We start from the raw sequence: 876,884 nt of genomic DNA, 5'->3' as shown, positions 1-876,884 counted from the left end.
TACAAAGATAATAACAAAAAAAAACATTGTTGTCTCTAACAAAAGGAGAGAAGGATTTTACATCAGTAGATTTTTCTGATGCTGAAGTGATGGCTGTGATGTGGGGTGTGAAACTCTAGGACTGTGTTTTATCTAGGTCATTTTTTGATGTAAATGTGGTGAAATTTTCTTCTTGGTGTGTAGGTCTCTCCCTCCCTCTGGGGCAGAGGAAAGTGGAAGGATTATGGGAACATTTTAACATGGGGAAGCAGTTTTATTGTTTAGACTTGTTTTATACTCATTAAAATTCTCCAGGTTCATCAAAAGTACAGTTCTAGTTGCAAACTGGCAAAAAAGAGAACAAGACATGACTGTGGCTGGGGTCACAGAGAATATAATTTCCGATCGGATGCAGCTTGGTTATTTGGCTGTTTTCCAGATTCATGACTACTTCTGAGAAACAGCAAGATAGATGGGTAGTATGGGAAGCCAAAGGAGCTTTTGAGGGGAGGGGAAGATTTCCCGTCAAGCCTACAGCCATATCCGGGGCTTCCCTTTTAATGAGTTAATATAAACATCAAACCAAGAGCTGAATCAATGAATTCACCTACTTAATTTCGTAGTTAATTACTAGAAGCAAGTCTGAAATTAAGTGCTTACCCTGTGGAATACTCACATGTGTGTGTGTCTCACACACACACACACACACACACACACACACACACACACACACACACACAAAAGGCAGCTGCCACATGGGGAAGGATTAGGTAGTGATAGACATAGAAGGGAAGAAATACATCTGATGCGCATGATGAAGAGGAGGCAGAATAAGGGCTAGAAGACAGAGGAAAGGAAAGTAACTATTCAGGATATATAAGGAGAGGAACAAGGAACAAAATGCATTTCCATTCTCGGTGACAAAGATAGTCCTATTATCTGCAAATAGTTCTATGAAATGCGGCAGACTCTTCTTTCACAGCTAAAAGGACTCTTGGAGGGCAATACTCTGAATCTGCTCTTCATTGTGCAGAAAAAGAAGTCTCAGGAAAGTGAGGCAACTTGCTTAGAGCCTTAGGGCCAGAGGCTAGAAAGATCACAACTGGAATCTGAATTTGACAATGGCATTCAGTATAGGAAATATGCCATAGAAATACTGGGGGAATCAATTGTGGAAAAAAAGTCCACATTTCCTATTTTATACTTGACCATCTGTCCAAAGTATTTTCTAGCAGGGTTCCTATGTCTAGGCTTATGGCATTGTCCTAAATGACTGAAGAGAATGTTCAACATGAAGGCACTTACAATGACTCCTAAAGATAGATTTGGCCAAATAATAACATTAGGAGGAAAAAAATTTGCCAGTCCTGAGGCTTGAACTCATGGCCTGAGAACTGTCCTTGGGCATTCCCAAGGCTAGTATTCTACCACTTGACTCACAGCACCACTTTCAGGTTTTGTCTATGGATGAACCCAGGGCTTTGGGCACGCTATGGAAGCAATTTTACCCCTAGTCCACACTCCTGGCCCCAGGAGGAACTCTTACTGCTACCTACTATTATAACCATTTGCCACTAAGAAAAGGAATATTGAACACAATAAAATTACAGTGGGAAAATGAATGACTCTTTTCAACTGTCTTTTCATTTTATGAGAAATTCAGTATGCTCTGCTTCTTTCCCCACTCACTGATCTACACACAGAAGGGCACTGCTTTCAAAAGAGAGCACAGAATACCTAGAGCTCTGAATTTCTGTGATCTAGAAAGCAACTTTCTAAAAGGGACCTTGGTAGGAAACTTAGCAAAACAGCTCATTTTATTTCACAGAAGACACACTGCCAAGTGTGTTCGTTCTCCTAATGAAGAAGGTTGCCTGATGCCAAGTAGAGTGTATTAGAAAAACTAATGAAAATCTAATTATAGTCAAAGCAATGCTTCCATTTGAAATTAAACTTTCTTTATTTTGTTGGTTTGATTAAGATCTGCAGTTGGGCCGAGCATGCCTGTAATCCTAGCTGAGCTGGGAGAATCATTTTTAAAGCCAGCATAGGCAGAAGAATCTGTGAGACTCTTATCTTCTATTAGCAAATAAAAAGAAAATACAAAAACAAATAACAAGGAGAGCTGGGATAAAAATGGCAGCCATGAGCAGAAAAGCCAAGCTAAGGTATAAGGCCCTGAGTTCAAGTTTCAGTACTGTCAAAAACAAATAAACAATAAGTTTTAACTGTTGGAAGCATTATTTTCAATGATAAAGTCTATGTATAAAACACGTGCATATACTCTACACACACATACACACACAGACACACACAGACACACACAGACACACACACACACACACACACACACACACACACACACACACGACATGCATGGCTTGGTGGTAGGAACCCAGAAGACTAAAAGTGTAGGTCAAGGGGCTGACTTCAGAAAAACGTTCGTACCAGGTGAAGAAATAAATAGTAAGTACAGAGACAAACTGGTCACAAAAACTAGGATAGGTAAAATGGGGGGAAAAAACCCAAATGATATGGCCAAGAAATTTGTAGAGGAACTGAAGGAAGAGCTTAGTAATGGAGGGCCTTGGAGGAGAACCTTGATGCAAGGATTGGAACCTACTTCACAGGTAGAGTTTTACTAAGTAGCACTAAAGTATTGCCTTTCAAAGATAAAAGTAACTGGTGATAAGGAAAGGCAGAAGGAGAAGGATAAATCAGGGTATGATTTTAGTTACTTGAGATTGGTAAGTGATGAAATTCTGGATTATTGTAGGAAAGGAGAATGTACTAGAAACCACACTAAGCAAGAAATTCCTTTGCCTTGTCAGCCAGAAGGAACGTGATGTGGGCCAGCTATTATAAAATATGAGCATTAGCAAGTCCCGCCTCCTCTTTATTTTTTATAAAAGCTTCAGATTTGGAGAGCTAAAGCCAAAACTGACATTCATGTCATTTTATATTCTTAGCATAGAAGATAATGGGTCAAATTCAAAGTAGGGAATTAGAAGAATAATTCTCTGATGTCATTCCATGCCTTGAATCTAAAGCTCCAATGTGCAAGTCTTTCTCTTGGACTTTGAAAGTGGAGCAAGATAGGTGGCACACATCTTTAGAAGACACTTGAAGGGAAGAAGTGAGGGAATTAAGACACGGAGATAAAAGTGTGGGGATTGTGTGTGTATATGTGCGCATGTACAGTGAGCAAGTATTTGTCCTTTGCTCTTGGGCTCCCTCCATTTGTGACGGTGTTCCATGATTTTGTGGTGTCTGAATCATAAGGCCATATGCTTAGAGAGTCAGCACAATGGACCAGGCAAGCAGTGGCTCCAATCTGATCCAATGCCCAGATGAGTGGAGAGTGGTTAATTTTGTTTTACATCTTCTTTGGTAAGACAGTAAATGCTGTGATCTAGAAACACACATCCTTCAGTCCCTGTGTATTGCCTCCATGTAAAAAGGGCAAAGAATTATGGAAAACCCAGGTGCTGGTGGTTCAAGCCCCTAAATTCTAGCTACTTTGGAGGCTGGGATTTGAGTATCACAATTAGAAGGCCAGCCTACAAAGGAAAGTCTCTGGGACTCTTATCTCCATAACATCCCTAAAAACCCCAGATAGTTGAACTATGGCCCCAGTGGTAGAACAGTAGCCTTGAATGAAAAAGCTTGGAAAGAGAAAGAAGAAAAAAGTCCTGAATTTAAACCCCAGTAGGAGCATGCATGTGCAAACCCCCTCACACACACACGGAAGAAAGAGCCCTATGTACATTTTCAATTATGTTTTATAATGAAAAATGATGGTAAATATGAATCAGACTTAGATGTCCCTTCCTAAGGAGAAATGGCTGCCAACTTCTAAGGGCTACACAGATATTGAAAGATCAAGATTCCAGGAACCATTGGGATATGGAGTGCCTTTTTGCTCCTTCCTAACATACAGGTGCTGTAAAGATCTCTGTGGCTTATTCAGGTGATCACAAAATAGGTTTAAATTAAGTGGCACAGGGAAAGTTTTACTTTAAAATCATCAAGAGTTGTGATTGGGTCGCTGCCCTGGCTAAAATCAGTTTGCAAAGTACTGTCACAGAACACCAGGGAAAGAAGGGGGAAAGGAGAGGGAGCAGGAAAGTCCGGTCAAAGGAAATAGTTTCGAGTCTTCAGTGTTTCACATTCTTTAAACTTAAGAAGACTCAGTTACATTATTTTACTAAGTAGTCTTCCAAGGAAGCATGGCACAGCTTATAAAATATTCATAGAAATGATAAATTCAAAGCTGATCTCTGTAGTTTATTAAACACGGTAACTACTTTTTTGCCTGTGTATTCAATGCTTATAAAATTTAGAGCCTGTTGAATGATGTCAGCACATAATAATCATTAGCAAATGCTGTCTATTACTGATGTCCTCCATAATGCTGATCCTATTACAGGACTTAGAAAGGCACAGTGAGATCATCATTAAAATACACCCCTCCAATTCCAATCACACAAGTGGCCCAAATTGTTATTACTGTTGTAACCTTCTAGGAGACATCTACCCCAGCAATAGCTTTGTCTGAAAAGCCTTGAACGTGGTATAATTGTGAATTTTAAGGATTTCAATGACATAAAAAACCTATTAAGGATCCATAGTGTTTTATTATGATACTCATCACCACCAGACATACAAAAGAGAACATTCCTAGTCTTGAAACTGGGTGAGAAGTTGTTGTGTGACTTCAGTATATTTTCTCAGCAGATATTTCATCCAAAGTGTAGGTAATGATTTCCTCTATTTCCCTGTCTGGGAAGAAGCAAAAGACTTTATGAACAAGCAATGTAGAGAGATCAGGGACACTTCATGCCACACTGGAAAAGCCACTCAACTGACAAATAAGAGGGAATCAAAGCTGGATAGAAGCATATTCATGTTCCATGCAAGTGACCAGGTGTATGGGTGTTCAAAATAGTTTAAATGTATTTTCCCAGTGAACTAAAGAATTGAATTTACTAAAGAAGTTTTTTTTGTTCTTGCTTTTTATTTCTTCATTTCCAGGCAAGCCTGAAAGATTGTATTAAAAACTGATTTTCCCATAAGAGATGAGTGGAACAAGAATAATATAAATGTAGTCAGAGCTACTTCCCTTACATGTAGATAGAGTGAGATATTTTGCAAGGTGAACAAAACTCCTTATAAGGTTACTAAAACTTCCATAGTCACATACAATATATTATTGCAGAGAAATACAATCCAAAATTAAACCTTATGACATTATGGTGAAACAGTAATTCACCTTTCTCACTCTGTACCAGAAGACACAGAAGATACTTGTGGGTATTTTTTCCCTTTCTCTCTCTCTCCATTACTTAACTCCTCATGTGGCTCAATAGCTCCTCAATTCCTTTTAGGGATACAATTAATCTTCAGGTTCATTCCTTTGAAGCCAATTATAACTGTATAGAGATACAGTATATGACTTATCCTGGCCGTCTGTTTAGATTGCAGGGTTTGTCATTCTTGGGTGGTTGATTGAAGAAAATGAAAGACTGACAATGAAAAGTATCTATTAAAGAAGACCAAGACAATAAAATTGCAGTGGAAATTAGGCATGCTTTTCTGTGACATTGTGAACACCTAGATCAAACTAGACCTGAACTTTATACATTACAAGACTTTCCAGTTACTGTGTCAGTCATTTTTGCTCACTGTAACTAGATATTCTTTCTTTTTATTTCTAGCCTAACTCCTCACTACTACAACTTATCAAAGTTATTTGGCCCTCCCCCACACAAAAAACCTCTAATATTGATGAATGAGATCCCAAATCCCAAATAAAAAGCCAAAAATGCTATTTTATTGATCTGATCAATTCCGCCTTCAAAACTATAAAGACACAGAAAAGGCATCATGAACTTAACAGTTTAAAATAACATTTTAAAATTAGAAACTTATATGCTATTGTTCCTTTTTCCCCCCTTTTTCAATTAAAACAAAGAGATGTTCATTTAATTACATCCCTCTCTTTCCTTCCTAAGATTCTTGCCCAGTGGACAATTTACAGTCCACATAATTTTTATATTTAGCAACATGAAAAGTGCCCTGCTCATGGCAACAATATCATCTTATGGCTAGTCTCATGGTAATGATAAGCAGGCTGAGGTTCCAGAGGCTGAGTAAATTGCTCAGAAACACAGCTGTAAAATGTGACAACACTCCTTGCCCTTCAAGCACCCATGTCTGTGCTTTCATTCCACCAACCTAAGAATCACAGGCTGCTCTGAAGAAGACATGGGCACAGCATCTGACCTATGGTGCTAAGAGGAAGCCGAGAGGAGGGGAGATGGGAGTTAGGCTTCCAGAGATACCATGCCATTGATAATCTTCAGTATGGGAATCTGAGAGAAAGGAGATCACCCATTATAATCACTCCCACAAAAGGCACTGGTGACTTAACTTGGCTCTGGACTACTCATCCTCCCTTTGAGGTGCTGATCTTGGGATATTTGTTGAGAAACCTAGGAGGGGTTCCAGTGATGTAAAAATACCACGTGGATGTCCATGCTCACAGGATACCCACCAAGGATGCTGAAAAATCCTTACATTTGTACTCTCCGCCAAGCCAGGGGGATGTGCTGTGCCTCCACCCTGGCTGGACTGAAAAGCCCGGAGGAGCCTTACAATGAACAGTAGACAGAGAGCAATGGTTCCTCAGCCTTCAGCACAGACAGAATCTCTGTCCCTTCTTGGCTGCAGCAAACAGCAGCAGGGTTGGACCTGAAGTGATGGCGCGGTGCCGACAAAGCACTTTGGCACATGCCGGGATATGAAAGGCTCTAATGAGGCCCATTTCACAATTCAGTGGCCACATGCATGCAGCAGGCAAAGATTTCTTCCTAACACCCCTGTGAGGTTTCCTATGACCCAGGTCTGTGTGACATGGTCTCTTAACCTACCCACTTGGCCACATCTGCACTCTTCTTGCCTTGGCAGTAAAATAAGCTGGAGAGAGAGAGAGAAGAGAGAGAGAGAGAGAGAGAGAGAGAGAGAGAGAGAGAGAGAGAGAGAGAGAGAGAGAGAGAGAGAGAGAGAGAGAGAGAGAGAGAGAGAGAGAGAGAAAGTGAGAGAAAGTGAGAGAAAGTGAGAGAAAAAGAGAGAGACAGAGAGAGACAGAGAGAGACAGAGAGACAGAGACAGAGAGACAGAGAGACAGAGAAAGAGACAGAGACAGAGACAGGAGGTGTTTCCAACTGCAGATCTCATCAGGATCTGCAGGAACCTTCCAGAGACTTGTGATGCATGCTAATCCTTCTATTGGTTGAGAAAGGGGATCCTTCATAGTCAAACCACTGTTCATTCTAATTGTCAGAGACCACTGCCTGGCGCGATCCAATTAACAAATCACCACAACACCAACCCTTATAATATGTTCTGTGTCCTACCAACAAGGGAAAAGTCCCAACCCTGCTTCCATCCACAGCCTTCCATCTAATTAGGTCTTTAATATATAAACAAACTGGGCAAAACAGAAACCAGAAAAGAAGGCTTTATGTTGGAGTCACTTTCACCTACAAGAGACCTCATGGAGTTGGAATCTTTTTGCTGTGAATGGAGGATGGCATGGAGAGGAAATGAGAACAAAAGAAATGGGGCCAGGAAAGAGGGTAGAGAGAAGGTAAAGACTAGGAATGAAAACAGACAAGCAGGAATGGAGGGAGGAGAGGGAGAGGGAAAGGCTGCTTGCTGCTTTGGGGAATTGAAAAACATGTAACTTCTGCTGCAAACTATTGCCATGGCAACATTCAAACAATACAGAGAAAGCCTTCATAGTTCCATTCCTGCCTTCCCTTGAAGCACTGTGGAGATGTTAACTCTTTTATGAGAGGCTACTGACTTTCTGCCTTTTCTGCGAGTAGAAATCAGAGGCATCTCCTTATGATTCATTTGAACTGACTCTCACCCACACAGACATCAGCTCTGGTCCCTCTTAAAGAGATCTCCTAGAGGCCAGTTAACAAACCTATCAATAACCTTCTACCTAGATTAGAAATGCTAGGTTGAGATTATGCTTATCTATTTTCCTTCCAGGTTCTATGGCCCCATTGCTCACAACAACTAGTATTTATTTATTTATTTATTATCAGCACATTTTTGTGGTATCACTGGGATTCAACTGGAAACTTTTCAGGAGAAATATACCTTTACTCTTTCAACTATGTGACTTTTGGTTAAAAAAATCTATACGTGTATGGCTAGGGATATGTGTCTCAAATCATAGAACTCCTGCCAAGCAAGTGTAAGGTTTTGAGGAAAGGAAGGAAGAAACAGAGATGGGAGAGGAAGAGAAAAGAGAAGGGCAGAGAGAGGAGAGAGGGGAGGAGCTTCTTTATTGAAACACCTACCATCAATATCAAACATTAAATACAAGAACATGTGCCTCTTACCCTGAAAATAGATGCCTTAGTTCTATATTGTTAAGGAAATGATATTTATCATTGACAATAGGATATCTATTAACATATTACAAATAAATCTACTTGTCCTAGGCAACCCCATATTTACAGCTGATGACTGAAATGACTATTATAAATCAGAAGAGAAACTTTTTGTTCGCTTTTAATGGATGAACTTCCATATTGTCTTTCATGTATACTTTAACAACAAATAAAATAAACAGAAAATGAAGCAGCTTAATTCTCTCACATTCCTCACTATTACTTAGTAAAAATAGATGGAATAAAATAAGTAATCTGTTCCCAAGAAAAGTGTGCAGTCTCAGCAGCTTGTAGCTTAGCAAGAACCAAGAACCAAAGTCATCACTGGCTGCGCCAAATATATCTTCCTTGCCTAACTTGCAGATCATCAAGTTCTATCACAAGGCTTAAAGCAGTAAAGACATAATTGCTCTAGAGGTACTAGAACTAAAACTTGTTTAGACAATTAAAAGAAATAGAACATAAAAGTTCTGTGACTATTATTATTAAGAGCTCTTAACTACTTCCATTATTACTATACATTAATAACAGTAATCTCTAGGTAGAAAGAAATCATGAAGAACATCTCTTTAAAAACAGAAAGGAAATATTCCAACAGGCACATTTATCATCATAGATGTCAGAATAAAATTAAACCACATTGAAACAGCATTGTATCATTTAGCCATTTTTTGAAAATTCAGGATATTCTATTGCTCCTCAGGAAAAAAATGAGAAAGAATAATTTTGAAACACAAAGTCAATCCAACACATTTGAAAATATATGTCTGGGTCACATGATACCAGAAGTTCATAGATTGGGACAAATGACTGATATACACCATTTTCAAGATAAAAGTATTTTTACGAAGACCTTTAAAGAAATAAATCATTTTTCACAGGTGTTTTTGAAGGTATTTCTCAGTCCTCAAGACTGAAAATTAATCTGAGAGTCATTGAGGAATAGGAAGACTTACTTCATATAACTGTGACAATGATGCAATACAAGCTTAAAGGCCTTCTTGATTTTTGTGAGCAATGGCCAATATGAATTTAATTGTACATTAAAAAAAAACCTTTAGTGAGCCCATTCAAAAATTTAAATTAAAACACAAATTTAGCATTAAAATATTGTATACAATTATTCTATAAAATGGGATCCTCAAAGATAGGAATTATTAGTATGTCAAAAGCTAAGCAGAAGTCATACTTGTACTCTGAAAATTCCATAAGAATATTAAAGCACTTTTTCTTGTGTTCTCCAGTTTATATCAGCTCATAATAATATTGTTCCTTGGTATATTTTAAGACATGATGATCAATAAGTCTATGTTCCCAAATAGTAAAAATAGTGAAACAAATTACAATGTGTGTGTGTGTTTTAATGCAAAGTAGACTTGAAATGTGAGTCCCTAGTGAGAAAATAATACAAATTAATCCTAGTAATAAAACTATAGGGCAAATAATAATTTTTGTGATGGATAAAACTGAATAAATGTTTTCAGTCTAAAAATATTTTAGATTAGTTCATCCATTTACATTTCCTACTGAAATATACTGGTAATTAGATGCAAGAAATGACAAGGGAGGCTCAATGAGATGCAAACCCAGCAGAAGGCACAACCTAACAGTCTTTAACAAAGTAAGTTGATATACTACACTGTGATAAGAGCAATCAGAGGTATAGGAAACTGATCTTCAAGTACAGAAAACGGGGAGCCCCACGGGTCTATAAAAACTGGGAAGATTTTCCCAGAAGAGGGCTGTTGCCCTGAGACTTAACATATGAACATATCTTGGGCTACTTTCAAAAAAGTTTGAGTCAAAGCTAGCCTGGCACAGCTCCAGAGGAATGAAACATTTAATATACCAGGGAGAAAAGAGAGGGCATAAATAGACTAGTCACACTCTATTCTCAAGAGAAGACTATATATTTTATTCTATAAATATATTTACAGCATATAGAAGAAAGGATGTTCAGCTATTTCTTAGAATGGTACTTTTGGTGAAAGAATGAATAATAGATAATGCTAAAGAGTTGTTGGTATTATGAGAAAGACTAGTTAAAGACATGTAGGGAAACTTGAGGGGAAATGGACAGAGAAGACAGACAAAAGCTGAACTTCCACTATGAGTTTGTAACAGACTGGGTAGGAAGTAGGTTAAGTAGTTAGAAGGACTATAGGGAACATCAAAGAAACTGATTCTAGTTCTTCAAGCTTTGTAAGGCTTCTCAGGCCTGGTAAGGACACGGGGGTCTTGATGTGGATGGAGCTTTAGGAGTCATAAATCTATACCAGAGGGTTAAGAGTTGAATTTCATCACTCAAAACAAATATGCCAAGCTGGGTGTGGTGGCTCATGCCTGTAATCCTAGCTACTCCGGAAGGCTGAGATCTGAGAATCTTGGTTCAAAGCCAGCCTGGCACTAAAAAGTCTGTGAGACTCTTTTCTCCAATTAACCACCAGAAAACCAGAAGTAGCACTGTTGCTCAAGAGGTAGGGCTGTAGCCTTGAGCTGAAGAGCTTAGGGACAGTGTCCAGGCCCAGAGTTCAAGTCCCATGACTGACAAAAACAAAACAAAAAAATACAACCCCTCCCCAATATGCCTTACATCTCCTAGCCATACAGAATCAGAGGGAAAGTCCTCACCATTTAAGGTACAAAGAAAACAGGAGGAAGTCCAAATAAAACTAAGAAAGGAAGTAATTAATAGGAATTAATAAAGAACATGATCAATGAGTGATGCTTAAACTCTCTGGAAAACTTCAGGAATCTAGACATAGGGGAAAAGTATCAGATGCTAGAAGTGATCCACCATAAAGAAGACAGTGGACTATTGGATGGTCAAAGCTAGGAGCTCAGGTGCTGTGTAAGATGTTATAGGTTATGCACATCTGGTGAGTCCAAACTCAATAGCATGAACTTTATTTCTAATGAAGTTCTGAATTGCTACATAATTCAATGATAGTTTGCAAAAATTGTTCTTTCCCATCACATATGTTAGATTACCTAGGACCATTTCTTTGAGATCTTTCTTTGAAGAGGCCCCTTTCATACTTAGAGGCACTTTTGGAGATGACTGAGGACTGGAAGACAGACACAAGATCTGTGGCCTAAACCAGCTAGAGAACTCTTGTTTCAGGAAAGAGGATGGAGAGAAAATGGGAAATATTTTAACTTCAGTTGAAGACAGTATGACACTGTACTGCCATGTAAGTAAGCCAGCAAGCATGAGTTTATTAAGTTTGATCTTGAATCTTTTGTCAAGAGATAAGTAACTATTATTCCCAGCACTTCATTTACTTAGTGGATAATCATATATGATTAACTAACCTCTTCATGTTTCCTTCCACTGAGGATTAAAGAAAAAAATATAGGTTATATCCTGGACATATAGCTTGGTGCCTAGCAAACAGCCAATAATGAGAGTTACTGTTATTAGCATATATGTTAAAAGTGCCTAGAAGTCTTGAGAGATAACATAACCTAGTACCAAAGTTTAAATAAAAATATTAACCTTAAATATATTTTAATTATTTTAGATGACATATTTCATGATCATAAGATAAATATTCAAAGTCATATTACCTACATTGATAGCAAATTTCACAAAAAAGAAAATAAAAATCCTTCATTGCCTACTCAATAAGTACAATGCAAGATAATGATCAGTTAAAAGTTCCATTTCTCTCTCGAAAGCAAAAAACAACACCCCTATTTCCAAGAAAATAAACTATTATTTGTATTGTACACTATTCAGATCCCAAGTATTAGTGCATATCAACTCTTAAAAAAAATCACACACTATGCACCTTCTATCTGGTGAATATAATGTAACTCTTCTATTAATCACAATAAAAATTATTTTAAAAAATCACACACATACATAACAAGATATCAAATCTCAAAGTGTAAAGTTATTAACTGGCCATTTAGAACTCACTAGCTAGCAAGTGATAAAGTTGGATTCATTGTTTGCCTATCACAAAATGCAAACTAGAACAATAACATTCCTCTGGTATGTACATATCCATGGTGGGAACCGCAGGCTCATGTGTCTCTCCTGATATTGAGATGTCCCACACACATTTTAGTAACTACTTTCCTGAGATTAGGTCTTCCATATTTACAATTCCTATGCATTAGAACCCTAATGAGTCAACTGTGAATGCAGAATTTTAAAACTTAGTATCTGAAACAAACTTCATTTAAATAATAAAAAAAGTGTGTGAGACCCAGGATGGTGAGGTAAATTGCACAAAATGTCATAGTCCATTAATGACAACCCTAAAAACATATCATGTGACACTCAGATCTCAGCATTTCCATCATAAAGAAGCTAGGCTATGGTTGTGTGTGTGTGTGTGTGTGTGTGTGTGTGTGCGTGTGTGTGTACACAGGATACAGGTGTGTAGTCAACATTCATTCACTGGTAATTCTCACCAAGCTTGTACAGATTCTCAGTAGGTAGCCTTCTTGTGTACATGTGTGTGCCCACAGGTGTGTGCTTACATAAAACATGTGCAGACATCTAAGTGTTTTAGACAGAACAGTTCCTAAACAAAGTTCAGCTAATCAAGAAGGAATAATTCTTGTTTGCATCCTGTGTATCCATTCCTGAGGATATAGCAGAGAACAAAATAAAGTCCTTTGCCTGAGAAAATGTGTTCTAAGCACCTTGCCACAGTCATAGGATCTGCCTAACTGAATTTCAACTGTCACATTTACATTTCTCGAGAGAAATCATTTTGAAGAAAACAGAATCACAGCAGATACTTGATCCCCTCCAGAGCCACTTACAAACCATTAAATTTTGTACCTATATTTTAAGTATTTGACTAGCTAACCAAAGTATATATGGTCATGGAAGGTATTTTATACAGAGTATATATTCCTGCTATAGCAAATTATATTCAAGTATGTAACTTGCAAGTATGTATCTGTGTATTACTCAAAACTTAATCCTGTGTATATATGTTCCTTTTGAATAAACTCTGCCAGAGTAAAGGATTAGCAGCTTTTCTTCAAAAGACAGCCTACCTGTGTTTGTTTTTTCATTTTTTGACAAACTGTGCATTACCCGAATTTAAATCAGAGATGGTTGATTCAAATGTGCAGTTATCGAACGCTTGCAGGGTATGAAAACACATGAAATCTGATTTTATCCTCACAGTAAGCAATTCCAAGCCATTATAATTACCTCTGTCTTTCAGAATCGGAGAGGTTAAATGGTGCATAGAACAAAGCAGTTTAGGAAAAAGCTGTTTTCATATCCATTGGGATGTTAAAGTTCAATTTCTATCTAATTTTTGGGGGAGTGGGGGTCATTTTTACAATGCAAAATATTATCACATAGTGAGAATTTCCAGCTTCTTTCTTTAAATCTCTTCTTAAACATATGGAAGAATGGTCAGTCGTTAGGATGCTTTTCCCAAATTGCAGAGATTTCAAACACTTTTTGTTTTATAAAGAGGACTAAAAAAAAATCAAATGACTAGCCCACCCTTTGTGACTATAATATTGCCCACAGATATGACATCACGAATAAAAGTAAATGTAAAAATGAGACCCCTTTCATATCTTTTTCCTGTCATTTATTCTTAAGGGAGGAGAATTCCCTGAAACTATATTGTGCAAATGGACAGAGCCAAGGGATACTGCTGCGGAGTCTGAAATTATTCACCTGCATCATGATTGGCTGCTTCAAGCACATTGGTGCTAGGAGATTGGCCTATGACCATAATAACATTGTACGGCAGCGTTAAATCTTCCCATACATTCTATGGAGCAGTTAGCAAGTAAAGTATTTGTGATTCATTATGACTAAGAGCATTATTATTCCAAATGGTATAAATTGGGACCCTAATATTACTAATGAAATTTAATGTTATTTAATTTTAACTTACACACTTAATTTGGCTTTGTGTCTGACAGCTCTAGACTGTATTATACGTTGCCAGAAGCATATATTAAAAATGTAAGCGCTCTCTCATGTAACTTTTAGACTAAAAGTACACATTACACTGGTGATAGGTTATTTTTCCCCTAAATATTCATATTCTCTCTCTTTGTCTTTTTTTTCTCTCCCTCTCCCCCTTTTACTCTCTTGCTAAAATTGATTGTTGTATATTTTTTAAATAACAGTTCATGATGTACAATTTTGGGTCTCAAACAGATTTTATGTCTAAAATGACATATTACAGTTTATCTGTCTTGATGAGACCTGGAAAAAGTAACCCAACTCCTCATGTAAAGCCAGTTGTACCACAAAAAAAGGTTATAAAGTGCTTGGTAAGACCTCCTTCATTCTCAGGAAACTAATCCAAGCTAATTAATCCAAGAATAACCATAACAAACAGCCAACCTATTATGCTCAGTCTTTGCATCCCATTACTTTTGATTCAGAAAACAATTCAACAAATTAGATCTGATCATTCCTTCCCCACAAATAAATAAATAAATAAATAATAACTTGGAAGCCAGCCAGGGAAATTCAAACTGCTTTACAAAGGGCACAACTGATGAAGCAAGACTCAGAAGAAGTTTGCAATGGTGAATTCCTAACTTAGCAAACAAAGCTGCCTCAGGGCTAAAGGTCCTTAGTTGACTCTGCATATGAGGATCAACTCCCAAATGTCACTCTCTCGACACTTCTTCTTTCTGCAATAAATTGATCAGGAACATTAACAGACTTATCCTAGCCCTGATTCTTCTTGATAGTTTATGGATAACACCTTATATCAAATGGGGATCCAACTTCAACTGTCAAGCAAAAGGGACGGCAGTCATAAACTCATCCAGCCAGAGTGGTGAAGTGTAAGGCTGGTGGAGTGATTCATCACATGAAAATCATCCTTCCACGCCCTATCAGATGAGCTGAGTAGGAGGACAGTTTTCAGCCTACAATCCTATATAGGTTCTTTCTTTTCCCATCCTCCTTCTCTCTCAGCAACCTTTGTGTGTATGCAAATGAGGAAGGAATAGGGAGGAAGTGGCATTGACAAGAAAATATACTTTAAGGTCTAACTGGAGGAACACTGGAGGCAGACATTTTGATGTTAACAAAAACATAAAAAAAAAAAAAAACAAAGTTAAACTAAAGCAAATTTCACCTGAAATACTAGCCCAGACCAATGGCAAGCCTGGGTTTCCCAAGGCAAGCCTGGAGTTGAAGTACTAAGTAAGGAGCATACAAGTACTTTTGTTTGATCAGTTGTGCTAAATTGCAGGTGATCAGAAACTGAATACAACTTGAGTCATTCCCTGTCCACAAATCGTCAATACACAGTGGTCACAGAAAACAAACAAGCCAACTGGTAAGAAATGCAGAGATGATATGTACATGTATGTACACTGAAAAAACTTGATGATATGGCAGGAGCCTTTAGGGAGTTCAAGAAGGACCAATTCTGCATGTTTGTTTTCATAGGTGGATGAACCCATTGCCTGACCTATAGCCCAACAGGAAACATTTGTTAGGAAAAAATAAATTAGGAAAATGTTGAACTGTGGGCCAGTCTAGTTAAGGAGTACTGGAAAGGATAAGGAAAGATGATGGAAGTGAAAGAACATACTCAGATGCTTTTAACAGGATGCTTCTGGTTTCTATTATCACCTCTCTAATATAAATCTAACACAGTTCTTTAATGACTCCCTGGAGTCCACCACTCACAGGATTAAATGGGCTCGGCACTAAGAAGAGACTCAGGAGACAGCTAGCTAGCTAGTTGTCTTCCATCTCCTTTGGGATATGCTAGAGTTGTGTTGTTGTCATTTTCTAATAATATTAAAGACAGTTACTTGACAGTGGTGGGGATGAGGAGAAAAGAAGGTAAAAAGGAAGAGAGAAAAAAGAAGAGAGAAGAGAGGGGGAGAGAGGACAGAGTTCACAGCACTTGAGGTATTCATTCAGAAGTTGATTTCTCTCTCTGATGCTAGGGTGCCTTCGTTTGCTCCCTTTTAATAAATAAAAATGACAGGTGTGGGAACAGAAGCATCTGTGCTATACTTGTCTGATTCCTACTCAGTTTGGATTCAAAACTTGTCTGCTTGTTTTGAGGCTTGAGTGAGTCACCTGTCTCAAATGGTTTGGCCATGAACCAAAGAATTATGGTTTCGCTAGGCCTCAGTTTCCTCTTTTTATTGGCATGCAATCTCCGAGGAGTCTTCTGGCTCTAAAGTTATATGAGTCTATGATTCTGAAAGAAGGCCCCAGAGAGGAATAGAGCAAGGGAAAGAGGAAGAGTTCTATAAAACAGGCCAGCTCCATGGCTTAGGGAGCTATGGGGGAAGGAGGGGGTGAGACTGCTCAGCCCTTATCCTTTCCAAGCATTTCCAACCTTCTCTTTGATTTATTGATGAGCCATCCCTTCCCCACATCCCCTAAGATAAAACTGGCACATGACCAGCATCAGTGTTCAACACATACACATCTTCCTTTTAACATGTTTTTGGAAGTTACTGGATTTCTGTCTTTTTTAATTTTTCTCCAAAGTGGTGTCTAAATGCTGTAGGAAAGGTTTCTGGTAAACACAGGCCACTCATTCAAGTCTCCCATAACCTATGTGGAGGTCCTGCACTGTCCAAATAAGTTTGAAATCAGAGGGGAGGGAGGTGGGCTAAGGAGAGTAAAGGTCTTCTTTATCTAGATCCCTAATCTTGTGATGACTACATTTGTATAAGTGCAGGAAAAGCAGAGTCTCCCTCTCCAGTAGTTTCCTTCCCTACACTTTACTGTCCTACCCACCTACCACTTAGAAGCCTGCCTTTACCTCTTTAGCTTTTTAAAAAAAATTGTGTGTGTGTGTGTGTGTGTGTGTGTGTGTGTGTGTGTGTGTGTGTGATCTGCCACTGTCAGTTTGGTCAATGAAATTTCAATTGGGTCTCTTCAATGTCCAACAACTTACACATTTATGCCTTCAACTTCAGGGGCTTTCCATGTAACTTAAATTCGCTGCTGAGTGTCAATCACACAGCACCTGGTACTACACACTGCAGCAGGAAGCTTCCTCTGGGGGAGATGTCTTTTTTCCTACTGAACCTTTGCAAAGGTATTTCCCCAGCAGATGCAGATACCCTGCTTCAGCAAGCAACCCTGGCTGATCAGGGAACACGGAGGAGTTTATGCGTGGGCCACCCCTGTCCTTAATTTTCCGGTACCCAGAAGTCAGATCTCTGAAAGCACGCTCTAGGGAGGGAAAATGCAGATAAAGGGAACCAGGACACACAACACTTTCTTCATCAATAAATAAGAAAAGAAGATCACTCACTGTATTTCAGATTCATCTCAGCAACATCCAGATAGGAAACCCAGGTGGTTAAAAAGAAAAACGCATCATCTTGACACACCAAAAAGAAGACGAAGAAAAAACAAAAACAACAAAACAAAACAAAAACAAAAACAAAAAAACAATACCAAAACCACAGGAGGTTGATGATGAAGGAAAAAAATCCAACTGCAATTATCCGTCAGTTTCAGTCAACCTAGGCACAAATCCAACCGTGCTCTGCTGATTTCTTTTTCCCTTAAATCAATGCCCCATTCTGCCGCGGTCAACTTTTCTTCATTGAAATTTCTTTGCCTTGTTAATTTTTGTTCCCCTCCTCTTGTGGGAAATTCAAAAAAGAAGAGCCAGACCCCCCCCCAAAAAAAAACAAAAAGGAAAGAAAATTAGGTCTTTACTTTGCTACAAAAGCCCCAAACTTTTCGCTCCAAAAAATGTATATATATATAAATAATATATATATATAAAATCTCCTTGGCATACTCTTTCCTTTATAGAGAAAAATAAACATACACGGTGGATCTGCAATTCTCCATGTCTAATCATCCTTTGAGGGGGTGGGGGAGAGGTTGGTCGTGGAGGGAGGGTTGTCAGCTGTTTTATTATTTATTTATGTCAGCACATACCAATCCCCAGCGGGTCTGGCACCGGGTTATTTCCTTTCTCAAGGCTCCCCATACACACGTAGACACGTTTGCGTTAAAATCCAGGTCTCCAAAGACAAGGCTCCAGGCTTTCTTTCTTCTTGTACCCTCAGTTTTGCTGCTGCTGCTGCCTCCGCTGCTGCGTTAAGCTCCCAGAAAGAGCTGCGTCCCGCCGCCGCATCCTTCATTTTTGCAAGACACCCAAAACAGCCACCGCCACCAGAGTGTGTGTGTGTGTGTGGGGGGGAATTAAAAAAATAAAAATAAAAAATATATATATCAAGTCTCCGTTTACATCGTCGATTCCTTTCCACAGCGCTCCCCCTTCTTTCTTCCAAGAATTTGGGGAGGAGGGAGGGTTGTGGATCAACTCTCCACACTGGATACCCTTCCAGTCGGTCCTTTCGCCAGAGGGCTGATTAGATTTCTCATCACAATCCAGTGCGCAAGCTGGGGGCTTTTGATTTCATCCACCCCGGTGGGTGATGGTGGTTGATGGTGGTGGTGGTGATGGTGGGGTTGGGGTGGGGGGGGGGAGGAAGTGGAGAGAGGCAAACCAACCTTCTCCGATCTCCTGCAAACTCTGGTTTATATTCTGTCTCCTTCCCTCCACCGCCTCTGCAATTTCATAATCTCACGTTAAATGGGGTGCGGGTGTGTGTGTGCGGGGGGCAGGGAACGGGGGCGGCGGGAGCGGAGGAAATTTTCAAGGCTCTGGCAGCTGTCAAGTCCATCCATTCCCCATCCTCTTCCTCCTCTTCCTCCTCCTCCTCCCCTCCTTCCTCCCCTCCACCTCACTCTATACTTTTCTTGTTCTTCTGTTAAGGCCTGGGGTAGCTTTCTCTCCGTCCTCCCCCCCTCACCCCCCTGCAGCACCACTCTCTCCCCACCCCACCCCTAGGTCTCCAGGCTCTCTCTCCAGGTGGGGCACAACTCCACGGATGCACGCGCGCGCGCGGGCGCACGAGAGAGAAAGGGATCACCGGAGAGAAGCGTCATGCAGTCCTTCCACGGAGGAAGAGGAGGAGGAGGACACCAGGACCGGCCCGGGTGTGCGCTTCTGCTCCAACAGCCAGCAGCAGTAGCAGCAGCAGCAGCGCATCGGAGGGAAGGAGGGGGGGGAGGGGGGTAGAGGGGAGGACGAAGGGAAGTTCAGATTGAGTTAAAAAAATATATCCATATTCTTTTTTGAAACGGGGAAAGCGAAACGATGGGACCGAGGAGGTGTTAGGCAAATGTTTCAAAAAAATAATAATAAAATGAAAAACAAAACAAAACAAGAAACCCAGGGAGGTTAAAATATAATAAAATGGAAACCTCCCCTGGCCGGCTCTTCTCAGGCCCGAAGGCGGTCGCCGCTGGCAGCTGGGTACGTGTTGGAGCCACAAGTTGATTCCCCCTTCCGCTCTCCAGACCTCTTTCCCCACCCCGGGTCGGGGGGTGGGGGCGCCCCGGCGGCTCCTCCTCCTCTTCCTCCGGCGGGAGAGTCGCGTCCCGGGGCGCGCAGCCTAGCGCCCGGGTCCAGCGCGGGGGAAACCGCGCCTCTCCCCGTCCATCCGCTGCCGCTCGGGGCTTCCACTCTCTTCCTCCACCCCGCGTCCCTCGCCCCTCTCCGGCTCCTCTGCGCGCTCGTGGCGTCGGCGGCAGCTTCGGCCCCCGTCTCCGCTTCTTCTTTTCCTCTCTCTCCACCCACGGTCCCCTCCCCACTCACCCGGCTCTCCCCACCTCCCCTCCTTCCCTCCCCCCCAAAAAAACTCCTCTCCGAAGGCAGTCCTCGTCCTCTCCTCGGGCCCCCTCTTTCGTCCGTCTTCACCCCCCCCACACACACCCCTTTTCCCTTTCCCTGCTAGTGATCAGTAAAATACAATTATCCAATTACCTCCCATCATCTGAGCGGTGATTGGTCAATCGTGTTAACACTTGAAGTCAGAGAGGGGGGGGGGAGAGAAAGAGAGAGAGGGGAGAGAGAGAGGGGGGGGGTGGAGAGAGAGAGAGAGAGAGTGGAGAGAGAGAGAGAGAGAGAGAGGAGAGAGAGAGAGAGAGAGAGAGAGAGAGAGAGAGAGGAGAGAGAGAGAGAGAGAGAGAGAGAGAGAGAGAGAGAGAGAGAGAGAGAGAGAGAGAGAGAGAGAGAGAGAGAGGATGGGGACCTCGGACGTGTGGCATTGCTGCCACCTGGAGGGCAGTGGCAGAACAGCGGAGTCTCTCCAAATAAGTCTTCCCACCCATCCTTCCCTTCTTGCTAGGCGAGCAGGCAAAGACATTCAGGGCTCGCGTGTGGGAGAAGCTGCCCAAGTTTTCCTGAAAGCCTGCCTGTTTTCTCCTGCGGAAATCCAGAAGGTTTTCCGCGACAAAGGAGGAGACGTTGGAATCCTACCATCACCACCGGGATTCGAAAGGATCAAGCTCACAAGGCTGTTGCTCTTGGATGCCCAAGTTCTGGATTAACGCGCAGTCCTGTTACTTAGAAGTGGTTCATCAGAAGGAAGGAGTCCTGGAAACAGCTCAAAAGCTACGGGGAGGGGGGGCAGGAGGGAGGGAATCCCCTTGGTGGAGCTGGATAATCTCACCAGGAGGGAGCAACTGTAAAGGCAAGATAGGAGCCTTTCAGCCCATGCAGTGTTGCAGTAAATTGGCCTGTTCAGTCTATATGAGACATTCTGGACAGCTTGACAACTCAATTCCAACAGCCCCCTCTCCTGGGATGGAGCCTTTTCCCACCACACCCGTGTTAAAGGAGCAGGTGGCATATTTCAACATCACTGGCTTTCCTGAGGGAGGGAGAGACGGGGTCCACAGAATGATATTCATGCTATCTTGGCGACAGAATGATCCAAAGGTCTTTCCCGTGAAACCTGGTTATTCATGTTATGCCATTTGGCCGGGTGACTTTGACAGATACAATAAGATAAGAAGATTAGAAATGGTACTTCACACAAGAAAAAAAAAATCAAGTCTGTGGAGATAGGGTATAGGAAGATGTGTTCTGTCTTTCTTACGTAATGTTATTTTTGCCTTTAAAAAAAATCCCTGATAGATCAAAACACACTTGATTAAATAATTAGTGCAAATGAAAGGTATGTCATCATACAAAAAAAGAAATATGTTTATTACAGGATCGTAGAAGCATATTCAACTTCCTCACACCTTCCCAAATGTTCTTCCCTTTCTTTTCTAAAAATTTGTATTGCATTTATCATAGGATATATATATATGTATACATCTATGCCTAGTTTGTCTGTACATCTCTGAGGTTAAAGTATGCAGTTATATCAGTAATGCACAAGGAGACACCGAGGCAAGGCCTTGGGATTGAAATTATGGTTAATCTTTGTGGAGTGGTTTGGTGTAGTTTAAAACCCCTCGGTGTGTTTGTTGGGGGGTAATTGTGTTGCTTTTAATATAAATCACTGATGGTCAGTTGACTGCAACTTTAATTTGTGTTTTATTTCAGTTATAGTTTACCATTTAATAAGGCATCAAAAAGTCCATACATGAGCAGCTCAGATTCAGGGGAGTCTGTCCTTTGGTGCTGAAACCATTTGAAGTAGAAATTTTAAGGAATTTGACAGCAAGAAGGAGGCCAGTGATTTGTTTATCCAAAGCCCATTATTAGCTATCTAATAGATATCCTTAAGACTCTTCTGAATGAATGCAGCTATTGAATAAAACAGCAGGGTGAGATTAGCACTTGTTATCCAGGAAGGAAAAGAAAAGGCTTCCTCTTCTGTTAGTATTGATACCCATTAGCTACAATATCATTTTCTATGTATTCAATTCATTCCTGCTTTCAGACTTAGTCAAACTGGTTATCTGACTTGCACTTTCATATTTTCTTGAGGGGTAATGGTGGTGCTTTTATATTTAAATGAACATCAACAAAATGAATTTAATGAGTAACTATTGCACATCTGCATACATGTCCTTTTGCTAGACTTCACATACACATATTCACATATATATGTACATCTATGTATATATATGATGTATGTACGAACACAAGGGGACTCCAGGCTAGTTTAAAACTACTGACCTTTCTATCCTAGTCTCTTGGGTGCTGAGATTATAAAAATTTTAGACCAACTGTAATTGTCCTCATTACTTTATTTAATACTCAAAACAATCACTACAGGCAGGATTTGATGGTGGAAAAATGATGCTTAAATTCACGTTGAAAATGAAATTTAATGGGAAGGAAGGACTGGAGGGAGGGAAAAGAAAGTGAGAGAAAAACAAGGAAGAGGGTAACAATGTTCAACAAGAAATGTTGATAGGGAAGGGGGGAAAACAAGATGAGGGGTGGGGGTGGGGGGAGGGAAATGGGGACCAAGACATGTGAAAGGGTATCAATGTATGGGAATTAATGCACCATCTATTGGGCAAATATCATGTAACCCTTCTATTAATTACAATAATAAATATATGAAAAAAAGAAATGTGCTCGTTGCCTTACATATGCAACTCTAACTCCTCTGTACATCACTTTGACAAGAAGATTAAATTTAAATTAAAAAAATAAACTTACATTCTTGGTAAAGGAGAGCCGTATTTTGAATAGAGTCCTTTCAGTTTTGTTTTCACTTCCCATTTGGTAACCTGGAAGGGGGCAAACCTCCAAACCCTCCTGCAGACTCTCCTTATCAGTGCAGATTCCCAGAGTTGAATTCTAACCCTATGAGCAAATTGTTAATGCCTTCTTATTACTGAATAGACCCTTCGGAGAGAATTGAAACAAACAAGGGGACTGCCAGAAAAAAAATACACTCTCAAATTTAATTGTTGTTAATAACAATATAGATAAAGATGAGTGTGCATTACTGGTTGCCAGGTACAGTCATTAAAAAAGAGAGAGAGAGAGCATGTGTTTAAGTTCTTTGTAAAAAGCTCTTTTAGCTAGGCCTGGTGACTTACACTATAATTCTATTCATTCAGAAGGCTAGGTCTAGAAGGAATTTGTTTCCAAACTAGAAACAACGCAGAATGGGGTGGGGTGGTGCAGGTCAGTCATCCCAGCAGTGGCGGTAAGTACAAAATAGACTTGAAGTCTAGGTCACACTACAACAGGACATGACTCTATCTACAACAAGAAACAAACAAACAAAAAGAAAACTAGGACAAAAAAATGACTAAAGGCCTAGCAAGCATCAGGTTCTGACTTGAAACTCCAATCCTGGGGGGTTGGGGAAGCTCTTGTTCAAAATGTCATTGGTTATATCTTTATGCCCCTGATGCATCAATCTATCTAGTTACTCAAAACACTGACAGAACCAAATGACATTGTAGGTAGATGATGTAGGTCATGAATTCTCCTCCCCACCATTGACATACAGAATTCTGTGTTCCATCAGTTCTGGTATTGGGTAGTGCACCAATATCCCAATCACATTCTTTAATGAAATAGAAGAAATAATCTAAAAATTCATATGAAATAATAGAAGGGCCTGAAGAGCAAAAACAATCCTTAGCTGAAAGAACAATGCTCAGGGAATATTGCAAACTCTATTATAAAACTGTAGATATAAAAATAGCTTGAAACTGGCACATGAACAGACCTGAAAACCTATGGAATATAATTGAAGACCCAGACAGGATCCCACAGACCTATGGTCACCTAATTTTTGATAAGGGATCCAAAAAGGATGGAAGAAAGACCGCCGCTTCAGCAAATGATGTTTGCAGAATTGGCTACATACATGTAGAAAACTGAAGTTACATTCACATATATCACCCTGCACCAGAATCAACTCCAAATGGATCAAAGACCTTGAGGTAAGAGCAGATACCCTGAAAATATTACAGGAAGGAATAGGGGACATGCTTGGGCCCCTTGGCACAGAATGAAATTCTCTAAATAAAATGCATCAAATCAAAGAAAGGCTTAATAAATAGTATCACATTAAACTGCAGAGCTTCTTCATGGCAAAGGACATAGCCAACAAGATGAATAGAAAGACCACAGACTGGAAGAAGATTTTCATCAGCTATACAACAGACAAGGTCCTTAAGATGTCAAAAATTTAGAGAGAGCTCAAAAAATTAAAAACCCCCAAGAAAAAATTCTCAAAGAAACAACCACACCATTAGTAAAATGGACTAAAGAATTAAAAAGAGACTTCTCTGGAGAGGAAATAAGAATGGCCAATAGACACATGAAGAAATGTTCAACATTTCTGGCCATAAAAGCCATGTTGAGATTTACATTAGGATGGCCATTATCAAGAAAGCAAATAATAGTAGATGCTGGTAGGGATGTGTCCAAAAGGCAATGCTCCTACACTGTTGGTGGGAATTCGAACTGATTCGATCACTCTGCAAAGCAGTATAGAGGTTCCTCAAAAGACTAAACATAGAGATCTCCTAGAATCTAGAAATCCCACTTGTAGGCATTTACCCAAACAAATACAAACAAGGCCACACTAAACTTACCAGCACAACAATGTTCATTGCAGCATTATTTACCATAACTAAGATGTATAAAACCAACCCAGATGCTCCTCAGTAGATGAATGGATCAAGAAAATGTGATAAATATAAACAATGGAATTCGATGCTGCCATCAGAAAGAATGACAAGGAAATGGAAAGACTTGGAAAAAGTCAAATTAAGTGAAGTAAACCAGACCTAAAGAAACATAGGCTCCACAGTTTCCCTCATTTGTAATAATTAGTATATGTGTAGGACAGTCCTAGTAGAGAATCACAGTAGCTCAATAGCGATGTACATATGTTATCATTGCTGTTAATGTTGATGTTGTTGTATTTAATGTACTGTATGAAGTTCTTACCTTTTTCCCCTTGATTTTATTCCTGGTAGTCATGTTTTTTTTTTTTCCTGGTACCCCATGTCTTATATCTGATTTGGGGAAGGGAAGTGTGATAACAAAATGGTGAAATGAAGCATAAACAGTGATAGTCACAGACATCATGTTAGAAAATAATGTTGCAGCTTGGTGCGGTGGGAGTTGGGAGGAGGGATATTGGGAAAAAGAACAAGGGATGGGTAACAATATTCAACAAGAAATGTATTCATTATCTTATTTATGTAACTGTAATTCCACTGTACATCACCTTTACAACAAAATAAAATTAAATTAAAGAAAAGAAATTTGGATAGTGAAATATTATCTTCATAAATATTTCACTTTGTGTTGGAATCATCTTTAGCAAACAGCAGGGGACAGTATGTTGTAATCAGAATCACAAAGCATCAGCTAGCCCTGAGCATGGCAACAATGCTTACAAATAAGGAAAATGCACATGTATATCGTATTGATTAATTACATTTAATAGGCTGTAATCTAATCTATGGAAACACAACTAATACTTTGAGTCATTCATTATTCTAAGTTACAAATCCAAACAGAAGACTTTCCCTTTTTACTTTCAGTACTATTTCACAAGGACTGAAATGTCCTGTGGAATAATTGCATTAACTTTGCTTTTATAGTTATGTATTATAATGTAAGTTGGCCTCATTCAAGTAACTGCTTTTGTAAAGTACTTTGTTGTTAAGATATCAAATAAGTGTGAATTTGTAATATATGTAGAGCTAAATTATATTCTGAAGATGTTTTTCACAATTAAATAGATATCCACACACCATCTTTTCTTTTATTACATGAAAACAGAGATACAGATCATAGGTCTAAATATATTTGAAAGTTGTAGTATTTTTCAACTAGTTCCCTTTATGATGGCTACCTCTGCTTTTCAGACCTCACTCCAGACAGCATCACTTTTCTATGTTCTCACACAATTGAAAAAAATATAAGTAACACTTAAAAGTACCAGACATAACTCTGTATGCTACAAATTTAAACTCATTCTATGCTCCCCTAAATCTGATAAAGAACAATTATAATCCCATCACACACACACACACACACACACACACACACACACACACACACACACACAATTATCCAGGTTACATAAGGGCATCATAGGAGAGATGATTTCAGCTTACTGTATTTTGCCGCAGAGATTGTAATTCGTAATAAATGTTTTCACTGCCTCAAAATAATTTGAGATATTTACCCCCAATAATGACTGACTTCACAAGAACACTTTGTGTGTGTGTGTGTGTGTGTGTGTGTGTGTGTGTGTGTGTGTGTGTATGGTTCTGATGCTTTGCAGGTAGTTAACTAAATAAACGTTTAATATAATAACATAAGGGAAAGAAAGGGCCATTTTGGCTGGCCCAATGATGGGGAATACAAAATATTAAGACAAAATGCTATCAATGAAAATGATTTCAGTGGCCTGCTCATGGCTCATGCCTACAATCCTAACTATACGAAGGACTGAGTCTGAGGATTAACCTTTGAAGCTAGCTCTGCCAGATAAATTTGTTAGACTTTTATCACTAATGAACAAGCAAAAATCCAGAGACAGAGATGTGGCTCAAGTGGTAGAGTGCCAGTCTTGAGGGAAACATTGAATAAAACCTTGGTAGCAATACAAGCCTGTAATACTAACACACACATTGCAAACGCAAACACACACAAAAGATGATTCCATCAGAGAGGGGTTCAACTTCTAAATTCACAGTTGGTGCGTAATAAGCCTTCTATACTTTGGTAACTACAACTTCTCATGCTCTTTTGAGCAGATAGAGATTGATTCAGTGTGATTTGTCAATTTCTGTTAACATTCACTGTCTGATGGTCTAGAAAGGCCTTTAGTAGGACCATTGCCCCCCACCCCCTCTGCTCTCTGTCTCTGTCTTCTTTCTCCCCTCTCTTCTCTCCTCTCCCTCCTCTTTTTCTTTCTTCCTCTCTGTCTTTCACTCTCCCTCACTCCCCTCTCTCTCCCTTCATCAGTGTGTCCCAACCATATGTCTTCTTAATGGCAGAAGTCCAAGAGAGGAAGTAATAACGGGTGAATGCATTTTTCTTTTCTAAGTCTTCTAACTAATCTAAATGTCTGTAAAATGAGACAAATCTCTTGGTTGGTCCCACTGTAAAGGGATGGACTAGGCCATTCCACCTGCAGTGGGGGTATTTCTGCCAAGTTACAGAATGAAATAAGAGTGTTAAACCAGGGAGAACATTGCCATTTGTGCAACATTCATTTTTTACAAGCGGCACACTTCTTCCATGATTACTGAGATTTACAACAAAAAAATTCTCTCTGTTAAGTGATCACCAGTCTTGTATTCCAATAGATGTATCATTACCCTCATTATGGAGGCAGCTCCCACTGCCATGAGTGACATGGATAGATGCAACAGAAATGGGCCACATCTCTAACTTGTCTTCTTGTCATCTCTACAAGGACCACCTCAGATGGGTATGGGCACTCATTACCCATGAATCCACATTCCCGATGCTGTGTTGTTCCTTACTTGTTCTGCTTTCTGTCTAGTATATACCACTTAGCTTAGGAAAAAGAAAAGAGGGTGAGAAAGTCTGAAGGAAGACAAGGTAAAGAAGAAAAAAATATCTGTGCCATAAAATTATTACTACAATCTATAACACTAGGAAATCTTTTTGTGATATAAAGAGAAAAAATCATATTCTAAATACACAAATAGTTCTCAAATATAGATAAACTAAATAGGGATTTTAAACCAATGGTCTATTTTAACACTTGTTTTTAATATACACAGAGTATGTTGCTGGGCCTCACTTTGTTGGGAGAGAAAATGTAGACAGATAATAATTATGCTAGTTCATGTGATAACAATATAGTGAGGTTTTTGTCAGATGTATGTGTAAAGAGCTGGGGTACTGGTAGCAGTGGAGGCTGTCACCTACCTCCATGAGGGCATATCCAAAGAGAACTCCACATGTAGAAAATGTAGTGTGTTGCAAGCTTTACAAGGACGCAGGTATAGGTGACACTTGTACCTAATAAAGGGATAGAGAAGTGGATGAAGTCTAAAAATAAATAAATATATAAAAGTAAATTAAAAAATAAAATGTCACCTTTGAATTTTCACATTTAAACCCAAATACTTTACAAACTGTGATAACAGACAGGGAATCAATTGTTCATGCCATGTATACATCAGAGAGCCCTGGTTTGGGAAACAGTTTCCATGGCAAAATAGGCTTTGCTCAAAAAGGGCATCCATTTTCAGGTTGCGCTAGATGACACAAGAAATTCTAGGAGCGACTTAGATTAATAAGAAGAAAGGTTTAAGGAACAACTACGGAAATTGGGTAATCCATCTGAAACTAATTTAGACACAATTGTATTTTAGGAAATCTTTTTAAATGGTGACCACAGCACTTGTGCAATACAAAGTGCTTTATCAAATGCCCAGGGAGATGTTGTGAGGAGGCCTATACTGGATGGTAGTATTTTGGAGTGACATTTACATTAGAAGACATTGCATCAGGAAGGAAACTGTCCATTAAAGGTATCTTTAAAACTCTACCAAGAATTAGTGCATAGTGTGCATCTGGTAGTGTAATCTGAAAAGACAGTTACATTTTGATGCCTTGAGAACTTCCATTTCTTTCAGCTTTAGCCACTCATTGCAGATTCAAGAGAGGATAGCCTTACTTTATTTTATTTTATATTTCCCTCTTGCCCCATTGCTATTGTGCTCTGTGGAAACAAAGAGCATACATTTCAATATTCAGTTCCCTTCCCATTGGAGATTCATTAACACATCTGTGATTCAAGCATTCCAAATGATTTAGTAGTATATGACTCAAAGAATGTTAAATACTATTCATTAACCAATGTCCAAGTTTCTCACTTGAAATACTTTTTATTTTTTATTTAAGGTGGAAAAAATGTCCAGAAAATGCTGCCCATTTGTGAAGCAAACTTGATGGCATGTATACAGAGCATGAAAGCACTGTTATCACCTTAATGAAATAATGCTAGAAATGAGAAAAAATTACTGAGACAGAATGATCTCAAGTGAATCGAGGCGACATAGTGAGTTTGAAGCTAGCTTGTTGTATATGAAAAGATTTAATCTGAAACAAAAATCTTATCAAGATGTGGGTGGTGGTTAGGTCAAATCTCATGATTCACTATAGCAGGTTTTTCGTCCATCCATCACTAAGTTAGTTTTTGTCAGTGAGAGTTAATAAATCTGCTTGTAGCAGGTATGGGACCAAGAGGTATGTCCTAGAGTTGAGGTTTCATTGCACACATTGCTTATCTGTAATGTAATGGCACTTAGTGTTTTACACATTATTATAGCCTTCTGTTGACAATCTTACTAAAATAGTTTTAAAAATGTTTTGTAGAAGTGTGCCATTTCATTGTCATTTAAAAAAATGTGCTATGTTGAAACTCTATTCCATAATTCACATACTTTTGGTTAACAGTTTAGTTCTGTGCAATCCAGCATATGTATTTATTGAACAAGTGTTCATTGAGTATCAGTTTCAGTAGATGCTGTAGTTATTGTGTTAAGGATAAGGACTAGTTCCTCATTTACCATTTCCTGACATGAAAATCTACTGTTTTGGAAAGATTAGTCAATAGCAATGAAATATATGAAATAAATGGCATTGAGCCACCAAGTGAGACAAGTTTGGAATTTCATAGAGTTTGAGTTTGACAAGCTTTCACTGCATATGAGAACAGTAAACATTTTAGTGCTAGAGCTTTAAGAAAATCGGTGGCAAAGGAGGGATATGAAATGTCAACAAATGAACCTGTACACCACAGTCAGAGGGAGGATTCTTCCCTTTTGAATTTTTTCAGAGATTGATAGAAAGGTGAGGGTACAACCCTGATCAACATTAAGTGGAGCAGTAACACTGTCAAGTTTGTTATTTACAAAGGACATTCCAGTGGGCAGTATATTCAATAGTTAGGAAAAGATAAATAAATATTTATCTTCAGAAACACTGCCACACTGTGACGATGAGAGCAAGGCAAAGGCAACAGCTGGGGTGCTACAGAGAGTTGAGTTTGAGGAACACACAGTATTAAAATATCTATAAAACAACGCTCAAGCCCAGAGTTCACTCCCACAACTAACAACAAAAATCTACCAAGTATTATATTGATTTGAGTATGCATTGCCTACGTAATAGATGCACTTTGTGCAGATACACATATTTGCCTGTGTGTGTGTGTGTGTGTGTGTGTGTGTGTGTGTGTGTGTGTGTGTGTATGATATTGCATTTGAAGGGAGGCTATGAATAACTCCCATCCAGGAAAATGAAGTGTATCTAAAAACCGAATGAAAATGAAACAACTTCCTTGTGGGACTGTGATTTTTCTGCCATCTAAGTTGTTCAAATGTAAGTACCAGCTTGTAGTTGGGTCTCTCATAGCAATATAGATTAAATCTGCAGTTCCTACAAATGATCTCTGACTTAATATCCACCCTTCTATTATACTAAAATAGGAGAAGTAATGCCAGAATGGTCAGATTAATCTACTAAATAGCTGGATTAAAAATCTTCAATCAGTGATGACCTTTTCCCTATTATTTTTTTAAAAAATAAGATCTCTATTTTTACTTTAATGTAGTTTTATTATTTTGTAGTGGTACTGGAGTTTGAAGTCAGGTACCACCCCCTCACTTTTTCAATCAAGAATGATGTTCTTTTACTTGGCCACAGCTCTGCTTCCAAATTGGTGGTGATAAAAGTCTTACAGCCTTTCCTATCTGGACTGCCTTTGAATCACGATCCTCAGAATACAAACTACTGGATACCAAGGATTACAACTACTAGACACTGGTACGGCTAAATTTTCTTTTCAAATATAATTATCTGACAAAATACAAAGCCAAAACCACAACATTGAGCCCCTGTGTATTCATGCAGTGTGCTAGTCTGAGAGCCGCTAGGCTGATGGACTTTGACGCACCTTTGAACCCAGATTTTAGGCTTTCATCAGAATATTCTGCCTGGAGAAGTGCTTCCATGAAGATCGGCAGAGCAGTATGATTGACGTTTTCCAAAGTTTCAGAAAACAAACCAGTCATCTTCAACTCTAATGACAGAAAAGGCTCCCAAAACTTCTAAAGTGAAATGGATGACATCTTCCGAACACTTGTTCAAATGTGCCTTTTGCAGCAAGCTACAACACTGGGAAAATGTTAGGAGCCAACTGTCATCCTCATTTACCGAGCTCATCTGTCTCACAAGCCCCATTATATGGACCTGCAAACCTGTGTCAAGACACTTTTCTTCTGTAAGTTCAAGAATCCAGGGTTCCATGTGCCCCCATCCCAGCAGGCCCAGTTCTTTTCTTCATGTGTTTCTGACAAGCAACACTATTAAACTAAGCTTCCAGCCATAGAGGGTGCCTCTAAGTGCCGGTACAGTCAAATGCCACAGAATTTCAAATGGAAATGACATGAATTAATTTCCCGAGAAGAACAAAAAGAAAAGGAGAAGTCGAGAAGAAAGGCAGTTTCTTGTAACACAATATGCAGATTAGCAGCTCCCATTGATTGATGGAAGTGTCATAAATGTACCTTTCGGATATAAATGAAACCATTGAAAGGATTGGGGGAGCTCTATCCAGCTCTTTTTTTTTTTCATCTAAAATATTCACCGATAAAGTCAAGGTAAATTTTGTTTTACCCCCTTGGTATCTTTTACTTCTCTATACCAAGATCTACCTTTGGTGACGACCATCCCTTGTGAAAAAGGGGTTAGATCCATTCAAAGACATCTCATCATGCAGGAAGATAATTCAAAGTCCTCACATGGACTTTTAAACTCTTTTACTAGCTTCTCTCTCCTGTCAGCCATTCCTTCCCCATCACCTGCTCCCCCATGATGGATGGCCTTTTTGAGGTTCAAATAGTCTGCTGGCAGTAGCTCCTTTGTATGCCTACTTCATATTCCCTCTGCTCTTTGCAAGCAGTGGTACTGATTATCTTAATTCTTGATAATCTTTTAAGCAAGCCATTATTCACCTCATGTGAATTTGCATGACCATATTTGTCGGGCATCTTCTTATATTTGGAACTGTGTTTGCCTGTCTATCCTACATGCATTTCCTGTGGCAGTATGGACTTTGACTGGTTTAGGAGGAGTTTCCCCATTTACAGAATAGTACCTGGCAAAGAATAAGGTCTGTAGTCCAATCTTAGAAAGAATACCTATGATGTTGAAAGACAGACTTGAAAGTCAATTCTATAATATTGATAATGATGAACCCAGCACGAAGAGCTCTACTGTACTTAATCACTTATTATCTGGTCACCCTTAGGGCTTAATTAGATGGTAACCATGTGTTCAGCAATATACAGGTTCTGTCAAATACAAAAATTAAACAAATTAGCTGCCAGGACCTGTAATCCTGACTGCTGAGGAGTCTGAGATCTGAGAAATCATGGTTCAAAGCCAGCCCAAGAGTGTCCATGACACTCTTATTTCTAATTAGCCAGCAAAATGCCAGCAGTGAAGATGCTGTTTAGGTGGTAGAGATACAGCTTTGAACAACAACAAAAATAGCTAAAAAATATTGCTAAGGCCCTGATTTCAAGCCCCACTATAACACCAAATAATATTCATAATAATATTAATAATAAACAACAAAATAATAACATAAATAGAAATAAAAAAGCTGCTTATATATAATTTTCTAGCTATGCATACATTTTGGGGTCTTAGTCCAACACAAAGTTTGCCCATTCGTTGTCATAGGTAATGAAAGTTAGTGAACTTCTGTAGGATTCTAACAACTCACCAAGAACTGGAAACATCTGTCTCACAAAGTTGCTAGCTTTAAAGTAAAATTGTATATGTACCACAGTTAGTGTAGTTGTTAATATCTAACATGAACCTGGTTATCAGTAAATACTCAACCTGATCTTGAAATATACCAAATTATACCATGTTGTCCCTTACCCAGAGTTCTCTCTTCTACATGCTGTTTCCTGACATGACAGGTTATTAATTTTTTTGGGGGGTTGTCCCACTTAAAAATATTTCTATAAATGTGACCAGAAGAAAAGTAAAGAAAAACACACAGAACTCTGCCATGTGTTCGTTCTTTATACAACTTTTCCTCATTGTCTCTACCTATCTCATTCAACCAGGCTGTCTGACTAGAGGTTATGGTTTATTTCATCTATATAAATAAGTAGCAAAATGAATGTTAAAGCTGTTTGGGGAAGTATATTAAGGAAAATGTCATTTGCCCTTATCTTTCCCTACAAAGATTTAGTTATTGTATCTTTAAAAAGGTCAGCCATTTCCTTTCCCCTCGTGTCAAAAGAAATCTCAGAAATGTGGTGACCTTGAAGGAATTGCTTTTTCTTTCTGGGGCTCCATTTGTCTGTTTTAGGTAAGCATTTTAATTCCTAGAGTGTGACTGCTGCTCCTTTTATGATACCAAGGTGAAAAATCAGTTTCTCTTGTTCAACACCAGGTTTAGCTTTGACAAGCATCTTCCCTCCAGCCAACCAATCCACAGACACACATTCACATTCACTCAATTTTGCGTCTCTGTCAGTACTTTCTGGTCAACATGTTTTATTTTTGCAAGTGCCTCTCCCTTTTGCAAGTGCTCTGCCCCTTGGTCTAGATGGACTTTAAACCTCTAGTTCCCAGTGATTGCTGTGACCACTTTCAGAGACTGCTCAGCTCCTCAATTGCATTCACATTCATCATCCTTCCCAACAAAACTCTAACTTCATACTGCCATCAACTACTTCCTGTTTTTCTAGAAAACTATCAAACCTTAGGAGACTTCAAATGTAAAGAGACTTCCTAGGTACAATAAAGAAGAAGGAAAATTATAGTAACAACTTATACAGAGTTTCATTTTTGGACATGGGCTTTTAGGACATTGAAATGAGTCCTCAAACATTCTTACCTATCGCTGTGTTATATCCCAGCCCCACAGGCTTTCTTGTCTGTGGTCCAACTGGTATTTTAGTTGAGGCTGGTGTTTTGATGGGGGAGGATATTGAGCACATGCCTGACCTGTATACACTAGGTGGCAGTAGCATCCTCTCTCTTTCCCACCCCCAAACTACACCCTGAATTTAATAAACAAAACATCCACAGATATTACTAATTTCCTCCCACCTGCCCCATTGAAAACTACTACAAATTGATATTAATTCAGGGGATGTTTTTTATTTATTTACTTGTTTTCCTCCTTTCCTGTCCCCATAATGGGACTTTAACTCAGGGCCTGGGTATTGTCCCTTAGCTTTTTCATTGGGCTGGCACTTGAACATTTACACCCCTGCTTCCAACTTTTTAGTAATTAGTGGGAGATAAGAGTCTCTCAGACTTTCCAGGTCATGATCTTTAGCCTTCAGCCTCCTGAGTAGCCAGGATTACAAGCGTGAGCCATGCCCCTACCCACCTTAAAATAGGCCATTGATGCATCCCACTTGCCATCTTTTCAGATTTTTCTATTTTGTCTAGCTGCTTGGGTTACTGTATTCCGCCCCCCTTGTTAGATTGAAAATTCCATGAGATCCTTTGCTTTATTTGAACCACCACAGAAGCAAATACAGTTTCTGGCATGTATTAGTTGCTTATTAAATCTTTATTAAATTGCATTTAAGCCACAAAGGGAATAAATGGCTGCTTTTTAATACAATGACTACAAATGTTAAAGCGAACTAAAGCAGTTTGAGAATTAAAAAAAAATAATAAAATTGTATCGAGATGCTTATTGAAATAGTCAGCTAATTGAGTTAGTTGATGTTTATTATTTAAACTATTCATGTCACTGCTTGGCTTTCTCTTTTATTTTGCACATGCAGAAACAGCTGAGAGAGAATAATAGTTGTCTTTTGGAAACTCTTATCTCATTTGCCATCTGATGGCTTCACGTTCTTGTGTTTGAAAAAGAATTTATTAAGTAAAGGAGGTATAAATGAATCTACATGATTATTTTATTAATCAGTATTGAAGGCAAAGGAGGCACTGCTAACATGTTTTGATGCTGATAAAACTGTCATTTCCATCTACACTGACTCAGGTGCTTGCTACAGTAGGGGAAATCCTTGTTCCTCGAGTTTGAAAACTAGACGAGTTCACACACAGCCCCTATTATATGATGCAGTTGTGACGAATTGTATGTGATAATCCCTAAAAGATTAATAGTAAATAGCATTGCAACAATGGCTGATTTTATAATGGTGCCTCAAGGATATCCATATTTGAATTCAGTGCTCATGAATTCAAGCTACCTTATCTTAAGGTAAAAGGAACCTTGTAGATAATGGTTTCAAGCCAATGCTGGGCAGGAAACTCTGTGAGACTCTTATGTCTAGTTAATCACTAAAAGAGAGAAGTGGAGATTGTGGCTCAAGAGGTAGAGTCCCAGTCTTCAGTGGAAATGTGAAGGGATTGCATCCAGGCTCGGATTTCAAGCCCTACTAAGTACACACCAACATATTGACCAAAATATATATGCAGGAGAGAATTCAAATAATGTAATTCCTTAGATAAACTCTTGGTCTAACAAAATGAATACCAGTGAAGCTGATTCTTGAGCTGTGTGTGGAGCTGTGGTCAAGTTGTGGGGCACAGACAAAGGGAGGGGAGAATGCCATAATAGCATTCATTGCATTCCTTCTGAAACTAGGAAACTTCAGGAAATAGGAGAATGGTGAAAAGAGTGGCATCCTTCAAAATACATTTTACTTATAACCCAATATGTTGAATGGCAACCCCTTTGTACAACTACTTAAAGATAATATAAAATATAACTCGAAAGAGAGTTAGTAAACTTGGTCTGCAGACAGCATAACTCATTGTAATAATGGGAAAATGATTCTGGGGAGGCCGATTTGAAACTTTCCAGAATGTCATCAAAATGGATGCACATCAATCTATGGAAATTGTCACAGTGATGGAAGCTACATTTGCAAGTGTCTGGATTGACTTGCCACCAGATAAGAATGCTTGGCTGAGAGAAATCTCATAGTAAGGACAGTAGATTTATAAGATTACAAATGAAAGATTCCTGTTTAATTTATCATCTCCAAGTGTAACTCTTTGTCTTTTACAATCCACTGTGTTTACCTGTAGATGCATAGGCACATTCTAATTACTATACATGAGGGAAATCATGCAACCTGTATTTCTCTGGGTCTGGATTACTATACTTAATACATTTTTTTTCCAAATCTTTCCATTTACATCCATATCATGAAACCAAAGGAAGATATTCTCATGAGAGAATCACAAAGGTTCAATAACTATGTGCATATGATCATATAAAATGATGTTTCTCAAAATGGACTCCAGGAAATGAAAACAAGAGATTTTTTTGTAAATTTGTGGAGGAGGGGGAAACTGAAGGAAATGAGGGAAGACACTGTGCAAAAAGAAATTACTCATTACCTGATTCATGTAACTATAACCATTATCTTTATAATAACAATAAATAAATCTAGAAGAGTAGATTCCATTGCTAGCGGAATAGCTTAATCAGCTTCCAGATGTCATCATTCTGGAAGCTTTCTGTTTTTGTGTTTATTTGGTTATATAAACCAACAGAATATTTGTAAGTATATATTTATATGTATTCACATTACATGTAATTATTTGTTTCCTACATAGATACGCTATCCATTCAAAACAGAGTAGTTCCTAATATCTGAGAATATCTGTGGCATAGGGCATCTAATGTGTATATAACAAATTTATATATCTCTTTATGAAGTAAAAATTACCATGGAATAACATTCTGATGAGTACATTAGCCAAATTAGAACAACATCCACATTACCCAGTTGGACACAATTACTTTTTACATATGAGTGTAGCTTTAATTGTCCATGAATACAAGATGTGCTAAGGAGAAAAATTTGAGCTAGCTGTTTGAGAAAGAAATGATCCTGAAGGGTAAGCAAGAGTTTAATGGGCCAAAATGAAGTTCTATAATCTGTATCTATGCAAAAAATTCTTTACTTTGTTTTTTCAGTTGTAGGGATTGAATCCAGGGATTTAAGGGTGTGAAGAAAATATTTGATTACTAAAGTATATGTATAGTTCTGGATAGGTGCTTCTGACAGAAGCACAAAGTTTAATTCAGCGAGGAAAAGGAGAGGCTTAAAATACCCATGTGCAACATTATGGATTTTAGTTTATAACAGATGCCATATATGAATGACAATTAAAATATGCCTTAGGCCTAACTTTACAATAGAACACTTAAAACATACTAGAAGAAAACTAGGAGGGAAGTATTTGACATACTGAGCTTTTTGTTTGTTTGTTTTGTCATGAATGGATGGACCCTCAAGGCTCTGATCAACCTTGTATCTCTCATCTTTGCTGGGTGCAGTTTCTGCCACAGGCTTATGCATGGAGTTCTTCTGGTTTAGAATCCCATGCTAGTTGTCTTGTTGATCTGACATTGTGCTCCTGTCCTTAGGGATTCAGTTAGCATTATCCTAATTGGTGTTTCTTGTTGGCCTTGCATGTTGTGTAGGTTGATCTGGGCCTAAGTGAATACAGTGGCAACCTTCCAAATCTAGATTATAGGAGTCAAACTCCATCACTTTCTGGGTTTAGAACATGGCACAATCCAAATAGCACAGGCTCTGCCTGAGGTAGCAAACAATGCAGTTACAGCACAAAGGGAAGTCCTCACTATGCAAAGACACCAGGCTGAGGGAGACCTCTCTCTGAACTCATTCTGACACATCTACCCCATTATTTTGGCCCTCAGATGGAAGAAGCCCCCTCAATCACCCCTGGCAGGCCTCTGAAGCCATTTTTCTACTTTCAGTCAGAGGACGTGATTTCTTAAATGATTGTGTAGTCTCTTATCCACATCGTTGGGGTTCTATCTTGAACACATGAGTTCATCCTTTACATTACTAGTACGTAGAACATTTTTACAAATCTTGTTATGCTTCCCTTCAAGTGATTTCTCTTTCTCTTTTTATATTTTAGTGTAAGCAGATAAGAGGAGCCAGGATCATTCAATACTTTATTTAGGCATTTCCTTACACTTCTAATTTATCATTCTCCAGTACTACCTTCCAAAAGATGCTCAGTTATCAATACTATTCAATCAGATTCCTGACTACAGACAAGTTCCTGACTTACCTGCCATTCCTGATCAGAGTGATCTTTACCTGTATTATCTCTTCACAACGATGCATTCCGACTCTCAGAAAATTTGGGCTTATTTTACTAGCCATCTACTGCTTGCCTGTCTGCCTGACTGTCTGTCTGTCTGTCTGTCTATCTGTCTGTCTATTTCTTTCTGGTCTCCCTAGAATTACCCATAAGAGTCTCTTCACAACAATATATACTTTTGCTAGCATGTAACTCAGAACTTTCACAGACATGACGAAGTCCACATTTTAGCTCTTTGCTCCTACAATTCATCTAGTTCTCCAAAAACCCTTTGCATAGATACACTGAATTTAGCAAATTTCCTATCTGGTTAGATTGTGAGGATTAACAAACCAACACCACAAGTCTGCATGAGTCAGGCTATTCTGATTGCTGGGTTGACTCTGCTGTGTCTATCAGGGCAACTATACCCACTACATGTTTCTGGTTCACTACACCACTTGAGCCCTGTCACCCCCAGATCCAATTATTTCCTAAAACATTTAAGTTTTCCAACTGGGTAGTTGCTGTTCCAACTCTCTCAATTGAAGCCTACAGGAACCAGAGATCACAGAGCTCCTCAGAAGTGCTAGGGTCCTACACAATTTTTTTTTTCTCTCAATGTATTGGTGAAAGGCTAATAACCAAACTCATCTCAGTGCCGATGAGTATGTCCTAAAGGACCAATTTATTCTACCATTCTAATTTTACCAATTCTTTGAATACTTCCTTTTATGTTAAGCAAAGGGAAGCTGGGCATTTCTAAGTTGCTGTTCGTGGTTATCTCTTGATCCAGGGTATAGCCAGTCAGCTGATTAAACATACTGTTTGCCTCATTTAAGTCCCTGAGATTCAACATTAGAATCTTTGCCTAGTGAGTCGAAATCAGTATATCCTGCTTAATTTTACTTTGTGTTCCCTCCATGGCCACCCCCTGTTTCTAATATCTACTCTGAGCTATCTGCTCTGGGTTTCTACTTGGTATTTCAGAAAACTAACTCAAGTAGTATATTGGGAGCACAGCACAGTCTTCTCAGGAAGACTTGGTACCTAACATTGATAACCTGTGGGCATTTCATTCTAGTCATAAGTTTGGAAGAAAAAGAGACCCCGGGGACAGACTCTGGGGAATATCCGGACTGTCTGGCATGGAATGGCCTGTCATTACTATTTTCTCAGGCAGAGTTAATCTCAGAGAAAATGAGAACAGAAAAAACCTCTGAGTTGGGAAGGATGCTGCCACATGGATGAGGAAGTCACTTTTGCTGTGGTCACAGAAGCCAATTTGGTTTGACAAAGAGAGGTCAGTTCCACTGGGTGGAGGGTTTTAGCTAGCTTGAATCACAAAATTCTTCAAGCCTTACCCGTTACCGAGTTTTAAACTGCTTTGAACGTTTATGTATCTCTTACTCTAAAACCCAATGTGTTCTACCATTTTCCTATATTTTATCCCTTTGGATTCATAGTGAAAAAAAAAGAAAAGGTATGATAGGCTGAGTAGTTTATAAAGACCAGAATAGCGTTTCTCACCAGCTAGGAAATTTGGTCAAGAAATTGGCAGATTAAAGACCCAGAAACACAACAAATGAAAGAATGTTTGGACAAATGGGACTGCATTAAACTGCAGAGCTTCTGTATGGCAAAGGACATAGCTAGCAAGTTAAATAGAAAGCCTACAGAGTGAGAGAAGACCTTCACTAGCCATACAACAACCAAGGCCTCATACCTAAAATATATCTATCTATAGCTAAAACAAATGAATCTCTCCAAATCAAATCTTCAAAGATGAGCTAAAGACTTAAAGAGAGACTTCTTTGAAGAGGAAGTAAAAATGGCTAGGATGAAAGCAAAAATGGCAGGGATGTGGCCAGGAGGGATCACTACTACACCATTGGTGGGAGTGCAAACTCCTTAATCACTATGGAAAGCAGTATGGCAGTTCCTCAAAAAACTAAACATAGAACTCCCCTATGACCCAGCAATTCCACTACTTGGTATGTACCCAATCGTCCAGAAATAAGGACATACTAAAGCCACAGAACAACAATGTTCTTTGCAGAACTATTTACCATAGTGAAGATATGGAACCAACCCAGATGCCCCTTAGAAGATGATTGCATCAAGAAGATGTGGTATTTATACACAATGGAATTCTATGCTGCCATCAGAAAGAATGACATTATCTCATCTGTAAGGAAATGGAAAGACTTAGAAAAAATCATATTTAGTGAAGTAAGTCAGACTCAAAGGAACATAGGCTCAGTGGTTTTCCTCATTTGTAATAATTGGTACACATCCCCGACTGTCCTAGCAGAGGATTGTAACAGCACAAAACCTAGATACATAAGGTCATATAGGATGAGACTAAAAGAAAGGATCTTTAGGATATGGAAACAAGAGCTTTATCTTGTGTGACTGATGTTCTTAGTGTATTATTTTATTTCTCTTCTCTTTTTTTGTCCTTTGATTGATCTCATATTGTTGCTCTATCTGACTTTGTTACTCGGTATATTGTATATATGCATATTTATTTGAAATTGGAAAGGAGAGGGGAAAAACAAGATGATTGGAGGGGGTGGAGGAGGAAAATGGGGACAAAAACATGATAAGGGGTATCAATGTGTAAGAAGTAATGTGCCTTCCATCAGGTAAATGAAACTGTATCTCCCTCTATGCATTACCTGGACAATTTAGAAAAAAAAGAAACAGAAAAATACATTGGCATATTTGGAGTCTTGGGTGGCTATGTATTTTAGAGATGATGCTTTTTTGTACTCTTTTTATACAGTAGAAGCGAATGAGTTTTCTTGGATATCCTTATATTCTAATTCATGACAGAGCTCATATCCTAATCACCTCCCAAATTACATAGCTGACCATGCCAAAATTTTGGAGGTGAGAATCTCAACACATAGATTTGAGAGTGCATATCACCATGTCGATTAGCAACATACTAATAAACTTTCCTGGTCATGACCAAGAGCATCGAGACTACAGAGCTGTGACAGACTGTGAATAGCATGCAAGTTGCAAAGTAATAAGGAGAATAATCCTAAAGCCAGGCTTTCAGAATTCTAATCCTGACTCCACCATTACTAGTTATATGATCTCAAAACATTTGTTCTGGGCTTGAACTCAGGGACTGAGCATTGTCCTTGGGCTTTCTCATGGCTAGAGCTATACCATTGGAGCCACAGCACTACTTCTGGCTTTTTCTGTGTATGTGGTACGAAGAAATTGATCTGGGGTCTTTGTGCATGGTAGGCATTCTACACTAGGCCAGAGTCCTGGCGTACACTTTCTATTTTTATAGGTTTGATTATAGTATAATTAAATTTACATAGATCTTTATTCATACCATATTCATATTCAACATTCTATATAAATGGAATCATGGTGTATACAGGTATTCTGTGTCTGAATTCTTTCATTCAACATCATGTTTTGGAAGGCTCATCTATGTCAAAACATATATTGGCACTTCATTTATTTTTGTTGCAAAGTAAGATTGCATTTGATAACCATACCACAGTTTATTCCAGTATTATAAATGGAGGTAGAAGTGCTTTCAGTGACTTCCAGAAAGAAGGAAGAGAGATGTGATATTAATGGTGCCCAGGTAGCTAGAAACATCAAGAAAGTATGTTAGTTTCCAGAAGAGGAAGGCTGTTTAAGAAAAGGAGATGATACTTCTTCAGAATTATGGAAAGACTCAACTGCTTCTCAAAGTCTGGCCCTGCCTGGGGCCTGAAGTGTAACCTAGAGGCACAAGTTGACCCAAAATGACATAAAATATCCAGAAAAAATATATGTTCTTCCTTCTTATGACCCTAGAAGACTGAGGATGTTATTGGATTCCTGGAAGTGTCAGTTTCCTTCATTCTTCCCATCCAGTGTCATTCTTACTTCTTAGAGCCTATTTTGAGATGCATATCTTAATAGTGATAAAAATATTTTATAAGCAGGTGTATTTTTTTAAGTACAACAGTGCTTCTCTAATACCTTGGGCTAGAGGCATTTGGAAACATGTTCATGACAGAAATACACTTGTGAGATCTCTAAATTCTTAGGAATTAATAGGTAAATAAGGAAGAAAGAAGGATTTTCCCAGCTAGCTATTGCGGTTATCTGAAAGAGAACCTGAAATGACTCTGAAGTGTTTGTAGATGGAAGTTTATTTTACCCATTTATGTACCAGTCTGCCTGCCAAAATTTACAGAATGTATGAACACTTGTGCTCTTCTACCTTGCTGAAGCAAATCTGAGCTATCGCAGCATAGCACCTACTAAAGAATGGAAAAGAATTATCGATAGTAATCTAACTTGCATCGAATTAATGTGTACTACAGGTATCCAGCTATGTGCAAGTCCTTGCATTAACTAACCACAATCCTCTTTTCGGAAAGAATCCAAGAGCAAGAGAAAAAAAACTCCATCTTGAATTTACAAAGAAACTAACAAAGGTAGGACTTACAAGTCTGTTTTTCTAAAGCCAAAACCTTTTAATAATAATTCTTATTTTAGTTTGTTTTTCTTAGAATTAAGCATAGTGATTATGTATTAATTCAAGTCCAAACACTTTCAGTCTCAAAAAAGGATCTAAGAGAGAGAATCTTTTCCTTTGTTTCCATTCCACTGAGACATATTCACAAATGTATGGACAATAATTCTGGATTTGGCCTTGCACAGCATGGCTCAAGTGAGCTGGATTTTATTTAAAGTAATAGTCATTAAATACACTGAAGCCTTCTTTGATTCTTTCTGTTCACTATCTTTGTAAAACCCTATCTCCACATTCTGTGCTATCATATTTTATCCTGTCATTTTTTTTCCCCCAAAACTTTTCAAAATTTAACTCATCCATAAAATCTTATGCCGTCAAGGCGGAAGCCACCCAGACATTCTGTTAATATCTTCAGTGTGATTGATATTTCTCTTCTGCAGTGTGGCAAGATAGCATATGCATATAAGTGGGCAAGCATATATAACTTTATGTTAATGTGCATCTGCTCTTCTCATCTCTATCATATACTATTAAGATATTAAGTTCCAGAGTCTGTCCCTCTTTTCCTCCATGGAAGAAAGCATTCATTTAATCACCCCAGAACCTCAGTGCCCAGCTCTATGACATGAACATCATGTTTAATAAACATTTATCGAGTGAGAGTTCAATGAGGACAGAGACAATTCTGAAGGGAAATCTCCTTTCAGAGGCAGACAAAATAAGAACACATACAAGAGAAATTGCAAATTGCTCGGCTTTTTCAGTGTGTGTGTGTGTGTGTGTGTGTGTGTGTGTGTGTGTGTGTGTGTGTGTTTTCCCTAAGCATTCTCAATTGAAATGTGTTGTGGAATTGCTGAGACTTAACAGGTAATTTTCATTTCATCTCTGTTTTCCAAATGATGATCATGTGCCAAATATACATTATGGGCAATGTAATTCTTTTCGTTCATGTGTGATAGGATGCTATATTTTTTGTATGTCTTTTTCTCTTAAAAATGGGGAATTTATTTGTGTCCTGTTATCAATCATGGATGTCCTTCTTGAGTTAAAGTAAATGGAAATGTGAGGATGGAGAATCGAAACCTAACTTATCAACCTTCTCGCTTTTAAGAAAAGAAAGATATTAAATTATTCCAATTCATGTGATTGAGAATTTACAAGGTTATACCTGCTTTGCAATCTTTTGAAATTACTCTTACATTAAACAACAACAGTAAATATGAATATATACAATAAAATATGCAATAAAAGCATTATAATAAAGTGTACAACATATTTGATTTTATAGTCAGTCTGAGGAGCCACCAATACTTAAGGTTTGCATTACATTAAATAAGATTGTGTCTCATGTTTACATACTTTAATAGTTGAATGGTCTTAAATGAGTTATTTCACTGGTTTTTTTTCAGTGCTTTTATCCTTGAAATTCAGGCAGAAAGGACAGTGTGATTTAGTGAAGGAATCCACGCAAAAAAGGCTTCATCCCAATTGTACATTGAGAATGTTGTATCTTCTTGAATATACAGTTTATGGTATAATTTTTCTATTAGTATAATGACAAGTAAACTGGGATGAGTAGATTCCTCCATGAACAGGTACCTTCCAAATTTCTTCAAAGAGGGTTTCCTAACTTTATCCATCCTAAAATGCCAAATGATAGTCAATTTCCAAGGAATCCAGACCTGTTCTGGCCTTCACTTTAAATATGGAGGTCCATTTCTTTATCTCAAGCATAGTAGTAGCTTTATGGATATAGGATAATGTGCTTACAATACTCTAGGGGAAGATGAAGTGTCATTTGTGTGGATGGAAGGGTATTCTAATGGCATTGATATGAGCATTTGATTGCTTTCAGATATTTAATAACTTCTCCTTGAGGGTTTGAGATCTCTCAAACAATATTGTGGCAACTTTACTGATTGTATGATTTTTTAAAATGTTTACTTGCATTTTATAGGTTGTCAGAATTATTAATGCATCAATTCAATTATTCTGCTACTTATCCAGATGAAGAGTGTATACTTTATTTCTTTCCCTTTCACCATTGTCAGTCTTTTGTTAATCTTTTGTCCTGGACATTAGTTTTATATTCTTTCTATTTTGTAAATTCTTTTTTTTCATAATTGAACTAATGGGTTTAATTATATTAATTTTTACCCCCAACTCCATTAATTTTGCCAAGTTATGATAGTTCCAGTTCCTCAATTTTCAGGCTTACAAAAACAAATAAGAGTGATTACCATTGTTCTTTATAGACTAGGCCATACAAATCATGCTCATATCACCATCATTAAAATACAACAGATTTATTATTTTTACAAGGCTTCCTTTGGGGGTAGAATAAATATGGATCAGAAGTAATGTGTGCATTTTTGTGTTTTCATGTTTCTTTTAGTGAAAGAAAATTATATCTAACTCTTGGAAAGTTTATTTTTTAGCTTGCAATTTAGTTTTTTCATGATATGCACTAGCACATCAATTTATTTCTTGTTTAAAAATCAGAAAAAGTTAAAAATAATCCTTATGAGAGAACTGTACACTTTCAAAACATATAAATATTATACATGTGTGTATAAATACATGTAAATTATACATTCTAAAGTAGGTAGTGCAGTAGCTATCACATTTTCATAATTTCTTACTACCAGAATTTTCCAATGAGCAAATTATCTCAGTTCGCTTTTATGTCTATGCATTCAGAACAGCTTCACAACTATGAATGATTATTTAACGAATTAATGTATCAGTCAAAGGCATTATAAAATGTCATTTAATATATTTAACTTTTACTAATATATTGAAACTGTTTATGATGTTCCAATGTTTTTTCATCTCTCTTTCTTTCCCTCTCTCTCTCTCTATTTTTTTCCATTCATTTTTCCACTAATAACTTTATTTTTCTTGATGCTATTAGTTTATCCTAAGAGTTCAGGCAGGCTATTCATTCACTCTTAACACAGAGCTACAGTTCATACCTTTTGATTAGTATCTGTAAGACAAATCTTTGTGAAGGAAGTAGTAGGTCAAGGCCACACACATTGGGTACATGTGTCCTACTGGACTTCAGCAGGGTTACAAACAAGCTGCACTCTCAATAACAGCTGGAAAATGTCTTTTTTCATGACACTCTTGCCACTTCTGAGCATTTTAATTTCATGTTTAACTTGAAGAGCAAAGAGGAGGACAGGTCGCTTGGCTCTCTCAGAGTAGGGCTATATTAGATTTATTGTGAAGGATGTGTTAAGCAGGGGACAGAGGGATGGCAAAAAACTGAATGAATTGGTTCTGATAACTCTTCCAGTCACTATCAATACAACCATATTTCAGAGACAACCTAAATTGCAACACCAACATACTCTATATATTCTATCTCTATATATAAAATATTAATGTATATTAATATAATATTAGTATATATAATATACTATATTATTAACATATATTATCACAGGTGTGATAATGGCAAATATCCTTTTAGTTCTTTTGAGGTTTGGCCCAGATATTGTTTCACTTGAAGTTCTATATCTCATTGTTAGACACTGAGTGATCTAATTTATAAGCATGCTTCAAAATAAAAAAAAATCATTCAGAAATTGCCATGGCAAGTCACCCATGCACTGGACGGCAATTTGCAAATGAACCAGGAAGTCAGCTATCTGAACATTTACATGTACCATTACATTGTTCTGTCCTTCACCACCGATCTGGGAATAATAATCCCCAGTTCTTCTATTAGCAAGCACTTCAATTACTTCATTACAGATGAGGCCAAACATGTGTAAGCCAATGTTTGCACACACCAGAAAAAGAACATATTTTTTTTTAACAAACTATATAAGTTGATGTATTTTTCTGATCTCTGGAGTTTAATACATTCTTGCAAAAGTTTCTTTGAAAATTATTATAGAAACAATCCTGTAGAACTGCAACACATTTATTTTCACTAAATAATCCTAAATGGCATCAAAAATTCCATTAATCCAAAAGCAAAGTAAAAGAATGTTTCACCATGTGAATTTGATCATGGTGGCATTTGTTGGTACTAAAAAAATAAATAGCTTTTACTTTCTGTAGCTATTTAGGCTAGCTCTTCTGTGGTTAAAAACCACATTCTCTTAAGTTACTATGTTTTTAAACATTATTATACAGATATCCTACATAATAAAAGAATGATGCTGTAAAAGTTTTCAGAGTAAAGATAAAGGGAAAGGTGGATTCTGTTTCATTTTCAAGTTAGGTGAGAAAATATGTGTTTTGGACATAGTTTTATATTCTTGTAATTTATTCACTCAAATACTCATTTAAAATTTACTACATTTTAACAATTATGTACTTAAAATCTGGAGAAATCTGGGATTTTAAAATTAGGTCCTGAACGTGGAAATATATTTACTTGTGGGACAGAAAGCCCAATGGACCTAGCAAAACTTTATGCCTCTTTATGTCTTTGTCCTTTGATGATTTTTCTCTTGGGTTCCTCAGGGAAGTCCCAATCTTTCTATTCACTCACTGTTCTTCATCTTTCTTTTAGTACTCTATTTCACATTTTATGGGACTAGAATATTTCCCCAGGATCAAATTATAGCTTGGAAACCAAGTGGAATAAGCGTTTACTCTAAAATATTGAGCTGACAATAGATTCATTCCATCCCTTCTCCCCAGTTCATACCTCAGAAAGTAGTAGATATGTTGGCACCGTCTGAAGTTGATGCTCACTCATATTGCTGGGCTTCCAAACATTTCTGTGTCTTTTTCAAAGGCTCTGAAATGTCTGTTCCACTCTACATATCTCATCTTAGATCACTTTCTCTTCACCTGTATGAATCTTTCATGTTTGTGGTTGCTTAGTTCAACTACAAGTTCACAATTACTTTGAAAGCACTCATTCATAATGCTTTTCTGTTGTTAACTGTAGCTAGACGCATGACTGAAATCTAAGTCAGTACCATTTTTATACTTGAAAAGGATAGAGAGAAGAAATCCAGTACTTCTTCTAAGTATCAGAAGTCAATTACTTCTGGCAGGAGTTGTTTCCTCTTTTAGAGTGAACATAAGAAGGATCAAGACCTTCACAGGATCATTTTCACTATAAGCTCACATATTAGCATGTATATGAAGAAGTCTATGTATCGATAGCCAAATTTGAATAGGTTGATCACCCTAATCTTGAAAGACAAACTTAGGAGACTTTGGCAATTTATCAACTTTATAAATGCCAGTATACCTACAATTCTTAAGTAGAACTTAAACATTTACATACTTTTTTACTATCAGCACAAGATGTTCACTACAGCATAATATCAAAGGCAGAGCAAAATTCCTGGTAGCAAACCCACATTCTTCACGATAGGTTTCTATTCAGGTACATGTGCATCTAGTACAGACACCTATGTGGACCAATCAGTCAGTCAGATTTTGTTCTTCTGTATTGTAGTCTAACCAAAGGGAAAATCATCAGAATTTGATCCAATCAAATAACCAAAACAAACTAAGATTTTTTTCCTTACTGATCTTGAATCTCAGATGATAAAAAGCAAATATGAAATGAATACCATTTACTCACTCTAGAGGTAACATGAAATTCCAAATAGTGAGGGGTCTTGGTGGCACCTACATATAATTACTCTCACTTGTAATCTTGCTCCAAGTGTGTTTTTGGCTGCCATTATAACTGAGTTTCCATTTTTTCAATAAATTACATTTCCTTGGCATTGTCTTAACAATTTAAATCCATTTAAATAAGTGATTTATTAATATAAGTTATCCGATTCCCAGTGAGACCAGTACAGAGAGGAGTTAGCTGATTCACACCTTTCACACATTCTTTAAATGACTTGATAGTATACCTCAAAAATTAAAACCTCCTACCTACAGTGGACTGTAGGCTTCTATGAAAACAGCTTAACATGAATCATGATATTTGGAAACCATCATCCTGTCATCAACTGTGTTCTAACACTAGCAACGTAAGCTTTGTGGTTCTGAAAATACATCCATTCTAACAAGAAGTTTGGTGACCAGTTTGGATGAAGTGGCTTGCTTTGTATAGAAGGAAAGTATCAGTGCCCTGGCTGCCTCTCTTACCCAATAGAATTTCTTATAATATGTACTAATTTATGAAGTAGCTGTTGTCATGACTCTGCTGTTCTTCAGTGGTGGCAGGGCATAATATTCTGTCTAGTTTTAAATTTTATTCCAGTGAGGGACACTCCATTACATTATCTCCTTTGGTTTCTTAGGATAGGCTCTATCATGTTAGGGGAATAGAAAGCTTCCCTGCATTTCATGAACCTGCACAAGCTTATTTTGTTCTTCATTTGAGCAGTTGGAATGGAAGAGCTAAGTAAAGATATCAGTAGTAGTTTCAACTTACCTTCTTAAATGTATTCAGCAGGTCTTTTTCGTCCTGAGAAGATCCAAAGAAATGAAATACATGCTCTGGGTTTCTACAGATGTTTTTTTTTTCATACCTGAAGGAAGACAACAAAAACCCCATATTTGAGAATTGTATTATACAAATGAGAACAAAATTAGGGTACATTATTCCTACCAGCAACACAGATTTTGTAAGTTATCAGCAATCTATCATGTGTATGTGTGTGTGTGTGTGTGTGTGTGTGTATGTGTGTGTGTGTGTGTGTGTGTGTTATAATTAACAGGAAAACAACTATACACATATATTTCTACAAAAATATTTCATATTGGGGCCAGGAGTTTGGCCTAGTGGTAGAGGGCTTGCCTACCATGCACGAAGACCCAGGTTTAATTCCTCAGTACCACATACATAGAAAAAAGCCAGAAGTAGTGCTGAGGTTCAAATGGTAGAACTCAAGCCTTAAGAAAGTCCAAGGACAGTGCTCAGTCCCTGAGCTTAAGCCCAGGACTGGCAAAAAATAAATATTTCATATAACATAATATATATTTTGTTTTCGTGTATCCAGACAGATACATTTGTGATTCTTTCATTACTTTGTCAACATTTATTGTATTTTATTAATTAAATGGCATAGGCTTTTTATAAATCTAGTACCTATAGATTTGTTTCTGTACATAATTTCCATACAGAAGTGAGAGACCTCTTGCATTTATTCTGCTGCAATTCTTAGTGTATTTCAACTCTATACAGAGAGATTTGAAAAACTAGAAAAAATGTACACTAATTACAGACTCTCAGTTTGATATAGCAACAAAGGAAATAAGCAAATGCAGATACTGGATTGAGAATTATGATAGGATTCAATTTACAGCCACATATCACTAGCTGTATAATATCAGAGTAATAAACTAAACTTTCCAACCCTTAATCCCATATACATATAAAATGAAGAAAAAACTGCACTAAGGTCTATTTATCTCTCAAATACTGAGTTAATTTTCCTTTTAAGACCATGGTTTCACGCAGTTAAGATGACCAGAAACAATCTGTAGAAGCAGCCCCTTCACACTTATGGACTTATTACTGACTTCTAGGCAAAATAATATTTCTCAGTGAACTATTCATAATGAATTGGCATCGCAAATGTTACTTTTTTGTAAAAACAATAACAAATTTTAAAATTGAGATTCAATGATGGCATCAGTCATATTCCAAAGCACAATTTGAAATCTGACATATCAGATTTGCTGAATTTATTTGAATAAAGGATAATTCAGTCCCACTTTATACGTATTCTTAAGTTGTCTTCACTATTGAAAGTAATAAAAATAAGGCTTGCCAGATGCTGTTGGCTCATGTCTGTAATCATAGCTACTCAAGAAGCTGAAATATAAGAATGTGGTTTGAAGCCAGCAGGAAAACTCATGTTAGACTCTTATCTCCAATTAATCTATAAAAAGGTGAGAGCAGAGCTGTGGCTCAACTGGTAGAGTGCTAGCCTTGAGAAAAATGTTCAGGGTCAGCCCCAGGACTAGCAGAGAAACAAGGTATGCCTCATAACTTCTCTTCTAGTTTTCAGTGCTGTTTCTTACTTTATTGATGAAGAAACAGAGGCTTAGATATTTCAGTCACTTATCCAAGAAACCACAAGGCAGAGCTGGCAGATAGATTTGACTGCAAATCCTCTCTGTCTTACTTCTCACTATGGTGTGTACATCTATATAATGAACACAAAACGTATTGGCCATGCTCAGCTAATACATATATTCAGTTTCAGCAGGTTTCTTTTGGGCCTGTATTACTTCCATGTCACACCATCTTCTCAGATACTTAAATACTTACCTGTTCCTCTCAACATTCTGATGTTTATATTTCATTTCTATGTTTAGTATTCTACCACGATGTCTTCTCCATGTATTGGTGGGAGTTTTCTACCTAATATTTAGCTGGATTTCAAGGATGTAGGTTTGATAGCTAGATGTCTATTGTAACTAAATGCTAGTTCAGATATATGAGATAGGTGGGTGAAGCTGCTTGCAAGGACAGAAGCATTAAGAAGAACCACTATGGTAGGGATTTTTTTTTTTTACTAAGAAGAACTAGGCAGAGAGTTTGATGATCAGAGCAAAACAAACTTCATTAGCCAGCCTCATAAAATGTGGAGTGGGAAGAAGCCTCACTAATCAAATTCTATAGAGACAGAAGGTAATAAGAATGTGAAGCAATGTGTGAACTAGAAACTCAGTTTCAAGAATTCTTCTTCTACCTCCAGCTTCTCCACAGTAGCTTCGATTTTCTCCTATGCATCTCTTGAGATGAGACTCATAACTGTAGGCTTTTGTGTGTCTGGTCCAAGCAGGGCAGTTGTTACAGAAATGATTTTGAAATTAGACTAACCCAGTTTTAGCAACAATAGTTCCTGGTTGTAATACTTTTGGAAAATGGCTTGTAATCTCTAATTTATAAAACAGGAGGAGAAAAGCTCCTCTCCCAAGTGTTGCCTTAAGGATTCAACAATGAAGTTTTTATGAAGTACGTTGCATTAGTATGACCTGAGTGAATATATAATGACATCATATCACATCATCATCATGCCCCCACCAATTGCTTCATCACAACTTCCAACCTCGACATTTCTACAAACACCAAAAGTATCACCACCACTATTATCACCACCACAATTATGGTCAACACCATCATCATCACCATTGTGGTAGTTTCTTTTATGTGGTACTACTGCAATGAAATTATCCTATTGTTAGGATAATTTTTTAATTTTCCCATCCTAGGGCTTGAACTCAGGGCCTGGACACTGTCTCTGAGTTTCTTTTGCTCAAGCCTAGGGCTCTACCATTTGAGGTACAGCACTACTTCTGGCTTTTTCTGCATATGTGATACTGAAGAATCAAACCCAGGGCTTCACTCATGCTAGGCAAGCACTCCACTGCTAAGTCAAATTCCCAGCACAGGAATATGATTTGTATTCAGTTGCAAAGGAAAAAGAGCAAAGATAAATTACCTTTTTCTTTAAATAAAAGTAGTTAATGAAATTATAGTTGAATTACTAACACAAAAATTCTTAAGTTACCAACCACACTGACTATATTTTTACAAGTGAAAAAGGAAAGGCAGTTGGAATACTTTTCAATATCTGTTAATATTTCTCTAAATATTTGAAATCAAATGTTCTATAAAAATAGATTAAGAAATCAGTGTTTGAACTGTGAACAGTCCATAGTAATTTCACTCAAAGGGAGAATGCTTCATGGCTTCTTTCAGCTATTCTTTTCACAGAAATGAATGATTTTGCATGACAAGAGAAAAGAAAAAAAGAAAGCTTCCTGTTTTTCTTAACCTTAATAGCTAGTTTGAAGAGATGTCCATATGAACTGAGCTTTTGCAGAAAGATCAGTTATACAAAAGAGCTCTAAGTCAATATGACATGTTTTGAACTTACATTAACATTTAAATTAATGAGATGATCAGAGCAAATGAAAGAATTTTAGATGTTTAGGATGCATTGCTTTTTGCCAACTTTGAGCAGTCTGTTAACTCACCTTCTTAGTCTCAAAAACAGCTTGCAGAGCTTATGTATTTCCAGTGCAGGAGGATCTGCAGGCTGATGAAAGGTGCCATATTGACAAATTTCGGGAATGAATTTGGTCCTGTCTATTAAAGATACATAATACTTCCTCAAGATCCCACTGCTGTGAATTATTAACAGATATGAGAATACTTTAGCATTAGCACTAACTCCTTTTCCAAGCCTTTAATTTTATTTATTAACTATTTCTGGAATACTTTCTCTGGGCAGAGAAACTTTCTGAAACTACACAGATGTGATCCCAACTTGAAAAAGAAGTATGTTTCATTTTATGATGCATATAAACAAGTATAGAATAATATGACACAGTCTATAATAAAAGTATCCAGTGGTCTGTGCTTAAATAAGCTTGGAGAGAAACCGAGAAGATTTTCTAAAGAAATGAATCTTAAAATGAAGATTACAAGACTGTGTGAGTAATCTAATAGGCTTATCAAGGAGTTAGGACACCATCCTTAAAAGTATGCACCTGTTGAGGTTCTGAAAAATTTTAGAAAATATCAGTCTTATAATAAAGAAGAGTGTGGGAGGGAGAAATGAGTCATTCTCTATATCATTACTGCTTGATTTAGTCAGTAAATTTTTTTGTCAATCTTTCAGTCTGCCTTGAGTAAACATTGGCTATGAACAAGGCATGCACTAGGATTTATATTGGAGTTGAATTCAGTGCAAGCTTTCAGCCTGCACGTTTCCTAGATATTGAACATATTCAATAACAAGACAAGAATTTTCAGTATAATTTCCAAAATAGGATTTTCTATACTTACACCAGCTTTGGGATTAATGTGTAATGTGAACATTAAGAAAACGCCAGTTACTTTTATGTTTGAGTTATAAAGCTTTGCATTGCTTAGAAAAAGAAAAATAAACCTACTTATCAGATGTTTCTAAGTTATAATTGTGAGTATACTTGAGGATATTTTTGAAGAATGTTATGGGGTCAAGAGGAGGGGATTCCACATCCATCCAGGTGGGGATTCCACATCCCACCAGAGTCCATCACACAGAGACAGTCTCATATAAAAAGGTGAATTTATTGGGGAAGTAGATGGTGACTGACAGGCCAGGGGAAATAGATGATGAACTGACCGGCCAGGGACACAGTGCAAACTCAGGAGCTGACACTGTGACCCGGAGCGGCTCTGGCTCTCATGCTGGGTTTTTAAAGGAAAAACCCATGCAGTTGAACCTGGCCACACAGGTGGCCAATGGGATAGTTACATACACAGAGGGACCATTGCCAGCTCCGGCCACACGCAGGTAGCCAATAGGGTTACAGCCCAGTGTTTGAATTTATCTATCACCTTAGTTGGTGTTGGCGAGCAAATTGGGAAGGTCTCCAAACAAAGCAGGCCCACCCCCACCCAAGCAGATATCCCTCATCATGGGGGGTGGGGAGAAGGTCAAGGTTGCCCCTCCCTAGAAGGGCAAAGGTGGCTGGGCTGTACCAGATATCCCTCCTCATGGGGGGGTGGGGAGGTCAAGGTGGCTGGGCTGTACTATTGTCGACCTTCCACAATGCAGTCGGGGTGGGGGAAATAGGCATTCCAGATGGCGCCAGTCCCTCCTCCCCTTAACAAAGAAATGTCCTTATAAAATGACATAATCAGGGGCCGGGAGTTTGGCCTAGTGGTTAAAGTGCTTGCCTACCATGCATGAAGACCCGGGTTCAATTCCTCGGTACCACATACATAGAAAAAAAAGCCGGAAGTAGTGCTGAGGCTCAAGTGGTAGAGTTCTAGCCTTGAGAAAGTGCAAGGACAGTGCTCAGGCCCTGAGTTCAACCCCAGGACTAGCAAAAAAAAAAATATGGAAAAAAAATAAAATGCCATAATCTCTGCACTTGTTAATGGGTATATAACAGATCCAGTCCAGTTGTGAAGATAAACAGGCATTGTTCCATACATTTTCTGAAAGAATTTGGTTTGTTGAAAAGAAATAGCATATACAGGTATGCCATTTTTCTTCCTTTATGCAGATTGTGTAGCTTCAAAAGACACAGGCTAGTATTCTTGTGGCATAGTGGTTTTTATCTCAAGTGGAATTCTCTCCATGTTGTTATTTGTAACTTTTCCAAAGGGGAATGGAAGATTTCTTGTCAGTAAATGTTCTGGGCTCTGGTTTTCATCTTAGAATAAACATAGTGAACCATTACTGTTTATCTGAAATAAAGAAAAACTAAAGAATTGCCCAGAAGAATATGTTTGCTTCATTTTCAGACAATGATGTATGGTAATAAATCCATACATTGCAAATTTCTGTTCTATTTTCATTTAGCTACTAGACAGCTGAAGTTGTTGACAAGCTGCAAGGGTGTATCAGCCCAGGATTCCACAGATTGTGTTGTGTTTCTGTATGGTAGGCAAAACTACTCAATCGTTGAAATAAATCTTACTGGATCAACATTTAATAAATTTAGGTATACTACATTTCCTTAGGATTTATCATCAGATTGGGGACTAAAATAAACAATAATCCACCACGTACCTAGGTGGAATTACTTTGTAATTTTTTTATTTTGATTTTTTTTTTACACCCGAGACTAGAAACTTAATGGTTATTTCTGTCAACGTTAAGGGAAAAAGACAAATGATATCAATTTAAATAAGAATATTTTATGGATTATTTGTTTTAGAGTGTTCAGAAGACTAGTGATTTCAATTTAGACAATTCATGAACATGGAAAAAAATAAACAAACGGCTAATAGTAGTATGCAGTAATAACTCTCTAAACATCCTACACTGTATCTTGCTTCTCATCAGCTATGTTCAGATATTTAGTATTTTTGTGATATACTTACGTGACTCAAAGAACCCCTACAAAGTGGTACAGACAGAATTCTATTTTTTAGGGGTAAGAGGAAGGAAAAAAATCTACCTAGAGCCCCAAAAGTAAGCTCAGTAAGAGTAGAAATGTGAATGCGTGACGAAGTGCTACTCTTTGTAGGCTGGGTAGGTTCTGTACTCCATACACTCTCATTATGTACTTTGCTAATAGCACAAGGAAGTGAAAATAACAGTTAGCTCTGCAAAGAGCGGGCACAACATTGAGATTTAATTAAACCTTGTTTTACTTGGGCAATCTAGTCGTGCAGTGATGTCATGGGAGAGCAGAGCCCAACACATGGAGGCGTAGAAACTGAAGAGGAGCAGCTGAAATGCCAGTGCACAGTAAAAACAAACAAGACAGAGAGAGAGAGAGAGGGGGGGGGCAGGATTATGTGTGGAGCCCCTGTTACAGGAGCATTGCTGTGAGGAGATGAGGGCACTGAATTTGTCAAAAGCAAACAATGGACTTTAAAACATAGGGTTGCTATGTTGTCCTGGTAAAATGTAATCAAAATCTTTTTGTACCTTTAAGGTATAGGACAAAATTCAAATATACTAATATAGGAAATGTAGTTAGTGTACAACAGAAAAGTTTGGTTTAATATGTTAGCATCCAAGGAGAAAACAGCCTGCCTTTGAACATGGTGTGTGTTTCTCCCCATTAGCAGATATAAGGATAGACTTCTTAGCCACTTGATTGAAATCTCTCTCTCTGTCTCTCTGTCTCTGTCTCTCTCTCTCTCCTATCTACCTTCTAATACTGCATAGGGTCTTTCTAAGAATTAAATGAACTGTGTGATTAAACTTTAAAAGTCAAATGCAAACATGAGCATATGCTTGCGGGGTGAGGTTGAAGTTCTGTGACAGAAAGATGAACAGGCAATTATCCCTGAATTGCTTGCGAAGATGTTTTAAGAAGAATTTGGTCAGTAGTTCGAGAGAGACTCAGCAACCATCACTGTTGCCTGACATCATCTGACTCTTCAGAGGCCTAAATGAAGAGAGACGCAGAGGAGAGGCTAATTGTCTGTCTCTCTCGTTCCCGATCTGTTTCCTCTTTCTTTGAACTCCAGGTGTACCTTTCGCTCATCTTCCCCAGCCCTCAGATATAGGAGATCTCGTCTCTTAGGCATAGTGATTCTGGGACCTTATCACTCTCCACCTGCCCATATTCCAGTTATTCTTCAGACGTAGCCTGAGTTACCTTACCATCTTTCTGATTCTGCATTTTATAGATAATGCATTACAACTTCCTGGCTTCTATAATAATGTGGTTAAATTCTTCTAATAATACAAATGTCTCTCTCCTCTTCCTCCTCCTCCTCCTCCTCTCTCCCTCCTTCCCTCCCTCCCCCCTCTCTCTCATGCAAGCATGCATGTGCATGCATGCGCTTGCGTGCACACCCCCCCACACACACATTCTGGGGAACCCTGAAGCAATAATAGATGTGATGGCTGGCATTGTCTTAAATTCATACTATGTAAATTACCAAGTAAGATGCCGTTTCTCTGAAGAAGTTTTATCCAGGATATACAGCCTTTAGAACAGAGATTTGACTTTAGTAACAGATTAATTCCTAGTGCTGCTATGACCAAAATGTCATAGAATGGCTTCATATCACAGACCTACAGTGACAATTAAATCCCAGGAATCTTATTTAATAAAACAACATTCTACCACTTGAATTAGATTCCAGACTTCATCATTTAAATATTTTTTAAGATTAGGTTCTTCCTAACTTCAGCAGTTGGCCTTAGGCACCCAATCCTCCTACCTCTACCTCCCATGTAGCTAGGATTAGTGATATATTACCACATCTGGCTCAGAAATTTGCTCTCAACAAAGGAAAAGAGATATAACTCAACATACAGAAGCAAACTGTATTGCTTATTTTCATCATCAACACTACAGTGTGTTATTTTTTTCTTTTAAAATTCAGAATTATAACTTCTAAACTATTACTCATTTTATTTTATAATCTATTAAAAAGAGGTACATGGAATCCCAGGAATACATGACCATTCATCCCATTATTGTTCATCGAATATACTATTCAATGTTATTTATATGATCATTTTTAATTATTCTTCAAATTTGTCACCTCTATAATAGCTTTCTTGCTTCTAAAAGGCAAAACTTAATCTCTTTATATTTTTTCTCCTAATCAGTGTGCACATATCTCGTCTAAGATGATTATCAGATAACATCATCAGTATTTTCTCAATCTCTCTCTATAAACCTGAGGTATTTAATACAGAAGCAGTATAATGGTATTTACTGACTGCATGATTTATTATTTATCATTAAACACTGATTGTTAGATTCACAGATGTCTCAAGAAATAGCGTGGTAACTTATGGCCTCAGCATATGTGGGAAATGCGAAGGCCAAAGTGAAAATACAGGTATGCTAGGCCTGGTGGTATATTTTCATAATCACAGCACTAGAGATGCTAAGTCAGGAGGGTAATGAGTTTCAGGCCAGCCTGGAATACATAGTGACATCTTTTCTGAAAATAGCATAAAATAAAGTGGTAAAATAAAAATGAAACAAAGCTCACCAAGAAACATTACCTTACATTTGTCTGGAATGCCTGCTGCTGCTATTTATTATAAAATAACACATAAGAGAAATCTTACTCTGTATACTCCTTTATTTTTAGTAAGTAAACATAACTCTCTTGATGAATCATCATTAAGTACTAATTCATATTTTAACTATAGTTCACATGTAAAGTTCTATGTAAAATAATCAGATGCAATTGCTGTCTCTAGTTATTGGAAAAAAATACACATATGGACATGTATACCTCATATCAATCATACAAAATTATACACACTCATAATCTGATATAATCGGAGTATTTGGTCTCTGGATTAAAAAGCAACGTTATGCTAGCTCTAACTTATGTTTGCTGTATTTATGCTTGCTGTGTTTGAATATGTATAGAGATAAATAAGAAATTTCTTTATATAATTAGGTGCAACTCTTTATCTTTTTAATGTCTTTGGTAAGAGTATTACATGATTTCTCATTATTAAGGTTGTAGCCACTGGGAACATTTGCTAATTGCCAAGGACATGGTTAAAACATTTGAGTAGGACTTTTAATAATGCTTTCAGAATATACCACAATAAAAGCATACTACTGGGTACTATTATGGATGAGAACAATAGGTTAGAGTTCAGGACATAATAAAACATTTTAAGAGAAGGTTTTTTTTTATCACTATTCACGTTAATAAACCAAGTTTGAGTAGGGGAGGATGGCAATTTGTATTTCATTTTACTATGTACATGCTAGCTCATTGGGAATATGGACTCATAATTTTGGTTATTTGTAAGGATCCAATAATTATAATTATGAGCACATTAACGAACAAGTTATTGAAGAGAATACTGAAATCACCAGATATTCATTCAGATACATATATACATGCATATATAGATAAATACCTCTGGTGAATCAACAGAATAAGATATGATAGAGTATCAGTATACTCAGAAAATAGCATCATAATAGTTTATCCCTCTATTTTTCCTTCTTTCTTTCCTTCCTTCCTTCCTTCCTTCCTTCCTTCCTTCCTTCCTCCCTCCCTCCCTCCCTCCCTCCCTTCCTTCCTTCCTTCTTCCCTTCCTCTTTCCATTTCTTTTGAATTATTCATTAGCATAGCATAAGTCAAGAATTATTAGTGTATTTTCTATCTCTCTAGTTTGCGTGAATGAATGCTATTCAAACATATAACCTAATATTGCTTTTCAATATGATGGTATATATTTTAGTAATCCAAAGCCTTTCTACATTACAAATTGCTAATTTATAAAGTCATGTCAGAAACAAAATAATATAAACAAACAGGAAGACAGAGGATATTGCTCAGTGGCAGTCTGTCTGTTAAGCTTATGTTTGACCCTGCATTCAATTCCCAGAAACACACACACACACACACACACACACACACACACACACACACACACACACACACACAGAAACTAATTAAACGTACAGCTGGAATCAATTGAAATAAGTGAAGTCAGTCATCTAGTCCTTCTCAATATGCATGGGGAATTGCTTCCTAGTTATCTAGTGTATGGCTGGTCCATGACATCTCATGTCTTCATAATTTTTTAATAATTAAAACATCTCCAGTGTTTTCTATCATAAAATATGTTAAAGATTATTTTCATTTTTTAATTTTTTGGGGTAGTGCTGAGGATATAATTAAGAGCCGACACTTGCTTGTCTTGCTTGCTTCTCTGGGCTTGTTCTCCCTTACTGAGTCATATTATTAATCCTGATTTTGGCTGCTTTATGTTTCTTTTTTTTTCTGGTTATTTGGAAGATGGGAATCTCATGAATTTTCTGCCCAGGCTACCTTTAAATCAATATCCTTCAGATATTAGCCTCTTGTACAGTTAGGATTACAAATACAAGCCATCAGTGCCTGTCTGAAATTAATTTTTTTAATACACAAACAAGGAAATCCAGGGCATTGAAAAGTTTTATATATCGCAATATCTGATAAATGTTTTTGTTTATGCATTGTTTTTTTAAAGTGGAATAATCATTACGCTGTAAACAGAAGTTAGGATATAGCCTGTGTATATGCTGGTGGTAATGTACATTCATCTGTATTAGGATGAGAAAGAGGTGGGTTTTTGTCCTGACATATGAAGATATACCACAAAATAAATTTTTGAATTGGAGATTACCCTTAACACAACTCCTTCACTCTATAAACCCAACAGATAAGCCCTGCTTTATTGTTATGTAAAAAAGGTGAACTTTTCTTATTAAAGGGATTTTCATATCATTCTAAATGGAATCACCCAAACAATAGAAAATTAAAAATCAGACTTTTAATAAAAATTCAATGGACCTGAAAAGTATTAATTTTGCTATAGACTAGAATATGCATTCCAGGGGAGGAAAAAAAACCTTTGGATTTCAGTCAGGATATTTGTCAAAGAGGAAAAATTATTTTTGCTTTCTTTGCAGTAAGATGCCATCTTACTCTGATCACAGCACTAGAGCAAGAAAACAATTTTTTTCAAAGAGAGTATGCCAAAGAAGGTGTCATTGTTTAAACTTTGAAATTTCTTATTTACATAGTGACTCAATAAACATCAGAGTGGTCCTTTGTAATGCAGTTAGGAAAGTGAATTCTAGGTACTCTTCAGTTAGATTGAAATCTGCACTCTATCTTTTTCTAGCTTTGTGAACTCAGGAAAGTTTTTAATCTCTGTTTTCCACTAATTTATCCATAAAATGTAGACACCAATACTCTCTACCCAGCAGGATACACATGGTAAAACACATGGACTAGTGACTAACACATAGTAACCACAGGTGCATTTTTTTTCATTATATGCATATGCACATGCTAGAATTCTATGTGCCAGGCATTGTTCTAAGTGCTGAGATATAATTGTAATGAAACAAAGTAAAAATTCTACCCTTTTCTTCTATTCAGTAGTTCACTACACCTCTCTCCTCCTTTTCTGCTTCATTTTTCTAAACTCATGCTGAGGATGAAGCTCAGGAGCTGGCACATGCTAGGCAAGCACTCTGTACTGTAACCTTGCCAACCTTTCCTCATGGTTTTTGATAGACAGTTGAACTATACATTCCAGTCTTCCCTGCATTGGAGTGTGTCCATAACACTGAGTTCTGGACAAGAGATTTGAAAGGAAGCCATGTGTGTTATTTTTAGTGCTGGTTTTGGCATCTATTTTTTCCCCTTCTCTTTTACTTGCCCGTTTGCTGTATAAAGCCTCCAGAAATCGCCTCTAAGCTATAAACTAGAGCTGCCAGTCTTGTACCCTAAATGATGGTGTGAGTACATCCCCTCCCCTAAAATTATTGCCACCAGCATTTAATTTATTCAAAAGTGAAAACTATTTTTGACTCTATTATGCTACTGAAACTTCGAGGATTGTTTTAAAATTAATTCTGTAGTATTCATCATTATTCTTGCTAGTATGGAGAAAAAGAGGGAGTAAATACAGGTAAAAGCTACTATGAATTTATTCTTTTTTTCAATTATACTTCATTTATTTTGTGTTTTATTTGAAACAGAAAATATATTGAAAGAGCACATCATATTTATTCTTTTTTAAATATATTTTTATTGTAATTAATAAAATTAATAAAAGGGTTACATGATATTTGCCAGATAGATGGTGCATTAATTCACATATATTGATACCTTTTCACATGTCTTGGTCCCCATTACCCTCCCCTCCACCCCCCCATCTTGGTTTTCCCCCCTTCCCTATCCAATTTCAAATAACCAAATACAAATAAATCCAATATATCAGATAACAAAGTGAGATACTGTAACAATATGAGATAACCAAGGGACAGCAAAAGAGATGAGAGATAACATAGTACATTAAGAACAACAATCATTCATTATATGGCTTTTGTTTCAATATCCTGGAGGGCTTTTCAATTAGCTTCATACTATATGGCCTTATGTATCAAGGTTTTGCTCTATTGCAGATCTCTGCTAGTAGAGCCCAAGGTTTCTACTGATTATAACAAATGAGGGGAACCATTGAGCCTAAGTTCCTTTGAGTCTGGCTTACTTCACTTAGTATGATTTTTTTCTAAGACTTTCCATTTCCTAACAAATGGGTCGATGTCATTTTTTCTGACAGCAACATAGAATTCCATTGCGTACAAATACCACAACTTGTTGATCCACTCATCAACTGAGGGACATCTAGTTTGGTTCCATATTTTTGCTATGGTGAATAGTGCTGCAATGAACATTGTTGTGGTAGTGGATTTAGTATGCCCTAGTTTCTGGATGGTTGGGTAAATGCCAAGTAGTGGAATTGCTGGGTCATAGGGGAGCTCTGTGTTTAGCCTTTTGAGGCAGTGCCATACTGCTTTCCATAGCTGGTGCCAAGCAATAGAATTTAACTCAGAACCCTCCACCACGCCCGAGAAAGACTGGCAGGAGCAGGGGGGCAAGGAATTTAGAATCCTGTCCCTTCCCTCAAGAGCCCCCTCTCTCAGGCCATTGACTATGAATTCATTCTAAGTGGTCTTTTCTTGCTCTGTGTAGAGCTTGGAGGGAAAGCAGGGGGCAGTAGAGAAGAGTCGTGAAGGAAGTTACCAAATATAAGCCAGGCTTGAAGAAAAAGATAGAAAGGCATCAGTACAGCTATCAGGAGCTGTATCGACAGCACTAATTAACAGTCAAATTAGTTCTTTTCTAGATCTTCCACAGGGTAAGAGAAAGTGAAGACAATGCAGGCTCCTTGTTTTCCCTCATTTTTAAACTTATTAAAGTGATTGGAAAAATGACAAAATACCAAATTAAGTCTAATTCTGCCAATGATGTTGCTCCCTGCATTTTCTGGCTGTTTATGATTATGAAAAACGCTTCTGTATCATTCCATCCTGGTTATTCCTCTTTTAGAAGCTTTTGAGTTTGATATTGTTCTATTAAATTAAGCCAGACTTAAACATCACTCTGTAGTTACTGCTTACAAGTATTTTCTCTTCTTGAAGCTAAACACTGAAGCCTGGTATAGATCATCACACTATGGAAGTCTTGTCTTATTGTTCTAACCTTTAACAGTGCCATATTTAATTTTTAAATGCACGCGCGTGTGTGTGTATGTGTGTGTGTGTGTGTGTGTGTGTGTGTTTGTACTGGGGATTGACTCTCAGAGCCTGAGTGGGTCCAATCCCATAACATTTTTCACACAAGCCTGGCACTTGACCGCTTGAGCCACAGCTCTAATTTCATGTCTATTTGGAGTCATGAATCTTTTGGACTTTCTTACATGAATTGGCTTTGAATCTCAATTCCCAGGTCTAATCCTCCTGAGCAGCTAAGGATGATAGGTATGAGCCACTAGAACCTGATTTATATCTACTTCTAATTTCTGCCATTTATGTTTTTTTTTAAATGTCTTTGAAGGTTCTTTGTATATGAAGCCAGTACAATCTAACATCGACTTTGTTTTACATTTGAAGAAAGTATGGCTGCTTGAGAACTTGGCTTACATTCTCTCATTCTTATTGGGTTCTGACCTCCAGAGAAGGTGTTGTAAGTGAATAAAAACATTTGATGGAAAAAATGTTCTATATTCAAACATGTTTTAGAGTCCTTAAACTAATAATCAGATCCCATGTTTGCAGGGCAGTTGGGGGTGGGGGTTAGCACATTTTATGCATTGTGAATCTCCAGGAATTGAGATAATACTTGGAATGTTTGTTAAATTTAATTGACTACAGAAGTCTCCTCTCTTCTTTCTTTCATAGAACATCTTATGACACTAAAGTCCCATGAAATACATGCTACTGATTTCTCAAGGATGAAATTTCAGTTTTCAATCTGATGTAAGCTAAAAGCAGTTATCTATAGGAACCCATATGGTAAAACAGCACAGAAGTGGAAACTTAAGTATGAAATTAGAAGTACTATATAAAATCTATTGAGATTATTTGAAGAAGGGAGAATAAAAAATAAAATAGAGCACAAGAGGGATAAATTTGACTGAAGTACATTCTATGTTTGTGTGGAAGTTTCATAAAGGATATTTAAATAGGTTCTATACTCATAGCATATTTTGTGTAAATACTATATATTAAAATGTGTACCAAAAATAGCTATCAAGTTGTATACTCATACTAATCTCACTCCTCAGGGGGGGAAAACTACTAGTATTATTCTTATGAAGGAAGCACTGGGGAAGTAGTTTTTAAAATGGAAATGCCATTAGAGAATTGGTTAATTATATTAGCTGAAATATCTCCCAGTGTCTGAATAGGATGCACATACATCCCATGTACTCTGAATTTCAGGGAGATTAATAGAAAAAGAAATGTTTGTTACTGTTTCTTTCCACTAAATTATCAAGGGGGAAGCAGGCTCCTGTTCTTAAGAGATTCATGATATGGCAGAATTGGCCCCTGTCACTCAGTAGTCTCCTGAAGCCATAGATGAATACTGTCATCTGGGTATGCACATTCCCTCTACACTCCCCTGTTCCTAGATCCAGATGACTAATCAGTTACAGAGAACCATAGGTTGTAGGTTGTAGTCTCCTCTAGGTTATTAAGGCAGACATACAGTCCAGTGTGACATAGTGTTCTGACACATTGAGGTTCTCCTAAGAGTACATTATCTAACTCTGTAGGAGCCGAAGTCTTCAGAGTTGTCCAGGATTGACAGATACCACTTTGCCGTCAGCAATCTTTATGTGATCAAGAAGGTGGTGATCATGTATGCTACATACTCTTAAATGTACATGTTCCCAGAGATACAATGTTTTATCTTTCCACGGTACAAGGCAAGTAGCATGGATTTTTTTTTCAATAAGCCACCCCAAACTTTGCATTTAAAGTTGAAAAAAGTTGAGGTTGGAAAAAGTGATTCATGCACGTAGATCTTTATTTCGTCCCTGGAACGGGCAAGACTACTAACAACTGGCTTCATAAGGCCATGTCGACAAGTAATTGTGATCTAATTTTATATTATTTTAGGCTGTGAAGCCTGAGCAGGTCCTCAGCCATATTATTCTGCATCCTAACTCCAACTCCTTGAATAATACCTTGCATAAACATGCAAATCAATCCATATTAAATGGCAGCTTTTAAAAAAATCACAGGCTCCAGTGAAATCAAAGTCAAAAGAGTAAGTCATGGGTTTAGCAGAAAATTTTTTTCCCTTCATCTTCTTGCTTTTATCTTTATTTTTATTTTTGTTTCTTTTTCCATTGGGCATAGTTATGTGCATTCACTGAATGACTGGAAAGACCTTGGCCTAGGAATAGTTCTAATTTCTTCACATTATTTCATGGAATTTTTTTTTTTTTAGAGAGTGATGTTTCAAAAATCTCTGTTTCTGGAGAGTGAAAAAGAATCATCCTTATGAAATTTAACAATCATTTTAATACATTGAGTATACAGTCATATACTTGAAGTTTGACCTAGTGGTGCCAGGAGGATGAAAATTGAAGAAATGAATGTGAATATGCTTTTTTAAAATATCATAAAAGTCATAAAAGTGAATACATTCTTGAGAAGGACAATGGAAGAGGTGACATTTGTTAAAGTGCTTATGAATTGATTTATTCACTTGAAACTACTTTGGGCAACTAACAATGAGGATAATATAGTCAAATAAATAAATGAATTAAAAATGAATAACTAGAACTTTATTTGAGAAATGCTTTCATCACGATCATATTTTCTATTGCTCAGTATATTTTAATTTTCATGTGTATTTTGCCTTACTCCCCATCTTCTCAAAACACATGCTTATTTGTACTTAATATATTATTTTCCCACATGCAAAATTAAAACTCAAAGACATAAACACAACAAAACAATCAAAATGCATGTGGAACTCTGATTTTACTTTTATGGTTTCTTGTCCAGAAAATTGAGACACTCACAGTTGAAAAAGTATAGAGTTCAAATATTGTTTCTTATTTTTTACATTCTTTTTCTATAGGAAATGGAAAATCTATGTCTCCCCAACTTACTTACTTACTTAATTACTTACATACTTTATTTATTTATTTTGCCAGTTCTGAGCCTTGAACTAAGGGCCCAAGCACTGTCTTTGGGCTTTTTCTATGTATGTGGTACTGAGGAATCAAATCCAGGCCTTCATGCATGTTAGGCATGAACTCTACCACCAGGCCAAACTCCTGCCCTCTGGCCTCCAACTAATTTTCTGAAAGTTGTTTTTCAGTATCTCCACTATGATTGAGGAATATGTGGAATTCAAAGTAAGCAGAATGAGGTTGAGGATATAGAGAATTTGGTTATTTTTTCTAATTACATATTCATGAAACAAAACATAAATTTCATAACTACTGTTAAAGTAGTGCATTCACTACCTTAGTGCATCTGTAAGTGTGTGGCATATGGATTTTTAACTACCTTGTGCACTGTCGTAATATTGCTAATTGATGAACTGCAGGGGGATTACTCTTAAGTTGAGTTGTTCTGTTTTGCCTGTGTTGAGCAGAAGTGAGATTAGTCTTTCATAAAGACAGAAGAACACAGGAAGGAAAAGGGTTGCAGCTTACAAAAGACACAATTAGGCACACGATGGTGATGTACTGATGGTCGGAGAAGATTTGAAGGACAAAATTCTACCAGTAATTCTACCAGTATTTTTGTTGTTTATTGAATTGTGGTGGCCAAAAAAAAAATAGGCAAAAAAACCAAACAAATAAAAACAAACAAACAACTTGCACAAATCTCTCTTGCATGTTTTTGCTGGTCCACAGTGCCAAAGGCTTCTGCAAAAGGTCTTAATTTTAGGTCAAAAACTAAAGCCAGGGGCAGGGAGTGTGATCTAGTGGTAAAGTACTTGCCTAGCACTTTACCTGGGTTTGATTCCTTGGTACCACATACATAGATGACAGCTCAATATTTTATACTGTAGATTTTGGTAGTGATTATGTAATTGACACTTTTAAAAAGCAAGACAATTAAGCCATTCTAAGAAAACTATAGCAAAGCCTGTCTTTATGGAAGCCATATGGTTGTAAAATTAAATAGTCTTATTATGAAAAATAAATCATCTTTAGCCTTCCCCTAACATATTAATCCATAAAGTTGTAGCAAATTTTAATCTTGACAATTAAATTTAAGCAGTTACAAGAGTGAAGGCTCATAGCCCATAAATGCTAGAGGAAAACCTCTAATTCAAAGTATAAAAGAAGCAGATGGGAAGCAAAAATACAGAAAAATAAAGATGGTTCAAATGTACATTGCATATAAAATTATGCAGTATATCAATCTTAAAGAAACAAAAGATAATGATACACTGCTTTAATCTAACAGTTTTTTGAACTTCTCTTTAGATATAATAAGATAAATATTGAGTTACAAACACCATTTCAGGAGACCATTTGTAGTTACAGTGGATCACTTTGTCTAGTTGATGTCTTTCCCATTTCTCCATCTATATATTGTTGACAATTATGGTATTTATTCCTTCCTTCCATCCTTGCTTCCTTCTTTCTGCATTTCTTTCCTCCCTTCTTTTTCCTTCTTTTCCCTCCTTCTTTCCCTCCTCTCCCTCTTTCCCTTCTTTCCTTACTTTTTAAATTTTTCTTTTCTTTTTTTCCACTTTCCCCTTCCTTTTCACACCTTCTCTTTCTTCTGTCTTTGTTCTGTGTATCATTTTTCCATTCATCTTTATATTATTTCACCTATTTTTTTTATCACTTCTCTTTAGACAACTAGAATGTGGGCTTTATATATTGAATAGCAATGCTTCTTCATTTTGATACCATATTCCTTGCCAAGATAATTCCTATAACTTAACAGGTACTGTAGTATTGACTATGGCTTACTACTCTTGGGATTGCATATGAATAGATTATAATACATGTAAAGATGAGTCCAAGAACACTTGCACATACCAAAATGCATGGATGCTAAAGGATCGCATACAAACTGGTGCAACATTCGCAAGCAACAGATAGATTTTCAACGGTGTATTTTCACTCACTTGATTGTCAGTAGTAGCTAATCTATGCAAATGATATGAGAAAAGTTGTAACATTGTATTGCGAAAATAATGGGACAAAAGTGTGTGTATATATTCAGAACAGATGTGACTTAGTTTATTGATTATTTCTGATAGGCTTTGTTATATCTATTGATGTGAAACACTTGTGTACAAATGACTTATTATATGTTAATGTATTTGCATAAGAATGCAAACTTGAGCAAACACTGAAGCAATATATTTGTAATAGCAATTTGTAGAATTTTTCTGCATTTATAAAAATCATTTTTATTGTTTATGTTTTCTTTTCCTTTTGTCTTGTTCATTTGTTCATATTTCAGCGGTAAAGGAGGGCACAGAAAAGGTCGAACAAAGATGAACAGACACAACAGTGGTACTCATTATGTGGAAAATGCACTGCATATCTAATGGAGCTCAGGGTTTTATTTTATTACGTTTTATCTTTTTTCTTTTTTTTCCATGTTGATTTAGGGTCTGGCACTTGTCAGGCAACCACTACTTGAACAATACTTCTATCCCTTTTAAGCTTTAGTTATTTTTCAGGTAAAGTCCCCTATTTTTTCCTGAAATAGACTCAGACTTCTATTTTTAGTATGTGAGACTCCCACATATAGGAGAATGTAAGTGTGCACTGTCACATTCAACTTCATGGTTGAAGTGAAGTCTCACTATTTTCTTTTTGCCTCAAATCACAGTTCTCCTTTTTAGGTTTCCTAAGCAACTGGCATTAAAGATCTGAGCCATTGCACATAGCCTTTTATCTTTTTTTTTTTTTTGAAAAAAAAGTACAACACAATTACTATACAAGAGGTGTATTTGGGCTGGGAGTTTGACCTAGTAGTAGATTGCTTGCCTAGCATGCACAGAGTTGGGTTTGACTTTTCAGTACCACATACACAGAAAAAAGGTATGATGACCAAAGTCAGGGACTTGTACTTGCCAAGCAAGTGCTCTTCCACTGAGCTAAATCTACAATACCTCTAACTACCTATTATAGTAGGTATGTTGATAACCTTCTCTCTAATAGCTCCATTCTTAATGCTTGAGGAAAGAGATACTCTTTCCATTGTCTATAATTCTCCAATACTTGGTAAGGTCAACTATTGGAGAACTTTATTAGCTATTCATTTAGTACTTTAAAGTTAAGGGGTTTGTGAGGTATGTTCTAATTTGGCTATTTTTTAAGGGCCTCATATCTAAAATATACCTATAGTTCGCAAAATTAAATCTCCCAAAAATAAATCCTCAAAGAAACAACCACCCCATTAAAGGTGAGCTAAACATTTAAAGAGAGATTAACTTGAAGAGGAAATAAGAATGGCCTGTAGAAACATGAAGAAATGCTACACAATTCTGGCCATAAAAGAAATGTGAATCAAAACAACTTTGAGATTCTACCTCACCCCAGTTAGAATGGCCATCATCAAGAAATCTAATAACAGTTGCTGACAGCAATGTGGCCAGAAAGGATTGCTACTACTCTGTTGGTGAGAGTGTAAACTTGTTCAACCATTCTGGAAAGCAGCACAGAGCTTTCTCAAAAGTTGCTCTGTCTGAGCCTTCACTTTGGAAGAAAATGAAGGCTTCCCAAGGTAGCAAACAAGGGCGAACTCGACCCAAAGAATTGTTGTTACTTAGATGTTACTATCTACTTAAAATTTGTTTCACTGAATTATTTCCTTCAAATTAGAAAATAAGGATTCTTACATTTTACATTTGAAGAGACAGAAAGTATACTTACCTTTATACATATTTCACAAATGGTAGAACTAGGCTTGGATCTCAGGCCTCTTTAAATCCAAACACACAGTCAAAACTTAGAAGGAAATAATGGTTGAATTCTTCCTCTTCATAGATTTCTTTGCATTTTCAGCACTGATAGATCTGTGTGTGTGTGTGTGTGTGTGTATGTGTGTGTGTGTGTATGTGTGTGTGTGTGTGTATGTGTGCATGCACTTGCCTCATTGTACTTTTTAGCTCATGACTGGAACTCTACCATTTGAGCCACACCTCCACTTCTGCTATATCCTGGTCTGGAGATAGAATCTCTTGGAATTTTCTTCCCAGGCTGGCTTTGAAATCTTCAGATTTCATCTTCCTGATTAGCTAGGATTTGATTCATGAACCACCAATGCTCAGATTGGTGATATTTATTCTTAGAGTATGAAAATGTCACAATGAACCTTCCTCTGCACAATTAATATAAGCTAGTAAAAAGAAGAAAAAATTCACCTGCCCACTCCTTCCCCAGCAACTCACACACAAATACACATCTATTTGGCCTCCTCTGCCCCCAAATATGCTTACTTTGTGGGGATAATGCAAGTCTGCAGCTTCTACTAATTTCAAGCTAGAACAGCATAATATTTATAAAATCCTTACTTCCTTGATATGCAGATCTAGAAGTGAAATTGAGTCAGCGATGAAAGGAAAAAAGGAATAAAGGACGGTGACAAACTGTGAGAGAAGTAACATTTTCAGTGTAAGCAGCAGCTAACATTTCTTGAATACTTACTATGTATGTATTAATCACATAGCATCATTGAAGAAAGGTCTAATGCATAAACTTAAAAATGAGCATTGTAAACTAAATCTCAGCTATAGTACACTTGACAAGTACTCCACAAGAAACAGTTTGAGAGCCAGGAGTTTGGCCTAGTGGTAGAGTGTTGCCTAGCATGCACAAAGACCCTGGTTCAATTCCTTGATACCACATACATAGAAAAAAGCTGGAAATATTGCTGTGGCTCAAATGGTAGAGCTTTAGCCTTGAGAAAGCCCAAGGACAGTGCTCAGGCCCTGAGTTCAAGCCCCAGGAATTGCTAAAAAATAAAAAAGTTTGATACTGATGTTAATAAATGCCCATCTCAAAAAATCTGCTCAGTGTGTGGTATTTGCCATTCTCAGTGGTATAAATATACCTACAAATGCCTATTTCAAGGTATCTCATGGCTGTCAAATGTCTAAAGTACTTAGTAATTTGCTGTCATGATCGAAAATGAGCCATACTCAGTTTTTTCAAGTGGTAATGTTAATTAAGTAAGGTGTATCATAATTGCTTAGAGGAACGCCTCAAAGTAAGCTGCACTAATCATTTAACATATACTAATTACTGCATGCATTATTTAGATAATGTTTATTAGCTCCTGTATTTCGTATAGGGCATTCAGTGAGGTTGGTATACTATAACTTATTTCAAGGGAGATTAGTAATGTAGAAAAAATATTCTGTGACTGATTGTTGAATTTCTGTCTGTGAGACAGAATTTCATGGTATTTCTCCTCTTCCTCATTGAAGAATCACACCCTTTCATTTCCGTGTAAGAATTTTATTCTGTTTAATCACAGGTGGAAGAAAGATTAAACAATTCTGGTAAAACAGCACAGTGAGACTCCATTATCACGGGAGAGAGTTCCATGGCTGCAGGGATTTCTTGGAGATAAATTATTGAATAGGGTATACTATAAAGAAACCATATTATCTGAATGCCCAAGAATGGGCCAGAAATTACTACAACTCACATTTCAAAATGGTTAGTATATGCTTGACATTTTGTTAATTACTTGGAATGAATTATTCTACACAATTATAGAAACTTTCTAAGAACAATAATAATTGCTCCACTGTACAGACAAAATGGAACTTAAGCTCCATAATGTTAGGTCATTAGTTCAAGGGCCCAGATCTGTTATTAAGCTTTCATTCATTTCTGAGTCAGAGTGCCAATTCTACAGGTAGGCTGCAAACCATGGTAGAATTTCATGTTTTCAGGGTGAATGCTAGTCTATTTGAATATGCTCTACTTTAAAAGCCTCTTCACTGTTAAGTATGTTTATAGCTCTGAGCCTGAATAACAGGGCTAGACTTCCTGTACCTTGTTGGGAATTCACTGCTGGAACTAAGCAAAGGCCAATCTCAGGCAACTCTACGGTCTGCTTTATACTTTTGTTGTATTGGAGGAAAAAAAAAAGAATTAATTGATTCATTTAGTCCTTCACTTAATTCAGCCCTTTATTGTGCACTTCAGTGCTAATCCAAATGAAACAGAACACATTTAATGGAGCTCTAAAAATGCTCAGTTGTTGCCATTGCTTCTTTAATAGACACACAAATAATTTATTTCCTTCTGAAAAACTCCATTACCCAACTAAATAAAAAATGGGTTCCCTAGCAACTGTATATGTTCCCCAAAACTCAAGCCCTGACTATGAACCCATCTCTGTCTGTCTTTCTGTATCTCTCTTCCACATTCATATATACAGCACACAAAAACACTCACATGTTTCTCATGCAGAAATCCCGGAATACTTAGTGTATCACACTGCACAAGCTGACTTCTGCTTCCTCTGTGTTAGGATTTCAGATGCATGCCAGCCCATCTGGCTTATATGAATTCTTACAAAAGATGCACAGTTACAATGCATCAATAAACACACAATAAATATGCACGATTCTTATTTGAGAACTAAAATCCACTTAAGAAAATGTAAAAACAGCAACCAAAAAGAGCAATGATGTCAACAATATTAAAAAGGACACAGATGAAGCTGGTGCTCCCCTCATAGGAAATGTGACAGGTAGACTGTTGTTGGGAAATAATACAGAAGAGTAATTAATTACTTGAAACATGAAACAGAGGTGGGGATGCATGTGTTCTCAAAAGTTACAAGCCAATGAAAGGCCTTCATTAGAAACCCCAGCTAAAACCCAAATATTCTACCTTCTGTGCCAGGGACAGAAAAAAAACCTGTGCTCTGGGCTCGGGGAAAGAGATGCAGATGGCAGGCGAGCATGTCATGTCTTAGTTGCCTTTGAGGAAGGGTAACAGACCAATTTTCAACTTCTCCAGTAGAAGGACTTAGCTCTCTCCATGCAACATTGAAAGTTTCTAATGTGAAAGCAGTTTTAATTTCACTGCTAGTCAAATAATCTTCTGTAAACTTCATTTGGATGGGCATATAAAACATCATTCTAATCCTTGCCCTCCTTCAGGGTTAGAATAAACTGTCTACATATCTTTGCCTTCAACCTTGACATCTCAGTCTATTCTGAGGTTTTCTCAGTCATCTTATACATACCGATAAGGGGAACATCTTTCTGCTCTGAGATCTCTTAAGAGTCCCTCTTGCTGCAACATATGATCAAAGTTCTTGAATATGGCAATAGAAGCTGTGAATACTGACTGAATTTGTCAAACTATATTGGCCTCATCTCTTCTGATTCATTTCTAAACATGTATGCCATTTAATACTGTTTTGGTTCAAAAATCAGAATTTAAGTAGTAGCCTTAAAATAATTTCTATGAAGCTGTCGGAAAGAATGACATTGACCCATTGGTAAGGAAATGGAAATACATAGAAAAAAGTATAATAAGTGAAGTAATGCAGACCTAGAGAAACACAGGTTGCATGTTTTCCCACCTTTGTGAGAGCTAGATTGTGCCCATAAATCCAATAGCAAACACATCAGATAGTATAAATGGTTACTAATGTTTTAACTGATGTATAAGAGGCTCTATGGAGAGCTCAAGTAGTATAATCCTTTAGAAAGAGTAAGTCAAAGGCCAACAAAGTAGTATTAGGAATTGGGTACTTTTTTGGGGAGAGGTTCTCAAGGAGAAAAGGGTGGACCATGAACGGTGGGAAGGGAGCAGGATGCAAGCAAGAACCCATTGTATGCACCACAGAATTGGGAAAAGTAAGGGAAGAGGTTGTTTGAAAAAGGGTGCAGATGTTGAAGAAATGACACATACCAAGATCCATTGTATACATAAATTGTTTTGTTAAATAAAAACATGAAGTACACAACCTAAAACTTAAGACAGCTGAGAGAAAGAATGGGGTCGGGTGGGGGCTAGGAGACAATGTTGAAAGGGGTGATATCAAGAGGCACCATATCCCTCAACTGCTTTGTTTAATGGCAATTGAACAAAGAATAACTACTTAAAAATAATAAAAATATCCCCAAAGAGTGACATGTGTATAGCAAATGCATTTACTACAATTCAGCTTAAAATATATATCAAACAACACCTTGAAATTGGTTGAAAATCATATCAGTAGACAAAAACAAAATTTTTCAAAATTTCATGAAACATAAAGACCCTTACTAAGGATATGTGATAAAATCAGAAATATTAAAATTAAAAAATATTACAATTTTAGTCCCCCAAACTAGCATTAAATATCACATATAGAAAAATAAAATGTACATATTTCTTGTGTATTTTTTTTTTTAGAATTTTCCTTGAATTTTTTCTTTTGGTGTGAGACAGACTTTTGAACTTAGCATCTGACACTTCGACTCATTGTCTCATGTTCTACCAACTGAGCCACTTCTCCAACCCAAGAAAAGACTTTTTTTAAGAGAATAAGACTTCATACTGGAGAAGATACAATTCGAAAGGTAATGAAGTATACATGCACTAACACAACAGCCAAATGCTCTTACCCTAAAATCCCGTGTCCAGCAAAAAAAATCATCTCTGTCCAAATAAGCCTAAAATACCTTATTTTCTGAAATAAAAAAACTGAAAGCAATTGTCACTGTGAGGTGGGCCCCAGGAGAAATGGTAAATAGAAGCATTTTGGAACTTCAGGCCAAAGACAAGTGAAACAAACCTGTAAAATATACTGGGAAGAGCAGACAAGGGGTTATTTGCCTGACTCATTTCAATCATTATGTTGTATCAAATACATACTGAATGATTTAAATTATTGAGAAGACGTGGACTATAATGTACTCATGCCACATGTCTTTTCCTGATGTCATCTCTAGATGAGAGTGATGAGAGTGTATTAAAACCACACAATAGAAGAGTGTGTTCTTTATTCAGTTTTCCTTTTCATTGTAAAAGTGATGAATGGGGTGAGTGGGGGGTTACAATTACATAATCCAGATAATGAATGCACTTCTTTTTGAACAGTTCCTCCCCCCAGCTTTTCCCTCAGTTCCCTCTTCCCTATAAGTTGTATAGTTCATTTTGAAAATCGTGTCCAGTGAGTATCACTGCACTATCCACCATTTCTATGCTCCTCCCCTTGACCTCCCCAAACAGATGAACTTATACCAAGACAAAAGGTACAGAAAACAGGGACAAATGTGTGCGTGTGTGTGTGTGTGTGTGTGTGTGTGTGTGTGTGTGTGTGTGTGTGTATACACGTACACTTGAATACTGGACCAGATCTTTGATCTGAATGTCTCTTGAGTGGCTTTCTTGTTCATGCCTGAGACCATACCACTTGAGGCATGCCTCTAGCTTGGCTTTCTGCTGGCTAATTTTGAGATGAAGTTTTGAGGCATGTTTTTCTGCCCTGACTGACTTAAAACCACAAATTCAAGCCTTTTTGTGAGTAAGTAGCTAGGATTACACATGTGAGCCACTAGGGATAGACTCTGTATTTATAATAATAATAAAATATAATTATAGTTATATAACATATAAACTTAAATTTCTTTTAACTCTTTTTTTTTCCAGTCGGTAGTACTGGTGTTTAAACTCAGAGACTCCTGCTTGCTAGGCATGGGCTGTATCACTGAGCACGATTTGTAGGTCCAGCCAATCATATATTCTTTCACACATGGCAAAGCAAGCCTTTGGTTTCTGTTAATTCTCTAATTCTTTCATCCAATGGTACAATATCTTTCATGTCTCATCTTGAAAAATCTTATCATGGGGATGCTAAGGGAAATGAAGGAAAGCTGGAGAGTAGGGCTTTCAGGATGATTTTAGGAAGGGAAATGTGGGGGTATTCATCCAAAAAGAGGTAAAAGATAAACTTTTTTGACAATAATCTGTTCAGAGCAAAAGTAAATGCCACAGATGGTGACTCAAACTGATGATTGTCAGTTATTCATGATGCGGAATGAAAATGCCAATCTTGACATGGTAAGAGCAATTAACTTCATTGTCACTTGTGATTTTTTTTCAATTATTCTATTTAAAGGTTCTGAGTTGGTTTTAAGAAGTATAAACCTTTCTCTTTTACTTATTATAATCTGACTTTGTAAACTAATCACACTATCAATAATATTTGAAATTTGTCTCAATATATGAGGAGAACAAACTGCATTGACTCTCAGGAACACATTACCAAAAATTCAGTTCAATCAATTTGTATGGAATATAAATTGATGGTTCTTCAAGGGTGTTAATGAATGTTATGAAAATTGGGGTTTTAATCTCCACACAACCAACTAGCTCCATTATATAAAAAGACTGATTTTATTTATTTAAGTGTTTTGTCTTCTCTAAGATGAACAGTATAAATTGGAATACTTTTTAAGGTCACTTTTAGTTATAAACTCCTGTAGGAGTCTATGTACTCAAAATTGTTCCAGAAGCTGTCAAGAAAATAAACTAGTTATAGTGTAGCATATGCTTTCTGTTTGTCAGGAAACTGTGATGTATTAGAGTAGTAAGCAATATATATATATATGTATATATATAGAGAGAGAGGCAGATATACATATAGATATGAATGGATATATATATAAACTCAATATCAATTATACTTAATAATAATGCTCAATCAGACAAATACTTAATATCCAGTATCTATAGGGAACTCAAGAAACTAATCACCCCCAAACCCAATAAACCATTCACTAAATGGGCAAGGGAACTAATGAGAGTCTTATCAAAAGAAGAGATTAAAATGGCAGGAAAGCATATGAGAAAATGCTCATTATCCATGGTCATAAAGGAAATGCAAATAAAAAAAAACCCTAAAATAATCCTTACCCCAACAAGAATGGCCAGGATTTTGAACTCACAATAACAGATGCTGGAGGGGTTCTGGAGAAAAAGGAACCCTACTGCACTGCTGGTGGGATTGTAAGCTAGTTCAGCCACTCTGGAAAGCAGTGTGGAGGTTTCTTAAAGAATTGAAAATTGGGGGGCCTGGAGTCTGGCCTAGTGGTAGAGTGCTTGCCTAGCATGCATGAAGACCCGGGTTTGATTCCTCGGTACCACATACATAGAAAAAAGCCGGAAATGGTGCTGAGGCTCAAGTGGTAGGGCTCTAGCCTTGAAAAAGTCCAAGGACAGTGCTCCAGTCCTGAGCTCAAGCCCAGGACTGGCAAAAAAAAAAAAAAAAAAAAGAATTGAAAATTGACCTTACCTACGATCCCTCCATACCACTCCTAGGAATCTATTCTGAATATCAGAACCCAAGATATGATAAGGACACCTGCTAAGCTATGTTCATCTCTGCACTATTCACAATAGCCAGGTGATGGAAACAATCCAGATGCCCTACTGCAGGTGAATGGATACAGAAAATGTGATATATGTATATATATATATATACATATATATATTCCATTGTGTGTACACACAATGGAATTCTACATAGCCAACAGACAAGAAAAAAATAATGGCATTTGCAGGGAAATGGATGAATCTAGAGCTAATCATGTTGAGTGAGACAAGTCAAGACCAATGGAACAAAAGGCACATGGTATCCTTAATTTGTGACTATTACATCCAAGCAGTACAAGAGTGAAGACTCAATATTTGTGTACCCAATGCTATGGACATGGTACTGGAAATATAAACACAACTACATAGACATAAAAATCTATGACCCTATAGACCATAATGTTTTATTACATAGATTAATATGTATCTATGACATATAAACCCTCAGCTTAATTTTACTTATGTTATAAAATCTAAGTGCCAGTGATTGTATATAGAGATTCCCTTCTTGAATACTTGTTTGTTAAACATGTCATTTGAAATCTGATGTAAAAATCAATGTTAATATGAGATTTTAACATTGCAGTACCTCACTTTGTTATCTGATATATTGGATATATTTGTATTTGATTACTTGAAATTGGATAGGGAAGGGGGGAAAACCAAGATGGGGGTGGGGGGAGGGTAATGGGGACCAAGACATGTGAAAGGGTATCAATGTATGTGAATTAATGCACCTTCTATTTGGCAAATATCATGTAATCCTTTTATTAATTACAATAAAAATATTAAAAAATCAATGTTAATAAATTTCTTAATAAAAATAAAATAAAATTTTCATATAAAAATAATAATGTTCAATAATATACAAGGTTCCAGGCATGATATTACTTGTTGAAGCCAGGGTATAATGTGTAGGATGATATTATAACAAATACTGTAAGGACTTTTTTTGAAGACAAGGATTAGATTTCTGAGAAATCTGTGAAATAATAATATTTACCATATTATACATACAAACAAATGAGGACTTTTAATTTGTTATATTTTTATGTTTTTGTATATTTTGTGTCTGTACCACACATGTTTGTATGTGTGTGTATGCACGCATGCTTACCTATAACACATTTAGCTATGCATACATTGGTATCCCTACGTAACAGTAAATTAACTGCTATACACATACTATATGTGTGTGTATGTGTATAACTTTCATAGACTTCCACATATATTTTCACTAAATCATTTTATTGTTTCAAATTTTTATTATCTTTAAGCATTTGTACAAAGGAGTTGTATCTTATCAATACCACCCCTTTCAAATCTTCATCTACCCCTCCCAAGCCCACATTACCCTATTTATCTTAATTTTAAGCTATATATTGATTTTCTTTGTTGCCATTTAACCAAGAGGTTATGTGTACAATGCATCTTGATCTGTGTTATCATTGCAGCATTTTCACCCATCTTTGATCCATCCCTTGTCTTTCAATTGCATTGTATAGAAAATGAATTGTCTGCATTCTTTCTCCATACCTACTTCATCCCACCCCTCTCCCCTTGGCCCCATGCACCCCCCTTTGCAACTACATGTTTCCTGGTACTTATTTTGTTGAGCTCTGACATAGTATATATATATTTTTTTTTGGCCAGTCATGGAGCTTGAACTCAGGGCCTGGGTACTGTCCTTGGACACTTTTTTTTTTTTTTTTGCTCAAGGATAGCGCTCTGTCACTTGAGTCACAGAACCACTTGCAGCTTTTTCTATGTATGCGGTACTGAGGAATTTGTACAGGTGAGGCAAGCACTCTACCACTAATCTACATTCCCAGCCTGACTTAGTGGTCTTTTTTTTTAAATATATACTACTTGTACTCTCTTTTGTATTTATTTTCATAATCTAGCCTAAGGGAAATTATGTTTTGTGAAAAATGGGAGGTTGACATAAGAAAAGTATTTTGCTTAACAAATGTTAAATCTACCTTCAGTAGTGCTACTGTGAATGACAGACCGTGTAGATTCCAAATGTATCAATTAACTGTTGAATCACGTTGGGCAAGTCTCTAAACTTTCTATTCAGAGACAGTGTTATATTCTTGGCCACTTTAATGCATACTGTGAAATTCATTATGGGGAAATTAAATCTCTACACTATCTTAGAAAATGTATGAAGCTCCCCAAATGGTTGATGAGTCAATGATACAGATAATGGCTGTCTTGTTATAATAATATAAAGACAGTATGGCAGTTATTTTCTGTACATACTCCATGGAAACTCAGTGATCACTTATTATGTGCTGAGTGTGTGTCTACACAGAGTGGCACAGACACTAAGAGAATACAGCCTGTCACCAAGGTAAAAGAAACAAATTCCAAAACAGACTGTAATGAAGACAAGTAGACGTCACCTCAGTATCCAGCCATAAAATTGCTAGTACTTCTCTTCTGTTGGCAGGAAGCAACATATTTAAAAGTTCAACCTTAACTTTTCTACCTAGAATGTTTCAAATTCGTTTGATAGTATTTAAAATTAATTAAAAGTTGAATTTGGGATAAGATTGCATAAATTAATCATGTATAGTATGTTTTTGGAGGAAAGTCTACACTGAAGAACAGTTACATTGAGCTAAGGTAATTAATATAGGCATTATATTACATATCATACTTACCGATTTCTGTGTGGGGCGAGCGATTAAAAATCTAATTGATGTTATCAGAATAGTTAAACATAGGTACAAAATGCACATACATAATTTCAAAAATTTTCACTTAAAGCAAGCTGTATGTATCATATTGAAAAAAATGTGGTAGGCTTGTAGAATATTTTCTAGCTATCCCATATTGATCAAGTTACTTCCATTTTATTTATCTACTTTAGTATATAGAAACAGAAAGAATTATACTAAAGAGAAAAAACTATCAATTTGTAGATCTCAGAAATACTTCCATATGCAAGGGGAAGTTATAAAAAAAACATTTCCCTCGGAATCTTTATGTTTGGGTAAAGATTGGGGCATCTTGCTGGTTTGCTGAGCTAAATTGAAGCCCTGGGGATAAATTGAAGCCAGTGCCTATGAAGACAGAACAGAGTGCCATCCTAGAATTCTCAGTATCTCACTAATCCTAGCCAACTGAGAACTCCATACTGTATGCATAATGCTAACCTAAAACCCAGGATAAAGACCGGGACACTCTCTGCAATATCAAAAGCACTTATTGAAATGATCACTACAGATGGAACAGCAGACTCTTTTCATGCCCATGAGGAGAAATGATCAGAAAGGGTACAATTAGGAGCAAGTTCTCTAATGAATTCAATCCTCAGAAATGAGATTAACAAGAAGGGGAAAATAACAGCAACAAAAATGCTTTTAATTCAAACATACTTTAAAAAATCTTAATGACATGCATTAAAGAACAAAGGCCTCAGTAAGCTGTCATGGCTCAGTCATCAAGCTGTGACTCAGTTCCAAGGTGCTTATGTTGAACTATTCTGATATGAAACTATGGGTCTTGATGTATCAAAGTCATATATCTTAGGGGGTTTCTGCTGGGCTATTTCCATGAAATAAAGATGGCAAATGATTAAATAAGTAAAATCATCTGGCATGGGGTTTAAAAGCAAGTAAGAAAGTTTCCACATGCTTCATCGAGAGTTTATGCTCCAAAAGACTGAGAATTGTTTCCAAAATACAATACAATTCTCCAAAAAATAAAAAATATAGTTGTTTTCTGCACATAATTGTCCATGATTTTTATAGTCTCATCTTTTTAAATGAATCACTAGCAAATACTTCACAAAGTCTTCACATGGAATGAATCATATTTAATTGATAGTGTACATTGACTTTTTGAGGAAGCTTTTCTGTATACAACATTCAAAAATAAAGATATTCATTTATATCTCTATATAGGCATACACATATATATATGTATGAAATACTACTTGCTAGATTACAAGCACATTTGCAAAAATATTTGAATACCATTAATAGGCAATTTTGACCACAATTCTGAAACAGTGCATTAGTTTTCATCATGTTCACATTCCAATTTAAAAGTTCTATGGGAAATTTTTTTTCATATATTTTTTATTGTAATCAATAGAAGGGTTACATGATATTTGCCAGATAGATGGTGCATTAATTCCCATATATTGATACCTTTCACATGTCTTGGTCCCCATTTCCCTCCCCCCCACCCCACCCCTCATTTTGTTTTCCCCCAGTCCCTATCATATTTCAAATAACCAAATACAAATATATCCAATATATCAGGTAATGAAGTGAGATACTGTAACAATATGAGATAACCCAGGGACAGCAAAAGAGATGAGAGATAACATAGTACCTTAAGAATAACAATCATTCATTATATGGTTTATGTTTCTATATCCTAGAGATTCTTTCATTTAGTGTTCTACTACATAGCCTTTTGTATCAAGGTTTTGCTCTATTGCAAATCTCTGCTAGGAGAGCCCAAAGTTTCTACTGATTATGACAAATGAGGGAAACCATTGAGCCTAAGTTCCTTTGAGTCTGGCTTACTTCACTTAATATGATCTTTTCTAAGTCTTTCCATTTCCTAACAAATGGGGCAATGTCATTCTTTCTGACATCAGCATAGAATTCCATTGTGTACAAATACCACATCTTCTTGATCCACTCATCAACTGAGGGACATCTAGGTTGGTTCCATATCTTTGCTATGGTAAATAGTGCTGCAATGAACATTGTGATGCTGGTGGATTTATTATGTCTTTGTTTCTGGATGGTTGGGTAAATGCCAAGTAGTGGAATTGCTGGGTCATAGGGGAGTTCTATGTTTAGTCTTTTGAGGAACTGCCATACTGCTTTCCATAGTGGTTGAACGAGTTTGCACTCCCACCAACAGTGTAGTAGTGATCCCTCCTGGCCACATCCCCTCCAGCATCTGTTGCTATTAGTTTTCCTGATCCTGGCTATTCTAACTGGAGTGAGGTGGAATCTTAGAGTTGTTTTGATTTGCATTTCTTTTATGACCAGAGATGTTGAGCATTTCTTCATGTGTCTATAGGCCGTTTTTGTTTCTTCTTCAGAGAAAATTCTCTTTAAGCCTTTGGCCCATCTTTTAATGGGATGGTTGTTACTTTGGAGATTAGTTTTGGATTGATTCAATTTCTTAAGCTGTTGATATATTTTAGATATGAGGCCTTTGTCTGTTGTTTGGTTGGTGAAGATCTTCTCCCACTCTGTATGCTTCCTACTTAGTTTACTAGGTATGTCCTTTACCATACAAAAGCCCTGCAGTTTGATGCAGTCCCACTTATCCACCCTTTCTCTGATTTGTTGTGATTCTTGGTCCTTATTAAGAAAGTTTTGACCTGTGCCAAGGAGGCCTAGTGTATCTCCTATTCCTTCTTGTAAAGTTTTCAGAGTGTCGGCTTTTACCTACAGGTCTTTGATCCATTTGGAGTTAATTCTAGTACAGGGTGACAAAGAAGGATCCAACTTTAGTTTTCTGCAAGTGCTTAACCAGTTCTGCCAGCACCACTTGTTGAAGAGGCTGTCTTTCTTCCATTCTATTTTTTTTTTTTGGCTCCCATGTCAAAGATTAGGTGGCCATAGGTCTGTGGTTTAATATCTGGGTCTTCAGTTCTATTCCATTGGTCTTCAGGCCTGTTCTTGTGCCAGTACCAAGCTGTTTTGATAATTATAGCTCTGTAATAGAGTCTAAAGTTTGATATTGAAATTCCTCCTGCACTGTTCTCTTCAAGCTCTTCAGCGACATTGAAAATGAAGGTTCTTTACCAAACTCATTCTATGAAGGCAGTATAACCCTCATCCCCAAACCAGACAGAGATTCATCAAAGAAAGAGAACTATAGACCTATTTCTTTGATGTACATTGATGCAAAACTTCTCAACAAAATACTGGCCAACCGTCTACAACAACTCATCAAAAAAATTATACACTATGATCAAACAGGTTTCATCACAGGTAGCCAAAGCTGGTTCAACACACACACATCAATTAATATAATTCAACACATCAACAGGAGCATGGACAAAAATAACATGATTGTCTCAATAGATGCAGAAAAGGTATTTGACAAGATCCAGCACCCCTTTATGTTAAAAGCTCTGGAGAAACTAGGAATCCATGGAACATTCCTCAACATAATTAAGGCTGTGTATGACAAACCCACAGCTAGTATTATACTTAACGGCGAAAAGCTAAAGCCATTCCCTCTAAAATCAGAAACGAGACAAGGATGCCCACTCTGTCCACTCCTCTTTAACATAGTATTAGAATTCCTAGCCAGTGCATTATGGCAAGAAGCAAGCATAAAGGGGATCCAAATAGGGAAAGAGGAAGTAAAACTGTCCCTCTTTGCAGATGACATGATCCTGTATTTAAAGAATCCTATAGACTCTACTCCCAAGCTCCTTGAGCTGATTCAAAACTTTGGAAGGGTAGCAGGCTATAAAATTAACCTTCAGAAATCAACTGCCTTCCTCTACACCAACAGCAAGAGGAACGAGGCAACAATCAGGAAAGAAACTCCTTCCACAATAGCCTCAAAGAAAATAAAGTACCTAGAAATTAGCGTAACTAAGAATGTAAGGGACCTTTTTGATGAAAATTTTAAAACCCTGAAAAAGGAAATTAAAGCAGAACTGAGGAAATTGAAAAACCTCCCATGCTCCTGGATTGGAAGAATCAATATCGTGAAAATGACAATCTTGCCAAGGGCTATCTACAAATTCAACGCAAAACCCATCAATAGCCCAATGTCATTCTTTAAAGAAATAGAAGAGACAATCCAAAATTTCATATGGAATAATAAAAGATCCCATATAGCAAAAACTCTTCTATGGGAAAATTTATGTCAACTTGTCAATTTTTAAAATTGTAAGTAATTCACCAATATTATAAATGGTGGCTTATATATTTTCAGCATTTTTCAACTGACATGTCTGCTCTTTAGACTTGAATATTTGGTTCTTTACAAACAGGGAAAGCTTCAGTGTCACACTTGGTAGATTTCCAATAACTTTGTCAAGGCCAAATTTCCTTTACATCCAGAGGTATGGCCTTTGCAGATTTGGCTTAAGTAACCATTCATTAGTTTAATTACACATTAATTTATTCTAAACCTCACTATTGCTTAAATTCCTAATCAGTGTATAAATGATTATAATCTATGTTAGGCTTCTTCTGGTTTTGTTATTGAGGCCCCTCTGAGTTAATTAGGCACTTGGGCACATTAACCCTTTCAGATACCACCACAGATTACTAATTCCTTAGGGAAACCAAACTGTGGGCAGAACATTAAATATCATGTAAGATAAAATCAGGTAAACCTTTTGTTTTGATGGTCTCAGAGGTGTTTTCAGAGAAAATCAGAGCTAGTATGCTATGAGAGTGAAGTCAGAAAGAAGAGCAATGTAATTTGACAATTCCAAATGTACTATATTTCCCAGGAAAAATAGTATTCTTTCAGTTGTGCATATTTGGTTCATGAAATTCAAAAGTAAACAAATGAGAGCTTGTGATATTAGTAAAAAGAAAAAATGTGATAGTATATCTGGAAATCAAGGAAGCATATATTGAAAAGAGCTCTGGTTGTTCTTTTGTTTTGGCGGGGGTGGCAGAGAGTCATAATGTTAAGTAGATTTCTAAAATTGTCTCATTGTCAGGGAAAGTACCAGTCTAGCCCCAAAATATCTCTGACTGAGCCATAAAGCAATCTTCAGATGCTAACCCATAGGAAAACGGCTGCAGAACTTTCAATTCCAAAGAAAGTTTGTCACTGGCTTCTTTCTGATGTTCTATGCAGGAGAATGAATAAACTTAAAAAATATTAGAAAAAAATCTGGGGGGTAATGGATGCTTGAGCTAAGCATACAGACTTTCTCTAGATCAGCATTCTTTTCCTCCTGGCCAGAGACAAAAAGTTGCTTCAAATAAACAAATATGTTGCTAATGACTGTCTGAGATGAAATTTGTCATCTTACATTATCCTGGACCATCTGCTTATGTTAAGGTTCACAATTTTAATGCATTTTTAAAATCTCCTTTGCCATATAGACAATGTATTAAGTAGGTCCAGAGATAAAAGTAGAAAATAGGTGGAAATATCCTGCCTACAACACAAGTAATCCTAGCATTTTTACTTGATGACATCCCTGGAGAGGAATTTTAGATGACTTCCCTTGGGAGAGTATGTTTTGATAGCAGGAGTGACGTCAAATTAAAGATTTGTTATTTAGAAGGTAGCAATGGTTGGCCTGCTTATGAGATGTTTATGACTCTTTGGTTAAATACTGGGCTGTGTCTTGTGAATGGATAGGGTATAGGACTAATTCTTGTAGAGGCTATTGCTTCAAATTCAATGGATTATCATTACATAATAATTTGTGAATTATTTTTAATACAGTAGGTAATAAAATAATGATGATTAGCATCCACAAAAACTCAACCAAAACTTACAAGAATATTAATCCTGAAAAGGTTGCCCACAATTAAAATGTTGAGCAGGAGCATGCATGGAAATGGAAATGGACAGGAATAGTTCTCATTCTTTGATATACTGCAAATTATGCCTGTAATCCTCTCTACTTAATGAGGTCATCTGAGAACTGTAGTTCAAAACAAACCCAGGCAGAAAAGTCCTTGAGAGTCTTAGCTCCATTCCCAAACAACCTGAAAGCAGCAAGTGAAACTGTGACTCAAAGTGGTAGAGTTCTAGCTTTGAGAAAAAAAAAATATCAAGGAGAGTGCCCAGGCCTTGAATTCAAGCCCATGATTCCCCTCTGCCTCAGCCAAAAAAAATCACAAAAGAGAACAAAAGAGAGATACAATTATTTTCTGATAAATATTGATAAATACATGTGAAGTTGTTATGGCCATTGCGGCTGCTTTTTTATTCCATTTGCAACCATTATTAAAATCATTTAGTATGCATGCCTTAATTTCCAACTTCACACCAAGCACTGTATTAGAAGGTGAAAATGTAGAGATAGATGGAAAATAGTTGTCTTCTCTTTGTTGGGTTATTTATTATTTAACAGGATTAACGGTGTGCCATTTTGTTACTTCAATACCATCCATAAGATTCATAGAATAAAATTAGTACTTATAATTTATTGAGTACTTAATGTGAGACAAGAAAACAAGAGACATCAGCAACAATAAAGTTAAAGATGAGGATGAAGAGTGTAAGGTTTCAGAATGCTCATTATATTTTTCTATGTTTTGATCTTTTTGACACAGAGATTTTATCTACACAGCCTTCTTTGGAAGTTCATTTATTACCCAGAAAGCATACCAGAAAATTTGAAAGTTAAAAGAGAAGAATTGATTATTTCTTTTTAAGATTCCTTCCATTCTGTACAAGTCATATTATTATTATTCAGAGTTCTGTGCTTACCTTCCTAAGTACCATTTATCAGGAAATGAATTACCACATTTTTAAATAATGCTAATGGTGGGGGGGAACCATTACTATTTGATAATTACTTATTTAATCCCTTTATTTTATAAATGACAAAATCTGAAATACAAGGAGACAAACCTTAAGGACTGAAGTTTCACAGTTGGTGGACATCTATGTCTAATGTCCTTATGATTTTTTAATGTTAAAATTAGATCCCCTGGATTCCCTTAGGATCTGAAAGTATTTTTTTAGTTGAACAGAATTTTCTGGTAATGAAATCAAGGTAACAGATTGGTCTCCAACCCACAAAGCTAAGTTATTAAATATTAACTTTAAGGCTGTGTAGTCATACATATTACACACTTTCCATTTTATTACCAACATATCATTTTAGAAGGGGAAAAATAACACTGGCAAATATTCCAATGGTCCTTTCTCACCAGTGTTAATTACATACATCAAGTGCGCTCTATAAATGAACCAGAGGTGCCACATTCTAAGGAGGGAATGTACTGGGTATTGTTTGAAATCTAACCAAGTTAGAAAATGAACCTTTAAGAGCTGGAAAGGAATAATGATGTAATGCGAAATGAACTATCCTCCCTTGTTGAAGGAAATGAAATATGGCCACAAAGTTAGCTTAAGATTTTATTCTTTTCCTTATTAGAAGTGCCAGATTTACTACTCCCAAAATGCAATAGTTTTTGTCAGGATATGACATCATGAGTTATGTCATCTAACCAGAGTCAGGTGTCAATGAAGACTCATATCTTGAGATACATCAGGCTATAGGAAGGATAAATATTTCAGACAAAATTAGATAAATAATTTGGAAAGTATTTATCTCTTACATAAGGTAAGACATATCTGCATAGGTATTATAATATGAAAAATGAGTACACCTAGACATAACCTCTGTTCTCATTGAACTAAGCAACTATTGGAGTGAGTAATCAGAAAAGTAGGGGAGTGAAGGGCACAATTCCAAGAAACTCTTGTTTCATACTCCAGCTATAAAAATTTGTCATCACTTAATCTTTACGTATCTCAGTAACATTCAAAATCGGGACAAAATAAACATGTTCATGATTTATTTTTATTTGGGCGTTTGAGGTGAAAAGAACCAAGATGAAAATAATACAATGGTCAGGCTCTGCTGAGTTATACCAATAATCCTAGTTACTCAGGAGACTGAAATCTGAGGATGTCTGTTCAAAGCCAGCCCAGGCAGGCTTTGTGAGACACTTATCCCCAATTAACCAATAGAAATCCTGAAGGGGTTCTGTGGCTCAAGGAGTAGAACAATAGCCTTAAACTAGAGAGCTCAGGGACAACACCCATGTCCAGAATTCAAGCCCTACAACCTACCAAAAAATACAATGTACATACGAGAAGGGGTATCAATGTGTGAGAAGAAATGTGCCTTCTATCTGGCAAATATAACTGTAACCCCTCTATACATTAAAATAAAAATAAATATAAAAGATAAATACTAATAAAGTATAGTTAAACAACAGTGATTTCAGTTCTTGTTAAGGTAGGTGTTACCATCAGGATTATTTTGAAAAATAAAATCAATATTTCAAACCTGAAAAAATACAATGTACAATGCCTGTTGTGGTTGTGTAAACCTATAATCCCAATACCTGACAGTGAGAGAAAGGAAGATTGAGAATCTGAAGCCATCCTGGTTTACATCCCTAGGTCCAAGTTAATGTAGGCTAATGAATTAATATTCTGTCCTATCCTATCCTATCCTATCCTATCCTGAAATTCCCCTCTTATCAGCACTTCTAAGGCTGAAAGGTAGCTGTAGTTAACAGACTCAAGCACAATAACTTTTTAGAAGTTTACAAGTTAAAACCAAAAACACCTGATAAATGGTGCTGGTGCACTATTTACCATAGTAAAGACATGGAACCAACCCAGATGCCCTTCAGTAGATGATTGAATCAAGAAGTTGTGGTATTTATACACAATGGAATTCTATGCTGCCATCAGAAAGAACTATACCCCCCATTTGGAAGGAAATGGAAAGACTTGGAAAAATCAAAGGACCCAAAGGAACATAGGTTCAATGGTTTCCCTCATCTGTAATAATTAGCACACTCCTAGGACACACCGAGCAGAGGATTACAACAGTGCAAAACCTAGGTAAATATGGTCATATAGGATGAGACTAAATGAAAGGATCTCTAGGATATGGAAACAAGACCTTTATTTTGTGTGCTTGTTGTTCTTAATGTATTGTGTTATTTCTCCTCTCATTTTCTCTTTTAATCTCACACTGTTACTGTATCTGACTTTGATACCTGGTATATTTTATGTATGTTTATTTGTTTATTTGAAATAGGAAAGGGAAGGGGGGAAACAAGATGATTGGGAGGGGTATGGGAAGGGGAATTGAGACAAAAACATGAGAAGGTGATCAATGTGTGTGAAGTAATGCACTTTCTATTTGGCGAATATAACTGTAGACCCTCTATACATTACCCCAACAATAAAAAAAGAGAAAAAAAAGAAAAAAATCAAAATCATTTGAGTACATAGATTGCTGATTTGATTCTCTGGTGCCTTTATATGAAAACACACAAAGGGGTAGAGAAGATCAGGGAAGATACCAGTATGAATTTCAGTGGAAGACAACTTGAGAAACTGGGAAGAAATTTTCTGCTGTTCAAAAAAAAATTGCAGGAGTTTAAAGACATCTGGTTTTGTCATATTTTTATATGATTGTTAGTCATGGATTTAAACCAATAAACTCCCAGAGAGATTAAACAGCTTTGCTGCCAGATGCTGTAGCCTGGTGCTGGCATACAGGGATATGATGAAGTTACCAACTTTGAAATGAGCAGAAGAATTTGCAAGTTAAGTGTTCCTTGGCACTCAGAAAGACAGAGACAATGTAAGCATCTTTGAGAACGTGTGTACTTATGTGTTGTGTGTTTTATGAGTTGTTTGTATGTATGTGTGTGCATCAGGGTATCTGGATACAGAATGTTAAAATGTGTTGACTATTGAGTCTTCTTCTTTACAGGAGTTTGTAATATAAACAAAGGAATCCAAGATAAATGGTAGAAGATTCTGAGAGGAACAGAATAAAAGCATGTTGAGAGAGTTATGCTTATTTAAACCCTGGTACCAAAGAAGAAAGATAGATCCATACTTAGGTTTTGAATTTCATATGTGTTCTTGCTTTGCTCATGTTTCTTTTACTTTTGTTATTGTTCTGCAAAAGTGCTCACAACCAATGAAGTCAACTTAAATTTCATGTCATTACATATTGTATTTCCAAATTGTCATTTCCAAAATCTTAGCAGGTGTCTCAGTTTCCATAAATAGATACCATAAGGGAAGCTAATGAAAATGGAAATCAATGAAAGCAAGAATGATTAAAAGCCAGGAATTCTTCTGAATCGCTGACAAGACACAATACTGTTTTTCCAAAGAATTCTATAACTAAAAATGTACATGCTACTATGTTTGAGATATTACTGGTAATGCAAAATTATGAAGACATAATAGAGGAATCATGACATGAAATGATACTCAGAAAACAACAATGGATACAAGTTTTGCATATTTGGACCTAATAAATACTGAGTGTTGCATTATGGCTTCACTTGGTAGTACACCAAAGTAGAAAAATGAGATATGCTATTATGAAATATTTCAATTATGATCACATGTCAAGATACATATTGAGCAAATATAAATGACTAAAAGGACCTTTGGACTTTTCTCTTTCTTATTTCTTAATAGATTGACTTATTTTACTTGTTTGTTCGGTGGAAAAGTCATAGTGAGAAACCTAGAGTAATCACAGAAATTATAAGAATTTACACACTTGATCAAAATTTTTGCCTTAGAAATGTTTTCATATCCTCTGTGTTCATTCAAAAAATGACTTATTAAAACACTTTAAAATATTTTCAGTTGTTGCTAAGACTATTTCTCAAATCAATTGGAGAGGTTAATTTTAAAATACTCAAGTTTATTTCTAGAATTCATCTTTTCTTCACTGGCTTTGGAGTCTTGTGCTGTATATGGATATAGCAACCTTTTTGTTACCTATCACTCTAAGTCGCTGGTTTGCCTTTATGGCCCCAAATTCTTTCTAAGATGGAGGTAATAATTTTGATTACATATCTTCATTATGAAAGGACAAAATGTATACAGGAGACCAAATAATGCACATTTGGCAACTAAGTACATACGTGTAACTTCCTGTCATTGTGTAATTCAGGACAATATAAGGTGTAGTTAAATCTCTTTCTGTATCTTTTTCTCTTTCTCTTTTTCTGTCCCTATACATATTCATATAGAGTTAGAAATTATATTTGAATGTACATGAGTGTTTTTTCCATCTCCTTTGTGAGATCTGACAAATAGAAAAGCCATTGGGCAGGAGAAGAGATTTAAAATAGACAGAGAACTAAAATAATTTAAAAGAATATGGGATAATTTTTGAAATCTTAGGAGATCCTAATACAAAGTTTCAGAGGATGATTGTTAACTGAGTTTGAGTAATATCTACTGAAACCATAATCATCACAACTTAAGTAAAAGAGACCAATTTAATTTGTAATGAAAAAATTCAAATTGTTTCCTTGGAAAATTCACATTAAGTACATTTCAATAGGCCTAGAAAATTATTTTAAACTCATGGGTCCTGTAAAAAGCATAATTATTATTATGTTTTTATTTTTGCCAGCCCTTGGCTTGAGCTCATGGCCTGAGCACTCTCTTCGGACTTTCTCAAGGCTATATCGCTCTACCACTTGAGCCTCAGTACCACTTCTGGCTTTTTTCTATGTATGTGGTACTGAGGAATCAAACCTGGGTCTTTGTGCATGCTAAGCAAGCACTCTACCACTGGGCCAAATTCCTGGCCCCAAAGCATACATTTTTGAGGATCTTAGATATCCACACAGTGAAGCCAAATGATGATACACATATGGATAGATCACAAAGGCTCAATAGCCAGATGCATATGATCATATAAAATAATATCTTATGAAATACACTCCAAGAAAAGGAAATGAGAGATGATGGGTTGCTATTTCACTGTTTCTTTTGTCTTTTCCTTTGGTCTTGTTTGGTAGCTTGATTTTGGGAGGGGAAGGTGGGGTACAGAAAAGATGGTACAAAATGACAACAAATAGAATAGGGGTGCTCACTAGAAGCTATGTGGAAGGTGACATGAATGTGGTTCAACATTGTTCATAAAGAATTATACTAGTATATCACCCGTGTAACTGTTAACACCTCTCTCTATATACCTCTATGATAATACTAAAATATATAAGAATATTGGAAGCCTCATTTTTATGGTTTGATAGAAATTCCTTTCTAAACAATACAAATTAGAGCTAGGCTTTGCATTATCAACATCATCATCATCATCATCATCATCATCATCACCATGACCACTATGGTGATAATGACGATCGTTATCTTTCATCATCTCATTGTCACCATCATCATCATCATCATCATCATCAACATCATCATCATCATCATCACCATCACCACCATCACCATCAACTGTCATCACTGTTATTTTTGATGTGCTGAAGATCAATCTAAGGAAGGTATCATGACATAACAATGAAAAACAGACCAACGTGAAATCTACAGAGTTCTTTGCCCTTGGTCAAGATTTCAGAACTTCTTCTGGAGGACACATCAGGAAATATACAAAGTACTAAAACTAGCAGGGTGTGGTGTCTCACGCATGTCATCCTAGCTACTTGGGAGGATGAAATCTGAGGATCAAGGTTCAAAGTCAGCCAGAGCATAAAAGGACTTGAGACTCTTATTTCCAATAAACCTCTAGAAAATGGGAAGTGGGGCCGTGGCCCAGGGGTAGGGCAGTAGACTTGAGCTGAAGAGCTCAGGGACAGTACCCAGGCCAAGTTCAAGCCCCATGCCCCCCCCCACACACACACAAAAGAAAAGAAAAGAAAAGAAAATGCAAAACACATAAGCAATATAATAGGCAAGCCAGAACTTCCAGAAAGTATGACAGTATGACAAGGAATTTGAAGGTTTGAATTGAAGGGCTGGGCAAAAATGGTATTTCCTATATACTTACATTTTAATTCAAGGGCATAACTAACACTAGTGTGTGTGTAGACATATTTCTTTCTCTCAGTGGCTAGGTTTTCATATAGGGAGTAAAGGTAATAGTATACTCATTACACAGAATCCCTGTCACCTACCTGGCCCTTTTAATCTAGAATGTTCTCTGTGGAGAGGATATATGTTCCCCAGTAGTAGTACCTACTCTACTTGTCTGCAAAATAATCAGAATCAAAAGACATTTTAGTAGACAATAACATTAAAAATAAAATAATGTGAGGAGTAAAAAGCATGCTCTGAATTTAATACAAATGAAATACATGTGCACACATATGTAATTAGTAAACTAATATTGTCCTTCAAAGTGAGAAGGACATGTTTAACAAATTGGCTGACATCTAGTCTGTATGAAAATACAAGTGTGTCTGCGAGTATATGTCTGTGTGTGCATGTTAACTCTTGCATCCAATTAGCTATTCATATATGTAATATGCATTTAACCTCATGGTTAAAATAATGAATACTTGCCAATATGAAACAATAGACTAACTTGATTTGGGGGATTTAGCCTCTGAGAATAAAAATGTGAACCATTTAGTGATGTGCAACAGTAGATGTAGCTGTTTTTAAAATGAAAATAAGAGCAAACCTTGAGAATAAGGGAGTAGAAAGCAACAGCTTGGTCATTCTGAGGTAAATAATTGACTTGACTTGTTGTTAACTAATTGAATATGTCCTTAATTTGATTTTTGCAATCCTATGAACAGATGTAGTCCCAGGCAACTTTTCAAATATGTACATATTTAATACAATTACAGGAAAATATCACACATTGAAGTCTTTTATCACTATGTATCTATATATGTTTATATATGTCTATCTGTCTATTCATGCTTGTATGTATGTATGTATGTATGTATGTATGTATGTATGTATGTATGATCTATCACCTATCTACCTATCATATACATCTGGATCTGGACACCATTCCTGAGCTTCTATGCTCAAGACAAGTAAGGCAAGTTCTCTACCACTTGAGCTATATATAGTTCTACATTTGACTGTTTAGTAGTTACTTAGAGAGAAAAGTCTCACTAGCTAGCCTGCACTAGCTTTTTAACCATAATCCTCAGATTTCAGTTTCTTGAGTGGCAAGAATTATAGGCATGAGCCACTGACTACGAGCCTAACATATCATTGTCAAATCAATCTAGTGTTGGGTGTCAAAAACTAACTGGTTGAACAATTTCATGTCATAACAAATTTTCCACGTAAGCTGATAATAAAGGCAAGCCAATGTCAGTTTTCAGGGACAGGAAACATTCATCTAGGGCTCACAGAAATATGGTTCTATGACTTTCACTATTTTAGAATCTATACTGAAGTAGTATCATATTTACTAGTCGTGATTTTGTGTTTTCTTTATGTCAAGTATATCTTTGCTGTTGCAAAATTTCCTGGTGTGTGTGTGTGTGTGTGTGTGTGTGTATGTGTGTGTGTGTGTGTCTTAGACTATTCAATGACAAACATCTTCTTTCAATAGATCAGCTATTATGATACTCCTGTACCCTGAACAGTTGTTGGAGACTGTGATTAAAATTCCTGTGAGTATGTACCTAGAATTAGGAGGGCTGGGGTATGTGTTACTTATATTTCTACTTCCTCTGAGGAAACTCCATTATGTTTTCATAGTGGCTTCAGCAACATATATTCTGACCAAATATATGTCTTGCTTTTATTTTTCACAGTCTTTACAATTTTTATATATATGTATATGCATATGTGTATACCTGTATATATAAATACATATTTCATTTTACTTGCAATGCTAATTATATAAAATAGCCTTTCATCTACAAACTTCTTTTTTTTTCCTAGTCCTGGGCTTGAGCTCAGGGCCTGAGCGCTGTCCTTGGACTTTCTCAAGGCTAGTGCTCTACCACTTGAGCCTCAGCATCACTTCCAGCTTTTTTCTACATATGTGGTACTGAGGATTTGAACCCAGGTCTTCGTGCATGCTAGGCAAGCACTCTATCACTAGGCCAAACTCCCAGTCCCTTGTCTACAAACTTTTTATACATGTCTATAATGTTCTTTGGTCATATTCACCCCTGTTACTGTGTCTTGCAATCCTGATCCATATGCCTCTAGTCCTTTTATCTTTTGAGATAGAATCTCTTCCATTTCCATGTCTTAAAAATATCTAGATACCATTTATGAAATATCTGATACTTGTTTTCTTGGTTTTGGTTTCATTTGCTTAACAGGATGATCTTTAGTTCTATCTGTTTTCTTGCAAACATCATGATTTATTTCCCATAAATTCAAAATATTTTATTGTGGTTTCTTTGTTCATTTTAAAAATAAGATTATTTATACTATGCTATTGAATCATCTGAGTTCCTTACATATTTTGGATAGTAAGTCATTGTAAAATATGTGTTTTCCATAAGCCATATAATGAATGATTGTTGTTCTTAAGGTACTATGTTATCTCTCATCTCTTTTGCTGTCCCTCGGTTATCTCATATAGTATCTCACTTTGTTACCTGATATATCGGATATATTTGTATTTAGTTATTTGAAAGTGGAGAGGGAACGGGGGAAAACAAGATGAGGGGTGGGGGTGGGGGGAGGGAAATGGCGACCAAGACATGTGAAAGGGTATCAGTGTATGGGAATTAATGCATCATCTATCTGGCAAATATCATGTAACCCTTCTATTAATTACAATAAAATATATATATATAAAAGATATGTGTTTTCCACTTATTTTCCCACACCTGAAAGTTTCCTTTTCATTTTATTATTTTCTTTGCCATGGGAAGTATTTTAGTCATATGCAGTCCCAATTGTCCATTTTGTTTGCATTATTTGTATTGCTGATGTTTCATCATAGAAACTATTGTGCTGTGAGCTACTTATAATTATTTTACATCACAGAAATATTCTTTTTTTTTTTGCCAGACCTGGGCTTGAGCTAAGGGCCTGAGCACTGTCTTTGGACTTTCTCAAGGCTAGAGCTCTATCACTTGAGCCACAGCACCACTTCAGGCTCTTTTTTATGTATGTGGTACCGAGGAATCGAACCCAGGTCTTCATGCATGCTAAGCAAGCACTCTACCACTAGGCCAAACTCCCGGCCCTCACAGGAATATTCTTAGGGATCTTTTCCCTGACAGTGAGGATGAGAAGATGGAGATGTCATTACAGGAAAGTTTAAGATTTACAAAGTGAGGGAAGCAGTGAAAAAAAAATATAAAATACACTTGTTTGTAAAAATAATACTAAGTACAATAAAGTTGCATCAATTTTTGCTTATTTGGTACCATCTGATTTTGTCTGGACTCTTATTAAGTTTATTATCTATATGAATTCATGAATCTATATTGATGGAGTGGTTTTAGCTGCTCATGTACCTGACATATAGAAGAATCAGGATTAAAACTCACAGTTGATAAGCATAGCACTCATATTTTCCCCACTATGTTACTTGATTAAAAGCTATCTGGTAAGGATATTAAGAGTTTCCTAAAATGATAACTCTTATGCCCATTGCAGAAATTGTGTTTCCTAAATTTTTGTAATTAATTATTTTTATTATTTTTAAATACTTGTACAAAGTGTTTGCCATTTAACAAAGCAGTTTATACATTTCAATGTTCACGCTCATCCTTCCCTTCCCCACACTTCCCCTCCTTCTCCTTAGTTTTGAAGGATATACATTGGGCTCTTGTCTGTATTCTCACCACTTCTAACGTTCAATTGTTTTCATTCTCATTACTTTCTACTCTCTCAAGAGGCACTCAATTGGGGTATTCTTAGTCTTTCTTTTTCATCTCAGGAGGTCTTTTGTTTTTTAAAATCAAAATAGCAATCTATCTCTGACAAATTTATGTTGTTTTCCTATACACAATTTGATTCTTGGATAATTTGTTGCCTGTTAGATTTCCTCTGGGCATCTTTTAATAAAAAATTCTCCAAAATCCCAGGCAAGAATAAGCCACATGTGGTAGATACCCAAAAGTAATAGTATCTTTGTGAATTATCTCTTATTGTATTATTTATGTGGACATGTGTATTCCTACATTATTTAATAGATGAATTAGGTTTACATCCTAAAATTGACCACTACATACATACATACATACATAAATAAATAAATAAATAAATAAATAAATAAAAATTCAGTTACAACATTTGTCTGTCCAACAACACTGCTATTAAAACACTGCTTGTATCATCAGTGGCAGAGTGGGATGCCAGGCATAGATTCCTAACATGTGTTCATCTACATGATAGGTATGTGTTTCTGTCATTCGATAGTGATGACTGAAGTCTTCTCTCTGTAATTAAGCAGGAAATCTAAGAGAAGAATGACTCATTCTTTTCAGCAAAGAAAATCTAAGTCATCTGAAGGAGGACTGTATTAATAATCAAACTCCCCTCGAAACAGCAACCCTTTTCTTATCTGTTTCTCAGAGGAAAGCTTCAGAACTCTATATATCTAACACAAGGATCCTGAGCAAATGGATTGGAATTCAGTAATATCTAGAAAGTTGAAAAACGATGGCCTAACACAGCCAGTGAGCCTATAGGAATACTTCTTACAGGTGCTCCAGATTTACAGCTTGCCATGGACAAAATCTTGAAAAATACAGTTGTATTGGGCACAAGGAGAATTTATTAGGAATTGTTAAAGCTTAAAAAATTTTTTTCCTTCCCCCAAATAAGCCTTATTTTTTAATTAAAGAATTTATTTACTCTGTCTTGATCTTTTGTGTGGTATATTCAAGTGTACATCTTGGGAAGGGTGTTAGGGAGGCCACAGAAGTGGAGGGTAAAAGGGTGAAAAGGTGTAATAGTGAAGCTCACTGGACACTGATGAAAGGGACCTAGATAATCATGGGTGGAGATGCAAGGGAAAGATTGGGAGAGAATGAGGGAACAGATGACACTGTATGTAAGGAAATGTATTCATTATCTGACTCAAGTAATTGAGATCCCTCCGTGTATCACTTCTATAATAACAGTAAAGTCAATTAATAATATAAACAATTGCACTGGTTGGGGGACTATTAGGAGGGCAGGGAAATGGCAGGAGAATGAATGAGGAAAATGGAGAAGCGATGTTCACTAGACACTATGGTTGAAAATGAGCTATATAACGTGGAGGAGGGGTGTCAGGAGAGAAAAACTGGGAGAAAGCTAGGGAAGAGGTGACACTGTTCAAACAAAATGTACTCATTACCTGGCTTATGTAAATGTAACCCCTCTGTACACCACCTTTACAATAACAATATAAAAAGAATTAGACTGACCTGAGGTCAAATTTTAAGACTTTTGTTGAACAAGAACTTGATTGAGGCTGACTATAAGAATGCTTCCAAGTCTCCTCTTTATCTGTCACGTGGAAGCAGGAATGTTTATCTAACATTAGCCTGGGGAACGTTAAAATGAGAAAGAAAGGCTATTCCATTGCATCAGGATTTCCTTTTTAACTAGCACTCCTAGTAGCTCCAAGTCAATGTAAATACTCAGAAGTAAACTAGAGTTACCATTTGTTGGATATTCAAATTCTTTCCATCATTTATTACTTGTTTTTTTCTCTTACCTTAATTTACAGCTTTGCTATCTTTCAACTTTTATGGTCTCTGCTTTCCAAAGTCTCAGTATAACACTTTTGGCTCTTTGGAATGAAAATATGACATCAATGTAATAAACAAAATCCATGATAATAATAGTGAAGTGTCTCTTACCAGATGGGGCCTTCAGGTTTTATTTAATTGAAAAGCCTACATATATAATTTTAATGTGGGATGCTTCCATAGGCTAATCATTCTAGAAAGCCCTTAAGTTCCATTGGGGTTAATTAAACAGTTCTGAATTGTTATGTCATATGTATTTGTCACTGTTGACTTACAAATTTGGTTTAATATGCAGTAAATGCAAATATTCTTTGCTAGCACCAAGTAAATCTCAGACATTGTTTTTGGACCTTTTCTATTGTTTCAAAATAGCATTTTTATTTGACTGAAACATGAAATGGGAATTTGGAGGAACAAATTATATAAAAATAAATTACCTCCCATTCTGGTTCTATCTTCTAGTTTTCCTCATTTTTGTATCAGTTCATATATACTGACATGCAGTGTATAACACAGCAAAACCACTCCACATGATGTAAAATAATGAATCTGACGAGTTACCACTCTCAATCAAATATTTCTGTTTTCCGCAATGACTTTTCTGAAAAAGAAAGGAGGGTACCCACAGATTTTGGAATCTTCTTTTCTGGCATGTCCCTGAGAAGAAACAAGTGATTCACTTGAGGATAGGTGCACTCCATCTCTGAAACTCCGAAGGGAAGAAAAGAAATTTTCAAAGGGCTCATTTCTCTTTGCCCTTGTACTGTTGCAATTTTTAGTTCTTATTTACTTTTTTTTTTGCCAGTCCTGGGCTTGGGCTCAGGGCTTGAGCACTGTCCCTGGATTTTCTCAAGGCTAGAGCTCTACCACTTGAGCCACAGCACCACTTCTGTGGTGCTACTTATGTGGTACCAAGGAATTGAGCCCAGGTCTTCCTGCATGCTAAGCAAGCACTCTACCACTAGGCCAAACTCCTGACCCCTCTTATTTACTCTTTAATGGGGTTTTCAATTGTGGTGATGTTGGGGATTTAGAAACCAACCTAGGGTCATTTATTTCCATAAAGGTGGCAGTTCCCCAGGGACCATGAGAATATTCAGACCAAAGACAACACTTGTGTATGTGTCACAAAATGGAGTGAAGAAGCAAATTAATGATTTGATTTCATTTTTTAGTAGCAGTGTACTCATCCAAGTTGAAAAAATACTGGCTCTCTTTACTTCAGTAGATTTGTAAATGGTTGCTGTAAGATTTGCATTTGTTATCCTTTTCTGAATTCTGACCTTCAAATCTGCATTGAACTGGCTTGCTGTTGGCATCATTTTGTTTTTAAAGGCTCTTTTGAGGCCGAGCTAATTTCCACCGAGATTTCCTTTTTGCCTCAAACATTCCATCTCATTTTACCTCCTGTGTTTGGTGCTCATTACAGCATGATTGACTCAAGAATGAAATATGGCAGCTCATAAAGGTATTTTTTTTATCTCCAATAAACCTCCTCAACCCTTCATCTGATTTTATATATGTAGTAAAATATGCATTGGGAAAAGCAGCCTACAAGCTATCTGCTTTTATCCAAGTAGTGCTGACTTCTTTAACCTTCATTTGAAAACTGATTTTTTTCCCTTAACCAATTAGACACTTTCCAGTCCCTCACAAGGGCTTAAAGGAAGAGGTGCTTCAGATAAACTGTATTGTCAGATTCCTTGTCTTTTAAACCATCAGTTATTTCTTGGGATCCTCCCTCCAAAACTTGACACTGTGTGTGTGTGTGTGTGTGTGTGTGTGTGTGTCTGAATGGAGCTCATTAATATATTACAAGCATCTTATAGGGTCATGAGATATTGTACAAAATCTATTATTACCTTAGCAAGCAAAAAATCTAGATGTTTTACTAAAGCTTGATGCCACAAAAACTTTGAAGGCTTTCTTCCTCCCAGATCTTTTCTAACCTAATGTGCTCTAATGAAGAATCAGCATGTGATAGAAGACAGAATTTTTTGGGAGCCTAATGTCATTGCTGACGATGTGAGGGTTAAGTTAAACAGTGTTATTTTGCACATAAAGGCCCAGAGAAGGAACACCTAGGCATCAATTACCTTCTTTTTGTCTATAAAAGTGATTCCATAGATTTCCTTTATTGAAGATGAATGAATTTACAACTCTCTTTAGAGAACTGTATGTTTTGGTGGGGGTTAACAATTACAAAGCATACAACCCAGCAGAAGAGCACATTAATAGCTAGCAATTGCAGGAAGACATGAATGAGAAGTAAGACAAAGTCCAATTACTGCTTCTGGCAAGCATTCTAGTGGGGCTCAAATCCAAGAAAATCCCTTATTTTATAAAACTTCTTGGTGAGTATTGTTTTTCATTTGATTTCCTGCAATGATTAAATCTCTCCCTGGTGGAAAGAGTGAATAGGGACAGAGCTTAAATAATCAGTTCAAAGTCTGTGGCAATAGGCTGGAGATAGAATTCAATGACAAAGCACATACCCATTCAAGAAGCACCAAAGAAGAACAGGAAAATAAAGAAACAGCAAAAAATATCAGTTAGTGGTCAGTGGATGATACAAGGAAGAACATTATGATGGCTGAAGGATGTGGAAGAAACCATTAACATTATGGCAGTCAAAAGACAAACAGAAGTAAACAAAACAGTGTGCATGATAAGGTAGATGTCTATTTCCAGGCTGGCCTTAGGTACAAAATTCGAATGACTCTTGTGTTCAGTTTATGAACATACCAATAGCAGTTTTCTTAATTGACCAATAAGTAGGCAACATGAATGGCTATGAGAGAATTGTGCAAAATTGGCTTGCATCAAATTAGTGTCCATGTTAAATCAGCATCAGACTCTTATTTGGTGGGCTTTGCTTTGTTTTATTTTTAATTTTTCCAAGTCTATTTGTGTTGAAAATGTTCGTGAAGTTCAGAAGAAAAAAAATACTACAAAGTATATAATCTCCCCATTGTTTGCTGGAACAGGTTAACCAGTATACATATTTTATATTTTCAGCTTTATACTTCATATTGTTTTGCATCTGTTCTATTCATTTCTGTCAACTTCTTAGGATACAAAAGAAGGAGAAAAACTCCAAATATTCAGTTTTATTTTCCTCTGGAGGTACATCAAGATATATGTCAGACATACATCCCTCTTTGTAAGCACCATTTTCAAAAACCAAAGGAAAGCAAAACATAAAGGAAAACAAAACAAAACAAAAAAAACCCCTCAAGTGATTAAGACACTTTGGGCTCAGTGAAAAAAAAATACTTGTTCTATGCTATTGAGAACAGAACCCAGCATTAACAACTTCATAATTAATCTCACTCCTGAGTAAATCTGCCCTGCTTAGAGTAGAAGGAAGATGATTCATCTAGAATTCATAAGAAATTAACACAGAAGAATGGGCTTCTTTTTATGTACTGAATTTATAAATTATCTGATGTGTGCCTCTGGAAAGTAAAAAAGAACAATTTGACAGAATAAAAACTTACTTTTATACCATCATCCTAATTTGCTTGTCCAAATTTTCACTCCGTGAGTAACAGAAATAGGATTATAAACCATGTGAAGTAAATTTTCACCATAGGTTCAAGGAGCTGTTAATAAATAACAATGGATTTATCATTTTGCTTTCTTGCTAACCACCTAAGAATGGAGTTCCAAGGAGTAGCAAGAAGAAGTTAGTCAGGGCTGCTAGACTGAGCTATGCTGCTTTATTTTGCTAATATAAGTGACTAGACAAGCACAGTTAGGAGAAGGATGAGTCAACAAATATGTAGCTGATGAGAAAAAGATGTCTGACGATAGAATACAGTGAAAGAAATATGGTCATCCTACCATCAATAACTATAGGCTTAGAGAATGCTGGAGACAGAAATTACCCTTGGGTTTATCTTAAAACTCAGGGTCATATTAGGATCAAAATGCTATAAATGACAATTTATAATTACATCAATGAGCACATATAATTTATGTATCTATTTATAGGTAGTCATCAGATGGCTAAAACATTGACTCTGATCTTATAGCTGAGATTGTTAAAAAAAATCAAAACACTTCAGCTCATTTCATGAATAATCTCTGTTTAAATAGTAAAGCAAATAACCTTTGATTAGTATGGTTGGCATTAATTTAGACATCACAGTTCTGGCAGTGTTTAGCTCTACAAGACAGTTATGGAAGCATTAGAGATGACTCTTTAAATACAACAAGAAATTTAGCCAAATCTCATGTTAAACTGAATTAAATTAATCTAAAGTAGACTTGTGATCTGTGGACTCACTGATCAGAAGTTATACAGCAAGACCTTTACTTACCTCCCTTTAAAGACACAATGCCTGTAACAAAGAAACCTGAGTACCTGTTTCTCACAACCCGAAATCTATGTCAAATACTTGATGAAAACGTAAGAGTTTCTAGCAAGTAGCTGAATTTTATTTAGCATTGACTGAATGCTTGCTATAAATTGTCAACCCTGATTGCCCACTTCCTTAGTAATCTAATCTCATATTATTATACAGTTTACAAACCGAAGCTGAAGTTTCTGAATGGGAAATTGAAGAAGTTGCCAAGCTAGAGAAAAAGCAGGTGTTGGGTATCTGACTGTGAGTTAAATCTATCATGGTAGCATCTTCAATAGTACCCTTGACTTCCTGAGTCAGAGGAGTCTGGGCATTGTCACTTCCTCTCCCCTATGGACAGTCTATTTTCTCTTTTTAAGACATTTTCTCCCTGGTGGCAGTGATTTTATTCGTTTGTTATTAGTCACTTAAAGTACATATTGATGCAGATTAACAATATCAATGGAAAGCAAGGACATGTAGAAAATTGTTGCAAAATCCATCTAAGTCATACTTTTACCACTTTTATTTCACTGACAGTTTTGATTAATGGAGGAAGATTTCCACATTAGTCACAATACCTATAGGAACAGTTCTTGTTTGTTTCTTTAAATTGTTTTTAAAGTACTTGTATAAGCTAATAAACAAGTAAGATTATGAGAACTATGCATCTTGATCCATGTCACACCTTCCAATGTTCTATTCCATTTTCCTAAACTTATCCAAATCCTCAAGTTATGTTGCTCGACTTACTACATAATGTACTTTGAATATAGTGACCTTACTTGCCCTCCCTCCCTCCCTCTCTTTATTTCTCTGAGCCCTTCCCTCTGTCATCCCTTCCCCCGCAACAAAATACGTTCTGGCTTCCTACTATTCATTATATCCACTTTCAAAGCATGTTGAAGGTTTTTTTTCATTTTTTGCTCCTATTAATTTAATATTTACTTTTTATTTTAAGTAGTTATACTAAGTACTATATGAATCTAATAATTCTTGATCAATATCATCGCTTTCACTACTGTGTCTCATTCTCCAAACTTCCTTCTTTCCCTCAACTTTCAATTTCCTTAATTTCATTGGATATGCATTGAATTTATTTTTGTATTCCCTGCCCCCATATCTTCATCTCTTCATTTGTCTACTAATCTATTTCTATCTCTCTACTTAGAGTACCTGATCTCTGATGGTTTTGTTTGATTTTTGTTTTTATGTTTTAGACTGTGAGTTAACTTTTACAAGAAATTACATTGTTTGAGTTTTCCCCTGAAACTAATGTGTTTTACCAAGTACGTTATTTTCGTTTCTCTTAGGTGATAAAATACCACAATCTCTTTTCTAAAATGGGATGAAGGAGATGTGACAATTTCTCAAGAAACAGATTAAGGCCGGGCATGGTGGCTCATGCCTGTAATCCTAGCTATTCAGGAGGCTGAGATCTGAGGATCATGGTTCAAAGCCAGCCTGGGCACTAAAAAGTTAAAAAATATGTGAGATTCTTATCTCCAATCAATCACCAGAAAACTGGAAGTAGCACTGTGGCTCTAAGAGTAGGGTTGTAGTCTTGAGCTGAAGAACTCAGGGAAAATTCCCTGACTCATGGATAAGGTGGTAGCCTTGAGCTGAAGGGCTCAGGGACAATGCCCAGAGTTCAAGTTCCATCACACACACACACACACACACACACACACACACACACACACACACACACACACGAAACACAATGAAGTGTTACAGAATATATCTGAACTCATCACATCTAAACTTTACTCTTTGAGTCTATTTAACCACAGCAAAAGATTTCACCTTTAAAATATTATAGGTACAGTTTATGTATCCTTTCAGTATTGTAATATCCCTGCTTCTATTAGGCAAATAGGGTATTTTATCCAAACTCACAAAATTAATCACCACTTACCATAGGTTAGCAGAACAGAAATGGTAAACAACAACAAAGACACAATTGTCCCCCAAATAATAAAATCCTATGTGACAATTGTGTCCATGAATCTTCATAGTAGCTTAGGAAGTTGTAGCATTTTCATATAATTGGCTATTAAAATCATTTTAGAAAAGACTGAAGTTCTTAATCCACCCTGACTGTGCTTTAAAATATGTAGGGGGAAGATAATGGTTTTTTAAAAGAAGTTGAAGATTTATGAGGAGCCTGAAGTGAACATTGACATATTGAGAATGAATGCTGTTTTGATTTCACTACAAATCTTTCTGCCTTATCCCTCTTTTCATAGACCTAAATCAGGCTAATGGGAAACACCTACTCCTATATAATAATTTTCTCGAGAAAAGGAAAACAGCAGTGGTAAAGAGTAACAGGTTATTTAATTTCAAAATATGTAAATATCAACTCTGAATCTATAGCAATCAGAATCACACCCTAAACATCAATATCTCAGGTGAGAAGAGAAGAAGGAATAACATGACTCAAAGAAATGATCATTTTAGGAATTTTACATTGTACATGCCACCAAGGATTGGGATTGCCATCCAAAGTAGCATTCTCAGAAAAAGCTACTTCAGATTTGACAGAGAATCTCCAGGCAACACACAGAGATATGGAAATGACAATTCCCATATGCACATGCATCGAGAGTACTTAGAATCATGAAAGATTTTACAGAAAGAGAACGGACTGAATTAGAAATGTTTGGATTTGTATTTTAAATTTTTCTGCTAGAAGAAAGATCAGAAAGGGCTGTAGCAAAGAAAATTCGAGTGAGGTGGATGGTCAGAAAGGATAAGAATGGAAGTAAGAAAAGTTATGACCTAGACTGGGAATATTAGGACATGATTACTGCACAATTCTGTATCTTTTGAAGACATGAAGACCATGAGAAAATATGAGAAAGGTATCCTGTCAAATTCCAGTCCACTAGAAAAGAACACAGCTCTTGTTTATATCCACGCAATGAGTCTTCCTAAAGAATCCCCTTTTTTCCTTCTGATTGACTGAGCAAAATCATTGACCTTCAGTGAAGAGTTACCTTCAAGGGGCCTGAACAAATGAGAAACCATGAAATAGCTAAGAGCTGAAGATCTGGTGAATTAAGAGATAAGCTTCCTTTTGAGAATTCCATTTCTGTTTTTCCCCCCTGACATAAATGTGTTTCTAAACAGTCTGTGGGAAGATGCTGTTTCAGCTCTTCAATCAGTCTGCTTTTGAGATATTCCGATAAAATAACTATTTGAACATACCCAAATTTTCCCTTCTTGATCCATCCTCAATCAAGTCCTAGTCATTCCTTCAAACAAACTGAAATATATTGTGTGGCTAATAAGTCACCCCAGGAACTTGTGCCTAGGCAGTGTAGAGCAGATAGAGAATGGAGGAAACAGAAGAGGGGGAAGAGGAGAGACAGAGGAGGTGGAGGGTGTTAATTATTCCTTACACTTTGGACATACATCTTCTCAAATGTACTGAAATCTAGAAGTCATATTATGGTGTCTACTATACAAAAATTGTGATGTAGGGGTAAGAGAGTGTCTTACTAAATTTATTTCTCTTTTCAATCTTTACCAATTATTCAATTCTTGGCCTAGGTAGATTGATTTCTTTATTATTTTTATTTCATTATTATTATTATTATTATTATTATTATTTGTTTTTTTGTTTATCTGTTTTGGTTTGCATGCTTTTTTTATTATACCTCTACAGTGGAGGTTTATAATGCCATGAGACAACTATAGATAGGTAATATTAAAGAACAAATTATTACACGTTTCATAACTGATATGTGCTAAGTTCTAAAGTTCATGTAGTTAGGATCTTTTTCTAAATTTGTCAAACAACATAAGTTTTAAACCTTATTCCTGCATATAGATCCTTACCGATAAAACACTGACATTGTATTTGTTTAAAATGTTCAGCTACACTGTAGTACTAAACTTTGGATTACTATTATGCTGTAGGGGTCTGCTTAGCCACTAACATTTTTATTATTGCTATTATTTATTTATTTATTTATTTATTTATTTAGTGAGTATTTGAGTTTAGAGCCTTGTTCTAACTAGACAGAGATTCTACATCATGAGCCATGTCATCAACCATTGTTGCTTTTGTTACTTTTGTGGTAGGGCCTCATTTTTTTCTTGTTTGAGTTTGTCTTCTTAATGCTTCCTACCATAGCTACAATGACAGCAAGGTCCCACCACATACAAATTTTTGTTGAAATAGCCCTATTAGTTATTTCCCAGACAAGCCTGGAAGAGCAATCTTCCAGATCTCTGCCTCCTGAGTTGCTAGGTTATAGGCATGAGCCAGGGCATCTGGCGAAGCCATTTAGTTTCACCTAAGTTTCAGAGTGCTTTTCAGATACTAGGACTTATACCAGCTATTTTCTTTCACAATTTTCACATTCTCTACCTAGGTACCATAAATTAAATGAGTATTCATTACCAGAGGTCCAGAAAACACAAATATATGCAACATAGCACTGTAGAAAGATCAGTGATTTGGGATTGAAAGACCCTTTGTACTATTTCTTTTTTTAATGTTTTTTTTATTGTAATTAATAAAAGGATTACATGATATTTACCAGATAGATGGTGCATTAATTCACATACATTGATACCCTTTCACATGTCTTGGTCCCCATTACCCTCCCCCAACCCCCCATCTTGGTTTTCCCCCCTTCCCTATCCAATTTCAAATAACCAAATACAAATACATCCAATATATCAGATAACAAAGTGAGATACTGTAACAATATGATATAACTAAGGGACAGCAAAAGAGATGAGAGATAACATAGTACATTAAGGACAACAATCATTCATTATATGACTTTTGTTTCTACAAATCATGTAAGTGCATTGATTTTTAAGAAACTAATTTTATCAGGGTGCCTTTTTAAAAAAAATTGTTGGCCAACATATTGTTTGTACTTCTCAATGGCTGAATAATTTTTGAGTTACTTATTTAAGTACAGATTTCTTTTTTTCATATATTTTTATTGTAATTAATAGAAGGGTTACATTATATTCACCAGATAGAAGGTGCATTACTTCACAAACATTGATAATCTTTCACATGTCTTGGTCCCCATTTCCCTCCCCTTACCCCTGCCCCTAATCTTGTTTCCCCCCCTTCTCTATCCAACCTCAAATAACCAAGTGCACATAAATACAATATATCAGATAACCAGGTGAAATACTGTAACAATATGAGATAACCAAGGGAAAGAAAAAGAGTTGACAGATAATATAGTATATTAAGAACAACAATCACTCATTATATCCTGGAGGTCCTTTCATTTAGTGTCATACTATATGGCCTTATGTATCTAGGTTTTGTTTAAGTACAGATTTGTGAGACTTATGCTCTAACATTTTGTTCAGTTGTTCTTAGCATAGACATATGGATCCCATGTTGTACTTTCGGTCACACATATATGGAGAGTTGTACTAAAGCATTCTAATGGGATACATATAGGAATTGTTCAACAATTTAAGACTTGCACCTGTGTTTACTTCTATTTTCCCCCATTGATTACACTGATTTAAAGTTCCGCTTTAATTTAGTGAAGCCCACATTATGTTTTATCCACTCATAATTCTTTGCCAACTTTATAATATCCTTCTCCATGCTTTCATTATTAGAGAAGCTAAGAAGTTGTGATATCACAAATTCTTTATACTTCTTTATCACACAACTTTACATTTGTTAGTCTGACGTATAATGTCCTCTTCTCTTTTCTCTTCAAAATATTTATTTGTAGCGCTGCAACTAGATTTGTACCTTCAAAAGTTTACCTAGAGTTACTGAACTGAAAAAGCTTTTAGTGGATAAAAGAGAGTGAGGGGAAATAATGAGAGAAATATTGTACAGATAAAGGTGGGGTCCATGGAAAAATGCTACAGAAGGTAGAGAATCACCAATGGAGATGTCTACTAGATTTAATAATTACTAGGCATCTTTTGTGCTTAATGTATTTAATTAATTTGTGCTTAGTGCCAAACGTGGACTTTAACACAGGTATTCCTGTTCTTGTTCTTTGTTCAAAGACTGCACTGTACACTTGAGCCACAGCTCCATTTCTAGCTGTTTTTTCTTTCCTGGTTAATTAGAGACAAGTGTCTCACTGACATTTCTGCTCAAGCAGCTCTGAACCATTATCCACAGATCTCAACCTCCTGAGTAACTATTATTATAAGTTGAGCCACTACATCTGTTTATCTTTTGTTTTGAAAATATTTCTTAAATGATACACATTAAAAAAGAAAAAAATGACATAATTTTGTTAGTAAACCTGCAGTTTCTTCTCCAAGCATAATTCTAAAATCTGTATGCAAATACATTTCAATGACCCCAAGATCATTTGCAATTTGTCAAAGATGTGAAAATAAAAGAAGAAATACAAGGTTCCCTAGAAGACATTCCACTTGAGTTATAATGCATCTTAATGTTCTGCATAATACAAGTATTAATAAGATTCAGAAAGTTCTCTTATATTGATGCACGAACCATGTACAGAATCAACAACAGTAGATTAAAAAATAATTGGAGCTTTTAGCATACTGTGAATTGAAAATACACTGAAAATGGAAAAGGTATCTAATCCTTGATGAACTCGGTCTCATGTACCATGACATTCTGATATCCTGTGATTTATAACATAGATTTAAATGATCCAACGTTAATCACTCTCCACCCAGGCTCTGGAAAGTTTTCAAGAAGATATCATTTTAAAAAGAGGTTTTATCTTCTAATCGCAGAGTGACAAAAAGTGTTCATAATGTTTTGATGACGAGGTGGAAAAAAATTTTAACTTTAAAAAATGAGTTCAGGAAATAGTGTAATTAAGCAAAACATATGGGATGATATAACACCATTGGCAGTCATCCTGGATATCAATTTTGAAGTTAAGTAAAAGCAAAGAAAGGAAAAGAGCTGTGCCATCGCAAAAAGTTTTAGAGGCTTAGAAATTGGGAAGTTTGTAGATCCAGATAATGGAGTTTTTGTACATGATCAGGGCAAATGTCGGCAAGCATCTATTTCAACCTCAATAACCAGGTGTGGTATTTCACACTTGTAATCCCAGCCACATAGGAAACAGGAAGACAGATTGTGGTCTAAGTTTGGTCAAGGGGAAGAGGATTGAAACCTTATCTTTAAAAAGAGTGAGGGCCAGGAGCATGGCCTACTGATAGAGTGTTCACCTAGCATGCATGAAACCCTGGGTTCGATTCTTGGGTGCCACATACACAGAAAAAGCTGGAAGTGGTGCTATGGCTCAAGTGATAGAGCGCTAGTCTTGAGAAAGCCCCAAGGAGAGTACTCAGGCCCTTAAGATCAAGCCCCAGGACTGGCAAAAATAAGTAGTCAAAACAAAAAAAAGGCTGGTGGCATATCTTAACTTGAAGAGTCCACCTGCAAACACAGTTCCCTGTTTTAACCTCAGCACTGTCCTAAAAACTAAAAAAGATAGCTAAATGACCTGACAAGTCTGGTTGAAATAAATGAACAAATATGAGTATTCTACATGGAAAATTGTTCAGGGAAGCATAGCCAGCCAGCAGATCAGTATTTTATTACATTCATGGTACATACAATCAGATGATAAAATGGTACTAGTTGAGTTATGCATCTAGCCATTAGAGTCTATGCCCTTTAAATTAATACCTATGCTTAACTGGGTTACCATTATCTCCAGTGACTAGGATGGTTCAGAATAGGCTGGTGGCTGTGTTTTGATGTAAATGCTCAATTTATCTACATCTATGTAAAGCCCAGTGAATAAGGTCAGGGTGACACAGCTAAAGATGGAAACAGGGCTGGGATATAGCTCAGCAGCAAAGTGCTTGTAGAGCAATTACAACATCCTGGGTTTGATCTACAGTACCCAAATAAATAAATAAATAAATAATGGAAACATTGGCTGAAACTCTGATAATTTCTCTCTTCTTATTTCAAATGATTTCTATTTCCACTGCCTTTAATAAACGACACTGGATGATATTGAACGGATATCATAGATAACTGGGGAAAACTGATCACAGTAAAGTGAAGTTCTTGACGCAGATATAGTAATCAAGCTTAAGTTTGCACAAGAGGATTCAGATAAAGAGTTGACATGAATCTATGTACTTAGTATTAACTTCAAACCAGTGTTACTGAATGGGCAAAGAGTAGCATGAAATGCTGAAAGTCACTGTACTAATGAACACTGTCAAGATTCTTATCATTGGGAGTTGTGAATATGTCATGAACACCAAAATTACCTAAATCAATTCTCTTCTGTAGCCCAAAGCTACTTCTCATTTTTATATTTTTGCTTATCAGGAAGCTAAAAAAGAGATATTGTCTTTCTTGAAATTATATCCCCAGAGAGTATTTTTTGAAATAAGATTTTTGAATTAGAACCATGTGCTAAAACGAATCAGATTGTGTTCAGAGTAACAACCAGGCTGCAAGGAAGAATACCGTGAACAACGAACAATCTCAATGGGGAGTTAAGATACCAATTATGGGCCAATAGTGTCTCTGTTAAGTTTTCATAAGTAACACAAGCAAAATGAAACCATCACAAACTTCTGGGCATTATGGGAAATAGCATATGGAACTCAAACAAGTTACTATACTAGTAGGAGAAATACAGAGAAAGTATACTTCATTGTGTCACTTTAAATGCATACCCAATGGACAAAAGGAAATTATCTTAAACTTTTAGGTAAATATCATTGATAAAATTAACACCAGTAGTAATGGGGATTTTGAGGCAACAGGGAATATTTCTAAGGGCTTTAGTATACTAGACCCAACTTTTTAAAATTGCCTCAGAGAAAATAATAGGGATTTGTCTTTCTGAGTAGGTCAAAAGGAAGCATTTAGATGGGTGTTGTGTTTATTTGTTTGCACAAGATCATCTTTTTTAGAATTGTATTTTATTGTCAGGATAATGTATAGAGAGGTTGCAGTTACATCCATCAGGTATTGAGTACATTACTTCTAGAAACTTGATACCTCTTCTCATGTTTTTGTCTCCCTTTCTCTCCCCCATACTCTCCCAATAATCTTGTTTTCCATCTTCCCTTCTCTATTTCAAATAAAAAATAAATGTATATACAATATATCAGGTAACAAATTCAGTTACAGTAACCACATGAGGTTAACCATAAGTGGAAAAAAAGAGAAAAGAAACAATTCACATAGTACATTAAGAACAGCAATCACAAATATAAACCTCTTATTCCAATATCCTAAAGTTCATTTCATTTACTCTCATCCTGTATGAACATATGTACATAAAGAATGACATCGCCCCATTCATAAAGAAATGGAAAGACTTGGAAAAAATCTTATTAAGTGAAGTGAGCCAGACCCAAAGGAGGATAGGCTCCATGGCTTCCCTCATTTGTAATAATTAGTACACATCCAGGATTCTCCTAGCAGATCACAATAGTTCAAAAATCTCTGAACACATGGTCATGCAGAGATCATCTAAAGTGTAGCAGACTATCCACCATTGTAAATTCCCACAAATTGTCAGCTACATGATTGAATATTACTCAGTTGCTAGGATCCCCCCGTAGCTTATGCTACAAAACTATTGCATGACCAAGATGGAGGGAGGTCTTTCTCCTTACAAGACTCCATTTAAAATTAAAATTCCATTTTCTATGAATATTCCATCCTTAGCTCTAAATGACTGTTTTTGTTTTGTGGTCCACTTAATTACTTTAAGATCTATCTGTCTGTCTATCAATTCATCTATCATACATTTACTTGTTACCTGTATCCATTTCTATCTACAGTTATACGATCTATGATTACATCTAGCTCTAATATATTAGACTAAGCCACGGCACTGGTCACAGTCCTTCATTATTCCCTTAGAACTACCTGGATAAAAGCTTTTTGCATTAATCTTTGAGATTTGTTCTGGATCTTCAGCTCCAATTCTTGTCATCCTTTTCTTCACTTACCTCATAAGGCCAATGGGACCCCAAGACATTGCTGAAACCATTTCATGCCTTCTTATTATCATGACCTTAACGACTTGTTTTGTCTGGCTTTAACTGCAAGGAGCCAGCATCACATTTTCAGTTTGTCTGGTTAGTTCCTACTCATAGTTTAGGTCGTGGTTTTGACATCACTCTTTCTACAGTTTTCACTGATATCCTAAAATCTACATGAACAGCCTCACGGGTACCTCCACAAATCACTCTACCCCATACTGCAGTAATAGTCCAGGCTTCTAAATTTTCTTTATTTTATCAAACTTTAGCTTCCATGAGGATAAATATCACTTCCATGCTGTTTAATTTTATACGCTCATTAATCAGAACACCTGCACATACAAAGTGTTCAATAAATACTTGTTAAACAAATGGCTGATTAGTTACTGTTTTGCAAGGCATGATTCAATAGGTTCTCTGGGGCCTAAGTGGGTGTTGTCTTTTTATACATCAGTCTGAAACTCAGGAAACAGTGTGCGTGGGGAGGAAGATTCAATTTTTTTGATTCCTGGTATATGCTTTTGTATTTAGTTTTATGATTTGGCATGAGTATATCATCCATCAATCTCTTTCTCTTCCTAACTCAGTGTCAGTTGTTCTACTACAATATCTTTCATTCTTTGTCTCAGTCTCTCTCACACACTTACAGCACATACACACATCAACATAACCCCATACTTGCAATAATCTCTTATCCCATTACAAACTTCATCTGCATCTGCTCTGAGCATGCAGAACAGAAGGGGTGTCCACCAGAAATTTGAAATTCACAAAACAGCCTGTCATCCTGCATCAACTTTGCCCTCAGTAATAGGTGTGTGCTGGGTGAGATCCAGGAGAGTACAGTATGCCAGACTCTGGCTCTCATTTACTCTTCCAGCACCTTTGGTAATTGAATGTGTTGACAGAAGCAGCCAACGTTTCACATGAGAGGGTCCAGTGGGTGTGTCGTGTGTTGATTGCTTTTTCTGTGAGTTCATTCTAGTCACCCCATAATGAAATCGAAATGAAACTATCACGAATCCCTAGCAATATCCCATCTAAAGCCAGACAGACTGTTCATTTCTTCTAACTGGAGGATATTGCACAAACATGTGTTTTGTCCTCCAGAGTCTCCTACATGAACATATTTTCTCAAAGGAAGGAATAAAAAAAAATGAAGTGAAAAAGATGTGAAATAAACATCCTTTAGTATATAAGAATGCTGTGTGTAGAATCTCAATGTGATGATCATTTATGAGCAACTATAGCCACACAGGTTTGTTTTAGTCATGTGTACCTGTGTGTATTATTTTCTGCTAACTTTGCTATCTGTAAAAGTCTCTATGTCATATAAGCACTATATTGCCTTTGAAATAAATGCTGTATCTCTGTGATCATCAGATTCCATACAGTGGTCTGAAGAAAATGTGGAAATAGAAGAGGGGTGTGGCTCAAGTGGTAGAGTGTTAGCCTTTAGCAAAACATGAAGTGAGAGTGAAAGGCTCTGATTTCAAGTCCCAGTGCCAGACAAGGAAGGAAGGGAAGGAGGGAAGGGAGGAGAAAGGGAGGAAGGAAGGAAGAAAGAGAGCTGGAGTTTCAGTTCCACAGAACTTACAATCATTGGGAAAAAAACAAAAAAAATCATTTAAAGGATATCTCAAATTAAAAAAAGATTATGTTTATGATATTAATGGCAAATAAGATTTTACTTTGTCAACAGTTGCTAATTAATGTAAGTAAAATAGGTACTGCATAATTCTTTTTGTTTGCTAAGTGTTTGGTATGGATTCTTTAATAATGAATTCATTATACGAGTACCTGGTTTTTGTTACTTTTAATTTATTTAACCATTACAAAATTCTTATGAAGCTGCTAGGCAGGGATATTTTACTACCATCTATGAAACAGAATCTTGTGGCTACAGGGTTTATTTTTCATGTTCTTTTTTTATAAAAAGTCCTTTGAATTGTTATATTGTTGAAGAATCAGAGCCAAAATGTAGAATCACACAACAATATAACTGAAAAACAAAAAATGAAAATGTAATAGCTCCACTTTTTTGGCTTCTTTTTGAAGAAAACTATATTTGATGGTCTGTGCTCCTTGGCCAGGAAACAAATTACGAATCAATTTGTATCATACATGTTTTTTTTCATTTGTTTGGTTTTGTTTTGCTGTTGCTTTTTTTGTTTTTCTTTTGTTTTTGTTTCTGCCAGTGCTGGAGCTTAAACTCGGGGTCTGGGCACTGCCCTTGAGCTGTCTAAAGGGTAGAGCTCTATCACTTGAACTACACCATCACTTCAGTTTTTTTCTGTGTATGTTATACCAATGAATTGGTATAACATTGGCTTCATGTTTCCTAGGCAAGCACTGTATCACTAGGCCACACTCCCAGGCCACATATTTTAGAGACAAAAAGGATATCATATATATGTTTATAGACAAAAAGGGTATCATACATTTTAGGGGCAGTAAAGATATCACACTCATCGGGTTCAAACTCCACAGATGCAGAACATGAAATCCAGCAATGTGAAGTGATGCTCAAAGCTATACAGTCTGGTTATCTGAAAGACACTCCACATCTTCTCGTCAGAATTCAAGTCCAGTGTGACTTTTCTACTTCATTATGTTTATAGTTTTCCATGTAACGTGAAGGGCTCTCCCAGTTGTTCTTGGCCACATCCTACACTGACCGTGGTTAGCCATATGCCTTCCCTAATGAGATCAACGCCTGAAGATCAAAGCCTATAGTTCTTTCAATGTGAGTGTATGTTAGTCTTTCTGCTCTTGGAATCTACTGGCACTGTATTAAAAAAGCCCAAGCTAGCCTATCGCCTGATGGAGAATTTCAGCCAAGGTGCTTTTGTCACACCATGATCAAAAGCAGTCAGTGTCTGAATCCTAGGTAAATCACAGATGGTCTAGGATGCACGGATCCAGCTGAGACCAGCAAGACACAACTTAGTCCTAACAAACCCATACAGTTACGAGCAAAATAAAGCATTGCTATTTTAAGCCACCAGATTTTGTAGGCCTCTCTAAAACAGCGCAAAATTCATGCATAAAGTCAGTGATAACCAGTAGCTGAAGTGGATAATTTGATTGTTTGGTCTTTGTCTTGATTGCTTTACCTTTCACCTAAGTTTTCAGAAAACTTAAAGCATCACATAGCTGTTTTGCAATGTCACCTTCTAGAAAAATTACGGGAAACATTTGTGCCTGAAAGAAAAAGGAAATGAAGCTCAGACATGCTAATTTCTCTGTCAGAAGCTGGGAGACACTCTCTATTTGCCTTCCTTTTGTCTTTGGAGTAGTTAAGTTGATTTGATTGACTTAGGTAGATGTGCATTGAGTTATGGATTTCTCATTGCTAAACTCATTCTGTATGAAGGTAATGCGTCAATGCCTGGAAATCAAAGGAAGTCTCACAAAGTCATCAGTGTAATGAGCACTGGCTATCCATGCTGATGAGCTTTCCTCATCTTCTCCTGGAATGAGGACAAATGTTATAGATACGTTATACACCGACCAAGGCTGGGCTAAGGATATGGGAGAAATTAATTTAATCTCCAGCTCCAGTTTCAACTACCTACATCATTCAGACCACAACAGCAACACAAAATTAATAACTTGGCATCCTTTTGTATTTAACCATGAAATATGGTTGGGTAATTTAAACCAATTCAACATACAAATTCAATCAGTATAAAGAATCCATTAGTGATTGAGACCAATTTATTAAAAAAGGAAATGTAAACTCAGTTTAATTGAAGTCCACATTCTGTAGTAATATTTTAGCCAGTGAACACGAAAATAATTGGTAGAGAGGATGAAAACTTTGTGGGAGTGTTTACTAAAATTACAATTTGAAATATTAATTACCAACTTATTTCCAATCATTGGCTATACCTTCCCTAAAAGATTGCTGATAATTCATTATTAAAACATTGATGGCTAAAAGAAAGAATTATACCAATTTATTTTATAATCTAATTTCCTTATATTAAAGTTCTACACCATACTACCACCAACACATAAGCCAAAATTGAATTAACATATGCGAAAATAAAAACATGTGCTTAGTGTTTGGAAGGAACTTACTTTACATTTAATTAAACTCCACATCTAGTCTTTAATTTTCCTCAACACAATCCTCCTCAAGAACACCCCTTGCATTTAAGCAGTTTCAAAAACAGGATGCCTACTATTTTTAGTAGCAGTTTAACTTATCCTTGGATACTTTATTTTTTTTAAATCAAGTTGTAAAGTTTTTTTTTACATAGTCTCTCACAAAACTCTAACTTGTGAAATGCCTCTAAATTGCAACCGTATATATCATATCTTAAAGTTAGACACAGTCATTTTAATAAAAACCCAAATTCATAAATGCAGACAAAGATATAAAACAGAAGATAGAGATATGCTTCTAAAAACCATATTTTTAGTTTTTTAAATCTGTCATGGGGCTTGACCTCTGGGCCTGGACGCTGTCCCTGAGCTCTTCAGCTCAAGGCTACTGCCCTACCCCTTAAGCCACAGCCCCACTTCCAAATGCCATCTGTTGTTTCATATCCCAAGAATGCCCTTGAAGCTTTAACAAAGAAAAATATGTTCAAATATTTTGAAACACTTGAACATTCATAACACATCAATTTTTGTCTTTGAAATTAATAAACATTAATCAAAGCATCTGAAGGAACCCCAAATAAATGGAAAGGTACCTGTCGATTAGAAGAATCAACAGTGTTAAAACATCTATACTCTTAAAAGCCTTTTAAGATTCAGTGCAATCATCATCAAATTTCCAAAGATATTTTCCATAGTGATATAAAAACAATTTTAAACTCCAATGAAGCAAAAAAAGAAATGTAATAGTCAAGGGTCCTTGGGCAAAATAAAGAAATCTGGGCATCATACTACTGGAATTTAAAACACATTGTCAGGGGCCCAGAGCATGGCGTAGAGGTAGAGTGCTTGCCTCGCACGCATGAAGTCCTGGGTTCAATTCCTGGGCACAACATACACAGAAAAAGTCAGAAGTGGTCCTGTGGCTCAAGTGATAGAGTAGTAGTCATGAGAAAGCCCAAGGATAGTTCCCTGCCCTGAGTTCAAGCCCCAGGACTGGCAAAAAACATACACTACCAAATTATAACAAGCATATGTACACTGTTGGCATAAAACTGGCATGCTTATCAATAAAATCAAATAGAGTGCATAGTAATAAAACACTTTATTTGTGACATGAACACAAATAGGGGAAAAGACAATTCTTCAACAAATTTTGGAACAATTAGATACATTCATAATAAAATTTAAATCATCTTACATTATATAAAATATGAACTCAAAGGCAGATACCAGTGGCTCACATCTATAATCCTAGCTACTCAGAGGGCTGAGATCTGAGAATCATGGTTCAAAGCCAGCCCATATGAGGCTCTTATCTCCAAATAGTCACCAGAAAACTGGAAGTAGAACTGTGGCTCAAGGAGTAGAGTGATAGCCTGAAGTTGAAGAGTTCAGAAACAACACCCAGTTCCATAATTCAAGTCCCATGAACTACAACAACAACAACAAAAAAGAAAGATAAAGAAAAATCCTCAAAATTGAAGAAGACCTAAACCTTTAAAACAACAAGAAGAAAACAGGGATAAAATTCCGTGATGTTGGTCTAGGCAATAACTTTTGTATCTGCCTCCTCCCCTCATCACCTCCAAAAAGCTAAACAGGCAATTAGGTTACATTAAAATTTTGTTATACAGTCAAAATCACAAAAACCAAGAGACATTTGCAATCTGGATGAAAATAGCTGCAAACCATGTATCGGTTTTGAAGTTCATTCCAAAATACACAAAGCATACCAACAACTTAATAACGAAAAATGAATAACACAACTTAGAAAGTTCCTAAAGGAGGTGGGTACTAGTAGTAGCTCTTGTCTGTAATAGTGCCTACTCAGAAAGCTGATATATCTGAGGATCAGAATTAAAAGCCAGACCAGAAAGGAAAGTTCTTGAGACTCCTATGTCCCATAGGCTATTCACAACAAGCTGGAAGGGATGCTTTAGCTCAAGTGGTACAGCTGAAGCCTTGAGAAAAAGAAAATCTCAGTGATAGAGTCCAGGCCCAGAGTTCAAGTTCAAGGAACAATATATATACAAAAAAATTGCTAAAGAATATGAATAGGTCCTTTGAAAGGAGAAATAAAAATGACTAATAGGTACATGAAACCAATATCTGAAAGAAATACTAGATTTTTTTCTAAATCACACACAAACAAGGCTTCAAAAATAAGTCATTAATAGATCTAAAAATACTTGCAAAATCAGAATATAAATGACAGCAATGGTACAGATAGTCAAATTTATTGGAAACAACTATTTAATCTAATGAATATAAATCATGAAAGGATAACTAATTCACAATGGACTCACTATTTTGCCTCTTAGTTGTTTCTTCCATGTACATGTAATGAGGTATTATTACCTCCATTAATTCTGAAGAAAGAAATGCATCCTTCTTTACTTTGTGAACTTCACCCACTCTATTATTTATTTATTTTCAATTAATTCAATTGTAATCACTTGCATACCACCTAATCTGTTTACTTGAATATTAGATAAGCACTTATCTAATAGAGCAAAAGCAAGGCTATACTGATGCTACCAGCACAACCATGTACACTGTAGCATTATTTACCAAAGCCAAGATATGGGAACAGCACAGATGCCCTTCCATTGATGAAAGGATCAAGACAATTCTGTATATATGTACCAAAGATATCTAGCTGTCTGTCTGTCTGTTTGTCTGTCTGTCTGTCTGTCTGTCTGTCTAGCAAACAAAAGAAAAGTGAGGGAAGGGTGAGATATGTTGAGAGGAGCATTATTGACCAAAAGGCCCTGTGCAGTTTTCATAAGCTTCCTGGATGAATGAAATTCCTTGGTAAAATTCGTTGCTTAAAGACTTGAATGCATTCACACACAGAAAGGAATTCTGCTTCTCCATTAGAAAGAATAATATTGTACCCTTCATAAAAAAATCGAAAGACTTGGAAGGAATTATATTAAGTGAAGTAAGCCAAACCAGAAACACAGGTTTCATGGTATCCCTCCACCACTGAATCGCACATGAAAATTGCACTTATACATGCTTGTAAGGTGGTGCCATTGAAGTTAATGAAACATACCGGCATTATGTGGGGCTTTCCCTTGCTTTCTTACTGTGGATTGGGATTCATTTGCTGTGTGCACAGAGAGCATTGAAGGATGCTGAACAGGACTGTTTTTTCCAGCCATTAAAAAAAAAAAGTTAAAAAAAACCACTAAGTCAGTATTCACATTTCATAGAAGAAGAAAAAGAAGTGGACAATATTTGCTTATATTTATATAATTTTACTGCATTATTTTTTTTAATTTTATAGCTGTTGAACATCTTGGGCATTAAAATAATAAAATGTGCAGCAAAAAACAAACAACAACAACAAACTGAGTTTGGAAGAACTCAGAAAAAAAGTCACTTATGTTTGCTTTGCTTCAGCTTTTTTTTTTCATTTTTTATTGTGGACTTGTGTTCACAGAGCAGTGATTTTAGAGCTTTTTCAATTTGCACAGCAATGTTTTAATGTAGTAAAATTGTTCCCAGACTTTGAGATGGAATTAAACACATCAAAAATGTTATGCCATTAAAAAAATTCTAGTTGACTGTTTAAGACAATAATGTCACATTTCCATGTGCTCCATTTTCTGAATATATTGAGAACTACAGCTTTAAATAGTATTTCTTTCTTCATTTAATATCCTCTATACCTTGTCTCTTATTTCCCAGAGCACTAAATGGATAGTGTAAAATATATAAGACCCAACACTAAAGCACACAAAATTAGTTCCCATTTTTCTCTAACTACAGCCATAAGGAAAAACAACAACAACAAAAACAACAACAAAATTTTACTACTGTAGATTTTAAGGAGTCACAATTTAAGTTTCCTGGAATTATGACTATAAAACATAGTTTGTATATTTTTATAATTAAATTTGTCTACTTGTGGTTATTTTTCCAGTGAGACAGAGCTTATGAGAAAGTCAATAAAAAAGAAAACTGGAAAAATATTATTGAAAATGTTAGCTAGACATTCTATGGTCTACACATTGTATTAAGTATTTTATATAAATCCTTTCATTATTCCAACTGTATATAATGAGCCTAAAAGCAGTTCCTATTTTTCAGGTGTGAAAAAAATTAGTGAGTTTGAATGATGTTCTCAAGACATGCACATTATTTACACATACATGCATACCTATATAAATCTGTGCTGATTTCTAAAAGACCATTATTGCTAATTGAGAAAAGATTAATAAACATATTTTTGACCTATAATGTTTATTCACTTATTGATTGATTTAGTTCTTTATTTAATACTTAATTAGTTGGACAAAAAATTTTCTATTCAGTAAAATGGCTTACAAATGCAATGCTTTTCTTCAATGTTACCCCTTTGAATATTCTCACTCATGTTTTCCCTACCTACCCTTCTTTAACTCTTCTTAATTTTGTAAGATTTCCATGAACTTTTTAACTGAACCCCCATCCTTTTCTTCTTTATGCTTCCATTCCTTTATTCCACCCCCACCCTTTCATATACCCATTTTGGACTTTAACTTTGTCTTTCTAAGAAATTACACTGATTTTTGTTTGAATCTAACTTATTTACATTTAATATATATCTTTGTATACATTTGTGTACATTTGGCAATACATATGTTTATACTTGCATGCCATCCAACATCTTTACTTATAAATTCATAAACTGAATCTAGCTTCCACATTTAAGGGAAAACAAGCATTCTTGGTTTCTTTGGGCCTGACTTGCTTCACTTGACATACTTTTTACCAAGACTTCCAATTTCTTTATTAATAATAAAATATCATACTTTCCAATGAATAACTAAATCCATCCCATTGCATACATATGTGTATATATATATAGTTATATAGTTATATAGTTTTCTTGACCTATCAATCCAATGGGGGGCATCTGTTCTGATTCCATACCTTGGCTCTTGTAAACAGGGCTTCAATGAGCATGGATGTGGTGTTAACTTTATTACATCCTGGATTGCAGGATGTAATATGTTTCGTTATTTGAAGAAAATTCAAATTGCTTTCCTCCCTTTCCACAATATTTGTAGGAAATAATAGATTTATTTCTAAAACATATACAAATAAGTCATTTGTCTATTTAAAAAATAACTGCAAAATCAGAATATAAATGACAGCAATAGTACAGATAGTTAAATGTACTGTAAACAGCTATTTAATCTAAGAATACAAATCACAAAATGATGACATATTCACAATGGACTGAACATTTTGTCATTCTTCTTTTTCTTAAATTTGTATCTTAAGTTTGATATTTACATAGAACTTCACCTACTCTACTATTTTTATTTATTTGTATTTATTTGTATATATTATTTATATATTATACATATTTATCCTCTTACATTATTTATTTTAAAGGGAGAAAAACTCATGAGGGGAAAATGACTTATCCTATTCAATATATTTATTTGCATATTGCATAAAAATAGGAATGATATTAGTACATTTGTTTGACAAATTTCCCCATAAAGTTGTATTGGTGACAGAAATACTGCCCAAAACACAATTTTCACAATTTAAGGTCATTTTTTCTTGTAATTGTTGAATTTTAGCATTATTTGGTATCAAAGAATTTTTCCCACTCTCATTTTGTACCATTTTACTATTTATTCTGAGAAAGAAATTTATTTACTTAATTCACTATATATATATATATATATATATATATATAAGAACACACCAATATTACTCCATAACAAATGTTGGTTCTTTCACAACTACAAAATAAGTATATATTTGTGTGCAAATGTATTCTAGTCCACTTAAATTTCATGAAAATTCCAGTGTGGCATAATTGGGTGGTTTTCTTTTAAACAGCAAATAATTTTAAAAAAATATTGTGATGAATAAAGAAAACTATTATATATGAAATGAGACACAGAACTGGGGTCAGAAAATTGGTGTTTAGAAGAATAATTTCTGCAAAGAAAATAAAAATGTGACACTACAGGTTTCCTTGCACATTGAGTTTGGATAAATAAATCCACCCGTTTTCTATTTTCGTGTATTTCCAAATCTGCTTTCATTAGTTTGAGTGGCACAGGACTCAGTAGTGCAGAAAAAGAATCCATTTCTAGTGGCCTATAGAGATAATGATAAGCCATCTTAAACTCTGGGCTGTTCGAAATGAATGAAATGCTTTATAGGGCATCAGTAACTGTTGGGCAGGATTACTAATCATTTAGACAGAATTAAAATGCACTAAAATTTATACAAAAGTAAGATTATAGCAATGAATTCTTATTAGTTTGGGCATTGTTAAACAAATTGGTGTGTGTGATAGAATTAGACCTATAAACATAAAGAAAAAAACATTCTGTTTCAGAACTTTTGTCACATGAAAATACATTATTGTTGAACAGGAGCAGAGAGCTTGTTTGGGCAATGACTCTTGTTTTCATCAAAACACACATAAGGAAGAAGGGGTACTCTCTTGTTGATTGTGTGTGTGTGTGTGTGTGTGTGTGTGTGTGTGTGTGTGTGTGTGTGTATGAGTTACTTGGACTTGAATTTAGAGCCTGAGTATTACCTTTAGCTCTTTGACTCAAGGTTGGTGCTCTATAACTTAATTGCAGCTCCAGTTCCAGGGTTTTGATGGTTAATTGGGAATAAGAGTTTCACGGACTTTCTTGTTTTGTCTACCCTTGAACAACACCCTCAGATCTTAGCCTCCTAAATAGTTCACATTTTAGACATGAGTCATTTGTGCCTGATCATTTGTTCTTTGATGAGTCAATTTTAATCAAGCAGAGAACACAGAATAAAAGCTATAATACCAAGATACAGACAGTTATGGATTTACTTCAAATTTCCAATTGTATATGTAAATGTTAATTTGACATCGAAATAAATATATGTAAAAGATACACGGTACCAGAATCAAAAACAATGACAAAAGGGGATAAACCAAAGGGGAAAAAAAGGAACTTCACACAATATATTAAAAACAACAACATTATCAACAATAACACAATCTCATGTTTCCATATATGGGGAAGAAAAGAGGAATAACAACATGGTGAAAGAAAGGCAAAGGGTGAACCAATGCAGTAACCATACTCACAAGACAGGAGGTTGGAAATAGACTTTAAACTTAGGGTGTGCAGAGAAGTCTGGGGGAAATGCCATTGGGGGGAAAAAAACGAGGGAGGGGATGACTGTTCAACTACAAATGTATACATTATCTTACTTAGGTAATTATAACCTCTCTGTGTACCACCTTTACAACTAAATTTAAAAAGAAACTACTTTGAGATTATACCTCACTTCAGTTAGAATGGCAATTATCAAAAAAACAAATAACAGATGCTGGCTGGCAGGGATGGGGCCAAAAGGGAATGTTACTACACTCTTGGAGGGAAGGTAAACTGGTTCAACCACTCTGGAAAGCAGTGTGGAGGTTCCTTAAAGAACTAAGTACAGAACTCCCCTATGAACACAAACTTCTGCAAGACCATTCATATTCTAACTATAGCACTTAACAAATTGAAAATAACAAGAATGAGTGAATGATACTGAATACAAATATCTGTTTCTGATGAGCCTTTCAACAATGTTACACTGTTGATTATTTTCTATTAATTTAATAACTTGTATTATATACTGAGAAATTTTATTGCAATTATTTACAGGGTACAAAGAGGTGTTACCATTTTAAATATTTACTGTGAAAAATTATTAAGACAATTAGCATGTAATATGCATACACATAAATATTTAATGTTTCTGTGCTGAAAACATTAGAAATATATTCTCAGCAGTACTAAATGCATAGGAGACAGTTATTAGCTATATTCACCATCCTTGGGAATTTATGTAAAAAAAAGAAATGAGATTTATCCCTCTTAGGAAAGTGAGACACTATGTCCACTGACTATGATCTTTCCCTTTTTCTTACATTGCCTATGGTAAACACTACTGTACTCTCTGCTTCTATGACTTAAATTGTTTTATACTCACATTGAGATGTGCTTATAGTGCTTGCATATCTATCTTTTGCTTTATTTCTCTTAGCACCTTGTCTATCAGTTCCACCCATTAGTAATAGTCTGACAACCAGTACTGAGTTCCTTTCAAAGGAAAGGCCCATCTGTTGCTTTTTTAAAAGTATAAATAACATTCCATTGTGGGAAAAAATGATACTTCCTTTGTAGTATTCTATTTGTATAGAAAATATGACTTCATTTTATTTAATTGGTTTAACATTTAATGTTCATGCTTTCAACTATACCATTAAATAATAATGTTCTTGCTATCATTGCCTATAGCAAGGAAACATTTATAACATATTTGTGGAACAAAACATTTAATTTTCTGCCTTTAACATTCATCCCAATTATCATTATTGCATTCATCTTCAATATCAACTTCTTCAAACATTTCAATGTATGTTTTCTCTCTCATGACACGCAGGAAATTAGGCAAATATGACATGAAACTCAAGAATTATCTTCTTAACACATCATCTAAATTTTTTCCCTAAATTTTCTTTTACTTTATCACACCATTTCTTTCTTCATTCTAAATCTTTCTCTAAGATAAATTATCTATATTGGACACTTGATACTTTTTAATTTATAAATAAAACACCTTGTTATCCTTGTTGAAGAGCAAGATTCCAATGGACAATTCTGATGTTCTTATTCTGGAAATGGTTTTCTCTATAAGATCAGGAGGATTGGGAAATTTGGGTGGTATTATAGGAAACATTCTGCCTCTAGGTCAAAGTCACTGGGCTCCAGACCAAGTCAGTAATAATCAAATGCCAGTCTGTCTGACAGCTGTCGGGTGGCCTTTGTGATAAGGCCTGTCGCCAGTCACTTGTCGGCAAATTTCCATGCTGCATTCTGTGCTGGCTTCCATTTGTAATCACAAGCTCAGCAGAGGGGTGGCAGTTCAATAGGCATGAAGACCCTTGGCATCCATCATTCAGGGTGAGCACTTAAGCCCTAATTTAATAATAGTCCTACAACCAGTGATAATTTCCTACCAAATAAAGGTCCTTGCTCTCATCCATCTGCCTCACTTATCAACCTGCAACTTCTTAATTTTTTTCCAATAGTGAGATTAAAATTTAGTTTTGAATTAAGCACAAGGTCAGATGAAATAAGTCACTGTGAGAAGTCATTATATTTTCTGTCATTGGACCAATTAAGATTTCCAGATGTCAGTTTCTGATGTTGTAGCTCCATAAAAAACGACACTGTGATGCATTGATCTGTGTCAAAGCTGCTTCAGAGGGAAAATTGGACCCAAAATAATGATAATTGTCATAGGATGTCACACCATTAAATGAAAACATAAAAAGCAAAATGCTGTGGAGAAATAGCAAAGTCATCCTCCTTGTTGAGGTGAAACTGATCTACCGAGCAAATGCTCTATTTCATTGATGGTCTGAGCTGGGGTGGTTATCCATTTCTTAACTTCTAGCAAGGCATATTCTGTACAATGTATCGAACTTGATAATACTTCCAAATAAATACAGCTCACTTTACAAACTTCTACATTGAGAAAAAAAATGACATTCCCTGGAAATTAACTGATGGAAGTTTTAGGTTCATCATGATAAATATCATAAAGAGAAGAAAGCTGTTTTCAAGGCCAAAAAAGTTAAGGGCTGTTTTTTGTGTACATTGAACTGACAGACAAGAGATGGAGGAAAATGAGTAAAGGTAGATTCATGAGAAGTGACTGAAATTCTAAGATAACAAAAAAATTGGCTAATGAACTCATTGTTACTTGATCATTTGAATGTTTCTTTCTTGAAAGGTAGAATTTAACCTTTTGCATATCTCTGTCTGGAAATTGTTTTGAACTAATGTTAAATAAACACAAAAGTATTCTTTTTTTCATATATTTTATTGTAATTAATAGAAGAGTTACATGATATTTGCCAGATAGATGGTGCATTAATTCCCATACACTGATACCCTTTCACATGTCTTGGTCCCCATTTCCCTCCCCTCACCCCCACCCCTCATCTTGTTTTCCCCCCTTCCCTATCCAATTTCAAATAACCAAATAGAAATATATCCGATATATCAGGTAACAAAGTGAGATACTGTAACAATATGAGATAACCAAGGAACAGCAAAAGAGATGAGAGATAACATAGTACCTTAAGAACAGCAATCATTTATTATATGGCTTATGTTTCTATATCCTAGAGATCCTTTCATTTAGCATCATACTATATGGCCTTTTGTTTCAAGGTTTTGCTCTACCAATGCCTGCCAAGCAACGGTTATCTATCTCATAGAAAGACACTTTATAGTTAGAAGGTCTACTCTAACTTCTCCTATGGCATTCTACTCTGGGTTTCATCATTTCAATGTGACTTTTGTCTAAATAAGAAGTTGAATAACAGAATTTTGCTATCATCATAAGATCTCCATAAAAGTAGATCATCCTTTTCTATCTTCTTGAAAAAAACTTTATCATATGAAATCCATTTTACCAAAAATGAAGTTTCAACTAATATAGCATGAAATGAACCAAAAGAAGTTTTTGTAGCAAATCAACCCTAACGGGCATTAGAGAATATTCTGAATGGAATAGTTAATGTATAAGTCAACAGTGAATGAGGAGGGGCTGCTTGTATAGCTCCTAAGAACTCTGTAAATCAGTTTTGAATATAACATTATGAAAATTAATTTGTATAGACTTCAGTAAGTTATATTAGAAACAAAAATAATACATGTTATATGATTATTGCTGCCTGAGAATTATAATGCACTTTACCCCTTTTACTCTGTTACTCTATTTGGTTGAAATAACATATAATGAGTTGTTACTATATATCTCTTATACTTTCTTCAGTGAAGTCACCTTGGTAACTTGAAATGTACCAGGATATTACTGAATGTTAACCAAGAGGCTTAATTTGTTCCTGTATAGCTTTTGAAAGGTGATGAAGAAAATAATCTGGATACAACCAGAAAGCATGTCCTGTCTGTGGAATTGCAAGGTGCATAACACATAAATTGGGGAAACAGTTGCAAAATATTTGAATTTAATAAAGAAGTCAACTATTCCTGTCATAGATGATGATGATGATGATGATGATGATGATGATGATGATGATGACATAGATTTTAGCTTGGCCTAAATGATTCTGGTTTTTGTATAGTTAAAAAGTAACATAGGTATATATACCGGTATCTACTTTATAACAATAAAATTCACAATACATTGATATGTATGTATATGTGTATATTCATACTACGTTATATATTTCCTTTTGAGTGATGGACACAGTTGGTAAGGATTTACTCACAAACCATGTGATAAACTGACTACTTAGGATAACATCACATTTTGAAGAATATTATAAACCAGAAAGGTAAAGGTATCACAGAGAGTGGGAAAAAGTCAACTTAATTAATCTTTACCATATCCCTGAAATCTAAATGACTTTCTGACAATCTGGAACACCTGCTCTGAGAAATCTGGAAATGTATTACACCATCACTTTCCATATTAATGCTTGAGGGAAGCATGAGATAGCAATGCTGCGGTAAAAGCAGCAATATAAAATTTGAGGAGTTATACTGATACCTTTTGTTTCCTGCATGTTGAATTGCCTTCGTGCTTTTATTACACTGATTCATCCTTGTCCTCTGTCTCACCTCTCATATTTTAGTGTCAAGGTAATGTATAGAAGACTACAGTTACTTTCTTCAGATAGTGGGTACATCATTTCTCGAACATTGATACCCATTCTCATGTTTTTACCCACTTCCCTTCCCCAATTCAGATAAATCTGTATACAAGACACAGGGTACCAAAATCAGTAACAGTGACAATAGGGGTTAAACCAAAGGGATAAAACAGAAAAAAGGAATAACTACACACCGTACACTAAAAATAACAAGAAAAATCTCTTTTGTTTCCACATCTTAGAGTTCATTTCGATTAGCCACATTTTGTATGGTCATCTGTACATACCTATTGAGCTACTGTGATCCTCTGTTAGAACTATCCTAGATATAAACTAATTTTTACAAATAAGGGAGATCATGGAGCCCATGATTCTTTGGGTCTGGATTACTTTACTTAATATGATTTTTTACCCTGTCTTTCCATTTTCTTACAAATGGGGCAATGCCATTCTTTTTTTTATTTTCTTTCTCAGTTGTCAGCTTCCCTTCCTACACAGTTTTTTCAAAGAAAAAGGATGAAATGTTATTGAAATATACTTCAGTGCACAAATATCTTGTAACAGGAATTTCTTACATCATTTTCATGGGTGATAAATTGCAAAGAATATTTAAAAAGTCCCCGAGAATGACATTTGAGCAGAGTGTTGGTAGGGTGAAATGTAAGAAAATGAATAACACTGAAATATGTCCTATTTATGAATGAGGTTAGCAAAATGAAACTCATTGACAGCCGACAGCGGTTGAATAATTGGAGGTGTGGAAGAAGCAAAAACAAATAAGACAGCCAACCTTGTTAAAATACAGTGCAAGCATGTGTGAAATAACAGCAAACACCCTTTGAACAATTAGTATACACACAAACCAAAAAAAAATATGAAGGAGAGAGGTGTAAAACAAAGCCTGACTGGAATTGGGAATACTAGTAGAAAGAAGGAAAGCAAATAGAGAAGGTAAAGGAAGGAGAATTTGGTCTAAATGCTTCATTTACAGGTATGGAAATGAAACAAGGAAGCTTGCTGAGATTGGTTTGATAAGGGAAGAGGTTGATGATGGAGATAGAGATATAGTGAGTTTGATTTAGCTGCATTTATAAATATGTGGACATGAAGAATATTGGATTGGTGCTAATACAAAGGTCAGAGAGGAAATGCAAAAGAAAATAAGAGAAGAAAATTAAAATTTTACTAGAACCAACATTACAAAGGATCTGAAAATACTGTGTAGAAGATTCACCCATACAATATTTTATTGGACAGAACGAATTTCAACCATGTGCAAAGAGGTTGATGATAATAGACAAGTGTGCGTTGGTTTTAAAGTTTGTAAATACATATAATATTAAGATTTATTGTATTCTAATAATAGTATAAAATAACCATGGGGGAAATATGACTGGAGATCATTTTAAACTTTTAAATCATGTTTGCTTCCCCCTCGCGAATAGGAAGGTCTAATATAATAAAAGCAAATGCCAGAAGTTAATCTTCACAAATTAATGTCCCAATTACATTTTGGTCTGTCTCTTCAAGATGGCAGACAGAGAGAGAGTATAATATTTTCTTTCTAAATACTGTCACGGTAAGTAGTAAGTTGTGCAAAACCTGCTGTTCCTTTCAATATTCTTAAAAAAGCTCAAAAGAAAAGTAAACAGATTTCACCTCTGTAGAAAAGATAAACCATATCGTAGGCTATTCAGTCATAGCAAGATTTAAATCTCAAGTGATTTTCCTTTTCCATTATGTTCAAAAATTTGCATTAGAGGTTGTTTCCTGAAGTGAGTAAATAGTAGATAAGCCAAGAGCAATGAATTAAATCGGTTCGTCTATGTGTTTAGCTAGCATTATGGAATTTGTACAATAACAAAGACATACTGAGATAAATTGAAAAGGAATGGGCTATTTTTTAGGACTAGCAGAAATTTCATCGTGTCTTGGCTATTACCTTTCTGTGAATTCAATGAGATAAAGTGTAGGTCTTTCTACCTACCCATCATGATTTCCAATACTTCTGGGGATTCTGCTGCAGATAATCTGAGGCTCTTTAAACCCAAGTTCATTCCATAAGCTCAGGCAACTGCTGGGTAAGGAGTTGAAATGGAAGCAAAATGGGAGTTGAAGTGAAGAAAACAGTAATTGGAAGAGGAGTGAGAACAGTAAAGAAGAAAATTTAACAAGTGTGAAGTAGTTCAACCAGATCGAACACTGTGGCACTAATTATCTTGTGTCATGATATACAACATTGGAGCTCAGTTATTTTCTGATCTCTCTTTCAGTTCAAAAATTGTAGAACAAACCTAATTCACTGTCATGTTAGCACAGATACTTAGCTATACACAGATACTAGATTCTTAGGTAGTAGATATAACTATCGCACCCTGTCTCACCCTCAAATAAGAAACTATACTGTTAAATTCTGCTAATGTATATATTTATTTTCCACCATTATATATATATATATATATTTATTTTTAGCAGACACTGGACAGTATCTCCACAGTGAAGCTGGGAAAATTTGCATGATTCTATTTGTCTTTTTTCACAACCAGTTATTTTATACTGGTTAATTTCTACATAGTGGGTACACTCTTCATGGATATCAAGTAGATATTTGTCTTATCTCCACAAATTCTTTACTCAAATATAATCTTAATGATGATAGTTTTGTGAGACTTTTGTAGCTACTAGTATTCTTAGCATTTTCCAAATTCTAAGAGAGTCTATTCATATTTATTAAGTCTGCAATTGCTTGTCTCTCTCCCTACTCTAGCATGAAAAAAAACCTTAGAAGCATGGATTTTGATTATTTGTTTTTTTAAATATACCCAAAATATATCAAATTGTGCCTGAATAATACAAACTCTCTAATAAGTATTATATATGACTTAAGATATAGTATCCCTGCAAAGGGATGTTTTGAATTTTGGACTCAAGGTTTTGTGAGAATATAGTTATTGAATCTGACTCATATCTCCCTTTGGGTCTACCATGAGATTGTTTTTATTCTAGTGAAATCTCTTGGCTTTTGAGATCTACACCTAGTGATCATGTCGATTGAGTAAATTTTTCTTTCTGCTAGAAGTTTCCAACTATCTAGTAAGATTTTACTTAATCTTACATTTTACTTTGTGCTATCCATAAATAAAAATGCAATGGTAGATTACCCAAAGCTTACACATATAAAAGCTGGGGAAAACATCAATAAGAAATACACATATATATATAATATAATGTAACATGTATTATACACTATATATTAGACAAAAGGAGAATGATTTGGAAAAGACCAAAAGTATGATGTGGAAAAACACAAAGAGAAAGAAAATACTATTTTTAAAATGGAACATGAACCACAAATTCTTCGTGATAATGGCTTGTCTTAAAGCTATTTATAGGACTAGGAATTTGGTCTAGTGGTAGTGCTTGCCTAGCATACATGAAGACCCGTGTTCAATTCCTCAATATCACACACATAAAAAAGGCCAGAGATGGTGCTGTGGCTTCAGTGGTAGAGTTCCAACCTTGAGAAAGCCCAAGAACGGTGCTCAGACCCTGGGCCCAAGCCCCAACAAACACCCAAAAAACAAAACAAAAATAATAAAAAAAACAAACCCAAAACAAACAAAAAAGAAAAACTATAATCTCAAAGATTATCTGATTAAAAAAACTTTGCTAAATATAAGGAGAAAAAAACTTTATAATATACTAAAAGACCTTCTATGTCAGAAAGCTTTCCTAGTAACTATTTCTTACTAGAAATAAGATTCAAATCAATAAAGACTTGGACAGATGAATACCAGTTCTATTTTCCAATAGAATTCATGATGTAAATCCTCTTGAAATCAGATATTTCTTAAACAGTAACATTCTTAGGCTAGCACTCTACCACTTGACCCTTAGCACCACTTCCGGCTTTTTGCTATGTATGTGGTACTGGGGAAACGAACCCGGGTTTTTGTGCATGCTAGGCAAGCACTCTACCACTAGACAAAACTCCCGGCCCCCATTTTTGTATGTTTTTAAACAATATTTCTCCTTCCTTCCTTCCCTTTCTTCCTTCCTTCTTCCCTTCTTTCTTTCCTTCTTTATTTTCAGTAGTAAGACTTGAACTCAGGATCTCGGAACTATCCCTGAGTTCTTTTACTCAAAGCTATTGCTCTACCACAGTGCTTCTTCTGACAATCTTGATTTCTTTTTTTTTCTTTTTTTTTTGCCAATCCTGGGCTTGGGCTCAGGGCCTGTATTTTCTCAATGCTAGGGCTCTACCACTTGAGCCACAGCACAGCACCACTTCTGGCTTTTTGCTACGTATGTGGTACCAAGGAATCGAACTGGGTCTTCGTGCATGCTAGGCAAGCACTCTACCACTAGGCCAAACTCCCGGCCTCCAATCTTGATTTCTTGAACTGATAGACTAACTGGTATACAGGAATTTTCTGGCTGTAAAAGTTAAGTAGTATGGTTGATTTGTTTAGGAATGCTCAAAATTTTATTATTTTTCAGAGGCTTGTTACATGGCCTCAGTGAGTGAACTATCTTCAATAAATCTCAGTTTACCTCCCTGGAAAGTAATTAATTTGGAATGGTATATCTAAAATCTCTCCATTGTCTCCATACTGTTTTTGGAAATTAACTTATGAGTAATGATAAAAAAAAATCCATCTTACTGAAGATATGTAAAAAAGCTGCTGCTTGTATAAATGTTTCCTGGGAGAACTTGTTCCTATAATTGATATTACCTATTAAAGAATTGAAAAGCAGAACTCTTACTTTTGTAGTTGTGGTGACATGGGCAGAACCCCCTCCTTCCTTTCTAAAAAAATTACATGGAATAAAGTCATTTAGTGCCATAAATGAATGACTTATCCCAATTACTTATTATTTGTGGATATACATTGCCAGTGCTTTTATCAGAAAAGTGTTTTGTTTTTTGTTTTCCAGTCCCGGAGCTTGAACTATCAGGGCCTCAGCACTGTCTTTGGGCTTTCTCAAGGCTAGAGCTCTACCAGTGGGGCAACAGTACCACTTCTAGATTTTATTTCCATGTATGTGGTACCCAAAAATCGAACCTAGGCATGCCAGGCAAGCACTCTACCATTAGGTCAAACACCCTGCCCAAGCTTTTTTGTGTGTTGTTTTTAAGAACGTAAATAGGAAAAAAAAACTCCACCAGAGAATGGAAATAAAGATAGCGAAATTTAAATCAAAGCTAACAGCTTTTCTACTTATATATTTAAAGGGGCTTGAAGCTAGGAATACAAGTCCTGTGGCTAAGCTGCTTTCCTTCAGTTAATAAATCTCTAATGAATGGAGAAGACTGTCTCAACTGCAAAGGTTCTGGCATTCTTCTAAGACAAGCTTTACTGCAGGCCAAATCAGGGCAATTATGAAGGCAGTCACACACCACTCACAGGTGGTTTTTCGCTTGGAAAAGAAGTTAAAAGCTCTCAGTACGAAGCTGAAGATCTCTCCTCTGGATTCCTAGTTGCTGAGACCAAAGACTTCTAAAGTTTAGAACTAAAGTTAGTTCTATTTCATGTGTAACCTTTTTGTCTCAAAGCATGAGACTTTGAGAGAGAAGTCTGTTACATGACAGCCAAGTTGACCTTGGACAAGCAAATTCCCTTAGGTGAGACACCAAGAGATAAAAAATGGTTAGAATCAAGCTGGAATGAAATCAGTTTTAAAAGTCCTTTGCTACCATCTAACTTTCTGATTCTTGGTAACTTCATTGCTGTTAATATCACACTTTTTGGTAAGGAGAGATTTTGTTGTTGTTGTAGTTCATTTGGGTAAAGATTCTGAGAAGACACAATACAGCCATCAATGACCTATCACTGACTCAGGTGCAGTCTCCTCTCTGGGTTGTTTGCTCTCTGTTACAATCCCCTCCCTTCCTTATTGATTCTGTCAAGATATAGGGGAAAAAAAACATCTTTTTCTATTGAAGCATATTCCTGAAAAACTCAAGGTTCGGCTGGAGAGCGAACGCGGAATTGTTTCCAGAAGTGTTTTCAAAATATAAAGTGTTTGTCTTAACTAGTTTTTCCATGATGGAATGAAGACACACCTCAAGATACAGATGGAATAAAGACACACCTCAAGATACAGTGGAATTCAGGCTCGGTGGCCTGCCTAGCCACTCAGGAGTCTGAGAACTGAGGTTCACAGTTCAAAGCCAGCCCAGGAACTAATGATCTAAAGCCAGGAGATTCTTATCTCTACTTAAGCAGTAGACAATGGGAAGTGGGGCTGTGGCTCAAGGGGTAGGGCGGTAGCCTTGAGCTGAAGAGCTCAGGGACAGTGCCCAGGCCCAGAGTCCAAGCCCCCAACAAGTTATGGGTGTGCTTTGAGATTACTTATGTACTGTTAATCTTTTTTTTCTTTCTCTTTTTTTCTCTTTTTTATTGTAAGTAATAGAAGGGTTACATTATATTCACCAGATAGAAGGTGTATTATTTCACAAACATTGATACCCTTTCTCATGACATGGTCCCCATTTCCCTTCCCCCTTTCCCCCCTCTTTTTGATTCCCCCCCTTCCCTATCCAGTTTCAAATAACCAATTAAGCACATATAAAATATATCAGATAACAAGGTGAAATATTGTAACAATATGATATAACCAAGGGATAGCAAAAGAGATAAGAGATAACATAGTACATTAAGGATAACAATCATTCATTATATGGCTTTTGTTTCTTTATCCCGGAGGTCCTTACATTTAGTGTCATACTATTTGGCCTTTTGTCTCTAGATTTTGTTCTATTGTGAGTCTCTGCTAGGAGAGCCCAAGGTTTCTATTTCAAAATCTTTCAGTGGTCATCTTACATGAATGCATCTTGCCTGATTTAAAGTAGCCATCTTACTTAACCTTATTCCAACTAACCAATCACAAGCAGATGGTGAACCTGAGCTCAACCAATCTGAACAGAGGGGCTTGCTGTTCTAGGAATAAATGGGGAAGTGTCCTGCCTCCTGGTGTGTTTGACTGCCAGATATTTGATAGATGGTGTAACCTTCTAGAAAAGTAAGTTTTGCCTTGCTGAGAAAATTATTTTTGCGTGTATCTTTATGACTCTTGTGGTTTCTACTACCATGAGCCATAAATAGCCCAGAGAGCAGTGACCCGAGAAGCTCATATGGAAAATACCATTCTAGGAAGAAAACATCATTACAAAGTGAGAAGTTGGTAGACAAAAAAATCCTATTTAACAAGCCCAAGAAATTTATTCATTAAGAATGACATGAAAGCTCCAAAAATTCTTCCGTGTTATGAAATACAAAAATGTGAAATGTGAGGTTGTTTGGGGGGTGGGGAAATCGGAACATAGGTAGGCCCTATTGGGTTACAATTTGATGCCAGAATAAGGATAGAGATTCTGAATATTTGACACTTCATCTGTGTGCTTGAGCTAATGAGGACACCTGACAGCAGAATTATGGAAAATCAGCAGTGAAGAGAAGGAGGAAATAACATAAGCAACGGCACAAAGCCAGGAGTTCTGGGACTAGACTTTTTTCCTCACAGCTTTTAGGTCCTCAGGCATGAATAACTGTTTCCAAGGCTAATAATTGATTATATATGGGTGAAATGAACTATGTTTGCATACAATGAGTCTAAGAAACTGGAGTCATGCTAAGAAAATCTAGAATATGAGTGCCAACATAAGCTATCAGATGAGAAGAGTAGCTGGATAACCACCACACTCTCCCACCCATACAGAGTTCCTGCCTTGTATGATGTTACAGAATGGAAATAAGGAATGTCTACCAGCTGAAGATGTTACCACTCCTGAGATACCATAATGTGGCCTTATCAACTAAGTAATACAGAGGTTAGCCATATATCATATATATATATATATATATATATACACACATATAGGATAATGGAAATTTTTGATGTAGAATTCCACCTTGGAATTTAGCTTTCCATTTGCTGGCGGGCTATAAGCAGATATATTAAATCTTCCTTACTTATACAATTACTATCATGGGTTATCTGACTTTTAAAACATGTCTAAGAACTATGTATCTTAAGTTATGACAAGTATGCTATCCAAAGGCCAGATGTTTTCATTAGTGCCTCTATAAAGCTGAAAAGTTGTGAAGGCAATCATAAGTGATTATCAAACTAAGGTATTATTTAGGAACTTACTTAGATTGAAATTTTACAAATTGATTTGTAAATTTGAAAGACAGGAAAATAAAGCAATTAATATTGATCTTAAATAAATGTTGGAAAACGGAGTCATTTATTTCTTGAGATTTAAAGTCCTCATTCCTTCTAATGTCAGTTTCCTAGGGTCAATAATGGTCATGAGATTGTAAGAATGGAACAAAACCATAAACACACAGAGTGAATCCCAGTGAATTCTTTTTTTTTTTTTTTTTTTTTTGCCAGTCCTGGGCTTGAGCTCAGGGCCTGAGCACTGTCCTTGGACTTTCTCAAGGCTAGAGCTCTACCATTTGAGCCTCAGCACCACTTCCAGCTTTTTTCTATATATGTGGTACCGAGGAATCGAACCCAGGTCTTGCTTGTAGGAGTTTTTATTATTATTGAAATTACTCGCGGGTCTAGGCGATCAGTATTGTCTTCGTGCATGCTAGGCAAGCACTCTACCACTAGGCCAAACTCCTGACCAATCCCAGTGAATTCTTATGCCACTTCTACTTATTTATAGGTTGCTTCCATTACTAGAGGTTGGCAGAGTATTTTCATTCTTATTTAGGTTTTCAATAATGTCTTGCTTAAGAATTGGGACTCTTAGATGAGTATTCATTAAGCTAATAGTAGGAAAGAGGAATGGAAGAGGTGACACTGACCAAGATGCATTGTATACATAAATTCATATATTGAACTAAGCACTACTTTGCTAAAGAGTACACAGATGAAAATAAAAGGCTAATGATTTATGATGGATATTTTAGCCCTTATGAATCAGCCAGTGTTCCTGAAATATGTACAGTCATGAAAACTCCCAAAGGTGACAGAGATACACTCATTCAGATTCTCAAAATGTTCCTTGGCTCTTTCCCTTTAAAATGTTTAAGGAATTTCTTTGAAAGGGAAAAAAAATTGGGGGGAAAAAAGTAGTAGTTTGGCTCAAATTTTGCAAGATGATAGCAAAAAGTTACCAGAAGAAATAGGCTACACTGTTGGAAATCTTAGCAAGTAGTTATTACTTTTTGTACCAACATTAAAATGCACCCTTTGATTAGTAACACATATGCATTTTTGAAGGGTATGCCAACTTTCTCCTTTTACTTTTTCTCCAGGGTTAAATATAATACATGTAATATGACCTAAGCTATTAATCTAAACATTATGCTCATTAGTTTCAAAGCTCTGTTATTGCTCAAAAGTATTTTAACAAATGGGCACCCCTCTTCTTCTTAGCTCTGCTTTTACATTCAACAGCAAACAAAGCCTGCTGCCTCCCCCCTGCCCTTCCTCCATTGCTGAGCCAAAAAGCAAAGCTTCATATCTCCAATTCCAGCAGAGCTTTTATTGGGCTTTACATCAATCAAAGCTTCAAAAAGATGCTGCAAAGATATTTCTGTTTCCACATCAGAGGGGTTAGCATAAAATTACTGTACAGCAGGGGAGCAATGATAAGGAATCTCAGAAGGCAGAAAAGTGTTTGGAAAGTGAGGCTCTGGGGAAAGGTTGAGGAAAGATTATCAAGGTCCTGCAAAAAATCTGTTTTAGAAGTACAGTACAGTTTGAAATGAAATTATTTGCAAAAATCTATAATATTTGGGCCAACAGCAGTGGGTCAAGCCTGTAATCTTGACCTACATGGGAGGCTTCAAGGATTGAGGCCAGACTGACCAAATTATATTTAGACCCTCAGCTCAACAATGTCAGATGTAGTAGTTTGCACTTATATTCTCAGCAAGTGTATTTATAAGTGGGGACTGATGCCTGAAGCAAGAATGTAGACGTTAATTTAATATTATACCCTATTTAAAAAGAGAAGGGGGAGAGGGAGAAAGAGGGAGAGAGAGAAACTAAAGCAGAAAGACCTAGAGATGTGACTCAACTAGTAGAGCACTTATACAGCAAAGGTGAGGGCCTGAACTCAAACCAAAGTTCTAGTGCGCATACACACACACACACACACACACACACACACACACACACACACACACACACACACACTCATACCTACAGTCTCTTGAGAAGTTCTCAAATATTCTATGGGTGCAGTGGTCAATAGAAACACCAAAAATATATGTGAGTGGATGAACTCATGTGAACTTCCCTTACACAAGATTGGTTTTGACTTCTTAAAGAGCTAAAATGTTTTTAGTCCTCTGGAAAATGTGAGCCTCTCCCTATCATGGACTCCCACCTGTAAATTGATAATCATGATTTCTTCCTTTATGATCCTGCACTTACACAAATTCTTTCTTTTTCCCTTCCTCTCCCTTTCTCTCACCCTGTCCCTCTCCCTCACACACAAAATCATATACATTAATGTATAATTTGTAGTGTTACTATCAACAAACAGCAATCAGATGTTAGAATAAAAGGTTTTGGAGGATCTCCATTCTGTCATGTTAGTCAAACAATTACTAATGATGCTATAGGATAGTATATTTTATTAGTATAAATTTATTATACAAAGCACATCGTTTTGATATGTTCCTATATGCTTACATTGTATCTTGGTCAAAGTCAGGGTCTTGGTCTTCCTCCTTTCTCCTCACTACTGCCTTTGCATTTGCCAAGATAATTTCAGTGAGCTTTATTACCATTTCCTTTCCCCACATGTTTTATTAAAATACATGTGCTGTGTCCCCAGCCACGCTTTTTTACTTATTACTTGGAAGGTGAGGTCTCATAGACATTCTGCCTCAACTGACTTCAAATCATGAGCCTCCAGATCTGTCTCCTGAGCTAGAAAAAACAATCCTATAATTCGTACTGATATCCAAAGGTCCCAAATAGCCAAAAGAATCTTGAGCTATATAGCACAATGGTGATGATATGAAAATACCAGAATTCAAATTACACTACAGGACCACAGTAACACACAGTGTGGTACCGGCACAAAATACAAACTCAGACAAAGACTTAGAATAGACTAGCAGACTCACAAATTAATTCAAACACGTGCATGTACCTGAGTTTTGACAAAAGAGCCCAAAATATATGGTGGAGGAAAATATTGTCATCAAAGACTGATGCAGAGAAAATAATATCGACATACAGTAGACTGAAACAAGACCCATGTCTCTTGGTATGTACTCATATCAGTTCAAAGTGGATCAAGGAGATGAACCAGAGTAGCTCAGGTCTGTACACAGCCTTCTCACCACACCCAAATAAACAGTATAACACCAGCTGGAGTTATGTCTCCTGTGGAGGGTATCAAGTGATGAATAAAGCTGAGTAAAAATGAGGTTAAACCCTGGTGCCAACAACAACAAAAAGTACGAGTGCTAGCAAAAGGATTAAGGATATTAATGTAAATTCTGAAAATTTGAAACTACTGCAGCAACAGGATGGGATTGACACCAGGGCTTATTGGCATAACCAGGAATTCCCTGAATCATATAATATTCTTTCTAGTAGTTTTATGAATAATGTGTGAATGTCTTCATGACTTCTTAGAATGTAGCCCTTTCTTTCCATGTGAATCATCTATTCTCATTTTTATTACATGAGATAAGATACCCTGGTAAACTTAGCTATTACAAAACACATGTGCTTTCTGTTACTTTGGCAAAAATTATTTTAGTTGATGTCCTAAAGTAATGGCAACTAGAGAGAAGAACCATCATAATATTCAATGTACACATGTGGAAATGGAGCATAGAAACTTGAGGGGATGCCTAGAGTTTGGGGATACATGTGATGATGGAATAATACAATGATATTGATCAAAGTGCACAGTGTACTGTATTCATAAATGAACATGTTGAGCTGAAAACACTTTGCACAACTATCTCAAGAAAGCAACAATAATATTTAATTTTAGTAGTTTACTAATGACCAAAAAAGGAAAACTAGAATATTTTTTAAGTGAACTATTACTTTCCTAGGAACCAAATTGATTCGTAAATTGGTAGGCATGTGTTAGCATAGAAGATTAGAACCAAGACTAAACATAGAGCTCCCCTATGACCCAGCAATTCTACTACTTGGCATTTACCCAATCGTCCAGAAATAAGGACATACTAAATCCACTAGCACAACGATGTTCATTGCAGCACTATTTACCATAGCAAAGATATGGAATCAACCCAGATGCTCCTCAGTTGATGAGTTGGATCAACAGATTTGGTATTTATACACAATGAAATTCTATGCTGCTGTCAGAAAGAATAACATTGCCCCATTTGTTAGGAAATGGAAAGATGTAGAAAAAAATCCTATTAAGTGAAGTAAACCAGACTCAAAGAAATATAGGCTCAATGATTTCCCTCATTTGTAATAATCATTAGAAACTTTGGGCTCTCCTAGCAGACGTTTACAATAGAGCAAAACCTAGATACATAAGGCCATATAGGATGATGCTAAATTAAGGGACCTCCAGGATATAGAAACAAAAGCCATATAATGAGTGATTGTTGTCCTTAATGTACTATGTTATCTCTCATCTCTTTTGCTGTCCCTTGGTTATCTCATATTGTTACAGTATTTCACCTTGTTATCTGATATATTGTATATACGTGTATTTGGTTATTTGAAGTTGGATAGGGAAGGGAGGAAAACAAGATGGGGGGGTGGGGGGAGGGAAATGGGGACCAAGACATGAGAAAGCGTATCAATGTATGTGAAGTAATGCACCTTCTATCTGGTGAAGATAATGTAACTCTTCTTCTATTACAACAAAAAATATATGAAAAAAGAAGATAAAACCAAAAACAGCATACATTTTTATAAACTAGATGAATATAAATAGTGTTTGTGTTATGGAATAAACCTTAAAAGTCTTAGTGAAAATATCAGCATACTACTATGAATAAAGTAAAAATAAAAACTCAGATGAAATTACATTATTCAGTATTCTCCATACATATCCAAACACACACATATATATGCATTTTCCAGACACCAATATTCTATTATACTTTTTTTCATTTACTATGTAAGTAGCACGATGGCAACAAACTTAGCTATAATACCATATATGATAAAGCAGTTTTGAATGATAAATATGTTTTGGTGCAGTTCACTTTATTATAAAATGTTTTCTATATCATAATATTCCATTATAATATCACATATTACAATGAATGCAACAGATAACTTTGCTTAGCTATCCCTCATCTGAAATTGAGAAAGAAAGAATCTATGAATTGGTGATTTGATATATGGAGTTTGGGTGGAGAGTTTGTTTGGAAGGGAAATAGAAGTGCTAAGATGACAATTCCTGAAGCCACTAGCAACATCCAGGTAAAAGAACATAGAGTTCATCAATCTTAACTTTCTGTCTTCTAACACAAGTGAGCTGAATGTTGTTGGAAGATGGAAAAAATCAGATAGTTACTAGCTTTTGAACTAAATGAATAGTGACAAGCTCACTGCCCAAGATTTTCTTCTCAGCAGTAGATAACCTATAGACAAGGAAATGCACATTGAGATCTATATGTATTATATATTATTGTATAATATGTGAATCCATATCATTTATGCAATTGTCAATTTAACATTGTATACATTGTATACATTGTATAAACTAGGGGCTCATGTGTAATCCTAGCTACTCAGAAGGCTGAGATCTGAGGACCAAGTTTCAAAGCCAGCCCAGGCACAAGAGGATCTGAGACTCTTATCTCCAATTAAAGGATGGTAGTCCAAAGCTGAAGAGCTCAGGCCGAGTTCAAGCCCTATGACTATCGCTCTCCACACACATACACAAAGTAGGAGTTCAAAAATATAAAGATTAACAGAAGAGAAGACTGATATGGAGAGACTAGTACAATTAGAAAAAACAATAGTAGTGATGTATTCTGCAAGCAGAAGTTATTTCAAAAATAATTGGTCAAGATGCATTTTACTTAGACTGATTTGTCAAATGGCAACTCATTTGTCCAACTACTTACAAATGCAATTTTAAAAAAATGTCTGGCCTTAACATATAATTTTAAAATGACTGGCTTTGTAGATTTTAGTTGAATCAGAAAATCTAAAACTGAAAAATTCTGAACATCTTAGCAAATATCTTTAGCAAATAACTCTATAAGTTCAAATGATCAGACAATTAGTGCCTAGAGTCAATAAGAGCAGAGATTTAATTAATTCATTTCTTATTTCCTCATCCAGCTGTTTTTGTTGGGAATACAGCAAGTCTATCAAATGTGATTTTATTTATTTGGACTCTGTCTCGGTATACTTAGGCTTCTTCACTTACACAATGTTGTCATCAATGCTTGACGATTAGGATTAGTGCAGAGAATGTTGGCAAAGCATCTGTGAATCTTAGGACAAAAATGCCTCGTGCTGAGACAATATGTTATTATTATACTCTGCACTGTGCACTTTCCTATTAGAAAATTGCTTAGTTATTAGCAACCCCAGAGCTTGGACAGGGACTTCTGGGAAGGCAAGCTCTTTTCTTCTTCTAGCTGGTAAACTGTGATAACTGCTCACTTTGTCATGGAGGCAAAAATAGGCAGAGCCTAGATATCTTTTCATCTCGTTGAATGGCTACAGTTGTAACAAGGCTCACAACTGTTCAGTACTGAGCAACTGGAAAGGTCTGAATAGTGTTACTTGAAAACGAAGAATCACAAACAAAAGCTCCCAGGGGAATCTTCGAAGCAATGTTAGTCCATGATTTTTAATACCAGTCTAAGAACCCGCTCAGCTGGGCAAGAACACCAGGCCTGCATTTATCTTTCCCCTGCTCCCACAGGCTGCAGGCATACATTCTTCAGAATTACCATTGGTGGAACACAAAGGAGCTCTCTATTGTAACCCTGTACAACTAAAGATAAAAATAAGCAACTCATTTGGATAGTGCTGGCTAAGATATTATATTCACTTTGACTATGCCTTTTCAGATAGAAGAAGTATGTTTTATTTTGATGAATGCAAGAGAAGAATGTGGAAGAAAAACACAATGAATTACTAGAGAACTTATTTTTGTTCATTTGAAACATGACAATAATTTCTAAAGGCTTTAGAAGGCTTATTGAGTACTATCCTATTTTTGCCAGATACTAGGAAAAAAATTAACATATTTCTCTCCAAATCACAAGGGTATTTTTCTACCACCTTGCCTGCTAGATAAAATTGAGTGTCAGGAGATTTAAACATCTGGGTGGGGGAATAGGATAAAAATATCTTGGATGCCACTACCATATGTTACAACAAAATGGTCAGCCTCATGCATCCAGGATCTGTTTGTGCTTCATCTTAATGGATCCAGTCAGGGAATCAGACAGCCAACTAACAGCATATGCTGCTCAGACTGTGGGGGCCTTAATTCAATTTTCAGAGGAAATACACAGCAATACATGCCCAGACATCTAAGCTGTTAGAGCGCTAGACACTTGATCAGATCTTTCAGCCTTGAGACATTCACTTTACCTGCTTCATAAATAGGTAGAAAGGGGCAAAGAAGTGCCGATATTGACACCATTTAAGAGGCTCCAGAAGAAATGACAGGGAGAAGTGACAGGAGGATCAGGCATATTGTCTCATCCACACTGATGTATTAGTCATTCTTCAGTTGCAACTTTCCCATTGGCTCACCAAAATGTTCAGGACATAGACCGTACTTTCACTGACAGGGTGCTATTTTAGGGAACTTAGCTTCTAGTTCAGATGTAACCATGTAATTAGAGAGCTTTGAGGAAAGAAGACACAGTCTGCAGGTTATTTTTTTTTTAAGAAATACAAGCTATTTGCCAAGTAGATTACATAGGTGTATACTTGTGCACAGAGGATATAGATAAAGGTATCAATAATAATATTACATACATGTGAAAGTGTTTGCAATGGTTGACTACACTGTTTTCATCTTGGCTCATACAAGTTTTTGTAGCTATGTTATTGGGAAATCAAGAAACATGATTAGAAAACACCTAGAGATCTTTATATATTTTATTTTCCTCATGCTTGTTTAATCCTTGCTTCTTTGTATTTCTCATGTCAGTGTCGAATACTACATTCTTTACCTTGTTTCTCTTATTCTTCCCACTTGAAAATCTTTTCATCTGCTTAATTAAACTTGATCTATTCTTAATTTCTTAGCTTAAGCCTTATTGCCTAACTGAAATATCACCTTTTCACTGCAGTGTTGAAATGGATACAAATGATCATATCGACAGCTTGCTGCTCATAAATAAGTGGTTAGTGTAGTTCTTCCTGTTTTACCAATGGCTTTAGCTTCTTATTTGTGATAATAATGAAGTATATGTAAAAGGTTCTGTGTAGTCTCTAAAAGGGCTTTCCAGAGTGATGGAGGTGTTCATTCATTAATTCATTTGGCATCTAATGACAATGTGTTCAGATAAGAAGTTCTTTTGCACATGAGACAATGCTCCTGTCAAAAGTGTCAGTGTAAGAAAAAAAAGTATGATCACATGACCAGAGGGGTAAAGATTTTTTTTTCTTTTTTTGACTGTAGGAGATAAAACACTTCTTTAAAAATCCTTTAATCCAAGATACAAAGATGGCAGGTTTTTTGAGGCAGAACTTGTCAAACTGGCATCTATGATCTACTTTAAGGGTCTAGTATGTAGGTCCAAGAACAGTCTCTGTAACCCAGAAGTTACATGGCTGTACAGAACCGTTTCTGACTGAATCTAAGTCTGAAATGAGCCTTCAAAGTCTCAGTGGAAAGAGGTTAGATACCATCAGTCAGAAAAAGCCCAAATGGGAACACAGCAGGCTAAGCTAGAGAAAGCAGTAGCAGGGATTTTAGAGTGTTACACCACAGTACAAGGAAGAACTACATGGTCAGCGGATGCTCTGGTGAGGACATCAACTATAGCTTCAGTTCCCAACTGAGATTGGAGAGTTAGGACTGCTGGCTCCAAACAGTGCTAGCTGAACTGAAAGCCTCAATGGAGAGGCTGTTAGGAACAGAATGCAAAGTGGTGGTGGTGGGGGGGGAGTTGCAGACTTCTGAGGTTAAGAGGGAATGCAGTGTCACGGATTAGGGATGGTCTGTGTGCATTCACCTCAGAGAGCTAGAAGGAACAGGCAGCTATGGATGGCAGGCAGTGGCACTTCTTAAATTTTAATTCTTACTGATCATTATTTTTTTGCCCCGTATTTCTGGAAATCAAATAAGATAATAATCTTCTAGGTAGTTATGGAAATAACAACTCTTAGTGGCTGCTCAAGATCCCGTATCATTTTCCTTTTTTTCTTTTTTTCTTTCTTTTTTTTTCTAAAAATCTTTTCTTTCTCCACTAAATAAAATGGAGATTGAAAGGTTACGATAATGTATATAATTATCTCATATGCAGCCATTGTAATTATAGATCTTACCATTCTGCCTTATCTTCTATAGGTCAATGTTTCCTATGACCTGTGGCAATTCTAAGTTCCTGTCTCTCATGTACACAAAATATTGTAGAAACCCACACTTTTATTTAGAAGAAAGCAATACCCTCAGAGTGCTTACCCAGGAAAGATACTCATCTGACTTCACTGCATATTGACTTTAGCCCTGATGGATTTAGCTCATCCTTTAGCTCAACCTCAACCTGAGGCAATGACTTACTGTTTCTCAAAACCAGACTAAGTCCCACTTCAGTCCTTAACATCTCATGTTTGTTCCCCTTAATTTGCTTTCCCTCAAGCTGTTCCTGTGGCCCACTCGTTTTCTACAAACATTTTTGTCAGACTTCTCAAAAAATAATTCTCCCTTTAAAAGGATTAAAATTGTGAATGACCAATCTACAACCATTCCCCAATTATTTTACTTATTATAATTACCCCAATTATTTTACTCTGTTCAATTTTTTGAATAAAGGAGTAAATTCTTTCATTTCTACACTTATTTATTTTTATTTTAATTAATAGAAGTGTTACATTATATTCACCAGATAGAAGGTGCATTACTTCACTAACATTGATAACCCTTCTCATGTTTTTGTCCCCATTTCCCTTCTACCACCCTCTTGTTTTCCACCTTTCCCTATCCTATTTCAAATAAACAAATAAACATATATACAATATACCAGGTAACAAGGTAAGATACTGTGACAATATGAGATAACCAAGGGACAAGAAAAGAGATGAGAAATAACTTAGTACATTAAGAACAACAATCACACATTATATGGCTATTGTTTCTATATCCTGGAATTCTTTCATTTAACCTCATCCTATATGGCCTATGTACCTAGGTTTTACCCTATTGTAAAACTCTGCTAGAAGAGTCCTTGGGCCCTCCTATACATAATTAGTATAAAGATTGTTATAGTAATTATGACAAATGAGGGAAAGCATCAAGCCTATATTCTACTTATTTACTTTTTACTGTGTTCTAAGCACCTAGAAAACTTTCTAGAAGGCAGATGATGAGTCATTTATTCTAAATGAAAGAATCAGCATATGGAATATAATGCGGGTTCCACATGTTGCCTATTGCTTTTATCTACAAGAATATTTTCTTTCAAATTTGAAATTTGCATTTATAATGAGCTCTTCAAGCAAAAACTCCATCATATTAATAAAGCATTTAAACAGTTACAATCTGAGGATACAGAGCACATTCAACCTTTAACATGAATCCCAAAAATAATTTAAAAGAGATGAAGATGCTATCCTGAATTTGGTTATTCTCCTTCATACTTTTCAGGTACTTTGTTCTCATGAGAAGTAAAATGGAAGACAGGAGGGTATTTCTTTATGTATTCTCCATGGATGATATCCACATTCACCCACTTCTCTTTTCCAGAGATAGAAGAATTTTCCTATTGAAGAGTATTATTTATCCATACAGAGTAATCTAGATATTCATAAATGTGTAATATGAAAAGACAGCTGTGTCTTTTCTGCTTGTCTTTATTCCTGAAAATAATAAATGCTCTAGAGCTCAGCAAAAAAATTCTGCTGATAATACCCAGGACTGATGGGAATGTTTAATTGTGAATACCAATCACTACGTTGGGTTCTAAAACAACTCTTGGGGTTTTAGGAGCAAAAATTATTCCAGATGCATTTAACAGACGAATCTATCAATCAATTGTGTGTGTGTGTGTGTGTGTGTGTGTGTGTGTGTGTGTGTGTGTGTGTGTAGGTAAAGGCTGATATATTTAAGAGTCAAATTATAAAAGCGCAAAGATGGATTCCACTCTCAGCTGTTGAAAGTACTGTAGGAAGCTTTAGTGAGCTTTAAATTTAGATCATTGCATAAAATGCGTTTTTCCAGGGGGTGGGGGGGAATGGTGTATTGTGTAAGTTTTAGACCTGAAGGTAACTGAAGAGATCAAACAAGTTTTGAACAACAGGTAGATAAGGCTTTGTGAAGGTCCTTTCCTTTCTCTGGTTTTGTGTTTCAATTTAGGAAGGAAAAGGATGGGATGGGCAGTAGTATATATTCCAGGGAAAATATTCTATGCTCTTTGTCTCAAATTCAATTTGACAGATAAAAAATTTTAAAAGCTTGAAAAAGAAAATAAATGAACGTAGAAGACAAAGATGACTTCAGATAAATGCTGCAATAGCCAAGTGCAAATTCCTCCAAACTTACTTTCTGATAACTTCTCAATCTACTTCCCAGTACACTACACAATGGGTTACTATTAGCAAGTAATTGCTTGTGGAATGTTCAATTCTACACAGAAATTTTCATAGCTGGCAAACTGAGAATCTCAAGAAAGGTTTGTTTAGTATGCTGATTATGTGATCTGTATTTGCATTTTTGTAAACAGGGGCAAGAACTGAGAGGAACTGGCAAGTAGAATACCTCAGATATTTCACTAGGCTAATGCAAAACTATCATTTTATATATATATATATATGTATATTCCTAAAGTTTTTATTCAATGTTTATTTTTTAGTTCTCAAGTCACATATATATATACATATGTGTATACACGAATGCATATATATGCACATATACATATATAAATATATACAATACATATATATACACATATATATGTGACCTGAGACCTAAAAATTAAGCATTGAGTAAAAATTTTAGAAATTTGTTCATTGGAAACTAAGCAATAAGTGCTGGATCATTGCCGGAACACTGGATAAGTTTTTCATGTAAACAAACTCCTCTGCTTTCAAGGGAAGACTTCTCTGTATTTTAGCCCTATTTCACATGGCTAAACTGGAATCACCTCACTAGTTTTACTGACTGAGCTTAACTGTCAAAGATCTACACCAGCAGCAAATGTATTCTAGAGGTTTCTGCCAAGCCACTACTAATAGCAGTCCCCAAGGCCTTGATTAACAGTTTGGAATGTTTTGAAATTTCACAAGAGATATTTTATACAAAAGTACAAAACTTATAGGTCTTAGCTTCCTCCTCACCTCTCTAAGAATTCTGCTGCTCTATCTGTGCCAAATACTGACTTTTCATTTGCTTTTGTTTTGCTATTTAAAGCAAAAGAATATCTAGTCCCTATGGATTGCAAGATGATGTCTTTTCAGTTATTTGCTTTCTTGAACAGGATAACAGCTATATTGTTTCATTATTTGCTTTCATTTTTTACATACATTTATTTTTTCAGTTGTCTTTATAATTAAAGTTGAATTAATTTGCCATTCAACATGTCAATTTTTGGATACAATACATCTTGATCTCTGCCACCCCTTCTATTACTATTATTCCCTTAAGGGAAAGTTAGCATTTGTTTTAGTGGGTTAAAATTTTCTTTCTTCCTCCCTCCCTTTCTTCCTTCCTTCCTTCCTTCCTTCCTTCCTTCCTTCCTTCCTTCCTTCCTTACTTCCTTCGTTCCTTCTTTCGTTCGTTCCTTCCTTCCTTCCTTCGTTCCTTTGTGGCCAGTCCTGTGGCTTGATCTCAGGGTCTTGGCGCTGTCCCTGAGCTTCTCTTATTTAAGGCTAGCAATCTACCATTTGAGCCACAGTGCCACTTCTCTCTTTTTCTGTTTATGTGGTACTGAGGAATTGAACCCAGGTCCTCTGCATGCTAGGCAAGCACTCTACACTAAGCCACACCCCCAGTCACAGGATAAAATACTATCAAACAAGATCGAACGATTGTTTATTTTTCTAAGCCCCTTCCCAAATGATAAGGAAATTGTCTAACTTCACTTTCTCAATTAAAAACATAATCAAATTTTGATTACCTTCCCAGATAATCTCTGTACTTTGCAATTGTTTCCTGAACACATGTCCTACTTTAGGCATGCATACTGACTGAAACTTTTGAATAGTAAGATTCTGATAATTTTTGGTTTTTGGTTTTTGTGTTTTTGTATTTTTTAAACATTTTTTGTCATGATAACTTTGAAGACAAGATAGCAGTGATGTCTTAAAAATTACATATTAAGCCCCTCCCAAAATGAAGTAGTCACTCTTAAAAGGAGAAAGAAGACCAGAAATAAAACTCAGTGAAAAACAGGTAATATAAAGAAATACATTTAAAGAGATACCTCTCATAATTCCTTCCCAGGAAAATAAGAAGGACAAAATCCTGGTTTAATCTTCACTTTAGAAATTACCTAGGGTGTTCAATAAAGTGTGGTTAATTAGCCTTAAGAGCATACTAGTTTTAGATAGGGCAATATTGCTAAGTGCTTCACTAATTGCATTTATCATCAGGAATAATATAATACCAACAATTATTGTCATTATTGAAATCACTCATTGTTATGAGTGCAGTTATAAGGAAAAGGTCAGGCAGACTCATTACAAACATGTCCTTCAATTTCATATCTCTTCTTGTCCATATCTGTGCTTAGTTAATTGATATGTATGTTCTTCCTGCTGAATTGTCAGAACAGACAAGCTATAGATACATATAAACTTCCAAGCCATAGTTTCTATGCTTTAAATAGTTTCACACGTGCGCACACACACACAAACACGCACACACACATAAACACACACAAATCATAGTACTTCAATATATCAGTATGATTAAAGATTTATAATTATAAAAACTATTTCTTCTAAGGGAAATAAAATTGAACAACAAACATGGGGAATCTACGGGTAAGTTACACAATGTATTTCTTGATGAGGGTTGGGCCAAAGAGAAACAATAGGCTAATTGGAAGATATATTGAGATAAAGAAAATAAAACATAATAATTGCTATGGCATCCAAAGTGCAAGCACCCTAACTTTAACTTCCATGGGTTGGAGAAAACAATTCACATCTCATTTATTGCTACAAGTAGAACCTTCATATCCAAATCAAAAAGCAAATAGTGTCTAGGGAAAAACAACAAACTATATTTTTTATGAATCAAGTTACAAAATTATTTAACAAAAGGCTATAAATCTAATTTTGGTAATATATTAAAAAGTTACACCTATATGTGACCTGAAACTCACCTCTTAGTCTTCATCACTCTATCCTGACAACTGATGCTTAACATAATTAAGTAAAAATATTTCTTTTTCCTCCAGGTCTATCACAAAACATCCATGCTATTCTGTGGGGGAGCTGTCCTGTAGATCAGCCTTGAGATAATTTACAATAGAAATCCAGCCATGATGCTCTAATTTCAGTTGATGAGTAATAGAGCCAATGTTTGACTGCAGTTTGAATTTTAAGTTTGTTCCACAAGGAGAATGATATAGTGAGCATTATTTAGAACCCTCTTAGAAGGCAGCGGAGTGACAGAAGGAGCCTAGAGCTTTAAGGGTATCGCAACAAATAAAACTGTACAAATGGCTATCATTTTGTCAACCCTTGAAAAAAATGACCATATTTGATAGCCTGGGATAAGGGACCTGTTATATTATCCAAGCCCATATCCAACAGTCATAAAGAACATCACAGAAAGGTTTGACTGCCAGCTTTGTACAAATGAGGTATTCATTACTTTCAGATAGGACAGGGCTGATACACTACTTCTGTGTCCACTCTGATCTCTATCTGTGTTCTCCAGGGATCGGCATCCATCTGTCCAGAATCGTTTAACTAAAGTTCTGCCAGCAGGTAGGAAGCTGGACAAAATGATCAGCTTTATGTAATATTCCCAAAGGGTACTTCTACCCTACTGATTTCAATGTTAGGTTTGAGATCCCCCCATGGAGGAAAGGAAGTGAAGTTGTAAATGACCCACTTCCTGTCTCCAACACTCAATATTTTTGCTGGAATTCTCCATCTGTCCTTATTCTTCTTTTTACTGGAGTCCTAATTTCATTTCCAATTCCCATAGAATACAGACCATGGTCCATTCTATCAACTTTCGACAGGCATGTTCTCTTTATTTTTATATTTTGCGTTTTGCACTTTGTCCCTAGAATTCATCAAATGCATGTACAATTACTTGTATGAGTCTCTCCTTTTCTAAATGTTTGTAGTGGTGGCATTGGTACTTGTATTCCAGACTGGAAATTGAAATGATAGTGTAGAACTCTACTCTAGGCATAGACACATAGAGATATAGACAGGAAGGTATATTTTCTTTGCTAGTCAATTTACTTGATCTGCAAAGCTCAGTCTCACTTGAGAGGAATGCTAATGAACATAATAATGTGTAAAGGTGGCGCCGATACTGATGTATGGTAAATGTTCCTGTACAGCCATTGTGGAATTATTCCCTGGTAATTCTGTATTCTAAGTACCTAATTTGACACTCTTGAGCCACCTTTTTCTTATAAGCTACTGGCATATGACTTCCTCATACTGAGAGTTTACTAGGAGATGAAAATAAAAATTCTACCCAGTATCAGAAGAAACTAATGTACATCATTACATTAAACAATCTATGCCTTCACTTTAAGTCAGCATAATTTTTAATTTGGGATAACTAGAAAAGTGAGGGACACCATTTTAACTAAGGAGAATTATCCATATGAACACAGAATTCTAAAGGAAAAATTTAATCATTATTTATAATATGTGTAGACATTTTATACCAGCTTACTTAAAATAGTGATCTTTTATAAAATGTTGGAAATTTTTTAATCCAAATTATGAGTTATATGTGAGTACAATATTAAATCTAGTAGTAAAATTAGAAATCTGAAAGAGAAACATAAAGAAAACTCATAAACTATAGAGTAAAAATAATTAACTTAACAAAGGTATTGATCAAGGATCTTCAAAAGCTAGCTAAACATAATTTTGCAATATAAGCACACAGGTGACAAAGGGAAAATAATGATAATCATTTCCTATGATAAATAAATTTATCTATCTTCATACTGTTATACTTTCTCCAGTATCTAACAATGGTAACAAAATGAGATCTGTACTTAAACTTTTTATACAAAGAAGAGCCTATTTTGGTAGAGATAACATTTATAAGATTTTAGAGAATATACTTAGAAGGTAACGATGAATAAATTGCTGTAAATTTATAGGAAATAATGGAAGGAAGGAAAGAAGGAAAGAATGAAGGAAGGAAAGTAGGTAGGAAAGGAGGGATGATGGAGAGAGGCAGGGAAGGAGAGATAAAAGGGAGGAAGGGAAGACAGGGGAAGATAGGGAAGGTGAGAGAAGACAAGGGAAGATAAGGCAAGGACAGTGTAAGGTAGGGTATGTTGAAAGAAAGGGAAGAAAAAATATAAAGGAAGGAGAGAAGAAAGAAGAAAGGCAATTAGATTAGTTTCTAAGCTTTTCTTAAAAATTTGAGTACTCATGTCTCATGTCTTCTGCCTGCAATGGTACCTACTCCATACCTGAAACCAGGAAGACTGAGGATCAAAGGAAACTCGTCAGAAGTTTGCAAGAATCTATCTCCAGTTGAACTGAAAGCATGACGTAAATGCAAGCATGTCCTTCAGTCATGACAAGGACATGAGAGTTCAAGCCTGGCTAGTGGCACAAAAAATTGTAACAATAACAACAGCAACACATTAAAAAAAACTATGGTAGAGAGTACTACATTGTCTAGAATGTCCATTGCCAACTCTATAAAATGTAATGGCTCAGAGAAATTAATTTTCTTGTGTCTTTTTAAAAAATCTTTTATTTAAGGCTACATTACTCAAAACATAACACAATACAACACATACATGTTTATAAAAAGAATTAGAAAACTTATTTTTGAAAGAATTACAAAGTGCATTAAGTGTTGATAGTATAAATATGTTACTACAGAACTTAGAAGTACATATTTATAAAGAAATTCTACCCGTTTCATCAATATAAAATTAGAAGCTGAAAAGTTAACTGTATAATGCACGCCTATGTTTCTACTAAAGAAAATACAACTAAACATTGCCTGCTACAAGATGCAGGATCTCTCTTAAATCAAGATACTTGAGGAGTTTATCTTTGCATCCCAAGTGTCTAAAGATTTAATTTACATGATTTCCCCCAAAGGCATTCTTCCTTTCAACTTACCATATTGAATTTTTACCTCCATATCATCCCCTTAAGTATATCATTACATCCTGGTAACTAGAATGAAAGTTAAGTTCATTTCTTTCATCTCTGTCATCTAGAGAATCACCCCTAACTCTTCAATGAACATTTTTCCCTGGAGCTCTGGGGCAAACGTTAATCGTGGTTAGAACACTGTCATAGAAAATGTAGTTAACACATGTTAAGAAGTGTATTTTTTCCATTATGTGAGCGAAGGTGTTGGGGACTTAGGACTGATTTAACTATTGATGGATAATTTCTCAGGGTCCTGTCTACTCTGACCAAACAACTGCTAACCAGGCAGCCAGACTGCCTCTTAACAACATAGGCCCACTTTCAGCCCAAAGCTTTTGAGGTATTGTGATCCTCTGCTTGGAGAATCCTAGATTCATACTAAGTATGACCAATGTTACCTGGTATATTGCTTATACATTTATTTGTTTATTTGAAATGGGGAAAGGGAAGGGGAAAAAGAAGATGATTGGGAGAGGGTGGGGGGAAGGAAAGTAAGAGGGAACCATGAGAAGGGGTATCAAAGTTCAAGACAGTTACTTGACAAATGTAAATGTAACCTCTCCTCACCTTACCTGGACAATAAAATACAACAAAAAGGGAAAGAAAAGTGGCAGCAGCGGCAAAAAAAATACAAAAAAATAAACACAAAGAAAAACAAAAGGCAATAGTAGGACAGCTCAAGTTGCTGAGGAACAGGAAGCAGGTGGTCATAACAGGCAGAGGCCACATTGAAAATGAAGCTGACATAGGATGAAAAGAAGAGAGACTGTGGACAGACACCTCTATCCGTGTGTCCAGCTCAGAGTACAGAATTGCTTATAATAGTTTGGGCCTTAAGCCTGAACCTCCAAGCATTGTAAATCTGGACTTCCTGTCACTCAAGGAAATATTCAAGATATCAACTATGTGTTAAATAATATTCAGACTACTCAAAGATCAGCAGGTTATTCATTATCTACTCTGAAGCCTGATTCCGAACACTGCTTACATGACATCCTGTCTCATGAAGAAAATATTCTTGCTACTGCATGCACTCACATTCTCTTCTCCTTTACTAACATCTATAAAATATCATCATTTTTCAAGATTTCTTCCTTACTAATTCCTTTCTCAATTTCTGTGTTTCTCATAGTTCTCAAGGTAAGTAGTGAATAAGGAAAGCTGAGAGGGCCTTGCTCATCAAAACTGTTGGCTTTTTCAGGAACTTGGTCAGCAATCTGTGAAAAGAATAAGAGAATCTAGACTTCCAAATCCCTTCCTACTCAAGTTCTACTGGAAGTCAGCTCTAGTGAACAAATTCTGTGTGCTAATGCGTTCAATTTTATTTGACTAAAAGAATCAAAATTAGAGATGGAAAAAAAGAAAAAGCCAGCTTGGAGTAAATCATACCTTATGACAAAAAGCAAAGAAAAAAATGTTTTTTTCTGAAATAATTTTTTTGGAAATTGAAAGATAAGGAGCTGAAAAAAGCCTAGCTAAGCAGGTCTGTACATGGATTAGTCCAGGCCCCCACCCTCTGCCACATACATACCATACTGAGATAGTTAGGTAAGCAAATATAAAAGCATTGTAACCCTTTGATGTTACTTGTCTCTACAGTTAAGGACACTCGCCTTTGAATTCTTTCACTGATCTTTCCACTTTCATATTGATGTACACAATCAATGACTTCTGTGTCGTAAGTGTCCTCTCAGCAAGTGTGTCCGTGCTAACTTCCCATCACTATTGAATCCAAATTCAAAATTTGATGAATACATTCCAATGACATCCAATTTGGAAGGCTTGTGCAACTTATTATATGATTTTTTTAAATCTATCACTTTCACTGGCAATCATTTATGGCTTCATTGTACTCACAGGCTGCAACATTGATTGTCAGCTCTCAGAAATCTGTCATTCTGCTTAAGGTTGCCCATCTCAATCAGAGGGGAAAAATAATAGAAGGAAGCATTATGCCTCATTAAATGATATTACATACACTGCCGTGCTCTAATGCATAATTGAAAATAATTTCAGCATCACACAAAGAATGACCTCCTGTGAATTTTCAACCACTTTCAAATTTAGACTTAGTTTTAAGGCATTTAATGATTACATTGTATACCACCAATCCATCCTGCCAAGAAAGCAGCCTTTCTCTATAGTTATAGCTGGAGCACAGAGAAACAAAGAAAGAAAAAAATGGTGACTCATAAAGTTTTATTGGTGAGTCTGTATTTGGGCAGAATCTTGCCACGACAGAATGATGTGCACCACAAAAAGCACATGTGCAACACACAATCGGGGTGCCTGTTGTTGGTTCTACAGAGTGAGAAGAATCACCTCTATGTTCTGACTTCCCTTTCAACCCTTGAGTTGTTTGTGCCAAGCAGAAGTTGAATCATATCCACAACACAGCATGGAGTTCAGGTTCTGCCTGCAAAAATGGTTGAGGATTGGAGAGAGACAAAACGTTTTCACTATCTCTGGATGACAATCAAGTTCCTTTTAGCTAAGACGTACTTTCCTGAAAAGAAAGCTAAAAAAAAGGAAAACAGCAAGACAATGGTAACATTCATTTATTTCTGTAGTTTTAATATCTGTGAGTGGGTTTACTCTTCCTCAAAATACTTAATCCTATTTTCTTTATGGGATGTGTTTCTGTTATCAGTTGACATGAGTTTCTGTCCATGTTTTATTATTTGAGCAAATACTATACATTAAATGCAATGTTAACAATAACAATGTATCAATGCATAGTTTCTTTCCTCAGGGCCAGGCTTTTGTCCCTATTCTTTTTTTTGCCAGTCCTGGGTCTTGAACTCAGGACCTGTGCACTGTCTTTGAGCTTTCTCAAGGCTAGCACTTTACCACTTGAGCCACAGCACCACTTTATGGATTTTTCTGTATATATGGTACCAAGGAATTGAACCCAGGATTTCATGCATGCTAGGCAAGCACACTACCACTAGGGCCAAACTCCCCACCCTCCCTAGTTTGTTCGGTTGTTCGTTCATTCTTTTGTTCCTTCCTTCCTTCCTTCCTTCCTCCTTTCCTTCCTTCCTTCCTTCCTTCCTTCCTTCCTTCCTTCCTTCCTTCCTTCCTTCCTTCCTCCTTTCCTTCCTTCCTCCTTTCCTTCCTTCCTTCCTTCCTTCCTTCCTTCCTTCGTCCCTTCCTCCCTTCCCTCCTTGTTTCCTTTCTCAAGGCTACTTCCTTACCACTTGAGACACAGTTATACTTTCCCCCTTTTTGGTGGTTAATTGGAGATCGTCATAGGGACTTTCCTCACTGAGCTGGCTTTGTACCATAACCTTCAGAGTACCTAGGAATACAGGCATGAGCCACTGGCATCCACTTCATCATGTATGATTTTCAATAGGCATTGATATCTAAAAGGGAGAGATATTAGAGAAGACTAAGGCCAAGAAATACCTACATGTTAGCTAGACACCAGTGGTTCACACCTCTAATACTGCTATTAAGGAGGCTAAGATCTGAGGATCATAGTCCAAAGCCATTCCAGGCAGAAAAGTTTATGAGATTCTTATTTCATATTAATCAAACTGTCTGGTTTATAATACTTGTGTGTGTGTGTGTGTGTGTGTGTGTGTGTGTTGTGTAGTGTGTAACAGAATGGACAAATTTGACAAGATGTTTATCCCAGCATGTGCATGTTAGGAAGTCAACTGACAAATGCACAATGTCATTTAAACTGAGAGCATGAAGAGAAACTGGCTTCCTCAAAACTAGAAAGGAAAAGAAGAGTTATAAGTGGATTATTGGGTAATGTTTTAAGGCTGTGAAAGATGTTATGCTTTCATTACCAGGAGAGTTGGAAATAAAATGGGTATGCCAAGGAAAGTAGACTTTCAAAATGCCCCAGGAACTGAAGGCTACTTGATCAAATGCATTAGAACCATTGAATTATAAATCTCTTTGGAAATTCATATGTAAAATTAAGGTTTAAGCACTTTAAAATGCTTATAATAAAGAATTGGGTTTAATCTACCATTTCTAAATACATTTGAACACATAATCTTTTAAAGGACTTTCTGTAACACTGTATAGGATTGTTCTGGGCCCTCCACTGAGCTTTATAATCATGTCTTAAAATACTAACAAGAAAAAGGTTCTAAATACATTTTACTGCTAACTCAATTCAGAGATCTAGTAATTATTGAGTGACTACTGTGTTATACACAGTATGCAGAGTATATTAAGTTAATTTTCACTTACAGTAATTTTATGTACTTGCATTATTACTACTATCACTCCACAGAACTAGATGAATACCACACAAGAATGTGATTAGATTTGAATCATTCTATTAACAATGAGGTAGCATTTGTTTTTCTACTATAGTCTATTAATGTATTATTTAAATAACATAGATAGCCAAAGGAAGATTCTTTTTAATGATACCTGCCACAGAAGAGACTAAATACTTAACATAATAGATATTTTAGTTCCTTTCTCTTTACCCTAGACTAGTCTGGTTTTGCATTAAATGAGAATGCCTTCAAGTCTCAAGCCTTGGCATGTCATGTTGTATTTTCTGAATGAATATATAATCATTTACATTTTCATACATAGTGGTTTTGTTTGATGAAGTAAGAGCGAGTTGATTCATATAAGTTTTAATTTGCCTTTTTGAAATTTAATTTTATGGTTAAAGCGAGGTACAAAGGTCTTACAGTTATATACATAAGGTAGTGAGTATATTTCATGTTGAACCTTGCTACCCCTTCCTTTTCTCCTACTTTTCCTCCTCCTACCCTTCCCCCACACTGTACAGGTAGTTTCCAACCTATTTTCTTATGCATATCATTTCTGCATTGGCTCACCCTTTTTCATTTGTCTCACCATTTTCTTGTTCCCCTTTTCTTCCCCAATTCTGATAAACATATTATAAACATATAGTTATAATATATGTTCTCTCTACCCCTCTCTCTCTCTCTCTCTCTCTCTCTCTCTCTCTCTCTCTCTCTCTCTCTCTCTCTCTCTCTCTCACACACACACACACACACACACACACACACACACACACACACACAACAGGGATCAACCAAAGGAAGAAAAACAAAGGGAAACAAATAACTTCGCATAGTACATTGAAAACAGCAAAAGCTAAGAAAACCCTCTTGTTTCCATATCTTGGAGTTCATTTCACTTAGTATCATCTCATATGATATATTCACACAGCTGTTGGGCTATTGTGATCCTCTTCTAGGACTATAAATGGAAAGACACCACTTCAATGCCACCAATGGGGGATAAAATTCATCTCTCTAGCAGAGGTACTGGCAAGTTCCTTTGAAACAGTAAAGTACATAGTCACTCTTCTTGAATGAAGCTAGGATGGATGGAGAAGAAATATATATATATATATATATATATATGCTGATACAAGAAATGAAAATTTGCAGGGTGCAGGGTTTGGTGTCTCACACCTGTAATCCTAGCTACTCAGGAGGATGAGATCTGAGGATTATGATTCAAAGCCAGCCCAGGCACTAAAGACTGTGAGACTCTTATCTCCAATTAACCACTAGAAAACTGAAAGTGGTGCTGTGGTTCAAGGGGCAGGGCAGTAGCCTTGAGCTGAAGAGCCCTGGGACAGCACCCAGACCCAGATTTCAAGACCCATAACTAATCAAAAAATAATAATAATGAAAAGTCCCATAAAACTTTGAGAGAAATTCTTGTCCTCTTATTTTCCCTTCCTCGAAAAGTTTCATATTCCCTTTCCCTTTAGCACGCTGATTTCTTACTTTTCATGCATTATTACTTTCCCTCTGTGTATTTTCTTTTAAAATCTGAAGGTGATGAGATAGGGCAAGCTGGCATGTGGATCATAATCAGTTTTATTCATGTCTATGTGTTTATATATTGACCTCATCTGAAAAATGCCTTCACAGCAACATGTAGGTTGATGTTTCACAAAATGACCGGGAATCCTCACCTAGGTAGATTAAAATAAAATCAACCACCTCAGGTAGCAACCGATAGCTGAGGGTGTGTGTATGTGTGTGTGTGTGTGTGTGTGTGTGTGTGTGCGTGTGTGTGTGTTTGTATGTGTGTTGTACATGTGTGTGAGTGCATTCATATGCATCTGTGTCTGTAAATGAAAAATAATTTGATTATCACATATTATATACTCATCTAAATATCTAGCTGAATATATTTCCCTAGTCATCTATATATCTATAACCTATAATCTATTCACTATGTTCATTAACTCTTGCAAGAAATAGATGGGGCATTATTACTCAATTCCAAATTCATCAAATGAAGGACTAGAAAAGAGAACACAGAGCCCTGTGCCAGAGCAGACAAAGGATAGAACCTCTTCCTGCTTCTGTGCTGAAAACTTACACAGCCAAGAAACCGAAAGATGGCTCTGATATTTCAGAGTAGTCTATTGACAACAGAGTCAGAGAGAATGAAGGAAGCTACTAGGTGAATATTTACAAGTATTTTCTCAAATCATTTTGTTAGTTTAGTCTTCATGAAAAACCAGGGTTCCAGTCAATTTGGACTGAAGAATATAGATTTTAACAAAGGTAAACAGCTTAGAATACATACAAAATAAGAAACATAATGTCATCCTAAGCTGTCAACCCCAAGAAGCAGCAAAACCTGAAAATATAGGCACTTGCAAGACGTGTGAGGAAAGAAAATCCGTAAATTCTTCCTTGAACTTCTTATTTCAGACAAACATCCTACACAATGTTTTCTAATTTAGTCTGTCTTGAGTTCAACTTAATTAACATGTATCATAGAATATTAATAAACTTTTCTACCATGGAACAGGTAGTACAATAAAGAGATGGATGGTTTTCATGTCTACCCTTTCAAATGCCAGCAATAATTATGCTTGGTTCAGGTTCTAGGGCCACTGCTTTACCGTGTTAAAAACCCACAGTCCTTTCTGCCTACGTATCACTTTCACTTTTCTCTTGCTTCTTCCATTAATTTTTTGAGATTCATCTGTGAAACGAAGAATTTGAGTGGGCCATCGAAGGTCCATTTCAATTTTGATTGCAGATTTTGGAAGTTACCCTACATGACAGAGTTTTAACTTGGAAGGAAGAATGTCATCTACTTTCTGTTCAAAACTGGCATTATGGAGTTTGGGAGATGGCATTAAAGGGAAGAAGATGAGTCTACTCAAAATATAATTGCTTGCCCTTCTGTTCTATAGTTATTTGTTTTATGCAAGAAATGAACCAAGAGACAGTGATCGGCCTTGGGGTTCTTGGCAGTACTTTTTCCTTAGCAAGGGTACATCAGAGCACTTGTTATTTGTCTGCTTTTGTTTTCAGGATAATGCAAAGGTTTTCAATGTGTTTGCTGCAAGAAGAGTCCTCAAATAATTTATATTTATGCTTTTCTTCGCAACACACTCTTCTTTCTTCCCCTACCTTGTTTTTTTTTTCCTTTTAGTATAAACTGGCCTTTGAAGGTTCACAAATGAAATCTGACCTTGTGAAGCACCTAGCAAGCAGTCATACAATGAAAGTATTTAGGGAATAAGAGTGATTGGGAAAGCAATCTGGACATGTGGCTTGCAAACTCACTGCAACCCTGAGAATGCATTCTTTCATTTGCTGCTTCTCCTACTAGCCACTGAATTTTTGTCTTTATTTATCAACTTAAGTCAACATGGAAATTAATAACATTATCATCTATACTGAAGGACTTAACTAACTTCTCTGAAAATATACTTTTAAACTCTTCTTCATGGGCAAGAAAACTGTTCCTATTTATTTTAGCAAGAAATTTTTCTAACACAAAAGGTGTAGGTGCTCAATATGAGGGTTTCAAGATTGGGATTTCAACTTTTCAGTATGGAGGTTTCTTACCTCATTCCAGGCAATTAAACTTACATGTTACAGATTTTATCTATCTATCCATCTATGTTTCTGTGTATCTAATATACCTATTTGTCTATCATCTATCTCTATATGTTCTGTGAATGTGTTGTTACCTTGAGACATGCTCTTGCTATGCATTCCAGACTGGCCTTGAAATTGGAGTCCTCAATTTTATTGAATCCTGATATTATTATAGGTCATGCACTAATTTGCCCAAGCATAGTCAGTTTATTTATTCATTTATTTTCTCATTAAGGATGAACCCAAGAATCAGATTAGAGAGCTACAAAGTAAATGATGTCAATTTGGTTACTTTCATTTGTACTTTGAAACACGAAAGGTTTTGAGGCATAATTATTGAAAATATTAAAGAAATAGGACTATTGTGAAAAAAAATTCCTGCACAATAGATGAATTGAATGAGATAACCATTCTATCATCTTTCTCATTGTCACAAAGATGTGAGTCATCTCTCAAGGTAACATGGGAGAATTAGAGGGCATTGGCATAATGAGCCTTTTAAAATATTAACAAAGCTTGGAGAAGGTACACTTCATTCTGCTAATGTTGGTGACTTGCAGAGAAGGGGAATTGCTTTGCTTTGTAGAAGGAAAGAGAATTGTTAACTATGCAAATAGTGAAAAACTTTATTACAAAGAGCTAATATTGTTTTCAAGTCTACATTTTCCTTAAAATTGTCTTCCTTTTCTATGGTTATATATTTTGACATAATTGGGCTTGAAATGGGATATTCAAAATTCATAATTATGAGCCTCTATTAAGGCGGTGAACACAAAAATGTAAAAAAAAATCTCCAGGATATAGAAACAAGAGCTTTATCTTGCGTGAATTTTGTTCTTAATGTACTATGCTATTTCTCTTCTCTTGTGTTGCCCTTTGGTTAATCTCATATTGTTACTGTACCTGAATTTATTACCTGGTATATTGTATATATGTATATCTGTTTATTTAAAATAGGAAAATGAAGGGGGGAAGAAGATGATTGGGAAGGGTTGGGGGGAGGGAAATTGGGACAAAAACATGAGAAGGGGTATCAATGTGTGAGAAGTAATGCACCTACCATGTGGCAAATATAATTGTAACCCCTTTATACATTACAGCAAAAAATGTAATAAAAAATGCCCTAGAAGTGGTCACTTGAAAGCATTGTCTTGGAATCTTATTCATTTAGTGATACTATTGAACACAATTCCAGATGATGAACACAGATGTTTTAACTGTTCATTCCCTTTTCCATTAAAACTCATATTTTTGGAAGGACAAGGCTGCTCAAGCCATCAAGAACCATCATAATTGAGTACCAAAAACCATTCTAAATGTAATCTGACTAGCAAACCTTAACAAAGCAATCAACCTTGGTTTCACTAATGGCAATGCTTGCATCTTGACAGGAAGTAACACATACACATAACACTGATTTCACGTCTAATTTTTAGGCAAAGAATGAAAATCTAAGCAAGTTACAGTAGTAAATGCTAGTTATAATAGGAATGTCCCTCAAAAACCTACCAGAAACTTGATCAGTGATGCTTTCTCTAGCAGAACAAAATTTTACATATGTGATTCAATCAAGGACTTTGAAATGAAAAGTATTCATGCTCTATTGAAGTAGATATTCACCACAATCCTAAGGAGGAGACAGAAGACACTAAAGAAGAAAAGAAGGCAATACATCCATGAAGATGGTGATTAGACTAATATGGTGATCCAGAAAGGAATGCTAGCAGCTCTATCAGAGTTTAGAAGGGATACAGACTGGTTGAAGGACTCTGAACAAGCTAACTCATCCCTACCAGCACTTTCATTCCTTCCTAGTAAAACTGAAAGTAGATTTCTGGCATCTGTGATGGCAAGAGGGAATATATTTTGATGTCTTAAAACTGTAACAGATAGTTTTTCTTTCTTTAAAAAGAATTGAATCCATTTCTACATGTAAACAGCCATCAAGAGTTTGGCTTTGTATGTGATTCATGTCATAGCGTATCAACAAAATTGTGGGACTTAACAATGGTCTTAGCTATCCAAAATAAGAATCAAAGGCAAGTTCTCAAAGAAAGTTAAAGGCCTTGCTACCTTGTGTACTTTCAATGACAGTAATAGGGGTTTAACATTCCCAGTTTACTTTGTGCAGGCTCTTGCTTATGAACCTTCAGTAATCTGACTATCAATGAGGTGGAGAGATTCTAGTGAATGATGCCATTCAAAATTACTTAATGTGGTCAAATCAGTTATTCATACAGGTTGCTTTTACTATAAAATTTGTAGCACATTTCAACTACAGTGTGTCAAATAGACATCAATTGTCCTCTAGTTTATTATGTGGCATGTTTCTCTCTCCCCACCCATAAAATTTATCACATTCTACACAACGATTAAATGATAGCATTGTAAAGACCTTATGAAACATTTATTGACTTTTTTTTAGGAGCAAACAACTTTGTGAATGGACAAGAGCAAGGTCAGCTACAATATGACTCCTGAAAAGTCAGAGAACAAAATAGTTGCAAGATGCAGAAATGAGATGCAGTATGTTATCTTGTAAGAAATTTTGTAGCATTTACCAATAGCCAAACAGATTACAAAGATTACCTCCTCAATTGATGAGAATGATTGATTTTCATCAGGAAGGAAACTACAAGAAAGACATGTTTTTAAAAAATCTTAACAATGAATCTAGATGGCCAATTTATCTTCAGCTAGATTTATAATACCAAACTGTATATGTTTGGCTTTTGTTGGATCTGTTTACTTTGAAAGTTGAATGTGTCTCCCAATTGCAAACATTTCTACTCTAAAGGAAAAAAATATGCTTGAATTTGGGAGGTAATTGCAGCTTCTAATACTAATAATTGTATAGTATCTAACATTTTCCTTAATTATTTATATTTGCTAACACTCCCATATAATTTGGTAATCTAATTCACAGCGTAACCTTGTAAAGTACATGTATCATTAACACCCACATTATAGACAAGAGAAGTAAATTTAAGATTTTAAATAAAGATTCATAATCACACAGAAACTTAAAACATACTGACCCTGTAACTGAAGTGTTCTAGATTTCAAAGACATTCTGAAAACTGAGAAATTTCCACTGCTTGAAAGTAAAAAGAATATCTCAGAGGGTAACCATATTACATCAAAAAGGGCAAGACATGAGAAAGGGTATCAATGTTTGTGAATTAATTCACCTTCTACCTGGTGAATGTAATGTAACCCTTCTATTAATTACAATAAAAGTATATGAAAAAACAAAAAGGGCAAACAGAAATCACACATATATAAACACATGGACAGTGTACTTCTGATACAGCCTTATCTCACATTCTTTGGACTCACAGGCATGTACACAATTTGATGAAATGAAAAAAAGGAAAGGAAAATATTTTGTGATGTCTTTCCTGGCTTCTTGCCTCACAACTCCTGAAATTTGTGGAGCAGATCTCAGTAATTCTCTTTATGCATTTGACCCTTGCTAAGATCCTGAGATGATGGGAATACTTGGTCAAAACTTAGATTTATTCCTAAAGTAACAGTGAATCAACCTTGGATTCAACATTACTTCTATGGTAGTTTAAGTCCTTCAAGTATTTTTCTCTCTCCTTGCTCTTAAGTTTTCTTGTCCCAAATATTTTATGTGTCTAGAGGCTTCATTTGTCACTGGTTTTCTTACTCCTTCTTCCTGACTCTTTTCTTTTTAGGGCTGGATCATTCTGGCAAATGATCTGAGGTATTGCTCCCACTTCTGTTCATCATGGACTCAGTGCATCCTCTGTTTCCTTCTCTCTGTGTCTCAAACCTTTCCTTCTTGCTGCCCACCTGCCTCTGTCTTCCGGCCCTGTGTTCACTTATGTCACACCACCTTTCCATATTTTCCTCCATCTCTATTTGTAGTCCTCTTTGCTGCCCACAGGGGTGTTGCAAAGTATCAACTTTATGTTTTTAAACTGTCTGCCACAAAGAGATGTTTCAAATTTGTGGATCTATCGGGGACTTAGGTTGAATTTTGATCACATTTTGTTCCTGTATAACCAAAAAGGGCCCTTGAAATGATCCATTTTATAATGACCAGCTTCTGGATATTTTCTGCTTAATTATTGCCAAATTCAAATTCATTTTATCTTCCCAGGCTCTTTTACTTTCCATTGGAAAGTTGTACATTTCTAAGGACTTCACTGCTTCCGCAGTTTTGCATTTCCTGTGTTTTTAAATTCATTTTTTTGTGGTTATTGATGTTGTTATTTCATGATGGGATCTCCCTGGGTTTCTCACAGTACCCAAACTATAGAAACCAAGAGACCCTCTTCCTCAACCTCCCAAGTGCTATGAATACAAGCATGTATCACCATGCCAAGCTTGTGACCTTGTTTCTATTTCTGTAATTCTACTTGGAATGCACTTTTTATTCCCTAAAAGCTTGCTTATAGCATGTAAACTCATGTGTGCACACACACACATACAGATGCAGTTTATTAAACTCAATTTATATTATGTTCCTGGGAATCTATAGTGGATTCCTTGCATAATCCCCTTTTCTTACCCCCACACACTGAAACAAACCTCTGTTACATAGACCTCTTACATAATCCCACAGAATGCTGAATGTTAGCACATCCCAGTCTGAGTTCTGCCTTTCTGCTATATATATCTATATCTATATCTATCTATCTATCTATCTATCTATCTATCTATCTATCTATCTATCTATATATACACACACATACATATACATACATATGGCCTGCGATGTATATGATATGTATATATTTATACATATGTACATATGATATATAAAATATATGCATAACATACATATGTGCATGATATATAAAACATATACCATATTATATAAATGTTTATATATAAATGTAATATATATGGTAATGGACATTGAACATGATATGATGTCAAATTTGACTTCTCCATTGAAATTCTGGATGTCTCTGTGATAACCTCCAATATGACTGTAGTAGATGTATGTATATTGAGTACATCCTCTAAACTTCCCGTCTGTCTGTTTGTCTGTCTGTCTGTCTCTCTGTGTTTATATCTATGAGTATGTCCTTGATGGCAGGTTCATATTTACTCTTGTCTCTGTATTTCTTAACAAATTACATAGAACATATTAACACCTTCTAAAATACAAGCGTTAAAGCCACTATTGCTACTTCCCAAAACATGAAGGAGTCATGATAAATGAATTCCCTCATGTCCTTCAGCACATCTTTAAAAAAAATCACTCTTGTTTTACTTCTAGCTAGGAGAGTGTAAAACGTCATCTTCTACTTGCTATTTCATTATGCTTGAACATGCATTTTAAAGAAGGGGATTTTTTAAATTTTATTGTCGGGGTGATGTATAGAGAGGTTAAAATTACATTCATCAGGTGGTGCATACATTACTTCTTGAACATTGGTATCCATACCCATGTTTTTCTTCCACTTCCCCTACCCAAGAAGGGAAATTTTGTTAGATTTTTGTAAGTTTGTCACTCAATAGATAAAAAGTGATTTGATTGTTTATCTATTCATATATCCATTGAATGTCTACCCTGCTTGTCTGGAGCTCTGTTAAGGAATCATGGGAAAAAATAAAAACTGAAAAAAATATAACAGCTTAAAATTCAAATAGAAACATATTAGTAATATTTTCCTTCCCCAACTGATTTATGGCAGAAATCCCTTGTCAGGATTAGTTCACTCTTGTTTTCAACACTGCCTATCATAAACTGCTTATTTAACAAATGAGAATTGCATATATATATATATATATCACATATGAAAGAGATCAAGTAAATAAAACATACAAGTAAAATAAAATACGTTGGTTTCTATACCAAATAGTTGCTAGCAGAAATTAGATCTCATTTACAACACTATGGATCATTTTTTTCTTCTGCCTCTCAGCAGTAATTGGCCAAATTCACATTGATCCTAGAAGCATTATTAGATAAAGTACACACCTGCCTTTTCACCTCTTGTACCTAAAGAAATCATCTCCTATAATGGACATTGAACATGACACAATGTCAAACTGGACTCTTATAATGAAATTCTGGATGTCTCTGTAATAACCTCTAATATAACTCTGTAATGGATATGTGTGTATTGAATATGTTTTCTAAAACTTTCCATCCATAATTACTTTGCTGGTCAGATTACTAATGGCAGAGACTTAAATGAGAAACAATGATCAAAGGCCCTTTATTTTCTCACTTCCCTCATGCCCTCCACTCTCTGATAACCTGAACTTTAAATAATAATTGTTTAATCTTCCTTATTAACTAAGGCACTTTTGAAGTGATTGTCTATCATCTAGTAAAGGAGCCTTAATTCTTACTTAGCTTTTAAGTAGGTGGGTTTTGAAAGAATTAATCCAGACCAAGTTTTCTGTGCTCCCAAAGATATTTCTAGGCAAGAGTCCCCAGAATTCCATGGAATATTTAAAAGGATACCCAAACACAGTAGACTTGCCTAGAAAAGTAACATATTCAATTACTTATTCTCTATTCATGAAATTAGTTGGATATTACATTGTCCAGCAATGTACTGTAACAAGTTTCAGGCTATAAATAACATAGGTGATATGCATACACAATGCATTTAATCCCAATTATCTAGTTTAACATTACTTATCTATATTGGTTAATTCCCAATGTTCTTTTTGTATGCTATAGAACATGACAGCATACCTTCATAGGATATCGAGAATGAATAATTATGTGTGCAGAAAATTTAGCACTGTATGTGAAGAGAGAAATTTAATATCATTCACATAATAAAAGGCTTTGGTGTAGCATTATTAATAATTATGCTGGTAGCAGCCCTAGAATTTCTTTTTATTGAACCCATGGACTCTGATCATTCAAGTGAACTTTCAGATTCAAAGATTAATGGAGATATCAAAGTGAAAGTTAAATGCAGTTGTATGTGCATTTATAAATTTAATAATACATTTTGTGTGTTTGTGAATGGAAGAATGAAGACATTGTATACTGAATTCCTTCCCCACGAGGATGCTCACAGCTGACCAAGATGACATTGGAGCACACGTGGAACAGAAAAGTCAACATAAAAATGGACAGGTCACCAGCACCAATTACACACAGGAATCTTATTTAGCAAAGAATTTCTCTTTGTCCTTTTCCCATTGTTTCTAGTCAGTGAATAATTTCATATGCTAGGCACTATCTTCCTTCAGGTTTCATGTTAGAATGGAATTCACCCTCCACTAATGGAAAATGTATTATTCAATGAAAACCATAGACCTTGGGAAATTATTTGTATAAAGCTCTCAGTAGGTCCATTTGTAGTAACTATATGTATGATGTGAATAAAAAAGAGGAAGGAAAATAATAACTTTAATTGTACTTAGATGACTTACATGGGTTATTTGAGGTTTAATCACGCAGTTCTATGATATAAACAATAGCTCAACCAATTCATTGTTTATTGTCGGACCTCAATACCTCCCTCCAAGTTTTGTTCAAGAAAAATTGACAAAAGTAATATTTGAAGTACATATGCTACTCTTTACATATATAAATATGTTATATATTTATATGGTATATAACACATTCAATATATCATACAAATATATATATATAACCACCAAATACTAATTCACATGATTTACTTTTATAAATTATCAGAAGAAATTATATTGTCTCTATGGAAATATTGTCCACCTTCTAAATATATAAAAAAACTGTGCTGACATTTAATTATGGTTTTTATGGTAACCTTTACTGATGGAACATCTTGAGTTACATTTTTTAAATGTATTGTGTGCAATTTAAACGTAAATTTTCCTGACTATTCACTCTGAGTTCTATTTGAATAATCTACCATTTTGGATAGATTTCAGTGTTTAAGGATCTCAGCTTCTTCTCAATGTAACATTAACAAGCCAATAAATAAAAATACAAAGAAGATATTTTGTTTTGAACACTTTATGTTGACTATAAACATAACTTCATATTTTTATTTCCCACAGGAGGCTAGCATTCACATGGATAATTCTTCTTAGTACTCAGAAAACTGGTATTAGCAAAAAGCTAAGGAGTCCCATGATTGTCAATCACTTTCCTGCTCTAATAGCACCTTTGAGATGTATGCACAGACATTAAGAGCTGGAAGAGTAGCTAGAGTGATTCCTCCACTAGAATTGGAAGTGTAACCAGACTCTAGGAGAGATGGTGTGCTTATGTGCGCAGTTATTTGGTTTATAGTCACCAAAAACAACAATTGTGACTGAGAGTAAGATCATAATCCCCACTCATTTACTGTGTGTTCAGAAATTCCATAAGATATTCAAAGTCCAATCTTTGGACTGATTTGAAATAAGTTTTTTATAAATGGCACATGGGCTATTTGAGAGCAGAGTTGAAAAATAGAGAGGAAAAAGAAAGAAGGAGCTAGTGGCACTGTTCTAGAAAACATCAAATTGTTATATTTGTTCCCTTGAAGGAGATGATCAGCTCAAAGTTTCCCTGATAATCTTCACTAGAATCTTGGTATCTCAAAGGAATTCACTTCTTAAAGGTGAATCTGAAAAGAAACATCTGAAAAACTTAGAAGGGGTGGGAAAGAAGGGACTGAGAAAGAAATGGCAACACTGATACTTGGTGCTGATAGTAGAAGTTCTATGCCATATTTTCGGACCCTGGATTGTTTTTGTCTTCTTAACACCTGAGTTTATCAACATGGTCTTCATTGAAACTCACAATTAGACAGCCATAGCACAACCCTTTTAATCAACAGTTGAAGCACACATGAAAATTATTATAAAGACTGAATCATGCCACATAAAATTCCCATGTTCTTTCATCTAAAACCGTTGCTTTTGAGCTTTCATATCATGTAAGAACATACATATAATAAAACTGTACTGACATTTAATTATTCCACCTTTCATTTCAAACTCAGGAAGCAAGTTGTAAGCTTTATTTGTTTGTTAAACCTGTTATTTAGTAAGTCTTGTGATACTCCACAACTGGCATCTTCCCTGTCTTTACCATAATTTAGTGTCTAATCTTGAAAGTAGTTATGAAGTTTAAAAGTAGAGTGTTTAAAAGCAAGTAATGTTACTCTTCCCTTAATATAACAAGAATGACTGAGTCATATTTCTATATAATATAAAGAATTAAGCAGCACATTAGGTTAACCTAATCCACAGACCTAGTATTCATACTTCAGAGAATTAGAATGGATGAACATTAGGAAACTTCAAACAATAGCACCCAAGCTAAAAATACCATTCCTTTCCTCTTAATGCCATACTATTCCCACTGCCCCTGAAAGCTACAAAGAATTAGAAAGGGGGCATAGTGGTTAGAGTTCCCAAGGATATTTTGTATGTCATAAATTTGTTAAACCTGGAAATATCTTTGTGGGCTTTGTTTGTTTTAATAAGAAAAAGAAATATGACGAGAAGGAAGTATTTAGTGTTTCACAGTCTGTGGCTTGAAAAGTAAAATTAGTCTGTGTGGTTTTCTCATAAGCAAGATAGTGAGAATTAACCACTTAGAAATGTCCTGGTGAAAAGCTGATTATATTTCAGATATATGGAGGTATCTAATATGATGTCATTTGTAAACATGAAAAGACAGGCTTAGTTATTAGTGAATTCAAAAAATCCTAGTGAATAATTCAAATACTGGCTATGATGGAATGTTTGCATTCTTCCATTCCTTTACTCATGTTGTTGGTAGACTATCCTTGCCTCAAAGGAGTTAACTAGTACCAGCCATAATTGAAGGAGTTATTTTAAGTGGGCTTAGCAGGGGAGGCTTCCTTCTGAAGTAATGAGAGAGAAGGCAATGTCACCCTCTGCAGAAATAGTATACATGGGTGCCAAAAGCAACACTGCTTCGGTGAATAGTGCACTCTGGTGCTGCTGTGCAGAGATGCACATTCTCAAACCCTTAGACTGAACTTGAACAATCTTCACATCGCTGCCAGAAAAGCAAGAATACTCCTATGCCGACAGTCAGAAAAATGCACTGAGATGTTCAGGCACCTCTTTCAGTGGGTTCTATGTAAAGAGCATGGCATGTGTTTTCTACTGAAGCTCTTCTATAATTGACAACTTGATCAAGCAAATCTCATGCAGTCCACATGGTGGGTAAGAAATCATTAACTTGTTTTTAAAGTGATTAATTTCTCATCTGATTGCTCATTATTGACATCAGCAAAATGGTCACAAAATATGCAATCCATATTTACCCATTAAAATCATAAAGACAAAGACAATGACAACTGATGATGATGATGATGATGATGATGATGATGATGGATTATGATGATAGTAGTAGTATCCAGGATGATGATCTCTAATTTGTGTCCCCGTTGCAATTCTAGATTTACTCTAGAATTTTAAGAAGGCATCAAATGATGTGCTTAATGATCCTTGAATGAATGTACAGGAAACAAGTGAAAAAGGAACTGAATAGATACAGCGAGAGGACAGGCAATTAACAACAATATCAGCCTCTGAATTTGTAGGTGTGTGTCAGAAGAAGAATAAAATAATCTCATTTGCATGGAGGGGAAAAAACTGAAATGGCCTGGTGAGCCCAGGTCAGGAATAATATTAGGGAATCTGAGAGAAGAAATCATTGACTGTTTCCTTGTGAGCCTATGATTGTCCTCCTGTCTTTGATCCACTTTCCCAAAGATTACTACCATAATCCAGGGATTTTGGTGAAAAGAGGGTATCACATAAAGAGCAACATGTGATCAGTAACATAATGGGTTCTGTCTTTAGAAGAATACTGGGGCGGCATCTATTGAGTGTGTGCTAACAAGGTACATTTTCCATCCTTAACACAACTGGGCACATGAATTGAAATTTGTTGTATAGTAAGGTGGTTTAATGAAAGTAAGATATATAGACTATATATCCCATTTTCCTGGTGTATCTTATCTGTTATTCAGTAAAAAATATTTGTGACATTTACTTGTATGTGTACATATACACACACACACATACACACTCATCCTATAAATGTGTAGCTCTTCTAATGTATGATTTCCTTGACAACTTCCATTCTTTCTTTCTTTATTTTTTTGGCTAAGACAGAGTTTTGCTTCTTCCTTTATCAAAATAAGTAAACAGTTCCCCTTAAAAAATAATGTGAAATCTTGATGGAAGATAATCAACTATGAATGTCAAAGGTTAATGGAAGCACTCTCCCCCATTTTAGCAATGTGAATATTCAAAGACATGCACTCACACTATTCACAATTTCAGTTCCCTCTGACACATCACAGCCTGTCATGCAGTGACTTCAGAACTGAGAAGGAAGGGACCCGAACACCAAGTGCAATGGAACCTGCCTTCTGATACAATTGTCTGATGTTACTCTGTTATGGTATCAGTTATCACTAAATTTAGAATTGTTTGAGTCAATACCTATGCTGTTTTCTGAAACCATGCTGACTTGGAACACAAAACTACTGTTTCAATTTTTCTGTTCTCATTTCTATTATTTTCATTTCTCCTCTGCACACAGCTTCTGCTTTTCTGTCTATATATATGTACTCATACACATACATACATGCATAAGTACATATATATGGACGTATACATACATCCATATATATGTATGTGCATATATATACATATATAGAAAACCTTACAAAGTCTCCCCAGAAATCATAGGACAGAATTAATTGCTTCTTTAAGTTCCAAGTACCTGTTTTTAGACCTATAGTAAGGAATCTAGCACAGTGTTCATAGCTCTATTCCCAGTACCTAGAATAATGCCCGGCATACAGCTCCATGGTTAATAAATATTGATTTAATAAACCAATAGTATTTTAATGATTCATACACAGCCTGTCTTTCTAGGAATGCCTAGAAATAGAATATGTCTCCTTAGACATATTCTATAACTAACTTTTCCAAAATGCTGAAAGAGTGACTGTGAAATCCAGGAAGAATTGCATTTTATTGCCTAATCACATTCCCAGGCATTTTGAAGCCCAGTATGATCTAATATCAAAACGTTCATTTTTTTCATTCAATTTGAATGAATCTCCTCCATTCCAGTCTGTGGCGTGACTCTCGCCTCAAAAATGAATAGGATAAAGAAGAGGCATGCTTCGTGCTGTATCAATTCCTTAATTTCACTATTTTTCCATTGCTAAGGTTTAGATATGGGTTAGATGGGTCTCCTGGGGCTTTCTGTGTTGAAATTTTATCCTCACTGTGAGGTGTTGAGAGGTAAAATATAATCTGAATATATGTTCAGAGGCTGTGCCTTGGCGAATTGATAAGGAATAAATATAGTTATCAGAATGAAGGTGCCATGCTTGAATCATTGAGCTCTAAAAGAAGGGAGTGAGAGACAACAAGAGACACGCATGCACCAGTGTTTCTTTCCTCTACAAATGGGGTATTCAATACACAACAGGAATTTAGTAGAAAGATCCTCACCAGATGAGTCCATCCCCTGCAGCTTACAGAACTATGAAACAAAAATATCCATGCTTTTCTTCATAAATTATACAACCTGTGGTATAGTGCTGCAAGTAAAGAAAGCAGATAACTTATATAGCTACATTTTCACATTGTTATGTCTGTCCTCTCAAAATTTGGTTTCAGTGAGAAGTAAGCATAGAGATGAAGTTTTTTAATATCCTATTACAAAGGTGAAGTGTTGATCTCAATTTAATGACTTTGTTGGCTTTTTTGTCTAATGAACTATTTGTGAGACCTATGTGAGATATTCCATTGTTTGATACAAGCTACCTGACCATCTATCAAGTCACAGTTCAGTGATGATAAGACTGTAATTCCAGTATGTAAAAGAAAAGGCATGCATAGCCCTCTATACACAAATGATCTGTTCTTCAGCTACATTGAATGAAGGTATAGGAGGCTCAAGTATCAGTCCAGTGGTTTCAAATCTATGAATAAAATTCTGTTCTTTAAGACTGTTTGAACTACACTAAAAGATGAAATACATTTTCATAATTGTTGACCTTCTAATTCTTTTCATTTCTACTAATATATTTTCTGTTTGTACCTACTAAGCAAGTACATTTAATACTGCCCTATATCCCCATGTTTATAAGATTCTTTGGTAAACAGAAGGGAGCTCAAGGCGAAGGTCTGAGATTAAGCTAGTTCAATGAATATTCAGTTACAGTTTTGTACACTTTAAAACTTATCAGCTTTTTTATTTTTGAGATAATGTATAGAGGGGTTACATTTGTCAGGTAATAGGTGCATTACTTCTCACACATTGATACCCCTTCTTATGTTTTTGTCCCCATTTCCCTCCTCCTTCCCCTCCCAATCATCTTGTTTCCCCCTTCCCTTTTCTATTTTAAATGAACAAATAAGTGTATATACAATATACCAGTTAACAAAGTCAGATACAGTAACAATATGAGAGTAACCACAAGGGCAAAAAAAGAGAAGAGTAAGAACAACAACAAAGCAAGATAAACCCCTTATTTTCATATCCCAGGGTTCCTTTCATTTAGTCTCATCCTATATGCCCTTATTCTCATTATTTTTCAATTGCACATTTGCTAATGCTTATTTACAAGGAATATAGTACCTATTTTCCTGAGGAAAGCAAAACTGTTTTCCCTTGTAAATAGCAACAATTGTCTGATCATTTCTAGTACCATATACAAAGATACATTTCGGGTCCACAATATTAATGAAAACTTCATATTTCACAAGGCAAGAGTGGTGCTATTACTGAGAATCTAGGTACACAGAAGGCCTTTGCTAAGCAGAGAGTGGCGCCAACCTGAGCAAAAACACGAGGCCTTACCTGAAACAGAGTTAAATGCCAAAAGGGCTGAAGATGTCTCTCAGTTGGTAGAGGGACTGTTTAGCAAGTACATGGCTCTAAGTTCAAACGCCAGTTCAGACTCCCTATTTACTAAACCCATCAAAAACAAAATTCTTCACATTTGAAGCACCACATTTTCTGTTTTTCTATTTTAATTATTGCTTGCCTAACTTTCCTTACATGGAACAGGTTGTCTTTTGGTTCAGAGTTCTTCAATTAGTAAAAAAGAAGGCCAAGTTTGAGGCTTTAAATGGTTGGTTGGTGGTATCTGGTTCTTTGTGAAGTAGATAATTTAAAGTGGAGACCCCAAGTGGTGGTGGTGGCTCTTGTTTTTGTCTGATGCATAAAAACAGAATTTGAACACCTGATTGGAAATCTATCCAAAGAAATTTAATCTTGGTCCCCATTACCCTCCCCTCCACCCCGTTTTGGTGTTCCCCCCTTCCCTATCCAATTTCAAATAACCAAATACAAATAAATCCAATATATCAGATAACAAAGTAAGATACTGTAACAATATGAGATAACCAAGGGACAGCAAAAGAGATGAGAAATAACATAGTACATTAAGAACAACAATCATTCGTTATATGGCTTTTGTTTCAATATCCTGGAGGTCCTTTCAATTAGCTTCATACTATATGGCCTTATGTATCAAGGTTTTGCTCTATTGCAGATCTCTGCTAGTAGAGCCCAAGGTTTCTACTGATTATGACAAATGAGGGAAACCATTGAGCCTAAGTTCCTTTGAGTCTGGCTTACTTCACTTAATATGATTTTTTCTAAGACTTTCCATTTCCTATCAAATGGGGCGATGTCGTTTTTTCTGACAGCAGCATAGAATTCCATTGTGTACAAATACCACAACTTGTTGATCCACTCATCAACTGAGAGACATCTAGGTTGGTTCCATATTTTTGCTATGGTGAATAACGCTGCAATGAACATTGTTGTGGTAGTGGATTTAGTATGCCCTAGTTTCTGGATGGTTGGGTAAATGCCAAGTAGTGGAATTTCTGGGTCATAGGGGATCTCTATGCTTAGGCTTTTGAGGCACTGCCATACTGCTTTCCATGGTGGTTGAACGAGTTTGCACTCCCACCAACGTTTTACTTGAATTTAGTGACTCTAATTTTAAGCCAATTCAATGTGTAATGAGAGAAGGTACTGTACATTCTGACTCTCACATACACTTCTCTTTATAGTTTGTTTCTTTGCCTTTCCAGCTTCTTTTCAGAATTCAATAGCTTGCAGAACTCAAGCAGCTGTGTGAGTGTTCAAATGAGCAAATGTCTTTAAACTACTGAATGAAAATTTGCCTTTCTACTTTTTTGGTGCAGTTTTAGTAAACTGAATTAGCCTATTCATTACATGAGAATTCTCTCTGATCAGTGAAATAGCTCCTAACGAATACAACTGTAAACAATTAGGAAAAACAAGTTGCTGAAAATCTAAGCCATTTATCTACTTCAGAAGCCAATGGGAAGATGTGTACAGGAAACATAGCTTGTTGTCTTGCCTACATTCTTGTCCGGGATTTTAACAGTTTTTAACAGTGGCTGGGAGTGTGTGGACTAGAAGTAGAGTGCTTATCTAGCATGTTTGAAGCCTTGGATTCGATTTCTCAGTACCACATACATAGAAAAACCTGGAAGTGACCCTGAGGCTCAAGTGGGTAGAGTGTTAGCCTTGAGAAAAACCACAGACAATACCCAGGTTCTGAGTTCAAGCCCCAGGACTGGTAAAAAAAACCAGAAAGTCTTCTTCAAAGACATATTTTTCATTCTTGTAATCAAATAAAATTAATGATTATATAGAAAAAGAGTATGAGTATAGTTATGAAAATCAGGTTAATTGCATCAATTTAACTTTACTAATCATAAAATATTTCATAATATCCTAATGAATATAGTACTTGTATAAGAATAACTAACATATAAATGAGCATTTAAAAGCCTCTAAATGGATGCATGTTAATAATCAAATAAATAATAAAAGTGTAATTTTAAAACATTGGGAATTTAATAATTCATTTATTATTAGTAGTAAACAGTTCTAATACACTTGCTAGGAATTCAGAAAATTACCACACACATATGTAAACCTATAGGGTAGATCATAATATTATGATTACTAATAAATTCTACTTAGAATCAAGTCTTAATGCAAAATTAATGCTAATAAAAGATATGAGCATCATAGTTAAATAGAAAGTAATAGTATGAAATAAAGATTAACTTATAGCGATTACAGAAATCCAAAGATCTTAAAACGATATTCAGCCTATATGAAATATTAAAATGTTTCAACAGTGAAATTTGTATAGTTTGGCAAGGCATTGGAGGTTCACACCAGTAATTCTAACTATTCAGAAGTTTGAGACTTGAAGATCAGGATTCAAAGTCAGTCTAGTCAAGAAAGTCTGTGAGACAGTTATTTACAGTTAACCATCAAAACACTAGAAGTGGAGCTGCAGCTCAATGTTATTGTTCTATCCTTGGGAAAAAATGCCCAGAGATTTCCCAGAACACATACAGGCAATATACACACATACACACACACACACACACACACACACACACACACACACACAGTTTGGTGTGTGTATATACAGTTTCATGGTAAGAGTCATTGAGAAATACTCATTACATATAATGAAACACAATATTCATATTCAAAGATTGCTTGAAAACTAACAAATTCTTTTTTTCTACTTTTTTCCTTATGTTTTTATTGTAATTAATAGAAGGGTGACATGATATTCACCAGATAGAAGTTGAATTACATCACAAACACTGTCCGTTTTTAAAAAAACAAATATGCATATATCCAATATATCAGATAGCAAGGTAAAATACTGTAACAATATGAGATAACCAAGGGACAGCAAAAGAGATGAGAGATAACAGTACATTAAGGACAATAATCACTCATTATATGGCTTTTACTTCTATATCCTGGATGTCCTTTTATTTAGCATCATACTATATGGCCTTATGTATCTAGGTTTTTCTCTATTGCAATTAGGAGAGCCCAAGGTTTCTAAGGATTATGACAAATGAGGGAAATCATTGAGCCTATGTTCCTTTGAGTCTGTCTTACTTCACTTAATATGATTTTTTTCTAAGTCTTTCCATTTCCTAACAAATGGGGCGATGTTGTTCTTTCTGACAGCAGCATAGAACTCCATTGTGTATAAATAACACATCTTGTTGATCCACTCATCAACTGAGGGACATCTGGGTTGGTTTCATATCTTTGCTGTGGTAAATAGTGCTGCAATGAACCTCGTTGTGCTAGTGGATTCAGTATGTCCTTGTTTCTGGACGATTGGGTAAATGCCAAGTAGTGGAATTGTTGGGTAATAGGGGAGCTCTATGTTTAGTCTTTTGAGGAACTGCTATACTGCTTTTCATAGTGGTTGAAAGAGTTTGCACTCCCACCAGCAATGTAGTAGTGATCCCTCCTAGTGGCATCCCCTCCAGCATCTGTTGTAATTAGATTTCTTGCTCATGGCCATTCTAACTGGAGTGTGGTGGAATCTTAGAGATGTTTTGATTGCAAACAAGAAAATTCTAAACACATTCAACAGAAGATCAGATCATGTCTATAAAAAAGGTCTGTTAGAAATAAAACATAAAATAGATGTATAAATAAAACTGCAAGTGACTTCATGTTAATCAGGAGCTAAATTAAAATGGTGAGACTTCTTAAAGGTCATTGGTATGAACAATTATCAAAGATAATAGCTATATTTAGTACTGGTAAAAGCTAGAGAGTGACATTCTGATACTCTAAGCACAGATAAATTGGAAATACATATTTGAAAAGCAGTAGGGTAATAACCACTAACATTGTGCAAGTAAATCATTTGTAACTCAACTTTTAGCAGGCTAGTGTGTTTTCTGGGGAATTTTAAAAAAATAATTGAAGAGACACCTAAGAAAGTATACTTTCATACTGGTGATAGCCATTCTTTCCTCTCTTGAATGTAATCTCAAGCAACCCATAACACTGGACAACTTAAGTTCATGTTGTACAGTGACAGAAACATGTAACATATTTTATAGGTGAATAACTCTCTCAACTTGGTAAAAATACATGATGAGATAATAGAAATATCATAGCCCTTACAGTAGCTCCCTCTGCAGATGTAGTTGAAGGCAAAAAAGGGACACGGTTTGCTTTTACTGTGTACATTTCTGAAATTTAATTATGCTTTGCAATGAGAATGTGTTACTACCATAATAAAATCACATAAAATATGACAAACAAATGTAAGCATATTTGGTAAAATAATGCCAAGACATAAATAGAACATCATATTTATAATACAGCACTGCATAATACTTTATAAATTGAAATAAGGGAAGTCTGGTAAAATGCTTAGTCTGAGAAAAAAGAAACTAACTGCCCAGCAGTTAACTCATGTCTTTCTCAAGTCACACTGAAGTGATAACTGCTCATCTTAATACAAATAACATTAATCTGGCTGGATGTCGGTGACTCACACTTAAAATCATAGCTACTCAAGTGGGTGATATCTAAGCACTGCCATTCAACAGCAGCCCACGCAGGAAAACCTGTAGGGATCTTTTTTTTATTTTTTTGCATTTTTATTGTAATTAGTAAAAGGGTTACATGATATTTGCCAGATAGAAGGTGCATTAATTCACGTACATTGATACCCTTTCACATGTCTTGGTACCCATTTCCCTCCCCCCCACACTCCCCACCCATCTTGGTTTTCCCCCCTTCCCTGTCAAATTTCATTGTTATAGTATCTCACTTTGTTATCTGATATATTGAATTTATTTGTATTTGGTTATTTATTTATCTGTAGGGATCTTATCTGCAATTAACCACCAAAGAGCTAGAAGTTAAGGGTAGATTCCCAGCGTTGAGAGAGAGAAAAAAAATCTAAGCATCTGGATCTAGTCCCTGAGTTCAAATCCCAGTCCTAAGGGAGGAAAAAGCATTGGTCTATATTTTGCTTTTATATCAAGCTTGCAAGTGATTGGAGGTCCTGCTATCTTGACATTGGGAGATCCACGTGTGAATGGATTTAGGGTTAATCATTATGCTTTGTACATACGTTAGAAATTACTGGTTCCATTATTTATCTTCCAAGGTTGGTGTGATATTGTGGAAATTAATAAATGTGAAACTATTGTCAAAGTACACATTGGAGGTAATTATTATTGTTCCACTGTTGGCTCAAGGCACAAAAACATCATCATCATTAATAACCATGCATTTGTAAAATTGTAGCTATTAAATTGAAATACTGGTTTTGGTTTATCAAACTGACAAAGCTTAAAAATACATCTTGACTAAGTGCAGTGTTGTGGAGGAATAAAATTGGTTGTCGCTATTGGAGGCAGCTTGGAAATATATGTTAATATGTCTTAAAAGAAACAGGCCAATTGAATCAGTAATGTATCTCAAGGAAATAATGTGTAACTATTTTAGTTCAGCATAACTATAAAGTTAAGCATTAGAAATGATATAATTCCAACTCAAGTAGCTGGTTAAGTAATTATGGCATTTCATGTAGCCATTAAAGTAATTCTATAACTAATCATAAATTATACATGAAATATTATTATACAAGATGGTAAAACAAGGTATGGATGGCATAGGTTTTTTTAAATGATACTATTACAGAATTATAAATGATTTAAGAGGAAATGTAATAAGTTGTTAATATTATATAAATGATAGGAATATGAGTTTTATACGTTCCTCATGATTCTCTTTGCTATTCAATATTTAAATTTATTTTCAAGTATAGAAAATGATAGATATCACTAAATATCTTAAGATTTTGATGCACATTATTGTCTTGTTAAATGAGTAAGAGGAAAATGAATATTTTCACTTGCAATAGAACAATGTGACATGTGATATATTTAAGAATCCCTTTTGTGTATATTTACCATGCCAGTAGTGTTGGTTACTGATTAAATATAATGTTCACTTTCAGTGAAACTTTCCTTTGAAAAGGGAAACATTTTTGTTTGAATAAGAATTTTCCATATTTTAATTTGCTCTAAGTGTTTTATCACAAAAAGAGAAGGTATACAAAATGTAAACTATAAAATTAAAAATTATGTATTTCATACATATTTAATATAGTGTGAATTAGCTAAAATTATAGCCATAGAGTAATCATTAGCAGGTCAATATTGGCTGTCTGAAACATTAAATAATTTGTTGTAGTTCAAAGTATAGGGAACCACATAGAGGCAGTAAGAATAAACCTTACTATATATTAATATCTTGCTGATCTGACTGCACTAGATTTATAGACTACTTTTCTGAATTGAAACACATTTGTGCCCTACTTAAAGATAATTTTTAAAGAGCTTATTACAAAAAATAATGTTGTGGTAGGTTATCTGTTTCCTCATTATATTTAGTGTTCAAACTTTACTTACTAATGAAAAATTTCCATTTCAATTCTTTATTGAAAGAAGTCTTATTTGAAAAACAACTTTAAGATTAAGACCCATGTCATACACACATAATATAAAATATCTAGTACAAGAACCTCACAATCAATAATTTAAAAAATTCTCAAATTGACCTAAAATTCATGATGAGTATCTTCATGATAAGAATTTGTAAGGACCAAAGACTTAAAGAGAGTCTTCTCTGAAGAAGAAACAAAAATGGCCTATAGACATATGAAGAAATGCTCAGCATCCCTGGTCATAAAAGAAATGCAAATCAAAACAACTCTAAGATTCCACCTCACTCCAGTTAGAATGGCCAGGATGAGGAAAATGAATAACAACAGATGCTGGAGGAGTTGTGGCCAGGAGGGATCACTACTACACTGTTGGTGGGAGTGCAAACTCGTTCAACCACCATGGAAAGCAGTGTGGCAGTGCCTCAAAAGACTAAACATTGAGCTCCCCTATGACCCAGAAATTCCACTACTTGGCATTTACCCAACCATCCAGAAACTAGGGTATACTAAATCCACTACCACAACAATGTTCATTGCAGCGTTATTCACCATAGCAAAAATATGGAACCAACCTAGATGTCCCTCAGTTGATGAGTGGATCAACAAGTTGTGGTATTTGTACACAATGGAATTCTATGCCACTGTCAGAAAGAATGACATCGCCCCATTTGTTAGGAAATGGAAAGTCTTAGAAAAAATCATATTAAGTGAAGTAAGCCAGACTCAAAGGAACTTAGGCTCAATGGTTTCCCTCATTTGTCATAATCAGTAGAAACCTTGGGCTCTACTAGCAGTGATCTGCAATAGAGCAAAACCTTGATACATAAGACCATATAGTATGAAGCTAATTGAAAAGACCTCCAGAATTATGAAACAAAAGCCATATAATGAATGATTGTTGTTCTTAATGTACTATGTTATTTCTCATCTCTTTTGCTGTCCCTTGGTTATCTCATATTGTTACAGTATCTCACTTTGTTATCTGATATATTGGATTTATTTGTATTTGGTTAATTGAAAATGGATAGGGAAGGGGGGAACACCAAGACGGGGAGGGGTAGGGTGGAGGGGAGGGTAATGGGTACCAAGACATGTGAAAGGGTATCAATGTATGTGAACTAATGCACCTTCTATCTGGCAAATATCATGTAACCCTTTTATTAATTACAATAAAAATATATAAAAAAAGAATTTATAAGGAAATGGAAAGACTTAGAAAAACTCCTATTAAGTGAAGTACGCCAGTCCCAAAGGAACATAGGCTCAATGGTTTTCCTCATTTGTAATAATTAGTACATATTTAGGACTCTCCTAGCTCCTAGCAGAGGATTATAATAGTGCAAAACCTAGATTTATAAGGTGATATACAGTGAGACTACATGAAAGGATCTCTAGGATATGGAAACAAGAGCTTTCTTTATATTGTATGATTGTTGTTCTTAATGTACTATGTTATTTTCTTTTCTTTTGTTGCCCTTTGGTTAATTTCATATTGTTACTATATCTGACTGTATTACCTGGTATACTGTATATACGTTTGATTATTTGAAATAGGAAAAGGAAAAGGGAAAATAAGATGATTGGGAGAAGGAAGTAGGGAAAAATCATGATAAGGGGTATCAGTATGAAAGAATTAATACACCTAGTATCTGGTGAATGTAACTGTAACCCCTGTATACATTGCAATAATATATACATATATATATATTTTTTTTGCCAGTCCTGGGCTTGAGCTCAGGGCCTGAGCACTGTCCTTGGACTTTCTCAAGGCTAGAGCTGTACCACTTGAGCCTCAGCACCACTTCCAGTTTTTTTTTCTATGTATGTGGTACCAAGGAATCGAACCCGGGTCTTCATGCATGCTAGGCAGGCACTTTAACCACTAGGCCAAACTCCTGGCCAATAAAATATTTTTTAAAATGCATCAATATAGCTAGTTGCCCATATTTTTAAATGTTCAGAATTAAAAGAGTAATAAAGCTTTCAAATAAAAAAAGAATGACTATTTCTACACTAAGAGTAAATCACATTGAGATCGGTCAAACAGTTTGTGAAGGTTAAAAAAATCCAGTAAAACTGTGTGTATCTGTTCCAATAAACACATGTACATAACAGCGTTATGATAAGAGCTATGAAAGTCACTATTTACTATGAGACAGAGAATTTACATGCTGCATCTAAATATATATGGAAATACAATTTCATACAGGTCATTTGATTTCAAAGAAAAATAAACTGAAGTAGAATCAAGCTAAATACCTTACCTGTGGCTAAATACAATAACAAAAAAGGCAAAAATGATCTAGTGATTCCTTTCTTCTTTTTTGTGAGCACTGATGTCATGTTTCAAATCTTTCACATGTGACTGGAAGATATACTGTTGCCTAAATAGATGTTAGATGTGTGGAATCTAGTGCCTAGGATATAGTCATCCACCTAGGTTCTTGCATCAAGATATATAAAAAACACTGGAACTATTGAAAAGGACATTTTCACAGAGGACATACAGAAATCTTGGGCAGACAGAAAAGTCAGAACCCAATAAAACACGTCAACCTGAGATGACACCTCAATCACAAAAGGAAAATAAACTAAAGGTTAGAATTCCAGAAATGCTAAGGAAGCTAGATTTTCCTGACAGTAGGAGAATAGATAGGTTTTATTGCTGCCAGAATTTCCTCAGGAAAACATTCTTAGGAAGAGAAATGATTCCAGGGCAAAGCTACAATCCTAGGTGGAGGGGTGAAATCCTCTGTTGAGTCTTATCAATATCTTAGGATGTGCTTTGAGGCAGCAGCTCTTCAATAATAATGATTCAAAGATATTTACGTGCATTTTGCCACAGCAACAAACCACACACAGGTAAAAAAATACAATAAGTCCACTTTTTCTAATACAGAGAAATAGAATTCAATACAGAGAAAGCCTACAGAGGTTTTAGAGGAATTATATCAGTTTATACCAAGTGTGACAGAAATAGTATACAATGAAAAGAGGCATAGGTGCTCGATACCATGGTTGGTGAATAAACTATAAAAATGATCAGGTACAAACCTAGAGTACCTTTTATAGAGAGAGAAGGATAGCCCAGAAAATTAAATCGATAGCACAAAGAGTAGAGCCATAGCCTGTGAAAGATTATTCATAGACAACATGGCTGGACTCTAATCAAGGAACTAAAATAAAAATAAACTAGTGTCCACTCAGTGCACAAAGATTACTCTGTAAAAAGGGGGTCTCTTTACTACATATCTACACAGAATACAATATGAATCCAATCATGAAATCAACACAATCCTTACATAGTATCTCACAAATGTTGTTTTCTAGTGCTGAAATTAAACATAGGTATTGTTCATTCCAGACAAGTTCTCTACCAATAAGCTTCTTTCTCAGAACTGTTTCTCAGACTGGCCTTGAATCTACAATTCTCTTATCTCTGTTGGGATTATTGGTATGCACCACCAATTGGTATGTCATGCCCCATTTACATTTTGTAACTGAGAATACTAACAGAATGAGTATGGACACGATAACTTTGCCACAATAATAGAAAGTCAGATGAAGCCAGGTAGAAAAAGATGTGTTTCCGAGGACTTGTTTGTGAGCACATGCGAAGTTCTCTCAATATCAGAGGAGGGAAATGAAACTGGAAATGAGATCCTGCTCTCAGTAAAGTTTACATTGAAACAGTAAAATTTGTTTGATATAGTGGTGTCTGTCTATAATTCTAGCACTCAGGAAGTTCAAGCAGAAGGACTAGGAGTTCAAGACCAGCCTGGTATACACTGAAAATCCTTAAATAAAAATAAAGAAAAATTTGATATTGGTCAATAAGGAGTACTTGGTATTACATATGCACATTCTCATTTGAATATGTAGAGGCGACTTCAGCATGAATTAATTTGTGTCTTCAAATTTACCACATAGGAAGACTTTCGAGACTGTCCTTTGTTTTGTTTTGTTGTTTTGTTTCACTCTCTTTCTGTTGTTTTCATTCTATGGTATATGTTGGCATAGGATAAGCCCAAAGGTTTGGAAGACTACAATATTCATTTACTTTGGACACCCACATAATTTTCAACATTTTGGGTAGAAAAAAATCCAATCGTGACCAAACTACATTTTTTTATTTTCTTTGAATTCTATAATTTTTCATTATTTTTTGTTCAATTATCTATTGGTGAAAAATTAGCAATGCCACTTAGCAGCAGAAAATAAAATCTATTTCCTCTCTCTGGGGTTTTCTGGGCTGATCTTTTTCTGATTTGTGAGGATCTGAAGTAGAAGTAAAGTGATGACAGGGGAAGACCTAGAGGCTGAGACACTGGGAGACCTGGTTCTTTCTCTTTCTTAGGTAATATCAGAGACTTTTCTCTCTACATAGATCAAGAATTGTGCCCCACCTTCTAACATGATCTTTCTGAATTTCCCAAAAGAACAAAAACTAAGGATTATTCTAGCACTGGCTTCTTAAAATGCATTTTAAAAACAAAGAACGGGGTAGTTTTTCAAAGGGGGCTTGCCAGGTATTGCACACATGCATCTTCTCTAGTTTAATCAGATTGATCCCCTTGCTTACTCTCAATTTTCCAAACCTGTTATTCAAGTTTCCATGAGTTACATTTTGCCATCACAAGTGCAATGTATTCTGATATTATATACCCTCTACTAATCTCTTTTCTTCCACCCCCAATTCTCTCATGTGTTTCCACACATAAACACAATCCTGCATGTGTTTGCATGTATAGTTATCTTTTAGGTTTATCATCCACAAAGGAGCCGGGTTTACTTCACTGAATATAATGTTCTACATTTCTTCAGCCCATCGACTTCTGTACAAATGATAGTTTCATTTTTCTTTATGGCTGAAAAATTACCCTAAATGCTCAACATGTCTGGCCATAAAAGAAATGCAAATCAAAACGGCTTTGAAATTATTTCATCAAGTACACAGAGGATATCAAATGCTGACAAGGATGTGAGGAGAATGGAACCCTCTTAGTGGGAATGGAAACTAGTGACACCACTATGGGAGTTCCTGTGGGTGATACTCAAAATAACAACTAAACATAGAGACATATAAATAGAGCAATACTACTTTAGGGTACATCTGAAGGAAGGTGAGTCACAATAAACTAGACGTAGTTATATAATCCATGTTCATAATCCATATTTATAATAACCAAACTACACAAACAGCCCAGATGTACTAAACTGACAAATGAAAAAAAATGTGGTACACATATATAATGGAGAGATAAACATTTAATTAAGGAATATTTCACTACAAATATAAAGTATCATTTTGAGAATTCAGAAGGTCAACAAAGATTTCCTGCAGAGGTTAAGCAGCCCTGGTCAATGGCATGTGAATCATGGCATTATTCAATTCTCTTATGGGCCTTTGGCTACAAGAAGAGTACTGATAAATAGCACTGGAGCATTAATAAGTCATTAAAGCACTGTTAAATACTAGGAAACATGGTCTTTACTGTCTGCATTCCTTTCTTGCTTATTTTTCCTTTCATTATTTCATTTCATATTGTAATTCCTGGGAATTGGATTCCCTAACTGAGAGTTGGTAGGACCCTTCTACAACCCAGGCTGCCTTCAGCAGAGGACTGTCAGCCGAGTTACTGGCTGGGCTTTCCTGATGCCATGGGGCTGCTTTGAATGCTCCAGTGATGCCTTGAAGAAGCTACACTGCAAACACAGCTGCTGGCTGCCAATCAGCTTCTGCTCCAGAAGGTACTTGATGACTGCTTTAGAAAGATTACACGGGACCTCTCTGTTATCACAAACATTGATAAACTCATGCAAAACTCTTTACTACTTTTTAAAATTCACTTTTGGTGCAAAACCTGCTTACCATGTCTGGGGCTGGGTGTTTGACCTAGTGTAGAGTGCTTGCCTAGCATGCACAAAGACCCGGGTTTGATTCATTGGTAATCACATACATAGAAAAAGCCAGAAATGGTTCTGTGGCTCAAGTGGTAGAGCTCTAGCCTTGAGGAAAGCCCAAAGACAGTGCTCACGCCCTGAGTTCAGGCCTAGACTGGCAACAACAACAACAAAAAACCTGCTTACTAGAACCTCATTCTTGCTAGGTGACTTGGCTAACATAGTAAGCCAGTCAGGGTGATTTCCTACTGTGCTGTCACCAGCCACTGCAACATTAGTTGTAATAAAAGGCTCCTACCATATTTTCTCTTTGTTCACCTTCTTTTGATTTTTTGTAGGTTGTGCAGGCTGAGCAGGTAACAAGATGAGAACTTAGCACGACATACAAAAGCAGCCAGAGTGAGAGTGGTAGAAGCAATAACACCGGCAGCAGAGGCAAAAAGGTGGCTGAAAAAGTACTGAAGACGTTTATGAGGGCAGAGATGGCAGGAAGAGGAGGGGCAGAAATGACAAAAGATGGCAGAAGTATAGAAAAGGCTGCAAAGAGTCAAAGGTAAATGACGATGGAGTCTTTTTGTTGAAAGAATTCCAGGGATTTGTTAAGTTTTAAGGGGTAAGGATTCCTTTCCAAAACTGAAGGTTCAAGACCCATAACACCAGGTCCAAGGGCTCTGATGCTCAAAGCTCAACAGCTATGACATCAGCCACTACAAGTGTCGTGGGTTCCAATACACAAGGTCTGGAAGTTATGACACCAGCTGGCATTGACTGTTGCTATCGCAAGCTACTGCTAAAATACAAGATTGCATTAGCATGAATTCTGGGCCACTGACAAAGGCCAGAGTGAAAACTTGACATCTGAGCACCTAGAATCATGCAATCCTCATGCAATCCTGGGGTCTAAAAGCAGCACATTTTCAAGGCTTAGAGTCTTAATCCATTGAGTTTGTCCACCTAGTCCATAAGCCTTTGGCACTGAAGGGCCCAGGTAATGCCAACACTAGTAGAGCTAGTCCTCACTTCTAATAATTTCTGAATAAAAAGTAACTTGCAAGCTGTGTAGCAACAAGTGATTTTTTTTGCTTGTTTTGGGTTACATGGTAGTTGAATCTTTATTTATTTAGCCAGTCCTGGGTTTGAGCTCAGGGCCTGAGACAAGTAATTTTTTTAAGTGTTAAGTCTCCTTAATATGTAGATATTAAATCCAAACAGTACAAGAACGATGACTCAATATTTGAGTACCCAAGGTTATGGACAGAGTCTTGGAGATACAAAAAAAGTACATAAACAAAAATCTATGATGGGATATATATTCTATAGATATAATGTTACATTAGATAGATTGATATATGTCTATGACATACATACCTTCAGCTTAATTTTAATTATGTTCTAAAATTTATGTGCCAGTGATTGCATATAGATTCTTTTCTTGAATACTTGTCTGTTAAATACAACATTTAAAACATGATGTAAAAATCAGTGTTATAAAATCTTTCAAAAAAATTGTTAAGACTAGAAGAAGCAGTCCATCAAGAAGGTCAAAAAAGCACCAATATTGGGCCAGGAGTTTGGCTTAGTGGTAGAATACTTGCCTAGCATGCACAAAGACCTGCTTCAATCCCTCAGTATCACATACATAGAAAAAAATAAAATAAACACAGGCCTTAAGATATTATTTATTTATCTATTCCTTCAAATCAAAGGATTGTTTGATGTGAAGCATGATGCAGACCTTACTTTAAATCTTTGATCTGCTGGGTGGACTCAAATAAGTTTATACTTGTTCTGAACTTCAATATTTTTATACAATTATAGAATTTAGAGATGAAGAGTACATACCTAAGGTGTCTCAATAAACCAGTGTGATGAGGCGTGCAAAAGGCTGAGCCCAGTGGAGTAGACCCTAGTCACTAAGAAATATAATTTTGGAGCTAAATAAATCTTGGCTCAATTCCCAGATCTGTCATTTATTCAATCTATAGCCTTGAGCAAGTTCTTTTGCTATGACAAAGCATCAATTCTTATCTTATTTGTAAAATGCACATAAGCTTATTGCTTTATATTTTTATGAGCATGACTTGACAATAGCCATACAAAGAACATAACAGGTTATTTGGCATAAATCCAACATTTAATAACTGATAATACTATTAGCAAAATTGTTAATACCCAATAAATTCACAATACTCTTTTTGTTCTTCACCAGGACTTTTCTTTCATGCTTTCTTTTGTTCATAAATGATATGAACTTCTCTTGAGTGCTCTAAAATCTCCTCTCTTTCTCTTTGTTTCTTTCATGGATTTTCTGCCAGTGCTGGCTTCGAACCATAGTCCTCAGATTTCAGGCTCCTGATTAGCTAGGATTACAGCCATGAGCCACTTGTGCTGAAGTCATAAGACTCTTATCTCCTAGTAACCACCAGGAAAGCAGAAGTGGTGGTGTGGCTCAAAGCGCCTTTGAGTGAAAAAGCTCAGGCCCTGAGTTCAAGCCCCATGACCAAGAAAAATTAAAAAAAAAAAATAGAGGGAAGCGAGGGATAGAGAAAGCAAAATAAAGAAAGTTGTTGAGTGGGAATTACTCACCTCTGTAATCATAGGTACTAGAGAGGCTTATATCTGATTATCTCAATTGTTATTTATAATTTGTAAGAGTACAAAGAAAAAACAAAGAACACACAATTTAAAAAAACTGAATTGATTTATTTCTTCCTAGAAGGTTATTGTTTTATAAATCTACCTCCAGTTTTCTTCCTAAACACATACACAAACAATAGTAAGACAACCACACTTGCTAACACAAATAGCCTCCTGAATGCTTAGTAACCATGAAATGGAAATAATTTTATTTTGTATGGAGTTGCTAATACATTTTAATTTCCTCTTGATTTTTTATTTTAAAAAGAACATTCCCATCATATCTATATGCTGTTTCAGTTTAGTGCCTAAGTAGTTGAGTGAAAAAAAAAACTGTTGTGGAAAATTTAAATATAATACAAGCATGAGTTATGCCTTCCTTTCTTCTTATCTCCTAGATCAAGAATAGAAGAGACATTTTTGCAATACTGAGCACATTTTCCTTTAAGCAGGAAAGAACAGCTGTTCTAATACATGGTTGCCAGAAGAAAACTCTCACAGGACTTTGGTTTACTGTTATGATTGCTAAAACTATAGTGGAATTATTAAAATATTTAATGCATAGTCAGGAAATGACTATTTTCCTTTCTACAGGGTGAATAGTAATTACACTCTCAACGTTTACTGTGAGAACTTGAAATTTTGTTGTTCACTTGTTCTTATATTTTTTTTAACTCAAGGAATTTTGATTGTGTGCTTAATTACTTGAATGATATTTAACTTCATGGAATAAGCCATTCTTCCCATTGTAGAACTAGTTCTGTTTTTTTTTTAATTTATATGTTTATACTTATACTCAAGCTTACCAGCCTAAAACTCAAAAGCAATATATCCTGTCTTTCAATAATGAAAAGATACTTTATATATTTTCAAATACAGCAATTTCCATCAGCAATTAGAAAACAGCCATTATCTCCCTTTTAAACTGTGATAGTCATGTTTTGAAGAAGTCCATCCCACCTTATGAGATACTGCAGCCAAGAAAGAACCTTTTTTATAAATGATATTTAAATAATGTGATTGCATGATTAAGTACAATGTTAAATTTAAGTGGTTCTGTTCAGGGTATGAAAATTAACTTTACTAATATCGTGAACATAAAACAGAATCTTCATTAGCTCATGTCCCTGAACTTCAAAAAGAACAATAATTAATGGGGGAGGGAAGTTACCCTGTTACCCTATGAAGAAATATTCTGCTAGTTAGTTATCCTAGTATTATTTCTATACTAAAGTAGCTTGTTGGATTACGGTATTAATGATCCTGGATGCTACTGTGGTGCCAAATGGTCATGTTATTATTTAATGATCATCTTCAATAATCACAATGTAACTACTCCCAAGCTCCTTGAGCTGATTCAAAACTTTGGAAGAGTAGTAGGCTATAAAATCAACCCTCAAAAATCAACTGCCTTCCTTTACGCCAACAGTGAGAGGAACGAGGCAATAATCAGGAAAGAAACTCCTTTCACAATAGCCTCAAAGAAAATAAAGTACCTAGGAATTAGCTTAACTAAGAATGTAAAGGACCTTTTTGACGAAAACTTTAAAACCCTAAAAAAGGAAATTAAAGCCGAACTAAGGAAATGGAAAAACCTCCCATGCTCCTGGATTGGAAGAATCAACATTGTGAAAATGACAATCTTGCCAAGAGCTATCTACAAATTCAACGCAATACCCATCAATATCCCAATGTCATTCTTTAAAGAAATAGAAGAGGCAATCCAAAATTTCATATGGAATAATAAAAGACCCCGTATAGCAAAAACACTTCTTAGCAGAAAGAACAGCACCGGAGGAATTTCAATTCTAAACTTTAGACTCTATTACAGAGCTATAATTATCAAAACAGCTTGGTACTGGCACGGGAACAGGCCTGAAGACCAATGGAATAGAACTGAGGACCCAGATATTAAACCACAGACCTATGGCCACCTAATCTTTGACAAGGGAGCCAAAAAAATAGAATGGAAGAAAGACAGCCTCTTCAACAAGTTGTGCTGGCAGAACTGGTTAAGCACCTGCAGAAAACTAAAGTTGGATCCTTCTTTGTCACCTTGCACTAGAATTACCTCCAAATGGATCAAAGACCTGGAGGTAAAAGCTGACACACTGAAAACTTTACAAGAAGAAATAGGAGATACACTAGGCCTCCTTGGCACAGGTCGAAACTTTCTTAATAAGGACCAAGAATGACCACAAATCAGAGAAAGGCTGGATAAGTGGGACTGCATTAAACTGCAGAGCTTTTGTATGGCAAAGGACATAGCTAGTAAATTAATTAGGAAGCCTACAGAGTGGGAGAAGATCTTCACCAACCAAACAACGGACAAAGGCCTCATATCTAAAATATATCAACAACTCAAAAAATTGAATCACTCCAAAACTAACCTCCAAAGTAACAACCATCCCATTAAAAAATGGGCCAAAGACTTAGAGTCTTCTCTGAAGAAGAAACAAAAATGGCCTATAGACACATGAAGAAATGCTCAACATCTCTGGTCATAAAAGAAATGCAAATCAAAACAACTCTAAGATTCTACCTCACTCCAGCTAGAATGGCCAGGATCAGGAAAATGAATAATAACAGATGCTGGAGGGGATGTGGCCAGGAGGGATCACTACTACACTGTTGGTGGGAGTGCAAACTCGTTCAACCACTATGGAAAACAGTGTGGCAGTGCCTCAAAAGGCTAAATATAGAACTCCCCTATGACCCAGCGATTCCACTACTTGGCATTTACCCAACCATCCAGAAACAAGGGCATACTAAATCCACTAGCACAGTAATGTTCATTGCAGCACTATTCACCATAGCAAAGATAAGGAACCAACCTAGATGTCCCCCAGTTCATGAGTGGATCAACAAGTTGTGGTATTTGTACACAATGGAATTGTATGCTGCTGTCAGAAAGAATGACATCATCCCATTTGTTAGGAAATGGAAAGACTTAGAAAAAATCATATTAAGTGAAGTAAGTCAGACTCAAGGGAACTTAGGCTCAATGGTTTCCCTCATTCGTCATAATCAGTAGAAACCTTGGGCTCTACTAGCAGAGATCTGCAATAGAGCAAAATCTTGATACATAAGTCCATATAATGTGAAGCTAATTGAAAGGACCTCCAGGATATTGAAACAAAAGCCATATAATGAATGATTGGTGTCCTTAATGTACTATGTTGTCTCTCATCTCCTTTACTGTCCCTTGGTTATCTCATATTGGTATAGTATCTCACTTTGTTATCTGATATATTGAATTTATTTGTATTTGGATATTTGAAATGTGATAGGGAAGGGGGGAAAACCAAGATGGGTGGGGGGTGTGGGGGGGGAGGGAAATGGGTACCAAGACATGTGAAAGGGTATCAATGTATGTGAATTAATGCACCTTCTATCTGGCAAATATCATGTAACCCTTTTACTAATTACAATAAAAACAAAACAAAAAATAATCACAATGTAAGAAAAATTAATTTCATTTTGTAGGTTTCCTTCAGTTCTAATGAGTAAGAACGTATCCAAGGTCATCATTCAAAGTCCAGAAAGGAGCTTGAAATTTCAGGTGCATTGGTTCTTAACTATACTATACATTCCCTTCTTTCAGAATGGATTTGCAAACCTAGTTAAATACAGACTTGTAAGCAGGACAACATCTGCCTCTGCTTGGCAATTTTAGCTATTTATAACAATTCATAATATGGTAGTTTAAAATCTACTGGCATGTTTCATGTAATATGATTACTTTTGGGTGTGTATGTCAATCTTAGAGCTTGAACTTAGGGTTTGTGGGCTCTCCCTTTTTTTCCCACTCAAAGCTACCACTTTACCATTTATGGCACAGCTTTACTTCAAACTTTCTGGTGGTTAATTGGAGGTAAGAGTCTCGCAGACTTCTATAACCAGGCTGTCTTCCAATCCTGATCCTGATCCTCAGATCTAAGCCTCCTGACTAGCTAGAATTTCAAGTAAGAGCCACAAGCATCAGGCTCAAATTAATATTTAACCCACACTTTTAAAAAGTCTATAATTCCTCACCCTTGATATGCTTACCTGAAAAATTCTGCATAACTTTCTGTATCAGAGTTAAGGTAAGGATTAAATAATCTTGTTCAAGCATATAAAATATTAACGAAGTGTAGAAATGCCTAAGATAGTGTGTTGGGGATAATGTGTTGGGTTTTACCAACTCTTTGACCTTGAAAAAGTGAAGTATACTTCTGTATTATCTTATTATTTTGCTTTGCAACTCGATTGCAACTTATCTATTTGCAGTGGAAAGAAAATACTACAAACTACCAACTTTGTTTTCCCCCTGAATTATATCTGTTTCCATATTTCTGATAAATTGATCATTATCATATTTTACTGGGTGCTATGTATTTCACCAGACTTTCTCAGCTCTGTGAGTTATTGAAATGTACAGACTTCTCAAGAGAATATTTCATTTGAAATATTTTCACAGAAGAATAAATTCTTTGGATGGCTGTGGGGTACAGTGGAAAAGATGAAGGAACCTGCTGACACATAGCATTTCTCTAGCTGCGTTACCTTCCATGATTGTGTACGATATATCAGCAGGAAAAGTGAATGATAAACAACATGATGGAAGCAAAACCAGAACACAGGTCCTGCTTAGACTTAGAGTTCTTGGCCTGCTCTTGGGAATCCACTAAATTGTAGTTGCATTCTGTTCCTAAGTGGTTAGTGGCTTCTTTTTGTGCAGAATGTTCTAACGGAAAGTATTCCTACTGCCTGTTATTCTGTTCAGCCCCTTCATCTTTTCCAATTGCTGTTCACTGTATCGTACTAGCCACTGAGGTGTCACATGGTTCTTCAGTCTTCTGATCATTCAAAACTGTTACTCAGAGTCTTATATCAGTTATATCTTTTTTATGCACCAAAGTTGTTTCTTTTTCTTTCTCTTCCTCCTCCTCCTCCTCTCTTCTCCTCTCTTCTCCTCTCTTCTCCTCTCTTCTCCTCTCTTCTCCTCTCTTCTCCTTCTCCTCCTCCTCCTCCTCCTCCTCCTCCTCCTCCTCCTCCTCCTCCTCCTCCTCCTCCTCCTCCTCCTCCTCCTTCTTCTTCTTCTTCTTCTTCTTCTTCTTCTTCTTCTTCTTCTTCTTCTTCTTCTTCTTCTTCCTCTTCTTCTCCTCCTCCTCCTCCTTCTTCTCCTTCTCCTCCTCCTTCTTCTCCTTCTCCTTCTCCTTCTTCTCCTTCTCCTTCTTCTTCCTCTCTCTTCTCTTGTCTCTCTTGTTATTTGGATAGCTCATTTTCTCATTAGGGTTTAAGCTTAAAACTACCTCTTACTAGGTATGCTCATGCCTGACATCCCAGCTACTCGGGTACCTGTTATTATGAGGGTCATGAGCTAGAAGTCTGCCCTAGAATACTTTGAGTGATCCTGTGTCAAAAACAAAGTAAAATCTACTTAGGAGGCTGAGATTTGATGTTCAATGCCATCCCTGACACTAAAGAATATGAGACTCTTATCTCCAGTTAATCACTACAAAATGAGAGGTGGGGCTGTAGCTCCAGGGCTAGGGCAGTAGCCTTAAGCTGAAGAGCTCAGGGCGATCTTTAGCTGAAGAGATCATACCCTGGCCCAGATTTCAAGTGCCACAACTGATCAAAAAAATTGTTTTAAGTTTAAAAAAAATAGATTCTGATGTCACGTAACTAGTAGAGATTTTGGCTGGCAAGCACAGGTCCTAAGATTAATCCCTAGTAGTTATAAATAAATAATAAGCAAGCAAAAAACAAATGATTAAAAAGATCTATCTTTCAGAGACCATCTAGTTCCTTAAACAGACTAACTTGTAACATATTTGCCATTAAGTATTTAGCTTAGCTCTGAATATATTACCAACATATCTGTTACCACAATTTCAAAGAACTAATTTATATATCTGTTTTGTTGTGTGTGACTGCTCTTCTCACATTATGGAAACTGCAGACAACCCTATTTTATGCCCACTTTATTCATTACTGTAAAGGTATCTCTGGCACAGTTCCTAACACAAGAAGTTGCTCAAGATATATGTGTTGGTAGAGGAAAAGGAGGTCAAAATTACATCCGTACATAGTAGACTCACACAGTCTCCTTCAATAATATTCACAATTCATCTAATATTGTTTAGATAACTAATATATGCTACATCTTCATAAAACATCTTTTTTGTGAATGTTGCTATTATATATATTCAGAAAGCATTTAATTTGACATCTATAGAAATCTAACTTTATAATTATAAATTATCCTTATAATTAATTTGATATTTTTAAAAATCCTGGATAAGTTGAATTAAGGAGGTGATGGTGAAACCTCTTTTACTTTTATTGTGGGAAAATAAAAGTAACAAAATTTACCTTGTAACTATTTTGAAACCTACAGTTCCTTGGCACTAACTGTAATCATTTTGTTAGCAACTACTTCTACTACCAATAACCTTATGTATTTTTTAATGTGGTCTAAAACTCTGTTCTCATTAAACAGATCTCTTTTTCCCTTTGCCCTACAGTCTAGCAATTGCCACTTTATTTTCTTGCTGTGTGGATTTGGGTCTTGAACCATCTCCTGTTAGGGGAATGACTGGCTTATGACCCCTACCATAACCTCATCACACTTCATCGAGTTCTAGTATGTTTCAAATTCTATTTCTGTTAGAAATTGAGTAAGTCCCAAAGTTTGTGCTAACCACACTTTGCTTGCCTGAGCTTTTTTACCTTTTGTGAATGCTTTAAATTCTAATGTTTATCTTCAAAAACTGCCATTGTCTCCCTCTTTCTTTCTTTTTTGCTTGCTTGCTTTTCTTTCCTTTCTTTTTACTTTCCCTCCCTCCCTCCCTCTGCTGCTCCCTCTCTTCCTCTCTCCCTTCTTTCCTTCTCTCTCCTTTCCTTCCTTCTTCTCTCTCCATCCTTTCCTCCATCTCTCCCTCTCTTGTTTCATTCCCTCCATCCTTCAATATTCTCTTTCCTAATTTTTCTTTTGGTGTTACTTGGATAGAATTAAACACATAGTGCTTGTGAGTTGTACCTCCAGCCCATTGTTTTTTGCTGGAGGTTTGTGTTCCACCCAGCTTCATTTCTACACAGAATATGCCTATATTGGGCTTCCACTGTAGTCTCAAGCATGGGTGCTACTCAGGATGCTGAGATCTGAGGATCAAGTTTCAATGCCAGCCTGGGCACAAAAGGACCTGAGACTATTATCTCCAATTAACCTAGAAAATAGGAAGTGGGGCTTGGCTTAAAGGTAGGGCAGTAGCCTTGAGCTGAAGAGCTCAGGCAGAGTGCCTAGGCCTGGTTCAAGCTCCATGACCCACAAAAAAAAAAACCTCTCATGCTTTTCTACCTGAACAGTATCAAATAGCAGTCTTCCTAACCTCTCATGTATTTATGCTCAGAAACAAAAATGTTGAGTTTTATACTAATTCCACACTTAATTACTGAACACTGTCTATATTTTGTCATAGGGCTAAAACATTCTTTCTTCCTACTCTCAAGTTAGAAGTAAGTTATTTTCTTCACATCTTCACTAGATTCTTTTTCTTGCTTTTCTTCTGTAATAGCCATCTTAATGGATATGAAGTATTTCACTCTAGTTTCTTTTTTTTTTTTTGCCAGTCCTGGGCTTGAGCTCAGTGCCTGAGCACTGTCCTTGGCCTTTCTCAAGGCTAGAGCTCTACCACTTGAGCCTCAGCACCACTTTCAGCTTTTCCTATGTATGTGGTACCGAGGACATGAACCTGTGTCTTCGTGCATGCTAGGCAAACACTCTACCACTTGGCCCCTGGCCCTCACTCTAGTTTTTATTTTGATATTCTTAATGATAAAGGAAGGGTATTGACATTTTGGGAGTTCATATTTGTTCTCTGCATTTCTTCTTTTCAGTTTTGATTCTTTTGCTTTATTTATTTTTTTCATTTTATTTTTTATTATCAAGTCAATGTATAGAAGGGTTACAGTTATATTAGTCAGGTAGTAGATAGATTACTTCTCACACATTTATACCCTTCTCATGTTTTTGTCCCCATTTCACTCCCCCACCTCCCTTCTCTTTACTATTTCAAATAAACATAGATACAGTATACCAGGTAACAAATATTCTTTGAGAAATCATTCTTCATGTTCTTTAACCATTTTTGAATAGAGTTTTTGCGTTTTAGATTGTCTTATGTTAAGGGAACTCCATAAATTATACATATAAATGTCTTATTGTATACACAATTTACACATATTTTTCAATTTGGTGTTTCTTAACAGCTATGCAAAATCTATACCTGAGTTTCAATAAGGAAATATTTATTTTACTCATATATGAAAGTGTTCACATTAAGACATTTGGGTCTCTCTCTCTTTTTTTAACTTCATTTTCCCCTTTGAAAGAGGACTGGTTGATCTGATTGATGGGCTATAAAGACGAAATGTTCATTTCTGTTTGGTTGGACATAATGCCCTAATGGTCTATTCTCATGTCTTCACTGTATTCATGCAACTTATATCTTTCCATTGGAAAAATCATGTTTTTTTCATATTCCTGTTTCCCTTTCAGATGGGCATAGACTTGAAGAAACATAATAAAATGTTTTGGTTTTCATTACAAACAAAATAAGTTTTCTATCCTACCTCTAATCGCAATGGAGTCATAATTTGAACCCTATCTGATTACTATTTGTTTCTTGCTTGATTCAGAATCCAGACAGAAAAGGGGCTATGATTAATTATCACTCTCAAAGCCAAGTATCAATGATGCAAGGGAATTTTCTACTCTTTCTCATTATCTCAGGTTCACTGCTCTTTTCTGTACTTCTTTATTAATTTCATATTCATGCTTTGGATGAGTATGAGAAAATAAGTCCTACTATTTCAACTTTTTAGGTGGGGTCTTTATGATTGTATTCTAAGTAATACGAAGAAAGATTTCCATCACTGATTTAAGGCTAGGATAAACAATGTTGGTTTTACTCTTCTATGAAAAGGTACTCAATGTTCTAAAATACTAATCATATCCAGAGTTGACTATTTATTAATGCATAATCATCTCTACTCTACTTTCACTGTAGAGTGTAATCCCTAACCCAAAGTATTACTGAAATAACCATATATTAGGAGATAACAAGCACGTTTAAAAGATTAGGTATCCTATATTCAGAGAACAAATTATTGAATGTTACTTATCAGGACCTTGATGATATTTGATGTTTCTACAGAAAAGCAAACAAATAAAAAACAAAGATTCTGAGGAATGTTTCTAAAAGGGAAAGATTGAGTACTCTACTGTTGTGCTCATGTCTAAATCCTCATGATCTTGTATAATGCATACATCTAGGGTCAGGCTCACTAAGCTATTTTATTAGGTTCTTCTGTGGGCCAGATGTTTGTTAAATGCTTCAGGTAAAAGTATGAAAAGAAAGTATATTGTGACACTTACAGAACACTTGTATAAGCCTGGAATGATAGGTTACAAAAGCAAACAATACTGTTTAATTGTGGCAAAGGAGAAAGAGTTTGTTGATGCTGTGAAAGGTTAGCCAGTCAGACAATATTTACATAAGTATGTGGAGAATTGTATCTTTAAGATTTGAAATTAAACTGACATATAAAGAATGAATAGGAATTAGTTGTATGAAGCAGGGGATGAAGGAAAACAGAATTATATAAAATGGAAACAATAAGAACGAAAAGACAGGAGAAGAAAAACCAGAGAGATAATAGAAATACACCATTGTACAATGTACATGGAAAAGACGAGATGAAGATTCCACCTCACACCCACATTTTCTAAAAATAGTATTTAAAATGAATACATAGAAATAAATTCAGTGAAATATTGGAGCAATTTCCACAGTAAAACTAAAGCCAAAATAAAGCTCAATTGAGGAAGGAATTGCTTTGTTCTAATATTGGAGAACTTTGTATTCTTTCCAAATGATTTTTTTAGTGTCAACCAAACCAGAAACCATAATTTCAGCAATTTATTTGAGACTGATAAATTGATCTCAGGGAAGTATCAGTACTAAGGCAATCATAAAGAAGACAACAATAGTCAGGATGGAAATCTTACTCAGATGTCAGAAATTATATTAACCCAGGTACTGGTGGTTGACACCTCTAATCCTAGCTACTCAGCAGGCTGACATCTGAGGATCTTGGTTCAAAGCCAGCCCAGGCATGAAAGTCTTTAGACTCTTATCTGGAATTAATCACTGGAAAACGAAGTAGTGCTATTGTTCAAGTGGTAGAGAGGTAGCCATGAGCTGAAGGGCTCAGGGATAGCACCCAGGCCCAAAATTCAATTCCCACAACTGACCAAAAAAGGAAGAAGAATATAGTTATATGGATATAGGTTTAGATTAAGAAATAGGTTGAAATGGAAGAAATGTTAGGCACAGTGTTGCATCAAAATGGCAGCAAATGGGATTTATTTTTATTCCAGCTAGTAGAGTTAATTGTTGAATGGTTTTAATAAAAAGTGTTGATACAATCATATGACAATGACTGAGAGAAATGATTTTAGTAGTCAAAATATAGATATTTAGTGGGTAAATCAATAAGATTTCCTAATATATCAATATGAAAGGAGAAAGGGAAATGGGTCTTATTAGGATTTTACTAATAGATGAATGGTTATCTTTTTATTTATTTTTTAAATTTTTATTTATTTTATTTATTTATTTTTTTATTGTAATTAATAAAAGGGTTGCATGATATTTGCCAGATAGAAGGTGCATTAATTCAAATATATTGATACCCTTTCACATGTCTTGGTCCCCATTACCCTCCCCTCCACCACCACCACCCCAGTCTTGGTTTTCCCCCTTCCCTATCCAATTTCAAATAACCAAATACAAATAAATCCAATATATCAGATAACCAAGTGAGATACTGTAACAATATGAGATAACCAAGGAACAGCAAAAGAGATGAGAGATAACATACTACATTAAGGACAACAATCATTCATTGTATGGCATTTGTTTCAATATCCTGGAGGTCTTTTCAATTAGCTTCATACTATATGGCCTTATGTATCAAGGTTTTAGTTGATGAGTGGATCAACAAGTTGTGGTATTTGTACACAATGGAATTCTATGCTGCTGTCAGAAAAAAACGACATCGCCCCATTTGATAGGAAATTGAAAGTCTTAGAAAAAATCATATTAAGTGAAGTAAGCCAGACTCAAAGGAACTTGGGCTCAATGGTTTCCCTCATTTGTCACAATCATTAGAAACCTTGGGCTCTACTAGCAGAGATCTGCAATAGAGCAAAACTTTGAATGGTTATCTTGAATCTGGTACTATACAGCAATATGTTCAAGCAGGGACCTTGAAGAGATTCTGTACTTATATTTTCATTTCAGCATTGCAACTAGTTAGTTATAGAAATGGCCCAAATACATACTAAAAGAGAAATATTAAAAAAGTGGTTAACATGTATATGATATTATTCAATCTTAAGAAAGAAGATATACCAGCCATTCCCCAAAACTGTAAAAATCAGAGGACAATTTTTTTTTTCAGTGCAAGACACCTGTGAGCTATTTGCAGACATTTTTTTGCTTGTGATCTCCAAGATAAGATGATATTTCCTGCCCTGTGGAGAATAATTAGTCAAAGTAATACTTCAATGATTTGGCTAAGTAAGGCACAATAATGAACTGCTAGATAAAACAGATCTAACTGGTCTATGACTATGTTGTAGGACAGACTTTGAGTCTCATCTTATGAAACTCTCTCCCTTGAGGGAAAAAAGGTCTTGCTTAAATTCCTCTATGCACTACTTGCTTGAATAAAATGGAACATTAGTATTTAACGCCAGTAAAAGAAAGACAAATATTGAATAATTCCTTTTATATGAGATATCTAAAATAGTAAAACTAGTAGAGGCAGAGAATGTAGAAGTGATTCCTGGAGGAAGAGACAAGAGAAAGGAAGGGATTGTTCAATTGATATAAAGTTCCAATTATGTAAAACAAATTAAGTCTAGATATGTCTATATATATTACCTCACATCCAGATTTGTTTACACAGTTATATTTTTTCCAGGGTAGATCAGATACGAGTTTCTTACCTTAAAAGAAGAAAAATGTAAATGGGCACCAGAAACATTCACAGTGAAGGATTGACCTAATACTTGATTTGAGTGATATAACAAGCTTGAAATGAATCCCCAATAAGTCCCCAAAACAAATGGTTAGAGCAAGAAGATCAAGTTCAAAAAAAGGCAGAAATGGAGTGCTAGAGAGGAGAATTAATACTAGGAGACGGGGATATCTAAGAAGAAAGGGAATTGTTTCAGGCAAAAAGAGAAAGGTCAGCAATACTGATGGCTGTCCAAAGGTATCAGAAGAGAGAATTGAAATTAGACATTTCTCAGCAGAATGAGTAATTGTTGAATGAGCAGATAGAAAATGAAAGTCAGAGTGTCTGTGCAATGCACAGTGTGAAAGTAAACCAATGATTTGGAAAATATGAGATTGAGTTTATTGAGAGTAGAACAACACATCGTTCACAGACTAGAGGATGAATCCAAGCATGAATTCCTTCATACTTTTGTCCATGTTGATCATCATCCAAAGCTTCAGTAAAGAAAATGACACCGTCGTTTGTGGGATCTGGTCATTTAGATATCTACATACAGTTTGTTCTTCGTTGCTTAAAATAAGGCTTACAAATCAAATTATATTACAGTTTCAAATTTAAACACCCCATTTATGTCTGTTTAAATATTTTAAAACCATCAATTTCTCAAAGAATTTTTTGTTTTTTTGGGGTTTTTTTTGAAGAGGAGGGATGATAATACTGGGCTTTAAACTCAGAGCTTCCCAGTTGCTACACAAACATTTTAGTACCTGAGCCACAACCTTACCGCTTTTTGCGTTTGTTATTTAATAGTATGAATTTTCTTGGGATGTCCAAGTTGCGCTTATTTTAGGCTTCTGGGAGAGCTGATATATACATACAACCATGCTAAATTTGCTTGTTGACTTACGGTATTAGTAACTTTTGGCCAGGGCTTGGCTTCAAATGATGATCCCCCTGAATTCCACCTCCTGAATAGCTGAGATAATAGTCATGAGACACTGTGTCCAGACCCCAGAGGAATACTTTAAGGATGTAGAATTTCTGTTCTCTTTCCTTATTCTATTAGTATATATTGACTGAACAAGGTAATTATGCTTCATTATGACATTTAACATATATATAGTAATATAATTTGATCATAGACTTACATCTTGTTACTATTTTTTAGTAACCTTCTTCATTTTCCCAGAAAGAATGCAGACATTTTGAAGAATATTTCTGGGTAGGCACACACTTATTATATTAAGAATTAGAATTATTCTCAGAAACATTTTCCAAGATCACTAAAATTCTGGAATTATTATTTTTCTATCTGGTGAATATAATGTAACCCTTCTATTAATTACAATAAAAATATATGAAAAAAAGGGTTAACCTAGCACCCTATGGCTAATGATATTTCCTGGAAATATTTCTTTCTTTGGAATATTTGATTGAAATTTTATTGGGGATAAATTATTAAACTATAATACATACATATAAGAGTAAATATTTCGGGCCGGGAGTTTGGCCTAGTGGTTAAAGTGTTTGCCTAGCATGCATGAAGACCCGGGTTCGATTCCTCGGTATCACATACATAGAAAAAAGCCGGAAGTGGTGCTGAGGCTCAAGTGGTAGAGCTCTAGCCTTGAGAAAGTTCAAGGACAGTGCTCAGGCCCTGAGCTCAAGCCCAGGACTGGCCAAAAAAAAAAAAAAAGAGTAAATATTTCTTGCAAAGCCCAAGTATTCTCATTAGAAATAAGTGACTGTAATAGGAAATAGCCAAATATACTAAAACAAGTGAGATTAGATATTCAAATTACCTATTATTATGATCTGCACACATAAAGACTTCATAGGCATATTATCATTATTGCTATGCAAGTATATTTACTAATCAATGCGCACTAAGGTCTTCTGAATTTGCTGGAAGATTTAGTCCTACTTATGAAGTACATATGAAAAGGCATATGATAAAGATTCAATAATAAATAAGGTTCTATCACAAATAATGATTACCTGAGAAAGTAAGAAGCAGTATGTGAGGAAAGAAAAGAAAGAGACCTGATGAAATTTATTTATGTAGTTACTTATTTTTTGTGGGTCATGAGGCTTGAACTTGGCCTGGATGCTGTCCCTGAGCTCTTCACTCAAGGCTACCACCCTACCCTTGAGCCAAGCCCCACTTCCCATTTTCTAGAGGTTAATTGGAGATAAGAGTATCAGGTTCTTTTGTGCCTGGGTTGTCTTTGAACCTTTATCCTCAGATCTGAGCTTCCTGAATAACCAAGCCCAGCTTGAGGCCTAATTATTTTTTACATTATTATTAAATACATTTTTATTGTAATTAATAGAAGGGTTACATTATATCACCAGATAGAAGGTGCATTACTTCATAATCATTGATACCTCTTCTCATGTTTTTGCCCCCATTTCCTTCCCCCCAACCCTTCCCTTCATCTTGTTTTCTCCCTTTCCCTATCCTATTTCAAATAAACATATACAATATATCAGATAACAAGGCAAGATACTGTAAGAATATGAGATTACCAAGGGACAACAAAAGAAATGAGACATAATATAGTACATTAAGAACAACAATCATACATTTTTTCCATATATTTTCATTGTAATTAATAGAAGGGTTACATTATATTCACCAGATAGAAGGTGCATTACTTCACAAACATTGATACCCTTTCTCATGTCTTGGTCCCCATTCCCCTCCCACCCCCGCCCCTCATCTTGTTTTTCCCCCTTCCCTATCCTATTTCAAATAACCAATTCCATATATATACAATATATCCGATAACAAGGTGAAATACTGTAACAATATGAGATAATAAAGGGACAGCAAAAGAGATGAGAGATAACATAGAATATTAAGGACAACAATCATACATTATATGGCTCTTGTTTCTATATCCTGGAGGTCCTTTCATTTAGCGTTATCCTATATGGCCTTATGTATCTAGGTTTTACCCTATTGTAAACCACTGCTAGGAGAGTACAAAGTTTATGCTAATTATGACAAATAAGGGAAACCATTGAGCCTATGTTTCTTTGAGTCTGAGGCCTGATAAAATTTAAAGAAGAAAGAAGCCTCTCACTTGTGAAAACTGGAAGAAAAATTTATGAAAGACACATACAGTAGGATCACAAATGCAGGTCCTGGTGATTTGGGGGTGGCTCTGTTTGACTTCTGATACCAAAATTTGTGATGAGTACAAAGGATTCGAATTTCCAGTAACTCAGCATTTCTATCCATAAAATGGGTTGGTGTATAAATGAGACTGTCTGCTTAAAACTCTGTATTATGTTCATGCACTCCACCAGCCAGCTACTTTCAGGTGCCATCTGATCTTTCTTTTCTTTTTTTATATAATTTTTATTGTAATTAATAGAAGGGTTACATTGTATTCACCAGATAGATGGCGCATTACTTCACAAACACTGATCTTTCTTTTCAGTTGGGTGCATTTTATTTTCTGTCAATTTTATGGAAGCTTTAACTTCAAAAAACTGAAAGGAAACCAGATGAAAGGGGCTTGTGCCTATAATCCTAGATACTGAAGAAAACTGGGACATGAAGATAAAATATTATTGTCAATTAAACAGATAAAGAGCAGATAAAAGAGAATTAAACAGACACGAAATAAAAACTTTAGTAAGGATAAAAATCTCATCAACCACTTAGATCTTGATTCATATTCTCCCTCAATTGTTCTCTGTGTATGTGTGTGTGCGTGTGTGTGTGTGTGTGCATGTGTGTGTGTGTGTGCGTGCACACACCTATGTGCACCTGCCTGCATGTGTGTGCCAATTCTGGGGCTTAAATCAGAGCCTGAGTGCTACCCCTGTAGCTATTTTGCTCAAGGCTAAAGCCCTATCACTTGCGCTATAGCTCCAATTCCAGCTCTTTGGTGGTTAATTGGAAATAAGTCTTAGGTACTTTCTTGCCCAAACTGGCTTTGAACCAGTTTCCTCAGATCTGCTGAGTAGCTAGAGCCGAAGCCAAGCATATCAAGCTTTTCTCACTCTTTCGTGTTTGAAACTTCTTTCTTTCTCTTCCTTCCATTCTCCTTTCTTCCTTCCCCCTTCCATTGCTTAGTCTGAAGAAATAAGAGTGATTTTTCTTTTATTATCAACTGGTAAGCAAACTAAATGGAAGTTGCATTTTAACCTTCTTCTGAGATCAGGAGAACAGGAAGTATAGAAATGCAATAATGAAGTAAAGCCATTTAGCAGCTAGATCATCTTAATGAGAGATTGATTATGTATAACTTATTTCAATTTGGCATGAGAGTATGATAGAAGGAGAAGATAGTAAATTAAAATATATAAAGTTAAAATGTAGGTCATAAAGGGTCTGAAATTACAGAGTTCCTCTTTGATTTGATAAGAGAGGATATTGAGATAGGAATTACAAGATTGAACTTGACTTTTTGTAGTTACAATAATGAGTTATTCATATTTATATGGCATCTATCATGACCAATACATTTGTCATGTTAACCTACATGTATAAATTATATGTAGAGGTTTTGGAATTTATGTAGTATACTGCAGTAGCTAGCAGTAGGTAGCAAAATCTACTGTGCTTTCCTGATGTTCATTTTAAGCTCTGAACCTGTGTGCTCTAATTTTCATAGTGTGTTAAATGGAATAACACAAAAACATCCTCTACAAAGGTAATACAGGTAACAAATATGAGCGAAACAGGTCAGATATAAAATGAAAGGACATGGTGGCTGTGATGGCGTTTTGTGGCTAAATTCAAAGTACATTCTACTTCTAAGAGAAAATTCTTCCATTCTTTGAACTTGAAATTGGGTCTGTGGATCACAGTTTGCCCTTGCACCAAGACCAATCATGTAAGAGTAGTGCCTCCAGGAAGAAGATGAATTAGCCAATAATTATAGGTAAAGATGAAAAAGAAAGTCAGATCTAAGCGCAAGGTGAGCACAGGGAGGGATTAGGAGTATTCAATTCAAAGACAAGATGTACAAGACATGCATGCGTTGTGTAAGTTCCAAAACAAGCATAGATTCTACTTTTAGACCTCAATTGTGATGTGATTAAGAGTATAGATACACTAGAAAAAAATGAGCTACAGATGCTGAGGAGTTGAGCAAAGATGAACAAAGAATTTAGAAACTGGCCCTGGACTGCTCAATTTAAAGTGATCTCTACTATCACTTCGGAACTACTTTCAAATATTAGAAAACCAGAAACCAAAAGACTAGGTTGCATCTAAATTATGGCTAGTCCTTTGCTTAAGATAAAGATGTTTGGTTTGAAGTACCTTTTCTAATTTTTTTCTAGGACAGAAAAGGGTCCATAGCTTATATATCCAATAAAAGTGATATGTATTTGTTGCATTGAAGGATATATGACCTTCATTTCCTAAGTACCAGAAATGCCTAAATAGTTCATGATGTTCATATGGGAGGAAAATAAATACAAATCAACTGCTTTCCCAAGAGTCTCCCCCACTTCATCTGGTCTCCAAGAGAACAGAACCAAGCAAATAGAACTCACAGTTGAACTTACTATTTCCAGCACTCTCTGTCCTGCTCTACAGCCATAGCTTGGGGATGATGGTAGCTTTCTTAGGTTTTCTAGCTGTGGCTTTCTTTGACACAAAGGGAGAGGGCTCATACTCCTTATATTGAGAAGTCCAATCAGAGAAGCTATTTCAATTTTAATCAGGCATAATCATTTGGAACAGAATACAGGATATTACAGATATGATCATGGTGGCTTTATAGTAGCTTCCGGATGGGAAGAAAAATGGATGGAGGAGCCAACGAGCCCGAATACTCCTTGCTTGCACATCTTTAGCCATGTGTCTATGGATAACTGGCGTCTACCCCCTGAGAGATGATCCTTTCTACTACACAGGAGGGATAATGAAGGCAGATGCTTCCAAAATATTCTATAGCAAGCAAGGGTGTACTTCCACAGAAACCAGCATAGCTCACAGGGGAAATGGGACTTCACAGCATTTACAAAAATGTGCACTGACAACACAGAAATATTCATTATGAACTTGGATGAGGTGCAATTCACAGCTCATTCACTTAGTAGGGCAGTGAATGGAGAGAGTGATTGGGAAAGTCTCAATTGGCTAAATGGGACTATCATGTCTACTGATTAGCATGATTGGAATCTGGGTCACTATACTGTATATGCATGTGAGGTCTAAAATTATTATTATTGCTCAAATAGCTGCCATCTTTGTTATTATGCCTACTAAAATTATTGTGACTATTCCATATGTCCCTAGAGTTTATTACTCTTATGTCTTGAGATTGTTTACATATACACTATATATTATGAAATATATACGTATATACTTAAACTGATAAACGTATTATTTTAAAACATCATTGTTGCCTTTGTTTTGGTTGCTTTTTTGTCATTTTTAAGTTATTTTTTTTAAGGTGGGAGTATAGAAATGAACAGCATGAATTCAGGAGTGACTCTATACAGCCACAATTGTTATTCTTTCTCTTTGGCTCTGTAGTTGGATGACATTTTGTAGACCCTTGCATTGCTAAGTCACTAACTCCCAGGAGTAAAATATAATGATACACAGACAACCTCAACCTTCTACAGAACAAGAAAGCTCTTGACGAAGGCTGTCTACTGTTGACATTTTCTCAGTCTGAGGATAGATGGTCAACAACTTTGATTTTCAGGACACTAAAGAGGGTGTGCTGTTGCGTTTAAAAGGAGAGCAGTGGTTAGCTACCATCAAATACCATCCCATAAGTCTCCTGAGTAGTAAAAACAAGAGAAGTTAACATGCTCTCAAAGCTAACAGTGCTCTGTAATGTCAGCATGACCTGTGCTTTCTGTGTCTGAGCAGATGGCCCATGGAAAACGTTATTTCAGGAAAACAAAACAAAACAAAACAAAAAACAACTGTGGAGTAGTCTTGTTAAGCAAGTAAAAGGCCAAAGGCTGCAAGAAAGAGTCATCCTAGAAAGTTCAGGGAATGAGGTAAGTAGCAGTTATGTTATGGAAGTAAATTCATCGGTATGGATTTACAGTAGTCTTCTCTGAGGAAACAGTTTAACAGGAACTGGTATTTTTGTGCACAGAGACAAAGAAAGAAATAGTCTTGGAAAACAGTGGTAGAATTAGGATCTGAAAGTTGTTCCCCAAAAGCTAGGATGTCAGTGGCTTGTTTTCCACTTGGATATGATTGTTGTGTTGTTACTGTGACCCAACAGGACATTGTGCCATTTTGGATGTGCTCTTGAAATGGTTATTCTGACCCTGTTCCCCTGTGGCTGACTTGTACACCCAGGCTGTAAGAAAGGAAACAGATCTTGTTATCACCTGTTCTTGCCATGGCTCAAAACAGCAGACCCACAGATCACAGAGTGAAATGTGCAGATCTTCCAATAAACTTTCCATTTTTTGCGTTGATTGGTAACAAGTACTTATTACTACAATTGAAAGTTTACTAACACACATAACTTTTGCTTGCATATGCAAAGGAACTTATAATAAAGTTAAATGAAAGCAGCATGGGGCCCTACTGAAACATACTAAAACAAGAGACATATTCAATAGAAGGAAACACATACAAAATAACTGGTTGTTCAATTTGTCAGAGATACACACCAGCCAATGTGACTTGCTTGCTTCCTTCCCCAGGTGATATCATATTGATGAAAGCTCTCCTTGGTCTACAAAATGCCACAAAGCACACTCTCAACAAGGCCATTAATATTAAAGTGTTGCTGAGACACTGTTTCTTCTAGTTATTTTGTCTCTTCCTAACAAGTGCTGGCATTCTGAATGCTGTTACACTGAGAAACATGAGAGCTCAAAAAAAATGATGAGAATTGCAGGATGGATTAGAAGAGATTAATTAACATTAGTGCAACATAAGCTTTGAAACAAAGATAACCTATAAAAGTGTATCACACTTTTTATATGCTTAGTTTTTCTTTAATTTTGTTTTACAAATTACCTGATACTGAATGACTTTATTTAGATTTGTATTGCCTGGATTGAACTAGTTTGCTATCATGTTTCATGTTGCTTATAGCTCATTTGACCATAGAAGATAAAATATCAGTCTGTAGAGTGAAAACTGTAAACAGGAAATGCATCTTACCAAATGACTGAGTTGCTTCAGAATCTTCATTTACACAGAAACAGTTACATATCATAGAGTCCATGAATAGTAATGACATTTAACCCGGCACTTTGTCGAAAATACCATTTTGGAAAATATGCATTTCAGCAAGGTATTAAGTTTATTACACACAGACACACAGACACACACACAGTCACACACACACACACACACACACACACACACACACACACACACTTCTTTTCACTTAGTGTAATTACATGAAGTTCTTATAAAGTCCCATAAGGGCCAGTGGGGCATGTCTACAAGTATCTTTCAGTCTAATCTAATGTGTCTCAATATTTTCTAGAGCATCTTTACTTTTGTTTCACCTGGGAATATTAAAAAATATAGATCTTAGGCTTGGGCCTTGGTTCTAGCATTCTATTTTTATAAATATTACAGTAATGTGGATTCAAATTTATGCCCCACTTGGGAATCTTCCATCCTGTCAGCTATGTCTTTCCTCTCTCCTATTCATTCAAATGCTAACATTGGTTTCTGGTTTACATTATAGCCTTCCATTCACATGATTACTTGGCATTCCTTCCCATAGTAGAATTTGTTTTTACTTTCTAGTGTTGTCCCTGACTCCATTCTTTGATTCCCAAAGTTTTCCTTGCATATTTCTCTTTGATTGTTTCTCCGGTGTTCTTATATGGAGTGATTTTGTTATATGCTAAGACACAGCAGCTACAATAGTGATGGTCATAGGCTTGAAAAATACATATTTTATGCAAATAATCTCTGTCAAAAATAGGACCACAAACATGGACCATGAGGAGAAGGCTAATAAAAGTAAGAAAACCAATGACACAGCTGGGCACAGTGGCTCATGCCTGTAATCCTAGTTAAATAGGAGACTGAGATCTAAGGACTGACGTTCAAAGTCAGCTTGGGCAATAAAGTATGTGAGACTCTTATCTCCAATTAATCATTAGAAAACTGGAAGTGGGGCTGTGACTCAGGGGGTAGGGCAGTAGCCTCGAGCTAAAGGGACAGCAGCCAGGCCCATGATCACATCGTTTTTTGTTTTGTTTTGTTTTTTTCTTTTTCAATGTTTCCAAATGATACCTAGTGTATGAAGAGCTGGGACATATCTTCTTAGTTTCTGTTTCTATAATGAACACAATAAAGCAGTAGTTCCTTCCAGGGTTAGAAATACCCATATTCTACTTTCAATGTTCTGTAAATAGTACTTCATACATACACACCAACCATATCCAGTATGTATTATTTTAATATTTATGATTAAAAAACCGTGAAAGGCTGCGTATTCTTGTCAGAAAAATGTTAAGCTATACTTCCAGCAGACATAATGGTTATCCATATAATATATAGAATAGATAAAATATATTACATTATTATGGAATATACTATTATATAGAATATATTATACATTATGTCTAATATAATATATAATATATTATACATTATATATTATATATCATTTTGAATATATATAATATAAATAAATATATATGATATACATAAATATTACAAATAATATGGTATGTAATATAATATATAACATATTATACATTATATATGATGTATAATATATAGTTATATATGTATATAATATAATACAATCTCTATGATTATATAATATAAAAATTATTTATAAGTATATAAATTATATATTCTCTGTATATTATATCTATTATATATTTTATATACTATAGTATACAAACTATATATTCTATAATATATTATATTCTAATATATATTATAAGGGTATATAATACTGCAATTTATAAGTTGCTTAAAGGTTGTAAGTTTAAGGGAGTTTGGACAAGTTCAGTCACAAATTTACTCACAGAGGCCTGTTCATAGAATTTGTGCAAGCTCATCAAATGTGATAGGCCAACATTTCTATGTGAAGGGAACATGGTCTAATCCTACACAATTTTTACCACCTTCAAAATCTCTCTGACTTCATTAAAATGGACCAGGATAGAACCTTTTCTGCTCCTAATACTAAATCCTGTGTTGCATATATCTGTTATTTTATTTTAAATCATTATTACAACCAAGTTTACTTTGAAGTTGTCAAAGGGAAGCATTTTAGTTTTTGAGTGTGTAAAAGTTTATCTGACTCAATTGCATGAAAATCACTACCTCAAGAGGGGTAGGGAAACTCTCCTCTACCAAGATCCACCTCGATATTTGTAACATCACTTACACATCATGCAAAATTATTAATGAAATCAGATGGGCTATTTACAGCCAGTGAGAAACATACATGTCAGTCTCCTGATACAACAAATATTTCACAGTTTTTATAGTATCTGAGAAGTGTGATAAAGATGAAGCCTGATAGGAAAGTACAATTCTAACCCTAGACATACTGAATAGAATCTGCAAGATTCCTAGGTCATTTGCTTTTTATTAGAGTTCAAGCCATGTTACACCATCTAACTCATTCCCAGACTTGACTACACTCTGAATTCATGGGGGAAAATTCCACAAAACTATCTGAGCCCACTTTTAAGATTGAGTTGGCTTGAGATACAGGTGGGAAAATTCTTAATGCTCTCTAGATTAAATTGCACCATGCAATTTAATTTGGGAAAAACCACTTTCATCATTTTATTGTAAAGCTGCAAACATGCATTATCCTGATCCAATCCTTCATTCCTTCTACAAATACTTAAGTCCTTGGCCTCCAAGCTTTTGCATTCCAAATCAGAATAGAGTTATTCATTTTCAAGGATTATAATAAGGAACATGATGCTGGTAATAGGGAACATAACCAGAGTGCCCAGCCATTAGTCATTCCTTATGATCCACAAACATATCTCTACATTGAGATCTTGTGTAAGTTGACTTTCAGACCAAAGCAATTTATTCCTCTCACATGCTACATCATCTTCTTATCTAGTTTGACAATTGTTTCTTGGACAAGGAAAATAATGTCTTTACCGTTGGTACTGTATACTGATCTCTTGTTATAGGTTAATAGTATTATACATTTGTATTTTTTTTTTCTTTTAGAATCCTGTAGGGCATGGGTTGTCTTATTCACCTAGGTGTTATCAGAGCCCAAGATAGCCTCTGTTTGATAAATGTTGATAAAGTTTGAAACTCCACCCTTTTTTGACTTAAAAATGAAATCTTTATCTAGGACTCTCCTAGCAGATGGTTACAATAATTCAAAACTTAGGTACATATGGTCACATAGGATGAGACTAAATGAAAAGAAGTCTATGATATGGAAGCAAGAGCATTATTTTGAATGATTGTTATTCTTAATGTACTATGTTATTTCTCTTCTGTTTTGTTGCCCTTTGGTTAATCTCATATTGTTACTGTATCTGACTTTGTTACCTGGTATATTGTATACATGTTTATTTGTTTATTTGAAATAGGAAAGGGGAGGGAGAAAACAAGATGATTGGGAATGGGGGGGAAGGGAAATAGGGACAAATCATGAGAAGGAGTATCAGTGGGTGAACCTGGTGAATGTACTGTAACCCCTCTATACATTACATTTTTGTTAAAATAAAATAAAAGGGAAAAAGGGAAAAAGGAAATCTTTAGCAGAGCACTGGTAGTTTACCTATAAGCTTAGTTACTCAGGTCACTGAAATCTGAAGATTGTGTGCAAAGTTAACTAGGGCAAGAAGGTCTATGAGACTTTTCTGCAGTTAACCATCGAAAGGCTGGAAGTGGATCTGTGGCTCAAGTAGTAGAGCTCTAGTATTGAGCACAAAAGCTCAGAAACAGCTTTTGGGCCCCAAGTTCAAGCCCTAAATCAGACAAAAAGAAAAGAAAAACATCTATCAATTCCTCATGCATATACAAACAAGGTGAGAATACTTTAAAAAGTTGAGTTCATTAAATATTTAATGAGTAGATGATTGACTTTCTACTAAGCATTACATTGACCACTCATGCAGAATATCAAGGGAGATAAAATGTTCTCTCATTGGCTTATAGTACAGCAGAAAACCCAGGCACCATTTGAAAATAGATGAGGATGAAGATTAAGGATAAGTGGACAAATCAAACACTAAGTGACCATCATGGAAACATAGATCAGTGCAATATAGAAATGCTTTCCAGTTTTCATTCCCGAAAGCCGAGTTAGGGAGAATGGCATGCATTCTTCAAAAAATGTATAAAGTAGCTGGCTATTGGTCACTCATGCCTGTATTCTGAGATACTTAGCAGGCTAAGATTTGAAGATTGTGGTTCAAAACCAGCCCAGACACAATAGAACAGAGAAACTCTTATCCCCAATTAATCAGTCAAACCCAATATGGTAGAGTGCCATCTCTGAACCAAACAATAAGTGTCCTCACCCAGAGTTCAATCCTTAGTTACCACCACCCCCACAAATATATAAACTACTGAGTCCATTGTAATGTAGCAGTGAAAGTGTGGTTTATTTCCTTTTTCTGGTGCAAGTTTAAGCTCATACTAGATTAGCTCAGATCACTTTCCTGTGAAAATACACCTCTAAACTCTTAAACTTGAGGAAAAAATGTTTTACTGCCTGACTCTGCCTCCTCATTGAGACTCATTGAGACTTTGCAGTACTGTAGATACAATGGAAAAATACTTTCAACACCAACTCCACTATTCATTGCTTTGAACACCAAAATAAATAGAAAGGACAAGAATTGAAAGTCTTTCTTTTCCCTCTCAGCTTTTTCTAAGTGCTGAACTGAATAGGTGTCAACTTTCTGTGGTATCCTTGGCAGTTCTTACTTTCAAAAGAACAATCAGATGGCAACCCTTTCAGAAAATGGATCTGCCAAAGTTTGAAATGCTTAAAAATAAACTGTCAGGTCTGTCTGTTTCCTCCCTGCATAACCTGTCAACCTCACCTCTGGCTTCTTATTTTCCCACACCTAAAAACCATGTATTCTATTTCAAAAGCTTTCTATGAAACACCTCCTTTGTCAAAAGTATTGTAGACCTTGACCAAATATTTCAAAATTGTAGGAGGACCTGAGTAGGAATAAAAGCTGACCAGTGCTTCCTGCTAACCTCACACCTCTACCTACAGAGTTCGGAAAAGTAGGTGAGGAAAGAGTGTTCCTTCTGTATTTTCTTGGACAATTTCAATTCTTCCTTCCTAGGAAAAATGAAATCATTTGCATATAGATTTTGTGTGTGTGTGTGTTTTTTTTTTCTATTTCTTGTTCACTTAGATTTGAGCTTCTCTCCAGGAGAATCCAGCAAAAATTGACTTACGTAGTTTTAATCAGAAGACATTGTTATATTTTATTCTACATTATTTCTAATGACTCTTTTATAATAAAACTCATAATCTTTCCTAAATGAGCACATCTACTCAGGCACCTTGCATAAGAAGCCAGCCATTGGACATACTGACAGCCATGATCAACTAAAGTCCATATTAAGCTGTCCAGTAGGGGGCGATCGTAACTTTGTGGCAGTATCATGGTGTGAATGTCCTCATTGAAGTACCTACAGATAAGGTTGGGCAAGATAAATTTAACAGGACTCTAAGCAATCACACAATGAGACCAAAAGAGGATATCCTTAGGAGAGGCTCACAAGGGCACAATAGCTATGCACACATATCATCATAAAAATGATGCTTATCGAAATTTACTCCAAACAATGGAAACTAGAGGATTTTTATTTTACTTTTTGTGTATTTTTTCTCCATTTGTTGCTGTTTTTGATTTCTGTACCTTTTGTCTTATATGTAAGGTTTTTTATATTTGGGGGAGGGAAAGGAGATGTACAGAAATGTCAGGACAAATTATGAACTAATTCAGCAGTGATACTAGACACTATATTGAAAATGTACTATTCAACTTGGAGCGGGGAGGGGATTTGGGAGGAGATGAACTGGGAAAAATGAGGGAAGATGTGACAATGTTCAAAAAGAAATGTATTCACTACCAGACTTTTGTAATTGCAACCCCTCTGTACATCACATTTACAATTTTTTAAATAAAGGAGTGAAATCAACAACTTCAACTTTATTATAGGTTTTAGCCAAGAAACACCTCTCTCTTAGGAATAAGACACAGAAACTTTTAAAGTGACCATAATTACTAGTTTTACAGAATGCCAGACATTTATAACCTAAGGTTAGCTAATGGGTTTGTTATTTCATGCTTGTTTTGCTTTCAGAGTACTTTTGCTTTAAAAAAAAAAAATAAGGTTGGGCTGAGAGTTTGACCTAGTGGTAGAGTGCTGGCCTTGCATCCATGAAGACCAGGGTTCAATAACTCAGTATCACATACATAGAAAAAGAAGCTGGAACTTGTACTGTGACTCAAGTTGTAGAGCTCTGGCCTTAAGAAAACACAAGAACAATGCTCAGGCCATGAGCCTCAAGCCCAGGACTGTCCCGACCTCCCACCCCTGCCCCCCATAAAAAAAAGGAGAAAGAAAGAATGAGGTCAAAGCTATATTTTCTATAATTTTTCAGACTGGGAAGGATGAGTAACTCTTGTTTAATAAATTCATATTTTAACCATCATCTTTGAACTAAGAAAGAGTGTTCCAATTGGCCTGGCCTAGAAATATCTTCCTTAGCTATATGGTACTGTTAGAATAAAGTTTAGCTGGCTGCAGGCCCGGCTAATATCAGACCTCAAGCATTATCTTCCTTGGTTAACTCTACTGTTTTATTTTTTTTTTGTACACTTATTTACCTCCCTCCCTAAATTGCTTTTGTCTTAAGTGGCAGACCACGGGTATTCCATCTCCACTATACTCTAAGACTGCCTAAGGAAGGTTGATGTATTGACTGAGATAGTTATAAATGAAGGTGAAGAACACTGTGAGTCAAAATAAATGCCTCAAAATTATCTGATATTATTTTTCATTTCTTATCAACAGTGGTCACTGCCATAAACAAAGCCTCTACCCATTGTTGTGTGACTCTTTTTCACTCTTTATTTAATTTTTTAAATATTTTTAATGTGATTAATAGTAGGGTTACATTATATTCACCACATAGAAGGTGCATAACTTCACAAACATTGGCACCCTTTCTCATGACATGGTCCCCATTTCCCTCCCACCGTCCCCCACTTATCTTGACTTTCCCCCTTCCCTATCAAAATTTAAACAACCAATTAAGTACATATAAAATATACCAGATAACAAGGTGAAATATTCTAACAATATGATATAATCAAGGGATGGCAAAAGAGATTAGAGATAACATAATACCTTAAGGACAGCAGTCATTCATGATATGGCTTTTGTTTTCTTATCCTGGAGGTCCTTATATTTAGTGTCATACTGCTTCCTTAATGACTCTAGATTTTGTTCTATTGTAAATCTCTGCTGGGAGAGCTCAAGGTTTCTACTGATTATGACCAATGAGGGAGACTATTGGGCCTATGTTCCTTTGAGTCTGGCTTACTTCACTTAATATGATTTTTTCTAAGTCTATCCATTTCCTTACAAATGGGGTGATGTCGTTCTTTCTGACAGCAGCATAGAATTCCATTGTGTATAAATAAGACACCTTGCTGATCTACTCATCAACTGAGGGGTGTCTGGTTTGGTTACATATCTTTGCTATGGTAAATAGTGCTGCCATGAACATCATTGTGCTAGTGGATTTAGTCTGTTCTGGATTCTGTATGATGGGGTAAATGCCAAGTAGTGGAAATGTTGGGTCATAGGGGAGTTCTATTTTTAGTCTTTTGAGGAACTTCCATACTGCTTTCCACAGTGGTTGAATGAGTTTCACTAAAATTTAGACTCTATTACAGAGGTATAATAATCAAAACAGTGTGGTACTGGTTGATTTTTGAGGATTAATTTTATACCCTGCTACCTTTCCAAAGATTTGAATCAGCTCAAGGAGCTTGGGAGTAGAGTCTATAGGATTCTTTAAATACAGAATCATGTCATCTGCAAAGAGGGAAAGTTTCACTTCCTCTTTCCCTATTTGGATCCACTTTATGCTTGCTTCTTGCCTTAATGCACTGGCTAGGAATTCTAATACTATGTTAAAGAGGAGAGGAGAGAGTGGGCATCCTTGTCTCGTTCCTGACTTTAGAGGGAATGGCTTTAGATTTTTGCCATTAAGTATAATACTAGCTGTGGGTTTGTCATACACAGCCTTTATTATACTAAGGAATGTTCCATGGATTCCTACTTTCTCCAGAGATTTTTGCATAAAAGGGTGTTGGATCTTGTCAAATGCCTTTTCTGCATCTATGGAGACAATCATGTGATTTTTGTCCTTACTCCTGTTGATGTGTTGAACTATATTAATTGATTTGTGTATATTGAACCAGCTTTGCCTCCGTGTGATGAATCATGTTTAATCATAGTGTATAACTTTTTTGATGAGTTGTTGTAGACAGTTGGCCAATATTTTGTTCAGAAGTTTTGCATCAATATGCATTTAAAGAAATGGGTCTACAGTTTTCTTTCTTTGATGAATCTCTGTCTGGTTTGGGGATGAGGGTTATACTGGCTTCATAGAATTAGTTTGGCAAAGAGCCATCGTTTTCAATTTCGTTGAAGAGCTTGAGGAGTATTGGTTTGAGCTCTGCTTTGAAGACCTTTTAGAAGTCAGCTGTGAATCCATCTGGCCATGGGCTATTCTTAGGTGGAAGGTCTCTTACTGCCATTTCTATTTCAGTACTTGAAATAGGCCTGTTTAGTTGGGTTAGTTCTTCTTGGTTCACTGTGGTTATGTTAATATTGGCTAGAAATTCATCCATTTCTTCTAGATTCTCAAATTTGTTGGCATAAAGGTTTGAATAGTATTCCCTCATGTTGCTCTAGATCTTGGTAATTTCTGTCATGATATTACCATTCTCATCTGTGATTTTGTTTATTTCAGTATGCTCCTTTCTTTTTTTGGTAAGATTTGCTAACGGTCTGTCAATTTTGTTAATTTTTTCAAAGAACCAACTCCTTGTTTTGTTGATTCTTTGTATAGTTTGTTTTGGATTCCAATTCATTTACCTGTGCTTTGATTTTAATAATTTGCTTCCTTCTACTGGGATTAGGGTTGGTTTGTTGTCCTTCTTCCGGGAGCTTAAGGTGATACATTAAATTGATTGCTCGCGATTTTTCTAATTTGTTATTGTAGGCACTCAGAACTCTAAATTTTCCTCTGAGAACTGCCTTTGCTATGTCCCAAAGGAGCTGGTATTTTGTATGCTCCTTTTTCTTAAATTTCATAAACTGTTAGATTTCTGTTCTGATCGCCTCGATTACCCATTGGTGATTCAACAATGTGTTGTTCAATCTCCATGAGTTACAGAGTCTTCAGTTCAATTTGATGCCCTTGTGGTCTGAGAGAGTGCAGGGAATAATTTCAGTGTTTCTGAATGTGCGCAGGTTTCTTTTATGCCCTAAAATGTTGTCTATTATGGAAAATGTTCCATGTGCTGCTGAAAAAAAAATGTACATTGTGTTGTTGCTGGGTGAAATAATCTGCAGATTTTGATTAGATCTAGTTGGTCTATACAGTTGTTTAATTCTAAGTTTTCTCTGTTGAGTTTTTGCCTGGTTGATCTGTCCGTAGGTGAGAGTGGTGTGTTAAAGTCACCAACAATAACTGTGTTTTGATCCATGTATGGTTTCAGTGAAAGTAAAGTTTGCTTGATGAAGTTCAGTGCTCCAGAATTAGGTGTGCAGATATTTTGGATGGTCATGTCCTCGGAGAAATCCCTTCATTAGTATGTAGTAAACTTCTTCTTTTTTCACTAATTTTAGTTTGAAGTCCATTTTATCTGACATGAGGATGGCAACTCCAGCCTGTTTATGGGGGCTGTTAACTTGATAAAGTTTATTCCAACCTCTCACTTTCAAAAAATATTTGTTTTGGGGGGCAAGATGTGTCTCCTGAAGACAGCAGAACTAGACAGTCAATGCCATTTAATTGGAGAGTTAAATCCATTGATATTGAGAGTCCAGATTGAGAAATATTTATTAGTTCCTGCCTTTTTTAAAAGCTTTTATTAGGGCCTTTGTCTTGACAGTTCTTGTGGTACTTAGATGGTACGATCTTTAGGTGCCATTTCTTTCTCTGTTTTACATTTGTGTTGGTTTTCAATGTGTAGAACATCTTTGAGAATTTTCTGTAATGTTAGTTTAGTTGCTACATAATGTTGCAGCTTTTCCCCGGAATGGAATGTTTTTATTGTTCCCTCAGTTATGAATGAGAGCTTAGCTGGGTACAGTATTCTTGGCTGGTAGTTATTTGACTTAAGGGCATGACATATATCCTTCCAATCTCTTCTTGCTTGCATAGTCCCTGCTGAGAAATCTGGGGTTATTCTGATTGGTTTGCCTTTGTAGGTAATTGATCTCTCTCTTCTCCCTGGCTGCCTTTAGGATCCTTTCTTTGGTCTCTATTGATCCAGTTCCGATTATAATGTGGTGTGCGATGTTCTTTTCTGGTCAGGTCTGTTTGGGGTTCTAAAAACTTCTTGTATCTGGATGGGCCTGCCCTTCTGGATATTTGGGAAGTCCTCTTAATGATTCCCTGAAGTATATTTCCAATAACATTCACCTCTTTCTCCAGACCCTCAATACCAATTAGCCTTAAATTAGGTTTCCTAATTGTACCTTGGACCTCCTGAAGCATTCTATCATATTTCCTAGATTTTTCTGTTCTTTCTGTATAACAACTAAATTATCTTCAACCCCGAAATTCTCTTTTCTGCATTTTCTAACCTGCTATCAGTTACCTACTTTATTCTTCAACCCCCTTGCTTCTGATTGCTCATTTTTGATGCCTTGCATCTCTTGTTTTAGATCATGTATGGATTGCTTTAACTCTTTGATTTCCATTTGAGTGGTTAGCTCAGCAGCTTTATTCTCTTTGGATATTGGATGGAGTTTGGTCATCTTTTTGTTTTTGGATTCTATGAATTCCTCCATTTTTCTTTGAAAAACCTTTATTATGGCCTCCTTTATGGCTTCCTCTTTTTCACATATCACCTTGTTTATGGTTTCCTCTTGTTTGTCCATGGCTTCCTCCCTTATCTCTTTCTTTATGTTTTCACACTTTTCATTAATGATGTTTATCAATTGCATATGTATAGCACTTGGAAGACTCTCATCTAGATTTGCCACTGACTGCTCCATTGCCTGTTTATATTGGGTGGGAGATGCTATTCCTTGATTTGAAATTTTTCTTGAGTTTCTTATTCTGCCCATTTGAAAATGGGAGCAAGGTTAATACTAAGCAAGTTTATAATTTTTCAGATATAACCAACCTAGACCTCTTTAGCTGGACTACAGTAGATGTTCACAATTTTAGATTGGTATTATCACTCTCTCTTTCTTTTTGTGCACTTACTGGCAAATCTAATACCACCACTGATTACCGATTTATGACCAAGACAATAAGAGCCTCAATCCAATCTCTATTGTATTTAAGTCCCTCTGGACCTAGAGTATAATTCAGCACCTAGATACACAGTAGTGCTCAATGACCATTAAATGTTGATCCATGCATTATAAGAGCTGAAAGATGAACAGAGGATCAGAGACAGAAAAACTGTATGAGAGACAACAGGGGAGGTAAGAAAGGAATAATGCAGGAGTGTAAGATTATTATGGTAATGAAGAAAAGGTAACATAAGGAAAACTGACCTAAGGTGATAGACATAATATTTGAGTACAAAGTTTAGAAAAAATTAGATAAAACTTATGAAAATAAGAAGAGTATTAAGAAGAACATATAGAAGAAAGAGGGAGGCTGATATAGGAGATTTCAATGATAAACATTTTAAAAAGAAAAAAGAAACAAAACAAAAACAACAACAAAAAACAAAACCAAAACAAACAAAAAAAAAAGCTGGGGGGAAATTCCTCACTATTGTGAGTTCTTACCCAAAAGATACTAGGGTTGAGAACTAGGAGTTTAAAACGCAGGTGACTGTATCAATACAGATATCATTTGTATTCAGACTGTACCCAGGGCTGTCACTATGTTTCTAGGAACTACCACAGTGACAGAAGGAATGCAGGAAAAGAAAGAGAAAAAAAAGAAAAAAATCATAACATTAAAAAAAAGCATAGGTAAAAGGGCAAAGAAAAAATAAGAGCACCTAAAAATGCAAATGAAAAGGGGTAGAAGGAAAAAACTACAAAGAAGAAGAACAACAAAAACAAAAAGGGGTATTCTTCAGGGTTTTTTTGGGAGGGCAGGATGGGAAACTTGTGTCTCCACTAAATTCGGGATTCAAACACTTCACAAAGTCTTTTTCTCTTGTGATTTCATTTTGCTGTTTTATTGATCAGATTGCTTGATTGGTAAAACAAAGCTGAAAGATTCGCAGGCGGTTTCATTTTCCAGGCCTGTAGACAGTGTAGGGGATGGACTTCAGCAGCGCTGAAGTCGGATTCCAGGCTGGGGTATCTCTGGGAAATCCTTTGCCCTTTAAAATGAGGGCACTGTGAGCACCACCTCTCAGACTCCAATTGCTTTGGCCCGGTCTTTACCAGCAGTAAAGATGGCACTGTTCTCAGCTGGTGGGGGAGGGGATTCTTTTCCAATGCCATTCTGCCAACAGAAGTAGAAACCTCTCCTCTCCTTGGAGGTACTCACAAATTGCTGGATTCTCCGGTTCCGTAAAGCTGGCAGGTCCGTGCATGGCTGGTGATGGCTCTGGGCACATGCAGGCTCTGTGTGGCTCTCTCTGGAGCCGGCAGGTCTGCGCCACCGCGAAGCGCTGTCAGCTCAGATTCAGAAAAGAAGCTTTGTCTCTGTGGCCACTCCATGGCTGGCACCGCTCCGTGCTGTCTTCTTGTACCATTTTTTTTGCCTTTTTCCTCTCTGACTGAGATCTCTGTGGCACTAAAGCTTACTTAGGATCAATTTTTGGTTAAGAACTTTCCCCTATGCTGCCAGAACTGGTATCTTGGTGGGAGCTCAGAAGGACTTACATTGAACTGCCCTCATCTTCTGCCAATCTCATCTGTTGTGTGATTCTTAATATATGATTCACCCCTTTTCTGCTATACCACAAACCACTATTGAGGTATAATGATACTGAGTTTATCTTTAATTCTTCTATTTTCCTTCTCACAATTTTTTTCTTTTTTGTTTCATTCTTTTTTTCTATTCAGTTATGAAGCTTGAACTCAGAGCTTACCTGAGGTCTTTTTGCTCATAATCAGTTCTCTACCACATTGAGCCACAGCATTACTTCTGCATTTTTTGTTGTTGTTGTTCGTGGTTAATTGGAGATCAAAGTTTCATGATGACATTTCTGCCCAGTCTAACTTTGAAACCCAATCCTCAGACCTCAGCCTCCTGAGTAGCTAGGATCACAGGCGTGAGACAACATGACTTAAGTCATATTTCATTATACATCTATCTAATGTATATCCTGTGAGTTGTTAAAACCAGACTTTACTTATAAGTGTTATTGCATTTTTTTCTTTGCTTTAGTTCAGCTTTGGGGGACTTTTAAAACATTTTTTCAATATATATTTCAATAAAGGGGTTACAGTTATATTCATCAGATATAGGGTGCATTATTCTCACACATTGATATCCCTTCTTATGTTTTTGTCCTCATTTCCCTTTCTCCACCCCCACCCATCATTTTCCCCTCCGATTTTAAATAAACAAGTAAACATCTATATAATATACCAGGTAGCAAAGTTGGATACTGTAACAATACGAGATTAACCAAAGGGCAACACAAGAGAAGAGAGAAAAACATAATACATATAGAATAACAGTCACTTATAATTAAGCTCTTGTTTCCATAACTGAGGGAACAATAAAAACCTTCCACTCCAAAGAAAAGTTTCATTGCATTTTTAAAATGATGTAATTGTGAGCAAAAACCTTTTACCTGCTACACCATCTACAATCACACACACACACACACACACACACACACACACATACACACACAGACAAACACACAAATTCACACACACACAAATGTAATAACTGTAATTTGATCTGTGATTTTTATAGTTATCTTCTAAAATTACATAATTTCCTTAAACATTGGGTTTTGATAGTATAAACTTCAATTATGTGACATTCTCAAATTTCTAGTGTCACTATCTCATGAGGCTGAAGGCAGGCTTTTTACTGTGATCAATATTTTAGATTGTATCTTTAAGTGTAGAGTGTTCTTTTCTGTTCCTCACAGAGGTAATAATAACTGGGATTACTTTTTATAAATACCTAGCCAGGAATTTTTCTAAGAGCAGGCTGTGTGTTTGCAATAGTATCTATTCACAAGAGTACCTCTCTTTCCCTCTCTCTCCTTTAGAAAAGATATTTTTTGCCAGTCATGGCCTTAAGCTCAAGGCCTGAATATTGTCCTTGGATTTTCTCAAGGCTAGAACTCTACCACTTGAGCCTCAGCACCACTTCCAGCTTTTTTCTATGTATGTGGTACTGTGGAATCAAACCTGGGTCTCCATGCATGCTAGGCAATCACTAGCCAAACTCTACCACTAGGCCAAACTCCTGGCCCCTAGAAAAAAATTTTGACTAGATTTGTTTTAATTCATTTCTTGGAGTTGTCCTGTTTATGTGACTATTTCAAATAACATCTAAATGTAAGAGGTAAAGGTTAACCCCTGAACACTACAAAGTTATTCTTTTTCTTTCACTTCCCTAATAAACACTATCTTATGTGTTCTACTCTCATAATTTTTGTCCTTTGCTTGTTGAAACCTTTTTACACACTTAGAAGCATAAATATACATTTAAAATAAGTTTATTTCATATATCTATTATTTTTCTTTTAAATTTAATTTTATTTTCAGCATGAAAGTTTCAATAATGGTGCTTTTCCAGGAACTTTTTATAGTTATTGTAACCAAAAGATTTAGAAGAAACCCAAGTAGTTTTTGAAACAGTTACCACCTATTTTTTTATTACAGGGTGTCTGGCATACTGTGTTAACTATAATAATGTGAAAATATCATCAAAACAATCTCTGTGACTTTCAAGTTAAAACAAAAACTTTGAAGTGTATCTAAACTTAAGAACTGTTGGCCCATTATTCTGAGTCAAATTTATCTTCTTGGTCCTCTGCACAGACCTACCTTCTCTGTGGTAAGTCTTTGTACATAGCCTTAGGTACATCTTAATTCACCTGCTTGTGACCCTTCCAAAGACTTCCTATTCATCTTCTCCCATCCACTCAAGCTTTGTGGGTTGTTGTGGAGCTTTTCTTGCTATTCAGCCAGAATACTCCAGACATATTAATTTAAATACACAGAAAGTTTAAAACTCAAAGCAAAAATTTTATAAAGAGTGATATTGCAAAAACCAAAATTGAAATGTTTGTAGAGTTTTTGTTCAAGTACCTAGTGCTCTTCTTTGTCAGGAAGACCCGTTTGTCAAAACTACACAAATTCTGGAAGCCACTGTCTTAACAGTTCTCAGGTTTGCCTACTGAACTGAGACAGCCAGCCATGCACACATAGCTTCTAAATCCACTCACCACAGTGAATTAAAAAAAAATCACACTATGGAATATTCACTGAGCCCAAGTAAAAAGGGCAGGGCAGAAGTTTCATACAAGAAAATTTGATGCTACACAAATGTAAAGTTGAAATTTTCACTTGTTAGTAAAAACAATGTTGAGTTTGGGGTTAAACTATGCTTGTCTTAGCCTAACTGAAGAAAATTTTAACCATAAGAGAAAAAGTGAAAGAATGAGTCCAAATTCAAGATAACTTTGGAATGTCTTTTTTTGACTAAGATATGACAACTTCATCAGTAATTTAAAAAGGTATCCTTTCATAAATGAGCTTTTTTATGAAGTGTACCCATATTTTCCTAGTAGAAGGGCATGTATGCATTTTAGAAGGTGAAAAGATAAAAGAGAAAGGAGGATTTCTAGCCCTACTTGGCCTTGAAGTTAGGCCTATTCATGAGCAAACTTTGTCATGTTTTTGTTGGTAGAACAGGATGTTTTTGTATTGTCTACAGTTTTATCCAAGGCTATATCAAATGACATAATATTTAGGCTTTTCTAAAATACTTGTCCTGTATTCTGCTATCTAAGATCCCCTCACAGTTATTCAGAATGAAAAAGAATAGAATGTGAGATGTTTGAAATGGAAGCCATCAATGTTTATTTTGCATACACACAAATGAGATTACATCCAGAAGCAGTGAGTTTACGCTGACTGAGATCAATGAATGGATGTTCAGCTTTCAGAAGCAAAATTTCACAGTTGAATTACAAAGTCTTTTTTTTATTACTTTAGTCTAATTTCCTCTCTCTTCATGCTTCAAAATTACTAACCACCCACATGTTTGCTTCATTTATTACAAGATACACATATATTGAAAGCACCATATATATTAATTAACATATGGTATATGAAAGGAAGGAGTTGAATGGTGTAACTCCTTTGAACAACTAATTTACAATTTAACAAAATGACTACAAAATGTTCTTGGAAAGGGGATGAGACCAAGGGTGACGTGGGATAGATAAATGTAGAGAGAAAAGGTAGGCAAGTATAGTCAGTATATTAAATGTATGAATATGAAAATGAAACTGGGAAAATTGAGGGGAAGAATGGAGTTATGAGATGTGGTGGAGAATGATGAAAGGGGTGTCATTGATCAAGATTTCGTGTACTTGCACTATGTTATTTCTCATCTCTTTTGATGTCCCTTGGTTATCTCATATTGTTACAGTATTTCACCTTGCTATCTGATATATTATATATATGTTTATTTGTTTATTTGAAGTAGGATGGGGAGAGGGGAAACAAGATGAGGGGAGAAAGTGGGGAAGGAAATGGGGACAAAAACATGAGAAGGGGTAGCAATGATTGTTAATTAATGCACCTTCTATCTGGCAAATATAATGTAACCCTTCTATTAATTACAACGAAAATATATTAAACAAAGATTTCTTGTTCTTGCAAACTGACATGTTAAACTGAAACCCCCTTTTCAACTTCAACTACTTAAGGATAATAATTTTTTTAGGCAACATATACTCACAAACATCTTTTAGTTAAAATATGGTCTATTCTCCTTCAAAAAAAGCTACCCTAAATACAATTTTCATTGCATGCCTTTGGGAAACTAAATTCTTTCATCATCATATTAAGGTTGTATATTTACTTAATGCTGAATGGTCACCAAATTATACCACTAGGAATGAATCCATCATCAGTTACTTCAATCCAGTTACTTGTTTCCTTGTTGAACGTGGATAAAGTAAAATAGTAATATTTAATCATGAGTCTGCATATGCATGTATCTTAAGTCTATGCTTTAACTCAGGGGGAGGATCACTCTATTTTTCTTTATTCATTCTTCCTTTTCTTTCTATGAAGTGTTACTTCATGGTCAGATCTATGGTCTATCAAGCAAGCATATATCAACTCATTCTCACGGGATGAACCTTACCCAATTCCTCTTCACCTAAACCAACATACCTCCTCTACTCCCTTTCGTGTCATTCCATGGATGCCATTTTTCAATTATATTTCATGCCATTGAGAATGCTTAGGAAACTTTCCACCATCTTTTTAACATTTCCTTGGCTTCTGTTTTCCAAATAATCAGCTCAAATGTCATCTCGTCTTAAAGAAAGGAAATTTCTTCCCTGTATTTTCACAGCCTGCATGCAATAATTATCACAACAAGTTTTAATTATGTATTTCTGCATCTGCTCTCCCTCTATCTAACTACACCACCAGCTAGCTAAATATATATGCATGCATATTTAAAATAGTATGACTTCTATGAGGGGCTGTTAAGAGATGGTTGACATGATTAATTGAATGAATGAAATGTTTGAAAAGCAAAGTGTAACTCCAGTATTTTCAAGTGCTTTTGTTTTATCTGATACAAAGTTATCTTTTTAACTGAATATTCTCTTCAATAAAAAATCTATTACATTTTCTATATTTGAAACCAGAGAGTGATGACATAAAGAATGAAGGACACTAAGAGATTCAAGGGAGCTAAAATTAAGGGAACACAATTTTTGTATTTCAAGCAAACCAAAAATATATTTTTTCTTATTTCAGGATTTCCTCAGCTAAATGACCCCCATTGTCTTTCTGTAACAGTCAGAGATACATATAAAATGTAAACACGACTATACAGGGATTAGAAACAGTGTCATTCATTGTACTTTAATATCCAAAGCCATTTGCATTGCCTCCTAATACAGTAAAGGATGGATTTCCTGGAGACAGCAATTTAAAATTTCTATGTAAAAACCCTTGGTCAACGTAATTATATCAACCTATTTCCGGGATCATCCAGGTGCTTGCTGGCTGCAGCTTTATATTGGGAACTCTGACAGTCATTAAAAAATAGAGCAACTTGTCTTGTTATTACATTCATCTGTACAGACATATTGGAAAATGGCACATCACTAGCATAAGGCAAGAATGTTAATAGGCCTGGCACAATACACATTAATAGCTTTCATGAAATTGTCAACAGGTCAGAAATGTGATGGCAGATATATGAGAGAGCAATATACACATGTTGTATTCATACATAACTAACTGCTTGCCTCCTGCCCTTCCCTCCCTCCTTCCTTCTTTTGTTCCTTCTTCATTTCCTTCCTCTTTCTTCTCTCTCCCCTTTTCCCCATCTTCCACATTCTTTCCCTGCACCTTCTCTTCTTTCCTTCCTTCCTTCCTTCCTTCCTTCCTTCCTTCCTTCCTTCCTTCCTTCCTACCTTGCTTGCTTCCTGTCTCTACATGTGCTAATTGAGCAACTCTAAAGCATTTAGGTTAGTAATAGTAAACCAGATACTGCAACACACTTCCTGTTGTCACATTGGTCAAGAAATTCATGGATGTCAAGAGAACTAAGGTTGTCTTACTCTTAATATGTAAGTTTTACATGTTGTGATGGCACTTAACCTAGTGCTTTATAGGTCGCTCAAGATAGTGCTGCTCACCATCCGTGAGCCATTTTTGGCACTGGGCAGCTGCAGCTGGCGGCTGCTCTCGAAAGGCATTCAACATTTCTGTTTTGGCCACTGGTTTCTGTGGGCTGGCCCTAGTGGGCTGAGGAGGTTGGCGTATCAGGAACTGCTCGAAACCACCAGATCCCAGAATTGTTAAGAAATGGTACATGGCAGAGATTGGGAAAAGATAATTCACGACAGTTATTAGATGCTACCAAGGCTCTCCAGGCATGGCCACTGATAGATAAGAGAACATGGTGGCATGGTCAAGCAGGAGGAGGACTCCACACATACCCAAACGAAGGGGTAATCATGAAACCTTACTGAGGTTTTAGTCTGCAATGGATCATGTACACATCATATAAACATCAGTGGTCTCATAAAATAATAGTGGAGTTAAAAAATTCTTGTGCTTATTGAACACATAGCTAAAAAGTAGGCTAACAAAAAGAAAAATAACACAGAATAAAGTGAACAGTCTCCAAGAAAATGAAGGCAGCTTTGCAGACCTAAATAAGCTTTTTAAAAAGCTTGGAAACAGCTGGAACCCTTAGCCAGAGCAATAAGGCAAGAGAAGGACATCAATGGAATTCATATAGAGAAAGAAGAAACTAAACTATCCCTATTCGCAGATGACATGATCCTATACCTGAACTACCCAATTAACACCACTCCCAAACTCCTAGAATTAATAAACCACTTTAGCAAAGTGGCAGGATACAAATTAACCTGTAAAAGTCAGTAGCCTTTATGTACACCAACAATATACAAACAGAAGTCGAAATCAAGAAAATGATCCCATTTGCAATAGCCCTCAAAAGAATAAAATATTTAGGAATCAACTTAACCCAAGATGTAAAGGAATTATTTAATGAAAACTATAAAAGTCTAATGAAATAAATTAAAGAGGATACAAGGATATGGAAAGACATTCCATGCTTATGGGTAGGGAGAACCAAGATATTGAAAATGGCCATATTGCCAAAATTGATATACAAATTCAACGCAATCCCCATCAAAATCCCAAAGACATTCTTTAGTGAAATGGGAGATGTAATCTAAAGGTTCATATGGAACAAGAAAAGACCTAGAGTAGCCAAAACAATTCTAGACAAAAAGAGCAATGCAGGTGGTATTACAATACCAGACTTCAAACTCTACTATAGAGCCATAATAACAAAAACAGCATGGTATTGGCACAAAAATAGACCAGAAGATCAATGGAACAGAATAAAAGATCCAAAATAAAACTGCATACCTATAGTCAACTTGTATTTGACAAAGGAGCCAAAGATATACAGTGGAACAAACACAGCCTATTCCATTATTGGTACTGGAAAAACTGGGCAGCCACATGCAGAAAACTAAAAAATGACCCTAGCCTGTTGCTATGCATAAGCATCAACTCAAAATGGATCAAAGACCTCAATATCAGACCTAAAACCTTGAAACTGTAACATAATAGTGTAGGAGAGATGCTGGAACTCACAGACACAGGCAAAAACTTCCTGAACAGAGTTCCAGGGTAACAACAGATTGGAGAGAGACACAACAAATGGGACTACCTAAAAATAAAAAGCTCTGCACAGATAAAAGCATAGCTACAAAAGTAGAAAGTCAGTCAACAAACTTGGAAAAGATATTTACCAGTAATACATCAGACAAATGCTTAATATCCAGTATCTACAGGAAACTCAAGAAATTAATCCCCCCAAACCCAAAAAACCAATCACTAAATGGGCAAGGGAACTAAAGTGAGACTTACCAAAAGAAGAAGTTAAAATGGCAGAAAAACATATGACAAAATACTCACCATCCATGGTCATAAAGAAAATGCAAATAAAAACAACTCTAAGATAACATCTTACCCCAATTGGAATGTCCAAGATTCTGAACTCAGACAATGACAAATGCTGGCAGGGTTGTGGAGAAAGAGGAACCTTACTGCACTGCTGATGGAAATGTAAACAAGTTCAGCCACTCTGGAAAGCAGTGTGCAGGTTTCTTAAAGAACTGTACATAGACCTTCCCTACAATACCTCCATACCATATCTGGGCATCTATCCTGAACATCATAACCCAAAATATGATAAGGACACTTGTTCAGCTATGTTAATCTCTGCATTATTCACAATAGCCAAGCAATGGAAATAACCCAGATGCCCTGCTGCAGATGAATGGATACAAAAAATGTAATATATATATATATATATTTATGATGTAATTCTATGTAACCAACAGACAAGATAAAAGTATGGCATTCAATGGGAAGTGGATGAAGCTAGAGCAAATCATGCTAAGTGAGATAAGTCAAGACCAAAAGAACAAAAGACACATGGTATCCTTAATATGTGGTTTTTAGATCCAAACAGTACAAGAACAATGACTCAATATTTGGGTACCCAAGGTTATGGACATAGTCTTGGAGATATCAACATAACTACATAGATATAAAAATCTATGATGGGCTATATACTCTATAGACATAATGTTTTATTACATAGATTAATATGTATCTACAACATACAAACCCTCAGCTTAATTTTAATTATGTTCTAAAATCTAAGTGCCAGTGATTATATAGAGAGATTCTCTTCTTGAGTACTTGTTTGTTAAACATGACATTTGAAATATGCTGTAAAAATCAATGTTAATATTTTTTCCAAAAAATCATAGTGCCTTATACATTTGCTAAACTTTATGATTTTTACTATCATATAATTGAGCTCTAATTTTGAAGGTAAGAAAAAAATTTTTGTGCAGAGGCTACACAATGCTTTCACAGTTACCAAACTTTTAGAAACCAATAGTTATAATGTACATGAGCAAAATGGTGCAAGGAGATTGGGCTAAGAAAATATCAGAATTATAGCTTTCGTGATCAGAAGAATGGATTGTAGCACCAACCATGCATGCTCCCCAAGTAATGCAACTTTAATACGTGTGTACTGGGAGAATATTGTTAGCTTCATTTCAAAAGTGGAAAAGTGATCTGGAAAAATCAATGAATTCACTAATATCAGTGAGTTAGTAAGTAGCTAAAATGTGAGATTTACAAATCTAAGGTCTCTCCAGCACACCATGAACCCAATACCAGAAAATGGCAATAGTATAAATTCACACCTTAGTCTTAGCTGTTCTTCAGTCTGCTACAGATAGAATGGCATTCAACTAATGGGGTTTGGTCAGTCTTCTTTGTAAATTAGCTTTTGCCTTGTGCAGTGTTCCTAAAATGTTTCTCTCTCTCTCTCTCTCTCTCTCTCTCTCTCTCTCTCTCTCTCTCTCTCTCTCTCTCTCTCTCTCTCTCTCTCTCTCTCTCTCTCTTTCTCTCTTTCTAAATGTTGCTTCATTACAGCAAAGCCATGCATGGATTTAGTCCTTTCTGAAATATCTTTTCCCTTGAGATATATCAGCCAATAATAATAGCAGCTCTTTTCAGCTGAGAGTTCCAGATAACTGATTTATTTTGTCACTGACATGTTTATGAGTTTAATTTGCTGAGGGAAACTGGGGAAAAAATGAAAACCCACTTTTCATTTCTTCCTAAAATCATGGCACTGAAATGCTGAAGTACTAAAAGTGATCTTGAAGCCAAATTCTAGGTGGAGAAACATAATTTTAATGAACACTATTGCTAAATGAAACCAGCACACTGTTTAAGGCTTACATATCTGTAAGCTGAGAGCCTCTCTAGTTACTCTGGTGAATGCACTGGAGCTGGGAAATGCTCTGTATCATGCCAGTCTGGCTCCCAAAATCTTACCATTCTTTCTTTAAATTGGTCTTTCCAATACTGAAAGCCCTTTGAGAACTGCGGATTGAACTCAGTGCTAGTCTTTTCCTAGCAGGGACATGGCCCTGGGTTTGGTTAATGGTAGCACATACACAGGAAGTTTCAATGTATATTATGAAAGTTTCATAGTGGTAACTTTTAAGAAAAGATAAAACAGGATGGATGGTGTGAGGAAAAATGGGAGAAAAGGATGGGAATGTATATCAGTGTTCAAGAAAAAATATATCCACTACTTGACTAATGTTACTGTAATCCCTCCACACATCATTCTGACAATAAAATATGTTTGTGTTTTTGTTTTTTTTTTAAAGAAAGGGATAGTCATGAGTTTGGCCTAGTGGTAGAGTGCTTGCCTAACATGCACAAAGGTATGCGTTTAATTCCTTGGTACTGTATGTGGTATGTGGTTCGAGTGATAGTGCTCTAGCGTTAAGAAAACCTAAGGACAGGGTTCAGGCCCTGAGTTCAAGCCCCAGGACAGGCAACAAAAAAATGAAGGGAACAAGGTTCAACAAAAAATATGTTCATTACCTCAGTTGTGTAACTATAAAGACTTTGTGAATCACCTTTACAATAAAATTAAATTTAAAACAATATTACATACACACTGTGTCGGAAATGAACTAAAATATTGGGGGAAGTAAGTTGGGAGGGAAAAACCTGGGAGAGAATGAGGGAGAGGGTGATATTGTTCATTCAAAAGAAAATGTACTAATGATCTGACTTATGTAATTGTAACAATTCTGTACATCACCTTTATACTACTTTTCACCCCATTCCCTCGCAATCACCTTGTACCCCCTTCTCTTTTCTATTTCAAATAATCAAATAAACATATATACAATATACCAGGTAACAAAGTCAGACTCAGTAACTATAAAGTAATTTTTTTAAAATCTCTATTAAAATGATTGGACCAAGAAGATGTGGTATTTATACAACATAGAATTCTTTGCTGCCATCAGAAAGAATGACATCACCCCATTTGTAAGGAAATAGAAAGACTTGGAAAAAATCATATAAAGTGAAGTAAGCCAGACCCAAAGGAACATTGGCTCAATTGTTTCCCTTATTTGTAAAAATTAGTACAAACCTAGGACTCTCCTAGCAGAGGATTGCAATAGTGCAAAACCTAGATACATGAGGCCATATATGATGAGGCTATAAAAAGGATCTCCAGGATATGCAAACAAGAGCTTTATATTATGTGATTGTTGTTCTTAATGTGCTATGTTATTGCTCTTCTCTTTTGTTTTCCTTTGGCTTATCTCATATTGTTACAGTATCTGACTTTGTTACCTGGCATATTATATATACATTTATTTGTTTATTTGAAATAGGAAAGGGAAGGGGGGGAAACAAGACGATTGGGAGGGGTTGGGGGAGGGAAATAGGGACAAAACATGAGAAGGGGTATCAATGTGTGATATCTGGCAAATATAAGTGTAACCCCTCTATACATTACAATAATAATAATAATAATAATAATAATAATAATAGTCGTCTCATGGACTTTCCTGTCCTGACAAGCTTCAAAACATGATCCTCAGATCTCAGTTTCCTGAGTAGCTAGGATTACAGGTATGAGCTATCGCTGCCTGGCTCAGGATATAATTTTAGTGGTGTGTCACTGAAGTAAAAAGTTCTGAGAGGCAGCAGGATGCAGGAGAAAGCAGAGAGCTCCTAGAAAGACACAGAGGGCAGTCAGTGACTAAGGTGAGAGAAATACTGACCTTCTCCCTTACTGCAAAGTCTCCCCACCCCTGCAAAGTCTGCAAGCTGGGGCTGAGCCAGGCAGAACATGGAAGAACATTTGCTCATAGACTGCATAGAAGCAGAAGGCAGGGAAACTGACTCCAGCAGCTTCCCGCCACGGAATTGCACTAGTGTACCAAAGACCAATAGGTTACTTCTTTTTCAACAAATTGTTTCCTTGGGCTTAAATTTATTGTTTAATCTTGATCCTGTCTTTTCCTATCATGCATTTTCCTTGATTATCTTTTAGTCATTGAAATTCTATTCATATTTATGAGTGTAATAAACCATTCTACTATATATTTTATTTAAAAAACTTGGGTTTTTATTCTTTTAACACACACAAAAATACTCTGAGTTGGGTAGCAGTATTTAGAGCATTTTGAGACCTGGTTCAGGTAAAATGTTTTCCCCAAAGGTATACTGTTGCCCTAAGATCCAGTAATAATGAATGTAATCTTATTTGGGGACAGTCTATGCACTCAATCAAGTGAAACAGACCTTTAGGCTGGGGCCCTAATCTATTATAACTGGTGTTCTCTCATTAAGTGAACATTTAGAAACAGAGAGAACGGGAAAAAGCACGGAAAGAATATTGTTGTTGGTAAACTAAAGAGAGAAGCTTGGGACATATGGTTCCCTCAAAACCCTTAAATGGAAACAACTCTGTTGACCTTTTGATCATCTCATACTTCTAGTCTCTTTTAAACATAGATCACATTTCTATCCTTTACCTTAGCTAACACATAGTAATTTCTTATGGTAGTCCTAGCAAATTAATATAAAAACAAAAAGAAGATCAACTGGGAAGTGTGATATACTTGCCATGTTCCATGAAAACCATGAAGGGCAAAGGAGAGCCTGTCAATGTCACATAGTTCATTATGTCTTCATGTTTAGCAAATAACTGCCATGCTAATTTTCATTTGAAGTTCATCACAGTCTCATGTAATAAATGGATTGAGTGAAGGTATGTTCTATAGGAATGCAGAAGTGCATCATTCATTCCTTGGTCCTCAAGACTCTGAATCTCAGTTAACTCCATCCTTCACTTCACAAAACTGGTAATGGACAGAACGGATTCCTAGAGTGAGCAAATTAAGCCATCTTCTTTTATTCTTCAAGTGATTTGATTGAATAACTTTTTTCTTAAATCGTATTTGTCCCAATCAAAGCAACAGTTTCTTTCCCTAGTTATGTATCATTACATAACATATGGTGTTCATGGGAGGCTTTAATTTAATTAGTACACAGTGCTTGAAACAATGTTCTGAGGCTTCCCTGATGGTCTTATGTCAACTTCAAATATCACGTTGAATTTAAGTCACCCAGAAGTTGAAGACTTATCTTCCTCGAAACACACTGAGCGTGTGTTACCAAAAGACAACAATGTTATTTTAGTTGTGAATCTAACTATAGACTTTAAATTGTGACCAGGGGAATCTACAAACTGATTGGTACTCAGATAAATGTGTAAGGAAATGTAACCACATTTAGAAGCAGAGTTAATCTGTGATTAGTGAACCATATTTAGGAAACAAGTGAGCTATTTGCCTAGTTCTAGGGAAAATTGTAAGCTTATCAATTTCTTTACATGAAGCTCAATACTTTATAAACACTAGTATACCGTTTGTATGTAAGTTTATCTGATTTGGGGAAGGGAAAGGAGATCTCAGAAACACTAGTGTTTGTAATTCTGATAATTTCATGAAGAGGACATCAAGTAATCAGTATTAAAATTAAGTGAACTAATATCATAAGAGATAAAAGTATAACTCTCTGAAGGAAGAGGTTTGGAAGAATAATGTGATTCTGTAGAATCTGTGGCACTCCATAATTAGAAGCTCTAGTTTTGTTATGTATGCATGGATACTGAGTCTATTACAGCAAATCTTTTCAGAGAATAAACTATCATTATAACAGAAACAGGTATTATATGAAAACACTAAATAACAAAATTAACCTGACACACTGCTATTTGATAAGGACAATAAACAGTCATGTTTTAAGCCTAATTATCTTCTTCCCTCCATGTCTCCCTATGATACCTAGTACTGTAATTGAATAATAATAATGACATGCCTGCAAGATTAATAAGTTACAAATATCAAGAGACCTGATGTGGAAATTATACTGAAAGAGTTCAATAAGATTATTCACTCTGAATTAGTTAACATGCATTCTTAAACAATATCAATCAGATCATTTAAAAATGACACTGAGACAAATTTTAGTGCTTAGCTTCTTTACCAAAAGCTCCCTTTGCTGTTCTCTCATTTAGATGCTTGACCAGATTTCAACTCAAATGTGTCCTATCAGAGAATATGTCATTAATGATGCAGAGGTCAACTTTTATATAACAGCAAATAATTTATATTTATATATCTTCAAGTAAGTTCTATAAAGATGTTTCCTAAGGAAACAAAAGCAAAATGTCTGTTCATGGCACTATAGCCCAACAAAGAGCTCTTTAAAGGCCTGACAGCCTCCAGACTAACTGAGTCCTATTTGCATAAGTGATAAAACAGGAACTACAGAGAAATAGAGGAGTGAATATCCATTGATGTTCATAAACATAAACAATGTCTTTTGCATTCCTCCATCCAGCTTCACCAACAGTGAGTGTTGTTCATATTACAGCCTGTTGCTGATACGCAGAATGCTATTTGGGCCAAGGCATACTGATTTTGCCTTTAATATATCTGTGTAATAAAGACAACTATGAAGTTATTCATACAATTCAGCTTGGAGAACTCTCTCAATTTGAGGTAGAAACAAAAAGATCTCAGAGAAATTTAATAAGTCCCTAATGGAAGTTGTAAAACCTTTGTGTCAATGAATTTGCATAGCAGTGATCTCTCTTCCTTGGGGATACAATCTGAAAGCCTCAGTATATGTTTGAAACCACAAGCAGTTGTTTTAGTGCCTTTGTGCCTTTAATGCCTTTAGTGCCTTTCCATTTTCACAATGCCCTTTTTACATACTGTGGTTCTAACATTTGGAGATTAATACAAGGAAAAAAGGTTTTTTTTTTCATTCCTTCACAACTTTATGAGCAGGAAATTCATTTTTCCTATATAAATCTGAACAACATTAGAGTGTAATATATTCTCTTTTTTATGAAGTTGAGAATATTTTTACTTTTTCACTGAAAAGAACTACTTTAGAACATGTCTTTGGCATATTCAAATGGCCAATACCAAGAATCTTGTTTTAATTTTTTTTCAGTCTCAGGACTTGAAGTCTGGGCCTGGGCAATGTCCCTGAGCTCTTCCATGTTGGGCCACAGAGCCACTGCTGGTTTTCTAGGGATTAATTGGAGATTAGTCTCATGATATTTAGTGCCCTGGCTGGCTTTGAACCACCATCCTCAGATCTCAGCCACCTGAGTAGCTAGGATTGCAGGTGTGAGCCACAGCATTGCCATTTAACAAAGCAGGTTGTACATACAGTATATCTTGATCAGTTCCATCCCTTTCAATATGCTTATTCAACCCTCCCCTAATCAGCCTTACCCTCACTCTTCTTAATTTTGTAGGATATACACTGAATTTTACCCTCTCTCCTCTTCTTTGTGAGGTAAAACAAGGTATGCTTGAATGTAAGACCTATGTTACTGAGACAGTCGATCTGCTAGCCAGGAGATGACAAGTGATAAGGGGGAGAGTAGAGCATGGATATTTTAAATGAAAGAATGATTCAGGTCCTAGACAAGGTATAGCAGGATCACACAAGATCTTAGTATACCAATAAGAGTAGTATATAATTTTCAAATTATATAATGTTTTTGTTTAGAATATTCCACTTGCTGTTTTCAGAGACAAGTTTGGCCACAGGTAACTGAACATGAGTAAAAGAGAACGACTGTGATTACTAACAGGTATCACACTCATGCTGTAGAAGATGAGTTGATGTTAATTACACTTTAGTCACGAAAACAAATGGTGACCAGGCAAAGTGATCATACCTACAATACTATCTATGCAGAAAGCAGAGCAGGGAGATAATTGATATACTGTGATAAAAAGCCTCAGTACTACTATTTTCAAAAATGGGCAGGAAGATGTGAAGTTAGGACAATGTGAAGTACATCATAAATTCAAAGCCACTATGATCTACATACCAAGTTTCTACCTTAATAAAAGAGTAAAGAATGGAATAAACTACTTCTGTCATAGATTCTTGCATGGTCAGTCAACTGTCACATTCAAGTAAACCAGAGAAATCCCAGTACCTCTTTCTGATCAGGCTTTCCTTTTTTAAACTCTTAATTCAGAATTTTTATTTTTCCATGCTTATCTTCACATAGGTAATGTTAAAGTACCTATATCAAAACACCATTTCAATCCAAAGAATTATCTAGACATTTCACTACATATCTGTGATTATGTAGGTAAAACAAACATTCAGAATTTCAGAAGTCTGACTGTCATAAACATTTGGGAAATGGAGTGAGGAATATTTCTTCCTTATATTTCATTTCCTCATACCTCAATTACAATAGTTGAGTGCGATCATTTCGAAGGCATGTTTCTTGTTTCAAATTTCCTTGGTTGTATGCCACACATTGATTGCAGGAATTGTAAATGAATTATCTCGTTTGGATTAGTCCTTGCCTGGGGCAACCTTTCCTAGGTACCAACAAAACTAACTTCAATTTCACTCTTCTAAGTTTTCTCACATGTCAATCACTCATTCCCCCCCTTATATTTTCTTTTCATTAAGTGCCTCATCCCTATTGATTTTTTTTTTGACAGTCCTGGGCTTGAGCTCAGGGCCTGAGCACTGTCCTTGAACTTTCTCAAGGCTCTACCTCTTGAGCCTCAGTACCACTTCTGGCTTTTCTCTTTGTATGTGGAACCAAGAAATCGAACCCAGGTATTCATGGATGCTAGGCAAGCACTCTACCACTAGGCTAAATGCCCAGCCTCCTATTGATTTTTAATAAGGGTTTCATGCTGTAAGATATCTATTATTTTCATCATTAATTATGGTTCTCCACTTGATAAAAAACACACTTAAAAACTGTGAATTGCATTTTACTAACTGATAAATCCTGACTACTTGACACTACTCAATTTAAAGAAGCAGATTAGTTAGTTTTATATGTCAACTAGATTAGGCAAACATACCAAGATATTTAGCTGAAGATGAGTCTGGAATTTTGGTTTTGTTTTTGCTTTCATGTGTGTGTGTGGGGGGGGTGGTTCTGTCATGGGTTGAACTCGGAGTCTGGGATTTGTCCCTGCACTCTTTTGTGGGAAGACTAGATGTAACTGCTGTATCCTGTGTAGTTCAAAAGGAGAGGGAACTCTCTTTCACCCTCACTTGGCCCTTTTGAAATGGGTAACTAGAGGGAGCCCGACCATTTGTATTAAATGACTGAAATGTGGTGATATTATATGAAACATAAACAGTAGTTTTTTTTTTTTACTGTGATCAACCTCTAGGTCAAATATTTTAATGTGGAGGTTATGAGCTGTAATTGTGTAACTGGACTGTGTGTGCCTGGACTTCTTCATGTAATGCACTCCTCTCTGATGACTGTGAGAATCTCGTGTGTGTGTGTGTGTGTGTGTGTGTGTGTTACAACACAGAATAATGCCAAATTTTCATTTTTTTATTACTTACAATTATTTCCAGCCTTTAGAAGATGATTGAATGCGATTGTGTTATATATCCATGTGAAAATTCATGTTAGATTTAAACTCCTTTGAACTGACCCATAAATGTAAAGGTTTTGCATGTTTATAGAATACCATATGATGTTTTAATACTTGCACGAGTTGGGTAATGTTTAAATCAATTTTAATACAGACAGGAATTTTGCTTTCACAGTAATAATACACAAGCTAACTTTTACCTACTTCTGAGTACATGATTTACCAACACTATTGTTGATATTTTTTTCATTCCCACTACAGAAACCAGAAAGTATTACAATTTATGGTTTAATTTCTTGTTTTGTTGATTCTTGAAAATTTTAGTGAATTATGTCACAACCCTCAGGGTATAACTTTACATAATATTTTTCCTAAATATCTTTCCATATATATATTTGTACCCTGGATCTGTTAGATTATTGTGCTTTTATATCAAATAAAATATTTCACCTCACACTCATGATTAGATTTTGTTATTGTGGGAATATATCACCTTTCTTAAGAATGCATGATTTCCAAAATTATAAAAATATATTGATAGTGATAATAATGTCAGTTAAAATATGTTATCACATAGTTATAGATAGAATATCAAATTTAAAAATGCCCTCAGCATTTGAACACTAGTAAACAATTCATTGCATAGAGTTGTATAAGTTGGACTAATGCTTTTCATGTTTTTACTGTTGGTGATTTTTATATTATGAAAAATAATAATCCATATTTATACTAGGCATCATCTTGTTTATAGATTTCAACCACAAATTGTCATTTTAAACAAGAATGTCCTTGGATAATTGTATGACTATTTGGATTTTGTAGCAAAGCATATTTTGTATGTTATTGTTATTTATAAATTGTGCTACCCATTCTTTATGTCAGTACATATTTATATGTAACTATTCATTTTATGGCCTGAAGGCTAGCTTTTAAACATTTACCAGAGCACTATTCTCAATCATTTGTACTTAACATCAAAACAAGGTAGCTATCTATACCAAATTGAAGAAAATTAATCTAGACCTTCAAGGTTCAGTCAAATTTTCCAAAATGAAATAAAAAGATTAATAGAACAGATAAGATTGTGAGCAGAGTGTAAGCATATCACTATGAAATATATTTTTTATAATAATGTACACTAATAAAGATATAACTAAATATTTACCAATGTAGCAGCCAAGCTTATCCTTAAAAAGGAAAATGAGGACCTATTTTAAAATGTCTAGTTTAGTTTTATTCTTCCAATTTTCTAATATCTTTTTTATTTTATGCAAACACAATCAATTTTCTGATCTTTTCCCCCATGACACACAAATTTCTACTGTCTTATTTCAACACTATAATTATATGTCTAGACAACTCTGTAGAAGTAGAATGCTTTGGTGAGAGAAAGGGAAAGAGTTGAGAGATTAGAGAAATAAAAGAAAGAGAAGCAAGGGATGTAATCCAAATAGTAAGGGAAAGGAATGCATAAATGGCAAGAATTTCTACAATAATTCATTGTGGTTCTTATTTTGGACCCCAAGACAAGCAACAGGTTATACAAATTCCATTCGAGTCATACAAATGCACACTTTATGAAAAATTTTACTACTCCTCAGAGATTAAGATATCCAGAAAAGAATTAGAAAAATTTTAAGAGGATTCTTAGCAACTTTTAAGAAAGAATGGAACTATTATTATCTTCTAATAAAAATTGGAAAAAGCAGCAGATAATATTTCCTGGGGGTCTGCAATTAAATGTAAATCTGCATGCCAAATAATCATCAGCAATCGATTTAAAAAAATTCTTGACCTTGAAATGCCATTTGTTTCAAATCTTATTTCTTTTTTTATTACTGTAGAAGAACCAAAGTGCAAAATCTGCATTTTAACTCAGAATACCTAGATCATAAATTGTTCTTTCTCTTTAGCTTCACCAAACTCCTTAGTACTGAGCCAGAAAGTTCATCTGTGTGCCTCATTTATCATCTACATAATAAGTCTAATAGTTTTAAATCAAATAATAGAAAAAAAACTACTGGTTCCCAGTGTAGTATATTATAGTCCATAGCAAGAAATAATGTTTTTTAGCATAAAAGTAATATACTGTGCCTTTCTGACATATCTCCTACAGGAGTTCTAATTAAAACATTTAATTTATGGAACACATATGTCTCTAGTTTTCTTACCAAGTTCTGCTTGTTATGAAAAATCTGGAGTTGGTGATATTTCCCATAGTGATTCTATAAAACAAGAAAAAATAATGAAGGAAGAAACAGGCTATAGGAATAGATTCCAAGACACTGTCCTTCTCTGGTCTAAAAATCTCTGGTCCATAACCTCAGGAAAATTATCAGTTGTTTGCTCCTAATAACATACAGCATCTGTGAAAGTAGGTTTTGTACATTTCTCAATAGGTTTCATAGTTCAAATGATCCTCCTGTTTTGATGACGGCTTCAGACTGTAAATCACTGGTTCTCCATGTAGTGGGGCTTGGCGGATGAACTAGCAGACAGTTCTTGCTCTCTCCTGGGTTGTAACATATACCCATAAGGAATTAGCCATGAGAACACAGCCAAACAGAAATCAGGATAGGATAATTTGCATCAATGAGGAGATAGTCATTTTATTTGTTTTAAGCAATGTCCAATTACAAAAGGCAAGGTATCAAATGTGGGATTTTTTTTACATCTACAATATTGACATTTGAAGGAGGTATTTTCAGTTTAAGAAATGTTTCAAAGCTAATATCATAGCTAAAAGATTCAAAGTAAGGTCAGTCAGGGTCAAAAAACTACTCCTGTTATATCTTATTGACTATATGTCTAACCTGGGGGATAACACATTACTAAATTCTCCGAGATTCCGTTTTCTCATCTAAAGAAAGAGAAAGCCAGGAAAAGTCAAAATTAGCAGAGCCATACGACATTTCAGAGAGTTGTTATGATTTTTATATTATCATTAGCCCAATATTAAGGTTGAAATAAGGGAGAGATTATTTTTAATACTAACTTCATTACCAAAGAAGCATTATTCTTATATCAATTTCTACCTGAAAATTTATTTCATCCATGAGTCTGATACCAAGAAGAAAGAATCCAGGAAAGTAGAATGGAAATAATAATCATATTAAAGGAAATGTATGCTTTTTCATCTGGCTTCTTCCAAATATTTGATTGGAAGCTAGTCACTTAGTTTCTTCAAGTTCCTCAGGTGATAACTTGCCATAACAACAACCACTTTGGTAGATAGTTTCACTGTAGGCTGTAATATAAAGCTTGTCTAGCACATACAGAGATATAAGCACAGTATTTGACAGATTATTCTATATAAAGGGCATAGTTACTACATAAGAAAAATATATTAGACTTGGAATCATCATTTTTGGAATTAGGAAACAAAGCACTTGTTACTAATAAGAATTACACTAGATTCCAATTTTAAATGTTATCATTTCGAGTACCATCAAACATCTTAATGCAGGTATAGCAGACTGCATGTTTATTCAAAAATTAAGAAAAACGAAAGTTGGACGCTGGTGGCTCACATCTGGAATCATAGATAATTGTGGGAGTCTAATATCTGAGAGCTATGGTTCCACGAAAGTCCATGGAGACAAATCTATGAGAATCTTTTCTCCCCCCTAACAAAAAAAAGCCCAGGGAAGTATGGCTCAATGTAAGAATATCAGCTTTAACTAAAAAAGTCAAGAGAGAACTTGAAGCTCTGTGTGCAAGCCCCATTACACAACAGAATGCACCGCACACACATGTAGAACCATGCACAAAAGAAACAAAGGATGATAAAAGTACATTTTTGTGACAATTTTTGTGCTTTGCACAGATGAGCATGTATACATATATATAAATAAATGTATGTAATAATGACATTACATCATTTGCAATGAAATGGAAAGATCTTAAAATGATGTTAAGTGAAGTCAGGCCTTGAGATAGAATTTGCATGTTTTCTCTAATAAGCAGAATCTTGACTTGGTTTATAAATACATAAGTAAATATCTTGGGTGGTATGCAAAATGTGCATAAATGCACTGCATAAGATCTGGAAGAGAACTCAAACAGTGTAATTACTTCAAAAGCAAAGTCATAATTCAACAAAATAAAGACCACATTTTAAAAGAATGGATTGAAGTCAAAGGATAAAGGATGGTAGGGAAATGGATGAAGAATCAACAAGGGAATAAAACCCTCAGCCTAATTTTTATTATGTTCTAAAATCTAAGTGCCAGTGATTGTATATAGAGATGCCCTTCTTGAGTACTTGTTTGTTAAAGACATCACTTGAAATATGATGTAAAAATCAATGTTAATAAATTATTTAATAAAAAAGCTAATGCAAAAAAATTCAATGTATAGCCTACAAAATTTAAAAACAGTGAGGGAAGGCATGGGATGAGTAAGAATACTGAAAGAGGTGTCATTGATCAAGATACATTGTGTTCATAAACTGCTTTATTGAATGGTAACTCCTTTTCACAACTTCTTGAAGGTAATAAAACTAACAAAGATTGAAATATTTATGACAATAAAATATTTTAAAAAGAAGAAAAGTTCTATTAGTAGATAATTACATTGTAATGTAGAAGGATAATCTCCAACAATGACTAATGTTATTAAAAGTGAAGAATGCTAAGTGACAGGTGTTTTGAGTCCTGAGAGTCTTCAATGTTACTGTTATTCTTCTCCTCCGCATTTATGATTAAATCACTATTGTTTGATGGGCCATATGATACCAAGTGGCACTATTGACGAGATTAATGAGCCAACAGACCTGGTGAGCTAAATTAATGTTTTAAAAGTTAAAATCCAACCAGATTTATAATAATTAAATCCACAGAATAAGCTAGGATAACACCATGAAGATTAATCTTAGCCCCTTGTAAAATAATTCACTTTGTGTACTTGAATTACTCATGAATAGATCTGTCTTGGAACACCAGTTATCATAATTTTTCAGCACTGCAATTATTGCTCAGAAAGACAAGCTTAAAGATTCAAACAGAATTAGTTCTAAATGAAAAGCATACAATTCATTAGTAGGCAAAATTAAAATGAATGCATGTTGGAGAAAATAACAAATTCAAGCCACTTAAAGTAGTACTATTCAGAGCCTATATCATTAGGTAGATCTTATTATTTTCCTGTCTGATGTGTGTAAGTGCGAACATTTGTAATTCTTAAAATTATGTTGTTTCATTTAGTCTTTCTTTTATTAGGTACTCTTAAAATATCAGAATTTCATGGACCAGTATTTTATTGTCCTTTTTTATTTTTTCTTTTTTGTGGTGGGTTGTTGAGCTTGAACTCTGAGGTCTGGGCCTTGTCCCTGACCTCTTCAGCTAAAGGCCTTACACCCCCGAACCAGAAGGCTACTTCCCATTTTCCAGTGGTTAATTAGAGATAAGGGTCACACTGTCTTTAGTGCCCTGGCTGGCTTTGAACTGCGATCCTCAGTTCTCAGCCTCCTAAATAGCTAGGATTACAGGCATGAGCCACTGCACTTGGAAGTCCTTTTTGTTTTAACAGAAGGAATATATTTTTAGTGTGGAGAAAAATCAACCATCTTTTTGCTTGAGTCTCTTATCTCATTTAATTCTGTCATCTAATACTCGTGCAGTGGAACTAACTACTGTGGTGGTTCTACCTTCCCCAGTATATCTGTTCACAAACCCTTTTGTTTCCTTTTGGCTTAAACAGACATAAATTTGAAAATAGATCAAGGGGGTACTTAAATATATCAATGCTATCAAAATATCTTGTGCTTATGACTAGATGTTTTTTTCTTGCAGAATTTATGGCATTTTCAACAGAGAAATTGTTCCTGGGTATCTTGCTTCTGAGAGCAAAAGCAAAAATGGAACCAGATCTCCAATGAAGAGGCAATTTTAGGGGCTTTCTTCCAAATCCTATGGCTTGTTTGGAGAGCTATGTGCTGGGAATCATTTTGGTGTCATGTCCTGAGAATGTTCTCATAATTCAAGTGACTATTTCCATGTACTGATGGGAAACAGTCTTATCTTCAGAACAATTCAACTCTAAATGATAGTGGGGAACAAACAGATACAGAGGAAAACAAAAGACACCACCAACACTTCAGCTCCTACAGCAAGATTTATATGCAAAAGCAGACAGTCTTACCATTGATCCTGCACTCTTAGAAGTACTAGGAATTCACAGATAAACTGTGTTTATAAACTGTATGCTTGTGTATAAACCACTTAATCCTAATCCTTGTCTAAATGAGGGATATTAGAGTCGGTTTAATAAGATTAGATGAACAGATTAATTCTAAGGAATGAACAGACCAAAAATAGGCATGAGGGCCGGGAGTTTGACCTAGTGGTAGAGTGCTTGCCTAGTATGTACCACATACACAGAAAAAGCTGGAACCGGTGCTGTGGCTCAAGTGGTAGAGCTCTAGTCTTGAGAAAGCCCACAGACAGTGCCCAGGCCCTGAATTCAAGCCCCAGGATGGGCTAAAATAAAAAAAAAAATCTAGGCAAGGGACCGCCAGTAATGCTAGCTACTCAATGTCCTGAAAAGGAAGATATGTTTGAAAAACACATAGTTCTTTTTTTTCTATATTTTATTGTAATTAATAGAAGGGTTACATTATATTCATCACATAGAAGGAGCATTACTTCATAAACATTGATACCCTTTCTCATGTCTTGGTCCCCATTTCCCTCCCCCCACCCTACCTCTCATCTTGTTTTTTCCCCTTCCCTATCCTATTTCAAATAACCAAATAAACAAATATAAAATATATCAGATAACAAGGTGAAATACTTTAACAATATGAGATAACCAAGGGACAGCGAAAAGATGAGAGATAACATAGTACATTAAGGACAACAATCACTCATTATATGGCTTTTGTTTCTATAAGGCCTTATGTATCTAGGTTTTGTTCTACTGTAAATCTCTGCTAGGAGAGCCCAAGGTTTCTAATGATTATGCCAAATGAGGGAAACCATTGAGCATATGCTCCTTTGAGTCTGGCTTATGGGGTTTTTCCAGATTGCCTAGGTAATAGTATTCTCTCTCATTTGATTGCAGAATATCAATAATGCATGTAATAACTTTGTGTGTTAAGTGAAGTAACCCCATACTTTATATATGTACCTTTGGTATTAGAGCTGGAACAAAAAGGATTTTAAACCTTTAAATTAAACTTCAACAGGTACCTGGCTTCATGACGAATATTAAAACCACTTGAGGAATGAAGAGGAGAAGGTAGGGGAAGTGGGGAGAACGCAGTTAGGAGTAGCCTATAAAATTTAAGAAAATTGAAGATAGGGGATGTGACAGACTTTTTACAGGGTAAAATTGATCAATGGTGGATTGTATTCAGACACTGCTTTGCTAAAGGACAACTCCTTTGTACAACTATTTACAGATAATAAGATAAAAAATCACAGCCTGGCACTGGTGTTTCACACCTGTAATCCTAGCTACTCAGGAGGCAGAGATCTAAGGATTGCAGTTCAAAGCCATCCTGGGCATGTAAGTCCCTGATATTATAATCTTCAATTATCCACCAGAAAATTGGAAGTGGTGCTGTGGCTCAACATGGTAGAGCTGAAGAGCTCTGGGACAGTGCTCAGGCCCAGAGTTCAAGTGCCATGACCAACCAAAAATAAATACATAAATAAATAAATGAATAATTAAACAAACCACTAGTTGCTAGTTTATCTAATAGTTTATCTATAGTCATGCATATAATAATTTATTTACCCAAACAAATCAATTAAGTGTTCCAAATGTAAAATAAAATGGCTTACACAATTTTTCTTGAATTGAAATTTGGAGGACACCATTATCATCTGTATTGTAGACTGGCAATTCCTGATAAGCCATTTATTTATTTGGTCTTAGTCTTGAACTATTAGAGCTTGAACATAAACATTCCACCCGTCTGGTTCCACAAGGACCTCCCTCACCCACAGCACAGGGCCATGCAGAAGTGTGCCCCACAGCCTTAAAGGTACAGATAGCACTTTCAGTACCTGTTCTTACATTATTTCTCACTTTCTATGCCACATACCATGCTTGTAGATGAGTGGAAATTGTCTGGGGATCTTCTAGGCCAAAATAGCTAAGAGAAGAGATTGCACTCCAACAAAGAATCAATGATTAGCATTTGCCAAGACCCCCCAAAAACCTTTGGGATTGGATTTTAAGGTAGATTCATTGATGCCAAGCAATATGAATGGATTTCTTGACATGAGCATACATCTTTAAAATATATGATTTATTATCTTGACAAAGACTTGAGAGAATGGGCAAATTCACAGGAAGAAAATCTGGGGGAAAAATTGAGTACAAAATTTGTCTTACAAGAAGGAAAAGGAAGGAGAGAATAAAGGGTTCATGAAGGCAGATTGGTGGATTTCTGGAATGGTTATATTAGGAAATTCAGGGGATTCCTCAGAGAATCCTTTTCATCTGTGGAGACTCAGTCACTGGAGCTATAATTCATGCTGGCCATTGTGACTACAATGGTGAGTGCAGCTTTCAAATTCCTAAGATTTTTCATGATGGCTCTCCTCTGCAAGCCAGCACTGAGGCTTCAAGGAGGGCTTGTCTGGTTGGTAGCCAATGATAGAGTGATGGAGTTTGCAGCAACTATCCTGTCTGTGAATCCCAAACACATACCATGTGGTCAGACATGGGAAATAGCCATAAAAGGATTCTGTGGCCCATTTCCATGGAAACTATCGAAAGACTGTAATTTTGTGCTTCCCATTCACTTAATGTTTGATGCATAAGGATTTCAAAATATTATTATTATGGCATATAAAGAGGAATAGGGACCAAAGTAAGATCTTGCTCAATTTCAGTTTCCATCAAGGTACTCAGGTGCTTGTACGGATGAGTTAAATCATACTTTTGGCAGATAATTGTCTTTGGTTTGCAAGATAAATTAGGAATGTGGACAGGGAGGATTATATATATGTATAGATATAAATATATATATTAATAATAGTGACCTACTCAATGGCTTAAGTCATCTTTTCCCCCCCAAAGTTTGTGTTTTCATTTGTTTATATGCTGAAGCTGGAACTCAGGGTCTGGTGTTCATCAAGCTCTTCTATTCATAGCTGGCTCTAACATTTGATCCATCCATCTAGCCCATCTTTTCTTTTGCTTCATTGGAAAGAGAACCACTTAGGTTTTCCTTCATGGGCTGGCTTTGAACTGTGATCCTTTAGATTTCATTATCCTAAGTCGGTAAAGTTACAAACTTCAGCTACCAACATCTGGCTTAATTTTCATTATGATTGGGCACTATTCAATGCATAAAACCTGAGACAAGGATGAATTCCAGAAGTTCAGGTCATCCAAGAATGAAGGCAAGCCACCAAATCTTGTGCTCAGTGAGGGCTTCTGGAAAGTAAAGAACAGAGGTGGTAATAGGGTCTGCTGCCCTGAGGTTGCAACTTTATCAGTGAAAATGATATAGTTACTTTCCTCCTTCTTCAGTTTCTCTTCGAGAGAAGAAGGCCTATAGAAATCATAGACTCTCAACTTCCCAAATTTATCTATAGCAGAAGATCTGTGCAATATAAGAAATAAACAGAATATGGGTGTGGGCCTTATTCTGCAGGTATAAGATACCTACAGTTTAACTAGTAGGAAATTGACATTCTCCAGGGTTACAATTTTAATATTTCATACCCAAGTGACCCTGTCGCAAGGGTGCTCCCATCTATGGCTGGAACTTGAAGAGAGAAGCAGAGCGGGATCTTTCCTGTTTAACAAGGTTTCATTAATGTTCTCTAAAGTGGTCTGCCCCGTGGGACTGTTCCATGGGCTGAGAGTTCTCCCAGAAGCATGGTAGGGTAGTTGAGTCTCTTCCTCCATGAGCTAGAGAGGGGCCTATCTTGTGCTGCTTTCAAAAATGTCAGATCCCCTTTGTCATCTAGTGAATTTCCCTACCTGTGCCTACTTTCCTTCTCCATTTTCCTTTAGAGGCTTTTCCCTTTGGTTAATATTTTTATAAATCAAATTTTCTTTTGATATCTGTATTTTGATATCGCATATTCCCTGAACGGATGCACTATCTCAGGGTAAAACAGCTTTTCGTGTCTCGTATCATTTATATAGTTGGGTGCGGTGGTATATGGCTGTAATTTCAATATGTGAAAAACTTAGACTAGAGGGTTATAAACTTAAAGCCAGGCTAGACTGTAGAGTAAGATCTTATCACAAACAACCCCTCCCCCCCAAAAAATAAACAAGAAACCTCTTAAAGTTTGTTAAGAAATGTCTTCCTTGGTAGTTAAACATTAAGATCATGGGAAAAAAGAAAGACAATCTCCCTAAATCAAGAAACTGAAATGTCTAGTTATTTTAAAAAATACATATTTTAAACATACTCAATGAAATGTCAAATAGGGAAATTATAGAAAGTTATAGAAACATTTGGGGAAAATTCTTGGTTTATCATAGTTCTATTAAAATGATTTTTTTTCATGTAGCACAGTAACCCAAGCTTGTAATCTTGGCTATGTGGAGGTAGAGATTGAGAAAATAGCAATTCAAGACCAACCTAGGCAATACAGTTAATGATAACGCCACCCCAACAACTAAACTTGTCATATTATATGTCTGTACTTCCAGTTACATTGGAGGCCCAGGAAGCAGGACCATGGTACAAGAGTAGTCTAGAGATATAAGCCCTTATCTTAAAAATCAGCTAAGTAAATAAATGAAAGGACAATGAAAATCAAGGCTGTTGACATTTCTCAATGGCTGAGTATCTGCCTTGCAAGTGCAAAGGCATCAGTTCAAATGCTAACAATGGCCTACCCCACAAAAAGTGAACATTTTCCCTATAAATGTTTTCTTAGAAACTAACTCCCTTTTCAGTCTTCAGTAAGGTTTCTTTCTCCTCCCATTAATGTCCCTTTTGTTCCCACCAAATGTATTTTACCACCTCCCATTAACCAATATTAACTAATATTAACTATAGCCATGACATTGAACATGCAACAGGATTGTCTTCTTTTCCCAGAAATTTCCTACTATACACTTGTAAATCCCAACATTCATTTAAGCCTAAAGCAAAATTGAAGTTTTAAAGTTCCTCCCCTAAACTAAAGCCTTAGATACTCACACTTTAAAAACTCAGTTCCTTCCAGGGTGCATTTGCTCAAGCCTAGCTACTCAGGAGGCTGAGATCTGAGAATCATGGTTCAAAGCTAGCCTGGGCATTAAAGTCCTTGAGACTTATCTCCAATTAAGCACCAGAAAACAGGTAGTGGGGCTGTGGCTCAAGGGGTAGGGTGGTAGCCTTGAGCTGAAGAGCTCAGGGACATTGACCAGGCCAAGAGTTCAAGACTCATGACAACTCCACTATCCCCTCTCCCTAAAAAACAACTCAGTGCCTGTTGTACATATCAGACTGAGTTAGGAAGAAAATATAACCTGTAATGACTAAGTAGATGATATTGCTTAATCTCTAATGATAGAGGGAAAAGAAATCTGTACCAAATAAAGAATCATTCTAGAAATGGTTGATCCAAGACTATGAAAGCTTCCCTGATTAACTTGCCAGTAAACAGACATTCACATGTGTAGAGAAAGAAGATGTGCAGACTGCAGTGTAATAGGATGATCCAAGGAAAATGTAAGTCAGCTACACTTCTTAGTATGCCTTGTTTTGTCTTTTCATTGCTAATGAACTGAAGCAGCAATTTCAGGATTTATTTTGCCTGAAGTAGGCACAGAGTAGCGATTTATTACTGAAAGAATCTCTAAATACTATGTTGAAAGCTAGCTGAGCTATATAGTTTGTGTAACTGTCTCAGATGCATAAACTACTTCATGCAAAAGAACCTAATTTCTTTAAATAAAGAAGAAATCAAAATAGAAACACAAATTGCAATGTGTCAGGCAGTGCTGTATCTATAATTAGTCCAGGTATTGACTGTATTTCTTAATATAAAAACACACAGATTCTTAAATCATTTGTACAAACCATCTGTCTGCTTGGTGCTTATTCTGACTCTGGTATTCCTCCCCCTCCTTCACCTTTTAAGAATTAGTGGTGTTGGTTTTGCTTTTTGAAAAATTTATATAACCTTTGAAAAGAGGTGAAAAATCATTCATTTAAGATGCATCCATTTAGTATTATGTGCAATATTTGAGCCAAACCTAATAGAGCTAAAATGGGGTAAATTTCATCCCAACTTTATGTTCCTTCTGCCTAGAGGATGAGCAAAGTTGTCAGAGACTCAGCATGATGTAAAAATGGCCAACTTTCCTTGCAGGCTTAAAATAATACTTGGTAATTACATTTTTGGTAATAATTTAAAAGATAATTTCTAAATGAAGACAAGAATAAAAGAAGTGCAAAGTACAAGAAGTACAGAAAATGTTAAGACTAAGCAGGGTAAGCAGAGTGAAAATGTCTGATATATCCCAGGCATGGAGCCACCCAATTTTCATAAATGTTATCTCCTTTACTCCTTCCAGCAGCAGTTGGATGTAATTATAATTGCTCAGTTTTATAGCTATAGACACTTAGATTTAGCAAGGTTAAGTGACTTAGGCTAAAGACTGATAAGTGACCCAAATGGGATTCAGGTGCTTTAGATATGAAACCCATTCTGTTTCCACGAAGTAAGATAAGCGACATGACTCTTCCTAATGCTCTCTGATCTCATGACTCTCTAATGAAGTTTGACATAGTTGCTGGTCTACAAAAGGATGTAACATCATTTAACAGCAATGAAAACATTGGGTTAATGGTCTTTCTGCTGAGAGGCAGATAAGGCTTAAGACTTCTCCATTATTCTGTCCAGACCAGATTATTACACTGGCATATGGTAGGCTGTATTGAAACTGAAATGCATGGAGGGAGGGCTTTGAATCTTCCATGCCTTCATTTACCCTGGAACATTTTCTTTCTGCATATTTCCCTATGAAACCCTTCTTCTTCAAAACCATATACCTAACAGTCTGGCTCAGAAACTCTCTCTTCAGAGAAGGGACTTGAAAGGTTTTAGTCAGGATAAGAAGAGGATTTCTAGCTGAAGATATAAAACTTGAGGTGTCAACTTTTGAACTTTTATGATACTACTAGGTTGTGGTGACTCATACTGTTTATCTTTCATTTTCTTATACACAAAATTTCTTTATCATCATCATTATTATTTTATTGATTATTTTATCGTTAATATTTTGACTTTCTTGGGACTTGAAATTAGGACTTCCTGCTTGTTGAACAGGAGCTCTACCACCTGAACTTATTCTCCAGTCTCTCTGGATTGATTATTGTTGAGATAGAGGCATGCATGACTCCCATATAGAATGTAGTCTTCGCTTCTTCCTGGGATGGCCAGAATGTGCCATCATACTCAGCCAATGTTTGAAATGACTACTCTTGAGCCACAATTCCTCAGTTCCTGATCTCTGCCTCCTAACTAGGTAGGATTCCAAGTCTGAGCCCTTCTGTCTGACTTACTGAGTTTTTTTTTTGTTGTTCTGTTTTGCTTTAAGAAAGGGACTCAGTGAGTAGTCCAGATTTGCCTTGAACTTCTATCCTTCTGCCTCAAACTCCTAAATTTTGAAATTGTAGCCAAGAAATACCACACCCTGGCTTTAAGGTACTTCTGAAATAGCCCTACAACAATTCCAGCTAATTAATATATTTTGCCCTTGTATATTTCTTTATACTGAATGGAGGCTGAACCTAATATTTTCCATTAATGAATGGACTAGCCAGAAATGTGATCTAAGTTCTTAGATTGCAGTGCAAATACATTCCATCTTGTTAGCCAGTGTTGACAATTCTTTGAGAATCTTTATTTGGGGGAAGAAGATCATAATGCTAGGACATAATTTACATTGTGAATTATCTTATATTTCCAGACCTCAACCAGGGAAGACAATAAAGAACAAAATACAGACAGTGAAGAACAAACATGGGAATGAGTGAATACTTACTCTCTCCTCTCCACCCAGGTAAACCCTGATCTGTCATGGCTACAGTCCTAGCAGATGCTTATGTATTTATGAACCACTAGGCCAGCTTGACAATGGTGGGTCCAACCTGTAATCCTAGCTATACAGAAAAGTAAGATCTGAGGATCAGGAATGGAAGCCAGCCTGGGCAGAAAAACTCATGAGACTCTTATCTTCTATTAACTTAAAAAACTAAAAGTGGAGGAGTGCCTCAAATTTTAGAACACTAGCCTTGAGTGAAAAATTGTGAGGCCAGGAGGCACTGAGTTAGGCTCTAGTACCTGCATATAAGAACCCCTAGGTTAGTGGAACCATCTAAACCCTGCCTAGATTCATGTCACACAGAATTGTGAGGGAACAAATTACACTGTTGTTAGCCATCAGGTTTAAGGGTTATTTTTTTCATGTATTTTTTATTGTAATTAATAGAAGGGTTGCATGATATTTTCCAGATAGATGGTGCATTTTTAAATGCGGAAGTAACTACAAAAGTATTTCTTTCTTTGTTTTTGCCAGTCACGGGGCTTGAACTCAGGGCCTGGGCTCTGTCCTTGGGCTTTCTCAAGGCTAGCACTCTACCACTTGAGCCACAGCAACACTTCCAGGTACCGAGGAATTGAACCCGAGTCTTCATGAATATTAGGCAAGCACTCTACCACTAGGCTTGCCACAATTTGGGGTCATACACAGGATTTAGAGGAATTAAATCATACAGTAGAAAACTGGCTAGATTATTGTTCCTAGAATGAACGATCTGTAGCAGTGTTAGTTGTAGCGATTCAGTAATTTGGGGGTGGGGGTGACCAGCTTATGGGGAATTGCTAGAATGATGAGAGAAAAAGATATTGGAAGGAAGTAATCAGATGATCTTTCTAGAGATTATAAAGTTTGATAAAGATAGTAAATGACAAATATCTCTCTCAGGGATAAAGGATAAGAGAAAAAACAGTCTCATTGTAATTTTATGTGGGAAAATACAAAGTCCTTATTCTATAGTTAACTTACTCTCTCAAATTTAGGGTATGAGTGTGTTAAATTTGAGATCTACTGATCAGGTAAATACTCAAGAATTTGACTCCACTTCTGCCAAGTTTTCTCTATTAATTCTTGAGGAAGAGAATACTCCTTGAATAAATGATTGATGTTATGCCACATACAGCCTGGACTCCCAGATGTAGTATTACATCAATATGATTATCTTAAACCAAAATTGTAGACTGTGACACAAATGATATGTTCAGGGAAATTGAGTTTCTAAATAGGTGAGAAAGGCAGTGATTTTTAAAAGATCTTGTATAGATATAGAGAACTATTACTAGAGCATGGAGCCCTATCCTGAGCTCTTTGTTAAACTTCAAAGATTAAGTGTGACATGTCTGAACTTCTCATTCAGTAAATATATATGATATGTGATATGTGTTTTATGTAAATCTGTGCACAGATAGAGAAATTTTGTCCAAGTTAGGGTGTTACATCTACTATTTTTATTATCTTACATTATTCATACATGGGAGTATTCCCACAAACGTTTATGCAGGATTCCAATCCATCTCACCCCTTATATCATAGTCCCTCCACACAGAATAATATCCTCAATAAGTTTCCTTGTTTCATTTTCATAGCTGCAAATGATCTGTTTCCTTAGCATTGGTAGGTGGGGATTAGTGAGAGGAGATTAGGGAAATATAGGAAATTGAATACACTATTTCCTTTTCTTGACTGAACAATTTACTAACTATAAAATTGGAATCATACTATATGTTCTAGATAGGGCTTGAAGATTAAATTATATAAAGTAAATATTATAGCACAATGGCTGATACAAAGTGGCTCTCCAGAGCTCATTACTGAGGGTACAATGAAAATGGGCTTCTGGATCTTGCTTTTTGGAAACTGGTGTAATGTATCTCATCTATGTGGGACTCCCTAGGAATAAAACATTCATAATATTTCCTAAGTAATAAAAATGGAAAACCTAAGTGATGATGAATGCATCCACCTAGGGAAGTGCTAAATATCACGCAAATCATTTAGAAAAGAAATTCTGCGATGGGAATTGTTTATGGGTAAAAATATATCACATGATCTATACAAGATTTTACATAATGTACTATTAATATAATGTACAATTATATAAAATATAGTCATATAAATAATAGATATATGTGTCCATATTGCATATATTCTAATATATTATTTGTATATATAGTATATGGTCATGTTAATATGTATTTATAACTATAAACATACTAGAAATAATTATATTAACATATACCTATATTTATTATTGTAATACTAGAGAAACATACCCTACATAGTATATAATTTTTAGATTAACTATATAAATTATTGTTTTATGAATTGTTGAAGTTCAAATTTTGTATTGAATATACCCTAGGTTTTGATTTTTAGGCTTTTTTTGTTTTATTAAATTGTGCAAAGTACAATGCTTGCAATTTAAAATTAGATGAAACAAACTTTTCAGTGGAAAAAGAGCTAAGGCTCTTAATGAATGACTTAATAATGCCCACCAGAAATTACGTTCAGTGTAAGAAGCTTGAACTGCTTAGATAAAGTAAGACTACCTGTAGCAAGAATGGGGTGGTTTCATTATTAGACAGTGCAAAACAACTCATTATTTCCCTTCACCTTGAAGGACTTTCTCTTGTGCTTCTATAAATGAAGAAAATACTTACCATGCATATCTGTTATAAGACAAAGTTTTAATTTATCCATGATAAAAAGGTGACCTAATGACTCGGTCTATTACATGCATCTATTTCCATTGCCCACATGATTTCTTTAGGATCAGATCGATTTTATATAGTATTTAGTCTCTTAAAAGACCCAAAGATTTTTCTATGAATTATTTGGGAATAGCAAACTCACCAGAAAACAGTAGTTATGAGTGTCTGATCCCCCAAATAGAAATAGAAAATAAATAAATAGAAGAAAATCCTACTCTAGAAGACAATTTGTCAATTCAAATAAAATAAAATATAATTCTGCATAACGTTTTCTTTAGTTTAGTACATTTTTCACTTGTGTAAAATTATATATCCTAACTGTCATGATAAATTCCTACCCACTATATATGTAAATAATGTTTTTAATATCCTCTTTTGTATATGAAATAAAAATCTCCTGAATATATAACTAGATTAGAATAAAATTACATTAGAAGGAAAAATACAGAATATTTGAATTATATAATTATGGTTCCTACCAGCTGGATAATTTTTGGATCATAAAGGCCAAATTGTCTTTTTTGGTAATATTCATTCATTTGATAATTATTCTGCTAATGGATACTATATGTTCATAAGGAATGTCCATGTAACTGCATAGAAAAAGTATCAAGATAAATATGATGAATAAAATTAAAACACTTAATTTCCTCAATATTTACCTAGATAAGCTAAGATCACACAAGCAAATGACTCAATCACCTCTAGAACTATTCCAAGGAGAGATAAGACTGGAACAGACAGACCTCCTGATTCTGCCTAATGCTCTCTCCCTATGCTAACCTGTCTTATCTATAAGTAGCACTAGCACTTTCTAAATAAAACAATAACGAATCCGAATTTCTGTTACATTCTGTTATATTCTATCTGCTCCTCTTGATAATCATGGATTTTTAAATATTTCCTGTGGCTTAGAACAGCTTCCCCGAATGAGTTCTTAAGGTTTCTTGGCAATTTTTTTCCCATAAAGAATGAGAGCCAAGTAGATTCAGTGGTTCAGTTTTAACAAGAATAGGGTACGTTTAGCAGGCATTCCGGATCATTTGGCAAGTAGAATCTTTTTGTGAAGTATGAAACACTGGACTCTTTGGATTGGAAAATGGTCCCTGAATACAATTGACTACCATAGAAAGAGTGAGATCTGCCTATTGACTCCTGGGTACTCAAGTTCTCTCCTAAATAAATCTTCCTGCACAGGTTCCTTGTTTGTTTTTTGTGTGTTGTATGTATGTTTGCTTTAGACAGGATCTTGCTATGCAGCCCAGGCTGGCCTTGAATTTGTTATGTGGCCCAAACTCCTCATACCTCTTTTCCAGCCTCCTGAGTGATGGAATTTCAGCTGTATGCTAGGTCCCTCATTCATTTGTTCTTAAGGTTCTACCTGTCTACCGTTCCTTTTCTACACAACAGTGTCAGACCTACCTTATGGGAAGTATGCTATCTGTTACTAATCATCTGGAGTAAGTTTGGCATACAAAGTAGCCATCAGGCCCCTGTGGGGAATGATGCTATCTAAAACGATTTTAGAAATAAAATATATGTTACTAATGGAAGTTGAACAAATAAGCTGGAGAATGTTAGTGGTTCATAACTAGCTTGCAGTATATGGATAACTAGTCCAAGCCCCAGGTTAGGTGTGGGAATTAAGCCCTGCTCTATCCAGCGGAATAGGATACAAAGAATAATAATAATAATAATAACAACAACAACAATAACAACAACAACAACAACAACAACAATAGGTGCATTGGCAAGCGCTGGAGAGATCAGATCAAAAATGTAGTTTCCTAACCATGATTAGAAGACCAAATATACCAGAAAAAGCATATGTAGTTCAATTATAGTATATGGTGTAGGGCTAAGGCCATCTAGACAAAAGCCAGTTAGAGACAGCCATCTCTGTTTAATAACATGGAGATCCATGGATCAAATGCAGAATTGATTCTAGAGACCTGATTTTGGAAATGTGATTAGACGCTTAACTATGTAAATTGGGTGGTCATTGTGAAATGCCAGCACTCTAGCCATTCTCAGAAGAGTAGTGATTTCTCTTAGAAGTGAGAACCACTTGTCAAAACAGAGGTGATATCAGAAGGGAAGTCACACATGACTTAACTTTAGCACAGGCATTCAATTGCCTTTCTAAAACACATGTGCTATTATGCTCTGTATGAAAATAGTATGTTCCTTAATTATGACATATGCCATGTAACAATTTAAATGAAAGTGGAATGTTTTATATGTAGATGTCTATGTAGATATAAATACATGGAACAAAAATTGCATAGTTGTCTCCTTGCTCTACTTCTATTTGTTTGTTCTTATATTGTTGTTCTACTATTATAAATACGTACTGAGGATTCTGAAAAAGAGATCTGAAAAGTACTTTCAGTCTCAAACTGTCCTTAAATATCCTCCAGTCTAATTTCCCCCATAATAAAGTGAGTGGCAACATCTCCTATGTCCTCCCTAAAGTAATGTTCTGTGTGCACATGAGCCTATATAAAACTCATGGATATCTTGCATGTAATGGGGATTTTCTGTCCTGTCTCAATTAAGCTTCCAAATACTGTGGCCAAATACTGTCCACTACCCCTCATACCATTCATGGTTCCATGATGGTCCAATCATTCTACCTGCATTGCCCAGTCAATTCTCAATCCATCATTCACAGATGATCAAGCTTCTTTATTGTTCAAACTAAGATCCTTAATAGACATGAAAGTATACCCAGAAAGCTGCTCTTCCGAGGGATATACTCAATGTCACTCTTCTGATTTTCTTTAAAAAATATTAAGCAATCCCCATAAATAACTGTGTTGCTAACCATTAATTCAACAATCTGGGACTGCTAGTATGAAACATACCATGTGACAGTCTTGTACTAATGTCTGTGGAATAACTAACTAAATGTGTTTGACTGGTCAAAATGTCACACATTCGTTATGCTAGTTGGGCAAAATAAGTGTACTAAGGCTTTCAAATATCTATCTATCTATATTTCATTGCTATTTGTCTGAAAGAATTTTCTACAAAATTAATTCAAATATTTCAGCACAAACTTGGCACATTATAAATGCTTAATGAAGAAAGACTGCTGTTATTTGTTAGATCATTTTTAATGTTCTATCTGAATTTATGAGATTCAGCTACTTTGACAAAGCAACTCAGTAATTTACTGACACTACACTGTTTAGTTGAAGACTAAGTATGCATGTGAGGGAACAATGGGTGTGATATAAAATGAGGAATGTCTTGTTGCTTTAATCAGTGCTGAAAGCCATTTCTCCCTTGAGAAAAGTAGTTCAGATGTTTATACTGGATCAGCTTCAAGGCAATGGTAATCTTCTACTTTAGATAGACCAAGAAGAGATGTTTGATTTGTTTCTTGTGAAGGATATTACCAGATAGTAGACTAAATTATTTTCTGAATGTAATAAAATGCAAAAATTGGCCACACAAAACAATATGGTTGGTGCTCAAAAGTAAACAAAGTAGCTGCCAAAACCTCAATATCAAAGCTGACATAAGAGGTGACATTATATACTAAATTTATTTGATCACTGTATTTCTTTTTTCATATATTTTTATTGTAATTAATAGAAGGTGTATATTATATTCACCAGATAGGTTTATTACTTCACAAACATTGATACCCTTTCTCATGTCTTGGTCCCCATTTCCCTACCCCCACCTTTGCCCCTCTTCTTGGATTCCCCCCTTCCTTATCCTATTTCAAATTAGCAAATAAACATATATACAATATATCAGATAACAATGTAAGGCCATATAGTAGGATGCTAAATGAAAGGACCTCCAGGATATAGAAATAAAAGCCATATAACTAGTGATTATTGTCCTTAATGTACAATGTTATCTCTCATTTCTTTTGCTGTCTCTTGGTTATCTCATATTGTTACAGTATTTTACTTTGATCACTGTATTTCTGATTGATCCAAAATCTCAAAATATAACTAAAGATGACATTTGTAGAAAATCTGACCTAAAGTGGTGATTGGATTCATTCTCCTATTAGAATTATAAACACTGGGACACTAGTAAAAATGCAGACTGGAACACCATATGAAATAAAAAGATTTGAAAACTATAATTGGAATTATGAATTAAATTGAGAAATAAATATCCACACTTGTCCTATGTACTTTCCTATTAGTCAGGACTTTCAATTGTCATATAGAATTTGCAAAATTCCTCAGAAAAGGGGTAAAAAATTTGAGCCCAAGAGGTGGATAGAGTTAACTCCATTTTCTGGCTTGTACCTTTCTTGTTTTCACATACCAACTGGAACTTGTCAGTACAGAAATAAAGCTTACACATTACAGATGGCTTACACATTACTGGGGAAGGAAAGAAAGCTTACACATTACAGGGGAAGGAAAGCCCCGGGTTTCTATCCCTCATATACTTGTAGGAGACCGAACAAGAAAAAAAATAAAATAAAAGCAATTATCTGTTCCTGAGAGGAAAACCAACCATATTAACACTGTGGATTCTCATTTTTGGTTAATATTGAGCTTCTAGCTTTAAAGTACTAAAATTGCTGACAAAGGAAATAAGATACTGGGATTTTTTTTCTAGCATTTTTATGTTATAATTTATGATTGTTTTAGATTAAGAGATTTTTCTGCAATATGAAAGTTTAAGTACTAAAGCCAATCCTGAAATTATCTGCGAATACTAACATATATTGATTGTAAAAGATACATGCGTATAGTCATTACTTCACTCTACAATTTTCATATATCTGTCACTTCAGAAGGAGACTTAAGTATAGTCTTGCTATACTACTTAGGTAATGGAAAGATAAGTTATATAGGAATGTTTAATTTCTAGTGTGCAGCTTAATACTAATTATCTAAGTAAATTTAAGCCATTCCAATTGGGTTTCATCTATAAATAATCAAATGTGATTCCTAGCAGATCTAAAATTCATTATTTTTGAAAACATGACCAAACAGTACATAAAGGAATTTTTTATTAGCAACAAAAATGAATAATTTTAAGAATGATATATTTTGCTGGGAATAAGCAAATATGTATAAGCTACATCATGCTCACAAATAATACCCAGAAAATGATTCTTTACACAGTGGTGGATTGGATAATATGTCTACTAAGTAGATTGAAAAAAAATGTGGCTACATTTCCCCCAGTATAATTTGACGGTTATTTTATCTTTGCTGATGAAAGTGTGCCTCAATAAATTACATATGAATTAGCCAACATTGAAGACAAATGTATCTCTATTGCAGTTCCTTTTTTTTTCTTCCAAATTAGTTTCCAGCTTCAGAGCAATAAAGCTAACAAAAATGAAAGTATGATCCTTGAAATGTGTCTGCTCTTTGAATCTTATGAGCATATTATCTAAACTAGACAACCCTGTCTAATAGAGATACAAAAGGAGTAAAATACCTTCATGCACAGGTATCTGCTCACCTTGAATTGTATTATTAACCATACATCTTTAGGATGATAGGCTCCTGAATCATGGAGCAAAGGTAGTGACCTATTTAGTCTTTGAATCAAGATTCACGATTATTACTCATATGATTGAAGTGTGGCGTAGGCCCTTGGCCTATAATTTTGTACTTTCTTACATGTTAAGTCTGTATCTGTTAATTACAGCAAAAATCTTAAAGATTGCTTAGGGCCAGTAATAAATTGATCCCTGAAAGCAACATCATTCATGTCATCTACATCTCCTGAGTCATGTCAGGGAGATAACAAGATATCTCAACCTTCACAAAAGGAAAGAAAAAGCCCAGCGAATATAGATTACATTTTTGTATTAGTCACAACCATATCACTATAGTACAGTTTTGTAACCTGACTATATTCCTTCTCTTCTGTTGGAAGCATTCTTGTATTCTTTACAGTGTTGGCTTTGTTCTTGTCACAGTCTTCTGATGGACATAATTGCATTGGGTTAAAATTGTTGGCTCGTTTGGTAATCACTCTTGCTCTGGAGGGTAACAAATATGTAGCATGGACCTCATATCTTTTTCAACTTTGTGAGCCTAGCAACTAATTCAATGTTCAATATATAGTAGGTGTTCCCAAAAAATTATGGACTTTAATGAGTGAATAAATGTATAACTGTAACTGTGTGGCTGTCATAATGGTAAATGAGCCTCATTTTTTATGTATGTAAGGGTTGAACACTTTATGCTACTCCTTTCCCTAATATATTAATTAATTATAAAATATAGTGTAAATATAAATATATTTAATATAATATAAATATATTAATTATATACAATAATGAGGTTTTTATTATTTTTAATGGGCCATTAAATCCTACTCTGTAATAGTTCACTGAACTACTATTACAAATCAGAATTACATCTCTGGCTTTTAATTCTAGTTGGCCAAGCTCTAGGACTGAGCATTTTCAATCAGATCTTTGCATAAAGAAAGGATAACCATTGGATCCAGCTGCCAGTGGCTCATGCCCATAATCCTAACTACACAGGAGACAGATTTGGGAATGCCAGTTTAAAGCCAGCCAGGGAAGGAAAGGACCTTCAGACTCTTATCTCCAATACATCACTGATAAGGAGGGAGGTAGAGCTGTGACTCATTTTGTTGAGCACCAGGCTTAAGCACAAAAGTTTAGAAACAAGTCCTAATTTCAAGCCCCAGAACTGGCTCCCCACGGGGGGAAAAAAAAGAATAACCCGCTAGTAATGTCTCAATAATCCCATTTGATCAGATGCCCTGTTTAGGGCAAAACACTTGAAATTTACCTCTAATTGACCTAAGTTTAGTAATTCATTTTTGACCTCATGCTCACTCTCTAACAGTGTATCCTTAACTAATCACCATATAGAAACACTTCAAAACATACTCTTTGTATCCCATATTGTTCCACATTTAGTAACTTCCGAACAGAAGTATATCAGCCATCCACTATGGTAGGCGGTTTGCTTTTGTTTGTGTTGTATTTGGTGGCTTGAACTCAGGGCTTGGGTATTGTCTTGAGCCATTTTTCTCAAGGCTAGTATTCTACCACTTAAGCCACAGATCCACTTTTCTGGTATATATGGTTAATTGGAGATAAGCATTTCTAGCATTCATCTGCTTAGTTGATTTTGAACCTTGATTCTCAGATCTTAGCCTGCTGAATTGTTAGAATCACAGGTGTGAGCCAGAGGCATCCAGCTCTAATTTCAGTAATGTTAAAAATCTGATGTTAAATCATGCTTCCTATCTGATTTTTGATCATTTTTACTACTACATATTTTATTTTATTTTATTTTATTTATATTTTGAGACTCAGTCTAATTGCTAATACCTTAAAAAGGTCTTCACTGTTGTCATAAAAGTCTGGCAAAGTATTCTTCCTATAGTTGATTGTATTTATTTTTGTCTATTCAACCTCATTCACCTACTGACACAACTGACCTTCAGCACATGAGTGAGCAAAGCTAAGAGCAATTTGGTTAAATTCAATTTTCATAGCTGCAGAACTGTGATCTAAGTTTGTGTTTATTCTTTACCTTGGTAGGTTTTCAGTGATTTCTTAAGATTTTAAATCGCTGACACAGCTGACACATCAGGTGTTTAGGATTCTATAATGAGATTCCTTAACCTGCTTGCTGTATAAAAACCATGGAAATATCCATGGAAATGCAGTGTCATCTACCAAATAAATAGACTCCTTTGGCTGAAAGGACTTAGACCTAGAGTTTCTTCTAAAATTTCTGTCATGTTTAACGACAACATATTATCATTGCTTGGCAGAAGATGACGTGTAATACTCCATGTTCCAATCGAAGTCTACTTATCATTGTGTAATACTCCATGTTCCAATCGAAGTCTACTTATCATTGTTATCATCCAAGTACAAGATAGTCACAATCTAAATGAAATTCTATTTAATTATGAAGACTACAGAGTTAATCAAAGGAAGCACTAAGGCATAAATCCTATTACACATAAAACTCTTTGTACAATTTGATGTACCTACTCGTGTCACACTTGTTTCCCTGCAGAAATAAAGTCTTTTTGGGAACAGATTTGTTCCAGGTATGGAAAGATTATCCTGCAACCATCAGAAAGGACTTGCTCAATGCCAACTCCATCACATAGAAAAAAAATATCCTACATTTCTGCTCTGGGACTTGCCAGTAAAGAGTAATACAGAAACTCTGGTGTCTAATGTTATCAAAGTCAGCTCTTTTATATTTCATAAAGAGAAAATGGAATAATTATCTAATTGTTCACCCTGTCTTTTGGACTCATGTCCAAAGACAAGAACATCAGGTTACAGAACCAAGATAGAAATTGAGCAACACACCCTAAGTTCTTTGTTCATGTATAAAATTACTTTTAAAAGGCTGTTGTTTTCTTTTAATACAAGAAATTAATTTAATAGTACCACTCTACTTAATGGTGTATGTGCGGGGGTGGGGGTGTGGTATGGGTGTGGGTGTACATGCCTGTATAGTGGTTTGAACTCAAGACCTGTCCTTGGTTTAGCCTATTTGCTTAGTCTGCACCACTTGAGCCACACTTCCACTTCCAGCTTTTTTATAGTTAATTAGAAAGAAGAGTCCTATAGACTTTCCTGTTTTTAGTGGTTGCAAACTGGGAACATCAGATCTCAGCCTCTTATTAGCTAGAATTACCAATGTGAGCCAAAGAATCTAGCTAAAAAACAATTTTCTGCAGAACTGATACTTGAAATAAGAACCTTGCACTCATTTGTTGGCTCTATTAGAAATGGAATCTCCAAGATGTTTCTGCCAGGCCAGGCTAAGCTGGCTTCAAAATATCCACCTCTAGGTACAAGGCTCCTGACTAGCTAGGATGACAAGCCTTAGTCCACAGCACCTGAGTAGGGCACCACTATTTTTTGAAGGTTAAAATGAGATCAAGGAATCCTTAACATTCTTGCAGCCCTCTTTATTTTATCAGCAATCCTCTGACATGCATACTTTTCATAAATTCATGCCTGAAATTTCTCCTTGCTAACATAATTCAGCAATCATCTTTTTTCCTCTTCATTTTGTAAGTGTCCATTACTAAGTAAATAAATATGCCAGCCTTCCTCATAGGATAAGTCGATGGTGTGCTTCATCTTTACAATGGAGTGCAGATGTAGATTCTCCATTAAAGGCAAATCTTCTATTTGCAAATTGTGAATAGCTCGGTACTTCAAAAAGAATTGCTGCTGATGAAATGTATGGTATTGATAAAAGTCTAATTCAGAAATCTTAACTGGGATAAGCAGGATTTTCACTTGATGAAAAATTGGATAAAGGGACATTTAACTTCAAACCTTTGCCTCTCCATATTTTTGTTCTGAAGTAGTTAAACAAGTTTTGACAGCTACGAGGGACTCAATACTACTGTTTTTCCTTGTTAAATGAGCTATTTCAGATGTATTATTGCCACTTAAATCTGACCTTGTCTTGATACTGGCCTGTGAATAACTGCAAGCATGCAATATTGATATTTTTCTAAATTGCTCACCTCCCTCATGCATCAGGCTCAGTCTTTTTCTTTGTTTTCATTCCTTTGAAATCTGTTCCCTTTCTCCTCTCAGTGACCATTATCTTTGGGGCTTGAAAAATGTGCTTTGGTATGTTTAAACTGGCTAATTACACTCTCAGAAAATTGTCCCACTGAATGTCAATGTGTTCAACTATCAAAGCTCCAGTGAAAACTGTAACTCAGTGCAATTCTGTAGCAATTTATGTTCTTTTTTGTGTCATCGATGATTATAACACCATCAACGCATTGGACCATGCTCGTTCATTAGACATTTTTCTAACGATATTGGTGATTTTCAGTAATGCGATTGTGTTCCAAGACTAAACTTCAGCTGAATTGACATTGCATTTTAAACCCAGCATCTTGTTGGTAGCAACCATGAGACTCACTCTTTTGTTTGTATTGTTTGGTTAAGACTCTGTTGTATTAATATTAATTTTTACTACTTCAGGATTGGTTTCACTTTATAAGTCATAATGCCAGCAAAATCACTTGTGGAAGAGAATGTCAATAAAAGATAAAAGTATTTATGTAAAGCTGAATTTAAAAGAATTTTCACATTCCTAGGATACTACGAACACATCTCAATTGTGAATTATCAGGACTAAGGCAATTTTCTGGCCTATTTAACTGAAGGTGTAGGCTAACAGGTAATGCTGAGATTAAAAAAAAGAATACTATATATACTACTATTTGAACAATGTAGAAATATCATGAATAATCCAAAGAAAATAGAACCGTAAAATGTTATTACATGAATGGAGTTGAGAGAGATGAGGGAGAATGGAGGGAGTGACATTAATCAAGAAACTTTATACATATAAACTGGCCTGTTAAATTGAAACTCCTTTAGACAATTACTTAAAGATAACATAAATATTAGATAAAAGGGAATGTGTATATATACGTATATTTAAATAAAGTTTCAGTATGTTCCACAGTTAAACTATGCATTTTAACTGATTTCGTATAATCCAGTACAATAAATTGTTATACAAATGTTAGGATAAATAGACAGTTATAGGTTGGGTTTGTTGATTCACATCCGTAAACCTAGCTACACCAGAGGCACATATCAGGAAGATTTTATTTCTAGCCCAGTCCAGGCAAAATTTTATGAGAGTTCACCTGAACAAGGTAGCAGGGTGTGCTGGTGTGTATTTGTCAACATCATCTATGATGAAAAGCATAAATAGGCAGATCTCAATAACAACCAGTGCAAAAATAAGAACATAAATCATGGATTAAAAGGCAGAGACTATGTCTAGTGAGGGTGAAGCTGTGAGCTTTAACTCTCATACTGAACTGTTTTTCTAGTATTGTCAAATTTAAAATAAAAATTAAAAATAAAAATCAACAGGGCTTTAGCCACAGATAGGCTACATACAATCCATAGCTTTTTTCTGTATATTGAGTTAAATTTTCTCTCATCTTACCTCCCTCTAACCCATTTCACTTTAATGTTTTCTCCTCTATGCACTTTTTCCTGCCTGTGCTTTCACTTTTATCATAAACTTCTTTGGAGATGTTTACCCACGCAGGATTAGGCAATCTGAGCTTTACAATCACTCTGTACTGATCCATGTAGAGCTGTTAACACAAAGACAAAAACATTTACTAGTTTCCTTTGCCTAGTCGTTCAATGAGGTGATTTCCCATTGAGCACCAGAAATTATGTGGATATTTTTTTCTTTTTTTCCATTAGATTATGGTAATGTTTGTCATTCTTTATTATATTTTATATATTTTTTACTGTAAAGGTGATATACAAAGAGATTAGTTACATAAGTCAGGTAATGAGTACATTTCTTTTTGAACATTGTCACCTCTTCCCTCATTTTCTCCCATTATTTTCAGTCCTGACTCTCCTTCCCCCACAAATTTTTCTGCATAGTGTCTAGTAAGTATCACCACTTCATTAGTTCATCTTTTGTTGCACCCCCTCTCTCGCCCCTAAACTGATGAACTTACATACGAGACAAAAGGTATAGAAATCAAAAACAGTGACAAAGGAGAGAGGGGTGGGGAAAGCTCTTCTAATCATATTCTTCATCACTAAGTTTTCTATCACATACTACTCCTTGCTTTCCAGGTCTAAAAGTCTCTATGTGTCCTAACTCAGTTTTGTTGCTTTCAACCTGTCAATATGCTGTCTTTGTTCCACTGGCATTCACACATGGTTCAGGAAGAGCACTAGTTCTCTTCTCTCACCAATCTCTCCTATTATCTTTGTTGGAGAGGGAAGAGAAAGTTTTCCCCAGAAGGTATAAATTTGATATTACTAGAGTGATGGTTGTTAAATAATGCCAATTGGAGTATAGGGCCTCATTCCCAGAGTTACTAATAGGTAGAGTCAGGGTGGAAATTCTAAGAATTTGTTTGAACAATGAATTTCATATTATCTTTTGCTATTGAGAACTACTAGGAAAATGTGGTGGGTAAAGGTAGTGTCAAGGACATTTTGTTTGTCTGTAATTCTGAAGCAGAATGCACAATACATAAGTATGCATATATATATGTATATGTACACATGCACATATATATACACAAATACACATAACAGACACACACACATACACACACACACACACACACACACACACAACCATTATGGAATCTACATGTAAAAGTTCAGTGACTTGCTGAGTTACTAATAAATTGCAAATGGCAGCCCAAGTCCAACATCCTATGTCTCTTGACTTCATGATAAGCAATCCCTTAACTTCAAGACAAGGTAAGTCACTTCAAAGTAACTCTCCCAGAAGATCAGACCACTCTGCCACCTCCCAGTCAGAAATACAGATTTCTTTGTCCTTGGTTGTAATTCAGGGAAAGGCACTCAGAGGAGGAAAAAAAAAGAAGAAAGTCAGCTTTGCCTAGTGTATCTTGAATTTGGTTGAGAGAATACTGTCTATTTTAAGCAGTGCTTGAGGACATTCTTCCTCTTCTTTGAGATGGAGGACTTAATCTTGCTGAAAACACATTCCTTTTCTCAAGAGTGCCCTTGAATGAATACAACAGAAACTCTAATTCTACAGAGGCTTTCTGATACGCTTTTGAAGAGCATGAATTTACTAATCAATACAAATTACAATTTTTCAACAGGCAACTTGGCAAACCAGTGTAATTTCTTCAGGTTTATTTATTATTCAGAGCCTGAACTCTCAGAACTGGCTGAACAAACACTGCAGATAGATATGTTATATAAACACATCAAACGAAAGAGAAAAGGATTTTAGGAGACTTGACCGGGAATATTTGTAGGAGTAGGAATGGTATAAACATTCTTATAAGCCCAACTGCATTGAAACAGGTTTAACAAAGAGCTGTAAAACATTTGGCTTTAGGGTGCTAGCTAATAACCTCTCCTGGTGGGGAATGTATTTATCTCCATGTCCTTACATACTCAATATACATGTGATGGGGTTGTGGAGAAAAAGGAACCCTACTGCACTGCTGGTGGGATTGTAAACAAGTTCAGCCACTCTGGAAAGCAGTGTGGAGGTTTCTTGAAATGAAAATAGACCTTCCTTACGATCCCGCTATACCACTCCTGGGCATCTATCCTAAACATCATAACCCAGGATATGATAAGGACACCTGCTAAGCTATGTTCATCTTTGCACTATTCACAATAGCTAGGTAATGGAAACAACCCAGATGCCCTACTGCAGATGAATGGATACAGAAAATGTGATACATATATAGACAATGGAATTCTACATAGTCAACAGACAGGATAAAAATAATGACATTTGCAGGGAAGTGGATGAATCTAGAACGAATCATGTTGAGTGAGACAAGTCAAGACCAAAGGAACAAAAGGTGCATGGTATTCTTAATATATGGCTATTAGAGCCTCCTAGTACAAGAGCGAGGACTCAATATTTGCATACCCAATGCTATGGACATGGTACATAGACATAAAAATTATGACTCTAGGGGCCGGGAGTTTGGCCTAGTGGTTAAAGTGCTTGCCTAGCATGCATGAAGACCCGGGTTCGATTCCTCGGTACCACATACATAGAAAAAAGCCGGAAGTGGTGCTCAGGCTCAAGTGGTAGAGCTCTAGCCTTGAGAAAGTCCAACTACAGTGCTCAGGCTCTGAGCTCTAGCCCAGGACTGGAAAAAAAAATAATAAAAAAATAAAAATAAAAATCATGACTCTATAGGCATAATGTTTTATTACATAGATTAATATGTATCTATGACATATAAACCCTCAGCCTAATTTTAATTACGTTCTAAAATTTAAGTGCCAGTGATTGTATATAGAGATTCCCTTCATAATACTTGTTTGTTAAATGTCATTTGAAATATGATATAAAAATCAATGTTAATAAATTCTTTAATTAAAAAAAATTAAAAAGGACATGACCAACCAGCAGTGAGAGAAACTCTCAATCCTCTGGAGCTTTTGGTTATCCTGTGGCTTCTTCTACTTTATCAGATACCACCCATTCTGTGTTTATTTGTCTTACTAATTCTAAAACATGAGCAACCATTAGGAGGCTTTGAATTGGGAAACACATTGTACACCTGTACAATTAAAGACCTGTAATACAAATCTTCATATATTCTGGTCTAAATAATTGTTTAACATTTGATTTTAGGACTACCAATCCAGACTATGTATAACAGGTGATTATAATAACTTCTTGTCTCTGTTAATGTAGAGTATTCTCTGTATCATTCTGCAGCCTATAAAAATTTATCCAGAAGTACTAGACAAGCTGGGTGTGGTATCTCATGGCTGTAGTCTTAACTACACAGGAGGTTGAGATTTGAGGATCACAGTTCAAAGCTGACACAGTCACTAGAAAGTTGCTGAGACTCTTATCTCCAGTTAATCACCAGAAAACCAGAAGTGGTGCTATTGCTCAAGCATTAGATGGTAGCCTTGAGCTGAAGAGTTCAAGTCAAATGACTAACTCACCACCCCCTCAGAAAAGATAAAAAATTATGTAAATAAAGAAAGACATTTGCAAAAAAAAAAGAAAAACAACCCAAGGACAATGCTTAGGCCCGAGTCCAAGCCCAGGATTGGCAAACAAAACAAAACAAAACAAAAAAATGTTTATTTCAGAGCTACCCCTCTGTTGTCTGGGAAACACAGAAAGAACTAGCACATATTACTCTTTTTTAGGTGCACAGTGCTGAATTATGCTGAGTTTATTGTGTATGTCATGTAATAATCACAAAACTTATCTATGAATGGAGTAGAATAATTATGCTCGGATTAAGAAACAAGAGCTCAAAACTACAGTGGACATTAAGCTGTGTCTATCTAAATGCAATGCTTTTGTTTGATTCTGGTTTTCACTGCTGGAAAATGAAGTTCAAAAACAGCTTCTTAAATGGTTTGAAAGAAAAAAATCAGAGAGTAAAATAACTATAGTCTCTAGTATTGCAAAAGTGTCACATAGACCATCAACAGAAATATGTCTCTGGTTAAAGTAGGAAGTGGAATTACAGAAGAAATAGGACAAAATTTTGGAAAGGAGGAATATACAGAAGAGGGTAAAGGAGATAAAGAGGAGGAGCAGGAGGAGGAGGAGGCGAAGGAGGAACGAGAGGAGGTGAGGAGGAGAGGAGAAAGAGGAAGAGACGATAATGCGAGGAAGGATAAAGACAATGAGGAGGATGAATATGAGGAAGCAGAAGAAATTGAGAAGATACAAGAGCAAATGAAGGGAGAAAAGGAGGAGGAAATGTATGAGGAAAAGAAGGAAAATGAGAAGAAGGAAATGAAAGGGAAAGAGAAGAATGCATAAATTGTGATGACCAGAGATACTGATTCATTTGAAGAAAACTGATATGATTTTGAATAGCATTTTAGGTCTGATTCAATTATTTATACACATATAAATATATGAACATTTCAGTATGAACTTACATAATATGGGTTATTCAAAGCAATATCAGAAATGTATCAATATTAAATTTACTAAGCGTCTGATTAAAAAAAATGTAGGTTTTCTCTGACCTAGAGAGAACTATTAACTGGATGCTTACTCCAATAACAGTTCTCTAATGCAATACATTGCCCTAAAATCCTTCTTTCATGCTTAACTTCATATAAAATATGAGGCAATATTCAATACCATAATCCCTATGTTCAGTCTAGTCTCAATGTTGCTTCTAATCTAGGTCTTACTTAATATACAAATTTTATCTTTTGCACTTTGCCATGTGTTAATTCTCATTAACTTATTTCCTTTACTGTTTTATGTCCAACTTCATAATTCACTTTTTAACCTTTCTGATCCAAGAATTCTCAAATTACTATTGTACACATTTATGTAGTACTAGTATTATTAGCACTAACACATATTTCCATCTTTATGAACACGTAGACTTGAAGCCATTTTTTCTCTTTTCTAAAATACTAGAGGTCCTATTCCCCTGATCATAATCCTCTTACTGAGTTGATTATAAGACTTGGGCATGACATTTATGAAAGGACAATTCCTGTGTCTTCAACACCACAGATACTAATCTAAATTGTCTATAATAGAGTTCATAAATCTATGTTAGGAGGGAAAAACAATGGTCAGGTGATAACGGATTATTAAATAAGTTTAGAAATTGCTCACCTGGCACATACAATTATTTTTCCTTAATGGCTTCATTTTCATCTTATCATCATTATCATTGCCATCATTTTGTCATTTCATATATCACCAAGATTTTCTTGATGGAAGCATCCACATTTAATCCATCAAGATCTCCATAAACTAAAGGCATTTAAATATTTAAAACATAAGCATGTTGTAACTTACTTGATAGACTTTTACTTCAAAGGCTATGTTGATGTTTTCATCATCAAAGAATATACATCAGAAAACATTGCATTACAATAATAAAAAATCATTTTATTACCCTGTGGTCAATTCTTGATTAAAATACACACGTAAAATGCAGATGGCTCTCTCCTATATCAGGAAGGTAAGCTTAGTTACTAAGTGAATCAACTTCAAGAAACTTTCAACAGAGCTTTATTCTTGCATCCTACTGGACTTATGAAATATTTTAACACGTACAAATATTGTGGGTTCTACCTTGATAAACTCATTTGAAATCCCAGTTGGAGATGTGTATTCTGTATAGCTTTGATACAGGTAAGAGTCCACGTGTGCAAATTGTTTTCATGAGAAAAGATCCAAAGTGAAAATGAGTGTGAGTCTCCTGAAGGTTGGTTATTTTTAGTCAAATAGGAAATGCATTGATTGTAAACATAGGAGTATTTTCTTAAAATAAAAAAAAGCTTTGAATTGAAGTAGGATCAAAAAAAATGGGAATGATGCAAGGGCCTAAAAAAGACTGAGAAAATGAAATTGAAAAAATATGAACTAAAGAATGAGTGTGCTGAGAGTGCAGGGACAAAAACGAAGTTAAGTTAGCTGGGCACTAATGACTAACTGCCTACAGTCCTATCTATTCAGGATGCTAGGATCTGAGGAGCACTGTTTGAAGTCAATCCAGGCAGAAAAATTCTGTGAGATCCTTATCTCTAACTAACAGGCAAAAAACAGAAAGTAAGGGTATGGCACAAGTATTTGGCTATCAATGTGAGCAAACAAGTTAAGGAAGACCACCCTAGCCCTAACTTCAAGCCCCAGTACCAAAACAAAGTAGAAAGGAAGGAAGGAAGGAAGGAAGGAAGGAAGGAAGGAAGGAAGGAAGGAAGGAAAGAAAGAAAGAAAGAAAGAAAGAAAGATTAGAGGGATAAACTATTATGATGCTATGAACTTATTAAATTCATTGCTGAACTCTGATGATTCCCATGTCAAATTCTAGCTACTTTTAATCAGGAGGCTGAAATCTGAGGATCAAATGTCAAAGCTAGGGCAGGAAATTCAAGGAGATTCATCGCCAATAAATCATCACAAAAAATGCTGGAAATACAGCTGTGGCTCAACTGATAAAGCATTAATCTTGACCAAAAGAAGCTTAGAAACAACATCCAAGTACCACAATTGCCAAAAAAAAATTAAAGAAAAAAAACCATTCAATCAGATTAATTAAAATTATATAACTGCAATATAATTCAACACATCAACAGAAGCAAGAACAAGCATCACATGATTGTCTCAATAGATGTAGAAAAGGCATTTGACAAGGTCCAACAACCCTTTATGCTAAAAGCTTGGAGAAACTAGGAACCCATGCAACTTTCCTCAGTATAATAAAGGCTGTATATGACAAACCCACAGGTAGCATTATACTAATGGCAAAAACTAAAGCCATTTCCTTTAAGATCAGGAAAGAGACAAGGATGCTCACTTTCTTCACTCCTCTTTAATACAGTATTAGAATTCCTAGCCAGAGCAATAAGGCAAGAAGCAAGCATAAAGGGGATCCAAATAGGGAAAGAGGAAGAGAAACTTTCCCTCTTTGCAGATGACATGATTCTGTATTTAAAGAATCCTATAGACTCCACTCCCAAGCTGCTTGAGCTGATTCAAAATTTTGGCAAGGTAGCAGGGTATAAAATTAACCCTCAAAAATCAACTGCCAACAATGAGGGGAACAAGACAACCATCAGAAAAGCAACTCTTTTTGCAGTAGCCTCAAAGAAAATAAAGTACCTAGGAAGTAACTTAATAAAGAATGTAAAGGAACTTTTGGATGAAAACTTTAAAACCCAAACCTTGTGCTCTCCTAGAAGAGATTTACAATAGAACAAAATCTAGAGACATTAGGCCAAATCATAGGACACTACATGTAAGGAACTTCGGGATAAGGAAACAAAAGCCAGATAATGAGTGACTGTGGTCCTTAATATACTATGTTATCTCTCATCTCTTTTGCCATCCCTTGGTTATCTCATATTGTTACAATTTTCACCGTATTATCTGATATATTTTATATGTGCTTAGTTGGTTATTTGAAATTGGATAGGGAAGAGGGGAAATCAAGATAAACCGGAGGAGGGTGGGAGGGAAATGGGGACCATGTCATGAGAAAGGCTATCAATGTTTGTGAAGTTATGCACCTTCTATCTGGTGAATATAATGTATCCCTTCTATTAATCACAATAAAAAATATACAAAAGAAATTAAAGCAGAACTGAGGAAATAGAAAAACCTCCTATGCTCCTGGATTAGGAGAATTAACATCATGAAAAAGGCAATCTTGTCAAGGGCTATCTACAAATTCAACCAATACCCATTAATATCCCAATGTCATTCTTTAAAGACATAGAAGAGGCAACCCAAAATTTCGCAGAATAATAAAAGCAAAAACAATTCTTAGCAGAAAGAACAGCGCAGGAGGAATTTCAATACCAAATTTTAGACTGTATTACAGAGCTATAGTGAGCAAAACAGCTTGGTACTGGCACAAGAACAGACCTGAGGAATAAAGGAATAGAACTGAGGACCCAGATATTAACCCATAGACCTATGGCCACCTAATCTTTGATAAGGGAGCCAAAATATAGAATGGAAGAAAGACAGCCTCTTCAACAAGTGGTGCTGGCAGAATTGGTTAAGCACCTGCAGAAAACTAAAGTTGGATTTTCTTTGTCATCCAGTATCAGGATTAACTCCAAATGGATCAAAGACCTCAAGGTAAAAAAAAGATACACTGAAAACTTTACAAGAAGGAATTGGAGATACACTAGGTCTCCTTGGCACAGGTTGAAACTTTCTTAATAAGAACCAAGAAACACAACAAATCAGAGAAAGGCTGGATATGTGGGATTGCATTAAACTGCAGAGCTTCTGTATGGCAAAGGACATAGATAGTAAATTAATTAGGAAGCCAACATAGTGGGAAAAGATCTTCACTAACCATACAACGGACAAAGGCCTCATATCTAAAATATATCTAAAATATATCAACAGCTCAAAAAATTGAATCACTCGAAAATTAATCTCCAAAGAAACAACCATCCCATTAAAAGATGGGTGAAAGTCTTAAAGAGAGTGTTCTCTGAAGAAATAAGAATGGCCTATAGACACATGAAGAGATGTTTGACATATCTGGCCATGAAAGAAATGCAAATCAAAACAACCCTTAGATTTCACCTCACTCCAGTGAGAATGGCCATGATCAAGAAATCTAATAACAACAGATGCTGATGGGGATGTGGCCAAGAGGGATCACTACTACACTGTTGGTGGGAATACAAACTTGTTCAACCACTATGGAAAGTAGTATGGCAGTTCCTCAAAAGACTAAACATAGAGCTCCCCTATGACCCAGCAATTCCACTACTTGGCATTTACCCAACCATCCAGAAACAAGGACATATTAAATCCACTAGCACAGCAATGATCATTGCAGCACTATTTACCATAGCAAAGATATGGAACCAACCCAGACACCCCTCAGTTGATGAATAGATCAACAAGGTGTCTTATTTATACACAATGGAATTCTATGCTGTGGTCAGAAAGAATGGCATCACCCCTTTAATAAGGAAATGGAAAGCCTTAGAAAAAAATCATACTAAGTGAAGTAAGCCAGACTCAAAGGAACATAGGCTCAATGGTTTCCCACATTTGTCAAAATCAATAGAAAACTTGGGCTCTCCTAGCAGAAATTTACATTAGAACAAAACCTAGATACATAAGGCCATATAGTATGACACTAAATGAAATGACCTCCAGGATATAGAAACAAAAGCCATATAATGAGTGATTGTTGTCCTTAATGTACTATGTTATCTCTCAACCCTTTTTTCTTCCCTTGGTTATCTCATATTGTTACAGTATTTCACCTTGTTATCTGATACATTGTATATATGCAGATTTGGTTATTTGAAATTGAATAGGGGAGGAGGGAAAACAATATGAGGGGCAGGGGTGGGGGAAGGGAAACTGGGACCAAGACATGAGAAAGGGTATCAATATATGTGAAGTAATGCATCTTCTTTTTTTTTTCCAGTAATGCATGTTCTAGCTGGTGAATATAATGTAATCCATCTATTAATTACAATAAAAATATATGAAAAAAATATGTAACTGTAGGGTTGATTTTAATAAATGAAAAAAATAAAAGATACAACATTGTGGTTTTAAAGACACCCTGACATACTGAGTCTGAAGCTGAATTTCCTTAGTTATCTTTACCATATGTTTGTGGCACCTGGTGCTGTATAGGACCTTGGCCCCACATTCTTGAATTTGGCTTCATCTTGTCAGCCCTACATATGATGATTTTCCAGAAGAGATAATCATACAAATAATCAAAGACAAAGGACCATGACGAAAGGTAATAAAAATAACTCTTTATTAATTAGAAGCCTTGTCCTGAAGCACACACATTTCTCCGAGTGTAGCAGATGTTCCTTGGGTACAATTCAAGTTAGTAGAAGGCAAACAGAATGAGTCTGAGGACAATTACTAGCAATACAGTTGCAGACAGTTGGACATGAAATGTCCCATTGTAGAAACATCGACACACTGAGGTACAATTCCTCCTCTGCAAATTACTCCAGCAATGACTTCCCATAATTACCAAAGGAATTATCTGTTAAAGATTGATGTGTGAGTAGAAGCAAGTTACTGAGCACCTGCCAAAGCAAGCAAGAAATAACTTCATTCTGGCAAGCTTCGTTTCCTGTGCTTCAGTCGCATTTTATGATGGCTTTGGCTCCTGTCCTAATATTCAAGTGAGTTTTATTCCCAGTAACACTGTATTCAAGGTGTGCAGATACAAACTTGGAATATTAATATAGAAAAATCCAATACAGAGCTAAACAGAGTTTATGGAAGCAGCAAAGCTCATACACAGAGCAGAAGTCTCTAAATTTGTCAACACCTTCTTGTGTGTGGACATGGATTGTGAAAAGGCATTCAGAACATCCCCAGATTCTTTACAATGGGGTACAAGACTTAGAAGAAGGCAAAGAACCTTTGCTAAGTTCACTTTACAATAAAAGAAGGGCCTTGAAGTTCTCTGGGTCAATTTATTCAGTTTTGACATGTATTTCACTGAAATGAATCATTACAGCACTAAGCCACAGTAGCTCAGGGAAAACGAGGCTGATTCACAAAAGGGCTATTATAAGAAAATGCAAAAATAATTGAGAAAGACCACATCACTTGATTACTCCAAAATAATTGAAACATAAGCCTGTATTATTTTTGGAACATGCTATCCATTTTATAAAATTCTTAGCTAAGTGGTAGTCAAGCCATTGATTCATTGACCCAGGATCATCACAAATAAAATCTATGCATCTTTGTCCATGGTGGATTACTCACATCAACACCTACACACACACACACACACACACACTAAAAATAGAAGAACATCAGAGAAACATGCCTATCTAATCTTAAATGTACAAGATGAAATTAAAATGACTATATAAAAACATAGTGAACTTTAATATTTATCAAAAAAGATTATCTTAAAGATAAACACTCCTGAAGCTTTATTCTCCAAGGAAGTTCTCAATATGATGCCTCTTTGAAAGATGTCATAAATTACTCTTGCCACTCTTTCTTCTTAGGATACATACAGTCCACATTCACTATTTTCCTCTTTTATTATTTTAAATCATATTGTCCTTTTTTGGGCATTGTGATACATTTAGTGTAGCACCGTCTTACCTACATTTCTTGTGCCTCATCAAAAGCCTCTAAAGTAGGAATCATAGCTCACCCTTTAAAGATGAAGAACTTTTCTGTGAATCCACTTGATTCACAGGTGATTTAGAATAAAATTTAGCTTGAGTTTATTATGTCCAACTGTACTTAGAAAATCAGAATTAAAAATCCTAATAATCCATAAACTAACTGAAAGAAACTGTAATTTAGATGTTAAAATGAGTAAAAGGAAAGTGACATATTTTCTCAACTAATTACTTTTCATCTTTTGGAAAATGTGAGGTGGGAGAACAGATGAAATATCAGAAAAAAGAAAGATGGATGGAAAGAAACAAAAAAGTAAGAGGGGGGCCGGGAGTTTGGCCTAGTGGTTAAAGTGCTTGCCTAGCATGCATGAAGACCCGGGTTCGATTCCTCGGTACCACATACATAGAAAAAATCCGGAAGTGGTGCTGAGGCTCAAGTGGTAGAACTCTAGCCTTGAGAAAGTCCGAGGACAGTGCTCAGGCCCTGAGCTCAAGCCCAGGACTGGCAAAAAAAAAAAAAAAAAAAAAGAAAGTAAGAGGGACAAAGGTAGAACAGCAGATAGAAGTGAGAAAAAAAAAGACAAAGAACATGAAAGAAAATGTTTCTGCCCTACGTGTATTTTGTCCATAACACATATTCCTTAAACAAGGAAGATATTTATTCTTTTTTCAGTGGAAATTGGGGATGGATTTAGGCACAGACTGGCTCCATAGCTCTTGTTAGAACAGCTTTGCAGAGAGGTGTGAACACAGGTGTTTTCTTGTTTTTTTTTTTTTTTTTAGAAGAAGAGATGGGCTCAAAATCAGATCCTTCTTAATGACCTCTGAAAAAATAAAACAGACAGATATCAACAAAGTCTCTTTCATGAGGGATTATACTTGGCTTGAATGCCACATTCAAAGTGGCATTCATACACAGAAAAGTAACACCGACAAGGTAACAGAATAGAAAGTCTGAAACACCCAGCCCCAATGTTTCCTCCTATAATGCAATTAATTCAACAGCAATAATAGCAATGCACAGACCAAGTCCATCTGCAAGAAATCAAAAAACCAAGAAATATACATGAAACATAAAGGAGCACAGAAGCAGCTACAAAAATGTTGACAGGAAAACCCAGGTCTAGTCTTCACTATGTTCGTACTGCAGCACAACACAGAGAAAACATCCAGCTCCCAGCATAAACATCCAGCTCAAACAACAATAAAAACAAAAATAACAATCATCCAACTCTCAGGGAAAAGAGGACTGACCTAGACAAGTCTGTATCTAGTATGAACTATTTCTTTCTGGATTCTATGGGTTTCTTTTTTTTCCTGTGAGGAGATAATCAAGAATAGTGAGGGCATAATATGTACACCTCTCCTTCAACTGCCGATTTATTATCCATTATAAATCAGAACACCTTTGTCAATCTGCTGATCTTTGTTTATCCAGCAGATTAATCCATTGTATCTAGAGTGAGCCTGTTAGTACATAAATCTGATCTTTTATTCCCTCTTTTTAAATATCTTTTAAGTCTCCCTTTTTTATATATTCTAAAATAACATAGAGGTGCTGGCAGAACTGGTTAAGCACCTGCAGAAAACTAAAGTTGGATCCTTCTTTGTCACCTTGCACTAGAATTAACTCCAAATGGCTCAAAGACCTGGAGGTAAAAGCTGACACACTGAAAACTCTACAGGAAGGAATAGGAGATACACTAGGCCTCCTTGGCACAGGTCGAAACTTTCTTAATAAGGACCAAGAATCACAACAAATCAGAGAAAGGCTAGATAAGTGGGACTGCATTAAACTGCAGAGCTTTTGTATGGCAAAGGACATAGCTAGTAAACTAATCAGGAAGCCTACAGAGTGGGAGAAGATCTTAACCAACCAAACAACGGACAAGGGCCTCATATCTAAAATATATCAACAGCTCAAAAAATTGAATCACTCCAAAACTAACCTCCAAAGTAACAATCATCCCATTAAAAAATGGGCCAAAGACTTAAAGAGGGTCTTCTCTGAAGAAGAAACAAAAATGGCCTATAGACACATGAAGAAATGCTCAACATCTCTGGTCATAAAAGAAATGCAAATCAAAACAACTCTAAGATTCCACCTCACTGCAGTTAGAATGGCCAGGATCAGGAAAACGAATAACAACAGATGCTGGAGGGGATGTGGCCAGGAGGGATCACTACTACACTGTTGGTGGGAGTGCAAACTTGTTCAACCACTATGGAAAGCAGTGTGGCAGTGCCTCAAAAGGCTAAACATAGAACTCCCCTATGACCCAGCAATCCCACTACTTGGCATTTACCCAACCATCCAGAACAAGGACATACTAAACCCACTAGCACAACAATGTTCATTGCAGCACTATTCACCATAGCAAAGATATGGAACCAACCTAGATGTCCCTCAGTTGATGAGTGGATCAACAAGTTGTGGTATTTGTACACAATGGAATTCTATGCTGCTGTCAGAAAGAATGACATCGCCCCATTTGTGAGGAAATGGAAAGACTTAGAAAAGATCATATTAAGTGAAGTAAGCCAGACTCAAAGGAATTTAGGCTCAATGGTTTTCCTCATTCATCATAATCAGTAGAAACCTTGGGCTCTACTAGCAGAGATCTGCAATAGAGCAAAATCTTGATACATACGGCCATATAATGTGAAGCTAATTGAAAGGACCTCCAGGATATTGAAACAAAAGCCATATAATGAATGATTGTTGTCCTTAATGTACTATGTTGTCTCTCATCTCCTTTGCTGTCCCTTGGTTATCTCATATTGGTATAGTATCTCACTTTGTTATCTGATATATTGAATTTATTTGTATTTGGATATTTGAAATTTGATAGGGAAGGGGGAAAACCAAGATGGGTGGGGGGTCTGGGGGGGGAGGGAAATGGGTACCAAGACATGTGAAAGGGTATCAATGTATGTGAATTAATGCACCTTCTATCTGGCAAATATCATGTAACCCTTTTACTAATTACAATAAAAATAAATAAATAAATAAAAAGAAAAAAAACAGAAAGAAAGATGAATTAAAGTCTGTTTCTTGCTCTGGTTAGATATGCTCATATTTATGCTGTAAAATTTACTTGAATTCAAACCTTTCTCTAAAAGCAATAATCTATTGACATGTCAGAGAAGAGATGACATATCAAGGAAGGGAGTCCAGAAAATACAAAGGCACACAAAGTTTACTATTCAATATATAAAGTTCAAAATAGAAATGTAAACATTTCAAAATGTAAACATTTAAGGCATTGATAATTCATTTTATTTTGTTTCCAAAATTCCCCTTCCATTCCCCATGCCTGTACCACAAAGTTTGGAAATTACAATGCAGTCTTACAAAATTGCATACTGTTTTAAACTTTGTGGTGTATGTGTGTATTCAGTATTTTTTTAGTTACTGCTCCTCTAAAGAGGACTCTGCTGGACTCTCATCACAACTGTAAAGTGTTTTTTAACATTCCCAACTGCTTCCCACAATTCCAAGACATTTCACTTTGTAATAACTGATATAGGGATTTTTGTGGTGTGAAAATGTACTTTATACCTTTTGTAGCTCATTCATGAATACATTCATTTTCCCTGGAGACACACTCTCTGTGCATCTTGGAAATAAGGATATGTCAAAGGAATTCCATGTCTGTATTTTTCAGTGTGAAATAATAATGATATAAACAGCTAAAAATAATTCCCTCAAAAAGAGACAAAGAAACTCACTGTGTTTCCCATGGACAATAATAGGAGAATTTTATGATTTCCCTGATTCACCACCTGAATGTCTGATATACAATTCCACTGTGGAGAGAAGGCAGTGTTTGGCTCCCTCTCAGAAATGAGCTGGGATATTTCGCCCCTATCTGATGCTTTTTTCCGGACTCTTATCACAGTGAAAAGTAGAGATGAAGCTGAGAAGGTTTTTGATGTTTGCCAAGTGTTGGGCTGATGCCCATGGAAGTTTAATCTTATTACAGTCTGGTCCAGTGTGGGAAGGGATGGATTTTCTTAAGCTGCCAGGGAGGTGGAGGACAGGAAAGGGCAGGGCCTCAGTAATTGGTGAGTCTGTTTTGAGTAGGAGCTGAGGAAGCCAATCAAGATGTCTCGCCGACCATCTCATAATGTGACAGCTCAGTGTTGTGACAGCTCTTTGGCTGCAAAAGGGAAGAGCAGTGGTTAAAACCGGGAATTCTGATGCTGCAACTGTATCACTGGATATTTCATTGATTTGAATTCACAGAGGAGGCTTTTGGAGATGTGAAAAGCCTCTTCGTTTCCTCTCACTGGGTCTCAACTGTCTATGAGGTGCAGGAATGTTATGTAAAGACTGTACATTGCAGCAAAGTTTGAGTTAGAGATGTGTCACTTGGAATAGCACTTTCTCAGTGTTATCCAGGAGCTGCAGTATTTAATTAGGGAGGTGTCATTTGACCACATCAGTCTTTTATTGTTCTCTACTTAATACCATGTACATAAAGTATATTTGTCTTCAAATGTAATTTCTTTGAGATTTAGGAGTCTTGTAATATTGGTCTTGATAACAAATACAGGGTATTATATTATTATTTTCATTATTATTATTATTCATGGCTAGTATTTAAATATAATGGAGTCTCTTATCATATACAGATTTATATCATGTGCATGACATCCCTTGGAGGCAAACATTAATACCAGTATATCACAGAACCATGGAGGTTCAGGAAAGCTTTTTGCTTTGGACATACAAGCAAGCTGAGCAAACTCAAGACCATGAGTTCAAATTTCACAATTACAAAAGAAACTAACTAAATATAAGTTCCTAGGGAAGAGACAAGAATTAGAAAATTGTTTCAAGAAACCTGATCCAAACTCAAAAGTGTCGTGTCTGTGTGTGTGTGTGTGTGTGTGTGTGTGTGTATGTGTGTGATTTGGTAGGCTAGAGATCTATCACCAAATTAGCATAAAGGAACATCATAGAAGATGTGGAATAATACAAAAATATTTGCAACTTTGGGAAGTCAACTAAAATTTCTGTGAGGTTGACGGATCAGCATGAAAGTAGTTGAATAAGTTTGGTCTTTTAGACTCACCAGGTAATAGTCTCCACATTATTATTATTATTATTATTATTATTATTGTTATTGTTATTATTGTTATTGGGCTGATCCTGGGATTTGAACTCAGGTTGGGTGCTGACACTCAAGGCTATCACTCTACCATAAGTAGAGTCATAGCTGTACTTTCAGCTTTGACTGGTTAATTAGAAATAAGAATTGCACAGACATCTTTTCTAGGCTATCTTTGAATCACCGTTCTCATATTTTAGCTTCCTGAGTCGTTATGAATTCAGGCATGAGCCTCTAGCACCCAGGCTCCATGTTATCTTTGAGAGCTACATTTCATCACCTATCAGCCTAGGCCTGACAGCATGGACTGTTGCACATAATATCTTATATGCTGCATTTTTCCCTATCCATATTGATCCACAGTGCATTTTAGTTAATAATTGATGCATGGTACAATTAAAAACAACAATAAAACAGAACAATTTTAGCAATCTGTCATTACCAAAAATTACTTGAATACTTTCTCCTATGTTTTATTTTCTTCCCTTATAGAAGCATTTTATGGCTTCTGTTTGACATATCTAAATATCTGGTTACAAATGCACCTTGGAGCCATTACTCAATATAGTAAGGGATCCTTGAACACAGCATTGCAATCTTGTGAAAGTTGATCTGATAAAGCTGAGATGGCTACTAAATTTTAGTTGGTAGGGACCTACACAGAATGGTTACACTGGCTGAAAAAGATAATAAATGTTAATACCAGGATAGAGTCCGGTACGTGATTTTAGCATGCTATTCAGAATCATGCAATTTAATTGTTTTTTAATACCTAGAAATTTATATTTTGTTTTTTTCCTGGACCATGTTGGAAATAGGAAATAAAAAATTACAGAAAGTAAAACTGATACAGGGTGTGTATGATGTGGAAGCCTTTGCTCAATCTCTCTAGAATGATGAACAGAATGTACAGAAATAGAGCAAGGAAACAGGTACATATACGGGAAGACTCTGTATTCTCAGTGTAGCTTTAAATATAATAGAGACTGAATAAATGAATTTCAGAGGCTATTGAGAAAGCTTAAAGATAAGTGGCATTTAAGGTTTTAGGACCAGATTTAGGCATCACTGACAAAAATATAGGATATTGTCTTACCTGTCAGTGAACCTAATCCCCAGAATGATATGTGGCACTCACTTGTTTCTGAGCAAACAAAGTACTTTAGAAATGAAAACCTTCAGGAAACCATATCAAATAAACAAGCTCACCAAGGTACCAAGGTCTAGAAGCATTATGCATTTGTTAAGAGCACCCATTTTCTTTTAGTTTTTTTCTGATTGAATCTATAATTTACTTCTTCCTGAATTATGATTCCATCCCTTTAGATTTATCTGGGTCATTCATTTATTTTTCTTTGTTATTATTACTATTACTTATATTTTTTCAGTCATGGGCCTTGAACTCAGGCCTATGTATTGTCCCTGAGCTCTACAGCTCAAGGCTAGTAGTGCTCTACCACTTGAGCCACAGTGTCACTTCCCATTTTCTGGTGGTTAATTAGAAATATGAGTCTCATGGACTTTCTTGCCTGGACTGGCTTTGAACTGTGATCCTCAATCCTCAGATCTCGGCTTTCTGAGTAGCTAGGATTATAGGCGTGATCCACCAGCACCCGATTTTCTCAACTATTTCATTTCCTTTTCCAAGTTTTTTAAATTATTTTTTCTATTTTTATTCATAGGTTTTACATCATAATTAATAGTATGAATATATGAATAAAAATGACCAGAGAGAATTGAAGAAACAGGGCCAAGAGTGTGGCCCAGTGGTAGAGTGCTTGCCTAGCATGCGCAAAGCCTTGGGTTTAATTTCTGGGTACCACATACACAGAAAAAGCTGGAAGTGGTTCTGTGGCTCAAGTGGAATAGCACCAGCCTTGAGAAAGCCCAAGGATAGCATCTAGGTCCTAAGTTCAAGACCTAGTACTGGCAAAAAAAAAAAAGGATTGAGGAAACACTGTAGAAAAAAAGCAGTTAGATGGATACACAGCTAGATTTTAGACAGATGATAGATGCACAGATTGATGATAAGTGGATAGATAAAAAACCTTTACCTTTAAAACTTTTGAATTTGTACATTTTGTTACCACCAACTCAAATGATCTATAAAAGATCATCTAAATCTAGTATTTATTGGGACTGGCTTGAAAACTCAAAATATATTAGAATTTAGGCATAGACTTATTTAGGAATAATGGCTTCATTTTTATGGCTATGGATTAAAAAGTATTGAATTCTATTTCTGTACATTCATAGAATATTGCTACAGCCAACTGTACAAAAATCTAGAAATAATTAGAATACATTTTCTCCAACTGATGTAAAATAATGAGGTTTTATTTACTCTTTGGCTCCTACCCTTTTTTTCCCCTCATAGCCTAAGATAGTCTTACAAAGACATTTCCATATCCTTACCCCTCCCCATATGCATATAGGCACATACACATACATATATACAGATACACTTATACACACACAGAGATACATCAGTTTTAAGCATAGATATACATATACCAATATCTAACTATTTACTGTCTATCAGCTATCTATACCCTTTAATAATAAATCTAGCTGCATTTGCCTTAATAGCTGGGAATATTTGTAAAAATGCCAACTGAACTCTACTCATGTATATTATAATTCAGAGAACTACATTCTATTACCCTAAGTGCATATTTGTTACTGATGAGTTGAAAAGTCAATTATAATTAAAAGTAGGTGTCTATAAAATATTTCTTTCCCTTAAACATTTCCTAATATATCTCAATTTTCTCATCTTTTGTTTTTATGAAATCTTTTGAGTGCTGGTAGGCATTCTTGGGCTTTGAGGAGCTAAATGACAGACCCTTACTGACAAGAAAGAAATGAACATGAGCACAATCACATGCCAGTGCACCTTGGCTTAGATAGATAATAAAATGCTGACACTCCTATCTTCTTGGGCAGCAAATGAGGCCTGCATATGGTGTTCCTGTAAACCACTGGAGCAACCTCGATGCTAACTGCTCAGCTGGGTTGTGTGAGTGAATTCAAGCCTTTCTCTTGATCGGTCATTCGTTTCTCTGGTCAAATGCTCATCACGCAACAACTATCCATTGCAGAAAAGGAGTGCATGGGAGAACTAAAGTAGAATTCATTTTAGGAAATTGAGGTACTCAGCCCAAGTAATGCTATGCTTGAGAAAGAGCACAATCTAAATGAGTTTAATGATCCAGATCCAAACGACAATAAGGACGTTCAGTCATTATTCTTTCAGTAAGATAAAGTAAAATTAGTTAAGAAACCTACACTATATCCTGAATCAATGATAACTAAGAAGATAAATAATGGCATGTCAGTAAAATAAAAGAAACTCATTTAAACCCAAAGGCATGAAAAAGGCACTCAATAGTATACAAGGATCAATGTCAACATAGTAACAGAGCCCTAATATTTACTTTTCAATCTGTCCATAAAGCACTGAATGTTTCCAGATGTTCAACTCATCGCCTGGGACACCAGAATTTCAGGCTAGAAATGGTGGTAGAACACAGGTAACAGAAATACATCTCAATGTATCCAATTACACACTGGATAGTAGAACATGCCAATTACTTCAGGAGCTGTTGATTAATACATCACCTGCATTTATCTAATTATTTCATGGATAGGTTAACTATATCTCTTAATGGGCCATAGTATGAATTATTGTTACATTTTACATTGTGTATCAATGGTTCTCTGAATCATTAGGTCAATCATTTTCCCAAACTTACATGATTTGTTTGGGATTACAGATATTTTGGGAATTTGGGCATGTGACACATGTCCACAAGCTCTGTTTTCTTGACAATGTGCCATGTTACAATTTCCATTGACACTGAGTGCTCTGAGGTCCAGTCTGAAACCCAATCATATTTTGATGGCCCTTAAAGTTCTTCAGCTGACAAAATCACACTTGTATTTCCATTAAGAGGAAGACTCCCTCTTTACCTATGCAATTAATGTTCGCATCAGTGAAGCCAGTGCAGCATGGGTGATATGTCTAGAGTTAATACATTCTCAGTCATTCAGATTTGTTTGTTTCTTTTCGTAACAACACCATAGGTGTTTAAAAGTGACTCTTCAGAAGGAACCTCTCCATACTACCGTATTCATCTGTCTTGACTTTGTGTGTCCTAAGAAGCTCTGTATCCACAAGTGCATATCAATCTCTTCTGATTAGTCAGATAATTTTTAAAAATCCATCCTCTGCATACATAATAACTTCCCCACAAATGTTAAGGTTCACAAACACTATTACAACTTGTCCCTGCATCTCAATTTGAACACAAGTACATCTCCTGCTGGAAAGAAAATGAAGACAGCTAACTGATATTCCAGAGTGATTTTATCTATATGAAATTTATATTTAACTGTAATGTAGACAAGATCATTTTCTCACATCTCCTCCATCTTAAATTTAGCATATATATCAGTTCAATATCTTCTAGCTCAAATTTCTTGGTAGTCTTCATCTCAGTAATTCCAATGCTTGGACTTGGCTTCAATGAATCCATATTTATACATTCTCAAAATTTGTTTAGAATACAATCACTTCTTATCACTTGTACATCCACCGTCTATCAATTTTTTTCCTACAAATTACTGCAATGGTATCCTACTTGTTCTTTTTTTTTCTTTGTATTTTTTTTCATATATTTTTATTGTAATTAATAGAAGGGTTACATGATATTTGCCAGATAGAAGGTGCATTAATTCACATACATTGATACCCTTCCATCTGTCTTGGTCCCCATTTCCCTCCCCCCCAACCCCCACCTCTCCTCTTGTTTTCCCCCCTTCCCTATCCAATTTCAAATAACCAAATACAAATATATCCGATATATCAGATAACAAAGTGAGATACTGTAAATATGAGATAACCAAGGGATAGCAAAAGAAATGAGAGATAACATAGTATCTTAAGGACAACAATCATTCATTATATGGCTTATGTTTCTATATCCTAGAGATCTTTTCATTTAGCGTCATACTATACGGCCTTTTGTATCAAGGTTTTGCTCTATTGCAAATCTCTGCTAGGAGAGCCCAAGGTTTCTAATGATTATAACAAATGTGGGAAACAATTAAGCCTAAGTTCCTTTGAGTCTGGCTTACTTCACTTAATATGATTTTTTCTAAGTCTTTCCATTTCCTAACAAATGGGGCGATGTTGTTTTTTCTGACAGCAGCATAGAATTCCATTGTGTACCTCCTCTTAGTGAATACATCCATTTTAGAAACAAAGTGATCTAGCAATCTATCCCATATTTCCTATCACTGCAACCTAAACCCTCATCTTTAGGATGAGCTATTCCAAAGATTTTTGTGTTTTTATGATGAATAGAACGTATCCCCATCTCTACAGACTCTACTTGTTTCCTTTAACTGAAAATCTTTCTCACCTCCTTTCAAGCTTTTGCAGCTCTACCCTTCAAAGGCCGCGTTACGTATGCCCACATCAGTATTTCTTGTTCCACTGCTACTTCATTTTTTTTCTATAGAACTTACCACTGTGTTGCATACTAGTTTTGTTGATTACTATTTATCCTAATTAGTCATTTATTTGTGGTCTTTGTCTCCTGAAATATGGTTCTGTGAGGGGTGGTATATGTGTTAAATCTTTCCAGGCTTAAAGACAGTAACTTCAGTGAATGCTGAATATATATTTCTAAAATGATTGAATTAACATACATTTTTAAAAATTGACATGTTTTTATTTTTAAATGCATGATGGGTTATGACACAATTCTCACTTATAATTGATTAGCTCTTGATCATCTATATAACATCTGCTCACATACTTTGTGATTTGTGGCACCTATGAAATAGGAGTAATTTGAAGTATATTTACTAAGACAGTAAATTATTCTAAATACAAAGGAAGAATGCTATTGTAATTAGACTATCTTTAATAACGTATGGGATTCCAATATCAACATTCCTTCAGCAAATTAAGTTCCTACATTTATCACAAAAAATGAAAGGAGCATGCATTCATCATAATGTGTAAAATTATAAACTCATATATATGTGTGTACTATATATATATATATATTTAGTTGTTCTGAGCACTAAATTTTAACTTCAAAAGAAGTGTTTCAACAGGACCGGGAGTTTGGCCTGGTGGTAGAGTGTTTGCCTAGCATGCATGAAGACCAGAGTTTGATTCCTTGATATCACATACATAGAAAAAGCCGGAAGTAAGTTTGTGCTTCAAGTGATAGAGCTCAAGCCTTGAGAATGCCCAAGGACAGTGCTCAGGCCCGGAGTTCAATCCTCAGGACTGGCAAAAAAAGAAAAGAAAAGAAGTGCATCATCGGGGGAGGGGCTAGGAGGATCATTATAAATTCTAAGATTTGCTATATACCCTATTGCCAAATAATTCTTTGTCTACAGCTTTCTCATTCAGCAAGCTCTAAGCATGAAATATCTAAGAATAAAGACTCTTTAAATCATGCTTCACAGCTTCCAGGACCTGAAGAAGATGACCCTTGTTAAATAGATCTCATGTAGAGCTCCAGGAAAATCCTGGGGACCTTCACTTTCTTTTATTTCCTGTCAAAAACATGGGGAATCCCAGAGAGGCAGCCTTATAATTTTTCTAATTGCAGATAAGTTACCTGAGAAAAACAACACACTTTAATCTTTGTTATGGGTGGGGATGTGGGAAGGTGGACCTCAACTATAGTTCTTATCAAAATTAATACAGCTAATTAGCTATGAGGAAATCATGTGGCATGGGCTGAGAGTGTGATCTAGTAGTAGAGTCCTTGCCTAGTATGAACAAAGTCCTAGGTTTGATTTCTCAGAATCACTACACAGAAAAAGCCCGAAGTGGTTCTGTGTCTCAATTGGTAGAGCACTAATCTTGAGAATGCTCAAGGACAGTATCCAGGCCTTGAGTTCAAGTTGTAGGACCAGAAAAAAAGAATTTGTGGCAAGAATTTCATTTGTCAAATCATACAAAAGCAAGTCATTTTTTATTGTGATTAACAGAAGGGTTACATTATATTCACCAAATAGAAGGTGCATAACTTCACAAACATTGATACCATTTCTTATGACATGGTATCCATTTCCCTCCCACCCTCCCCCCACTTATCTTGATTTCCCCCTTTCCTATCCAATTTCAAATAACCAATTAATCACATATAAAATATATCAGATAACAAGATGAAATATTGTAACAGCATAAGATAACCAAGGGATGGCAAAAGAGATGAGAGGTAACATAGTACATTAAAACCACAGTTACTCATTATATGGCTTTTGTTTCCTTCTTCTGGAGGTCCTTACATTTAGTGTCATATTATTTGGCCTAATGTCTCTAGATTTTGTTCTATTGTAAGTCCTGGGCTTGAGCTCAGGGCCTGAGCCCTGTCCTTGAACTTTATCAAGGCTAGAGCTCTACCACTTGAACCTCAGCACCACTTCCAGCTTTTTTCTATGCATGAGGTATCGAGGAATCAAACCTGGGTCTTTGTGCATGCTAGGCAAGCACTCTACCACTAGGCCAAACTCCAGGCCCCTCAATTTTTTTTTTATTTTATTTTTTACCTCTAGGGTTAGTGGAGCCAAGTTACACCAGCCTGGAAGATAATATTGTTACACATCAGTTCTCATCTCTGTATCCAGTGATTCCTCATTGGTAACTGAAACTCTCATGAGCAGAATTATGAAAAGAATTTTTGTATCACAGAAACAGAAAAACACTATATGTTAGAGATGGTTTTCTAGGACTCCATTGGTTCTCCCTTGTTATTTCCAAGTGTGTGAAATAAACATCCATTCACATTACATTGCCTTCTCTGGGCAAAGTACTCCATTTGACAGTTGCTTTCTGTAACAGAGGTATACCATTCTGTTGAATGGAATGCTTGTTTTAAATTGTTTTATGTTCTTAAAATTTCTGCTGCAAGGTTTGGTTTCTCCAGCAGTAAATATGTGCTGTGAAACATTTTTGCTTTACTGCAGAGATATTTCTTTATATTTGCAACATGAAAATGGAGTGTAAAGATGTAATATATGAGAACTCAAGCAGATGGAATTACCTTGATGTCAGTATATTGGCCCAAGGAATAAAAAAAACAAAAAGAAAATTAATGTACTGCCAATATTGTTATCGTTATAGGTAGGGAGACAGACTGGATCACAGACATAAGCTAATTTTTCTATAAGGAGGTACTTCAGTTACACCTGGGAACTTCTGAAATAAGATTTGACAAATTAGAATATGCCAAGGTGATGCAATCCTTCTGATTATGTTGCTTACCTATCAACAGTCAGATGTCAGCAAGGTCATGCGAGGGTGGCTTAAGAAAATGGACTAAATATTGTATTATATGACTGAAAAAACCTGTAATACTATACTTGCCATGGTATTATATGTGTTATGTCAGTACCTTAATACATTTATTTATTAGGTTTTTTATTCTGATCTTAGTTTGGAAGGAAAACGAGTATGTGGTCAAGGAATTAATGATGGGCTTACCATCATTACAAATTCATGCAAACATTTTTATTCTTTTCCTATCTTGTTCTACTCTACCATGGGTAAAATATTCCAATATAAAGATAGATTATTTTCCAGAAGCCTGAAGTGCTTTCATTCCCTCTGCTAAATTCCTAAAGGAAGTGATGTGTAAAGAGTAATGTGCTACATTAATCACGAGTAGCTGGCAAAGATGAATAAGACAATCCCTTGCTCCAGGGATACGTAAGATGACTTTGTGCCTCTTTTGTTGTAGTTAAAGTAGTCTTTGTAATTTATCACTCTTAATGGCACTTAATAATTTGACAGTCATCCCTGGATCTTACATGTATACTTACTACCATCTCAGTGTCTGGAATATTGAGCACATAGAAAGAAACTTGTTTATTTACTCATTAGTAGTAATTCCTTCATTTAATTATCAATTTAAATTTCTGATGACTTATTGAACTTGTGTATTTATGATGATTTCACTTATATTTCTACTCAAGTGCCAGAGAATGAGCTTACTAGAGAAATGTTCATTTCTTCTGGGTCTATCCTGTTTTTAAAATCAAATCAAATAAATCCTGTCAAAATATATCTAAAATGTTCCTAAGAGCTATTTTGTTCCCTGGAAGATAAAAAAGGCATTTTTTCTCCACTATTTATTCTACCATGTTGAACAACAATAACAAAAATAATATAGGTTATATTTTTGTAAGTGGTAAGGAAGACCATGAAAGGTAGAAAGATGGCAGAAAAACCATCAAGGAAGCTCTAGACCAAAAATGGATTGTAACAAGTTCTCAAATTTTCTACTGGGCTTATATATCTCCTTATGGTGTAAAACTATTATCTCAGTAAAGTTTATTGAAATACCCAGAATGTCAACAGACAGGTAGAGAGAATGACAGACAGACACAGAGAAAGGGAGAGAAGAGGAAGAAAGAAATACAAGCCCATAGAAAAATAGAATTTCTTCCAAAACTTAATACAATGAAAAAGAATAAAATCTCTGTTGCTCATGAGATGCTTCTAAGATTGCCCCTTTTTCTTGCTTTCTAAGTATGCTTTATTTCTAGTCAATGTATGCTGCCAGAATAATTTCCTCTTCACTTGGACAATTTAAAGAAGTCTAAACACTTTCAAATGAAAACAAAATAATCTAACTCAAACAACTAACTCTTGTCCTATGTAGAGATGGAAGATCTACACTTGAAGGGAAAAATAATTGGACAATGGTGTGCCTTTTATAAAGAAACAAGTTTAATGCTTCTCTGTTTTGTATTTATTCTTTTGAGTGAGTGCCTGATAGGTTATCTTTTCCTTACAATTGCTCTATCTTCTTGAAATAGCACTTCATACTAAAAATCTCTTCATACTTGCATTCCCATGCAACTCTGAAAAACAAAGGGTCTTCCCTGGAAATCAGTTAACATGTCTTTGAATTAACAAATGTGCTGGAATTGACAATTTTCTTCTCGGAAGAGTATAGGAGTTTGAGTACAAGGTTAAAGAGCCCATATATATGCAATCCAGAGAGAGATAGAGACAGAGACAGTGGCAAAGATAGATCAGCAGGAAAATGAATATGATACTCCTCCTATCTTGGCTTCAGATTCATTAAGAACATTTTTCTTTAACCCATTTAAAAGAGCACTAATGACTCAAGAAGTGACAAATACAAGTGTCTTGCCTGCCCTTAACATGCCACTTCAGCAGACACTTCCATTTTACTTTTCAACCCAGTGAAACCTGCAGATAAATGCATATACTCTGCAAGTCACACACCTGGACACCTCCTTCTCCTAGGTATGAACCACCTTGACCCTGGCTAGATAAAAAATTCTGCAGAAGATGATAATATCCATATCCCCACATCACACTCTTTCATGTGCTTTCATTTCATGTTCATTCCTTTGCACGGGTTTATTCTGGCAAGTACAATTTGCCCAAGAGTCAAACAGAATCACCACATCAAGTTTTCCTACCTCACTAAGTCTTCAGTGAGAGACTAAAAAGCCAACTATCTTCCCCAAACACTTTATTTCATTCCAATGACTCAATTGCTACCCTAGTTTTTTGTTTTTTGTTTTTGTTTTTTTTTAAGTCAGAGAATCATTCTTTGCTTGTTTCAGTTTCAGTTGGAATCCTGGCAGGCCAATTTGCACCTCTTTCAACTCCCAGGACAACACACATCAACATCTGTCCAAGGAACAATTTGACTCCCAACATTCCTCATAAATCACTGCTAGTAAAAAAAGTTTTATGAGATGGGTACTTTTCCTGCTGTTTCATCCTTTTGTAACTGACTGAAGTCCAAATAAACAAGGAAAATGGCCAGACATTTGGCCATATGCTGGCATCCACATTTGTGTATACAGTGAGGAAGAGAATCTATTAGCTGTACCAAAGAAACATTATAATTACCTGAAATATAATTAACAACTCTATAATCTATGAATCTTTAAGACTGTTCTGAGGGAGTAAGTCTCTCACTTACCGGTAAAAAACAAAAAGTGTCCATGTACCAGCTTCCTCATTTGGCAAACTTCAACTCAGTTAGTTGTTCTGATTCTCAAGTGGTCTCAGGATGTTTCCATGTTGTTAAACTGCCCAAGTTATCCTTGGATATCCTAGATGAAATAAAATAAGAAGACAAAATTAGGACAACAGAATGCCTAATGAATGTTAGGTGATTTTTTTTCCCCCACTTGTAACTCATACTGAAAAATAATGTGATCATTGTCAATATAACAGAAAGTTATAGGAAGAAATATTTAAAACATGTTATGGTTTAGGTGTGTATATATGTGTGTATGTGTGTATGTATGACTATATGATCCTTAATTATGTCTACTAGATGTCTATGCAAACAGACACAGTTCAATAAAATTTAGTGATTCAGTATGCGAAATTTGAATAAAATTTTCTCATTAATGAACATTAGTACTCTTCTGTAAATGAAGTTACACTGGACCTGCCACTGTTACAGTTGCTTTTCTATGTGGTATTTTATTCAATCAGAACAGCAGTCTTTCAAAGTGTTCATGATTCCACAAACCTGTGTGGAAAATGATATAATTAATCACAACTTTCAAATTGTAAGGGGAAGCTTAAAAGTATGGAATAAGGCCTGGAGTGTAGCATAGTTGTAAAGTGCTCTCCTACCATGCACCAAACCCTGAGTTCAATTCCTGGGTACTACCTACACAGGAAAAGCCAGAAGAGGCACTGTGGCTCAAGTGGCAGAGCTCAAGCCTTGAGCAAAAAATGTCCAAGGACAAGGCCCAGGTCCTGACTTCAAGCACCAGGAGTGGCAAAAAAAAAAAAAGTATGGCCTATCATTTTAACTCTGCTTACTTTTCTCATTCAGGTTGGTATTCTGTTTTGTTTCAATGACTGGTATCAAAGTACTTTTAAACTTAAACCTGGTCAAAATGGAAAAAGTAGTTATTTTTGCTTGCAGTGGACTATGATGAACCTTCTCCAATCCCCCCAAAACTGTGTAGATTTTATGTTTCTATGAGTATCAAAATTATAGTAGCATTTCTTTATTTTTACTAGATAAAAATTAAGTGAACACTTTTGATTTAGGGAGTTACAGACAGACAAGTTCTCTAGTAGACAAAACTAAAGTGAAGTAACATGTAGTGCCAAATAAAATAAAAGATATGAGTCCCTGAAAACATTTAATAAAGGCAGTTGGGGTTGGCTTGCATAAGATTCCTGTCTTTAGGAAAGTAACCTGACATTATTTTTCTTAACCAACCTGATTGTTGGTCCTAGGTAGTTTTGTATTGTTATGCTCAAGGTGATGTAGAGAGGGGTTACAGTTACATAAATCAGATAAAGAGTACATTTCTTTTAGAATGATGTTGTAGCCCTCTTGAATCTCTCTTTACTAAACGAATTATGAAAACTCTCCCACTCTCTACATTGTGTGTCCACATGAGGAGTGAATTTATGTGATCTTTCAACATTTTGAACTCCTCGAGGGTCAGATCATGTTGAATACATTCTTTAAACAAGACTTTGTCAACTCCCACGACTTGACTGAGGTCCAGAGACCCGCACTGGTCATCGCTTAATGATTAGACATTATGCTTAATGCTAGCACTTCAAGGATGAACAAAGTTGTCTTTAACTTCAAGGTCAAGAGAACTAGAATAAATCTTTACAAAGAGTTGTCTATGAGTTAGGAGCTTCAGAATCCTTTGATAAACTTAAATTGGCTCGCGATATGAAATATTCAACTCAAATCAACTCAAACAGAGTTATACTCCTTCCTGACTATCTAAAATTCACTCCATGAACTCCTGTACACTAAATCCATGGAACCAAATAGATTTGTAGAGGAAGAGATACTTGATTACTATCCTCTAATCCCTAAAGTCACCTTGTGAGGTAGGCATTCTTCCCATGTTTATAGATAAGAAAAAACGAGTCTCTGAGAAAGTAATGTTTAAAAAACATATCAAGGCAGTTTAGGATAGGAAGAGATAACAGAATTACATAGCCCTGTGTCATTTTATAGATGGAAGAGGAACTCAAGAACTGACTTAAAAATCTCATATATAGCCAAGAGCTACCTGACTACATTCAATATTCTGCCTGCTATACTTTTCACTAATGCAGGACTAAATAACAAAAGGAAATGTGCCATATGCCAGCCATAACGAAAACTAAGGAGAGTAACAAAGTCCTAAAACCTTTCAAGTTCTCATTAAAATTCATGTAACTGGCTATTTGTCTAGCTGATCTGCAGACTTTATATTTAAATCTATTTTTCTTTGTGCTTTAATACTCATATATTCATCAATCTCATCACTCAACAATATTACCCACTGATTAAAATATTTTAGAGAGCAGTTACTATCATCCTGTGTAATAAGGCAAAGGCTTCCCATAATCAAGTGCCTATGTTGACATAGATTTCAATTGGGCTCAGGGAAGGAGTCCTGTTTTCCTATATCAACTTGGAAAAGAATGGAAGGGTATGGGTAACTGACCCTATGAATATTGAAAACACAAATATTGTTACAACCATTGACTATTCATTGGAAAGATATACAATGGTGGGGGACAACAATGTAAAGGCTGACAATCGTAAGTGCATAAATTCATATGCCAACAACTTAAAGATACAAGTTTTTTAAATTTCAGCAATGTAGTCTCATGACCAAAGGAGATTACTATACTTTCTGTGGTGATAAAAAGGTTTGGGAACCAACCTCTATGTTCTACTCTTGTTCAGTATTTCTACAGCTCTCTACACAAATCTTTGCCTAGGATGGTTTTTCATTAGTCTCAGAAATCCAGCTGCTATCATCCTTGACAAGAGGATAGAGGGGACTTTTATTATCCTTTTTTGCTGACCCAAACTGACAACTTGGGGAGTTATCAGCATCTGTGGCCAAGTAAATTTCTTTTGCATCAGCCTCACAGTCTATACACATTGAAGCCCACCCTTATTTTCATGATTTGATCATGAAAATCAAACCAACTTAATGTTTTCTTTTTTCTTTCTTTTTGTTTTTTTTTTAAATCTACTCCACACCATTGTTTACTGAACTTCCCTCCTCTCTATTCAGTGTTCTCCCATTTCTTCAAAATTTTCCTGCTTTCCTAATTTTTTTCCTATTCCCTCATATCAGCATTTCTCTGCAGAAATTATGTCAGAGGAATCGAATGCATGGGCTTGTTAAATATTACTTCATAATAAACAGGACAGTGACAATGGTGACTTGCCATTTGTGCCCACTAAAAAGGTGCCAGTGGCTTGTGTGACAGAAGCAGCAGTGAGTTAAGGCCACAGATTGACTGCAACAATGAGCCCTGTGTTTATGTCCTCTTCAACCATGCACCACACGCCTGACACGTTGGGCTGATTTTGTGCCAGGCCTTGACACTCTCCAGAGAGTTTCCCTTAGGAAATTTACAACCTTCTGTTCCTTTCTAGGGCATCAAAATTCTAATGAAACTGTGTGCTATGTAAACCTATGCTAATTTCAGTCATTATGCAAATATTCATGTGCATCACGGGTTTGTACTCAAAAGCTTCGTTTTGTTGTTTCGTTAGCATCAAAGGTACTTGATCAGCTGCTGATCTCTCTGCTAAAATACAGTGCATGTGTATATCATGAGATGGTCCAATCTGTCTGGCATCCCCCAAGAAAAAGAAAATTCCCTAAAGAGGTCACTGAATTGAGCAATGTTGAATTGAGCTTGTACTTGAAATTGAGTGAAATTAGAAATGCATTCTAAAGGAACTTCGCTTTTTAATTAATCATAACCTCCCATCTCTTAGTGCATTCTAAATATTACTTTAATATTTAAATGCCTTGTATATGTTTAAATTTTGTTTTCCTCCCATAGGTCCTATTTAGCTACTTCTAAGCTGGTAGGAAAACATTGTATTTAGGTTATGTTGTTTTATATAATCCAAAATGATGTAAAATGATCTACCTTGAGTACAGTACTCTAAAATATGACAAGCCATGCTTTGTGAAGTGACAAGATACGGCCACAGAAACTCACTCCTTTCACAAGTGTTAAAAATCAGTCCATTATAAGTCTTTATGCTCTTTTACACTTAATACCAGAGATCTTGTGACTCAATGAATTTGGAGTGTAATGATTCATATAACCTGCACTTGCCTTGTGTTTAAATGTGAACATGTACTACACAGGAGATGATACTTAAAAGGGAATGATATTTCTTTTATTAGAAATAAGGAGAATCCCTTTTGATGCTGCAACTAATAATATCCATGATATGAGTCTAATTGGATTATAGGCAAAGAACAAAGACAAGAACCAGTGACAAAGCCCATTTCTTTTTAAAACATGGAAATAGACTTCAGCTAGGTAGTTTTTCAAGTGCAATCCATCATTGTGTCCTTTTCACATTCCTGTATAAAGACTAAATATTTCCTGGTAAGCTAAATTAGATCAGTAAAATTAAGGGAGTCATATTATAGTAGACAGTAGGTCAAAGACAAATACTAATTCTTCTTTATAAATGCCAGCCATTTAATGGTAATGATGAAGTTTCAGTGTCTCACACTGACACAATATGGCTTCATAACTTTATATAGAATGCTTAAGCCATGAGCCTGGCCCATTCTCTGGGCTTGGACAAACCACGGGAAAGGAAGCAGCACATATGATTTACAAGCAGAAATCAGACCACTATTGTGCTCCGTGGCAGAGGTCTTTCTTGGGCCCCATGCTACCAAGGTATATGTTCTATGTCTCCAGTCTTGCAGGTTACCAGGTAGTAAAACTGATCCTGATGAAGACCATAGAGCAAGAGTTTAAGTATATAAGCAGATGACAATGATACTTCCACAATACTTGAGCCCTCATATTGATTAATGCTGTCATCTCTCCTGCATTTTGCTCAGGCCCTTCACCAAATGATAGTTACTTTGTGTCAATTGACCATAATCATTTTTCCACCAGTGGATATCTTCACTACTTAAGTGTGAGCATAATTTATGGTTATGAAAAAGAAGGAATATTAATGTGACAAACAGAGTCCTTACAAATTATATCTGAACAGACAACAAATCTAATATCTAATCTAGTAATCAAAAGTGCTAACCATAAAAAAGAGGGCATATGTCATCTGCTAATATTGTTTCACTGTCTGTAAATGAATAAAAGGATTTTGATCATATTTGTGTCATCAGTGTTCCCAGTCTCAATGGGATTTGGGGCATAAAAATACAATCAGGACCCAGATGATTATATTTATTATGACAGTATTCTATCTTCACTTGGAAATATGGTAAACAATTATTGTAAATATAATTCAATAAAATATGTTGATATATTGATTTCATAAAAGGAATGAATGTCAGTTATCTTGTTTTCATTCCTACAATCTAGTTCCTAAGTGTGGTGAGAGTGGCATGGACTTTGAGATCAGTGCTTCACCCTTTCTAGGCAGGTATTCTAATATTACAGCCAGAATCTCCCAACCCTTTTTATGCTTTCATTGTTTTCCAGGTAGGTCTTACTCTTTTCCCGTAGACATCTGTAGTGTGAACTTGTTACATACAGCCTTCCTTATGTTTTGGATCACAGATGAATACCAACACACTTAGTTTGTTTATTAAAATGGCAGCTCCTTAAAATTCTGCCCCAACTGGACTTCAACTATTTTACGCCTGAGTTCTGCCTCCCAGATAGCTGGAGTCATCATACTTGGTGTTTCCACATTGTTTTGAAATAAAATATAAATTTACGCATACTTATGTTCTTGGGATTAGATAATCAAGATTGTATAACTACCTAGACACTGTGGGCCTCATGCACACATAACACACACGTGTATACATATATCTTTTTTAACCACATTGCCTGTTTTTTACTTGTACAATGGATATTAAGATAAACATTGTATTAGAGGACATAACTACTGGGAAAAAATGAATTTGATGATTTAACTACATGTGTGTCACTACCTAGCCCTGTGTTCAGAAAATTAAATCTTTTAGGGTAAGAAGGAGAATTGATTGTTGTTGTTTTTTATTCTAGAAAAAATTTTATTAAATAATATATTAACATTGATTTTTACATCATATTACAAATGATGTGTTTAATGAACAAGTATTCAAGAAGGGAATCTCTATATACAAAAGCTGGTACTTAGATTTTAGAACATAATTAAAATTAGGCTGAGGGTTCGTATGTCATAGATACATATTAATCTATGTAATAAAACATTATGTCTATAGAGTCATAAATTTTATGTCTATGTAATTGGGTTTATATTTCCAATACCATCTCCATAGCATTGGGTAGGCAAATATTGAGTCCTCGCTCTTGTACTGTTTGATCTAAGATCCACATAGCAAGGAGACCATGTGCCTTTTGTTGCTTTGAGCCTGACTTATCTCACTCAACATGATTTGATCTAGTTTCATCCACTTTCCTGCGAATGCCATTATTTTATCTTGTCTGTTGGCTATGTAGAATTCCATTGTGTGTGTGTGTGTGTGTGTGTGTGTGTGTGTGCATATATATATATATATATATATATATCACATTTTTTGTATCCATGCATCTGGATTGTTTCTATTGCTTGGCTATTGTGCAGAGATGAACAAAGCTGAGCAAGTGTCCTTATCATATCCTGGATAGATGTCCAGGAGTGGTATGGCATGATTGTTGTTTTATTGATAGAAGATGAGAATATCCTGTTATATATATGCTCTCTAAAAATCACGGGAGTCACAACAGTAGACAGAGAAATAAGGAATTGCATCAGTGAAGCAAATTTTACTTCTACAGAAGGGTGTACATTCAGCCAAAAATCTGAGAAGCAAGTACACAGGGCAGGTAGGAGGCTCCCTATTCTCTACCTAATGCAGCAGGCTTAGAATCTCTGCTCAAATTGGCTGAACATAATTTTTAATCAAATTATGTGTGCCAGCTTTATGAACAGTTGCTTAGGGCAAGAGGAGAATTGCTAACTAACAATATCAACATTTAAATAGAATAGATTTTACTAGAGAAGAATTGACATTTTCCCCTTATGCAGTCAACATACACGCATGTTTGCTACAGTTGCCTTGATAGAGACTAACCTTAATTTTTTTTTTAAAAAAAGACATTTCCAACTAAAAAATGAGTGGACCTTCGAGATTTGCAAACATATGGTAATCAACTAAATTTCAGAATTGCATATGTTATGTTACCCAGTGATGAGTTAAAACAACTGATTTCTTCCTGAGATGAATCTAAATGTTTGTGAACAATACCTCTAAAAGCTTTAGAGTAGAAAAATTAAAGTAGCTATTAAAATGCTAGAAATGAGAAAATTCCTTCCATTAAAGTTGGCATCTATGATTTTTGCAAAGTTGTATTTAACTTTCTTTTAGGATAAAATATTAACCACATGAATGAATTTGGTCACAAATGTAGACAGATTTAAAGGCCATATAGTATGACGCTAAATGAAAGGACCTCCAGGTTATAGAAACAAAAGCCATATAATCTATGATTATTATCCTTAATGTACTACTATGTTATCTCTCAATTCTTTCACTGTCCCTTGGTTATCTCATATTGTTACAGTATTTCACCTTGTTATCTGATATATTGTATATATGCATATTTGGTTATTTGAAATAGGATAGGGAAGAGGGGAAAACAAGATGAGGAGTGGGGGTCGGAGGAGGGAAATGGGGACCAAGACATGAGAAAGGGTACCAATGTTTGTGACGTAATGCATCTTCTTTCTGGTGAATATAATGTAACCTTTCTATTAATTACAATAAAAATATGTGGAAAAGATGGTTATATTCATCAAAAAAATCTGACTTCAGAAGAAATTAGTATTTTCAAGCCATCTCCCTGGATGACCACATGTTAATGTCAGAAGGTCTTTATAAATTTATTTAGAATTTTAAGTAATTATTTTTACCTGATAAAAGGGAAATTAAAAGATGAGCTGGGAGTGTGAACTAGTAGTAGAGTGCTCACCTGGCATGCACAAAGACCTGAGTTTGATTCCTCAGTTCAATTCCACAGGAAAAGCCAGAAGTGTTTCTGTGGCACAAGTGGAAGAACACTAACCTTGAGCAAGAAGTGTCCAAAGACAGTGCCCGGGCCCTGAGTTCATGCCCCAGACCAGGATCTCATAAAAGGACACAAAAATGGTGTTTTCACAGTCTATGAAGAGCACAATAACAATTGAGTTACATATGGTCATTTTGGCAATATGGGGACCTAATCGTATTTATATACATATATAAATGTCTATATGTTCATATAGCCTGCCTTCCTTCTTCCTTCCTTCCTTCCTTCCTTCCTTCCTTCCTTCCTTCCTTCCTTCCTTCCTTTTCTTTCTTTTTTCTTTTCTTTTTCCAGTCCTAGGGCTTGAATTCAGGGCCTCAGTGCTGGGTTTTCTCAAGGCTAGAGCTCTACCACTTGAGTCACAGCACTACTTCTGGCTTTTTCTATGTATGTGGTCCCTTGAATAGAACCTGGGTCTCTGTGCATGCTAGGCAAGCACTCTACTACTAGGCTATACTCCCAGCCCCATACTGTGTTTTTGTTATTGTAGTTGTTATTGTTGTTGTTTTTGAGTGATTGGGATTGAACCAAGGACCTGTGCATGCTAAGTACATATGCTGCCACTGAGCTACACTGCAGTCTCTGCTTTCTATTTGAAAGATTATTTAGATTAATTAAAACTAAATTCCATTTTTCATCAATTGGCTACAAAAATTCTACTGATGAGTTGACCTGTGGTAAATAAACCCTGATGTTATTCTCATTACCACGAGTCAAGTCATTGAGGCGGGTAAAAGCAGTCGTTTGATTTGAACTAAAAGATTACAGCGAAGGAAATAAGATTGTCCTTCTGTGATTGTGTTACATTATTGATGGCTATCTTTTCCTTCTTTTTATTTTTTGTGGTCACACAAGGATTTGAACTCAGTCTTTCTTGCTTGGCTTGTTGGCTCAGCTGATATTCTACAATTTAAACCTTGTCTTCATCCCTGCTTTTGCCTGATTATTTTGAAAACAGGATCTCACAGACTTTTCTGCCTAGGCTGTCTTTGAACTACAATCTTCTGGATATTGGCCTACTTAGTAGCTAAAATTATACATGTGAACCAACCATGCCTGGATTATATGACTCTAATTATTATTATTATTATTATTATTGTATTGAATCATTTGTACAAATACTTTTAGCTCAACATATCAGTTTGTGAATACAATGCATCTCTTTCATCATTCTTCCCATCTCTGCAGCCATACTATTCAATGTACATATGTGAAAATGGAACCAGGTAAATTGTTAGGCGGTAGGGGGTCTAGACTATAACTCAATATTAACATATTGTTTGGCTTTAAGGGGTTACTGTTCATATTGTAAGACAGTTTGGAAGTGATTCTGTAAGAGATACATGAAAGGTTCGTGGGAAAGCATTTAGGTTGACAATTACATTTCTCTTTCTGCTCACAGTGACCTCTGGCTGGCAGTCAGAGATACAGAACTTCAGTCCTGTACTTTCAAGGAGCTTCAGTCTTCAAAAGACAAGTCAGTCCTGTCAGTATCTGACTGTATATTTGAGAAGAGGATCTCTTAAGTTCTCCTTGGCTTCTCTACCCATGAGACTTTGAGATAATAAACCTTTTATGTATTCACTCCTCATGCCTAAAAAATTTGGGCGATTATGCATGGATATATAAAAATGCTACCCCAAACAGTGAACAGTATGGATTATCAGCAATTTTTTATCCTGCATTACAGTAACTCAAGTCCTTTTGGACATTATTGCTAATATATATGTCTGGTCATGTATATAGTTGTAAATCAGAATTTTGAGGGATGTGCTAAATTTTATAGATTTCCTTAAGTAACTTAGATGACACTGATCATCTGCATAAATTCCTTTGTAGTTATAAGTGTGTGTAAATGACATTTGGTAGCCAAAGTTTGCTGCATTTGTTTCTTCCCATTTCTTTTTGGAGAAATCACACATGATATTTGCTGTGACTTTGGAGACCAATTTTTAAAGCAGTGAATGTTCTGTTTGATAAATGTCTCTGTTTTGGGCAATCTTCCAAACCAATGTATACTCAAGCACTATGTGGTCATTTGGGTTCAGAGAGAGAAAAATACAAACACATGCATTTTAAATGATCTGGCTACAAAGAGAGATAGGGGAGGCATAAATCTGGTCATTATTTTTCCTTGTCTCTAAAGCCACAATTTTTTTTCCATTTATCCCACCTCCTACTGAGTACAACCCTCGTGCCTTTTTACGGACTGTTTTCCGTACCAATCCCTGAGCAAAGCGCTGATTCGCACCTTCATTAATCTATAATAACAGAGAAACATATAGATAAGAAGTAGAGACAGTATACCTCAGAGGACTTTTAACTATAAATCAGAGTTTTGGTCTTATTTATATTTTAAAAATAATAACCCAGTGGAATATCAAGACAGAATTTTTTCTCCCTCTATCCACTTCTAATTTATATTTGTCCCAAAGCCAAAACACTCTGGAGAGAGGCTGTAGAAATGGTACAGCTGGCTGAATTGATTTTTGCTTTTTCTCTTCAAGGTAAAGGAATAACGGAGCAGACAAGGGCAACAATGGTAACGTATGAAGGCATGCTCCTCAGCTTGGATCTTTGTCTTGATTTGTTAAAAATACCATGGTTGGTGTGTTTTTATAGACAAATATAAATCCTAAGTAAGTTTTATTCTACATTGTTTTCTTTTCAAATGAGGCAAACCCACTTCGCTGTCAGATTTCATTAAGCTAGTTGACTATATTGCCATAATTAAATTCATTGAACAAATGAAAGAATACATAATATTTGCCATATATTTCATATATTTCTCTTTCTGCTAAATCACAATCTAAAATCAGAATTCATAAAATCCTTCACCCTGATATTGAGCTTGAATAACCGTGCATTTTTCTTTAAAAATATTATTGTAAGGGTGCTGTATATAGAGAGGTTACTGTTACAGAAGTAAGGTAATGAGTACATTTCTTGTAGAACAATAATACTCCCATGTTATTTTTAATTTTTATATATTTAATTTTATGTCAACAGGTCTGGGTATAATAACCACAGAGATCTCAAATGAAAAGCTTTGTGATCTTATGTTCTCTCTACTTTTCAATTTTTAAGCATTATACTTCCGAATACAACCACATTTTCCAAATTCCATTGTCAATGTGTGCCTTCTAGTTTCCTTTGAAGCACAGATTGACTCTAGGAAGTACTCATGTACGTTCCAGTAGGTGGGACTCTGGAATTGCTTCAATCAACCACAGTTCCTCTCAGAACCACTTCTAAAGACTTGAGATTGGGATCTTACACTTCAAATTATGATTGGCTGTGCCTTTTAGCACTTTGTGAAAGAGATGTAGTCTGTCATTTCATGGAAACAACTTATTGAAGAGGAATCTATACCACCTCTTGAAAAATCTTATGCAATCAGCTGAATGATTTAGGTTATATTTGGGAAAAAATAAAATATATTAGATGCAGGGTACTTCTCATAAGCTTAGTGTTTTGGGCCTAATCCTACTCTAATTAAGGCAAGTACAGAGTCTGGCCATCAAGAATAATAGCCCCTAGTCTTGGTGTTATCAGATTATGAAAAATATACATATATTTACCAGTTTGTCAACATGAGGAGTAGGCATTGTTTTTATTCTTTTGGAAAAGAAGAAAATATTACTGAAATTCTGCCCAGTGCAGTAAGTCATCAAATCATCATTTGATTTACTTGCACTGTGAAGTGAGGAGCAAGGAAGGATAGATTTTAAATAGAATATCATAATTAAAGAGAGATCAATGTGTAATGATAGTAGGAAATATGCCTTATGGTCATCTCAAAAATTGTGTATACCTAACAGAGTATAAAATTGTAAGTGCAAATAAATCAAATTTAGGAAGTAGCATTACTGGTCCACAAGCTACAGATGAACCATCTGTGTTTTACCTGGCACTTGACAAATGTACCATAAGACAAATATTTCTATTAAGAATAGAAAGCCTAGGCACAAGTCCAGTATGAAGGAAGTGAGCGGTTACTAACTATGCTCTTCCAGTCCTTTCAACTCTTCAGCTCAGGTGATTGAGGCAGTTCCAAAGCTTATGTGGTGTTACTAGAACCATAACTTTGTTGGTTAGTTCTTCCCTTTCTCTGTTAGGAGACATCTAGGATACTGTGTGTCTTGGATTCTGAAAATATAGCTATCATAACTTTCTTTGTTTGCATAAAATTCTTTGTGGTGGGATAATCTTACTAAAAAATCATAATGTGCATCTCTGAGCTTGAAGAATAATGTTACCTGACACTCTAAGTCATTCACATGAACAGGAAATGCAGTAGTAATAGAAACAGTCAAATATACTAGTCTGACTATAGATACAGCTAAAATTTCAACAAACCATCATATTACCCACCAACTCATTTCATGAGTCAAAATAAGTTATCTGAGGAGCAAACTGTACCTAATAAAGACCTTTAGTTTAATGACATCTCCCGAAACTATGTCAGGAATTTCAGTAGATCAAAAGGCCAAGTATAAGATTAAGATGGAAGGATCTTAACATTTTGTCTGCTCTTAAGGGAACAGCATAAATCTTTGATGGCAGCTTGCAAGACGGTTTGATATGTTTCTCTTGTTGCTTTATGCCTCTCTGGGTTCCGCTGAATCAATACTTGTCCAATCCTGTCTATGGACTCACAGAATCATAGAAACAGAAAGCAAGGTGAAAAGAGCCCTGGGGATGATCTAATTTAACCTCCCACATGGTAGTAATTCCCTCCCTTCCATAACAGGTTTGAAAACTGGGGAAGAAATATCGCAGGCAGATTTTCAAGGTTTGAAGCAACTAAAATGATTGGAGAAGATTTTTGTTTGGTTGTCTTTCTTTCATATTTCGCCAATATGTGCTTCCCTGTGAATGATGCCTATTAAATACAGTTTTAAATCACAAACAATGCAAGATAAATTTCTCTTTGTAAAACAAAACAAATTATCAGCATTATTAGAATGACTCTTGTGTTGGCCTTTTCAGTTTACTCATCAGGAAATGTTCTTTTGGCTTTGCACTGGTTTCTAGTAGTTTCTACATGGTCTACCCAGACCAGTTTGACTCTGTTTATGACTTACCTAATCCCTTCAATGGTTATCCATTACGGTTTATTATATATAGAATGTGTAACAGACTAATAAGCCATGTAATTGACAGTCAGGGAGAATCATGTTACAAAAATAATACCAGGTCTATTAATTCTAAGAACATATCCTCTTTCTCTGTCTTTTAAAAAAGTACAGTCCTTCTAAACTGGTATATGTTTACACTTCTCCCTTCAAGTGCGGGAGTATTTGGGAACAAAGAAGAACAGAACCAGGATGAGAGGTTTTCTACACATCCTGCCATGTAGATTGATCAATCTCTGAATGTGTTTCATGTTAAATTTTTATTTTCTGAAAAAAATGCTAGTTTTCTGACTTCCAATTTTTTTTGCACCTTGGCTATTCTGGCATCCAGTATCTCATGCCTTGAGAACATATTAAAGTAGATGTGGACCTGTAGGAAATGGCTATGGCTACATGTAACTCAAAGTTATTTGAACTTACGTGCATGAAATGATGCACAAAATTCTTAGAGAGGACAGATGTACGGGGATACTTCTGAAGCAGAGCTATACATCATGAAATGATTACTGGTGGCTTAAGCCCATGTGTATTTGTTTAGGTTTTTTTTTCACATTTTATTTTATATAAATATATGTACATGCATGTGTATATAATATATATTATTGTAATTTTAGGGTGATGTATATAGGGACTACAGCTATATAAGTCAGATAGTGAATACATTTGTTTTTGAACAGTATCACCAACACTATCACACAAAAAGAAAAAAAAAATCTATGTTCAGCAATCTTTTGTAACTTATTATAAACCAATGAAGACAAAAAAAAATTTAACAACCAATTAACAATTGAAGAGCTCAGGTGACTGAATGATGGCTAGTGAGGTATAGATGACTATATCTGAGGATATTGTAAGTGTGTTCTTCATTCTTTCTTGTCCTCACTACACTGCCCGCAACAGAGGCTCAATATCTAGACTTGCCATCTGTCATCTTAGATTATGAAGGTAAGGTTCATAATTCAAGAATGGTAGAACATAAAGTTTGAAGAAGTCTGTGTCCCTTGTGGCTTTATAAAGCTGCTGTAGCCAGTACCTGCCTTCCATTAACAAATAGGATAAAATACTGAGAAGAAAGGCAGTCTAGGAGGAGAGATGGACTCTACTGTCTATTCACATATCACTTTTAAATTGTGTTTCACAATAATTCTTCGTAGATCATTGATCACGTTGCTGAACTTAAAATATTTTATGTGTTCAAGTTTGATATGCTATACATTTTCTCAAGTTGAATAGCCTACTATAAGACATACCCATTTAATATTAATATATAATATATAATTATCTTTCATAAATTACATGTAAGCAATGGGATATCAAATAGCCTACATATAAATTGTTGAATTGATATTTCTCTAAAATGCAGAGCACAATATAGAATATTGTATTAAATATCATTTTCTATACATTTAAACAAATTTATGAATGGAAATTCTTTCTCTATTTCTCTAAAAAATAATATTATGGGGCCAGGAGTTTGGGCTAGTGGTAGAGTGCTTGCTAGATTGCATGAAGACTGGTTTCGATACCTCAGTACCGCATACATAGAAGAAGCCAGTGGTAGAACTCTAGTCTTGAGAAAGCCCAAAAACAAAGCTCAGGCCCTGAGTTCAAGAAAAAACAAAACAAAACATTATAAACCACATTTGAAATTGTATATGTGATTGCCTATAAACTTAAATAATTTAATGGTTTGTTTCTTTCATATTCAACACCTAATATTGAAACCGTTGTAAGTGATCTAAACTTTGCTTTTTCAAGTATGATTGAAAAGGTTCTTTGCTACATAACACTATGTCTGGAACCAGAGGAAATGGTGAGAAAGAAGAAGCATTTATGATATTTGTCTTGCTTTGTATAAATAATTTTATACCCAATATTCCAAACACATGGTTTCATAACTCTGAAATAGGTTATTATATTAATATGCTTACCTTTGAAGAGCATAGAGGCTAATCTTAAAAGCATTGTTTAAAATGGGAGAGAGAAGTTGATTATAAGATCTGATCAAGTTTATTTCAAATGTTACCCAATGATATGCTTTTAGGAAACTTAATTCCGGTTATTGGATCTCAGAAAACTCAAACTTAGAAATTAAAATGCAGTTTTTTAATTAAAATTAAGGCTTTAAACCACATCTGGAAATAGAAATGCAATGTGAGCCACATATAAAATATTATTTTTCTTTAAAAAGGTAAAGAAAAAAATGATGAAATTTGAATGACATTTCTAGAAGAGTGACACTTGAACAGGTAATCAGAATAAAACATTTATTTAATTATTTTGCATCATAATATTTCTAACTTTGGTCTGTATTGCATACAGATCATCTGAACACATCTTAGTATGAAGAAAATCACATTTCAAATATTAATAGCCATATGTGGTTAGTGGCGATAGTATTAGACCACACATTTCCAACATAATTGTCTTATGGACACATGAAAATTTACCTTCAATTGAATGAGGAGAGGTATAATAACTTATTTTCTCAAGCTTTGTTTAACCAAAACCTTGTCTCTTAAAGTGCAGGCCACAGACTATTACATTAATAATCCTTAGTAGCTTATGAAAAAAACAGAACCTCAGATTCCATCCCAAACTTCCTGAATAAGAAAAGTTCACTTTACTGTTAAGGAAATTCATAGCCAAATTAATACTTTTTAAAACTTTTAATTTTAGGTACTCAATGAAATCATCTTTACACCAAGGATCAGCAAAAAAACAAAAAAGCAAAACTAGTTCCTGCACTTTGGAGTTTTCCAAGCTCCTTCATCCGCCACAAATCAGGAGCTACCAGGCTCCTAAGATATGTTATTTGCCTACAGTTACATAGTTAGAAAATGGAATATAGTTTTTAGAGCGATATTTTATTGAGCTCAGGGCCTGAGCACTGTCCTTGGATTTTGTCACAGCTAGAGCTCTACCACTTGAGCCTCAGCACCACTTCTGGCTTTTTTCTAAGTATGTGGTACTGAGGAATTGAACCTGGGTCTTTGTGCATGCTAGGCAAGCACTCTACAACTAGGCCAAACTCCCCGCCCTAGAGCGAAATATTTTTTCTAGCAGAGGATTACAATAGCTCAACAGTTATGTTTATGTGACCATATCAGATAATTCTAAACAAAATGAACTCCAAGATATGAAAACAAGAGGTTTTTTTTTTTCTTGTGGTTGTTATTTTTAATATGTCATGTGAAATTATTTCTTTTTCTCTTCTGTTCTCCCTCCCCTGTCCCAAATTTTGGTATCTGGTATATTTTTTAAACATTAATTTGAATTAGGGAAAGAAAGGGGAACAACAAAATGGTGAGACAAAAGACAAAAAGTGGACCAATGAACGCAACAGCAATACTCACAAGACACTATGTTGGAAATGAACTCTACAACATGGTTGGAGGACTGGGGGTGGGAGGAAGGAAAGTGGCAGGAAAATGTGGGAGAGAGGTAACAATGTTGGACAAGAAATGTGCTCATTATCTTACATATGCAACTGTGACCCCTCGGTACCTCACCCAGAGAATAAAATTAAATTTAAAATCAAAAGAAAATTTCAACTCCAAATAAAAATAAAAGTATCAGTTAAAGCATTTAGATCACTTTTCTTCTTCTAGAACATACATTTTATTGGATTTTTTCCTAATGGGGTCTTTTGGTTTTCTGCTACAGCTTGCTTGTAATCTTGATCCTCTAAATCTCAGCCTCCCGGGTAGCTAAGATTACAGGCTTGAGCTACTAGTGCCCTGCAAGCACTTGTATTTCTTTAGTGAATGCATGCTTGTGTCTCTCCTATCATTGAGCATGTATTTTCTCTGACTTGATCAAACTTTCAAATTTCTCATATTCTCTAGTGCTCCAGTGTTCAAGACAGTCATAAGTAAATGTTATTACTAAAATAAATAGTCTTTGATTAAACCTGCATCACTACTCAAGCAAAAAGATAGATATTAATTGTACCCAAGAATATCGCTTTGCCATTTCAAGTTAAAACTAAAATTGCCTATCAGTATTAATATACGAGAAGTGTTAAAACTGGCCTTCTTCCTGAGATTGATACATCCAAATTATTTCATTTATTGAGACAAATCCTGTCTGTAATTTTATGTTGAATGTGATAAAATAATGAAAGCTAAGACCTAAGTTTCCTAATGTTTAAATGGCTTGAAAATGAGCTTCATATTTATTTATTAGCTTCTTTATCCCAAGATTAATTTTTTGCCACGGAATCAAACTTTATAAACAACTGGAACCTCTGACACAATAGCTAGTTCACAGGGAGATCATTATCTTATTATAATAAACTCCTAGGTAAACAATATTTAAATAAGAATCATTTTCCTGTATATATTGCAGTCATTATTTTCCCTTAATAAGTCCTAGCACGGAATGGAATTGAGGATTATGAATAAAATTTGAATTGTTTTCTCAGTCACATGCCCAAATTGTGCTGTATTACAAATGCATTGGTCCATAATCATGTTTTTTCATCTCAAAGAAGATGGGGAAAATGAACCATGGCTTAGGTTAGATGCTATCTCACAGACTATCCCAAACAGCATTTAGATGACTTTAGAAATGAGTTCCCAAGCAGAACATTCCCAAAGGTAGCTGATTTGAGATATGCTCTTCACAATACTGCTTTCTTAGCTTTACTGTGAGCACAAACAAGAGCATTCTTAGTCCAAATGAATCAAAGTCCTTAAGATTAAAGCAGATACCCCAGAATTTACAAATTGGAGATACACTAAGTCTCCTTGGCCCAGGTCAAAACTTTCCTAATAAAAACCCAGAAACACAACAAATTAAAGAACGCTTGGACAAACGGGATTACATTAAATTGCAAAGTTTCTGTATGGCAAAGGACATAACTAGCAAGTTGAACAGAAAGCCCACAGAGTGGGAAAAGATCTTCACTAGCCATACAACAGACAAATGCCTCATATAAATATAGCTACAGCTAAAATAATTGAATCTCTCCAAAACAAATCTTCAAAGAAAAGGTGGGCTAAAGACTTAAAGACTTCTCTCATTGAGCCTCATCCTATATGGCCTCATGTATCTAGGTTTTGGCCTACTGTAAACCGCTGCTAGAAGAATCCAAGGTTTATACTAATTATGACAAATGAGGGAAACCATTGAGCCTATGTTACTTTGAGTCTGGCTTACTTCACTTGATTTTTTTCTAAGTCTTTCCATTTCCTTACAAATGGGGCAATGTCATTCTTTCTGATTACAGCATAGAATTCCATTGTGTATAAATACCACATCTTGTTGATTCAATCATGAACTGAGGGGGATTTAGGTTGGTGCCATATCTTCACTATGGTAAATAAACAAGATCCATATAAGCTATGACTGCTGTTCTTAATATACTATATTATTTCTCATCTTTTTTGTTGTCCATTGGTTATCTCATATGGTTAGATTATCTTACATTTCTATCTGATATATTGTGTATATGATTATTTATATATTTATTTGAAATAAGAAAGGAAGGGGGAAAACAAGATGAGGGGAGCGGAGGGAAATGGGGACAAAAACATGAGAATGGGTAGCAATGACTGTTAAATAATGCACATATTCTATCTGGCAAATATAATGTAACCCTTCTATTAATTATAATACAAAAGAAAGAAAGAAAAAAAAGAATGACTTCCTTGAAAAGGAAATAAGAATAGCCTATAGACACATGAAAAAATGCTCAACATCTCTGGCTATAAAAGAAATGCAAATCAAAACAGCTTTGAGATTCCACCTCACACCAGTTAGAATGCCCATGATCAAGAAATCTAATATCGGGCTGGGAATTTGGCCTAGTGGTAGAGTGCTTGCCTAGCATGCATGAAGACCCGGGTTCGATTCCTCAGTACCATATACATAGAAAAAAGCCAGAAATGGTGCTGAGGCTCAAGTGGTAAAGCTCTAGCCTTGAGAAAAGTCCAAGGACAGTGCTCAGGCCCTGAGCTCAAGCCCAGGACTGGCAGAAAAAAAAAAAGAAATCTAATATCAACAGATGCTGGTGGGATGTGGCCAGGAGGGATCACTACTAAATTGTTGGTGGGAGTGTAAACTTGTTCAACTTGGCATTTACCCAATCATCCAGAAACAAGATCATACTAAATCCACTAGCACAATGATGTTCATTGCAGCACTGTTTACCATAGCAAAGATATGGAACCAACCCAGATAGATGCCCCTCAGTAGAATGTTGGATCAAGATGTGGTATTTATACACAATGGAATTCTATGCTGCCTTCAGAAAGAATGATATTGCCTCATTTGTAAGTAAATGGAAAGACTTGGAAAAAAATATTAAGTGAAGTAAGCCAGACTCAAAGGAACATAGGCTCAATGGTTTCCCTCATTTGTAATAATTAGTACATACCTAGGACTCTCCTAGAAGAGGATTACAATAGCTCAAAATCTAGATACATAAGACCATATAGAATGACACTAAATAAATGGAAGTCTAGGATATAGAAACTAGAACTTTATCTTGTGTGATTGTTGTTCTTTATGTACTATGGTATTTCTCTTGTCTTTTGTTGCCCTTTGGTTAATCTCATATTGTTCCTGTATCTGATTTTGTTACCTGGTATATGTGTATATATATATAGTTTATTTGAAATAGGAAAGGGAAGGGTAGATAACAAGATGATTGGGAGAGGGTTGGGAGATTGAAAGGAGAACAAAAGCATGAGAAGGTGTATCAATGTGTGAGAAGTAATGCACCTAATACCTGGCAAATTAAATCCTCATTTAAAAAGAGCATTCTTAAGAATATAAACAGACTCCCAAAGAAGGAAGAAAACATTTCTTTCATGTTTATAATTATCTAGCTAATAGACTGATATAGCAGCAGCTTTGTTTATTTGACCATGAATGTTTTCATTTCAAAGATATTTAGGAACTAGGCATCAATTATTGAAAGCTTGTGACCCTACGCCTTAGGGAGTTCATGAAACACAGGAACATGGGGAAATCAGACAAGATAATGACAGACAAGGAGGGGACTACAAGTTGCAATAGAATGATGGTTACATGAACAAAGCATGTCCACTCCATGGAGAGAAGTCAGAGAAACAAAATGTTGTGGAGAAGAGATGCCTGGTTTTGAGAAGGACCAATCTACATTTTCACATGTGATGAACCACATTGACTTTGAAGTGTTTCTGGTAAGGAACTGAGGAAGAAGCAATAGATACTTGCAACCCAGGTGGTAGAAGCACATCATTGTTTGAGTGAAAAGGCTGTCATGTGATGAGTTGCACACCTTCCTCACAGAGAAGGAACAAAGAGTGGGAGAGATTTACTTTCTAATTTTGCTTCAAGATATTCCAGGCTACAAGTAGAAGATTATAGAATGTCTCTCACACAAGTCTTTTTTTAAAAAAAATTCTAATCCAAGATTTCATAAGAGCCTCAGATTTAAAAAATATAAAGAAAAGAAAAGAGAATGGATATATCAATGACCAAATTAAAAAAAAAAACAGGCTAGGAACAGATGATTTGTTTCCTTCCACAATTCATCGCTTTCTTTATCTGATCCATGATGTGATAAATAAGGAATTTGGCATGTACATTGATTCTGAGAGAAGGGGCTTTATCAATCACATAAGTGATACATGACTGGGATAGCTCTTCCTCTCTCTTACATGTAACAAGCTGACCAGCTGCAAATAGAAGAGGATCTTCATGGAAGCTGAAGCAGCTTAATATCAGAATTTCACTCACTGGGTTGATGGATATAAAGACCTAGTCTTTATCAGTTACTCCAGCTATGAGATTCTGTTATAACAATGCTCCAAACTGAATATCACATGTAGAAACTAGGTTTCATGTCAGTTGTATGTTTTAAGTTTAGCTGTCCACATAACCTGCCCAACAAAGCTCCCTGGATTCTGCTTTCCTCAGTGATAAAGGAAAAGGATTTGCCTGAACAAATGACCTGACAATGAACACTGCTTCGCAATGCTCAAAAACATGTTTTCATTGTGACAGGGTTGGTGGGGGTTGCTTCAGGTGTCTAGTTCATTCATGAAAGTAAAATCATGGCTAAATGTCTTTGATGACACAGAGAGGGCATAAAAACAAACTGACTCTCAGATCAATGGTACAAAATTCAAGAAGGCTTTACATGAATTTAACCTTCTCTTATTCCATTAAGTTTTGAGTTTGTTGTGTTTTCTAGAAAGCACAGAGAAAGAAGATATGAGAGAACAAAAGGCTTACCTCCATGCTGGATGCTAAATCTCTTTTTCTTTCTATATTTTTAAAAATAATATAATAGTGTCTCTGAGTTTGCATAAGAAGGAAAAATACTAAAGAACTTTTTCCTACTGTAGAGGCATCATTAACTTTTGCTTTCAGAGCAAACCTACAATTTACTATAATAGAGACTATTCTTTTTGTCCTTCTCCTAGAACATATAAATTAGAAAACTATCCCCAAGTGATGATTTTGTTTCAGAAATGTCTAGCTCATTTCATTTCAATCTTATACTAAACAATGAATGGGATCTATAGTATAAGAGCTTTCATTTCACAGAACAGAACATAGAGAGGCAGAGCTGAAATCTTCTAGGAGACAAGAATGGAATCTTTAGCTCACTTTTTTTTATAACTAGAAAACACTGTAACTGGAATTTAGTTATGATTTTGTTACCACACATAAAATCATATGGAAAAACTGCATTTTTAAAAATTTTAGTATTACAGAGTTTTTTAAGTTTGAAACTGTTGTGAATAGTGCAGAAATAAACATAGTTGAGCAGGTGTCCTTATCATATCTTGGGTTATGATGTTCAGGGTAGATGCCCAGAAGTGGTATGGCAGGATCATAGGGAAGGTAAATTTTTAGTTCTTTAAGAAACCTCCACACTGCTTTCCAGAGTGGCTGAACTAGTTTACAATCCCACCAGCAGTGTAGTAGGGTTCCTTTTTCTCCACAACCCCACCAGCATCTGTAATTGTCTGAGTTCAAAATCTTGGCCATTTTCGTTGGGGTAAGGTGGTATCTTAGGGTTTTTATTTGCATTTTGTTTATGACCATGGATGATGAATATTTTCTTATATGCTTTTCTGTCATTTTAACCTCTTCTTTTGATGTCTCTCTTTAGTTCTCTTGCCCATTTAGTGAATGGTTTGTTGGGTTGGGGGTGGGTGGGAATAGTTTATTGAATTTCCTGTAGATACTGGATATTAAGCATTTGTCAGATGTATTATTGGTAAATATCTTTTCCTAGTTGGTTGGCTGTCTCTCTACTTTTGTGGCTATGCTTTTATCCGTGCAGAAAATTTTATTTTTAGGTAGTCCCATTTATCACGTCTCTCTCCAATCTGTTGGGACCCTGGGATTCTGTTCAGGAATCATTTGCCTGTGCCTGTGAGTTCCAGTGTCTCTCTTACTCTATCATGTAGCAGTTTCATGGTTTCCGGTCTGACATTAAGGCCTGCTCTGCTATGTTTATCTCTGCACTATTCACAATAGCTAGGCAATGGAAACAATCCAGATGCAAATGAAAGGATACAGAAAATGTGATATATATATATATATATATACACACACAATGGTATTTTACATACCTAACAGACAAGATAAAATAATGGCATTTTCAGGGAAGTGGATGAATCATGTTGAGTGAGACAAGTCAAGACCAAAGGAACAAAAGGTGCATGGTATCCTTAATATGTGGCTATTAGATCCAAACAGCACAGGAGTGAGGACTCAAAAGTTGCATACCCAATGCTATGGACATGGTATTGGAAATATAAACACAACTACATAGTCATAAAAATTATGACTCTATAGATATAATGTTTTATTACATAGATTATAATGTATCTATGACATACAAACCCTCAGCCTAATTTTGATTATGTTCTAAAATCTAAGTGCCAATGATTGTATATAAAGATTCACTTCTTGAATACCTGTTTGTTAAACACGTCATTTGAAATATGTTATAAAATCAATGTTAATACATTCTTTAATTTAAAAAATGATCTAGAAGAAACCATAGTAAATGCCAGTAAACATATATTTATATTTTATTTTATTACATTATTTTATTCATTTTATTAAATTTTATTCATTTATTTGAAACAAAATAAAAGTTTGAAACTTCTTCAATATACTTTCTAAATATGAAATTATTTTGCCTATGTACCAGAGTGGACATTGTTCAAGATTCACAATTTTAAGTTGATTAAATAATTTCTCCCCTAATTCACAGTTACATTTTAAACTTATGTAATAATCTGATTTCCTCACTCATTTATTTATTCTTTGTTGCATCCACTTTGAAAAGGTTTTCTGATTTGTCACTTCTCTAGTATATCATCATAGCTAAACATTCACAATGAGTAAAACTGAAGACGGCAACTGGATTACACTATACTAGACAGTTTTTTGTATTTTTTTCCTGTGCTTTCTTAATTAACTCAATACTATGTGACAGGTACTGCAAAAGTCTCCTTTACAATGAGGAAATCAAGGTGCTTCGAGATAAAGGAGTATGTCTACAGTGATCTATAGCTAATGATGAACAGTTACAGGATTTGAACTGCAAACAATAATGAAGACCTTTCAAGTGTGAACAAACAAAGACTGTTCAGATCTATCTATTAGAAGGCAACTAGCCCACCATCACTTGGCCTTGACAGACACTCAGGCAATTAGGGACTTAAAAGGTTGTCACTAAGGATCTGAGCGGAAAACACAGGTATGGGGAAAGCACAGCTAGATGAACTAGAAGTGGTACATAACATAGGATTGTCTAGGGGGTTCATGTTTGGCCTTTTTCAATTGGTCCTAGGCTGGAAATGAAGACAAATTCAAGGAGGTGACCATGATCAAGTCCAAACTTAGAGGTAATTGGTAGGAAGTTGGAGTTTGATGTCCAGGGCTATTTTGCATCCAGTTGTGGGTTAGATTTCTTATTACATTTATTCTCTGACCATTTTATATTATGCTATAGTTTGGATGTTAAATGTCCTAAGAAAGGACTTGTGTTAAAGCTTTGTTAACCAGAGTGGCAGCCTTTGGGATCTAGTTGGAAGTTCTGAAGCCAAACAGGACCCTGGATTCTTCTTTTTCTTCGTCTCCTTTGCTTCCTCAAGGGAAGCAGTTGTGCACTAGCACATGATCCTTCCATGAAGGGCTATGTTGCCACAGGTCCAAAGCAATACAACCAACCAATCATCAATGGGATTCTCCAAAACTACGAGCCTAAATAAAACTGTTCTCTTTATTAGCTGATTATCTCATACATTTTGTTATAGTGACAGAAAATGTCTATATTTAGTGCCTTGAGTTGAATGGACTACTATTACTCTTTTGAAAATAAATGAATCCATATTTATATAATTTATAAAGCATATAATATGACACTATGAAACTGAGGTAATTAATTTCTATATCAAAGGCAGATAGAGAAACAAAACTTAAACTCAATGTACATTTTTTTGTTTGTCAGTGGGGCTTGAACTCTGGGCCTGTGCACTGTCCCTGAGCTCTTCATCTCAAGGCTACTTCCCTACCCCTGCAGCCACACTTCCTGCTTTCTAGTGATTAATTGGAGATAAGAGTCTCATGGTTTTTAGTGCCTGGCTAGCTTTTAACTGCAATCCTCAGATCTCAGCCTCCTGAGTAGTAGGTTTACAGGCATGAGTCACGGTGCCCAGCTAATGCACAAATATTTTCATGGAGAAGAACACACATACATAGTGTTGTAACATTCATGTTAACCAAGTAGAGAAAGAATTGATAACTGAAAGGAGTTTAAATTATGCTGGAATCTCAAAGCACAGAATCTTGGAAGAAGCCAAGACTCTACAAAGGTATCCTAACCAAAATAGCTCCCAAAGCCAAGAAGCATGAGAATACTGAGAGCTGCAGGATGATACTAATTGAAAATTTCTATTCCTTTCCCCATTCAGGTCTGTAACATTTCATATTTAGGGTTTCATATAAAAATTCTTTATTTTGAGGTGCTGGAAGCTAGTTCATTTTATAAACAGAACAAAATAATAACAAAACTAAAATTTATAAAAGAAGTTGAAAGTAACCAAAGTAAACATATTGGTGGGTCTTATATTGCAGACTGGCCACCATTATGACAGTGCTTAGAGGAACAATTCAGAAAGCTCTCAGGATACAGAAGCAGCTGCTGGGTTAAGCTGGTTATCCCAGCTTTTTCCTCCCAGAGGGAACTCATTTTCTCTGTTCCTCCAGAATTTTAACAGGACCTAGAGGTGGAATTCACATATGTTCTTTCACATAAACCTCAGAGCAAACCCAGGGAGTTTAGGTATTATTATGCCTTCAAGCATTTGTGGATCTAGAGACAAAAATGCAAAACAACTGTGCAAGAGAATACAAAAATAACAATGAACTGAAGTGCCCAGGAAATAGGCAGGAAAGAAGCAATCAGTGTATAATGAAGTTAATCACTTCTCCAAGGGGGTGAGCATCAAGAAAAATAAAGTGACAGGAATAGATCAAGTTAGCATTTGCCTCAGGTTACAAGGGTGAAGCAATACAAAACATTGTCAAGAACAAGGATCAATTTGCATATATGTTAATGAAACATTATCAATCTTAGCACAACACTTTAATTGAAGTATATAACACCTCCCAAAATATTTATATATTCACTGTCTCCTTAGTCTAGCAGCTAATAAATGTTCAATTTATAGAACAATGTCTCTGCAATGCATGTATTTGACAGTTTTGTTTCTTCACTGTCTACAGGGACACAAACCATAAATATTCTGAATTAGAAGATTCAAGAGTCCACCTTTTTAACTCTTAGGGAAAAAATATAATGTTCATATTATTGCTCCTTTTTTTCTGAGTTTTTCTGTACTAGGATTAAAACTGAACACTCTTCCCTGTTAATAATAAGATTGTGCATAGTACACATTAAGTATTATTGGTCATGAGAAAATGAATCAGAGAAAGAGATCAAAAGACTATGCTTCAATTCCCAAACACTTAGCAAAAACCGAACAAGCAGTGACCAGTGAGTGGAATAATAGCTTTGTTGACATAGTCATTGGAGGTTTTCAATTTCCAGAAGGAAGGTATGGAGAAAGGAAGGGTAGAGACAAAGAATAGTATCTCTGCTCTCTTTGAGTTGGGCCAGAGTTGGGGGCGGGGAGGTAGTCCTGGGGTTTTAACTCAGGGCCTCAGACTTGATAGGCTAGTGTGATATTGGTAAGCCACCTCTGAGTTACTTTGGGGACAGAGCACTGCTTCTGACCCAGTGGTACACACCTAAACTGAACCATATTGCCCTATTAGGGTTTTCTCTTGTTGCTGGGATCACAGGTGTATACCATGGTATATTTTTTTCCTCTGCAGATAAGATTTCCTCAATCTTTCATCTCCCCGTTCACAGCCACCCACATAGTGGGCCCCAACTATGGCCTGAGAAATAGACTCATGAACTTTTTCCGCCCCAGATGGCCACAAGCTACAATATTCCCAACTCTCAGCTTTCCAAATACCCAGGAGCATGTATAAATATGAGTCATTGCAGTCTGGCTTAGTATTTACCCTTTTCTACATTTTTTCTATCATATATTCCAACACATGGTTGAGCAATTGTTACCACACTATCATATCCTTTTTAGAGATTAAAATTGTTGGTAGTTCTTTTTCAGGAAAGTACAGGGCTTAGTTCAAAGGACTTAGAGGTGAAAATTAGAAAATGGAGAAATGAAAACACAGCTAACGAAGTTAGGAAGACACTGAAAATTACTCTGTAAAGAGACTGGAAGCAAAAGTCCTTTGTTGCAAAAATCCATTCTAGGTAATAAGTCTCAAAGAATACTTTTTTGCATGGTAGTATGGTGACAAGTTTGAGGAAATAAGGGATATTCTTTTTGAATAATCACTCCATGCAAAAATCTGCTCTCCTAAATCATTCATTTTATCTTTCTCTGGTAATTGTTTGACATTTAGAAGGATGAGAGAAAAAGGTCTTCTATTTGGATTGTAACTACAGTGTGAAGTTTTTGCCAACAAAGTGTAATTTTATTCAATCACAAATTCATTTACATTATAGAAAGAAATTTAGTTTGAACCCTCTGCACAAAAAAATTACAAATGAAAACTTTTGGTTACTGTGCAGCTATAGGATTAATTTGGAAACCAAACATGGAAATGATTCATAATATCACATCCAATGAAACAAATATATTTTTTTCTGAGCTACATAATAAAAGAGTTCTATGAAACCTCACACATGCACATACAAAACACATACACACACATACACAAGAAGAAAGCTAATCAGTTATTTGGAAGATATTAAAGAAGTGAGGCATAAGGTAGTATGTCTATGAGGTTTTATTCAACCGGTCAGTCACATTGTTAAGGAGTTTGGAGAGGGGAAAATGCTGAACACGTGCTCTCGATTTTGGAATATCAGCAATGTCGTCATAGACTTATCAGTTTCAATTTCCCTAAATGAAGCAGTCGCTCTGTGTGTGTGTGTGTGTGTGTGTGTGTGTGTGTGTGTGTGTGTGTGTGTACAGTAAAGGTACCTGCAAGTAATGATAGATCATCCACAGACTTTCTGTACATTTCTCCTTGCTTCCGCCTTACGGAGGTTCTAAGTACATTCAGGCAGTTATAAAAGACATATAAGATGAAAGAGGCAGATAACTATGACAAACTTGGCATAGAGATATTGGAGAAATATCTCTTTGAACTACATGGATGGAGGTAGTCACTGAGTCACAATGTGCCCACTGGAAGGGAGGAAGTGTTATATTACCTAAAAAGCAAATAAACACAAATAACAACATCACTAGTTTGAAAAAGATGAAAGAAAAATAAAAGTCAAGTTGAGTGACACAGTGACATCTTTCTGTTCTCCACCACAGAGGGAGCAGGTGACTTTGCCAAAAAGCCTTGTTGCATCCAAACACACACCATTATTACTGTTCTGCTATCAATGCCAGCACAGCAATTCTGAACACTTTGTGCCATATCCTGATTTACCCTGTGGGGTGTAAGATGTTGATATCTAGTCATTTTGAGACTGGGATAAACAAAACAATTGCATTTGCTACCTGGGAGAGAGAAGGCAATGTGCCCTAGTCCTATTACTTCCTGAAACTCTCTTCTGCTGTGTACGGATGGAGGTAAAATTAATTGTAATTGGAGCCGCCATGTAAAATAAACCCCCTGCAAACTTTAATACTAATACGTCTTTATCAAAGGAATAAAAGCAAGGAAAGGGTAAATAGAACAGCTTGGAAATGTGTTTCATCGATTAGGTGCAAATCTGCTGAGAAGAAAGGATGTTCCATCCAGAACTAGAGCAGCCTTGAGGGGTGTGGGGTTGGGGGAGAAAAGAGGTGTTGATTGAGGCTGCTTCCTTTCCCAACACATTCTTACCCTCTGTGGAAATCATCTGGCATATTTCCCTTCATGAGTTTTAGAAAACAAATGATTAGAGGATGGCAATCAATTACAGTCCACCGATGAGTATAATTCAGAGGAAACAGAGTTCCTGTTGGCTCTAGCTCATGGCAGCTAAATGCTGCTCCTGTGATTACACAGTCCTAATGGATTGCCTTGGAAGTGGCAGAGAGTTGTGTTGTTCTTGTTTTTCTTTATTGACTCCCATGGCTATATGGGACCATTATAGAATTTGAGTTCTGACTGCCATGAGGCAACAGCAATGTCTTTGGGCTAATGGGAACATGTATTCTGAGGAGACAGCAGCCAATAAAACACATGTAATGGTGTACCTCTGCATTGCAGCTTGGAAGAATTGCCTTGTGTGCATTGCAGTGCACAAAGTGATGTAGGCTGGCTTCTCTACTGAGTAACTGGGATCAAGTTCACTTATCTAATTCTCTGTTCTTATGCATCAAGCCTTTTCTTTCTTCTGTCATCATCTTAGCATCTTTCTCTTCCTGCTTACTTTTTCCAATCTCCCTATCAATCCCTGACTTTGATTGAAGATATATGTATAGAGGTCATCCTCACTGCTCAGTCCTCATTAGTTTTCTTTCTTAAATATCTGTTGGGTAGGTATTATGTGCTAGTTATAGCATATTCAGCCAAATTCTGCAGGAAATTTTTGCTTTGGAGAAACTGCAGGACTGATTTTTTTTTTTATGCAATACAGAATGATAAGGAAGTGAGTACAAGAGGTTATGTGAGCTTTGTGAAGAAAATAGCCCATTTACCTCATCATCAAGGAGATCCTACGAGGTGCCTTGCAAAGAAGGGGGTTTTCTTTATGGTAAGCCACTAGGAAATGTACTTATCGAATCATAATATTAGGTGCCCCAATGTGATCACTGTCCCTAGCAATCATTTTCCTGATGTAATCATGAAGTCTCTCAGGTTGTCTTCCTCTGCCAGAATATGTTGCAGAAAGAATGATATCTCATAACTTTATTTTTCCAGAGTCACCTATGCTGGTTAGTGAAGCTTGGTAGGGGAGAAAGATGGTGTTGGTGGGGAGCTTGGTTTTCACCACATCACAAGTATACTAGTTTACAGTGCTTTCACATCAGGCACCTGAAATGAGCCTCGTAAGACCGAAGTCAGTGTGTTCAAGAACCACACTCCTATTTGGAGTATCTAGAGGGAAATCCCATCTTTTTTTCCAGTTTCTAGAGGCTTCTCCCATATTTTGGCTCTGGTTTCCTTCTGTCTTCAAAGACAGCAACACTCTCTGAACTGCCACTCTCTGAACCTGCCAAGCAATTCCATTTGTTGACATAGAAAAATACGAATTCATCTGGGAAATCCAGAATAATTTTTCCTTTTATACATCCTTCATTTAATTTAATCTTCAAAGCCCATTTTTTTCTATAGAAGGTAATGAATTCATGATTTTCAAAATCTCTCTATCATTTACTGGATGTACCAGGGGATAACTTCAAATATTTGTATGAATTAACCAAAAACTGTACTTCATTCAGAGGAAGAAACATTTAGAATGAGATTTGATGACTTTATAACATCTCTTTAACCCTTATGACCTTACATTTCTAACTATTAGAATATTTTAAAACACTGTTTTATATGAAAATTTTCTGTTTTAGTTTATTTCTACTATCCTGACCTGCCATGTAAGTTAAAACTACCTGAATCACCTGTTCAGTGCCTCACGCCTGTAATCCTAGCTACTCAGGAGGCTGAGATCTGAGGATATCAGTTCAATGTCAGCCCCAGCAGTGAAGTCTGAGAGACTTTTATCCCCAATTAACCACCAGAATACCGGAAATGGCCCTATGCCTCCAGGGGTAGGGTGGTAGCTTTGAGCTGAAGAGTTCAGGGACACACCCAGACCCAGAGGTAGGGCAGTAGCCTTGAGCTGAAGAGCTCAGGGACAGCACCCAGGCCCAGAGTTCAAGGCCCATGACTAACAACACAAAACAAAACTATCTGACTCACATTTTCTCATTGACAATGCAGGGAAAAAAATGTGTCACCTAGCAAACAAAAAGTTCTGAGTTCAAGCCCCAGTACATTTAAAATAAAGACAAATATTTTGGGCTGGGCTTCCAATTCCACTGGTAGAATAAATAAAAGTGTGAAGTCCTGAGTTCAAAAGTGAGAACCAGAAAAGGGCTATATGAAAATATTAGAAATACAACATCCATCTTATACCCTACCGATTATGTATTTGGTTCATTGTCATCTTTGTTCATTTCTAAGGGGACTGGATGTGGGTAAGCTGCTCTGATACAACAAACATGAATATAAAACCCTCATGAAAGAAGGAAGTGACTGTAAAATTCCCCCAAGGTCTTGTGAAAGAGTGATACTGAACCCAGTTTGCAGGCCCAGGATGAAGCTCAGGATATGCTTAGCATTCATAGGCCCCAGATTCTATCCCAGCATATGCTTTCTGGATTGTTCTTTTTAGTTAGATTTGGGGAGTGGCTCTGGGAGATTACTGAGAAAGAAATGGCCTGAGTCTTAATTACTTGACTTAAGTTTCCTCTGCCAAAAGACATCAAATAACTAAATAAAAATTGACTTAACTCTGCAGAAGTAGTAGTGGCCTTATTAATCAATACCAACAGCCTACTAGTTTATAGTTTACAGGATGTTTGAAACTCAAGTTTAGCATGTCACATACATAAAAGGACAGGTGCTATGATCCACTTGGTCACATAGTAAGTGAAACAGGGCTTTTAGCTTTCAGTCCATTCCCAGTATCTGACCTCTGAGCTTAGATATGCAAGAATTTGATGGAATCTCTACGTGTACCAATATATTCTCTGCAGGAACACCTGAACATATAATTAATTTGCTTATTCAAAAATAGCTAAATATATGGTAAGTGCTCATTACAATGAACACACCCACTCAAGCACAAACACTCATGCACAGTTGTTGTTCCTTATCATTAAAAAAATTATGGTAAAGGTGATGAATGGGGTGTGGAGGGAGAGTTACAGTTACATAAGTAAAGTAATGAGCACATTTCTTTTTAAGCATTCTTATCCCCTCCTTCATTTTCTCCTGCTCACCACTCTCTACTTCTCTCCCTGCATTGTTATAAAATTCAATTCCAATGTACTGTCCAGTGTCATTGCTTCATTAATTCATCCTTTGTCCTGCTGTTTTTGTGGTTCCCAGTCCCTTCCATGGAGCCTATAAGCTTACACACAAGACGAAGGATAGAGAAAACTAAAATAGAAAGAAAAATTTAGTAATTGCATACAAGTTATAATAAGAACCTCCTCTTTCCAATTCTTGGAATTCAGTTTTATAGGATCAGTATATAGGATCTTGTGTGCCTAGTGATTGGTCTATAATGATACCATGCTAAGAATATCATAGACATATTCTAGTTATTACAAATGAAGAAAATTGTACAACTAGTTTTCAATTTGGCCTGGCTTGCTTTACTTCATATAATTTTACCAGTTCTTTCCATTTCCTTACAAATGGGGGCAATATCATTCTTTCTGATGGAAGCATAGAACTCCATTGTGTATATATACATCTTTTTATACAATCAAAACAACATTAACATTATACCTTACCCCAGTTAGAATGGCCATTACCAAGAAATCTGATAACAAATGTTACTGGTGACAATGTGGCTGAAAGGAACCCTTAGTACACTCTATGGAGGGGTGTAAACTTATTCAGCCACTCTAGAAAGCAATATAGAAGTTCTTCAAAAGAATAAACATAGAGTTTCCCAACGACCCAGAAATCCCACTCTTTGACATTTATCCAAATGAACAAAAACAAAGTAATACTGAAGCTACTACCACAACCATGTTTATTGCAGCATTATATACCATGGCTAGGATAAGGAATCAACCCCAATACCCCTCAGTAGATGACTAGATCAAGAAGATGGTAGTAGTATGTACACAATTGCTGTTCAAATAGATTTTCCCCCTGAGAACCTTGAAAGCACATATCTATACAAATAACTGACAGAATAATAAGAATCTAAGTCAGATGATGTTTGCAACATGCAGCATATTGTTACAAAGAAATGGACCTAAGGTGCTTAGACACAATGTTCAAGCCCAAGTCCTGATTTCAAGCTCCAGGACTATGAAAAAAAAAAGAAAAAAGAAAAAAAACTCTGAAAACTATGTGCCCTTCTTTCTGGATGCCTCTATGGGATTCCTTAACAGCCATGATTATATGAAGTGAAGGGGAAGGATGATGTCTCAATAGTTTAATTTCTGGGAAATGATTGAATGTCTTAGATGATTGAATTTGACACAGTTAAGACTAACAACTTGCTTCTAATACCAAATAATTTAATCTTCAAGAAATCACCAATTAACTACTTTCCTGTCATGTGATTTTCTTTAACTAGTGGACCATCTTTGGGAAATTCATGGTTAGAAAATATCATTTATAGAGATCAGCAGAAGATGGCGGCGGTTCAGTGTGAGTCTTTCTGAACTCCCGCCAAGATACCAGTTCAGACAGCGTAGGAGAAAGTTCTTAATCAAAAATTGATCCTAAGTAAGCTTTAGTACCACAGAGATCTCAGTCAGAGAGAAGAAAGGTAGAAAACCAGTGCAAGAAGACAGTGTAGAGCGGCATCAGCTGCGGAGTGGCCACAGAGACAAAGCTGGTCTTCTGAATCTGAGCAGACAGTGCTTCTTGGTGGCACAGACCCGTTGGCTGCACATAGAGCCACACAGAGCCTGTGTGAGCCCAGAGCCGAAACCTGACTGTGCAAGGACCTGCCAGCTTCACAGAACCAGAGAATCCAGCAATTTGTGAGTACCTCCGAGAAGTTTCCACTTCTGCTTGTGGAATGGCATTGGAAAGGAATCCACTCCCCCACCAGCTGAGAGCAGCACCATCTTTACTGCTAGCAAAGACCCGGCCAAAGCAATTGGATCCTGAGAGGTGGTGCTAGCAGCGCCATCATTCTAATTGGCAAAGTATTTCCCAGAGATCCCTTAGCAGGAAATCTGGTCCATGCACTGCTAAAGTCTGTCCCCTGCGCAGGCCACAGGCCTGGTAAACAAAGCCGCCTGCGGATCTTTCAGCTTCATTTTCCCAATCAAGAAATCTGATCTAAAAAACTGCAAAGCCAAATCACAAGAGAAAAAGACTTTCTGAAGTGTTTGGATACCAAATTTAGTGGCAACACAAATTTCCTATTCTGAACCCCCCCCCAAAAAACCTGAAAAATATCCTTTTGTTGTTATTGTTCTTCTTCTTCTTCTTCTTTCTATTTTTTTCTTCTACCCCTTTTCATTTGCATTTTTTAGGTGTTCTTATATCTACCTCCAGCTTTTTCTCTATACATTCTTCTTATTACTCTTCTTATTTTCATAAGTTTCATCTATTTTTTTCTAAACTTTGTACTCAAATATCCTATCTGTCTATCACCTTAGGTCAGTTATCCTTACACTCTACCTCTTCTTCATTACTATAATAAACTTATACGCCTACATTATTCTTTCCTTACCTCCCCTGTTGTCTCTATACTATTTTTCTATCTCTGTTCCTCTGTTCATCCTCCAACTCTTACAATGCATGGATCTACATTTGATTTGCTGAGCAATATTTTATATCTAGGCATTCAAAATACTCTTGGTCCAGGGGGATTTAAATAAAATAGAGATCAGATTGAGGGGCTTATTGTCTTGGTCATAAATTGGTAATCAGTGGTGGTATTAGATTTGTCTGTAAGTGCACAAAAACAAAGAGACAGTGATAATAGCAATCTAAAATTGTGAACATCTACTGTAAGCCAGCTAAAGAGAACTAGGTTGATTATATCTGAAAAAATGTAAACTTGCTTAGTATTAATCTTGCTCCCAATTTCAAATCAGCAGAATAAGAAACTCAAGAAAAATGTCAAATCAAGGAATAGCATTTCCCACCCAATATAAACAGGCAATGGAGCAGTCAGTGGCAAATCTAGATGAGAGTCTTCCAAGTGCTATACAAATGCAATTGATAAACATCATTAATGAAAAGTATGAAAACATAAAGAAAGGGATAAGGGAGGAAGCCATAGATAAACACGAGAAAACCATAAACAAGGTGATATGTGAAAAGGGGGAAGCCATAAAGGAGGCCATAAGAAAGGTTTTTCAAAGAAAAATGGACGAATTCATAGAATCCACAAACAAAAAGGTGACCAAAATCCATCAAATGTCCAAAGAGAATAAAGCTGGTGAGCTAACCACTTAAATGTAAATCAAGGAGTTAAAGCAATCCATACATGATTTAAAAGAAGAGATGTAAGGCATCAAAAATGAGCAATTAGAAGCAAGGGAGATGAAAAATAGAGTAGATAACATTGATAGCAGGTTAGACAATGCAAAAGAGAGAATTTCCGGGGTTGAAGATAATTTAGTTGTTATAGAGAAAAAACAGAAAATGAGTCAAACCAAATCTAGGAAATATAAGAGAACGCCTCAGGAGGTCCAAGATACAATTAGGAAGCCTAATTTAAGGCTAATTGGTATTGAGGAAGGTCTGGAGAAAGAGATCAATGGTATTGGAAATATAAATCTCACAGAACTTCCCAAATATCCAGAAGGGCAGGCCCATCAAGATACAAGAAGCGTTTAGAACCACAAACAGACCTGACCAGAAAAGGACATCCCACCACCACATTATAATCGGAACTGGATCAATAGAGACCAAAGAAAGGATCCTAAAGGCAGCCAGGGAGAAGGGAACAATCACCTACAAAGGCAAACCAATCAGAATAACCCCAGATTTCTCAGCAGAGACCATGCAAACAAGAAGAGATTGGAAGGATATATGTCATGCCCTTAAGTCAAATAACTACCAACCAAGAATACTGTACCCAGCTAAGCTCTCATCATAACTGAGGGAACAATAAAAACATTCTATTCCAGAGAAAAGCTGCAACATTATGTACCAACAAAACCAACATTACAGAAAATTCTCAAAGATGTGCTACACATAGAAAACCAACACAAATGTAATACAGAGAAAGAAATTGATCCTGAAACTCATACGATCTAAGTACTACAAGAACTGTCAAGACACAGGCCCTAATAAAAGTTTTTAAAAATGGCAGGAACTAATGTTTCTCAATCCTAACTCTCAATATCAATGGACTTAACTCTCCAATTAAACAGCATAGACTGTCTAGGTGGATCAAAAAGCAAGATCCATCGTTCTGCTGTCTTCAAGAGACACATCTTGCTAAAAAAAAATATTTTGAAAGTGAGAGGTTGGAATAAAGTTTATCAAACTGACGGCACCCATAAACAGGCTGGAGTTGCCATCCTCATATCAGATAAAATAGACTTCAAACAAAATTAGTGAGAAAAGACAATGAAGGCTGCTACATACTAATAAAGGGGTTTCTCCTCCAGGAGGACATAACCATCCTAAATATCTACACACATAATCCAGGAGCTCCGAACTTCATCAAGCAAAGTTCACATTCACTGAAACCATACATAGATTGAAACACACTCTCACCTATGGACAGATCAACCAGGCAAAAACTCAACAGAGAAACCTTAGAATTGGACAACTGTATAGACCAACTAGATCTAACAGATATCACCCAGCAACAACACAATATACATTTTTTCAGCAGCATAAGGAACATTTTCCAAAATAGACCACATTTTAGGGCATAAAACAAACCTGGGAAGAACCAGAAACACTGACATTATTCCCTGCACTCTCTCAGACCACAAAGGCATCAAATTGGAACTGATCACCAATCTCCACCAACGAAAACCTTGTAACTCAGGGAGATTGATCAACACATTGTTGAATCACCAATGGGTCATCGAAGAGATCAGAATAGAAATCAAACATTTTATGAAATTTAGCCCAAAGGAGCACACAAAATACCAGCTCCTTTCAGGCATGGCAAAAGAAGTTCTCAGAGGAAAATTTATAGCTCTGAGTGCCTGCAATAACAAATTGGAGAAATTGTAAACCAACTATTTAATATGTCACCATAAGCGCCTGGACAAAGAGCAACAAACCAACCCTAATACACTGGAGGGAAGCAAATTATTAAAATCAAAGCAGAATTTATATGAATAGAGTCCAAAAAAGTTATAGAAAGAATGAACAAAACAAGGAGTTGGTTCTTTGAAAAAATTAACAAAATTGACAGACCCTTAGAAAATCTTACCAAAAAAAGAAAGGAGCACACCAAAATAAACAAAATCACAGATGAGAAAGGTAATATCACGACAGAAATTATCAAGATCCAGAGCATTATGAGGGAATACTTCTCAAACCTTTATGCCAACAAATTTGAGAATCTAGAAGAAACAGATGAATTTCTAGCCAATAGTAACATAAACACACTGAACCAAGAAGACCTAACCCAACTAAACTGGCCTATTTCAAACACTGAAGTAGAAATGGCAATAAGAAACCTTGCACCTAAGAAAAGCCCAGGGCCAGATGGATTCACAGCTGAATTCTATAAGTTCTTCAAAGCAGAGCTCACACCAATACTCCTCAAGCTCTTCAACGAAATTTGAAATGAAGGCTCTGTGCCAAACTCATTCTATGAAGCGAGTATAACCCTCATCCCCAAACCAGACAGAGATTCATCAAAGAAAGAGAAGTATAGACCAAGTTCTTTGATGAATATTGATACATATGGGCATATAGTGAGACGCTAAATGAAAGGACCTCTAGGATATAAAAACAAAAGCCATATTAAGAGTGATTGTTATCCATAATATACTATGTTATCTCTCATCTCTTTTGCTGTCCCTTGGTTATCTCATATTGTTACAGTATTTCACTTTGTTATTCTGATATATTGGATAAATGCATATTTGGTTATTTGAAATTGGATAGGGAAGGGGGGAAAACAAGATGAGGGATGGGGGTGGGGGGGGAGGGAAATGGAGACCAAGACATGAGAAAAAGTATCAATGAATGTGAAGTAATGCACCTTCTATCTGGTGAGTATTATGTAACCCTTCTTTTAATTACAATAAAAATAAATGAAAAAATAAGAAAATATCATTCATAGCAACATAGCAACATATTCTTTCATTGTTAACATTCACTTGAATGTACATTCAGAGAGAAGAGTGTTTTTTTTAAAGTAACACCTTACCATCCCATAACATATATACCAGAAATGTCACAATCAAAATATTCCATTACATTGATCCAAAGTTCATAATGTAATTTCACATTTGTAACTCACATAATTACCACATTAACTCTAAAGATAAGGTTTTGGTTTTTCCTTCTAGGGGATAGAATATACTCCAGGGAGATTGTCCAAGATTAAAAAGAAGGTAATTTTTAAAATTAATGCTGGATTGTATTGCAAATCTAATTCAATGGCACTTTCCACCTTAACAAGGATCTTTTCACCAAATGAAATTTAATAAGTAGACTGACACTTTAATAATTCTTCAAACAAAGGGAGATGTGGGTATTTTAGAAAAAGCTACAGAATATAAAATAAAATGAATGGCGCCCAGTATTTATCCAGCCTTTTTGCACTTACCCACACCAATTCAGTTACTAACATTATTCTAACAACTCACTCACCCATAGATCGTTGGGAATGTCCACTGTCCTTTTCCCTGGAAGTAGCCACCATATATTTTTTAGCCTTTTTCATTATAAAATTTTCACTATGGGATCAAGAAAATATAAATCATGTAGCTTCACCTTCCTGCAAAAGTGTCTAATTAAGATTAAACTTGTCCCTGTGGTAAATGTAAAATGATTTAATTATAATCAAAACGATCTCAATTGAATAGCTTCTGTTTCAAAGAGTCACTCTCCTAGTGTTAAGAAGCTCATTAAATTCAATTTGTAGTAATGTACTGCTGTCATGTTTCCTTTCTGAACCACACTATTATATTAAAGTTCTTTGATTATTTCCCTGTAGGGTAGCATTAATGTGACATACCATGTAAAAGAAAAGCTCAAAAGAGACTCAAAGATGCACTTCCTTTTTTATTTTCTCAATAGATGTTAACGCTTAGCAGCATGAAAAATATATACAATAAACAGTTTTTGCCTCCTGACTGAATATATATATATATATATATATATATATATGAGAAGCCTAAATTGTCTATATCTTTGTGATTGCTTCCATGTAAAATAAATGATACTTTTTAAATATGTTTATCACTTATCATAGACAATTGATTTTCATTTTTAATTTAGATTTTTATCGTTCCTCATGATTATTTCATTGTTCTGGAAATGTAAAATTATTTGCAAAATGAAAAACAAAACCTTTCCATCTAAAATCATCCACTATTATAAATTACACATGTAACAAACACGAAGGACAAAGGATGAACCCGTGTAATAGCTATATTAGTAATACAACTTGTTGGAAATAAACTTTGCATCTAGAGAAAGATGGGGAAAGAAAGCGGGAGAAAAATATGGGAAGTGGTAACAATGTTTAAATAATGTACTCAGGACCTTACAAATACAATACAATTTTAAGAAATAACTCTCAAATATAAAAATTGAAACATGCCATCAAAGCATCCAATCTTTATACAAATCAACTCTACATTTAAAAAATCAATTTTATGCAACCCTCTTATTCTGCCTCATTTTTTCCTCAAACAAGCACTAAATGATTTATGTTTCTGAAGTAACAAGTCTACGATGAGAAGTAGGAAGCTCTTTGAGACAATTTGGGCAAGTAAGTAATAGATATTAAGCAACTTATAGAAACAATACATCTAATTCCTTTTTAAAAATATGTATTCTATTAGTCTGAATTTTATTCTGTTAGTCTGCCTCAACTCCTTCACCAAAGTTTGCATGCAAGATACACACGATAGGAAATAGGACTGCAAGAAAATTTCTTGTCTCTCTCTTTCTGCAATGGTAAACATTATGGCTGGGCCATCTAGTATAGTTAAAAAGGCTTGTTTTCATGCATTATGGTAGAATCAAATAAAAAATTGCAGCAGAGGCCTGGGAGAATGGCATAATGGTAATATGTTCATCTATCATGCCTGAAGCCTTGGGTTCAATTCCTTAGTACCACATGCACAGTAAAAGCCAGTGCTGTGGCTAAAGTGGTAAAACACTAGTCCTGAGAAAAACCCAAGGACAGTACCCAGGCCCTGAGTTCAAATCCCAAGATTGGCAAAAAAAAAAAACAAACCCTGCAGTTGATATTGTATATTTGTTGCACAGCACTGGGCTAGCTTGATCCTCCCAGCATCAAAAAAGAAAAGAAAAGGAAAAAGAGAACAATTCCCCCTTACTGAAACAAGAAGAACAAAGAAAGGAAAAAGAACATGCAAAATTTTTATTACAGGAAAAATGCATGTATTATGGGGAAACTTAATCTTTCTCAGTATTGTAGGAGGAACAATTACTAATGTACTAATACAATTTGTAACAAAGTCTTTAAGTCTTACCTCAAGTATTACTGGGAATTTTTGAAATTTGTGAATGATACTTTACTGTACATGTGGAGGTTTGGTACCACAATAGAGATCAAAATATCAAGAAACAGAATAAAATCATTTTGCTATAATTCTATCAGAGTTACCGACAGGAACACTGTAACTAATGAATGGACCAGATTTAAAAACTGAAATTATTTCTACAAACTACATCTATTAATTGATCATTGAAAGAAAATGTACACTCTGCTGCAATGACCATGCCCAAAATTATAAACATATAACTGTGATGCAAATCATATTGATATTATTAAAAAGGAGTTAAAGAAAGATAATATCGCATGCACTTGGGAATTTTGAAAGCTGTCCAGATTCACCTTCATATATATTTATGTCCATATGTACATGTAAAACATGATTTCTTTGGTTTTTATTTGTTTATTTTGACTCTTTTGGTAGTCAGCCAAAGATAAAATAAAATGGAATATAAATTAAAATATGGCTAATTCTATCCAATATATCTGAGTACCAGAAGCTCACACTTAACATTTCAGGAGTCTGAGATGTGATCATTATGATACAAACCTAGCCTAAGAAGACAAATCTGAGAGCCTTATCTCCAATTAATTTCCAGAAAACTGGAAGTAGAGATATAGCTTGACAGGTGTTATCTTTGAATTAAAATGCTAAGAAAGAAGATGAGGCTCTGAGTTCAAGCCTCAGTACCTGTACACACACACACACACACACACACACACACACACACACACACACACACAAACATGCTTTCTCTCTTAGCCCCCTTTGTTCCTCAAGCAAAATATCAAGTAATAGCAAATTTCCCTCTATCAATAAAAATGATGAAATAAATTGAATGTGTAAAGATGTTCTCTTTATGTGAAGTTAATATATGATCAAGAAGTTTTGCTAAAGAGCAATACAACTTATAAATAATATTTACACTGCCTTTTTCATTATTTTTATTTGAAAGGTATTTATTATTTTTATTGGAAAGGTAAGGGGTCCATATTCTTTCTTTGCCACAAATAGATCAGTACTGCATTTACATACACTTACTGTTTTAAATATCCCTTTAATGAAATAAACTATAAAATATTCAGTTTTTCATTAAATATATATATATATATATATATACATTAGGTTTTTCAATAGTCATACCAAAGAAATGAAGCCATGAGGATTGTACAGTACTGTGACTGATACAAGGATGAGCGAGTACTTCAGGATACAGGCATGTATGCCACTTATCCTCAGGATTTGACCTTTTATTTCAGAAACACTCAAATATCTTACACTGCTGATTTTTATACATGGCATATCATTTAAAAGTTGAGTATGAGTAAAAGTGAGATGACAGCAGCAGGTCTGGAAGAAATACGATAAAGCAAAAAAAAAAAAAAAACGGATTAAAAGAGGCATAAGGAGGATGAGACCAAAGAACTATTTCTGTTCTAGTAATCTGATTCTTTACAATTTTACATGCATTGAACATGATTGAATTAATCACCATATTTCACCAATTAGGAGATAAAACATATAATTTAGAGAAACTCCAATTCTACAATTCAGTTTTATAAATTGATCAAGGCCAAGGGAAGTGCTACCTATATGATTTACCAGGACTTAAAAGATATGTTTCATTCATGTCCGAAGACAAGATAAGATGATTGTCAACTAAACAGGGAAGCCATTCTTGTTCTTTTTTCTTCCAGTATGCTAAATGTTTGTTGCTATTGTGCACTTAATTTATACTAATGGCTTCCTAAAGAGATTCTGCCAATAAAAGGACAATTGCATTTGAGAATTTACTACCCTCTCCTCTCCTTTTCTCTCCACTCCCTTTTGCTCTCCTTACTGTGCCCTTCACCTCCTGTCTTGGGGCTCTACCCATTAAGTCTCACTACCCCTCCTCTCCTCCTCTCCACTCTCCTGCTCCCCTCTTCCACTCCTTCCTCCTCCACTTGTGTCTTGAAGCCTCTCCTTTCCTCTTCTGTACCTGATGCTTTCATGCACTGGCACACTACCAAACCAAGCCACACCTTCAGTCCCTAAGGGTTGACTCTTTTATCTCCCTTCTCTTTGTCTAAAATAACTTAATTCTCATAAAAAGCAAATTGCAGTTTCCTCAGGTTACTCATGAAAAGGAGTTTTCTCATTGCTTTGCACAACTAATTTTCAGCGATCTCAAGTGTAAATGTGAGCTGTCTATAACAATCACATTAATGATGTTGCTAATACTTAAAACAAGGAGCATTTCCTCTAAGACAACTACTGTCAAACTTCAGTTTCACTTAATTATTTTTAAAAACATAAGGGGGTTATTAAAAATAGTTATGTGTCCGGTGCAGTGGCTCATGCCTGTAATCCTAAGGCTGAGATCTGAAGGTCAAGGTTCAAAACCAGTGGGGCACAAAAAGACCTGAGATACTTATCTCCAATTAACCTCTAGAAAACAGGAAGTGGGGCTTGGCTCAAGGGTAAGGTCTTGAGCTGAAGTGCTCAGGGACAACGCCCAGGCTAAGTTCAAATGCCATGACCCACAAAATAAATTAATAAATAAAAATTAATTAATTAAAAAATTAAAAAACCAAAATAAAAATAGTAATGTAGGCTAAATTTGAGAGGGATCTCTCACATTCAAGACCCTCTTGCCTAAGCCTACCAAGTAGTTGGAATTAAAGGACTATGCCATCACACGAGATCATCATTCATTTTATATATATATATATATACATATATATATAATGTGTGCACATTAATATAATATGTATATATAAACCATGTATATAAAAGTCTCTATATATGTATATATGCACACATACATTTGCTGGTTTGGGAGAATGAACTCAGGAATTCTTTCTTTTACAAGGCTTTTTTGCTCACAACATTTTACCACTTGAGACACCCCTCAACTTCTGGCTTTTACTAGTTAATTAGACATGAGAGACTCAAGGATTTGTCTACACAGGGTGACTTTGAACTGAAACTGTCAGATCTCAACCTCTTACGTGTCTAGGACTATAAATATGAACCACTGGCACCCAGCTGTGGTCTTCTTTCCAAGAACACAAAATTATATTTACTTATTTCAGTAATATGTAAATATTTACTTCTGGCCTAATGTTATTGATAATATCAACACAGAACCTGAATATAAAACCAGGGATACCTGTGGCGGATATAGAGTAAAATCATGAAAGGAAAAGCAAGGCTTAATATTTTTAGATTTATAACTTTGAAACATAAATGTAAGTCTTAATGAGAAGCCTAGGATGGAATAACAAATTAATCACATTAGTCGAACCTTGCCCTTTGCATTTCCTTGCTCCTGGGAACCCAATGCTGAATTTTAATGTTGCATTAACATTTGCAATAAAAGTTAAAACCCTAAAATTGAAACTGCAAACTTCTTTGTAGATTAATGTGGGAATCATATAAAATAACCACTTTCAATAACTCAGAAGGGTAAAAGGAAAGGATAAATAGTTGTCACTTGGAAATGCTTGGGAGTGTTTATGAAGTTTGATGAAGCTGTTGACTTCATTGAAGTGTGATCACAATATCAGGGTAAAAGTTGAACCTTTGTATGTCTTTATTTGATGGCGTCTTCCAAATATGCACATATCTCAGAGTATTCTGAGTATCTGCTCAGATGTTAGTGTTGCTTCCTTAACTTATTTTATTTTATTTATTTATTTTTATTTAGGTTCAAATATTTTGATTTTTGTTTCATTTGTATTTAATAGGTTTTCCATGTGCCTAATAGCTAACTTATACATGGGATGATTCAAAGACCTTAAAGACAGACCAAAGGGCTACAAATTGCTTTCAAAATATCTAAATTTCCAACTTCTGTAATCAAATTAATTTATGATGAAAAGAATAAAAATTAAAATGAAAGAAAAATAGGCAAACCAAAACATTAGAATAGAAACATATATAAGCACTGATACATGCTTACATATAATTAGTAAAAAGAAAAAAATGATAGAGCATGACCTCAGCGCATGACCTAGTGGTAGAGTGCTTGCCTAGCATGCATAAAGACCTGGTTCGATTCCTCAGTACCACATACACAAAAATGCAGGAAGTGTTGCTGTGGCTCGGTGGTAGGGGGCTAGCCTTAAGAAAGCTCAAGGACAGTGCCCAGTTCAAGCCACAGGACTGGCAAATTTTTTTTAAAAAATGATGGACCAAAGTAACAAACCTACTTTGTTATTTCTCATAAATAGGTAGTATAAACTAGTTTCTTTTGATATTGTTCAGAAAGAAGAAAATTACGAACTGGATAATTAGTGTATCATGCCATTTCCTTGAAATTAGTACAAAATGAATTATAATGCTCCAGATATAACTGATTTCCCTCATTTGTAATAATTAGTATACATCCAGGATAATCCTAACAGAGGATTACAATAGCTCAATTTCTATGTGCACATGATCATATAAAATGATGCTAATCAAAATGAACTCCAAGATAGGGGAACGGGAGATTTTTCTTTGTTGTTTTTAATGCACTGTGTCAAGTTATTTCTTTTTTCTTTCTTTTCCCTTCAGTTTATACTGTTTTCACTGTATTTGAGTTTAGCATCCTGTGTCTTGTATATACATGCATTGATTTGAGAAAGGAAGAGGAACAAGAAAATGGTGACAGAAAGGAAAAAGAATGAACCCATGCAACAGCAATTCTTCCAAAACAGTAGATTGAAAAAGACTTTTACAAATTGGGATGGTGGCTAAGGAGGAAGGAAAGTGGGAGAAACACCAGGGAGGAGGTAACAATAGTACATCAAGAAATCTGCTAATTACCTTACATGAAATTGTAACCCCTCTGTACATCAGCTTTACAATAAAATTAATTATAAGAAAATGAAGAAACAGTGTCCCTGACAAGTTATCCATGTATTCTTTCTTGAGTATACAAATAAACTCCTCTTAAACATTTTGATTGGAAAGTATATGACTTGGAAAGTGTGTAAGGTTTAACAGTATTTACCTGGTTATGATGGTATCCTACCAACTCAGGAGAGACTGGTAGGAAGATTATAATTTCAGATCACTCTGGGGAAAAGCAGAAGATATTATATGAAAAAAATAAAGACAAAAGAGAGATATAAACAAATCACCTGGCAACTCGGTGTGAAAGTTTGGAGTGCTGCAGGATTGTGGGAACAAGTAAGACCAAAGTCACAGATATCATGGAGGCATTGTGGAATTAATGTTTCATTAAGTTACATGCATTTGTCAAAAATCCAGTTATTTGGGTACTTAAGACCTGTCCAAATTACCATATGCAAACTTTATCTCAGAAGAAAACAGCCCTCCAAATCTACTTATAAAAAGATTGGTTTGACAATCAGTAGACAATGGCAGTAGTTCAGTGTGACTCTTTCTGAGCTCCCGCCCAGATACCAGTTCTGGCAGCGCAGGGGAAATTTCATACCTCAAAAAAATTATACACTAGGATCAAACAGGATTCATCACAGCGCGGCAAAGCTGCTTCAATATACACAAATCAATTAATATAGTTCAACACAAGAACAGGAGTAGGGCAAAAATCACATGATTGTTTCCATAGATGCAGAAAAGGCATTTAACAAGATCCAACACCCCTTTATGCTAAAATCTCTGGAGAAAATAGGAATTCATGGAACATTCCTCAGTATAATAAAGGCTGTGTATGACAAACCCACAGCTAGCATTATAATTAATGGTGAAAAGCTAAAGCCATTCCCTCTAAAATCAGGAACAAGACAAGGATGCCCAATCTCTCCACTCCTCTTTAACATAGTAGTAGAGTTCCTAGCCAGAGCAATAAGGCAAGAAACAAGCATAAAGAGGATCCAAATAGGGAAAAAGGAAGTGAAACTTTTCCTCTTTGCAGATGACATGATTCTGTATTGAAAGAACCCTATAGGCTCCACTCCCAAGATCCTTGAGCTGATTCAAAACTTTGGCAAAGTAGCAGGGTATAAAATTAACCCTCAAAAATCAACTGCCTTCCTCTATGCCAACAGTGATAGAAATGAGGCAATAATCAGGAAACCAACTCCTTTTGCAATAGCCTCAGAGAAAATGAAGTGCCTAGGAATTAACTAAGAATGTAAAGGACCTTTTTGAGGAAAACTTGAAAACCCTGAAAAAGGAAATTAAAGCAGAACTGAGGAAATGGAAAAACCTCCCATGCTCCTGGATTAGAAGAATTAACATGGTGAAAATGACAATCTTGCTGAGGGCTATCTACAAATTCAACACAATACCCATCAATATCCCAATGTCATTCTTTAAAGAAATAAAAGAGCAATTCAAAATTTCATATGGAATAATAAAAGACCCCGTATAACAAAAACACTTCTTAGCAGAAAGAACAGCACAGGAGGAATTTCAATACCAAACTTTAGGCTCTATTACAGAGCAATAATTATCAAAACAGCTTGGTACTGACACAAGAACAAGCCTGAAGACCAATGGAATAGAACTGAGGACCCAGATATTAAACCACAGACCTATGGCCACCTAATCTTTGACAAGGGAGCCGAAAAATAGAATGGAAGAAAGACAGCCTCTTCAAAAAGTGGTACTGACAGAACTGGTTAAGCACCTGCAGAAAACTAAAGTTGGATCCTTCTTTGTCACCCTGCACTAGAATTAACTCCAAATGGATCAAAGACCTCGAGGTAAAAGCCGACACTCTGAAAACTTTACAAGAAGGAATAGGAGATAAACTAGGCCTCCTTGGCACAGGTAGAAACTTTCTCAATAAGGACCAAGAAACACAACAAATCAGAGAAAGGCTGGATAAGTGGGACTGCATTAAACTGCAGAGCTTTTGTATGGCAAAGGATATAGCTAGTAAACTAATTAGGAAGCCTACAGAGTGGGAGAAGATCTTTAACAACCATACAACGGACAAAGGCCTCATATCTAAAATATATCAACAGCTCAAAAATTTGAATCACTCAAAAACTAATCTCCAAAGTAACAACCATCCCTTTAAAAGATGGGCCAAAGACTTGAAGAGAGTCTTCTCTGAAGAAGAAACAAAAATGGCCTATAGACACATGAAGAAATGCTTAACATCTCTGGTCATAAAAGAAATGCAAATCAAAACAACTCTAAGATTCCACCTCACTCCAGTTAGAATGGCCAGGATCAAGAAAACTAATAACAACAGATGCTGGAGGGGATGTGGCCAGGAGGGATCACTATTGCACTGTTGGTGGGAGTGTAAACTCATTCAATCACTATGGAAAGCAGAATGGCAATTCCTCAAAAGACTAAACACAGAGCTCCCCTATGACCCAGCAATTCCACTACTTGGAATTTACCCTATAGTCCAGAAACAAGGACATACTAAATCCACTAGCAAAATGATGTTCATTGCAGCACTATTTACCATAGCAAAAATATGGAACCAACCCAGATGCCCCTCAGTTCATGAATAGATAAACAAGGTGTGGATTTGTACACAATGGAATTCTTTGCTGCTGTCAGAAAGAATGACATCGCCCAATTTGTTAGGAAATGGAAAGACTTACAAAAAATCATATTAAGTGAAGTAAGCCAGACTCCAAGGAACATAGGCTCAGTGGTTTCCCTGATTTGTCATAATCAGTAGAAACTTTGGGCTCTCCTAGCAGAGATTTACAATAGGAGAAAACCTAGATACATAAGGCCATATAGTATGATGCTTAATAAAAGCTATAGAATAAGTGATTGTTGTCATTAATGTACTATGCTATTTCTCATCGATTTTGCTGTCCCTTGGGTATCTCATATTGTTAAAGTATTTCACCTGGTTGTCTGTTATAATATATATGTATATATATGCATATTTGTTTTTTTGAAGTTGGATAAGAAAGGGAGGAAAATAAGATGAGGGGTGGGGTTGGGGGGAGGGAAATGGGGACCAAGACATGAGAAAGCATATCAATATATGTGAAATAATGCACCTTGTATCTGCTGTATATAATGTAAAACTTCTATTAATAATTACAGTAAAAATATATGGAAAAAATAAAAGTACAATGGATATGAAGATAAAAAAAGAAATGAAAGAACTTAGGAAAATAAAACATATTTAAGATAAGTATACTAGAATTAGAAGGCCATCAATGTCACTTGGAGGCAGGTGAGAGCCACCGCACAGAGGCTTAAGAAATTTAAAACCTGCTTATGTAATTGTGCAGTGGCTCTCACCTGTAATCCTAACTACTCAGGAGCCTGAGATCAAGGATCAAGGTATGAAGCCAGCCTAGGCACAAAAGGACCTGAGACTCTTATCTCCAACAATCCTCTAGAAAACAGATAGTAGGGCTTGGTTCAAGTGTAGGGAGGTAACCTTGAGCTGAAGAGCTCAGAGACAGCACCCAGGTGTAATTCAAGTCCATGACCCCCCCGCCCTTCAAAAAAAAAAAACTCCTTATGTACTAAGAAATTGAAGAAATTGTTTTTGTTTGGCCAGTCCTGGTCTAGAACTCAGGGCCTGGACACTGCCCTTGGGCTTTTTCAAGGCTAATACTCTACCACTTGAGCCACAGCACCACTTCCAGCTTTTTCCTTTACACATAGGTCTTCATGCATGCTAGGCAAGCACTCTCCCACTAGGCCACACTCCATCCCAGAATGTGTGGTTTTTTTTTTAACTTTAAAGAATATTAATATTTACTGAAAAGAGGGAGTTTGTATGGATTGTTTGCTGTCCTGTCAAGAATTCTTCACAGAAAATTCATTTATAGTAGAGACAATTTTGAAAGAAAAATGTCACTCAGAAGTTTGGAAATACATTTTTTTCCCTAATTTTCTCCCCTCTTCTTCCTGAAATAATTTTCTCTTTAAACATACCATTATCTTTCAATCCAAAATACTTTGTTTGTAATCATCTGCAAAATGACCCTAATTTATGTTTCATTTCAGACAAAAGTATTTCAAGCTTGCTATGGACAGCACTTCCTATTGCCTACAACCTTCTTCAGATCCATTCTCTCACTTGTTTTGGAGCTGGCAAAAGTGTAATTAATTTTCTGGCTCACTGGGAAGGAAGACCCCTTGTTCTCTCCTATGTTACCTACTGTGGAGAATGCCAGAATCTTTATTGTGAGGAGAGTGATGTTATTTTATGGAAAGATCCATGGAAAGTAGAATTGGAGTGGCCAATAGAAAGCTCCCTCTGGATAGCCCTGGGAGATGCATTTTCCAGCAGAGACAACCATTCAAACTCATGAAGACTTGAGCCTGAACTCACTTAAGCTATTCCCAAATTTATGATTATAGCATTCTGTGAGAAATTAAATCCTTCTTGTTATTTCAAGCTTTTCTGGTCTCTGGGCTTTGAACCCTACCATATTTGTCTTTGCATTTCATACGTTTCCATAAAACAAATTTCCAATTAAATATATTACAAGAATTTGTTAACATTTCTCTAGGGATTGAAATTTTTATACAGGGCATGCTTAACTGTTCTGTCCAAAATCTGCATATATTGAAAACTTCATATATTACCTAGAATCATTCTGTGAAGAATTATGCATTAGCTAGTAAAAGCATTTTAGTTTGTTATTATTATGGAATGGTCCTTTATGTGGCAGTTTTTATATAGATTTACTCTGCTTTTTGTAAATATATATGTATGCATATATACAGATATAAACTTATATACCAAAATATTTTTCAAAAAGCCTCAAGATATGAAAAAATAAGAATACTAGAAAAACATATTGCTCCCATGTAAATATGGATAATTTGTCAGTATTTTATGCTTTACCTTATATCAAATCAAAGAGATCAAATCCTGATATTTGAAGGTTTCACAGATGAATATTGATGAAACATGCAGTCACTAAATAGCAAGGAAATTATCATGAAATTTTGTCAAAACATTGCTTTGATAACACCAAGCTTCCAATGTATACAAGATAGTGAGTTATATTCTGTATCTCTTAGAAAACAGGGAAGTGTTAAATCTGTACTATATACCAAAAACATTACTTTGCCATAATTGTTAAAACTCTCCATTAGAATATTGAAATCTAGAGTCATGCGTTGCACATGTGTATGAATAAATTATTTGTATGAGTGATAAACACACATCTCAGCAATGTATGTGTTCAACAGAGAAAATGAGGATCTGTAGACATATCCATATGTTCATGTTTTGATTCATTATGCAGCTCCCGGAAAAGACATGAGAATTCCATGTGTGGTCACATGTGTTGAATTTGGATTGGAATATGTGCGTAGGTTAGAATGGTGATTCTGTCACCATTTTGTTACCCAAGTAGAGTAATTTTCAATGCCTGGAGATGATTTTTAGTTGTCAGGAATGAAGAGGGTACTACAGGAAATCTCATGTGTGTAAACAACAAATGCCCAAAACAAAAAACAAAAACAGAAAGAAAAAAAAATCACATTGCACAGGACATTGTCCCTAGACAAAATTTCCTCCTTCTAAAAGACCATTAGTGCTGAAATGGAAAACCTCCGGACCTCTGGGGAAGTGAAAGATTGTAACAACATGCTAAAAAATGGAATTGCCAAGTTTTAACAGATACTTAAACACAGATGAGCTGAAGCTCTTAAGCAGTTGGCTATGTGCGCAGATGCATCCATGACTGAGATAAAAGTACAATTAAATGCCTTCTGGCTCCATCTTCCAAAGAAATTAAGTCTAAGAAAATGACAAGTGTGGAGGTGGTGTGTTGCTCAGTGGTATGGCATTTGTCTATCATTTGTCTATCAGGCACAAAGCTTAGGGTTTGATTTCCCCAAAGGAAAAACATTTCTGCAAGTAAAATAGCACAAAACAAATAATATGACCATGTTAATAGCTCATTTTATATTATTTAGCACTGTATCTGTTCAGAAAACTCTAGAATGAGCCATCCTCACAAAGTGATACTGTTATTTTTCTAAGGATTTCTCTGCTATTGGTAGGAGGTATTAACTGAACACGGCTATGGACATTCTTTACTATTTTTATCCCTGTGATCATAAAGAAACTAACTGGGCACTGAACAGAGAAAAAAAAATATATATCTGTTTCCTACCCTCTCATTTATTTTCCTTTCCTCACTGTAAGCTTTCCATTAATAAAGCATAGAAGGAAGAAGTAACCAGAACTAAAGATATTTGAATGCATCCTCCTTCCCAAATAAAACCTGTAATTTGTTGAAATGTTCAGAAATACACAACTTCTTTTTTCCCTTTTGACTGCTGGCATTGAAATTCACAGAAACCAACAAAAGACATCATAAGTCTTCAGCATGAATCATTTATTTGGACAAAATAGAGAGGCTATTTTAAAAAGGGCAGTAATTCCTTCGTGCTGTCAAAAGATAAAGGCTTACAATTTCCTGCTGAAATTTGTACAATACCTTGTAAATGCTGAACATGTAATCATCTGAAATAGAGGAGAAAAACACCAATTGGCAAGACTTTGCCATAAGAAGTGAATGCATTACTGCACACCATAAATATTTTTAATTGTGGTTTTCTAAAGGAAGAAGACAAAGGTCAATTGTTCTGTACCAGAAAAGGATTGAAAGTCAACTTAAAAAAATAAAGAAGGTAATTAGAGTTAGAATAGTGACCATATTAATGCTAGTACTTTCCCAGCTAAACTTCACCTCCCATCAGATCCTGGCATCAAAGTTGACTATTGTAATGGGAAGTACATGGGAAGTCCTCAGTGTTGGGAAAAGTTATGGAAGGAAGCATATTCATGTGTCCAGACGATTATGGAGGAAGACAAGATTTCTTCTACTGAGGATTTGCCAAGACTGGCTGCAGTAATTACAATGAGTAAAATTATGTTTGTCTATGTAAAAATGCCACGTTTTTATATTGCTCTCCATCCTCCTGGAGAGAATTAGAAAAGAACATTTGGAGTGAAGGAATTATATTTATACAATGTTCTTGGGAATCATTGCCGAATTTAAACCACCATTATTGGTGTCAGTGGTAGAGCTTGTGGATACTCTGTGACCTTTGAAATCCTTTTCCTGTGGCAGTGAATATTCTATTTAAACTGAATAGTAATATCATACTTAGACTGCAGGAGAACTTGAAATTTCTTTTTGCAAACTACCTGACTTTCTTTAATTAAAATAAAATAAGCAATTTAAATTGATCCATTTTTTGAATGTTTCAATCCAAATTGGAATTAGAAGGCTGGCCTTCAATGGACCTCTCATTTTTGTTCAACCTTTTAAAATATTTTCTCAATTTACAGTCTTCATCTATCATCTTTGATACTTAGATTGGAATTCATTCTCATAAGACCAAATTTTCTTCTACTCAGTTTCCTTTCTTTTGACATGTACTTTAACACTGACCCATAGTATTTGTGCATATTTAAGAGACACTATTAGGGTAACTCTTCATATATAGTGGGTATTAAGTGGAAACAAGGGTATTTATTTTATCTGCTACCTTTGACAAATGCATTTTAATTGTATTTGGAATACTTAGTGTGGTGTCCAGTAGCTATCCTGAAATAGCAATTTTGGTGTCCTTACAGAACCACCAAAATGGTTCTTCCTATCCAAGTGCACCCCTATCCCTAATAGTTCCTTTTCATCTGCTTCTCTCATTAGTTGCCAAGTTATTTTATCTCTTAATCTCATGGAAGATCACATATCTGAACCACAGAGCTCTAAGTCTCTATTCTGTTGTAGTATTATAATGATAATCTCCATTTAGTCTCTTCAAACACAGACATCTTGCCTTTATTTCACTCTTAGGAAACCAAGTTCAAATAATCAGAAAGGATTGTGAATTTCTATGGTTTGCCAAAGTAACTGAGGAGATCAAAGGAACAAAATGAAAACATTTCTGTTCTGATTTCTATTGTATAGTCATTAGTGTGTGCTAAAAATTGTTTAAAAAATTAATGGAGTTGATCTTTGCCTTCAAGTTGTTTAAGAGAAATGAGTCTATGAAAAGGTGGGCATGAAAGACAGTTTGCAGTGGAGTCAGATGCCTTGGGGTGCCAAGTGAAACGTAGCAATTATATAAATCAGGGAGTTCAGACAATAGATAAAAGGTATGGCATTCTGAGATTAGGGACCAAGGCAGTCTCATATTCTTGGTAGCTGAAATTGGCTCAGAGCCTTTACTTAGAGCAAAGGAAATGATGATTTTGTGTCAGTTGATAGAGATCTCAGCATAATATAGAATTAGAATGTTCCCATTTTCCCCCAAAGAATCCCTCAATCATGAAAGATAAGCCTCATGTTTAATTCATAAAATAAAATCTCTGTGATAGATGCTATGATGTATAGACGCTATTCATGGGCAGAAGACCATAATCACATTTTCATGGGTGAGATCTCAAGTGATAGGAAGGAGATTCATTTCTGTTTAAATGAAAGCATTCATATCTGCAGCTCCTGCTGCTTGGAAGTTTCACTTGGAAACTATTAATGAGATGAGATTGTTAATTATAGCAAGAGAAAGATTTCAACCTCCAGAAGTGTTCATATTTGTCTTTCTGGTACAGTTGGCAGGAAAGTCATAGGTTTCTGTGTTCTGTAGAGATCTTACAAGGTATGCTTTAAGAATGTATAATAGCCTCATTTACTTGGTCAGTGTTATAAGGTGAATGTTTGTGTTTCTCCAAAATTCAGATGTTAAAAATCCTAATTCTAAACATGTTGGTATGTGGAAATTAGTCCTTTGGCTGGGATTAATTTGATCATAGAGAATAGTCTCATGACCTACATAGAAGGAACATGAAAGGGTTGGCTTTTCCTGCCATTCATGTCAAAATCTATCTAAGAAAATTCTGGTGATCTGCAGATTAGAAAATGAATGCCCTCGCTGGGCACTTAGTGGATTATATTTTCTAATTCCATAGGAAGGCTGAGATCTGAGGATTCTAAGTCAAAGTCAAATTGAGCAGACAAATCTTATTCTCATATCCAACAAATTAGCAAAAAAACTGGATGTGGAGGTGTGTCTTAAATATCAGGGAACATAGCTAAGTAAAAGCATGATGCCCTGAGTTTTAGTCCTAGGATGAGCACACGTGTACAGGTCCACAAATCACACACACACACACACACACACACACACACACACACACACACACGATCACATAAACACAAAAAGAATCATATAAACATCAGATTCAGGACCTATCAACATCTTGCCTTGGCACTCCTTAACCTCTAGAGCTATTTAGAGATCAGTATTTATTGTTTAAGTTGTCCAGTTGAAGGCTGGGAGTTGGGCCTAGCTTTAGAGTGCTTCCCTAGTATGAACAAAGACCTGGATTCGATTCCTCAGTACCACATACATAAAAAAAAAGCCAGATATGGTTCTGTGGCTCAAGTGATAGAGCTCTAGTCTTGAGAAAGTCCAAGGATGGTGCTGAGGCCCTGAGCTCAAGCCCAGGACTGGCAAAAATAAATGAGCAAATAAATGAATAAATTGCCCAGTTTATTATACTATACACAACTGTCTAAGATGGCCATTTTTAAGGGGAGTAGATTATTTCTTAACTTTGTCAATTTATACTCAAAGCATCCCTTTCTTCCTGTTTCCTCCTTAGGACCACATAGGATCAGAACTGGCCCAGAACAAGCAGCATGAGTGAAGGTCATTTGGCTCACTAATACTATTGGAGTAGATCAGGACATAAGGAAGCTTGGAATCATGATAATAGTCTGGCTCAAAGGATGTGAGAAGCTAGGAAACAGACATGTGGGGATTCTGCATTGGTTAAGGTAAGAAATTGCTAGCTGTATTTTAATACCCACAGAAATTTTATGACTAGACATGCTTAACCATTGCTAACATCCATTGAGAATATTTTTATTTTGTTTTTTTCCCCCTGGTCATTAGTCAGTTACATATATTACTTTTAAAATTAAAAGTAGCTTTGAAAATACATGATTAATTTATTCTAAAATTATTTTGGTAGATTTTGGTTAAAGTCATTATATCTTGATGTCAGCTAGTACATGTTATAACATCACTCTCTCCCTCCATTCCTTTTTCCCTCACTTCTTATGTGACTCTATCCCATTTTCCGCTTCTCTTTATCTCCCTTTTTCTTCGCTTCCTCTCTTATTTTGAATGAGGGAATAAATGAAAGAGTGAAGGAAGCTTGATTATTTTTATGAATGCAATCATCTTCTTATAAATACAATCAATACTAAATATTAGTTGTTTGGAAGACTGTTTATGAGTGGGTTTTTTTTTTTTCAAAAAACCAAACAACCCGTCTTTTACCTTCAGAATCTCTCTTTCCTATGGAAGCAAACTGATAAACAATATAAACAATGAAGTTTCAATGCATCCTCGGAATAGACATTTGGCTAATTGTGCTTCTTCTGTTACATTTGTCAAGATTCTTCCAGTGAAATCCTGAATAAACATTATTAAGGATCAAATACACAAAACAGTTTAGGTAAATGCATTTAGAAGAAATGTATAGCCCTTGCATTACTGGTAGAAATGGAGTTCTTTTTTCAGCTATCTCAAATGGTAGCTTACGCAAGGAGTTACAATAATTGGATGGAATGTCTCCCAGAGTGAATATTGGCCCTTGGAACACAAATGCCTGCCAAATCTCCTAGTGGCTTAAACTCTGGTTTTCTTTCAGTGAATAGTATTCTATTTGGTTCCTTCTCTTGTGTTATTATTCTGAAGCAGTCTCTGCCTCTCATAAGTTTAAGCCACACTAAGTACAAGTTCAGCTATCCATTATTGACCTGCGCTTTTGCATGCAGAGGCTAAAACCTGTGGGAGAATACGCATTCATACAAGTTATCCTAGGTGACAAAAATAATACTCTATCTTTCTGCTGTCATCTTACACTATCACTGCCATCATCAGCAATATCATCACTGCCCTCTTTCACAGTCACCATCACTTTCATCATCATGTGATTTTATGTTTATAATACTAGCCAGTTAATCTACTTGAAGTTCACAACATGACATATAAATTGGGCTTCAGAAATATCCGAATCCCAGGAATGTGTTGATATCAAATGAGGTTATACAATGTAGGAACCACTTTGTCTTGATTCCTTATCATTATATATGGAACACTGTAAACATTTGCTTCTCAATTATTTAGTGAAGGTATTCTGAGCCTATTTAACTCAATTCCCTGAGGGTGAAATACTTTAGCTCCTATTTTTAAGATACATATTATGATAGAATACTATCTTGCCAGAGATTGTTCATCTTAAATGTAATGGCACAAAGGTGCAAACCTATGTTCATGTCCAGAAGAGATATGGGTACCTCTTATTTTATGATGGGATATATGTCACATAAGAATGCATTCTCTGGATGCGGCTCTGTGGCTCAAGAGGTAGAGCTAAAGAGTTTAGGAACAATGCCACGGTCTAGTTCAAGCCCCAGGACTTACTAAAAAAAAGAATGCATTCTCTGCAGAGCAAAAAGAATATACTGAATAAATAATGTTTTTTGAATACCATATTATCTCTTTGCATTTGTGAAGTATATGACTAAAGATAAGACCCCACATTTGAGATGATGAGAATAAAACCTGAATTTCTTAAGCTACATTGGTTAAATATGAACCATAGTTCTAATACTCAGCCTTGATTTCCCCCCCTCTATTCCAATACTTAAAATTTTGAAAGTAGATAATTTAGGAACTTAGCTATGGAGATGTTAAGATCAAGTCTCTTAAAATATTCATTCCTCAGTTATATTATTACACCTAGCTTCTAAAACATAATGAATGGAAACTTCATTGTGCATGTGGTAAACCCTGTCTTTTTAGGGTTTATCATGATTCGCCATCAGAAAGTATACTGGTGTCTGGAATCATGATATAGTTTGGATGTTAAATGTATTCCTAAAACTAATGTATTAGAAGCATGGACTCTGTAGTGAAGATGGAATAATTTTCTTTAAAGCATATTTTTACTATTATGGTAAAGGTGATATACTGAGATGTTATAGCTATGTAATTAGGTTAAAAGGACATTTCTTTTTTTCATATATTTTATTGTAATTGGCAGAAGGGTTACATTATATTCACCAGATAGAAGGTGCATTACTTTACAAACATTGATATACGTTCTCATGTCTTGGTCCCCATTTCCCTCCCCCACCCCACCTCTCATTTTGTTAAAAAGGACATTTTTTTAACAATGTCATCCATTCTCTTGCTCTGTCACAGTTTTTCCCTTCCATCCCCAACCACAAGTTGTATAGTTCATTTTTCAAAATAGTGGCTAGTGTGGATCACTGCTGAATTTGTTCCACTATTTCTGTGCCTGCCCTAACCCTTCCAGAAACAGTATGAACAAACGAATAAGACAAAAGGGAAAGAAAACACAGCAATAAGGGGAAACAAAACCCTTATTTCCATTTCCTAGAATTCATTTTGATAAATATTATTTTATATGATCAGTTACTTATGGTTATTACACCTTTATGATCCTCTCCTATGAATCAGGGAGGATAGACTTCTTAGGAGGAGGTGCCTAGAAAAACTTTCCTAGGTTAATTAGAACTTGCTCTCAAAATTGGATTATGGGACCTTGGTTTCTATCTTTTACTCTTTCACTTCCTGGCCAAGAAGCAAGCCCTATTCTATGATATGCACTTCCTGACATTAATATCTACTTGCCTCTTTATAGTCCTTAAGGTACTAGGCCTAATTGATCAGAGATCAGATCACCCATATTTATGAGCCAAAGTATTCTTTTCTCTTCATAGCTTACTTGGCTTAGATGCTTTGTTTGAGTAACTTTAGGAACCCTTAAGTTCTGAGAAACGTAAGTCAGCACAGGTAGTTTTAAAGTATTGTTGCCTAGGGAATGAGTAACACTGTCACTTCCTCTAGGAAGAAGTCGCCCGAGTGTTTCTGTGACATGATATTTCTGAAATATTACTGGAAATGCAATTCTGGCTTTCAACTGGCAGCTGACATATTGCAATTATAGGAAAACAATCCTTTGTCAGAAGAAGATACCTTATTAGTGAATTAGATAACATGCCCTGAAATGTGATGCTCTGTAAAATATTGGTATAGTATCTCACTTTGTCATCTGATATATTGAATTTATTTGTATTTGGATATTTGAAATTTGATAGGGAAGGGGGGAAAACCAAGACGGGTGGGGGGTGGGGGGGAGGGAAATGGGTACCAAGACATGTGAAAGGGTATCAATGTATGTGAATTAATGCACCTTCTATCTGGCAAATATCATGTAACCCTTTTACTAATTACAATAAAAAAATTTAAAAAATACAGGATAATAATTAAATTTGAAGAAGAATCCAATTCAGTCTTCAACTATGAATGTTTTACAACCCTGAAAGTATATTTGTGGTTATTTGTCAGTGGTTACTTCTCAGGTTACTATAAAAATGCTAAAAGATCTTGAACTAATTCCTAGTCTATATTTCCAAATATTTTTCAGCTTGCTGCCAAAACAAAGATATCAAAGACAATCCCAAGAGAATCGTCAACAACACATAGTTACCTAGCATGAAAGGGCATAGTCTTTATTATTAAGAGCTGGGTAAAGTAACCTAAAAGGAAATTTAACAGAATTATAAGTTAAATATGATACCACCTTTAGTAGAACTTCTCTCTATCATCTGTCTCTGACTTTCTCAATCTCTGTCTCTATCATCTCAGTCATCTATCTTCTCTATCTCCATCATTTGTAGTTCTCAGTCTCTTAGCTGTATGTCTTTCCACCTCTCATTTCTCTCTATCTCTATTTTTCATCAGTTCCAGTGTATGAATTCAGGCCTTTGAAATCACTAGGTCTCCACCAATTGAGCCACACTCCACTTTTATTTGCTTTTAATTATTTTTCATCTAGCACTGCTTCCATGGGGCCATCCTTGTAATCGATCCTTCTGCCTCCACCTCCAGACCAGCTCAGATTACAGGTCATGTTATTCTCTAAGGAAAATGGACTGGGTAGATATGATTAAGCATGTCTTTGCTGAGAAAATCACAGGACAGTGCTAATACTAATAATTAGGAAGCCAAAATATTCTCATAACTAAAAAGAAAAAGATTATTTTCCCCTACAATTTACAAAACATCTAAAAGCCAATTTGATGACCTTCAAAGATAATGCTAGGGAAAAAAAGTAGAGGTAAATCATATGGTAGCCAAAGCTTAGATGGAAAAGAGGAAGGAAAATTATGCAAGAAATACAATCAGTGTGTATAGCAGAACCAAACGATATATGGTTTAAAGACACAAACTATGGGAAACCATGAAGAATCAAAAAGTCTTCTTTCCCAAAAACTTTTAAATTTGAGCATAAGAATATCCTTACAGGTAATAACCTAAAAAAACTGTTAGCTGATATTTAAAATAAAGACATAACTTTTCCAATTTCTGTTCTTAATCTTTGCTTTTCTGCATTTCAATTTCCACCTTTATTCTTGTTAACTGAATAAAATATTATTCCACTTTATCACTCAAAACAGGGATCTATCTTTCCCAGGTTTAATTAAGTATAATTGTGAATTAAAATTGTAGCTATTTAAGTACATAATGTGATGTTTTGATATATGTATACATTGAGAAATGATCACCACAATCACACTAATTAACACATCTGTCATCTCACATAGCTACCATTCTCTGTGTGTGTGAAGAATATTTAAGACATACTTTCTTAACAAATATTAAATACAAATTCAGTACTTAACAGCAATGGATATATCACACATAAAATATTTAGAACTTACCCATTTTGTGTGGTTTATTCTCTGAACCTTTTATAATCATTCATTCATTTCCCTCAGCCATAGCAATTCAATCACCTTTCTCCTCTGTGCAATTTAAGTCTGATTTTATTAGATTGTCTATCTATCCATCTATCTAGCTATATATTTATATAATTTCAAATTTAACCATATTTTACAAAAGACAAAGTTAAATTTTATACTATTCTCTTCTATTCTAATCAACTAATGGATGGTTCACAGAGAATAGATGGTAGATAATGGAAGACAGCCAGATAGATACATAGATAGACATATACATACATACATACATACATACATACATACATACATACATACATACATGCATGCATACATACATACATAGAGCCAAACTGGTGGCTGTCATGCCCGTAATCCTAGCTACTTAGGATGGTGAGATTTGAGGATCACAGTTTGAAGCCAGCCTTAACAGGAAAATATGTGAGACTTTATCTCCAATAAACTATTCGGAAAAGGCCAGGAGTGGCACTGTGGCTCAAGAGGAAGAGCCCTTACTTTGAGCCAAAGAAGCTCAAGGACATTGCGCAGACCTTGAATTGAAGCTCCAGCATAGGCACCAAAAATATCAAAACAAACAAACAAATAAAAAAAATTAGGTAGACAGACAGAAAGACAAACAGGATATTGCCAATTGCTCATTTATGGATAGCTGGGTTCATGCCATACTTTGGTTATTGTGAATAATGCTCCACATATTCCTTCATCGTATTAGTTTTATTTCTTTGAAAATGAACAGTAAGAAAGATGACAAAACCAAATCCATCTTGTGTTTAATTCTTTGATCATCCACCATATAGTTTCCTGCAAGGGGATTTACATGCCTAAGAACACCTCACTAGAGCTCTTCTCCACATCCCTTGTAATACTTCACTTTTGTCTTATTGACAACAGCCATTCTACTAAGTGTAAGGTGATACTGGCATATGGCATTCATTTGTATTTTCCTGATGATTAGTGATGTTGAATGCTTTTTCTTATATCTACTGTCTATTTTATGCTATTATTTTTTGTTTTGTGGGGAGGGGGTCAACAGTGGGGCTTGTATTTAGGGCTTAGGCTCTTTTCCTGATCTCTTTTGTTCAAGGCTAGTGCTCTACAACTTTGAGCCACAGTTCCATTTCTATTTGTTGAGTGGTTAGAGATGAGAGTCTCAAGGGAACTTTTCTGCCTGACTGGTTTCACATTGTGATCCTCAGATCTTAGCTTCTGAGTAGCTAGGGTTACGGGTATGAAGTTTGTATGCCTTCTTTTGAGAAATGTCTTTCAGCACCCTTTACCTATTTTTGAAATTTTATTCTGATTACTGAGTTATTTGTGTTTCTTAAGTGTTTAAAGTAATATCCATTTACCTACTATATTATGGGCAAAGATTTTTCTCTTACTCAACAGGCTATCTTTTTTATTTTATTAACAGTTTTCTTTGGAGTGAACCGGCTGAGGTTTTTTTTTTTTTCATTGACTAAAACACATTTGTCTAGTTTTCTTAGTTTTCTATGAATATCAAGTTTTTCCAATAACATTTATGGTAGACAAATTCCTTCTGGATCCTTTGTCAAAGGTTTACTGACTGTACAAATGTGTTTATTATCTTGTCATATATTTTATATGCCAGGTTTTTTTTGGGTCAGTCATAGGGCTTGAACTTTGGGCATGGGTGCTCAAGGTTGGCACTCTGCCACTTGAACTACCAAGCCACTTATAATCTTTTGGTAAGATTTTTATGCCAGGGCTGGTTTTGAACCTAGATCCTCATATTTCAGCCTCCTGAGTGCTAGAATTATAAGCATGAGCCACCATCACCTGGCTATATTCCAGTTTTTAACCCAAAACTAAGTGTTGATGTCTATAGAAGTAGTAATATACATACAATATTTGTACCTATGTAAGGTATAGGGTAATACACTGAGTGTACCTATATTATATATATATATATATAAACTATGCACACCAGATATATTCTAAGTTGATGTGAGCTGAATTTAAATGGACTTTGCTGTTGACCTTTTTGGCTGACAAAATAAAGTAAGAACCTAGTGCATGTAAGTAGTTCATAAAATCTGATTTCTCTCTCTCTCTCTCTCTCTCTCTCTCTCTCTAATACACACATACACACACACACACACACACACACACACACACACACACACACACACACCACACATAGGGTATTTTTATCCTAAGAATTAGAAGACAGGAAAGGAGTCAAGATTATGTATTAATATATTTAGGTGCAGTGTAGTTATGTATCAAAACATTGTCTTCAATCATTTTCCCATACTTGAATAAAGAGACAGGGAGCATATGTGCACACCCACCACCTTCTCCCTCCACTTAAGTCTTTAACACATCACAACTTGTGAGGCCTTCTGGATTCTACACTGTTGCCTTTGAAAAAATTCAGTAAATGTAAGAATAGTGGAATATTACATGGCTCAGCTCCATTGCAATGTAAGACCTTATCAGAAATTTCACCTGGATGCAAGTCCCATATTTTGGTGTTGTTTCTACATAGTCCATTTAGGGTGGGTGAGGAGTTTTTCTGTTTATAAAAAATCAGCAGCCACACTCCTTTAAGACTACTCATGAACCCATGACTCTCTATTTGACCCAAGCATTCTAAACTTTATCAACATATTATAATACGCACCAAGGAGATATTTTAAGGTATAAGAACATCAAAAAATTCAAATCTTGATAATCAAATAATGAATTTAAAAAATCTAATCACAGCATAGAAATATCTTGTGTCATCCTCTTAAAGCCAAAGGATATCCTTGGTTCCCAAATCAGGAATTTATTAAAACAATTTCCATTCATTACAAATTTTTATCCTGGTAGTTTTTTATGACAGACAAAGTGAGAATTTCAAACAGAATAAAGACAGAATATCATCTGGAAATATGGGATGTTTACGCTGTAGGACTCCATGCCTCCTGCCACTGCTAGTGAGAATCACCACTTTCTATTCTTGTCAATACATTTTAGAAAAGCCAAAAAAAAATGAAGTCATTATAAAGTTATTATTACTTCAGAACGATGGATAAGCAGCAAGTCAAAACTCAGACTAGCCAATATCTTATTTCCATGATAATATAACTGTTTACCTTTTAAATCACATCAAAATTCATTCTGAACCAACTGGTTTTCAGTTATCTATAAGGCATCATTGGTACTACTTTTAAATAGATAGCATCTAGTAAATTCAGACTTTTGCATCAGTGAATGAGATTAGCTCTTTCCAAGTCTTGAAGGACTTAAAACATAGCAGATAGGGTGTTTTAAATTATTTTCTTCTGCTGATTCAAATTCATTACATTCTAATTAAGTCTTGCTTTCTTAAGCAGTTAAGGCAAACTCTTCTGTCCAAAGTTTCTCTGGCTCTTACTTCAGTCATATTTTATACCAGAATCTGTGACATAATATGAGAAGATGTTAAATGGAAAGAATCAGTCCTTGTATGTGAAGTGCAATGTTAAAGGCTTGAGAGAGCAAATTTACCCTCCCATGTTTTACAACCACATGACAAAAAGGCCCATGACAGATGCCAGCACAATGATCTTGAACTTCTTATCCATCAGAACAATGAAATAAATAACTTCTGGTTATTGTCAATCAACTGAGCATGTGTGTTTTGTTAAGGAACAAAAAATTAACCAGAACAATGAAATAAATAACTTCTGGTTATTGTCAATCAACTGAGCATGTGTGTTTTGTTAAGGAACAAAAAATTAACTAAGACTCTGAATAACTTTCAAAGAAAGGACTTAAAGGAAACCATTAAAGATATCAAGGTTGCTTAAAACATGGTAAAATAAATTCTGTGATTTCCATAAAGGCAGAGATAATACAAAATAATGCTCAAGTGGAACATATAATACATGATAGTATGACCTGTTAGAGGGAGAGATTCAGTTTAAAAACACATTTAGAGTATGTGAAGTATTGCACCTTCTATCTGGCAAATATAATGTAACCCTTCTATTAATTACAATAAAGATATATGGGAAAAACATATTTAGAATACATTTTGCAAAGAGTTTTGCATAATTCATTACTACAATGACATATTTACATTAAAACATGACATTAGTTTATTATATATTTTTTACATTTACCCAATTTAAATTGAATCTGGTTTTTATTCCATTGTGTTGATCGAATTATTGTCAGTTGAACTAATTATTTCTAGAAATTTCAATTCAAGATATAATTAAACATGATTACAATAAAATAGAAACTTACTTTGGTACCCTAAAAAGGAGTGCATTCACGTGGTATAAATCACAAACTGTAAGAGTGGTATTGATTGAAGAATTTCCAATATAATGCCTGAAACATGCTGTTTATATTCATTTTTAAGCTAAAATTTCTAGAAAAATTATGTAATGATATTTCTACATATTCCTGATAGCATGTTTTTTTGGATGTTGTGTGTGTGTGTGTGGGTGTGTGTGTGTGTCTGTGTGTCTGTGTGTATGTGTGTATGTACTGTGGTCTATAGCTCCTGACCCATCTGGGGTGCTGTCTCTTGGAGTTTTTTTGCCTGAGTAGGGGCGCTACCATTTGAGCCACATATACCTCCATGTTCAGCTTTTTGGGGTGATTATTTGGAGTTAAGAGTCTTATCTGGACTTTTTTGTCCAGGCTGGTTTTGAACTTTACACCTCAGAACTCCCAGCAATGAATATAGACATGAGCCACCTAGGACCAGCTTGCAGGGTACATTTTTTTCATATAATTTTTATTGTAATTAATAGAAGGGTTACATTACATTCGCCAGATGGAAGGTGCATTACTTCACATACATTGATACCCTTTCTCACGTCTTGGTCCCCATTTCCCTCCCCCCCTCAACTTGTTTTCCCCCATTTCCTATCCAATTTCAAATAACCAAATACGCATATATCCAATATATCAGATAACAAAGTGAAATATTGTAACAATATGAGATAACCAAGGGACAACAAAAGAGATGAGAGATAACATAGTACATTAAGGACAATAATCACTCATTATATGGCTTTTGTTTCTATATCCTAGAGGTCCTTTCATTTAGCCTCATACTATGTGGCCTTATGTATTTAGGTTTTGCTCTATTGCAAATCTCTGGCAAATGAGGGAAACCATTGAGCCTATGTTCCTTTGAGTCTGGCTTACTTCACTTAATATGATTTTTCTGTCTTCCCATTTCCTAACAAATGGGGAGATGTCGTTCTTTCTGACAGCAACATAGAATACATTTTTAAAGTCAGCATGTCATTATGCAATCTGTGTTGTTCTTGAGTTCACTACATATCCAAGGCTGACTTTGAACTCCTGTTTCTCCTACCTAAAACACCTGAGTGATGGGATTACAAATGTATACCACCACACCATCACATCTTGCTTACTAGTTATTTTGTATATTTTTTCTTACTGTTTTTTCATATATACACATATTATATATGCATATGTAACATGTATATAGTAATACATTCACTTTAAATAAAATTACTTAAAAGTATTTTAGATCATTTTCTTGAGGCTTCTACTTGTACTTCTAATGAGAAAAATATTTATTTTATGTTTTTTTGTTCCAGTTTTCATAAATTATTGTCCTCACATTTCATTGGACAGTATTCCAAAGTGTGTCAGATATGTTTGGTCCCTTAGTTGACAAAGGATATATCCTTGAAAGTCAGACTTTATACTGATTCTGATACTTTAGCATGAGTGCTACCATTGCAGCTACCAGCTGCAATATTTTCCTTAACTGGCATACAGTTCTGCTTAAGAAGGGACATACAAATTGCTTCCTCTCAAGAAGATAAAAGAATAATCTAATTCATAGAGGACAGACAGTTTGATGGTTTACATCACTAACTACTGAAAAACTGCAGGCTGGATTATTAGTTGCTCTCAAGAAATGACTGACAGAGTATTTGAGCGTTTATGTGATACTTGAGAAATCCCTTAGCATTAAGGCTGATCTGTCCAGTGACTGAGGAAGTCTATGTGGCAGTTCCAGGATAGAAGGTCATCTGGTTTTTCAAATGACTATACCCTTTGAGTTATGAACCAAGAAAGTAAAGGACTAAAGTTTAAGTATTATTCAGTCTGTGACTACCAAGACTTTTTATCAATCTAAAATAACTATTGATTAGCATAAATGTTACGAGAGCAGCCTCTTGGCAGTTATTTTTAATTTCTTCTATTTCTGTGTTCATTTTCCTCTTTTGTTTATTTTGTGTATTTTGTATGTCAGTGCATTTTTATATGGCTAAGTTGGTTAACCATTTATCAAATTCACATTTTTCTCTAAAGAGCAACTTTTGAATTTTATATTCAGATGTTCCTTTATTTATTAGTATTTGTGAAGCAGCACCCTCTTTTATTTTTGAGGATTATGGCCCCCTAGGTGGATGTGATTAAAAACTATAGTTCTTTGCATATGCTATACGTGCTCACAAAGTTGCACATGGATTTTAGGGAACCTATTTGTCACCCTGGCATTCATTCATTAATCTTTAATTAAGAAGCTCTGTGTTAACCTCTGGGAATGATGAATCACACGCTTGTAAATGAAGGTAAAAAAATTACAATTTGAAGTCAGCCCCACATAAAAAAAGAATATGAGATCATTACTGATAAATACTAAGACAGTAGAGGGCTCAGAGTATGGTTCAAGTGTTCTTGTCACATAATCAGTAGATCCTGTATTCTAACCATATTACTTAAAGAAAGAAAAAAGAAAACGCATTATAATCAGAAACTATCATTTACCTGTTGACTTTTTCAACTCAGCCTTCAATCAAGATCTGTTAGAATTAGAGACATTTCATTAATGGTTTTAGTATTCTACTATTTTTCATGTATTACCAGTACACCATTACCATTATTTTCACAATATATATGATGTTATAAACACTGTACTTAATTTTTATCTAGATAACTTTTAGGCATTACTCATACCATTTGCTGCTATTAAAACTAACTCACAACAAACTAGGATTGTATTTGTGGCTCATAACTTTAATCCTTCCAGGGCCAGGATTTTGGCCTAGTGGTAGAGTGCTTGCCTAGCATCCATGAAGACCTGAGTTTAATTCCTTGGTACCACATACACACAAAAAAAGCTGGAAATAGTGCTGTGACTCAAGTGGTACAGCAACAGCCTGGAGAAAAGTCCAAGGACAGTGCTCAGGTCCTGAGTTCAAGCCCCAAAACTGACAAAAAAAAGAAAGAAATAATAATAATAACTTTAACCTGCCTACCTACCTAGGAGGCTGAGAGCTGAAGATCACAATTTGAAGCCAGCCCAGACAAGAAAGTCATGGAGGATCATAACCCAAAGAACCAGAAATAGATCCATGTGTCAAGTGGTAGAGTGCTAGCCTTGAGCAAAATAAGCTTGAGAACGGTGAATAGGTTCTAAGTTCAAGTTCTAGGACTGGGCTTAAACACACACACACACACACACACACACACACACACACAGCAGAAAAATAAAACAGCATGAAAGCCTCGCATTTAAATGACGCTTGTGCTTCAAATCTGAGTTCTATTTTTAATTTCTAGCCATCAGTTTTCTTTTTCAGCTTTAAGGACTCATCCCATAATACTGTCTCCACCTTGATAATTCAGAATCATCTTCCCATCTCAAGATTATGAACTTTAATCATATTTGAAACAACACATAAGAAAACAGCATATTTACATGTTTTAACAACAATATGCACAGAAGATAGAAAGAAGCTCTAGAAATACCTGAAGGGGGCTGGGAGGTTGACCTAGTGGTAGAGTGCTTGTCTAGCATGCATGAAGACCTGGATTTGATTCCTTGGTACCACATACATAGAAAAAGAGGGAAGTGGTGCTGTGGCTCAAGTAGTAGAGCACTAGCCTTTAGAAAAGCCCAAGGACAGTGCTCAAGCTCTGAGTTCAAGCCCAGGATTGCCAAAACAAATAAATAATAAATAAATGAATAAATACCCGAAGAACTGGAAATCTTGAGAGGGGACTACAAAGATACCAACAAACAACTCAGCAAGCCACAAAAAAAAAAGAAAAGAAAGATGACAGTAGTTGCTTAAATTCATATAACTATTCAGACTCTGAGACAGAATGCAATTTCTAGGCACTGTAGAGTTAGCACTAACTCCTATACATCAAAAGAAAAGTAGTACTAGGATATCTTCTTGAGACTTACATTAACGTTACTTTTGGTTTAGGGAATATTTTGTTTGTTTGCTGTTGGCAGATTTTCATTTATTTCATTAATCCCTTTTATTCAGTAAAGTGTGTCTCAACTGCAAGAGATCTGTACACAATAGGACATTTGGCAGTCCCTGAAGATGTCTTAATTTGCCATAATTGTGGGCATGTGGTTGCTACTGCTTCTTGTGAATGGAATTTAGGAATGCTCCCAAACGTTTTGTAAAGCAAGCACAAGTTACTGGCAACAAACAATTTTAAAATAATATTTTTGTTGTCAGTCATAGGGCTTAAACTCTGGGCCTGGGCTCATTCCTGAGCTCTTCAACTCAAGACTAGCACCTTGCCCCTTGAGCCACAGCACCATTTCTAGTTTTCTGGTGGTTAATTGGAGATAAGAACTTCACAGCCATTAATTCCCATGCTGGCTTTGGATTTCAGCCTTCTGAGTAGCTAGGATTACAGATGTGAGCCACTGCATCTGGTGGCAACAAAAAATTTCTATTCCCAGCACTAACAGTAGCAAGGAACAGTGATAGCAACTCAACCATACCAATTTCTGAAATCCATTTTTTTTTCTGGCTTCCACAGAGGCAAAATAAAAGCAGGATATTGGATCACGTAGATTTAAAATACTTGCTATCTGATAAATTGCGTTTTCAGTTCTAGCCCAAATACCTCATGATATAAGTATGTTCGAAAGGAAATCAAGTTAAAAGCAGGCCATTACAAGTACCATTCCAGTCTCACTGGTGTGAGAAAGACAAGAGGAAAGTTAGGTATACAGTTGACATATAGGGTCCTAGAGGGAAGGTGAGAGGAAAAAGACCCTGAGGAACAGTATCCATAAGTAAAGAGAGGGTACTGAAATAGATCCTTTCTTTAGGTCCCTTGAAGGAAATCAGCTCAACTGGGACCCTGATCCTGCACTTCTAGCCTCCATACTTATGAGGAACACTATGCTCTGTCATTTAAGCCACTTGAAAATATTTTGCTTTAGCAGCTTAGCAAGCTAACACATTATTGAGTGCTATAAACGATTTTCCAGAACCTGTAACACTTCATATACCGTTCTTTTACATAGGTCATTGCTAAGATAATTAAAAATGAGTCACCTTTTTTTGCAAGCCATGTGTTTTACTGCCATTACTGTGCAGCTTTTTGTTAGCTTCATTTTAATAAAATCCAAGTAAATATCTTATGTCTTACTGTGAGGTATTTTACAAGACTTCAAACACTCTGATGGAGGGAAAGCTGAAATAAACCCTCTAGCTTCTCTAGATCTTAATTGTCTTAAAAGTCATTAATTTTGGAGGTCACACAGTTGAGAAACACATTATTAGTTTCTCACTAATTTTCTAGTAAGTAACACGTTGGCTTTGTGCGTCATAACGGTTCCTTGGGTTACTTTTCAGAAAGATGAAGGCTGATTTGTTGAAACCATTGGGGCTCCTCCCCAGGCAAACAAATGTCCAATGGGTAACTGGGATAGAATACAAGATACCAATGGTATCCCCTTCGATTCCTTAAGCTGTGTATCATCTTCTACTCAGCATAATGTGTGTGGATAATTTAAGAAATGCTGTATTTAGAAATACAATACTGAAGTAGCTTGAGCCTGACTAGCCATTTCTCCCTCTCTCTTTATAAGGGTAAAGACATCTACCAGTTGGGATGACCAAGAACACACAAAAAAAGAAAGGAGTCAAAAGAGGTGTCATCTAAGTTCCCTGAAGACCTCTGTCTACTCCCAGGGAAAGAATGGATATCCTTTCCCTTTATTACTATACCTCTCTGCCTCATTCCTAATTCCTATCTGACTACACAATCTTTCTTGAATTGAGAAATTGATGTGCATGCAAAGTTTTATTTTTCTATTCTTTGGGTTATGATGACCACCACAACAACAATAACAACATAATGACCTCTTTGGTTATTCATTAAACATTGTATCTTTTTTATCCCCAACCCTCAAAAGATTTAATTTTGGGCTTTTCTGTAAGATGATCTTCCATATCAGAGTTAGTAAAATGGTTTCAAAGGAACTACTACATGGATTGGTAGAAGCAGGCTGGACAAATTCTTAAACAAATGATTCTTTGGCATTTAGACAATTGTTCAAAGATGCTGTCTTTCAAAGACTGAGAAATCATTTATAAAACATGTTATACCTGTCAAATGAAATCTCTTCAAATCCCGACTATTGGTATACTACAATAAGATACAATGTCGCTTAGGAAGTAAATTCTTTGAAATTTGATAGGGAAGGGGGGAAAACCAAGATGGGTGGGGGGTGTAGGAGGGGGAGGGAAATGGGTACCAAGACATGTGAAATGTATGTGAATTAATGCACCTTCTATCTGGCAAATATCATGTAACCCGTTTACTAATTACAATAAAAAATCAAAAAAAATATTTACCAAATTCATATAAAGACTTTTTAAAAGAAAACCAGTATTTCTAATTGTAACTTTTTGAAAATGAATGAATAGACTATTCTTATAAGTGAACTTTGTCTTCGTGTCCATTTCTTTCTATTTTGCTCTTCTTTATATTTTCCAGTAGGAGTAACCATGGCTAAGAGGCAAAAGACGACTTCTCACAAATGCACTTAGTCACGCCTGGGTTTGTAAATAAAGTGCCACCCTTTGCTAACATAATGGAATGATTGACTTTTATGCACAAGTTATTTGAAGCTCCCTACTTTAAGCCCTTCTTGCTTTGCTCAGTCAAGCAGATGACATCACAGCCATTGTCTCTCACTTTACTTGTTCTACAATTTGCTCAGATGAGTCCTTTAGACACAAATATAATGTCTTGCCACAATCATGAAGTAAAAACAGTCAATATCCCGGTTTTTGTCTTAATTTCTCCCAAATTTTCTATCCAACTAATAAAAGGTATGGTTAGAGAGAGTTTATCTATGTGTGTATTTTTATATATTTATTTTTATTGATGGGATAATATACAGAGGGGTTACAGTTACATTCATCAGGTAGTGTGCATATTAGTTCTCTAACCTTGATATGACTTTCTATGTTTTTAGCCCCCTTTCCCTCCTGCCACTCCTTGCCAATCATCTTGCCTTACCCCCTTACCTTCCCTATTTCAAATAAACAAATATAAAATACACCAGGTAACAAAGTCAGATACAGTAACCACATGAGATTAGCAATAAGGATGGAAAAAGAAAAGAAATAACTGCACATAGTACATGCATTATTGTTCTCAATGTATTCTGTGTATTTATATTTATATGTATGTGTGTGGGGTGGGGAGAAGGAAAGAGAGAAAGAGAAAGGGAGAGAGAGAGGGAGAAAGAGAGAGAAAGGTAGAGAGAGAGAGAAAAAGAGAGAGAGAAAGAGAGAATATCCTTTCCATGGTATCTCACACTGTACTTCCTCTCTTAAACTGGACTGTATAATCATTTATTACTGTACATTGCTGAAAATTCATTCTCAGAAAAAGTAATATATTATTCAGAACATTTACCTTTATTGTTGATATAGCTGATCTAACAAATCTCAGTGTTCTTTCTGCAACACAAGAATAATACTTTATTATTTCATTCATTTATATTAATTAATTTTGACTTGTTATCTTCCCTATTACTATGCCAGCTCTGAACAATACAACTGAGCTAATGCATATTCTTTGAGCTTAATTTCTGTTACTCTTTTCTTAGAATGATGTTGTCTTCTGCTGGCCATGGTTTGCCTGTGGTTTTAGGGACGCTTGATTTTTTGCAGTAGATGCTATGAGTACCAGGAAGCAAAGTAGAGGAGCTTTGATTGTCTCACTCTGAATGTAAATTCCAGGAGAAGAAGTCCATCTCTCCCAGGGTCAAAATAGCATACCACTTAAAAAGAACTGACAGACACTAACAGGTCAACATGCTAGAAATGGAAATAACTGCTTCCTGGAAATAAAACATACATTAGTTTGAAAACTTTGGTGTTTTTACATCTGAGACCTTTGAAAAAATAGACCATGTCATGTACTGATGGTGGCTTTGAGAGATGACATTGAGGGTTGTTTCAGCCTCATGATGTTGTCAAAGTTTTATGGGGAGAATATATCTCCTGCAAAGTGCAAGTCTGTGCTGATAGAGCAAACATCATTCACCGCTTCTTCAATGAACATTTCCTCAGTGTCTTTTCTATTCTGTACTATGCTAAGGTGCACTGGAGCTGAAGATAAATTACACAACATCCTTGCCTCCAAGGAGCCATGTTCTATTGAGTTACTGGCTTTAAAAAAATTATGCCTGCTACGAATGGTTGACCTTATCAATGACACTGAGTCTTTGGGAGGTTTTGGATTTATATATTAGCAAATCAGGGGAAGACTTGAGGTCTTATCTGTCATTTAGGTTGCAATTAGGATCTGGAGAATAAGGCTTCTGTCTTCATGGTCTTGAGAATTTAATGTTTTCATTGACTGGGGAAATAGATTATGTGATAAAAATATACAGGAAAATAATACAGCAAAAAAAAACCTGAAGACGACTTTGGTTTTGCATTTGCTTTTCGATTTTGTTGGTGTTCTCTTTTGCTCATGTTCATATATTAGTGAGCAATGTAGTACAGGTAGTAAATTCAATACCAGATGTCTGTGACACATTGAAGGACAGTTTTAGAGCCATGTTCAGAGACATATGAGGTAAGAGTGGGAATAGGTTGGAGATGGATGGAAAAGCTGAGAACCAAGGAGCTGCCATGTCAGTAGAAGGTAAAATCAAGCTGATCCCCACCCCTCCAAACTTTGAGGTTCCCCTGGGGATTTTGGTTTTGTAGTTTAAATATGTACTGAACTTAAAATTATTAATCAATCTTTTTTTTATTTCTGATACCAATAGTCATCTGTATGATTATCCAACCTCAAACTTATATAAAATGCAGAACCAGAGGAAGGAATTGATGTCCAACCTCTCTCTCATTTTTTTCAGTCTTCCCTCTTTTGTTTCCCATAATTGGGCCTTTATGTTTTCATTATACTTTAATCTTTTATGCCATAAATATTCATATTTGTCTCAGTCCCATGTGATGTTTTGATCCACATGTACACAGAATGTTCAAACTTAGATTAAATGTATCTGTCTCATTCAACATTTATCATTTCCTTGTGGCAAAACCCTTTAAAATACTATAAAATACTATAGACAGCTTACTTTGAAATTGAATGCCAGGACTTCTTTCTCCTATCAAACTATAAATAAATGTCTCTTCACCAGTTTCCATTCCTTCTCAACAGCTCTGGTAACCACTATGCTAAACTTCTCCACATGGGACAGTTATTTAAATACATCTAAGTGAATCCATAAAAAAAACTATCAGAAAGTCCTTCCCAGTGATACACATTTCATTACTGCTTTATTTCTTAGTTCCTTTTTCACTACCAAGCATTTAAAATGTTGTATAGATAATTGTTCATTGTGTTGGTTCTATTTAATGACTATGGGTCCATCATAGACCAAGGAACTCCTCACTAATCCTATAGACTTTAATTTGCTTTTTGCCTGACTTCTTCCCAACACTGAAGTACTGCTCATGTCTCTCCCTTTCAGAAACACCAACATTACTCAATGCTGCATCACTGTTCCACATTCAGGTGCCTTTTCTCTTTTCTATACAAGGATCATACTTTTTGAGGGGGAGTCATAAATAGCATATTTCTTCAGTCTTTACCCTCATACCATTTTTATTTATGTATGTTTATTCTGTTCATGGGAATTATTGCATCCTGACAGTTCTCTTACTACTTGTCAGTGCTTCTCAAAATTTAACCTCTAAATATTGATAGTTTCAAAGCTATAGGAATTACAGTTTTCTGCCTACAAACTAAGAAATGAACAGGTGATAAATTACAAATTTTTGTATCTTAAATTGATGGTGAAAAATCTAAAGAAGACTTGTGTTTATTGATATGTGGATCATGGCGGAAATTAAAAGTTAGTGGTTCACATAGTTTCATTGGGAATATCTATGCTCATTCGTTTATGTATCATTGATGACAGCTTACTTCTATGACTGTCATTTGTTCTGACAAAGGCAGAACCAAACAGTTTTTACAGAAACTGGTACAAATTTGATAGGGAAGGGGGGAAAACCAAGATGGGTGGGGGTTGGGAGGGGAGGGTAATGGGTACCAAGACATGTGAAAGGGTATCAATGTATGTGAATTAATGCACCTTCTATCTGGCAAATATCATGTAACCCTTTTACTAATTACAATAAAAAAAGAAAAAATATTTACTATCTGACCTTAAACCAATACAAACAAACAAACAAACAAACTACTGGACAATGCATAAAACAAGGCACTACTCATTTCTGCCAAAATATATAATTTGCAGTACTGTTTGGTTAGCGAATAACATTCAATGATTTTCAGTGATATATACAACCATGAACTTCAAGGCTAATTATTTGGGGGATGATTCCTAATTTGGAATTATTCACTTAGCTCTAAGGGAGCACCTACAATCTAGAGGAGATAGAATACTGAGAGACATAAAACTCATCCACATTTACAGGCCTTTGGATAGTAAAGTGTTTATGGCGACATTTATTTCTATTCTTGCTGCTAGCAAGAGCTAGAGAAAACAATATGTTAGGTTTGTATCACCTGTTCTGGTTGAGATAAACCTTGCCATAAGAATTGGGTCTTTCCATTTTGTAGGTGTGTGCCCCTTGGGAGTTTACAGTACATTTTGTAGCATGTGTTATCATTTTTATTCATTTTTAAAAGTTTTTTTGCAGTCCTTGGGTTTAAACTTAGAATCTTGTGCCTGTTAAGTAGGCTCTTAGAGCTGAGCCATTACCTATGGCCCTTCAGTAATCTTTAAAAATGAAATATTAACAGAATAGTATCATAGTTTTGGTGGATTGAAAGTATGGGGATCATTTATTACAGTTCCAATGATATAGCACAAACTTGTGATTAGCTGATTCACCTTGGGACAGGCACTTAGTTTCCTTATGTGATAAATGAGGAGATTAGGCTAAATGCAGTCTCACAGATAATGTCAACTATCCTATTGTTGAAAATGCTGAAACTGGCTATGGATGTATTTCTAAAATAAGAGTATGGTCCTCGATTTCTTGCTAACAATGACAGAATGACCAAATTTTACAGTATTTGATATGCTGTGGAATTACTGATTGGCATGCAGAAGAAAATAATTTTTGTATGCAAAGACAAATTAAGTTTTCATGAACAACCCAGGCCAGGGAAATTCTTCGACTTTTCTGTGCAAAATGAAGAATCACTTATAAGTCGGATGCACTGATTTCAGGTAAATTAGCATAGCCCTGTTTTCATTAACGGTAGCATGGTTTCACATTGAAAGAACTATTACTGGGATTATCACAAAGATTTGCATGTAAACCTCTGTCTTTGGTGATGGAAAATGTTCTTAAAGATGAAAGTATATTGTCTCAGCCATTTAGGGAACTTGGCAATTTTATTAAGTTTTTTACATATTGCTAGTGAGGTCCACAAAAATGTTCATTGTATATATTCTTTCTGTACAACACATAAGAACATTTACAAGGGGAGGGAAGTAGGAGAGAGCTACTCATTTTTAGAATGCTGCTAACACTTTGGAGGTGGAGAAAGGTAAATGGGGAAATGTAATACTTGTGAGCAAGCCTTGCAGGAGCCACAGTGATTAGGCAATAACTCTCCATGAGAATCTCACTCTAACTTTAAACACTAGTGTGAGCCAATTACTTTTTCCCATGGTAGTTTTCAGGTAGAATGAATCTCTATACCACAATTATCCTGCAAAAGAGAGCAATTTTACTCACAATATTGTTGCATTCTCACCCATAATACTCAAAATGACACTGAATTTAGAGAATTTGTTTCACAGTTACAATTTATAACACTTTAAAAACTTCATAAGATAGTGATCACCCTGACAAAAAAAATAATTTAAAAAAACCAGAAGCTTATGCCTTGTAATACACGTGTCACTGTGTTCTTTATTGCATTTTTGTGCTGTCTCTTACATGTATGATATAACTAAATAAGATGTGGTTCAGAATATACAAAATACACAACTAGAAAATTACACATACACTCTCTTATTCTAAAAATCACAGTTACAGAATAATATTAACAAAACTGACATGTGTTTGGCATGTGTAAAACCTACTGCAAAGTTTAGAATGAACTATTCACCGCAATTAATATTCACAAATGGAAGACCAAGCCTCAAAGCCGGTGCACAAAGACAAATCCAAGAGACTAGAATTTCCAAATTATCAGCAAAAATCATAAGTGGAAATTTGGTTCACGGGATAGAGTGTGAACTAGAGTATGAGGATCAGGGTTCAAACACCAGTACTGTAAAGAATGACATTTTCTTTTTCTTCTTTATTTTTTTGCCAGTCCTGGGGCTTGAACTCAGGGCCTGGGCGCTGTCTCTTTTGCTCAAGGCTCTACCACCTGAGCCACAGCACCACTTCTGGATTTTTCTGTTTTTATGGTACTGAGGAATTGAACCCAGGGCTTCATGCATACTAGACAAACATTCTAACACTAAGTCATATTCCTTGCCCATCACAGGATTTTGTTGGTCAAGTTTTTTCTAGAATGGTCTTCATCTTACTTTCTGTCATTGTTTGATTCTGATAGGTAGAAAAGATGATAGAGCCAGGCACATTGGCTCATGCCTGTAATCCTAGCTATTCAGGAGACTGAGATCTGAGGATCAAGGTTTAAAGCCACCCACAGCACAAAAGGACCTGTGACTTTTATCTCTAATTAAACTCCAGGAAACAAACAAACAAACAAACAGGAAGTGGTGGATGGCTCAAATGTAGGGCAGTAGCCTTGAGCTGAAGAGCTCAGAGACAATGCCCAGACCCAGGAGTAGGATGCAGCCTTGAGCTAAAGAGCTTAGGGACAGCATCCAGGACAAGTTCAAGCCCCATGATCCACAAAAAAAAAGAAAAGAAAAGAAAAGATGATAGAGATGGTTTCCATGTAAACATAAGAATCAGGTATAATTAAAGTCAAAAGAGGAAAAATAATATCTCACATACATACATATATGCAAAATGTATACACATGTATATTATTTAACAGAGTATGTGTATATATTTTGTTCATTTAAATATTGATTTATATTGGATTTATTCCAAGTTCCTATATGAGAGTGTAAGTCTTGTCTATTGCTGCTTATATTTAAATGCATACCATCTGTTCTGTGACTCCTAGAATGAAATTAAAAAAAGAAAACATAATATAAGTAGTGATTGTTGTCCTTAATGTACTATGTTGTCTCTCATCTCCTTTGCTGTCCCTTGGGTATCTCATATTGTTATAGTATCTTACTTTGTTATCTGATATATTGAATTTATTTGTATTTGGTTATTTGAAATTTGATAGGGAAGGGGGGAAAACCATGACGGGTGGGGGGGTGTGTGGGGGGAGGGTAATGAGTACCAAGACTTGTGAAAGGGTATCAATGTATGTGAATTAATGCACCTTCTATCTGGCAAATATCATGTAACCCTTTTACTAATTACAATAAAAAAAGAAATTAAATAAAGAAAAACATGATATAAGTAGTGGCAAGATGAACAGAATGTAAGTTTACTGTATAAGAATAACCACTTGGGAAATAACAATTAAAAATAAAATTTCAAAGCATCAAAATGATAGTGCCTAATAATATTTATTAATAGAAATACAGGGCTGGGAGTTTGGCCTAGTGGTTAAAGTGCTTGCCTAGCATGCACGAAGACCCAGGTTCGATTCCTTGGTACCACATATACAGAAAAAAGCCGGAAGTGGTGCTGAGGCTCAAGTGGTAGAGCTCTAGCCTTGAGAAAGTCCAAGGACAGTGCTCAGGCTCTGAGCTCAAGCCCAGGACTGGCAAAAAAAAAAAAAAGAAATATAAAAAATTCACACGAAGAGATTAGAAAAGGCAGACATTTTCCCAAATACACACCAATGTTAAAAGAACATGTTTTGTGAATGTACTACAACATGTATTTTGTTAATTAAAGGTGAATTTTAGATAAAGTGAAGTTAGTCATTTTGGACTTTTCAGTGCATTGACAATGTTATGGAACTCCCACCAGTATTTTCCTCCCGATTCACCTCCCTCACAAGTTGTATAGCTAATTTTCAACTTAGTGTCAATTTTCAACTTAATTCACAGTTGAATTAGTTTTCTTTTTTCCCACTGTTTTTGTGCTTCTTCTTTCCTTCCCTCAATCAGATAAGTTTCATACAGAAACAAGTAAATAAAACACCAATAAAAAGGATAAAAACAGAAACAAAAATGCATAAAAAGTAAAATAAGAAAATCTCTTCTTTCCATTTCTGAGTTCATTTCAAGAAACATCATTTTATATGATCATATGCACATAACCTTTGTGATCCTCTCCTAAGAATATCCTCCTTTATTCTCACTGCGTGAATTTTCAGAATCCTGTTTATCACCTCCAAGTGTATTTTTTGTCTTTTGCTATCCATCAAGTTAACTTGCAGATTTATAGGCACATTCTAATTATTGCAATAAAGGAAACCATACAATCTATGTTTCATTGTATCTGTCTTAGTTCCCTAACCATAAGTTTTCCAAGTCTTTCCAGTTTCTTTATGAATGGGGCAATGCCATTCTTTCTAATGAAATCAGAGAATTCCATTGTGTATACATGCCACATTTTCTCGATCTGTTCATCCACAAAAGGGCATCTCGGTTGATGTCAGAATTTGTCTAAGGTAAACAATACTGCAATGAACATGGCTGCCCTGGTGGCTTTAGTGTAGCCTGGTTTGTGGTCATTTGGACAGAAGCTCAGGAATGAAATTACTGGGTCATAGGAAAGCTCTATGTTTAGTCTTTTGAGTAACCTCCATACTGTTTTCCAGAGTGTTTGAACATGTTTGTATTCCCACTCACTGTATAGTAGCATACCCCCCTTTTTTTGCCAGTGCTGTGGCTAGAACTCAGGGCCTGGCACTGTCCTGCTTTCTCAAGGCTAGCATTCTATCACTTAATCTACAGCACCAGGGGTCCACGCATACTAGGCAAGCACTCTACAATGAGGCCACATTCCTGGCCTACCATTTCCTTTTAACCAGATCCTCATCAGCATCTCTTACTGTTAGTTTTCTTGATAATGGTGATTATAACTGGGGTGAGGTAGAATATCAGTATTGCTTTGATTTGCACTTTTTCTATGGCTAGACATAAGGAACATTTCTTCATGTGTCTATTCACTGTGCTTACATCTTCTTCTGGAAAGTCTGTAAGTCTTTAGCCCATTAATTGGGTGATTGTTTCTTTGAAGATTTATTTGTTTTTAGGGAGGTTTATTTTTTTTCAGATCAAAGTACATTTTAAATATGAGGCCCTTGTTTGATATATAGCTAGTAAAGATCTTCTCTCATTCTGTGTGTTTTCTATTTATCTTTCTAGTTAAGTTTTTGACCTTTCAGAAACGCTTCCGTTTTATCCATTGTTCTTGAAATTTTTGTGCTTGTGGATATTTACTTAGGAACTTTTGACCCACAGCAAGGAGACCTACTGTTTCCCCTACCCTTTCCTGTACTATTTTCAGGATATCTGGTCTTACATTGAGTTCTTTGATCCATTTACATTTGATTCTGGTGCAGAGTGATATATAAGGATCTAACTAGAGTTTTCTGCATGTGAATAGGCAGTTCTGCCAGCATCATTTGCTGAAGAGCCTGTCTTCTTCTATCCTGTGTTTGGGCTCCATTATCAAATAATAGGTATCTATGGGTCTGTTGGTTCATTTCTGGTCTTCTCTTCTCTTTGACTGGTCCTCAGGCTTATTCTTATGCCAGCACCAGGCAGTTTTTATTACTGCCTTTGTAATAGAGTTTGAAGTTTGGTATTGATATTCCTTCAGAGCTGTTATTCCTGCTAAGGATTGTTTTTACTACTCAGGATCTTATATTATTCCAAATGAATTTTTGGATTGCTACCTCTGTAACATTGAAGAATGTGGTTGTATATTTTATATAAAATATTATCTTAATTCTATTTCAACTGATTTAATATATTTTATTTATATAGTCAAATGTTCTGGTTAAGGAAATATGCCAATCAGAAAAGACTCAAGGAAATCAGATAGCCAATTTATAATTAGAAAGCAAAATACTACTATACACTCTTTTCATTCATTTCTCCATCTGCCATATTTTGTTTTAGATGACACATTTGAATGAGAATTGTCCATTCTCTATCATACATGGATATACTAGTCTATCAAGACACCAACATAATGCAATGAAAACAATATAGGTCCAGGAGATGGGCCCTCTAATATTTATCTTTATAAATTATCAGTGTTTAATCTCTGTAACAATAATATATTATCCTTTTCCTAAGTCTATATCTGGTTCTAACATGCTAAGTCAAAAAAGGAAAAATTAAAAAAAAAAAAAAACATTTGGCTCACATCTATAATTCTAGCCACTCTGGAGGTTGAGATCTGAAGATCTCAGTTCCAAGCCAGCTCAGGCATGAAAGCCCAGAGATTATCTCCAATTATTCTGCAAGAAAAATAGGAGGGGAGCTGTAGCTCAGGTGACAGAGCACTAAACTTGAGTAAATAACCCAGATCCTCAGTTCAAGCCCTAGAACTGACAAAACATAGAAATTGATAATACAAAGTAGATATTGGTCAAAAAAGTCATTTGATTATTCTTTGGCTAGAGTTTTATTACTTGTTGACACAAAATTTGTTTTCTGACAAAATGTACATTTACAGTACTACGGTTTCTTCCTCTGTTCTGGATACTCACACAAAATCAATTTAGAAATACATGATGGATGGTAAGTGAATGCCTTAATTTTATATGATGCATTCTATTTGACAAAGCAGGAAGGAATCAAGAAGATGAACAGATTTGGGGACAATAAAAGATGTGATATTAATAAAGGATCTGATATCCATTTCCTTGCAGGATACATTTAGAGAACAAGGGCTAGTTAATATAAAAATGAGAAAATACCAAGGAAGAGTATACAGCCAAATTAATGTCAAATGGAATACAGGTGTGTTAGTCATTTGATTTGACTTGTTTTGAGTATATAAAATTGATGGGGTGAGTTAATCTCAAAATCTTGCTCCTGGAGAGCATTATGGCAGTGGCATTTAGAGCCATTTCTTGGAACTGACTCTCATACATAGTGCTTATGACAGGCTATACAGTATAAGAACACTCAAATCAGAGAGCTAGCAAACTAGCTAATAAAAAATTGATAATTGTACTTTATAAGGAAAGCACCTGGGCATAGAGCCTGACTTTCACTTCCAGATCTCATAGAGTGAAAGGAGCCATGCAAAGGAAAAGGGGCAGTGGAAAACAACAAGGAAGAGACCAATGTAACTCTGCAATATGTATGCTTATATAAAATACAGAAATGTATTCACAGTAAGATCAAGCATTGATTTATTTTAATGAATTCATTAGAAAATTTTCCAGAGCTTCACTTTTGTATAGCTCTATACACCATGATCTTAATTGTTTGATAGCATAATTATATGATGAATCTTTCTAAGAAACTTTAGGATTTTTTTTCCAATGTCGAAAACTGTAACTTACAGATACCAAAACTAAATTATATGACATTTAGCCAAGCATTGTAAACACTTTTGTTCTTTGCTCTATCTTCAAGCATTCCTACTTACGAACTATGTCTGTTCACCCTTTCCCCTTTATTGTACCTCATTATCCTTATCTAAGGTGCAACTGGTCCCCTCTGTACCAGTCAAGGAAGAGCGTTCGTTTACTTAGCTTAAACCCAAATGAAGCTAAATTCACAGTAAATGAAGTCAAGGCTTAGCAAAACAGAGATTGCTGTAATCACAAAAGAGAAATGGCAGGCTTTCTGCTCTGTGATTAACAAAACCATCACTTAAGGTTTACAGTGAAATACAAAAGTGCCATTTACAATTTGAAACAAAAGAGCCATTAGTCTTCTACCCTCACTATTGCATTATTGATTTACAAACCTTTGGTTACATTTAATTTCCACCCAAAAGCTTGAATGCCTATACCATTTTTAGTCTCTCCTTAAAATGGACATTGCTGAATTCTTTTCCTAACAGCAGCCTGCAACAGACAGGCTTTTTTGTCAGCTTATCAACTTGCTTCATTAAAGATAGATAACATTCATTTTCCTTAATTATGTTTTTGGCATTTATTCTTTCAGGCACCTTTCACCACACTGCAGTACCATTTTGTCAGGTTCCTGGTTTTAAAATTTAGTTGCCGGGAATTGCAGGGAACATATACTACAGACCTTGATGTAGCTTTTACTATGTCACCACGTTTATTCTAGCTTCCGTTTTGATGTTTTCCCAAGACATTGCAAATATTGTGACATCAAATCATGGTCCACATCTGGGGAGCCATAGCATATTATCACTTGGGCCAGGTCTCCTATAAATTCTTTCGTATATACTTTTGTCCTAATGCCATACATGTATATATTTCGTTTTCTCTCATTTACTATTTTAGGACCAATTTTTAGACAACAACACAGCAATTAGTTAGAAGCAGCATGTAATGTTCAGTCACAAATAGGAACACTGATTAATTACAAACTAATACTATTAATAATGGATTATGTGCCCTGTCATAAAAAGGTAAATATAAGAATGTGTATATATGTAAGTATTTTCAAGGTATTAAAAAAAACCATACAGAAATCTTATCTGTCTAAATATATTCCTTAATTCTTATAAGTTTTAAATTAGTTACCCTTGTAAAGAAATATTAGTCTGAGTTACAACTGGTTTGGAATTTTTGTGAGAATCTTATCTCCAATGAACCATTAGCAAACCAGAATTGGCCCTGTGACTCAAAGTGGTAGAGGACTAGCCTTAATCTGAAAAGCTCAGGGACAGCACACAGTCCCAGAATTCAAGCGCTGTGACAAAAGAAAACAAAGAAAGAAGGAAAGAGAGAAAGAGAGATAGGAAGGAGGGAAGGAAAGAAGGAAGGAAGAGAGGAAGGGAGAGAGGGAGGGAGGGAGGGAGGGAGGGAGGGAGAGAGGGAGGGAGGGAGGGAGGGAAGGAGAGAGGGAAATAGAAAGGAGGAAAGGAAGGGTGGAGGAGAAGGAGGGAGGGAAGGAGGGAGGGAGGGAGGGAGGAAGGAAGGAAGGAAGGAGGGAAGGAAGGAAGGAGGGAGGGAGGGAGGGAGGGAGGGAGGGAGGGAGGGAGGAAGGAAGGAAGGAAGGGAGGGAGGGAGGGAGGGAGGGAGGGAAGGAGGGAGGGAGGGAGGAAAAAAGAAAGAATGAAAGTTAGGGACAGCAAAAGAGATGAGAGATAATATAGTATATAAGGACAACAATCACTCATTATATGGCTTTTGTTTCTATATCCTAGAGGTCCTTTCATTTAGCGTCATACTGTATGACCTCATGTATCTAGGTTTTGCTCTATTGCAAATCTCTGCTAGGAGAGCCCAAGGATTCTACTGATTATGACAGCCTAAGTTCCTTTGAGTCTGGCTTACTTCACGTAATATGATTTTTTCTAAGTCTTTCTATTTCCTAACAAATGGGGTGATGTCATTCTTTCTGACAGCAGCATCTCATATTGTTACAGTATCCCACTTTGTTATCTGATATACTGGATATATTTGTATTTGGTTATTTGAAATTGGATAGGGAAGGGGGGAAAACAAGATGAGGGGTGGAGGAGGGAGGGAGGGAAATGGGGACCAAGACATGAGAAAGGGTATCAATGCATGTGAAGTAATGCACCTTCTATCTGGTAAATATAATGTAACCCTTCTATTAATTACAATAAAATATATGGAAAATTTTCTATTATATACTTGTCTATTAAATCTTCATCAATATTTTATTAAAAAAAGAAATTTAGGAAGGAAGGGAGGAAGAAAGAAAGGAAAGAAGGAGGGAGGAAAGAAGGAAAGAAGAAAAAAACAATATAAACATGATGTGAATATCATATCTGATAAGAAAGAAATTAGGTGAACCACAATAATCTAAACTCATAAATAATGAATGTAAGTGTTCAAATAAGGAAAATAGTCTTTGCCTATCTTCAAATATTCCAGGTTTACATAATATATATTCCTGATTCAGACCTAAAATTCAGCTGAGGGATGAATCTAGAAACACTTTGTAAACAAACAAACACCATATTCTTAAAAAGTGTCTTCTTTAAGCCAGACTCAAAGGTAAATAGGCTCAATGATTTCCCTCATTTGTCTTTATCAGTACAAACCTTGGGATCTCCTAGCAGAGATTTACAATAGAACAAATCCTAGATACATAAGGCCATATAGGATGATGCTAAATGAAAGGACCTCCAGGATATAAAAACAAAAGCCATATAACAAGTGATCATTGTCCTTAATGTACTATATTATCTCTCATCTCTTTTGCTGTCCCTTGGTTATCTCATTTTCTTATAGTATTTCACCTTGTTATCTGATATATTATATAAATGCATATTTGGTTATTTGAATTAGGATAGGGAAGGGGGGAAAATAAGAGGAGGAGTGTGGGATCAGGGGAGGGAAATGAGGACCAAGACATGAGAAAGGGTATCAATGTTTGTGAAGTAATGAACCTTCCATCTGGTGAATATAATGTAACCCTTCTGTTAAGTACAATAAAAAATATATGAAAAAAGTGTCTTTTAAAAAAAATACACTCCTTACCTGACTTGTGTAACTATAACCCTTCTGTATATCACCTTTATAATAAAATCTAAATTAAAATAGTGTCTTACAATCAAGTTTCTGCTTAAAGAACATTTATTTGACAAATTCATTTTTTTAAAAAACTGGTTCATAATTTTATAACAGTGGATTTATTAAAAACAAGAAAAATTGATCAAAAATTTCATCAGTTAAACATAATCCATGTATAATCAAGAAGCATTAATCCTATACACTATAATAATTTGTCATTTCCTATTTTAAGTCCCTACCTAGCTCTAGCTCTAGCTCCTTCTACAATCTTAACCTTTGAGCCTCCTTGGGAACAAAGCAATTGTAAACCCGTTTAAGTCTCATCGAAGGTCTCCAAGCCGCTGCTAAGTGGTCACTAAGCAACTATCCTTAGAGAAGATTGAAGAACTGAACTCTTTCATAAAATGGGTCCAGGGATCCAAACAAACACATGCCTCCTGTAATAAGACCTTGCCCTACTTCCCTTGTCAAATTGCTCTGTTCTCACCTCTAGTAAAGGGTAAGGAAACAACTTGGAAAGGCAAAGGCAAAACTGTCAATACATTGAGGTGATTAAATGACTTAGTTCTCATCAATTGCATTATAATAGTAGTGATACTCATAACAACTTCAACAGCATTTTAAGTGGTTTTCATGTCATAACTGACCAATGGCTAACAACTATGTTAACTAACCACTTTACTGTTCCTTCCTTCTGATTTTCAATTTTGGAGATTATTTTAAATGAATGAATTCATTAAAACATTTCTGTCTATAATGCAGTCTAGTACATGTGACAATAAAAGTGGATACCCCTGGACAGTGTTTAAATAGATTAAAAGGGAATAAAATGGTATATAATTTTTTAGAAATTGATAAATCAGGAGAAATTAAAACATTGTGGAAGGGAGAAAGAGGGCAGGAATCGCAAGGAAAAGGCGCATGGAATTGGAAGCCTGTCTCAAATGGTAGAATGCCAGGCTTAAGCAAAAGAAGCCAATTGAGGGCACAAAGACTTAAGGTGAAGTCCCATTATCTCATCCCATCCCATTCCCCCAAAAGAAAAGCAGTTTCACATTTTAGGGTTTGTTGATTTCTTAAGTTGGATTTTTTTTAAAGCTGGCTGATAAAAAAAAACTTTTGAAAAAAAATCTGGAAATAAAGAGCTGCTCATGAATCCCAGTGATAATGTGCGTATTTATATAATCTATGTTGTGATGCAAATTAGCACATTTCTGTCTGGATAAGATAAGAGATCATACCCTGCAATATATATCTGTGATTGCAGGCTGAGCTCTGCTAGTGACAGTGGAGATTTATGAGTAATAACAAATACTATGTGTGAATATCAAGCCCATTAGTTTCCTGTAGGTAGGGGATGCCCTTCAACTTTTGAACACCTAGATGCACAGTATACAAAAAACTTTGGTTAGATGCCTACTGAAATTAATTAAAGACCGGTAATTACATTGTATTGCTGTTTCTACACTGTCATTCCTTGGTGACAGTTTACTAGAGAAATCCACAAACTTCATTTATTCCCTTTTGAAATAGGCTATTTAAAACATTTTCTTCTTACTGTACAGTTTTACACATGTATTTGCACACTGGGCACAGGTGTCATCAAGCAATTTTCACCAGAAATCGTAAGTTCACTGGAGAGAGAACACTTGTTAGGGATTCCCAGGCAGATCCCCAATTATGTCCAAAATACAGTAGCTAGTGAAGCAGGGAGGAAAATGCTCCATCTTCTCAAAAGGTATAACAGTAAAAAAAATATTTTTGTAATTGTATTTTATTGTCGTGGTGATATATAGAGGGTTTACAATAACATTTGTTAGGTAGTAGGTAAATTGCTTCTTAAACATTGATAGAAACAGCATTTCAAATTCTGCTCGGGTCCCTGTCATTTATTGCCAAACTATTACCATTTATTACACAATCATTTACCAAGTTCTGTCTAACAGAACAGGGCTCAGGTTGTTGAAAATGAAATACTCCTTACCTATCAGCTCTTTATCTACTGTATCTTGTTGCAAGTTTACCCTGATTTCCATAAATTTTGGTGCTATCACTCAAGGAAATGATATCATTTTTACACAGAAATGTGAAGACCTACAAAAGGGAAAAGGTTAGACTGTGCTGAAGAAATTTATTCGTAAGTGGAAAGCTGGTCAATTTACCTTTTGTCTACGAAGCATGCTTCAATTTCCTGAAGTCCATTTGTGAATTCATTGAGCTCCAGATGTGGAGGTTAAAAAGGACATGAAATAGCCTCATGAAAACAGGTGCTTCCTCGTGCCAGCTGCCTCCTCTTCCTTCTAAGATAGAGATTGAACCAGGCTCAGTCAAGTGTCTTTGATATTAACCTGGCAACTTCCTTGTTTCCTATAACCCTGGGGTGGAATGTAGGCCATTACTTTTGTTCTATCTGGTATATAAGCCATAGCTTTCTTCCTTATCTAAATTGCTTTTGAACTTAAACCAAAAACGGTACATTTTTTCTCCAACAAGCAGTTCTAAAGCACTGAACATTTTTAAGATTTATATTTTTGTAAGTACAAAAAAGGAACATTGGGCAACACATGGCAAATTATTACTTTTTTTTTCCCAATGTTTGGTCAAAGGTGTCATGGACCCAATTTCTACTTTAGGATCTATTGACTAAAGTAGAAAATATGACATTTCATCATTTTTCTCATGTTGAGTAATTAAAGATTATAATGAATGATACCTCATCAATGCTCTAAAAGAAAGACATATAAGGCTTTTCCTTATTATTGAGTTTGTTTTTTTAATACTTTTATTGTGATTAATAGTAGGGTTACATTATATTCACCAGATAGAAGGTGCATGACTTCACAAACGTTGATACCCTTTCTCATGACATGGTCCCCATTTCCCTCCCACCGTCCCCCACTTATCTTGATTTCCCCCCTTCCCTATCCAATTTCAAATAACCAATTAAGCACACATAAAATATATCAGATAACAAGGTGAAATATTGTAACAATATGAGATAACCAAGGGATGGCAAAAGAGATGAGAGATAACATTAAGGACAACAGTCACTCATTAGATGGCTTTTGTGAGTTTGTTTTATAATTGCATTAGATTAAAATAAGCAGATAAGTCAGTTGGTGGAAAATGCTAATGACAAAAATAATTAAGATAATTTTCAAAAACACTCATGTTAATGATGCATTTGTTTAAAAATAGGTGTGTCTCCAAAAAACTATGTAGAAGCTTCCTATTCATCATTGAGAAAACTATAAAATCTTTGTTAATATAAAAATGGACCATAAAGTTTAAAATGTAGTGTTTGGGGAAATGGACTAAAGTCTATATAGAATATTCAAATCTAGTAATTATGTAGTAATATCATTTTAATTATAGCCACAAAATGACCCTAATGTAACAAGTTACAATTTGAAAAATTGACCATGCTTCCACAGTTTTAGTGCTCAGAACAAATCAAACAAATTGGCTAACCTTAAGATTACCCTTATTTCAAGGAAATATGTTAACTGAGGAAAGGAGAATTGATCAATGTTTTACTTTGGGAAGTGAGAACAGCTGTTTGAACAAAGTCTTAACCAAAATGGCAGATTCTTAAAAGCCTATTTATTTGCCACCCGTGTCACTCGCGCCTGTAATTCTAGCTATTCAGGAAGCTAAGATCTGAGGATCAGAGTTCAAATTCAGCCTGGGTAGGAAAGCCTATGAGATTCTAAAACTGCCAAAAAGCTATAAGTACATCTATGACCAAGTCACAGAGTGCTAGCCTTGAGCAAAAGAAGTCCAGGGACACCATTAGGCTCTGAGTTCAAACTAGGTCTGGCACAAAACAAAAATAAAAACCAAAAACAACAAACAAATAAATAAGTAAATAAATGCCTATTTACATAATTGGTATTGAAAATATTTTGGGTTCATAATGAAAATTCTTTTCTCAGCATATTTATGAAATTTTTATGGTGTCCATTAGGAATACTTTTTCTTAAATATACATAAAAATAATTTTACTGGCCCATATTTTAAACTGTAAATGGCATATATGGATGGCCAGGCTTTGTTTTCTAAGTGCTAATGAGATTCCTAGCATGAACAACACAAATCAAAACAGCATTAGCAGCAGCAGCAACAACAACAACAACAGTACACTTCAAAAATATATCTTTCTGTTTTAATGGCTAGTATCTTTAAGTCAACAGTGTTCCAGTATCTTTATCAGGGAAATAATTTTACAAATCAGTTCCCTACAGATGTTATAATAATGGCTCAGGAGTCTTTTATTAATAGCATATAGAAATGAACAAACTATAGTCTACAGTTCTCAGAATGAAATAGCCTTAACTGTATGTCTTCAAGTAAATAAAAAGAAATTTATATATATATATGTATATATATATATATGTTAAGCATACATTAACTATGAAGACCAGTTAGAGCAGGGAATTCCATGATCTTCCTAAAATTAAACAAAAAATTGAGTGACTAGGAAGCAAGAATGAAGGAATGGTCATGTATATATTAACTTATCCAGAAAGGTACACTCACCACCAATTCTAGCTCTACACTGGAGGGTACATCATCTTTGCTGATAGGAAATACCCTCTCTTTGATACTATATAGTGCATGTTAAGTAATAAGAACTATTTAAGTGAGTTAAACTAGGAAATTCCAAATAAATAGATTTCTATCCTCCTTGTGTGAGAAATAATACTATCCAGAGTATCTGGGAAAACATTAGATATATTTGTTGGAATTCTAATCAGAAATGATAATTGAACAAACCAATTGATTTATAAACAGGTATGAATGGAACCCATATCCCATAACTTAGGGAAGCTAGCGATATAGGGAAAACAAAGCACAATGCAACATGAGTAACTAAGCTTTATTATCAGCCTCCTCATACATCCCAACATTAGTTAGTGTCATTTGGCAAGGCACAAAACATTGGAAAGTACCATAGAACAACACATTAAGTGCTTCTGATGCATTTTCCTCTAGAAATGGATACCCTGTTCTTCTCCTTAGTGCCTCAGATTTTGCCATATCTTTTACTATGAAGAATTTCTCCACTTCAAACCTTCTCATTTTTTTTTTTGCAGATTGTACATCTTTTCTGCTTTTCACGATAAGCTCCTTCCACTGATAGTGCTCAATGGCTAATGGTCATGAAAAGCAGTAACTCTTTCAAATGTAAAAACATCATACCACATAAGCCAAAACAAATTCAACAGGAAGGTACAGATCTTGCCCTTATTTTTGTTTGCTATCCCTAGACAGTAGAGATGGTAATCTTACAGAAAGCTCGAGCAAGATTGTTTGTATAAGGTACACATTTTGACTTAGGCAGTTTAGAAAAGAAAACCATCTGTCCACTTATAAACATTCTTATTTGGAAAGAGTGTTTATAACATAGCCTTAAGCTTTGAAAGAAAGAAACCGTAACTGCCAATAATTTTGGAAGAGTTAATAACTTCCTTCTAAGGTGAGAAAAGGCCAACATTCCATCTAAAATATGAATTGGAGGAAAATATATATAATCTTCTAGCTAAGCTACAGCAGTTGAATAAAAAGTGGGTTTTCCTTCATTTAATGCAAAGGTAGAAAGGTAAAGTAGATAAAAATCACCAAAGAGAATTGATATTTGACAGAACATGTGCTTTTTTACCTCTGTGTCCAATGAGACAACAGCAAGTCACTATCTCATCTGGAAGGTTTCATATGATCAGAAGACAGGAAGGCATAAGCACCTAGATTTCTTGCGATTTTTCTTAATATTTATGTCTCTAGGACATAAATATGTTTGCTATAATAGGTAAGCTTTGGGTTTCTATTTAAAGAAAATCTATTTATCTGTATATCAAATTCCTTGCAGAATTATATTTGCAACACACTGGGAATGGAGCAATGATAGAAATACAGCCATTGTAACAAAAAGTACTCAAGAAATAAGAGATAGAAATATCTTCGCCCTACAATGTTCAAAATTACAAGGTCATGCATTTTCTTTGTGTGTAGAAATTTACTGTGTACATAGAACCCCTAAATTTAACTTATCAAAATGAGATAATACACTACAATGAGCCAAGGATAAAAGATATAAATGGGTTTAGGATAAAAGAAATGAATAAAAATAGTTCAATGGGGAAGAAGAGCAATTGATTCAGATTCTTGACTTTGCTCACTGTGATCAGTGAATTTAGCTAACCAAAATTGCAACCACTAATGCAAAGACAAAGAATCTTAAAACCGGTAAGAATTTGTCATTGCAAAGGGAGCAAGGAGAAATAAATTTCATGACTGGTTTAAAAAAAGTAAAGTGAAAAAGAAAGAGGCATTTTGATGGACCTCCTTAGAAATCACACAATGTTGTACTTGACAAAGATCTGTGGACAAATAGATCAGGAAGATGAAGAGTAGATGATATTTGGTAGGTTGCTTTTAATAAAATGAGAATTTAAATAATGATAACAACCATAGAAAGGTACAAGTTTAGGAGGGAATATAACTAGAAGCCCCAAAGGCAAAACATTTTTAAATGATAAATGAAATGGTAAAAAAAAACTGACCCCAAAGATCTAAACGAAGAAAAAGATCATTGTCTCTGATCAAGTTGTGCAAGTGAAAATGTAATGTATGGATTGTGTAGGGTACAGCAGGAAGTGAGTTAAAATGTTTTCTTTTTAATATATTTATTTATACACACAAATATACTTTTCATGTTGGAAAAGTGTTGTTGAGTGTGGTTTATGAGCTCCAAATCTTAGAATGCTATGTTGAAATTTTAGTGCCATTTACATTAGGTTGGGAATGTAGTTTCATATGTCACAAGTGCATTTCTCCAAGGACTGTATTTTTATTTTTAGAAACTGAGGTGTTACTATCCTGGGACTCAAAAGCAGGCTTTATACAAGGAAACTGTCCTTTCCTCTTGATCATTTTATTTTTTAGACTCTTGAAGCCACAAAGTGCCCTCATTTGAAACTAAGCAAATGTTGGCATTATGCTTTAATTATCCCTGCTTCCAGAATGGTAAGGTGAAATTTTTTTCTTTATTAATTAAAAAAGTAGAGCAAACTTTTTATATCTTCCTGATACCTTATCCAGTGTGTTAAAACAATGGAGGAGGAATTAAGATACTTGTACTTAAAGCTTGGAAGTTAGATTTCCATTTGACCAACAGATAATTGCCTTCTGATGATACAGTTTCTTGGGAATAGATATTTAATAATTTTTGGATAGAGACAAAATGTTACATAACACTGCAGACAAATAGCAAATTAGGACATTAACACTGTTATTTAGCCAAATTCCCTAACGCATGCATCAGTAAACTCAGATTTAGATACCGTATTAATGGCAATATGTTTCTCCCAAAAGTGCAGCTTGAGGTTGCGCTAGCCAGCTCCTATGGAGTGTCCAATCTGTGCTTTCAGTTCTTTGAGCCTGTATGTGCAGTTTTGAGTTGCTTGAACACATCTCTGTCCTTTATACAAAGGGCTAGAATACAGGTCTTCATGTAATTAGATGCTGACGTGAAGTACACATCTTGGGCATGTCAACCACACAATGTTTAATGAATCATTTTCTTTTCTGCCCTTGACCTTGCCAAGAATGCTTTGTATGCACAAATCCAGAAACCTGTGAGGCCATATGGTGTGGGTCAGCCCTTGACCAGGTTGTTTCTTCCAGCTGTCACTCTCAAACCAACATCCCACACAGATATATTTTATCTGCATAGGCAACTCTTCTGACTTCAGCAAAGAGTAGCCTTGTTCAAACATGATGTGTTCCAGTTGTTGAAGACAAATGACTTCTTATTTCAGACATGAGATTTCTGAGAAACCTTTGATATGAACTCTACAACTTTGGATTTTAGTTTTTAATTATAAACAATATGTAGGAGTCAGACCAATTATAAAACAATAGATAGGATATAAATATAAACATCTCTTTCTGTCACTAGATGTTAATAGATTTAGCATATTTCTTTTGTATCCTTCCAGAAATTTTATAGGCTTATAAACAAAGTATATTGTGTTGGTGAAATAAAATCATATTCTTTACATGGTTCTGATCTGGATACAGTAAGAGATGTATCCTATAATCTTTGTATATCAACAAATATGGCTTTTTTCACGGTTTATAAGGCCCATATAATATTTTTTGCAGGATGACTATATTTTACTTAATTAGTACATTTCTATTATAAATATGTACTTATGCTGTTTTATATATTTTTGACACAACAATTTATTTATTATTTTTTTTTTTTTGCCAGTCCTGGGGGCTTGAACTCAGGGCCCGGGCACTGTCATTGGATACTTTTTGCTCAAGGCTAGCACTCTGCCACTTGAGCCACAGCGCCACTCCTGGCTTTTTCTTTATATGCAGTCCCAGGGAATCAAACCCAGGGCTTCGTGCATGCTAGGCATGCATGCTACCACTAGGCCACGCTCCTGGACCATAAGTAATTTTCTGTTTTATGTTTAATATGTAAATTAAAATAAGAGACATGGGAGTCCTCTGCTGTTAATTTTTATTAAGGGTATACTTCTATTACATAAAAGAAGTAATAGGATGGAATTAACATATCGAAGTTGTAGTCAGACTGATTTATAAAGACTTTTAACCTTATGCCTGAATTAGGGCTTGAACTCAGGGTCTTGCAGTCTCCTTTGACTTTCTTGCTCAAGTTTAGCACTTTATTGTTTGATCCATACCTCAACTTCTAGTTTTTTGATTGCTAATGAAAGGTATTTCAAGAACCTTTTTTTTTCCTAGATAGGATAGAAGGAACTATTTCTCTTGACTATCATTACTTTTATTTCTCTGTGTATTATTGTTCAAACACTTCCTCTGAGTCTCAGATTTACTCTTTACAAACATAATAGCAAGTCCTACAAAACTAAGATTTTTGAACTGAAATTCACTAAGAAATGGTTATATGTCTTACAATACTTCTAAAATCAAAATCATTAGAGGAAGGAAAAGGGGGGGGAGAATATTACCTAAGAGCAGAATATTTAAAGCAGAATTGGAATGATTTTCACATCCTCTACATTTTCTAAGTCACTGTTTTCCAATAAACTTCAAGAATTTCTTTTTTTAACATGCATATTTTTTTTCTTTTTCCTTATCTTTGAATAGTTGATATACAGACCTGTCACATTGACAGGAATCAGGTAAATCAATACATTTCTTTTTTGAACCATGTCTCCCCTCTGTCACTCTCTCTTTCCCATTCCCTTCCTTAAGATATCCAGTGAATTTTGCACAGTATCTAGTGAGTATCATTGTTATATTTGTTCATCCTTGTTCCGCATTTTATGTATCTTCTAAGTAAACCCAATGACTATAATAAACAAATAACACTAGGACATGATAAATTATATAGGACTCTGGTCATTAACCTAGAGTGGTAAAAAAGGGGCTATGCTATGCATAGGAGTGGCAGAAAAAGTCTCAATAACTATGGACAGATGAGCAGATAAAATAATATTCAATAGGGGTCAGGAGTTTTGCCTAGTGGTAGAGTGATTGCCTAGCATGCACAAAGACCCAGATTCGATTCCTTCATACCACATACATAGGAAAAAGCTGGAAGTGGTGCTGTGGCTCAAGTGTTAGCGCTCTAGCCTTGAGAAAAGTCCAAGGACAGTGCTCAGGCCCTGAGTTAAGCACCACAACTGGCAAAAAAAAATTATTCTATAAAACTAGCTCCAAGAAAGGAAACAAGAAATTTAAAGATTGCTGATTACTCCCCCCCTTTTTTTTTTAACATCTCTCTTTATCCACCGAATGGTACCTTCCCTTGTGTACAATCCATGTAACAAGGATTAATAAACAATTGACCAAGTTCTAGGAACACAGAGAATGACTGGCTGAATACAACTGTTTTGTGGCCTTGCTAGTGATCTTTTCCAGCTGAAGGTGTTTTGAAGAAAACACTAAGCTATCACAGCATTTGTAGTTGCTGCTGACACACAGGCCATCCGTACTGAGCTCTCTGCATCTGGTGGTTTCCTGGTTATAAACTAGGAGACATTATCTCCATGACAATTCATCCATGTACCAATTTACTGTAAAATTCTATCCAGATTTTCACATTTTTTCCTAAGGATTATCATCATTCTCTTGAAGAGAGTCTTGACAAGAATGGACTTATGAATGAGACAAGGTCAGGACTCATTCACGCCTTTTCATAAGATTGGAGGAAATGAAACTTCAAAGGCATCCATTAATCTGCCCATATTGCCGAAGTTCACTTCTTTGTCCAGTACATGACCATGAATGCCACTTTATTTTAAATCAAGAAGAGAATGTTCTAGCTAATGGATCTTCCTGTTCCTGGTCTTCTTTCAGAAAGAAGTTACATTTTTTTTTCAAGTATTTCAAGCATAGGATATCAAACATCTGCTGTACTTGACCCAATGGTGTGAATGAGCTCATCTCTGTGATCCATGAGCTGTGAGTCTATTGTGCTATGATCCTGTTTTTTTTTCCTATGTATGTGGTGCCAAGGAATGGAACCCGGGTCTTCGTGCATGCTAGGCAGGCACTCTACCACTAGGCCAAACTCCCGGCCCCAGTGATCCTGTTTCTTAAGTACAGTGTCATGTATGATTTACTGATGTATGATTCTTATTGTCATCTTTTCAACTAGAGATGTTTTCTTCAGTTACCCATTGTTGTATTTTGTTTTTCAATTCAGATAAGAGTTTTGCCTGAAAGGCTCTTCCTGATTTTCAATCACAACGACTTACCCCTATTGTGTAAAATAAAGCAAATATATGTAACAGACATACACAAATATATGTACATATAGTTGTATTTTATTTGTAGTTAACTCAGTCTTCTATAAAAATTAATCATTTGTTGGTTACGTGTGTGTATGTATATGTGTGTGTGCTTGCATGCCTGTCCTGGAGTTTGAAGACAGGGCCTGGGCACTGTCCTTGATGTTTTTTGTTGTTGTTGTTTTGTTTTATTTTTGTTTTTCTCAAGACTACCATGTTACCATTTGACTTAGGTTCACTTACAGTTTTTTGCTGATTAGTTAGAGATAAAGGTCCCATGGACTTTCCATCCTGGACTGACTTTGAACTATAACTGTTTTCAGATCTAAGTCTATTGAATAGCTAGGATTACAGGTATGAGCTTCCAGCAACTTGTTGTATTTTGCAATCTTAAGCATAAATTGAGCTACTGAACAAAAATCAAGTGCTCATAGTACCAATAAGTGGAATGTTTTCTCATTAAATTCTATTCCAACATTCATGACCCAGCCTTCACCAACCTCTTCTACATTCCTCTAGGAAAATTTAAGTTATTTTAACTTCAGTACTACTTAGCACTGAGCTCTTTCATTGATTATAGTAGTTCGATTTATTCTAGTAATTTGAGTCTTCACCTAGGTGCAGACTGTATGTTGTTTATCCTCAGTACCCAATGCATAATCAACAAAAATATGAAATAATTGTTGTGTGGGCCGGGATCCTGTCTCTGAGTTTGTGTTTAAGGCTAATACTCTACCACTTGAACCATGCATAACTCTGCGTCAGCTTTTTTGGTGGTTTATTACAGAGAAGAGCCTCACTACTTTCCAGCCTGGACTGGCTTTGAACCACAATCCTAGGACCTCAACCACTTTAGTAGCTAAGATGACAGTTGTGAGCCACCGGTTCCCAGTTCAACATTTTTAAAATATGAACAGAAAGGCAATCTTTGCTTTATATAATCCATGCCTGTGTCTGACCATTTTAACCTCTCAGTTATTTTTAGACAGTTTTCGTATATATTATTCTGAACCATATAAATAACAAGATAGTAGAGTATTAGGAATTTCTCTAGATTCAGCCTAAAAGGTATGCCAGTGAAGAAGATGATTCTTTATACACATGAATGAGACGTCCCCTAGGATGCAAATAATGGCATATCTGTTCCAATCGCGTAGAAAAATGCCAATTCATTACATAGCAAGTCACTGGAAGGTCAGAAAGGGAAAATTTACATAAAATATATTCATCCCCCACATGGAAGAAAGTGCATTTCAGATAGATCATGTGCTACAGGGAGGATTGAAACCAAATGCACAACCATCATGCTTCATCCTTTTACATCTGATTCACTTCCCTTTGAGCTGGCTGAAAGGAAACCTCCCTGTACCTGACAAAAAAGCTTGAAACTTTCTTTTGCTGTTCTCTCATGAGAACTGCAGCTATGTTCCTTTGACAGAACAGTGTTAGTGCGGCTTTGCTAACCAGTCTGTAGGCAGATGCATATGTGTTCATCGGGTGTGTGTGACTCTACCATTACACAAGCCTCTAAGTTAATATTGTAGGGTAATTCTCATTGTATTCATGTCTTTTTAAAAAGCCAGGATTCTTTGTTATGCAGTGAGTACTTGTAAAAATAGTAGTTGAAATAAGATTTTTCTGTATACTTGTAGATATTGTAATATTTTCCTGCGCTGACAATAGAGGTCTATATGTATGGGACACAGACAAACATGACTGAAAGCAAGCACGTAAAGAGCACCTGGAAACTTAATAAGGTTGTTGACATAGTAATAATACTGAAGGAGGAAAGGCAGAAGAGGAGGGGAATGTCACTATTTATTTAGAACTTCTTAGACTAGGAACTTTCTAAGTAAGTAATATAAGGGAGAATAACATAATAAAGATACTTAGGTTAAATAATGGAAAATAAATTAAACAAATCACTAGGTGTCACAGCAAGACCAATCGAGACTATTCTTAGGAGAGAAACACAAAGGCGCAATGCCTCTGTGTATGTGAAATTAACTGCAGGAAATGGAAACCAGAAGTTTTTACTTTTGCTGATGTTATGGTTTTCTTTGCTTTCTGTCCTGTTTGTTCATGTATCTGTCTTTGGAAGGGTCAGAGGGACAAAGAGTGAACAAATGCAGCGGTACTCACTAGACACAGTGTTGAAAATGAAGTCTGCAACTTACGGATGAAGATGGGAGGTAAAGCCTGGGAAGGATGGAAGAGGTGACATTGTTCAAAAAAATAAATATATTCTTTATCTGACTTATAGAACTATAACGTCTCTGCAACATCACCTTTACAAAAACAAGCAAAATGCATCACAAAATGAACAAAATTTAAAATGCAGAATAAAATGAGAAAACAGATGCATTATTCTTATAAGACAAACATTCAAAACAATAGAAATTACACCAATTGTGAAGAATAAAAACTGAGGGAAGAAAATCCTGTGGTATACTACCAGCCTTTAGCAAAAGAAGCTTAGAACTACACTGCTCCATCCCTTAGTTCACAACTCAAGCAAGGCACCAAAACAAACAAAACAACAGCTTTTCATGGTGATGCAGAATAACATAAGGCAACATCAACCAAGGAAAAAATCTTGTCCTGATGGGGTGTGTTTTCTTTTAATACATATAAATACACTTTGGTATATATTAATATATAGTGTATGTATTATATATTACATATAAATATATAGTCTTCCACATTCCAAATATTACTAATATATCAAAGTTTCATTTTAATTTTTGTATGGAATGGCTTCTATTTCCTTTCCCTTTATTACTTTTTCTAATTTGGTGAAAAATAACATCCTGGGCCAGGAGTTTGGCTTAGTGGTAGAGTGCTTGCCTAGCATGCGTGAAGACCAGGGTTCAATTCCTTGGTACCACGTACACAGAAAAAAGTTGGAAGTGGTGCTGAGGCTCAAGAGGTAGAGCTCTAGCCTTGAGAAAATCCAAGGACAGTGTTCAGGCCCTGATTTCAAGCCCAGGACTGCAAAAAAAATAAAATTCTAAAGATTATATTTTAACATATATATTCATATATGCGTATAAATACACATACATGTATATATACATATATACATTTTGAATCTATCTTTACCCTTAGATTACAAAATGCAAAATAAAAAATATTATGTCAAAATGCAAACACATTCAGGAGAACAAGAAATATTTTGGTAGAATAAAAAATATTCTAAACCTTTGGTTTAAATATAGGCATCGAAGAGATTTAGGTTTTCTAGTGACCTATATATTACTTAAACTCCTCACATCCCTCGAATATATACTGCATAATTGAAGTTTCACAACCACTCTTGGTTTTTTTCTCCTTTACTGACAACACTCAAGAGTGCATCCATTAGTTGCCTAATAAGCATTTGCTGAAGCCTGTGTTAGCACAGGTAAATGCACCCTTTTTTCTTCCACCGTGTATTTTGTTCCCTAAACATGTATTATCCAATTGAACTAGTCCAGTTTACAATTGGATAAATCATAAGCTAGTTGATTCAGAAAACTTCCCTTATTTTTACTTTATTTCATCTAAGTATTTTACAGCAGAAAATACTGGGAATATTCTAGATAGCTCTAAATGGTCCCCCCCACACACTCTGGCTCAAAGTGTGCAAAATCTCCTATGCAATATAATACTTCTATAAATAATTAGCACAGCAATGTATCAGTCAGAAGAAATACTAAAAGTAGTCTACAAAAAGAGAAGAATTCCATATCCTGGTGATCCTTTCATTTAGCCTCATCCTAATGTATCTAGATTTTGTGCTATTGTATTCCTCTGCTAGGTGAGTCCTAGGTGTGTAGTATCTCCAGGATATGGAAACAAGAGCTTTATCGTGTGTGATTACTGTTCTTAATATACTATGTTATTTCTCTTCTCTTTTTTTGACCTTTGGTTAATCTCATATTGTTACCGTATCTGACTTTGTTACCTGGAATATTATATATATATTTGTTTATTTGAAATTTGAAAGAGAAGGGAGGATTGGGGAGAGGGAAATGGACAAAAACATGAAAAGTGGTATTAATGTGTGAGAAGTAATGCACCTATTATCTGGCAATATAACTGTAATCTCTTTATACACTATAATAAAAATAAAAAAGAAGAATTAACTTACTAGATAGTGCCATTTTTTCTGGCACTATTGAAATTGAAATATACTGTTCCTTGAAAGTACTTTTAGAGGATACATTGCTACATTTGGCAAACCAGGACAAATTCATCGTGCTATAATATATACATAAGTTTGGATCTGGTATCTCCTCAATCTCCCATCTATTAAAATTTTATTCCTTAACTTGGTGTTACTTGATAGGGAAGAACATACAGGAAGCAGTGTGTAGCCAAGCTCTGCAGGCCCTTAGGAGACTAAGATCTGAGTATCCCAAGTGAAAGCCATCCAGACAGCAAAATCCTTGCGATTCTCTAAATGAAGCAACACATAACTGGTAGTGGAGGTATGGATCAAAAAGTAGAGCACGGTGCTTTAGTGACGAGATCAAGTAGGTGTAGGAGGCTTTGAATTTAAGCAATAGTATAGGCACAGAACAAAAAAGAAGTGAGGTCTAGTGAACATTCACTAGCTCTTTGGAGACATTTCCTTGAAGTGAATGGTGAAACCCCAGAATCTCTTTCTGACTTTCATTACGCAGCCCTTAATTGGCTTTGTTCTGTTGGCTCCCATAAGGGCTTTCCATGGCAGGCTCAGAGCAATCAGGACAATTGATTATGGGCTGAAACTTACAAAACTGTGAATCAAAATGACACTATTCTTTGGAGGCTTGATTGTCTCACGTCATGGAAACATGATGAACACAATAGCCTGCGTGGAGAGTAGAGGAATGGACGCAGTATTACAGGTTGGACTTTGTCCTCAATATTCTAGAGTGGTATACTCAAGGCCTGGGAATGTGGCTTAGTGGTAGAGTGCTTGCCTAGCATGCAGAAAGCCTTGGGCTCCATCCCTCAGTACCATGTCCACAGAAAAACCCAGAAGTGACACAGTGGTAGAGTTCTCGCCTTGAATAAAGAAGCTCAAGGACAGTGCCCAGGCAGAGTTCATGCTTCAGGACTGGCAAAAAAAAGGAAAAAAATACAAAGAAAAAAATATTTAAAAATGTACTTACTATCTATGTATGTTATGTTATATATGAAATGAAAATGAAATGAAATTTTAAAATGATATCTTTTGGTGAAGCAATTAGATAGTTCTGGAACAACAGGTAAATTCACAAATGTAATGGTTGTTGTTTTTGATAAATCTACTAGAGTTCCAAATAAACACTCATGAATAAGTCACATGTCATGTGTACTTTGACGTTTTGTTTCATTTTGGTTCCAGAAATATCTACTGGGTATGCCTACAATTGAAATCAATGCATTTTTTTTCAAAAATTGAACCACTTCATAAGGTAGGAAAAAAATAATGTTCAAAATGGATAGTAGGAGGCCAAAGGAAACCATCCCTTCCCTAAGTAGAAATTTTCCCAGAAAAAAAAAATCTGCATTGTAGAAAATTGAGAGGACCAGCCAGGAGTTTGGCCTGGGGGTAAGAGTGGTTGCCTAGCATGCGTGAAGACCTGGGCTTGATTCCCCCGTATGACATACATAGAAAAAGCCGGAAATGGTGTTATGGTTTAAGTGGTAGAGCTCTAGCCTTGAGAAAGTCCAAGGGCAGTGCTCAGACCCTGAGTTCAAGCCCCAGAACTGGCAAAAAAAAAAGAAAATTGAGAGGATCAAGTTCGTACACTTGTTTGAGATAGACCCAATCTTTAAATGCTGTTCTTCCTCTGAGTTTCTCAAAGACAGCTATGTTTATATTAAAATTATAATAATCCCAAGGGTCACGAGTTTTTTTTTTTAACCAGTCCTCGGCTTGAGCTCAGGGCCTGAGCACTGTCCTTGTGTTTTCTCAAGGCGAGAGCTCTACCACTTGAGCCACAGCACCACTTCTGCATTTTTTTCTGTATATGTGGTACAGAGGAATTGAACCAGGTCTTCGTGCATGCTAGGTGAGCACTCTACCACTAGGCCAAACTCCCAGCCCGGGTTACAATCTTGTGACTTTTAAATACACCTTTTAATACCTTTAAGAAAACTCGATGTGGTTGTACTCAAGATATCCATAACATTCTGAGTATCCTCTCCCCAAATTCTTCTGGTGCCTCCTAGACATTCCTAAACAGTTTTCTCCAAGAGATGGCCAAGAACTACAGAAATCAATTTCCTACTCAAAATGAGAAGATTCCTTCTGATATTGTACCTGCCAGTGATGCTATTTTTCTCCTGAAAGTATAAGAAATGGCACTGTCTTCTCTTTTCTTATCATCATCTTATACGCTTTGTTAGGAAGTCTATCTTTTTTTTTCAAACTTAAATGATTCAAGAATTTAATATAACCATGTAGGAAAATAAACATGCAAATGATGCCACAGAGAAAAGATAAATTGTTTCTGACAATATATCTCAAAAGCCAAAAACATTATCAGAGAAGCATTTCAAAAAGTGATCATTTCTAATATCTTTGATGATAGTTAAATATCATTCTTATTAATTACATTCTTCCTATATTTTTCCATATATTTTTATTGTAATTAATAGAAAGGTTACATTATATTCACCAGATAGAAAGTGAATTACTTCACATACACTGATAGCCTTTCTCATGTCTTGTCCCCATTTCCCTCCCACCACCCCGGCCCCTCATCTGTTTTCCCCCTTCTCTATCCATTTAAGAAGTCTATCTTTTATGACAGAACTGAGCATTGGAACAAACTGGCTATACACTGGCTATTTCTTTTTTTTAAATTTTTTATTGTAATTAATAAAAGGGTTACATGATATTTGCCAGATAGATGGTGCATTAATTCACATACATTGATATCCTTTCACATGTCTTGGTACCCATTACCCTTCCCCCCACCCCCCACCCGTCTTGGTTTTCCTCCCTTCCCTATCAAATTTCAAATAACCAAATACAAATAAATTCAATATATCAGATAACAAAGTGAGATACTGTAACAATATGAGATACCCAAGGGACAGCAAAGGAGATGAGAGACAACATAGTACATTAAGGACAACAATCATTCGTTATATGGCTTTTGTTTCAATATCCTGGAGGTCCTTTCAATTAGCTTCATACTATATGGCTTTATGTATCAAGATTTTGCTCTATTGCAGATCTCTGCTAGTAGAGCCGAAAGTTTCTACTGATTATGACAAATGAGGGAAACCATTGAGCCTAAGTTCCTTTGAGTCTGGCTTACTTCACTTAATATGATTTTTTCTAAGTCTTTCCATTTCCTAACAAATGGGGCAATGTCATTCTTTCTGACAGCAGCATAGAATTCCATTGTGTACAAATACCACAACTTGTTGATCCACTCATCAACTGAGGGACATCTAGGTTGGTTCCATGTCTTTGCTATGGTGAATAGTGCTGCAATGAACATTGTTGTGCTAGTGGATTTAGTATGCCCTAGATTCTGGATGGTTGTGTAAATGCCAAGTAGTGGAATTGCTGGGTCATAGGGGAGTTCTATGTTTAGCCTTTTGAGGCACTGCCACACTACTTTCCATAGTGTTTGAATGAGTTTGCACTCCCACCAACAGTGTAGTAGTGATCCCTCCTGGCCACATCCACTCCAGCATCTGTTATTATTCGTTTTCCTGATCCTTGCCATTCTAACTGGAGTGAGGTAGAATCTTAGAGTTGTTTTGATTTGCATTTCTTTTATGATCAGAAATTTTGAGCATTTCTTCATGTGTCTATAGGCTGTTTTTGCTTCTTCTTCAGAGAAGACTCTCTTTTAAGTCTTTGGCCCATTTTTTAATGGGATGGTTGTTACTTTGGAGATTAGTTTTGGAGTGATTCAATTTTTTGAGCTGTTGATATATTTTAGATATGAGGCCCTTGTCCGTTGTTTGGTTGGTGAAGATTTTCTCCCACTCTGTAGGCTTCCTAATTAATTTACTAGCTATGTCCTTTGCCATACAAAAGCTCCGCAGTTTAATGCAGTCCCACTTATCCAGCCTTTCTCTGATTTGTTGTGATTCTTGGTCCTTATTAAGAAAGTTTCGACCTGTGCCAAGGAGGCCTAGTGTATCTCCTATTCCTTCCTGTAAAGTTTTCAGTGTGTCAGCTTTTACCTCCTTTGATCCATTTGGAGTTAATTCTAGTGCAAGGTGACAAAGAAGGATCCAACTTTAGTTTTCTGCAGGTGCTTAACCAGTTCTGCCAGCACAACTTGTTGAAGAGGCTGTCTTTCTTCCATTCTATTTTATTTGGCTCCCTTGTCAAGGATTAGGTGGCCATAGGTCTGTGGTTTAATATCTGGGTCCTCAGTTCTATTCCATTGGTCTTCAGGCCTGTTCTTGTGCCTACACTGGATATTTCTTTATTTCATTTTCACTGATACTCTTCTCTCTCTCTTTAACTTTTTCTCTCTCTCTTGCTTTCTCTCCCTCAGTATTGATGAGATTATGAGATAATTGTAATGCTGACTTTATTGTGACTGATAAATAGGTTGCATATTTTTAGCTTCTCTCCAAAAAAAGCAATCCCAATATATTGTGCCACCCTTTCCTGTGACACATGTAAAATTTCTTGTTTAGAAGAACAAGCAGAGCTGCCTTCTGAAATAGTAAATATTATCAAACCAGTGAACAATGTAGGTTTGCACTGGGTATTACTGTTCTTTCTGCATTTCTCATTTGCAGATAGAATGGCACATGCTTCTGATAATTTGATATCCACATCTCAACTTTGGGGAAAAGAGCAAAAGGAAAGGTACAGAATGTGTGAATCTAATTATACAGGATCTTAAAAAGAAGCTGTGTTTGGATATTATTCTGTCCCTGAAAGATTTTGATAAAATTATTTATTTCTGACCTCACCAGTATGCAAGCAGCCATCACTTCCTTTGGCCTGGGGCAAGGTTTTCAATTCTTTGGAAGGATGAGGCATTAGTTAATCTTTGGATCCCCATACTATTTCTGTAAATTACTAGTTTCTATAATGCTTTACTTCCTCATTTATAATGCATGAAATACAATAGAAACTGCAAATTTGTTCGTGGAAGAGGTGTTAATATGATCACCATATTTTCTTAATTATAAATAAGTATAATAAAAGTAATAAATTTACAAATTACATTGTATATCATAGTGTATTATACAACCTCATAATATTTTACATTAAAATATTTTGATTATACCCACAAACTAGTAGCATGATGCTATTATTATTGCTACTTCCATATTAGCATTATAGTTTCTGTTTCAGCTTTGATTAAATTGATAGGTATGAAAATTATGACATAATCTATCAGCAGTTTCCTAAATATATGCTCCATTTCACAGTTTACTTGTTACTGTTTTCAGTACTTTTTCCTCTGTGTAATCATCCCCAAAACATCTTTAAAATCAGCCAGAGATCTTGCTCCTAATTTTGAACTTGAACGACTTCTAAAGTAATTGAATTGTATCATTGACTACACAATCTGTGCTTCTGTTTTCTTGTCTAAATTGTTTTCCCCCTTTTTTCCTGAGTATTATAAACAGATGAGCTCAACCAAGCACAGCTCTTCTTACGTTCTTCGTAGCCACTGATTTTTTACTTCACTTCACAGACACATTAACACACAGAAACACAACATGCACACACATCCATACTATGAAAAATTTGACTATCATTACCTCCACTATCTCACTTCATTCAACATATCTCCAAATCCCTATATTTATTTCCATTCCAGCTATAGCTATTACCAGCAATGCTTGCAAGGATAAATATAAGGCTCACTTACATGGCCTTTTTGCACTTGACTTTCCAGTAGCAATTAACAAAGATGGACATACTATTCTTGGCTTTTGTGTCACTAAGTTTCCCTTCTTCTTTTCCCATAAGAATACTTGTCTTTTTGCCAGTTACTTCTTTTTTTCATATATTTTTATTGTAATTAATAGAAGGGTTATGTTATATTCACCAGATAGATGGTGCATTACTTCACCTACATTGATACCCTTTCTCATGTCTTGTTCCCCATTTCTCTCCCCCCTACCCCCACCCCTCATCTTGTTTTCCCCCCTTCCCTATCCTATTTCAAATAACCAAATACGAATATATGCAATACATCAGATAACAAAGTGAAATACTGTAACAATATGAGATACCAAGGGACAGCAAAAGAGATGAGAGATAACAGTACATTAAGGACAACAATCACTCATTATACTTGCCAGTTACTTCTTTGTCTGAGCTATGGATGTGAGAGAGCACTCTAGAGTTGAGCCTGGACCCTGGTCAATTGCTCTGTCTGTCTCTGTGTCTGTCTCTGTGTCTTCTCCTTGTCAATATTCTATAAAATAATTTTGCTGGGCTAAGAACTCCTAAGTTATATTTCTATCTGCCCTTCAAAATACTGAACTGAGGACTCAGTACTTTGCCTTCCATTTCTACAGTCTTCTTTCCTTTGCTTTCCTCATCTCACGAAATGGCGCCAATAATGATCTGGGAAATTATGCCAACATTAATAAATAATTCTACATTCTTACATTTACCTCCCCCCTACTTCTAATCAATCAGCATGTTCTATAAAACACATGTTCTATAAAACAAAAATGTCTACTAGATCTCATTATTTATACTATAACTAACAAAGATAACTTGTATTATTACTGACATTTATTTTGATTGCTTCTATGGATAACAAGTGTGTATCTCTTTAATTTAGAATATTTTTTCTTCTTTCAGTAGTATGAATTAAACACAGAGATTGATCTCGTAAATTCCAGGCACATACTTTCCTATTGAACTGTCACAAACCCAATTATCCTTTAAAAAAAAGAAAAGAAAAAAATATGTATCAAATAATAATTTTCCTGGTTCAATTCTTACATTGTGTAATATCATTTAGCATAAAACCTAAATTAGTTTCATGTTCCTTGAAGCCCTAAATAGACATTCTTTTCAACTGCACAACTTGATGCTTTGTTTCCTAGAAATTTTATGGTTTTTTTTATTCCTTATTTACAACACTATCTTTATGTTGTGGGTATTTGATCTTCTTCCTTTTTCTAGAAGGTTCTTCCTTAAATTCTTTTCATGTTCTCTCCTTTCTTTTGACATATCTCAATGCAAATGTGATCCTATAAAAGAAGTTGTAACCAACTCCACTACAAAATGCAAAGGTTATTTTCTCCTTTCATTTTACCCCTGGTTCCAGTAACTGCAAACAATTCTTTACTTCAATTCTTCCACAGTAGCAAACATCTGAAATAGCATGAATGATCTCAGGCTTATTATATTTAATACTTACTAACCTGTCCTCTTTCAGAGAAATTTGGCTTATTTTATGAGAGGAACCTTGAGTATTTAGTTCACAGCCATTTCCTAATAGTCTTGTACAGTACATATCATGAAAGCTATCTAAACATGTATTTTGAAATAATTATACACAAACAGGCATATACTTTAGGTAGGGTGCTCACTGCTTTTGGGTGTCAGTATATTTGTATGTGAGATAAGGAACTGAAGACCTACTTTCTCAGAACACTTAGAAGATCAAACATATGGATAGAATTGCAAATGCAGTACTCTTTTGAGGGTAAAGTCCTCAATTATTATTGAGACAATTCAGTTGAAACTTTCACATACATTATGTTTCATTCTTCTCATGCTACAAAAGGGAAAAATTTAAAAATTTATTATACTGTACACAGTATAATAAAGAAAACGGTTTCCATTTCTTAGAGTTTAGATCAATTAGAATTATTATATGATTATAAGCACATAGCTAATGAGCCCTTATGAACCTCTCCTAAGAATTATTTTTTTTCTTTCTTTTTTATTGTAATTAATAGAAAGGTTACATTGTATTCACCAGGTAGAAGGTGCATTACTTTACAAACATTGATACCCTTTCTCATGACATGGTCCCCATTTCCCTACCCCCTCCCCCACCTCTCATCTTGTTTTCCCCCTTCCCTATCCAATATCAAATAACCAAATACAAATATATCCAATATATCAGATAACGAAGTGAGATACTATAACAGTATGAGATAACCAAGGGACAGCAAAAGAGATGAGAGATAACATAGTACATTAAGGACAACAATCACTCATTATATGGCTTTTGTTTCTTTATTCTGGAGGTTCTTACATTTAGTGTCATACTATTTGGCCTAATGTCTCTAGATTTTGTTCTATTGTAAATCTCTGCTAGGAGAGCCCAAGGTTTCTACTGAATTTGACAAATGAGGGAGACTCTTGGGCCTATGTTCCTTTGAGTCTGGCTTACTTAACTTAATATGATTTTTTCTAAGTCTTTCCATTTCCTTACAAATGGGGCAATGTCATTCTTTCTGACAGCAGCATAGAATTCCATTGTGTACAAATACCACATCTTGTTGATCCACTCATCAACTTTTCCTATCCATTGAGCTCGCATGTAAATGTCTAGGAATGTTCTAATCATTACAAATGAAGGAAACCATGCAGCCTATGTTTCTTTTGGTCAGAATTACTTTGCTTAATATATTTTTCAAGTCTTTCAATTTCTTACACTTGGGGCAATGTCATTCTTTCTGATGGAAACATAGGATTCCATTATATAAAACCACACACAGACACATATATATGTATATATATACACACACCTGACATACATATATACATATACATCACATTTTCTTTATCCATTCATCCACTGAACTGTATATCTTCTTTTTTAAATGGTATTTTATTGTTGAGGTCATGTATTTTATTGTTGAGGTTACAGTTACATTTGTCAGGTAGTGGGTACATGTATCTCTTTTAAATTGCTATTATATTGTAGGTACTGCCCAATTTACCATGTCCTTGTAATTTTTGTTGAGTTACAGACTCCCAAAGAATATTAAACTCAGTAAAGACCAAATTCATTGGGATAAATGTGATTTATAGCAATACAACAATGTGGGAAGAGGTTGAGTTTTCACTGAAGGAGGATTCAACAGCTTTCACTGGTTATATCACTGTGGCCTTTAGAAAACTCTTGCTCATCATCTTCTGTTATTTATTTCTTCTTTTCTTTGTTCTAGAGAGTAAGAATTTGGGAACTCACATCACCAATAGTTTCTTCTTTTGTTATACTGCATATGTTCCTTTCAGCACTCAAATTATCTAGTTTGATTCTCCTATGGAGTCCACAACTTCTGTCTTAGCGAGACAATTTTTTTTTTCCAGAAGAGCCCTGATTGCTGTCCATGGGAAACCACATTGTGTTTTCACCCAAGCTACTTTTATTTCCTCTGTGATTTTTTTCGTGGACACCTCTTCTCAGAGTTGATAAATAAAATTCCCTCCCTAGGAGTGCCAACTCTCATTAAAACTGAGTCATGTTGCTACCATTCTGCCAACTTCCCTGGGTATACCATCCAATCTCTTCACTGCTTGACCTGTACCTAGTCCAACCAGTAGTCCAAAAAAAAAATCCAAAAAAAAAAACTTGAAGGAAAGTCATTTATTATAAAGGTATAAAAGCCTCTGTTTTTGTGTGTTATGGGATCATGTGTGCTCTAATAAAGAGATGACCTATACTTTTATTTTGCAGTATTTAATGTCATAATTAGGTATCTTTTTAATAGAACATGAATAACATCCTTCACCATTTGTAAAAACATTTTGATGGAATAGCACAATGTGATTAACTGTAAAAAGAACAGCCTTACGGGACCCCTAGCCTTCCTCCACATTTTTGGCTTCCCGCTATAAAGAAAAATGTAGCTACCTCCTTGGATTACATGAGAGGCCAAGTTCCATCTGGCTAAAGGAATAGGCGAGGCTCAAAGAGATTGATGCTGAGACTTCCTATCACTTTAAAAGCTTTATACATATGGGCTATCATCTGCTTCTTTTTGGATGCAAATGGCAAGTCCCTGTCTCTAGGCCACTAGAGGCTACCAGGATGAACAGAGTTGTAAAAGCAAGAGGATGACAATCACCACACATCTGTGGGCTCACAGATTGCCAGGATTTTACACCCAGCCCTCCATTGAGATTAGAGGGAAGAATGCACAGTAGAAGTTACCCCCGGGCACAATTGAAAACCAAAAGCAGCTGTCTTACCCTTCACAGATTCACAACAGATATCAGTACTTCTTTGCAAATGATTCTGACTGAAATTTGTCTACAGTGAATATGTTACTTCAGAAGAAAGGGAACTAATAATAATGATAGCCATTGGCTGAACACTCTCATTATTTATACTGCATGCATTAATAAAATAGTGCCTCTGTTGAGTATAGTCCTATATAAAGAATACAGTTACCATTGTTAGCACCACAGTTGCCTAAAGGTGGGGAGATATGGACAAAAATTTTTAATATTTACAAATGCAAAATTTCTATTTTTGAAATTTCTAGAGATAAACTTTAAATGAATAATTAAATGCAAGTGTTTCTAAAATTGATAAGAAGTTGGAGGTTATTAAGGTTTCTCAATTTTAAAAAATGACAACAATGTGGTCTAATATCTATGTAAATCATGTAGAATTGATCCTGGCTCATTGTATGCAGACTTCCAAATGGCAAGTGCAATGTCCTGGGTTTAATCTCTGGTACCAAAAAAAGAAAAAATGAATCAAAACAAAATAAATATCATGTCCTACATGACAGGTACATATAGGTTCACTGTACATTAAATAAATGATCTGAAAATTAATTTAAAAACAAGTATCTTATAGACTTCTAGGATTTAAAACAACTTAAAAGTAGTATTATAGATATTGTATAAGCTAGAATTAGTTCTCATAGAAAAAATTGATACTGTTCATTATCAAATTTGTATCCAAAGTATTATACCAAGGGCAGATTTGTGAAGGCCTTTCAATGTCTCTCCACATGTAGATGGAAATACAGAATGTCTTTATGACAGATGTATAAATTCAAGGTATGTAGTTTTGGATAAATTGCATACCTTGATGTAGTAACATAAAAACTAGACTTAGAACACTTAGCATGATCACACCTTTGCCATATTCAGAAAACTTTTCTGCCAGAGAGACAGCACATAAAAGTCAGGGAAAGAATTAAACAAAAGGCATTTTATAATCATACCATGTCAATAAATAAGGAGAGTCCCTAACTAAATTATGTATTCATGGGGTGCCAGTGGCTCACAACTGTAATTGTAGCTACTCAGGAGTCTGAGATCTTAGGATCATGGTTCAAAGTCAGTTCTTTCAACAAAGTTATGAGATCCTTATCTCTAATACATTACTCAGAAAAAAACCAGAAGTGGCATTGTGGCTCAAGTGGGAGCGTGCTAGTTAAAAGGGTTCAAGGACAGAGATTATACCCAGTCTCCAAATTCAAGGTCTAGGACCAGCTGGAAAAGAAAATAATGCATCAAGCACACAACTTAAGCATATGTGAATCAAATAAGTACATAAATGAAACCAAAAAAACAAATCATAGATGGCTGCTTTAGTATTTCATTCCCAACAACATATATGAAAAAATAACCCCAAAGTCAACAAAAATAGTAATAACATGCATAAAACTATTAAAAAATATTAACTCAAAATGTCTAACAATATATATCCATAACTGGGTAGTATATATCTTACAAAGGAAGGTTTGGTTTTTTGATTTGACAACCAAATGAATAGCTTTATCCCAACAACATAAAGAACATATGCTCTTGCTCCTTCTAGTCAATGGAGCAAAATTGTTTCCACTTAGTACAAAGTAGATAAATAAACTCATCCCAACAGGAAAAAATACAAAGAAAATTATCCTGTTCATAAAATAATCATAGAATCACAAAACAATTTATTGTAACTAGTAAGTGAGTTAAAAATTTTATAAAAGCCAGGCTCAGTGGCTAAAGCTTGTAATCGTAGCTACTCGGGAGGCTAAGATCTGAGGATCAGAGCCAGCCCAGGCACAAAAGAACCTGAGACTCTTGTCTCCAATTAACCTCTAGGAAATGAGAAGTGGGGCTAGGCTCAAGGGTACGGCAGTAGCCCTGAGCTGAAGAGTTCAGGGACATCTCAGAGGCTGAGCTCAAGCCTCATGACCCCCCTCCCATATATATACGTATATATATGTATATATACATATATATATGTATCTAGTATTCAGTAGGAAAAAATCAATTATATATCTACACAATGGTAAGAAATAAAATTCTATATAAAATTCAGACAGCAATACAATTTACAGTACATTTGTAAAGAATAAAATACTGGTAAATAAACAATAAAAGATGTGCAGATTTGTATACTGAAAATTAAAAACAACATAATAATGTTTATGTATGACAAACCTGTACTACCATTATATATATATAAATGTTGAAACAATGAATTGTTTACTCCAAAAGTAGGAATGAGAAAACCATGTCTAGGGCTAAGAGTTTTGCCTAGTGGTAGAGTGCTTTCCTAGCATGCACAAAGACCCAGGTTTGATTCTTCAGTTCCACATACATAGAAAAAACCTGTATGAAACAATCTATAAGATGCAGAAATGAATACACATGCCTATCTATAGCCATATAATTTGATAAATGATCCAAGACATATGCTGGAATAATAAATGATAAATGCAAAAAAGAGTATTCATAGCCAGAAGTCCAGAAATGGATCGCTGTTTGTCATCTTGTATTAATATCATTTCAAGATAAGTAAAAGACTTCAATATAAGATTTAAGATCTTGAAAACACTACAGAAAAGGTAGTGAAAGTGCTAAAACTTGTTGACAGAAGCATGAATTTAATGAATGAATTCCATGGATCAGAATCTAGTGTAGATAATTAACACACTATTGTATAAAGCTTCTATAAAAAAAGGATATAGTCATTAAGCAAAAATGACAGCCCACTGAATAAGAGAATGTATTTGCTAGATATATGTTCGACAATGGTTTAATTACCAGAATACACCAAGAACTAATAAAACTCAACTTGCAAAGAATGAAAACCCAATTAATAAGCGGGCAAAAAGAACTGAGCAGACTCTTCTCAATAGAAAAGGTACAGATGGAAAATAAATACATGAATAAACATTTATCATCTTTGGCCATAAAGGAAATGCAAATCAAAACCCTATTGAGATCTCATCTAACTGCAGTTAGAATGGTCATTAGAAAGAATATGAACAGCAAAGGCTCCTGAGAATGTGGGGGAAAATGAACCCCTATTGATAGGAATGTGAATTACTGTAATCACAAAGGAAGCAGTATGGAGATTTCTCAAAGTAAATAAAATTATCCCATGAACTGCAATGACCAGGCATTTATCTGAAAGATTCAAATAAATATACAGTAAAGGCACCAGTACTCCCTTGTTCAGAGTAGATTTATCACAAGTGCCATATTATAGAGTCCAGATATTTCATAAACAAAAGGTAAATATATATACTGGAATTTTATTCATCTATCAGGAATAAAAATGTTATGTAATTTTCAGGAAAATGACTGGATCTCATCAAAAACCCCTTTGAATGAAATAATTCTGGCTCAGATTGTGTATGTTTTCTTTGATATAGAGAAGTTACACCTAAAATATGCACATAAGAAAAGCACATATAGAAACAAATGAATATACAGACCATGAAATGAAAGTCCATAGTTTCTTTCATTAGGGAATGTATATAAAAATCTGTAATTAAGCATGTGGAATGACATGGAAGGGGTTACAAATAAATTAACTGAAGTGTAATAGACACTATGGAGACTTCAAGTAGATAACCTCTTGGAATGACTAGTCCAATACCCATCAAAATCAACACCAGAAAATGGGTAAATCCAAGAGAGGAATGGGGCCCAGGGGAGAGGGATAGAGGAATGAAGGGGACAGAGTAGGAGAATGCAGTCAAGAATTCATTGCATATACCACAAAATCATAAGAGGTATTGGGGAATGGTATCCATACGTGAACCACACACTGTTTGTTATATGGTGCCTACTTGTACAATTACTTAAAGGTAATTAAGTAAAAGAAATAAAACTTTATTAAATTTTAAGATGAGGAGTATATTAAAATAGAAATGACTCTCTTCCTAAGAGTATGATTGGTTTGTAAAACGTGTTGCAGTTAAGGCAGTTTACAATTTTCTTAAATCCAAAATCTCTTGATTCATGTCTCTGCTACAGAAAAATTATCAAGTTTTAATATTCACACCAAAAAAAGTTGTTTTACTATCATTCTCTTAGTACTCATATTTATTCATAATGTTAGATTCTATTCATCATGCTAATAATCTTCATCAAAGAATCTGATATTTATGGAGAGCTTCAAAGACAAAATGCTTAATTTTAGAAACAGAACATGTTTCCAGTGATCCTTGAGGAAAGCCAAACTATCACACACCAGGTTTCAAAGTATCTGATCATATCTACTTAGTACAGTCATTCACCTCATGACCCCACAGAAAGCTTATCAAAATAAGAATTTTCACAACTATGCACTAACATAAAATGCCAACCATTATGTCTACACACTGCTTTGGCAAGTAGCCACTATTTTTTTTCTCTCTCTCATCTCTCTTTTTAAATAGTGAATTTAGTCCTTGCTAAAAGCAGACCATCAGAGATACCATAATGACATTTAGGGCTGAAAGAGAAGAGAACTGTTATTTATCAGGTACTTGCTAATCACATTACCTAAGTGCCTCTATACACATCCGCTCACTTAATCTTAATAACAACTATAGCTAGATGTTAAAAGTCCTCTTTTATGAGACTCAGAAGTTAACTACATTCAAGGACTGCTGCATCTTACTGGAGTGCTCAGGTAGAATTCTATCTACATAGTACAAATTCTATTGAGTTTTATGACAAACACTTTCACTATACCAAATTGTCAAGATATAGAATATGGATCTTGAATTTATGATTAACCAGTGTGGAAAAAAATATCCTCTAATGTCAGGTCCTAAAGAAAACCAACATATCCTCATTCTGAGGTTACTCCCTGCATGGTGGTGAACTGTATAGTCTCATTCTTTCTGCCAAATTACAACTTGCCACTTCAGTAGGACAAGAAAAGTCACTTCTGCCTCTGAAATAGAAGGATTTGGCATTCACAGCAAGGACTCCATCATATACTAGATATAACAATAAGGTAAAAGTTCCTTTAAATAATTAAGTGTAATTCAGTGTAATATATAATCATCCTAAAAGAGCATATGAACTGAAATATATGTCACAATACGTAAATGACTTTGACCTAAGCTTCATTGTCCTAACCTACTTTCCTTTAGAGAATAATGGGGTAACACAGGGAGTACTGCCTTTTGTTTTTTTCACAAAAGGTATGTCATATCCCTGATAAAGAATCTGCCAGAGTCCACTTAACCTTGACATGACTTGAATAGAGGTTTCAAAGCCAGGAAAGGCTAACAGATTGCAGGAAGACAATTTTGTATTCTTGTCAGGAAGAAAAATAACATTCAAACCTCTATCCTGTTTACTTTTCTTTTTATATGTCTCCCCAATAATATTTTATCTTATTTGGGCCCCAGGCATATGCAATGATTTTAAGCAGATAAAAACATAAAACCACTGGGTTTGTGAGAATTCCTTTTCATGAAGTGTACACTTTTGCAGTCCAGAAAGCACAAAACAAGGAACAAATTTACAAAAGGGAGAGAGATAGTTATGTTCCCTTCCAGGTAGAACTAACAGTTTGTTAAAGAGAAAATCATTCCTTCAATTTAGCCAGATTGCTGTCTCTCGATTGTTGACTACATCATGAAAACTTAACTTTCCTCCTGAAGATACAATTCTTCTTTGTAGCCAATATGTAGTCAATACACATTAATGCAGTGAAGCTATTGCTTCTTCCTTCCTGTCTAACCAAAGTCCCTTAATAATGGCAATAGTAGTAAAATTTGACATTTATACACCTTGAAAAATTCCAAAAGGATTCCTCCAATTATTTATGAATAGTAAAATGTGTAGCAGCTACTTTTCAGGAAGGAAGAAAATAATCAGGAGCACAAAATTGAGATGATAAGAGATTTCGCTCCAGGGTGTGTACCAGATACCCTCCTCTGCTTTAAAATAAAAAAAAATTCTTGCCCACTTGCAAAGAAAAAATCAATTATCTAGCTTAAAAAATATAAAAATAAGCCTTGAAGGGAATGTGGCCTAGTGATAGCATGCTCGCCTAGCATGAATAAAGCCCTGGGTTCAATCTCCAGAGTCACATACACAGAAAAAGCCAAAAGTGGTGCTGTGGCTCAAATGGCAGAATGCTAGCCTTGAACAAAAAGTGTACAAGGACAGTGCCCAGACGTCGAGTTCAAGCCTAGGACTGGCAAAAAAATTGTCTTGGATTGCTTATATGAAATCAGAGATTGGACAAGTAAGAACTCCCTATAGCAAATTTATATCCAGGGGATTCTCTTCTTGAACTAATTATTAGGCTGTCTGGATGTTTTTCATACCAATTTAAAGGATTAGATACATAGATAATCTTGATATTTTGAAATTTTTCATTTTCTTTCCTGATATTAAGACAAGTTTGGCAAAAATTTACAAATGCACTTGTATTTGGACAACTTTTTATGTAGACATTATCCTCTGAATATAGAAACCAAGAGTTTCTAAAAGATTGTAAATTCTTAAATATAAATCCCTTTTTCTTAAAAGTGAAAAATTATCAACAGAATGATAGAAATACTTTCTTTACAAACTAAGCTCTATTTCACTAAAATACATGCTTAGATAACTTCCATAGGTAATTTGATATTTCAGCAATAATATGCAGACCATCAAGCAGGTGATAAAATATCCAGTAATGTTAATAATTTTGATCTTTTTATCTTAAAAGTATGAATTAATGCACGCACCAAGATAATCCACCTGTGATATAAGGATATCATAGCTAGTGAAATCTGAATGTCTCATTGAATGTGTCTAAGGCTGTCTGATGAAACCATTTCTGGGCTAAAAAATAAGAGTTTTATTACATTGTATTACAAAGTATTGGGCTGTATTGATTTATACCCCTTAAAGAAGCAAGGTATTCCTTCCTTACTATGTGTAGTTCTCAAATAACTACTATCATCTATTATTAAATGTACTGTGGCTTCAGACACAATATATGTGTTGAATATGCAGAATATTAGAAGGGAAAGATAAAAGTTTCTCTTGTATTCAAAATTCAAAGGGAAATAGATAATCTATGATCATATTTTTAAAGTATAATTTCATATAGCTGATTATAACTTAATAACACAATAACTTGGATTACAATATTGTAAATATAAAAATACTTGCAAAATCTGTTCTATGAATACCAGAGTTATAGGAACAACAAATTTGAAAATGTTTTGAACTGGAAATACAAACTACGTAAAATTCTTCCCTTCAGAGCCTGGGAGCATTGCCTACTGGCAGAGTGCTTGCCTAGCATTCACAAAGACCCAAGTTAGATTCTTCAGTACCATATACACAGAAAAAGCTGGAACTGGTGTTGTTGCTCAATGGGTAGAGCACTAGCCTTGAGAAAGCCCAAGGACAGTGCCCAGACCCTGAGTTTAAGACCCAGGACTGGCCAAAAAAATTCCTACCTTCATTTTGTGTGTGCGTATGCCATTTAATATAATTATTGCTGTTCAAATTTTCAAGTGTACATTTCATAGGTATGCATATACTGCATGTAGTGAGGGAGTAAATCAAGAACTACCTGTGAAGTATTAAGTAGGAATCATTATGTCACTCATAAAGAGGCTTGACATTTTTACAGAGAAGATATAATGGTACTTATCAGAGAATAAAGAAAAAAAAGTACTACTTACCATTTTAAAGTCTCTATCAAAGTTTCTTCCAAAAATATAAACTATCTTAATCTAGTGATTTATATAATTAATTCATGAATTCTTCCAAAATAGACCCTAAAGCCATATTGCATAGAGACAAACATGGGTTTCCTATTCTTCCTACATATTATTATATGCACAAGCACACACATAGCTTAAGAAAGTAAATACAAAATGGGGCTATGGCTCAAGAGGTAGGACGGTAGCCTTAAGCTGACGTGCTCAGAGACAGCACCCAGGCACAGAGTTCAAAGCCCAGTGGCCAACAACTTAAAAAAGGAAAGTAAATACAAAGTCTCTGTATTTTTCATGTATGTATACATGCAAGCATGTGTGTTTATGTGTGTATATACGTATATATATATATATATATATAGGTGATGTGAAATTATCTTGATTTGATTATCTGAAATCCTCTACTTGAATAGTATCCCTAACATAATGGCAATAATTATACTTGTATTAGGATTATGCAACTTGGTGAAAAGAATATTTGTTATTTTCTTATTTCTGTGAGGATAATTCATCACTTACAAGCATTCAGAATATTCCAACGTCTTCAGGCTAGTCCATCAGTATACCACAAGAGATTCATACACTCACAATGCAAAATTTGAGCTGCATACAATTGTCTGATTTATATTCTTCACCTTTGTGGTAAACTAAAAATATTTAGGCTTTTAGGATGAGAAATGTGGATATAGGACATTTTACTACAAATGAATATTGTCATAATTTAATCTCAGAAAACTGGTAGGGGGGAAACCTTCTAAACAAGCTTAGTTCTTTCTTATTCAGTTTCTCCTTATTAAGCTCTGATCAAACCACCTAAATTTCCTGGCTTCATTTTGTCATTTGGAAAATGAGTTAATCAGCTAGGCAAAGATCTTCAATCTGTGCTTTTCAAAAATTACTAAATGCCACAGATTGACAGAGCCCTACTCTTTCTATTTTTCAAACTGGTGTTTGCAATCTGAGCTATCTAAGATAGAAATCTAAATATTTACAGATCTATATATTAAAGTAAATATGAAGATATGAAAATGATTTATTAGCATATAAAATACTTTTTGTTCAAGGCTTCTAATATTTCTTGTCTTATCTTGCTTTTTAAATACAGTAATGTGCAAATCAAAACCTTGGGTAGAAATCAATACTTCTTGCCATTCATTCTTCTACATGAAGTTTCAGTCTTGCTTAAATCATAATTTGTTTCTATGGAAATGGTTATAACATCGTAAACAAGATATCTGAATGCTGCTTTAATGCAAATATCCTTTCAGTAGAAAATAAAATGAAATGAAGAAGAATAAACACAACAAATTTAAGCTATTTAATGTCTATTATTGGTGAAAGAAATTTAAATTTACTTTGAAAACCCTACCATAATACCAACTTGTACCAATATTTAAGCAGCATCAACACACAGCCAATAAAGCAAGCTGAGATGCTGAATGCATTCTGCTTCTTGCCTGGTATGTGAAAAGGTTTGCAGCCCCTGGAACTGCAGAGCAGAAACATTCTGGAATGCTTCTGCACAGCAACATATGGTTATAGAGTGGTTTAGGAATATTAGTAGTTCCTTTGGCAATGTAATTACTCAAAGACTTATGCTTCATATTTTTCTTGAACATAACAAAATTTACTTTATTGGGTGATATTTAACTCTAAGCATTTTGGAATATTCAAAAAATTATGTAACCCAATCAAAGACTACTTGCTTTTTAAAATGTACCAAAGTTAAGCCATTTGAACAACAGTGTTTAAAGTAAGATCTGTGCTAGTAAAAGCATAGGACTAATGTAGCCACAGTGGTAGATCAAAAAGTATAATCGGTATATTACAGATCAAAAGTATAATCGGTCTTTAAAAATGGAAAGCATAAATAATGATACTTAGCCCAAATTCTCTTGATTACCTTACCTGGTGCTGTGGCTATGCAAAATTAAATGCTCACAATGGTATTTTTTAAAAGATTTTTATTAACAGTGATTTTTAATCATATTTCAAATGTCATGTTCAACAAACAAGTATTCAAGAAGGGAAACTCTATATGCAATCACTGGGACATAGATTTTAGAACATGATTAAAATTAAGATGAAGGTTTTTATGTCATAGATACATATCAATCTATATAACATCATGTCTATAGTATATATATCCTATCATAGATTTTTATTTGTATGTAGTTATGTTTATATCTCCAAGACCATGTTCATAACCTTTGGTACCTGAATACTGAGTCATCACTCTTATAGTGTTTGAATCTAATATCCACATATCATGGAGACCATGTGCCTTTAGTTCCTTTGGTCTTGATTTACATCACTCAATATGATTCACTCCAGTTTCATCCACTTCCCAGCGAATGTCATTATTTTATCTTGTCTGTTAGCTATATAGAATTCCATTGCATATATATATATATAGAGAGAGAGAGAGAGAGAGAGAGAGATCATTTTTGTATCCATTCATCTACAGTAGGGCATCTGGATTGTTTCCATTGCCTGGCTATAGTGAATAGTGCAGAGATAAACATAGCTGAGCAGGTGTCCTTATAATATTCTGGGTTATGATGATCATGATAGATGCCCAGGAGAGGTATGGCGGGATCGTAGGGAAGGTCTATTTTCAGTTCTTTAAGAAAACTCCACATTGCTTTCCAGAGTGGCTGAACTAGTTTACATTCCCACCAGCAGTGCAGTAGGGTTCCTTTTTCTCCACAACCCCGCCAGCAACTGTCATTGTCTGAGTTCAGAAACACTAGCCATTGTAATTGGGGTATCTTAGAGTTGTTTTTATGTGCAGTTCCTTCATGAACATGGGTGATGAGCATTTTATCCTATGTATTTGTTGTTGTTGTTGCCATTTTAACCTCTTCTTTTGATGAGTCTCTCTTTAGTTCCCTTGCCCATTTAGTGATTGAGTTGTTGAGCTTAAGGGAGATTACTTTTTTGAGTTCCCTGTAGATACTGGATATTAAGTGTTTATCTGATATATTATTGGTAAATATCTGTTCCCAATTGGTTGCCTGTCTTTCTACTTTAGTAGCTTTCTCTGTGCAGAAAGTTTTTATTTTTAGGTAGTCCATTTGTTGAGTCTTGCACCAATTAGTTGTGACCCTGGGATTCTATTCAGGAAGTCTTTGCCTGTGCCGGTGTCTCTCCTACTCGATCACGTAGCATTTTCAGGGTTTCAGGTCTGATATTGAGGTCTTTGATCCATTTTGAGTAAATTTGTGTGCATGGCCGTAGGATAGAATGACTTTTTAGTTTTCTAAATGTGGCTGCCCAGTTTCCCGAGCACCAATAATTGAATAGGCTATGTTTATTCCACTGTATATGTCTGGCTTATGTGTCAAATAAAAGTTTACTATAGGTTTGTGGTTTTGTTTCTGGATCTTCTCTTCTGTCCCATTGATCTTCTAGTCTATTTTTGTGCCGATACCATGCTGTTTTTGTTATTATGGCTCTACAGTAGAGTTTGAAGTCTGGTATTGTAATACCACCTGCATTGCTCTTTTTGCCTAGTATTGCTTTGGGTATTCTAGATCTTTTGTTGTTCCATATAGAACTTTGGATCACACCTTCTATTTCAGTAAAAAAAATGTCTTTGGGATTTTGATGGGGATTGCACTGAATTTTTATATCAATTTTGGCAGTATGGCCATTTTCACTATATTGGTTCTCCCTCCCAATGATCATGAGATGTCTTTCCATTTCCTGGTGTCCTCTTCAATTTCTTTCATTAGGCTTTTATAGTTTTCATTAAACAATTCCTTTACATCTTCAGTTAATTCCTAAATATTTTATTCTTTTTGGGGCTATTGCGAATGGGATCATTTTCTTGATTCCTCGTTTGTGTATTTTTGGCATACAGAAAAGCTACTGACTTTTGAAGGTTGATTTTGTATCCTGCCACTTTGCTAAAGTGATTTATTAGTTCTAGGTGTTTGGGAGTGAAGACTAGTGGATTGTTCAGCTATAAAATCAGGCTCCCTTTGTTGTCCTTCTCTTGCCTTATTTCTCTGGCTAATGGTTCAGCACTATATTGAAGAGAAGTGGAGAGAGTGGGCATATGATGGAATTTTTGTTTACTGTATCACTTTACTTTGGTAGGAGATATAGACTACCAAATACCATGAATAAGATGGGGTGCTTTAAGAGTTAGCAGCAATACAATATGAAAATAAAATGATATCATCTCTCAAAATGTATGGGGTCAAGTCTGGTTTAAAGAAGTCATGGCAGAGGATGTAAGCATTGAGTTAAGTCACAAAGAATAAGTAAGTTTTTGTCACCAAGACAAACAGCAGAAGAAATTGTTATGCAAAGAGGCTATATGGCATAATAATTAAGTATATTGGATTCAGAATTACAATATGAAAAATAATTCTGAGGCAGTATGATAAGAAATGAATTTACTAAGTGGGGAAATGGCTATTAAAACCATGTATATAAATGTGTCCAAAAATTACTAATAAATGTACATATGTGGCCCCTGGTAAAATAGGACATGCTATCATAAATATGACTGGTCTTTAAGAGTTTCCCAGTTTTCCATTGCTGTGTTGATGCATGTAATACCACTGGTCCCTTATGTCCCTTTATTTATTTTTTATGCTAGAACTCAGCAGTAGCAGCAATCAACTCCTGACTGCCTCTGACAGGCAAAATCAAGTCAATGGAAGGCTCACCCAATGCATTTATCACTGTTGCAAGTTTTCTTGGGTGATAACCTTCTTTCTCAATGAACCAGAACTTCAATGAGCAAGATCTATTTGAGTGGTATTGTCTAGGTCTTTGAGGAACTATATACAGAGTTTAATAGTTGGTAAAAAAAAAGTCTACTGAAAATAAGACAAAACATAAATCACATTTGCATCAATTTAAAAAAGTATGTGAATTCACACAGAGAGGGAATCAAACATAGGAAAGGTTCAGATTTGTTTGGTTTAAAGAAGTGTGGAAATTGGAGAGGGTGGGGGCAGTTCCTTAGTTTAATGACAGATTTCCTAGGAGTTTCAACAATAAGATATTTGATTCCCCTGATATATCTATGTCCCTGAAGAAATGATGGGAAAAGGATGGATGGAATTACCATCAAGAGGAAGACAAAGTAGATGGGGCTTGATTGCAGCTGGCAGCCTGTGTATCATAGAACATTCTTTAAGAAGTACAAGTAAAACTACTACACTATGGGTGGGAGTGCAAACTCGTTCAACCACTATGGAAAGTTCCTCAACATAGAGTTCCCCTATGACCCAGCAATTCCACTACTTGACATTTACCCAATCGTCCAGAATCTAGAACATACTAAAGCCACTAGCACAATGATGTTCATTGCAGCACTATTTACCATAGCAAAGATATGGAACCAACCCAGATTCCCCTCAGTTGATGAGTGGATCAACAAGATGTGGTATTTATACACAATGGAATTCTATGCTGCTGTCAGAAAGAATGACATCGTCCCATTTGTAAGGAAATGGAACACTTAGAATCATATTAAGTAAAGTAAGCCAGACTCAAAGGAACATAGGCTCAATGGTTTCCCTCATTTGTCATAATCAGTAGAAACCTTGGGCTCTCCTAGCAGAGATTTACAATAGAACAAAATCTAGATACGTAAGGCCACATAGAATGACCACTAAATGAAAGGACCTCCAGGATATACAAATAAAACTCATACAAAGAATGATTGTTGTCCTTTAGGTACTATGTTATCTCTCATATCTTTTGCTGTCCCTTGGTTATCTCATATTGTTACAGTATTTCACCTGGTTATCTGATATATTGGATATATATGTATTTGGTTATTTGAAGTCAGATAGGGAAGGAAGGAAAACAAGATGAGGGCCTGGGGTGGGAGGAGAGAAATGGGGACCAAGACATGAGAAATGGTATCAATGTATGTGAAGTAATGTACCTTCTGTCTGGTGAATATAATGTAACTCTTCTATTAATTACAATAAAAATATATGAAAAAAGAAGTACAAGTAATATTTTTATGCACAAAATGAATTTTGGAATTCTACCTTTACTTTCTGAAAAATTAATAAAAGTTAGGATTTATCACAATTCCTGATCTGGGGATGGTTCATCTATTTGTCTTACATTCTAATTCATTAGTAGAAAAAAGGAAATATGTAAGAATTATTATGACTCATTCCCCAGTTTTCAAGCAGACACACCCATTATAGAGTGTCTTTAATACCAATCCCCCACACATGGACAGGTGCAAGCCATTTTTGCCATTAGAATGAAATTTCAATTCTAATTTCTACTAGCAGTAGGAATATGAAATATTAAATGAAAGTCAAACAAAATTCATGTAGCTCAAACACCTTCTTACTGTTCCTTTCACTTCCATAACAGCACATTTCAAATTACCAAGGCCATGTGATGTTATTTTTCAATGGTAGCATGACATTTTCATAAGATATTATGAAATAAATTACTAAAAGATTTACATAAAACATGAGGGGTGGGAGTGGGAGGAGGGAAATGGGGACCAAAACATGAGAAAGGCTATCAATGTATGTGAAATAATGCACCTTCTATCTGGTGAATATAATGTAACCCTTGTGTTAATTACAATAAAATATGGAAAAAGAGTAGCATAAAAATATAATAGTATGTTTTTATTATTAATAAAGATGAAAAGATTTATTTTTCAACTTGCTTGTAAAATTTCTAAAAACTTGGGCTGGGGAGTTTGGTCTAGTGTTAGAATGCTTGCCTAACATGCATGTAGACCTAGTTTTGATTCCTTGGTGCCACATACATAGAAAAAAATAAAAGCCAGAAGTGGTGCTGTGGCTCAAATGGTAGAGCTCTAGCCTTGAGAATACCCAAGGATAGTGTCCAGGCCCTGAGTTCAAGCCCCAGACCTGGAAAAAGAAATGGAAAAACATTCTAAAAGCTTTCATTTTCTGAGGTTGTATTTGTAGGAATTTACAAGCATGTGTTCTAGTCATATTGCTTTTCCTTAAATTTATCATGATTTTTTATATTCATAATACTTTACATGCAATGATGGTAGTCCCATTAATAGTTTAACCTAACCATTAGACACTTAGAAAAATATAGCATAATCTAAGAAAAATTAGTTTAACTTAAAATATGGAAAAAAATCTCTGTGTATACTTTGTAACATAAGTCAACTAGATAACTCTTTAATGATAACAAAAATCCCTGGTTTCGGGGGCACACATTTCCATTATATCATGATGTGAACTGTGTAGAAACTTTATTTTCTAATAAAAGTATTCCACAAGGAAGTATTGTAGTATTTTTTAAGTATTGACTGAAATCAAATTTAAAGCTTCACTCCTGTCATTAGTGATATGTCAGAGGGCAAGCTCTCAGCAAAAACTCTGTTTCAAATAATCAGAAAAAATTATTCCTAAGTGCTGTTGTGAGGATCCTGAAACATTGAAAAAGATTCAGATATATTATGTCACAGACCAAATGCCATTTTGGCTAACATACAATATCTTTCAACGTAATTTAATTCATTCATTTTGCTATTATCACAGAAGACCTAGGCCTCATAGTCCAAACAGTATGAACTAGTGGCTATGAATATTTTGTCTTTGCTAACATCCATTTCCCATGTGTTGATGGAACAAGTTAAAATAGATTTGCTGTTTTTTCCAGTTATAATACAAAAATAAGATCCTATGTTTAATAGTTAGGGTATGTTACTAGCAATTAATTTATCTGATTACTTATAATTAATAATCTATTCTTGTTTGTTCAGCTAAATAACTGTGATGTGGTCTAAGAACTCCTCTTTTAATAAGCTCTTTTATGTTCTTTTTAACATAAATTAAGCATATAAAGAGGTTTCACTGTGATTTGTACATACATGTTTTTGAAGTAATTCAATAAAATCCATCCTTTATAGAGTACTTTCTTTTGATCCCCTTTTCTCCTTCCTCTCCTTTCTTCTGTTTTAAGAATTTTTAAATTGTTTTATTATGCAATTTTCATACATAATATATGATATAATACAATGCACTATTATGTTAAAATATCATACATATTACTTATATATTAAGTATCTTTATATCTACATTTCTAAAAATTTCTATCTATCTATTGCTTCTCCAATAATTACCTCTGTCATCCATTCTTGCCATTTGCTGGTTCTCCTCACAAATGACCCCCCTTTGAAAAACTATGGCATATTATCACTAGTTTTTGTTTGTCTATGTTCCTCATAATTGAAAACACATGACACTATATTCCTGAGTATAGTGTATTTCACTTAACATGATGATCTCTAATCTCATCCATTTTCCTACAAGTGACTATGAAAGTCAGTGTGGTGATACTGCAAGGAAACCTAAAAGGGAAATCACCATGTTATATGGATATAACCATCCCTAAGAATATATATATAAAGTAATATAAATCAATCTATAATATAATACCTGCATTTTCATGTTTATTGCAGCATTTATTCACAATAGTTTAAGATTGAGAATTAGTTGAGGCATCCAAAATGAGATGATTAGAGAAAGAAACTGCAGTGGTTCTATGCAGTAGGATATTTTTCAAGTCTAATGGCTCATTTCAAAGATTCAAATGCAAAATTTGCAACCCCATGTTTATTTAAACACAATTTTCACTATAGTAAATAAAATGTTTTTTTAATTTTGTCTTAGAAATTAATACAATCTGTGTAAATTTACATCTGGTCATATTTTATATTTAGTATAAACAATGCTGGAACTCTTGTTTCTAAACACACAGTATCACTTTCATGTATTATTATGAGAGGAATAAGAGTCAGAGCTGAAAAAATACTTTTATCTGTCTTATAGCCAAAAAGAAAAAAAATAGAATTTTGTAAAGAGGACTAAAACTATTACAATCTCTAATACTCAATAGGAAAACTGGCCAATATTGCCAAATGCATACACACATACAGAGAGAGAGAGAGAGAGAGAGAGAGAGAGAGAGAGAGAGAGAGAGAGAGAGAGAGAGAGAGAGAGAGAGAGAGAGAGAGAGAGAGGGAGGGAGAGAGAGGGAGGAGAGAGAGAAACACATGCATATATACATATTCAGTTTGGGTTGGAAAGAATATCTATTATAGGCATGCAAACAAAAATACCATGGAAATGATACATTTGTTTAAATGAGCCTACAAAAGACAAAATCTTGGTCATTTTTTGGCATTTCCCACGAGAAGGATAGAACATATATAATAACTATCAAATTTTGACATTTGAATGTTTCTCAGAATAGCTGTTCTAAAACTTCTTATATAATATTGACAGAAAGCATTATTTCCACATTTTTATTTCCTTGTTTGCAAAGAGATTTTCAGATGGCTTTAGCTAATTGATACAACTGTTGAAATTTTACTTGGCATTTTTTATTCTTTGTCAACATTTTCAACCCCAAAGAGAATGTTGTGGCTCAGAAAAAAATATATCACCACCTGGTAGCTGATCACTCAGTTCATAGAGAATATATATTCGAAATTTCATCTTGTCTATCCATCCAGATACCTGGTATGTGCTCATGCAAAATTTATCAATGTTTTTATTTTCTACTTTGGTCAGAGTGGTTGGCAATGAATGTAGGCAATGCTTTGCACTTCTATGGATATGGTCCAAAAAACTTTGGCCATGAATATAATGGAATATACTGATACATAGAAATAACTTAAACACACACACACACACACACACACACACACACACTGACTTTTAAAATAGAATCCATCATGAGTGAAAATTTCCAAATTTATTGGTAGTAATGAGGCCCCTACTTTCAGCATTGAAAAATAGTGCCTCTACCTTAATCCAGCCAATATTTCTTCCTTACTTCATAAGGAAAAGAAGTCTGCCTTTCTTGTCCATTTTAGGAGAAGAATCAGGAGTTAATATTATAGATATAATTGACAACTATTCTCAAATTTTGTATTATCTGAAGTGGAAAATTAGGGGGTGGTGGAAGCCATGAAATGTCTATACTTGCCTTTCTTTCATATAATTTTATTATAATTAATAGAAGGGTTACATTATATTAATTAGATAGAAGGTGCATTACTTCACAGACATTGATACCCTTTCTCATGTTTTGGCCCACCTTTTCTTCCCCCCACCCCCGGCCCTCATCTTGTTTTCTATATTTTTTATGTAATAGTTTTTTTTCAAGTTTTCATGTAATCAGATTTTCAGGAGTGTCTTATTTTTTATTTTTCTTTTATTATATGTATATTTTACTTTTATAAGAAATTATTTTATTGTATTGTAAAGGTGATATACAGATGGGTTACAGTTACATAAGTAGGTAATGAGTACAGTTATCCCCTCCCTCAAATTTTCTTCTACTTTTCCTTCCCTCCTTATTCCCCTCCCTTCCTCTGCTGTAAATTTAATTTCCAATGCAGTGTCTTGTGAGTATTGCTGTTGTATTGGCTTACTCTTTGTTCTTTGTCTCTTCATTCTGTCTTCTTTATTAAAGATGGATAAATTAAAATACTTTGGGAGGTCAGGAGAGACTTTCTGGAGGAGGAAGGCATCACTATGAAAGCAGAAGAGCCAGGGTGGTACTAATTTTGGTGCTGTTTTTCACAGTTTTTATGAGACTTTCTGTGCTGTGCATACATCTTGTAGATGAGGAGACATTTTCTATAGTAATGTCTCATGTGTTTAAAAGCTTTACTCATAGGAGAATAACACACATCATACTAAGATTAAGCCATATTAGGAATGAGTTAAGAAGCAGTTTGGGTCCCAAGAAAAGCATTCATTGTTTTTGATTCTTAATTGCTGCTAGCTGCCTGGAAATGGAAAGGATTCATTTTCATGGGTCCTTTAATTGATATGATACCCCAAACCGTCAAAGCCTAAAGCAATGATTGCCTTATTAGTTTACTGGCTTACACTGTAACAGACACAAAGAGTGTCTGCATGGCTCACCAAGATGAAATCCATCAGTGGTGTATGCTTTCTAATCCTCACCAATTCCACTTAGGTTCACAACTGCTACATGTAGAAACATGACAACTAATTCTTACATAGTTGGTGGAATAGGAAGAGAAATATCTATGTTACCATGAAATAAACAGACTGTGATTTTGTTTTCTTTCTCAAACCAATTTCTGTAAGTAGAAAATTTGGCCTTGGGAACAACTTTAGACAACACAATTAAAATACCCAATGCTTGTGTGGGGCCTTGGTACAAGGAGTAAAGTACTTGCAAGATAAGCACAAGTCTCTAAATTCAAACAGCAGCATCATTAACAATAAGTAAGTAAATAAATAAATAAATAAGCCATGTCCTCCTTATTTTACATTCCATATAACCTAGTTATCATTTGCTGATATATCATACTTATATATTTCCTGAGATGGTAAGTAAGTTTTGATCTGTTGCTGTTTCTCTTTGTACTTAAATTAAATTTCCTTTTACTCATTACCCATGTTTGATATTAAAAAGTAGAAAAGGTTTAGAGTATTATATAAAATAATTTTCTTTCAAGTCCCCAATACTTATAAATAAGAAAGTGTGAAACAAGAGAAAAGCACTAGAAATTGTGCATTGCTGAGATTTCTTAATATCTGTGGCTGTATTTAATATCACAAAGGGACTTTTTCCAAGTTCTCTTTCGCTGATATTTTTTCAATAATATTCTCCTCTTAATTATTAGAATGGCTGGATAAGAAAAGTTCCACAGATAATTTCTCACTTTCCCAAGAAAATTGCATTCAATTATATTAATTGCAAGGGAAGGCATTTGAATTTAGAAAAATGTAACGAAAAATATGAATAATCCACAGGGATTCTAAATACATACCCATTGTATCTATCTTGCCATTCTACATAAAAACATAGCATTTTTAAACTTTTAGAAACTCTTTAGTATTTTTTCTTTTACCTTTTGTTGGCCTATTTAGTAGAATAAAATTCTGTACACTAATTGCTAAAACTCAGAATGTGTGATTCAGTTGTATCATTTATTAATCTGAATCCCACTCAGAAGTCATATACTTTTTTTTCTGGGTCATGGGGCTTGAACTTGGCCTTGGTACTCTCCTTGAGCTCTTGAAGTTAAGTGGACAACCTTACCCCTGGGCCTGGGTGCTGTACATGAGCTCTTCACCTCAGGGCTACTGCCCGCCCTACCCTTAAGCCAAGTTCCCCCTTCTTATTTTCTAGAGATTAATTGGAGATAAGAGTCCTAGGTCCTTTTGTGCCCCAGTCCTTTTGTGATCCTTAGATCTCAGCCTCCTGAGTAGTTAGGATCACAGGAGTGAGCCACCAAGTCCTTAACAGAAGAGACAAGTGGTGTACTGCATTTTTCCCTGCTGACTTTATACATGGAAAAGCCACATAAGGACATTGCTAAAAGACAGCCATCTGTGTGCCAGGAAGAGAACCGTCACCAGAACCTAAACCTGCTGTCACCACAAGGCTGAACAACAGCCTCCACAATGTGAGAAATAGATTTCTGTTGTTTCCCTTATCTAGTGTACAGATTTTCTTACTGTGGCCCAAGTTGACTAGTACAGTCTGGGAGACAATGAAATCATTGGCCATTATCACGTTCTAAGAGAAAACTTTTGTTTTTTTAATCTTTTACGGTGGGCCTACAAGATTGCTAAATTATGGTACTGTGCCTAGGAAGCGTGATTTAGGGATATTAGAAGAAAAAAATGTGGACAAGCAACTGGATTTTCTGGCAGCTACCTTCTGGTCTTTTTATGATCCCCACATTGTACAGTATGGCAATATTACCTTCTCTTGCTGGCACAGACTCGTTCCTTCTTCATCTCCCTTCTCTGGCATTGCACATACGCTACTGTCAAGCAAGTAGCCATATGTCTCTTGTACTGTTTCAGACTCACATGATAAATCACTAGCCCATTCCCTGAGCTTCACATTACACAAGGTTATTATGAGGCTGGCCTACAATGCTTGACATTCTTACTTCATTATCTGATACTCCTTGGCTGCCCTGGATACACCCAAAAATCCAATGTAAGAAATAAAACATGATTTCAGTGATGAAGCTTTGACTATGACAACTCTACCCCCATTTCTGGATTCCACACATGACTCATCTCCTGAGTTCTAATATACATATCCTCCCATCTCAGCATTGCACTTAAGAATCAGAAGAATGTCTTTAGAGACAGGTAAAGTTTCACATCTTTAGTCTTCATTTCAGTGTTTGAGTCAGTATTTTAAAGTCTGAAAAATTTTATCAAACAAAAACTGTACATCTGAATTGTGTATGATATGATGTTTTTGATATGTAAAAATTGTGGACTGGATCAATAATCACATTAAATAACAGACATTTTTAGGGAGAACACTTAAGTTTCAGTGTTGGAAAACTTTAAATAAAATTACAGATGTTATTCACTATACTCATTATGCCTTTTTATGAGCATTATAAATTTGTTGCTTAGCTGAAAATTTATATCCTTTGTTCAACACTCCTCCCACAAATAATCCCTACCAGGAATCTTGCGTTTATTGTGCTACTTATTCTACAAACTAGGTAGAATGAGGGACAGATGAGCATTTATTCTACTTCATAAAAACTAAGATTACTTGGGGCTAGGAGTATGACCTAGTGGTAGAGTGCTTGCCTAGCATGCACGAAGACCCAGGTTTAATTCCTCTGTACCACATACATAGAAAAAAGCCCGAAGTGGTGCTGAGGCTCAAGTGGTAGAGCTCTAGCTTTGATAAAGTCCAAATACAGTGTTCAGGCCCTGAGCTCAATCCTAGAACTTGCAAAAAAAATAAAACACCTAAGATTACATGGAAATTTATTTAAATACTCCAACAGTGTTTGCTGCAGATTGCTTTCATCTGCAAGCAAGACTGGTATAGTATAAACTAAAGAGTGTATGGCAGTAAGAACATAATTTTGCCTAAAACCAGTAGTGGGAATTGACTGGAATCTTCAGATTCTCCTTCTACTATTCTCTAGTTCATGAAGAAAAATACACACCTGGCAGTTCCACAAACCAGGGCTGCCACCATTGATTGGTGACATAGCAATTAACTCATGGCATTCTTGAACATCGGGGTAGTGCTAAATCAGTAGAAATAACTAAATATTCAATGAAAATTAGCTTACTTGGAGTTTAGGGAAAGATAGTGAAAAAAAGCTTTATTAGGAAGAATAGAAAAAGTACTTAATCTTAAAGCACTGATGATGTATACAATAGTCCTTTAAAGTTTTCAGGAAAATGATCCCACATGCTGAGGAAAATAAAGTACCAGAAGTCAGGAAACTAACTGCTAAAACTCAGTATGCATGGTACAGTTTGTATCATTTATTAGACTGAATCCTACTCTTGATGTCATAAACTTATGTTCTCACTTGGTCTTTATTACTGACTGAATGCTTGTGTCCAGAAATTAGTAAGCTCTGGAAATATTTCAGATGGAGAGTTTAAAATAGTCTTTTCAAGAGAAACCAACCAATGTCAAGAAAACACTAATGTTTCAATTCTTTGACAGATACACTTTACAGAGAAATGGAAACAATTTAGAAAACAAATGTGAGCCTTAGGGCTGAACAAATACACCAAGTGGAATTTAAACTCTGGTAAAAGGTACCAATAGTAGAATAGATCAAAAAGAAGAATAAGTTAGCTGGGCCACAGGCTATTTAATAATAGACAGAGGAGATGAAAGAAAGAATGAGGAAGACTGAAAAGATTATATGAGACTTTGAAACAGCATTTATAGACCAAATATTTAAGTTATTGCAGACTTCAGAATGTCAAAGTGAAAGAAATAGTCAAAGAGGTAAGAAAAGAAAACTTCTCAAGCTTACAGAAGTACATTTAGGTACAGAAAGTCAAATGGTCACGAGGAAGATTCTATTTTTAAAAATTCTAATGAAAGACATATTATAATCAGTCTCTAAGAAGGGAAAGATGAAATGATTTTTTTCAAACTGTAAGAGAAAAGAAAGAAAGAAAGAAAGTACAAGGATGTCATAATTTGCCTAAGAGCAGGCCAGGGGGAAGAGAAAGATATTCTTTCTGACTAAAGGAATGAAGCAGCCATCCTAGAATACTCTGTCCTGAAAAGATATTCTTTAGCTATAAAAGATAAATAAGATTTTCCTAATCAAAAAAAGAAAGAAAATAAAATAAAGAAAGCTTGGAGACGATATATTGTCAGACCTTTTCTACAAGAGATGCTAAAAGGATTCTTCTCAATGAAAAAAAGAGATGTTTAGTAAATTGAAAAAAAAAAGGAAAATGCTGAAAAATATATAACTCCCAGTTGAGATTAACTATGCTGACAAGTTCAGAATGATTTTGTATTGTAAGCTTGGTACATAAATTATGCATATTTTCAGTATGACGACTAAGCACCAAAACAATTAAAAATAGCAATGAAATTATCAATATGTTAAGAAATTATCAAAAGAAATGAAGATTGGCACATCAAAACAAACATGTAGAATGAATGTATAGGGCTTTGTATTTCTATACTTTCTGCTTTTCTTTTTTGTTTCTTTTCTTTATGATTATGTTTATTTCTGTCACTTCAAAATAGCATGCCATAATCAAAACAGGTTTTTATGAGCCCCATGGTAAAAGAGAAAGGAAGAACAGCCAAAAAATAATACACCAAACAAAAATAATAATCAGAGTCAAGTCACCCTTCTAAAGTAAATATCTTGACAAAAAGGAAAGATAGTAAGAGAAGGAAAAAGAAAGCAGAAACAACAAAATGGAAAGCAAGCTATACATTAATGTAACTATTGATAGTTGCCTTAAATGTAAATGTTTTAAATTGTTCAAGAAAATCATGCAAAGTGTATGTAACAAGAAGAAAACAGGGTATGTGTGTGGGGGCGTGAGTGTGTATGTGTGTATTGTCTGGAAGAACATCATTTTATTTCTAAGGTAATATATATTTGAAAACAAAAGAATAAATATCTTATGAAAATGTAATCCAAAAGAAGGAGCAGGTAGTCATACTTACTTCCACGAAAGTACAACAAATCAAAAAGCAAAGGAAAAACAGAGGCAGCTCATTTTATCATAACAAAGGGTCAATATGGAATAAAATTGTGAAAAATTTTTGTACCCATATTGAATACGCAAAGCATGTATCAAGCTAATATTATTGGACCTAAGGGGAAATGTAGACTCCTATACAATGATACTACATTAGTACTTCTTTCAACTATGGATAGATCAGACAAAACAGTGATGAAATTGTTCAATTAGTTCCATGATAATTTCTTAATGATACCATGACTATACAAAATTGCAAACAAGTCAGGAGACATTTGGGAAGAACTTTTTTACTTGTTTTCTCTTGCTTTTGATCTTTGGAGCTTTCTGAATATAGCTAATAGAATGTAAATGCAAAATATGCTTTCAATAAACCAAAATTCATTTTTGCTTTTGCTTTGTCTACTGTTAACGTCAAGGAATATGGTAATTTTGGAACTAATCATGAGAGCTAAGATAATATTTCCTGTCACATAAAGAAACCTGCCACCTCTTTACAACCCTATCATATATTATTAGTACTAAGTTTCCATATGTGCTCTTGGAATCATTCTCATCCTTTCAAGTAATCGCCAGTGGATTGTCAGAGGGGATTAGCAAGGCGTACCTACCTGTCTGTTGATGACCAATTACCACAGGCTCATCAATATCACTATGCTATTCGTTCTCACTACTCAGGACCTAAGATCCTCTGACTCAGGGCCTATAAATGCCATCTGGCACTTTTTTATATGTATTTTTATTGTAATTAATAGAAGGGTTACATTATATTTGCCAGATAGGAGGTGCATTAATTCACACACATTGATACCTTTTTTCATGTCTTAGTCCCCATTTCCTTCCCCTCTCCCCACCTCTCATCTTGTTTTCCCCCTTCCCTATCCAATACCAAATAATCAAATACAAATATATCCAATATATCAGATAACAAAGTGAGATACTGTAACAATATGAGATAACCAAGGGACAGCAAAGAGATGAGAGATAACATAATATATTAAGGACAACAATCACTCATTACATGGCTTTTGTTTCTATATCTTAGAAGTCCTTTCATTTAGGGTCATACTATAAGGTCTTATGTATCTAGGTTTTGTTCTATTGCAAATCTCTGCTAGGAGAGTCCAAGGTTTCTACTGATTATAACAAATGAGGGAAACCATTGAGCCTATGTTCCTTTGAGTCTGGCTTACTTCACTTAATATGATTTTTTTCTAAGTCTTTCCATTTCCTAACAAATGGGACAATGTCATTCTTTCTGACAGCAGCATAGAATTCCATTGTGTACAAATACCACATCTTGTTGATCCACTCATCAACTGAGGGACATCTGGGTTGGTTCCATATCTTTGCTATGGTAAATAGTGCTAGTGGATTTAGTATGCCCTCGTTTCTGGACAGTTGAGTAAATGCCAAGTAGTAGAATTGCTGGGTCATAGGGGAGCTCTAGGTTTAGTCTTTTCAGGAAGTGCCATACTGCTTTCCTTAGTGGTAGAAGGAGTTTGCACTCCCACCAACAGTGTAGTAGTGATCTTCTCCAGCATCTGTTATTATTCGTTTTCCTGATCCTGGCCATTCTAACTGGAGTGAGGTAGAATCTTAGAGTTGTTTTGATTTGCATTTCTTTTATGACCAGAGATGTTGAGCATTTCTTCATGTGTCTATAGGCCATTTTTGTTTCTTCTTCAGAGGAGATTCTCTTTGTCTTTGGCCCATCTTTTAATGGGATGGTTGTTACTTGGGAGATTAGTTTTGGAGTGATTCAATTTTTTGAGCTGTTGATATATTTTAGATATGAGGCCTTTGTCCGTTGTATGGTTGATAAAGATCTTCTCCCATTCCGTAGGCTTCCTAATTAATTTATTAGCTATGTCCTTTGCCATACAAAAGCTCTGCAGTTTAATTCAGTCCCACTTACCCAGCCATTCTCTGATTTGTTGTGATTCTTGGTTCTTATTAAGAAAGTTTCGACCTGTGCCAAGGATGCCTAGTGTATCTCCTATTCCTTCTTGTAAAGTCTTCAGTGTGTTGGCTTTTACCTCAAGGTCTTTGATCCATTTGGAGTTAATTCTAGTTCAGGGTGATAAAGAAGGTTCCAACTTTGGTTTTCTGCAGGTGCTTAACCACTTCTGTCAGCACCACTTGTTGAAGAGGCTGTCTTTCTTCCATTCTATTTTCTTTGGTTCCCTTGTCAAAGATTAGGTGGCCATAGGTCTGTGATTTAATATCTTAGTCCTCAGTTTTATTCCATTGGTCTTCAGGCCTGTTCTTGTGCCAGTGCCAAGCTGTTTTGACTATTATAGCTCTTTAACAAGTCTAAAGTTTTGTATTGAAATTCCTCCTGTTCTGTTCTTTCTGCTAAGAAATGTTTGTGCTATACTGGGTCTTTTATTGTTCTATATGAAATTTTGGATTGCCTCTTCTATTTCTTTAAAGAATGACATAGGGATATTGATGGGTATTGCGTTGAATTTGTAGATAGCCCTTGGCAAGATTGTCATTTTCACGATGTTGATTCTTCCAATCCAGGAGCATGGGAGGTTTTTCCATTTCCTCAGTTCTGCTTTAATTTCCTTTTTCAGGGTTTTAAAGTTTTCATCAAAAAGTTCCTTTACATTCTGAGTTAAGCTAATGCCTAGGTACTTTATTTTCTTTGAGGCTAATGCAAAAGGAGTTGCTTTCCTGATTGTTGCCTCATTCCTCTCACTGTTGGCGTAGAGGAAGGCAGTTGATTTTTGAGGGTTAATCTTATACCCTGGTACCCTTCCAAAGTTTTGAATCAGCACAGGCAGCTTGGGAGTGGAGTCTACAGGATTCTTTAAATACAGGATCATGTCATCTGCAAAAGGGGAACGTTTTACTTCCTCTTTCCCTATTTGGATCCCCTTTATGCTTGCTTCTTGCCTTATTGCACTGGCTAGGAATTCTAATACTATGTTAAAAAGGAGTGGAGAGAATGGGCATCCTTGTCTCGTTCCTGATTTTAGAGGAAATGGCTTTAACTCTTGCCATTAAGTGTAATACTACCTGTGGGTTTGTCATACACAGCCTTTATTATACTGAGGAATATTCCATGGATTTCTAGTTTCTCCAGAGCTTTTAGCATAAAGGTGGATTGGATCTTGTCAAATGCCTTTTTTCTTCCTATTGGGACAATCATAAGATTCTTCCTTGCTCCTGTTGATTTGTTGAATTATATTAATTGATTTGTGTATGTTGAACCAGCTTTGCCTCCCTGTGATGAATCCTGTTTGATCATAGTGTATAATTTTTTTGATGAGTTGCTGTTAGAAGGTTGGCCATTATTTTGTTGAGAAGTTTTGCATCGGTGTTCATCAAAGAAATAGGTCTATAATTCTCTTTCTTTGATGAATCTCTGTCTGGTTTGGGGATGAGGGTTATACTGGCTTCAGAGAATTAATTTGGTAAAGAGCCTTCATTTTCACTTTCGTTGGAGAGCTTAAGGATTATTGTGTGAGCTCTGCTTTGAAGAACTTATAGAATTCAGCTGTGAATCCGTCTGGCCTTGGGATTTTCTTGGGTGCAAGGTCTCTTATGGTCATTTCTATTCAGTGCTTGAAATAGGCCTGTTTAGTTGGGTTAGTTCTTCTTGGTTCAGTGTGGGTATGTTAATATTGGCTAGAAATGCATCCATTTCTTCTAGATTCTCAAATTTTTTGGTATAAAGTTTTGAGAAGTATTCCCTCATGATACTCTGGATCTTGGTAATTTCTGTCGTGATATTACCATTTGCATCTGTGATTTTGTTTATTTCGGTATGCTCTTTTCTTTTTTTGGTAAGATTTGCTAAGGGTCTGTCAATTTTGTTAATTTTTCCAAAGAACCAACTCCTTGTTTTGTTGGTTCTTTCTATAGATTTTTGGACTCCAATTCATTTCATTCTGCCTTGATTTTATTTATTTGCTTCCTTCTAGGATTCAGATTGGTTTGTTGCTCTTTTTTCCAGGAGTTTAAGGTGACACATTAAATTGTTGGTTTGTGATTTTTTCCAATTTGTTATTGTAGGCACTCAGAACTATAAATTTTCCTCTGAATACTGCCTTTGCCGTGTTCCAAAGGAGCTGGTATTTTGTGTGCTCCTTTTTGTTAAATTTCATAAACTGTTTGATTTCTCTTCTGATCTCCACGATGACCCATTGGTGATTCAACAAAGTGTTGTTCAATATCCATGAGTTACAGGATTTTCATTGGTAGAGATGGGTGTTCAGTTCTAATTTGATGTCCTTGTGGTCTGAGAGAGTGCAGGGAAAAATTTCAGTGTTTCTGAATCTGCCATCTGGCACTTTTATACTACCATCCTCTCAAACTACATTATCTTGGAACAGAGTTAAATTAAAGAAAAAAAAAGTTTCAGTTTCCATGACAACATCAGCCTCTATCTTCCAAACAACATTTGGTGAAATGGTAGCTAGTTGTTACACCTCTTGTTGCTTGAATGAGAGAGGCACTAATACTTTGAAATGACTGTCACTTTGGAGTTTCCTGACAAGAAATTCCCATGGAATACATGCTGACAAGGATGGGTATAATTGTGTCATCACTCCCAGTTCCTTGAACACTTTTTAAAAAGGCAGTGAACTCCTGGAGAGGCAAAACTGTTGCATTGAAAGAGAAGGGCCAAGTGCACAGACCTGAGTTCATATATTTTTTTGGGTTTCACAGTTCATTGCATAAAACTCCTGTGACTTTATTTGCTCTGATAATAACAATGACAGATCAATTTCACATTGGAAGATAGGAAATGAATGTAAAAAAGACACATGATGAGACAAATATTTAAAAAATTTTTCCTTTTTTGTATGCTAACTAAAGTTAATGTTTTAATCACAATTTGGGAGTAAATTTCTTTTTAATAGCTGATGCTTCCATTTCTGTGTTCAAAATGATTATCAGAACAAAACACAGAATCTGCACTGTCTGGAAAGAAAGTCCATTTCCAGTGCCCTCAAAATGTATTGTGAAAGAAATATTTCTTTGGTTTCTCATGTGCAGACATATAAAAAAGATATTAGATATTAGTTCAAAATGAATTATGAAGTTCCCAAATGATTCCAACAATCACTTTGCCATTCTGGTGAATTTACTAAATGTATTTTATCTCTCCACTGAGATGTTTCTCAGCCATAATGAAAAACACAATGAAATGTTTCCTTATTAGCTCTATTACTCATCCCTGCTGCCTTCCCCCCCCCTTTAAAGTGGGAAGCCAAAGGGCCCAATGAACTTCCCATCCTTGCTTTGCATCAAAACATCATATTAATGAATTCATGCAAGAGGTGCTGAGGCTACGTGTGCAGAGGATTGGCTTGTGGCCATTCTGGAAAATGCGTAAGTGTGTGTGTGTGTGTGTGTGTGTGTGTGTGTGTGTGTGTGTGTGTGTGAAGATTCTCTCACAATACTAAATAAACTAATGAAAAGATAGTAACATTTTATATGTCTCTATGGGACAATGATTAACCCAACCGTTACTTTGGAAAATGTGTTTTGGTTTGGAGGGGCATCATAGAAAAAGATATTAGCTTAAGCTAATGTCTTTTCCATGAATATATTAGCTCTCAATTTATGATACTATGTAATTTGATAATAGACACCATGCATTTGCCTTCCTGATCTGCTTGAAGAATCTGGAGGAAAGCTTGTTTTGTACTTGCTTGTTTACTCATCTGTCTTCAGAATAAAAATATTATTCCCATAGGTATAGAATTTAAATTGAGGACAGAAACTCTGGTTCGGACTCCCAAATCAAAGAGACACATACACATATTCAGACTAGAGGTTCTTGTTGTTTTCATGAGATCATTTCACTATTATTTATTTACTAGTGAATTTTTTTCCTTGAATGGGTAAATGTATAGCAACAAAAATAGTTTATATATATGTATATATATTTTTTTAATCTGGTAAATACTACAGTGACTGGAATATAGTTTTTACAACTCTACAATGAAACCTACATGTAAAACATCTGGGAGCCATCCATTTTTAAATGATCAATCTTTGGTTTAGAAGAAACTTTCTGGATGGTGTGATGTCTTTGAATTCTGTGAAAGCTAAAGCAGATGAGAAATAATCTGCTTCTGAAAGAGTTGAATATATAACTAAGTGAAAGAAAGTTCTTTTATAAAAGCTGTTTGGCTAACTGCATACAGGATGGTGAGTCATCTATAAACCTTACCTACAGTTTTATGCAGAAAACCCAACATGTACAACAGTTGGTTTAATGCTATTGTGTACAGAAAAAGGGAGAACAGCCATGTTGCCTTTGTCCTGGACAAACAACTTGCCTGAGTACATTTTGGTCCTGTGCTTCTAGACTTATACTACCTTTCTCTATTTTAATATTTCATTCTGCTTTTGGAGGCTCATTCATTTTCTGCCTTGGTTACACATGTGCACCTTAAAAATTCTACACGCATATTCTACAATATTTATGGTAGTGAGCTTTCCAATGCAGAATTTTTCCCCTTGTAGAAGTAAAACACAATAAAACCTGAATAATCTTTCCTAATTGATTCAGATACTTCAAATGATAGCATTTCATTCTGACATGGTCGGAAAATGTTGCAATCCGGGCTAAATTGTGTCTTTTTTTACTGAGTACAGCCAATGAGTAAAGACAACAGCTGTTCCCTCAGCCAAAACTGACAGCCATACTTTTGTGTTCATTTTGTCCCAGAAAGACATGGGCAGATAAAGACAGGAGGTGTTTTGGAAATTTGAATTCCCTGAGAGAGCAATGTACGGTGAACATTACATGACAAGTGAATATGGATGGAATGATTGCAAATCAAACTTCTTTCACTTGATACACAGGCCTAAAGACATAGTATAAAAGATTTGTTCCTTGGATAAGAAGAAGGGTACAGCTCAGGCCTGGCTATATTTAATTTTATTTATTTATTTTATGTATTTATTTTTTTATTTGTTAGATTTGGCTATATTTTAATCATTCTATTTTTTTCAAATTTCATAAGATGCAATGCCTTGAAATATAATGAAAAAGTATCATATTAGTATTAAATACTTAAGATAATTGCATTTTATCTGAATTCACATCATACTTACACAGGAAGAAAAATAGGACATACGTATTCCTTCATGTCAGTCTTTTTTTTAGGATACTAATAATTAACTAAACTGCAGCCAGTTTATAAAAACCAATGATGCTTAATACAATAGAAAGAAAATCTAATAATGTTCAGTAGGTTAGTTGGTATATAGCTACTTGTGTTTAGGTTAATCAAATAAATTTTAAATGTTAATTCTTCAAGAATAACAGTTAAATTTCAGTTGTTCACTGTTCCTATGCAGCTAGTATATACTTTATTAGTACATTCTTTATAGTACAAATATCACTTATTTCTTTCACTACTGATCATTTCTACTAGCCATCAATTCTACATGAAATAAAAGAGATCAAACAAGAAGGGTAACCTCAAAGATAGAAGCAAAGAAGATTTACATTATATTTGCATATAACATGAATTTTCCTTAGCACAAGTAATTCTGTACCATTTAGGAAAATCTATTGCATAAGAGAGTCTGAACTAGTCATCTACTCTGTACTTCATGATTCAACACATGGTCCTACTGATAACAGCAATCATGATTGTGACATATGAGTAGTAAGATCAAGCATTCCTATTTTGTTCAGATCCACTTCCATTAGGAACATTTTTTTTCAATTTACCTGGAATCACATGGCCAAATGTCTGCAAATAATCACCTCTGGAGAAGTAGATCCACCCTTCACAACTCATTTAACAAGACAAGAGCTTGAGGAATAGCAAAGCAAATTCCCAGAGAGGTCCCTTATTGTGTGACATGGAACATATCTACCCACCCATTGTTCCTAGTGAACATAGATGCACAAGATAAGAGACTAGATCAAGAACCCAAGACTGAAGTCCTGAATCACAACTCTGCCACTGAGTACCTTAGAAACCAGAGCATATTAATGGGGTGCCTGGGTAAGTTATTGTCTAAGCTTCAGTTCCCTTTTCCTGAAAAAAAATGGAAATGACAATAGTGACTAATGTATAGAGTTTCTGTAATGCTAAAATTACACTGGTAACTGAAAAGCTCTGCTTCACTGACAGCATGTCTTCCATGGACTAGAAAAGCAGTAAGTGTAAGATGCTTTATTCTTTCATAGGTACTTAGTAAAGTTATACACATGAATATAATGGAAATGAATTGTCAAAACCATTTACAATATAAAGTGAAATGAAAAAGGTATAAAGAAAATGCTATGTATCCTTAAACATTTAAGCAGTCACCCATTCATGGGACCAACAGTTATTCTCCTAGATAAATATTCAATATTTTTAAATCAATAGGTAAAGAAGGAAGATGTCGGAAACAACAACGCTTCTGTGTCAGAAAATGAATAGATATGAGAGATAAAGGTTTGCCCAAGGCAATCTACTTCTGTGTCCTACTATTCTCCTCATAGCTAGACAAGCTCATTTGGTGGGATGGTCTGGTCAGTTTTTACCCTAACCCAAGGGGCACTGTTGTGTTGTCCCTTCTCCTTATTGCTATGGAACCAGGCTCATATATTCTTTATAATTAGTCCACAAGGTTCTATGAAAATACAGGTAAGTTTAGAAAGCACTCTAAGGGTCAATGAAAGATCCCTGAAGGGGGAGACTGTTCCCATACTCTTGACATGACTGGTTAGTTACAAACAAAACAGATTGTTGAATAATAATTGAAATCAAGAAAAGAATAATTACAGGAAATGCCAGTAATGGAAAATACCATTACAGTATGAGAATGGTGACTTGTGACCTTTTATTTTGGCAGAAAAGATTGGTTTTTATCCACGCAAAGAGAATAATGGAAGAGAAAGCAGCAGTAACAAAAGCAAATAATAGAAGGAGCAAGAAAAGAAGTAAACAATGAAGGAAAAATATGTATTCTGACATATATGTCCAATGGAGTACCTATTATCCATGAAAAGAAATGGAATATTGATACAATATATTACCCCTCAAAATATTTTGCTCCATGAAAGCAATTGGATTCTACCCTCACAGCTCTTATGATTTCACTTACATGAGTTAAGAATACCCACATGCTAGGAAACACACTTGTGATATTCAAGAATGGAGGACAAGGAAGAACACAAGTGCATTCATTTCCTCAGACTATGTAATACCAGTTGAATAAGTACAATATAACAACACACAAACATTCAGAACTTTCTTTCACAATGAATATGAGAAGCCTGATGGTGCGGGATTTTTGCAGCCAGGTTCCCTCAAAAACCTAGAGGGAAACTTTGCCATGGTTTTTTCTTTGATCTAATGGTTTCCCAGCAGTCACGGTAGCCCCAAGGAGGGAGGGTAAAATTATACTAGTCTTTGAGTTGTAGTCAGTAAAAAGAGATGCTTTAATAGGAGTAGAAGAATTATTAGGAGAAAGTAGGGGATTTATATAGCATAGTTCATTCTTTGTCCCTTTCAATTATAAAAGTAAAGCATTAAGTGCCATTCAGATAGCAAACTTCAGAAAAGGAAAAATGAAATCAACCCTAAATAAGAGTTAATTCTGGTATCCTTCATTTTACAGAAGAGGGTGGGGGTTGTGAAGGGTCATCAAAAAGAGAGGTGATATCTCTGAAGTGAAAAATATAGGCCCCAAAGGACAAAAGTGAATCTGAAAGAAAACTCTTTGGGGGTCATATAATTGTTTGGGGAGCATCTCTTATCATAAAAAATTAATCTTCCTTTTGTGGTATCAAATCCAATAGCTAGCTGATAAATTGCTGAGTGACTGAGACACAAGAGCAACACAGCTTCACACACCTAGGAGTTTTAGTGTGCCTAAACACACAGGGTTTAATCTGAGATGGAATCATTCATGTTTGGCTGTGTTTGACAGAACCTGGGTCATTTTATTCCAACATTTCCTAGTTGCAACAGACTCTGAGATGCAGGCCCCAAAAGTCATTATCACAGTTCAGGGAGCAAGGCCAAAGAAGTACATAGCTTCAACAGCACAAAGCTAGCTGGCTTACTGGTTTCCTTAGGATTTCATTGTGCTGCCCGGGCTTGAGTAATCCTTGTGTCCTAATGTTGTCTGGACAAGGACAAAGCACACACTAATTTTTTCACAGTCCTAGTCTGCTTACCAAAATGTCTTCTAATGTTTTGAACACTTAAAAGCAGAATGTCAGATGCACCCCACTGTCATGAAACTTCCATATCATGGAGGGACCAACTTAACCTTGCTGAATGTAAAGTTAAAAATAGGCAGAACATGGCATTTGCCTTTACTTCTGTGCCATGACAGACATATTTAATAGATTATGGTATGTTTTCAAACTGGGCACTGATGCATTTATAGCTTTATGAAGTGGTAGCAGTTCAGGAAATCATTAATATTTAAATAATCAGCACTAATAAATGAGGCATATCTTTGTCCTTCTTCTATCACATTATACCTCATAACATAAGTGATGCATAAAAATTTGAATCATAATCTGGTTCAAGTAATATCTTAAACAAAAAAAAAACAAAAAAGTCCAAGTAATAACAAAAAGTTGCTCCTAAAATTTCAACAGGTATATTATCCCAAAAGTAGCACATATTTGCTAATGCAATAAACTAAAGTTCAAAACTTAGTAGAAGGATAAATATTACAGCTTTGGGTGAAGTTAAACAATACTATTATATAAAATTTAAAGGTAATTAAGGATTAATTTTCAGTATCTTAGCAAGGAAATGAGAGAATAATTCTTGTTTCCTTTTTTTTATTAAGTACAAAGTTAGCTGCAGGAAAAATGCCAGTGAATTACACCTTTAATCCTAGTTATTCAGGAGGTTGAGATCTGAGGATGAAGTTGCAAAGTCAGTCCAGAAAGAAAAGTCCATTTCATCTGATTTCCCATAACCACTAAAATGACAAAAGTAGAGCAGTGACTCAAGTGGTAGCATTGACAGCACTTAACTCCTCAGCTCAAGACCCAAGACCCACACATAAACAAACACTGGGCCTGGTAATCCTAGCTACTCAGGAGGCTGAGATCTGAGGATCAAAGTTCAAAGCCAACCCAGGCACAAAAAGCCCTGAGACTCTTATCTCCAATTAACCTCTAGAAAACAAGAAGTGGGGTTTGGATCAATGGTAGGGAGATAGCCTTGAGCTCAAGAGCATGGGGACAATGCCCAGGCCAAGTTCAAGCCTCAAGACTCACAAAAAAAAGACAAAACAAAAATCATAGTTAGACAAATGACTACTCTTCCAAACATAAAAAAACTATAAATGTGAGCTTGTAAAGTAATTATAATATATTAATATGAGTTTGAAAAAACAGTTTTATTTCTATGCATTGTGAGAATCTTTATTTTATTAAATTACTGAAATGAGACTATAAGAGCAAGTAACAAAAGTGGGAAAGGCAGCGGCTATAAATGAATCCTTTACAATCTGGACAGATACATTCGTCTTATCCTTTTATAAAACAGACAGTTAAAAAACAGAATAGTCTCTGGTAGAAAGTCCAGGATACTTTACTTTAAAAAAAAAGGAATCATCCCCTTATAATTTTCTATATACAACTGGCTTTCTTTCCCACTAACTGAGAATAGAGAAATGTCCATATAACAATCTTAAAAAGGTCACAGAGTATAAAATGTCAAATCTTCAAAGCTGGATAAATGTAGGTCAGGCATTAGGTAGTAATGATTCCCTTCGTCACAGACATTCACAGAAAAATCAAGTACATGATTATGTAATTAGTAATTATGTAATTACGACTGCATGATTTCTCCTGTCATCAACACAATGAATTGACTAGACATGTAGTTAAGGTCATCATTAATATTTGCAATAAAGACCAAGCAGGAAAAGAACTTGAGTCCCTATCACTGTCAATGGATACAAAGAAATCACTTGTCATAGGTGCTAGTATGCAGTACAGTCCCCATCAAAAGCTCCTGAAACCTCTCTGTATAACAGATACATGCTAGTAACAATAATAAATATAAAGCTCTGGCACCTTACTACCTTAGCCATGTGAGCCTCAGCCTTGTTATCATACCTGACCTGTGAGATCGTTATAGGGCCCAGAATAATATCTATGCCTTTTGGCACAGCATACAATAAGAAGATAGTCTTGCAAAGAACTCTGCCCAATGACCTCTGCTTCCTTCTCCAGCTGCATGTAGCATTAGCACCTTCTGCTTGCAGCCTCACAGGCTAACTTTCATTGTCTTTAATACTGCCTGTTTTCTTACCTCTGTTTCTCTCCATTCCCTTTGGCGCCTTTTCCTTATTTCTTGTCTCTCATGTTACCCTGCTCATCTGCACTTGGTCTTATTCCTTACTAAGAAGTTTACTCATGACTGTACATGTCCCATGGCAGAATAGATGAAGTTGCCCTGTCATAGAACCATAATTTTCATCCTTTCTCTTTTCAGACCTTAAGCCTCACGTTCATCCTTTGTTTGGCTCCATGAGGTTGGAATACAAAGGAAGCTGAGTCAGTTGACCTCGTTTGTCCTCACTAACATAGAGTGCTGTTGACATGTCATCGTGTTGATTGAATTTTGGCCTCAGCATTTCTGTAATATCTGTCTCTATGAACCTCATCAACATTTCTAGATGGGCAAAAAGTATTCAGCATTCATTGTTGTTAAGGGGTAAAGAAGCATAATGAGTTCAAGTCTCAGGACTGCCAAAAAAGTCAGATCTACACTACTACACTGTTGGTGGGAGTGCAAACTCGTTCAATCACTATGGAAAGCAGTATGGCACTTCCTCAAATGTTCCTCAACATAGAGCTCCCCTATGACCCAGCAATTCTACTACTTGGCATTTACTCAACCGTCCAGAAACGAGGGCATACTAAATCCACTAGCACAATGATGTTCATTGCAGCACTGTTTACCACAGCAAAGATATGGAACCAACCCAGATGTCCCTCAGTTGATGAGTGGATCAACAAGATGTGGTATTTATACACAATGGAATTCTATGCTGCTGTCAGAAAGAATGACGCCCCATTTGTAAGGCAATGGAAAGAATTAGAAAAAATCATATTAAGTGAAATAAGCAAGACTCAGAGGAACATAGGCCCAATAGTCTCCCTCATTTGTCATAATCAGTAGAAACCTTGGGCTCTCCTAGCAGAGATTTACAATAGAACAAAATCTAGAGACATTAGGCCAAATAGTATGACACTAAATGTAAGGACCTCCAGGAGAAGGAAACAAAAGCCATATAATGAGTGACTGTTGTTCTTAATGTACTAGGTTATCTCTCATCTCTTTTGCCATCCCTTGGTTATCTCATATTGTTACAATATTTCATCTTGTTAACTGATAAATTTTATATGTGCTTAATTGGTTATTTGAAATTGGATAGGGAAGAGGGAAAATCAAGATAAGCAGGGGGGTGGGTGGGAGGGAAATGGGGACCATGTCATGAGAAAGGTATCAATGTTTGTGAAGTTATGTACCTTCTATCTGGTGAATATAATGTAACCCTTCTATTAATCACAATAAAAAATAAAAAAAGTCAGATCTAACTTTCTAAGGTTTTGAAAGGGTAGAAAAAGAAAACTAGCTAGATGTGGTGACTCACATCAGTAATCCTAGCTACTCAGAAGCTGAGATCTGAGGATCATGGTTCATAGCCAGCCCAGGCACTAAAGACTGAGATTCTTAGCTCCAATTAATCACTAGAAAACCAGAAATGGTGCTATACCTTAAATGGTTGGGTGGTAGCTTTGAGCTGAAGAGCTCCAAGACAGAGCCAGGCCCAGAGTTCAAACCCCAGGACCGACCAAAAAAGAAAAAAAAAAAGAAAAAAGAAAAAAAAAACTAATTGTAATGAAGGATGCCAGTTTTCTTCAAGGTAGTATAATTTGTGTAAAGATCATTTCATACTAACAAAGCAGTTGCACAAAGGATTAATGTTAACTGAGATGATTTATGGGGCTGCAATTTCATTCAGCTTCCTCCAGCACAATGCATCTGCTGGAAATGACTATGGATTTATATTGGAGCTAATCCAAATTGATGGGCATATTCAATTTACAAGTCTTTCAGAGGTTGTGTCTCTGAGCAGAGCCTGTTTCTCTTTGCTTCAAGAAGCATGTAACTCACCAGCAACCGGTTCAGGGAAAGCCAGGGAGCTTTGGCATTTTCTATCATTCAATGGAAAAAATTAACTCTATCTCAAGAAGTGTATATCTATTTTATTTTATACTTCAAAGAAAAATTTGGGGAATGGCCTAGAACATCTATTTATTCATCTGTTTGTCTATTTCCCTATCAATCATCTATGTCATTCATTACATGTCTATTTGTTTATATCAATACTGGAGTTTGAAGTTAGGGTTTCACAATAGCTTAGCTGAACTTTATCACTTCTGTCATGCTTCTAGCTCAATTTCATTAAGACTGAATAACCGTGGAAGTGGAGCTTTGGCTCAAGGGGTAGGGCGGTAACCTTGACCTAAAGAGCTCAAGGACAGTGCCCAGGCCCAAAGTTCAAGCTCTATGACTGACAAAAAAAATAAAGAAAAGAAAATGAAAATAAGTATCTAAAAGATTGAATAACCAGTATGATAAAAAAAAAATTGTGGCTGGGTGCAGCAGTGAGTATTTACAATGCCAACTCTTCAGGACACGGAGATCTTCCTGATGGAAGATAATAATTCAAGGGTAGCACAGAAAAAAATATTTCCCCAATATCCTACATCAAGAAACAAGCTAAGTATGGTATATGTATGCAATCCCAGCTACATGGGGTACATAGGTAGGAAGATAATGGTTCTAAGCCAATCCAGGGAGAGGAGAGGAGAGGAGAGGAGAGGAGAGGAGAGGAGAGGAGAGGAGAGGAGAGGAGAGGAGAGGAGAGAGAGAGGAGAGAGAGAGAGAGAGGGAGAGAGAGAGAGAGAGAGAGAGAGAGAGAGAGAGAGAGAGAGAGAGAGAGAGAGAGAGAGAGAGATCTGAACTAAAAAGTAGCTTAGAACCAAAAGAAACTGGATAAATAGTTCAAATAGTAGAGCATTTGCTTGCAAGCACAAAGAATTGGGTTCAAATTCTAGTAATGCCAAAAAAGAAATAAATTTGTTAATAGAGAAGTACTAGAACTTACACAAAATTTACATTTCAGTGCACAAGGGAACAATTAAGTAGAATGTGTACTTACAAATTCCTTAAACTAGAAAAAAGCTTATACAAAAAGTAAATTTTATGCAATCACAACTTCTATCAAATTAATTAAATGAAATACTTAGCATTTTATGGAGAGCTCACATTGTGCTTTCAAGAAGGTGGGTCGGGCCAAGGAGAAGGGAATAGCTGACTGAAGGGATGGGAGGCAGGGAAATGCAGTCAAGACCTCATCTTATAAACCACAGAATTAAGGAAAGTCAGGGAAGGTGGTGTGGCAAAGAGGGTAAGAATGTTGAGAGGTGGTGACAGTGATAAAGCTGCATTGTGTTCATAAACTGTTATATGTCCCCTCCTTTATACAGCTGCTTAAGATTAATTTAAAAAAATTTTAAACAAGGTTTAATCACATACCTTATAAAGCTAGCTTAGGCTTAGACCTAGAGGGTAACAGTTGGAAGCCAGTTCAGGCAGAAAGTCAGTGAGACTAGAGATATGGCTCAAGTGGTACAGCACCAATCATGAAAGCAAACGCACTCTAGTGGTTCATGCCTGTAACCCTAGCTACTCAGGCGGCTGAGATCTGAGGATCAAGGTTCAAAGCCAATCCAAACACAAAAGTTGTTAGATTCTTATCTTCAATGAATCCAATTATGCTCCTGAAGAACTCAGGGACAGCATCCAGGCCCAGAGTTCAAGCCTCATGACCCACACATCCCTCATCATCATCATCATCACAATGAAGTAAAGTGAGAGTGCATGGCCCTGAGTTTCAAGCCCCAGTACAGACACACATATCAACAAAATTTACAAACCTAGTTTTATTCTAATAAAGATAAAGTCCATACTTTGTGTTGTTTGTGTTTTTGTTATTTGTTTTTTGGGTTTATTGTTTTTTGTTTTTGTTTTTGTTTTTGTTTTTTTTTTGGTTAGTCCTGCGGCTTGGACTCCTGGCCTGGGCTCTGTCCCTGAGCTCTTCAGCTCAAGGCTAGCACCCTACCTTTTGAGTCACAGTGCCACTTCCGGTTTTCAAGTGATTAACTGGAGATAAATGTCTCACAACTTTCATGCCTGGGTTGGTGATCTTTACTGCCAGGCTGGCTTTGAACCACCATCCTAAGATCTCAGCCTCCTGAGCAGCTAGGATTATAGGCATGAGCCACCATAAACAGCAAGGAGGTCACTTTAGTCCCCAAAGTTCATATTTCTGAAATTGAAAACCATGAATCAAGAATTTGAAAGAATCAATTTAATGAGGTAAATTGTATTCATGTGTAATGAAAACGGATGTTATTTTTAATATGATTTCTTCAACTACTTTAAGTAAATGACAGAATATATGTTGATTTTATTGCCTAATTCTTATAATCCAATTTTTAAAATTTCCATTTTAAATTTGAATCAAACCTATCTTTTTAAACTCATTGATTGCTATCAATCTGATAAAGTATTTCTCAGCTAGGCTCATACCTAATCATGGATCCCTACTGCAAATCAACCCCACAGCAATATTGCATGTAGTTTACCTCTATCTGACAATCATCATGATATAGCATGCTTTCCTTTATATAAACTGAAGCAAATGCTGCAGATTCTCTGTATTTTTTCTTATAGGATATTCCAATCATCTTGTTTACTTACTGCTGAAAAGAACACATTACCACTTTCTATAATGAATAGAGTTACATATATCATTGAGTATCAAAGATGATCCAGATTTCCCCTTAGAAATATTATGCACAGATTTGATTCTCTTCAGGATTCATTACTGCTGCCTCATAGGATTGAAATAATATCTCATGGCAGTCTTACCCCTTATACCATATTTTAAAACATTACTTATATTACATATTATAGAAAGCTACAAAACTTTCTCCAATGCATTGTATTTTATTATGCTAGAGAAATTTCCCTAAGTATTGCATATTTATTAGATTCTATGCTAAGCATTCAGATAAATAAAAATATTTTGTTTCTGTAATAAATTTCTTACAGTTGAATCAGTAGAGAATGTGTTTGTACTACTCCTCACTATATTATTATTGCATACGACAGTGCACGGTGGGTTCTTAAAGACTTTTTGCAATTCTTTGCTTTAGGTTCAATTTGGTATTAGTGTTGTGCATATATTAAATATATCATCCAATTATATGCTATTTTTGTTTCCTGAAAAATGCAGATACTGATAGAATTTTTTCACCCTTTTATATTCAAAATCTCTGCACTATATCACAAAATTAATGTAGTGTAGATTGCTTCATATGTCAAATAAATTTATTGTGAGACAACATTCCCAACCTGAAAATGAAGTGTTGGGTAGTGAATGATGTGATCACTCAGTTTAAAATTACTGTTCATTACATAAGTAGCTTAATGCATGGACACAGATATGTTTTAGGAGTGACAAAGCCTTTTTACAAGAAGCAAATCTGAACTTGACAAGAAGCAAAGAATGGTCTAAATTGCAAGATGCGTGTGTCTGCTTCAGGAAATGCAAGCCCAAGCACAAACCCCTCTCCTGTATGTTAGTTAGGAATCCTGTGCTACTATTCCTCACTGTCCTTGAAATAAATTATTCAAAAATATTGAGCCTCTTTTCAACAATGCATATCATTCAACAACACACTCATCCAACAAATACGTTCTGTCCTCTACCTATAATCAAATGTTATGCCAAGTAGTTATTTATCAACACCCGCCCTGATTTTTTTGTCTCAACTTGAAATTCCTCGAGTGTCCCTGCTTTTACAATCATCCTACATTTGGATAGCTATGTGCCATCAAATGCATAGGAGGTTGATTGAAAGACAGAAGACAGGCCTCTTCCATCACCATGACTGAAAAATGGATGATACCTGGATATAAACACTGCCTCACAAGAAGGTAAGGAAAAATAACATTATCAATTGAATATTTCTCCTTCTGTCCACTTTGAGGCTGTCTCCATCTGCATGGTTAAAATGCCAGCAATAAATATTGCCCTTGCATTTACTTATCTAAATTATATTGATTATTTAATCATCAAATAAATTATTATATTAATTTTACTTCATTTGGAATTCAAATTATGGCTAGAGATTTCAGGAAGGGGATTCCTGTACTAATTCTTAGTTGTTAGTTGATCTTGATGTCTCAATCACTAATTACCTTAGAAGTATGTAACAAAGTAGAAAATGAAACTGTAACACAAAGATTCGTGAAGCCAGATGCTGGCGGCTCATGCCTGCAATCATAGCTGATACTCAGGAGCCTGAGATTTGAGGATTAGTGTTCCAAGCCAGATCAGGCAGGAAAGCCCATGAGATGCTTATTTCCAATTAGCCTCTAGAAAACCAGAAGTAGAGCTATGTCTCAAAGTGGTAGAGTGCTAGCCTTGAGCCAAAGAGTCCCAGTTCCTAATTCAAACCCCAGACAAACAAAAATATAAGAAAAAAAATACTTAAGACACAATGTTGAGTTTTTGAGCTAGATTTAATCAACTTGGAAAAAATTATTTACTAAAAACAAAATTTCCTGCTTATTTGTAAATAAGTTTTACTAATTCCTTCAAAGAAATGAAATACTATATCCAGAATATCAGCTTTTTAACTAAAAGAACTGGACATAACTCTTATTCCATATATTTACAAAATAACAAAAACATGCAATTGTCTCCTAATTAGCTGAACTTCAAACTTTTAAAGCCTATGTGTTTAACATGATTTTTTTTCTTTTTCAATGCCTGACCCGTATGAAGGTCACTATGTACCATGTATAAATTTAGAGCTGTTTACAAAGCATAATGGTCATTTATCATATGTGAAAATTTCATATACAAAGACTTATCTGTCTTAAAAAAGTAATCTGTAGGAATTCTGGAATAAAACACACACACATACACATATATATGTATATATATTGCTGTCAACTAACATCAAGCAAAAAATTAAAATATATCTTGTATTTGTTATGCTAATAGATTATTCAACCTCCTAATATTTCATAGAGGAATATTTCTTTCTCCTGTACCTTAGGAGAATAACTGTCCATAACAGTACTATAGATTTCTGTATTCCAGAGAGACTAAATTATGTGGATTATCTTCTATTTGAAGATATTTAGAAACATATATATACAAAGCGATGCCTTTTACTTTTTTTTCCTCAATGCAAATGGATAAAAACTGTGATTTAATGTATTTCATACATTTGCTCTTCTATGAAAATGAAATTTATCTGGCTGTTGACTACTTTTTAAAGGGCTTCTTCGCTATCATTCCCCATTAGTGAGGATTTACCTTGAAAATGAGCTTGATATGCTGTTATTTTCTGATAATTACTTTCAAAGTGAACCCAGCAGATACCTGAGCTTTATTCTTACTCTTCCATCATGGGGCATGGGGAAGGGGTGTCTGCTGTTTCAGTCACATTTCCCTCCGTGCTTTTCAAATACTAAGCTCTGCTAATCTGTCCTGACTAAAATGAGAAAAGGTATAAGATCTCCCCCAAAGGTATGTCCTAACAAGATTTTAGAACACATTGCAGGAACCAAGGATGTTGAGATAAGGATTAGGCACAGTGTCCATCCTCTAGGTTCTTTCATTGACTCTAAGACTCCAACCTGGGAACGTTTTGTGATTCCTTCATTTCTATTCAGGACACAGGACTGAGCCATCACTAATCATAATATAGGCTTTTCCTCAGAAGTTTGATCTGCTTTAAAGTTTGTTCCAGCTCAGCACAGAGCAAGCCCTTTACTCTATAGGATGACAGGATAAAGGCACTCTGCCCTGCACACTCTAGGAATTAATTGAACCAACTATATATAGCCATCCTAAGCAGAAAAGAAGCATGTATGGCCTTGCCTTTAAATATATCATTTTTAGATTGCTTTGCGTTCTCTATGATGTGATGGTTTAAAAAAGTCACAACTCCTTATTGATAAACCTTGGCTAGAGTTATGTAAGTGTACCCCAAATATTTAGAAATTATTGTTAATATTTTAAAGTCCTTTTATGCAATTCAAATAATGAAAAAATAAAAACATATGGAAAACTGGGCCTGTATGATTTCAAATTGCCTATATTTTAAAATTTCATTTTAAAAGATAAAGGAATTTAAAGAGAACTAATGTCTAGGCACTCAACAACACAATATTTTTTTCTTTCTAAATACATAGAATGAATATGTTTATCTTAACTCTGTGTGCTAGGTATGTATTGATAGACGCAGTCAGACAGGGCAACAAATACATTTACTAAAATCTATTACTTAAAATGCTAGAGGAAATAGTAATACCATATTTAAGAAGGTATACTTATCTACTTATAGTCTACCAAAAGTTGTAGCAAGATTTGGTAGTACATTATCTAAATTCAGTAAGCTGATATGAAGCATTCATAAGCACATAATAAAGCAATATCAGATATAATATTCCAGGAATAAGTTCTTTTAAAAGTAATACTTGTCCTTCAGCAAATGTGGTCAAAAGGACACACCTGTCATTGCTACAAAAGGCAATGGTACATACAGAAGATTCAAGGAAACAAACAACAGACAAAAAACTCAGCTTATGTGCAAGTACAGAGAAACACACCTTTGTAGGTTCTCTTGTAACTACAAGAAACCATCAAGGATGGAGTATGTCCTGGTAACTACATGACATCAAGTAACTGAAATTCTCATTACAAAATGTGAGTGTGGCCACTTAATTAAAAACAAAACTTTCCTTTGTAGTTCTTTCTTTCTTTCTTTCTTTCTTTCTTTCTTTCTTTCTTTCTTTCTTTCTTTCTTTCTGTTTTTTTTTTTTTTTGGCCAGTCCTGAGCCTGAGCTCAGGGCCTGAACACTGTCCTTGGACTTTCTCAAGGCTAGAGCTCTACCTCTTGGGCCCCAGCACCACTTCCAGGTTTTTTTTATGTATGTGGTACTGAGGAATCAAACCCTTGGCCTTCGTGCATGCTAAGCAAGCACTCTACCACTAGGCCAAACTCCCAGCCCCCTGTTATTTCTTTTTATTTTCTCCGTGACCAGGTTTCCAACTCAGTACCTGACACTTTTGCTCATTGTCTGGTCCTTTACCAGCTGAGTCACAACCTCCAATACTTTTCTCATCGCATTTGTAAAGAACCCATTCTAAGTGTTGCTACTTATAAATGTCTTCACTTGACTAAGGGAGACATTTCCGAAATGACTAGATGTTGCTGCTGTTTGTCCCTGTCCCTGAGTTAATGATAGTCAATTCTTTATTCCTTTGTGTATGGATATCACATGAGTTGGGCTCCTTTGCGCTAGGATAGGTGGAAATGTGACTGTTTTCAGTAATGGGATAAAAGTTTGAATGCTGTCAGGGATTTATAAACCTTCATGCACCTCATCATGACATCAGCTAAAAGTCATTGAAATCAAGTATCTAGACGTTCACAGAATAAATACCTAGGTTGTACCATTTTTTGAGAAAGAAACTTCTGTCTTGTTGAGTCATGAATTTGGGGTCTATTTTTAAAAGAGCTAGCATGACTCTAATTCAGGCCCATTCTGATTATCATAGACAAAATTGGTCTCTTCCCAACATAGGCTCATCCTCTTTATAAATCTGTGACTTAATGAAGAGTATTTCTGAGTAAGGACAAGCTATATGTTACAAAGACTGGGTAGTGATTGCACACATAGCAGTTTTCTAGAGAAACTCAAGTGATTGATTAGTGAAGGCCTATTCTGAGACACATACTACTCTAGGAAAAAATGGAAACAACATTAGGAATAGGAGAAATTAGTGAATCAAAGAATATCATATCTTCTTGTCACATTACTGGTGTTAAGCTTGATGATTTGCTTGATGTATGATTTTAATTTTTTTTTCCATTTTGAAGATATGCTCTTCTGGGAATTTCAAAACCCAACTTCTTGGAAGTTCATTTAAAAACTCTGCTTGTGACTGTCTTATAGTCCAGTGCAGCATGATTTTAATGTTCATTGATTCATTATATCTTAGTTAAATATAGACTTAGTGTTGGTTTCATTTGTGCCAAGCCATTAAGAACAACAATCACATAATACATACAAAGATGTTCAGGATGTGGAAACAAGAGCTTTTCTTTGCTTTTTTATCTTGCTAAATATTATTTTATATATAATGTAATGTCTTTCCTGACATTACTTGAGAAGATAAAGGAGCTGGAATTGATACAATACAGAATTCAAGCACTGTTTTTCTGACCAAGTACATACTTTCAAGATAGTTGGAACACATAAGAAAAAGCAAGACAATATTTTCACCTTGAATAGTCCTACAGCTAGATAAATAATTATCTGTTGTTTTTTTCCTTGAGACTTTAGATATAAGTTTGTAGAATTTCCTTGCTTTGGTAAGACAATGGAATAGAAACCAAAAATAATTTTAAAAAGAAGTCAGTTTCTTTTTCATTTACAATAAAAATAAGGTATGAACTTCTAACATAAATCTGTATAAACGTTTTAGAAACCAAAAGGATATGCACAAGGGTAACATCCCATGTCCAAGAATACAGGTGTTAAAATGACTGTTTAATAAGTGACATCTTTACACAGGGGTCAACATTAAATCTGCCCAAGTAACTTCCCATAATTTTCTCACAAAGCCCCATTACTTGCAGAGAAAAAAAATAAAGGGGAGAAGGGGAGGTAAATGAAAGGAAAGCCACTGATTTTGATTTAATTTATTCATCTTTTAAATCATATGCAAATTTGTGTAAACCTAGATTTTAAACTAAGATTTACAGACTATAAACTCCACAGTCTGACAATTTCCATGATAATATGGCAATTCAGTTCAACAAACATTTACTGAACTCCAAGCCAAACACTGCTGGGTGTCATGTGACCATTTTTTATGATACTTCAGCAACATCAACTGTGAGGAGAGCTAGGCAGAATTTCTTGATATTACATCCATCTTAGCTGTGTATGCAAAATGGAACACCAGATGTGAAAACTCATACATTAGTATCTTTTTCCTTACATAACAGACTTTCAATTTGGACATTCCTACAACTAATACTCATTATTTAGGCACTGGTGATTTAAGTTGGACATAATTTTGTTACCTTGTTGCTTACTCAAATGAGAAGATTTTTTTCACTCCAAGTCAGTTACACATTGTTTACATTTTGGTCTAACTATTATGTAAAATCCTCTTCCATATCTAGTCAAACGTTTCAGTTGCTTTACATATGATTGTTTACTTAATTCTCAGAATCATCTTGGGTAACTTATTATTCTGTCTGGCCAAACCTGTAAGTAGGGTTTGTTTCAAAGCAATAAGGGGAATTATCATAAGGGATTATTCCAACATGTCCCAATATTGAACCAGTTAAGATTTTGAAGAAATAATCACTGAAGCCAGAGTGATCAACATACCTTATATACAGAGAACACTTGAATATGAAGATAATAGGGAAGGAAAGTACATTCTACTCAAGCATATTTTTTAACAAATACTTTGGGAAATGAATGTGGGTATAAGGGGTTGTGGTTCAGATCTGGAGTAATTTGTTAAGGATTTAGTAACATATTTGATATTTTGGTATTTCTCACATTTAAGCAATCTGTGAGTAAGGAACATCCAAGAAACATCCAGGAACATCCAGTTTGAATTCAATCCTACAGGGTAAATAAGGAGATACACAGAGCAATCAAGCTAAAAATAAAGAAACTGGGGGGCTATGTGAAGTTATCTTGATTGCACTACTGCATTTAATGTAAACAACTAAAACTGAATAGGCTTTGCACAAGTTAACAAAGATGTTGAAAGTCAATGATTCAATATGTGACTATCTTGATTAAGATCAAAAGATATAGTCTATGACAGATAATCTCTTTTAAGTTAATGTTGGGAATTTTCTTCATTTTATTTTGTCCTCTGCTTTATATTGCTACATTAATTTTTTAAATTTTTATTTATTTTTTATATTTTTTTCAATGTATAGAGGAATTACAGTTATGTTTGCCAGATAGAGGGTGCATTACTTTTCACACATTGATATCCCTTATTATGTTTTTGTTCCCATTTCCATCCCCCACACCCTCCCCTCATTTTTCGCTCTCCTATTTCAAATAAACAAGTAAACACCTATATAATATACCAGGTAACAAAGTGGGATACTGTAACAATATGAGGTTAAACAAAGGGCAACAGAAGAGAAGGGAGAAAAACATAATACATAAATAATAACAGTCACTTATAATTAAGCTCTTGTTTCCATGTCCTGGAGGTCCATTAGTTGGCCTCATCTATAAGGCCTTATGTATCTAGGGTTTGAGCTATTGTAATCCTCTGCTAGGAGAGTTCTAGATGTATACTAATTATTACAGATGAGGGAAACAATTGAGCCTATGTTCCTGGGGATCTGGATTACTTCACTCAATATGATTTTTTTCCAAGTCTTTCCATTTCCTTACAAATGGTGAGATGTCATTCTTTCTGATGGAGGTATAGAATTTCATTGTGTATAAATACCACATCTTGTTGATCCACTCATCAACTGAAGGGAATCTGGGTTGGTTCCATGTCTTCGCTATGATAAATAGCGCTACAATGAACATCATTGTGCTAGTGGATTTAGTATGTCCTTGTTTCTGGATGATTGGGTAAATTCCCAGTAGTGGAATTGCTGGGTCATAGGGGCTGGGAATTTGGCCTAGTGGTAGAATGCTTGCCTAGCATGCATGAAGACCCAGGTTTGATTCCTTGGTAACCACATACATAGAAAAAAGCTGGAAGGGGTGCTGAGGCTAAAGTGGTAGAGCTCTAGCCTTGAGAAAGTCCAAGGACAGTTCCCAGGCCCTGAGCTCAAGACCAGGACTGACAAAAAATGCTTTAAAAATTTTGTGTTATTATTTAGCCAGTCAAATTAAAGATAAAATGAATTTTAAATATATTCATTGTTCTTTGCAATCTGATCCAAATAATTTAAACAATTCTACTAAGGAATAGAATCTGACACATACGTTTAGGACTCAATCTATCATCGACAAATAAGATTTTCTTCTGTAAAATTTAGACTGGGGGGGCGGGGTTGTAGGAAATGGGAAAAGACATGATTAAAACTGGCAGATCTGTATTGAACATTGACTTTATTCAATGCAGTAATCACAAAGAAATAGGGGTAGCTTAGATAGCAGGTAGGATTCAAAGATTATATACATACATATGTATGTTTGTGTGTTCCAACAGAATATGTATACATGTACACACTCATATAATATATGTATACACACATGTGTGTATATAACTATGTGTGTATGGAATTTTAATAACTATAAATAGGATGAATATATAATTCTGCCATCTATCTATCTTGCTATCTGAAGAAAAACAGAATCAAGTTAATTCACAGGCATTATAATTTCATAAGAAACAATCCACATATATGAGACAATTTAATGAAATTTAAACAAAATTTTACTTGATGCTGAGGTCAACAAAAGCAAATCCAGTCTCTGGGGGAGGGCAAGAGCAAATTTGAAAAGCTGTGCTAATTAAAGTTTCAGGAAGAATATGCATCCTTTCAAGGGCTAGTAAGACATAATGAATGTCTTGAGAGTTTCATCAGTTTTAAGGAGTTGGTAAGAAAATTGTTTGAGATTGAGGTCCCTATGTATAGACATTCAGGCATAATACTTCATAGAATAATGAAATATAGTCAGTTTTTCATTAGATGAACATGTATAATTCCAGGGGAACAAAGTTAAACATGACATTTCATTTTCTAATACATTTATAAACTGTAGCATATGGTTAATTTCACTGTCTTAAGAAAATATATATAGGGGCCGGGAGTTTGGCCTAGTGGTAGAGTGCTTGCCTAGCATGCACGAAGATCCGGGTTCAATTCCTTGGTACCACATACATAGAAAAGCAAGAAATGGTCCTTTGGCTCAAGTGGTAGAGCACTAAACCTTGAGGAAAGCCCAAGAACAGTGCCCAAGCCCTGAGTTCGGGCCCCAGGGCTAGCCAAAGAAAAGATCTATATCTATATCTATGTCTATATCTATCTCTATCTCTATCTCTATATCTAATCTACTCAATCCCAAACCTATAAAGCCAACATGATAAAATGATATCTTCTGTGAGATATTTTCCAAGAAGGTGAATGAGTTTGTCTAACTTATTTATACCAATTGGAACACTGGCTATCTGCTAAGCTTTAGTAAAATGTTAGGAAAAGGAGTAAATGAAAAACTAAAGTGTTGCTGGGGAAAAAGTAATATAATGAAATCAGAAAAGAAACAACTCTGAGGAATTCATTAAACTAATGAATTCTCTTTCTCTACCAAATGTCTTCATCAACATTCTGTTGATATTTACATATGTTTTAATGTGTATCTTGTCGCTGTCCCCTCGGCTGGCAAGGAAGACGCAACACGTGAGACTTCTTCTCGAGCAGCAGTTTATTCAGCAAGCTTACAGCTATGCCGGGTCGACCCCGACTTCCTCAAAACCCTGGCTTTTATAGGCCCATCATCCAATCACATTTGCTTTCTTACAATTCTATAGTCAATAATATAAGTACACCTCTATAGCACATTCTAAACAAGTAGCAATATGGCATTACACATACTTCCAATCATGCATAAAGCTCAAGAACAATCACATCTTTTCCTGGAAACTTTCAGACAAACAACTCAGTGGCGCAACCACAAGGCGGATGCCAGCGCCATCTTGTAATGGCGAATGTAATAGCTCTCTACAGTATCTAAATAAAGAATCTCTTCTTCCTTACACAACTTCTGTCAACATGAACTTGTGTTTTTTGACACAGTATATATTTCAGTATATAATGAAGACAAAAAGAAAAAAAATAATGTGCTATATTGGTTATTATCAAGGTCATGAATTGAGTAAGTGGGAAAACCTGAGGATGTTAGCATGGTACACAAGTACTGGACATTTCCTTCTCTGTTCTTGATATAAAGAATTGTGTTTGTAAATATCAGAATGCAGAGTTATACATTTTTCATGTATCTTATTAAATTCAGGTAAGCTATCTGTCTATACTACTGATGGTCAAAGGTAGCCACATTCAAATTACTTCTCCTTAGTGTAGTGGAAAAGTAAATAAGAACTGATAGGGCTGAGTTGCAAAAAGTGTCTGTCCAACAAATGACAGGCCCTTAGCTCAAAATTCCAGAACTATCAGAAGAAAAATAAAAGGATAAATTAAAATGTCTGCTCCAGAAAGCATTTTCTCACATATGTAATCCTAGATTCATCACAGTGCAAATGCAACCTTTAGATGCAAAGTGCATGTTTTGCTATCTCTGAAATAACAAAAAGCTGGGCTGGATTTATGGTAAGCACCAGCTGAGCAATTTTAGGACTTCAGTTTACTTTATTCCCCTCAAAATACAAACAAAAATAGAACAAAACCATGGAGCCAATTCTCTTTTGGGTCTGGCTTACATTACTTAATAAGATTTTATTCCAAGTCTTTCAATTTCCTTATCAATGGGTGATGTCATTCTTTCTGATGGCAGCACAGAATACCATTGTGTACAAATACCACATCTTGGGGCTGGGAGTTTGGCCTAGTGGTTAAAGTGCTTGCCTAGCATGCGTGAAGACCCGGGTTCGATTCCTCAGTACCACATACATAGAAAAAAGCCGGAAGTGGTGATGAGGCTCAAGTGGTAGAGCTCTAGCCTTGAGAAAGTCCAAGGACAGTGCTCAGGCCCTGAGCTCAAGCACAGGACTGGCAAAAAAAAAACCAAATACCACATCTTTTTGATTCATTCATCTACTGAGGGGCATCTGGGTCAATTCTATGTGTTAGCTACCGTAAATAGTACTGCAATGAACGTGGCTGTGTTGGTAGCTTTAGTATGCCCTTGCTTCTGGACATTGGGGTAAATAACAAAGAATAGGATTGCTGGGTCATAGGGGAGCTCTATGTTTAGACTTTTGAGGAATCAGCATACTGCTTTCCAGGGTGGGTGAACCAGTTTACATTCCCACCAACAATGTAGTAGTGATCCCTCCTGGCCACATCTCCACCAGCATTAGATTTGTTGTTATTAGATTTTTGATAATGGCCATTCTAAGTGGAGTGAGAAATCTCAAAGTTGCTTTGATTCGCATTTCTTTTATGGCCAGAGATGTGGAATATTTCTTCATGTGTCTATAGACCATTTATCTTACCTCTCCAGATAAGATTCTCTTTAAGTCTTTAGCCCAGATTTTAATGGGTTGGTTGTTTCTTTGAGGATTTGATTTTGAGAGATTTTATTTTTTGGAAGCTGTAGGTATATTTTAGATATGAGGCCCTTGTCTATTGCATGGCTAGTGAAGATCTTATACTCTGTGGGCTTTCTATTTAATTTTCTAGCTATGTCTTTGCCATATAGAAGCTCTGCAGTTTAATGCATTAAGGATTCTCCTAGCAGAGGATCATACCTCAAATGCTATGTACATATGGGCATAGAGGATGAGACTAACCAAAATAAGGTTATGGAAATAAGAGACTAACTGAAATAAGAGGTTATGGAAATAAGAGGTTTACCTTTGTGATTGTTGTTCATGATATAATACATGTAGTTACTTCTTTTCTCTTTTTTCCCTTTATGGTAAATCTCTTGTGGTTACTCTATTTGACCTTTTTCCATGGTATATTGTATATATGTTTACTTGAAATAGGAAAGTGAAAGGTAAAATCAAGATGATTGGGAGGGGGCTGGGGAGGGCAAAGAGGACAAAAACACAAGAAGGAGTATCAAGTTTTGAGAATTAATGTACCCATTACCTGATGAATATAACTGTAACCTCTCTATACATTATCCTGACAATAAAATACAATAAAAAAGGACACATTTGAATCCCTGACACATCTCAGTGGAATCACTGTGCTGTCAAACTGTAAAGGAATGTTTAAATACAAATAAGTTATGATCTCCCTGAAAAAAAATAGAACAAAACAAAAAATGCCAATCAATGAATGTAGTGGTTCACATCTTAAAAGGTAATCTCGTTATACATTTGTCTTAAATTCAATAGATAGTTGAATTTTACTTGTGTGTTCTAAATTTTCATAGTGGCAGTGCTTATCTAATTATTGTTTCCTCTAATCACTATACTCTGATGAGGTAAACAACAGAAATTTTTATTTGTGACCAAGATGGAATATCCATGCAAAATTTCTGTAACAGTTTCCTTTAAAAGAAAGCCTAAGAACAAACTCCACATAGACTCTCAACTTACATGCTCATTTCTAACAAGAGGCTAGCCCATCGGAGTCAGAAATCCCTAGAGCTGAGAACCTTGGCGGGTATTATTTTTCTCCTAAGATAAATTAGATAAATGACCTCTAATGTAGGAGTGCTGCCTTATTAAGGAACTTTGCGCTCTTAAATAATGAATTCTGTACCATTTGATAATATTCTCATAGACTTCATAAAGTAAAATAATGATTGAGTGTTTTGCATCCTTCAGATCTAAGTCTCAGCCCAGCTCTGTCATTTAATAGCTATGGGATTACAAAGTGGTTAAGGCTAATTTTCTCATCTTAGGAAAAAAGATAACAAAATCTACCTTATTCAAATTCTCTGAGTAATTAGCAAGATAAATGAGAACCACAGCAATTCACAATTCAAGGGCTGGCCATTTACATAATATGGAGAAGATAAATGGCGCCCCTTTCCGTTGTGAAATATAATTGGCTCTAATAATATGAGCAACATTGCATACAAAAGCAATGCTCCATGGAGGCATCAGTCAATACAATTGGAATACATACACATTGTTTGCATGCCTAAGTTCTGTTAAATTTTAGCATTGCAATAAGGGTTGGTGCATATATATGTAGATATACATATTTATACATATGTATATATATTTGCTTTATATACTGGGATAATGCCATAGGAAGAATTATTTATGAGCACATTGAATAAATAACAATCCCATTAACCTGTATGATTGTTAGAATAGGAGCCTTTTGTAAACTTTATTTTACTACAACTTGCCTATGAGACTATGGATTAAAAATGAGGTCTAAGGACACATATCTTCAGGTTCCTGGAAAATAGGCTTGTATGAATTTTCATTATGAATATATATATCTCAAATATACTATGGTATCTCAGTTCATACAAGTCAGTAATATATATTTTGTCTATTTGTGTTCCACATTTAAAGAGTGAGGTACTTGCTAAAATACATAATATAAATATTTGATTTATATTTTTCTATCATTTACCTATATATTCACATTTGTACTTGTGCATGTGTATATATGAGCATATGCATAGTATTGACATTAAAGTATGTATAGATCACAAGCAATATTTAAAAACATGCCTTAAAGTCTTGTAGGATTTGATCCCAACCTGTTACTGACATCTAGTCCTTTAATTTGGCCAGGTAAATCTTTTCTAAACCTCCTGTGTAACCATGAGGAAATAATATTTACTAAAGATTATAGGCATATTCTACCTCCCACAAGTAAGGAAAACCATGGATCCTGTATTTCTGTGGGTCTGCTTTACTTCACTTAATATTTTTTTCCCAAGTCTTTCCATTTTCTTATGAATGGTACAATTCCATTCTTTCTAATGGAGGAATAAATTTCTATTGTGCATGTATATCAATCACTTTTTCTTCATCTATTTATCCACTGAAGAACCATTGGACTAATTTCATATCTTGGCTATAGTAAATAGTATAACAATGATCATGATTTTGCTGGTAGACAGTAGCCTTGTTTGTGGGCTAAAAGCCCAGGAGTAATATTGCTGTGCCATATAGAGTCGTTACTTGCAAGAAGGGAATGAAGGCACAAATCATTTGCATGTACCACAGAATTTGAGAAAAATAAGGAAGGGGAAGCCTTTGTACAACTACTTAAAAATAATAAAAATATTCAAATAAAAGAAAATAATAAGCCAGCCACCAGCACTGAGATCTGAATATCATGGTTCAGAGCCAGCCGAGGCAGGAAAGACTGTGAGCTTGTTCTCCCGATAGATTATTTAAAAAAAAAAACAACACTAATATGGAAGTGATACTATGGCTCAAGTGGTAGAGCATTAGACTTGAGCACAAAGAAGTTTAGGGATAGCTCTTAGGATCTGTGTTCAAGCCCAAATTATTTATTTTCTCCTTTTTTTCCCCTTATGGTTTATCTCATGTTGTTACTATATCTGAATTTGGCAGATATATTGTATATACATTCATTTGTTTATTTGAAATCAGGAAGGAAAGGAAAAATGAGTGAGTTGGGGGGTAGGGGAGGGAAAGTGGGAGAAAAATATGGGAAGGGGTATCAATGTTCAAGAAGTAATATACCCACCATCTGATGAATGTAACCATAGTCCCTCTGTACATCACTCTGACAGTAAAATAAAAAACAAAAGAAAGAAAAAAAACAGAATTTGTAGATAAATACAAGCTTGATGACTCATTGGTTTACCTGAAAGACATGTTTCTGTTCCATATTTTAAGTTCAGCTTAAGTATAATTGACTTTGAAAATTAACCTGATATTATTGATATTTTTGCCATTCTTTATAACTCATCATTCTGCTTATCTGTATATCATAAATTTTGGTTACTGGTTTTGATCATATACTCCTCACATTAACTTCTGTCTTTCTCTAAAAATTCCTAAGATTGTAAAATCTGGTTCTGTGCCTGCATATCCGTCCAATTAATCAAAGTGCAGGGAACTTGCCTGGCATCTTCTGTCATATAAAGCACATATGAAAAAGTAAATAATATGCAGTAACCAATAGGTATCTGCAAATAATAACTGTGATTTATATATAAAAGTCTGGATACTTAGTGTAAATGATGCACAGTTTTCTGACAATAGTAGAGTTTGAACTCAGGGCTTAAATCCTGTCCCCTAAGTTTTTCATACATGGCTGTTAATATGCCAATTGAAAGCTTCATTTCCAGTGTTTTGACAGTTAACTTAGAGATAGTCTCATGAACTTTCCTATTCTGGCTGCCTTTGAATCACAATTCTCAGATCTCAGCCCTCTAAGTAGCTAGAATTAAAGGAGCATGACATACCTTCATGATTATGGAAACTAGTTTGGTTCAAACATTCCAGAATTTTATTTTTACATTTGACATAGAAAAAAAATGACGAGACAAGGGATTTCTGGGATAGTTTGATTAGTAACACAAAGTCACACTAATAAAAGAATGAAATGAATGTATTCCTTCAGTACCCCAACTGACTGATAATATATGATAATATCCCCATGAAGAGCTCCTCTGGTGTTGCTCAGTACCCTCTAACAACAGGATAGCATGATTTCATAATGCAGTCCTTTTAGTTTTAGATTGCCTAAATTATTAGAAAGATTCTCCTCTGCTTCACAGAAATAAGTATTCATTGGAAACAGCAGTTCCTGAGATTACACAGAACATTTCTAATTATCATCCCTCTATTAGCCTCTTATCAAAATAAAGACGCCTTTCAAATATTCCATGATTTTTTCTTCTGGTAAGCTTAATTAACTCCTCTTCAGTCATGTTTAATCACAGCATCTATATTTGTATTCATATTTGTAGGACACATTCTGTTGATATGGACACATTCAGAATTATCACACAGAAAAGATATTAAATAAAAGTACTTTGCTTTTCATAACTCTTTGTGATCCACAAAGGGGCTTCATTTTCCTAAGCTAGTGGCAAGTATCTTGTTGACATGTTCATTTACACAATGTGCTGTGTGAGATTTACTGGGAATAATTCTGGGTTAAGAATGATTAATGTCCTTTTCTTTTGTATTCACCACACTACACAAGTATTACCTCCAAGCTAATGGGGTAAACCACATATAGTTTATCTAAATATGAGTGGTTGCTCATATACAACAAATAGAAAATTTTAATTTGTTGAATACAACAAAGAGGAAATTTTAATTATTCCAGTCAAAAATTTATCTCAGGGAAGCTCACACACAGGTAAAACGTTTAGTGAATTTTTAGAGCTCCTCCCTATCTTTTATGCACATATATCTTCACTTTTACATCATGTGACTATAAGTTATAAGTTATTATGCAAATATGATTAAAGATAGGAATATTGAGATAGGCAAAAAATTCTGTGTTATCCAGGTATAGCCAACTTAATCAGACACGTCCTTAAAACTTGAATAGAAAATGGGTGGCCAGAAAAATGGAGATTAAATGAATACCACAGATTTGAAATCTGAGTGATTTAAATTTCTATTGCTTGTGTGTGTGTGTGTGTGTGTGTGTGTGTGTGTGTGTGTGTGTGTTCCTACAGATTAATCTTTGGGACTGGGAACTGGCTCTGAGCTCTTTTGCCTCTAATACTACCATTTGAGCCACTGGTCCACATTTGTCTTTTTTTGAATAACTAATTAAATAAAGTCAAAGACTTTCCTGCTCAGGATGACAAGGAAACAAAACCCTCAGATTTCAGTCTCCTGAATAGCTAGGATTAAAAGCTACTGGCACTAGCCTATTGTTGATAGTTTTGAAGATGAGACAAGAAATGTGAATGCTTTGCAGATGTTGGAATGTTCTTAGCCCCTTATCAATTTTCTTGTCAGATCCCTCCAAAATGCTTTTGTAATTAGGAACCTAATGCACTATCAGAAATATACTTCAAAGCTATAATCTTTGGCTTGACTTCTGTGCTTTAGAATATATAGCTGTAGTTTATCAGTACACTTATACATTGTGCTTTGGAATGCTGGTCATCACACTCGTAACATTTGAGGCACAAGGAAAGTGGATTTCAAACCAATACTATATCAAAAGCTATGTTAGATGATATAGGTGAAATTAATTCTTCAACTTGGAAATGTCATACATTTTTAGGCCATCCCTACTTCAAAAACATTTACTTAATCTAAAGAAATTCTAGTCTAAGTTCATTGTATGCATACTTATTCCTATACATTTGATGAGTGTACAGAAGTACAGAAGAAGACAATAAAAGTGAGTACTGTCTTCTCCTTTGTCAATCTTCTAGATAAATGCAGCATTCAGGCAGTGGGATATGGAAGCCTTTCCTTTGTTCACTCAATATTTCTAGTTAGCCTTTCAGGCATAAGGTAGAATTGTCCCTTCTAATCCCTTTCACGTTAAATGTGCCTGCATATATTGCTTTGTTCATTCCTCTGTGAACCGAACTGTACTTGTCACTTCTGGATAAAGGATGCAACAGTGACTGTTGACAATTTTCTGTGTCTCTGTTTTTCTCCCTCTGCAATAGTAACAGCACCAATTGAAATCACTACAAGCATAGAATCCTGAGTAAAATGACACAGAACATAGAAGATGAATAATATGTAATGCCACCACTCCATATTACTTTTCATTTTTAAAATATTAAGATATTATTATCTTTTTATAAATACATTATTGAACGGATACGTAAAACAAGAATAATGTCCTAGTATAAACTGCAATAAGTGACCTTGGGTCATGTGAATACCAAGAGTGAAAAAGTCATAGAGATGAGAAATATGCTAACTTCTCTTACATAACAGTGAAACACTTTGCAAAAGTGTTTCCAATTTAAATTGTCAGTCATTCCACAGAACTTTTATCTTTTAGAGACACAGATTTTTCAGAATTTTAGAAACACAGAATTTTCATTCTTTATCTTCTCTCTATTTAGCAATACACTAGAGAGATGAATTAAAAAATAATTAGTAATTTATTAATAGAAATTAACTGAGTGAAGACATTCTAAGATTTCAGATACTTGAAGTACAAAACAACATACACTCAACTCTTTATAGGCAAAGTCTTTTATGACTTAAGCTTATACCAAAGAATCTGTCAAAATTAAGACATCATGTCCACTGATAGTCTTCAGGGACATTAAGGTGTCTCTGAAAGCATCTTCCTGCCTAGAAATGGGTTCTAGTCCATCACTTTGGCCATGAAACCAAAAGCAGAGCTTGAGATTCTTTTGCTGAAATTCAACAGCTTCTAGAAGCCCCTATTTTCTCTAAGAAAGATAAAGAAATAACAGCAACTTTATATGAAAAGATAAAAAAAATGAATAGTCTTAGTATCAGTGGCTAATAAGACAGTTTACTGGAGTAAAACAAGAAAGAAAGTGAATTTCCAAGAAAAGCCTCTAAAGGCCTAAAACTGAACAGAAAATGAATGGAAAAACTATTCATTGCCTACTGGACAAAACATGCTCTCCAATGTGCATTTCAGGGGTGCTCAAGGATGAGGTTGGACAAAGAAAAACATAAAATTCCCCAAACTTCATAGCAAAAGAAATAAACCAATTAGAACTATTAGGTAATTGAACGAAGCAGACATATCTTTAAAGAAGATCTACCAGTAACCAACATATGTAGTCGAAACATAAACAGCCAAGAGCACTTCACTATTTAGCAGAGTAATGCACATGGAAAACACCAATAACATGTAATCTTGCCCAGTTAAGAATAGCTATCATCAAAAATACTAAAGCTTATAAGTGTGGGTGAGGGTGCGAGAAAAATGGAAATTTAGACACAATTCATGGAAATATAAACTATTACAGTCATTATATAAATTGATATGGTATTTCCTCAGAAACTTAAAAGGTAGAGGTTGAGCTTCTATATAGCATACCAGTGGTAGCAATACCAGCACTATTCATATGTCCAGATGAATGGAAATACCTTATTCTTAAGAGACATTAGAAATCTATGTTTATTACAGCATCATTGACAAGAATTGGAAATGATTCTGTGTCCATGAACTAATGACATTTAAATAAAATAGAGTCCATATACACACTGGATTGGTATGCAGCCATAAATATTAATCATAAAATAGGCAATCCTTCTATTAAGGGTAATAAAGCATACATAGAGTGACACATATATTATGATCTCTCTCATATGTGAAATCTAAAAGAAAGTTGATCACATTTTAATAGTAGAAGGAAGATTAACAGAGACTACAGGTAGTAACGTGGAGAGAAAAGAAGCAGGGAAATATTAGTCACAGGTACAAACTTACAGGTAGATGGTAGCTAGAATTTCTCAAGTGTTTCTCAATTGTAGGATGACTACAGAGAACCATAATGTAGAAGAGAAGCTGTTAAATATTTTCATCATAAAAAGGGGATAGATACTTTAAACTTGATTTGAACATTCCACAGCACGCACATGTGTCTAAATATTATATCACCCAACATGTACAATCTTCTGGCTCTGTGTGTCAGTTAAAATGAATTTAATTGAGAGAAGGATGAATAAAAATTACCCAAAGGGGAAACAAGAAAAAAAATGGATTGGATAGGAAACAGCCCTCTGATGAAACAGGGTTATAGTTCGGCATCAGACACTACAAACAATGGTGATTGCTTTTGTCAGAAACGTCAGGAGGTATATTTACTTTTCCCTTTGGTTTTTAGGTCACTGTATCATAGGAACATTGGCTACAACAGTTGAAGAAACAGTCTGAGCTCTCTGGGCAGTGTATGAGGCCTGGGGATAGAAGCTGGTCGCCCTTTCTTGTGTCTATGAGGATGGGAATAATGTACGCTACACCATTTCCACACTCTTTTCTCTGACCAACCGCTTCTCCTCATAAGGAAATTTGTCATTTCACTGAGACTAATCGATTTCTCTCTTTATCTTCAAGGTCACATGAAACTTTATTTATGATTTGCTTTGACTAGTGAAATATGAGCAGCTATGTCACATGGCATTCCTGGCTAGATCATGACGGAAAGATTTCTCAGCCATAGCCATTGCAATTTCTTAGCTTTGGCAACTTCCATTGGTTATCCATGTAAACCTGCAGATTGCCCCAGGGGACATGGTCCTCAGATAATCTGCAATTGCTTACTGTGTTTTGGAGAAGGAATTCTTTACCAATTTAAGCTACTTAGTTGTTGTGTTCATAGTGCCAGATTGCAATGTAACATTCTACCAGACAGAATGTGTAGGAAAAGGACATTATTATGGGATTGTTATCAGAGTTCTATACAGTATTGAGGTTGAGATTAGAAAAAGCTATGTGGAATACTGAGACTATCATTCTCTAGCTAGGTAACTGCATAAATCTCTCTCTCTCTCTCTCTCTCTCTCTCTTTCTCTCTTTCTCTCTCTCTATATATGCATATATACACATATTATATATAGTATGCATATATATAGTAATCTTTAGGTATCTCCCTTATTTCCAAAATGGAGACAATTTTGCATTTATTTACCTTATGTTATAGGTCAAGCATTAATATAAGCAGAGAAAATGGAACAATGGAAAGAATTCTTTTCAGTACAAAATTTATAATTCTTTTAATGTAAGCACCATATAAGCAAACTCTTCTTAGTCTGTAACTGAAATCCTTGTAGACTGGACTGGACATCAATGTTGTTTATATTTTTCTGATGAATGCTTACTTAAATGTGCAAAGATCCTAACCATTATTGTTAACAATGCTGATATCTCCAGCTAACAGGTGTTTTTATTGTTTTTGTTTTTACTTTCAATCAACATAAATGCCACAAGCAAGTCTGAATTGACTTTCAATAAATCACATGTTTGCTTTGGCATTCAGAACAAATGCTAAATCCTTCACTAGCCTCTCTGAGAAGAGATTAGATTCCAGCAGGTAAGGACACGTAGTAGGCCAAATGCCTTGTTTGTTCCTCCTTAGGACCTTTGCTCCATACAATAAATTCTCTCCTCTTACATTTTTCTCAGCCAATGAGGCCAAAACAAATGGACTGTTCCCAAAAGAAAAAAAATAAAGTTAGTGAATATGTCTAAGAAAAATATATTCATTGGTAATGAAAAAAGGGAAATCAAAATAATAATGGAAGAGCATTGTCATTTTTCAGCTCTGTAATTATTTCATAGGGTGAAGTACTCTGATGGATAGCTACATCAAATTTTCTGAATGAAATGTAAATAGCAGGTACTCAATTATGTATACTTTATTGTGGCAAATTGATGATGGCAAATTGTTGTAAAGTAGTGGATGGTCATTGAGAGTGACAGACATGGTTATGCTGGCATAATTTCTAACAACATGAAGTTGCATATGCTATGGTAAGCTCTAAACAATTAATGAATTGAGTCAGGATAGAAATCTTAACTGTGTGTGTGTGAGTGTGTGTGTTTGTGTGTGTGTGTGTGTGTGTGTGTGTGTGTGTATGTGTGTATAATGAAGATGTTTTACAAAACTACATGCTTACTAAAAGCAAGAAAATTTACAGCAAAAACTGAAGGGCATACCCACATAAAAAATATTTAAATATGTATGCCTTAGTATTAAAGGCACTACTGATCTTATTAATTTAGAAGTGTGATTCATTGGTGCTCAGTTTCTTAAAGTTTTTCATATTAGTAAAATGAGCATTTATTGTATGAAATGTAATTAATTGTGTAAGCTAGCATAAGTAAAAGAAAAACCTAGCACATATTTTTCAAATAGCAGGCACAATTGCATTAATACCTAGTCCTTATTAGATGTAAAAATGTCTATTATTGCATTGCTGGTCAAATTTGCATTAAGAATTCAAAGTCTAGAAAAAAATTAATATCTAAAACTTACATCTTGAATGTATGTGTGACTGTTAAGGTTTTTCTGAAAGAAAAAAAATAAGTATGCAAAACACACCAGCTTTATGCATGGAGGCCTAGAAATGAGTCAATGCCCCTTTCCTTTTCTCTTTGCAGTTATTCTGTAGCTGGGTGATTTTTCTAACATGTTATTAGAGCCTCTCTGTAGAGTCATAAATGGATTAATAGCAAAGGATCGATTAAAAGAAATTTTCATTATTAAACTTAACTAGTGTTTTTTTTTTCTTTTGCCTGCAAATGAGAAGTAATCATGGACAAATATTTTACATCATGTAGTTCACTTCAGATGTCCACAAAGACCCTGACTTTTGTTGGGTGACTGGGGAAATAACACCATTACCTTGTATTTTATCTACATTCTATCTACCATATAGTCATCTTTGAAAAGAGATCTCGAAAAGTGAGATACATATTTATTCATTCTTAATGTGCTTTTTAAGTGATCAACAGAAACAATGACTTTTTTCTATAGAAATCCAGAACATATTTGTTCTGAAGTATTGCTTAGATATGTAAAAGATAAATGTGATAGAAACCTATCAGCCTTCAAAGTCAAGTAGTGAAATATATCGTGTGTGTGTGTGTGCACGCGTGCGTGCGTGCGTGCGTGTGTGTGTGTGTGTGTGTGTGTGTGTGTTTCATGGCATTCTGCAGCAATTTTTAAGCTTAAAAATAGAAACAACTTCCAGATGGCAAGCAAAAGATAAGGTAAAAAAACCTTTCTTTCAGATTCTACTGGCAGGCAGGCAGGCATACACCCACACACCCACACCCTTACTCACCCACACACTTACACACAAAACCTTCCGTTCCTTGCAATCTAATCACAGAAATTAAAATGTCGAGGTAACCAAGACTTTGCTTTTTTACATATTTCAAGAAGAAAAAAATTCTGAAAATGGAACTATTTGGCACTACAGCAAGATTTGAGGGTTGGGAATATTTTATGAAAAATGTACATCATAGAATTGTTGAAAATTTGCTAATTCAAAATGCACTGTAAAGAATATCATTGCTATGGAATCAGTTAAATTTCTAAAACTACTCTATCACTTCCTTTAAATAATTTCCAGGAGGTGATACTGTTCAGAAAGAAAGCTACTCAACACATGACTTATATAACTGTAATCCCTCTGTACATCATCTTTACAATAACTTTTAAGTAATTGTTAATATTTATCAAATGCATACGCTATTGAAGAAGTTTTCTTTAAAATGCCAATTAATTAGTGTTTAAAGAGTTGAAATTAAGGACTGGAAGTTTGGCCTAGGGGTAGAGTACATGTCCAGTATACACGAAGACCAGGTTCAAATCCTCGGTACCACATAGATAGAAAAAAGCCAGAAGTGGTGCTGAGACACAAGTGGTAGAGCTCTAGCCTTGAGAAAGCCCAAGGACAGTGCTCAGGCCCTAAGTTCAAGTCCCAGGAATGGCAAAAAAGAGTTGAAATTTGGAGAAAAATTAAACCACTTATCTATGTATATAAACATATACAATAATTGTGTGTCAAATTAAAACCAGATTGTCTTAAGTTTGTATAAGTTCTTTCTTGATTCCACCAAATTTCCAGAATAGTATTGTAACTCCTACCAAGTTAGTTGCTAAATTAAAAAGCCACATATACTGTTGAAATATTTTGGTAGATGATTGTATGATATTTTACAGCCTTAGATTTAATAACAAAACTATTTCTTTTGATACAAATTTCGAAAAGTGTTCCAAGGCTACTTCTCTAATTGAGTAACAAAGCACGTTTTTCATTTGAGTTTTCCATAGAAGGCAGTATCTAAGACTGTTGGTTTAAAACATGGCCTTATTAAAAAGAAAACCAAACTATCAACAAATCATTTAATTTTCTGACTTTTTGAATGAAAATACTGACAAAGCCAGTCTTCCTTTTCTATAAATATTACCATTCACACTCTCAATAATACCACCTATTGCAAATTTTTTTTTGTCAATTCTGTTTGTAAAAGCTCAACTATTGAGGGGCCGGGAGTTTGGCCTAGTGGTTAAAGTGCTTGCCTAGCATGCACGAAGACCCGGGTTCAATTCCTCGGTACCACATACATAGAAAAAAGCTGGAAGTGGTGCTGAGGCTCAAGTGGTAGAGCTCTAGCCTTGAGAAAGTCCAAGGACAGTGCTCAGGCCCTGAGCTCAAGCCCAGGACTGGCAAAAAAAAAAAAAAAAAAAAAAAAAAGCTCAACTATTGAGTACTTCAGGTTGACTATTGAATACCAAGTTCAAAGAGCCACTAAGAAAGTGATTTAGATGGCTGAAAATCAGATTTGGAGTTTTTGGTAGATGCAGTACCAAGGTGGTATGATCCATTAGTGGAGAAAAGTGAAATGTCTTCCAGAAAGGATTAAAACTTTTGAATTACTTAATTTCTGAATACATTTTGGTGGTAAATATAGAGGAGAAAAGACCAAAGAGGTCAAATGTAATATTGGTTTATTATTCAAAGGTTGTAATTTAGTCCCTGATTCCAGGTAATTTCTTGAAAAACACTTTACATTTAAGCTGATACTTCACAGTACTAGATTTAATTTTTGCAAATTTGGAACCAAGGGATGAAAAGAAAAGTATTAGACCAGTATTTGGTAAGAAATAGTTTGTGCACTTAAAACAAATAAAGGAAGCTGTCTTTACAAAAGGAGCTATGAGTGCTACTGCTCTGTAAGTTATATAAGGCTTTACCTCCTAACAGCGACAGACAATGCATAATACTTGGAAATAAGCAACTACATTGCAGTTCATATATTTACTTATGTTCTTTCTTGTTATTTTAGAGTGTACTTCTGGAGGTATTAAAAAAAACAACAGTTCTAAAAGAGCCTCAGGCAGGTCCTTCAGAAGCTATTCCAGAAAACATCTTTGCCACCATAAATGGTCATGGCTCATGACAGATTCTTCTACATCCTTACACAGGAACAGGATGTGAAGGAGGAGGGCAGTGGTGGTCTTTATCCATGCACGCTGAAATAAAGTCTGTTTTGCCTCTTAGTTTATTATTATTATTATTAGGAGAAGGAGGAGGAGGAGCAGAAAGAGGAGGAAAATGAGGAGGAGGGGAAGGAGGAGGGGTAGGAAGAGGAGGAGAAAAACATTAGAAAAGGAAAACTATGTTCTCTCATTCACTTTAACCATACAAGAGACCATCTTATCTAGGTTTGTGAAAACAGATGCCATGATAGTCTCCAATATATTTTTTTCTTTTTAACAACCTTGGGAATTGAACTCAGGGCCTGACCACTGTCCTTGAGCTTTCTCAGGGTTAGAGCTCTACCACTGGAGCCACAGCACCACTTCCAGCTTTTTCTATGTACCGAGAAATTGAACTTGGATCTTTGTGCATGCTAGGCAAGCACTGTGCCACTAGGCCAAACCCCTGCCCACGACCCACTGCAAAAAAATTTTTAATTAAGTGAAGTAAGTCAGGCTCAGAGAGACAAAGAACACATGTTTCCTCTCTCATGTGGAATTTAGATGTAAATTAGAATAATTAGAATCCCATGAAAATATACACATGGGGTAATATACACGTATACGTATACACACTGACTAAAGTGTAGTAAATGCAGCGATGGTTTTCAGTGGTTGTGACTCCTTTGAACAATTAACACATAATGTAACATGAAAAAAGCATGTGTTGTTGGTAGAGTGGGTTGGAGATGAAATTAGAGCAGACTGAAGAATGGAGAGGAAAAGAGTGTGTGAATGTGCATATGTGAAAATCAAAATGGGCAACTTGAGGGGATGGGGGGAAGTTGTAAGAGATGGAGGAGAAAGAAGGACAAGAGGACATCATCAAGATACACTGTATTTACAACCTGACATGTGACACTGAAACCATTTTGTACAACTATTTTCAATAGAGTTTTTAAAAAGTAAAATTGTCCATCCTGCATTTCTCAGGTCCCATCCCTATCACAGAGCAGCCTGAATTCATGGAATTAGTTTGCCCCTGCCAGTGGTCCCCTGGAGAAACCAATGATCTACTGGAGGGAATATTATACACGGAAAGGGATTCAAATATTAAGCCTGAAAATGGGTTATGTGCCAGATAAATGAGTGATACATGTCGTAAATCATTTCTGTTTCTAAAAAGCACATACACCTAATGGCAAAACAAAAAGAAGTTATTAAAAAACAAATTAATTGGCCCTCAAGCAGCCAAACAATCAATTTGAGTTTACCTGGTGATCCCTTTCTACTGACTGCGTGGTCTCCCAAAGGTCTGGGCAAAGTTTATGGTGAGGAAACTTTAATCCATGGGTTTTACTGCATGAAGCTGTAGTTAATTACTAGATATATCTTCCCAAAGGAATCTCAGAATATCAAGTCTGGGATAGCATATTCTATTCATGCAGCTTATGTATGCTAGTAAGAGGAGAATCAAATTGAGCAAGGAGTATGAACCTATTCTGAGGGCAAGGTGGAAGGTGGGTTAGAGTAATTTTTGAGTCTGTATTCAAATTCCAAAACAGCTGGTCAAGGTTCTTCAATCTTGTTATTTTCTATATTATTGGGGAATTAAAATCTCTAGAAGAGTGTTTTATGCCCTTCAAATGATTAACTCATTAGTTACTTTTATCAAGTGGCTAAAATCAATTATTTATTCTGTAGGCACATGAGCAGTTATGTCTATATAACTAAGAGTATGGATTTAACATAGGTTAAACACTGCATCTCTCTAAAAATGTTAGATCACAGGGGTTGGCTAAATTCTATTTGGCTTAGCTATGTGTCATCTGTATAAATATGTTGTAGTTATCATAAAGCTCAAATTTATTAAATACTTATCAAATGAATACTGATCACACACAGTGCATTAAAATAACTAAAACCAACAGTGTGTGTGTGTGTGTGTGTGTGCTATGTGTAGATGTTTATTTAACATACATATTCAGAAATATTTCTATTATTGAATAAATGGGTCCAAAGGAAATTTTCACAATATAAGAATATATATATGGCAAAAATAAAAGTACAAGATTTTTTAATGCTACCTTTAATATCTTCAAAATTATTAAATTTTTACATTGATACTTTGGGACCAAAATATTTTATCAAAGGTAGTACTGTTATGCTCAGAACAATGCCAGAGGTTCTTCAGTACATAAAGATATTAAAGTCATTTGTAAATTGTGAGCCCATACCTGACAGGTACAATGGCTAAAGAAATAAGCAAGCTAGGACATTCCATCCAAGAAAATCCCAGGGCCAGATGGATTCACAGCTGAATTCTATAAGGTCTTCAAAGCAGAGCTCACACGAATACTCCTCAAGCTCTTCAACAAAATTGAAAACGAAGGCTCTTTGCCAAACTCACTCTATGAAGCCACTACAACTCTCATCCCCAAACCAGACAGAGATTCATCAAAGAAAGAGAACTATACACCCATTTCTTTGATGAATATTGATGCAAAACTTCTCAAAAAAATACTGGCCAACCGTCTTTAGCAACTCATCAAAAAAAGGTTATACACTTTGATAAAACAGGATTCATCACAGGGAGGCAAAGTTGGTTCAACAAATGCAAGTCAATGTAATTCAATACATCAACCGGAGCAAGGAAAAGAATCACATGATTGTTCAATATATACAAAAAAGGCATTTGACAAGATCCAAAACCACTTTATGCTAAAAGCTCTGGAGAAACTAGAAATCCATGGAACATTCCTCAATATAATAAAGGCTGTGTATGACAAACCCACAGCTAGCATTATAATTACTGGCAAAAAGCTAAAGCCATTCCCTCTAAAATCAGGAACGAAACAAGGATGCTCACTCTCTCCACTCCTCTTTAACATACTATTAGAATTCCTTGCCAGAGCAATAAGGCAAGAAACAAGCCTAAAGGGGATCCAAATAGGGAACGAGGAAGTGAAACTTTCCCTCTTTGCAGATGAGATGATTCTGAATTTAAAGAACACTATCTGATATATTGAATTTATTTGGATTTGGTTATTTGAAACCCCTATGACCCAGCAATTCCACTACTTGGCATTTACCCAATCGTCCAGAAACAAGGACATACTAAATCCACTAGCACAACAATGTTCATGGCAGCGCTATTTACCTAGCAAAGATATGGAACCAATCCCCATGCCCCTCAGTTGATGAGTGTATCAAAAAGAAGTGGTATTTATACACAATGGAATTCTATGCCGCAGTCAGAAAGAATGGCATTGCCCCATTTGTAAGGAAATGGAAAGACTTTGAAAAAATCATATTAAGTGAAGTAAGCCAGAGTCAAAGAACATTGGCTCAATGATTTCTCTCATTTGTCCTAATCATTAGAAACCTTGGGCTCTCCTAGCAGAGATTTACAATAGAACAAAATCTAGATAGGTAAGGTCATATAGTATGATGCTAAATGAAAGGACTTCCAGGATATACAAACAAAAGTCATACAAAGAGTGATTGTTGCCCTTAAGGTACTGTTATCTCTCATCTCTTTTGCTGTCCTTTGGTTTTCTCATATTGTTACAGTATTTCTCCTGGTTATCTGATATATTGTACATATGCTTATTTGGTTATTTGAAGTCAGATAGGGAAGGGAGGAAAACAAGATGAGGGACTGGGGTGGGGGAAGGGAAATGGGGACCAAGAAATGTAAAAATGTATCAACATATGTGAAGTAATGCACCCTCTATCTGGTGAATATAATGTAACCCTTCTATTAATTACAATAAAATTATATGAAAAAAATAACCATGCTAGTAGATCTTCTCTCATAAACTAAGCCACTGAGAAAATGATTAGCTTACAATGTGCTGTTATAGAATACAGGAGAAAATTTTAACCATAATTGTGGATTGGATGACAAATGCAGAAGTATTGTGGTTGGTTTATTGGTGGGTATAATTCAAACAGTGACCCAAGAAGAATTTTATCATTTAAGTAGATAGTGGGGAAAAAAATAAGTTAAAATAGTTATCTAGCTATTGAGAAAGTACCATATTTAATACTGAGTTAAGCACTGTAAAATCAATAAAAATAGTCTCTTATCCCATGAAATCTAACATGTACAGGAAAAGAATATTGACAGTATTTTAAGGAAAAGTGAAAGTATAAATTGAAATTAATTTGAACAAAATCTCAAACTTACAAGTTACTGAAAAAAAACTTGAAAGTTACAAACCGGTTGTTTTGTTTTTATGTTAGTTGGCTGAATGTTTTCAGGGTAAGAGATAAAACATATAGATTTGCATTTTGCTTGTTTCGAAGGAACCAGGAAAATGTATATTTAGAAAGGAATGGTTGACTTAATGAAGTTGACAAAAAATTTAAAGTATAAGACAGTACTCATGGCTCATGCCTGTAAATCCTCATGAATGGACAGAAAATTCCACAGACATTTATCTCCAATTAAGCATCAAAAAAAAGTTAGCAGTGATTCAAGTAGTTAGAGCATTAGACTTGAACGAGAAAGCTCAGGGAAAGGTCCTAGACCCTATGGAGTAATGCCCACACAAACGCGCGCGCGCGCGCGCACGCGCGCGCGCACACACACACACACACACACACACACACGTGCGTGAAAAGTTTAAAGTCAAATAGAAGTAGCTATTTAAGAAAAGAAGATGTGTGGTCTGGAGAATAGAAAAATAAAGTGATGTGCAAATAAAATAGCCATCACTTTTCTACTAACCAGGCAGCTGGCTGCTCTGAAGCTGAAAAATCTTGAGCCCAAGAAATGAGCTCTAAAAGTCAGATAAGTGGTTAAATGGTCCATGCAAATATCCACCCATACCAGCCAACACTTGTGATCATTTTAAAGACATGGATCACTTGACCTAATACATGGCATATAAATAAACAAACAATTGCACAAATAAACATTCATCTGGGAATTAAGGAACTGAAATATAGAAGGAAATAGAGAATTTAAAGGTTCAGACAGGTTCAGAGGAAAATAAAGCTTAAGTGTGTCATCAAACACACAGGGTGACAGAGGAAGGGAAGAGAAGGGTAAGAGGGGAGGCTCTGAATGGTTCAGAAGAACAGGTGGGAAGGACAAAAGCTGTCATCCAAGAACTGACATCTGAAGCTTTCCTAGCAGCAAGGCTTGTATCAGAAATGCAGAGAATCTAGACAGAACCGCAAGATAACTGTGCTTAGAGGAGAAATGGATTATTGTTATTTATATTGTTGTTATCACTGTCATTACTACTAATTATATTCTGTATCTTTCCTATCCAGAATGCCATCTTACCACACATGCATTGACTAAGTCCATCAATCTCAGGGGTAACTCTATCCAAGGAACTATCCAGCAAATAACTGTTAATTCCTAAACATAGTCATTTAAATGTCATGATAGTCAGTACAGATGAGAGACTTTTTTCATTCCACGATTTCAACAAAAATACTATTGTTGTACTCACATCTGGTCAATGTAACGGATAACGGGCCACACTGTTTTGTTTCACTCTCGTTGGGCAGTTTTGCTGCCTTGTAATAACTAGAAGCATTTCTAGGAAGAAAAGAAAAATTGACATTACAAATAAGAAAATTAGAAAACAGCTCCAGCAAAATCTTTTGAAATTAAAACCTACAATGGAATCATCTAAAAGGAATGTTTTATATCTCCATCTCTTTATCCAAGGAAACATTCATCTTATAATAGATCATGTGTGAGGCTTTCCAAGGGTCCGAGCACTGCCCTTAGGCTTTCTCAAGGCTAGAGCTCTACCACTTGAGCTACAGCACCATTTCTTTCTTTTTCTATGTATATGTGGTATCCAGGAATTGAACCTGATCTATGTGCATGCTACGTAAGCACTCTACCACTAGACTAAATTACCAGCCCCTGCTCATTTTACTTATACCAAAGCTGCTCACGGGCATTTTCATTCAGTTAGTTTTTTTCCTGTCATTTCTTCTCCCTGAAATGATCTCCTAATCTGGGTGAGTCTCTTGTTACTGTCAACAGGGTCTTTATTGAAATTCATTTATTGTCTCAGTAAAGATTTCCACATCTGCTACATTTAAAAGTAGAACACCCTGCTCCTGACCCTATATGTTCCTAATCTCATTGGAGTTTTAGTCAAAGTCCTCATTAACTTATAAGGTACAAACACTTTTCCCAAATAAAACTCTATATTTTTTTATTCTACCCCTTCTGTCTAACATTATACCATAGTGGTTTTAATGAGTTTTACTGATGGAATTAATACCAAAGCATATTGTTAAGTAGTGAGATTCAGAGAAAGCTAGGAAATTTTCTATTGTCATTATTTTTGTTACCATTATCATTATTATTAATTATATTCTTATCCATCTTATCCAGAGCCCTATCTCAATCATGTAAAGAAAGTTTATTCTATTGAACAAGGATGCTGAATGTTTTCTTTCAAATAAAGAACCAGTAAATAAGAGATTTCATTTTTCCAAGAAAAGGTAGGCTCTAGTTCCATAATGTTTTAAATATAACTCCAGTTTGAATCTCAGATCCTTACCTACAAAAATATGGTGGTATATCATCAATCATTTTACAAGGGTGCTGAGTAAATAAAATGAAACAAGCCAGTGGAAAAATGACTTGAATATCACAAAAAGACAAATAATCCTTGCTAACTCTATTATGCAATATAGTAAAGACATACCTCCATCTTCATAAAATTGTATATTACCATCTATACAGAAAGCCTCATGTCTGTCCTAGCTTTTGAAGTTAAATTATGGTGGATCCACTGCTAAAAAAATTAGGCCTTTTGATTTGCAAAATATTTTTCTAACAAAATAACCATTATTAGTATCTGAAATAGTCACCTTACTTTGCCTGATATAAAAAGTTTCAAAAATATCATATCTTAATGCCAAAAATAATAACTAACACTTTGGATTTTTTTCTGTAGATTTGACACTACTCCAAGTTACAATATTTGATTTTCAAATAACAAAGCATAAGTGTAAATATCATCATCTCCATTTAAAAATGGAAGAATTGAAATTGAATGATTAATTAAATATAACACATAGCTAGTAAGTGGTAGAACCATCCATTTATAACACAAAAGCAGATTTTAATTGAGAAGTAGACTTATAGGATATAGAATAAACTAGAATTTTGATAGCGGTTTGTCACAAGTATGGGGAAATGTGAGTAAATTTTAAATAAGAGCATGAAGTCACAAGCTCTCTGTTAGAAAACATAGTAATTAAACTTTATAACTAGTATACTTGCTTATCAAGGCCAAGAAGTTACACAGCTTGTTTTTTGTTCATTTGTTTGTTTGGGGTTTTTGGCTTAGTAATTCAGTGTGGAATAATGATACATTTGATTCTTGACTAAAGGTAAAGAAACAGTTGCTGAAGGGCTACTTTGGAAACTTACCTAACTTTAATTTACATATTCAGTCCAGAAAACTCTGGCTTACATGTGTAACATAAATCAGCCAATGTCTGTTAACCATGGGATAGTAACTCTGACACTTGGACTGGTCCTAGGGAGAAACTTAACTCTCCAAGTTCCTTCAACAAAAGCTTGTTCCATGGAAAACAAAATCCTAGTCATTTCCCCCCCTACAAATAACTTACTTTTGGTCAAAATAAGATAAATGAGCTGACTTTCAGGACAGAGTTCCTAAAAGTCAATCATATTTACACTTTACAGAAAATTTAGGGAATATATAGGACCCTAAATGAATTAAAATGAAAATAATAGACACATTAGTATCTATTTGGGACCTGGTTATTTAATTTTAGCTAGTTGGTTGAGAAGCACTGAGTCTCCAGAGTAATTCATTCTCTTCTGTAGTCACTTCTGTAAATGGATTCGTTGTAATGTTGGAGAGTAATAACAGCAATTCACTTTGCAATTATCAAGAGCCAATACAAAAGATATGACAAATATCACTTTCATTGCAAGTGTCACTGGCTGTGGTCAATTTAAAAACAATCACTTAAGAATGTTCTTTAACAGCAATCTTGCCTTTCAGAAGGGGGTGAAAATGAATGAGCAGGTCCATGCCTTCCTCCAATACTGACAATTTGTTATCTCTTTTTTTTTTTTTTTGCCAGTCCTGGGCTTGAGCTCAGGGCCTGAGCACTGTCCTTGGACTTTCTCAAGGCTAGAGCTCTACCACTTGAGCCTCAGCACCACTTCTGGCTTTTTTTCTATGTATGTGGTACTGAGGAATCGAACCCGGGTCTTCATGCATGCTAGGCAAGCACTTTAACCACTAGGCCAAACTCCCGGCCCCAATTTGTTATCTCTTGATAAACACCTAGTCTGACAGCATATATGTATATATATATATATATATATATATATATATACACCTTAATATATATATACACCTTAATCTTGCTCTGACCTTTCCCCATCTGAGTGAAGCATCGCAGATTCTGAACTGTCATAGAGAAGAGATCCAAGAAAAGAGCAAGGAAATCCTACTGATAACTCATTTGCTTGGCAACAAACTGAGACACAATTTTAGAATACACAAAGTACGCCATATCTCGTACAAACTTGGCTTCACCCATTATCCTTTCAACCATGGTAACAGCAGGAGATGACCATATACGATATCACCAGTATTTAAGGTAAATGTATTATAAATTAATTCTGATTCTCAGTTGTGAAGATATAAGTTTCAAATGCCATTGGTTAGTATTAACCAGGTAGGGAATTATTATGGTAGAAAAATATTACACCCTTAAAATATAATCTAAGCAAGACAGATAGGTCTCCTGATAATGCTAAGGATGTTAAGATCAAGGACACACAAGAATATTAAGTGCTTAGCTCTATACATAACTAAAACCACAGCTGAAAAGCCACTAGCTGACAATCTACCATTTCTCTCTATGCCAGCGTGAAACCCATGACCCCTCCCTCCCTCCCTCCCTCCCTCAAATCAATGTCCTTCTTTATTGTTAAAGGAGATAATTGTCTACATTTTTACATCTTTTCCAAATAGGTAAGTGCTTCAAGGGGATGGTTATAGCTGCCAAATATATGCTATTATAAAAAAAAAAAAAACACCCACAATCTGGAACTGATAAAATTCCTGATCTCTGTTAAGGTGTTGCTTAGGTAGCCAGATAGGTTTGGAACAAATAGACACATTACTTTGAAAAATTCAAATATGTAAGTACTTGTACTGTGTTGCAGAATATCAAATATTCCATGTATGTTACTATCTATGTCCTATATATGTCTTCATGTAAAAGGGAAAGAACAAGATAGAACAAAAATATTTTCCCATGGTCAGTTGAATAAGGTATAAAGCTAAGAAATGCTTCAACATTGAACATTATCTTTTTATTTTTACATAATTGTTTATAACTAGAATAAGTAATGAGATTTAACTTTAAAATAGATAGCATGGTGAAATTCAAAGAGCTTCTCTAGTTTTGGTCCTCAGGAAAATATGACCAAAATATAATAACTCCTAAGAACTATCATCAGATCATTTTTTTTTCAAAACAAATATAAATCCTAGTCCATGTACCTCTTAGGAATTAACTCTTTTTGGACATTTTTTATTGTCGGGGTAATGTATAGAGGGATCATGATTGCATTTGCAAGGTAGAAGGTGCATTACTTCATACACGTTGATATCCCTTCTCATGTTAGGAGTTAACTCTTAAATACTCAGTTTGTCCTTCAGAAATAAACTTATGATTAAAGATGAATAGCTTAAAAGCGGAAAAATTAATTATTCATCCATATGTCAATTTATTTGACATGCATTAATGACTCATGACATTGCTCTCTATTAGAAGCTAAAGATTCATTAGGAACTAAAATAATTTTTAGATAGCTACCCAGATTACCCAAAGTTTTAAGTACTAACTCTATAAAAAAGAAAGGATTAAAAGAAGGATGTGGATTCAGTTTTCACACTGTTTCTGACACACGGCAAGGCAGAGAAAACTTCACAGCCTTACCCTAGAGAAAATATAACAGGTTTCTGAGAAAATATAACAGAGTTTCCCACCTACGCTACCTACACATCAGGTGACCTGTACTGAGAGGGAAATTATCATGAAGTCAGGGGGTTGTTTATTTTACCACCGAAATTCCAGATCCAAAAATGGTACCTATATTGCAATTTTGAAAGTCCAAACTATTCAGTGTATTTATAAAGCCACCTCTATGTTATAACACATATAATAATACATGCTGATATTTTATCCTTATGCCACTACAGTTCCAACACATATAATTTTACCTTGTTCTTCTTCAGTATTCTCATCTGCAGAAACATTATCATGCTAGCACTTAACTATTTGGAATGATGTGAAAATTAATCTTTTAGTATAGGCAGAGTGCTTATAAAACGTTTAGATACAAGATAAACACAATACCCACTGATGATAGTATGTTGTCCCTTAAAGCTTCTAGAAAGGTATAACCATGACAAATGTAGAATTGATAAACATGTAAAGAATATAGTTTATCATTTAAAACAGAAAGATTTGCAATGGATTTACCAGTAATAAACAGAATATTCTAGATTCTTCTCCTTATTTGAAATATTAGGAATTGAGATCTGATTTTATAGCTCTCTAAGAATATCATTTCCTACCAATGAATGCTCTCATATAAATTTTACACAGGCTTATGTTAAATATAGGTTAACTGACAGATTCTTTTGAAATGCTCAAAGTGATTAATCAAGACTGTTTCATTTAGTGATGAGAGATATTCAGTGATATTTCAAGATTTCAAGTTTGGTTAAATTAAGAACATAAGCACAAAAACTCATTTGAACTCGGAAATATTTTGGGCCCTGGGGAAGCTAAATGGTAATATCCAAAAATAAGAAGCCTAGTATCAGGAAACTTAACTGACTTTCAACTATCTTCACATTGATTGTCAGTCATAGTTTTGTTTAGTGTAGACTAAATAAATTCATGTTAGATAAGGTTAAATTTTTAGCACTCAGCCAAATGTTTGCTAAAATTCCACAATGGACCTCATAGTTCACTAAATGCTGAAAATAAAAGTTAATAATAATAGCACAACACTTTTCCTAATTGGACAGTGCTCATAATCTAGGAGCTTGGGATAAGAAAATGATGACCGCAATATTTTATTTGTGAGGGTGTTTATACAGATTATAGAATGTTCATGTCTTCACTGTATTAGTTCAGGAACCAAAAAGTAAGCACCAAGGAAGGGATAAGATGTAGAAAAAGGTTATTAAATAAAAAGAAAAAGATTATTAGGAGAAATGATGATTGAAGTTCAGGGTTGAATGAACAAGAGAAAGAAGGAAGTTATTCCAGAGGATAGTAAAATTCTGAGACACTTGAACTCAGAATGAAAAGACTTTAAGGCCGGATAGGCTGCTATCAAGTCAGTGATGTTCCTAGCAGCAAGACAGATGGCTAATGTTTATGAGAGTAGTTTTACTTATATATCAGGACTTAAGAAAGTTCCTCAATATTACAGAGGAACAGTGAACAAAGTGAAGAAAAATGTAGGTGAACAGATTACAGACAGGTTAAACCTGGGCCAATGTGGTAATGTTGTAAATGTGTGTGTAATGTGTGTAAATGTGTGTGGTGAGGAGAACTGAGTTATAATACACTGGAGCTGGAGTCTGAGGCAACTAGAGAGAAAGATGAGATTGTGATTAGGGAATGCAAAATAAGTTCTATGAAGATATTTGTCTTTATCCTGCAGATTATATGCTTCCAATAAAGAAAAGAATACTTCACAGAGAATGTTGCTGGATCTGTACTCTGGAAGAAGCTATAAAGTATTGAGCATTATCACATAGAATAATCTATGAGAAAAAGTAGAGAATTCCAACAGGAGTGAAGTAACATAAAATCGAGCTGATCTAGGGTCCATTTCTGATTCCACAATTTACCAATCATATGACCAGTGGCAAGTCATTTTTCTTCACAGGGCCTTTTTAATTATTTTTTGGTATAAGCCATTCCATAAGTACTTATCTCACTGCGGTAAGATTGTATTTGTAAAATCAATAAGAGCATCCTCAGGCTCTAAGGTGGTAAAACCAGACAAACGATTACATTCATATCCTGGGCCAAGGGTGTGCTTAAAAGTACTTTCTATATAGCCCATTGTAAAATTCATTTTTTTAAACGACATAGACTGGTAGGAAAATTATATTTCCTGCATGGAGCTTATCTTTCTGAAATGACCTGTATGAAGTCTTATTTTATTCCTTATGTATGAGAAATGCTTAAATAACTAATTGTCCAAGACTGGGATGGGTGTTATGCCACTTTGTATATTTTTTTCCTTTTTTATTGTACTTTATTTTCAGGACAATATATAGAAGGGTTACTGTTATATTCAGGTGATGGATACATTACTTCCTGAACCTTGATACCCATTCTGATGTTTTTGTCTCCCTTTCCTTCTGCCAACCCCTTTCCAATTGTTTTGTTTCCCCCTTCTCTTCCCTATTTGAAATAAACAAATAAACATACATACAATATTCCAGGTAACAAAGTCAGTAACCACATGAGATTAACTATAGTGAGAAAAAAGAGAAAAGAAATAGTTTCACATAGTATATTAAGAACAACAATCACCAAGATAAACTTCTTGTTTCTCTAACCTATAATTCATTTCGTTTAGTCTCATCCTGTATGACCGTATCTACATAGCTTTTGAGCTATTATGATCCTCTGCTCGGAGAATCCTAGATGTGTACAAATGAGGAAAAACATGGAGCTTATGCTCCTTTGGGTCTGGTTTACTTAATAGGATTTTTCCAAGTCTTTCCATTTCCTTAGGGAAAGGGGAAAACAAGATGAGGGGAAGGGTTGGGGGAGGAAAATGGGGACAAAAACATGAGAAAGGGTAGCAATGTTTGTGATGTAATGTACCTTCTACCTGGTGAATATAATGTAACCCATCTATTAATTAAAATAAAATATTTTAAAAATGTAAATCAAAAGTGAGAATCCACTTCATTCCAGTTAGAATGGCCATGATAAAGAAATCTTATAAGAACAGATACTGGTGGAGATGTGGCCAGGAGGGATCACTACTACACTGCTGATGGGAGTGTAAACTCATTCGACCACTATGGAAGCTATATGGCGATTCTGCAAAAGTCTGAACATTGAGCTCCTCTATTACCCAGCAATCCCACTCCTTAACATTACCCAAATATCCAGAAATAAGGCAGAATTATTTACCATAGCTAAGATATGGAATCAATCCAGATGCCCTCCAGTAGATGAATGGATCAAGCAGATATAATATTTGTACACAATGGAATTCTATGCTGTCATTAGAAAGAATGACATTGCACCTTTGTAAGGAAATGGAAAAACTCAGAAAAAAATCTTATTAAGTGAAATAAGCCAGACCCAAAGGCTTCATGACTTCCCTCGTTTATAATAATCACTATACATCTAGAATTCTCCTATCAGAGAATCTCAATAACTAAAAAGCTATGTATGTAAGGTCATACAGGATGAGACTAAATGAAATGAACTCGGTTATGGAAACAAGAAGTTTATCTTTATAATTGTTGTCCTTAATGTACTAAGTTAAGTTACTTCTTTTCTGTTTTTCCACTTCTGATTAATCTCATATCGTATATTATTATACAATTGTTTATTTGAAGGGAAGAGGAAAACAATTGGGAAAGAATGAGGGAAAATGGGACAAGACATGAGAAGGGATATTTAGGTTTGAGAAATAATGCACCCATTACATAATGAATGTAATTGTAACCCTTCTCTACATTGTCCCGAATGTAAAATGAAATTTAAAATATGTCTATAATTGGAATGTATATTTCTTGAATATTAAACCTCATGAAACATTTTCTACTCCAATAAAGTGTATACAAATTCTTATCCTGTTGGATAAATCATTGCTGCCCCAGTATAATCAGCCATGGGATCTAGAATTTCAACCTCTTTTTGAAGAGAGAAATAATGAGACTTCTTGGCAATCTACCCACTATGGTAAAAGGTATCTATTTCCTTCCATTTTCCTATCCTCCTTCAGTCATGTTCCAAGGAAGAGATCAGAGTTTTAGCTTTCTGAGAAGCTAGGATTGTATGCATGAACTACCAGTACTCATCTTTCCTGTTTCTTAATTTAATATTCAATGTTTCCAATATGTCTTTGTCGTATATTTTTATTTTGTCCTTTTAAAATGTTGTTTCAGACAGGAAGTTGGATTCACAGCTCTTGTACTTTATTTTTACAAAATCCTAATTTACCCCTCCCCTGCATAGCATCTCACTGGGTATACTTCTCATTATTCTCAAATTGTTCCAAAGCAAAATTTGGATCTCCTCCTATGACATTACAATATGTCATATATTCTGTTCAATATGAATTTTCCACTCTTTCTTAATTACCTCTTATCTAAATATACTTCAGGCTTCATAGCTTTTGCTAAATTAGCTATTTTTCCCCCTTGGGCTTGAAGTCATGGAAGAATTGCTAGTAAAAACTCATAAGAATCTAGTATTTTTTTTCATTTTAATGTGAATGTATTCTAGTTGTCATTATGACCAGAGGAAAAATTTCATGCATCTTGGTTTCCTTCTTTGCCCAAATAGCAAAGATTCAAGAATATCAGTAATTTTACAGTGAAAGTAGTGGGAATATAACCATTTGGCTTGGTAAAAAACATAGAAATAAAATCATGACCCTCCACCTCCCACTCAGTATTCCACAGTTTGTTGAAAGAGCCCTTCCTTAAAAGAATGTAATCTCTATCTTCTGTATTCTCTATACCTCTGTAATCAAATGACCATCTTCTCTATTTCCTTCATTCTTTCTACCTTCACTATACAAAGGGCAGATAAATGGCAGAAAGCCATATCTCTATGTTTAACAAGTGTATTTACTGAATTTTTTTTCTTTCCTACTCAAATGTTTCTGTTCTTTGTGAACAAAATTCAGATACTGGTATACTGGTATACTTGTTTTTGAATCTTAACATGAATTCTGAACATTTTATTTCTTTCATGTTAGTACCTATAAATTTACCCCATTCTTTTTTAAAGGCTTCATAATATTTTGGATGAATAAATGCATGAAGTAGATGAAACCAGGTAAACTCCTAGTATCTGATATCCTTCTTACACAGTGCATTATTAGCTACAATACAAAGAAAGTAATGGAAATAACATGGCATCTTTCTTCACAGAATAAGGACATTCTAAAATACAGTCATGTTTAGAGGCAGAGACAGGAAAGTAAACTGTGCATTGATTTTTCTAGAAACTTTGATGGTGAATTGTTTTATCTTTCTTTCTCTGCTAAGCTCTCAAATAAAAATCTATAAAAATGGAAGATTTGTTTTCCAAAACCATTCCCAGATGCAGAAAAGAATGCAAAGTAAGTATGAAGTTTGGGGTAGGCCAATTCAGTTCAACACTGAAACATAATGTATGACATGTACGACATGCCACTGTGCTGATTAGCTCCATCAGAGATGGGAAAATATTATGGGTAGGGAGAAGGAAAATATATTTATTTCTGATTTAAAAGATGGTTCAAATTTATAAACAAGACAGGTTGGGAAAAAGTAGGTCACTAACTTGTGTTTACAAGATCTTATTCCCCACGTAAATTGTACATACCTCTATTTTGTTACATGGAATTATAAAGAAAAAGAAAACTTCATGTCTTGACATTTAAAAAACTTGTACCCTGGGGCCGAGAGTTTTGCCTAGTGGTTAAAGTGCTTGCCTAGCATGCACAGAGACGCGGGTTCGATTCCTTGGTAACACATATATAGAAAAAAAGCCGGAAGTGGTGCTGAGGCTCAAGTGGTAGAGTTCTAGCCTTGAGAAAGTCCAAGGACAGTGCTCAGGCCCAGGACTGGCAAAAACAACAACAACAAAAAAAAAACAACAACAAAAAATTTGTACCCTGAATTTCAAATGTCTGAAGAGTTTTAGACATTATCTGTACATATGTGCAATAAGTCATATGATTAGAAAATCCCCTATAAACAAATACTCGTTAAAAGCTCAAGAATCTCACAATAGCCAAGTGATGGAAACAACCCAGAAGCCCCACTACAGCTGAATAGAAACAAAAAATGTAGTACATATATACAATAGAATTCTACATAGCCATAAGACAAGATAAAATAATGGTATTTGCCAGGAAGTGGATGGAACTAGGAAAAATCATGTTGAGTGAGATAAGCCAAGACCAAAGGTACAAATGGCACATGGTCTCCTTGATATGTGGATATTAGATCCAAACAATACAGGAGTGATGACTCAATACTCGGGGACTCAAGATCATTGATATGAACTTTGAGATATAAATATATCTACATAGATATATAAGTGTATGATGGGATATTTATTCTACAGACATATGGATATTTTATATATCGATATGTATCTATGACAGACTCAGCTTAATTTTAATTTTGTTCTTAAAATTATGTGCTAGTGATTGCTTATAGCATTAACTATCTTGAATACTTTTTTGGTAAACATGATATTTGAACTCTGATGTAAAAAAATCAGTGCTAATAAAATCTTTTAATTAAAAAATCAATAAAGTATGTGGCAATGGTTGAGGATGCAAAAATAAAAAAAAGTTCATGAATCTAAAAGGAATTGCTAATTTAAGAAAAACTTAAGGTATAAGAACAGGCTCAAAGACATACTAAATCCACCAGCACAACAATGTTCATCGCAGCATTATTTACCATGGCAAAGATATGGAACCAACCTAGATGTCCCTCAGTTGATCAGTGGATCAACAAGATGTGGTATTTGTACACAATGGAATTCTATGCTGCTCTCAGAAAGAATGACATTGCTCCATTTGTTAGGTAATAGAAAGACTTAGAAAACATCATATTAAGTGAAGTAAGCCAGACTCAAAGGAACTTAGGCTCAATGGTTTCCCTCATTTGTCATAATCTGTAGAAACCTTGGGTTCTCCTAGCAGAGATTTGCAATAGAGCAAAACCTTGATACAAAAGGCCATATAGTAGGATGCTGAATGAAAGGATCTCTAGGATATAGAAACAAAAGCCATATAATGAATGATTGTTGTCCTTAATGTACTATGTTATCTCTCATCTCTTTTGCTGTCCCTTGGTTATCTCATATTGTTACAGTATCTCACTTTGTTACCTGATATATTGACTATATTTGTATTCGGTTATTTGAAATTGGATAGGGAAGGGGGAAAAACAAGATGAGGGGTGGGGGTGGGAGGGAGGGAAATGGGGACCAAGACATGAGAAACAGTATCAATGTATGGGAATTAATGCACCATCTGGCAAATATCATGTAACCCTTCTATTAATTACAATAAAAAATATATGAAAAAAAGAACAGGATTCTGACAATATCCCAACATGATAGACTAGAAATATCAACAATAATAATTAATATAAAAAACATTGAGTTTGTGTGCTCATTCTGTCTTCTGATATTTAACTGAGGCTTTCTTACTTCCTGACTCAATAGCCCCGGGAAAGAATTTCTGTAGGTCACAATTTTCTAATCTATAAAATGAGTATAAATTTGCCATACAGTTTAAATGAGTTTATACATGTGAAATACTAGATTCTTTTTTATTACTAATTATTTGGAAAATTTGATGATATTTAATTTAGCTTCTATCTAGGATGCGCACACTAAGACATGGTAGTAGGCTCTTGTTATTCTGATTTGAACAATGGCTAACTGAACAGTCTACATGACTCTGCAGTGCACTTAGGCTGAACTGGTAGGAAATCACAGAAAAAGGTTAAATCCCAAACCTCTGTCTCACCCAAGTCCAGGTTTTGTATGTCTCTTGCCCTTCACCACAGAGAAAACATGTCTAGGATCTGTTATGGAAATTCAAGAAGCCGACAGAGAGGTTTCAGTAGCTAGATTTTAAGTTTAGATTTCTTTCCCCCCTTTATTTCATATGATATTATATATCATGAAACAATATTTAGAGTTTCTGACACTGTTGCATTATTGGTCAAAAATCATTTTTCTGATGTCTCAACGTAAATGTATCTTTTATACAAATATATAACTTTCCAGCTCCCCAAACTGAGAGATTTCTGTATCTTTAGATATCTGTAGTACAAATGTACATTATTTGTGGAGATTGCCTTGGTCTACTAGTTGAATGCCCACTCATCTTTAGTAACTAGCTCATCTTACTAAGTCATCCTAAATAACTAATGCTTTGTTAGGGTGAAGCAAAGTGGACATGCAAAGTACAGTGAGACCTGCCACCCAAAATACAAGTGTTTCTAAACGTTATTGCAGGTCTTCAGATAGACCTAGGTGGAAATTTCACATCTTGTTTTCTTGTACTTTTGAGCTAGTGCTTTAAGGCATTCTGGCTTAATATCTACCATTGATCTACCACAAAACACAGCCATACAACACCACACACACACACACACACACACACACACACACACACACACACACACACACACTTTTCTTTATGTTTTAAACTTTGCCCCAGACTGTTGCCAAAATGAGATCTTTATATGAGAGGTAAACACAAATATCTAAATATAGCTGTACTAATTCATTTTCAGAGTTACAGCAAGGCACATGGGCTTGGTTGTATCCTCCTCCTCCTCCTCCTCCTCCTCCTCCTCCTTCTCCGTTTTTAGGAGAAATAAATTCTAAGGTTTTATAACAGCATAATAGGGTGTGTGGATTTTTTACAATGAGTTATTACCTATGATAGAATAAAGAAAAACAATGAAAAAAATGAAATGATCTTCAGGATATGGAAACAAGAGCTTTGTCTTGTGTAATTGCTGGGGTTTTTTGTTTGTTTTTTTTTTGTTGTTTTTTTTTTTTTTTGGCCAGACCTGGGTTTGAACTCAGGGCCTGAGCACTGTCCTTGGATTTTCTCAAGGCTAGAGCTCTCCTACTGAGCTTCAGCACCACTTCCAGCTTTTTTCTATGTATGTGGTACCGAGGAATCGAACCCGGGTCTTCGTGCATGCTAGGCAAGCACTCTACCACTAGGCCAAACTCCCAGCCTGTGATTGGTGTTCTTAATGTACTGCATTATTTCTCTTTGGTTTCCTGTTGTTAATCTCATACTATTACTGTATCTGTCTTTGTTCCATGGTATATTGTATACGTGTTTATTTGGAATAGGAAATGGAAGGGGGGAAACAAGATGATTAGGAGGGAGTTTGGGAGGGTTATGGGGACAAAAGTCTGAGAAGGGTTATCAGTGTGTGAGAACTAATGTACCTATTACCTGGTGAATGTAATTGTAACCCCTCTATACATTACCCCAACAATAGAAAAGAAAAGAAACACGAAGAGGTATCTGTGTGTTCTAAACCAAGAGGGATGATCAATGCTTGAGGAGAAAGAAATGCTAATGATCTCAATTTAATCATTACCTATTCTAAACTCTTATCTTTTTGTCTCACTGTAATATATACATATAAACAATTATTATGTGTCAAAATAATATGTAAAAAATAAAATGAATGCCACTTTCATATAAAGAAATATAGCTTTAGAGGTAATTTTTCCTCTAAAATGTTCTCACTGATGTCATATTATTTGTCTTACCACAGAAAAATATCCAAAATCAAAATATTATTTTAGAAAATTTGTGAGAATTGAACAAATAGTTGGTTATTTTAATTAGATCCTTCTATCATAACTATATATGCAAAGTGTCACTGTATTGTATTGATAGGTTAAGATCCTGTTTAGAGGTAGATTGAATCTAAACCTACCGAATGTGCTTTTTGGTTTCAAGAAGTTGTTTTAAAACACATTGTAAATCTTGCTTCATAAGGAAGTTGAAAAACAAAAGAACCACAACAACAGAAATTCAATAAAGGTTTCTGCTTTGGCAAATCTTGATATGCATTCATAGATTCAGGAGAGAGCTCAGAAATACTTCATTTTATTGTGACTCCCTTGCAGAATCTTGATGAACCAGTCTGTTTCACTATAGAGAATCCTATACTCTGCACACACTGGAGACCAATTGCTTTGTTCAGTAAATGAACTGTCATAAGAACAGTGTGCAGTCCTCATTCACATGGTCTGAAGGATGCAGTCTTTCTCAAATTAGAATCAGAGGTTATATTGACACTGCCCAAAAACAACTTGCCTTTTTTGGCTTTCATTATATTTCCATATAGTTCCTCCACCAAGGGCTCTATTGTAGATGAGAAAATAAGTCTGAGGGCTCTTGAACCAAAAGCCACAGACGGTTTGATACCCAAAATGAGAGCCTGAGCTTGGGATGCCATGATTCAATAACTTTAAGCTGATCCATTGTGAAAATTCAGCAAAACACAATAGTCATCTAAATTACTTCTTTTATTTCTGAAGAATAAAACAGGTTCCTGTACTTATTTAATAATATTCTATCTGAAGTCTTTACAAAAGAAATACTGTTTTAGAAATGACCAGAAAACATTCTGCCTGAGTTTACAGTACCTTGGCTAGTAGGCATTGCAATTTGTTGGTAAACACTAAGTGTGAAAAAGAATATTAACTTGTGGCAGTTCACATAACAATATTTGGAAATACTGAGCATTATTGAATAAAAAATCTGTTCTATTTTTATCAAGACAACTTAGAGATAAGCAGAAAATCAACCTAAATTCTTCATCTGTGTAAGAGAAATAATACTTCCTTTTGTGACTGTCTCATGAAGTTTCGGGGGTGAGCAAGAAGAAATAGGAATAACTTGAAAAGGGTGAAAATATATGATATTATACTTATTGCCATAGAAGTCCATGAACATCTCCCTGAAAAATCAATAAAATCCTTTATTTATCAGTTATCTAGATTTACTATTTCCACACGCTCACAGTAAACTCCATGAGGCTGATCTCCTATTAATACAAATTCTCTTTGTCTCTGCCCTATACTCATATTTACTTCAAATACATATTTCAAAAAATGATTTCATGTTCATAGAGAATTTTGTCCTATGATTTGGAAAGAAAAAGAGGAGTTAATTGGAAAAAAGATTTGGATACCTGCCAGAAATCTCAGTTAGGTTTTTGTTTCATGAGGTAAAAAGGGAGTTCCTTACTAACGAACTAACCCTTAGTAAAATGTGAAAATTCTAGGCATAGCCAAAACTCATTCCTTTCAAAAGAAAATGTACATTATAACTCATATTTTGACAAAGTTTGAAAGAGAAGCCATGGCATGTATGCACATTGACTTTCTGTTATAGTTATTAAAACAATTAGTGGCAGTAAAAATTGTTTTTCTCATAGGTCTTGTAAGAAGCAGATGTTGCAGCTGGGAAGGCTGTAAAACCTATGGGCAAGTCGTATTGCAATTGTAGGCAAGTGGCCTATTAGTCTCACATGAAATATGTTTGTGGGAATAATTTCTTGTCTCCAGTTTATTCTATCCTGTCTCTTTCTGGGTACATCATGCTACCTCTTTCTGCCTGCTATTCTATTTGTTACTGTATTCTCTTTTATAAGTTTCTTGATCATTAGTTATAATTTTCTGAGCTTTTTTCCTACTCAGATTATTTTTGAATTCCGTGCTCCCATTGGATATACACAACTTCCACTTTCCTCTTAACAAATTCCTGCATTTGCTAAGACAGAAAAGATAGTATGAGAAATTACTTGTCAGATAGTTTAGGTGCATTACTTGCATATTGATACACCTTCTCATGGTTTTGTCCTAGTTTCCCTCCCCTACCACTCCCAGTCAATACACATATATACAATATACCAGGTAACAAAAACAGATACAGTAACAACAGGGAGTCTTTAAGACTAGTTGGAGGAAGGCATGTGAAAGCTGAAATCACCTACAGAGATCCTTGCTTTCCTTATGTAATACTACAAGAAAGGTGGGAGGAGATCTCAGTGAAGTTTTCTGTCAACTCCAGTTCTAATAGTGGAGTGAGTTTTAAGAGCCTGTGGAGCACAGAACAATCCTGTCTCTCTTTGAAATCCACCCCTTGAAATTGCCAGCTTTGTAACTGTTTTGGTCTTCCACTCTCCCATTCTTGAAAATTCTAACCCCAAGTGATGGTATGAAGAGGAAGTACAGAAGAAAGTTTTGAGTTGTTATCATTTTGAGTATTGTAGCGGAGACAGTGAATACTTCAGGCATCATAATGCGGACTGCGTGGCAATAACTGAAGTCATCAAAAAGACAGTGAGTAGGCCGGAGTTTGGCCTAGTGGTAGAGTGCTTGCCTAGAATGCACAAAGACCCAGATTCGATTCCTCAGTACCACATACAAAAAAAAAAAAAAAAGCTGGAAGTGGTGCTGAGGCTCAAGTGGTAGAGCCCTAGCCTTGAGAAAAGTCCAGGGACAGTGCTCAGGCTCTGAGTTCAAGCCCCATGACTAGAAAAAATAAAAATAAAATATCTGTGTCCCAGTAAAAATGCAGTAAAATCACAACCCTCAAAATCTGCCAAGCTCCTGTTACGATACACAGCATTTGGTGTGGATGCTTCTAACATGTAGTGCTTAAAAATGAATGGATAACTCCATAAGCAAATGAAAGGTAGAATGAACTGCAGCATAAGAGGAAATATTGCATAGTTGGAGGGTTGTTAATCTGAGGGAAAATTACTAGGACTTCCATAGGAGATTAAACATCATGCTGTAAATGTGTCTTTTGCCAAAGACCTTGCATAGATGCTCATCAAACCCTGAAAATCTCCACTATCTCCCCCCCCACACACACCAAGTTCTCCTGTAACAAAGAGCTATTTTGAGGAACCTAATACTTACTTCTGTAAGACAAGTAATACATTTTTACAACAGCCATAAAAGATACAGTTTGGAAGAACTTTTAGTGGAGTTAATTGACAAGTTTGCTATACTTTTCTCTCAAAACCCCAAACCGAAAAGAGTTTAGAACACAGAGCATCAACAGCCAGTAATAAGTGTTTGCAGCCCTTCTCACCTCTTCAAAACCAAATACAGCCTCAATGTTTCAGGCAAAGTAGAACAATTTTGTCATCTGTGCTAATCATCTTTTGATCAAATCGATGTGAATAGATTCATGATCTGACATTTGCTATTCTAGTCACAATAGCTCTTGTCTCTGCAATTCAATTTTCCATGTCTCATGAATTTAATACCTGCTCTATTATCAGAAGATTTGTAATAACTTCTACAGCTGAACCATTTCCAAATTTCCTGTTCATCTTAACCTTTCCACCCTTCCAATTTGGCACTGAAGACAGCCTTATAAAGGCAAGCTTCTTCAGCAAAACTTTATCAAGCACCATTGTGTAGTAGCAGAGTTATAGGGTGGCCATGACACAAGATCTGAGCTGTCAGAGAGCTGACAGCTTCCAGTGGGTTGGGACACAAAAACAGAAAGTAATGATCAAAGACCATGAGTGGGTTGTGAGCTCTTTGAGAAACTGCCTCAGCGCAATGGGTTATTATTTGACTTTCCCTTGAGTCACAGATTTTTTAAAATATTTTTATTGTAATTAATAAAAGGGTTACATGATATTTGCCAGATAGAAGGTGCATTAATTCACATACATGTTGGGAGCCAGAGTAGAATCAAATTGTACCTTGATTTGCATCAGACCATGGCTTTATTGTCCTATTGTTTTATGGCCTTATTCTGTTTAAATTATCTGAGATTTACCATATGAATGTAACAGTTGGAAGTTCCCTGGTTTCAAGAAGGGATATAAGCTGGAGTTGACAATAAACGAGGCAGTCTTTACTTGGGCTGCAGACATCCTGGACCCGGTGTGTCTGTCTCTCTTCTATTTTTTCCTAGTCCTTGCCCCCTATTTCAGGAACCCCAATCTGCGAACCCTGGTTTGCTACCGGCTGGCCCCGGCACATACATTGATACCCTTTCACATGTCTTGGTCCCCATTACCCCACACCACCACCCCTCATCTTGTTTTCCCCCATTCCCTATCCGATTTCAAATAACCGAATACAAATGTATCCAATATATCAGATAACAAAGTGAGATACTGTAACAATATGAGATAACCAAGGGACAGCAAAACAGATGAGAGATAACATAGTACATTAAGGACAACAATCATTCACTATATGGCTTTTGTTTCAATATCCTGGAGGTCCTTTCAATTAGCTTCATACTAAATGGCCTTATATATCAAGGTTTTGCTCTATTGCAAATTTCTACTAGTAGAGCCCAAGGTTTCTACAGATTGTGACAAATGAGGGAAACCATTGAGCCTAAGTTCCTTTGAGTCTGGCTTACTTCACTTAATATGATTTTTTCTAAGTCTTTCCATTTCCTAACAAATGAGGCAATGTCATTCTTTCTGACAGCAGCATAGAATTCCATTGTGTACAAATACCACATCTTGTTGATACACTGATCAACTGAGGGACATCTAGGTTGGTTCCATGTCTTTGCTATGGTGAATAGTGCTGCAATGAACATTGTTGTGCTGGTGGATTTAGTATGTCTTTGTTTCTGCATGGTTGGGTAAATGCCAAGTAGTGGAATTGCTGGGTCATAGGGGAGCTCTATGTTTAGTCTTTTGAGGAACTGCCATACTGCTTTCCATAGTGTTTGAATGAGTTTGCACTCCCACCAACAGAGTAGTAGTGATCCCTCCTGGCCACATCCTCTCCAGTATCTGTTGTTATTAGTTTTCCTGATCCTGGCCATTCTAACTGGAGTTAGGTGGAATCTTAGCGTTGTTTTGATTACCAAACTCATTTTATGAAACCAGTGTAACCCTCATCCCCAAACAAGACAGAGATTCATCAAAGAAAGAGAACTATAGACCTATATCTTTGATGAACATTGATGCAAAACTTCTCAACAAAATACTGGCCAGCCATCTACAACAACTTATCAAAAAAATTATGCACTATGATCAAACAGGATTCATCACAGGGAGGCAAAGCTGGTTCAACATACGCAAATCAATTAATATAATTCAACACATCAATAGGAGCAAGGACAAAAATCACTTGATTGTCTCAAAAGATGCGGAAAAGGCATTTGACTAGATCCAACACCCCTTTATGTTAAAAGCTCTGGAACAACTAGGAATCCATGGAACATTCCTCAATATAATAAAGGCTGGGTATGACAAACCCACAGCTAATATTATACTTAATGGCGAAAAGCTAAAGCCATTCCCTCTAAAATCAGGAACGAGACAAGGATGCCCACTCTCTCCACTCCTCTTTAACATAGTATTAGAATTCCTAGCCAGTGCAATAAGGCAAGAAGCAAGCACAAAGGGGATCCAAGTAGGGAAAGAAGAAGTAAAACTATCCCTCTTTGCAGATGACATGATTCTGTATTTAAAGAACCCTATAGGCTCCACTCCCAAGCTCCTTGAACTGATTCAAAACTTTGCAAGGGTAGCAGGGTATAAGATTAACCCTCAAAAATCAACTGCCTTCCTCTATGCCAACAGTGAGAGGAATGAGGCAACAATAAGGAAAGCAACTCCTTTCACAACAGCCTCAAAGAAAATAAAGTACCTAGGATATAGCTTAACTAAAAATGTAAAGTACCTTTTTGATGAAAACTTTAAAACCCTGAAAAAGGAAATTAAAGCAGAACTAAGGAAATGGAAAAACCTCCCATGCTCCAGGATTGGAAGAATCAACATCTTGAAAATGACAGATGTTGTTTTAAATCAGAGTTGCTCAACCTCCAATATCTAAGGACAAACTTGCCTGCTTCTAATCCTTTAAAATCCTATCTTTAGGTTAGTAGCCAGTTTTCAGAATCTTAATGTAAATGAGACCTCATCTTCCAGTAATGTGTACACAACTAAGACCTACCTGACTAAGTAGATGCACATTTTCTGGCTTGGGTGACCAACATGTTCAGATTTTACTTTTGCTACATAATGAGCTCCTTTAAAAAGAAAATGAGAAGGGAATTAAGAAACTTAATTTCTAGAAAAGGCAAGGAAATTGATATTTTGCTATGTATTTAGAATTCTTCCCCATCTCATGGAAAATCCTGTTTAAGTCTCTCCAAATTTGTTCCATAAAGATTAAACCATAATCACACAAACTTATTTCTAGAGCTTGTCTAGATCAATGCACCTGTAGCTAGAAAAAGAATCTGTGAGACTCCCAGATGGAGTTAACCACCAAAGGGGAAAAAAAGTGCCAAAAGTGGAGCTATGGCTCTAGTGAGACAGTACTAGTCTTGAAAGACAAGTTTGGGGACAGTATGCATGCTCTCAGTTCAAGCTCCAGAACAGGTAATAAAAGATACCCTTTTCCCCTCTCTCTCTCTCTCTCTCTCTCTCTCTCTCTCTCTCTCTCTCTCTCTCTCTCTCTCTCTCTCTCACACACACACACACACACACAGACACACAGACACACACACACACACACACACACAGGCAATCAGCATAGAAAAAATACATACCAATATAATTAAGTTCAAATTTACAATAATGTCATAAAGGACATAGCTGCTGCAGTGTAATTGTTACTGCTTTATTTTGGCTATGCACCACAAAGTAAGTCCAAATTCACACCAAATATTTTTGAAAATAAAGCTTTTAAGAATTTTTTGTAGTTCATTTTAAAATACATTTCCAAAACTTCTGTAAATTAAATGCCCATGATAAGTACTATAGAAAATGTAAAATTTCTTCATTTGGTGCTTTCTTCCTTTTTTTCCTTCCTGCCTTCCCTTGTGCCTTCCATCCTTCCTTCTCATTTCTCCTTTTTCCTTCTATTGTTCTTCCTTTCTTTCTCTTTTCCATTAAAATTTTTTGTTATGTCTTCCTTGAGCATATCCTTATAGACTGACAGAAATCAACCCACTATCAGTAGTCCAAAGTGGTAAGCATTTAGAATGATTAACTGTTTAAAACCTCTTTCACATTCTTTTCTGTATAGTTTTGGAATTGCAAGCTACATTTCAATATGCCCTTATCCTCTGAAAATAGGGAAGTTTAATGTTAGAACTCAAAGTTTTAGGATTACTATTTTTATGTAAGGATTATTGGGTTTTGCTTACAAATGATTTTGTTTACAATGGTTTACATTTTAATCCTAACACATCTTGGAACAACAAGACCTCTGTTTACTCATGCAGAAAACTTTGGCATTTTTGGATGTAAAGTAACTATCACGCAACTATTTACTTATTTATATTTTGCCAGTCCTGGGTCTTGAATTTAGGGCCTGGGCACTGTCCTTGGGCTAGTGCTCTACTGCTTGAGCCATAGCACCATTTTTGGATCTTTGTGTGTGTGTAGTACTGAAGAATTGAACCTAGGGCTTTGTGCATGCTAGGCAAGTACTCTACCACTAGGCCCCTCATGCAACCTTTTAAAGTTGCTTGTATATCTTATTAAAGACAAGGATCAAAAAATGAGGCCCGGTGCCAGTGGCTCATGTCAATAATCCTAGCTGCTCAGGAGGCTGAGAAGTGAGGATCATTGTTCAAAGCAAACCCAGGCAAAAAAAAAATGTCAGTGAGACTCTTATCTCCAATATCTCCAATAAACTACTTAGAAAAAGCCAGAAGTGGACATGCGGTTCAAGTGCTAAGTAGAACACAAGCTTTGAGCCAACAGAGCTCAGAGAGAGTTTCTAGCCCCAGAATTCAAGGCCAATGGCTGGGGGGGAAAAAGCCATGAATGCTTACTCTATACCACCACTATGGATGGTATATGTTCAGTTATTCTTGAATAACCGACACTGTCATCACTAACAGCAAACATTAAAGCAGATGTGCTTGAACTTTATCAGCATGATTTAACAACGTGATCCTATTACATGATGGTATTCACTCATATAATTTTATTTGGCCAGATTGGTTTAAGAATGAATTTTAAAATAAAGAAAATATATAATCCTACAGTCTAGAAGTCATAGATACTTTAAAAATGTTTATGTATGGTCATGGAAATGGTAAAAATTATTGTATTATGAATTTGGACACATATGGTCAATTTGAAGTAACACAAAATTAACACAACTTGATCCATGGTGCCATTTCCAACTTGTTCTGTGATTAATTGGAGATAAGAGTCTCATAGACTTTCCTTCTCTGGCTGGCTTCGAATGGGCATCCTCAGATCTCAGCCTCCTGAGTAGCTAGGCTGAGAGGCGTAAGCCACCAATGTCTAACTGGAAGGACAATATTTTTTTCTTGTCCCAACCTAACAACTAACCATGTGGATTTCAATTCTGGCTAATATTACAAACATCTTAAGAAAGTTTTGACAGTACTGATACTGAAATTTGCCAAGAAGAATTTAAGTAACTATCAAATTAAATTACTATTACCTTCAAATTAAATAACTATGCACTTTTAAAGTTCCCAGAGCATACTAAGTTGGCAAAACAGAGAAACACTTTCCTTGGTCTACTCTGATCAGTGATTCTTTTCAATTAATCTCAGTCTAGCTCTATTTTTCTAGAAGAACACAACAGAGTGGATAACTTTTCTCCAGGATGACTGTATCTAATTGTAACACAGCATTGACACAAACTGACCAGGCAATGACCAGGTTCTATCGTTCTATGTGCTTCTTTTCTCCATGTCTCCGGTTCTTCTCTTATATAATGATGTATATAGAAATAACATCTGGGTTCTGAAAACTGTTCTTTAAACTAACATCCCAACACTCAAATTTCAAAATTTACCTTCTCATGTCATATTTTTCCTAAGCCCAAAATATAAGAGCTTCATGGAAAAAGATTTCTTACTTATTCAACATTAGCCATGTCTGTATTGTTCTTGTCATTTGATGATGCTTTCCAAGTATATAAAGTTAATAGGGTATATTAAAAGGCAAGGAAACAGTTTCAGTGAAACATTTTCTCTAATTGGTCAACATGACTTTTTGTCATTATTTACTATTTTATGGAGTACTATTTTTATGTAACATAGCCTACACAATATTTATTCATACACATATCTATTTATAGATATGTATTTATATATATTTATATATTATAGATATATATTTATTTATAGATATCTATTTATAGATATGTGTATGTATTTAGGACTTTTTACAAACTTATTTAACTTATTTAAGCTTATTAATTTCCCCCTTAATAAGTGAAGAGAGTGAGAAATCGTAATTGAGTTGTCAGCTATATATATATTTTTAATTCAAGCAAACATCTTCTGTTAGTACATAAAATCCAAACACAGTAAAGTTGATGAAATTGAAATTCAGTATATTTTGGCCAAATAACATTCATAAGTAAGATCATGGGTAAATGGATACAGTAATGGGCTAGATAAGTGAAGTTTAATAATTCTGTTAAAATGTTGTGTGTGTGCAAATATATGGAGTGATATTTCTCAATAGAAAGGTCTGTTTATGCCCTTATCTATTTGGAAATGCAATGAATCACTTGGGTGATTTTTAAAGGTGTTCACACACCTTAGGGAAGATTAATCACTTCTCATGGTAATTAACTCAAACCTTTCTAAGATAGGAACTAGGAAGAATTCCAAAGATCTCTAGGCACATCACGTAATGCAAACAACATGAAGCATCAAGAATGCCTCCTTGGTAAGGTGAATAGTAAGGAATAGTCCAGGCAGTCACTAAGCTAGAAAAATGCAAATCAACAGGTAATTATCTTCACCAAAGATGTAAGTTTACCTGTATCTTTGGGTGTGTGTCTGTGTGTGTTCGTATACTATTATTGCTTAAACTCAAGGCCTCTCATTCTTCCTCAAGCCTCTTGTTCCAGGAACTGAGGTATACCTCCAGTCTGACTTTCTGCTGCTTAGCTGAGAATGAAGTTGCTTAAGACTGTCTTCATAAACCATGAATCTTCTGACCTCAGCCTTTCCAGTAGTTAATTTTATATTGTGAGCCACTGGCTCTAGGGCTTGTATCTTTATATTTTGTTGCTTACAAATTTGCCAAATTGTTTATCTGAACAAACAATTGTCCATTTTCATGACTAAATTTATATTATCCTACAAGAAGTCCATGGTATTTTAACTATACTGTTTAGCCATTCCCAAGTTCACTTCTGATCATGCTCCGCCCCCCTTGCCTGACATCATCTACCACCTTTCATATTCAATCTCTCTAGCACTCTTACATCCATTAAGACAAGCATCAGTTATTCCCTCCCTTATTTTCTCCCAGTTTTTCACTTCACCCCACCTCCAAGGTGTATAGTTCATTTCCAACCAAAATATACCTGATTTTTTAAACCAAAATATGCTGAAGTAAGGTGGCTGAGCCTAAATAGGAAACCGAGTCACAACCATATCAGCACCTACGCAGGTGCTGAGGGTTGGTGGCTTGTCAGCCATCCTCTAACTAGGGGGAGGGAACTCTCCACCCAGTGCTGGAAAGCCTAATACTGAGCAAAGGCTATTCATTAAGTGCAGAGGTATAGCCTCAAGGTGAGCAGAGAGAGCTCTGCTTATAAGAAAACAAAGCTTTACATATGAAGATTCAGGTCTGCCCTCTTGTCCTCCCAGTGGGGGAAGGTGAAGCCCCCTTCCTCCAGGTAATGTGGTACCTGCATCCCTGGAGACAGGGGTGGGCCCTTGACTTATAGGTTAGTAGGCCTGTCAGTTCAGTACCTGGGACAGATAGCTTCCTCTCTACCCCCTGGCCTGATTTTATTTAGGCCTGAACCAGCTTAGTCTCCAGTAGGCCATGCCAGGAATCTCCATGTTCTGGTCCTGTGTCCTGTCTTCTGGCTGTTCACCATGGTACTCCAATTCAGGTTTCCAGAAAAGCTGAATTGGCTAGTTTGGTATTATGTCAGTTGTTGCTTTCATCTATGACCTGTTTCCTGCCTGCATTGAATGTGTTTTCTGGTTGCTGGACTTTGAAGTGATAGTCACTGGCCTTTCAATAAAAACTCCAAGATCTGACCACACAAACAGTGGCTTCTTTCTATTCTGTATAGTCTGACCTTATTACAGATGGAGGCTCCAGTGAGATCCCAGTGCCAAGGAGGATATCTGGGTTCCTTGAAGACACTGGTAGAATGGCCTCAGTGAGTCAGTACCAAGGGAAGGAAATTCCAACAGGGAAGGCATGCCCCCTGAGAATTTCCAGGGCACTGTGTGATCCTTCTGCCACCAGTAGCCAGCTCATCGACACTAGAGATGCCATCCAAAAATCTTCTGGGAGACACTTAGAAATCTCCTGGAAGGCTCTGCTTCTCTGTCCTGTAAGTATCACTTTTTTTGTCCTGTCCCATGCTTGTGTGTTTTTCTGGACCTGGGGATCCCAAATCTGGAAGCTGAAGTGGAAAGGGGAACAGACAGTGTTTGTTACCCGACCTTTTTCCTCCCACACTGATGGATTAGGGAGGCCCTCATGCTGAGTGGGGGTGGCCTAATCAGCAGACTCTACTGTGGAGAGTTCAAAGAGTGCTCTGGGTATGGTTGTCTTGAAGGGTCCCACTCATGGTGGGAGAGGCCCAGCCTCATCTGGCTTTTTCTTTGTTTGTCCGTGTCTTGTGTTTCATTGTATGCCTAGGAGAGAAATCAGAGCTTTTCACATATTATGTCCTATCTACAGAAATGTAGTTGAGAGCTTGCAGGTGGCTGTGTTTTGCCATGTCCTTTTTGCATGAAGGCAGTTGGAAGTGTGCAAGTGGCTGAGGGCCTGGTTCCAACAGCTAGATAATTTCGGCAGATTAAGAATTGTAAAGGCTGGAAATTGGCTAAAGACAGGTAGGCCACTTGAGGGCTAAGAGATTAGCTATGACTTCTGTATATTCTGTACAGTCTAGCCTTATTAGAGTAACTGATTTATTTAAATGATAGATAGGTAGAACTGAAGAAATTCAAAACGTATGGCTATTAGTGAATGAAGTCATTCATTGTCTCAGTTATCTTGTGAGTTCTACTCTGCTCCTGTCTTTAGAAAATCAACGGGAAATTTAATAATGTAGATGTATATATATTTATATACACATAGTTTTTATATACATATGGATATGAATATATATATGTGTGTGTGTGTGTGTGTGTGTGTGTGTGTGTAAGGCCTTATATGCATTACATCTTGGATGTATGTTGTCAAAAGAACTATAATTCCACAATCACATAAACTTAGCCACTTCAAACTGAGAAATACAACATAAATATTAAAATACTTGCAGTGTCTTTTGCAGAAGGGATAAGAAAACAACATGATCAGATACAAGGGGAAATTTCAAGAGTTTAATTTAGAAGCCAAATCCTAGTAATATCAAATCTAGAAAGATCTGATATACAAAAAATGCCACTAATTGTTCACTAATCTTTTAATTATCTCATGTAAGGTGAGAGGACATCTATTAGTACTAAAGAGACTATAATATATAAAGCTAAATATAGTATGGCTTCCTTCAAAATTATAGGAGAAAAATAACACTTTCTCCTCCATTCTTCCCAATACCTCCCCCACTACAAGTATTCACATATCTTATGTAGCCCTGAGGGGGGAAAAATACTTCTTGGTATTCTGCTAGAACAGAAAGCAAATAAGACCACCAGTTTACAAAATTCTCTCACTGTGGATTATCTAGGCTTTATTCTGATCAGACCCATCAATATCCCTTGTCTGGTTCAACAGGATGAAGCAGAAATGAGTATCTTCTGGTTTCAAGCCTAGTTTCTGGGCCTGTCCCTCACTAGCTGTTGCCATGGGAACATGCCTATGCTAACATGTTGAAAAATGAGAGCTTTGGTAAAGCACCAGCACACGTATTTTTGGTTGATACACCTGATGTAGGACTGTATGGACTGAGAGTCAGCTGGGCCCCATCTTGTGAATGAAACCTGTCAAGACTGGCAGAGCCTTTCAATGAAATCTGAAATCACCAGATGCTACTTACTGTATGGCTGAATTGATGACTTTTGGTTACCATTTGGACAAAGAAAAGTGATATGTGGCCACTTTAACCCTGGATTTTATCTATTGAAGGGATAATAGATTGCTATGGATGTACAGGAATAAAATGAAAACAAGAATCAAACTGGCAAAACAAAGCATGAATAACTGACTTGAAAAGCCACAGTTGCTTGGCTAGAAAGATGGATGTTTCCCAAATTTACTAGGAGTTAGCTAAGGCTGTCTTGTGACCTCTGAGAAAGTTCTACAAGATTACAAGGAACTGGAAGATGACAAAAGGGAAAAATCTACACAGGTTAGCCCCCCCCCCAAAAAAAAGGATTGATAAAAGTGTAACATGGCAGAATAAGCTGAAAATTACTGAAGACTTTACGTCTGTAAATTGTCATACTAGAAAGAACTCAGAATTCAGGTTGATAGTTTGTACTAGAGAAATTAATTTGCTAAGGGCAGCTAGATAAATCCTACTAAAAGAACTTTAAAATTTTGAAGAGATGTCTGAAGTTATTCACTCTGGACTTGGATTTGGAAGCCTTTTATTGTGTACCTAGATAGAATTCTCACACACAGTGGCTAAGTTGATAGGATGCACATATTAATAGATTCTTCAGGATTTTTTCTGCTTCATTCTTTTGTCTCTGAGTCACTGCTCTGGAATTTTAGAGTTCTACCAGGCTCACTGTGCAGAAAAACCTTAATGGTAGTTCCTCTGTTACACGCCTGTGGCCCTGTCAAAGTTTTAAAATCAGTATTTCTCTCTGTATAAACATTGAAACATTCAATGTTTCACCAAATGTTAGAAGCATTGAGGCTAATTTGGAAGTATTTTCTTTGAAGAAATTCAATTTTAAAGAATAATCAGCCACATCATTGCTGACATTCAGCAAGATATTAAACCTTAGAGAATATTTTCTTATAAATACTCTATTTTTGTAGTCTCAAGGCTACAGCTCTACCACTTGAGCCACAGCACCACTTCTGACTTTTGCTATATATGTGGTACCAAGGAATCGAACATGAGTCTTCATGCATGCTAGGCAAACACTCCACGACTAGGCCAAACTCCTGGCCCAATACTGCAATTCTTAATTTTTATTCTTTGCCAAATGAAGATTTGCTTGGTATCCTGGATGAGTGTTCTGTGCAGTTCTATCTCCAGGGTTATATTATATTTCACTGACTGATGAATCTTTACATTAGTGTCTAACTGAAGATGTCATAGCACAGAGCCCTTATGTCACTGTTCAAATGGTGCCAAATGCTACCACATCTGCTCAACTTGAGTTCTTGATTAATAAACAAAACCATGATGGATTCACAATACAATTTGTAGCACAATTGCAAACTACAGCATTTATCCTTTCACATAAAATTTGAGGATCTTTAATATGACAAGCATGAATTTTGATAACTTAAACCCTGCCTTGTAGCTCATTCCTTCTCAATCCACACAATGTTGAACTACATGTTCTAAGCATTTCTAGTTCACCAAAAGAACCACATAAAGATATTGTACTATGCCAGTCTCCATAAATGCTAGTCCCTTTTGTCACAGTGGTACAAATGAGACAGCTTCAGGGAAGGTGCTTGAGTCAGTGGGCAAATTGACTTGTTGGAATTGCCCAGTGAAAGTTTCCTCACTAACTTTGAAACTGGAGGAAATTTAGATAATTTTTTAATCCCCACATGGTAATCACCCCGAAAATAACTCTGGTGTTCTTTTTTTCCTATATTTTTATTGTAATTAATAGAAAGGTTACATGATATTTGCCAGATAGATGGTGCATTAATTACCATATGTTGATACCCTTTCACATGTCTTGGTCCCCATTTCCCTCCCTCACACCCCCACCCCTCATCTTGTTTTCCCCCGTTCCCTATCCAATTTCAAATAACCAAATACAAATATATCCAATATATCAGGTAACAAAGTGAGATACTGTAACAATATGAGATAACCAAGGGACAGCAAAAGAGATGAGAGATAACATAGTACCTTAAGAACAACAATCATTCATTACATGGCTTATGTTTCTATATCCTAGAGATCCTTTCATTCAGCGTCCTACTATATGGCCTTCTGTATCAAGGTTTTGCTCTATTGCAAATCTCTGCTAGGAGAGCCCAAGGTTTCTACTGATTATGACAAATGAGGGAAACCATTGAGCCTAAGTTTCTTTGAGTCTGGCTTACTTCACTTAATATGATCTTTTCTAAGTCTTTCCATTTCCTAACAAATGGGACAATGTCATTCTTTCTGACAGCAGCATAGAATTCCATTGTGTACAAATACCACATCTTGTTGATCCACTGATCAACTGAGGGACATCTAGGTTTGTTCTATATCTTTGCTATGGTAAATAGTGCTGCAAAGAACATAGTTGTGCTGGTGGATTTAGTATGTCTTTGTTTCTGGATGGTTGGGTAAATGCCAAGTAGTGGAATTGCTGGGTCATAGGTGAGCTTTATGTTTAGTCTTTGAAGGAACTGCCATACTGCTTTCCATAGTGGTTGAACGAGTTTGCAATCCCACCAACAGTGCGGTAGTGATCCCTCCTGGCCACATCCCCTCCAGCATCTGTTGTTACTAGTTTTCTTGATTCTGGCCATTCTAACTGGAGTGAGGTGGAATCTTAAGAGTAGTTTTGATTTGCATTTCTTTTATGACCAGTGATCTTAAGCATTTCTTCATAATCACAGACAATATTTTGAGAGGAAAACAAGATTCTACTATAAGGACATTTCTAGTGACTAGACAGGAGAGAGAATGATATGCTAACTTTGCAATACCAGTCACCAGATATCCATAACCAGCAGGAACTGTGGGTTTTTGAAAGCAGGGCAGAGTACAAATAATTGAAGTAGAGAAAGGCTTAAAATATAGAGAGGGTGGTAATCAAACTAGTTTTGCCAAAAATGCTTTTTCAAAATCCAAATGGGATGGAGTTCAATATCTAATAAAATGTAATTTTCTGTGGGGCAGTGGTGATTTAATGTAGTGTTTTTATTTCTTCAATTATGGAATTAAAGGGTGTGATAGCATAGAAAATTTGAGAAAAAAATCCCAAAGCAAAAAATGAGATAAGCTTAAGGGAAGGCATTCCTCATAAATATAAACCCTAGAGCATCTGCTGGACTTGACTTTCTAATACATGAATAAATCAGTGGGGTTACCATATACAAATAATCTTGATATCAAATATCTTCTATTGAATGTGTGCTTTTCTGGTGGCCTCTGAAAGATTTATTTTCATTTTCCTTAGATCAACTTCTTCCTACAAAGTTTATGAGTCATTTTCCAAGGAAGCTGATTAAGTATACTTTATTTGAGACTGTAGAAATCATTTACCTGAATTATATCAGGGGTACAATGAGAGAGTACCTTTGTTATATGCACATATCAATTCTAATCATTACTCCAGTTACATTCTCTTACTGATTTTTGGTCCATTTTGGTGATTCACATGTCCCTCAAAATTTAACAAACCTTAGCTATGATAAACATTGCAGACAATGAACATGGTTGTGTTTGTAGCTTTACTGTGGCCTTGTTTGTGGTCTATTCATAGCCAAGATAATGGAATCAATCCAGATACTCTTCAGTGGACAAATAGATGAAGAAATATATATATATATATATATATATACAATGGAATCTATGCTTCTATCAGAAAAAATATTACACCATTCATAAGGAAAGGGAAAGTCTTGGAAAAAAATTATATTTAGTGAAGTAAGACAAACCCAAAGAAACATAGATTGCATGGCATTCCTCATTTTTTGTAAGCTAGAATGCACCTATAAATCTACAAATAAACACATTGGACTGTAAATGACAAAAAATACATGTGGAAATGATAAATGAAATAGGATTCTAAACATTCATATAGTGAGACCAATGAAGGTTATTCTTAGGAGAGAATCACAAAAGCTCAAATGCTATGTGCAAATAATCATATATAATGACGTTTATTGAGGTGAAATCCAGCAGGGCGCAGTGGCTCTTGCTTCAAATCCTAGCTACTCAGGAGGCTGAGATCTGAGGATTGCAGTTCAAAGCCAGCCCAGGCACTAAAGACCATAAAACTCTTATCTCCAAATAACACCAGAAAACTGGAAGTGTGGCTGTGGCTGTGGTAGCATGGAGCTGAAGAGACCAGGGACAGCACCCTGTTTAAGCCCCACAACAGGCAAAAAAAAAATAAAAATAAAAAAAAACCCACAAAAAATCCCACAAAAAACAAAAACTCCAAGAAATGGAAATTAGGTGATTTTTTAATTATTATTTTAGATTTTTTGTTTTTTGATTTCTGTATTTTTGTCTTGTATATAAGATTAACTGTTTTGGTGAGAATAAGGGGGAAAGGGCAAATAAATGCAACGGTGAAATTCACTGGACACTATGTTGTAAATAAACTGTTTGACTTGTCGGGGAGGGGATTAGGAGGGAAAACTTGGAGAAAATGAGGCAAAAGTTGACATCGTTCAAAAATAAATATACTAATTATCTGATTTATGAAACTATCCCCTCTGTATACCACCTTTACATTAACTATATATGTGTGTGTGCATGTGTGTTCAAAAACCTTAAATATAATGTATTTGCTGGTCACTAACAAAACATCTTTTCCTATTATAACATTTAATCTTTTAAGTAATGCTAGTATCTTTTTTTCCTGCTACCTAAATCAGAAACCCAAGTTATGGAGGATGGGTTAACACATTTATAAGGCAAAGCAAATTCAGGTCAGGCTTACTAGGGTTACAGAATTAAAAGACAAATGTTGATGTCTGGTATAAAATGTAAGAATAACCACTAGATACCTTCTGATCCCTGGGCACACAATGAATCTATTACAAACTCTTCCTTTCATGTTTCTGAAAGAGGCCACAAAATTTTCAATTCTTTCTTATTTCCACAGTCCAAGCTACTATTATTTCTTCCATTTATTACTACATTAGGCTTCCTATTGATCTTCCAAATCCATTCAGCTTTCTGGTATCTATAGGCTTACATATGCAATCTAAGTGATTTTTCAATGTAAATTTTATATCCCCTTACAACAGAAACCTCATGGGTTTTCATTGTCCGCAAAATAAATCTTTAAATTCTTAAGCAAGGCACTTGTTCCAAAGCACTTGATTTTGATATATCTTTGACCAAAGACTCTCATTCACACCTGAGTGGAGAATTTTAACTTTTGAAAAAAAATTGACACTATTTTCAGTTTTATGGTAATAAATAGTCAAGAGTATGATACTGTTTTCTAGGAGGTAGAGTTTAGCCTTACGGCTAAACATCTTATAATACAAATACTATAGTACAAAACTATACAATCTAAAATGTTAATACTTCTAGAGCTAATAAAGCATGTAGTAATTTTTTCTGATATTTTTGTGGCTCCATTGATTTTTTATTTATTTTTAAAATATTTTTATTGTAATTAATAAAAGGGTTACATGATATTTGCCAGATAGAAGGTGCATTAATTCACATACTTTGATACCCTTTCACATGTCTTGGTCCCCATTACCCTCCCCCACCCCCACTCCTCATCTTGTTTTCCCCCCTTCCCTATCAATTTCAAATAACCAAATACAAATAAATCAAATATATCAGATAACAAAGTGAGATACTGTAACAATATGATATAACCAAGGGACAGCAAAAGAAATGAGAGATAACATAGTACATTAAGGACAACAGTCATTCATTATACGGCTTTTGTTTCGATATCCTGGAGGTCTTTTCAATTAACTTCATACTATAAGGCCTTATGTATCAAGGTTTTGCTCTATTGCAAACCTCTGCTGGTAGAGCCCAAGGTTTCTAGTGATTATGACAAATGAGGGAAACCATTGAGCCTAAGTTCCTTTGAGTCTGGCTTACTTCACTTAATATGATTTTTTTCTAAGTCTTTCCATTTCTTAACAAATGGGGCGATGTCGTTTTTGCTGACAGCAGCATAGAATTCCATTGTGTACAAATACCACATCCCTATAATACTTATTTCCATGAATTCACTAGATGTACACTCTAATCCATGAATATGGAAAAAGCAATTATTCTTCAGAATAATTTTCTTTCTTATTCCTATTTCTTAACTTGAACTATTTTTATTCTTATCAACAAATCTAATAACTCACAGGAACATCTTCCCTGAACTGTCAAGCTACATTTGGAATCATTGCTGTACATCTACATAGAGCTAGCACTTTACCTCATGAGTGTGTCTATTCAGTTTTTCCCACAATGGTTTATGTTCGTTGAAAGTCTTATTTCCCAGATCCTCAGTGTGAATGGAAGTTTAGAAGTCTGAATTCATCCTTACCAGAGTTTAATAATCATAAACTCCAATGAACCATAACAGGCACAATATGAAACTGAAGAGATAGGAGAAATGTCTCCCTTGGAATCAGAATAAATACTGCGGCTATTTTATGTTTTCACCAAAAAACTCTTTTCTTTTCCTGCTTCATATTCAATGAGATTTTTAAAGTATCCATTCTTACCATAGCAGCAGGGTTCGAATAGCTTGTTCATTTCATATGATGATTCTGATCCTGTTTTATATTTATCTTCCTCTTGTATTTGAAGAAACATATCTTCTCATTAGATAAGAACATTATACAATTTGAGGGAACAGGGATTTCTTTACTGTTCCCTTATGGGAACACAAGTTTCCTCAAAGAACAAGGTTCAGAACATGGGACTGTATATTAGTCATAAAGAAGGGTCCATCTGGCTGCAATGAAAATGGCTGCTCAGTAGCTTTAATGGATATAAATTTCTTTGACAAAGCCATTCATTCAAGCTACAGACAATAATATAGCAATAGGACTTTTTGACATGTCTCATTGTGATCAGAACAATCTGTAACCCTCTTAACATAAGACATAAAGGCATTGAAATAAGAAAGACATCAGTTTATTTGACTGAGGGGACTTTAATGGAACCACTAAAGAAATGTTATGAGTTAGCCAAGTATGGAGAGCAAACTCTAAAGAAGAAAGGCAATATTATAGGGTAAATGCTAAACTGCCTTGGATAATTTTAGATCTGATAGTTTCGGCATTAGTTCAAAGCCAGTCTAGGTAGAAAAGTGTATGAGATGTCTATCTCAAATTAACCATCCAAAGGAGTTGGAAGTAGAGCTGTGATTCAAGTGGTAGAGTATTAGCCTTGATCAAAAGAACATGTGGATAATGCCCTGGCCCTGAGTTCAAGCCTGAGAACTAGCACAAAACTTTACAGCTTTTGGGGAGAAGGCAGAGGGAAGGTGAAAATGGCATAAGATATTGATATTCTACAAGAAATATACTTATGTTTGGAACAATAATCCCTCTATCTCCTTGAAAATAAAATTAAATTTAAATTAAGTTCTTCTCTCTCTCCTTTTCCTCTTATGGTTTATCCCCTGTTGTTACTGCAGCTGACTTTGGTACATGGAATATTGTATATACATTTGTTTGTTTATTTGAAATAGGGACAGAAAAGGGAAAATTAAGATGACTGTGAAGGGAATGGGAAGAGGGAAAGTGGGAGAAAAGCATGGGAAGTGGTATCAATGTTCAAGAAGTAATATACACAACTACCTGCCAGATGGAACTGTAACCCATCTATACATCACCCTGATAAAACAAAAAAATAAAATAAGCTAGCCATATAATGTAAAAGAATATTCTCAATTGTATTTGGGGGGTGTGGTGTGAAAGAGAAATATAAGAAAACCTGACATATGAGTAGTTTGCAGATGAAGATACTTCAATTCTCTTCTAAGATGAAATGCAATATGCACAACCCTCAAAGAATTAGACATATACATTTTGAATGCTATCTTTTCACAGTCTAGCTTAGTGCTCAATAATGCAAAGGTGTTTTGTGTGAGTTATTCTATTGCCGCCATCAAACTGTGATAAAATTCCCTGCAAGAATAGACAGGATCATCAACTCTTATGGGGAATGCCAGCAGACACCCAATACTTCTGCAAGTCAAGAAGGAAATGAACTCATAGTTGTAGTGTAGTCAAAGTCCAATTTGAAGAGGCACATCAAATTGTCATGACAACTGATGGTCTGATGCCAGGAAAATAACCATCTAATCTTCTTGACATTTATTAATGGAACCCCAGCTGTGCCCTGCTTTAGAAGGAAAGAAGAGCAAGGTAAAAAGTAGGAGAAGGCACAAGAGATTCATGGGGCTTGCTAGTAATTCTCAGAATTTTTTCCTAATGGGCTTTGACATAAAGCAGTAAATTTCATGTCATCTCCAATTTCCACTGTCTTTTTGAAATACATATTCCTCACCACTCCTTGTTCAAATGCATTTTAAGAAGAATAAGCCAGTCATTAAAATTTTAACAATTCTATTGCATTGTCTTCTTCTAGGTCATTGCTGATTGGAAGATCAATTTAGTTTTCTTTGTTTTTGTTGTTTTGTCTTTGAGTTAAAGATGGAAGAAAGTATCTCATTGTAATTGTAGTAACAAAGATGCACTCCTTCCTTCTTCCCTCCCTCCTTTCCTTCCTCCTTTCCTTCCTCCCTTCATTTTTTTAGCTTGGCAAATATTCAGCTTTATTCATCAAAAATAAAATCTTCAAGCTAGCATAGAGTCTCAGCCTGTAATCTTAGTCATTAGGAAGATAAAGGTTGGGGGAATCATGGTCCAAGGCCAACCCAAGAATAGAGTTTTCATGACTAGTTCCCCTAATTTCCAGACACTGTGATGTGGGTCAGCTTCAGGAAAAGCCCACTTGGTAGACACCCCCCGATACACAAAAAGGATCACAGATCTAAAGAAAGACACTCCCTTTGAAAATAACCAGTGCAAACATGTACTGTCCACCCAGCAAAAGGTCTTGAATTCAATATTCAGTATCACCAAAAATAAAATGAGAAAAATAAGAAAAAAATTCACCTTAATATTTTAATCTTAATAGCTATGGGTATCTTTCAGATGAATGTTGATATGCATTATGCATGCAATGTCATTACTAAGTCAAAGGTACTAAAACTACCACAGTAGTTAGAACTATAGAGCATTAGCCTTGAAGACAAGGGTATATTATAATAAAACGCTACATTTATTCTTGTCCACGTGATTGTGAAGTTTAATGCAATGAGTGTTGTTTTCTGATTACTTTTCAGAATTTTCTGCCTCTTCAACTGGTATCCATCATGCAAGTCTCTGATATTCCCCAGGGACTTCTAAATTGGGTCTGATAACTGAGCATGGAATTATGGTGTTGCTTAATTGGTCATCTACTGATGGGATGGATGAGAGCTCAGCAGGGACAGGTGGGTAATACATATCTTTTTATGAATAAACCTTTCTTAGTTTCTGTCCTTTAAAAATCCACGATGTGGGCTTTTTTTCAAAAGCTTATTCAGGAGAAAAGATACATAATTCTGTCCATCAGACTCACCCCTTGAAACACAGGGATAGCTCACACAGAGACCTGATAAATGGTGCCATGCTGGTTTCTGTGCTTTTAATGATGTCTCAATTGAATTTCCTTAGTGAGCAAATTAAAAGAGGATTTGCTAAGTGCCAATGTTTCCGACTCCTAGGGGATTAAAAACACATCCCAGCTGAACTCTTCCTGCCTCTATGAGAATCAATGCTTAGGAGATTCTGCAATGGTAACTGACCTCACAAAGCTTTTGATGAGTTAGAGAACAGAATCACATCCAGCTACTTCCTCCACTGATCTATTGGCTCCTGCAGTGTTTTCTCACAGGACTAAAACATTTTTAAGCAAATTTAGTACCAATAGTTCAAAGGCTCCTTGGCCATGAATATGCTGAATCAGAGGGTGACATTTTCTCATCATAATTTAGAATTATAGTCCTTCTTTCTCAACCCATGGTCCCAGGTCCACTATGAACTAGACACTTGGCTTCAAGTTGTAAAGATTAGTTTCAAGTAGAATATGCAATATTTCTTTTGTGATAACACAAATGATTCTTTAAGTGACCCAAAGGATGCAAGTATGCAAGAAGCCATAAGTAGAACTTTGGTGCCCAATACCTTCTCCACATCACACAAGAAATTATACCCTTTGCGGCACTAAGTTTGGATGAAACAAACCTATCATCAAGGTTCTCTTCCTTGTAAATGAGCTTTCAGTGTTCTCTGTAAGCATCACTACACAGTTCCATTACATAAGATAAAGTTTACGAGGTGTATTACCTTTCTTGATATAGGAAATTGGAGCACTTTTTTCAAAGCTGTTTCTGTGCCAAACAGTGATCTAAGATTGACAGAATGAATCCTCATACTTATTCCATCTATTAGGTCTGAATATTATAATTTTACAGGTGGACAAACTGACATGCAGAATATTACAGAAATCACCAGTTTTTATGCTACTGCAAAGAAGATAGGTGAGTATTCAAACTTAAGACATTCAAGATTCCCTCTCTCAATGCTCCATTGAGAAAAGTAGAAAGTAAAGCAAGAATATGTCAGTGGATATTTACATGGGAGGGGATTATATGTCTGGTTAGAAAGGATTAGGCTTGAAGTTAACTGTACATCTCATAATTCTTTATTTACTCAATGTAGGTCTTCCTTGGGTTGGCTTTGTTTTGAAATGGGAATGGTAGAGTTAATCTCTTTCCTCGCCCTCAGAAATATCTATTGTTGATACAATAATATAAATTTAGTTTTAACAAGTTAAAATGATCAGAATACCTCAATATTGTATTCCTAAAATAATTCATTCTAATTTTAAATTGAATCAAATCATGCAACCTAACTCATTTTATGGTTTCTCCAACTCCATTATTATCACAATATTAACTACAATAGTAATTAAATACATCAAACTATATCAATGATTGTCAAGTGATGAGATGATTGATTGTATTATATTTTCTCATCAAATATTCAAAGCTAACTTTTGTGATTATTTTTGGAATTGTCCCTGCTATGTAGATGATGAACCACACTTTGAAGCATTATATAACTCACGCATCTTCACAGAATTCATTTTTGCAGAAGTAGAATTCAACCCCAAATAGCTTAAGTTTATATTGTGGGCTACACTTCACTATATCTATGATTCTCAAAACAAAGTATGCAGAATATTGGAGGTTGCCTAGACTTTGTTAGAGAGTCTACCAGCTTAAATTGTATTCATACCCTCAGGAAAACATTCTTTGATATTTTCGTTGGAGGCTATGCAGTACATAATAAACCTGATGGCTCCTTTGATTGCACAAAATAATTCATTAGGTATAACCAAGATAAATGACTCTTTCCTAATAACTTCCCTGATAAAACAGAAAAAAAACATTTATTTTTTTTATTTTGGAGGCTATATAGTTCTAATATTCTGTATGATAAAAAGTGAGAAACGAAAGAAATGTTTTTTTTCTCCATATGGAAATAAATGGTTGTGCCCTCAAAATTCCAGGTACAGCTGAGCAGTCACCTAAAATATAATACCTTCTGTAAGGCCATATGTCATTTTTATTTGATAAAATGATTACATTATACAGTTATATCATTAGACATAGTTATATGGTAGGAATCTTCTAATATATATATAACATATAATGTTTATATATAAGCTTGTCATCTCAAAGAAAAAAGCTGACACTACTTAATATCTATGATAAAATTTGATACTTCAAACAAAATAGGAAATTGAGAAACCTATTCATGAGGGGGTGCTTGAGAGTGTCAATATTCTCAAAGAATTTCCAGTTTAGATAAGAGTTCTAATTTGATTCATGTAGATTTTTATTCAAAATTGCATAATAAAGTATTTCAGTATTGTAAGATCTGTATAATTATGTCAACTAATATTTTTCAATAATGAGTACTGCAGAATGTCATAAAAATTATTGAAACACTATTCACAAAAGTCAACTTATGGAATTAAACTTGATGGTTATCAACAGACGGATGAAGAAAACGTAGTACATGTACAAGACAGTTTTATATATTTATTAACAAGAATGAAATCATATCATTTAATGAGAAAATGGTTGAAACTGGAGATCAACTGGTTATTTGATTAAACCAGACTCAGAAATACAAATATTTCCTATTTTCTCCCATATGCTCAATCTAGATTTTTAAAGAAAGACATGGCTGTATAAGGGAAACTACTTGGGAAGAGGAAAGAAATGTGTAGGAGGAGGGAAAGGAGCCAAGAAAGGCTACTGGTGGGTGAATATGACCAAAGCACATTAAATGTGTGTATAAAAATGTCACAATATAATGCATCAATTTATATTAGCATATGCTATAATTTTTTAAAAAATATTCTAATAGGGCAATCCATTAGATTTGAGTGGCTCTGATATTTTAAATTTATATGTGTATAAAAGCAAAACCCACTGTAAAAAATAAACTGAAGCTAAAAACTACTTCAGAAACCATTAACTTCTAGTGCAAGATATAAGCATTATTAACCAATCTAAATAGCAGTTGTTTCTTTTTTTCTTGCTTCTGCAAACACTGCACCATTTCCCTCTTGCTTTAAGAGAATGCCTCTCACCTGCCATCTTGTTCTGACTTGATTCTCCACCACAAAGTCTTCAGAATCAATCAATCAATCAGTCTCACATGGGTCAAAGACCAAAGTGCAAGTTTCCAAAAACCCCTGCAATAAACTAGGAAAAAATGTTCACTCGCATGAGTTCGGATTTCTCTGATTACCTAAAATAAAACCATGTAAGTAAGTCAGGGGTGGTGGCTCATGCCTGTAATCCTAGCTACTCAGAAGTCTGAGGTCTGAGGATCAAGGTTCAGAGCCAGCCCAGACACAAAAGGACCTGAGGACTCTTTTCTACAATTAACCTCTAGAAAATGGGAAGTGGGGCTTGGCTCAAGGGTAGGTCAGTACCCTTTAGCTGAAGAACTCAGGGGCAAGGCCCAGGCCCAGGGAAAGAGCAGGAGCCTTGAGCTGAAGAGTTCAGGAAGAGCTTGAGATCAAGAAAATGGTGATATATATGTATATATATATTTTTTCCAAGACTAGAACTCTACCACTTAAGCCACGGCTCCTCTTTTTGATGAATAATTGGAAATAAGAGTCTCATAGACTTTCCTACCCAGTCTGGCTTCAAACATTAGTCTCAAATCTCAGCCTTTACAATAGCTAGAATTACAATCAAGACCCATAAGCACCCAGCTGGCATCATCATTTTTCTTAGGTTGTTGGATGAATTTTTGGCCTTGGGGCAAAGAATTTCTTCTCTGCCTTCTTTGAACTGTGAAATACATGGCATATCATGTATATTAGTAATTTTGTGATTTCTGGTTTTCTGGATTATCAAATAAATTATTTTCATTTAATTGTATATCTTTCCAAATAATTAATTTTGTATTATCCCTGTTGTTCCTCTCAGATTTTCACCTGAACCTGACCATGTATTGAATAGCATTGACATTCTTTTGAGAATTAAGAAATTTCATATGATTTATTGCTCTGTGTATTTTGAAAAGCATCCATTTATGGAATTCCCTTATGCCAACACAAAGAAGTCCAATGTTTTTTTGAAGAAAATAGCTGTTTAATTGGAACATCTTTATATGTTTTGCTAGGTTTTTTTTCTCTTTCTCTGTCCTTTTTTGACAGGAGAAAGCATAGCAAGAAAAAAAAAATCAGGTTTGTATATTTCATCCCCTATAGACACCTTTTCACCATTACACCTATTTTTTTCTTTTCCCTTTGACATGAATACAGTGTTGTACAAGTCACTGGAGCCCAAAAGTAATGACTTTCATTTTGGTCCATTTACCTGTGCAACCTGCATCAGGAGTCTGGCACAAGGAACTCAGAGAGCATCAGCAGGATAAGGGGAAAACTTCCTCTGAACATCACTGCTTGTGATAGTAAGGCGAGATATCTGTGCGCATGCCTGAGAATGAAGCCCAAAGTGATACCAATAGCAGGACACATGAGCCCTGGGAACTTGTGAAAGTTATTATTGTCCTCCCATGGCAGATAACTGGATGTGATGGAGCTCATTTCTCTCAGCATTGGCTCTTTGGGCTTTGAACCATGGAAAGGTAAGTGGGTTTTGTTTGTGGGTTTGCTGTTCAGTTTTATTTGTTATTTATTTTTAAAGTGCAAGCTAGAGTGTTCTCATTCAATTTTCCTGGAAAACACATGAGGTGACACCCACATACTTTGTCATCATCACTGTGCCCGATTGACTCCCTCCGCCATCCTATTATCCCCAAATGCCTTCAGACATAGGGCAAAACCCCAGGTAAGTGCAGACATGCAGGTAACACAACCCAACCTATTCTGATTGTTGAGAATTACATTGAAGCCCCACACCTCCTTAGAGCTAGTGACTTTTTCATGAATCTCTGCCTCCTTGCTCAGGCCTCTTAAAGACCCAATTCCCATGTCTCCTCTTTACTGTCTCCAAGACTGTGCCCCAGGCCATTATAACTGCTTACTAACAATTCTCACCTGTGGAAGATCAAGCCCAACCTGTTTCCTTCCTTTCTCCTCCATTCTCCTAATGTATTGCATCTCACAATTACAAAATATTGCATCTCACAATTACAAAATGTCACCCATATTCAGGTCAGCTTTTTCTTCCATAAAATTCCTGAACCCAGCCTGAAAGTCTCACTCCACACCAAAGAACCAACTCTCCCCTTAGAAGATCTATTAACGCACAGTGTGGGGCAATGTTACTTTGCTGGCCAACTGGCAATACACTCCCTTCCTTGGCAGAGAGTTAGCTCAGCCCTTCCTAGAACTGAAAACTAGCTGCACTGTAGTAACAGGCTGAAGGAATGGGGTGGAGGGTTTCCCTTTGTTAGAGCTATGTTAATTTTCAATTAGCCTAGCAGGAGGGGGAGCTTTTCTGAATGTATAGCATGGAGCACCCTCAATTTAGAATTGGCTGTTATTCCAAACCAAAGTCGAAGGCCCTGGTAATATATATTCTATAATTTACTCTGTTGCCAAAACTTTCTCCACATTAAGATTTCCCCCACATCTTCAGCACTCCAAACCCTCAGCTCACAGGAAACAATTGCATTTCACAGCAACTGGATATTTCCATCCAATAATTATGAAACAATCTTTAGCAAAGGAAATATTGGCACTTTCATTCAAACTTGGAAATCATTCTGTATGACCTTTAACTTCCTCTCTAAGGTCACTCTCAGTTGTACTTCCTTTATTCCTTTCCAATTTCACCCACTATCTTCTCTCCAATGACCTCTAACTTCTCAATTTCTTGTTCTTCTTCTCTCCCACCACTCCAGCTTTTCTAATATAGCCAACTGGATCAAGAAACTTGGCTTAGCCCGTTTCTTAATTTTCATCTTTCCTGAGACATGTGCCAAACATTGCCAGAGGTAAAGTTCAGAGAGGACTTGACAGGACACTTTTGGGATTAGAGAGCTTTGTTGATGCCATTCTTAACACCTCTCAGAAACATCCTCACATTCAGGTTAATGTATGCCCCAGAGAAGTGATTATTTCCTTTTCTTCTTGATTGAATGTTACAGTTGTACAAAGATAGACCAGGAATCAGCATTACCAGGTCTGACTTCGCAGTTTGTGCCCAGAAAAAAGTTTTCGGAGGTATAATACATGATACTTTTCCAGGTTTCAGGATTTTGTATCTGCAAAGTGGTATTAGCTATGAGCAAGCAAATGATTCTTATGGACAAAGAATAGGACAGAATACATAGCAAATAAAACCACTAATGAGGCTGCATAGATATGAACACCTGCTTAAGTAAATTTCTTCATTTCGTGTCTAATAGGTGAAGCATCCTTGATGATTTTCCGAATTCTATTTCTTTTTCAGTCTTTATTTTCCCCCCAAATGATATAATTTTGCTACTATCACCTGCTTTCTTGAGCAAAAGATTTGGAAAGAGTCACGGTCCTTCCTTTTTCCTTTCATTCACATAACATTCATTAGAAGACCTGGTAGTTCAAAATACATTCTTAAATTTTCTAAATTCTCACATTTAAAAAAAATTGCCAGTCTGGGCCTTGAACTCAGGGCCTGAGCACTGTCCTTAGGCATTCTCAAGGCCAGAGCTCTACCACTTGAGCCACAGCACCACTTCTGGCTTTTTTCTATGTATATGGTACCAAAGAATCGAACCTGGGTCTTCGTGCATGCTAGGCAAGCACTCTACCCCTAGGCCATCTCCCTGCCCTGATTCTCACATGTTTTTGACATAATCATCTGGTGTTTTTAGTACTTCTTCTTGAGGATATAAAATTTAAGTCACATTGCAAGTATAATTATATTTCAACCCAGTAGTGCTGAGCTTTGAAAGCTTCCCATTACAGTGGACATGTCAGAAAACTAGAAAACTAGAAAACAGAAAACTAAAAAATTGTGGCTCAAAGAAGTAGAATTCTAGACTTGAGCAAAAAATTCTCAGGCACCGCACTCAAGCACTAAGTTCAAGTGCCATGACTGACAAAATAATAATAACAGCAGCAACAACAATAATAATTTATTATTGACAAATAAAATCTATATCCTTTATGTCAATAGTCATTACAGATATGCTGGAGATAGAGGTTAGGTGAATAACTTGTGAGAGTTGAATATCAGCCTGTATCTACTATAGATATTTGATGGCAATTGAATGGAATTTTTTGCTTTGGGGCCTTACATCAGTACCATGTGTACTTATGACACTCATCAAATAAATCTATGTTTTACTCTCTCAAGGTTCTATCTATATATTTCTATATGTATCTATGTGATGTTTTCCAAACTAGTGAGAATATGTGACGCTACTATCAATGAGCCATAAGCAATAATTATAGATGTGCTTTTTTTTTTGTCAGTCCAGGGCATGAGCTCTGGGCCTCAGCAGTGTCTCCATACTTTCTCAAGGCTAGAGCTCTACCACTTAAGCCACAGGTTCACTTCTGGCTTTTTTTTTCTCTGTATGTGCTACTGAGCAATAGAACCCAGGGTCTTTGTGCATGCTAGGCAATCACTCTACCAATAGGCCAAACTCCCAGCCCCTATAGATGTGCTTTCTAAAAGTGAGGAAACATGAAGTTATCAAAGTATGGCTGTTGGTTGGTGGTACCATTGCTAGATACACAGAAAGATGGGCGAGGGGAGAGTGAGGATAAAGTTTTTTGTTAGATATAGTGACATGTGAATACTCAGTGCAATTGAAATAGAAATGACATACAGATAAATTTGGAGTCAGAATACAGGTATAGCTCAGTGGTAGAGTACTTGCCTAACATGTTCAATGCCCTGAAAACAAGATGTTGGCAATCTAGGGATTTCTCACTGCAATATAATTGAAGACAAAAGAAAATACAAGACACAGGTAAGGGAATCACAGTAGAACAAGGAAAAGAGAGATACTTCAGAAGCCAAAAGAAGATAAGGTTCCTGGGGTCTCAGAATAGGTAGGATGTCATATACCACTGAGAGTTCATATAAAAAGACTACTTCAGCTTCCCAGTAGTTCATGTGCTGTCTCTCAGAGCTATAGTCAGGACAGAAATGACATAGCACTAGCTTAACGAATGTCAGCTGTATATTAATTTCAGAATACTTACAAAGCAAAGGATATAGATTGAATTATGTCTAGAGATGGACTAAGCTACAAATGGGGCTAAGATAAATATACCTTTCTAAATTTTCTTATTTTTTGTAAATAAAAGGAAAAAGTAATTTTGGAGCTATTTACTTTCTAGAAGCTTCTGCTAAAGTTTCTTGTACGCATTAAGCCTATCCCAGTCTGGTGTCCATTAAGCCTCCCCCAAAATCCTGAAATTATTCTGGCAAGCTTTACCTATTAAACTAAATTGAAGTCCCTACTCCTAGCATGATATCTCTGTAGCATCCATTTACAATAAATAATAAATTGATACAAGATACACCATAGAACATGAAAATCAGATATTAGGTTCAGAAAATAAAGACTTATAAATTTGTCTCAATATAGAGAATACTATGAACCTATGATTTAGTGTCAAAAAAGAATCATTCACAAGTGCCATGAATAAATATCATTTCAAGTGTAAAAGTAACTCAGAGACTGTTGGCACAATTGTCTGTGTTTCTGTGATTTTGTTTTGTTCTGTTCTTTCTACAGAAGGAGGGCTGTCCTGTTTAGAGGTAAGAAAATGGATTGTATCTACCCTTCAAAGTCTTTATTAAACCTGTGATTCTGTAATTTATGGAGATGCCCCAGTTCTTTAGTTCCCCAAACTAAATATCAACTAAACATGCTTTAGAACTCTATGACTTCTTGCATCTTCTTTGTACATGGCAGTTGTGTTCCACTGATTAATTTCTTGGGTCAAGATTCATCACCAGCCATAGTAAAGAATTTCAGTAACAAAACAGGGCAGGAATCTCATTGAGTGCAGCCATGCAAGATGGACTGAGGGCAGATTTTATCGTATTCCTTTTGGGTTTTGGGTTTTGTAATTTTCCCTAGCAACCTACCCAAAATGATTTGATGAAATACTCAATATCTCTCCTTTCCCACATCTTCTCTGAATGTATTAAATTCTTAAACGAGAGTGCCAACGGGACATGAAAAATAAATGTGGTGGCTCCGATTCCCCTCTCATCTGGCAAGAGCTGCATCAATAAAACCACTCAAGACATTCAGAATTATGTGGAGTTTTCCACAGGAGACTGCAGATCGATGAACACACAGTACATGTCCTTGTCACCCCGGCTGCAGTGCCTCCTCTTCTCAGCCTGATGACACATCAATAAAGCTGTCTGAGTCTCTGGCTACTGTACAGACTGTAAATTTCTTCTGGTATTATTTCTACACAACAAAATTCTCTGAATACTTCTCACACCCTAATTAAGCAGATTATATATATATAAGGATGCCTGGAAAATCCTTAATGAAGAGACTGTCAGTATAAGCTTTTTGCTGAAACGTAAGCAAAAAGAGAGCCAAATAATTATTATTTGCTATTGTTTTGCTATTGTTATTATTTAGTGGTGGTGGGATTTGAACTCAGAATACTGCACTCACTAGATAAAGGCTCTCTGACTTGAGGCATCTCTCCAGCCCTCTTAGATTACCAGCTCAGATGGCAAATCTTATTTACCACCATCACATTTGGCCTCTCTGATACGATATTGTCTTGCTAAATTTTGCCCAGGTTAGTCTACATTTCCTTCCATTTTTACCTCCTGGAGGATCCACATAAAGCAAGCACAATATAGGAATTAATATACATAGTCTAATTTACATTAATTCCAAAATAATCTATTTCTAAATTAATGGCAAAGTATTTAAAATAATTTTTTAAAACAAATTGTTTTGGTCTTTGCTCAAATATTAATGTGTGAAATAATGACTTAAATTTAAGTCCCAACAAATCAAGCCACTGATAATTCATTTGTTTGTTGTATTTTCCCCCTTCATTCAATCACATATGTCAAATAACGATAAATACTTGAGGTAGATGATTTTTTTGATGGGAAAAGAAAAATACATCTTTATTATCATTCTTTGAGACAGAATTTAGTGATGAATCAAATTTATTTGGTTTTCTTTTCTTTTTTTAAACATTTTTCATCAAATATGTGCTTGAAACATGCCACTTGTACAACATGCTGTGAGTGACAAAATACACTTTGGTGGAATCAATGAGACTATACCATGTCAAGTATTCTTAATTAAGCAAATCAAAGTGCTTTCAGGATGCAGCGTGAGATGCACTCAAGTTTTCAAAGCACAATATAGAAAGCACTGGAAAGGGAAAACTGCGGGACTGGTGTTTGAAAGATGAACAATGGTTGACAGGACTCTACCCACAGGAGTACCAAGCACGAATGAATGTGTGTCGCCTTCCTACCTTGCAAGAAAGAACTAATTTACATGAGGACTAGAGATTGACAAAATGTGAAAACAAATGGGAAAGATCAGAAAGTGGTGAGGCTCTTCTTTACTAGACATAATTTATGGTTTCTGTTCATTGCTGGTCCTCAGAATCGCTTGGGAAAGATGTTTTTAAAGTATAGATTCTTTGAGACATTTCTGAGGTCAATAGTTAAGAGGTAGGGGATAATTTCCAGCAACTTTTATTTCTCACAAAAGTTCCAGAAAAAAAAAATCAGATTGCTTGCCAAATTTGACCATCATCCGGTGTGGAACTTGAGCAAACTCTGAAAGGTTCAGAAGAAATAGACAATCTATGTTGCTCTAGAGTGAGACAAGTAGAGTGAGATCGAGGAAGGGAATATTATTGCAATAGAATTCACAGATACGTGGGACGTAGTTTGGTTTTATTAGTTGTATATAGAATCAGTCACTGTATTCATTCATTTGTTGTGTCTAGTTAACGACTCATCAAAAAAACAATTTGCCTAACAAACCTGGATTTCTACTTTCATTTTAAACTTAGAAGATGTGATCACACCACAGTGTATGATTCTACCCTGGCATAAACTGGCTGGAGCCCTCTCCCAAATACACGCTTGTCATTAATCCTGCCAAACTATGAGGAAAGCCTGTTTTTTGTTTGTTTGTTTTTGTTTTTTACTTCAGTTAAATCCATTCATTCACCTCTGCTTCTCACTACACATATTTGACTTCACAATCAATGAGAAAGGGATATCATATCTGACTAAAAAAAAAGTATACACAAGTCCTACTAGTTAAGTTTTGATGGTAATTCATATATTTGAGGGTGAACATAGTATTTTGGAACTCTGGGAGGAAAATGAATATTTACTGAGAAATTTCTCAGTACAAAATATTATGCTAGGTGATTTAAATTCATACTCTTGCTTACTCAGCAACTAGTTAAGTTATTAATTCTGAGAATATTAGATGGTAAACTCTAAGAAGGCCAGGAATCTTAATTGCTGCACTTACAGCAGGTAGAGTAATGTTTAGTCCAAAGGAAGTACCAAATGAGATTTTTTCAAATTAATTAAACCCAATATAATTTACCACTTCTAAAATGGATTTTCCAAGGTCACCAAAAGACTGTAAATGTTTGAGTGACAATTGAGCTCCAACTATTGGTCTTCAAAGGCCAGGACTTTCCACTGTCCAATAATGGCTTATCCATTTCAATGAAGTAAATCATCAGCTATAAGCCGTTTTCTGAGAGAATTTCCATTGTCATAGGTCAATTGTATATTTTATAAATATAGCATCAATTATGCATTCTTTTGTTCTTCCTTTATTGTCTCTACTTAAATTTTATTTAACTGCTATTTTTAATTTTTTTTTTCTTTTTTATTTTTTTTTTTTTGTGGGTCATGGGGCTTGAACTTTGCCTGGGCATTGTTCCTGAGCTCTTCATCTTAAGGCTACTGCTCTGGCCCTGGAGCCACAGCCCCACTTTCTGTTTTCTAGAGGTTATTTGGAGTTAAGAGTCACAGTCTTTCTGTGCCTGGGCTGGCTTTGAACCATGATCCTCAGATATCACCCTCCTGAGTAGCTAAGATTGCAGACATGAGCCACTGTGCCTGTTTGTTTTTAATTTTTTTCTTGGGATAAGAGCATTACTGGGACTTGAACTCAAGGCCTGGTTAGTAATCTTTAGCTTGTATTTTGTAGGCTGTGTTCCATCCCTTAAGCCAAAACTCCTCCAATGTCTTTGTGTTAGCTAAATGGATATAAGAGTCTAACAGAGTTATCTGATGATCTTTAGAAATTGACCTTCTGTGTAGTAAAGCGACATGAGCGACCACACCAGGCCCCAATTTAATTTCTTCATATTTGCAAATAAATGTGCTGGTGACAAGTGACAATAAACACAGCAATGTTCTCCAGTTTGTAGACTATCCAGGAACCTTGTAACACCACATCTGAAAGTTACCCAATGTGGTGAACCCTTCCTGGCCTGCTTTAAATCTGATCTAACATTTCATCTGACAAGGTAAGAGGACTCTACATAATTAAAAAATGCACCCACAATGCAAATATCTTCTGAATTTTAATGCTACCCTGACTTGACCCAAGATACTACTCAAGTGAAATTAGATTTCTGGAAGAGACATTGTTTATTGATGAGATGAATTAGCATAGCTTAGACTGGCTCCTTTCCAGCATTAACATGTATTAGACAATACTATTTGAATTTTATTCTGACCTTTTCCAGCAACAAGGCTCAGATCTCTTCTGATGGTTTTGTGAGCATCCAGGATTCCTAAATATCCATTTGATACTTCTGACCCTGAGATAAATTGTCAAGTATTAAACGCATGCTTATATTAAACAGGGTCATGGGCTGGTTACTTGGATTTACCAATGAATGCCTTTCTCTTCAGTTCCTTTCTTCCCTACTAAGAAATCAGTACTGTCAGTTCTTTCAAGGGTGATACCTATGTATCATAATTCTTCATTGTACCCTTGTACTTTGTGCTTTTGGGGGAGTTAAATATCACAGACAATGCAAGTAGGTTCAAAGTTGATACCTAATAAATAACTTCAGTTTCAAAAGCACAGCCCTGAATAGACAGAATTTCATGGAGGCAGGAGAAACCTGTAGAATCAATACATTAGCTATCATTTATAAGCAATGCATAGTCTATGTCCAATGTGACACATTTGGTTGGACCTACTTTGCAGGTAGTTTATTTATTCTCATAAAAATGAGGCTGCTGTCTTAATAAAAGTTTGCTATAGTTCTCTTCAAAGGTCCTTCACAGGTTGTGCATCATCTGTCTTGCTGAACTTGTTGGACATACGTGTAAGAAAAGCTCAAGGACAGTTGGGTCCTCACATGAGGCTATAAGTTTAGGCAATCATCAGACAGAATCATGTGTCCAACAATAGTATTTTTCTGATGCCAGCTTTATCAAGATTTTTTTGCATTGCATGGTAAGTATTGTGAAAGAATGATAAATAACTGAATTAGGGACAGAATTACGTGAGATGGCATATCATTTTTATTCATACTGAACAATTTAGTAGTTCTGAAGTATAGCATGCTTTGATATTTCAGTATACAGGTAAGAAGCCTTAGTAATTTAAAGTGAAATTGGTAAAAAATTTACTATTAAAAAGTGGAATAAAAAGCCAATATGCAGTGTTTATGATAGCTCCAAAATAGTATGTGAAAGGCACACTATTAAATAAGTAGAAGGAAAACTGTATTTTATGATTATAATTTTTAAAATATACATAGGAAAATATTCAAAGGAACACATTAAAACCTTAATTTTCAATACTCTATTACACTATGGAGTTAGGAGTAATTTATATATACTCTTGCAAACAGTTAAAATGTGATGTATTATAAAATGTTGTCTACATAAGATATATAACTTATATAATTAAAATTTGACAAATTACAAATATAAAACAAAATAATGTGCAAAAGGTAATTTTTTTACTGATTAAATTATCCAATATTATTTGATAATTTTAGTTAAAATGGCTTTGCAGATGTTTAAAGGTAGGTCCTGTTTCTTAAAGATTTTCCATATTATTCTTATCATTTCTTATATATTGTGAAAACATAAAATATGTCTATAAAAAGTTAAGGCAAATTCTTAGTTGAAGAGAGATCCACAAACTCTAATGCAGGCATGCAGGCAGATCTGAGTATATTTCAAATGACACGTTAAAAGCTTAAAAGACAGTATTCTTGTAATGAAAGAAAAGTAAAGGACATTCAGACTTTGCTTTATTTGGAAATGTTACATGTGCAGACGCCTTGGGGAATAAGGCACAGAGACTAAAATGGTTATTTGAGATCCATTTGAGATTATGTCAACCAACAGTGCAGAGGGACTGACAAGATGGAGAGACAAGGTTTTTCTTTATATATCCATTTCTTCATATATACATCAGTAAGTTCATAAAAAAGCAGAGACAATGCAGCAGGAAATTGTATATATATTTCAAGGCTTCTGAACAGATACAAGGGAGTTAAGGAATGTCATGAAGTTATCTGGAATGCCTTCAAGAAATACTTCAGAAAATTATTAACTGAGAAAGTTTCCAGTGACCTTGGCAATAAAACTAAACCTTCTCATGCTAAAGACCAAAGAGGTGTGCAGGTTTTGGAGGTTTATTTTATGTCCGGATAGAGGGATTAGAGTGTGTGTGTGTGTGTGTGTGTGTTTCCTAATTTAGTAGATAGAACAGTATGAGTCATGTACTTGGAAAAGTAGAAATTCCAAGGAATTTAGTCTCAGGCATGCTGAAGAGAGACAAGAGTGTGCAGGATAAAAAATAAATGAGATCATGAGTCAGAAGAAAGGGAAGATGGAGTGGACAAGTAGATCACCAATGGGGGGTTGTGTGGGAGTAAGCATAGTTATAAAGAGGTATGGAATACCCATTCCTCACTTGTATAGTCAATAGATCTGTGGTGGGGTGACACATCAGACTAGCTGAGAGATACATAGGTCAAAGAGCTTCACATCTAGCAAAATCTTCCTTTCAGTCTCTTCAGACATACCCTTAATGTCTGAAAGAGTTTCAAACACACAGCAAAATGTATTGTTAGCATCAAGTTTAACAGCCCTCCTTTCTGAGACTAGATTTCATCACGCCACATCCTTCTATGTTTTATTTGATTCACTCTATAACAAGAGTATCATTCTTTTTCTCCTTCTTGCTTTTTTTTGGTAGTAGTTACCTGAACATTTCTAGGCATCCCACATTCTCTATGTCAAGGTTCTCTCCCCCACCCTCTGCACCCAGCACCACTGTTTATAGCCACAGAATTGGACCATTTATTATTAGGGAAACTGCATTGTACTCTAGTCTAGTCACTGTTGTACACATTATCACTGCATGTGACAACTGCATTGCTATCACATAAAACAAGGTCATAAGAACAATGGAGAAGAGGAAATTTAATAAAAGATACAACTAGAAAATAGAAGACATATAGGAAGAATTTCTCAAGATGAAATCAACAGTGAAAATTCCTCCTAGCTTACACAGTCTAATATTCATAAATTAATGTTTAATTATGTATTATGTGTGCAATTAATTAACATATTAAAAACCCTAAAGGGAGTAATTGCCTTTGATTATATATTTTCTCCTTAAATATTGACTTGAGTCCAAGATAGAGCTTGTGATTCTCCTTGAGAAGGGGTAGCAATGACTTCAGTAATGCACCTTCTATCTGTTGAATATAATGTAACCCTTCTATTAATTACAATCAAAAGAAAGAAAAAAAGAGGTGTAAACCAACTTACATATCTAAGTGACTATGACAGAGGCAGTGAGAAAAGCTGCAATAGGATCAGAATTTTTAATCACTAAATCCCACAACTGATTCCTTCATTGCTAGTACTGTCATTCTGACTTGGTGGCTAAGATTCTATCAGTCACAAAGTTGCCTGAAATAATAAACATGTTTCAAAAAACATGCTACTCAAAACTGTCAAAGTTCCTAGATAAGTGAAAATTTCTGAAAAACATTTACACCATGTCCAATCAGAAAAGTTCCAGGAAAAACAAACAAACAGAGAATTAGAAAGCAGCTCACTGAAAAAGAGGAAAAGTATAAATAGGCAGTTATTCACAAGAAAAGAGACTGAAGTAGCTAAAAACCATATGGATAGATGCTCAACCTCACTAATTTTTCTGCAAAATGCAAATGTAATAACAAAATGCATCTTTATAACCTATGAAAATTGCCAGAGATTATAAAATTTGGCAGGGGTAGGAGGACACAGACATTTTTATATATTGTTGTGGAGAGAACTTGGCAATGCACATAAAAATTTTACATGCACATATGCTTGAATGCAGCAGTCTCACTTCTAGGAATTTCTCCTTTAAGTAAACAATGAAATATATACAAGGATGTATGGTCAAAACCGATACCTTATTCAGTGAAACTTCGATCAGAGGGACTCAACACAAATGATGAATAATAAAGACATTGTTATAAGAAGTTCCTCCAAACAGCTGTTTTTCAAAAAGAAAAAATGTAGGAACTTTTGTTCTATTAACTTTTGTTTCTATTTTTGTACATGAACAACATATCTAGAACTAAGTTCTGATTGGTTTTCCAGCCTCAAATCTGTGTCCGTTACTATAACCATGACAGAATACTTCATTCTCCCCCTCATTGTAAAACCTTGCCCTATGGCTTTTAATCACAATAATTAGCTGCATTTGTGTCTGTTTTCATAGGCCTACCTTCTGATCTATTCATTTGTCCTATTCCTTTCCATGCAGCCAGTATGTTTACTACCCGGAAGTCCAGAAAATATCTAAAATGAGACCAACTTGCAGGCCTGCATTGATGATGTCTCAAATTTAAGTACTCAATACTAGATTTTTCCCCTGGAATTTCTTTCTTTTCCAGTGCTTTTTCTACCACCCACACTACACCCAGCAAGTGGAGTGATATTTGAATACATAAATGTCATCCATTGTCTAAAACCCACCAGTTGTTTTATAGAATCCAGAATAAAGCATTAAATCATTAACTAGAATTTTCCAAAGTGCTACACACTCTTCTCTGTCTTTAAGTTCATCCTGAAACCACTACACTTTTAAAATGCATAGAAGACTATTTTCACTGGGAGAGTGTCCAGCAATCTGCCATAAGAAAAGATACATTGATTTCTTTTTGGATTAATAAAAATATTTTATTATTTTTTGGCTTAAGTTTCATCCTTAAATGTATGAGTACCAGAATAAGTACAAGCAATAGTTACTTTAGAGGTGAGATTTTTTTATACTTTTATTGTAATTAATAAAAGGGTTACATGATATTTGCCAGATAGAAGGTGCATTAATTCACATACATTGATACCCTTTCACATGTCTTGGTCCCAATTACCCTCCCCTCCATCCCCACTCCTCATCGTGTTTCCCCCACTTCCCTATCCAATTTCAAATAACCAAATACAAATATCTACAATATATCAGATGACAAAGTGAGATACTGTAACAATATGATATAAACAAGGAACAGCAAAAGAGATGAGAGATAACATAGTACATTAAGGACAACAATCATTCACTATATGGCTTTTGTTTCAATATCCTGGAGGTCCTTTCAATTAGCTTCATACTATATGGCCTTATGTATCAAGGTTTTGCTCTATTGTAAATCTCTGCTGGTAGAGCCCAAGGTTTCTACAGATTATGACAAATAAGGGAACCCATTGAGCCTATGACTTTTAGTCTGGCTTACTTCACTTAATATGATTTTTTCTAAGTCTTTCCATTTCCTAATGAATGGGTCAATGTCGTTTTTTCTGACAGCAGCATAGAATTCCATTGTGTACAAGTGCCACACCTTGTTGATCCTCTCATCAACTGAGGGACATCTAGGTTGGTTCCATATCTTTGCTATGGTGAATAATGCTGCAATGAACATTGTTGTGCTAGTAGATTTAGTATGCCCTAGATTCTGGATGGTTGGGTAAATGCCAAGTAGTGGAATTGCTGGGTCATAGGGGAGCTCTATGTTTAGCCTTTTGAGGCACTGCCATACTGCTTTCCATAGTGGTTGAATGAGTTTGCACTCCCACCAACAGTGTAGTAGTGATCCCTCCTGGCCACATCCCCTCCAGCACCTGTTGTTATTAGTTTTCCTGATCCTGGTCATTCTAACTGGAGTAAGGTAGAATCTTAGTGTTGTTTTGATGGGAATCCATGGAACATTCCTCAATATAATAAAGGCTGTGTATGACAAACCCACAGCTAGTATTATACTTAATGGTGAAAAGCTAAAGCCATTCCCTCTAAAATCAGGAACAAGACAAGGATGCCCACTCTCTCCACTCCTCTTTAACATAGTATTAGAATTCCTAGCCAGTGCAATAAGGCAAGAAGCAAGCATAAAGGAGATCCAAGTACGGAAAGAGGAAGTAAAACTATCCCTCTTTGCAGATGACATGATTCTGTATTTAAAGAATCCTATAGACTCTACTCCCAAGCTCCTTGAGCTGATTCAAAACTTTGGAAGGGTAGCAGGGTATAAGATTAACCCTCAAAAATCAACTGCCTTCCTCTACGCCAACAGTGAGAGGAATGAGGCAACAATAAGGAAAGCAACTCCTTCCACAATAGCCTCAAAGAAAATAAAGTACCTAGAAATTAGCTTAACTAAGAATGTAAGGGACCTTTTTGATGAAAACTTTAAAACCCTGAAAAAGGAAATTAAAGCAGAACTAAGGAAATGGAAAAACCTCCCATGCTCCTGGATTGGAAGAATCAACATTGTGAAAATGACAATCTTGCCAAGGACTATCTACAAATTCATTGCAATACCCATCAATATCCCAATGTCATTCTTTAAAGAAATAGAAGAGGCAATCCAAAATTTCATATGGAATAATAAAAGACCTCGTATAGCACAAACACTTCTTTGCAGAAAGAACAGTGCAGGAGGAATTTCAATACCAAACTTTAGACTCTGTTACAGAACAATAATTATCAAAACAGCTTGGTACTGGCACAAGTACAGGCCTGAAGACCATTGGAATAGAACTGAGGACCCAGATATTAAACCACAGACTTATGGCCACCTAATCTTTGACAAGGGAGCCAAAAAATAGAATGGAAGAAAGATAGCCTCTTCAACATGTTGTGCTGGCAGAACTGGTTAAGCACCTGCAGCAAACTAAAGTTGGATCCTTCTTTGTCACCCTGCACTAGAATTAACTCCAAATGGATCAAAGACCTGGAGGTAAAAGCTGACACACTGAAAACTTTACAAGAAGGAATAGGAGATACACTAGGCCTCCTTGGCACAGGTCAAAACTTTCTTAATAAGACCAAGAATCACAACAAATCAGAGAAAGGCTGGATAAGTGGGACTGCATTAAACTGCAGAGCTTTTGTATGGCAAAGGACATAGCTAGTAAATTAATTAGGAAGCCTACAGAGTGGGAGAAGATCTTCACCAACCATACAATGGACAAAGGCCTCATATCTAAAATATATCAACAGCTCAAAATATTCAATCACTCCAAAACTAATCTCCAAAGTAACAACCATCCCATTAAAAGATGGGCACCCAAAGACTTAGAGAGTCTTCTCTGAAGAAGAAACAAAAATGGCCTATAGACACATGAAGAAATGCTCAACATCCCTGGTCATAAAAGAAATGCAAATCAAAACAACGCTGAGGTGAGATTCTTTAAAGATTTTATTGTATGGAGGGGTCACATTTATATTTACCAGGTAGTAGGTGCATTAATTCTCACACGTTGATACCCCTTCTCATATTTTATCACCAGTTCCCTCCCCCTACTCCCTCCCAATCATTGTGTTTGCTCCCTTCCCTTCCCTACGTTGATTTCTTAATTGTTCAGAATGTTCAGCCTAGAATTCTCCCTTTATATACCTTGGGTTCAGATATGGATCCTGTAATATTACCCACTAAGTTTTAGCTGGTGTCATAGTAGCACATCAACTGTCCATAGAGTGAGCTGGGTTGGATTCAGGAACACAGATGACATGATCCAAGCTACCTTCTGCCTTGAGGAAATCACTTAAGATTTATAACCACCACTAATTTGCGTACACCAACCTGTATTTAGGGTTTAAATTTTCTTCCACGATTCTAGGTTTCAGTAGTCTCCTTTATTTTAATAATTCATTTGAGTAATCAATAGATTTTCAAAATCTTTTTTTTTGGCTTCCTTTGTCATCACCAATAGTAGTCATAGTAACTAACAGAATATGTGCATTTGTTTCTTCCCTAATTGCAAACAGTGTTTTAAAGAAAAAAAAATCTTAGTTGGTCTCTGGTGTCTCATATCTGTAATACTAGTTACTCAGGAGGCTGAGATCTGAGGATTGTATTTTGAAACCAGTTCAGACAGACGAGTTTCTGAGACTCTTATCTCCAATTAGCCATGAGAAGGATAGACATGGACCTGTGGCTCAAGTGGGAGTGTGCTGTAGTTGAGAAAACAAAGGGACAGTGTCCAGGTCCAGAGTTCAAGCCCCATGGATAGGCACAAAAAAGTAAAAGATCTAAATTGAATTATGTTTTACAAGAAGATAGAGAAAAAATGGTGCATTATAAAGGAAAAAGAAGAAAATATTTTAAACTGTTTAAGATAAATGTTTTCTAAGTGTACTAGTTTATCTTGACCATACATAGGCTCCCAAATTTTATACATATATATATATCTTTTATATGAGACATTATGTATGATTTTTAAAATACTCTTAATCTTTATTTTATACATTGCTATCTAGCATATTCTTCAAAAATGTTGGATTTAACAGAGTGACTAAATGTGGAAGATGCACAGATAATACTCAGGAAATACATTAGACATGTTGCTCTTTTTGTCTAAATGAAACAGTTATCGAAAGGATTATAGGTTTTACTCTCCTATGAGCAGCTATGCAGCTACAGACCAATTACAAAGCAATCAAGGTTACGATTCTTGTATATAATTGACAGGTTAGAAAAATAAGAAAGTCTTATGCCTGCAGAACCCTCAATTAGACAGCAAGTCACACTCAGTAAAAAGTGAAAACTTGCATATCTTTTGTACAAAGCATTTATATTTGTAGCATCACCTATAAAATTAAGTTTGAGATTATGACCATAGTCTTTACAAAAAGGAAATGACACAGTTTTAGAGAGGTTATTCAGCATTCAGTTCATCCATCTTATGGGATGGAAGGAGGTGGGGGGAAGACACATTAGGCCCTGATACTTAGCACTTAATAATATCAACATATTTGGGAATAAAATTTTAAAAAGATTGTCATGCCAAAGTGACTCTATTAGTTTGATGCACATCCACTAGATGTGTGCCCAAAGGAGAGGCCTGAGACAAAAATACAAAGGACAATGACAATGGGAAAGAAAAGAGGAAAAGAATAACCATGTGACTGGTAGGATTCATCTCTAAAGCAAGAAATACTAAACAGTGTAACATTCCGATGCAGGTAGACTGGGAAGGAATTTCCCGCATAGTCCACAGAGAACAAGGCCCCATTGATATCCTAATTTCAGATATTCAGTCCACAGCCCTTAGAGACAGTAACTTCTGGATTTTAAAATCATCCACTCTACTAGTACAATCTCAATCTCTACATCATGGCTTTATTCATTGGGTGGCATTTCTAGCCCTATGAAGCCTCTGAACTCTGTCCTTCAGATTAGATGTCTTGTGTTCCATCATCAGTCTTCTTCACTATTTAATTAGATAAGAGATTTTAATATATGGCCTGTTACAATATACACCCTAAGACACACTTTTCACACAGAGACATAGAAAATAAGAAATTTAAAAGACAGAAGGATGTTTCAGGGAAAAAAAACATTTTGAATTCTCATGCATAGCTTAATTGATGTGAAGATCACAGTTGGTCTCATGCTAGGTTCATTTGTGTATAATCGGAATGATCTGCAGAGTGTTTCCCTACTGTTAATTTTGTGAAAATCTTCCTCCCTCCCCACAAAGGATCTCAGACCTAAAAAATCAAGGTAAAAATTAATATGTTCAATATAACATTTAATTAAAGAAATAAAGTATAAATTTTAGATGTGTTGAAAACTGACACGTCACTAGTGACAGTTGGGTTATGTTAAGGAGAAAATGAATTGAGCCTTACAGAACATATATCCTTATCTACATAGATCCTTATGATTTGCAGTTCAATAATGGCATAGTTGGAACCCATACACCTACCAAAACTAAGGATCCACTGGAGCAAAACTATACCATTTATCCAAATCCTGAACTTAAGGAGAATTTTACAAAGGCCAGCCTTCAGGAAAATCTGTATAGCTAGAGCAAAAACTGGAGTTGCCTTGGCAATTGAGGATGTAACCAAAAGGGTAACATGTTTGGATGAAAATCATTTTTAATGAGCCATGTTGGCCAGATTGTTGCTATGTCTGTGTTACACATGTGATATCATACTGTTGAGAGAAAGCAGAATGTAAACAAATTACTGGCAAATGCATTAAGGGTTTCTTCCTTCGCCAGGAATGATGACCAAATAATTCCCCATTCCCACTACTGTCAGCACACTGTTCCACTGTGCTTCTTTCTCTATAGGGAGAGCCAGCGAACATATTGCAAATTCAGTAGCAGGTTGAATCTTGAGAATGAAATATCAGGTTGCCAAATGAATCTTGGATACTCCGACTTAATCAGATACAAAGATTGAAAAACATTCAAGCAAGTGAGGTTTAGTACCATGGACAGATGAGAAAATGAACAATTAGAATCCTAATTTTAGAACTTGAAGCCTCTTCTCTAGCTGATCTTTCTTGGTATAAATTACTTTGTCTTCCTAGAGCATGGACTCTTTTGGTACCAGAGTTATAAATAGGTTCTCATATTTCCTTTTGATAGGTATTTGAAATATAGAATGCTGTATACTATATAGTTTTCATTGGTAATGGTGTTATCATCACTGTCATCATCAACATGACTATTCTTTCTTGATAGTCGATGTCTTTATTCAGTGGAATGTGTCCTTTAGGCATTAATTCAAGACACAGATTAACCTTTCCTTACAACTGATTAAAGTGGGTCAAATATATATTATATACGTTGCTAATGGTCAGTATAATTGTTATTACACACTTGTCCAAGTACTTTGATCCAATGAAATTTAAGATGAGTCTTCAACTTTATTTTTTTCTGTTTTAATCTAGCAGTTAAACATGTGTTTACAAAAGCAAAAGCAGAATTTGCTCTTAACTTATTCTTCAACAATGAGAGACTGATTCTTACAGAAATAATGAGCAGTATAGATGAATCTACAGCATCATACCTGCCTTTCTTGCAGTCTCTCCCCTTCCCTCACTCCCAGTCCCACCCTCCCATCTCTATGCATGAGTTGTATGATTCACTTTCATAAGTGTCCAGTGAAAACTGAGATTTTTTAAAAATATAAATATTCATTATAGGGAGGGAAATGGGTACCATGTCATGAGAAATGGTATCAATGTTTGTGAAGTAATGCACATTCTATCTGGTGAATATAATGTAACCCTTCTATTAATTAAAATAAAAAATCTAAAAAATATTCATTATAAAGGTGAAGAAAGGATACAGTTACATAAGTCAGGTAATGAGTATATTTTTTTAGACATTGTTACTCTCTCCCCTATTTTATACTGTTTATCGCTCCTCATTCCCCTCCTCCAAGTTGTAAAGTTTATCTCTAACATAGCATCTAGAGAGTGTCATTGTTACTTATGCCAATTTTTCCATATATTTTTTATTGTAATTGATAGATGGGTTACATTATATTGACCAGATAGAGGGTGCATTACTTCACATACATTGATATCCCTTCTCATGTCATGGTCCCCATTTCCCTCCCCCCACCTTTACCCCTCACCTTGTTTTCCCCCATCCCTATACTATTTCAAATAACTAAATAAACATATATTCAGTATATCAGATAACAAGGAAAATACTGTAGCCATACTGGATAGCAAAAGAGATAAGGGATAATATAGTACATTAAGGACAACAATCACTCATTATATGGCTTTTGTTTCTATATCCGGGAGGTCCTTTCATTTAGCATCATATTATATGGCCTTATGCATCTAGGGTTTGTTCTATTGTAAATCTCTGCTAGGAGAGCCAAAGGTTTCTACTGATTATGACAAATGAGGGAAACCATTGAGCCTATTTTCCTTTGAGTCTGGCTTACTTCACTTAATATGATTTTTTCTAAGTCATTCCATTTCCTTACAAATGGAGCGATGTCGTTCTTTCTGACAGCAGCATAGAATTCCATTGTGTATTTATACCATCATCAACTGAGGGGCATCTGGGTTGGCCCCATATCTTTGCTATGATAAATAGTGCTGCAATGAACATCGTTGCACTAGTGGCTTTACTATGTCCTTGTTTCTGGATGATTGGGTAAATGCCAAGTAGTGGAATTGCTGGGTCATAGGGGACCTCTATGTTGAGGAACTTTTGAGGAACTGTCCCGAGTTTGCGCTCCCATCAACAGTGTAGTAGTGATCTTTCCTGGGCATATCCATGCCAGCATCTGTTGTTATTAGATTTATTGATCATGGCCATTCTAACTGGAGTGAGGTGTAATCTCAGAGTTGTTTTGATTTTCATTTCTTTTATGGCCAGAAATGTCAAGTGTTTCTTCATGTGTCTATGGGCCATTTTTATTTCTTCTTCAGAGAAGACTGTCTTTAAGTCTTTGGCCCATCTTTTAATGGGATGGTTGTTTCTTTGGAGATTAATTTTGGAGTGATTCAATTTTTTGAGCTGTTGATATATTTTAGATATGAAGCCTTCAAATTTTTATCTAGAATCTTTTGAGTTTTTAATCATATGTCATTATGGTATACAAGACAGATTTGGATATGTTGGAAGATATGATTATAGGGTCATATATTTAGTAAAATATTTTACAATGATCACAAAGACTTTTATTAAAGAATTTATTAACGTTGATTTTTACATCATACTTTAAATGATAAATTTAACAAACAAGTGTTCAAGAACAGAATCTCTATTTACAATCACTGGGACTTAGTATTTAGAACTTAATCAAAATTAGGCTAAGGGTTTGTATGTCATAGAAACATTAATTTATGAAATAAAACATTATGTCTATAGATTCATAGGTTTTTATGTCTAAAAAGTTATGTTTATATTTCCATTACCATGTCCATAGCATTGGGTATGCAGTTATTGAGTCCTCACTCTTGTAGTCTTTGGATTTAATAGCCACATATTAAGGATACCATGCGCCTTTTGTTCCTTAGGTCTTGACTTGTCTCACTCAACATGATTCGCTCTAGATTCACTCACTTCCCTGAGAATGCCATTATTTTATCTTGTCTGTTGGCTATGTAGAATTCTATTGTGTATATATACCATATTTTCTGTATCCATTCATCTGCAGTAGGGCATCTGGATTGTTTCTATTGCCTAGCTATTATGAATAGTGCAGAGACTGTTGTTAAATGTATTCCCACCTCAGTTTGTAAAGCCAGGTGAAGAGTATACTGAGTAAGTTTTGGTTCACCCAGAATAGAGGGGCTCAGTTCTGCCATGGAGATGTTAAGGGAAAAAATTGAGGAAAACTCCGTAGAAAAAAATTATATCATTTTATAGATAAAAGAAGGAAGATGTAGCCTGTTGATAGCTTCTGACACGACCAAAACTGAGCTGTTGTCATTTTTTTACTCTCTCTGTAGTATCTAATCCACCACCACATGATTAGAACAATTTATTTAAATATGTTGTACAATTTTCAACCACTGGATCTAGTTGAACAGTGTCATGTGACACAGCAAAGGAGACCAAGTTTATAATGATTCATATTGACATGTGTTCTAAGTTGTGTTGTCTCTATTTTGTCTATTGGATAACATAGAACACACATGTCAGGAGTTCATCAGTTATTTTTTGAATTTTAAGCAATTTGGTATCTAGACTACTTTAGCATAAACTAATTTAACTCACTGCTAATTTTAACTAGTGTGGAAGTCATGAAAGATGACTTTCAACAAGCTCTACAGGGAAACATGACATGAAGACTCTGAGATACTACCATTGAATGAACACACAAAGGACTCTTCTTTCAGCCTGGAGAATTTAAGTCCATGAATCTCTGTCCCAGCACATGCAGCAATTTCAAGATTGAAAATTTTCCAGGTTTACCCTGAATAACTTTCCTTGTGTAGAGATCCCTAAGTTTCTTAAGAAAACAACATTTTAGGTACTGTTTAATTAAACACAGCAACGACATATGCCCAAGTTTGAAGAAACTGAAATAATTTCTGGTAATGCCAAACACATGCAACTCATACAATTGTGTGTGTGTGTGTGTGTGTGTGTGTGTGTGATCATGTGGTCCAAAGGAAATATGCTATTATTTTTCTTTTCACCAGGGAATCAAGAGAACATTTCTCTGTTTTATACTGAGAATGCTTATTTCTTATGGAAAGCAAGAATAAAAATTGACTTCTTCCATATTTTCTCATGCTATTATTCATTAATATATCTATCTCTTAGAATGTCAAGTAATGTCTGAAGTGTAGTAACTAAACAAACACTTTGGTCAGGATGCTTTTAGAGCCTTTGTTTCCTCTTTCCAGTAACTGATGCCCTGGGTCTTTGTTACATTCATGTGATTGGGTCAGGGCAAGGGGTTTTCATCTATTTTAATATTGGGAAGCATTAATTTTCACTTCTACCTAAGGCAAAGCCTTTGATTGTATTCAAGGAACAGCTAGGAAAGTGTACTGCTGAAAAACTGGACATTTATAACTGACACATGGCTGATCAGGGAAACAGCATACTATTAGTAGTTATCATTATAAAAATTGCTACTAATATCTATTCTTCACTCTATTCTATATCTGTAATATCTATTCTATATCTGCTCTAATCTAGGCACTGGGTTTACAGCAGTAAGAAAAATAAATTGCTCTCCTCATGGACATTTATTACATTACATTGTTACATTACTTTTTGGAGAAACAAAGACAAGTATGCTATAGTATTTGCTATCAAGTGAGTACTATGGGCAAATGAGAGTAAAATTTTAAGAATTCACTGAAAAGAAGAGGCAGACAATATTAATCATACTGTGTGGCTAAAATTTTAAGAACTGTATGTATATAGTCCTCACAGCTACAATTAAACTCTGGATTTTTATTATGTCATAATCTCATTTGGCTTAATATTTAGTCTTTCTTTTTTTCTTTATTTTTTTTTTCTTCCTTTTTGCTGATAGTGAAGCTTAAACTCAGGGCCGGGATGTTGTTCCTTAGCTCAAGTCTGGCATCTGGCATCCTAACACTTGAGTCATACCTGTATTTGACTTTTTGCCTTTCATTGGACATAAGAATTCCATGGGCTTTCCTGCCTTAGATGGTTTGGTCTTTCTGTCATCCTAAACCATGATACTCTTATATCAGACTCCTGAGTAGCTAGAAATTACAGGCATAAATACCCTGATAGCTCACATTGGAGACTGAATTATATAATTTGTTTTTCTGACTAAAAGTAGCTTTGATAACTGATATTCTATCCAATAGTTTTAATTTTGTCCTTACAAATAATTACCAGTGGCCAATCTCATATATGGATAAGTAACAGAGAGCTGAATTGGAAACGTATGCTTATTTTTCCTCCATTAAGACTACAAGTAGACAAAAATGAAATAGTCTTACTTAAAGAAGCTGTAAAATGTTTCCTTGCATCTAATGAAATGCAACAATAACAGAAATAGCCATGATAATAGAAAACATCTTACTTTATGCTAATTTTTATCTCCTATTGGCAATTTGACATTTCTAGATCAGCATGAAATACATTCTTGGAGCACTTAAGTTGTAAAACACAGCTCCAAGTACACAAGTTTCCCCAAATATTGGCAACCAGTGTGCTTGTTAGTGGTGGGGTGATATGGTAGAAGCTGTGTTTCTTCCCCTGTGGTCCACTGCTTCTTCTGAGCACACCACATCAAGATCAGACCAGACACTGAGATCTCCCTTCAATGCTACTTTGATTCCAAGGCATTTTCCAGTTCTGAGCATTAGCAACCCTGGGTAGGCTAAAGAATTCCTTCCCATGCTCCACATCATGTCAATAAATTCATATCATCAAGATGGTGAATTTTTGTCTTCATTCTCCAAATGCCCCAGTGCCATTTTAGCCAGTTCTCAACATTTGCCCTTAGCCTGATGATCAATAGATTGATTTTTTATCCAATCACTTTGTCCATTATGAGCTGTCATGTGGGGAAAAATTATATAATCCATGACAAATCAGCCTATGACTTTTATTAAATCCTTCTACTAGTTGTCATTGAATATAGCAGAAACATTCTCACCAGAGCTTATAGATCTTGCTTTATGCGTTGGGTTGCATCTCATTATAATAGTTGTTGACACTCCAATCCCTGTGAATGTGATTGTATTTGGAGGCAGTACTGGTGGGAATGTAATGAAGATGTAAACTGAGGTAAGATCATAAGGCAGGTGAGCTTATTTAAACCTGACCAAGCATCTTTGTGAATAGAGTTTAAGTGACTCAGAGACAAAGAGAAGCAGGTCATAACACAGATGTGCAGAAAAAAATATGGTGACAGAGGCAGAAAGTATACATCTCCAATCCAAGAAGGGAAAGAATCAGCAGCAGCAGCAAGAATTTAAAAGAAAAAAGATGATCTACCCACATTGTGATTTCCAACTTCTTTCCTCCAGAAATGTGAGAAAAGCAAAGTTCTGTTTCATGCCACCCATAAAGTGACAGATTCCATTGCTACAGAAAATTAATACAGATGCCTATCTTACAAAGCCCTACAGACCTATGCCTCTTTTTTCTGAAATCTCCCAGTTTCTTGGAATTTTCTTATGGATTCAGAGTCATAGGAAATCTCCCACTTCAGCCATTTATTTCATAGATGATTCCTGTCTGGTTAAAATCCTACTCATTTGTAAAGTCTTAACTGACATGTAATTTTTCTCTGAGAATTCTTTGACCTCCTGAAACAAATTCAGCCAATTTGCGTGGTCTCTGACATTTCCCTATATAAAATTCATATCGATTTATTCATCCTTAAGGTTATTGTTATAGGTGAAAAGTAGTTACCGGGGGACTTCGATTCAACCTGCTCATGTATGAATACAATGAGTCTTAATCTGGGTCACCTCACCACTTCCGTTGTTCACCCCACCTCCTCTCCATCCCAGGCCCTACCCCCATTCCCTGAATTACCCAGGTCCACTTCACATATATACCATAGCAATACGCATGTGTAAGTCATTAGCTATTCCCAAGTTGTCAGTCCCCAGGACCAGTTGTGTTTGGTTTTGCTTCCTATTGTGTTGGCAAATGTAGATGTGTGAGTTTCTCTTGGGCTGCTGACTTGGGCTGTAGTCCTCCCGAACCACCACCCCCCCAAAAAAAAAAGAAAATCTAATTCAGATTCTTCTAGCTTTTATTTCTAGAAGAAAAAAAAATTCCAAGAAATGGAGAAAGGCCATTTCCTGAGATTCTCTCACCTATTTCTTCTTTATCAACATTATTCTGGTTCTAGACTGTTCTTTTTTTGTTATCTGTAGTCCAAATATAAACTGAAGAAAGCATAGATGCAATTATCGGTGTAGTTCAATAATTTCACCAGATCCTAATGCAATATGCAATTTTAATTCCTTTTGAGAGTGCATTTATAAAAGGCTGATGTATCATATCTAAAGTTATCTATTCTATAATTTAGCACACCATTGTCTCTCTAAGTATTATATCTCAAATTAGTCCTATGAGAAACTCCTTTTTAGAAATGATGAGAACATTGTGGTTCAGATAAAGAATAATATCCTTGATTCACTCCCAGAACAGAACTTGTTTCTAGGTGAGTCTTTTCAGGAACAAGTGTTCTTGTGGAAAAGGTAGTCGTTTTACAATACCACTTTTGGTACATGAGGGTGCTTTGTCCCTTCTATATAATTATGACAGTCACAAAAAATCACAAATGGAATTTCTCACAACGAGTTTCATACCCAATTCACATTGAAACCTGTGAAATAAAGTTGGTTATTTTCTTTTCTCCATCTCCAAGGTGCTTATACAATGTAGACTGCACACAGACTATACTTAGATAACCCAGATATATATTGGAACATTTGCTAGAATATGGGAATTAGATCTGCATTAGTTTAGCCACACAAATGTATCAAGAAAAACACTTCAGATACAACTATATATACTTTTTCCATAAGATGCCAAATAGGTTTTCGTAGTTCTGTGTAACCTGCCATTGTCACACTATTCTACTTTGATCTATGATATGGGGCATTTTAATGTTTTTTTAAGACATCACATAATCTCCACAAAACTACTACAGAGATTATCCATGATGAGGAACACATATATGGGTCTCTTTTCTCATCACCAACTCCATAATCTAAGATGTTCGAACTTATAAATGCCTCAAAACTCCAGGGGGCAAATAATACATCCTGCTAGGTACAGATAACTCTAGGCTCTTTTAAGGCCCAGATATTATTCAGTATACTTTCTGTCAGGAAATTACTTTCACTCAAACATCTGTATGCATAACTCTGTTTGGGAAGATTGTTGAATCCAAAGTCATACATCCTAATTATGAATACTCTAACTATGTTAAGCACAAACACAATTTAATTTGCTGACCAATAAAACAAATGCATAAAAATTAAACCATACCTAAGCCTTACTAGAAGAAGTAAGTTGGATCAGGGTTGTTATCACTCCATGATAATTAACAAAAATAAAACAAAGATGTTATCTATGAAATGGTACAAGGTGGACTTGCATTTTTTATGTGCGTCATAAAATAACATTCTAAGCAGAGAATCTCTACAATTTATAAACATAAGGATTCTAGGAATAATGATGAGGCTGGAGGACAGAGACAGAGGAATATAATAAAACTGTGTTTGCAAAGCAAGGAAACTTAGTCAGATTGCAAATTATGGATCAATAGCAAGTTAAGTTTTCTAATTACAATTTAGGATATATAAGATAAAGAGATAGATCATAATTCATGTTGAAAAATAATTAAACTACTTTGGAGATCACACTGTAGGAAGAAGGGATTGCTAGATCAGCTGAACATCAGAAAGCAAAATTAGAACAACAAGAAAAAGTTACAGAACTAGCCCTTCCTAATCCTCTCAATTGTGATGTACTGATGAGCCATTGATAACTTATCTGCTGCTACTCTGTTGAACACTGGGCTTGAATTGACATAGTCAATATTGAATAAGCAATTAATGCTTTTCCAATGGGGTTTGGGTCAATTGTTTTTATGTTTGATTCATTACCACATTACTCATCCTCCAAATTTGTTGGAGTGCTTCTTCAAAGATACCCAGACTCATCCACATGTATTAGTTATCTTAGTCTGGGGATCTTCATGCTGGATTTTGAAATAGCATAGACAGCATCAGTACACAAAGCACAGGACAATTAAAGAGAGAAAACTGTTTCCGTGAAGCTAATGGAATAAACAAAGCTGCTCGAATCCCAAAGAATACACTGGGTTATTTGGGGAGGAGTAACATTGTCTGCTATTAATAAAATGAATTTTGCCACAAAATCTTGTATTTGAACTGTAGATTTCAGCTGGCATGAATTTGTGTTCCTTGGCAATAAAATATGTTGATGAAATGTCCCAGAGATGATTCTTAACCTCTTTAAAATATTAATTCAGTTTATTCTCACAACATATTTTCTTAGTCACAGACTTTATCACAGGCAACACTGACAAAACTAAGATTCAGAAAAATCACCCAGTGAATCCAGAGGGAGTTGCTCTTGCCTGCAATATAAGGGACAGAGTGATTAGAAGAATTGCATTTCAGCATTTACCAGGGGAAAAGATTAAGCCAAATTCCCTTCTATCACATGTGTTGGTATATGTGATTCTAGATACGTTTGGAGGCCATGTTTATATGATTGATAGCTGAGGTTGGCCTTGGGCAAAAATGTGGAAACTTATCCAAAAATAACTTTAAATAGAAAACTGACTTGAGGCACAGCCAAATGGATCATCACTTTCCTTGAAAGCATCAGGCCTTGCAATAGAAGGTCATGTCCTACCAACAGATAAAAACAGAGAACAGAGAAGAAAGGAAAAAGAAAATAAAGAAAAAGGGGAAAATCAAAAAAGAAGGAGGGGAGGAAGGAAGGAAGGAAGGAAGGGAGGGAGGGAGGGAGGGAGGGAGGGAGAGAGGGAGGGAAGGAGACAGAGAGGGAAGGAGGAAAGGAGGGAGGGAGAGAAGAAAAAAGAAGAGAAGGTAGGAAGGACAATGTCCTATATGTGAAATTTGTGGAATTCTTACCTCAGCAGTCTATTTCAAAGATTTAAACACAGCGAATGAACTTTACTGCCCTTTGTCACAATGTCCATTTGATGAATGACTTTTTAATTATTTTAGATTCCATTTTTAGTGAGATTGAAAGAGTGCCATGTTTAGCTCACAGAATAAAGAAAAAATATTCTTTGCTTTGATAATAGTATTTTTTGTGCAGCTTTTTGGTGGTCTAGTACTTATGACAGAAAAATCACCAAATGTGAATTTCTAAAGAGTTGACTAAATCAAGTCCAGGTCTGACTTCTATTCACTTACCCCCTATGAACAGTCCAAAGTGGTTCCAGCAAATTCATTTCTCAATCAAAGAAGCAAGTGCTTAATCTGACACAATATTGATCACAGGGGAAAAATTAATAAAGTAATGAACCTTACTTTTTCTTTGGTTTGAGCTTTAACTCAGAGCAGGGTCTCATCCTTTACTGTTTTCTTTCAATGCTAGAACTGTACCATTTGAACTACAGCTCCACCTCTACCTTAACTGAAACTCACAATCTCATGGACTTTGATCCTCAGATCTGACCTCCTAAATTGCAAAGATTATACATGTGAGTCTCTGTACCTGGTTTGTTATTTTTTTCATGCAGGCTTAGGGGAAAAAGTGGAAAAAATGTTCTCCTATTCTCTAAGAAGCCAGCACTAGCCTTGAGATATCCTATATCAGAGAGCTGGAAGCAAAACAGGCTTATAGTAATACCATCAGAAGGCACTTGACCAGGAACACTTTGTGTTAGCAGATACCAAAGGAATTAGAAAAGGCTCATTTGCCTACTCTGTCTAATTACTTTGATGAGCAATTAAAATGCTAATTAAAATTTAGCACTCAGAAGGAGAAGAAATAATGCATTCCTAATACACAGACAGTAAATAAGGTCACCAAAGAGTAGGTAGAAAGGAGAATAAAAATGTAATAATAATTCAAATGTTAACATCCTTTTGTCTATTCCCAATGGACAAATACAACTTGTTATGACTTTAAGAAGACTATTTATAGTTTATATGATTTTCATCCTGGAAGTACTCCTTTTCACTGAGGGATGACTTGTAATAATATTGATAGAAAAGCCTATTTCTGAGTAAAAAAGACATGAAAAAAATGAGTCTTCTTTTGGGGAGAGAAGAATCTAGAGGAAAGAGGAGAGAATATGATTAAGGGACATTGTGTGAAATCCATTTAAGTATATATTTGAAGGTATTTATTACTTCATGAAGTAGTTGTTCAATGGGATTTCAGCTCTAGAAGACAAAAAATGAGTATTATGTATCTAGATAAGAGTCACTCCTTCCCACACTCTCCCCTTCTTTTTCCATCCCTATCCCCAAGTTACACACTTGAATGTTCACAGAGTATACACTGACTATAATGCCTGCATTTTCTCACCCCTCCTCCCTCCATTTATGTGCTCACCATTGACCTTTCTACCAATATGTCCAATTTAAATATTTTATTATAAAGGATATAAAAGAAGAGCTGAGGAGGAAGATAATAGCAATCAAAGAAGCAGATATATTCACACTATATCTTATGTATGTAAGGAAAAGCCACAATGAAATCCTCTTATCTTAACAATATAAATAATCTAAGAAAAAAATTTAAAGGAAATCTATTTTTGATAGGTATTACCAAAAGTGAGATGTATTATAATGAATAGGAGGAGTAACAAATAATTAGGTTTAATGCATAGTAGTATGTTGGAAAGCGATAAAGTCGAGAATCTCAAATTTAAGCACTATGTATACACCTTTATAATATGCAGCCTAAAAGACAGTCGAGATGGATTGGTTTTATGCTTAAATAAATATCGATCTGCCTACTTTTGTTTCCTTTAAATCTAATTGAATAGTCAAATACATTCTAAGCTATATGTTGTTAAACACCTGATTATTTGAGTGCTGTGACATTATATATTCATTTAGGTGGCTTGTAAATTTAAGCTTCAATTGTGAGTATATTATTTAGTGAAAAAATTTGAGAAAATTTTGATTACAAGTATATTTTGAAATCATGATGAATTATTTCACAGCAACACAGTGCTTTGGCTCATTTACCCCTGTGATCATACCAGCCTTGAAAAACAAACAAACAAAAAATAAATAAATGAAGTGTCAAAGAATCAGAAATAGTACTTAAGAATCAACTATTTCTATAGTGTGCATTGTACCTGGGTAATAGAAGACAAGTAAGACTTGGTTTCTTCATGTAAGAATTTTATAAAAAGTGATTTCAGAGAGGCTGGAGTTTGTCCCAGGGGCAGAATGTTTGCTAGCATGCATGAAGACCTGGGTTTGATTCCTTGGTACCACATACGTAGAAAAAAGTGCTGCTGAGGCTCAAGTAGTAGAATGCTAGCCTTTAGAAAGCTTAAGGACAGTGCTCAGACCCTGAGCTCAAGCCCAGGACTAGAAAAAAAAAGTGATTTCAGACATCATTGTAAGCCAGTAAATGGAAGATAGTATATTCTAAGGCAGGTTAAGCATTCAAAATATATCTCTAAGAGGAACATGTGATTGATTAGACCATGTGGTAAGGAATGGCCTTAAAACAGGGCTGATAGTAGATGATCTTGTAACCAAGGATAGGAAGAAAGAAATAAAATAGGTTGCTTAGAGAGATGCTTATTGAGAATGATCATGAGGACAAGTAGGTTGTCATCAGGTTAAGAGATGCTAGGAACCAGAGTAGAAACACAGATCAAAGATCATCAAAAAATATAATTTAGTAGGCATGTTTGGCAATAAAGTGCTCATCACTACTTTTAAATTTTGCATATATTTTAAATATGATAGCTTTTATAATTGTATTTTTCATACTTATTTTAGTTGTATTTCTAATTGCATTTGTTTCTATGCATATTTTTATTTTGTTTATAATCCTATTTATTATATGGAACTTGATAATTAACTTGGCATTAAATATAAACTGATAATTCAAAGTACAGAGAACACAGTGGTGCAAAAGACAATGCCTTAAAGAATCGATGAGACAAACATTCCTGTACTTGAGTGTATTTATTTTGCTTGTGGAGCTGTACTGGGTGTAAGAGAACTGTGTTAAAATATTGAACCTAAGGGAGAAAATAGGGGAACCATTCAGGGGCAAGCAGCCTCAAAAGAAATCCGCAAGGCTTCTTCAAGGCTGCATTTGATCATGCTCAGACCTGTATCATAACCTTCAATGATACCCTTAGGGATTGACCTCCTTTCCGTGTATCAAAAGCCTGCAAAGATTGCAGGCAGCAGCTTTGCCCAACACCATAGATACTGTGTAAATCTCCCATTGCAAAGTCCTAGAACATACTAAAGTGCCAATCATAACCCCTTTCTTGCCATCAGACACCACGGCAAACACCACAAAGACACGGATTGAAGACCTAACCCACTGGCTATGACAGGAGGCCATTTAAAGAGAAGTCTCTGCTCTCTATGAAGATATGAGATTGAGGACAAATTCCTTGCTTAAATTGTGCAGGAGAGTACTTAGATCAAGACATACCTCAAAATATAAGAGAAATAAAATGCTCTTATGTGTATGTATGCATCTCCAAGGTACTGTTTTACTCAAATATACATACACACATATTTAGTCATATGCAGTTTTAGATATAAAGATATATATATACTATACACTATGTAAAATATAAAATGCATACAGATATTTATTATATACTGAAACATATAGCTATATAACTTACACAACTATGAATAAAATACATTTAGATAATAATATGTAGCTGTTTGTGGTGGCTCATGCCTGTAATCCTAGCTACTCAGGAGGCTGAGATCTCAGGATCAAGTTTCAAATCCAGCCTGGGCACTAAAGTCTCACAGACACTTATCTCCAATTAATCTCTAGAAAATGGGAAGTGGTGCTGTGGCTCCATGAGTAGGGTAGTAGCCTTGAGCTGAAGAACTCAGGGACAGCCCCCAGGCCCAGAGTTCAAGCCCCATGACCCACAAAAAAATATGAAAAATAACTAAAATGATAATATGTATTATATATAACTACATTATTTTAAATCATATTTTATTGTTGGGATGCTATAAAGAGGGGTTACGGTTACATTCGTCAGATAAAACTATATTAAACTATACACACTCTCTCCATATGCATACGTTCACATGTATCTAAATCTCAGTAACAACTGACACCAACAACTGATGCCATTATAGGACCTGGATGACATTATTTAATTCTGCTCTGCGCACGCTGTAGAGGTGTGCCTGGTTCCTTGTGAATACTCAGAAGTCTAATGTGTAAATTATTAGATACTTCTGTTTTACTATTATTCAATCATCAGCCTTCTAATGATGAGTCTAGCACCAACTTACCCTTACTTTCTCAAAGACAGAGTGGGAAAAAGTTTTAAACACAGTGGGATCTTATTATGTGTATTGGTTTAACAATTTTATTATGATAAATTTTCAGTACCAGCTGCTGTTACTAGAATCCTTGACGTAGGTTGATGATATTTTCGCAGAACAGTTCATCAATAGGTCTAACAAACCCAGTCTTAAAGTACATAAGTTAAGGTTTAGGAAAATGTACCTTATAAAGAAAATTGTCCTCTTCTTTGCAACAGGTATTACAAAATGTCACTAATCATTTGTTAACCAATAAACAAAAGATGGAGAACATAAAGTAATACATCACTAGAGATTTGCACATCTGGGTTATAATTAAAATTAGTTATGATTAATTTATTCTCTTTAGTCATTTTCATAAAGTACTTAAAAAATTAATTCTATTTTGTTGATCGAAGTACACCATTAGTTTATTCATTCAGTCAGTTGTAACATACAGGTAAATGACATTTTCTGTAAACAGAGGTATGTTTAAAAGTATATTGTTTGTTCTTTGGAACATGTTAGTATGAAATGCTACCAATACACTTTTCAACCCAGAAGAATTTATGTTTTAACATACTGGTCTTCAGCCAAAGCTATATTTTTATGAATATATGATTGATTTTGGGCTAAGAGATGTTATAAAAGAAAGTAACATGCTGGTGGTTCATACCTGTACTCCTAGGTATTTAGGCTGGGATCTGATGATCACTGTTCTAAGCCAGCCTGAGCAGTAAAGTCTGTGAAGCTCTTCTCTTCAATAGACAACTCACCGCCCCCCCTCGAAGTGGCGCCCCGCCTCGGAAGTGGCTCTGTGGCTCAAGAGGTAGAGAACAAACCTTGAGCAAAGTAAGCTCAGGTACAGAACCCAGGCCCTGAGTTCAAGTCCCAGGACTGGAAAAAAAATTTGGCCTGGTAGAGTGGCCTGATGGTAGAGTGCCTACCTAACATAATTAAAGCCCTGGGTTCAATTCATGAGTACCACATACACACCAAAAAAATGCCAGAAATGGTGATGTGGCTCAGGTAGTAGCCTTGAGAAAGCCAAAGGATAGTGCCCAGGCCCTGAGTTTAAGCCCCAGGACTGGCAAAAAATATAATGTATGAGAGAACAGGTTCTAGATATTTAGGTTTATCATAGGAAAGATTAAGGAAAAAAAGGTCAATATCAGTGAAAAACTAGAACCTAAGAAAAAGTGATTTAAAGATGCAATGGTCACCTGCATTAGGGAAGTCTAATTACTGCAAGGATATAAAATAGAAGTTGTCACTGACAAGACAGTTCACTTTGAATGACAGGGTCAGAACTGATCACTGAAACCAATGGCTATAGAAAAGAGAGGCTAGAGCTCACTGGCTTTCACCTACTCCATTATGCTTCTACCATGTATCCCTACAGATGTCTCTGATTTACAAATTGTCTGTCTATAAGTTGAAAACCCATGGAGTCTCAGACTAACCCTTCATTGGTATGTATAAACAATTGACACAAATATTGGTTATTCTATAATTCTATATCCACACCACTCTAGGGGCACAGTCCTGGAGGGCAATGCAAAAAGCAGTGCTAACACTCAGATAGTAGAACAAACATTTTTGGGGGAGGGCTTCCGTATACATCTTCTATATCCTATCAAATGTATCTGCATAAGCAATATCTCACACTAAAGGTAAAGTATAAAAATGTAATACCAAAGATAAAATATTTGAAAGGATATTATCATATTTCCTGAGATCAGTTAGAAAAAGACAGCAAATAAGAAATGTTACTTGTAAAGGTTTACGGTGCTTAACATCTTATTACTTCTTTTTTAAGGGATTTGAATTATGGACTTCATGCATAAGCCACATCACAAGTACTTTTAAGTTTCAATAATTTTTTTCAGGTAGATACTCCTGTTTTTACCATGATGGCCAGAAACCTAATCTTCCCACTTTCCTGCCTTTAATTCCTGAGTAGCTAGGTTACAGTGGTGAGACATCATTGGCTTGTTGAAATAATAATAATTATAATTATTTGGAGGTAGTGCTCTGGTCCTCTTCTCTTTGCCTCCCAAGTAGCTCGGATCACAATACCCTCAATTAAATGTACTTATTGCATAAATGATTATATCATGTATAAGGATAAATAGATAGGAATTTTTACCTTATATATTCACCTCACTTCCATGTTGATAACTCTATTTTAGACAGTATACCCCATAGAAAGCTTAATTGCTTTCTAACCTTGCCTGAAAGTAGTAAGTGGCATCACACCAAAGAGAAATGATGTATCAAAAAATGATTTCTAACATGGCATCCATATCTACCAGAAAGATTGGGAATTGGGTATCATCCTGTTACTATTAACATCCTAGGTAGACAAACTTCCTCAGGTGTCCCATGCCCCTAAGTGGCACACAAGGATGCTGTGTGCTAACACAGGTTCTAAGGAAAAAGCTAGTATTCCTGGTCACATTCTTTTTTGATATTTTTTTCTTTTTTATTGTAATTAATAGAAGGGTAACATTATATTCACCAGATAGAAGGTACATTACTTCCCAAACATTGATACCCTTTCTCATGTCTTGGTCCCCACTTCCCTCCCCTCACCCCCTCCCCTCATCTTGTTTTCCCCCCTTCCCTATCCGATTCAAATAACCAAATAAATATGTACACAATATAGCAGATAAGAAGGTAAGATATTGTAACAGTATGAGATAACCAAGGGACAGCAAAAGAGATGAGAGATAACATAGTACATTAAGGACAACAATCACACATTATATGGCTTTTCTATATCCTGGAGGTCCTTTCATTTAGCTTCATACTATATGGCCTTATGTATCTAGGTTTTGCTCTATTGTAAACCTCTGTTAGAAGAGTCCTGGATAGGGTCACATTCTTTTAAAGTAACAAAAATATGTACAAACTCACACACAGTGAGAGAGAGAGGGAGGGAGGGAGAAAAAAGGAGAGAGAGAGAGAGAGAGAGAGAGAGAGAGAGAGAGAGAGCCTAAAAGAGTTTTAATTCTGTCAAGAGGGAACTGATCCCAAAAGTTCCCAATGATCTTCTCTTTATTTTTTAATAAATCCCTGTAAGCCTGTTAATTCTCTTAATTTCCCTAACCTCATTTACATTCCTAATGCTAATTTCCCAACAGTTTCTAAATTCCCTCAGTGAAGTATTTCCTTAGCCTCTTTCCTACTTTATTTTCCTTCCCCAGACCTTCTCAATTCAGTGAGATGCTTTCCTACTGCCTCTCCTCACTCAAATGCCGTTGTGTAATCTACAAGGTAAGACCCGATTTGTCATAATGAGGGGCAATGAGAAAAAGAAGAAACATCCCTTGGCTGATTTAAGGTAAATTGTGGCAGCAGTGACATTTCCAGAATGCTGCTGAAGGTCTTTTTACGTTTCTCTTATAAACTCCAGGAAAATGCTCATTGACTCAAAGCAAGTGGGAACATGGAGAAGTCAGGACAGCCTGAAGAAGTCTCAGTTTGTTTAGATAGCATAGTGGTGTTCAAAACTCCTTAGGCCCAAACCATGGAACCCTAGCACTTGAGAAATCATAAGAGATGCTACCCTCAACTTCTTCTCTTTTCTTTTTTGAATCAGGATAGAAAGCTTAGTTGAACTTTCCTGGAGCAGGTCCGAAGACTATCATTTCAGAGGTATCTTTAGGATACTTGGAATGAAGAAAGATCCTTATCCCTGAGGATACAGAAAGATGATTCTGAAGGAAAGGATGGTTCTATCCCTAATTATTGCCATTGGATCCTAAACTTCTTGTTTCTTTACATACATAGTCTGTGATTCCTTATGAAATATGAAACATTATTAAAAAATGTAGGCTTTTATCTACTTAATGTTTTTTATTGCAAGTAATTCAGTGATAGGTGATTTAAAGAAAAGAAACTCTCTTGACATGTGCAGCAAAAAGAGTAGAGAGCAGCATTGGCAGATTTACAGTTCACTCAAAATCTGAACACATTCATACCTTCATCTCTAAAATAATCTATGTATATAACAGTATTGTGAAAGTTTGGGCAACAAAAAAGCCACTCCCTCTACACACATGGTAAAACCATTGCTTTGCTGTGAAATCCAACAGGATCTCCTTGGTCAAGTACAAGTTCATCTCTTCTGCCTCTCAGAATTTAGATCTTGGTCTAATAACATATTAAATTCCTGATCCACAGCTATCTCTAATGTGATCCCTCATTAGCCTAGCCTATCATCAGCAAGAACCCTAGCAACAAAGCTAAGGTAAAATCTCTCCTGATATGGGTTCTCTTTTGTCTTTATTTCATTTAGCTATTTTCTACACACTAAATTTGCTTATCCTGTTCTTTCCCTATTAATTCTTGGTTTGGAACTGAATAAAATTCTGTACTGAGAGTCCTTAGCTCCTGATTGAAATAAACTTTTCTGGTTTTGTTAATACCCTGAAAGGTTTTTATATATCTGACTCACAAAGCAGGTATATAACTCTCCAATCCCACCACTGAATCAGTAGTGTAACGTAGGCTTCAGATGGGAGATCAAGGTAGAGTTCACAGAAGAAATCAGAGTCAAGTTGGTAACATGATGAAATACAGCTAAATTTCAGAGAACTCAGACATTGCTTGCTTTTGTTTAGTGTTTTATTGCTTGTTGCCTTGTTGTTGTTGTTGGTTTGCTTTTCCATATCCAGATAATCCATCTCCACAATCGTTTTTGTGTTATTCCTTAAGCTCCTTTAAGAAGTGCAAGTGTATTCAATATATTTGCCTTCCCCTCTGTTCATGTTACAAAGCTAGATTAAGAATTGTGTATACAGTCAAACTTAACAAATATTTATTCTGTGGATGAAAGAACTTTAGTATAGACAAAGTATAATATTCACAAAAGAGCAACCAAATTTCCTATTGATATTTATACAATTTTCAAGCTCTATTTAGAGATAAATAATTGCTACTCATTTGATGGCCCTTCCAATAGTTATAATTGGAACTAGTTGTCATTATAAAATGGAGACACTTTACATTGAAACAAATGACAGTTTTGTCTTTCTTTGACACGCCAGGAAGTCTGAAAGCACTAAGATTACTTTTCTACATGGCAATTATCTGAGACAGAGCATGAAGCCCACTTTAGAGGAGTAAAAGATCTTTGGGCCATCATAGATCTGTTTCCTGTTATTCCACATCATGCCTCTGTTTACCCAATGACCTCTTTGCCTCAGCTTCTGCTTATGTGAAATCAGGCTTTACAGTTTAGTGTGGAAGCACTCATACATACATGTTTACTGCAGTGCCATTCACAGTAGACAGAATGTGGAATCAGTCTACTTATTAATTGATGGATGAATTAACAAAGAAAAGGTAGAAATTAAGGACAATGGGATTTTATGCAGTGATTGATAAGAAAGAAATTGGGATGCTGACTGGAAAATGGAAGGAAATGGAGATCATTTTGTTCAGTGAAATAAGCCTGCCCAGAAGATGAGTGTATGTTTTCTCTCATTTGCGGAAACTAGAGGAAAACTAAAGCAAACAAGAAAAAATAGTTTGTGAGAACTATGGGAACTATGGATGAGTGGGTCAGAGAAGGAAGAAGACATGGAGGAAGAAGAAAAACTAATAATTTGAGTGGGTTTAATGTATATTACATGCATCTGTAGAAAATGGCATGATATAGTGCTTCCCACTCTATAATGTTAATATTTTCCAGCAACATAGTCTTCTTTTGGCAAAAACAAATGGTAAAGGACTTGAGCTGGTTTGACAGGAAGTTTGGAGAACTAAGCCTTATATCAACAGTTCCTTGGTTATGTAATTTAAATATTGTGTTAATATGTGACTCTCCCCAAGGAATGTTTTATCAAATTTCCATATGAATATATATATCCAAAAATTCCCTAATGGTTAAAGAAGTCCAGCAGGTAATAAGCAATTATTTTATGAAGGGCAACTATGTAGGGAGTTTTTAGTTCTTTCAGATATACAAAATATGCAAACATACATACACCCTCCTTTACAGAAATTGTAGCAGCAAATAATTAGCTTCACTAATAAGTTCAACTTTGTGCTTAAAAGAGGACAATGGTTTCTGAATAAAAATTTTCAACAGAACCACATGCTTTACTGCTTTTGGACTTCTTGACTGTAATTTCTGGTCAGAATATGGAGCCTTAATGTATCAGAAAAAAAGGTTAACTACAAGGAAAGTCTTGTGATGTGAAATTTCTCAGCCTGCTTTCACAAGACTTCCAATTTACACAAAGTATGACATTTCAGAAAAGCAAAGGTTTTAATATTGACTTAAGTGAACCTGAAACATTCTCTCTGACTAACTACAACAATCTCCCTTAGTATTCATTGACCCTTGCTTTTATCTAGCTTAAATCTGTAATAATGCAGAGTAACTCCTTGTTTAAGAGTTCCATGTTTGGTAGGATTTTTATAATAAAGAATATGTGACCCCAGAATATCTCTATTTGTGCAAAAAATGTTATATGAATTGCATTTAAGATACACACTTCAAAATGACAATAAAAGGTTTTATGTTTATAAGAGAATTGCTATTATTCTTTTTTTAGAATTTAAGGTTATGTGCTGTTCTGGTATATTGCACATAACTAGTCTCTGAGAAAGGAGAGCTTTGTTATTTGGAGCATGTAGTAACCCTTATTGTAGGTTTTGGACAAAAACAGAGTACTTTGATCTAAATATAAAAATTATTACCGTGAAATTTTGAGCAAGGATGGTAACAGTTTTGATGCCAAATTGTAGAAGAGATGGGAAAAGAAGCAAAACAGCTCATGCTTAATGACATTATGGATTCCTTCTCAGAAACACTGGAAAAGAAAATATCAAGCATTGGGAATGAAAAAGGAAGCAAACGTGTTACCAAAAGGCATGACCATCATAAACTAAATTTATTTCCATATGCACACATTCAGAAGTTTTGAGGATGGATTTTTGAGCTACTCCTCCAATGATAATGTTGTACCACTGTATGCTCAATGAATTAATCTCTAATAATGAAATAGATTCAAGTTAGAATTGGATTGACAAAGCGTTATCATATATATTATATCTTATGTTCACCACAAATGAGAGGAATTCAGCTCAACGAGAAGATGAATTATAAACCAGGATGCAATATACACTCACAGAGATTCACACACAAACTGCAGACACCCTATTCACACTGACTGAGTATATATATATATATATATATATATATTCATGTGAAACACACAAACATGTGAATCTATAGTATATAAGAGTATACAGACTCACACTCATATACTCAAGCTTATTCACACAGCTACACATAGATCTTCAGTCACAAACTCTGACACACATCAAATATATTCAGAATTGTATGGATTTGATTTTGATCTTGTGTAATTACAGCAATAGAATGAAAACACTTTACAAACCCTACATTCTCAGATCAAATGCCTACATGAAAGAAAAATGGAGAGTTACAAGGTCTTTCCATATAAAAAATCTAAAATGACCAAAATTATCATTTAACCTGTGTCTTGAGTTTTTCCTCTCGGATACAAGAATGTGTTATTTATTTTATAATACAAAGCATTTATCAGATGGTAACAAATCTGTTGGATTTATGAAATACAGTGAGCTGGTAATCAATAGGAAACAATAGTGGCATTTGGTGAATAATCACCAAAATCTGACCCCAGAGTCTCCTTTATGCCTTTTGTTTGGCATTTAACTTTATGCTCCTTCACAAAACAAAATTCACTCCAAATTACAATTCTATGTTGCTTAACTTAAAAGTCAGAGCAAAAATGAGCCACATGGAGAGACCATACGGAGTGTAGGTGGAAAGATTAAAATTGAAGCATAATTCACTGTCTAATGCATATTTCCTTGCTGTAGCTCTGCTCTCTCTCCACCTCCCTAAAGCTCCTTTCTTAACACTTTCTCTCTAATATTTTTTTCTCTGGTTCACCCACATCATTTTTCTCTTAGATCTTTTGGGACTTGTGCTGGGTAATGAAATCTCTAGTTTTCTAATGGGCAATAGAATTCTCTTCAGAGTAGCATGCTGACCCATATTTCACATCTTAATTTGTGTCAGTCACAGAGATACCTTTCATTTCTTTTTCTGTTAGATGTTTCTACTCTGGGAAAAAGACTAGATTTAAAAAAACAAAACTCATAAAATCATGAACACAAAAATGACTGGTACTAAAGCAACAGCTATCTTTCAGTCCCTAACACAATAAAAGCATGTATCTTGTTTTAATTGGCATGGATGTTAATTGTAAACCACAAAAAAAAATTATGAGATTAAGGAAGAGCAGCCTGGCACCTTAGCATTCAAATGAACTACTATGGCTTCCTGTATTTTTGGGTTTTGGGGGGTTTTGTTTTGTTTTTTTTTTCCTCCCTTTGCCTTCTTGGTTTTATAGAAACCTAAAAGAGAAGAGTAGCACAATTTTTGCTTAATCAAAAGGGCAATTAAATCGAGTTTTTGACTTGATAAACATATACCTTCTGTTTTATGCCATAGAAGTATCTAAGATCAATGTGAAATGACCTGACCAGGTCACCCAAAAAGACAGGTCAAAGGAGAAAGCACACAAATCCCATTGGACTGTCCATTGAGGTTTTCAGATCCAAAGGTCAACATGAGCAGAAAGAATATGGGATGGAAATATTTCCAGCTTTTCCCCGTCCATCTTCTCAGATATTGGCTATAGCTTTAGAACATTGTTCACTGATCCATTAAATGTTGCAGCTGTTCTTTAAACCTGCTATCTAAAGAATTTTGAATCAAGACTTACTCTTCTGAAAATGAGCTTCATGGCTCATCTGGTAGAGAATCAGCCTTACAATTACAGGTGATGAGTTCAATCCCTCAGTACCAGTAAGAAAATATTTTATTTTTTTCCCACCTACTTTCCAAAGTCATCAATAACGATATGTATCAAGCTAAGTGATTTGGATGTATTGTTGAAGCTTCACTTCCAGAAAATGCTCCCTTTTCTAATGTTGCTGTTCCTATGTCCAATTTACAGGTAAGCAGACTGTGCCTCAGAGAAATTAAAAGAATTAGATGAAGGTTTTGTAGTCAGCGAGACTAAAGGGTAGTTCTGTAAATGCAAGTAGAAGCATACCAGCAAAACAGGAAAGAACCAAAAGGACTGGCTGCATCACAGAGATGGGAGAACAAAAAAGAATGCTAGGAAAAAGTTTAAGTCCAAAACTCTACCAACAAAATATGCTGAAAGGTCAACTTTACCATGTGGGTCAAGTGCAATAAGTTATATCCACACTAGTCTTTCTCCAAATGTAGGTTGTTATTCTTGACTTGTTTTGACTTTATAGTAATGACAGATTATCAGTAACAGTTTTTTGAAGTAATGTCCCCAGGCCTAGCATGAACCTAGGTCCTGGTGAGAATAGCTGTTGTCATGGAACTTACAAACAGAAATGTTGAGAACATATACAGATTCCATGCTCATGTATAATAAAGGGCCAAACATTCTGGAGTTGATCACAACCTTTCAGAGGAGAGTAACGCTGGCAATTAGCTAGTTTCACAACCAATTACTTAGAATACATAAGCATGATCACCTCATAGGGAAAACAAAAATCTATCTTTACCTATTCTAAATTGAATTAATTTATCTCCTAGGGACCAGGGGGCCCCATCCTCACCATGATTCCAACAGAAGATTTTAACAACCATTTCAGTATTTAGGATAAAGAAGTCTGAAAAAGGCTGAGGGCTGTTAGTGTTTCTTCTCTTGGTACATAAAATCATGAACCCATTTTGCAACTCATTTACATTTGTTTTTTTCTTTTTTTAATACTACCCAGTTTGACACATCCTGTCATTGTTTTTTGGAATACCACTTGCTCATCTGTGACATTCCCCTCCCTTATTCTACTAGTTGCTGTTTATTAGTCAGGCATAGACCCTCCAGTCAAACTCATAGGTTTTATGATAAGGAGAATAAGACAAAGGGTACTTATTTTTCAATATTTATGTACAGAATTCAGAGTTTTGAAAGACCTTAAGACTTTTTCTTCTATGCTGTCTTCTTCATCTTCTTGGTGGCTACACTGAGTCCCACTGAGTGGACAAATGGACAATCCACATAGCACACTTAGTGGCTGGCCTCAGAAGGGTCTCACTCTTAACTTTTACTTCCTTTTTACAATCCCCAAACCGTTTCACTCTCACGGGGGAGGAGTATTTATAATCTCCTGGCATTTGAAAGAAAGTTATTGGAGAGATAATCACTCTTCTACATTTGCCCCTCAATGGAGCCATGGAGACCACAGAGAGAGAAGGACGTGTTGATGACACGGGTGCCTTCCGTCTGCCATGTCCCAATGCTCTCTTCCTGGGATCCCCATCTTGCCTTCAAGTAAATGTACAAATGCCCTTGGAGTCCACAGATGATAGAAGGGCAAAGATGGGAACAATCGAAAACCTCAGTGATGTTTGATGCCCAAGGATCCTCCATCCAGATTTGATTTGCCAAAGCTCCAAAAAATATTGTTAAAAAAAAAAAAGGACCAGCTGTTGCGGTCATGCTGCCATGTGGAAAGTGTTTACCTAGCCCAGTGAGCTGGTTGTCCTTTGATATGGGTGAGTCAAAGAGTACCCTGTTTGTATCCTGTACTCCAAAGTATAATGGAACCTTCCAGTTGGTAAATGTCAAGTACACAGGAACTTACAGCACCTTGTTCGATTTGGGCTCATTGATCCCTGGGGAGACGTAATAACCATAAAAATTAAAGGAACAGAATGTGTTCCTTTTATAATTCTTGTCCTATATATCCTGACCTGAAGACTTGAAAAGTAATATGTTGGAAGACCAAAGAGCCAAAGGAAAAGCTAAGCCTTACTAGAATGGATGATTGAAGTGGGTCATATTTTTAATTTATTTTATATCATACTTTTCTCAATATTTGATATTACTTTGAAAATTAATGGGAATTTCATGTTTAGTATTGCTAACAAGGTAATATTTCTGCCCTGTCCTTAGAGCACTGCCTTGCACTGCAGTTCATCCCCTTCTCTTTTTTCCAAGGTCTATGATATAGTTCATTCCCTATATTTTCAGAGGAGGAAAAACTCAGTTAAATTACACAAGTAGTAAGTAAACCCATTCTATGGACATATATGTTCAACCTGAAGAACAAAGAAAAGAGGGGATTAAAGAAATCACTCTTGGTAAAATCAGTCAATCAAACAAACATCAATTAGGGATATAATATTTATAATGTGGTGTACTCTAGAGCAACACTGCAAATCCCTGGCTTAAAGTTAGTTCTAATAATCATTTAGTCAGAGAAAAAGTTGTATATCTTACAGTTGTCATTAGTACATTAATCAATCACTGCAATTGAGAATTCTCATGAAAGGACCTGCTTAGTCTCATGGTAAATTATAGCTTTGAACACAAAGTCACTTGGTAAAATTTATTAATGAGCTTTAGAGAAAGCCTAATAGTCTGAGAAACTGGTAGTCATTACTTAGAAAAATAACGCAAACTAAAACATTTTATAATAACTTTCATTTGGAAAATATTAAAGATGGGTATAAGTCTTGTTGATATTATATTAGACAATTTTTATTTTGTTTTGTTTGATGACAACAAAAGCAATAAGAAATAAGAAAATTTTCTTAGTTTTGAATTTTATGATAATTAAAGTCTGTATGCATCAAAAGAATTTTGTCAAGAATATGGAGAGGCAACCCCCAAAATGGGCAAAATTATTTCCAAATTATAAATCAGATAAAGACCTTATAGTCAGACTATATAAAGAATACACCTCAATAACACAAAGGGAGATAAAGTCAAAAAAACTAGGAAAATGTTTTGAATAGACTTTCTCCAAAGCTGATATGTAAATTATTCAGTTACACACACAAGACAACCTAATTCATAATTATTAAAATTCAAGACAAAACAGCAGTTAACACCTCACCCCTAGCGCTATTAAAAATAAATGCATAAAAGGGCCAATTGTAACAAACCTTGTGAAGGAGATGGAGAAATACTTAAATTTCCTATGTTACTTATAAAAAATAATGTAGCTAATACAGAAACCAGTCAATGGGGTAGTTATTCAAAAAGCTAAACATTGAATTGACATACAAACTTGCATTTCTAATCTAATCTGGAATGAGGAGAGACATTGATCAAGATATATTGTGTTCATAAACTATTTGTTAAGTGGCAATTCTTGTGTAAGCTACTTAAAATAATAGAACAAAGAATATAATCATAAAAAAGAATGAGTTATTTTTCTTTTTTTTCTGATGTTTCACTGGTGGCAATATTTAACTGTCACTATCTCTCGTCTGCTTCCTGAATTCTACTTCTGGAGAAACTGATAAGACAGCTTATTCTTTCTTTCCATTGCAACGTTTTGGAAATTCAAAACCTCAAGCCCCTTACCTTGTCTGGGAGCCATCAACCTGCTCTCACTCTATGGTTAAAACCCAAATGGGTATTTTTATTCCTTTCATTGGGAAGTTAATTAGGAAGGATTTCCCTGCTCTCCCCAGAAATACAACTCTACAGCCTATTACATTGAATATTGCATATTCTCAGTCCTGAAAATGAAAGCAACTTCACAATGAAGTCTGATTCATTTTGTTAGTTGTCTATATTATTTATGTGAAAAAGAGAATTAAACTGATATGTTCATACAAAACATGTGGTCATAGAAAAAGTCCTAAAAATGGTATGAAGTCCTGCTACACGACATGAGCAAACATTATGCTAAAGGAAAGAAAATATTCCAAAAGGTCACATATTTTGTGATGCCCTTCATATAAACTATCTAGAAATAACATAAGCAGGTTAATGATCTCTGAGTCCAAAGAAGAGTAAAGAAAAAGTGATCGCATATTGTGTTTTTGTTTGGGTGGCAAGGAAAACACTCTGGAATTATATGATGGTAACGGTTGCTCAACCTTAAGAGCATACTAAATACTAACAAATGGTACATGCAAAATTGGTGAATTTTATAGTAAAGAGTTATATTTCCATAAAAATAACATAAAATGAACATAAAAATAACATAAAAATTTAAAACAGGTTTTCCTTATTTCACTGCTCCTAGCAGAGCTTTGGCAAGGAACCTTATACTTTGCTCAAAAAATTCTCATAATTCCTCATTAATTTAAGATTAAAATAAAAATCCATGTAATGTTTGTCAGGAGTGAACATAACTAAATTAAATTCTCATTTTTATAGCTATCACTGTTCCTCTTCGAGTCTCTCATGCGATAGGAGAACCAAACTTTCTAGATTTCCTTCACTGCGTATATTCTCTGGATGTGCCTTCTCTCAGATGTGTGTGTGTGTGTGTGTGTGTGTGTGTGTGTGTCCAAATACCCCATCTGTCATTTTTTCAGGTGAGTGTATAATGTTCACAATTCCAATTTTTTTTTTTTGCCAGTCCTGGGCTTGAGATCAGGGCCTGAGCACTGTCCTTGCACTTTCTCAAGGCTAGAGCTCTACCACTTGAGACTCAGCACCACTTCTGGCTTTTTTCTATGTATACCGTACTGAGGAATCAAACCTGGGTCTTCATGCATGCTAGGAAAACACTCTACCACTAAGCCAAACTCCCAGCTCTAATTCCAATTCTTTTACATAGGATTTTTTTTCTCTCTTTTCTGAATTATTAAGCCTAATACTGATAGATCTCTCACAGAGGAAATTTTACTCTGAACCTTCCTTGTTTTTGAACCTTGTGTAAATTTTCTATTTCATGGTAGAACTTTTCAGACTAGAATGAATATTTAACTTTTATTTTTCTTATTATGGTATAGGTAATAAGTGCAAATACACTCATGTATAAGTAAATGAATGAAGCAGTTAATAAATTGAGTAAACTACCATGTCAACTTAAGAGAAAATATGGCAAAGAAATCCATTTCAGTTTAATTTATGTTTTTGATTTTTCATTTGGTTTGTACTTAAGTATAATATTTTGATTATAGAAAGTATTTCTTATAATAGAATATGTAACCTGAAGATATTTTGGGGTTTCTCAAAAGGTCTGTGGTATCACTTTGTGTCAAACACAGTTTCATAAAAGATTTTTTTTCAAATATTTGTTTTATATTATTCATGTAGCCAGGGATGCTGAGTCTATTGGCCCTTCTTCTGAAAAATCACTATTTAATTTCTTAGCCCATTTGTTAATGATGTTGTTGATTCTCCAATGATTTAATTTTTTGTTGGCTCTTTGAATACTGTGGATATTTGTCCATTGAATGACCTTTTGCTGGAAAAATTACTCTTCCTTTGGGTATGTGAAAGGAAGAGTATGAGGTCAAGGAGAGACATAGATGAATGAAGAGGAGAAGCAGGGAGAATGCAGTCAAGATTTCAATCTATCTCCTACAAAATTATGAAAAGTGAGGGAAAGGGTTGGTTTAGAAATATGAGTGAGAATATTGAAAGATGTAACACTGACCAACATGCATTGTATTAACATACATTGGATGAAATGCACAGTCTTCCTATTACACTGGCCTTACCACTTCTGAGTTATACAGTGACTGCAATGATTTGAAGGTTATGAATAATGATACTGAAGAACCTGCTGCAACTGCTTAAGTGCCTACTATTTGAAGAACAGTATAAAAATGTTTGTGGAGTTGAGGGTGTAAAATATGACTTTGTGTCTAAAAATCTCTTTAGTCAAGTCACGTTCTCTTATCTGCACTTGTCATCTACAAAAAGCAAAAAGCAGTGTGATGGCCAAAGCCCTAAGATCCAAATCCAGTAACCCACTTTCTGCTCATTTCTTCCTGACATCTGCTACCAGCAGTTCCATCTGCTTTCTTTAGATGGTCTTCGTTCACTACCATATTTAAAGCTTTCATGATGCTCCATATTTAAATGATAAAACTAGTTAAGTTAATTTCTTTAAAAGTTAAAAGCACATTTTACATCTTAAATTACTGAAGAGGAAAGCATGTCATTTCTCTGCCTGCCACAGTTTCCAAATGCCTATTCAAAAAAAAAGAAAAAAGAAAAAGGAGTGAACCCAACCAACCAACAAACAAAACAACCAATAATGATGAGGTTTGGGATGAATAACTTTTCATTAAAATAGGATAAAAGGAGAATAGAAATAGAATCTCCAAATACAAATGATTATTCATATGTAGGAGATCCTTTAATCATAACTTTGTTTTAAAAATAGTATTTACATTAGCTTTGCATTTTGTTTGTTTTGTTTTTGTAAAGTAAGGTTTGGTCTGGCTTTGTATAACCAGAGTGTGTAATTTAAACTGCAAACTTCTTGGTAATATTATTGTTCAGTAACAGATAATTCACATAATTAGAAATTCAATCAATTGTACTCAACAGGGTGTCTCTGGAGAAATTCTATACTGTAAAGTATTGTTTTACAAAACTAATTAAGTTCACACCAAGTTTATATTACTGATTTTTAGAAGTCATTGATGAAAATAACTTCTTAAAACAGTTATAATGCTTCTTTTTATGATTTTCCGAATTGCAAAGTCTTCCCACTCATCTTCATTATTTCAAAAGTTGTGGAATGTGTTTTAAATGAAATTATTTGTTTGAATAAAGGGATGCTTATTCACAAGTACAAGAAAATCCATAAAAGAAAGTAGCAGAGCTGTTCTTAGCATGTCTTATGAGGGAAGACACTTTAATCCTCCTGGCTGGGTAGTTACAGAACATTATTGCCATGCTAAGTTGCTTGTACTGCTCATGTAATCGCACATTAGCACTGTTATACCTATTCATTAGTCAAGAGCAGAACAGTTATCAGACAGAAGCATTTGATGGCACGTACGAATTGTTCATCCAATGTTAAATCGTGGTCTGGAATCCCATTGGGTCCTTTGCAGTATCTGATCCTGCTTTGAGATTGAATTTGATGCACTTGACTATTCATTCACTGCATTACTCATATCCTCATCCTGACATTTGATTAGAACAGAAAGGAAAACTAATTATTTCTCACGTATGAGGTAAATAATAAGATAAAAATTCTCTGAGAGAATTAGGAAACTCAACAGTCAGAGCAAAGCTTATGTTTTGTTTTGTTTTGTTATTTCAGATTGCTCCAATGTTTCTTTGACTTCATGTAAGATAGGGGTATTGAGGTATGAAATCCCCTAATGTTAAACATACTTATGAAATGCAGAAAAGTACTACCTCCAAGAAAATTTATAAGAAGTTGTGGGAGTTTTTTCATTGAATATATTATGTTTTTTCCCCAAGATATCCATTCATCTTGGACCACTGTAAATCCAACATTGATATGAAGAATAAACAGGACATTGGTCATCAGATAAAAATTTTAATCTATCCAGGTGAAATGTCTTAAAATAATAATTTTTTCTGGGCATTGATAACATTGATGGGTGGTTCACATCCATAGTCCTAGGTACACAAGATCTGGGCTGGAAAATCCATTAGACTCTTACATCCAAGCTGAGATCAAGCCCTAGAAATCACACATGCATGTGCACACACACACACACACCTTGACATTTCGTGAGTCATACTTCACTCAAGAATGAGAAGTTCGGTACATAATTCATGAAGTCTTTGAGAGCTATGACCACAACCTCAAACGCAGACAACTGTAATATTCTATAGAGCTCAGTAAGTACTAATGCCTTGACACATAGCTCAAAAAATTTCAATATATCTCATATAACCTATAAGAAGACAGGAAATATAGAGTAACTTCATAAACAGATATCCTTAGTATAGAAAGGTACAATAATCTCTCCTAACTTGTTAGTATCTTCTTGTATCAGTTAAATATGCTTACATGTGTATATGCCTTTCTCAGACCAAAAACAAACTATGAATGTAAATGGAGTACTAAGAATTTTAAGGCAGAGTCACCCTGCTTCGTATTCATTTTTATTTCATAGTATTTTCTGCCTTATTTTATAGAGCTTTGCCCCCTTTGACTTTGTTATTATGAACTCTTAACATTTTTCTCCTTAATAAAAGAACCTAGAAAAATGTGTTAACTGACCTAAGTCAGGTCCAGGGAGACAAAGCTGTTATGTTTCCTCTCATATATGGAAACATATATGAGAAGTAGGCTAATAAAGAGAAATAACACAAAATGCAATAAAAATATTCAATGCATAGACTACAAAATTAAGAAAAGTTGAGGGAAGAGGTGGGTTGGCAAGGATGGATGAAAATATTGAAAGAGGCAACACTGATCAAGATGCGTTATATTTATAAATTAGCATGCTGAATGGCAACTCCTTTGTACAACTACAAAGATAACACTTTCTCTTCACAGTTCTCTTAAGCTTCCAAAATCTTTGCACTGTCTTCTTACACCTGTCAAAAGTCACACGTTCATAGACATTCAAACCGAAAATCTTGCTACAAGAGCTGTCATTGGCTAGAGAGCATTTGGTTTTTACCTGAGACCTTAGTAGAAATGCAGAATCTTGGGTACTGGCCTGAGCATGCTCAGCAATAATGTAAATGTCAACAGAATCATATGGTGGCTTATGCACCCATTCAAGTTTGAGAAACTTTGATGTCTGGGCAGCTTCCTTGCTAGAATTTTCTCCTAGGATGAATATAACCGTTGAGAATTTCAAGTGTTTAATTTGCATGCCCAAAAGTCCAGTTCCACACACAAATTCCAAGTTCATTCTCCTAATATAATTTGGTTTTATAAGATTCACAACACATAGATTATCCCAGTGAGCTAATAGGTGATTTTTCTCAGCTATTCACTGAGTAGTTAGAGGAAGCGATATTTTCTTATACTTCTGAAAGCTAGAAATCTGTACTGAAAACTATGTCACCTCTTTTTAGAAGGACACTAATCTTCTTGGATTAGGGGCTCAGTCTTAGGGTCTCATTTGATTTTAATTACTTCCTTAGAGCTCTCATCTTCCAAAGCAGCCACACTATAAACTGCAGATTTAGTATACAGTTATTTGGCTCATCAACAATATAAAGATTTGGATTCATTATTATTTTTCTGAAAATTATTCTCATTATCAATAGTCTAATTTGTGATTGGTAATCATCATTCCCCTATTTCTATCTTTAAGACAGAAAAACTAGAGTTATACTTTATTTCACTTTCATTGTTCTACCCATCACATCACTCAAATAACTTCTATTCAACCTCTAAACTTTTCTCGTTCTCGTCTTTCAGTCTTCCATGTAGAAACTCACATTTATTCTTTTTCTAAGCATCAACTTTTTTGCATCTTACATACAAGGAACTTCATATTTTTCTCTAACTCATGTAATGTTAACATCTTCTTCCTAAGTCATCTTTGTTACTACTCTCAGAAAGAGATATCTGTCACATTCATCACAGTATATGAACCTGTGTTCTTTTTTCAATTGTTCATTCTCATGTAACTGGTGGGAAGGGAGATAAAAAACAAAGAGGGAGAAAAAAATAAGACTAAGTTTAGAGACATAGTTATATTGTTAAGAGAGCTCTCCATAGAGTTGATGGCTTGTGTCAGAATTATTTCCCCAAACAAATTCTAACCTCTGAGTTTGACAGTTTTGGGAAATATAGTCTAAATATGACCTTTTCAAGATGTAACTATGTAACATGATATACTAACTAACATGTATTCATGGTTGACCATTATACAATGACTAGTGTATAATTTGGGAAAAAAGAGGAGGAAGAGGAGAAGAAGTAACAGGAGGAGGAAGAGGAGAAAGAGGAAGAAGAAGAGGAGGAAGAGGAGCAGGAGGACGAGGAGGAGGAGGAGGAGCAGGAGGAGGAAGAAGGGGAGGAGGAGGAAGAGGAAGAGGAGGAGGAGGAGGAGGAAGAGGAGGAGAAAGATGACCAAGGAGCAAGAGGGAGGAGGGAAAAGAAAGAAAATGAAGTGGAGAGAAAAAAAATGGTGAAAGCCTGAGGAGATATGAGATTGGATTTTTGCTGTCCCACAGCTTAGAATAGAGGAAAACAATAAATCCCTGGTCAACAGAATCTACACATGCTGCCAGAATGTTCTAGGAGTATTGTTTTCCTCTAGTCTTTTGCAAGAGGAATTAAATTCTGCTTTAATGTAATGGCTTTAAGTGAAGGATCAGTTTCCTATAACTATTCTGAAGTCAAAATATCAGAAGGATCATCTGAAACTCTAGAGTGGGATTCCTCCTTATGTCCTCTTCAATTTCTGCTGTTGCTAAAAGTCCTTAGAATTCTAAGCTGTGCGACAGCAACCTCAGATCTCCTCAGGCTTTCACCTTGCTTTCCTCTCTTCATTTTGTTCCTCTTCCCCGTTACTAGCAAAACAGGCATCACTGCCTGAAATGAGGCAAAAATCTAATTGGGGGTAGAAAATACACATAATTATCAAAGAACTATACAGAAATCAGTAAAGATAGTTTCTTTCAGTACCTAGGTGCCAAAATGCATATAAATGGTATCAAACAGTGTTGGAGAGCCTTTTACAATTCAGAGAATAGGAACTACAGAAGGTATGCTAAGGTGCTCTCACTCAAGATATGCCTTAAAGGTTAAGAGGAAGCTGACATTTTGAAGAGTGGCAATCACTGTTCTGATCCATGGGGCAGCTAGTACTGTGATTATGAAGGTAGCAGCATGATTAAAGTGCAATCGAGGAAGAAAATATCCAGGCTGATTGTGATGGTGGTATTTTTTGTTGTTGTTGTTGAGGAAAGAATATGAGACCAGAAAGAACTTTAGAAACTAAAGTAAACAGATTGATTGAATTGACACTGTTAATGAACATAAAATAATTTTGAACAGAATAATGACATGATTAGGATCGTTTTGGGCAGATGCTATGTCGCCAAAGGTTTAGGCATATGTTAGTAATTGGTGGGAAATCTATGGCAATCCAGAGTAATGTCATAGCTGTGATGTGGCTATGGTTTGGAAAATAGAATTGACGGGTTTCAGTGTGGGCTGGAGAGAGAAAAAGCATTATCATGCATGATCAAGATCATATGGTGAAAAAAGCAGAGCAAAACTATCTACCATATGCTCAGTTGAAGTTGATTTTATACCTAAGGAAAGCCTTAATTTCCTTGATCCACCTAAAAATGATTGCTTTGTTATCAGATCATCCAGATAATAACCAAATATATTTGTAACAAAGCTCTGTTATATGCTCTAATGTCACATTTTAATATTAAGCAATAGCATTAGTCATTATATGAGATTAGACTTTGTCATGTATCCAATTTCATGATTCTGGCTTAGGTACAAAAATTCATTTTTTCTATTAAGTCCTCTATCTATAGACCATCTGTTTGCCACAATGTATGTCTTTAAAATGCAAAGCAGACCAATTGTATTTGATAAATGGGAAATAATTACAGTAAAGGGAAACAACAATATTAATTCATACCTGACTTTCTGTGGCCTACTCCTATTTCCCAGAGTACAGCGGCCCATCAGCACATAGCAAGCCATGATTAGCAGTGTAAAATTAAGGTACCTTTTCTTTCTTCATGCTTCATTCCCTTTGTGTGGCCACATCTGCTGGCTTGGAGAAGCTCATTGTGAGTCTCCATCAGGGGACATTTTCCTTCTGCCTGCATAATTCTACAGTTCACCTTCCATCTTACACCACTCTATTGCCAAACCTTTACCTTCTCAAATTCCTTCATCAGTCTCCCTCATTTTTGCAAATAATTTCAAAGTGCTTCATTGTTTTATTTTCATATAGTGAATTGCATATATTTTAATTCTGCTCTTATCTCCAATTAACCACCAGAAAGCCAGAAGTGGTATTGTGACTCAAGGGGTAGGGTTGTACCCTTGAGCTGAAGAGCTTAGGGACAGCGTCCAGACCCAGAGTTCAAGTACCATGACCGACACAAAAATCAAAAAAGATGATAAAATTATATTACATGTGTGACTCCTTTCTCAACTACTGAAAAAATACCAAGATCATTTCATTTTAAGAATTTTAAAAATGTTTCTATTTCACAAAATGATATTCAGTATATTTTAGCCACTGAGAAGGCAGTTAAATACAAAATATTGGATTGTGAAATATCTGTGCAATTATAAAGTTTTGAGCCTTTAGAAAATGTTCCTGTTCAATAAGAAAATAAATTGGATTACTATTGTGTTTATAAGGGGATTATTTTTATTAAAAATTCCCAGGTATTACTTATGAGCATTTACTCAGTTTTTCCCAGAGCAGAACAAATCTCACCTCACTTTCGATTCTTTTCTTAAATAAACAAGAAATTTCATTTCCAACACTTATTTTTCTAACCACGGTCCATCAGGGGTTGTGGATATTATAGTCAGAGCTCTGAGCTCAAAAGTCTTGACAAAATAATCAGCACTTATAGCAAATTGCCAGAAAGAACAGTGGAAATAGGCCCTTTTAAGTTCTTTCTGACTTACTGAAATACCCGTTTGGAATTACAGCTGGAGTTCATAGAAAGTCCTTGAAAACTCTGTAATTTCGTAACCATCCCTCTGCTTGTCCCTCAGCAATGAACCTCACAGAAGAGCGTGAATTCAAGCTCACTACCTGGCAGGTTAAGCCTATTTCAGGTGTGGCTGTCTATGAATCAAACCAACAAAGAGAAAGATGGGTAATGGAAGACAATTTCTGAAAAGAGCTTCAATGGTTCTGGAAATCCTAGTCCGGTCACAGAAGAGAGGGCTGTTGAATGCCCCAGTGTCTGAGACTTCCCACTCCTCAGCCACCATCAGTAATGTTCCAGAAGGCCAAGGGGAAGGCAGTTTGTGAGAGGTCTTTGAACTCAAGACTTACTTTACCCCAGGCTGTTCTCCCCTCATTTCCTTCTTGAGAAAATCAATATCAGCAATGAAGGTGAGGGTGACAATTGCCCATAGCAATCCTACATTTCTTAAATATGTTTTCAACAACCTCAACTCCCAATAAGAAAATATCCCTGTCATAAGTTTACAAGAATGAGGATCCACAGGAGTAAGCTTATCAGAATAAAAATAAGTAAAATATAATTTCTAGGGTGAGGCTACTCATTGTTTTTTTTTCTTTTCTATGTCTATCACAATCTTCATGAGTGCAAGGAAATAATTCCTATTATCACTTCACCCCAGGTCTCATTTCCTGTAATTCCCACCTTTAATTACTAGCCAGTTTTCACTCTCTTCTGAGTCATCACTTCTTGGACATCCATATTCTATCCTTCCTATCAAACTAAGTTCTTCATAATAAAGCAACAGGAAGCAGGTACTGGCAAGAATTGGAATGGGGGCAGAGCTGAAAAGGGTAGAAGGAAGAAGAGGGGAAATGCAGTCAAGAACGAATGTAACTAGTACAAAATTAAGAAGAATGAGGGAAGGGTGGCTTAGGAAGAATGAGTAAGAATATTAAAGGTGGGCATTGATCAATATTCACTGTATTCATAAACTGCTTTGCTAAATGGCAAAATGCAAAAAACTAAAACAATCAAGTTTATAGAAATACTCCCCAAATGTCATGATTTCACATATCAATTCATTTCCTTTTCCTTATGCTGGCAAGGTCTCAGGATATTGTGGTATGGAGAAGAAATGCCAGCATACCAATTTAAGAGAAACTCAGAAGGGCAATTTCTACTTCTAGAGCACAAGCTGCTACCTACAGGAAACCAAATATGCAGAAAGGCTGCCCAGGGTTTGTCTCTGTTACTGTCCTTCATTTTTGTCAGAATTTGGGTTCATGAGCTTACATGATTGGCTAGCTTGCAAGAGATTAAAGGTCAATCTGAGCAATCAACCCAGAGCAGGACACCTGGTGAAAGCAGGCTCTTCATAGGTAAATAAACCTGACTTTTTCACCACAACCAAACTGATCACTAATAAGCACATGCCTGGAAACCACCATTACATCTTGCTTGCAGAATGACACTTGCCTTCTAATTTGTTTGATTCCCCCCCCACTATATTCCTTTCATTCAATTATCCCTTTGTTATGCGTCCTTTCTATTCTCGATTCATAACTATGTGCTTCTCATCTTGCTAGCAATCAGGTGTGTGTGTGTGTGTGTGTGTGTGTGTGTGTGTGTGTGTGTGTGTGATTCCTACACTGCCTATGTGTTAGGTCACAGATGAGCAATCTTAATTCATTTTCTTCTACTGCATTTTATCACTGTCTTAGTTGAAACAGGTGGTGGGCTCTGGGAAGGGTCAGATTGTTTTGTATAAGTCAGGGAGAGTGAAAGAAGTTTTTTTAGTGTTAAAAGACTTATTCTTGTTTCCTGAAGAAACAGCAGTAACTTTTACACAGAGAAGAGGCAATATGAGCCTTACATGAACATCAGAATCCAGGAAAAGCTATAGTGAAAGTATCTGAAAGAACTGTCAGCTTAATAATTTAAATTGTTTTGCTATCAATTCCTGATAGAGTTTAAAATATTGCAGAATGTCCATAAAAACAAAATGCTATGCAGCGATATCTGGCTTTGTAAATTGCAACAAAGAACAGCATATCTTCATCAATGAAATTATTGTAAAACTGAACAACACAATAGCGATGTGAGCTCTCCATCAACAGAAAAATGAGACCTCTTTGTATCTTCTCAGAAAAATTGTGAGATATTGAGGGGGTCACTCCATTTGCACTATCCACAAATGGGATTGATTTTGTGTGCTTTTTGAGATAGACATTGACCTGGTTATTGTGGTCATCATCATCATCATCATCATCATCATCATCATCACCACCACTACCACCCAATGGAACTCATAATAAGTGTCAAGTGTAACTTTCTGTTTTTTCTTTTATCTTCTACTCCAAAAGGCTGTAGAAGTTTAATTTGAAAAGTGAGTCCATGTCTCTAAGTCCTATTCTGAAATATTTATAAATAGTATTTTCAAGTGAACCATTTATAGGACATATCTTGGGTATTTTTTTATTTATTTGGTCAATGGAAGAACTAGAGGAAGACAGATTACATGATTAGTTCAGGAAGAAAAGCTGTTAAAAGATAGCCATGGAGATAATCGAAACAGTAGTGTCCCTTTGCAATGTCTTTCTCTCAAAACTCTAAGAAATAACCCGTCTTTATAATTAAGTAATTAGAAAGCATCTTTTCTTTGCTCTTGTATGTCCATTGGTTGAGAGATAGATTTGTATTTAAAGTGACAATTACCTTAGGCATTTTTTCTCTTTTATTGCGAGGGCATCGTTTCCAGGAAGTTATGTATTTGGGATGAAATTTGAAATTTTGGAAAGTCATGTAGTGTTAAACTCTAATAATCTATTATTTGAAATATCTATGAGGCAATATTAGGGGAATGTTCTTCCAGACACTTTGGAAAGAGTGAGTTTTTTTCTCTAAGGATTTTTGAGGATAGCAATTGTTTCCTTAAATTAAATTAATGGTCCAATAGAATAACCTTGAGCTTATTTACAACATGTGAAAAAGACACATTATCTTCTCTGAGTCACAGTGTCCGTCAGTCAAGTTATTTTTTTAATGGACAGTTGTGATGAAACATGAAATGTACCATTACTTCAAATGTGTCAAAAAAACCAAACAAAAATCAATTGACTCTTACTTGGTTCTGGATGTAAGAGATCTCACATAAAACAGACTATACCTGATACTTTAATTTATTCTGAAGTCAATGATGTGCTTTATGCAAATCTAAAAATATAAGAGATAATTCTCTTGCTTTTTCTTGTAAATGTATATCAACAACAACAACAACAACAACAAAAAAGCCCGCAGTGACTACAAAGGTTCCACAGGCATGTGATATGTGATATCTAGTCTTCAACAGGCCATTTTTACCTGAGACTAGTCATCCAAGTATCAATATTCCTCGCTAGCCTCAAACCACACTTTTATTTGAGAAACCCATTCCTGCCTCTTAAGGTTCACTTGCCTTTCAGCAACTTCAATAGGATTCCTTATGTTGTCAGACCACAGTTTAATACAACGGGAGCTAGAGGATTTGGAACCATTATGGTTCATGTTGTTTTTCTTAGCAATGAAGCTGTATTCAATACCCCTGTGGGGAATCAAATATAAAAAGAAATAAAAATGTGTTTCCCACGTCTCTCACATGCATACACCATATCATACGTAACTTAAAATTCTTTTCCTTTGAAGCTCAGGCAGACAAAAGTAGCCTAAGGAAAAAAATCATTATAATTCAACCAAGATACTCTGTAATATTGTGTTAATTATGCATAAAAATCAAAGAATGTTATTTATGGCTTCTTGGAGGTGTTTTTATATGATACTGTTGGGGTCTCCCAGTGGGTCTCTGCTTCATCAGTGTTCATTGAATTTAAAAGTCACTCTTCAGATTTATTTCAGGTGGGAGCTTTTGACCCCAAGAGCCACATTGATTGAACTGATCTCGATGACCGCTTGTCTCATCTCTTGAGATGAAGCTGACTTTGAGCTTGATTAGGCTCTGATTGATGTATGCACCTTAAATCAGCTCCCAGCAAGTCCAGAAAGAATGAAATGCCACAAGACTGCGTGAGCTCAGAAAAATACACGAAGTGAAATCAGCTCTAATAGAGACATGGTGAATAGAGATGTTGACAGGGAGGTCAGCTCCTTTTCCTGCTTGACTTCTAAATATGCAATTGGAAACACATTCAGGTGGCATTAGATAGCAGTGCAGAGGTCAGCAACATTTGGTAGAGTAGATCCTGAACGGTAGCATACACAGCAGTGTCTAGAAATCCAACCTCTTTCCTCTCCCCACTAGCTTCGACTGAAAGAGTGAAATCTTGTGTACAGTCCCTGTTTTGTGATAAAGTGACAATGAGCCACGTGTGTCCTAAATGTGTGTGATTTAATGACCACTGGATTCTTACAATGATGGAAAGTCAGATTAAACAATTGATTCAATGCCACATAGTTAAGACAGCAAGCAGTTTCAAAACAGGTTTACCTGCTCCCAATCTCTCAGCTCATCCCCATTTATCTTTGTGCTGTGCTTCTTTCTCACCACTTTGGTTTTAATATTCTGCTATGGTTTCTCCTCATTTTTGCTTTCTTCTGTGACCTATTGCTGATTTCTCCCGCCTCTTCCTCCCATTAAGTCTTCTCCTTGAACCAGAGGTCTCAAAAATAGCTAGGTTAGATGTTTATTACAGTGATAATCTGTTTGAACAAAAGATAAAATCTCTTTTCAACAATGACTAGTTCGGCTGCTAAATTATATGTTTTTTCCCTTAGAATATGAAATGTCCACAGCTCTTGTCTCAGAGTGTCAGAAAAACAAAGAAATAAAGAGAGACATGCCAGCCTACTAATGCTAGGACATTTTTTTACCTACCAGATTAGTGTAACAGAAGGAAAGCTATCAATCTGTACATGTTGAACACAGTATAAGTTGAACAGCCCATGAAGAAAACTAAAGATTTGATAAACCCTGATAATCAATGTTAGCTGAGTCATAAAGTATCACTTATTTTAAGTCTGATTTCACCATTAACCTTATTTTTCCATTTAAAGCTACACAATTGGAAAGAGAATTATTCCCTTGAAAATATAACATTTTAAGGTTGTTAAAAAGACAGTATGCAGCTTAAATTATTTACAAAACAAACATTATTTGCATCAATATATTGATGTTCTAATACATTTAGTATAAAGAATATTATTAGTCATTAATTATTATAATACCCAAAAGAGCATTTTTTGTGTTTTTTATTTACAAGTTATTTGGATCCAAGGTCCAACATACACACACACACACACACACACACACACACACGCAATGAACTCTGGGCCTGGGCACTATTCCTGAGCGCGTCAGCTCAAGGCCAGTGCTCTACTGCTTGAGATATACCACAACTTCCAGTTTTGGTGGTTAGTTGGAGATAAGAGTCTCATGGACTTTCCTGTGCCCAAGCTGGCTTTTAATCACAATCCTCAGATCTTAGCTTCCTGAGTAGCTAGGATTACAGGCATGAGCCTCCAGAACCTGGCCTAAAATATAGTTTTAAGACAAGAAAAATATAGTTAAAATAAACTAAAAGCTGTGATTGTGACTTCTAGTTCTCTACCCCGTGTAAGAGGAATTTTATAAGGGAATCATTATAATATTGTTTTTCTGAAAAAAATGCTGCTGTTCTATGGTTTGTACTGATGATCTTGATGTCAGAGTGATGGGAATGGTGGATAATTCTGCAAAGAATTTTGTTACCTATATATCCACCATAAAAACCACATGCTACAATATTTTTGGAGGGAGTACAATAATGTCAGTGATTCCACATTATTGAACAAATCAGAGCTCTAGTTCTCTAAAGGATATTAATCGGATATGGCTTTACTCCACACAGCATTAGTACTGACAATAGAACAGCAGCAAAATAAATGAATAGATAAAATAAATAGACAAAATAATAGATAAAACACATAGACAAAATAAATGAGTAGATAAAAAATTACTATATATCAAAGAGGAATAATGAGACACAAGAGGAAAAATTATGTTGAAAGTTGAATCCTAAAAGAGGCCAACTATCAGAAAGACTCTGTAGTAGTAATAAATATTTGTTTGAAGGCTTGATTAGTAGCAGTCAAAAGTCTCAAAACAAATCTGCTTCTTTTCTCTTACTTATTTAATAATCAAAACTTATTAAAGCATTTAGAGCACTTATTTCCCAAGGTATTAGCTATAATCTGTGTACTTTTAAAAAAAAAAACAACCTCCCTCTCTTCCTCTCTCTCTCTTTCTCTCTCTCTTTCTCTCTCTCTCTCTCTCTCTCTCTCTCTCTCTCTCTCTCTCTCTTTCTCTCTCTGAAACATATGCAAATACATACATTTATTCTTGAAAGTAGTTATATAACCACATCCTGTATAACTATTCATATGCTGGACAGAAAATCCTGTAGTTATACTGGGATTTAAGAGCAGTACTACATCAGCACATCTTTGGAATCCATATGGGCAAGATTAATTACGTCTCAGACTGTCTATACATCATTCACATTTTCTTGATTGCTTCCTGTTCCTAAGGACTAAATATGTGGACTTGTGTGTGTAAATCATAATAAATGGCATTTGGCAATTATGAAGCCTTAAAGAAATAAGATTTCCCAATAGCCTCTTCTTCAGCACCCTAAAGTAAATAATCAAGAAAAATAAAGCAAGCAAGATAGTTCTTAAGGTACCAATTATCATCAGAACACCAATGATGTTTTCAAAACGCCATCATTACTCCAGTTAATGACTGGTGAGTAAGAGTATGGATGACTTTTGCTGTGGTCCAGAACATTCAAGATATTAACCAAGAAACTGACCATTAATCCCAGGTAATATAAGGACCAGTTTTCAGAGGATCATTGCTCAAGCAATCTTCTATTCAACTTAAATGCAATTCAAATGGCCAAGTTTAATGATTTTTAAAATATTGCTGCACTTTTTTTCTTACAAAAGAACAAGACTCACAATTGTTTGACTAAGTGTTCCTTTCCCAAACACAATGTTAAATATTACCAGCCGTATACCTGATATGTAAGCTTCACTGTGTCAGAGACTTTTTAGCTATTTCTTACGAACTTCCACCTACAGATCCACCCATCATCTGATTCCAGTTTAAACCATGCTGAAATAACAAACTGCCGAAATTGTCAGAGAATGGTTTGTAAGACAAATATGTAATTTGGTTTATACAGAAATGGAAATTTTAATCATGTTTTAAATCTTAGTGTTAAAAATTGTCACTACTATCTTTAAAGGCATGTGTCTGCACTATCATGTTGCTGTAGGAAATATAGGCCCTGAGTTGTTCAAGAATCAGTTTCTCCTCCTTCTTCTTGAAAGCAATTGGGTTTGAACTTAAGCTTTAATACTTGTCATGTTGGAACAAGACCACTGAGCTTTACCTCCAGCTGTTTTTCATTGGTTAATTTCAGGATGGAATCGTGCTTTCTGCCAGGGTTTTCAACTAAGTTATCACCCAATTACTTTTATGCTTTCCTGGGATCATGGGATCATACTGAGCTTCTTTTCATGAAGTTATATTGTGAATATTTTCTGCTCTAGTTTGCCTGAAACCAATATCCTTATAATTTCAACATCAGATGTCTTGAGAAAACAAATACAATATATTGTCAAGCTATGAGTTGACAAGGTTATCACCAACTTTTCTGCCTAGGTTGGCCTTGAACTGAAATCTTTCTGTTCTTAAGTTTCACAAGTTTCTAAGATTATAGACATAAGCATCTTTTTAAAAAGCCCTTTTAAAGTAGCATCTGCTCCTTGTACAAAAATTGGCTTCATTACGATATATTTATAGATGTACTTTGGTTATAGTTGTCCCCTCCCTGAGATATCTCATGCTAATAGGAACAAACACTTATAATTAATAATATGCCTAGAAACAAAATTTAAGAACAAAGGCTTCAGACTGCAGAGAGTATAAATTAACTGGATGCACTACAATAAGAATCATGATGCTACTTTTATTTAAAGGAATAATGTCTCCTCACTGAAAACCATAGTTGAGGGAAAAATAATTGGCTTCGGAAAATGTTTGCAATATGTCATTTGGTGAAATCTCTGTCAGAAAAAATGTGTATAATGAGAGACATAGGGATATATATATATTATTTATGATTTTACAGAGACACAGAGTGAGAGAGCATACAGAGATAGACCCAGATAAATGCACATTATCTGAAAGAAATATAGACCAACACATTCATATTCTATTATGTTTATTTCTGGAGTCCATGAGAGAAGACACATAGAGTGCTTTATTCTGAAATTTTCAATCATCTCCGTTTTCTAAGTTCTCTACAATGAGCATATACTGCTTTTATAAAAAATAAACATATTTCTACCCATGGAATCTTTGATATACTTGTTAATTATAAATGTTATTTAAGAAATACCAAAGGTAAGGTAAAACCATCCAAGTGAATTTCTTCCCATGATTGCAGCCACTGAACCCTGGGTATGTGTCACTTAGTAACTATTAAAAACAATTATTGCAGTAAGAACTATAGATCACTGTGGACTGGGTATTGGTGATTCCTGCACACTGATGAAAGTCAAGATGGTGCAATAGACATTCTCATAGTCCAGATAATTATTACTGGTACTATATAGATAACCGATTGTGTTTCTAATAATGTTTCTATTTTTCCTCCAGAAAAGAACTAAATAAAAATTGATACATCTTGAAGAGTGCACTTCTGAAGTTAAAAAGAAGAAAAAGTTTGAGAACAGCTTAATGACACTTGCCTGGAATATACAAGGTTCTAGAATGGAGTCTCAGAAAACAAAAACATATGTCAGGGTGATAAACAAAACTGAAAATAAGAATAATGTCTATTATGCGTTGAGTATGAATAAATTCCTTGTGATTCAAAGGAATATAATTTTCATAAGGTGTACACCAAGTAATAACAGATAAAATATAAATATGGATATTTGTTATTATACAAATTTTGCTCTTCTAAGCTCCTAATAATAATATTAAGAAGAATTCCTTAGGGATATTTCTACAACTTCATTATCTTACTTTATAGACAATCTACAATAGATTCCATGTTATTCTTAATGAATAGAGAAGTGGAATAGGCTATTTGAACAAAATGTAAAAAAGAGACCTTAGTGACCTCTTAGAAGATAATAAAGACATTCACAAAATACAACTGACTCATATAATCATTAAATATGACTTTAAGAATATATAATAATTACTTCAATTTTAATATGAATAGTTAACATTCTTTAATATAGGAAGTCAGTCATGTGTTTAGCATGAGAAATAGATAGATAGAGTAATTGATAATAGATGAGTACATATGTAGATTCATAAATATGGAGATATATACATAGTCATTATTAATCTTTATAAATATCTTCTGAGCTAGATGCTATTATTAATCTTATTTTTCAGATGAACTTGGTTTATGTAATTTTTCAAAGTTGGAAAATAGCTAGGATTTGCATCCAACAAGGAATCAATAATTACTTATGAAGTATTTTTACCATTGCCTTTTATACATAAGGTAAAGACTGGAAAGAAGCATGTAAGTACTATAAAACTATAGTAAATGTTTCTGCATGGTGGCATTTAAGATAATACAATCATTGGCAATGCTTTCCCTACAATAAAAATACATATTATTACATTAAACTATGATATTGTTATCATTTTTATAATTTAGAAGTCTCAATAATGCCATTTTCTATGCTTCAATCTAACTTTATAATACAAGGTCTTTTATTATTTAGCATGTAAGTTTCTATCCCTTATTACCTTGGGAGAATACATTTCAGAGGAAATAACCTACAAGAGAGTAAGCTTTCAAATTCTAAGTTTTTATTTTATTCTAGCTTGGTTCTTCACAGTATCTAGTCATTAATCTGTACTGAGATGCTCTATGGCACTACTAAATACACTAAACTCCAACAAATGTTCATAGATTGAAAGACTCACATCTTGTATGAAGTAATTTCATGATGGGGCTTTTCCATCACGTTTAATGGTCCAGGAAGAATAATCCTGGACATTCCTTTAACTAGTGAAGTAAAAAATTCGTTGAGAGATAACAGAATTGGAAGGTAGAAGAGCAACTGGGCTCTCTCAAATCTTCTCATTCCGCCAGTAACAAATTCAATTTTCATGTTCACAAAAAAGATTTTTTCTATCATGATTGTTCATTCTATCATAAAATTATTAAACATACTGTATAGTCCAATTTATCAATAATAAAATAATGGGTCAGAACACAGAATCAGATTATTGTTTATTGAGAAACTTCATGATACAGACTTGAGATTTTCTTTTTTTGCCAGTTCTAGGGCTAGAACTCAGGGCCTGTGCACTGTCCGTGAACACTTTGCTCAAGGCTAGAACTCTGTCACATGAAGCACAGCTTCACTTCTGTCGTTTTCTGCATACATGGTACCAAGGAATGGAATCCAGAGCTTTTTGCAGGCTAGGGATGCTCTCTACCACTAGGTCACACACTTAGCCCTTGAGATTGTTATTATCACTGAGATAATTTCAAAGACATTCTCTTAATTTTACAACAGAGCAAGACAGATGCTAAAGTTAATGATTATCTGTGAAATGCTTGAAGAATATTAAATATTGTAATGTATGGAAAATACAGCTCTAATAGGCATAATCACACACCATCATTTAATGAAAGTGCAGGACCCTACAATAAATATTATGGCAAGAAGAATGGAATATATTTTCTACAAAATAATATTCTAATGGTAAATTAAACCAGTTCTAAATCTAAGTTACCATATGATGTTTCTATGGGCTCACTTGATAAGTGTACATATGGAAAACACTAATGAGTAATACTTTCCCATTTCATATTTCTTTACCTTATTATCCCAGCCTACTTAGGTCAAGGAGGATAATATAATTCAGAGACCATTATCGGTGAAAAGCATGAGGGATAATTGCAGATTTCAAGACTGTTTGATTATAACATTTTATTGTGTATTTACATGTTCAAAACCAATATATATGAAAATTTATGTCATAGCATCTCAACAATAATGGGATTCCAGGTTAAATGTTTTATTCCTAGGAGAACTAGAAAACCACTCAAGTCACTGTAGTATCTGCCTAATTATTTTTCTAATGATTCCATTCACAATAATCACATATCCCTTGTGTTTGCTTCAAATTTCAGGTTATAATCCTTATGATGGTTCTTTTTGTGGATAAGAGAATTAGTAATCTACAAAATAATAGCTCAAGTACCTTACTTTCTAGAAAAAAACTGGCTTTCTTTTTGGGGAAAAAAGATGAACTTTTATCAGATATTGAGATCCATTCCTAAAATGCCAAGACTTTTTTGAGACTAATCATTTCAGTGCTAGGCATTTATATATAAAAAAAAAACCTTTTGTGAGTCTAAAAGAAAAGTCATTGTGAATCTTGTACTCTAGTGACCTAGAAAAGTAATGTACTCTAGTGACCTAGGAATGTAAATTTAATAAAAGACCAGGTATTGGAAAAAAAATCCTCTTAGGGCAGAGTATATAAATCGAATAAACACATCTTCTTATTGAAAATGTACTTTTTGTATTAGCCTATAGTCCATACCTTAATTTTTAGAATTAGCCTGTATTCTTCCTTTAGATATGATTATCTGAATACAAAGAAATTTGATTATGAACTGTTTATTCCACCTGCATGTGTACTAGGAATGGGTTCATGTCTATAAGCCAGGAGTCTAGTAGACCTCTTCAGTGTAATGTCTTAGTTTGGTGGCTGAAATATTCTCAGAAAAATGTTTTGCTTTTTTTTCAGTAAGTAAAACTAAGCAACTTCCATAGATATTTATTTTTCAAAATCCATGAAGAAAGCAACTAATTATTTATGTCATTCACAAACTCTTTTTTTCATATATTTTTATTGTAATTAATAGAAGGGTTACATGATATTTGCCAGATAGAAGGTGCATTAATTCCCATACATTGATACCCTTTCACATGTCTTAGTCCCCATTTCCCTCACCCCCACCCTCACCCCTCATCTTCTTTTCCCCGTTCCCTATCCAATTTCAAATAAGGAAATACAAATATATCTGATATATCAGGTAACAAAGTGAGATACTATAACAATATGAGATAACCAAGGGACAGCAAAAGAGATGAGAGATAACATAGTACCTTAAGAACAACAATCGTTCATTATATGGCTTATGTTTCTATATCCTAGATATCCTTTCATTTAACATCATACTATATGGCCTTTTGTATCAAGGTTTTGCTCTATTGCAAATCTCTGCTAGGAGAGCCCAAGGTTTCTACAGATTATGAGAAATGAGGGAAACCATTGAGCCTAAGGTCCTTTGAGTCTGGCTTACTTCACTTAATATGATTTTTTCTAAGTTTTTCCATTTCCTAACAAATGGGGTAATGTCATTCTTTCTGACAGCAGCATAGAATTCCATTGTGTACAAATACCACATCTTGTTGATCCACTCATCAACTGAGGGACATCTAGGTTGGTTCCATATCTTTGCTATGTTAATGTGGCCAGGATGGATCACTACTACACTGTTGGTGGAAGTGCAAACTTGTTCAACCACTATGGAAAGCAGTATGGCAGTTCCTCAAAAGACTAAACATAGACCTCCCCTAGGACCCAGCAATTCCACTACTTGGCATTTACCCAATTATCCAGAAACAAGGACATACTAAATCCACCAGCACAACAATGTTCATTCACAAACTCTTATAAAATGTTCACTCTAAAAAGAAAGAAATCATGGACTTTTCAGCTGAAACTTCACAGTTGCACTCAATGAAAAAGAATAATATAACCATAAAAGTGGAGCTGCCTATGTGACTTTCTGAGAATTCATGGCTTTGGTGCTGTAATGGTAAATGGCCTCTGAAATGAGCTACTATATTTGGGTTATTCACATGACTTCTGATTTCCTCCTACATTTTTAGATTACATACAGTGCTTCTGACCAGAGGGCAGAGCAAGTACACTCACTGCATTTAAATGACTCTGTGTTCATTTCCAAAATACAAATCTCAAAAACTTTATGCAAGACAATTGTGCTATAACTTAAGACATGAGAATAAAAGATACTCACAAACCTAACCCTTTGTGCTACATGTTCGGTGCTTATCTTGTATAAAATGCCAAGTGTGTCAAAATAAAGATGCAAATGGCTGGGAGATTATAACTAGTACTGTAAAGTATTAAATTCAACGCCTGAATGTCAATTCAACAGGCAACTTAATATCAGAAGCAAATTACAAAGAAAAGCTGTGAAATGAAGATGCTGATGATATTTTAAAAACAAAGAATTATGTTCAAAGTTATACCCTCATCTGAATTGAACATGGTCCATCCTGAACATTTCTTACCTATCATGTAACCTATCATCTATGTACTGATCTACCTCTATTGTAAGATCAGCTATACTGAAATTGATTTATAAAATATAATTTCCCTAATGTAGACAAAGGTGTCACGAAACAAGTGATGCTCACTTCATCTTTGTAGATGGAGGAAGCACAATTCAAAGTAGTTCCTTAATTTTGCCAATTTCTTTATACATCAGAGACTGGAATAAAGATTTGCCCCTCAATCCAATTGTTCTTTCTAATGTGTATAATGAGATATTCTTAATGTGATATAGAATCATTACACCATTATCCATAATATCATCTAGCATAATAATGTGAATATTATGTCTGGAACATCAGCTTCTGATACCATTCAATTTGCCAATTTCTAAAAAGACAGAAATGAGTAGTGCTAATTCTCTTTAATAAAGAATTTGATCATACAGGACCAGGTATGGTACCAGCTATCTTTGTGATTAAGAAGCCAAAGACATCAGGATCTGAGTTCAAGGATGATCTATACATAAAGGACTGGGGTTCTGGTTCAAGTAGTAAAGCATTAATTTAGTAAATTAAAGTTTGTGTGTTTAGTCCTTCATATGGAGGGGAAGAAGATGGAGAGAAAGAGACAGACACAGAGAGGCAGACACAGAAACAGAATTTCAATTCAGTATGGTAGATAGAAGCATATAAATAATGTTTATTTTCTTTTCATACTCTATGAGGTAAATTAGGTACTTAAGATAGCAAAAAAAATGATAGGCAAAGTAATCTGAAAAAAAAAGTTTCTGGCCATAGAGTATGATGCTAAATGAAAGGACCTCTAGGATATAAAAACAAAAGCCATATAATGAGTGATTGTTGTCCTTAATGTACTATGTTATCTCTCATCTCTTTTGCTGTGCCTTAGTTATCTCATATTGTTACAGTATTTCACTTTGTTATCTGATATATTGGATAAATGTGTATTTGGTTATTTGAAATTGGATAGGGAAGGGGGGAAAACAAGATGGGGCGTGGGGGTGGGGGGAGGGAAATGGGGACCAAGACATGAGAAAGGGTATCAATGTATGTGAAGTAATGCACCTTGTATCTGCTGAATATAATGTAACCCTTCTGTTAATTACAATAAAAATATATGAAAAAAGAAAGTTTCTAGTCTCTAAAGATATTCCAAGGTACAGTAGTTGAGAACCTTCACGAAAATATTATTCCTTCATAGAAAGAGATATATGTGGAGAAAAATTTAGAGTTAATAAATCTTTAATGTCTATGATGAACCAATTCTTGAAAAAGTGTCTAGGTAGGTTTAACAAAGAAACAATATGCATTACCACAAATGATACTGGCACAATTACATATCCTTACCAAAAATAGTGTTGATCTCTATCTCAAACTGCATAGAAACATAGAGTCATAAATCATTACATATAAAGGCTAAAATTCTAGAACTCTTATAAAAGCAGTATTTGTGTGCACAGATTATGCAAAAACTCTAAAGTGATATGAGCACAAGTAAAAGGAGAAAAATGACATAGACTGAATATAACTAAATGTAAGAGCTGTTGCTCTATAGCCATTACTATGTGGGGAGCTGAGAATAGGAGGATTAGAGCTCCAATGAAACTTGTACAGAAAAGATGGTGAGAATTCTGAACCAAAGCTGGATGCAGTGCTATGTGCTTGCTATCTCAAATTACATGGGAGACTGAGATCATGTTGCTAGGAAAGTCTAAACAGAAAATTCCACAAGACTCTGTCTGGACAGATAGTGCACACCTGTAATCTCTGTCACATCAAGAAATCTATGGTAGGCAGACCACAGGTTGAGATTCAGGCACATGTCAATGACCAAAGTAAGACCATATCCCAAAACAACTAAGGTTGGAGCTATGGCTCAGTCAGTAGGCACCAGCCTAGCAAGAGCAAGGCAAGTTTAAACTCCTGGTACTGTAAAAAAACATGTTATTCGTGGCTTCATTAAGAAAGTGCAAAGGTAGGCTACATATTAAAAGAGAAATATAGGAACACTTATTTTTGATGAGAAATTAAAGCCCAGAATATGGAAAGAACTCTTACAGCTCTGTAAAAAGTTGAATTATCCACTTAAAAATGGGCAATTGACTTGGATGAGAATTTCCCAAAGGAAGACTCACCAATGTTTTATATACAAGAAAATGTTGTATTTATCATTACATTGAGAAGAAAATTATTATATTAAATTATATCAAGAAAGTCTAATAAAATTATGATGACATACAATTTCATATCCAATAAGATGCATCTAACAAAAACTAGAAGGAACATGTGGTGTCAAGAACATGCATAAATTAGAACCTTTATATATTGCAAGTGTAATTTTGGAAATGGAGTCTTGTAGGCATTCCCGATGAAGCTAGCTTTGAACCAGAGTTCTTTAGCTCTTAGTCTTTTTAGTAGTCTCTTGAATACAGTTATGAGTCACTAGCACTCAGCAGTTAAGACCTTTGAATCTTTCTCTCCTTTCTTTCTCCTTCTTCCTCTCCCTCTCATCTTTCTTCTTTCTCATTTCTCTTTTTCTCTCCCCTCCCCCCTGGCTCCATTCCCTTCTACCATCTTTTCAACTGTGGAGTACAGTGGGGGTGGAAACTAGCCATGAGAGAGATTGTGATGGTTAACACTATGAATGGCCAAATTTATTAATGATCATTCATTTGGCTTAAGCCATTGTGCTAAGGATTCTATATACATTTATCCTCTTGAATCATCATAGTGTCCTAAGATCTATTAAAAAAACACAAGGCAAAAAAACAAGGCAAAAACTACAGACAAAAACAATCGTTAGCAGAAAGAACAGCACTGGAGGAATAACAATACCAAACTTTAGACTCTATTACAGATCTATAGTAACCAAAACCAGCTTGTTATTGGCACAAGAATTGACCTGAGGATCAATGGAATAGAACTAAAGACACAGAAATCAATCCACAGACCTATGGCCACCTACTCTTTGATTAGGGAGCCAAAAATTAGAATGAAAGAAAGACAGCCTCTCCAACAAGTGGTGCTGACAGAATTGCTTAAGCACCTGCAGAAAACTAAAGTTGGAACCTTCTATGTCCCCCTGTGCCAGGATTAATTCCAAATGGATCAAAGACTTTGAGATAAAAGCAGATATGCTGAAGACTGTACAAGAAGGAATACTCTAGGTCTCCTTGGCACAAGTCAAAACTTTCTTAATAAGACCCAGAAACACAACAAATTAAAGAAAATTTGGACAAATATGAGTGCATTAAACAGCAGAGCTTCTGCATGGCAAAGGACATAGCTAGCAATTTGAATAGAAAGCCCACAGAGTGGGAGAATTTCACTAGCCACACAACAGACAAAGGTCTCATATCTAAAATATATCTACAGCTTAAAAATTGAACCTCTTCAAAACAAACCTTCAAAGAATCAACCATCCCATTAAAAGATGGGCTAAAGACTTAAAGAGAATTCTCTGAAGAAGAAATAAGAATGACCTATGGACACATGAAGTAAAGCTCAACATCTTTGGCCATAAAAGAAACGCAAATCAAATCAAAGTTGAAATTCCACCTCACTTCATTTAGAATGGCCAGTATCAAGAAATCTAATAAAGACAGATGCTGGCAGGGATATGGCCAGGAGAGATAGCTACTACACTGTTGGTGGGAGTGTAAGCTCTTTCAACCACTCTGGAAAGCAGTATGGTGGTTCCTCAAAAAACTAAACATAGAGTTCTCCTATGACCTAGCGATTCCACTCTTTGGCATTTACCCAAATGTCCAGAAATAAGGATATACTAAAGCCATTAGCACAACAATGTTCATTACAGCACAATTTAACATAGGGAAGATATGGAACCAACCTAGATGCCCCTCAGTTGATATTGGATCAAGAAGATGTGGTATTTATACACAGTAGAATTCTATGCTACTATCAGAAAGATTGACATTTGTAAGGAAATGGAAAAACTTGGAAAAATCGTATTAAGTGAAGTAAGCCAGACCCAAAGGAACATAGGCTCAATGGTTTCCCTCAGTTGTAATAATTAGTATACATCTAGGACTCTCCTGGCAGAGGAATACAATAGCTCAAAACCTTAGGTACATAAGATCATACAGGATGAGACTAAATGAAAAGATCTCTAGGATATGGAAACAAGAGCTTTATATTATGTGATTGTTATTCTTAAGGTATTATATTCTCTTCTCTTTTATTGCCCTTTAGTTAATCTCATATTGTTACTATATCTGATTTTGTTATTTGGTATATTGTACGTATACTTGTTTGTTTATTTGAAATAGAAAAAGGAAGAGGGGGAAAATAAGATGATTGAGAGTGGTTGAGGGAGGGAAATGGGGACAAAAACATGAGAAGCATTATCATTGTGTGAGAAGTAATGTACCTACCACCTGGCAAATGTAACAACCCCTCTATACATTACCCCGACAATAAAAAATTAAAAATTAAAATAACTGAAGAATATCACCCTGATAAATAGAAATGTAATCTAGAGCTGGGTGCTTCAGATCTCTGCATTGTTAAATAACAACAATTGACCTCTGGCTACTACATTAAATTCTACAGTCTAAAGTTATCCAGGCCATGTGGCTTATAAATTCTTTGTTCTTTCTTGTATTCTCAAAATGAAAAGGGAGTTACATGTCAGAAAATAATTTTAATGAACACTTGCTAATGTAGTAACTTAATTTATTGTTCATAACATGATCCAAGGTCTTGAACAGTCTTGCTTTCTGACTTCTAATTATACAACTGTGAAAACCTACTGTTTTGATATAACATTTGGTAAAGTAAAAGCAGTTGGGTATAATAATGCATCCTGAAATTTGTAAATATTCATACCAACTAGAATATTTATCCATTTATATTTGATAGGAATATTTATGTTATCCTTTTAAATCAGACACAAGGTACAGAACAAATAGACTATATAAAACTCATTAACTTGAAAGCCTTTAAATGAAGAGTCCAATTATGTCATCCAAAACTTAAGTTTGCATTTATGGGTTGAGAAGAGGGGAAAAAAGGATAACAGTCTCAAATCCAATTAGGAGTATACACATAACTTCAAAACAAATGCTTAACACAACTCTTGAGAATAAAACAGTACCTGATTAGCTCTACAGGACTGGTTACAAATGATTCTTATCAAAAACAAATGGTGTCTTCATTGCATTGTGCCTCCATCCACCAGGCCTTCTGCCTTCTACCCCCCTCCATACCCCTACCTCATGCCTTCTGCTCTTTGCCTTAATCCTTGATCCTTTTTATTCCTACATTTTTATTAGCATCCTTTGTTTGTACATGTGGCTTGATTATACATATTCAAATACATACACCAGGCTAATCCTCTCCTGTCACTCTCTTTAGCTTCCTCTCCCATCCCAAATCAATTTCAACTGGTTTACTGTTCCATTGTACACATGGAGATACTGTATTCAACCTCCGCCCCACTTCCTGTTTACCCCTAAATGTTAGTTGCCAAGTACCCAGATATGAGCCCTTTTACACTCATCATTCAAGCGATTAGTGTGTGTAGTTGTTGAGTCTTCAGAGGGGTGTGCAATATATGTGCATGTATTTTAATCACATGCATTTTATCGAGTTGACCACCGCTTTGCCTTCACTTTCTTCTCCCAAGTACCTCCAACTATTATTCAGTAGCTTCCAGTGTTTTATTCTGCTCTCTCAAGGCACAGATGCAACCACCAAATTATTCATGCAGATGTCTACAACCTCTTGGCCACTAACTCGAGACTAGTCTGGTGGTATCTGCTCCTCTTACCCGAATTATTTTTTTTTCTTTTCTGTCTTTGGAACCGTATTTGTGTTTGAACTCAAGTATTTGCATTTGTAAATTGAATTGAAGACATAAACAGCTTTTTTTGTGTCCAGTGCATATGCACCAGACTGTTTTTGAAATATCCCAATGGCGACTTCTTTATCCTCACACCCCTAGCCCCAGTGCAATTTGGTGCTGACGTATATGGATAATAATTTTGAAATCGAAAAAATCAATCTTCTGCATTTTATTATACCCTAATTCTGAATTTAATGATCTATAATCTGGTCCAACTTCAGCCAGACTCATTATTCTTTAAGAAAAACACAAAACCAAGACAAAGTCAGTAGGATACCTACTGACTTTGTAAGGCATATTATTTTCATCATTTTGTATATTACAGACAACATGAAGGTAATGAAAATGGCACCTTCATAAAAATCATTGTATCTTGCTAATTGAGAAAGCTTCAAATTATTGGTTCTTGAACCTTTTTAAATGCTTCTGATTAATCCCATAGGAAATGTATATTTCACATGCAAAATAAATTTTCCTTATTTTCTTTGCTAACTGACCTCGATCACTATCTTGACTAATTAATATAAAAATTAACAACCTACTGACAAGAATAGAAAATTCATCTCCTACATTCTGAATCTGAAGACATGTTGCTGGACAAAATCAATGTACCCAGATTCAATGAGTGAGTTAAATTCAGGAAACATCAGTGAGCCCTACGTACAGAAACAGGGACTCAACTTTATTTTCTAAAGCACTGGTATTTTTGTCATGAAAAAGTGTTCCTCTTCTTCAGATACTACAGAAGTTAGTGACCGTATAAAATCCATAGCATCTTTACCATATCTAATTGTAACGGTCAGTGCTTTCTCTTCCATCCATGCCATACCTCTGTTGCAGCAAAAGAACAGTGAAGTAAATCATGTGTTTATCTGTGCTATAACACTGTGAAACTGGATCAAATTGACTATTCCAGAAGAAAAAGGTATAACTGTAATTCAGAACAGAAAATATTTACTGATGTACTTCATTTGTTAGAAGGATGCTCTCATTCCTACACTATACATTCTTTTCAAAGTAATTCCAAGCGATCACAAACCAAGCAGTTCATATATTTATGAATTTAGAGGGAACTGTATAATCAAGATGGTCCAGGTATATTGCTATAGAAAGATATTGACAGTGTATTCAAAAGCAGAAACAAAGCTAGCCATGAAACCAGAAGAAAATTCACATTGCTTTACTCCCAGATGCTTTAAAGGCTTTGAGCTATGATTCAATCCATTCATAAATCCAAAACACCAGAAAGTCAATTTTTAACAGTCTCAAAATCTCTCTTTATATTGTCTCGCTATAGTGATATTTCTAAAGCTATCTGCAATATGTACAATGAAAATCAAAACTAATCTAGGTTAGCAATCACATTTTACAGATAAGAAAAATAAGGCCAAAAAAAGAGATTTTCAAAGCAATAAACAATTCATTAAACTTTACTATCACTGCATGTCTTCCCACCGAAGGTCTTTGCCCAGGCTCAGCACAACTCCCTACATTGATCTATCTCTACTAACATTGCCTATCGATAAGATGTGGGGGCCTATCTATTATGATAATTTTACTAAAATAAAAGGCTCTGTCCATCATGGATCCAAAAATAAATTCTAATTTAATAGCATTCTCATCTGGCATCAGACACAATATGTCTTATAGGAGGCTGAAGTTGAAGAGGTTTCACGAAAGCAAGGGGAGTGATGATGAATGAGAAAGCATGCAAAAAGCATTAGCAAACTGGTCTAGTTATCTCTTCCCATGTCCAATGGCCCTTGAAAATGTAAGCAGAAGTTCATCAGACAAGGTTAATTTGCTGCATTAACTATTTAGGAAGTAAATAAATCCATGATGCTATCAGCCAGGAGCTGTCATGGTCCTGCCAAATGTTTAGCAAGCTGAAGAATCAAGATGTCACCTCTACATCCAGTGGGAGGTGGAGGCCTTTACATCTGACACTGACTGCTTAATGACAGAAGCAAGTTGAGCCTTTCTGACCAGTTTCTAATCTCTGCATCTCCTAGAGAGCAGGCACTGTGGCAGATCCTGGCATCACCTTGACAGCCCGAGTCAAGAGGTCTAAAAGCTGAATGAACAAGAGAAAGTCCCCTGGCCCTAAATGCTGTCTCTCCTGAGGGAAGAGCAGCTGGGTTTATTTGCAAGAAGGTTACCGATCTTTAATGTCTTTCTCTGCCAATCAGCCTGCATGCCATAATTAAATCAAGGCAGCTGGAGTAATGGCTTTGAATCAAGGAGAGGGGTTTGAGCAAGCCCTAACTCTGTGTCTGTGAAATTTTGTAAACAGCCTTCTCATTATCTTGGGAATGACAGAGAACTGCTATGTTGTAGGTAACATTTCAGTCTCTCTCCTTTCTGGCTTTAACACTTGATTGAATTGGTATTGGAAGAGCCTTCTTCATCAACAATCCCATCTAAGAATTGATGCATAGGAACAATTATTTTAATTGAAAAGATAAATGAAAGCAGAGCACACTCAGCCTCCTGGTAATTGTGATTTTCTTACTGAATCCTCCTCTTTCCGTTAAGGTGGCACAAGTAAGAAGGTAAGAATATCATGTACAAATATGTCCATGAATGTACATGAAATACATACAATAGCCAGCGTCTGTTCCAAGCAGGATCTAATCATGCTAAAGGAACTACCAAAAATCTACCTATTTGGTATGGCATAGATAGAGAAGGAGGAAACACAAAGTTGATACCATTTTATTCATTAATATTTTGGTAGACCAGGACTGGATTAATTTACATTGATCTTAATTCTATGATCCAAGAAAACAAGGAAAAAATGTCAATTGCATGAAGTCACTAGACCCACTTTAAAAATCCCTAATAAATATGAATAAGATGATTTTACTGTTTTTTTTAAATCTTCTCCTGCTGTTGCTGTTGGGGAAGATGACAGCCTAATCATGTCTACCCAGCACCGGGCTGTGAGTTTACATTAAGCGGCATGTGTTCTGTCATTACTGCACTGCTTGGGAGGATAATGATTTTGTCTGATCTATACCACAGGCAGAGATCATTCCTTAAAGTCACTAAGCAATTCACAAAGATTTTCTGCATGTTTGAAAATTTACTGGAGAATTCAATGTGAAATGACTAGCTGCTACAGGGAGAAGAAGTTGCAGAAAAAATTCTGGCTGGTGTAACAGAGCTAATGACACAGTAAAATGGCTGACATGCACATCTCTGATCATTTCTATTACAATAATTCAATCTATTATAGAATAAACTGTGGTGACTGGTTTAGCATAAGGCCAAGGAAGAGCTACTGTGGTCTGCATGGTGGACAAAGGTGGGTGGAAAGAACGAATCTGAACAACAACAACAGCAGTTCAGATGACTGAACATTTCCCTAAGTCCCCCGCAAGCAGTACTGCATGGAGTATTCACCATGGGGAGATTAAAAAGCGAGAAGAGAGTGGAAGAGGTAAGGTACTAAAGAATAAAAATATTTAAAGTTTGTGAAACTGAAGAAAATGGCCTTTAAACCTCTCTGCCATTTTCACCTGATTATAGTGTATCAATCCTGAAAGTTTTGACAAACTTATTAATATTAGTCAGTAGAAACAGCCCAATGAAAGACACAAGGAAGTATATGACATTAATAACTATACAAATACTTCGTATTATAGATCCTACATCTAGGATGTTCTTTGACTTTGGCCAATTGAATGAAATAAGCTTGTCCTGGATCTAACACTACACATTAGTTTTTTTTGTTTTTTCTTGGAGCCTGGACTAATTACACAGTAGCTTTCTTCTTGGAGCCTGGATAATTGCAATGTGAATAAACTCAAGTGACCTTGCTGGAGAGTGGAACTTCATGGCTTCATCTATCCCATTATTCTAGTTGAAAACAAACCAACTCTCTAAACTCAAGCAATCTACCTGACTTGCGGTGGTTGATGACAAATGGAACTTAGCTGAAAACAGAAAGGCCCCACTGATCTCATTCAGAGAGCTTGTCCCCCTCTAAAACACTCCCCCACCCTTTTGGTGGCTAGAAACTAGCATTTGTAAGGCAGATGCTGTACAGTTTGAACTTCATTTCAGTCTCCTGTGCTGTGTTCTTTTAAAATCTAATTTTAATAATACCGTACAGTTTGGTAGCTGATTTAAACCCGCTTACCTCTCCTTCTGAAGCAGCTGGGACCACACATGCCAACACAGCCATAATTTTGTAGTAGCTTACTGATACAAATATTCAAGAATATGTTCAATAGTAGGCACCAACACTAAAAATATCAAGTAAGCTTTAAAGGGGGGAAAGAACTAAAAAAGAAACAAATGGGTATTTTATAATATAATGCAGGGCAATGATAGCAAGGTACAAACATTACTCAATACATCATGATGCCAATTCTTTAAAGTTATGCATGTATGTTAGAAATGCCATATAAATAGGATATTGTTTTATAAAGGAGTATACACTAGGTCATTGTTATTTTTAATTTTTACCTAATGGAATATCATGTTACTTTAATTCTCAATGTGTGGAAATATCTTGTTATGAAAGTTTATACAATGTATATTTCTCCCCAATGTTATACTTGGAAAAAAATTAACAAAATGGCCTGGTTTAACTAGTTAAACCATGAAGAATAAACTCATTATTAGTTATGTATAAAAATAAAATTCATATTAGTGTATTTTTACATTATTAGCATGCACAAATTTAAAGATATAAATGGAGATTTAGATATTATTTAGACCATAAAACATATTGAAATAAGAAAGACATTAATAACTGTAACCATCTCACATGATAAAAGGTTACTTTCATTGAAGAGTTAAAGGTGATTCTCTTAAAAAAAGGAAAGAAGCAACAGTTCAGGAATTAATTCAAAAAAGAACCATCATTAGAACGGCTTATTCCTTTATTAAATATTTTGTATACAACACTTAAAGAGTATTGTCTTATGAAATTGAAACTGACTTCTTTGCACAAACCAAAGTCCTGCATAGAAATTCCAGACATGTCCTTAGAAATTCACCCTTGACCAATATCTCTCCAGTCGGCTGTAGGAGCACGATGCTGTTATTTTCTAGCTGAGTGTGCACATTCGCTGCAGAGAGGGAATGCAGAGCTTGGCTTCTCCCTTGCATTCTGAGGGCAATTTATTTAGACAGCTTTCTCAGCCCCACAAAAGTTGTCAGGCTTCCAACACGCTGCTGCAGATTGAACTCTTAAAAACATCCCACATTCCTGTATCTTGAGGTTGAAAGCAGGGAGGTTGTAACAAGGGTCCAAGGCAGCAATGCACAATTATGTCTTGCTCCTTCCTCACAAAAGCTCAGAGCACTGAACTGAATTAGTTCTTACTTTGGATTTGTTCTCTGTGCCTTGCTTTTTTCACTTAGCCACAGGTTATGTGCTCCTATGACCTCTAAAGTCATATTGGGATGGCATCTCATTAGTCCCCATTTTGTAAATGGGATTTCACCTATCTCTGTCTAGTGACCTTCCCAGCATTCATTTCAAATCATCTCTGTCTTTCTTCCATTTTTCCATCTCTTCTAATACCCACAATCTCCTGGACTTCTTCAGTAGTAAGATGCTGTCCTTTTTAAAAAGGAAAGTGTATGGTGATGTCATTGACATACTTTTATGGTTGTTAAGAAAATAAACGAACCTGTGAAACCCATCACTCATTTTAAGAGATTGTCAAGGGCATCTGAATCACAAAGTACAGTATTCTACTTAATAAGATCTGAACGAAATCCTTATCTTATTTTTATGCAATAAATAGAAATGCTCCTCCTGTGGATGCATGATACTAATTTCTCTTTGCTTGTTTGTTTGCATTTATGGGACATTTTAAATCATGTAACCAATGATTAACTCCAAATAAAAAAAAAAAACAAAATAAAAAACTGTCATCCTCTATCACTTTAGAATTTTCCCATGCCATTTACCTTCACTCTGTTTTTTCATGTATTAGTTCCGTAGCACTCACATTTCCATTTTTCTGCATCATTAATGGTAATATTTACCAAACACTCCTCATATCAGAGACCATTTTTAGGGCAGGACAAAAGAATTATATTATTTTAATCCTTCTTCCTACAAAACTAGTTAGTAGCTATCTTCCTATATGGAGAGATCCCATAATTATCTCAGTTTTTTTCAGAGATTAAAAAATGAGTTGCAAAGAGATTGCATAACTTCCCCGAGGTCACAAAGTTAGTGGGGAAGCCACTCTAAAACAAGTTAAATTATTTCTGGAAGAATACACAAAGTAGAAATTACTACACTTATGCAAATCATGGGAATGACTTGTCTAAAGTGACTGTAATCCCGTTAGGTATGTCAATTTGCCCCATCTACTTAGTTAACAGAGATTTTGCTGTTTAATATATATATATATGCATATGTATATATAAAACCAGTATAGGAGTCCTCAAATTGTATACTAATAAAGGCCCGTTTGAAAGTTAATTACTCTAGTATCTTCTATGAAAATTTAAGATTGTCAGCATAGGAAAGTTAAAAGGTTGAAATACTTTCTAAAACTTAATGTTTGCTAATAGAAAGAATCTATGACTTTTAGAGTTTTTTGAGTGAAGTTTCCTGTGAGGGTTCTTATGTTGGATTCATCATGAAGACCAGATATGATCTCATTCAGAATATACAGGGTCATATTTAATATATGTTAAGTCAGAATGATTATTCACTTTTATGAAGTAATTTTTTTTTAGTTTCAGCTATTCAGTTTTCTTCTTTCTCTCTCTCTCTCTGCCTCTCTTTTTCACCCTCCCCTCTCCCACTCCTGCTTGTCCTGGAGCTTATACTCAGGGTCTGGTTACTTACTGTCTTTGATTTTTTTCTTCAAAGCCAATAGTACAACTTGAGCTTTTTCTTTTTTTTCTTTATGGTGTCCCATGCAGGTTGGCTTCCAACTCTGATGCTTAGATTTCAGCCTTCAGAGTAGTAAAGAATTAGTTACCAAAGCCCTGGCTTCAGGACTTGAGTCACAGAAAATATATAGAAATGTTTGTGTATAGTAAAGGAGATTTTAAGAAAGCTATGAAGAATGCCTGTTCATTTTGTGATGTGTATGTGTCAGGATTCGTAGGTAAGAAATAAAAATGTGCATTTAGAAGCAGAATGCAGAGAATACATAAAATAAGCATAACCTGTTTATTAAATGAAAGACTATGTTTTACATTTGCTTCATCTCCCTTGCCTCAAAATTTAAAAAAAAAAAGCTATAGTTAAGACAAAATATGATTGAAAATGAGTCTGTGGAACTCTTCATAAGATCTCCCTTTGTACAACTATTTAGAACAAAAATAAAATAAGTGTCAAGAGCTGCTGAATCATACCTGCAATCCTAGGTACTCAAGAGGCCAAGAACTGAGAATCACAGTTTAACGCAAGTACAAGTAAAAAAGTCTCTGAGACCCTTATCCCCCATTAACCATCAGAAAACCAGAGTGGAGCTATGGCTCAAAAGACTAGAGTGCTAGGCTTAAGCAAAAAAAAACCTCAGCAATGTAGCTCAGGCCGTGAGTTCAAGCCTCACAAGTGATGAAAAATAAAATAGATTTAATATGACACCATCGAGCTATCTATCTATCTATCTATCTATCTATCTATCTATCTACATATCTAGCTGTCATTTATCATTGTAAACCATTATTGGATGAAACTTGTAAGGTCTAAAGTATAAGTCATCATATTCTTCCATGTAGAAGAAGGAAGAACCCGAGAAGAACTAATAAGAATGAATAGAAGTAGATAGTACTCAATATACTTAAAGAACACACTCTTAGCTCCTAAACCTTAGTATAACCATTCCTATATTGAATCTATCCTTGAGCATATAGCTTTGGTATATTTTGTTTGGGGGGCATCAAAAACATGATATTAAAAAACGATTTTAACAAGTACCAGTGCACTTAGATTGTTTGATAAAGCCAACGAGGAAAAATTAAAACAAACAAAACCACTTTTTCCTCAAGCCATGGAACTATGAAAAAGCAATATTTTCTTTCCTTTTTTTTCTTTTTTTATTTTCATTTTTCATTGTAATTAGTAAAAGGGTTACATGATATTTGCCAGATAGAAGGTGCATTAATTCACATACATTGATACCCTTTCACATGTCTTGGTACCCATTTCCCTCCCCCCCACAACCCCTCCACCCGTCTTGGTTTTCCCCCCTTCCCTATCAAATTTCAAATATCCAAATACAAATAAATTCAATATATCAGATAACAAAGTGAGATACTATAACAATATGAGATACCCAAAGGGACAGCAAAGGAGATGAGAGACAACATAGTACATTAAGGACAACAATCATTCATTATATGGCTTTTGTTTCAATATCCTGGAGGTCCTTTCAATTAGCTTCATACTATATGGCCTTATGGATCAAGATTTTGCTCTATTGCAGATCTCTGCTAGTAGAGCCCAAGGTTTCTACTGATTATGATGAATGAGGGAAACCATTGAGCCTAAGTTCCCTTGAGTCTGGCTTACTTCACTTACTATGATTTTTTCTAAGTCTTTCCATTTCCTAACAAATGGGGCGATGTCGTTCTTTCTGACAGCAGCATAGAATTCCATTGTGTACAAATACCACAACTTGTTGATCCACTCATCAACTGAGGGACATCTAGGTTGGTTCCATATCTTTGCTATGGTGAATAGTGCTGCAATGAACATTGTTGTGCTAGTGGATTTAGTATGTCCTTGTTTCTGGATGGTTGGGCAAATGCCAAGTAGTGGAATTGCTGGGTCATAGGGGAGTTCTATGTTTAGCCTTTTGAGGCACTGCCACACTGCTTTCCATAGTGGTTGAACGAGTTTGCACACCCACCAACAGTGTAGTAGTGATCCCTCCTGGCCACATCCCCTCCAGCATCTGTTATTATTCGTTTTCCTGATCCTGGCCATTCTAATTGGAGTGAGGTGGAATCTTAGAGTTGTTTTGATTTGCATTTCTTTTATGACCAGAGATGTTGAGCATTTCTTCATGTGTCTATAGGCCATTTTTGTTTCTTCTTCAGAGAAGGCTCTCTTTAAGTGTTTGGCCCATTTTTTAATAGGATGATTGTTACTTTGGAGGTTAGTTTTGGAGTGATTCAATTTTTTGAGTTGTTATATATTTTAGATATGAGGCCTTTGTCCGTTGTTTGGTTGGTGAAGATTTTCTCCCAATCAGTAGGCTTCCTAATTAATTTACTAGCTATGTCCTTTGCCATACAAAAGCTCTGCAGTTTAATGCAGTCCCACTTATCCAGCCTGAAAAAGCAATATTTTCTTTTTTAAGTCATTAAATTTTTATGAAGAAATAAATAATGACTATATGTGCTTAGTCAAAAATGTTTTGAGTTCATCTAATAAGTGGAAGCTGAAGTGAATTTAAACTTAAAACAGTGAATAAAAGCATATTTTGAATTATGTCTCTATTAAACTATTTTTGTTGTGTAGTGTAAGTACATGGAACCTACTTCACCGATAATTCCAGCTTTAAATTTTAGGAATTTATACTGCTAAATATTCGGCCAGTTGAAATTTTCACTTGAACCAATTCTGCCTCTTGAACAAATCAGAGACCTCTGTAAAATTTATAATGGGATGGAATATGTTCTTCTTGCTTCTACTTAATGGCCACCTCCAGAAATAATTAATATGGTAGAAGCCAATGTGTAAATGTGGAAGTATTATAATTCAAAATTAGTATTGAATATCTGGTATTGTTTTTTTTCCTTTTAAAATGCAAGTTGGTAACTTTGAAATAATTCACGTTATTCTAGGATCACAAGTTAGGACCACTGATTTATTGAAAAGAACTTGTCTTATTGGGGACTACATTAAAATAAAAAGTTTCTTCACAGCTAAGGACATAATTACTAAACTGGAAAGACATCCAGTCCACCAGAAAAGATCTTTACCAGCAATACATCAGACAAAGGCCTAATATCCAATGTACAGAAGGATCTCAAGAAACTAACCCCTTCCAGGGAGCTAAGAAGAGACTTTCTAAAAGAAGAGGTAAGAATGGCAAAGAAATACATGAGGAAATGCTTATCATCCCTGGACTTAAAGGAAATGTAAATTAAAACAATGCTGAGATAATCTTACCCCAGTTAGATTGGCCAACATTTTGAATTGTGATAATAAATGCTGGTGGGAATTTGGGGGGAGGATCCCTACTAAACTGCTAGTGGGAATGCAAAGTGGTACACCTATTCTGGAAGGCAGTCTGTACTTTCCTCAAAAAAAAAAAAAAAGAACTTCCCTATCACTCAACCATACCACTTCTAGCATCTACTCAAAGTATCATGAGCCAAGGACACCTGTACATTCATGTTCACTACTGCAATATTCACAATAGCCAAGATATAGAAACAACTCAGTTGTTATCTATGTATCTGTCTATCTATAGATATCACATAATTTTAATATAATTTATATATATACTTATTTATTGCCAGGTTGCTATATATTTTATCCTTATATTTCATAAGCTAGTGAGGACAGATGAATGTATTTTCATAAAAAGATATGTCCTACACATTAAGTATTCATAAATGAATTGTTAAGACAATACATATTATCTGGTAGAGTGCTTTTGTTTCCTTGTGAGGGGGACACAATTTTCTTGTTAGGTCAATATGTTGACAAATAAACAATGTCTTTTAAAGTCCCAATAGTAAAAGTTGTGCAAATCTTTTGCCATAAATTACTTCAATATCCAACCCCCACAAAACACACACACACACACACACACACACACACAATGTTTCTATTGGACACTGTGTTTTGTCTGATTATAATTTCCTCAGATTATCAGCAAATTAGCCAATAGCTTACAGTATCTATTAGTGTTCCTTAATGAAGAGATTTTTTCCAGTCCCTCCTCTCCAAAACACCTAAATTTTGATTTCTGGCTACTGTGAGGAAATCATTTCATGCATCTCTACCAATATTTACAAAGTATTTATCTGATTCCCTCACTTGTTTAACTCCACATTATTTTAAATGGGACTTTAGATCACTGAAATAATTGGAAAATTAATATAATTTGCTGCCATACAAGATAACTATAAAAATTACTGTAACTCAATCCAGTTATTAAATTCTCACTAAATAGCATTGCCTGATTAATGCTTTGAGGTGGGTTATAGCCCATCTCATTTAGCATGAAGAGAGGCTAGCAAATTAAAAGCATATTAAAGTCCATCTCAGATTTTCTCCTGGATAATCAGATAAAATTAAAGAAAAGTAAACCTAATATCTTTGTAATTACATGTCTTACCATTATTTATATCATTTAAGGATACGTTTCTTGCTCTTTTGATCACTGTGGTCATAGTACATACTTGAAGAAACAGCATTCTGGGCCAAATGCATCACATTGCTGAAATGAATCATCTTGCTTCATTTTTCTTTATTCTTCTTGTACTTTCTACAGGTATGTATAAGATATATCCATATTGACTTCTCTACATGATGTTAGAAAACGGAACCTATTTTTAACATACTAATTTTATTCATATGAGTAAATTTATCTTGATGTTAGAGTTAATCCATATAATCCATTGTGTTGTAAGGTAGTTTATTCCATTGTAATTTTTTTCTTCATAAATCATTTCCTTGTCTTTTTCTCTTTGAAGGGGTCCCTTTCTGAAATTGCTACAATGATTATCTGACTAAATTCTTACATGAAATTCCACATGAAATGTTCTTCATTGAAGAGCAAGGGCAGGGAACACAATTCATAACTTCCACTCAACAAACACAACAAATACAATGAATTGAATTTCAACAAATGAAACTGGAAATTAGTGCTCTCCCATGTTCCTATTTATATAGAATTTTCTTTCTGCTATTTTTGTCCCTCTAGTGCCATTTTTTCCCTCTAGCATTCCAAGTGTGAAAGTACAAAGTTGTCCTATTGGCATAAGATTTGACTTTGTTTTGTCACTCTAAAATATCACATGAGTTTTCATTCTCACTATCAATAACTCAGCCTTAGTGATTATTTATTTGCCCAACTTTAACTGTGTACTATTCTTTCCAATCTATGCCTATTTTAATTCATCTTGAGAAAGATTTCATGACTGATCTTCCTGTAACATGAAAATCCTGGGTATGCTATGTTTCTACTTCAATGCACTTAGTGCTTTTGAAACATCCTCAACAAAATTCAAATTATTATGAAAAATTGATTTTCTTTAACAAACTTGAGGTGTGGAATGTTTTTACTACTTAACTTTAACCAAATAGAAAATAATTATTAAATTACTTATAATAATTACTATAATAATTATAAAATAATTATTAAACTGATACACAAATTGAAATTATGCGGGTCCAAGGTAAAATTCTGTGAAGTATACAGTCAACATTTCCCTGTGATATAAAACCTCAGACACTTTTTGGTATGGATTCTTTAACTGCATCAAATATTTAGTTTATCCCATTGGTTTTCTTACAGTAGTACTTACAGAGATTTATACAGTAATTGCATGCAATATTCATTCCTATTTCATATTTTTCATACACGACTTTACAAGTGACTCTCCCTTAAGTGCTAATTCTGCTCTAAGGTTTAGGGGTTATTTCTGTGTTCTGCATTAAGTTAATGTTCACAGAAATAAGATAGTCATTATATTTACCCTTTTAATTCTTCACTTAGTTCCTGCCAGTTAGGCTTTTGTTTGTATGTTTGGCTTTGGTTTGTTTCTGTTTGGTTGGTTGGTTGTGGGGCTTGAACGCTGTGTCGGGCACTGTCTGGCTCTTCAGCTCAAGGCTAGTGTTCTACCACTTGAACCACAGTGCCACTTCTTTGTTTTCTGGTGGATAATTCTAGGTAAGAGATAAGAGTCTCACAGACTTTCATGCCCAAGCTGATGTTGAACCACCATCCTAAGCTCTAGCCTTCTAACTAGCTAGAATTACAGGCATAAACCACTGGTGCCCATTTCAGACTAGCATTTTTTAATGGAACTACTACAACCATTAGCATGAATAGTTGTAAGGACAAAAATGACTTATTTCTGTTCCATAGACAAGTAATTGGGAGAAGCAGAAATACATGGGTGTAGTATAGAAGAGTGTATCAGATAAAGCATACAGCATACTCTAAGTAACCACAATGGTCCCTCATCGAAAGCAGGGAAGTCATCCCTAATTCAGTAACTTGAACTTGGCTAAGGAAGATGTATTGAGCTTGCTACTTTTCATTAAAAACTATAACTCTGACCTTTGCTTCTTAGGATCCTCCTCTTTTTCATCCTGTTCAATGTTATAAATACTTTATGCCTAGTAATGTTAAAATACAACTTAATTTCTACCTGTTCCAAGTTCAGACCACTTACACCTTTAGCTGAAGTCCTTTGGTCCAGCACCAACTATGATACCATTTTCATATGCATATTTTGCCCAGTGCTCTCCTTTGAATTATAGTTACCACCAGATATTTTTTTTATCATTGTTTAGAATATGTGGGTCGTTGCTTATTCACACTCTGTCCTCCCTGTGGGTTCTGTAGGCAAAATGAGTGATGCTTGATCTTTGGGGAAATTGAAAAAGTGGAGACATGTAGGAGTATTTCTAACAAATACAAGTATTTTGAACATAGGTGTACATTCATTAGACACCTAAACCTGTACTTCAATATATTTGATGTGATTTAGCTTTAAGATATAGAAAAAATGACTGCAAGTTAGTAAAATCAAATTGCTGAAACAAGGTGAGATTCCACAAATTATGATCTGTTTTAAGGACAGAATATTATGCGGTCATTTAAGATAATACTTGTCGTGCATTTTGTATAATAGGAAAATATTGTTACAATGACAAGTAGAAAAAGCAAGAGAGCAAATTAAAACTACTGTATAAGAAAACTATTAAAGCCTTAATGGGAAGAAATAGTAGAAATTAAAATACAAATGAGGAGCAATTGTGCATGGTTTATTTCTTTTATTGTTTATTTTTCTCAAATTACTTAACCAAGAGTATGTTTTAATTTTATGATCATAATGAAGTAAAGTATATCTCATTATTTTAAAATAAAGTTGCTCAATTTCCATAAATTGAATTAATCTCCTTTTATTAGTCAATTACTTTATTAATAGCTATCAACAGATATGAAAAGAATAATGTGCTAGACACTATTTGCAAATCAGTGCACTATTGTAAGCTCTTGGAATACTAATGGTGTTTCAGACAATCTAATTTTAATGTAAAAGGTGCCTGACATTAAACTTTTAATCAAAAGATAATACCAACAAGAGAGAAATTAAGTATGTGATCAAGATTACAATTTTTAATGTCCTGCCACAGAAGATAATATTTTCATTTTCCCCTTTAAGTATCCAGGGTCTAAAATAGTTTTTTATATATCTATTACTCAATCGTACAGAGTCGCTTGGAGATATGAACAATACTAAATAGACACAGAAGCAAGGGCCATGGTATTTCATCTCTTAGATGTGACTGGAGACAAAGAATGCAAAGATATTTTTCAGAGATTAAGGCCCATTCAAATGACACTGGACTGATGGACACTTTGAGTCTCTTCATTCTTAGTGACAAAATACATTCCAACTTCCTGGCTCACCATAGGTGATGCAGAAACCAAAGAAGTTTCTCAGAAAAATTGACACCACTTTGATGGGAAGGAAGAAGCAGTGTCAGGTTCAATTTTGGTGTTACTAATGCTCTTAATGTCCCTCAGAAATAGTCACAGTTCTCTTCAATGTGTCCATAACAATATTCATCAAAAAAACTCCTGGATTTTCAGTCATGGTACAAAATAAATTTATCTTAAATACTGTTATGCAGTCATTCTTTTCCTGTTCTATATGGAAATATTCCTGTACCCCCAGTTGGTGACAGCAAACATGGCTAGTACCAAACCCAGTATATGCTATTTATCCTGCAAAATCAACCCAACTTACTTGCAGATGTATTGCTTGCCATTTCAAACAAGAAGAATAAAAAAAAGTCCAAATAAATTTCCAAAGCAAATTTTTATTGCCCATGTGCGAGTTACACAGCTCGACTAAACCCAAAGAAGTACTTGCTAAGTCCCGCATTTCCATTAGCTGTGTTTGAATCATTATGTGCTCTGCTAAGCATTTCCATGCCCTTAATCTTGCAAAAATTCCACCTACCAAGAAAGCAAGATAAGAGTTATGCCAATCCTCCTAAGACAGAAATGGGACATAATTTGTTAAATTTATGACACATAGAGGAACTTTCACATTTGTTGGAAGGTTCCTTGCCTGGAGTGGGAGTTGGGCAGTGTCAAGGGAGAAATAAATCATTGCAAGTTTGGTACTGAGCTCTGTTCATTCAGAGCCTTTGTACTTTTTTTTCCTCAGTGTGGGTCTGCCAATATCTGCCAATATTCTACTGTGCAAACACACTTAAGGTAGAGTTAATAATCAGGCACAGTGTGATATGAGCAACAATGATTACAAAACAGAACAATAATAATAACATATTGCAGTAAAAAAATGTCAGGTGAATGCACATCTCTCCCTTTCTGAAAATCTTCATTGTGGAATGGTCCTGCTTCTAATGTAAAAGGTATAAAATGCTGCAGTGATGAAGGTGAAGCGGGGTATATGGAAATGTTGCCAGTAGCACTGGGTGACATAAAGGTTATTTGAAGTGTGAAGCCTAAACCATCAACCTGATAACCAAGGTGGCTATGAGCCAACTCATACACAGTAGGATGCACAAGTAGAATAGATTGCAACCAAATCCTGCACAGAACAGACGTAGCCCACAGGAGAGTTCAATGAGATACAGAATGCTATGCAACGTGATGTTTCTAAAATGGTTGTTCTCGGAATTTTCCTAAATGGAAATAGAAATGCTACAGGACAGCAGATCCACACACATACCAACATGGATATAGGGATATCACTCTCTCACTTTGGACACTTGAAATTAAAAAGCAAGCTTGTAGGAAGGTCTTTCTGTGTTTTTTTTTTAAAGTTATGATTCTTCCATTGAAGCTAAGTAGCCCAAATTGTCTTTGAAACTTGTTTCCTGGCCAGGCTACTCTAGGACTCACAATCCTGCTTTTCAACCTTGTGAGTACTTGAATCACAGGCCTGTGACCCTGAGCCCATTCATTTTGTCGCTTCTTATAAAGACAATTGCCATTGGTTTGAGTACTCATTCACAGTCTGCAGGACCTTGTGTCAATTATGAGCATAATAATTTCTTATCCAAGTAAGAACACATAAAATTAGAATACATAATACATTTAAGTAGAATATATATTTATATAACTCATATAATTATTTAATATATTATAGTTTATCCATTTTGAATTAAGAGAATGTCCTCAGATTTCTATTATTATCACTTGTGTATATGGAAATTTCTGTTTTCTTAGAACAATTTGAATTTATTCAGGTCATAGATTAGTTAAAACTGTTGATTAACTGCCCCTACCCATGTATTCAGGGGGATGATGATAGTGGGTGATATTTTGATATGTAAATTAACCACAAACAAAAACATATAATCAGAGCTCTTTAGATGAAAAAAGATTCATGAAAACAGGTGGAGGAAACAAGGGAAAAATCAAATTATATGTCTACAAACTATTTTGTTTGTCATTTTTGTCAGCTTTCAAACATTTCTACAAAATGGTGAAATATTGTAATTTGAGACTTTTTTTTATCTTTCATGGAGGCACTTCAACCTAAACCATCTGTCCATCAATCTTGTTATATAAATACAACAGAGTAGAAGCACACAAATCTAGAAAGTATAATGTACAGAAAACTCGGGCTTTTTGGTAGACACTCACTGTATAAGCAGTATAAGCAGTCTGTTGTTAATTATAATGTTATTATATGATACAAATATCATTAGAATCAAATCTTCATTTTCAGTTAAACATAATAAGCAAAGAGAATAATGGTCATAGAATCAGACCTAGTGAATAGCAGGGAACTTACGTGTAATGTCACTTTTATCTATAGATCCGTCTGTCTGTCTGTCTCTATCCATTCGTCTACCTATCCATCCATCTATATATCTATTTGTCATATTTCTTTAGGTAGTACATTTGCTCAGAAAAGTAATATAAGCCCGAGAGTTTGGCCTAGTGGTAGAGTGTTTGCCTAGCATGCACGAAGACCTGGGTTCAATTCCTCGGTACATACAAGAAAAAAGCTAGAAGTGTGCTGTGGCTCAAGTGGTAGAATGGAAGTGGTGCTGTGGCTCAAGTGGTAGAGCTCTAGTCTTGAGAAAAGTCCTAGGCCCTGAATTTAAGCCCCATGATTGGAGAACATAAAAGTAATATAAGTGCAATATTTATTTCCTTAAAGCCTAGAATTTATTTTTACCTGAGTTGAAGAGGCTCATAGTATGTAACTGATTTGGAGAAAAATGAAAACCTGGAGAAGCAGGTACAAACATGAAATTATTGAAAACTGGCAGTCAGGCACTGAGATATGAACAAGGGAAAAAGCACAAAGTTAAGATAAAATCTTCAATAGACTTGGAAAACTGGGTTTTGATAAGTAGGTCATTCCAACACTAGAAAGTCCATTAAAGTTGAATCTAAGAATTTACCCAACAGAATCTTGAAGTAAATCTAGGAAATGCTCTAGGTCAGAGTGAAGTCTTAGGTTAATACTCCCAATTTTTTGTTAAGTACTTGGATCCCTTTCTTCAAATGAAATTCTAGTCAGAAGCTTTGTACATCAAACAGTGGAAGCTATCCTGGACGTCTTGGATTGAAGTAGGGATACTGCTTTTCCCCTTTATTCATATTGAAGCCTTTGTGTAGTAATGTTTGGTCATGACATTGCGGCTGAAGGGAGCATTATTTAATTACCTTGCCTGTGCAAAAGGTTTCTTGTTTGTGCAATATGAAGTCCCAGATTTACAGGACAGTCTTTTATTGGTTTTCTAAACTACAAATGTTCTATAATTTGAAATCAGAGTAAAATAGCATTTTCTCTGCTTTTCACATAAAAAGACTTGGATTTGAATGTTTGCACTGGAAAAAATATACACATAAATTCATGCTTAGTCTTCTTGACATCTTAGTCTTTCACCTGCAACATAGAAAGCTTGCATTCTCTGATAAGGAGTGTAAACACAAGAAAGAGATGATGATGTAAAAATTTAGAAGAGCTTTGTGATCATAGAAAAGACTAAGAGCTAAGTAATTGCCCCACTGCAACTTTGAATTTGAATTTGAAATACCTTATGATAATAAAAGGTTTAAGGATGCATCCTTGTTTATGTGTGGCAAGATGTTATGGACACAGACTCTAAGTTCACGTTTTATACACCATGAATTATTAACTGTGGTGAGAATTTTCCCATTACTATTGCTTCTTAATCATACTTGCTAAATTTTTCTTCCTTCCAGAGGTTCTTGAACTTTGATGTGTCATTAGGTGGCACAAGTCTACAAAATTTTTATCATGATCCATTCCAAGAATAGACAACTGATAACATTTCAGAGTTCATCTTTCTATTATCCTTCCCCAAGGGGCCACTTCTACCAGCTCATCTCATTTATGTCCTTCTTCCTATCTGTTTCTAAATTTGTTTCCCTTTCCTACCAGAGAATAGCCCATTTCTGTTTCATTTCATGATGTGATTGCCTGTAGATACATGGTGATGAAAATTTTCTCCTAGTTCAATGGACACTTCTACATTCTTATAAAAACCTCTTGAAAGCAGCTGTTGACCTAAATCAGGGTTTGTTTTTTATTATCAACTAAGATTATATTGATGAAGAAATAAAGAAAACTGAAAACCATTGGCTCATGCATGTAATCCCAGCTACTCAAGAGAGTGATATTTCACTATTATGGATTACAAGCTAACCCTACCAGACAAATGAATCACTTAACTTTAATTACCTAGCGAAAATGCCACAAATAGAGGAATGACTAAAGTGAAGAATACCATCTTTTAAAGATTGATTGATTGATTGATTGATTTTGCCAGCCCTCGGCCTTAAATTCAGGTCCTGAACATTATCCTTGTGCTTTCTCAAGACTAGCCTACTGCTCTACTACTTGAGCCACAGCACTTACTTCTGGCTTTTTTTCTATATATGTGGTACTAAGGAATTGAACCCAGGTCTTCGTGCATGCTAGGTGAGCACATTATAACTAGGCCAAATTCTCAGGACAGGATACCATCTTTAATAGAAAAAAATCAATCGCATTGCAACTCCTTGAGTTCAACTCCCAGTACTAATAAAACAAATAATTAAATAATAATAAATCATAAAATAAAGAAAAAGTAAATAAGTGACAACTTTTATTAACTATATACTGGAGAATATAAAAACCTAAGAAAATGTACATTTATTTTTTAGACACTGGATGTCAGAAGAAAAATGAGGAATGAGATTTAAGATATTTAAATATCTGAAAGCAGGCTGTGTAGTGCATTAAAACTTCCTTCTTAGAACAAGCCCTTTTGAATTATGCTTCTTTTATTTCCTATCTCCAACCTCCCAATTACTCTCATACAAAATCTTGACCATAACTATTCCTTCTTCACTTTTTGAACAGATCCCTGTCTAAACTTCCTCCAGGGAATGAGATTTATCTTCTATATAAAATATTCAAAGTACATTATATCCACGTTTAAAAATCTCATGGAGAAACCCACATTGAATGTATCTAACAAGGTGAGAAAGTATTAGTCAAAAAGTATAATTGTTTATGCCAATTAGCCACAGTTGCATATGACCAGATACATTATCAATATTTTGACACAATATAAGTGAAATACTTCTTAAAGAGTAAATATGAACATATGATTAATATGCATCATCTCCCAGGATGACTCAGTTCAAGAAAAGAACCACAGGTGTATATATGTGATAAAAATATCAACCCCAAATTATTGCTTGGTGTGTCTATAAAACTGCACTATTTTTATTATATTTATGAAAGTTCTTATCTACATTATTCACATTATGTTTTGACATTGTATATCTTTCAGGAAAGCTTACTTATAGGTGAGTTAATATATTATTTTTATGTTAGTTTACTTCTTTTAATTGTATTTCATTGTTGGGATAATGTATACAAGGGTTAGAGTTACATTCCTCAGGTAATGGGTGCATTACTTCTTGAACTTTGATGCCCCTTTTCGTTTTTTTGTCCCCATTTCCTTTCCCCCTCACACTTTCAATCATCTGTTTTTCCCCTTCCCTTTCCTATTTAAAATAAACAAATAAACGTATAAATAATATACCAGGTAACAAAATTAGACACAGTAACCACATGAGATTAACCAAAAGTGGGAAAAAAGTGAACAGAATTAACTCTATGATATAGAGACAAGAGGTTTATCTTTGTGATTGTTATTCTTAATATATTATTTTATCTATGTTTAAATTTTCTCTTTCTACTAGATATTAGGGTATCAGGATTATAGTTCAATGTGAATGCTACCTTCAGAGAATTTACAGCCAGAGACAGCACAGCTGAAACATTTTAATGCAGTAACGTAACATGAAGGCTTATTAAAAGTTTGTTAAGCTGGGTACTGGTGTCTCATATCTATAATAATATCTGAGAAGGTGGATGGAAGTTGACTGAGGCAAGAACATTTCTGAAATACACCTCTCAAATGAACTAACAAAAACAAACAAAACAAAACAAACAAAATAAAACAAAACAAAAGCTAGAAGTGGAGCTGTGGCTCAAGTATAAAACCTCAGGAACAATGAACAATGTCCAGACCCTGAATCCAAGCACTAGAACAGTCACAAACCCCACGTACAACTAAACAACAACAAAACACCTCAGTTATTGGACCTGTCTGAACTTTGATTCAGGAGATCTAACTTTACATAACCATTGAGTTCTCAAGTGACAATGATAATAAATGGTATGAAAGTAGACTTTCTAAAACACTGCTTCTGAAGAATCTGATGATCTTATGAATTTACTGCCTTCAACATTGTTAGAATTGGATAGAAGTTTTCCACTGCCTAGACTGACATTGTAAAGTGTTCTTAAGCTCTGGGGATACTCAAAGACTAATTTCAGAAAGACTGATGTTATTGACTGGCCATTCGTGTTAAAATCCAGATTACCTCTGATACCAACAACTAAAGAAGCTAACAAATTAAAATCAATCAAAGTGTTTTGTGTTTTTATACAAAAGAGAGGCATTACAATTCAACTTGGAAAGTTTGAGTGTTTTTTTGTGTGTGTGTTAAAATCATGTGTTTGTCAAAGTGCTAAGCTACTATGATAATGACTTACACAAATATAGTTGAAATAATACAAGAATTTCATCATTTTTAGTTCAGAAAAGCAGTGTTTGTGTAGCTCTTTTCAAAAGCCAAAAAATGTGTTCTGATTATAGATAGAATAATAAAATAGATGCTTTTCATATGAATAGGTATCTTTGTGTTACAGAAAAGCTTAAAACATCGTTTTTCTTCCTCTTTCATGCTTTCTTGTGATGCTGGGGGATGGGGAAATAAAGAGAAAAGTCTGCCATAAGGATATTACCATATATCTGAAGCTAATGAAGAAAATGATGGATTTAATACCCAAATTTAACAAATGTGAATAAAATGAAAGCCAAACCTATGGAAGTGTATTATTGCAAAGTAATGTAAATATCTTTTTTCCTTTTCTTTCTTCTTGCTTTCCTTTTATTGATTTGTTTGCTTGTTTATTATTAACTTGAAGTAGTTGTAGGAGGAGCTTCAGTTCATGTCAAATTCAGTTCATGTCAAATTCAGTTCATGTCAATGCATCTTGATTGAGGTCATCATTGTTCTCCTTCATCTCTCCTCTCCCTCTCATCTCCTCAAGTTACCTGGATCAATTTTAGCACAGGTACCAGAATATCATGACTGCATTTATTTACTTTTCTTCTTTCTGTTTGTATGCCCTTCCCCCAATTCTGTAGCCTCTCCACTCTCTGACAACTTGTTTTAGCTTCCTGGTATTATTCATTTTCTTAAATTGTAATTTACTCATCCTAGGACATCACACCATTAGAATTTGGGGGTTTTACAAGTTTTTCCTGAACACCTAGGCTAAAACATTCCTCCAATCTCAACCTGTTTAGTGCACAATTACATTGGTCCACGAAGCCCAACTTATACTGTTACAAATTTTCTAGAACTAATAAATAAGAATTTCAGTTAAAAGATCAGGAAAGCTATCCACTTGTTTAGTTTTCTTGGGATTGGAGAGTGGTCAGAATATTATATGAGTAAAAGGAAAACAAACTTAGAGAAGCTGCAGCTTTTGTTTCAAATGCACTTTTTTTTTTCAGGAAGAGATATAAGTAGGAGCATCTCAGCCCTAGCCTGCCAGGACATCCATAAGATCTCATCTTCAGAAAAACCAGTGGATAAAGGACTAGAGCTGTGGTTCAAGAGATAGAGTGCGTGCCTGGCACCATGGCCCTAAGTTCAATCTCCAGTACTAAAAAGACATCGTTGACCCTACTCCATAGTGATTGAACTTTTTGTTCATGATTATAGCCTCATGACAAGTAAGAAGACAGTCCCTTAAAACTGGATGCCTTTTATCTTCTATAGCCCCCCTCACTGAGGTTAGTGTCCTACTAAACATATCAATATATCTATTTCACCACAAATTTAGGATATATTAATAAATGGGAAAGATCCAGTGGTTTATTCCTGGTTCTAACATGTATCTGTAAGGCTATTTCCTTTCATATTTAGCTGCAAAATTTCTTCCCTTTTTTCAGTCAAATATAAATGGCCCATGGCTTAAAACTGTTCTCTAAATCTATAACATTCATGAACAGAATAATGCTCATCGTCTGCTCCACAAGACCTTGCAACATGTACAAAATTATTATGGATTCACAACATACTAAAAGACTCATTAAGCTATTCTCCATAAAAGATAAGACCTCTCTATATCAGGGATTCTCTGCTTCTCATCTCTTTATGAATACACAGCATCCAGCAAATAGTGATTGTGCATTAAATATTCATTAAATGAATGAATGAAGACTGCATCCATTGTTAGTCATAGTCAGGGTCATTTAACTTCCCTCTGTATTAACTTGGCTACCACACATAATGTTCAGCCATCATCTCTCAAGGTTAAGAGCATTATCAGACCAGTGATAAATTGACCCAGACAGCATCTGGATGACCCGGGTTCATTCCCTCCTCACAATTGAGAATATTTTGCTCTAAATATTAGAGAACATTTTCCTGATTAGAATGAGAATTATATGATACTCCGTATCCTTTTCCTCTGTAATTCTTTTCATTCCTTTAGGGTAGAAGAGAAAGATGAAGTTAAAAAAAAAAACTGATCACCATATTTCCTCAGCTCATTTGCAACATTCTTTATCTGAAATAAGTAAAGTATTAGTCTTAGAATATCATCACCTCAAAAAATTATAAAGACAAAGAAATCAAACAGAAAAACATTTGTCCTTCCATTGCTTATTAACTTAAAAGATGCCTTGGAGAGATAATGTTAACAACAGCTTCCATGGCACCCAGATCCCTCAGAGTTTCTCTCAATAAATAAAATTATATAAGCATATTCATGAATTCCTGGTCTTGTGGAACAAAATTCAAAGGCTATTCATCGCTTTCTTTATCAGGGCCAGTGGTTAGCTGCCTTGTGCATCACTCGACTCCATTCAACCGAACTTCTTTACTAACTGTAGAATACAGGGATAATGCTTTGGTGCTGGAAATACACTTTCTAAATTCGTATTATTTGAATGGAGGTAATTCCCATACTTACAGGATATAATGGGATGCTTAACTATATGCATACACCAATAGAAATATTATGTTTACAATAAACCTTTTCATGACTAAACTTACAGACTCGGTGGCTTCAGAATACTACAACATCCAATAAAACACAGATTTAGATACCGGAAAAAGTATTGATTAGATATTTTGCTCAAGATGTGTGTATTACAATTAAATTAGCCTGTGAAAAATTGTTCAAGATCATTTGGTATTAAAATTTCCAAAAAGATTATAAAAAATAATTTAATACTGTGATATACAGCATCAAGTTGGGTTAGGCCTTCAAGAGTTTTCTTCTGGAAAACTAAGCACAAGGATAAGGATCCAAATGTCCCTGATGATTGCAATTTCTTCATGAACTATATCCCATTATTATGCTACATAAGAAAAAAATAAATTCAAAGTATTAATTTCTAGGCAAGCTCTTTGCCCTACTGCCAGTTTACCATTTTCAAAGCAAATTACTACTACATGAACCTGATCAAGAGTTTATCTTGTTTTGCATTATTTTTTTAAATAAGGTTGCTGAAGCTTGAACTAAGTACCTTAAACTCTCACTTAGGTGTTTTGTTCAAAGCTGGCCCTCTGTCACTTAAATCACAGATCCATTTGTTTCTCAATGCTGGGTAAGTGGAGAAGAGTCTCTTAGATTTTCTGTCCAGCCTAATTTCAACCCATGATTCTCAGCTCTCAGCCTCCCAAGTGGGTAGGATTACATGCAAGCACAACTAGCACCTGACAACACTTCTTCACCTGCAAAATGGCAGTATTTACATTGTAGTGTTAATGTACATGACATAGTTAATGTACATCAAGTTAATGTACATAAAGTAATGAACGTAGTCAACCTGGGGTTTGGCATATAATAAATATTCTTTCCCTATGGTTATTATCCATGTAGTCACAGAATCGTGGCACAACCTTCCCTGATATGACTGGCTCACTTCCTGTGCAATATCAAAAAAAGAATATTCAGTCCATTATCAGGACTGTTGAAGAATACTTTCATTACTCTAAGAAGCACATCTACCTTATATGCTTGAAGGAAGGGAAATGACGAGAGTATATATTTTAAGAAATATTAAAGAGGAAAATAGAGTTAAAGATCACCATCCTCTTCTTGTGTCATAAAGGATTGTTTTTAGTACCTTTAGTCAGTAAAAATTAAAGTGAGAAAATTGAGTGGCAGACAAGACAGCTAACACAAGCTGTTGAACAGTGTTGTGGTGATGAAGGCTCAGGAAAGTAAAATAGATTCCAGTTAAGGAACCCGTAGTAAATACCAAGTAGTGATATTGCTGGGTCATAGGGGAGCTCTATGTTTAGTCTTTTGAGGAACTGCCATACTATTTTCTATAGTAGCTAAACAAGTTTATGCTCCCACCGACAGTGTAGTAATGATCCCTCCTGGCCACATCATTGCCCACATCCATTGTTATTAGATTTCTTGATCATGGCCATTCTAACTGGAGTGAGGTAGAATCTCAGTTGTTTTGATTTGCATTTCTGTTATGGCCAGAGATGTCAAACATTTCTTCATGTGTCTATTTTTATTTCTTCTTCAGAGAAGATTATCTTTAAGTCTTTGGCCCATCCTTCAATAGGATGGTTGTTTCTTTGGAGATCAGTTTTGGCATGATTCAGTTTTTTTAGCTGTTCATATATTTTAGATATGAGGCCTTTCCTGTAGTATGATTAGTGAAGAACTTGTCTCACTCTGTGGGCTTTCTATTTAGCTTGCTAGCTATGTCTTTTGCCATACAGAAGCTCTGCAGTTTAACACAGTCCCACTTATCCTAAGTTTCTTTAATTTGCTGTGTTTCTGGATCTTTATTAAGAAAGTTTCAACCTGTGCCAAAGAGACCTAGTATATATCTGATTCTGTCTTGTAAAGTCTTCAGTGTATCTGCTTTTACCTCGATGTCTTTGATCCATTTGGAGTTAATCCTGGTGCAAAATGACCTAGAAGGATCCAACTTTTTCATCCAGAAACAAGGACATACTAAACCCACTAGCACGATGTTCACTGCAGCACTATTTACCATAGCAAAGATATGGAACCAACCCAGATGCTCCTCAGTAGATAATCGGATCAACAAGATGTGGTATTTATACACAATGGAATTCTATGCTGCCATCAGAAAGAATGACATCACCCCAATTGTAAGGAAATGGAAAGACTTGGAAAAAAGTCATATTAAGTGAGGTAAGCCAGGCTCAAAGGAACATAGGCTCAATGGTTTCCCTCATTTGTAAGAATTGGTACAAACCTTCGACTCTCCTAGCAGAGGATTACAATAGCTCAAAACCTAGATACATAAGGCCATATAGGATGAGGTTAAGTGAAAGAACCTCCAGGATCTGGAAACGAGCTATATAATGAGTGAATGTTGTTCTTAATGTACTATGTTATTTGTAATCTTTTTTGTTGTCCTATAGTTATTCTCATATTGTTACAGTATCTTCCCTTGTAATCTAGTATATTTTATATATGTTTATTTCTTTATTTACAATAAGAAAGGTAAGGGGAGAAAACAAGATGAGGGGAGGGGCTGGGAGAGGGAAATGGGGACAAAAACATGAGAAGGGGTATCAGTGTGTGAGAAGTAATATACCTATTATCTGGCAAATATAATTATAACTCCTCTGTTAATTACAATAAAAAAATTTTCGGGCCGGGAGTTTGGCCTAGTGGTTAAAGTGCTTGCCTAGCATGCATGAAGACCCAGGTTCGATTCCTCGGTACCACATACATAGAAAAAAGCCGGAAGTGGTGCTGAGGCTCAAGTGGTAGAGCTCAAGCCTTGAGAAAGTCCAAGGACAGTGCTCAGGCCCTAAGCTCAAGCCCAGGACTGGCAAAAAAAAAAATTCAAAAAGAACCCATAGGGCAAAAGGAGAACATTGCTTTACTATACACATACAGGATATATTAAGAAGTGGGGGAGTGGGATCTTAAAAGGTTTGGACTTCTACTGATTGCCATTAACTTGCTGATTTTATTTTTTAAGGGAAATACAGACAAGTAAACCAAGGGTGCTTATTAATGAACGAGTTAAGTATTAGAGGGGAAAGGGGACATCAAGAAAGAGAAGAGAGTTTGGGAGAGAACCTTGAACTCATAGATGCTTCCTAATTTAGCTGCAATTTTTGATAAAGAAAGTCAAAATTTGCTGAGTCTCCGTGTGCTCTTCAGGAAAGCAGGTAATTTTCGTGATCTTCTGTCATTGCAAAGTACTATTCAAATTATCCTTGAAAAACATTTCTATTTAAAGTCAGAATTTTTTCCTTTCAACCAGCAGATACAATTCCTTATGATTAATTATAACTTTCCTTGTGAAATTTCTCTCTTGAAAACGTATCCTTCCCTGTGCTGGTGGCCATAATCAGATATTGGTTCAAATCCTACTACCAAATGCCATTTTCTTATAAGGCATCCAGGAAAAATCAGTCATTTCCTTCTCTTTTATCTCATTCCCTTCAGTTCAAAAATCTTCTAGGATATTTCAAGTATTTTTACAGAAATATAGATATTTGTTCAACTTTTAATTCCAGTAGGAAACTTCTTTACTCACAATGAAGACTGATTATTAGAAAATTATACAATAGATATTTTCATCATAATTTTTTCAGAAAACTAGTTTTGTTCCCTAAATTTCACTCAAACATCTCCAATCATTTATTAGATATATGCTCTTTTTAATTCTAGGAGACTGAAAACATTGAGTGAAATTATTTGTTCATTTTCCATAACTAGTAAAATATTCCTGAAAAGACCAGGAAAGGGTCCATGTAAGAACAGAAGAAAACATAACTCAAATGTTCTTTTTTTCACAGCCACCACAAAAGGATAACATTCTTTTGTGTGAAATCTTTCCTGATATCTCTTGTATCCCTTCTACAAAACAAAGTAGCCGTTTTCTACCTGCCTTTACAAAGTATATGTACACCCTATTTAAAACAAAACGTTTCACTGCATTCTGAGTTTCTAGGTGAGGTATTCCCATCAGCTAAAATCAGCTTTATGATGGTAGATTGTCTAGAAGGTAAAATAAAGTCAACAGGTGTCCTTTTTTAGGTGAAATTCATGAAACTGAGGATAATGAAGAAATATCTCATTGGTAATGATTGTTTACATTGAAATAGCAAATTTGTAATTTCTACAAGCAAAAGGAAGATGCACAATGATTCCGTGTGTGTGTGTGTGTGTGTGTGTGTTTGGTGGACAACAAGGATACATAAACAATCTTATGACAAACTCATGCCGACACACCAGTCTCTCATTTTTCCCTAACCAGGTAGCCTGCTAAAGGAAGTTAAGCAACTCGTGGCGGTCTTATTGATAAGAACTAGTAGAATTACACATCCAAACCCAGGTCCTTGCTCCACATTCTTTCCATATTCTGTAAACATACAGCGATGATGCTATTTTGTCAAAAGATAGTTCTAATGAGGAGGTCTGACAGTGATTTTAAACTCTAGTTAATCAGTCAACTCACTATTTAGGTAGTTTTAAAACAAATTCAAATATTAAAAAAAATAAAGCATTTTGCTAACAGCTGAAGTGTATTTAACCCACCATTCACAGAGAGAAAAAATGTATTTTATGCTGTTGGTATGAATGCTGCCTTAGAGAAAGTTCAGTACAAAAATACATGAATTACCTCACTGGACGCTCACCAGATTCCTAGGAAGTTGCTAGAATCATGTGAGGGATAGCTTCTATTCTGATGCACAAACACCATATCACTTTCGCATTAGTTTCCATGAACTTGTGTCATCTGTGAGTATCCCTGTTTTCCACATCCACAATTCTCTGCAGAGCTTAGGTTTCTATAACTATTACATTCCTACATCCTGCAGATCCACGGTAGTAAAGAATCCTGAATTCCATTGCTTCAACGTTACTTTATCAGACTTTACAGAGCACCTGTACACTGCTCACACCTAGGCAAATAGCAGCTACCAAGATACATACTGTGTTGTTTTCCCCAGTTCCAAAGAAAGAACTTCTGTTCAGAAAGGTGAGCTGCCTTCTCCAAAAACACAAGAATAGCAAATGCCAGAACTCAGATTTAAACCAAGGCTTATCTCAAATCACAGCCCACAACAATCTGTTATCTTCTACTTTTCTTCCTTCCAGCCTATAAAATCCTCATTTCAACCAGTGTTTTCTCCAAAGTCCTTGATAGCCTGACGGCCTACAGAGATGAAAGAAATTCAACTTCTAGATCAGTGGGAGGCATTAGTAATATCTTCAGCCACCGCAGGAGAATGTACAAGTTTATGAGGCTTGTTCTAGTTAGCACACACACCAAAAAAAAGCTATTAAAGTCATCTATAAAATGTACACACAGTAATTCGCTTCTAAAATGCACCCATTTGTGCTATGAAATATGTTCAAACATGAGATGGGATATTTCAAGAAATTTCCATAATTCAAACATTTCGACATCAGCCTCACAGATGCCTGCTGTGTCGCTGAGGTTTATAAATAGAGAATATTCTGCAGAAATGTGATTTGGTCAAAGTCAAAAGATACTTGTAGAATGGACAGTCTTCAGAGGGCACCTTATCTGTCAGTCCTCTTATTGGGGAAAGAGAATTCTCTCACTGAGTCCACCTTATTAGTCAGAAAAAAAAGAAGTAAAAAATGAGCACTTGTTGTCTTTGTTTTACCTTCTAGACAATCTGCTATCATAAAGCTGATTATCTTGTAGAATTACATTCAGGATTCATTCCAATCCACAAAAGATAGGATTTCACAATTCTCTTTTGTATGTTCCTCATCTGAAATTTTTACCCATATTGTCCCTTCATCCTTTGGATAAATTAAGAGTCTTGTGTTTTCCCATGCTCATAAATTTTTAGTAAGTCTGTATCTTTTCTGTTTCTACACATGGCTATGATATCATTGCCTCTGTTCTGCCTTGATCTCCATGAGAGAATTATTAAATCATACTCAAACTGTCTGTTGTTCTAGCGGAGGTGTATGCTAAAGTTATAAGATATTGTGGGCTTGTGCCAACCAGGTAAGCTGAAAGCACACTTGTGTAGGCAACAACTGTCTTCTGTTTTACTTGTCTTAATTTTGGTATCCTCATTAGGTTTTATGAGGCTCATTGTCAAGGAAGGAAGGAAGGAAGGAAGGATCAGAAGCCAAAAGTTGCAGCAATTCATAATACTTTCTACAGGAATCAAAGATTCACATAATGTCACCCTTACATTGCATTAAAAGATCACGCTTCATTCAGGTGCAATATATTTATTGTATATCCATCACTTTACTGTAAATTTTTCAGTATCCTTTCATTCTTTTTTTTTTTTTTGGCCAGTCCTGGGCTTGGGCTCAGGGCTTGAGCACTGTCCTTGGACTTTCTCAAGGCTAGCACTCTACCACAGAGCCTCAGCACCACTTCCGGCTTTTTGCTATGTATGTGGGGTACCGAGGAATTGAACCCCAGTCTTCGTGCATGCTAGGCAAGCACTCTACCACTAGGCCAAACTCCCGGCCCCCTATCCTTTCATTCTTTTCCAGGTGTTTGTTTCCTTTCTTATTGCCTCTGTTTCTTGTACTGTATTTCATTTTGGTCTTTATCATGTGACATTATAATTTGCAAACTATTATTTCTTAAGGCTAACGTTCAATTTTTATTCATATTTCTTTCCTGGAGACATTGCATAATGTCTTCTTGAGACTGAGTGCTCAGGAAATATTTTGTGAATTAAATTAAAGTGAGTCAAAAAAGTTCAATAAAACCTTTAAAAAATAAAGGTTCTTCCTGTAACTTCATAAAAGGTAAGTAGAAAATGCATAGTTTCTTCTTACTTCAAGATGCAAGTGTTTTCTGGGCATAGTAGCTCAACCCCATAATCCTAGCTACTCAGAAGGCTGAGATCTGAAGATCATGGTTCAAAGCCACCAGGCCCTAAAAACAGTGAGACTCTTATCTCCAGTCAACCAGTTAGAGAACTGTTAAGTGGCACTGAGGCTCAAGGGATAGGGTAATAGCCTTGAGCTGAAGAGCTAAGGGACAACACCCAGTGTAAGCCCTATGATCAAAAAAAAAAAGGATTCAAGTGTTAATGATCAATTTTCTGGTTCACATTAAGTATTTATATAATGTAGAATGAATTGGTACAATGGACAAGAAAGAAACAAGCCCAGATTATCCTAATACTATTGATAAAACTGCACGCTTGATTCCCATAGGTGTTTGAGACAAGATTCCCTGTTGACGAGGCATGTCCAAGTTCCAGAAAAAGAACACAGAAGGTAAATCATTCACTTTAAAGGATTTTCTAGCATTTTCTATTCAAAGACAATTAGTGAGATGATTCTCAACTAGAAGCTCAATTGATACAGTGGGGGTAGTCCATACTTAGGTTGAGATTGCAGCATTTGTAGTTTAACAAAAGGAGAATGCAGTAGGACTCAAAAAGAGGCAATAATTATCTTATTTACTTGTGTTAAGAACCGAATGATTACCATCAAATAGTAATTTCTAGGTGCAAATAGCTCATCTTTGTCATAACTCTGAATGCAGTTTCAGAACAGCAAAAGCCCTGGAGTCATTTCTCATACCACTGAAAACCACAAATTGGATATATCTATTTCTTGATCCCTGTCATTATCTTATGGCTGTTCCAAAAAGAATGATTCTGGGCTGGAATGGCCCCATAGTCTCTAGGCCTTGTGATTCTAAGAACAGCAATATTGTAAGAAAGTGAGATTCGAGCTTTCTAGATTTATGATGCCCTGTTTCTAAAATAGATATGCTTTATGGGTGTTGTGTGTTGATTTGGGGACATATGTATCTTGAAATTGCATTGCACATTAAGCACACTATTTACTAACTAAGCTCAGTTGGTATGGCATTAAAAGTCTTATGAATGTAGGAGAAGCCTGACTCAATTATGAGAAATGTCAACTTCTTTCCCAAGTCTAAAGGGAATTCCCAGTTTGCCCCTCTCAAGTGAGCATAATCACATGAAACATACCCTACTTTCCTATGAATAAAGCCAACCATCAGAGACTTGATTTCTCTTTCATCTCTAATTTGCTATTCTTAAATTAGGCTGTGCTTATGGGGATTTCTGAAAAAGGCTACCAATTTTAAGATACAACTTACCTATAACTAATATTCCTCTACACTGAATTATCATTCAATCTCTCATTTTATTTATTATCTATCTATCTATCTATCTATCTATCTATCTATCTATCTATCTATCTATCTAACCTATTTTCCTTTTTCTTTCCCACAACTTCATGAGTTGAAACAATTAAGGAAGCTTTTAATGGGTTTTCCAAATTACAATTTTATCTTAATTCCCCATGCAAATGCTTCTGTCTCATACACATCCATTTAGAAACAGAGAATCATACTTGTAGAATTGAATTTATAAAGCCATCTTTCTGGTAATACCTCAAAGACATCAAAGCAAGGCTCTAATTTGGAGGAAGGATTTAAGCATTTTGTGGACAGATTTTTTTTTTGTTTTGTTATTGAGACTTGTGTAGGATTTAATGACCTGGGTCAATATTTTGTGAAGACCCCACAGACCCTTCTTTTTCTATTATTTTGCCAGTACTGGGCCTTGAGCTCAGGGCCTGAACACTGTCCTTGGGCTTTTTCCTCAAGGCTGGCATTCTACTACTTGAGCCACAGCACCACTTCTGGATTTTTTTCTATGTATGTAGTACTGAGGAGTCAAACCTGGGTCTTCGCCCTTGCTAGGTAAGCACTCTACCACTAGGCCAAACTCCCAGCTCCCCTACAGACCCTTCTATGCAAAGTAAAAATAAATAGATTAATTAGAAAAAATCACACTTAAAAAATGAACAGCAATACACATGTGTCTGACCCACCTTCAGTGTAATCACATAAAAGAAGCTCTGAAGTTAAACTGAGAGGTGGAATTTTAGCTAGGACAACTCATAAAACTAAGGAAAAGTTTTCATTTCTACTACCTGAAATGTAATGTAAATTTCTTTTCACCATTCTAAGATGTCAAATATGTATCTTATTAGAAGCAAACAAAAATGGTTTAATCACTTTAAATTATCGTCAGATGGCATTATAGTTAGCACATTTATCATCAAAATTGGTTTTTTTCGTAGTTAGTTTAAAAATATTGGGGGGTGGGCATGGGGCTTGGACTCAGCCTGGGCGCTGTCCCTGAGCTCTTGAGCGCAAGGCTACCATCCTACCTTTGAGCCAAGTCTCACTTCCTATTTTCTAGAGGTTAATTGGAGATAAGAGTCTCAGGTCCTTTTGTGCTTGGGCTGGCTTTGAACCTTGATCCTCAGATCTCAGCTTCCTGAGTAGCTAGGTTTACAGATGTGAGCCACTCTGCCCAGCAGGTTAAAAATAATTTTGACCTGACATGAGATCAATTTCTCATTAGTCTACATGATGGTCATATCATTTTGTAACCATCGTTCTAGATTCTGTAAATATTTCCACAGAAATTTTCTGTGGAACCCAAGTGATCTGTCATCACTCCTTTATGTATTTGTCTTGATGTGATTTACTTCCAAACTGCAGGATGAAATAATTTACATAGAGTTCCACAAACTCCTTGGGCTTATATTTACTTCTCGTTTGTTAAATTAGGCTAATGATCTTTGAGATTTAAATCTTCATTTGTTTATTTTTAAATGTACAGTATTAGACTTATGATGTAAAGACAATGAATGAATATCAGTTGCTCACCACAGAGCCCAGTGTGTGAAGAATGTTTAATTTATCTTGTTGGTCTTCAAAATCTTATGGTACAGCTAGAAAGATAGATAAGCAGACAGACAAATGGACAGATATGTAGCTATCTAGAGTTCCTGAGAACTCAGTGCCTAGAGCAACTGACATTTCTGTTCATCAGCAAGAGCAAATTGATGTAGACTTACTTATTTTTCAGGCCAGTGTTGCTGCTTAATTTAACATAAATTCCTTGGCCACAGAACCATAATCATCATAAAACATTATGCTCCAATACTCAGCTCAAAGAACAAGGAATTATAATTGGTGAGTTGGTAGGCTTCAATGAAATAAAAATCAAACTTATCGTTCTGAAAAACCCACTCTATCAGAAGTGCTTGTATTTTGTAACTGCTTCTGCAGTGCTCTTTCCTCAGACTCCCTTCTTTGAATTGAGCATTCGTCACTCACTCCCTAGTCTCCATAGAAAACTGCTGAGTGCTAGATATGACAGAACTGTAGTCCAATGGCGAAGAAGAATTAACTAAAAATATGCAATGACTTATTTGCCACCCTTTCCCTTGAATGGAATATAACTCTGGGGAAGCAATCACTATCCAACATAGTGAATTGATATATAACAAACTAGCATGCATAGAATAATTAATGTTAAGCATTTTGGCAGGGGGATGTTAGTTGGGTTTGAACTCAGGACCTTAGACTTTCTTGGCTTGATTTTCAGGTGCTCTATCACTTGGACCATGCTCCTAGCCCAACCTTCTGCTTGTAATATTTTGGAGGTGGAATCTTAAAAACTTGTCTGCCTAGGGTGGCTTAAAATAAAAATACTCTGGCTATCGATCTCTTGAATAATTAGAATTATAGTCACGAGCACACAGTGCTCAGTTTATGCTAATTAGTTTCTAGATACTTTTACAATGCATGCTGGAAAATGCCATATGAAATATAACAGAACACTATCTATCATCCACCCCCCAAAAAAATTGGCACTTAGGGGAGGTAAATGTCATAAATAAAGCTTACCAATTCCTTACTTATTTCTGAATAGACCACCTTGAAACCAATGAGGAACATATTTAGTCCACTGCTATGACATCTGTTACTATGTGGTGTATGTTAAAAAAAAATTCACAAGGAACAATTTGTGCTGACTGGTGGGTAGATACATGCACATGGTTATAGACAACTAAAGTAGACATCAGCAGTATTACTACCAACACTGAAGAAAACTTTGCCAATAACCTGATATAGAAGGTTGCCAGCATGCTTTAGTGTAAACAAAACAAAAACCTCAGTGCTACAGCCAGAGACAGAAGACTAATTCTTCTGCTAATTCCTTTGCATAGGCAGAAATTGCTGACGGCACTTGCCCTTTTGGACAAGGACAACAAAGTCAGACCAGAGCATCTAATTTATTTCGAGAGAGAACACAAGCTGCCTCCAGTACCAACAGACCATCACATATCATTATTAAGCAATATAGCAGGAAGTAGAAAATATTTACTAAGAGACTCACAACACTTCTCCCTAGAGTGCATTGACTCCAAAACTTGTCCAACCTAGCAGAAGCAAATCCAACTATGAGCAAGCACTTCACTTCATCAACTCGACAACAGGAATCAGTTTTTTCCATCATACTTTCCTCTAAGTAATGGTTATATTAAAACGAATGTGATGATATAGATACTCTGGAGAATGATGTCACTAAATTAAAAAAACAGGAAGTTGCCCATCTTTCATCTCTGTGTTTGCCAATAAAAGAAAATGAGTTACATACTCTCCAATCATGATACTTTTTGGCAATAAATTTGCATAATAAATAGTAAAACTGAAATAAACACTAATTATGTACTGAATGGTATGTGAAGAGGTGACTCATGTAATTTGACTGGCAAATCGACAAATTACTCCTAAGCTCTGTCTGTCCCTACTAGATATTTGCTACCTGAAATAAAAATGAATCAAGTAGTCTAATAGGACAGTGGCTCCAGTAGACATAGACAAGGTCATTGCAGTTTTGTGATTATTTGCAGTGTTTTAGCTATAACTAACTTGTCGACTTCAGATGCTGGGCTTCTTTGTATAGGAATATAGTCCTGGTTTTTAAAATCATAAGTTGTCTTATGTTTCAAAGTTTATACTTGGTGTTGGTACTGACACTTGTCATCCTAGCTACTCAGAAGGCAGAGATGTGAAGATCATGGACTGAAGCTAGCCCAGGCAAGGATCTTATCTCAAATTAACCACCAAAAGCCAGAAGTGGAGCCATCTCATGTGGTAAAGCACCAGGTTTGACTGTAAAAGCTAAGGGACAGTGATCAGATGCTAGATTCAGTCTCCAGTACCAATACACACACACACATAGACACACACACACACACACACACACACAACACTCATTTAACTAACACATCTAATGACTAGTGAAGTATAGAATTGACCCAAGATGTCTCCTTCTAAAATCCAAGTTCTTTATCTCCAAGTTAATTGCCCATTTCTACTTTGGGCTCATGTCTTAATATATCCTGTAAACATTCTTGATTTGTCACAAGAAGGAAACTGTCATATTAGTCTCCAATCTCAATTTCATGATGAATGTATGTTAGGAAATCATCACTGAGTAAATAACTAATGTAAGCTGAAAGTAGGTTATGCCCTTGCCATTACCTGTTAATTCGTCCAGAAATACATGAATCTAAATTTAAAGTGTTTGGCAGATTGAAGGAATAGTCAACTACACATCTAGCTATTTTGTTTCAGAATTGAAGTAACTAAGAAAAATAATTAAGATTCATTTTTAATTACTGACTGTGTGATTCCTTCTTTCATTGAAAGTCCTTGTCAGTGTTGAGGTAGGTCTGAGGCCAAAGCTATGGTTACATATAATATTGCATGCATGCCATACACTTCACAAACGTTGTTTCCATTCTTCCTACAACTGTTGTAAAATTTTATCTTTATTATGAAAAAAGTGAGCTCAATATAGATAGTTAGATGGTAGATAGACAATAGAGAGACAGAGATACAGATCTAAAGATAAGATAATGATAGAGATAGGAGAAAACAGAGAGAGAGAGAGAGAGAGACAGACAGACAGACAGACAGACAGACAGACGGACAGACAGGGAGACAGAGAGAGAGACAGAAAGAGAGAGAGACAGAGAGAGAGACAGACAGAGAGAGAGACAGAGACAGAGAAAGACAGAGACAGAGAGAGACAGAGAGAGAGAGACAGAGACAGAGAGAAAGACAGAGAGAGACAGAGACAGAGAGACACTAACTTGCCAGGTTGCTAGGTTTTGTGCAGAATATGACAAAGTCACCTTTACACAATGGCTTGCTTTCAAAGTAGTTCAAAAATCCACAAACGATTTCCAAGATCCTTTTTTAAAATACTAGTTTTGACTATATGAAGTTGAAGAGAATTCTAAGAATATAGAATGTTCAATGCATTCCTTACATACTTCCTCATTTATTCTATCTTTCTAGCATAGATGTAAAGCAATTAAAAGGGAAGTCTCAGGTTGAATCATAGTCTAGAAAATTGCTGATCAATCCACTTCGTTAAAAAAAATCATATCCCCTGATGATAGCAGTTTGCTTTCATTTGTTCATATGTACTTGAAATCCATAGGAGTCTACTGGTACCCTAGAATACTGGGATTGTATTGCACATTGCAATTACACTTTCAGACCTTATCATACCTACCTTTATTTGATATCTCTATTAATATACTGGATAGGAGTGCATGCTAGGAGTGCATGCATATATACATATGAATATATATATATATGTGTGTATTAGAGAAAAAGATAGATATATAGAGATGTAGATATAAATATATTAAGGGATTAGATTATAAGGAAATAGAGGATAAACTCTCTAGCCAGAATACTGGGCTTCAGAACGTTTTATATTCCACCATTTGATTTCGTCCATTATGTATCAGGATAAAAATAAAATCCTTGGTGTAATATTTTTTAATTAGAAAATTATATTTTAGCATGGATTATAGTTAAATTATAATAATAAGTAGGTCTAGACAACTGCCTTCAAGGAAAGCACAGGTTGCAATTGAAAAGTACTCAGCTTTATTATTTTTATATGACAAAATAAAACAAGTAAATACTAAATACTTCTTTGCCTTCCTTTCAATTCTATTTTGAAGTAAACACAGGAAAACCATGATTATATAGTTAATACAAAATAAAGTTCTAAATATGACTTGAGAAGTTTATTTCTTCATTGCTACATAAGGTCAAACTGAGAGACTTTAAGAAAATTATAGAATAGGAAATGATTCTGTCCCATGACTAATAAACACATTTACCTTGCAGTGGTTTTATGTGTAAAACAAAAAAATGAGGAATCCTTCTCCCCTGGGGTTACAAGTATACACAATGATTAAATACCACACAAGAAAGTAACTCATTAATTCAAGTACACCTTGTGTCTTCATTTCTACATTTAAGCCTATGGTGTATACTTTTACTTGCATGAACTACCAGTGAGACAAATTCTACTTTGTAAAATTTCCAAATGAAATTGCTGAATATTATAATTTTTATTAACAGTTAAGCCTATGGGTTTACCTAACTAAAATTAGCTGCTGAATGAAGTCTGGGCTTATCTGTTCTTGATTATCACATGCATACAGAATGGGCAGAAGGTGGTGATGTCTCCATTCAAATTTTCATCACCTTATGCACAAATGAGCACCACCCCAGCTGCTTGGAAAAACTTAGACAAAAACAGTCTACTTCATTTTGTCCAGTTTTGAACAATACTTTATTAACAAACGTTAAGCTGTCTCTTCCTGCGTAAGACTCATCTTTGCCAACGTACAGACAGTAAAAAGGCAGATGGTAAGTTAGCACAAAAAGAGGAAAGATGTAAGCAATTGAAATTATTCTCAAAATAACAAAAGTAACTCAAATCATCCTCATGATAAAAAATGGATAGAGGAACTGGTTCATACTTGTATTTACTGTCTTGCAACATAATGTTAAGAATATATATTTCAGTGTATTAAGATATAATGTGCTGTTGGCTCATGCCTATAATCTCAGCTACTCAGCAGGCCGAGGTCTGAAGACCCTATTTCAAACCCAGCCTGGACAGGAAAGTCAGTGAGATTATTTCTACTGACCACCCCCAAGCCTTCAGAAGTGGAGCTGTGGTTCAAGTGGTAGGGTTCTGGCCTTGAACACAAAAGCTCGGGCCAGTGCACAGGCCTTGAATTCAAGATCTGGTACCAGCACACAAACTTTCTTTTAAAAGCAATCAATTATATATAATTATTCAAAAACTGGGCCATCAAATCCATTTGCACAACATGATAAAAATCCTTATCACATTTTAAATTGTTTAATTCTAAAAAGCTCATTAAACATTGTCTTGTAATTAGTTTTTCTTATCTTTATATACCATGAATTTTTATGCTTCTGAGGAAAGCACTGTTCCCCCATCTCAGGCTGACTATAATCTCAAAGCCAATCAAAGAAAGTTCTTCTTCCTCCAAAAATCTTGTCTCCAGAAGATCTGAGACAAGTCAGTGCATCCGTCATGTGTACCTGAGCCAATATCAGTTTCTTTCATCATAATCTCCTGTTTGTTCTTTCTAACTCTTTACTTCTGGCTCTCATTTATAATTCACAGAATACTCCGTCCTTTAATTTCATTAAAATTTTTCCTCCCCAGTCCCAAAGCAAACTTCACACACCTAGGGACTGATTCTGCTCTCTAAAATTTATTCAAAGCTACATTCCTAATATCTAAAAATGAATGGGACACCAGTGTACAAATTAGGTGCCTTGAACAAAAGACTGATTTAAGCAGTGATATTTGAACAGTAGATATTTATGTGTGATAATTCAAAAATAATCATCCTTAGTAAGTACAAGAATAACATTTGCTCCTCGGTGGAAAAATGGATTAAGAAAATATAATAAATATGTACACATATATGAGTTTTTCTTATCCATTGCAAAGAATGATATCAAATCGCTTGCAAAGAAATGGAAGCACCTCAGGAAAGTCATGGTAAGTGAAGGAAATCAGATTCAGAGAAAAAAAATGCATGTGTTATCTCTTATAAAGAAACTAGAATCACTTTATAAATATCTAAGTAAATACTTTGGGTGGTATAAAGGATAGAAAACAAGCATAGAAAAACATGAAACATGATTTAGGAGATCTTGCAGTGTAATTCTTTGAAAGCCTAAATTAGAGTTCAATAAAATAAACACCAGTAAATAGGTACTTGAATGGGTTGTGATAGAACCAAAGGGGAGAGGGGATAGACAAATGAAGAGAAAAAGGGGGAGAATGCAGTAAAAATAAATCAATGAATGTCTTAAAAAATTAAGAAAAGTGGGGTCCATGAGTTTGGCCTGGTGGTGGAGTGTTTGCCTAGCATGAGCGAAGACCCAGGTTCGATTCCTCAATGCCACATACATAGAAAAAAGCCGTAAGGGGTGCTGAGGCTCAAGTGGTAGAGCACTAGCTGTGAGAAAGTCCAAGGACAGTGCTCAAGCCCTGAGCTCAAGCCCAGGACTGGCAAAAAAAATAAGAAAAGTGGAGAAAGGGGTAGGTTGAAAGATATGGGTGTGAATATTAAAAGATGTGACATTGATTAAGATGGGTTGTATTCATAAACTGCTCTGGAAATGGCAACTCCTTTGTACAACTATTGAAAAGTAATAAAAATATAATAAAATAGTCATCAAATTTTATAACATAAGAGTTGATGATATACGCACATCTGCTCATTGTCTTCTTTCTTCCTTCTTTGCCTCCCTCCCTTCTTTCCTTTTTTCCTTTCTTTCTTCCTTCCATACTTCCTTTCCTTTCTTTCTTTCCCTCTTTCCTGTGTTTCCTTCTTCTTATTTATAGAAATATTAAACCTGAGATTTTAAGGTACATCAAAAACATTTCCCTCCTGGTTAGTTAATAACAAAGATGATAGAAAATTAGGATCCAGCTCCAGTAAATTTCAAAAGATGCCAGCTATTATCTGTTATATCTATTAGGACTGTTGTGGCTACCACAACTTCTATAGAGTCCTCTCCAAAATTAACTTCTGGACACTCCTTTTACTTGAAAGGGAGCCTATAGAGGATAAGGCAAATTATGTCCTAAGAAATTTTGAAAGTGCAAAGTAATATAGACACATTCAATGTTTCTCCTTTACTGTCAAATGATTAATAGGCATGTCTGTCAGCTCTTGATGAACTAACAACAAAACTAAGTTGTAGCATTAAAGGTGTGAACTAAAATCCATCATTCCCTTCCATGAACCCCTTTGTGGAAGGAGAAACAAGTATAAATTTAACTTCAAGCTAACCTGAAATTCTGACGAATATTTACCTGTGCAGCCTCTTTACTCACCCATTCTCACATGCTCATGCTGCTAATTAAGCTCATGGACTCACTCTTTGCAAGCCTTAAAGGAGATAACCCTTGGAAAATATCTAAACCACATGCACACACATTCATATATATGTATATATATAGTATTTGATAAATATTTTAGATAAATATTTCCATAAGCCTGATCAGCATTTGTCTGCCCAAATATATACAAATTTTAATCAGGATAACTGGTAATTAATTTGTCAACTGTAAGATTCCAAAGCATCACGTAACATAATTTATTCCACAGTGGATAAAACACTACATCAAATCACATATTTTGCAATGCTTATGGTAGATATAGGAAAAAAACAGTTCTGAATGAGCAGCAAATAATCCTATTATTGCAAAAACGTCATAATTGAACTCAATTGTGGACTGAGATTATCAATTTATTTATGTATGAGCTTTGTGATATAAACAATCTTATCAATTATGGTCCCTTCAAAATAATGAAATAGGAAGACTAGTGTATCGCCAGTTAAATTTCAATATTTTATTTCTGGTTACTCATTCCACTGATACAATAAAACAAAAATGTAAATAGCTATCTTGTAGAAGCCATGGAGATTAAAATATATTATTTAAATTTCTATCCCTGGAGAAATAATTATAGGAATTATACAGTCAAATTAATTTCTGTTGTAAGTAATCCTGTCTTTGGTGTAAGAAAGTAATGCAGAAAAATTCTGGTCACTGTGATTCAATGTAGGTTTTCTATAATCAAGCTGTTTGGGGATAATTTTTTCATATGCCCTGTTTTTTCCACAATTGTGTGACGTTGCATTTTCCTATCAGCATTCATTTTCTTTTTTTTTCTTTCTTTCTTTATTTTTATTGTAATTAGTAAAAGGGTTACATGATATTTGCCAGATAGAAGGTGCATTAATTCACATACATTGATACCCTTGCACATGTCTTGGTACCCATTTCCCTCCCCCCCTACACCCCCCTACCCGTCTTGGTTTTCCCCCCTTCCCTATCAAATTTCAAATATCCAAATACAAATAAATTCAATATATCAAATAAAAAAGTGAGATACTATAACAATATGAGATAACCAAGGGACAGCAAAGGAGATGAGAGACAACATAGTACATTAAGGACAACAATCATTCATTATATGGCTTTTGTTTTAATATCCTGGAGGTCCTTTCAATTAGCTTCACATTATATGGCCTTATGTATCAAGATTTTGCTCTATTGCAGATCTCTGCTAGTAGAGCCCAAGGTTTCTACTGATGATGACGAATGAGGGAAACCATTGAGCCTAAGTTCCCTTGAGTCTGGCTTACTTCACTTACTATGATTTTTTCTAAGTCTTTCCATTTCCTAACAAATGGGGTGATGTCATTCTTTCTGACAGCAGCATAGAATTCCATTGTGTACAAATACCACAACTTGTTGATCCACTCATCAACTGAGGGACATCTAGGTTGGTTCCATATCTTTGCTATGGTGAATAGTGGTGCAATGAACATTGTTGTGCTAGTGGATTTAGTATGTCCTTGTTTCTGGTTGGTTGGGTAAATGCCAAGTAGTGGAATTGCTGGGTCATAGGGGAGTTCTATGTTTAGCCTTTTGAGGCACTGCCACACTGCTTTCCATAGTGGTTGAACAAGTTTGCACTCCCACCAACAGTGTAGTAGTGATCCCTCCTGGCCACATCCCCTCCAGCATCTGTTATTATTCGTTTTCCTGATCCTGGCCATTCTAACTGTAGTGAGATGGAATCTTAGAGTTGTTTTGATTTGCATTTCTTTTATGACCAGAGATGTGGAGCATTTCTTGATGTGTCTATAGGCCATTTTTGTTCTTCTTCAGAGAAGACTCTCTTTAAGTCTTTGGCCCATTTTTTAAAGGGATGGTTGTTACTTTGGAGGTTAGTTTTGGAGTGTTTCAGTTTTTTGAGTTGTTATATTTTAGATATGAGGCCTTTGTCCGTTGTTTGGTTGGTGAAGATTTTCTCCCACTCTGTAGGCTTCCTAATTAATTTACTATCAGCATTCATTTTCTTTCCAGTAACACCTGGTCATCCCTATCATGTGCCTAACTGAATTTTGAGTACATATTCCTAGCATGCTCATATTTGTGGATTTGTATAAAATTATTCTTTATATGCTAAAGCATATGGATTCATACTTTTGACTCGAAACTCTCACTTGAGCCCTGGTCTTTCCATTTATTGTTGATATTGTCTTTTCATTCTGATGAAATGTCCAAACTTGGATTTGGGGACTGACATCTCAATCCGTTTCAAGCACTGGTAAAACTGAACTAATTATCTCTTTATTCTACCAGACTTCATTAATCCTTTAATATGGTGCATTCTGCTGAGTTTAAGAAGTCAAACAATCCACAAGCCTAAGAACTTTATTAATGTCATTACTGTCTCACGGGCTTCTGAACTACCAGCCGTGCAATCAGTTCTAGCATTCTAATAGGTGTTAAATCTCCCAACGTTCTCTATTCCCCTAACAAAGTTTTAGTCCATCGTTATTTGTTTGGATGTGTGAGGGTTCAAGAATGGTTCCTGCCATTTAGATTGCCACAATGCTCTCAAAACTGCAACCTAAACATTTGATTCATTTTGCTTATTTCTTTTATTATTTATTATATTTTTTATTGTCAGGGTAATGTATAGAGGGGTTAAAGTTACAATCACCAATAGTAGGTACATTACTTCTCACACATTGATACCCCTTCTCACGTTTTATCCCCATTTCCCCACCCCTTCCCAATCATCTTCTTTTCCCCCTTCCCTTTCCTATTCAAATAAACATATATACACAATATACCAGGTAACAAAGCCAAATACAGTAACAATATGAGGTTAACCAGAAGGGAAGAAAAGAGAAGAGAAATAATATAATACATTAAGAACCACAGTTACTCAAGATAAACCTCTTGTTTCCATATCCTAGAGATCCTTTCATTTACTCTCATCCTATATGACCTTATATACCTAGGTTTGAGCTACTGTAATCCTCTGCTAGAAGAGTCCAAGGTATGTACTAATTATTAAAAATGAAGGAAACCATTGAGCCTACGTTCCTTTGGGTCTGGCATACCTCACTTAGTATGATTTTTCCCAAGTCTTTCCATTTCTTTACAAATGGAGCAAAGCTGGGCATGTTGGCTTATGCCTGTAATCCTAGCTACTCCATAGGCTGAGATCTGAGGATTAAGGTTCAAAGCCAGCCTTGGCACAAAAGGATCTGAAACTCTAATCTCCAATTAACCTCTAGAAAACTAGAAAGTGGGAAGTGGGGCTTGGCTCAGGGTAGGGGGGTAACCTTGAGCTGAAGAGCTCAGGGACAGTGCCCAGGTCTAGTTCAAGTCCCATGACCAACAAAAAAAATGGGGTGATGTCATTCTTTCTGATGGCAGCACAGAATTCTAGAGAGACTTCTCTGAAAAGGAAATAAGAATGGCCTATAGACACATGAAGAAATGCTCAACCTCTCTGGCCATACAAGAAATGCAAATCAAATGATATTCCATCTCACTCCAGTTAGAGTGGCCATTATCAAGAAATCTAATAACAACAGATGCTGGTGGGGATGTGGCCAGGAGGGATTGCTACTATCCTGTTGGTAGGAGTGTAAATTCTTTCAACCACTATGGAAAGCAGTATGTCAGTTTCTGAAAAGACTAAACATAGAGCTCCCCTATGACCCAGAAATTCTACTCTTTGGCTTTTACCCAAAATAACAGAAATAAAGACATACTAAAGCCACTAGCACAACAATGTTCACTCCAGCACTATTTACCATAGCAAATATATGGAACCAACCAGATGCTTATTTCTTTTTATTAAACTGTATTTTATTGTATAGAGAGGTTACAGTTGCAGTATTTCATTTTAAATTTATTTTAATGTATAGAGGGGTTACAGTTACATTTTTCAGATCGTGAGTACATTATTCCTTGAACATTGATACCCCTTTTCATGATTTTGACCCCTCCCCTTCCTCCACTCCATCCCAATCGTTGTAGTCAAAGTGGATCTGGGTTGATGGAGTTTTAGTGATTTTTCTCAGTCACTGCAAAAGTTCACAGTGATTGGCTATGAAGTAAAGGCTTAAACTAAGCAGTGGAGGTAAAAAGATAGCAAAAGGAGGCAAAAAGATAATTCCTGGGAAAATGCTAGTAATCCTATCTTGAAAGAAAGATTTTTTAAAAAAATAAACCTAGAATTGGGCCCTTTTACCAAACCATGTGTGCATGTCTGGTTTCAATGTCCGATACCATATCTAAAAATGGGGGGAAAAACACTTCAGAGAAATTGATAGTAGACTAATCAATAAGTAATATTTGTGCTACTTCTGATTGTAATAAATGGTATATTATATATATATATCAGACAGTAAAATAATAGGAATACAAGGGGTATGAGTCTAAGAGTGCAGACTTAAGTAGAATATTCAGGGAGAGGTTCCCCACAGATCACTAATCTGGGATTCAAAAGAGAAACTAAGCTGAGCTGCCATAACACAGGGAAGAAATTTTTTTTTAGGCAAAGGTCCCTTCAGATTGGCTCTGTCTGACATATCTGACAGAAAAAGTAGAAATTGTGAAGAGTGAGTAGGAAAGGAAGAATAGTCATGGGTAACTTGATAAGAAATTGTGTCAAGGAGAAGTACTGCTTGGGGCTTTGCCGTAGATTTGACTAATCTAAAACAAGATCAAAATATACTGCACTGGAAAAGGAATAGAGATATTGCTCTTGTTTCTTAAGATTCTTGAGCTCATGGTATGTGTTCATGTATTCACTAACATGGCACTCCACATTGGTATTTGTTTCTGCATTTCAAGAAAGATCTTAATATAATTCCCATGAATATCTTTATACCACCACATATGGTATAAAATCCAAACACTTCATGTGCATGAAAAAATTAAAAAATAAGCTTTTGGTACTTATTGGAGAAAATGAAGTGTGAGTTAGGGTAACACACTGATATGCATCATATTACATATTGACATATAAAATGAAAACCCCCTTGTATAACTAATTCATACTAAAAAAGCCAAACAATCAATGTCTTTCTTAGCTTCTCATCATCTGTCTGTGTAGGTGATTATTCCATGTTCCCTTCCTCACTGGATAGAAATATTGATATTCAAATGAATACAGCTCAGATGAGTCAATTCATGAATGATATGAAATGTTGATTCCTCTGCAATCAGAAGTAGGTTACATGACAAGCCCTCAGACTCAAATGAGAAATTCTAGCCTAAGCACAACAATTTCTATTTATATAGTCACATCCCTACAGAAGTATTCTAAAGTGACTTAGCAATTATATATAGGCAATCACATCGCCCACCACTAAAACACAGTGATGTCTGGAGGAAAATGAAGTAACTGTTTAATAACAAACAGTACTATGTAACAGAAACTGGAGAGAAACACTAACAAATATGATAAGCAATTGTGAGGGGTGAGAAGAAAGGCAACTTAAAAAAGCCACGAGTTCATTCATAATGTTAGAAATGATAGAACTGCATGATTTTTTTTGGCTAAAGATGATTTTGTTGTGCATTTTATACACACTTTATCCTTTTTCAATGCATTCATCCATTGCAGGATCCTTAACTGATTTCTACATTTTATTTATTATGAATAATACTTTTGTAACCACGTGGGAGTGGAGACAGCTCTTCCACAGAATGATTTCATTTCCTTTGGTATAAAGCTATGGATGGGATTCTTACATTGCAGATGAGATCCATTTTTAAGTTCAAAAGCAACTTACATGACATTGGGCCATGACTCAGAAGCCCAACACTACAGGTAAAACACTATAGGCCCTTAATGAGATATGGAGTAAAAAAATAACATAATAACATTGAAGTAGTAGAATAGTAATTTGCAGAAGCTGAGAATAGAAATTGAGCATGGAAAAGAAGAGAATGCATTCAACTAACTGTTAATGGGTACAAAGTTAGAGAGATGAGAAGAATACATTCACTCTACAATGAATGCAGTATATCATAATGCCCTACCACATATATAAATATATATTTATATATGCATCTGCTAGTTAAAAATAACTTCCAAAAAAAGAAGCCCAGGTTTCTCAATTCCATATTCCAAGATAACTTGGCAAAGCTTGGCTTTCTAAGGAACATACCACCTTCTATTTATTGCACAGGAGGGTTCAGTACAAGCAGCAATTTACAGTTATGAAGCATAAAAACAGAAACCAAGGACTGTATGTGGGTCTGTTAAACTGCAGTATTTTCTACATATTATCTTATATACTTTTGCTGTTGAACTCAACTTATTCTTATTTTGAAAAAAAAAAAGCAGAGTTCATCTGGGTCAAATATTCCTTGGTAAGACCAAGCAGCAAAAGAATAAAACCTAGTGTTATCAAGTGCTTAATAGTAAAATAGCTTCCTTACATTTATCAAACATGCTTGAAAACAAATTCCACGATCATGAGACCCAAGGAAGAGTTTATAAATCAGCTTATTTGTAACAAGCTTCCATACTTCACACAGTATAATTTGAAAAGCACCTGGACAGTTGGGATTCAATGTAAGCGTATAGTTACAGACATGGATGTTTCTGAAGAGGTCAAAAATACACAGTCATTTGGGAAAAGCAGCAATTCCAAGGCTATTTTTCTTCATACAGCCCAGCTTAAACTTTTAAAGTGTAGTTCCACATAAGATTTTTTTAAAAGATATTCAGATTAGGAATTCAGAGTTCAGAATGTAGGAAATTCGATAGATGATGTAAAGTAACAGTTTACAAAATTGAAACTGAGGACTGAGAGAAATCATATGATCTGGCCAAGTCAAAATACATTCCTTAATGGAAAGACTTAGAAAAAATCATATTAAGTGAAGTAAGCCAGACTCAAAGGAACATAGGCTCAATGGCTTCCCTCATTTATCATAATCAGTAGAAACCTTGGGCTCTCCTAGCAGAGATGTACAATAGAACAAAACCTAGATTCATAAGACCATATAGTATTATGCTAAATGAAAGGACGTCCAGGATATAGAAACAAAAGCCATATAATGAGTGATTGTTGTCCTCAATGTACTATGTTATCTCTCATCTCTTTGGCTGTCCCTTAGTTATCTCATATTGTTACTGCATTTTACCTTGTTATCTGATATATTGTATAAATGTTTATTTGGTTATTTGAAATAGGATAGGGAAGGGGGTAAACAAGATGAGGAGCGTGGGTTGGGGGAGAGAAATGAGAAAGGGTATCAATGTATGTGAAGTAATGCACCTTCTATCTGGTGACTATAATGTAACCCTTCTATTAACTACAAAAAAATATATATGGAAAAAAAGAAAAAATGCATTCCTTGTTGGAGAGCTTGATTTCTAAATATGCATTTCATTGTTGTTAGTTTGGGCAATTCTTTCATTTATTTTTCATTAATTATCTATTTCACTTCTTTTTTTAAAAATATTTTTATTGTAATTAATAAAATGGTTACATGATATTTGCCAGATAGAAGGTGCATTAATTCACATACATTGTTACCCTTTCACATGTCTTCGTCCCCATTACCCTCCCCCCCACTCCCATCTGGGTTTCCGCCCCTTCCCGATCCAAATTTTAAATGACCAAATACAAATAAATTCAATATATCAGATAAAAAAGTGAAGTACTGTAATAATATGAGATAACCAAGGGACAGCAAAAGAGATGAGAGATAACATAGTACATTAAGGACAACAATCATTCATTATATGGCTTTTGTTTCAATATCCTAGAGGTCCATTCAATTAGCTTCATACTATATGGCCTTATGTATCAAGATTTTGCTCTATTGCAAATCTCTGCTAGTAGAGCCCGAGGTTTCTACTGATTATGATGAATGAGGAAAACCATTGAGCCTAAGTTCCTTTGACTCTGGCTTACTTCATTTAATATAATTTTTTCTAAGTCTTTCCATTTCCTAACAAATGGGGCGATGTGGTTTTTTTCTGACAGCAGCATAGAATTCCATTTTGTATAAATACCACAACTTGTTGATCCACTCATCAACTGAGGGACATCTAGGTTGGTTCCTTATCTTTGCTATGGTGAATAATGCTGCAATGAACATTGTTGTGCTAGTGGATTTAGTATGTCCTTTTTTCTGTATGGTTGGGTAAATGCCAAGTAGTGGAATTGCTGGGTCATAGGGGAGTTCTATGTTTAGCCTTTTGAGGCACTGTCACACTGCTTTCCATAGAGGTTGAACGAGTTTGCACTCCCACCAACAGTGTAGTAGTGATCCCTCCTGGCCACATCCCCTCCAGCATCTGTTGTTATTAGTTTTCCTGATCCTGGCCATTCTAACTGGAGTGTTTCTTACAATAGTTTTATACCTACTTATTCCACTACTGATACTAACTTCCTTACCTTCTATTTCCTCATTTTTTATATAGTAACCAGCTATTTGAATGCCACTTTCTTCATTTAACATTCTCAAGAGTAACTGTATTGTGATTTCTGACTTCTCACCAAGATCATAAACTGCTTTGTAGTTAGAAGGCATACAGCTGTGTCTTTCAGTTCCAAGGATATCTATGCACTAGTCGCAACTTCAACACGAATTAGTTATAATTCATAGACTGTTCATTCACCAATATAATAACTAGTTGTTGAACATCAGCTATACGTTTAATATTGTTAGATATTAATCACACCACAATCCTGTTTCCATTATTCCTGGATATAAGAATTAATGAAAAACAGTAATACTGAATAACTATCACTGTGGCGAAAATATAAGGATTAAAAATGAGAAAGGATAACAATGTTTGAGAAGAAAGATACTTATTACCTTATGAATTAACTGTAACCCTTCAACACTTCAGCCTGCCATTTAAAAATAGAAAATATAAGGACTCTGATGGGAGAAATATAACTTTATGTCAACACAACAGGTAAATGAAAATGAGTGGAATATATAGTACTTGGTAATCTTCATTAAGAAATAAATGATAACATGCCATTTATATGGTGAGAATTAGGAAGCACTATATGTAAAACAAGTTTCTGATTTCAATCAAAAACTAAATAATAGACAAGAATCCAATGCATATCTTACATTAAGAAGAGTGAGGGAAGGAGTGAGTGGGGCAGAATGGGAGAGAATATTGAAAGGGGTGACATTGCTCAAAATGTATCATATTCATAAGCTGCCTTGTTATGGTAACTCTGTATAACTACCTAGACATAATAATAAAATTATATAAAAGAAAAATACTAAGTAACAATCTGCATGGAAGAAATGATATATTGTGAATAATTGTAATAACGCTCATTCCTTCATGTATGCCTTTATTCCTAAGGATTTGTTTGAGCATTTGGCTTGAGTATTATAGCTTAATAATAGCATATGTTTTCTCAGTATCTTAATGTATACAATAAAATTTTTCTCTAGGGTGAAAATATATATCCAAGGATTCTGAAAGGTAATTCTGTGATTACTATCAAAAAGAACAATGACAAATGCTGGCAAGGACATGAAGAAAGGAAAATTTTACATAGTGTTGGTGGGAATGCAAATCAGTACAGCTCCTATGAAAAAGAATATAAAATGGCCTCCAATTTTGAAATAAAAATATCATACAATGTAAATATTTGGGCTATTATTATATAGTCAAAGGAAATGAAATCACTGTGTGAGAGATTTCAGAATTTTATGCTTATCACATCACTAAATAAGACTAACCAATATATGCAAACAACTTAAATGTCCATTGATGGATTAATGGATGAAGAAAATATAGGGATTCATATGTGAGGAAACACTACTGTGCAAAGTAAGAATAAAACTCTATCATTTGTATAAGTAATCAAAATAGACCACACTAAGTGAAACCTAATTATAAACCAGCAAATACCAAATAGCCTCACTCATGTGTAGAATCTGAAATTTTAAAAAAAGTAACTGATTTCATAGCAATAGAGTCAAGACAGCACTGGGGAAGAGACTAGGTAGAAAGTTACAGTTAAGTACGAGGAATATATGGCAGAGTATATTGTTCACAATATTGTATCATATATTCTGAAATAACCAAAGTTTTTTTTTTTGCCATTCCTGGGCCTTGAACTCAGGGCCTGGGCACTGGCCTTGGGAGTCCTCGAGGCTAGTCCTCTATCACTTGAACCACAGCACCACTTCCAACATTTTTTTCTATGTATGTGGTACTGAGGAATCGAACTGGGTCTTCTTACATGCAAGACAAGCACTCTAACACTAGGCCAAACTCCCAGCCCCAAAAAGTGATATATTTTTGAGAAGTTGGAGAAGCTTAATATCCTGGTTTGTTCCTTATACGATGTACATATGTAAGAAAGCCTCTCATGTCATCTACATCAAAAAATATAATTATTACATGTTGATTAAAAATTTCAAAAGAGAATCCTGGAAGTTGCTGAGTTTTTAACCTAAATTTACTTAGATTTCTATTTGATGTCAAATCTGCAAACTGTGTTACTTTGAGTATGTTTAAAATTTATAATTATAATTTTTGTGTTAATAGTAAATAGCCATCTCTTGACATTACACAAGTAAATATCTGAAGATTAGATACAAATTATATTCAATAAATGTAGATTCCTTCCTCTTTTCTGACATCACATTAGAAACAGGAGAGGAAAAAACTGGAAAGGACTTCTCCATCTGATTTTGTAATACCTGATTCAGGCTCCTCAATACTCCTGTCAAAGCTCATTAGGCTCTTCAAAGACAATTCAGGACACCGAACCCTGTCTTTTTCTCCAGCAACCCTGAAGCATGGTCTTCTTTATTTCTCTCCAGAAACATGTTGCCAAATAGAATCATCTCGACTCACTTAAGAAAATTCAAGACTCCCTTGTTTACAGATTGCTTAAAGCTAGGCAACTTAAGTCATATTTTTTTAATACCTCATGACTCTCTTTTATGTAATCAATCAAAGAACTAATTATTCTCCATGTCACATTCTGAGATTGTGTAAAATAGCAGCATAGCCTAACAAAGAATAACAAATAGTTAATTTGTCTACATGTCACTAACCCTATCTCTTCCTACTACTGACTACAAGAGCTTGGACAAAATTTGGGAGATTTGTGTGCAATTTTGCTAATCCTTTGGCTATAAATAATATTAATAATCACACATATCATGTGAATACTGGGAAGATCAAGTTAGCTAACACTTAGAAAAGTATCATGCATAATGATTCCTTCTAAGTGAAGACATAGAAGGAAGAGAGGTAAACAAATCAAAATACTAAGGATATTTCAATGATGAAGACTCAAATGACAGAACCAGTTTCTAAAATTCACCAGCTGCTTAGTTTTGTGTAACTTATTTAGCTTTTCAGACTTCAGGGTTTACATATAAGTCTACATATCTTTGCTTTTATCGTTTTTTGAGAATTAGAAACTAATAACATTGGTGTGACACAAACACTATCCTACACTTGCCAGCAATGTTTAATCTCGAAAATGCATGATTTATTAAAGAAAAGCTTACTGCCTCATCTCAGGTTAAAAAGATTCACAGAAATTGAAACCAAGAAGGTATTTTAACCATCCGTCGTCACTGAATTATTTTCCCTCATCTATCCAAGATTCTATAGAACACTGATTATGTATAAGGCACAGAACAGGCAGTCAAGATACCACAGATCAAATAAGTACCAACTTCACAAAGTCTACGTTTTACAGGAAAATAGAAAAAAATGGGTGGAAAAATAGAAATAATTGTTGGGGAATATGGCAAGTTCTGTGAAGATGTTGCCACCATGGGGTTAATTTGTTATTTTCAGAGGAAGTGTTGGTTAGGATAAAGCATTACACACAAGAAATCACCAGATTGTAAGTGTGACTGAGCTTGTACAGCTGGGTAAAGAAGTGTCACCACAGTGAGGAGACTGGATTGCAGCATTTGGGGAGCGGATATAGAGCTTGAACTTGGCCTGAGCACTGTCGCTGAGCTCTTCAGCTCAAGGCTACCACTCTACTCCTGGGCCTGAACATTGTCCCTGAGATCTTCAGCTCAGGGCTACCATCCTACCCGTGAGCCAAGCCCCACTCCCCATTTTCTAGAGGTTAATTGGAGATAAGAGTCTTGGGTCCTTTTGTGCCTCGACTGGCTTTGAACCTTGATCGTCAGATCTCAGCCTCCAGATTAGCTAGGATGACAGGCGTGAGCCACCACACCTGGCTGGATTGCAGCTTTTTAAGAAGACTTAAATGGGAGAAGGACCTAAGTTCTTTCATCATAAATGAATTTTGTGGCTGTGCCATTCTTAATGTGGCAGAAAGAATTCAGGAAAGCATGCTGAGGTGATTTTGATACACTTGGGCATGATGAATTATACAGTACTCTAGACATTCACACCATGAGACCAATGGAGGATATTATGAGAGGATCACAAAGGCTCAATAGATATATACATATGATAGTATAAAATTGTATTTATAGGAATAAACTCCAAGAAATGGAAACAAAAGTTTTGTTTGTTTGTCTGTTTCCCCCTTTGTGTTTATTTATTTTACCCCTTTGTTCCTGCTTTGATTTTCTGTACCTTTTGTCTTGTATGTGAGCTGATCTGCCTTGGGAAGGATGAGTGGGAGCACAGAAAGTAGGGACAAATGGTGAACAAAGTAGCAGATACTGGATACTAGAATGAAAATGAACTATACAACTTATCAGGGAGGAGAGATGGGAGTGAAAAACCTGGGAGAAAACAAGGGAAGAAGTGACAGGGCACAAAGAAAAATGTACTCTACCAGATCGATGTCACTGTACCCTCTGTCCATCACCTTTACAATAACATTTTAAAAAAAAAAAGGTCATTTTAATTAACAGGATGGACTGTCCAAAATGATCTTGGAGGAAGGAAGAGAAAATGAAAAGATAAACAGAGCGTGGTGGCTCACACCTATAATACTAGCTACTCAGGAGGCTGAGATCTAAGGATCAAGGCTCAAAGAAAGACTGGGCACAAAATAACCTGAGACTCTTATTTCCAATTAACCCATAGAAAATGGGAAGTGAGGCTTGGCTCAAGGGTAGAGCAGTAGCCTTGAGCTAAAGAACTTAAGGACAACACCCAGCCCAAGGGCAGGGTGGTAGCCTTGAGCTGAAGAGCTCAGGGACAGCGCCCAGGCAGAGTTCAAGCCCTATGACCCACAAAAAAAAAAGAAAATGAAAAGACACAAGGTATTTTTTGAAATGAAAAGCAATAGAGAGGATGGAATGTGCTATAAAAAGAAAGTTGCAGTAATGAAGACCCAGGTTCAATTCTGAGGTTCCACATACACAGAAAAATTGGTAGTGGTGTTGTGGCACAAGTGGTAGAGTGCTAGCCTGGAGAAAGCCCAAGGGCAGTGTTCAGGCCCTGAGTTCTAGCACCAGGACTGACAAAAACAAAAAAGAAGAAAAAAGAATTAGAATTTAGGAACAACTCCCTCCCTCAGAGTTGGTCTTGCAGAGATTTGTTCTCCATCATCACTGAAATGACTCAGGAAAATGTGCCAAGGGTTGCACTTAATCAGCTTCATGTGTGTTGTCCTATAGTTAAGCTGTTGATATCAGAAAATGGGGATTTGTATAATCATCACACACACACACACACACAAACACATATTGTGTATTACAGAAAAATATTGACATAAACAATCATCTGTGTGGAAGGCTAAAATGCAATTGACACTTCAAAGACATTGGCTGTACTATTTATTTTTCTGCATAAGTGGAGAGATTTATCAGAGTTTTTTGTTGTTGTTTTTTTGTTGTTGTTGTTGTTTTGTTTTGGGCCTGGTCTACTTGTTCTCCTCATGACATGAAATGTGAAAGAAGACAGAAGAGTTGAAGGGCCAAAGAGGTGGAAGATAAACATGCTTGCAATGTGGAAACAGCTTCATCTGCTCATGATCCTAAGTCTTACAATTAAGACAAACTAGCAAAGTGAGCAGATAGAAGCCTATCTTTTCAGATGTATAAACAAGGTAGATATGCCAAATCATTTACTGGGAGAATTCAGAAGACAAAGAATCCTTTTGGGCTAGGTTTTGTGCCTCTTCTTTGCCATGATAATGACATAAGAACAAGGACTCAAGTTCTTAAGTTGTAGGAAAGAATGAAGTAAGGAATGAATGAAGGTTCTCTATCACATTGCTCATGGATCAAAGAACTACAGCCCTCGATTTCCTAGACTGCAGCAGTGTAAATGCATCTTCTACTGGGCTTTAAAATGATATATGCTCGGGCTGAGAGCATTTGTGTTCATTGGCACTTGCCTAGACAAAAATATATCAGCAAACCATAGGCTCAATGTTTAAAATATAAAATGACGTGAAACTAGTTTGGCCATAGTTTATTTTCAAACATGCTGCATCTGCAAAACGTCGGGTAATGATGATGAAAACCCTTTCAGAATAATTACAGCCCAATCATTTAGCACCCAGACCCTTCTGAAGGTTACTGGCACTTGTTCCGCTTCTTAGAAATTAACATAGCTTACCATGGCAAAGAAAGCACTGCTGCAGTAACTTACTGTTGTATATCCCAATAATGAGACTGGGGATGATGAAGTGTGATCACATTAGCTGGCTTTGGTTCATCTGTGTTAATATCTGATCATTTTGATCTTTCTTAACCCTTCCCTGACCTCTTTTCCTCCATCTGCTTCCTCCAAAAGAGCAGACTTTTTATTCTGCAAGCAGTAGAAATGTATCTTAATAGTACATGAGGCATTTCAAGAATATATTTGTTCTCATCAAGTCCCATAAATTTTTATTTTAAATTAAGTGTCGGCAGAGGTAAGCTACAGATCCTTAAACTCATAATTTTTCCCTGGAATTCTCTAAAATTTGCACTGAATGTAAAATAATCTATATTGAGCTCAAAAGGCATTTGGTAAAATATTTTTATTTATACCATGAAAAAACAATCTCCCTGCTCTTGTATTGGCCTAATGTACTATGGTGTTTCTCTTCTGTGTTGCCCTTTGGTTAATCTCATATTGTTACTGTATCTGACTTTGTTACCAGGTATATTGTATATATGTTTATTTGTTTACTTGAAAGAGGAAAGGGAAGGGGAGAAAACAAGATAATTGGGAGGAATTGTGGGGAGGGAAATGGGGACAAAAACAGGAGAGGGGTATCAATGTGCGAAAAGTAATGCACCTACTGCCTGGCAAATGTAACTGTAACCTCTCGATAATAAAAAATAAAATGAAAAAAAAAAGACAGGCAGCCAGAAAATATGCTTAATAGAGTTAGGAAACAGGCCAGACAGGGAAGAACGAATGAAACTAATTCCAGAAACCCAGTTCAGCTCCATTGCAGAGCAGAACAGAGAGGCCATGACCACAGAACAACCAGGAGACAGAACATAGCTCACAACATGGTGTAAGCTGCCTGTGCTAGTCTGAGCCTAAATAAGATGAGGTTAGAGGTCAGGATCACATGGAAATTCCCAGTCCTAGGCACTAGACTAACAGGTTCAGTGACCTATCAGTCAAGTGTCCATTCCGCCTCCAGGGATTCAGGCACTCCTCTCACCTGGGTGGCAGTGGGACATCACATTCCCCCACCATGAAGACAAGATGCCAGACCCTCCCTAACCAGGGTGGCCAAGACAGAGTCAGCCAGATCTGACCTCCTCACATCAATCTTAATTCTATTATAATATTCATCTCGCTGGGAGATTTCTGTCCTTACTGAATGTGAAGAAGTCAATGGCCATGCCAATAAAGCCCATGTGAATGGGTCCTCCAGGCTGAGAGTTGCCTCAAGACTCTGCAGAGATCTGAAAATTCTGAGGACCACAGTTCAATAGACTTCACGAAAAATGACATGATGCCAACAACTAAGTTTCTATGGTGACCAAGAAGACCTGTGCCATCTGCTTACATAGAAATATTTTTTTTATTTTCCTAGTCAGTCAACTAGACTCATTTCTTCTGCCTCAGCTGAGTAACTACAAGTGCAAAGCTACATTGCAAATAGAAAGAAAAAAGAATCAATAGTTGACCACAAATAATCACCCAGCATTCGGCAGGAGGTCTCAACTCCCAGCAGTTCTACAAGGGATAAATAAGTATGTACATTAATAATAATTGAATATACAAACAACATGGTGGGAGGAATGGAGAGGTGGATGAATGAGTGGGTGAAGGCTTATCTCTGATGTTAGTTTCCAGGGTAAATTTTTTCCACAAACAAAAATTTAAAAAACCCTTTATGCCTTCATTTCATCACCTAGTAAAAATTATTAGCTTTTAGACAACTCTGTTTCCAATTTCTTCAGGTATAAAATTAAATGTCTGATAAAAAGATCTTCATTTTTTTGTGGTGAATAGACAAAGATGGAAAGGAAAAGTTGACTTTAAAATCTTAAACATAGATTTTTAATTTTTCAGCTTGAAATTGTTTTCTCTGGTTTTTCTTGGCTTAACCCTCAAGAAAAGAAGTCAGGACTCTTATAAAAAACAATGGAATTCTCTGTGTTGGAGGAACCCATTTTCTGGGACAGCAAACAAATTGTAAGCTAAAGTTTCCTTTCAGCTATATATCTGCAATAAAGTAAGGATATTTTTCTGTTGGTATTTGGCAGATGGTTCATCCTTAGATCTTTATACACACCAGCATTCTTCATGGATACAACATAAAACAACACTATTTTAGAAAATAAGCTCTTTAGCTGATAAAGCCTCAATTCTGATCTTTCAATTTCTAAGAGATGACTAGGGTAGTGGATTCTGATGCCTATCCTGACATATCGTTTTATTGGTTCTAAAACCTGTTTGGTATCATGCTAATAGATAGATAGACAGACACATAGAAAGATAGATGATAGAGTTTTTAAAAATTGCTGGAAAATAACAAAAAATGTAAATTTATTCTTTGTCCTCCTCTCATTGTGTTCTTTGCTCAAGAGAATTTTCAGATGTGAAATTCACATAGGACTGTAACAGTTTAAGAGAAATCTGTAGGACTCCACTGTAGTCTTCCTTAGCAAATGACTTACTTTATTTGTTTCTACAGAATTTTTGGTGACCAACACATATCTTTCTGTGCCATGTGTCCTAGTGTTGAATTTTAATATGGTATCCACAGCTTTCTAGCTTCTTTCAGATTCTCTCAATTTGTTCAAGCCACTTAAGCCAACAGTATCACTTATCCACTTTAGGTAACTGTTTACAGGAATCACATATGAATATCCATATTGCAGAATGGTGTAAACATGCTTCAAATGAGCCTCCTAACATGGCATGTGGAATCTAGACAATGCTCATCAAATGCGAATTGGTATAGATGGCAATAAATATAATCCCCACCACTTTCTCACTGTATGTGTGTGTGTGTGTGTGTGTGTGTGTGTGTGTATCTGTCTGTCTGTCTGTCTCTCTGTGTCTCTCTGAGTCTCTCTCTCTCTCTCTCTCTCTCTCTCTCTCTCTCTCTCTCTCTCTCTCTCTCTCTCTCTCTCTCTCTCTCTCTCTCTCTCTCATCTACCATCAGTTTGCAGTTACAACCACTGCCAGGATCTTGAACTCAAGAGCAGTCTACCATGTTCTAACCTAGATAGATGTCAATGTTTTCTATTAAAAATGTTTAGTGAGATTCAAAAAGACTCATTATTTTCATGCACATCATTAATTACAAATATCTATAGCAAAAATAAAGTAACAAATGAGTAGCAAACAATCTTCTAACTTTTATTTTAATTAGTTCATGCATTAACTGGTTTTGTAGTCGATGTGTGAAAAATTGTAGTAGTTTGTGCATAATGAAAAATCAAGTTTTTTGCTTTTTTTGCTAGTCCTTGGGCTTGAACTCAGGGCCTGGGCACTGGGCAATGTTCTTGAACACTTTTGTTCAAGCTACTTCTCTGCCACTTGAGCCACAGTGTCACTTTAGGCTTTTTCTGTGAATGTGATACCAGGGAGTAGAACCTAAGGCTATGTGCCTGCTAGGCAAGTACTTTACCACTAGGTTACATTCCTGGCCCCATGAATTAAGTTTTAATAAACTCACTAGAAAAATAAGATTTTCATGAATGTGTATCTTGGATCTTGTGGGGCATGGCCAAAAAAAGCATTATAGATTTCTATTTTAACTCTTGTGTAGTCTATAAATGAATGAGAATTATCAATAGGTGAAAGAGGATGGCAGAGTAATTTGACTCATGGGAAAGTTGCTTTCACGTTAGCTTCAAAAATCTATGGCCTCCCTATGTTTTCAGCATGCTCAGACTTTGGTGACTGCTTTAATATTTTGAATATGAATATATACTTCTAGTCCTTGCAATGCTCAAAAAAAAGAAGTATCATTCTTCTAAATTGTGTCTTTATCCAGGTAGAAAATGTTTCCCTGCCTGTTGGCTAGAACTGGATTAATCAATCTGTTTGATTAATCAACCCTGAAGGAGTTGGAGTGCTGATGGGCTGGTCATTCTAATCATTATGTGTTAACTAGGATAAAGATGTCCAGGAAAATCTGATGCACAACTGAACAAGTTTGAAATGATGTCATTCCTTTTCTGAACTGATTTGTGGTTAAGTTATTTAAATAGAGCATTTCTGTGTGTAAAATTCTATACTCGAATATAAAAATTGACAGGACCTTGTAGGCTAGAGTAAGGAGTTAGAATTTTATTCCAGAAAGAGTGAAGGGGACATTCTGGAGAGATTTGTTGAACATCCCCTTTTGACTCAAAACTATGTTGAAAATTTTCCCTTAGAGTGTTTTATTAAGCTCACAGTAAATGTATCTCCTCTTCTCATTTCAATCTTTTGCTAGTAAGACTCCAGCCACACTGCTCTTCTTGTAAAGAACTGGGTTTGGAACTCTATTAGAAGTCTAAATGCAGAAATTTCGTTGAAACTGGACTTTTTTCATCAGAGTTCCATAGACCTTGTGACTAGCTCTTTCTCAGAATTCAACTTTTACCCACAGTCATTATCAGGTTTCTCTGAGAACTTTTATGGCTATCTCACACTCTAGTATCATTCTCATGTCAAAGAGAAAAAGTGATTTTATTTTCATCAGTGATTTGCATTACTGTCTTCATAGACAGTATCTCGGGTGAAATAATTCAATTTGTTTAATTCTCTGACAGAAGTTCCATAGCCATTGTTTACTTTTCCCTGACTATTTTTTTCATATTTTAGTTCCTAAAACAATAGGTACAATTACTAGGTACTGTGATTTCTGAAGGAAAGAATGTATAAATAAATTATTCTGAAGTATTTTGGAATTGTGAATTTGCCCTGGGATTGAAAACACATCATTTTTTAAAACATGCTCAGGTTTTCTATAGGTGTCAAAATCCCCCGATACAATTCCTTCTCTATTGAACCTAACTAATTTTATCTGACTCTAAATTTTTCTTATCACCTTTCCATATCTCAGACAAATTTTTATTTTATCACAAATAGGAAACTTGTTTTACAAACTTCAGTCTTCTAGCTTACTACTTTTTTTGTGTGTGGGGGGGAGATTTAGCTCATCTATTCCTGAAAAGGAAAACAAAAAAACCTCAGTATGTATCTCCAAAGTCAACTACATATTATTTTGTCTTTATGTAGTTGTTCAAAGGAGTTTTCATCCAGCAAAGCGGTATGTGAATAAAATGCACCTTATTCAATGTCAGCCCTTTGAACATGTTCACTCATCACTCCCCATTCACCACTTCCTTCACTTTTATTAATTTTCATTCATCCCTCCCTATTCCAATCCTTCCATCAGTTTTCTTAATTTTCTAGGATATACATTTGAACTCTTGACTGTTTTGGTTTGTCTGGAGATAAAGTTTTGCCTAAGACATGAACAAGTAAGCAACCCGGTTTTCTTCATGCTCACCTAATTCACCTTGCTAAGCTGGCATTCTATGTGACCAAACCATTGCCTTTGTAAACTATCTTCCTTTATAACAGAAGTGATTAACACTTCAATTTGGAGCTCTTTATTTGTAAATGTCTTGGCTAAGTGAACTAGAAAGGTCTAGAAGGAAGCATTCATTCTACAGATCTTGGCTGGGAAGGAAATCCACTAAAAGGAACTGTGTAGATCTAGGAGAAGGGATAAAGAACCATCAATGTGCTCCAAAATTTCCTTATATGGATTTATCTAGGGATGCCTATATGGCATAGCCCTGTTTCCATTTTTGTTGTTGTATGTGCAAAATGTTTGGCAGTTCAAATGCTAATTCCAGGCGTTCTAGGAGGCGGGAACTAAAGAAGTTTATGGAAGATACAAGACTTAAAAGAATCCTGTTTCTCCGCACAACCTGACCCCATTAAGTCACACATCCCCCTTTTTTTTGAAATCGACATCCTGCTAGTCTCTTTTGGTGGGGTGAAAAGTTTAAATGATTGTAAATACCAGTAAGACAAAGACAAAAAGCTCCAAAGATTTGACATATGCAGAGTAAGAATCGCTATTTAAAGAAACCGAAAAGTGGTTGAAATTAAGCAAGAAGCTGTCTCTTGTTTGAAGTCAGTCAGGGAGTTCCTGTTACCAATTTCAATCTCAACATGACACCTAGTGGCGGCTTCAGGTTTAACCCTTCAAGTCCTGATAAAAATACCAGGTCTGCAACATTCAGAAATTCTTGGTCCTAGTGACTCCAATCTTATGTCTTGGGAGGAAAATTCATTAATCTCATGGGGGGAAAATCATCAATCATTCAAAAATGCCCTTAATAAGGAAGAGCTAAACCAGAAATTTGATGATAGAAAAGCTATTTTTTTTCTTGTTATGAGAATTCTCTTCCTTAGAACTTATGGGGAATATTTCCCACCCTACCAAATATCAGCCTGTTTACAAATTCAAAGATCTAAAGCCCTTCTTTCATATTCCAAATAGTGGTAACAATCTTGAGAGATTGTGCATTGGTTTTCTTTTAAAAATGTTAGCACTGGTAAGTTTTCATAAATAAAGTTAATTACTCAACCGTGTGCATAGGAAAAGAAGCCCTGTTGGTTTCATTTGCGTTTGTTTAGTTTAGCTGCATATTTTTTATATCTGTTTATTTGTACATTATTCATTTAAAGGATGACATTTTAGTTCAAAAGAATCCAAATTAATCCTTAGAATAATGTGTATACATATGTCTTACTCTAGTTACACTAGCTAAGCTCATCCATTCTTGAAAGTTTAGTAGTTCTGAATGTAAACTTCCTTATGCTGCCTGTCTGTCTCTTTCTATCATACACATACATATCTCAGTCATATTCACATACATATACTTTATACTCATGGTTTTAGCTGTATATTTGTAAGTGTGACTTGGAATTGTTCTAAATTGGTTTTATTGTAGTACCCAGGATTATTTTGCTTGCTCTCCCTGCACATTCATACACACACACACACACACACACACACACACACACACACACACACACACACTTTCATTATTCAGCAAATATATTTTAGGCCAAAATGGGAAATCCAGTTTTAATCTACTTTGCTAGCCACTTGGGAACTGGTTGTACACTAGATCATCCCTGAATGTTTATTGTCCAGTACTTCTTTCTCTTCCTGTGTCCTCTCTCATCAATGACTAGTTATCAGTAATGGGCTCATTTGCAGACAAGATAAGGTTATGCTACCGCTAACTGACTAAACATTTTCTTTTTAATGAATAGAGTAGAACTACAGGAAATCATTTAGGTTTGTAACTGTAGCTATATTTCCATTCATATGCAATTAGTAGTTCATTGATTAGGAAATGAATTCATCTGCCCCCACTAAAATCTCACAATGAACCTGAAGGAATTTTATATTATCAGTGTAATTATTCCCTTTTATTATCTCTTACTCAGTCTCCTCTAGGTTACCAGGCACAGTAGCAAAGACATTTCATATGCCTCACCTTAAGATTCCTCCCTCAAATGAGCCTTGAAGTAGATGGTTTTCTTTTTTTCTTTTTTAATTCGCATTTTAGGTAAAAGAAAATTGAAGTCTAGGGATTAATTTGTGATACCTAGCATGTGAATGCACTGCAATATGTTCAGCTACAAGAGGTTTTGCATCAATTTTTTAAAGTATTTAGCAATTTGAAGTACAAACTGGAAGGTGTAAATACAGGTATTCACTACAGCACAATGTAATAATGAACTGAGTCACCCAAAGACTCCTAGTCTGCACCTATCTATAGACATACCTGGCAATATATCGAAAGGAAATTTTGTTATATTGTTTTTTACTAATCAGTAGAACTTTTGGTGTAAAGAAATACCTCTCTATGAGTCTCTCAGTCTTGTTAATCATGGAAAGCCTTATTTCTATAAGGAGTCCTTAAACTCAATTCACATCCAGGTTTTGCCATCCATCTATTCTGTTTTCTTGAGGATGGCATTTAAATAGACATGCAGATAGTGAAGAGAAGTAGTCCACTGTATTACTGTATTATAATTTTATTCCGAGGATCAAATCTATTTGAAATCCTCATGCCAAAAAAAAATTCTAGAAGAGGCTGAATACAAATCATTTAGATGTATAGAAACTGAGGAAAGGCAGTTGCTTTGGTAATATAGAATAAAGCATTGGACAGCTTTAGATGTAAAATTATAATTACAAGCCTATCAATTTCCTTAGAAGTACATAAAAAGCTACTTTTCTTAAGTTATTGATTGTACATGATCAACGTTAAAAATAAAGTGACAAACTTTATTTTGATGATGCAAGGCTTTCTGAATTCCCCAAGACAGACCTAATAATCCAAAAGTCAAGAGCTCCTACCATGTAGGAAGTAGGTTGCAGTTAGTAAAGAATAAAGCATAAGAATCTGGGTTGCCTGGTCAATACAAATTCATTGGTTCCTCTCAGGGTTTCACAGCTGACTTTTCTATACCTCCATTTCTTCATGCACTACAGACTAGCAGTAAATCAACTATCATATGGACAGTCCTTGAAATGGTGCCCGAAACAAAGTAAGCACTCAGATTGACAATGATGACATTGCGGAGAATATGTCTACAAGCTTTAACACGCGCACGCGCGCGCACACACACACACACACACACACACACACACACACACACACACACAACACACTCCCTTCAAGGTTTTCTGTAGGAGGCTGTCATCTCAGTAATCACGACAGGTGACATTGATGAGAAATAGGAGTCATTTCCTACACACGCCATTCCCAATTGTTAGATCAGAATGAGACCCCACTCTTCAAAAAAAAAAAAAACTGTACCAGATGATAAGATAGCAAGACTAAAATAGGTCCTCCTCAGACAATGTTTTTGAGTGTCCAGCTGGTGTAGACAAGAAAAGCAATTTCAGTGAGACAAGAGCCTTCAAAAACAGATTTGGAGCAAAAGTCTTATCCAGGCCCTCTCCAAATAGAAGTGCCAGGGAACAGTCAGCCAAGAATTAAGATGATCCACACATCTATTTTATTGTCTGTGAAAGACAATGATGTAATCTTTAAGGTAGAAATAACTGTCACATCCTAACCTGGACAACAAAGCTAAGGCAACCAGCATTCAGATGGGAAATCCTACCTTGCTTTCAGCACCTAATTTCATGGCCAGTTGACCTCTGAAAGGCCATGGACAGTCACCTGATGTAAAGACAGATGAACCACGTCATCTCTCACCTGTTCAGTGTATAGTTGTACTGTAGAAAACTCTTGTTTAATGTTTTATTTGTGCATTGTCTCTCCTGCTGATGCTCAAAAGGCAGTGTTTGGTGTGATTTGTTCACATTATACTAAATAGTTACACTCCATATACTCCAGAGCTGATACATGTCAGTTACTCAGTGAAGACCATCAAAAGAGAGAAAGGGAGTGGACAAAAGGACTGCTAGCATATAAACAGTGCTTAATGTATTTTTGCCCTGTTTGAGTAAAACAAAAGCCAAGAGTCTCTCCACTGGGAACAGAGTGGTAATGCTAGATTGTCTCAAACATGCTGGAATTCTAATGAACATATTAAAAGAAAAAACTTGCAACTCAATCTATATTTTACTGAGACCATTGCATGGGGGGAGAAAAGAATTGTTCCATGACTAAGAAGGAAAGCTAGGAGATCTAGGAGACGCTATTGCAAATTTAAGGTGAAAGATGAAAGTGGCTGAAACTTAAACAGTAATAATGGAAAGTTCAACTTGTGTAATGGTTTACCAGATACATAAAGGATAGTTGTATTTTTCTTTATTTTGAAGATGATTTAATGAAGGCTATCAATGATAGATGCTTCTTCTAACAGAGTGAGGACACAAACCAGGCTAATGTGTCTCAAAAGCAAACTTTCCCTACAGTAGATTCTCCAGCCAGTGTCTTTTCAGGGGAGTAGGCAAAGAAAATTTAAAATATGCTTTAGGAATTCTTATTTCCTAGTGACCCTTGCTACAACTTTAGTTGTAGATCTTTCCTGTGTGTTAGCAAATCTAATTTTCATGACAACTCTATGAAGTCAATGCTATTATTGGCCTCATTTTATAGATGAGTAATCTGAAGCTTGGCAAACTTAAACTAAGAAATGTCAAAAGCAGAATTTTAACCAGGCAGGTTAGCTCTGAAGCCATGCAGTTTAGCTACCATTAAGTGACTTACAAATAAACCTCTTTAGCTGGCAAGGGATTCTACAGTGATGAGGCATATTATAAACACATCCAGGGAAACAGCCACTATTAACCCACTTCAAGTTTCCAATTAAGGCCAGGATTTACACAAAATAGAAAAGCTTTTTATGTCAATTTCATCAAAATGCTAAAGTTTAGACAGGCAAGGACTTCCCACACACTTCAGAGGAAAATAAGGGAACATCTAAAAAAGAAAAAGAACAAAAGATTTATCTTTTAACAGGTTTCAAGTCTCAGAATCAACCTGTCCTCCATGCTGACTTCTAATATGGATGGAAGAACGGCTTGGTATTTAGAAAAGGCTATTTATTGTAAGCGTTTCTTATTCAAAATCTGGGTAGGCTACCTGTTGGAACTTTTTAAGAAATTGGGTTTATGGAGTCCTAAAATTAAGCACTAATAATTTAATATTATAGAAGAACAGGAGTGACCCCCAAAACCTCCTTCATTTTCAACAAGATCTGTAAGTATCATCTCAAAGCTCAACTGTCACCTCGAGTAGCTGGAATTGCTCACAGCTTCCTCTGCATCAATGTCTCTTTCCCACTCCTCCTTTGACCATAAACACTTGCCTCAGACTTTCTCTGCAGCTGCCATTAGTCCTTTGGTGACAAGGTACCATGACTTTCATATGTAACATTTAGTTGATTTGAACTTTAGGATGCAGTTTTGAATCTTATTTCTTAAAGTTTGAGAATCTTAGTCAATCAGAAAGAAATAAATACAAATAGACATCCCTGGCTCTCCTGATTTCTTTAACTATTCCTAATGAGACTGATGGACTATTTGAAGCTTTTCATGGAAACCTCAATTACTCTTCAAAATGAACAGAATTGTTTTACCTCAATTACTCTTCAAAATGAACAGAATTATTTTCAAATGCAGTCTTCTTAGGATTGTTAAAGTTGGGTCCACAGAATCATCATTCAGTGATTCTAGAGAAGTTTTCTTTCTCCCTCTCTTTTTCTTGCTTTCCCTGACTCACATTACCCAAACCTTACTCTGCTGTAATTAAAGTCTTCAGAACTGTGAGTAAAAAAGTTTCTGCTGAAGCCACCCATTCTGTAGTATTTTGTTTCTGCAGCCAAAGAAGTCTAAAATCTAAAACTGATTTTGGTGCTGTCAAGTGGGATACTGCTGAGAAAATACCCATAGCCATGAAAAAGTCTTTTGGAAATGGGTGATGGAGACAGTAAAAGCTTAGTGGTGTATGCTAGTTAAGGTAAGATTGCCTTGTCAGATCATAAGTAGAAATATGGATATTAGTGGGAAGAGAAAGAAACAGTCATCTAAGAGAATATATATATATATGTTTATATATATCATTATGAAACAACATTGGCAGAAATATTGCCATTAAAGTTGAAATCTCAGGGCCAGGAGTTTTGCCTAGTGGTAGAGTGCTTGCCTAGTATGCAGAGACCTGGGTTCAATTCAAAATATGGCTAAACTGTTATCTAGTGTTTGAGGAAGATAGAACTTGTAAAAGATAGACTCGATGATTAAATTGAGATTCCATACATGGTTTTGAACATATGTTTTTGTTTCTGTTTAGAGATCATAGCAAAATATGAGAAGGGGAAGATAAATGGAAGGTAAGTTAATATAAAACCAATCAAACAAGCAAGCAAACAGCAGAATTTAGATCTAGAAATTTTCTGACAATCTGCATCATGGAGAAAACAGAAAGCATATTCTGGACTGAACATCAAAGATGTGGGTAGGCAATCCATAATTCACTCTTTAAAGAGATCATGCACAGGGTTTAACCAGCCCTTTTAAATGAAGCCAGGAATAGAAATAAAATTGTTCTAGCAGAAATACTGCCAGCTGGAACTGAAGGAGGTGAGGGCAGAAACAATGGCACAGTAGGAAGGAAAGCTATCAAACTTAAGGAATAAAGGTTTGGACAATAAGCTACCTTACTAGGAAAGTGAGTTAGCTTTCAAGGAAACAGAAGAAAGACCCTATGGTAGCAACACAGAGATCATCAGGACTAATCCTCAACTGCTTTCAGTAGGAGTCCAGGAAGAAAGCATAGTTTCTCCTCAGTTTTGGAAAAAAGACTTCCCTCCAGAGATTTCCAAAAAGCCAGTCATTGAATTGCACCTTAGGAGCTAGGAGATCTACCAGGCATCTTACTGAGATGAGGGATAAGGGCCATTGCACAATGCTGAGGGGTGGATCAGTCCTGGCCTTGAAGTCTTGATAACACCACTGGAGTGCACAGATGCCAACCGAAAAGGATTGCCTACCCAAACACTGCATTTTCTGCCTCCATAGGTTCTCTACTGAGAGGAATTTTGTCTCAGTATATATCATAGTTCAAGTCTTATCCATTGCTGATTTAATTAAGATTTTGATCTTGACGTTCATTACCAAATAGGGTTCAAGAAGTTTGAAACTGTTGGGGGAGGGAAGTATTTTCCACGTATAAGAGTTTCAGGGAGTGGTACATTATGGACTGAATTATCCCCTCTCCAACTTTTATATTTGAATCTTTAAAACCCAAACGAGCTATAGTTTGACATAGGAAAGTAATGAAATCAAAAAAGGGCATGAGGTCAGAGTTTTAAACTCTTAAATTGGTATATGTTTTTCCTTTCTTCCTCCTGCTCCTGCCCCTCCCCCGTCTATTCCCTCTCCCCCCCTTCTTCTTCCTCCTCCTCCTCCTCCTCCTTCTTCTTCTTCCTTTCTCTCTCCCTCTCTCCCTTTCTCCCTCTCTCCCTCTCTCCCTCTCTCCCTCTCTCCCTCTCTCTCCCTCTCTCTCCCTCTCTCTCCCTCTCTCTCCCTCTCTCTCTCTCTCTCTCTCTCTCTCTCTCTCTCTCTCTCTCTCTCTCTCTCTCTCTCTCTCTCTTTCTGATTCATCTGGCTCCCTCAATCTTGGATTTTCAGTTCATATAACTGATTGTTCTTTTTCAAAAAAATCTGTTATTTAAACAGAATAAATTGGTTTATTATTATTTATACAGCAGCCCAAGAACACCAATAAACTACACACTGATAGTAGTTATTGTGATCTGTGGGCTGTGAAGATGTCAATGTCTTTGAAAAGGAAAAGACTATTGGTTTAGGAATTGTTGGCCTCTAATCCTCTGCCCCTTCTAAAACTCCTCTATTCTGGAGGCAAAACACAGGTATAGGAATTTGTTAAGATTTTTCACCCATACATGGCTATAGGACAAGACAACATTCTACTTCAGAAGACTGGAGATGATATTCTAATCATTGGAACTTTTAAAATTTTTATGAATTACTGGATTGGAAGTGCAGGACTGAGTTGTGATCACCTGAGGTTTTGTTTCTATTGTCTTCTACCCATTGCCACCAAAACAAATTATCTATATTTTCTCTCCTTTTCCTCATTTTTTGCTGCTACTGGGATTTGAACTCAAGGCCTCATAGGTAGGTAAGCCTTCTATCACAGAGCCATGTCTCCAGCCTTGTTTTACACTGGTTGTGTTAGGAAAGAGTCTTCTTGCACAGGTGTATGTCTCAGACAACACCCGAACTTTTCAGGTATCTATTCTCACTGGAATTATTGTGGGGTGTGAGGGTGGTAAGCAGGAAATCAGGTCCAACAACATACCTTTCCTGGGGATAGAGTCTCCCAGATTGGTTTACCTGGGTCAGCTTGAGACGTTAAACCTCACCATTCCCACCTTCCATGCAGCTAAGATTACCTTGGGGGTTATTTACATTATGGTTATTTTTGAGATCAATTTTGTTTCTGTGCCTGTATTGAGATTCTTGTAATTGTATTCGTAGAGAGTGCCCAACTCTTTTCCACTGAGATGAAGTTTTATCGACTTCTCTGCCAGGAATGATGGGGAATAGCAATCTTCCCTATCTCAAGTCTGCCATGTCTTTCAGGGTGGCTGGCTCATACCACAGTGCCTAGCTGTAGTTAGAGAAGAACTTTCTGCCAAGGACTGGGCTTGAGACATGATTCTCCCATTCACATCCTCACAGGGATCAAGGAGCTAGGCTTAAGCCAAGACGCCAAGGTTGGGCAACCCAACCTTTATTCTTTGATTTGCTTAATTAGAGTCACAAATGAAATGTGGAGCCAAGTGGAATAATTCTGGGAGTTGGTTTGAGAGAGAGTTATAAACAGTCTTATCATTAGAAATAATCAGAGATAAGAAAAGTATAATCTGCTGGACCCCAGTGATTCTTGCCTGTAATCCTTGCTACTTGGGAGCTGAGATCTGAGGATCACACTTTGAAGCCAGCACAGGAAGGAAAAGTCCTTCCACTTGATCACAGAAAAACCTGGAAGTGGTGCTGTGACACCAGTGCTAGAGTGCTAGCCTTGAGCAAATGGAGTCTAGGGATAGCACCCAGGTCCAGAGTTCAAGCACCATGACTAGCAATAAAATAAAATAATGAAACAAGAAAGTCATACTCTTTCTTTTCACAGCACCTTTTCTAATTAGCACTATTTTGGGCATATATCTAGCAAATTGTAACCTTAGATTTAAAAATATATATATACACTTTAAGTCGCCATACAAAGTGGTAACCTTAGCATTCAAACAATGTGGATGAAATTATGTGTAAGATTGACTCTGGTGTGAAGAAATCAAGTGACCCAAATGCAGTGGCTCAGGCTTGTAAGGCAGATAATCAGGAGGCAAAGAAAGACAGGATGGTAGTCATAAGGCAGAGTAGGCAGAATGTTGATAAGACCTCATCTCAAAAAACAAGTTAAGTATAGTGGTTCCTACTTGTGGGGTAAACCACACAGTTCATAGACAGGAGGATCAGTATCTGATACTAAAACCCAAAAGATTAGTGGTAGTGCACCTGCCCATGAAATTCTAGGCCCAAACAATGAAAAAAGAAAGAAATGAACTAAGGAAAACAAGAGTTGAATACTTCCAGTGCTCTGATGATCTTTAGAATATTTGGCCTTCAATGAAACTGTAGTCTGTAAAATGAAGAGAACCACCACAGAAGGGGTGATGTTAACCAAGTCGCACTCTACTCGTAGCCTGACTTCAGGGGCTGAAATTTCATTGTACACCTAATTAATAAAATATAAATATGTACATTATTAAAAGTATGTTGCCTGGGAAGCCAAATCTTTCTTTTACAAAGGAATATTTATGTTCTCTCTACAGTGATTTCTAGAAAATTGAAAGTGATAGCAGCTTAACATTTTCTGAACATGTCCTTAAATGTAGATGTCAGGAATATGACTTTGCTTCCTTTATTCTTTTTCAGTTCTCCATTTTTCCTTTATACTTTGGTACGTGAAACATTAAATCAATTAAAATCTGCACCTCAATGTCTATGTGTCATTAACTATGTAGCACAAACTTTTGTAATAGTTTGTTAGTAGACGTGGGCCAGATGTGTCACACAATAAGCAGTTCAGCATTTCGAACATTTTCTCACTGATTATCTGAGTCACAAAGTTATCCAAGATTAAATCATAATAGACATAGCAAGTTAGGGAGTTAATAGATCCAAGCATGTTAGAACAATAAATTGCAGAATAAATATGCACTTCCTTGAACACACTCAGCAACCTTCAACATTTCTCTTCTCTATAAATTACTCAAGTGCTATGCCAACAGCCTTAATGAAGCCAGACATTGCCTGAATTACATTCTTTTAAGACTGTAACAATCACACTTCAACTTGCATTAAGTCCTTTCCCTTTGAACTGGCTGCAGAAATGAACTCTGGAAGCATGTTTTAGCCTCTGTTGCTTCCATTTGTTCATTCTGATATAAATTTGATGTGGTCTCATTAAAATATCCTTAAATTTACTAAAATTTCCATTAGTTTAAAAGACACATGAAGCTTTTAGAATGATTTGTTTTCCTGTTCATTACTCCTGGTTGTCAGATCTTGTGTTCTAAACTTCTACAAATCACCATCCTGCCATGTTTGGTGAGGTGAAATTTCAGAATCTGTTTTCAATGAGAAATAACACGAGTCAACACATTTCTCTGGATGGAAATCACACGAAAGACACTGTGACATTGTCACTGTTCTAGCCCTACAGTGAGTTATAATGACAGCAGTGATCTAGGTGAGAAGACAACCACTTCCATAGTTAGTCAAGCTTCCAGCTAATTACTGGAGTGACAATACAGCGCTTAATGACTGATCACATAAATGCCCGTAACTACAAACAACTGCCTGTATCTAAACAGCAACAACTTAAATCTTAGGACACCAAGAATTGGAGACTATTTATGCTTGAAATGAAGTGATTCAATAAATTGTGGTTTTCTTAGAGAAGATAGTCTGAAGTCATAAAAAGGAATTGTCTGTCAAGAAACTTATTAAAAGGACTTACTAGTATACATTAATTGTATGAGGGGATTTCATTGTAATATTTCCACACACTATATCAGGGACCTAGATCAAACTCAATCCCCTAACACTCTTTTATGCCACTTTCCCTCCTTAAAAAAACTCAGCAGGTTGCCATGAGCAACTCAAGTAATTAATTTCCTCCTGCCTCTTCTGTTGTATTTTGTGTATTAACATCTAATTGATATATCAAAATGCCATCCTTTCTAATCATTCAGTCATTGGTTCTTAATGTCTTCACAAAGTTGTATAATAATCATTGCTATCTGATTTTTAACATTGAATTACTTCCAAAGAAATTCCATTCCCAATGGCCTACCTCAGTCCTCTTTGGCTCCATCTTTGACATTGATTCTACATTTTGTTCTTATGTATTTGCCCATTTTTATGACTTTGTATGAAGTCATATAATATGTGGTGCTTTGTGCCAGTCACTGAGTATAATCATCACACATTCCATCCTTATATCAGATTTCATTCCTTTCTAATTTCTAAATACTTCTCAGTTATATGAACATACCATATCTTGTTTATCCATTCTCCAGACATTAGAATTGTTTTCATCTTTGACTATTATAAATGATGCTAGTATAAATACTCTAGTGTCTATACCATTTTATCCATGTAATTAAGAACTCAAAACAATAAAGCCTTACTTAACAAAAATCACTAACAGGATAGACTACCTAATTTTGACACACTGTAACTATGGATGGTACAGATTTTTTTTTTGCCTTTTTAGACAGCAAATATTGGAAGTGGAGGTGCAGCTTAAGTGGTAGAGTGCTAGCACTGGTTTAAAAAAAAAGCCAAGTGAGAGCCTAAGCCCCTGAGTTCAAGGTCCAATACTACTGCGTGCTAGTAGTTCAACCCAGTAATCCTGGCTACTCAAGAGGATCAGATCTTAAGATCATAGCTCAAAGCCAGCCCATGCAGAGAAATTCATGAAACTCCTATCTTCAATTAGCCAGGAAAATAGCCTGATGTATGGCCTGCCACCAGTGGCTTTTGCCTGTAATCCTATCTGCTCAGAAGGCTGAGATCTGAGGATTACATTTCAAAGCCAGCCCCAACATGGAAGTCTGTGAGACTTTTAGCTCCAATTAAACATCAGAAAACCACAAGTGGTTTTGGGGCTCAAAGTGGTAGAGCTGAAAAGCTCAAGGACAGCACCCAGGCCCAGAATTCAAGCCACACAACCAACCAAAAAAAAAAAGCCAGATATGGAGATATGGCTCAAGTTTGTAGACACCAGGCTCGAAACTTCCCTGAGTTCAAGTCCTAGTACAAGCAAAATGTAAAAAAGCATGTAGATAGAACAATAGCACTGGTCTTCTATTGAAGTTAGATTAAATAAATGAACTTTCTGGTTTGGAAAAGAGTAATTTACCCATTACTATTATAAATTATTTTTAAAAAAAAAAGTCTTAGAGGACACAGAGAGATAGTCAGTTTTTTTTAAAGGAATATAGGCAATAGAGAAAATACAGTAGTGAAGGCAGAGACGTGAATGAGCCACTAAGAACCAGCACTGAAGTAGCCTTTTTCTTGATCAAGGAGATAAAATGACATTGAGATAAACAACTGTGAAATCAGCAAATGTCCCAAACTGAAAGTTTAAAAATAAATTTTAGGATGTAAAAGATGCTTTAAAATACATTTCTTTCTAAGTAAAAAGGGGAAGGTAAAAACTTAAAATGTATTTTGGGCCATAGTAGTAGCTGCATCAGCCCAGTGTATGGAAATCCAGCTGTTCTTTTCTGCTTCATGCATTTAGCAGCAATAATGGCAATGCCGAAGCTTTCTTACTTGCTGACAGTCCTGTTGATGATGCAGGAGGCAAAATAGCATTTCTCTTCTAGGCAATGTTAATTATGGAGTGCTGACAGGAGTTCAAAAATAAATCTAAATCCTTCAAGTCAATGCCCCACATCAATATAATATGGGAAACCAAACCCACTGACATGTAGGAGGAAGAGTGGGTTTTTCAGTATCTCTTCTTTCACAGTAAGAAAATTCATGCTGGATTTAGGAGCCAAGAAGAATAATAGGTTACATCAGATAGTAATTTAAAGATCTGACTATTTCTGTCTATTTAAATCAATGTTACTCATTTGATTTTTTTGAAGTATAAAGAACACTTGCCCTTGTGATCCTTTTCCTGATAATCTGATTGAGATTCTGAGAGTGTAAATGACAAGGTAATAATAAGAAAAAAAAGTGAATGTTTACTCCATGCTTCTGTCCCTTCCCCTAAAACTTAAAGATTTCGCTATTTTTAGATAAAAATCTCTGAATTAATTCAAGCAATTAATATCTATGGATCTATCTATCTACAGTGAACTAGGCTTTTAAAATGATTGCAGGCCAGGAATTTGGATAAATGGTAGAGTGGTAGACCAATGAGAAGGAGATGAGAAAAGAAATAGACTATATGTGTCTGAGTATAGTATAAAGAAACTTGATAAACCTTATAAAACAGGAGATAGGAAATAAATAAGAAAGAATAAAATGGGGCAAGTTTGATCAAATATGCATTCATGGACATGACCCAGAGACATCAACCTCTTTATATAATTAATATATGCCAATAAAACTTGTTTAAAAGCATCTAGAAGGGAAACCTAAAATTAATTAGTGACACTAATCTAACATATTTATACTTCTTCAATGTTCTTATTATAGTTTAGCAAAACAAAAATAACAGGAAGATACACTAAGCACCTATTAATCATTTCTATAATTGCTAAGGCAGAAATCCTAAGTCAATATTATTCTCCTCATATTCTGAAAATTAAGAATCTAAGAATAATGAATAAACAACAAGGTCAAACAACAAAGGAAATATTTATGCCCAGAATTCAATTTTGAGTGAACACAAAGCTGTACTCCAAAAATGTTAGCTTGAGAAATACACTTAAGCTTTAAAAATATATGGTCTAGAACTGATTTTAAGTACAATATCAAAGACTTATGCTATCATTTAGCTATAAGAATACTTACAGCAAGGGATGGTTACAGATTTTTTTTTTGCCAGTCCTGGCTCTAAGCTCAGGGCCTGAGCAATGTCCTTGGACTTTCCTGAGGCTAGAGCCCTACCACTTGAGCCTCAGCAACACTTTGACTTTTTTCTATGTATGTGGTACCGAGGAATTGAACCCGGATTTTCGTGCATGCTAGGCAAGCATTCTCCTACTAGGCAAAACTCCAGGCCCGGGATGGTTACAGAATTTTAAAAACCCAGACTAAAATACTGATTAAAAATGAGAGGTTGAACAATGGAAAGCAATATGGCAGTTCCTCAAAGGACTAAACACAGACCCAGCAATTTCACTACTAGGCATTTACCCAACTGTCCAGAAACAAGGACATACTAAATCCACTAGCACAACGATTCATTGCAGCACTATTTACCATAGCAAAGATATGGAACCAACCCAGATGTCTCTCAGTTGATGAGTGGATCAACAAGATGTGGTATTTATACACAATGGAATTCTATGCTGCTGTCAGAAAGAATGACATTGCCCCATTTGTTAGGAAATGGAAAGACTTAGAAAAAATCATAGTAAGTGAAGTAAGCCAGACTCAAAGGAACATAGGCTCAATGGCTTCCCTCATTTGTCATAATCAGTAGAAACCTTGGGCTCTCCTAGCAGAGATTTGCAATAGAGCAAAACCTTGATACATAAGGACATACAGTATGATGCTAAATGAAAGGACCTCTAGGATATGGAAACAAAAGCCATATAATGAGTGATTGTTGTCCTTAATGTACTATGTTATCTCTCATCTCTTTTGCTGTTCCTTGGTTATCTCATATTGTTACAGTATCTCACTTTGTTATCTGATATATTGGCTATATTTGTATTTGGTTATTTGAAATTGGATAGGAAAGGGGGGAAAACAAGATGAGGGGTGGAGGTGGGGGAAGGAAATGGGGACCAAGACATGAGAAACAGTATCAATGTATGTGAATTAATGCACATTCTATCTGGCAAATATAATGTAACCTTTCTATTAATTACAATAAAAATATATGAAAAAAATGAGAGGTTGGCAAAAATAATTGTATTGTTACATCAACTTCTGAGAATCTGCAGTGTGTGTGTGTGTGTCTGTGTGTGTGTGTGTGGTCTTTGTGGTAAATTTACAGCAAAGTTCATTTAACTATTACTTCTCCAGTGATATGTATGAATATATCCTGGCCATGTTCTCATTTCTAGTACAAACAGGTCTTCTTCCCGCAGTGCTCCCAGATTTTAACACATGCAGCACACAGTATACATTTCATTATTTGGGCATTCTTTTTCTCCTCTTGAACTACAACTTTCCCAGGATCAAATGACTACTTTTGTGTATATTCAATAATCAATCCCTGAGATAGGAAGTGAAAATACTCAAACATTTGCAGGATGTTTCATCTGTCTCATTTCAGAATGAATAAAAAATAAACAGCATATGGTAGTGCATGCCTTTAATATCAGCTATATAGAAGAATCACTCTTTGAGACTGCCACTAGAAAGAGGACAAAAAGTATAAGATTCACTCTAACAAATAACAAAACCAAACCAAGATCAAGAAGCTTGGCTTAGTGGTAAGGTACTTGCCTACCAAAGTGCTGAGTTCAAACTCTAGCATTGCAAGAAAAACTAAAGACAAAACAGTAAGATTTCTGATCCGGGCCTGATGGCTCATGCCTGTAATCCTAGCTACTCAGGATGCTGACATCTGAGGATTGCCATACAAAGCCAGCTTGGGCACAAAAGACCATGAGATTCTTATCTCCAATTAATCACTAGAAAACCGATTCTTATCTCCAATTAATCACTAGAAAACCGGAAATGGGACTGTGGCTCCAGGGGTAGCTGAAGGCTACCTGGTGCCCAGGCCCAGAGTGCAAGTCCCATAACCCACAAAAAAAAAAAAAAAATAAAGAAAGAAAGAAAAAACAAACAGAAAAATAAGACTTCTATGGTTAACTAGGGAAAACTGTTACAACCATTCACAAAGAAGTAAATTTCAAGGCTATAGTGATTTTGATCTTGCTTTGCTTCATTGAACCTAGAAGATTTCTGGCACACTCATAAATGCACTCACCACACAGTGCAGTGTGGTAATGGTCTGTGCTACTGCACACGTATTGTTGCGACATCTATACATGTCAATAAGGCATATAAGTGAACATCAAAATCATCTTCAAAAGTTCTGTAGATTCTAACTTTATGTCTATTTTATGTACATGGCCTTTTAGGTTTATACTTAGAAAGTCAATAGGTCTGTAAAGTTTATGTCATTATACCTCTCTTTCAGCATCTTATTAAGACCCAAACTATCTCACCCAAGTTATTTTTTGGTTTGTCTTGGGGCTTGAATTCAGGAACTACATATTATCCCTAAGATCTTTTGCTCAAGGCTACTGCTCTATCACTTTGTGCCACAAGTGCCACTTCCGATTTTCTGATGGTTAATTGGTGATAAGAGTCTCACCTTTTTTTTCTGCTCTTAGCTGATTTTGAACCAGGATCCTTAAATCTCAGCCTCCTGAGTAGCTAAGATTATAGGTAGGAGCCATCTGTGCCCAGTTCTCTCTTAGTTTTAAATGCACATTATATTTACTAACTCCTGCTTTTATTTTAAAACTGGGATGAGCTGTTTATCAGAGCCAATTAAAGTGGGCTTAATGAACAGATTTGTTCCTCATTCTTTGCTGCATATATTGCATATTAATGCACAGATACAAGCACTTTAAATATATATTTGAAATCCTGTGAAAATAAAAAAGAGAACTTTTGCCTGCTTTTCAATGAGAAGGAAGAAAGACCCTTTCACCCTTGGCATCTACACACTCAGTATTTTCACATTATCTTTTAAAATGTCAGAGAGGGGGTCACTGGGTAAAAAAAGTAAAATGGGAAAGGGCCAGGAATACAGAAGGAACACCAGAGCAAGTTGATGAAAGTGAAAATCAGAAGACTGGCATCAAGTAAGACTCAATTAATATTCTTGCAATCTCGTTGGGCATTGCTATGTGTTTCTACATGAAAACGGAGGTGAGAGCTGCTACACTTTCCATGGCCTCAAGGAAGGTTTGATTTTCCTAATACCATTTTTGAATTTGTAGAAGCCTCACACACTGTGCTTTAATCCTCTGCCCCTTGCAGGAGACTCCTAATTGTGCTGAGGAGGATGTCTTATGTTTGTTTGATTCTCCTCTGAACACATGACTCAACTGGCCTTTCATGCAAAGGCTGAGCCAGTGAGGTTTTAGAGGTTCAGCTGGAGATGTTCCCTTCTCTGCTGCGAATACCAGGCATGGGCTAGTCCCAGTTTTCAGAACATTGTGAAAATGTCTAGGACCTTCCAACATTTGAGAACACATCAAAGATGGTAAGGCCAAGCAGGCCCCATAGAGGAACCTAAGCTTGTGCATTTTCTGTTTCTTTTTTCTTCTTTGAGTTGACCTTCATATTCATTAAGAATAACTGGAAAGTCATAAAGACTCTCTTTAAGATCACTAAGTACTGAAGATCAACTCAGGGTTTCTACCATCTCTGACTTACTTTGATTCTTGTGTGACAGAATGCCTTATGCATGGGGACACAAAGATAGCTGTGATAAGAAGGTTTATGAATGTTTTCCTGTGTCCCAGGTAGTCCCATGAAGTTCACAAGAACTTCCTCCTATAGACAATGAGTGTGTGAGGTCAGCATTGATAGTGTTCTCTTTATGTTGATGAGGGAAACAAAGTGTCAGCTAAAGCACGATTTGCAAGGGCATTTGACTAAAAGTCCATGCTCATAAAATTAAGGAAGACCTCCATGCAAGGTAGATTTATAAGTCCATGGTAGTTGGTATTTCTCTAATCCGTACGATATCTCTTTAGCCTCTTTTAGTTTGGAGTTACATGGTTATAACCGTAACTCCCAGCTCTATTTTATACAGCCAAAATAGGGGTTTAAGTGATTAATCCTTTTTCCTACAAACTCTTCTACATACTTCACAGTACTTATAATCACAAAGTTTAAAATATTTTCATTTTGGAAGCACACTTCCTTTCTGTTGGTAACATTTTTCTGTGTTGTTTTTACAATGAGGCAAAGGCTGATGCCTGTAATCCTAGCTATTCAGGAGACTAAGGACTGAGGATCACAGTTCAAAGATAGTCTTTAAAATAAGCAGATAATCAACTTTCTCAATCCCAGTGACACCACTCATTGGAGACCCAAGCTTCAGAATGAGAAAGACCACAGAATTTATCATTGATGCTTATAATCTCTTTGGTCCAAAGTTTGTGGTTATACTTTGGGGTATTGGAGAATTGTGGTCTCTATTGCTGATCTGCAACCTCCAAATGTAAACTTGCCTACTCTTTCCTACAGTTAGCTACCAAAAAGATGTAAGTGGAGCTGTGGATTGAGTGGTAGAGAAACCACCTTAAGCAAAAAAGCTCAGAGACCAAGTCCAGGCTCTGCGTTCAAGCCCCATGACTGGCGTTCCTCTCCTCCTCCCACCTCCCAAAAAATAACCAGATATTTGGGCTGGGAATTTGGCCTAGTGGTTAAAGTGCTTGCCTAGCATGCACAAAGACCCGGGTTCGATTCCTTGGTACTACATACATAGAAAAAAGCCGGAAGTGGTGCTGAGGCTCAAGTGGTAGAGCTCTAGCCTTGAGAAAGTCCAAGGACAGTGCTCAGGCCCTGAGCCAAAGCCCAGGACTGGCAAAAAAAAAAGAGTTTTTTAAAAAAATAACCAGATACTTCTACTGTTTATGAATTGAAAGCATTGGTTTGACACTTTCTGTGTGTATGAAGTTTAAAATTATTCATTTCAAATGAGAGATACTGGAAAGAATAAAATCATGCTTGTGATGTACAAGTAATATTCAAGATTATAAAAACTGCTATAAGACACCTGGCATGCAAAATTTCTTCATGCTATTAGTTCTACTTTAAACATCTCCTAAAATGACACATGAGAAAGAAATTACAAACCTTAAATTTCAAATACAAAACTGAATCTTCCCATTTCTAATACTTATCCTAGTGAATAAATCCATCTCCTGATTTCAGGTTCAATAACAGATGTTCTGCCTGTTCACAATCAAATTAAATTTCACATTCAAATGTCTCAAGGAGAATCATAATGGTGAGTTATACAGACCAGAAATAGGCAAATGCTCAACTAGGAACATGGACAAAAAATACACAACAGTAATAATATGCACTGTAAACAATGGTGTTGCTTCAAATGTACATATCATTTCCTTTCAGGTTATTCTTTCAAATTACTTATGACTGAATATTGTGTCATCTACTATAGTAGATATGAAGTATTTCTACCACTGAATTGCTAGGCCAATTTGTCAAGCCATTTGGCATTTCCTGAGATCAGGAGACTGAATATGCTATTGTTTCTGGAAGTCAGTTGCTACTTCCCCTACTTTAGAGAGCAGAATCATTTAGAAACTAAAGCTCAGAAATTAAGAAGCCTGGGTGCCACTGAATAAATGACTAAGGCAGGCATCATGCCAGAACGTGGAGGAGACAGAATGAAGCTCAAGACCCAGAACTCCCAGCACCGCATCACTGTAGAAACAAGGGTAGGCCCTGAAATCTTAGCCTATCCGAACCTAAATTATATAAATTTGGAGGTCACAAATCAAGAATGAAAGCCATGATTTTCTGAGGCCCCCAAAGTATAAGCAGACAATTTTGACCAGATAGTTGATAAGCCCCACAGATCAATTTTGTGATCTTTCTCATTCTAATGGTTGGGTTTCCAATGAGTGGAATTACTTGAGTTTGAGAAAGTTGCTAAACTGCTATTTCTATATCTTTATACATTATCCCTTCAAGACACACACACACATACACACACACACACACACATGCATACACACATACACACTGGTCACACCTGGTATGCATGTTCTGGGCACTCACTTATTAATATACAATATTAGATGATCATGGACAAGTTATTAATTCTCTGTAAGCCTCGGTGTCCTCTTCATCAAATAGGGATAATGACAGTAAACACTTCATTTGGTTTCTGTGAGGATTAAATGAGATAATCTATGTCAAGTGTTTATCACAGAACCCACACACAGTGCGCATTAAAAATGCTAGCTGTTATGACACTTTAGGACTTAATTCCAGAGGATTATTTTAGTGTATATGAGGAAGACTTTTTTGATATCATTTCTCAAAGGGAACTTAAAAAAATAAACCTAAGGGTTTTCATAATGAAGATTTGTTCTAGTGGCTGTAATTCCACTCTTGATATGTTAAAGTATATTTGATAAATAAATGGGCCTGTGTATCAGATGAGAGAAGAGAGAAGCTGTAATGAAGTGAACTGGACTTCTATGTTTAGGTATATTTGTACCTTATAGAAAAAGAGCAGAATCAATTAGTGGTATGAAAAACTGCCTTGATGAGTTCATTATATTCTACAGGAATATTTAGTCAATCATCTGTCAATACATACAAACATGTCATTTTGGATGTTTCATTTTGAATTACAGTATGCAAAGTAGCATCATGGGATAATGAGAAAAACACATCAACCATCAGATGAAGAGCAGATTCAACACTATTTTTTTTCTAAGCACTACTTTCAAAAGGAGATGGTCATTTGCAAATTTTGGTGGGTAATATGTAAGGCAATCATAGAAAAGGAATTTGACAAGATCCAACACCTCATTATGCTAAAAGCTCTGGACAAACTAGGAATCCATGGAACATTCCTCAGTATAATAAAGGCAGCATACGACAAACCTACAGCTAGCATTATACTAAATGATGAAAAACTAAAGCAATTGCCTCTAAAATCAGGAATTAAACAAGGATGCCCACTCTCTCCACTCCACTTTAACATAGAATCCCTAACCAGAGCAATAAGCAAGAAGCAAGCATAAAGGGGATTCAAATAGGGAAAAAGGAAGTGAAACTTTCCCCCTTTACAGATGACATGATTCAATATTTAAAGAAACCTAAGGCTTCACTCCCAAGTTGCTTGAGCTGATTCCAAACTGGCAAAGTAACAGGGTATAAGATTAACCCTCAAAAATCAATGGCTTGCCTAACACAGTGGTTCACACCTGTAATCCTAGCTAATCAGGAGGCTAAAATCTGAGCATCAAAGTTCAAAGCCAGCTTGGGCACAAAACAACCCTAGACTCTTATCTCCAGTTAATCCCTAGAAAAAGGGAAGTAGGGCTTGAGTCAAGGGAGGGTGGTAGCCTTCAGCTGAAGAACTCAGGGAGAGCACCCAGGCCAAGTTCACACCCCATGACCCACCAAAAACAAACAAACAAACAAACAAACAAACAAACAAAAAACCTCAGTGGCTTTCCTATATGCCAACAAGGAGAAGAGTGAGGCAGAAATCAGGAAAACAACTCCTTTTGCAATAGCTTCAAAGAAAATAAAATACTTAGGCATTAACTAAGGATGTAAAGGACCTTTATGATGAAAACTTTTACAACGTGAAAAAGGAATTTAAAACAGAACTAAGGAAATGGTGAAACCTTCCATGCTCCTGCATTGGAAAGATTAACATCCTGAAAATGGCAATCCTGCCAAGGGCTATCTATAAATTCAAAGCCATACCAATCAATATCCCAGTGTCATTTGTTAATAAAATAGAGGAAGCAATCCAAAAATCCATATGGAATAATAAAAGACCCAGAATAGCAAAAGCAGCGAAAGAACATCACAGGAGGAATATTAATACCAAACTTTAGACTCTATTACAGATCTATAATAATCAAAACAGCTTGGTATTGGCACAAGAATAGGCCTGAGGATCAATGAAATAGAAATGAAGACCCAGAAATCAACCCACAGACATATGGATACATAATCTTTGATAATAGAATCAAAAATATAGGTTGGAAAAAAGCCTCTTTAATAAATGGTACTGGAAAGATTGGTTAAGCACCTGCAAAAAACTAAAGCTGGATTCTTCTATGTTAATCTGCACCAGAATTAATTCCAAACGGATCAAAAAACCTTGAGACAGAAGCAAATACCAAGGAGTTAGCACTCCTTTGCACAGGTCAAAACTTTCTCAATAAAAGCCCTGAAACACAACAAATTAAAGAAAATTTGGACAAATGGGACTGCATTAAACTGCAGAGCTTCTATATGCAGAGCACATAGCTAACAAGTTAAGTAGAAGTCCCGCAGATTGGGAGATCTTCACTAGTCATACAACAGACAAGGGCCTCATAACTAAAATATATTTACAGCTCATAATAATGTGTCTCTCAAAAACAAATCTTCAAAGAAACAGTCATCTGAAAAAGTGAGCTGAAGAATTAAAGAGACACTTCTCTGAAGAGGAAATAAAAATGGCCTATAGACACATGAAGAAATGCTCCACCTCTCTGACCATACAAGAAATGCAAATCAAAACAACTTTGTGATTCCACCTCACTTCAGTTAGAATGATGCTTATCAAGAAATCTAATAACACAGATGCTGGCTGGGATGTGGCCAGGAGGGAACTCTATTACACTGTTGGTGGGAATGTAAACTTCAACAACTCTGAGAAGCAGTATGGAGATTCCTTAAAAAACTAAACATAGAGCTCCCCTGTGACTTAGCAATCTCACTCCTTGGCATTTACGCAGAAGCAAGGCTGTACTAAAGCTACTAGCACAACAATGTTCAGTGCAGCAATATTTACCAAAGCTAAGATATGGAAACAATCAATATGCCCCTCAGTATTTGAATGGATCAAGATGTGTTTCTTATACACAATGGAATTCTATGCCGTCATTGGAAAGATGGCATCGCCCCATTTGTAAGGAAATGGAAAGACTTGGATAAAATGATATAATAGTCAAAAGGAGATGAAATGCTTTAGAGGACTAGCTCAATAAAATTAAGAGAAGCATACACCATATTCTTTCTACTGATATATCTCTAGTTCCCTTGGAAGTATTGGCGCAAGAAGCCTTGTATCCCTCATCATTCCTCTGCCTCAGAAAATGAGTATTTTTATAGAAATTAGGTATGTTAGATAGATAAGGGTTAAGTTTTATTTCCTTGTGGAATTTATTGGCTCTATGACTGTGATATTTCTCACCCTAAAGGTAGTTTTGGAAGGGTGATGTTATGATCATAACATTTAGACTTATGAACATAATGGGTTTATCAGCATAGCTGTCTTGATAATGAAGTCAATCTATAAATACTTAAAGAAGTTTAGAAATTCTTTCTTCAAACATGAATCACTTCAAAACTTGGGAGGGACATATGATTTGATATTTTCCTCCAACTTAAATTATTTATTTCAGACACAATCTAAATTCAGTTGATCTGACAGAGGGATTATATTTAATCCACAATGACAGCATTTTCAGTTATCCATGACCATAATAGCTGTCTCAATGAAGTCTGTGAGGACCGACAAAAATAGATACCTGAAATATTGGAAACAATCACAGCTTTATGCCCGTGTGTGTGTGTGTGTGTGTGTGTGTGTGTGTGTGTGTGTGTGTGAAAGCAAAGTTTATACAAATTTATTTTTACATCTTAAGGGATGTAAAGGACATCTAATCTGATTTCAATTACCTTAAATATAGTAAAAACAGGAAAAATTACATCAAGTGACTCACAGAAAAAACTGGAAACTTTCTCATGGCCTGTGCCCTTGACATATCATTCATTTAGACACTACAGCTCAGAACCAGTGCTTGAGGACTAAGGAAAGAAATCACAGAAGAATATTTAATAAATCACAGTGAATGTCCAAGCTCAAACCAGGTCACTCACCTCGGGATGACATTGCTTGCTATGTGTCACTTAAAATGCAATTCCCATTGAATGAACCCAGAAAAAGTCTGTCACTAGACATGGATGCTTTTTTTTTTTTTTACTACTAGCAGTGGTTTAATGATTTTATGTCACCTCTATAATAGAAACAGGACATTCAACTGTGACTACAGCTTGTTGTGTCTATTTGGGGGAAGCTGTATTTGAAGAGGATGTGGAAATGTAGAGCCTGGTTTATTTCCACAAAGCCTTGACCAGCCTTCACACATCATTCTCCTCTATGTGAGCCTTCTCATGACACCCTAAAATAATTGTCCTATGTGGAGCTTCAAATAACACTTGTCCATAGATAAATATTCTTGCTTAGAAAAGGGAATTTGGACTTAAATCCATTGTTTCTATCAGAAGAAACATCTAATGAAACAGCCCAGTACCTGGGCTCTTTGTAGGGACAGAAGAGACAAACTATGACAATCAAGATAACAAAAAATACACATTGCTTTTAGTGGCAGACACTTCTTCTTACCTTTCACAGACCAGAGATGTAGACACCCTCAGTATCTTATCCTTACAATGTAGACACTTAATCATTGTCAGTACTCAGAATTCAATTTCCTTCTAATCTTGAAGCAAGAGATTTTCTCTTACTGAAGACCAACTCTTCCATCTGTTTTCTTGTTTTCAAACCTTTCCTGTATTTTTCTAGACAATGATCATTCAATGTCTAACTTTAATCCTATCTTTTGACCCCCCTGAATTAGCTCCCCCACCCAAGAATTGTAAAGTTCATTTCCAACAAAGTGTCTTGTGAGTATCACTGTTGTATTGATTCACCATTGGTCAATTTGTCTCACCATTTTGTTATTTCTCCGCCCTTTCCAAAACCGGATAAATGTATATACAAGACACAGGGTACCAAAAAACAAGAACAAAAACAAAACAACAAAAACAGTGACATCAGGGGACAAGCCATAGGAAAAAAAGAAAAGGAAAAAAGAAGTAACTAATTTCACACAGGTCATTAAAAAAATGCACCTTGTTCCCATATCTTGGAGTTCATTTCAATTAGCATCATTTTATATGGTCATATGTACATAGCTATTCATGTGAGCCACCAGTATCCAGCAAGTCTTGTTTATGAGGTATGATTTTTCACTTTTCCTGAACCTAGATTGGCTTTGAACTAGAACTATGATGCTTCTATCTCCATTTTGACAGTAGCTAAGATAACAAATGTGTAGTATGCCTAGCACCAGAGAACAGTTTTTTCCTCTTCATATATTTTTATTGTAATTACTAGAAGGGTTACATTATATTCACCAGATAGAAGGTCATTTCTTCACAAACCTGCTAATACAATAATTTTCAAAATCTAAATATATCAAACGACCTAAATCAAAAACCTAAATATATCAAACAACCAAACTTACCTACCCAAAGGTTTAAAAATGTTTACATTTGTTCAGCAGACCTCAGATATTTTTTAACATATTTTGCTTTAATGAGATAAAGCACATATTCATTTTGCACTTCTTCCCTATATTAATACCTTCTCTCCACAGAAAAAGCTGTTTTCTTGGTCATTTTGATTATATTCCATTTTATCTTACAATTGAACTGATAATCTATGTTTCTTTTATTTTTGTCTTGTTTTAGTATTGGTATTACCTATTTCTTTTCATTTTACCATTAGAACTTTGCTAAGAAAAGTTTAATATATACACTTAACTCTTTATAGATAGTCAATATGTCTAATCTCTCTTCAAACTAAGTAAGTCTTCAGAATGTATTCACACTCAACCTCATCCTCACAAGTGGCAAAATAGCTTGTCTTGTTTTGCCAAGAGATTGGAAGCATCAACTATCTACAGCCTACTTAAATGTACCTACATGATTTATACTTCATACATTTGGAGAAGGAATATTCAATGTTCTCTTACTCATTTTCTTTTTCTAATAGTTTATTTTTCCCTACCAGGGAAAGTTCATAAATTATGAATTCCCAATCTTTATATAAACATGTTTGGTTTTTTTTTCCATTTAGATTTACCATTGTATTAATATTTGGAAGAAAGTAGAATTCTAAGTTATCAATTACTTTCTCCTTCTGATGGGCTTCTGCCCCCAGCATGGAGTGAGCTGTCCTCTGTAATATCAATTATCATTCCTTTGATGTTAATGCATTTCACCTTTTAATTTCTCCAATATTTTTTCTGTGTGTGTGTGTGTGTGTGTGTGTGTGTGTGTGTGTGTGTGTGTGTGTGTGTAGGTTCTGAAGGTTTTTTAAAAAATATTTGTTTTGAATTACTTGTTTTCAGTAATGGAGTCCAGGATGGTATTTATTTAATTATTATGAAGACTGATTCCATTTTTATCAGTGCAACTGAACTATAAATCAACACAATATGTGACCTGAGAATTGTATTTTTTTTAACCAGTGCTCGGCTTGAGCTCAGGGCCTAAGCACTGTCCTTTGACTTTCTCAAGGCTAGAGCTCTACCACTTGAGCCTCGGAACCACTTCCAGCTTTTTCTTTCTTTTTTTTATGTATGTGGTACCATGGAATAGAACTTAGGTCTTAGTGTATGCTACGCAAGCACTCTACCACTAGGCCAAAGTCCTGGCCCCAAGAGAATTGTATTTTTGAGTAAATTAGAGAGATAAATTTCAAATACTAATAGGAGATGAAATTGGGTAGGTACAGTCATGTCATAGTAAAGACTAAATGCCAGGTAGGATACAAAGTCAAATAAGAGCAATTAATAAGTTTGTGAATTGGTTGTCTGTTCAAATTTATTTTGCCAGTGCTAATACTTAGCTAAGTCAATATTTCTGCCAATTATGATAGACTTCACTGAACGATATTATATATGAATTTTACCAACTCTACTTTTAAACGGAAAGAAATATAATTTCCTAGGCATTTGTCAGAACAAATGATCACAATTATAAAGTGGGGAGAAAAAGGCACTAAATATGAGGAAAACCATTGCATTTCTTAACTGTTCTTCATTTAGACATTTATTTAACAATGGTAAGAAAACACACAGAATATGCCAAAAACTTAAAGGAAATAAATGTTCTAAACATATTTTCAATCCTACTAGAAGAGAAAAATCTGTATGTGTAAATAATATAAAAATAGTATCATAGATATAATTGACATCAAAGAGACCAATTGCTTGGGCATGTAAGCATCAAGAAAGGAATAATAGAAAAGAAAGAATGAAAACCTTTGTCTTATGGGGAAAAGTTATTAATATATGCAATATTTATAGCATATCAAAATATAGAGATGTTTATACTAAGTATTATTTAGTTATTTATATTCTTTAAATATTGGCTCTAAAAGTCCTATAAAATGTGAAAAATTCCATTTTTTATAACACAATCAACATTAGGAAAGAGAAATTTGCATTCAGCTTGAATGGATTGTACAGACTCTTGTGCAAAGCATATTATATAAAAAAGACCAAAGCTAGGCAAAAATGCACAGCAATGTTAAGAGTTATTTCTAGATTACATAGCTACCAGTAGCAACATGACTTCTTTGGATATCTTGGACTATAAATATGCCATCAGTCACTGTTTATTATTTATTATATAAGCACAATGTTAACATAGGGTTTTGCACTTTTTTTCTCACTTAATTTACAGAATCTATGGGACATTCAGTTGTCTTACTACTTAATCAGATAATCTGATTGGAGTTTTTCACATCACCAAGAGGAAATCATGAAAATTTTGTAATAGAATTAATCAAGTTATTGATTAGCCAATCAATTAATCTGGAAGACTAGATTAAGGGAAAATATGACAAACTTAAAAGGCCTGAGTATGCACTCTTTCACAGGATCACAGGTCATATGCTATAGGCCTCTCTTTATAAGTTGACACTGAACAAAATGAAACTACAAGGCAGGTCAAGAACCAGGAGCTCCCTAGAGGATTGCAGTTGCCTGTAGAAGATGAAGCCTTAATATACTCAAGGAATCCTAACCACTTTTATAAACAATGATGAATTAGAGGCTACTGCCTCATATATGAACCAAACCAAATCCCCCTCTTAACCTTTCCTGTACAAAATACACCATTTCTTTACTGTTTCACATTTGGAAGCTTATTTTATTTAGCAAAGAATAAAAAGGCTCATATTTTTATGTATTTGTTTCTGATTTTTTAATATTTATCATCTAAAATATTTTAATACATATAAATAAGTAAACCTTGATGTGCCTCACATTATTACTGGTAAGGATACTTAAGAATAGAGCTATTCTTTTCTATTGTAATTAATAGAGGGATTACAATTATATTCACCAGATAGAAGGTACTTTACTTCTCACACATTGATATCCCTTCTCATGTCTTTGTTCCCATTTCCCTATCCCCACCCTTCCACTCCTATTTCAAATAAATAAATAAAAGTATATACAATATACCAGATAATAAGGTCAAATATGGTAACAACAAAAGAGATGAGAAATAACATAGTACATTAAGAACAACAATCACACATTATATAGTTCTTGTTTCCATACCCTGGAGATCCTTTCATTTAGCCTCATCCTATATGACCTTCTATATCTAGGTTTTGCACTATTGTGATCCTCTGCTAGGAGAGTCCTAGATGTGTACTAATGATTACAAATGAGGGAAAGCATTAAACTTATGTTCCTTGTGTCTGGCTTACTTCACTTAATATGATTTTTCAAGTTATTCTTAGTAATTTCTGAAACTACAAAACATTGTTAATAACTACACCATTATGTGGTACAACTGACTTCATTAAATTTCTCAGTGAACTTTTGTATTTGTTGAAGAATACCAAGTTCTTTTCATCCTGAATAGAGTATGAAAATGGATTTGGCAGAAAACAAGGATGGGAAGCAGTTGGCATATGAATACCCACTCATTATTTGACAAACCATCATGAGTATCTCTTTGGCAGGTGAGATGATAGAAAGATTGGGTCATTATTCAAGTAAATGGAGTATTTGTCCTATGTCTATGCATGGAAAGCTGAAGAATGTGATGACAGCTGATAGTTACTTTTTAAAATAACACTGAGAGGAAGAGTTAGGAGTGGCACCATTTTTCGATGAGATATTTGAAGTTCTGAGAAAAACATAATTTATACAAAGTATAAAATTCATATCTAGTAAAAGCAGACTTTGAATTCCAGACACTTAACTTTAAAGCAACCATCTTAATTATTATGGTATAACAGCTCCAATGCAAACTCATATAATTGCAAAGGGTCAGATCAGTCAATACAATCAGAGGAAGGAAGGAAGACAAGTAGGAAGGAGAAGGGGCAAGCCAGGTAGGCACAGTGAAACTATAGCTCAAGTGGTAAAGCATTTCCTTGATCACAAAACTCAGAAACAGCAGCCAAGTCCTGAACTCTTTTGTCCCAAAAGTGGCACAAAAGAAAAAAGAAAAAACATCACAAATGTTCAAATAGCCAGCCACTACATAACTGTATTTTAGACATATGTAAAATAATTTATTATGAAGAAAATCACTTTAAGAAAACTTAGTAAAAGTTAAAGAACATAAACAAAAGATCCTTTGCCAGTCATGTATTTGTGGCTCATGGCTTCAATCCTAGTTACAGTGTTTGAGAAAATTGTAAGCCATATAAATATATTTAATATCCATATATCCATACATGTTCTATATTTTGTTCATACATATTTATAAATGTGTATGTTTATTTTTATATACATTTTATCCTTGGCATATTTAAAATTATGAAAATATAAAAATAATAACTATATTTTATATAGATACAGTATTTAATTTACAAATATTTAACTTTCAAAGTGTCATAACTTTAAAACTCTAATAAGTTTCTGCTTATTACTTTCTTGTGACCTTGAGCAACAATCTTCTGAAATCATCTATCTAGGAAAAAATGAATTACCTACCTTGCAGTTTTGTTGAAAAGATTTATTAAGATAATCATTGCATTTAAAGTGCTTAAAATTCATTCTTACATGTTCTGCTATAATCATTTGGAAATGTTGCCTTTCATTGCCCCAAATTATGTCTCTAGAGAAGAAAATGCTGATTATCTGAGGACATAAAACTGAGTGGTAGATTTCAGATTTCAGTTTCTTTCTATTTGATACTTTACTTTTTATCATTTTCATCATATCTGAGATAAACTCTGAAGTATATATAAAGGTATACATTAGAACAATAAATCCATAAGGGCTGGGAGTTTGGCTTAGTGGTAGAGTGCTTGCCTAGCATGCACCAAGACCGGAGTTTGATTCCTCAATACCACATACATAGAAAAAGCCAGAAGTGGTACTATGGCTCAAGTGATAGAGCTCTGGCCTTGAGAAAGCCCAAGGACAGAGCTTAGGCCCTGATTTCAGGCTCAGAACTGGAAGAAAAAAACAAATGAACAATAAACCCCTAAGTAAATTTTCCTATCTCTCAAAAGTCCAACTTTAAAACTTCTGTTTATAAATCTTGACAATATTATTTATCTTTGCTGCTCCACCTTTTTATTAATCCCATTGCCTCCTTTCTTTCTTTCTTTTTTTCTTTCTTTCTTTCTTTTTTTCTTTCTTTCTTTCTTTCTTTCTTGCTTGCTTGCTTTCTTGCTTTCTTTCTCTTTCTTTCTGGGGGTAATACTATTATCGAACATAGATCTTATGCTAGATAAATGCTCTATCAGTGAGTTACAAACCCCATACCTTTGTAAAAAAAAATCTTCTGACATATTGAAATGTGTCACTTCATTTTGTGCTATGGCTTACCATAAAATCTCAATTTAACAATAAAGGATCTTGACCATATCCTCCATTTTGCTTCCCAGAAGTTATTTTCCCCTATCTCTTCCCTTACCTAATCTTTCTTTCTCTTACCTCCCTGTCTTTCTCCATCCCTTTTTCCCTCCTTCCTTCCTTTTCCATCTCTCTTCATCTTTCTTTTTATAGAGCATCTGAAACTTATATATCAACTTATGATTTTATCCTACTACCCAACCCATCCATTCCTTCATTAACAAAGTCAAGGGCTCTGTTTATTCCTGTAACTCCAATTCCTAAGATAATATTAGAAACCTAAAAATTTTTAAATATCTCTTTATATTGAAAGTAAGCCATTAAAAATAATGCTGGCTGTGCATTTAAATCCATTACTAATTCCAACTGCCTATCTGACAATTTTTCTCTCTCGATTCCATCCCATTGGCATCTAAAATTGGTGTGGTCAAACTCGTTATCATCATTTAGAAGTAAACATGGAGTTGTAGCCGATGGAACAGTAGTATTCTCTGGATGGGCTATGTGGGAAAGCAATCGTTCAGATGTCATGGGATTTTACTTTCACCATTCATCTGCCTTACTCCTGTATCACAGACAGGCTGATCACAGCTTAACAATCCTGCAATGAATTCAGGCCTGAAGACATATGGAAATGCCAGAGATAGAAGTGCCTAGGTTTCTATCAGACCATTCCTAACAACCTATTCCAGATGTTCTTTAAGAGAGCTTTGTGCTTAAGCTTTTCTCAAATCCCTATTATTTTTAGAATTAAATAACATTTGCCAGTACACATGCCATATTATAACAAATGAATGAGAAAAAACTGTCTGAAACAATGTATTGCACTGTGATATCAGTAAGCTCTGAACTTCTTAAAGCCATGTGAAAAGAGATCAATAAAAGCTCAGATGAACTAATAACAAATGAGCTAATAATAGAAGTACAAATCTATATGTACTAATATATTCCAGCCATTAAATTGAATAACTATTTCCTAAGGTCTTATGTGTGGAGAGGAGATGACTTGGATTTGTATAATTGATAGTATTTTTGAAGATAGGAGTTGATCTTTGGATGCTAATTTCTTATACTGGCTGTTGAAAAGTAAAAAAAAAAAAACATTAAAAATGTCCAATATGATGTGAAAGCATTTCTGTGAAAAAGGTATTTTTTTCCTAAATGGTTGATCTGATTTTGAAGTAAAAAATTATGGCAAAAAAGGGTTTGCATGAGTCTTGCACACTTGCAAATTGAAACTTTCTGTCTAGCAATGTATTGAAGCAACACAGCAACAAATTCAGAATTAATTTTGTAGAGTGCCTGAACACAAAGAAAATTCTGTCAGATGGCAAATATTTTCTTTCTGTTTGTGGAATGATGTGGAAACTTGCAGACCATTGGTGGACCATACATACCCCAAGGGGAGCCCACATTATTTTTAGATGAAGAAAAAAGAAGGCTTTATGCCAGGATTTAGGAGTTGACTCGCAGGATTTAATAAATACCCAAGTAGAAACCACATAGTTCAGCATCATTTATAATAGGGAAATGACTTTGTCATTGATAATTATGAGTGCAGGGACTACCATTAGCTCAGCTTGACCACAAAAAATAATTTTAAGTGGCTTATTCATATCACCTTAATTATCTATTATTGTCAGCTCAATAGAGCTGAATGAAGTATGGATGCCCCTCCCTACCCCAGTATGGAATACCAAAATAAGAAATCAGAGTGTGACAACTGTGAATTCTAATGATATTCTGCTAGTAAAGGAAGGTAGAATTTTGCAAGGGAAAGGAGGTTTTGTGTATTAAATATGGAAGGAAGGGAATTCAAAATAGAAGGAAAAAAAACGAAAGACAGGGAAGCTTTAATTTACATGTCAGCCATAATATATGTTTTGCAAGGTATTTACTCAGTGACTCCATGATATTGCTTAGTTACTGTAGCAACTGCCACATGTGTCATGTACCTCTAAGACACTGAAAAACATAGAACCATCAACATCTCCACAGAGCATTACCATTCTGAGCAATGCTGATGCCTGGAAGAAACTGTGTGAGCTCTAGTTCCCTGTGGTAGTGTTTCTTTGTAATTGCTACTAGTGTGTGAACAATGCTTTTAGTAATTTTTTACTCCTAGTTATCACTTTGCTGTAATTTTAAAATGTGAATCACCCAAGTATTAGACTGAGGTAAGCTGCAAGAGAATGTCCCATAAATAAAACCCAACCTACCTTTATAGTCCAATTTTTAAAATCCCCTTGAGAACTCAGATAAAAGATTTATTGCTTTCCTATACAATATATCATGAGCTACCCATAACAATAATTTGATGTATTATTTTTAAAAAGTCTTATTTTATTCTAGACCAGATTAACTGAGTTAGTATATATGGAATGATAAATATGATAAATTCATTTGGCAACATAAACTATTAATATATTCATGTTAGAATATTATTTTCTTAAAATTTACTAATAATGCACTTTTTCATTTATGAATACTCATCACTCTGTGTACAAAAGTCATTACCCACTCTTTTTCTAAAGAATACCTGTTTTCCCCACCAGCAAATAGTATATTCCACCAATTTTCTACTTCAATTTTCCTAATTTCTCCTTCATTTCAGTAGATTATGGGTTTCTGTTTACATATTACAAAACTCATACTTTCTGTACTTCTATTTAATTTTGTGCAACTATCTATTTCAATTTGCCTACTATATCATATTGGGCTTTTGATATGTATTATATTTTTCAGTCTTCTCCATGAGTCTTCTTCATATACAACTGTTAGTGTATTGCATTGACCTGCATTAAAACTGCATTAAAAAAAAACTTAGGCAGCAGATTATTTAAGTCCATATCACCAATCCACTCTTTTCAAGCCAGCCTGAGCAACATATAATTACACCACCTTTGGACAGGGTTGGGCGTTTAGGAGGCAGAGGGAAAAGGGGAGGTCAAGGAGGAGGAGAGAGGAGAGTGATCCAATTTTATATATAGTTTGTACATAGTTTTATGTATATATGTGTATGTGTCTATGGTGTGTATGTGTGTGTACATATGTATATAGGGTTCTGTAACCTGAACTCAGTACCTAGAAGATGTAAACTGACTTTTTCTACTCTAGGATGAAGATCTGCCATTGAACCATAGCGCCACTTCCACCTTTTTAGTGATTAATTGTAGATAAACTTCTCATTGACTTTCCCATCCTTGCTGGCTTTGAACCAATAAACTTAGATCTTAGCCTACTGTTTAGCCAGGGTTACAGGCATGAGCCTCCAGTACCTGGTTTATAACTATTAATGGTTTTGAAGGATTACATTATTTTATGGTTTTGAAGGATTTTTCAACCAGAATGTGAGTGCAAGGTCAGGGATTTGGGATATTTTGAATCACTGATATGTTTCAAGCATCTTGAAAAGCTCCTTGGACACATTTTGCTCAAGGCTAGTGCTCTGTCACTTGAGAGCCACAGAGCCACTTCCAGCTTTTTCTATGTATGTGGTACCAAAGAATCGAACCCAGGGTTTTGGGAATGTGAGATGAGCATTCTACCACTAGGCTACACTCCCATCCCCATCTAAACTATTCTTAACTGTAGTTGGGTACGCACAGTTTCAGTGATGTCTGAAACCCCAGCAACTCACCCACAACCTCCCATTGTAGACACTTGTAACTAGCTGCTCCTGTTATGAAACACATGAGTCCTGCTTCAAGTGATGAACTGGCAAGTCTTTTTGTACAAAAATCAAATGTCAAAGTTCAGTGTATGAACATTTGCTCCAGCTTCAAAATTGTACCCTTGAAACTCATCTTCTATTGGAAGAAACAAAAAGAAAATTGGGAGAGTAGCTTTTTATTTTATATATTTATTTTTGTATACCATGAGATTTGCAAGCTATTAGGTTAAATTAGCTCTGGTTGCCAAAAAAAGGATCTGAAGTAGCTGAAGTTAGCCCCAAGCATTATTGCTTCCTAATTCTCAATGCCATGCTTAGGGAGAAAATATAAAGCAACCAGAGAAATGTCAAGGGCTCCTACCACAATGGTAACATGCAGAAGTAGACTAGACTGAATGAAATCCATCAGATGAAAACCACAGCCTGGAAAACTACAGGTCACTGAGAAGGAGGTTTCTGTTCTGTAAATAATAAAGAAGAACAATGATGAGGCTATTGTCTTAATTATATAATGAGATAGTGTTTTAAAAACACTCCATTTTTATATACATGGGATTCTGTTAAACAAGAACATCTCTTCCCTTCCAAGGAAAAGCAGCATTAAAAGCTAACAGAAATTTCCCAAAGCCACTGTTATGTTAAGTGGATCCTTAACTGATTTTAGTGGCGGTCGGGACAAACCCACAGGGAGATAATCTCCTTGCAGAGAAATGGGAATGTAGAGCATTCTACCCTCCTTGGCAAGAAGGCAAGGAATTAGTAGGATAAGCATGGGGTGATTAGTGCAGGGGAACATTTTCATCAAGTGCAGAGAGGAACAAAGCATGAGCAAGTTTTTAACACACTGCAGAACAGAAGTTTTACTATCTTTGCTCTGGAAATACAGTCCTCAAAAATGCATTGCCTATGATTTACAGCCCTACTTCCATGAAGACAGACAGCCAAAGAAGCTTAAAGGAAAGTCGTTGGTTAGAAATCACAGGATCTGGGCCTTTTGATAAGTTGTATAATAGTTACTTTGGGTTTGAAGCTACATTAACTTCTGTTACTATTTACTTGTTTATTTTTAAGAAAAATAAGGTTGCTTTCTCCATTAATTTAGTAATAGGTTAAGTGGTCTTATTGCATGACAATTTTAGGGGTTGGACATGTGGCTTGATTGGTAGAGTGCTAGTCTGTGAGACCATTTTTTTTTATTTATTTATTTTAACACTGGTAAATAGAGTACAACCTTGAGCAAAAAAGAGCTTGGAAACAGTGCTCGGGTGTTGGGTTAAAGCCCCATGTTCCACAAACAAAACAACAATAACAACAAAAAGCCACTATAATGCTTATATGGGATATATTATTGAATGGTATTTCATTTTTCTTACAATTATAAGATAAAACTCATTTTTATCAAAGTACAACATTACTCAAAGACACAGTTGAATATAGATTTGTGCAGGGATACCACTTTTGAAGACTCATTCAAATTTACTATGAGATATTCACTAGAAATGGCAATCAGTTACTTAGAAGCAATAACATTTCTAAGGAGAATCTTTTCTTAAGCACAACATTCTGAAATTCTGGAGACTGGCAAATGGGGTTACCTGTCTGTCAAAAGACAGAAGAGGTGAGAGGGAGAGAGAGAGACAGACAGAGACAGACACAGACAGAGAGAGAGAGAGAGACAGACAGACAGACAGAGAGTGAGAGACAGAGAGAGAGAAAGAGAGAGAGAGAGAGACAGACAGACAGAGAGACAGACAGACAGAGAGAGAGTGAGAGAAAGAGAGAGAGAGAGAGAGAGAATGGAGAGAGTCTAGGGATGTGAGATAAGGTCAAAAGTAAAAGTCTTGGGATTAAAGAAGAAATCCAGAAGAGAAGTAATTTCCAATAAGAGAGATTTCCAATCAGTCCATAAGGAGTGCAGAATATGATGACTAAAAAACCATGGCTTAGTAGAAGGAATAAAGAATAGGAAATCAAAGTAGCATAGTTCAGCTAAATCTGACTAACACTTTACCATTCTGTAAGAAGACTGTAAAGGTGATAGTCACCGGCCAGGTAGTTTAGACAGACTGTACAGGTGTTTATTTTCCTTTAAGTGAATCTTGGTTAAATTAAAAACTATTTTCTTCCTTCTCCTCCTCATGTGTGATGTGTGGAGATCATTTTATAGGTGAAGTATTAAGACTAGGGCTTGAACTCAGGGCCTCAGCACTGTCTTTGGGCTTTTTCAAGGCTAGAACTCTATCACTTGAGCCACAGCATTATTTTGGCGTTTTTGTGTATGTGGTACTAAAGAAGCAAACCAGAGTCTTCATGCATATTAGGCAAGCAGTCTACCATTAGGCAAAACTCCCAGCCTCAAGACCAATTTTTTATATAGCTTACTAATTCCAATTATGGGAACAAACTCTGCTTGGTCTATTGGTGCCATTCTGTAAATCTTAAGAACTAAGTATAAAGTAATTCATAAGCAATTCAAAATGCATTGTTTTGTTTAATGCTATTTTTAATTTTATATAAGGTAATTAGTTTCTCATTAGCAATACTGAATGGGTTCAATGGTCAGGTCTGTGAAAGAACAGAATAGAGCTCTGCATTCATAATATTGAGGCATATTCTGCCAATAACTATGACTCTCTGCCAACCTCAAAAGTACCTAGGTTTAGCCATCAAAGTTTATGTCAAATCGCTTTAATGTTCTTCTTAGGTACATTTCTTTACATCTCTGACCCTCTTACATAAAAGTATCCCATAGCTCATAACCCAATTATGCTTTAATATCTTGATATACGTACATATACAAAACCATTCACTATACAATGAAGAAATAAAGCATGCTTCTTTATAATTTAGCCATTTTACTCCTTCTGAGGGTTTCATAGTTATTGTCTTATTAAAGCTAAAGCACTGGAGTAGAAACAGCTTCCAAAGATTTTAATTTCTTTTTTCATCTTGAATTATAAAATAATACTTTATTTAGAGAGACAAAGGGCACATAATTTTCTCTCATATACAGAAGCTAGATGCAAAATACACCAGGGCATAAGAAATTATGCAGGTCTTTCAACATTGACACACACAGTGATACCAACAGAGAACAGTCTTAGGAAAGGAACAGAAAGGCACATGTGCATCTTGTCATACAAAATAATATTACGGACATGAACTTGAGGAAATAAGAACAGGAATTTTTTTTTCTTTTTGTTCGGTTTGTTCATTAGTCTGTCTTGGGGAATGTACAGGGAGGCTCTAAGTTTAAGGTGGATAAGATGGCTAGCATTAGAGGATTCGTCTTGGTTCCCACGGACAGGGACCACAGTTTGCTAGGATGACTCAGTTGGAAGAAGACAAGTTAACTGACAGCTTTTTTTGTTTGTTGGTTTTGTTTTGTAGGTCATGGGGTTTGAAGTAGGCCTGGGCACCATTCCTGAGCTCTTCAGTTGGAGGCTACCACCTTACCCCTGAGCCTGGGTGTTGACCCTGAGCTCTTCAGCCCAAGGCTATGACTTTACCCTAGAGCCAGCCCCACTTCCCATTTTCTAGAGGTTAACTGGAGTCTTAGGTCATTTTGTGCCGGGCTGGCTTTGAACCTTGATCCTCAGATCTCAGCCTCCTGAGTAGCTAGGATTTTAGGTATGAGCAACCTGAAAGCTTCTATTCATGCTTTTCCAGGACTATAATGTTGACTTTGGATGAAAAACTTTGGAATATTATGTAGAGAAGTTACCACAATCCTCAAAATTGTATCATGAAGTAGAAATTGATATCTGTTTTAAAGAAAGAATATAAAACTCTAGGTAAGTGAGTAGCTGAGGACTCCAATAGAATTTAAATAAGTCTAATAGAGTTATTTAAAATCACATTTTCTAGAACAGCTGTATATATTTGATTATTTTTCAAGGACCTAGTTAATTAAGCATACTGTTTACAGTCAGGTCAGACACCGGATAATTCTTCTAACAAGGACAAATTGGTCAATTTTAGGTGTCTAGTCCACTTTGTTTCCTGAGAGTATATTACTGTCAAAATGTTTTTCTATTGTGTTGAGAAGAAAGTAAAAACAGAAATAAAAGAAAGAAGAGTGAGACACGCACACGCACGCACACACACACATACAGAAAAAGAAACAAATGAGAATGAGAATAACTAGGAGAGAAAAGAAAAGAACTCTTTTCAAGTGAATAGTTGAAGTCTGAATCTATGTGGAACCTGTACATACTAGCATAAATAAATATCAATAAACAGAGAGCATTTAGCATCCTTTCTGCCAGATGAAAGAGAAGCAGAAACCCATTTTGTTGGTGCTCTTGAGGAAGGTATCTTTCTAAAAGTTTAGCAACTGACAGTTATTTCAGAGAAAGTCAGAAAAAGTGAACCAGTGTTGATTGGAGCTGCCTCAGAGGTTGACATGATCAGTGATGCTGAAATAACAATGGAGGTATCAGTACAGTTATGGAGCCAAAGGGCAGTGAGGAAGAACGAGGGTGAGAATTTCATATCGGTCAGACAACAGAGTGGAGAAATTCCCACACTATTGATTTCATATACTTCCTTGTAGGGTTTGAGGTTGGCTTTTTTAGCTGACCTTGTCACCTCACTTCCCTCGCTTTCTTTATTTGCCTTCCTAGTAGCAGTTCTATAACTGTATCGAAAGTCGACAGTTTAATTGGAAATCCATGCCAGCAGAACCTCTGGACATGGAACCTCAGCACAGAATGAGGCAGGATCTCTGAGGTAGCTTGTGGAAGGCACAGGAAACCATGTCATGACAGGTGGGTGACAAGCCTGGGCTTCTATTCCAGCCACAATAATAGTTAATGGTTTTAAATAGCCAGGACATGCTAGGATATTTACATAAAGCATCTCAGTTGCTTCTCACAATACTCTGAACAGAAACATGGGGCGGTGACAGGTAGATTCTAGGGTCACACAATCTGCTCTAGAGATAGGTTTTGTGTGGGTGTGGTGGCTCACTCATGTAATCCTAGCTACTCAGGAGGCTGAGATCTGAGGATCGAGGTTCAAAGTCAGTCCATACAAAAAATGACCTGAGATTCTTATCTCCAACTAACTTTTAGAAAATGGGAAGTGGGGCTTGGCTCAAGGGTAGGGTGGTAGCCTTGAGCTGAAGAGCTCAGGAACGGTACCCAGACCGAAGTCAAGCCCCATGACCTCCACACACATAAAGATAAATTTATGCATCCAACCCATTCCATGGCCATAGGCAACTAAACTCTCATTCCCACCTATACATTTTTCTTAACTATAAAATATTGAGGGAAATAATGTTCATTCCAACAAACTGGTTGAAAATCATTAGAAAGATTAGAAAGATTGATGCTGATCAACTACATTGTATTCACAGTCTGGTATGTGAAACTGAAAGTATTTTTGTGTGAATCCTGAAAAGAATAGATGAGTTAAAAAAAAAAACTACTTGATGCATATGAAGCATGTAGAATAATACTGAACACAGCCTTTCATGTGTTTGTTAGCATGGTTGTTTATATTATCTTTTTTTATTAGTTTACTGTGAGAAGAAAAAGGAGTCTCAGGAAGCTTATTCAACAAATAATAGACAAAACTATAATAGTACAGTCTGTGTATTGTTAATTTGATACACTTAGATCCAAACATGTTTTGAATTTTTGTGTATTTTACTTCAAAATCATGTAAACCTAAAGTCTAGCTGTCATAAAACTCTCTTATTTGGGAGCCAGATGTATTGACTCACACCTGTAATCTTAGCTACTCAGGAGGCTGAGATCTGAGCATGGTTCAAAAATATCCCAATGATGATATGAAACAATTAGATTTTCATAGTTGCAAATAAGAAAAGAATACAGATCTTACATTTATTTTAGCTACAATCACTTTCAACTGCTTCCCAACCCCTTACAGGATATATCCTAACCACTCTATTAAAGTGGTAACATTCTTGTGAAGATAATACCAAGATATTTTCCAAAATTAATCTAAAGTGAATTGTAATGAACTTTGTTTCCCTCCACCCCAAACCTTGTGTTTTGGTATGTGCTTAAGAACAAAGTCAACAACAAAGCTCTTTATAATTCAAGCCCTATAACAATATATCCAAATACCAATAAGCAACATGTTTTTTTTTTTTTTACTGCATTTCAGGACTGAAAAAAGCAAATGGTTCTAAGAACACTGTGTCAGTGAGTAGTTAAATGGCCAAATTACCTTATCTTAGAAGTGTCACTGAGGTTTGCAAAAGCAAGTGTGCATATGTGAAAAGGATGGGAAAGTGTTACCATTATGCTGAGTGTTTAGAAGGGAACATTTGTTTGCATTTCTGTCAGCAGCCAAACACTTTCTAGTAAATCAAAATCCAAAGTGGTACAGGTAGCTAAGTTACATGGCATGAGTTACTCATGGCTGTGCAAAGTAAATTTAACTCCATTGTGAAGAAAACTGCTGTGTAGAATTATGAGTTCATTTGATTCCAATTGAATCAATGTGGGCTCCAAGCTTGCCAATGATTTTGAGGCTGAAAAACTGCAACACAGAACATGAAACACATTCTTTGTTTTTCTCTTTGGCAGAACAATTTCTGGACAATTGTTGCTCACTGAAATATCAGACCATGTCTAAGAATTCTGGGGATCTTGGGAGGAGAGATACATATGTTTAAAGATGAATGGATCCATTAACCTAATGACAGAGGAGTAGAGGTTGTGGAAAAATTAATAGTCTAGCACAGAGAAAGTTCAAGTATTTCCTAGATGAACTAGGCTGATCTTTTATCATAAATTACTCTTTTCACCCTTGCTTATTCTACCTTTCTTGCCAATATCTACAGCATTTATTTTTCCTCCCTACTCTGAATTTCCACAAAGAAATTATTATACCAAGAATTGACATAAGCTTTTTGTCTATTGTTGTGGACCCAGACCTGAAAGTTCTTTGCCCTCTGCTTAAACACAAAGCACCCTTGTGAAACATCATTTGTGAATGGCTCAATGAGTAATTCCCAGCTCTAGTTTGCTTGACTTACCAATAACTTTGGGCATTATGTTCTATATTTGGTTTCCTGGATGGTCTTTTTAATGGATAAATTTATTTAACAATGAATACTTCTTTTCCGTTATCTCAGTTAGGCCAGTTGCGTTAACGCAATATACATTGAACAGAATCTCCCAATAGACATCTACCAAATTCTTCTCTTTTATTGCTTAGCAAATGCCAACCTACCTTCATCCCACAGCATAATTTTACTTTCCATCTATTATATAATACCTACATCATCCTCTCCAGTCTACCTCACCCTTGAACTACACTATATTAACTATAATTAAAAGTCTAATACCTTTATTAAAAAATGAACCTACCCTCTTCAAATTCAAAATGTAATCTTCATCCAGTGAGCTAGAAATTTCACTCTACCAGATGACAATCTTGTTTCAAACTCTACACCTCCATTTTTCTTCTCCACTCCGCCCCCAATGTGGTAACCCATTCTACTAGTTTTATATACTATTGGTTGTAGATTCGAAATACATCCCAAAATCTCTCCACATTGGTTATTTCCACTTCTGAATCTCTCATCTCAATTCCTGGTTTTAATGGACTCCTCCTGTTTGGATATATATATATATATATACATATATATATATATATAATTTTATTTATTTATTTATTTTTTGCCAGTCCTGGGCTTGGGCTCAGGGCCTGAGCACTGTCCTTGGACTTTCTCAAGGCAAGAACCACTTGAGCCTCAGCATCACTTCCAGCTTTTTCCTATGCATGTGGTACCGAGGAATCAAACCTGGGTCTTCGTACGTCCTAGGCAAGCACTCTACCACTAGGCCAAACTCCCGGCCCCCTGTTTAGATTTTTATAGAATTCTAAACATTTTTTAGTTTTTCATCCAGATTTTATTTAACGCAAAGTGTTAAAAGTATAATTCTTCTAAAACTCCATAGTATCCACTCATTGTTTTCTTCAATTCTATCTATTTTTTCATAATGTATTCAGAGAGAAATGTAGATAAGTTTTCATGACCTACATACAGCATCTTACCACATCTACTGCTGCTGCCTTTGATTCTATCAGTTTCCCAGCTTGCTTACTAGGTGTATTTCAGCTCTATCTGTTCCTTAATCATCCTTAACATCTTCTCACCTCCAGCCTTTGGACAGGCAGTTCCATCACTCAGAATATTCTGCATTCAGATAATTACTTCATGTGCTTTCAGGAGGTCTCTATCAGAATAACTGTCCATGACATGCACATACCAGTAACAGTGGCTCCTCTAGAGCTAAATTGCTATCCTGCATTATTTTCCTTCATAACATCTAACAAAAGCTGATTTGTATTTCTTTAGCAGTACCTATTCTCCACCAATAAATCTGAATATAAGGTGGATTTGATTTTACTCACATTTGTGTATTGAGTTCAATGAATGAGGAGTATTTTTGTTACAAGTGCCATAAACATCTGAATAGTTACTTCAAAATAGTAATGGGGAATGGAATTGTCTCCATATATATGTAGAAGAGTCATTTATAAAGGATGCTGAATGACAAAGTTTACTAACATATTGATTTTGAAATTGAATAAAATCTGAGGCAATTTCAGCAGAGAGGAGAGAGGTCCACTGATCTTTCCACATTGCCTTGTACCACTTTTAGAAGATCATCTTTATTTGAAATAAAAATTCCCTTGACACAATAGAAAGTGAGTCTTAGTAAAACAATGACAAAATATTGATTAAAAATCGAATTCAAAAGAAAGAAAAATCAAATCATTTAGGCTTTCTAAGATTTAGAGACAGAGAACCAAGAATCACTGGCTTATATTAAGTAGCCATCCTTTTTGCTTGTATGAATTTTATCTTTAGTTTATGTGAATCTACAGGACACATATTCAGTATTTTTGGTGTAGGGTCTGGCTCCAATCATGTTTTCTCATAAGTACTAAGATCACACAATCTCAAATTAATACTTCAGTTAAATCAAACTTGGCAAGGTTCAAAAAGTAAAGCACTCTGTTTCCAGTTCCAGGATCGCTCATTGCATTGATGTTATTATTTCTTGAAATATTAGCTTTGATAAACAAAGTCTGGTTTTATAACACAAATTTCAATCTTTAGAATATATCAGACATTTTTAACTGTCTTTCAGCATTTCTTTTATTACCTCTACAGATAATTATATTTTTACAGTGTTACTTTTATAATACATATATAGCTGAAAATAACAACTTTCGATTAGGATGAGGAAATTGAATAATCCTTATCCTTATTTTCATCTTATACAACAAAACAATAGGATATTCCTTTAAACTATCAAAATAATTTAGAATTTCCCAAAACATTTAATTTGTGGAATGAAGACTTGGTAGGTTATTATCATCACTTTTGAAATATTTCAACTCTACCACCAAAGTGGAGAATTTGTTTCATGAGAGACCACAAGGAAAGATGCAAGCAAAGACTATCACAACACAAATTCTATTCCAAATCTCTCTGCTGAAGTAAAACTCTGTACAAATCTCACTAACTGTATCTACCATCTGAACCCTCATTATTCTACAGTTTTTTCTCCCTCAAGTTGCCCTCACTTTCTTTTGACATTCATTGTTCTAATATGCCTGTAAAAAATGTTCCCATTATCATTTAAATATGTGCCCCATTTCCCCTTGCTTACCACTTCTTCCAAGCCATTTAGCACCCACAGCCTAATACAACTATTTTTGGAAACAATATCCTCAATAATATATGGCCAAATGTGCATGATCACATTTTGTAGGGAGTAATTAAGGATTATGAAACAGCCTGGACTAATTTGGAACCAACTTACCAGAATTGCCTGACAAAAATGCGTATTAATTATCATGCCCTGCCTCCTTACTACAGCTGAGTTTAATTTTCATGGTCTTAATCATACCAAAATAACACTAAAATGAATACATACTTGTGGTCTTTCCATACAATGACAAAGGCTGAGCATTTTGGCAAACATTCTAATTGTGTGTTATGCTACTGAGCTTGCATTTGTCTCAAGAGGAATAGCATATAATAATATAAGTATTTTATTTTTAGCATTATCACGTGACAATTGTGATCATTCTGTAGTAAAGGGAGAATGTTTAGGACAAATGAAAAAGGATATGTATGTAATGTATTACAGTATTATATACTTATACTTTATATATTATATATTATATACCTAATTATAATATATGTCATATTTATAATTCATGTTACATGTAATGTATAAATTTTACCATGTAAGTATGTTGTGCTAGGAAGACAATGAACAGAAATATCAATGGAAGGAGCTTTATTAGACAGAGATAAATTGGCAATGGAGACATTATTCAGGAGTTAGTATGAGAGTAGAAAGACATCAAACTCTATTTCATGGAACGAAAAGACAAAACATAAGAGTTTTGAAATGTTGGAGTAAAATGACAGTCAAGTGCTGAAAGGTATTGCTAATATATCAGTTAAAGTGATTAAACATATTCATTTGCCAATGGATGCTTGAAAAAAATCTGGCCTTTTTGTCTCTTACTCTTCCACAATATCTAGAAGAAAGCTATTCTATATTTTTAAAGAAACATACTTTAACCTTTGTCTCACCATTTTGTTTTTCCCCTTCCCTTTCCTAATTCAGGTAAATGTATATATCACACACAAGGTAACAAAATCAAATACAGTGACAATAAGGGATAAACCATAGGGGGGAAAATGAGAGAAAGAAGTAATAACTTCACATAGTACATTATAAACAACAACCACAAAAAAAGCCTCTTATTTCCACATCTTAGAGTTCATTTCACTTAGCATGATCACACACACACACACACACACACACACACACACACACACACAATGGCAAGACAAAGGACAAAGGGAAAACCAATGCAACAGTAATATTCAAAAGACAATCTGTTGTAAATACTTTAAAATGTGGGGCTGGGGACTGGGAGGGAGGTGGTAGAAAAACCTGGGAGGCAGTAACAATGTTCAAGAAGAAACGTCTTCATTACTTTAACTGTGTAACCCCTGTGTGCATCACCTTGACAATGAAAGTAAATTTTCAAAAAGGATATACTTTAAGGAATTGGCTCTTGTGAAAGATATGTTTGTGAGTTATTAATTAAATTCCTAGCCAGTGCAATAAGGCAAGAAGCAAGCATAAAGGGGATCCAAATAGGGAAAGAGGAAGTAAAACTTTCCCTCTTTGCAAATGACATGATTCTGAATTTAAAGAATCCTATAGACTCTACTCCCAAGCTCCTTGAGCTGACTCAAAACTTTGGAAGGGTAGCAGGGTATAAAATTAACCCTCAAATGTCAACTGCCTTCCTCTATGCCAGCAGTGAGAGGAACGAGGCAACAATCAGGAAAGCAACTCCTTTTGCAATAGCCTCAAAGAAAATAAAGTACCTAGGAAGTACCTTAACTAAGAATGTAAGGAACTTTTTTATGAAAACTTTAAAACCCTGCAAAAGGAAATTAAAGCAGAATTGAGGAAATGGAAAAACCTCCCATGCTCCCGGATTGGAAGAATCAACATCATGAAAATGACAATATTGCCAAGGGCTATCTGCAAATTCAGTGCAATACCCATCAATATTCCAATGTCATTCTTTAATGAAATAGAAGAGGCAATCCAAAATTTCATATGGAATAATAAAAGACCCCTTATAACAAAAACACTTCTTAGCAGAAAGAACAGCGCAGGAGGAATTTCAATACCAAACTTTAGACTCTATTACAGAGCTATAATTATCAAAACAGTTTGGTACTGGCACAAGAACAGGCCTGAAGATCAATGGAATAGAACTGAGGACCCAGATATTAAACCACAGACCTATAGCCACCTAATCTTTGAAAAGGGAGCCAAAAAAATAGAATGGAAGAAAGATAGCCTCTTTAAGTGGTGTTGGCAGAACTGGTTAAGGTAAGCACCTGGAGAAAACTAAAGTTGGATCCTTCATTGTTACTTGCACTAGAATTAACTCCAAATGGATCAAAGACCTGGAGGTAAAAGCTGACACACTGAAAACTTTACAAGAAGGAATAGGAGATACACTAGGCCTCCTTGGCACAGGTCGAAACTTTCTTAATAAGGACCAAGAATCACAACAAATCAGAGAAAGGCTGGATACCTGGGACTGCATTAAACTGCAGAGCTTTTGTATGGCAAATGACATAGCTAGTAAATTAATTAGGAAGCCTACAGAGTGGGAGAAGATCTTCACCAACCATACAAAGGCCTCATATCTAAAATATATCAACAACTCAAAAAATTGAATCACTCCAAAACTAATCTCCAAAGAAACAACCATCCCACTAAAAGATGGGCCAAAGACTTAAAGAGAGTCTTCTCTGAAGAAGAAACAAAAATGGCCTATAGACACATGAAGAAATGCTCAACATCTCTGGTCATAAAAGAAATACAAATCAAAACAACTCTGAGATTCCACCTCACTCCAGTTAGAATGGCCAGGATCAAGAAAACTAATAACAACAGATGTTGGAGGGGATGTGGCCAGGAGGGATCACTACTACACTGTTGGTGGGAGTGCAAACTCATTCAGCCACTATGGAAAGCAGTTTGGCAGTTCCTCAAAAGACAACATAGAGCTCCCCTATGACCCAGCAATTCCACTACTTGGCATTTACCCAATCATCCAGAAACAAGGACATACTAAATCCACTAGCACAATGATGTTCATTGCAGCATTATTTACCATAGCAAAGATATGGAACCAACCTAGATGTCCCTCAGTTGATGAGTGGATCAACAAGATGTGGTATTTGTACACAATGGAATTCTATGCTGCTGTCAGAAAGAATGACATTGCCCCATTTGTTAGGAAATGGAAAACTTAGAAAAAATCATATTAATGAAGTAAGCCAGACTCAAAGGAACTTAGGCTCAATGGTTTCCCTCATTTGTCATAATCAGTAGAAACCTTGGACTCTTGTAGCAGAGATTTGCAATAGAGCAAAACCTTGATACATAAGGACATATAGTATGACGCTAAATGAAAGGATGTCTAGGATATAGAAACAAAAGCCATATAATGAATGATTGTTGTCCTTAATGTACTACGTCATCTCTCATCTCTTTTGCTGTCTCTTGGTTATCTCATATTGTTACAGTATCCCACTTTGTTACCTGATATATCGGATATATTTGTATTTGGTTATTTGAAATTGGATAGGGAAGGGCGGAAAACAAGATGAGGGGTGGGGGTGGGGGAAGGGAAATGGGGATCAAGACATGTGAAAGTGTATCAATGTATGTGAATTAATACACCTCCTATCTGGCAAATATCATATAACCCTTCTACTAATTACAATAAAAAATATATGAAGAAAAGAGGCTGGGAGAGTATTCACATTCTCAGGGAGGAGAAGAAAAACAAATATTTTCAAATTTTCCAAATTAACAAGAGGTTCTATGAAAAGTGTATGAGGGGCCTACAATTATTAGACTAAGGGAATCCTTAAAGCTCCTCTTTCCAGTGGATTACACACATTAGGACTATATTTTTACTGCCTTTACTTTTTGCTAATACTATATTGTATGCACCATGAAACCTAAACAATAACAAAACATAGCTTCATTAAAAAAATTCTTTATATATCCAAAATACTTTTGTGTAAAATAGTCAAGGATACAAATCACACTACACAGTTAGTAAACGCACTGTTGCTGGCTTTGCAGATGCAAACACGAAGTTTTACATTGTTCTCAATTGAGGCTATGAAATATCTCAGAAAGGGAAATATAAGATTGCTAGGTGGTTTTCAAGTACATTACAATCATTTAATGCATAGAAAAAGGAACCACAGAAATTTTTTTTTCTGGCCCTTTCACTTCTTTAATTATCTTTCCTTCTAACAATTCGATTTTCATTGAACTTTTGCCACAGTAAACAATTAAGTCAGTTCTTCAGAACAAGGCTTTCAATGATTCCATTTTATACAGATTGTGAGTCTGACAATGTAGAAGAATTACCACCATTTTGTCCAGGAGTGTTCAGGCTAATCTGCATTTCATTTTTTTCAGAATCCAGTTGTGATTATAGGCCAAATTCTTGCTTTAGTCTTTGTCTTTTTTCTTTCTCTCTTTTCTTCGGTTCTTTCTCTCACTCTGTCTTTCTCCCTGCCTTCCTTGCTTTGGTTTATCTTTGCAAATATAGATCATGCTGTCCTTGAATTTCATGTAGAGAGGGCTGTCTTCAAATGCAGATGCTTCATCTTGGATTCCCAAGGATTGGAACTACAGGTATAATCAACACACTAGGCTATTCTGTTCATTTCTTTCACTGTTTCACTTGTTTCTCTCTCTCTGTCTCTCTCTCTGCCTCTCTCTCTGTCTCTCTCTCTGTCTCTCTCTCTGTCTCTCTCTCTCTCTCTCCCTTTCCCTGTCACTCTTTCTCTTTCATCTCTCTTTCCTTTTCTCTTTTTTATGGTACTGTATACTTGGCAATTATTCTGCCACTGTGCAACACCCCTATTTCTCTGATCCCTTGGACTGTAGAATAAATAAGATGGTATGATTCACATATATATACACACACACACACACACACACACACACACACACACACACACACACACACACCTCTCTGTCCAAACATCAGATATATGAATACATTAAGTAAATACAGTTAAAAAATGGCTAAAACCTCTTTTAGTTCTAATATCTCAAAAATTTTATCTGAGATTTTACTACCTCTCAAGACTACTGTGAGGCAAAATGATAATTCATGTTCATCCAGGTTTTGAGAAAAATATGCAAATGTGTATCTGACAAGAGGCAAAGATTAGTATTGGTAGACAATTTTGAATAAGGCTCTAGCAGTCTACAAAGCACTCATGAATATACCAAATACAAGTTCATGTCAATTTCCCCAACTCCCTCCGGTGAAGAGTTTAGCCTTGACTCCTGCATTAACAGCTGAGTTTTGAAGTGTCCATTTAATTCCATTTTTTATAAGTGAAGAATCATATACTTTCTATAGTATTTCTAAAGAAATCAAAATTTGGTAATGTATTCATCAGGGTTCAATTACTCAAACATATGTATGAGAAGTTACTATGAGGCTATTAATAGCATTTATTAATATTTTATGCATTTGATAGCATTTCCATAGTTCTGACAAAATAAATGAACACAAAGGGGTTTTCAATACTTATTTAGAGGGCATATCATCTGCACATAGATTTATTTGCAATAAGTATACAAGTATCCCCATATGCCATATTCTAAAGTTGGGAGCCAGCTTTATAAAGCTCAATACTGAGTTTGACCCATGCTTACTTTTTTGAGACTAATAGTGGTTCTAAATGATAAAATGCTACAATGCTTACATCACATTTAAAACCTAAGCAACTCAGCCAGACCTGAATGAAATAGACACAAATGCCTCTAAAAATGAATACAAAAAAAAGGTCTGAAGTGTTCAAAGGAGAGAAATCACATTTCATGAATTATGCTTTAGCTGATTACCCATGGGAACCATCGTATTTCTTTTCAAGATGTATATTACTAACTGCCTTCACACTAAGGCCATGTCATCTTTCTTCTGAGGAACAGTGCCAAAGAATTTTGAGTGTGAGGCCATTTTTAAAACAGCCAGTGCTTAATATGAGCACTACGAAAAGTCCATATACTTCATGATGTAGCATTTTCCTCAAATTCACAAAGTTGTGTGACATCAAAGTCTGGGAAGATTTCAGAGTAGGATAAAGTGACTTTGTGTTTAGTATGTACCAAGTGCCTGTTTTCTTAAGTTGGATGGTTCAGCGGAATTAACACTTTAGAAACTAAGTAGGAAATAAAAGTTAAAAACCTGTACCATTTCCTGAAAGCTAAATAAAGCATAGAATCCCTTCCTCCTTAAAAAATATATCCCAATGAATATACTATCTGGATATCTGCCATGGGGATGAAGTTAAACAGAGCTATATCAGCATCCCATATTTACTGAATTATATACCTCAAGTTGTTTGCCAGTGACTTTCAGTCAGCTCTATGACCTTATTGGCTAAAGTGATCTAAACTAGATGGTGCTTGAAAGTAATTTAAAAACACTACCAACTAATAAAAAAGGTATACATAGTGACTTGGGTTCAGAAAAAAACCTTGCTATAACTTCCCTCTGGGGAATACAAACAGATCTTGGTCAATTTATCCCAGGCAATAAATCATGACCTAGACAAATTGAGGCACACAGAGGATTGGTTGCTTAATGGATAATCCATTGACCTTTGAATCCCCTTGGATCCTTTTCAGTGCTCATTTTTATATGCTAGGCAGAGTGTCATATGCCAGACAACATTGTTATTCTAGACAAGTGTGCAGGAAACCTCAGGACACTGAAGCTATTTTTTTCCCTTCCTGCTATCTCTTCACCAACAGCCCGAGAAAACTATGAATTATATAGAGGGAATGTTTCATAGCACATCATGTCTATATTTCCATAATTTTTCTGCTAAAACTCAGGATAAATATTTGAAAAATTGTACATGTTGCTGGTCAAGGAATCTGGCTCAAGAAAGGATTCTTATAACTGTCTAGATTGGGCATGGGTTACTTGAGCGAATCACTCCACAGTTTGAACTTGGGGAGTCTACATATTTTCTTCCTTACTTTAAGCCTATAAACCTGTAAATAAAGATGTTGGGTGGGATGCACATGGCTAAAATGTATTAATTGGAATATAGTATCCCAAGAAAGAACTTCAATAAGATAAGTGCTTTGAAAGGCGAAATCAAAGCCCAATAAAATAAGCAAACCAGGAAGTCTGGGGCCAAAGGGACAGGGATAAATGGATGGAGAGAAATGGGAGGAAGGCAGTCATCTATTCAATGTATATATTACAAAATTAAGAAAAATAAGGAGAAAGTCGTTGAGAATGTTGAAAGGGATGACATGAGTCAACATACATTGTATTCACAAACTTTGTTAAATATCAACTTTTAAAGATATGTATTTGAAGACAAAAAAAACAGTAGTAGAAGCATATGCCAGGTGTTAGTGGCTCATGTCTGTTATCCTAGCTACTCAGAAGGCTGAGATTGAAGCAACAGTTCAAAGCTAGGTCAGGCAAGAAAGCCCAGGAGAGCTTATCTTCCATTAATCACCAAAAAGCTGGAAGTGGAGCTGTGGCCAATACGACTATCAATCAACCACAATGCTGCAGTGGTAGAGTGCCAACTTTGAGAAGAAAAGCTAAAGGTAGTGCCTGAGCCCTGAAATTAAACCCAGGGATTGTGACACAAGAAAAAGAAGAAGAAAGAGGAGGAAGAGGAGGAGGAGGAGGAGGAGGAGGAGGAGGAGGAGGAGGAGGAGGAGGAGGAGGAGGAGGAGAAGGAGAAGGAGAAGGAGAAGGAGAAGGAGAAGAAGAAGAAGAAGAAGAAGAAGAAGAAGAAGAAGAAGAAGAAGAAGAAGAAGAAGAAGAAGAAGAAGCAGCAGCAGCAGCAGCAGCAGCCGCCGCCTTCTGGCTTTTTCTTTGTGTGTGGCACTGAGGATTCTAACTCTTGTGTTTGTGCATGTTAAGCAAGCATTTTACTGCTAGTCCAAACTCCTAATAATACCAACATTCTTTAAACAGCCATTCTATCTTTCAAGAACCCCTGACTTATAGGACACCCCATCTATGTGATTATACAGTTTAGAAACCCAAGGATGGAAAATGGATCCAACAAATGCATAGATTAATAATTTTCAAACAAGTCTTAATAAAATAGTGAAATATCTTTCATGCAAATTACCCACTCACAAAATTTACACTCTTCAAGATGGAAAGGGATGCTAAATGAACTTGATTTCCAAGAAGGATAAATAGAAACAGGCTACAACCTCATCACACATGGAATCCATGCTATGATTAATCAGAAGTAACTAATTGGGGATCATTCTATTAAGGTTACTGTGAGTTTATGACAAGTGTGATTTCCCAAGTCAGCAAAACTAGGGAAGGATTCACAGTTTTCCAGTGTTAGGAATTCATACAAAGGATAATTCTGAAACTCCTTTTTAGTAATTTCTATGCATTTCACTTTAAAATCACCAAGATATATGAATTAAATTTTTGATTTTTGATGGACATAAAAGCCTTACTTTAATTATCTAGTAATGACATTTCTCTGTAGTTTGCATTACCTATAGAAATCTGAGGCATGCATATTGTCTCCTTAATTTATTAGCATTTCCAGTTTTATTTTATTAAATGATCCTGTCTATGGGCTTAATCTTAAAGAACACTTAAATCGATGTCATTTTTTTCATAGAAGCTCTATATATTAGGTTGTATCTACTGGAATACAGAACATGAAGGCTTTGCTTAATTATTTATGTTCAAGTACCATGTAGATTTTTTAAATAAATCTTTCTGTTAAATGTCATGTTGAAAATATTCACATCTGATTTAGGAGGTTGAAACTTTTATAAAGATAGATAAACTTTTGTAGGAACATTCTCATAGTACTAACAAGGAAATTAGGTTTCAGACCTGGCTCTAACTCTTATTGTGCATTTTTTACCATTCACTAGCTCACATCTTAACTTCATATTTCTCCTTTGACTCTATAATAATAATACAATCATAGTAATAATTTTTCATAAGATACGATACATTTTTAATGGTAAAGTATCATCCAACATGATGAGATTGTATGTGTCTCACCCTCTATATCCTAAGAATATTCCCTTTTTAATCTCATGAATGGTATTAACAGAAGGCGAAAAGATTGGACTTTGACATCTAATAATCCTAGGTACAAATTCCAGGCTTAGCATGTTTAACAAGCAAGTATTCAAGAAGGGAAACTCTATATGCAAATGCTGGCACATAGATTTTAGAATATAATTAAAATTATGCTGAGTTTTTGTATGTCATAGATACATATCAATCTATATAACATTATGTCTATAGAGTATATATCTCATCATAGATTTTCATGTCTATGTAGTTACATTTATATCTCCAAGACCATGTCCCTAACCCTGAGTACCCGAATATTGTATCATTGCTCTTGTACTTTTTGGATCTAAAATCCACATATCAAGGAAATCATGCAAAATAAAAACAAAAACAAACAAACAACAACAAAAAAAACAAATTCCAGGCATAGAATTCCATAGTCATGTAGTTTGAGTACAAACTTCTCAAGCTCTCCAGGACAGTTTTATCATTTATTAAGCTCAAAAAATAAGACATGTTCATTAGGACAAAATTTTTCTCACATAGTTTCCCAATAACTCCATATCTCCATCTTTATTAGAGCGCACTTTTCTCCAAAAACACAGGCCTAGAGATGCCTTGTCTGTTTCTAGACACTGCAACTTAGAAACTAAAGCAAATTCACCAATGTTCAAAAGAGAGTTACAAAAAAAAAGTTAATGGTTTGGAAAAATAGGATGTGTGAAGGAAGCGTAGAGGAAATGGATCATTTGATACCCTGCAGAAAACTAAGGTGGTGGTTGAAAATGTCTGAGAAACAAAGATGAATGTGAGAAACAGATGAGATGACATGGTGATCACCTCCTGAAGAGAAAACAGTATGACTGCCATTATAGGATTTTCTAGTTAAGGATACAGGGTAGAGCACAGGCCAAATATTACAATTCTAATAGCCAAGCCCACATTCTCCAGAGAAAAAGATCAGTAGAGGCATTTCTTAGAGATTCTATGGAGCATCTGAGAAAAGACCTAAAGAGAGTGGCACTGGAGCTTTTCAAAGGACACTGAATGGCTCCGTGGCTCAACAACACATGTCTGTTTTACATGGTTAAGCTCTAAGTAGCATTTACAATGTAAAACCATATAAAACCTAGATAATAACAGCAACAAAATTACAATGAAAATTTCTGGGAGAAGTAAAAGTGTGTTAGTCAAGAATGGGACGAGAGTTCTATAATCACTTCTCATCCCAATAGATGAAGATAAAAATGTGCTTTTTAAAACCAGGGGGATTCATTTGGATAAAAATCAGTTAGTCCTTGATGAATGGTGGACCAGAAATCACTATTTCTCATAACAACTTTGATAACATTAGCTAGAATTTATGATCTAAGCATTGTCAAAGGGTAGTCCATAAAGCAAGTCAATTTCATGGATAGTTTCAATTAAAAGTTTTTTTTAAAATTACTATGGCACAGAATGCTTATTCATTAGCTTTATACTACATTGCAGACTTGTATCAGAGATCAAATATCCCATAAAATCTAAAATATTTAGTACCTGGAACTACTAAGAGATAACTAGTTGTTGACCACTCCCTGAATACATCAGAACAAATAATTCACAAACATGTATACCTGATTAGAAAGCCAGTGATGTGGAATAGTTTCTTTTCAAAAAGTTCTTCTAAAATTATGGTATTTTCTAAATAATAATGAGGTCTGTGTATTGAAGTGAGTGTATTCTCTACACTCTACACAACTTGAAATAATACAATTTCCTTACTTATTTTATCACAGGTTATGCTATTTGAAGCTAGAATAATGAAATTTGTTAACATGTAAGATACTGGCTAGTCTCTTCTTCCAAATTTTTATTATTACAATCCTATTTTTTTTTAGTTCAGACATTCAATGGATTCTGTTCAGTTGTTTATTTGGATAAAAATATACATTACCACTTCTCTTGAAATAGTTTATGAGGAATGGCATCTGTGTTACCATCCACAAGGTCAATTGGCAAGAATGAAGAGAAGTAAGTCTTTCTGGAAATATGGCTCTCAGAGGAGTTATATGACAGATCGCAGCACTTACTTTAGAGCTTGGGAATTAAGTATTTTCCTTGGGGAAAATCTGGTTTGATATTTTATCAGCATCTTTCTTACTCAATTGCTTTCACATCACATTACCTTAACATATTGCACTGTCTGGTAATGTCATATTTCTTAATAGGCTTCCTAACAAATTGTCCAGTTAACAATGAGAAAAACCCTAAAAATAACCCTTTGTTTTCAGTATGCATATCTATATGTACATAGCACTATGTATATACATACAGAGAGATATACGTATATCTTCATGTCTATCTAATCTCAATTTTTGAATTGTAAAGTTGACATACGTATGACCCTTTGCTTATGATTTCAACATCTATTGTTTTAGAAGAGACAATTACACACAGAATACTTTAAGAAGAGCAAAACATACTTTGGAAGCAAGTGATCACTCTAAATCAACATGTATTATTGATTTTCAAAAATATCTTTAAAAGAGTTCATAGCTATACCTTTATCCCTATAAAGGTACATGTAATAGTTTAAGAATTATGAATAAGTGTGTAATACTCTACCATTAAGAATGGTCTAAAAGTACAATTGTTTGCTCATGAGATCACACAATGGAATTCTATGCTGCTGTCAGAAAAAATGACATTGCCCCATTTGTTAGGAAATGGAAAGACTTAGAAAAAATCATATTAAGTGAAGTAAGCCAGACTCAAAGGAACTTAGGCTCAATGGTTTCCCTCATTTGTCATAATCAGTAGAAACCTTGGACTCTCGTAGCAGAGACTTGCAATAGAGCAAAACCTTTAGTTACTTGAAATTGGATAGGGAAGGGGGAAAAACCAAGATAGGGGGTGAGGGGGAGGGTAATGGGGACCAAGGCATATCAAAGGGTATCAATGTATGTGAATTAATGCACCTTCTATCTGGCAAATATCATGTAACCCTTTTATTAATTACAATACAAAGTATTTAAAAAAACAAAATGTGGCATTAGTTAGACAATATGGTTTTACATATTGCTATAAGTTTTGTAAAAAAAATCCCCAGTAAGGTAGATATGGATCAATTCTGCTGTTGTTATATCTAGAAAATGACCAGTCTTTATTTGAGTCCTTTTATTACTATAGATGACTGAAAAAAATTATTCCTAGGTAGCTTCTGAGAAAGAGTAAAGCTAAAATATATGTAAGGGAAGAAGAGATTAGGATGCCAAAACTATTGTCCATTGAAGCAACAATCATCTATTTGTTCATAGGGCACAAAAAGGACATAGGTTAGAATTTAATTTACATGAAGTGCGATGATAATAAAAAAATTAATGAATAAATAAAAAGTGATTATGTCAGTGCATGCAAGAATGATTGAATAGAAATGACTAAATAAAACCAATTAGATATTTTAGACTAAAGCTTATTCTAAAGATACCATGAGGGTAAGGTGATGAGCTAGAAATATTTGGATTATAGTATTCATGATACTTTCTTTATCAGAATCCAGGTACTTGATGGGTCTAAATTATGAAGCTGTGAAATACAAGGGGACAAATGATAGCTTACACTTTTCAAATGCATGCATGTTTACTTTTAAAACAGAATAGCTATTCCATAATATTCAAGAATTATGTCATATTGTTCAAGCAGTTGCTATATGATGGGGATATTTCTCTCAGAAAAACAAATGTCACATACATATGCTTGTACATAAAGACATATATCTCCACAATCAAGCTTTTCTGAGTTAAAACCTTGGGGAAAGCACCAAGCTCTAACCATCTATTTGATGCAGGATGCTAGGTAGGGTCTGGCCTATGAGTGAGCATTATGTATTTCTCCAAGGCTTGGTTACTACCTCTCAAAATCTGATAAACAAATTGGAAAGAGAGGACAGGTGTATTTTGAAAACTAGTGACAGATTCAAATTAGGGCACACTTTTGCACTACAATGTATCAGGCTTAAAATTACAAATGTCAATCATAAGGAGAACAGTACAACTGGGGTTCTTTGATGACATCCAGTTTCCTAGATGAGCAATATTATGGGTCATGTAACTGTGTCAGAGCAAGAATTAAGATGAAGTCTCTTGTTCTCAATATAATATGTTTTCTTTATTTTGTCCAATAAAATGGCAGGTAAATATCATAAAGTTAATGACCTTGCTCTTCATTTATGAGTCTTCTGCATTTTACCTAGAGAATGATATTGAAAATAAGCTCCATAATTTATGGGTATAATGGACAGAATAATCAAACCATGAATAAATATCTTAAAATAGGAGTGATTTTAATAGGTACAATTTGATACTTGGGGATATCATATTCTTTTCTTAATATTATATCTAATGTCCATAAAAATCTAAATTTAAGGCTATTATGGCCCACTTTGAAAATGAGACAACCAAAGCTCAGATAGATAGATAGATAGATAGATAGAGCTCATAGCAAACAATGCAACCAATACTTAAAGGTCTCTATACATCAGAGAGCAGACAAAGGTGGCTCTTTGATGTTTGGTCATATATGCTGACTGATGGGAATTAGGGAGGAAGACCCCAGAAAGGACTAAGGATAGCAAGCCTTCAGATTAAAACAAGAATCCTATATTCAAGGCCTATAACAAATATTCCTTGGTTAAATTTATGGACCTGTACATAAACATAGAAACCTAGCATTGCTATTTCACTTTAGACTTTTAAGTGTGGATTGACTGATAAAAGAAGAGGAAAGAAGTAATCTTAGGGAAAAAGGGGGATGGGATAAACAAAGTGGCCAGAAAATAAATAGCAATTTCATTTTTCTTTATTTTTAATATGAAAATATCCTTTAACAGTCTCTTGCTTTTCCATGTAGCTCAAAAGATAAAGTGTGTGACATGCAACATAACATGTGAATAAAAAAGCAAGTATTATTTTTGGGGGGGTTGATTATATCATGTAATAGGCAAAAAATGGGCTTTATAAGGTTCATAGCCCTGCAGTTGGAAGGCCAGATTTATTCAATTTCTGTTTAATCACATTTATAGTATCATCATGAATTTACCAGCATCTCCAACAATGAAGAATTATCTAGAGTACAGAATGGAAAGTAATTATATTTATCAAAATCTTCTCCTTACATCAATTAGCCAAACACAAGTAGCCTTTTCTCACTAGGTGTAAATACCTGATATTTCTCTATTTTACTGAGATACTGTATTTTGTAGTACAGTGTTACAAAACTTTTCTATATGTTCTTTGAAGATGAGAAACCCAATAGTATCTTCCCCCTTTGATAGTTTAATGACAAACAAGATTTATTGCCCAACTTTTCCCTCCTCCTCATTTTTGTGAGGAAGAAAAGAATTCACTTAAAAAGAAAATCAAATACAACATTTTGAAAATTGTATTTACTTATTCACAAAGTAGAAATACGACAGCAATTGAAATGACAAAAGGACAGACAAAATTAAACAGGAAGAAATGTGATTGGGTGTACACTTATTATTCGATTGGTATATTCTACAAAGAAGTCTATAAAAAAGCTTCGGTTTGAAAACCCTCTTCATATAATCTGAAACACTTGCATCAAGCCCCACACAACAAAAAGGAAATAATTGACTTATTTTAGTGTCAATGTCCATCTTCCTATCAGGGACTCATGGGAACAAATTTCTTTCCTCTAGTATGCTTTGTGTTTAATAATGATCTAATTTAGGCAAATGAATGACCAAAATGAAAACTGATTGCTGTGAAATATATGCATGTAGTTGTGTTGGTTCAAGGAGAATTTCACCTCTCTGGAAGGAAAATGGATTACTGTTTCTCCTCAATATCCTAAGTGCTGTATAGAGCAATACATAAAATAGTCCAATGTTTATTCACAAAGACTAATCCACTCAGCATGTTTTCATTTGGGCCTAAAATTCCATTTATTATTTGCTTTAGTTCTGCATTTCCTTCAGCACTTAAAGTGATAGTGTCTGGTGACTAGCTGACAGTCTTTTTACAGTACATTGAGAAATATCAAAGATGACTATCTTGGGGTAAAATGGCTATGATGTTCAGAATCTATTTATAACTTTAAAGGATATAATATGTGTTCTGAACTTAAGAGAAAAATGGTTCCCCAACTGAACTGTATGTGAACTCTCAGCCCTGGACTATATTTTGTTTACCACTTTGTGTAAAGGTCTGTGCACGAGACACAACTAAGCTATGCCTGATTGATTGATTCAGAAAAAAATCATGTAGTAGTAAATATATGTATTTTGGGTAACATCATGATGAAATGGACATCTAATAAAACACCAGAGTATACTTTTAAAATTTATCTTTTCTTACAGTAAGAATTGTTGTATGTTTAACCAAAACACCCGGGCTCTGAGCCTAAGATCAATTCCTATGTTTGTATGTATGTATGTTTCTATGTATAATGTATTATCTATATATCAATTGATTCATCAATCAGTTTATCTTTCTTTAAATTTTCCATTCTGCATGTATAGTATGTAATTCACAAGTGTATCTTGAATTAAAATTGATCTATGAATTACAGAATACCTTTTCCTTCAGACTAACTAGAAATCAAAATTACTTTCAGAATAAACCAACAAATAAGATTAGTACAATTCCCAATGCATAATGTGGGTTATAACTAATAACAAATATACAAATGGATCTTTAGAAATCCTATATTCCTTCCTTACTGATCCTGATAACAGTCAACATGTACCTGTAATTTGAAAAATACGTTGTAGTGTTTTTGACAATTTTCGATATAATCATAGCTATCTAAAGAAAATATCATAGAAAGAAAAATGACAAAACACAGCCATGACTGTGCACAAACTAGGGTCTTAAAAAGAAGGTCATGAGGGGCTGGGAGTTTGGCCTAGTGGTAGAGTGCTTGCCTAGCATGCACGAAGACCCAGGTTTGACTCCTTGGTACCACATACATAGAAAAAAAGCCAGAAGTGGTACTGAGGCTCAAGTGGTAGAGCTCTAGCCTTGAGAAAGTCCAAGGACAGTGCTCAGGCCCTGAGCTCAAGCCCAGGACTGGAAAAAAAAAAAAAAGAAGGTCATGATTTTGGCATGTCAGTGTAAATGGGCAGCTCAATTTCTCATCCTTTTTTTATCTATCCACTTTCTTCCCAAGAAACCTGTCCATTATTCCAAAAGCTTTAGTTGTTTTTTTGTTTTTTTTTTAACCAACCTTCATCTAGATTACCTTGTCTTGTTCACAATGCAAACACACCCACCCTGAGGGTTCAAACCACAGAGAAGGGAAGCAGATGACCTTGCTTAGGATTTCAAGAAAGGAACACAAAGAGTGAAGGAATCAGTTTATTAAAACTTGAACTTAGAAGAGCAAAGCACCAACCTAATTAGTGTTTAATGACTGGGCTCAAGTCAGAATGTCAGCCCTCGCCCGCCAGGGAGAAAGCAGTCTAGCCTGAAGAACAAGAGAATAAGAGGAGGAAAGATGACACAGTCAATGATCGTGGCCTGTCTCTCTTGTGCCGATTTTAAGAGCTACCCAAGCATACCAATTTTCCTGAGAAAAACCAAGGAAGAATGAAAACAATGCCTTTTCCTGCCCTCCCCTGTCATGCAGCTGTGTGCTGACCATGTCCTACCAGGCACCAATTTGTGCACGTCTTCAGGATTAGTCCTTCACACCAGCTCAACTTTGGCACTCTGGTTCAATCCAGTTGTTCTTTATGTGTAATAGAGGACAATGGCCAAATCATTGTGCTGAACTAAAACATGGGAAAACTCTGATTCTGACAAAGTTGAGCAGAAACAACTTTGAGGACACTAACTGTCCTGAGTGGATGGTTGAATATATGAACCTCCTTTTATGTAATAATAAACATTTGGTGGGCGGCTGGCTAGATGTCTCTGAGCTTCTGCTGTTTGTTTAAAATGTAATTATTAATATCTGTCTTCAGAGACTATTGCAAGAATTAGATTTGACAGATACAGAAGTGATTGCATAAGACTTCAGCACATGCACTCAATAAGTGCAAGTTCTTATCATCACCTGGGAAATGGCAAGGACAAATGTCTACACATTTTCCTTCATCCCACTTAAGCACAGACTTTTACTCACCACATATCCCATTGCAAATCATCTCCTTTTCTGCAGCAATTTTTTGCTGGCGATGAAGATATCTTTTGCACATAAGAAAGATTTCCTGATTCGGGATTTTCATGAGCAATTCCTACTGGTTAGATTATAAGACAAATGAAAGAAACAAGGTAACATAAAGAAGAAATAATTGGCTACCATTGTCTAATAGTTGCCCATGGAACATAACAATGTGCCACCTAAGAAGACAGAGTCTGTTCTCAGCATCTCCATTTGAGGTGCTCTAAATGCCACAGAAAATTATTTTCAATCAATATATGAGAAGCCAGCACCCATACCAAATGACACATTGCTGTATTTCATGTGAATTACAAAGGGCACCCTTCCTTTTGCTTCCTTTGTCCTCAGTTGCACAGCTCTGAGCCTATCAAGCAGGAATTTCATATCTCCCCTCCTGTGGATGATCTCTCCATTGCTTACTTAGATTTTATTGTCACAAATCTCTTAGCACTATGATGCTCAAAAATATTAGAAATGTACTCTGTCTCCCAATTTTGGAGGACAGAAGTCCACAATCAATCACTGCTAAGGTTGTTTTTCTTCTGCATGTATTTGGGCCATGCACCTCTCTTAGTTTTTTTTTTTTTTTTGATTGCTGAAAGCAATCTTTCTTCTGAGACCTTCTTTGTTCAGACATGGTTTCCATCCTTGTACTATGAGTCATTATATAAATTTACCTTGTTTTCATATGGCTGTGCATTCCATGTCTTATCCCATTATGAAGTGTCATGAATGCAAGGGTTGATTTGCTTACCACCATTTCTCCTTTGTAACATTAACATTTGAAACAGGAGCTTGTCAAAAAAAATATTGTTCAACAAATGAGAAAAAGAGAAAGTTCATGTCTCCAAAGTAAGAGGAGTGAGGGCAATGAAGAAATGGTCATTGTTAGTTATGTTTAATTATTTTCTTTACATATAATAACATTATTTCAGCTCTGAATTTGTACAGTAGATATCTCTCTTGTATGTGATATACACAGGCTAAATTATCTTCACAATGTCATGCAAACAAGAAAATGAAGCTTTAACTAAACTCCATCTACCTGATTCCAGGGAATAATTATTTAGCTAATTCTACTCACAGAGAAAAAAAAATATAAAGGAAGTATTAGTTAGTCAACTTGTGATTAATATGTCCTAGAAATCCTCTAGGGTACTCCCCAAAATAACAAACAAACAAAAATAGTGGTTTATTCTGGCCTTCTGGTAAAGTCCATGGACCCTCATGTATTTGGGGCAGGAAAAAGTGCTCCCTATAGAAGGATCAACCAGTGCTTCAAGAAGTTAGCTCAAAATAACTAGGGTGGGTGTCTGCTTTTCACATGGGTAAATTTAATTAGCATCGTGGGTGGCTAAGAACTGATGCAGACCTCCTCTAGTTGCTGGATAAAATTATCCTGGCTACGTTTAGCAGTTCACAAAACATGCCTCTAGTTTCCACCAAACTTGCAGCGAAATGGGATTGCAGGTGCCTCAGTCAAGGGAATTCTGAACAAGTATAAAGAAGAAAATTACAATTAAGACACACTGAATAAGGTATTTCTTCACCCTTGCTTTCTGCTGCTAGACAATGATAATCTAGAACACAATATGAAAGTTCAATGCATGTTAGCTACCTACTGTAGGATGCTCACAAAACATACAGACACTTCACAGAAGTCATAAAAAGGAATAGGTTAAACACTTAAACAATGCTGTATAATAACTAAATTCTTCTCAACTTTTAAGCAAATCATTGCTTTCCTGTGACAATAATGTAAAGTCTTCAGAATTACCTTCCTTTTAACCTGCCTCATTTTTTGCATTTTTCATGTAACACTGGATAACTTTCAAGACATTTTCCCTAAATTGCTATATGAAAAATTAAGAAAGGGTCTGGAGTTTGGACTAGTGGTAGAGTGCTTCCCTAGCATTAATGAAGGCCCAGGTTTGATTTCTCAGTAGCACAATTGGTAGTGCTCTCTCAGTGGCTCAATTGGTAGACCACTAACCTTTAGAAAGCCCAAGGACAGTGCTCAGGCCCTGAGTTCAAACCCCAGGACTAGCAAAAAAAAATTTAAAAGAAGATCAATCCCTAGGGATACAGATAATCATATACACAAGGAAACTGGTGATCATAAACTAGCTACTTCTCATTGTCAATTAATAATATAACTTCTGAATCATTTACTAGTCAATGTGTATCAAACATCATCCTTCCAGAGTTTGCATTCTATTAAAGGAATATATAGATAAGAAATACACCAATAAATACCCAGGGAATACAATCATTGCTCCATGAACTCCATGATTAAGATATTGAAGATATACCTATAGCTTCTGTACTAAAGATGAATTGAACACAGACACTGGCAAGATAAAGATCGGCTAGGTCATTCTAATGACCCAGTGATTTTGAAGAGACAAGAGTAGGGACAGCAAGAGAATAGTAGGAAGCATTGTCTTGAATAAAAATTTGATAATGGAGCAAAGATAAAGAATGATAAGGAGAAAGCAAAGATGATGTTTAGATCCTTGCTTCCAATAATGGAGAGACAGATACACTGCCATTAATATAAATGAAAGCATATGCCACCCTGCTAAATAAAGAAGAAAAAGGACAAAAAGTTATTTACTGAATGATTACTTCTTCCACATCATTTTTTGGTCTTTTCATATATAGAAGCAGAAGATTATGGCATATTTTCATGTGTTATTCTCAAATTAATTGCCCTTCCTTCCTCAGAATCATTTTAAGGCAATACTGGGAGAGTAATCGTGTCACATCACATTAGAAATGGAGATAAACATGGCTTTGGATGTACAGTTGCAGTGTCAGGCATTTGTTCCAATGGGAGACATAATGGGTTCTTTAAAGATAGAACCAGAATGTTCACTGCAATGATTTCAATTATAGTAAAAATTGGGAAAGGATATTGTCAAATTAGGCAGGATATACTATTAAAGTCACTCACTGAATTCAGAAGTGATAATATTACAAGAAACTCTTATGGAAAGTCTTTCACCATGTTTCACTCTGTTCAAATTAACAGAGCACATATGAAACATCAGTTTCTCATAAATATACACAAGCAGTGAAAAAAAATCTATAAACATATATAACTAAATTAAAGGTCATCATCTCTAGATTGGTAAGTGATGAAATAACATTTATGAAAAAAATAAAAAAGGTTTCAACTCTATGACAAAATGTTAATTTTTACGTAGGGAGGTGAGAGAATAAAGAAAAAATAACTCTGTGCAAAGGGAAGCTGTAAGATTAAAAATATGAGCCAGCCAAAAAAGCAAAACCCACATAATATTCTGTTCACCTAACACAGATGGTTCACAAATTTAGCTCGAACAACAAGAGGTATAAAGACTATGAGACAGACTTTATTAATCACAATATTCAGCACGTCCCAAAATTAACAGTTAATGTGAACCTTGTCATACTTAAGCCCCCTTTTTCTATACAGACAGGCAGGTAACCTGGAACCTTACTACTTCTAGAAATTTTCCAAATTCTATATGTCCACGTAACATCCACCTAGAATACCTTTTCTGTGTATTAGTTCCTGGCACTTGTACCTACCTTGGTGCATTGTTACCAGCCCTTTTTTCAAATGCTCTTCCTTGGGCTACTCAACTTGAAATTTTTGCTTTCCCCCACATCAGTTTAAATTTTGGTTTATTAAAAATGTATTATTGGTTAGTCAGCAATAAATGTCTGATGCATAATTCCTTCATGGCATAAGTAAAATTTTATAATTCCATGATTATTTCCTAACAGTAGATTTTAAAAAATCAGTTTCATAACAGTATATTCTAAGCCAATATATATCTTTGTTCTCAAATTACATTTACATTCTAATCTATAATATTTGTAGGAGGCTATGCTATACTACATGGAAAAAGGAACTCACAGATGAGAATGCATGAAGCATATTGAGAAGAAAGACAATTTGATTAGATCCAATACAATAGCCACAATTCTTAAAAGGAAAACAAGAAAGAAAATGACAGGAAAGTATTACAAGAACAAATGTCACAGTGGTGAAGCCACAAGCCAAGGAATGTGAGCAAATTTGAAACATGAAAAACAATAAATGAATAAATAAAATAAGTAACTAATAATTTCCTAGAGATTCCAGGAGAAATAAAGCATTACAGACATTTAAATTTTAGTGAAATCTACTGGACTTTAGATTTTTTATCTTTAGAAAGAAAAAAAATTTTAAAAAAATAGCCCATAAAGTCCACTAAATTTGTGGTGCTTCAGACAGCAATAACACAAAACTAAGACAGAGATGGATGAGGTTACAATACATTCTTTGGTTAATCACAAAAACTCTGTCATCTAACAAAATATCCTACATATATTAAATAACTTATACATGAGTGAATCTTTGAACAAATTAGGTGGCATTTAATCCCAAAACACTTTCTCCAGTTAAAACCAAAGCTCAGGGTTAGTAGTTTGGCCTAGAAGTAAAGTGCTTGCCTAGAACACACAAAGACCGGGGGTTCGATTCCTCAATACCACATACATACAAAAAGCTGAAGTGGTAGAGCTCTAGCTTTGATAAAGCCCAAAGACAGTGCTCAGGCACCAAGTTCCAGGACTGGTTAAAAAAAAAAAAAAAAGAAAGAAAACAAAAGCTAAATGTGTGCTAAAACACCACCAAATGATAAAGCATTTTAACAAATGACCCTTCACACATTTCTTAAATCATTCATGAAAATTCCAAATATTAATGGTTGTATATAAAGGAAATATTTGTGATTACATTCAACTTTTTAAGTCATGCCTGTATTGAAACAGGGTTTTCATGAAATTGCTTTTTAAACATTTCTTAATACTTCTGTGAGAATACAGTATTAAAAAAATAAACTTTCATATCAATCCTCAAAAGTAAGCATATGAAATAAGTACTCCTTATAGTTTTACATTCGCATCCTATGATCATGGTAATTATTGCGACTTACCGGTCAGTTAATACACAGCATATTAAGAGGAGTCTGCCTGGAGAAGCCCTGATGCTGATGACTGAGCTGCTACACTTCAGGTTAAACTCAAGTGTCCACAGAGAATGCAAGAGACCATCCAGCACCTGCAAATCCATTTAAAATGTTTCAGGTTTCACCTCCAATTTTACAAAATAAGTTTAAAAAACATGAAATGCATCGACTATTGTCTCCTTCCATTGATGCGGTTCAGCGTGATGCATAGGAACAGAAACTTGTAACCAGTGATGCAGTCACCTCACACGTCTCAACAGTTCTCAAAAGAAAGCTTGCATCCATATGGAAGAAGCTGACTCTTCTTGGTCCATGCCTATAACCCACGTACTGAATGATCACAAGCTCAGGGTTAGCCTGAGCCGCATAGCAAGATCCTGTCTCAAGCAACCCAAAATAAATACCAAACCAATCAACCAAACAACAACAAAAAGGACAAAATCCCAGCGGACTTTTTAAAAGGTGGCAGGGCCCTTCGTCTGGTTTGGAATGTTCCACATGGGGCCTGGAATTGGATTTCTCTTTAAGTTTCCATGCAGTGCTGCTACTCTTTTCAGGGTACTGATTTTGCCTAGGTGTCTCTACCAATTGTTGTTAGAGGTGGCCCTTCCCTGTAGTTGTTTTGGGTGTATGTGTTTTCCTTGTGATAGTATTAGAGGAACTCTGGACCATTTTAATTTTACTTCACTCCGCCATCATCACTTACAACCTTTCCTATATTACATATGTATGCTAGAGAGAGATAAATAACTTCCTGGGATGATTACAAGAAGATAGTTCTTTGATTCCAACTTTAATTCCAAGTGTCCACATAAACCTGAGCTCGGGCTCATCTCACTGTATTTGCAGTTCCTTTTATTATTTTTTTCTACTGAATTTTCATTTCAAGCCTCTTCCTCTATACCATTTTCCAATTAGCCATACAGTAACTTGGCTCAATGCATAGATGATCAGCTGGATGGACATGAGAAATAGAAAATTATTTCTAATCTTTATTAGCTAACAGAATTTAAGTATATAGTCCTTAGAGATGCAGAGACACTCAATACCTAAAATGTGGCTAACCTTTCTTCCACTCTGACCAAAATAAGATCTTAAATTTCTTCAAGTTTTAACTCAAACACTATGTATTCAGAGTAAGACTCAATCCCCAATGACCTCTCAATTTATGGTTTCTTCCTCTGATTCATGTTGATATAATCTCTGATACATAATAAGCATTGTACTTTTTTTAGTTTGCAGGGACCATCAGTCTACTGGGTTTGTTGCTTGCTTGCTTGCAACTATTATGTGTTTCCTCCCAGAAAGCAGGAAGTGACAACTTTAATGCCTTAAAGAAGTTTTCAGCAAAGTGTGAATGTAATGTTTATTTACCTTATAAATATATCCAAAGTGAAATGACAATTATTGGAAGAAGGAGAATCTTACATCCCATGATGAAAGCCAGAATTTGTCACCTGGTGTATATGGCAAGAATGAGCAGCATGAATCCATAATGCATCCCCTTAACCTTTTAGAGTTCAGGGAAAAAATGTCCTCTAGATTAGCTTAATAGGCAAACAAGGAAGGTAAGAAAGGGGGAGTTTTTCTTTACTATTACTCCAGTAATTATTTGCTCAAAAGACTAATTTGTAATTTTGTGTTCATGATTTGCATTTCTGTTTTTAAGTAAAAGCCTGAAGTGAGTAATAGAGTGACTTTCTATCACAGACCATACTTAGCCCTCTTTGAGCCTTGTGCCTCATGAAATTACTTGGCATTTATCCTTGTGTTTATGATCTAGGTTTGTGAATATCAATATGGGAAATTTTCACTTATTGCTTTATGCTGTACTAGGCAGTTTTTAAATGGTTCTGCATTTGCCAGATAATCAAACACTAAGATAAAAATATGCATATTATTGTTCTTTCCCTGCCCTTCCTTTGCAGAAGTGTCAAATCACAGCATTACTCCAATAAATCTTGACACTTGTCTCCTATAAAATCTATTTTGAACTTGAGGATGAGAAAGATGGAAAGGCAGAGACATCTAATGAATAATTGTTGGAAAGCTAACTAAGTGAGGAAAATGCAAACCAAAGACATTAAAAATCAATTTAGAAACAAATAGCATTTTGTCAGACTTAAGAATTATTCATTAGAGGCTGGAGTACATCACCATCACCAAGACAACATAGAAAATGAGTCTTACAGAAATAATTAACAATTAGCCTAGCAGTTTCTTTCTTTCCATTTAATTTTGGGAAAGCCTGCCTTTCTCACACATCCTTACGCAAATGCACACACACCTCCTTCCTGAGGATAAATCACCTCCCCTCCCCCACAAGTTCTAACATCCAAAGTACTAGACTGGAAAGCATTAAGGAATTTACTGAAATGGATGTAGACTGCTTTCTACTCTGAGTCATCAGGTTTTAAATAGAAATGAGATAGTAAATTTTTGCCCGCATCACACTGTGTGTCTTCTCTGATTCACTACTCTCATTCATCTTCCTGTTCTCTAATTTGGAAAGATGCAGGCAATGTATAAATATTCATGGCAGCTCTGCAAATAGACTGCACAGTGCTCAGTCTTCCGTTAGAAATGGGCAGAACGTCAAACGGGGCTAGGAATGAGTCTCAGAACGATACATTTGGCTTCTGATTGAATCCTTAAAAAAAAAAAGAAAAGAATACTATGATTATTTCAGATTAGAATTTCACAGCTGGAACTTGTAAGCAAGTTTCCTTACCAGGAATTCAAACCTGTCAAACCTCACACTCAGCTCAAAAGCATCCTGTAATCATCAATATCTAAGACTTATACCCCAAGTTTCTGGCTATTCACTCGGTATCATTTTATTGGTATGATAACATGTTATCTTGGTAGTTTTTATCTGGGTACATTTTTTGCTGGGCCATGGCCATTTATTTTCCACTTATTTGTGAGGTTTAGAGGATTCACATGGCTGTTGCATAGCTGTGATGCTTGTTTATTTTGCACTTGTAATTGTGGGAAGTGTATAATATAACCACCTTGGTGGAGACTAGACTATAGCCATTGGAATGAGATTTTAAGTATTCTATGGAAAGTGAAAAAAAACTGTTATTTTTGAAGTCTATGTGAGATTCAATTTCTATCTGGAATCAGACGATTACGAAAGACAGAGAGCTGTCCATTCCGTACAGAAAAACCAGAGGAGGTGAATAAAAATAACTACTGAGCTTAAAATGTCCTGTTCAAATATGAGGAGGGCAGGTAGGTTGTTAATTTTGTGTGGGTGTGTACCAATCCTGGAGCATGAATTCAGGAACTGGGTACTATCCCTGAGTTATTGTGCTAAGGCTAGAATTCTAGCCATTTGAGCCACAGCTCTATTTCTGGACTTTTGCTGTTTAATTGGAGATAAGAACCTCAAAAAACGTTCCTTCCCTGACTGGCTTCAAATGGTGATCCTCAGATCTCAGCCTCCTGAGTAGGGAAGACTACAGGTGTGAGACACTGTCAACAGGGCTAGAAAGGCAGTGTTTGATTTAAAATATCTTGTTACGGAATTGTGCTTTCTACACTGAACAAATTGCAGCGAAGGAATGATCACCGTAATGCCATTGCTTCAGAAACTGAATCAAGATGAAATTCTCAAAGGACACAGATAGCTGCCATCTGTTTGCATAAGTCTACTTTCTTACAGATGGAGAAATTAGTATACTTAGCATATTTTTTCTTTATTTAAATTTATGGTAAAGGTGACAAATGGGGGTTACAGTTACATAAGTGAAGTAATGAGTACATTTCTTTCTAAATACCTTTATCCCTGATTAATAATCTCCATTCCTCTCCCCCCAGCAAAAGATTGTAAAGTTTAATTTCCAATGTGGTGTGTAGGAGGTATGATTGTTATTATCAGTTCATCCTTTGTCCTGTGCTTCCCGTTCTCTTCCATGAAACAGTAAGTTTATATACGGGACAAATGGTATAGTAAACCAAGTCAGAAAGAAAAAAGGAATAACTGAATACAGGACATAATAAGAATGTCTTGTTTCCCATTCTTGGAGCTTCTTTCGATATGCTTCATTATATATGGTCCTATGCACATAGCAATTGGGCTATTGAGATCCCATGCTAAGATTTCATAGACATTTTGTGGTTACTACAAATGAGGGAACCCATGCAACCTGTATTTCTTTGGGCCAGGCTTGCTTCACTCCGTATATTTTTCTAGGTCTCTCTGTTTCCTTGCAAACGGGGCAATGCTATTCTTTCTGTAAAACCACAAAAACATATCCTCAAAGAAGCAATCACTACATTATCAAGGGGGTACACACCCACACAAAGATGTAAAGAGACTTCTCTGAAGAGGAAATAAGAATGGCCAATTAAAGTGGCTTGTAATACAGACTTGGGAAGCTAAACCTAGGCATTCACAGAATTCAACCAAGCACACAGCTGATGTTGGTATGAGCATCCTCATTCTATCTTTCCATTCTAACTGGGTTTTAAAGAAGCAGCCACAAAGTACCTAATCTTCTCATCAAACTAAACTTCAGAAATCTACAATCAGAACCAATAAGTGACTAACATCAATTAATTAGGAAACAATAAAAGTCTTTCATAAGTGAGCTGATTTCCAGTAAATCAAAAGCAATTATCCATGTCTTGTGAGTAGACCTATCCAGAGAATATATGATGTACATATACCCAAAAGAATTGAAACTCAGTTTACAAAGATATTCATCCTAGAGCTATTTCTCTCAGTGCCTAACCACAGGGGATGATCTTAGTTAGTGAGCATCATGTGGAAAATCCATCTAGTAGGAGAACATATACTTTCCAAGGCCTGTTCTTGCCTGATCCACAAGTGAGCCTTAGTTTTATGTGCTAAATGGTCAAAATAACAGATGAAAAGAATGTGACCTGCAAAAATGATATTGCATTCAAATTGCAGTGGCTGTAGTAACCTAGTTGGAACCCCAGAAAGGTTGACGCTTGTTCCTTTCCCATTCATTTACAATAGGTCACAGCCATTGTGTAAAGATGAAAGTGGAGTATCTGTGATTTTTATGTGTTTAATAAATATTTAGAATATAATAAAAGCCTTGAGAATAAGAGTATCTGTGATTTAAACACACACACACACGCACGCGGGTAAGGCACACAGTGTTCAAATATTTACTACCTGGGTCTTTATAATATTGTCTGATTCATGTCAAGGTAAAAGAATTGACCCAACATCCTGAAGCTAGATAACCTGGTTTAAGCACCATCTCTTATGATTACTACACATGTAACACTAGGAAAGATATCCTTTAGTTTGCAAAAGGAAGATAATAATGTTATCTGTCTCTTAGATTCTTGGAATCATTGGATCATAATTTATAACATGCTTAAAATACTGCTTTGAACAGATGAACCATGGAAAAGGCTACTATGATTACACTTGTACTAACAAGAAAACTGTTGAAATGTTAGATGGGAAAAGAAAGCCAGATCAAACTGAACATACAGAACGATGATAACTGTTAATAATAAAACCTTCATACTAAAGCTATCCGGTAGAATACTTGCCAAAATATTGACATCATCATCATCTTTAAAAGATGTTTATGATCTTTTCTGTGGGTCCCCTGTTTAATTTACGTACTGCAATTACCTCCATAATGGTAAAATAACCAGAAAATATTTTTTAAGATAATGATATCTGTCACTATGGGGATAGATCAGTAAAAGTGAATTATACATAGAACAAGTACAGAAAATTAAGTAAGGAATACTTTAGGCTCCGAAGTCTCTTCTCCTCTTGCTCTTTCATGTATTTTCACTGTTTTTCCCCCTACAGATGTAATTTTTTTCTACTAAAGAGCAAGAGTGACATTACTGCACTTCACCTTTCACCTGTGTGGCTGGTCACTGGGAAATGTAAGGAGACAAGCTCACCCAATCTCAGCCCATTATTCACATTGCTAATTACCACTGAATTCCTCTATCCACACACTTCATTAACCACATTGAAAATTTCATTGCCCAACCAAGCTGCTCCAGGAACTCATCTCCTAACCACAGACAGTTGCATTTTCATTCTTTGCTACATTCTTCTCATTCTTAGAATCGTTCAATAAAACACAAAACATGCAGGTCAACTCAAGGCGTGTGTGTGTGTGTGTGTTTGTGTGTGTGTGTGTGTGTGTGTGTGTGTGTATGCATAACTACATTTCTAAGGAAAGGAGTTTGAACATGTGTGAATAAAGAACCAACCTCAGTCACAATTTATTAATGTTATTGATTTCTTCCAAAGCTATCTTCTTAGTAAAAGGGATGCACATGCTTTTTTCCTATATTTTATCATACCCCTCTAACAAAGCACTCAAACATGAAGTTGGCACTTTCTGGACCAGCAAGTTCTGTTACAGTAACTCTATAAGAAAGATGTGCAAATTTGGAATCAAGTAACACATTGGACTTAATCTAATTGAAAAAGTGATAATCTTTTCCCAAATGGCAGATTATACTAAAAGAGCTGATACTCAATAAATGTAAAACAGCCCAGGATAAGTAATAAAATTACGTTTGGTATCACTTAATTACTTAGCACAATGCCTGACACATCGACAGCACACAACAAGCCACATACTATTTAAATCTCTCTATCCATAAATCCATGAATCTCTCTATTCATGTACTCAATGATTCTCACATTTATCTTTATGTATTAAACTTGCAAAATGAAAACATAATTTCACCGCCTGTAAGAAATAATAGTGAAATATTTCAGATGTCATGATTCATTTCTTTAAATGTTTGCTGATGAGACAAATGCAAAGAGAATTACGATATAGCTAATGTGCCAGATGTGGTAACACATGCATATTATTTCAACTACTCAGGAGGTACAGTCAAGGGCAACTTCAACCAAGGCAATACCAGGCAAAACTTTAGATTCAATCTTGACAAACAAGGTAGGCATGCTTGTGATCCCAAGTATACAGAAGGTAGAGGTAAATGGAAAAATAAATATAACCTGAGTCTGGCCTAGGCAAAAAGCAAAATGACCCTATTTGATAGACTAAGCCAAACTCCAGCAACAGAAGTATCAAGAAATGGTTAATTCTGAGGGAGATGGTCAAGAGACAGTGAATAGAAGAATAAACACAAGTAGAATGCAAGCAGGAATGCATTGTGTTTGTCAGAGAAAAATTAGTGAAGAGGTGGATGGAAGATGTCAAAGGGACAATACATCAGGATATATTGTATACATAAGCTGATTTTTCAAATGGAAGGAGTTTCAGATGATAACCTAAAAATTAAGTAAAGTGAGGGAAGGAATGGGGGTGGAATGGGTAGGTGAAAATGTTGAAAGGGGTGACATTAATAAAAAAGGCACCGTATTCATAAACTGCTCTGTTGAATGCCAACTTCTTTGTACAACTACCTAAAGAAAATAATAATATTTTTAAAAGTAACTCAAACAATAAAGGGATTGTGGATATATATATAGCACCAGTAGTACAGTAAGTGCCTCAGCAAGCATGAAATGTTGAGTTCAAGTTCCAGAATCACATGCACAAACATATGTAGGTGCATGCATATGCACACGTGTGCGCGCGTGCACACACACACACACGCACACACACACACACACACACACACACACACACACTATAGTAAGGCTCCATAATAGCGACAATAATAGCATACACAAGGCCCAAAGAAGGAAGCAACTCCAGTGGAGCGGGGCATGACTTGCTGGGGAAACTGTCCTACATGCACTCAGGAGGGAGACCTGGTGGTCTCTGCAAGAGTTCCTGAAATGTATTATTCTGATGTTACTTGTAAGTGTTCATATGCACTGATAACCTATTCATACCAGAAAAGGGAGAAATCGTTCTGCTATGACAGAGGACTCACGTGGCCAGTCACCTCTTAAGAGCTAGAGGCTCAGCTACAGCATCAAAGTAGATTCCCTCCCCAAAACAGGACTGATGCTACAATTTTCTCTCACTTCTCTTTGTCTAAAAAAGAAGTATGTTCTTAAGACTTCACAGAAGAACAAACTATCAGCTCAAGCTGGATTAATTTAACTGACACATCTGTAATTGAATCTGATCACCTTTTTATTATACACAGAAATGTAATTTTTTTACACTTAAAGATAGAACAACTGAACACTAGAGTGAATACACATAGGTACCCTAGTGGGTATCACAGGATAAAAGATGAGGCTTCTCAGGGAATCCTTGGTTACAGTTTTCATCTTCCAGATCTATTAATGTTGAGACAATTTTAGACTGAAAACTACTACCTTAGAGGGAAAAGCTGATAGTTTGGGTTAATGAGCTTATCTTTGTATTTGGAATTATTATTTTATTTTCTCAACTGTTAACTGACTAATATGGAAACAATGAGAAGGAGGAGGAGAAGAAGAAGGAAGAGGAGGAGAAAGAGAAGCAGGAAGAAGAGGAGGAATTGAAGGAGGCAGAAGGAAGGTAGCAAGCAAGAAAAAAAAAGTAGGGAAAAAGCAAGGAAGGAAAGAAGATATACTCTTTATGAAAGGAAGAGTAAGAATAAATTCACCACTTGAGAACGCAACACCTAAGCTTTAGTAGTGAAAGAGATTTAGCACAATTGGGAATGAAACTTTCACAGTATATTTACCAGACACCAAGGGCATTACCAAGAAAGTCTGAAAACTATTGTTAATTGTCATTTTGATGAATTTCCCTTTGTTCTATAAACAGCAGCAATACAAAATTAGAATTAAATTAATGACAGGGAATAAAATCTTCCAACAGTTTTCATTAACACAAGGCATTGTCAGTCCTGGTAGTGTAATGCAAAACCATGGATCTTGTTAAATCTCATTAGAGAATTTGGTCATGGTCTGGTTATCACATAGACAGAATGACAATGAGGAAATCAAATTGGTATTTAGTGGGTTGTGTTTGTGTTTTCTTTTCAACAAAGGATAGAATCCTCAAGACAAACTGTAGCATGAGACAAGAGAGATGGGCTGGGAGGATGTGGATCTTGTTGCAAAACTAAAACTAAAGGGCCCAAAATGTGACTCAACTATTTAAAAAAAGATAGGAAATTATTGCATTCTTTCTTTCCTACCTACAAAAGTATCTATCTTCTTAGGTATGTGAGTAGAATTTTAGGTTTCCATACCTTCTTAGAAACTGATTTCAATCAGAATGGCTGGCAAACAGACAAACATGTATGGACCAGTAAAATATACTTTTTATCCACCATAACTAATTTGTGAGTCCTTGATAAAACTATGCTTCTGCGTTAGTACTTAAAATCTTCCTAAACATTGGCTTAGTATTTATAAGGCAAATTATGAAGATTTTCTACCCAATGAGTAAGTCTATCCTGAGTCTTTAAGTTACTATATGCGTAATTTCTTTCAAGTGAGAAGCAATCCTGAATGGTTATCTTGGTGTTAATCTATTTCTAAACATTTCTGTTTAAATAGGGATAATTAAGCCCATTTTTCACAAAAGCATGAAAGTTTCATATATACTATGCAAAGAATGCTTCTATAAAATGAATTGTGTGTCCTAAGATCATGTGTTGAAGCATTAGTATCCAATATAATTGTATTTAGAAGTAAGTTCTCTAAAGAAATAATTAAATTGAAAATCAGATCAAAGACTGATAGAGTACAGTTAAAATCCTTACAAGAAGAGGAGTCACAGAATTATCTCTTCCATATATAAACCAAGAAGAGGCCAGGTGAGAAACATCACAGAACAAGAAAGTGCCCATTTTCCAGTAGGAAAGATATCTTACCAGAAATTATCTAATGGTGTCTTGACCTTGAACATCTAGTTTCATAACTGCCAAGAAATTAAGTGTCCATATATTAACCCTCCCAATCAGGTTCTTTTGTTATGGTAGTCTGAGCTCCCTAATCTAAAGGGCATCTCAGAAACAAAGGGGGAGAAGACTTTCAAGTAGTGAACCATGGAAAATTGTATTAAATTTGAAAAGTGAAAACAAAGGAATGGATAAAAGTGGAAGTTAACGTTGAGCACTGGTGGCTTATGCCAGTAATCTTACGTGTTCAGGAAGCTGAGATCCAAGGATTGAGTTTCAAAGCCAGACTGGGCACAGAAGCCTATAAGACTCCTGTCTCCAATTAACCACCAGAAAACTGGAAGTGGCTGTTGTGGCTCAAGGGGTAGAGCACTTGCCTTTAGCTGAAGAGCTCAGAGACAGCACCTAGGCCCAGAGTACAAGCCCCATGACTGACCAAAAAAAAAAAAGGCAGTTAGTGACTAGATGTATTGAGCATTAAAAAATAAACCAGCCAGGGCTGGGAGTTTGGCCTAGTGGAGGAGTTCATGCTTAGCAGGCAGGAAGACCCGGGATCAATTCCTCACTACACCTACATAGATAAAAAAAGAAAAAAAAAAGCTGGAAGTGGTGCTGTGGCTCAAGTGATAGAGCTCTGGCCTTGAGAAAAGCCCAAGGACAGTGCTCAGGCCCTGAGTTCAAGCCCCATAACTGTCAAAAAAAGAAATAAACCATATATTGTATTCATATGCTTATATATTTCTGTTCCAGAAGTGAACTGATTTAAAATATTCAGAGTGATTCCTGAGAATGTGTCACAAAGATGTATTCTCAGTTCCTTTCCCTCACTGATAGCCATCTCCAAACAGTATGACTACAGTAATATATACTTTCTACACACTGGCCATAGATGTGTGCAGTCTAAGGAAGATATGCCCAGTTTGTGGATGAGATAATTAACCATACACTAAAAACTTTATCCAAAAAGGGTGAAGATTTCCTTACAAAAGAGAAAGAGATTAAAAGAATGGTTAAATAGTCTCAAGCGTATTATATGCACATGCACATGTGCATACATGCATGTATATTTGTGCAAACATATGTACATACTTGAATACATGTTGTTTTTAAGTAGGAATAAAAATGTTTCAATTCAACATCTCAATTTACTGCTACAAGGCATCTTGACCAGGATCTTCCATTATTCTCAGCACCATTCATCCCAAAGCCCTCTCATCCCTTCAAATTACCTAGGTACGTCATTTATTTATTTATTTGTCATTGGTCATAGGGCTTGAACTCTGGGCCTAGGCACTGCTCCTGAGGTCTTTAGGATTACAGGTGTGAGCCACTGTGTCCACCTGGTATTTTATTTTTAATGCAATAAAATAAATTATTTAGAGACAGAATTAGTGAAAAAAGATAGGTACCCTTACTCCTTCTATTCAAATTTGTTTGAGGAAGGGTAGAATACAAGAATAATAAATTTGAACAGCCATAATGAAATAAAAAGTAAAATTTAATAGTTCCTGGTAGTTAACAATGACTACATGACTGGTTGGCAAGATATTCTAATGATTCCATTAGCATTCAACATATATAATACTTAATCATTCTTAGTGCATGGCAGTATATACACAGTATATACTGTTTACATGTAGGCAAACTCATGAACAATTTCTCTAAGTGCAATCATTCTTGTAAGTGAGAGGATTTGAAAATGAGTGAGGAAATTTTATCATCTCCTAACATCAGACATAATGTATAGAGTGATTGTCTACAGTAGAATTTAGTACAAGTTAAAAGAGATATTGTAAAAAAAAATTCTACACTCCTTTGACTCCATTAAATACTTTCCCCAAAAGAAACAACAATCCTGCAGACATTTCCAGTATTCAATGACCCTAGACTAGGTTTCTGGTAACGGTTCAAAAAGTACAATGGTCTTCATATGACCCAATATAAAAAGAAGTAACATCATTAAACTTTTTTTCATATATTTTATTGTAATTAATAGAAGGGTTAGATTATATTCACCAGACAGAAGGTGCATTAATTCACATATATTGATACCCTTTCTCATGACTTGGTCCCCATTTCCCTCCCCCCACCCCCACCCTTCATCTTGTTTTCCCCCTTCCCTATCCAATTTCAAATAACCAAATACAAATATATCCAATGTATCAGATAACAAAGTGAGATACTGTAACAATATGAGATAACCAAGGGACAGCAAAAGAGATGAGAGATAACATAGTACATTAAGGACAACAATCACTCATTATATGGCTTTTGTTTCTATGTCCTAGACATCCTTTCATTTAGCGTCCTACTATATGGCCTTATAAAGTTTTGCTCTATTGCAAATCTCTGCTAGGAGAGCCCAAGGTTTCTAGTGATTATGACAAATGAGGGAAACCATTGAGCCTATGTTTCTCTGAGTCTAGCTTACTTCACTTAATATGATTTTTTCTAAGTTTTTCCATTTCCTTACAAATGGGGAGATGTCGTTCTTTCTGACAGCAGCATAGAATTCCATTGTGTATAAATACCTCATCTTGTTGATCCACTCATCAACTGAGGGACATCTGGGTTGGTTCCATATCTTTGCTATGGTAAATAGTGCTGCAATAAACATCGTTGTGCTAGTGGATTTAGTATGTCCTTGTTTCTGGACAATTGGGTAATGCCAAGTAGTGGAATTACTAGGTCATAGGGGAGCTCTATGTTTAGTCTTTTGAGGCACTGCCATACTGCTTTCCATAGTGGTTGAAGGAGTTTGCACTCCCACCAACAGTGTAGTAGTGATCCCTCCTGGCCACGTCCCCTCCAGCATATGTTATCAGTTTTATTGATCCTGGCCATTCTAACTGGAGTGAGGTGGAATCTCAGAGTTGTTTTGATTTGCATTTCTTTTATGACCAGAGATGTTGAGCATTTCTTCATGTGTCTATAGGCCATTTTTGTTTCTTCTTCAGAGAAGACTCTCTCTAAGTCTTTGGCCCATCTTTTAATGGGATGGTTGTTACTTTGGAGATTAGTTTTGGATTGATTCGATTTTTTGAGCTGTTGTTATATTTTAGATATGAGGCCTTTGTCCATAACATCATTAATCTTACACCAAGGAAATACCCTGGCATTGTAGTTCTTGAAGTAAGTTTTCCTTCATCTCTGAGAAAAATATGAGTCAGCAAATCATCCTCTGATCTTAAGTAATGAGTGATATGGAAAATTTCAGAACAATGTTAGAAATTCAGACAAATGGAGAAGGGAACAATAATAAAACCATCATCCAGATATAACTTGAAGTTAAATGTATACTTAAAAGTACAGTACATATATCCTTCTCAGTCTCAAAACATGGCTATGTGTAAGAGTAAACATTTTTCTTTAGGGTTATCCAATACACAAGCTATAAATAACATTAGAGATTAAATTCACAATTTAAGAAGAGAGAACTGAATGTGAATATTTAAGTCACTTCAGACATTGGGTCACAGGCATTGTTTTTCTTATAGCAGAAGGGAATGATAAATAAAACCAGTCACAGCTATCACACCATATGTACACATGACCTTATATATTCTACTTCATGTTACTTAGTCATTTACCTAACATACAACAAAATCCTTCATACATTTTTTTCTCCTTACTAGTAAATTTCATAGCACAAGGTATTAGACCTACAATATTCAGTGTTGTCAGAATTTGTCAAACAGAGCAATTTTGGCATTGTCTTGTGTTTTATTTTTGGGAGGATAGTATCATGATTCAATGCTTGCAAAGAACCATGCTACTTAGCTACTCCTCCAATCTCCACTTGTATCTGGAACTACTTCAGATAAGAAAGGAACTGTCTAAAGAACTAGATTCATAAAAGTGAATGGGTTTTTAATCAACATCTATATTAGAAGAATTGTTTATTTTTATGAAATTTCAGATACCTGGGAGCATAGCCTAGTGGTAGAGTGCTCACCTTGCATGCACAAAGCCCTAGGTTTAATTCCTGGGTACCACATACTCAGAAAAAGTCAAAAGTAGTGCTCTGGCTCAAGTGACAGAGCAGTAGCCTTGAGCAAAAGTATCCAAGGACAGTACCAGGCCCTGAGTTCAAGCCCCAGTACTGGTAAAAAAAATGTTTCCACTAACTGCAAAGACATTTCTGGATTTATGTTGAAAGAGGGGAAACTTAGCAGATGTCAGACTTTAAACTATTCTGAAAAACCTCTCTTACAAACTCATCATGTATGCAATAGCAATGAGGAATGAAGGAAGGGAGGGCATCATCACAATTTGTCTAATATTAATACTACAAAGATTTCCTTTTGAGGCTGGGTATGGTGGCTCACGTCTGTAATCATAACTACTCAGGAGGCTGAAATCTGAGAATCATGGTTCAAAGCCAGCCTGGGCACTAAAGAACATGAGACCCTTATCTCCAATTAACCACTAGAAAACAGGAAATGTGTCTGTGGCTAATGGGGTAGGGCATTAGCCTTCAGCTGAAGAGCTAAGGGATAGCATTCAAGCCCAGGGTTCAAGCCCCATGGCCACAAAAAATGATTTATTTTTAAAATTATCTTTAAGTTATTATACACAAAGAATTTCAATACAAAATGTCAGTTTGTGAGTATAATACATCTTGATAAATTTTACCCCTTACATCATCCTACCTAATCTCTTCCAATATCACCTATTCTGTCAATTTTCCTAGCTCCAAGTTCACATAGATACATTGAATACTGTGACTGCTATCACCCACTCTTTATATCTTCATTTGTCAACACCCTCTTTGCACAGCAACTTTAGCACTAGCTTCCTGTTAGTCATTTGGTTAGAATGTAAGTTTGTTGCTCAAAGGAATACATCACTGAAATTCTCCCATGATCATACCATACCTTAGTTAATATATTTGTGTACACATGTATATGATGCTACGCATTTATAAATTAGATCAACTTCCATATATGAGAGGAAACATGTTCTTTTCTTTCTATGCCTGACAACTTTGAGATTCCATCTCCATTCAGTATGAATAGTCATCATTAATAATACAGACCATCTATGGGCCAAAGGAACCCCAATACACTGTTAGTAGAAACACAAACTTTTGCAACCATTGTGAAAAGCACTATGAGGATACTGCCCAAAACTAAACATCGTACTACCCTACAATCTAGCAAAAGCACTCCTGGGCATGTTTCCAAAAGATTACAAGTCAGAATATAGTAAAAGCACTTGTACAACACTTATCTATTCCTGCAGCATTCACAATAATCAAGTTATGGAAACGGCCTAGAAAAATATCAGTGGATGAATAGACTGAATAAAATATGGTATACATAAAATTTTCCCATCCATGATATTATGAAAGGACATGGATGGACCTATATGATATGACATTATATCTGATATGATTTCATCATATGATATTATTCATTTGGAATACGGCCTCTGTAATTAGAGCACAGAAGTCTTTCCCATACACTGAGACATGAGTGCGCAAGAGTGAAGTATAACAATGGATTGTCATAAAATACTAAATTGTTTCCAAAGATGTTGCTAAATTTAAATTCCTTGAAAATCCCAGTTATAATATATTCTACTCTGGAATAAATTATTTATTGCTGCTCCTTAGGAAAGAATTGAACTTTCTAGCTGTGTTGGCAGTGGGTTTGTCCAGGTAGCTTGCATGGTGTCACAATTTTGAATCTCTCTACCATCAGAATGAGGAAGGGGTAATGACTGAAGCCAATGGATTTGCCGAGTATCGTGTATCTCCACCATACTGCTAAAGATGAATGGCAGTTTCAATATTCTTTGACTTTGGACACAAGACCAGTCATAGTTTGGGGGGTGGGGCATGGGGCTTGGCCTGGGCGCTGTCCCTGAGTTCTTCAGCTCAAGGCTACCACTCTACGCTTGAGGCAAACTCAACTCCCTTTTCTAGAGGTTAATTGGAGGTAAGAGTCTCCAGTCCTTTTGTGCCCAGGCTGGCTTTGAACCTTGATTCTCAGATCTCAGCCTCCTGAGTATCTAGGATTACAGGCGTGAGCCACCATGCCTGCCATTATTTTCTTAGACAAAGGTTTTCTCCATAGCATGGCTTTTCCAGTGAGCCAATATGAAACAGAACAGAGCTACAGAGAATTTACCATAAAGCAAATGGAAATTGCATGCTTTGTTTGGACATCTGATGTTGCTTTGCTATTATAACTTATTCCACCGTCCTTTCAAGTTCGATCGACAAGTAACAGACAGTGGTAGAAAAGTCGAATATCTACCTATTTACCTCCCAACGTGGGGATGTGCTAGTAAAACCCATATGTCCAATGTATTCAGTTTAATGTTGCAATCTCAAAACCAGAAATCACTTGAAGCACAATCAAGAGCAAAGGGCTCTGAAGCTGGAGATGAAGTGCAGTGGTAGGACACTAGTGTGCTCAGAACACTGACTTGAATCTCCAACACCACTATTAAAAAGGAAAAAAATCAACACAAAGAAACCCAGCCAGCCCATCATTCAATAAGAACAAAGGAAAAGCATAAAGCAAAGGATGTTGTCACAAGAATGGAGGTTGGATAGAAACTTCACATAGAATATGAGGGAAACTTGCTATTTTTACCCCCCCATTCTCATTTTGGGTTGGCCAATTTTAACCCTTGGTTTCTTTCATCTCTATCCAAAACAAACACTTTCAAAAGAAAGGTAATTCTGTTAGATGATTACAGCATAATAAAACTTACCGTACAAATATACAATATGTAAAAACTTTATAGGGTAAAATTATTATGTCTGCTCCCCTTTTCTTGAAGTAAAAAAATGTAAAGTCTCATTTTGACTTTTTTTTTATTCCAAGAAAACTGCTTCTCTGTAGACTGCAATATAACCCTTGGATATTTATGGTTCTACAAGTTTCATAATGTATCCCAATAAAACTATTATAGCAGGAGAAGGAAATTAACAAGGATGAAAGTAATGAGTCATAATGCACACTGTCTTGGAAGTTAAAAATGTTTATAACATTTAAGTAATATAACTTTTAGAAATAGTAAGTAGGTCGAGGTCTAAGTATTCTAATTCCTCTTATGACACTGAATTTTCCCAGTAATATTACCGGTTATAAAAACAAACCTTAAAAAAACACCTAATTGCTGATCATACAATTATACATGGTTGTCACAATTGAAAATTGGTATGATATAAATATATATATGAAGTTATGAAAACATCCCTACGTTGTGTCAGTTTGCAGTTTATCATTAATGACCAATAGAGAGGGAGAAGTAAAGTATTGTAGAACTATCTAAAATAGTAGGTAATACATCATGATAAATATCTAAATACAAAGGACTTATTAGCCTCATGTTACAAGGGTATATAACTACCTAGTATAAATTACCACTTAATCTAATGGACTGTCCAAAGTGAGATTAAAGATGACAGATAAAGTAAAATATTCCTTTTTGATTCAATAACATCAGATGTAGGAAAATATGTTTGGGAATGCAAGAGACATATTTGGAAATAGAGTTTATGTGAGGGTATTTGATACTAGACTTTTCTTTTGGAAATTTGATTAATGTTTTGCTCTTATATATTTGGCATGAAAAACTGGCAAGAAAGAAATATACAGTGCTATTTTTAAGTTTATAGCACTTGTGTAAAAACAATAACCACAACAAAATATAAGGTCTTAGGATATGATCTTCACTCCAGGAACATTTCTTTGCATAACTTTAAGGCTGATTCTTCTCCACAATGATATATTATCACAGATTACATGATATAGTACATTCCAAACTGCCTTTTAATTACATTGGCATGTATACTACCTAATGGATTTACTCCACTAACATCAGGGGGAAAAGCTTGTGGGTGTCTGAATTGAGTGATATGTCTTAAGTACCTCATGCTGAGTCTGAATGCTATTTTCTCCAATCCCTAATAGAGTAAGTTGCTAGAGAGGTGACAGGTATTAAGAAATATTTAATCCAGACTTAACTGAACCTCCCAAACCATAGTTCAGGATTTGGCAGCTATTTCTCAAAGCAGAATGAGTAAATAACTCAAAAGCTGATATTTCTATCAGATTCTAGAACAATCGGATTTAGAGAGGATGAAAAGAAAGCTAGAAGAAAATGAAGAGAAGATGAATGTTCCTCATACTTTATATAAAATGACAAAGATGAAAATATGCCTGTAAGGAGTAAAGCTTCAGGTTTAGGCTCTGAGGGACCAGATTGCATTTCAGAAGAATGTATCAACTGGGATAGTATCCTGGTGATTGTTAAGTGTTCCCATTTTTGTATGTGTGTGATATTCCTGATGACAAATTATACTGTGTGTGGTGAGGGGGAGGGTCTGTTTTTTATATTTCAAAATGAGAACTAGGATCTAATCCAAAAGAACTTGTTTCACTTCAGGACCTCAGCCAAGAAACTAAAGAAAACAAATTTTCTAGCATGTTTCTCCTTCTTTCTTAGTTCTCAAACCTTCCCACAAGTACTTCCATGGGCTCCCTCCAGAAGCCTATAGCTAGATGAATTAATTAAAAATATTTAAAAGAAGCAAGCCGTGGCACAGTCAATGTTTCCTTTATAAATTCAGTGATAGAGATGAACAAGTAGTAGGTTTTGAATTAGTTTAAAAAACATAATGGGAATGGTTATTCTGGCCTCCTCCATCTCCAAGTAAAAGTTGTCAGTTTTCACCATTGATTATAATATTGACTGAATACACACACACACACACACACACACACACACATATATTCTGTCATAGGCCTTGAACTATGGGCCTGGGTGTTGTCCCTGAGCTCTTCAGCTCAAGGCTACCACCCTACCCCTGGAGCCATAGCATCACTTCCAGTTTTCTGGTGGTTAACTTGAGATAAGTGTTTTACAGACTTTAGTGCTCAGATCTTCAGATCTCAGCCTCCTGAGTAGCTAGGATTACAGGTGTGAGCCACTATGAATGAAAAATGGTTGATTTACTTTTTATTTATTTACTTTTTTGACAGTCCTGGGGCTTGAACTCAGGGCTTGAGCACTGCCCTTGGGCTATCTCAAGGCTAGAGCTCTACCACTTACGCCACAGCACCACATCCATCCTTTTCTATGTATATGGTACTGAGGAATTGAACCAGAGTGTTTGTGCATGCTAGGCAAGCACTCTACCACAAGGCCAAATTCTCAGCCCTGAAATGATATTTTTATCCTTACTGGAATACTCATGTAACTGTGTTAATTTTAATTAATTAATTTTAATTAATTAAAATTTATACAGAATAGTAACCCTAAATTCAGGAAGAATGAACATGTTTTCTACATATTTCTTAATAAAACAAAACTTCAACTTTTCCACATGTAAAATATGAAAAATGTATGCATGAATATAACTAAAATACAACTAATAACATTCTCAAAAGGAGGTACTATCATGTGCAAAGGTCAGTAAATAAACTTATCATCTTTCTTTTTCTTCTTTGTTGTAAAACTTCAACCGTTTGTTAAAAGTAAGAAAAAAACAAAACAACAGAACAATTTTTCAATTGATCCCTTTTATTTTTCTCTCAGAAGCTCATATCCATTTATGAATGAGTTAATTATAGACAACATTGTTAAGAGACAGGAAAAAAATAAGAATATTAAATTTCTTATAATACAGCTTATTTCAGTATGGTTACATTGCTTCATATCCTACACTCAAAGCTCACCAGTTCCATATATGTGTGTATAATTATGTGCATACATATACATAGACAGTATATATGTATGCAGGTACACACAAATCCACATAGGATCATAAAACAAAGGAGAACGTTTTGCAGAAACAGAGAGTATCTGATCCATCATGAATTCATAAATGACCTATCAGTCTGAGATATTCAACATCAGCTTGAATGAAAATTAAATCTTTGTTTCTAACAATAATTCTACTTATTAACAGACTCAAATTTTCCAGATAGAATTGTTTTTTTGTTGTTACTGAGAATACAATAACTTGCTCAGGAAGCTTTGGAAATTGTGCATACATTTGAAGTTTGCCATCTCAAAAGGAAATGTTTATATTTCACTATATGAAAAGAAATACTCTGATGGCTGATAAATATAAGAAATCATGCTGGTATTCAAATACATAAGAAAAGAGTTTGACTGAATTATTCTGGAAATGTAATGTGCCCCAAGATCACAATTAATGGGATCACAGGAACAGCTTATATAAAAAGGTGCACCAAAAACATTTTTTTCCACAAACAAGATTATGACCAGAACTTAGTAACATAGGCACATAGAATTGCAACAGTTAGAATGTGAGCAGTTATTGACAAATACACTGGATTCTTAGTTAAATAATTGCAGGGTCAAATTTGTAAGTTGCTTTGTTTTACTACATAACTCTATCAGGAAGAGGCAACATTACACTTAAGGTTTAGTCTTTCTTCCTTTCTTTCCTTTTTTTTTTTTCAAGTTGTGGGGCTTGAGCTCAGGGCCTGAGCACTGTCCTTGGACTTTTCTTAAGGCTAGAGCTCTACTACTTGAGCCTCAGCACCACTTACAACTTTTTTCTGTGTATGTTGTACCAAGGTATCAAACCTGGGTCTTCATGCATGCTAAGCAAGCATTCTACCACTAGGCTAAACTCCTGGCCCCTAAAGGTTCAGTCTTTCTATGGGGCTATTGTCCCATACACTTCACTTTATGCTCACATTTACTTGACTTCTTCCCATGGTCCCAGTCTGGTCTTTGGAGAATTACTTCTTTTTCTTTATAAACCTCAGGTCCCTCTAAAAGGAAAACACAACCTGTCTCATAGACCTCTATCATTAGTCACTGAACTGTATTATGGAAAGCCCACTTGATTATATTAAAATGCCTACCAGTCTTGATGAAGCGTTCTTGTATTTTATTTCCATTGTCTGCTGTTTTCTAAATTCAGAAACTTGAACGGTAGATTGAAAAGATAATTTTTTTTTTCTGTAGAACATTCCTCTAGCTTCTTTCTCTCCACTTCTAACTGTCCATCTCAGCATAACTGACTGGAAAAGCCTGGCTAAAATCTATCAACTGCTCTCATTAATCAACTAATTTATATAATTATAATATAGAGAACAAATTTTGCTCTTTCATTTATGCCCTAGAATGCTTCAGTGTATTGTATCCCCTCCCTTTGACAACATTCATGCAAAATCCAACTTCCTATCCTTTATTCCTTTTTTTTTAAAGAGGTAGGGAGAATTATTTGTCTCTGAGATTTGTGTTCATTCAAGACAAGCGCTCTACATTTCTAGATTTTTGGTGGTTAAAAGGACAAGTTCCAGCCTTGGTCGGATTCAATCCCTGGTCCTCAGATCTGAGCCTCTGAGTAGAGTAGCTAGGATGACAGGCATGTATCACTGGTACTCAGCTAATCTGTGTAGATTTTAAAACAAAACTAATGTGTAATGGTAACCCTACTCCAATGCCTCAAGTTAAAGGAGCTGCTAGCTTTAATAGGATTTCCAATTCAATTAGTCAAGGCACTGTGCATATTTACAACACCCTATATGTTAGTTTCATGCATCACAGATTCCTAAATTGAAAAGCATGCTGGCAGAGCACAGGTTTTCTGGTGGTTATTATTAAATTATTAAATATTATTCAAACTAAATGAGCATAAAATGCATTCTGTTTTGAAAACCTGCTTTGGTGCTGCAATGAACATTGTTGTGCTGAAATAAGCCACACTCAAAGGAACTTAGGCTCAATGGTTTCCCTCATTTGTCATAATCAGTAGAAACCTTGGGCTCTCCTAGCAGAGATTTACAATAGAGCAAAACCTTGATACAAAAGGCCATATAGTATGACGCTAAATGAAAGGATCTCTAGGATATAGAAACATAAGCCATATAATGAATGTTGTTCTTAAGGTACAATGTTATCTCTCATCTCTTTTGCTGTCCCTTGGTTATCTCATATTGTTACAGTATCTCACTTTGTTACCTGATATATTGACTATATTTGTATTTGGTTATTTGAAATTGGATAGGGAAGGGAGGAAAACAGATGAGGGGTGGGGGTAGGGGGAGGGAAATGGGGACCAAGACATGTGAAAGGGTATCAATGTATGGGAATTAATGCACCATCTATCTGGCAAATATCATGTGACCCTTCTATTAATTACAATAAAAAATATATGAAAAAAATCAACCAGTCAATCCATAAAATAAAACCCAGCAATTTCAAAAAAAGAAAACCTGCTTTGGTAACTCTTGGTATTAGTGACTCATTAAAAACTTTGTTGTCAAAGTGATGTCAGCGAAAAATTGTTGAAATACATGGAGAGAAATCATGAAAAAAAACTTTACACATAAATAGCCTTTAGAAGTATTTTTTTCTGTTTTGTAATTCAGATGAACTGAAATGGGAATAAAAATTACCTTACATAGATCTTCTAGATGAGGTAAAGAAACTCCAAGGAAGAGCAGAGCATTATAATCTTAGATTGGTAAATATGCCAGGAATGCCATCAAGATGAATAATACAGGGTTTATGTGAATTTTTGATAGACTGTAAGCAAATTTTTATTATTCTCTCTTGTAATTAACCACTGTACAAATTAATTCAACCAATGAGCTCTAAATTTTATCAGATGTGAACATAATATAAATTATTTTGCATAGTCAGTTTGTCCAGTGATGAACAATTTTGATTACCTAAAACAAAAAAAAAATCACAAAATAAAAAATTCCATTATAGTCCTAACCTAAATTCATCATTTATCTACATGTTACTAATTTCTCTGATTTTTTCACAACACACTTTTCACTTCTGTGCTTTTACTTTACCCTATTATGTTTACTTATTGACATTGACTAAACATCCATAGTTGTTAGTAAACTCTTTGAGACTAGATTACAGACATTATGCCTTTTAACAATTTCTAAAAATTTAGCATGTGTCACATTTTGTGACATAATACACAATTTACAACTCTATTTAGGCAAGTACTTGTGAGTTCAAACCATGTATATGTAAATACGGAATAACAGTAAGATAGGAGGGATTTAAAAATTGAAAATCAGCACAAAATGTTTGCCTTTCAAAATAAAATCAACAAAATTGCAGCAGAAGACATATCCTAAAGTAGATAAATGCTAAAAGGAAAATAAACCCTATTGAAAAAGTATTAATATATCCGGGAAAATGCATCACTCAACTATGATGGATATAGTTTTCATTATAGAGGAGGGAAAAGAGATGTTGACAGAAGCCTTTGTAAAGTGCTGCTTCAATGTAGTCTAAGTAGGCAGGCAGACCTTTCTCAGTGAGGGTGGGAGCTTCATGACATTTTATTTCTTACTTTTGAGAAGGACCAAGTAAACATATTTAGGGAATAACAATTTGTTTGAATTTGAGACATAACCAAAGTCACCAATTAATTTCTGCAGTTAGAATTCTAGTCTTTCTCTCACTCAGCAAGGGCTTTACCTACAGCAGTGTCTGCTTTGTTCTTCACATGGGGTCTTATGACTTTTGCCTAAGCACCGGTCTCAGATGGTGATTTTGCCTTTCTCATTTCCCATGTACCTGAAATTACATGAGTATACACAACCATGCCTATTTGTCCACAGAGATAGGTCTTGCTAACTTTTATAGTTTTGATTGGGTCACCTTCAAACCATGATCCTTGTACCTCTGCCTTCCAAATATTTACAGGCATGAGTCACTGTATCTGACTCAATATTATTTCTAATGTAAAAAATTACTGGCTGAAAACTTGTAGCATCTCTCTACAATTTCTTTAACATGCCAATTTGGAAACAAATATCATAGGTTGTTTCTAGGTTACTTTTACTCTTTAATTGTGACTTACGTCTTTGATTCAGGATCTAGATTCTTTTGTCAAATCAGGACACTCTTCCTCTCCTACAAGGTCTGTTCTTTGCCTCCTCATGACCAACACTCCTAAATCTCTTCTCAGAGAACTTCCTACTTCTTAATAAAGGAATATAAGGCAAGTACCTGAAACAATGATCCTGTCTTCATCTTGTTTATTAATGGATTTTTAAACTAATTTCATTAAATGACTGAGGTTCTTTTGTTAGTCTGCTCATTTTGTGTCCAAAGCAAGGTCCTCACTTGAATCATGACCAACCTATCTCTATGAGCACTAGAATATTTGATTCCCACAGATGATAGTGAGCTTTCTCATATCCAGATTTCCAGAGTGCATGCACTGTGTTCATTAGAATATTCACTGCTCTACCTTTTCCTGTTTTCACTACTAGTTTCAAAATTAATGGAGGCCAGAAAGCCCATCATATTCCTTTTCTCATCAGAATTACTCATTTAACGAGATTCAAGGTTGGAACACAAAGAGAATAACCCCACCACAAAAAAGTGGGAAATGAAGAAAAGTTCTTTTTCTACCCATTCTCTGCTTCTCTTGGGAAAGTTCTTCCATAAAAATCTTGGAAGGTATAAAGAGTCGCACTCTAAATTAGTCATGTATTCACCAAAGCAGTTTTCAGTGGATGTAAAATAGATACCATGTGTTGTTCTATGTAAAATAGTGAGGAATGACACCTCTGCACCCACAGATGATCAGCTGGGAGACTTTAGGTATTAAAAGTCCTTTGAGATCTTGATGATTAAAATTCAAGAGAAAGTAGAGGATAAAATGCTATGTGTGTTGGATGGGGGGGTAATTCTCGGTAGATGTGAACAAAGTTACTCAAGAATTAATGCTCAAAAATCCTCATGTGATTTATCCCTATGCTTCATACATTAGAAGATATTTAAGGGGTTAATTAGTTGCTTTTGAGTATATTCTGCAAATTGAGAAGACATACCAAAAGAATCACGTACACAAAACAAACACCCTCATACTCTGTACATTCCAGGTAGCTAAATCATATCTTAAGTCAAAGTACCTGGAAAAGTACACTTTGTCCTTTGGGTTTGTTTACCAGAATAGCAAGAAATGATGCAGTTCTCTCACAATATAATATTTGAACAAATCCAGGGAGAATCACTCAAGCAACTGGCAAATGATCCAGCAGGAGGGAAAGTGCTTTTGGCTTAAGGGGAATACTCCAAATGAAAGATCTTGAGAACAAATTTTCATAACGGAAACACACCATTGATGGTAGAAATGACAAATTTCTGTGATTAAGTTTTTTTTTAATTTCTTTAACCAAATAAAAGTTTGTCCTTTGAATTAATCTTTCACCATAACTGGTTGTTTTGGTAACCAAGGCACGTCAAGAGCTTTGTAGAAAAAAGCTTTCTTGTCTTCCATAGTGGGAGAAATCAAGCTCTAAGAACCCTCCCCCTTGGCCACCATCTCCTGTGAATGGAACAAGTCATTGAGGAGGAATTTGAATTGAGGAGCTTTGCATGGGATTTTCAGTCAAGATTTCTAAATAGAAAGCCCATGAATGGACCCTTCCTTACAAACACAGCCTTGTTGCATGCAGGCTGAGCAAACAGACACCATTGTGGGGAACAGGTGGAGGAGAAATATGAATGGACAGTGTTGTTGCTGCTCTGGAGAATCTCATTACCAGTTGACTTTGTGCAGGGCCTCAACGTCTAGGAGAGCAGCTACCCTTTCACAAACCCTCATCTTTTCCCATGTATCTTAAAGGTGAACAATGAGAGGTGACAGAAAATTCTTCTGAATGAAAATATCTTTTCCCTCTTCTGTATTTAAAAAGAAACAAAAACCCAAAACTCATTTTTAGCATTTTAACCCATTATACCACTCACACAAAGATGACATACATAAGGTGAAAGTTGATTATTTTTCTTTTCAATAGAGTACTTAGGGTAAGCTTTTAATAACCCCAAGAGGTCTCGGTCACCCAGGCTATGCCACAGAAGAAGCTCTGTGTCTCTACTGTCTGCACACAAGATGGATGCCCTCCTATATTGGTTGTGTGATCCTTAGGACTTACATAGACCAATAAATGGATTCAGCTGTCACTTGCAAGGAGACAAGAAAAGGGGCAAGGAGGAAGTTCCACAACAGTGACCTGGAATAAGCAGGATTGATGAAGATCATGTTGGAGAGTGTGTGTGCTTTCTTTACCAAAGGCAGTGTGCTGACTTCATACCTAGATCCTCAAATGCCAAGTCATTTCCAAAGAAGAAAACTTTATGACAGTGTTTTGCATTACTTTCTAGAGAAAAACAGACTAGAGGGGCTGGTGGCAAGTCTAGTGGTAGAGTGCTCAACTAGCTCAACTAGCGTACACTAACACTGGTTCTATTCCTTGGTACCACAGATAAAGCTGAATGTGGTGTTGTGGCACAGGGGTACAGCGCTAGCCTTGAGTTGAAGAGTTCAGGAATAGTACTATAACTCAGAGTTTAAGCCCTATTGGAGGGAGGGAGGGAGGGAGAGGGAAAGAGGGAGAGAGGGAGAGAGGGAGAGAGGGAGAGAGGGAGAGAGGGAGAAAGGGAGAGAGGGAGAGAGGGAGGGAGGGAGGGGGAGGGGGAGAGAGAGAGAGAGAGAGAGAGAGAGAGAGAGAGAGAGAGAGAGAGAGAGAGAGAGAGAGAGAGAGGAGCAAATAGGATTTATACATACTGGACAAGAGGTTTTCACATACAGACTAAAAGAAAATTGCTATATGTGTCTCTGATACCATCTCTCAGGATGCAGAGAGCCTAACGTGTTTCAGGACCTCCTCATGAGGCAGAAGTTGTAGACTGAACCAGTGCTGTACCCACTAGTCACTTTGAAATGTCTGTATAATAATGCCCCCCTTCTATAGAGTGGAGTTTCTTGAATCCACAAGGTGTACCTCCTGGTGAGGAAGAAGAAGGATTAGAATGGCCCACTGAGGGGAAGAAGTTATTCAAGGCAAGACACCTTCCACAAAATGCTGAGAGGGATGAAAGAGGTAGCCAATCCTCTGTGGTTTCTGCCTAATTTCCATTGTGATCATCCTAGCATCACTTTCCGGGTAATTTCAGAAATATCTAACTGGGTCTTTAGATTATAAGAATCAGAAAAGCAGGGTGACAGAGAGAATACTTCCATTTTCACATCTGTCAACCATGAGAATGAATAGAAACTCCAGGCCATACTTCTACCCTACATCTCTCACTTCTACTGTCGGTTCTGAATTCAGATGCACAACAAGATGACAGGATTTCTGTGGCAACTTTATAAAATATACAGAAATGATAAATAGAGACAAATATGGTAACTCATAATTTTCTGCAGCAGTTGTGCACATTCTCCCCCCCCCACCCTTACATCATTTAAAGCCACAGTATTATCCTGCTACCCTTTTCTTCTGGCAGAAAAATATACCTAGGAATACCGATTCAGCAAGCTCAGCTCTGGTCTTCTTTTGACTATCACATATATCTATGACAATCAGAACTGCTCCTCTTGTGTTCAACTATGCCTTGCTGTGTTCACTTTGTATTTGTTCTGAAGACCTGGTCATTGTTTTAACTCTTCTGCATCTTTCATCCCATTACATACATTTTCTTTAAAAATGGGAAGATCTCTCCAAATGGAATAATTTCAGGATTTTATTTTATCTTTATTAATTACTCTGTTTGGCTTTTGTCGGTAGTGGGAAATTAAATCCTGGCCTCAAGCTTGCTAGACAAATTGTCTCTCACTGAAGCTATGCCCCAAAACTTATGCTTGGAATTTTGCTTTGTTTGGAGGTAGAGTTCCATGCTTCTGCACAGGGCTGACTTTGAGTTATGGTCTTCCCACCTCTACTTTCCATGTTAAAATTTAAGGCGCTTAGTACCACTCCTAGTTTATTTTTTTTTTTTGTGTGTGTGTGTGTGTGTGTGTGTGTGTGTGTGTGTGTGTGTGTGTGTGTGTGTGTGTGTATGTTGGGGCTTGACCTCTGGGCCTGGGCACTATCCCTGAGCTCTTCAACTTAAGACTACAGCCCTAACCCTTGAGCCTACTTCCCATTTTCTAGTGGTTAATTGGAGATAAGAGTCTCATGGATTTCAGTGACCAGCTGGATTTGAACTATGAACCTCAGATCTCAGTCTCCTGAGTAGGCTAGGATCTGTAGCTAGGCTTACAGGTGTGAGCCTGTAACATCTCCATAATTTTAACAGTAGCTGAGTTTAAGCCAATATGTTCTATGTCTGTCTCTGGAGTAGACCAGATTATAGTCATATATCATCATAACTACTAGGTAACTTCAGAATTTTAGAAGGCCAGCATTTTAATTTGAGATTCTAAAATTGGGTTAAAAAATCTAAAACAACTTTGAAGCACAATACTAGAGGCATGGGATATTTCCTTGACCAGTATTCACAACTTATGGTAGAAATTATTTTATATCACATACATATTAAAGGGCTGTTAATAGCTATCATGCTACCTAAGTAAGTCATGAAGCACATACAGCATTTTCTAAGTTCTCAAAATCTTAGTTGTTGTTGTTGTGTTTCAGTTATTCTGAAGAGATGTTGTGTATAACAAGAGGCGATGGCCAGACAATCTGGGTTCACAACTTAAATTCTGTTTACAGAATAGACCAAAGCACAAGGGCAAGTTGCACTAAAGATACCTTAAAAATAAAAACAAATTGATAACATACTTCCCAACAGAAATATAAAGAATAAATAAGTTACACAAAGTGCTTAGAAGAATATTTGGATCTTCATAAATAACCAGTAGGTGTCAGTTGTTTTTATTAAAGATTACTTTTCTGGCCTTAGGTTAAAAACCAGATTGTCTTGCTAAAGCATTTATAGCAATAGCCTAAGGTAAATGAAAAAGAAAAAACAATCAACAGGAACTACCAGCGCATGCTTAGAACATTATATATTGACATAGAAACATAGTATATCCCTCTTTACAAGATAAAAATGAAATTTGGAATAACATTCTATATACGAGCTAAGCAATTTAGCATCTGCCATGTAAAACTTTTTAGTCCACTGCTTCTACTATACTTTTGTCTTTGTCCATAGACTGTAGATACATTTTAGATAACAATGTAAAAATGCAAACAGTACTATCTCCACAGATATTATTTGTCACCATCTCCCAGTGACAAGGCAGTTAATTCATGCCCATTCTTGCTCAGTAAGCAAACAAAGGCACTTGGAAACTCTCTTGAGAAACTAAGGTTGAAACAGCTCAGGAATTGGTTGCTTTTTCCAGTCTAACCTTTTGGAGTTGCTAGTGACTGCCAGCTGCAAAAACGATGCCATGGTTAAAAAAATGACATTTTTATATCCCGTCTGGCTAGTCTCACAGAAGCATTGTCAGTTAAGGTATCTATGTTCTCCATGCTGACAACTCCCCAAATCACTTGTTTACTCTACATTTGTTTTCCTTGTCACAACTGTCTTACAGAAACTCAAAGAGAAGAGCACAAATCAAGTGTCTCTGGCATTTTGTTGAAACAAATGAGCAGATTAAAAGGAGGAGAGAAGGTCAAACACTGTTTTATAATATTATAGAAATTAATATTGGTATTTAGATTACAGAAAAGATGTTATAAAGATAAATCTACCCCCATTTACTCCATTTTTCAGATAAGATGTATGTGTGTGTGTGTAAATGTGTGTTTGGGTGTGCATTCCATGTTCAAAAGTATTATCAATAACTAATGTGTAAAGGCAGCCAAATATTTTATACTGACTTTATCAGGGAATATCTTTGGGCATTCAAGAGTTAAATAAATTGTCTATAATCATGGAATTTTTTTATAGAATCAATATTTTTAATTATTATACCAAATAAGATGAATTACTCATTAAATGGTTTTGAACCAAATTTCCAAGCATTAAACATATAAGATAATTGTATGAATGTGTGATGGAGAGTGATGAAGGAGTGATGGAGGAAAAAAACTGAGTGGGGAACTCATGTTACTTTTCTACAAAGCATAACCACTCACATTGGGCCCTATATTTTCCAAATTAGGTATGGACACTTAAACTTGCAACTAATAAGACAAGGAAATAACCTTCATTTTCTAGGGACAACAACCTTAAGCTTTTCATTTCTATGCCTTAAAAGTTTGGATCTTTGCTTTATTGACGTTAAATACAGAATACTTTGATTAGAATCCATGATAAATGTATCAAAGGTTTGATATTTGATACTTTCCATGTTTGGCCTTGCATCTGTCCAGACCATTTTCCAGAGCTTTTGAGTCATACTATTATGATAAAGGCAGTGGCTAATATTACCAGTCTTTTTGAACTTACAGATCTTTAGCAGTGAAGAAAGAGAAGACCTAATAGCTTTGTGTACGTATGCTAAAAGAATCACTGACACCCAGCTTTTCTTTAGGCATTGTAAAGTGCTTTCGGTGACCAGTTTCAGGGTTATCTAAAATCAGACATTCTGTAATGTATGTAAGGACACTGAAATTGTCCAACTTTAAGGGAAAGGCTTGGAAAAAATCATATTAAGTGTCATAAGCCAGACCCAAAAGAATAGAGGCTTCATGGTTTCCCTTGCTTATAATAATTAGTACACATCTAGGACTCTCCTAGCAGAGGATCACAATAGCTCAAAATCTACATGCAGGGGCTGGAAGTTTGGCCTAGTGGTAGAGTGCTTGCCGAGCATGCAGGAAGATATGGGTTTGATTCCTTTGTACCACATACATAGAAAAAAAGCTGGAAATGGTGTGGAGGCTCAAGTGGTAGAGCTCTATCCTTGAGAAAGTTCAAGGACAGTATTTAGGCCCTGAGCTCAAGCCCAGGATTAGCAAAAAATAGTAAAAATTAAAAAGCTATGTACATATCATTTTACAGGATGAAACTAAACAAAATGAACTCTAGGATATGGAAACTAGGGGTGGATATCTATGATTGTTGTTCTCAGTATACTATGTGAAGTTATTTCTTTTCTCTTTTTTTCCATTATGGTTAATCTCATATGGTTATTGAATCTGGTTAATCTCATGTGGTTACTTGGTATATTATATATATGTTTATTTGTTTATCTGAAATAGAGAAGGGAAGGGGGTAAAGCAAGGTGAGTGGGAAGGGGGAAAGGAGGGGAAGGGGGACAAAAACATCAGAAGGGGTATCAATGTTCAAAAAGTTATGCACACACTACATGATAAATGTAATTGTAACCCCTCTTTACATTGCCTTGACAGTAACATTTTTAAAAAAGCAAATGAAAGGAATTGTCCACCAATGCTATTTTATCTCAGAGCCACAATAAGAACAAGGAGTGAGTTTCAGAAAAACAACTGCACATTCAACGGGTTAACTTTAATCAATGAAGAAAATCATCCACCAGGGTTTTTCTAGTGATATCTTGTGGTGTCTCTCCATTTCCGGTCAGATCATGACACTGGCAATACAATGAAATCATTGTGTTTCCCTTAATCTTGGGACTGGTTGGAGTCAGCCTTTTCAGGACATTAAAGATGACTTTGTGACCTAGGCCAGGACTCTGCCAGCACAAAACATAGAATGTGTATTGAGTGTTGATAGTTATATTTATTTTGCTGATTCTGATATTTGCTCATCCTGTACATTTCTTGGCCATAGTGCTTAGGACACACTCAAAAAAAAATTGGTGCAGAGGCAGTCATGATTGTATTAACATGACTATAACTATACTGTAATAGAGTTAAAGAATATAATAAAATAGAACAGATTAGGAAATTATGTACTTGTGGTCTGTTTGATGGATTTGGTACTCTAAACCTAAAAAGTCTAATTAATTTATTAGTGGTCAGCAAATACAAGGAGAGTTCCCTGGCCTCTGATTAATCATGAATATTTCTTAAATCATTTCTAAATATTTCTAAATCATATCACTAATGAGAAATTATTTTTTCATACAGACTAGCTCCTTGCTTGTTCTACAAATATATGAATATTTTAAGTGAATTGGCTGATATAGATGCTAATGTCTGACTAGGTTTGGACTCTTTTTCTGAATCCAAAAGATATGAGGTTACAGCTAAAGAAAAGGAAATGGAGAAGTAAATATTCAAAACACACAAGAACAAGAAGAAAAAGCACGCTGACATTGCTGAATTCATCTTACAAAATTTAGATCCACATTTCTAATGTTCTCCTTTGATTTCATGTTCCATGGCATATTTATGCCAGTTAAATTGCACCTACGAGGTAATACTAAACTATTGGTTACAATACATTTTAAGCACAGTCCTGAAGCTTATGATCATATTTGTAATATTTGTAATATTTGTTGCAAAAGCTCAGAGATTAAATAAAACAACAATTGAGGACATGAGAATAACAATCCAACGATTTCAAAAACTCTGAAGGAAGGATAGTTTACTTTTGCTCGGATGATAAAACACCTTAGATAAATAAAACAAAGGCAGGAATAAAGCTCTTCATGATAACCACAAGATATGAGAAGAGACAGAGTAAGCATCTAGGGTTTCAATATAGCTTTCAGTGGCATACCCAGCTTCCTCCAACCAGACTCCCATCTCCTAAAGTCACCACTATTTCCCTAGTGCACCAGCAACGGTTGAACACCTGTCATGCCTCTGTGATGCGAGTTTAGGGGGACACAGAAAACTAAATCATGCAAGAAACTCTTGTTAGCTGTTGGTATACAAATTGTAATTAGCCAAATGGAGGATAGAAGTAATAGGATAAACCTAGATGACATAGGAGTCATTAATTTTCTTGAAAATTCATCATATGTGCAATAATTTTTTCAAGGGAATGTTTCAACTACTTAGTACAATATGTCCTGATCTTTGATATCAGTATCCATTGAATTTCCCAATGTCCTGTCTCTGAAATAAAGACAACTGTCATCGCTTCCTCTACAGCAATTACAGGGAAGATGAAGTGAAATTTCAAAGTGGAAAAGAATAATCTTTGCAGAAAAATTATCCCAATCCACTAGCTCATTTATGAAACCCTTATGTACCCAGATGGACTGATCACAAGCAGTTTCACTTTGCGCTTCACCCTTTTGTAGTAAGTCCTAGGGTTTGAACTCAGGGCCTAAGCGCTGTCCTTGGGCTTTCTCAAGGCTATAAAGCCTTGAGCCACAGCACCATTTTCAGCTTTTTCTATGTAGGTGGTACCAGGGTCTTCAAGCATGGTAGACAAGCACTCTACCACTAGGCCAAACTTCTGGCCCAAGGTGCCCCATTTTTGTCATCTTTTAACATGGATATCCTTTGGAAAATCCTCCCCAATTAAATGGAAATGACAAGTCTAGAAAATGTGGGTGGTGGTGGGGGGGTTATGGTGGAAGTGAGAATAGATGATTTCTGAGCGTGAATTAAAAACAGGAGAAGGGGTTATCAATGTGTGAAAAGTGATGCACCTACAATCTGGCAAATATAACGGCAACACCTCTACATATTACAATAAAAAATTTAAAAAAAGAAAGGAAAAAAGAAAACAACAGCAACAGAACAACAAAAACAGATTGCTTTTAATGACTTGTTTTGAAGGCACCAACTGGCCATGCCATGAGGTTTCCACATTCTTAGGGGAAAAGCTCTCATGCAGGGAACTGGGCGAACTGTTTACCCTTGGCATCTTCATAGAGGGGGCTCCAGTCCCAGTGAAATAAGATATGTGAAGATAACGTGAACAAATTTAAGTATTCACCTACCTATCATGGGAAGGTAACCCTTCAACATCATGTAGTTCTAGACAACATTTTAACTACCACCTGCCTTATCTGAAATGTCCCATGTTCCCTTGAGGTCCATGGGCCAAAAATACAGTCCCCAGAGTGGCATTAGTGTCCTTTAAGAGGTCATCTATTGGGTATTTTTGGTTCCCAGGAGTTTGTTCTGAAGGGGAATTGGGATATATCAGCTTGTTCCTCTTCTCCTGTGTCTTCTACACATGAAGTGAGCAGTTACTCCCACAGGCCTTTTCTCACAATTGCAGTCCATTCTACCAGAGGAAAGCCCAAAGTATTCCATCTATATGGTCGTGGGTTCCAACAACCCAAAACTGTGAGGTTATAAAATTGTCTTTTCTCTCTACAAGTTAATTAAATTTTAAAAGCAAGTATTTCATTCAAGTAACAGGAAGCTCATTAACTCATCCACCAATTCTAAGAGAAAATAAAATAAGTGCTTAATGTTATCATGTTAAATCATCATGTTTTAAGTTAATCTGATAAATAGCAATTATTTATGGGAAAATAATCCTCCTTTTGGTAAAACTGTAACTCATGGTGAGAATCAGATGTAGTATCCATCTGAAAATATGGAGATCTCAATTAGCAGGGTCATAATGGAAATGAACATTTATTATAACTTTTATTATAGATTACTAAGATATACTATTCATTGTAATACACTTGATTAAAAACTGTAACTCACTCAATACCTTTACTTCTTCTTTTGGGGCTTAAACTTAGTTCCCAGGCCTCTTTATGTTCCAAGCTAGTGTGCTACCACTAGATCCATAGTGCCACATTTTCTGAGTGGTTAATTGGAGATAAGAGTCTCATAGGATTTTTCTGTCTGGGATGACTCCGAACTGTGATCCTCAGACCTCATTAATAACTTTATTTGATTTGCAATTAAATTGTATGCTAGAAATTTATTCTAAGGTCTCTGACATTTCAGCATCTCTTACCAGCAAGAGTAGCGGACCTCATGCTTACTTGCAAGAGACTATTCCTGGAAATTGAAGAACTTAGCTCTGGAGATTACATTTCCTGTGACCTCAACATAGCAATCTTTCTTGAAATGTTGTTCTTTCTCCATAACTTGGCATGAGAGTGGCTAAAGAAAAATTTCAGACAATAAAGGAGACCACTTAAGTCTGGATGTCAGAGAAAACATGAAGAATCCATCTGAGTAGTGATTTATTATATTAATTAGACAAAGAGCCACCCTATCTTTTCAGTTTTCAGTTATGAGTGTGGAGACATCTCTAATGATGTCCAAAACAGTAAGGACTAATTGAAATATGTACATTTAAAACAGTGTATTCAGATAATTCATTTTTATAGCTTGTTACCTTTACATTGATACATTATCTTTAAGAATAAGAATAGTTTATTTTAAGGATTCTAAGTGTCATTTCTTGGGACTTCAATTCAATGGGAATGTGACTTATGGACCTTATATACAGATTCATTTTTCACTAGGTAGGACTTCCTTATATTTGGAACTATTTTCTTCCTACTCCCTTGCCTTTTTATCATAATTACACTTTGCTAAATCTCTACCGCCAAATCTCTGCAATTTATTGTAACAAGAAAAGCCTTTGCTGTTCAGAAATGAAAATAGACACTTATACTTTAGTACTTGAAAGGCAGCAACCATTATCTACCAGAATTTGCCACCATTCATTTCTCTTTCTCCCCTCCATTCATCTATTTAAAATCAGATTCTGGAATTTGTCCTTGACAGTATGAAAGGAAATCTCCAGCCTGACTGCAAGAGCCCTGAGTATGCAGAGTCAGAGACTACTGACTGCAGTTGTGTGAAGTTGTGAGGAGCATACGGGAGCTCATAAGTTTCAGAACATGGATTTTTTTTAAAAGAGCCAACAGTTCCCTTTTTCTCTACACAGACATCTTGATCTCAGAAGTCAGCTCAGTGCCCTCCTGAAAATCAGCACTGAGTAAAGAACACCCTTTTCTGAAGCAAATGCTCAGATGTATTGCAAAGTAGTCCAGCTCTCTGGCTTTGGACAAGTCAGGGTACCTTCAAAGTGAAGATAATTAAATTAAAATGGGATCACACATGTTAACTTTTAGTGCCACTTCCTGGAAATGGAAACAAGATGCTTTCCTTTTTATGTCTAATGCCATAATAATTCCCAGGGATTATAATTCCCAGGGGTAAGTTCAAGAGTGAGCATATTAGGGAAGGCAGGAGAAATGTAACCAATATGAAAACTATTAAACACAAAATTTAAATATCATAGGAAAAATAAACATTTTTTTCATCAATGAAGACCATCAAATGGTGGCTGAATGGGGCAGGAGGAAGAAAGAAGTAAAGAGGAAGCATTGATCAAGTGAGTTTGGTGAAAGTACTGTCTAATAAATGCTAGTAAAAGTAATTAGTCCTGAAAATATATTTTAATACTTTGCTTTCACTAGATGAATACCTAAATGTCCATCTTTTTATTTGTTGAATTTTTTGTGAATATTGCATTTAATTAGGCATAATTTGAATAAACAAACAGAATCCAGTTTCATAAGTCTTTTGGCTAACATTCTAAGTAGAAAATGTTATCAATCAAAGAACATTTTTCTATGCACTTCTTTTGTAGTTTATTTCTTGTTATCTTAAAAATGTGTCACCCATGTTTTGTTTATTTATTTATTTATTTTGCCAGTACTGGCCTTGAGCTCAGGGCCTGAACACTGTTCTTGGGCTTTTCTCAAGTCTAGCACTCTGCCACTTGAGCCACAGCACCACTTCCAGCCTTTTTCTATGTATGTGGTACTGAGAAATCGAACCTGGGTCTTCATGCATGCTAGGCAGGCACTCTACCACTAGGCCAAACTCCCTGCCAGTTTAACTTTTTTTTAATTGTTGATATGGAAGCTACCTCAAACTTCAGATTCTCCACCAATGGTGAGTTAGGGAATAAATTTGCATTTAAACACTTAGAAGATTTGATTTCAGTCAGGGAACAAATCCTGTGAAAAGTGGTTCAGCAGCTCATAGTCAAAAGGTCAAGGTCCTTTCAGATGTTGAATTACTCTTGATTCTGTGAAAGATGCTTTGAATAGAATGGTGATTTCTATTTCGGTCTAATTAGGCATCTTCAGTGCATTGCTTGGCCCCATTCATCAGCTCTCCACATAGTCTTGCCAAAATAAGTGGTCGCATTAACATTTATTCCTCTCTGCCTCTTGGTAACTGCACTGGTTTTCTCTCACTGGTATCAAATTAAAACAAGCTAAGTGGCTTGGAACAACATCCATTACCCCCACACTTCCCAAGATTGTGAGGAGGTAAAATTGCACCTGTGTCATAACAGCAGAATGGCTACCTTGGGTGTCAGCTCACCATGCAGCTTTGTATTTGTCTCAGGCCCTGGAGAAACATTCACCTTGAGATAAATATGTTCAGACTGTTGAGGAAATTCAGTTGTTTGTGGTTTGTAGGGCCGAGGTCTTCTGTTGCTAGCTATCCAACAACCCTCAGTTACCTAAAGCTTCCTTGTAGTTTTCTCTCATGATAGTTCTCACATGCTCTTCCCTAATATTCAGTAAAGGGCAAGGATTCCATGGAGAGTTGCATTCTGTTCATAGATTAAATCTCTGTACATTAGCCCATGAATACTCACTGTTCATAAAAGAGCCTTCATCATTAAGTTATCTCACCTCTGATAAGTCCCATATCTTAAATTAGACCAACTATTCATCTTACATCTGAAAAGTAGCTTCTTTCATAAAAATTGACGATCACACAATAACAAGAAGGGATGCAATCCCAATCCGTTAGTATTATAGTGAGAAATGTCAGTGGGTTATTTTCAAGTTCTGCCTACCTCAGTAATTAAAACTCAAGTGACTTCTACTTTTACTATAAATCAGTCTTTCTCGTTTTAGACAATGTCCTTTAGAGACTGACTACCCAACATGATGGAATTAAGGAAAATTTGAGTTTGGGAATAACTGATAATACCTCAGGAACAGAACACAGTGTGTAATTGTCAAAGGAATTGAGCAGTCTACAAGTTCTTTTTGAAACACTGGCATAGTGGCAACTAAGAGTTCTTAATGGAGTGTCTCACGGCAACCAGTCTTGATATTTGACATTTTCTTAGCTACTGTCCTCAGCTATTGTCCCCATTGCAGATAACCTAAATATCACGAATACTCCTCTCTCTCCTTCCCACCCTCCCTCCCTGCCTACAAACCTCAAACTCTTTTGCCAGTCCTGAGGCTTGAACTCAGGACCTGGGCACTGTCCCTGAGCTTCATTTTGTTCCAGGCTATCAGTCTACCATTTGTACCACAGCCCCACTTCTGGATTTTTCTGTTTATATGGTACCAAGGAATCAAACTCAGGGCTTTGCGTATGCTGGGCAAACACTCTACCACTAGTTCAAAACTCCTCACCCCAATACTGGTTTCTATATAAGGAAAGTGAGACCTGTACAAGATCAACTGATTTGCCACAGGTTATCTGCCAAATGGTACAGACTAGTGTTTTAAGTCTGAGACACCCATCTAACGCTCATGGAAAACTATTTTTAGAAGTCCACATCACAAAGTATTTCCCTTAATGAAACTGGACACCAAAAGATGATTATTTTTCTACATCTATAATTGTTCAAAATTTTATATTTGGGGGCTGAGAGCACAGCTTAGTGGTAGAGTACTTGCCTAGTATCCACAAAGTCCTGGTTCAATTTCTTGGTACCATATTCACAAAAAAGCCCAGAAATGGTGCTGTGGCTCAAGTAGCAGAGCACTAGCCTTGAGCAAAATGTGTTCAAGGACAGTGCCTAAGTTCTGAGTTCATGCACCAGGACTGGCCAAAAAAAAGAAAAAGTATTTTTACACACATAACTAATTGGTTGAGATCTACCTTTTTCCCATCATAACAAAGACATACTAAAGCCACTAGCACAACTATGTTCATTGCAGCACTATTTACCATAACAAAGATATGGATCCAAAGTAGATGCCCCTCAGTAGATGACTGGATCAACAAGATGTGGTATTTATATACAATCGAATTCTATGCTGCCATCAGAAAGAATGACCTTGCCCCAATGGTAAGGAAATGGAAAGACTTGAAAAAATCATACTAAATGAAGTAAACCAGATCCAAAGGAACATAGGCTCAATGGTTTCCTTCATTTGTAATAATTAGTAGAAACCTTGGACTTTCCTAGCAGAGGATTACAATAGCTCAAAACCTAGATACATAAGGTCATATGAAACTAAATGAAAGGATCGCTTGGATATGAAAAGAAGAGCTTTATCGTGTGTGATTGTTGTTCTTAACTATGTTATTTATCTTCTCCTTTGTTGCCTTTTGGTCAATCTCATATTGTTACCTGGTATGTTGAATATACGTTTATTTCTTTATTTAAAATAGGAAAGGGAAGGGGAGAAAACAAGATGATTAGGAGGGGGTAAGAGGAGGGAAATGGGGACAAATACATGAGAAGGGGTATCAATATGTGAGAAGTAATGCACCTACTATCTGGTGAATGTAACTGTAACTCCTCTATACATTACCTCGACAATAAATTATAAAAATTTTAAAAAAGAAATAAATTTAATACATTTTAGTACTCTTTCTTTTCTTTTGTTCTCACCCTGGCTACTCTTCTTTTTCTCCTCTTCTTTTCACTCATGCTCCTTTTTATTCTTATTCTTAATATATATGTGAACATTCAAACAGTTTCTTTGGCTATGGATTATTCAACTTTTACCATAAACAACTAGACACTCTCCTCAGCTCTGTCTTCAATGCATAACACCTCAGAGGCCATTTTCTTTGTGCTAAATGTTAGAAAAACTATTTTAGCAAAATAGTGAGTTGAAACTGTAAGAAAAGTTTTGAAAACCTTGGCATCACAGGTAATAATTTCAGAGATTTCAATGATGAGTGTCTGTAAAGCACTGAGAAAAATACCATATCACCTCAATAAATGTTAGAAATGTTATTCAGGCAGTACGCATCAGTGCTTGGACTCAAGGTCCAATGTTGTCATAAATCCAGGCACTGATAGGATGAAGAGGCTCAGTGAGTGTGTATTTTCATCAGTGTGCTTGGGGGAATGTGGGAAAATAAAAGTGAACTCTGAAGATTTAGTTCAGAAAGAAGTATACTTTTTACGTCTGTTTATCTTTTCTTGAATCTTTTCTTCATCATCCTTAGACATTTAGTTTAGGGATATCTTGGATAAAGGTGTAAAACAAAAAATTTGATTTCTCATCTAAAAGCATAAAATATAATTTGGAAGATTTTTTCCGAGATCATTTTTTTATGATTCTGGGGAACTGTAATCTTGGTGATGCCTTAAGATGAGTTGAGTAAAACTGGAGTCATACCACAAAAACCAGTAGTAGTTTTATGCTTGGTTATAATATTTGAAAGCCATCTTGTATCCCATTTGCAAAAATTCTTCAAATCAAATCAAATATTTTTTTCTCCTCATTTGAGTAGATGGGAAGAGCTGAGTAATCAATGAGAGGAAACCAAGTCTTGTGCTTCAGACAAAGCATAACCAGATACTTTTCTGTATTCGTAGCATGTCTACAGAAAAAAACACTGCCCTTTATCATAGGAATTCTTTTTTGTAGTCATTATTCAGCATGTGCCATAATTATAACTAGCCTCACTGAAAATTTCAATGGAAATGAAGTTTCCGTATTTAAAATAAATGCTTTTGAATAAAATTTGCACAATTTATTGAACAGTTGTTATGTTCTAAGAATTCTCTCATAAATTTAATTTTTTCCAAATTAAAGATATTGCTGTAATCTTAGATACTCAGGAGGTTGAGATTTGAAGATTACAGTTCAAACAAGTAAGGGCATGAAAATCCCTGAGATTTTACTTCCAATTAACCTCCAAAAAACAGGAAGTGCCATTGTGACTCAAAGTGGTAGAGTGCTAGACTTGAGATAAAAAGCTCAGGGACAGTGCTCAGGCCCTTAGTTCAAGTCCCAACACCAATAAAAAAGAAGAAATTAAAGATAATAAAAATTATCTCCCCAAATGATTATTTACATATATGTGAAGACTAAAAGAGATGTTTCCTTATCTCTCTAATTTCTGTAGAATTCCATAACCAAAGCAAAAACCTGTTTATTCATATTCTCAACACTAAAACTCACTATGCAAAATTTTGATTATCTGCACTTTCTGACAGACAACTGAATAATTTTTCTCAGATTTTAAAATTCTTTGTGATTCCTAAATTAATTGGCATAGATCAAAGGTATCAATGCTTTTCTTAAGATATATTTCCTCCACAATGCACAAGATAGATTTCACATTATAACCAAATGTATGTGTGTACTTTGCTATATTTGTACCTTCCCCACACATACACACATACACACACAACCCAATTTCCATCACGCAATACTAATGCTTTCCAGTTGTAATCCCATATGATGAACTTCAATTGTAAATGTTAAGAAAGCAAGCAAATGTACACATGAACATATAGGATGATGCAAAGTAAAATGAAATCCAGGATATGAAAACAAGAGGTTTAGCTTTGTGGAGGCTTTTTTATTGCAATTAATAGAAGGGTTACAGTTATATTCGCCAGATAGAAGGTGCATTACTTCACAAACAGAAACACCTCTTCATGCTTTTCTCCCCATTTCCTTCCCCCTAGTCCCTCCCCTCATCTTGTTTTCCCCCTTTCCCTTTCCTATTTCAAATAAACAAATAATCATATGTACAATATACAAGATAACAAGGTAAGGTACTGTTACAATGTGAGTGGAGGATTTTTCTTATGTTTTATCTCCCCCCCCCCCCCGTTGTTACTGTATCTGACTTTGGTACCTAGTGTATTGTATATAAATTTATTTATTTACTTGAATTAGGGAAAGGATGGGAAACAACAAGACCAGGAGACAAAGGACAAAGGGTGAACTAATGTAACATAGACATTCACAAGACAAAATGTTACAAATGAACTTTACAACGCAGAAGAAGGTTGGGGGGAGGGTAAGTGGGAGACAAACATGGGAAGGGGTAACAATGTTCAAGAAACAATACACTCACAACCTTAGAAATGCAACTGTAACCCCTCTATGCTGACAATAAAATTTAAAGGAAGAATGCCACCTAGGTCCTAAACTTTTGCATCTCATTATGTATAACACCATGAACTCCATTACAATGAAGAGAAACCTACTAACCAATAGAGAGCTTTCACATATCTCATCGGAGATATGTGAAAATCATATATATATATAATTACACTATCAATCATAAGATACATCTAGGGCAAGAAAAACATTTCCCACAATTGCCTTGTCAGTGAACAGATCCCAGTAACTATTTATGAATTTCAGGACCAACCAGTGGCTGAGATAGAAGAGACGAAGGATATAATTAGGTCAAATGTGAATGAAGTCATTAAATCCTGTTCTCTTTCTTTACATATTAATATATTGGGGTAAGATGACAACCTGCCTGCTTCATGGTCTGGGTATCACAATCATTATTTTAATTAAGAAAATGTAGGACCTATCTCCACTGATGGTTCAGTTACAGTGTAGTTGATATGTCACTGTCAAAGTGTAGTGGGAGCCACAGAGATGGAAAAGCAGCTGGCAGCTCCTGGCAGAACTGCCACTGTGTGGAGGGCACAGGATGAAAAATATTAACTTCTCCTTCTCTTAGACAGAATAATATTGCAAGTTCTATGGTTTGGTCTTGTACTACTTGTTATCTTCTTCAACAATGAATTAAATCTGGCAGAAACTCAAATAGACAAATGAAACTTTGCCAATAGAGGAAACATAATCTTTTTAAAGTCTATATCTTTTAACAACTCAGAACTGCTTACTATCTGTCAAGGCTGAAACCACATACTTTATATTTATAAAAATGTATACACGAGGATTCTTAGTGTTCTCTCTCCTATCTCACCATTTTTTTTGAGGAGTACCATATCTAGTTCTGCTAGATGGCTTTCTGAGGACCTCAGGCTCTCAACAAGATATACCTGTTACTCTTCCATCTTTCTGTCTTGCTTTGTTTTATTCCCTCTAAATCTGGATCCAACTCTTCTTGTTGATTCTCAGAGCAATTCACAACCTTTCAAAATTACTTTTTTGATTGTTAATTTACTCAAAGGTGTTTGAACAATGAAGCCAAATTGATTTCCTGTCAGTGGCAAACAAATGAGCAAAACCAACATATGCACATTTTACTTTTTTTTCTTTTGGGATGTTGAGGATCAAACCCAGGGTTTTATGCCTGTTAGACAAGCAGTCTACCACTGAGCTACAACCTCCAGGCAAACAACTGAAAGACTGATTGGAAAAGTAGACCCAGTATTACTCCTTTAAAAATGGGAGTCCTAAAGCTCATTGAGAGCCTTTTTCTCTTCAGTCAACTCTAGGTGTCTTAAACCCCACCCCACTACTTTATAATATACCAAGTTTATCCCTGACTCAAGACATTTTGTGAAGTCTGGGAAGGTTATCTTTGAAAGAGAAGTCAAATACAGTTTGAAGGCAAGCAAAAAAAAATGAGATTAGAAATTTAGTCAAGAACAGTTGTGAAGAATAGGGGTGTCATCTGTTATTTTATTAATGTACTCCCTGTCATCACAAAAGTATTCCGTTTCTTGCTTTTTCTTCACAGATCATCCTAAGAGTTGTCCTTCAGCCAATACATTCTCTACAATCGTCCATACTGTTATGGTAAACCTTGCCTATTAGCCATCAAACTACATATCACCTCTGCAGTTTATGTGCATTTCTTTAATGGTTACTATCACCTCATAAATGTAATATCCATTCAAAAACCTCTGTTTTAGTTAAAACACATGTTTAGGATAATGCCATGTCAGGCTTTAGGATAATGTCATGTGCTTTAACGCATACCTAGTGAGTTAATGAATCATCTAGAATGAGGAATTTGTGATGGGAATACAAACTACTGAACATTTTACTGTTACAGTTATGATACTGAATGATAGTAATTTCATCAGTAATTAATGTATTCATTTTCTTTCTATTGGTTATACCAGGATGTACTCTCAAAGTCTCACAGCTACTGGGAAGGCATTTTACCACTTAAGCTATGCCTCTCATACCTTACATTTAGTGAATTTTGGGGGGGGGAAGGTTTCATATTTTCCCTGAAGCCAGCCTCAACTTACAATCTTCTTACTAATGCCACCAACACAACATGGATCATAGGTGCCTAAAACTACACTAGGTCGAAATTTCATATTACTGATAAACTAGTGCAAGTAATACTTGTACAAGTAATGTAGCAATAGATAATAGTGTCTTAGAGATATTACTCATTTTAGAAATGATTTTCTTAAAGCTGGTTCAACATATGCAAATCAATTAATATAATTCAACACATCAACAGGAGCAAGGACAAAAATCACATGATTGTCTCAATAGACGTGGAAAAGGCATTTGACAAGATCCAACACCCTTTTATGTTAAAAGCTCTGGAGAAACTAGGAATCCATGGAACATTCCTCAATGTAATAAAGGCTAAGCCATTCCCTCTAAAATCAGGAACGAGACAAGGATGCCCACTCTCTCCACTACTCCTTAACATAGTACTAGAATTCCTAGCCAGTGCAATAAGGCAAGAAGCAAGCATAAAGAGGATCCAAGTAGGGAAAGAGGAAATAAAACTATCCCTCTTTGCAGATGACATGATTCTTTACTTAAAGAATCCTATAGACTCTACTCCCAAGCTCCTTGAGCTGATTCAAAACTTTGGAAGGGTATAAAATTAACCCTCAAAAATCAACTGCCTTCCTTTACGCCAACAGTGAGAGGAACGAGGCAATAATCAGGAAAGCCACTCCTTTCACAATAGCCTCAAAGAAAATAAAGTACCTAGGAATTAGCTTAACTAAGAATGTAAAGGACCTTTTTGATGAAAACTTTAAAACCCTAAAAAAGGAAATTAAAGCAGAACTAAGGAAATGGAAAAACCTCCCATGCTCCTGGACTGGAAGAATCAATATTGTAAAAATGACAATCTTGCCAAGGGCTATCTACAAATTGAATGCAATACCCATCAATATCCCAATGGCATTCTTTAAAGAAATAGAAGAGGCCATTCAAAATTTCATATGGAATAATAAAAGACCCCGTATAGCACAAACACTTCTTAGCAGAAAGAACAGTGCTGGAGGAATTTCAATTCCAAACTTTAGACTCTATTACAGAGCTATAATTATCAAAACAGCTTGGTACTGGCACAAAAACAGGCCCGAAGACCAATGGAATAGAACTGAGGACCCAGATATTAAACCACAGACCTATGGCCACCTAATCTTTGAAAAGGGAGCCAAAAAAATAGAATGGAAGAAAGACAGCCTCATCAACAAGTTGTGCTGGCAGAACTGGCTAAGCACCTGCAGAAAACTAAAGTTGGATCCTTCTTTGTCACCTTGCACTAGAATTAACTCCAAATGGATCAAAGACCTGGAGGTAAAAGCTGACACACTGAAAACCTTACAAGAAGGAATAGGAGATACACTAGGTCTCCTTGGCACAGGTAGAAACTTCCTTAATAAGGACCAAGAATCACAACAAATCAGAGAAAGGCTGGATAAGTGGGACTGCATTAAACTGCAGAGCTTTTGTATGGCAAAGGACATAACTAGTAAATTAATTAGGAAGCCTACAGTGTGGGAGAAGATCTTCACCAACCAAACAACAGACAAAGGCCTCATATCTAAAATATATCAACAACTCAAAAAATTGAATCACTCCAAAACTAATCTCCAAAGTAACAAGCATCCCATTAAAAAATGGGCCAAAGACTTAAAAAGAGTCTTCTCTGAACAAGAAACAAAAATGGCCTATAGACACATGAAGAAATGCTCCACATCTCTGGTCATAAAAGAAATGCAAATCAAAACAACTGTAAGATTCCACCTCACTCTAGTTAGAATGGCCAGGATAAGGAAAACAAATAATAACAGATGCTGGAGGGGATGTGGCCAGGAGGGATCACTACTACACTTCTGGTGGGAGTGCAAACTCCTTCAACCACTATGGAAAGCAGTATGGCAGTGCCTCAAAAGGCTAAACATAGAACTCCCCTATGACCCAGCAATTCCACTACTTGGCATTTACCCAACCATCCAGAATCTAGGGCATGCTAAATCCACTAGCACAACAATGTTCATTGCTATTCACCATAGCAAAGATATGGAACCAACTTAGATGTCCCTCAGTTGATGAGTGGATCAACAAGTTGTGGTATTTGTACACAACTTTCTGCTGTCAGAAAGAATGACATTGCCCCATTTGTTAGGAAATGGAAAGACTTAGAAAAAATCATATTAAGTGAAGTAAGCTAGACTCAAAGGAACTTAGACTCAATGGTTTCCCTCATTTGTCAGTAGAAACCTTGGGCTCTACTAGCAGAGATCTGCAATAGAGCAAAACCTTGATACATAAGGCCATATAGTATGAAGCTAATTGAAAGGACCTCCAGGATATTGAAACAAAAGCCATATAACGAATGATTGTTGTCCTTAATGTACTATGTTATTCCTCATCTCCTTTGCTGTCCCTTGGTATCTCATATTGTTACACTATCTCACTTTGTTATCTGATATATTGAATTTATTTGTATCTGGTTATCTGAAACTTGATAGGGAAGGGGGGAAAACCAATACGGGGAGTGGGTGGTGGGTGGGGGGTGGGTAATGGGTACCAAGACATGTGAAAGGTTATCAATGTATGTGAATTAATGCACCTTCTATCTGGCAAATATCATGTAACCCTTTTATTAATTACAATAAAAATATATAAAAAAATAAAATCTACCTTGCCAGCATCTTGAAAAAAAAATAAAGTTATAGAAAGTAAAAAAAAAAAGAATTTCTTAGAAAGTGTCCCATTGTCCCATGAGTAAAGAAAAATCTGCAATATTGAAGGGTTTTTATGAGAAGACCCTTGTTGGGTTGTTTGCCTTTGCTTCTTTAATTTTGCAGGGTTAGAGGAAATCAGGTGAAAAACAACAACACTATGTGAAAGAAGAAGCTGACATTAAGAGTTACCTCTAAGAGATGATGTTCCTTCACCATTTTATAATACAGCACAGAATATTTTTACTTTTCAGACTCTCATTCATAGAATGCTTTTCTTGCTTATGGTATTTCTCAATATATACATATATGGGATATCTAGCAATTTTTTTACTGGAAATGCTAATTAATTACTTTATTTTACTCTGAGAATTTCAAATTGCCTTTAAAAATACTTTCTCTTTTGCAGTCATTTAAATGACTGATGGTTTTCACTGTCTCAGAATTCTGCTAGCTACTTGGGATCAGTCCACCCTTATATGTTTACTAATTACTCTCAAAATAGTGCCAATCCCAAACTTAGATTAAAAGAAAAGTGTACTGGATGCAGGTGGCTCGTGCCTGTGATCCTAGCTATGCAGGAGGCTGAGACTTAAGGATCAAGATTCAAAGCCAGCACATGCACAAAGTCCATGAGATTCTTATCTACAACTAACTACCAGAAAGCCACAAGTTATCCTGTGTCTCAAAGTGGTAGACCACTACTAGCCTTAAACTAAAGAGCTCAGAGACAGTGCCCAGAGTTCAAGACCTATAACTGACAAAAATTATCTCTGTTTTGTACATTTGAGTGACTAAATGTAATATTTTTTCATGAGCTAAGACCACACATACACCTGTATTTTATTTAAAATAGCAGAGCAAGAGTTTCCTTCATCATAATTTCTGTGTTGAAGAACCAAAGGATAGTAAATTTTACATAAGCAATGTAAATAATTTATTCTGTTTCCAAATAAGAAATAACTTAAAATTTCAAATAGGTAAAGGCCAAGCTAAGAGAGAATGTTTGTATTATCTTTTTTAAAAAGAATTTCTCTTCATATATTTCACAATTAAAGTCGGCAAAGGTAGTTTACTTCATTTCAAAGCATTAGTCAAAAGAAACTTCAGAGGAAAGCATTGAACTAAGAAACTTCTCTCTTGCTCTTTATTGCATCCTATACTCGGTCTCATATCGTTTTATTTTAGAATGCATTGAAACCAGTGATAATATTTAAATAGCAATAATAAAATTTAAAGAGTGATATAGTCTTTTACATTTTATATCTAAATATTGTTTTTCTGATAAATGCTACCTGGATATAACTTAAATACTCATTTATGAATACATAGAAATAATGTACTATGTTATCTCTCATCTGTTTTGCTGTCCCTTGGTTATCTCATATTGTTACAGTATCTCACTTTGTTATCTGATATATTGGATATATTTGTATTTGGTTATTTGCAATTGGATAGGGAAGGAGAAAACAAGATGAGGGGTAGGGGTGGAGAGGAGGGAAATGGGGACGAAGGCATGAGAAAGGTATCAATGTATGCGAATTAATGCACCTTCTAGCTGGTGAATATAATGTAACCCTTCTATTAATTACAATAAAAATATATGAAAAAAAGAAATAAATGACCAGAAATTACAGGCATTTTAACTAATATTATAGTATGAAAATATTCAGAAGGCCCTATTCTCTTTAAATGCCTATATATCCTACTTAATGGCTCTTAACTGTTTTACCTTTTCTAATGGTTGTTTTAAACAACTGAGCTAAAAGGTCTTTCATTCAATGACACTTTTGCTGATAAATTAAAGCTACCTCGTATAGCAAAAGCAGTAAGAGACAGCTATTTACATGTTTTATTGTGCAGCCTAATTTGTTTTGTTCAACTCAACCTTAATCTGCTTTTTGTTGGTTAAAATCATGCAGCTCCTTGCAAGTAGTAATTAAGAATAGTGGTCTAGGCTGGGAGTTTGGCCTAGTGGTTAAAGTGCTTGCCTAGCATGCATGAAGACCCGGGTTCGATTCCTCGGTACCACATACATAGAAAAAAACCAGAAGTGGTGCTGAGGCTCAAGTGGTAGAGCTCTAGCCTTGAGAAAGTCCAAGGACAGTGCTCAGGCCCTGAGCTCAAGCCCAGGACTGGCAAAAAAAAAAAAAAAAAAAAAAAGAATAGTGGTCTAATGTGTCAGTTCATTTCAATAAATAAACAAGCAGGGAAAATCTTGTCTTGAAAAACGTTTCTTACTGGAATTGTGGGTGTCGCTCAGTCATTAATGCCATTGCCAAGAATAGAGTTTTGTCCATAATATCATCGAAAAATAATGAAAGTTCATTATTACTATTTAGAAACGCCCTTTCTACAATTCAACTATAATTATCTCAGAGGGATTTTTTTTCCTGGAACACTTATTTGAGACCTCCTTCACCAATTTAAGATATGCCTCCCTACTCTACATTTTATGTAGCTAGAGGTTTGACTGGAGGTGATGCTAGGCAGTTGCTTTATGAAGCAGAGTGAAATTAGTATTTAGAAGGAATCTCCTAGGAACCTCAACCCCTTCTCTGAGTTCCAAGGGATTTGCCGGGTTCCATGAACAGAGAGGACATGGCTCTTCATTGTCTTTGCTGTTGGCAGGCTCAGCAGAAAGGTTAAAAAAAACCTTTCTGTAGTCTTCAAGCCAGGGAACTTTTATAACATACTCTCTAGCAACATTTTAGTGGTTCTACCTTGGGTCTTTGTCCCTATTCAAATGTGATAATTTTTGCCATTGTTTTTAGGTTGACAGCTTGAGCTGATTTTCACACTATTCTTTATTCCTTTACTGCTCATTTTTAAATACTTGACAAAGCTTATAATGTTGATGGCTCATTGTCAGAGTAAATACTTCATTTTCTAGTACTTGAAGAGGTGTTAGTTGTTCTGGTACTTGCTGTGCACAAATATTAAAAGCTTCTTCCTTCAAGGATCTTACTCAGTGACTTCTGACTCAAATCCAAATAAGCCATTCCATCTACATTTAAATCAACGAGTCATGTCTGGTCACAGTCTAACTCATCTTCAATATTATACCAAAGAACCCTTATGATTTCATAACAGTGAACTACTGATCACTAGTCCTGTATTAATTAGATCCTAACACCTCTGCACAGAATCTAGGGTATAAATATAAATCAGACAGTCTTTCTGTTGATAAAGGAATATCAGTAAATTAAAAACCACAGAGCAGGAAATGTGTGAAGATATATGAGTAAGGGGAAAAATCTAACTGCCAAAAATTTATCTAACTTCTAAATTCAGGTTCAAAGCTTATGGATCTATGAAATTGTAAAATGTCAAATACAGTGCCTTCTTGTCTTTATTCTCTACTTACTACACTATATATTTTTTCACAATACACACTTGTGCCAAAGACTGTTTAATGTATTTATTCTGTTTTATTGTGTACTTTCTCCAGATGTAATATTCATAGGACATATAAACACATATATACCTGCATTTATTCATTTATGTACTGGAAAAGTACATACATATTGAGTCCTAGCTGTGTGCTTTGCTTTATCTCTAGCACTTAGTACTTCAATATTTCTTGATGCATATTAAATCATCACTATAAATGGATAAATATGTAAGGGAATATTTTCCTCAGGTGAATTAAAATTGCTTCCCTGTTCATACACTTAACTTGGCTTTGCTGTTCTTGTTAAAACAAACAAACAAAACAACCAGAGGGAGACCATAGAGAAATGAAACCCTAAACAAAACAAGGACTAGAAAACATGTATATAAAGTACGAAAACAGAAATCTAGGCTACTACAAGCAAGTCTGATATAATGTAAAAATTAAATCCTAAAGGCAAATAGAACTCAACTGAGTATCATCTGGGTGTCAGCACTTACTGAGCACTGGAAATGCAAATTAAGAAAATTAAGCAAGCAAAGTTTGTGTAAGAAAATGAATGTAGACTTGAAAACCAGCACCTATAAACACTAATTACCTTAGGCTCAGTACTCTACTTAGATTGTTGATACTAGATTTGTATCATTAGACTTCATATTATTATAGTCCTAGAATTTGTACTCTTGAGATGGTAATGCCTCTCCAAAGAATATTGTAAGAACATAATAAAATAATTTGCAAATAAAATGATTAAAATGGTATGACACAATGAAAGTATTGGATATATATTGATTGGTTAAAAATTCTGATAGACTAATATGATTGAGATGAGCATAGTTATTTAATATGGTACAGGTAACTTATTTCCTTTGTGCAAATACTATATTCACAAAGTTGTTACACCAAAGAAAATAAATTGGGCTAAAATTATAGCCCAGTGATAAAGTCACTACTAGTAAGTACAAGGCATTTTTATCTTCATACAGGAAAACAAGGGTGGGGGAGAGAAAAGAAACAAACAAATAGAAAAAATGGAATGAAAGGTAAATGAAGAAAAATGAGAGAAGAGAGAGGAAAGAAGGAAGGAAGGAAGATAAATGTAGATGTCAAACCCACTTGAAAGTGATAGAAGGAAAAAAGAAGTAAGGAAAAATGAAGAAAATAATTTACTAGTTTCTATCTTACTCATCCTACTCAATCCTAGATAGGTATTTAATTACTAGTCCCTTTTTTACTCATCCTACCCAAGTCTAGAAAAGTATTCAAACTATTAGAAGATAAATAATAACTGAAACTTGCATAAATTAATATTTTTACTAGGATTATATACAAAGAAATAGATCTGTACTTGAATAAATCACAAGAATAGAAGAATTGACAAAAATACACAGATAACTGTTTCCTAAATTCATGCCCTTTGGGATAGGCTCAGTACATATCAGAGACATCCTTAAAGACCTCACAATCAACTAACTCTCTATGAGTATTGTCTTCTAACTGTACCAGCACAGAGGCTAAATAAAAATGCAAAGATTGTTTTGCATTTTTTGCATGAATGCATGAGTATCATTTAAGGTTGGAAATAAAACAGTAAAAAAAAAAATAAAGTTTTCTACTCTCTAGAAAAATACAGTAGGCAACCCCTTTTGCTTACTTCAGGGGTCATAGAGCTTGAACTAAGCCTGGGCATTGTCCATGAGCTTTTCAGCTCAAGGCTACCTCCCTAAACTTGAGCCAACCCCCACGTCCCATTTTCTAGAGGTTAATTGGAGATAAGAGTTTCAGGTCCCTTTGTGCCTGAGCTGGCTTTGAACCTTGATCCACAAATCTTAGTCTCCTGAGTAGCTAGAATTTCAGGTGTAAGCCCCAGTGCCCACCTTTTAGATAGATTTTAATCATTTTAGATATCATATTTCATGAACATATGACAAATATTCAAAATCATATTACTTACATCGATAGCAAATTTCACAAAAAAGAAAATAAAAATCCTTCATTACATACTTAATAAATACATTGCAAGATACAGTCAGTTAAAAGTTCCAGATCTCGGCTGGGAGTTTGGCCTAGTGATTAAAGTGCTTGCCTAGCATGCATGAAGACCCGGGTTCGATTCCTCGGTACCACATACATAGAAAAAAGCCGGAAGTGGTGCTGAGGCTCTAGCCTTGAGAAAGTCCAAGGACAGTGCTCAGGCCCTGAGCTCAAGCCCAGGACTGGCAAAAAAACAAAAAAAGTTCCAGATCTCATAGATGACTTCTTAAATAATTATAGATTACTCACATTGAACAATGATGAGGTAAACAAATTGAACAAACCAATTTCATACAATAAAATAGAGGAAGCATTCAGGGAAATGCCAACCAAAAAGAGCCCAGGTCCAGACAGTTTCACTACGGAATTCTACAAGACTTTTAAAGATGAAACTTCTGAGAAATAGAAGCAGAAGGAGTAATACCAAACTCATTTTATGAAGCTAATATTACACTCATCCCCAAACCAGGGAAAGACCCAACAAAAAAGAGAACTACAGACCTATCTTACTAATGAACACAGATGCAAAACTCTTCAATAAGATACTAGCCAACAGAATCCAGAAACAAATTTAAAAAATTATACACTACGATCAAGTAAGCTTCATCCCACCGATGCAAGGCTGGTTTAACATTTGCAAATCAATCAATGTAATAGATCATATCAATAGAGCTAAGGATAAGAATCACATAACTTCTCTGGATGTGGAGAAGGCATTTGACAGTATACAACATCCATTCATGTTGAAAGCACTAGAAAAAATAGGAATAAGAGGTACATTCCTTAGAATAATTAAAGCCATATATGAAAAACCTACCGCCAATATTATACTAAATGGAGAAAACTGGAACCATTTACCTTAAAATCAGGAACTAAACAGGGATGCCCACTCTCTCCACTTCTCTTCAATATAGAGCTGGAACCCTTAGCCAAAGAAATAAGGCAAGAGAAGGACATCAAAGGGATCCACATAGGGAAAGAAGAAATTAAACTATCCTTATTCACACACAACATGATCCTCTACCTTAGTGAGCCAATAAGCTACATTTCCAAACTTCTAGAATTAATAAGCCACTTTAGCAAAGTGACAGGATACAAAATTAACATTCAAAAGTCAGTAGCCTTCTTGTACCCCAACAATACACAAACAAAGTCAAATTAAGAACAGGATCCCATTTGCAATAGCCTCCAAATGAAAAAATACTTTGGAATTAACTTAACCAAAGATGTAAAGGAATTATTTAATGAAACTATAAAAACCTAACAAAAGAAATTAAAGAGGACACCAGGAAATGGAAAGACATCCCATGCTCATGGGATAGTGAAAATGGCCGTACTGCCAAAATTGATATACAAATCCAATGCAATCCACATCAAAATCCCAAAGACATTCTTTACTGAAATAGAAGATATAACCCCAAAGGTTCATATAAAACAAGAAAAGACCTAGAATAGACAAAACAATTCTAGGCAAAAAGAGCAATGCAGGTGGTATTAAAATACAGACTTCCAACTCTCCTATAGAGTCATAATAACAAAAACAGCATGGTATTGGCACAAAAATAAACCAGAAAATCAATGGAACAGAATAGAAGATCCAGAAATTGAACCACATACCTATAGACAACTTGTATTTGACAAAGGAACCAAAGATATACAGTGGAACAAACACAGCCTATTCAATTATTGGTGCTGGCAAAACTGGGAAGCCACATGCAGAAAACGAAAAATTGACCCTAGCTTTTCGCTATGCACAAGCATTAACTCAAAATGGATCAAAGACCTCAATGTCAGACTATAACCTTGAAACTACTACATGATAGAGTTGGAGAGACACTGGAACTCATAGGCACAGGAAAAAGATTCCTGAACAGAATCCCAGGGTCACAACAGAGTGGAGAGAGATTCGATAAATCGGACTACCTAAAAATAAAAAGTTTCTGCACGGATAAAAGCATAGCCACTGAAGTAGAGAGACAGCCAACCAACTGGGAAAAGATATTTACCAATAGTACATCAGACAAATGCTTACTATCCAGTATCTACAGGGAACACAGGAAACTAATCCCCCCTAAACCCAACAAACCAATTGCTAAATGGGAAAGGGAACTAAAGAGAGACTTATCAAAAGAGGAAGTTAAAATAGCAGAAAAACATATGAGAAAAATGCTCATCATCCGTGATCATAAAGGAAATGCAAATAAAAACAACCCTACGATAACAGCTTACCCCAACAAGAATGGCCAGGATTTTGAACTCAGACAATGACAGATGCTGGCAGGGTTGTGGAGAAAAAGGAACCCTACTGCACTGCTGGTGGGATTGTAAACTAGTTCAGCCACTCTGGAAAGCAGTGTGGAGGTTTCTTAAAAAACTGAAAATTGACCTTCCCTACGATCCCATCATACTACTTCTGGGCCTCTACCCTGAACATCATAACCCAAGATATGATAAGGACACCGTAGTGCTATGTTCATCTCTGCACTCCTCACAATACCCAGGTGATGGAAACAATCCAGATGCCTTACTGCAGATGAATGGATAGAGAAAATGTGGTATATATACACAAGGGAATTCTACATAGCCAACAGACAAAATAATGGCATTTGCAGGGAAGTGAATGAATCTAGAGCGAATCATGCTGAGTGAGACAAGTCAAGACCAAAGAAACAAAAGTCACATGGTATCCTTAATAAGTGGCTATTAGATCCAAACAGTACAAGAGCAAGGACTCAATATTTGCATACCTGGGGATTCAGTGGAAGATGGTGGCAGTTCAGGTTGAGACATACTGAGCTCCTGCCAAGATTCATGTACTGGCAGTACAGGAGACAGTTCTCTAACAAAAATTGATCCTAACTAAGCTTTAGGACCACAGACAACTCAGGGAGAGAGGACAAAAGGAAGATTACCAGCACAAAAAGAGAGCATGGAGCTCTGCCACGGAGCGGCCGGGGAGACAAATGCTCTTCTGAATCAGAGCAGAGCAAAGCTCCACAGCAGCGCAGACCCGCTGGCTGCAGACAGAGCCACACAGAGCCTGCGTGAGCCCAGAGCCGACACCCGGCCCGTGTACGGACCTGCCAGCTTCACAGAACCGGAGAATCTAGCAATTTGTGAGTAGCTCCAAGGAGAAGTTTCCACTTCTGCTCTGGAAACAGCATTGGGAGGGAGCCCCTCCCCCACCAGCTGAGAGCAGCGCCATCTTGACTGCTGGCAACGACCCAGGCCAAAGCAATTGGAACCTGAGGGTTGTTGCTGACAGCACCACCTTTCTAACTGGCAAAGGATTTCCCAGAGATCCCTTAGCCAGAAATCTGGTCCCAGAGCTGCTGAAGTCCATCCCCCTGCACCCCCCACAGACCTGGTAAACAAAGCCGCCCACAGATCTTTCAACTTTGTTCTAACAAACAAGCAATCTCATCCGAAAAACTGCAAAGCCAAATCACAAGACAAAAAGACTTTGTGAAGTGTTTAGATCCCGAATTTAGTGGAGACACAAGTTTCCTATCCTGCCCACTCCACACACAAAAAAATCTGAAGAATACCCTTTTTTAATTATTTTACCCCATTTTATTTGCATTTTTAAATGTTCTTATCTTTCTCCTTGCCATTTAACCTACACCTTTTTCTCTAATGTTATGATTCATTCCTTTTTTTTCTTTTTTTCTCCTCTCTTTTCCCGCAATCCTGCTCTCACTGTGGTCATTCCTAGAAACACAGTGACAGCTCTGGGTACAGTTAGAACAAAAAATGATATCCATATTGAAACACTCACCTGCTTTTTAAACTCCGGGTTCTCAACCCTAGTATCTCTTGGGTAAGAACTCAGAACAGTGAGGAATCTCTCCACACCTTTTTTCTTTTTTTTTTCTTTTTTTTTGTTTTTGTTTTTGTTTTGTGTCTGTGTGTGGGGGTGTGTTCTATTCCCTTTTATTTTGTAGCTGTTTTTTTTTTCTTTTCTTTCTTAAATTAGTATCATTGAAATCTCCTATATCAACCTCTCCCTTTTCTCTATATATTCTTCTTATTAATCTTCTTATTTTGATAAGTTTTATCTAAGTTCATCTAAACTTTCTACACAAATACTCTACCTGTCTATCACCTTAGGTCAGTTATCCTTACATGATACCCTTTCTTCATTACTATAATATTCTTACACTCTTGTATTATTCTTTTCCTACCTCCCTTGTCATCTTTCATATTATTTTTCTATCTCTGGTCCTCTGTTCATCCTTCAACTCTTATAATGCATGGATCTACATTTGATGTTTGTTGAGCAATGCTGTATCTACGTGTTCAATTATACTCTAGGTCCAGAGGGACTTAAATACAATAGAGATTGGATTGAGGGGCTTATTGTTTTGGTCATAAATTGGTTATCTGTGATTGTATTAGATTTGTATGTAAGTGTACAAAAAGAAAGAGTGTTATTACCAATTTAAAAGAGCTAATATCTATTGTCAGCCAACTAAAAAGGTCTAGGTTGGTTATGTCTGAAAAATTATAATCTTGTTTACTATTAATCTTGTTCCATCCTCAAATGGGCAGAACAAGAAACTCAAGAAAAATGTCAAATCAAGGAATAGCATCTCCCACCCAACATAAACAGGCAATGGAGCAGTCAGTGGCAAATCTAGAGGAGAGCCTTCCAAGTGCTCTACAAAAGCAATTGATGAACATCATTAATGAAAAAGGAGAAAACATAAAGAAAGAGAAAAGGGAGGAAGCCACAGCTAAACAAGAGGAAACCATAAACAAGGTGACATGTGAAAAAGGGGAGGCCATAAAGGAGGCTATCTTAAAGGTTTTTCAAAGAAAAATGGATGAATTCTTAGAATCCACAAACAAAAAGATGACTGAACTCTTAACAGATGTCCAAAAAGTATAAAGCTGCTGAGCTAACCATTCAAATGGAAATCAAGGAGCTAAAGAAATCCATATTATGATCTAAAACAAGAGATGCAAGGCATCAAAAATGAGCAATTAGAAGCAAGGGAGATTAAGAAGAAAGTAAATAGCTTTGATAGCAGGTTAGACAATGCAGAAGACCGAATTTCCAGGGTTGAAGATAATTTAGTTGTTATAGAAAAAAGAACAGAAAACGAGTCAATTCCAATCTAGGAAATATGAGAAAACGCTACAGGAGGTGCAAGATACAATTAGGAAGCCTAATTTAAGGCTAACTGGTATTGAGTAGGGTCTAGAGAAAGAGGTCAATGATACTGGAAATATACTTCAGGGAATCATCTCAGAGAATTTCCCAAATATCAAGAAGGGCAGGCCCATCCAGATACAAGAAGCTCCCAGAACCCCAAACAGACCTGACCAGAAAAGGATATCCCACCGCCACATTATAATCCAAACTGAATCAATAGAGGCCAAAGATAGGATCCTAAAACCAGTCAGGGAGAAGAGAACAATCATCTATAAAGGAAAACCAATGAGAATAACCCCAGATTTATCAGCAGAGATCATGCAAGCAAGAAGAGATTAGAACGATATATACCATGCCCTGAAGTGAAATAACTACCAACCAAGAACACTGTACCCAGCTAAGCTCTCATTCATAACTGAGGGAACAATAAAAAACTTCCATTCCAAGAAAAAGCTTCAACATTATGTAGCAACAAAATCAACACTACAGAAAATTATCAAAGATGTTCTACACATGGAAAACCAACACAAATGTAATACAGAGAGAGACATGGCACCTAAAACTCATAACATCTAAGTACCAAAAAAACTATCAAGACACAGGCCCTAATGAAAGCTTGTAAAAATGGCAGGAACTAATAAATATTTCTCAATCCTGACTCTCAATATCAATGGACTTAACTCTCCAATTAAATGACATAGATTATCTAGTTGGATCAAAAAACAAGATCCATCATTCTGCTGTTTAAGAGACACATCTTACCCAAAAAAAACAAACACCTTCTGAAAATGAAAAGTTGGAATAAACTCTATCAAGCTAACAGCCCCCATAAACAGGCTGGAGTTGCCATCCTCAGATCAGATAAAATAGACTTCAAACTAAAATTATTGAGAAAAGACAAAGAAGGTTACTACATACTACTAAAGGGATTTTTCCTCCAGGAGGACATAACCATTCTAAATATCTACACACCGAAGCCCGGAGCTCCGAACTTCATCAAGCAAACATTACTTTCAGTGAAACCATACACAGATCAAAACACAGTGATTGTTGGTGACTTTAACACACCACTCTCACCTATGGACAGATCAACAAGGCAAAAACTCAACAGAGAAACCTTAGAACTGAACAACTATATAGACCAACTAGATCTAACAGACATCTGCAGATTATTCCACTCAGCAACAACACAATATACGTTTTTCTCAGCAGCACATGGAACATTTTCCAAAATAGACCACATTTTAGGCCATAAAACAAACCTGGAGAGATTCAGAAACACTGAAATTATTCCCTGCACTCTCTCAGACCACAAGGGCATCAAATTGGAACTGAACACACAACTCCACCAATGAAAACCCTGTAACTCATGGAGATTGAACAACACATTGTTGAATCACCAATGGGTCATCAAAGAGATCAGAACAGAAATCCAACAGTTTATGAAATTTAACAAAAAGGAACACACAAAATACCAGGTCCTTTGGGACACAGCAAAGGCAGTACTCAGAGGAAAATTTATAGCTCTGAGTGCCTACAATAACAAATTGGAAAAATCGCAAACCAACAATTTAATATGTCACCTTAAGTTCATGGAAAAAGAGTGACAAACCAACCCTAATTCCAAAAGAAGGAAGCAAATTATTGAAATCAAAGCAGAATTAAATGAATTGGAATCCAAAAAACTATAGAAAGAATCAACAAAAGAAGGAGTTGGTTCATTGAAAGAATTAACAAAATTGACAAACCCTTAGCAAATCTTACCAAAAAAAGAAGGGAGCATATCAAAATAAACAAAATCACAGAAGAAAATGGTAATATCATGACAGAAATTACCAAGATCCAGAGTATCATGAGGGAATACTTCTCAAAACTTTACACCAACAAATTTGAGAATCTAGAAGAAATGGACGAATTCCTAGCCAATATTAACATACCCACACTGAACCAAGAACTAACCCAACTAAACAAGCTTATTTCAAGCACTGAAATAGAAATGGCAATAAGAGAACTTCCACCTAAGAAAAGACCAGGGCCAGATGGATTCACGTTGCTGAATTCTATAAGGTCTTCAAAGCAGAGCTCACACCAATATTTCTCAAGCTCTTCAATGAAATTGAAAATGAAGGTTCTTTTACCAAACTCATTCTATGAAGCCAGTATAACCCTCATCCCCAAACCACACAGAGATTCATCAAAGAAAGAGAACTATAGACCTATATCTTTGATGAACATCGATGCAAAACTTTTCAACAAAATACTGGCCAACTGTCAACAACAACTCATCAAAAAAATTATACACTATAATCAAACAGGTTTAATCACAGGGAGGCAACATATGCATATGAACATATGAACATATGGTTCAACATATGCAAATCAATTAATATAATTCAACACATCAACAGGAGCAGGGACAAAAATCACATGGTTGTCTCAATAGATGCAGAAAAGGCATTTGACAAGATCCAACACCCTTTATGTTAAAAGCTCTGGAGAAACTAGGACTCCATGGAACATTCCTCAATATAATAAAGGCAGTGTATGACAAACCCACAGCTACAGTTATACTTAATGGTGAAAAGCTAAAGCCATTGCCTCTAAAATCAGGAATGAGACAAGGATGCACACTCTCTCCATTCCTCTTTAACATAGTATTAGAATTCCTAGTCAGTGCAATAAGGCAAGAAGCAAGCATAAAGGGGATCCAAATAGGGAAAGAGGAAGTAAAACTATCCCTCTTTGCAGATGACATGATTCTGTATTTAAAGAATCCTATAGACTCTACTCCCAAGCTCCTTGAGCTGATTCAAAACTTTGGAAGGGTATAAAATTAACCCTCAAAAATCAACTGCCTTCCTTTACGCCAACAATGAGAGGAATGAGGCAACAATCAGGAAAGCAACTCCTTTTGCAATAACCTCAAAGAAAATAAAGTACCTAGGAATTACCTTAACTAAGAATGTAAAAGACCTTTTTGATGCAAAGGAATTCCAATACTAAACTTTAGACACTATTACAGAGCTATAATTATCAAAACAGATTGGTACTGGTACAAGAACAGGCCTGAAGACCAATTGAATAGAACTGAGGACCCATATATTAACCCACACAGCTAATCTTTGACAAGGGAGCCAAAAAAATAGAATGGAAGAAAGATAGCCTCTTCAACAAGTGGTGCTGGAAGAACTGGTTAAGCACATGCAGAAAACTAAAGTTGGATCCTTCTTTGTCACCCTGTACTAGAATTAACTCCAAATGGATCAAAGACATGGAGGTAAAAGTCGACACTCTGAAAACTTTACAAGAAGGAATAGGAGATACACTAGGCCTCCTTGGTACAGGTAGAAACTTTCTTAATAAGGACCAAGAATCACAACAAATCAGAGAAAGGCTGGATAAGTGGGACTGCATTAAACTGCAGAGCTTTTGTATGGCAAAGGACATAGCTAGTAAATTAATTAGAAAGCCTACAGAGTGGGAGAATATCTTCATCAACCATACAATGGACAAAGGCCTCATATCTAAAATATATCAACAGCTCAAAAAATTGAATCAATCCAAAACTAATCTCCATAGTAACAACCATCCCATTAAAAGGTGGGCCAAAGACTTAAAGAGAGTCTTCTCTGAAGAAGAAAGAAAAATGGCCTATAGACACATGAAGAAATGCTCAACATCTCTGGTCATAAAAGAAATTAAATCAAAACAACTCTAAGATTTCACCTCACTCCAGTTAGAATGGCCAGGATTAAGAAAATTAATAACAACAGATGCTGGAGGGGATGTGGCCAGGAGGGATAATTACTACACTGTTGGTGGGAGTGCAAACTCCTTCAACCACTATGGAAAGCAGTATGGCAGTTCCTCAAAAGACTAAACATAGAGCTCCCCTATGACCCAGCAATTCCACTACTTGGCATTTACCCAATCATCCAGAATCTAGGGCATACTAAATCCACCAGCACAACAATGTTCATTGCAGCATTATTTACCATAGCAAGGATATGGAACCAACCCAGATGTCCCTCAGTTGATGAGTGGATCAACAAGATGTGGTATTTGTACACAATGGAATTCTATGCAGCTGTCAGAAAGAATGACGTTGCCTCATTTGTTTGGAAATGGAAAGACTTAGAAAAAATCATATTAGTGAAATAAGCCAGACTCAAAGGAACTTAGGCTCAATGGTTTCCCTCATTTGTCATAATCAGTAGAAACCTTGGGCTCTACTAGCAGAGATTTGCAATAGAGCAATACCTGATACAAAAGGTCATATAGTAGGACGCTAAATGAAAGGATCTCTAGGATATAGAAACATAAGCCATATAATGAATGATTGTTGTTCTTAAGGTACTATGTTATCTCTCATCTCTTTTGCTGTCCCTTGGTTATCTCATATTGTTACAGTATCTCACTTTGTTACCTGATATATCAGATATATTTGTATTTGGTTATTTGAAATTGTATAGGGAAGGGGGGAAAACAAGATGAGGGGTGGGGGTGGGGGGAGGGAAATGGGAACCACGTCATGTGAAATGGTATCAATAGAGGGTGCATTAATTCCCATACATCTGGCAAATATCATGTAACCCTTCTATTAATTACAATAAAAATATATGAAAAAAATGCAAATAAAAAATATATTAGCATACCTGATGCTATGGGCATGGTATTGGAAATGTAAACACAACTACATAGACATAAAAACCTATGACTCTATAGACATAATGTTTTATTACATAGGTTAATATGTATCTATGATATACAAACCCTCAGCCTAATTTTGATTGTGTTCTAAAATCTAAGTTCCAGTGATTGTATATAGATTCCCTTCTTGAATACTTGTTCATTAAATACGTCATTTGAAATATGATGTAAAAAGCAATGTTAATAAATTCTTTAATAAAAAAGTTCCATTTCTCTCTCGAAATATCTTGTGATATACTTGGTATTGTTAGGGTGTGAACAGATGTTCCAGGAAAAAAGTTCAAATTTTTAACTGTGCAACTAAAGAAAATAAAAGTCAATTAATATCTAAACCCTGGTTGGAAAATAAAATATGAGGTGCTTAGCCTTCACTCCAATTAGACTACCATATTCACTTTGAATCTAATTCTTAAAATACAGAACGTTCCACTAATCTGAGCACACAGATGACTTTTTAATGGTTATTGTATTTAATCAGTATTCTTTTATTTCTAGAGCCTTCTATTATCTGAAGAAACACATTGTGTTCCTCCTCTGGGTAGCAAATGCCTGTAGTTCATGCTTTGATAATTTTGTTGCTCATTTCAGTGCTTATCCTCTAGCTTACAGCATTCTCCTCTGCTTAGATAATATATCTCCATGTTTTGTTTTATTTTTTTAATTTTCTAGATAAAAAGGCTTCTTCCAATGCCACTGTCTATTAGGACTAGTGTGAAGCCTTCCCACATTGACTCATGACCAAGTTTACATTCTTTTCTATGTCTACAGTGTTTTGACCAAAGCAAAACAAAGTCAAGTACATTAACTAGGTTCTCACTTTAAGGGATAGCCTATTGTATGAATGTGAGCATAATTATTTTATGATTTTATTTTTATTTCTTTAGTAGATTAATTGTTTCTGAGTGACTCAAAGCACACCTCCTATTTTTAGATTTCCACATTGAAAAGCGCTGAATAACACTTGTTCCACAAATACCCATGTAGGATAAATGGATGATGGGAGGTAATATATTATGAATTTATATACATATATGTAGACTTGGACATCAGTTAAAAATGTGAAAAAGAAAAAAATAATTAGAATTATCTACTGCATTGAAAATTGAGTAATTGTAACCTCAGGATCAGTTCTAACAACTCCCAAAGATTTATTTTTCTTGACAAAGAGTTTCAACAAAGACCATTGGTCAAGTTACAGTGAAGATTCAATTTTTCTTTAAAAAAAAAAAAGGCCAATACTGTGTGATTGTTGTTCTTAAAGTACTGTGTTATTTCTCTTCTCCTTTTTTGCACTTTGGTTAATCTCATATTATTACTGTATCTAACTTTGTTACCTGGTATATTGTATATATGTTGAGTTGTTTAAAGACATAGAAAAGGGAAGGGGAAAAACAAGATGATTGGGAAAGGGAAATGGGTACAAAAACGTGAGAAAGGGTATCAATGTATGAGAAGTAATGCACCTACTACCTGGCAAAGGTAACTGCAATGCTTCTATACATTACCCTAACAATAAAAAATAAAACAAAACAAAGCAAAACATAAAAAGGCCCAAAACAAGAGATGCATTTGGTTGTCCCTCTTTCTTATTTGTATTAAAGTTTGCAGAATCAAACAGAAATACGGCTATTTTACCCTATTTGAGTATATATGAGAAGCTTCTGAGAGTATATGCTACTGATAACTATACATCATTACTTGGACATGTATATGCATCATTATTATATTTTGTGCTTTTAAAACAAAATATATGTTAAATAAATTATTAAGCTGTATTATTTAGGAAAGTATGGTCATTATAACATTTTCCATTTTCCATTTATTACCTATTGTCTTTAAATCTGAAATCAATTGATAAAAAGGAATTTAGGTAAATTGAAGGGACAAGCAGGATTAGGAGAAACAGCACAGATTTATGAATAGGATTACATTGATCAAGAGACCTTGTACTCATAAACTGAGATGTTGTGTTGAAACCTTCATGTATAACGATCACCCTCCCTTTTGTTTGTCTTTTGGTGAGTCCTGGGGTCAGGGCCTGAGCACTGTCCTTGGGCCTTCTCAAGGCTAGAGCTCTACCACTTGAGCCACAGCACCACTTCAGTTTTTTTTGTTTGTTTTGCTTTTGTTTTGTTTTTTCTATATATGTGGTACAAAAGAATACAACCTGGGTCTTTGTGCATGCTCAGCAAGCACTCTACCACTAGGCCAACCTCCCGATCTACCCCCCCTCTTCTTTAATGGTTGTAATGTCTATATATTTGTGTTTTTACATATATATATATATAAATCTATTTAAATATTTTAGTAAGTTTTTCCTATTGTACTATTCATGAAATATCAGTTTCTGTGTAGACAGATTCATAAAACAGAAGCTTAGCCATTGTTGTAACAACATAGTTGAGATTCACTGTAAATTCTTATGATTGATATAGTAAGTTGCTGGAATTGCTTTGTAGCCAGTCCCTCTCTGGCTTTCCCACCACCCATAAACAGTGAAGAAGACAGAGCATTGTTTAAGTTTTAGATAAATTACAAACATGTCTTTGAAACTCCACCTTCCTTTTAATGCTAAATTCTCTGTCTTGGCCTAGGAACTCCCACTGGGCCTATCCCTTATAGATTCCTCTGACCTTTCATCCCAAGAAACAATAAAAATCAAATCTCTGAGGACTTCCCATGCTAAATAAAAGAATATAAACAGCTATCATATAGATGTTAGAATAGCTAGGTTTCGCTAAAGATGGCATTGGTAAACTAAACCATACAAAAATGCATTAAACAATGAAGGCATCTAGAGAGATTAAAGCCCTGTTTTACTTACTTGATGACTTTGTGAAGGTGACCAAGTTAAGTATTCCGTGGAACACTGGGAATAGAAGAATTCTAGGTGCACCCATGCATATTCATTACCCTCTCTAATTTATTTCTATGTTTACCACTAAAATTGCAGAGCAAATTATATTCTATATCAAGCCCCAAGGGGGTTTCATCTTCCTGGCTTGGCAGGGCACCAAAACAAAGCACATTAAAGAGAGGAATTGCGGTGTCAGTCGTTAATATTTAACATGATGTGCAAGTTGGTGCTCCTAAAGATGAATACTGTTCACCTTCCCAGTGCAAAATTAAATCCATTCTACTCATTCTGTACTTGCAATCAGAAGCCTTTCCTCTAGAGGTGTTGCCTAAAGAAACAATGATTAAACAAACATGGAAAGAATACTCTCACTGTGAACTTTACTTCTTTCCACCTCTCTTCTAACAGAAAAATACTGAAACACATATTTTGCTATTTTGACTACAGCACAATATTCTTCTTCTACTGTTCAGTTCTTTTCTTAAGTAAAATTAAGAAATATTGCAAATTGGGTGCAGTGGCTCATGCTTGTAATCCTAGCTACTCTGGAGGCTGAGATCTGAGGATCACGGTTCAAAGAAAGTCAGCCCAAGCACAAAGGGACCTGAGATTCTCATCTCCAATTAACCCCTAGAAAATGGAAGTGGGTCTTAGGCTCCAGGGGTAGGGTGGTAAATTGGAGCTGAAGAGCTCAGAGACAGCACCCAGGCCCAGTTGAAGCCCCATGACCCACAAAGAAAAAGAAAAGAAAAAAGAAATATTGATAATTATGTAAAAATTCCACTAAAAATCTTTATAATTTCTTCAAAGATATTTTATGTGTAAAATATGGTCCTTCAAATTGTTAACATTTACTTGAACCAAGTGAAATAATAATTTTTTTAAGTTTAAAATGCTCAAATGTTTGGAAAGAATATTGTACATTTGAATTTAGAGACTTCACAGTTCTGGAGTGTATAATGTGATGTCATTGGCTAATATTCTTATCAAACATGTCACATTAGCATATCCACTCCACAAAAGTTAATTTATAAAGATAAGAGACTTGACCTATAATGCTAGATTTTCAAGAGGCTGAGATCTGAGCATCACGGTTCAAAGTCAACCCAGGCAAAAAAAATCAGTGAAATACTTATTCCCAATTAATTATAGACAACCAGAAGTGACACTGTGGTTCAAAGGGTAGGGTGGTAGCCTTCAGCTGAAGAGCTCAGGACAGGGCCCAGGCAGAGTCCAAGCCCCATGATCAACAACAACAAAAAAGATTTGAATGGAAACATGAAATTATAAAACACATGTATGGAAGATCACAGAAGGAAAATCTAGATGATAATAGGTTTGGTAATGAAACTTTACATTTGGAACTAATAGCATGTTTATGTTAAAAAATTAAAAACTAAATAAATTTCTGCTTACAAAATAAATCTTAGAGATCGGCGGAAGACGGCAGTAGTTCAGTGTGAGTCTTTCTGAGCTCTCGCCAAGATACCAGTTTTAGGATCGTAGGGGAAAGTTCATACCCAAAGATCCATCCTAAGTAAACTTTAGCACCACGGAGATCTTAGTCAGCAAGGAGAAAGGCAGAAAACAGGTATGAGAAGATAGCGTGGAGCAGCGCCAGCCACTTGGATCCACTACAGAGACAAAGCCTCCCTCCTGCACTTGAGCAGATAGCACTTCTCAGCGGCGCAGACCTACTGGTTCCAGACAGAGGCACACAGAGCCTGCGCGAGCCCAGAGCCATCACCCAGCTGTGGCACGGACCTGCCAGCTTCATGGAATCAGAACATCCAGCAATTTGTGAGTACCTCCATGAAGGAGTTTCCACTTCTGCTCACGAAATGGCATTGAGAAGGAATCCCTCCCCAACCAGCCATGAGCAGCGCCATCTTGACTGCTGGCAAAGACCCTGCCAAACCAACTGGATCCTGAGAAGTGATGCTGGCAGCGCCATCATTCAAAAGGGCAAAGGTTTTCCCAGAGGCAGCTTAGCCAGAAGTCCCTCCCTGGTACTAACGAAAGTACCTCCCCCTGGGTGGGGCCACAGTCCTGGTAAACAAAGCTGCTCACAGCTTCACCAGCTTTTTTTTTCTGCCCAATCAAGCAAACTGATTAGAAAAACCACAAAGCCAAATCACAAGAGAAAAATACTTTTGGAAGGATTTGGTCCCAAATTTAGTGGAGACACAAGTTTCCTAGCCCATTACCAACACCCCAAAGAACAAACTGAAGAATGTCCCCCCTTTTTTTCTACCTTTTTTCATTTGCATTTTTTTGTGTTCTTATTTTTTTTTGCCATTTTACCTCCACCTTTCTTCTTTTTTTTAATGTTATGATTCTTTCTTTTTTTTTTTTCCCCTCTCCGCTTTCCTTCTGTCATTTTGGTCATTCCTAGAAACATAGTGACAGCACTCGGTACAGAATGGATACAAACGATATTTTTATTGATACAGTCACCTCCTTTTTAATCTGTTAGTTCTTAACCTTAGTATTTATCATCTAAGAACTCACAATTGTGTGGGATCTCCCCCTGCCTTTTTTCTTGTTTTTTTTTTATTTTTACTTTAAAAAAAAAATTTTATCATTGAACTCGCCTATATATACCTTCCTCTTTTCTATATATATATATTCTTCTTATTACTTTTCTTATTTTCATAAGTTTTATCATATTTTTCTAAATTTTATACACAACTAGTTTACCTTTCTATCACCTTAGATCAGTTATCCTTACATTATCACTTTTCTTCATTACTATAATAATCTTACACTCCTACATTACTCTTTTCTTACCTCCCCTCTTATCTTTCATGCTATTTTTCTATCTCTGGTTCTGTGTTCATCCTTCAACTTTTATAATGCATGGATCTACAGTGGATGGTTGTTAAGCAATACTGTATATCTAAATGTTCAATTATACTGTAGTTCCAGTGGGACTTAAATTCAATAGAGATTGGATTGAGGAGGTTTTTTTTAGTCATAAAACAGTGACCGGTGGTGGTATTAGATTTGTCTGTAAGTGCACAAAAAGAGAAAGGGAGTGATAATACCAATCTAAAATTGTGAACATCTATTGTGTGGCCAGCTAAAGAGCTCTAGGTTGGTTATATCTTAAAAATTGTAATCTTGTGCAGTATTAATCTTGCTCCCATTTATTTTCAAATGGGCAGAACAAGAAACTTAAGAATAATGGCAAATCAAGGAAGAGCATCTCCCACCCATTATAAACAGGGAATAGAGCAGTCAATGGCAAAACCAGGGAAGAGTCCTCTAAATGCTATACAAATGCAATTGATAAAAATGATTAATGAAAAGTTTGAAAACATACAGAAAGAGATAAGTGAGAAAGCCATATCTAAATGAGATAAAACCATAAAGAAGGTGATACATGAACATGAGGAAGAAATAAAGGAGGTCATAATAAAAGATTTACACAGAAAAATGGATGAATTCATAGAATCCACACAAAAAAAGCTGACTGAACTCCAACAAATGTCAAATGAGAGCAAAGCTGCCGAGTCTAACCACTCAAATGGAAATCAAGGACTTAAAGAAGTCCATACACCATTTAAAACAAGAGATGCAAGGCATCAAAAATGAGTAATTGGAAGGGAGGGAGGTGAAGAATAAAGGAGAAAGTACTGATAGCAGGTTAGACAATGCAGAAGAAAGAATCTCTGGGGTTAAAGATAACCTAGTTACTACCCTGAACATCATAACCCAAGATATGATAAGGACACCAAAAAGAAAAAAAAGAAATAAAAAAATAAAAAGATAACCTAGTTGTTATAGAGAAAGAACAGAAAATGAGTCAAACAAAATCTAGGAAAAATGAGAAAACACTTCAGGGGATCCAAGAACAATTAGCCTAATTTAAGGCTAATAGGTACTGAAGAAGGCCTGGAGAAAGAGGTCAAAGGTATTGGAAATATACTTCAGGGAATCATCTCAGAAAACTTCCCAAATATCCAGAAGGGCAGGCCCATCAAGGTACAAGAAGGTTTTAGAACCCCAAACAGACCTGACTAGAAAGGGACATCCCACTGCCACATTATAATCCATACAGGATCAATAGAGACCAAAGAAAGGATACTAAAAGCAACCAGGAAGGAGAACAAACCCCTACAAAAGAAAACCAATCAGAATAACCCCAGATTTCTCAGCAGAGATCATGTAAGCAAGAAGAGATTGGAAGGATATATGTCAGGTGCTTAAGACAAATAACTATCAACCAAGAATACTGTACCCAGCTAAGCTCTCATTCATAATTAAGGGAACAATAAAAACCTTCCATTCCAAGGAAAAGTTGCAACATTACCTAGCAACCAAACCAGCATCACAGAAAATTCTCAAAGATGTTCTACACATTGAAAATCAACACAAATGTAAAACAGAGAAAGAGATGGCCCCTAAAAATCATACCAGCTAAGTACCACAAGAACTGTCAAGCCTCAGGCCCTAATGAAAGCTTTTAAAAGTGGAAAGAACTAGTAAATATTTTTCAATCCTAACCCTCAATATCAATGGATGTAACTCTCCAATTGAATGGCACAGGTTGTCTAGTTGGATCAAAAAGCAAGAGCCATCATTCTGCTGTCTTCAAGAGACACATCTTGCCCAAAAAAGTAAACAGTTTTTGAAAGTGAGAGGTTGGAATAAAGTTTACCATGCTAACTGCCCCATACACAGGCTGGAGTTGCCATCCTCATATCAGATAAAATAGACTTCAAACGAAAATTAGTGAGAAAAGACAAAGAAGGTTATTACGTACTAATAAAGGATCTCTCCTCCAAGAGGACATAACCATTCTAAATATCTACAAAACTAATCCGGGAGCACTGAACTTCATAAAGCAAACTTTACTTTCACTAACACCACACATAGATTGAAACACAGTGATTGTTGGTGCGTTTAACACACCACTCTCACCTATGGACAGATCAACCAGGCAAAAACTCAACAAAGAAACCTCAGAATTGAACAACTGTATAGACCAACTAGATCTAACAGACATCTGCAGATTATTTCACCCAGGAACATCCCAATATATGTTTTTTTCAGCAGCACATGGAACATTTTCCAAAATAGTCCACATTTTAGGGCATAAAGCAAACCTGTACAGACTGAGAAACTGAATTTATTCCCTGCATTCTCTCACACCACAAGGGCATCAAATTGGAACTGAACACCAATCTCCACCAACGAGAACCCTGTAACTCATGGAGATTGAACAACACATTGTTGAATCACCAATGGGTCATCAAGATCAGAACAGAAATTCAACAATTCATGAAATTTAACAAGAAAGAGCACACAAAATACCAGCTCCTTTGGGACACAACAAAAGCAGTACTTAGAGGAAAAGTCATAGCTCTGTGTGCTTACATTAACAAATTGGAAAAATCAAAAACCAACAATTTAATGTCCCACCTTAAGCTCTTGGAAACAGAGCAACAAACCAACCCTAGTAGAAGGAAGCAAATTATTAAAATCAAAGCAGAACTAAATGAATTGCCACTAATTGACATTTATCCACTCATCCAGAAATAAGGACTAAATCCACTAGAACAACAATGTTCTTTGCCGCACTATTTACCATAGCAAAAATATGAAACCAGTCCAGATGCCCCTCAGTTGATGAGTGGATCAACAAGATGTGGTATTTATACACAATGGAATTCTATGCTGTTCTCACCCCATTTGCAAGGAAATGGAAAGACTTTGGAAAAATCATATTAAGTGAAGTAAGTCAGACTCAAAGGAACATAGGCTCATTGGTTTCCCTCATTTGTCATAATGAGTAGAAAACTTGGGCTCTCCTAGCAGAGATTTACAATAGAACAAAACCTAGATAAATAAGGCCATATAGTATGACGCTAAATGAAAGGACCTCCAGGATATAGAAACAAAAGCCATATAATGAGTGATTGTTATCCTTAATGTACTGTTATCTCTCATCTCTTTTGCTGTCCCTTGGTTATCTTATATTGTTACAGTATTTCACCTTGTTATCTGATATATTGGATCTAGGCATATTTATTTGAAATGGGACAGGGAAGGGGGAGAAAACATGATGAGGTGTGGGGGGGGGGAGGGAAATGGGGACCAAGTCATGAGAAAGGGTATCAATGTATGTGAAGTTATACAGTCTCTATCTGGTGAATATAATGTAACCTTTCTATTAATTGCAATAAAAATATATGGAAAATTTTTTTAAAGCTAATAAACATCTTAAAAGATTTCCCAAAGGGAGAGAAGGTATCACACTAGTAGAGTACTTATTTCCTATCTACAAATGGTATTTTACAATATAGACTATAAATATATACCTATATATACAAACATTACTGAATCTTTATATACATTGTCAATTTTGCATTATAAACATGTGTTAGTTAAATGATTATATTCAAAGAACCTATACTGAGGGTAGGCAGAAGTGTGAAGAGAGAGGTTATGTGGCTTTTCCTTGTAAGCTCTTCAATATTATGTCTATCGAAGGGATTTTGCCTCTCCTTTGTTGCTGCTTTTGATTTCTGTACCTTTTGTCTTGCATGTAAGTTTATATGATTTGGGGAGGGCAAAGGAGAACATAGAAATGATGAGAGAAAGGGTGACTAACTCTTAACACTGATACTATATACTATGTCAAAAATAAACTATATAACTCGTAGGGGAGGGAGGTAGGAGGGGAAAACTGGGATAGAAAAAGGGAAAAGTGACCCTGTTAAAAAATAAATATATTCATTACCTAACTCATGAAACTAGAACCTCTGTACATCACTTTTACTATAAAAATAAATAAAATATCTCAGATCCTAAAGATAATTTATATTCCATCTTCTGATAAGACATGTATCTACATGTTCATATGTGTTTAAATATTGCAGATCATGTTCACTCTAGACATTAGCTCAATACTGTTGTGCATATTCTGCCTGTTTTCAAACAATTTAATCACATACTCCAATAGCTTATATTTAAGTATGCTCCCTAACACACTCCTCTAATTATTCTATATGTCCAGATAATTCTGGTCATTATTCCTGTGTGCATCTCTGTACATCATATTTGTATTTCTGTGTGTGTAAGGTTGATAATTGAATCAAGGGCCTGAACCCACCTACCATGCCAGAACTACACCTCCAGCTCCCTTAGTCAATAGCTTTTCAGAGCAGAAAGGCCAATTCTGTAATAAATCAATTTATGTTTTTATATGAACTGCATAAACAATTGGTTTTGAGACTGATGGGTGGTTTGATAGAGAAAAAAATACATGAATTTTAATATGCAGTTAGAATGATTTAAATTCAGCCCCATGTCTTCTACTTTGCATTCTTGACTCTGTATGTGAAGCTACTGACTGAACACTTTTGAAGCTTCATTAGGAAATGTAGTGATTCAGGAATGTAGTTTCTATGGGCATCATTTTATTGCATGACAACTGATTATTATCTAATTCTTTTGTTTTGGTCTATATCCAATCTGATTTCCTTGAGGGAATATACTGTAATAGTAAATCTTATGGAAAACAGCTTACAATGAAGACTCACTTGGACAAAACAATAATTGATAGTGTTCATGGCATATTAAGATAGACCCACATACACTTAATAAACATTGTTTTGTATTTCTAATACCACCTGTCTTTATGAAAAGCTGAGAAATAAAGTTCAACTCAAAAGATGACTAATTTCTATTTTAAATTCTTAAAATATGAACAAAAACAGCACACACATGTTGCCATGGGAAAGCCCATGAGGAAGTATATGTGTTTAAAGCTCAGTAATTTACAAGTCTTTCATTTGCTACCAAATAAATCACATTTCAGCTGGGAACTTACCTCTAGTGGTAGAGCATTTGCCTAGCAAGTATAAGGTTGTAGGTTTAATCCTGCATAGCAAGCCAAAATATCTCACACGTACATTCTTCACAGGATCAGAAAAATCATCTTAAGGCTGGGAGTGAGGCCTAGAGGTAGTGCTTGCCTAGCATGTGCAAAGCCCTGGGTTATACTCCTCATGTACATAGAGAAAGCCAGGAGTGGTACTATGGTTCAAGTGGTGGAGCGCTAACCTTGAGAAAGCTCAAGGACAATGCCCAGTTCCTACGTTCAAGTCCCAGGACTGGCAAAAGGAAAAGTCATATCAGGATTTATATTACATACAAAGCTAATAAACATTCTTTTGTGTTGGAGGATATATATGTCAATTGTGTACACAAATATGACATACATACAATATAGATCACTTATTGTATATATAAACATGAGTATTTTGACTATAGTAGATTATAGCAGATTACACTATAAAATATAAATAGCATGTATATTACAGATTATGCTATAAAATATAAATCATATGTACTTCACATATATAAACAAATATATTATATTTGCATAATTCATGCATAACCCTGCGTATGTATGAAAACAGTTCAGTCAACTAAATGAGCATCAAGCATACAAATAGCCTCAGGGTAACTTTATTTTGACTAAAACTGGAGTATCCAAAAATCATTGAAAATTTTCTCTCCTTCTCCCCTCTGATTGTATATGACACAATTCCTTGCTTATGTTCAGGCTCAGTCCATGTTTCAGAATCACTCAACATCACCGAGAAGGGTTGTGCAACTATTTCATGTGCGTTATGGGTAACACATTCATCTTATTTAGCTTCTATAGTAAAGTAGCCCACACAGAACGTCTTTAAGCAACACAAATCTACTGCCTGGCATTCCTAGAGGTCACAGATATGAGACTGGTTCATTGAATGAATCTCAAGGCTTCAATTGGCCAACATCACTTGAAAGGCTTTGAAAGAAGACTATTCCTTTGCCTTTCTAGCTTGGAGAACTTCATTCTTCAGCTTTTTTTTTTTTTTGGCTCCTAGCCCCTTCCGTTGTCTTCACAGCCAGTATGGCAGCATCTTTTCTGTCTGAATCTCCTTCCCTAGTCTTGCCATCTGTGCCTGCCACACGGCCTTCTCCTCTGAACTCTCATTTCCCTCCTTCAGATTCACGTCTGTAAAATCTCTTTTAACATACGAGGTATCATTCACTTAACGGGCTATCTGGTTAAGGCCCAGTTCCTTGGGGAGTCATTATTTATCCTACTGCACACAAATTGACACACTCCTCAAACATCTCAGAGACCTGTCCACCATGATTTGACAATTCCTCTTGGAAGCCAGCTCCATAGAGCAAGCCCACAGAAAGTACCCTTTTTCTTCATGTTCAGTATTAATTTTTCCTTGCCTAGTAGAGTACTGGCTATTTATTTTCTCTCATTGTCTTAGGAGGGTCACCTAAAAATGACCATTATTATTATAGAAATGCTATTCTTCAAAGGATTTTTCAAGTTCTTGAAAGCAACATGTTCATCTTGAGAATTTCTAATGTGCAAAGAATTCCATTTTAACACACAATATAAGAAACTCATTCCAATGGCTTCAGGATCCCAACATAGCTAATTTCCAGTGTTCCCTTTAGTACCTTTACTCTGACTACCCCTACCAAGAACTCAATGCAGCCTCCTATACCTGATGACCTGATGATGTTCCTGGCTGTGGCCCCAGTAGCATGATAGTTCTATAGAAATTTCTTTCAGTGTTCTCATCCCAATTACACTTTATAATCTTCTAAACTAACTAAACTGATCAAAAAGAAAAGGTGGGGGGTAAATGTAGATGTTTTTGTCTGGTGTTCCTTGATTTGTATTTCTTTTCTCTTTTTTTCTTTCTTTTTTTATTTTTAACCATCTGGGGCTTGAACTCAAGGACTGGGTGCTATCTTTGAGCTTTCTTAAGGCTAGTACTCTACCATTTGTGTCACAGCACCACTTCCAGGTTTTATTATTTTTTCTGTGTATATGGTACCAAGAGATCGAACCTAAGGCTTTTTGAATACTAGGGCAGCACTTTACCACTAGGTCACACTTCCAGCCCCTTGATTGGTATTTCTTGAGGGTTACTTTTTCATTGTTATGGTTCAGTTTGTTTCTCTCTATTTTTTAATAAGTCTTACACATCAACACCAAGCTTTTACTTTGGCTTTACATACGTCATATATAGCTAATAGATAGTCAATGAGACCTAACCACTTCAACATTAGCCTCAACAGTGAGAGAAAATAAACATATAAAACTTATTTTAAAAGGATCTTTTTCAAAGCCCAATAAAGAGTTATGCAAGGCATATTTAGGCATTTCTACCTTTAAAACAGAAGTTTTATTTCACTAGAAACCATTTGTGAAAGTGATGAAATTTCCAAGCATCATGAAACCATTCCCTAAAGTCATGAATCCTATACAATTTCATCTCTCTTTAGATAAGACAATATATAAAAGGTAAAAACCTCCTGTTTATTATCTCCCATGTAAGACTCGAGCACTTTATCCATTAGTTACCAGGATGAAACCTGCTTAAGAAACCTGAGGTTAAACCAAGCAAAAAAAAAAGGGAGGGGAACCTGAGTCACATATTAAAAATGAGAAGCAAAAGTAAAAAGCATGTCTGAGAGAAAGGAAATCATACTGAGACCATGACTGATCATCAAGTGCAGTCAGGAAAGTCAAGTGAAATAAAACTTTATGAAACATGCCAGTTACTAGGGAAGAACTATCCAGAACAAAAATTATTGTTGGTTTTCCCTCCACATTGTTGGAAACAATCAATTAGGTGCGGTTTTCAAGGCTTTCTTATGAGAAAAAAAAACGGGTCTGATTAAAATGAAGTTGCTTCTCCCACTATAGACAATTACATGGGAGTCAATTACATGCTAATTTAACACTACATAGAAATTCACCAAGATTTTATATCAAGACTGTAGCCATTGCTTGCATATAAGATGTTCTTCCTCAGATTAGGTAGAGAACTTCTGTTTTCCATCCAAACAATTTGTCACACAAAGTTAGAATGTGCTGTGCTGTGTGTGTGATACTTCTTTTACTTTTTTTTTTTTGCCAGTCCTGGGCCTTGAACTCAGGGCCTGAGCACTGTCCTTGGGCTTTCTCATTGCTAGAGCTCTACCACTTGAGTCACAGCACCATTTCTTGCTTTTTTTCTATGTGTACGGTACTGAGGAATTGAGCCCAGGTGCTTGCTAAGCAAGCACCCTAACACTAGGCTAAATTCTCAGCCCCTGTGTGATATTTCTATGCAATACTATGCTGCGTTGTGGGTCATGAAGAAAGAATAAACATGGAGTAGCATTCCAGAAGTTCTTTACCTACTCATGTTCTGAGGAAGAGGACTGAGTCTTGAGCGTCATCATTTACCCTATTTCTACACATGTGATTTCTACAGTGTCACTAAAGAAAACTTACTATCATATAAATGAATTGTCCAAGCTGGTGAGCATATATTCTCAATGGGGATAACCCTAAACAGAACATTTTAATATCCTATATAACTACATGAGCACTTATTTCATGAAGCATCAATCCTGTTAGCAGAAAAAAATGTAGTCTTAGAAATAGGTCAAAAACAGGAAATAAAACTCTACAAGTTATGAATCATGCAATTAATTTTTGGAGGTAGGATTTAGTGAAATATCACAGTTAGTGTTTGGGTAATAATATCTTGGCAAAAATAAGCATCCATTCAGGTATATTTTTCTGCCTGTGAGGTATATGTGCTGTCAAAATAGCAGATAGAAATATCTGGCTAATTATCTAGCTGGCAAATTATATGTTAATGTATTTGTATGAGTGTGTATCTTAATTTAGGATACATTGACGTATTATTGCCAGTCAAACTTGCCTGCAGATGTTTTTTTTTATTATTAACTAATATTAACTTGAGAAAAGCATAAAGACAAACCTATATTAAGTGCTTGTTGAATTTGGGGGGTTTGCTTTCTTTAGACACTGGGTATAGGCTCTCTAGAAATGCAGCATATTAAGAAGTTGGCTTATATTCACTTTGCAACACTAGCCACAAGGAGCCTGTCTCTAAAACCTGTATGCCAGATGGATTACCAGATACCAGGGATATTGGGCTCGGGTTTGCCTTATCAATTTCATATTCCTTTTTTCACAACTTTGTCAACCCAGAAAGAAAATTGTCCATCAGAATCAAAATATTACATTCAGATTTTTACCCAAACCAGGCTTCTGATCTAATAGCAATTCTTTTGTCTTCGTTTGCAGCCAAAAGGTACCAAGTCATTTTACAAACTGCTTGGAACATTACTTGCAACGAGATAAGCCAAAATCTCACATTGAGTTAGCATTTCATCTATTTCTGGTAGAAATTTCTCAGGGTGCTCAAATCCCAGCCTTTAAATCATAGCACATATCTAAGCACCAATCACAGCAAATTTCTTTTCCTTTGTTTCAGAGAGTGGAAAGCCAGAATCAGCTTCACAATCCTGTCCTCCAATAAATTGCAAACCAAACAGAATGAGATTCACCCATTATTCTTTCTGTCACTGTATCCTGAACAATCAAAGTCTAATCTGTTTGCCTTTCAGGGCTTTCTAACCTATCCCCCTCTCTCAGTTCTCTTTGCACTATCATTCAAACTCTCACGAGAGTTTAACATCTATTTGCAGAATATCTCCTTAGTCCAGATATCCTGTGTCCTCTCCTAAAATATCCTAACCAAGGGACGAGCATTCAGTATACAAATTCTCTATTAATATATATTGCTTACTTTCTTAAACCAACAGAGCCACAGATGAAAATAATACAATCTGAATCATATTTTAAGTTGAGTATGAATGCTTAATTAATTAATTAATTAATCTGTTTATTTATTGCCAGTTCTGGGGCTTGAACTCTGGGTTTGGGCTAAATCCCTGAGATTCTTTGTGTTCAAGGCTAGCAGTTTACCATTTGAGTCACAGTACTACTTCAAGCTTTTGCTGAGTAATTTATTGGAGATAAGAGTGTTATGGGATTTCCTGCCCAGGCTGCTTTCATCCCCAGATCTCAGCCTCCTAAATAGTAAGGAGGATTATAGGCTAGGCAAGAGCCATTGGGACCCTGTTTATGAATGCATTATTTTGAAATGAATCATTACCCAATGCTGGTATTGCCAATCAACACTCATTGCACTATTGGAATGTACGTGATGTACAGTATCTTTCATCCAAACATTCTCTTACCTAAAAAAAAATAGTGGGAATTCTTATAGACTGAAGTATATTTTTGCTACTAGGTCAAAATCTCTATAGTTCTCTGACATTTTAAACCTTCTGTTATTATACCTGCTACTAAAAGCATTCTTGTTCTATATTCTAAATATCTGTCATAAGAAACCATATATATATATATATATATATATATATATATATATATATATAATGTGCAAACAGGCTCATGAAGCCTGGGCTTTCATTTCTAGTCAACATAGACAATGGACTACCTTTGAAAAGTGTATCTTCCTATTCTCTAGTATTTTTTTCTTTACTCTCACATACATGTCTTACCAAATAAGTCTCTTGAAAAATAAGTCCCTTCTAAATCACTTTAAATAATTTTTTAATGTGTGTGTCTGCCAGACCTAGGGCTTTAACACTCAGGGCCTAGGCACTGTCTCGAAGATGTTTTTGGCTCCAAGCTATTGCTTTACCATTTGAGCCAAAAATACACTTTTGGCTTTTTTGTGTGTATGTCAGTCATGGGACTTAAACTCTGGGCCTGGGCATTGTCCCTGAGCTCATCAGCTCAAGGTACTGCCTTGAATCACTCTGCCACAAGGCCACTCTGATTTTCTGGAAGCTGGCTAATTGGAGATAAGAGTCTCAGGGACTTTAGTACCCAGTCTGGCTTTGAATGGCAATCCTCAGATTACAGGTGCGAACCTCTGCACCAGAATTTTTGGCATTTTGCACACTTTTGGATTTTGGTAGCTAATTGGAGGAGATAAAAGTCTCACATACTTTCCTCCCTCAGCTGACTTCAAATCATGGCCCTCTGAGCATCCCAGTAGCTGGGATTATAGGCTTGAGATTTTAGTGCACAGAGAGATTATTTTTGTTACAGATATACATTCGTATCAGCAATCTAACACAAATCTATGTACTGAAAAAGAAATGAAAAATGATACAACTTGCATTATATACACACGCAATAAAGAAAATGTGTGTGAACTGCAGAAGTATTTTAGAGTTTCATACAAGGTATAATGTATGCATAGAATCACAGTAAGCCTGAAGGATAGTGAAAATTAGTATATACAGAAAAAAATGAAAAGTTTACAGTGGATTTACAAATGAACATTACAACTTGGGTGGAAGAGGGATAGTGGGAGAATAACGTGGGAAGGAGTAACAATATTCAAGAAGTAATGTAATCACTACCTTATGAATGTAACTGGAACCTCTCTATTCATCAACCTGACAATAAAATTTAAAAGAAAAGAAAAAGTTTCAGGCCAGGAGTATGGCCTAGTGGTAGAGTGCTTGCCAAGCATGCACAAAGGCCTGGGTTCGATTCCTCAGTACCACATACATAGAAAAGAGCCAGAAGTGGTTCTGAGGCTGAAGTGGTAGAGGTCTAGCCTTGAGAAAGGTCAAGGACAGTGCCCAGGACTTGAGTTCAACCGGGGGACTAAGGGGGAGAAAACAAAAAACAAAAAAGAGTACAATGTTGGAAAAGGCCCAGTGCATGTGAAGTGGAGACTGCAAGATCTTTGAAAACACTGATTTTTGGTATTGTTTACATACTGTTCAGAGGGATAAATTGGGGTGAAGAAGGCAAAGCATGGGTGATCACGTGGTAAAATGCTGGCATAAGGAGTGTAGGTTTAATTTCAGTTATCATCAGCACTCAGAGACACATACACCAGGAGAGAATTCCATTTACAATTTGGATGGTCCATCCTGCCACTGTCATAGATCTGGAAGGTGAAAAGGGTTGGGTACAAGGAGACTAATTAGGAGGCTCTTGTATCTCTGTGGGCAAGAGCTAATGAGGACTTCAAATCTCCATAGAGATGCAAATATACAGAGATAATATTCTGAATTATTCAGCAAAGAGTTTGATTTCTTTTCAGAAGTGAAAGTCATGGTAGAGCACAAGTCACTGAGAAAGAGACATTCTCGTGGATATATTGCACACATTAGGTGAGATAAAGAGTATGCCTTTGAAATTACATTTAAGAATTTCCTCAAGTGTATGTTTTGAGTCAAACTCTCCAGTTAACTGCACATTATTTAAATTATAATGAATAAGAGTAAATTTTGTTTAAATAATGGGCTTGATCCTATTTCTTTCATGGGTGCTTCCATTATACAGAAAAGAGAGAGTGAATTCCACTTACTTGATAAAATGTGTGACCATTGTTGACCGTTTTTGAAAAATCTCTCGCTGAAAGGTAATTTTTTTCTAGCTTGCTGTCTTAAAAGTAAATAAAACTAAAGCCTTGTTTTCACCACTATATGTATTATCTTTGCAAAGACTCTGAGCTACCTTGATATATTAAATTTATCTCACCTGTTCCCATCATCTTATTTCCAGCCCTGAAACGTGGGCAGGGATCATGTCATTTTAACAGTTCCTCTTGGGAGACATAGCTGATAAAATGGTCCAAAGCAATTTATTATGTTGGATTTGACAACAGTGCTATTTTAGAAAAATCCTTTTTTTAAGACCCACAAAAGATGGATTAGGGAACACAATAAAACTCCCCCAAATCTTCAAGGGCTGATATTCTGATTTCATTTATTCTAGGAAAACAGATTTGAATGTTTACACACTCGAAACAGAAATGCTCCTCTTACTTCTTTTGAAAATATGGCTGGTAAATGGCAGGTTTACACGACTTTAGTTAAATCTGTGATCTGCTTTGTAGGAACCCAAGATTTATCTTAATTGTTGGACCTGTTTCTTGTGATCACTGTATAAAACAACCAACCAAAAAAAAGAAATCTCTTTGTCCCTACTCTGTTTTCACAGTCACTCAGATTATCAAATAGGGGGAATGTCTAGTATTAAGGATTGCTGAAACTAAATCTTCCAAGAGATTTTTCTAAACTAATGGAACATAGATGCTTTTAAGATATTGCTGGGAAAAATAAAGATTAATCAGAACACATGAAAAATTTGCTCAAGTCTTGTCAATCAACTTTCCAGACAAACATTGCAACACATTCACATATTTAATATCTGTCAAGCTAATTTCTTCAAAACAGAAACAGAAAATGATGAGACTAAATTCCTGACAGGGACAAGAGAAGTATTATCTCTGATTTGTACCAACAGAGAAGTAGTCAAATAAGACTGAAAGAAACAGTGACATTTATTGAGGTCCTGTGGAGAATATTCTGTTATTAGTTCCCAACACACTTTCTAAACTATCTATTACTGAAACATAATCATGCCCCTTGATATATGAGAAAACTAAAGGTTATCAAGATTTCATGTATAAATATGCATTTGGATCCTTTTTCTTGCTATTGAAGTCCACTTCAAAAATAAGAAATGGCTGTTATTTAATAAGCCACATTTATTTTACAGTCTGAGGACTGAATTCAGGACTGGAAAGTGCTCTAACCCAAGAGTTACATCCCTCTTTCTTTTGGTTCTCTAAGATTCAATTATTTAGACAGGGTTTTCTCTTAACTTTGCCTGGGATGGCCATGAAATATGAGAGTTCTCTGCCATCACCTCTAAGGTAGCTGGGATGAGAGACTTGGCCGTTGGATTTGGATAATTGGGTATTTTAACATGACCCAAATTACAAACTGTCATGTTTTCAAGTTTAAGAAGAGTACTATGGTGTTGAAAAAATGGATACCCTTCTTACCAACTGTTGAATAGAATACCATCTCTGAGATGTGTGGGGTAAAGCAAGGCTCTCAGGGCTTGGGGCAAGGATAAATAGTCAAAAAAACTAGAAAGAGAAACACATTGTGGTTGGTGCACATGAGGGTGACAAAGCAGAAAGAGTCAAAGAATTATATACTTACAGCTCTAATATGGTCCAATAAGAATCATAAATACCTTTTTTCTCTGAAAAATTAATTGTAACTGAATGACCTCTATTTACTAGGAGTTGTGTTTACATATACTAGTATGCAGATAGTTATACATCTGACAAGGGATCAATAATTTGAATATCCAGAGAGCTCGGAAAACCAAACTTAACTAAAAAAGAAATTATTTAAAGCACCTTAATTAATAAAACAGAAAACTAAACATACTCCTAAAGGAAAAATAACAAATGCTCAATAACTACAAGAAGAAATGTGTAAAATCCTTGCCACAAAAGAAATGCAAATGAAAACAATAATTAAGATTTTTTTCTAACTCCACTCATGATGTGCATCTCAAGGACACAAATAACAACAATATCTAGGGATGTGAGGGGAAACGGTCAACCACATACTGTTGATGAAAATGTAAATTAGTATGACCAATAAAAATAGAACTATCATACCATCCGGAAATCCCACCCTTGGCCATCTATCTGAAGAAATGTAAGTCAGCACACAATAAAGGAACTTGCATACCCATGTTCATTGCAGGACTATTCAGAATGGCCAGTGTATGGAACTAACCCAATTATCCTTCAGCAAATAAATGGATGAAGGAAATGTGTGTGGTTATATATGCATATATGTATACACATAAATATACTCACAATAGAATATAATCTATATGTACATATACCCATATACACTGTATTATTATTTAGAACATGAAAAATGAAACCATAGTTTTCTTTTTGGTAGAGAGCATCATGTTAAGTGAAATAATCCAGGTTCAGAAAGAGAAAAGAATAATACCAATTTCTTATATGCAGGTACATCACTCAAAAATCAGTCATATAAGTAAATGCATGCAGTATCATATATATTTTATATAAAACACATTTGTAGTTATGGAATTAAAGTGGGAGAGAAATAAAGAGTATTAGAGAGCAAACAATACTTAAATACACTGCATCTTTGAAAGAACATGGCAAAGTAAAATTTTCAAAAAGCTAATTAGTAATAAGGGGTAGGGTGTTCAGAAAGGAGAGAGGCAAGGGTAGAAAAGGTGTTCAATCTGATGAAAATATTTCATATGCATGTGTGCAATACTATGGTGAAATGTCTTGGAACGATGAACATTCAGTTTAACAACAATAAGTATTAGGCAAATGAAACATGGCCTATCTGGGGTGTGAGTATAGAGAAAAGATAGAGGACAAAGTGAACATAGTCAACATATTCTAAGTACATGGATGAGAAAGTGCAGTGAAGCTCATTCAGATTGTTCTCAGAGAAACAAGAAAGGGTGATGACAAAGAGTGATGCAGACAGTGAGTCATATCCTGGCATATTATTTGCACATATGGACATAGCAACATGAGAACCACTGTACAACAAATTGATTTTAATAAGCATGAATCCATAACTTAGAAACTTTAAGTTATTCATAATTTTAATAAGGATTAAATGTAAAAAGTGAAGTTGTTGGTCCCATTGAAATTATATCTAGCACATTTCTGTCCTTTTCAAGTATAAACCATGTAAATGAAAACAAGGACAATTCAAATGGAAATCATCAGCAAAGATGCCGGGATGATGACATAGATCAAGCCTAATAGTTAACTTGGAAAGGCATGGATGAGATTGGCCTTCTCTGACTGGATAAGAAATGGATTCTTGGGAATTCCAGAAATAGTATTTTAAGTATAATGCTAAGACTCACATAGCACACAGATTCCCTTGCAATGATGGATCCTTCTGGCTGATTATCTGTTCATGTCCTATTCATCCACTTACTTGCCATCATCCTTCACAAACATATATGATAATACAGTTATCAATATTACACAGATATTGCTTGCAACATAGCAGAATAGTAGACACAGAGCCAAGCTAATACATCGCAATACTACACCTTAAATATTTTCTGTAATAATGCTGAAGAGCAGAGATGGCAAATAGTTGTGCTTGGGTTCCTCAGTCCTTAGTGAATAAATAGGATTTTATTATGAAGAATGAAGGAACATATCCAAGATAGAGTAATAAGGAAAAGAAAAATATCTAGACATGAGGAAGGAAATTTCACAACCATTTAGAAGCTTATAATGGAATTTGCATGGACTTTTTCATATATTTTTATTGTAATTAATAGAAGGGTTACATTATATTCATCAGATAGAAGATGCATTACTTCACAAACATTGATACCCTTTCTCAGGTCTTAGTCCCCATTTCCCTCTCCTCACCCCCACCCCATCTTGTTTCCCGCCCTTCCCTATCCAATTTCAATTAACCAAATATGCATATATCCAATATATCAGATAAGGTAAAATACTGTAATAATAGGAGATAACCAAGGGATAGCAAAAATACATAGTACATTAAGGATAACAATCACGCATTATATGGCTTTTGTTTCTATATCCTTGAGGTCCTTTCATTTAGTGTCATACTATTTGGTCTTATGTAACTAGGTTTTGCTCTATCAGTAGAAACCTTGGGCTCTCTTGGCAGAGATTTACAATAGAGCAAAAACCTAGATGCATAGACTTTTAAGAGATGGATAAGAACTTGCACACAGGGGTATGAGTTCTTTTATGTTAGGTTGAGGAATCCATGTGAAACTTGATATTTTGCTCTGATACTTTACTGAATCTATCTTACATGTCATGAATGAGTACCCAGAACAGGGCTAGCATTAATTGTATCTGTATATATGTAATATTTTTCTTGCCAGAGAAATCTTCTCTGTAACGAAAGCAAATAAACACTTTAAGCCCTAAAACTTGAGTGAATCCCCAGGAGATGCACAATACAAACACCCACTGCAGTTTTCCTTCTTTTCTTTCTTGGTCTGGTCAAAAGAAAATGGACTTAATAAGAGCATGTCACTTTTCCAGCCTTGCTTCTCTGCAAAAATTGGGACTTTCTGATAGGGAAATAGAAGTGAGGCCTGAGGAGGCTTTAAAAACTACCAAAACTTTTCCAGAGAAGGTTGAAAGGTTAAACCAAATAGATGACCCACAAATCTCTGCAGCCTGGAAGATGATTCTAACTAATAAACAGACCAGGAATGCTTAGTCACTAGGCAATCTCTTTCCTCTCTCCAATAAGAATAATGATGATCATGTAATATTCACAATGGTTAGACATTGTGACTATTTAGTATTACCAATAATAAAATAATCATAAAATAGTATAATAAACAATAAATTAATCACAATAATAAAATAATGCAAAGTTTTGAAGTAACATGTCCAAGTGTCCAAGACTCATTTACATACTTACATATACACACATAAAAAGATAAAAGATAGATACATAGCATCCAATATGTAGCTATGAACATTGTGAGGAAAAGGGTAAGGTAGGAGAAGGTAAATGAGTTTTGAATCATTAATAATTTCAAAATACATTTTATCTATATATGAAGACACAATAAGGAATCACACTGAAAGCTGTTAAACAGTAGTAAGCTGGAAAAAGACAATAGTAGAGTAGGCTATTCTAATGAAAATATATGTGTACATCAAAATATCATGGTGAGATTCCTTGATATGATTAAAATACACTCAAAAATAAGTGTCAGGAAAGTAAAACAAAACAGATTGTATTGTTGGGAGATTTTTTGGAGGGTACCAGTGGACGGGGGGTGGGGGGGGCATGGTGAGTACCAGCAGAGAATGTGAATAATGGTGACTATTACATGGATTTACTTCATTTACATTCAATTTTCTTGATAATGGCTCAGGTTCTACTGCTCGAACCATACATGCAGCTTGACTTTTTACTGACTAATTTCAAATAACGTCTTTGGGTTTTTTTTTTCCTGGTTTTGAACTGCAATCCTTTGAATCTCACTCTCAAAAATAACTTGGACTATAATTATGAGCTATCAGTGATGCCTGGCCAACCCACAGCAGGATAAATGAAGCAATATCTCTAGGTGCCAGTGGCTTATGCCTATATTTTTAGTTAGTGGGGAAGGAAGAGATCTGAAGACCACAGTTTGAAGCCAGCCTAGTTAGGAAAGTCCATGAGCTTCTTATCTCTAATTTACCACTAAAAAGCCAGAAGTAAAAGTGTGATTCAAGTGGTAGAATGCTAGCCTTTACTGGAAAAAATGTTCAGGAACAGCACCCAGGCCTAGAGTTTAACCCCAGAACCCAAACACCCAAACACCCAACACACACACACACACACACACACACACACACACACACACACACACACACACACACACACACACACACACACACACACACACACACACACACACACACACACACACACACAGAGTATCAGATTCTTGAAAACCCAGAATCATTCATTGTTGTGCATACGTTTGAATGTGGCCTGCTGACATCCAATCACTTCTTATAGTCAAAGACAAATTAGACTTACTGCTACCTGGTCACTCTCCTATAAAAGATTTCCAGTTTTCTCTTAACTGAAAGCAACCTACCAATAGTAAAGGCAAAGCTGATGTGCCAAGAGGCAATTGCCCTCTTGAACTGTGGAGTCATCTTTTCTATTAAATTTAAACTGGGTTAATATTCAGATCCCTTTTAAGGTTTAATTGCACATCAGTGCTTTGGGAATTGGAGGGGGATATAAAGGTGGGGAAAACAATTGCCTAGCCTGAATCTGTAGTAGATCTGAAAAATGCCCTTAAACACATGCAAAGCAAATTATATCAAAATGAGACTGAAAATGTAATAGAAAATTATTTTGTAGAAGTAGTAAGAGTAGGCCAGATGCTGGTGTCTCACACCTGTAATCATAACTACCCAGGAGGCTGCGACCTGAGGATCATGATGAAAGCCAGCCTAAGCAGAAGTACATGAAACTCATATCTCAAATAAACTCAGAAAAACTTCTCTGTGTCTCAAGTGCAAGCGTGCCTGATGTTAGAGCACTAAGAGGCTCAAAGACAGCACCCACACCTTGACTTCAAGCCTTAGGACCAGTGAAAGAAAAAGAGTAGTAATAAGCAAAAAAAAAAAAAAACAGGGTCAGCGACACAAGCCTAGAAAGTGTTTAATCAAAAGAAGCCTAAGCAACATTTCACTATTTTATTAGTAACAATGAATGTAGGAATGAAGAAAAGAAAACATCACAAAGCCCAAGTATCATGGGAAATGTGAATCTTTGCAATGCAAATTATTATATTTCCATTTCTCATTCTGTCCCTCTGTCTCTGAATTCCAAAAGGCCAACAATACTGAAAATAGCCCTGTTCCACAAAGCATTGCATTAATTTTGTTATTTCCAAAGGCTTCTCTTTTCAAAAACCTATTGTATTTTACCAGCAGAATTTATTTTTACAGAGAGACAGTAGAACTTGGGTGCTATTCATTTCTTCAGATTACAGATAGAACTGTGTAACCAACTGTGGGAAAAGTTACTGTAATATGTTTAAGTTTGGATGTCTAAGGTTTTATCCCTATAAGAACATAGACCTTTCCCCCCAATAAAAAGGGAGATACATTTTTAGTGTGGATGTTTCAAATGCGAACTAAGGGTTTACTTTGTTTTATAACCAGATTAAACTAAATGCAATTTAACCTTTCACATGACTTCTATGAAGATAAATGATTTCACTAAGGTATTAACATTGCTAGCCTAAAGAACTATTGCTGAAAATCAAAGGCACTCCTTTCCAGCTCACATATGAAAAGAAAAAATCTATATTTTCCTTTTGAAATTAACAAATTAGTGGCATGCTTTAAATTCAGCATCTTGGTCAGGCTCTGGTGGCTCATGCCTGTAATCCTAGCTACTGAGGAGGCTGATATCTGCGGATTATCTTTTGAAGCCAGCCAAGGCAGGAAAGTCCATAAGACTCTTATCTCCAACTAAGGACCAGAAAAGCAGAAGTTCCTCTGTGGATCAAGTGGCAGAGTGCTACTCTAGAGCACAAAGAGGTTCAAGAACAGCTCCCAGGCTCTGAGTTCAGGCCCTGTGATTAGAAAACAAAACCAAAAACAAATAAACATCTTTGTAAGGGAAACTAGAAAGTATGAAAGAATGCAGAAAGTGTTTTATTTCTTTATTTGATGTTTTGCTTGTTTTATATCAACTTAATTTATTTCCCTTCACTATTATATTCATTCTGTGTCTCTCCTTCTGTATCCTTCACCTTATACATGAATACAAGCACACACATATGAACTTATACACGTTTACATCCATACTACCATATGCACTCATACTTTGTCTCCAAAAGAATATGCCTGACACCTTGGAGGATTCTACTAAGATAACAAGGGAATTCAAAAAGAATTACAAGAGTGGAAGCTCACCTCTTTTGGATTAGTAACTCCTAAAGTAACTTGTCATTTGCACTGTGGTTAAATATAGCCTTCATATGGTTAAAAACATCTGTGGTTTTACATTCATGCATAAATTACTTTGTACAGTGGAGAGACTGCAGAAAGCACCCACCCATCACCATGGTTACCAGTCCTTCCTATTCACATTTACTGCTTGTACAATCACAGAATGAGTGATATAGAAAAAAATCAGAGATAATAATTTCATGAGCCAACAGGATAATATTTGATGGCATTGGTATTTAACTCAGAGGACGATAGAAAACAAGACTGTCTTCAGGCACAAGATAAGAATTGGAGGGATCAGGAATAATGAATTAAGCCTGTACTTCTAGTTGTGAGGCAGAGATCAGGGGATCAAAGTGTAAGGGCAAGCCAGGCAAAAGAGAAGTTAGCAAGACATCACCTGAACCAGTGACTGGAATGGCAGGACATGGTTCTTATCTCAGCTATAGGTAAAGCACAATGGCTGGGTGCAGGTGCATGCAACAGTCACGTCCAGTGACAACTGAAAGCAATAGTAGAAGGATTAGAGCTAAAGATAGCATAGGTATAAATTGGACTCTAGTAGGAAAATAATCAGGTCAAATAGTGTGTGAGGAATGACTCAAGTGTTAGATCACCTGACTAGCACATGTAAGTTCAGTCCCTTGTACCAAGAAAATAAAGGAAAGAAGGAAGGAAGGAAGGAAGGAAGGAAGAAAGGAAGGAAAGGAGGGACTGAGGAAGGGAAGAGAGAAAAGACAAAGGATGAAACAATAATCAACTATAAATAGTATAGGTTAAAGTGTATAAAGTAGTACCCATATATTGGAGAATTACTAACAGTTTTCTGCTATAACTTTTTTTGCCACTCTTATCTGTTTCTAAATTGAGTAAGATGCATGATCACTTTCCTTGGGATTTTCCTCTTGGTATTTCTGCCTCAGTGTCTTCCAGTATTTTACAGTGAGCATCCTAAAAGAAAATGCAAGGGCAGAATAGATGCTGTGCAAGAGTATGAAAACTGCATTGGAATAATTAAACAAGATCTATGTTCTCCTAATTATGCTCAGTATGAAATTTAGTTCTCTCCTTAGTCTTGCTGTCTAAAAGGCAGCTGGGTTTCCCTCCTTCCCACAGTGAGGTGCAAGGTAAAAGAGTCACCCTGCAGCGTTCCCCACCTCACCCACATTTCATTACTTTGAGAGTCACACACACATACACACATGTGTGTTGAAAGGTAAGACTATTCAACATTACAAAATGTTAAGTAGGTAAATTGAGGAGCAAGGTCTACAAAAGGTTATATGAGGCTGAGGGAGCATAGATTTGGAATGGTGAATTTGGATAATTATATACATATAATATATAAATTACAGATACATATATATGTGTGTGTGTATATATATATATATTTGAATCCTTGTGAATAGAAGAACATTTTTTTCACCTGTGCTCTTTTTCTAGCGGTAAGTGCTCAATCACTTTGAGGCATAGTGCCACTTCTGCCTTTCGCAATCCTCAGATCTCAGCCTACTGAGTAGCTACAATTACAGGTGTGGGTCACTGACAGTTTGCTGGAATAGAATGCACTGTGATTTATTAAGGTCAACAATTACACCTTCGTAATAAAGAGAAAGAGAGAATTTTATGTAATCTACCTGAGCTACCTGAGAGAGGGAATTCATGTTCTCTAAAATAAATAAATATATATTAATACTTTGTTTCTTGCCTGAGTTCAGGCAAGATTTGCCTTCCTCTGTAGCATTTGAAAGTCCTTACACTTTCCAGAGGGAAAATAAACATGTAAATGAGAATGCTGGCTCTAGGGTGACATATAAAACAGGTTCTATTTATTAAGAAGAGGGATACTAATTTACAGATGACTGAAAATTTGTTAAGGAGTGATTTACTTAGTTATCATAAAAATATTTTAAGCTAGTAACTGTTGGTTTATATCTAAAATCCTAGGTATGCAGAGACTGAGATCTAAAGGATTGTGATTTGAGGCCATCTTAAGCTGAAAAGTTGCTAGAATGCATCCACAAAATAACCAATAAAAATGCCATATCAGAGTTGTGACTCAATTGGTTGAAGGTAGCCTCACAAGTATTTGGTCTTAGGTTCAAATTCCAGTAAAGTTTGCAGTTCTTTTTTCTTTTCTTCTTCCCTCTTTTTTTTTCTCCTTTGTTTTATTTTCTTCTGTCATTGCTTCTGATTTCTGTGCCTTTTGTCATGTATATAAATTTGTCAGATTTGAGGAGGGGATAGAGAAGTACAGAAAAGTTAGACGAAGAGTGATCCAATTCAGCGGTGAAACCCACTAGATATTGTTTTGGAAATTAACTGTACAACTGTTGGGAGAGGGAAAAACTGGGAGAGAGTAAAGGAGGGGGTGGCACTGTGCAATAGGAAACGTGTTCATTACCTGACTTATGTAACTGAACTCTAGTCTCTCTTCATTACCTTTACAATAAAATTCTTTTAAAAATAAAATAAAACACAACAAAGTAAAAGTGTAGATTAATGGAAATGTTACCATTATATTTTACTTTGGTAAAAGGTAATAAGGAACCCATGGAGAGGTTTAATTATGAAGTTAAATTTCATTTGAAAAAATTTTGTCAGTTTAATTTGAGCATAAGTTTTAGATATAAAGGATGTCTCAAGGGATAGACCATTGGGTGACCATCTATGTGACATCAACTCTAGGGATCCCAACGAAGCATTTTACAATCAATAGAACAGAAAAATTTCCTAAAACCTACCTTTCAAATACTACTTTAATGTAAAATCACATTACTGCAAAAGAGATCAGGCCACAAAAGTGATTAAAAGGGATGTGGCCAACAGCATTATCAATCATGTAAGAGGAGAACACTCATGTAGTTTAGGGATATAATAATATAATGTAGTTCAGAGAAATAATCTAGACCTTGACAAACCCATATAAATCAAGCTCATGTCACTGTATCTAACTTTGGCATACTCTGTATATGTTTATTTGATTATTTGAAATGGGTAAGGGAGGGGAAAATGAAGATGACTGGGATGGGATGAGGGGAGGGAAAGTAGGAGAAAAACATGAGAAAGAGCTATCCATTTTCAAGAAGTAATGGACCACTACTTGACGAATGTAACGGTAACCCCTCTATATGTTATCCTGACAAAATATACAATGAAATAAATATCTACTCAATAAAAAGTAATGTACCTCCTACCTGATGAATGTAAATGTAATCCCTCTATATACATTAAAAATAAAGCTCAATAAATACAAGATTACTGTTAAACTAAAATTTATAAAACCCAAACAAGAAAAAAATTCAATAATTCAAATGAAAATTATTAGAAAAGTAATATAAAAACTAAAACAGATACAGCCTTCAACTATTCAGTAGGTTAATTATGGTGAAACAGCAGAAAATGTCTTGAAAAATTTTTTAAATGATTCTAATACTTATAAGTATATTTAGGCTTTTTGGTTTACCTAGCAAATCTTTTGGAAATAAATAAGAAAAAGATCTATGCAATCTAATAAATATTAGATAAAAACAAATACATATAAATATAATAAATATACAATTGTACAAGATATAGCTACTTATATTTGAAAGATAAAAAAGATCATATAAATAAAGTTCTTCTCGTTTTGACTTTCTACATAGTAATATACTATTTCCTCTCTATTTAGTGTAGAGATAAGCATGTATTTATAGCAGTGATTTATCATTCTTGAACAACTGAAACACAATGCAGTTCTGTTTCCTCATGCTAAATATATGTATGCATAAAGGCTACATACTTATATACATATTTTTGCATCCACTAATTTTAAATATAAATAAGAGACATAAAGGACCAGGCATCATTCAGCATCCTCTGCTGTTTTATAAGTAGAGTCAGGAGGATTGTCATTTTGAGGCCAGCCTAGACAAAAGTAAGTAAGATGGTTTCTATAAGCCCAGTATGGTTGTGCATGTCTGTATTTCTACTATCTTAGTTAGTAAAGACAGGAGGATCACGACCTAAAAATGGTCCTACCAGAAATATCAGACCTATCTGAAACTAACAAAACTAGCAAACTAACAAAAGCAAAGGACTACGGAATGGCTCACATATTAGTATATGTATCTGGCAAGTATGAGATCTTTAGTTTAATATTTGAAAAAAATCTAGAAAAAAATTAACAGTAATTATAATAGCTGTAAAGATATTCTTAATAATGTAGTAAAGTTCTAACAAAAACTGTTTAAATATGCAAGGTAAGATGGAGAGAATAATTGAATAGGTAATAATAATTTTCATGACTAAAGAAAGCCTATAATTTAAGAAGGCCTAAAAATTTCCAAGCAGAAAAGCTCTATAGAAGATATGCTATTAAACTGAAGATTAACTGAATACAATTAGAAACTCCCTAAAGGCAGTTGGAGATTAAAGACTGTTCCTCTTAGAAAAGTTATAATTATATTAACATACACCTTATTTTAAAATAATCAAAACCAAAAACTAGTAAAACTTGGAATTTGGTGAAGAAAATTAAAGGGAAGTTAGCATTATAGACCAAGCAAATTTAGTTTTTGATAATAAGTGTAAGGAAATCAACCATCTACCAGACAAATACTACCTGCTTTAATCCATGAAAGAAAATCTCTGCCGGGCGCGGTAGCTCACACCTGCTTTACTTCACCCCATACAAAATGAACCACGGATCTGAAGACAAACCTCAGTTCTCACAGAGAAACATAGATATTGTGGGGAGCTGTAAGGGCCGCACCTTAAAGATGGCGCAGGTTTCCGCCTTCCGCCATCCCAACGGTGAGTGCTCTCTGTGAAAAACAACTCCTTATATGGCTAAGTTTTAGCTTCTGGGTTGCTTCCGCGTAGTTGGCCCTATCGGCATCTCCCACGTGGCTTTTCAGGATTGGCCAGGTGGAGGTCTTATAAGACCGGGGATAGTCCGGGCGGGGGGAGGAGAAGAATAAGGAAGAAGGAGAAAGGAAGAAGTTTGTTAAGGGTTCCTGAATAAACCACTTGGAGAAGAATCCTGTGTCGCGTCTTCCTTGCTGGTGGAGGCGGAAGCGACAAGTGGTGGCCCGTACGGGGAACCATTCTACGGAGTATTCAGAACTCCTTGTGGTCAGGGCAGTGCACCGGAAAGTTCCCAGGTAAGTGGGAATCCGTGATCAAAGCGGGCATAGTTCGGGGCTCTACTCTGTAGATAAGAGAGAGAGCAGCAACCCGGGGAGAAACAAAGATAAAAGAAGAGTGAAAGCATAACAAAGTGAAAAAATTTTTCTTAACTGAACATGGGCGCCACGATGTCACATCCAATTTTTCTGGCCCTCGATGAGCTGCTGCGTTCTAAGGGGCTGAAACCAAGAAAGGATACACTGCAAGGATTTCTTAATGAGTGTGAAACTGTGGCTCCTTGGTTTACTGTATCAGGGAACCTTACAGTAGCTTCTTGGGATAAATTAGGGAAGGATTTGGACTTTGCCTATGAGCAAGGCACGTTAAAAGCTGGAGTTAGAACCATTTGGAAAATGATTAGGGGGTGTCTAGGGAAACCTGAAGGAAAAATATAGGCTGAAATTGCTCACAGGGAAAGAGAAAAAAGAGAAAGGGAAAGACACAGGGAGAAAGAGAAAGAAAACTCCTCAAAGACTAAACCAGTGAATGTGTGTGAAAGAGATTTTAATCATTCCCAGATCACCTCCGAAGCGTGGGTCACTTCAGGAGGAACCTCGCGGAGGGCAAGGCAATGTCCCAGGAAGGGAGGAACGTCGCTGAAGGCGAGGCAATGTCCCAGGAAGGGAGGAACCTCGCGGGAGTCTCTGGCCAGAGCAGTAGGGCGAGGCCTATTTTCTAATAAAATGTCAAAAAAAAATTACCTCGCAGAGGGCGAGGCCTATTTTCTATTTTTCAAGAGATTTTAGAATAGAACCAAGTGGGTTCAAACTGGAATGACCGCGAATGTGTGTATGAAAGGGAACGAATGTGTGTAAAGAGATTTTAGAATAGAACCAAATGGGTTCAGACTGGAACGACCACGAATGTGTGTGTGAATGGTAAATCTAAGTCTACACGGGAGTAAACAGTTTAAGAACAGGTGTAAATCTGAGTCTATATGGGAGTAAGCAGTTTAAGAACAGGTGAAAAGCACAGACTTGAGAAAAAATTAAGTGGTAGTGATTTAGAAAGCCTGTGTTTGGGTTCAGAATAGTTGAAAACAGGCTAAAGCTTTTAAAAGTCCCTGACAAAATATAGAGACGACGCCCCTGAGTCAGCTTGAAGAAGTTACAGAAAATGGATCTTCGCCCATAACCCCCTAAAAATGAAGGGACAGTAAAACAAAAAGGGGGGGACTGGAAGACTCCTCTAATTCTTCCATTGCCCTGCTATTCCCTATGGCTTGTGTGAATGTTGTTTTCTTAGTTAATGTTGGAATGTTTCCCCATTTTCTCTATTGTAGTCAGAGCCCCTCAGTATATTCTAGTGCCTGGACAGGAGGAGGAGAATGCTTTTCTGCTCATCAGTAAGAGACTTTGGTGTTTTCCTGCTCTTACTGCTGCGAGTATTGCCCTTGCCACTGCAGTTTCTACAGAAAATGATTTGAATACTGCGTTGTAGATCTCAGAAGCCATTAGTCAGCATGTGAGGACTGGAATTGTTATGTGTACAAATGACAATATTCTAACTTTGAGTGATTGTTATCTTGACACTATTTTGGGATTGATCAGTTTGGATTTGTTTTTATGCACTATAATTGTAATATGTCTATTGTTTGCCTACAAAGTCAAAGCAGAAAGTGCTAATGTGACAGGTATTTGCTCCCATGGAAATAGATGCATCCCCTCAGGTCTGATTTGCTTAGACGGCTGGTAGTCAAAGACGGGAAAGTCCCAGCTGTTAATGAGCTTAGAGACACCTAAGACAGGCACAGCCAATCTAATAAGGTAGTAGCCCCACATATCCTAAGTTTTGTCTTTAAGATAAAAACGGGGGAGATGTTGGGGGCCGAGTAACGCCATTCTGAGACCTGTAGTAGGGGTAAACAAGTGGACCTCTTTATCCTGCCCACCTGTTGTGCTGATAGGTTCCCACACCCAATATAAGGAGGGGAGTTTGTTTCACCCTAACTAATGAGACATGAATGATTTCTCTGCCACCACTGCTAAAGCCCTTGATTTACAACAGGTGGCGAATGCCCAATTAAAAGGGGGGTTAATATTGTTGAATCAGCGTATCGATTTGGTACAGGAGCAAGTGGACATCTTGTGGCAATTGGCACAATTGGGATGTGAGCAGAAGTATGAGGGTCTGTGTAACAAATGTGGTGTGTAATAACTTTACATATGCTGCAAATTTATCTAAACAATTATCAAGTTATCTTTTAGGAAATTGAGCTGAAGAATTTGATGTATTAATGATGCAGTTGCAGACTGCCATTACGAGTGTGAATTCTACCCGGGTTGATGAAGCTCTACTGCAGGATGTTTCTTCCTGGATCCTGTCGGCAGTGGGGCACCTGAAAGAGTGGGCGGGAATGGGATCATTAATGGGATTTCTGGCCATAGTTATCCTGTTATGCCTGTGACGTATTTGCTGCATGAGGAGCCTCCAGCGTCGGAACATGGCTATGTTGGTCCAAGCTTTTACTGCCATAGAAGCAGGACAGTCCCCCTATGTGTGGCTTGCCACACTTAAAGAGTAAGCGCAGGATGCGAGGCAAGCGCACTGCACTTGGGAATCGCTTCCAGGCGCGAGCCCCAAGAAGAGCATGTCAGGGTGCATGTGGGTTGATGCCCAAAATCCCACCTCTGTAAAAAGGCATCGGACAGGTCTGGTAGTCCTTGGGAAAGGTACCGCCCAGGTGAAGACCAGTGCACGGTCCTGAACAACAATTTTTAGCAGAGCCCTGACCTCTACTCTTGCCTGCTGCTTAATAAATAAAAAAGGGGGAGTTGTGAGGAGCTGCGAGGGCCGCGCCTTAAAGATGGCGCCGGTTTCCGCCTTCCGCCATCCCGATGGCAAGTGCTCTCTGTGAAAAACAACTCCTTATATGGCTAAGTTTTAGCTTCTGGCTTGCTTCCGCGTAGTTGGCCCTATCGGCATCTCCCACGTGGCTTTTCAGGATTGGCCAGGTGGAGGTCTTATAAGACCGGGGATAGTCCCAGGGAGAGGAGAAGAATAAGGAAGAAGGAGAAAGGAAGAAGTTTGTTAAGGGTTCCTGAATAAACCACTTGGAGAAGAATCCTGTGTCGCGTCTTCCTTGCTGGTGGAGGTGGAAGCGGAAGCGACAAGGGATGATCTTAGCATTGGCAAGATTTCCACCACACAACTTCATTTCTTTAGAAAATAAGAAAGATAACTGGCAAAGAGAATTGCATTAAGTTCAAAACAAGCATTCCACATGGAAAGTCATTTTCATATTGACCAACAAATATTTGTCAGAGACCAGTAACTATTTTGGGGAGGAGGTTTTAGAATTCATGGAACAACAGCCTCCAAAAAATACTTGGAAAGGTGCATTAGTAGATAATCTGTGTGTACCTGAAGCTTTACTACAGAGAAGAACCTTAGTCCATACCATTTTAGCATTTCAAAGGTTACTTATAGAAGAAAAAATAGAACCATGCTTACAATTATAGATATTACTTTTTTGTTCTTTTTAACATAGAAAACACTTTTGTTTTCATTTCCTGGTGAGATATTACCCTTAATATTTTCACACTGGCTAAAACTTGGTCCAGGTACTTAGTAGCTAACGTAAGGAGTCCTTGATAGGCGGCAACATTATTGAACATTCAGTGAACAAAGGACACATGTCCTCCTTGCCACCCAGACCTTTGCTACAACAAATAATACAAGCACAGAAGGCTTCTGATCAAGAATGCTTTTTTTTTTCTTGAGGTCTTTGAATTAAAGTGAATGTCCTTCAGGACAACATAGCTTTACAGTGGGAGACTCTGCTATGTAAGCTAACTCAAAATGATGGATGTCTATGTGATGCAAACAAATATCAAGATTAAAACATGATGGCAATAAGACTTAACTGATCACACATGACCCTCCCCCTAAGGTTTAGTTAAAATAAGGTACTTATTTTATTCACTAGCTGACTTAGTTCAATGTATATTTTCAGATAATGATTAGATTGTAATTATAAAGGATGTATGTGAAATCCAGAGATTAAATTTTGATTCAAATGCTTGATATAAAGTATATGATAAACATAAATATACCTTAATATAAAAAATTAAAGAACTCATGGAACAGAAGAGTGTACATGGATTTCCAAGCTATCCAACTATAATTGTAAGAAATGCCTCTCTCTTACAATTTCTGGGTCATCTCATACAAATTTTGGCATTCCAACAGTCCATGTTCTGTCTTACACTGGAGGTATATATAAGTTTAAATGATGAGTATTTATAACTTGCAACTTAATTTACATGAATCTATGGTGATGTCACATTGTTTTAAGACTAAGGAAATGTATGGGGCTGGGAGTTTGGCCTAGTGGCAGAGTGCTTGCCTAGCATGCACAAAGACCCAGGTTCAATTCCTTAGTACCACATACACAGAAAAAAGCTGGAAATGGTGCTGTGGCTCAAGTGGTAGTAGTGCTAGCCTTGAGAAATCACAAGGACAGTGCTCAGGCCCAGAGCTCAAGCCCAGGACTGGCAAAAAAGACTACTGAAATGTATATATGTGTAAATAAATATATAAATATACATACATATACTTATTTTCTCTGAACTTAATATGCCAGCTGTTTCAGTAGTTACTTAAGTGCTTCAAAGGAAAAAAATAATATGGATAATAGGACAACAAGGACAGCATCTCAAGGCCAGAACAGGCTGGCACCTTCAAGGCTGTTCTCTGAGATCAGAGAATGGCTGAAAATGTGAGAATTTTCACAAGATTTATTTACCTGTCAAACTTTTTATTATAGAAGAAAGTCAAGCTTGCAGAGGACACACTAAGATGCTAAGATTCTCCATACTGTGGATTCTCTATGCACCTTCCACCACCTCCTCGAATGGTAAGAACCCATGTAACTATGGAACCATCATAATAAGTAAGGAATTTACATGAGTACACTTCTGTATTCGAACTACAGACTTCACATTGCTACCAGTATCATGCTTTCTGGTTGGGTTCTGATTTTATGTTAAAATATAAAATCATGAGCCGGGTACAGTGGTTCACGCCTGTAATCCTAGCTACTCAGGAGGCTGAGATCTGAGGACCACAGTTCAAAGCCAGCCAGGGCAATAATGTCCATCAGATTCTTATCTCCAATTAATCCTAGAAAATGGGAAGTGGGGCTGTGGTTCAAGGGGTAGGACAGTAAGCCTTGAGCTGAAAAGCTCTGGGACAGTGCCCAGGCCCAGAGTTCAAGGCTCACGACCAACAAAAAAATTAAAAATAAAATTATGCACACATTAAGCTTTTGTGTTGTCCTTATGAAAGGAACCTTCTCAGAATTCATTTCAGTGATGTCTAAGAAACAGTTGAATGCAGTCCTATATCACATTATTCAGTCCAGACAGAATGTCCTGGGTTATCCTGTAATTTAAAATCCTTTTACAATTTGCTGGGTCGTCTCCCAGACACCAACTTATTCTTACAGTTACAACCAGCTGCTGCAGTATTTGAAACCCCTTTTTGGCTGAGACAAGTGTATTTTAGTGACACTACTGAGCATTCTTCTGGGATGAGGCATGCCAGGTTTATCTCAGTAGATCACTTTTCCAATCACAGTGCAATATTTGACACATTTGTTTCTCACAATCCCTTTCTCCATCATATCTTTCTAAAAAGCTTCTTGTTCTATAACCCAACAGAGAAAAATATATCAAATTTGCTCTGAAAATCACCAAAAGATATCAGGTTAAGGAAGTAGAGGGTGAATTGAAACATTTTTTTACCGAACTTTGTAACACATACTTTATATACTGTTTTAGGATTTTGCCTTGAATTTCAAGGAAAGAATATCTGCTTGTAAGTTCATGTAATATATGTAAGATATTTTAGCTACTCCTATGTCCCAGGAATTTTCCTAGACTCTGGGAAAGCAAAAATGAATAACAGGCAAATAAGTAAGTAAAATACTTAGATAAGAATTTTCATCAGGAATGTATTTCTCTCTCTCTCTCTCTCTCTCTCTCTCTCTCTCTCTCTCTCTCTCCCTCCCTCCCTCCCTCCCTCCCTCCCTCCCTCCCTCCCTCTCTCTCTCTCTCTCTCTCTCTCTCTCTCTCTCTCTCTCTCTCTCTCTCTCTCTCCCTCTCCCTCTCCCTCTCCCTCTCCCTCTCCCTCTCCCTCTCCCTCTCCCTCTCCCTCCCTCCCTCCATCTATATCCAAATCTATCTATAAACACATACACACACTTATGGTGTTAAGTTTACTACTTAATGACTACCTACAAATGTCCTGGAAATGTGAAAAAGTATGTGAAATACCATGCTAAAATCTTAAAATGGAGCACTGGGAGAACAAAAGAAACCAGCAGACTCAACCTGCCCAATGACAGTGCTCAGGCTCTGAGTTCAAGCCACAGGACTGGCAAAAAAAAAAAAAGAAATTAGAAGTCATTGGTGTTTTTCCACTGGAAGCAAAAGCAGGAAAACAAAGTATAGCCATAAATACAGATATCTTTACATATGGTTATCATTTAAAGACTCCAAACCATCTTCAAAAACACGGAAAAGGCCAGTTTGTTGTGATAGAAATATCCATCTTATGTCCTGTAGATAGTAACAGTCAGATTCTATTTCAGAAATACAGCTCTGCAACCAAAGTTATATTTAAAGCTAAATGTAACAAGAAACTTTGGTTCCAGTCTAGTTTGGAGAGTTTATTCTCCTGCCTTTCTTTTCAAAGCCAATATGTGCCATCAATGTCTGAAATGTATACTCTGACTAGAAATGGATGGAGTGGTGTGGGATTTCAAGAAGAACAAATATCCCATCTGAAAGGGAAACTAAAGTGAGCTGAAAGAGTAGCTTCTCTTTTTCTAATGAAACTGTACAGTTACATTATTTATTTCTTGACCTAGCATTGAGTATATTAGTCTGTACAAACATGCAATCAACAAAAATATAAGATAACTACAGAAAACTTTGCTGCTTACAATACATGCCCATAAGTATCTAGGACTCTAGTTCATTACTGAGAAAAGATGAAGTTACAGGGGAACCTAGAATCTACTTTTTTGTTGTTGGTTTGGCTTGGTTTGGTTTTCACCAAGAGCCAAGTCTACTTCCAAAACATCATTACTCATTTCAGGGTTAACATTATAATCAAGACCCTGGAAATAAGATAACAGATGATGACTACGTTCTAAAGAGAAAGGTGAAGGGGCAATTGTATGGTTAAAAAATACAGGAAAAATATACCTAGAGGCACTCAGTGAAATGCAAAGGTAAATAAGACTATCTAAAGGTCATGTAAACATGTAACAAAGTTCTCCCAAGTTCACATTATCCAAGACTTCGCACTTCACTTTATCAGAAAAACACAGCTCTTTTCAACTATATTAATTTACAGATTTATTTCATTGGAGTAGACTGAATTTGAAATGCAAGGACTGACATCCTTGTATGAAGGTCATAGGTAGAACCACACAAGCAATAATGTCATGCAATAATGAATTCAGAGACTGAAGTCAGAATCCTACAAAACCACAGAAGACAAAGTTCCCTGCAATCCATCAAAGGCCGGGAAAAGACAAGGAAGTATCCTTCCCAGAATTCTTCAGAGGTAGACACGATCCTGTTGACTCCAAAATTGTAAATTAGAATTGTTTTATATTTCCAAAGTTTGTAATTTATGGAAACAGTAGAAAATTAATAGAGGTGCTTATTATAGAAGTCCTCTGGCATAGATCAATAGGGTAATGCACCCATATTATTTTTATGCTGCTATGACACACTATCAGAATATGTGGCTAGGATTTGGACAAAAGAGATACATTGATTTAGGTCACTTGAAGAATTACTCCTTAATACTTACATGAGCCATCTAACATTTAGGAATGTAAAAGAGGAAAATGAAACTCTCCAATTTTTTCACAAATAATTTTATGTCAGTCAAACTGCTTGTATGTCAAAATCACTCATGTTTTCCATGAGAGCTGTCTTTGAGAAGAGGGTAAAATGTTGCCAAAGTAAAACTGAGATCACTTAATGGATTCAGGATTCAGAACCACCAAGAAGCCCTCTTATTTTGTGAAGCACTCAAGATATTACTATAAATGAGCTTTGCAAAAAAAATCTCTGAATAAGGTTCACTAAAGTAGTTAAACTGTAGAATAACTGTAATATTCAACAGAGAAAGATGTAAGTATCGAGGTGGATGGGAACCTGAGAAACCAATCTCTCCTCCTCCTCCTCCTCCTCCTCCTCCTCCTCCTCCTCCTCCTCCTCCTCCTCCTCCTCCTCCTCCTCCTCCTCCTCCTCCTCCTTCTTCTCTCTCTCTCTCTCTCTCTCTCTCTCTCTCTCTCTCTCTCTCTCTCTCTCTCTCTCTCTCTCTCTCTCTCTCTCTCTCTCTCTTTCCCTCCCTCCCTCCCTCCCTCCTCCCCTTCTCCCTCCCTCCCTCCCTCTCAGAGACACACACTTCTGGTCTCTTTCCAAGATTAAACTATCACTGGCTCCAGAGTGATCACAACTTTACGACCTGAAACAATGCTAAATTTAAAAGCATTAAGAGTGCTGAGGAAGAGTGGCAGCACAGATTCCATGTACCTTATGGGTTGTTACACTTTGCAGTGAGAGGCAGTGAACTTGTAAGGAAATATTGAGGACTTGCCAAAATCCTTTGTAAATGAGTCTGTCACATTTATACTTGATGCTATGAAGGAGTATCCTGCCACATTTTGTATTCAAGAAATGCTGCATTCCACATTCATAATAGCAACAGGGCATATTTTCAATAGTATTAATGTCTCTACCATATGCAAGTGAATTCCATAATGTTCCTTCCCTTGACTATATTTACCTTTCACTTCACCAACTGGTGTGGATGCTTACTAATTAAGGTGCTATTTCACTCAATGACAGTTTGCCCCAAAATAAAAAAAAAAAGAAATGTAACAATTCTCATAAAACTGGAAATCAGCTCAACCACCTTTATTCACGAACCCATCGTCAAATATATTAATGAGATATTGGAGGGTACATAAAAAGCCCAGTACTGTGGTTAGGTTAACAGGAGTTCCAAGTCTCAATCTTGGTTCAAAGTTTATGTTCTAAGTCATGTTCAGACTATGTTAACAATTACTAGAGGAGGGCCTGAGAAGAGGAGCGAAAAACTCCTTTGCCTGATATCTTCTAGTAGAAAAGCTTATACCCACTTTCAGGAGGGAAGTCTATGGAAGAGACTTCTACAACTTATTTTCACAAATAATTTTATGTCAGTCAAACTGCTGGTATGTCAAAAAAGGAGAGGAATTTCTCTTTCTCCTTTCAGATCTGGCTTTGCTGGAAACACTTGGGTAAGTAACTGGTGCTCTGGCCTCATCCCTCTCATGGGGAAAAGCTTCAAGCTGCCTCTGTCAAGCTCTAGGTGATAGATATCTTTCAACTTCACAGAGCCAACATAGTCATTGAGCTAGGACCTACTATTTGATCAGCTGATCAGAAGTAATGTGGGGGAGAAAGGGGCTGTCATTGGATTCATATAAAATCTATACCAACTTCAACAATGGGTTATGAGAACCTGCAAGTGATGGTGGCATCAGAATACTGAATAGAGTTGAAGATACATGGTCAGATATCATCAGCTCCTGGCTATTATTAAAATGATAGGTTTTTAATATTGATTTTTAATGCCCCTGTTGCTACTGTAATTGCAATATATATATATATATATATATATATATATATATATACACACACATTTTTTGTTATGGATTGCACCAGCCAAACAGAATTGTGAATTCTCATTCACATAAATGTTTTTCACAGGAGTAAGAAAAAATCTTCAAGTGGAAATTTTGTTTGCAATTGCTCAGTGGAAAAGGGAAGAGGTAAGGAAATAAAGGTATTATAGCCTACAGCAACAAGCCAGCAATGACTTTTCAATGTATGTTGACCTCTTCTACCAATACTTCTGAGAAAAAAGAGTAGCTTAGCTCCCGTTAGAACCAAGGGCACCAGGAGAAAAGATTTATCTAGTAAAGTTTTCCATTTGTCAGTACCCAGAAGACAGAATGCTGATTAGAATAGCATTCTCTTAGTGAATCATGAGTAAAATGCTGGTAACACAGATAGATCTTCAGGGTACAAAGTAATTAAATTCAGAATAGAAAGCAGACAAGAAGTACATTGTTGGTGTTGGTGTTATTCTATTACTAAGTTTTACAAAGGAATTTGAATTCATTATGTTAGTTTATAAATACAGTGCATCTTCACCAATATCACCTCTTTGATCTTCTTCTTCTTCATCTATCCCAACTCTACCAATGCCCTATTTTTATCTGGTCCCATTTTTCACATACATACATTGAATAGATGATAACCATGTCATATATAAACAATATTCTAGACACCTAGAAAAGCTTCTTGGGCTAAAGAAGTGCCCAAGATGCTTTGTCACAATCTGAGTTATGTCCCAGCAGATTTGAGAAATAAGATGCCAAGAAAGACTGTGGGCAAAATAGAAATGAGAGCTCTCATTCACAGTCAGTTAATAAAATGGTCAAGAGACATCTAGATTATGAAAGGCAATAATACGTCAGCCAGGGGTAACTACATAGTAGCTATAGAAGCAGCTTCTTTACTCTTATTTTTTTTTCATTTTTTTCTCTTTTTCTCTTTTCTTTCCCTTAAAATCTATTCACTCTTGTTGCTGTATCTGACATTGGTATTGGGTGTATTATATATATATATATCTATATATACACACACACACACACACACACACACACACACATATATATTGTTTGTTTGAATCAGGGAAGGGAATGGGAAAAATAAGATGATGAGACAAAGACAATAGATGAACTAATGTAACACTGATATTTATAGGACAATATGTTGGAAATATACTCTACAACTTGGGAGGGGTGGGGGGAAAGAAAGTGGAAGACCAACATGGGAAGGGGTAACAATATTCAAAAACTAATGCACTCACTACCTTAAGAATGAAAATGTAGCCCTGCTAATACAAAACTCTGATACATCACTCTGATAATAAAAAAGCAGGATTCTGATTGTTCTACAACTATGATTTAATCTCATTCAGTGAACCATAATTGAATAATCAAATAATAATACACAAGAAACCAGTAGTGCTTTAAATTATAGGGACTCAAAGTAATATCAGTTCACTTTATTGTAAAAATATCCCTTCAAATGATCATCATTATCATGCATATTTTACAAGGAATTTTAAGTAATCTCCACATTTTTATGAAAGTTTGAAGGAAGAATAAAACTAAAAGTCTTCCAGAAACTGGTGACTGGTTTCCTCTTCAAAAAAAAATCTAAATATTTCTGTCTTGTAAAGATATGTCCCTCCTTCAAAATATGCACTTATATATATGTATATATAAATTTCAGGGAATATTAAGTAGAGATTTTTTTGTTTCTTACTTTTAAAAAAGACCAATTCTAGTGTGTTTAGAAATATGTTCATTTTTTGTGGGAATGGCTGGTGAGGAGGAATGGTTTGCAAAGTAAGGGTTTGGAAGAAATTGCTGCATGTGGGAGTGTGAATTACAACAAGGACATGAAATTACACTACAAAAGATCAAAAAGAAAAATAGCCTTTGGAGTGACAGCCTCTCCTTCAAGAAGAAAAAGAAAAAAAAGGAATAATTTATGCTTCAGAAGTAGTATATGGCTCATAATTTAGCCTGTGGATTTCCTCAGGATTACTATAACTGAGCCTCTTACAGAAAGGAAATATTAATCCTTTGCATGCTTTGCCATTAATATTGTTTATTGGGCCAGAAGAAGAGGACAAAAACCTTTAATGTCAGTTTTTCACACAAAGGATTTTCTTTTTCAAAAATCCATTGCTATCTGCCAATTTGATATGGCACTTTGAGGAGATTAGAGAAGCAGATGGCTGTTTCTTAATGACTAATGTTTTCTTTTTTCCACATCAACTAAAGAGTTGTTACTTGACGTAAGCCTAGTAGAATAACAATACTCCTTTCCAGAGGAGTTTGTTGCAGAAAAGGAAAAAGACTTTTTTTTATAATAACAAACAACAAATATAAAACAGATTCAGAAGTTTCTGGAAGAAAATAGACAAGGAAATTACTAACTAGCCCAAGAGTAAACTTCTGTAAAATGAGTTATTGAAGAAAAATGAAGCTGTTCTCCATGTAGATTTTTTCATATATTTTTATTGTAATTAATAGAAGGGTTACATTATATTCATCAAATAGAAGGTACATTACTTCACAAATATTGACACCTTTTCTCATGTCCTGCTTCCCATTTCCCTCCCCCCTCCCCCCTCACAACTTGATTTCCCCACTTCCCTCTCCCATTTCAAACCACCAATTAAGCATATATAAAATATATCAGATAAGGTGAAATATTGTAACAATATGAGACAACCAAGGGACAGTGAAAGACATGAGAGGTAACATAGTACATCAAGGACAACAATCACTCATTATATGGCTTTTGTTTATATATCCTGGAGGTCCTTACATTTAGCATCATACTATATGGCCTTATATATCTAGATTTTGTTCTATTGTGAATCTCTGCTAGGAGAGTCCAAGGTTCCTACTGATTTCCATGTAGATTTTAAGGAATGCTTCATTTAAGAATTACCTACCAACTATGAGGTCAAAGATGACCATGGTTTAAATATTAGGACAGTCAGTTATATAGTGGACAAATTATGGTTGTAAGATGGACATTAGTTTCAGCAACAGTGAATTGTGGGTAAGAATTAATCCCTTCATAAACTGTTTTGAGTGATCACAAATGAATAACATGTTGACATCAGTAGCTGGCATTTAGTAAATTTTAGTCCCATTCATGCATGCTGCTTCATTTTCTTACTTTTTTAAGTTTTCAACAAATATTCCTTGAGTTTGGGTTATGCATTATGCAGTGTTGGGGACATTTGGAGCTACTGTAGGTATTGCTAAAATCCAGCCCATTTTATCCTTCTCATACCCTAAAGGAAAGCCCTTGTTTTCTTTTCTGCTTTATTCCTTGCTGATTACACCCTAAGAGAATTTTTCTTGGTTCTTAGAACTGCCTCATTTATTCATGCTTCGCCCAATAATTCCACAGATATTATTATACATTTGCCATGTAATAGGCACTACATTAAAAACATATAGATGAAAATGTCATGTCTTTTGTTCCAAAAAAAGTCTAGCACGGAAGACAAAAATACAAAAGTAATCTAACATAAGCTATTGGATATGGGTCAACAGGGTCTATGAGGTAAAATAGAAAGGAGAATGAACAAACCTTCAAAAAACAGGGAGCATTCCATTATTTATCCATGGAATGATGCCTTTAATTGATTGGCTGTCTTCAAACCTTTGCACACTATATAAAGCAGCACTTAATTACAATCCATCAAATGGTAATCAATCCCTCACCAGCAAATGGGAAGCCTTCAGGGAAGACAGATGAGAATTTAGTCAATTGCATGGTAAGGATTTCTACTTGTTTGGCTGATAAAAGTCCCCCCAATCTGCTCTATCTATACATCAATGCTTAAGTCTGTTGACAAAAAGTATTTGTTTTAGTATACATTTATATAATAACTACTTCGAGTCAGCATTGTGTTAAGGATGAAAAGCAGTACAAGTATGTGTAAGGCATGCCTTTTGGCTTTCGGTGAACCCATTACTGATGTGAATGAGTTATACCACTCCCACCCTCATCTTGTTTTCCCCCCTTTCCTATCCAATTTCAAATAACCAAATATGCATATATCCAATATATCAGATAACAAAGTAAAATACTGTAACAATATGAGATAACCAAGGGACAGCAAAAGAGATGAGAGATAACATAGTACATTAGGGACAACAATCACTCATTATATGGCCTTTGTTTCTATATCCTAGAGGTCCTTTCATTTAGCGTCATACTATATGACCTTATGTATCTAGGTTTTGCTCTATTGCAAATCTCTGCTAGAAGAGTCCAAGGTTTCTACTGATTATGGCAAATGAGGTAAAACATTGAGCCTATGTTCCTTTGAGTCTGGCTTACTTCACTTAATATGATTTTTTTTCTAAGTCTTTCCATTTTCTTACAAATGGGGAGATGTCGTTCTTTCTGACAGCAGCATAGAATTCCAATGTGTATTTCTTTTTAAAGTGAAGAATGACTTCACAAACACAAAATACTAGGAATACAAACTCCAGAAAGAAAAAGAGGCCAGGTTCATATTTCATTGCTTGGGGACCATGACTCTGACACTGAGCTATATATCTTTAGCATTATTCTTTATCTCACACATTTTATTAAGTTGCACAACATCATCATGATATAAATATTATCCCATTTTAAATATGAGAAATGTTAGGTTGAAAAAAATCTAAAATAAGGAACTTTCCTGACCTTATGAAATTAATATCTGTTAAAGCTATATTCAAACTCAAAATACTATCATCAAAAAACTTTCTAATCTTTGCACTTGAAGAAAAACTATTTGTACATGAAGGGAAGTTCTAATAACAATGAAGATCCAGTAAAGCCTGTTAATTGAGAATCTTTTTCAAGAATATTCTAAGTGATCTGTCTTAATGTCTGCTCCTTCAAAAAAAACTTCTGACATAATTTAACATATAGGAAAGTATTTGTGTATCAGAATTACATCATAGCAAAACAGGATGTTGATTATTTAGAAAATTTACCTTCTTTTTACAATGATCTCTCCCAAAGTCTTAACAACATAAGTTAGTGATAACAGAACAGTCATGGAGTTTAAATTCATCTGTGGTTGCATGCTTATATTTAAGGTGAAATATCTGTTCTAAGACAATCTTAAATCCACCAGCTTACAGCATAACAAAAAGAAGGATATTGAGGGGCCAGGAGTTTGGCCTAGTGGTAGAGTACTTGTTTAGCATGCACAAAGACCCAGGTTTGATTCCTCGGTACCACATACATAGAAAAAAGTCAGAAGTGGTGCTGAGGCTCAAGTGGTAGAGCTCTGGCCTTGACAGTGTTCAGGCCCTGAGTTCAAGCCCAGGAATGGCAAAAAAATAATGGATATTTACCCTGTCGTGATGGGAACAATGCCATAATGGGTCTTCATAAAAGAGAATTAAATATATAATAACTATGCCAGTTGAGATGACAATTGATTAAGACCAAATTGGCCAGCTTGAAAGACTCTTTCCTAAAGGCACTATTGCCAGGACATATTGTTGTATTCCTGTAACATGAAAATTAATAAATTGTACCAGGATTGGCTTTTGTCTTAGTCTTTGTTCCTTTTATACTGTCACTGTCACTCAATTTGATTGCCTTTTAATCTTTTCATAAACTTCTTAGTTCACATTAAATTGAGATTTAGAAGAAAGAAATTTGAAGCATTCTTTGTCTTTATTATGAAGCTTATTTTTTAAAGATTACCAAACACACACACACACACACACACACACACACACACACACACACACACAATTCATGCACAGGCATGCACACACAATAGACATGTACCCATTAGCAATAATTCCACAGCAGATACAAAAGCTCCCAAAATGTACTATGAATGAAAAATGAAATGCAGCTGGGTTGGAAAGTGGCAGAGGTGTTAGATAAAAGTTGCTTTGGTGATACAAACAGTGGCACAGTCATTAGTTTTGATATCTGACAACTGGAAAGTTAAAAGGAACCAAACCTGGTCATTTTTGAAGCTGCTGATTGATAGATATAAGCCTCTCTCTTCTGGCATCCCATTATCATCAAACTCTTTCTGACAAAATTCCCATAGTTCTCCCAGAAAAGAGTTCATTCCTTTCACTTGTACTAAAAGGAACAGAGTTCTATAAAGTTTACTTTTGCTTTCTCATAAGCTGTCATCCAAACCAAAGTGCTAAATTAGTGGAGATTGTTTGAGTCTCCCAAGATTTGTCCCAGGAAATAGTATGGAGAAATTTTTGATAGCCTAAAATATATGAATTAATATTTCAAAACAATATGTTCCTATACATATATTCTTCTTCCCACGATGGGCTTGAAACCTGATGAGGACCCATGTAACCTGAGTAAAAAGGTGGGGCTTTCAACAATAGCAAGAATGGGTATTTTCTCCATGGAAATACCACCTAGAAAACTGTGCTGAAGAAAACTACAGGAGTACTTCATATTTGTTTTGACATGAATGATCAGAGTATTTCAGATCACTGATCAGGAGTAAAAAGACACAGAAGCAATACAATAAGTAAGGAAATGATCATGACATAGTAAAAGAAGCTACCTTGTCTATTATTGTCTAAAATAGTATGTGAATGTTACTACTGTCACCTATCAACACTCATTCATATAATTTGGAAAACATATTCTTCACTCTGGATGAGCTTAAAACATATCTCAGTTTTAGTATGTGATATTTAAATCTCCATTGTCCAAATATCTCTAATTACAACATGAAACCAGACATTTCACTATTTTCTAAAATGGCGATAAAAAATTCAAGGATAATCAGAATGTACTTCTTCAGAAATACTTAAAATTAAAAAAAAAAAACAAAACCAGTTGCTATGGCATAAACATAAAGTAGCTGCTTTTAGGGATTAAAAACTAGAAACAAATATTGATACCCTTTCTCATGTCCTGTTTTCCATTTCCCTCCTCCCTCACAACTTGATTTCCCCCTTCCCTCTCCTATTTCAAACCACCAATTAAGCATATATAAAATATATCAGATAACAAGGTGAAATATTGTAACAATATGAGACAACCAAGGGACAGTGAAAGACATGAGAGGTAACATAGTACATCAAGGACAACAATCACTCATTGTATGGCTTTTGTTTCTATATCCTGGATGTCCTTACATTTAGAGTCATACTATATGGCCTTATGTATCTAGATTTTGTTCTATTGCAAATCTCTGCTAGGAGAGCCCAAGGTTCCTACTGATTATGACAAATTAGGGATTACTATTGGGGCTAAATGTTTTTACTACATAAATATAAGAAGCATAGGAAGGGTAAACAGAGTTAAGGTTAAAATTCTGCTTCTTATATAAGGAAGAAAGGATATGTGCAACATATAATATTAAAAATAATTGCTTCTCTGGATGAAGTAGAATTCAGTCTCTCTAGACAGTGAATTCAGGTTTGTTTGTTTGTTTTTCTCCTAGGTTCCCTTATTCTAAATGATATACAGAAAGTTTATTTCTGATGCATATGCTCAATCATTAGCTAAGTATATACTATGTGCCAGATATTACTACAAGTAGACAGAAAGAAGATAGAGATCCCTATACAAGGTGTGGGGGGATTATTTTTTTTTATAGCATAGGGGATTGATACTTGATGAATCCCTCAGTGGTCGAGGATCCAACCATTATCTCAGGACACTTGGTGTGGGTGGGACCTAACGGAGCACAAGCTAAAGAAAACAAACAAACAAACAAACAAACAAAAACTACTCTAAAACTATGGAAGCATCCTGTGCTTCTTTTTATAACACACATATGCACATACCCGCATACACAGACATGTACACATTTAACTCTATAAAAAAAAAAGTTAGGCACTGAGTAATGCCTGGACATACAGATATTTCTTACAATATTTTCGATCTTTATGATAGAATTTGAAATTATGTTTTCAGGTAGAGAAACCATGTTCATGAATCTACACGGTCTTGAGTAATGGATAGTTTTAAATGTTTACTTTTTGGTAGCATGAAGAAAACCTTTTGGGAAGTGAATAGGAACACAGGTGAATTCAAGATACCTAAAGGCTATGCAGAGAAACTGGGAGTGAGCATGTTTATTATTCAAGGCTGTACAGAAGTACTGGAGGCATTGTGGGAGAATACACTTGTCCTCTCTTTATACCCATGATTCCTAATTCTTCCTCTGTATTTGTTTAATTCTTAAGAAATATTCAGCACTGGGGAATTCACACTGTTTTTCCAATTAATGCAACTGCTGGATCATTACATTTTTTTTCTTTAAAGTCAGCCTAACATCTAATACTAATTAAAATGTAGCTCACACTTTTCAGATAACTAAACAAATAAAACTTGACCAACTAACAGAGCATTCAATTCTTAGAAAAGTTCTTTCTCTAAGTCAAGGAAGAATGACTTCAAATACATGACTTCAAATTAATGTAGGAAGTGTGTGTTGAGTACTTCCTTGGTGGAAGGCAAATTAGCTTAGTATTTACAAAATTATTTTATTAAAACCTGAAAATATCATCATCGGTCATTTGCTATTGAGGTTCCCAACTTTGGAAGTATGAAACACAAATGTGGAGACATTGAATTCATTTCTGAAGGATGGAAAGCTAAGTGGCTACAAGGCTACCAGGTTTTCACCACTGGTTACAATGGGATGCTAACAATGAGATTTGGCAGTAGAAACCTTGGGCTCTACTAGCAGAGATTCACAATAGAGCAAAATCTTGATACATAAGGCCATATAATGTGAAGCTAATTGAAAGGACCTCCAGGATATTGAAACAAAAGCCATATAATGAATGATTGTTGTCCTTAATGTACTATGCTGTCTCTCATCTCCTTTGCTGTCCCTTGGTTATCTCATATTGGTATAGTATCTCACTTTGTTATCTGATACATTGAATTTATTTGTATTTGGATATTTGAAATTTGATAGGGAAGGGGGGAAAACCAAGACGAGTGGGGGGTATGAGGGGGGGAAGGAAAAGGGTACCAAGACATGTGAAAGGGTATCAATGTATGTGAATTAATGCACCTTCTATCTGGCAAATATCATGTAACCCTTTTACTAATTACAATAAAAAAAACAATGAGATTTGGCTAGGAAAGAAATCTACAGCAGTCACAAAGATAAAAAAGAAAATTTAAAGGTGTATCAAGTTTCTGATAATCCATAAAATCAATAGAATTCCTACCGTTTGCAAGGTGATTGCGGTATTTACAATTATTTTCCTTTTGTGAATCTGTAAAGCTAACTAGCTATTCTTGTAGATGGTGACTATTGTTTCCAGACATGCTGCTTCTTTTGTGGTTTTAAAATAGAATTTTTGAGACTTCTTTTCTGTTCACCATTCTAAAGACTGAGATGGCTGCATTATTATTAAATGTTAATATATCCAATACACTTGAAAGATATACTCAGAAATGTACATTTTCCCTCTAACACAATATTTTATAATTTGAAAATTGAAATGTTTGTATGAAGGCTCTGTGTTGACCCTACATCCCATCATACTCACAGAGTGACAGAGTGTGAAATCATTATTCTTGGGCCTGCCTAGCTCTATTTTCTTTTATTTTTGGTTGTGGAGCTTGAATTCTGGGCCTGGACGCTGTCCCTGAGCTCTTCATCTCAAAGCTATTGTCCTAACCTTGAGCCACAGGACCACTTCCAGTTTTCTACTGGACATAAGAGTCTCATGCCCGGGCTGGCTTTGTGCCAGTATCCTGAGATCTCAGTCTCCTGAGTAGCTAGGATTACAGGAATGAGCCTAACTCTTGAAGGCAGTGGGTTTAAGAGACTTGACTACCATGAAGTCACCCTCTTAACTTCATTGCTAAGATTAAAGCATTCGTGTGCGCACGCTCACACACACACACTCTGGCTGAAACAATTTATCCCTGTTTCTCTGAAATCATATAAACACCAAGTTTCTCTTATCAGTAAACTGCAAAATTATTTATTTCTCTGTCCCTTTCAGCTCTAAAAAAGAATGCTTTGGACTAAGGCTACATGTATCTTTATAGAATAATATGTTACTAGTAGCAATAGATTGATTTAATTAGGAAACAATCATTTTCAAACCCTCCCAATTGATGTAGAAGATGAAACTTTTATTTGGCCAACAATCACCTACAACCCAATTGGTGAATAGCTAATGGAAATTTATTGTCAGAAGGAGCTCACTGAAATGGTCTGAAATCTACTGACTACTGACGGTGTATACTACAACAAAGAGATACTACATGCATCTTGGTCATGCAAAAGACCAGGGGTTCTTATGAAATTAGTTCTTTATTAGAAAATCCATGCATAATTTTATAGATCAGAAACCACTGCCAGACATTTCACTGGATAAAATAGGTGGAAGATAAGACAAAAAGAAATCAGTGTGGAAACTGAAATGTAACTTTAGAATTAAAAAGATATACAGGAATATAACTAAATTCATAGCTGTCAGCTGACACCTGTAACCCTAGCTAGTCAGGAGGCTGAGATCTGAGTATGGGAGTTCAAAGCCAGTCCAGGCTCAAAAGTCCATGAGACGCTTATCTCCAATTAACCACCAGAAAACAAGAAGTGGCACTGTGTTTCAAGTGGTAAAGCAGTAGCCTTGAGCTGAAGAGCTCAGAGACACCACCTAGGCCCAGAGTTCAAGCCCCGACCTACCAAAAAAAAACCCCAAAATTAAATTCATGTCGAAGCAAGATTCTAGTTAATAATTACATTTGCATAGAAGATTCTCGTTGAATTTCATGTATTAGTACATTACTGTAATGGAACTATCTGCCATTCTAAAACTGAGAATAGTTAATAAAGGAAAAGTACATTAATAATATAGCCACTCCTATTTTCATTCGCCTGCAAACTGTCCTTTGAGGCTTGCTCAAAAATAGTAGAAATGACATATTAATCATATGTATCATGAGACAATCAAAATTATAGTCAGTGAGATAATCAGGGAAAGTTGACCATCATTAAAAAACAGCAACAAATAACTCAGTCTTTACACCAGGAGCCTTAGCACTTTGCAATGACAGAAATTTCACGGAGATTCAGAGAGAATGTATCTAAAAATGCGAAGATGCATGACTTGAAGAGTGTCACTAGATATCTCTGAGGTAGATCCCTCCACCAAGGTTTATAAGGAATTTATAGAGATCACCACAAAGCCAGGGTCGAAATTCAATGAGAGATTCAGTGTAAAAGACTTGTAGCACTACCAGCAACATGTACAAAACTTCCTTGACTGGATAGTAGTCAGTAACATCTGGGTACCAATTCTGGCTCATTCACTTCTTATGTGATTTAGGCAAATTCTCATCTTCTCTGACTTGCTACATTCTCACCTACAAAACTCAGCCTGAGTTTGATGTGAAAGTGGAAAGTTATGGATGAATAATGCCTACCATATTGCCTTGAATGCAGACAGCTTTCAGTGCATGGCAGCTATGGAAAAAATGTGTTACTTACTTCATTCCGGGAGTTGAACTGGCTCTCTTTAACATCTGAGGAGAAGAGATGAGAATCATCCTCTTACACACAAACAACTTTGATTCAAAGAAAAAAAATTGTTTGAAATTCAATGATCTTATAACCGCAAGTGAAGGAAATTTCCTTGAAAAAAGCTTTCTTTTACAGGTTGGAAAATAAGTTTAATATCTCAAAAATAAAGCATCAACCTGGTCTCGTGCCATCCTGAGTCTATTGCAAAGAGTGGCAAGAGAGGAGCATGGAGAAGAGAACCATGTGTATCTCCTGAAGGTTCTCCACTAAGGGGGCAGAGGCCTGTCTTCAAAGAGGGTAACAGTAAACTATTTTGTTTTTGCCAGTCCTGGGCTTGAGCTCAGGGCCTGAGCACTGTCCTTGGACTTTCTCAAGGCTAGAGCTCTACCACTTGAGCCTCAGCACCACTTCCGGCTTTTTGCTATGTATGTGGTACCGAGGAATCGAACCCGGGTCTTCATGCATGCTAGGCAAGCACTTTAACCACTAGGCCAAACTCCCGGCCCACAGTAAACTATTTTTAATCACAGTGAATGGATTCTTGAAAAGCTGGACTTCACCACTTAAAACAATAGACTATGAGAGATAGCATAGAGTAAAGACACAATTCATTCTACACCCTTGGAAAAGATATGGGGACTACTGATTACATTAAACTGCAGAGCTTCTGTATGGCAAATTAACTAGAAAGCCTGCAGAGTGGGAGAAGATCTTCACTAACCATACGACAGACAAAGGCCGCATATCTAAAATATAGCAACAGCTCAAAAAATTGAATCACTCCAAAACTAATCTCCAAAGTAACAACCATGCCATTCAAAGAATTAAAGAGAGACTTCTCTGAAGAAGAAATAAGAATGGCCTATACACACATGAAGAAATGCTCGACAACTCTGGTCATAAAAGAAATGCAAATCAAAATAACTCTAAGATTCCACCTCACTCCAGTTAGAATAGCCAGGATCAAGAAATCTGATAACAACAGATGCTGGAGGGGATGTGGCCAGGAGGGATCACTACTACACTGTTGGTGGGAGTGCAAACTCATTCAGCCACTATGGAAAGCAGTATGGCAGTTCCTCAAAAGACTAAACCTAGAGCTCCCCTATGACCCAGCAATTCCATACTTGGCATTTACCCAATCATCCAGAAACAAGGACATACTAAAGCCACTAGCACAACGATATTCATTGCAGCACTATTTACCATAAAAAAGATAAGGAATCAACCCAGATGTCCTTCATTTGATGAGTGGATCAACAAGATGTGGTATGTACACACAATGGAATTCTATGCTGCTGTCAGAAAGAACGACATCACCCCATTTCTAAATGGAAAGACAGAAAAATTCATATTAACTGAAGTAAGCCAGAATCAAACAAACATAGGCTCAATGGTTTCCTTGGTTATCTCATATTGTCACAGTATTTTACCTTGGTATCAGATATATTGTATATATGCATATTCAGGTTATTTAAAATAGGATAGGGAAGGGGGAAAAACAAGATGAGATGTGGGGGTGGGGAAGGGAAATGGGGACCAAGACATGAGAAAGGTTATCAATGTTTATGAAGTAATGCACCTTCTATCTGGTGAATATAATGTAACCCTTCTATTAATTACAATAAAAATATATGGGAAAAATATGGGGACCATTGAATTAAACAACAACAACACAACAAAGAAGATTGTGCTATATATTATTAGTCTTCTAACTTTTCTGCTGTTAGAACGATGGAAATCTAATAAAGAAAAAGAAAAAGAAAAATAGAAGAACTCTTCCTCGGCAATTTGATTATTAGGTCATTTCAACAGAGGCAATTTAAGAAACCAGAAAATGCCGCTGAGGGAACTAAAATAATAACAAGCAACACTAATATAGCACCTTTCCTCTTCAAAGCACTTTACAAACATGAAGTAATTAGGCCAATTAAAACTTGAAAAAGTAGCATATTTAGACACAATCTTCTTTCTACGTACAGTGCATCCATTGGAAATGACTGTCGAGCCCTTTTTTCTTTTCAACACAAAAAAATTCTCTTAGGGAAATGAGATACTCATAAATAATTAGCAAGACTTAATTCAAAAGGAACTAGGTGTAGAAGTATTTAAGATATTTAAATCAAAAGTAAAATTTCCACATCATGATTCCTTTTCTTTCCCTGACATCCTCAAACGTGCCATAGTTACATGCTTTTCATGTGTGAAGTTTAGTCAGGAATATGTGATATTAGCCAAAACCAAAGATGGTGACTCCAGAGAATTAATGTACAAAAGGTCTTAGATTTAGTTCTTTTTAATAAACCAATATCCAAAGAAGAGTTCCAGGATGGCTGAGCACATGGACATAGTGTTGGATAATAAAGTATACTGAATCACAAGTATGAAGTTTTAAGTCCTTGTTAACGTTTAACCACTAATTCACACAGCCTTGGGGGAAATGGTATAATCCAATTATAGTTTCAGACTCTTAAACAGGAAATGAGCTCTGGAACAGAACTCTTGCTTTTCAACATAAGTTCTGAGGATTTGGAGTGCCCTAGATGGGCATAGATAAAGCCTCTGAATCATTATTTCTGGTTGAGAAGAACAACAACCTATTCATCCATTTTAGGATGTCTGATTTTTATGAGATCTTTTAAATAGTTCCATGACTAATAGACTAAGAAAACTACTGAAATTTTCCCGCAACTCTGCTATTCTGTTGATTTGCTCAGTGTTTCCAAGTTCATAATGTGTAGGATATATTTCATGAAAACCCTTCATTCCATTAGGTTAATCTTCAAGGACCAGAAGAGGAAAGGCAGAAGGAAGCACAGTGTTTGGGCCTCACTATACACACAGTAAATTAGGTGGACGGAGGGTTATTTTTCTTTGTCTTGTCTGACATAAGGCACAGGCGATATTAGCAGAAATCTCTGGCACCAGGTTTCTAATCTTGCTTTACTGTCTTCCTGGTGTTATTCTGGGGCAGTTGATTCTGATCACCTGAGCCTTAAGGTCCAGATTTCCAGAGAGAAAGCCGTAGAAGATAACTCACTCCACATATCACTACAAACAGTTATTAATGGTACAAGGAAGAATTGAGAGACCACACAAATGAGTGCATGAAATTCCAAAGCTTGGATGGCAAAGCCAGAAATGAAACATCAGACTTCCTGATCTCAAAACTGGGCTTTCCCCACAAATCAACGGCTCCACATTTAAAGTAACATAAACCAAACCACTCTCATTCAAACAAAGCCAGAAAAGTCTTCTTTCATGTGCTGGGTGCCACTGCCACTTTCTGACCCTAAGATTCTCATGGTCACAAGACTATATACCAAATGGAACATGATTTCCACACAAAACACCTGGTTCTAAAATTAGCATGCTCACGACTGAAGTCATTCTTATAAACATGATTTCCTTATTTCCAAGAGCATTACTTCTTAATTAGCCACCTCAGAGCCCCATTTCTATGATATTAACATTATATTTGCAGAAATACAGCTAAATTCCTTTAAAAAGTTCTGTGTACCTCTGATGTTATTGAAGATGTTTTCATTTCTGATGTTTTCCATCTCTTGCCACACATCAACTGAGTAATGAGCCAAACTAAAGAAGTTCCCAGGAGCACAGCTTTTCCCCAACAAAAATAAAGGATTCCTAATTCCAGATGGAAGGCATTTTGGCATTTCCTTTGAGAATACCAGTGGTGAATTAAAATAGAAATAGATGCTACTTACTGAGTAAAAGTCTAGCAACACATTTATAGGCCTATCCACACTCTAATTAAAATAGCACAATTATCAGTGAAATTGTGAAGTGCCATCAATAGTATTGACTGTTTTAGCAAGCTTAGCAATCACACAGAGTAGTCAGTGACAACTTCCAATAACTGCATATAGGATATAAAGGAAAAACAGTGAATTATGACTGAAGGCTTCTAGACAAACTTTCAGTAATGGCTACAGAAAAAGAGACATAAATACTAGCTGTAAGGTCCTGAGAGTGACCGATAGCATACTTTGAAATTAAGTAACCTGGTCAAAGTCAACTTCCATAATTTAAAGGAAAAATCTTTTTTCTTTTTACAAGTCTAGACCGTGCTTGAATGCTGTGTTCAGCAACTGTAGATTAGATCTCAAATTCAGAGATTCTTGAAAGAGAAAATTTCTTAGGCTAAAAAATCCAGTATACAAGAATTTTGGCATAGTTCTGAACTTATTTTCTCAGTTGTGGCTGGCAATCATGCAAATCCACAAATCAGCAAATGAGCACAGGCCCCCAGGACCAGAATGTGAAATTAATAAACACAAGTCTAAATGGTTCCAGTTTCTATCAAATGGAGCACAGTATTTGGATTTTATCAATGTAACATTCAGCACACAAAATACCATCTATACCAGGCAAGTAATTCTTGGATAAAGCAATTAATCTGCTGAAGAAAAAAAGGCCATAAATATTCATTTCTTATATATCATCTACATTAACATGGTCTAATTCCTATCTTTCTTTACCACTACCGTGGCTCTAGTGATACTTCCATTTTTATTACTAAATATACAAATATATGTGCATTATATATAATGCATATATGTGTTGATAAATGTACATGTACTATGTATATATATATATTCTTTTCCAACATACATATGCTATAAAATCAACTCTTCTGTTTTCTAGACCAACTGTTATTTCTAATTCATTCTAGCTTCATTTCTGTTAAAACATAGTTGGAAATATCTAGTAAGTATCTCTCAGCATAATTTTTCCTCAAGAATGATCAGATTTCAGTCAGTATACCTGATGCCTGATATGTGCATTCCATGATACACATACACGTTGTCAGTAACATGGAAAACATGCCATTTTCAGAGGTACCATTGAGCAAAACTATCTGCAAAGATGCGTGCATTAATACATACACACATATATGTATATACATGTACACACATGAAAGTTCTTTACTTGTTTTTTACAGTGTTCTAAACGGGACACTATCACAGTAAGGAGAAGACAAATATCAAAGATTTGCCTGTGACAAAAGGTGGAAAAGTAGTTTAAAGGGGGCAGAATAGACACTGACAGAGGTGTGGCTTCAAAATTGGCAGTATTACATGTGAAAAGGTATCAGTATATGTGAATTAATGTACCTTCTATCTGACAAATATCATGTAACCCTTTTATTAATTACAAATATATATATATATAAAATTGGCAGTCTTAACTACATTAAACACACAAATACTTAGACAGTGACACAAACATGAGCTCTAAAGTAAATCAAGGTAATTTTTGGAGATTGGGGATGAATAGGATCTACTTCCTTGCTTTAATGCTAATTTGACTCCAACTAAATAGCTTTCTAGTGCTCAGTTTCCTCATATGCTAAAATGGAAGCAATAAACTGTCAGATGACATAATCTGAAATACGAAACTATAATATAGAGTCTATACTTAAACTACTTAAATAATGAAGATACACGATAATGTTAAACATTACCTCCATACATCAATGTACAATCTACATGGTATATATTTATTCACACATTTCACTACACCTTAGTAACAATTTAATATATATTTAAACACATAATGTATATGGCATTGTGTGTTGCTTGGTGCAGAAGGTTTTGAGATAAACCCACCCTGACCTTAAGGTGGAGTTGGAAGTTGCAGTGAAGAAATGGACAAAATGCTGACAGGACAACGATACATAGTACTAGCATAAAAACTCTTCCCCTGCATTCCACTATATTCCAATATAGCTTGGCTATATTGTCACCAGTCAGATTGTACTTCAGAATGTCCCTTGATAAGAGAAAATGACCTATAGAACCCCAAAAGGCAAAACTGGTCTAAATAATTTTAAAAAAATCCTTGATCACAAAAAAATACACTTGGACCAAATATGCATATCAGTAACACGAGCTAGAGTTCTAAAACTTTCTTCAGGGGATAGTCTTTGACCAACAGATTTTTCTCTCAGAAATTTGAACTAAGAAATCTAAAAAGCTCATATTATTATTGCATCTGACTTTGGAACCTGGTATATTTTATATAAAAAGTTTGTTTATTTGAAATAGCAAAGGGAAGGGGAAAACAAGATAATTGGGAAGGGGTGGGGGTAAGAAGGTTGGGAGAAAACATGGGAAGGGTATCAGTGTTCAACAAGTAATGAAAACAGCACCTGATAAATGTAACTGTAACCCCTTATATATCACCCTGACAATAAACTACAATAAATTATAAAAAGAAATCTAAAAGCTCAGATAATGTAAGTGGCAAAGGAACTAGAAAGGTAAAGATGAAAGAGAAGAGGGTAAGATTGGAAGGAATGACTAAGTGCAAACACACCCCTAAATCCAGGAAGATAATAAAGGTAAGAAAGATCCTGATTGTTATTTTAACGTTTTCTTATCCTGAAGTGGTGTGCAAAGCAGTTTTAATTCAATGTTCGTTTCAATGCATCATTTTTATTTTCTATTTTATTTTATTGTAAAGGCGTTGTACAGAGCGATTATAGTTACATAAGTAACTTTCTTACACAGCAGCATCTATCTGCTATGTTAACTGGTTAAATTTGCACATATGTCCATTGAATATTATAACTGTATTCACATACCTTTCCTTTCCCCATCTGTGTTTCCCTCTCCATTTGACCTCCCTGCACCTTTTCAAAAGGGTTTTCAGCATCTTGGTATTCATTTTGTTAAACTGTAAGTTCACTTCAAACAAGTTACAATTATATGTTCATATGTTATATGTTCCTATATGTTTATAATTTAGATCAAATATCCACATATGAGAGAAAACACACTCCATTTGTCACTCTGACCCTGACTTACTTTACTTACCATATTTTTTACAGGTTCATTTATTTCCCTACAAAAGACATAACATTATTCTTTGTAAAAAATGAGTAAAATTCCAAACTGCAGACAAAGCTCAAATGGGACAGCCAATTGGATGCCTGTTATGTGTTCATTCCCTAGTACTACAAAAAACAAAACCTAAACATTCTTGGTTCTACTTGATAGCTTAATTAACACCAAGAACTTTAAGTTTCCAATAGTATAGTAAAAGTTACTGCTGCTCTAATGATTCTTTTGCTACTTCCACATACTAATTCTTGTATTTGTCACAAAATTGTCCATTACTTATTATTATTAATTTTCTCATTCAGCGACTGTGGACATTGATACAGGACAAGATATAACATGTATAGGCTTCAAGGTTATTGCACTATGCAAACATGCAATACAAAAATTCTGAAGCCCAAGCAGAAGAAACTATATAGTATTTTTATCTATTCAACTATTGTCCCAATTTCTTTTTTATTTTATTTTTTCCATATGTTTATATTGTAATTAATAGAAAGGTTACATTATAGTCACCAGATACAAGTGCATTACTTCACAAACATTGATACCCTTTCTCATGTCTTGGTCCCCATTTTTCTCCTCCCATCGCTGCCCCCATCTTATTTTCCCCTTTCCTATCCTATTTCAAATAACCAGAATACACATATTAACCTGAATACACATATATACAATATATCAGATACCAAGGTAAAACACTGTGACAATATAAGATAACCAAGGGACAGCAAAAGAGATGAGAGATAACATAGTACATTAAGGAGAACAATTACTCATTATATGGCTTTTGTTTCAATCTCCTGGAGGTCCTTTCATTTAGCATCATACTATATGGCCTTATGTATCTAGGTTTTGTTCTATTGTGAATCTCTGCTAGGAGAGCCCAAGGTTTCTACTGATTATGACAAATGAAGGAAACCATTGAGCTTATGTTCCTTTGAGTCTGGCTTACTTCACTTAATATGATTTTTCCAAAGACTTTCCATTTCCTTACAAATGGAGTGGAGAGCAGCATATAATTCCATTGTGTATAAATACCACATCTTGTTGATCCACTCATCAAATGAGGGGCATTTGGGTTGATGCCATATCTTTGCTATGGTAAATAGTGCTGCAATGAACATTGTTGTGCTGGTGAATTTAGTATGTCCTTGTTTCTGGATGATTGGGTAAATGCCAAGTAGTGGAATTGCTGGGTCATAGGGGAGCTCTAGGTTTAGTCTTTTGAGGAACTGCCATACTGCTTTCTATAGTGGTTGAAGGAGTTTGCACTCCCCCAACAGTGTAGTAGTGATCCCTCCTGGCCACATCCCCTCCAGCATCTGTTGTTATTAGTTTTCTTGATCCTGGCCATTCTAACTGGAGTGAGGTGGAATCTTAGAGTTGTTTTGATTTGCATTTCTTTTATGACCAGAGATGTTGAGCATTTCTTCATGTGTCCATAGACCATTTTTGTTTCTTCTTCAGAGAAGACTCTCTTTAAGTCTTTGGCCCACCATTTAATGGGATGGTTGTTACTTTGGAGATTAGTTTTGGATCGATTCAATTTTGAAATAGTAATGAAGCAACTGCTCTTAAAACTTTCCCAGTACTCCACAGGAATTGTCTTTTGAACATCCACAAGATTTCTCAAATAGATGCAAATAGAACCAAAGGTGGTTCAAAAAGAGTTTGGAAGGAATACAGGTGTTCCACACATTCTCTCTATATTTTAGGTTGTATGCTTCTGTGATTTGCATTTTCATTTCTAACATAAGCCCTTTGCAGAGGAGACGGTCATGCTCTCCTCTTTTTACCTATCCACAATTTTTACCTATCCACAAATAGTACCCTATAACATTCTACATATGGAAAATGGTGCCAAAAATGATCTTTGATAAAGGAAATACTATCAATGAATGAACAACAAAAGGAAAAGAAAAGCAGTCCTTCTAATGGCATGTTTTCCTTCCCCAAACAAGAAGCAGTACTTCCTTTAAAGTTGATTGAAACTTTTCTGTTTTCCCAAAATTTATCTGTATGAAATATTAGTTAAATTATTCCTAAAATAGCCACCATTAATATCTAGGCTCCAATAAGATTTTTTTTAGTTTCACTCTTGGTTCTAAAATATAACTTAAGGTTATATTTTAAAGGATAAGACAAAATAATAACATACTCATAACAGTGTCCAACACATAACAAGCTCTCAGTAAATATTCTCCTTTTATTCACAAATCAACACATGAGGAAAACATGATCATAGAGTCACACTATAAGCATGTATAAATATATATACATTTATATAATACTTATAAGAAGATCAAATGATGAGGTAGTGATGAGAAGGACATGGAATATTCTATGGTTAAATCCTATGATTTTCAGTGAGTTTCTTTACTTCTGTACACCTGTACAGAAATAAAATAGAGATGATAGTAGTCTCTATTTCATAGATTGGATGGACATTATAGCAGAGAACACTACATAGCAGTTCATGGTAATACAATGTGGAGGCTTCCTATATTTTTTATTATGATGATTATATAGTATAGTGTTATCCACATGCAAAAATCCCCTTCTCAAAGCTTTGTATCTTCTGCACCTGGAGCCATAGCTCCACCTTCATTATACTCTTTTCCCCTCTGATTTACAAAACTACATACCTCCCTGCCACAGCAGCTGCTGGTAATTTTTCTACCAATCTAGAGTCAGATTTAGTAGGAGTGTGTTATAGAAACACTAATTCAACAGGAAGACAGAAGAAGCATGGTTTCTTGCTTGGGGTTATTTTGCCTAAGTCTTATGATAACATTTTCTCCTTAAACCTGCCCAGTGTAATTATGACTCTTAGCAATTGTTAGAGCTCAGTAGCAAATGCCGGGTGATTCTTGCAAACAGTTTTATCAAACTGACATTCTAACAAATGTCCCTTGCTAAATGTCAAGTGAGATTTCTGGAGGCAAACGAAAAATGCCTCTTTTCTTCTTCCACTTCCCAAGTTTATGTAGATCAAAAAGACACCCCATGGCTGCTGTTGTTTCAGCAAATCAGACATCAGCAACAATCCACCAAGAATCCTTAATCAGCCAAAGCTCCATTTTCCATATTGGGGAGAATTAATTATGAATATGGAATCAGCATCACTGTCCATCAAGGAAAATGAACTTATTTATAGTATTGCTGTCCTCCTGTAGTTTTAATTATGCAGAAAGGAATTTGAAGGTAGACGCAGAGTAAAGCTGATAAATTATCCCCTGTGTAGAAGATCCTTAGTCATCTCTACTTGCTTTTCATTCATGACATACCTAGTCTAAGTCATATGATTTGGAATGAGGTCATAGGACATCATGAAACTGCTTACAAGAAGATAATGAAATCCAATAATGCAATGATAGGTCAGCAGAAGAAAAACAAACAGAAAAGCAAGAGGAAGGACAGGCTGGAGTTTGGCCTAGTGGTAGAGTGCTTGCCTAGCTTGCACGAAGACCTGGGTTCGATTCTTTGGTACCATATCCTTAGAAAAAGCCAGAAGTGGTACTGAGGCTCAAGTGGTAGAGTTCTAGCCTTGAGAAAGTCCAAGGACAGTCCTCAGGCCCTGAGCTTAAGCCCAGGACTGGCAAAAAAAGAGAAAGGAATGATAAATGAAAAAAAATAGAAAAGGAAAATTGGCTTTGTAGGAAAATAGCATATTCTCTTCCTGAAATAAGGGTGGTTACAAAAAAACTAAATGTTTGTAGAAAGAGTATTTGATCAATGGTTACCCAATGCTCTTTGTTCTTCTATATGAAAAGTATTTTCCAGTACTTAATAACCATTGTTTTCTGAGAAGCTTAACCTCTTCTTAGCCCCACCTATTAACCAAGACCGTAACACTAGCTACATAAGAGGCAGAGATCTGGGAGTTGTCAGTTTCATGCAAGGCTAGGCAGAAATGTGTGAGATTCTCTCTCCGAAATAAAGAGAAAAAAATAATCTGACCTGGAGGTGTCCCCAGTGATAAAGCACTAGCCAAGCAAGCAATCTGAACATTTGGGAGACCCTAAGCTACCTTTCTATAGATAGCCATTGCCATAGATTCAGCAGGTGGCTTAGAAAAGACTTTGTGAAGGACTTGGTGTCCATAATATCTACAGAGAGATCTGCCAGGTGTTCCATCTCACCACCCACATTTGCCACATGGAGATCACTGAAGCAAATACTATAGGCTAAAAGCCAAAATCTTGAAATTGTCCACGCAAACAGATGGAAAAGACCTGCATCTTTGATGATGTTATGTCATTATATGATATAACTATGCCATTCTAGGACAATTTTCAATTTGTCACAGTTAAATACTTTTACCAATGTTTAAAAGTACTCTAGGTTATGATTTTACATTCTAGATTGCTAATTTATATTTACCACAGCTCCTTGCAAAACAATTTTTTTCTTTAGTAGTTTTTTTAAAATTTCAATTAAAATAAATTGTCTGAAGTAACCCATCATATCAGTAGCACAACTGAAATTAATACCTACAGATGAGTGATTTTTTAAAGTGTTCTCTGTACTGTTGTGCTATTGGTTTCAATGGAAACATATTCACTTGTAAAAAATTTGACTAATCAGTGGTTAGATTCCAGTAAATGATGGGGATATGAGTATAAATGTAAATACTGTTTTGTAGAATAGACTTGGAAGTATGTCCAATACTATCTACAATATTTTTGATGCTACCAAATTATGGTGACAAATGCTGGAACATTGTGTAGTAATGAATAAGATGGGTTAGAAGATTGTGTGTGACAATTTCGGGGAGGTTTGGTATGGTGGGTTGGAGACAAGAAAATAAGTAGAGGGAACAGAGGAGAGGTGCACAAATAATTATTATGGAATATAAACACAGAGTAAGTGTTAGTAAGAAACGATGTCAGTGAGGAGATAGTTCAGAGAAGAGTAATGTTTATTGATGAGGATAAATAACTTGAACTTGATCCTGCAGACCTTCCTACAAAAATCCAATCTGTAAGAATTAAGCCACATACATCAAGAGGTTTCTGGTGGATTCTATAAAGCACATTTTAAAAGCTACCCTTTGTGGGTGATAGGCTGTCATCTAAAGGTTTTAACTATGAAAGTGACATAAACATAATGATGTCTGAGAATGATGATTCTGGAAACATGATAGAGGACAGATGGCTAGAGACAGAAGTGAAGGCAGTTAAGAAAATAGAAATAGATGCTGGGTAGCAAAATAACGCCCAAAATGTTCACAGTTATCCATCAGGACATACCACATCCTCAAACTCAGGCAGATGCAGTGAATGGGCAGAGACTTAGCTCCCAGAATTGTATCACCACTGTTCATGGCCATAGTTTTTCACAGTGAGGGAATGCAACGACAGAGTGTCATGTCCACTTAAAGATGCACACGTCAGATCCAGAGAGAGTCTGTGTAGCTTATGTTGATAGCAAAATCTTATTCCTCCAGTCATAGTGAGTAGTATTGGAAGAGCTGAATCACAGAAAAAATTGTGTGATGATATATTGGAGGTGTCAAGAGAGAACACTTGTTATTTTATTGAGAGATGATGGGAAACCTACCTAGAGGTCACAAGTATAGAACCAGGAAGTTCTAGATGTTGAAGCAAGCCAAACATAACTAAGACAAAAGACAGATGAAGACTAAAATGTGTCATGAAAAGGGAAAGTGCAGACATAAAAATGCTGAGATGGTTATTTTAAGTCTTATAAGACAAGCTTAGAAAAACAATCATTTTTTTCCATAGGAAGAATTTAAATCACAACAACCGTATGGCATGAACATAAGAGGAATGACTGAAAGAGGAGAGGAGAATGAGAAGAGAATATGATCAAAGAATGTTATAGGTATGTATAAAATAGCATAATAACATTCCTCAAATTTTTTTAAAAGAGACATAAAACAAAGCTGGTAGGAAAGCAGAGCCAAGTGAGGTTAATTCAGGGGATGAGTTAGAACAAAGTACAATAAAGGCATGTAAGGAAATTTCAAAAAGTAATGGCTTGTATAACAAATATATACTAATTAAAATAATCAAATCCAAAGCATAAAAAAGCAACAACAATTAATTTAAAAAAACAATTCTGGGTTTGTGACAGTGTTAGCAAGCCTCTGTATCATACCTCACATCAGACTCATGACATTCATATTTTTTTTAATTGATCACTAAATTTCTGAAATTTCTCTTTCTTACAACTGAAGAATGAGATGCAACAGATCAGGTTTAAAAGGCAACTTTTTTTTTGCCAGTAGTGGAGCACTGTCCTTGGACTTTTCTCAAGGTTAGAGATCTACCACTTGAGCCACAGCACCACTTCCAGCTTTTTTCTATGTATATGGTATTGAGGAATTGAACCCGGGGCCTTCATGCATGCTAGGCAAGCTAGGCCAAACTCCCAGCCCCTAAAAGGCAAATTTTAAACAATGTAAAAATCACTGGCATCGAGAGTTTGCCTTTGAGATTGAGTATAAATTTAGGAGTGACTCCAGATCTTGCTCATTGGGGAAAATACCCATATGCAGAGAAAAGAAAAATGTACACAAAATGTAAAGGGTAGTAAGAGAATTGAAAGAACAATTGAGAGTTTTAACTACATGTAATTTACATGGTTATAAAAGATCCACATGGCAATATAGTGAGCCTTATTTTAAATAAACCTTTCTTTTCTTTTCTTTCTTTCTTTCTTTCTTTCTTTCTTTCTTTCTTTCTTTCTTTCTTTCAGTCAGTAGTGGGGTTTGAACTCCGGGACTAGGTACTGACCCTGACCCTGAGCCACTTTTTGCTCAAGCCTAGCATTTGAGCCACAGCATCACTTCTGGTTTCTAAGTAATTAATTGGATGAGAGTCTCACAGTGACTTTTTGTTTGAGCTGACTTTCAACCATGATCCTCAGATCTCAGCTTCCTGAGTAGCTAGAGTTACAGGCTTTAAATACTAGTACCCAGCTGACCTGCAATGTTGGGAAAAAAACTGATAAAACTATTGATAAAACTGATCTTAGAGACTTTTTAATCTGACCACACATATCACATTTTTCCATGTGGGATACAGATAATCCTTGAAGGTATCTGAAATTTATAAAGATACTAATGACTATAAAAGAAATCCTCAGACAGACACCTAAACTTGAGGAGGAAAAATGATATAAATTAACCAATAAATAATATGATAGATATTACTTTTATGCTACCACAATAGAACATAGAGAAAAAATCAAACTATACATGACTTTATAAAGATTCAAATCTAGACTTCAAAGATATTTCTCTCTCTCTTGCTTGAGGTTATGGTTCTGAGTTATATATTCTACACATCTGGAAAAGTTTGAAAAATACATAATTCAGGAGTCATTATGATTAATTGTATTAAGGTACACAAATGAGCACAGATGTCTTTTAATATAACCCATAGCTACATGTATGTCACTCTTATAAAAGTGGAGTTAGGCACTAGAAACTTGAGGAGCAGGACTTTCCAAATAAGCACACAGGTCATGGACAGTGTTAAAACCAAATTTGGTTTGGTTCCCAATTGCTTTCTTGGGTCTGGCTTTATTTCTCATTTGATTTGCTCTTAATGAAACATTAGAGAAAAATACAGGGATGAATCAACATTCTCAGCTTTGTTTGTTTCCAGTGGGCTTTTTCACTCATTGAAAGAGTGATCTGACACTTTCCATTGCTGCAAACCTGTGGGTGAGAAAGAGTTCCAGTTGGCAAGTCCTCCAACCAATTCTGGTAACAAGTCTTACAGGGAAAGCCTGTAAGGCATTTTACGCATCAAATGGCTCTTACTGAAAGATGTTTTGATGAAATAATTACAAATGAATCAGGAGAAGTAAATTACTCTTGAAATAATAACAATACTTAGCATTTTCATTTCCAAAGTGTTTAACAAATTACTAATTATTTAATTTACATTCTAGAGTCATGATGAAGGGACATTGACTACAGTTTCGTGAAAAAGCAGTTATCAGGAAGGATGATGTCCTCAAGTCAAGAAGGCCAATGCAGAAGAAATACTGAAATTCAAGCAGATGCCTGAGAAAAGAAGGAGGATGCAGGTAACGGAAGGACTCCCTTATAGGCAGAGGGCTCGCTTTCCTTCTATTCTACAGCATTTTAAGCCTTTACAGGATGTCAAATTTTGCTAAAAAGAGAAGTTTCTGAAATGAAAATATTACCCCCATAAATGGAATCATACCTTCCCAGATTGGTAGCGTCAGAAGTTGGGGGACCTCGGCATTATCTCTTGATACAGAGCGGCGAGCAAGGTCAGATCTGTATTGGTCCTTCAGGACAGTTGTGAGCATCATTCAATGACACCACTCAGGCTGCAATCAGAATGCACCTTCCGCCCAGATGCCTGCCACTTTCTGAAGCTGACTTCCTTTTCCACCTGTTGTTCCTCAGGCTTCCGTGATCAACAATACTTTGTAATACTTTGTGGCCCCAGGTGAGTTCTTAGGCTGCTTCCCTGAGCTGGCATCCTGAATTTCAACTGAATCTGCAGCTATTACCACCTTGCTGATTTCTGGAGCTGGCACTGTCCACACCTGGAATTCCTTCTGCCAGCTCATTCTGTGCTGAAACATCACCCTGCTAATGGTCCCCAATGTGGGCTCATATTTTTCAGGCCGCAGCAGTAAACTGACAGCAACTCACAGACCCTGGGCACGTTTCCTTTGGCTGAACATGCTGCCCACGCTGAGTTTGCAAAGGCATTGTGACTAGGCAAGAGTTAGATTCCTCTAAAATCTCTCAAGCTCTCTGGCTATTTCTCAAAACCTCTACTTCTTCCTCCTCTTTACATTATCTAGTCTGTCCCAGTGCTACATAACAAATTATATTGTGTTTCAGTGGCTTAAAAAACACATGAATTCTCCCGGGATTCTCTTGATCCATAGGCAGCTTCGGGCAGTTCTTTGTTACATATCATGTATACCTGAGTTATTCTATGTCCCAGGGCTTGATGACAGCTTTGCTGCGGCAAGAAGGTCCACAGTGACTTATTATCTTTCTTGATCAAATGGTTTCTAAACATTTAATAACCTATTTTATAGGCATGGCTATTAGTGACCCCAAGAAGAAGTAGAAGCTCCAAGTTGTCTTTACTACTAGTTTTGGGGGGCAGGGTTCTAGTTCAGCAACAGAGATTTGCCTAGTGTGTCTGAGGTCCTGGGTTTGATTCACATGTAGTCAAAGTACACAGATAACTTCATCATTCAAGAAGTAGAAAAGAGAATATTATCATTTGATTGGAGGAATGAAATATACAGAGAGGAAGGTAGCAAAACAGTGCTCGCTGTATTTGGGAAATAACCAATATGTATTTATTCAACCTATTATAAGCATTTTCAATAAGTCTAATTTTTGTGTTTTTTTTAAATTTTGGATTTTGTTTGTTTGTTTTTGCGAAAGCCATTGTAATATTTCTAAACTTATTTGCTCGGTGGAACTTTTACTTTTCATCTGTTGGATTATCTTATTTATTTACAGAGTATCTATTGTTTGTCTAACCCCTTTTTTTTCTTGTCAGTACCGGGTTGGACCTAAAATAGTCATATTTAGTGGGAAGAAAATCTACCACCTGAGTCCCTACACTATTCTCTTTCAGTGGTAGTTGTTTTTTAGATAGAGTCTATATTTTTTGCCCAGGATCAACCTCACACGCTGTTCCTTATACCTATGCCTCGTCAGTAATCATTATGAGGTCTCATCTCCTCTTGAATCATCTCCACATCTCAAGGAGCTGAGATTTCAGTTATGACCTACCGGCCTTCATGGATAAGGGAAAAGAAGGCAATAAATAAGAAAGGGTATTGTTTCTTTCATAGAAATTAGGTTCTGCCACAAACAGACAATAAACAGGTCAGTAAATAAATGAAAACAACTTGAATATTTTGCACAAAATTGGGGGTGACAAATTGTCTAATGTGGGCTAGAAATTTGAGAAAGGTTATCCAAAGTGTCCCTTTTTCAGCTAATAGTTGAGTGAAAGAAAGGAAGGGCACTAGCTAGTGTGAAGTCTTAAGGTAACTCTGGACACATCATGACGTTATTGGCATCCATGAACAAGTAAGGCTCGTCCCAGGAAAGAAGAGTAGAGGGCAGCCAAGGCTGACTACAGATGGAGCGATGGGAAGTTTTCAAGAATTTAGATTCATTTCCCAGTTGGGTAGAAGCCATCAGAGAATTTTAGCATGTTCCTTAATTTGTATTTTTGGAGGCCAACTCTGAAAACTAGATAACGATCTGAATTTGGCAGATGAGAAAAGGACTAATTCAGATCAACTCACAGAATCCTCCTTGAACAGCCAAATAGATAAAGTTACTTACTTGCAGTTGACTAAACTGGGTGGGGGAGGGGTGAATCAAGAATAAGAAAAAGAAACAAATAAGATATTTCTTTGAACATGTAAGTTCCAGACGTTTTGTAATGTATGTGCACCATTGCACATATAGTACCGTGCCAGGTTTGTTGTTGGTATAGTATTTGTTAAAGCAAATTAGCCTGGAGTTCTCTGAAAAGCCACAGAAAGGTTTCAATGGTTTCTTACAGGTATCAGGAGAGACATCAGCCTTCCAGATCATGTTTTTTCTGAAGCAAACAAGGTAGCCAGCATACCAGGAAAATGTATATGTGCCATCCTGCTTTTAATTTTTCTATCTTCCTTTCCTTCTCAAATATTGAATACCAGCTCTTGTTCTAGCACTGAGTAGCCTGGACGGTAATCTAATTGAAGCAGATGTAATTAGATAGTCCCTGAGTGCCACAGAGTTCAGAGCCACCTAAGCTAGAAGGGCATTTCTTCTATAGTATGCATGAAGATATCTGGGACAAGGGCAAACAATTCTGAAAAAAAAATGATCATCTTCTTATCAGAAAACCAACAGTCTCTGAGATATCCTTTAAACCATGGAAACCATGAATAGTTTTTACAGGAGTCATTTTGATGAGAGTTCAAAAGAAAGAAGAGAAAACAAGCATTGACAGTGGGAAGCTTTCCATTATGGAAAAGGGAGCTGGCATTAGTTAGGCTGATGAAGAATGCTGGCACAATCACAGTTGGACATTCTGACAAAAAAATACAACAATCTTTTGCTTTGTGGACACGAAGGCTGATTATGTGAATGTGAATCACAGCACTGGATGGATACTTTGGTGCTCAAACCTGGGACAACACCTTTCCCTTTGAGGAATAGCATGAGTAAGGTCACAGAGTGAGTAAAGAGGACAAGGGATGCTACATACACTGTGCATGACAGATACACTGCAAAATGAAAACATGATTGCAGTGGTGCTTTTTTATCATTGGATAATTTTTTATTGTAATTAATAGAAGGGTTACATTATATTCTCCAGATAGGAGGTACATTCCTTAGCAATCATTACTACCCCTTCTCATGTTTTTGTCCCCATTTCTCTTCCTCACCCCCCTTATCTTGTTTTCCCCCTTCCCTATCCTATTTCAAATAAACAAATAAACATATATACAATACATCAGATAACAAGGTAAGATGAGAAATAATATAGTACATTAAGAACAACAGTCACACCTTATATGGCTCTTGTTTCTATATCTTGGAGGTCCTTTCATTTAGCCTCACTCTATATGGCCTTATCTGCAGTAGTGTTTTAAGAGGACATATTCTCTATCATCTGCTTGGTGTTCAAAGCTCAAGGGACCTGTGAAATAAGAAAGCCTCTGAGAGGTGAGAATGGAAGATATGAGAGGCTCGGACGGGTGTTTCATGATATTCTGACTAAGTTGAGCAGACGATAATGCTTAGGTAATAAACTATGAGAGATGATCAATCATGCTAATGAAAGCTACACCATCTAGGTCCAAATCAGATTTCTATAGATAATCATGAGGGTTTTTTTTTTTAACCTTTATGCCCTCCTACCCACCACACCCTGTCTCATCTCCCAAACACAATAATCAAGTTAAATTTGAAAAATAAACAATTTACTTACTAAGAAGGTACAAAAATGACAGCTGGTATAGGAAAGACTCTCTATAAATACTGGCTATCACTTGTAAGACATCCACCTTGTCATATAGTTTACTGCTCATAGTAAGATCAGCAGTTGTTAGATATCGTGGCTACATATTATACCCTGCAGATTGGAAAAGAACGTCTCTCACTTTTATTTCTTCCTTCATACTTGGAAATAAAATGAGACAGTAAAGTTTTCTAAGGACTTTAGTCACTCAAAGAGTGCTAAAAAGTGAACTGAGACTGCTGAGTGACATGGCAAGCAACTATACTGCTTGGCCTCAGGAAAACATGGAAAAACAAAACTGTAATTCAGGAATTCACTGGAGATCATGGCAGTGACCCAAACAATTGACCAAATCCTGAGGAAATCACTAATATTTCTATATTGGCTCTGGGTAAACAGGAAGAAGTTTATCCTCTCACCATGGATGAGAAAAGGTCATTTTTTTGCCTTCATTTGCCTTCTTTTCTAGAAGAAGACCGGTCCATAGGAACGAGAAAGAATATAATCATAATAAGTGCATGATCTTTTAACTTACAAGATGCTTTCAAGTACTTTCAGAATACACAAAATTGTTTATAAATTGTTATATGCAATATACATTTGTACAAAATATAAATTGTTGTATACAATGTAATGACTCTTAAAAGTCACGCAAAGTCATTAAGGGAATTTGTTTACTACTTTTTCTCAACACACTATTTCCCACTACTACCATAGATGGAATTCAGCGGCAATAAACTTGGATAGATACAAAAATGGTACCTGTTAGAATTTAATGATTGAACATGGCCTTTCCCTCAAATAATCAGAGCATGCGATGTTAGACATATTTGAATGACTTGATAAATCAGGAATTGAAGGTTTAAAATGTTTATATAGAGTTAAACATTTGACCATGTATTCATAGGAATTTATATTTACCCAATTTCTCAATTTTTTTTGGTTGCTCATGGGGCTTGAGTGCTGGGTCTGGGCATTGTCCTTGAGCTCTTCAGCTCAAGGCTAGAGCTTTATCCTGTAAACTACAGTGCCACTTTCAGTTTTCTGGTAGTCAATTGGAGATAAGAGTCACAAGGACTTTAGTGCCTAGGCTGGCTTTGAACTACCGTCCTCAGATCTCAGCCTCCTGAATAGCTAGGATAACAGGTGTAAGCCAGCAGTGCCTGTCCTTCAAATCGTTATAAGCAGATTGTTCTTATCACAGACTCATCAGTTAAAAGCACTTATTAGGAGGCTACTATAAATAGCTGTGGGCAATATTGCCATTTCATGATGTTAATCTTCCTAACTGCACTGTTGGCAGGAATGTGCACTGGTTCAAACCACTCTGGAAAGCAGTATGGAGGTTCCTCAAAAGAGTAAACATAGAGCTACCCTACGAACCAGCAATCTGAGCATTTACCCAAACAAACACAAACAAGGCCACACTAAAGTTACCAGCACAACTATGTTGAATGCAGCATTATTTACCTTAGCTAAGATATGGAACCAACCCTGATGCCCCTCAGTAGATGATGCCCTTCAGAAGAAAATGTGGTATATACACACAATGGAATTCTACGTTGCCTTCAGAAAGAATGACATCGCCCCATTGGTAAGGAAATGGAACGTCTTGGGGAAAAAATTATATTAAGTGAAGTAAGCCAGACCCAAAGAAAACTAGGTGCCATGGTTTTTCCCATTTGTAATAATTAGTACATGTCTCAAATAGTCCTAGCAGAGGATCACAACAACTCAATAGCTATATACATATGACCATATAAAATGATGCTAAGCAAAATGAACTCCAAGATACAGAAACATGAAATAAGAGGGCTTTTTAAAAATTTGTTTTGGTTTTTAATTCACAGCGTGAAGTTACTTCTTTTTTCCTTTATTTTTGTTTTCTTTTGGCTTATACCCTGTTGTCACTGGTTTTGATTTTGGTACCCTGTGTCCTATATGTATGTTTATCTGATTTAGAGAAAGAAAGGGGAATAACAAAATGGTGAGACAAAGGACAAAGCATGAACTAATGCAATAGTAATACTCATGCGACACTATGTTGGAAATAAACTTTATAATCTGGGGGGAAAGGGAGTGAGGGTGAGGGAAGGAAGGAGGAAACAAGAGAGGGGGTAACACAGTTACTGTAACCCCTCTATTCATCACCCTTACAATAAAATAAAACTTAAGAACTTGGAGTGTGGCCCATTGGTAGAGTGCCTGTCTAGCATGCACAAAGACCTGGGTCCAATTCCTGGGTACCACATACACAGGAAAGCCAGAACTGGTGCTGTGGCTCAAATGACAGAGAACTACCCTTAAGAAAGCTCAAAGACGGACCGGGAGTTTGGCCTAGTGGTTAAAGTGCTTGCCTAGCATGCATGAAGACCCGGGTTCGATTCCTCGGTACCACATACATAGAAAAAAGCCGGAAGTGGTGCTGAGGCTCAAGTGGTAGAGCTCTAGCCTTGAGAAAGTCCAAGGACAGTGCTCAGGCCCTGAGCTCAAGCCCAGGACTGGCAAAAAAAAAAAAAAAGAAAGCTCAAAGACAGTGTCCAGACCCCAAGTTCAATCCCCATGACTGGCAACAAATAAGTAAATAAATAAATACTAAAATAACATTTTTGAAAGCTATTATGAGGGCATCATTTAAACCATGGAATTTAAACAACAATAAAGAAAATATTTAAGATAGAACTTTGATAATCACCGAGATTGAGATAGCTTTGAAAGAGATAAAGAGATATAGTGAGATCTGAAAGACAAAAGGATGAGATCTCTTGTGTAATTGGTCCAAAAGCAAAGGTGTAAGGTATTAGGTAACAAAATCCAGAAATCTCAAAATAATTTAACCATTGGGCATCACATTTCATTTTCAAATAATGAGCTTATTATCCAAATGTTCTTTATATAGGCAAATGACTGAAAGACTTTAAGACCAGTTATACTAACTGTAACACCTCTATGCATCCCCCTGACAATAAAAAAAGGGATGGGTTATATTGTTTTTTTCATATACTTGTAAGAAGAAACATTTATCCCCCTCTGTCTCTATCACTGCTTCTCCTCTCTGTGTGTGTCTGTGTGTGTGCATGTGTATTCAAACCCTAATATACACTAACTCACATGCATGCCCAAAACATGGGGGTTTGGTATCCACTGCTCTCTTGAAAACTGACAAATGTTTCAATTCACATTAAAGTACATAAAGCCATAGAGATGACCAAGTATCTCACTGCCCACACCTTATATTGCTTTCAGAATGATCTACTTTAGTGGGGTTCAATCCAAGGCCACCTTTGCTTCTCTGGTTTGCCATGTACTCTGATTTGGTCCAGCATGTAATTACAGAGACATCTAGTGGTCAGGTTCAGAAGTACATTATTTAAAAATAAAACCAAAGTGGGTTTATTTTTCCCAGAGGGGCCCTAACTGCACCAGAGGATGGAAACCCTTGAGAAAAGTCAGGCTGAAATGATTTTTATGCTCAACTAATTTGAGAAATTGGAGAGATTTTCAATAAAATAATTTGCGAGCATTTAATAAATGAAAAAAGCAAGGTTAAGTAAATCATTAATAATGGGTATATATTTAGTGTTTCCACTTTACTAAAAAGGGGGCAAATTGAATCAATGACTTCTATAACCTGAGAAGTTCCTAAAAAATTTATCATGGGGCTGGAAGTTTGGCATAGCGGTAGAGTGTTTGCCTAGCATGCACAAAGACCTGGGTTCAATTCCTTGGTACCACATACATACAAAAAAGCGGGAAGTGGTGCTAAGGCTCAAGTGGTAGAGCTCTAGCCTTGAGAAAGTCAAAGCACAGTGCTTAGGCCCTGAGCTCAAGCCCAGGACTGGCAAAAATTATCATGTCCAAAATACATTTTGGGGCTACCAACCAGTAAAAAATTTGGTACAAAGCTTAATTTTTGCATCAAAATAATGACTTTCAAGCTGAGCACGGGGCTCACGCCTGTAATCTAGCTACTCAGGAGGCTGAGATCTAAGGATCAAGGTTCATGACTAGCCTGGGCACTAAAGAACTAGAGACTTTTATCTCTAATTAACCACTGGAAAACAGGAAGTGGTATTGTGGCTCCAGGAGTAGAGTGGTAGCCTGGAGTTGACGAACTCAGGGACAGTGCTCAGGCCCAGAATTCAAGCCCCACAATCCACAAAAGAAAAAAATACTTTCACTGGGAAAAAATAATCCTATGTCTGTGTTTATCATTACCCCATTAGTGTGAACCAGATGATGAAAGTCTAGAACTGGATGAAAGGAGAACTGACAAATCTAGAAGAGAGTCACCTCAATATTTTCCCAGCCCAGGCATAGTAGCCTATGACCGCAGTCCTAGGTACTCAGGAGGCTCAGGTAAAACAAGACTAATCAACCTCACAAATCTTAGGCCAGCCCACGAAACATAGCAAAAGCCCCTGTCAATAATAAAAGTAGAAAAAAACCTTTCTTGATAGAAAGAATGCCATTGTCATTAAGCTCCAATAACATCAGAAACCAACTGGTATTCATTCATAAAACAATATTGCAGGTATCCAAGACCTGAGCTGTCTTAAAGATTCTACAGTTGTAAAAGAGGAGGAAGTGTTAAAAAGAGAAACACCAAGTAAACAAACAAATACAGGGAAACGTACAATAATATGTATGTATACACAACAATGGAAGCCCAGCCACAGGAATATAAATGCAGAACTTTTCTCATTCTATCGTCTATAGGAATTTTAAAATTAAATCTCTGGGTTTTATTAATGCCTAAATCCAAAGTCATGAGATCAAAGTCAGTATTGATGTCATCTTTTTTTGTTCATGGCAGAGAAAAAGGAATTTCATAGAATGTGACACTGAGTCTTCAAATCCTACATAGTTCAGCATCTCTTGATGCAGGAAAGTTAAAAGGTTTCAAAGAATACTACAACAAAAACAAGAGCTTCTGAAATTATTCAGCACTGAATCTGTTTTGGGTGTTATTGGATCATCAACAGAAGTTTTATCTTTTGATTTTATTAGGGAAAAATATTACCAGTACTGAACATCTTTCCTTCAAGAATGTTAGTCAAACTCTGCAATTTTCATGATGTTTAAATTAAAACGAGTGATTCCAAAAAAAAAGAAAATAACACGAATTTTAAATCGGGCTCTCATAGTTGTTATTTTCTGTTCTGAAAGTAGCACCTACTAATCCATAAATCTACATTTCTAATATCTTCAGCTAGAAAGACTTATCAGATACAAGTGTTATCCCAGCAACTGAACTTACTAAATAACTGAGAGATGGGATGTTTTTAATACTCCTGTTTTTACATGTGTAGTTCTAGCAGAAATACTTAGAACCTGATGCACAAGTTACTGACCCATTATCACCTGTAGCTGTGACCGGTATCACCTGAGCTTTGTATTCAATGCTATATCCACAGGTCTCTCACCATTCACCAGACTTCTGTGCAAGTACTTTAAATTTCAAAATGCATCATTGAGGTGAAAAAATGTATACACACACATATATATATTAAATATCATCTATACCATCCGGTTTCACCAAAAACCAGCAGAATCTCCTCCCATCCCTAGTAAAGGTAAGATAAGAAGTTGGGATATCTATTGAGTAGCTTTCTGAAATGATTCCTCTTCCTCAAAATAAGCTGTAAGATTTGAAAGCCTTCAGTACTTCCAATTTGCTTCTGTGAGGAAGCCTCTGACTTTGAGTATGATCCTACAGTGGTCAGAGCTTTGGGTCAAGTAAACTTTGTTTTGTGTCTGCAAAACCATATTTGTAGAGTTATATTTTTTTCCTCCTAAGCTCTAGAGAATCAGAGACACAGAGAAGATCTCCATACACATTGGATCCTACAAATAGAAGAATCCATTACTATTCTCATGTGCCATAGGATATTCCTACCATCTGTGGACTAGAAGAAACCAATCTATAGAAAGAAGAGTACCCTAAGAGAAATTTAGGGAATGTCCTGGCTATGGTCTATAGTGTAACTCTGGGACACTTTCTGCTTTGGAAGTCCAGGGGTGTGTGTGTTGAGGGGGGGGGGGACTCCTCTTCCTTCAATTTCAAGAGAGGGAGGAAGGGTAGCTTGAAGCCTGCAGATCTGCTCAGCTGTGGCTCAGCGAGCAGCTGGTAATGCTGCATTCATATCATGCTGGCTCAGCTAAGAATACTCTTTCTATTCTTGCCTGCTCTTTTTGTTTTGTTTTGTTTTGTTTGCAGGCTGAGGTGTTAGGGAGAGAAGCAAATATCTGAATGCATTTCACGGTTAGCCTGTACTTTATGGCGGTGGATCCTCCCTGCCCTTCTGGCCTGGGTTTGTCAGGGGAGCAACCAGCATCTAAGAGACTGGATGGAAAATGAAAGCCCACCAGATGCGTGTGCATGAAGTTTTACTTAGACCTTTGCATTGAAGTTGCCCTTTTCTGCAATTTACAATCACTGAAACAGATGAAATGGAAAGGTTACTGGGCTACAGAGAACGTTGTAATTCTAAGAAGGTATCACTGCATACTTTATTTTTCTACATGCAAAACAACATTAAATTCATGATTACATCATTACAATTATGTTTTTTAAAGATATGACTGCTGTTACTATGGAAAGCAGCACACAGACAACATAACTGACAGATAAATATCAAGGAGTGCAAACTTCTTATATTGGACAAAACTGATGAGATCCCATAAAGTCTTGTATTCTGTCACTAATTAGAACTAGCTGTTCTATTCCAGCATCACAAGACAATGGTTTCTCAATGTAAATTTATTTTATAATAGTGGTTAGCCTTTAACTATCTTCTAAGAGCTGATTGTTTCAGCTTTGTACTTCATATACATTGCTTTGAAATAAATAAAACCTAACTCTCATATTTCTGGGGAATTTATGTCACTAAATAATATCCTGCTGGCATCATGTGCTTTTTGTCAATAAGTATATTTCCATTCTTAGTGCAATTTTTATCTAGGTCATTGTTTCCCAAATGTGCTTCATAGGGCACTATTAATTTGCCAAAGGTTAACAGATGTTCCATAAAAAATAATGGTCTATTGTTGAATAAATTTGGAAAACACTGAATCAAAACAAATTTAATATGATTGTCTAACACAAGACTATGAGTTTTCTGAATATTATTTTTACTTATATCTGTAAAGAAAAATAAAATTATACATTTGCAAAGATACATAAGACCTAAGGATGATTTTGTCCCTAAATAAATTGTAACTCTTTGCTTTTAAAACCATATCAGATGTTTTACAGTGGAAACTCTAAAACATAAGATGCTAGGCCAAATATTGCAAAGTTCATACCTACATTATTCTAATTTATTCAGCTTCTTGAGATTTCCTATTATTTTGATACAATTCAGAACAAAAGTGGATTTTTTTGAAAACTAAAGAGCAATAAGGAAGATAATTGTTTGAAAAGTGAGAAGCCCACTGTTTATTTTGAGCTCTTCATAGCCCAGGTTGGACTCTGGATCTGCCCTGAAGGAGACCTACAGGACTCAGAATGATTTTTATTAGCCCTATCTGCTACTTAAGCAGTCCTCATGCAACTAGATTATCTACATTCATTTTTTGACTCATATGCAAATAATTTGAAGATCATACAGTCAGATCTTCTTTATGGAGAGGTAACTCTACTCATGCGGAAAACTGCAAAAAGGAAATTCTTAGCTTGTCAAATCCCATCATGGGGACAACCTCTATGCATTTGGTTTAAAAAAAAGTCAGAAGCAGAGAATCCTTTACAAAGGTGAGTCACCAGCCTTGCTGGCTGGATGATTTTTGCTGAAATCATAGAGGTGACTAAAATCATACTAGCCTACTTTACAATACCAACTTCTGCTTTTGCAGCTGAGCTCCTTGAATTCTCCAAATCATCTTATTTTGTAAATTACAGCATAGCTTCAAGTTATATACAGTATTCCGATGTTTTCCCTCAAGCTGAATGGAAGATTTCATCAACCTAGTAGCTTCAGGCATTTGAGTTGAAGTTTCAGCATCCAGCATTAAAAAAAACAAAAACAAACCAAAAAAATTCACTATTCCCTTTAAAAAAAAACATAATGGGTTTCAATTTGATAATCTAATAAATCCCCAAATTTGATCTGTGGGCAAATGAAAAGAACTAGGTCATCTGCAAATATTTTCAGTTAATCGCCCATTTTGACCTAAAATATCCAATCCTTTCCTGATACTAAATGCAAAGTAATAGAAACTACAAACTCTAACCAGGGCATGTAGAAAAGAATGAGATTACGGATAGGATTTTTAAAAGAATCTGACAACAAACTCTTACTCCCTTAACTTAGTACTGCATCCTGACTCAACTCAACTCTGAAAATGCACTAAGGGCATTCATAGGCCGATCTTTGCTAGCAAGATAAGGCTTGAATTAATTAGGTGTACAGCACAGGCCCTGTGAAATCTTACTGTCATTTACTTTGTGAAGTATTATCTCCCAACATTTACCATCTTCCTTCTTATTAACACTCATGTGCACAGGCAGTCCAGGAATTGTCCTCGGTAGTAGGAATTCAATAAGGTTTCAGAAGCAAACGTAAATAGGCAGAATTCATGTCTCTGAAATTTCAGGCTTTGTGGTTGCCATGTCTAAGGGACTTTGTTAACTATTCGAACTCTCACACTCTAGAAGAATTTAGTCTTCATGTCTATTTGTTAAGGTCCTCTTCATTCATTCATTCTACTTTTTACTAGCAAAAAATCCCAAGTTTTTTCTTTTGTGCTAGAGATTATATTGGACCTGGAGCTGTAAGATTGGAATAGCATTGGCATATGGCACTTTTTTAAAAAAAGGGAAGTGGAGCTTTGTGAGACAGGGGAAGCAATAGTTCATCCTAATATTTGGCAAAATTTCATTCAGATAGCACAGCACTTACTGTTTTAATTAATTTTCTAATTTTTATATGAATTTATTTTCTTCCTCATTTCATCAGATATGTCTAGTAAATCTGTTCTATTTCAGACACTGAAATATGCTATGTATGTGACCATATGTCTGCTAAACTGCATGAACCTTGCAAAAAGATCTCAAATTCTAGCTCTCTCAGTTATTAGCTGTATATAAATGGAGAGGGACAAATAACATAACCTTTCTAAATCTCAGTCTCCTCACCTGTAAGTAAGATACAAGGGCAGTATTTCCAGCATACGGTTACATAAATAATTCATAAGAGTTATGTACATCCTTGTCATTGGCAGATAATAAATTTTTAAAAATCATAGAGATTAATGAAATGTGTAACAGAATAACTGCTTGGTTTCCAATTACAAACTCCACTCTACTGTTTTGAAGGTTCTTACTACCTTACCTATGTAACTATCACCCATCTGTACATCAATCTGACAATAAAATTAAATTTTAAAAAACCTATCCATAATAGGTCAGAGTGAATCTGACCTTACTGCATAAACAGATCTTACTTTCTAAAATCAGTAAAATATAATATTTTAAAAGTTAAATAAATCAATATTTAATTATTTGAAATGCATCTCTTTCTCTCTCTCTCTCTATCTCTCTCTTTCTCTTCTTTTCCCTTTCTGTCTTTCTTTGGTTGGGCTTGAACTCTGGGCTGTCGTTGAGCTTTCAGTTCAAGGCTATGACCCTACCCCTTGAGCCACAGCTCCACTTTCAGTTTTCTAGGGGTTAATTAGAGATAAGACTCTCACAGACTTTAGTGCCTGGGCTGGCTTTGAACAGAGTCCTCAGATATCAGTCTCTTGAGTAGCTAGGGTTACAAGTGTGAGTCACCGTGCCTGGCATGAGATCTTAGAATCTCATGGAAAGTGTTTGATGACCTTTATTTTTGTCACTAATCAATTTCATTCAGAAAACCTGCAAAGCCAGGATATGGTTTCCAGAACATATCTAAATAATAATTTCTAAAAGTTAATCAATAGTTAAAGGACTGTTGCTGACAAAACCTCAAGGTGACAATAATAATTGATTTTTCCATGATAGTGGTACAACAAAAAAGCATATAATAGAATTTAACAAAATGTAGCAACACAATCTAGTATACAGCCACATTCACATAAAATTCTGGATCAGCTATAACATAATTCACTTAAAATAAAAACTTCCAACTCTTTCTTGAAGGAGAAAGACATTATATAAGCCTTTTATATCTGAATGTGTGTATATTCTGTATATATACATACATACATAAATACATACATACATACATATCATGCAAATATTAGTGTTCTTGTGTCAATGAATTTAATCTACTTATCACAGAGTGTTATGTGCACAAGTATATGTGTATACACACATGTTTGTGTCTGTATGTGATATGTTAAACTCATTATCATCTTCTGGGTTTACTTGAAGTTTGTTTTCCCGTGTGTGTCTGTGTGTGTGTGTGTGTGTGTGTGTGTGTGTGTGTGTGTGTGTGTGTGTGGTGTATGATTCCTGGGCACTTTTCCTGAGGTTTTGTGCTCAAGGCTAGTACTAGCACCACAGCTCCATTTTCACCTTTTGGTAGTTAATTGGAGATAATGAGTCGCTGGACTTTTCTACCCTGGCTTACTTTCAACTGTGACCTTCAGGATCTCACCCTACTAAGTAGCTAGGAATACAGGCATGACACACCTGCAGCTGTCTTTGTTTCTCTTTTATATTAGTTGAACTGCCTCCTGGTCTTTTCTGTATATTGCCCCTTCGCTAATTGGGTAAGTGTGATCATTCGTAATGGGTCTCCAGCTCATTATTGTAATTTAGTCAGAGTCTCCTGTATTTCACCAGACATACACATCAAGCTTCTGCACACATCTGTTTCTAAAACTCTATTTCATAAGCATCCACAATATTTCTGCTTTAAAATGGAGAAATGATTGCTCCTTAATCAGTTATTTGTAATACTTGGCTCCACAGATATATGAGGTGTCACCCATAAATAATTTCAGGGTAGAACATAACAAAAATATCATTTGCATAGAGATGTAAAGTTTACACAGTTTTATTTCTTACAATATCCAAATATAGAACTCTTTCCCTTGGGAAAGAAGGTACTAAATATTTTGAAATGATGTAGAGGAGAACATCCTAGGGTATTTCCAAATACAGGTGCCTGATTGGTCCAGAAATATGCTATAAGATGCCAGCCATTTGGTTACCCATCTATGAGCTTGAAGTTTTCTACCTTTAATTGTTTTGTTAGTTGTAGGGCTTGAACCCAGGGCCTAGACACTATCTCCCTGAGCTTCTCTGTGTTCAAGGCTAGTGCGTACAGGGACTTTGCAGCCTAGTCTGACTTTGAACCAAGATCCTCATATCTCAGTCTCCCGACTAGCTAGAATTACAGGAGTCAGCCACCAGCAACCGGTTTCCACCTTTAATGTTTTAGTAATATCTGCTTCAAAAAAATTGCAGGAAAACATATGAAATTTTCATTATTATTCTAAACATACAGAAAAAGCAAATTTTATTTGGTATCTTTTTAAAAAGCAGCTTCTATCAAATGACAAAGAACTAGGAGAGTTGTAAAGTGTAGAAATAATATTTTCAGACTGTCTTGGAGTTCATTATGCAAAAAAAACCAAAACAAAACAAAAGGAAGATGTGTCTGATCCTCACATCTTCGGAAAAGTTGAGTAGTTGACATTTATAGGGGCAGGTAGGGGATAGCAGAATCCATAGCTCTAATCTGGGAGTTCTAGTCTTCTTGAAACCAAGTGAACAGAGCTAATGATACAAATTTGAGAGAGTTAAAACAGAACCAAGTTAAGATGAGGGGTTGAAGCAGATATTGACAAATTGACCTGGAGTAATACAAAGGTTGAAAATATCAGAATTCTTAGCAGCCAGCATATAAGAGAATCCCTTCCTATGTGTCATACAGATGGAATGCACTGCCTTATTTGAAAATTCTGTACATCCTTTGGCCTCCATTTTATGTGTGGTGGAGGTGGGCAGGGAGAAGCACTACAGAGAAGATGACAGAAAGGACAAAGATTTTCTCAGATTCTAGCTGCCCAAATCAATAATCAATAAAGGAGGTGAAAGAAATGGGTCAGAGACATGGTTCTTCTGAAACCATTGCCAGGTTCATATAGCAAAATAAATTAGTCCTACTGCCCTGGTTTTTTTCATACAATTCTGAATCCATATGCCAGCTCTCAGCAAGGAAGAGGGGTCAGGTGTAATACAAGGAGAAGTCTGTCCAGTGACTGTTTACTGACCCACATAGAGGAATAGCAGTGACCAGTAACTGCATGTTAGTGAGGGTTTCCCCTCTGAGATAAAAGATATTGATATTTCTTCAAGTAGACACAGAGTTGACAATCTATCAAGAGTGTTTCCTCTCCCTTTCCTGGATTCTTATCTTAGATCCAAACCAGAAAAATAATACCACTCCATAGAATTCCATACCAAATTTATGTGTGTGTGTGTGTGTGTGTGTGTGTGTGTGTGTGTGTGTAACTGTCCTCTCTCCAACTCCAGAGGAGAAATTTGCATCTACTTGATGTAGAAAAATGTGTCTCTTCCGTCTAATGGCTCAATATAGCTCAATAGTTAATAGTTCAAAGGCTCTTCAGTTTGAAGTTCCAAAGGCCAAATAATAGCTTTCTCTCAACTCTTCGAGATTACTATAGCATTTCATACTAAGCTGCTGGTTCCATCTAGAACATAGACATGCAAATCCATCCTATCTGTTCAACCAAACCTGAGTTTAAGACACTAGTAGCCCTCCCAAGGACAAGAAAGACAAGAAAGTGACATGCTTAGATCATAAAGAAAGAGTTACGGAGTTCACAAGAAATCTGAGTCTTTGTATATTTGTTTCCATGCTCTTTTTTTTAACAATAATTAAGACATGAGGGTCCCAGAAAATTATTTGGAGTATAAAAGAATGTCAATGTCATTTGCTCACACCTGTAATTGTAGCTGGTCAGAAGGCTAAAATCTGAAGATCATGGTTCAAACCTAGCCTGGGCATAAAATGTCCATGGGACTCTTATCTACAATTAACCACCTGAAAACTGAAAAGTGGTAGCACTAGCCTTGAACTGAAGAGCTCAGGGACAGTGCCCAGGCCCACAGTTCAAGCTCTACAACCAACAAAAAAATAGTAAATTAAATGTTGAAATAGTCATACCAGAAGTCAAATATAAACATGGTTCCTTAAAAAAATAATGGAGAAGTAGTGCTGTGGCTTAAGGGGTAGGGCTATGATATAAAAATTGATGTTAATAAATTCTTTAATAATAAAAATTCAAAAAATAATGGGTAGTATTTTTTTTTCTTCTGAGGTTCTTTAGATAGGGATAGAGATGGAGTGAGAAATATATATGAGGGAGACAGAGATAGATTAGCACAGTGCCTGGAATACAGAATATATTTCCTGATCCTTAGCATTAGTTATAACTTATTCTATTACCTGGATGTGTGTTTAATATACCCTGCTTTGCATTACAGAAAGAATGTAAATCAGTGCAGGGCTCCAACCACAAATTGTGACACTTAACTGAGGGGGTGGGGTTGGGGGTTTTTTGTTTGTTTTCTTTTTTTAAGATGTGTCCCCTGTGCTGCTGGCCTAGAATTAAAATATATAGAATGGGATTTGAAATGCAGGGAATATGGAGTTGGTCTTACTTCCCAGGAAGCAATGGAGTCCACTTCACCAATTCATTATAGTGTTGGGAAGAGACCATGATCTGAAAGACAAAATCCTGCTTCCTTCATGCACAGGGAAAAGCTGACTTTGCAGAACCCAAGTACCTGGGTCAAGTGGTGCCCACTATGCAGAGTTAGCAAAGCAGAATTGGCTTCATCACTGGCAGACAGCTCAGCCTAGCTTCATAGAAACAAGACCCTTTACATCCTTTGCAACATATTATTCAACTAAATAAAGGCTACACATGATGACATGAGCCCCATATGGGTCAGATACTGGCTGAGAAATTTTAATTCCATTGGACTATCAAGTCAAAATTCTAGGTGTGGAGAGTGAGGGCAAAAGTCATCTCTGAAGACTGCAGGGTGTCCAGTCCAATGAAGAGTTATAACAAAGTGACCTGAGAAGGGAGACTTTTCAATACATCCTCGGGCACTTATCATAGTATCCATATCTAGTAGTTGTTTGATAAATAGGCATCTCTTCATTGTCTGTGAACAAAATGTGATGCTAGGTAAAGAGCAATGTTAACCTCACTTGCTGACATCTGAATTGTTTCAGAAGCCACATATGGATGCTTGCGCATGATTCTCCTTACTTATAGGCAGTATCATTTTGAAAGCTGTGAGCATGTGCAGAGACATCTGGGGAGGGTGCAGAGGCTGCTCCGAAATAAAATCATGGTACACAAAATGAGTTAACTTATAGAAATATAGCTTTGGCCCATCTGTATCTCTCTGGTTTTACTTAGCTCTAAGATTATGCAGAAGGATATAAATACACTAAATTTAAGTCAATGTTTCCAATTTGTATACTGGGTTAGGAGGGGTGAAAGAATATATGTGAGCCAAATTTTGGAGCAAGGATTATTATTTAATGAAGAATGTTATATACAATCTTTACTCTCTATCATAGAAGCTTTTATGACTGATCATACTCATTTTACAGCTTATAGAAACTCTAAGAGGTATTGGACCCCAAGTCTCTCTAACTCCAAAGTCAATACTTGCTAGCAGCCGCCATGCCTGTCATTCTGAGCTTTCCAATGATAGTCTGTCTCCTAAATACAAGTCAGTGTAATAATCATTCCTATCATTTAAATTAAATATCCTATTTATATTATTTCCAAGTAAAACAAATTCAGTAAATCATACAGGTGAGAGTTTGTAGACTCTTTAAACTTTATAAAAGTCTGTGTATTTCTACAGAGAAATGATTCTTGCTTGCTTTTTTTTAATCACTCTTTTTCTTCACTTACTTCCTTTGCTCTTCCTTCATTTTTCTTTATTTCTTTTTCCTTTTCTCCTTCCTTCCCTTTCCTTCCTCCTTTAATTCTTCCTCCTTTCATTTGCAGTATTAGAGACAGAATGCACAATTTTTCCAATACCCTACAAGTACTCTACCTCATGAGATATGACTCCAGGCCACATTAGTTTGTTTGTTTGTTGGGGGGCGGAGAGGAGCCTGGCTACTTGTCCTGGGGCTCAAACCTACCACCTGGGCACTGTCCCTGTGCTATTTTTTTGCTCAAGGGCTAGCATTATATTACTTAAGCCACATTTCACTTCCAGCTCTTTATTTGGTGCTTACTTGATTATATTTCAGACTTTTCTGTACTGGCTGTGTTTGAATCATGAGCTTCAGATCTCAGCCTCCTCAGTAATCTCCATTGCCAGGCTTGTTTACTTTGTAAGGTACAATCTATTTTCCTAGGCTTGTCTCCCACTGTGGCTTGCCTCCTGCTTCTTCCTCCCAAGCTGGAATTATGAACATGAATCATCATGCCTAGATTCCTTCTTTCCTCCTTCCTTTTCCTTCCTTCCCTTCCTTTCTTCCTTCCTTCCTCTTTTGCTCTGTCTGCTATTTTCCACACAATACCAATGGATACATCATACTTATTATTTTTTTGGGTGGGTCATGGGGGCGCTGTCCCTGAGCTTTTCAGCTCAAGGCTACCACCCTACCCCTGGGCCAAGCCCCACTTCCTATTTTCTAGAGGTTAGTTGTACCTGGGCTGGATTTGAACTTTGATCCTCAGATCTCAGCCTTCTGAGTAGCTAGGATTACAGATGTGAGCCACCACACCCAGTACCAGTCATACTTTCTATTGTTCATTGCTTACATTTATATATAAGCATATGCATACACATGTTTACAACCACATGTGCACATTTATACTTACACATATAGAGGTGACTAAGAAATTACCAGGAAGTTGTGTAATTTAACATACCTTGCAAAACAACCCAATTACTATCATGCATATACAGTAACCATGCATCATGAAAAAGAGAGAACTGTTTAATTTAACATGAAATTACATTAGAAAAATTCTTATAGAATATTTAACCACATATGAAGTCATAACCCCTGTAGTATCTTACATTCCCACAAGCCGTATCAACCTGAATGACATCTTATTTCATAAGGACCAACACTTGGAGAATGTTAATTACAAAATTACATTGGAGGAAGTGATGGTTCTGAGACTTTGGGGGAACTTCTACCCGTTCAACATGACAGTGGATGCTGGACAGACATCTTATCATACACATTCACAGTTTGTCTTTTCTGATTCAATCTCAGATGCCACCAGTTCCCTATCTAGCTGTTATAATCCACTGGTTCTAAACACAATGCCATAAGTGTGTGAGTTGGTTTAGGTAATTACTACATCTCTGTCCTACTCACATACCATTAAGTTATCTTTTCTTTTGTAATCTTTTGGGTGAAGCCAGAAGGTGTTTTAGTTTGTGTTTTTACTAGGAAGGAGTACCAAGGCCACGTAAAGCATCTGTAATCAGAGGATACAACTCCTTCATCCCAAGACCCTGTATGTTCTGCTGAAGGGCAATGTTCTCCATCTATTCATCTTAGTCCAGTCACACCTCAGCCTAATTCATCTCTGTCCACAAGGGTCTACATTTTTATAGTGACTCCACAATCAAAACTCCAGATCAGCCACTTCATCCTCACATGCCTATAGAGTCAAAGTGCCAAGACTCTTCCTATGTTGACTATATTAGACTTACTGCCTAGTGTCCATGGAAGGTTTTTAGAAGCAGCATTTTCAGCTTTCAGTCTTGTTTGATTCAGAGGGAAAAAGCTATTCATGTGTTAACTGCCTTGGGTCTTAAAAGCCAGAAACACAAGAGAGAATGTTGGGTCTGGTTGGCTAACTTGAACAGAGACCAGGAGAAAGGCCTGCCAACTGACTGGAACTATATAGAGAAAGAACTAGAATTTCCTTCTTTGTTTCTTCTCAATAAATTCAAAGTAACCCATTTCCAATTCTTTCCTTAAAATTACACACACACACACACACACACACACACGTATATATTTCCTCTGGAAAACTTCAGCAGTCTCTTCATGTTACGCCTACTGACATGGAAGTTCCCTATCTATCCCCATTCCTCTTTTGCCTTTCTTTCCTGAATTCCTGAAGTAAGAAGGAACTCATTAAACCTCAAAACAGTATCATAAAAGAAAGCTCAAAAAGTATCTAGAGGCCAAATGATGGTGTCTTACACCTGTAATCCTAGCTAAACAGGAGGCTGAGAACTGAAGATCATGGTTCAAATCCATCCCAGCAAGAAAGGTCCATGTGAGACTCTTATCTCCAATTAACCACTCAAAACCTGGATGCTGTGCTGTGGCTCATGGGGTAGACCACTAATCTTCTGCACAAAGAGACTCAGGATCAGTGCTGAGGCCCTGAGTAAATTAAAGCCCCAGGACAAACAAAAACAAAACAACAACAACAAAACACAGATCTAGAGCCAGATGTGATCAAAAGCTGTTTACCATTATTCTATCCTGAACTGCACTGAAAATAAAGCTGCAAAGTTAAGTTGCACAAACATGATCAGGAACCTTTGAAATACAAAAAACATGCTTTGCGAGTTGCATAAGCTGGAGTTAGAAAACTCTGAGACTTGGCTTGCACTCCACATCTATTATTAGCCTAAAATAAGTGATAATGAACGTGTTGCTATTGGTAGAAGGTTCGCTCATTACAATTATTAAATCTCAGACACACAAAAGCCAAGATGTTACCCTTTTCTTGTGTGCATGATGGTGCTGAGTATAATCTATGCAATTAATTTTTACCAACAGTCAGTCTAACTATATTCACAGTGGATAAGAATGTGAATGGGGGAAGGAACAGTAAAAATTAGATACCCTTAATGAAAAGGATTATTCATTTTCCAACTTCTACCAGCGCATTTTTTCAAAGCGTTTGTCTTGACTCCAAACAAGTTTAACACAAAATAGATGACCTAAAAGACTGTCTTCTGTACCTAGGACTGGTTATCCACAGCTCAGGTAAATAAACAACAGTCCCAAAGAATGAGATGTATCTCTGCAGAAACTGGAGGGGAAGAGACTACCAAGCCTCATCAGAACTTCAATCAACATCTATCATGCCAGCACCACTCTCTCAGAGCTGTAAACTTTCCCTATCTTGTTCACATAGTTATTCTCATTTTCTGGTTTCTTGATATTCAAGTTATTTTCTCCACAGGGAAAATGACATTTGAATTGTAGTTTCCCCCACCTATGTTTAAGCCACTTTCTCAAAACTGAAAAGAAAAAAAAAAAGAATAAAACAAGTTCCTGGGATAGAGTAGTATGCATAAACAGATGAAAGTATCCAGTTCAGAACATTTCACAAGAAAGATGTATCTATCCCAAATCGTACTTTGGAGAGTTTTCTCATAATACTATGTGTGCACCAAGACACTGCATGGAGTGTCAGGTACAGGGCCCAGTGGGTGGTGGAGGGTATCTATTAACAATTGATGTTCCATTTTAACAGGATCATTATGCAACCATCATTTTTAGGTAGGCAGAAAGGATAGCCCAAGGAAATATCAAAATATTACCTGATCTTTATTTTTTCTTTCTTTTGGTAATTCCATTTTAGAGGGAGGGGGGAATGAATAAAAGGAAATACCTCTGTTTTAAGGATGATAGATGCCATTTCTCAGCTGAAATTTTCTCATAAATCATTGAGTCAATCAATCACCTCCTAATAAACCTCAGGTTATAATTTGTACCTTTCCTCTATCTAAATTTAGAACACAATACTGGCAGGGAACTGCCTGAATATGTTCTCTTCGAAATAGTTAACATACCTGTCATCTGTAAAGTGTATAAGCTTTCAGTGGAGGTCTGAGTTTCACTAATGGTCCATGAAATGCCACCGTTCTTTTTAGGCTAAAGCATTCCTATGCATTGAGTTAGGGAGAGGGAAGAGGTTCTATTGCTTTCACTTGGGCTTTTGGCATTTTAGACGTCTATTTACAAGTTATTCTCATTTCTGGAGAGAAGCTAAGTGATGCCAATGCAGAGATAAAAATACAGATGCTCACACACAGATACTGTCACAGCGGAACAGTATTCTGCTTTAATTAAATAACCTTGAGCTCAAACCAGGCAAAATACTGTCCACATTTCATTTTGGAATAAAAGTGGGGGAAAGAAGATGAGAAATAAAGGTAAAATGAGAATGAGACACTAAGAATCACAGAAGTAACTGAATTCTCCAAGATGTTTAACTAAAGTCACCTGAATGCTACTTGCATTTACAGCAAAGAATAGACAATTAAGAGCAATTTGCAACCATCCTCCTTCCTCTAGGGACCACGCAGGGTAAGAGGATGTTCCAAAATGACAGACACTGGTCTTAATCAGAGGGCACTGCATTCAGAAAGGTTAATGAGATGCCATGGCAAGGAAATCTGCGCAAACAAGTGAGGTTCAAAATACTAAACAATTTCCACTTTGTTCTCATTTGCTCTAATTAAGAGCTGTTGAAGCAGCTTTTCTGTATTCCATGCAATTACTACTCTCCAGAGCTGATGTAACTATTCAAGAACAACGATCAAAAAAAAAAAGCCATAGATGGCAGGGAATCTACTATTAAGTTATCATAAAAGTCCGATTAACCCCCCACGGTCACCCTCATCCCCACCCCCACTGAGCCGATTCACTTTTACCTCTGTCTCAGAGCATCTGCCAGTAGGTCTTCTGACTGATTTTTTCCCCAAATTTATTGCGAGGAAGGAGAAGAGTATGACTATTTATTTTCTCTCCAATATTTTTAATATTCTGAATTCATTGTCAAAATATCAGATAAATGAAACAGGTATAAAAAATGGTTAGAGAGAGTATGGAGAGGCGATTATACAAATGGAAGTAATATCCTTGCCATAAAAATACCCCCCTACCATGCCATACAAGCCACACACTGAGTCCCTTTAAGCATGACAATATCTGGAATTGCGCTTATTAACTGCATATGGGTTTCTGAAAACAAACAGCTGAGAGCACAAACACTGTAAGAAAGCAGGGCTCTGAGCTAAGTAGTCTCGTGACTTACCTTTCTGATGACTCCTCAAAGTTCACCAAGGGAAATTTAAAATCCTCCAGCGGTTCTGTGAACCAATCTATTTAATTTTCTTCGTCTCCTTCTTCTTAAAAGTCACATAGGAGAAAAATAATCAGTTCTCAAAAGATTCCATTGATCTGATCTTCCAGCACCAGAAAAAAAAAAAATGTGTCCAAGTGACTTTGCCAAAAAGTAAGCCAAAAACTCATCAAAGGCAAAGGGGAAGGGGGAGTGGGGTGGGGGAGAAAGAGGGTAGTGAAAGGTTGAGGAGTGGGGGAGTACTGATTGTGAGCCTAAGTGCCAGGAGATTATATTCACTCTGTTCAGATCTCCTACTGTAAGATAAACCTGCGTTGTTGGTTGTCTCACACACGCACACACACCACATCCACCACACACACATACACACAGGACGGACATTCACGGGAACGCAGGCACCCCCACACTCACAAACACATGCAGAAGCACAGCCACTCACAGGAGCCAGTGTAATGCAAACTGTCAGTAGTAGCCTCCAGGAGCTGCTGTGTGCTGCAGATGGTACGGCTTGCTGTTACCTTCCCAGGTCTGTGCAGGATCAAAAGAACATCCAAAAAACAGAAATACTTCTCTCTGGCTCACACACACACACACACACACACACACACACACACACACACACACACACACACACACACACACACACACACGCCACCCCAGGACTGAATCGATTCTGGTTCCTTGTCTTCCAGTCAGATTCATCAAGCCCGGAGTGGGTCAATCAGCAGAGGTATCTGCTTGCAGGGTGCCCCGGATTATGGCAAGGTTATTAATCTTGATGGTGCTGCAACCCCCTCCCCCATCACTCGGCAGCCTGCATTGAGAGGATTGCCAAAGCCGTGTCTGTCCCTGTGTTACTGCATTTTGTTCAGCCCTCTGATGCCATGAGACACGGCAGAGGCAAGAATACTAATAAGGTGGTTAGCTACAGTTTCTTCAAGGCAGTCAGCATGCAGTACAGTCAATGTGGACTCCCCGGTGTCTCTGTGTGTCGGGGTGGGGGGGGGGGTATGTGTGTGTCTGTGTGTCTGCAGGGAGGACAAGACATTCATCTCCAGCCAGAAGGCGAGATGGCTTATATTCTCCCTGGAAGGACTATATTCTAGGAAGCATCACTATCCTGCATTGCTGTTTTTTTCTGACAGTATTTTTTATGGGATCAATGCAGGGGTTCAAAGGGTTGAGAAGCCTTAGAGCTGGCATTTGAAAAAGAAATTGAAAAAAAAAATGTCCTGGCAGACAAATTAAGTTTATAAATAGTCTACAAGGAGAAATCAAAAGTAGAACAACAACAACAGCAACAAACCATGCTGCTTCTCTGGATGTTAGATAGAAATACAAAACAATTATAAAAACCAGCTTCAACCTATAAATTTTTAAACTGGCAACAAGTATCTGAAATTGATAGGACAGTGGATAAATGGATCCCTGGTAATGTATAAAGTTTAACCATGCATTCTACCTCATAGCAATGACATCATGTGTACAGAGATCTAGGTATAGTTCATTCAGTGTTAAATGTTGACTCAGATTCTACCCTTGTGCTGCTTTTCTTTAATGTATTTTTTATTATATCAGTCTCAAGTTGAAGTATCCTGCTGTCATTAGGAGACCAGAAGATAGTTTTTAATAGTAAATATTATACACAACATTTCAGAGCATTTGGGGGACGGGGAAGAATATTTTAGCTCTTAATATAAAATCATGATAGAAAATCCCTGCACACAATTCTAACTGTATAATTCCTTAGATTCTGGAGTGCCAGTTTTCTCGTCCAAGCTTGGGTATTACATTACAATAGCTCTTCTTTAGTCAAGGATACTGGCTGCAATTTCAGGTTGAATGAAATTGACAAAGGCTGGAAAAGAATTAGAGGACTGAAGAAGGTAGATAAAGGAGAATTATAGAGCATTGTAATACTAGTTATTGCCAGTAGATGTCTCAAAAGAAGATCCAGGAAGGAAAAAAAAAAACATCAAAAACTGCAAACATTTAACCTAATTAGTAAACACAGATTTTAGTAAAATGGATGACATTAATCCAAAATACTGAAATTTAATACTTTTTAAATGTGCAAAAAATGTTTAGAGAACAACTTTCCTTTTATGTTGTTTGTATATGTGTATATACGTATATAATGTGTTGAAATTATTTAGAGAACAACTTTTCTTTTATATTATTCATTTTATATAAATATACTCATATGCATATATACATGTAAACTGAACTATAACTCAAACCAGAGAATTATAGAAGAAAATGTCTAGAAAACATTCTTTTTCTGCTAAGTGCAAGCAAAGGACTCTTTTCCTGCAACTGATACTATAAGAACAACTGAACTTTCAAAAAGTATGTAGTTGATCTTGGACTTTTGAGCAGTATGTTTGAATTGTGCACCCAAATTCACATTGTTGAAAAAATTCCAGGTTTCCCTAGAAAAATGGTTTATCAACTAATATGGGTGGTAGATATATATATGTAACATTATTAATATGATGTGTTTTATTTCAGAGAATCCATGCTGAGCAGGAGGGCATCACCTCCCTATAAGCAGAAGTGAGTTCTTAGAATTTCTACATTAAAAATGCAATGTCTTTTAAGCACAGTTTACTTGTAGCACATCATTGTGCTTCTGATTTGTCCCAAATGATAACATGAGAAATAGGCTTAAGAACAGGAATGTGGTTTCATTTTGTTCCCTCCTTGCCTTATGGTAAAATCAGTTTGCCTGCAATTCAAGTATTCTATTTGCATATTAACCTGAAAGATTACAGTGTCGGTCACTGTAACATTAAAAGTTGAACTGTGGAATCAGTGTTTCTATGAAATCAACTTGAATGTTCGTAGTGAATTCTCTCATTAGCACAAAGAATAATTATTGAATACATCATTATTTAACATGTAGTCCATATTTCAGGCACAGTATGGATCTTTCTAGAATCTCTTATGTCTTTTGGTTCCCTGGAGAGAACCTAACACAGTTTCTCCAAAATTCAGGTAATGCAAAATGTTTCAGTAGCTCCCAATGGGAATGTATAATACAGAACTTAAGTTAAGGACTTAATATATAGTATGTCTTAGATTATGTTATCTCCTTTCCACATCAGCCTCCAAGTAGATTATCACCTCATGTCCTCATGTTGATGTCTAACTGTATACCATTAGTTTTGTTTTTATCTAATTCTTAATAACTCCTGATGATTCTTTAATAGTCAGTAGGATCTCTAGTTGTCCTCCCTGTATTATGGTTAATGACGATGTGCACATTAGCTTTTTTTAAATCAGTCTACCTAGTTAGAGATTCATCAATTTTATTGACTGCCTCAAAGAACCAGGTTTTAGTCAACTGATGGTCTTCTCTGTATATTTTGTTTTGTTTAGTTTTGGTTTGGTTTCATTTGGAAAGGGTCTGACTATGTAACTAGGCTGGCCTGGAACTTGCCATGCAGTTCAGGCTGGATTGGAACTCAAGACCCTCCTCTTGAATGTGAGAATCACAACTATAGGCCATGATACTGGAATTGATCTGCCTTCATAATTTTCTTCTGTTTTGCTTTGAATGCTGTCTCCTGTTTTGCTTGCTTTAAATTATACTGTCTTTTTTTTTTTTTTTTTTTTTTTTTTTGCCAGTCCTGGGCTTGAGCTCAGGGCCTGAGCACTGTCCTTGGACTTTCTCAAGGCTAGAGCTCTACCACTTGAGCCTCAGCACCACTTCCGGCTTTTTTCTATATATGTGGTACCAAGGAATCGAACCCGGGTCTTCATGCATGCTAGGCAAGCACTTTAACCACTAGGCCAAACTCCCGGCCCAAATTATACTGTCTTAAGATGAGCTTCAGTAACTCTCTTGCTAATGAAAGATCTAACTGCACTAAATTTCTCTATAAAAACTGCCCAGTTGGGCCTGGAGTTTGACCTAGTAGTAGAGTGCTTACCTAGCATGCATAAAGACCCATGTTTGATTCCTTGGTACCACATACACAGAAAAACCTGGAAAAGGTGTTATGGTTCAAGTGGTAGAGCTCTAGCCTAGAGAAAGTTCAAGGACAGTGCTATGTCCTGAGTTCAAGCCCCAGGATGGAAAAAAAAAAAAAAAACTTCCCAGTCTGTATTTTACAAATTTAAGCATATTACATTTCTACTTTCATTCAGTTTACAATAATTTTAATTTTTTCACTTCAATTTCTTTAATCCATAATGTTCACTGGTATCTTGGACTTCCTTAGCCTTATTGCTAAACTGACATTCTAACAGAGAATGGCATTTCTAGCTCCAGGTTTTGCTGGTAAAAACAGGTAAAATTTGGATTTGTCTGCTCTGGTTACTTTTGAACTGTGATCCTTAGATATCAAGCTCCTGAGTAACTAGAGTTACAAGTGTGACCCACCAGTTCCTGACATATTTTTTTTGGGGGGGGGTTGTTTTTGTTTTGTTTTGTTGGTACTTTTTGTTTTGTTTCTGTAGGGCTTGGGATTCAAATCTTGACAGATAAGGGTTCAACCACTGATACACATCCTCAGACACAACTTTTTTTTTATATTTTTCATTTTCCAAATAACTTTCTTATTGAAAAATTTTAATATACATCTTTATAAAAATATTTTAAGATTTAGCTTGGATTCATTCAGTTTTTGTGGCCTAAAGTCTGACCAAATTCAATATGCTTTCTGTATGCCCATAAATTAATGTGTATTCTGCTGCTGTTGTGTGAAGTATATATAAGTCAATTAGGACAACTCAATCAATAATATGGATTCATTTGTCTATACTATTAGAGGTTTTCTGTTGACTTGTTTGATTATCTACTCTATACAAACAAATGCAAATTTATCAGTTTTACTTGTTTTGCAGATGTTAAAGCTTCATTAGTAAGTATATAACTGTTAGGAATTTAAGTTATTTGAAATAGGATAGGGAAGGGGGGAAAACAAGATGAGGGGCGGCGGTGGGGTGAGGGAAATGGGGACCAAGACATGAGAAAGGGTGTCAATGTTTGTGAAGTTATGTACCTTCTATCTGGTGAATATAATGTAACCCTTCTATTAATCACAATAAAAATATATGGCAAAAATAATTTACCCATTTATACATTAACCCTGTTTCATTATGAAATGACCTTTTTAATCCATCCTGGGGCTTGAAGTCTTTATCATTCCTAGTTCTGTGTGTGTGTGTGTGTGTGTGTGTGTGTGTGTGTGTGTGTGTGTGTGCTCGCGCACCTGTTCTGGGACTTGAACTCAAGGCCTGGGCACTGTCCCTCTGCTTTTGTGCTACAGGCTAGCACTTTATCAGTTTGAGTCATAACTCTACTTCTGGCCTTCTGGTGATTAACTGGAGATGAGAGTCACAGACTTTTGTACTCTGGAGATTGTGGCAAGGGATGAGTCTGGAAAAGAGCTGGGACTAGGGCTTTACATGAGAGAGCTGCAAATGGAATGAAATCAGGGCTGTTGTCATCAACAAGGACTTCATATTAACCTAGTAAGGAGGCTGGGATTTTTGTTATTTGTTATTGTTTCTGTTTTTGCAGTCCTGGGGTTTGAACTCTGGGCCTGGGTGCTCTCCCTGAGCTCTTTCACTCAAGGGTAGTGCTCTACACGCCTGAGCTACACGCCTGAGCTACATCTCTGCCTCTGTTATGTGAGAAGGAAAGGTACAAATCAGAAAGGTCACTGATTCAATTTATTGTTGTCACTCTGCCTGATGAAGATTATTCTCAATAGCTTTACCAAATTAAACATGATGCTAGGTAACTGAAGGAAAGTTAAAATCAATCTCTGTTATCATCACTCAGGATCAACAAAAATTAAATAAAAAAAAGTTTATTGTTTATATGATATATACTTAAATGTTGTCAGAAAAATTCACTTTATTGTACTCATTGAGGAATTCAGACCTACAAATATATCATTAGGACAAATGCCTTCATCTCTACCTGCATATGGCCATGAAAATATAGCTCATAACATACTTTTAATAGTTTCCATCATATTGTACCTATTCATATTCTGTTTATAAGACAAATTATATTCCTACTCCTAATTTTGAAAGAGTGGAGAAAGAAATTCTACAGTGTCTATGGTGGGCCAGGGATATTTAGATACAATTGCAAATGGAGATCATGAGTATGTCATAAGAGCCTCTGAGGATATTTGAATAAATAAATATATAAAAATTTTGTCAGTCCTGTGAGAATAGAAAAAAAAAAAAAGAGCCTCTGAGGAAAACAGAAATTTGCCCC

The 876,884-nt window shown here is 35.7% G+C and overlaps 1 long non-coding RNA gene across 3 annotated transcripts; it reads right to left on the bottom strand.

Moving 5' to 3' along the window:
* Positions 1-341,175: 341,175 nt before the first annotated feature.
* LOC150052947 (uncharacterized) lies at positions 341,176-871,369 on the bottom strand. 3 transcript variants are annotated; one of them, XR_016538140.1, is made up of 7 exons: positions 870,596-871,369; positions 717,641-717,765; positions 476,596-476,684; positions 393,787-393,843; positions 383,014-383,151; positions 367,616-367,659; positions 341,176-341,240 (listed from the first exon to the last, which is right to left on the bottom strand). It is a non-coding gene; the product is annotated as an uncharacterized LOC150052947 (long non-coding RNA). The 3 variants fall into 3 exon arrangements; XR_016538138.1 differs by lacking the exon at positions 393,787-393,843; XR_016538139.1 differs by lacking the exons at positions 341,176-341,240; positions 393,787-393,843 and adding an exon at positions 362,692-362,727.
* Positions 871,370-876,884: the final 5,515 nt, after the last annotated feature.

Source organism: Megascapheus bottae, chromosome 16 (assembly GCF_031878675.1).
Source record: "Megascapheus bottae isolate mThoBot1 chromosome 16, mThoBot2.hap1, whole genome shotgun sequence".
Lineage (NCBI taxonomy): Eukaryota > Metazoa > Chordata > Mammalia > Rodentia > Geomyidae > Megascapheus > Megascapheus bottae.
This window is presented reverse-complemented; position numbering and strand designations above follow the sequence as displayed.